The 1,150,237-nt window shown below is 45.2% G+C and overlaps 19 protein-coding genes, 3 long non-coding RNA genes, 4 other non-coding genes and 3 pseudogenes across 62 annotated transcripts; 12 read left to right on the forward strand and 17 right to left on the reverse strand.

Annotated features, from left to right (window-relative positions):
* Positions 1–51,910: 51,910 nt before the first annotated feature.
* Positions 51,911–72,381, reverse strand: RRAGC (Ras related GTP binding C). The gene is made up of 7 exons (XM_010352687.2): positions 72,010–72,381; positions 69,491–69,694; positions 68,324–68,523; positions 64,993–65,107; positions 64,227–64,369; positions 58,214–58,362; positions 51,911–53,441 (listed from the first exon to the last, which is right to left on the reverse strand). The coding sequence occupies exons 1-7, from the start codon at positions 72,244–72,246 to the stop codon at positions 53,290–53,292; spliced, it is 1,200 nt and encodes a 399-aa protein (XP_010350989.2). The 5' UTR covers positions 72,247–72,381; the 3' UTR covers positions 51,911–53,289.
* Positions 72,382–75,906: 3,525 nt separating this feature from the next.
* On the reverse strand, positions 75,907–85,530 carry MYCBP (MYC binding protein). The gene is made up of 5 exons (XM_010352688.1): positions 85,431–85,530; positions 85,158–85,230; positions 79,978–80,026; positions 79,291–79,420; positions 75,907–77,131 (listed from the first exon to the last, which is right to left on the reverse strand). Exons 1-5 carry the CDS (start codon positions 85,512–85,514, stop codon positions 77,087–77,089), a joined length of 381 nt encoding a protein of 126 aa, XP_010350990.1. The 5' UTR covers positions 85,515–85,530; the 3' UTR covers positions 75,907–77,086.
* A 10-nt stretch (positions 85,531–85,540) lies between these two features.
* On the forward strand, positions 85,541–88,372 carry LOC115900798. Its single transcript, XR_004060449.1, has 2 exons — positions 85,541–85,719; positions 88,087–88,372. It is a non-coding gene; the product is annotated as an uncharacterized LOC115900798 (long non-coding RNA).
* Positions 85,869–93,996, reverse strand: GJA9 (gap junction protein alpha 9). Its single transcript, XM_010352689.2, has 2 exons — positions 93,850–93,996; positions 85,869–88,342 (listed from the first exon to the last, which is right to left on the reverse strand). Exon 2 carries the CDS (start codon positions 88,242–88,244, stop codon positions 86,700–86,702), a length of 1,545 nt encoding a protein of 514 aa, XP_010350991.1. The 5' UTR covers positions 88,245–88,342; positions 93,850–93,996; the 3' UTR covers positions 85,869–86,699.
* A 4,197-nt stretch (positions 93,997–98,193) lies between these two features.
* Positions 98,194–155,854, reverse strand: RHBDL2 (rhomboid like 2). 3 transcript variants are annotated; one of them, XM_030942715.1, is made up of 9 exons: positions 155,706–155,821; positions 145,893–145,968; positions 131,057–131,427; positions 127,952–128,100; positions 123,440–123,552; positions 109,091–109,191; positions 106,358–106,418; positions 100,695–100,756; positions 98,440–99,056 (listed from the first exon to the last, which is right to left on the reverse strand). In XM_030942715.1, the coding sequence occupies exons 3-9, from the start codon at positions 131,300–131,302 to the stop codon at positions 98,877–98,879; spliced, it is 912 nt and encodes a 303-aa protein (XP_030798575.1). In that variant the 5' UTR covers positions 131,303–131,427; positions 145,893–145,968; positions 155,706–155,821; the 3' UTR covers positions 98,440–98,876. The 3 variants fall into 3 exon arrangements, with proteins under 3 accessions (XP_010350992.1, XP_030798575.1, XP_030798576.1); XM_010352690.2 differs by lacking the exon at positions 145,893–145,968 and having other exon boundaries at positions 98,194–99,056; positions 155,706–155,854; XM_030942716.1 differs by lacking the exons at positions 145,893–145,968; positions 155,706–155,821 and adding an exon at positions 143,348–143,381.
* Positions 139,953–140,057, forward strand: LOC115892507. The gene has a single exon (XR_004052386.1). It is a non-coding gene; the product is annotated as a U6 spliceosomal RNA (small nuclear RNA).
* Positions 155,855–172,881: 17,027 nt separating the features above from the next.
* On the reverse strand, positions 172,882–173,533 carry LOC115892365 (annotated as a pseudogene).
* Positions 173,534–210,114: 36,581 nt separating this feature from the next.
* AKIRIN1 (akirin 1) lies at positions 210,115–223,514 on the forward strand. Of its 2 annotated transcripts, none has more exons than XM_010352691.2 (5): positions 210,115–210,498; positions 217,068–217,208; positions 219,835–219,969; positions 220,984–221,055; positions 221,679–223,514. In XM_010352691.2, exons 1-5 carry the CDS (start codon positions 210,276–210,278, stop codon positions 221,687–221,689), a joined length of 582 nt encoding a protein of 193 aa, XP_010350993.1. In that variant the 5' UTR covers positions 210,115–210,275; the 3' UTR covers positions 221,690–223,514. The 2 variants fall into 2 exon arrangements, 1 of the variants encoding a protein (XP_010350993.1); XR_004060443.1 differs by having other exon boundaries at positions 210,136–210,498; positions 220,944–221,055.
* Positions 223,515–245,272: 21,758 nt separating this feature from the next.
* Positions 245,273–254,202, forward strand: NDUFS5 (NADH:ubiquinone oxidoreductase subunit S5). 2 transcript variants are annotated; one of them, XM_010352693.2, is made up of 3 exons: positions 245,273–245,563; positions 248,213–248,430; positions 253,966–254,202. In XM_010352693.2, the coding sequence occupies exons 2-3, from the start codon at positions 248,215–248,217 to the stop codon at positions 254,068–254,070; spliced, it is 321 nt and encodes a 106-aa protein (XP_010350995.2). In that variant the 5' UTR covers positions 245,273–245,563; positions 248,213–248,214; the 3' UTR covers positions 254,071–254,202. The 2 variants fall into 2 exon arrangements, with proteins under 2 accessions (XP_010350995.2, XP_010350994.2); XM_010352692.2 differs by having other exon boundaries at positions 245,273–245,580; positions 253,966–254,200.
* Positions 254,203–300,308: 46,106 nt separating this feature from the next.
* On the forward strand, positions 300,309–319,055 carry LOC104653644 (microtubule-actin cross-linking factor 1-like). The gene is made up of 2 exons (XM_010352694.2): positions 300,309–300,528; positions 318,910–319,055. Exons 1-2 carry the CDS (start codon positions 300,309–300,311, stop codon positions 319,053–319,055), a joined length of 366 nt encoding a protein of 121 aa, XP_010350996.1.
* Positions 319,056–321,635: 2,580 nt separating this feature from the next.
* On the forward strand, positions 321,636–713,892 carry LOC104675570 (microtubule-actin cross-linking factor 1). Of its 18 annotated transcripts, none has more exons than XM_030942495.1 (102): positions 321,636–321,933; positions 455,773–455,834; positions 472,266–472,355; positions 474,093–474,188; positions 476,565–476,642; positions 480,179–480,271; positions 505,220–505,386; positions 506,208–506,320; positions 506,427–506,533; positions 507,084–507,203; positions 507,354–507,449; positions 508,097–508,224; positions 508,311–508,404; positions 508,609–508,763; positions 510,309–510,585; positions 514,914–515,042; positions 515,777–515,854; positions 516,466–516,627; positions 518,283–518,387; positions 519,019–519,114; positions 520,749–520,874; positions 523,320–523,472; positions 525,649–525,803; positions 531,356–531,482; positions 532,028–532,211; positions 532,617–532,786; positions 537,249–537,427; positions 538,127–538,265; positions 538,951–539,144; positions 540,182–540,344; positions 541,669–541,752; positions 544,571–544,678; positions 544,873–544,971; positions 546,160–546,312; positions 546,613–546,701; positions 549,501–549,636; positions 553,465–558,921; positions 559,448–559,597; positions 562,874–563,089; positions 563,176–563,325; positions 569,590–569,823; positions 572,082–572,231; positions 573,386–573,619; positions 575,517–575,741; positions 580,566–581,084; positions 581,919–582,095; positions 582,369–582,492; positions 583,881–584,089; positions 584,448–584,765; positions 591,694–591,860; positions 593,578–593,734; positions 596,078–596,195; positions 602,676–602,738; positions 603,416–603,657; positions 604,478–604,607; positions 606,175–606,374; positions 610,009–610,504; positions 611,753–613,224; positions 646,462–646,623; positions 646,818–646,988; positions 647,824–647,990; positions 651,813–651,972; positions 652,312–652,638; positions 653,939–654,023; positions 654,521–654,762; positions 655,403–655,609; positions 657,246–657,365; positions 657,790–657,897; positions 658,943–659,161; positions 660,070–660,273; positions 660,993–661,001; positions 662,299–662,530; positions 663,784–664,010; positions 665,051–665,173; positions 665,272–665,373; positions 665,998–666,099; positions 666,193–666,366; positions 666,456–666,611; positions 666,752–666,949; positions 667,494–667,622; positions 668,566–668,739; positions 671,328–671,483; positions 671,588–671,794; positions 671,929–672,048; positions 672,489–672,658; positions 674,970–675,129; positions 676,378–676,572; positions 676,906–677,034; positions 677,906–678,049; positions 679,109–679,297; positions 683,751–683,871; positions 684,462–684,625; positions 686,016–686,178; positions 687,218–687,372; positions 689,233–689,307; positions 690,710–690,727; positions 694,232–694,349; positions 695,151–695,219; positions 706,567–706,778; positions 707,682–707,792; positions 711,492–711,621; positions 712,431–713,892. In XM_030942495.1, exons 1-102 carry the CDS (start codon positions 321,840–321,842, stop codon positions 712,685–712,687), a joined length of 22,668 nt encoding a protein of 7,555 aa, XP_030798355.1. In that variant the 5' UTR covers positions 321,636–321,839; the 3' UTR covers positions 712,688–713,892. The 18 variants fall into 18 exon arrangements, with proteins under 18 accessions (XP_030798355.1, XP_030798357.1, XP_030798353.1 ...); XM_030942497.1 differs by lacking the exon at positions 321,636–321,933 and adding an exon at positions 382,404–382,456; XM_030942493.1 differs by lacking the exon at positions 321,636–321,933 and adding an exon at positions 429,032–429,481.
* LOC115892480 lies at positions 340,995–341,099 on the reverse strand. Its single transcript, XR_004052361.1, has one exon. It is a non-coding gene; the product is annotated as a U6 spliceosomal RNA (small nuclear RNA).
* KIAA0754 (KIAA0754 ortholog) lies at positions 633,581–645,845 on the forward strand. Its single transcript, XM_030942513.1, has 2 exons — positions 633,581–638,571; positions 645,785–645,845. The coding sequence occupies exons 1-2, from the start codon at positions 634,855–634,857 to the stop codon at positions 645,821–645,823; spliced, it is 3,756 nt and encodes a 1,251-aa protein (XP_030798373.1). The 5' UTR covers positions 633,581–634,854; the 3' UTR covers positions 645,824–645,845.
* A 4,866-nt stretch (positions 713,893–718,758) lies between the features above and the next one.
* LOC104654915 (bone morphogenetic protein 8B) lies at positions 718,759–750,230 on the forward strand. Of its 2 annotated transcripts, XM_030942515.1 has the most exons (7): positions 718,851–719,439; positions 737,951–738,140; positions 738,561–738,709; positions 745,887–746,081; positions 746,883–746,962; positions 747,448–747,558; positions 750,081–750,230. In XM_030942515.1, exons 1-7 carry the CDS (start codon positions 719,106–719,108, stop codon positions 750,228–750,230), a joined length of 1,209 nt encoding a protein of 402 aa, XP_030798375.1. In that variant the 5' UTR covers positions 718,851–719,105. The 2 variants fall into 2 exon arrangements, with proteins under 2 accessions (XP_030798374.1, XP_030798375.1); XM_030942514.1 differs by lacking the exons at positions 747,448–747,558; positions 750,081–750,230 and adding an exon at positions 745,701–745,855 and having other exon boundaries at positions 718,759–719,439; positions 738,561–738,714; positions 745,972–746,081; positions 746,883–747,124.
* LOC104681023 lies at positions 741,760–743,493 on the forward strand (annotated as a pseudogene). The gene has a single exon (XR_004060419.1). The product of XR_004060419.1 is annotated as a succinyl-CoA:3-ketoacid coenzyme A transferase 2, mitochondrial-like (transcript).
* Positions 749,499–782,784, reverse strand: LOC104654872. 2 transcript variants are annotated; one of them, XR_004060420.1, is made up of 7 exons: positions 782,360–782,784; positions 780,252–780,391; positions 778,478–778,521; positions 772,668–772,820; positions 769,612–769,696; positions 765,896–766,080; positions 749,499–749,587 (listed from the first exon to the last, which is right to left on the reverse strand). It is a non-coding gene; the product is annotated as an uncharacterized LOC104654872 (long non-coding RNA). The 2 variants fall into 2 exon arrangements; XR_746906.2 differs by lacking the exon at positions 749,499–749,587 and having other exon boundaries at positions 765,642–766,080.
* Positions 782,785–783,628: 844 nt separating this feature from the next.
* On the reverse strand, positions 783,629–800,573 carry PABPC4 (poly(A) binding protein cytoplasmic 4). 5 transcript variants are annotated; one of them, XM_010354185.2, is made up of 16 exons: positions 799,457–800,573; positions 796,119–796,312; positions 794,935–795,050; positions 793,569–793,708; positions 793,313–793,407; positions 792,523–792,660; positions 791,469–791,564; positions 788,838–789,110; positions 788,414–788,501; positions 788,150–788,269; positions 787,566–787,652; positions 787,344–787,471; positions 785,130–785,223; positions 784,880–785,010; positions 784,534–784,593; positions 783,629–783,939 (listed from the first exon to the last, which is right to left on the reverse strand). In XM_010354185.2, the coding sequence occupies exons 1-16, from the start codon at positions 799,647–799,649 to the stop codon at positions 783,922–783,924; spliced, it is 1,971 nt and encodes a 656-aa protein (XP_010352487.1). In that variant the 5' UTR covers positions 799,650–800,573; the 3' UTR covers positions 783,629–783,921. The 5 variants fall into 5 exon arrangements, with proteins under 5 accessions (XP_010352487.1, XP_010352488.1, XP_010352486.1 ...); XM_010354186.2 differs by having other exon boundaries at positions 783,630–783,939; positions 784,491–784,593; positions 788,198–788,269; XM_010354184.2 differs by having other exon boundaries at positions 783,630–783,939; positions 784,491–784,593.
* Positions 791,089–791,223, reverse strand: LOC115892565. Its single transcript, XR_004052434.1, has one exon. It is a non-coding gene; the product is annotated as a small nucleolar RNA SNORA55 (small nucleolar RNA).
* Positions 800,574–857,614: 57,041 nt separating the features above from the next.
* On the reverse strand, positions 857,615–872,180 carry HEYL (hes related family bHLH transcription factor with YRPW motif like). Of its 3 annotated transcripts, none has more exons than XM_010354189.2 (5): positions 871,958–872,180; positions 864,985–865,051; positions 863,835–863,918; positions 862,561–862,642; positions 857,615–858,954 (listed from the first exon to the last, which is right to left on the reverse strand). In XM_010354189.2, exons 1-5 carry the CDS (start codon positions 872,035–872,037, stop codon positions 858,281–858,283), a joined length of 987 nt encoding a protein of 328 aa, XP_010352491.1. In that variant the 5' UTR covers positions 872,038–872,180; the 3' UTR covers positions 857,615–858,280. The 3 variants fall into 3 exon arrangements, with proteins under 3 accessions (XP_010352491.1, XP_010352492.1, XP_030769258.1); XM_010354190.2 differs by having other exon boundaries at positions 864,985–865,047; positions 871,958–872,054; XM_030913398.1 differs by lacking the exon at positions 871,958–872,180 and adding an exon at positions 865,248–865,317.
* Positions 872,181–884,751: 12,571 nt separating this feature from the next.
* NT5C1A (5'-nucleotidase, cytosolic IA) lies at positions 884,752–905,029 on the reverse strand. The gene is made up of 6 exons (XM_010354191.2): positions 904,837–905,029; positions 899,076–899,243; positions 898,528–898,657; positions 896,027–896,149; positions 893,776–893,960; positions 884,752–892,187 (listed from the first exon to the last, which is right to left on the reverse strand). Exons 1-6 carry the CDS (start codon positions 904,969–904,971, stop codon positions 891,822–891,824), a joined length of 1,107 nt encoding a protein of 368 aa, XP_010352493.1. The 5' UTR covers positions 904,972–905,029; the 3' UTR covers positions 884,752–891,821.
* Positions 905,030–911,722: 6,693 nt separating this feature from the next.
* Positions 911,723–924,553, reverse strand: HPCAL4 (hippocalcin like 4). Of its 2 annotated transcripts, XM_030912826.1 has the most exons (5): positions 924,149–924,445; positions 923,908–924,013; positions 917,584–917,753; positions 917,101–917,316; positions 911,723–915,804 (listed from the first exon to the last, which is right to left on the reverse strand). In XM_030912826.1, exons 3-5 carry the CDS (start codon positions 917,743–917,745, stop codon positions 915,607–915,609), a joined length of 576 nt encoding a protein of 191 aa, XP_030768686.1. In that variant the 5' UTR covers positions 917,746–917,753; positions 923,908–924,013; positions 924,149–924,445; the 3' UTR covers positions 911,723–915,606. The 2 variants fall into 2 exon arrangements, with proteins under 2 accessions (XP_030768686.1, XP_010352494.1); XM_010354192.2 differs by lacking the exon at positions 923,908–924,013 and having other exon boundaries at positions 924,149–924,553.
* Positions 924,554–951,342: 26,789 nt separating this feature from the next.
* LOC115900816 lies at positions 951,343–951,914 on the forward strand (annotated as a pseudogene).
* A 5,223-nt stretch (positions 951,915–957,137) lies between these two features.
* Positions 957,138–957,199, reverse strand: LOC115892530. Its single transcript, XR_004052403.1, has one exon. It is a non-coding gene; the product is annotated as a U7 small nuclear RNA (small nuclear RNA).
* Positions 957,200–973,145: 15,946 nt separating this feature from the next.
* PPIE (peptidylprolyl isomerase E) lies at positions 973,146–991,294 on the forward strand. 5 transcript variants are annotated; one of them, XM_010354197.2, is made up of 10 exons: positions 973,146–973,226; positions 974,486–974,584; positions 975,976–976,019; positions 976,502–976,528; positions 977,811–977,892; positions 978,420–978,520; positions 979,945–980,068; positions 983,467–983,652; positions 987,465–987,607; positions 991,026–991,294. In XM_010354197.2, exons 1-10 carry the CDS (start codon positions 973,196–973,198, stop codon positions 991,137–991,139), a joined length of 951 nt encoding a protein of 316 aa, XP_010352499.1. In that variant the 5' UTR covers positions 973,146–973,195; the 3' UTR covers positions 991,140–991,294. The 5 variants fall into 5 exon arrangements, with proteins under 5 accessions (XP_010352499.1, XP_010352501.1, XP_010352500.1 ...); XM_010354199.2 differs by having other exon boundaries at positions 973,146–973,218; XM_010354198.2 differs by lacking the exon at positions 991,026–991,294 and adding an exon at positions 987,843–988,260.
* A 406-nt stretch (positions 991,295–991,700) lies between these two features.
* On the reverse strand, positions 991,701–1,009,255 carry BMP8B (bone morphogenetic protein 8b). The gene is made up of 6 exons (XM_030942888.1): positions 1,009,071–1,009,255; positions 1,008,502–1,008,650; positions 999,053–999,247; positions 998,142–998,221; positions 997,476–997,586; positions 991,701–995,081 (listed from the first exon to the last, which is right to left on the reverse strand). Exons 1-6 carry the CDS (start codon positions 1,009,127–1,009,129, stop codon positions 994,932–994,934), a joined length of 744 nt encoding a protein of 247 aa, XP_030798748.1. The 5' UTR covers positions 1,009,130–1,009,255; the 3' UTR covers positions 991,701–994,931.
* On the forward strand, positions 995,354–998,290 carry LOC115900818. Its single transcript, XR_004060468.1, has 3 exons — positions 995,354–996,985; positions 997,357–997,605; positions 998,081–998,290. It is a non-coding gene; the product is annotated as an uncharacterized LOC115900818 (long non-coding RNA).
* LOC104654878 (succinyl-CoA:3-ketoacid coenzyme A transferase 2, mitochondrial) lies at positions 1,003,704–1,005,860 on the reverse strand. Its single transcript, XM_010354194.2, has one exon. It carries the CDS (start codon positions 1,005,448–1,005,450, stop codon positions 1,003,897–1,003,899), a length of 1,554 nt encoding a protein of 517 aa, XP_010352496.2. The 5' UTR covers positions 1,005,451–1,005,860; the 3' UTR covers positions 1,003,704–1,003,896.
* A 63,862-nt stretch (positions 1,009,256–1,073,117) lies between the features above and the next one.
* TRIT1 (tRNA isopentenyltransferase 1) lies at positions 1,073,118–1,123,005 on the reverse strand. Its single transcript, XM_010354201.2, has 11 exons — positions 1,122,818–1,123,005; positions 1,090,666–1,090,806; positions 1,086,405–1,086,503; positions 1,085,171–1,085,316; positions 1,082,220–1,082,362; positions 1,080,081–1,080,192; positions 1,079,643–1,079,755; positions 1,079,315–1,079,392; positions 1,076,627–1,076,736; positions 1,076,197–1,076,314; positions 1,073,118–1,074,007 (listed from the first exon to the last, which is right to left on the reverse strand). The coding sequence occupies exons 1-11, from the start codon at positions 1,122,989–1,122,991 to the stop codon at positions 1,073,838–1,073,840; spliced, it is 1,404 nt and encodes a 467-aa protein (XP_010352503.1). The 5' UTR covers positions 1,122,992–1,123,005; the 3' UTR covers positions 1,073,118–1,073,837.
* Positions 1,123,006–1,136,105: 13,100 nt separating this feature from the next.
* Positions 1,136,106–1,142,675, reverse strand: MYCL (MYCL proto-oncogene, bHLH transcription factor). 2 transcript variants are annotated; one of them, XM_030913645.1, is made up of 3 exons: positions 1,142,506–1,142,675; positions 1,141,638–1,142,142; positions 1,136,106–1,138,656 (listed from the first exon to the last, which is right to left on the reverse strand). In XM_030913645.1, exons 1-3 carry the CDS (start codon positions 1,142,584–1,142,586, stop codon positions 1,138,058–1,138,060), a joined length of 1,185 nt encoding a protein of 394 aa, XP_030769505.1. In that variant the 5' UTR covers positions 1,142,587–1,142,675; the 3' UTR covers positions 1,136,106–1,138,057. The 2 variants fall into 2 exon arrangements, with proteins under 2 accessions (XP_030769505.1, XP_010352505.2); XM_010354203.2 differs by having other exon boundaries at positions 1,141,638–1,142,675.
* Positions 1,142,676–1,150,237: the final 7,562 nt, after the last annotated feature.

Genomic DNA, 1,150,237 nt, shown 5'->3' on the forward strand with positions numbered 1-1,150,237 from the left:
CCCCTGGAGGGGTGGGCTAAGTTGCCGCTAACATCGTATGTCCTTGTAAATTTCCTTGATATAGAAACAAGAGGGAAAACAGGTTCCCGGATGAGAAACAAGCATTTGTAGTCCCTGTGACTTCATTTTCTGGTATCCTGATCATTTAAAAACTCGAAAAAGAACAGGATGTCTTTTCTTTACCCGCATACCTAATTATCAAGAATCCTGAGACTGTTGATATCATTTTAGGGGAATAAGATAAGAAAGCATCTTAAGAGGAAACATGACCCATACTTTAAAAGATGGACACCATATGCGGGAAAACATTCTGAATGAGATCAATATAAACAGGCTTCATTGTATTTTAAATAGCACAATTTAAGTGGGCTTTTATTCATAACAGAGATGGACAGTCCTCTAAATGATGCTGAGGCATCAGGGGACAAAAGGAGAGAGGGGAGTAAGTGATGGCCCAGAAAGCATATCTGTGGGATCCCAAATGAAGCAAAATTAAAATGCATTTTTCCAGAAAGCCAAACAAATTATAAGTAGGAACAATTAGGTGACGACAATTCCTCTAGTAGAAATATATGTTTCTGTTTTCCTATTTATAATGGAGCTAGAAGGTGTCAGCATCCTCCGGTTACCGGTTTGAAGCTAAGCCTTAATTTAGGATAAAAATATTCAGGAAAGAAATGGGGGCAAAGACTTTGGTCTAGATAGAATTGTAACCCACACTTAAGATTTTCCAGCTAGTTAGTACCAGATTTTGACTATGAACCCACAAGAGAATAAACAGTTCATCCTGAGAAAGCTGGGATTCTGAATTGTCCAGGAATCCTTCTCATTGTCTAAATATACAAATATCTTATGTCATCCAAAGGCACACTCAGAGATATGCTATTTTCTTAGGGAATAAACAGGGAACATTCACAGTTCAGTTTGAATTTTTGAGCCCAAGTTTACCAAGTAATGCTCAGTCCCATTTTACAGGGCTTCTGGTTAAAGATTCCATTTTGATTTTAATGGAAAGATCAGTTAAACCTGCAACCCCAAGCAAGCTCCTGCCTCCTATCCTGGATCTATCCAGAGAACAAACAAGAGGAAGGCTTGCATCCCAGGAAGTAGTCCGACATAGGTGGATATTTCTAATTTACCGATAGAAAACTCTCCAGTTAAAAAAAACAGGCTAGCTAGTAATCTATTTAAAGCCACGGCTGACATGATAAATGAAACAGAATAAATGTATACAGCGAGTGAGCCTCCTCGGGAACACGGGTTGGGGCGGGTGGGGGGACCGGAGCGCTTCTGCTGACAGCGACTTTCCCGTCAGTGGCCTGTCTCTCTTGGAGGCAGCTGTCAATCACGGGCCAGCCCGCGCTCCCGGGGGAGTTCATTGTGCCCGCAGACAGTTGTGGAATAACTGCTCCTAGGCGTCGGAGCAGCAGATGGAGTGTATCTGTCAATCATTGTCACTAATTATTAACTTCTGTCACTCAGAGCAAGGCAACATCTCGGCGCCTGATCCGCTGTGATTTGATCTGCCACGCCACCTCGGAGACAGACAGAGCAACCCTTCATTCCGGTCACACTCCCAGCACTTTGCTGGGTCAGCCGCCGTGACTCAGTCTTCGCACCCCCGACCGGGATGGCACACGTGGGTGTGCACACGCGCGCAAGCTTCCGGAAGCGCAGCCACAGCGAGGGGCCTCCTTTGGGGGATCCAGGCCAGGGGCACAGGATCCTGCTCATTAATTATTGAAGGAGGACAGTTCTGTCTTGGCCTTTGGTGGAACCGGGGCCAAAGTGTAAGGAAAGACCAATTTGGAGGGTTTTCTTCTCTTCTCACCACCCTGGGACCAGCCGTTATCGGCCAAATTCACATTTATTTTATTCCTATGATCTCTTCTCAACCCTTTGATTTTGGAGGTGGAGACGTCAGCCTGAATAATTAATTAAGGCATCTGTAACATGCTTTGCAAACAGGAGCTGCAACCTAAAGGGATATTTGCTACCACAGACTCTGAGAGCCTCTCTGTGACAAGACTAGAAAGAGGGTTTACAGATCTTCAAACCCAGCCACCCACAGAGATAGACATGACTTATCCAAGGCCACACACCCCCCTGCTCTGGCACCTCAGGGCCTCCCACCCATGTACATACATGGAGCATCTTTGAGGCTGGGCAGCTCGGGAGCTCCTGGGTGCTGTGCCATCTGTCCTCCACCAGACAGTTTGGAAAGATTGGCTCCCTTGGAGAGGCTGAATCAGCGTGATGACCCAGTCCCACTCAGGCACTGGAGTCAGACTGCTGGGTGACCTTGAACAAGTCACTTTACGCCTCTGACCCGTGATCTCATGTGCAAAACAAGGATAATTACAGAACCTCCCTCAAAAGTTCAATGAGAATGTTCCAGGTGCAAACATCTAGCACAGCACTTGCCTGGCACATCTGAAGCTCTCAATAAACAATAGAAATGTGTCAGGCGTGGTGACTCACGTCTATAATGCAACCACTTTGGGAGGCAGAAGGGACAGAATCACTTGAGCTCAGGAGTTCAAGATCAGCCTGAGCAACATAGTGAGACCCCATGTCTACAAAAAATTTAAAAATTAGTTGGGTATGGTGGTGCACACCTGTAGTCTCAGCTACTTGGGAGGCTGAGGCAGGAGGAGTGCTTGAGCCCAGCAACTCAAGCCTGCAGTAAGCTATGATTGTGCCACTGCACTCCAGCCTGGGTGACAGAGTAAGTCTCCATCTCTTTAAAAAAAAAAAAAAAAAAAAAAAAAAGGTAGAAATGATTGTCCACATGAAACCAGCAAAAGTGTTGGTCTCATCTCAAAAAATAAAAATTGGATTTTAAGAGCCACTGGGGAATACTCATCAATTATTACTTTTTAAAGTACAAGTGACGAGATTGACGTTAGCCAAGCTCTCAGTCTAACAAACCTAGTTGTAGTTTCCATAACTAGGTCCTTAGGGGCCTGCTTTGGTGAACAGACAAGGATTTGTGGTAGGCACATCAATCGTTTATGTGTAAATAGTGGCGCACACTTGGCTGGGTCTCTTCAACATCAGTCGTCCTCTTAGGTAACTAAAGCCCTCCCCTTCACTCGAGTTGCCATTCCTATTTGCTTTTAAAAATCCCTTCTTGATGGAAAGTGCTCTGGGGAGTTCTAGCCCAAGCCTGATTAGAAACTAAACCAAATTCCAAATTCTAAAATTGCAAGGTCTGACTGCATTTGAAAAAGCACGCTGCTGCTTCCAGCACATGCCAGGGATGCTCTGGGCCACCCAAGATGAAAAGCTGGTACTTTCCCTAAGCTCCAAGGATCCCACCAGACTCACTGTTGCAGTGATGATGGCTGTGTAACAAATTATCTCAAAACTTAGTGCCATGAAACATTCACTTATTATGCTCATGGGAACTGGGACAGGGCATATAGCAGCAGTGGCTTATCTCTGTTCCATGATCTCTGGGGCCTCTGCTAGAAGCTGGAACCAGCTGGGGCTCCTCAGGCATCTCCCTCTTGCTCTACACAAGCTCTTCACATGATCTCTCCAGCATGTCAGCTTCCAGGTCGTCAGATTTCTCACACGGCAGCCCAGGGATCCCAATGGGAATGGAGAGGAAAGGGAGGGGCGGCAAGGAGTGGGGAAAGAGATGCCACCTCTTATATTTCATGTCCTAACTTCCAAAGTCATGCAACCTCACATCCTCCATATTCTCTTGCCTGAAGCCATTAGAGAGGTGCGCCCAGGTTCAAGGAGAGGGTCAACCTCACATTGCAAGAAGAGCATGAGTCGGATTTATAATAGTGCGGCCATCTTCAGAAATTACAGTCTGCCACACCCTACCCAGACACTCCCCTGGAAACTGGAAGCCAAACTGACATCATTTCCAGGAAACGCTTGTGACTCCAGCTGCAGGACAGGGTGAGAAACCTGGGGCCTCACTTGAAGGTCACACGTAGAACAGACCCTCTGAAGCTCTGAGTTGAAGGAATTCTGGAGGGTGCTACTGATAACATCACGCTCAACCTCCGCATTCAGCAGGTGCAATCACAGCCAATGCCTTTGCCTGGCGTTTACCCTGCCAATTCCTTAGGATGACAGATGGTTTCCAGTTCCTGGAATACACTATTCTTCTTCCTACCTGGAGACATGAGCATATTTCATTCCCTCTGCTGGGAATATCCTCTGTCCCCTTCCCCGTATTCCTGAGGTCTCAAACTCATTACCACTTCTTTAGGGAATCCTTTCCTGACTATACTCCCTCCCAAGTTTAGGTCATATCCCCAGCTATGCACTCTCCTAACACCCTGTATTTCTCTCTTGTAGCACGTCCCACAATTGTCATTAAATAATTGTCTTATGGCCAGGCACAGTGGCTCAAGCCTGTAATCCCAGCACTTTAGGAGGCCGAGGCGGGCGGATCACGAGGTCAGGAGATCGAGACCATCCTGGCTAACACAGTGAAACCCCGCTCCTACTAAAAAGTACAAAAAATTAGCCAGGCGTGGTGGTGGGCGCCTGTAGTCCCAGCTACTTGGGAGGCTGAGGCAGGAGAATGGCGTGAACCCAGGAGGCCGAGATTGTAGTGAGCCAAGATGGCGCCACTGCCCTCCAGCCTGGGTGACAGAGCGAGACTCCGTCTCAAAAAACAATAATAATAATAGTAGTAATAATAATAATTGTTTTATAATGTATCCAAAATTTTGTTATAATCAGATATGGCAAGATAACAAACGTAGAGACAGCTGCCTTGAAAGAAGGATTTATTACTTATAGCTCCTGAGGAAAAGGGCACACCACAGCACACAGGGCCAGGCAGTGAGGCACCAGGTTGAGTCAGGAGGCAGGGGAAGCCAGGGTAGAGCAGTCCCAGGGCCTTCACTGTGGTTTCCGCAGGAAGGAATGGGCAAGGGAAGGCAGGCCAGCTGGAGCAAATTTGGGACTGGATAGTTTGAATAATTTGGGTGGGCTTTGGGCTATAGGGGTAGTCTCTAATTGTCCAGTCCCTGGCCCTGGGGGAATTTCAGGCGAGAGAAATACTGGCTTGATGTGTGAGAGTTAGATAGAGGAGGTGGTTGGGGACGTAAGATTTGGATTGCTTGGTGTGCATATGGAAGATGTGCTCTCAGGCAAGTTTTTGCTACCACTAGGAATTAGCTGGCCCTGGAAGGGGCAGTCTTCTCTAGGATTCACAAGGCCCCTAAGATGTCAAAGCAGCATAAAATATAGAAAATTAAAAACATGATAAATGTGATAATCAAGAGTGTAATTCCAGCTGGGTGCGGTGGCTTAAACCCATAACCCTAGCACTTTGGAAGGCCGGGGTGGGTGAATCCCCTAAGGCCAGGAGTTGGAGACCAGCCGGGACAACATCGCAAAACCCCGCCTCTACTAAAAATGCAAAAATTGGCCAGGTGTGGTGGCACATGCCTGTAATCCCAGCTACTCAGGAGGCTGAGGCAGGAGAATCGCTTGAACCCAGGAGGCGGAGGCTGCAGTGAGTCGAGATCACACCACTGCACTCCAGCCTGTGTGACAGAGCGAGACCCTGTCTCAAAAAAAACAGTGAGACTAGCACAGAGCAAGACTCTGTCTCCAAAAAAAAAATTGTTTTAATTATAGTTTTATTTAATTACTTTAAATTTAAATAGATATATGTGGCTAGTGGCTACCGTATGGGAGAGCACAGATTCCATTCTCAAGGCCTAAGAGCAGTTCTAAATCCTAAGGCAAAAAAGAAACTTGGTTCAAGGACAACCCTATGGAAGACAGGCTTGCTTCTGTGCCTCGAGCCCCCATGGGTCCTGACCAGCTTAGAGCATCATTTAAAGAGGAAAGAAGAAATTACAAAAGGTGAGTTCAGAACCCTTGTCTACTGATTGCTCCATTCAATCCAGTCTTTTCCGAAAATTATATTCAGATGACTCTTCTCGCTAAATATTAGAATGCCAAGAAGCTGGGATCCAGCATCAGAAAACCACCAGGCTTGTGCCCTGAGCATCCTCTCCATCGGCCCAGCACCTTGTAGAGGGCAGAAAACATCCTGGGCCAATTTTTTTCTTTTAATTCTGAAAGACCAGCAACGAAGCCACGCTGCAGGTGGTAAAAGTGTATGCAGAGTATGCTCCTGAAGAAATCTGGAAACACCAGGAACAGCCATCAAGTTCATCTGGGGCTGACAGGGGCTTCAAGCAGAACTAATGGCTCAGTTACATACCTCATTAACCAAGTGGGATTTTACCCTTTTCCTTTTTGTGGTTGTTAACTTCCCCCCTCTGCTATTGAGAAGAAGGAATTTTGTAACAATGTTAAATTATTTGCCATTTCCGAGAGGGAAAAAAATCAATTAAAAAGAGAGTCGGGGAGAAGGTAAAAATGAATTTCTTTATCACTTGTGCTGATCATTTAAGATGGGATTTTCCCCTGCGGGAATACTGTACAGAATAACAGTAGTTCTAGGGCATTTGATAAAGAAACAGTTCTCTCTCAGTGGTGATTAACGTTGCCATCTCCCATCCCTTTCCTGCAAAAGGAGCTTGGAATTCCATTCAATCCTCAGCTTTGTGTGGCTTTCCCTACTTCCCTACTAACTCAAAATTTGGAGTGCTTGGCAAAGGAGGTCCCGTGTGGAACCAGTTGGGCCACACACTCACAGAGGATGAATGGATACCCTTTACAAAACACAAATGCATTTTGCTTCTTCTGCAGACCTTTCTGGGGAAAAACTAGCTGTGCTTCCTTCTGATTTCTCCTAGCAAACGGAAAAATGAACTTCTCTACACCATGCCCCCTTGCCTGCCGCTGGAGGAACATATTTGGACAGAAGCTGCTAGCAAGCCTCTATGTGTCCTCTCATAACCCTGACAACTCGAGTCGCTAATAATATTTCCATTGGAGAAACTTTTATAAAATATTACAATCAATTCAATTGCATTAACACGTTTGAACCTCTAAGTTGAACACAGTGGAAAACACAATACTTCTCTATTACATCAAGTGTCTGGTCAGATATATATCACACAAAACTGAAACCAGAGGCACTGAGGGGACCTTGTTTATCCCAACTTAGCAAAAAGAATTATCTGACAGTTGGAAATGAAAAACTACTAATAAACATTACAGTTTATTGAAAAGTTTAAACAATAAGATTAAGGAAACTTCTGCAATATTAAGAAATGTATATTATCCTACTTTACCTTGCTTGGGGAATTCCTTAAGGATTTATTATTCTGTTACACCACCAAAAAGCCTGTGTTATGTTAAGGGATTCTGCCTTCCTGCCTGCATTCCACATGAATCTAAAATTAAGAGGCAATCTTTCTTCAGCATATCGTACTTCCCTAAATTAGGTTTGGTTTCCAGAGCAGAATTTGGAAATCAGTGTTTTTTTTCCCCGGGTACCATTGGCCCCTTATAATAAATGCTCTAGAGAAAAGAGCTTTCTTTACTCTCGTGCTTTTTTGTTGGTGCTGAAATGCATGCATTTAATGCCAGTGAGGATGCTGGGATGGGAAGCTGTCAGTCCTCCAGGGCCCAGGGCACAAGACTCTGGAGAGGAGCCAAGAGCTGCTGCAGGGAGTGGTCTGGCCTTTGGCCAAGCAGGAACAAAGAGGTCTAGAAAGCAGCCTCCAAAACCCACATAGATTTTGGATTGAGTGGCCTTGAGCATGGCAAAGTCCTGCTTCCTGCCTGCCTTGTCCTTGTCTTTACAGCTTATTTCTCCACAGGCCACCACTTAGCTCCCAACAGCAAACCACTTCTCTCCCTGGGCATGAGAGATTTCAGGAGGAGCAGCCTAGAGTGTGGTTGTCAGAATCTAAAGCTCCAGATGGGGAAAGAACGGGGCTCAGATTCCTCCACTGTAAATTGGAGGTACTGATAATGTGATCTAGATGTAATCGCAGCCTGGGAGATAGAAATAGGGGCTGTTCAAGCCTTCCCAAGGTGTGGGTTGAGACCCCAGCCTCACACCTGTGATCCAGATTCTGCTCTTCTGCACCCCTTAATGTCTCTGTCCTGCCCCACATCCCCCAAGTGCAGAGCTCGGCCCCTTGAACCAACGTCCACTGGAAATTCATTCACACTGAGTGTTTGATGAGTTCCAGTAGAACTTAGAAACATTTGGGAGAGGCAGGGGGAGAGGACAGAGGCCACATCAAACAGTATAAAGCATGCCACCAACTTGTCCCTCAGCCCCAGCTTACTGAGGATCCCACAACTGATAAGTAGCAATGGGCGTTCCACCACCCCAGGGACGTTTCCCCTACCAGGTGACCTTGCCTTTGAATTGTTTCTGCAATGAGAGAGGACGGAGCACCCTGAGTCATCTACAGTCAGCCTCCTAGGAGGGCCAGCTGCAGGCATCAGGACAGATGACCTCTCTCGCATGCAATTCATGGTATATAGCCTTTGGCTAGGATTTGAGGTTTCTCTCCTCCACATTGCTAATTAGCACCTGCAGAAGGTGAATCTGTAATCCCGGTAGTGTTCATGCCTGCACAGACAAAACACTAGGGTATGTCTGGTCCCCAGATGGAGAAATCTATATAGAAGACCAAGAAGAAGATGTGCATTATTGTCTCAAGTATACCTGACTTGTTTGGCAGCCTCTAGAAATCTTGTGTTTCCAAGCCTCAGTTTGCTCTCACTGCAGAGTGGGCATCATTCTATGTCCCTAATGCCCTGATTCGATCTTCACTGGTCCTGGCATGTTTTATAATTTGAAACTCCAAACCCAAACTACCTTCCTGTTCCAGATTCGCTCTATCTCACTAACCTGCTGCTGTAGCTGTTTAACTCTTGCCCCTCCCCTTACAATCTGATCATCCAAAGACCCTAGAGGCAGCCATCAGTCTCTTGAATCCCCGCTGTAGTTGGAGATGTGAAGGCAGTGCTCAGTTCCCACAGGTTAGTTCATTTAGGACTTGCTTTCATCCATTATGTTCATGTATGTTGGAAATTTCCCCAAATGCATTTTAATCTCCATCTGCCATTATAGGGAAATTTTCCCAAATTTTTTTATTATTACATCTTGTAGTTTTAGAATATAATGTTTAACCATCAAACCTCAAGACAGGCTTGTGCTTTAAACTCCAAATCTTTCCTCTCTTGGAAATTTCTGCATCACAAATTGTTAGCCAAACACTCAAAAATGGAATGGTTTGCACTGGCATTCAACTATATTGTCCCTCTCCCCACCCACCCTCTCAGCACAATGGAATTCACAATCAAGCCTGACTTTCCACAGGTCCATGGGAGGCCACAAGGCAGCCACAAATCTAGTCTAAGGAAAGTCATTTTGCCAAAGTGGACATCCAAATGATGCCAACATATCTAATTTACAAAATTTGGGGAAGGTAGCCAATGAGACCAAATATAACAGGAACCATCCAAGTACACAGCAGTATCTACTGATATTGACATCTATCCCTGACCCTGTAGATACAGTCTCCATGAAATATAAACCCTCTAATGTGGAAACCTCTAAACCCAGGCACAATCTGTGCTTGTGGAAAGGATGGGGTTAGGCTGAGCAAAGGGGCAGATGCTAAAAACAACTTACTAAACATTAGGGAAAATCCTCTCTGTTTCACAGAATCTCCAGGTAACAAGAAACAGCATTTTATCTCCATTATCCCAATTGCTCTTCACAACCACTTAGGGGGCAGGTATTATTGTGCCATTTCATAGATGGGAAAACTGAGGCTCTGAAAAGCAGTAACTTGCTAGAGCTCACACTGCTAGGGATTTGCTCAGGTCTCTCTACCTTTAAAGCTCTTCCCAATAGTTATTCATGGTCCAGACTCACCTGGCCTTGTCTCCCATGCCCACCTCCACCATCCAATGCCTGAATCCCTGATGCAGCATCTATACCTAGTGACCATCCTGTCTCTGCTCAAACACCTACAGGAACAGGGGACTTATTCCCCACTTATGCAACTTCTGTCTCCCATCAGTGCCCCTACCCTTTCTTATCTCTCCACTGGAGAGAGCTGGGGAAGCTTCCACTCCCACTGAGGCAGGATGATAAGAGCTTAGATAAGATAAACTTAGATAAGAGTTTAGCCTTAGAGCTAGCTTCTTTAAAAAATGAAAATTAGAAAAAATTATTCAAAACAAGAAAAAGAGAAACAAAATGCAGCAACAGCCAGGAACCTAGCCTGCTCCCATCACTCATCTATTTCACTTCTTTAACAAAAACAGGAGCAGGTGAAGGGAATGGGGGATAGAGGAGACATCACTCCCGGTGACCAACCTCTGTGGGTCCCAGTGGGTTGGGCTGGACCTACATGAGATATGGCTTCTATCACCAGCCTAGCTGAACTCCCAGGGAAACTTGGGGTGACATTTCTCACATCCTTATACTCTCTTGGAAATAAATGCTGTCACCAGGAAAAGGATACCAATTTTGTGACTTGGCAGACGGCTGTGACAGTTTGACTGGTTTGACTTGACTGAAGGGTTGGAACCAGCTTTGCTGTAAGGCCTCCTGCATGCCTATTGTGCGCCAGGCTCTGTGCTAAGTATCTTTACCTACCACTGCATCTCTCAACTACTCTGGAAGGTAGACACTATTATTGTCCCTGTTTTACAGATGAGGATTTAGAAGCCTCCTTTTTATCTCTATATTCTGACCCAGACATTTGCCTCTTTGAGTGTCAGTTACACCATACTGCTAGAAAGTGGCAAGGCTGGAATTTGACCCCACTGGGTTTCAGAGCCTGTTCCCTTAACCATTAGCTATACTGCCTCAGTATGCTGTGGCTATAGACATGGTGCTCAAACAGCAACAGCTCACATGGATCTGCCAGTAACTGTGTTATGAGGACAAAATCATCTAATCAACAAGCTGAAAAAGTCATACAGAAACGACATGTCCAAAATCACTAGGTCAGAGCAGAAGCTAAAAAGCTTCCAAAAGTTCTGATTTTTCAAAGCCAGTATAACACTAATACCAAAACCTTACAAAGAAAGAACTCAAAATGAAATTGGTCTGACTTATTTATGAATAGCAAATAATAATATAAATAGACTATTAGCAATCAGAATCTTGCTACATGTTAAAAGACTAATATACCATGATAAAATAGAGTTTCCCCCTAGGAATGCAAGGATGGTTCAATTTTGGGATATCTATTACCATCAGTCATTGAAATAACAAATCAAAGCATGGGGACCATATGATCATCATACAGATGCTGGAAAATAATTCATAAATTTTAACATTAATTCCAGATTTTAAAAACAGAAACAAAAATTCTTAATAAAATAAGAATAGATTGGTACTTTTCTTGACATGATTATACATATTAAGCATCAAAACAAAAGCCAGGGCCAAGTGTGGTGGCTCATGCCTGTAATCCTAGTACTTTGGGAGCCCAAGGCAGGAGAATCTCTTGAGCTCGGGAGTTCAAAACAAGCCTGGGCAACTTAGTGAGACCTTGTCTCTATTTATGTATAAATATATTTTTTAAAATTAGAATTAAAAATTAAAAAAACATAAAAGCCAGACAACACTGAGTACTGTTAAGGATATAGAGCTACCAGAGCTCTCATACATTGTTGTGAACATGGCAAGCACTTTGGGAAAAGTTCTTATACTTTCTTATAAAACTAAATGTATACCTACCCTGTAACTCGCAATTGTACTCCTAGCTATTCTCCCAAGAGAAATGAAAAAATATGTTCCTAAAAAGACTCATACACAAATGTTCATAACACCCTTATTCACATTAGCCAAAAACTGGAAAGAATTCATATATCCAGCAACAGAATAATGGTTAAACACAGTATATTCACACAATGACTGTTTTCATCTGCTCAGGCTGCCATAACAAAAAGCCATTGATTAGATGGCTTAAACAACCAAAATTTATTTTCTCACCATTCTGGAGACTGAGAAACCCAATATCAAAGTGCCAGCATGGTCAGGTTCTGGTGAGAGCTCTCTCTTTGGGCTGCTGAAGGCCACCTTCTTGCTATGTACTCACATGGCAAGGAAAGAGAGAGCAAGGTCTCTGGTGTTCTTCTTATAGAAGCACTAATCCTATCTGACCAGGGCTCCACCCTCATGACCTTTTTTAACCCTAATTACCTTCCAAAGGCCCCATTTCCAAATACCATCATGCTGGGGGTTAGGTCTTCAACATATTAATTTGGAAGAGACACAAACATGCAGGCCATAACAATGAAACACTACTCAGCCATTAAAAAGGATTCTGTAGCAATGTGGATTAATTAATAATTAATATTAATTAACTAATAATTAATGTGGATTATAGAAAGTTCTAGAATAGGTCAAACTAATCTGTGGCAGGGGAAAAATCAAAAGTCTGGTTGCTGGGGGTGAGGAAATGGAAACTGAACTGGGAAGGAGCACAACAGAACTTTCTGGAATCATAGTAATAGTTTATGTCCTGATAGGAGTTTGGGTTACACAAGTGTATTAATTTGTCAAAACTCATAGACTACTATACTTGAGATCTGGGCATTGAATTGTGTGTAAATTTTAACCTCAAAGGAAAAAAGAACTTTAAACAAATATTGAATTCTGGTTAATAATAGGCATGCTAAACTTTTTTAGAAATAAAGTATACTGTTGTCTTCAATTCACTTTGAAATGCATCAAAAAATTAAGATAAATTGAGGGATGAATGAAGAGAAGGAGAGATGGACAGAAAGTAATAAAAACAAGGAAAGTAAAATGTTAATTATAGCAACTAGGTACTGAGTATAGGAGTATTCACTGTACAGTTTTTTCAACTTGTCTGTATGTTTGAAATTTTTCATAATGAAATGTTAGGGGGAAGAGTCCACTTCATTCTTAACAGTAAAATACTAGAAGCATTTCCATTAAAGTCAAAATAAGTCAGAGATACCTACTATCACCAATATCATTTAATGTCATTCTGAAAGTACCAGCAAGATTTCAAACTCAAATGCCTTTAGGGACTACGCAGTAAGGTTAAAAAAAAAAAAAAAAAAGTGAAGAAAATTGGGTTTAAAAAAACAAGGACTGGTTAAACTCTAGAGTCTAGAGTTCATGAGTTCCAGTGTATTCTCTCCTGCAGGAATACTACCCCAGCGTTGTCAAATCAGCTAAAATTGCAAGATAAGCTAGGATTTCAGCTTTAGTATATGTGTTAAAACTCAATGTTTTTCTTTCCTACTTTTCTGCTGAAATCTTTTTAAATTTTTTTTAAAAGATTGTTTAATTGTTTTGAAAATACCGAAAATACACCTGGCCCAAGAGCAATTCATTTTCAAACTCCATACTAGCAAATAGATAAGAAGAACAATGAAAAAAAGAAAGGTTAAACTCAAGATAATCAACTGAAATTCTATTAGAAAATCTAACAGTTTCAGTAAGATGACTGATTATACATTTAATATATAAAAATTAATAGGTTTCTTATATATAAATTATAAGCCATTAGAAAATGTATAGGCAGTTTTTAAATCCCATTTATAATAGCACAAAAAAGAAAAAACCTATTAAGGATGTGCAGGAACTATATAAGTACAATTTTTAAATGTTACTGAGGGTGTATCAGGCAGTATAGGCTAATGGATGTTGCAGAAATAACTAGCACCAAAATCTCAGTGGCTTAATGCAATAAAAGATTATTTATTCTCACCCGAAATCAGCTGTGTATCTGGACCACTCCTTATGGCAGCCAGCCTCAGCATGTGCCTTAGCAATAGTCTTACTTTGACCTTGTGTTTCCATGATTACCACAATATGACAAGAAAACCTAAAGAATCACCCTTGGGCTTGTCATTGCCTCTATCACAAAGTGTCATGTGTCACTTTTGCCCACATTTTACTGGCCAGAACCAGTTACACAGATCTGCCTAAGTGCAAGAAACTGCAAAATGTAGGGGAACAAATAAAATATTTGGTGAGAATTTACTCTCTCTGTCTCAGAGGCAATTAAAGTCATGTTGTAATCTTGATTAAGACTCAATAAAGATACCAATTTTCCCTAACATGCAAAAATAAATATAAGTATAGATGTAAGTATAGCCAGAAATATTCTGGAAAAGAGAAGAGTTGGGCGTGGAGGCTAGCCCTACCACCTTTTAAAACACATTACAAAGCATCAATAATTAAAACAATTTGGTCCTGAAACATGAATTGACAGACCAATCAAGGGAAAGAATAGAAGGTCTAGAAAGAGACACAAACATGTATACAAATTTGATATAAAATAGAAATGGCATTTCAAAACAAAGATGAAATTTTTTATTATTTAATAAACGTGTTGGGACAATAGGCTTAGTCATTTTGGTGGGGGGAGCTAAACTCCTACCTCACTTGTTATACTAAAATATATTCTGGATAGATAAAAGATATAAGCATTGAAAAATAAAATTATAAAACTACAAAAGAAAACACGAAAAATATGTTTTGAAATTATGAATTTTTTTTTCCATGTCAGACTGGTAATGTGCTGACACGATAACAAGGCTTTTGAAGGTCTTTCTAAGTAAGATACATATCCTAGGAATTATTTTTAAACTAACAAATCTCATTACCCAAAAAATTAGAAATATCTGCCAGATAAAACAAAAACAAAATCAAGACAGCTGCAAACTAGGAAAAGATCAACATCCATAATGTTATGTAAGAAGTTTCCAAAATCAAGAAAAAGTCCAACAACCCAGTAGAAAAAATGGTAAGAGACAAAAAAGAAAACAAGTGACTTCTAAACATTCAAAAAAGGGTTCATCAGCAGTTATAATTAAAACAAGAGATTGTTATTTTTCATCCATTTGATTAGCAAAGATATAAAAATGTACTAATACCCAGTGTAGGTGAAGGTATAGAGACACTGGCACACTCACGTGCCATCAACGGGAGTAAAAAAGGTACAACTTCTTTTTTGTTGTTTGTTTGTTTGTTTTTGTGTTTGTGTTTATTTTCAGATGGAGTTTCGTTCTTACTGCCCAGGCTGGAGTGCAGTGGCGCGATCTTGGCTCACTGCAAACTCTGCCTCCCAGGTTCAAGCTACTCTCTTGCCTCAGCCTCCCAAGTAGCTGGGGTTACAGGCATGTGGCACCACGCCCAGCTAATTTTTTGTATTTTTAGTAGAGATGGGGTTTCGCCATACTGGCCGGGCTGGTCTCGCACTCCTGACCTCAGGTGATCCACCCGCTTTGGCCTCTCAAAGTGGTGGGATTACAGGCGTGAGCCACTGCACCCGGCCTGCTGCAGCTTCTTTGAAGGACAAATTGGCAGTAAGTTTCAAGTTTTCAACTTACATGTCCTTCAACACAGTAGTTTTACTGATAAGAATATTTCCGGCCGGGCGCGGTGGCTCAAGCCTGTAATTCCAGCACTTTGGGAGGCCGAGACGGGCGGATCACGAGGTCAGGAGATCGAGACCATCCTGGCTAACACAGTGAAACCCCGTCTCTACTAAAAAATACAAAAAACGAGCGACGAGCCGGGCGAGGTGGCGGGCGCCTGTAGTCCCAGCTACTCGGGAGGCTGAGGCAGGAGAATGGCGTAAACCCGGGAGGCGGGGCTTGCAGTGAGCTGAGATCCGGCCACTGCACTCCAGCCTGGGCAACAGAGCCAGACTCCGTCTCAAAAAAAAAAAAAAAAAAAAAAAAAAAAAGAATATTTCCTACAGATACGATCACATACATGTGCATGAATGGCAGTAGGAGGCAGACAGGTTCCTGGGTGGAAGGGGTGGATCCCCAAAGAGGCTCCACCTTCAGGCCAGGGAAGGCCTGAAGGCTGGGAGCTGGGCTACCAGTCCAGGGGAAACTTGCAGTGCCTTTTCTGGGCCTGCCCATGGTGACCCATGGACCAATTGGCAAGTACTTCCTTCCCTCTGAGGTTCATTAAAGCCCTAGGTTCAGCCAGAGCTGAGCAGACTTCCTGACCACCAGCTGCAGAGAGGAGCTACCCATTCCACGGCCTCCTCTCTGCTGAGAGCTGGGCAGATTATCAGGACTACCAGTTGCAGAGAGGAGCAACCCATACCAGAGCCTCCTCTATGCTGAGAGTTGGGGAGACGTGGGGAGTATCTGCCTACAGAGAGGAGCAACCCACTCTAGGGCCTCCTCTCTGCTGAGAGCTGCAGAGATGACAGGACGAGCTGCCTGCAGAGAGGTGCTTCCCACTCCAGGATCTCCTCTCTGCTAGGAGCTGAATACTCGTTGGGACACCCTGGTTGTGGAAAAAAGCTACCCACTACAGGTCTCCCCTGAGCTGTTCTATCACTCAATAAAGCTCCTCTTCATCTTACTCACCCTCTACTTGTCTGTGTACCTCATTCTACCTGGTCACAGGACAAGAACTCGGGACCCATTGAATGGCAAGGCTAAAAGAGCTGTGACACAAACAGGGCTGAAATATGTCCCTTGCTCACCACATTGCAGACAAAGAGAAGTAGAGAGGAGCTGTGGCCCTTTGGGGAGCCCAGACCTGGAAGCTCCCTAAGCCAGGGCTGTGACTCCCTCTTTGGGGACCTGTGGTTCCTGGCATCTCCAAGCTTTCAGCTACCACCACCTTCCCCAGTGCCAGCCATTGAAGCTGCTTGCAGTGTGCCTGGTCCAGCCATAGCCTCACAGAGAGCTGGTGCCCATGCTGGCACCTGGAGCTGCCCACCCCACTGCAGCAGCCGGCATACCTGACTGCACAGTGGCCAGACCCCATGCTCACTCACAAACCCCTCGCCACTCCACACCGACCCACCCTTGGCAAGTGTGGGATCCAGGCCAGTAGCATGAGGTGGCAGGCAGATCACCTGAGGTCAGTACAGCCTGCCAGGGCAAGTGGGCAGAAAGAGCCCAGTGGGCCTGAGCAAAACTCAGGCAGAGGTGCCACTAGCTACAAAGGTTTCCAGCTAGAAAAGTGACACCCCAAGGATCCTGTAACAGTATGCCTCTATGACCTATCCCAAAAACAAAACTGAACTTAAAACAAGAAGAAAAAGAATGGGATTGAGCTATATGTGCTGAGAGAATGATCTTTAAATACATTGTTAATTGGAAAAAGCAAGGTGGGAACGCTACCACTTATATGAAAAGCACGTGCATTGAAAATATCTGGACAGATCCATAAGAAACTGCTAATGACAGTTTCCTCTGAAAAGGAAACTGGAAATCCAGAATGAAAGAATTATTTCTCATTTTATACCCCTTAATACTTGTTTTCTACCAAGCAAAATACAGAACAATGTCAATTATTTAATCCCTAGATCAATATCACTGGGCTAGAATCAGCAAGATGAAATCAGCAGACTCACAAAGAATCCCATAGAAACACAGTTGTAGGGCTCCTCTGGGGAATAAGGAGCTTGCAGGGTAGGGAAAGTGCCTGCCTGCTAATGTTCAGTGACCTGAATGACACATTTAGCTGGGCACTGAGCTTTGAAAAAACAGCAAGACTTCAAAGTCTACCTGGTTCTTAAATCCCACCTTTACAGTTTACTAGTTGTGTGACCTCAGACAAGTTCCTTCACCTCTCTGTGCCTGTTTTTCCACTCCTTAAAAGGGGAATTGTTATACTCGCCCTCTGGAACTGTCGTGATGACTAAATGACATGATACAGGTCGGGCACGGTGGCTCATGGCTGTAATCCCAGCACTTTAGGAGACCCAGGCAGACAGATCACCTGAAGTCAGGAGTTCAAGACCAGATTGGCCAACATGGCAAAACCCCCATCTCTACTAAAAATACAAAAATTAGTCGGGCGCGCGCCTGTAGTCCCAGCTACTTGGGAGGCTGATAAGAGAATTGCTTGAACTGGGGAGGCGGATGTTGCAGTGAGCCAGAATCACGCCACTGCACTCCAGCCTAGGCGACAGAGCAAGACGCTGTCTCAAAAAAAAAAAAAAAAAAAAAAAAAAAAAGACATGATATAGGTAAGGTGCTTAAAGGCCTGGCATGCAGCAAGTGTTCAATTCGTAGCCGCTGGAAAAAGGTTAAATTCATCACTGTCCCCTAGTACTCTCAAATATGGCTTTTGGAAAGAATTGGGTAGGTCTATGCCTGCTAACGTGGAAAGATCTCCAGACACTCTTCTATGAACAGAGAGTAAGAGGCCACAGTGTATACCAGAATTCCATTTAGGAGTGGAAAAGCAAAAACAAAGCTGTATTGTTTCGATTTTGAATTTTTTAAAATATCAAATAGCTATCAGTATGTAAAAGTCTGGAAGGCTACATACCAATCTGTAAACACTGGTTTCCCCTGGAGAGGTTTGGAAAAGGAAGGGTGGTGGTATTGTTTGAACTTTTTCCGACTAGCATTGATCACTTTTTGATCTTAAAAGAAATACTTTTTAATTCGAAAGTTAATAGAAATGCGGAGTCAGGGGCAGGCCTCAGCGGCATCCGGGCTGGGGGCGAGGCGCCCATGCCCCCACCCTCCCGCTGTGGCAGCAGGCGCGGGCCCGAGCGCGCGCAGCCCGGTGCGCCCGGGTGCCGGCTGAGCCCGCGAACCCCTCCGCCGGGCCATCAGCGCCGCCATCAGCCTAGCGGCGTGCGGCCCCGAGCCCCGCTGCTCGCGGCCGCGGGCCCCCGGCGGTAATAACGAGGCACAGCGCCGTGACCGCGGCCCTCGGCTGCGCCGCCGCCAGCCGTATTAGCATCTCCGAGGCCTTCCTGTATGTTCTTTTGTGCTCGTTTTCCAGCCCGAATGCTCTGCACATCCTGGGCCGCGGACGGAGCCGTGGGGGCCACCGAGGCCGAACGCAGCTGCCCCGGTTTTAGAAAGAGCTGCGGGCTGCGGACCCGCCTGTCCCCTAGACCTCTGCCTCCCGCCCTGCCCAGCTAGATCTCTCGGGGCTTGTTGGGGTAGGATGGGGGACTGCGGAGGGGCGGGGAGGGGGTGCCAGGAAGAAAGAAGAGCCTGGGAAGGGAAGGGGACAGGGCAGGCTTCGCCCCAAATTTTGCAGCGAGCGGGATCTTCTAGAACCCAGAGAGGCCCCCTCCCCCCTCCGTCCCTGCAACTCTGACCCGAGCGCACAGGCCCTCCGCGGAGCCAGGAAGAGGTGGCCTTGAATGCTAGCTCTGCCACGGAATGGTGTGAGGTCTTATCTACAACCTCATCTGTGTGTGCCTCAGTTTCCCCGCCTTTATAAATGAAGCTGGGGCTACATAGCTCAGGATTAAACCCTTGTAAAGCACATATCTAAGTGCTTGACACATTATCTAATTTATTCTTCACCAACCCTGAGAGGTGGGTATTAATACTGTCAAAGTAAATGGGGTTCGGGGGTGAAGTGACGTGGCAGAGACCTTGACAGCCAGGAAGCTATTCCACTGCTGAGGGGAGCAGCCAAGAGCAGCGGTCTTCATCTCTACTGTAGACTAAGGCATGCACTTTGTATGTGAGTACAGTTTCCTGGCCCTGGAAGGATCTCGGGGACAAATGGATTCAAAGGAGGAGACTGGAGAAGACGCCTGTACCTGGGGAGGCATCTGTTAAGGAGCTGAGAAGCTCTGGGGTTCCCGTGTGTGTGCACAAACTTGCTGCCCCAGCATCAGCCATAGGGAGCCGCTGCCTCTTTCCACCCCACAAACTCCTCCACAAACCCTCACACCCGTCATTCATGTGCCAAGCACCTGCAAAAACCTACTGCAAAGCTGCAATGGTCAGACAGTGTGGCACTAGCATAAGGACAGACACATAGATCAATGGAATAGATTTGAGAGTCCATAAGTAAATCCTTAACGTGTATGGTCAATTAATTTTGACAAAGGTGCCAAGATAATTTAATGGGGAAAGACTACTCTTTTAAACAAATGATACTGTGACAACAGGACAGCCACATCATCCTATACAATTAACTCAAAATGGATCAAAGACCTAAATGTAAGAGCTAGAACTATAGATCTCTTGGAAGAAAACACAAGAATAAATCTTTGTGACCTTTGGTTAGGCAATGGTTTCTTGGATGTGACAGGAAAAGCACTCACACGCACACACACAAAAAAAGAAGACAAGAAAAACTACATCAAAATTTAAAATTTTTGTGCTGCAAAAAATGTTTAAGTGAAAAAATCACCTCCAAAATGATGAAAAAAAACCTTGCAAATCATATATCTAGTAAGAGGCTTATATCCAGAATATATAAAGAATTCTTACAACTCAATAATAAGACAAATAACTAAATTTTTACATGGGGAAAATTTTGAATAGCTCTTTCTCTGAAAGATACCATAAATGGCCAATAAACACATGAAAAGATGCTCAACATCATTAACCGTTAGGGAAATGCAAATCAAAACCACTTTGTAATCATTAGGAGAGCTATAACCAAAGAGACAGGATGTGGAAAAACTGGAGCCCTTGTACACTGCTGGTGGGGATGCAAAATGATGCAACCATTGGGAAACAGTTTGGCAGTTCCTTAGAAAGTTAAACAGTGTTATCATCTGACCCAGCAATTCCACTCCTAGGTGTGAAATGAAAATATATTCACACAAAAACTTGTACATAAGTTTCATAGCAGCATTATTCATAATAGTCAAAATGTAGAAATCCAAATGTCCATCAGTGATGAATGGATAAGTAAAATATGGAATATACAGTGCAATATTACTCATCCTTAAAGAGGAATGAAGTACTGATACATACTACAACATGATGAACCTTGAAAACATTACGCTAAATGAAAGAAGCCAGTCATAAAAGGCTACAAATTATATGACTCTATTTATATAAAATGTCCAGAATAGGCAAATCCATAGAGATGAAAAGTAGATGTGTGGTTGTCAAGGGCTGAGGGGAATGGGGAAGTACTGCTCACGGATACACAGCTTCATTTGGAGATGATGAAATTGTTCTGAAATTAGGTAGTGGTAATAGTTGTACAACTTTGTAAATACCTAACAACCATTGATTGTATTGTGCACTGTTAACAGGTGAATTTTATAGTATGTAAATGATGTGTAAATAAAACTTTTTTAAAAAGAGAATGAGATCATGCATTACCTGTACAAGTGAAAATTATTTTAAAAGTTAGGCCGGGTGCAGTGGCTCAGGCCTGTCATCCCAGCACTTTGGGAGGCTGAGGGGGTGCGGATCACGAGGTCAGGAGATCAAGACCATCCTGGCTAACAAGGTGAAACCCTGTCTCTACTAAAAATACAAAAAAAAAAAAAAAAAAATTTAGCCAGGCGTGGTGGCGGGCACCTGTAGTCCCAGCTACTCCTGAGGCTGAGGCAGGAGAGTGGTGTGAACCCGGAAGGCAAAGTTTGCAGTGAGCCAAGACTGCACCACTGCACTCCAACCTGGGTGACAGAGTGAGACTCCATCTCAAAAAAACAAAACAAAACAAAAAGTTAGGCAGGTTAGGGGCAAGGAAGAATTGAATTCCAGGCAGAGGGAACAGCATGTGTGAATCAAAGATCTGACAAGAGAAGAAGCGTTATAGGGGAAATGGAGAAGGTCAGAAGGCTGGAGAATAGAGTGAGGGGACAGGGTCATGCAATGGGATCAGAGGGCAGATTACAGGGCCAGATCAGGAAGGGTCTTGTCGGCCATGGTCATGAATTGGAACTTTTTCCCGAGACAATGGTCAGCCACATCGTCCTTCGGCCTGACACACACACACACACACTCACACCTGCCCACCTGCACAGATCCAGATTCACAGCCTGCCATGCCTTGTCCCATCCTGCTATCTTCCACCTACAAGGCTGCCTTCACCCAGTCTCCTGGGATCCCTCAACCTACCGCTGTCTTACCTCTACACCTTTCCTCCTGTCTGGAGCCCCTGTGATCCTTCATCCACCTGGCTAACATTTACCTGTCCTCCAAGCTGCAGCTCAGATATCACAGCCTCTGGAAACCACTCCTCCAACCTCCCATCTCCAGCTCCCACCAACCTCCAGCCTAGGAGAATTCCACTCCTTCCCCTCCTCTGGGCTCCCAGAGCCCCCAGAGCAGCCCCATCGATGTGGGGGACGGTGCTTATGGAGGGCGGCAGAGGAGAGCTACCGTGCTCCATGTTGAGGACCCAACACTGTCCCCATGCATCCTATCTGTGTTGAAGGAGTGACTGCACTTCCCATCCTCCGCCCCAGCCGTCCTGGGAAAGGCTGACTGCTCACGGGTGTTTCAGCTACAGCCCTGGCCTGTGTCCTGACCTGCCAGCCCTTCGCAACAATGTCATCCACATTCCTCCTGGGTCTCTGGGACACATCTCTGGCTTGCACTTCTCCTCTGAGCACGCTTATTCACCTGTCAGGTGGTTATCAGTGCCTGCCCTACTTCCCTCTCAGAATTGTGTGGCTAAAATGGAGAGACAGTGCAGCAGGTATTAAGTTGCAATCTTCAAACTCGAGTGTCCAAGGAATACTTTTATGTTTGTTAAGTGTAAGTCTAGCTCTGAGGACCCAGTCCTCTAAACCATGGGAAAATTAATCTGTCATTAGTAGGGGTCTTCTCTGCCTTGGGGTTGCTCCAGGATTCTGGGGTCTTCTGCCACATCAAGCCTCAGAGAGGGCTTCTGGTCACCCATCAATCATCTGCCCTACTTGTTCCTACAGAGATGCCTGGGGATCCCAGCCTTATACTCCTAGCCAGCCAGTCGGCTCTGCTACTTCCACAAGACTCAGTCTGCCCTCTGAGGTCATGTCATCTCTCCTGGACATAGATCCCTGTGACTCCCTTGGAGGGACCATGAGGCTCTATCTTCTCTCTCTCTCTCAATGTTTTCCAAGGTGCTTCCCACTCTCTAAGACACTCAGCAGCATTTAAGCAAGGGGCTTTGACTTTTACAGAAGAGACTCAGCTCATCAATCAACTCCTGTTTTGCCTCCTGTAAGAATCCCTGAGGCAGAGGAAGTAGAAGGGCCAGGCTATTGGCTTGGAGCACAGAGATTGAGGAATAGAGACAAAGCAAAATGCATTCATACATCAAAAACAGATCCTGCCATAGGCATGCACCACAAAGCTTCCCTAGATTGTGAAGGGCCATGCCTTGGGCAGGAGTTACACAATGCCAAGTCCAGCCTGTGCAGAGGTTCAGTTACCTCCACGTGCAAACAACATCATTTGGATAATGCCTGGCCATAGCAAGCCGTTAATAAAAATTTGTGGAATGGATGAAAGAACAGAAAGGTCTGACTTCAGTCCCAAGCAGCAAGCTTTTCAGACTTAACCATGGCCATCAAAATCCACACATCAAAGGCTCGATACCTGGCATTAGCCTTTGAGCCCTTTGATTTCTCTGTTGTTCTCAACCCAGGGCAGGCTCTGCAGTCTAAGAGCCAGTGCTGTGTGACTGCCCTGGGCTGTTCCTCAGGACAAAATATCTTCCCAAGCCATCTTGGAAATAACCACATGGAAAATGACCAGTAACATTGAACACTGGTGTTTTCAAGTGCCAGGCACCCTCCTGTCTTCAATGTAATATTTCAATTAATCTGCATGAGAGCCCTATTACATTTCTCTTTTTACACCGAGAAAACTATAGTACAGAGGTGGGTTCCAGCCTACATCATCTGACTCCAGAGCATGTGTTCCTAACCATCCTGGTACACACTGCCTCCGTTATGCCTACCCATACATACAAACACTCAAAACGAGCTCTTTTTTTTTTTTTTTTTTTTTTTTTTTTCCTAAAACAGAGTCTTGCTGTGTCACCCAGGCTGAAGTGCAGTGGTGCAATCACAGCTCACTGCAGCCTCAACCTCCTGGGCTCAATCGATCCTCCTATCTCTACCTCCTAAGTAACTGAGGCTACAGGTGTGCACCACCCATACCTGGCTAATTTTTATTATTTTTTGTAGAGACAGGGTCTTTCTATGTTGCCTAGGCCCATCTCAAACTCCTGGGCTTAAGTGAACCTACCACTTTGGCCTCCCAAAATCCTGGGATTACATTGTAAACCACCATACCTGGCCACTCATTTTTGTTTTACTAAAAAAAAAAAAAAAAAAAAAAAAAGTCTGAGCTAGTTGCAGTGGCTCATGCCTATAATTCCAGCAGTTGGGTAGGCCAAAGCAGGTGGATCACTTGAGGCCAGGAGTTCAAGACCAGCCTAGCCAACATGGAGAAACTCCATCTCTACAAAAAATACAAAAATCAGCTGGGCATGGTGGTGCACGCCTGTAGCCCCAGCTACTCAGAAGCCTGAGGCAGAGAATTGCTTGAACCCGGGCGATAGAGATTGCAGTGAGCTGAGATCTCATCACTGCACTCCAGCCTGGGAAGCAGGGCAAGACTCTTTCTCAGAAAAAAAAAAAAAAAAATCTGGAAATTTGCCCACTAAGGAAGAAGCAAACCCAGTAGCTTTGCAAGGACACAATTCCTGGCTTCTAGCAGGAGTTTGTGGGGAGGGGCTGCCCTCTCTACTCAGCACAGGCCCATGGCCAGAACCAGCAGGGCTCCTGAGTCGTAGCAGCCCTTGTTTGTGTGTGACTGTGCCCAACCACCACCTTCACTTCTAGGACTGCCCTGTGGGTCCAAGGCTCAGAATACAAGATCCAAACTGCACCATCCCTCTGGTGCAACATCTTCAGGGCTTTCTCATCATCCACACAACCAGATCCTCAGCCACTTCCGACCTGCTGCAGAGCAAGCCCTGGACGGGAGTCTGGAGAGCTGAGCCTTGTTTTCCTGGGACCGTGGCATGTGGCTCGGCCTCCCCACTGCTTGGCTGCTTCTTCTGTAAAATGAAAGTCTGCACCTCTCATTCCTTGCAGCTCAGATGGTTTGACTTCATGAATATCTCTGGAGCTTTAGCTCCTAGCACGGCCTTTCAAACTCCACCCAAACTACTTGCCTTGCCCTGGACTCCTCTCATACCTTTTCTCCCCGGACCTTTGTTCGTGATACCCCTTCCTGCACAATCTTCTGCCTCCCCCACCCTCATCTCTGCCCACCCAAATCCTACTTATTCATTCTCCCAGCTCCAGCCCAAACATCACTTCCCCCAAGAAGTCATCTCTGATCCCAAGAAGAAAGCCATCTCATCCTCCTCTGAACTCTCCTAGCACAATACCTGTGACTGTCCCAAGGAACACAGCTCCCTACCCTTGTTTTTATGGCAGTTTGTGTCCTTGCAAGAGGCACTGTATTGTATTGTTTGGGTTAAGGGTGCAGGTTTTGAATCAAGTAGACTGAGGTTCAAATCCAAGTTGCCCTGACAGTGATAATCTGGGGCAAGTGACTTAACAGTTCTGAATTTCACTTTACTCAGGTATAAATGGGAATAACACAGCATCTCCTTCAGAGGTCTTAATAAAGATTAAATAGAACAATGCATTTAAAATTTTTCTTTTTTGTGTGTGTAACAGGGTCTTGCTCTGTCACCCAGGTTGGAGTCCAGTGGCACAATCATGGCTCATTGCAGCCTCCAGCTCCTGGGCTCAGGCGATCCTCACACCTCTGCCTCCTGAGTAGCTGGGACTACAGATGTGAACCTCTGTGCCTGGCCCTCTATTTTCTTTCTTTTTATGCAAGCTCCAGGAGGGCAGACAAAGTTTCTTTCTCATCTCCTTACAGAAGCTCAGAGCAGGGTCCATCCTGAGCATGGCTAAGCATTTTAGAATAAATAATCAAAAGTCATTTTGATACAGAGAGGAGACAGGAAAACACAGGGTAGAAGAGGGTGGTTCCCCAGCAAAGGCCCCACCCTCAACCCTGGAGACCCTCATCCCTAAATGGGGACAGCTGTTCCTGTTTTCGTGCCCAAAAAGTTGCCTTTTGGCCCACCATGCACCCTATCCCATACCTGTTTGAGGTTAAATCCCGTTTGAGGTTTATCCCGCCTGCTCCAGAAGCAGATGAGCAGGTGAAAGGACGAGGAGACAAGCAGATGAATGGTGGAACGATACAGCAGGGAAAGAGAGAAGAGAAGGAATGCCTGAATGCTGAGAGGAGTTTGACTGAAGGTGGTCAGGGAGGAGTTTGGCCACTGGATGGCCAGGGTCCAGGGGAAGATCATCTTCCCACTCCATCCCCACTTCTGCCTCCCCATCCATCCCACTGAGAGCCACGTCCACCACTCAATAAAACCCCACATCATCCTACAAGACCATGTGTGACCTAATTCTTCTGGGTCCTCTGGGCAAGAGCTTGGGATACAGAAAGCTATCACATGGCCCTCCACCCTTGCAAAAAGGCAGACGGATCATTGAGCTGGTTAACACTGAAGCCATTCATGGCAGGGCTAAAAGGGTACACTGTAACACATGCCCACTTGGGCTCCTGCACCTGTCCGTCTGCATGCTTCCCCTCTCCTCAGGGATTTGAGCAGCCACTGGTGACCAAATAGGTGAGCCACACCCCTGTCTCATGTCCTGCAAGGGGAGTCAGGGAACTCTCCCATTTTGACTTCAGACCGTACACAAATGTTCACAGCAGCATTATTCATAATAGGCCAAAGATGGAAGCAACCCAACTCCCCATCCATAGACAAAGGGATCAACACAGTGTAGTCTATACATACAAGGGAATAGCATTCAGCCTTTAAAAGGAAAGCAATTCTGACACATGCCACAACATGGATGAAACTTGAGGACGTGACGCTAAATGAAATGTCAGTCATGAACAGACAAGTACTGTATGATTCTACTTATATGAAGTACCAAATTAGTAGTCAAATTCATAGAAAGTAGAATGGTGGTTGCCAGGGGTTGTGGGGAGGTAGAAATGGGGAGTTGTTGCATGGGTGCAGAGTTTCAGTTTTGCAAGATGAAGAGTCCTGGAGATGGCTGGTGGTGAGAGTTGCACGACAATGCGAATATGCTTAACACTAACGAATCTTAAAAAAAAAAAAAAAATAGTTTCAGGCTGAACCCCTCAAGGGTCTTAGCAGGAACAGAAGCAGCTGAGAAAAAAATATGTGTAAAGTTTTAAAATGTTTGGATATAAATATTGTTTGTTTTTGTTGGGTTTTTTTGTTTGTTTGTTTGTTTTTGAGACAGAGTCTCGTTCTGTGGCCCAGGCTGGAGTGTAGTGGCGCGATCTCGGCTCACTGCACTCTCCACCTCCTGGATTCAAGCGATTCTCCTGCCTCAGCCTCCTGAGTAGCTAGGATTACAGGCACACCACGCCCAGCTAATTTTTGTGTTTTTAGTAGAGACGGGGTTTCACCATGTTGGCCAGGAATAAATATTGTTTTTAACGACTGTGAGACTACTCATATATACATCCACCCAAAGCAAGCGAGCTCATTTTTCTTCTCTTTACTGCTCTGAAGGGTGACATGGAGATCATCAGCACAGGAAGGATCTGAACGACCTGCTGATTACAGGATAATATTCATACAATGAGGTTAAAAGCACTGGCTGAAAAGTTCTTTCATAAAATCTGCTACATGAGAAGAGAAAATAATTTATGAGAACATGAACAATTAGCACTTTGTAAAAAAGAAATAATGCACTTAACTTGATCCCTATATTTAACATCAATTAAAGATTATCCTCATGAATGAAACTCGACCTGGAAATTAACAAGGGATTTAAATTGCATTATGCACACGAAAGAGAGAAGCCAGTGCACTGGCTCAGGGCTTCCAATATTCAGCTAGGACAGCATCTATACAGTAAGGCCTGGCCATTTCCTCACATTTCTCTGAGCTGAAGACGTTGCTGCAACACAGAGGAACATTTGTTTCAGCACAAAAACCCCATGATAAAAATCTCTGGGTGGCTACAAACATAAGGTTGGCACCTTTCGCTTTTAAAAATAACTTCTGGGTCATTTTTTACCATAGAACTAACGAAGAAATTCCCTTAAAAGGATGTCTCTGCTGCTCTGAGATTTGAATCTGGATCATTTTCCATAGGCCTATGCAAGTGAATCTATAGGACTGGGCTAGGTCAAAAATTAGATTCCAGGTCACCTGGTTCCAAGTCACAGAATAATTTATTCCCTAAGATGCACAGCTTGAAGGGCGTGAAACAGGTCTTAGAAAACAAGTGTGGACTATAGTTATTTATGTGTGGTTTTTTGAAAGTGTTATTGTTTATTGAGTCCGACTCTGTGCTAAGCAACCCACAAGGCCAGTATTATTCTCTCCATTTTGTATACAAGAAGACTAAGGATGGGAGAGGTTGTTTACCCAGGTTCCCTCCAGCAGATCTGGGACTGGGACCCAGGTTCCTCTGCTTCTGGAGCTCACTAGTAGCCACTACCCTTTACCCTGGAAAGCAGAATGGTGGAAACACAGCCACCCCCACAGAGGACAAGCCTGAGACTCCCTAGGTGCTCCAGAGCCTGCACCTAGAACCTGAGACGGCCCCTTCCGTTTGTCTCCTTCTGATACAAAGGCATCGCCGCTTGCCAGAGGACATGTCAGAACCACAGCTCTGATGCTGATTGCTAAGAATGTGCCCCACTGGGAGGAAGAAGAGTGCTTCGTGCCATCTTTCAGGCCCCCTGGAAGAAAAGGTCTTGTTCACAGTGCAGAAAGTGCCCCCGAGAGATTGGCTTTGGTTTTTTTTCCTATCACTGTCACGCCTGCTTCATCCAAGTTTTCTGGTTATTGTGCCTAGCGCCGGATCTGCGAACAATTTACCTCTTTGCTGAGAGAGTGAGAGAGAAAGGCAGAGAGACAGACTCAGCCCTCGCAATCCTGGCTTGGTGTGTGCATGTGTGCACAGGTTTCCCTATTGTTATCTTGGGAAAAGAGAAAGCAGATGTTAACCATCACCCCTTGAGAATTCACCTTGCTGTGCTGTAAAATTCTGCATTATTAACATTCCAAAATCCTTCCACTCTTGTATCCGTCTTAGGAGTGAATATTTGAGAATTCAAAAATGTGGAGAGGATGGAGGTGGCAGAAGTTTATTAAATTGGCCCAGGGCAGTTTTGAAATTTGAAAGTTTCTCACACTCTCTGGCTCTGAGCCAACTCTCAGCCGACTTGGCTGAGCAGTCTGTGTAAGGGTTTCTCATCGGGTACCCCTCTTTCCATCCTTATGGAAGCTGAAAAGCAAGTGTGGTTGAGTACCAAAGGAGGACTCCAGACTTCTCCAGGTCCATCTGGACTCTGGGGCACACCAGAAAAAAGGCACAGAAACATAAGGAAGATCCTCAAAATGGCTTCACAGCAAGTGCATCAAATACTGGTTAAAGTAATGAATAATTTTTAAGGCAAATAATTCCAAGGCAACTTCTTTTTCACGTAAGTCAGCAATGAAAACTCAGCAGTTTCTTCTTCCTCTGATCTGGCTGACCCAAGCTAGCTGACCCATTGGAAAGCAAAAGATTTGGGAGTTTTGTTTTTGTTTTTCTCTGTTTTAGAAAAAAAGAGCGAGAGAGAAAGAAGCAGCAAAACCAAACCAAACATCAACTCATTGTAAAACTGTAACACAGTTTAAAAGGGTGTTTCCCAAAAATACAAATGTGCTTTTCAACAAGATAACTGCAGGTGTCTGTAGCAATAGAGCAGAGTGATTAAGTGCAAGGCTTTGAATCAAAAGGACTTGGGCTTTTGCCTCTGTCTCTTTCCAGCTGTGTCACCTTAAGCCAGTTAATTAATCTCTCTGGCCCTCAGTTTCTTCCACTGTAAAATGGGAATAACAATAACACCTGTTTTATGAGACTGACCTGAATATTAAACAAAATAATGGAGATAAAGTGCACAGTATCTGACATATACTAGGTGCCCAAGAAAAATGTAAACTGCTGTACGTTATTGTTTTCATCATCGTTATTGTTGGTGAGGTCATTTTTAAGCACCTTGGCCCCCAGAAGGAGAAGCATCCACAAGTCCTGCACTGAAGCCACAGCTGGGACGTGGTTTTCATCATGAACTAAACTCAGTGATCCCCTGACATGAGGCAAACTGCAAAATCAAGGCCCCTTCTGGTGGGGGGCAAGTGGGTTCTCCTCCCCAACCCTCACTCCCCACCCTCAGGTTTTGGTTGCAGAATTCCCAGCTATGGAAGACGTAGAACATTTTGGAGTAGAAAGAAAAGAAAGACAAAATAGAACCTTTTTCCAGTACTTAACGGATTAACTACAGTCCTCAATTAATGGAATTCTAAAATGTACCATCTTTTAAAGAAGAAATGACCCAATACCTACGCTCTGATCTCTGTCTTCGCCATGGGTAAATTGTTCCCTAACCCAAGTGCCACCCTCAGAAGACTCAGGTGAGTCCTGGTACCTCCTAAGCCTCACGGAGACACACTTGGGTTTGCTGTAAAAGGGTGGAGCGGAGCCCAGAGGAGGCGACAGATGTGTGTGCGAGATTGTCACAGGTGGGGTGAAACTGAAAAGGACAGTCTCATTAACCCGAAATAACCAGCCAAGCTAACTGACCCAGAGCCCATACTCTCTGAGCACTGGGGGACAGGGGAGTTTGCTGAAGCCTCTGCGCCAGGTGTGGGAGGCTGAGCGCGCACCCTGCAGAGCTGTGCAGGCGCTCCCCCGCCTGAGCAGACAGCCATCCATCACTCCAGGAGAGGCAGCGGTGGGGACGTGAACTCGGTCACCTCCTCCCCCTCGCTCCTCCCCGGCAGGCTCTGAGGAGCCGAGGCGGTGGCAGCAGCGCGAGGAACAGAACACGCTGCAAACTGCTTGGCTACCCCTTTACAAGACTGACGCCGCCGACACAAGTTTTTCCATTTCCCCAAACAGCCTCTCCGGCTGCCAGTAAAGACGGCTGCTCTAGGCCCTTGCATGCTGTCAAAGGGGTACTTCTCCAGCGGCTTCAGAGACGGCTTGTTCGCCCAGAGCTGGAGCTGCAGGCCCCTAGAGAGAGCCACCTTCCCCCTTGTGCTGTTGGTGAGCTCCCTGCCACCCTGGCCAATTGCATGGCTGTGTGGAATAATTACCGGGTAATTTGATGGCAGGCCTGATAGGTGCTGGGTACTGGTTTCGAAGGAGACTTGGAAAAGGTATTCTGCCGCCCTATGCCTCCTCCCAGTACAAGGCACAGTTAATGCCTCAGATCCCACACTGCCCCTCTCCTAGAAGTGCGCTCTGAGCCACTGGGGCCTAAGCCGAGTTGACAGGCTCCATTAGAGAGCGACTCTGTCATGGAAATTGTGATCTTAACAGAGGGGCATGTGGCAGATACCAGTTCCACTCACATCCTTGTACTATGTGGCTCTCCCAGGGGGCTACTGATGGGATCAAGGGATGTTCACACCACCAGTCCCCAACTGCCTTCATCTGACCTGACCTGTAAGGCCCAGATTGGGGCCTTCAGTGCCCAACTCTGCTCCTAGGAACTAATGGCCCATGCACTCAGGGACAAAGCTTCAGATGGTTCTCAAAAGCAATGCAAAGTATAGAACTTTGCAAGGACTTTGGGATCTAGAGGATGTCTTTCGAGCAGGCCTGGCAGCAACAAGAGTCCTGGACTGGGAAAGCTGGATGCCCCAAGTGACCTTGGCAAAGGCCTTCCCCCTCTAGGCCTCAGTGTCCCCACCTCCAAGGGCCAGGACAAGGCCCAATTTCTCAGAATCTGAAGCACTGTTCAGGTCTGTTGCTGCCCAATGCACAAAGATGACCTGTAGGCCAGGTCAAATTCACAAGATTGAGCCCCTTCCTCCTAGAAAAGAAAGAAGGCACATCCAGAGAAGCGTGAATAAAGAAGGGAGGTGACAGGGTCCTTTGTAGACCTCACCTGCACGTCAGGCAGATCTCAGCACTGTAATGTCAGACCTTAAAGTCAGAGAACCCAAAGAAAGGGGCCAATGAAACCAACCCATGAATTCATATCGGTGCACACTCCAGAGACAACAGGACTGACTCCAGTCCCCTGAGTCCCACCTCCCTTCTGATGTAGGGAAGGCAGGGTTTGCCCAGCACCACCACTTCTTCTGCCCACACAGATGTCTCTCTCTGGTGACTGGGCCCAAATCACCCATGTGCCAGCCTCCGAGACATGCCAATCTCTGCTCGCCCACAGGTGCCGCCACGGGGATGGGCGGGTGCCTCCACCTGCCATTGTGGGTTCTGGGTGGAGGTCGCTGGGGCTGAGACAGGCAGGGACGGGCCCGCGGCCTCTGCCAGCTAGAGAGATACTCCACATGCCCAGGTCTGAAGCAGTAGAGGGGAGATGGGGAGAAGGCTTGACCATGGGTCACGTCTAAAGGGAGCGGATCAGGACACAGTCAGGCGGCCTCTTGCCGCGGATTTCACCCCACGCGGTCCCCGGGCCCTGTGGGTGCGGCCGGCATTGCCCAAGAGGGGCTGAAGGCGTCCCCGCCTGGCGAAGCCCATCCCAGCGAGGAGCCCAGAGCGCCACGCCTCGGACCCCGCGCCGGGGAAGCCTGGAGCAAGCCCCCGCTCCGTTCCGGGCAGGGGAGCCTGGACTGCTTTCGGCAACTCTTTCCTTCCTTTGGTCACTCCGGCCCTGGAAACCTAGGCTAGGGTGCCAGCGACAGCGCCTCCAGCGGAGCCGCGCGCGGGCCCCTCCAGACCCTGGCAGCGCGGCTGCCCGCCCGCCTCGGAGACCAAGGCTGCCATCTAGTGGCCACACGGGCGCCGTCGGGGACCGGAGCCGTGCCGCGCGCCGGGGGCTCCCGAGTCCGCGGCTGCGCGGCGGGGTTCCCAGGACCGGGACTTGGGCGCAAGCTTCAGCATGAGCTGTGTGACCCTGGGCACGCCCAGCCCTCTTTGGATCAACCGTCCTTTCTCGGTAAAACGGAGAGGATACAACTCCTCTGCTCGGGGTCATAGGGAGACGCGGGACCGAGGGACGACGCCTCCTCCTTCCCGAGACCACCTGCCCCATGCACTCCGCACCGCACTCCCGTCCAGGGAAGTCTTCAGGAAACCAGTCCCCTAGATGGGAGGTGGAAGGAGGCGCTGGGGAAATCCCGCAAAGCAGGAATCCGCACTAAACAGCAGGATCCTTTTCTAGGAATTGTAAACCCAGAATTGTAAATAAAATGCTAATGATTTATTCGTGCTCAAACGCCGGGGGCTGCGTCGCCGCTTTTGAAGACAGCTCCAAGCGTGGCTTTCCAGGAAGGCAGGCCTCCCCGCGGCGGCTTCCAGGGCTCTCCGGGCCCTCCTCCCTGGCCGCGGGTCCGGGCTGGGGAACAGGCAGTGGTTCTTGGTGGAGCGCTCCCAACCTGTCCTTCACTGAGACCCGGGTGGTGGTGGAGGAGGTCTTTTTCCTTCCATCCACAGCCGAGTCAGCCTCCTCAGCATTCCCCCATCATGCATTCAACCAATGTTTCCCCGTCGCCAAATACCTACTAAACCCTTAACTGACCATTGGTAGTCAAAAAACAGTCGTGGGAATCACATCTGGTGGGGAAGATTGACTTGATGAGCAAATCCTACAAATAAACGCGTGCTTCTAAGTTACAGTGTCTGGGGTAGGGGTGGGGCTGGGGAAGGTAAATACAGTTTTTTAACTTCCGGGATGGATTCCATCAAAGTTCTGAGAGCCTGAAGGAGCACTGAAGGGATCGAGTCTTAACCTTCTCTTGTGAGTCTTGACTACCCTACATATTTAAGGTATTTCATTAAAGGGTAAGCTTTAAAAAAGTAAAAATAAAAACAAAAATAATTCAAGCAACATGCATTTGCATCTGTGACTGCCATGGTAGGGTCTGATGCCTGACCTGGCTGGGGAAGGGGGTGGCGGGGTCACTGATCATAGGCAAGAGGAGGTGGAAAACAAGGACTTTCCTTCAAGCTATGCAGCCTGCCCAGTTGACCAGAGCAGCAGAGATGGCTCCGTTTTCAGCTGCTTCTCCTGAGTTGGCAGGAGGTGCGCAAGAGACCCCAGAAGTGGACTCAGAGCTACCTAGAGAAGCTTCCGTGGCCACAGGGCCTCCATCTCAGGGCCAGGAGACCTGGAGTGGCCCCACCCAGCTCTGGCGCAACTCCCTCCAAAAGCACATTGCAGGCTTTGTTTGTTTTTAATAAAAGCTTCTCTTTCCCACACTCCCTTTATATAGTTTCTAGAGAAATAGCACATCTGGTTAATACTGACCTTCCTAAGGTCCTTTTGAATGTAAAACACAAATGTATCAAGGATGATCAAGATTCCTACCTCCGCCAGCAAGCTGATTTTTTGCATTTGGTGGGCCTCCATCAGACCACCAAGGCAACAGTCATAGACTGTACTGTGGAGGAAATTCAGGCGTCCTGCAGAGGCCTAAGCTGAGTGACCTTTATTCTTGTGTTCACTGGACAAATGTTTATTGATCTCCACCTATAGACTGACTCCATCCTGGGCCTTGGGGATTTAAGACAGATAAAACAACTCCTGCTCCCAGTGGGCTCACAGCCCGAGTCAGGTGCCTCCTTTTCAAAGTAAGGAATTCTGGGATGGCCACCCTTTGCCCCTTGGACCTCCCACCACCTCCACACACACAATTATGTGTCCCTTAAATTAGTGTACATTTTGAGGGAATTCATGAAACAATCAGGTCCCTGAAGCTTAAAAAAAAAAAAAAAAAGAAGTGATACTTGGTCAGAGCAACCAGGAACAAAGTCCAAAAACAACCTCTTTGGAGCACCCTTGTTGTAATACCCATACCCTAGGCTGAGCTATGTTAAGGATCACACTTTACTTCACAGGGCCGTGTTCTAGTAGATTTCTTTAAAATAATTCACAGTGTTGGAGTCGCACAATGTTGGATCAAAGAAATAAGACACAAAAGAGCACACACAGTATGACTCTATTTACATAAAGTTTAAAGCAGGCAGCAATATGCTATTTGGGTGTAAAATTATGAAGAAAGGCAAGGAAATGATCATCACAAAAATTAAGATCGTGAGTACTTCTAGGAGGGAGAGGGTTGAGATAAAGGACACTTAGCTCATACAGTGGGCTTCTATGGGGCTGGCAATACTCCATTTTTTACCTGGGTGGCGGTTACAAAGGTATTTGCTTATAAATTATTTGTCAGATTGTATCTATGTTTTATGCACTTTTATAATGTAATAGTCCCAAATTTTAAAAATGTTAATAAAAAGATAAAGGAAGGAAAAGAACATCCAACCTATTTTTTAAATGTATTATAATTGTCTCAAACTGAATTCTTCAGTTTGGGTGTCTGTATCCTGCCTGAATTCTCTATCACTGCTTGTATCAATCATTTGATGGTTGCAACAGGTTCTGATCCTGACTTAGCCTTATAGACACTGGGAAGGCAAAGAGCTGAGCCCAGGAGACTTGCACTTTAGTTCTACAGTATTACTAATTCATTGTATGATCTTCCCTCTCTGGGCCTCAGTTTCCTCTACTGCACAATGGCAGCGGTTACAGGAGATGATTTTTCAGGCCTGTAGTCATGTGACAGGTGCCTCGGATCCCACACATCTTGCAGTGATGTCACTGCCAGAACAAATGAACATCCCCAAAGTCAAGTCATCAAACACCCAAGGTGGCCCTCTGACACTGCCACAGACTGTTCCTGGGGGCTGGCACCCTGCCTTTCACCACCTCCCAGAATCTACAGCTAGAGAATCACTCCATCAGTTCTCAGATTCCTCCCCTCTGCAGAGACAAGAAATGTCTTTGGGCCTGATGTCCCTCGGGGGTGTGAACACCGCTAAAATCCCATTGATTAATCGGGTCCCACCCTTGGATCAATGGCTGGCATTAGAGGAGCTTAGCGCAGTTTTATTAGTCTGGCTGCTCTCTTGCAGATGTTATAGATGAAGAAATAAAATGAGGAGGAGAGGGAAAAAGGACAAAATCATTAGTCTGAAAGGAGCAAAAGAGCATCTTCTCTGTTTTGTATTCAGATTTAGAGCTGCACTGTCCAAGCCAGGAGCACACACAACAATCCATTTGTATGCTGTTTCCAGGAGTTCAGCTCGGCCTCCTGATTTCTCACTTTCCCTGATCACTGAGATCCCAGGAGCATTTGGTCCATAGCAACTGCCAGCCCAACCTCTGAAGCCATTTTGCAGGGCTACGGAAACACCTGAGGTCCCATTCATTCATTTATTCATTTCTCACAAGGGCAGAAGGCTTTTGCCTGATGTAGGGAAACAGGCCTAACTATCTACCAGATAATCCATCTTGAAAATGTCATATTTGCTCTGAAGGGACTGGTCCTTCCACAGGCCTTGCAGAGAAGCCTGCTACAGTCCTCACCTTACCAAAGCTTTGGTTCCAACAGAGAAAACCCAAGGGCTCAGCTTGCTAAAGCTCTCCAGAGAGGCACTTTGAATTAAGACCAGAAATGCTTTTAAAAGACTCTGGTCTCTGGTCTTCTAATGATGACCTCTTCCTTAATTTTGTGATGGCTTCATCTGCCTCTTTCGATCATCTAGGTAGCTATAAAAAGCTAAACACCTCCTACTAACCCCATTAGGATGAAAGCGGAGGATTTTATTATTCATTTTTCACAGGAAGAAGCTCAAACTCCCCCAGGAAGTGTAAAAGGTAGGTTTTGATGTATCTGGTTATGGAGAGGTTGCAACAAAGCAGACCCCCTGAGAATGGGAATGTCTTGTGGAAGGACAGGCAGGAAAGGTTGGGGTGACCAAGCTCTGCAGGAAGGGAAGGGAATCATCTCAGGCAGTTCCACTGACTCCAGCAAGGCGTGCATCACCACTCTGTGGCATAGACTGATTTCAGGACCTGCCTGGGAATCCAGGAATAACCCAAATTCCCTAGAACACTGTCCCTTGATAATTATCTGTTAAACATTTGCAACACACACACAAAGGTAACTAAACAGAATGGTTCCCCCCAGGACGGTGCCGTTCATAACAGTAATAAAGCCCCTGCCACAGACAATGTCATTATCCAAACGCCATTAACATCAATATTCGTATCAAATACCATCTGGCAAAGGAGCCTGCAAACCCAAGCTCTGGGGCTTCCCAGCCTGGTGGGGAGGGGGCAGCCCACAGCCTCCTCCTTCTTCACCTAATGGCATGAGGGGGCCAGGCCTGCCTGAGAATATAGAGCAGCAGACCCACCCTGAGAGAATGCTAAGGTATAAGGGAAAAGAAGGACAGGGCGGGTGAAAAGCATCTAAGTCTAATTTATTCACTGTCATTGACTTCTCTTCAAGTCCTAATTACAAAGATGCAACCAACTGCTCCTTCACAATGTCATAATAGGAAACTGATTGAGTATTTGTATAAACCTCGGAGGAATCATTGTTTTGAAGAGAAACAGAACTTAACCTCCCGCCCATCCCCAGGGTTGCCTTGCAGACAGCGTCACATGCAGAACCCTATACTTAAGTTGAAAGAGCTTTCTGTGGGAAGTAATTATGTGACCCTAGTTCTTCCTGGAGAGAGAGAGGCTGGGTGCTTGGGGCACAGCTCAACTCCTCCTCTGGGCTGGATCCTGCTTTCAGGCCACTGCATCGGTGTCAGGCATGTGGCCTGAGAACCGGAGGTCACCCAGGCATGAGGCCCAGCATCGCTGAGCCTGGGCATGTGGAAAAAAAGAAAAAGGCAGGAGCCTCATGGGTCTGGAGCTTGACAAAGTGGTGCTGGGCAAAGGCAGAAAGAAATACAGGAGTAGGTTTCGGGGAGATCCTAACAAACCATGCCAAGCCTCATCCTTCCCTTCTGTCAGTTTTAGCTATTATGATTATAAGTGTCCACAGGTGAATAAGTGAATACCTGCTTATGGGGTTACGGTGAGGGTCAAATGAATTCATAGTAACAATAATAAAAATAATAATAGCTACCATTTATTGGGTTTGACATATACCAAGTATGAAGCTGAGTGACTCACATTTTACATCATTTATTCCTCACCACTGGCCAGGTGCGGTGGTTTCTCACCTGTAATCCCAGCACTTTGGGAGGCCTAGGTGGATGGATCACTTGAGGTCCGGAGTTGGAGATCAGCCTGGCCAACATGGTGAAACCTTGTCTCTACTAAAAATACAAAAATGAGCCAGGCATGGTGGCGGGCACCTGTAATCCCAGCTAGTTGGGAGGCTGAGCCAGGAGAATAGCTTGAACCCAGGAGGTGGAGGTTGCAGCGAGCCAAGATCGTGCCATTGCACTGCAGCCTGGGTAACAGAGCGAGACTGTGCTTCAAAAAAAAAAAAGAAAAAGAAAAATCCTCAGCATCACCATGCGAGGTTAAAAAGCATTTTTCCCCACTGGTAAAGATGACAAGATGAACCAGAGGGTCAGAGAAATTGGGTAATGTACTCGAGCTAAGGAATTCAGTAAGTGGAAGAGCTGGAGTTTGAGTCCAAATCTACCTTAACTCCAGTGCCCAAGCTCTTAACCACGATTCTGTTCCATGACCAAAGGCATTTTGGAATCTCTGATATACTGAACACCGGATGTTAACTTCTGGCTCTACTGCTCGCTGCAGAGCAGTTGTGTGACCTTGGGTTGGTCACTTTGCCTCTCTGGGTCATCTGCCTGCCTCACAGAGTGGTGGTGACACTCTCAGAGGTAAAGGCTGAGACTGCTTTTCCTAATGAGTAAATGAAACTGTACAAATGGAAACGGCAATCAAAATGAGCTTTACTATCAGGAACAGGATGGCACAGCAGTTAACATCTGGGAGGCGGCAGCAGCAAGTGCAAAGAGGAATGGCTTTTGGGAAATGCCAGGGAAGCAGGCTCTATTTGAGCCTACGCTCTGGGACCCCTACAGAGCAGGTGTTTCCAGCTGCTATGGGCTCTTTAGGGAGCACCCAGGGACTGGAGAGATGTTGCTTGGGCTATCGGCTAAGAATAGGCCTTTGGTCCCATACAATCCTGCTGGTGGACAATCACACTTCCAGAGCCAGGGACCTGGACATTGATAATGAAATCACAATTACTCTTAACATCAGCTGCAGAATCATTTGTACTGAGACATAGCTGGCTGCTCACAGCACTTAGAACAGATCTGACTTGCACTGTCTCTGTGGGAGTGAAGACGCTATAAGGCAGGAAACTCTTCTCTACCTCCACTTTAATCCCTTCTGGAAAGATACAGGGCTCAATAAATTAAAAAATACAGGGAAATGAGGATGCACGCACAGCCTGTAGGGTTGTTCCAGGGAGAAATTCCTGCAGTGAGAAGGGGGTCTTCATATCCTAGAACTTTTTTCAATCATCCAGCACAAAGCCTTCTAACAGGAGACAGAGACAGGCTTGGAGAGGGGACACAGATACTGTCTGGAAGAATCTAAATCTTTGACTCCAACATGGTTCACACGTGTCTCCTATGATAAAGCCTAATCATTCATCATGGCCTCTAGCTCCCTGCATGCCCCTTGGGGCTGATGCGTAGATACTTGTGGAGTGACTAGAACGGGGTAGGTTTGGAGGCCAGGACAGAGCTAGGGTTCATTCACCTGGGAAAGCAAAAGACACCACTGCCAGAGGGGAGCAAAGTCAGAGCACAGCTCAAAGAGTCCAGAGCAAGGAGACAAGGTCCAGCGAAGCAGGTCAGGATCTAATGGGAAGCCTGAGGAATTGCATGAAATGCCAGCCAGCATTTAGAGCTCACCTTTACGGCCAATGAGGACGTGACTCACAGCTTCCTCAGCCCTGTTCCAAAAGCTGGGTTGATGAAGGGTTAGAGTGAAGGGGGCAGCTTCTGTCACTGAGTACACAGGTGCCAACACTCTGCCCTCAGCCGCCCGCAGTGCCCTCTGAAAACCCTGGGCACTGTCTTCTCTGACTCCAACCCACTAATGTCACCATTAGCGGGCAGAGGAAACTCTTCTTTTCTACTTTTTCCCAACTCATTCAGGCGGAAGAGTCATTAATACTTCACAAGCAATGAAAAATCAAAAGGGGAAGACTTTTTTGCTGTATTTTTTAAACATTTGGGTAGGGAAAGTCAGATGTCAAAAAAAATCCCCACTTACCTGTTTTAAAATATGAGCAATTAATATTTTCCACGAAGGTTCATGCTCCCTCTCTTCATTCTGTTTGCAGGGTATTGTTAAGCCGTGCTTTATAATTTGTTGCATGCTTGAATATTCAGTCTGTATTTCATTTGGGCTACACATTTAATTCAGCCAACATGTTCATTTTAAGATCAATACTGTCATAACTATGTTGAAAAATTAAATTATTGTAACTTTATTTACATTTCTTAAAAGTACTGTGAAAATTATTCTTAACCAGGACCTAATCAATGTTAGAGTCTAAAAATATGCCACTCTGCATGAAGCTATAAAAAGATTAATGTACATTTTTTACAAGAAATTAGTAGCTTAATGAAGTGGATAAAAACGCTGTCACAATTTTTATTGGATCTAAATTGCATAGTAGTGGAGGTACAGTAAGTGCCTTCTACATAATGACATAATGAGTCATGACTGGTGCTGGAAGGCTAATTTGCCCTTAACTGACACAAAACCAGGGAATTAACATCCCAGTCGCTCTACGCCAATAGCAGATGCATTATTTCACTGCACAGCAGGGTTTTTAACTAAACTCTTAACTGTAGAAATATTGATCTATTCTTCTGTGAAATGATGAAATTGGAATTTTTTAAAAGGACGTCTTAAATTATGGCTGCTGCAGTGACATTTGCTTTCACAGAACCATGCCTGCCTCCAGAGCAGATGCAACAGGAGAAGTGTGGTTAGGCTCATACCTGTGTTTTAGGGTCTGCAGTCAGAGGAGAAAGGAAGAGGGGAGTTTATTTGAGAGTGAATGCTGGCATTAAGCCACTGTGAGGAAATGACAGACCATCTACAGGTGCCTAATTTCTACAGTGACGTTGGTTGAACATTGTCCCAGCCCATAAATTGGTTTACTCTGAAGATTGTTTCATACTTGGAAGTTGTTTTGAATAGAGCATCATCAAAACAGTGATACTCAATCTAAGTCCCAAATAAAATTTTAAATTTGAAAAGTAGAATGGGAAGTAGTTGAAGTAGCTACAGACCCCTATAAGAGGCAAGTATAAAGTGAGAAACGCTGTACTGTCCTGATTTCCATTTTGTCATTCACTCATTCATTCATTCATTCATTCATTCCTCCTCCATCTGTTGGGTATCTACAGAGTGCCAGGGATGGTTAAATACTATAACCTGTAGTGACTAATTATTGCTTCTGTCAAATAGTGTAATGCAACATATTTCTCTGTTTAACCAATGAATCAAAATTCATTTGGCTTTGAATTTTTAACAATAACTAAATTTAAATTTGTACTAACCACAGATACTTTGAGCTGTCACAACCCAGGAATTTAGAAGAAAGAAGAACAATGTACTGACAAACAGATATACATCTGCCACCTCTTCACCTCTTGTGTGTCTCTCTTTGACACTTTAGGTTAGCATACGCACAAAAAAAGGCAGCAGCAAAAACAATTCTTCATGCTTGAGGAGCTGAGAAACCAAACCTATTTAAGTCACTTCAACAAGCCTGCAAAATATGTCACATGACCTAGGCATAGGCACACAGAATAGCCAGAGGTAGTTTGATCCAGCCTGGAAGCTGGTGGTTCTCAACCCTAACTGACATTAAGCCACATGGGAACAACCTTATTTACTTATAATCATGCACCTCATAATGACAATTTGCTCAACCATGGACCACACATACTACAGTGGTACCATATGATTTTATTTTTACTGTACCTTTTCTATGTTTAGATACTCAAATATTTAACCATGGTGTTGTAATTGCGCGCGGTATTCAGTAAGTAACATGCTGTACAGGTTTGTAACCTAGGAGCAATAGGCTACCCCCATAGCCTAGGTATGTAGGAAGCTTTACCATTTCAGTTTGTGCAAGCACACCCTGTGATGTTCACACAATGCTGAAATTGCCGAACGACTCATTTCTCAGAATGTATCCCCATCATTAAGCAACACATGACTGTAGTTTGGGATGGGTCTGGTATCACTATTTTTTTTTTTTTTTTTTTTTACTTACCCCAAGTGGTTCTAATGTGCAACTATGGTTAAGAACCACCATAGACATGTAATAAAACAACACCAGAAACTGCACAGACCACGCTCAGAGGATTGGAAGAGCTGATCAGGTTCTGACGGAGAGCTACAGCCAGGCCAGATGAGAGTGCACAAAAGAGCACTTGGATATTTTGCAGACTGCAGTCAATAAACTCAGGTCCCTGCTCTCAGTCCAAGACCGTTTTCTATGACATATTAAAACCAATAAACATCTCCTCCTCCTATCCCCTTCAATTTTTATAGGATTTTTAAAAATGCAAATATGTATATTGTTAATTATAAAAAGGATACATATTCATTCACTGTAGAAAAATTGGAAAACACTGTTAATATGGTTTAAAAAAAGTAATGAGAGGTTTCAAATCTATATTATTTTAAAGACGTACAAGAATCAATCTATTTAAGAATGTCCTAAAATTGATTGTTAAAGCATGTATGAAAGATCCTGTTCTTGTATTCTCATCAACATCGAATATCATCCTTTGAAACAAATGCCCATTTGATAAAGAGAAAGGGAAGCTTATTATTTTAATGTTCATTTCTTCTATTATTAGTGAGGTTTTATGGGTTTTCATGGTTTTGGCCTCTTCTACTTTGTTTGTGTCACACACTAATATCTTTCCCTCATTCCGTTTTAGAATGTATTTTTTACTGATTTGTAAAATTGTATAAAAAATATTAACCTTCAGACTGGGCGCAGGGGCTTACGTCTGTAATCCCGTCACTTTGGGAGGCCAAGGTGGGTGGATCACCTGAGGTCAGGAGTTTGAGACCAGCCTGGCCAACGTGGTGAAACCCAGTCTCTACTAAAAATACAAAAAATTCGCAAAGTGTGGTGGCGGGTGCCTGTAATCCCAGCTACTTGGGAGGCTGAGGCAGAAGAATCACTTGAACCTGGGAGGTGGAGGTTGCACTGAGCTGAGATCACACCATTGCACCCCAACCTGGGCAACGAGAGGGAAACTCCGTCTCAAAAATAAATAAACGAATAAACAAATTTATCTGTTATACATAATAAGCATGTTTCCTAGTTTCTCTTGTTTCATTTAATAGTACATTTCGACAGAAAAAATCTGTTCATTCTAGGTGTGTAAAGTATACACACACCAGAATTTGTTGTTAAATTGCCTCTAATGTTTATCCTCCTTATTCTCTTGATATGTTGATATGTGTAGGGCTTGGAGTCAGAAGGTCAGCACTCATCAGCTTACCAGCTGCGTGATTTAGGGCAAGCCACTTCACTTCTCTGAGCCTCCGTTCTCCCTCATCTGCATCCTAACTTCTGTCAGGTTGAAATCCAGTCAGCACTATAATGGCAAGGACTTTGCTCTCTTGTTCACTGATAGATCCCGGGAACCTAGAACACAGCCTTGCATCCAGCAAGTACTCAACAAGTATTTGTTGAATGAATGAATAAGCATCTGGCTTGGACCCTAGCCTCACTGTCATCCACAGCAAGCCCAGCAACCACTGCCCCTGAGCAGCCTTAAACGGATCACAAGCTGTGTCTCCCAGTCATGTTGTTTACATTTTCCCCATTCTTCCCCAGCACAGCAAAGCCTGTACTGAGTGTATAGTATGAAGCCAGCCCCGTGCTGGGCACCCCTAGTGGATAAAAAAGAGGTCCAGCAAATACACAGACCCTGCCCTTCAGCCTAGTGATTGACTGGCAGAATTTCATTAAATATACAGAATAATTGAAAAAGAAATGAATGGGCCAAAATGTGGGCCAGGAATCTTCAAAATGTTGGGGCTCAGAGCACGATACCCTGAAGTATGGTGCCGGGACATGCCGAATACTTTGAACGGAAGGAAAGAGGCTCAGAATTCTCTTTCTGATCTTCTCCTGCTCTTCGTTCTCCTGCTCCCATTTTTACCTAAAGGCAGGCCATAAAACTGAAATTCTGGCTGGGCATGGTAGCTCATGTCTGTAATCCTAGCATTCTGATCCCAGGAGTTTGAGACCAGCCTGGGCAACAAGGCAAAACCCCGTCTCTACTAAAAACACAAAACAAAATTAGCTGGGCGTAGTGGCGCTGCCTGTGTTCCAGCTACTCAGGAGGCTGAGGTGGGAGGCTCCCTTGAGCATGGGAGGCAGAGGTTGCAATGAACCGAGATCACGCTGCTGCACTCCAGCCTGGGTGACAGAGCAAGGCTCTGTCTAAAAAAAAAAAAAAGCCAAGAAACAAAAAACTGGAATTCCTCTTCCCCAAGGTAGGTCACAGCAACTAGAACCCCTCTCTCCCAAAGCCAGTCACAAAACCTGTGATATTACTCTAACTTTTTCCCACCTTTCTGTGAAAGAGCTAACCGGAAGGAAATTCTCTGACCTACCTTGTCTCATAGTAGGTCTTAAGACCTCATTCCAGATGTCCTGCCCTATACCCTGGAGGAAGGAGTGCTGCATAGAAAGGTCAAGAAGAATCTGGGCAGACCTTGCAGGGTCTCCCCCTTCAGTCTGTTACCATGAGGTCTTACCTTCCATGTCCAATCCCATTTCTACACGGCTGTCCATTCTTCATCTACTTGAAGTATAAAAATGGACAGTTTTCCCTGGGTCTCTGGTTTTCATTTCTAAAGGCTCCCATGTCATGTAAAACATTATTTCGTTTTTGTTTTTTTTTTTTTTTTGAGACAAAGTTTCACTGTTGTCACCTAGACTTGTGTGCAATGGTGCAATCTCGGCTCACTGCAACCTCTGCCTTCTGGGTTCAAGCAATTCTCCTGCCTCAGCCTCCCTAGTAGCTGCGATTACAGGCGCCCGCCATCAAGCCTGGCTAATTTTTTGTATTTTTAGTAGAGACGGGGTTTCACCATGTTGGTCAGGCTGGTCTCGAACTCCTGACCTCAGGTGATCCACCCCCTTCGGCCTCCCAAAGTGTTGGGATTACAGACATGAGCCACCACGCCCGGCCCATGTCATGTAAAACTTTAAATAAATCCATTATGCTTTTCTCCTGTTAACCTGTCTTTTTTTTCTTTCTTGTCTTGCTGTATAGTGCTGATCCTGTTAACCTGTCTTTGTCAGTTTCACTAGCCCTGGCCAGGAACCCTCAGAGGGCTGAGGAAACTTTCCCTCCCCTCCACTGAGGAATGCCATTAAGAAGGGAGATGCCGAGTCGGGGAAGGCTCGTTACAGAAGGGACCCGCCAGGGGACTCGAAGGGCAGCGACCCTCAGACACACACAGAAGAGGAAGCTGGTAGGCTAGAAGAGGGAAACTAATGAGATAGGCTTATTTTTCCTCCCAAAACCATTGGCTTCATGTTCTACTTGACCACAAGACAATTACGTTTTATATTCATGATTTCCCTCACCCAGACTATTTTACTTGCTCATTGACACTTGTACCATATGTCAATGTATCGGTTTCAAGAAAAGCTCTCCTTTTATAGTTTTTACATATATAAGGGGCAGAATTGGAAATCCTAGGGAAAAAAAAATGTGAAATCCAGAACATGCAGCCAAGTCCAATTTTGCATTTCTGTTCTAAATAAGCCTCCTGAGTGGCTTATGCTCAGATTCACAACTGGTTCCTCACCTTTTTGGAGACTGAAAAGGCCAGGTTCTCTCTGTCCAGTTGGTACATGTAATTTTGCACACAAATTCAAGGGCTCTTAAAACCTCTGTAACCCACCCACGGACTCCTAAGATAGTTCAGTGATCTCCTCGCATGAGAAGTTCACTCTGACGAGTATCCAATAAACCCAACTTCAAATTCTGTAATCACTATAAATCTCTTTTGCCTAAGAAACATTATTTCTTTCTAGTATTTTACAGCTGGTCACAAAAACTGGATCTTTCTGGTTCATTCATCCAGTACCTGCCTGAGCTCCTAGCCAAGAATCATGACCCATAGAGTATGTTAGTGTGTAACTTAGGGTAACACTAGCCATTATAATAAATAAAGCCCATAATCTCAAAGGCTTAACACCAGAGACATCTATGCACTGCTTATCAGTCCAATGCAAGTGTTTCTGGTCAGCAGATGAACCTTCCACTGTGTGATCCAGGAATCCAGGTTCCTTCCATGTCAAGGCTCTGCATTTTCAACAGTGTTTCTGTGCTCATCTGCAGTGATCTAGTAGAAGGGAAAAAAACATGGAGGATCATGCCTGAGATGATTATATGGGCTATGCCTAGAAATAGAATACATCACTTCCACTCACATTCCATTGGTAGAACTCACATAGCCATCCCTAATTGCAAGGGTGACTGGAAATATCCCTATGCCCAAGGAGAAGAAAGCTTATTCTGCCTCTGCCACAACGGATGTGTACAGCTACTCTTAGAAAGTTCTGGGATAAGCTGCTCAAAGTCCCAATGTAGCATTTTCCCTCCTTCCTTCTTCCTTCCTTCCTGGCAGCCTCTAAGAAGCTCTGTTACTATCAGGAAGGCAGATCTTTGCTCTAGCATCAGACATATGGGACTTCAATTCCAAGCTATGCCAATAAAACTAGCAATATGTTCCTGCAGGTTCTCTGTGCCTCAGTTTTCTCATCTGTAAAATGGGCCACAACAATAGCTCCAACCTCATTACACTGGATGGATTAGATGAGAAGGCACAAGTAAGGCTCTTAGCACAATGGTTGGCAAGGTGAAAACTCTCAAATATTAAGATACTCATGCTACTGCTAATCATAATTTTAATTAAACTAGTACAATTATTAGTATAGGCTAGCCCAAATTTTTTAAAAGAAGAAAAGGATCTAAGAGATAAGCATTGAGGCTCCTGTGAGAATTGAGATAAAACATGGTAAGGGGTAACACGAAAATAATACCAGTTAAACAGCACTTTTTTGACCATTATTTTGGATCTGAAAGAAATCAAGAATAAATGAAGGACTCGATACATTGGAAGAGGAGAGTCAAGGACCTATAGAGGCAGGTCCAGATCTCCACTGTGTGGCCCAGATCTCCATTTGGAAGGCCTTTCGAGGTCACTAACATCCCAGGCAAAATCCAGGAGAATCTGTCTCCTTTTCCAGATTCCAGGCACAGAAACCTGAAGGATAAGAACAAATTAGAGACCTTAACTTCATTTCAACAAATAAGAGATATCTCAGTGGTGAGCATTCCTCCCTCTCTACCTAGTTTCCTTCTCATTGCATGAACCATTCTAACTTTTGTTCCAGCTGTCTACCTTCCATTGACTGACCAAGGCCCTCCCTAAGGCCCAGTTCTGCCTCCCACACCACCTTGCTCCCACTCAGTATGCCAATTCAATCTCTAACTCAGTCCTCTTGCCCTTCATCCAGCCTCAACACTTTAGTAGTCCAGAAAACATTTCCATGGAGATCCTGTGGCCCCTGACCCTAATGAGTTTCTTTTTGCCAGACAGCCTGCCTTTCTCAATTGTCCCATTCCCATCAATAGACTGCCACAGGGGTCATGTGAGGAAATAGTCTGAGAAACCTCCGTGCTAGACATCTAGCCAGGAAGAGCTACAGTGCAGCAGAAGAAAAGAATCCTCCAAGCATAGAAATGGCCAACAGCTCCCTTTCCAAAGTCAAGACAGGTATTCGAGAAATGTTTGGTAGAGTTATAAGCGTATTTCTCAGTTCATCTTCCAAAGCTGTAGAGGCAGTACCTTTCCTGGGAAAAAGCCTGAGTACAGAGCATGCCAGCACTGCTTTTCAGAGAAAGATAGGCCCCGTCTGCAGGTGCATTACCTGGGACACAAAGTCTGCATGCCAATTTGCATGGAGATAAGAGAGAGGACATGGAAAGAAAGGAAGGAATATTCACAATATACTACAATGTGTGTGCTAGCACCTCTTTTTTAAAGAAAAGCAAAAAGAATATTGTAGAAAATTAATATTCCATTTTTATATTTCAAGTTCCTGTCTGTTCTGCAGGTTACGTTGTAATAAACCAAATTAATTCTCTCCCACGTGACTTCTAATATTTTATCACTCCAGGCTGGGCGTGGTGGCTCACAGCATTCTGGGAGGCCGAGGCGGGCAGATCACTTGAAGTTAAGAGTTCGAGACCAGCCTGGCCAACATGGTGAAACCCCATCTCTACTAAAAGCACAAAACATTAGCCAGGCGTGGTGGTGCACACCTATAATCCCAGCTACTCGGAAGGCTGAAGCAGGAGAACTGCTTGAATCCAGGAGGTGGAGGTGCAGTGAGCTGAGATCACATCACTGCACTCCATCCTGGGCTACAGAGTGAGATTCCATCTCAAAACAAAACACACAAACAACAAATATATATATAGTTATTGATCACTTCAGTTCAAAAGATGCGTTTTAAAGTGTAAGAATCTTAAAGTGGAAGTTGCAGCACTTTGTGGGAAACACGTTGGTAGTAACTGGCACTTTCAAGTGTGGGGAGGAACAACTAGTTTCCTGCCTTTCAGTTCCTCGTTGTAACTGTCCTTTGCAATTTTCTCAATTATATTTTGAACAGGTCTGAAGATGCACTGGTGTATCTAGTTCTTTTTACATTAAAATTTGTCTTAGCAAAGTCACAGCTGGGGCTCGTGAAGAGATTACATGGCTCTAGAAGAAAGAAAAACAAGCTGGGAGCGATGCCTCACACCTGTAATCCCAGCACTTTGGGAAGCTGAGGCAGGGGAGGATTGCCCTGATCCCAGGAGTCTGAGACCAGCCTGGGCAACACGGAGAGACCCTCATCTCTATATTTAAAACAGAAAATTAGTCAGGCATGGTGGTGCATGCCTCTAGTGCCAGCTATTCAGGAGGCTGAGGCAGGAGGATCACTTGAGCCTGGGAGGTTGAGGCTGCAGAAGGCTATGATCATGCCACTGCACTCCAGCCTGTATGACAGAGCAAGACCTTGTCTCAAAAAAAAAAAAAAAAAAAAAAAAAGAATAAAGAAAAATATGTATCCATGGAAGGATAAGGTTCTGCAGCCTTTTCCTTTGCCATATTTTCTCTCTCAACCATAAGTGTGAAATAATTTCAACAAACCTCATTTGACACAAAGAAAAGTGGTGAAAACAGATATTTTAATTCAAATATGTGGCATTTCCTTCCATGGGAGTCTTGAAGAGCACACACATTTACAACAGATGGATTAGAAGAGGAAGCAAGAAGTTCTGCTATAGGAATGTGGTTAGAGCTATCTTAAGGCCTTTTTGTAACTCATAATCCATAAAGCAAATGATGTTAATGACCTTCGTTTTACCCAACCCCCTCACTAAAAAGTGAAAATCATCAACTGTTCCACTTCCAATAAAATGTCTCAAATCAGTCCTGAATATTATCCCAGGGAAAATACTTTGGCAATTCTTTGGATCTGTAAGTTAGGTATGCACTTGGGTGATATGCGCAATACATACTTTCAAGACAGAGCATACATGCAGAAGCCAGAAAGCAAGAAGCTGTGTTTAAATAATACAACACTGCCACCTAGAGGCCTCACACTAAGGACTTAGACACCATCACCAAACAGGCTGAAAAGGTAGACAAGCTACCTGTACTTCGCAGCACAGCTGGCACAGCTGGCTTAAATGAGTAGAGATATTGAGGAAATGTTACAGAGTAAATATGCGTCCCGCTCACTACCTACAAAGACAAGAAACCAGTTTGGTGATGGTTGTATTAAGATATTTGGAAAACAGTGTAAAAATCATCCTTCCAATCCCATGAAAACATTTCAAAACAGTGTGAATTTATTACTCACTGATTGAATATGCATTTAATGTGTCAAATAAACCTAGGAACATGGGATAAATAAACCAAGGTAAACAGGCTTCCTTATTGCAGGTCTCCTCAGAACCTTTCATATTTGACTGTAGGTAGTGAATCTCCAAAGAGAGACTGCAGAATGCAAGTTTCCAAAACTTAACTAAGGAATCCTTTTTTTCGTTTTTTTTTTTTTTTTTTTTTTTTTTTTTTTTTTTTTTTTCAAAACACACCAGTGAGCCAACTCCCCCATCCTACTAGGAAAGGAAGGTCGAGCGGTGGTGTGCAGCTGCAGGTTATGGAATCAACCCGCATGGGTTCCCATTCTAACTCCACCACTTCACAATTGAGCTGTTCTGTATCTATTTCCCCATCTGTAGCACAGGAATGTAACACCTACTTCCCAAAGAGTTGCGAAGATTACAAGGTAATACATGTAAACCACCTAAAATAATTAGTGGTGGTTGGCTATCCCCCCTCATGTCCTTCTTGGATGTTGTTTGTATCCAAAGTCTCCTAATGTACAGTTCCGGAAAGCTACTATTAACAAATAACACTCGCCTGGCACGGTGGCTCATGCCTGTAATCCCAGCACTTTGGGAGGCCAAGGCGGGTGGATCACCTGAGCTCGGGAGTTCGAGACCAGCCTGGCCAACATGGAGAAACCCTGTCTCTACCAAAAAAGTACAAAATTAGCCAGGCGCATGCCTGTAATCCCAGTTACTCAGGAGCCTGAGGCAAGAGAATCGCTTGAATCCAGGAGGTGAAGGTTGCGGTGAGCCAAGATCGTGCCATTGCACTCCAGCCTGGGTGACAAGAGTGAAACTGTCTCAAAAAATAAATAAATAAATAACACTCCAGTTATGCCCAACTTCTGTCCGCATTCCCTTTACAATGTTCCTTTGGGGCTCATGAGAGGGACAGTGGGAGCATTTAAACTGACTAGCTTAGTTACCAGCTTACTTACTAGCTTAGATGGAAAACAATGATATTAATAATCTCTTTTGAATAACTGGAAGGGCTTTCAGCATTTGCAAAACAAAGGATAGAGATCCTTACCAAAGTCCAAAATTCACACACAGTGCTTTCTCCAACAATGCTTGAATTTACCTTTTAAATCATTTCTCCACACAGAACTCAAGATGTAGAAGGTAAATTAACAAAACTCCCAAATACCTCCAGCATTCTATATTGAGACATTATATACACGCATATATGTATGTGTATATATGAATGTGAATGGGAGACGTGGTGGTATGTGAAATAGCTAAAATACCTTGCTGCTTAAGACTTTAAGGTTTTTTTAACCATCTGTCCTAGTTCTCTTTGAAGTAGACTGGTAGAGATCAACATCCACTGGGATGCAAAACATTTCAAGCAAAACCCTGATCATTTTATTCTCCCGTTTTCTTCATCCTGAGTTGTCTCCTTTCACATTTACTTTCTATTTCACAACTAAGGATTTCTCCTTAATCACTAACTGAATTTATAATTTTCAGTAATAGGAAAACCTAACATTTACTAGGCATCTACATACCACATACATCTTGAAGCATTCTCTCCATTTAACCAATGGGAGCCTAAGGCTGGAGGCTGCAAGTAGAGGCACGCAACTCTGGGCTGCCAGGCCTGGAGGACAAGCCCTGTTTTGCCACTAACTAGGTCTATGATGAGGCTGGCCACCCTTAGTGCACCCTCGACAGTGCCAGTTCACACCTGCTGCTCAGGCATCCTTACTAGTGGCATCCCTTCCACTCTAAACAGTATCTGGAATTTAAGTTATACAGTCCTCCTAGCCATAGCCTCAACACGGCTCCTTATCCCTCTGCACCTGTTTCCAAAATCTGAAAAAGGAGACAGGATTAGATAGTTTTGCAAGAGTTTTTTCAAGCTGTTTCTGTGATTTCCATTTCGGAATTAAAACAGCCTCTAAAGTAGTCCAATTATGAAATGTAAAGATCTTTCGATCTGTCTTCCTCCCACTGATAAACTAATGTCTATTTTTCTCTTAGTTTAGACCCAACCTAACTAAATGTTTGTATAGACAAACGATGATTTAACAGACATTTAAGAGTCCATGAGCATGTCAGCAACTGGAGGAAAACGGAAAACCAGCTGGAATCGGTAGAATTGTTTAAGTGTGTGTTACTTCACTCATCTCCTCACTCCTTCTTAGCTTGGATAAAGTGCATTAATGATGCCAGGACCAGGATACTCCCCACCATGTGTGAGATTTGCAGATATGAAACACCCAACCAAAAACATGTTCACCTGAGCTTAGATTTACTACCCTAAAGCAGAAATGGGCCAGGGGAGATACCTGGACACAAGGCCATGAAATTCCCACATCGGGATAGAACTTGAAGCTCTGACACATAAGAAAACGTTAACCACATGAAGCAGCAAAAGAAATGGATGAAAAAATAGCAAAGTGGGACAACCCAACGTTCCGCCACCACCCTCTCATACCTCAGGCAAGGAGAAAAACTGATTTTGGAGTAAATACATTTATTGATACCCATTTTATATATAGTTCAATGAAATAATCTATAAATATAAAAAGCATTTTTCTTTTGGATATCACCATGGTCCATGTAAATACTCAACAGTCAGAATCATCTGCAGGAAGCACTCCAAGTCACACTGTTAGGTTTACAGACCTGAATATACATATTGCATTAAACAGTGGCACTTATGTACTCAAGTGGTCCAGTGGCTTTGGAAAATATGACTACTGGGCATGTGGAATAGAAATAATGTGTTAGGTTTAAATCAATGGAAAGGGTATCAACCATCAACAAAAGCAACAATTATGAATTAATATCCTAGGCAAAGAAAGTACCACAGTTGACACTTGGTGTCAGAATACTGGAGACAAAGTATGTAAAACAATGCCTGTTGCAGCACCACGTGCTCACTCCAACTCCCAGTGGACAGTCCCCCAATGCCTTAGGGTCACTTGTGGTCAACAAAATGCAATGAAGAAGCTCGATAGCTTAGAATAAAAGGTCTGTAAAGGCTGATATCAAGATTAAAGTAAGCTAAACATTTCAGTGACATAATGAGTTTCTCCCCTAGAAGGGGACTGTGGGAAAAGCTTTTAATTCCCTTTGTTACTCTGAGCATGATCATTTATCTAATGCAGAAGAAAGAACCCAGACATCTGGTACTCAGAACATAGGTTCAAAAATTTTCTTCCATTTCGAAGTTTTTTCAACACTTCCGAAGGAACTAATGCAACCACTGTTGAGCCTTGCTCTCCACCTGATGCAGCATAAAATTTTCTCTCATTTCTTCAATACAGGAATGTCTTGCTGCAGACTATGTGTCTTCTGAGTTAGCAAGCAAATGCATTTAAAAGGTCTTAGTTGTGCAATGTCCAAAACTGAAATCTGAGAGGCAGTGTTAGAACTTAAGCAAGGCAGAATTTTTAGAGTCTACTCAAATGAAAGCCTAAGTGAAGCATATAAAAATTCAGTCTTTTCTATTATTTTCAACTGGAATTGATGGCAACATTCCCTGGTAAGGATGGGTAACTGGTGTCACGTAACTCCAGGTCCAAAATATCCCAACTACGTAAAGTGGACCCAAAAGAGGAGAAATACACACTTGAGTTCTGTGGTCTCCAGAATTTGTTGTTGTTGTTGTTGTTGTTGTTGTTGTTTTGCCATTTTCAAAAAAGAAATAGTAGCTTCAGTTGTACACCACCAGTTGAAGGGGTTTTCATCCAAATGAGAAACTCTACCCCTTGTCTCTAGTGGAACAGGCACCAGATTCCCACAAGCGGCAGCTCCCATGTCCTGTAGCACGTGGCATCTGACCCTGGAGTGAAGAGTAAGCTGGCACAGAGCCCCGACGCTGGGATTCAGACTAGATGGCGTTTCGTGGTGTGCCATTGTGAGCCAGCGCTTTCAGACTGGAGGCACTAGTCTGGTGACCACAGCTCCTGTGAGAAGTCACACCCACCTCAAAAACCTCATGAATAGCTTTTCGGAAACAGTGGAAGTTGTAGTCTATTAAACCTGCAGGAAGGAAAAAGAAAAGAACACCTCCTGAATTGTCCATTGTGAAATTTTATATTTGGGTTTGCAGCCAAAAATAACTCGGATAAACACTGGTTGGAAATTCTTAAGCCTCCAAACTAGATAGCAACCTCTTCAATCGTAAGAACAGCTGGTCATCACATATATCCACCATCCTAACATTCTGCTAGACAACAAATGTGATTAGACCATTACCTTGGCCAAATTAATACCACTGGCATCCAAGTTTCAAATCACTCAATTCACATTCAAGAAAAGTAAAATATTCAAATACACTGTGTGGCCTGCTTGAACATAGTGTGATATTTCAATAATTTATATTTGATTTGATGAAAGTCATTAAATACTTATTGCACAGCCCGATAGAGGGTACAACATGTCAAAGGAAGCAGCAGATATGGTCCATGCCTTCCAGACAGGATATGCTAGCTGGGGCATCAAGCCAAACCGCAAGAAACAAACCAAAACAATCTGGCGTCAAATTGACAACTGTGAAGGAGACCCAAAGGAAACGCCAAGTGCAGGGCAACGCAATCAACCGAAAACTTCAGGGACAAGAAAGAACTTTGGGAACACAGGCACGATTTAATCAGGCAGAAAGGGGGAACAAAATCACAAGAAAACTGCAGGGACCTGGTAATGAGAACACAGCACAGGCGGAAGACAGGAAAAAAAAACGGTCTGACTGGAGAGTGGGACATCAGAGAACTCTTGGTAGGAAATACTAAGAATCAGGTCTGAATAAGCAGGTTACAACCAAATGAAGGTGGACCTTCAGCCTCAGAAAAGAAACAAACTATCAAAGACAAGTTTTGATCAATTCAACTACATTAAAATTTATTTCTGTGCCAAATGTAAAATAGACAATCAAGGAAATTTGAACACTGGCCAGATAGTTGATGATATCATTAAATCACTGTTAATTTTGTCGTTTATTGTTTTAAAAGCCACTACCTTTTAGAGATACCTACTGAAACCTGTAGAGACAAAATGATTTCATGTCAGGCCTTTGCTTCAAAATAATCCAGTAGGGAAAGTGGTATAAATATGAAACACAATTAGCTATAATTTTGATAACTACTGAATCTGGGCAAATGATTAAAAGGCTTTTATTATACTGTTTTCTCTACTTTTTTACATATTTGACAGTTTCCACAATAAAATAAAAAAGCTTAATAATCTATAATAACTGAGAAGCTGTCCAGGAAACATGATTGAAGTGTGTCCGTGGATGAGGGCTGAACCAAGGAGCTGAATGCATAGAGATTCCTTGTGCTGTCCTACCTTTGTGTACACCTGAAAATTCCCATAAACAAAAGTTAATTTTTTTTTTTTTAGAGACAGGGTCTCACTTTGACACCCTGGCTGGAGTGCAGTGGTGCAACCATTGCTTGAGCTCAGGAGTTCAAGACCAGCCTGAGCAACACAGCAAGACTCCCATCTCAAAATAAAAACACAAATAAAAAAATAAACTAACATAGAGAAAAATAAGGAACTGCTAACAATCAGTGCAAAAAAAGATAAATATACATGGATCAGGTAAAATGTGAAAGAAGAAACCTGAATAGCCATGAAAAGGTACTTGCCATGAAAAGACACTTGCTCTAACCAGTAATTTAAAAAGTAAAAATGAAAATCAAATAAGATACCCTTTCACACCTACCAGATTGATAATAATTAAACAGTCTGACAATACCAAGCATTACTAAGGATAAGAAGCGATAAGAACTTCCATAGACCAGTGCCAGCCAGGGGTGAAAATGGTAAAGTCACTTTGGTGAGCTGTTTGGCAATATCTTTATTAGTTAAAGACATATGTACTCTTATAAATTCCACTCCTAAATGCATACCCTAGAGAAATTCTCCACATGTGCAAAGGCAAACTTGTTCATGAGCATTTGTTACAGATTTGTAATTTTTAAAATGATCCAAATGTCCAGCAACAAGAAAATAAAATGTGGTATAGTCAACCCATAGAATGCTATATGACAGTGAAAAGGAATGAACTAGAACTATGTGTCATCAATTTGAACACATCTCAAAAACCACCTGAATGAAAAGAATCAAGCAAATTGCAGAAGACTACTTATATTTTTATATCATTCATACAATACTCTCTATTGTTTAAGGATAGACATGAAGTTAAAAAAAATAGGAAAAATAAAATACATACAGCTGAAAGGAAGGGATTTCAATTGAGAAAAACACACAGAAGACTTCAACTGGCCAGGCAGTTGGCTCTCATCTGTAATCCCAGCACTTTGGGAAAGTGAGGGAAGAGGATTGCTCGAGGCAACGAGTTCAAGACCAGTCTGGGCAACATAGAGAGATCCTATCTCTAAAAAATTTTTTTTAAATTAGCCAGCATGGTAGCATGAGCCTATACTCCCAGCTACTCAGGAGGCTGAGGTGGGAGGATCTCTTCAGCCCAGGAGTTTGAGGCTACAGTGAATTATGATCATGTGGGGGCAATGGAGTGAGATTCTGTCTCCAAAAAAAAAAAAAAAAAAAGTTTTAATTGTATTTGTCATTTTAGTTCTTAAGTTGAAAGGTGAATATACATGTTTTGTTTTACCCAAAAATTTGTGTACATCTGAACTATCCCATTAAAAACTCAGGTAGAAGAGGGAGGACTTGTTGCAGTAAATAACAGAGCTACTGTAGATCCTTGAGTAGTTAAATAATATACATTTCCTGAAAACTAGTCTGTCTTTGGGATAAAAGATGATACATACTACACCCTCCACATATATGTCAACTACATGAATATTATCAAGTAAGAGACTACTGCAGCACCACTGGCCTGAAGCAATGAGAACCTGGAGTGGAATCACTGACAGCGAAAATGGAAAGGAAACCCAAGAAACAGTTCCAAGAAACAAATGATCAGATTTGGTGAAAATTCAATATAAACAATACAGAAGAATAGAAAAAGGAGATCACGAAATCTCCTCTGTGAAGCAATCTGCAAGCGCCCTTTCAGCAATCACACCACACAATTACCTAACTATAAGATATTTACGCTCGGACAGGAGAAACTCGCGCGACCAGTGACAGAAGTATGACAGCCAAGAAAGTCACAAAACAGGGGAAATACTCGTCAACCAATGATTGACATGACGTTGAAGGTAACATTCACAATATTCAAGAAAGAACGTCTTACTAATAGCTCCAAACATGGGACGAGAGCATGAGCCAAAGTCATAGCTGGAGATGTGAATTTTTCAATCACATAGAGAAGATTAACTGAAGCCATGTATTTGATGAGCTGACCTAGAAAATAAGCAAGCAGAAAGACTTGGCTCTGACAAATAGGACTGAGGGGAAAAAAACAGCCAGAAGAAACAGGAGAGGTGGTCGGGAAAACAAACACACAAAATATCCCAAGAATTCAGCTTCAGAGAAGCAAAGAGAGAAGAAAGTTTTCAGAAAGGAGTGACAAGATCACATGCTTAGAAGGATGAAAAGGCTGCAGAGTAAGAAAAGGCCACTGAATGCAGCAAGGAGGTAAGCTGGTAACTTCTAAAAGTCTAGTTTCTATCATCAGAGTGAACAGGCAACCTATAGAATGGGAGAATATTTTTACAATCTATCCATCTGACAAAGGGCTAATATCCCGAATCTACAAGGAACTTAAACAAATTTACAAGAAAAAAAACAGCCCCATCAAAAAGTGGGCGAAGGATATGAACAGCCACTTCTCTAAAGAAGACACTTATGCAGCCAACAAATATATGAAAAAAAGCTCATCATCACTGGTCATTAGAGAAACCCAAATCAAAACCACCATGAGATACCATCTCACGCCAGTTAGAATGGTGATTATTAAAAAATCACAAAACAACAGATGCTGGAGAGGATGTGGAGAAATAGGAACGCTTTTACACTGTTGGTAGCAGTGTAAATTATTTCAACCATTGTGGAAGACACACAAATACCATTTGACCCAGCAATCCCAAAGGATTATAAATCATCCTACTATAAAGACACATGCACACGTACGTTTATTGCAGCACTCTTCACAATAGCAAAGACTTGGAACCAACCCAAATGCCCATCAATGATAAACTGGATAAAGAAAATGTGGCACATATATACCATGGAATATTATGCAGCCATAAAAAAGGATGGGTTCATGTCCTTTGCAGGGACATGGATGAAGCTGGAAATCATCATTCTCAGCAAACTAATACAGGAACAAAAAAACCAAATACTGCATGTTCTCACTCATAAGTGGGGAGCTGAACAATGAGAACACATGGACACAGCAAGGAGGACATCACACACCAGGGCCTGTCAGCGGGTGGGTGGCTGGGGGAGGGATAACATTAGGAGAAATACCTAATGTAGATGACGGGTCAATGAGTGCAGCAAACCACCATGGCATGTATACACCTATGTAGCAAACCCGTGTATTCTGCACATGTATCCCAGAACTAAAACTATAAACAATAAATAAATAAAAGTCTAGTTTCAGTAGACTTGTTCAGATGGAAGCCAAACTGCATTCAGTTAAACAGGTAATGAAAGCATCTGAAGGCAGAAAGGCTAGATTTAAAATGAAAGATCAAAAAAAGAAAAGAGAAAGTCTGATCTATATATGGAAGGGAAGGCCAAAAGCAGTTTGAGCTTTTTTTTTCTAATAGCCATTTGTCTTAACACTGCAATTATTATTTTCTCTTGTTTTCAAGAACCTGAAAAGTTACGGCAAAGAAATTAACATAAAAAACAGCTTTTTAAAATGCTATTACCTTTTCGTTCAAAGCTTTCTTCCCTTAGAATGCAGACCAGTGCCAAAAATTTAGTCACCTCCTTTAAATAAAGGACAGTTGTATTATTCAGCTTGATAATTGCCATAGATTCTTTGTCATAAGCACTTCCACTTCCATCTTCCTTTAACCTATTTTAAAAGAAAGTACTATTCATTACAGGTTTCCCATCTAGGCATCTGCCACATTTAATTTGCACAATGACATCCACCCAGTTTCCCAAATGTCTCTGGGAAATAATACTGGCTTAAATATATTGGGAGAGAGTGTTGTTAAGGTATAGCGTTCCTAAACACAGAATCTCAGGGATTCCTATTAAAAACAACTCCATACACATCCTTTAATATAGATAATCAGACATTTGGAGAAAAAGGTGCAAACATATGTATATCTTAACCAGGGAAATGACAACATTACCAACATCTCACTAAGTGGGGCCACTCACCCCCTACACTGTGTTCTGTAAACCCAGCTGAGGTGTCTCCTCTCTTCACTGCCCTCAGGTCACAGGGCCCCTCTGGGACCTGCCGCCTCACTTAAATGAGCTCCTTCAAGGCACATTCTATATGCCAGGTCAATCACATTTTCACAGAAAACATATTTTTTGCTTCCTCACAACACCAAGAAAATACTTAAGACTAAACAAGAACAGTCTCAGCTAGAGACTAGTAGGGACTATGTTGAAATTAACAACTTTTAAAAAAAGATATGGACTCAGAGTCTTTTCTGATGTAATTGCCTATAAAAATCTAAAGGTTATCTAGCTATTGGTAGGAATTAAGAGTTGTCAAAAATGCTTTTTTAAAAGTATTTGCCTTCAAAAACAAAAGAGGTGAGGGAAATAACACTAAAAAGAAAATGTCGGCTGGGCACAATGGCTCACACCTGTAATCCCAGCACTTTGGGAGGTTGAGGTGGGCCGATCGTCTGAGGTCAGGAGTTCAAGACCTGCCTGGCCAACATGGTGAAACCCCATCTCTACTAAAAAATAAAAAATAAAAAAAATAAAAAAAAAACCATTAGCCAGGCATGGTGGCGCACACCTGTAGTCCCAGCTACTAGGGAGGCTAAGGCAGGAGAATCACTTGAACCCAAGAGGCGGAGGTTGCAGTGAGCCAAGACTGTGCCACTGCACTCCAACCTGGGCAACAAGAGTGAAACTCTGTCTCAAGGAAAAAAAAAAAAAAGGAAAAGAAAATGTCAGGAGTAATTGGTAATTTTCTTTGATAGCAAAACAACGTATCCTTTTTCTCCTATTTTCACTTTTCTATATTTTCCATGCAGTTTTTAATGAATAGGGGTGAGGCTTATTTTTTAAACTATTCCAAGCCTCACAATTTATGTTCTCATATGGTAGCATGAGCATAATGTCAAAAAAAATTTGGGGTCTGGCATGGTGGGTCATGCCTGTAATCCCAGCATTTTGGGAGGCTGAGGTGGGAGGAACACTTGAGCTTTGGAGTTCGAGACCAGCCTGGGCAACACAAGAACACACACACACACACACACACACACACACACACACACACACACAACTTTAAGGTGACAGAAATAACACTAAAACAGTTGTTAGTAGTTGACCTGAATAGTGGCTCTTTACTCCTATTTTCATTTCTCTATATTTTCAGTGTATTGTTTTTTTTCACAAAGTGGGGGCTTATTTTTACTATTCTGAACCTCGCAGTTTACCTTCTTATACATTTCTTTGATCCTCACAACAACCCTGAGGACACAAATTATTACTATAGCCCTATTTAACCACATTATGTCCTTTCTGTAACAAGCGAAAGTAAACTACATAAATACAAAGAGGACTATGCCCATTGAAAAGATACAGAGGCCAGGCACATGACGTCCGCCTGTAATCCCAACACTCTGGGAGGCCAAGGAGGATCACTGTGGCCCTGGAGTTCAAAACCAGTCTGGGCAACAAAGTGAGACTCCATCTCTACAAGAATATCCAAAAGTTAGCCAGGTATGGTGGCACATGCCTGTGCTCCCGGCTACACAGGAGGCTGGAGGACAGTTTGAGCCCAGGAGGTCGAGGCTGCAGTGAGCTGTGTTCACACTACTGCACTCCAGCTTGGGCAACAGAGTGAGACCCTATCTCAAAAAAAAAAAAAGGTAGGAACTGAAGTTCATTAAAAATAAAGTGATCGGCCGGGCGCGGTGGCTCAAGCCTGTAATCCCAGCACTTTGGGAGGCCGAGACGGGCGGATCACGAGGTCAGGAGATCGAGACCATCCTGGCTAACACAGTGAAACCCCGTCTCTACTAAAAATACAAAAAAAAAACTAGCCGGGCGAGGTGGCGGGCGCCTGTATTCCCAGCTACTCGGGAGGCTGAGGCAGGAGAATGGCGTAAACCCGGGAGGCGGAGCTTGCAGTGAGCTGAGATCCGGCCACTGCACTCCAGTCCGGGCGACAGAGCGAGACTCCGCCTCAAAAAAAAAAAAAATAAAAAAAAAAAAATAAAAAAATAAAGTGATCTCCCGGCAAAGTCAGGACTCAAACTTAGGGTTTTTAACTCAATTCCACGCAGTTTCCAGTACCTTAACTAATATAAAGTTAATTTGGGAAGGCAGAGTGGAGGGGAAATTAGTGTCATTTGCTTTTAAGAGTATAGAAGAAAACTACTTCCTTCTAATTGGAGAAGAGGAAGTTGTAAGTGCTACATGTTCTCAGCTTATAGTTAAGATGTCCCATGCAGATCTTTTTCTGTGCCACATGGAAAGTGAGAACAAGAACTAACTCTGACAACAGGTTCTAACATAGACAACCCTGAAGATGATTCCCTAAACCAGTACCCACAGCCAGCAACTGTAAGAAACTATAAAGTTCCTAATGTCAAGCCAGCATACGATCTTGAATCACACACTAACATGAGAAAGAAATAAGAAAGGCACATTCTATTCAAAGTCGGGAGATTAGCGCGACTTGATTTGGCTGTGATTAATAAAATTAAGAATAAAAATATGTTAATGACCATAAAATACTTGCTCAGAATCTGTAAAGCATAAGATCTGCTTTCTACATTTATCTGTTTTAAGTTTTTAAGACTATTAGGAAAATATGCGTATCTGAATCTTAGTCAAAATAATGCCAAGGCAGGCCAAGAGTAGTGGCTCACGCCTATAATCCCAGCACTTTGGGAGACCAAGGCAGAATACTGCTTGAGGCCAGGAGTTCAACACCAGCCTGGGCAACACTATGAGACCCTGTCTCTACAAAATAGTAAAATTTACAAAAAAAAAAGGCCAGGTGCAAGGGTTCACACTTGTAGTCCCAGCACTTTGGGAGACCGAGACAGGAGAATCACTTGAGTCCCGGAATTCAAGACCAGCCTGGGCAACATAGTGAGATCCTATCTCTACAAAAATCAAAAATCAGCCAGGCATGATGGCACACGCCTGTAGTCAGGAGGATCACTTGAGCCTGGGAGGAGGAGGCTGCAATGAGCCATGATTGTGCCACTACAATTCAGCCTTAGTGACAGACCATGTCTCAAAAAAAAAAAAAAAAAAAAGTTAGCCGGGTATGGTGGGGTGTGTGGCTGTAGTCCCAGCTACTCAGGAGGCTGAGGTGCGAGAATCACTTGAGTCCAGGAGGCTGAGGCTGCAGTGACCTGTGGCTGGACTGCAGTGATGTAATCATAGCTCACTGCAGCCTGGAACTCCTGGGATCAAGCAATTCTCCTGCCTCATCCTCCTGCTTAATCCCCCAAGTTTAGCTAGGACTACAGGTGCACACTACCACACCCAGCTAATATAATGTACTTTATTATGTATAAGGTATTTTAAAATGTATTGGCTGGAAGCAGTGGCTCACGCCTATAATCCCAGCACTTTGGGAGGCTGAGGCAGGTGGATCACCTGAGGCCAGGAGTTCGAGACCAGCCTGGCCAACATGGTAAAATCCTGTCTCCACTAAAAATACAAAATCATCCAGGCGTGGTGGTGCACTCTGTAATCCCAGCTACTCGGGAGGCTGAGGCAGGAGAACTGCTTGAATCTGGGAGGCAGAGGTTGCAGTGAGCCGAGATCGCACTGCTGCACTCCAGCCTGGACAACAAGAGCGAGACTGTCTCAAAAAAATAAATAAAATGTATCTAACACTGAAAATAAGTTTTACAGCTAAATTTGATTTTTGTATTATAAAAAAGTTGGTTTATGAAATTTTGATTTGTTTTAAATAAAAACCAAACATTCTACTCATCCATTTTTTAAATTAGAAATGGGAAATATGAAACTTTCCTAAAAAAATATAATAAACGGACAATGCCTCATTTTCATTATGTAAAGAATTAAAACAAGCCAGGCATGGTGGCTCACGCCAGTAATTCCAGTGCTTTGGGAGGCCAAGGCAGGTGGATCACGAGGTCAGGAGTTCAAGACCAGCCTGGCCAACATGGTGAAACCCCATCTCTACCAAAAATATAAAAAATTAGCCAGGTGTGGTGGCAGGCACCTATAATCCCAGCTACTCAGGAGGCTGACGCAGGAGAATCGTTTGAACCCAGGAGGAAGAGATTGCAGTGAGCTGAGATCTCACCATTGCACTCCATCCTGGGCAACAGAGTGAGACTCTGTTTCTCTCCAAAAAAAAAAAAAAAGGCTGGGCACAGTGGCTCACGTCTGTAATCCCAGCACTTTGGGAGGCCAAGCTGGGCGGATCACAGGGTCAGGAGATAGAGACTATCCTGGTTAACATGGTGAAACCCCGTCTCTACTAAAAATACAAAAAAATTAGCTGGGCATTGTGGCGGGCACCTGCAGTTCCAGCTACTCAGGAGGCTGAGGCAGGAGAAGGGTGTGAACCTGGGAGACAGAGCTTGCAGTGAGCTGATACCACGCCACCACACTCCAGCCTGGGCAATAAAGCGAGACTCCATCTCATAAATAAACAACAAAAGAGAGCATATAATCACAAAAGTTAAAGGAATAGATGGATAGACATAGAATAGGCAAGACAAATGTACTCTCCTACTTAGAGGCAGCTGGAGAAAGACATGGAAAAATTAGGCACAAGACCAAAATGAAGGGCAAAGTCAGAGGTGAAAGAGACATTTAGACTAGATGGAGCAGAGAGAAGACACAGGGAGTAGAAAGTAAAGATAATGCTAAAACATCTGAAAAGCAACTTGAGAGTGCTGATGTTAACATACCAGGGGAATCTAGGAAGTCAATCGAGAGTGCACAGAATGTTATTAGTCCTTTTTTTTTTTTTTTTTTGGTAAGCCTGGGGTCTGTGTTGCCCAGACTGGTCTCCAACTCCCGGCCTCAAGCGATCCTCTCACCCCAGCCTTCCAAACATCTGGGATTATGGGCGCAAGCCACCACACCCGGCCATTATCAGCTTTTGAAAAGCCAGTAATTCTCCAAAGTTTTCACTAGTCCTCTGGCCTATTCTACAAAATCACTTGCTGGCTGGCTTTCATAAATTTCCATATATAGTTTGGCAAATTTACATAAAGGAAGAGCTCAAATTTTAGAGATTTATTTTGGAAACTTGTATATATGGGTCAGATTTTTAAAAGTTCTTCCAGCATCCAAAATTCTAATTACTTTCTTTGCTCTCTGAAAGATTAAGAATCCCTAATTCCACAAAGCCTGAGGTTAAATCAGGAACCAGAACTTACTTTGTTATTCAGACCATTTTAAATAAATTAATCTAGCTTTTCAATCTAGCTAAGTTCCAGTAGTGAGAAGACACTGTGGAATCCTCCCCCATCCCCACAACAGTGGGAGAAACTTGCAGTGATAAACAAGTCCAGTTCTAGTCATGCTTTCCAACTTTTCTTAGCCATTCTCTGAAGGAGTAAGACCCAGCAGCCCACTTCCAGAGAAATCATGCTCCAAGTTAAAGCACTATGGTCAGAACAATCCCAGTTCATGTAGTACTACTTGCCAGAGGCCTCAGAAATTAGTCTTCAGGACAAATCAAGTTAATAGTTTTCTGCCTGTCTGAGATATTGCAGGAATATGTATATAACTTACCCATATATACAAGACACATCAATTACAACATCGATCATGTCACAGCAAAGTTCATAAGATTGCATATCCACAGGGGAACTGTCTGTTGCAATGTAGATTTTGCTGACAACATCAAAGAGAAAAGCTTTTTCAATACCTGAATTCTTGGAAAAACAAATGGGAAACTGTTCAGTATTTTTTAAGAATCACAATTTACAACTTATCGAAGATCTTGAATAACTGAATAACATCCAAGGTCATTTTTAATTATATAACCCATACCAAAAAACAAATAGCACTTGCTTGAGAGACTCGTCTATTATCCAAAGAATGAAAGTGGAATTATTTCTCTACTCTGATTTGCTGACATAATTTCATGAGTCAAATGTTCTTCTTCTTCCTCTTTACTCAAATGAATTATTTTCTAAGACATCATAAAAAATTTAACAAAAATCTCTAAAAATCAAGCAATGCTACATTTTCAATAATCCTCTTATTAATATAACCCATCTCTGATTTGAATCACCTTGCTATCAAGAAAGGTATGATGTGGGAATTTACAAACCATAAAAGAATTACACTTTGACATCAACATCTATTTAAGAATTCAGAAAATAACTTGAGTAATACTTTATGTTATCATTTATTTTACATGTTAAGCAGGTCATTAGTCTTTGTACTTGATTCAGATTAATTCAAGACTTTTTTGGAAAATTTGAAAACCCAAACATATTCACAAAAATGGAATCAGAAGCTGCAGCGAATTAAATATAAATTGCTCACTTACTGATATAAAGATATTTAATAGGTTTTCCAAGGTCGGCAGCTGTGGAATGAGTTTCTGTACCACCTTACTAAAGGCTTCAAATATTGAATGGTCATAGATGCTAGTCAGATAAAAGCTGAAAAACACAACATAGCTTGATTAATTTGTTCTGTGACAACTATTATAATATATAAAATTTTAAGTTTCTTAACATTTGATTTCAGTGAGTTCAATAAAGCCTCTTTATCTTGTCTACCATGCCCATTACTCAAGATGACAAATACACTTTCCCACCTGGCTTCATCTCTTTACTGGATTGACACAGAGGGCAACTGAAGTAGTACTGAGAAAAGGATTTTCAGGTACATACACTCCAGTATTCACTAAAGTCTTTGCAATCTGATCCAAAAAGCTTTTTTTAAGCACATAACTGAGACCAAAAATAAGACTAAAAACTGAGAAAGCTAGAAGAGTTATGTGACATATATTAAATAAGAACATAATTCAGGTTTCTACTAAAACGTCACCTCAAAAAGTTCTTTCCAGACCAGGCCACCTAAAATAGCACTCCTGTACCCAATGCTTTCAACCCCTTTCCCCTAATTTGTTTTTCTTCACACCATTGGTAAGTACTTAAAACGATACTATACATTCATTTAGGTGCTTTTGAGCTGTGTCACTGAAAATGTAAGTTCCAGGGGAAAGAGACTTTATCAGTCTTGCTCCTAGCAGAAAGCCCACTTCCCTGAACAGTGCTCATAAGTATCTGTTGAATAAACAAATGAACACAACTGGTGTTTAGAATTTATGTAAAGAACCTATTAAAGAGGATGGGAGTTGGGACTCTACAGAGAATGGAGGAATCTACAGGAGTCTGGAGGCCTAAAAGGACTTACGGTGGAAAAGTAACACATGTAGATTCAATAAAACATGTATTTGAGAGGGAAGCCTTTAACAATTTAAACACTGTCGACAATTCTACCTGCTTTATAGCTCAGGGAGTATAATCTTCATTATATAGTCGCATCCACCACACATTTATACGTATATATATTACAACATCAGAGACACAGAGCTGTGTATACTACTTTATAGGTAATTTAAAGATACTTTCAGCCGGGCACGGTGGCTCATGCCTGTAACCTCAGCACTTTGGGAGGCCGAGGCCGGTGGATCACTTGAGGTTGGGAGTTCGAGATCAGCCAGACCAACATGCAGAAACCCCGTCTCTAGTAAAAATACAAAAAATTAGCCAGGCATGGTGGCGCATGCCTGTAATCCCAGTTACTTGGGAGGCTGAGGCAGGAGAATTGCTTGAACCAGGGAGGCGGAGGTTGTGGTGAGCCGAGATGGCATCACTGCACTCCCGCCTGGGCAACAAGAGCGAAACTCCATCTCAAAAAAAATAAATTACTTTCAAGGAGCTGACTTAAGAACCTAATCTAGCAAGACAGGGGTCTAATTTATATGTAAGAGCACTGGAACAGGTAAGGCCAAGATGACCCTACAGGTACTAGGGAGAAAGGAATATTTTAGTGTTTCCTGTAGGCTAAAAGGCGAGCAAAGTAAGAATGTCCTACACCTTTGAGGCTTGAGGTAGATGGGGACAGGGAGAACCTGCAAGTCACAGGGCATTTTAGTAAGCTGAGTTTCTAGAAACTGGAAATGAAAAGGAGCTTCATCCATAGGACTGCTAGTACTAAATAAAAGCCTTTTTTTTTTTTTTTTTTGAGGCGGAGTCTTGCTCTGTGGCCCAGGCTGGAATCCAGCGGCGCGATCTTGGTTCACTGCAACTTCCACCTCCTGGGTTCAAGAGATTCTCCTCCCTCAGCCTCCTGAGTAGCTGGGACGACAGGCACACATCACAATGCCCAGCTAATTTTCTGTATTTTTAGTAGAGATGGGGTTTCACCATGTTGGCCAGGCTGGTCTCAAACTCCTGGCCTCAAGTGATCCGCCTGCCTTGGCCTCCCAAAGTGCTGGGATTATAGGCATGAGCCACTGTGCCTGGCCTAAATAAAAGCTTGATGCAACACTCTACTGAAGTTAACAAGGTCTAGGACCCTACATGGTACTGAGGAAAGGAATGGCACGTACCACTGAGGTGGGATGCCCTGGAAAGGAACACAGACACGGAGTAAAGAGAATCAGAAGGATCCCCATGGAGCACTGGGGAACACAGGACAAGAACAGCTCAAAATCCAGGTAAAAACTATTAGCAGTGGATTCCCAGAAAAATAAGACGGAATTTTTACGGAGAGCCACTTTCATTTTCTCCTACAAACACTGATGAATTTTTATTTTTTTAACCATGAATTACTTTCAAATTTTTTAGAAATTTAATCCAGGCAAACTAGAGGTCAATGAGACTTATCTACATGGTTTCCTAGAAGAATAACTGAAAGATCTTGGAGCCTGAGACCCAGGGAATATTAAGGGGAGGGACAGCGGTTAGCTTGAGCCCATAAGGAAGTCACAACAATAGAACAGGGACAGAGAAATAACTTGCTGTCTCTCTCCCCTGCTCCCCCTTTAAGCTACTTCTATCATCAAGAGAACATTTTCTTGGGTACTTTTTAATACTCATTTCTACCTATATCACCAAATAAAATAAGATGTACAAAAATATTCCTCATACACTTTTAGAATGCATATAAAACAAATCAATCCTATATAGTAGGTATTATTTAATAATTTTTAATAGTAGTTACAAACCAATAGTCCTCTAAATTTAATAGCAGCCTTATGCACATTTATAAGATAAACCCACCTAAGCCAAACTTTAGAGATTCATAAAAGTATAAAGTGTTTCAAAAGCTAAGATATATTAGAGTCAGTCCAGCGGGGAGGTGGAAGGGAGCCAGCAGGAAAAATAAAAATGAAAAATAAAAAGAGTCAGTCCAGATTTGAAAGTGCACTCTCTGTATAAGGCTATTCCTACTAAGAAAGATACTGTCTAACACTCAAGCTAAAGACTTCTACAACAAATGTGACAGATTGACTTCACTGATGCAAGGCGGGGAAAAGTAATGAAACCAAGAGGAAGGAGTCCCAAAGCAGATTTATGCCATGAAGAAACAGCCTGACTCCAGTCTCTTGAGATGAATTTGGAAAAGCACCAGTGGAAACACTTCACATGACTTCAATCTCCAGGAAAACGCAAAAAGTGGGCAAAGTAATTTCTCAGTATCAGGCTCCCCAGACAGCTTGGAATTCAACAAAGAGATCAAAAACATCAAAGATGTGGCAAAGGGCACACAGGTAGCAAAAACCTATGGTTTTTGTAATGACAGAGATGGGAATACATCGACACATTGTTCAGGGCTCTCATAGCAAACACACATGTTGTTACCTAAGATGGAGTTTTTCTAGCCCAGCATCTGCAAGGTCATCATTGGCCCTTTGATGAATATCCCTCTGTGTTTCTATTTTGTGATCATCAGACAGACCATCAACTTTGTGAATAAAAACCTCAAAATTCATGTCTGGGTTAACTTTGTAGGCTTTAGAAACAGTAATGTGAAGTCTTGTTAAAGCCTCCATGTAGTCATCCTGTAAGTCAGAACAAAATATTTTTTTAAAAGAAATCTTACAAAAGTCAAGTAATGAGTTAAAGCCTCAAACCACCTCTTTCCCCAACCACAGAAAAATACTATCCTAATTATCATCCATATTCAAACATTCAAATATATTAACTATACTACTAAATAACTCTTCAATTGTCTCAAGATAAAAAAATTCAATTACCAAGTTAATGCTTGTAATTTTTAATACTAATTTAAGGAAAAAGGAAATGAACATTTCTTTCCAACATAATTTTTTAAGTAATCCCAGCTCTGCCATTTATTCAGTGTGTCACTTTAAGCAAGCTGATTAAACTCTGATCTCAGTTTACTCATCTGTAAGATCAGAATTACCATACCTAACAATAATGTGAAGATTAAATTAATTAGATCCTGTATGTGAAGGCACCCTCTGTACAGCCTATCACTCAGAAAGCATTCTTAACTAATGCTTAAGCTTATAAAAAGTAAGCTTCTTAAAGGATAGGGACTTGCCCCATTCATCTCACTGACTGCCACATGCTAGGCCCTCCATAAATGCTTGATGAGCTAAACTCAATTCTGACAAATAAGTAAACTATTCACTCTAATACCTACTGACTCAGTTCTCATATTCCTCTTTATGTTATGGGATGGGATCTTTTCAGGGAATGATGCCACTATTATAAAATATAGCAACATCTACCATTAACCAATAAAAGTGGAAAGCCAATGTTAGCTGCTCATGAACTAGGACTCAAGGATGTAAACCATGTCTCCTAATCATCTGATACTCTGTACCTGCACAATGGCATGTCTGCTCCCAAAGCACCTCTGCAACTGCATCTCTTACACTGTTAGGGAATCTACTGCCAAAGAAATAAGCTGCAAGCACATGACAAAGAAGATAAACAACCTTCCCTTGTTTCCACATCTTTTTCCCACCAGGGAAGAGGAGTAAACACATTACTAACTACCTGTGCGTCAATGACGTATATCAATGCTCCTGTTCCCCTGAAGATCATCTCATAGTCAAAGGTTGGGTCAAAAAAGTCCATTTGCCCAGGAAAATCCCATATCTGGAAATTCACAAAGGAGCTATTGGAAATGTCATCCTTATAAATCTTGTTGGTACTTTCCAAAAACAGGGTCTCGTTGGGTGACATCTTATGAAACACCACCTGTTAAAAGAAAACAGGCAATTTTATGACTATTAAACTTCAGACTTTAAATTTAAAATCCCACCCTGATTTAACATTTAAACATTTGATCCCATAGCAAAAAAAATTTTTTGAAAAGTAGAAACTGAACGGTGAATCCATTGGTATTCACTATCCCTTTATTTTTGACAAAAGAAGACACCAAATTAATTTCAATTAAATCTATTTTGGAGCTGAATCTTTTCTGTTTTATGCACTGTACTCAGTTCTAATAGCAGCAATCTCTATCACCTCCATTAGTTTTTCTGAGAGAAAGCTAGCATTAATTCTGTCAAAATCTGCTTTAAGATTATGAAAGCCTTACAGCTAAAGCTTAAAAAGTCTATTTTATTCAAACATTACTTAAATGTCTACCTCAGGCTCTGAGGAGTAATTTAAAAAGTGAAACAGACTGGACTCTGCCCTCACTGACTTTGCAGTCTAAGAAGGGCAGTGACTATACCAAGAAGAAAGTGAAAACGTCCAGGGGGAGGCCACGGGGACTGGCAGGGAAAAGATAGCTCCCATGAGAAAAGAAATGTAAAGGCATTTGTTAAGAATCACAATAATCGGCCCAGTTTGGTGGTTCACGCCTGTAATCCCAGCACTTTAGAAGGCCGAGGCGGGCGGATCACTTGAGGTCAGGAGTTCAAGACCAGCCTGACCAACATGGTGAAACCCCATCTCCACTAAATATACCAAAAGTAGTCAGGCATGGTGGTGCAAGCCTGTAGTCCCAGCTACTCGGGAAGCTGAGGCAGAAGAACCGCTGGAACCTAGGAGGTGGAGGTTGCGGTGAGTGGAGATCACACCACTGCCCTCCAGCCTGGGCGACGAGCAAGACTCCGTAACAAAAAAAAAAGATTCACAATAATCACAAGCTACACAGTTCTAACATAAAACCACTTTGCCTCTAACTTACTTTCTAGAAGAGAAAAATGAACAACTACTCTAAAGGTTTTCTCAGTAACAAATGTGAATAACTAAAATTAGTTTGCTAAAAACCTATAGTCAACGTACCCAAGTTTTGCTGTAGAGGTGAAAATCAAGGTAAATAAAACACAGTACTCCCAGAAATCTGGAAGAACGCTGCTTTTTAAAAAGATCCCATCTACAAAATATCACAGATTCAGAAACAAAAAAGAAAATCACAGGTTTATTGCGGATAGGCCTTTGCAACAGAGTGGAGAGGTGAAAAGACCAGATGCCTGCTGATACTAGTTTCACTACCAGCTCACTCCACGTGTAATGGGTTTGGGTGACGCAAGAAGTCAATCTTGCCTCTATTTAACCCTTACTAAACAGTGTAGGCCGGCATGGTGGCTCACGCCTGTGATCCAAGTACTTTGGGAGGTTGAAGACGATCACTTGAGGTCAGCAGTTCGAGACGACCCTGGCCAACATGGTGAAACCCCGTCTCTACTAAAAACACAATAATTAGCAGGGTGTGGTGGCGCGCGCCTGAAATCCCAGCTACTCGGGAGGCTGAGGCGGGAGAATCGCTTGAACCCAGGAGGTGGAGGCTGCACTGAACCGAATTGCGCCACTGCATTCTCCAGCTTGGGCGACGAAGCGAGACTCCGTCTCAAAAAACATAAACAAACAAACGTGTACAGCCCTTCATTTGTTCACGAAAGCCCAAAAGTGAAAACAAGCAGACTAGGTCTGCAAAATATTCTCAAAGTCTCAGATTTTTATAAACACAACCCTACAGGGGGGAATATCACCAGTAATTACATGCACCAGGCCACAACTACTGAAATGGGTGCAATCTCAGTACCCAACTCCCAGTAATGCTACAGCGAAGTCTCCTTCACATCAGTAGCGAGAATTACAACGCCCAGTGTCTTAGTCACAACTCTTTCTGACGCTGCTCCCTGGGGCTCTGCTGGGAATCCCTGCACACTCAGGTCACCTGAAGTGAGAACAAATCAAAACGGGCCAGGAGAGGGAGTCCACGAAGTTCTCCAAGTGAGAACTGGAGAGTGCGTCTCAGTTTTGTAAATGACACAGGAGCTGGGTCCCAGGGGGCGGAGGTCTTGGGCGGTGCCACCGGGCACCTGCCTCCCTTCAGCCAGTTTCGCCTTCAGCGCTCCACTTGGCCTCAGCTGACTTGGGCGTGGACGCAGAGGTCGGGGTCCCCGCGCGGGCCGCGCCTGTGCGCTCGCAAGAGTAGAAGAGAAAGTGCGGAGGGACGGAGCGCAGGCGGGCCCCGGCCGCCGCCCTCCCGGGCGTCCCCGCTACCGGCCACCTGAGCCCCGGAGAGGGGGCGGGGGACAGGGCGCAGCCCCGCTCACCTTCTGGATGGAGGACTTGCCGCTGCGCCGGAGTCCCATGAGCAGAATCCTCGGCTTAGAGCTGTCAGCGCCCCCCGGGCCACAGCCTCCGCCAGCCCCTGCCCCAACCCCGCCGCCCGCCGCCGCCGCCTCCTCTTCCTCCTCCTCCACGCCGTAGCCGAAGTCCTTTGGAAACGAATCGGCTGCGCCGTAACTGCCGGCGAGGGGCGTCTCCTCCGCCCCGTACTGCAGGGACATGGTGCTGGAGCCGCCGCCGCCCGCTCCCTGACAGGCCAGGCCAGGCCGAGCCAGGCCGCCGCCTCCCCAGTCCGCCTCCGCCGCCGCCGCCGCCGCCGCCGCCGCCGCCGCCGCCACCGCCCCCGGCAGCCGCCACCGTCCGGCCCGCCCCCCAGTGCCTGGCTCTCATAGGCCCCGAGCCGAAGTCCAGCCGCTCATTGGCCGTCCGAGCTGCCACTCGAGAGCAGCAGGGTAGGTGGTGCCCCGTCACGTGCCGGAATCACCTGACTAGCAGCCGCGGAGGGGGGAGGAGGAGTCACGAGGAGGGCGGCTCCGCCGCGCCTCTTGCCTGGGCTCGGGCCCTCAGCCCTCCGCCCCGGCCCGCATGCACCGCTGTCCGCACTGCTCCCCTTCCTTCTTCCGGGCTCCCAGAGCACCGCTATGGAGATGCTTTCCCGGCATTTGAGGGAAGAATTGATTATGCTCATCCTGCAACTGTACTTTCCCAACCGATATTTATTGACGTCTGCAGTGTCCTGGGTACCTAGCAAAGGGCACAGAACTGGATCCGACTCGGACCCTGCCTGCCCTCAGGTTGCTTGAAGATGAACAGAGAGATCGGACCTCTGCGTAAGTAACCTCGCTACGAAATATTATGTGGGAAGGTCACGGATAAATAATGCTCGGGAGTTGGATGAGAAAGCGTCTGAGCAGATCTAGGTGGATGGATAGATTGGGATGTGCAAAGGTATCGGGGAGCCAGCCACAGTGAGGGCAAACCTCAACAAAGGCAGAGTCACGTCACCGTGACTTTGTTCTAGCAGGTAGCTGGACCCTGATAGGAAAGCAGATGCAGCCAAGCTAGAACATCTTACCTTCCTTCTTCGGTAAGTCGCCGATAGTGAATACTGCTGCCACTTCAAACCCAACGGGACTCAATTTGCCCTCCTTCCCGCCTTGTCAAAGTCTACTCCAGGAATTCCATCCCCCATAGAACACTGCCTCTTCTATGACCTCGTTCAGATTAGAGACTAAAGTATTGAATAATGAAAGCAAACAAAAGCAAAAGCTTGTTACCAGGTATGTCCGAGAAATATAGAGGAATTTTTATCTTTGACAATCAGGCTCTAGAACTGTAACTTTGACAAGAGGATCCACTTAAAGCACAGCCGTATACTTTTTTTAAAGTACAGGAGTGGGGGTGCTCCCAGCCCGCCAAGGAGACTGACTTCTTGATTATAAAGGAAAAATTCGCACATGCAGGAAGGTCTGGGACTTTGGTTTTGTCTAAACCCGTAAGTTAGAGGTAGGATACACCCTTAGAGGTCATCTAGCCCAACCTCTGACCGAAAACGAACCAACTCTATAGTATCTAATAGACATGCAGAATGCACTTAAATAGTTCGAAGGGAAAAGCGCTCACCATCTCGAAAGGCGGCCAACTCCATTGTGGTAAACTTTTGTTTAAAAATTTCTTGAAGTCGGCCGGGCGCAGTGGCTCACGCCTGTAATCCCAGCACTTTGGGAGGCAGAGGCGGGTGGATCACGAGGTCTGGAGATCGAGACCATCCAGGCTAACACGGTGAAACCCCGTCTCTACTAAAAATACGAAAAAAATTAGCCGGGCGTGGTGGCGGGCGCCTGTAGTCCAAGCTACTCAGGAGGCTCAGGCAGGAGAATCGCGTGAAACCAGGAGGCGGAGCTTGCAGTGAGCCGAGATCGCGCCACTGCACTCCAGCCTGGGCGCCAGAGCGAGGCTCCGTCTCAAAAAAAGTCTTAAAGTCAAACCACACTCCCTGAAGCCTAATAGAATAAAATAGGAATAGTCTTCATCTTTTTCATGACAGCACTTCCAATACCAGATTGCAGTATTCATTACCCACTAAGTCATCTCTGTTCCTTGCTGAACATCCTGTTTCAACCATTCTATGGTGCTGTTCAATACAACTGATACACATGATAGACATGTTATTTTTCTGCAAACATGTAGCTGCTAGTTCTATGAGGAATGAGCACTTGAAATGTTGCTAGTGTAACTGAGGAACTTTTTTTTTCTTTTTTGAGACGGAGTCTCGCTCTGTCGCTAGGCTGGAGTGCAGTGGCACCATCTCAGCTCACTGCAACCTCTGCCTCCTGGGTTCAAGCGATTCTCCTGCCTCAGCCTCCTGAGTAGCTGGGACTACAGGCGCCCACCACCAGGCCCAGCTAATTGTTGTATTTTTAGTAGAGACAGGGTTTCACCATGTTGGCCAGGATGGTCCCTGTCTCTTGTCCTACATTCAATCTTGTCAATATTCATCAAACATCTGACTCCTACAAAGCAATACTAAACAGTACAACTTTCAGAATGACCCTGTAACACCTAGACAATATTTCTATTTGTACTTTCCAGAATGGAATTTTTTTTTTAAGGATCCCTAGGGTGGTTCACGTTGATAATCACTGGAACTAACACTTTTGTCAGCAATCCTAGTGCCTAAATGCGTATAGCTGCATTTCTGAACCTAAACGTTAAGACCTGATACTTCAGCTTTTTGGTTTAGGCCCAGCAGTTTGGGTATTCCACGTGGTTAAAATCATTTTAAAGCTTGTTTCAATATAGTCTTCCAACCAGACTTTCCAATTTGTGTCACAGATTTGGCACTACCATCTGGTCTGTATGTAATCCTTTACAGTTTGCAAGGCACTTTTACATCCATTATATTTAATTTGATTCTTACAACCACCTTGTGAGGTAGGCAAGATGTGAAGTTGATATTTTATAGACAAAGCAACAGAAGCATAACAGGAGCTTAACTGGTAGGATCCATTCTCTCTTCCATCGAGCATCTTGTTGTATATTGTCTTCATCCAAATCCTTGACAGAAATGTTGAAGAGGACCTCTAGAGGCTAGGCTGATCCTGAATTCTTAAATAGCACTGACTGTTACAGCAGTTTAAGCAAGTCAGTTTCACCTAAAAGTGTGATTATCGAACCCACATGTTGCCTTTCTGTTCAAAAAGGATAGTACCAAAGACAGTCACAGTCACCTGGCTTACTGACATAAATATTAATACTAATCCAATGAGTAAAAAGCACATGAGGATTGGCTGCCACAAAAAAATTTCAACCTGTATCTACCAAAAAACTGTCACACCAACTAAAGAAGCCAAGTGTCCCTCTCTTCCAAAACCCTCATGGGGCCATGCTTTATTATAATGGTCTGTCACAGGTCCTAACCCACACTGTATTTGATTATATAGTCTCCTAATTAAGTCATTCCTTTTTATCACACCCAGCACTTAGTCCACTGCTGCCCATGTAGGAGGTACTCAAATTGGTAAAAGAGAAATCTATTCAAGCGAATGATCTTCTGGACCCACTCCAAAAACAAACTTGTGACTTGAAGAGGCACCAGCTATAGCCACATTCCTACTAACAGGGCTGATTTAAATGCCCTTATAATTGGCTTGGCCATAGTCTCCAACAGGTGCCAAGGCTTTTGCTAGTTAAACCAGTTTTCATTGGATCATTTTGTTTTCTATGTGTTTTGACCAAAAACAAAGAAAGGTTCTCTAACAGAGAGAGAATATATGATATAGGAATATGTCTATAAAATGACGGTCTATCAGTAAGGAAAATAAGTGATCAATAAAACAAAACATCTGACTGTAGGTCCAACCAAAGAAAGGAAAAAGGACTAACAAACAAGAATATAGTGCTTTACCATTTACAAATCTTTCACATACATTCTCATTTGACCCTCACAACAACCCTGTGAGGTAGGCATCACGGATATTCTACTCATTAAACAGATGAAGACAGTAAATCTTAGAGCAGTTCACTGATATGCCCAAGGCTCTACAGTTAGTGAGTGATTTGTATTAATATCAGTCTTTGGCCTAAAAATTCAGCACCCCTCTTCCCCTCATATTTATCCCACCTACTTCACAGGGATTATATAATGAAGATAAAATGAATTCAAGGCTAGAAAAATACTTTGAGGGAGAAAAGCACTATATAATTATACCTACAAACTATGATTTTCCACAATATATGGCTCATTCCTCTTCTCATCTCAGCTTGTGTGTGAACCCAGAGTTGTATATTGCCTCTGTCCTGTGCTCAGTAAGCAAATAAGGCAGGCAGGGGGTACAGTGTGATCCTGTTTAAAGTTACATAAATTACAATCAGGGTAACTGCTATTATTAGGCAAATTGAAAAACAGCACAGAAAAGCCAGTGTGCAACTAGGACCCACTAAAGCTCAGAGCAAAGCAATGCAAGATTATCAGACAAGGCATGATTGCATAGAAGGAAAATGTGGTGTCAGAGTTCAAACTGGCACACACACACAGTTATCTAAGGCAAAGTGGTGGCAAAGAAGTTATTTGTTCCATGTTACACAAACAAGAGCAGAAGACTCTGGGAACCTGTACAAAAGCATCTTGTGTCACACAGATCTCTCCAGCTGCCTATAGGGAATATACATAACAGTGTCACCTTCAAAGAATGACTGTACCTGTGTTCATATCCTGCACTATACCAAGGAATAGCTCCATGCTAAACTGTCTTGGCTAAAATACAACCAGTGCCATCATTCCTAATCAGACTAATAAACAGAATGTCTTTTAAGGTAATGAGTTAGATGGCTGTGTTTAGGTTTTTTTCAGGATTTACTTTGGATTCTCCTGCTTTAAGACCCAAAGAAAGTTATATTGAGTTTTTATTGATGATTCTATGTGTTTTTAACAGAGTGTGATAGGTGAATTAAACATATTAAAAGAGTTCTATAGCATCTGTTCAGAAAAGATTATATACTATACAAACTATTCAAGTCATACAAAACCATTTTTCATTGTCTTTTCAACTGAGAAGAATCCTATTCAGCACGCTTCTCCTCCTGAGGTGGTTCATACTGAGCAAGCTATGGGGCAAAGACAAGAGGAATTTAGGTGAATTTCATTCTAAATTGGGTAAAAAATGGAAAAACAAGGTAACTATTATATTCAACTAGTTATCAAGTAAATTGTATTTATATCAGTTTCTATAACTATCCATTTTGAACTCTTCAGTGATTTAAGATTTAATACAATCGAATCTAATGAAAGCCCTTTTATATAAACCTTTAAAATTGCTTTGAAACTAAAATTTCATTCCAGATCATGACTGTACTGTTCAAATACTTGATATGCAATAAACTATATCTTCCCAAAGATTCATTTGCTCATAAGGAACTTTCTTCCTCTCCACCAAAAGTTTACTGAAAATACCCACTGAAAAGTAGATAAAGAGTTATGTGACATGTCTTAACTTAGCCAATAAACTACTAATGTTTTTGAGTTAAAAGGTTCCAAAGAGTTAACTAGCATTACACATTGTGGAACCTTGGATAATTTAAAGTAAATGCATTTTATTTTATGCTAAGTGTGGTTCCTTCCAAGAACACTAGGCTAACATTAGGGTTCTGCCAACTACCTGTTGGAGTTGAGAAGCTTATTAGACTTCACTGTGCTTTCGTTTCCTCACCTATAAAGTGGCTTGTGTACTTGTTTCACTTATCTCACAAAGTTGTTGAGAAGATAAATTATGAGAAATACTCAGAGTAAGGTAAAATACATTATGTGATTAAGAACGTGTTAAGACCTCAAAGACTTAAGAGTTGATTAATTTGAAGTTCATGAAAATTCTCACAGGACTTTGAAAAAAGAAAAAACTGGCTGGGTGTGGTGGCTCATGCCTATAATCCCAACACTTTGGGAGGCCAAGCCAGGAGGAATGTTTGAGCCCATGAGTTTGAGACCAACCTGGGCAACAAAGTGGGACCCCATTTCTAAAAACATTTAAAAATTAGCCGAGCATGGTGGCAAATGCCTGCAGTCGCAGCTACTCAGGAGGCAGAGGTCGGGGGATTGCTTGAGCCTGGGAAGTCAAGGCTGCAGTGAGACATGACTGCACCACTGCACACCAGCCTAGGTAACAGAGACCCTGTCTCAAAAAAAGAAAGAATAAACTTTAGCACTAGATAAAATTAACTCCTAACAAATTTACAGAGGGCCACCACATATGGCCTTGCAGACTATGAACTGTACAAATTCTAAGAGGTACCATTTACAAAGCAGTGGCCCCATATTGGCCTACTTAAAATCAACTGCTTAAGAACTTCAGAACTGACCATTTACTTATAAAAAGCATTAACCAATATTCTCATCCTTTTGTTGATGCAGGTTCCTAAGAACCTTTTTTTTTTTTTTTTTTTTGAGATGGAGTTTCATTCTTGTTGCCTAGGCTGGAGTGCAGTGGCACGGTCTTGGCTCACTGCAACTTCCACCTCCCGGGTTCAAGCAATTCTCCTGCCTCAGCCTCCCAGGTAGCTGGGATTATAGGCATGCACCACCAAGTCCAGCTAATTTTGTATTTTCAGTAGAGACGGGGTGTCTCCGTGTTGGCCAGGCTGATCTCGAACACCTGACCTCAGGTGATCTGCCCATCTCAGCCTCCCAAAGTGCTGGGATTATAGGCGTGAGCCACCGCACCCAGCCAGACCTCTTCTTGACCACACTTTGCTTCTTTGCTTGTCCTATTTCCAGTATGTCTTGTGGTTTTCTTGTTTTCTTTTCTCCGCCCCCCGCCCCCCGCCCCGTGAGATGAAGTCTTATTCTGTCACCCAGGCTGGAATGCAGTGGCACAATCTGGGCTCACTGGAACTTACACCTCCCGGGTTCAAGCGATTCTCCTGCCTCAGCCTCCAGAGTAGCTGGGATTACAGGCACATGCCACCATGCCTGGCTAATTTTTGTATTCTTAGTAGAGGACAGGGTTTCACCATGTTAGCTAGGCTGGTCTCGAACTCTTGACCTCGTGATCTGCCCACCTTGGCCTCCCAAAGTGCTGGAATTACAGGCATGAGCCACCACGCCCAGCCTGTCTTGTGGTCTTCTAGACAGAGCATAACTTTGGCTTTTGCAATGAATTCAAATTGATATTCACCCACCTTCCTCCCCTCCTGTCCATTTTAGTGAGGTTTTCATCATATAATTATTACAGGTAAAATTATTTTAACATGAACTATTTTTTAAAATTTACCTTTGCTTTCAGTTTTTTATTTTCTTCTACAATGGTTTCATATTTCTCTTTCATTTCGGCCAGTTCTAGGCGAAGCAGCTCTATTTCTGGATTCTCTGGGGTAGCAGCTCCTAAGTGATGCTTTAAAAAACTATTATCAATGTTAAGAACTTACTTATTAGACATGAATGAAACTAATGAAATAGCACAGAGTAGTATCGATACCCCTGACCAGAGTCACCCACTTTACCACCAATATCTACCCAGAGATCACCATCCAAAAACTCAAGTGAAAGTAACTTTCTCCACCGGGCATGTTGGCTCACGCCTGTAATCCCAGCACTTTGGGAGGCCGAGTTGGGCAGATCATGAGGTCAGGAGTTTGAGACTAGCCTGACCAACATAGTGAAATGCTGTCTCTACTAAAAATACAAAAAATTAGCTGGGCTTGGTGGCGGGCACCTGTAATCCCAGCTACTTGGGAGGCTGAGGCAAGAGAATCACTTGAAGCCGGGAGGCGGAGGTTGCAGTGAGCCAAGATCACACCACTGCACTCCCCACCAGGCAACAGTGCAAGACTCCGTCTCAAAAAAAAAAAAAAAAAGTAACTTTCTCAATATTCAGAAGTATTTTAAAGGTTATTATCTATCTAAAAAAATAAGAGTTTCAAAATAAAGCCTTTTTCTGACTTGAAAGATGAAAGGATACTCCAAAGCACTGTTAGGTTTCTCTGGTTCTTCATATAAGGCTACCAGCACTGCAAATCAAAAAGCAGAAAAAGCAACAATTGACGTATTAAATTTGAATGGCTGAAATTATATTCCATTACCAAGTAAATATTAGGTGCCAACTATATGCTGAGCACGTTGCAAAGACTATACAATGCTGAACAAGACAGACAAGGTCCCTGTTCTCAACAAATTTACAGTCAAGTGTAAAAGATATGCAAGGAACTAGACAGAGGGTGTCAAGCAGTAATACTGGATAATGGGTTACGGTAGCACACTGGAAGGACACCTACGCAAGCCTAGGACATCAGGGAAGGATTCCTAAAGGAAGGCAAAGACCTGATACCTAGGGGATGAGTGTTTCAGATAAAATGGGAAGGCCCAGGAGCAAGAAAACAATGTATTGAGGAACTGAAAATTCAAGTATGGCTGGAGATGTAATTTGGCAGGAAAGGAAGCTGGAAAGGTGGTCATGGCCACATTACGGAGGGTCATGCAAATTTGGTTGGCATATAATTAAACAGTTTTAAGGAAGGGAGTGACAAGATCCACTCTTAACTGCTATGTGAACCAGCTGGAGTGGGATGAGGATCAAGACAGGAAGAACAGTTAAAAGGCTGATGTGGTAATCCAGTTTAAAAAGACAGCAACCTGTAGCAGAGTGATGGGAGTGATAGAACAGTGAGAAGAAAGAAATTCGAGAATTTAGGAAAGAATCAACAGGACTATGGTAATTACTGGAAGACGCTCTGAATTCAAACATGATCTTAAAAGTGAAGTTTGTTTTGCTAAATAACCACCAACCAAAAACTTTACCTGTAGTCAACATGCTCAAATCAACATTAAAATAAGATATACTTGAGTGGTTTCACATCTAATCACTCATATGAGCACTGCCTTGCTCTTCATCTATGGAACAAATTCTTCCTAGAATTTACTACTTCGACAAAAAAACTCTAAATTAGTGGTTGGCCTTTTTGTGCATGGAACCCTTTGAAAATTTTAATAAAAGAAAAAAAAGTAACCACACACAAAAAAATGTGGCTGGGCACAGTGGCTCATGCCTGTAATCCCATCACTTTGGGAGGCCGAGGCGGGCAAATCACCAGGTCAGGAGATCAAGACCATCCTGGCTAACACAGTGAAACCCCATCTCTACTAAAAATACAAAAAATTAGCCGAGCGTGGTGGCCGGCGGCTGTAGTCCCAGCTACTCGGGAGGCTGAGGCAGGAAAATGGCGTGAACCTGGGAGGTGGAGCTTACGGTGAGCTGAGATCATGCCACTGCACTCCAGCCTGGGCGACAGAGCAAGACTCTGTCTAAAAGAAAAAAAAACAGTGATCGATATCTAGACTCCAAGTTAAGTCCTGTTGTAAACCAACTTACATACTTCTTTTGTTCTTTTAGAGTTTTAATAACTTACCAAAATAATATACAGTATGAAAAAATCAAATGGGCAACTATACTTAACAATTTACATTGAGTTCTGATAGTTACTCTTCATCTAAATACACTTAACAGCACTATTTTTTGAGAAATTCGTTGTTTTTGTTTGTTTTTGAGACGGAGTTTCGCTCTTGTTGCCCTGGCTGGAGTGCAAAGGCATGCAATCTCCGCTCACCACAACCTCCGCCTCGCAGGTTCAAGCGATTCTCCTGCCTCAGCCTCTCTAGTAGCTGGGATTACAGGCATGCACCACCATGCCCGGCTAATTTTGTATTTTTAGTAGTTTCTAAAATGGAGAAACATGGTTTCTCCATGTTGGTCAGGCTAGTCTCAAACTCCTGACCTCAGGTGATCTGCCCTCCTCAGCCTCCCAAAGTTCTGGAATTACAGGCATAAGCCACTGCACCCAGCCAAATCCTAATGTTACAAGACACGAATATTAATAGTCTTCTCTCTCCTCTTATTCCCCCATCCCATTTCTTTTGGCTTCTAATTTCTGTCAGTGGTACTTACAAGGTTGATCATTGCAGAAGATACTGTAAATACTAAGTTTCCTGTGTTTTTCTATACATGAAATGCACTTTCTTTTAATCAGACAAGAATTCTATACCCAATCGTGCGCCCCTTTCTGCCTTCGCAGCCAGGATTTTTAGAGGTTGATATAGTGCTCAAAATAGCTAAAATGCTTCAGCTTCCAAATGACTTATCATCTTTATCTTTAGCCATCCTTTCATAGTGTTTTAATGTTATAAACTATTTCAAATCATCTTGGAAATAAGCTGTAAAAAATTTAGGCCAGACACAGTGGCTCATGCCTGAAATTCCAGCACTTTGAGAGGCCGAGGCAGGAGGATTGCTTGAGCCTAGGAGTTTTTGAGATCAACCTGGGTAACACCCCGACTCTACCAAAAAAAAAAAAAAAAAAAAAAAATTGGTCGGGCATGGTGACTCACGCCTGTAATCCCAGCACTTTGGGAGGCCTAGGCAGGCGGATCATGAAGTCAAGAGATCAAGACCATCCTGGCTAACACAGTGAAACCCTGTCTCTACTAAATATACAAAAAATTAGCTGGGCGTGGTGGCGGGCACCTGTAGTCCCAGCTACTTGGGATGTTGAGGCAGGAGAATGGCATGAACCCAGGAGGCGGAGCTTGCAGTGAGCCGAGACAGAACCACTGCACTCCAGCCTGGGTGACAAAGCGAGACTCCGTCTCAAAAAAAAAAAAAGAAATTAAAAATTAGCTGGGCATGGTGGTGCATGGCCTGTAGTCCCAGCTACTTGGGTGTCTGAGGTGGAAGAATTGCTTGAACCTGGGAGATTAAGACTGCAGTGAGACGTGACTGCACCACTGCACTCCAGTCTGGGCGACAGAGACCTTGTCTCGAAAAAATATATATATATATAAATTAAATTTGTGAGGCTGGGCACAGGGGGTCATGCCTATAACATCAACACTTGGGGAAGCTAAGACAGGAGGATCACTTGAGGCCAGGCATTCCTGGGTGACAGAGTAAGATTCTGTCTCAAAAAAAAAAAAAGTAAAAACAAATAGAATTGTGTAAAGCACCTGTGTTTGAAGCTGAAAATCAAATTTTTAATAAATCACATCAATACTGTGTTGGCTGATGTTATTTAGGAGCCTGAAAATCTAAGGAGATTGAAAGGTTAAATTCTAGTGGAGGCCAGGCGCGGTGGCTCACACTTGTAATCCCAGCACTTTGAGGGGCTGAGGCGAGCAGATCACCTGAGGTAAGGAGTTCAAGACCAGCCTGGCCCACCTGGTGAAACCTCGTCTCTACTAAAAATACAAAAAATTAGCTGAGCATGGTGGCACATGCCTGTAGTCCCAGCTACTTGGGAGGCTGAGGCAGGACAATCGCTTGAACCCGGAGGTGGAGGTTGCAGTGAGCTGAGATCATGCTGCTGCACTCCAGCCTGGGCAACATCTTCTGTGTAGTCAGTTACCTCCTACAACTGTCATTTTTCTGTCTTTTACCATTCAGTCTTTCACTTGCTCCATCCAACCACTCTGGCCTCCTTATACTTCCTGAAACTCTTGACAGATACTGTTTCTTTCAGGTTTCTGCTCAAAAGTACTTAAGAAAGGCCTTCCCCCCACCACCCTATATAAAATGACACACACATCCCTCCTGTCATTTTTTTTGGAGACAGAGTGTCACTGTTGCCCAGGGGCACAATCACAACTCACTGCAGCCTTGACCTCTTGGGTTCAAGTGATTCTCTCACCTCAGCCTCCAGAGTAGCTAAATTACAGGCACACACCATGCCCAGCAATTTTTTCTTTTAAGAGACGGGAGTTTTGCCATGTTGCCCAGACTGGTCTTGAACTCCTGGGCTCTAGCAGTCCACCCACCTCAGCCTCCCAAAGTGCTGAGACTACAGTCATGAGCCACGTGCCTGGCCTCACCTGTTACTCTTTATCCCTAACTTCACTGTATTTTTATCTGTAACACTTACCTCTAGCTGACACTACGTATTTATGTATTTGTCTCCCTCAACTAGGACATAACCTTATGAGAACCCAGACTTTTATCCTCCTCTGCTTATCTCCAGTGTGCAGAACAGATGCCTGAGTAAAATGATTAAATGAAAGAAATGAACTTATGGAGTTTTTAGAGGGAATGACATTCAAAGCATCCGTGATACTTCCAGAGACAACATAGCACAGTACTTTCAGAGTAGTCCCTTAACACTTGCTGAAGTTTATTTGCAAAGAGGTAAACTATTATCTGAACCCCAAATAGGTAACAATTCAAAACTACTAGCCTGCTTTCTGCTAAGACCCAGGAGTTATGCTCCTAGAATTTTCCTCTAAACTTTGCTTCTGTCCAAAGAGCAGTTACCTACTTATTTCCCACACTTCCCAAACTTCCTAGTTTCATATGACCCAAGTCCTGATCCCTGCCAACAATTCCATTCTACACCCTTGAAAATCCCAGTGAGTTAAGTGACATAGCAGGCATTTAAATTACTGCTAAGCTAATGAAGTAAACTGTACCCTACCCCTTGGAATCCTCCTGTTTCCGACACTTTACTCATCTACTTACTTAGATCTTGAAGCCACGAATGAAGAGATACAGCGTTAACAGTAAGTTTTCATTTTAAAAAGTGAAAACAATGTAACCATCTTGATATGCCCTCGAGCTCTTTAAACTAATTCTACTTTAACTATGAAATATACACAAAATAAGAATTGACACAGACTAAGGAATGGGGGCTGCCAAATTGGCTATGCATCTCCTACTTCGGGGATTAGGCTCACTCAACTACTTCATAGCCCACTTTGAAATTCGGTCATTTTTCCAGTTGCTCTTTGTTGGAGGGAAACTGTTTCTTAACAAGATTCTGAGGACTCCACAAAAACCGTAAGGTGGGAGGAATTGGGATCTGAAGGTCTTTGGCAAACATGTCCACTGCGGCTGCTCGAGGCAAAGCAACGGAAGTTGAAGAGACTTTGCAACAGCTGCAAGAGTTTCACTCCCAGTGCGGAGAAGGGTAGCGTAGCTAGGCTACCTCACCCGGGCGGCCTCCAGCAGCCAGGTCCCTGCCGAACCCCGAGGTCCACCTCGCTGGACCCCGGACGGGCCCCATCTGTTTCCCCTCCTTCCCCACGCTACGGCCCGCTGGGGAAAGGGGCAGCGCCGGGGAGCACGACGAGGGCACGAGGTACCCTCTTCTAGCTCAGGCTCACCCTTGGTCAGCGTGTCCAGCACCCCCGACTTCTCCAAGTACCTCCGGAACTGCTCACGCTTCGAGTCGGCGGCCTGAAGAGACACCGGGGGTCAGTGGCCAGAGCCCAGGAGCCGAGCAGGAAGAAGGCGCTGGGAGTCTGGCAACCCCGCCTCCGCCTCGCTACCTCGGGGCCCTCCCGCCCAAACCTACGCGCGCGACCCCACTCCCACCCAGAGCCGACCAACGGCTTGCTACCGCCCGCATGCCCCCAGCCATGCCGCGCCCCCCTCACTTTGTAATGGGCCATAGTGACAGCGGCAGCGGCGTAGCTGGCGCCGGAGACCGCGACTGGCGGGTTGGGAGCAGAACTGCTCATGCGCGGAAGGGGGCGCGCGCCTGCGCACTTGCGAACCACGGGCTGGGATCGCCGGGGTGTGGCCTGTTTTCATGACGACCAGGACGCTCTGCATCCCCCGTTGCAGGCTGAGCCGAGGGAGGCTGCGTATGCCCGCCCCTCTGGCTGTTGGAGCCGCACCTCTTCCTCTTCCGGTCCCCGTAGCGATTCGGTTTCTTTGCAAGAGGTGAGATTTTGGTAACTGTGCTGGCGTCCGGAGGCAGGGCCCGGGAGCACTGGGACTATTGCGAGAGGAAGGATCGCCGCACGGTAGTAGCGAGCTCATCTTTCTCATCTGGGACCTCGGAAACTGTGGTGACCCATAGGTGCTGGACTTATTGGCTCTCGTCCTGAGAAAGTGCTCACGACTTTGCAGTAGCTGAGGAGGGTGTTTAGAATCATGTATTTTGGTTCCAGCTTTTATCTTTGGAGTCTCCTTGAGTCGTGGCTGACTTGATGTGGGCTTCTGGAGGATGAGCAGTAACGAGCTTGCAATAGCTATTGAGCGCTGTGCGCCAGGCAATGTAGAAAACACGGGTATTTTAAATTTTAATCCTCACAACACCCCTGTAGGGTGCGTACTGTTAATTAAGTGGAGAGGTTAGACGTCCAGTGAGTAGAGCCGAGTCCAATCCGGGCAGTGAATCACGATGCTACGAACTGGTGAAGGAAAGCCACGGATCTTTTTAAGATTTTACTTACTAGGTAGCAACATGTGATTATACTCAAGACACATCAGGATGCAGTCTAGAAGGAAACCACGTGATTGTGTTCCAGGGGCAAACAAAATTAACCCAGTGTCCAAGGTGGAATTATATAGATGAAGAACCGTGTCCTAAGGCTGTGGTCTCTTCAAAGAGAAAACCTGATCAAACCATTTAGCCCCAGTTCTGAACATGTGATTTTCCCAAAATCAGTTACACACATTCGAAAGAATATCATTTAAAAAAAAAAAAAAATCCTGATTTGACAACCTTATGTCTTTGGATTTAGAAGTATTCTTTCACAATCTAGAATTAGAGCTGTTTTTCCCTTGCTGAAATGAGTTTGCAGTTGTCTGTCTTAACAGCTGGTCTTTAGAGCTGCCCATATCTGTTTTGTCCGCGCCCCACCATCACTAGGCTACTTCTCTGATAATATATATAATGTCTAAAAGCCAACCGCTGTTTAGATCTGAAGATCTGTGGGAACCCGCCTACCAATGAGATTGTTCGTTAGGGACACTACGTGATTTGGAGGACAAACAGGATTATTACAGGTTCTGACCAACCCTAGGTCAAAGGACAGCCCTCCCAAAGAATCAGCTGTGTTTGGAATGTCAAGTGATTGAGACTCTCCTTGTGAAGGAGGAAGGGTTCTGACTATGCCCTTTCTGAACTGGCCCTTGAGGTTACCTTTAGGAGGTGACCCCCGGTTTCCATGTTTTGTAGAGGAACCCCATGTAGCTGTAAGCCACCGCGGTTTCCAATCGCAGTTAGCTGGCAAGGAGAGAGCTGTTTGGGGTGACTGCCTCCTGTTGTTCTCTCCATCTACAGCAACACCTGGAATAGAACGGTGACCCCTAGAGTAGTAGTTCCTTTTGCTGTCTTTGCCTTCAGTTTCTCTTTTTTCCCTTAACTGGTTACCATTAACTTCTTTTCCAAATATTTTATGAGTGTCCTTATTATTTGAACTGATGTGTTGAAAATGAGTACAGCTAGTACTAAGTGTGGAAATCTCATTAGAAAGTACAGTTTCCTGTTCATTCAAAATGCATTTCTCATCATTTACACTGTGATTGTCAGGATTTGGCTGGAATACAGAAGATGAATTTAAACTAGGGTACACTGCAGTGTGTGTTTGCTTTTCCACTAACAGATTATAATCAGGGGCAGAAGGGAGTCGCTTCAGTGAATTTGCAGATGTGCTCTGATATTTGGCTACGTTTTGTTTTGCCTTGTTTGCATGGAATTCATTATGTTCCTTCTTCAACTTGTATTTTCCCCATATCCCTCTTTTAATCTTTTTAAAACCTAGGTGGAAAATTTCTAGAATGTTTAAGAAAAGTGAAATAGTGGCTATAGATTGCATAAATAATAGGAATATTGTCTTTTCTGTTGGTCTTGAGACAAAACAGTCGATTATATTTGGACACGGGTGGCCATGGCACTTAAATAGAGGCTCTAAGTGAAATCCATATAAAAGGTACTGTCCAATCATGAATCCAACTTCAACCACAGAGCGAGTGAAAATGTGTATCACATAAGTGCAAAGCAAGGTTCCTCTGAGTGGAGCTTTATTTAGTTTCCTTTTCTCCAGCTGACAAAGCTCTTGCTCCAATCTCCTCCGATCCCTAGGCATTTCAAACTCTACCCGCTCCAGTTCTACTCTTAACTGAGCTTTCATCCTTTGCCTCTCTTCCTCTAGAACTCTCAGTCGGTACAATGCATGGCCCATGTAGACCAGGGATGGTGAAGACACAAATATCACCTGCAGAACCCAATATCTAATGAGGGAGATAGGAAAGGCCTGGTCGTAGCATACATTTCTGCAGCCTGGTTGTTCTGTATTGCAGACGAAGCCGGACTGCTCATCATTCCAGACGTCTTCAGCTGCTACACCCAGAACAAGCATTCGAAATATGAATAGGATGGTGAGCCAGATCTTTCCAATCATGGTGGAGTGGATGTGAACTTCCTCCAGAGTATCTCCAAGGAGATTCCAGTCCCCCATGTTTATTTAGTCAGCCGTCTTAGCTCTGATCCCCATCAAATAAGAAGCAGATAAATTCTTCCATTCTGAAGGGAGCAGCACTATTTCTTAAAGCAAACCTATGGTGAAAATATAACAATATGTCACTTGTATATGCTGGTTGCTTTACTTTTTCCCTAGATAGCTGTGGGGTTTTTTCTCTGTTTGTTTGTTGAGACAGAGTCTCCCTCTGTTGCCGAGGCTGGAGTACAGTGTTGCAGCCACAACTCACTGCAGCCTCAACCTCCCAGGCTCAAGCAATCATCTCCCCTCTCAGCCTCCTAAGTAGCTGGGACTACAGGTGTGTGCCACTACACCCAGATAATTTTTTTCTTTTTTGTAGAGACAGGATCTCACTATATTGCTGCAGCTAGTCTCAAACTCCTAGACTCAAGTGATACTCTTGCCTTGGCCTCCCAAAGTGTGGGGATTACAGGTGTGAGTCACCACACCTGGCCAAAGTGTTAATCTGTTACCAATAATATATTTAAATGTCAGGAATTTAAAATCACTTATATTTAGACATCACAATATAATGAAAAAACATGATACCTGGAGGAGGAGTGTATATGTTCTCTATTAAGAGTATAGGCTGGGCGGGGTGGCTCACACCTATAATCCCAACACTTTGGGAGGCCGAGGTGGGTGGATCATTTGAGGTCAGGAGTTCGAGACCAGCCTGGCCAACATGTTGAAAGCCCGCCTCTACTAAAAATACAAAAATTAGCTAGGCATGGTGGCGGGCGCTTGTAGTCCCAGCTACTCAGGAGGCTGAGGCAGGAGCATCACTTGAACCTGGAAGGCAGAGGTTGCAGTGAGCCAAGATCATGCCACTGCAGTCCAGCCTGGGCGACAGAGTGAGACTCCATCTCAAAAAAATTTTAAAAAAGAGTATAATTTTAGGCCATGTGCATTGGCTCATGCCTGTAATCCCAGCACTTTGGGAGGCCAAGGTGGGCAGATCATCTGAGGTCAAGGGTTCGAGACCAGCCTGGCCAACATGGTGAAACCCCGTCTCTACTAAAAATACAAAAATTAACCGGGTGTGGTGGCAGGTGCCTGTAATCCCAGCTACTCGGGAGGCTGCGGCAGGAGAATCACTTGAACCCGGGAAGCAGAGGTTGCAGTGAGTGGAGATTATGCCACTGCACCCCAGCCTGGGCAAAAGAGCAAGATTCCATGTCAAAAAAAAAAAAAAATATATATATATATGTACACACATATACACACACACACATATATGTATAAAATTGTACGCTGGGCACGGTGGCTCATGCCTATACTCCTAGCATTTTAACAGGCTGAGATGAGAGGATTGCTTGAGGCCAAGAGTTCAACACCAACCTGGTCAACATTAGAGAGACCCTGTCTCTTAAAAAAAAATGAAATTTAAATTTAAAAAATAATATAATTGTAGGATTTCTCATCAGAGAGGAGTCATCTTACTTAGCTGAAGTTTATTATTGTTGTTGTTGGGGTTTTTTTTGTTTGTTTGTTTGTTTTGAGACGGAGTTTTGCTCTTATTGCCCAGGCTGGAGTGCAATGGCACAATCTCAGCTCACCACAACCTTCGCCTCCTGGGTTCAAGCAATTCTCCTGCCTCAGCCTCCCAAGTAGCTGTGATTACAGGCATGTGCCACCATGCCCAGCTAATTTTGGATTTTCAGTAGAGACGGTGTTTCTCCATGTTGGCCAGGCTGGTCTGGAACTCCTGGCCTCAGGTGATCTGCCTGCCTTGGCCTCCCAAAGTGCTGGGATTACAGGCGTGAGCCACTACACCCAGCCTTTTATTGTTTTTCAACTGAGAACTTTTGGAAAGGTTTCTAAAACTGCTAACTTGACCTTAACCTTATTTAAGATTATTTGATATAAAAGTTATAACAAAGTCAGTTTTTTTCCCCCAACATGCCATTACTGGCTTGAAAAGTCAGTAATTTTTTTTCCTTTCTTTCTTTTTTTTGGGACGGAGTCTTGCTCTGTCACCAGGCTGGAGTGCAGTGGCGCAATCTCAGCTTACTGCAGCCTCCCCTTCGTGGGTTCAAGCGATTCCCCTGCCTCAGTCTCTTGAGTAGCTGGGACTACAGGCGCCTGCCAGCACCCCCAGATCATTTTTTGTATTTTAGTAGACACAGGGTTTCACCATGTTGGCCAGGATGATCTCGATCTCCTGACCTCGTGATCCACCCGCCTCGGCCTCCCAAAGTGCCAGGATTACAGGCGTGAGCCACCGTGCCCAGCCAAAAAGTCAGTGATTTTTAAATCTCATTTATACACATAGGAAAATGAATATGCTTCATTTGATAATTCAGTAAGATACAGCATTTAATGAAGCCAAAGGAAATAGATCTGGCTCTCACAGGAATTTAGATTAGTTTTTTTAATCCAAATTGAAATAAATTTGAAATAAATTCTGGTTTCTTCCTGGCAGTTGGTGAACATTTCAGATATTCATCTCAGTAATATTTATGAATATGAATAAAGTACTTATTATACTTTACTATGAAAAAGTACACTTTTTTCTTTTTTTTTTTTTTTTTTTTTGGCGGGGGAGACAGTCTCACTCTGTTGCCCATACTAGAGTGCAGTGGCAGGATCTTGGCCCACGCAACCTCCACTTCCCAGGTTCAAGTGATTCTTATGCCTCAGCCTCCCAAGTAGACTACAGGGAAGCGCCAACACGCTCGGCTAATTTTTGTATTGTTAGTAGAGACGGAGGTTCACCATGTTGGCCAGGCTGGTCTTAAACTCCTGACCTTGAGTGATCGGCCCGCCTCAGCCTCCCAAAGTGAGCCACCGTGCCCGGCCCAAATTTTGTAAATTCTTATCATGTTAAAATGAACTTCAAGCCCGGCACAGTGGCTCACACCTGTAATCCCAGCACTTTGGGAGGCCGATGCGGGTCACCTGAGGTCAGGAGTTCGAGACCAGCCTGGCCAACCTGGTGAAACACTGTCCCTATAAAAATACAAAAAATTAGCTGGGCATGGTAGCAGGCATCTGTAACCCCAGCTACTCAGGAGGCTGAGGCAGGAGAATCGCTTGAACCTGGGAGGTGAAGGTTGCAGTGAGCTGAGATCATGCCATCGCACTCCAGCCTTGGTGACAAGAGCGGAAACTCTGTCTCAAAAAAAAAAAAAAAAAAAAAAAAAAGAACTCCAAAAGAACTCCAAAAATTCTCAACTATTTTATGGTACCAAAATCTTTTTTTTTTTTTTTTTTTTTTTTGAGACGAAGTTTCCCTCTTATCGCCCAGGCTGGAGTGCAATGGCACAATCTCCGCTCACCGCAACCTCCACCTCCCAGGTTCAAGTGATTTGCCTGCCCCAGGCTGCAGAGTAGCTGGGATTACAGACATACGCCACCATGCACAGCTAATTTTGGATTTTTAGTAAAGATGGGGTTCCTCCATATTGGTCAGGCTGGTTTTGAACTCCCGACCTCAGGTGATCCGCCCGCCTCGGCCTCCCAAAGTGCTGGGATTTCAGGTGTGAGCCACAGTGCCCAGCCTTGTGGTACCAGAATCTCATTATAGATACTACTTGAAAGAGATTGTTCACTGGTATAGTGATCGTATTATGGAAACTTTCGCTGTAGCAGTATTTGACCTATTTAAGACATATAGCTGCTCTCTTGAAGGAAACAGTGGGGCAAGTTATAATTTAGCTGCTTGGATTATTTGCCAGTAGATTCCATATTAAGGTTGGTATCCCAGGTTATCTCAGAGGAAATATACCCCAAAAGAAAGATTTTTAAAAAGTGAATGTTTTCATTATTTTTCATTTAAAATATAAATATTTTCTATTTTTCCTGTCCCCTTTATATAAAGGGAACTGTTACACAATCAAACAAACTGCTAAGATACAAGATGTGTTCATCACTAAAATCCTGGTGAGTATGTTGTTTCCCCCATCTTACAGATGAGGAAACAGAAGCACAACTTAATTTACCTGAGGTCACACAGCTGGAGCTGGCGTTCAAACCCAATCATTGTGGCTCTAGAGTCAGCTCTTTAAATTTTTTACTAAACTATTATTTTTCCTCTATGAGCAAACTTCAGATTTGCCAGAAAGAAGCATTAAGAGATCATCTGTTTTAAGTTTAATCATTTAAATTTAGGAATGTCAAATAGTGATAGCTTTGGCTTTTTAAATAACTAGTTCTAGAGTCTTTAGTTCCTTTCTTCAGCCATTGTTCTGTTAATATGATTTGCAAAAGCATCAACCTTCTAAAATATAGCTGTATTCCTGAGATAGAGAAACTTTCCATTGACTTTATTATGTTAATAATAGCATACTCTGGCCAGGCGCAGTGGCTCACGCCTGTAATCCCATCACTTTAGGAGGCCAAGGCCAACGGATCCCTTGAGGTCAGGAGTTTGAGACCAGCCTGGCCAACATGGTTGAAACCCTTTCTCTATTAAAAATACAAAAATTAGTCGGGCGTGGTGGTGGGCACCTGTAGTCCCAGCTACTCAGGAAGCTGAGGCAGCAGAATCACTTGAACCCAGAGGCAGAGGTTGCAGTGAACCGAGATCACACCATTGCACTCCAGCCTGGGCAACAGAGCAAGACTCTGTCTCGAAAAAATAATAATAATAGCATACTCTGACCCAACAACCGAAAGCACTTTAAAACGTAAGCAAGTTGGCCAGGCGCGGCGGCTCACACCTGTAATCCCAACACTTTGGGAGACAGAGGCAGGCGGATCACGAGGTCAGGAGTTCGAGACCAGCCTGACCAACATGGTGAAACCCCATCTCTACTAAAAATACAAAAATTAGCCGGGCATGGTGGCGCATGCCTATAATCCCAGCTACGCAGGAGGTTGAGGCAGGAGAATCACTTGAACCCCGGAGGGGAAGGTTGTAGTGAGCCAAGATCTGGCCACTGCATTCTAGCCTGGGCGACAGAGTGTGAAACTCTGTCTCAAAAAAAAAAAAAAAAAAAATGTAAGCAAGTCTAATTTATGGTTCATAAATAATAATAATAATGTAAGCAAAGATGTAATTCATGTTGTTTATAATAGTCATAAGCTAAAAACATTAAATAATTATCAATACAAGAAAAACTGGTGAAATAATGGACCACATCCACGGTGTGATACTATGCAACCAGTAGAAATGTTAAACATACATAAAAAGGCATTTGATACTTCATTTCAGTGAAATTGATGTTATAAAATAAAATAGTATGGCCCCATTATTATCAATTTAGTTACATTTACAAATGTATACAAAAAAGTCTGGAAGGATATTCATGAAAATATTAACTGTGATTAGCTCTGGATGTTGGGATTATAAATTATATACTTAATATATTGTAATTATATGTATTTTAATTTTTTACTATGAGCATTTTACTTTTATAATCATAAAAAGAAATAAAGGATTTTTTTTTTCATAAAGGACAACACATAGTATTTCCTGAAAGAAGGAACAGTATTATTTAGCTACAAATTAAAGCTTTCTTAGCAAATGACGTAAAAACTAGTATACATAAATACAGTCCCATAGAATTCAAAAGAAAAAGATAAAAACATTTGAAACAACTCTTTCTTAATAAGCTAAAACAGAGAGTTTAACACAAACCTTTCTTAGTTTAGGTAAATCTGAGAAGCAAACCATATTTAGCATGGCCATCTTCAATTTATTTTCTGAATGTGTCCCTTTGCAGGTATAGAGCAGATTCAGTTCAGTTCAATGTAGTTAGTGAGTCATCCATCAACTAAAATCCATTTCCCTTTCTGCTTATCCTTGCTTCTAAAACAGCACCGTCCAATAGAACTTTCTGCAACAATGGAAATACTCTATCTGTGCTAGCCAATAAGGCAGCCAGTAGCCAAATGTAGCTATTGAACACTTGCAATATAGTTTGTGTATCAGAGCAATTGAATTTTTAATTTCAAATAATTTTAATAAAAATGTAAAGAGCTACAACTACCTAATGGCTGCTTTATTGGACAGCACAGATAAAGAATGCTTATAATAGTCCTAATAACACACTGCAGTCTAGAAGACTAAAGTCATGAGCCCCAAATTAAGCTGAGTAAATGATTCCTCCATAACTCAGAGATGTCAAATTTAAAATGACAGGAGATATTTGTGTGCTGTTTGTACTGTGATTTTTGCCACTGGGGGAACCCAATAAAATATCATTGTTTTTGTGCAATAAACCATGATTCTAGAACCAAAAAAGTCTTTCTTACTAGATAATAACGTCTTGGTCATCTGCCTTAATAAATGGGTCATGTCCGATTTCATAGATAGGTCCTGATTCTCTCTCCCATGTTCTGTTATTAACAATTACATTGTATTTTAGGTCATTAGAGGCCTCTTCAGAGCTAGTGATCTGGCAGGTTGAGCATAACACATAGATATTTCTTCCCTGGGCTTCTTTGCCAATAATAGCTACTTCTCAGATTAAATACAAACATTTCACTAGGGACACACACATATATATATATTTATTTATATTTTTTATATTTTATATTTATATATTTATCTATAGTTATATATTTTATATAATATATAATATTTTTTATATTTATATATAGACACATACACACAATATAGTCATGTTTCTATATTGTGTATGAATTACATATGTGTAACATAAATTATTAATAAATTTGAAAAGTGCTCAACCTCAGTAGAAAATACACATTTAAGTGAAATATTATTTTTTAACTATCAAAATGCAAAATTTTCAAGATTTATAATACCTTCTTTTGGCAAAGTAGGGAGGCACTGTTACTCTCATATCCTGTAGGTAAGAATATAAATGGATACAGCTATTTAAAAGGCAATTTAAACCTATCAAAATTAGCATAGCCTTTCTGCCTCTGGATACTTGAAATATTCACTCAGCATACACACTCAGAGACACACTGCACATGCTAGGCTGTTCACATGGCACTGTTGGTAATTATACAAAAGCAGCAACAATTTACATGTCCGACAGAGGAATGGTTAGCTATGGTACATCTATATCATTCAGCAATTCAGAGAATAAAGATCTCTATGAACTAATAGAGAAAGGTCCCTAGGTCATGTTGTAAAGCAAGTTATAGAACAATACATGTATCACATTTATCCTGCTAAAACCTACATTTTATAAAAATATCTAACTAGAGGCCGGGCGTGGTGGCTCACATCTGTAATCCTAGCACATTGGGAGGCCGAGACAGGCGGATCACCTGAAGTCAGGAGTTCAAGACCAGCCTGGCCAACGTGGTGAAACCCAGTCTCTATTAAAAATACCAAAAATTAGCCAGGCATGGTGATGCATTCTTATAATCCCAGCTACCTGGGAGGCTGAGGCAGGAGAATTGCTTGAACCTGGGAGGCAGAGGTTGCAGTGAGCCGAGATGGTGCCACTGCACTCCAGCCTGGGTGACAGAGAAAGACCCTGTCTCAAGAAAAAAAATACATATATATATATACACACACACACACATACACATATATATAATACATATGCATATATATATATATATATATATATAGCTACAATTGATTAACAAAAACTTTTCCTAGTTGAGGCAAATCTGAGAAGCAAATGATGCTTAGGGAGAGTTATACCATGGACACCTCTAATTTGTTCTTTGAATTTGTCCCTTTGAGGGTATAGAGCAGATTCAGTGAAGTTCAGTACGGTGGATGAATTGGCCATTAACTTAAACCCATTTTCCTTTCTGCTCATCCTACATAGAAAAAAGTCTGCAAGGATACATACCATACTGTTGTGACCACTGATGATGGTCATCACTAGGGAAAAACAGCAGGTTTGAAGTGAGAAGGTAAAAGGAGATTTTGTTTGTTTGTTTATTTAAGACAGGGTCTCACTCTGTCACCCAGGCTGGAGGGCAGTGGCATGATCTAGCTCACTGTAACCTTGAACTCCTGGGTTCCAGTGATCCTCCCACCTCAGCCTCCAGAGTAGCTAGAACTACAGGCAAGCACCACCACACCTGGCTATTTTTTATTTTTTTATAGAGTTCTTGAATGTTACCCAGGCTGTTCTCAAACTCCTGGGCTCAAGCAGTCCTCCCACCTTAGCCTCCCAAAGTGCTGAGATAATAGGCATGAGCCAATGCACCTGGCTGAAGATTTTATCTTTTAACTTCTTGTTTGAATCTTTATTTAACCAAGAACATGCTCATAAGGCCAGGCATGGTGGCTCACACCTGTAATCCCAGCACTTTGGGAGGCTGAGGCGGGTGGATCACTTGAGGTCAGGAGTTTGAGACCAGCCTGGCCAACATGGTGAAACACCGTCTCTACTAAAAATACAAAAATTAGCTGAGCGCAGTGGCTCATGCCTGTAATCCCAGCACTTTGGGAGGCGGAGGTGGGTGGATCACCTGAGGTCAGAAGTTCAAGACCAGCCTAGCCAACATGGTGAAACCTTGTCTGTACTAAAAATACAAAAATTAGCCAGGCATGGTTGTAGGCGCCTATAATCTCAGCTACTCAGGAGGCTGAGGCAGGAGAATCATTTGAACCCGGGGGGTGGAGGTTGCAGGGAGCCGAGATTGTGCCATTGCACTCCAGCCTAGGCAGTAAGAGCGAAACTCAGTCTCAAAAAAAAATAAAAAATTAGGGGCCGGGCGTGGTGGCTCATGCCTGTAATCCCAACACTTTGGGAGGCCAAGGTAGGCAGATCACCTGAGGTCCTGAGGTCGGGAGTTAGAGACCAGCCTGGTCAGCATGGTGAAACCCCATCTCTACTAAAAAAAAAAAAAAAAAAAAAAAAAATACAAAAATTAGCTGGACTTGGTGGCAGCCACCTGTAATTCCAGCTACTCAGGAAGCTGAGACAGGAGAATCACTTGAACCCGGGAGGCGGAGGTTTCAGTGAGCCAAGATTGGGCCACTGCACTCCAGCCTGGGTGACAGAGCAAGACTCCATCTTAAAAAAAAAAATGAGCCAGGTGTGGTGGCGCACACCTGTAATCCCAGCTACTCGGGAGGCTGAGGTAGGAGAATTGCTTGAACCCAGGAGGCAGAGGTTGCAGTGAGCCAAGATCTGCCCACTGCACTCCAGCCAGGGAAACAGAGCGAGACTCCATCTCATAAAAAAGAAAAAAAAGAACACACTCATATTCCCATGTTCATACTTAAATTTAACTTTTGAAACACATTTCTGATCAGTTTTTCTCAAAATATTAAAGTATTAACTTTTCTCACTATATCTAAGTGCATATGCCCTTCATAATACAGTAACATGTTTAGATGGGTGTTTAATAAATACGTTGATGATAAAAGAAAAAATTATGTTTCCTGTATTCCGATGACCTAAAACTACCATTTCCAAAAACATAATAAACCACAGTCTGAATTCTACACAGAAAAAGGACGACACATGCTTCTCAGCTTTCAGGTATGACATTTTACCTTTTGTAAATAAATCCTACCCACTCCTAGGAGAGCCATGAGCCACACGAAGGATGACAGTCTGATCACAGATGAGAATCTAAAGTCTAGGTATATAGTGTGCACCAGAAAGCCAGTGCCAAGTTCCTTGGGATCTTAGACACGGTATCAGAATCTTAAACTAGCAATCCAGAAAATCCTCAGTCTTCTTCTATGAGATATTTCCACCATTCATGGTGTACCCCGCATAGATGTTTGTTCCTGTACTCCTATGATACTCTTCAGTATTTGGGGAACACAGTACTGTTGGACCTATAGGAGAGACTACAGGTTTCCAAGTCATTATCTATGTTTAAATTCTGCTCCCCTCAGACAAGTACATAATTCTTTAAGGGTTTATTTAAGGGATTCTTTACGATTACTCTAAGATGCAGAGTAATAACTACCTCTCTGTGTTGTTGATAACATTATCAATAAAGTATGTAAAACACCTCAAACAGTACTGATCTATCTTCTCAAACAGTGATCTATTTAAAAGTGATTATCAGGAGTCTGACACAGGTATAAAAAGTTTTTATTATCAGCATTGTACAGTATTCATAGATTTTATGAAGCATTCTCCAAAATACATCCTCCAAGGAGAGGTCTGTTTTATAGAATACCCTATGCCTGGGAAAGAAAGACCCAATCTCTAGTTTTGTTTTGTTTTTTGAGACGGAGTGTCGCTCTGTCACCCATGCTGGAGTGCAGTGGTGTGATCTCGGCTCACTGCAACCTTCGCCTCCCAGGTTCAAGCAATTCTCCTGCCTCAGTCTCCCAAGTAGCTGGGACTACAGGCACGCAGTGCCACACCCAGTTAATTTTTGTATTTTCTTTAGTAGAGACAAGGTTTCACCATATTGGTCAGGCTGGTCTCGAACTCCTGACCTCAGGTGATTTCACCCACCTCAGCCTCCCAAAGTGCTGGGATTAGAGGCATGAGCCACTGCTCCTGGCCCCAATCTCCAGTTTTTACTGCCCTTCTTTTCTCTCTTCTTCTTCCCTTTCTACATTAAGAAGCCTCTTCCTTAAATCCTAAGGTCCTTTTGTAGGCAGTCTTTGCAACTGATGAGTTTAATGCTGTTTTTTCCTCTATATAAAGTTGTTAACCTTTGCTGAGACTTCTGTTTCTTCATAGAGTCTTCCTTTTTTCCCCCCATCCAGATGGCTCTTTTTATTAATTGGCTTATAATAGGGGCAGGTCAGTTTGCTGGAGATAGGAAAATGTTGAAAAACACAGCAAATAAGACACAAGCTAAATAAGCAACAATTGCTATCCAAAACCTTGGATCTTTCAGCAGTGCTTTATCAAAGCAGCTAAACACCGTGTAGCCGATGGACATTCCAGCAAATCCACCTGCAATGTGAGCTGCAAAAGACACCTTGGGAGAAAAGGAGAAAATGGAAATAAGTGAAGACAATGCTAATTGTGTATTTCAGTTGCATCTCTCTTATTCAAACACAAATATTATCACAGTCAAACAAGAGTCTTAAAAGTCTAGAGAACTAGGGGTAAGACAAAAGAGACACAAAACTCTGTGTGCACAGAGAGAAGGAGATACTCTGAAACATACAAAGCTAAGAAATGTCATTTTCACCCATTCTTTTTTTTTTTTTTTTTTTTTTTTTTTTTTTTTTGAGGTGGAGTCTTGCTCTGTTGCCCGGGCTGGAGTGCAGTGGCCAGATCTCAGCTCACTGCAAGCTCTGCCTTCCGGGTTCACGCCATTCTCCTGCCTCAGCCTCCCGAGTAGCTGGGACTACAGGCGCCCGCCATCTCGCCTGGCTAGTTTTTTGTATTTTTTAGTAGAGACGGGGTTTCACCGTGTTAGCCAGGATGGTCTCGATCTCCTGACCTCGTGATCCGCTCATCTCGGCCTCCCAAAGTGCTGGGATTACAGGCTTGAGCCACCGCGCCCAGCTTTCACCCATTCTTAAAGTACAAAAGACAGAGAAATTGTTTCTCATTCTTGATCATCATTGCATTTAAAATAATTCTATATGATGCCAACTAAGAGAATGGTTGAGTTGCCATGAGGGATCTCTATAGCAGCATAATCTGATTACACATACATGGGGTGTCACATTTAAAACACAAGTAATAACGTACACAACAAATACCCAAACAGAAACTACCAAATTCAAAGATAAATCCCAGCAAAACTGGAAATTTTTGTCAATTTTCTTTATTGTCAGTTTGTAGAACTCAAATTTTCATTGCTGTTTTCCAATCTGCTTTTTTGTTTTGTTTTGTTTTTTGAAATGGGATCTCAACTCTGTCACCCAGGCTGGAGTGCAGTGGCATGATCACAGCTCACTGCAGACTCAACCTCTGGGACTCAAGCAATCCTCCCATCTCAGCCTCCCAAGTAGCTGGGACTACAGGCACATGCCACCATGCCTGGCTAAACCAATTTGCTTTTTATTCTATGTGGACCGGAAAATCCATTCTCTCCTGTTTTCTGGGGTTTTGTTGTTGTTGTTGTTGTTGTTTTGTTTTGTTGAGATGGAGTCTCACTCTGTCACCCAGGCTGGAATGCAGTGACGCAATCTCGGCTCACTGCAACCTCCACCTCCCGGATTCAAGCGATTCTCCTACCTCAGCCTCCCGAGTAGCTGGGATTACAGGTGCCTGCCACCAAGCCCAGCTAATTTTTGTATTTTTAGTAGAGACAGGGTTTCACCATATTGGCCAGGCTGGTCTCGAACTCCTGACCTTGTGATCCGCCAGTCTCGGCCTCCCAAAGTGCTGGAATTACAGGCGTGAGCCACCGCGCCTGGCCATTCTCTCCTGTTTTGGAATAGCTACCAATATGGCAGGTGCAGTGAAGTAGAGCCAGTGATTAGGGCTATAAGACAGTTAAGTAGGAAGGACAATTCAAACGTCTGATTTTCTTAAAAATATTCTTAACTTCCAAATGGAAATTTGGCTGCCCTAAATCACAGCGTTGTAACCCCTATTTGATAACCCTTTTTGACAGTAAACAAATTTCCATTTTATAAAAGAAAGAAACTGAACTCACCGGAGACCCATCTTCAGGAACAAAGAACCTTCTGTAGAGAGCAAATCCCATGTCTAACACAACTAGAAGGAAAAACACCCTGATAAAGGCTCAGAATCTCCGCAAGAGTACACCAAATGTTTTTGGTTCCCCTCTAATAATAATAATACTAGCTATCATTTATTGAGACTTAACTCTGTGACAGGTGCTTTTCTAAGAGATTTTTTAACTCATTAATCTTCATCACAACCCTATGAAGTAGGAACTATCATTATCCCATTTTACAGATTTATTCATCCAACAAGCATTCATTGTCCTCTATGTGTCAGGCATCATTCTAGCTGGTAGATAGGCAGCAGTGGGCAGATCTAACAGACCTGCCTCATGTAGCTGACAAATTGTTGGCAGGTGTGGTGGGGGGTGATTGGCAGGGAGGCAAACAAATAAGTAAAACATACAGTATGTCAAATAGTGCTATGAGCTATGGAGCAAATACAAAGAGAGGAAGAAGAACTAGGAATGTCAGATGTCAAGTGTGATTTCCAATAGGGGTATCAAGGAGGATCTCTGAGAATATGATGCTGGACAGAGGGAAGGGTCCAAGTCATGCTGCTATTTGACACAAGAGTGTTTCAGAGAGAGGGAAGACCAAGTACAAAGTCCCTAAGCAGGAATATGCCTGGTGTGTTTGAAAAATACCAAAGCAGTTGAGCTGGCTGGATCAGTGGTTTTCAAAGTGGTTTTTACCAAGACCAGCAGTATCAGCTTCACCTGGAAACTTACTAGAAATGAAAACTCTTAAACCTACCCCAGACCTACTGAACCAGAAACCTTGAGGGTGAGACTCAGCTTTCTGTTTTTGTTTTTAGAAGGTGAGTTGTACACTCCTTAGCAGATTCCAACTTCCATGGCTGTGTTTTCCAACTACCAACTGTGGTCAAGTTGTTGTTTCCAACAACTTTGTTTTAACGAGACCTCCAGGTGATTCAGGACTAGAATTAGGGATAAGGTTGTGGGTGATGACATCAAACAGGTAGCAGGGGACAGATTATGTAGGGTCTATATGGGCCATTGTAAGGACTTCAACTTTTACTGAGTGATAGGAAGTCTTTGAAAGCTCTTGAACACAGGAGTGACATGATACATTTTGTTTGTTTGTTTGTTTGTGACAGAGTCTCAACTCTGTCGCCCAGGCTGGAGTGCAGTAGTGCAGTCTTGGCTCACTGCAACCTCCACCTCCCAGGTTCAAGCAATTTTCATGCCTCAGCCTCCTGATTAGCTGGGATTACAGACATGTGCCACCACACCCGGCTAATTTTTGTAGTTGTAGTAGAGACGGGGTTTCACCGTGTTGGTCAGGTTGGTCTCGAACTCTTGAACTGCTGACCTCAGGTGATCCACCTGCCTGAGCTCCCCAAAGTGCTGGGATTACAGGTGCCCGCCACCACGCCCAGTTAATTTTTGTATTTTTAGTAGAGACAGGGTTTCACCGTGTTGACCAGGCTGGTCTCCAACTCTTGAACTCCTGACCTCAGGTGATCCACCCACCTCGGCCTCCCAAAGTGCTGGGATTACAGGCTTGAGTGACCACACTGGTGGTTTTACAAAGATTATTCTAGCTGCCATATAGGAAGCAGACATAAGGGAGCAAGAACAGGAACTGAAAGACCAGCTGGAAAAATACTATTGTAGCAATCAAAGTGAAGAAGGATGGTGGCATTTTATACATAAAGAAACCAAGACACCAAGGCTCCACTCTCAGCCACCATGGTAATTGCCTGTAATTACCATCTGGAGTTCTGAAGGTGTCAGGCCATGAAAGCAAATGATTCCATATTCTCGAATAAAACTGTGAGAGCCAGAAGTTAGGCAGTCTTCAAGTAAGTCAGATCTGTGCTGCAAAAGGAGCTTCTGATTTCTTGGCCTAGAAGAACTCTGCCCTATGTGTGTAGTGCTAGGAAACATCTCTTGCAGCTATCGCATTCCACACCCATCCCCTAATTCCCTGTGCTCTACTTAGTGAGCCACTGTGTCCTAGCAGATGAAAAGACCTAGTCCTTGCCTTTGGGAAAATAGCATCAGGACATGTGTTCTGACTAGATTCCCTTTCAATACTGTATTGATTGATGTTGAAGTCACTGGAAAGAAATTGAGGTCGAGGAAGTATTCAATATTCATTTAATTGTAAATGACTATTACAAAGTATTAGATTAATGAGGCTGTGTCATATTGTCTTTTTGTTTTGTTTGGTTTTGTTTGTTTTGAGACACAGTCTCGCTGTCACCCAGGCTGGAGTGCAGTGGTGCATTCTCAGCTCACTGCAACCTCCGCCTCCTGAGTTTAAGTGATTCTCCTGCCTGAGTCTCCTGAGCAGCTGGAACTACAGGCCCATGTCACCACGCCTGGCTAATCTTTGTATTTTTAGTAGAGACAGGGTTTCACCATGAGACCAGGATGGTCTCAATCTCCTGACCTCGTGAGCCACCCACCTCGGCTTCCCAAAGTGCTGGGATTACAGGAGTGAGCTACTGTGCCTAGCCCATATTTTCAATCATCATTTGCATTTCCTGGTCCGCATAAATAACATGCCCATGGGTCTAGGAAAGTATTTTTAAAAACACTGCCACATAACTGGAAACAGTTACTTTGCTTTAGTCTTCTAGGATAGGAGACCTCCTCTCAGAAAGTCTTTGTAACCAGTAGTATGTCAATTTCTCCAACCAGTGTCTCTCCATCTTGCCCTTTCCTGTATCCGAGTCTGACTCTTTCCTCTTTCCGCTTCCTAGGGGACTTTTCTTCTGGGTTGCTGCTGCCTCTAAACTGAGACATGTCTTCCAACCTGAAAATAAGCCCTTACTCCAAAAAGCCAAACCATTGTCCTCATTAAAAATTTGATATTTACTTTAAAAGAGTTGCCTTCCTATGAATTTTTTTTGAGACAACCTCGCTCTGCCACCCAGACTAGAGTACAGTGGCATGATCACGGCTCACTGCAGCCTCGGCCTCCCAGGCTCAGGCGAATTCTCCCACCTCAGCCTCCTGAGGAGCTGGAACCACAGGCCCACACCACAACACTTGACCAATTTTTTTGTAGAGACGGAGTCTCCCTATGTTGCACAGACTGGTCTCGAACATAGTGCTTGATGAAGGAAGGTTTTTTTGGCCACCTGCCATTCACAATTAAGAATATTTATGGCCGGGCGCGGTGGCTCAAGCCTGTAATCCCAGCACTTTGGGAGGCCGAGACGGGTGGATCACGAGGTCAGGAGATCGAGACCATCCTGGCCTACACGGTGAAACCCCGTCTCTACTAAAAAAAAAAAAAAAAAAAAAAAAAAAAAAAAAAAAAAAAAACTAGCCGGGCGAGATGGCGGGCACCTGTAGTCCCAGCTACTCGGGAGGCTGAGGCAGGAGAATGGCGTAAACCCGGGAGGCGGAGCTTGCAGTGAGCCGAGATTGCGCCACTGCACTCCAGCCTGGGCAACAGAGCGAGACTCTGTCTCAAAAAAAAAAAAAAAAAAGAATATTTATAACTTGGCTGGGCGCGGTGACTCACAGCTATAATCCCATAACTTTGGGAGGCTGAGGCAAGTGGATCACCTGAGGTGAGGAATTCGAGACCAGCCTGACCAATATGGTAAAACCCCATCTCTAGTAAAAATACAAAAATAAACCGGGCGTGGTGGCATGCACCTGTAGACAGGAGAGGCTGAGACAGGAGAACTGCTTGAACCGGGAGGCAGAGGTTGCAGTGAGCCAAGATCACGCCACTACACTCCAGCCCGGGCGACAGAGCAAGACTCCGTCTCAAAAAAAAAAAAAAGAAGAAGAATATTTACAACTTAAAACAATATTGTATACATTTCCAAAGAAACATGTTTCAAATACAAATGCATTTATATTTTATTAATCTGGTATATGTTGTAACTCTTCCCATTTTCAATAGTAGGTAAACCAGGCCAAAGAACTTTTGGAAATGAAGCAGACCGACTGAAGACCCTGTATCTTGAGTGACAACCTTTCTGTGCCCAGACAATGTGTCCTCTGATTCTGGGTGTGACCCTGAACAACTGAGGAGGCAGCTCGGCTCCTGCAGCAGCTCTGCTGTCTCCCAGATACTCACTCTTCCTTCTCTTAGGTTTTGAATTTGTTATGAAGAAAAAAATTAAGAATAGTATAAACTATAAACAAGTGAATTATTTTATCTCAGAGTGAAATATTAATGTTCTTACAATTAAATCATCAATAAACTAAAGAGTCCCTTCCCACAGACATAGTTGCCTCTGTTCCTGTAATGGGGATAATTGAACCCTTGATAGAAATTGCAAAATCCTGTTTTCTTACTATGTGGACAGCCAACATCTTAGGCTTTATCAGGTATAACCTCTGCCTTTGGCTTTCAGGTCTGACCCCAGGGTCTGTCATTCTTCCACAGCCCTCCAGATAGAGAAAACTTCAACTGGAGCAGGTCTGTCAACACCAGTTACCACCCCCACCTTTGATCTTGTTTTCTTCCATGCTCTATGGCCTGCTGTCATCTGGAATCTACCTTTACTCTCAGACTCAGCTGCACTTCCATCGTCTCTTCAGACAGCATTCTTCCTAACGTCCTTTAGCATGTGATTCTAGAATTCTTGGAGATTTCAAAAGCCACATTAGTCACCCTCTTGGTCTGGGCTTCTTGAACAGTTGCCCGCCACCCCCGCCCCGGCCCAGCTCTCTATCATTAATCCTCAACTATCAGCTATCACTCAATACTTATATCCTGGATCAATTTATTTTTTTAATCTGCAAATTTAGAAACTGAGGAAGAAAATAGATTATATCAGTGGTTTCCAAGTTTTCCCTTTGCAGACAAAATCACATACAGCTTCCAATATATGAAAAAGTCCAGTATATAAAACATAAGTGAAGCTATTGTGGTTCAAGTAGAGGGGGTGCCTATGGCTCTATTCTCTTGGCTTCCCTCACTCCATAAAGATAGAAAAAGCAAAAATACGTCCTGTAGGCATGTCTAAGAACCACCCATGAGAGCCTGTAAAACTCCTTTGTTTAATTCTTTCTGCTTAGTGCTGTGAAGTGGACAATTTTTTTCTAACTGTAGGTTTGCAGTTATTCTCCATGTTAGTATTTCGGAAATGTGGAAAGGCCTCCTGAAGGCTAAACCAATAACACTGTGAAAATATTGTGTGAGTTGATTATGCAGAATAGGTCATTCTTGTCAAACCCAACTAAATCAGAGTTGAGAGGCTAGGGGACAAAAGCACTCAGAGCACACGGCACTGCTCCAACAATTGAATTCTCCACAAGCCCAGCTGCTGAAACTACCTGCTCTAACCATAAGACTAGTTTTACCTAATAGCTGCTGAAACAAATTGAGTCTAAGAATCAGGTCTAAACAACACAAGTCTAAGACTAGTTCTCCCCGCTATCATCACTCACCAACCAGCTCCCAAGGGCTGCTCTAGGGCCAATGAGCTTTCTTTCAATATAATATGTAAAATTTATCTTTCTAATAAACCCCCCAGCCTTTTCTTTTGTACTTCAGACATACCATAGACCTCCCAGGTCTGTGTACATGCCCTAAATTGCAATTCTGTGATTCCCAAATAAAATGTTTAGAGATTTGTCTCTATATTTTAGTTTCACTTCAACAGTATGAAGTGTTCACAAAACACACTTACTTATCAGGATGATGACCAGCAGTCTGAAAATTCCAAAGGCAGGAATCATTTCTCGAAAGTTCTTGCAAAGAAATAAATAATAATTATATAAGCTATCTATGGACAAATGAAACCTCAACTCTATTCCGTCTTCATCTGCTCTTCATTTGAAATAATCTTCCAGTGTCAAATACTTGCAAATCAAAGCATGAGTGTCACAGCCAAGTTTTTAAATGTATTTGGGAAGTACAATGCACTTTGGGGAATAAAATGACAAGATATTTAATTTAATGATATAAATGACACAATTTTGCTAGCCAGAAATAATCTCAATAAAAGTAATATAAAATCAACACTTGTCAATAAATAAATAGATAAATAAATGCTGTTAAACTAAGATTGATGAAATATTCTAAGATTTTTGGTTAATATTCATTTGAGGCCGGGCGCGGTGGCTCAAGCCTGTAATCCCAGCACTTTAGGAGGCCGAGACGGGCAGATCACGAGGTCGGGAGATCGAGACCATCCTGGCTAACACAGTGAAACCCCGTCTCTACTAAAAAATACAAAAAAACTAGCCGGGCGAGGTGGTGGGCGCCTATAGTCCCAGCTACTCGGGAGGCTGAGGCAGGAGAATGGCATAAACCCGGGAGGGGGAGCTTGCAGTGAGCTGAGATCCGGCCACTGCACTCCAGCCTGGGCGACAGAGCAAGACTCCGTCTCAAAATATATATATATATATATATATTCATTTGATATTTCTTCATCCTCTTTCCCGGTAATATTTAGCAAAGACTTAACTGAGATTTGAGTATTACCTTAATTTTTTGAGGTAATTTCAAAAACATTCAAAATATTGGTCAAAAATTATTCCAGGGATTTTGGGGGGGGGCTCTTGCGGTGGGGGGGGGGGGTTTGTGAGGGGAGGTAGAAGACAGGGAGGGTCTCACTCTGTCACCCAGGTTGGAGTGCAGCGGTGCAATCTATAGCTCACTGCAGCCTCGAACTCCGAGACTCAAGCCTTCCTCCTGTCTCAGACTCCCGAGTAGCTGGGACTACAGGTGCACGGCAGCGCACCTGGCTCACTGTGGGATTTTAGCTTTGGGTCCCTTGCGTGTCACTGGCGAACTGCTGAGGGAGACATTTCTAATATAATTTATTGAATTACTTGCCCCTTCCCTTTCAAATTAGTAACTCTCTTCCCAAGGAGTAAAGATGCTGAAATAGGCATGTTTACTCTAAATCAATTCTTTTCAAACTCTTGTGACCACGACCTACAGTAAGAAATAGTTTACCTAACAACCCAGTACACACATAAATCAAACAATAACACTGACTTTTTTTTTCTTGGGCTTAACTTTTGGCCACAATTCCTTAAAGTGAGTCTACAACCACTAATGGGTTGCAATCTAAAGTTGAAAAAACCACTTTGCTTAGTGATTTCTATATTTGGAACAGTTTTATAATTGCTTTATACTTTTCTACGTATAATTTTTTTTAAATTTTTTTTGAGATGGAGTCTCACTCTGTCGTCCAGGCTGCAGTGCAGTGGCACAATCTTGGCTCACTGCAGCCTCCACCTCCCAGGTTCAAGCAATTCTCCTGCCTCAGCCTCCAGAGTAGCTGGGACTACAGGCACGTGCCACCACACCCAGCTAATTTTTGTATTTTTAGTAGAGATGGGGTTTCACCATGTTGGCCAGGATGGCCTCGATCTCTTGACTTCATGATTCACCCACCTCGGCCTCCCACAGTGTTGGGATTACAGGTGTCAGCCACCACACCTGGCCAAGAGTATTTCTTATAGCGTTACTTGTAAACATGAAAAGCAGGAATCACCCCAAATTTTTTTCAATGAGCGATTCATTAAATAAATCATGGTGCATCTATATAGAGGATGCTAGGGAGCAGCTGCTAAGCTGGGAGGATTTCTAAGCACTGACATGGGTAGATGGTCAGGATGCTCTGTGATAAAATGCAGAACGATATAAGGGTGATGTCACTGTTATAAGATTAACATTGGTAGGATTTTTAATACATGTAGAAAAAGGTCTGAGCTGCTCTGCCTATGACGTAGTTGTTCTTTTATTCCTTTACTTTCTTAATAAACTTGGTTTCCTTTAAAAAAATAAAAATAAAACGGGCTGAAAAAAAGATATGAAACTGTCAACAATGTCTTTCACCACCCACCCAACTGTTAACAGATACTATATTGAGGACCTTAACTTTCTACTTTTTTATTTAAAATTTTATGTAGTACTCATTACTTTCGAAATCAGAAAAAAAAATGATAAAATATGAAAGGAAACTAGGTGCGGCGGCTCACGCCTGTAATCCCAGCACTTTGGGAGGCCAACGTGGGCGGATCGCTTGAGCCTAGGAGTTCGAAACCAGCCTGGGCAACATGCCGAAACCCTGGCTCTACAAACAATAAAAACATTAGTCAGGCATGGTGGCCCACATCTGTAGTCCCAGCTATTCAGGAGGCTGAGGTGGGAGGATTGCTTGAGTCCGGGAGGCGGAAGTGCAGTGAGCCAGTATCACACTACTGCATTCCAGCCTGGGCAATAGCGCAAGACTCTATCTCAGAAAAAATAGAAAGAAAAGGAAGGAAACAAAATGGCATTGCCATACAATTCTCAGAAAAATCAGTGCTCAGTAAATATTGATAAATGAAGATTCATTAAACCAAAGAACAGTTACTGTTTTCCGTTTTTTTAAGAGACCTGTGGACTCCATCCCCGTGGTTCTTACCACCAGAACATTCATAAAATAGCCTCCCATCAGAGCATAGACTCCTCCTGAAGCTCCCACAAGATATCTGAGTGGGTCAAAGATGGAGCTGGCAAGGGACCCTAAAAAAATAAAACACAAAAGATCAGACATGACTATATGGATCAGGAAAGATAAATCTTTCTAATCTAAGGTAGACATTTGGGAAATTTGGCCTATTAATATTAGCAAGCAACAAATCTATTTTGTCCCTTTCATACCATAGAAGTATAACTGTATATGCTAACGACCACAGTGTTTCTGAAAACATTGAATGTTCCTTAGAACAGCAACATAACAGTAACAATGGAGAATTGTCTGAAGCCAGAATTACCAGCAGTGTAATTTGAGGAAGTTAGTTAACTTCTCTGTGTCTCAGTTTCCCTACCTGCAGAATGGGGCTATTAACAGAACTTACCTCAATGGATTGTCAGGGTAAGTAAATGAGTTGATGTATTTTTCGTGCTTAGAATACTGCCTGATGTGTATTATATATTTGTTAGCTATTCAGTTGGTGCAAAGGTAATTGCAGTTTTGCCATTACTTTTAAGGGCAAAAACTGCAATTATTTTTGCCTCAACCTAATATTATTGCAAAATATCCTATGTTTAGTCAAAACACCTGAGACAATCCAACATGTTACTATCTAATCACTGTCTTTCTCAATGAGCCATAAGGTGCCCTCAGAATCCTTCTCAACATACCATCCAATCAGATGCCCCAAGCAAGATGAATCCTATTTGCTAAACTAATCCTAGATTTGCTGGACCAAAACAAGGCTTTACAAACCACCTTATGCAAAGACTAAAATATTCTCTCTACACTGCTTAGTTCTATTACTTGGTCTACTCCTTTCAAGGCCGTCTTTCATTTCCTTAGTGTATAATACAATACAATACCTACTTTGTGCAAGAAAAAGTGTCTGTCCTTAGTAACTTTACAAAAAGACAAACAACTATTATAAAGTGCAAAATATAACAACTACTATGACAAAAATAAATTTATTGTAGAAGCACTTAGGAAAGAGTGATTTTCTAGGCAGAAGGCTGGAGTCCTTGCTACTCTGAGGAGGAGGAGATAACATTTTGATTAAACTTTGAAGAATCTTTAAGATTGGCCAGACATGGCGGCTCACTCCTGTAATCTCAGCACTTTGGGAGGCCCAGGCAGGAGGATTGCTTGAGACCAAGAAGTCAGGAGTCTGAGACCAACCTGGGCTACAGAGTGAGACCCGTCTCCAAAAATATAAGAAAAATATTAGCCAAGCATAGTGGTACACGCCTGTGGTCCTTGCTACTCAAGAGGCTGAGCTGATAGGATCACTTGAGCCCAGGAGATTGAGGCTGCAGTGAGCTATGATCGTGCCACTGCACTCCAGCCTGGGTGACAGAGAAAGACCTCCCCGCTCATCCCCACATACAAAATGATTGGATCAGAAAAACAAAAGAGAAGGAGATATTCAGGACTTGGAGAACTGTACAAGCAATGGCATAGAAACAGGTATATGGAAGACTGAAGATCAGTGAGAAGTAGTCCAGTAGGCCGGGCATGGTGGCTCACGCCTGTAATCCCAGCACTTTGGGAGGCCATGGCAGGTGGATCGCCTGAGCTCAGGAGTTCGAGACCAGCCTGGGCAACATGGCAAAATCCCGTCTCTACTAAAAATACAAAAATTAGCTGGGCATGGTGGCAGGCACCTGTAATCCCAGCTATTTGGGAGGCTGAGGCAGGAGAATAGCATGAACCCTGGAGGTGGAGGTTGCAGTGAGCTGAGATCGTGCCACTGCACTCCAGCCTGGGCAACAAGAGTGAGACTCCGTCTCAAAAAAATTGAAAAAAAAAAAAAAAATACAGGGCCATGCGTGGTGGCTTACACCTGTAATCCCAGCACTTTGGGAGGCTGAGGTGGGCGGATCACAAGGTCAGGAGATGGAGACCATCCTGGCTAACACGGTGAAACCCCATCTCTACTAAAAATACAAAAAGTTAGCTGGGTGTTGTGGCGGGCGCCTGTAGTCCCAGCTATTCGGGAGGCTAAGGCAGGAGAATGGCGTGAACCTGGGAGGCGGAGCTTGCAGTGAGCTGAGAACGTGCCACTGCACTCCAGCCTGGGCAACAGAGCGAGACTCCATCTCAAAAAAAAAAAAAAAGTTAGCTGGTTGTGGTGGCACGTGCCTGTAATTCCAACTACTGGAGAGTCTGAGGTACGAGAATCACTTGAACCCAGAAGGCAGAGGTTGCAGAGAGCTGAGATCGCACCACTGCACTCCAACCTGATGACAGAATGAGACTCTGTTTCAAAAAAAAAAAAAAAAAAGTAGTCCAGAGCAACTTAGCGCAATGATTCTCAAATGCTAACCTATAGACTAGGGCTGGGGTGATTGTATCATAATCATATGAGAAATTTATTTTTAAAATAGATACAAATGTCTACCTCTGACCATGATAAAGTAACAAGAATAGGATTTGCTGTCTCACTTGAAAAAGCCAAAAGCACTGAACAACATATATGAAAGAATGGTCTTCAAGATACTACACATCAGAAAACAAAACCAGTAAACCCTTAGAGACAGGGAATCAGTTATTAATAAATGAGTTAGCTGATTGCCCAGGTACTACCTTGAGGGAGATTACAGAATACAGTGCACGAAGCAGGAACCCAGGCAGATCTCAGCAAACTTTAAGTTGATGAGATGAAGTTTAGAGTCCAGATAGATCTGGACTGCTAGAGTTTACAAGACAGGGTACCAGAGAGCAGAAAGCTGCATACAGAAAACTCCAGAAAGGAGCATGCAAGGAAATTACCCAAGCCAAGGAAAGAACCACCAAAAATGAAGTGGGAAGACTACCTGTTGCTTGCACAGAACCGGAGAGGCTAAGTAACTTTCTGTACTGGAAAACTCTTGTTTCCACACATCATAAGTCTGGGCATTTTATGACACGTAAGTTACACCTCAATCTTAAAATGTGTCAGGACAAAACCACACGCTGCAGAGGGGCAGGGCTCCACCACCAGTTATTCACTTCCCTTGAAACAGAAGCTCAAGTATGGAGTAGTGTTCTGTGGCTAAGCTTGTTTTCCCTCCTCTCCGACTTCTAGGAATGATCCTTGTTCTGAACAGGATTTGAGGTAATGTAGGAAACTGCTCTTGATACAGAATTTTTAACTTGATGAAAAAATTGGAAAGAAGGGAAATCACAGTAGGAAAATCAAGTGTGATCAGTATGAAGTTAGCATACAAATGAAGTGCAGCAAGGCCCAGGCACCCGCAGAGAAGGGACTCAGGCGACAGCCAGAGGGGGGCCAGGCAATCAGGGGCATGTCACTAAGGTCAAAGGTGGGGCAGACCTTGGTCCCCTGCCCCCGTGGCCACCTTACCCAGGCCACCCCAACAGCATGAACTGTCCTACAAGGTCACCATACCTAGGGAAGATGGGGGGTGGTTTCTCAATGCTGGTGTTTGGTGAGCCCAAGAGTACTCAGCCTTTACTGTCCTCCCTAACAGGCATCTGGGGCACAGGGATGCTGACCCTTGAACTCCTAACTGAGATTGGAATTCAGGTCCCTTGGGAACACTGGGCACCTAGGGACATGGGGACAGGACTGGCCATAGCCAGGTTTCCCTTAGAAACAGACTGGTTGAATTAATGAACTGAACAAATGAACCAATGTGTTTTGCCCCAGAGAAAAATGAGCTTTGTCCTGGATGGAGTGATTGCCTTTGAAAAGCCATCAAGGCCACCTGCCAACAGCCGAGAGCTGAGCTGCTGTGTTCCTGGCTGACTCTGGCCCTTCCAGACCTCCTCTGGGTCTACCCCAGTCCTGCAAGCTCATGGCCAGGGTGATAATGATGGCAGCAATACCATGGTCCTCACTGCCCTTCCTGGGGCAGGAGGGCCCCAAGGACTGATAATCCAGGGCTGCCCTCCACTGCTTTTCTGCCCTGCGACTTTTCTCTAGGTTCTTTCCTCCAAGCAATGTGGGGATGTGTACTGGAAAATGCCATAATTAATGGGTGTTGCGTAGAATACACAAAAGGGTCCAGTGGTAGGAATAATTACCTTCTTACCGAAAAGAATCAAACTGCTTCCAAGTAATATAACTGAGTTACAGAACAAATCTAAAAAGTATTTATGGCCTGGCATGGTGGTTCATGCCTGCAATCCCAGCACTTTGGAAGGCCAAGGCGGGTAGATCACTTGAGGTCAGGAGTTCAAAAGCAGCCTGACCAACATGGTGAAACCCCTTCTCTACTAAAAATACAAAAATTAGCCGGGCATGGTGGTGTGCACCTGTAATCCTAGCTCCTCGGGAGGCTGAGACACAAGAACCCCTTGGGCCGAGTGCAGTGGCTCACGCCTGTCATCCCAGCACTTTGGGAGGCCAAAGCAGGTGGATCATTAAGGTCAGGAGTTTGAGACCAGCCTGGCCAACATGGTGAAACCCCATCTCCACTAAAAACACAAAAATTATCTGGGCATGGTGGCGCACGCCTATAATCCCAGTTACTTGGGAGACTGAGGCGGGAGAATTGCTTGAGCCTGGGAGGCAGAGGTTGCAGTGAACCGAGATCCACCACTGCACTCCAGCCCGGGTGACAAGAGTTAGACTCTGTCTCAAAAAATAAATAAATAAATAAAAGAATCACTTGAACCTGGAAGATGGAAGTTGCAGTGAGCCAAGACTGTGCCACCACACTCCAGCCTAGATGACAGAGTAAGACTCTATCTCAAAAAAAATAAGTAAATAAATAAAAATTAAAAAAAAAAGTATTGGCCGTGCACAGTGGCTCATGCCTGTAATCCCAGCACTTTGGGAGGTAAAGGCATGCAGATCACTTAAGATCAGGAGTTCAAGACCAGCCTGACCAACATAGCAAACCCTGTCTCTACTAAAAATACAAAAATTAACCAGGCAGTGGTGGCACACATCTGTAGTCCCAGCTACTTGGGAGGCTGAGGAAAGAGAATCGCTTGAACCCAGGAGGCAGAGGCTGCAGTGAGCCAAGATCACACCACTGCACTCCAATCTGGGTGACAGAGCAAGACTCCATCTCTAAATAAATAAATATTTAAAAATTTAAAAAGTATAGGAACACAAAAATATGCACCATCCAACTAGATAAAATGTCTAGCATCCAATCAAAAATTATCAGGTGTATTGTCCGGTACAGTGGCTCACACCTGTAATCCCAGCACTTTGGGAGGCCAAGGCAGGCAGATCTCCTGAGGTCAGGCCTCGCCAACATGGTGCAACCCCGTCCCTACTAAAAATACAAAAATTAGCTGGGCTTGGTGGCAGGTGCCTGTAATCCCAGCTACTCTGGAGGCTGAGACAGGAGAAATGCTTGAACCCAGGAGGCGGAGGTTGCAGTGAACCAAGATCATGCCATTGCACTCCAGCCTGGACAACAGAGCAAGACTCTGTCGAAAGAAAGAAAGAGGGGTGGGGGTAGAGAGAGAGAGAGAGAGGAAGAGAGAGGAGAGGAGAAGAAAGAAGAGGAAAGGAGAGGAGAAGAGAGGAGAGGAGAGGAGAGGAGAAGAAAGGAGAGGAAAGGAGAGGAGAAGAGAGGAGAGGAGAGGAGAAATTTAAAAATAAATAAATAAATAAATAAATGGGCCGGGCATGGTGGCTCATGTTTATAATCCCAGCACTTTGGGAGGCCGAGGCCAGTGGATCACCTGAGGTCAGGAGTTTGAGACCAGCCTGGCCAGCATGATAAAACGCTGTCTCTACTAAAAATACAAAAATTAGCCGGGTATGGTGGCACATGCCTGTAGTCCCAGCTACTTGGGAGACTGAGGCAGGAGAATAGCTTGAACCCAGTGGAGGTTGCAGTGAGCCGAGATCGCACCACTGCACTCTAACCTGGGTGACAGAGCAAGACTCCATCTCAAAAAATATAAATAAATAAATAAATAAAGCAAAAACTGATAGAACCACAGGAGAAACAGATAAATTCATTACTATAATCAGAGATTTCAATAATCCTCTCTCAATAATTTATAGAAAAAGTAGACAGAAAATCAGAAGACAACATAATCAGCCAAACAGACCTAATTGACATTTATACAATATTCTACCCAACAACAGATCACATGTTATTTTCAAATGTACAAAGAACACTTACCAACATAGGCCATATTCTGGACCATAAAACAAATCTTAAAACATTTAAAAGGATTCAAGTCATACAAAGTTTGTTCACTAACCACAGTTTTTTTCTTTTAGACAGAATCTTGCTCTGAAGCCCAGGCTGGAGTGCAGTGGCGTGATCACAGCTCACCGAAGCCTCAACTTCCCAGTCTCAGGTGATTTTCCTACTTCAGCCTCCCGAATAGCTGGGACTACAGGTGTGCACCACCAAGCTAATTTTTGTTTTTGTTTTTTTTAATTTTTTAAATTTTTTTAGTTATTATTATTATTATTATTATTATTATTATTATTATTATTGAGATGGAGTCTCGCTCTTTCACCCAAGCTGGAGTACAGTGGCACAATCTCAGCTCACTGTAACCTCTGCCTCCCGGGTTCAAGCGATTCTCCTGCCTTAGCCTCCTGAGTAGCTTGGATTATAGGTGTGCACCACCACCTTGCTAATTTTTTTGTGTTTTTAATAGAGACGGGGTTTCACCATGTTGGTCAGGCTGGTCTCGAACTTCTGACCTGATGATCCGCCCACTTCGGCCTCCCAAAGTGCTGGGATTACAGGCGTGAGCCACCGCACCTGACCTTTGTTTTTTTTTAAAAGATGGGGTTTAACCATGTTGCCCAGGCTGGTCTTGAACTCCTGGGCTCAAGTGATCTGCCCACCTCAGCCTCCCAAAGTGCTGGGATTACAGGCGTGAGCCACCATGCCCAGCCTCTAAACACAGTTAAACTAGATATTAACTATAGAACATCTTTGGAAAAAATACACAAATATTTGAAAACTAAATAACGCATTTTAAATGACCCATGTGTCAAAGAAAACATCAAAAGGGAAATTAGCAAGTACAGACAACATAATAATCTATGTAGAAAATCTAATGGAATCTACAAAAAGCTTCTAGAAGTAATAAGTGAGTTTAGCAAAGTTGGAAGACACAAGATCTATATACAAAATATACCCAAAAAATTATATTTTCATGTGGTAACAATGAAGAATGAGAAACAGAATTTTTTTTAATTTTCATTTATTTATTTATTTAGTTTTTGAGATGGAGTTTCGCTCTTGTCGCCCAGGCTAGAGTGATGGCACTATCTCAGCGCACTGCAACCTCCACCTCCTGGGTTCAAGCTATTCTCCTGCCTCAGTCTCCCGAGTAGCTGGGATTACAGGTATGTGCCACCACGCCCAGCTAATTTTTGTCGTTTTAGTAGAGACGGGGTTTCACTATGTTGGCGAGGCTGGTCTCAAACTCCTGACCTCAGGTGATCCACCTGCCTCGGCTTCCCAAAGTGCTGGGATTACAGGCATGAGCCACCATGCCTGGCCGAGAAATAGAAATTTTAAAAACATTACCATTTCTAATACATCAAAAATATGACATATATAGAGATAAATCTGACCCAAAAGCTCTGCGAGACATAAACACTGAAAACTAAAAAACATGCTGAGAGGAATTTTGAAAGACCTAAATAAATAGAAAGGTATACTTTGTTCAACATGGGTTGGAAGACTCAATATTGTTAAAATGTCAGTTTTCCCCAAGTTGATCTATAGATTCAATGCAATCCAAATCCCAGCAGATTTTTTTTTAGAAACTGACAAACTAAGTTATATGGAAATGCAAAGGATTTAGAATAGCCAAAAAAATTGTGAAAAAGAGTAAAGTTGGCCGGGCGCGGTGGCTCAAGCCTGTAATCCCAGCACTTTGGGAGGCCGAGGCGGGCGGATCACAAGGTCAGGAGGTCGAGACCATCCTGGCTAACACAGTGAAACCCCGTCTCCACTTAAAAAATACAAAAAATTAGCCGGGCGAGATGGCGGGCGCCTGTAGTCCCAGCTACTCGGGAGGCTGAGGCAGGAGAATGGCGTGGACCCGGGAGGCGGAGCTTGCAGTGAGCGGAGATCCGGCCACTGCACTCCAGCCTGGGCGACAGAGCGAGACTCCGTCTCAAAAAAAAAAAAAAAAAAAAGAAAAAGAGTAAAGTTGGAGTGGTAGCCCTTCCTGATTTCATGACTAACAAGTCATGAAAACTACAGGAACCAAGATATGTAGTATTGGTGTAAAGATATACAAATATGTAAGTGGAACAGAATAGAACCTCCAGAGATTAACACACTCATATATACAAACAACGACTCCAACAAAGATACAAAAGCAATTCGTATTTTCAACAAAGATACTAAAGCAATTCAAAGGAGAAAGGACTGTCTTTTCAACAAATGATATTAGAACAGACATCCACATGACTTCAGTCCTTTCCTTGCAAAAAAAAAACCAGACGATACACCTAAATGGAAAGCCTAAAATAATTAAACTTCTAGGAAAGAACATAGAAGAAATCTTGGTGATTTTGTGTTAGGCAAAAATTATTTGATACAGGCTGGGCGTGGTGGCTCACGCCTGTAATCCCAGCACTTTGGGAGGCCAAGGTGGGTGAATCACGAGGTCAGGAGTTCGAGACCAGTCTGACTAACATAGTGAAACTCTGTCTCTACTAAAAATACAAAAAACATTAGCTGGGTGTGGTACTGCATGCCTGTAATCCCAAGTACTCAGAGGCTGAGGCACAAGAATTGCTTGAACCTGGGAGGTGGAGGTTGCAGTAAGCCGAGATCATGCCACTTCACTCCAGCCTGGGTGACAGAGACTCTGTCTCAAGATAAAAGAAACAAAAACGACTGGGCACAGTGGCTCAGGCCGGGCATGGTTGCTCACGCCTCTAATTCCAGCACTTTGGGAGGCCAAGGCAGGCAGATCATGAGGTCAGGAGTTTGAGACCAGCCTGGCGAACATAATGAAACCCTTTCTCTACTAAAAATACAAAAAATTAGCCAGGCATGGTGGCAGGCACCTGTAATCCCAGCTACTTGGGAGTCTGAAGCAGGAGAATCGCTTGAATCCAGGAGGCAGAGGTTGCAATGAGCTGAGATCACTCCATTGCACTCCAGCTTGGGCAACAGTGTTAGACTCCAACCCCCCAAAAAAACAAACTTACAGCTAACATTACACTTTGTGGCAAAAGACTAATTGCTTTCTGCCTAAGTTTGGAAACAAGGCAAGAACATCTGTTCTCTTCACTCTTAATCAGCATAGTGCTTGAAGTGCTAGCCAACACAATAAGGCAAGAAAAAGAAACAGACTGGAAAGGAAGAAATAAACTGTCCCTATTTATAGATGACATGATGATTTGCAGATGACATGAAAAATCCCAAAGAATCTAAAACAAAACAAAAACCCTACTACTAAGTGAGTTCAGCAAGGTTGCAAGGTATAAGAATAACATGCACAGGCCGGGTGTGGTGGCTCACACCTATAATCCCAACACTTTGGGAGGCCAAGGCAGGCGGATCATGGGTCAGGAGATCAAGACCATCCTGGCTAACACAGTGAAACCCTGTCTCTACTAAAAATACAAAAAATTAGCCAGGCGTGGTGGCAGGTGCCTGTAGTCCCAGCTACTCGGGAGGCTGAGGCAGGAGAATGGGGTGATCCCGGGAGGCAGGGCTTGCAGTGAGCAGAGATCGTGCCACTGCACTCCAGCCTGGGCGACACAGCGAGACTCCGTCTCAAAAAAAAAAAGAATATGCACAAATCAATTGTGTTTCTGTATACTAGCAATGAACATATGGACACTGAAATTTAAAATACAACACCATTTAGGAGTTATAAATAAAAGACACTCTTCATAGATTGAAACACTCAATATAGAAAATATATCAGTTCTCCCCCATTGATGTACAGATTTAAGGCAATTCCTATCAAAATTCCAACAAGAATTTCTATAGCTATAAACAGAATTATTCTAATGCTTATATGGAAAGGCAAAGGAATTAAAGAATAAAGTAGGAGGAATCATTCTGATTTCAAAACTTATTATATAGCTACAGTAAGCAAGCCTATGTAGTTTTGGTGGAGGGATAGACATAGAGATTGATAGAATAAAAAGAACCCAGAATAGCCCCCACATAACTACAGGCAACTGATTTTTTTATAATGGTGCAAAAGCAATTCAATGAAGGAGGAAAAAGTCCTTTCAAGGAATTGTTCTAGCATAACTGGATATCTTCAGGCCAAACAAACAAAACAGACCTCAAACTCAAAATGGGTTGCATATTTAAAAGTAAAAGCCAGGCATGGTCGCTCACGCCTGTAATCCCAGCACTTTGGGAGGCCAAGGCGGGCAGATCCACCTGAGGTCAGGAGTTTGAGACTAGCCTGGCCAACATGGCAAAACCCCGTCTCCACTAAAAATACAAAAATTAGCCAGGCGTGTTGGTGGGCGCCTGTAATCCCAGCTACTCAGGAGGCTGAGGCTGGAGAATTGCTTGAACCTGGGAGGTGAAGGTTGCAGTGAGCCGAGATCACACTATTGCACTCCAGCCTGGGTGACAAGAGTGGAACTCTGTCTCAAAACAAATAAATAAATAAATAAAATTAAAGAACAAAAAAGTAAAGCATAAGGCCTGGTGCAGTGGCTCGTGCCTGTAATCCCTACACTTTAGGAGGCCAAAGCCGGAGGATCACTTGAGCACAGGAGTTCGAGGCTGCAGGCTGCAGTAACCTATGATGGTGCCACTACATTCCGGCCTAGGCAACCAAGTAAGACCCTGTCTCTAAAAGTGAACAAACAAATAAATATATGTAAAGCATAAAACTGTAACTTTTAGAAGATAACATTGGAAAAAATCTTCAGGACTTAAGGTTCAGTGAAAAGTTTTTAAGACATAACCCCAAAAGCACCATTCATAAATGGAAAAATTGATGTTAGACTTCATGAAAATTTAAAATTCATGTTCTCTGAAAGACGTTGGTAAGAGGATAAAAAGACAAGCTACAGACTGGGTGAAAATATTTATAAACTACATATTCAGCTAAGGGCTAGCATCTAGAATATACACACAACCCTCACAATTCAACAGTTAAAAAAAAAGTCAGAAAATGGGCAAAAAACATGAAGAGACATTTCACTAAAGAAGATAGATGACAGATAAGCACATAAAACGATATTCAACAATGCCTCTCAGAATGTCCCTCCAAATTTGGAAAAAAAAAAAGATATTCAACATCATTAGCCATTAGGGAAATGCAAATTAAGACCATGATCAGCTGGGCGCGGTGGCTCACGCCTGTAATCCCAGCACTTTGGGAGGCCAAGGCAGGCGGATCACCTGAGGTCAGGAGTTTGAGACCAGCCTGACCAACATGGACAAACCTCGTCTCTACTAAAAATACAAAATTAGCCAGGCATGGTGGTGCACGCCTGTAATCCCACCTACTTGGGAGGCTGAGGCAGGAGAATCACTTGAACCCGGGAGGTGGAGGTTGCTGTGAGATGAGATGGCACCACTGCACTCCAGTCTGGGCAACAAGAGTGAAACTCCGTCTCAAAACAAAACAAAACAAAACAAAACAAAAAAAAGACCATGATCAGATATCTCTACCCACTTAGGAGTGAAATGGGAAAAGTTCCCTCGTTCTCCTTACAGGGCGTGCGATGGGGGTGTGGTTCGCTTCTTCAATGCCCTGCCTGCTCAGACCTTTGGGGGAGTATTCCGATGGCCAGGCTGTGGGGCTCTGACCCCATGGCAGTATCTAGGGTTGAATTTACAGCTGAAGCCCCAGTGGGCACATGTTACAGGGTACTCTTTTAGTTTAGGCGTCCGTAGGTGGCTTCTGTTAGTCAGCTCAATTTACTTCTGCCTTATTTCCAGGTCAGAGAGCTTTCTGTAATCCCAGCGTTCTTGCCTTGGTGTATGGGAAGAATTGGATGGATCACGTGTGGGCTTGGAGAATGAGTGCAAGGTTTTATTGAGTGGAAGTAGCTCTCAGCAGATGGGGGAGCCAGAAGGAAGATGGTTTTCCTCTGAAGTCAGGCCACTTGGCAGCCCGGGATCTCCTCTGACTGCCCCAGCCAAACTCCACATCCTTCTGCTGGTCAGTGGCCTGCTGGCCTGCTGGCGTCTGTCCTGTCATCTTCTGTTGATGAGTTCCTCTCCACATCCAGCCACTTGTGTGTCTGCCAGGTAGGGTCTCAGGGTTTTTATAGGCACAGGATGGGTGCATGGCAAGTCAGGGTGGTATTGGGGAATGCAACATTTGGGCAGGAAAACAAAAATGTCTGTCCTCATGTAGGTCTGTGGGCACCGGCCTGGAGGTGGAGCCCTAGCCAGGCACTATGCCCTCCCCTACCCAGCGCTTCCCTTCTCCCCTTCCATATCACGAACACAGGTAAAATAACAAATCATGACAACATCAAATGCTGAATGTGAATAATTTAGGCATTGCTAGGGTGAATGTAAAATGGGAGAGACATTCTAGAAAATATTCTTTAAATGTTTAATGTCTAAAGAATTCTCTTTAAAAATTCACCTGTAATCCCAGCACTTTGGGAGTCCGAGGTGGGTGGATCACAAGGTCAGGAGTTCGAGACCAGCCTGGCCAACATGGTGAAACCCCATCTCTACTAAAAATACAAAAGTTAGCTGGGTGTAGTGGCGGGCACCTGTAATCCCAGCTACTCGGGAGGCTGAGGCGGGAGAATCATTTGAACGTGGGAAGCAGAGGTTGCAGTGAGCCGAGATCACGCCATTGCACTCCAGCCTGGGTGACAGGGTGAGACTCTATCTCAAAATAAATAAAATAAAATAAAATAAAATAAAATTTAAAAATAAAATATGCCACTATCATATGATCCAACAACTGTGCCTTTGGACATTTATCTTAGAGAACGAAAACTCTGTTCACAAAACCCCATACTTATGTTCATAAAAACGTATACACAGGTGTTTAGAGTGGTGTTATTCCTAATAGCCAAAAGCTGAAAACAACGCAGATGACCTTCATTGAGTGAATGGTTAAACAAGCGATGCTATACCCATTTGATGGAATAAATACTGGGCAATAAAAAGCAATAAACTATTGACATATACAACAACCTAGATGAATCCCCGGAGAATTATGCTGAGTGAAGAAAATCAATCCCTCAAGGGTATATACTGGATTATTCCATTTATACAATATTCTTCAGATGACAAAATTATGGAAATGGAGAACAGATTAGTAGTTGCCAGAGGTAAAGGAGGGTGGGACAGAAAACGGTATAGCTATAAAAAGCCATCATGAGGGATCCATATGGTTTGAAAATGTTTTGTACCCTGACTATATCAACGTGGGTGTCCTAGTTGTGATACAGTACTAATGTTTTGCAAGATGTCACCATTGAGGATCGCTGGTTTAAAGGGTACATAAGACCTCTAGGCATTATTTCTAACAACTGCATGTAAATCTACAATTATCTCAAAATTAAAAGTTTAATTTAAAAAATGCTTCCAATAAATAAACAAACTGATGGATGGGAGTTCTAATATTTTCTTCCCATGCCATAATGGATCATCTCAGGCGCACCCAGTTTTAGAGATCACTAACATATGCTGCTTGTACCTACCCAGTCTTAGAGCCCCTTTGGTTATTCTCTACATTCTCTTAAAGTTGTCTTTCTTAAATGCAAATCTGATCATGCTATTTCTCAAAATCATTAGTCTGACATATAAGGGCCTTCATGATCTGGCTTTAGGCCTTTACTCAAATACGTACCTATACACCAAACTACTTGCAGTTTTCTTTTTTTCTTTTTTTTTTTTTTCTTTTTGAGACAGAGTCTCGCTCTGTTGCCCAGGCTGGAGTGTGGAGTGCAGTGGCACATCTTGGCTCATTGCAATCTCCACCCGCTAGGTTCAAGCAATTCTGGTGCCTCAGCCCCCTGAGTAGCTGGGATTACAGGGGTGAGCCACCACGCCCAGCTAATTTTTGTATTTTTGGTAGAGACAGGGTTTCACCATATTGGCCAGGCTGGTCTCGAACTCCTGGTCCTCAAGTGATCCACCCTTCTCAGCCTCCCAAAGTGCTGGGATTACAGGTGGGAGCGCCCGCATACTTGCAATTTGAATTATGCAAAACCCTGTCTTTAGTGTGAGATACCTGAGGACAGGCACAATGACTTGTCGTTGCTTGCTGATAGTATCTCTAATTCAATGATCTCTAAGGTTTAGTGTATTCCCTAGCACATATGAGGAGTGCAATAAATCTTGACTTAAAGAAGCCTACTATAAGTGTGTTTTCCTTTGCTTGTAATCCTAAGAGCCCAGAGGTATTGATTCTGTGTTACCTCAGAACACTGACCTGCAATCACTCCTGCCAGGTACACCAGCCCCACACGGAGGCCTTTGTGGACCATTTCCAACGGAATACCCAAAACAAGCTGCATACAAAGATTCCCCAAGATGTGCTGAACTCTGCAGAGACAAACAACAGTTGTCACACATTATGACTAAACCAAGCCGTTATTTCCCTGGGAGATGAACAGACTTTCATGTGTTTTCTCCAGTTAAGGATTTGCTTAACTAGAATTCCATTTTCTAATTTTTCTTAGCAGACAACTCTTTTTTTCTTTTTCTTTTTTCTGTGCCTGTGTGTGTGTGTGTGTGTGTGTGTGTGTGTATGTGTGTGACAGTCTTGCTGTGTCTCCCAGCCAGGAGTGCAGTGGTGCAATCTCTGCTCACCACAACCTCTGCCTCAAGGGTTCAAGTAATTCTTATGCCTCAGCCTCCCAAGTAGCTGGGATTACAGGCATATGCCACCACTCCTGGCTAATTTTTTTTTCTTTTCTTTTTTTGAGATGGAGTTTATCTCTTGTTGCCCGAGCTGGAGTCCAATGGCATGATCTTGGCTCACTGCAACCTCCACCTCCCAGGTTCAAGCGATTCTCCTGCTTCAGCCTCCCTAGTAGCTAAGATTACAGGTGCCCGCAACCACGCCCAGCGTATTTTTTTTCTTTTTTCTTTTCTTTTCTTTTTTTTTTTTTGAGACAGAGTTTATCTCTTGTTGCCCAGGCTGAAGTGCAATGGCATGATCACGGCTCACTGCAACCTCTGCCTCCCGGGTTCAAGCGATTCTCCTGCCCCAGCCTCCTGAGTAGCTGTGATTACAGGCATGCGCTACCACACCCAGCTAATTTTGCATTTTTAATAGAGACAGGGTTTCTCCATGTTGGTCAGCCTGGTCTCGAACTCCTGACCTCATGTGATCTGCCTGCCTTGGCCTCCCAAAGGCTGGGATTACAGGCATGAGCCACCGCACCTGGCCGATTTTTGTATTTCAAGTAGAGACAGCGTTTCACCGTGTTGGCCAAGTTGGTCTTGAACTCCTGACCTCAGGTGATCCACCCACTTTGGCCTGGGAAAGTGCTGGGATTATAGGCATGAGCCACCATGCCTGGCCTCTCTGGGCGTCTTATATGGGAAAAAAATAACCTCTGTTTAAGGCCCTGTTAGATATTTTTGGTACTTGCATCCAAAACATTCCTAATTTATATAATCCTATACATGGTATGTCCTACACAGCCTTGCAAAAATTAAAAAAAAAATTTTTTTCAGGCAGAGTGTGCTCTGTCACCCAGGCTGGAGTGCAGTGGCACAATCCCAGCTCACTGCAACCTCTGCCCGTGTGCCACTACGCCCAGCTAATTTTTGTATTTTTAGTGGAGACGGGGTTTCACCATATTGGCCAGGCTGGTCTCGAACTCCTGACCTCGTGATCCACCTGCCTCGGCCTCCCAAAGTGCTGGGATTACAGGTGTGAGCCACCGCACCTGGCCTTTTTTTTTTTTTTTTTGAGACAGGGTTTCACTCCCTTCACCTAAGCTAGAGTGCAGTGTCTCGACTTTGACTCACTACATTTCCATTTCCTGGGCCTGAGGATTCCTTAATTGTCCCACCTCAGCCTCCCCAGTACCTGGGACTACAGGCACACACCCTGTGCCCATCTAATTTTCTTTTTTTTTTTTTTTTTTTGTAGAGAGGGGGGTTTCACCATGTCACCCAGGCTGGTTTTGAACTCCTGGGCTCAAGCAATCCACCCACCTCAGCCTCCAAAAGTGCTGGGATTATAGGTGTGAGCCACTGCTCCTGGCCGCAAATTTTTTTTAAGTGCCTTACTATGTGTTAGGCACAGTGAAAATTATAGCCATTGTCTCATTTAATCACAACAACCTTATGAGGTATATTGTACCCAGCCTACTATATACTATAATACTGTACTGCCTTACATAGCTATTTAACTGACATGTTCCCTCTTATCATCTTAAAGTCCTTGTGTGCAGGAGCCATGTTTGCTCAGGATATACTCGTTAAATGGAAACTGAGCAATTGGTGATTTTGCCCGATTTGTCAAGCCTCTGAGCCATGTGTCCTGATGCCTATTTAGCCACTAAGCCAAAGTGTCATCCTTTCTATTTATTTATTTATTTTATTTTATTTTTATTTTATTATTTATTTATTTTTGAGACGCAGTCTCGTGCTGTCACCCAGGCTGGAGTGCGGTGGCATGATCTCGGTTCACTGCGACCTCTGCCTCCCAGGTTCACGCCATTCTCCTGCCTCAGCCTCCCAAGTAGCTGAGACTACAGGCACCCACCACCACGCCTGGCTAATTTTTTTGTATTTTTAGTAGAGACAGGGTTTCACTGTGTTAGCCAAGATGGTCTTGATCTCCTGACCTTGTGATCCGCCCACCTCGGCCTCCCAAAGTGCTGGGATTACAGGCATAAGCCACTGCGCCCAGCCTCTATTTTATTTTTTTATTTATTTTTAACTTTTATTTTTTTGTAGAGACACTCTCTATGTTGCCCAGGCTGGTCTCAGACTCCTGGACTCAAAGCAATCCTCCCTTGTCAGCCTCCCAAGTAGCTGGAACTGCAGGCACACACCACCACACCCCAGCTACAAGTTGTTTTCAAGTACAGGGCTGGGTAAACTGCATAGACAAGGTTGGCCCCACCTGAGGCCACAAGAGTTCACCAGATAGGTGGGGCCAACAGGGAGCTGCCCGCTGTCTGCAGTGGGCATGGTGGATCACGGATGCTGGGTGAGTTCATGAAAGGCCATCAGCATTTAACAAACTATAGGCGGCTGGGTGCAGTGGCTCACACCTGTAATCCCAGCACTTTGGGAGGCTGAGGCAGGCGGATCACAAGGTCAGGAGATTGAGACCATCCTGGCCAACATGGTGAAATCCCGTCTCTACTAAAAATACAAAAATTAGCTGGGCCTGGTGGCACGTGCCTGTAATCCCAGCTACTCAGGAGGCTGAGGCAGAAGAATGGCTTAAACCAGGGAGCCAGAGGTTGTGGTGAGCCGAGATTGCACCACCACACTCCAGCCTGGTGACAAAGCTAGACTCCATCTCAAAAAAAAAAGAAAAGAAAAGAAACTATAGGCAAAACTAAATGGCGGTCACTGCATCTCCTATTACCAGTATTATTCCAGATAGATAACAGTATCATACACTCATCAATATGTTCATGAACTAAATTTATTTTGTTTTATTTTTGAGAGAGAGTCTCGCTGTATCACCTACTCTAGAGTGCAGTGGCGTGATCTTGGCTCACTGCAACCTCCACCTCCTGGGTTCAAGCAATCTTCCTGTCTCAGCCTCCTGAGTAGCTGGGATTACAAGCACACGCCACCACACTCAGCTAGTTTTTGTATTTTTAGTATAGATGGGGTTTTATCATATTGGTCAGGCTGGTCTCGAACTCCTGACCTCAGGTGATCTACCCGCCTTGGCCTCCCAAAGTGCTGGGATTACAGGCGTGAGCCACTGTGCCCGGCCATGAACTAAATTTTGTCTGATGTATGGTGGTGGAGGAGGAGACTGGTGACTCAGCACCACCATTTTCATAGCCTAAAGAGTATATTTAACAACATTAGACAACTAGGGGAACATGCTTTTGGTTTTGCAATCATTTGGTCTCTTCTCATTAATATTCCTAAATAAATACTAATATTGGGCAGTTATAATGCAATATATACTGGCCTTATGGGCACAGTGGCTCATGCCTGTAATCCCAGCACTTTGGGAGGCCAAGGCAGATGGATCACCTGAGGTCAGAGTTCGAGACTAGCCTAGCCAACATGGTGAAACCCCGTCTCTATTAAAAGTATAAAAATTAGCCCGTCCTGGTGGCGGGTGCCTGTAATCCCAGCTACTCAGGAGGCTGAGGCAGGAGAATCGCTTCAACCCAGGAGGCGGAGGTTGCAGTGAGCAGAGATCGCCCCACTGCACTCAAGCATGGCGACAAGAGTGAGACTCCATCTCAAAAAAAAAAAAAAAAAGATATACTGGCCTTAGAGTTAGCACTAGTGTGCTGAGGTCCTAGCTCTGCAACTTAGCTGTGTGACTTGGAGCAAGTGACTACAGCTTTTTTTTTTTTTTTTTTTTTTGAGATGGAGTCTTGCTCTTGTCCCCCAGCCTGGAGTGCAGTGGCACGATCTTGGCTCACTGCAACCTCTGCCTCCCAGGTTCAAGCAATTCTCCCACCTAGGCCTCCTGGGACTACAGATATGCACCACCATGCCTGAATAATTTTTTTATTTTTAATAAAGATGGGGTTTCACTATATCGGCCAGGCTGGTCGCGAATTCCTGACCTCATGTGATCTGCCCACCTCAGCCTTCATGACTACATCTTCCAAGCCTCAGACATAAAGCAGCGGGAGCAATACCTACTCCTTAGGGTTGCTGTGAAGATTGTGGACATGAAAGTGCCTTATCAATAATAAAGCACTCAACAAATGTTAGAGGTTACAACGATATAATCAACTCTGATACCAGGGGCTTAACTGTCATTGCTTACCCAGCATGTACCAGCATGTATGAGATAAACCTCCAGGCTTCCTCCCTCTTCTCAGGACTGTAGATAAAGGGACTCTCCAAGATGCCTGTGTCCAAGGTGATCCACTGTTTCTGAGGCTTCCACACAGCATAGTAAATAAACACTGCCAGCTGACGGAGGGAGCAGACATGAGTGTTAACCACACCGTCTCCAGAGAGGGGCCCCATTCAGGCCCATGGGCAGTAACTGTTTCAGATGATTCAGCTCTCAAGTGGGCCACACCATAGAGCCAGAAGATGACATGAAATACACTTCTTCACCATCCCCTGCTGTGATGGTTTCCACCATACCCCACTTCCTCCGATGGTTGGGAGCAGTGCTAGCTCACATTGTAAGGAAGACTTTCTGAACCCCTTTGGCCCTGCTCTTGGACCCCCTGCTCTCTGGCACTACGTTCTCTACTACCCTCTCACTCTTAAATACCCACTGCCCTCATCGTCACACCAACTGATCTTTCATTTACAACTTCCTATGAAAGTAGGTCAATGCTGGCTTCCGAATAACAGAGCAGGGAAAGGGAAAAATAGTCACTTGCAAGGAGAGAGACCTGGCAAACACTCCCTTAACCAAGGGATGGAGGTGAATGTCCCAGTGATGCCATGTGATGTCCTCAACTTTCTGAGGCTATGTGATGGGAAGGGCCCTTCACCTCCATGGTATTCTTCTCCCAAACTCATAACTCCAGTTAAATCACGAGAAAAGCATCAGTCAAACCCCAGCTGGGGGACATTCTACAGGATCCCTAGCCAGTCCCCCTCAAGACTATCAGAGTCATGAAAAACAGACTGAGAAGCTGCCATACATAGATCAGAGCAGCCTGGGAGACATGACAGCTAAATGCAGTGGGTACCAGAGGAACAGAAAGAGGCCATTAATGGAGAAACTGGTAAAAATCCAGATAAATCTGGAGTTTAGTTAGGAATATGCCAATGGCACTTTCTTAGTTTTGACAAATGCACTATGGGGCCAGGCGCAGTGGCTCATGCCTATAATCCCAGCCCTTTGGGAGGCTGAGGCAGGCGGATCATCTGAGGTCAGGAGTTCAAGACCAGCCTGGCCAACATGGCGAAACCACGTCTCTACTAAAAATACAAAAAAAAAAAAAAAAAAAAAACTAGCCAGGTGTGGTGATGCACACCTGTAATCACAGCTACTTGGGAGTCTGAGTCAGGAGAATCGCTTGACCCTGAGAGGCGGAGGTTGCAGTGAGCTGAGATCACACCACTGGCACTCCAGGCTGGGTGACAGAGCAACTCCGTCTCAAATTTAAAAAAATACATATATATATATATATATATATATATATATACACACACACACACACACACTATGGAAACGTAATGTACTATATACAGAGATTATCCTGGGTTTGAAAAAAAAGAAAAATAATGCAATGTACTATGGAAATGTAGGATATAAACAATGAGAGAAACTGGGTGAGGAGCATATAGAAACTTTCTATTTTATCTAAAAGTTTATTTGAAAATTTTTAATTTAAAAATTGGTCTTTCTGTGAGAGGCAGGTGTCTCAGCACCTGCTCCATGAGCCTCCTATGGCAAACCACCCTCCTCCATAGCACTCACTATCTAGGCAATTGTGATTTGTACCATGAGAGCTTATCTCATTCTTCCCCATTCACCTGGAAAAGACACACACACAGCTGATTGGAACACAAGACAACTCATAGGCCGGAAGGATAACAGGAGGGAGAAGCAGAAAAAGCAGATACAGATGCCTCAGATCTGAAGACTTTCCAGTTGCAAGCAGTCTCACAATAAAATCCTGTGAAAAAAATTAGAACTGTGCCCTTTCAACCTAAACAGACTTGACCACAGCATCTCCTGGGATGCTTACACCTTAGCCTTACCTTTATCTGAGCCATAAGAGGCTTGGTCCCTGCAACGGTTAATTTTATGTGTCAACTTAGCTAGGCTATGCTACCCAGACATTTGCTTAAACATTATCCTAGGTGTTTTTGTGAGGATACGGTTTACACTAATATTTCAATCAGTAGTCTTTGAGTAAAACCGATTTCCCACCATACTATGGGTGAGCCTTGTCTAGTCAGTTGAAGGCCTTGCTAGAGAAAAGACTGTCCTCTGTTAGGGAAGGGAATTCTGCCAGCAGAACTCTACCTTTGGACTTGAACGGCAAGTCTTCCCTGGGCCTCCAGCCTGCCAGCCTTCCCTTAAGATTTTGAACCTGCCAAGTCTCCATAATCATTTGAGCTAATTCCTTAAAATAAATATTAATCTCTCTTCCCCCAGGACACACACACCTACTGATTCTGTTTTTCTGAAGAACTCTTGATGAATACAGTTTGTGAAAAGGAAGCTGAGGCATCAGTGCATCAGTGGGAACTAAAAGGGTTACATTAGGAACTGCCTAGTGCCCCTGAAGTCACACTCCACAGGCAGCCACAGTTGGCCAATTCCTTTATAGGACATCAAGTGTGGGGAAAAAACTAGGTGCCACGAGGTTCAGGGGAGCCTCATCCTGGCCCAGTGACTATGATGTGACCTTGGGAAAGTCATCCCACCTCTCTGAGCCTTGCAGTCTTTTCTGGAAAACACGAGGACTGACTAGATCAGAGCCTGAAAACACATCACATACTGCCTGAAGTAGACATTGATAAAGGATCCCGGTTTTTTCCTACTGAAATTCAGAAGCATTCTATAATAGTTCCAAACCTGGGGTCCCAGAAGGGCCTTACCAACCAGTCTCAGTCGGTTCATGAGAGAAAGCTTACATGCAACCCCAGGATGATTTGGTTCCTAAAGCCCTCACGGCTAAAATGAAAGGAAGCCACTGAAACTGCAGCCACAGCTGGGCAGCTTTGTCTGACAAAGGAAACTCCACCTGGGTTGGCAGTGACCGTGAGTATAGGGAAAGCCTCAAAGGCAGCTGTGGGGAGGGCGGAGGCAGAGGTGAGGTGTGTGCTGTCCCCATCCCCGCCGAGCTCTCTCACACGTTCCCAGTCTCTTCTCTAGATGTAGATCTGACCCCTAGTTTGTTTGAACTCCCCTGTGCCACTTACCCCATTGCCCACCCTGCTCCCCATTCACCTCAGCCAGACTGATGGAGATGATGAACACAGGGGGCGGGAAGCAGTTAGCTCTCTCCAAGTATGTTCCTCGGGCCTTTTCGGGCAGCATCCATTTTGAGACGATCCTGTGGACCTTTCTACTCTTGGCACGATCTTTACCTCCCCCATCCTCTCTCATTTTCTCCTCTTCTTCCAGCTCTTCCTTCATCTCTCTCCCCATATTCAGATTCATGCTCTCCATCTCCAGATCATGAACAGCAGCCATTGTCCTGGGTTCTCCCTCCACCCCAGAAGGACATGAATCCCAGGGAACAGCAGGTGGCTCTAGGTCCTCAGGATGCGGCTCTTCCCTGGGCTGTCTGACGCAACCACTGCTTTCCAAGGCCTTTCCTGTATGTAAAGAGAAGACAGCTGAAGATGATCAAAATGATCTAAACCTCCTAAATGGCCCAAAATAAAGTTTTCTCTGTAATTGTTTTAAAAAGCATGAGCCAAAGAGCCAGATAACTGAGATTAAAACACAGCTCTACCACGTATCAGCTGTCAGTTAACATCAGGTAAATCACTTAATTAAATTCTCAAGTCTCAAATTACATATTTCTTAAATTGTGGTGAAATACACATAACATAAAATTTACCATTTTTGTCATTTAATTTTTTTTTTTTTTTTTTTTTTTTTTTTTTGTCATTTTGCTCTTTGGCCCAGGCTGGAGTGCAGTGGCGAGATCTCAGTTCACTGCAGCCTCTGCCTACTGGGTTCAAGCAATTCTTCTGCTTCACCCTCCCTGGCTAATTTTTGTATTTTCAGTAGAAACAGGATTTCACAGTGTTGGCCAGGCTGGTCTTGAACTCCTGACCTGAAGTGATCCACCCGCCTCAGCCTCCCATAGAGCTGGGATTACAGGCATGAGCCACTACACCCAGTCTAGAATGTCTTTTTTTATGGCTGAATGCTGTTGCGTTGTACAGACATGCCACATTTTGTTTATCCACTCATCTGTTTATGGACATTTGGGGTTTTTCCACCTTTTGGCTATTGTGAATGAACATCCCTGTACAAGTTTTCTTTCTTTCTTTCTTTCTTTCTTTTTTTTTTTTTTTTTTTTTTTGAAACGGAGTCTAGCTCTGTCACCCAGGCTGGAGTGCAGTGGCGCCATCTGAGTTCACCGCAAGCTCCGCCTCCCGGGTTCACGCCATTCTCCTGCCTCAGCCTCCTGAGTAGCTGGGACTACAGGCACCCACCACCATGCGCGGCTAATTTTTTTTTTTTTTTTTTTTTTTTAGTAGAGACGGTGTTTCACCATGTTAGCCAGGATGGTTTCCATCTCCTGACCTCGTGATCCGCCCATCTCGGCCTCCCAAAGTGCTGGGATTACAGGCGTGAGCCACCGTGCCCGGCACAAGTTTTCTTTAAATATCTGTTTCTAGTTTGAGGGGGAGCATATACCTATGAGTGGAATTGCTGGGTCATATGGTAATTAATTCTATGTTTAACTTATTGGGAAACCCTCAGATTCCATTTTAAACTGGGAATAATGATAGCACTTGCCTCATAACATTGCTGAGAAGCTTACTTGATATAATGCAATAAAGCACTTAGAACAGTATCTGGGCAGTATCTGGGCAAGGCATGGTGGCTTAGCCTGTGATCCCATCACTTGAGGTCAGGAGTTTCAGACTAGCCGGGCCAACATGGTGAAACCCCGTCTCTACTAAAAATACAAAAACGAGCTGGGCATAAGGGCACGTTCCTGTACTTCCAACTATTTGGGAGGCTGAAGCAGGAGAATAACTTGAACCTGGGAGGCGGAGGTTACAGTGAGCCAAATTCACACCACTGCACTCTAGACTGGGCCACGGTGTAAGACTCTGTCTCGAAAAAAAAAAAAAGAACAGTAGTAAACAACCTATAATTATTAGTTGTTATTGGCTATAGATGGGTGAATGAGTTTTAGATGGATGGATGGATAGATGGAAGGGATGGAGCTGAGCCTGGGGCCTGTTTTCACACTGCCTATTACTGGGAATCAGATCAAATTCTATTGATTTTCAAATGAAACTCATTAGGCAACTTTTCACATTAGAATAGGTTATATTCAATAAATCGAGGAAGAGCCATCTTATTTTTCTTTTCCCCAGCAACTTTTCTGAAAATAAAAGCTTTTGCTCTCCCCTGCACTTTTCACCCACCCGCTCACCTGCCTCCCAGAGTCAGACATTCAGTCCATAGATATAACTCTTTTATTAATTGCCCTTGAAGACTGATGATTTTTTTTCTAGTTTTTGCCACATCTCATAGTTGACAAAACTACAATGTGGATTTAAGATCAGCAGCTTTTAACCACAAATATTGAAGCATTTAAAAAATAAGTTCAATTAGAGACAGTTCACATTGTACAAATCAGCCTTATTGTAAATCTAAATATCATACATAATCATTTTATGAGGAAATACAATTCCACATTGTTAACAATACAACTGTATAAAAGGAGCTACAAAAATAAGGATTACATTTACCCTTATCTTGGGATTTCAACAGTTCCAGAAATGTTACAACGTCAGGACCACCATTTTAGGCATGTTAGTGCCTAAACATATTTGCTGTGCTGCAAAGATAGTTGACCCAATCGGTTTAGCCAAAACTCATTGCATGACTGCTTTCTGCCTTGCCTTATGCCATAAAGTAGACATGTAGTTCTAGCTACTTTAGGCTCTAGCACCAAATGAGCACATTGGTAGCAATTAGAAACATTTGGGGTTTTTTTATTTAATTTTTTTGAGGCAAAGTCTCTCTCTGTCACCCAGGCTGTATTGCAGTGGCAGGATCACAGCTCATTGCAGCCTCTACCTCCCAGGCTCAAATGAGCCTCCCACCTCAGCCTCCCAAGTAACTGGGACCACAAGCACACACGCCACCACGCCCAGCTATTTTTTTCTATTTTGTTGAGATGGGATCTTCCTGTGTTACCCAGGTTAGTCTCAAACTCCTGGGCTCAAGTGATCCTCCCATCTCAGCCTCCCAAAGTGCTGGGATTACAAGTGTGACCCACTGCACCCAGCCAACATTTTGGTTTTACCTCTCTTTTCAGTCAATTACTATCATCCTCCAACTTCCACACCTGTCCACCCTGTTTCCTGAGAACAGGGGCCTCTCTCTGATTTATCTTATCTCCAATACCTGGTGCTATAATGCTCACAGGTGCTCCTTCCAGTCTCTGACATTTCCCTGTCTCTCCTACTCACATTTGTCTTCTGCCCCACTCCTGAATTTCTGAGGAAATATTACCTATCATATTGGTAACAATGAAAAAGACTTAGGCCAGGCACGGTGGCTCATGCCTGTGATACCAGCACTTTGGGAGGCCGAGGTCGGTGGATCACCTGAGGTCAGGAGTTCAAGACCAGCCTGGCCAATATGTTGAAATCCGTCTCCATTAAAAATACAAAAATTAGCTGGGCATGGGGGCAAGCATCTGTAATCCCAGCTACTCATGAGGCTGAGGCAGGAGAATCACTTGAAACCAGGAGGCGGAGGGTTCAGTGAGCTGAGATCGTGCCATTGCACTCAACCCTGGGTGACAGGAGTGAAATTCCATCTCAAAAAAAAAGAAAACAAAAAAAAAGACTGATAATATCCTGTATTTATGAGGTGTGTGGCAATGGGTGCAATGTATGAGGTATAAATTAATGCAGCCTTTTGGAAGGCAATTGGCCAATGTGTATGAACTATTAAAAGCATATACCTTTCAACAGAACCATCCAACTTCTAGAAATCCACCCTTCAAAGGTATTTGAGCACATACACAAAGGTATATGACAAGGCTATTCATGCAAAACTATTCATAGCAGTGAAGAATTATAAACAATCTAGATGGACTTCAGTGGGGTTGCTGTATTTTCTAACAGTTCTAATTCTTGGGTAGTTCTTCCTTACGCTGCTGGAATCTATTCACCAGCTCCTGTGTCCAAGGTTTCCCTCCCCGGGGCCTCATAAAGCAAATCTAATTGAAGGTCATATTGTCATTAATTTTGTCCTTCCTTGGGCGTGGCCTGTATATAAACTCCATGGGCTCTATAGGTCAAACTTGGGATACAGCGTCTAGAAACACACTTCAGATTACCAGAATTTTTGGAAGCCCAATTGAATGGAGCAGGAGTCTCAAAACAAAACAAGGATTATAACACATTCTAGTCTCAAATAAATATTCAAGCATCATCAGCTGTCCATTCTTTTACTTGGCACTTGAGTACTCATTTATTGGGTGTCATTTACTGGGTGGAGATTTACTGCGCTGACTCTGCTTTCTTACTCACTAAGCAAACCTCCTACCTCTTATCTGCAGCAAGTTGCTGCCCACTCTTTTTTGAAAGGCCTCACATACACAGATCAAAACTGGGTGGCACTGCTGTGAAAAGTTCTCATCCTACAGGTAGGGAACAACTAGGTAGATTGTTAGAACGTCTCTAGCCTTCTGGTTAAAAATGGAAATGTTCCTTATGCACGCCAAGAACCAAAACCCTTTCACGGGTTCTGAGAATTGGGGAGGGGGAAAAAAAGAACCAAAACCCTTTCCTTCATGGTTGCCAAGTATTCTTTTTTTAAACAAAAAAAGTTTTTAACTTTATTACTATTATTATCATTATTTTGAGATGGTGGCCACCCCATGTTGTCCAGCTGGTTTCAAACCCTTGAATTCAAGGGATCCTCCCTGCTTGACCTCTCAAAGCATTGAGATTACAGGTGTGAGAGAGCCTGTGATCCACAAGTATTCTCAAGAGGAAACATAGAAAGATCCCACCTGGTCACAAGTACTCTTAAAAGGAAACACAGGGCCAGGTGCGGTGGCTCACGCCTGTAATCCCAGCACTTTGGGAGGCCAAGGCGGGTGGATCACAAGGTCAGGAGATCAAGACTATCCTGGCTAACACAGTGAAACCCCGTCTCTATTAAAAATACAAAAAAATTAGCCAGGCGTGGTGGCGGGCGCCTGTAGTCCCAGCTACTTGGGAGGCTGAGGCAGGAGAATGGCGTGAACCCAGGTGGCAGAGCTTGCAGTGAGCAGAGATCGCGCCACTGCACTCCAGCCTGGGCGACAGAGCAAGACGCCATCTCAAAAAAAAAAAAAAAAAAGGAAACACAGAAAGAACTTTCCTACTTCCTGACTTTGCCTGGAATAAGCATTACTTGTTAACAATCACAGAGCCAGTGTGTTGGCCAAAGACTTGAAAGGGCAGGACTGTGCTCATTTACACAGGACAGTTAGTCAACCTTAAAAAAAAAAAAAATCTGTTGAAAAGAGATTTCTTTTTTCTTTTTTTTTTTTTTGAGATGGAGTTTTGCTCTTGTTGCCCAGGCTGGAGTGCAATGGCGCGATCTCGGCTCACCACAACCTCCACCTCCCAGGTTCAAGCAGTTCTCCTGCCTCAGCCTCCCAAGTAGCTGGAGTTACAGGTGTGCACCACCATGCCTGGCTAATTTTGTATTTTTAGTAGAGATAGGGTTTCACCATGTTGGTCAGGCTGGTCTTGAGCTCCTGACCTCAAGTGATCCATCCACCTAGGCCTCATAAACTGCTGGGATTATAGGCGTAAACCACCATGCCCAGCCGAAAAGAGATTTCTATAAAGAGATTTACATAGGAGACTCCTGACATTTGCAAAAGATTTTTCCATACCTTTCAGATGCTCTAATGTACTACATACCACACAGTGTCTCCCAAAATTACATTGTAAAGTATAGCCAGGCCGGGCATGGTAGCTCACACCTGTAATCACAGCACTTTGGGAGGCCGAGGCGGGCAGATCACTTGAGGTCAGGCGTTTGAGACCAGCCTGGCCAACATGGTGAAACCCTGCCTCTACTAAAAATACAAAAATTAGCTGGCCTTGGTGCCATGCGCCTGTAATCCCAGCTACTCGGGAGGCTGAGACAGAAGAATCTCTTGAACCCAGAAGGCGGAGGTTGCAGTAGGAGGTGGAGGTTGCAGTGAGCCGAGATTTTGACACTGCACTCCAGCCTGGGCGACAGAAACTCTGACTCAAAAAAAAAAAAGGTTAATCTCTTTCTTGATGAGCAGCTTTGGCACTGGCTGATGCACTCACTAAACAACTGATATCAGGGATCTTAGACACGACTGAACTTGACACAGCATGCCAGTTTATCCAAAACTTCTATTTGTAGCCAAAAGACAAAGTCACTGTCTTATACCTCCTCCTTTCTCTTTGTTTATATCACTGGCACCAATGGATGATTTATTTTATGAATCTTTTCTACTCTGCAAACAAGAAACAAATATTTTAATCACTGCATGCAAACTACATAAAGGGTAACAGTCATGTGAGATGTCCAGGCAGAGCGGTAGGCCTGGCTCACTAACAGGCAAAGCCAATCATTCAACTCATGTTCATTCATAATGGGCCTTTGGGAATAACTAGTAAATTACTGAAATTGCAAGTGTTGAATCTGCAAATGTCAAGGACTTTCAGTGGATTCTTTTTTTTTTTTTTTTTTTTTTTTTTTTTGAGACGGAGTCTCGCTCTGTCACCCGGGCTGGAGTGCAGTGGCCAGATCTCAGCTCACTGCAAGCTCTACCTCCCGGGTTTACACCATTCTCCTGCCTCACCCTCCCGAGTAGCTGGGACTACAGGCACCCACCACCTCGCCTGGCTAGTTTTTTGTATTTTTTAGTAGATACGGGGTTTCACTGTGTTAGCCAGGATGGTCTCGATCTCCTGACCTCGTGATCCACCCATCTCGGCCTCCCAAAGTGCTGGGATTATAGGCTTGAGCCACCGCGCCCGGCCTCAGTGGATTCTTTGACAACATGTATGTAGTTGTCATTTGTCAGTTTTCTTGGGGAATTTATCTTCTCCTGGTGGGCAGCAGGAAACGGCTCCCATTACAGACATTAACCATGCCCAATATTCACTTTCACATGTCCCGAGGCAGCTAGTCACCCACGCTTGACCAACCAGCTGCATTTGCTTAGGATTTCTGAGGCTGGAGGTGGGGATGGAAAAAATTCTTTACAGTGGTTGCAGCAGTGGCAGCAGTATCCAGTGTCCAGATAGCCTTGCCATTGGGGTCAGCATGGCATCCAGCGTCCAATGCCAGCTGTGGCTGTGATGAAGGCAGGAGCACTGGGCACTCAGCAGCAGCAGCACTGAGGCTGTCCTCACCTACCTGGCTCTGTGATGGGATTTGTTGTAATTCTAGGTACCTGGTCTCTCTGTGTTTTTGCTTATTTCCCAAGCCTTGTTTCTACAGCCTTCCAATGATTCTGTAACTTACTCAATGTGCTTTGAATAAAATTCATTTCCTGATTTAATTAGATAGAATCAGTTCCCATCTTTTGCAATCAAAAAACCTGACTAGGGCCGGGCACAGTGTCTCACGCCTATAATCCCAGCACTTTGAGAGGCCGAGGCGGATGGATCACCTGAGGTCAAGAGTTCGAGACCAGCCTGACCAATATGATGAAACCCAGTCTCTACTAAAAATACAAAAGTTAGCCGGGCATGGTGGCATGCGCCTGTAATCCCAGCTACTTGGGAGGTGAAGACAGGAAAATCACTTGAACCCAGGAGGCGGAGGTTGTAGTGAGCCGAGATTGCGCCATCACACTCCAGCCTGGGCAACAACAGTGAAACTCTGTCTCAAGAAAAAAAAAAAAAACTGACTAGGCTGGCACAGTGGCTCATGCCTGTAGTCCTAGCACTGTGGGAGTCCAAGGTGGGAGGATTACTTGAGCTCAGGAATTCAAGACCAGCCTGGGCAACATAGTGAAACCCCGTCTCTAAAAAAAAATTAAAACATTAGCTGGGCATAGTACCGTGCACCTGTGGTCCCCAACTACTTGGGAGGTTGAGGTAGGAGGATTGCTTGAACCTGGGAGGTTGAGGCTACAGTGAGCTGTGATTATACCACTGCACTGCAGCCTGGGCAACAGAAAGAGACCCTGTCTCAAAAATAGAAAATTTAAAAAAATAAAATAACCTAACTAATACACATGAATAGCCAAGAAATTCTTAACTCTACCTGGAATGTTCCTGTTGCAAGTTAAATTCAGTTCTTGGCTGGGCACGGTGGCTCATGCCTGTCTGTAATCCCAGCACTTTGGGAGGCCAAGGTGGGTGGATCACCTGAGGTCAGGCATTCGAGACCAGCCTAGCACATGGTAAAACCCCATCTCTACTAAAAGTACCCAAAAATTAGCCAGGTGAGGTGGTGGATGCCTTTAATCCCAGCTACTGGGGGAGGCTGAGGCAGAAGAATCATTTGAACCTGGGAGGCAGAGGTTGCAGTGAGCTGAAATCATACTGCTACACCCCAGCCTGGGCAACAGAGCAAGACTACATCTCAAAAAAATAAATACATAAATAAAAATAAAATCAGTTCTTGTTCCGTGTTTGGGAGACACAGTGAGAGGAGCATAGAATCAGGAGATGTGTTTTCTGGTCTAGACTGCCATTTCCTGGCTGTGTGACCAGGGGCAAGTTCCTTCCTGGCTCTGAGCCACAGCTCTCTCAGCTGCACCGTGAACTAGACCAGAAGTTCCCCAGACTGGTTTTGCCAGAAAAAATTAGCAAAAATTAACCAGGGCCAGGTACAGGGCTCACGCCTGTAATCCCAGCACTTTGGGAGGCCAAGGTGGGTGGATCACCTGAGGTCAGGAGTTCAAGATCAGCCTGGCCAACAGGGTGAAACCCCATCTCTACTAAAATACAAAAAAAAAAAAAAAAAAAATTTAGCCAGGCATGGTGATGCGTGACTGTAGTCCCGGCTACTAGGGAGGCTGAGGCAGGAGAATCGCTTGAACCCGGGAGGTGGAGGTTGCAGTGAGCCAAGATCATGGCACTACACTCCGTCCTGAGTGATAGAGCAAGACCTTATCTCAATCAATCAATCAATAAAAGAATGCTTGTGGTGCTCGCTTCAGCAACACTGGACCGATACAGAGAAGATGAGCATGGCCCTGCACAAGGATGACACAGAAATTCATGAAGCATTCCATACAAAACAGCAGAGTTATTTAAAAAACAGTTTTTTAAAAAGGAATGCTTCTGGAAGAAAGGGAGGGAAAGAGAGAAGGAGAGAAAGAGAGGAGGGAGAGAAAGAGGGGAGGGAAAAGGGTGAAGGAGGAATTTCAACCACACACTGACTAAGTCTTTGTGTGACTTTATGTTGAAAAGAGCCTTCTACCTGGCCAGGCGCGGTGGCTCACGCCTGTAATCCGAGCACTTTGGGAGGCCGAGGCAGGTGGATCATGAGGTCAGGAGATCGAGACCAGCCTCACCAACATGGTGAAACCCTGTCTCTACAAAAAATGCAAAAAATTAGCTGAGAGTGGTGGGAGGGGGGGCACCTGTAGTCCCAGCTACTCGGGAGGCTGAGGCAGGAGAATGGCGTGAATCCGGGAGGTGGAAGTTGCAGTGAGCCGAGATCGCACCACTGCACTCCAGCCTGGGCGACAGAGCGAGACTCTATCTCAAAAAAAAAAAGAAGAAAGAAAGAAAAGAGCCTCCTATCAACCTTTTCCTCTGCACGGCTGCACCCCTTCCATTATCATTCTACCATCACTGGGCACCATCGCTGTGAAGCCGCCGTGTCACAATGGCTACCAAAGAAAGGGCTTACCATCTGCCTTTGAGGAATAGCCTGCCTTGTGTTTGACACTGTAAAGACCTGAATTCTATTCCCAGCATCCACATTTAGTTTTTCACTGGGCCTCAGTATCCTCAACTGTAAAACAGAGCTCACCTCTGCCCTGAGTATCTTAGAAAATTGTGGTTAAGAATCAAGTAAGACAATAAAGAGCTGCTAGAATAATAAACACTTACTATGTGCCAGCTTCCAGGCTAAACACTTTATGAGCATTCTTTTCATTAATTTTTACCACTTTGTAAGGCAGGGTAATAACATTCCCATTTGAAGAATAAAGAAACCCAGGTTCCCAAAGTAATTTGCTCAAGGTCTCACAGCTAATGAGGGGAGGGCTGGGAGAAGAGTCCGGGCGCCTGACTCCAAAGCCCCCACATGTTCCACAGCCCCCGTGATTTCTACACAGCAAGTGTTATAGAAAGGTACTTCTTCATCTGTCATGGGGTTCGAGTTAAAAATAAAAATTTACTCCAGCCTTGGCAACAGAGCAAGATCCTGTCTCAAAAATAAATAAATAAATTTAAGATTTCAAAACCTAAAATTGTTTTTTCGTTTGTTTGTTTTTGAGACGGAGTCTCGCTCTGTCACCCAGGCTGGAGTGCAGTGGCGCGATCTCAGCTCACCACAAGCTCTGCCTCCCAGGTTCACGCCATTCTCCTGCCTCAGCCTCCCAAGTAGCTGGGACTACAGGTGCCCGCCACCACGCCCAGCTAATTTTTTTGTATTTTTAGTAGAGACAGGGTTTCACCGTGTTAGCCAAGATGGTCTCAATCTCCTGACCTTGTGATCCGCCCGCCTCGGCCTTCCAAAGTACTGGAATTACAGGCATGAGTCACCGCACATGGTCCTTTTTTTTTTTTTTTTTTGAGACAGAGTTTTGCTCTTGTTGCCCAGACTGGAGTGTGATGGCATAATCTCGGCTCACTACAACCTCCGCCTCCCAAGTTCAAGAGATTCTCCTGCCTCACCCTCCCGAGTAGCTGAGATTACAGGCACGTGCCACCACACCTAGCTAATTTTGCATTTAAGTAGAGATGAGGTTTCTCCATGTTGGTCAGGCTGATCTCGAACTCCCAACCTCAGGTGATCCGCCCACCTCAGCCTCCCAACGTGCTGGGATTATAGGCATGAGCCACCGCCCTGGCCACATAAAAAAAAATTTTTTTTAAATAAGAAAGAATGGGCCAGGCATGGTGGCTCATGCCTGTAATCCAAGCACTTTGAGAGACAGAGGGGGGAGGATTGCTTGAGACCAGGAGTTTGAGACCAGCCTGGCAACACAGTGAAAGCCTTTCCCTACAAAAAGAAATTTAAAAATTAAAGTTTGCCAGGTGCAGTGGTGTGCACAGCTGCACTTCCAGGTACTCGGGAGGCTGAGGCGGGAGGATCGCTTGAAACAGGGAGTTCAAGATTGCAGTGAGCTACAAGGGTGCCACTTGCACTCTAGCCTGGGTGACAGAGCAAAACCCTGTCTCCAAAAACTAAATACATAAAAATTAAAAAAAAAAAAATTAAACAAAAGAAGTGTGAGTCTTCTTTTTGGTTATTGTCATCCCATCCTTTCCTGTACTCTTATCTCCCTCTTTTTCCTCCAGCTGCCTAGACAGTCCCAGACTAGTCCCTGGGAATTCCCGAACGGAAGCTGTAGAGGACGTGGCAGGTCATGACCCCTGGGGGAAGATGAGGCTGGGAATTCCCACCATCCCCACTGCTACCACGAGGACTCGAGGTGGACACAAGTGTCCAAGACGGAAAAAGGATTTGCCTTTTTGAGAAGCTGGAAGACTAAATCAGGCTCACCTTCCCTTCTTCACCTCACCCAGAAGGGCCCTGGCAAGGCCAACACCCTTACAACAACTCCTTTTCCATGGCAGACACTTTTAGTTGTGAGCTTGTGCCGCTTGCCTAGCTGCATTCAAACAGGGAGGTTTTAAATATCTGAATTGTTTTTTCTAAACAGCTGGCCCCACCCATTCGTTGGTACCAGGCGGGCCCCTACCGGGGCTGAGACCAGCCTTGATGTGGCTGGGAAGCTCAGGAGGCTGGGCAGTGGGCTGTGCTGGGTGTAGCCAATTGCTGCCCAGCTGGGCCTGGCATGGAGACTTTTGGTAGTGTTGCTAGGCGCCTGGGTAATTGGAGAGGCCAGGACTGGGCTTCTGGGCCACAGAGCTTAGCAGCCTCCTTCATCACACTGCAAACCGTCATTATGCCAGAGGCCTGCAGCAATCTCTCTGCGGTTACAGCCTGAAAGGATGCTTTTTTAGCTACAGAATTTAGAACTGGCTTTTCAATATTACAGGTTTGTGGTTGTGGTTGTTTTCTTTTGGCTACATTTCTGAGGATACACTTGGAATAAATAGGCAAAAGATTTAAAAACAAAAAATGCCTTCACAAACCCCCATTTCCAAAAGCTTGGCTTTTTCCTGAAGCAAAGCACACTTGACCTCAGCAGTAAGGGCAACTAAGGTAGACAACTCTGCTTCCTGAGCTCTCTCCACGGTCCACTCTGTGTCAAAAGCTTCTTCCTTGAAACTTCACAGGTGGGCTATGGTTCAGGGTAGGGGGACCAGAGAAAACCCCAGTCATGTGCAGCGCCTCTCACCAGAATAATTTCTTCAAGTCCCTCCCATTCAAAGACCATCATAATACCTCAGCCTTCTCACTCTACAGAACCACTTTCGTTTATATTATTTTCTGGATCCTCCCATCTGCTCCGTCAAGAAGACATCTTTATTATTCCCATTTTGTAGGTGAGCAACTAGGGCAAAAAAGAGGCATCCATGATTACATAGCTAGTGACAGCAAAGCTGGAGCACAAACCCAGGAATCTCAGACCAGAGTCTGGGCCGCCCCACATCTATGTAACATATTACATGTATTTGTGTACCCTGTTATAGTATTTGTGATGGTAATAATAATACACACTGGTGTACAAGACATAGGAATTTCATCCTGTATCTCGTATTATCCTAAACACATCATCTTTGTTGGTTGTGACTGGGCTTTCAAAGCTGTGGTGTGTGCACTAAGGGATATAGTCTGAAAGAATTCTCAAACACAGACACATTATTTGCATGAGTTAACAGACCTAGCACACCAGAGCACAAGGCTGAAGGAAAACAGTGACCGTGAGGCACTTACCCCTTAATTCAAGGACAGTTGGCTCAGGCCCTTAAGTAAGGAGACAAAATCATAGCTTTCAATAGATATTTGTGGGCATTTTTCACAAAAGGCTTTCACTGCCTCATCTAGAATTTTTTTTCAATAGTGGTCCATTGATAATGACCAACCATCTGGCTTGCACAGGACTAGGAGTTTCTAGTGAGACGTTTAGTGCTAAAATCGGAGCAAGCCAAGGGTGTTGGTCACCCTGTCATGGACCACCTGCATCAGAATCATCTGGGGAGGTTAGCACAGATGGCTGGTTCTAATCCTAGAGCACTGGTCCTTCACCCTGGCCTCACATCAGAATCATCTGAGGAGACTTAAATGTGTTTGAGCTCACCCCAGATCGACAGAAACTGGGTCTCTGGGGTGAAGGCCTGGCACTCGTATCTTTTCATGTGCAGCCAAGACTGAAAACTTCTGCCCTAGAGATTTGGATTCAGAGGGCCTGGGCTCAGGTCTTGTTCAGAAATCTGCATGCATTTTTAACAGCTCCCAGGGATTCTTATATACACCATGTTTCGACAACCAGTGAATGCTTATGTGATGTGTGCATCCAATAGTAGCATTTCCTGAATGCCTTGTATGTGTTACGTTCTGAAAACACATGGGAAAAAAAAAAAAAAAAAGGAAAGAAAAAGAAACCACCTCCTGTTCTCCAGGCCCTCTCTACTCAGTGGGGAATAAAGACCTATAAATTGTTCCAACATAGTATACTGTGGTTTAGATTTAAAAGTAGGTCAGCGCCATCAGCATGGTTAGGACTATTCAGTTCCCAGAAGCCAAGTACGGTAGACTAAAGATGGAGCATATAATTTTCCATTCCTCTCACCAAGAGATACGGTTTGGGTTTGTTTCTCCTCTCCTTAAGTCTGGGCCAGCCCTGTGACTGGTTTTGACCAATACTACGTGGCAGAAGCTGTGCTGGGTACTTTGCAGCGCCAGGCCTTAACGGCTATGCAGTCTCCACTTTTGCTCCTTTGGGAATGCTTCCGCTTTGAAGCCTAACACCATGTAAGAAGGTTGACTATCTGGAGGCCACCATACTATGAGGAAGCCCAAGGTGCCCACATGGAGAGAGAGGCCATGTAGAAGAGCACGAAGGTAGGAGTCTCTCTGAGCCTGCTCCGGCTCAGGAGGTTGCCTGATTTAAAAAAAAGAAAAAGTCATGTGAAAATAAAGAAAAGCACCAAGGTGCCAGACCTATGAATGGAACCTCCTTGACCTACCAGCCCAGCTCATCCACCAGTTGAATACAGCTAGGAATGACCCTAGCTATGACTACATGGAGAAGAACTGCTCAGCTGAACCCTACCCAAACCCCTGACTTACAGAACTATGACAAAATAAAATGAGTCTTGGTTTTTCTGTGATTTGTTTGTTTTGAGACGAGGTCTGACTCTGTCACCCAGGATGGAGTGCAGTAGCAGGAACACAGCTCACTGTAAGCTCCACTTCCCCGGTTCAAGGGACTCTTGGGTCTCAGCCTCCTGAGTAGGTGGGACTACAGGTGAGCACCACCATGCCTGACTAATTTTTGTATTTTTTGTAGAGACGGGGTTTCGCCATGTTGCCCAAGCTGGTCTTGAACTCCTGAGCTCAAGCGATCCACCCCCCCTTGGCCTCCCAAAGTGCTGGAATTACAGGCGTGAGCCACCACACCCATTCTTGTTTTCAGTCACTCAATTTTGGGGTGATCTGTTACACAGTAATAGCTACCAGCATGCCTCATCAGAACCAGAAGACAGAATGACATCTCATACCATTCTGCCTTTCTTTCCATTCACATTGTTCATCTTTGTATTCTTCCATTGAGTAGATTACTGATATCTGACCCGAAAATGCCCTCTCAAATGAGTCTTCACTCTGTTTCCACTCCTGCCTCCCTCCAACATGAAACAAAACAAAACCGTAAATCAAAGTGTATCAACTCTCAGCTTAAAAATCCTTCAGTGGTTTCCCATTGTCTTTGGGATAAATATAGGATCCTGACATCAAATGATAAGATCCTGTATGACCCAGCTCCTACCTTCTTTGTGGAATTCCCTTTCTACTTCTTTCTCCCGACGACTCAGTGCTGCAGCCACAGCGGCGTCTTGCTGTTCCTGGAACACACCAAACCCTCTCCTGCCTCAAGGTCTTTGTACTTGCTATTTCTTCTACCTAGCCCTCCCCATCCGCTACAACACGCACACACAAGGTTGGTCTTGGTCCTTCATAACCCGTAGCATGTCCCTAGGAAGTCTCCCCTGCCCATGCCTTCCCGCACCCCTGTATACTCTACTACATTTCCCCACTTCTATGCTCCCAGCACTTACCATTATCTAAAAATAGTTAGTTTATTTATTGTCTGTCTCTTTCTGCTAGAATATGAGCTCCACAAAAGCAGAAAATATTTCTCAGCAAGTGTTTGCTGAATTAACAATCACACGAATGGAGAAGGAAGGAAAAGGGAAGTATCATGGAAAGAGCTCTGACATTGCAGGAGTCAGAATATCCTGGTCCTTGCTCTAATTCTGCCCCTGCTTACCTATGGATAAACCACTTCCCCTCACCTAACCAGAAACCTCATCCCCACCAGCAAACACATGGCCGGCAATGTTTATCGGTGTCATACACCACAGGTCTTCACAATGTTTTTTTTTTTTTTTTAAGAGATGGAGTCTTGCTCTGTTGCCCAGGCTGGAGTGCAGTGGTGCGATCTCGGCTCACTGCAACCTCCGCCTTCTGGGTTCAAGCGATTCTCCTGCCTTAGCCTCCCAAGTAGCTGAGATTACAAGTGCCCATCACTATGCCTGGCTGATTTTTGTATTTTTAGTAGAGACAGGTTTTCATTTGTAGGCCGGTCTGGTCTCAAAATCCTGACCTCAAATGATCCACCCCCTTTGGCCTCCCACATTGCTGGGATTACAGGAGCGAGCCACCGAGCTGGGCCCACAAGTCTTCACAATTTTTTGTTCATAAATCCCCATAAAATTTTTAAGAATGTCAGGTGTGGTGGCTCACGCATATAATCCCAGCACTTTGGGAAACCGAGGCTGGTGGATCACTTGAGGAGTTCGAGACCAGCATGCCAGTATGGCAAAACCCCATCTCTATGAAAAATGCAAAAAATTAGCCAAGCATTATGCAGGGTGCCTGTAATCCCAGCTACTCAGGAGGCTGAGGCAAGAGAATCACTTGAACTTAGGAGGCAGAGGTTGCAGTGAGTAGAGATTGTGCCACTGCACTCTAGCCTGGATGACAGAGCAAGACTGTCTCAAAAATAAATAAATAAATAAAAATAAAATGGCCAGGCGCAGTGGTTCACACTTGTAATCCCAGTACTTTGGGAGGACTAGGCCGGAAGATCATGAGGTCAGGAGTTCAAGACCAGCCTGGCCAACATAGTGAAACCCCGTCTCGCTAAAAATACAAAAAAATGCGTGGTGGTGGGCACCTGTAATCCCAGCTACTCAGGAGGCTGAGGCAGGAGAATCGCTTGAACCCGGGAGGCGGAGGTTGCAGTGAGCTGAGATCACGCCACTGCACTCCAGCTTGGGTGACAGAGCTAGGCTCAGTCTCAAAAAAAAAAAAAAAAAAAAATTTAAGAAACTCTGTTCTCTCTCATACATTTTAAAGGTTAATAACTACAATTATTTTTTACAAGTTAAAATCAGCTCCAAGATCAAATCTTTTGTCATACTCTTTGTTAGAGACATGTTTTAAATATATTTTCATCCAAACCTTAGAGCTACAGATTTTACTTGTTCAGTTTATGGAAAATGTCTACCACATAATCCAGTTGGCAAAGTCTGTCCTCACTGTCAAACCAATTAGCCAAATCAAACAGATTTTCTGTCCATAAGAAAATCTACCTTTATTTTTAAAAGGTTCCATAAATGCATTAATTTGCATCCCCATGACAACTGGCTCATGTCTCAATTCTAATTTTATAATACATAAATAAAGAGCTAAAGCACTTAAGTTTAATATAGCATAATGACTAAAAGCACAAATTCTAGAGGAATTCAAAGGTGTCTGGAATTCAAATTCTGATTTCACCACTTAACACTTCTGTGACCTTGGGCAACTTATTAAACCTCTTTGTGCCTTGGGAGCATTATCTGTAAGAGGAGGGTGGTAAATGTCTACTTTATAGATTCATTATGAGTATTGAATTAGTTTATTATCTGTAAAACCCTTAGAACAGTGTCTGGCACATAATTAGCATTGAGCAAATTTTTCATTTTGTTTTGTTTTGAGACAGAGGTCTCACTCTGTTACCCAGGCTGGAGCACAGTGGCATGATCTCAGCTCACTATAACCTCTGCCTCCCGGGTTCAAGCGATCCTCCCACTTTAGCCTCCCAAGTAGCTGAGACTACAGGTGTGCACCACCACACCTGGCTAACTTCTGTATTTTTTGGTAGAGATAGGGTTTAGCCATGTTGCCCATGCTGGTCTCGAACTCCTGAGCTCAAGCAATCTGCCTGCCACGGTCTCCCGAAGTAGTTGAGGTTACAAGTATGAGCCACCACACCTGGCCCTATTTGGGTTGTGTTTTGTTTGGTTTTGTTTTGAGACAGGATCTTACTTTGTCGCCCAGGCTGAAGTGCAGTGATATAAACCCTGCTCACTGAAGCTTCGACCTCTTGAGCTCAAGACATCCTCCCACCTCAGCCTCCCAAATAGCTAGGACCACAGGCACATGCCACCATGCCCAGCACATCTTATAGAGACGAGGTCTCGTCACATTACCCAGGCTGGATTCAAACTCCTGGGCTCAAGTGATCCTCTCACTTCGATCTTCCTAAGTGCTGGGACTGCAGGAATGAGCCACTGTGCCCAGTCTAAACAAGTATTTTATTTATTTATTTATTTTTTTATTTTTATTTTTATTTTTTTGAGACGGAGTCTCGCTCTGTCGCCCAGGCTGGAGTTCCAGATCTCAGCTCACTGCAAGCTCCGCCTCCCGGGTTCACGCCATTCTCCTGCCTCAGCCTCCCGAGTAGCTGGGACTACAGGCGCCCGCCAGGTCGCCCGGCTAGTTTTTTGTATTTTTAGTAGAGACGGGGTTTCACCATGTTAGCCAGGATGGTCTTGATCTCCTGACCTCGTGATCCGCCCGTCTCGGCCTCCCAAAGTGCTGGGATTACAGGCTTGAGCCACCGCGCCCGGCCTATTTATTTTTATTTTTTATTTTCTGGCTTTACTTAATCAGCTTCTTCAGGTTGAATAAACAAGAATTTCTTTCAGTTTGTTGGTTTTTTGGGGTTTTTTTGAGATGGAGTCTCACTCTGTTGCCCAGGCTGGAGTGCAGCAGCATGACCTTGGCTCACTCCAAACTCCATCTCCTGGGGTCAAGCGATTCTCCTGCCTCAGCCTCCTGAGTAGCTGGGATTATAGGCGCCTGCCACCACGGCCAGCTAATTTTTGTTTTTTTGTTTAATTGGTTTTTTTTTTTTTTTTTTGAGACGGAGTTTTCCTCTCGTCACCCAGGCTGGAGTGCAATGGCGTGATCTCGGCTCACTGCAACGTCCGCCTCCTAGGTTCAAGAGATTCTCCTCCCTCAGCCTCCCGAGTAGCTGGGATTACAGGCACCCTCCACGACGCCCAGCTAATTTTTGTTTTTTTGGGTTTTTGGTTTTTTTTTTTTTTTTTGAGACGGAGTTTTGCTCTTGTCGCCCAGGCTGATACAATGCACTTTTCATAAAAATATCAGCAGGCTCTTTGCAGAAATTGACATGCCAATACTAAAATGTATTTGGAAATACAAAAGACCTTCAATAGTAAAAACAATTTTGAAAAAGAAGAACCAAGTTGAAAGACTTATGCTACCCGGTGGCAAGACTTACTATAAAGTAACAATGGTATTGGCCTAAGAATAGATGTATATATCAATAGGACAGAACAGAGATTGCCGAAATTGATTAATAAATCAATTGATTTCAACAAAGATGCCAAAGTAATTGATTTTCTTTTCTTTTCTTTTCTTTTCTTTTCTTTTCTTTCCTTTTCTTTTCTTTTCTTTTTTGACACAGTCTTGCTCTGTTGCCCAGGCTAGAGTGCAATGGCGCGATCTCAGCTCACTGCCACCTCCGCCTCCTGAGTTCAAGCGATTCTCCTGCCTCAGCCTCCCAAATAGCTAGGATTACAGGCACCCACCACCACACCCAGCTAATTTTTATATTTTTAGTAGAGATGGGGTTTCACCATGTTGACCAGGCTGGTCTTGAGCTCCTGACTCGTGATCCACCCACCTTGGCCTCCCAAAGTGCTGGGATTACAAGCATGAGCCACTGCACCTGGCAATTTTTGTATTTTCAGTAGAGACGAGGTTTCACCATGTTGGCCAGGCTGGTCTCGAACTCCTGACCTCAAGTCATCCACCCAACTCGGCCTCCCAAAGTGCTGGAATAATAGGCGTGAGCCACCGCACCCGGCCAACAAGGATTCTTTTCTCTTTTTTTTTTTTTTTTTTCTTTGAGACGAAGTTTTGCTCTTGTCACCCAGGCTGGAGTGCAATGGCGTGATCTTGGCTCACTGCAACCCCCACCTCCTGGGTTCAAGCAATCCTCCTGCCTCAGCCTCCTGAGTAGCTGGGATTACAGGCGCCCACCACCAGACCCAGCTAGTTTTGTATTTTTAGTAGAGACAGGGTTTGTCCATGTTGGTCAGGCTGGTCTCGAACTCCTGACCTCAGGTGATCAGCCCGCCTTGGCCTCCCAAAGTGCTGGGATTACAGGCAAGAGCCACTGCGCCTGGCCGAATATTCTTAAATAAAACAAATACTACGAGTCTGTAGTAGAAGCACAGCACCCTTTAGTTTCTCCTGTCTGATCTCTCTTTACTTGCTATCTCTCAGGAACAGAGCATTCTCTAACTGTCCTTTTGAACAATGGACCTTGTTCAATGAATTTGGGATGGACAGAGGTGTAACTTTCTTATAAAGCCAAAGAAGAGAAACAATGAAAACAGAGGTGAAAAGGAGAACTTAAAAGAATCCAGACAAGCAGATGACTTTTAGGCAAGAGTCCCTGCAGAAGTTGAGAATCTGGAAATGGATTCCTTTAATGTTATCCGTGCCCCCTGCATCCCCAATTCCAGGACCACTGGCTAGTTTGACACACCCTCCCTGGACACATTCGGAGCGAGATACAATTCCTGGAAACCCTTCTACAACTCCATCTGTAGCTCTCTGACGTAGGACAGCACAAGGTACTGCAAGTAATATCCTTGAACTTATTCCAGATTATACAAAAGTAAAGTATTCATAAATTTCAAGACTTTTATTAGAAGGAACAGATTCACTGTGACCCAGTATAGAGCTGAGGGCAAAGTACCAGTCATCAGGAACAGGCCAACTCAAGAGACCCTTCATGAACAAACCATGATGAAGTCTTAAAAAGGGAGATTAATTTCCAAAGATAGGTGGGGACCCATCAGGCCTGAAAACCTTGGCGTCATCATATCCTCGGCCCCCACACATCAGCCTCACTTCTGAAATGTAAATCAGGTGGTGTCACTCTCATTGTTAAATCTTTTTTTTTTTTTTTTTTTTTGAGACAGTGTCTCTCTCTGTTGCCTAGGCTGGAGTACGGTGGCGCGATCTTGGCTCACTGTAACCTCTGCCTCCTGCGTTCAAGAGATTCTCCTCCCTCAACCTCCCGAGTGACTGAGACTACAGTCACACATCACCACACCCAGCTAATTTTTGTTTGTTTTTTTTTTGTTGTTGTTGTTTAGTAGAGACTGGGTTTCACCACATTGGCCAGGCTGGTCTCGAACTCCTGACCTTGTGATCCACCTGCCTCAGTCTCCCAAAGTGCTGGGACTAGAGGCATGAGCCACCACACCCAGCCAAAATCTTTTCAATGGGTGTCCAATGTCCTTGGTTTAAAGCCTAGATTCCTTAAGGAGGCACAGAAAGGCCTCATGACCTGAACGCTTCCTATTTTTCCACTTTCATTTCTTTCCATTTCCCCAAATACACCCTATGCCCCGGCCACACTGAGCCCCTAGCAGTTCCAGCTCCCACTCTCCACGAGGTCTTTTGATGAGCTCCTCCCTCTGCTAGAACATCTTCCCCCCCAGCCCCATTTGTTGTCTCAGGGAAGTATTAACACCCCCTTTAAGACTCTGTTCCTTACTATCACATTTGGGATTAAGTTAAAGAAAAGAAAAGAAAAATTTTTAATTAAAAAAACAAAACTAAAAGACTCTGTCCTTTACAACTCCTCTGCAAAGCCTTTTTGAGCATCTAACATGTGCTTAGCATTGTGTTAGGCACTGCGGATGCATGGTAGAACTAAATGCTCTTCTTAGTTCCGTCAGCAACCTCTGCTTGTGTCTAGAGCATCATTGTCTTCTTTGTATAATAACTGTCTCCTCTACAAGGCTGTGAGCATTCTGAGGACAGGACTTCCACGTTACTTATCTTTGACTCCCTATCACCTAGCCCATGGAATGCATCAGTAAACATTTGTCAAATTTATTTACTCACAAAGAATTCATTGAAAATTTTTGTATCAGAAATGAATGAGGTGCTGAACAAACAGTATTATAAAACTGAATGAACAGGATCATGCCCATGATCTCTGTCCTCTTGAAACCTTGCAGTCTCAGGGGATAAACAGAGCACTTGATTTAGTGAATGGTGTGGGAATGAGTGAATGAGTTAACGAATCAGGGAAGGAGTCTGGATGCAGCAGCCCAGAGCAGGAGATCTACAGGAAGTCAATGACCAGTGTCTAGGGAGGTAGTTGTGGAATGCGGATGCTCTTTTGGTCTTTCTTTTTTTCTTTTCCTTGAGAGATAGTCTTGCTCTGTCACCGGGCTGGAGTGCAGTGGCCTGATCTCAGCTCACGGCAGCCTTGATGTCTCAGGCTCAAGTGATCCTCCCATCTCAGCCTACAAAGTAGCTGAGACGGGCCGAGCATGGTGGCTCATGCCTGTAATCCCCACACTTTGAGAGGCCAAGGCAGGTGGATCCCTTGAGTCCAGGAGTTTGACACCATCGTGGGCAACATGATGAAACCTTGTCTTTACCAAAAATACAACAAAAGTTAGCCGGGCACGATGGTGTGCACCTATAGTCCCAGCTATTCAGGAGGCTGAGGTGCGAGAATCAACTGAGTTGCGGATGCCGCCACTGCACTCCAGCCTGTGCCACAGAATGAGACTCTGTCTCAAAAAAAAACCAAGTAGCTGAGACTACAGGTGCACACCACCACGCCAGGCTAATTTTGTTTTATTTTTTGTAGAGAAGAGGTCTCACTGTGTTGCCCAGGCCACTCTCAAACTCCTGGACTCAAGCAATTCTCCTACCTTGGTCTCCTAAAGTGCTGGGATTACAGGCGTGAGCCACCGTGCCGGGCCTTCTTTTTTTGAGATAGGGTCTCACTTGTTGCCCAGGCTGGCTTTGAACTCCTGGCTTCAAGCAATCCTCCTACCTCAGCCTCCCGAAATGTTCGGACTACAAGGCATGAGCCACTGCCCCCAGCCTGGTCTTTCTAATACAGAGAAACTTGAAAGACAGCAAGCACCAGAGCAAAAAGCATGGAGTTTAGAGTCGGACCTAGACTTGAATTCTGGATCCATTTCTTATTAGCCATGTGACCTTAGGGAAATCCCTTAACCTGTTTGTATCTTCATTGCCCCATCTATGAAATGGGGTTAATAATAATATCATAAGAGGATTATGATTAAATAAGAGAATGCATTTAAAGCCCTTAGCCTGCATCCATAGTTTAGGAATTGGTGGTTCCCATCACTTGCTCAGTGTTGAGTGTGCAAATTCAGAAACACAGCATGTCTGGACTCAGTCCTGGTCCAGTATTTTTACCACAAACCAGCACCTGACATCTTCCCTACTCCCATGCCTATGTGGCTCTCCCTTCCTTTTTATTTTATTTTTTATTTATTTATTTATTTATTTATTTTTTTTTTTTTTTTTTTTTTTTTTTTTTGAGGCGGAGTCTCGCTCTGTCGCCCAGGCTGGAGTGCAGTGGCCGGATCTCGGCTCACTGCAAGCTCCGCCTCCCGGGTTCACGCCATTCTCCTGCCTCAGCCTCCCGAGTAGCTGGGACTACAGGCGCCCGCCACCTCGCCCGGCTAGTTTTTTGTATTTTTAGTAGAGACGGGGTTTCACCATGTTAGCCAGGATGGTCTCGATCTCCTGACCTCGTGATCCGCCCGTCTCGGCCTCCCAAAGTGCTGGGATTACAGGCTTGAGCCACCGCGCCCGGCCTTATTTTATTTTTTAAAGACAAGGCCTCATTTTGTTGCCCAGGCTGGTCTCGAACTCCTGGACTCAAGCGATCCTCCCGCCTTGGCCTCCCAAAATGCTGGGATTACAGGAGTGAGCCATGGAACCCAACCTTCTCTCTCCCTTCACCACTCCCCCGTCACTGGCCAGTTCTGTTTACATTCTGCCTACGTGCTTTCAAGGCCAGGGGTTGTCTAGCATATCTTTACAAGCCTAAGGTGAGGGAGTTGCTTGTTAGGGAGAGGCATGGCAAGAAGGCGGTCAAAGAGGAAGGGAAACGCACAGGTGTTTAGGAAGGCTCCACAATGAGCCTGCCACCCGGCTTGGTATTCAACATGCATTGTTCCCTGTCATCTTCATAAAAATATCATTTTGAGACTGGGCGCAGTGGCTCACACCTGTAATCCCAGCACTTTGGGAGGCTGAGGCGAGCGGATCACGAGGTCAGGAGATCGAGACCATCCTGGCTAACACGGTGAAACCCTGTCTCTACTAAAAATACAAAAAATTAGAGAGTGTGATGGCGGGCGCCTATAGTCCCAGCTACTCAGGAGGCTGAGGCAGGAGAATGGCATTAACCTGGGAGGAGGAGCTTGCAGTGAGCCGAGATCTCACCACTGCACTTCAGCCTGGGCGACGAGCGAGACTCCATCTCAAAAATATATATATATCATTTTGAGCTGGACCCTGTGGCTCAGTTAACTCAGGAAGCTGAGGCAAGAGGACTGCTTGAGCATAGGAGTTTGAAGTTGCAGTAAGCTATGATCAGCCATTGTACATAGCTGGGCAATGTGGCAAGACCCTGTCTCTTTAAAAAAAAAAAATTATAGCTGAGGAAACAGAGGCTCAGGAGGTAAACAGAAAATATGGGATATAAAGCCAGTCTCTCCGTGACTCCAAAATAATTTTCTACTCTGCCATGCTGCCCACCAGCTTGTAGATAATCACCAAATGTTTGAGGAATAAATTTCAGTTTTCTTATTCCCAAGAGGAGCAGAAACCGTGCAGCCCTCCCTCCAGAGTATCCAGGTGTATGCTCTAACAGTGATGAATAAACAAATGAACACTAATGAATAAATGAAACACTGAGTGAAATCTCTCTGATACCCACACCAGGAAGAAGGAAACAACCCTGGAGGAGCCGTCTTGCAGGAAGAAGTGGAGACTGTCTCCGTGGCTGTGGTCTCCAGTGGCCAGGTCAGCAAAGGGCTAGGAACTGGCTTAGTTGGAGTTAGAAAAACTTAGGAGGGTAGGGGATGCTGGGGAGAACGTGATGGCTGGAGAGAAAGCCAGTGCGAAGGGCAGGGAAGAAGAATGAAATGACCCTGTCCCCATCCTCAGCCCTTCCCTGCCATTTCCCTCGGGAAGATAGCCCCTGACTCTTGGCCCAACATGCTGCCAGCTTTTAAAATGAAAGTAGCAGGATCCAAAGTGGCCACACCAGGAGGTCACTCCAGAAGAGGGGTTACCAAGGGAGCACCCCACATGTCCCTCCTCCTTCCTGCACAGCACCCCTCGGCCCTCCACTTCCTGCTGCAGCCCCCTTGTCCTGACACGGGACTCCCTCCACTCCCTCCCAGCTCCCACATCTTACCCTGAAAGACCAAGGTAGGGGCGTCCCAGGCCGCGCCCGTCGGTCTTTGTGTTCCAGGCTTCCTGGGCCAAGGGGTTGCCCGCTGCCCTGAAGCTCCCACTCTGCCAGGTGCTCCTCAGTCCCTCCCCAAACAAAAATCCTCCAGACAGGTTCCAAAGCTGCCCAGCCCAGGAAGAGGGAGCCTGAGGAAATCCCCTCCCAGCTGGGCTGGGCCGGCCTGCTTGGCAGTCTCGCTTCTGGGCTGGCCCTGGATGAATGAGCCCTCCCCTTCGTCTGCTTGGGTCTTAGCCAGGGAGCCGGTGGCAGCCTCTACTCTTTGTCCAGGGCACTGAGCTCCATTCGTCCTCCAAGTCCTGCCCTCCTGCTTCATGCGTGGGCCGCCTGCTCTCCACTCTCAGCTCTCTGACACCTTAACCGGGTGGTCTCTATCACTCTGCATTTGGTTATGCTTCAGTGTGAAGCCAGGCCTGTACTGGGCACCAGGGTGAGTGACTTGATGATCCTCAGCAGAGATTTAGTCCACGGAAGAATTGATGACACCATGGCCCCTGGTGAAATAGCTTTGCCAGCTCTGATTATTCATTCAAAGCATTTTGAGAATAACTGGCCTTGTGTGAGGCCCTGAGGATGAAGAGGTAGACTAACGGGATCCCTGACCTCCTACTCTACGAGGAAGACAAAGAATAAAGCTCTAAGTAGACGTTGCTCAAGATTCGGGCAGAAGGTGGCCAGGCGCAGTGGCACGCCTGTAATCCCAGCACTTTGGGAGGTTGAGGCGGGTGGATCACCTGAAAGTGGGAGTTCAAGACCAGGCTGATCAACATGGAGAAACTCCGTCTCTACTAAAAATCCATAATTAGCCAGGTGTGGTGGTGCATGCCTGTAATCCCAGCCACTCGGGAGGCTGAGGCAGGAGAATCGCTTGAACCCGGGAGGTGGAGGTTACAGTGAGCCGAGATCGCGCCATTGCACTCCAGCCTGGGCAACAAGAGCGAAACTCCATCTCAGAAAAATATAAAAAATTCAGGCAGAAGGGACCAGGGAGGACTCCCGCTGTGTGGAAGTGTTAAGATGGGTTTTGAAAGATGAACAGGGGTTTTCCAGAATTGTGAGCAGGGAAGGGGAGCACAGGCTGACAGAAGAGGCCATGGGAAGGGATGGAATTCAGCAGGAACTACTCAACGTTCAGAATTGTAAGCAGGGAGTGTCAGATCAGGAAGGGCCTGCGTGCCTTGGTAAACGGTTTGGACTGTGTCCTATAGGTTCTGGGGAGTCACAGAAAGGTGTTTGTTTGTTTGTGTGTTTGTTTGTTTGTTTGTTCGTTCATTTTTTGGTTGGAATACAGGGTCTCTCTGGGAGGCAGAGGTTGCAGTGAGCCAAGATTATACCACTGCACTTTAGCCTGAGCGACAGAGTGAGACTACATCTCAAAAAAAAAAAAAAAAATGGGGTCTCTCTCAGTTATGCAGGCTAGAGTGCGGTGGTGCAGTCATAGCTTGAAACAGCCTTGAACTGCTGGGCTCAAGTGATCCTCCCACTTCAGCTTCCTGTGTAGCTGGGACTACAGGCATGCACACCATGGCCAGCCAGTTTTAAAATTTTTTGTAGAGATGGAATTTCACTATGTTGCCCACGGTGATCACAAACTCCTGGCCTCAAGAGATCCTCCCACCCCAACCTCCCAAAACACTGGGATTACAGGTGCTACACCACACCCTGCTACTCACAGATAGGCTTTAAACAAGGGACACAAACTATTAGACTGCATTTAAAATAGAACACTGGGGCCAAGTGTGGTGGCTCACACCTGTAATCTCAGCACTTCGGGAGGTCAAGGCTGGAAGATTGCTTAAGCCCAGGAGTTCGAGACCAGCCTGAGCAACATAGTGGCACCTGTCTCTACAAAAAAAAAAAAATTGTTAATTATCCAGGCAATGGTGGTGTGCACATGTAGTCCCAGCTATATTCCAGAGGCTGCAATGAGAGGATAGCTTGAGCCCAAGAGGTTGAGGCTGCAATGAGCTATGATTACACCACAGCACTCTAGCCTGGATGACAGAGTGAGACCCTGTCTTAAAAAAAAAAAAAAAAAATCACTGGGACCTGCAATGTAAAGAAGGGTTTGAAGGGGACAAGACTAGAGGCAAGAAGACCAGTCAGGCTTGCATGAGTCGGGGTAAGTGATAATGTAGACCTTATCAAGGCATTGGCTAGGGAGTGGGGGTGGGAGTGAGAGAAAGAAATAGATTTAAGAGATGCTAAGGGGTAGCATTGATGGGACTTAATGAGTAAGGGAGGAGTCTAGGATGACTCTAAGATTTCCAACTGGAATAACTAACTAGGTGGATAGTGGTGCCTATAAATAAGATGGAGAAATCAGGAAGAATGGCCAGGCACGGTGGCTCACGCCTGTAATCCCAATAATTTGGGAGGCCAAGGTGGGTGGATCACTTGAGGTCAGGAGTTTGAGACCAGCCTGGCCGACATGGTGAAACCCTGTCTCTGCTAAAAACACAAAAATTAGCTGGGCATGGTGGTGTATGCCTGTAATCCCAGCTACTCGGGAGGCTGAGGCAGGAGAATCGTTTGAACCCAGGAGGCGGAGGTTGCAGTGAGCAGAGATCACGCCATTGCACTCCAGCTTGGGCAACAGAGCGAGACTCTATCTCAAAAGAAAAAGGGTTGGGTGCAGTGACTCACTCTTGTAATCCCAGAACTTTGGGAGGCTGAGGTGGGCGGCTCACAAGCTCAGGAGATCGAGACCATCCTGGCTAACACGGTGAAACCCCATCTCTACTAAAAATTCAAAAAAATTAGCCGGGCGTGGTGGCATGTGCCTATAGTCCCAATACTCAGGAGGCTGAGGCACAAGAATTACTTGAACCTGGAAGGCGGAGGTTGCAGTGAGCTGAGATGGCACCACTACGCTACAGCCTGGGCAACAGAGCGAGACTCTGTCTCAAAAAAAAAAAAAAATCAGGATCAGGAAGAAAAGCAATTTGGGGGGAAATGAATTCTGTTCTGGGCCTGTTGAGTCAGGGGCACCTGCAGAGATGTTCAAGGAGCAGTTGCTCCAGGGATAGATAGGAGTTATGTATCAGTCAGGGTACCAGCAGGATTCAGAAGGCATCTTCAGCTAGATTTGAAGATCTGGGAAGGGTAAAGGAAGTCATTAAGAGATGTTTGGCCGGGCGCGGTGGCTCAAGCCTGTAATCCCAGCACTTTGGGAGGCTGAGACGGGCGGATCACGAGGTCAGGAGATCGAGACCATCCTGGCTAACACGGTGAAACCCCGTCTCTACTAAAAATACAAAAAACTAGCTGGGCGAGATGGCGGGTGCCTGTAGTCCCAGCTACTCGGGAGGCTGAGGCAGGAGAATGGCGTGAACCCGGGAGGCGGAGCTTGCAGTGAGCCGAGATCGTGCCACTGCACTCCAGCCTGGGCGACAGAGCGAGACTCCGTCTCAAAAAGAAAAACAAAAAACAAAAAAACAAAAACAAAAACGAGATGTTTAACATCCCGGGATGTACAACAGTGGGAAGCCTTAGGCCTGAAGGGACAAGAAGATGCAACATTCACTGAGTCCAGTGAGAGCTGGAGCTGTGGACAAGGACCCCTGGCAGAGCCGCAGTTGTGGAGAAGGCAGCCCCCACTGGAGCAGAATGGAAACAGAAGAAGGAATATCCCAATCACTTTAGTCTCCGGCTTCCTATTCCTGATTCCTCTCATTAGCTAAACTCAACCAGAAGCCAGAGGGCAAGGTGCCCCAAGGCACAGAACAAGGCAGAGAATGGAGGGCGGGGGAGGAGTCAGCAAACAGCTGGAAAAAAGAGATTCAGGAGTTGCACAGAGATGACAACTCAAGCCATGGGAGTGGGTGAGGTCATTCAGGGAGATAAATTAGAGACAAAGAAGAGGACCTAAGACAAGACTCAAGGGAATGCTGTAGGGGCAGAAAGAGTGAGCTCTTCCCTCCCCATTATAAAGGGTCACAGAGAAAAGCATAACAGATTCATTACATGCGCACCTGTGCAAGGGAGTCATACAAGATATTAACTCAAAGGAGGGCCAGATGGTTGATGCTGAAATATTCTCTTCACTGGGGAAAAGATGGATGGAGGGCTGGTTGTTGGAGTCAGTTCTTTTCAGGATAAATGAATAAGCCCAAAGAACAATGGCCTAGGACCAAGTTTCTCCAGGCTCTGAGGGAGGTGGCCACACAGGTTAATGGGAGGGTGAAAGAAGAAAGCAAGAAAAGGTTATATCTTATTCTGCAGATGAAAATATCTCAGGTCAGCCAGGCGCGGTGGCTCATACCTGTGATTCCAGCAATTTGGGAGGCCAAGGTGGGCGGATTGTCTGAGCGCAAGAGTTCAAGACCAGCCTGGGCAACACGGCGAAATTCCGTCTCTACTAAAAATACAAAAAAAGCTGGGCTTGGTGGCACGCACCTGTAGTCCCAGCTACTCGGGAGGCTGAGGCATAAGAATTGCTTGAACCTGGGAGGCTGAGGTTGCAGTGAGCCGAGATTGCACCACTGCACTCCAGCCTGGGTGACAGAGTGAGACTTTGTCTCAAAAAAGAAAAGAAAAGAAAATATCTCAGGTCATCTCAGAAAGAATAGATGGCAGCCTGTGGTTGAGTTACTCTTTTCTAGATCTGGAGAAAGGAAGCAGGGCTCAAGGAAAGCCTGGCTGTGTATTTCACAAATGTGACTTTTTCTCTACAGATGTAAATCTCCTCCACAAAAAGCAGCTTTTCAGGGCTATTTCTGTCTACAGGCCCTCTGAATAGCCATATCAAAATAAGTCAAAGAATTATATTTTGGGATGAAATATTTTTGGTTTCTTTTCACACCAACAAGGGCCATGCAGAGTATATAGCAAGGGAAAATAAGAGGAAAGGCCAGAACTGAGAGCCAAGCACACTGTCCACCACAGGCACAGAGCAGAGAGAAAGGACTCAGATGGCACAAAAGCAACCAAGCCCTGGAATGGACAGAGTAGTAGAAGGAGGAACCTGGGAGATGCCTGGGGCACTCGTGTCGGGCACTGAGGCTTTCTGTAGGGAGCTTATACCTACATATGTATAAAGAAGTTACACCTCACCCACATTTTCTAGCTACAGTGGTTGGCAAGGTTACCTGCTACAAGTTAGGAGGAGAAAGACTGGGTGGAAGATTGAAGGAAATTGACAACTGCTTAAAAAAAAAAACAGCTGAGAGGAGAGAAAAGTGACCAAAGCAAGGCAGAAGCTCACAGAGGGATGCCAAGAATCGAATCAGAATGGCACAGATCAACAAGCAGGCAAGAATGAGGGACCCTCAAGGAGTGCGAAACTGGGGAAACCAGGTCCTGTCCTGAGTGATATGTTAGTAAGATCAATGCGGCATGGGTGAGAGCCGGGCAAATGCCGCCAGCAATGATTCAGCACCCAGGACTGGAGACAGCTTTCACGTAAAATGAAAAATGTTGACTGGGCGTGGTGGCTCACACCTGTAATCCCAGCACTATGGGAGGCCAAGGCGGGCGGATCACGAGGTCAAAGGATCGAGACAAGCCTGGCCAACATGGTGAAATCCCATCTCTACTAAAAATATAAAAAAAATTAGCTGGGCGTGGTGGCAGGCACCTGTAGTCCCAGCTACTCAGGAGGCTGAGGCAGAAGAATCACTTGAACCCAAGAGGCGGAGGTTGCAGTGAGCCGAGATCCCGCCACTGCACTACAGCCTGGGCATCAGAGCGAGACTCCATCTCAAAAAAAAAAAAAAATGAAAAATGTCTACAGAATAAAGGTCCTGCTCAGCTATGGAAGTGCAAAGAGTATCAGGAGGCAGTGCTTGGTCGCAGACCTGTACTGGGGTTGTGGTTGGGCCACCTCAACTCTAATATCTAGTTGTCCCTGGCGTCAAAGACACTACTGACTGTTGCAGCCCTCCAGCCAGCCTCCCTTGTTGTGATTTGAGGCTCAACAAGCTGCATTCTATGCTCTGTGATTTCAGAGAGAAAAGGTGTCTGCCCACACCCAGTGTACTCACAAGTTAGGGAGCTCTCAGAAAACAAAGCCTTGTGATCTATTCAGAAATAGGAAAATAAAAAAGAAAACAAACCCTATATTTTATTTATCTCGGTATCTCCAGCACCCAGAACAGGGATTGGCATTGAGTTTGGTTCAAAAAGGTGTTTGCAAAACATATCTGGAGGAGGTTGATATGCCCTTAAATATTTGTAAATGAATAAATTTTCATTTAAAGACCAGGCACAGTGGCTCACGCCTATAATCTCAGCACTTTGGGAAGCCAAGTTGGGCAGATCACCCGAGGTCAGGAGTTCAAGACCAGCCTGACCAACATGGTGAAACCCCCATCTCTACTAAAAATACAAAAAAATTAGCCAGGCATGGTGGTGCATGCCTGTAATCCCAGCTAGTTGGGAGGCTGAGGTAGGAGAATCACTTGAACCCGGGAGATGGAGGTTTTGGTGAGCTGAGATCCCACCATTGCACTCCAACCTAGCAACAAGAGCGAAATTCTATCTCAAAAATAAATAAATAAAAATAAATAAATTTTCATTTAGAATTTGTACACCAGTTCTGTGCAAATTTCATTAATGTGAATCACTATCCACAAATTGTATCAGTTCTGAGATATTGACAAGTTCACATTTCTTTTTTTTTTTTTTTTTTCCTTTGAGACGGAGTCTCACTCTGCAGCCCAGGCTGGGGTTCAGTGGCACAATCTTGGCTCACCATAACCTCCACCTCCCAGGTTCAAGCGATTCTCCTGCCTCAGCCTCCCGAGTAGCTGGGATTAGAGGTACCCACCACCACGTCTGGCTAATTTGTGTATTTTTAGTAGAGATGAGGTTTCACCATGTTGGCCAGGCTGGTCTCGAATTCCTGACCTCAGGTGATACACCAGCCTTGGCCTCCCAAAGTGCTGGGATGACCAGCCACAAGTTCACATTTCTAAGCATGCAAAATTTGGAGCTTGACCCTGAACTGTGGTGAATTCACCGAGATCATGAGTCTTTGGGGCCAGAGAACCAGTCTTCTCCCTTTTTTTTTTTTTTTTTTTGGATGGAGTCTCACTCTGTCACCCAGGCTGGAGTGCAGTAGCACGATCTCGGCTCACTGCAACCTCCACTTCCCAGGTTCAAGCAGTTCTCCAGCCTTAGGGTCCCGAGTAGTTGGGATTACAGGCACATGCCACCACGCCCAGCTAATTTTTGTATTTTTTAATAGAGACGGGGTTTTGCTGTGTTGACCAGGCTGGTCTCCAACTCCTGACCTCAGGTGATCTGCCCACCTCTGCCTCCCAGAGTGCTGAGATTCCAGGCGTGAGCCACCGCACCCAGCCCAGTCCTTTGCAATGCTACCCCAGCACCATCCCTGTCCATCCAACCAACATCATGATTTTTCTCATTTAAAATTTCCATTTGAAAATTCTGTAGATGGTTGTTTGACTTTCCCCCACCCCTCCAGCAGCTCTTGGCTGCTCAGGCAAAAAACAGGAGGGTGGTAGGATTGACTTAGGTTTGGGTACTACAGAAAGACAAGGATCAGGTACATTTCCAGCTCATCACAACCCCCTCTCTTGGAAAGCCTCCCGACTCCATACCATCCCTCAGGACTTTAGCTGCCATATATATATATATATATATATATATTCAATGACCAGCATTGGTCACAGTGATTGGACCAAAGCAGGACATTTGACCCAGGTTGGGCCAGTTAGTTTCCCTTTCCTAAAAATTTGCAACTGGGGCAGAAAAACCCTGCTCTGTCTCTTCGTTTTGGTGAAACTAAAAGTAATAAACCTGGGAACTACATAGAGTTCTGAAACTGCTTTTGCAAAAATTATAACAGTGAGAAAATTATGACAGTAAAAGAGAACTGACCTAAACAATTCCATCTTGCCTTTAACCTCCAAACTGCCCTTGGTCATTCCTGGACATGGGCCAAACTAACTTTGGGAGAAATGTGTAGTTTAAATGTTCACATCTCTTCCCAAAACTGCAATGAAAGACCACCAGTTTAGGAGGATGAGGGGCCTGAATTCCACTAAGATATAGGCTTCCTTAAAGGATTACTAGTCACTGTTCCAGAGGTTCCACGATTTACAACCTCCCCAATTACTCTTGTAAATAACGTCACTATTGTAGAACCTAGGATTGGCCTTTTAAGATGCTTTTCAGACTTTTGTATTTCTGACGAGCAGATGATTCTAGCTAGATCAGACCCTCTGTGGCCTCCACCTGGAAGCGAATTCGGCACAAGAAGACCGGTTTCCACACAGTTATGATTGCATCCCCAAACAATCAGCAGAACCCATTCCCTAGCCCCCTGCCTGCCAAATTATCTTTGAAAAACTCTAGCCTATGAATTTTCAGGGAGATTGATTTGAGTAATAATAAACCTCCAGACTTCCATTTAGTCAGCTCTATCTGTGTTAAACTCTTTCCCTATTGCAATTCCTGACTTTTATTTTATTTTATTTATTTCTTCAGCCACCACACCTGGCCAAAGATAGGGCCTTTAAAGAAGTAATTAGGCCAGGCGCAGTGGTTCATGCCTGTAATCGCGGCACTTTCAGAGGACAAGGTGGGTGGATTGCCTCAGCTCAGGAGTTTAAGACCAGCCTGGGCAACATAGTGAAACCCCCGTCTCTACTAAAATACAGAAAAGATTAACCGGGCATGGCAGCATGCGCCTGTAGTCCCAGCTACTTGGGAGGCTGAGGCAGGAGTGTTGCTTGACCTGGGAGGCGGAGGTTGCAGTGAGCCGAGATCATGCCACTGCACTCCGGCCTGGTGATAGAGTGAGACTCCGTCTGGAAGGAAGGAAGGAAAGAAGGAAGGAAAGAAGGAAGGAAAGAAGGAAGGGAGGGAGGGAGGGAGGAAGGAAGGGAGGAAGGAAGGAAGGAAGGAAGGAAGGAAGGAAGGAAGGAAGGAAGGAAGGAAGGAAGGAAGGAAATGAATTAAGGTTAAATAAAGTCATAAGGGTGGGGGGGACTAGGACTGGTGTCCTTGTAAGAAGAAGAGACGGCCAGGCATGGTGATTCACACCTGTCATCCCAGCACATTGGGAGGCCGAGGCAGGCAGATCACCTGATGTCAGGAGTTCAAGACCAGTCTGGTCAACATGGTGAAACCATGTCTACTAAAAATACAAAAATTAGCCGGGCATAGTTGTGGGCGCCTGTAATCCCAGCTATTCGGGAGGCTGAGGCAGGAGAATTGCCTGAACCTGGGAGGCAGAGTTTGCAGTGTGCCAAGATTGCGCCATTGCACTCCAGCCTGGGTGACAGAGACAGACTCTGTCTCAAAAAAAATAAAAATAAAAATTAGCTGGTCATAGTGGCACACCTGTAATCCTGTCTGCTCTGGAGGCTGAGGCAAGAGAATCGCTTGAACCCAGGAGGCAGAGGTTGCAGGGAGTCAAGATCACACCACTGCACTCCAGCCTGGGTGACAAAGTAAGACACTGTTTAAAAAAAAAAAGAAGGAAACGAGGGAGGGAGGGAAAAAAGATGCTGCCAGGTTGCTTTCCAAAAAAGCTAAAAAAATTTGCCTTTACATCAGCAATATGAGAGCTTCTTTTTTCTCCACAGCCCCTCTAGTGATAGGTACTACAAATCTTCTAATGCAGGTCTACCCAAATGTCCATCAATCAACAAGTGGATAAGGAAATTGTGGTATATATAGATATAGATACTATGGAATACTACTCAACCATAAAAAGGAATGAATTAATGGCATTCACAGCGACCTGGAGGAGACTGGAGACTATTATGCTAAGTGAAGTAATTCAGGAATGGAAAACCAAACATAGTATGTTCTCACTTATAAGTGGGAGCTAAGCTATGAGGATGCAAAAGCATAAGAATGACACAAAGGACTTTGGGGACTCAGGGAAAAGGCTGGGAAGGGGGTGAGGAACAAAAGACTACAAATTGTGTGCAGTGTTTACTGCTCAGGTAATGGGTGCATCGAAATCTCACAAGTCACCACTAAAGAACTTACTCATGTAACCAAACACTTGTTCCTCATTAACCTATGTAAATAAAACATTAAAAAAAAAAAAAAAAAAACTGGGCGGGCGCAGTGCTTCACGCCTGTAATCCCAGCACTTTGGGAGGCTGAGGCAGGTGGATCACGAGGTCGGGAGACGAAGACCATCCTGGCTAACATGGTGAAACCCTGTCTCTACTAAAAATACAAAAAAAAATTAGCCGGGCATGATGGAGGGCGCCTGTAGGCCCAGCTACTCAGGAGGCTGAGGCAGGAGAATGGCATGAACCTGGGAGATGCAGCTTGCAGTGAGCTGAGATCCCGCCAGCCTGGGCGACAGAGCAAGACTCTGTCTCAAAAAAAAAAAATTCTGCAGGTCTGATGGATGTAAAGTAGTATCTCATTGAAGTTTTTTGGTTTTTTGTGGGGTTGTTGCTGTTGTTGTTGTTTTAGAATTGAGATCTTGCTCTATCACCCAGGCTGAAGGGGAATATACCATCGTAGATCACTGCAGACTCAATCTCCTGCAGGGCTCAAGTAATTATCCTGAGTACTAAATACTCAGGGACTAAATACTTATGGCACCATGCCTGGCTATTAAAAAAAAAAAAAAATTCAAGATCACTTGAGGCCAGAAGTTCGAGACCAGCGTAGCCAACATGGTGAAATGCCGTCTTTACCAAAAACATAAAAATTACACAGGCTAGGTGCGGTGGCTCACGCCTATAATCCCAGCACTTTGGGAGGCCGAGGTGGGTGGATCACAAGGTCAGGAGCTCAAGACCAGCCTGGCCAACATGGTGAAACCCTATCTCTACTAAAACTACAAACATTAGTTAGGTGTGGTGGTGTGCGCCTGTAATCCCAGCTACTCAGGAGGCTGAGGCAAGAGAACCACTTGAACCCAGGAGGCAGAGATTGCAGTGAGCTGAGATCCGGCCACCACACTCCTGCCTGGGCAACATAGCGAGACTCCATCTCAAAAAAAAAAAAAATTTAGCCAAGCATGGTGGCACACGCCTGTAATCCCAGCTACTTGGGATGCTGAGGCAGGAGAATCGCTTGAACCTGGGAGGTAGAGTCTGCAGTGAGCTGAGATAGCACTGAGGCACTTCAGCCTGGGCAACAGAGTGAGATTCTGTCTCAAAAATATACATAAATACATAATTTTGTTTTTAGAGATGGGGTCTCACTTTGTTGCCCAGGCTGGTCTCAAACTCCTGACTTCAAGGAATCCTCCCCATGGGCCTCTCGATGTGCTGCGATTATAGGCGTGAGCCACTGCGCCTTGCCTCATCGAATTTTAATTTACATTTCTCTGACTAATGTGAGAGTTTGAACACCTCCTCAAATGGTTGCAAGCCATTACAAGTTTTTTTTACAATTTTATGTTTATACCTGCCTTTAATTTACAAGTTGATTTTAGAAATTTGTGTAAGGCTAGTGAAGTGAAGCAGTGCGAGTGGAGAAGGACAAATAAATCTGTAACTGGTTGTGATCAATTAGTTGTAAACACCACTTCAGTCAGACCAGCCTCAATTTGATACAACGTTTTATTCTGTTTGCTCTAAGTGGGGAGCAGAGATTATTGTCACTGAGTGATAAGACTGACGGGGTACTAGGGAATTATTTTGCATTGGGAAGATTTTACTCCATGGGTCATTTATCTTAGTTCAGGTAGTCCAAGTGTATTCCACAAATTCTAGTTTCATTAGCTAATCTTTGAAAGCAAGTTTCTTGTTTGAGTAAGTATAGAAAATGCCGTATATCATAACCCTGCCTTATAAAATCACAGCACATGTCAGCGTCATGAGGCCTCTAAGCTTCTAAGAAGTCTTTCAACCAACAAGTCTGTTCAATGTTGCTTCACCTAGCACTTCCTAAACTTGTCTGACTTCTTTTTTTTTTTTTTTTTTTTTTTTTTTTGAGACAGAGTCTCGCTCTGTCGCCCAGGCTGGAGTGCAGTGGTGCGATCTCGGCTCACTACAAGCTCCACTTCCCGGGTTCACGCCATTCTCCTGCCTCAGTCTCCCAAGTAGCAGGGACTATAGGCGCCTGCCACCACGCCCGGCTAATTTTTTATAATTTTAGTAGAGGCGGGGTTTCACCATGTTAGCCAGGATGGTCAGGATCTCCTGACCTCGTGATCTGCCCGCCTCAGCCTCCCAAAGTGCTGGGATTACAGGCGTGAGCCACCAGGCCTGGCCGGCTTCTTTCATACACACTTGCTGTAATGCCTGTTGATTGGTTCATCCCACAAAATTAGGAGTGCCTTCTCACAATAGCTTTGTAAACAAAATGGGATATTTCTTGTCAAATTTACTTTAAAAACAAATGTACCGTTGTTTAAGAAAATCATACCAGGCCAGCGCGGTGGCTCACAGCTGTAATCCCAGCACTTTGGGAGGCTGAGATGGGTGGATCACGAGGTCAGGAGTTCAAGACCAGCCTGGCCAACATGGTGAGACCCCATCTCTACCAAAAATACAAAAAATTAGCTGGGCATGGTGGCGGGCGCTTGTAATCCCAGCTAATAGGGAGACTGAGGCAGGAGAATTGCTTGAACCCAGGAGGTGGAGGTTGCAGTGAGCTGAGATCATCCCATTGCACTCCTGCCTGGGCAACAAGAGTGAAACTCCGTCTCCCAAAGTGCTGAGATTACAGGCATAAGTCATGGTGCGTGGCCTCTAAGAATTTGTTGAAGCTCTGTCTTTTTTTTTTGCTGTTGTTAATAACATTTTTATTTAATAAGAGAAGGAGTCTTGCTATGTTGGCCAGGCTGGTCTCTAACTCCTGGCCTCAAGCGATCCTCCCAAAGTGCTGGGATTACAGGTATAAACCACCACACCCAACCTGAAACTCTGTCTTGATTATATCTTGAAAGGAGACGGCCGGGCGCGGTGGCTCAAGCCTGTAATCCCAGCACTTTGGGAGGCCGAGACGGGCGGATCACGAGGTCAGGAGATCGAGACCATCCTGGCTAACACGGTGAAACCCCGTCTCTACTAAAAAATACAAAAAAAAAAACTAGCCGGGCGAGGTAGCGGGCACCTGTAGTCCCAGCTACTCGGGAGGCTGAGGCAGGAGAATGGCGTAAACCCGGGAGGCGGAGCTTGCAGTGAGCTGAGTTCCGGCCACTGCACTCCAGCCCGGGCGACAGAGCGAGACTCCGTCAAAAAAAAAAAAAAAAAAAAAAAAAGAAAGGAGACATTGCTCTAATCTTCTATCAACAGATTGTTCAAATTAAATGAGTTCTATTCTGTATTTGGGCAAGTGTAAACTGTTTTTCAAGCTTGTGTTTGAAGAAGCAAAAAAAAAAACAAAACAAAACAACAACAAAAACTACTGGCCGGTAGTGGTGGCTCATGCCTGTAATCCCAGCATTTTGGGGGGGGATCACCTTAGGTGGGGAGTTCGAGACCAGCCTGACCAACATGGAGAAACCCCCGTCTCTACTAAAAATACAAAATTAGCCAGGCATGGTGGCACATGCCTGCAATCCCAGCTACTGGAGAGGCTGGGGCAGGAGTGAAACTCCGTCTCCAAAAAAAAAAAAAACAACTCTACTAGAGTCATTGCATGCAAGTTACATGCAAAATAGAACACAAAAGAAACTCCAGTAATCCCAGCACTTAGGGAGGCTGAGGCAGGAGAATTGCCTGAGGCTAGGAGTTCAAGACCACTCTGGGCAACATGGCGAGAACCTGTCTGTATAAAAACATAAATAAATAAATAAATAAATAAATAAATAAATAAAACTTGTCAGCAACTTAGTGTCCTCAAATAAATTAAGCCTAATAATCTAATAATTTTTCTTTGCATGAGACTCTGGGCTTGTGTGTTTTTATTTTTTTTTTTTTTTTTTTTTTTTTTTTTTTTTTTTTGAGACGGAGTCTTGCTCTGTCGCCCAGGCTGGAGTGCAGTGGCTGGATCTCAGCTCACTGCAAGCTCCGCCTCCTGGGTTCACGCCATTCTCCTGCCTCAGCCTCCCGAGCAGCTGGGACTACAGGCGCCCGCCACTACACCCGGCTAGTTTTTTGTATTTTTTGGTAGAGACGGGGTTTCACTGTGTTAGCCAGGATGGTCTCGATCTCCTGACCTCGTGATCCGCCCGTCTCGGCCTCCCAAAGTGCTGGGATTACAGGCTTGAGCCACCGCGCCCGGCCGGCTTGTGTGTTTTTAAAAAATGAGTGTGTGTCAAGTTCAATTGCAATTATTTTATTTTATTTATTTTTTGAGATAAGGTCTTGCTCTGTCACTCAGGCTGGAGTGCAGTGGTACAATCACAGCTCACTGCAGCTTTGACCTCCCAGGCTCAAACTGATCCTCCCACGTCAGCCTCCTGGGTAGCTGGAACCACATGTGCACTCCACCATACACCTGGCTAATTGTTGTTGTTGTTGTTGTTGTTGTTGTTGTTGTTGTTGTTGAGACAGGGCCTCCCTGTGTTGCCCAGGCTGGTCTAGAACTCCTGGGCTCAAGCAATCCTCCTGCCTTGGCCTCCCCAAGTGCTAGGATTACAGGCGTGAGCCACCATGCCTGGCCTTGTTTTATCTTTCATTTACTGTAAAGACGGAGTCATACTATGTTGCCTAGGCTGGACTTGAATTCCTGGACTCAAGGGATCCTCCTGCCTCATCCTGCTGACTACCTGTGACTACAAGCGTGTGTCCCCACACCCAGCTAAATTGCAATGATTTTTGTTAACTGCGAATTCCATATTCTCTGAAAAAGAGATTGATAATTTCTGTTCATTTGTTTAAACATTTTAATTAAAGAAGTAAGGAACATTTAGCTGCAGAACATTCATATTGTTCTGCCTGATGTATTCTCATTTTTGTCCACCTATTCATTTTAATTCCATAGATATTCTCTCATCTGAATGAACTTGATATTTAATCTATCTCACCTTCAAAAAGAGAAATTTCTTTTTCCAGACCATAGACCTGCTTCTCTGATATTTTTTTCCACCTAAAGGTCATTTAGCTTCCTCCTTAACAATAGCAAGCACTAGGCCAGGCGCGGTGGCTCACGCCTGTAATCCCAGCACTTTCGGAGGCTGAGGCGGGCAGATCACCTGAGGTCAGGAGTTCAAGACCCAACATGGTGAAACCCCATCTCTACAAAAATACGAAAATTAGCCAGGCATAATGGCGGGTGCCTGTAATCCCAACTACTCGGAAGGCTGAGGCAGGAGAATCGCTTGAACCCAGTAGGTAGAGGTTGCAGTGAGCCGAGATCGCGCCATTGCTCTCCAGCCTGGGCGACAGCACCAGACTCTGTCTAAAACAAAACAAAACAAAACACAATAGCAAGGACTCACACAGTATACACTTTGTGGCAGTGGCTGTACCAAGTGTTTTACATATATATTAATTTATGAATCCTAACATATAGAGAGATTAAGTAATTCTAGCTAATGGGTGCAGAGTTTGGCTTTGAACTCAGGTAATCTGGCACCAGATTCTGCCTCTCCTCTCTGTCACCCAGGCTGGAGCGCAGTAGCATGATCTCAGTTCACTGCAGCCTCCACCTCCCGGGCTCAAGGGATCTTCCCGCATAGCCACACGAGTAGCTGGAACTACAGGCGTATGCCACCACATGGCTGTTTGTTTGTTTGTTTGTTTGTTTTTTGTTTTTTGAGACCTAGCCTCGCTATGTCACGCAGGCTGGAGTGCAGTGGCACGATCTCGGCTCACTCCAAGATCCGCCTCCCGGGTTCACACCATTCTCATGCCTCAGCCTCCCGAGTAACTGGGACTACAGGCACCCACCACCATGCCCACCTAATTTTTTTTTTTTTTTTTTTTTTTTTTTTTGTATTTTTAGAAGAGACGAATTGTCACCATGTTAGCCAGGATGGTCTCAGTCTCCTGACCTCGTGGTCCACCTGCCTCAGCCTCCCAAAGTGCTGGGATTACATATGTGAGCCACTGCGCCCAGCCAAATTTGTATTTTTTTTTTGAGACTGGGTTTCGCCATGTTGCCCAGGCTAGGTACAGCTTTCTCTCTCTACCCCCCCAAGACGGAGTCTTACTCTGTCGCCCAGAGGTGGAGTGCAATGGCGCAATCTCTGCTCCTTGCAACCTCCACCTCACAGGTTCAAGAGATTCTTGTGCCTCAGCCTCCTGAGTAGCTGGAATTACAGGCACCTGCCACCATGCCCGTCTAATTTTTGTGTTTTTGTAGGAATGGGGTTTCGCCATGTTGGCCAGGCTGATCTCGAACTCCTGACCTCAGGTGATATGCTTGCCTCAGCCTCCCAAAGTGCTGGGATTACGAGATTGAGCCACTGAGCCTGGCCTTGTTCTCTTCTTATAAAGACACCAGTCAAGTCCGTGCACATTGGCTCATGCTTGTAATCCCAGCACTTTAGGAGGCCAAGGCAGGCAGATCACCTGAAGTCAGGGGTTCAAGAACAGCCTGGCCAACACAGTGAAACCCCATCTCTACTAAAAATACAAAAATTAGCTGAGCGTGGTGGTGGACGCCTGTAATCCCAGCTACTTGGGAGGCTGAGGCAGGAGAATCACTTGAACCCAGGAGGCAGAGGTTGCAGTGAGCCGAAGTATCGTGCCACTGCACTCCAGCCTGGGCGACAAAGCTAGACTCAGTCTCAGAAAAAAAAAAGACACTAATCATACTGAGCTATAGCCAACCCTAATGAACTCATTTTGCCTTAATTATCCCCTTAAAGGCCATATGTTCAAATGTAGTCACATTCTGAGACACTAAGGGTTAAGATTGCAACATATAAATTTTGGAGGGACACAATTAAGCCCATGAAAAGATTATCCTCTTCCTCTACTGTTGTCCATATGGTACATGCTATGGTTTAAATATATTCCCCCAAAGAATATGTATTGAAAACTTAATCCCTAGTGCAATAGTTTTGGAAAATGGGGCCTAATAGAATATGTTTATGTCATGAATGCTCCATCCTCGTGAATGGATTAATGCCAGTTATGAAGGGACTTTTCTTTTTTGTCTGTGTAGCTCTTTTCAGTTTATTACATGAAGGAGTTACACTAGTCCAAGCTAAAGGCAGACCCCAAATAGTTACTTCATACACACTGTGAAGTTTTTAAACTTGTGACAAAGACAGAAGGGAAATTCTACTCATTGCAAGAAAATCCTCACTTAAGCTTCAGTGAGCCACAGACACTTAGAACCCATGAACCTTCAGCTCACTGTCCTTGGCCAGTGCAGTCACTGCAAGGAACTGGCATAGGTTCTTGCACGGGTCACTCTGTAGCTTAATTAGTTCTGCATTTTCTGGATGCTCAATTCAGACAAATTTTTTCTTGAGTGCCTTCACTAGTTTCTTTCTTTCTCTCTCTTTTTTTTTTTTTTTTCAGAGTCTTGCTCTGTTGCCCAGGGTGGAGTGCAGTGACATGATAATCTTGGCTCACTGCAACCTCCTTCTCCCAGGTTCAAGGGATTCTCCTGCCTCAGCCTCCCAAGTAGCCAGGACTACAGACATGCACCACCACAACCAACCAGTTTTGGTATTTTTAGTAAAGATGGGATTTCAGCATGTTGCCCAGGCTGGTCTTGAACTCCTGACCTCATGTGATCCACCCACCTAGGCCTCCCAAAGTGCTGGGATTACAGACATGAGCCACTGTGCCTGGCCTAGTTTTTTTTTTTTATGGTAGTCATCAGCAATTCCTTGGACAGTAGTAAGGGTCTTCCTGCCATTCCTTTATCAAATTCTTGTATGGATATAATCCTCAGTGCCAGCAGGAAGCAGGTTATTGCCCTTAGTTGCATCCAGCAAAGAGGTCAAAAGAGTAGAGGTTCTGACTAGTAAACATACTATACAATTCCTCTTCCTCAGCAGAAACTGCCTACAGAGGTAGCAGTGGAAGAAGTGGAGGGAAGTGGGCAAAGGTAGAGTATGGAGCATCAGGAAGCAAGGGGGCTCAAAGGAAAAGTTGCTGAGTCCTCATCAGTGGCTCAGTGTCTGGGTTCATGAAAAGACTTGAGGTTTTGAGTTCAGTTTCTTGCTGTCCCACACTCTCTTGCCCTTCCATATTCCAACTTGAATGACTTAGCAAGAAGGCCTTCAACAGACACCAGCACCTTGATATTGGACTCATCTGCCTCCAGAACTGTGAAAAATATATTTCTTTTCTTTGAAACTACCCAGTCAGTGGTGCTCTGTTACAGCAACACAAAATGGACCAAGAATATGTTGCTAGTAAATATATAATTTTAGCCATGGGTTTTAAGATCTGGAGCGATTGGAAATATTGGACATCCCCTAGAGATTCTGTACTCAGAGCTGGATGCGGTAACTAGAGGTAATTTTCAAAGTGAATGTGCTTGAAGTTGTATGTAGTATAATCCTAACAACAGAGCAAGACCCTATCTCAAAAAAACAACAACAAGAAAGGATATTATGTAGCCTATAAAATAAATGGGTGGGCTAAAGAACCGTATTTTGAGCTACATAATGAGAAAGAGCCAAAACCAAATTGCAGAACTGGTCTGATGACAAGACACCACTGCCGTGATTGAAGAGCTCCAGATATGTTGCTTGTGCCAACGATACCATGACCATCAGATACTGGACTGATCACTACTTCGCAGTCACTGCTTTCCAGGAAGCGATCCTCCTGAAACCAACTTTTCTAGCAAACTTCGAGGCAGATGTGGCTGACTGGCAGAGCCCAGTCCACATGCCAGTGCTCTAACTGCAAGGCAGGTGGAAAAAGAGTACCTAGCACTTTCAGCTGCTGAAGGGGATGGTAGGCCCTGCATCTCTGACTCATCACCTGATGAAATTTCCTAAAGGAAAGAAAGAGGGTTAGAGTGCTATGGTCCCAGCATACATGTCGTGTCCCTACACCCATAACCGTCAAGACCATCCTTGTAAGGGACATTAATTTTGGATTAGTGCCAGTGTATCTCATAAAGCCTACTGCAAACAAGGCTTACACATTTTAACAATCTATACTTAGTCAGGATTATTGAATGAAGGTTGGTTTCAGATAGACCTAAGTTATCACCAAGAAAACTGTTGCCTGTGCCACATCAGAAAACTGGGAAATTAGGAAGCCATTTTTCCAACTGTTGGCTCCAGGAACACATTATCTTAGCCAGGACCTGGGGAACAGGAAGCCACTGCCAGAGCTGTTGGTACCAGAGATGTGACTTACTGAATCCTCACATGCGACTTCATTTTATTCCGCACTTTAGCTGAGTTGCAGATCAAGCCCCTCAGGCATGTATCTAATTGGGAAACTCAAAACACATCCAGAGACTAAGCTTCAAGAAAGTCTAAGGTCAGGGGCAGTGGCTTATACCTGTAAACCCAGTACTTTGGGAGCCCAAGTTGGGCGGATTACCTGAGATCAAGAGTTTGAGACGAACCTGACCAACATGGCAAGACCTCATCTCTACTAAAAATACAAAAATTAGCCAGGCTTAGTGCCCAGCACCTGTAATTCCAGCTATTCGGGAGGCTGAGGCAGGAGAGTCACTTGAATCTGGAAGGCAGAGGTTGTAGTAGCTGGGATTACAGGCGTGCGTCACCACACCTATCTAATTTTTGTATTTTTAGTAGAGTCAGGATTTTGCTATGTTGACCACACTGGTCTCAAATTCCTGGCCTCAAGTGATCTGCCACCTCAGCCTCCCTAAGTGCTGGAATTACAGGCATGAGCCACTGCACCCAGCTATTTTTAATAGTTAATACATTAACATGGTAAAAAAAAAAAATCAAACACTATCAAGTATACAGTGAGAATTAAAATTCCTTACCCACCTCTATTCTCTAATCCACCAGTTTTCATCCCAAGAATCATTGACTTTTACCAGTTTCTTTTTTTTTTTTTTTTTTTTTTTTTTTTTGAGACGGAGTCTTGCTCTGTCTCCCAGGCTGGAGTGCAGTGGCCGGATCTCAGCTCACTGCAAACTCTGCTTCCTGGGTTCATGCCATTCACTTTCCTCAGCCTCCCAAGTGGCTGGGACTACAGGCGCCCACCACCACGCCCGGCTAATTTTTTGTATTTTTAGCAGAGACGGGGTTTCACCGTGTTAGCCAGGATGGTCTCAATCTCCTGACCTTGTGATCTGCCTGCCTAGGCCTCCCAAAGTGCTGGGATTTCAGGCGTAAGCCACCGCACCAGGCCCAACTTTTACCAGTTTCTTTTTTATCCTTCCAAAATATAAAAAATAAAAAAAACTTTACCTATGTGTCTATAAATCCCTCCCTTTTGTTTTACGTGTATAGTGTATAAAATACCCACTGTTTACGCCAATCAACTTTTTTCTTTTTCTTTTTTTTTGAGACAGAGTCTCACTCTATCTCCCAGGCTGAAGTGCAGTGGCACAATCTTGGCTCCCTGCAACCTCCGCCTCCCGGGTTTAAGCAATTCTCCTGCCTCAGCCTCTCAGGTAGCTGGGATTACAGGTGCCCACCACCATACCCAGCTAATTTTTGTGTTTCTTTTTTTAGTAGAGACAGGGTTTCGCCATGTTGGCCAGGCTGGTCTTGAACTCCTGACCTCAGGTGATCCACCCGCCTCAGCCTCCCAAAGTGCTGGGATAACAGGTGTGAGCCACCACGCCCGGCTTACACCAACCTACTTTTGATAGCCAGTGAGAAAGATGAGTCCTAGGGAACCTAACTCCAGAACAGTCAGACAACAATAAGAAATCCATTTCTTCTTCACACAATCTTTGTTTTCAGAAAACCTTTATTTTTTAATTTACAAAATATTGCAAAATAGGCCGGGTGCGGTGGCTCAAGCCTGTAATCCCAGCACTTTGGGAGGCCGAGGCGGGCGGATCACAAGGTCAGGAGGTCGAGACCATCCTGGCTAACACAGTGAAACCCCGTCTCCACTTAAAAAATACAAAAAATTAGCCGGGCGAGATGGCGGGCGCCTGTAGTCCCAGCTACTCGGGAGGCTGAGGCAGGAGAATGGCGTGGACCCGGGAGGCGGAGCTTGCAGTGAGCTGAGATCCGGCCATTGCACTCCAGCCTGGGCGACAGAGCGAGACTCCGTCTCAAAAAAAAAAAAAAAAAAAAAAAAAAAAAAAAAAAAAAGATATTGCAAAATATTTAAACAATACAAACATACAGAAAGTAAAAAATGAAAGTGTCCTTTAAATTCATTTCTCAAAAGTAACTACTGTAAATAGTTTGCATATTTATCTATCAAACATGATCTATCTATCCAACTTCTTTTTGAGACAGATTCTCGCTCTGTCGCCCAGGCTAGAGTGCAGTGGTGCGATCTCGGCTCACTGCAAGCTCTGTCTCCCGGGTTCACGTCATTCTCCTGCCTCAGCCTCCCGAGTATCTGCGACTACAGGTGCCTGCCACCATGCCCAGCTAATTTTTTTGTATTTTTAGTAGAGACGGGGTTTCACCATGTTAGCCAGGATGGTCTCGATCTCCTGACCTCATGATCTGCCCGCCTCGGCCTCCCAAAGTGCTGGGATTACAGCGGTGAGCCACCTCACCCAGCTTTTTTATTTATTTTTATTTTATTTATTATTATTTTTTGAGACAGAGTTTTGCTCTTGTTGCCCAGGCTGGAGTGCAATGGCACAATCTCGGCTCACCAAAACCCCTGCCTCCTGGATTCAAGCAATTCTCCTGTCTCAGCCTTCCAAGTAGCTGGCATTGCAGGCATGTGCCACCACGTCCGGCTAATTTTGTATTTTTAGTAGAGACAGTGTTTCTCTATGTTGGTCAGGCTGGGCTCAAACTCCCTACCTCAGGTGATCTGCCTGCCTTGGCCTCCCAAAGTGTTACAGGCGTGAGCCACCTCACCTGGCCTCTACCCAAAATTTTCCATCTATTTATCCCCATGAGTGTATATATGTGTATAGTATTCATGGCTCTGAATTCCTTCCTTCACATCCTTACGAGTTTTTTGTTGAATTTTGGGTCTGAATTTGTCTCGCAGCCCTGTAAACTATTAAGGCCTTAAGCCACAACCTTAATTAATCCCTTAAATCTTGTATCTCTAATGAAACTCCTCCAAGCAAACAAACCTGCCTGAGCTAACTGTGTATTCCTGCTCCTTGGTGGTAGACTCTTGAAATTCAGGCTCCTTTATTTCCTCTTGGATTCTGCCAAAATTCTCTAGGCAATTTCTGTAATTTACTCCAAAAGTATTCCCTAATGCAGTGACATCCTTTGTTTTTGTCCTCCCAAACTCCTCCCTCTCTTCTGATCACAAATCTGTGCTCTCCCTGGGCCACAGGGATAGGAGCATAACCCAAGGCAGGTTAATCAGCACTTTTTCTGAGACTTTTTTTTTTGAGACGGAGTCTGACTCTGTTGTCAGGCTGGAGCGCAGTGGCACCATCTGGCTCACTGCAACGTCCGCCTCCCGGGTTCAAGTGATTCTCCTGCCTCGGCCTCCCAAGTAGCTGGGACTACAGGTGCCCACCACACCTAACTGATTTTTGTTTTTGTTTTTTTTTTTTTTTTTTTTTTTGAGACGGAGTCTTGCTCTGTCGCCCAGGCTGGAGTGCAGTGGCCAGATCTCAGCTCACTGCAAGCCCCGCCTCCCGGGTTTACGCCATTCTCCTGCTTCAGCCTCCCGAGTAGCTGGGACTACAGGGGCCTGCCACGTCGCCCGGCTCGTTTTTTGTATTTTTTAGTAGAGACGGGGTTTCACTGTGTTAGCCAGGATGGTCTCGATCTCCTGACCTCGTGATCCGCCCGTCTCAGCCTCCCAAAGTGCTGGGATTACAGGCTTGAGCCACCGCGCCCGGCCTTTTGTATTTTTAGTAGAGATGGGGTTTCACCATGTTGGCCAAGATGGAATCTGATCTCTTGACCTCATGATCCGCCTGCCTTGCCTCCCAAAGTGCTGGTATTACAGGTGTGTGCCACCGCGCCCAGCCTCCCTGAGATTTTTCAAAGCAGAGTTTGGAGAATGCTGCTCCTTTATTTCTGGTTTAAAAAAAAAATGAGGGCCAGGCACAGTGGCTCACACTTGTAATCCCAGCACTTTGGGAGGCTGAGGCAGGTGGATCATTTGAGGTCAGGAGTTCAAGACCAACCTGGTTAACATGGTGAAACCCCGTCTCCACTAAAAATACAAAAATTCGCCGGGTGTGGCAGCACACACCTGTAATCCCAGGTACTCGGGAGGCTGAGGCAGGAGAATTACTTGAATCCAGGAGGTGTTTGCACGGAGCCAAGATCACACCACTGCACTCCAGCCTGGGCAACAAAGCAAGACTCCATCTCAAAAAAAAAGTGATTATGTGCATCTGAAACTGCTGATGGTCACAGATCCACCTTCATGATGAAGTCAGATTTATCCTCCAAAGCAATTTCACTAGGTATAAATAAGCTTTTCTAACAGCTTGTTGACATATAATTCACATACTAGGAAGAAAGGCCAATCAAATTCTTTATTATAAAACACATAGGATTCATCCTTTTGCCATATAAGGTAATATTCACAGGTTTCAAGGATAGGAAGTAGATCTCTTTGGAGCCCATTATTTAGCCTACCACTTAGGATGATAATGGAACATACCCCATCGGGCTATTGTGAGCATTAGGTGAATTAACACATATAAAACTTGTATATAGGCCGGGTGCAGTGGCTCACGCCAGTAATCCCAGCACTTTGGGAGGCCAAGGCAGGCTGATCACAAGGTCGGATGTTCAAGACCAGACTGACCAATATGTTGAAATCGCGTCTCTACTGAAAATACAAAAATTAGCTGGGCATGGCAGCATGAGTCTGTAATCCCAGCTACTCGGGAGGCTGAGGCAGGAGAATTGCTTGAACCCAGGAGGTGTAGGCTGCAGCGAGTCAAGATCATGCCACTCCACTCCAGCCTGGGCGACAGAGCAAGACTCCGTCTCAAAAAAAAAAAAAAAAAAAAAAAAAACCTTCTATATAGATAGCCCTCGATAAATGTTGGCTATTGTTTTTATTATTCATTTCTATAACGCACCTTGTTTTTAGCCATCTCATGTCGGAGCATCCTTCTTTCTTTGGGGAAGGCCCTATTATATGGATCTCAACAGGATATAGAAGCCCCGTTTGAATTACTAAAGTGTAATTACTAAAGATGAGGAGAGAATGTACTTCCTTCTGTCCCCTCTCATGTAGGCCATGAGCCAATGAACAGGGGTTGGTCAATAAATTGCTCATGCCTGGGACACTGGAGTCTTACTGGACTCAGTGTGAGATTATTAAGGACTGTAACAATGATGTCAAGAGTTTAACAGCAACAAATGTCTACTGGAGGTGTCGTGATCATACTTTTCTTGTGGTGAGGTGTGATCAAGGAAGGCTATCTAGCTTCTTTTGGCCAGAAAAAATGCTTTCAATTCATTTCCCAAGGCTGCCTTTCCTGTTTTTCCCTTCCTTTCTGTGAGTTACATAATCTTCTTCTGATAAATTCCTTTTCTACCTTAGTTATCCACTTTTGGCTTCTAATGCTGCAGCCAACAATCCTGGTTGGCATTCTATTGGGATTCTATTGGTCCGCTATTTGTATCCGTTAATTAACTATTACTGTTTGACTTTTGGATGATGTGTCCTGAAAGTAAGACTTTGTGGACTTGATTAGAACAATTTCATGCCATTGAAAAATGCAAGAAAGAGTTAACTGATTATGTCACTTACAGTAAGAAACCAAAAATTCCGGTTTAGATTTTCCAGTTCAAAGCAAATATTAAAATTGAGAACTATTGTGAAATGTGGCAGAAAGCCATTCTGCCTGTATCCAGCAACCTGGCACTGCAGAACACCAGATTCAGACATGTATTAATTTCAACAAATGGTGCAGGGACAATTGGATATCCACACATAAAAGAATGAAGTTTGGGCCAGGCACGATGGCTCACGCCTGTAATCCCAGCACTTTGGGAGGCCGAGGCAGGTGGATAACAAGGTCAAGAGATCAAGACCATCCTGGCTAACACAGTGAAACTCCATCTCTACTAAAAAAATACAAAATAAAATTAGCCAGGTATGGTGGCAGGCACCTGTAGACCCAGCTACTTGGGAGGCTGAGGCAGGAGAATGGCGTGAACCTGGGAGGCGGAGCTTGCAGTGAGGCGAGATAGTGCCACTGCACTCCAGCCTGGGAGACAGAGTGAGACTCCGTCTCAAAAAAAAAAAAAAAGGGAAGAAGAAGAAGGAAGTTGGACCTCCAGGCCAGACGCAGTGTCTCATGCCTATAATCCCAGCATCCTGGGAGGCCAAGGTGGGTGGATCACCTAAGGTCAGAAGTTAGAGACCAACCTGGCCAACATAGCAAAACCCTGTCTCTACAAAAATACAAAAAAAAAAAAAAAAAAAAAATTAGGCATGGTGGCACGTGCCTGTAGTCCCAGCTATTCGGGAGGCTGAGGCATGAGAATCTCTTGAACCTGGGAGGCCGAGGTTGCAATGAACCAAGATCGTGCCACTGCACTCCAGCCTGGGCGATAGAGTGAGACTTTGTCTATTCTACCTTACATCATACATGAAAATTAACTCAAAATGGATAACAGACCTGGATATAAAACTAAAACTATAAAACTCCTAGAAGAAAACATAGGCAGCCTAGGCAACATAATGAGATCCCTTCTCTGCAAAAATTTAAAAGGAAATTTTTAAATTTTTAAATTTCCTGAGTGTGGTGGCCCACATCTGTAGTTCCAACTACTTGGGAGGCTGAGGTGGGAGAATGGCTTGAGGCCAGGAGGTTGAAGCTGCAGTGAGCCATGATCACAACACTGCACTTCAGCCTGTGTAACAGAGCAAGACTTTGTCTAAAAAAAAAAGGGCGGTGGCAGGGTGGCAGGGCAGAAAAGAAAAAGTAAGTAAGTTGGGGTGTCTCAAAATTAAAAATTTTTTGCCATACATGATACCACAAGAAAGCAAAAAGAAGAAAACTCACCAAATGGGAGATAATAGTTGCAAAATCATATATCCAAGAATGGACTTGTTCAGAATACGGAAAGTACTTTTACCACGCAATGATAAAAAGACATATAGCTCAATTAAAAATCGGGGAAAGGCTTTGGGAGGCCAAAGTGGGAGGATTGCTTGAGTCCAGGAGTTTGAGACCAGCCTGGGCAACATAGCAAGACCTCATCTCTACAAAAAATTTAAAAATTAGCTAGACATGGTGACATGTGCCCCTAGCCTTAGCTAGTTGGGAAGCTGAGACAGGAGGATACCTTGAGCCCAGGAGTTCAAAGTTACAGTGGGCTAAGATCACGCTGCTACACTGCAGCCTGGGTAACACAGTGAGACTGTATCTCTAAAAAAAAAAAAAAAATGGCCGGGCAGGTGGCTCACATCTATAATCCCAGCACTTTGGGAAGTTGAGGCAGGTGGATCATCTGATGTCAGGAGTTCAAGACCAACCTGGCCAAAAAGGCAAAACCCCGTCTCTACTAAAAATACAAAAAAATTAGCCAGGTGTGGTGGTGCATGCCTGTAATCCCAGCTACTTGGGAGGCTGAGGTGGGAGAATCGCTTGAACCCAGGAGGCAGAGGTTGCAGCGAGCCAAGTTCGGGCCATTACACTCCATCCTGGGAAACAAAGCAAGACTCCGTCTCAAAAAAAAAAAAAGGCAAAGAATTTGAACAGACATTTGTACAAAGAAAATATATCAATGGCCGATAAGCACATGAAAAGATATTCAACATCATTCATCATTGGTTATTAGAGAAATGCAAATCAAAACCACAATGAGATGCCACTTCACACCACTGACTTCTGGGGAAGGAAGAGGGTATAGGACATTGAGTTCAACCAATGATTGATACCCAGCCAACAGCCAATGATTCAATCAATCATGCTTACATAATGAAGCCCCAGTAAAAACTCTGGACAGGCTGGGCATGGTGGCTCATGCCTGTAACTCCAGCACTTTGGGAGGCCGAGGGGGGAAGATCACGAGGTCAGGAGATTGAGACCATCCTGGCCAACATGGTGAAACCCCGTCTCTACTAAAACAAAAAAATTAGCCAGGCATGGTGGCAAGTGCCTGTAGTCCCAGCTACTCGGAAAGCTGAGGCAGGGGAATCACTTGAACCCAGGAGGTGGAGGTTGCAGTGAGCCAAGATTGTTCCACTGCACTGCAGCTTGGTGACAGCAAGACTGTCTCAAAAAAAACAAAAAAGACAAAAAAACAAAACAAAAAAAACACACACACACACAAAAAACTCTGGACAATAAGGCTTGGTGGAATTTCCTGGTTGGTAAACAGATCAATGTGTCATGAGGCTGATATTCCCTGATTCCACAGGGAGAAGGCATTCCTCGAAGTTCTGCTCTTGAAACTCTCCCAGATCTTACTTTGTCTCCTCATTTGGCTGGTCCTGACTTGTATTCTTTATAATAAAGCTGTGATTGTAAGTATATCACTTTCCTGAGTTCTGTGAGTCATTCTAGTGAATTATCAAACCTGAATGGGTCTGGGAACCCCCAGATTTGTAGCCAGTTGGTCAGAAATGTGGGTAGCCTGGGGATGCCTGATGTGTGGCTGGCATCCAAAATGAGGGCAGTCTTACTGGGGACCCTGACCTACAATTTGTGGGTTCTGTGCTAACTTCAAGTGATTAGTGCCAGAATTCTACTGTAGTACACCAGTTGGTATAAGAATATTAACTTCTGCGGCAAAAGATGTAATTTAGTTAAGGATCTTGAGATGGAGAGTTCATCCTGAATTATCCGAGTGAGTCTTAAATACAATCAAAATTTGCTTATGAGGGAGGCAGAGGGAGACTTGATACAGACAGAGGAGGAAGAGGCAACGTGACCACAGAGGCACTGAGGAAGAGGCAACGTGACTACCATCTGTGGCTGAACAACTAAGTTGTGTGGAACTCAATGCTGGATCCTTGCCAATCAGGATAGAGTAACAGCTCTAGTGTCTGAATAGCAATTGCCATCATCATTCCCCACCCCCACCCATAGTTGCTTATCCATTACTCCCTGCCAAAACCACTCCTTCGGTGTCCTGACACAGTTCATCTCTGTCCTTGCCCCTACTTTTTCCTCTTGCATCTACTGGTAGCTTCTCTCTCTATTCCCCTTCTAAATTCCTCTTGATCTCTTCTCTCGTCTAGATGCAACTATCGCATAGCTTCTGCTTACTATCTTTTCTTTCTGTGTCTCTACTGCTATTTCATTCACAGTCAATACCTTAAAAAGGATATGTTTAGTTTGGTCAAGCACTTTCTTTTGTTTTTTAAAATGAGGTCTCACTCCGTCACCCAATTGTGATGAATTGTGAGTGCAGAGTCGCAATCACAATTCACTGCAACCTCTGCCTCCTGGGCTCTTGGTGGAGCCATGTTGCCCAGGCTGGTCTTGAACTCCTGGGCCCAAGCGACCCGCCCACCTCAGCCTCCCAAAGTGCTGGGATTGCAGTCGTGAGCCACCACACCCAGCCTCTCAAGCACTTTCTGATATGGTGTCCTTGTTGGTTAGAACACTCATTCTAGACCACCTTATGGTGTTTAGATTCCCTTTAATGAATTCAAAAGAGTTATGTAATAGTTACTTATTTTAAAATGTTGATGTTTACAATATGCTGGAAATTCCATTCTTTGTAATATTTAATCTTAAGGTTGAAAAATTTAAATGTCGGCCGGGCACGGTGGCTCACGCCTATAATCGCAGCACTTTGGGAAGCCGAGGCGGGCGGATCATGAGGTCAGGAGATCGAGACCATCCTGGCTAACATGGTGAAACCCTGTCTCTACTGAAAATACAAAAAATTAAAAAATTAGCCAGGCGTGGTGGCAGGCACCTGTAGTCCCAGCTACTTGGGAGGCTGAAGCAGGAGAACGGCATGAACCCAGGAGACAGAACTTGCAGTGAGCCGAGATTGTGCCACTGCACTCCAGCCTGGGCGACAGAGCGAGATTCAGTCTCAAAAAAACAAAAAACAAACAAAAAAAAAAAGAAAAGAAAAATTTAAATGTCAACTTAAAAATATGCAAGAGAGTACACAATTTTTCAGAATTGTTTTAGAGGATATGCAACTAAAACAGTTGGCTCCTGGCCCAACCTCTTTCTTTGCTAGAGTGAAAAATGAGGAGCAGGCCAGGTGCAGTGGCGCGCACCTGTAATCCCAGCACTTTTTGGGGCCAAAGCGGGTGGATCACTTGAGATCAGGAGTTCATGAAGAGCCTGGCCAACATGGAGAAACCCTGTCTCTACTAAAAACGCAAAAACTGGCCGGGCATGGTGGCTCCCGCCTGTCATCCCAGCACTTTGGGAGGCCGAGGCAGGCAGATCATGAGGTCAGGAGATCGAGACCATCCTAGCTACTCGGTGAAACCTCGTCTCTACTAAAAAATACAAAAAATTAGCCGGGCGTGGTGGTGAGAGCCTATAGTCCCAGCTATTCAGGAGGCTGAGGCAGGAGAATGGCGTGAACCTGGGAGGCGGAGCTTGCAGTGAGCCAAGATTGCACCACTGTACTCCAGCCTGGGCAACAGAGCGAGACTCTGTCTCAAAAAAAATAAAAATAAAATAAAAAATAAATAAATAAAAATAAAAATGCAAAGATTAGCCAAGTGTGGTGGTGCATGCCTATAATCCCAGCTACTTGGGAGGCTGAGGCAGGAGAATTGCTTGAACCCCGTAGGTAGAGGTTGCAGTGAGCCAAGATTGCACCACTCACTGCACTCCAGCCTGGGTGACAGAGCGAGACTCCGTCTCAAAAAAAAAAAAAAAAAAAATGGGGAGCAAATATTACAGCAAATAATGGGGACAGAAATACTTTGAGCTGCAAAGCAAAATAAAACTAGCCCGGGGGAGGTGGCTCACGCCTGTAATTCCAGCACTTTTGGAGGCTGAGGTGGGTGGATCACCTGAGGTCAGGAGTTCGAGACCAGCTTGGCCAACATGGCAAAACCCCAACTCTACTAAAAGTACAAAAATTAGCCGGGTGTGGTGGTATGTGCCTGTAATCCCAGCTACTTGGGAGGCTAAGGCAGGAGAATCGCTTGAACCTGGGAGGCAAAGGTTGCAGTGAGTCGACATTGCACCATTGCACTCCAGTCTGGGTGACAGAGTGAGTGAGACTCCATCTCAAAAAAAAAAAAAAAAAGGTAAAGGAAAACTAACTGAATACAAGCACCAGCACTGGGGGAAACATTCTGACTTTATTCATAAGAAGAGTTATGCTAAACATTTGAAATGCAGTATCTTGGTTAATTCTGGCAACCTGTGATGCAGGTTCATTTTACAGGTGAGGAAACTGAGGCTTAGAGATGTTGTGACTAGACTAGGGTTACACAATGTTGGCCATAACAGAGCTGAAATTTGAACATGCATCTGCCTTATCCCATGTCTGTGTTTTAACTGTATCATTGTGCTATTTGGCAGAGAGAAGAGAGGCCTCCCTGTCTCTCATCTCTGGGACTGGCAGTGGCCACACCAGTGGCAGCCAGCAGCAGCGGCAGGCAGATCCACACCAGCAGAGAGCAGGCTGAGCAATAGCTCTGGAGTGATGGCAAGAAGACCCAAGGCACTGTGGTACCTGTTGTCAACACTCAGATTCTGTAACCTGTATCAGAGGAAGATGGAGTGACCTCTGGTGGCCTAAGAAAAGCCACCATGCCCTTACCATGTGGAGAGCTAGGAAGGGAGGTCTCTACTGTCTTGTCCTGTCTTAGTGGGTACAATCGTGGATTGTCAGGAAAAGGTGGCTGGCAGGGGGAGCAGTTGCTACTACCTCATTGTTCTGCCTTTGCTCTGTGATCCTTTGACACTCATGGCATTCAGCTATACCTCTCTTTTTCTACCTTTAATTTGTCATCCTCTGCCAACTTTCTATTCACTCTCCCTCAAAAGTAACACAGTATATTGGCTAAGTTCATGGACTCCAAACTTGGACTTTTTTTTTTTTCTTTTTTTTGAAACAGAGTCTCATTCTGTCGCCTAACCTGGAGTGCAATAGCGCAATCTCGGCTCACTGCAACCTCCCTCCACCTTCCGGGTTCAAGCGATTCTCCTGCTTCAGCCTCCCTAGTACCTAGGACTACAGGCACGCGCCACAACACCCGGTTAATGTTTTATTTTTAGTAGAGATAGGGTTTCACCATATTGGCCAAGCTGGTCTCGAACTCCTGACCTCAGGTGATCCATCCGCCTTGACCTCCCAAAGTGCTGGGATTACAGGTGTGAGCCACCATGCCCTGCCCAAACTTGGACTTTTTGAATCCTCACCCCATTCCTTACTACTGTATAGTCTTGGATGAGTTACAGAAACTCCCTATTCCTTAGTTTCCTCTTTTAAATTCTACCATGCAAATCTGCATGACTCTGATCCATTCTTTTTAATAGCTGGATAAAATATATCATAATTCATGAAATCACTACTCGAATAATGAATATTCTCTTTAATCTCAGTGTTTAGCTTCCGCGAACGATAGCTAATAAACATGCTTATAGATATATTCCAGTGCTTTTCTTTTATAGGATACCTGCCCTGAAGTGGGATTCGTAGATGAAAGGATATATTTTTATTTTTACTAACTGATGCTAGAATGTACTCCCAAAAGACTGTAACAGTTTACAGCAATATATAATAAGATCTCTTTTTGTGCAATTTCACCAGCAATAAATGTTATCTGAACTTTTAAACTTTCACAGGCTGATAAGTAAAAACGATGTTTCATTGTTACTTTAACTTGCATTTAGTCCCCTTCTTGTCAGTTTGTAGGCATTCCTTCTGTGATAAATGTTAACAGTCTGTTCTCTCTATTGCTTTTTTCTTTTTTTTTTTTTTTTTTTTTTTTTGAGATGGAGTCTTGCTCTGTCATCGGGCCGGAGTGCAGTTGGCGCGGTCTTAGCTCACTGCAACCTCTGCCTCCTGGGTTCAAGGGATTCTTGTGCCTCAGCCTCCTGAGTAGCTGGGATTACAGGCACCTGCCACTGCACCCAGCTAATTTTTGTATTTTTAGTGGAGACGAGGTTTCACCATGTTGGCCAGGATGGTCTCGATCTCCTGACCTCGTGATCTGCCTGCCTCAGCCTCCCAAAGTGCTGGGATTACAAGCGTGAGCCACCACACCTGGCCTCTATTGCATTTTTACCTCAGATATGTTGTTTGTTTACAAACTTATTTAAAAGGTTTTATTTCATCAAGTACAGTTGGTGCTTAAAAAACGAGAACATTAGGAGTGCCAATCCCCCATGCAGTTGAAAATTCAAATTTAACTTCTGACTGTCCAAAGCCTTAACTGCTATTAGCCTACAGTTGATGGAAGCCTTACCAATATCTTAAATGCTGATTAATACATATTAATACATATTTTGTATGTTATATGTATACTGTATTCTTTTTTTTTTTTTTCCTGAGATGGAGTTTCACTCTTGTTACCCAGGCTAGAGTGCAATGGCGCAATCTCTGGCTCACTGCAATCTCCGCCTCCAGGGTTCAAGCGATTCACCTGCCGCAGCCTCCTGAGTAGCTGGGATTCCAGGCATGCGCCACTACGTCCGGCTAATTTTTGTATTTTTAATAGAGATGGGGTTTCACCATGTTGGTCAGGCTGGTCTCAAACTCCTGACCTTGTGATTTGCCCGCCTTGGCCTCCAAAGTGCTGGGATTACAGGCGTGAGCCACCACGCCTGGCCTATCTACTGTATTCTTACAATAAAGTAAGCTAGAGAAAAGAAAATGTTATTAAGAAAATTCTGGGCCAGGCTCAGTGGCTCAGGCCTATAATCCCAGCACTTTGGGAGGCCGAGGCAGGTGGATCACCTGAGGTTGGGAGTTCGAGACCAGCCTGACCAACATGCAGAAACCCCGTCTCTACTAAAAATACAAAAATTAGCCAGGCGTGGTGGCACGTGCCTGTAATCCCAGCCACTCGGGAGGCTGAGGCAGGAGAATCACTGGAATCCAGGAAGCACGGGTTTTGGTGAGCTGAGATCATGCCATTGCACTCCAGCCTGGGCAACAAGAGCGAAACTCCATGAAAGAAAGAAAGAGGGAGGGAGGGAGGGAGGGAGGGAGGGAGGGAGGGAGGAAGGAAGGAAGGAAGGAAGGAAGGAAGGAAGGAAGGAAGGAAGGAAGGAAGGAAGGAAGGAAGGAAGGAAGGAAAGAGAAAATTATGGATAGGAGCAGTGGCTTGCACCTGTAAGCCCAGCACTTTGGGAGGCCAAGGCAGGCAGATCGTCTGAGGTTGGAAGTTCGAGACCAGCCTGACCAACATGCAGAAACCCCATCTCTAAAAATTAGCCGGGCGTGGTGGTGCATGCCTGTAATCCCAGCTGCTCAGGAGGCTGAGGCAGGAGAATCACTTGAACCTGGGAGGTGGAGGTTCTAGTGAGCCAAGATCATGTCACTGCACTCTAGCCTGGGCAACAAGAGCAAAACTCCATCTCAAAAAAAAAAAAAAGAAAAAGAAAAAGAAAAGGAAATAATGAGGAAAAAATGCATTTACTATACATTAAGTGGAAGTGGATCATCATAAAGATTTTCATCTTCATCATTTTCATGTTGAAAGGCTGAAGAGAAAGAGGAGGAGTTGGTATTACTATTCAAGGGTGGCAGAGGGAGAAGAGATGGAGGAGGTAGAAGGGGAGGCAGGAGATGCAAGCACACCCATTGTAACTTTCTGGAAATACATTTTAATATATGTCTGTCTTAGTTTTTTGCTTTTCATTTCTCTGACATTGTTTCTATATGATACCAATCCTTTTTCCACCATTTGCTTTCATTTCAGTGACCATATTATGGAAGAGTCCATGTCGCAAAAGTTCTAGCTATTCAGAAGGCTGGGGCCAGAGAATCCCTTCAGGAGGCCAGGAGTTTGAGATTGCAGTGAGCTCTGATTGTGCCACTGCACTCCATGATAGAGTAAGGTCCTGTTTCTAAAAGTAAAAAAAAATACATACACACAGAAACAAACAAACCCAGAAGCCAAAGGCAGTCTCCCTTCTTCCAGACTGTCTGATGTCCATCTAATGTCAACTTGTTTTCTGGTTTTCTTCCTTTTTTTTTTTTTTTTTTTTTTTTTTGAGATAGCGTTTCACTCTTATTGCCCAGGCTGGAGTGCAACGGCGTGATCTCTGCTCACTGCAACCTCTGCCTCCTGAGTTCAAGTGATTCTCCTGCCTCAGCCTCCCGAGTAGCTGGGATTACAGGCATGCACCACCATGCCTGGCTAATTTTTGTATTTTTAGTAGAGATGGGTTTTCACCATGTTGGTCAGGCTGGTCTCAAACTCCTGACCTCAGGTGATCTGCCCTCCTTGGCCTCCCAAAGTGCTGGGATTACAGGCATGAGCCACCATGCCCAGCCCTGGAATTACTTCTTCTATATCCTCTTCTTCTTCTTTATTTATTTATTTTTTTTTTTTGAAATGGAGTCTTGCTCTGTTGCCCAGGCTGGAGTGCAGTGGTGCAATCTCAGCTCACTGCAACCTCCGCCTCCCAGGTTCAAGTGATTCTCCTGCCTCAGCCTCCCGAGTAACTGGGACTACAGGCACCTGCCACCACACCCAGCTAATTTTTGTATTTTTTTTTTTTTTTTTTTTTTTTTTTTTTTTTTTTTTTTTTTTTGGTAAAGCCGGGATTTCACCATATTGGCCAGGCTGGTCTCCAACTCCTGACCTTGTGATCCACCTGCCTCGGCCTCCCAAAGTGCTGGGGTTACAGGCATGAGCCAGTGTGCCTGGCCTTCTTTGTCTTCTTTCTCATTGTCTAGCACTGGTTCAGAAGCACTCATCTCCATCAAATCTCCTGTTAATTCCTCTGGTATGGTGTCTATTAGCTTTTGAATTTCTCCAAGATCTATATCTTGAAATCCTTTACCTTTCATCTTTTTTTGCCATATGCACAATTTCTTTCATTATTTCCTTGATTGTTTCTGTTATAAATCCCATAAAGTCATGCAGAACATCTTGAGACAGTTCTTTTCCAGCAGGAATTTACTGTTTCATGATGACTTTCATGTTTTATTCTGTAATAACGATGGTATCTTCAATGGTGGGATCCTTCCAGACTTTCATGATGTTCTCTCTAGCCGTGTTCTCTTCCACAGCATTGGCAATACTTTCCATAGAGTACTACTTGTAATGAGCCCTCAGGGTCCTCATGACCCCCTGATCTAAAAGCTGAATTGCAGACATTATGCTTTAGGGCAAATAGACTGCCTGGACCCCTTTGGTGTTGAACTCATGGGATTCTGGGTGGCCATGAGCATTGTCCAACATGAAAAGAATTTTAAAAGGCAGTCCCTTGCTGGCAAATTACTTCCTGACTTCAGGACAAAGCATCAATGGAATCAATCTAGAAAAAGGGTTCTTGTATAACCAAAAGACTGGCAGCTGGTGTTTACTTTTTCCCTTCAAGGCGTGGGGATTAGCAGCTTTATAGATAAGGGCGGTCCTGATCATAAACCCAGAAGTGTTTGCACAAAACAGTAGGGTTAGCCTATCTCTTCCTGCCTTAAATCAGACAGGCACAGTGGCTTACACCTGTAATCTCAACACTTCGGGAGGCCGAGGTGGAAGGATCGCTTGAGCCCAGGAGTTCAAGACCAGCCTAGGCAACACAGGGGGACTTTGTCTCTATAAATTTTTTTTTTTTTTTTTTTTTTTTTTTTTTTTTTTTTTTTGAGACAGAGCCTTGCTCTGTCACCCAGGCTGGAGTGCAGTGGCGTGATCTCGGCTCACTGCAAGCTCCACCTCCCAGGTTCACACCATTCTCCTGCCTCAGCCTCCCCAGCAGCTGGGACTACAGGCGTAGCTGCCATGCCAGGCTAATTTTTTTGTATTTTTTAGTAGGGATGGGGATTCACTGTGTTAGCCAGGATGGTCTCAATCTCCTGACCTCATGATCCGCCCACCTTGGCCTCCCAAAGTGCTGGGATTACAGGTGTGAGCCACTGCGCCCGGCTGCCTCTATAAATTTTTTAACATAAAATTTTTTAAAAAAGATATTTCACAAAAAGTATAAGGGGCTGCGCGTGGTGGCTCACGCCTATAATCTCAGCACTTCGGGAGGCCGAGGTGGGCAGATCACCTGAAGTCAGGAGTTTGAGACCAGACTGGCCAGCACAGTGAAACGCAGTCTCTACTAAAAATACAAAAATTAGCTGGGCGTGGTGTCACGTACCTGTAGTCCCAGCTACTGGGGAAGCTGAGGCAGGAGAATCACTTGAAGCTGGCTGAGGTTGCAGTGAACTAGATCGCACCACCGCACTCCAGCGTCCAGCCTGGGCAACAGAGGGAGACTCTGTCTCAAAAAAAAAAAAAAAAAAAAAAAGGCCAGGCGCAGTGGCTCAAGCCTATAATCCCAGCACTTTGGGAGGCCGAGACGGGTGGATCACGAGGTCAGGAGATCGAGACCATCCTGGCTAACACGGTGAAACCCCGTCTCTACTAAAAAAAATACAAAAAACTAGCAGGGCGAGGTGGCGGGCGCCTGTAGTCCCAGCTACTCGGGAGGCTGAGGCAGGAGAATGGCATAAACCAGGGAGGCGGAGCTTGCAGTGAGCTGAGATCCGGCCACTGCACTCCAGCCTGGGCGACAGAGCGAGACTCCCGTCTCAAAACAACAACAACAACAAAAACCAAGACCCCCAGCAAAGCACAGAAGGGGCTGGACTCTGAGAGGAGCACATCGGTTAGGAATACACAGGCATCCAGACTTCGAGAGGAACACACTGGCACTCACATGCCAGCAGGCCACTGACCGGTGGAACATTGTGGAGTTTGGCTGGGGCAGTGGGAGGAGAGCCCGGGACGAGTGACCCCACTCCAGGGGAAAACCAATCTCCCTTCTGACTCCCACATCTGTTAAGAGCTAGTTCCACTCAGTAAAACTCTGTACTCCTTCTCCAAGCCCATGTGTGATCTGATTCCTTTGGTACACCAAGGCAACAAACTCTGGGATACAGAAAGCCCTCTGTCCTTGCAACCAAGTAGAGGGTCTAATTGAGCTGGTTAACACAAGCCACCTATAGACTAAAAGACTAAAAGAGCACCCTGTAACACAACTAAAAGAGCACCCTGTAACACAACTAAAAGAGCACCCTGTAACACAAGCTCACTGGGGCTTCAGCTGTAAACATTCACTCCTAGACACCGCAGTGGGATCGGAGCCCCGCAGCCTCCCCGTCTGTATGCTCCCCTAGAGGTCTGAACAGCGGGGCATTGAAGAAATGAGCCACACCCCCATCACAGGCGCTGTGAAGAGGGACAAGGGAACTTTTCCCGATTAATTTGTATCTGTAAGTTTTGATACATTTTAACTTTTTATAATAGATTTTTGTATATTTTATGATAGTAAATGATAAAGTAGGCTAGTTTTGACACATTTTACGCATTCATGACATACCCAATGTTTTCTTATTTTTTGATATTTCTAAACTTGTTCATCCGTAAGCTTTTTCAAATTGTCACAAATGTCTAAAAAATTTTCCAATATGTTTATTTTTTTAAAATCTCAAATAAGTTGATCCATGCAGTCGAAACCTGTGTTGCTCAAGAGTTAACTGAAGTTCTTTTTTTTCTTTTTTTTTTTTCTTGAGGCGGAGTCTCGCTCTGTTGCCCAGGCTGGAGGGCAGTGTCATGATCTCAGCTCACCACAACCTCCACCTCCTGGGTTCAAGCCATTCTCGGTCCTCAGCCTCCCGAGTAGCTGGGACTACAGGCACACACCATCATTCTGGGCTAATTTTTGTAATTTTAGTAGAGACGGGGTTTCCTCATGTTGGCCAGGCTGGTCTCAAACTCCTGACCAAAGGTAATCCACTGGCCTCGGCCTCCCAAAGTGCTGGGATTACAGGCTTGAGCCACCACTCCCGGCCCTGAGGTTCTTTCTTTTATAACAGCTGGGTTTGCTGCTGCGGTTAGGAAGGTCTACTTCATACCTACATTGTACATGTGGTCTCTTCTATTTTATTCTAAGATTTTTGTTCTTTAATTTTATGTTTTCATTTAAATGTAAACGTTTAAACCATCTTTTGTTTTGTTTTGTTTTGAAACTGAGTCTCCCTCTGTTGCCCAGGCCGGAGTGCAATGGCATGATCTCGCTCACGGCAACCTCCGTCTCCCGGTTCAAGCCATTCTCGGTCCTCAACCTCCCAAGTAGCTGGAACTATAGGTGTGCGCCACCACATCCAGCTAATTTTTGTATTTTTATTAGAGACGGGGTTTCACCATGTTGGTCAGGCTGGTCTCGAACTCCTGACCTCAGGTAATCTGCCCACCTTGGCCTCCCAAAGTGCTGGGATTACAGGCATTAGTCACCGCACCTGGCCTAAACCATCTTTTGAAATGATATGACATAGGGGTCAAATTATCTTTCATAATTATTTTTCTTTCATATGGAGAAACAGTTCAATATCATTTACTAAATGAACCACTTTTTTGCCTGGCTTATAACAAATAACACTATTTTCACATGCTGAACTTTCTTCCATACCAGGATCTAGTTCTAGATTTTCTTTTCTTTCTTTTTTTTTTTTTTTTTTTTCTTTTGAGACAGGGTCTCATTCTGTTGCCCGGGCTGGAGTTCAGTGGCACGATCTGGGCTCACTGCAACCTCTGCCTCCCAGATTCAAGGGATTCTTCTGCCTCAGCCTCCCAAGTAGCTGGGACTACAGACATGCCACGACGCCCGGCTAATTTTTGTATTTTTTGGTAGAGACAGTGTTTCACCCTATTGGCCAGGCTGGTCTCAAACTCCTGATCTCAAGTGATCTGCCTGCCTTAGCCTCCCAAAGTGCTGGGATTACAGGCATGAGCCACTGTGCCCAGCCTCTAGATTGTCTATTATTTTTCCAGTATTCTATTCCTACTGCCAATGTTATACCAATTTGATTAAAGTAGGTTTATGAATGTTCTGGTATCTGGTTAAGCAAGTAGCTCCCCTTCACTGTACTCCATGTTCATACTTACCTAGTTTATTCTAGGATATAAATTCTTCCATATGGATTTAAGATTATTTAACGATTTCTTAAAAACTGCCTGCCTGGCCAGGTGTGGTGGCTCACGCCTGTAATCCCAGCACTTTGGTAAGCTGAGGCAGGTGGATCACTTGAGGTCAGGAGTTCAAGGTCAGGAGCTTGAGACCAGCCTGGCCAACATGGAGAAATCCCATCTCTACTAAAAATACAAAAATTAGCCTGCCATGGTGGTGGATGCCTGCAATCCCAGCTACTTGGGAGGCTGAGGCAGGAGAATCGCTTGAACAGAGGCGGAGGTTGCCGTGAGCTGAGATTGCATCACTGCACTCCAGCCTAGGTGACAAAGCAAGACTCCGTCTCAAACAAACAAACAAACAAAAAACCTGCCTGTCGGAATTCTAATTGGAATTACATTAAATATAAATACTTTTAAATATTTTTGTTGTTACAACGTTAAGTTTTCTTATCCAAAAACAAATAACTTTCTACTTGTCTAGCTTTGAACTTTATGTTGTTCAGTAACATTTTTATTATATTCTTCATATACATCCTGTGACTTTGTTCAGCTCATTTATAGGTATTTGAAAAAAACTGTTTACCAGGCATGGTGGCTAACACTTGTAATCCCAGCACTTTGGGGGCTGCTGAGGCAAGAGGATTGCTTGAGGGCAGGAGTTGGAGACCAGCCTGGGCAACATAGCCAGATCCTGTCTCTACAGTTTTGTCTGTCTGTATTTATTTATTTATTTATTTATTTATTTATTTATTTAATTTTTCTCTGTCGCCCAGGCTGGAATGCAGTCGCGAGATCTCGGCTTGCTGCAATCTGCCTCCGGGGCTCAAGTGATCCTCCCACCTAAGCCTCCCAAGTAGCTAGCACTCTAGGTGCATGCCACCACACCTGGCTTATTTTTGAATTTTTTATAGAGATGAAGTTTCGCCACGTTGCCCAAGTTTCGCCATGTTGCCCAGGCTGGTCATGAACTCCTGGGCTCAAGTGATTCGGCCACCTTGGCCTCCCAAAGTGTTGGAATTACAGCAAACAAACAAATGAACAAAAATTGTTTTAATTAGCCAGTCATGGTGACACTCACCTTTAGTCTCAGCTACTCAGGAGGCTGAGGTGGGAGGAAAACTTGAGCTCTGCAGTTCAAGGCTTCAGGGAGTCAAATTGCACCACAGCACTTCAGCCTGGGTGAGAGAGGGAGGTCCTGTCTCTACAAAAAAAAAATACTTTTTTTTTGAGACTGAGTCTCACTCTAGGCTGGAGTGCAGTGGTGCAATTTCAGCTCACTGCAACCTCCGCCTCCTGGGTTCAAGTGATTCTCCTGCCTCAGCCTCCCGAGTAGCTGGGACTACCGGCGCACACCACCATGACCAGCTAATTTTTTTATTTTTAGTAGAGACGGGGTTTCACCATGTTGGCCAGGATGATCTCCGTTTCTTGACCTCATGATCCACCCACCTCCGCCTCCCAAAGTGCTGGGATTACAGGCGTGAGCCACTGTGCCTGGCCTACAAAAAATTTTTTAGGATAAAAAATTTAAAGATCTTTTTTTAGAGACAGAGTCTCACTGTGTTACCCAGGCTGGCCTTGAACTTCTATGCTCAAACAATCCTGCATCTGCTTCCTAAGTAGCTGGGACTACAGGAAGTCCCACCACACCGGGCCCTGGGTATTTTATATTATTGAGAATGATTTTTGTTTTTTTAGACACAGGTGTGTCCGGAATTGGTTCCTTCCAGTGGGTTCGTGGTCTTGCTGACTTCAGGATTGAAGCCACAGATCTTCGCAGTGAGTGTTACAGCCCTTAAAGGTGGTGCGGACCCAAAGAGTGAGCAGTGCAAGATTTACTGTGACCGAAAGAGTGAGCAGTGCAAGATTTACTGTAAAGAGTGAAAGAACAAAGCTTCCACTGTGTGGAAGGAGACCCCAGTGGGTTGTCCTTGCTAGCTCGGGTGGCCAGCTTTTAGTCCCTTACTTGGCCCCACCCGCATCCTGCTGATTGGTCCATTTTACAGAGCATTGATTGGTCTATTTTACAGAGTGCTGATTGGCCCGTTTTTACAGAGTGCTGATTGGTGCATTTACAAATCTTTAGCTAGACACAGAGCGCCGATTGGTGTGTTTACAATCTTCTAGCTAGACAGAAAAGTTCTCCAAGTTCCCACCCGACCCAGAAGCCCAGTTGGCTTCACCTCTCAATCCTCCACCTCTAAAGAGGACACCCCAACTGCTGTTGGGAATTGGGCGATGACTGTTCTAGCTACTTCCTGCTGGATAGGGGTGAAGAAGGGGCCCTGCAGTTGTAGTGTCCTCCAGAGGGGAACGCTTTAGGCCAAAAGGCCAGTGGGTCAGTCCAGGGGTCCTCGATAGAAGTTGTTAGTTGAGCTCATTTGGGATTCTCTTTGTAAGACCATCTGTAGCTTGATGGCCTCGATCCTAGAGGAAACAAATTTGACAAGGAGGTTAAAAATACAGGGCCTGAAGACGGGTAATAGCAAAATGGCTGTCATGGGACCTAGAAAGGGGAGTAGCGAGGTTGCCCAACTCCAGAGGTTGGTATAAGAGTTTGAAAGGCGTTGTCTGATTTCAGAAATCTTTTCCTGTAAATCTGGGTGGCATCTAGTACTATCCCTGACTGGTTAGTGTAAAAGCAACACTCTTCCCCTAAGAAGGTGCAAAGTCATCCTTTCTCAGCAGTGAGGAGGTCTAGGCCTTGGCAGTTTTGGAGAGTCACTGCTGCCAAAGAGTCTATTTGGGATTGTAGTTACTATCCTTACTGGATAGATTTTGTTATTTCTTGCAAACTGAGAAATTCTTTGAGAGTATGTGGTGGTAGGATAATGCATGTTACACTGTTAACTTTTAGCAAACTTTAGTTGAAAACCTTGTAAATTTGGGATTTTAATTTTTCTTTGCTAGTAATAAAACCTCGTTCAGTCCATATTAACTTAGAGTTGGTATAGATAGCTCCTTCCTGATTCTGTAAGTACTTTAAGATTTGGCTGAGTGCAAACAACTCACACGTTTGAGCAGACCAATTATTAGGAAATTTTCCTAACTGCTTCTACAAGAGTTCCCTTATGCTTAATGAATACCCATTGTGTCTTTTTTTTTTTCCTTAATCCCCTGGGAGGAGCCATCTATCCTCCTGTCCTGAAGGGAGTTCCTCCTAGATCTGGTCGGACCTTTGTATGGTAATTAATTAAGATTTAGATCGCCTGTTAGGAAACCTGCTGGGTTAAGGATTTTTGATAGGAAGGCTATGGGTTGTCAGTGGCCTCAGTGCTTTTGGGTTATGCCCTTGTTTCCTTGTTTGCACTGACAACAAGGTGGTATTGGAGTATTATAGGGTCTCAGAGAAGACCTTCAATTATCAATTATAGGTTTTTTTTTTTTTTTTTTTTTTTTTTTTTTTTTTTTTTGGAGACGGAGTCTTGCTCTGTCACCCAGGCTGGAGTACAGTGGCCGGATCTCAGCTCACTGCAAGCTCCGCCTCCCGGGTTTACGCCATTCTCCTGCCTGAGCCTCTGTAGTAGCTGGGACTACAGGCGCCCGCCACCTCGCCCGGCTAGTTTTCTGTATTTTTTAGTAGAGACAGGGTTTCACCATGTTAGCCAGGATGGTCTCGATCTCCTGACCTCGTGATCCGCCCATCTCGGCCTCCCAAAGTGCTGGGATTACAGGCTTGAGCCACCGCGCCCGGCCCAATTATAGGTTTTAAATTTACCCTGGCTTTTAAAGGAATAGAGTACACTGTTTTTTTCTTTACTACTTCCATCTCTCTTTCTTTTTCTTTGACTGCTTTGTCTCTCTCTTTCTGACTCCCTCTTTGTCTGTCTCTTCCGCTCTCTGTTTGACTCCCTCTTTGTCTCTGTCTCTTGGGGTCTCCCTGTGTTGCCCAGGCTGGCGTCAAACTCCTGGGCTCAGGCCAGGAGTGGTGGCTCAAACCTGTAATCCCAGCACTTTGGGAAGCCAAGGTGGGCGGATCACGAGATCAGGAGATCGATACCATCCTGGCTAACACGGTGAAACCCTGTCTCTACTAAAAGCACAAAAAATTAGCCGGGCTTGGTGGGGGGCGCCTGTAGTCCCAGCTACTTGGGAGGCTGAGGCAGGAGAATGGCGTGAACACGGGAGGGGGAGCTTGCAGTGAGCCAAGATTGCGCCACTGCACTCCAGCCTGGGCCACAGAGCGAGACTCCATCTAAAAAAACAAAAACAAAACAAAACAAAAAAACTCCTGGGCTCAAGTGATCCTCCTGCCTTGACCTCCCAAAAGTGCTGGGATTACAGGTGTGAACCACTGCACCCTACCTCTCTTGCTTTCTTTTTTTTTTTTTTTTTTTTTTGTTGGGAGAGAGTCTCCCTCTGTTGCCCAGGCTGGAGCGCAGCTGGTGCCATCTTCAATCACTGCAACCTCCACCTCCTGGTTCAAGTGATTGTCCTGTCTCAGCTTCCTGAATAGATGGGACTACAGACGCGCACCACTACACCTGGCTAATTTTTGAATTTTTAGTAGAGACAGGGTTTGGCCATATTGGACAGGCTGGTCTCAAACTCCTGACATCACGTGATCTGCCCGCTTTGGTCTCCCAAAGTGCTGGGATTACAGGCGTGAGCCACCACACCTGCCCTTAATTTTTTAACATAAAATTTTTTTTTCTTTTCATTATATTTTTTCATAACTGTGGTTCTCAAGTACATTAGAGGACTTGAATATGCCTGTTCCCCTAAATAATAGGGTAAACGTGCTTTTGGCATGTGATTAAACTGGACATTCTTAAGACTGGTACAGCTTGGTGCAGTGGCTCACACCTGGAATCTCAATGCTTTGGGAGGCTGAAGTGGGACAATCCCTTGAGACCAGGAGTTTGAGACCAGCCTGGGAAATATAGTGAGACTGTCTCTATAAAAATACTTTTTTTTTTTTAATTAGCCAGGCTTAGCTCCTGTAGTCCCAGCTACTCATGAGGCCGAGGAGGGAGAATCACTTGAGCCCAGGAGTTAGAGGCTGCCATGAGCTATGATTCTACCATTGCAGTCCAACCTGGCAATAGAGCAAGACCCGATCCCTGAAAAAAAACAGAAAAAGACAAAGAAGAAGAGGAAAGGCTACTGAATATTATTAAAGTCTTTTCAGCATCTGTTGATACAATCTTAAGGTTTTTCTTCTTTAATTCATGGAATTTATTTATTCATTTATTTATTTTTGAGGCAGAGTTTCGCTCTTGTTGCCCAGACTGGAGTGCAATGGCGCAATCTCGGCTGATTGCAACCTCCGCCTCCCAGGTTCAAGCGATTCTCCTGCCTCAGCCTCCCAAGTAGCTGGGATTACAGGCACCCGCCACCACGCCTGACTAATTTTTGTATTTTTAGTAGAGATGGGGTTTCACCATGTTGGACAGGCTGGTCTTGAACTCTTGACCTCAGGCGATCCACCCTCCTTGGCCTCCCAAAGTGCTGGGATTACAGCGCCCAGCCAATTCATGGAATTTATGAATTATGTTGATATGCTTCCTGATAGTCTAGCCACCCTCATACATTTGGAACGAGCCAGTTTGGTCACCCTGTGGACTTGAATCTGCCTGGGCCCCTAAATGATATGGTAAGCTGGTGTGACTCTGAAACCAACCCAATAGTCCCATAGACAGTTGTTTTTGGATAAACATAGAAATTAACCCTTCTGATCCTAAAGCTTGAAACTTATATTTGTTTTATCTGAGTTCCTTCCTGAAGAAAGGATCTACAGGCCGGGCACAGTGGCTCAAGCCTGTAATCCCAGCACTTTGGTAGGCCAAGATGGGCGGATCACGAGGTCAGGAGATCGAGACCATCCTGGCTAACACGGTGAAACCCCGTCTCTACTAAAAATACAAAAAAAAAAAAAAAAAAACTAGCTGGGCGAGGTGGCGGGCGCCTGTAGTCCCAGCTACTCGAGAGGCTGAGGCAGGAGAATGGCATAAACCCGGGAGGCAGAGCTTGCAGTGAGCTGAGATCCAGCCACTGTACTCCAGCCTGGGCGGCAGAGCGAGACTCCGTCTCAAAAAAAAAAAAAAAAAAAAAAAAAGACAGGATCTCCGGTCCTCTCAAAATGTGTCAAAGAACTGAAACTCACCAGATCATCTGGTCCAGACAATGAGACTCCAGGCCCCTCATTCATCATGATTGCTTCCTTATCCTTCTGAGCTTCTGTTTTCTCATACATAGTTACATTTCTTCCCTGCTATATAAATCCCAAATTTTAGCTGGTCAGGGAGATGGATTTGAGACCAAGCTGCTATCTCCTTAGCTGCAGCACCCGATTAAAACCTTCTTCTAGCAATACTCATAGTCTCAGTCATTGGCTTTCTGTGCTGCGAAGAGTAGCACCTAGACCGAACCCCTGGTGTTTCAGGAACAACTCTTGTGTACTGGATTCCAATTGCTAATATTTTATTTGGAATATTTGCCTCTGTTCATTAGTAAAGTTGGTCTATAGTTCTTTCTTGGTACTATATTTTTCAAGGTTTGGTTTTAAAATGATGTCAGCAGCATAAAATGAATTGGGGAGCTTCTCAATTTTTGATTGGATTAAATAACTGTAATAGGTCAAATAACTATGGACCTGTGTGTTCTTTAAAGGTTAAATGGAATTTAGTTGGAAAGCTATTAGGTTCTGTTCTTTTTATTATCTAAAAGTGGATCTTTAATCACCTTTCAGATCTCTTTTGTGATGTGTTCATTCTCACATTGCTATAAAGAAATACCTGAGATCGGGTAATTTAAACAGAAAAGAGGTTTGGGCCAGGCGCAGTGGCTCACATCTGTAATCCCAGCACTTTGGGAGGCCGAGGTGGGTGGATCACCTGAGGTCAGGAGTCCAAGACCAGCCTGGCCAACATGGCGAAATCCCATCTCTACTAAAAATACAAAAATTAGCCAGGTGTGGTGGCATGCCCTGGTAGTCCCAGCTACTTGGGAGGCTGAGGCAGGAGAATCGCTTAAACGTGGGAGGTGGAGGTTGCAGTGAGCCCAGATCACGCCACTGCATTCCAGCCTGTGTGACAAAGTGAGACTCTGTTCGCTGCCTCTCCCCACCAAAAAAAAAAAGAAAAAAGAAAAGAGTTTTGGCTGAGCCACGGTGGCTCATGCCTATAATCAGAACACTTTGGGAGGCCAAGGCAGGTGGATCATTTGAGGCCAGGAGTTCAAGACCAGCCAGGCTAACATGGTGAAACCCCATCTCTACTCAAAATTAAAAAGTTAGCCAGGCATAGTGGTGTGTGTCTATAATCCCAGTTACTTGGGAGGCTGAGGCATAAGAATAACTTGAGCCCAGGAAGCAGTGCTTGAAGTGAGCCAAGATCACATCACTGTACTCCAGATTGGGTGACAGAGTGAGACTGTCTCAAAAGAAGTAAAATAAAAAATGTGTTGCCATCAAGTTGTACGCAGTATTCTCTTATAATTCTTTTTCATTTCTAATTTATTTATGATTGTCTCCTTTCTTATTCCCAAGCTTAAACATTTTTTTCCTGTCTCCTTAGTGAGATTTTTAAGGAGTTTATTATCCTTTAAAAAAAAACTAACTTTCAGATTTATTCATCCTTTTTACTATTTTTATGTCCTAGTTTACTAATTTCAGCTTTATCTCTTTTAGCTATCTTTTATTTTATTTTTTTTTAATTTCTTAAGATGAGTTTTAGGTCATGTATTTATGTATATATATTTTTTTCTTTTCTTTTTTTTTTTTTGAGACACGGCCTCACTCTGTCACCCAGGCTGTAGTCCAGTCACGTGATCTCAGCTCACTGCAGCCTCTGCCTCCTGCAGGTGATCTTCCCACCTCAGCTTTCCAAGTAGCTAAGACTACAGGTGTATGCCACCATGCCCAGCTAATTTTTGTAGCTTTTGTACAGATGGGGTCTCACCATTTCGCCCAGGCTGGTCTTGAATTTCTGAGCTCAAGTGATCTTCCTGCCTCAGCCTCCCAAAGTGCTAGGAATACAGGCGTGAGCCACCGTGCCTGGCCTAATGTTTCATTTTTAATAATAAAGGCATTAAAGCGATAACATTCTAATTGAATATAGTTTTTGTTTTGTCCTATAGGTTTCAATCTGAAGTGTTCTGTTTTTCATTGCTTTCTAGATAGTTTACAACTTCAGTTTTTATTTCATCTTTGATCTCAATGTTATCTAGGAGTATGTTTATTAATTTACAGGCATTCAAAGGTTTTTTTGTCACCTTTTCGCTACGTATTTCTAGTTTTATTAAATTATGATCAGAGCATGTGTTTTGTAAACTTGCTTTTTTTTTTTTTTTTTGAGATGGAGTCTTGCTCTGTCACCCATGATGGGGTGCAATGGGGCAATCATGGCTCACTGAAACCTCTGACTCCCACCCAGGTCAAGTGATTCTCATGCCTCAGTCTCCTGAGTAGTTGGAATTACACCCAGCTAATTTTTGTATTTTTAGTAAAGACAGAGTTTCTGCCATGTTGGCCAGGCTGGTCTCGAACTCCTGGCCTCAAGTGATCCGCCTGCCTTGGCCTCCCAAAGTAATAGGATTACAGGTGTGAACCACAATGCCCGGCCTAAACTTGACTTTTTTTTTTTTTTTTTTTTTTGAGACAGAGTCTCTCTCTGTTGCCAGGCTGGAGTGCAGAGGTACGATGTCAACTCACTGCAACCTCTGCCTACGGGTTCAAGCGATTCTCGTGCCTCAGCCTCCCGAGTAGCTGGGATTACAGGCATGCGCCAACACACCCAGCTAATTGTTTGTATTTTTAGTAGAGATGAGGTTTCACCATGTTGGCCAGGATGGTCTCGAACTCCGGACCTCGTGATCCACCTGCCTCAGCCTCCCAAAGTGCTGGGATTACAGGCGTGAGCCACCGTGCCTGGCCCTAAACTTGCTTTTTAAAACATGTGTTGACCACGTAAGTGGCTAACACCTGTAATCCCAGTGCTTCGGGAGGTCAAGGCTGGTGGATCACTTGAGCCCAGGAGTTTGAGGTTACGGTGGGTGCCCAGATGTCTCTTCCATTTCAATTTTTTTAACCTTTTTATTGTGTATCTCCAGATAGTCTATCAATATCCAATGAGAAATATATGTATTTCCATAGTCTATCAGTATACAATAGATTTCCGATGGATTTTTGTTTGTTTGTTTGTTTGAGACAGAGTCTCGCTCTGTCACCCAGGCTGCAGTACAGTGGCGCGATCTCAGCTCACTGCAACCTCTGCCTCCTGGGTTCAAGCGATTCTCCTGCCTCAGCCTCTGGAGTAGCTGGGATTACAGGCATGCGCCACCACACCCGGCTAATTTTTGTATTTTTAGTAGAGACAGGGTTTCACCATGTTGGCCAGGTTGATCTCAAACTCCTGACCTCAGGTGATCTGCCCACCTCGGCCTCCCAAACTGCTGGGATTACAGGCATGAGTCACTGAACTCGGCCTGCAATGGATATTAATGGACTATCTGAAATTTGTTATATATAACATATATTAATACATAAATATATAATTATATAAGCATAAAATATATAAATGAATATATAGACACATATATTGTATTATAGCTGTGTTCCTCTGCAATCATATGTATTTTATTTTATGCACTTAAAAACATTCAGATAAGGGGTGTATGACACACAAGGAAAAGCTAAGAACTCCTACCTTTAACGATCCCACCTGCCCCTACAACTTCAGTAACCATTTTTCCACCAATTACTCACCTGAATTTTTTTCTCCAATTCAGATCTTTCTGGAATTCCAGACCCGCATATTTACATACAAATACCTCCACTGGATGCCCAAGTGAGGCTTTAAAGGAACCTCTAACACAACATGTCCAAAACAAAACTCATTTTCCTCCTCAGTCTGATCATTTTCCAACGAAAACTTTCTCAGAATATGGTGCTGGGAAAGCTAGTAGCCTAGTCCATCTCCCTCACCTCCGTATCTAAGCCTCACCAAGGTCTGTTGATTTAATCTCCTAAACTTTATTCATTTCCGTCTACTTTCCTCATAGTGTGGAGGTGGAGGTTACTGGTGACCTTTCTTGTTTTAGTGGAATGGGAAGGGCACAGGTCAGATAGACATGGGTTAATGAGTAGTGAGTAGGCGGCACAAAAAAGGAGAACATAAATACAGACAATTCCTTTGGAAACTTTGAACAAAGAATCCTAGAAGATTTTGGAAGATGGTATCTTTCATTCCTTCAATCCAAACAACACTGTTCCCTGGCACCAGTAAATAGGCAGAGCCTCAGATCTCTTGCTAGGCTTTACAAGGTAAACCAGCATAAAAACACCCCCTCTCCTCTGTGAGGATATGAAAGAATTTGTGTGTGCTTGGAGGTGGGAGGTACCTATAATATTACAAAAGGAATACTGCAAGACGTGCATCTGGACAGATACAGTAACCTCTTTATTGATTTCCTTCATCCATCCCTGCTCTCCTTCAAACTGTTTTCCACAGGGCAGCCATGAACTTCAAATGTAATTTCTGATCATATTTAAATTCCTTCCTTTGCTTTCCTCACTAGTTTTTTCTCCCTGACTCCAGATTCATACTCTGGACCACAGTCACTGGAGACGTATTTGGATTCCTCACACTATGTTCTCTTCTATCACAGGCCTTCATATGTGCTGTCCCCTCTGCTATCTCCATCCTTTCGTTGTTTAATTAACTCCGACTGATTCATCAGCTTTTAGCTCAAATGTCATTTCTTCAGAGAAGTTTTCATCGCCCTCTAGGACAGGCTAGGACTCCTGACTTTAATCACATCCTGTCTTTTTCCTTCATAGTACTTTTCATAGTTTGCAGTTACATATTTGTTGTGATTATTTCATTAACATCTGTCATTTCTAACAGTTGGGACCCCTGTGAAGGGGTAAGGAGCCTCTTTTCATACCATGGTATCCTCAACCATGATCCTAAGTTAGTATAAAGCCTAGCACACTGAAGATACTCAATAATGTGTGTGTATGTGTATACTGGCCAAGGGCCTGGATATGCAGAGCAAAGCAAACATGGACTGTGGTGATCTCATAATGAGACACTAAACTTAGTGGCTATTTCAGGGCTCCCTGAAGAACATCTCTATGGTTAGGCCTTTGTCATCGGCAGCATATAATAGGATATACAATCTACTTGTTTGGTTTCTGAATCCACCCACACTCAGCAATGTGGACTCGCAGCTTTCAGAGAGAGACCAACCTTGAGATAATTGCCATTTCTTTCTTTCCTTTTTCTTTTTTTGAGACAGAGCCTTGCTCTGTCACCCAAGCTGGAGTGCAGCAGTGTAATCTTGGCTCACTACAACCTCCACATCCTGGATTCAAGCGATTCTCATGCCTCAGCCTCCCGAGTAGCTGGAATTACATGCGTGCGCCACCAGGCCTGCTAATTTTTGTATTTGTAGTAGAGACAGGTTTTCACCATGTTAGCCAGGATGGTCTTGAACTCCTGGCCTCGTGAGTCACCTGCCTCGATCTCCTAAAGTGCTGGGATTACAGGTGTGAGCCACCATGCCCAGCCCCATTTCTTCATTTGACCAATATTTATTCTGAACCTATCCCTACTGTATTCAAACACTGTATTGGGGGTGGAAAAACCCAGATGAATGAGACCTGGCTATTATTCTCAAGGAATTTATAGTTTGGAAGCATAGTCAGATACACAAATTATAACTTCCTTATTTATTTATTTATTTATTTATTTGGAGATGGAGTCTTGCTCTGTTGCCCAGGCTGGAGTGCAGTGGCGTGATCTCAGCTCACTGCAACCTCTGCCTCCTAGGGTCAAGCCATTCTCCTACCTCAGCCTCCTGAGTAGCTGGGACTACAGGTGTGTGCCACCACACCCAGCTGATTTTTGTATTTTTAGTAGAGATGGGGTTTCACCTTGTTGGCCAGGATGGTTTCAATCTCCTGACCTCACGTGATTGGCCTGCCTTGGGCTCCCAAAATGCTGGGATTACAGGCATGAGCCACCATGCCCAGTCCATACTCAAAAGTTTTAAAGAATCTCAGAGAAGACAGTGACAATCAAAGCATTTCGTAAAAGCCTAGCTTAGCCGGATGTGGTGGCTCACACCTGTAATCCTAGCACTTTGGGAGGCCAAGGAGGTGGATTATGAGGTCAGGAGATTGAGACCACCCTGGCTAACATGGTGAAACCCCTCCTCTACTAAAAATACAAAAACAACAAATTAGCCAGGCGTGGTGGCACGTGCCTGTAATCCCAGCTACTCGGGAGACCGAGGCAGGAGAATGGGAGATTGCAGTCAGACGAGATCACGCCATTGCACTCTAGCCTGGGTGACAGAGCGAGACTCCGTCTCAAAAAAAACAAAACAAAACCACAAAAAAAAAAAAAAATCCCTAGCTTATAGAAGTCTTGATTGAGGTGGTTCATGCCTGTAATCCTAGGAGGCCAGGAGGTTGAGACCAGCATGGGCAATATAGTGAGACCTCTGTCTCTAAAACAAATTTAGCAAATTTAAATTTAAGTTTAAAAATTAGCCAGGTAGGGCCGGGCGCGGTGGCTCACACCTGTAATCCCAGCACTTTGGGAGGCTGAGGCAGGCAGATCACCTGAGGTCAGGAGTTCGAGACCAGCCTGACCAACATGGAGAAACCCCATCTCTACTAAAAATACAAAATTAGCCAGGCGTGGTGGCACATGCCTGTAATCCCAGCTACTCAGGAGGCTGAGGCAGGAGAATTGCTTGAACCTGGGAGGCAGAGGTTGCAGTGAGCCAACATTGCACCATTGCACTCCAGCCTGGGCAACAAGAGCAAAATTTCGTCTCAAAAAAAAAAAAAAAAAAAAAAGCCAGGTGTGGTGCTGCACACTGTAGTCCTAACTACTTGGGAGGCTAAGCCCAGGGGTTTTCGGGGCTGCAGTGAGCTATGATTGCATCACTACACTCCAGCCTGGATGACAGAGTAAGGCCCTGTCTGTAAAAGAGAAAAAAAAAGTGCTATTTAGAATGACTACCCAAGGGGGCATACTTTTCAAACCTTCTAAGCTCTCACTTTGGACCTGTTTACACCATAAGAAGGCAATTTACTTGGCCCACATTAGACAAGCCCCTTAAAAAATAACCATCACTGTGCTGGACGCAGTGGCTCACGCCTGTAATCCCAGCACTTTGGGAGGCAAAGGCAGGGATCACTTGAGGTCAGGAGTTTGAGATTAGGAGTTTGAGAAACCTGTCTCTAGTAAAAATACAAAAATTAACCGGGCATGGTGGCACGCGCCTGTATTCCCAGCTACTGGGGAGGCTGAGGCAGGAGAATTGCTTGAACCCGGGAGGCAGAGGTTGCAGTCAGCTGAGATTACACCACCGCACTTCAGCCTGGATGACAGAGCAAAACTCAGTCTCAAAACAAACAAACAAACAAACCATCACTAGGTTGCTTTTTATGTCCTTGGCTTTCATTAGACATAACAAAAAGTATCCATGTCAATTTTGCTTTAGCATTTGTTGTTAAAATCTTCCTGATTGCTTTATTAAATCATTCACTGTTTCCTAATAAAATCACATGAGAAACTACCTTTAGAATTTGGTTATACAGGAAAAAAAAAATCTGTGATGTCTCCTATGATTAATTCATTCCTTTCAGATGACAAAATAAATTCAACATGTACTGTGTTTTCATTTTTACCCTAGCATCCAGGAAGCTCACAACCACATTCTTCCTTCCTTCCTTCCTCCCTCCCTCCCTCTCTCCCTCCCTTCCTCTGTCTCCCTCCCTCCCTTTCTCTTTCTCTCTCTTTCTCTCTTTCTCTCCCTCCCTCTCTCTCTCTTTTTTTTTCGAGACAGGGTCTCACTCTGTCTCCCAGGCTGGAGCGCAGTGGCACGATCTCAAGGTGGCAAGTCCAAGCAATTTTCCCATCTCAAACTCCCCAGTGGCTGAGATTACAAGTGTGCACCACCACGCCTGCCTAGTTTTTGTATTTTTAGTAGAGACAGAGACAGGGTTTTACCATGTTGTCAAGACTGGTCTCGAACTCCTATCTTCAAGTGATCCACCCGCCTCAGCCTCCAAAGTGCTGAGATTACAGGCGTGAGCCACCTCACCCAGCCAAGGACTACATTTCAAATTCAGTTACAGTCTTGTTTAAAACCATGATAATTGTGATCTCCTTTTTCTCTGGCCCTAATATTCTATTTCTAGTTTTCTAGCCTATTGTAAAGTCCCTTTATGCTCTTGTGGACAAGAGAGGAGATAAAATTAACATGTGGTATGCTGATTTTAGAATTATTTCTGCAATTTTACAAAGATAAATGCAAAAATACATGTCCCATGTTATGATATTTAAAGAATGTGTAGAGGTTACTCCGGGCACACTGCCTATGGGGTAGCCCTGTTCACAAGGAGCAGGGAAAAAAAACAAACAAAAAAAAGAATTTGTAGTAACTGAAGAGGATCCAGAGGAAAGCAATGGAAAAAGAACAATGAATGGTGGTGACGGGGGTAGTATGCCCATATTCTCCAACTCAAATATTGTGGCACATTGATGTAGCATATGGGCTAATAGAAGTGAATATCTGAAATTCGGACTGTCCTAAAAAATCCTGGAGATATGTTGAAGACAAATCCCAGGTGTCATGGTCATTATTCAGTAAATACAAGAAGTTACAGAAAGGCTTCATCCTTTCTTTGGATCACAGATTCCTTTGATGATCTGTTGAAAATATCTGAGCTGCTCCCCAGAAAAATACAGACGCGTAGAGTTTCAGAAAGCAGAACCCTCCTGTTATCTATTTTTCCAGAATATCAAAAGCACTTTACAGCTGGTATTGCTGTAAAGAATTCAGAAAGACGAGGAAGAACCTGAGCTGCCAAGTCAAATGGGAAGAATGGCAAATCAGCTACCAGCTGAAGTTCTTAACACTCTGAAGCCATTCTTACACGGTTTAAGCCAGTGGGTGCTTTTTGTGTATTCTCAACTTTTTAAAGTAACATATCCCTTTGATGAGGTGCTTAAGGTATGGGTCAGCTATCTCAAAAATACTCCCACAAACACCCCCACCCTCGCTCCCACCCCACAAATCTGCAAATAATTTCATGGGGTTCATGGACTTGCTAAAGCCCATCCTCCAATACTCGCTTCTGTTTAAGTGCAGACTTCCCAGGACTCAGCGGAATGCCCTTGATGACCTTTAACAATCACCCTTTTAGCATGGGGACAAGAGCGGCCTAAAACGTTGTTTTTGGAGTCACCAGACCCCCATGGCCCCTCACCAGACCCCTTCAAGCTCTCCCCTCCCCCACGCCCGCGCAGCGCAGGTGCGAAAACCTTAGGGGCCACCCGGGCGCTACAGCCCCAAATTGGGGGGGATGGGACCCTGGGAGGGGCGGGGGTGGGGGTGGGGGCCTTCCCGGTGTTGCTTGGTGACCACGCTCTCCGCCCAGACCATTCCATTTCTTCAGCAGGGGGTGCGCCGGGCCGGGCCGGCGCTGACCGGCCTCGCAGAGCCACCTTCTTCCGGCCTGCCCCCCTCTGTCGAGCGATGGCGTGTGCCCGTGACGTCACAGAAGGCGGGGCCAGGGCCGCTGCCGGGTGCTGGAGGCGCCATTGGAGCCGGCTTGGCTGGCGAGCCCCGCTGAGGAGCCGGAGGTTGGGCCGCAGTTACCGCCGCGTCCGCTCCCGGTTCCTGGCCCCTCAGCAGCATGGCATGCGGGGCGACGCTGAAGCGGCCCATGGAGTTCGAGGCGGCGCTGCTGAGCCCCGGCTCCCCGAAGCGGCGGCGCTGCGCCCCTCTGCCCGGCCCCACTCCGGGCCTCAGGCCCCCGGACGCCGAGCCGCCGCCGCCACCGTTTCAGACGCAGACCCTACCGCAGAGTCTGCAGCAGCCCGCCCCGCCCGGCAGCGAGCGGCGCCTTCCAACACCGGGTAACCTGCGCTGCTGCGGGCTTGGCAGGAAGCCAGGCCCAGGCATTTTTTTGGGGACGTTGGGGGAGGGTTGGGAATACCAGGCCAGTTTACCCAGGGACCCCTTCTTTGCCTTAAGAAAAGGGAACTGGGATGCCGCTTGGCCTGGTTCCTTCCGGGGATGGGAGGCATCCGGGAGGGGTTGTGGGGCCACAGGGTCGGTTTTCGGTTTTCCTGGAGCAGGAGAGCCTGGAGGGGTGGACACCAAAGAGGAAGATGGGAATACCTCTGGCCGCTTAGGGCCCTCCCTGTCGCTGAAGCCCCTCCTGCCTCCGCTGGCCGGGTCTACACCGAGCCATCCTGCAGATCCAGTGGGCCATGGAGAATTGGATTCTGCTCACGAACCTGGCCTGGAGGGCGGGGGTGGGTTGGGGGTGGGTTACCGGGAAGGGGCGCGAGTGCGTGCTGTTTAGCCCTGTACTGTGTAGCTTGTAGGGAGACATGATTTCCAGAAGTCTTTAGGGACCCAGAGGCCGCCGGAAGAGTCACGGAATCCGATTTCAACCTGATCATTTCTAAGAGACTGGCCACGTTCTTTTATTATGTGGCTATTGCCTTGCACCATATATGGCTTGAAATCGGTAGATCATTAGCTAGAATTTGAGAATCCTACGACGTACGGAGGTTCTACAGAACTAAGAATGTAACTGTCCTTAACAGGGACTCTCCATTAAGGCATTCCACTTTGTCCAAGGAAAAGGAAGGACTGGCATTACAGTAGACACCTCATAGCGCAGGAGTAGAGGGGAGGGTGCTTCAGCATTAATATTCTGCGATTTTAAAGGACTTCCGGAAATGAGGAGGACGTCTGAATAATGGATTAGGGCAAGTCGTTTCTTTGTGTCTTTTTCTATTCCTCAAGCTTAAGCAAAACCTTAGGCTCACCGTAAAATCATCCTTTCTTCACCCCTTTTAAGTAGCAGTGCCTTCAGGTGTCATTTCCTCCTTCCTCTGCATATCGATCCGCAATGCAAATTGCAGGCTTCTGCCTCACACCAAGATACCTACACCCCGCTAAAGCTCTCCCGGACTTCATATCCTTAACTAGAGTTCACTTTTTTATCCTAGAATTCAAAGTACTTATGAACTGTGACCATATCTTACCTAGTCAGTCTCTTACGCATTTTTTTCAAACTGTGCCTCTGCTCTTTCCTCTAGACCCACCGCTCCGTGCCCTTATCATGTTTTTCCCTTCTGTTTGCTAATCCCAAACGAGTAATTACTTCGTCTCTTATCCATTACCTGACTAACCTGCCCATAAAAACGCTGTTTTACTTTCAATTCCCTGGCCATTCATTGTTGTATAACCTTATGTACAGAATGAGATAATGTTTGCTAAAGTCCATTTTAAAGAACCCTCAAAGACAGGCGCCACAGATGGCCACTTGCAGTGATGTTTTGTTCTTCCTTGGCTCCTGCAGATACCTAAAGATAGTCCATAATCTTTTTGGGTCTCACTTCTGCAAATTGGAGTTAATATTTGCCCTATCTTTTGTTGAAGAACCCTCAAGATAGTTGCAAAAAATATTTTGAAAAGTATAAAGTGATGGGTTTAATGTAAATGTTTTATTTTTTCAATACTACCCTCTAGACTAATTCGGTTGTAGTTCACATTACAGTAGCTGCTTCATAAGTGATTTTTGGGCCAGGCGAGGTGGCTTACGCCTGTAATCCCAGCACTTTGGGAGGCCATGGCGGGTGGACCACAAGATCAAGAGACCGAGACCATCCTGGCCAACATGGTGAAACCCTGTTTCTACTAAAAATAGTTGGTCGTGGTGGCAGGCGCCGGTAGTCCCAGCTACTCAGGAGGCTGAGGCAAGAGATCACTCAAACTCAGGAGGCGGAGGTTGCATTGACCCAAGGTCGTGCCACTGCACTCCAGCCTGGCGAAAGAGCGAGACTCCATCTTTAAAAAAGTGTGTTTTGTTGTTGGGGGAATGGTGGCGTGGGCCTGTAATCCAGCTACTAGGGAAGCTGGGGCAGGAGAATCGTTTGAACCCGGGAGGCAGAGGTTGCTGTGAGCCGGAGATCACACCAGTGCGCTCCAGCCTTGGGCAACAAGAGCAAAACTCCATCTCAAAAAAAAAAAAAAAAAAAAAATGTGGGCAAGGTGTGGTGGCTCATACTTGGAATCCCTGCACTTTGGGAGGCTGAGGCAGGCGGATTGCTTGAGCCCAGGAGTTCGAGACAAGTCTATGCAACATAATGAGACCTTGTTTCCACAAAAGAATTCTAAGGCCGGGCGCAGTGGCTCACTTCTGTAATCCCAGCACTTTGGGAGGCAGAGGCAGGCGGATTACCTGAGGTCGGAAGTCTGAGACCACCCTGACCAACATGGAGAAATCCCGTCTCTACTAAAAATACAGAATTAACCGGGAGTGGTGGTGCATGCCTGTAATCCCAGCTACTTGGGAGGTTGAGGCAGGAGACTCGTTTGAACCTGGGAGGCGGAGATTACGGTGAGCCGAGATCGCGCCATTGCACTCCAGCCTGGGCAACAAGAGCAAAACTCCATCTCAAAAAAAAAAAAAAACAACTAAAAAATTAGTTGGGTAATTTTTCTGGAATCCAAAATGCTGCGAAGTCTGAACTGTTCCAAAAACTGAGTGTCAATATTACACTCAAAGGAAATACTTATTCATTGGAGTTTTTCTGATTTGGGGTAAGGGATGTTCAATTGCTAAGTATAATGGAACTATTCCTCAATCCAAAACTTCTGTCTCAGGCATTTTGGATGAGGGATGCTCAATCTGTATGGTACTTTTTGTGGAAAGGTTCTGTAAAACTAAGGCTTTTATTACTTAAATTTTTATTGAGTGGTAGGTGGATTCCAGGCATGGAAGAAGGGGTTGCTGACCACAGTAGCATTTTAGCTGAGTCTTTTTTTTTTTTTTTTTTTTGAGACAGTGTCACTGTTGCTGAGGCTCTGTTACCCAGGCTGGAGTGTAGTGGTGCAATCTCGGTTCACTGCCACCCCCGTCGCCCATGTTCAAGCGATTCACCTGCCTCAGCCTCCCCAGTAGCTAGGATTACAGGCATGTGTCACCACGCTCGGCTAATTTTTTTTTGAGATGGCATTTCATTCTTGTTTCCCAGCCTGGAGTGCAGTAGTGTGATCTCAGCTCACTGCAACCTCCACCTCCCAGGTTCAAGCGATTCTCCTGCCTCAGCCTCCCAAATCACTGGGATTAGAGGCGCATACCACCACGCCCAGCTAATTTTTGTATTTTTAATAGAAATGGGGTTTCATCATATTGGTCAGGCTGGTCTCAAACACCTGACCTCAGGTGATCCGCCCGCCCCAGCCTCCCAAAGTCCTGGTGTTACAGGCATGAGCCATCGCACCTGGCCTGCTAATTTTTGTATTTTTAGTCGAGACAGGGTTTCACTATGTTGGCCAAGCTGGTCTCGAACTCCTGACCTCAAGTGATCTGCACATCTCAGGCTCCCAAAGTGCTGGGATTACAGGCGTGAGCCACTGCACCCGGCTAGCTGAGTCTTGATAAAGTTTGAGCAATAGGCCCATTTTGAGCACAGGGAAACTGTGACAGCAAAGTCCAAAAAACCCACAATTTAAGGAAAGAATAATGTAAATGAATTGTAGTGGAATCCAGATGGAACCAGGAAAATAGATTGAGGCCAGATCTTGGAAAGGGTTGACTGCCATGTTCAAGAGTTTGATTTTTGGTTTGTACCAGGTAGGAACACTGTAGAGTGTGGAGGATGGGCTTAGACCTGAAAGAATCTGGCAGCACAATCTCAAGTAATGGAGGCAAGGATTAAAATTATCCACTGTTAAAATGAAATTTGTTTTTAAAAAAATTTTGTGTTTATATAAAATGGCCTTCCTCAGAAGAAAATCATGTCTACTTATTTTTCTCCCATAGATACTGTGTTTAGATTTCTGGACTTCTTAGTCCTACGACCCTCAAAATAGTATCTTTCCATTTGTTAACATTGCCATACAGGAGGCAGAGGTTTATCAAAGACCTTCTGTTCTTCTGAGCATTGTCCTCTTACTTGTCCTTTCTTGTTTCAAGTATTTCCAGTTCTTATCCTTGTATTGGCTCTGGCTTGAGGAATAAGACATTTTAAAATAAAGTGGGGCAGCGGTGGCTCTCGCCTGTATTCCCAGCACTTTGGGAGGCTGAGGCGGGTAGATCAGCTGAGATCAGGAGTTTGAGACCAGTCTAGCCAACATGGCGAAACCCTGTCTCTACTAAAAATACAAAAATTTAGCTGGGTGTGGTGGCGGGTGCCTGTAATCTCAACTACTCTGGAGGCTGAGGCAGGAGAATCACTTGAACCTGGGAGGTAGAGGTTGCAGTGAGCTGAGATTGTGCTATTTGCACTATAGCCTGGACAACAGAGTAAGACTCTCAAAAAATAAAATGAAGTGAAAACTTAACAAATTCAGGGATCTAAAATATGAACTTCATAGCACTGTCTTCCTCTTCCTTTTTTTTTTTTGAGGCAGAGTCTTACTCTGTCATCCAGACTGGAGTCCAATGGCATGATCTCAGCTCGCTGCAACCTCCGCCTCCCGGGTTGAAGCAATTCTCCTGCCTCAGCCTCCCAAGTAGCTGGGATTACAGGTGCACGCCACCATGCCCAGCTAATTTTTGTGTTTTTAGTAGAGACGGTTTTGTCATGTTGGCCAGGCTGGTCTCTAACTCCTGAACTTAGGTGATCCGCCTGCCTCGGCCTCCCAAAGTGCTGGGATTACAGGCGTGAGCCACCATGCGCAGCCCTTTTTTCTTTTTCTTTTTTTTTTTTTGATACTGGGTCTCGTTATGTTGCCCAGGCTGGCCTCAAGTGATCCTCCCATCTAGGCCTTCTAAAGTGCTGGACTGCAGGCTTGAGCCACTGTGCCTGGCCCATGGCACTCTTTTTGTTTGTTTGTTTGTTTGTTTTTTGAGACAGTCTCCTTGTGTTTCCCAGGCTGGAGTGCAATGGCGCAAACTTGGCTCAATGCAGCCTCCGCCTCCCGAGTAATTTTTCTGCCTCAGCTTCCGGAGTAGCTGGGACTACAGGCGCCCGCCACCACACCCGGCTAATTTTTTGTATTTTTAGTAGAGACAGTGTTTCACCATGTTAGCCAAGATAGTGTCGATCTCATGACCTCGTAATCTGCCTGCCTCAGCCTCCCAAAGTGCTGGGATTACAGGCGCGAGCCACCATACCCAGCCGGCCCATAGCACTCTTAAAGCATCTCCTACATTGTTCCAGTATTTAGGCTGAAAGTTAGGGAGTTTGACTATGTGTGGAACCACTTGAATTCATATCAGTTCCTGGACTGTACTGTCACTTGTTATGACGTTATTGTTATCTTTGGTTTTTATTTTTACCACTTTATCAGGTAGGTATTTGACGTTTATATTGAAGAAGTAAAGATCTTGAATAACTTCTCAAGGTTATAGTCACACAGCTAGTAAGAAGCAAAGTGGCATTGTTAATACCTCCTTTTAAAAAAAGGTGGTTATATAGCAAAGTATACACTAGAATAATTTGAGTTGTTTGAGATGGGTACAGTTATCTATTTTTTTTTAATTAGTAGGTACAAACAAAGAACTTGAAAACCACATCCTTTCAGATTCTTTGTTGTTTCTAGGAGTGTATTTCAAGGTGGTTAGTAATTTGTGTTTCCTGGGCTCCCTTTAATAGTGTTAGCAAATTTGCTTTGTGATTACCTTGACTTAGAATCTCCCCACACACTGCCTTGCCTCTTAGGATCAGAAAATTGTTTTCTAAACCCTGGCCATCACTTCTAGGCATTAAATCTCAGTTATTTCCTTGGTCAGTGTCCTCACTGCAAACATAATGGTTTCTGCTGCCCTCTTTCCCAAAGTTTGTTTTGATTTGTTTTTTAGATAAATCATCCGGGCTCCCTTGTGGTTTTTTGTTGAGATGAGATTTTGCTGTGTTGTTCAGGCTAGTCTCCTGGGCTCAAGGGATCCTCCCGCCTCAGCCTGCAGAGTAGCTGGGATTACACCCAGCTTTGGAGCCACCACTTCCGGCTCCAAAGATGCTTTTTTAAAGTCCCATACGGGACAAGAGCTTCCTTGTTAGAAGGCCTTGGGCAGTATGAGACTCACCCCTTAATATCCTAGTTTGTGAAATTGTAAAATTTAAAGGAGATTAAAAAATAGTCCCTGTTAGGTAAACAGAGGTTTCTTTTACTGTAGATTGTACTAGTTAACCATCTAGCTAACTGCAGATCTTGTGTTCATTGCCACAGGAGAACAAGTAAAGGGAACTCTGGCTGGTTTATGCCAGAGTAGCTGTTCTTTTATGCATTGTTGAAATAGTGGCAATAAGAACATACGGTCTTTGAAGCCACTGGGGAGTGCTTTGTACAGTATAAACATTTTGCTTGTTTATGTGGGGAGAGGGGAAGATTGAGACCTACGTGTCAAAGGGAGTATCTGAAGTCTAGTCAGAAGATCTTTGTCTCTTCCCACTTCTGAAGAAAGTTTGAAGAAATGAGACAATAAAGTGAAAGCTCAAGTTTGTTTCTTTTTTGTTAGAGCAAATTTTTCAGAACATAAAACAAGAATATAGTCGTTATCAGAGGTGGAGACATTTAGAAGTTGTTCTTAATCAGAGTGAAGCTTGTGCTTCGGAAAGTCAACCTCACTCCTCAGCACTCACAGCACCTAGCTCTCCAGGTAAGCCCGCTTTGATCTGCAAAATCCACGTAAGAGTTTGTAAATGGTGCTTATAATGATGAATCCAAAATTGGCCTCCTCTAATGTAATACACTTGCTAAAGTGGGTATATTAATATTTACAGATGTTTTTAAAACTATACAGTCATGAAATTGGAAGAAACCTCACATTGATTTGATGTGCTTCCATCTACCCAATCAATACAAGACTATCTTCCTATATAACTGCAATGTGTAATATTGTAGACAGTATGTAATAAATAGCCACATGTAGGCTATTTAATTTTAAACTAATTAAAATTAGATAAAATTTTGGCTGGGCGAGCTGGCTCATGCCTGTAATCCTAGCACTTTGGGAGGCTGAGGCAGGCGGATCTCCTGAGGGCAAGAGTTCAAGACCAGCCTGGCCAACATGGCAAAACCTCATCTCTACTAAAAATACAAAAAAATTAGCCAGGCATGGTGGCTCGCACCTGTAATCCTGGCTACTCAGGAGGCTGAGGTTACAGTGAGCTGAGGTCATACCACTGTACTCCAGTCTGGGTGACAGAGTGAGTCTCTGTCTCAAAAAAAGAAAAGTTTTTTTTTAAATGTTGTTCCTCAAGTTCAGTAGTCACATTTCAGGTACTCGGTAGCCACATATGGCTGTTGTATTGTACATACAATTACAAGATATTTCCGTAATTGCAAAAAGTTCTGTTCAACAGGGACTGCTCATTATTGACAAGTGGTCAAAGAGGATGTGCTAAAAATAGAATCTCAAGGTTGGAGACAATCTTTATGGTCATGTAGTGACTCAGTTTTGCCTGCCATATTGCCTCCTGTTGGGGTTCAACAGCCCAGTGTTTGACCATCTCCAGTGGTGGTGAAATCTGTCTCCTTTAATAGCAGAAGAGTCTATTTCCTCTCAAAGTATTCTAAACAGTTCTAAAGGTTAAAAGTTACCTTGATTAAAAATTGTCTCCTTACAAAATATAAACTGGGGTTTGGCCAGAATTAGCGTTAGGTGAGAATGAGATACTGCTTGATGGGTAAGGGGTTTTAGTTTTTGTAGTGATGGAAGTGTTCTGGAACTAGAAGTGGTGGTAGTAGCGCAACATTTTGATTATGCTAAATGCCACTGTCTTGTTTGCTTTAAAGTGATTGCTTCTATGTTATGTGACTTTTACCTTAATAAATTATTACTTTTTTAATCCAGAGTTCCTGGCTCTGGAACTGCACCCTTTCTGATTGCTCTTGCACATACATGATAAACCTGTCAGTGGTTACAACTAGCACTATTCTCTTGAGATTTCAGTAATATAATTTTAAAGTAATAGGATATGTTACGGTTAACAAAACAATTACAAATAATGACTAGTGAGATGTTTTGGTTAGATTTTATTTGTAGAGAAAATAAAATATCCTTTAGTTTAAGCAAAAAATTATTTGTTCCAGGGTGTTAAATGGCTTACAGGCTAACAAATGGCGAAAGAAACAGATTTTAGCCTGAGCTTTGAAGAACAACTCAGAACTGGGCTTCCACCAGGGCTGCTGGCTCCCCGCCCCCCCCCCCCCCCCCCCTTTTTTTTTTGAGATGGAATCTTTCTCTGTCGCCCAGGCCGGAGTGCAGTGGCATGATCTCCGCTCGCTGGAACCTTCGCCTCCTAGGTTCAAGCAATTCTGCTGTCTCAGCCTCCCGAGTAGCTGGGACTACAGGCGCCCACAAGCATGCCCGGCTACTTTTTGTATTTTTAGTAGACATGGGGTTTTACCATGTTGGCCAGGCTGGTCTCAAACTCCTGACCTCAAGTGATCCACCTGTCTTGGCCTCCAAAGTGCTGGAATTACAGGTGAGAGCCACCATGCCTGGCCAGGGCTGCTGCTTTTATTATGATCAGAAAACCACTTGTGGGATCTGTTCACTTGCCAGCTCCAGAGCCAGGCTGGTAGAAGCTTATCCCTGTGACTTATCTCTGTACTGAATTAAAATCTTCTGTGAGTGAACCTGATTAGGAGAACCTTTTTTTCTTTTTTTTTTTTGTTTTTTTGAGACAGAGTTTCGCTCTTGTTCCCAGTTTAGAGTGCAGTGGTGTGATCTCAGCTCACTGCAACCTCTGCCTCTCAGGTTCAAGCGATTCTCCTATCTCAGCCTCCCGAGTAGCTGGGATTACAGGTGCCCGCCACCTTGCCCAGCTAATTTTTTGGTATTTTTAGTAGAGATGGGGGGTTTCTCCATGTTGGTCAGGCTGGTCTCGAACTCCTGACCTCAGGTGGTCTGCCCACCTCCCAAAGTGCTCGGATTATAGGCATGGCCACTGCGCCCGGCCTTTTTTTTTTTTTTTTTAATTGAGATGGCATTTTACTGTTGCCCAGGCCGGAGTGCATTGACACAATCTCAGCTCACTGCAACCTCCACCTCAAGCAATTCTCCTGGCTCAGCCTCCTGAGTAGCTGGGATTATGGGCGTGCCCCACCACGCCTGGCTAATTTTGTATTTTTAGTAGAGAACAGGGTGTCTCCACGTTGGTCAGTCTGGTCTCGAACTCTCCACCTCAGATGATCCGCCTGCCTTGGCCTCCCAAAGTGCTGGGATTATAGGTGTGAACCACCACACCTGGCCCATACTTGCTTTTTCTTTTGGCCAGGTTCCTCATGGATGAAGAAGGACCAGCCCACCTTTACCCTCCGACAAGTTGGAATAATATGTGAGCGTCTCTTAAAAGACTATGAAGATAAAATTCGGGAGGAGTATGAGCAAATCCTCAATACCAAACTAGCAGGTAGGCCGAGGCAGAGACTATGCCATTGTCCTTAACAGGGTTCAGTTAAGAATTAACGCCAGTTAAATTACTTAGAAAAAGAGAGTAGGACTTCATGCAAGGGAGTTTATTGAGTTGCGGGTATTGAAGTTACTCTTTGGTAGTTGCAAACACATCATTTATACATTATATGAAAGGACTTTGTTGTTTTGTTTGTTTGTTTTTTGAGATGGAGTTTCGCTCTTGTTGCCCAGGCTGGAGTGCAATGGTGCGATCTCGGCTCATCACAACCTCCGCCTCCCAGGTTCAAGCAATTCTCCTGCCTCAGCCTCCTGAATAGCTGGGATTACATGCGCCACCATGCCTAGCTAATTTTTTTGTATTTTTAGTGGAGACGGGGTTTCTGCATGTTGGTCAGGCTGGTCTGGAACTCCTAACCTCAGGTGATCCACCCACCTCGGCCTCCCAAACTGCTGGGATTACAAGCGTGAGCCACTGCGCCCGACCAGGACTTTATTTTTTAAATAGAGACAAGGTTTTGCTATGAGCCCAGCTCCAGGAGTCTCCAGCTCCAGGCCTCAAGAAATACTCCACCTCAGCTTCCCAGAGTGCTGGCATTACAGGAGTGCTACACTTTGCCCAGTGGAAGGGATTTTTCATTTGCATTTCTGAAAAGAAACAAACCAAGCTCTTGCAATAATTTTGTCTGTCACTAAAGGCATTGAGTAGGCCATTTGGGCTAGCTGGCTGGTAAACAGATGGTTGTGATACTGTACTAAACTCTCAGCAGGTGTTATGGAAGAGTGCAGTATTGTCAACATATTCAAACTTCCTAGTAGAAGTCATAGTTAAAGATGTGGAGAGTTGGGTGTGATTTGGGAGGAACAGTAGAGTAAAAGCAAGGCTAGGGCAGGCTCTGGGTTCTAAGAGGAAGGGTGGAGAATTCATACTGGGAAGCTATTTGTCATCCTGACACTTGATTCTTAAAAATTGAGGGAGAGTTGCTGAGGATAAGTATGTACCGTCTTCTCACAGAACAATATGAATCTTTTGTGAAATTCACACATGATCAGATTATGCGACGGTATGGGACAAGGCCAACAAGCTGTAAGTATTGCTACGTTTTCTTTGAATTTTCTGTTTCAAGAGCAGAATTTCTACACTGAATCTTAACTCCTGAGAGTAAAAAGTCCCTGTGAAATAAAATGTGCCTGCCACTCTGCTAAGCGCATTAAATCCACACCAAAGCTTATATAATCCTCACAGTGACCCTATGAGGGAGTACTATTATTAGCTCCATTTTACTGGTAAAGATAGCACTTACAGAGGTTAAATAATTTGCCCAAGCTTATATAGCTAGTGGTTCAGCTAGGATTAAAATCTAGGTAGTCTGACTCAAGCACCAATTTGTTACCTGTCTTTTCTCCAGAAAGATAGTTTCAGTTGTTAATTTATGAAAGTTGATTCCTTAAGTTAGTTTATCAAGTGTGATCAGGATTTCTTATTCTAAATAATTTGCAACTACCAGATAGTCAAAGCATAAAATATAAACAGCTGTATATCTAACTGAATTTGAGTCAGGTTCCTTAAATTCTTGATTTTTAGTATCTTTTAAGTGGTGACTCATCGTTCATGCTATTTCTCACGTTTACTATTAGTGAAAATTTTTAAAGCATGACACTCCAATTTTTAGTATTCTTACCTTTCTGTTTTTTATTCCTAATTTGCAGATGTGTCCTGAAGCTTTGTCACATATCTGGGTACCAGGTTTGACCTCAAGAGATGGCTGCTGTACACTTTTTGCAACTGGTTTGATATCACATTTCAGCTCCAACTTTGCATCCTGAGAACACTTAAACGTTTCTGCAGGTCCATTTTATACAACTTGAAAGACCGTAAAACTTTCTGGTTGCCACAAGCATATCTTTCTTTTCTGCTCATCCAATAAACAGCTGTGCCCTACTGTGATAGATTTTCCAAACAAAAATACCTGGAGCAGCAGTTTAGCAAAATATGCCTTCAGTGGCACTCAACAAATGGAGTTTCCCCAAGCACAGTTCTGTAAGAAGTGCGTGTGAGAGTGTGTGTATATGTGTGTATGTGTATTTTAAGTTATTATTTGTATTGTGCAAAAAAAATTTTTTTTATCTTGGGGATTCTGGCTGTGAATTTGGTGCACGACAATTATGGTAAAAAAACATTTGCTTGGTCTACAGGAGATCATTAATGTTTTGTGACCATATAAGTTGTAACAGTGGATTGTTTTTATGTGTAGGTATTGTTAAATACAGGGACTGTTTCCAGGCACAGAACATGAATCGTAAGTTAGGATGGACATTAGATGTGATTATGATGATAAAGCGAAGGTCTGCGGTCCTACATCTACAGATGCGTGGTGAGAAATTAGAACAAACTGGAGATGGGCCATTGACACATGGACTCTGCCTGGGCATGTTAGGAAAATACTTTGACTCCAAGCCTTAAAATACTCACATGGAGTCGGCGCTCACCTCATTCACACAATCATAGAGCTCCCTGGACACTGAACCTCTAAAGGGAAAAGGTCTACCCTGGAGCAGGAGCATCAGGGTTTGCTTGGGAGCATAAGAGGTGAGCTCAGGGCTAGGCCTGGGCCAGGCCCCGGCAGCACTGCTACTTGGGAGGAGCCACTTCACCTTTGTATTAGTTATTAAAAATATAATTTGGGCTGGACGCAGTGGCTCACGCCTATAATCCCAGCACTTTGGGAGTCGGAGGCATGCGGATCACTTGAGGTCAGGAGTGCGAGACCACCCTGGCCAATACGGTGAAACCCCGTCTCTTCTAAAAATACAACAAAATAAGCCGGGCTTGGTGGCAGGCGCCTGTAATCCCAGCTGCTTGGGAGGCTGAGGCAGGAGAATCGCTTGAACCCTGGAGGTGGAGGTTGCAGTGAGCACAGATCACGCCACTGCACTCCAGCCTGGGTGACAAAACGAGACTTCGTCTCAAAAAAAACCATAGAATTTGGATCCTTTGGTCAGATTCTCCCAAATTCTTTTGAGGTGTCCATGGTCAACTGCTTCAGCTTTGTTTTGGCAACCCCCTGCCCAAAGTCGCATATAGGCTGTTCTTCACCTTGTTTCCAAGGCTGAGGAACAGAAAGTAGCCTCTGTTTTGAGGAGGTGGAAGTTAAGTATACATTTATTTTTTACTGTGACTTGTTCAGGACCACATTTTACAAAATGCCTTGTTTCCTTTATTGTTTCTGGAAAGGAAAGTTCTATTAATATTGTTTTACTTTGAATATAGAATAGTTTTTTTAATTAGGGCTTATTTTGAAAAATTCTGAGTTTAATTCAAATGTATGCCAATACCTTCCAAAGTAAGGTAATATTCAGAGACAGTTGTTCTGATCAGATGGCTTAGAGAAATTTCTGGAATATTCACATTCGAAGATTCCTTATTAATGAATGTCTTTGACTTAAATCTAACCAAAAACTGCAACATTATTCTTTGTACATTTTCATTATATAGTGTTAACAAGCTTAGTTGCAAACAAATAAAATACTTAAGCTATTTGTTTACCTTGCCTTCTTAATACTGTGATAATGTTTATTAATTCAAATAACTTATGTGAGAGCTGCTATAACCATTTCCCCAGTTAAACATTGCATTGAAAATTTATGGACCTTTAAAAAAAAAAGCCCAACGGTGATTTTTTTTTTTTTTTTTTTTAGTAATTAAAGAATGATTTTACTTTGTATTTGAAGGGGATTTGTTTCATCTCTTCTTTTTTCAGGGTAGTCACTTGTTCCTAAAAGAGGAACATAGCAGTGGCTGTAATGGGAATGACTCTGCAGTGGTTAAGTCACACCAAAATAAGGAAAGAGCAGCTGTAGGGGCCATCAAAAGCTGTGGAGGCTGGACCGGTAATGGGGAATGCTGCCCCACTGAAGTCTTACTGGAGATCAGTGTGATGTGCTCACTTAACTATAAAGTGCCAGCCCCCATTCCAACTAAGTGACTCCTGGCTGGGAAGTAGAGTAGGTTTCTGTAAGGAAAATGACACCTGCTCACCCCACCCTCTCACTATACCCATTGTTGTTAGGCTGTCGTATAATGATAAGGTTGCCCTCTGAGGCCACAAGGTAAGACCAAACCACCAGGGCTGGGTTTTGGGATCCCCTCTAAATAGACCACACATGTTTGTTTAGTGTTTATAATCTAGAGAAAAGACAATTCCTGGGACAGAAAATGGGGGCCTAGAAGGTGGATCTTAGACTGGTGAATGAAATAATTTTTCTCTAGACCTTGATTTCCAGAGCTTGAATTTAAGGGCATTCCCAGGTAGAGAAATATCTTTGTCACGTGAAAATTATAGACCAAGGAATACATCAACCTACAAAAACCTGTAAGGGTCTCTCAGGACCAGTGTTTTCAGAATATCTGGTGAGCTAGTTCATTTTTTTCTCTATTTTAATTCCAGTTATTATCCTCTTGGTAAAGTCTTAGGCGTAAGGGGTAAAAAGGAGTAAGTGTCCATCCTTGGGTCAGAAGTTAAAAGGAAGATCAGAACTCCTAAGGCAGTGATATTTGTTAAGATCTTCCAAAGGGGAGGACCATCAGGGAGTACAATAATTTAAGCCAGTGGGGTGCAGTTGCACACACCTGTAATCCCGGCACTTTGGAAGGCTGAGGTGGGCGGATCATCTGAGGTCAGGAGTTCGAGACCAGCCTGACCAACATGGTGAAACCCCATCTCTATTAAAATACAAAAATTAGCCGGGCAGGTGGCAGCACCTGTAATCTCAGCTACTTGGGAGGCTGAGGCAGGGAGAATTGCCTGAAACCAGGAGGCAGAGGTTGCAGTGAGCCAAGATCGTGCCATTGCACTCCAGCCTGGCAACAGAGCAAGACTCTGTCTCACAAAAAAAAAAGAATTTAAGCCAACCTTTCAGACCTGGTGAATCTTCTGCTTACCATGGAGGATTGGTTGGCTAGCGTAGTAGTTAAAGGACTGACTGGGTGTTTGTAGCTCTGTAGTTTAGTTTCTTCTCTGCCACTAATTTGCTTATGTAAGCCTTGCCAGTTAATAAACTTGCTGAACCATAGCTTCCTTACCTGTAAAACTGAGGTTAATGGTAGGTACATACTGGGTTTTGTTTTCAAATGCAAGAAATAATCCACATAAAGAAAGTGTTTAGCACAGCTTAGGGCAAAGAGCATAGACTGTGCACTTTAAAATGTTAGAGCAGGTTTCTTTATAGTAGTCTTTATCAGACATGGAGACCCAAACTTCAGTGTCCCAGGTAGTGATTCTTAGCTTTCCAATATGAATAGCTCCTTGTTAACATAAAGATCTCACTTTTTCTTATTAGAATTTGTACCTTTAAGTGTTTGGTTAAGGAAATAAAAGATGAATGACAAATGAATTTGGTAATGCCTTCCTGTGAATCTGTATTCACTATGTATGTTTTGTATGTTAATATAGCAGGGTCATACAAAAACTGGCTTATTTTTGTAAAGTTTTGTTGAAACACTGCTGCACCTATTCATTTGTCTGGCAGCTTTCACACTGCAACTCTAGACTTGAGTAGGTGCTACAAAGACCGAAGTGTGGGCCACAGAGCTGAAAATACTTACTCTATGTCCTTTTACAGAAAAGTGTGCTGGCCTTTGCACTAAAGCATGAAGAAACATTTGGAAAAAAGCACACAGGCTGGGCACAGTGGCTCACACCTGTAATCCCAGCACTTTGGGAGGCCAAGGCGGGCAGATTACTTGAGGATAGGAGTTCAAGACCAACCTGGCCAACATGGAGAAATCCCATCTCTACTAAAAATGGAAAATTAGCCAGGTGTGGTGGTGCATACCTATTAGTAATCCCAGCTACTAGGAAGGCTGAGGCAGGAGAATCGCCTGAACGTGGGAGGTGGAAGTTGAGGTAAGCCAAGATCGTACCATTGCACACCCACCTGGGCAACAAGAGCAAAATTGTGTCTCAATTTTAAAAAAAGAAAAAGCAACAAACAAGGCCAAGTTACTTCATTTATAATCCTTGTTGCATCATGAGTTGGTGAACACTTCCCCTAATATGTCATTCTTAATTATGTTATACCTTAAGTTGAGGTGTGATGAAAATGTCCTTTTTGTTTGCAAATAAAAACTGATTGCCGAAGTAAGTATGTTACAGAAAAAGCTACTGAACGACTGTTTGGAGCACTGATTCTCAAGGATGGGGACAGGGAGCATACTATTTGGGGAGGGAAAAAGATTTGAAATGGACCAATTTTATTTCAAGCATTTTTAATTTTGGAATTTTAGGTATAAAAATGGGTGTGAATTTTGTTTAATAGAAGATAGCATGGCTTTAAAGATAGTTTGTAAAATACTATTCTTAAGGAACAAGGTTTAATAGTGCCCATGGGCTATTAAAAAGGAACACAAACTTCTCTGCTACTCTGGAGTCCTTTGTTAAAAACAGATTGAGGGAGTGCTGTAGTCTTCCAGAGCTACAGTTAAACTGGATAAGGTTGGACACTTGGAAAAAAGCGTACCTTTACCCACCGTAAACCATACGTTCTTTTTTTTCTCTTCTTTTTTTTGAGATGGAGTTTCGTTCTTGTTTCCCAGGCTAGAGTGCATTGGTGCGATCTTGGCTCACTGCAACTTCTGTCTCCCGGGTTCAAGCAATTCTCCTGCCTCAGCCTCCTGAGTAACTGGGATTACAGGCATGCACCACCACACCCAGCTAATTTTGTATTTTTGGTAGAGACAGGGTTTCACCGTGTTGGTCGGGTGGGTCTCAAACTCCTGACTTTGTGATCCACCCGCCTTAGCCTCCGAAAGTGCTGGGATTACAGGTGTGAGCCACCGCACCTGGCCACCAAACCATACTTTCAAGTAAATAGCACTTTCTTGTACTGAAGCTGTGATATTTTGAGAATTTAAAGTTATGGTCTTCATGGGTCTTTGTTTACTGCTATATCTAATATCTCCTTTTTATTTTTTTCCTTTTTTGAGATAGTTTGTCTGTCACCCAGGCTGGAGTGCAGTAGCGCCATCTCGGCTCACTGCATCCTCCGCCTCCCAGGTTCAGGCGATTCTTCTGCCTCAGTCTCCTGAATAGCTTGGATTACAGGTGCCTGCCACCACACCTGGCTAATTTTTGTGTTTTTCAATAGAGACGGGGTTTCATCATATTGGCTAGACTGGTCTTGAACTTCTGACCTCGTGATTCGCCCACCTTGGCCTCTGAAAGTGCTGGGATTACAAGCATGAGCCACCGCGCCCTTCATAGTACCTCATTTTGTGCCTGGTTATCTGTGAGCTGCACAGTGTATTTGAAAAATTATCTAGCCGGGCATAGTGGCATGCGCCTGTAGTCCCAGCTACTCGGGAGGCTGAGGCAGGAGAATGGCGTGAACCCGGGAGGCGGAGCTTGCAGTGAGCCGAGATCGCGCCACCGCACTCCAGCCTGGGCGACTGAGCAAGACTCTGTCTTAAAAAAAAAAAAAAAAAATTATGGCTGGGCATGGTGGCACAGGCTGTATGCGCTAGCTCACGCCTGTAATCCCAGCACTTTCAGAGGCCGAGGCGGGCAGATCACGAGGTCAGAAGTTTGAGACCAGCCTGGCCTATATAATGAAACCTCGTCTCTACTAAAAATACAAAAAATTAGCCGGGCATGGTGGCGGGTGCCTGTAATCCCAGCTACTAGGGAGGCTGAGCTGGGAGAATCACTTGAACCCAGGAGGCTGAGGTTGCAATGATCTAAGATCGCATACCATTGCACTCCAGCCTAGGCAATGAGCAAAACTCCATCTCAAAAAAAAAAAAAAAAAAAAAAAGAATTATTTGCAGGAGTAAACAGGACAAGAGTGAGGATATCTACCTCTAAAAAGGATTTATGTTTCTTGTGGCTGGGAATACTACCAAATCATGTATGCAGGTTTCAGAAGACTGAAAGTACCTCAAGTCATCCAGATTAAATATAACCTGGTGGCAAGTCCACTTGAGAACTGGTTTACTTTTTTTGTTTGTTTTTGTTGTTGTTTTTTGAGACAGAGTCTCTCTCTGTCACCCAGGCTGGAGTGCAGTGGCACGATCTCGGTTCACTACAATCTCTGCCTCCTGGGTTCAAGGGATTCCCCTGCCTCAGCCTCCCAAATAGCTAGGAGTACAGGCACATTCCACCAAGCACAGCTAATTTTGTGTTTTTAGTAGAGACAGGGTTTCACCATGTTGGCCAGGCTGGTCTTGAACTCTTGACATCAGATCACATGCCCGCCTTGGCCTCCCAAAATACTGAGATTACAGGTGTGAGCCACCATGCCTGGCCAAGAAATGGTTTACTTTCTATTCATCTTTATCTTAAAGGTGTAATTCTTTGGGATCCCAATTTAAGGTGTCTGTGGTGAGAATTCCCACCATTATCTAGCCTTAGGTTTTGACTTTTGTGCAGTTCTTGAGGCTGCTGAAAGACTTCTAAAAGCGCAGCTCAGGCGTCCAAGAACTTACAGATTGGCAATGCCTTAAAGGAAAAAGCAGCTCTGACTGCTAGGCTTAGCTCTGTCTTCTCCTCGCTTAGACTTTGGTTCAGTTATTCCTTATTACCTGGTTAACTTTTTGATGCTTTTAAGAGAATGACGGGTCGGGCGTGGTGGCTCATGCCTGTAATCCCAGCACTTCGGGAGGCTGAGGTGGGAGGATCATTTGAGACCAGCAAGGGCAACGTAAGGAGAACCTGTCTGCAAAAAATAAACTAAAAAATTTAGCCAGGCATGGTGGCACACACCTGTGGTCTCAACTTCTTTGGAGGCTGAGGTGGAAGAATCATGAGCCTAGGAGGTTTAAGCTGCTGTGAGCCATGATTGTGCCATAGCAGTCCAGCTTGGGTGACAGAGCAAGACTCTGTCTCAAAAAACTATATATATATATATAAATTTTTTTTTTAACTGCTTATTTTTTGAGGTGGAGTTTTGCTGCTGTCACCCAGGCTGGAGTGCAGTGGCATGATCTCTGCTCACTGCAAACTCCGCCTCCCCAGTTCAAGTGATTCTCCTGCCTCAGCCTCCCCAAATAGCTGGGATTACAGGCATCTGCCACCACACCTGGCTAATTTTTGTATTTTTAGTAGAGACAGGGTTTCACCATGTTGGCCAGGCTGGTCTCGAACTCATGACCTCAGGTGGTCCACCTGCCTTGGCCCCCCAAAGTGCTGGGATTACAGGTGTGAGCCACTGCCCCCAGCCATTTTCATTGCTTTTTAGTTGGCTTTGTCAGTAGGTTTTCCAATTTATTTTGTAGAGATGGTCTCGTTCTGTTGCCCTTGTTGGAGTGCAGTGGTGCAGTCATAGCTCACTGCAGCTCAAGCGATCCCCCCACCCTCGGCCTCCCAAAGAGCTGAGATTACAGGTGTGATCTCCCAGATTTTCTTTTTTTAAATTTAGGGTGACCATCGCCCGTGGCACAGCCCTCAAGAGGTCATGTGCCCCAGGTGGATCCAGATTTTCTAATGCTCCATTTCTAGGAGTGAAAGTACCTATGTATTTCTTGTCTCATCAGAGCTTTGATTAGTTGATGAAGGCTGTTAACCTGCCTTGCTACCCAACGTGCCTTCTTGTTAGTTAAACGTAAGTAGGAAAAGACATGTTTATGTTGGCTTTGAGTGTTAATCATTCAGCAAATATTACTGGTGTCTTCTGTGTTCTTTATTTATGGAGGAATGATATTTGAGTTTTTAAAGCCTGTCAAGTTCTATAAATGGCCCTAGCCTTTCTGTCTTACAACCCTGGTACCCAATTTAGAGTTTAACATAAATAAATAGTCACCTGAATCTAGTGAGAAAGGACTCAGTCTAGCAAGAGATAATAAGCAGGGAGGGTAAAAGTTGGCAAGTGTTGTGTGACTGGTACAGGTAGTAGACTGAGGAGAGGTCGGTTCTGATCAGGGAAAGCTTCATTGGAGGAGGTAGGGTTGAAACAAAGTTCAAAGAATGAATAGGTGAAAGTAGGGATTGGGGCTTGAAGTAAGCAAAGACTGAGTAATGGGAAACCATGGTGGTATGCAGAGAGGACACTCTTCTTTTTTTTTTTTTTTTTTTTTTTTTTGAGGCAGAGTCTCACTCTGTCGCCGGGGCTGGAGTGCAGTGGCCGGATCTCAGCTCACTGCAAGCTCCGCCTCCCGGGTTTACGCCATTCTCCTGCCTCAGCCTCCCGAGTAGCTGGGACTACAGGCGCCCGCCACTTCGCCCGGCTAGTTTTTTTGTATTTTTAGTAGAGACGGGGTTTCACCGTGTTAGCCAGGATGGTCTCGATCTCCTGACCTCGTGATCCGCCCGTCTCGGCCTCCCAAAGTGCTGGGATTACAGGCTTGAGCCACCGCGCCCGGCCAGAGGACACTCTTCTTAGCCAGAGTACAAAACTGTTGTGGATCCCAGGAAAAGTCTGGAGCTAGGTAGTAGGGGCTAGATAATAGAGGGCTTTGACTAATAGGAGTTTGGCCCTTATCCGGTGGAAATCTGAAGGGTTTTGGGAAAATGAATTCAGGGCTAGGTGCAAGACAGAAGGGCAAATACCAGACTAAGACAGCCACTAAGAGCCTTTTTTTTTTTTTTTTTTTTTTTTTGTCCAGTCAGAGGTTGTGAGGCTTATATATTTATTACAAAGGATGATTAACCATGGCTGTAGCTTCACCTAAGAGGAATGTGGCTCTTGGGCTGGGCGCAGTGGCTCATACCTGTAATCTCAGCACTTTGGGAAGTCAAGGTGGACAGATCACCTGAGGTCAGGAGTTCAAGACCAGCCTGACCAACATGGAGAAACCCCATCTCTACTAAAAATACAAAATTAGCCGGGCATGATGGTGCATGCCTGTAATCCCAGTTACTTGGGAGACTGAGGCAGGAGAATCGCTTGAACCTGGGAGGCAGAGGTTGCAGTGAGCCGAGATCATGCCATTGCACTCCAGCTTGGGCAACAAGAGTAAAACTCTGTCTCAAAAAAAAAAAAAAAGAGGAATGTGGCTCTTGAATAATCTTTCTAGTCTCATCTTCCCTGTCTCCTTAGACACGCCTTCAAAGATCCCTTCAAAGAAAAAAGATTTTTCTTTTGCTTTGGCTTGTCTTTCCCCCTAACTTTACTTAATCCAGCCCAATTCCATAGCTGCTGCTGGTTCCTTTAACAGAGGAGGGGAGTGGGGTGACATAGATTCTCTTAAACCTACCTATTTAAAGGTATTAATTAGCTTTTACATGCACTACTTTAAAATTTTCCTTTCAATTGTTTGAGTCCAGGAGTTCAAGGTTACGGTGAACTATGATTTCACCATGCAGTCCAGCCGAGGTGACAGAGCAAGACCCTGTCTCTTAAAATTAAAAAACAAAACAAAACAAAACTTTTTTGTCTCAAACTCTGTCCCTAGCATTGACTCAACCTATAATTTTTTTTTTTTTTTTTTTTCCTTGAGATGGAGTTTCAAGAAAAAACTCCAGGCTGGAGGCAGTGGCATGGTCTCGGCTCACTGCAACTTCTGCCTCCCAGGTTCAAGCGATTCTCCTGCCTCAGCCTCCCAGATAGCTGGGATTATGCCACCACACCCAGCTAATTTGTATTTTTAGCAGAGACGGGGCTTCTCCGTATTAGCCAAGCTGGTCTGGAACTCTTGACCTCAAGTGATCTACCCGCCTTGGCCTCCCAAAGTACAGGGATTACAGGCATGAGCCACCGTGCCCGGCCTTGACCTGTTATATCTATTAATATGTTAATATTATATATAATATATAGTATATCTATTAATATGTTATTAATATTAATATCTATTATGTCTTTTAAATAGTGAGTGACTTCACAGCTCAGTCTCTTTGTTCTGCACGTCCATTCTGAGTCGCAGCCCCGGTACACCTCAGGAAGGGCTGGATCCCCTTATCCTGTCCGTGAACACCAACTACCGAGACAGCTGATGAGGCTGGCTCGGTGTGTGACAGAGGCCCCCCAGAGTCAGCAGAGCCAAGCATACAGCGCACATCAGGCAGAGCAGGCCAGGGGCAGGGAAGACACTGGGGCAGGGCCAGTGGGCACATCTGGACCACCTGCAAGGACTCTGCAGGGAACGGTGACTACGGGCCAGTGTGAGTAGTGCCCTGCAGAGGCTGGCTGCCCACCCAAGGTTTGGTTGGGGTGGAATGTGATGACATCATATACACTGAGAAGGTGGAAACTGGGGACTGGGCATGGTGACTCATGCTTGTAATCCTAGCACTGGGAGGCTGAGGCGGGTGGATCACCTGAGGTCAGGAGTTCAAGACCAGCCTGGCCAATGTCATGACACCCCGTGTCTACTTAAAATTCAATTTAAAAAAAAACAGTGGGGGCTGGGCGTGGTGGCTCACGCCTGTAATCCCAGCACTTTGGGAGGTCGAGGTGGGTGGATCACGAGGTCGAGAGATTGAGACCATCCTGGCCAACATGGTGAAACCCTGTCTCTACTAAAAATACAAAAACTAGCCAGACTTGGTGGTGGGCACCTGTAGTCCCAGCTACTCGGGAGGCTGAGGCAGGAGAACCGCTTGAACCCAGCAGGCGGAGATTGCGGTGAGCAGAGATAACGCCACTGTACTTCAGCCTGGCGACAGAGCGAGACTCCGTCTCAAAAAACGAAACACTGGGAACAGGGTTGTCACCTACCTAACAGGGCTCTGAGAGAGCCAGGCAGGCCCAAAGTGGCTTGAGAAGGTAAGGGAAAAATCCTGGCCTGCGCTTGGGGTCACAGAGCGGGGCCCAGGGAGTTCCTGCTGAGGGCAGGGCCTTGCCAGGCTTCAATCTCCATCCAGTGCCAAAGGTGGGAGCTCCCAGGCAGATGAGGGCAGAAGGGAGAGGTTTTTTTTTTTTTTTTTTTGAGACGGAGTCTGGCTCTGTCGCCCAGGCTGGAGTGCAGTGGCCGGATCTCAGCTCACTGCAAGCTCCGCCTCCCGGGTTCACGCCATTCTCCGGCCTCAGCCTCCCGAGTAGCTGGGAATACAGGCGCCCGCCACCTCACCCAGCTAGTTTTTTGTATTTTTTAGTAGAGACGGGGTTTCACCGTGTTAGCCAGGATGGTCTCGATCTCTTGACCTCGTGATCCACCCGTCTCGGCCTCCCAAAGTGCTGGGATTACAGGCTTGAGCCACCGCGCCCAGCAGGGAGAGGTTTAAACCCAAGTCACATGTCCAGCAATGGAGTCCCACTGCTGCAAAGTCTGGGAAGTGAGGAGCGCCTCTGCCCAGCTGCCGCCCCGTCTGGGAAATGAGCGCCTCTGCCTGGCTGCTGTGCAGCCCTCCAAGTGTGAAGTGACAGCCTTGTGTGTGATCTTTCTGCCCTCCCCAAGTTTGCATTTTCGACATTAAAGTTTACTTTTTAATTAAAAGTTCTAAATTGAAGAATAAAAAAAATAGTGACTTAATGAATTATGTGGCTACTCTTCCTCTTCCACAATTTTCAGTACTCTACCTGAAACTCTCTACTGTTAACTCCCAGATCAAATAAATTTAAACCTTCTGTAGGCTGTCTCTGCAGCCAAAATCAGTGATTCAGCAGTCCTCATGGTAGAGAAGCTCACAATCTAGTGGGCAGAGGACTCCTTACTTTGGTAAGTGTTCTTTGGGTCTGGACAGAGAAAGGGAAGGGTGTTTCCTGGGGAAGGTTATTCAGCTGCTCTGGCAGGTTCCCTCCAGGTAGTGTAATTACCCTCATCTGTGTTCAGGAATGCTGACTCACTAATAAAGCTATATTAGTCTATAAAACCAGACTCCAGTGTGTTAATTTATGGTGAGAATATATGTCAGGTAGACTGGTCCTTTGGCCATACTAGTTTATTTTCTTCATGTAATCATACTACTTGGGAAGCCTAGTTAAAGTTAAGAGGCAGCTCTATAAATCAAAATGAGAGGAGTCAGTTGTTCTAGGGATGGGATATTTACCAAAATCAAGTTGCCCCTTCCACCATGAGCCTGGCACAGTCTCTCCCCAATTATTTTGCCTCAGTGATTCCTGATTGTTTCACCTGTTGAACAATATTTCCTACACCCCCAAATGGCACAGTCTGAGATGTCACTTAGATGATCGCTCTAGTTTCCATTATTTTCCAGCCCTTAGGACCCATTTGTTTTTCACATTACTTTGCTTCTCTGCTCTGTTGTGTCTGTCCTACAGCCGAATTACCAGGTTAGGAGTAGGGAGACTTTCCAAACACCGTCTTCCCCAAATGTGCTACCCAACTTATTCAAATCTGTGTGGCAGTGGTACCAGGATACAGACCTAAATAAAGTTCCCAATGTGCTACATTATAGATGGCCTATCTGTAGAAGGGTACTGTGAGAGCTTTTCTCAGGTTATGACTAGGAGGTGTGTAAACATGAGGGAACCTTACAGGTCAAGGACAGGAATCCCGTGAATGCAGACCCAGGGATCCTTTAGACGGCTCTGCCTACAACCTTACAGACACCCTGTGCAGCTGAGGCTTGTTCAGAGGGATGGGACTGAGGGCCTTGCATTAGGACTTCAGCCCCGCTTTGCTACGCTGGGAGCAAAGCTATGTTGGGAAGAATACCTAGTCCTATTCCACTGGGTGTCAGGGTGGCGGGGATCCATGAAACGGAAAACAGTAATAGCCCTGGCTTGCGTCTCTACGCATGAAGGCCTCTTTTTTTTTCAGTATAAAAACACCCGTGAAGCAATGGATATGCAGATCAGGCAAAGAAAAGGTAAAGGTGGGGAAGCGGGGAGGGGACAGCAACATTACCTCGCCTGTGATGTAGGGAGCAACAAAATGCAGGCAGCCACCAGTGGCAACACACAGGCTCAGTTCTGGTAGAGGGTACTCTGGGAGTTGTAGTTTCTTAGCCTTTGCGGCCAAGGAAGACTGACACCTACATCCTTGCACCCCTGTCATGCATACAGCAAGACTGTATGTATGGCCCAGTGGAGGAGGCTGGGGCATCATCATTTAACAATATCTAGAATAGATGTTTACAGGGCTGGTGGGATCTCAAAAAGGCCTAGTAAATGCCTGAGGAATTCAGGAAGTTTTCACCAGAAAACGACGTGATAAACCGTATCTGGATGGATTAGGTATTCACCAGGGAGACAGTGGGAAGGTGGTGGCAAGTGGGCGGGATCATTCCAGGCGAAGAAACTGCTCCCACGAGCTTGGAACGTGAAAGCAATTGTGGATGGCTGAGAACACAAGTTTGAGTGGGGGCGGTAAACAATGGGATCTGAGGATTTAGAAATGGGTGAATAATCTTGAATGCCAAACCCAAGAATTTTTACCTTTTCTTGAAGCATTGACACCTCACACAGCCGAAGCAGAATGAATGGCTCCCTCCATGGTGTTTCATTCATCTTTCTGTAACAGAAGATCACTGGCTACAACATTTTGACTGTTTCTTCATCCCAAGAACCCAAGGGCCATGAAAGTGTTGTTGTTTTCATAAGTTATTAGGGTACGGGTGGTATTTGGTTACATGAGTAAGTTCTTTAGTGGTGATTTGTGAGATTTTGATGCACCCATCACTCAAGCAGTATACACCGTACCCTATTTGTAGTCTTTTATCCCTCACCCCACTCCCGCCCTTTTTCCCAAGTCCCCAAAGTCCACTGTATCATCCTTAAGTCTTTGCGTCCTCATAGCTTAACTCCCATATATCAGTGAGAATATACAATGCTGGATTTTCCATTCCTGAGTTACTTCACTTAGAATATTAGTCTCCAATCTCATCCAGGTCGCTGCAAATGCCATTAATTCATTCCTTTTTATGGCTGAGTAGTATTCCATTGTATATATATATATACACCACAGTTTCTTTCTTTTTTTTTTTTTTTGAGACGGAGTCTTGCTCTGTTGCCCAGGCTGGAGTGCAGTGGTGCAAACTCAGCTCACTGCAACCTCCGCCTCCTGGGTTCAAGTGATTCTCCTACCTCAGCCTCCTGAGTAGCTGGGACTACAGGTACGTGCCACCACGCCCGGCTAATTTTTTGTATTTTTAGTAGAGATAGGGTTTCACCATGTTAGCCAGGATGGTCTCCATCTCCTGACCTCAAGATCCGCCCACCTTGGCTTCCCAAAGTGCTGGGATTACAGGCATGAACCACTGCGCCCAGCCCACAGTTTATTTATCCACTCGTTGATTGATGGGCATTTGGGTTGGTTCCACATTTTTGCAACTGTGAATTGTGCTGCTATAAACGTGTGTGCAAGTATCTTTTTCATATAATGACTTCTTTTCCTCTGGATAGATACCCAGTAGTGAGATTGCTGGATCAAATGGTAGTTCTACTTTTAATTCTTTAAAGAATCTCCACACAGTTTTCCATAGTGGTTGTACTAGTTTACATTCCCACCAGCAGTGTAGAAGTGTTCCATGATCATCACATCCATGCCAATATCTACTGCTTTTTTGTTTTGTTTTATTTTATTTTATTTTATTTTATTTTATTTTATTTTATTTTATTCTTTAGAGACAAGAGTCTTGTACTTCCCCCAGGCTGGAGTGCAATGGTGTGATCTCAGCTCACTACAACCTCCGACTCCCAGGTTTAAGCGATTCTCATGCTTTAGCTTCCCGAGTAGCTGGGATTACAGGCGCCTGCCACCACGCACAGCTAATTTTTGTACTTTTAGTAGAGACAGGCTTTCACCATGTTGGCCAGGCTGGTCTCAAACTCCTGGCCTCAGGTGATCTACCTGCCTTGGCCTCCCAAAGTGCTGAGATTACAGGCATGAGCTGCCATGCCTGTTTTTGAATTTTTTTTATTACGTCCATTCTTGCAGGAGTATGTTGGTATCGCATTATGGTTTTGATTTACATTTCCCTGATCATTAGTGATGTTGAGCTTTTTTTCATATGTTTGTTGGTCATTTGTGTATCTTCTTTTGATAACTGTCTATTCATGTCCTTAGCCCACTTTTTGATGGGATTTTTTTTTTCTTACTGATTTGTTTGAGTTTGTTGTAGATTCTGGATATTAATCCTTTGTCAGATATAGATTGTGAAGATTTTCTCCCACTCTGTGGGTTGTCTGTTTACTCTGCTGGCTGTTCCTTTTGCCATGCAAAATCTCTTCAGTTTAATTAAGTCCCAACTATTTGTCTTTGTTTTTATTGCATTTGCTTTTGGGTTTTGGCCATGAAATTCTTGCCTCAGCCAATGTCTAAGTTATTTTCTAGACTTTTTATAGTTTCAGGTCTTAGATTTAAGTCCTTAATCCATCTTGAGTTGATTTTTATATAAGGTGAGAGAGGCGGATCCAGTTTCACTCTCCTACATGTGGCTAGCCAATTGTCCAGGCACCGTTTGTTGAAAAGGTGTTCTTTCCTCACTTTATGTTTTTGTTTGCTTTGTCAAAGATTAGTTGCGTATAAATATTTGGGTTTATTTCTGGGTTCTCTATTCTGTTCCTTTGGTCTCTGTGCCTATTTATTTATTTTTTTATTATTATTTTTCTTTTTGAGATGGAGTCTCGCTCCCGTCGAGCAGGCTGGAGTGCAGTGGTGTGATCTTGGCTCGTTGCAACCTCCACCTTCCAGGCTCAAGCAATTCTCCTTCCTCAGCCTCCCGAGTAGCTGGGATTACAGGTGTGTGCCACCACGCTGGGCTAATTTTTGTATTTTTAGTAGACATGGGGTTTGGCCATATTGGCCAGGCTGGTGTCAAACTCCTGACCTCAGGTGATCCACCTGTCTTGGCCTCCCAAAGTGCTAGGATTACAGGTGTGAGCCACCACACTGCCTACGTGCCTATTTTTATACCAGTACCATGCTGTTTTGTGACTATGGCCTTACAGTATAGTTTAAAATCAGGTAATGTGATGCCTCCAGATTTGTTCTTTCTGCTTAGTCTTGCTTTGGCTATGCAAGCTCTTTTTTGGTTCCATATAAATTTTATACTTTTTTTTTTTTAGAATTGTTTTTTCTAATTCTGTGAAAAATGGCGGTGGTATTTTGATGGGAATTGCATTGAATTTATAGATTGCTTTTGGCCAGTATGGTCATTTTCACAATATTGATTCTACCCATCCATGAACATGGGATGTGTTTCCATTTGTTTGTGTCATCTATCATTTCTTTCAGCAGTGTTTTGTAGTTTTCCTTGTAGAGGTCTTTTGCCTCCTTGGTTAGGTATATTCCTAAATATTTTATTATTATTTTTTGCAGCTATTGTAAAGGGGGCTGAGTTTTTTGTGTTTGTTTGTTTGTTTGTTTGTTTGTTTTGAGACAGAGTCCCACTCCATTACCCAGACTGGAGTGCAGTGGTGCGATCTTGGCTCACTGCAACTTCTGCCTCCCAGGTTCAAGTGATTCTCCTGCCTCAACCTCACGAGTAGATGGGATTACAGGCACCTGCTACCATGCCCAGCTGATTTTTGTATTTTTTTTTTAGTAGAGACAGGGTTTCACCATGTTGGTCAGGCTGGTCTCAAACTCCTGACCTTGTGATCTGCCCTTCTCAGCCTCCCAAAGTGCAGGGATTACAGGTATGAGCCGCTGCGCCCAGCCAAATTTTTATATTTTTAGCAGAGACGGGGCTTCACCAAGTTGGCCAGGGTGGTCTCGAACTCCCGACCTTAGGTGATCCACTGGCCTTGGCTTCCTAAAGTGCTGGGATTACAGGTGTGAGGCACCGTGCCCAGCAGAGTTGAGTTCTTGATTTGATTCTCCACTTGGTCGCTGTTGGTGTATAGAAGAGCTACTGATCTGTGTACATTAATCTTGTATCCAGAAACTTTGTTGAATTCTTTTATCAGTTTGAGGAGCTTTCTGGAGGAGTCTTTAGGGTTTTCAAGGTAAACAATCATATCGTCAGCAAACAAGGACAGTTTGACTTCCTCTTTACCAGTTTGGGTGCCCTTTATTTCTTTTTTTTTTTTAGACGGAGTCTCGCTCTGTCACCCGGGCTGAAATGCAGTGGCCGGTTCTCAGCTCACTGCAAGCTCCGCCTCCCGGGTTTATGCCATTCTCCTGCCTCAGCCTCCAAGTAGCTGGGACTACAGGCGCCCGCCACCTCGCCCGGCTAGTTTTTTGTATTTTTTAGTAGAGACGGGGTTTCACCGTGTTAGCCAGGATGGTCTCGATCTCCTGACCTCGTGATCCGCCCGTCTCGGCCTCCCAAAGTGCTGGGATTACAGGCTTGAGCCACCGCGCCCGGCCTGAGTGCCCTTTATTTCTTTATCTTGCCTGATTGCTCTGGCTAGGACTTCCAGTACTACGTTGAGAAGGAGTGGTGAGAGTGGGCAATCTGTCTTGTTTCCATTCTCAGAGGGAATGCTTTCAACTTTTCCCCATTCAGTATTAGGTTGGCTGTGGGTTTGCCATAGATGGCTTTTATTACATTGAGGTATGTCCCTTGTATGCCAATTTTGCTGAGAGGTTTTTTTTTTTTTTTTTTCTGAGACAGAGTCTCACTCTGTCACCTGGGCTGGAGTGCAGTAGTATAATCTTGGCTCACTGCAACCTCTGCCTCCCTGGTTCAAGCAATTCTCCTGCCCCAGCCTCCTGAGTAGCTGGGATTACAGGCGCGTGTCACCACGCCTGGCTAATTTTTGTATTTTTAGTAGAGACGAGGTTTCATCATGTTGGTCAGGCCGGTCTCGAACTCCTGATCTCAGGATCTGCCCACCTCAGCCTCCCAAAGTGCTGGGATTACAGGCAGGAGCCACCATGCCTGACCCAATTTTGCTGAGAGTTTTAATCATAAAGTGATGCTGGATTTTATTGAATGCTTTTTCTGCATCTATTGAGATGATCATGTGATTTTTGTTTTTAATTCTTGTTTATGTGGTATGTCACATTTATTGACTTGCATATGTTAAACCATCCCTGCATCTTTGGGTCTTTGGCATGAAACCCACTTCATCATGGTGGCTTATCTTTTTGATATGTTATTGGATTCAGTCAGTTAGTATTTTGCTAAGGATTTTAGAATCTATGTTCATCAAGGATATTGGTCTGTAGTTTTCTCTTTTGGTTATGTCCTTCCCTGGTTTTGGCATTAGGGTGATGCTGGCTTCATAAAATGAATTAGGGAGGGTTCCTTCTTTATCTTGTGGAATAGTGTCAAAATGTTTGGTACCAATTCTTCTTTGAATGTCTGGTAGAATTCTGCTGTGAATCCATCTGGTTCTGGACTTTTTTTGTTGGTAATTTTTAAATTACCATTTCAATCTCACTGCTTGTTATTGTTCTGTTCAGGGTATCCAATTTAAGTTAGGAGGGTTGTATTTTTCCAGGAATTTATCCGTCTCTTTTAGGTTTTCTAGTTTATGTGAGTAAAGGTGTTCATAGTAGCCTTGAATGATCTTTCATATTTCAGTGATGTCAGTTGTAATATCTCCTATTTCATTTCTTTTTATTTATTTATTTTTGAGATGGAATTTCACACTTGTTGCCCAGGCTGGAATGCGATGGCATAGTCTGCAACCTCTGCCTCCTGGGTTCAAGCGATTCTCCTGCCTCAGCCTCCCAAGTAGCTAGGATTACAGGCATGAGCCACCACACCCGGCTAATTTTGTATTTTTAGTAGAGACAGGGTTTCTCCATGTTGGTCAGGCTGGTCTCGAACTCCCAACCTCAGGTGATCTGCCCACCTTGACCTCCCAAAGTGCTGGGATTACAGGCGTGAGCCACTGCGCCCATCTCTCTCTCTCTTTTTGACAGGGTCTTGCTCTGTCACGAGACTGGAGTTCAGTAACTCAATCATAGCTCACTGCAGCCTCAACCTTTTGGGCTCAAGTGATCTTCCTGCCTCAGCCTTCTGAGTAGCTGGCACTACAAGCAAAACATCACCATGCCCAGCTAATTTTTGTTGTTGTTGTTGTTTTTGTATAGACAAGGTCTCACTATGTTGCTCAGGCTGGTCTTGAACTCCTGGGCTCAAGCAATCCACTTCGGCCTCCTAAAGTGCTGAGATTACAGGCATGAGCCATCATGTCCAACCCTGCATGGTATTTCTGAGGAATGATATGATGAAATCTGTATTTTAGGATGACCAGTCATGCAGAACAGATTGAAGTGAGGAGTTAGGAGACAAGAAGGAAGAGATAAATTAGCAATTTGTTGAAGGAATATTTGACAGAACTTGTGCTGTAATTAAATACTGGATGAAAGAAAAGGAAAAGGTAGAATACAACTCCAGGGTTTGCTGCCTAAGTGGCTGGGAAGATGTCACCATCAACAAACAAGAAAGGGGGCAGGGGACTGGAAAAGTTAGTGATAACTTGCCACTAGCACTTCGTGAGCAAGGGCCATGAGCTACCAGTTATATAATCCTGCAGCATTCAGCTGGACATACAAGAGGTCTTCACAAAGTTTATGAAAAATGTGTATTATGAAAAAGCTATGCATAGATCTCAAAAAATTTTTGCACCAAAATAAATTTGTACTAACTTGTTATAACATGTCTGAGCAGGATCTACTCTGAGGCACTATGAAGGATAAGACATTCGTTTGAAAAGAGCCCCTGTAAGAGCAACATGAATTCTGCTAAAATTGAAGCAAGAATAAATATCAAGTTTATGGTTAAGCTTGGGTGGAAGAATGATGAGATCATTGAGGCTTTATGAAAAGCTTATGGGGACAATGCCTCAAAGAAATCAGCAGTTTACAAATAGATAACTTAAGGTCTCAGGTGATCCACCTGCCTTGGCCTCCCGAAGTGCTAGGATTACAGGCATGAGCCACTGCACCCAGCTATGCCTGGCTAATTTTTGTATTTTTAGTAGAGACGGGGTTTTGCCATGTTGGACAGGCTGATTTTGAACTCCTGACCTCAGGTGATACACCTGCTCAGCCTCCCAAAGTGCTGGCATTATAAGTATGAGCCACCACACCCGGCCAGATAATTTGTTTTAAGAAGGAATGAGATGAGGCTGGACTGTCCCTCTACTACAGACTCATAGTATTTATCTTCTTTAAGAATACTTGGCCAGGCGTGGTGGCTCATGCCTGTAATCTCAGCACTTTGAGATACTAAGGCAGGTGAATCACCAGAGGTCAGGAGTTCAAGACCAGTCTGGCCAACATGGCAAAACCCCATCTCTACTAAAATACAAAAATTAGCCGGGCATGGTGGTGGGCGCTTATAATCCCAGCTACCCAGGAAGGCTGAGGCAGGAGAATTGTTTGAACCCGAGAGGCAGAGGTTGCAGTGAGCCAAGACCACGCCATTGCACTCCAGCCTGGGCAACAGAGCAAGATTCCATCTCAAAAAAGAAACAAAATAAAAAAGGGATGAAATGATGTTGAAGATGAAACCCACAGTGGCAGACCATCCACATCAATTTATGAGAAAAACATTTTGTGTCCTAACTGAAGTGGATTGACAACAGCAGAATAATAACCAACACGATAGGCATCTCACTTGGTTTGGCTTACATGATTCTGACTGAAAAACTAAAGTTGAGCAAACATTCCACTTGGCAGGTGCCAAACCATCATGCCCAGATCAGCTGCAGAGCTTTCCATGGGAATTTTAAATAAGCGGGATGAAGATCCTGAAGCATTTCTTTGAAGAATTGTAACAGGAGATGAAACATGGCTTTACCAGTACAATCCTAAAGACAATGCACAACCAAAGCAATGGCTACCAAGAGGTGGAAGTGTCTGGTCAAAGCAAAAGTGGACCCGTTTTTTGAAAAAAACATTCGTTTTTTTGAATGTTCAAGGCATTTTGTTTATTGGCTTTCTGGAGGGCCAAAGAACAATAACATCTGCTTATTATGAGAGTGTTTTGAGAAAGCTAGCAAAAGTTTTAGCAGAAAAATGCCTGGGACAGCTTCACCAGAGAGTCATTCTCCACTATGACAATGTTCCTGCTCATTCCTCTCAGCAAACAAGGGCAATTTTGCAAGAGTTTTGATGGGAAATCATTAGGCATCCACCTTACAGTCCTGATTTGGCTCCTTTTGACTTCCTTGTGTTTTCTTTCTTCTTCTTCTTTTTTTTTTTTTTTTTTTTTTTTTTGAGACAGAGTTTCACTCTTCTTGCCCAGGCTGGGGTGCAATGGTGCGCTTTCGGTTCATGGCAACCTCTGCCTTTTGGGTTCAAGCGATGCTCCTGCCTCAGCCTCCTAAGTAGCTTGGATTACAGGTGCCGCCACCATGCCTGGCTAATTTTTTTGTATTTTTAGTAGAGACAGGGTATCACCATATTGGCCAGGCTTGTCTTGAACTCCTGAACTCAGGTGATCTGCCTGCCTCAACCTCCCAAAATGCTGGGATTACAGGCATTAGCCACTGTACCTGGCCCTTGTTTTCTAATCTTAAAAAACTCTTTCAAGGGCACCCCATTTTTTCTTAGCTTAATAATGTATAAAAGAGGCTGTCTCATCCTTACAAGCAGCCTGCCCTCAACTCTCTCTCAGGGTGTTAAAAAAAAAATGTATAAAAGAGCCAGGCATGGTGGCTCATGCCTGTAATCTCAGCACATTGGGAGGCCCAGGCAGGATGATCACTTGAGCCCAGGAGGTGGAGACCAGCCTGGGAAACATAGAGAGATCCTCATCTCCACAAAAAAATTTTTTTAAAGAATTATCTTGGCTGGGCGCAGTGGCTCACGCCTGTAATCCCAGCTTTTTGGGAGGCCAAGGCGGGCAGATCATGAGGTCAAGAGATTGAGACCATCCTGGCCAATATGGTGAAACCTCGTCTCCACTAAAAAAAATACAAAAATTAGCTGGGCATGGTGGCACACACCTATTGTCCCAGCTATTTGGGAAGCTGAGGCAGGAGAATCACTTGAACCTGGGAGGTGGAGGTTGCAGTGAGCTAAGATCGCGCCACTGCACTGCAGCCTGAAGACAGAGCGAAACTCTGTCTCAAAAAAAAAAAAAAAAAAAAAAAAGAATTAGCTGGGCACAGTGGCATATCTGTAGTCCCAGCTACTTGGGAGGCTGAGGCAGGAAGACTGCTTGAGCCCTGGAGTTTGAGGCTGCAGTGAGCTATGATAGCACTACTGCACTCCAGCCTGGGTGATGGAGTGAAACCCTATCTCAAATAAAATAATAATAATAATAATAATAAAGACGGCCAGGCACGTGGTGGCATGCACATGTGGTCCCAGCTATTTGGGAGGCTGAAGTGGGATGATCACCAGAGCTCGGGGAGGTTGAGGCTGCAGTGAACTGTGATTGTACCACTGCACTCCAGCGGGGCAATGGGAGTGAGACCCTGTCTCAACAATAATAATTATATATATATATGTTCTAGTATTTTCCTCCCATACCTCCAATGTATAATATCTCATGCACCCTGTGGTCCACCCCCCAAAGACATAACACAGCACTTTAGAGTCTCTGATGTAGTCAAAGGGAGTCATTGGAGGTTCTGGAACAGATGACAGGCATGGGAGCAGTTGATTCACAAACTGAAAGCTGAGACATCAAAGAACTGCGACTGCCTTGGAATGTTTCCCGTGTGCTAGCCACCGCCTCAATGCTTTATACATAAATCAGTTCATCTCTATAGCAGCCCTCCATTGTGAGTACCATAATTATCTTAACAGATGAGGAGACTGAGGCACAGTGAAGTTAAGAAACTTTCCTAGGGTCACACGAAATTGGTGGTGGGGGTCTACATTTTTTTTTGAGACGGAGTCTAGCTCTGTCCCCAGGCTGGAGTGCAGTGGCGCGATCTCGGCTCACTGCAGTCTCTGCCTCCCGGGTTCAAGCGATTCTCCTGCTTCAGCCTCCCAGCAGCTGGGATTACAGGTACTTGCTGCCACGCCCAGCTAAGTTTTGTATTTTTAGTGGAGACAGAGTTTCACCATATTGGCCAGGATGGTCTCGATCTCCGGAGCTCGAGGTCCACCTCGGCCTCTCAAAGTGCTGGGATTACAGGCCTGAGCCACTGCGGCCGGCTGGGGGCCTACATTTGACCCCACGTGGTGGTTTGGGTTTATAGTCCATGTGCTTAACCACTAGTAGGCAGGCAGGGAGCCAGTGTTCTTTCTCTCCTGTGACTTTGGTGGTCTCTCACCAGTCAGTGTTGGCATGAGCATGCTAGGCACAGTGCAAGAAAGGGGCAAGGACTCACTAATGGCTAGGCCTTTCCTGTGTCTCTATAATTGATGGGTTTGGTTTCTTTTCTTTCTCTCTCTACCTCCTCTCTCTCTTCTTCTTCCTCTCTCTCTCTCTCTCTCTCGCTCTCGCTGTCTCCCACTGAGATAAGGTCTTGTTGTGCTGCCAGGGCTGGAATGCAATGGAATGGTGTGATCATGGCTCACTACAGCCGCGATCTCCTGGGCTCAAGGGATCCTCCCACCTCAGCCTCCTGAGTAGCTGGAACCACAGGCATGCACCACCATGCCCGGCTAATTTTTTATTTTTTGTAGAGACGGGAGTTTCGCCATATTGCCCAGGCTGGTCTCGAACTCCTGGGCTGAAGCGATCTTCCTGCCTCAGCCTTCCAAGGAGCTGGGATTGCAGACGTCAGCCACCACACCAGGCCAAGCAGCTTGGTTTCTGTGGTTTTCGGGGGAGACGGCTGAGGGAAGGTCAGCTTCCGGCGTCGCGCTGCAAACGTCGCGCTGAGGTCATCCTTTACGGCAGGCGTCCGCGTCTCAAGCTAGTCGTCCTGAAGCGGCGGCCAGAGAAGAGACAAGGGTACGAGCATCGGATCGGTAGGGGCTGCTTATATCCGCGCGTCAGTTTAGGTTAAGGACCTTCCTTCCGAGGTCTCTTTAACAGATTTCCTCTTGGCTTGCTGTGTGTTCCCTCCGCCCAGACCCAAACTCAGGGCGTGTTCCCTGCCCTCCCAGGCCGCTTCACCTCCACAATTAATGGCACCGAAGCCTGGAGATTGCCGCTGTCTCCACTTTCTAAATTTGTTTAGGTTTTTGCCGGACTAATGTTTTGGTTTTCTGTTTCTTAACCTAAAGTCTACGATCCTTATCCCAGCTTTCCAGGCTCTGCGTGATTTCGGCCCCGTCAACCTCCTGAGCTCATTTCATTCTTTTTTCTGTCATGCACGCTGCGCTCCATTGTCCCCCAAACATACCCAGCGCCTCCGGCTGTCTGTAACTCGGGCTATTGCCCAACTGGAACACTCTGCCCATTGATCTTCATTTGGCGAACTCGCAAGCCATCTTAAAGGCATTTTCAAGTCTTCGGGCAGAGTTGGTGCTTCCTCCTTCGAGCTCTTACCCACTCGTGTTCCTTGCAGTGTATTCCCAATTCCGAGTGTGTGTGTCTCTGGTGCTTACGTTGGAGCTGCTTTCCCCCGCATCTGAGTGCCTGGAACGTAACTACTCAGTAAATGATGACTGAGGGATGGGAAGGAACTTTAGAAGTTAAATTCACCTTTTTGTTGAGATGCAGGCTGCAGTGCAATGGCGCGATCTCGTTTCATCGCAACTTCCGCCTCCCGGATTCAAGCGATTCTCCTGCCTCAGCCTTCCTAGTAGCTGGGATTACAGGCATGCGCCCCCACGCCTGGCTAATTTTGTATTTTTTTTAAATAGAGACGGGGTTTCGCCATGTTGGTCAGGCTGGTCTTGAACTCTCAGCCTCAGGTGATCCGCCCGCCTTGGCCTCCCAGAGTGCTGGGATTACAGGTGTGAGCCACTGCGCCTGGCTAAATTCTTTACATCTACCATGAGTACACATTTATATTGATATTTGTGAGTCTGCCCACGTGCTTCCTTTCAGTCATCTTAGGCGGTGAGGCTTTTTTTTTTTTTTTTTGGAATACTGCTTTTTTTACATTTAACATTATTGTGTATTTGCATATAAACTTTTTTTTCCCCTAATATCTGTTATATTCTACAAAGTAAGTCTTAACCCATTTCTTTCACTCTGGGTTTTTTTTAATTTTTTTTGAGACAGGATCTCGCTTTGTCCCCCAGGATGGAGTGCAGTGGCCAGGTCATAGCTCACTGAAGCCTTGAACTCCTGGCCTCAATCTCCTGCCTCAGCCTTAGGAGTAGCTGGGACTACAGGTGCATACCACCACAAGTGCCTTATTTATTTATTTATTTATTTATTTATTTATTTATTTATCTATTTATTTTTTGAGACAGAGAATCTGACCAAAGGATCCAAATTCTTTTCTTCTTCTTCTTTTTTTTTTTGAGATGGAGTCTTGCTCTGTCACCTAGGCTGGAGTGCAGTGGCGTGATCTCGGCTCACTGCAACCTCCGCCTCCTGGGTTCACGCCATTCTCCTGCCTCAGCCTCCCGAGTAGCTGAGACTACAGGCGCCCGCCACCACGCCCGGCTAATTTTTTGTATTTTTAGTAGAGACGGGGTTTCACCATGTTAGCCAGGATGGTCTCAATCTCCTGACCTCGTGATCCACCCGCCTCAGCCTCCCAAAGTGCCGGGATTACAGGCGTGAACCACCACTCCTGGCCCTTTTTTTTTTTTTTTTTTTTGAGACGGAGTCTTGCTCTGTCATCTGGGCTGGAGTACAATGGCACGATCTTGGCTTGCTCCGTCTCCCGGGTTCAAGCGGTTCTCCTGTCTCAGCTTCCCGAATAGTTGGGATTACAGGCATGTGACAACATGCCCAGATAATTTTTTTGTATTTTTAGTAGAGATGGGGTTTCACCATGTTGGCCAGGCTGGTCTTGAACTCCTGACCTTAGGTGATTCACCCACCTTGGCCTCCCAAAGTGCTGGGATTATAGGCATGAGCCACCACGCCTGGCCCACAAGTGGCTAATTAAAAAAATTTTTTTTAGGCCTGGCGCAGTGGCTCACACCTGTAATCCCATCACTTTGGGAGGCCAAGGCGGGCGGATCACCTGAGGTCGGGAGTTTGAGACCAGTCTCGCCAACATGCTGAAACCTCGTCTCTACTGAAAATACAAAAATTAGCCGAGTGTGGTGGCGTGCACCTGTAGTCCCAGCTACTTGGGAGGCTGAGGCAGGAGAATCGCTTGAACCCAGAAGGTGGAGGTTGCAGTGAGCCGAGATCACGCCATGCACTGCAGCCTGGGTGACAGACCAAGACTCCATCTCACATGATGGGTGAGCCACTGCTTCCGACCTAGAAAGTATTTCTATGCATTGTTCTTTAGTTGTAATTATCTTTTCCTTGAGTTTTCAAGAAGCACAAAAACTGCTTATCTGCCATAAACTGGAAGAAACTATTTAATGAAAAAGTTTGGTGAGAAGAAATCAGGAGAATAATATCAAACAGTGTTCTAGAGGGCTACTTATCATGATTATCTAATTTTTTCTTAGAAATTTCTTAGTTGACTGCCTTCTTGTGGGATTTTATTTACTTATTTTTTTAAGTCTTCCATTACAGCCATGCCTTTCTTGGACATCCAGAAAAGGTTCGGCCTTAACATAGATCGATGGTGGACAATCCAGAGTGCTGAACAGCCCTACAAGATTGCTGCTCGGTGCCATGCTTTTGAAAAAGAATGGATAGAATGTACACATGGAATTGGTGCTATCCGGGCAGAGAAAGAGTGCAAGATAGAATATGATGATTTTGTAGAGTGTTTGCTTCGGCAGAAAACGGTAAGGAAGTGATGGAGATGGAAGCTGAATTACTTTCTTGTTCCTTTGGGATTTTTTTTTTTTTAAAGACGAAGTCTTGCTTTTGTCCCCTAGGCTGGTGTGCGATGGTGCGACCTCGGCTCACTGCAGCCTCTGCCTCCCAGGTTCAGGCGATTCTCCTGCCTCAGCCTCCCGTGTAGCTGGGATTATAGGCACCTGCCACCACGCCCAGCTAATTTTTGTATTTTCAGTAGAGATGGGGTTTCACCATACTGACCAGGCTTGTCTTGAATTCTTGACCTCAGGTGATCATCCCGCTTCGGCCTCCCAAAGTACTGGGATCACAGGTGTGAGCCACCATGCCCGGCCTCCTTTGGGATTACTCTTAAGTGTTTTTAGTGGGCAGTGGCTTGCCAAAATGTGAATTGGCAAAGCTTTTCTGGTGAAATACCTTTCCTACTTTGGTACCATGATGAGGAAATTAAATGCCTTCAGATATGAGGATGGCCCATTGTTTCTCAGCATTCTTTCTCTTCTCCCAAATTTTCCTTAGTATTTTACCCTGCTCTAGCCACTAGGTTAGAAATTGCATGTGTGTGTATACCCATTTTTTCAGTTGGCTGTGAAGCAGAGAATATCAACTAGCTTTGAATGTTGACCCTTGAAAATCTTTGGGTGAAAATACTTCAAATTCATTGAATCCAAAAGAGGTTTAACCTTGCAAATCCATTACATTCAAAATATCTGGATTCATTCCACTCTGAAGAAGATGGAGGTGTTAATGAGATTGCTGTACATGAGTCTGAACAATGATGCAGTGGAAAAAGGATGTTAACAGCTTAGTGTTCACCTCCTCAAAAATTGAATGAGTTGGCCAGGCACTGTGGCTCAAGCCTGTAATCCCTTTGGGAGGCCGAGGCTGGTGAATCATGAGGTCAGGAGTTTGAGACCAACCTGGTCAATATGGTGAAACCCTGTCTCTACTGAAAATACAAAAATTAGCTGGGCATGGTGGTGGGCGCCTTGTAGTCCCAGCTACTCAGGAGGCTGAGGCAGAAGAATTGCTTGAACCTGGGAGGTGGAGGTTGCAGTGAGCCGAGGTCATGCTGCTGCACTCCAGCCTGGATGACAGAGCAAGACTATCTCAAAAAAAAAAAAAAAAAAAAAAAGGTGGCTCATGCCTGTAATCCCAACACTTTGGGAGGCCGAGGTGGGCAGATCACCTGAGGTCAGGAGTTCAAGACCAGCCTGGCCAACAAGGTGAAACCTCGTCTCTACTAAAAATACAAAAATTACGCAGGCATGGTGACAGACGCATGTAATCTCAGCTACTCAGGAGGGTGAGGCAAGAGAATTGCCTGAAATCGAGAGGCAGAGGTTGCGGTGAGCTGAGATCACGCCACTGCACCCCAGTCTGGGCGACAGAGCAGGACTCCATCTCAAAAAAAAAAAAAAAAGATGGCCGGGCACGGTAGCTCAGGCCTGTAATCCCAGCACTTTGGGAAGTTGAGGCAGGCGGATCATGAGGTCAGGAGTTCGAGACCAGCCTGACCAACATGGTGAAACACCGTCTCTACTAAAAGTACAAAAAAATTAGCCAGGCATGGTGGCTGGTGCCTGTAGTCCCAGCTACTCAAGAGGCTGAGGCAGGAGAATGGCGTGAACCCAAGAGGTGGAGCTTGCAGTGAGATCGCGCCACTGCACTCCAGCCTGGGTGACAGAGCGAGACTCCATCTCAAGAAAAAAAAAAGAAAAAAAAAGATTTTTATGAATTGATACCAACAGGAGGCATTGTAGTAAGGTAGAAAAAACATTGTATTGGGAGTTAGGAGAGTCAGGTTCTGATGCTGGTTCTGCCACCACTCATTTGTTGTTGGTTGGTTAATTTTAATTTGTATCTTGAGATAGCGTCTCACTCCCGTCGCCCAGGCTGGAATGCGGTTGCATGTTCACAGCTCACTGCAGCCTCAACTTGGGCTCAGGTGATTCTTCCACTTCAGCCTCCCACGTAGCTGGGACTACAGGAGTGCACCACCACGCCCAGCTAATTTTTTGTGTTTTAGTAGAGACAAGGTTTCACTATGTTGCCCAGACTGATCTTGAACTTCTGAGCTCAAGTGATCTCCCTGCCTTGGCCTCCCAACGTGCTGGGATTACAGGTGTGAGACACTGCACCTGGCCCTAATTTTGATTTTATGTATATGAAATAGAAATGGGATCTCCCTGTGTTGCCCTAGGCTGGTCTTAAACTCCTGGGCTCAAGCGATCCCACATTAGTCTCCCAAAGCGCTGGGATTACAGGTGTGAGCCACCACACCCATCCTGTTAGTGGTGTTTTTGAGACAGGACCTTGTTCTGTTACCCAGGCTGGAGTGCAGTGGCGTGATCATAGCTTACTGCACTCTCGAGCTCCTAGGCTCAAGTCATCCTCCTGCCTCAGCCTCCCAAGTAGCTAGGACAAGTGCATGCCACCATGTGCGGCTTTTTAAATTTTTTGTAGAGACAAGGTTTGGCTATGATCTTGAACTCCTACCCTCAAACGATCCTCTTGCCTGGGCCTCCCAAACTGCTGGGATTGTAGAAATGAGCCGCCACGTCCAGCAAACCACCACTAGTTTTGTGACTTTGAGCAAGTCATTTTCCCTTCTTAGTCTTATTTCCTTGTCTGAAACAATTAAAGAATTGCTCTAAGGTCACTTCCCAATCCTGTGAATTTATGAATAGGTAAGTTACCATTTTCAGGGTCACCTTAAGTGAATAGATACCTCCCCGTAAGTGAAGAAGCTAATGAGTCAGAGAATTAGAATCAAGTCCTATTGTAAGTTCTTAGCATATTATAATGCATTTATTTCTCACAATAATTCTATGAAATAAGTTACTATTAGTTTCCCCATTATACAGTTAAAAATTTAATTTTGGGAGGCTGAGGCAGATGGATTACCTGAGGTCAGGAGTTCGAGACCAGCCTGACTAACATGGCGAAACCCCCTCTCTACTAAAAATGCAAAAAATTAGCTGGATATGGTGAGGGGGTACCTGTAATCCCAGCTACTCAGGAGGCTGAGGCAGAAGAATCACTTGAATCCAAGAGGCGGAGGTTGCAGTGAGCTGAGATCATGCCACTGCACTGCATCCCGCCTGGGCAACAAGAGCGAAACTCCGTCTCAAAAAAAATAAACAGATGAACAAACAAAATTTAAGGCAAGGAAAAGTTAAGGACATTGCCTGAACTTACATAGCTAGTAAATGGTGGAGCTGGGATTTTATCCTGGCAAGGCTGGCTTCAAAACCTATCCTTTTATCCAGAGTTACTGCTTTTAGCTCAGAGGAAGATTTGAAATATAGTATTGTCATAGTTCAAAATCATGACTAGTCTTGTGTTGGGAGACTCTAAGATAAATGGTAAGAAAGTAGGCCGGGCGCGGTGGCTCAAGCCTGTAATCCCAGCACTTTGGGAGGCCGAGACGGGCGGATCACAAGGTTAGGAGATCGAGACCATCCTGGCTAACACGGTGAAAACCCGTCTCTACTAAAAACTACAAAAAACTAGCCGGGCGACGTGGCGGCGCCTGTAGTCCCAGCTACTCGGGAGGCTGAGACAGGAGAATGGCGTGAACCTGGGAGGCGGAGCTTGCAGTGAGCTGAGATCTGGCCACAGCACTCCAGCCTGGGTGACAGAGCGAGACTCCGTCTCAAAAAAAAAAAAAAAAAAAAAAAAAAAATGGTAAGAAAGTAATCTTTTAAAATGTTTAATGTTTATATCAGGGTTTTTTTCTATTGAAGTTATATCAACACTTACTTTAAGGTTAGTGAGATGTTTAACTGAACATACGAATTTTTCGTATCTTTGTGAAAAGTTAGTCATTTGTTAAAAAACTTATGTCAGGAACTAGTCTAGGCACTAGGAATACAGTAAGCAAAACAGCAAAAAAATCTCTGACTCGGTGGAACTTATGCTATAGTGGGAGGAAGGGCAGAAAAATAACAAGTAAAAATACAGGTAATAATAAGTACTATGAGGAGAATAAACAGAAGGATAGAAAGTGCTAGGGGCAGGAGCTAGGTGGATGCTACTTTAAATAGGGTAGTCAGAGAAGAGCTCAGCAGAAGAAGACAGACCAGAGAATTAAAGAAAGCGAGCCACATGGATATGAGGGAAGAATGTTCCATGCAGAGAAAACAGCAAGTGCAAAGGTCCCTGAGCCGACTGGAGGGAGCTAGGGGAATATTAAGAGATGAAGTCACTAGAGTAGGCCTTGTAAGCCATGATAAGGATTCATCTTTTTGTCTCAGTAACATAGAAAGCCATTGGAGGGTTTTGAGCAGAGGAATAGTGTGATCAGAATTAGTAAATTTTCTGTGTCACAGAACCCAGGGACCAGTTCATTGTTGTGGCTTTGGTGTAACATAGCTTTGATTTGTTGAGAAGCAACCAATGCCCTATCTGAGTAGAAGAGACAGAATTCAGGACTCAGCGGTGACTAGTGGCTGAGTAAGAATCAGGCCTTTACTTCCATATGGAGAAAAGAGACCTCATATTGGCTATTTCTGCTTCATTCATACCCACTGCATAGTCACCAGCAGCAGTGCCACTTCCACATAGAATATGTAAGTGCTGAGGTTGTCTTAACTTTTATTCATTTATTTATTTTATTTTATTTTATTTATTTATTTTTTGTGATAGAGTTTCACTCTGTCGCCCAGGCTGGAGTGCAGTACCATGATCTTGACTCACCACAACCTCCACCTCCCAGGTTCAAGCGATTTTCCTGCCTCAGCCTCCCAAGTAGCTGGGACCACAGGCGTGTGCCCCCACGACTGGCTAAATTTTGTATTTTTAGTAGAGACAGGGGTTCACCATATTGACCAGGCTGGTCTCGAACTCCTGACCTCGTGATCTGCCCGCCTTGGCCTCCCAAAGTGCTGGGATTACAGGCATGAGCCACCATGCCCAGCCCAGCTTTTATTTATTTATTTACTTATTGAGACAAAATCTCGCTCTGTCACCCAAGTTGGAGTGCAGCAGTGCAGTCTTGGCTCACTGCAACCTCAGCCTCCCAAGTTCAAGTGCTTCTCCTGCCTCAGCCTCCCCAGTAGCTGGGATTACAGATGTGCACCATGATCCCCAGCTAATTTTTGTATTTTTAGTAAAGACAGGGTTTCACAATGTTGGCCAGTCTGGTCTCAAACTCCTGACCTCAGTGATCCACCCGCCTCAGTCCCAAAGTGCTGGGATTAAACTTTTAATATTTTAAAAGATTTTAGTGTACACAAATGTGCCTCTTAAAGGTTTTTGCAAATATCCGTATTGCTATATATATTAAGAACATTTTAGTTGTTAGTTTTCAGAGAGGTTATGTATACTAAAAATTTGTTTGAAAGCTTGGGAAGTGATTTCATGTTCATTCTTTGAAGGCAGACTTCATTTCAGAGGCCCTGTAAGATGAAAGGCCTTCTGTAGTTTAAAAATGAAACCAAAATTGATGTCAGTTTTGCCAGTTCTCACTTTATGGCACATATCTCCTCCCTCAGTTTAATTGCCGTTTCCTTTGACAGATGAAACGTGTGGGTACCATCAGGAGGCAGCGGGATAAGCTGATAAAGGAAGGGAAGTACACCCCTCCACCTCACCACATTGGCAAGGAGGAGCCTCGGCCCTGAGCGGAGCAGCTGCTGATGTCTGGAGGCTGATTTTCCCGTTCTCTGTTCTCCACTGGAAAGGTTGTTTACAGAAAACCTCCTTGTCAAAGTGTGTAAAAATAAAGGATTGCTCCATCCTATTTGTTCAAAATATTTTCTCCTGGATCATGCCTTTCTTTTCCTCCCGCCTCCTGTTCCCTCCCCTCACCCCCCCTTCTCCTCCTCTCCCTCCCCTCTCCTTCCCTCCCTCCCCCTCCCCTCCCCTCCCCCCCTCCCCTCCCCTCCCCCTCCCCTCCTCCTCCCCTGTACCCTCCCCTCTCCTCTCTCCCCTCCCCTCTCCCTCTCCCCTCCCCTCTCCCTCTCCCCTCCCCTCTCCCTCTCCCCTCCCCTCTCCCCTCCCCTCTCCCATCCCCTCCCCCTCCCCCTTCCCCTCCCCCTCCTTTCCTTGTTTTGCTCTGTAGCCCAGGCTGGAGTGCACTGGCACGATCTCAGCTAACTGCACCCTCCATCTCCCAGGTTCAAGTTATTCTCTCACCTCTGCCTCCCTAGTAGCTGTGACTATAGTCACGCATCACCATGCCCAGCTAATTTTCATATTTTTAGTAGAGATGGGTTTCACCATGTTGACCAGGCTGGTCTCGAACTCCTGACCTCGTGATCCGCCCTGCCTTGGCCTCCCAAGTGCTGGGATAACAGGCGTGAGCCACCATGCCCAGCCTATTTTATTCTTTAATAGTTATTTTTTTGAGACAGGGTATCACCAAGACCTAAGTGCAGTGGCATGATGATGGCTCACTGCAGCCTCGAATTCCTGGGCTCCAACGATCCTACCAACTCAGCCTCCCAAGTTTCTGGGACCACAGGTGTACACCGCTATGCGTGGCTAACTTTTGTAGTTTTTGTAGAGACAGGGTATTGCCATGTTGTCCAGGCTGGTCTCAAACTGCTTTGCTCAAGCAATCCACCCACCTTGGCCTCCTAAAGTGCTAGGATTTCAGGCATGAGCCATAGTTAACATGTTTAGAAGTGCTAGGATTTCAGGCATGAGCCATAGTTAACATGTTTAGAAGCTTGTGGTTTTTGTTTTTTGTTTTTGAGACAGAGTCTCTGTCACCCAGGCTGGAGTGCAGTAGCACCATCTCGGCTCACTGCAACCTCCACCTCCCAGGTAAAAGATTCTCTTGCCTCACTTCCTGAGTAGCTGGGATGACAGGCATGCGCCACCACGCTCAACTAGTTTTTGTATTTTTAGTAGAGATAGGGTTTCACCATATTGGATGTTGGCCAGGCTGGTCTCAAACTCGTGACCTGAAATGATCTTCCTGCCTCAGCCTCCCAAAGTGCTGGGATACCAGGTGTGAGCCACTGTGCCTGGCTAGAAATATGTTTTTAAAAGAAACAGACCAGGTATGCTGGCTAACGCTTATAATCTCAGCACTTTGGGAGGCCAAGGAGGGTGGATCACTTGAGGTTAGGAGTTGTAGACCAGCTTAGGCAACATGATGAAACCCCGTCTCTACTACAAATACAAAAATCAGCTGTGTGTGGTAGTGGGTGCCTGTAATCCCAGCTACTAAGGAGGCTGAGACGAGAATTGCTTGAACCTGGAAGGCAGAGGTTGCAGCAACCCGAGATCATACCACTGTGCTCCAGCCTGGACAACAAGAGCAAAACTCCATCTCAAGAAGAAAAAAAGACTCAGATATAGAAAGTATGAAGCTGCCTGGACATGGCAGTTCATGCCTGTAATCTCAGCACTTTGGGAGGCTGAAGCAGGTGGATCACTTAAGCTCAGGAGTTTAAGACCAGCCTGGGCAATGTGGCCAAACCCCGTCTCTACAAAAATTGTCTGGTGTGGTGGTGTGCACCTGTAGTCCTAGCTACTTGGGAGGCTGAGGTGGTAGGATTGCTTGAGCCCAGGAGGCAGAGGTTGCAGTGAGCTGAGATTGCACCACTGCACTCCAGCCTGGGCAACAGAGCCAGACCTTGTCTAAGAAAAAAAAAATTATAGGGGGTTATAAGGAACCTAGAATATGAAAAAACAATATTGAAAATGATGAGCATATTTAGAGGACTCAACACTTTCCAATTATTTCAGAACTTACTACAAAGCAGTAATAATTGAGAGAGTGTGGTGTTAGCATAAGGATAGACATATAGATAGAATTGCAAGTTCAGAAATAAACACATCTATGGTCAATTGATTTTTTTTTTTAATTACTTTTTAAAAAATCACAATAGGCAAGCATTTGGTCAATTGTTTTTTGTTTGTTTGTTTGTTTTTTGAGATGGAGTCTCACTCTGTTGCCCAGGCTGGAGTCTCACAACAGTGCCCAGGCTCTGTTGCCCAGGCAATCTTGGTTCACTGTAACCTTTGCCTCCCAGGTTCAAGTGATGATTCTCCTGCCTCAGCCTCCCCGTAGCTGGGATTACAGGTACACGCCACCATGCCTGGCTAATTTTTGTATTTTTAGTAGAGATGGGGTTTCACCATGTTGGTCAGGTTGGTCTCAATCTCCTGACCTCAGCCTCCCAAAGTGTTGGGATTTACAGACCTGAGCCACTGCACCCTGACCAGTCAATTGTTTTTTGACAAGAGTACCAAGACTACTGAATGGTCAACAAGTGGTGCTGGGATAATCAAATAGCCACATGCAAAAGAATGAAGTTGGACCTCCTAGTTATACTGTATACAAGCTGAAAGGTCTTTTCCTAGACCCAGCCTAACATTGGATACAATCAATTTTCCATAAACTCAAAGAGAATTGCCTGCCAGAACAAAAACCAACACTTTTCAGTAAATAACAACAGAAGCTAGAGTCTACAACTGTTATCATTCACAATGTTTAGTATACAACAGACATGTATATTGTAAATGGGAAATGGGACATATAGTAAAGGAGAAAAGCAGTCCACAGAAACAGACCCCAAGATGACTCAGAAGTTGAATCAGCAGAGAAAGACTTAAAAATATAAAAATATGTTTGGGCCATGCGTGGTGGCTCACCCCTGTAATCCCAGCACTTGGGAGGCCAAGGTGGGTGGATCACCTGAGGTCAGGAGTTCAAGACCAGCCTGGCCAACATGGTGAAACCCTGTCTCCACTAATAACACAAAAATTAGGTGTGGTGGCATGCACCTGTAATCCCAGCTACTTGGGAGGCTGAGGCAGGAGAATCACTTGAACCCAGGAGGTGGAGGTTGCAGTCGGCTGAGATCCCACCATTGCACTCCGGCCTGGGTAACAGACTGAAACTCTGTCTCAAAAAAAAAAAAAAAGTTTGGCCAGGCACAGTGGCTCAAGCCTGTAATCCCAGCACTTTGGGAGGCCGAGGCGGGTGGATCATGAGGTCAGGAGATCAAGACCATCCTGGCTAACATAGTGAAACCCCATCTCTACTAAAAATACAAAAAGAAATTAGCCGGGTGTGGTGGCGGTCACCTGTAGTCCCAGCTGCTTGGGAGGCTGAGGCAGGAGAATGGTGTGAACCCAGGAGGCGGAGCTTGCAGTGAGCCGAGATTGAGCCACTGCATTCCAGCCTGGGTGACCGAGACTCTGTCTCAAAAAAAAAAAAAAAAAAGTTCAAAGACTTAATAGTCATAATGAGTGAACAGACAGGCAATCTTAGAAGAGAAACAGAAACAGCAAAAGACCTTAATGAAAATCTTATGAAGAACACCTGCAATATCTAAAATAAATAATTTACTAGCTAGGCTTAACAAATTAGAGGGGAGGCCAGGTGCAATGGCTCACGCCTGTAATTCCAGCAGCACTTTGGGAACCTGAGGTGGGTGGACTGCCTGAGGTCAGGAGTTCGAGACCAGCCTGGCTAACATGGTGAAACCTCGTCTCTACTAAAAATACAAAAATTAGGTGGGTGTGGTGGCACATGCCTGTAGTCCCAGCTACTTGGGAGACTGAGGCAGGAGAACCGCTTGAACCTGGGAGGCGGAGGTTTCAGTGAGCCGAGCTCACGCCACGGCACTCCAGCCTGGGACAGAGCAAGACTCCATCACACACACAAAAAAAGAGGCAAAAGGTTCAGTGAAGTTGAAGGTAGATCAAAGCATACAAAGAGGGGTGGCAAAAAAAAAAAAAAAAAAAAAAAAAAAAAGCCAATACAGGAAATCTCAAAATCAGGCTGCTTTGAAGAAGCCAAAACAAATATATATATATATATATACAACCAGTGAACCAGTGTAGTGCGTATGCACAATAAGGTTTACACATACACACCGTATGATTCCATTCATATGAAATTGAAATTCAAGAACAGGCAAACTAATCTCTGAGGATAGAAAGTAAAACAATAATTGCCTAAGGAGGGGATAGGGATTGAATGGGAGAGACATGAGGAACTTTCTAGGGTGATGGAAGTGTTCTATATCTTGAATATAGTGGTGATTAAATGGATATACCCAATCATGGAATCTCATGAAAAATACCCTTTATTTATTTTTTTTGAGACAGAGTTTCACTCTTGTTACCCAGGCTGGAGGGCAATGGTGCCATCTGGGCTCACCACAACCTCCACCTCCTGGGTTCAAGCAATTCTCCTGCCTCACCCTCCCGTGTAGCTGGGATTATAGGCATGCACCACCATGCCTGGCTAATTTTGTAATTTTAGTAGAGACGGGTTTTCTCCATGTTGGTCAGGGTGGTCTTGAACTCCCAATCTCAGGTGATTCGGCCTCCCAAAGTGTTGGGGATACAGGCGCGAGCCACTGCATCTGGCTCTCCAAAGAGGATTTTAGAAGAGAGGAAACCGGTGAAAGGGATTATTTAAGCCTGTTTATGAAGTCCTAGGTAGACCCTGGATTGACCCACACATCAAACTGAATAGAATTAACAACAACAACAAACTCAGTGACTAGAATATATAAAACTAGAAGTAGAAAATTTTAAAGTGGGTTGAGTGCAATGGCTCACACCTGTAATCCTAGCACTTAGGGAGGCCAAGGCTTGAGCTCAGGAGTTCAAGACCAGCCTAGACAATGTAGTGAGACCATGTCTCTAATTTTTTAAAATAAATTAAAAAATATATATATATATATATATACACACAACACACATGCATAAACTATTATGAAAGTCTATCTGAAATTATTTAAAAGAAAAATATAGCAACCAGAATTTTTTTTTTTTTTTTTTTTTGAGACAGAGTTTCGCTCTTGTTGCTGAGGCTGGAGTGCAATGGCATGAACTTGGCTCACTCTAACCTTCGCCTCCCAGATTCAAGCGATTCCCCTGCCTCAGCCTCCTGAGTAGCTGGGATTATAGGCACCTGCCACCACACCCAGCTAATTTTTTTATATTTTTAGTAGGGACAGGCTTTCACCAGGTTGGCCAGGCTGGTCTTGAACTCCTGAGCTCAGGTGATTGACCTGCCTTGGCCTCTCAAAGTGTTGGAATTACAGGTGTGAGCCACGGTGCCCGACTCAGAATTTTTTTTTTTTTTTTTTTTTTTAGGCAAAGTCCCCCTCTGTCACTCAGGCTGGAGTGCAGTGGCATGATCTTGGCTCACTACAACCTCCACCTCCCGAGTTCAAGCAATTCTCCTGTCTCAGCTTTCCAAGTAGCTGGGACTACAGGTGCCCACCACCACACCTGGCTAATTTTTGTATTTTTAGTAGAGACAGGGTTTCACCATATTGGTCAGGCTGGTCTTGAACTCCTGACCTAAGGTGATCCACCCCTCTGGCCTCCCAAAGTGCTAGGACTACAGGCGTGAGCCACTACACCCAGCCTCAGAATTATTTTTGAAAAATGGATGGGCTCAGCCAGGTGCAGTGGCTCACGCCTGTAATCCCAGCACTTTGGGAGGCTGAGGTGGGCAGATTGCCTGAGGTTAGGAGTTCGAGACCAATCTGGCCAACATGGTGAAACCCCCATCTCTACTAAAAATATTTTAAAAATTAGCCAGGTGTGGTGGCACACGCCTGTAATCCCAGCTACTCGAGAGGCTGAAGCAGGGGAATTGCTTGAACTAGGGAGCTGGAGGTTGCAGTGAGCTGAGATTGCGCCACTGCACTCCAGCCTGTGTGACAGAGCGAGACTCTGTCTCAAAAAAAAAAAAAAAGAAAAAGAAAAAAATGGGTGGGCTCAGTAGCAGAGTGAAAATGACAGAGAAAAGAATCAGCGAGGCCAGGCACGGTGGCTCACACCTGTAATCCCAGCACTTTGGGAGGCCGACACGGGCAGATCATGAGCTCAAGAGTTCAAGATCATCCTGGTCAACATGGTGAAACCCCTTCTCTACTAAAAATACAAAAATTAGCTGGGGTGATGCACGCCTGTAGTTCCAGCTACTTGGGAGGCTGAGGCAGGAAAATCACTTGAACTAAGGAGGTGGAGATTGCTGTGAGCTAGGATCGTGCCACTGCACTCCAGCCTGGTGACAGAGCAAGACTCTGTCTCAAAAAAAGAATCAGTGAACTTGTTGAAGATAGCACAGTTCTAAAAGAAATGCAAAAGAATATGCAAAGATATATTAGGACACAGAAATCACTAACCATTAAGAAAAACTGATAATTTGGATTTTGTCAAAATTAAAATGTTTCTTCATCTGGCCGGGCACAGTGGCTCACCCCTGTAATCCCAATACTTTGGGAAGCCAAGGCAGGGTGGATCACTTGAGGCCAGGAGTTGGAAACAGCCTGGCCAACACGGCGAAACCCCATCTCTACCAAAAATACAAAAAACTTAGGCAGGGTGATGCACATCTGTAATCCCAGCTACTCAGAGTCAGGCACAAGAATCACTTGAACTTAGGAGGCAGAGGTTGCATTGTGCTGAGATCGTGCCACTGCACTCCAGCCTGGGGGACAGGGTAAAACTGTCTCAAAAAAACAAAACATACCTTTTGTTCATCAAAGGACACTATGAAGAAAATGAATAGGCAAGCCAAAATTAACAGAAATGTTCAATATACATATATCTCACGAAAGTCTTGTGTCTAAAGTGCGTCTGTGTGTTTACACCAGTATATATTACTCATATCTGCAAATCTGTAACTAAAAGGCTCACAATACAGTTTCTTTGTTTTGTTTTTTTTTTTTTTTTAATATGAAGGAGTTTTGCTCTTATTGCCCAGGCTAGAGTGCTGGAGTGTAATGGTGTGATCTCAGCTCACTGCAACTTCCGCTTCCCAGGTTGAAGCGAGTCTCCTGCCTCAGCCGTCGAGTAGCTAGGATTACAGGCATGCGCCACCACGCCCGGCTAGTTTTGTATTTTTTTAAATAGAGATGGAGTTTCTCCATGTTGGTCAGGCTGGTCTTGAACTCCCGACCTTAGGTGATCCACCTGCCTCGGCTTCCCAAAGTGCTGGAATTACAGGTGTGAACCACTGTGCCCAGTCAATACAACTTTTTAAAAATGACAAAATACTTGAACAGATATTTTCCTTAAAGAAGATATACAGATTGTCAATAAGCACATAAAACGATAATATCATTAGTAATCTGGAAAATGCAAATTACAACCATGCTAAGATGCCACCTCACATCCATTGGAATGTCCAAAAGCTTTGAAAAGCTGACATCGCCAAATGTTGCTGAAGATGCAGAGTGTCTGGAACCCTCTTACATTGCCAGTAGGAATATAACATGATACGGTCACTTTGGAAAACTGTTGGCCTGTTTCTTATAAAGTTTAGCATACACTTACCACATGGCTAAGAATCTTCATACCTAGATATTTTCTCAAGATAAATGAAAATGTATGTTTAAATAGAGACTTGTTCATGAATGTTCATAGCAGGTTATAATAGCAATAATAATTATTGTTGTTACTTTTTGAGATGGAATCTTGCTCTGTCACCCAGGCTGGAGTATGGTGGCACCATCTTGGCTCACTGCAACCTCCACCTCCTGGTTCAAGTGATTCTCCTGCCTCAGCCTCCCAAGTACCTGGGATTACAGGCACACGCCACCATGCCCAGCTAATTTTTATATTTTTAGTAGAGTCGAGATTTCGCCCTGTTGGCCAGGCTGGTCTTGAACTCCTGACCTCAAATGATCCGCCCGCCTCGGCCTTCCAAAGTGGTTATATTACAGGCATGAGCCACTGCACCCAGCCCCAAAGTTTCTTATTTAATTGACAAAATCGTATATATTTATCATGTACAACACACTGTTTTGAAATATGTATATATTGTAGAATGGCTAAGTCAAGCAAATTAATATATGCATTACTCCATATACTTTCATTTTTGTGGTGAGAACACAAAATCTTAGTAATTTTTAAGAATACAATATGCTGGCCGGGTGCGGTGGCTCATGCCTGTAATCCCAGCACTTTGGGAGGCCGAGGCGGGTGGATCGCTTGAGGTCAGGAGTTTGAGACCGGCCTGGCCAACATGGTGAAACCCCGTCTCTACTAAAAATATAAAAATTAGCCAGGCTTGGTGGCCGCACCTGTAATCCCAGCTACTCGGGAGGCTGAGGCAGGAGAATTACTTGAACCTGGGAGGCGGAGGTTGCAGTAAGCTGAGGTTGCACCACTGCACTCCAGCCTGGGTGACAGAGCGAGACTCCATCTCAAAAAAAAAAAAAAAAAAAAAAAAAAAGAACGTAATACATTGTTATTAACTGTAGTCACCATGTTGTACAACAGTGCTTTTGAACATATTCCTCCAGTCTAATTGAAATTTTGTATCTTTGGACCAACATCTCTCCATCTACCCTCCCCAGGAGATAGAAATTCCTTATCCACAAAGATGGAGACAATGTTGGTCAACCTATTTTCATTTACCTAACATTACTTTTATTCTTGGTGTGGCATCTGGCATGAAACCAAGGACAAGACACTGAGTTGAGCTTTGTGAAAGAGTGACAGATGATGGATAGAATCAAGGGCCCGCCTCTTACGGAGCTGAGAAATGAAATCTGGATACAGATAATTAGTTTGTGGTAGATAGTACTCACTCATTTCCATGAAGGAAGCACAAGTCCTGGGTAGGCCCAGAGAAGGGAAAAAGGCTTTTTGGGCATGAGAGTGAATGTTGAGGGCTGGAGACAGAAATGGTCTGGAGGCTTTGTAGCATTCATGTTGTGCCCTAAAGGACAGATAACATTTGGACATGAGAAGCTGTAGTGAGCCATGACTGCACCACTGCACTCCAGCCTGGGCAACAGGTTGAGACCCTGTCTCAAAAAAAAAGAAAAAGAAAGAAGATTTGGACATGAAGAGATGCCAGGCATTACATACAGAGAAGACAGCATGAACAAAAGCATGGGTTTTTGTTTTTTGTTTTTTGTTTTTTTTGAGACGGAGTTTTTCGCTCATTTTGCCCAGGCTGGATTGCAATGGCACAATCTCGGCTCACTGTAACCTCCACCTCCTGGGTTCAAGCAATTCTCCTGCGTCAGCCTCTCAAGTAGCTGGGATTACAGGTGCACACCACCATGCCTGGCTAATTTTTGTATTTTTAGTAGAGATGGGGTTTCACCATGTTGGTCAGGCTGGTCTCAAACTCCTGACCTCAGGTGATCATCCTGCCTCGGCCTCCCAAAGTGCTGAGATTACAGGCGTGAGGCACTGTGCCTGGGCAACATGGAGGTATTTGAGAGCAATGGTGATCAGAACCATTTGGTTCAAGCAGCGGTTTTCAAACAAAAGTGGAGAAGGAATTATTAGCAGATCCCTGACATCCTCTTCAATCAGAATTCCTCCATTGTGAACTGGTTTACATGTCAGCATTATGGATTGTGGTGCAACACCCCCTACCCCCCAACAAGAAGAAAAAGAAAGAAGAAGAGGAAGGATGAAGAGAAAGACAAGAAGGAGGAGGAGAAGGCAGGAGGAGTAGGAGGGAGGAAGAAGGAGGAGGAAGAAAAAAGAAGGAGGAGGAAGAAAAAGAAGAAAAGAAGAAGGAGGAAGGAAGAAGAAAGAAGAATTGGGAGGCTGAGGCGGGCAGATCACAAGGTCAGGAGTTCGAGACCAGCCTGGCCAACATGGTAAAACCCCATCACTTCTAAAAATACAAAACTTAGCTGGGCGTGTTGGCACATGCCTATAATCCCAGCTACTTGGGAGGCTGAGGCAGGAGAATTGCTTGAACCCGCGAGGTGAAGGTTGCAGTGAGCCGAGATCTCGCCACTGGGCAACAAGAGCAAGACTCTGTCTTGAAAAAAGAAAAAGGAAAGAAAGGAGGAGGAGAATGAAGAAGTTTTTATTGTTATTTTTTGACAATATTTTTGAGATGGAGTCTTGCTCTGTCACCCAGGCTGGAGTACAGTGGCACACTCCACAGTGGAGTACCCTGCCACCTCTGCTTCCTGGGTTCAAAGGAGAAGGAGGAAGAAAAAGAAAAAAGGAGAAAGGCTGGGTGCAATAGCTCATGCCTGTAATCCCAGCACTTTGGGAGGCTGAGGCAGGTGGATCACAAGGTAAGGAGTTTGAGACCAGCCGGGCCAACATGGTGAAACCCTGCCTCTACTAAAGTACACAAATTAGCCAGGCATGGTCTGAGGCAGGAGAATCGCTTTAACCCGGGAGGAGGAGATTGCAGTGAGTCGAGATGGCGCTACTGCACTCCAGCCTGGGTGACAGAGTGAGACTTTGTCTTAAAAAAAAAGGAGAAGAAAAGGAGGAGGAGGAGAAGAAGCAGGAGGAGGAGGAGAAGAAGCAGGAGGAGGAGGAGAGGGAGGCAGAGAAGAAAGGAAGAAGAGGAGGAGGAGAAGGAGAAAGAAGAAGGAGAAGGAGACGGAGAAGGAAGGAGAAGGAAGGAAGGAAGGAAGGAAGGAAGGAAGGAAGGAAGGAAAAGAAAGAAAAATAAAAAGAAAGGAAGGAAGGAAGGAAGAGAAGGATAAGGGGGAGGAGGGAGAATGGAGAAGGAGGAGCAAAGATTGAAAAAGATAAGATGAGCCATGAAAGCAAGCACAGGAATTACTGACAGTACTGGGAAGCCCATGTAGGTTTAGGATCTGAGCTTTTGGAAGATTGATCAGGTGGCCTTTGAGCCACCTGATAAGTGGAAAGAACAAGAAAGGCTGGATCTGTGTTTTCAGGAAGCATATGTTGGCCCAGCAATCGCTGGCTTGTAGTGAGGAGGCACACAGCTGGCCTAGGGCAGTGGTCGTGAAAATGCAGAGGAGGTAAAGTCCCTGCCCTCCTAGGGAGACTAGTCCTGGTGTCCCTGCCTGGAGTCAGTCCTAATAGTGTCCTCTCTCCTCCCTGCACTACCCAGCCCAGTCAGTTGGATGACTTGCTCAACTCCAGTAGCCATTCAAGTCCCTGGAATTGGTGGCTGTCACTTGCAAACTATAGCAACTTGAGCAGAAAAACTAGAGCAACCCTGACCTGCTGTAGCTCCTGCTGCCCAGACAACTCCTCCAATATGAAAGGGACGAGGGGAACTCAAAGTTACAATGTCCTACTTGGAGCAGTAAGTTCAGTAGACAGATCACTTGCCTCATTAACATCAAGCATCCCAAAACCCAGGTCTGGGTCAGTTTTCCCCAGAGTGGGGTTTGTAGAACATGGGTTCTCCTGGGATCCTATACCTAGCCCAGAATCAGTTCCAAAAGCCAGGCCATAGCAAATTGTCCTACCAGCCAGACAGCAGAGAATCTGACAACAACAGGCAGAAGGAGCTGCTCCATAGCACCAAGCCCCGTTCCCCTGCTCCTGCTAGAAGTGGTTGGTGACAAGGACAGCAGTCATTATGCTGCCCAGTGGTTTTCAAAGTCCCGGTCAGGATTCTGAATAAATGGTGGGATTGAGCAGGAAAATCAAATCTATAGCATCATGAGCTGTCCTTGGGGGGATCCCAGCAGGAAGCAGATGGCATATTGGATTTGGTATGAATTGAAGAGTTTAATAAATTGACTATTTTTTAAGGAGGCCGAGGCGGGCAAATCACAAGGTCAGGAGATCGAGACCATCCTGGCTAACACAGTGAAACCCTGTCTCTACTAAAAATACAAAATAGCCAGGTGTGGTGGCGGGCACCTGTAGTCCCAGGTACTTGGGAGGCTGAGGCAGGAGAACGGCATGAACACGGGAGGGGGAGCTTGCAGTGAGCTGAGATCGTGCCACTGCACTCCAGCCTGGGCGACAGAGCGAGACTCCACCTCAGTCTCCCAAAATGCTGAAATTACAAGTGTGAGCCACCACGCCCAGCCTCTGAGTCGAAGTTTCTTTAATTGCAAGGTAGAGATCTTTCTTTTTTGTTTTTTGTTTGTTTGTTTTTTTCAGACTGAGTCTCGCTCTGTCGCCCAGGCTGGAGTGCAGTGGTGCTCACTGCAATCTCTGCCTCCCGGGTTCAAGCAATTCTCCTGCCTCAGCCTCCCGAGTAGCTGGGACTACAGGTGTATGCCACCATGCCTGGCTAATGTTTTGTATTTTTAGTAGAGATGGGGTTTCACTATGTTAGCCAGGATGGTCTCGATCTCCTGACCTCGTGATCTGCCCGCCTCGGCCTACCAAAGTGCTGGGATTACAGACGTGGAGCCACCATGCCTGGCCTGAGATCATTCTTACTTCACAGGATTTCCCTGATAATTAAGTGACACACACACACACACACACACACAGCATTTAACACAAAATACTTTATACACAATAGATACTAGACAAAAGATAACCATGGCTACTGCTGCTTCTTTTTCCTCCTCTTCCTGCCTACTCTTCCCCCTCATCCTTTTCTCTATGGCCAAGCCCTCCTGAAGGATCTCTTTGAATTGGGTTACCTCCTAGTTTGACACCGGTGCTCTTTCCCTGTGACATTGGAGGGCTAGGCATATGGCACTGTGGCCAAGGAGAAGGATATGTTCCAGGCCAAACGCATCTGCAAATGTGTTGAGCTGGTGTCCTTGATGACAAATCAGATTGTTTTGTGTTTGGTCCCCGAGAGGCCTGAGTACCTCAGGGAAGCCAAGGTTCCTGCAGGAAGCTCGTGCCTGCTGTCCACACTGGGCTTCATTTTATCAAAATACAGCAAAGAGCTCATCATTTCTCAGCTCTGGTCAGAAGCATTGGTGGCTGTTCCTGGACACAGAGCTGTGGACAAGGAGTGGTGAGGACTCAGGCAAGAGCAGATGGGCAGCTTTCCCTTGATGCTTCCCTCTCAGAAAGAAGCCAGAGTGCCCAGGATCAAAGAGGCTAGGAGGCTGATGAGGCCTTCTGTCCCTGAAAGCGGTCAGTGAATCCAAAGTTGAAAAGCCTGTGCTTTGAGAATGGTTCTGCTGTGCTACTGATGCTGACAGTTTTAGAAAATGACATGGCAGAGCTGACCAGGCAGACTATATTTTTAGGACTCCGCTGGGGCCTATTGAAACGTCCACATTACTCGGATCACCAATCTGGCTGGAGCTACCAACACAGCATTCTCCGCCGTTTTAAAATACAAAGCTACCACCCCTCGGGGCTTCACTTTGCAGCCACTGAGAATCCAAGGCTTCTGCTAAATTACATGTTTCCATGGGCCCACTGGCTCGCTCCGCAAGGCTCCCACAAGAATGGGCTGGGAGGGTCACCGAGTAACTGAGTCATGATTAGGGGCTAATTGAGAGGAGAAATGAGCTAGCTGTTTCCTAAGATAAGGGAGGGGAATTTTTTTTAAACTGTGACTGCTCAGAACAGTAAGTGCTAAGGCAGAGTTTCTGTGCTGGGAGACCGAACACTTCTGCAGTGATGTAGCAGAATCCTTAAAGGATCCTGCCAACGACTCTTTTTTTCTGGTGTCACATCCAATCTTTGCTGCGGCCAACACCTCCTGGAGATGAAACACAACTTCCATACAGAGATAGCAAGTTCAGACTCCTGCAGTCATGCAAGGATGAGTGATGCCGGCCTTTTGTAAGTGAGTATGAAGAGGTGGGGCCCACGGTAAATTCAGTGCAGTATAATCCATCTGTGGAATAGTGGGCACCCAGCAACAGCCAACTGTTACCAAAACGGAGTGCAGGCCTAGCATGACTCATCTTCCAGCATTTCATGAGCAACCGGAAGTCTACATTTATTTGAGGAAAAAAAAATTGTTTTGAGACAGGGTCTCACTCTGTTGACCCGCCTGGAGTGTGTAGCTTCAACCTCCCAGGGCTTGCGTGATTCTCCCACCTCAAGTCTCCCAAGTAGCTGAGACTGCAGGCATGTGCCACCATGCTGGATAATTTTGTGTGTGTGTGTGTGTGTGTGTGTGTTTTCTTTTGAGACGGAGTCCCGCTCTGTCGCCAAGGCTGGAGTGCAGTGGCTTGATCTTGGTTCACTGCAAGCTCCGCCTCCCAGGTTCACTCCTCAGCCAAGTAGCTGGGACTACAGGCACCAGCTACCACGCCTGGCTAATTTTTTGTATTTTTTAGTAGAGACGGGGTTTCCCTATGTCAGCCAGGATGGTCTCCATCTCCTCACCTGGTGATCCGCCTGCCTCAGCCTCCCAAAGTGCTGGGATTACAGGCGTGAGCCACCGCGCCCGCCCCACGCCAGTTGATATTTTTGTAAAGACAGGGCTTCGCCATGTTGTCCAGGCTGGTCTCCAACCCCTAGGATCCCTGCCTTGCCCTCCCAAAATGTGGAGATTACAGGTGTGAGCCACAGTGCGTGGCCATTTTGAGGAATTTTTAAACACTGGCGTTAATTTTTCAAAGTATGTGGAGCAACTTCTGCTTCTGAGAGATAGAGCAGATATTCTTTTCCCCAGTCCTCCTGCTAAGTACAGCTAAAAACCCCCAAAACACTCTATATTATACAAAATGAACATAAAAAGACACGAACAAGAAGAAAGCAGATTGGTTAGGGACCTGCAGACCCAAGGAATGACTCAGCAGTGACCTGCCTAAGTTTTCTTTTTGCCTCATATATGTCAGAATGGATACTGGAGAAGCCAGCAACTCAAAACTGCCAGTGACTGCAGACAAAAGCCCCAGGAAAAGTTTGTTTATTTTCCTTTCTTTTTGCTTTTCCTTTTTTTTTTTTTTTTTTTTTGAGAGAGTGTCTCACTCTATTGCCCAGGCTGGAGTGCAGTGGTACAATCATGGCTCACTGAAGCCTTGACCTCCCAGGCTCAAACTGCTGAGACTACAGATCTGCGCCACCATGCCTGACTAATCAAAGCCAGGCTTTTGCCAGGTGCGGTGGCTCAAGCCTGTAATCCCAGCACTTTGGGAGGCCGAGATGGGCGGATCACGAGGTCAGGAGATCGAGACCATCCTGGCTAACACAGTGAAACCCCGTCTCTACTAAAAAAAACTACAAAAAACTAGCCGGGCGAGGTGGCGGCGCCTGTAGTCCCAGCTCCCCGGGAGGCTGAGGCAGGAGAATGGCATGAACCCGGGAGGCGGAGCTTGCAGTGAGCTGAGATCTGGCCACAGCACTCCAGCCTGGGTGACAGAGCTGGACAAAAAAAAAAAAAAAAAAAAAAAAAGCCAGGTTTTGATTTTTTTTTTTTTTTTTGAGATGGAGTTTCGCTCTTGTTGCCCAGGCTGGAGTGCAGTGGTGCCATCTCGGCTCACTGCAACCTCCGCCTCCCAGGCTCAAGCAGTTCTCCTGCCTCACCTCCTGAGTTGCTAGGATTACAGGCATGCACCATCACACCCAGCTATTTTTTGTATTTTTAGTAGTAGAGACAGGGTTTCACCATGTTGGTCAGGCTGGTCTCAAACTCCTGACCTCAGGTGATCTGCCTGCCTCGGCCTCCCAAACTGCTGGGATTACAGGCGTGAGCCAACGCGCCCGGCCTTTTTTTTTTTTTTTTTTTTTTTGTAGAGATGGGTGTCTCGCTGTTTCCTAGGCTGATCTCAAATTCCTGGGCTCAAGCAATCCTCTGGTCTCAGCCTCCCAAAGTGCTGGAATTATAAGCATGAACCACGGTGTCCTGCAAGTCTGCTTTCTGTAGTCAAAGGACAAGAAAATAAACAGCCTAGAAAGACGAACAGCCTTGTTTTTTTATTTTTATCTTTCATTTGATTTGATTTTTTTTGAGACAGAGTCTCACTCTGTCGCCCAGGCTAGAGTGCAGTAGCATGGTCTCGGCTCACTGCAACCTCTGCCTCCCGGGTTCAAGCAATTCTCCTGCCTGTCTCAGCCTCTCATTCGGCCTTAGATGATCCGCCTGCCTCAGCCTCCCAAAGTGCTGGGATTACAGGCATAAGACACCGCACCCAGCTGACAGACAGCCTTTAGACCATAGCCCCTCTACTCCAGCCCCACCCTCATCCCCATCAGCAAAGGCCAAGTGGAAAGCCTAGATCTCCACCCTTGCTAGGCTGTAATGAAGTACTCCTTCCCCTCCCCACCAGAGTGATTTAGAAGAGGCCTAGTTATCCACTCAGGCCTTTCATCCATAATCAAGGTCAGGCAGGGAAAAAGAACAAAAAGAGCAAACACGTAAAACAATACAATAGATTGTCTTTTTCCTCTTGAGTATTCTAAATTATGTTCAACAGTTGAAGCAAAAATTACATTTGTCTGGCCGGGCATGGTGGCTCACGCCTGTAATCCCAGCACTTTGGGAGGCCGAGGTGGGAGGATCACGAGGTCAGGAGATTGAGACCATCCTGGCAAACACTGAAACCCCATCTCTACTAAAAATACAAAAAAATTAGCCGGGCGTGGTGGTGGGCGCCTGTAGTCCCAGCTACTTGGGAGGCTGAGGCAGGAGAACGGCATGAACCCGGGGGGCGGAGCTTTCAGTGAGCAGAGATCACGCCACTGCACTCCAGTCTGGGCAACAGAGCGAGACTCCGTCTCAAAAAAGAGAAAAACAATTATATGGCTGTCCATATATGTAGAGGAAATACTTAAGACAATTACATTATAAATGGGGAGAGTAAAGGGACACAGAAAAAGGTTTCTTTCTTTGTTTTTAACCTGGTAGAACTTTCCAGAGGTATAGAGGTAAGGTTTCTACATTTCACTCAAACTGGTAAAATGTCAACACCAGTACACTGTGAAAAGTTACTGCACTCCAGCCTGGGCGACAGAGTGAGACCTTGCCTCAAAAAGGAAAAAAAAAAAAAGAGAGAGAAAGGAATACACACCAAACTTAAATGTGTATGTACCAAACAACAGACTTGAAAAATAAGTGAACCTGGCCGGACGCGGTGGCTCATGCTTGTAATCACAGAACTTTGGGAGGCTGAGGCAGGTGGATCACCTGAGGTCAGGAGTTCGAGACCAGCCTGACCAACATGGAGAAACCCTGTCTCTACTAAAAATACAAAATTAGCAACACAAAACATACATTCTTTTTAAGCACCCATGAAACATATCAAGATCAACCATATCTTGGGTTATAAGACAAACCTCAACAAAGTTAAAATAATTGAAATCATACAGAGTGTATGACCAAAATGGACTCAAACTGAGAATTGATAACACAAAGACAATCTCCAGGAAGATCTTCAAACACTTGAAAACTAAATAATCTATGAATCAAAGAGCAATTCTCAAGAGAAATAAAAAATACATTAATCTGAATGAAAATGAAAACACAATGTATCAAAATTTGTAAGATAAAGTTAAATCACAACTAACAAGGAAATTAATAGCACTAAATGCTCACATTAGAAAAGAGGAAAAAAATCTCAAATCAATAATATAAGCTTCCATCTCAGGAAATTAGAAAAGAATAAAATAACGCCGGGCATGGTGGCTCATGCCTGTAATCCCAGCACTTTGGGAGGCCGAGGCGGGTGGATCACCTGAGGTCAGGAGTTCGAGACCAGCCTGACCAACATGGAGAAACCCTGTCTCTACTAAAAATACAAAATTAGCCAGGCGTGGTGGCACATGCCTGTAATCCCAGCTACTAGGGAGGCTGAGGCAGGAGATTCACTTGAACCTGGGAGGTGGAGGTTGTGGTGAGCCAAGATCGTGTCACTGCACTCCAGCCTGGGCAGCAAGAGCAAAACTCCATCTCAAAAAAAAAGAAAAGAAAAGAATAAAATAAACCCTAAACAAACAGAAGGAAGGAAAAGAAGAGAAATCCATGTAATTGAAAACAGAAAAACAGTAGAGAATACCAACAAAACAGAAAACTTGTTCTTTGAAAAAAATCAGTAAAATTGACAAATCTTTTATTTTCTTTTAATTGAGACAGGCTCTTGCTCTCTTACCCAGGCTAGAGTGCGATCACAGCTCACTGCAACCTCAACCTGCTGGGCTCAAGCAATTCTCCTGCCTCAGCCTCCTGAGTAGTTGTGACTACAGTTGCATGCCAATATGCCTGTCTAATTTTTGTATTTTTTTTTAGAGACGGGGTTTCACCATGTTACTCAGACTGGTCTCGAACTCCTGGGCTCAAGCTGTCTACCCACCTCAATCTCCCAAGGTGCTCGGATTACAGATGTGAGCCATTGCATCAGGCCAAATTGACAAATCTTTAGCAAGGCTGACCTAAAAAGAGAGAGAGAGCCTGTGTGTGATGGCTCACGCCTGTAGTCCTAGCACTTTGGAAGGCCAAGGCAGATGGATTGCTTGAGCTCAGGAGTTCAAGACCAGCCTGGGCAACACATCAAAAACCCAACCGTGCCTCTATAAAAAAATACAAAAAGTAATGGGGCATGGTGGTGCATATGTAGTCCTGGTTACTTGGGAGGCTAAGGCAGGAGGATCCCACAAACCAGGGAGGCGGAGGTTGCAGTGAGCTGAGATCGTGCCACTGCACTCCAGCCTGGGTGGCAGAGTGAGACTTCATCTCAAAACAATAAAAAAAAAAAAAAAATTATAAAGACAGAGTCTTACTATGTTGCCCATGCTAGCCTTGAACTCCTGGGCCCAAGTGATCCTCCAGCCTCAGCTCTCCCAAAGTGCTGGCATTACAGGCATGAACCACTGTGTCCACCCCATATATTCTTCATATTAGGAATAAAACAGAAGCTATCACTGCAGACCCTGCAGATATCAATAGGATAATAAGGGAATTTTATTTTATTGTTTGTTTATTTATTTATTGAGATGGAGTCTCGCTCTGTTGCCAGGCTGGAGTGCAGTGGCATGAACTCGGCTCACTGCAACCTCTGACTCCCCAGTTCAAGTGATTCTCCTGCCTCAGCCTGCCAAGTAGCTAGGATGACAGGAGCCCACACCACGCCCAGCTAATTTTTGTATTTATTTATTTTCATTGTTTTTTTTTTTTTGAGACAGAGTCTTACTCTGTTGCCCAGGCTGGAGTGCAGTGGCACGATTTCGGCTAACTCAAAATGGAACATAGGTTTAAATGTAAAATTATAAAATGTTTAGAAGACGAAATAGAAGAAAATCATCGGGACCTAGGGGTCCTTCCCTAGGGCTCAGAGAAAAGTTCTCAGACATGACGCCAAAAGCAAGAGCCGTAAGAGAAAAAAGAATACATAATTGAACTTCATCAAAATTACAAACTTTTGCTCTGTGAAAGACCCCATTGAGAGGAAGAAAAGACAAACTACAAAGTGAGAGAAAATATTTGCAAACCATGTATCTGACAAAGGACTTATATTTAGAATATGTATAAAGAACACTCAAGGCCAGGCATTGTGGCTCATTCTTGTAATACCAGCACATTGGGAGATTGAGGCAGGCAAATCACTTGAAGCCGGGAGTTTAAGACTAGCCAACATGGTAAAACCCCATCTCTGCTAAAAATACAAAAATTAGCTGGGCATGATGGTGCATGCCTGTAATCCCAGCTATTCGAGAGGCTGAGGCACGAGAATCACCTGAACCCAGGAGGTAGAGGTTGCAGTGAGCTGAGATCGCACCACTGGACTCCAGCCTGGGCTACAGAACTAGACTCTGTCTCAAAAAAAAAAAAAAAGAGAACACTCAAATCTCAACAGTAAGAAAAATGCCAGATAATCTGATTAGAAAATGGGGCAAAAAAAGCTGGGAATGGTGGCTCACACCTGTAATCCCAGCACTTTGGGAGGCCAAGGCAGGAGGATCACGAGGTCAGGAAATCGAGACCATCCTAGCTAACTCAGTGAAACCCCGTTTCTACTAAAAATACAAAAAATTAGCTGCGCTTGGTGGCGGGCGCCTATAGTCCCAGCTACTCGGGAGGCTGATACAGGAGAATGGCATGAACCCAGGAGGCGGAGCTTGCAGTGAGCTGAGATTGTGCCACTGCACTCCAGCATGGGCGACAGGGCGAGATTCTGTCTCACAAAAAAACAAAAACAACAACAACAATAAAAAAACAAAACTCCCCAAAGAGGATATGCAGAAGGCAAATAAACACATGAAAGAATGTTAACATAACTATCCATTAGGAAAATTAAGACCATGATGAGATACCATTACGTACTTGTGAGAACAGCTAAAATAAAAAAATAGGGCCAGGCGTTGTGGCTCATGCCTGTAATCCCAGCACTTTGGGAGGCTGAGACAGGCGGATCGCTTGAGGCCAGGAGTTGGAGACCAGCCTGGCCAACATGGTGAAACCCTGTCTCTATTAAAAATGCAAAAATTAGCCTGGCATGGCTGTGGTGCACACCTGTAATCCCAGCTACTTGGGAGGCTGAGATAGGAGAATTAATTGAATCCACGAGGTGGAGGCTGCAGTGAGCCGAGATCATGACACTGTACTGTAGCCTAGGTGACAGAGTGAGACTCCATCTCAAAAACTAATAAAAAAAACAAAAAAACCCAAAACAACAGCAACAACAACAACAACAAAAAAACAGTGAGAATATCACATGCTAGAGGATGTGGACAATTGAATCTTTTTTTTTCTTTTTTGAGACAGAGTCTTGCTCTGTTGCCCAGGCTGGAGTGCAGTGGAGTGATCTTGGCTTACTGCAACCTCTGCCTCCTGGATGGAAGCAATTATCCTGCCTCAGCCACCCAAGTAGCTGGGATTACAGGCAGGTGCCACCACATTTGGCTAATTTTTGTATTTTTAGTAGAGACGAGGTTTCGCCATGTTGACCAGGCTGGCCTCGAACTCCTGACCTTGTGATCTGCCCACCTCAGCCTACCAAAGTGCTGGGATTACAAGCATGAGGCACCACGCCCGGCCAACAGTTGAATCTTTCATACGTTACTGTTGGGAATGTAAAATGGAATAGCTACTCTGTAAGCTAAATTTGTATTTTCTTTATTATTTATTTATTTTTAAGAGACAAAAACTTGGAGTGCACTGGTGCCATCATAGCTTACTGCAGCCTTCTACTCCTGGGCTCCAGCAATCCTTCCACCTCAGCCCCCCGAGTAGCTGGGACTACAGGTGTGCACCCCAAAGTCTGGCTAATTTTTTAATTTTTAATTTTTGTAAACATAGGGCTTGATTACATTGCCCAGACTGGTCTTGAACTCCTGAGCTCAAATGATCCTCCTACCTTGGCCTCCCAGTACGCTGGGATTACAGGCATGAATCACCATGCCCGGCCCCACTATTTGCTTTAAACACTAAACATTCCCTTACCGTATGACCCAGAAATTTTCCTACTTGGCGTTTATCCCAGATAAATGAAAACTTATGTCCACATGAAAGCCTGTACATGATTTTTCATAACAGCTTTATTTGTAATAGCCAAAACTTGGAAACAATCAAAAAGTCCATCAAATAGATGAATGGCTAAATAAACCGTGATATATCCATATCACATGTAGTGAGTTAAATGGGAGCCCCCCAAAAGACATGTACATATCTTAACTCCTGAACCTGTGAATGTGACATTCGAAAATAGGGTCTTTGAAGCTGGGCGTGGTGGCCCACACCTGTAATCCCAGCACTTTGGGAGGCCAAGGTGGGTGCATCACCTGAGGTCAGGAGTTCGAGACCAGCCTGACCAACACGGAGAAACCCCATCTCTACTAAAAATACAAAATTAGCTGGGAGTGGTGGCATGCCCCTGTAATCCCAGCTACTCGGGAGGCTGAGGCAGGAGAATCACTTGAACCTGGGAGGCAGAGGTTGCGGTGAACCGAGATCGCACCATTGCACTCCAGCCTGGGCAACAAGAGCAAAAACTGCATCTCAAAAAAAAAAAAAAGGTCTTTGCAGCTGTGATTAAGTTAAGGATCTTGAGATGAGATCAGCCTAGATTATTTGGGTGGGTCCTAAATCCGATGACAAATGTCTTTTTTTCCCCAAGCAATCAATTCTCTTGTCAGCCTCCCTAGTTGCTGGGACCACAGGCATCTGCCACTACACCTGGCAGATTTTTTTTTTTTTTTTTAGTGACAAAGTCTCTCTGGTATCCAGGCTAGAGTGCAGTGGTACTATCTGGGCTCATTGCAACCTCCGCCTCCTGGGTTCAAGCAATTCTTATGCCTCAGCCTCCTGAGTAGCTGGGATTACAGGTGTTCTCCACCATGCCCGGCTAATTTTTGTATTTTTAGTAGAGACGGGTTTTGCTATGTTGGCCATGCTGGTCTTGAACTCCTGGCCACAAGTGATTCGCCACCCTCGGCCTCCCAAAGTGCTGGGATTACAGGCGTGGGCCACCATGTCCAGCCAACACCTGGCTAATTTTTAAAAATTTTTATGTAGAGACAGGTCTCACTATGTTGCCCAGACTGGTCTCAAACTCCTGGGCTCAAATGATCCTCTCGCCATTTCCTCCCAAAGTGCTGAGATTACAAAGGTGAGCCACGTCACCCAGCCAATAAGTGTCCTTTTAAGAGACAGGATAGGAAAAGGCACAGACATAGTGAAGGCCATGTGATTGGAGCGATGCCCTTACAAGCCAAGGAATAGCTAGAACCAACAGAAACTAGCAAGGAAGCACTCTCCCCCTGAACCTTCAAGGGGAGCATGGCCCGGCTGACACCTGGGTTTCAGACTTTTAGCTTCCAGAACTATCAAAGAATAAACGTCTGTTGCTTTAAGCCACCAAGTTTGTTGTAATTGATTATGGGAGTTCTAGGAAACAAATATACCAAATATACCATGGGATCCTACTTAGTAATAAAAAGGAACAAACTTGATACAGCAGCAACTTAGCTGGACCTCAAGGGCTGAGTTACAAAAGCCATCTGAGGCCGGGCGCGGTGGCTCAAGCCTGTAATCCCAGCACTTTGGGAGGCCGAGACGGGCGGATCACAAGGTCAGGAGATCGAGACCATCCTGGCTAATACGGTGAAACCCCGTCTCTACTAAAGAATACAAAAAACTAGCCGGGCGACGAGGCGGGCACCTGTAGTCCCAGCTACTTGGGAGGCGGAGGCAGGAGAATGGCGTGAACCCAGGAGGCGGAGCTTGCAGTGAGCTGAGATCCGGCCACCGCACTCCAGCCTGGGCGACAGAGCCAGACTCCGTCTCAAAAAAAAAAAAAAAAAAAAAAAGCCATCTGAAAAGGTCACATACTGTATATAGTTCCACTTAGAAAACATTCTTAAAAAGACAAAAATTATAAAGATGGAAAATAGTGCTTGCCAGGTGTTAGGGATGGTGGGGGACAGTGTAACTATAAAGGAATATCTCCCTGCACAAAGAAGGGAGATCTTTGTGGTGATATATTTATCTTGGTTGCAGTGGGGGTTATAGGAATATAAATGTGATAAAATGATGTAGAACTATGTATTCATGTCAGACCAGTGTACATTTCCTGCTTTTGATATTGTATTGTAATGATGGAAGAGGCAGCCATCGGAGGAAACTGGGTGAAGGCTACACGGAACTTTTCTGTACTTCCTGTGCATAAATGCACTTCCTGTGCATTTATAATTATTTCAAAGTAAGAAGCCAAAAAAAAGTTAATTCGAAGAGGGAGCTGGGTGCAGTGGCTCATGCCAGTAATCCCAGCACTTTGGGAGGCTGAGGTGAGAGGATTGTTTGAGCCCAGGAGTTCAAGACCAGCCTGGGCAACAAAGTGAGAACCCATTTCTATTTAAAAAAAAAAAAAAAAGACTGGGTGCGGTGACTCACGCCTATAATCCCAGCACTTTGGGAGGCCGAGGCAGGTGGATCATGAGGTCAGGAGTTTGAGACTAGCCTGGCCAATATGGCAAAACCCCATCTCTAGTAAAAAGCACAAAAAATTAGCTGGGTGTGGTGGGGCATGCCTGTAGTCCCAGCTACTCAGTAGACAGAAGCAGGAGAATCGCTTGAACCCGGGAGGTGGAGGTTGCGGTGAGCCAAGATCACACCACTACACCCCAGCTTGGGCAACAGAGTGAGACTCCATCCCCTCCCCTGCAAAAAAAAAAGGGCCAGGCACAGTGGCTCACAACTGTAATCCCAGCACTTTGGGAGGCTGAGGAGGCAGATCGTAGATCATGAGGTCAAGAGTTCGAGACTAAGCTGGCCAACGTGGTGAAACCCCGTCTCTACTAAGAATACAAAAAATTAGCCAAGAGCGGTGCCTCACGTCTGTAATCCCAGCATTTTGGGAGGCCGAGGTAGGTGGATCATGAGGTCGGGAGATCGAGACCATCCTGGCCAACATGGTGAAACCCCGTCTCTACCAAAAATACAAAAAAATTTAGCTGGGCGTGGTGGCGTGTGCCTGTAATCCCAGCTAGTCAGGAGGCTGAGGCAGGAGAATTACTTGAACCAGGAGGTCGGAAGTTGCAGTAAGCCGAGATCGTGCCACTACACTCCAGCCTGGTGACAGAGTGAGACTCTGTATCAAAAAAAAAAAAGAATACAAAAATTAGCCGTGTGTGCTGGTGGCGCATGCCTGTAATCCCAGCTACTTGGGAGGCTGAGGCAGGAGAATTGCTTGAACCCGGGAGGCGGAGGTTACAGTGAGCCGAGATCATGCCACTGCACTCCAGCCTAGAGAACACAGCAAGACTCTGTCTTGAAAGAAAAAAAAAAAAAAAAAAAGAAGGAACTTTTTGGGGTGATGAATATGTTCTATGTTTCATGGGTGAATACAACTCTCAAAACTCATCCAACTAGACCCTTAATGTGGGTACATGTTCTTGCATGTAAATTATACCTAGTAAAAGAAATTTTTTATACAAAAATTAGCTGGGCGCGGTGGCAGGCTCCTGTAATCACAGCTACTTGGTAGGCTGAGGCAGGAGAATCGCTTGAATCCGGAAGGCGGAGGTTGCAGTGAGCTGAGATCATGCCATTGCATTCTAGCCTGGGTGACAGCGCAAGACTCCATCTCAAAAAAAAAAAAAAAGATTTAGTTAAAAAAAAAAAAAAAAGCAAGAGGAGCAAACAAAATGTATTAGTTTTCAGCTGAATTTTTCTAGGGCGAACACTAGAATATTCTACCTTTTGCTACCTGATACCTTATCAATCAAGACATACTACTGAGCACTTCGATGCAAGGATTTCATCACCTCCCCAACATCTGACATAGAATAGAAGCAGGTAAATGTTTACTAAATGAAGGTACGCAGCGGGCTTTTGGAGAGGAAATACACTCTGGCCTCCAGCCTAATGGAATAATTTATACTGTCTCTTGCTAACATACCTGGAGCCGTTTCCTCATTTTGTGATCCAAAGAGTAAACACGTAAAACCAGCCAATCTTAGGTTATATTCTGGCCATCCTAGAGAGTAAACGCTCCAGGACATCAGAGTAGGAAGTCTAGACCAGGGGCAATTCTCTTTGTATAATGTGGATTATTGTTTATGTTCCTATCTTGTTTCCCTATTAGACTGTGAGCTGGAGGGCCTGCACTTTTGTGTGTCGTTCTAACCCTCTCAGTCCTTACAGTTCACTGAACCCAGCAGCCAGTCAAAAATCTTTGCCACTGTTGAATTGTAATGCCGTATGTTCAGGGGAATACATTGCTATTTATGACATGAAGGAGAACTTTCAAATTTAAGAAGGGATTGTTTTGCATGCTGAAGACAGTAGGTATTATAAAATACTTAAATGGGAGCCTTTCCCACCCCAGAACAACCTACTTAGCATTAAATAAATTTACTATTTAAAGTAGCCAAAGACCATTTCTAGAAATAGAACCTAAAGAAATAATAGCAAATGCATGGAGAGAGAGAGAAAAAAAAGAAGTCTTCATAAAAACAAACAAAATAAAACCGCATTTAGAAGATTTGTTGCAGCATTGTTTGTTTGTTTGTTTGTTTTGAGACAAGGTCTCACTCTGGCGTCCAGGTTGGAGTGCAGTGGTGAGGTCTCAGCTCACTGCAACCTCTGCCTCCCGGGTTCCAGAGATTCTCATGCCTCAGTCTCCCAAGTGGCTGGGATTACAGGCATGTGCCACCAAGCCCAGCTAATTTTGTATTTATTAATTTTTTTATTATTTTTTTTTGAGACAGACTTGCGCTCTGTCGCCCAGGCTGGAGTGCAGTGGCACGATCTTGGCTCACTGCAACCTCTGCCTCCCAGGTTCAAGCTTTTCTCCTGCCTCATCCTCTTGAGTGCTGTGATTACAGGCGCCCGCTACCACGCCAGGCTAATTTTTGTATTTTTGGTAGAGGTGGGGTTTCACCATATTGGGCAGGCTGGTCTCAAACTCCTAACCTTGTAATCTGCCCTCCTCGGCCTCCCAAAGTGCTGGGATTACAGGTGTGAGCCACTACACCTGTCCAAAATGCTCACCAGATTTTGAGAATTTTGTTCATGAAAAAGTACTTATTTTTTTATTTTTTATTTTTTGAGAAGGAGTCTTGCTGTGTCTCCCAGGCTGGAGTGCAGTGGCACGATCTCAGCTCACTGCAAGCTCTGCCCCCTGGGTTCATGCCATTCTCCTGCCTCAGCCTCCCGAGTAGCTGGGACTACAGGCACCCACCACCACGCCCGGTTAATTTTTTGTATTTTTCGTAGAGACGGGGTTTCACCGTTAGCCAGGCTGGTCTCAATCTCCTGACCTCGTGATCCACCTGCCTGAGCCTCCCAAAGTGCTGGGATTACAGGTGTGAGCCACCGTGCCCGGCCAAAAGTACTTAAATTTTTAAAATATTGGTTACATTTTCAGATGATAATATCTTGGATATGTTGGACACATAGGGTCATTGTGAGGACTGAATATGCTGAGAGTTCTTATACATTTCCTGCCCTCATAAACGCCCAAGCTTCCTACTGTCAGCATCCCACAGTACAGTGGTACCTGTATAGTACAGTACACGCCTGTAATCCTAGCACTTTGAGAGGTCGAGGCGGGTAGATCACTTGAAGTCAGGTGTTTGAAACCAGCGTGGCCAACATGGCAAAACCCCATCTCTACTGAAAATACAAAGATTAGCCGGTGTGGTGGCAGGTGTCTGTAATCCCAGCTACTCAGGAGGCTGAAGCAGGAGAATCGCTTGAATCCGGGAGGCAGAGGTTGCGGTGAGCCAAGATTGCTCCACTGCACTCCAGTCTGGATGGCAGAGAGAGACTCCATGTCAAAATTAATTAATTAATTAATTAATTAATTAAATAGTAGCTGTGACTGGGGGCAGTGGCTAATGCCTGCAATCTCAGCACTTTGAGAGGCCAAGACAGGAGCATCGCTTGAGCCCAGGAGTTCAAGACCAGTTTAGGTGACATAGGGAGACCCCATCTCTACAAAAATAAAAAATTTAGCCAAGTGTAGTGGTACATGTCCGTGGTCCCAACTCCCTGGGAGGTGGGAGGATCGCTTGGGCCTGGGAGGTTGAGGCTGTGGGTGTGTCATGATTGCATCACTGTATTCCAGCCTGGGCAACAGAGTGAGACCCTGTCTCAAAAAATAAAATAAAATAAAATAGTAACTCCCAGTGTGATGTTTTTCTATTTTATTCTTCTTCCTAACACTTTTTAATAACTGCATTAGACAGAAAATAAACAGGTAAACAAATGAGCCACATGATGACAAAGTGATCAAAGTTATGAAGAAAATAAAGCAAGGTTTAAAGGAGGGGGCTACTTTGGATGGGTGGTCAAAAAGGGCCTCTTTGGGAAGGTGACTTCTAAGATGAATTTTAGGTGATGAAATGGCACCAATCATGCAATGATTTTAGGGAATTCCAAGCAGCCAGAACAGCTTTGCAGAATCCCAAAGTGGGACAGAAATTCACTTATCAGAGGAGCAGAAAGGTTTGATTTGTTAGAATCCAGTGAGCAAGGGGGTCCTGGAGCACAAGTCAGATCATTTGAACATTATGGTCCATTGAAAAGAGTGCATATTTTAATCTAAGTGCAACTTTATTACAACTGTGTAGGTGACATGGTTTATGGTTTGTTTGTTTATTTGTTTGTTTGTTTGAGACACAGTTTCCTCTTGTTGCCCAGGCTGGAGTGCAATGGTTTGATCTTGGCTCACCGCAACCTCTGCCTCCTGGGTTCAAGTGATTCTCCTGTCTCAGCCTTCCGAGTAGCTGGGATTACGGGCATGCCACTCCCGGCTAGTTTTGTATTTTTAGTAGAGACGGGGTTTCTCCATGTTGGTCAGGCTGTTCTTGAACTCCTGACCTTAGGTGATCCACCTGCCTCAGCCTCCCAGAGTGCTGGGATTACAGGCATGAGCCACGGCACCCAGCCCAACCATAGGTGATCTGCCCGCCTTGGCCTCCCAAAGTGCTGGGATTACAGGTATAAGTCACCGCACCCAGCCATTAATCTATGTTTTAAATAATTCACTCTTGGTTGCAGTACGGATTGAAATAGGGGAAGGAGAATGAGTGGAAATAGGAGGCCATTCAGAAGGCTGCTGCAGTTGTCCAGGTGAGTGATGGCAGTGCTTGGACAAAGATGGCGACAGCAAGATAGAAGAAATGAGTGAATTCAGGACATATGATGGAGGTACTTTGTCAGAACTGGCTGATAGGGATAAGGGGAATGCGAGAAAGAAAAATCAAGAATGACTTCTGGCTCGGTGCGGTGGCTCACGCCTGTAATCCCAGCACTTTGGGAGGTTGAGGCAGGTGGATCACCTGAGGTCAGGAGTTCGAGACCAGACTGACCAATATGATGAAACCTCATCTCTAGTAAAAATACAAAAATATCTGGGTGTGGTGGCATGCTCCTGTAATCCCAGCTACTTGGGAGGCTGAGACAGGATAATCGCTTGAACCTGGGGGGTGGAGGTTGTAGTGAGCCGAGATTTCACCACTACACTCCAGCTTGGGCAACAAGAGCAAAACTCTGCCTTAAAAAAAAAAAAAAGAAAGAAGAAAAAGAAAAAAAATGACTTCTAAATCTTGGACTTGAGTAACTGGGTAGGTGGTCAAGCCGTTTTCTGAGATGGCAAAAACTGGGAGAAGAACAGTTTTGTGGATGTTCTGGGTGTTAGAAGCCAGATATCAAAAGTGTGTGGGACACTTAGACTTTGAGATGCCTATTAGACAAGCAGGTGGGGAAGGAGGCAGTTGAATATGAGTCTGGAGCTGGGAGGAGAGAGATGAGAGCTGTAGGTACAGATAGAACTCAAATCTGGATGTGGCTCACACCTGTAGTCCCAGCACTTTGGGAGGCCAAGGCAGGGTGATCGCCTGAGGTCAGGAGTTTAAGACCACCCTGGTCAACATGGTAAAACACTGTTTCTACTAAAAATACAAAAAATTAGCCAGGCATGGTATCGGGCACCTGTAGTCCCAGCTACTTGGGAGGCTGAGACATGAGAATCGCTTGAACCCGGAAGGCAGAGGTTGCAGTGAGCTGACATCGCGCCACTGCACTCCAGCCTGGGTGACAGAGTGAGACTCCATCTAAAAAAATTTAAAAAAAATAAATAAATAAAAACAAATCTGGATGTTATCAGTGTATGGATGGAAGGGATCAACTAGGAAAAGGTGGGAAGAAGAATGTTCTAGGCAGAGCCTGGAGATCTTCGAAGTCCCTCCCAATTTGAGGATTCTGTGCTATTTCTTCTGTTTGACAGTGCTACCTGCACAGAGTTTCAGTCTCAGGCTCATATTTCTACTTCAACCGTCACCTGTCTTGAGTGCAGAGGGTCCAATGGAACAGGTTGAGATGGAGGGCAATCATGGAAGGAAAAGCCAGTATTGAAGTGAGACCCCTGAAAATTTGAGACAGGTTTCAGTTTTTTTTTTTTAAACTGAGTATGGCTTTGTCACCAGGCTGGAGTGCAGTGGCAGATCTCCGCTGACTGCAACCTCTGACTCCCTGATTTGTATTTATAGTAGAGACGGGTTTTCACCATGTTGGCCAGGATAGTTTTGTTCTCTTCATCTTGTAATATGCCCTCCTCGGCCTCCCAAAGTGCTGGGATTACAGGTGTAAGCCACCATGCCTGGCCAAGAATAATTATTTTTTTTACATAGGCTTTAAATTGGCTTTAATGGAACTTTGTTCCATAGAAGGAATCTCAGATAAGACTTTTTTAAAGCTGATCCCGGCCATGGATTTGTGCCATGAAGTATCTATGAGTTGGGAGAATTTTCTCTCCCCTTGAGGTTCCCAGATGAACCTGGGGCTTCTGTGCCTGTTAGAAAGTGACATTCTTTACTTACCACAGGTCAGAAACCCTGTACATGAACTGTATACACAAAATATGAGGCCAGTTTTTCCAACGGCTTTATTGGCTCCGTAAGTCAAGATTTTATTTTTGTTTTTGTTTTTTTTTTGGTTTTTTACGGAGTCTCACTCTGTCACCCAGGCTGGAGTGCAGTGGCGCGATCTCAGCTCACTGTGAGCTCCGCCTCCCGGGTTCATGCCATTCTCCTGCCTCAGCCTCCTGAGTAGCTGGGACTACAGGCACCTGCCACCATGCCGGGCTAAATTTTTGTATTTTTAGTAGAGACAGAGTTTCAATGTGTTAGCCAGGATGGTCTTGATCTCCTGACCTTGTGATCCATCTGCATTGGCCTCCCAAAGTGCTGGGATTACAGGCGTGAGCCACCACGCCCGGCCTGTCAAGTTTTATTCCTTAAAGGAAAGCACCCCATTCCAGTCAAAGCCTTGGTTAAAATGACCAGTTTCTCCAATTGTGTCCTGTTACAAGTGGAAACAGATTCTTATTGCACTTATGCAAATAACTATATTGCCTTAAGTTAAGAATACTCACAAATACTTTCCAAATTCTGGAGAAATCAGGTAGAGAGAAACAAATATTCTCCAAATTTTGTTCATGGGAGTATACTAAATTGTTAAAACCTATCAATAGCTCAAAAAAAAAGTTTTAAGACTCTGAAAAACAAAACGAAGGATCAGCAACATTTTAAGACAAAAGTCAAAAGATTAGTTCAGTCCATACAGTTAATTTCTGTTCTGCTTGATACTCATGAACATTTTAGTTTTCCATGAGTCCTGAAAGTTTTTTCTCTATTCTGATGTCACAATCTCCAAAGTTATCAGAAGCCTGCATCCAGGAGCACCTGTTAAGAGTTTTTGATTATAAAACCACCTTCTAAAGAGGACCAAAACAAGACAACAATTGTCTGTGGATAACAAAAAGTTCTAGGACAGCCATAGTCAAAAACACAATTGAAAAGGAAATTCTCTGGGGGATGGGGGAGTGGCTCAAACCTGTAATCCCAGCACTTTGGGAGGCCAAGGCAGGTGGGTCACCTGAGGCCAGGGGTTCAAGACCAGCCTGGCCAACATGGTGAAACCCTAAAAATACAAAAATTGGCTGGGTGCGGTGGCTCACACCTGTAATCTCAGTGCTTTGGGAGGCCAAGGCAGGAGGATGACAAAGTCAGGAGTTCGAGATCAGCCTGTTCAGCATGGTTAAACCCCATCTCTACTAAAAAAAAATACAAAAAATCCCGGGCGCAGTGGCTCACGCCTGTAATCCCAGAACTTTGGGAGGCCGAGGCAGGCAGATCACAAGGTCAGGAGATCGAGACCATCCTGGCTAACACGGTGAAACCCTGTCTCTACTAAAAATACAAAAAATTAGCTGGGCATGGTGGTGGGCGCCTGTAGTCCCAGCTACTCAGGAGGCTGAGGCAGGAGAATGGCGTGAACCCAGGAGGCGGAGCTTGCAGTGAGCCAAGATGGCGCCACTGCATTCCAGCCTGGGCAACAGAGTGAGACTCCATCTCAAAAAAAAAAAAAAAAAAATACGAAAAGTAGACTGGGCACAGTGGCTCACACCTCTAATCGCAGTACTTTGGAAGGCTGAGGCTGGTGGATCACCTGAGGTCAGGAGTTTGAGACCAGCTCGACAAACATGGAGAAACCCCATCTCTACTAAAAATACAAAATTAATCGGGCGTGGTGGTACATGCCTGTAATCCCAGCTACTCAGGAGGCTGAGGCAGGAGAATTGCTTGAACCAGGGAGGTGGAGGTTGTGGTGAGCCGAGATCACACCATTGCACTCCAACCTGGGCAACAAGAGCAAAACTGTATCTCAAAATAATAATAATCATAATAATAACACAAAAATTAGCTGGGCATCGTGGTGTGTGCCTATAATCCCAGCTACTTGGGAGGCTGAAGCAGGAAAATTGCTTAAACCTGGGTGGTGGAGGTTGTAGTGAGATCGCGCCACTGCACTCCAGCCTAGGTGACAGAGCAAGACTCTGTCTCAAAAAAAGAAAGCAAACTTGGAACAAACAAAAAGGCCGGGCGCGGTGTCTCACACCTGTAATCCCAGCACTTTGGGAGGCCAAGGCTGGCAGATCACGAGGTCAAGAGACTGAGACCATCCTGGCCAACATGGTGAAACCCCTTCTCTACTAAAAATACAAAAATTAGCTGGGCCTGGGCGGGCGCGGTGGCTCACGCCTGTAATCTCAGCACTTTGGGAGACTGAGGCGGGCAGATCACGAGGTCAGGAGATCGAGACCATCCTGGCTAACACGATGAAACCCCGCCTCTACTAAAAATACAAAAAAAATTAGCTGGTGTGGTGGTGGGGTGCCCATAGTCCCAGCTACTCAGGGGGCTGAGGCAGGAGAATGGAGTGAGCCTGGGAGGCGGAGGCTGCAGTGAGTCTAGAGCGTGCCACTGCACTCCACCCTGGGCGACAGAGCAAGACTCCATCTCAAAAAAAGAAAAAAAAAACCAATTAGCTTGTCCTGGTGGTGTGGGCCTGTAGTCTCAGCTCCTCGGGAGGCTGAGGCAGGAGAATCACTTGAACCTGAGAGGTGGAGGTTGCAGTGAGCTGAGATCGCGCCATTGAGCTCCAGCCTGGCGACAGAGCAAGACTCCGTCTCAAAAAGAAAAAAAACAAAAAAAGAAATTTGTTACCTCTGTGGCACACAATAATTTTAACATAACAATTACGATTATTACTGATAATGTACACTAAGTTATGTCAGAATTATAGCAGTTTCCTATAATTTTGGAACACATACCAATAACATATTTGTACAAATACAGCCCAAAGAAAAACCAATACCATTTCATATCTGACAACGCTTCCTGTATAAATTTTGTACCAAATAAGCCAAATTATGTTATTTTTTGGACTTTAGGGAACCTAATATCTTAAAGGATTTAATTAGGTCAGAAAAAGACGTAATTCATCATTTGATTGTGAGAAGTTTGTCAAATATTAAAGGTTTTAAACACTTGATATCACAAAATAGAATCACAGGTCATTGTAAAATAAATAATTCATTTAACCAAAGTGATAACTCATGGATTTCAAAGAAAGCCAATAATCTTTATTCTTTGAGAGAGGAGACTTAATTTTCCAAACAATAAGTCCTCATAAAGACAGCATGAAGCCAATTAAATTTGTTTTCCAAAATTTTATAAACATTCTATAAATTTTAATCTTGACCATAAGATATAGCTTCCATAATCCTTTTATAACCTCTATTAAGGAGTGAGTTAATGCTTCAAGAAAACCTTGTTAATCTGACGCAGGAGCCCATATGCTGGTCCTGCATTAGTGTGCCTTTTGACATTAAAGATTGATTGATTGATTGATAGAGAAACTGAACTTATTTTATCTTTTTTTTTTTGAGACGGAGTCTTGCTCTGTCACCCAGGCTGGAGTGCAGTGGCGCCATCTCAGCTCACTGCAAGTTCCACCTCCCGGGTTTAAGCCATTCTCCTGCCTTAACCTCCCGAGTAGCTGGGACTACAGGTATGCCACCACACCCAGCTAATTTTTGTATTTTTAGTAGAGATGGAGTTTCACTATATTGGCCAGGCTGGTCTCGAACTCTTGACCTCGTGCTCCACCTGTCTCAGCCTCCCAAAGTGCTGGGATTACAGGCGTGAGCCACCGTGCACTGGGCCTTTTTTGTGTGTGTGTGTGTGTGTGATGGAGTCTTGTTCTGTCATACAGGCTGGAGTGAGTGCAATGGCTCCATCTCGGCTCACTACAACCTCTGCCTCCGGGGTTCAAGCGATTCTCCTACCTCAGTCTCCCAAGTAGCTGGGATTACAGGCATGCGCCCCGACTCCCGGTTAATTTTGCAGTTTTAGTAGAGAGGTAGTTTCTCCATGTTGGTCAGGCTGGTCTTGAACTTCCGACCTCAGGTGATCTGCCTGCCTCAGCCTCTCAAAGTGCTGGGTTTACAGGAATGAGCCAAGGCGCCTGGCCCATCTTTTTTCTTTTTTTTTTTGAGACAGAGTCTCGTTATGTCACCCAGGCTGGAGTGCAGTGGCGCGATCTCTGCTCACTACAAGCCCCACCCCCTGGGTTCTTGCCGTTCTCCTGCCTCAGCCTCCGGAGTAGCTGGGACTACAGGTGCCCGGCACCAAGCCCCGCTAATTTTTTTGTATTTTTAGTAGACGCAGGGTTTCACCGGGTTAGCCAGGATGGTCTCCATCTCCTGATCTCGTCATCCGTCTCGGCCTCCCAAAGTGCTGGGATTACAGGCGTGAGCCACCGTGCCTGGCCTCTTTTTTTTTTTTTTTTTTAAAGGACACATTTTTATTTTTTATTTTTTTGCAAGATACTCAAGTAATGAAATATATATTATTTATTTTAATATAACTTTATATTCTAAATTATGACTGGTTTGTGTACAAGTATTTATCCCTTTACATTTACCTAATTATGTTAATTGTTTACCCACGTTATTTATGAAAATTGTGATACTCATGAATGTAAAGTTATGAAACCACCATTGCAAAATTATAACAGACAGTGAAATAAGATTTAACCTAACTGACTCCATCTTGCTCTTTTTTTTTTTTTTTTTTGAGACGGAGTTTTGCTCTTGTCACCCAGGCTGAAGTGCAGTGATGTGTTTTCGGCTCACTGCAACCTCTGCCTCCCGGGTTCAAGCGGTTCTCCTGCCTCAGCCTCCTGAGTAGCGGGGATTACAGGTGCACGCCACCATGCCTGGCTAATTTTTGTAGTTTTAGTAGAGATGGGGTTTCACCATGTTGGCCATACTGGTCTTGAACTCTTGACCTCAGGTGATTCACCCGCCTCGGCGCGTGCTGGGATTACAGGTGTAAGACACCTCTCCAGGCCTCCATCTTGCTCTTAACCTCCAAACTGTCCTTGTTCGTTCCTGGACATAGGCCAGACTAACTTTGGGAGGAACTTAGTTTATAGTTTAGCTTTGAAACAAAGATGATGACGGTCCTGTCTCAAAACACACCTCCTTGTTGCCTGTGGACTAGACTTCCTAAAGCCACAGGATTAGAAGTCTTGGTAATCTTACTAATTCAAGATGCAATTATTTTATTAAACTCATACCAATGTCTTATTTATTAAAAATTACTGGTTGGGGCCATGTATGGTGGGTCACGCCTGTAATCCCAGAAATTTCAGAGGCCAACGCGGGTGGATCACAAGGTCAGGAATTTGAGACCAGCCTGGCCAATATGTTGAAACCCCATCTCTACTAAAAATACAAAAATTAGTCCGGGCATGGTGGCTCACGCCTGTAATCCCAGCACTTTGGGAGGCCAAGGCGGGCGGATCACGCACGACGTCAGGAGATTGAGACCATCCTGGCTAACACGGTGAATCCCCGTCTCCACTAAAAAAAATACAAAAAATTAGCCGGGCATTGTGGCAGACGCCTGTAGTCCCCGCTACTTGGGAGGCTGAGGCAGGAGAATGGCCTGAACCTGGAAGGCGGAGCTTGCAGTGATCCCAGATCGCACCACTGCACTCCAGGATAGGCGACAGAGTGAGACTCCATCTCAAAAAAAAAAAAAAAAAAAATTAGCTGGGCATGGCGGTGTGCATCTGTAGTCCCAGTTACTCAGGAGGCTGAGGCAGGAGAATCACTTAAATCCAGGAGGCAGAGGTTGCAGTGAGCCAAGATTGTGCCACTGCACTCCAGTGTGGACGACAGAGCGAGACACTGTCTCAAAAATAAACAAATAAATAAAAATAAAAATTTAAATGTAAAACATTTAAAAAAATAAAAATTACACAATCAAAAATCATTATCTTGGGCTGGGTTTATAGTTATGTAACCCCTATGCCAAATTTTGACACCTTATAGTATTTGGTAGGGATAAGTATGACATCGTTTGATTAATAAATACAAAATAAAAAATGTATGCTGGCAATTGTTAAGACATTTCTAAGGTTACTTTACCAATAATTTAAAAATTAACTTATTTATTAAAGGCTATACTTAAGCGATATAATCTTGAAAAAGCAACTGAATAGTCTTTCGTTTTTTAGTATCTGATTTATTAGTATCTGATTTAAAGTCTTATTTTTCTTTTAGCCAATTAATTAGAGCTTTTAAAAATATTTTAATCGTGAAACATTTTGTACACAACACATAAATAAATACACATAAAGACGTATTAGGTATGCTGATGGAGGTACATTAAAGATCCTCCCCTTTTTTTTTCCCTATCTTGGATTTTCAGATTCTTTTTTTTTTTTTTTTTTTTTGAGACAGAGTCTTACTCTGTCACCCAGGCTGGAGTACAGTGGTATAATCTCAGCTCACTGAAACTTCTATCTCCTGGGTTCAAGCGATTCTCCTGCTTCAGCCTCCTGAGTAGCTGGGATTATAGGCTCCTGCCACCACGCCCAGCTAAGTTTTGTATTTTTAATAGAGACGGAGTTTCACAATGTTGGCCAGGCTGGTCTCAAACTCCTGACCTCAGGTGATCCACCCACTTCAGCCTCCGAAAGTGCTGGGATTACAGGCGTGAGCCACCTGAGAAATCCTGTCTCTACTAAAAATACAAAATTACCCAGGCATGGTGGCGCATGCCTGTAATCCCAGCTACTTGGGAGGCTGAGGCAAGAGAATTGCTTGAACCCAGGAGGCAGAGGTTATGGTGAGCCGAGATCATGCCATTGCACTCCAGCCTGGGCAACAAGAGCGAAACTCTGTCTCCAAAAAAATAAAATAAAATAAAAACTTTGCTCAAAAAAAGACAAAGTCTTAGGAGAGAAAAACAAAAAACAAAAAACACGAAGGCCTTTCAAATACAAACATGCACACCTGCACACATACACACACGCATCTTGATGTTAGCCATTTAATTAAGGTGACTTTTAAACATTGAGCTCCTTTAAAAACAATTCTTTTTTTTCTTTTTCTTGAGACAGAGTCTCACTCTGTTGTCCAGGCTGGAGTGCAATGGCGTGATCTTGGCTCACTGCAACCTCTGCCTCCCAAATTCAAGCAGCTCTCCTGTCTCAGCCTCCCAAGTAGTTGGGATTACAGGCATGTGCTACCACTCCTGGCTAATTTTTGTATTTTTAGTAGAGATGGGGGTTTCACCATGTTGGTCAGGCTGGTCTCGAACTCCTGATCTCAAGTGATCTGCCTGCCTTGGCCTCTCACAGTGCTGTGATTACAGGCGTGAGCCACCATGCCTAGCCTCTTTTTTCTTAGTACGTATTTCAGCTAGGATAAAATGCTACCAAACTAACAATGATCACACAATTTATACAATTTCTGAGTGCTCTAAGCATAAGCAGAAATTAACACCAGCTGGTTGTTAAATGCTAACTTTACTTGTTTAAAAGGAATTTGCAAGACAGATTTGCAAGAAACTGGTTGCAAGAAACTGGTTGTTTCTTACCTAGTGATGGGTCTCAGGCTGTAGACTGCTCTCTACCATCCGAGAAGCAGGAAAAAACAAACAAACAAACAAACAAAAACAAAACTCATCTTCCCTGTTAGAAGGAAACTCAGACTCCATAAAGGAGTTACCTGTTTTCTATCATCATGGAAGCAAGAAAAATTGCCTTCCTTGTGTTGGAAGCAAATAAGACTCCAAAAAAAAAGAGGAGTTATACAACAAAATAAACTTTAGATCTTGATCAAATTTTGAGAGATCAGGGATTCTGTGGAGGGGGTGCTCTAAGACCTTAGCAAATTGTTCTATTGGTTTAAGCCATAAAGTTAGCTCATGCAGATCAGACCTTGTGATCTGCCTGCTTCGTCCTCCCAAGTGCTGGGATTACAGGTGTGAGCCACCACACCCGGCTAATTTTTGTATTTTTTGTAGAGACGGGGTTTCACCATGTTGCTCAGGCTGTTCTCAAACTCGTGACCTCCTGATCCTCCTGCCTTGGCGTCCCAAAGTTCTGGGATTACAGGCGTGAGCCTCCCAGCCCGGCCTGTCTGATTCATTTTTGAATCACCAGTACAAAGCTAGATGTTGTTCTTTTTGTGAAAAGTTGCCCCATCAGACCCCAAAGAGGACCTTATCAGGCATTTGGGGTGTGAAGTTCCAAGGCCACGTGCTTCTGGAGGGAATGAGTAGTGGCCTGCAGTTGGTGAAATGAGATAGAATGGTGGGGAGCACTCACCAGACCTGGGGGATGTTGTGGACGGAAATAATTTTTAAGTGCCTGCACCTCTACCATCCTGTGAATCCTCAAGGACAAGGACCTGATTGGATTCACTTCTGTGTTCCCGACAGAACCCAGAACTCTCCCTAGGACATAGCATTCCTCCATAAAAGATTGCTGAAATGAACCGAAGCCCAGGAGCTCAAGGTTACTGGCCGGCTGCCAGCGGCGAAAAGCTTGGCAAATCTCCCCAGCAGCTCAGTCCCAGGGTAGCACTGTTGGAGCTGGAGAAACAGCCCTGGGAAGACACAGCTGAATGTCCTAAGTCCTACATCCAGAAGCTTCCGGAAGCTCCACTCACAGCTCACAGCATGAATAATTTAGGACAGGACTGGTGGTCAGATTTGGGAAGGGCATTGAGGTTGGAGAGGAGAGCCTCCTAGGTGTTCTCTCAGCAGGGCGGCCGTGCTTTCTGGCTTCCAGGTGACTGCACAGCCTCCGTGAGCCCTCCCAGCTGGCCCTGCCTGCTGAGACCCTGCCCACAGGCCCTGGTCGTATGGAGGTTCAATTTCCCACCCAGGTCCCCCACACTCTTCCCGTGCTTGCAGCTTGGCTTCCCTTGGTGTTCATCTTCTCCTCTCACCACGGAAGGACTGTGGCACTTACTTCTCTTCTCCTTCTCCTTCTTCTTTCTTCCTCTTCCTCTTCTTATTCTTATTTGTAGACAGGGTCTCGCTGTGTTGCCCAAGGTAGTCTCAAGCTCCTGGAGGCCTCAAGAGATCCTCTCACCTCAGTCTTGCAAAGCAGTGGAATTACAGGCATCAGCCACTGTGACTTGACACTCATTTATTTATTTATTTATTGAGACAGAGTTTCATTCTTGTTGCCCATGCTGGAGTGTAACGGTGTGATCTCGGCTCACTGCAACCTCTGCCTCCTGGGTTCAAGCGATTCTCCTGCCTCAGCCTTCCGAGTAGCTGGGATTACAGGCACCCGCCACCACGCCCAGCTAATTTTTGTATTTTCAGTAGAGATGGGGTTTCACCATGTTAACCAGGCTGGTCTCGAACTCCTGACCTCAGGTGATCTGCCCGCCTCAGCCTTCCAAACTGCTGGGATTACAGGCGTAAGTCACCGCGCCCGGCGACACTCATTTCTAAGCTGAAAATGATTCTTCAGCTTCAAGACTTAGTGCATTTTAGCCCACCCCACAGGATCTTTTTTATTTCTATTTTTAAAATTTTATTTTTTATTTTTTTGACACAGAGTTTTGCTCTTGTTGCCCAGGCTGGAGTGCAATGGTGTGATCTTGGCTCACCACAAACTCTACCTCCCTAGTTCAAGCGATTCTCCTGCCTCAGCCTCCTGAGTAGCTGGGATTACAGGCATGCGCCACCGTGCCTGGCTAATTTTGTATTTTTAGTAGAGATGGGTTTCTCCATGTTGGTCAGGCTGGTCTTGAACTCCTGACCTCAGGTGATTAGCCCAGCTTGGCCTCCCAAAGTGCTGGGATCATAGGCATGAGCCACCATGCTTGGCATATTTTGAAAATTTGTTTATTTATTTTGAGATGGAGTCTCGCTCTGTCGCCCAGGCTGGAGTGCAGTGGCACTATCTCAGCTCACTGCAACCTCTACCTCCCAGGTTCCAGCGATTCTCCTGCCTTAGGCTCCTGAGTAGCTGATATTAAAGGCACATGCCACCACACCTGGCTAATTGTTTTGTGTTTTTTTTTTTTTTTTTTTTTTTTTTTTGAGATGGAGTCTTGCTCTGTCACCCAGGCTGGAGTGTAGTGGCATGATCTCGGCTCACTGCAACCTCTGCCTCCTAGGTTCAAACAATTCTCCTGCCTCAGCCTACCAAGTAGCTGGGATTACAGGTGTGCGCCACCACACCCAGCTAATTTTTGTATTTTTAGTAGAGATGGGGTTTCACCATGTTGGTCAGGCTGGTCTCGAACCCCTGACCTCAGGTGATCTGCCCATCTCTGCCTCCCAAAGTGCTGGGATTACAGGTGTGAGACATTACACCTGGCCTACTCTCTGCCTGTATGAGGACAGTGTTTTTAGGTTCCACATGTAAGTGAGATTACACAGTATTTATTTTTCTGTGCCTGGCTCATTTCACTTAACATAGTATCCTCCAGGTTAATCCGTGTTGTCACAAATGACAAGATCTTTCTTTCTTTCTTTCTTTCTTTCTTTCTTTCTTTCTTTCTTTCTAGTTTTAGGTTCGTTGTCGTTCTGGTTTCGGGATTTGTCTTTATGGATTAGTAAGATTATGATGCCATTCATTCCTTCCTTTCCCACTACTTAATTACACGACTTACTGTCCTTCCTTCCTTCCTCCTTCCGTCCTTCCTTCCTCCTTCCTGCCTCCCTTTTCCCTCACTCCTTCCCTCCCTCCCTCCCTCCCCCCCTCTTTCTTTCTTCTTCTTTTTATTTCTTTTTCCTTGCTCTTGCCCAGGCTGGAGTACAGTGGCTTAGTCACAACTCACTGTAGCTTCAAAAGCTCCTGGGCTCAAGTGATCCTCTTGTCTTAGCCTCCAGAGTACTTAGGACTATAGGTGGGAGCCACTATGCCCAGCTAATTTATTTTTATTTTTTAATTTTTTTGTAGAGTTGAGGTCTCCCCATGTTGCCCAAGCTGGTCTCAAACACCTGGCCTCAAGCAATTATCTCACCTTGGCCTCCCAAAGTGTTGGGGTTACAGGTGTGAGCCACCACACCCAGCCAGGATTTTCTTCTTTTAAACGCTGAATAGTATTCCATTGTCCCATAGGAACTTTAGAATCAGGCTGCAGAATTCTCCAGTGCTGAGGCCTCTGCAGGCTTCTGTGGAGAAAATATCCCACAGAGGGCCTGCACTTAGGCAGATTACAATTGTGGTCTCCTAATCTTTCTCCGGAAGCCCCAGAGGTACCTGTGGTCTAAGGAAAAGAACCCTTGGCTGAGTCATAGGACCTAGATTCTTTGTCTTGGTTTCAGATAGTAGAGAGCAGTGGTTAAAGCATGAGATTTGGAGACAGGCTTGGATGAGAACCCCAGCTCCAACACTAGTTTGCTTTGTGGTCTTCAGCAAGTCATTTAACCTCTTGAAGTTTCTGTTTCCTTATTTGTAAAATGAGAATAATAAAGGTAACTACTGCACAGGGTTTTTGGGAAGACTTAATGAGATAATATATGCAAAATGCTGAGTTTAGTAAATGGTGGTTGCTTTCCCTTAATACGAAAGAGTGCCTGCAAACACAGAAATTTAGCAAGTTTCAGTGGGTGGAAAACATCCTTTCCCATCTCCATTGTCCCTGCTCCAGTGCAAGCCTCATTACCTTTGGCTGGGACTACTGTAGTAGTCTCCCAGCATAACCATCCACACCCATCTGGCACCTGCCTCTGGGTTACTTTCACTGTTACTTTGACACCTTTCTTGGCTGCTTATAATCATTAAATTTAGGCCAAATTTCTTTCTTGCTTTCTTGCTTTCTTTCTTGACAGAATTTTCACTCTTGTTGCCCAGGCTGGAGTGCAATGGCACGATCTCGGCTCACCACAACATCCACCTCCCGGGTTCAAGTGAGTCTCCTGCCTCAGCCTCCCGAGTAGCTGGGATTACAGGCACGCGCCACAATGCCCGGCTAATTTTTTTGTATTTGTAGTAGAGACAGGGTTTCTCCATGTTTCTCAGGCTGATCTCGAACTCCCAACCTCAGGTAATCCGCCAGCCTCGGCCTCCCAAAGTGCTGGGATTACAGGCGTGAGCCACCACACCCAGCCAGTTTAGGCCAAATTTCTTAGCTCAAGGGCCTTTGTAAATTGCTCCAACACATTTTTTTTTTTCTCCCAATCATTATGGTGAAAAAGAACAGAATGTGAAATCTGAAGACAGGGCTCCAGTCCTGGGACCATCCACTTTCTCCCTACATGACTTTGAGGAAATCATCTCAGTTCTACATCTATACATTAGAGATAATACTGCCTCATGGGATGCATCCCTCTTTCCTGCCGGACTGTGAGCCCGTGGTCAACAGGCAGGGATGAAATGCATCTTACTCACACTCTATCTTCAGTATCCTGCATGGGGTCTGACACCGGATAGATGTTCAGCACATATTTGTTGAATGAATGAATGAATGAACAGGGTTGTGAGGACTGGATTTGGCATGGTCCAGGTAAAGCGCCTGACACAGTCACCAGGAGACACGCCCATATGGTAGCTGTTGCTATGCAGGTTACTAAGTGGAATGACTTTAGACACATTCCCTCTCTCTGGAAACATTCACGTATCCGTCCTAGGAGAGGATAGAAGGGACTCCTGCCTCTTGTTTTGTGCATCATTAGGTCGTGCGTGCAGAAGGAGCTCAATAAATGCTTCCTCGGTGGATAAAGCTTCTTCCAAGGCTCCACTTGGGGCTAGCGCTGTCTAAAGAGACTGAGTTCCCTCGTTGGGGCCTGGTTCTTTTCTGCTCTTTACCCTGCGGGGAAGATGAGGCCTTCTTTGGGTCCCTCCTTCGTTCAGTTCCAGAAGCCCAGAGGATAGGTGGGCCTATCCCGCAGTTCCCGCAGGATCTGCAGGACGCTCTCTGGCAGCTGGAGCAGGAGCGCCAAGGGTGGGGACGGAATGTGGGTTTAAGGGAAACCGGCGAAAGCGGGGTGGGCATGGAAAAGGGTTGTTTGAGAATCGGGGTCTGGGCAGAAGGACAGCCTGGCAACCTGGGAGAGCGACTGGGGGACGGTGAGGAACTCCAAGGGGGCGGGACGGCTAAGCTGGCCCAGGGTCAGCGAGCGGCCGCGGGGCCGGGGCGGAGAGGTCGTGGAGCAGAGGGCGGGGAATTTGGGGGTGTGGTTGGCCTTGGGGGGACACCGGAGGCCACCGGGGAGGAGCTGCAGAGGGGAGGGACCGCCTGGAGGCGGCAAGAGGACGCGGGGTCAGTGCGGAGGGGGCGCGGGGCGACTGACTGGCCGGGGCGCACGGGGCGAGCGGAAGCGCAGGGGTGGGGTGCAGGGCTGGGGGAGCGCGCATCGGGGGGCGGGGGGCGGCGTCGGCGCTGGGAGTGGGGGAGCGGGTTGGGCGGCTGCGCCGGCTCTGCTTCAGCCGCTGCCGCTAGGGCGCGGGGGGCGGGGGGCTCGGCGCCGCGAGCTCGGCCATTGTGGGAGCCGCTCCCCTCGGCTCCGCCACGCTCCCCTCGACTGAGCTCCAGCTCGCTGCCGCCGCGGGCCCGTTTTCTTCCTCCTTCGGCTCCCAGGGTAAGGCACGGGGCGCAGGGTTGGATGCAGGCGCCCTACCCAGTGCGCGGGGTGCAGTGATTGATCGCCCCAGGCGACCGCGCCCCAGCCCCCGGCAGCAGGCGGCCGCGGACAGGCGGCTTGACAGGCGCGGGCGCAGCGGCCGTGCGGGCCTCGCACCTGCAGCCCCCGCGGCCGGATCCGGGGAGCAGTGAAGACGCGGAGCTGGGGTTTCCCCTTGCAGGCGCTGCCAGGGTGGAAGGGAGGCGTGTTCCCCGGTAAAATGGGACACGGAGCCCTGCCGGGGCCGGGCGCCGGACCTTCGGAAGCGGGCAGGGCTGGGCGGGGAAGGTGGCTTCCCGGCCCCAGGGCTCGGCCGCTGGCCCCAGCGCCCTGTTGGTTCTCGGTCGCGCGTCCCCGCTCTTTGTCAGCCACGCTTGGCGGGCACGCGGACCCACCCGCGCCGCTCCAGGCTCGCGGGCGCGCCCCTCCTCCACCGTGGGGAAGCGAGTGGGGGCCAGGTGGGGAGGGTCGCAGCGGATGAGAGCACCTGGTGAGGTGCCTGTCGCCGACCGGCCTGCGGCCTAGCGGGTGGGCTGGGGCATGGGCGGGCGCTCCTGTGAATCTCGGGGATTGATGGAATGACCCAGGTGACTGAGGGTCGGGCGGGAGCCCCGAGGTCAAACAAGTGTTTGTGAGCGGCCGGAGATTGACGGAGTAGAGCCTAAAAGGGACGCTTTCTCCGGGAGGAGGCCTTGGGAGAGCTGGCCTTTGTAGTGAAATGGGTGTCTTGGAGAGGAATGGGCGGTTCTGGGATGAAGCAGGTGGTCCCAGAGAAGGGGCATTTTTTCTGCCCCCGGGCTGAGGGTAGGGATGGAAGCTTGGCCTGAGTTTCCCAGAGGTTGAGGCTGTCACTTCAGCACCTGGCCTGGCACCAGAAGGTAATGGGAGGAGGGGTAAGTGCTAGGATAAAGGGCAAAGCTGTGCCAGGACCCTGGGTCCTTTCCTTTCTGCTTCCTGTGGCTAGATCCCTTCTAGATGTTCCTTGGGAAGAGGGCCCACATGCTGCTGGCACAAGGGGTGCCCTGGCAGGGAGGCTCTGCTGCCCGAAGCTGCCTACAGGCCTCCTACACCGTTTTTATGTTTCTTTTGTTATCTCTTTGAATTCTGTGCTTATGGTGGGGATCTGCCAATGACCCAGGAGGCTGTCTCTGCTCCTTGCTACCTCTAGGCTGAGAATCGAGAATCCCGGAGGAGCTGTGGCCACAGACCCATTGTGTCTAGCCGTGTAGGCTACCTTGCTGTCTCTACATAGTCTTGTGTGCAGGTATTCCCTATAAGGGAAAATCAACAGCTCCTGCCCTCCCTGGACCCTACAGCCAAAGTCAGAGCTGGGTACCCGGGTTGGCTTTGGGACCTGTAGGAAGGCTGGTAGCTGAAGGCACATACCATTCGCGCTCTGATGGAGCCCTTGGGATGGTGGACTGTGTGTAGCAGATGGTTCTGGGAAGCGAGCTTGACCTGGCTGAGGGAAGGCTGCCCAGTCTGGCTGGTGGAGCCCAGCTGGCCTTAGAGCAATTGTATTTTCACTCAACTCTCTCCACTAGCTAAACTGACCAGAAAAAATGGACTTTCTGTCCTATCCCCCCACCCCATCCTCATGCTGTGCCACTTATTCCCACAACAGCCCTTGGAATAAGCAAATGAACATTTAATCTAATGCCTGCTGGGTGCCATGCATGGCATCAACCAGTGCTACATTTGCATTTGACAATGTTCTTTAAACATCCTCTGAGGTGGAATATTACCCCCATTTTGCAGATGAAGAAACTGAGTCTCAGAGAGGTGAAGTGACTTGCCCAAGATCACGGCAATTGTAAGTGGCCAAACCAGAATTTATACCCAGGTCTGTCTTACTTCCAGTCTAGTACATTTTTTAATATATCTGCTGGAAACAGAGTGGGAGAAACCAGGGAATTTCTGCCTATTCTAGCCCATGGTTTGCTTCATGCCTGCTATTGAGATCATGCTTTAGCTTTTTGAAAATACTTCCCATCTGTTGCCCCACTTTATCCTTATAGCATTCCTGGGAGGTAAGTAGAACAGGAATATAATAATAGGTACTGTGTATTGAGTGCTTACTGGGCAGTAGGCACTATTAAGCACTTTACATGCAGGATTAAGCACTTTACATGCAGAACCCAACCCTGTAGGGCTAGGTTCTAACTATCATCATCCCCATTTTGTAGATGAGGGTGCTGAGGCTCAGAGAGATTAAATGGCTTCTCCAGGGTCACACAGCTAGTAAATGGAGTAGAATTTAAACCCACAGCGTTCTGTCATGGGATCTGTGAGCTTAATCCTCCAAATGTGCCAAATAGCGATAATAATAGTTCCTAGGAATAGGAGCTAACTTTTACATGATGTTTTAAGATTTATAGACATCATCACATATAATATCCCCCAAACCTCGTGAATTAGTTTTGGGATGTATTATCTTCATCCCATTTTCCAGGTGAAGAAACTGAGGTACAGATAGGCAGGACTAGAACCTCTGCTTCCCAAGTCCCAGTGTTCCTTATGGGATCCCTTTTGTCTGCTCACATTCAACCCTTTCTCCTTCAGATCACTTCTCCCTGGGCTCCCAGGCCCTCCTGCGGCAGCCCCCACCTGGGCCATGTCTTCCTCAGATGAAGAGACGCTCAGTGAGCGGTCATGTCGGAGTGAGCGGTCTTGTCGGAGTGAGCGATCTTACAGGAGCGAGCGGTCAGGAAGCCTGTCTCCCTGTCCCCCAGGGGACACCTTGCCCTGGAACCTGCCACTGCATGAGCAGAAAAAGCGGAAAAGCCAGGATTCGGTGCTGGACCCTGCAGAGCGTGCTGTGGTTAGAGTCGCTGGTAAGAGAGGACCCCAGCAGGCTGGATGCTGTGGGTGTGAGGGAGGAATGGGCCAGGGTGCAGCAGCCGTGTGGGGAGCCGAGGGGTCCTCACCAGGGTTTCTGACAAAGCAGCCATAATCTGATTTGTTATTATTATTCTTCGAAAGATGTTGAAATAACATTAACGAGAAACCCCAAAGAGGAAAATCTGCCACCTCTGTGCTCACATGAGACCTGTTTTCATTTCTGCACCTTCTTCCCTGTCTTTGTCTCCATTCAATTATATTTTCTATGCAGTTGCCTTCATGGCTTAGGTACCATTCTGCATCTGACTCTTTTCAGTTACTCTTATATTAAAAAGATTTTCCATATTGCACTTTAGACTTTATAGTTACCATTTCTAAAAACTGTCTACTATTTCATGATTTTCTAAATCCTACTCTTTTTTCACTTTTTGACTATATTAGACGATGCTGCTGAGAACATGGTTAAGAATGATTTGACTTTTGTTATTTCCTTATAATGAAATCCTTGGAGACCACAGTTTTACTTGTATTGCCTTTCAAAAGTGGTGTACGTGCTGACCTTTAACACAGTGTGAAGGCTGGGGCTACCTCCTGTGGTGGGATGTGCCCAGCTGTTTGCCAAGCAGCAGTGCAGTGCAGTAGTTATGAGTGTAAGCTTTGGAATCAGAGAGGGTAGGGTGCTGGATTGTGGCCCTGCCACTGACCAACTGTGTGACTCTGGGCAAGTCCCTTATTCTATCTCCTTGTCTTAAGAATGCCCACTGTGCAGGGATGCCTTGAAGGTGAGATGAGATAATGTGTGGAAAGCCCTTAGCACAGTTTTTTGGCTCAATAAAGGAGATGCTTCCACTGAAGGCATCCACAGCTGCCTCCCCGAAGTGTGCTCAGCATCTCAGCAGGGTGTTGGTGCTACAGTACAGATAGGAAGATAGAACAGTGCCTGCAGCTAATTCAGTGACATCACCCGCTTTCAAGCCATCACCAAGGCCTGTACTGCTACCTTCTTTGTGTCCCTCACATAATACAGCCACCCCCTCCACTGTGTCATTTCTCACCTGGACCTTCCAATGAGCATTTAATAGCTCTTCCTCTCTTAGTCTTGCCACTATCCTCCACATGACTAATAGAGTATTATTTTTCTAAAATACAAACCTCAATAACACATACTCTATTTTATGAAATGAAGTTTTGCCTGTACAACACTTCATTAAAAATACAATAAAAAATAAAATAAAATACAAACCTAATTATATTACTCAGCTGCTTAAAAACCACCTTTGGCTCCGAATTTCCTGCGGAATAAAGGCTTCAGCATAAAGACCAATCAAAATTACTTACCTCCTCAGCTTCACCTGCCACCACATCTACCCCCAATTTCCCTGCCACAGTACACTGTAACTTGCCCCCCAAAGGGATGCATCTTGCAGGATGAAACCACCAAGCTTTAATTTTCTTCTCTGCAAGATGCTGGTAAACCCTCCTCCTCTTTTAGGTGCCGCCTCCTCTGTCCTTAATGCCCCTAGTGGTATCCAAAGCTTCCTCCTCCGCTCTAACAGTCATACTTTTCTCTCCTCCATGTTCCCTTGTTCAATGTAGCAGTTAACCCACAGGGTGCCCATCACTCCCTTAGAACAGTGAGCAATTTGGGACGTGTCTTATGTTTTGAGTCCCTGAGGGCTGCACAGGGCCTTGTGCATGCTAGAGATCGACTGGTATTGAATGACTGAATGAATGCTGAATGAGTGTTTTGAGGATATTATGTGATGTGACAGATTGTGATCCAGAAACAGGCACTGAGCTGTAACAGAAAGTTAGAGAAAGGCTTATGTGGGCTCAGGTAATCAGGAAAGGACTTTAGAGGGAGTGAGCTCCAAGTGAGGAGACAGCAGTGGGGCCTGGAACGCAGGAGGGAGAGTTTGAGCTCTTTCTAGTGGGCAACGAGGAGTCCTTGGAGGAAGTCCTTCTCAAAACCTTTGGGCCTGCAGCATCAGCCAGTAACAGAATTTTAGAGCTGTCCCTAGGGTGCAGGAAGGGCTTTACTTGTCCCCAGTCTTGAAGGGCCATAACTCAGGGCCCTGAAGACTCGTAAACCTCTTTCTCCTGAAGACAGAGTGGGCTGTCTCATTCTTCCTTCTTTATACGCTCTGCCTCCATCACTCATCACTCATGCATACTTAGATCGCTTTGTGATGATTTCCACTTCCAGTCTTCTCTGAGGAGGCCCACGGGATGATTTGCCTGCTGCTTCAGATTTGGAGTCCAGAATAGAAGTGGAGTGGACTCAAGGAGGCTTAATTTTACACAGGCAAGGCTCCTAAGGACCCTGCTGGGTCAACTGAGCAAAGGGATGGCAGGTGCTGCGCTGTGCTGTGTTTCTGGCGTAGATGCTGATCTCCTTTGCATCCTGACACTGCTGAATGCCTCTTTTGAGGAGGGGGCTGGGCCAGTGAGGCTGAAAATGGGGAGACTGCCATGGTTAAAAATAACTTGTGCACTGCAGTTGGGCGTGTTTCTTTAGCAGGAGAGGAGAGAAGCAGCAGAGACGAGGCGGGACTGCGACTTTAGGGTCTTGCTGAAATCTTCATGTGATTTTAGAATGCTGTGGGGGCTCCACCAGAGTAATGGAAAAGGCAGCCTTAACTCTGCAGGAACTCCTTCACAGGAGGTGCAGGAGGGGCATGTCTGGGAGACCCCGGATGCTCTGAAGCTCTCTGAAGCAGAACTTTAATTGTGGGAGGAAATGAAATCAGTCTTACACTGGAAGCCAGCTGTGGCCTGTGCAATTTTCTCCTCCCCCTGGATCTTGCTTATGAAGCCAAGTGGGGGTGTCTGAATCACTCTTACCAAATAGACAGCTTCCCTTTCCCTGGCCCACTCCGTGTCCTGAGCTGGTCTTAGGGCCTCGCCCTTGCTTGAGAGGCCCGTTGGGGCAAGCCTGGTGGTCACACATGTCAGAATAGAGAGGGATGTTGGGGCTGAGAAACCTGCTGATTTCAAACAGGTTTTAGGGTGCTGAACCTTGTTCTTCCTCCCATCTTCCTATTCTCATTCTTTCCCTCCATTTGTTTCTCCTTCTTCTTTGCCAGCCATATTCTCCACTCCCTAAGCCCAGCCACATTCAAATGTAACAAGAGTCACTAATGAAAGTGTCTTGTTTCTGTTTATCAGCTTTATGGTTTACACAGAGATTTCAAAATAACTCTGTTAGGCAGGACATATGTTAGCATCCGAGGCTCAGAGGGTTTAAGGGACTTGCCTATAGTTACACAGGACTGGTAAACACAGATCTTCTAACTCCAAGTACATGCTCTTTCTTTTTATTGAGACAGAGTCTCACTCTGCCACCCAGGCTGGAGTGCAGTGGCGCGATCTCAACTCGCCGCAACCTTTATCTCCCGGGTTCAAGCAATTCTCCTGCCTCAGCCTCCCAAGTAGCAGGGATTACAGGCGTGTGCCACCATGCCCAGCTAATTTTCGTATTTTTAGTAGAATGGGGTTTCACCATGTTGGTCAGGCTAGTCTTGAACTCCTGACCTCAGGTGATCTGCTTGCCTCAGCCTCCCAAAGTGCTGGGATTACAGGAGTGAGCCACTGCACACGTCCCTGTACGTTGTTATTTCTATTTCCTTAGGCAATACCTGGCAACCAGGCCAGTCTGAATCTTCTGTAGTTGACAGTCTAAATCTCCACACTCATCTGAGAGACTTGGTCACTTCCGGGAAAGGTCTCAGGATCCTGGTCTATAGAAACAGGAAAGGAGAGAGACAAAGATCTTAGAAAATTTGCCTCTTCCCCTCTGGCTTTCTGTCTTTAGTGAAGAGCAGTAGAAATATTCTTACTTAATGGTGGGGAGCAACAAGAAAGTGGGGCGCTAGGGAGCTTAGTCTAGCAAGGAGTACAACCCCAAAGGGTAGAAACAAAGAGAGGAAGAAATGATGTATCCCTTGGGACCTGTGAGGAGTATGTTGAGAACAGGGTACAAGACAGGGTGTCACATGGCTGTACACTGCACAACCTTGGGGGTGTGATTCACATCACATTTGTTGTCATTGCAGATGTGTACATTTATTATTACAAGTTTCCTGCAGATGGCAGTAACACATCTTGAAGAAGGGCTCATGTTTGGGCTAGGGCACAGTAGGGCGCAGGAAGGTTCCACCATCTACCCATCAGTGAGGTATTCATTTGTCTAACATCACATAATCAGGACCCTCCCTGTCCTTGGCATTGATATTCAAAGATGACTGAAGATGTGGTCCCTTCTGCATGGAACTCAGTCTAGTGGAGAGGATAGAAGGGAAAAAGGCCGGGTGCAGTGTCTCATACCTGTAATCCCAGCATTTTGGGAGGCCGAGGCAGGAGAATCGCTAGAGCTAAGGAGTTCAAGACCAGCCTAGGAGACCCTGTCTCTATTTTTTTTTTTTTTTTTTTGAGTAGTTAGAAGGGAAAAAATAATTATATCCCCATATGTGTTGTGAAAAAGGGGAGTGCAGTGACCCAGAGCTAAGGATTGGACCCCTCTCTGGTTGTTCATTTATTCATTCATTCAACTAAAAAAGGGATTAAGCTATGTGCCAGTAGAAAGCATCTATGGGATTCATTCCTGGGAGTATCAGCAAATGCTGCTGAAATGATCATTCCCAACATCTGCTCCATTGTGGCCTTCTAGTCAGATGGCAGTTGTCTCTCTGCACAGCCCTTGTTTCAGTTGGCTTTATATTCACGTTCATTGTTCCCATGTTCATTTCTCTCACCAGCTCTGGAGCTCTCTGTAGTCAGGAGTCCCATCTTACCCTTTTTGCCCCGGGACAGAGAGTCATGAGAGCACTACCTGGTCAAAAGCTGGAGCTTACTCCTCTGGACCCATGTGTCTCTCCTCCAGGTTGGGAGCTCTGAGAAGACATCTCACAGGCACCTCTCTGCTCATTCATTCATTCAATAAAAAAATGGAGTAAGCTCCTGCCACGTGCCAGGCACTGTGGAGACAACTGAATCTGGAGTCACAAGACTTAGGCAAATGACTTTGCTTCTTGAATCCTCAGTTTCCGTATCTGTAAAAGGGAGATGGTGATAAAGGGTGTAAAAGGGAGATGAATGAGAATCAGAATGTGCTGGAAAAACACAGGTTCACATGGCCTGTTACTGCACTTAGCAGTGTCATTCCTTGTAACCTCCCTGGCAGCCAGATGAGGCAGTGGAGACTCAGTGGGCCAGCAGTTTCCCAGGCCAGCAAAGAAGGGGCCCAAGCCTCTTATTTCTGTCCCCTTCTTTTGTTCTTTAGGTCTTTGTCAGGGAGCAGATGGAAGTGGCTTATTCTGGCCAAGCTGTGAGTGGGAAGAAGGGAATGCAGGGATGGGAAATGGAACCCTAAAGACAATCTAATTGGGAATCCTTACTCCTGAGCTGGCAACCTTCCTTGCCCTGAGGCTCTTCGAGTTTTGTATCCAGGAAGGCTCCTCCTCCTTCCCAGCTTCTCTTTTTCCTCCTGGCGGTGTCCTCAGAGTCTCTGGCCCTGTCCTGGAGCTTGGTTTCAGTAGCAGGAGAGATGAGCAGAGGAGAGTGCCCTGAAAGTGGGGCAGAATGAATTGTAGCTACACACCACCAGCTCAGCTCCAGCTCTTTGAAAGTAAATCTGGGTCACATTAGCTGTGGGCTGGAACATGACCACGTGGGCAGAATTCTGTGCAGGCAGCAGAAAAGACAGCCAATCTGTCCTTTCTCTGAGATGCAGGGCCCCTGTGGGACCCCAGATGGTGAGGGAAGGTGGTTTCTGGATTGCAAGGTGTAATGTCGTCTTAACGCCATCATGCTTTTCTAGTGGCTTCCTAGGTGACATAGAGAAAGGTATGGAATGGCAGTTTGGCTCATGCCTTTCTGTTTGTTATGGGTATGCTGAAGGTAGGAATGCAGAGGAAGGACTGGTTACTTTGGGGACTGTGGAAGGCCATCATTTCTCAGTCTCATGGGCTCAGGGGTTAGATGCCACCAGAGTAGCTGACACTGCAGCAAGATCTAGGACTGCACTTGTTCTTTATTTCAGCAATACTGCCCTTGAGGAAAGGTCTGTGAACAGATCCATCATCACTAAAATGTTATATGGATGCTGGCTGGCCTCCTCTTTCTGGTTGCTGTGGCTAGGGCCTGCCATGATTTGGCCCTGCCACTGCCTGTTGCCACCTGTCAGTTAGAAGCCTGCCAGCCTCTTCTTCTGTCTTGGCTTTCCTGTAGGAGCAGAATGGGTGCTCCTTGCTGGAATCTCTGCCTGGATGTGGGATGCTGCTACAGGGAAGGTCTGAAGTCCCTATAACTTGAAGGGTGATGATTATGGGCTGAAGCTTTTGTCCTAAGCTGTGCCTCACCCCTACCCCAGAAGATATCAGGCTTTGCCTTGTGGTCAGGGGAGGATTCTGCCTGGGGCCTCAGTGCATGTCTCCAGGGATGCCCTCCCCGGCTTATTCACACATTTCCTCATGTGCTCACTCTTCCATTCATTCATGCAAAGGACTGGCTTTGGGAGTCAGCTGGAGTCCTAGTTTCCATTGCTCACTTACTAACTGGGTGACCCTGGGATGTTAGTAACCTCATTGAGCCTTAGTTTCTTACTGTTAAAATGGGGGAGCAAGAGCACTACCTCAGAGACTTGCACAGTAGATTAAATGAGGTAGCTGGGAGTAGGATGCTTGGCCCAGTACCTGCTATATAGTCAGCCCTTAATACTTTTTTTTTGAGACAGAGTCTCGCTTTGTCGCCAGACTGGAGTGCAGTGGCGCGATCTTGGCTCACTGAAGCCTCCACCTCCCAAGTTCAAGCGATTCTCCTGCCTTAGCCTCTGGAGTAGCTGGGACTACAGGTGCGCACCACCACGCCCAGATAATTTTTGTATTTTTAGTAGAGATGGGTTTCACCATGTTGGCCAGGATGGTCTTGATGTCTTGACCTCGTGATCCGCCCGGCTTGGCCTCCCAAAGTGCTCGGATTACAGCCACTGTACCCGGCTGCCCTTGATACATATTGGCTCTTTTCATTAGTATCATTAATTCACTCATACATTTGTTCATAGATTCATGAATGTGCTGATTTATCCCCTTGCTTATTCACTGATTACACACTTGCTTATTTAACAAATATCCCTAGGGCTACTTTGTTCTAGGCTCAGACTGCACTTCAGAGCCCAGCTTCTGCCTATGAAGACAGTTAGAATGCGGCATGAGCTGAGCTACGGTGCAAGTCCAAAGAGTTCTGAGGAAGTTCTGGAAGGGAAGGGACTTCTACTCCTGCCCCTCCCTGGCTTAGAGCAATGATAGCATTTCTTCTGGAGCTGGGAAAAGAAATACGAATTAGCCAGGACAACCTGAAGAGACAGGGCACTTCCCGGTGGTTTGCATCTATTCTTGCTCTCCTTTCTTTGGCTTTAGTAGGAAGGAAAGAAGGAAAATGAAGAGAGAAGAGCTGGTGAGAATTAGGAACTAAAGAATCTAGAGGGTGGTTTGGGGAGTCTCCGGACTCAGTTTAGGAGCGCCTGAGAGCTGGTCCCAGCTGGAATCCTCCGGTGAATGATAGCTGGTAAAGTCACTGTGTAGAGTCCTAGATGTGTGCCCGGCATTTTACATACATCATTTAATCCTCATAGAACCCTGGGAAGTAGTTGCTATTCTCAACAGAAATGTTAAGGAACTTTTCTGAGGTTATACATTGACCAAATAATGGAGCTGGGATTCAGCATTACTTAATGTGCATGGCGCCCCCTGGCCCTCAACATGTACAATATGCCCTTTGGAGTTATTCAAGTGCTGAATTTCGGGTCTGCCTAACTCCAAAGCCCTGGCACTTTTCAGGATATTTCAAACATGCTAAAGTAGTGAGACTAGTACAATGAACTCCCATCACGCAGAAACAAGAATGGTCACTTCATGGCCAATTTTATTTCATTCATACGCTCCTGTCAGTGGAAAAAACACAGTTCCTGTTGTTTCTTTTTCTTTCTTTTCTTTTTTTTGAGACGGAGTCTCACTCTGTTGCCCAGGCTGGAGTGCTGTGGCACCATCTCAGTTCACTGCAACCTCCGCCTCCCGGGTTCAAGTGATTCTCTGCCTCAGCTCCCCAAGTAACTGGGATTACAGGCACCCGACACCATGCCCGGCTAATTATTTTGTATTTTTTAGTAGAGACGGGGTTTTACCATCTTGGCCAGGCTGGTCTTATACTCCTGACCTCGTGATCTGCCCACCTGGGCCTCCCAAAGTGCTGGGATTACAGGGTGAGTCACCGCGCCCGGCCAGTTCCTGTTTTTTTTTTTGGAGACGGAGTCTCACTCTGTCGCCCAGGCTGGAGTGCAGTGGCCGGATCTCAGCTCACTGCAAGTTCCGCCTCACAGGTTCACACCATTCTCCTGCCTCAGCCTCCCGAGTAGCTGGGACTACAGGCGCCTGCCACCTCGCCCGGCTAGTTTTTTGTATTTTTAGTAGAGACAGGGTTTTACCGTGTTAGCCAGGATGGTCTCGATCTCCTGACCTCGTGATCCACCCGTCTCGGCCTCCCAAAGTGCTGGGATTACAGGCTTGAGCCACTGCGCCCGGCCCAGTTCCTGTTTTTCTATTCTCTTACTCAACAATCAACACAGAAGACTTCTGTGACCCCAATATATGAGGGGATTTCTCCCCGCCAGCAAGTTAAACAATAGTTCTGCAGTGGACACCAGCGGGGTGTCCCCAGTTTAATTATGACACTGTCTATCTGGAAATAGCATCAGAGTTCACAGTTTGAGGGTTCAGTCTCCAAGACATTCCTCCACTCCACTACTTTTTTTGGCGGGGGAGACGGTGTCTTGCTCTTGTTGCCCAGGCTGGAGTGCAATGGCGCAATCTCTGCTCACTGCAACCTCCGCCTCCTGGGTTCAAGCGATTCTCCTACCTCAGCCTTCCAAGTAGCTGGAATTACATGTGCGTGCCACCATGCCTGGCTATTTTTTTTTTTTTTTTTTTTTTTTTTGAGACGGAGTCTCGCTCTGTCACCAAGCTGGAGTGCAGTGGCGTGATCTCAGCTCATTGCAACCTCTGCCTCCCGGGTTCAAGTGATTCTCCTGCCTCAGCCTCCTGAGTAGCTGGGACTACAGGCACGCGCCACCACGCCTGGCTAATTTTTGTATTTTTAGTAGAGATGGGGTTTCACCTTGTTGGCCAGGATGGTCTTAATCTCTTGACCTTGTGATCCACCCACCTTGGCCGCCCAAAGTGCTGGGATTACAGGTGTGAGCCACTGCGCCCGGCTGAGGGATTCTTTCTTTTCTTTTCTTTTCTTTTTTTTGAGACAGAGTCTTGCTCATTTGCCCAGGCTGGAGTGCAGTAGTGTGATCTTGGCTCACTGCAACCTCTGCCTCCTGGGTTCTCCTGTCTCAGCCTCCTGAGTAGCTGGGATTACAGGTGTGTGCCACCATGCCCAGCTAATTTTTGTATTTGTAGTGGAGGCGGGGTTTCACCATGTTGGCCAGGCTGGTCTCAAACTCCTGACCTCAGGTGATCCACCTGCCTCGGCCTCCCAAAGTGCTGGGATTACAGGCATGAGCCACTGTGCCTAGCCCACCCCACTCCACTTCTAATGCCAATCACAAGACCCAAATTGTTTTTACCTGTGCTTCTGACTGACTGGCTATAAATGGGGTGCTGGCTGGGTGCAGTGATTCATACCTGTAATCTCAGCATTTTGAGAGGCCAAGGTGGGAGGATCGCTTGAAGCCAGGAGTTCGAGACCAGCCTGGGTAATACAGTGAGACCCTGTCTATACAAAAAATAAAACGAAGTTAGCCAGGCAGGAGAATCGCTTGAACCCGGGAAGTGGAGGTTGTGGTGAACTGAGATGAAGTGCGCCATTGCACTTCAGCCTGGGTAAGAAGAGTGAAATTTTGTCTCAAAAAAAAGAGAGAGAGAAGGAAAGAAAGAAATTAGCCAGGCATGGTGGTGTGCACCTGTAGTACCAACTACTCGGATGCTGAGGTGGGAGGATTGCTTGAGGCTGGGAGGTCGAGGCTGCAGTGAGCTGAGCTTGTGCACTGTACTCTAGCCTGGGCTACAGAGTGAGACTGGATCTCAAAACAAACAAAACAGAAACCAGAAAACACACAGAGGATACAGGTGAAGAGATGCAGAGGGCGAGGGCAAGGTATGGAAGAAGGAATGTGGAGCTTCCATGCCCTCCCTTGTATGCCACCCTTCACGAATCTTCACGAGTTCAGTTATCCTGGAAGCTCCCTGAATCTTAGGCCTTTCATGGAGACTTCCTTGGGTAGGCATGATTGACAACCATGTAGAAATGTGATTGGGTAAAAAGGGTATGGTCTAACACTAACAGTGTGGAAACCCAGCAAAGCCTGGCTGTTCAGATTTTTCTTGGATTTTCTGTGCAGCATTCCTTCCCCCAGGATATGGGGCAAGACTCCTGAAATAGGGGCCTCATGATTAGTCAGAAATGTGGGGGAAGGCAGCCGGGCGCCATGGATCATGACTGTAATCCCAGTACTTTGGGAGGCTGAGGTGGGCAGATCACGAGGTCAAGAGATCGAGACCAACTTGGCCAACATGGTGAAACCTTGTCTCTACCAAAAATACAAAAAAATTAGCTGGGCTTGGTGGTATGCACCTGTAGTCCCAGCTACTCAGGAGGCTGAGGCAGGAGAATCACTTGAACCCAGGAGGAGGAGGTTGCAGTGAGCTGAGATCACACCACTGCACTCCAGTCTGGCAACAGAGTGAGACTCTGTCTCAGGAAAAAAAAAAAAAAAAATTGTCGGGGAAGCCTGAGAGTGGTGGCTCACACATATAATCCCAGCACTTTGGGAGGCCGAGGAAGGAGGATCACTTGACGCCAAAAGTTCAAGACCAGCCTGGGCAACATAGTGAGACCACCATCTCCACACACACACAAAAATTAGTCAGGTGTGGTGGTGCATGCCTGTAGTCCTAGCTAATCGGGAGGCTGAGATGGGAGGATCCCTTGAGCCCTGGAGGTCACTGCTGCAGTGAGCTATGATTGTACCACTACACTCCAGCATAAGCAACATAGTGAGACCTTGTCTCTACAGAGAATCAAAAAATAAGCCAGGGGTAGTGGCACATACCTGTGGTCCCAGCCACTCAGGAAGCTGAGGTGGGAGGATCATTTGAGCCAGGGAGATTGAGGCTGCAGTGACCCGTGACCATCATCCAGCCTGAGCGACACAGTGAGACCCTGTCTAAAAAAAAAAAAAAAAAATTGCAGGGAAGATTGAGTCCTGCTTTGGGAGGAAAAAGAAACAGGTGAGCCGGGCGCGGTGGCTCAAGCCTGTAATCCCAGCACTTTGGGAGGCTGAGGCGGGCAAATCACGAGGTCAGGAGATCGAGACCATCCTGGCTAACATGGTGAAACCCCGTCTCTACTAAAAAAATACAAAAAACTAGCCAGGCGAGGTGGCGGGCGCCTGTAGTCCCAGCTACTCGGGAGGCTGAGGCAGGAGAATGGCATAAACCCGGGAGGTGGAGCTTGCAGTGAGCTGAGATCCGGCCACTCCATTGCACTCCAGCCTGGGCGACAGAGCGAGACTCCGTCTCAAAAAAAAAAAAAAAAAAAAAAAAAAGAAACAGGTGAAAGGAGGGCAGAAGGTCAGAAAGATTGTTTTCTAAGACTTGCTTTGCTTCTGAGGTCTACAGTGCCTCAACATTATAGCAGAAAACTATGACAAGGGCGCTATAGAAGTTATGAGCCAGGAACTGTGGACAAAAAACTCATATATTACAACCCCACTTCTCCCTCCCCAGTTATGTATAAGAAGTTTCCAGTAGCTGGGTGTGGTGACTCACACCTGTAATCCCAGCTACTCGGGAGGCTGAGGCAGGAGAATCACTTGAACCGGGAGGCAGAGGTTGCATTGAGTCGAGATTGTGCCACTGCACTCCACGCTGGGTGACAGAGCAAGACTCTGTCTCAAAAAAAAAAAAAAAAAAAAAAAATCAGAAAGTTCCAGTAATCACATTTACCTTCCTCAGTTTTTGTTTTTGAGACAGAGTCTTGCTGTGTTGCCCAGGCTGCAGTGCAGTGGCACAATTATAGCTCACTGCAACTTCAAACTCCTTCACTTCCCTCACTTTTTAACCGTTATATTACACTACCTTTCCTCTATTAGTAAATATAACAGTTTATCTGCTTCAGAATCCATGTCTGAGGACTGGAACCACTGCCACCTGACCTACTGCCCAGAGTCTTCATGAGGGATTCTTTTTTTTTTTTTCCGAGATAGACTCTTGCTCTGTCACTCAGGCTGGAGTGCAGTGGTGTGATCTTGGCTCACTGCAACCTCTGCCTCTCGAGTTCAAGTAATTCTCCTGCCTCAGCCTCCCGAGTAGCTGGGATTACAGGTACCCGCCACCACGCCCAGCTAATTTTTGTATTTGTAATAGATATGGGGTTTCACCATGTTGGCCAGGCTGGTCTTGAACTCCTGACCTCAGATGATCTGCCCACCTCAGCCTCCCACAGTGCTGGGATTACAGGAATGAACCACCGTGCCCGGCCTCTTCATGAGGCATTCTTTTTTTTTTTTTTTGAGACGGAGTCTTGCTCTGTCGCCCAGGCTGGAGTGCAGTGGTGCGATCTCGGCTCACTGCAAGCTCCGCCTCCCGAGTTCATGTCATTCTCCTGCCTCAGCCTCCCGAGTAGCTGGGACCACAGGCGCCCACCACCACGCCCGGCTAATTTTTTGTATTTTTAGTAGAGACGGGGTTTTACCGAGTCAGCCAGGATGGTCTCGATCTCCTGACCTTGTGATCCGCCCACCTCGGCCTCCCAAAGTGCTGGGATTACAGGCATGATGTAATCCCAGCAGGCATGATGTAATCCCACACAGGCTCATGCCACTGCATCCAGCCTTCATGAGGGATTCTAACACCCAGATGTTCAGGCTCCAGGGGCAGTGTGTCCCTCCTAGTGTTGCTTGGCTGATCCTCTGGTCCTTCCAGCTTGAGGTTCAGGCTCTGCTCGCAGAACACACAGAGGTAGGCTAGAGTCTATCTGGTTCTGTTCTGCCAGTATAATTAAACAAAATATCCCAAAAATGAGTTTCAAGGATTCAATCTTGACACACTGAAGTTGAGTTGCAATAGGACTGAGGTCCTTAACATCATCGTGGGAGGATGGCACAGTGGCTCATGCCTCTAACCTCAGAACTTTAGGAGGCCAAGGTGGGTGGATCACTTGAGCTCAGGGGTTCAACATCAGCCTGGATTACATGGCGAAACCCCATCTCTACAAAAAATACAAAAATACAAAAATTAGCTGGGAGCGGTGGTGTGCACCTGTAGTACAAGCTATTTGGGGGACTGAGGCTAGAAGATCACTTGAGCCCAGGAGGTTGAGGCAGCAGTGAGCCATGTTCATGCCACTGCACTCCAGCCTGCTGGGTGACAAAGCGAAACCCTGTCTCAAAAAAAAAAAAAAAAAAAAAAAAAAAAATTCATCAAGGGAATGAGTTCCGTTTTTGTCATAGGGGCCTGTGCCCCAGGACTGCCCTGATGCTGGTGAACTGCTTCACGTGACTCTGATCTCAACTGAGAGCAGTGGTCACCACTCTTAAGGGCCTCTCCCGGCCTCAGTGATTTGTGCTCTTTCCAGGCTGCCTGTTAGTGCCCCTTTAGAGGTTTCTACCCTGAGGTGGTGTTGGATGGGGAGCTGTGGTTTCAAGTGAAGGGAAGTTTCATAGATAAAACAAAAGCCACACCTCACAGTTTGGGGAACCTCCCAATTCCCCAAAGAGTATAGACTCCCTCAGAGGACCCACACAGGTTAAGACCCTGTCCTGCCTCAGAGCAGGAAGGGAGCTTGGGTGTGGTTCAGCAGGGCTCACATTAGCCTGATTCCTTCAAGAGTGAAGATAAAAACAGTTTTACTGACAAAGAAGCTGGGAGACAGCAGAGGGGCCAATATCTTTTATAACTGCTATTGTTAGGTTCCGAATGACAGCCTTGGTGCTCAGCATCTTACATGATGTATTTGACCTAATCCTCAAAACAACTTTAGGAGGCAGATGTGCTATAGCAGAGGAAGCAGAAACCCAGAGAGTTCGGTAACTTGCTCAAAGTCTCCCAGCCAGTAAGGGGCCACGCTTGGAATGGTGCTAGCTCTGCCTAGGGCAACCCACTGCCTCTCCCATTACAAGGAACAGTAGTTTAATAACAGCTAACATCTGTGTAGCACTTCAAGGTTCACAGAGTGCCTTAACACCCATTATCTCCACTGTGCCTCGGGAAGCCGGTGCGGTGAGGCCTTCCATGCCCCTTTGGGATAGCTGCCTGTCAGGGGTCCAGCCTCTGCTCATTTCCCCCAGGAAGCATGGGAGATTCTTTGGAATTGACTCTGACAAGCCACGGGAGAGGCCTAGGGAGAGGCTGAGGTGGAGCGACTTGGCCAGTTGCTATGGTAAACCAGATGGCTGAGTAACCATTTTGAGGGTTGCTATAGTGATGAGCTGCTGGTGGCAGGGATCTTGTCTTCCTGGGTGGCTGGCACCCTCCAGGCCTCTTAAATTGAGATGTTGCACTTTCTGAACAGAAGAGGGCAGCATGAGAGCAGGCAAAGGCTTCTTACCCCAGAGAGGATTTGGGAACTTGAGGCAAAGCTTAGAAAGGGTTTCAAGGAGCTGGGCAGAAAGGGAGCTTTGGCTGGTGCTCAAGAGGCTGGTGGAGCTTCACTTCTGAGACTAGAACTAGGTAATTTTCTTCCAAAAGCTGGTCAAAGGATAATGTTTGGGGCTGCCCCTTCGGTGCCTGGCATCAGCTACTATTGGGGAATATAAAAGGCACAGCAGGCCGGGCGCCGTGGCTCAAGCCTGTAATCCCAGCACTTTGGGAGGCCGAGACGGGCGGATCATGAGGTCAGGAGATCGAGACCATCCTGGCTAATACGGTGAAACCCCGTCTCTACTAAAAAATACAAAAAACTAGCCGGGTGACGAGGCGGGCGCCTGTAGTCCCAGCTACTCGGGAGACTGAGACAGGAGAATGGCGTGAACCCGGGAGGCGGAGCTTGCAGTGAGCTGAGAGCCGGCCACTGCACTCCAGCCTGGGTGGCAGAGCAAGACTCCGTCTCAAAAAAAAAAAAAAAGGCACAGCAGCTACCCTTGCAAGGAGGAATGGAAAGAATATGTGCATGTGTGTGCACACACACAATCACTCAATCACTACTAGCAAAGAATTTCTTTTCTTTTCTTTCTTTCTTTCTTTTCTTTCTTTCTTTTTTTTTTTTTTTGAGATGGAGTTTTGCTCTTGTTGCCCAGGCTGGAGTGCAATGGCAAGATCTCGGCTCACTGCAACCTCTGCCTCCCGGGTTCAAGTGGTTCTCCTGCCTCAGCTTCCCAAGTAGCTGGGATTACAGGTGCCCGCCACCACGCCTAGCTAATTTTTTGTATTTTTGGTAGAGATGGGGTTTCACCATATTGGTCAGGCTGGCGTCGAACTCCTAACCTCAGGTGATCTGCCCGCCCTGGCCTCCCAAAGTGCTGGGATTACAGGCATGAGCCACCATGCCTGGTCTAAGAATTTCTTTATAAAGCGTCAGTTAACACATAAAATAATGCAGCATGAACCAAAGGCGAAGAAGAGCTGGGAATAAACTTTCTAGAGGTTGAGGAAGGAGCACTAGCAGAAAGAGAAATAATTTTGTACTTTCCTCTTTCCTCCCTACACATGAAGTGCCCTCAGCCCTTGACCAGTGAGTGGACATTGAGCTGGATTCTCAACTGTCTTGAATCAGATCTGGCTCCCTCCCTCGACCCCCATATGAGTTCAGTGAGGCATCCATTCCTTCAGCAAGTATTTATTGAACATCTACTACGTGCAAAGTATTGTGTTAGGCCCAGTGATGAAGAAAGATGAAGTAGATGTCTTTGCTGTCAAGAACCTATGAAGTAGGAGGTTAAGGAGGCAGCGATACAGACATCCACAGTACATGTACCTGGAGTTCAAGACCAACACAGTGAGACCCTGTCTCTATAAAAAAATTTTTTTAAAAAGCCGGGTACAGAGGCTCACCCCTGTAATCCCAGCACTTTGGGAGGTTGAGGCAGGCTGACTACTTGAGCCCAAGAGTTCGAGACCAGCCTGGACAGCATGGTGAAATCCTGTCTCCACAAACAGTACAAAAATTAGCTGGGGTGTTGGCACCTGCCTGTAGTCCTAGTTGCTGGTGGGTTGGTTGGTGGGGGCGCTGAGGCAGGAGGATTGCTTGAGCCTAAGAGGCAGAGGTGTCAGTGAGCCGAGATTGTGCCACCGCACTCCAGCCTGGGTGACAGAGTAAGATGCTGCCCCTAAATAAATAAATAGAAAAAAAAAAATCATGTCATTTGGGGTGAACTTTCAAGGTAGATTTCAGTAGGTGGAGTTGGGGGATGGGACATTCTAGGCAAAGCCTCAGAGTTTGATTATAGGGAAACGAGGTATACACATGAGTGTCATAGCAAATCAGCCTGAAAAGGAAGATAGATGTCTAAATATGGAAGACTTGGAATTCCAGGCTTAGAATAAGGGATGCTGTGAGACAAACATACTCTCTCCCTAAATACTCTAGCCTTCCAGCAGTCAGTAGTCACAGACAGCCAAGTATTTTAGGATCATCTGGTTCACTCATTCATGCATTTAATCAAAAATTTAAGCTGGGTGCGGCGGCTCATGCCTGTAATCCCAGAACTTTGGGAGGCTGAGGCGGGCAGATTGCCTGAGGTCAGGAGTTCGAGACTAGCCTGGCCAACAACGCGAAACCCCATCTCTACTAAAAATACAAAAATTACCCAGGCGTGGTGGCGGGTGCCTATAATCCCCGCTACTCGAGAGACTGAGGCAGGAGAATCGCTTGAACTCGGGAGGTGGAGGTTGCAGTGAGCCGAGATCGCACTATTGCACTCCAGCCTGGGTGCCAGAGTGAGACTCCGTCTCAAAAAAAAAAAAAAAAAAAATTAAATATACAAATGTGTGTGTGTGTGTGTGTGTATGTATGTATATGTATATTTTTAGAGACTGAGTTTTGCCATGTTACCCAGGCTGATCTTGAACTCCTGAGCTCAAGTGATCCTCCTGCCTTGGCCTCCCAAAGTGTTGGGATTATAGGTGTGAGCCACCATGCATAGCATTAAAGAAATAGTTGACCGGGTGTGGTGGCTCACACCTGTAATCCCAGCACTTTGGGAGGCTGAGGTGGGCGGATTACCTGAGGTTATAAGTTCGAGACTAGCCTGGCCAACAAGGTGAAACCCCATCTCCACTAAAAATACAAAAATTAGTCAGGCGTGGTGGTGGGCGCCTGTAATCCCAGCTACTGGAGAGACTGAGGCAGGAGAATCACTTGAACCTGGGAGGTGGAGGTTGCAGTGAACCAAGATCGCGCCATTGCACTCCAGCCTGGGTGACAGAGCGAGACTCTGTCTCAAAAATAAATAAATAAACAAACGTGTGTGTGTGTGTATGTATTTTTTAGAGATCAAACTTTGCCATGTTGCCCAGGCTGGTCCTGAACTCCTGGGCTCAAGCAGTCCTCTGGCCTCGGCCTCCCAAAGTGTTGGGATTACAGGTGTGAGCCACCATGCACAGCATTAAAGAAATAGTTGTCTGGGCGCGGTGGATCATGCCTGTAATCCCAGCACTTTGGGAGGCTGAGGTGGGCAGTTCACGAGGTCAGGAGATTGAGACCATCCTGGCTAACACGGTGAAACTCCGTCTCTACTAAAAATACCAAAAATTAGCTGGGCGTGTTGGCGGACGCCTGTAGTCCCAGCTACTCGGGAGGCTGAGGCAGGAGAATGGTGTAAACCTGCGAGGTGGAGGTTGCAGTGAGCCGAGATCGCGCTACTGCACTCCAGCCTGGGTGACAGAGCAAGACTCTGTCTCAAAAAAAGAAAAATAAATAGTTAATGAGTGCCCTATATGTGCAGTGCCAGATCATTTGCTAGGTAGTAAGGACCCTGTGGTGAATTAGATGACAAACAGTCCCAGCCCTCAGGGAGCTTATGATTTAGTAAGGATGAAAGACACTGTACCATAACTTCAAGTGTGATGAGTATTACCAAAGGGTAGAGGAGGACCTATTAATTGGAGGGGGGGGGGGTGGTCAAGGAAGGCTTCCCCCTGGGGAATTTCAGCAGAAGCATGGGTAGGAGTGAGCCAGGCCAAAGGAGAGTGATGAAGGATTATAATCTGGGAGGAAAGCCAGTTGGATGGCCTTGAGGCGAGATAACACATTTGAGGTGCTAAAGCAATAGAAAGTGGCAGGGCTTTAAGGATAGGGGCATTTGATGAGGCTTTAATTGGGAGAACACCAAGGATAAAGGGCTTTAATTTCCTTGTATTACTCTTCTCCTCCACTAGATGCCCTTCCGAGTACATCCTTCTGCTTCCCCCATTGCAGCCTTCTTAGAAATGCAGCAGCAGTCTCACCCATCAGGAGCAAAAGAAAATCAAAGACCAAAAGGAGAAAGGCTCAGAGCTTTTGCGACTGTGTGGTCTGGCTATAAATTTAGACTGTTGCTTGAAAGAAGCGAAAAACCTCCCCTTCGTAGACTTCCTTCTTCCCATCCCCCCTGTCAGCCGGCTTTGTTCCTCTAGCCTTGTAAAATTTTCTCTGTATAAAACAGGAACATCAGCCAAACATGTGGACTTCCCCGCTTTCCATTCATTAGAAGAATGCATTATTTCAAAATCTCCTGGGAGCATTTAAATGCAAATTTTGTCAAGAAAGCAATTTGAGTCTTAGAGAAGCCCTCTAGCCACAACCCAAAGCAGAAGTTTCTTCTTTGATTTCTGTGTTTCTTAAAAGCAATCTCAACTCCTTGCCTTCTCCCCGCAACCCCCCCAGGTCTTCTCTGATTCTCACGGCAGACTCTTCCCCTTTTTGCCCCTGTTCTTTCTTCACCTTTGGCAAGCATCAGTGACACATCTTGAAGAACCTGCTCACAAAGTGGCGCGTGTAGCAGCCCCAGGAGGGAATGGAGGGACTTTTCTATGTACTGTAATGGACATAAGGAGGCAGATGTCTGTGTGGGGGTGAGATGTCTGTGTGGAGGTGTTTGTATGCGTGATTTCTGTCTGGGCCTTCTTAGCCCTGCTGGCATAAAATAATATGGGAAATGCAGATGACTCAGCACTGACACAGTCAAGATCCCCAGAGTTAGCATTTCTATATTCTCTGCTGTTTACGAAAAATGTGCTTGTGCCATCAACCAGCAACTCATCCTGCTTTTTCCACTAAAAGCCTTTTACCGAAAAATATATATACTTCAAACTTATTCCCCTTCTTTTTGTAAACTGAGCTCATTAGCAGCTGACACCAAACTGATAACTAGTTCTTTTTGTTTGTTTTTAGCACGGAGGATTAAACTGGAAGGAAATGAGCATTTGTCTAAGGATCCTCCCTGTCCTCTTTCAGGCCCTTCCCTGCATGATCTTCATGCCCACAACTTGAGCAGGCCAGCAAAACTTGATGGGAAAAGATATGATTAATGACTTGCTCACCTGATGTCTGATCAGGGTGTGGTGTAGAAACAACCAGCGTGCACCTATTAGCGAAAAGCGTCTTTTTTTTTTTTTTTTCTTGTTATGAATGTGCTGAGCATTGACCAAAATACTTGGCACTACTCACAAGGTACAAAGACACCTTCCCTAGCCTGGGGTTAAGAAGTTTCTCCTTCAAACTCTTGAGAATGGGAACTGGAATGGAAGCCCAAGTCCCAATTTTGGCTGCTCAGTGTTGCATGAATTCTTTTTTTACTTGCTAATTTGCCCTTATTGTGAGATCAGCCAGTGTAACTTCTTACCCACAACCACCTCTCCAGACCTCCTGAAAAATCAAGTTAACAGGGGAGGATAATGGCTGAATGGGGGGTGGAGGGCACAACGTGTCACCTACATTGACCAGAGTTCTTCATTCACTGCTCATGGCTGCAGCGCACTCCATGAATATTGGGATTGAATGATACACAACCGAATGTTGGATCAAATGATGTTGGGAGCTCTGTCTTCAAAATGGGCCCAATAAATCCCTACCCATATTTTCCAGTTTCCTTTCTTTACTCTTTCCTTTCCCCTGATGACAAAGAATAATTGGCTTCCCCTTTTCTTCCCTGACCAGCTATGCTCCAGAGTCCTTTCTTTGTTCCCTAACAGTCCTGGTTCCGTCTCAGGTTCCCACATTTCTCCCTTTTGATCTCTGTCTCTCTGTTCAGATGGCTGTCACAGTTTAATAATCCTGGAGGGTCTATCCCCCACAGATTTATGTCTCCCAGTCTCTCCTCTTATTCACCCCATGGTGCAGTCAGAATCCCGTTTTCGTGCCTCCTTGGGTTGTCATTTCTCAGGTTCTGGCTCCTTGGCCTGGTTTACTTCATGGTGCTGGATCTGCCCCGTCACTTCTCGTTCAGCTTCTTCTGTTTCTGGAAAACCCTTTGTTCCCGGGATTCTTTGTGGGCTCAGTGTCCTCCGGCCCCACACTGCAGCCCTGTCTGGATCTTGCCCTTGTCCTGGTTCTGACCGCGTCTAGCCCTGGGATCTGAGGCATTGTGGTCTTTTGCCCTCTGCTTTCCCTTCAGTTTCTCCAGGTCCTTCTCCAGCAGCCGCACAGGCCCCGCTGGGTTTCTATCCAGCCAGGGGGCTCCCTCCTTTGTCCCGCTCCCGGCGGCGTAGGTCAGCGCTGACTGGGGCTCCCGCCCGCCCTGTGGAGCCGGCCCGGGTCTCCCTGCCGTTCGGCCGGCCTAGCCTTTCATTCTGACGCGCGGGGCCTCCTACCCAGCGGGACTCCCGCGTGGGCCGGCCTCTCGCGCCCCTCGGCTCGGGCCCCAGTCCGGGCCGGGCTGGGGTGGGCAGCCCCTGAGGGACCCGTTTGGGCAGCCCGGGCCCAGCCAGCCGCAGCCTGGGGCCGAGGACTCGCCGGGCCCCGGAGGCGGCGGGGAGAGGGGGCGGGGAACGGGCCGGGCCTGGCGCTCCTGACAGGAGGAGCCGCTGCCGCCGCCCGCCGCCGCCGCCGCCGCTTCGGGGCGGGCTAAGGGAGGAGCGGAGCCGAGGGGTGGGGAGGCGGAAACGCTAGCCGGGACCGGCGGAGCGCGAGCGGGCCGGGTGCGAGCGGACCCAGGAGCGAAGCGCGACTGCCGGGCCGGGCGAGGCAGGGCGGACGGCGGAGAGCGAGGGCGCCGTCGCCGCCTCTGAGACGCACAAAGGGCCGAGGCTGGGGCCGTCGCCGCCGCCTCAGCGCGCGGGCCTGGAACCGGCAGCCCCCGGGGCTCGGGGAGAACGCGGTGCGGGCGGCCATGGCCGGCTACGTGCCGGGTCAGCAGCCGGCCAACCGCAGCCAGGAGAAGGAGTTCGTGCAGGCGTACGAGGATGTGCTGGAGCGCTACAAAGGTAGGGCCGGGGACTGGCCGGCGCTGAGGCCCGCGGGCCGGCGCGGCGTGGCCTTCGGTACCGGTCGGCTCGACCGCTGCAGGTGGGGCGGCCGGGCGGGGTCGCACCCACCGCGCGGGGCTTGGCCCTGAGCTGCTGCTTCTCGGGGCCAGTTTATTTACAGAGTTGAGATAAGCCTTCGGAACCCGCTCCCGGGGCAGTCGGCGCGCTCAGAGCGCCAGTTACATGATTTGCCCTATTATCCGGCCCCAGCTGGAAGGAGGCGAGACAAGGCGCTGGCCCGGAGACGGGCCGCCGTGGGGAGTTGCTGCGGAGCAGGAGGAGGAGGAGTTGGGCGCGGGAGAAACCACCCGATCTGCTCTGGGTGCGAGCTTCCCCCCAGAGGCGCTCGGACCTCTGTGTGCCCGCGGAGAGTCTCTCCTTCGCCCCCTTTTGTCTCCCTGAGTCTCGGATGAGTCGCGTGGAAGCCGAGGTTGGGAAGCACCTTGGTGTCTTCGGGGTGGGGTGGGCAGCGGTGTGGGTGAGTGTGCAGGATTTGGTGGCGAGGCCTTCCCCGACCCCCATCTTCCCGGGGGTCTGGGCCTGCTGGAGGCAGGGATCTATTTGTTTTTTTCCTCCAACATAAAGATTTGCCTTGGAGCTCGGATTTCAGCCCTGAAGGCTCTCTTGCGAGACACTTCTGCAAGTTAATGCCTAATCTGCGCCTTGGGTGTATGGGAAGAAAGTTTTGACAGGCAGAGGGCCTGTGAACTGCATTTCCCTAACTGCTGTAGGTGCCCCTGAGTGGCAGCCAGGGATGCGTGGCCTTGGGAGGCCCTTGCCTTGATCTTTAACATCCGGTTCTGGAATTTTGCTTTGGGTGGCAGTTATCCTTTCCACAGACGGGGGGATTTTCCCAGAAACGACACAGGCAGCAGTTTTCCCCATTTTATTTAGCTCGGGCCCTTGTGACTAGGCCCTTAGTTTCTTTTTATCTGAAGGAGAGGAAACTTCAGCCCCTATGACTGAGCCCAGTATACTTGTTTACAGCACCTACCCAGTGAAGGGAAACTAATGAAGAAGCTGTAAGGCGCCCCCCCCCCCCTTTTTTTTTCTTGTGGCATTGGAACTCTGCTTGGGAATGCAGCAGGAAAAAAAAAATAGAGATGAAATGCGAAAAAGGACCTACTAGGGTTTCTACTTGTTCCCTCTGCATCAGCTCCTGTAAACTGTCCAGCTTTTCCTGCCTGCAGCAAGTTTTCTGTCAACCCCCTGTGGTCTTTCTTTTAAAAAATGTGGTTCATTTCAGAGCACAAAGAGGTTAGATTGTGCTGCTGTACTTCATTGAAAAAATGCTGCTCAGTGAATGGTTCCATTAAGTTTTCTTTGCAGGCTTTTGAGTAACACTGCTCTCTTCAGAGAGAGGAGATACGTTAGGACTGTCTCGGGCTGTGACAGCTTCAAATGAGCAGAATTAAGGCCCAAAATAGGTGAAGAAATCTCAGCACCTCACTGGATGGTAGTGCTGGTGACCTCCAGCGGAAAGGAAGTTGGACTCCTAGCAAATGAGGCTGGGAAAGAAGGGGGCAGTAGGCCTTGTTCCAGGAGAGACCTCTTTTGTTCAGTTTTTTTAGCTGTCTCACTCAGTTTGGCTTTCCTCTGAAGGACCTTGATCAGGTGTATAGGAACTTAATCCTTCCCAGATACAGGTCTCTTTCTTGAGGGGAGGAATGAGTTAAAAATGGTTGCCTAAAGTAAATTAACTCGAGTTGTATAAGGTGGTCGTGCAGTCTGCTCTTGTGATCCGTGCAGAACAATCTCTCTTCCCCTCACTGCACCATTCTCACTGGGAAGTCAGAGTGGCTTAGCATCCGGGCCTTTGTTACTTTGCTTATGGAATTCCTGCATTTTTCAGACTTAGAAATCTCCGTACTACCTTAATAGGAGAACAGTTTGTCTAAGCAGAGGAGTGAACTGGAATCTATAGAGTGACCAGGGGAAGGAGTTTGTGAGGATCATGCCAAGTATTGGTTTTGGAAAGAGATGGGGAAATACTGATGATGGTGGGGTGTTCTAGACCCTTATTGGCTGGTCCCCACATTACTTGGATCTCTCTCTGCTGCTATTAATTCATTCTACAGACTGAAGCAGGATTTTTATATGCAGAAGGAGAGCTAAAATTTTCAGCTGCCTAAACTGCCCCGAGGGCCAAGGTGAGAAGGGCAGTAATGTATTTGGAGTGTGAGGGAAGCAGAGCTGTGTGTATGTAGTGCAGCTGTATTAGGAATGGTAGTCAAGTATGGGTTTTCCAGAACTGTGCTTGGCAACCATTTTTTTTCTTTGTGGTGGCAGTGAGCATGGTCTTGGCAGGATTAGATGATTCAGCATGGAAATAAATGCTCTCCCTTATTTCCTAAATGTCCCAAAGGTTCTTTCAGATAGCTGGCCAGTAAACAGGAGGCATTAGATAATAACGCTGGATTCTAACATTTCAGAGTGGGCAGCAACCAAGAGAACCAGGGTATATCCTTCATTTCCCCAATTCGCTGACAGTCATTAAAATCTGTCTTGGAGGTGACACAATGTTAGATGCCAGAATTCTGAATGAGATCTGGTTTTTGCCCTTGGTTATTCACATCTGGTAAGGGAAAGGTACTTGCAAACAAGTAGTTATGATACTGTGATAAGTTCTAGAACAGAGATACTATGGAAGCAAGAGGAAGGCTGAAACCCTATTTGGGTTTACCTGAGAGATTTGACAAAGGAGGTGACACAAGAGGGTTTTTGTTTTTTGTTTTTTTTGTTTTTGTTTTAGATTTTATTTTGAGATGGAATCTCACTCTGCCGCCCAGGCTGGAGGGCAGTGGTGAGATCTCGGCTCACTGCAGTCTCCACCTCCTGGGTTAAAGTGATTCTCCTGCATCAGCCTCCCTAGTAGCTGGAAGTACAGGCGCCCGCCACCACACCCGGCTGGTTTTTGTATTTTTAGTAGAGACAAGGTTTCACCATGTTGGCCAGGCTAGTCTCGAACTCCTGACCTCAGGTGATCCACCTACCTCAGCCTCCCAAAGTGTTGGGATTACAGGCATGAGCCACCATGCCCAGCCAGCCAGGCTTTTAAGGATGAATAGGATTTAGCTAGATAGAAGAGAGGGTGGGCTGAGGAGAAGGCAGAGGAAGTAAATAGCACATGCAAAGGTATGCAGGTGTGATAGTGAATGGAAGGACTTAAGGAGTGAGAGTAGTTGGGTGCCACTAAAGGGCTAGAGTTTTGGTGGGAGCACATGATACTGTAAATAATCCAGGGTCTAGCTTGTAAAGATTCTTTTTTGACTTTAATCCATGGGCAATGAGGGAGACATTGAAGGTTTTGGAAAAGGAACAATGGCTGGGCACAGTGGCTCTCGCCTGTAATCCCAACACTTTGGGAGGCCGAGGTAGGCAGATCACCTGAGGTCAGGAGTTCCAGACCAGCCTGGCCAACATGGTGAAACCCTGTCTCTACTAAAAATACAAAAATTGGCCGGGTGTGGTGGCGCATGCTTGTAATCCCAGCTACTCGGGAGGCTGAGGTAGGAGAATCACTTGAACCCAGGAGGCGGAGGTTGCAGTGAGCCAAGATGGCGCCATTGCACTCCAGCCTGGATGACAAGAGTGAAACTCAGTCTCAAAAAATAAAAAAACCAACAATTAGGATGCCAATTTTATTTTATTTTATTTTTTTTGAGACGGAGTCTTGCTCTGCCACCCAGGCTGGAGTGCAGTGGCCGGATCTCAGCTCACTGCAAGCTCCGCCTCCCGGGTTCACGCCATTCTCCTGTCTCAGCCTCCCGAGTAGCTGGGACTACAGGCGCCCGCCTCATCGCCCGGCTAGTTTTTTGTATTTTTTAGTAGAGACGGGGTTTCACCGTATTAGCCAGGATGGTCTCGATCTCCTGACCTCATGATCCGCCCGTCTCGGCCTCCCAAAGTGCTGGGATTACAGGCTTGAGCCACCGCGCCCGGCCAGGATGCCAATTTTATTAATTCATAATAAGAGAACACCTGTCCAGTGGTTGGAATATTTATATTGGTCTCCGTGGCACCCTCTTCTAGTACCAAAGTGCTTATGAAGTTAAGTTACTAATCAGATGGTTGCTTTGTAAATAAGGAAACAAAAGAGAAGTGAATCAGTTCAAGGAATATTTCATCCAGATGGTACCGGCCGATCACAAAATTTTCTTCTCTGTGGCTTGAGGTCCTTATGAACACTAGAGGAAATTAAGAAGGAATAGTCAGGGAGGTAGGAGAACCAGGATTTTATTCCTCTCCTAGGATAGAGACCAGCTCTACTGAAGAAGCAGGTTACATATGAGCATAGTTTTAGGTTTAAAAGAGGTGGTTAGGCCGGGCGCGGTGGCTCAAGCCTGTAATCCCAGCACTTTGGGAGGCGGAGACGGGCGGATCACGAGGTCAGGAGATCGAGACCATCCTGGCTAACATGGTGAAACCCCGTCTCTACTAAAAACTACAAAAACTAGCCGGGCGAGGTGGCGGCGCCTGTAATCCCAGCTACCCGGGAGGCTGAGGCAGGAGAATGGCGTGAACCCGGGAGGCGGAGCTTGCAGTGAGCTGAGATCCGGCCACAGCACTCCAGCCTGGGTGACTAGAGTGAGACTCCGCCTCAAAAAAAAAAAAAAAAAAAAAAGAGGTGGTTAATAACCAGCATACTTGGTTGATGGTGGTTGGTTCAGACGGAATTAGACTTTGGTTTTCACAAAGCTTTAAGGGCTAAATAGTCTTTACTTGCTGGGCTGGGCTAGGAATAAAAGAGAACATTCACATTTCGACTTTGGTAACATCTATCTGGTACTTATAAAATTCAGATTTCTCGCTAGGTGTTGTGGGTTATGTGAAGCTAGTTAGGACCAATTTTCATTTATCCTAGTGCAGAAAATAACTTAGAAAACTTACTGCACAGAGGGTTACGAGTGAAAAGTCTGCATATTACTTTACATACAAAATTGATATCGTAGAAAGACTATGCTTTGGATTTCTTCAGTTTTGGGCTCCAGTCCTAGTTTATGCCAGTTAACTTCTACTGTGTGACCTTGGAAAAGTTTATCTGATCTTTTGGGTTTCTCATCTGTTAAAATAGGGATGATAATACTAACTTCTTGGGATTCATGAGACTATAAATGAGCTCTGGGCATATATTAGTCCTTTAATGTTTCGTTTTATTTTACTTTATTTTATTTTGAAATGGAATATTGCTCTGTTGCCCAGGCTGGGGTGCAGTGGCATGATCTCGGCTCACTGCAACCTCTGCCTCCCAGGTTCAAGCAATTCTCCTGTCTCAGCCTCCTGAATAGCTGGTGCTATTAGAGGTGCACGCCACCATGCCTGGCTAATTTTTTCTGTATTGTTTTTTTAGTAGAGACGGGGTTTCACCATGTTGGCCAGGCTGGTCTTGAACTCCTGAGCTTGTGATCCGCCTGCCTCGGCCTCCCAAAGTGCTGGGATTACAGGCGTGAGCCTCCGCGCCTGGCCTATTTTATTTTTTAACTCTTTTCTCTCCTTTTCTTTTTTTTTCCTATCTCCTACCAGAAGGGTCCTTTAATGTTTAGAAAAACGTTGAATTTATATCTTATTTAAGCTTTATATGTTATATCCTGAAGGATAATATTACACAGATGAGTAAATTTAGGCATACAGGCTTAAAATTACTGTCTGAGAGCCAGGCTCCAGATTTCTGGGTGAAGGTTTCACATTGTATCACAGAAGAAAGTTTTAAAATCACAGCAGATGACTTGGGTTAAGTGAGATAATTGTGAAAATGCTTTGTTAGTATCATTATTGTTGTTAGTTTTAGTTTCTGAAGTATAGTCACACGCTTTAAGTGACATACATTTCCAGATCTCTGAACTGTGGAGAATTTCTTTTTCCTTTATTATGGGAGAAGTTTTATGATATATAAGTCATGTCGAAATTTTCATACAAAAATAATGTGGTACAAAATGATGAAATTTGGTTAACACAGTGATTGGAAATTATGGGCTGAGGATTTGGGATTGTTTACCTAAGTGATGCTCTGAAGCGACCTCTTGGTTATATGTAGATTCAGCTTATTTATCCTTTTTAATGGATTTTTTTTTTTTTTTTTTTTGAGACAGGATCTTGCTTTGTTGCCCAGGCTAGAGTGCAGTGTGGTGAGATCAGGGCGCACTGCAGCCTCCACCTCTCAAGCTCAAGTGATCTTCCCACCTCAAGCCTCCCAAGTACCAATTTTTAAATATTTTGAAGAGACAAGGTCTCACTACGTTGCCCAGGCTGGTCTCAAACCCTGGCCTCAAGTGATCATCCCGCCTTGGCCTCCCAAAGTGCTGAGATTACAGGCTTGAGCCACTGTGCCTGGCCTACACTCAGTTTTTAAGTTCCTTTTTAGAACAAAGTCCTAGAGTTGGAGTGGATAGTTTTTAGCCAGAACAAAAGAGTAATTGCTACTTCTGGACGTGAACACTGTTAATTCAGAAAGTGAGTCAAGTCCGTCTGCTGGGAAATCACAAGTTTTGGCCACGTTCATGCTGTTGAAATAATAAAATGTGTCCATGTGCTAACAGTGCTTATGGGAGCTACTGCCTTGTCTTGAGCTTGTTGGCAAGTGACATAATACAAACCAGGGAAATGCACCAGCTTAAGCCTATTATTCTGGTATTTTTCAGTGCCAATTCCAAGTTTAAGAGATCTACAGTGGAAAGAATACTTCAGAGTGCACATCTGGGAACAGAAACATCCCAAGATCAAAAGTCACAAATAAACAATTATAGATTGTAAGGAGTCTGTTGTGTTTTCTCAATGTTCTTGAAAACACCCAGTCTTTCTACTCCTTTTTCTAATTAAGGTTGGCCCTTTCAGCTTCTGATAATTCTATATTGAGCCATGTTGTGACTAGGTTGTATGGAATGCTAGAGCTCCTGCTTTTACTCTCATGGTTTTGATTGCAGTTGAAGCCTCTCTTGTCTGGCTTCTACTGGTGGCATTTACTAATTTTCTGGCCTGGTAAAATGGCTTGTGGTATCTTAAGAATGTTTATTCCAAATTTTTGGAGACAGGGTCACCCGTGCCGGAGTGCAGTGGTACCATTGTAGCTCACTCTAACCTCGAACTCCTGGGCTCAAGTGATCCTCCTATCTCAGCCTCCCGAGTAGCTAGGATTAAAGGTGCATGCCACCATGCCCAGCTAATTATTATATTTTATTTTATAGAGATGGAGTCTTGCAATGTTTTCTAGGCTAGTCTCGAATTCCTGGCTTCAAGCCATCCTCTTGCCCTGGCCTCCCAAAACACTGGGATTTCAGATGTGTATCGTCTGAAAGTAACTAGTTTGTTATTTCTTTTTTTTTTTTTTTTTTTTTTTTTTTTTTGAGACGGAGTCTCGCTCTGTCGCCCAGGCTGGAGTGCAGTGACCAGATCTCAGCTCACTGCAAGCTCTGCCTCCCGGGTTTACGCCATTCTCTCGCCTCAGCCTCCCAAGTAGCTGGGACTACAGGCGCCCGCCATCTCGCCCGGCTAATTTTTTGTATTTTTTAGTAGAGACAGGGTTTCACCGTGTTAGCCAGGATGGTCACGATCTCCTGACCTCGTGATCCGCCCGTCTCGGCCTCCCAAAGTGCTGGGATTACAGGCTTGAGCCACCGTGCCTGGCCTAATTTTTGTATTTTTTAATAGAGATGGGGTTTACCATGCTGGTTAAACTGGTCTCGAATTCCTGATCTTGTGATCCACCTGCCTTGGCCTCCCAAAGTGCTAGGATTACAAGTGTGAGCCACCGCACCCGGCATTCAAATCTTATTTCTTATTTATCTTTTTTTTTTTTTTTTTTTTTTTGAGACAGGGTTGCTCTGTTGCCCAGGCTGGAGTGCAATGGTATGATTATGGCTCACTATAGCCTCGACTTCTTGGGCTCAAGTGATCCTCTCACCTCAGCCTCTTGAGTAGCTGGGACTACAGGTGTGTGCCACTATGCCTGGCTAATTTTAAATATGTGTGTGTGTGTATATATATGTGTGTGTGTGTGTATGTGTGTGTGTACATATATGTATTTTTTTTTTCTTTCAGAGATGAGATCTCACTGTATTGCCCAGGATGGTCTCCAGTTCCTGGGTTCAAGTGATCCTCCTGCCTCACCCTCCCAAAGTGCTGGGATTACAAGTGTGAGCCACTGTGCCCAGCTTATCTCTTTTTTTATTAAAGCCAAGCATGAAACCTGTGTTCTTCATGCGGCTTTCTCTGATTACTCTAAAATTAATCTTTCCTCTGTCATCCAGGCTGGAGTGCAGTGGCGTGATCATAGCTCACTGTAGGCTCAAACTCCTGGACTCGTGATCCTCCTGTCCCAGCCTCCCAAATAGCTGGGACTGCTGTGTTTCCATAATGAAGTTTTATGCTCTTTTAGTGTAGGGACTTTTTATACTTCTTATGTATGTGGGTTAATTGGCAGGGGATTTCTCTCGAGAGAAGGGGCAAGCATATCAGTGCATATGTTATTTTTAGAGACATGGACTTTGATTTATATTTTTAAATAATTTCATATTATGAACACATATTAATGTGTAAAATTGTAAACAATACAGGAAAGTATACAGAGCTTTAGATAATATGCTTTCTGTGGTTATTGGGTGGGGGATGTGTTGGGGCAGGGGATGGAGAGGCAAGCTGACAAACAGGTAGATGCTTGGGAGAGAATGGAATGCGCAAGGATGGGACCTTTTTTTTTTTTTTTTAGATGGAGTCTTACTGTGTCACCAAGGCTGGAGCAGCAGTGCAATCTGGGCTCACTACAGCCTCCGCCTCCTGGGTTCAAGCCATTCTTATGCTTTACCCTCCCAAGTAGCTGGGACTACAGGCATGTACCACCATGCCCGGCTAATTTTTGTATTTTTGGTAGAGGTGGAGTTTCGCCAAGTTGGCCAGGCTGGTCTCGAACTCCTGATCTCAGGTGATCCACCCACCTTGGCCTCCCAAAGTGCTGGGATTACAAGCGTGAGCCACCGTTCCTGGCCAAGGATAGGATCTTTTTTGCTTGCCTGGGATCTGATATCCTCCACTTGCTGTGGCTACCTAAAATTGTGTTATAGTGTAAGTCTGCTTTCATTGGGCACAGGCTTTTATTTTTCTCTGTTCAAAATTGCTTTCTTCTGTATGACCATGTGTCAACCATCAGGAATGTTCCAATTATCAGGGATGATGAGTAGTCACCTAAGACTCATTAAATAATTGGTCAGTCAGCATCTTTCTTTTAGGCAAGAGCATTGCCAGATGTACCGTTGGATTCCCTCTTACCATGGCAAATTTCTGTAGTGATTTTTATTCAGAACAATAAACACAGTTCCTTTGTGTTGATGAAAAGAAAGGACTTGCTTGAAGCGTCTTTTGGAGTTTATAGTTTTCAACCTGCAAGAACATGTTGGATTAAAACGTATAGGAAGTAATTTTTTTTTCTGTGCTTTTTAGTCAGTCAATAACCATGAATAAGCTCACTGTGTGCACTATATTCTACTAGTACCTATAAGCAGATACTATGACGGGTAAAGTGGTATTAGGGAGATGGGTGAGACACTTAGAAACACTGAAAGAATGATATTGAGATTAGGGGTAGGGAGAGGAAGATCCGGAATGCTAGTAGGAAGAATTTGAATTTTATGTGACAGGCAGGATTAGTGAAGAGGTTATGTAAATGGTGGATGACAGTGGAAATCTACTCTCTGGGAAGCCGCATTGTAATTGAGTCATGAGGTTAGATTAAGGGATTACTTTTTTGGGTTTTTAAAATTTTTTTGAGATAGGGTCTTGCTCTGTTGCCCAGGCTGGAGTATAGTGGGCTGATGATAGCTCACTGTAGCCTCAAACTCCTGGACTCAAGCGATCCTCCTACTTCAACCTTCTTAGAAACTGGGACTACGCCTAGCTCTAGGGATGACTGTTAAAGAAGAGAGGGTTATATTTGAGAACATTTTGGGCAGGTACAGGGAGTTAAGTTTAGATACTAACATTGCTAATTCTTTTCTAGAAGATTCGCCTTGAAAAATAATTACCCCTCATCTCAGGACTTTCTAGAACAAAGTTATCTTCTTTTTTTTGCGACAAAGTCTTGTTCTGTTGTCTGGGCTGGAGTGCAGTGGTGCAATCTTGGCTTAATGCAGCCTCCTCTGTCTCCCAGGTTCAAGTAATTCTTGTGCCTCAGCCATCGAGTAGCTGGGAACACAGGCTTGCACCACTATGCCTGAATAATTTTTGTATCTTTAGTAGAGACAGGGTTTCGCCGTGTTCATTGGTCTCGAACTCCTGGCCTCAAGTTATCCGCCCGTGTCGGCCTCCCAAAATGCTGGGATTACATCTTACTTCTTTAATAAAAATCTTTTAAAGATTTTACTGTGGCCTGGCACAGTGGCTCATGCCTGTAATTCCAGCACTTTGGAAGGTTGAGGCGGGTGGATCACAAGGTCAGGAGTTTGAGACCAGCCTGACCAATATGGTGAAACCCTATCGGGCCAAAAATTAGCCGGGCGTGGTGGTGCGCGCCTGTAGTCCCAGCTACTTGAGAGGCTGAGGCGGGAGAATTGCTGGAACCGCGAGGTGGAGCTTGCAGTGAGCTGAGATCGGGCCACTGCACTCCAGCAAGGGCAACAGAGCGAGACTCTGTCTCAAAAAAAAAAATTTTTTTTACTCTTTCTGAACTTCTTAGATAGGGCTGTGCATTTGCATTGTAATTCAAGGTTGTATTTCTTAGCCTTTACTTCTCGTTTAAATTAGCAATGCTGAATCCCCCTGTCCACCTATTCTACCCATTCTCTGGACAGCTTTCATTGTATGTTTCCAGGAATAAATACCTGGCAAGAATTGCATAAGAAATACCCTTAAATCCCCTCTGAGAGCTGAGTACAGTAGCTCAGGCCTGTAATCTCAGCTACTCAGGAGACTGAGACAGGAGGATTGCTTGAGCCTAGAAGTTTGAGGCCAACCTGGGCAACATAGTGAGATCCCTGTATTGAAAAAAAAATCCCCTCTGCAATCTTCAGAGATATCTATCTGTCTGTCTGTCTGTCTGTCTATCTGTCTATCTATCTATCTATCTCTCTTTTTTTTGAGACAGGGTCTTACTTTGTCACCCAAGCTGGAGTGCAGTGGCATGGTCATAGCTCACTGCAGCCTCAATCTCCCAGGCTCAAGTGATTCTCCCAACCTGACCCCCCAAGTAGCTGGGACTATAGGCACATACCACTACACCTGGCTAATTTTTGTGGAGATGGGGTTTTGCCATGTTGCCTAGGCTGGCCTTGAACTCCTGAGCTCACACAATCTGCTTGCCTCGGCCTTCCAAAGTGCTGGAATTACAGGTGTGAGCCACTGTGTGGAGGCCAGTTATATCTTGATTTGCTAATCTCCCAGGGTGTCAGCAGGCTTGTTTGGAGGATCCATTTATTCATTTAATTTCTTTTTTTTGAGATGGAGTCTTGCTCTGTCACCCAGGCTGGAGTGCAATGGCGCGATCTCCACTCACTGCAAGCTCCGCCCCCCGGGTTCATGCCATTCTCCTGCCTCAGCCTCCCGAGTAGCTGGGACTACAGGCATCCGCCACCACACCCGACTAATTTTTTTTTTTGTTTTTAGTAGAGACGGGGTTTCACTGTGTTCGTCAGGATGGTCTTGATCTCCTGACCTCATGATCCGTCTGCCTTGGCCTCCCAAAGTGCTGGGATTACAGGCGTGAGCCACTGCGCCCGGCCCATTTATTCATTTAGTTAGTAAATATTTATTGAATGTCTATTATGAACCAGAGAGTAGGTGACATGCTGAGAAGACAAAGATATTGTCCTTGTATCTTTCTGTGATATTACTGTTTAATGGAGGCAAACTGACAGTTACTGTCTATTGTAGGGAGTGCTATCATTTAGAGAAATGCTGGTGCTGTGGTAGTGAAGAGGAGTACCCAGTATAGCCAGAGTGGGAAAGTGTCCAGGAAGGCATCCAAGAGTAAGTGAAACCTGAATTGTTACCTAAAGGATGTGGGACCCTGAGCAAAACGTTTGGGGAAAGAGCATTCTGGGCAGCATGAACAGAAGTAAGGGGATGAGCAAGCTTGAGAGGGGTAATATTGGACATTGGTAAGGTTGGAGCGTAGGATGTGAGGGAAGGAGAGATGAGATGAGGTAGAGAGAGTGGGCAGGACAGAAATGTTGACTGGCTTTGTATGTCATATTGTATAGAGCTTGGACTTTATCCTAAAGGCTTTTGGGAGCCATTGAATAAAAGTAGGCAAGGGGCCGGGCGTGGTGGCTCTCGCCTGTAATCCCAGCACTTTGGGAGGCCGAGGTGGGCGGATTGCGAGGTCAGGAGATCAAGACCATCCTGGCTAACATGGTGAAACCCCGTCTCTACTAAAAATACAAAAAAACATTAGCCGGGCGTGGTGGCAGGCGCCTGTAGTCCCAGCTACTTGGGAGGCTGAGGCAGGAGAATGGCGTGAACCCGGGAGGCGGAGCTTGCAGTGAGCTGAGATGCGCCACTGCACTCCAGCCTGGGTGACAGAGCAAGACTCCGTCTCAAAAAAAAAGTAGGCAAGGAAGACTGGGCTTAGATTTACATTTTAGGAGTACTTTTCCTCTGGCAGCAGTGCCAAGGAAGGTAGTGGCGGGGAGGAAAGACTAGTGGCAGACAAGTTAGGAGGCTGTCACAGGAATTTAGGCAGGGAGTGAAACTAAAGTTGTGTAAGTAGTAATGTAACAAAGCAGGCAAATCAAGAAATGTGAAGGGGTAGCATCCATGTGTTTTGATGACTAATTGAATGTGGTGTATGAGGGGGAGAGGGAAGAACCTAGGATGACTTGCGGGTTTCTGGCTTGGGTATTTGCGTGGGTGGGTCGTGTCATGAACTAAAATAGAGAATATAAGAGGAGGAAGGTTATTTTCAATGAAGTAGTGACAGTATTGGTCCAGGAGAAGATACTGAGTTTAATTTAGGTTACATTGCGGTCGAGGCTTCTGAGGGATGCTAGGTAGATGTCCAGGAGGTAGTTGGTTGTAATGAACATGGAACTTAGGAGAGTGATAGGTGAGAGGGTGAGAGAGTCATTAGCTTATCAAACCACAGCCATAGGAGGGGAGAGGGAGCTGGCTTTCGGAGTGTATGTATATCGAGACAAAAACTCTAGGGAACTCCAACAGGAGAATGGTGTCAGAAGCAGAGAAAGAGGATCTCCTGAAGGAAATTGTCCACAGAAAGGGAGTGGTCAGAAAGGTAAGAGGAACAGGAGAGAAGTGAGTTTCAAGGAGTGTGTGACACACAGTGTAGATTATGCAGAGGTCAAATAAGACAAAGACTATAGATGTCGATATAAAGGTTACTGTTACTGGAACGTTTTCAGTGGAGTTGTGGGAAGTGAATGGAAAGTGCAGAAGAGGAGTCAGTGACCTTTGGAACTTGGACTTTGAAGGAAGAGAGAGAAGGAAGACAGGTGAAGGGTGGGGAGAGTTTTGTTTATATATTGTAACGTAGGAGAGACTTGAGCATGTTTATTTTAAGTGCTGTTTTGAAAGAGCCAGTAGAGAAGGAAGATATAATAAAATTCAAAAAAGGGAGATAAAAATTGATGGAGCGTGGGATCTAGAGTCAAAAGTGTGTCTTTCAGAAAGGTCAGAGGGTAAAAAGTAAGAATGCAGGTGATTAAGTTGGTTGGTTAGAGGTGTAGGAACTTGAGGGAATTTCTCCTGATGCTCATATTCTCTCTATGAAGTAGGAGGTGAAGTTATTTGCTGAGAGTCAGGAGGAAGGAGAGAAGGGGTGTGTGTGTGTGTGTGTGTGTGTGTGTGTGTGTGTGTATGTGTGTGTGTTTTCCCTCTAGCCCTAGAAGCACTCAACAACCTGATTGTAATAGATTCCAAGGCAGACAGGTAGATTGATCCAGGATCAGAATTTCCCAGCATAGTTTTGACAGAAGAATAAGGGGTCCTTGGGCCGGGCGCAGTGGCTCACGCCTGTAATCCCAGCACTTTGGGAGGCTGAGATGGGCGGATCACGAGGTCAGGAGATCGAGACCATCCTGGCTAACACGGTGAAACCCCGTCTCTACTAAAAATACAAAAAATTAGCCGGGCGTGGTGGTGGGTGCCTGTAGACCCAGCTACCTGGGAGGCTGAGGCAGAAGAATGGCGTGAACCTGGGAGGCGGAGCTTGCAGTGAGCCAAGATGGTGCCACTGCACTCCAGCCTGGGCAACAGAGTGAGACTCTCTCTCAAAAAAATAAAAAAATATAAAAAAAATAAAAAAATAAAGGGGGGGACCTTGTAGTTTGTCTAAAAATGTAGCATCAGTTTCATTATCGATTGTTTGTATGTATTGTTCTCTGGCTGGCTTGTATTTTGGCCCCCCAGTGAAATTGTCTACTCCTCTGGGAAGGAGCATATATGTAACTTGCATTCCTGCTTGTCATTTAGCAAAGTGCTATGCAGAAATTAATTCTTATATTTTTGTTGAGATAATTTGACTTTTGGACAGGACATCTTGGCTTTTGACATAGAGAGAGGCTTTCCTCACTTGTGGTCTTTAATCCCCATCTCATTATCTGACATGGATAGTGGAGGATTCGTTGGTTTGAGAGTGAACTCCAGGCTTAGCTTCTTCATTAATCTTAACAGGTTAGCTTTACTACTCTCTCCAAGGTAGCTGAGCTTAGAAGCATTTTTGAGCTTTGCTTTCCATGAAGGTTACATAGTTAGTATACCCAGTTCTATTTGCACTAGGCTTGTGAAGACCTGGGTTTTTACAAGACTGGACAGAGGGGCTACTGTGGAAAATGCAGCCTCCTTCTTGTTTGTTTTGGCAGGCAGGCAATGAAGGAGATAAATTTGTTCTCATGACTCAGAGCCCTACCTGCCTTACCTTAACAGGTTCAATATAACCACCACCTTTCAGATGTGATAGTGTCCTTCAGAGTTTATCTGACCTTTATATCTAAAAAGAGTATTAGTTACCCTTTGTCCTCTACTTGCTTGGTTTTTTTTTCCACTGTAGAGGATATTTCCTAATGTGTTAGGGCCAGCTCAGAATTGATGTAGTTATTTCCCATTGGCACATTCCACATCTTTGGTTGTTTATTGCCATGTCCCCCACAGTGTGGCTTGTTTTGTGCTCCTTATTTTGTGAAGTTGGACTCTTATCAGATAAACTTGCCATGAATCACACTGGGGAGTGGAAGGTATGTCTCCACTAATTTGGAGAATCTTTGATCTTGTTTTCACTCCCTGGTTTGGCTTGTCCAGTACAATTTGTCTCTCAGCCTGCAAGAGGTGTGTGTGTGTGTGTGTGTACTTGGGTGTCCCTTGCTTGTGGTTTCATCTATTGCCATGAATGGTTGACTTTAGGGCATGCCCCTTTGTGTATACAGACTTCCTCTACTATTGTTATCACCATCAGCAAAAACATCTCTGTTAAGAGCCTCTTTGAATGTAGTATATAGTATATAACACTGAGAGTTCGTAAACCCTCTGTCCTCTAGGGATTCACAGTATATAATACACATTACAAATGACAAAAGACAATAAAGAATGTGTGAGTGGTTGAACAAATAATGGATGATTACTCCTCATTTAGCTATCATTTTCACAGTAGAAGATATGCTAAAAAGACATGTAGTCAGTGAGGAAGAGGATTAACAGAGACAAGACCATCTTTAGCTCCAACTAAGATGGCAGAGAGCTGCCACCTGTGGCCCTTTGGTGCCAGGTAATTTCTCTCTGATATCCTTTCTAGTTATGCAGGACCTTTTGGCCATATTACCTATACATATGGGAAAGGATCCTAACAGGACCGTTGCTCTCTAGTGGTGACCTGTCACTAAAGTGGGAGGCTCCAGTTTCCAGCAGGGAGAGTGCCTGGAAGACTTGGCTCTTCTGGTACAGTTATCTTTGTAACTTGAGGAAATTTATTCCAGACCTCTACTACAAACACTCGTGTGCTCACAAGCACCACAGACAGAGCAGCAGCCAAGGCGAGCTGCAGCCTGAGCAGGGGTCAGTGTAGGATTGGAAAGAAGCTAACTGACCTGGCCTGAGTCACCTCTAGAAGGGAAGAGTGTAGCACTTGTCCCAGCCTTTGTTGGTTAGTTTCCCAAATGGAAAACAGGGACCAGAGTAGGTGGAGTTCTTTGAGGTCCTCATACCTGTCAGAGGACTGGATCCTTGTTTTCGTTCTTGTTCTTATTGTTAATAAGTGTAATAGCAGTATTCATTTAATACTGCCTTTATTAGGAAGAATGAGGAACTGCCAAAGGGCTGGAGATTTTCTTTACTTTCCCTGTGGGAGAGAAAGATAGATGGAGCATTATGTGCTCATCTCTCAGGCCTCCTCTCTCTGATTATCCTGTGGGAAGTACTTGGAAAGCAGTGAGGCAGTGGAGGGAATGGTCTAGGCCTTGGCATGAATATGTGGTTGTGAAGGCATAAGACAAAATATCTTGTGTAGCTGAAGCACAGGTGCTGTGGTAAGAGGAAATAGGTTTGGGGGCAGTATTAAGGGGGCTAATAAATGCAGAAAATAGTATTTGTTGCTGTCATTAGTTGCTTTGCTTTGCCTTGCCTATATATGTTGTCTGATAGCAGAACCGAAACTCCAGCATCCTTTTGTCTCCTCCTCCTCTTCCTCCTCTTGTTCTTGATTCTTTTCTGACTTATAAAGATGTATAATATCTCCAGTAAATAGGCTTGTGATGATATGGAAAGTTAAATAAATAAAAGTTCTAGAAACTGGAAAACTAAGTGGTGATTTCATTATGGTCTTTAAATATAACAAGTGTTATAGGCCACTGTGGCTCATGCCTCTAATCCCAGAACTTTGGGAGGCCAAGACGGGTGGATCACCTGAGATCAGGGGTTCGAGACCATCGTGACCAACATGGAGAAACCCCGTCTGTACTAAAAATACAAAATTAGCTGGGCGTGGTGGCGCATGCCCATAATCCCAGCTATTTGGGAGGCTGAGGCAGGAGAATCACTTGAACTGGGGAGGTGGAGGTTGTGGTGAGCTGAGATCGTGCCATTGCACTCCAGCCTGGGCAACAAGAGCAAAACTCCGTCTCAAAAAAAAAAAAAAAAAAAAAAAACCAACCAAACAAACAAGTGTTATAATTGTAATTCTTGTAATTCCTTAAGCCAAAACTCCCTTATAACATTTCTTAGTTTTTGTTGTTGTTGTTGCTGTTACTTTTCATGTGTATTTGTCTGAACTTCCCAGCTGTATTGTGATCTCTTCGAAGCTCTAGATTGTGTCAGATGAGATGCATATGATGCACTTCATGAATTGAGCCACTTTGCAAATGATGCTGGTTGTTTTATTTCTTAGTGTTTTCAGCAGCTTCCAGCACCTTTCACAATGTTTTTTTTCCACTTGGTTGTCCCACAGATGTTGCATACTTGATACGTCCAAAAGGGACATTGTTGTCCCCGTCCCCGCTCCTGGGCCTGCCTCTTCTCCTATGTTACTGATTCTAGTGAATGCTTTTCCCATCCATCCAGTGGAGAAATTCTAAATACTGAATGCTTTGTGTAAACTAAGTATATAATCTGTCCTTTTCAGAGCTTAAGACTAAAGTGTTGCTATCAGATGGAGAATTGTAATGTGCAGAATATAATAAAGCCTCTTTTTTTTTTTTTTTTTTTTTTTTTTTGAGACGGAGTTTCTCTCTTGTTGCCCGGGCTGGAGTGCAATGGCACGATCTCGGCTCACCACAACCTCTGCCTCCTAGGTTCAAGCAATTCTACTGCCTCAGCCTCCTGAGTAACTGGGTTTACAGGCATGTGGCACCACGCCTGGCTAATTTTGTATTTTTGGTAGAGACGGGGTTTCTCCATGTTGGTCAGGCTGGTCTCAAACTCCTGATCTCAGGTGATCCACCTGTCTTGGCCTCCCAAAGTGCTGGGATTACAGGCGTGAGCCACTGCGCCTGGCCAATAAAGCCTCTTTATATCATTTTCTAATTTCCATTTCATAGAATTTTAAAACTGCATAAGCCTTTAACCTCTGTTTCTCAAATTCACTTTCCCCTTGGAATGTTATAATTCTACTTCACCTGACTCCTGGAACTCCCTGTTATCATGTAACATATTTTATTTATTTTGGTTGTTGTCTGAGTCTTCCTACTATAATGCAAACTTTTTTTTTGAGACCGAGTCTCACTCTATTGGCCAGGCTGCAGTGCAATGGTGCGATCTCGGCTCACTGCAACCTCCGCCTCCTGGGTTCAAGAGATTCTCCTGCCTCAGCCTCCCGAGTAGCTGGGATTACAGGTGTGCACCACCACACTCGGCTAATTTGTGTATTTTAGTAGACATGGGGTTTCACCATGTTGGCCAGGCTGGTCTTGAACTCCTGACCTCATGATCCACCCACCTTGGCCTCCCATAGTGCTGGGATTATAAGTGTGAGCCACCGCACCTGGTCAACAATGCAAACTTCTTTAAAAAAAGATTTTTTTTTTTTTTTTTTTTTTTTTTTTTTTTTTGAGAAGGAGTCTCGCTCTGTCACCTAGGCTGGAGTGCAGTGGCCAGATCTCAGCTCACTGCAAACTCCGCCTCCCGGGTTTACCCCATTCTCCTGCCTCAGCCTCCCGAGTAGCTGGGACTACAGGCGCCCGCCACCTCGCCCGGCTAGTTTTTTGTATTTTTTTAGTAGAGACGGGGTTTCACCGTGTTAGCCAGGATGGTCTCGATCTCCTGACCTCGTGATCCGCCCGCCTCGGCCTCCCAAAGTGCTGGGATTACAGGCTTGAGCCACCGTGCCCGGCCTAAAAAAAGATTTTTAAAAAAATTTTTTGTGGGCACGTAATAGGTGCATGTATTTATGAGGTACATGAGATGTTTTGATACAGGCATGCAATGTGAAATAAGCACATCATGGAGAATGGGGTATCCATCCCCTCAAGTATTTATCTTTTTGTTGCAAACAATCTAATTACACTCCTAAGTTATTTTAAAATGTACAAGTAAGTTATTATTGACTATAGTCACCCTTTTGTGCTATCAAATATTAGGTCTTATTCTAACTATTTTTTAAAAATGTGGAACACTTCATGAATTTGTGTGTCATCCTTGTGCAGGGGCCCTCCCTAATCTCTCTGTTGTTCCAATTTTAGTATATGTGCTGCTGAAGCGAGCACTAGAATGCAAACTTCTTAAGAGTAGAGGTTTTGGCCGGGCGCGGTGGCTCAAGCCTGTAATCCCAGCACTTTGGGAGGCCGAGACGGGCGGATCACAAGGTCAGGAGATCGAGACCATCCTGGCTAACACGGTGAAACCCCGTCTCTACTAAAAAATACAAAAAACTAGCCGGGCGACGAGGCGGGCGCCTGTAGTCCCAACTACTCGGGAGGCTGAGACAGGAGAATGGCGTGAACCCGGGAGGCGGAGCTTGCAGTGAGCTGAGAGCCGGCCACTGCACTCCAGCCTTGGTGGCAGAGCAAGACTCCGTCTCAAAAAAAAAAAAAAAAAAAAAAAAAAGAGTAGAGGTTTTTATTTGTGTATTAACTCATTTCCCTAGCACCTAGAAAAGTGTCAGGTGTAAAGTAGCTGCTCCAATAAATATTGAATGAATGAATTGGAAATGTTAAGTTAGTTCACTCTTGTTCCCCATAAGGAAAAGAGGCATGGAAAGGAACAATAACTTCCTCAATCTAAAGCCATATCTCCTTACCAGGTAAGTGGATTTAAAACAAAAATTAAATAAAACGATGCTTAATCACAGTTCCTTTATGTGGTTTGGTACTAATGTGTACTATGTACTTAACTGTATTATTTCTATGAAGAGGGGTGGGGAAGCAAAAGGAAAGAAGCTAATATATATTGAGCCCTTACTATATGCCGGGTATTTTGTTTTATAATAATTAATTTATTTATTTATTTTTGACACAGAGTCTTGCTTTGTCGCCTGGTCTGGAGTGCGGTGGCGCGATCTCAGCTCGCTACAACTTCCGCCTCCCGGGTTCAAGAGATTCTTGTGCCTCAGCCTGCTGAGTAGCTGGGACTACAGGCGCGTGCCACCACTCCTGGCTAACTTCTTATATTTTTAGTAGAGACAGGGTTTCGCCATTTTGACCAGGCTAGTCTCGAACTCCTGACCTCAGGTGGTCCGCCCGCCTCGGCCTCCCAAAGTGCTAGCATTATAGGCTTGAGCCACCGTGCCAGGCCAGTCTTATTTAATCATCATAAATGACTTCCTATGATAGTCCAGTGACCTTACTAGATTTTACAGATGAGGGAACTGAGGCTTAAGGAACCTATATCACTTCCCAGAGGGTCACACAGCTAGTAAGTGACTGAACTGGGTTTCGAACCCAGGCCTGATTAACTCCATTTGGCCTTCTTTTACCTTAAGGCACAGGAAAATTTTGGATTTGTGGTCTGGGTTGCTTTAAGATTCCCAGATCAGACTACTCTTGAAAATGGTCTGATTTGAACTACTCAAGTAGAGTTACAAAAATTGTTTGCCTTAAGACAACCCTATGGAGCAGTGGGGTTGTGTCTATAGGGCTCTTGAGTAAAAAAAAATCCTGTGTTTCACATACTCCCACTCAGTTGTATCGTATATAATTCACATTTCAGACTTTCTTTTTTTTTTTTTTTTTTTTTTTTGAGACGGAGTCTCGCTGTGCGCCCAGGCTGGAGTGCAGTGGCGGATCTCAGCTCACTGCAAGCTCGCCTCCAAGGGTTTGCGCCATTCTCCCGCCTAGCCTCCCAAGTAGCTGGGACTACAGGCTGCCCCTCCGCCACCTCGCCCGGTAGTTTTTGTATTTTTTAGTAGATACGGGGTTGGGTTTTTCACTGTGTTAGCCAGACGGTCTCGATCTCTGACCTCGTGATCGGCCAGTCTCGGCCTCCCAAAAGTGCTGGGATTACAGGCTTGAGCCACCGAGGCCCGGCACCGACTTCTTTTACAGGGATCCAGACAACACTATAGAAAGGTGATTATGTAACATACTTATACAGTGCAGCCACTTTTGTGTTTGGTAATACTCTTTTTTTTGTTGTTTGTTTGTTTATTTTTGAGATGGAGTCTTGCTCTGTCACCCAGGCTGGAGTGCAGTGGGGCGATGTTGGCTCACTGCAACCTCTGCCTCCTGGGTTCAAGCAGTTCTCTACCTCAGCCTCCTGAGTAGCTGTGATTACAGGTGCCCACCACCAAAGCTGGCTAATTTTTTGTATTTTTAGTAGAGATGGGGTTTCACCATCTTGGCCAGGCTGGTCTTGAACTCCTGACCTCGTGATCCACTCGCCTCAGCCTCCCAAAGTACTGGGATTACAGGCGTGAGCCACCGCGCCTGGCCGGTAGTACTTTTAAGCACTAAGAGCACAAACAAAAACTATGTCTAAAATATAGGGCAGGTAGACCAGGTGAGGACTAAACCCAGTTGAAATCCATGGTTTCATTAGTAAGTGGGCAGCTCATAATTACCTATGTTGCTCAGAGACCTAAGCTGAGAGTGGGGGTGGGGAGAATTCTCACCCATTATCTTTGGAGAAATGATGGGAGTAAATAACCCATAGTTTCCAGTTTATTCCAGAAGCATTCTCGCTAGAGTCACAATGTTGATGTGGATTTTGAGTTGGACCTTGTTACCCCAAATCATCCAAGGTTAACATAGTTTCCTCAGTTTTCCTTATACCACAGGCATTCATTTTGAACGCCCTATTAGCTTCCTCTTAGGTAGCTTTGTGTAGCCTACCTTGGAAAGGAGGGTGGGGTCCAGAACGGGAGAGGAGGGAATAGTGACAGTGACAGAAAAACAAAGCACTAATTAGGAGGTTCCTCAGTCATTTGGGAGTAGATCTTTTTCATTAGCTGATCACTGAGATAAAGGATGGAGGTGGTGATCTAGGAGGAGGAGGAGTTGTAGTAATCAGAAGCAGAATAGAATAACTTGGCAGTCAGTGGTGGTCCAAGGACCAGCATTTGATAGCTTGTTAGAAATAAATATATATATATATATATATATATTTTTGAGACAGAGTCTCGCTCTTTCACCCACGTTGGAGTGCAGTGGTGCAATCTTGGCTCACTGCAACTTCTGCCTCCCAGGTTCAAGCGATTCTGGTGCCTCAGCCTCCTGAGTAGCTGTGACCACAGGTGCATGCCACCACACCCTGCTAATTTTTGTATTTTTAGTAGAGATGGGGTTTTACCATGCTGACCAGACTGGTCTCGAACTCCTGACCTCAGATGATCCACCCGCCTCAGCATCCCAAAGTGTTGGGATTGCAGGCGTGAGCCACTGTGCCTGGCCTGAATCAATTTTAATTTTATCAAGATTCCCAGGTGGCTTTTTTTTTTTTTTCTTGAGGCAGAGTCTTACTCTGTCGCCCAGGCTGGAGTGCATTGGTGTGATGGCTGCTCACTGCAGCCTCAGTCTTCCCGGGCTCAGGTGATCCTCCCACCTCAGTCTCCCAGATAGCTGGGACTATGGCTCGTGATACCATGCCCGACTAATTCTTGTACTTTTTTTTTTTTTTTTTTTTTGTCTGAGACAGAGTCTTGCTCTGTCATCCAGGCTGAGGCTGAAGTGCCGTGGCTAGATCTTGGCTCACTGCAACCTCTGCCTCCCAGGTTCAAGCAATTCTCCTGCCCCGGCCTCCTGAGTAGCTGGGATTACAGGCACATGCTACCACGCCTGGCTAATTTTTTTTGTATTTTTAGTAGAGATGGGGTTTCACCTTGTTGGCCAGGCTGGTCTCGAACTCCTCACCTCATGATCCGCCTGCCTTGGCCTCCCAAAGTGCTGGGATTACAGGCGTGAGCTACCGCGCCCGACCAATTCTTGTATTTTTTTTTTTTTTTTTTTTGTAGAGATGGGGCTTTGCCATGTTGCCCAGGCTGGTCTCAAGCTCCTGAGCTCAAGTGATCCACCCACCTTGGCCTCCCAAAGTGCTAGGATTACTGGCATGAGCCACCATGCCTGGCTGCCAGGTGGTTCTTTAATTTGATTCTGTGCCCGTTAAAGTTTGAGAAGCACCAAGTTTGTGATTAGGTGGTTAGTGCAAGGGGCTTTGGAGTTGGACAGACCTGGGATTGAAACCTGGTTTGGCCATTTACTACCTGTGTGACTTTAGATAAATTATTTGAACTCTCTGTGACAGTTTCTCATATGTATAATAGGGGAACTTTCTATTTCATAGAGTTGTTGGGGAGAGTAAATGACATGGTGCATTTTGCAACAGACACTATCTTAGATTTAATGAAATTTAGTAATGTCTGTATCATATTAAGCACTGAGTCTAGCACAGCCTAGCATACTCAGTAAGTGTTATTACTAATAATTAAATTAGGCAAATTTACAGGAATAAAGAGGCTTTCTCCTCTTCCTTTTTTTCTCTTTCATTATCTCTCAATGAGTACATTTGTCTGCAGTTTTATAAAGCAGTATTGTGTGTATATACTCTGGTGTTTTGCCTAGCATTATTTAATGGTAGTTATAGCAGCAGCATTAACACATCTTGTACTTACTAATGTGCCAGGCATAATTTTTATGTACTTTATGCATATATTATTTCATTCAGTCCTTAGAGCAACCATGTGAAATAAATATTATTATCTCAATTTTCAGATGAAGAAACAGAACAAACAGGTTAAATGACTTGCCTAAGATCACATAGCCAGTCAGTGGCAGAATTAGGATTTGAATTGAGATAGTCTGATTCCAGCATCTGTGCTCTATTTTCATGTATTGCTATTGCTCTCCAATTTGTGTGGTGTAATGGAAATCAGGAAACTTTGATTGGATACTTGATTCTGCCACTAATTTATTTGTGACCTTGGTCAAGTCACTTGTCGTCTTTGGGCCTATTTCCTTATTATAAAAATGGAGGGATTGTCAAACTCAAAGGAAAGCAATTAAGCAATAAAGACAAAAAAATGAAAAAGAAAAAACACACAAAAATCGAGGGATTAGATGAGATTTGTAAAGTCTCTTCAGTGATTCATTCAGCATATAGTGATTTCAAGCAAAGGGTGGAAGAAAATTATATCTAGGGAATTGGTTCAAAAGTACTTGTTCAAGCAGGTTGGTGTCATTAAGAACCAGGGGTTTTGCCAGGTGCGGTGGCTCATGCCTGTAATCCCAGCACTTTGGGAGGCCGAGGCGGGTGGATCACCTGAGGTGGGGAGTTCAAGACCAGCCTGACCAACATGGAGAAACCCCGTCTCTACTAAAAATACAAAATTAGCCAGACATGGTGGCACATGCCTGTAATCCCAGCTACTAGGGAGGCTGAGGCAGGACAATTGCTTAAACCTGGGAGGCAGAAGTTGTGGTGAGCCGAGATCGTGCCACTGCACTCCAGCCTGGGCAACAAGAGCAAAACTCCGTCTCAAAAAATAAAAGAGAACAGGGGGTTTGTGTCTTGGCACAGCCACTTCCTGGCTGTATGACCTTGGGCAACCTACTTAACCTTTCTCAACATTGATGTCCTGACTAGTAGTGGGGAGAATACTTCATACCTTGTAGGGATATTGTGAGGGTTGAATAAGATAGTATGTATTAGCACCTAGCATATGTGAAACACACAGTGGATACTCAATATCCGTGAGTTCTCTTTTCTTCCTTCCATTCATTCAGGAGGTGCTTAGGGAAGCAGATATACCAGATTCAAAAGGATTTAGACCCTCACTTGGTCCTTATGTCCTTTTCTGTAATGGTATACTCACCTTTGCGAAATGAGAATTAGTAGGGAAGGAAGTGTGCATATAGCCAGGTCCTGTCTGTTTTTAAATAATCCATCTTTTGATTTTAGATTAAAATTTCTTTTCACAATATATAATTTAGGCCGGTAATCCCAGCACTTTGGGAGGCCTAGGTGGGCAGATCACCTGAGGTCAGAAGTTCAAGACCAGCTTGGCCAACATTAGTGAAACCTCGTCTCTACTAAAAATACAGACATTAGCTGGGTGTGGTGGCATGCGCCTGTAATCCCAGCTACTTGGAAGGCTGAGGCAGGAGATTTGCTTTAACCCGGGAGGCAGAGGTTGCAGTGAGCTGAGATTGTGCCACTGCACTCCATCTTGGGCGACAGAGTAAGACTGTCTCAAACAAAACAAAACAAAACAAACAATAGCAAAAACATATAATTAATAGGATAAATGCCATTTTTTTGACCAGCCTGGTCAACATAGTGAGACCCTGTCTAATAATAATAATAATAATAACAGCAACAGCAAAGTACCACAAACTGGGTGGCTTAAACAATAGGTATTTATTGTCTTACAGTTCTGGAGGCGAGAAGTCTGAAATCAAGTTGTCACCAGAGCTGATTCTTTCTGAAGGCTATGAGGGAGAACCTGTTCCGTGCATCTCTCTTCTAGTTTCTGGTTGCCTCATGTTCCTTGGCTTGTAAATGATGTTGTCTCACTGCCTTCACTTCTGTATGTGTCTGTCTGTGTTCAAATGTCCCCTTTTTATAAGAACACTAGTCATATTGGGTTGGAGCCTTTTCAAATGACCTCATCTTAACTTCATCATTTGTAAAGACCCTATTTCCAGATAAAGTCGCATTCACAGTCCCTGGGGGTTGGAACATCTCTCTGGGGGATACATTTCATCCCATAGCAAATGGTTTAGGGCCGAGCACGGTGGCTCACACCTGTAATCCCAGCACTTTGGGAGGCTGAGGCAGGTGGATCACCTGAGGTTAGGAGTTCGAGACCAGCCTGGCCAACATGGTGAAACCCTGTCTCTACTAAAAATACCAAGAAATTAGCTGGGCGTGGTGGCGGGTGCCTGTAATCCCAGCTACTTGGGAGGCTGAGGCAGGAGAATCACTTGAGCCCGGGAGGCAGAGGTTGCGGTGGGCTGAGATTGTGCCACTGCACTCCAGCCTGGGCAGCAGAGCAAGACTCTGTCTCCAAAACAAAACAAAAACAAACAAAAAAATAAAAACAAATGTCTTAGTCAGTTTGTAACCTGGACAGAGGAGTGAACATATATGAAATTAACTTTCTTTGGTCTTTTAAGATTTATTACTAAGATTCTCTTAGTATACAGTTAAAACTCTCCTTGTCCTATTGGCTGGGTGCCTTGGCTCAAGCCTGTAATCTCAGCACTTTGGGAGGCTGAGGCAGGTGGATCACCTGAGGTTGGGAATTTGAGACCAACATGGTGAAACCCCGACTCTACTAAAAATAACAGATTAGCTGGGCGTGGTGGCACATGCCTGTAATCCCAGCTACTTGGGAGGCTGAGGCAGGAGAATTGCTTGAGCCTAGGAGGCAGTGATTGCAGTGAGCTTAGATCGCGCCACTGCACACCAGCCTGGACGACACAGCAAGACTCTGTCTCAAAAAGAAAACAAAAGCTCTTCTTGTCCTGCTAATTCTGCATTTTGATTTTTGGCAGCATTTAGGAAAGAGCTGAGGTGGACCTGGTGTGTAGCTTTAGTGGGAGATGCTTTCCTTTTCTGGGCTGAATGATTTAATAATAATATAATAGCAGCTTTCATTAATTTTTTACTATGTGCCTGGAATGCACTGTGTTAAGCACTTTATATACATTAACCCACTTAATTCTCATGATAACCCTGTGAAGTAGATTATCTCATTTTGCAGAGGAGAAAAGTGGGGCTCAGCCAGTGAAATAACTTGCTCAAGTTCTCTCACCTAGTAGTGAATGGTAGAGCAGTCATTTATATGTAGCTCTGTTGGACTTCAGAACTCCAGCTCTTAACTCAGTATATACCTTTCCTTCACTTCCTTGAATAGAAATGTCTGGCCTGAGACCTGAGTCTCCTTTTCTCTAAAAACTCCTAGTTCTGGAATGGTGCCAACTGAGGGGTCAGGGAAGTGACCTTTATTTGTATTCCTTTGAGCTCTTATTGTTTTGAGTGGGAAAGAGAATGTGAAGTCAGTTGACATTTCCTACATACTGGTTGCAGTCTTGCCATGGGGCCCTAGTCAGGTGTGAGACGTTGTAAGTTACTTTAAAAAAAAAAAAAAAAAAAAAAAAGGTCCTAGCGGTTAAGAGGAAAAAACAGGCCTGCTATGTTTATGTAACTCTCTTTTGTGTTATTACAAAATTAAACATGTTCACTGTAATACATTTAAGCAGAAATTACAAAGAAAAAAGTAAAAATTCTCTTTTCTAGTCTTTATTTTCTCCACCTAGGCCCACTGGTCAAGGTAACCGCTGTTCAAGCTTCGGTTTGTATCCTTCCAGGTTTCTTCTTTCCACGCTTGCTTTGGAACTGCACCTTTACATCTTTTATTCCTTTATGTTGGTTGTTCTCTTCTTGACTCATGAGCCTTACCTCTTATTTATTTTTATTAACATACATCTGGCTTATAGTTTTTTTAAAAATTTTTTTTTTTTAGAGACAGGGTCTTGCTACATTGCCCAGGCTAGTGTGCAGTGGCTATTCACAGACATCATCACAGGACACTGCAGCCTCAAACTCCTGGTCTTAAGCAGTGCCCCCTGAGTAGCTGAGACCACAGGACTGTACCACTGCACTGGGCTAGCTTACTTTTGAGTCTCCCTTTGATACTTAAGAGTTGTGCCATAGGCCAGGCATGGTGGCTAACGCCTGTAATCCCACCACTTTGGGAGGCTGAGGCGGGTGGATCACGAGGTCAGGAGATTGAGACTGTCCTGACCAACACGGTGAAACCCCGTCTCTACTAAAAATATAAAAAATTAGCCAGGCATGGTGGCAGGCGCCTATAGTTCCAGTTATTTGGGAAGCTGAGGCAGGAGAATGGCATGAACCCGGGAGGCGCAGCTTGCAGTGAGCCGAGATTGCGCCACTGCTCTCTCCAGCGTGGGTGACAGGGTGAGACTCCGTCTCAAAAAAAAAAAAAAAAAAAAAATTTCTGCTATTGCACCCTTTTCTGTAAAGTCTTCCCTCACCTCCTGGTAAAATTTTACTTATCTTTGGAGCTCAGTTCAAGTCCTGCCTTTTCCATTAATCCTTTGCAAGCCATACTAACCCATGATAACTCATTCTGCCTCATAACTCATAGCATTAATTTCTACCACTCATTTGCCAGTTGACCACGAAATGCTGTGTATCATCATTTGTATTTTATTATTTCTTATTTAACTTCTCACACATTTGCCCAGTTAGATTGTGCTGCTTGGGCTCATGGTCATTTATTCTTCTTTCTAGTGCCAGTTTTGCCTAACACAATGTCCTACATTTAGCAAGTGGTCAATAAATGTTGATGTGATTGGATTTTGTTAGTACTTCACACCCTTCTAAAGATCAGGTGCTCAGAGCCGGAAGCCTAAGGGAACACTTACCTGGCTGACATCATCTTGGCTGCCTGTCAAGATGGGGTGTGTGCCTGAGAGAACCGCCTGTAAATGAAATACTTGTGTTGTGCAACAGGTTATGTTTTCTCCTTTAGTGGGTGGGATTCAGCACGTCACATTGGGAAAAAGAGATTGTAAGTGTAGGAGGATGGCTGAAAAGGGGATGGATGGGAGGATGCTACCTTGTGAGAGGTGGGGATATGGCTTTATTAAAAACATAAATATAAAAGGCCGGCATATTGCAGAGAGAAGCTTCTTGGAACCAGTAGGCTAATTAGGCAAACTGGCTTCTCTGGTGCAAACCAGTTATTAATTGCCATTTATTTTCTTTGCTATAAAACTGTACCACCCATCTACTTACTTTCTTATTAGAGTGAATCTGGAGAAAAGGCTTAGGTTAGATTTAGGAAATCCAGGAGAAAAATGCAGGACAGTCAGAGTAGGACAAGGGATGGGGATAGTCCTTTCTCTCATTTGTCTTACCAGCCCTAGACCTAAAGGGTGGCCAGGACCTCCTTGCATTTGCCAGTAGAGGTTGCTATTGAAGTGGTATAACACTTCTTGTTTCTATCCCTACTACCTCCTTTTGCCCCATCTTTTTTTTTTCCTTCACTGACACCCTCTGATCACACACACATTATTGGTTAGTTATCATTCCCATCTCTGAGGCTCAGATATGCAGTGGACCACCCTGCCTTTAGCTGTCCAGACTTTGACTGCAACCTATCTTTCTATTCCACTCCTCCTCCCCTCCCCCAAGTGATTTGAAACAGAGAGGAAAGGAAATGGAGTTTGATGGTTTTAACTCTTCTGTGGCTGTGGCTTAGGGGGACAGAATGTTTTGATTGCTTGATTTAGGGGTCTTGAGGTCTCCTAATACAATATTCTTTTTGTTAATAGAAAGACCCTACTCTGTATTTTTTTTTCCCTCTGAGTAATGTGGACTCAGAAAGTCTTGTGTTGAAATGTCGGTACCTGCCCCTGAAGGGGAAAAGATCCCTTTCAGAGTTGATTTTTTTCCCCCCATTCATGGTGAATTCTTCTCATTATCAGAAGATGAAGATTAATGGTCCTTTGAACAGAGTATAAATATAGCCAACACCCTAATATATTTCTAATGATTGGGCTTTAGCTTTAAAAACATTAGGCTAGATGCCTCCCTATTTTTTGTGGGATGATTTAGCTGTAACTAGCCTGGAGGCAATAGCAATACTACATGACCTTTTGTAGTCACGTTAAACATTGAGATGGTACTGAGACTGCCTTGGTGGGGAGTTTTGGCCTATGGAAATGATGTGGGTTTTCGTTTCTACTCATTTCTCTGTTTTCAGATAAATCCTCCTACATGTCCCATTCTCTGGCTCTGGGAAGTACTGACAGTAGGGAAAAGTTAGTACACTAATCTCATTGTTCAGATCAAGTTTCCTGGGTGCGGTTTTGCAGAACTTCCTACAAGAGCTGACTCCAGAGTTCTCTTCTATTGTGGAGTTGTTCCTGCTCTTGCATGTCATACTAATTTATATCCTTGAAATTTTGAGCAGCATCATTTGGATGTGTTAAGTTGGGAATGAAGGAAGTGAAAATATTTTCAGAGGTTCCTTGAGAAAAGGGTTTCTATTGCTGGGTAAATCAACGTAACCTAGATGCTGTGGCTAAGAAGTAAAGAATTCTAAGCTAACTTTTTTTTCTCCCCCTTTCTTTTCTTTACTTTTTTTTTTTTTTTTTTTTTTGAGACAGAGTTTTGCTCTTGTTGCCCAAACTGGACTGCAATGGTGCGATCTTGGCTCACTGCAACCTCCGCCTCCCGGGTTCAAGTGATTCTCCTGCCTCAGCCTCCCGAGGAGCTGGGATTACAGGCGTTACAGGCGCGCGCCACCACACCCGGCTAATTTTTTGCATTTTCAGTAGAAACGGGGTTTCACCATGTTGGCCAGGCCGGTCTCTAACTCCTGACCTCAGGTGATCCACCCGCCTCAGCCTCCCAAAGTGCTGGGATTACAGGCATGAGCCACTGTGCCCGGCCTTTTTTTTTTTTTTTTTTTTTGAGAGACAGAGTCTTGCTCGTTCACCCAGGCTGGGGTGCAGTGACATGATCATAACTCACTGTAACCTTGAACTCCTCGGCTCAAGTGATCCTCCTGCCTCCACCTCCTGAGTAGACTAGGAATACAGGCACATGCCATCATGCCCAGTTCAGTTTTATTGTTTTTTTTTTTTTGTAGAGACGGGGTCTCACTATATTGCCAAGGCTGGTCTTGAACTCCTGGCCTCAAGCTATTCTCCCATCTTAGCCTCCCAAAGTGTTGGATTATAGGTGTGAGACACCTTGTCCAGCGCCTGTTTTTCCTTTTCGATGTCAGATCCCTCTGAATAACAAGTTATTTGCCTTTTTTTTTCCCTCCATAAGACTGTGAGCACCTTGAGAGCTGCGAGAACATCTCACTTATCTTTGTTTAGGACAGTGTCCAGCTTAAAGTGTCTATAAATGTATATTGCATTGAATAGTGGAGGGAAACTTTAAATGCATTTACTGCAGACAGATGCATGCTTAGCATATTGAATTGGGAGACATTGTTAGAAAGTGGAGATGGATAAAGGAATTTTCATAGCTATGATATAGGGAATTTTTGTTTCCTAAGGATTTAAAATTTTTGTTTGTTTGTTTATTTATTTATTTATTTTTTAGAGATGGGGGTCTTGCAGTGTTGCCTAGGCTGGTCTCAAACTGCTGCCTTCAGGTGATCCTCCTGCCTCAGCCTCCTGGGTAGCTGGAATTACAGGCATGAGACACTGCACCTAACTTGCTTAACAATTTTTAGAGTAACAGTTATTTTGCGGTTCCTTTATATGGAGAACCTTTAGAAGTGTTCCATCTGACTACCTTGGACAAGGCACTGCCACCTTTGTAGCAGGGACTAAAGGTACCTGCCCATTCCCCTCAAATGGAGGGATATCCCTCAGTAAAGGAAGGGGCTCAGAATTAGATTGGGAGTGGAGAAAGGAAGCATTGAGTCCCTCCTAGCCCTGCACTGTGGAAATGTAAAGCTATTATTACGATAATTGTTGTTGGCAAACAAGAAAAGTCTTAGCCTCTGGTTTGTACCTACACCCAATCACAACCTCAGATCGGGTGGATGCAGACTTTAAATATTGGGGTCACCTGTAGCTGTTGGCAAAGGTCCCTGTGGTTTCACTGGGTGTTGTGCAAGCATTACTTTTTGGCTCTTTTCCCTGTGTCCATCAGTAAAAAGTAGGAAGTTTGAGGAGCCGTGCTTTCGGTTGGCAGCAGGCATTGGAGTGCCTTTATTTCCCACATTTAACTAGTAAATACACAACACTCCATAACAAGATGGCGCTGCTTGGAAATTCTCACCTAGGGAGTGACTGAAGCCTAAGAGGAACTGCACCGCCCCCTGTATTGAAAACTGAGTAGTCATTTTCCAGAGCATGGCTTGGATCCTGATCAGCTGATTTCCTGTCTCTACAGGGATGTGATGTGATTCCTCCCCCTTCCTTCTGGAAGAAATGGGTATTTTTTTTCATTTCCTGTTTGATAGCGTATTTTTTGAGTACCAGGAGACACTTGATGACTATAAATCATTTGGTGTATTGGGGGCAGGAAGGAGGCTTTTGTTTTCATCAGAATGGCTTTCATTTGAGGAATTCAAAGCACATACATGAACCCAAGCTTCTTTGTTCGCATGGGAGAGACACAGGATCTAAGAAGATTGTTTTGAATCCCTTTCCTGGGCTGTGTCTACTTGACCTGCACTAGTAGAGCCCCTTCTCCCCTATAGGGTAGAAAAGCGTAGTCCCTCATGGGGATCTACATGCTGTGGATTCTGCTCTTGCCACCTCCCCTACTCAGCCCTTTTCATGCCTAGATCCGCTGGAGAACAACTGTTAGTCCCTGGGGGAAGTGACACCACCCTTGGAATGGAACCTGGCTGGATGCCCCTTGATCCCTGACTGAGTGACACAGACTGGGACAGGAATCTGGCTGTCCAGATTTCCTGTCCTCTGTCCTCACTAGCAGACTCTGCTGCTTCCACTCTGGGGCCGGGGGTATGGGGTGTGGTGGGATCTGGTTGCTAACCAGCAGCGCCACCTATGGACCTGCACAGCCACTTGTTTTCCTAACCAAGAGCTGCCGGTCCAGTCTGGCCTGTTCCTGATTCATCTGGAGTGAGAGCAGATGCCTGGAAGAGAGATCAGTGGGGAGGCAGTCATTGTGATCCCTTTTGTTTGTAGTGAAGCTTTGCTTAGTGTTTGAGGGCCTGGGGTTTAATTTTGTAACAGACTGTTACTATAGTTGTGTGTGTTTAACTCGAAGATTTTCTTCTTCTTCTCCTTTCTCCTTTCTTGTTTTTCCTTCTCCTCCTCCTTTCTCCTTCTCCTTCTTCTTCTTCATGTCTGTTTTTTATTTTTCCCAACTTTCTAAAGGTATAATTGATACATAAAAATTGTATATCTTTATGGTGTACAATGTGATGTTTTGATATATGTATACATTGTGGAATGATTAAATCAAGCTAGTTAACATATCTATCACCTCACATAGTTTTGTGTGATGAGAATATTTAAGATTTACTACTTCCAGAATTTTCAAGTATACAATACAGTGTTATTACTATAGACACCGTGCTGTACAATACATCTCCAGAACTTAGTCATCTTTTCTAGAGTTTCTTTTTCTTTGATGAATTATTAGGTTTCTTCTTGACCTTGAAGAAGTTCAGAAAAATTCTTACAAAATAGGAAATTGCATGGTAGGTAGGTTATGAGAAGTTTCATTTTTGGGTTTTGTGGGTATTAACAAACAGCTTTTCCTAGTTTGCTAGGGATTTGCATGGGCAGGTAATTGGTGCATTTAAAGTTCTTAGATATTGTCATCAGAAGAACAATCTTAACAAGAATAAGTGGAATCAGGGAGCATGCCCCTAACATTTAACAGTGCATTCTTCCTTTTACCTCTGTTGTTGACCGTTCTTGCTCCAGGGGTTTTCAGTTTTCTTTTATTTTGTAGTATCAGATACATTTTCCCTCTAGGGTAGAAAGCAGCATCTTACACTGGAAAGGAACCCTGGCTTTGGATCTCACTAGCTCTGTGGTCTTAAACAGTCACGTAACCCCCCCTCAACTATGTGCTTTTCCTAATTCCTCATTTGTAAAACATTGGTGGTGATAACCATGTTGCAGAGAGTTTTTGTAAAGGTTAAATGAGTTAATATACGTAAAGCACGTTTGCTGGCACATAGTATGTAATTGTATCTTGTTTTTTATTAGTAGGAGTCATAATAACAATACGATTGATTTTATTATGATAAAATACACTAACATAACATTTAGCATTTTAGCCATTTGTAAGGGTAAATTTAGTGGCATCAAGTACATTCACTTGAATGTTGTTTAGCCATCACTATTATCCATCTTCAGAACTTTTTCATCTTAAACTAAAATTCTAAACCCATTAAACAGTAACTCACCTTCCCCCTCCTTAGTCCCTGGCAACCACGATTCTACTTGCTGTTTCTATGCATTTAACTACTCTGTGTAGTGGGATCATACAGTATTTGTCCTGTTGTGTCTGGCTTACTTCATGTAGCATAATGTCCTCAAGGTTCATTCATGTTGTAGCATGTGCCAGAATTTCCTTCCTTTTTAAAAGGCTAAATAATATTCCATTTATGTATCTACCACATTTTATTTATCCATTCATCTGTTGATGGATACCTGGCTTGCTAATAATATGTTTATTTTTATTTTTTTAACATTTTAATTAATTAATTAATTAATTAATTTAGATGGAGTCTTGCTCTGTCGCCCAGGCTGGAGTACAATGGCGCGATTTCCGCTCACTGCAACCTCTGCTTCCTGGGTTCAAGTGATTCTCCTGCCTCAGCCTCCCGAGTAGCTGGGATTACAGGTGTGTGCCACCATGCCTGACTAATTTTTGTATTTTTTTTAGTAGAGACGGGGTTTCACCATGTTGACCAGGCTGGTCTCGAACTCCTGATCACCTGTTTTGGCCTCCCTAAGTGCTGGGATTACAGACGTGAGTCACTGCGCCCGGCCAGATTATTTTTAATAGTGATGTATTGATTCTCTAAGGTTCGTTCAAAGGCTTCAAAGCTGGGGAGAAGAGGATGAAGTAGAACAATATCCTTGTTTGTGTGTTGACTTTCTCTCTCTGGGTTTTGCTTGCAGGACCTATTCTGATAGGAGTCTGATGAATGATGGACCTACTGAACCCCATACGGAGGGTCCAGACCTGGCAGAATTCTAGGAAAAAAAATTTTGCCTCCTAGTCTAATTTTTCTCAGTAATAAACTATTCTGTGTGCTTATAGTTTGTCTATCTTGCTTCTCTCCCTCTCTCCTTTGCTCCTACTGTGAATGGGATTCTTGGAGTGGTGACATGTTTAGACTCTTGGATTGTTTTGCAGAGGTCAAAGGCTGAGAGGGAATTGCTGTGTAGCTGAGGGGTGATGAGTACAGCGAACAGCCAACTATGTGCCAACCTGGCTTTCCAGGGCAGTATTTTTAGGATGTGTGTACCTGTGTGTGTACACGCATATGTCTGCACACACATACATACATATGTACACACAACAAATATCCCATTATTGATACTTGACACAGTAAAGGAGCCACATGTTCTTCTCTGGGTTCCCCTCAATGCAGCCCACCATCAGAATGCATACATTGGAAACGGGTCCAGGATAATGTGAGAGGTCTCCAAGGGGTTCCAAGTATAAAGAGCCTTAGGAGAAGGGCCTTGACAGCTTAGACAGGCTCTTACAGTGTCTACCAAAATTCTGAAGAAAGGCTACTATCCAGCTGTGATTTTTCTGCCTTCCAGGTTAGACCTGAAAAAGTCCAGGACCCTAGCTTCTGTGTCCTGTGCTTATGCTGGACATGGTGGAGGGTGGGAAGGAGAGGCAGTAGTTCCTCCAAACCTTTGTATCTCCAACTGTGGATTCTCCTATTTGTTTATAGAGTGGAAGGGATAGTTTATACTGGTTTGTCCCCAGTTCCTGCTCTGTGCCTGAGGGGACTGCAGTGGCATTGGGATTTTTTGCCCAGTTGTGTCATGGACATAGAGACACGTCACCTCAGTGCACTCCACTATGCAAATTGGCCTACCCTCATATTACCTGCTTTTGTACCTCCAATGCCTAGAGACCGGTTTTCTCTCAAAAGCTACTCAGGATGATTTTATGCTGTCTGCATAATAAAAGTGAATTAATTATATATTAAATTAATAAAAATCATATTTAGTATTAGTCAACTAAGGTTGTATATGTATATATGACTAAAGAAAAATGAATTTTAAAAAAGAATCTGTTTTAGAGAAACAGATTAAATATGAATGACAGTAGGGGGCACTTGTATGACAGTAGAATAAAGACAAGCATGAGGGTGTTCAGTTTGAAATTTGAAGTTTAACTTTTACTTGCTTCTTGGAAGTTCATGTTTTTTCCTCATGCAACTTTCTGCAAAACTGAAGGTTGGATTTTAAATATAAAATATTTGACATGACCAAGTTATATTTACTCTTTGTCAACTAAAAATGGACTTTTTTCAAAGTTCATTATTTTAATTTTATTTTATTTTATTTTATTTTATTTTATTTTATTTTATTTTGTTTTGTTTTGTTTTATTTTGAGACAGAGTCTCCCTGTGTTGCCCAGGTTGGAATGCAGTGGTGCGATCTCAGCTCACTGCAACCTCCACCTCCCGGTTTCAAGAGATTCTCATGCCTCAGCCACCTGAGTAACTGCAGTTACAGATGTACACCACCATGCCTGGCTAATTTTTGTATTTTTAGTAGAGACAGGGGTTTTGCCATGTGGGCCAGGCTGGTCTCGAACTTCTGGCCTCAAGTGATCCGTGTGCCTTGGCCTCCCAAAGTGTTGGGATTACAGGCACGAGCCACCATGCCCAGTCTTATTTTATTTATTTATTTATTTTTGAGACGGAGTCTCGCTGTGTCGCCCAGGCTGGAGTGCAGTGGCACGATCTCGGCTCACTGCAACCTCCACCTCCCGGTTTCAAGAGATTCTCATGCCTCAGCCACCTGAGTAACTGCAGTTACAGATGTACACCACCATGCCTGGCTAATTTTTGTATTTTTAGTAGAGACAGGGGTTTTGCCATGTGGGCCAGGCTGGTCTCGAACTTCTGGCCTCAAGTGATCCGTGTGCCTTGGCCTCCCAAAGTGTTGGGATTACAGGCACGAGCCACCATGCCCAGTCTTATTTTATTTATTTATTTATTTTTGAGACGGAGTCTCGCTGTGTCGCCCAGGCTGGAGTGCAGTGGCACGATCTCGGCTCACTGCAACCTCCACCTCCCGGTTTCAAGAGATTCTCATGCCTCAGCCACCTGAGTAACTGCAGTTACAGATGTACACCACCATGCCTGGCTAATTTTTGTATTTTTAGTAGAGACAGGGGTTTTGCCATGTGGGCCAGGCTGGTCTCGAACTTCTGGCCTCAAGTGATCCGTGTGCCTTGGCCTCCCAATGTGCTGGGATTATAGGCTTGAGCCACCGTGCCTGGCCAAGATAAATTTTTTTAAGTCTTGTATGTTCATAGAGTTGAATGAGATAATGCAATACTTTTTTTAATCGAGCAATCCTTACTTGCTTGCCAAAGAGCACCTGAAGATTAAAAAAAAAAAAAAAATTGGGGCACAGTGGCTCATGCCTATAATCCCAGCTCTTTGGGAGGCCAGGGCAGAAGGATGGCTTGAGCCCAGGAGTTTGAGACCAGCCTGGGCAATACAAATGAGACTTCATCTTTACAAAAAATTTAAAAATTAGCCAGGTGTAGTGGCACATGCCTGTAGTCTCAGATGCTTGGGAAACTGAGGTGGGAGGATCCGTTGGGCCTGGGAGACAGACGTTACAGTGAGCTATGATTGCGCCACTGCACTCCAGTCCGTGCGACAGAACAAGAGCCTGTCTTTAAAAAAATAAGACTGGGGCCGGGCGCGGTGGCTCAAGCCTGTAATCCCAGCACATTGGGAGGCCGAGGCGGGTGGATCACGTGGTCAGGAGATCAAGACCCTCCTGGCTAACACGGTGAAACCCCGTCTCTACTAAACATACAAAAAAAAAAAAAAAAAAAAAACTAGCCGGGCGCGGTGGCGGGCGCCTGTAGTCCCAGCTACTCGGAGGCTGAGGCGGCAGAATGGCGGGAACCCGGGAGGCGGAGCTTGCAGTGAGCCGAGATCGCGCCACTGCACTCCAGCCTGGGCGACACAGCGAGACTCCGTCTCAAAAATAAATAAATAAATAAAATAAGACTGGGCATGGTGGCTCGTGCCTGTAATCCCAACACTCAGCACTTTGGGAGGCCGAAACGGGTGGATCACGAGGTCAGGAGATTGAGACCATCCTGGCTAACACAGTGAAACCCCGTCTCTACTAAAAAATACAAAAAACTAGCCGGGCGAGGTGGCGGGCGCTTGTAGTCCCAGCTACTCAGGAGGCTGAGGCAGGAGAATGGCGTGAACCCGAAAGGCGGAGCTTGCAGTGAGCTGAGATCCGGCCACTGCACTCTAGCCTCGGCCACAGAACGAGAGTCCGTCTCAAAAAAAAAAAAAAATTTATCTTGAGGCCAGGCTTGGTGGCTCATGCCTGTAATCCTAGCACTTTGGGAGGCCGAAGTGGGTGGATCACCTGAGGTCAGGAGTTCGAGACCAGCCTGGCCAACATGGAGAAACCCCGTCTCTACTAAAAATACAGAAATTAGCTGGGCATGGTAGCAAGTGCCTATAATCCCAGCTACTAGTAAAGGGGCTGAGGCAGGAGGATCGCTTGATCCTGGGAGGCGGAGGTTGCAGTTAGCCGAGATCATGCCACGGCATTCCATCCTGGGCAACAGACAAGACTCAGTCTAAAAAAAAAAAAAAGTCTGAAACAGTATTGGAAGCTTCAATTTCTATTTCAAAAAATTTGTGCTACTCTGGATTATGTGCTACCTGTCACTCAAGGATCTTGTTGAAATAGTTTCTTGTAAAAAAAAAAAACAATGAATCGGCCGGGCGCGGTGGCTCAAGCCTGTAATCCCAGCACTTTGGGAGGCCGAGACGGGCGGATCACTAGGTCAGGAGATCGAGAGCATCCTGGCTAACACGTTGAAACCCCGTCTCTACTAAAAAATACAAAAAAACTAGCCGGGCGAGGTGGTGGGTGCCTGTAGTCCCAGCTACTCGGCCTGCTGAGGCAGGAGAATGGCGTAAACCCGGGAGGCGGAACTTGCAGTGAGCTGAGATCCGGCCACTGCACTCCAGCCTGGGCGACAGAGCGAGACTCCATCTCAAAAAAAAAAAAAAAAAAATGAATCAAAACAAAACAAAACAAAAATGAGTGTATCTCATGTTGTATTTAAGTAGAGGTCCTAACAAACACTTGAAAAATGGCTGGTGTTAGATGAACACAGCTTTCTCTCATTTCAGTAATGATATTGAAAGGTTTTAAAGGTCAAATAATTTTTTTTTTTTTTTTTTTTGGAGGCAGAGTCTTGCTCTGTCACCCATGCTGTAGTGCAATGGTACAATCTCGGCTCACTGCAACCTCCACCTCCCAGGTTCAAGTGATTCTCCTGCCTCAGCTTCCTGAGTAGCTGGGATTACAGGTGCGTGCCACCATGCCTGGCTAATTTTTATATGTTTAGTAGAGACAGGGTTTTACCATGTTGGCCAGGCTGGTCTCGAACTCCTGACCTCAGGTGATCTGCCTGCCTTGGCCTCCCAAAGTGCTGGGATTACAGGCGTGAGCCACCGTGCCTGGCCTAAGGCCAAATAATTTTTATGAGTTGTCTGGAGAAGCTTTGATGATGAATGACAGTATCATTTTCAAACTGGACTCTGCACAAACTACGTAATTTTGGGTATTCCATGTTACATGCATATGATATAGCTGGCTCTTAATCACCCTGTGAAAATGGAGTACAAGGCATGCTGAATACTTCAAATTCACAGATAACTACTAAAACTAATTTTAATCAACTGTGTCATCATTTATTCCTACTTGAATTACCAAAGATGCCTGCTTATGGGGGGAATTGAACAGATTTTTTTCCTCTTGTTTACCCTTTACCTTTTTTTTAATGTTATCTGCCACTATATATATATATACATATTTTTTCCAGACAGTCTCGCTCTGTCACTGCAACCTCTGCCGCCTCCCAGGTTCAAGCGATTCTCCTGCCTCAGCTTCCCAAGTAACTGGGATTACAGGTGTCCCCTACCACATCCAGCTAATTTTTGTATTTTTAGTAGAGATGGGGTTTCACCGTGTTGGCCAGGCTGGTCTCAAATTCCTGACCTCAAGTGATCCTCCCATCTCAGCCTCCCAAGTTTGCCACTATTCTTTATATTCCAGCTAAAATGAACTAGTGCTTTCTGCTTTTTTTTTTTTCCTAACTTTCCTGCTTTCATGCCTTTGCCCATGCTCTTTTCTGTGCCTGCATTTTCCTTTAATTTCTACATTATATTTGGTCCTTACATATCCATCTCAAATGTTACTTTTTGTGGATCCTTCCCTGATTATCTCAGATACAAGTCATATCATCTTCCTGAACTGACATAATATTATTGAAAGAAATGCACTTAAAAGTAATAGTAATAACTGACAGCATTCATAGTCTGTTACAAAATGTTTTCACATGTATTAGCTCATTTGAACCTCACAGATGTTGTTTATCCCTCCTGTTTTACAGCTGAGGAAATTAAGACTTAAGGAGATTAAGTAACTTGCGTGAGGTTACCCATCTTTAGAACTAAATCTTTTTTTTTTTTGTTTTGAATTTTTTTTTTTTTTAGAGACAAGGTCTTGCTGTTGCACAGGCTGGAGTACGGTGGTGTAAACATGGCTCACTGCAGCCTCAAACTCCTGGGCTCTTGAGATTGTCCCACTGCAGCCTCCTGAGTAGCTAGGACTATAGGCGCATGCCACTACACCCAGCTAAATTTTTGTGTTTTTTGTAGAGATGGAGTCTCACTGTGTTGCCTAGGCTGATCTTGAACTCCTGACCTGAAATGATCCTTCTGCCTTAGTCCTCCAAAGTGCTGGGATTACAGGCATGAGCCGCCATACCTAGCATAAATCTAAATCTTTTTTTTTTTTTTTTTTTTTTTTTTGAGACGGAGTCTCGCTCTGTCACCTAGGCTGGAGTGCTGTGGCCGGATCTCAGCTCACTGCAAGCTCCGCCTCCCGGGTTCACGCCATTCTCCTGTCTCAGCCTCCCGAGTAGCTGGGACTACAGGCGCCGCCACGTCGCCCGGCTATTTTTTTGTAGTTTTTAGTAGAGACGGGGTTTCACCGTGTTAGCCAGGATGGTCTCGATCTCCTGACCTCGTGATCCGCCCGTCTCGGCCTCCCAAAGTGCTGGGATTACAGGCTTGAGCCACCGCGCCCGGCCAATCTAAATCTTATGACCTCAAATCCCATGTTCTTTCCACCAAACAGTGCTATCTTATGATTCTTATCACTTGCTACTATGGGTTAGAGTTACTTGTGTAAATGTCACATCTGTGACATTTGTACTGTCCTACTTTGTACTGTCCTTAGATGAAAAGTTAATACCTTATTCTTTGTCTGTGACATCCCATAGCACAGAATATTGCATATAATAAGGCTTCAATAAACATTGCTAAAAGGCTGACAAATTTAAGAAATGTTGATGAATGCATGTACCTAGCACAGTGCCTCACACATAGATGCCTAATAAACATTTATTGAATTTAATTGTAAAATGGATCAAAGACCATAGCTAATAAGAGCTTATAGGGCACTTAATAAGTGCCAGGCGACTGGGCACAGTGGCTCATGCCTGTGATCTCTGCACTTTGGGAGGCTGAGACAGGTGGATCACGAGGTCAGGAGGTTGAGTCTATCCTGGCCAACATGGTGAAACCCCGTCTCTACTAAAAATATGAAAATTAGCAGGGTGTGGTAGCGCACATCTGTAATCCCAGCTACTCGGGAGGCTGAGGCAGGAGAATCTCTTGAACCCAGGGGGCGGACGTTGCAGTGAGCCAAGATTGCACCACTGCACTCCAGCCTGGGTGACAGAGTGGAGACTCCGTCTCAAAAAAAAAAAAAAAAAAAAAAGTGCCAGTCACTGTTATAAATGTTTTATGTCAAATCAACTAATTTAATCCTCACAACCTATCTCCATTTTACACTGGATGAAACTGAAGAACAGGAGAGCATAGTGACTTGCCCAGGGACACACAGCTGGTAAGCAGCAGAGTTAGGTTTCGCAGTTTGGCTCTAGAATTCTCATGTACTCAAGCATTATGCTATAATCAGTTGTTCATAGTATTTTCACACTATTAAGTTCCTCCTGAATGCCTGTCTGTCTTGGGTGTAGCTCAAAGAATGAAAAGCAGAAGCAGCATAACTTGTTGAATATACTCGAGCCTGCGTCAGAATCATCTGGAGGGCATGTTAAAACACAGATTGCTGGGTCCCACCCTTAGTTCTGATTCAGTAGGTCTGGGGTGGGGCTTGAGAAATTGTGTTTCTCAAAAGTTCCCAGGAGATGCTGATGCTGCTGGTCTGGGGACCACAAATATACCACTTTGGCATATAGGTGTTAAGAGCATGGACTCAAGCTTCTGAGGTTTGAATCTCAGCTCTGCCATTTATTAACTGAACTTGGGCAAGTTCTTGAACCTTTCTGTGCTTCAGTTCTCATCTGTAAAGTGTTTTACTGTTACCACATATGTCATAGGATTCTGACAGAGATTGAATGAAAAAACGTGTAAAGTGCTTAAAATGGTGCTTGGTTCGTAGTAAGCATGCACTCTTAGCTACAGTAATGGGGATAGGACATGTTTCTTGCCTTGTAGATTTTAGAGTCTAGTTATTAGACTTAAATCTAATAAATTTTAAAAAGTATAAAATCAGGTATTAGTTTACATGTTCTGATTCTACCTTAGATTTGGAAAGATGAAATGTGTGTATCTTGGGGGATAGGGTGGGAAGTGGGGGACCAGGAGGAAGAAAGGTACATGAGACTAGAAGAGAATGGAAAGTTGTATAGTCAGAATTTGGAAAGGTTGGAATTGCTAGTGGTTTTGGTTTTATTACCTGAGAACTTGAGGGAGATAGAGGGAGGTGCCTGTGCTCTCTGTTTGCCAAAGAGATAACTGACACCTTTTCACATTTCTCTCTCTTAGAGCTGGTATCTGGTCTGCAGGCAGTTCTGGCAATGTTTGCTTTTTGTGGGGAACAATGGCTAAGGAAGTGGTTTGCTACTGGCTTTAAAAGTTGGGCTCTGCAGCCTTTATCCTCCACAGCTGCCTCACATAGTTTTGATTCTTCCTGAGAAAGGCAGTTGTTAGGTTTGGAAGTCTTCAGATTCCAGAGACAGCTGGGCAGCTGACCCTCTGGTAGCTATTTCCCAAACTGCCAGCCTCCTGTTGCCTCATCTCCCTGGGCCCCTTCTTTTTTACTTTGAAGCAATATCCTATATTTAGTGAACTAACCAATTTGAGGTTAGAGGAAATTTGATGGGGGAGTCTCTCCCACCTTAAAATCCTGGATGGATGGAGTATTTGGGCCCAGGAACAAGATGTATCCTGTTAAAAAAATTTGACACCTTCATCAAGCATACTGCAAATGACAGCTTACAGTGCTATGAATGTACCTCTAGCTCATGGGCAAGGAGCAGTGTTTATTTTTGGGTGCCCTGAAGAAAATATTTGGGGGAAGGAGTGGGGAGAAGCTCAGGCAGCTCCATTTATGGTTGAGCAATGCTTGGTATTCTACAGAAGGGACCATATGGACAGTGGAAGAGAGTTTAGCATTCTGATTGTTCACCTCTTGCTCCTTCCATTCTGATGGCTAGTTAGGGACACCTCATTAGCTATCAGAGCGGAACAAGTATTTACCAGGCTGACATGAGCCTCAGCACTGCATCCTGCATCTTCTGCTTTCCCAGCCTGCTGAGTCACCACCTAGGAATGACAGTAGCCAGGTTACCACCTGGAGCACCTGGAGCGCTCTTGGCAAATTGCACTGTTGACTGGTTTTGGTCTCCTAGGCACAGCTTGGGCCTCTCCAAGCCTGTTGGAGTGATAGGTTGGGTCTTAGCTCTCCTTCCAGCTTGTTTCACAAGGCGCTGACCTACTTTTCAGGGACAATTAAGTGTTTGTGAGCAAAGGAAGGCGGTGACCCGAGTGAAGGTGAACCAGAGCTGCATTAAACAAACATTTGGAGTTACTTTTTCTGTCTTACACAGGAGGGCCCATCTCAGTCCAAATGGAATGGCAGATCAGGCTGATTGTGGTAGCCACATTCCAAATGCTTATCAAGATAGCCAACTAACCCTTGAATTTTTATTCTTTCTCTCAATGTACCTTAATATCAGAAGTTACTTTTCATAATCATTGTACCCCTTGTCTTTGGGCCATAGGAAAAGGTTTGGAAGGAAGTTGGGGCTCTTAGAGTGAATTATTGATGCAAGCTAGCTTTTGATATACCTTTTGGTGTATCAAAGATACACTTTCTGGTGGGGCAGTGTTTGGTTCATTTGTAACATCTTGGAGAGGATTGGAATCTCTTTTTCTTTTTGTATCAGGCCAGGATAATAGGATAGAGGGGAGCCAGATCTGTAGAGAATGAGCAAGTGGCTTATTTAGGGTTTCCTGCCCTTGTGAGGTAAGGGCTCAAGGATTAGATTCAGTCTTTCCATTTGCAGTGAAAGGAAGTAAACTCACTTTCCCACCCTCATCCTGGAGGTTATTTATGTTATTTGCAGACCCCGACTTCTGCCTCTCTGTTGAGTACACTTCTTATGCGGGTTGCCCTTACTGTTATATCTTACCACTGGGGGAAAGATCCAAGGCTTTGGGAAGGACAGTGACAGTTGTCCTACATTGGCTAGTTCCAAGACCCTGAGGGAATTGCTAAGCCAGCAATTAGGCAATTTCTTTTTCTTTTCTTTCTTTCTTTCTTTCAATTTTTTTTTTTTTTTTTTTGAGACAGTCTTGCTCTGTCGCCCAGCCTGCAGTGTACTCCACTCACTGCAAGCTCCGCCTCCCGGGTTCATGCTATTCTCCTGCCTCAGCCTCCCGAGTAGCTGGGACTACAGGTGCCCGCCACCATGCTAATTTTTTTGCATTTTTAGTAGAGACAGGGTTTTACCATGTTAGCCAGGATGGTCTCGATCTCCTGACCTCATGATCCACCCACCTCGGCCTCCCAAAGTGCTGGGATTACAGGTGTGAGCCACTGCGCCTGGTCTTTTTTTTTGAGACGGAGTCTTGCTCTGTTGCCTAGGCTGGAGTGCAATGGCACGATCTCGGCTTACTGCAACTTCTGCCTCCCAGGTTGAAGCGATTCTCCTGCCTCGGCCTCCCAAGTAGCTGGGATTACAGGTGCCTGCCACCATACCCAGCTGATTTTTGTATTTTCAATAGAGGCAGGGTTTCACCATGTTGGCCAGGCTGGTCCCGAACTCCTAACCTCAGGTGATCCACCCGCCTTGGCCTCCCAAAATGCTGGGATTACAGGGGTGAGCCACCACGCCCAGCCGGCAATTTCTTAAACTTTTATTTTTAGCAACTCTACATACATGAGAACTCTCATAATCTCAAGTTATTGAAGTTACTGATATTGCACCCAGAGATCCAGATCAAATCTTAAGGAAGGAAGCAGCTTAGAGGAGAACTTCACCCTGCCAGTCTCTCATTGGAATTCCCTTCTAACAACATGTGAAGTGTCAGCCCCATTTGAAGAACTAGTTTATATATCAGAGCATGGCCTGGAAATCAGCGTGGCATCAATTTTGGTCCTTTTTTTTTTTTTTTTTTTTTTTTAGAGTCAAGGTCTCACTATGTTGCCCAGGCTGATCTCAAACTCCTGGCTTAAATGATCCTCTCTCCTTGGCCACCCAAAGTGCTGGGATTATAGGTGTGAACCACTTTGCCTCACCAGTTTTGGTCTTATAGATGACTAAGTTTTTTGGGGGAGGGTATTTTAGGTGACGTGCAATTGCTCAATTCCTCCTAGACATCCCAGAATCTGGTCACAACCTCCTTTTTTCCACTTATCCTTTCCTTTATGCACATTAAACCTGTTCTCTGCTATTTCCCAGTCTATCAGCCCCTTTATGGTGTCAGTGCTTCCTGACCTGTCATGTACAATAGGGCTTGTACTGGCATTCTCAGATCTTTTTTCTTCCACACCTTTCTTTTCTATCCCCATTGCTGAACCTGTGTTCATTTTCTCCACTGAGCTACTGAGTGCCACTGCATAACAGTGTGCTGACTGACTCTGTTACAGATTTATGAGCTCCAGCCACAGCTTGGCTCTCAATCCTATCCTGAAACCTTTTTATTCTCTTCTGGTTGACTGCCATTCATTTTTTTCTACAGCAGCCATTCCAGACTTTCACCATTCTCTTCAAACTTGTTGCTCCACCCCACCTTATAAACTCTCAATAAGTCATTTAGCCTTTTACATCTCAATTTATCTGTAGCCTTTACCAGTCCTTACCACATTCCCTCCTATTTCAGAGGCAGGTCTCTGGGCATATACATATATTTTTTGTGTTCTTAGTTCCTCCCTTCCTAGTGACTCTTTGTAAATATGTTCGGGTTTTCTCCATCCTAAGATAAAAATTCCTTTAAGCTTATCTCTTCCTCAGACTAACTCTCTGTGCTTTTTTTTCTTTACCACCAAACTATCTCAACAGCCTTTCTTCTACTCCTTTAGTCATCGTGAACCACTATAGCCAAGCTTTGTGCCCACCATCCCAATGAAAGGCTCTTGCGTGTGATGACTTGCTTGCAGAACTCAGCAGCCTCTTTTTGTTCTCATGCTGTTTCATCTTGTCACAGCATTTAACACCATTTGGACCTCTTTCCTTCCCTGACTGTGTGCTATCTCTGGATGAGCTGACCTACTCTGGTAATTTCGTTTTTTTTTTGAGACGGAGTTTGGCTCTGGCCCAGGCTGGAGTGCAGTGGCCGGATCTCAGCTCACTGCAAGCTCTGCCTCCCGGGCTTACGCCATTCTCCTGCTTCAGCCTCCCGAGTAGCTGGGACTACAGGCGCCCGCCTCGTCGCCCGGCTAGTTTTTTGTGTTTTTTAGTAGAGACGGGGTTTCACCGTATTAGCCAGGATGGTCTCGATCTCCTGACCTCTCAGCCTCCCAAAGTGCTGGGATTACAGGCTTGAGCCACCGCGCCCGGCCTTACTCTGGTAATTTCTTCTTTTTTTTTTTTTTTTGAGACGGAGTCTCGCTCTGTCGCCCAAACTGGAGTGCAGTGGCCGGATCTCAGCTCACTGCAAGCTCCGCCTTTCGGGTTCACGCCATTCTCCTGCCTCAGCCTCCCGAGTAGCTGGGACTACAGGCGCCCGCCACCTCGCCCGGCTAGTTTTTTGTATTTTTTAGTAGAGACGGGGTTTCACCGTGTTAGCCAGGATGGTCTCGATCTCCTGACCTTGTGATCCACCCGTCTCGGCCTCCCAAAGTGCTGGGATTACAGGCTTGAGCCACCGAGCCCGGCCTACTCTGGTAATTTCATTTAGGAACTTCATCTGTGTGTACTGTGATGCCTCTCTTATCAGAATCTGTAACTACCTATCATATGAGCTTTTCCCCCAGGTCCAAACGTGTATTTCCAAATGTCTGCTGTCCTTTTCCACTTTGTCACCTACAGAAATTTGCATGTAATGTATCCAGAACTGAGCTTATACAACCACTATGGAGAATGATTTGGAGAACTAAAAATAGAGCTACCATACAGTCTAGTAACCCCACTCCTTAGGTATATACCCAAAAGAAAGGAAATCAGTATATTGAAGAGCTATCTGGACTCCCATGTTTATTGCAGCCTGTTCGCAATAGCCAAGATTTGGAAGCAGCGTAAGTGTCCATCAACAGATGAATGGATAAAGAAAATGTGGGCTGGGCACAATAGCTCACATCTGTAATCCCAGCACTTTGAGAGGCTGAGGTGGGTGGATCATTTGAGGTTAGGAGTTCAAGACCAGCCTGGCCAACATGACGAAACCCCGTCTCCACTAAAAATACAAAAACGAGCCAGGTATGGTGGCACACACCTGTAGTCCCAGCTACTTGGGAGGCTGAGGCACAAGAATTGCTTGAACCCGGAAGGTGAAGGTTGCAGTGAGCTGAGATCATGTCACTGCAGTTGGGAAGGGGAGTTGGAATCACAGGCAAGTGGGGGATGGTTAATGGATGCAAAAAAATTAAAAGACTAAATAAAACCTAGTATTCACTAGTGCAACAGGGCGACTATAGTAAAAATAATTTAATTGTTCATTTAAAAATAACTAAAAGAGTTTAATTGGATTGTTTGAAACACAAATTTTTTGAGGCGATGGATACCCTATTTACCCTGATGTGATTAGTATACATTACATGCCTATATCAAAATATCTCATGTAACCCATAAATATATACACCTACTGCGTACCCACAAATATTTGTCTTCCTTTATTTTCTTCTTCTTTTCCTTCTTTCTTCCTCCTTCTTCTTCTCCTGTTCCTCTCCTCCTCCTTCTCCCTCTTCCTCTCCTCCTCCTCCCCTTCCTCCCTCCCTCCCTCCTTCCTTTCTTCTTTTCCCTTTCCTTTCCCCTTTCCCCTCCTTTCTCCTTTCTCCTCTTCTCTCCTCTCTTCTCCTCTCCTCTCCTTTCCTCTCTTCTCTCCTCTGCTTCCCTTCCCCTTTTCCCTTTTCTTCCTCTCCTCTCCTCCCTCCCTCCCTCCCTTCTTTCCTTCCTTCCTTCCTTCCTTCCTTCCTTCCTTCCTTCCTTCCTTCCTTCCTTCCTTCCCTCCTTCCCTTTTCTTTTCTTTTCTTTTTTTTCTTTTTCCTTCCCTTTTCTCTTTCATTTCCTTTCTTTGGTCTTTCCTTTCTCCCTCCCTCCCTCCCTCCCTCCCTCCCTCCCTCCCTTCCTCCCTCCCTCCCTCCTCCCTCCCTCCCTCCCTCCCTCCCTCCCTCCCTCCCTCCCTCCCTCCCTCCCTCCCTTCCTTCCTTCCCTCCCTCCCTCCCTCCCTTCCTTCCTTCCCTCCCTCCCTCCCCTTCTTTCTTTCTTTTCCTCCTTTCTTTTTCTTCTTTCTTGTTCAACAGGGTCTTGCTCTGTTGCCCAGGCTGGAGTACAGTGGCACAATCTTAGCTGACTGCAACCTGAATATCCCAGGCTCAAGCTGTCCTCCTGCCTCGCCCCTCAAGTAGCTGGGACTACAGGCACATACCACCAAGGCTGGTCTCAAACTCCTGGCCTCAAGCAGTCCTTCTGCCTTGGCCTCTCAAAGTGCTGGGATTATAAGCATGAGCCACCCTACTTGGCCCTATTTATTTTCCACATCTGATTGGACACTAAGCTCTGTTTGTCTAGCTGAAAAATATCTCAACAGCTATTCTTTTCTTGCTAGACTCACTGCCCTATTTTAGACTCTCGTCTTCTTTGACTTATGCCAGTGCTCACGCCACATTTCCTCTTAAAAACTGATGATCAATTTCACCCCTTGTTTATGTTGTTTTCTATGCCTTGAATGATCTTTTTACTTTTTCTCCTCACAAATATTTGTTCATACTGTAATCTTTTGTCCCAACTCAAAACTTAATAGATTTTAATGGTGTTCCTGCTTCTTTCCTTCTACCCCGACCAGTAAAAAATTTCACTTACCTTTTCGTCTGAGTTCTTATGGTAGGATGTACGTCCCTTTGTGATAGTATTTATCATCTTTATTTTACAGTTTTCTGTTTAATTGTCAGCCTCCCCTAGACGATGAGTTCAGTGACTGCAGGCTGTACTTTCTTCATCTTTGTTTTTTGGTGCCATAAACAATTTATAGAAATGTTGGACTGTATATAGAGTTCCTGCTTTCTCCAGATAAAGAATGTTTAGAAAAATCTGAAAGAGCTATGCTACTGTTGGATATCAGTTGTGGCAGAACCTCCCCTCCCCTTTTTACTTCATAAAATATTCATGTTTGTTGTAAGAATATTTTAAAATAATAAATAAAAATATAAAATTAAAATGACTTAAAATCCTACCATTTATAACTGCTATAAATATTTTGATGTTTTCTTTCAAATATTTTCTTGTACAAATATGCATGTAATACATATTTGGAAAAAAACAGTTTGTAACATATTTCTTAGTGTATGTTGAAAGTCTTTCAGTGTCAAAAATATGTATCAGCATCATGATTTATTAATATGTTGCTATCAGTGTTCTCTTGTATGGATGCATTGCACTTGAGACAACAATAGACAGTCTTCTATTGTTGAACTTTTAGGTAATTTTGCACTGTTTGGTGTTATGAACAATGAGAACATGTATATATTTGCACGCTTAACCATATTTTTAAAAAGATGAATTCCTAAGAATGGAATTGCTGAGTCAAAAGTTATTTGTAGTACTTTAAAAAACTTTTGCCAAATTACTCTCCACAAAAGTTTTACCATGTGGTTGGGTTTTACATTTCATTGAGATTTTTTCCGTTTGGGGAAAAAATGTTGCCATTGGAGGTTTTATGCATTGGAATGATTTAATTAAGGCTGTGTTTCTAGGAATATTAATATAGCAGCATGTGCAACATGAATTGGATAAGGCAAGTCAGTTTTTTTGAGGCTGTTTTAACAATCCAGGTGAGAGGTAATGAGGATCAGAAGAGAGAGGGTGACTCTAGAATACAGAAGAGGATGACTGGGAGAGGTATTTGGAGGAACTGATAGGACTTGAGAATGGGTTGGGTAAAGGATAGTGCCATTACTTGAAGTGGGAAGTTAAAAGGAGGCATTGGCTGGATGTGGTGGCACACCTGTAATTCCAGCACTTTGGGAGGCCGAAGTGGGGGGATCACTTGAGGTCAGGGGTTCGAGACCAGCATGGCGAGATCCCATCTCTACTAAAAAGATAAAAAATAGCCAGGCATGGCGGTGCATCCCTATAATCCCAACTACTAGGGAGGCTGAGGTGAGGCAGGAGAATCACTTGAACCCAGGAGGCGGAGGTCCCTATAAGCCGAGATGGTGCCACTGCACTCCAGCCTGGGTGACAGAGCGAGACTCCATCTCAAAAAAAAATAAAATAAAATAAAATAAAATAAGGAGGCATTGATTTTGGGAGGAAAGATACGGATTCACTTTTAGTAATTTCAGTTCTGTTTGCTGTGACATGCTCAGGTGGAAATGTTCAGCAAGCAGTTGGCACTACAGAGCTGCAGTAGAAGAGAGCCAGGGTTCAGTCATCCCAGCCTGATATTTAAAGTTCTTCATAATTGCCTCTCTAGCCTTCTCTCCAAACGCTTTCTCACTTCTAAGCCAGACAAGACTGTCTTAATCCTACCCCATTGTTCACCACCTGCCTAAAAGCCCTGTAGGAAGTCTTCTTTGATCACTCCACTGGAAGTTAGTTCCAGTTTTCTAAACTTAATGCTAGTCATATTTTTTTTCTGTATCATTTGTATTGTACTTTAACATCCTGTTTGTATGTATGCATTACTTTCTTCTACAGGATTTTAAACTCCTAGAACTTGGGACTGTATCATGAACTTTTTTTTTTTTTTTTTTTTTTTGAGACAGTCTCAACTCTGTCACCCAGGCTGAAGTGCAGTAGTGCAGTCTCGGCTCGCTGCAACCTCCCACACTCGAGCAATCCTCCCACCCCAGCCTCCCAAGTAACTGGGGTTACAGGTGCATGTCACCATGCCTGGCTAATTTTTTTTTGTATTTGTAGTAGAGACAGGGTTTTGCCATGTGCTCAGGCTGGTCTCAAATTCCTGAACTCAAGCGATTCGCCCACCTTGGCCTCCCACAGTGCTGGGATTACAGGTGTGAGCCACTGTGCCCGGCATAAACCTTTTTTGTCTCTCACATTACCAGCTCTGTATTTTGCACAGTGTCAAAAAATATTTGGTGTTTACAAAGTAAATGGAATCTGCTTTAAGGTAATGGTAATAATACATTGGATTACTGTCATTCTGTACCTAATACCTACTAAAATATTAACATTATTTTAATGTGCATTTTCCTGTTTATTTTTCTTAAATACTCAGACATATTATGGGAGGGGGAGTGGAAAACAAAAGATGTGAAGTGAGAATCCCCTTTCACAGCCATGTTCTTTGTTTCCTCCAAGATTCTTGCAGAATGGTATATACCTGCCCTTTAGCTTCCAGCCCTCTCTGCTATACTGAAATTGCAGTTGTCAAGGTCACCAGTCACCTCCTAATTGCCAAATCCAATGGTAATTTTTCAGCTCTGATCTTACTTGACCTTTCTGTGGTACTTGACACTGTGAAACCTCCATTCTCCTTCAAAGTTTCTCCTTTCCTAACCTTTTGTGATTTTATCCTCTCCTGATTTTCTTTCTTCCTCATTTTCATATTTATCTTCCCTTTGTTGACCTTTAAAGAAAGATGCTTTCTAGGATTTTGTCCTTGGCACTCTATATAGTTTTCGTGAGTGATCTTATTCATACTCATGGCTTCAACTGCTGTGGTGACTCTGGGCCAGTTTTCTCTTCCGAGCTCCAAGATTTTATCTCTGAGAGCTAGAGGACTTCTTTTGGATATCCTGTAGGTGTCTTTTACTCAGTATGTTCCAGATGAAACCCTTTACTCTGGCAAACCTGCTCTTCTTTCTCTTATTCCTTACTTTATTTAAGGTACTATCTTCTACCCAGGCACACAAGTGAGATATTTGGGAATCATTTGAGAATCTTCCCTCTCTTTGTCCATACACCCTACTGGACACCAACTCAAATCAAATGTTGTATAATTTCATTTTAAATCTGTGTCCTTTCCTCTGTTTTGATAACAGTGCTACTTTCTTAGTTCATATTCTATAACTATAGTGTCCTAATTGGTTTCCTCCCTTCCTTTTTGCTATTGCCAGAATGCTCTTTCTAAAATTAAAATCTGATTATAAAAATAGTCACTCAGAAGCCCTTGCAATGGGTTTCTATTGTCTTTGGGGTGAATCTGGTTTCTTTAGCATGGTATGCAAAGCTTTCATTTCTTGCCATTATTCTTCCAAAGTAGAACGTATGCTACATTCTAGCCGTATTAAATTGTTTTGAGTTGCTTAAATGCTTCATGTTTCTACTGTCTGAAACACTCCTGTTCCCGTCACTCTAATTCTCTGTGACCCTGAGGTCCCAGTTCAAGCATCATCTCCTTTGGAAATCCTTACCTAGGCCACTAGGCTTCCTTTTTGCTTGCTTCTGCATATCTTTATCAGCATTAGTTGTACCATATTATGTGTAACATTGCTTGTTTGCCTCCCTTACTAGATTATAAGTTGAGAGAGGAGACAGACTGAGAGCTCTTCATTTCTATCCTCAGTGCTCTACAAATTTGGCACAGGGTAGTAAATAAAAAAACTGCTTGTTGAGTATATGAGTGATTAAGAAGGGTACATTGTTCAGTGGCAGCACTGGGATAAGGATTCAGAACACATATTCTTGTCTTTTATAAAATATATATATATTTTATTTTTTTTTAAGACGGAGTTTTGCTCTTGTTACCCAGGCTGGAGTGCAGTGGTGCGATCTTGGCTCACTGCAACCTCTGCCTCCCAGGTTCAAGCGATTCTCCTGCTTCAGCCTCCCAAGTAGCTGGGATTACAGACTCCCACCACTGTGCTCAGCTAATTTTTGTATTTTTAGTAGAGATGGGGTTTCACCATGTTGGCCAGGATGGTCTGGATCTCCTGACCTTGTGATCTGCCCACCTTGGCCTCCGAAAGCGCTGGGATTACAGGCGTGCGACACTGCGCCCGGCGTGCATATGTATATCTTTAGGTAAAATTCTTTTTTTATTTTTATTTTTGTGTGGTTTTTTTGAGACAGAGTCTCGCGCTGTCGCCCAGACTGGAGTGCAGTGGTGCGATCTCGGCTCACTGCAAGCTCCGCCTCCTGGGATCACGCCATTTTCCTGCCCCAGCCTCCCGAGTAGCTGGGACTATAGGTGCCCGCCACCATGCCCGGCTAACGTTTTATATTTTTAGTAGAGACGGGGTTTCACCGTGTTAGCCAGGATGGTCTCGATCTCCTGACCTTGTGATCCACCCGCCTCAGCCTCCCAAAGTGCTGGGATTACAGACGTGAGCCACCGCGCCCGGCCTGTAAAATTCTTAAATGTGGAATTGTTGTTTCAAAAGGTATGTATACTTGTAAATTTGATGGATACTTTGATTCATTGCTTTAATTTTTTTTTTCTTTTTTAAACTCTATGGAATATTTCTAGTCACATTGCTGTAATTTTTAATTTTGTGTATTTCAAGCATATAGACAAGTACAGATAATGTGTAGCAGATACATATGTACCCACTACTTTTTAAACAGATGTTGACACCCTCATTGAGATTCTCCTTGTTAGGTACTTTTAGCATTTCCTCAACATTGTGATGTTCTCCCACAGAATTTTATCTTAGACGTCAGAGTAAAAAGTTCCTCAGAATTCATACACTACCATTCTGGATTCGCCACCATACATTCTATCTTGGACTTTCTTTTTAAATATAGCCTCATTGTTAGCAAAAGGCAGCTTCATAGGAAAATTCCATTATGTTATTTTTGGTGTCTGGAATCTGACTTCTGAAAAATGTTTATTTTGTTTTCTTCCTCTGCTGAAAAGCAACAAAAGAATGCTACCAGAACTTCATCACAAACCCAGTGACTTAAACAAATTAAAAAAGGAAAAAAAAAAGAAGGCAGTTGGTGGCCTGTGTTTCTGGAGACTTGTTTGATTTGCTGGCAGAACAGCCCAGGTGAGTTGAGCCAGCAAGCACTTTTCTTCCATTAGGTTTTTCAGAATAACCAAATGTGGTTCTTCTAATCTGGCACTGACCTTTAGCTGACTTAGTGGTACAGCTGTATCCTCTGGGTTTAGATGGAGTTGATGAGAGAAACTGTTCTTGCGGGAGGTAAGAAGCTGTTGACCTGACCTCTGTTACACCTGGCTGTTTCAATATGCCTTTGTGGAAATAAATGTCCTACTCTTCCATCTCTCTGCTAGAGATCTATAACCTCGTTCCAGTGGAAGGTGACTCTTTTTTTTTTTTTTTTTTTTTTTTGAGAAGGAGTCTTGCTCTGTTGCCCAGGCTGGAGTGCAGTGGCCAGATCTCAGCTCACTGCAAACTCCGCCTCACAGGTTTACGCCATTCTCCTGCCTCAGCCTCCCGAGTAGCTGGGACTACAGGCGCCCGCCACCTCGCCCGGCTAGTTTTTTGTATTTTTTTAGTAGAGACGGGGTTTCACCTGTGTTAGCCAGGATGGTCTCGATCTCCTGACCTCGTGATCCGCCCGCCTCGGCCTCCCAAAGTGCTGGGATTACAGGCTTGAGCCACCGCGCCCGGCCTGGAAGGTGACTCTTACTGTGATCTTTTCCTAGGTCCTCAGAATGCCTGGCAATGAGGCTTTTAGGTTATTTGGGGATTTTATAAACTGAGAGGGGAAACTTAGTCTCAGGTGGGGCTAGAATCTGAGGTTCTGTAGGTACAGATTTATCCTAAAAGCAAGTGTTTTGCCTTCTCTCTCAGGTGCTCAGTGCTTCTTACCTCATTTGATCTTGTAGTATTACATAAGCACCTTAGGGAGGAAAGGACTCAAAGGAGCCAACCATTTCTCTTTGGACCCACAGCCAAAAAGAAAAGGCTCAAGGAGGGTGAGCTTATTTGATGGTCTGTAGCCTAAAGCGTGGGCTCTTTTAAAGCCTCTTGTTGGGCCCTGTAGCATAGGTCTAATCCACATCAAGTAATTTCCCAGGCCTGGGGTGGCCACAAGGTGAGCAGAGCTCTTTGTATCCTTTTTGCCAGACCTACACTTAATTGTCTTTAAAGCCTCACTTGGTCTTGCCATTTCAGCCCTTTCCTTCTAAGTAAGAAGCCTGACTTCCTTTGTCTTCCTTTCTTCAGCCCTGCAGAGGCAGCTATGGCCCTGGGGACAGCCCTTTCTTTAGATGGCAAACTCATTTTCTGTCCAGCAGACCAGAAGGACAAGGTGTAATTCAACCCTTCTCTCCACCAGACACTGCTGCCAGGGGAAGACAATGAAGAAAGTGATCTTTGTTGCTCCCTGAATAGGACCCTGAACCTGGCACCTGCTTTTGTTATTGGCTTCTTAAGTCACTGTAGACATTTTTGCTGTTTCCTGGGTTAGCAGCTGCTTTGGGATAGTAGTGGCAACTGGTTGTCAGGATGTCAGTTCTGCCTCAAAGAAAATCAGTGTATTTATATGAAGAGAGTTACCTTTTCTGTTCTTAAATGTCTTCAGGGTTTGTCTGAAGAGTGAGCAGTTGGAAGTCAGCTGTGCCCTTAGTTTGATGACCCCATGACCCTCATCTTTGAATCTGAGGAGACACTACCATTTCTACTATCCAGTACTAACCAGGCCTGGCCCTGCTCAGCTTCCAAAATCAGAGGAGATCAGGCGTGTTCAGGGTGGTATGGCGGTGGATGAGACACTGCCATATTTTTTTGTCCTGCTCTCCTTCTGGTGAGACTGAGTTCTGGGTTTTAGCACCTAGGTCAGTGTCTTGTACCTGGTAAGCATTCAACAGATACATGCGGGATGAATGATTGAATTAATTCCTTGATCTTGCTGTCCAGGTTTAGTTTCACTGACGCTGATATGTGGGTGCTCTATGGGAGGCGGACCTTTGTTTTTAGGAGAACATTGCTTCAAAGGAATTATGGAAGGTGTTGATTTCTAGGGGGCTTTGGGGGAACTATGGAAACTCTTAAGATACGACTTGTTCTCGCCTCATTGGTCTAGATCTTTCTCCTCGATTGTAACTGTCTGCTGACGGACTTGACCTGTTTCAGGAGTGGTATCCGGAACCTGACTCATCTGGGCTCTGTCCTTGAGCAGGGTAAGGGATTTTTTTTTTTTTTTTTTTTAAACAGCTATCCTGTCACTGTAGATTCAGAAGCCCTCAGGACCACATCTCATGCACTGTAGTCTGGACTTCCTGATCTGGCTGCACTCAGTCAAGTCCCACTCAGCTCTTAGGTGTCTGTGTCTTTGTAAGGGCTGTTGGAGACAGAAGGACTTTTTTTCTGCTTTGTCAGCAGCTGGCCAAAGAATGCCTGTTAGTCTGCCAGATCCTAAGTCTTTCACATTTGCCTGTCTGGGTCTGGAACTTAGGGCAGAATCACTTACCACCTAAGATTACATCTCACTGTTTGCCTTTGTGGTACCCATTGGAGGATAAAAGATGAATAGCCATGAAAGGCATACAGAGGTATTGAACTATGATTCTTTGAAATGCTGTGATTCTGAAAAAAGATCCCTGGTATCTAAGAATACAACTAGAGCCAGACCATTGCACCACCACCCTCCTTTCCCAAGAGCCTCTTTGGAACCATCACTCATTCCATAGTTCCAAACATCCTTGTTTTTGTTTAATTTTTATCTAATAAATGTTATTAAACAATTTTAATGGTGAAACACACAGAGGAAATGACAAACTAGCATGTGTTGTCTTTTAAATGCACTTAGTTCAAGTGGTTAAGTCAGTTGTTCCTGTTGTTAGATTGCTGTTGTCTAGTCTGCTTTCCTTCTTTAGGTGGGAGGAGTCTCTGAACAGACTTACAAAAAGCAAAAAGGACCAGCTTTTCTTTAGCTGATTGATCATTCTTTTACATCTTACTCTTTTCAGCACTTAAATTCAGATTGTACTTTGCTAATTGCTTTCAGATCATGACACAGAAGAGGTCTTAAGGTCAGTTCAGGAGTTCTTTAGCTGGGGTCCATTTGATACTTCTCCACTTGTAAACAAAAGTTTGTATGTAGGTAAATATATATCCTTTTCTAGGGAAAGTATCCTTAGTTTTCATCAGATTCTCACTGGAGTTTATGACCTAAAAAAAGTTAAGACTTAGTATTTTATTTATTTATTTATTTATTTAAGATGGAGTTTTGCTCTTGTTGCCCAGGCTGGGCACAATCTTGGAGTGTAATGGCACAATCTTGGCTCACCGCAACCTCCGCCTCCCAGATTTAAGTGATTCTCCTACCTCAGCCTCCCAAATAGCTGGGATTACAGGGGTCCACCACCACGTTTGGCTAATTGTTTTGTATTTTTAGTAGAGATGGGGTTTCACCATGTTGGCCAGGCTGGTCTCGAACTCTTGACCTCAAGTGATCCACCTGTCTCGGCCTCCTAAAGTGCTGGGATTACAGGCATGAGCCACCATGCCTGGCCTATGACTTAGTATTTTATAAGAATTTGGGGGCCTGGCATGGTGGCTCATGCCTATAATCCTAGCACTTTGGGAAGCCGAGGCGGGATGATCACTTGAGCCCAAAAGTTCAAGACCAGCCTGGGCAACATAGTGAAACACTGTCTCCACAAAAAATACAAAAATTAGCAAGGTGTAGGCGTGGTGACGTGTGCCTGTAGTCCCAGCTACTTGGGGGCTGAGGTGGGAGTATCACTTGAGCCTGGGAGGTCGAGGCTGTGGTGAGCCAAGATTGCACCACTGCACTCCAGCCTGGGTGACAGAACAAGACCCTGTCCCAAAAACAACAAAAAAGGAATTTGGGGCTCCTGCCTCATATAACTAGTTAGTGGCAAAGTTGAGATAGACTCTGAAATCCTGGGATTGTCTCTACAAGAATCCATATTTGTCTTTTTTACTGTATCCTACTGTCTAATTTACGCTCTTTAAGCACTAAACTCCTTTTTAACGTGTTTATCTTGCCTATCAAGTTGCTTTTTGAGAAAATGAACCATGTATTTGTGTTTCCCCATAACTCCTAATACATCTGCACAAAGTAGTACCTTGCTGGTTCTGTTGACTGACTAGTAGCATTGGAAGGCACAAAAACTTGGGTTGGTTATTACTTTCCCTTTCCATTATCTTTTTTTTTTTTTTCTTTCTTTCTTTCTAAGTTGGGGTCTTGCTCTGTCACCCAGGCTGGAGTGCAGTGGTGCAATCATAGCTCACTGTAGCCTCAACTTCTTGGGCTCAAGTGATCCTCCCACCTCAGCCTCCCCAGTAGCTGGGACTACAGCCATTGGACAGCACACCTGGTTAACATTTTTAGTTTTTATAGAGATGAGGTCTCACTATATTGCCCAGGCTGGTCTCAAACTTCTGGACTCAAGCAATCTGCCCACCTTAGCCTCCAAAAAAAGTATTGGGATTCCAGGTGTGAGCCACCACACCCAGCCCCTTTCCATTATCTTAGCACCTGTCACAGTTATTTAGCCTGATCTTTTTAAGTGGGCATACTCCCTTTTCTCTCTGTTTTTACAGTGCTGCTTACACAGTTTCTCCTCCTAAATCCAACCTTTGTAATTGGGAGTTTTACAGAGCAGTGTATTTGGTATGCTGTGAACTCTTCCCTAGGTCACTCAGTGGCATCCTGTGAGCCAGGTTGTCTGAAAAACTTCAAATCTTGGTGAGGGGTGGAGTGGGTGTATCTCCCATATGAGGGATTGTTCAGGGGATCTGACTCAGTTGCCAGCTCCTGAGGTTCTAGTATGCCAAGGCTTTTGTGATAAGATGAGCAAGAATTTTTCAAGCTCAGATTTGGGGAACATAGGTTCTTGCCATGCTTTTTCATTGGCACAATGTGTGACTTTTGGGCAGATACTTAACCTCTGTCTATTTACTTTTTCTGTTTTTGAGACAGGATCTCACTTTGTCACCCAGGCTAGAGTGCAGTGGTGTGATCTTGGCTCACTGCAGCCTCAACTTCCCAGGTTCAAGTGATCCTTCATCCTCAGCTCCCAAGTAGCTGGGACTGCAGGAACATACTACCACACCTGGCTAATTTTTTGGAGTTTTTGTAGAGATGGGGTTTCGCCATGTTGCTCAGGCTGGACCTCTGTTTTCTCATCTGATAATGAAAAGCAATTATTTTCATAAAATACTTTCAAAGATGAGTCTAATAATGCAGATGAGCCATTTTGAGTTCCTTACAGCAAAGATGCTGTAGAAATTTCAGGATTTTCCCCCTTTAATTATAATATGGGTAACTTATCCTAAGAGCCTGTGACTATTGGAATGGTCACCTTTTTTTTTTGTTTGTTTGAGACGGAGTCTTGCTCTGTCGCCCAGGTTGGAGTGCAGTGGCGCTATCTCGCTCACTGCAACCTCCACCTCCCGGGTTCACGCCAGTCTCCTGCCTCAGCCTCCCGAATAGCTGGGACTACAGGCGCCTGCCATCATGCCCGGCTAATTTTTTGTATTTTTTAGTAGAGATGGGGTTTCACCGTGTTAGCCAGGATGATCTCGATCTCCTGACCTCGTGATCCGCCCGCCTCGGCCTCCCATAGTGCTGGGATTACAGGCGTGAGCCACCGTGCCCGGCCTGGGATGGTCATCTTTTTGAGACCAACAGTAGAAAGAAATTTGCAGTAGTGACTGACACATTAAAGCAACTCCAAAACAAATCTGAGTGAAATAGTGTCCTGGAGTTGGGGACATGTGGGTGATATCTGGGTTGCATTTTCTCTCTAGTTATCTGTGGAGAGGGTCCTGTCTGAATGATTGCGCTTTTAACATTTAGGGAATGAGCTTGACAGTTTCTGCTTCTTCTCTCCCCCTGCCTTGAACTGCCTTGATAGGCAGTGTCTCCTCTGTTGTGTGGCTATATTCCAGTCTGTAAACATGACTGCTATAAGGAGAGTGCAGGGTATTGTTTATTTTGTAAAACCTGTCTCATTGCCATGTAATATTTGCTCAAGAGCTCCTGTTGTGGTGACATTCTTGTGGTGAGCATGGCCCTTTAAAGATTTTCTCAAATGTTAAATGAGCCCCGACTGGTGTCCTGAAAAGCATTTAAGCTTCTCTCCCTAGAGTTTAAGCAAGAGTAGCAGTACTCCCAGTGGAGCCTGGGCTGGGCTCTAGAGAGAGGTGGCAGATGAGGTGGCAGATGATAGGCAGGGGCGGTTGTGGTCCCGTAGCTCGTTTGCACAAAGGAGGGGCTGGCCTCTCCTGGGGAGGTATTTCCGCTCACTGGAACAAATGAGGGCTCTCGAAAGGCTGTAATGTAATGAAGCTTCTCTGGTGACGTCACTTGTAAATGTGGTCAAAGTCCAGTTCTTGGGGGCTAGTAGAAGCAGGAGTAGAGATCGGTCGGTTTGCATGCTTTCACTTCTCAGCTGTCACTGCCATGGTGCCTACTTTCAGCCAGTGAACCAACACAGCTGGGCCGGGCATGAACGCTTACAAGTATCAGAAGTTCCTGGAGGGACTCAACAACCTTAGAGGTATTACAAGGCTTCAGGCTCCCTACCCTTTGTCCTTGCTGATTATGTGAGCACTTATTATGGTGTGTGTTGTATAGGGTCTGTAAAGCCCTCCTGGTCTGAACTGGCCCTATTTTTTATGCGTTTAGGCAATTAAACAGAAGGGATAGAGTTTGTAAATGCAATCCTAAGTGAGTAGGAGAGAATCTCCTTAGGTACTTCAGCAACAGCATGTTGTCTTGCTTGAATGGACAAGTAAGAAATGTCCCCTGCATTCTTGAGCTCAGAGGGCTCAGGGCACTCCCTGTTTTTTTTTTTTTTTTTTTTTTTTTGAGGTAGCCAGACAGTGTGGGTGGAGGGCTCTTGCCATAGGGCCCTGCAGACTCACCCAGGTGTAATTAGGTTTTTTGGGCCAGGGTTTCCAGTTGCTTATGTCTACAGTGAGTCAGAGTCCCATGTGGAGAGAACTGGAGTTGGGAGTGGGGAGGGAGGAATGCAGGTTGATGGGCTATTTGTAAGCCTTTTGTAAAGTAAGCCTTTGTAAAGGGTAAAACAATGACTTTGAAAGAGGCAGCTTTTTATTAAAGTAATATTTAAAGGAAATAGTGTTTTCTTTGCATCATTGGCAAATTCTTCACTGACCAAACATGAGAGGAATGTACTTAGATGTGATGTAGGACTCTTTTTGGATATTAATGGAAAAAAAATGAATGAAATCTTTTTAATTTCCCTTCTCTAATTAACAAGTGGTTTTATTTCCATTTGCAGAGGAGGGTGCTCAAACCATTTTTCTTTCATCAGTAGTTAGGATTCTGGACCCAGAGCAACCATGGGGTGTGGAGAGAGTGGGAGGAGGTAGAGGGAGGAAAGGAGTAAGCTGGGTTTTTTCAGGGATGAGGAAAGTGGCAGACAGGGTGTGGGCAGGAGATCTGTACTCATTTCTTGCCAGGATATATAGATGTTTTACTTTCTTTCACTATCTGTTGAAGAACTCTGGTTCTAAGAAATACATATGGAGAGCTTTGTATGCTATAAAGGGATATACAGGTCAGGCGTGGTGGCTCGCACTCATAATCCAAACACTTTGGGAGGCTGAGGTGAGAGGGTCCCTTGAGCCCAGGAGTTCTAAACGAGCCTGGTCAACATAATGAGACCCCCTATCTCTACAGAAATGTTAAAAAATTAGCTGGGCATGGTGGTATGCACCTGTAGCCTTAACTACTTGGGAAGCTGAGGTGGAAGGATCACTCCAAGTTCATCTTAGAGGTGCAGAACCCAAGTAACACAGCAAAGAGCCCCAGAGTCTGGAGGGAGAACAGTGCTGCTGTCTGGTGCTAGAGACCATGTGAAGAAGGGAAGAATACCCACATCTGATCAAGCATGTGTGTAAAATGCACCTTCGTCTCTGAGAAAGAGCAGTAGTATGGTGCTTTAGAGTGAAGGCAATAGATCTTTTCTCTCCACACTACTACTCACCTTGAATGGAGTTTTGTTTTCTAATCTCTCATTCACTATTGTTTGCTTCATTCACTTATATATGCTGTATAATAGTCTTTATAGCATAAAACATACAATATATAGCAGTTTCTCTTGTTCACTCAAAGAAAGGATCAGATTTAAACTCTTATTTGCTCCCGCAACCTGAGTCTTTTTCAGGTGGGAGAAGTTCCTGGAAAGAGGTCTTGTAGTTCTTTTGGTTTAGTCTTTACCATTTTTTGGAATGTTGCTATAGGTCTTAGACAACTATTCCCCCAATTCTGGGCTGCCAGACAGAGAGTTAGATACAAATCATTGTCTTTGTCAAATCCTCCTGTGGGTTGAGTTTTACCCACTGTGCCCCCTGATTATGGCGAATGGTTACTTACCTTCTTCTTTTCACTTAATATCTTTGTGTATTCCAGAAGGGCTGATGGAGAGAGGTAATTGGCTTCCCTCTTCATTTAGTTACTGACTGTTGCTTTTCTTGGCATGGTTCAGCTTGTAGACATTCCTCCATCTAGTGGGTAACTGTTGAAGGGAATCCAGTGGGAGAATAGACACATTGTACAAGTTTTTGAAGTTCCAATCCCCAAATTCCTATGAATTATTGGTGTTTTGATGCCAGGATTGGGGTGCAATATTTTCCACTGCTGGTGCTTTTTCTGGAGGGCTTTAACTTATATTTCTCGAGCTTGCCAAAAACTTCATAGTTATTGGGGTGATTTCTGCCCAGATGGACCTCTCTCGTGGGTATGACAGGATGAACTATTGACCCAAGTCCTGCTTTTTGGCAGAGTCCAGACCTGTGCCATGACTGGGATAAGTAGGTAATTAGGGATTAATTAGGGAGGCAGAGAGGTAGGTGAAGTAGAGTGATGAGAAAGTGGTTCACTAGCCTTTACTAAGAAAAATTTGTGATAGGACTGTGAGATAACTGACTTTTAAAACAGAAATGTAATGGCCAGGTGCAGTGTCTCATGACTGTAATCCCAGTGCTTTGGGAAGCTGAGGCAGGAGGATCAGTTGAGCCTAGGAGTTTGAGACCATCCTGGGCAGCAGTAGCAAAACCCTATCTCTAAAAACAAACAAACAACACAAAAATCAGCCGGGCATGGTGGTGTGCGCCTAAGTTTCAGTTTCAGCTACTCAGGAGGCTGAGGTGGGAGGATTACTTCAGCTGGGGGTTTCGAGGCTGCAGTGAGCTATAATCATGCCACTGTACTCCAGCCTGGGTGACAGAGTATGCCCCCCCGCCTTTTTTTTTTCAATCTCCGCCTCCCGGGTTCAAGCCATTCTTGTACCTCAGCCTCCTGAGTAGCTGAGATTACAGGCATGTGCCCCTGTGCCTGGCTACTTTTTTGTATTTTTAATAGAGTTGGGGTTTCGCCATGTTGGCCAGGCTGATCTCAAACTCCTGATCTCAAGTGATCTGCCCGCCTTGGCCTCCCAGAGTGCTGGGATTACAGGCATGAGCCACTGTGCCCAGCCCCTGTCGCTTAAGTAAATAGATAGATTAAAAAAAACAAAACATATATACCCCAGTATACCTATGTAATTTTACCCTTCTCTTCCTTTGCATATACTGTCTTATTCGCTCTGCCTGGAATCCCATTATTTTCTTCTCTTTGTACCAAATTTCTACTCATCTTTCAATGCCTAGCTCAAGTCTCATTTTCCCTCCCTAAGTTTTGTTTTTGTTTTTGTATTCCCAGTAGAATTATTCTCGCTCCCTCAGCTATGTTGTCATGGCACTTTAAACATACTTATTTTAGAGCATATCACATTATGTTTTAGTTATTTTATTAAACATTTGATTTTCCTGCTAGTCTTTACTTCTTGGTCAAGTTTTCTGTAATTTTCTTTCTTTCTTTTTTTTTTTTTTTTTTGAGACGGAGTCTTGCTCTGTCGCCCGGGCTGGAGTGCAGTGGCCGGATCTCAGCTCACTGCAAGCTCCACCTCCCGGGTTTATGCCATTCTCCTGCCTCAGCCTCCCAAGTAGCTGGGACTACAGGCGCCTGACACCACGCCCGGCTTTTTTTTTTTGTATTTTTTGGTAGAGACGGGGTTTCACTGTGTTAGCCAGGGTGGTCTCGATCTCCTGACCTCGTGATCCGCCCGTCTCGGCCTCCCAAAGTGCTAGGATTACAGGCTTGAGCCACTGCGCCCGGCCATCTGTAATTTTCTTAGGCTTCAGTTTTTTCATTTGTAAGAAAGGGGATGATAGAATTTACTTTACAGAATGTTGTGAGGATTAAATGAAATAGTGAATATAACATCTCATGCAGACTAGGAGCCTGATAGATGTTAGCTATACTGTTTCTAAAGGCAGGAACTGTGTCTCATTTATCCTTGAGTCTCCTTCACCTAGCATAGTACCTGGCACATAGTAAGCATAAAAAGAATACTTGGGGAATTGAATTGAACTAAATTCATATATTTAAATGTCCTTCAGTAGTCAACATAGGAGGTTAAAAAAATATTCTAACAATGGTGCCCATGCTGCATACTTTTATTTAAGCATGCTTTTTGTGGGTTTTCTCTTCAGTGCCAGGTTATGACCCTCATAAGAAACTCCATAGTCGGCCAGGCGCGGTAGCTCACGCCTGTAATCCCAGCACTTTGGGAGGCAGAGGCTGGCGGATCACGAGGTCAGGAGATCCAGACCATCCTGGCCAACATGGTGAAATCCCATCTCTACTAAAAATACAAAAATTAGCCAGGTGTGGTGGTGCGTGCCTGTAGTCCTAGCTATTCAGGAGGCTGAGGCAGGAAAATCACTTAAACCCAAGAGGCGGAGGCTGCAGTGAGCTGAGATCACACCTCTGCACTCCAGCCTGGGTGACAGAGCCAGACTGTCTCAATAAAAAAAAAAAGAAAAGAAACTCCATAGTCATTTTATAGTCATACCTAATTTTTGGTCTAAAGATTATATTACCCAAGACAAAATTAAACCCAATCTCAAAGAATGAAAATGTACTACTATTGAAAACATTGGAAAAATGGTACTACTAGTCTATAACTAGTTCCAGAGGAGGGGTTTCAGGTATTTTGAACAGTGACAGTGTTGTTGAATAAGTAGAAAAGGTGACTACTGAGAAAGAACATGGTCCTTTTTGGTTCTCTTAGTTCTGATACATTTGTCAGATCATGTTTCTCATTATCTTAGAGCTTTACTTGGGACATCCACTTAGTCTGCCTGCTGAGAAGCCTGTCCCCTGTTACCACATACAGCCAAGCAGGACAAGCTCTCACACCCCAACATATACCCTCAGAGAGTGAATTCTTTTTTTAAAGGGGAGTGCTTTTTTCCCTTCTTCAACTTGGCTTGGAAAAAAGACTTTTTTGACTGTTTTTCTGATGTTAAATGATGGACTATATTGTCCTTATGGAAAGCAGGGAAAAATAAACTAATAAAATCACCAAAATCCTACAAATTACTAGACTCATATTTTGCTGTATTTCCATCATCTTTTCTCTATCGATATGTATATAATGTTGCTTTTATATATATCTATTGTTCTCTATCTTGCTCTTCATTATTTTGTGAGCATTCTTTATACCTTTATCTATCTATGATTTTTTACAGCTTTATGGAATTCCATCAAATGGAAGGTTCATTTATTTAACATACTCCAGTAGTGGGGCATGTACATTTCTAATTTTTCACTGCTATGATAATGAACATCCTTGTAAATAAATTTTTCTGTGCATTTCTGATTTTTTTAAAGGATGGATTTCCACAAGTGGAATTACTGGGTGTTAATATATATATTCAAAGCTCTGGATGTTGGCTTTTAATTTTATTTCACTTTTAAAAGCTACTGAGGGTAAGAAGAGGATACCTGTAACACTGAATACCTCTCTGATAGCTCTTGGCCCCTTGTCCTCTAGGGATAGCCCTGTCTTCAGGCTTAGTGGCTGGGGGCTCAGATGTTTTATTATCCAGTTAATTTCATGGTGGAACAGGTGCCAAGTGGCCTTCTCACTTAGTCAGCAGCTCCCATCATGTCATCATCATATCACTGCACTACTTTATTCTGAAACTTTTCTCACAGCAACTCTAGGCATTTAAATAGCTTCATTGATCCTTCCAACCCCAGTACCCTTTTCTCTTGTGGTGGTAAGAGACCCATTAATGTTGATTGGGAAACTGCAGTAGCAAAAATGACCATCAATATTGTACAGAAATCCCACATTGGAACCCTAGATTGGTACCAGATTGAGGTTCTCTTTGTTTTCCTGCTGTTACTGAGCTAGCACCTAGGTAATAAATTGGGCCAGCTTAATTTGATAAAATAGGTTGACAAATTTTACTGTGTCAGCATCCCTGCTTTGGTAGATTTCTGCCTCTGGAAGAACCAGAACTGGTGCTGTGTTTTAAATCAGTGTATTACAGCCAAGTGCAAATCAGCTTCTGTTACGTGGGACTGATAGCCTTAGAGTAGAATTATAGACTTGATGAGAGTACATCCTTGTTTCTGACTTGGAGTTTACATCCTGGAGCAGACAACGTGAGGTTTTCCAGCTGATGATAGACTGGGGATCTTTGGAGATTAGCTGGAGGACTGAGAGAAGGCACATGTGTAAGACTTGATGTGTAGGGGGCCAATGAGAAAGTCTCTGCTGCAGTTAGGATAGTGGAAAATGGCTTGAGTCACTGACAGGCTTGTGTCCTTCATAGTGAGAACTGTCTGCCTCTCCCATTTCCAGAGCCCTTAAGCAAAGCTGTCATAAAGGGCGATTCTCTCCACTGCAGGGAATCTGGAAGTCTGCATGCATCTGGGGTGAGGCCTGTCAACACCTTTTACAGCACTGGGCACCTAGTAGACCATGTGCTTATTTGGATAGTTGATCGTTTTGTTCTGTTAAAGTTTTTTCTCTCCTTAATTGTATACTTTTTAGGCTTACTGCATGTCACTGGGCTAGAGAGGGTCATCAGCACAAACTCACTTTGGGGTTGTTTTCAGTTGCTGCTGTTTTGCAGTGTGTGGGGTCATTCTATTTTTTTGTTACAACTGGAGATGGTTGTTATACTATCCCTATTTCTCAAAGAGTGAGCCTGTATAGCTAACAAATATACAATACCATTTTCCCCTCATCCTTGCTTTTGTTTTCTTATCAAGTAGGCATTAATATTGAAAGGTTAAGGCCCTCATCCTCACTATGCTCCTGTGGTTTCTTTTGGTTGTTGGAGAAACCCCAGGCTGATAATACTACTTTTATGTTGATTACTCATTGTATCAACTGTGGGGATGGTACTTTCAATGAATACCAGTTAAATAGCATCTCTTGCTCATTTTGGAATGGCAGGAACCTTTTAGACTTCTTGGTTTGAAATCCTTTGATTTGGAAGATCACTTTTTAAAATTTGTTATCAACTTAATTGCCTCACTCCTTGATCATGTTCCATGTTTCCTGTTGCATTTACTGGAAGTGTCCATCTCCTTCCTTTCATTGAGAACTTTCTGACAGGATACAAAGATTATTGATAGACCCTGTCTTTGAGGGATTATCAGTCCTATATAGTCTAGTGGGGAGACTGTAGAGGGCATTCGATTTTTTTTTTTTTTTTTTTTTGAGATGGAGTCTTGCTCTGTCACCCAGCCTGGGATGCGATGGCATGATCTCTGCTCACTGCAACCTCTGCCTCCCAGGTTCAGTGATTCTCCTGCATCAGCCTTCTGAGTAGCTGGGATTACAGGTGTGTGCCACTATGCTGGGCTAATTTTTGTATTTTTAGTAGAGACGGGGTTTCACCATGTTGCCCAGGCTGATCTTGAACTCCAGACCTCAGGTGATCTGCCAACCTTGGCCTCCCAAAGTGCTGGGATTACAGGTGTGAGCCACCATGCCCTACCAGCACTAGATATTTATTCATTTATTCATTCATTCATTCATTCATTCATTCATTCATTTGAGATGGAATTTCACTCTTACTGGCCAGACTGGAGTGCAATGGCGTGATCTCAGCTCACTGCAACTTCCGCCTCCTGGGTTCAAGCAATTCTCCTGCCTCAGCCTCCCGAATAGCTGGAATTTGCCCGCCACCACACCTGGCTGAGTTTTTTGTATTTTTAGTAGAGACGGGGTTTTACCATGTTGCCCAGGCTGGTCTCGAATTCCTGATCTCAGGTGATCCACCTGCTTTGGCCTCCCAAAGTGCTGGGATTACAGGCGTGAGCCACTGTGCCCAGCCAGCACTAGATACTTTTAAGGCAGAGGAATGACATAAACAACTAGGGTGGGTGTTTTTTGAGAGGTAGGGTGGGGAGAGATAACTGGCAGCAGTGTGAAAGATCATTTATTGGGATCATTTACAGGGAAGTGGGGATATAGCTAAGTCAGTAAGTACGTACCTGATTTTAGTTTGTTTAGGATGCAAAGATGTGAGAGAAGTAAAGAGCAGGGATGTTCAATCTTTCTTTTCTCTTTTTTTTTTTTTTTTTTTTTGACAGTTTCCCTCTTGTTTCCCAGGCTGGCGTGCAATGGCACAATCGTGGCTCACTGGCAACTTCCACCTCCCGGGCTCAAGCGATTCTCCTGCCTCAGCCTCCCGAGTAGCTGGGATTACAGGTGCCTGCCACCAGGCCCAGCTAATCCAGCATTTTTGTATTTTTAATAGAGACAGGGTCTCGCCATGTTGGCCAGGCTGGTCTTGAACTCCCGACCTTGGATGATCCACCCGCCTTGGCCTCCCAAAGTGCTGGGATTACAGGCATGAGCCACCGTGCCTGGCCAGGATTGTGAAATCTTTCTAAAAGAGAATTTGGGCTGGGTGCAGTGGCTCATGGCTGTAATCCCAGCACTTTGGGAGGCTGAAGCAGGCGGATCACCTGAGGAGTTGGAGACCGGCCTGGTCCAACATGGTGAAACCCCGTTTCTACTAAAAATGCAAAAATTAGATCGGGTGCGGTAGCTCATGCCTGTAATCCCAGCACTTTTGGAGGCCGAAGTGAGCGGATCGCCTGAGGTCAGGAGTTTGAGACCAGCCTGACCAACAAGAAGAAACCCCGTCTCTACTACAAATACGAAATTAGCCTGGTGTGGTGGTGCATGCCTGTAATCCCAGCTACTCAGGAGACTGAGGCAGGAGAATTTCTTGAAGCCAGGAGGTGGAGGTTGCGGTGAGCTGAGATTGTGCCATTGCACTCCAACCTGGGCAACAAGAGCAAAACTCCGTCTCAAAAAAAAAAAAAAAAAAAAAAAAAAAAAAAAGCCAGGTGTGGTGACAGGCACCTATAATCTCAGCTACTCGGGAGGCTGAGGCAAGAGAATCGCTTGAGCCCAGGCGTTGGAGGTTGCAGTGAGCTGAGATCGCATCACTGCACTGCAGCCTGGGCAACAGGGCGAGACTCTGTTTAATAAATTTAAAAAAAAAAAAAAAAGAGAGAATTTGGTTTTTAGAAATATTTTATGTTGAATGCTAGCTGGAAGTGGAGATCCACTTTACCCCCACAGCTCAAGTTCAACTTGACCCTTATGTTGTGCAATGCTTTGTGTTTGGGTTGGTATTTCCTGGGACTGGTCAGGTGATGCATTTCAGCATGAAGCCTGTGTAGTGTCTGAAGAGTAGTGGCCCCAGGTGTCTATCAGTGATAAGAGGAGAGAAGCCCATTTAGCTCTGGACAGGGCCTCTGTTTCCTCTGAGATCTCTGGTCTACTCTCCCTGGTCTGGGGCTCCATCTTTACAAAACTTTTTACAGATAGATTTGAAGTGCCACCTTCATTCTGTGTTGGAGTGCTGGCGTTGGACACAACTGATTACATCCCTGCCTGTTTAAAATATTCTCTTCTTTTAACTTCAGTGAGAATATTTCATGGTTTTCCTTTACCTATCTGATTGCTATTTGTCTGCTTTGTTGGGTCTTTTCCTTCTTCTGACTCTTAACTGTGGCAGTTTTCTAAGGGGTAAGGCAGTGTAGTGAAGTGGGAAGAACATGGACTTTGGATCCAGGCAGGGCTGGGTTCAAATCTATGTTGTTTTTGTGTGTGTGTGTGTGGAGAACGGGGTCTCGCTATATTGCCCAGGCAGGTCTCGAACTCCTGGGCTCAAACTATCCTCCCGCCTCTGCCTCCCTGAGAGCTGGGATTACAGGCGTGAGCCACCGCGCCCGGCTCAAATCTATGTTTCTACATTTATCAGCTGAGTGACCTGGGGCAAGTTACTCACTTTTTCTGAGCCTCAGTTTTTTCATCTGTAAAATGGGGATAATAATATCTTCCATATAAAATTATGAGGATTAAACAGAGTAGTATAAGTAAATTTTCTTATTGCTTGATTGATTGGTTGATGGTAGAGATGGGAGTCTCTGTATGTTGTCCAGACTGGTCTCAAACTCCCGGGCTCAAGCGATCCATCCCCTTGGCCTCGTAAAGTGCTGGGATTACAGCTATGAGCCACTGTGCCCAGCCCAAACTCAGTATTTTCAAACCAAGCTTAAATTTGGCTTTTCTATCCAAGTCCATATTTTTTGACAGTTAAGCTCACATTCTTCCAGTCTCTGAGATTAGAAACCTTGCAGACATCTGTAACTCTTTACTCTTCATCAACCCCCATTTTCAATGTCATTGAGTTCTTTTGTTCTTCAGAATTTCTCTTAAATTTGTTTTTTTCTCCCCATTCTCTATGCCATGACTCTAGTCCAGTCACTCATCACCTTGTGCCTGAATTACAGCAACTGCCTCATATTTTGTTTTCTGTGTCCTGTTTCTCTCTTCAGTTAATACTGAAGTAGCAGCTACTTGCCTAGTATTTCCTATTACTGAAAGTCCAAATTTGTTAAAAAGACCTTTTATGAGCTGGACATGGTGGCTCATGCCTGTAATCCCAGCACTTTCGGAGGCTGACACAGAAGGATTACTTGAGGTCAGGAGTCTGAGACCAGGCTAGGCAACATATGGAGACTGTGTCTCTACAAGAAAAAAAAAAAAATTCTCTTTTAAGTAGCCAGACCTGGTGGTGTGTACCTGTAGTCCCAGCTACTCAGGAGGATGAGGTGGGAAGATTGCTTGAGCCCAGAAGGTTCAGGCTGCAGTGAGCCATGACCCTGTCACTGCACTGTAGCTTGGGGACAGAGCAAGACCCTGTCTTAAAACAAAAACAAAAACAAAAACAAAAAAAATTTTATGCTTTCATCCCCTTCCTACTTAACCAGGCTTATCTCATATAATTTCCTAGAACACACCTTCAGCTCCACACAAACCCTGTTCCTCATTGTGTCTTATCCTCTCTCATTCATTCTCTCCTTGCCCTTCCTTCCTTCCTTCCTTCCTTCCTTCCTTCCTTCCTTCCTTCCTTCCTTCCTTCCTTCCTTCCTTCCTTTCTTTCTTTCTCTCTCTCTCTCTTTCTTTTTCCCCTTCCTTCCTTCCTTCCTTCCTTCCTTCCTTCCTTCCTTCCTTCCTTCCTTCCTTCCTTCCTTCCTTCCTTCCTTCCTTCCTTCCTCTTTCCTTTTCCTTTCCCTTTCCCTTTCCCTTTCCCTTCTTTCTTTTTTGACTGGAGTCTCACTCTGTTGCCCAGGCTGGAGTACAATGGCATGATCTTGGCTCACTGCAAGCTCCGCCTCCTGGGTTCACGCCATTCTCCTGCCTCAGCCTCCCGAGTAGCTGGGACTACAGGCGCCCGCCACCATGCCCAGCTAATTTTTTTATTTTTTATTTTTTAGTAGAGACAGGGTTTCACTGTGTTAGCCAGGATGGTCTCAATCTCCTGACCTTGTGATCCACCCGCCTCTGCCTCCCACAGGCATGAGAGATTACAGGCATGAGCCACTGCGCCCGGCCTTTCCTTGCCCTTTAGTTTTCTTACCTGGAATGCCCTCGTTCTTTATACTTAACTGAAACCTATCTATTCCTTCAAGCTTCACTTCAGGTCTTCCTTCTGATGAAGACTTCTCTGATTATTATAGTCCAAGTTGATGTATCACTTTCCCAAGCTAGTTTTATCTATCTATTGAAATTGTAAACTTTTTTGAGAGAACTGTTTTATAGACATTTCTATTATTCCCATGGTGCCTCACTCATGCCTACCCAAGTTTAAATGCTCCTTGCAGAGCACTTACAAAATGTGGTGGCCAAAGCCAATCACTCTTTCATTCAACAAATATATATGAGCACCTACCATGTGTGCTGTGCTGTGCTCTGCACTGGGATCCCAGCAATAAACAACACAGTAACAAGACAGGTTATACTGTACAGAAGCAGACACTAGACAAATATTTGTTGGTCAGCTGAATTTGTGGAAGCCAGGCAGGACTCTGAGGACAAATGATAAGAAGAGGAAGAATTTAGAAAATAAGATACCAATGAAATGACTATTACAGGAAAAAGGTGTTTAATGGATTCATTCAGCAAGTAATTTATTGAATATCCACTGATATAAATGTATCCCAGGTATTAGGGATATACCAGTAAATAAAGCAAAGTCCTTTCCCTTGTAGAGCTTATATTATATCATTTAGAGGCATTTTTGAAAAGAAAAGCACTTAATATTGGATGAAGCCCTTCTGTGGGAGGACAGCAGTGAAGGAGTTAAAATGCTTCTAGGGCTCTAGGCTTTGTTGAAACAGATGGTTTCTTTGCCCTAGGGAATGTTTTTAAGGGGGATTAGAGGACTGGGCTGAGGAAGGCCTGAGACCTCTTTCCCTCACGCCATAGCACACACACCTGCTGTTCTGGCGCCTGGTGAGCTATGTAACTTGTCCCCCACTTGGTAGGCACTTGTTTGCGGGCTTGTGATTGTGACTGTAGGGCTGGCTCTAAGCTTCTGACATTTTTATTTTCCTTTCATGATTTTATTTGTTGTCCAACAGCAATGAAGTCCCATTTTAATTTAACAGACGTTGGGACTTGTCTGTGTTCCTTTCTGGTCCATATTTACTTTTACATAATTGTAATCTTTCTGTGTGTGTGTGTGTGTGTGTGTGTGTGTGTGTGTGTGTGTGTGTATTTTTCTCCCCATCCGATTTATTTTATTGTGGTAAAATACACATGACAAAAAATTGATCTTTGTAAGTACTTTAAAGTGTACAGTTCATTGACATTAAGTACATTCACAATATTGTACAAGCACCATGACTATTGAATTCCAGAACTTTTTCATGATCCCAAATGGAAATCCATTAAGCAGTCATTCCCCTTCGCTCCAACCCCTGGCAACCACTAATCAGCTTTGTGACTTGCCTGCCCTGGATTTGCTCATTCTGGATATTTTATATAAATTTAGTCATGTGGCCTTTTGTCTCTGGCTTCTTTCACTTAGCATATGCACATAGTTACATGCCTTTTCCATGTAACACTGTAAGGATTTTTTAAGTGTTTCCTTACAAACATTATAATTTTAAGTTATCTTGTTGATAATGGCTTCATTTAGCCATTCCTTTATTGTTGAATATTTGGATTGTTTCAAGTTGCTATTATTTTTTGAAATCCTACAGTGGACACCTCCCTGAGTATGCTCTGCCATCTTTCAGGGGACTCTGAATGTTGCACATCAGCTGCAGAAGAGCCATTGTGCTTGATTTAGGGTAGTGTGGACTGTTATCCAGCTCTGTGGGAGGACAGTCAAGTAATGAATTTTATATAGAAGGGAGCGTTATTCTTTGCAAAATAAGACCATGATCTCCAGGGAGTGTCAGGGAAAAGTTTTTTTTTCCCCACTGCCTAGAATTCTCTGATACTCTCTCTATCCCTTTGGCTATAGGAAAGATTTGATTATAGCAGTTGAAGATTAAATGTTTTATTTATTTACTCATTCAACAAATATTTGAGAGCCTACTATATGCCAGACATTTGAAACTTGCTCATGGGTTGAACTGGCTAAATAGTGCCTTTCACTCCCTGGGCGTTTCATACCTGCCTGGGAACAAGACTAGGACCTACTTCCAGAGTAATCAGAGAGGATCCAGAGGCCAGAGCCGTGTGGGGCCTTATTACCTCATGGTTTAATGCCTCAAGATTTGGTACCATTATAGATACTAATCACACATTAATTTGTCTGCTCACTCTGGGGATTTCCAGGCCAGGCTGCCACTTTTCATACGTGGCTATTCTTGTTCACCACTCTAATAGAGTCCTGGCTGCTAGGAGATGAACCTCAGGCCTGTGCTCTCTTAGTTTTGTTCACTATATCCTGGGCAAGGCAGCAAGGAGAAGGTGCTTATTGAGTGAGTATAAAGGCTTCAGGGACTTTATTATAGTAACGTTACTGTGTTCATGCAAGGGGTGAAGTTGGAATGTTACAGATTCTGAGTTAGCTCAGATACACTTGTGATTAGTGCTTCTGGGGCCTTCTTGCTTTCTGGCAGACAGCCCTCCTCCCATTTTTGTCCTTACTGACCCATTTAACAGAATAGTCTTAATTTCTCTCTACTTTGCTAGGAAAATAAAGACCACTTAGGGCCATTCAGGGCCACACACTCTGCTTACAAAACCCAGTGTGGAGTAGAAAAAGCACTGGAGGCTGGGCGTGGTGGCTCTGCCTATAATCCCAGCACTTTGGGAGGCTGAAAGCGGGCGGATCACAAGGTGAGGAGGTGAGACCATCCTGGCCAACATGGTGAAGTCTCTACAAAAATGCAAAAAATTAGCTGGGTGTGGTGGCGCATGCCTGTAGTCCCAGCTATTTGGGAGGGAAATCGCTTGAACCCAGGAGGCAGAGGTTGCAGTGAGCTGAGATTGCACCACTGAACTCCACCCTGTCAACAGAGCCTCGACTCCATCTCAAAAAAAAAAAAAAAAAAAAAAAGAAAAGAAAAGAAAACACTGGAAACAATTGCTAGATCTTAAACATTCACTTAGGAAAATGCCAAACCTGTAGAATTGGAGAATTGGAGTAAGAAGCAGAGAGGCTAGTGAGAGAGTTCAGGGATTAGGCCTGATCTCTATCCTCTTCCATCTACCACTTGTTGCATTTCCTTCACTGTCAGAATTTGATTGTTCTGTGTCTGTATCTTCGGATGTATTTTTCTAGTGTATTTGAAAAACTGTTGAATAGTCCCCTCTGGGCCGGGAGGGAAGAAGGTTAGACAATCAGGAGTAGAGACTCTGTTATTTCTCTCTCTAGACCTAGACCCTGGAGTTAACTGAAGGCCCAGAGTTACTGAGGGGCGGCTGTGTTTGTTTTTCAGTAGGCTGGCTTTACTGAGTAGGATACAAAAGCCCAAAGCACAGGCCATTCCCATAAGCCTAACATTTTCATATTTCTTTCTCTGCCAAAGAATCTTTGGTTAGGGTTAAGAATAACTAGTCTGTCTGTGGAAATACCAAGGCCTTTTGTTTGCCAGAAGAAAAGGGCTTTTGATTAAGGCTGCCTTCTCTCGCTCTCTTTTTTTTTTTTTTTCTTAAGCTGCTGTGGGAAGACTTCAGAGCCTCTGAAGGTGCTGTATATTTAAGGGGTGTAAGGGAAGGAATGATAGCTAAATAGAACTAAGAGAGACTTAATCGTGCTTTACCACACATTTGTGCAGAGATGAACCACAGCAACAAAATCTATCCAATTTTTGGTCATTGCTTCTACTAGCCTTTCTTTCTTCCTACTTTTATGAAATCTACCCAAAACAGTAGTTCCCAAAGGACCTGCTGTACTGATCTGACCTTGAATCACACTCTATCACTTAGTATGATTTGGGGCATGTTACTTAACTTTTTTCTTTAGGCTAGAGTTTTGCAACTATAAAATGGAGATTATAAAAATTAAGATTTTGCAACTATAAAATGAAGATTATATTTTCATAGGGTTATAATGAGAATTGAATGAGTTGATATGTGAAAAATACTTAGAACAGTGCCTGGCACATAGTAAGCGCTCATCCCAGTAAATATTACTACTACTGCCTATGGCAAATGCTGAGTGTAGCTTTATTTTTCTGATTAGTAATTCCAAATGTGGCTTTCTAGGGTTAGCAGAGTCAGGGCTTTTTCTTTATAGAATGAAAAGGAAGCAGACATTCCCATTAGGCATGAACTTTTTATCAGTCAGAGGTAAAGCGAAAGATTTATTCTCTGTGTGGACTCATCTTAGAGGCCCAGTGTCTTCTTAATTGAATGTCAACAAGGGAATCAGTTTCATCATGAAGAACTTACTCTTTGGCAAAAGCAAGGGCGGGGGTTGGGCTGTCTACTTTTAGTCTTTGACTGAGAGTAGTGATGTTTCTTTTGCCCTAGGAAAGCTTGAACGAAGGTATGGAGAAGGGGCCCCTGGTCCTCCAAATTTATAGTAGTAAAAGAAGCAAGAAACATCTTAGTAGGAAAAGGGGAAACCCTCAGGGCTGGGTCTGGTCCCAGTGACTCTACTACCCGGTCTGGAGAATGTAACTAGTGGAGGCTCTGGGCAAGTGCCTGGCCACTGCATTTTCCTGGCCATAGTAAGAGATGTGCAGAATGACCTGCCTTAAGCCTCTGGGCTGTTTGTTTTATAAACTGCCACCTCCTTCCCCAAATTGCTGGGAGTGGCTAAGGAAGTGACACACAATTTTCGATTTTTGTGTCTTTCTTGCCCTTTTCTGTATTGTCTTTAGTTTTTAGGAAGGACTTTCTTGGCTGCCTTCTCCCTCCCCCACCTCGCTCCATCCTCTCTTGCAAAGTAAAATTTCATCTTACTTCTTGCAGGAGGTTAGGTTGTAAAGTTTACACATACAGTGAAGATACCAAATAATCAAAATTATCATGGAAAAATATCTCAAATGACCCAGAAATCAAAGTATATAAACATGGTTTTGTGTATATGCCACGACAGAGTTGAAATACCATATGAAATAATTGGCCTGTAATTAGGAGAAATTTTATGTGAAAAAACAAGTATTCTCAAAAACTAGAATCATATTCAGCATTCAGAATGCTCACAGTGTGAAGAGGCATACTGGACTGAGACATGCTAAAGTCTCAGATTCAAGTCCTCTCTTCTCATGTTCACCCTGGTGAATAACTTCACTTTGGTGTAAAACCTCATTGAGTGGAATTGTGAGCAAACTTTTGTACTGTTTAAAGTATTTTTCTCTTCCTAGTCAAGTTTGCATAAATGCAAGTGTGTTGTGATTGTATTTTATCCTTCTTTTCTGCTGTTTTTCTAATTTCTTCTTCCCTTTTAAAACTCCTCACTGCGGGGGGGCAGTGGCTCACGCCTATAATCCTAGCACTTTGGGAGGCTGAGGCAGGCGGATCGCTTGAGGCCAGGAGTTTGAGACCAGCCTGGCCAACATGGTGAAACCCTGTCTCTACTAAAAATACAAAAATTAGCTGGGTGTGGCCAGGTGCGGTGGCTCACGCCTGTAATCCCAGCACTTTGGGAGGCCAGGGAGGGGGGATCACAAGGTCAGGAGATCAAGACCATTCTGGCGAACATAGTGAAACCCAGTCTCTACTAAAAATACAAAAAAAAAAAAAAAAAGAAAAAAGAAAAAAAAATAGCCGGGTGTGGTGGCGGGCTCCCATAGTCCCAGCTCCTCCAGAGGCTGAGGCAGGAGAATGGTGTGAACCCAGGAGGCGGAACTTGCAGTGAGCTGAGATCGCGCCACTGCACTCCAGCCTGGGTGACAGAACGAGACTCCTTCTAAAAAAAAAAAAAAAAAGGCCGGGTGTGGTGTCAGGCACCTGTAATCCCAGCTACTCAGGAGGCTGATGCAGGAGAATCACTTGAACCCGGGAGACAGAGATTGCAGTGAGCCAAGATCACACCTCTGTACTCCAGTCTGAGTGGCAGAGTGATACTCTGTCTTAAAAAAAAAAAAAAAAATCCTCACTTTCTTCTTCTAAATCCATTTTATAGCACACAGCAATTCTTCTCTTACCCAGAATGCTTATTTGTGTGTTTGCTTGTCCCATTTCTTAATTATTTTCGTTGTTCAGAATTCTTTAAAGGAGAATTGAGAGTAGGAAGGGAAGACTTCTAATAGTCCTCTTCATTTAAATTCTGTAATCATAGCTTCCACTCTCCTCCTGTTAGGTCCTCTAACTTTTGATTCTTATACCTTGCATATGAGGCTCTTTCTTTCCTTCTTTTTCCCCCCATTTTGGTCATTTTTCTGTAGAAAATTTCTGTTTATGCTTGAGGAGTTAAATATGAATTCTTGTTATACTTACTAAGCATCACTGGTTCTATCTCTAGATGTTTAATAGGTTTTTAGATCAATCCCAAATTCATAGTGTCATGAAAAGATAGATGAGGAACTGAGCCCACTTGGAGAAGACAAAGGATACTTGGCCCAAGTAATATAGCTAGTTATTGACAAGCTTAAACCGTGACCCAGGGTTCTGATGTGCACTTTAATGCCTTTCCTCCAAATCACGTTGCTTGCTGTTGAAGCCTTGACTAGGAGTAATCTTTAGTAAGATCCTTGAATTGTGACTTCTTTTCTTTTGTTTAATTTTATTACAGTTCCTTCCTTTAACAAAAATGCTAAGTAATATAAACTTTAAGAGGGTTAAAATTAGTTAGGTTTCAAAGGTATATTTGAGAATTATGTAGCATCTCTTGAGATAGTCTAGAGACCTTAGAGCTATGTTAGGGCCTAAGGACTAGGAATCGCTGTCATCAGACTAGAGGTTTGAGAAAAGGGAGATTTTTATTTGTTTTTGAGACGTAGTTTTGCTCTTGTTGTCCAGACTGGAGGCGCAATCTCAGTTCACCACAACTCCCTGCCTCCCAGGTTCAAGCGATTCTCCTGCCTCAGCCTCCTGAGTAGCTGGGATTACAGGCATGTGCCACCACGCCCAGCTAATTTTGTATTTTTAGTAGACACGGGGTTTGTCCATGTTGGTCAGGCTGGTTTCAAACTCCTGACCTCAGGTGATCCGCCCACCTCAGCCTCCCGAAGTGCTGGCATTACAGGCGTGAGCCACCGTGCCCAGTCTAACTAGTGTTTCTATAGGAGTTTTCCAGATTGATGCCTAATGTGCAAATAACTGCATCATCAGTCCCTGGCTGTCATCATTTTGCTGTGCAAAAAGAGAACATCAGAGAGGGGTCCAGGAGCCACTCCACATATCATTCATAAATGTTATTGTGAATGGAGAGAGGGATGATGGTGGGGGCAGACATATTTGTGTTCATAGAGGAAGGTAGAACTGTAATCTTCATACCTAATTGCTAATTGGCATTGATAATATAACCATCTTTCAGAGAGTCAGCTCCAAGAAGTAACTGGGAAACATCTCAGTTTTGCTCCAGGCACTATTTCCTTTGCCATCTATACCAGAAGCTGTGGTGAATGGGAAAGCCATTGCTTTCTGAATTGCCTTTAGGCCTTTCTCAGTGACTCTTACGTTTTAAGAATCATTTGGGTGAGCATAATGCTGAAATCCTGTAGCTATGAAAGCTGCCCTGCCATGGCAATAAAGCTCCCCATTGAATAAGTAAAATGGCAATTTCCAAGAATCTGGGTGGTAGTTATTTCAATCAAGTTGAGAAATGGGATCACCGAGAGGGGGATTTCCGCAGAATCTAGGCTGTCAGGGAAATCTTTATTCCCCATTGTCTTCTCCTTACAAATTCCAGAATTGGAGTATGAGGTTATATTTGTGTCCTCAGTAAGCCCATAAAGGTTAGCCAGTGTGCTACCTTACAGTTACATTGTAATTTTCCTTTTTAACATTCTTTTTTTTTTTTTTTTTAGTTAAATTTTACTTTAAATTCTTGGATACATGTGCAGAACGTGCAGGTTTGTTACATAGGTATACAGGTGCCATGGTGGTTTGCATTCTTTTATGTACTGAACATAATCTTAGTACCTCACGGATGGTGCACATGTACTAACACCTTTCCTGAAACCTTAAAATATGAGAAATATAGAAATACAGTAGTTTGTAAGTCTTCGCTCTTGGGGAAGCCAATTTTGGATTTCTTTTGTCTTTTTGTCCTATCATACTCCTTGAAAGGGGTAGTAAAAGCGTTTTTCTCTTTTTCCCTCTCTGTAGTTACCCCAGTGGGCACATAGTTGCTGGATTCAGCAACATTCTTTCCCAAATGATTCTTAAGGCATGCGGGTCACTGAGGTTTATTTTTAAATCCATAACCCAGGGTTCAGCAGTTGTCCTTAAGTCCCGTGAGGAGGCTTTCAGCTGCCCAGGCACCCCCACGTCTTTACTGGGCACATTCCAGCAGTCCTAAAGTCCTGACCCTCAGGAGTGAAATTTTGGTCTGGTGTCTCACTCCTGGAATTCCTTCATGAGGCACGGCCATGGCATGAATCAGGTATCAGATTGGAAAGCCAAGGGATCAGGTGGCTTGTGATTATAATATAAAAAGTTTCTAACTGGTAAAGTGGTTTTGGAGATTTAATGCGTATTGAAAGTTTCCTTCTGCTTTATTGTCAGCCTTAGCCACCTCTTGATGGTCTCTTTAGTTCCTTTCCTGGATTGTCTAGCAGCATGCTGGAGGCAGTCAGGACATAAGGAGTTAAACTGCAGTGAACTTAGGGAGAATGATTAAACAGTGATTAAGTGATATTTTAACTTCTGTTTACAGGGGAGAAATGGATGTCATCAGGAAAAGGGTTTGTTTGCAGTTTTGACTGAAGTCATCTTATCTTAACCAGGGTTGCCTGCCCTTATTCAATTTCATTTTTAGCTGCAAGGTGAACTCCCCCACACACTTATTTTCTGATGTCCATCTTTGTCTTTGCTCGTATTCCACCCCTTCCTTTCTTTCCCCCAACCCCGTGTTGCTCTAGGAAAACCAGCTCCACTCAGAACAGAGTTGGGGTGGGACTTACATGCCCTCCTGCATCTTCTGTTTCTGGAAGTCTTTGGGATGAAGCATAGATGGGAGAGTCAGGATGCTGGAATGCCATTGAACTGGTGGAAAAAGCACTAGATAGGCAATTGAAGAGGCTTGGGTTTGAATTCCAGCTCTGCTACTTATTAGCTGTGTGATCTTGGACAAATTCCTTAATCTCTGTAAGTCTTAGTTTCCTGATCTGTAAAATGGGGGTGATAATTTCTACCTGAAAGAATAAGAATTAGAGAGGATTAGAGTTATGTATATAAAGAGCATTGCCTGACGCACACACAGTAGGCATTCAATTATGTGTGATCAAAAGAGGTCAGAGTTGATGGTAGAATTTAGACTGCCTCGGTTAGCTTTTTGCCTATTTTTCCTAGTGCTCATTGTATCGTCTATATATTATAGTTTAAAGTTATGCTGCCAGACACAGTAATCTGTAATCCCAGCCTTTGGGAGGCCAAGGCAGGTGGATCACTTGAGGTCAGGAGTTTGAGACCAGCCTGGCCAACATAGTGAAACCCGTCTCTGCTAAAAATACAAAAATTAGCCAGGCGTGGTGGCACACGTCTGTAATCCCAGCTACTCACGAGGCTGAGGCAGGAGAATCACTTGAACCCAGGAGGTGGAGGTTACAGTGAGCTGAGATCACACCACTGCACTCCAGCTTGGGCAACAGAGCAAGACTATCTCAAAAATAAAATAAAATAAAATAAAAAATAAAGTTATGCTATCCTTTGCTTTTATTACAGTCTAATAAGGAGCTTGGACAACTCTTAGACCCCCCATAATCTCCATCACCCTCCTCAAAGCTGCTCTAAAACAAATTTAAGTAAAAAGTATTTGTTATATAAATGCAGGATTAAGACTTATTATGATGGCTTTTCCTTTTGCAACAAGATTGCAAGATACAAGCCTATTTTTTTTTTTTTTTTTTTTTTTTTTTTTTTTTTTTTGAGACGGAGTCTTGCTCTGTCGCCCGGGCTGGAGTGCAGTGGCCGGATCTCAGCTCACTGCAAGCTCCGCCTCCCGGGTTCACGCCATTCTCCTGCCTCAGCCTCCCGAGTAGCTGGGACTACAGGCGCCCGCCAGGTCGCCCGGCTAGTTTTTTGTATTTTTAGTAGAGACGGGGTTTCACCATGTTAGCCAGGATGGTCTTGATCTCCTGACCTCGTGATCCACCCGTCTCGGCCTCCCAAAGTGCTGGGATTACAGGCTTGAGCCACCGCGCCCGGCCCACAAGCCTATTTTTAATACAATTTCTGGTTCCCTACTCTGGTACTAATGCAAATATTTATTTTTCTTAGGGATGAGTTGTGACCAGTTGATATAAAAGGAGATATAGGCCAGGCACGGTGGCTCACATCTGTAATCCCAGCACTTTGGGAGACTGAGGCAGGCGGATCACTTGGCGTCAGGAGTTCAAGACCAGCCTGGCCAACATGGTGAAACCCCATCTCTACTAAAAATACAAAAATTTGCAGGGCGTGGTAGCTCATATCTGTAATTCCAGCTACCGGGGAGGCTGAGGCAGGAGAATCGCTTGAACCTCGGAGGCAGAGGTTACAGTGAGCCGAGATTGAGCCACTAGACTCCAGCCGGGGCAACAAAGTGAGACTCCACCTCACACACACACAAAGAAGATATAATTTCTTCTTTTGATACTGTTTTACATATTTGATGCATTTGTGATAGAGAAATGGATTATGGTTATTCTATCCTTCTTCCTTTTACTAAGGTAGAATGAGCCAAGGCCGGTGGTACCTGACAGATCTCAGGGCCGTTGCCGTTCCTCTCAGCCCTAGCGATGGTTGGCTAAGTCTCTTTTTCTTAGGTCTCAGGGTATTCAGCTGTTTTGGGAACTTGTTGAAAATTGTTGTTTTGCAGTACAAAAGGCACTCTGTTACTTTTTTTTTTTTTTTTTTTCTGAGACGGAGTCTCGCTCTGTCGCCCGGGCTGGAGTGCAGTGGCCGGATCTCAGCTCACTGCAAGCTCCGCCTCACGGGTTTATGCCATTCTCCTGCCTCAGCCTCCCGAGTAGCTGGGACTACAGGCGTCCGCCACCTCGCCCGGCTAGTTTTTTTGTATTTTTTTTAGTAGAGACGGGGTTTCACCGTGTTAGCCAAGATGGTCTCGATCTCCTGACCTCGTGATCCGCCCGTCTCGGCCTCCCAAAGTGCTGGGATTACAGGCTTGAGCCACCGCGCCCGGCCCACTCTGTTACTTTTTAATCAGTACTTTTTTTTTGAGACAGGGTCTCGCTCTCTGTTCACTGCAGCCTCTGCCTCCTGGGTTCAAGTGATTCTTGTACCACAACCTCCTGAGCAGCTGGGACTACAGGCACGTGCTGCCATGCCCAGCTAATATTTTTGTGTTTTTAGTAGAGATGGGATTTTGCCATGTTGTCCAGGCTGTTCTTGAACTCCTGGCCTCAAGCAGTCCACCCGCCTTGGCCTCCCAAAGTGCTGGGATTATAGGCATTGAACCACTGCACCTGGCCAGTAATCAGTATCTTTTTAGCATATTACTTCTTTTGGGGGATCCTCCAAATCAGGGGTCTCCAGTGTGCTAAATATTTGATAAAGCATAAGGAAATTTGAGTATTTTAGTTTCCGATTATTAGTAAAGAGTGGCTCAGATTGCCTTTTACTTTATAGAAGTTCATGCATTGGAAGACTTAATATTGTTAAGATGGCAACACTCCCCAAACTAATCTACAGATTCAATGCAGTCCCTATCAGAATCCCAGCGGGGTTTTTCTTCTTCGTCTTTCTTCTTTCTTCTCCTCCTCCTCCTCTTCCTCTTCTTCTTCTTCTTCCTCGTCCTCCTCCTCCTCTTCTTCCAGAAATTGGCAAGCTGCTCCTGAAATTCATGTGAAAATGCAAGGGACACAGAATAGTCAAAGCAGTCTTGAAAAAGAACAAAATTGGAGGACTCACACTTCCAAATTTGAAAACTTACTACAAAGCTACAGTAATTAAGACAGGATGGTACTGGCATAGGGATAGACATATAGATCAATGGAATAGAATTGAGAGTCCAAAAAATAAACCCTTACATTTATGGTAAATTGATTTGTGATAAAGGTGCCAAGACAATTCAATGTAGAAAGAATTGTCTTTTCAACAAATTATACTGGGACAACTGGATATCCATATACAAAAGAATGAATTTGGCCAGGCGTGGTGGCTCATGCCTGTAATACCAGCAATTTGGAAGGCAAAGGTGGGTGGATCACACAATGTCAGGAGTTCGAGACCAGCCTGGCCAACATTGTGAAACCCCATCTCTACTAAAAATACAAAAATTAGCTGGGTGTGGTGGTGGGTGCCTGTAATCCCAGCTACTTGGGAGGCTGAGGTAGGAGAATTGCTTGAAACTCGTGAGGCAGAGGTTGTAGTAAGCCAAGATCACACCACTCCACTCCAGCCTGGGCAACAGAGCAAGACTCTGCCTCAGGAAAAAAAAAAAAAAAAAAGAATTTAAAGCCTGATCTCATACAATATGTAAAACTTAAAGTAGATCATAGACCTATATATAAGAGCTAAAATTATAAAACTATTAGAAGAAAACTTAGGAGTAAATCTTTGTGACCTTGGATTAGGTAGTGGTTTCTTGTAGCTAACACTGAAAGTATACACAAAAAAGAAAAAAATAGAGAGATTATACTTGATCAAAATATAAAACCTTTGTGCTTCAAAGGATACTACCTAGAAAATGAAGACACCTCACAGAATGGGAGAAAATATTTGCAAATCATATATCTAATAAGGGACTTATATCCAAAATATATAAAGAATTCTTTGAACTCAATAGTAAAAAGAAAACCCAATTAAAAATGGGCAAAGGATTTATATAGCCATTTCTTCAAAGAAGATATACAAATGGCTAATAAGCACATGAAAAGATGCTTAGATGCTTAACGTCATTAGTTATTAGGGAAACGCTAATCAAGATCACAATTAGATACCACTTCATAGCCACTAGAATGGCTTTAATAAAAAAGAGAGTGAGGACGTGGAGAAATTGGAACCCTCCGACATTGCTGGTGGGAATATAAAATGGTGCACATGCTTTAGAAAACAGTTTGATGTTTTCTTCAAAAGTTAAACAGAGTTGCCACATGACCCAGCAATTCCAAAGTATATATCCAAAAGAACTGAAAACATATTCATAGAAAACTTGTACATAAATGTTCTTAGCAGCATTATTCATAATAGCCCCAAAGCAGAAACAGTTGAAACATCTATCAACTGATGAATGGAAAAACACACTGTGGCATATCCATATAACAGAATATTATTTGTCAGTGAAAAGGAATGAAGTACTGATCGATGCTAACATGGATCAACCTTGAGAACATTAGACTAAGTGAAAGAAGCCAGACACAAAAGGCTTGTATTCCATTTATACGGAATAGGCAAAGCCATAGAGACTGTAAGTAGATTAGTGGTTGCTAGGGGTCAAGGAGGGGAGAATGGGAAGTGACTGCTAATTGGTATAGGGTTTATTTTGGGGGTGATGAAATGTTCTAGTTAGATAATGTTGATGGTTGAACAACTCTGAATATACTGATATTTAAATAGCCATTGAATTGTATACCTAAAAAGAGTGAATTTATGTTAACCAAATCTCAGTGAAGCTGTTATTAAAAATATTAGGCTGATTTGTAGGTATGAATAGTATTTTGTCTGTTTGTATTGGGCCCCTTATTGCTGCCACTGAGAATCTTGAAGTTGTCTTGAATACTTTGCTTCAGAACTGTCACTGTTTTGAGCAGGCAAGTTACTGTTGCCCCAAATCTTCAAGGTGAGAAACAGGTTTGCAATCATTTTTTGCAGGAGAATACATGATGGCACTTTATATCAGGAACTGAACTTTTAAGGTGAGCACTCTGAGGTTGAAGCATTTCCCAGTTTTAAGTGTGACTGTGCCCTGCCTTAGTTCTTACTTCATCCTTTCAACTGTGTGTCCCACTGGAGTAGCCAGTTTCCCAGCCCCATTCCCAGCTCCACCAAGATCCTCACTTCTTTCATCATTTTCACTTTTTTCCCTAGGCTATGTTTGATCTTGCTCTGAGACCTTCTTTCTTGGGAGGTATAGAGAGAGTAGCTGCAGAAACCTCTGGGTGGCACCCTGCCCCCACAGGATTTCCAAAGAATGACATGTCTGGAAGAGGCTCAGGCTTGTGTTGGCAGGAAGAAGTGACTCATTTTTCATCAAAGGAATTTCAAAGAACATATAATGACAGGATGATGTCACAGGAGCAGGTGAAGACAGGAACCTTGATTGAGTTGCTGGAAGATGTTAAATGGTGTAGCTGCCTGGGCAGGCAGAATGATTGACCAGCATAAATCATAGGAAACGTCACCTGTTTTTTAGTTCCTGTTTCACGAGCCCTGGTGTGGGCAGCGTTGTTCATGTGCCCTCAGAGCATATGGTTGAGCCTATGCATGTCCTGGGTATACTGTGTTTGTTATCTAGGTGAGATGGCTCACAACATCCTATGCTAGTCGTGGACTTCTTTCACATGCAGGGCGGGTATGTGTGGGTTCCTGCACTTTGTGCCTCAGTTCTATAGCTAGCAGGGTCTGTGTCTTGGAAATGAACCTCACATGGTCATGGTGGCTGGGGTGAAGGCATGACATTTCCCCTGACATATTTAGAGAGGGGAACTTGCCTTGACATCAGAAGGTCAGATCTCAGAGTTTTTTACCTTATTGCCAAAAGTACCCTAGTTCCATCTAGTATTTTGGCAAGAGCCGGATCTTTGCTCAAAGCCCAGTTAAGTCTTGTGGTGGTGTTTTTCTTCTTTGAGTAGAGGGCCCTCCAATGGTGTTGTCTGGTTGAAGCTGATAAGGTGGAGTGGGGTGGGGTGGGGTGGCGGGATGGAGAATTACAGTCTGGGTAAGTCTTACTGTCTTTTCATATTGCAAAGCACTAAAATTGGTTAGGTTATTCAGGCTCCCATTTATATTAAGATTGTGAAAGAGTGCTCCTGGTCATCATTATGCACCTACCAGAGTCTGTGTGATTATGAGGTTGGAGGCTAAATTAGCCATTTACACAAAGATAAAAGAGAGGCTAGCATTGATAATATTCTGCCTCAGGTTTCAGGCCTCTCAAGGAAGGTCTTAGGAGAGATGGCTTAGCAATATCAATTGCTGCCTTTGTGCTTGTAACTCGTTCATCTGAAGATGGTATGGAAAAAGGGACTTTTAGGTTGCACAGGACACCACCAAAAAAGCAGAAGATACTACCTCTCTTTAAGATATATCAGGGCTGGGGCCGGGCACGGTGGCACACACCTGTAATCCCAGCACTTTGGGAGGCTGAGGCGGGCAGATGATGAGGTCAGGAGATTGAGACCATCCTGGCTAACACAGTGAAACCCCCTCTCTACTAAAAATACAAAAAAATTAGCTGGGTGTCGTGGCGGTTGCCTGTAGTCCCAGCTACTCAGGAGGCTGAGGCAGGAGAATGGCGTGAACCTGGGAGTTAGAGCTTGCAGTGAGCCGACATGGCACCACTGCACTCCAGCCTGGGCAACAGAGCGAGACTCATTCTCAAAAAAAGAAAAAAAAAGATATATCAGAAGAGCTGGGCATGGTAGCTCACACCTGTAGTTCTAGCTACTTGGGAGGCTAAGGCAGGAGGATTGCTTGAGCGCAGGAATTCGAGGTTGTAGAATAGTGCCATGATTGTGCCTGTGTAGCCACTGTACTCCAGCCTGGGTGATAGAGAGGCCCAGTTTCTTTAAAAAAAAAAAAAAAAAAGTAAACCCAAGATATATTAGAAGCAAGAAGCAAAAGTTAAAAAACAACAACTATAATTTGAGAGGGAGGAAGGAAAGCTTTATTTCTTTCTTGACACAGTCTTTAATTGTTACGTTCTTCTGGCTGATCATGAGTTTTGTTTTTAGACAATATTACTAGGTACACTGTAGGATGTAAACAGATCCTTGGAGTAGGATAAGAAGGAAATGAGTCAGATAACTTATTTCTTAGAGAAGGGTGCTGGACTTCCTTGGGGGTTAGTTAGCAATATTCCTCCTGCCTGCTAGCAGCCATCTCCCTGTATCTCTTCATGAAATAACAAACCATTAGAAGAGATTTTTAACCTGAAGTGCTGAAGAACCCAGGGAGGAAAGTTCCCTAGGGTGTATTTGATTTGGGAGCCCCCTGAGGGTAATCTGTGGTGATGCTGTTTCAGAAGTCACCACCTGACTCATTATCAGATGAGTCTGAGCCCAAGAAGCAGTGTTGACCTTAACATCTTCTCGCACCTGCCACATAATATATACAGGTCGTCTCTCCCTTTGGTTATGAGCTAACGGCCTTTAATCATGAGGTAGAGCAGTGGATAAGGGAGAAATATCTGAAACCCAATTAGCCAGAATGTTAAGGGAATCCATGTGGGGAACGGGATTCTGAACCTCTCTCTCTGTCTCTCTCTCTCTCTCTCTTTCTCTCTGTGTTTTGGTGGGGGGCAAAATGACTTTTTTTTTTTTTTTTAATTTCAGACGGAGTCTCACTCTGTCACCAGGCTGGGGTGCAGTGGCGTGCTCGGCTCACTGCAACCACCAACTCCCAGGTTCAAGTGATTCTCCTGCCTCAGCCTCCCGAGTAGCTGGGATTACAGGCATGTGCCACCACGGCCAGCCTAGAAATGACTTTTTTGGGGGCTCACCTATAGGATAAAATCCAAACTCAACTTGTCATTTAAGATCTTTCATAATCCAGTCCAACTTTCTATAACATTAAATCAAAATTATACATGTTCTTACTTTAAAAGGTTCAAATATTACCATGAGGCATATGACAAAGATAATCTGTATTTTTCACTATATATATATTTTTTTAAGAGACAGAGTCTCACTCTGTCACCCAGGCTGGAGTGCAGTGGTGTGATCATGGCTCACTGCACGCTTGAACTCCTGGGCGCAAGGGTCTTCCCACCTCAGCTTCCTAAGTAGCTGAGACTATAGGCGTGCACCACTGCGCCTGGCTAATTTATTTTACTTTTTGTAGAGATGGGGGGGGGGAGTCTCATTTTGTTCTCCAGGCTAGTCTCGAACTCCTGGCCTCAAATGATGCTCCTACCTTGGACTCCCAGAGTGCTGGGGTTGCAGGTGTGGGCCCCCACACCTGGCCCACATTTCTGTTTCTTTTTTTTCTGCACACAGAAATGGCCAGAATGTAGCTGTTTCTCTTTTACTAGTGATTCTTGGTGTTTGTTTTTTTTTTTTTTTGATTTTGAACATTATCTGTTGATATTCTACTACACAAAATTAGGGTTTAGTGTTTTTATTCTTACCCCCTTAACATACACACTTTCTCTTCCCCTTTCTTCCCAAAGTCATGCATTATTGCTGTTATATTCGGTGTTCAGATTAATGTGATTATATAAATATTGCTTAAAGGTGAGCTAAGTAATATACTATGATTACAATTCCTTTCTGGACCAACTTTTAATTTTTCCTGAAATTAATAATTGCCATATTTTGTTACTTGTTGACTGATCTGTGTACATACCTTCAGACTCTCTCATGGGACTCTTAAGACTTCTCTCTCAGTATGTTGAAACATATCAAATAGTCTTGTAGTTCAATAGTCTATTTGGAGACATCCCCCAGCTTTCTCTTACTCACTCTGGATGGGTTGCTCTTAAAGCCTTTAGTAAAGCTGTCATCCTGGCACTTCCCTTCACTATCATACGGGGAAATTCCCTCACCTGTCTTCCCTGTTGGATCGCATGTTTCTCAGAGCTGATGTTGTCCTATTTCGTGATGTACTCCATTTTTTCATTGTGGTATATCCTAGCTTCCTGAGAAAGGATACAAGGGAGGTAAACGTTTTTGAGACTTTGCTTATCTGAAAATGTCTTATTCTACTTTTCATTTGATTAAGAGTTTGACTATAGAGTTCTAGGTTGCAAATCACTTTCTAGCAGATTTTTTTAAAAACATTATTTAAATTTTTTTTTGTAGAAATGAGGTCTCGCTATGTTGCCCAAGCTGGCCTCAGACTCCTGGGTTCAAGCAATTGTCTGGCTAATATTGCCTTTTAAGGCTCTCTAAGGATATTAATTAGAGGCTCTTTCTTTCTTTCCTTTTCTTTTCTGTTTTCTTTTCCTTTATTTTTCTTTCTTTTCTCTCTTTCTTTCTTTTCTTTCTTTCTCTCTTTCTTTTCTTTCTTTCTCTCTCTCTTTCTTTCTTTCTCTCTCTCTCTCTCTCTTTCGTGGTTTCCTTCTGAGCTCCTTCTATTTATTTTGGTCTCTGTCTTTCATGTTAGAAGCTCTCTTAAAATGTCTGATGTTTCTTTGTGATCTTCACGTTTAAGAGTTGGGCCCTGGCCAGACACAGTGACTCACACCTATAATCCCAGCACTTTGGAAGGCCAAGGCCGGTGGATTGCTTGAGCCCAGGAGTTCGGGACTAGCCTGGGCAACTCCATCTCTACAAAAAATTACAAAAATGAGCTTGAGTGTGGTGGCACATGGAGGCTGAGGTGGGCGGATCCCTTGAGCCCCGGAGGTTGAAGCTGTAGTAAGCTGAGACTGTGCCACTACACTGCAGCTTGGGCAACAGAGTGAGACCCTGTCTCCAAAAAGAAAAAAAAAACAGCTGGACCCTAAAATGCTGATTGGTGGAACTTGTTAACTGGTATACTCCTAATGAATAACCAGGTAGAGGAGGTTGGTTTCCCCAGGAAAGAACTGGCCAGCCTCCCATCTGGAGGCCAATTCTGTCAGCTAGAGCTCTGGGCCAAGTGGAGCAATGGGCCAGTCAGGAAGGGCCTCATCGTTCATTGTCAAAGTTGATTGATTGATTGATTGAGACAGAGTCTCACCCTGTCACTCAAGCTGGAGTGCAACCTCTGCCTCCCAGGTTCACTGCAATCTCTGCCTCCCAGGTTCAAGCAATTCTCCCACCACAGCCTCCCGAGTAGCTGGGATTATAGGCGTGTGCCACCACGCCCAGCTAATTTTGTATTTTTAGTAGAGGTGGGGTTTCACCATGTTGGCCAGGCTGGTCTTGAACTCCTGAGCTCAGGTGATCCACCCACTTCAGCCTCCCAAAGTACTAGGATTACAGGTGCGTGCCACCACGCCCAGTTAATTTTGTATTTTTAGTAGAGGTGAGGTTTCACCATGTTGGCCAGGCTGGTCTCAAAGTCTTGAGCTCAGGTGATCCACCCACTTCGGCTTCCCAAAGTGTTAGGATTACAGGCGTGAGCCACTGTGCCCGGCCCATTGTCAGATTTCATTGAATATCCCTGTTTTCACTGAGGCACCTGGCTCCTGACCTCACACGGGCCTGAAGACTTCCAACCAATCTTGTTTTTAGCCTTACTCTGCAGCATGCCTCCTCCTACCAAGTCTTCAGAGGTTCCAGGTGCTTCCAATTTTTGAGCCTTTCTGAGGTTCTGCAGCACAATTTACCTTGTTTCTTATTGTTGCCCATTTCCTGCAGGCACTTAGCAGAGAGAGAAAGCTGACATTTAAGTTTTCTGCCATTTGTTTATCCACACTCCAGTGTATCAAACTTTTGTTGCTATTTCTTATAATATTTTCTGTGAGTTTGTGCCATTTTAATTCTCTTACTGTCACTTTTCTGAGGTTTCTGAAAGGGAGCTAAATGTGCTTATTAAATTTGTGATGGATACCCTAAAGTTGGCAGAAGTTTAAATCTTCCCAATTTACTTACCTCTCTCAGAGCCTCCCCAAATCCCAACCCAAATACACAAACCCTGTGATTCATTCTTGTGTCACTTGTACTTTCTTTTTTCATTCTCTTCCTCATGCTATCTCTCCTCCTGGAGTGTTTACTCTTCCTATTTCAGACTGTTGCAATCCTACACATTCTTCTAGTCCCAGGTTATATTTCTTATCTATGGAAGCCTTTTTTTTGACTTCCCCAACAGGAAATGACCGTTTCATTGACTGAATTTCTGAAGTTCCATTCACTGAGTTCTTATAGTCTCGCCCTCCTCATGACACAGCCTGTACTGCTTTATGTTAAGATTATCTGTATACATATTTCTTCAGTTAGATTGTAAGCTCTTAAAGGATAGTAGCTTAAGACTGGCTTTGTAATATTTTTGTTATTGCTAACAATCAACATAGTACCTAGGCAACTAAATATTTCACAGAACCATAGAATTTTAGAGCTGGAAAAGAATTTAGAGATCTAGAATGTCAATTCATTTTATGAATGAGTAAACAGATCCAGTGTAATGATCCTGAAGTCATTTAATAAGCCAAGAACAGAACGGGACCTATAATCGTCTCTAGTTCTATAATGTCTAAATGCATGATAAAATCTGATTGTGCTTTTTCAGATGTTCTAGTTTATCAAAGGTTAACCAGAGAGCACTTTTTGTTTCATTCTTGTTGAAAATTTTTGTAAATATCTTTTTGATTTTAGTAATTAGGTATGCCATAGGTAATTTCTTTTCTCCCTCCTTCCCTGCCTCTCTTCCTTCTCTCTTTCTTGTTCCCTCCCCTCCCCCTCTTCCTTTTTCTTTTTTTCTTTCTCCTTTTCTTTGTGTATTATTTATTTATTTTTTTATTTTTATTTATTTATTTTTGGACAGAGTCTTGCTTTGTCACCCAGGTTGAAGTGTAATGGTGTGAGTAGCTGGGACTACAGGTGTGCATCCCCACACTCAGCTAACTTTTTGTATTTTTTCATAACAACAGGGTTTTGCCATTTTGCCCAGGGTGGTCTCAAACTCCTGGGCTCAAGAAATCTGCCCTCTCAGCCTCCCTAAGTACTGGGATTACAGGCGTGAGCCACTGCCTTGTGCTGTTTCTCTTTTTCTCTTTCTTTCTTTCTCTCCCTCTTTTTGATAAAAATCAGGATCTTGAATATTCTGGATTTTGTCAAAAACTGAGCTGGAGGCGGTACGGTGGCCTGTAATTCCAGCACTTTGGGAGGCTGAGACGGGTGGATCACTTGAGGCCAGGAGTTTGAGACTGGCTTGGCCAACATGGCAGAACCCCATCTCCACTAAAAATAGAACAATTAGCTAAGCGTGGTGGTATGCCTGTAATCCCAGCTACTTGGGAGGCTGAGGCACGAGAATCACTTGAACCTGGGAGGTGAAGTTTGCAGTGAGCTGAGATTGCACCACTGCACTCCAGCCTGGGTGACAGAGTGAGAATCTATCTCAAAAAAAACAAAAACAAAAACAAAAAACAAAGAAAACCAAAAAACCAAAACTACAGCAACAAAAACTGAGCTGGATAATAGTTTTCTTCCCAGGCATATATGAGCATCAGAGACCCAAGGATTACAGGTAGGGAAAAAATGTAGGCAACTGTATTGAAGGTGCTCTGATTTTAAGAAAATTTTAAAAAGTCACAGAATATGATGTATTTGGGGTGATTCTTTTTTTTTTTTTTAACAGTTTATCAGGGATTATTATTGCTTAAGATAGTTTTGAAGTAAATTATCTGTGTCAAAGACCTTCCTCCACTTCTCTCACTTGTCTAGCTCTTGGCAGCTATTTCCAAAATGTTTGCACTAACTCCATAGATTCATGTCTGAAGGATTAGATACTCCAGGAACATCTACTGGAAGAAAGTTTAACTACAACTGTTGTCCATTTTTCGTTTAATGTGCCAGTCACTAATCAAAAAACCAGATGCTGTCATTCTCCTCATCCACTACTTGGGGCACCTAAGGGTGGATGGACAGATACTTAAGAGGCTGCCTCCTTCCTCTGAGATTGGGCTTTTCATCAGGGCTGTGCCACACAGTGTGATGCCGTGTGATAGCAGATGGCTCTGCTTCATGCCCATTACTTTTTGTTTTATCCAAAGTAGAAGCTGTGGTCCCCAGATTTTAGAGAGTAAGGGCTTATCATACTCATTGGCTTTTCTGCCTTTTCCTGTTTCTGCATTGCCACCTGGCTGCCATTAGAGGGAATTCATTACAACTCTGAGTCCCTGTAGGGAGCTGAGAGGAACTATCCTTGTGTTCAGGATGGGACATGTGTTCTTAAAACTGGGCCAGGCATGGTGGCTCCCAGCACTTTGGGAGGCCGAAGTGGGTGGATCACTTGAGGCCAGGAGTTCGAGACCAGCCTGGCCAACATGGTGAAACTCCGTTTATATTAAAAATACAAAAATTAGCTAGGTGTGGTGGTGTATGCCTATAATTCCAGCTACTCAGGAGGCTGAGGCACAATAATTGCCTGAACCTGGAAAGTGGAGGTTGCAGTGAGCCAGTATCTCACCACTGCACTCCAGCCTGGGCGACAGAGCAAAACTCTGTCTCAAGAACAGAAAAAAACAAAAAACTTAAAATGGTTACCCAGATTTCCTTTTATGACTTGTTCAGTCAGAGGCAGCTGGGAGGATGCACGCTGGGGAAGCATTACTCACCAGGCACACATAGTGGCCCTGACTGCTGGCAAGTAGTCTGGGCTGTGTTAAGAGTGAGTCACCTCGGGGAATGGAAAAATTGCAAGGTACTGAGGGTAGGAGTTGTGTGCCAGTGACTGCTCCTTCTCTGTCTGCTATTTTCTCTCTGAGGACTCATCACAAAACCATAAATACTGGTGATCCTGTTGAGGCAGTTGAAGCCAGCCAACTTTATGGTGATAATGTTTCCCATGAAAGGAATGAGCTGACTGGACATAGCATTGTTGCCTTCTATGTTACAGGTGTATATAGATTTTGATACAAGCTTGTACTTGTATAATGAAAGTTCCATATGTGAGAATTTCATTAGAATAAAAGCAACACAGGTTTTCTTTGTTGTTTAAACTCAGTCTTCTGTGTCTATCTATCTTTGTCCAGTAGGGGTCACACTGAGGGTTAGGCTGTCAATAAGAGAAACTCACTAATCTAATGATAGATGAGCCAGATTCCTTGTCTATTGTGACATCTTTGTACATTCAGCACTATTTTTTTTTTTATATATATATATTAGAACAGAAACAAAAGGCATGAACTTGTATTAAGAACTTTATGGGCGAAGCGCAGTGGCTCATGCCTGTAACCCCTGCACTTTGGAAGGCTGAGGTGGATGGATATCATCTGAGGTCAGGAATTCGAGACCAGCCTGGCCAACATGGTGAAACCCTGTCTCTACCAAAAATACAAAAAATTAGACAGGCGTGGTGGCGCACACCTGTAATCCCAGCTACTTGGGAGGCTGAGGCAGGAGATTTGCTTGAACCTGGGAGGCAGAGGTTGCAGTGAATCAAGATTACGCCATTGCACTCCAATCTGGGTAACAAGAGTGAAATTCTGTCTCAAAAAAAAAAAAAAAAGAATATTTCTGGACAAAATAACAATCCTGAGCAAGATTCTGGAACAGTGCCCATAGACATGGCTTCTTTTCTTCGTATCATTTTTTTTCTCCATTTCTTTAAGATGTTGGCTACCAGAGTTTCCTGGAAAAAGCTTACTAGATAGATATTATTTTACTGGGGAAAAGGGTCAAAATTCCAGAGACAGGGATTACTTAAAATGGTAATATGGCTGTTGAGGTTGACTAGATATTCTTATCTTTTCCCTTTTTGAAGCAATTCTGTTGAAGCCTAATTTGATTTAGTCATTGAGCTGGTTGGTGTCTTAGAGCTGTTCAATACCACACATGTTACTTTCACTTAACCTTCTTGCATTCACCACTGAAGATGACTTGATGCCCTGCTAGGAGGCAGATTCTCTTGTATAGTAATCATAATAAAAAGAGTTGGCATTAATGAGTCAATGTTTAATGCTTTTTAAATAGTTAATGCTTACTGTGTGCCAAATATATTATGCATTTTCTCACTTAATCCTCACTGTAACACTGTGAAGAGGTAATTTTATTATCCCCATTTGACACGAGATAACTATGGATTAAAGGGATTAAGTAATTCATTTAGAGATATACAACTAGAGATTGTGAAATCAGAATTTGAATATAGGTTTGGCTCACAAATTATATTTACAGCCCTGGTCAGAGAGAGAGAGAGAGAGAGTCACTTGGGTTTAAGAATTAGTTTTCTTTTTTAATTTTTTTTTTTTGAGACAGAGTTTCGTTTTTGTTGCCCAGGCTGGGGTGCAATGGCGTGATCTCAGCTCACTGCAACCTCCGCCTCCTGGGTTCAGGTGATTCTCTTGCCTCAGCCTCTCAAGTAGCTGGGATTACAGGCATGCCTAGGGAATTTTGTATTTTTAATAGAGATGGAGTTTCACCATATTGGTCAGGCTGCTCTCAAACTTCTGACCTCAGGTGATCCACCCACCTCGTCCTCCCAAAGTGCTGGGATTACAGGCGTGAGCCACCACACCTGGCCAAGAGTGAGTTTTCTAAGTGCTGTACCAGAGCATCTCTCACTTTATTTTCTGCCCCTCCTCCTTAGTGTTACTTTCCCTTTTCTTTCCTAAGGGTAAGACCTTCAATTGCTGAGCTTGATAAGAAGGCCATCTAGAGTTTAGATGCTGGGCAGAATCTGTATCTGGAAGGATTTCCAGAAGTAGAATTTCTTTTCCTTTTTTTTTTTTTTTTTTTTTTTTTTGAGACAGAGTCTTGTCCTGTTTCCCAGGCTGGAGTGCAGTGGTGCGATCTCGGCTCACTGCAGCCTCCACCTCCCGGACTCAAGAGATTCTTCTGACTCAGCCTCCCAGGTAGCTGGGACTATAGGCACGTGCCACCATGCCCGGCTAATTGTTGTATTTTTTAGTAGAGATTGGTGGCCGGGCTGGTCTTGAACTCCTGACCTTAGGTGATCCACCCGCCTCAGCCTCTTAATGTGCCGGGATTACAGGCGTGAGCCACCACACCCAGCCAAAAGTGGAATTCCTTTCTCCCTGCTCTGCCTTCCCCTCCCCTCTCTATTGTCTTTCTCTGCTGTCTAGGCTAGAGTGTAGTGGTGTGATCATAGCTCACTGTGGCCTGAAATTCCTGGGCTGGAGTGATTCTCCTGCGTCAGCCTCCCAAGTAGCTTGAACTACAGGTGTGTAACCACTGTGCCTGACTCAGTGTTATTATGTTTTGGAGAGATGGGGTCTTGCTATGTTGCCCAGGGTGGTCTCGAACTCCTGTCCTCAGGCAGTCCTCCTGCCTCAGCTTCTCAAAGCACTGGGATTACAGGGGTGAGCAACTGCTCCCAGCCAAGCAGTGTAATTTCTGAATTAATAAACGAGCTTCCTTCCAGCTCCAAGAAAAAGCAAAACTTGTGTTCTTGGAGACATTTTTTTCTTTTAAATTCCCAGGTAGATTTGGAAGTTCACTGTTAAATGTGGTTCGACACCCTTGTTAGTGTATGTTACCTACTTGGTCTCTCTAGAAGAGCATTTTGAGTTATTTCTGCCATAAGATGAATGGTTTTCCAGGCACTTGTTCTCGGTTGTATGTTTTTATGGTCAAAAAAGATGCATTACCAGAAGAAATGTTTATATTTTGGGAGTATTCATAATTTATTGGGCCCAGTTTTGCCCTTTCTGGTATGCCCCCTGCTTCTTGCTCTTAAGCAGTTCTCAGATCCTCTTGTTCATTTATTAGTTTATTTGCTCATTCCACAAACAGTTATTTAGTGACTAAGATTTTGTAAAGGAGTGCATTTATCTAACTTCAAAAACAGTCTAGTGAGGGATTAACAGTATGTGCTCAGCTGTATTAAAAAGCACAAAGTGCTAAACATGAGAGAAACAAAAAAAGTATAATAAAAGCTCAAGGGAGGGAGAAGTTTACTTCTCACTGGGATGGAGGGAGGGACTGGAGATAATTCTGTGGAAGTACTGTCTTTAAGCTCGTCTATAGAAACAGGATTTTAATATCCGGAGATGGGAAGGAAAAATATGCCAGGATAATGAGGGAAATACTGTGAAGCCAGAGAGTTTTGGATTTAATTTGCTGATAGGGAGAAATGTAAAGTTTTACATGTGAAAGTTTTACAAGTGAAGTTATAAATAAACATTGATTAAGCATTTAAAATGTGCTGGTCATTATGGTGAATGAGGAGGACAGGGTTGATAAATTGGAGACTGAGATTAGACAGATTAGGTAATTTAGGTGAGGTAAGTTATCAGTTGCCAGGGTTTTGTACAGTCTGAGCAGTATTCATAGTCTTTGTGGTCAGATGTAGTTTGTTTGCTGCTCCTCCAAATAATGACAGTTATAACCAGTAATTATTGAGCATGTATTGAGCACCTGAAACACATTAACTCATTCATCCTTCCAACTCTGAGACAGGTGCTGTCATTATCATCATTTTACAGACGAGGAAATTGAGGTTCCATGAAGTTAAGTAACTTGCCCAAAGATGCTAAATATGATATATACATAGTAGTCTGGATTTAAACCCAGGCAGACTGGGCTCATAATTCCCATGCTACTATAATACTCGTGGCATCTAGGTTTAGAAAGCAGTAAATGTGGAGATTTTCCTTACTTTGTTGTATTCAGTGACACTTGTGTATGTAGAATGTTCTTTGTAGACATTCTGGGCCTTTGCAAGTTGTCTCAATACCACATTGCCAAACCTTAGTAGGCAGAGTCATGGATGTCTCCTAATTAAGTTATCTGAAGCCCACATCCTCTGCCTGTCTTCAGTTAGATGCCTAGTGTACTCATGGGAGGGGACAGATGACAAGAGTTTCAGGGCCAGGGTTTGATGTCTACATCGTGCCATTTCCAGAAACCCAAGGTTTTCAGTCCTATCAGTTATGTGCTATTCCCTCTACCAAATTTATAATCTTAGGTATATTTGTTATATATTTTTTTTTTTTTTTTTTTTTTGAGACGGAGTCTCGCTCTGTCACCCAGGCTGGAGTGCTGTGGCCGGATCTCAGCTCACTGCAAGCTCCGCCTCCCGGGTTCACGCCATTCTCCTGCCTCAGCCTCCCGAGTAGCTGGGACTACAGGCGCTGCCACCTCGCCCGGCTAGTTTTTTGTAGTTTTTAGTAGAGACGGGGTTTCACCATGTTAGCCAGGATGGTCTCGATCTCCTGACCTCGTGATCCGCCCATCTCGGCCTCCCAAAGTGCTGGGATTACAGGGTTGAGCCACCGCGCCCGGCCGGTATATTTGTTATATTTTTAAAAAGCCTTCTCTCTTTGTAAGCATTAGTTTTCTAGATTTTGTTTTTTTATGGTGTAACTTACATTTTTAGTCTGAATCTGCTAAAGATATGATGCTTGTGGGTATCAATTATTTTGAGACCAAGTAAATCTCAGTGACATTCGAATAAAACGTCTAGCATACCTTTGCACAGGCTTGTTTTGCTTGCAAACATTAAAGTAATTCTGGGGTGTTGCCTTGTGTTGAGATTTCTTGTGGGTAACAGTTAGGGGAGACCACCCCAAATTCCTGTGGGTAATCCCAAAGAGAGACAGATCTAAAATCTTAATGAAGTTCTTAGTCTGTCTTCTACAAGGCTTCTTTCATGGTTTGGGGCCCTGCTCGTTGGCTGTTAGTAAGGGATATCCTGGGGGGTGCTAAATGTGACTTTAAAAGGACTGTTCTTTGTATAACAAATGATCTCTTAAAAAGAAAACTAGTCATTCCCTCCTGCCAGCCTCTAACCACTTCCTGCAAATGACAGCACACAGATCTATCTTAGTTTCACTACGTGAAAAATTATTTTATTTTCATGAAAGCAGTTCCCCTCTGCTTCTGTCCTCCTTCCATCATATTATGCACAGACACACACACACACACACACACAAAAGCTGCAAATAGGCAAACGTTTTACCTGTCATATCAAGGTATATAATATGCCATGTTTTGATTATCTTTTTTTTTTTTTTTGAGATGGAGTCTCGCGCTGTCGCCCAGGCTGGAGTGCAGTGGCCGGATCTCAGCTCACTGCAAGCTCCGCCTCCCGGGTTTACGCCATTCTCCTGCCTCAGCCTCCCAAGTAGCTGGGACTACAGACGCCCGCCACCTCGCCCGGCTAGTTTTTTGTATTTTTTTGTAGAGACGGGGTTTCACCGTGTTAGCCAGGATGGTCTCGATCTGCTGACCTCGTGATCTGCCCGTCTCGGCCTCCCAAAGTGCTGGGATTACAGGCTTGAGCCACGGCGCCCAGCTGTTTTGATGATTTTATGAGAATAAATTACTTTGGTTATCTTTCATTGTCTTCTCTAATAATAAAGGTAGGTTCAGGTTGTATCTTGGTATTTGAGTGCTTTGAATTTTTTCCCCCAAATTTCCTAGGTGTTTTTGAATGGCACAAACATGGTATATGATTTTCTAATTACTGGTGCCAGAAGCTCTTATAACAGCTTTATAATGGCTTCAGGTAGCAAACAGGGCAGGGAAATGGCTTTCACTTTGGTAAATGAAAATATGGTGAAGGTATTTGTAAGACTGAAAAGATGGTTGTGGTGGCTTATGCCTGTAATCCCAGCACTTTGGGAGGCAGAGGTGGGAGGGTCACTCTTAAGGCCAGGAGTTTGAGACTAGCCTGGTCTATATAGTGAGACCCCATCTTCAAAAAAAATTAAAAAATTATGGCCAGCATGGTGGTGCGTGTTTATAGTCCCAGCTCCTCGGGAGGCTAAACCAGGAGGATCGCTTGAGCCTAGGAGTTCAAGGCTGTAGTGAGCTATGATCACACCACTGCATTCTGGCCTGGGTGACAGAGCGAGACCCTGTTTCGAAAAACATGGTTGAGAAATGGTGGACAGACGCCAAATGGAGTGGCTCACGTCTATAATCCCTTCACTTTGGTAGGCCGAGGCAGGCAGATCACTTGAGCCCAGGAGTTCGAGACCAGCCTGGGAAACATGGCAAAACCCCATCTCTGCAAAAAACACAAAAATTAGCCAGACGTGGTGGCACATGCCTATAGTCCCAGCTACTCGGGAGGCAGAGGTGGGAGGATCACTTGAGCCCGGTAGTTTGAGGCTGCAGCAAGCTATGATTGTGCCGCTGCATTCCAGCTTGGACTACAGATTAAGACCCTGTCTCAAGAAATAGTGATAGAAACAGCACTAGCAGGCTGGGTGCGGTGGCTCATGCCTGTAATCCCAGCACTTAGGGAGGCTGAGGCGGGTGGATCACTTGAGGTCAGGAGTTGGAGACCAGCCTGGCCAACATGGTGAAACTCTGACTCTACTAAAAATACAAAAATTAGCGGGGCGTGGCGTGGTGGCACACACCTGTAGTCACAGCTATTGGGGAGGCTGAGGCAGGAGAATTGCTTGAACCAGGGAGGTTGAGGTTGCAAAGATCGAAGCATCACTGTCGCCAGCCTAGGCGACAGAGCAAGACTCTGTCTCAAGAAAAAAATAAAAATAGAAAGGAAGAAACAGCACTAGCAATTAATATATTCTGTTGTTGAGATTCTTAAAGCCAGATGGAACTATTGTATAAATAAGTCTCGTAAAGAGGAAGTACAAACACCTCAAGTTGCTTAACCTAAAGTTAGTATACTTATTTTGACAGATTTTTTTTTTTTTTTTTTGAGATGGAGTCTCGCTCTGTCGTCCAGGCTGGAGTGCAGTGGCATTATCTTGGCTCACTGCAAGCTCCACCTCCTGGGTTCACGCCATTCTCCTGTCTCAGTCTCCCGAGTAGCTGGACTATAGGTGCTCGCCACCATGCCTGGCTGATGTTTTGTATTTTTTGGTAGAGACGGGGTTTCGCCGTGTTAGCCAGGATGGTCTCGATCTCCTGACCTTGTGATCCACCCGCCTTGACCTCCCAAAGTGCTGGGATTACAGGCGTGAGCCACCGCGCCTGGCCTATTTTGACAGAATTTTTTAGGAAAGGGATAAAATGTATTGATTTGGAATCAGGCATATAAAAGTTCAGACATGGGCCAGGCACAGTGGCTCACGCCTGTAATCCCAACACTTTGGGAGGCCAAGGCAGGAGGATCGCTTGATTCCATGAGTTTGAGACCAACCTGGGCTGTAACATAGTAAGATCCTCTCTCTACAGAAAAAAAAGAAAGAGAGAGAGAGAAAGAAAGAGAGAAAGAGCTCAGATGTCAGCTCATCCTCTTTCTTGGATGACCCTGGCAAAATAACTTGAATTTCTGGAGCCTCACGTGCTTGATTTATAAAATGGAGTAATAATATATAGTTCCCAGGGATATTGCAGGGATCAAATGAAATAACAGATGTAAAGATGCTTTATAGTAGATGCTTAATAAATTTTAGTTTCCCTTCCTAGCAAGTCCACCTTCTTTGACCATCACAGCCCAGGAGCTTCTTCACTTCTCCACAGCAAGGGATGTGTCGTAGTCATCTTGGTGTCCATGGTATCTGGCACAATGATCTGCATCTTTTAATGGAATGAAAGAAGTGTTCTGTTTCAGAAGAGATGAAGCTCCAGCTTAGTCTCCACTGGACTACGTCATCAATTTTTCCTTTCTAGTTCTTACTCCCTTCAGCAAACACTATTACATTTCACATGTCAAGAAGAATTCTCTATTGACCCTACATTACTCTCTCTGCTCCCCTTTACAGCTAAGTTCCTTGAGTTATTTTTCCCTGTCCCTGATTCTTCTCCTCCCATTCATTAGTTCTTGAATCGCTCTAGTCAGGCCTTTTCTCTACCATGCCATCAAAACTGCCCTTGTTAGAGTCACCAGTGACCACCTCCACATTGCTAAATTCAATGGTCAATTCTCAATCCTCAACTTGACATATTAATAGCTCTTACATGGTTAATTGCTACTTTTTAGAATACTTTCACCTGGCTTCTGGGACAGTTTACTCTTTTGGTTCTCCCTCTAATACACTGAATCCTCTTTTTTTTTTTTTTTTTTTTTTTGAGACGGAGTCTCGCTCTGTCGCCCAGGCTGGAGTGCAGTGGCCGGATCTCAAGCTCACTGCAAGCTCCGCCTCCCGGGTTCACGCCATTCTCCTGCCTCAGCCTCCCGAGTAGCTGGGACTACAGGCGCCCACCGCCTCGCCCGGCTAGTTTTTTTTTTTTTTTTTGTATTTTTTTTTAGTAGAGACGGGGTTTCACCGTGTTAGCCAGGATGGTCTCGATCTCCGGACCTCGTGATCCGCCCGTCTCGGCCTCCCAAAGTGCTGGGATTACAGGCTTGAGCCACTGCACCCGGCCTGAATCCTCTTTTTTAGCCCCTTTTTGTTGTTCTTCCTCTTCCCTAGCTAATGTTGAAAGGTTTCCAGGACTTAGTCCTTGAACTTGATCTCTTCTCTATGTTTACTCCCTGAATGATGCCATCTAGTCTCCTGGCTCTAAAATTCCAGCCTGGGCCAGGCACAGTGGCTCACACCTGTAATCCCAGCACTTTGGGAGGCCGAGGCGGGTGGATCGCCTGAGATCAGGGGTTCGAGACCAGCCTGCCCAACATGGCAAAACCATGTCTCTACTAAAAATACAAAAATTAGCTGGGCATGATGGTGGGCACCTGTAATCCCAGCTACTTGGGAGGCTGAGGCAGGAGAATCACTTGAACCCGGTAGGTGGAGGTTGCAGTGAGCCAAGATAGCACCACTGCACTGTAGTCTGGGTGACAGAGCTAGACTCCATCTCAGAGCGGGGGAAAAATCCAGGCTGGGTCTCTCCCTGAACTCTAGATTCATATATTCAATTGTCTATTCAAAGTTCCACTTGAGGGGTGGGCATGGTGGCTCAAGCCTGTAATCCCAGCACTTTAGGAGACCAATGAAGGAGGATCACATGAGGCCAGGAGTTTGAGACCAGCCTGGGCAACATGGCGAAACCCGGGTCTTTAGGCATTTCAAACCTAATATATTCAAAAGGACATTTCTACCCTGTTCCCCAAAAAACAAACAACCACAGCCACCAATGAACCACAAACCCTCTGCATCTCTGGTACCAATCTTCCCCATCTCAGGAAATAGCAGTCTGTCCTTTCAATTTCTCAGGCCAACACTTTGGAGTTATTTTTTATTCTTTCCCTGCTCATTCCATAACCAATGTATAAGCAAATCCAGATGATTCCTTCTTTGTAATTATTACAGAATTTGAACACATTTTACCACCTCTGTTGCCGCACTCTGGCTCCACCCATCATTTTGTAGCCACCAATTTTCACTTGAATTATTATACTGGCATTATAGCTGGTTTCCCTGTACCCACTCTTATCTCACAGTAGTATGATCTCAACATATGAACGAGAGCGATCCCCCCTTTTTTTTTTTTTTGAGATGGAGTCTTGCTCTGTTGCCCAGGCTGGAGTGGCGCGATCTTGGCTCACTCCAACCTCCACTTCCCGGATTCAAGTGATTCTCCTGCCTCAGCCTCCTGAGTAGCTGGGACTACAGGTGCGTGCCACCATGCTTATTTTTTGTATTTTTAGTAGAGATGGGGTTTCTCTGTGTTAGTCAGGATGGTCTCAATCTCTTGACCTCACGATTCACCTGCGTCGGCCCCCCAAAGTGCTGGGATTACAGGCGTGATTCACCGTGCCTGGCTGAGCAATCCTTTTAAAACCTAAGTTAAATCATGTTACTATCTCACACAAAGCCCTCCAATGGCTTCCCGTTTCACCTAGAATAAAAGCCAAAGGTTTTACAATGATCTATGCAGCCATAGGTGATCTGAACTCGTCTCTGGCCTCCTCTCCTGATACTCTTTCCTTTCATCTTTCAGGTCCAGCCATTCTAGGTTCTTTGGTGTTCCCTGAACATAACAAACATACTTCTGCCTCAGGGACTTTGCACCTGTTCTTCTTTGGCTTATCCATTCTCCAGATAGCCATGTGACTTGTTTGCTCATATTTATCTGCTCAGATGTCTCCTTATTAGAAGAGCCTTCTTTGACCATCCTATATATATATAAAAGCGTAAACTTGACTGGGCGCAGTGGCTCATGCGTGTAATCCCAGCACTTTGGGAGGCCAAGGCAGTTAGATCACAAGGTCAGGAGTTCGAGACCAGCCTGCCCAATATGGTGAAACACCATCTCTACTGCAAATACAAAAATTAGCTAGGTGTGGTGGCACATGCCTGTAGTCCCAGCTACCTGGGGGGCTGAGTCAGAAGAATCTCTTGAGTCCAGAAGGTGAAGGTTGCAGTGAGCCGAGATCGCACCACTGCACTCCAGCCTGGGCATCAGAGCAAGACTCTGTCTCAAAAAAAAAAAAAAAAAAGTAAACTTTCCCCTATTGACATTGACTCTCCATCTCCTCTTCGTCTCCTTTAGTATTCTCCATAGCATTTATGTGACAAGCTATGTATTTACCTGTTTATATTTCTTTTCTATCTTCTCCTACTAGTATGTAAGTTCTGTGAGAGCAAGGTCTTTGTTTTGTTTACTACTATTGTTTCTGGTACCTGGAACATGACCTGGCACATAGTATGAAGTAAATATTTGATGAGTGAAATGTGGGTTAGCACAAAATTGTAGATGATCTTATTGCCAGATTTAAAAGTTCCCATTGTATTAGTGCTCCCATCAAGGGCCCTTTATTATTATTATTATTATTTTTTTTTTTTTTTTTTTTTTTTTTTGAGACGGAGTCTCGCTCTGTCACCCAGTCTGGAGTGCTGTGGCCAGATCTCAGCTCACTGCAAGCTCCGCCTCCCGGGTCCATGCCATTCTCCTGCCTCAGCCTCCCGGGTAGCTGGGACTACAGGCGCCCGCCACCTTGCCCGGCTAGTTTTTTGTATTTTTTAGTAGAGACGAGGTTTCACCGTGTTAGCCAGGATGGTCTCGATCTCCTGACCTCGTGATCCGCCCGTCTCGGCCTCCCAAAGTGCTGGGATTACAGGCTTGAGCCACCGCGCCCGGCCGGGCCCTTTATTATTTTTCTGGGTAGTAGGTTATTCATATCTAAAACTCTTTCTTTGTGCCTCAACAAGCTCTAGGAAAAAGCAAAAGGAAAATAAATAAATAAAGATTTCACATAGAAAAAAAAATAAAACCCTTCCCTATTATTGGAAAAAAACAAACATGACATATATAAAGCAATTTTCATTTTTTAAAGCTTGTGAGACTATAGCATCTTTATATCATAGTATAATAGGTACTCTATAAATAAATAAACAAGGTCTCACTTTGTCTCAAATAAAAAGGCTGGAGTGCAGTGGCATGATCATGGCTTGCTGTACCCTTGACTCCTGGGCTCAAGCCATCTTCCCACCTCAGCCTCCCCAGTAGCTGGGACTATACACACATGCCACCACATCTGGCTCAATTTTAAAAATTTTTTGTAAAAATACGGTCCCACTGTGTTACCCAGTCTGCTCCTGAACTCCTGGGCTCAAGTGATCTTCCTGCCTCAGCCTCCTGAAATGCAGGGATTACAAGCAAGAGCCACTGCATCTGGCCTGATTTAGTCAGTTTGGACAAATGTATACAGTCATGGAACCACCCCCACAATCAACATAAGGAACATTTCCATCATCCCCTATAGTTCTTTTGTGATCCTTTTAGTCAATTTCCTTCCCTCACTCTCAGCCTCTTCCATTTCTAGTTGTATAGTTTTGCTTTTCTGGAAAGTTATATAAATGGAATCACATGGCATGTAGCCTTTTGTGTTTGGCTTTTTTCATGTAGCATAATAGTTTTGAGAATTATCTGTGTTGTTGTATGTATCAGTAGTTTTGTTCTATTTTATTGCAGAATATGTAGTCCATTATATGGATGCACAATTTGTTTATACGTTTGCCAGTTGATGGACATTTAGGTTGTTTCCAGTTTTTTATATTATGAATAATGCTGCTGTAAACATTCATATACAGGTCTTTGTGCGGACATACGTTTCTGTTTCTCTTGGATAGATACCTAGGAGTGAGATTGCTGGGTCCTCTGGTCTAAGGCCGGGCGCAGTGGCACATGCCTATAATCCCAGCACCTTTGGAGGCTGAGGCGGGATAATTGCTTGAGGTCAGGAGGTCGAGACCAGGCTGGCCAACATGGTGAAACCCCATCTCTACTAAAAATACAAAAATTAGCTGGGTGTGGTGGCATGCGCCTGTAATCCCAGCTACTCAGAAGGCTGAGGCAAGAAAATTGCTTCAACCTGGGAGGCAGAGGTTGCAGTGAACCGAGATCATGCCTTCCAAAGTGCTGGGATTACAGCCGTGAACCACCATGCCCAGCTAGATAGATTTTTTTTAACCCTTGAAAAGTACTGCCTAAATGAGCAGTTTGCCCTCCTTGCTGATCTTCATCACATCTAGATGTCAGGTCTGCTTCATGGGAGCTTGCCCTGTATGTATCCTCCCCGGACTGATGTTCAGGCCCCTTGCTTCTCCTCCCGGGTTGTGGGTATGGAGGGGTTGCCCTCTGACAACTCCAGGGTACTTGCAGTGCTCATACATCCTCTTGTACTTTGCTTCCTCCCCGCAAGAGGTTCCCTAGTGCTTCTGTGACTTTTTTCTTCTGGCTGCATCCTGAAGTCTGGCCTTCCAGGAGGGCTGGGAATGGAAAGTTAAGTGTGACGTCCTCTGACACCCTCCCTTCTAGTAGAAGGGTCTGAGGTTTGTTTATTTAAGCTGAGCAGAGGATGCCAAAGATAGAGGTTTGAGTCAGCTTGACACTGACTTAGGCGCTCCTTTTCACTCTCCTTGTTCCTTCTTCCCTTTCCCCTCCCCCGCTGGCCAGTTGTTTCCTGGGCTTTGTCTGAGATACACTGTACAGTTTTAGTCCCAGTCTACTAGTGCCTGCTGAAAAACAGTCAGAGGCGAGATGGAGGAGAAGCTGCCAGGAAGTTTCTGACAACACTAAGCTCCGGCCTCTGCTTCTGTGCTGATAGTACAGGACAGCAGTAACCTCAGGAGAAAGGCATCCAGAGGCCTGCGCTGAGCTTTTGGCTAACTCAAGGGAGGAGAAAGGACGGGCCTGGAAATGCCCTTCTTAGATTCATCTTATTTACCACCAACCATCTTTATTTTGACTCACGTTCTTGGAGTTGCTGGTGTTCTATACTGGAAGAGGCATACCAGAGGTAGAGCAGGTAACTAACTGGTATCCAGTTATTCTTTAAATCTACTGTGGGACTTTTGAGGGTGGGGTGAATGACAGAGGTCTTCCCAGTTGCTTTCCTTAAAGGGCCAGTATGTCCTTCAGCTGGGGTGCTGTCAGACTTAAGTGTGTGTGTGTGAGTGTAATGAAGAAGCTGGTCTGCCCTGGGGCCACTTTGGGATGGAGGGGGTGCTCTTTACAGTGAGTCTGTCTGGAGAGTGCTGGTTAGATGAGGTGATGACTGGGCCCGAAACTGAAGGGAAGTGGCTGCTATGCTGACTTAGTCTTTCGTCGGAGAACTGAACTCTTTCTTTACTTTCTCAATCTCAGAGTGGTTTACTGGACCCTTGTTTTTAACTGAAAACATACAGTAACTCTGTACCCTCCTCCAGGTATGTATTTGGGTTGGAGAAGTTTCTGTTAACTTGGTGTGTTTTGGGGTGAGAAAAGGCAGAGGAGGAAGGGTCAGTCAGCAGAAGGGGTCAGTCCTTGCCAAGGGGCATCTTGGAACACTGGGTGTCTGTGTTCTTTTTGATATCATTGATACTATTCCTACACAGTTTGGCTGTGTGTATGCGAATTATCTTGTTCAATGCAAGGAAGTTAATAATCCCTCTCTTCCCTAGGGAATCAGGCTTTGATAATTAAAAATTGTTTTTTTTTTTTTTTTGGTAATGGCACCAGAGCCCTCATTCTTCTCATATTGCTATTAGTTATATTCTGTTGACTTCTGAACACTCAGAGCAGGGATCAGCCCTGAGTTTGGCTAATTCTGAGTCTCCATAGTTGAGGATTCATATGGTCTAACTTTTACTGGAGTATACCCTTGGGTCTCATTGCCTTCAGTATTCTCATTGTGATGGGCTCACTACCTTCAAACTAAGGTATGTAGACACTTTTTATAGTGTATCTTACAAGTCAAGGTGGAGAATTGATGGCTTATTATTTAGCTGTCTATTAAAAGTTCACAAACGCCTGAGAGAATTAGAATTAGATTCAGTCATTCCCCAGTGTCCTTTCCAGTAAGTCTCAGAAAAGCTTTTGACTAAATATTCAGATCCTAGTGTGTGTCTATATCAGCAAAAACAAAGACAGACATTTTAGAGTATGTTTGATTGTATGGTGGTGTTTTTAAAAAAGCCACCTCAAAGTGGCTTTCCTGTATTTGAACTTAGAAAGAAAGAGATAGGCAGGCTTAAGTTGTTTGCTCCTATTTACTATTTCACATGTAATGAGAAAATAAATATAATATCATTTAGGTGGAGGCTGCTGCTTTTCTTTCCTTGTGCATTATGGTAATGTCATTTCTAAACATTAATAACTAATAATTAGTTGTTAATATTTTTAAAGTTTATCTTCAGTATAGGACTTTTATGGAACTTAAGAGCTATCACTCTGCATTTTAAGTGAGTTCTTTTTTATGTTTAGAAATATTAATTTCACAAACAACCATAAAGTAATTGAAATAAAAAGATACATTGTAAAAGGTTTTTATTTCTGTGAAACAACTTTGATTCTAATACCAAATAGTTATATTGGGAATGTGCTATGTTCGCTTTATCTGTAAAATGAGAGATGTCTTTTTTCAATTGGAGACTATGGATTCCAAATCTTCTGTGGAGTTTCTTAGGAGATTCTGTACCCATTTTATTATAATTGCAATTTTAAGATGCATTTCATTTATTTAAAAATATGTTTTTAAAAATAATATGTACACTCTAATTACTTGCCAGTTGGACATCACAGAATAAAGTTTTTCCACCATCTCTGTGTATATATTTGTACTATTAATAAATGTACCCTTGATTAAAAACACGAAGATTGTTTCTTCTGATCTAGTTTTTTTTTTTTTATTGGAATTACATACACTATTGCAGAGCAAATTATAGAACATAGGTCCTGTGCCTAATAATAGTAAAAATAATGATTTAGGCAAAGCTCAGTTGTATGAGCTCAGGTGTTAACTGAACATAATAGTGAAGTGGTTAACTCATCTCTAGGTAGTAATATTGTAGTACTGATTTAGTGTGTGCACCAGAAGTTTCTGTTCTTTTTTCTCACTTTTCTATTTGTGTTTACATATTATGAAGAATGTTCATAGTTGTTTTTTTTTTTTTCTTTTTTTCTTTTTTGGAGACGGAGTTTTGCTCTTGTTGCCCAGACTGGAGTGCAGTGGTGCGCAATCCTGGCTCATTGCAAGCTCCGCCTCCCGGGTTCAAGTGATTCTCCTGCCTCAGCCTCCCAAGTAGCTGGGAATACAGGCATGTGCCACCACAGCCGGCTAATTTTGTATTTTTAGTAGAGATGGAGTTTCTCCATGTTGGTCAGGCTCGTCTCGAACTCCTGACCTCAGGCGGCAGATCACCTGAGGTTGGGAGTTCGAGACCAGCCTGACCAACATGGAGAAATCCTGTCTCTACTAAAAAATACAAAATTAGCGGGGTGTGGTGGCGCATGCCTGTAATCCCAGCTACTGGGGAGGCGGAGGTTGCGGTGAGCTGGAGTGGAATCTCACCATTCCACTCCAGCCTGGGCAACAAGAGTGAAACTCCATCTAAAAAAAAAAAGTCAGTAAATATTAGCTTGAATAAATAAAAAAGTAAAGATGGCACTAGCTGTAAACTGTAGCATGAACCACGCCGTGTTCATTTGTTTATTAAGAGGATTTGGTTTAGTTTAATGTGTGATCTAAAATGGATGCTCGGTATAGGTTAATTAGACGATATAGAGTTGCCCTGTGTTTTAGTTTATTAAATCTCACATTTTGATAGTATAAGCAGGAAAAGAGCTTTATGGTTTTTTTCCTCTCTAGGGTCTTGTTTTCTTTACCTGTAAAATGAAGGAGTTGGATAATATGATCTCTTAAAGTTTTCTCCATTTCCAACATCCCACTAGGAAGAACAGCCATAATCGTGGATCCAAACTATATGAAGTACAATCTAAGATTGCATTCCATCACCTCCCCATCTTGGCTTTTTTATTTAAAGCAGTTCCCTTTATCATACTATTGGGTTATATTAAACCTAAGATCAATTATAAAATGGCCAAACCTTGTACATGAATTGTTGTCTCCCTTGCAATCGCTGCTATGGGTTTGGTTGTCTTGAACTTCAGCATAAGACTTACAGGTATCCTAGAGCCAGGTGTGGTGGCTCATGCCTGTAATCCTAGCACTTTGGGAGGTGAAGGCATGGGGATCACTTGAGGTTAAGGAATTTGAGACCAGCTTGGCCAACATGGTGAAACCCCATCTCTTATCAAAAAATAAAAAAATTAGCTGGGTGTGGTGGTGTGCGCCTGTAATCCCAGCTAGTCGGGAAGCTGAGGTGGGAGAATCACTTGAACCCAGGAGGCAGAGGTTGCAGTGAGCCAAGATTGCACCACTGCATTCCAGCCTGGGCAACAGAGAGAGACTCCATCTCAGGAGAAAAAAAAAAGACCTACAGGTATCCTAGTTAAATTTTGTCCTGTGAGATTTGTTGCAGCCTTCTAAACTTTTTAGATTTCTTTGAGCTTTAATTCTTCCATGTATGGCAGTAGCTGTGTGTTCTCCATTTATGTTATCTACAAATTAGTTAAGCACATAATAGGGACTCAAATATTTGAATAAATGGTCATATATCTAACGTGTCTTTGCTCAAATAACTAAAGCATTAGAATGTTTAATCAAGGTACAGTCTTAGTCTTTTCCTTTCTTTTCCTTTTTTTTTCTTTTAAAGAAACAAGGTTTTGCTATGTTGCCCAGCCTGGACTTGAATTCCTGGGGCTCAAGCCTCCTCCCACCTTAGCCTCCCAAGTAGCTGGGGCTGTAGGCACCCTCTACCATGCCTGGCTCTTTTTCTTTCCTTTGCATTTTTCTTTTTCTTTCTTTCTTTTTTTTTTTGAGACGGAGTCTTGCTCTGTCACCCAGGCTGGAGTGCAGTGGCGCAATATCGGCCTACTGTAAGCTCCGCCTCCCGGGTTCACACCATTCTCCTGCCTCAGCCTCCCAAGTAGCTGGGACTATAGGCGCCCGCCACCACGCCTGGCTAATTTTTTGTATTTTTAGTAGAGATGGGGTTTCACCGTATTAGCCAGGATGGTCTCGATCTCCTGACCTCGTGGTCCGCCTGCCTAGGTCTCCCAAAGTGCTGGGATTACACGTGTGAGCCACCGTGCCCGGCCTGCATTTTTTTTTTTTCTTAAATATTTGTACAGTGTAGTAGAAAGACCACTTAACTTGGAATCAGAAGATCTAGGCTCTAAGCCCTTGCTCTTCTGCTTACTACTATGTAATGCTGGACTGGTCACTTACTTCCTCTGGTCTTCAAATTTCTAGGCTGTTTGAGAAGAAAAAAGACTAAGGTCTCTAACTTTCTGTGATTCTGATTCAGTTCGATCATCTGGCTTGTTCTTGGAAGTCATAGGAATTGTGGTTGAGAGCAGGTTGAGAGTCTGGAGTCAGATTGCCTGTGTTTTTATCCTAGTTCTGCCACTACTGGCTGAGTGACATTAGTCTGTCTGGCCTCTGTTTCCTCATCTGCAAAATGGGTTTAATTATGCTGCTTGGTTGTTTTTACTTAGTTTCTTCTTCTTCTTGTTCTTCTTGTTCTTTTTTTTTTTCTTTTTTCTTTTTTTTGTGAGATGGAGTCTTGCTTTGTCGCCCAGGCTGGAGTGCAGTGGCATGATCTCAGCTTACTGCAACCTCTGCCTCCTGGGTTCAAGCGATTCTCCTGCCTCAGCCTCCCGAGTAGCTGGGATTTCAGATGTCTGCCACCACGCCCAGTTAATTTTTGTATTTTTAGTAGAGGTGGGGTTTTACCATGTTGGTCAGGCTGGACTTGAATTCCTGACCTCAAGTGATCCTTCCAGAACTCCTGACCTCAAGGGGTCCGTCCATCTTGGCCTTCTGGAGTTCTAGGACTGCATGCATGAGCCATAACGCCTGGCCTTGATTTAGTTCTTAGAACACATTCTGCATGTGGTAAGGAATATGTGATTATTTGCCATCATTATTAGAATTTTTTCACATAAGATATCATTGAAGACATAGTACTTTCCTGTGAGCTGTTGGGATGAAACAGTAATTGTCCTTATTTTTTAATTTTTTAAATTTAAAAAAATTTTCATATATGGAGACGGGCTTTCTCCATGTTGCCCACGCTGGTCTCGAACTCCTGGACTCAAGCAATCCTCCATGTTGTCCTCTCAAAGTGCTGGGATTACAGGCTTGAGCCACCAGCGCCCGGCCAATCTTTATAGTTAGTAATTAAGAACTGTGACATGCCGGGTGTGGTGGCTCACGCCTGTAATCCCAACATTTTGGGAGGCTGAGGCGGGTGGATCATGAGGTCAAGAGTTCAAAACCAGCCCGGCCAAGATGGTGAAACCCTGTCTCTACTAAAAATACAAAAACTAGCCAGGCGCTGTTGTGGGCACCTGTAATCCCAGCTACTCGGGAAGCTGAGGCAGGAGAATCGCTTGAACCCGGGAGGCAGAGGTTGCAGTGAGCCGAGATTGCGCCACTGCACTCTAGCGTGGGCAACAGAGCAAGACTCCGTCTCAAAAAAAAAAAAAAAAAAAAAAAAAGAAAAAGAAATATGACAGAAGCCAATACAGGGGTATATAAAAAGTAGGTGATATGTTATGATCACTGTTTTACACGTTAGAAAGAAAGATGTTTGTGTCTTTTATATCTTTAATAGTGGGTGATTTGGGCATTTTAGGAAAGACATTAAGTATATACCTTCAGTTTTCTTTGTTTCTGTGAGAAAGCCAGTAGCTGTCAATTCTCAGGTAACTTCTGACCACATGTGGAAATACTGGCCTGAACCTCTTCCCTCCACTCACCCTTTTTAAGATCTGCAGGTAGCAGCCAGATTCACTTTTTCCTACCTTTAACAGGAAATGACTAAAGGTTGGGGAAAAAAGAAGGGGAATGGCTCGGAGGACTCTACTAGCCCATCTCCTCTGGATAATTAAGAGCTGACTGTCCTATTCAAAGTCCTCTCCTCCATTGCAGCAGAACTTGCCTCCTTTTTGAGGCTCAGGACCTCTTGGGAACTTGAAGGGAAGGCCTGTCTCCTGTAGGTAGACTGATCTTGTCCCCACGACTCTACCCTACTTTTCTCAGTCTGCAGTGCCGTTAGGGGAAATAGGTTCTGCTTGAGTGCCAGGGAATTGAGGAGATGGCAGATTTTGGTTCACTTTCCTCCAGCTTCACCCAGTAATTATTATTTTAATTTTTAGATACTGTGAATTCAGTATTTCCAGAAGTTGCCGCATGTGCTCATTTTGGATGTGTCCTAAATCTCTAGTCAACCAGAGTTAAGATTTTTTATTTTTATTTTTTTGAGACATAGTCTTATTCTGTCACCCTAGCTGGAGTGCAGTGGTGCAATCTTCACTCACAGCAATCTCTGTCTCTGCAGTTCAAGTGATTCTCGTGCCTCAGCCTCCCAGGTAGCTGGAATTACAGGCATGTGCCACCATGCCCGGCTAAGTTTTGTATTTTTTAGTAGAGGTGGAGTTTCGCCACGTTGGCCAGGGTGTCTCCAACTCCTAACCTCAAGCGATCTGCCCACCTTGGCCTCCCAAAGTGCCGGCATTACAGGTGTGAGCCACTGTGCCTGGCCGAGTTAAATGTTTTTATTTCTTACCCTTCCCAAGAATATTTCACCTTCTTACATATACAACTCCTGTACCTTAGTTTGCTTATTCTGCTTTAGGTCCTTCTCAGAGACAGCAGGGTATAACAGGAAGCACAACTTTGGAACTGGACAGATGGACGTGTAATCTTGGTCAAGTTATTTAACCTTTTAAAGTCCTAGCATTTTTATCTCTAAAATGGAAATGATAATACCTTTCTTGGAGAATTGTTGGGGTTAAATGAAATGATATTTAAAATTTTTAGCACATTAACTGTGAACTAACAGTTACATACAGCAAATGTTCAGTTAATTTTAGCTTAGATTATTGAGTGCCTTCTAAATGTGATAGAGATTGGGTTATAAAGACAAAAGAGTCCCTACACTCAGAAAATTTATTTTTTTATTTTTTATTTTTTATTTTTGAGAGAGTCTCACTCTGTGCAACTTCCACCTCCTGGGTTCAAGCAGTTCTCCCACCTCAGCCTCCCAAGTAGCTGGGATTACAGGCATGTGGCACCAAGCCCAGCTAATTTTTTTTGTATTTTAGTTAGAGACGGGGTTTTACCGTGTTGGCCCCAGGGTGGTCTTGAACTCCTGAGCTCAGGCAGTTTACCTGCCTTGGCCTCCTAAAGTGCTAGGATTACAGGCGTGAGCCACTGCACTCAGTCTCACTCAGGGAATTTAAATCTGATAAAAGAAGAGGTTACTAAATATGAGTCAGGAAATGTTCATTCCTTTTTTTTCTCTCTTCCCTATTTCTTATGCATTCCTTTTCCCAGTACAAGGCAAATTCTAGGAGGACCCTTCCTCTCCAAGGCTAAAAAGAGTCTTAAAGAGGGACAAACTGAGTACAATTGTCACAGGTTATCGGGGTGACTGAGAGCTTAGTCTAGGCGGGATAAAGTCAGCTGTGAGAACCGTTATTAGTAAGCAGTAACAGGATTATTAGCAGTTTGTAGGTGGGAGGGATACCCACTTGGGAGTGAAGTTGTCAAGCAACTGAGGCAGGTCATAGGGCTTGTTTAAACTGAATGGCCTTCTAGGCAAGCTTGCATTTACTTGTTTTCATTTGTAGTCTTTTGGGCTAATCTCTGGAAACTTGCTTTCCTACGTGCTGCCCCTCCTCCCTCCCTGCCTTCAGGACAGGATTGAAAGCAGCATTAGCCTGAAGAAGTCGTTCTATTTAGGGAGCTAGAGCGGAGGGCCAGTGATTAGGCCCTTATCTGCAACGGGGCCTTTTTGAGTGTTGTGGGGCAGGGCTGCAGTGTCTGTTCTGACACCCACAGAGGCTGGACTTCTCTGTCCCCTGGTTGGGTCAGAACTGTGAAGAACCAATAGAAGGGCCAGGCCAGCTGAATGAAAAAGCCCTTCATTGTGTTTCTTCAACATTCCAGTGTCTGGTACAATTAGCCAAGACTCGGAAAACAAGTTGGACAAACAAGCAGGCAGCCTTCTACTGATGGATAAAAGGATTTCTGGCACAGCTGAGTTAAGTGCACTGACTGTAAAGACAGAGTAGGAGGCTCTGGGAAGAAGAAGGGGACTTTGGAATGCCATTCCTGGCTGTGATGGGAAAGAATGGAGCAACAAGCAAACGGTATTTTTGAAGCTGATAAAATCTGCTGTGATAATCTACCTGGGAGGCTGGCTGAGGCGAGGCTGGCTGAGGTGGGGCTACTCTGTAAAGTACATGGAATCATTGGGGAGTGACTGTGACTCTTCCCTTTGGGCAGCTGTAAGTGTGGGGAAGGGAAACTCTCTTTGGAATCTAGGGATCTGTTTGCAGTGGACAGTGAGTGTATGAGCTTGCTCCATTATAGTCTCTCCCATCATGAGACCTTCTCAGTTGGTTAACACTTTATGTGTACTTCTGCCTGAGAAGAGGCACACCTGAGGAGCAAGTTGTTGGGCAATGGATGCACTGTTCCTGACTTGGCAGCAAACCACTTAGCTCACTAGCTCTCCTGCGACTACGATTCCCCAGATTACAAGCTTCTGCTCTGCAAATGGAGGGTAATTCAAAGACCAGTTTCTACCTACTCGGGCTTACTCACTTCATACCTTGACTGGACTTTTGCATATGGAGCTCTCCCTCTGTATGCTCTAATTGGTCTGGAAACACTGAGCCGGTGATACTTTTGAACAGCGTGCTATATGCCTGAGATATGGACCCAGTTTTTGGAAGTGCCCTAGGAGGAGCTTCCTCTCTGACCTCAAGGGAAGAAGGAGGTCAGTAGGAAGTGGTGGGTGGAGCCACTTCTCTGTTCTGCTGTCTCCTCTCTACACCTCGCAGCCCTTTTTCAGGAGCTGTGAAGGGTGCACAGGCCACTAGCTGGAGGTTCTTTGGTACCCCCTCCTTTTAGGTGGGGTCAGCAGGCACAGGGGCACCATGTGGCCGAGTTACCAAGATGAGCACGAGTTCAACGCCCACCTGGTTTGTCGCATGTGCTGTATGGGTTAGTATGTGAAGTTTTTTTTTTTTTCCTTGTCTGGGCCTGAGGATCCCAAATAGCCCTTGCTCTCATTGACTCATAGGAATGCATGGACTTTGAAGCCTTGTGGTGTTAAAACCTTTGGGCTTGTTAAAATGTGCAGTGGAATAGATTGGGGTGCCCTACTTCCCGGGGAACTTCTTAAGCTTGCAGTAACTGGCAGTTAAGAGCCCAAGCTTTGGGTATAGAACTTTTTTATAAAGACTGAATTCATACTTATGCTTCTGCCTGTATCAGGAAACCACTTTTAAGGTATGTTGCATAGTGCTGAAAGTCCAGAGTGTATTTTTAGCAGAAGTTGGTTGGTTACGGAGTCCACCTCTGAGCAGACTGGGGGGGGGGGGGCGGGGGGGATGGGTGGTAGGAGGGAGGAGTCATGGCCTATGTTTCCTCTTTGGGGTTTAGTGCTAGTTCTTTTACACTTTACTCTGCCAGCTGTGACAGAGAGAGAAAAAGACTCAAAGATGATCTGGGGACAAGGACCTAAAGTCATGTTAGCTGTGACTTAGATCTCTCTTGATAAGGCATCATTAAATAATGATTGTTTAAGTAATGTCCTGTGGCCTTGAACAAGTGACTTAAGCTTTTTGGCCATAAGTTTCCTTGGTTTCAAAATTATAGGGTATACACATTGGCGCTAGACTGAGAGACATCAATTCTCTGTAAAATGAAAAAAAAAAAGATAAAGAAAATATAGTGTGTCTTTCATAAAGCTAAACTTAAAAGAATTGTTTTTTATTCTGAAATTGTCTTTCCTATTTTTTAATGTTAAAATATCCTTTATTTTGTGAAAGAATTGTTATTATGTGGTAGTGTGTTTTTAAGATATTCCTACTTAGCAAAATGAAAAGTTGACAGCTGTTAGGCTTTCTGATTTATTGTGGAACATGTATTGGTCTATGAAATCTAAGTTTGGGAACCACTGGTTTGGTAATCTACTGTCTTTTGATTTTATATTTTGAGGCTCTAACAAGGAGCAAAATTGTGACCCAAACAGGCAGATTTTCATTAAAATTGAAGTAACTCGTTGTTTGATGAAGAGAAGACCTTAGAAAAATCTCAGAGAGGGAGAGCAGCAGAACTAGGGTTCTGATCAGTGTCCTGACTCCTAGGCTAGTGCTTCCAAGTAGGTGCTTTTTGAGGAAAAAAAGCTGACACAGCAATAATGCTTGGGGCACAGGAGGGGCAGTTTTAGTGGTCTACTTTTTTATTTTTCCTGTATCGTTGAGATGTCTTCCCTGGGACCTAGAAGAAAGAATTGCCTGTATCTAAAAGTGCTTGGAGATAAACATACAGCAAAAGGGCCTTTCCTGTAACCAACAGAGAAGTATAGGAAAGTCCAAAACCTTTATTGAAAGTTTCAGGGCAAAAATATAATATAGCCCCGTCTCCCACAATCCCGCATAATCCCCTAAAGGCACTGTAGCCTAATAGTTAAGAAAATGGGCTTGGCATCAACTGTCTACATGGGGTTCCTACTCCACCACTTAACAGCAAAACCAACTGGGAACATTGCTTAACCTTTCTCTAGCTCGTTTTCCTCATTTTTTATTTTTCTTTTTCTCGTATCACTATAAAATAAAATCACTTGTATAGGGAGAATGGATGAAGATTAGCAGTAGATTTTCATGTTATATACTTTTCACATTATATTACTGCTATAACTACCAGCTAGCATTTATTAACTTATGTGTGAGAAACTAGGCTAAGTTCTTTCATATCATATACTCCTCACAATCACTCCATGATTTAGGGTCTATTTTGTTTTATTTTATTTTAGAGGTGGAGTCTTACTCTTGCTCAGGCTGGAGTGCAGCGGCATGATCTTGGCTCACTGCAACCTCCACCTCAGGGGCTCAAACGATTCTCCTGCCTCAACCTTCCAAGTAGCTGGAATTACAGGCATGCACCACCACGCCTGGCTAATTTTTGTATTTTTGGTAGAGATGGGGTTTCGCCATGTTGCCTAGGCTGGTCTTGAGCTCCTGACCTCAAGTGATCCATCTGTAAAAAATAAAAATAAATAAAATTACTATTCAAACCTCATTGCTTAAAAAAGGGAATAAAACAGACTCTAAATCAGCCGGGTGTGGTGGCTCATGCTTATAATCCCAGCACTTTGGGAGGCTAAGGCAGGCGGAGCAGTTGAGGTCAAGAGTTCAAGACCAGCCTGAGCAACATGGTGAAACCCCATCTCTACCAAAAAATACAAGTTAGCAGGGTGTGGTGGCGTGCGCCTATAGTCCAAACTACTGGGGGTGGGGTTGGGGGGCGGCTGAGGTGGGAAGATTGCTTGAGCCTGGGAAGCAGAGGTTTCAGTGAGCCAAGATCCACTCCAGCCTGAGTGATAGAGCAAGACCCTGTCCCGCCCCCTCCCCCCCAAAAAAAGAGGCTGGGCACAGTGGCTCGCACCTGTAATCCCAGCACTTTGGGAGGCCGAGGCGGGCAGATCATGAGGTTAGGAGATCGAGACCATCCTAGCTAACACGGTGAAACCCTGTCTGTACTAAAAATACAAAAAATTATCTGGGCATGGTGGCGGGCGACTGTAGTCCCAGCTACTTGGGAGGCTGAGGCAGGAGAATGGCGTGAACCTGGGAGGTGGAGGTTGCAGTCAGCCGAGATCACACCAGTGTACTCCAGCCTGGGCAACAGAGTGAGACTCTGTCTCATAAAAAAAAAAAAAAAGCTTCCCACATGATTTTGAGATGGTTGGTTTACAGACTGATATTTAGGAACTATTGGCCTAACTCCTCATTTTATTTGCAGAGTTGGAAATATAAATAAATTTTTAAAAACAACAAAGGACAAACTCCCAATTTTATAGGTGAAACTCAGGCTCAAAGAAAGGAAATGAATGCCATGTAAAGATATGAACCATAGACTAGACAGCAGGAAATCCAAGTTATAGACCTAGTTCTGCCCCTGTGTGACCTTGTCTAAATTATTTAATTCTCTCTGGGCCTTGGTTTCTTCATCTTTAAGATGATTTTTGAGGACTCTTAAAACTCTCTCTTTGTATTTATGAAATAGTTAGTTTTTCTGACTTTGATATTCCCGTTAATTTTCTAAGAACTATTGAGCCTTTCTTCCTCTTGTGTTCTTATATGTCTCTCCCTCTCACTGTGGCTCTCTTTTTTTGCTACCATGCTTACTCCTGGATTTCTTTATCTCACACTTCTGTCTTTTATTCTCTGATTCTCAGTAGTCCAAAGAACTACCGTTATAATAAAGATTAGGTTTTCCTAAGAAATAAGGTAAATTTTCTTTCTTTTTTTTTTTTTTTTAGACGGAGTCCTGCTTTGCTTTGTCGCCCAGGCTGGTGTGCAATGGGGTGATCTCGGCTCACTGCAACCTCCGCCTCCCGGGTTCAAGTGTTTCTCTTGTCTCAGCCTCCCAAGTAGCTGGGATTACAGGCACGTGCCACCACACCTGGCTGATGTTTGTACTTTTAGTGGAGATGGGGTTTCACCATGTCGGCCAGGCTGGTCTCGGACTCTTTACCTCAAGTGATCCACCCATCTCAGCCTCCCAAAGTGCTGGGATTACAGGCATGAGCCATCACACCGGCAGAAATAGGGCAGAATTTTAATTTTGCATTGAAGCTTCTACAGTTGTCGCTTCCTTGAAGCCCCAAATCTCAATCCTCTTTGGTACTTTCTCGGTCTGCACCAATCATTGGTGATAAATGCCTTTCATGAATCCCTATTATAGTTAGTACTTCTCCTTTTACCTTGATTATATAGGACAGTATTGTATTGTCTTCTAATAAATTTATGGAGGTTAAAAGTCTACTATCTGACAGACTTGGATTTGAATCTCGATTCTACTATATACCGTGTGACTTTGGGGAAATTACTAACAAGTCTTTCTGAGCATGAATTTGCTGAACCATGAATAAGCATACTTGATAGAGTTGTGAGGATTGTCAAATACTACATGAGATAGGCCTCGCACAGCACCTGACACATAATAAACACAATAAATATCAAGCTCCACCTTATCTCCCAAAGTAGACTTGTAGCCTTCTCAGGATAGCAATCATTTATAATGTTGGTGCCATTATACATTATTGCTAACACATTTTAATTGCTTGACCTCCAATTTAGCCTGTTTCCTTTACGCTTACATTGGGAACATTAAGTGGTACAAAATCCCCTGGATCCAGATGTGGCAAGGAGAATTTAGGAAAGCTGAATCTGTAGAGGGAATATCTGAGTGGGAATACCTGCTCCTTGCTGAAGAGCAGTCTTTTTTAGAGATGGAATCTCACTCTGTCGCCCAGGCTGGATTGCAATAGTGCCATCTCAGCTCACTGCAACCTTTGCCGCCCGGGTCCAAGCAGTTCTCCTGCCTCAGCCTCCCGAGTAGCTGGGATTACAGGCTTGTACCACCACTCCCGGCTAATTTTTGTATTTTTAGTAGAGACGGGGTTTCGCCATGTTGGCCAGGCTGGTCTCGAACTCCCGACCTCAGGTGATCTGCCTACCTCAGCCTCCCAAAGTGCTGGGATTACAGGCGTAAGCCACAGTGCCTGACCTGAAAATACCATCTTAATGTGTCCTGTAGCTGTAACCTTGACACCTAGAGGACTCTCATTATATATTTGTTAAATCAATATTTTTCAATACCTATCATTGTCCTAAATGTTGGATATTTAATGAAAAAAAAAAATTTTTTTTTTTTTTTTTTGAGACGGAGTCTCGCTCTGTCACCTGGGCTGGAGTGTAGTGGCCGGATCTCAGCTCACTGCAAGCTCTGCCTCCCGGGTTTACGCCATTCTCCTGCCTCAGCCTCCCAGTAGCTGAGACTACAGGCGTCCGCCACCTCGCCCAGCTAGTTTTTTTGTAATTTTTAGTAGAGACGGGGTTTCACCGTGTTAGCCAGGATGGTCTCGATCTCCTGACCTCGTGATCCGCCCGTCTCGGCCTCCCAAAGTGCTGGGATTACAGGCTTGAGCCAACGCGCCCGGCCAAAAATATTTTTTTTGAGATGGAGTCTTACTCTATTGCTCAGGCTGGAGAGCAGTGGCACAATCTCAGCTCGCAATCTCCGCCTCCCAGGTTCAAGCGATTTTCCTACCTCAGCCTCCTGAATAGCTGGGATTACAGGAGTGTACCACCATGCCTGGCTAATTTTTGTACTTTTAGTAGAGATGGGATTTCACCATATTGGCCAAGCTGGTCTTGAACTCCTGACCTCAAGTGATCTGCCAGCCTCAGCCTCCCAAAATGCCGGGATTACAGGTGTGAGCCACTGTGTCTGGCCTTTAATGAATATTTTTTTTAAAGTCAGAGTCTCACTCTGCCACCCAGGCTGGAGTGCAGTGGCGCAGTCTCAGCTCATGGCAGCCTCTGCCTCTCCTGCGTCAGCCTCCCGAGTAGCTGGGATTACATGCGTGCACCACCACACCTGGCTAATTTTTGTCTTTTTTTGGGGTAGAGTCGAGGTTCCCCATATTGGTCAGGCTGGTCTTGAACTCCTGACCTCAAGTGATTCACCTACCTCGACTTCCCAAAGTTCTGGGATTACAGGTGTGAGCCACTGCCCCTGGCTGGCCTTTAATGAAGTTTAAAGCATGGATCTTGACTTGAAAGAGCTCAATTCAGATACAGAAATGGACTTAAATACAGAGCTCTCTAATGATAGGTTTTATGTGCTTAGTGCTAAGTAAATTGAAGAAACTTTTAAGTGCCATAGGTATCCAAAGGTGGCTGACATGTCCGGAAAGGTGTTAACAGAAGCAAGACTTCAGCTGGACTTTGAAAGAAGGCTCTAAGTTAGATAAGCCCCAAGAGAAGAGGGTAGATATTCCAGTTGGGGGAAAGGTTGCTCCTAGTAGAGTAGGACAGATGTGAAGGATACCTTTGGAAACAGTAAGAAGATCGGAATGGTTGCCGTTGAGTCATACAGGGGAGAGTGAAAGAGTAGATTGTAAATTTCTTCAGGTCAGAGACCAGGTCTTTATCTCCTCTAACCACCTAAAACATAGTGAATAAAAACTGCAATTGAATTTTATAGGGTTGTAGAGGGCTTTGAATTCTAAAACGAAAGGGATCAAATCTGTAAAGTATTTTGAATAGAGAGAGAGGTGATGTGGGCTAAGTTGTGATTAGGAAGATTTGTCCGAATAAGCTATCTGCTCTCTATTTGCCACAGCTATCAGTTGTTAACTCCAATTCCTTATCTTCAGTTCTGACTGCTCTTCTGAACTCTAGACCAAAGATTCCAACTGTCCGTGAGAAGATCCTCCTAACACCTCACTCTTTGTCTTCTGCTTTACCCAATGTACCCTCACCAAATCGTTAACCTCTTTCTGTTTTCATTATCTTGAAGTTCTACTCTTCTCCCAGTTGCTCTGGCCGGAAGCATGAGAATTGTCTTGAACTCTGCCATTCTTTCTTTTTTTTTTTTTTTTTTTGAGACGGAGTCTAAGTCTGTCTCCCAGGCTCTCACTCCCATGCTGGAGTGCAGTGGCCGGATCTCAGCTCACTGCAAGCTCCGCCTCCCAGGTTCACGCCATTCTCCTGCCTCAGCCTCTTGGGTAGCAGGGACTACAGGCGCCCACCACCTCGCCCAGCTAGTTTTTTGTATTTTTTTAGTAGAGACGGGGTTTCACCGTGTTCGCCAGGATGGTCCCGATCTCCTGACCTCGTGATCCGCCCGTCTCGGCCTCCCAAAGTGCTGGGATTACAGGCTTGAGCCACCGCGCCAGCCCGAACTCTGCCATTCTTTACCCACCACCATCTAACGGGCGGATCACAAGGTCAGGAGATCGAGACCATCCTGGCTAATACGGTGAAACCCCGTCTCTACTAAAGAATACAAAAAACTAGCCGGGCGACGAGGCGGGCGCCTGTAGTCCCAGCTACTTGGGAGGCGGAGGCAGGAGAACGGCGTGAACCTGGGAGGCGGAGCTTGCAGTGAGCTGAGATCCGGCCACCGCACTCCAGCCTGGGCGACAGAGCCAGACTCCGTCTCAAAAATAAATAAATAAATAAAATAAAATAAAATAGCTGAAGGCTATTGTTTCTACCTCTACATTGCATGACGATGTACCTGCCCTCTTCTTTACTTTCCTGCTGCCTCTGCCCTAATTCATGCTATTTCAAGATGTTTTTCCTGGTCTGTCATTGGAGCCTTCTAACTGGTTCTTCTGCCTCTTAATGTCTTTCTGATGCAATGTGGCCTTCAGTACAAAGCCAGATTAGTCTTCCCAAAACATACTCTAGGTCAGAAAATTTCAGTGGTTCTGCTTTGTCTACTTAATTAAGTACCTACTCCTTACTCTAGCTTTCTTTTTTTTTTTTTTTTTTTTTTTTTTTGAGACGGAGTCTCGCGTCTCGCTCTGCCGCCCAGGCTGGAGTGCTGTGGCCGGATCTCAGCTCACTGCAAGCTCCGCCTCCCGGGTTTACGCCATTCTCCTGCCTCGGCCTCCCGAGTAGCTGGGACTACAGGCGCCCGCCACCTCGCCCGGCTAAATTTTTGTATTTTTTTTAGTAGAGACGGGGTTTCACCGTGTTAGCCAGGATGGTCTCGATCTCCTGACCTCGTGATCCGCCCGTCTCGGCCTACTCTAGCTTTCTGGGTCCTTTGTGATGTCAGCTAGCTGTTCTGTTAGCCTGGTTGCTCATCACACTGCTAACTGCATGTGATGCATGCAATAGCCATACGTTCCCTAAAACATATCCTGTATACTTACATGTCTCCAAATCACTACTTGTGCTTTGTAAATTTAAAAAAAAAAATTTTTTTTTTTTTTGAGACAGGGTCTTGTTGTCACCCAGGCTGGAAGGCCGTGACACAATCTTGGCTCACTGCAACCTCTGCCTCCTGGGCTCAAGTGACCCTCACACCTCAGCCACCCAAGCAGCTGGGACTACAGGCTCAAGCCACCATGCCTGGCTTATTTTTGTACTTTTTGTGGAGGCAGTTTTGTCATGTTGCCCAGGGTGGTCTTGAACTCCTGAGCTCAAGTGATCCACACACCTCGATCTCCGAAAGTACAGGGATTATAGGCATGAACCACCATGCCCAGCCTACTTGTGGTTTTTTTTAGTTTGGAATCCTTTGACCCCTTTTTGGGCTGCCAGAATTCTACTCACTATCCAAGGTTTAGTTCAGACACCGTTCACTCGTAGCCTTTTGTCTAAGATCAGGTGGAGTTCTACCACGCCTTCCATGAACACCTCCTACCTCTCTGTGAGGATTAATCAACTCTATGCTTGTGCTACAGTGTCATTTTGTGCAGCTTGTATCTGGTGTGTTATTTACTTGGTGTTACTGTTAATTATTTACATGTTGTTCTCCATCACTAGATTGTAAACTTTATGAGGTCACAAAACAGACCTGTTCCAACTTTACTTCCCTTCTGTGTCAGCTGTGGTATATCGTTTTTAGATTTCCAGGTGGTTGGTGTTTCTGGGCTTCTTGAAGCTCTTGTCATTTTTCTGTGGCCTTTGGAAACAGTAGAGGCTCTTCTTTCACTTGTTTTTTGAATGATTCATAATGTACTGGGACTACATGGATAGGCTATGTTGGATCAGAATGTAGAACTTTGCACCTCAAATGCAGGCTTTCATTTGACGTCAGGCCTACTCTCAAATTGCTCTTAGTAGAGTAGGACAGATAAACAAATAAACAGTGATACTCTGCAATAAGCACACAAACTAGTGTGTGTAAGAGATGGGAAAAGCTCCTGGAGGAGGGGATAGTTGAGTTAAATGCTGAAGAATGAGTAGTCAGAGAAGGGGAGAGCTATATTCACAGTGTATGTGCAAAGGCATGGAACTGAGAGAAAACCTGCCCCATTTGCAGGAATTTTTTTAAACAAGGCTGGAAGTTTTTATGGAAAGGTAGAGGGATGAGTGGTAGGTAGACATTCCATCATAATGGGTCTTAGCTCCCAAGCTAAAAAGTTTGAATGTTATCCTGAATGGAGGCATCAAGCTTTGGAATTGGGTAGAGCTGGGTTCAAGTTTGACTTCATGACTTACCTTGTGATCTTGGGCACGCTGCTTCATCTGTCTGGACTTTATTTTTCCAGTAAAATAATACCTAACTTACAGAGTTGTTGAGCATTAGAAAGAATAGATATAAGGTGCTTAGCACATAAGTTGGTGCTCAATAAATGCTATTAATTTTTTTTTTTTTTTTTTTTTTTTTTTTTTTTTTTGAGAGAGAATCTTGCTCTGTCACCTAGGCTGAAGGAGTTCAGTGGTACTTTCTTGGCTCACTGTGACCTCTGCCTCCTGGGTTCAAGTGATCCTCATGCCTCGGCTGCCCAAGTAGCTGGGATTTTACAGGTGCCTGCCACCACGCCTGGCTAATTTTTGTATTTGTAGTAGAGACAGGGTTTCACCAAGTAGACGAGGCTGGTTTTGAACTCCTGACCTCAAGTGATCCGCCTGCTTCCGCCTCCCAAAGTGCTGGGATTACAGGTGGGAGCCACCGCACCCAGCCTAAATGTCAACTGTTAATAATATTGGGCAAATAAGGGCTCACTGAAAGATTTTAAGGTGGACAGTTACAAGATCAACCTTGCCAGAAAGGTTGCTGACACCACTGAGAAGGGTGGATTACAGCAGGGATATCTGTTGGAAGCAAAGAGAAAAGAAGACTTCAGTTTTAGACAAGTTGAGTTTGAGATGAGCATGAAAGTTTTAGGAGGCCATTGAATATATGAGAGTGGTAAAGGCCTCGCCTAAACATACAGATTTGGAAATTATCATTGTATAGGTCACAGCTGAAACTATGGATGTTCATTAAATCATTAAGGGAGAATGTAGAGAACAGCTATTTTTAATTTTTGTTGAAAAGCTATGGATCCCCCCGCCCCCACCGCCCAACACACTCACACACACACACACACACACACACACACACACGACACAAAACATTTTGCGTGTAATTTTAGGTGGTTCCTGAACACTCCTTCTCCAAAACCTGTTAGTGGACTCTTGGGTCCTTGGACATCTGAAGAAGCTGTAATACAGAATGAAAAGAAAAGAGGGCTAAGGATGAGTAACATTTAAGGGATGAACAGAAGAGAAGAAACAACCAAAGAAGGAGGAGGAAAACTAGGGTAGAATGGAGTCTCAGATTCAAGAGAGAGAATCGATTTAAAAGGTGAAGGAATGATCAGCAGTGTCTTCTGCTACAGAGAGTTTAAGTGAGATAGAACTCAAAACTATCCATTGGGTTGGCAATTAGGTGACTATGGGGAGAGCAGTTTCAGTGAATGTGTGGGGCTGGAATCTAGGTCACGTGGAATAAATAGGAGGTGGGGAAGTGGAGTCTGAGCGTTGTCATCATACTTGTTCAGAAGCCAACAGGAGAGAACCAGGAGAGGGAGAGCAGTTGAAGATACACAGACTAGGGAGTATTGTTGGATTAAGGTTCCCATGGAGAAGAGGAGCGATGATTTTAGGTAGAAGGACCGACTTAGGTTCTGAAAAGGGACAACTCTGACAATGAACTAAAATAAAATTAGGGTAGGTATTGGTAGCACGATGTTCAAAGACCTTTGTTGATGAAGATCAATAAAGTTGGAAACAAATATTAAATCCTTCTAATTAGGATGGGTACAGTGGCTCATGTCTGTAATCCCAGCACTTTGGAGGCTGAGGCGGGAGGATCGCATGAGGCCAGGAGTTTGAGATTAGCCTGGACAACATACTGATACCCCGTCTCTACAAAAAATTTAAAAATTAGCCAGACATGATGGCGTGCACCTACAGTCCTAGATACCTGGGAGGCTGAAGCAGGAGGATCGCTTGAGCCTGGGAATTCGAGGTTGTGGTGAACTATGATCATGCCACTGCATTCCAGCCTAGGAAACAGAATAAGACCCTGTCTCAAAACAACAACAAATAGCAAATTTTTCTAATTTAAGCCTTCTAATTCAGTAACCTCTAAGTAATTAATAAGGTTTAAAGTGTTAAATCTGAAAATTAGATGGGCAGTTGGGTTCTCCACTTCTGTAGAGATGCTGGTGGTGGGCCATGGGCTCTCGCTTCTTTGTTTATAGCCTTTGGTGGGGCTGAGATTATAAAGAACATTAAAATGAATATTGCCTTTTCTTTGCCAGTTTTCCTCTCACATAAGGGTACTTTCTGAGACTTTTACCTCAGTGTTACCTTTCTGCCTAACCTGCAATGTTAGGCAGAAAGATCTTTGCTAGGCCTGGAGTTAAACTAGGGATTTATGTGTTAGGAGCCAATCTAAAACTTACTAAATAGTTTGAGAGTCTGAGCTATTATTCTGAAGGTCAGCGTAATTCTTAATGTTGCTTCTTGGATTTCCTTGCTGAAGATTAAGATATTAAACTCTAGGCACTGTAATATTCTTTGATCCTGAAGTTTAAACCAGGAATGAACTTTCATGTAATTGATGGGCATACCAACATAGGATCTTAAAAAATGATCTTCCAGCTCTTAGGGGCAAAGGAATTCTATAAAACCCTTTTCTGAGGAGCTTATGGCTCAGCTCTAAGCAGGCTAGCTAGTCTTGGGAAGGGCTTGTAATCATGTTGCCTTTAATGATTATATTCACAATAAGTACTTAAATGTCTTTCTCCAGAGCTGAAAGTCAGCTTTTTAGCTTTTGGAAGCATGATTGGTATGAGACCATCAGGTTTCCTTAGTACATTACCATTATGGAAGGGCTTGGTAGATTAACAGAATAATTTGTGGATAGTAATTTTTTTTTTTTTTTTGAGATGGAGTCTTGCACTGTTGTCCAAACTGGAATGCAGTGGCGTGATCTCGGCTCACTGCAACCTCCGCCTCCCAGGTTGAAGCAATTCTCCTGCCTCAGCCTCCCGAGTAGCTGGGACTACAGGCCACCACACCCAGCTAATTTTTGTATTTTTAGTAGAAACAGGGTTTTACTATGTTGGCCAGGCTGATCTTGAACACCTGACCTCGTGATCCACCTGCCTTGGCCTCCCAAAGTGCTGGGATTACAGGTGTGAGCCACCGTGCCCAGACTATGAATAGTAAAATTAAAAAGAATCATGCTACTCACATGTTCAGGTCTAAACGAAATAAGGCAATGTACTAAAAAGAAACCAGAAGAATTCCACCTCCTTAAAAGCACTTACTAGTTTAAAAGAAAATCTGTTAATTTTTTCCTTTTTCTTTTTTTTTTTTTTTTTTTGAGACCGAGTCTTGCTCTGTCACCCAGGCTGTAGTACAGTGGTGCGATCTCGGCTCACTGCAAGCTCCACCTCCCAAGTTCACACCATTCTCCTGCTTCAGCCTCCCCAGCAGCTGGGACTATAGGCACACGCCACAATGCCCGGCTATTTTTTTTGTATTTTTGGTAGAGACGGAGTTTCACTGTGTTAGCCAGGATGGTCTCGATCTCCTGACCTCGTGATCCACCCACCTCATCCTCCCAAAGTACTGGTATTACAGGCACGAGCCACCGTGCCTGGCAATTTTTTCCTTTTTCATCTGTATGTTGTTTGACCTATTACAGCAAACATACATAGCTTTTATAAAAAAAGAAATTATAAAAGGAAAGAACACTTTTGTCATCAGAATGAGAATTTTTAAAATTAGAATCAGACTGTTTTTGGCTATGAAGGTAATTAATATAGTGAAGCACGGTGGGCCTGATATCGTGTGAAAATGTAATGTACACAACTTTAGTTAGTTCTAATTTTTCCACCATGCCTTCTTTTTTTTTTTTTTTTTTTTTTTTTTTTTTTGTTGTTGTTGTTGAGATGGAGTCTCGCTCTGTCACCCAGGCTGGAGTGCTGTGGCCGGATCTCAGCTCACTGCAAGCTCCACCTCCCGGGTTCACGCCATTCTCCTGTCTCAGCCTCCCGAGTAGCTGGGACTACAGGCGCCGCCACGTCGCCCGGCTAGTTTTTTGTAGTTTTTAGTAGAGACGGGGTTTCACCGTGTTAGCCAGGATGGTCTCGATCTCCTGACCTCGTGATCCGCCCGTCTCGGCCTCCCAAAGTGCTGGGATTACAGGCTTGAGCCACCGCGCCCGGCCCACCATGCCTTCTTATATCAGCACACAAGTGATACTTACTGGCATGTTGTGGTTTTGTTTTTTCAGACAGAGTCTCAGTCTGTTGTCCCATCTGGAGTGCAGTGGCACAATCATAGCTTGCTGCAGCCTCAAACTCCCAGGCTCAAGTGATCCTTCTGCCTCAGCCTCCCAAAGTGCTAGGATTACAGGCATAAGCCAGCTTGCCTGGCAGGGTTTTGAGGTTTTTATATATTGAACTGGATTCTTGTAGGTAACTCAGTTCTGATTTCATTTTATGTGTTTCTGTAGCCAGTCTTCTAATCATACTTGGCCAATTAAGAACACTCTCTGGTGGTTTTATGTTTGAGGTCTTACTATGTAGAGCTTTAGGTGTTGCCAGTTGTGGGAAATACAAAAATGTAAATTATGTTCTCTTCGAGGAGTTAATGATCTCACTGGTAATATAAGAATAAGCATATTAAAAGTTCAGAACACTATATAATTATTTAAGTGCTGATTGAGTGATTAGCCCAGTAAGTAACATAGATATTTGGAGGACACAGAGACTGTTGAGAACTGGAGTTGTCAGAAAAGCCAGCCAGAATTTTTCTTAAACACAAATCTGAGCATGTCATTCTCCAATTCAAAATCTTCCAGTGCTTCCTCTTACCTATAGGATAAAGTTCGGGTTCCTTAAGCTTGTCATGAAAGGTCAGTGATTTTGCTCATACCATCCTATCTTGCCACTACCTAGTTGTCTTTCAACTATTCCTAATTCTGTGCAGTTTTTTGAACATAAGCTTTTTCTTGTCTCCATGAATTTGCATTAGCTATAACTTTATGTAGCAACTTTGTTCCTTCCCTTCTCTTTCTGGTTTATACTCATCTTTTAAGGTTCGATAGAGTCACTCCTCTTGGAAACTTCATTAAGTCCCCCATATTTCCTGTCCCTACCAAGGTATGCTTAACCTCTTATGTTCATGAGCACTCTGTGCTTACCTGTTATAGCACTTGTCAAACTGCTTTGAAGTTATTTCTCTTATTTAAAGAATAAATGAGGCCAGGTGCCTGTGATCCCAGCATTTTGGGAGGTCAACATGGGTGGATCACCTGAGGTCAGGAGTTTGAGACCAGCCTGACCCATATGGTGAAACCCCGTCTCTACTAAAAATACAAAAATTAGCTTGATGTGGTGGTGGGCACCTGTAATCCCAGCTACTCTGGAGGCTGAGGCAGGAGAATCGCTGAAACCCAGGAGGCAGAGTTGCACTGAGCCCAGATCGCACCATTGCATTCCAGCCTGGGCGACAAGAGCAAAACTCTGTCTCAAAAACAAATAAAGAATACATGAGTGAATGAACGAGGTGGATTTTAAAGAATAAATACCATTTGGAGAGATGAAGAGAAGTAGCCTGCCATGAAGGGAAAATAAGTAGTATGAGCAAAGTGTCAGTGATTTCGATGAGACTATAGTTGGAAGCTGATTCTGATTCAGTCTGCAGATGACCCGGGCTTGGAAAGGATGATGATGTTGGATAACTAAATCAGCATCTAAAAAGATCAAAGTATGTTGGAATGACAGTGGTCAAATCTAATAAGAATCTTGGCTTCAAATACTTTCAAGACTCCATCAATTGAAAGATGGATTAAACTTTTAAGTCTAATAATAATACTTTTTTGTTTTTTTTGAGATGGAGTCTCGCCCTGTTGCCAAGCTGGAGTGCAATGGCACGATCTCAGCTCACTGCAACCTCCGCCTCCCAGGTTCAAGCTGTTCTCCTGCTTCAGCCTCCCGAGTAGCTGGGATTACAGGCATGCGCCACCTTGCCTGGCTAATTTTGTAGTTTTAGTAGAGATGGGGTTTCACTATGTTGGTCAGGCTGGTCTTGAACTCCCAGCCTCAGGTGATCTGCCCGCCTCAGCCTCCCAAAGTGCTGGGATTACAGGCATGAGCCACTGCACCTGGCCTAATAATAATACATCTAACAGTCCCAAATGAGAGTCAATAGGCAGAAGTCATAAGGAAAGCAGATTATGACATTTTATAGAATTATTACATTGGTACGTTGTCTTTCTTCCTCTGTTAGTGAATTCTCTGTTATCCTAAATTTTAAACATCAAGAATATTGTAGATTTATGGGAGAGTTGTAGAGACCTTTCGACGTGAACTTATGATTCTTTGTTGTCAAAGGGATTTGTGTGTCAGCAAAGAATTAGACTATATAATTTCTAAGGTCCATTCCTTAGTGCTGTAGTTCATAGTAGGAAGAAAATTGTTCCTTGCAAAGCAAGAAAGGATTCAAGGCTGAAAATAAGGATGTGAAGATAAAAACAGAGACCAAGATAAGAAGTGCTTGTTGAATGGCTATAAACTCAGGAAAAATAAGTAGATAAATATATTCTCCTGGGATGTAGAACAAGCATTGACATTGTTTGGAATGGCAGTATGTTGGCTTTTCCTAGGGGATCAATAAGAAGAAAATAACTGGGCAATGGGGAGCGAGAACCTGGCTGAAGCTTGTATGAATTACTAGTGAACCAGATTTATATACCTCTGCAACTTTCTTCTGAAATGTTCTCTGTCTTGGAAAAGATATGGAAGAGTCAAGCAGCGGGCAATGGTGGTAATTTAGGTTTGCAGATTGTCATGGTGAATGTAGTAGTAGGTGGTTAGGCAGGGAGAGTCCCTAGGGTATTAGTGAGGGAAGCTTTGAATTGCATAACCATGTTGTCTGGCATGGACTGGGATTATCTTAGATGTTCTTTTTCTTTTTATGAGACTGTGTCTTACTCTGTCACCCAGGCTGGAGTGCAGTGGTGTGATCACAGCTCACTGCAACCTCCGCCCCCCAGGTTCGAGCGATCCTCCCACCCTCCCACCTCAGCCTCCTGAGTAGCTGGGACTACAAGTGCACACCCCCAGCTGACCAATTTTTGTATTTTTAGCAGAGGTAGGGTTTTGCCATGTTGGCCAGGCTAGTCTCCAACTCCTGAGCTCAAGTGATCCACTGGCCTCAGCCTCCCAAACTGCTGGGATTACAAGGCGTGAACCACCATGCCCGGCTGTAGATGTCCTTAATGAATAGGGTAAAATAAGAATGGAGTGATTGAAGGTTTAGAATGATTAGGAGAGGGTATGAGAGACTGATAATGGTAAGTGCTAAATAGGTATGTTTGGGGAAGGAATAAGGCCCCAAATGTGGCAGTGTGGTGGCTGGACATGAATTGGAGATGAGTGCCCGTGGAGCCAAGTAGGTACAGATGCATTGTCACATGTATCTTCACGTATATGTAGAGATGATAAATGAACCAAGTCATCAGGGAAGGCTAAGGTAGATTTGCCATGTGGAAGGGGATAGGCTGCGGGGCATGGTCCATGACAGTGAGGATGATTTGAACAAGATGTTATAGGGGATGGTGTGGGCTTTCAAAAATAGAAAAGGACCAGGACTGATGGCTCAGTGGTCTAGAAATGGCTCTGGGGAATTGGCAAGAGTCGGAGAAAGTAAGTCCTTTACAGGATAAGGTCTCTGTGGAGCAGTCATTGTCAAGCATTGATAGTCATGTTTCTGTTAAAGAGGTAAAAAAAAATGGAGAAAGAAACTCCCTGTTTGCTGCTATGACAGGAGAAGGGAGAGAGGGAAGAGATGTTCAGTGGGGGTAAACTGGGCAGCTTTGAGAGTTTGAGTGTTTTGATAATGGCTGGTAAAGAAATTGGAATGAAGAAATTACTGGGGTAGGAGAGGGAGGGAGTTGCGCTTTACTCAGGCAGATCAGCACGTGAAGAGTGAAATTTAACCACTGCAATATGTGTGTCCCAAATGTCAAGGCCACCCCATCTGTTGGTGGTATCATGGCTTTGGCTTTTTGAAGCTTGTTGTGAGAGAAGTGGGAAATCACCCTGCCCCCTGCTCTGCTCAAATTATGATGCCAAGGAGACTTTGCCATGGTATGATTTTTGAGGCACATGATGATTCTGTCTAATTTGTAAAGTGACAACGTGATCAGGACCAAAGAGGAAGTTCAGCTAGCCCAAACCTTCCTAAGAAGAAGTCACTGTCCCACAGTTATGTGGGTAAGTTGTTCTAGAGAAACATAGGTGTGGGCAGGGCTGCAGTGTGGGAACCTGTTACCTGCGTAGCACTAAGCCAGTGCCTTCTCTGTTTTCTTTACAGATGAACGGGACCGGGTTCAGAAGAAAACGTTCACCAAGTGGGTCAACAAGCACTTAATGAAGGTAGGACCCCTTCATATATATGCTGCCCCAACACCTCTCACTGCTCTCATCTGGATCTGTCATTCCATCTTTCAGATGGTTTAGATTGCTTGCTGTGTGCTCGAGTCTATGAAGATACACGTGACTTTTCTCTTTCCTTTTTTAATAGAGAAGGGGTCTTGCCATGTTGCTCAGGCTGTTCTCAAACTCCTGGGCTCAAGCAATCCTACTGTCTCAGCCTCCAAAGTTCTGGGATTACAGGCATGAGCCACCATGCCCAGCTTTTTGAAAACTAACATAGTCATAATAGCATGGAAACTTGTATTAAACTGCTTCTTGGTGAAGACAGTATTACCTACCATTACGTCAGGAGGCAGAGGTTGAGGATACCATGGGATGATTTAAAAAATTCAAATAACAGTTTACTCCTAGCTTTATACGTTACTTTATAAGCCTCTTTCTTTTTTTTTTCATTTATTAATTTATTTTTTAAATAGAGACAGGGTCTCACTATGTTGCCCAGTCTGGTATCAAACTCCTGGGCTAAAGTGCTCCTCCTACCTTGGCCTCCTAAAGTGTTAGGATTACGGGCGTGAGCCACTTCACCCAGTGTATTTTTATTTTTTAATCTGAATACTACGGAAGGTTGATAGAGGGGGATTTTGTCTCTTTCTCTTAAAGTGCATGAAGCTTAAATGTTTGACTTGAGGAATTTTTACATGAATTTTACCACCAGATAGTCTAAAATACAGAATATTTCTAGAATGGTTAGGGCTGGGTGAAGATTATTATTATCATCATTATTATTATTTTATATAGAGGAGAAACCAAAACAGAGGCATGTTAAGACTCACCTAAAGATAATAATAATTATTATTATATATTAGATATATAAATAAATATCATAATAATATATTATTATTATTTTAAATAGAAGAGAAACCAAAACAGAGGCATGTTAAGACTCACCTAAAGATAAAACAGTATGACTACTGTGGCAGTTAGGATCTGAAAACGTAAGCTTTTGAATTATAATAATAATTAGTGCTTCTCTGGGAAAGGTCACCAGTGATCCCTTAATTGCCCTATCCAGTAGCCTCGTTTTTTCTTCCTCTTATTTGATTTCTCTGAGCATTTGATACTGTTGTCTACTCCTTAAAACCCTCTCTTACATTGACTTCTAGAACATTGCTTTTTCCTGAATTACCTCTTGCCTCTACGAATGCCTTTTTTTCTACCTGTTTCATTGACTCTTCTTCCTCTGTCTGACTCTTCCATGTTGGTATACCCCAGGATCCTAACCTTGGCCATTTTTTGGTTTTGTCTCTGTATTCTTTTTGGGCAGTCTCATCCATTGTAGCCACTGGGATTGTTTTGTTGCATGGGATGCAAAGAAACACAAGTAGAAATTGATACGGGATGATCTCACAGAATCTGGTGTCTAGATGCAGCTGGGCTTTATGAAACCTAAACAGTTATCCGAAAACTACTCTCGCTCTTTTTTTTTTTTTTTTTTTTTTTGAGACAGAGTCTTACCCTGTTGCCCAGGCTGGAGTACAGTGGCAAGATCACAGCTCACTGTAGCCCTCCTGGGCTGGAGTGATTCTCCCACCTCATCCTCCTGAGTAGCTGGAACTACAGGCATGCACTACCACACCTGGCTAATTTTTAAAATTTTTTGTAGAGATGGGTTCTCACTGTGCTGCCCAGGTCTTTCTTGTGTTTGTTTGTTTGTTTTTTGAGATGGAATTTCACTCTTGTTGCCCAGGCTGGAATGCAGTGGCACAATCTTGGCTCACCACAACCTCTGCCTCCCGGGTTCAAGCAATTCTCCTGCCTCAGCCTCCTGAGTAGCTGGGATTACAGGCATGAGCCACCACTCCCGACTAATTTTGTATTTTTAGTAGAGATGGGGTTTCTCCATGTTGGTCAGACTGGTCTCGAACTCCCAACCTCAGGTGATCCGCCCACCTCAGCCTCCCAAAGTGCTGGGATCATAGGCGTGAGCCACCGCGCCTGGCCAACCCAGGTCTTTCTTGTTTATGGGGCCTTGTGTTCTTTCATTTTACTTCTGTGTACCCCCTATATTCATTTCTCTGCTTTTCTCTTACTGCTATGAGGGAGCCATGGCGGCTGTGCCTCAAACAGTGATGTAAACCCCTGAGGCCACATGATTCTGAATGCACAAACACAGAAAGTCTGATGGGCTGAGGTCTTTTTTTCCTCCATGGGCCAATTGTCCATCTATAGTTCAGTAAACCGTGGGTAAGGAGGTGGTTACATAAATCAAACATGACTTCTTAGGACCACTTGTTTAATGGGTACTGCAGGTGAGCATGATTTTCACACTACAAAATCTGAATAAGGAGGCAGTGATATAGCCTTTTCTTGGATTCTTGCCTGAGCCAAAGGCATGTGTCATGGTATATTTTACATGTTCATCTGTATGTTACCTAGCCATAGCTTTTATTGAACACACCCTAAATTGTTAAATATTTTCACTCATGTAGCTAGTTGTCCAAGTTAGGAACCTATTTGATTCAGTACTGCCCATAATCTCTCCCTTGTTACCAAGTCCAGTCAATCACTTGCAGCTCAGAAAGATTGCATGCATCTGTCTTCTCTTCTCCATATCGCTGCTTTTGTTCAGGGCCTCTGTGTCTGTTGCCTTGACCATTATAATAGTTTCCTAATAAAGTTTTCTATTATAACAATAGTAGTAATAGTATCTTGAAGACTTCCTGTAAATCAGACATATTCTCTATGTCTGTGTGTGACAGGGTTTGCTCTGTTACCAGGCTAGAGTGCAGTGGTACAATCATGGCTCACTACAGCCTCCAACTCCTGGGCTCAAGTGATCCTCCCACCACAGCCTCCCAAATAGCTAGGTTTATAGGCACGTGCCACCGTGCCTGGCTAATTTGTGTGTGTGTGTTTGTAGAGATGGGGTCTTGGTATGTTGCCCAGGCTTGTCTTGTACTTCTGACCTCAAGCAATCCTCCTGCCTTGGCCTCCCAGTGTCTTTGAATTAGAGTCATGAGCCACCATGCCTAGTCTAAATTGGACATTCTATATACTAAGTCCTTTACATGGATTATTTCATTTAATCCTTCAGTGATCTTATGCTGTGGGTTCTGTTAATATCCCCATTTTATAAATTACTTAGAGAGGGTAAGTAATTAGTTCAAGGTCATGCTGCTAGAAAAAGGCAGAACTGAAATTTTAAAATTCAGGCAACCTAAAGTCTAGAAACCGTGCTCTTAACCCATGCAGAACTGGCTCTGGTTGCTGCCTACCTTTCCAGGCTCATAGCACCAAGTTTCCCTCATACCTTGAGCTCTTGCTGAACTGTGTGCCATGCTATTTTATGACTCTGTATCTTTGTTCATTCTACTCCCTGTGCTTGGAATACCTTCCCCAAGTTTGTTCTGCCTGGATAACACCAACTTAACACCTCTTCAGTAAGTATTTTCCTGGCTCTCTGATGTGGAACTGACTACCCTTTCTTTGTGCCCCGACTGTACTCCTTATGTGCTTTTGTTAAAGCATCCAGAGTGTTTATATACATGGTGTGTCTTTCAGCTATATCATCACTTGAGGGCAAATATTATGTCTTACTATTTATAGTGTTAGGACAAAGAAGAAAGAGAGAGAAGTAAGGAGAAAAAGAAATTATAATTTCCTTTTTTTTTTTTTTTTTTTTTTTTTGAGACGGAGTCTTGCTCTGTCATCCAGCTAGAGTGCAGTGGCGCAATCTCAGCTCACTGCAACCTCCGCCTCCTGAGTTCAAGCAGCTCTCCTGCCTCAGCCTCCCGAGTAGCTGGAACTACAGGCGTGTGCCACCAAAACCTGGCTAATTTTTGTATTTTTAGTAGAGACAGGGTTTCACCGTATTGGCCAGGCTGCTCTCCTGGCCTTGTGATCTGCCTGCCTCAACCTTCCAAAGTCATGAGATTACAGGCGTGAACCACCACGTCCAACTGTGATTTCCTTTTGTAAATTTCTTCCATGGCTACTAGTTGCCTCTAGAGTTTGATGTCACCTAATTCTGTCATGACATAGGGCAGTTTGCAGCATTTCCAACCCACCTGTCCAGCTTCATTTCTAAGCACTCTGTTTTTTGTGCTTGCACTGTAGCCACATGAGACAACTCACTGCTCCCTAAACACTGTGTACTTTCACACCTCCTTGCTTATTTATTTCTCTCCCTAGAATGCATGTCCCAGCCTCCTCTGCCTGGTCATCACCCACTTCACCTTCTAGGCCCAGCTCCAGTATCACCTTCCTGAGATTCTGACCTCTGTTCCTCAGATTAAATCAATTGCAACTCCATCTCTGTATCAGACTGCCTTGAAGAGATGCCTGTGTGTTCACTCACCGGTGTTCTCTGTTACAGTACTTATTGAGGACTGGGATTGTAGTATGCTACTTTCTCTGTTAAGTGCTGCACATAGCACATGAGAAGTATCCAATAAGTACTTGTTACCTTGAGTAACTAATATTTCAATAGTGTTTATAGCTTATGAAGCACATTCTTACCTGTCTTAATCCTTATAATAACCCTGAAGTAAGTAAAGGTGTTTTATCCTCTCAATTTTAATAGCTAGGGAAAAATGAGAATTAGAGGAGTGAAGTGACTTTGCCAAAATGATACAGCTAGTGAGGGATGGAGCTAAGGATCAGTCAATCATGAGTCTTCTGATCAAAATTACTTGTTCTTTCTGCTAACTATGCTTGCAGCTGATTCTTTCATACCTTGTCTCTAACAGTTGGAGGAACTGAATCAATCCTGCCTTGAGCTTGTCCCCTGAACTTTGTAGTTGAATTCCAGTGCTCTGGCTCCTTGCTGCCTGTTTGTAGCTGATGCTGCCTGTTGGACCTCTGCCTCAGTGCTGTGTGATGACAGGAGGCTCAGGGAGGGAGAAGCTAGAGGAACACATCATAGCATTGTTAGAAATTGGAGGCCAGCCAAAGCTTTACTTAAATCCTTGGCTATTTTTCATCTCTTCTCAGGCCCCCAGCCTTACAGTTTCAACAACATTTGCTTATCTTGGGATATTTCAGAGAGAGATTCACTGCTATTCAGAGTTATTGCTCTAAATTGGAATTATTTGAATTTTAGGCTGAGAATTAGGGATTGAGATTTGTTTTTTGCAACTCGAGCATCCTTTGCTTTGCTCCCCAAGTACACCCCAGATTAATGTCATCTTCGGCAGGTAGACCAACGTAAGGACAAAACCAACCAGGTGGCCTGGCATGATGGTTCATGCCTGTAATCCCACCACTCTGGGAGACTGAAGGGGGGTGGATCACTTGAGGTCAGGAGTTCAAGACCAGCCAGGCCAACATGGTGAAACCCCATCTCTACTAAAAATACAAAAATTAGCTGCGTGTGGTGGCTGGCGCCTGTAATCCCAGCTATTTTGGGAGGCTGAGGCAGGAGAATCGATTGAACCTGGGAGGTGGAGGTTATAGTGAGCTGAAATTGTGCCATTGCACTCCAGCATGGGTGACAGAGCAAGACTGTGTCTCAAATAAATAAATAAATAAATAAAACCACAAACCAAGTCTCCCAACTTCTAGATTTAGTTGATCTTGAAATCTCTTGGATTCCCTGGTAACCTTTTGGGAAACAGCTTACTTTGGGATAAGCAAATTAATTCTTCCTTATTGAGAACACTTCTGATCCAATCTTAAAAGAGATTTGTTAAAGATGTAAGCATCTGAAATAAACAACCTAATTTAGAATGTAAACATACATATATAAGAGTTCTGCTTGTATACCAGAACCATCCAAAAGAGAAATCTAGGTTTCCAAATGAGGTTTTATTTAAATTATCTATGCTGTATCTTTGGGTGCTGGTAGCTGATGAAGTGTATCCCCCTAAAGAGAACATGAAAGTATGTATGAGCTCCTTAGGAGGGAGAAAAATGCTTTTTCTGGTCAGTTCCTGTTGACTTCAGGGGTTAGTAGTTACAAAGGAAAAGCCCAATATTTAATCTAGCAGATAGAGCAGTTCTTTCCATTTTTGTATATGCAATCTAGAAGCCCCTGGCTTTCCTGGAATTTTAGGTAAAATTTCCATATATACCAGCAAACGTTTTCAAATTTTTAGTAACGCTGACAACCCTTCCCTTCTTCCTTCCCTTCTTTCTTCCTTCCCTCCTTCCTTCCATCCATCTGTCCATCCGTCCGTCCATCCATCTTTCTTTCTGTCTTTCTGTTTTAAGAGACAAGGTCTCCCTATGTTTCCTAGGCTGGTCTCAAACTCCTGTGCTCAAGGAATCTTCCTGCTTTGGCCCCCCTCAAGTGCTAGGATTACAGGCGTGAGCCACCACACCTGGCCCACTTAAAATTTCTTTATTTCTGTTTGAGGCTCTCTAGTTGAATACAGGGTAGCACTCATTCCAGGTATTCTCTCCTATATAGCCTCTGTTTTGGCCACATGAGTCAATTCGCTGACTCCCTAATCACTGGGTGGAACTTCATACCTTTTTGCTTATTCATGTCTGTGGGAAATATCAGAATGAGACTGGCAGTGTAGTTTAAGAAATTGACAAAGTGTAGTGCTGGTTAGATGCTAAGGAAAGGAGTGTTGCCTTTGTTGCCTATGTGTGACTATATGGTAGGGGTTTGTGGCTGTCTTTACCTGGACCTGATGTTTTTAGGACTTAATTTCACTCTAAATGCTTGTCAGGCCTACATTTGGGCCTACATTTGGACTTGGGCTTTACTCTGGATTTTCTATTCCCTATGCTTAAGTGCCTGCCTATGAAAGTAAAGCTACCTTTTGTGGATTTTATTTTATATTTTTGAGACGGAGTTTTGCTCTTTGCCCAGGCTGGCGTGCAAAGGCGCGATCTTGGCTCACTGCAACTTCTGCCACCTGGGTTCAAGCGACTCTCCTGCCTCAGCCTCCCGAGTAGCTGGGATTACAGGCACGTACCACCACACCTGGCTAATTTTGTGTTTTTAGTAGAGACAGGGTTTCTTCATGTTGGTCAGGCTGGTCTCGAATACCTGACCTCAGGTGATCTGCCCACCTTGGCCTCCCAAAGTGCTGGGATTACAGGCATGAACCACCGTGCCCAGCCTGTGGATTTTAGAATCATCCACATTCTTAGAGAAGCTGTTAATCCGGGTTGACCAGTACCACTGTTAGATTCCTCGCAATTTAGGGAATTCTCAAAACAGAGATACGATAAAAATTCTTACATGCAAAGAACCTCACACTTTGTTCCCCTCCCACCCCCTCTCTCAAACAGGGATTCCCAGCTGCTACTTTCATTCCCTGCATTTAAGCATAGTTCTTTCCAGAGTAAAGAAGTCTAGGACAACTATAATCTTTTTTTTTTTTTTTTTTTTTAGTGTTGGGCTTTTCCTTGAAGACAGATTTGGCCAATGAATCAATATGGGTTTCAGTTTTTACAGTTTGGAGATTTGCCATTCAGAAATCTATCTGAAATTACTAGGCTCACTTTCCCTTTCCCTGTATCTTTTAATAAGTGTAGGAGAGAGTAAATAACATGCTTTTCTCTTTAAAACTTTCTCCTCTGACCTATATATTGCTCTTCAACATAGTCTGAGTCAAGGAAATTGGGCTGCTTACATTTCCTTTTAATTGTTTAGAGGAAAGATTCCTAGATCAAGTTTTCAGCAGGTGTCAATACCATGAGGCCAGGCGCAGTGGCTCACACCTGTAATATCAGCACTTTGGGAGGCCAAGGTGGGTGGATCACTTGACGTCAGGTGTTCGAGACCAGCCTTACCGACATGGTGAAACCCTGTCTCTACTAAAAATGCAAAAATTAGCTGGGTGTGGTGACGCTTGCCTGTAATACCAGCTACTTGGGAGGCTGAGGCAAGAGAATCGCTTGAACCCGGGAGGCAGAGGTTTTAGTGAGCTAACACCACTGCACCCCAGCCTGGGTGACAGAGTGAGACTCCATCTCAAAAAAAAAAAAAAAAAGGGATACTATGTGACAACCCTTGGTCTTTTTTGTGTATGTATGGATGTATGGTGGGGAGGAGGGTACTCTTATTATTTAAAATTGTTGATAATCTGTCGTTTTGACCCTCCAAGCATCATAGAAGCCTTGTTAAGGGAGTCAGGGGACAATGTTCTAGGCTCAGCTCTGATACTTTCCAGCTAAATGATCTTACACAAGTTATTTAGCTTCTCTAGGCAATGGTTTTCTCATCTATAAACTAAGGGTATCTTTAAAGTCCCTTTGAGCTCAGATTAGGATTCCAAGCACTGAAGTGTAATTTATTCCCTTTGTTAAAGCCACTCAGAAATTGAGGAAAGCTGTTTATTTTTTCATAGCTTTAAGTTAATCTTTAAAAAATGGAGGCCAGGTGCAGTGACTCACGCCTGTAATCCCAGCACTTTGGGAGGCTGAGGTGGGTGGATCACTTGAGGCAAGGAGTTCAAGACCAGCCTGGCCAACATGGCGAAACCTTGTCTCTATTAAAGATACAAAAAAATTAGCTGGGCATAGCGGCGTGTGCCTTTAGTCCCAGCTACTTGGGAGGCTGAGGCAGGAGATTCACTTGAACCCAGGAGGCTCACTTGTAGTGAGCTGAAATTGCACCACTGCACGCCAGCCTGAGCAACAGAGTGAGGCTCTGTCTCAAAAAAAAAAACCAAAAAACAAAAAAAAAAACAGACAGCAGAGCCCTCCTTGACTTATTAATGCTTGGGCATTGGGGAGGATTGGACTTGGTCTCTCAAAATCTAATTATTCACTAGTTTTAAGAAATCACTTTATGGCTGGGTGTGATGGATCAAGCCTGTAATCCCAGCACTTCAGGAGGCTGAGGCTGGCAGCTTGAGGCCAGGAGTTCGAGACTAGCTTGGGCAACATGGCAAAACTCCATCTCCATAAAGAATAGAAAAACTAGCCAGGCATGGTTGTGTGTGCCTTGGGAGACTGAGGTGAGAGGATCACCTGAACCCAGGAAGTCGAGGCTACAGTGAACTGTGATCGTGCCGCTGCACTATAGCCTGGGCGATGGAAGTGAGACCCTATTTAAAAAAAAAAAAAGAAACAAAAAAAGCTTTATGGCCAGGGACAGTGGCCCACACCTATAATCCCAACACCTTGGGAGGCTGAGGTGAGAGGATCTCTTGAGGCCAGGAGTTTGAGACCAGCCTGGGTAATGTACTGAGACACCATCTTGCCCCTGCAACCCCTGTCTCTATGAACATTCATTTACAAGTTTTTGTCTGGACATATGTTTTCAGTTCTCTTTAATTACATACCTAGGTGCAGAACTGGTGGTTCGTATGGTAACTTGTGTTTAACGTGTTAGTAACCATCACATTATCTTCTAAAGCAACTGCACCGTTTTACATCCCCACCAGCAGTGGATGAGGGTTCTAGTTTCTCTGCATTTTTGCTAACGCTTATTATCTGTCTTTTATAGTATAGACATCCTAGAGAGCATGAATCACTGCAGTTTTGATTTATATTTTCCTTATGACTAATGATGTTGAACATCTTTTCAGGTGTTTATTAGCCATTTATATATCTTCATTGGAGACATTTACTAATTTTGACAACGATTTTCTCAGAGAGTGCAAACAGGCAAGGCCCTGAATAATTGCAGTTTTTTATTCATTTATTGACAGAACATTATAATTATTTGTTAGAAAGAAGCATCCATATGGATGATTCTTGAACAATCTTGCTTCAGTTGGCTGCTTTTAAAACTTTTTCTTTTTTTGAGACAGGATCTCACTCTGTTGCCCAGGCTGGAGTGCAGTGGTATGATAATAGCTCCCTGCAGCTTCAGTCAGCTGGGCTCAAGCAACCCTCCCACCTCAGACTCCTGAATAGCTGGGACTGTAGGCATGCACCACCACACCTGGCTAACTTTTAAAATTTTTTTGTTGAGATGGAGTCTCACTGTGTTTCCCCAACTGGTCTCAAACTCCTGGGCTCAAATAATCTTCCCAAAGTGCTCAATAACATGCTTGAGCCACCGTACCTGGCCTTCTGAAATTTTGTTGCTTAGTTCACTGGTCATTTTCCTAAGAGATTTGTGGAAAACTTCACAGGCAAACTAGTATGAGCAGAAGAGATGAGGATTTTAGGATGAGATAGATCTGGATTTGATCAGCCTGGCAATTTAGTAGATGTGTGATTGGGGGATGTTAATTGAGCCCTCCAAATCCTATCTCTGTGTCTGAAAAATTCCTGACACAGAAGCACCCGCAGTAAATGTTAGCTAATTCTTTACCCTTCTTTAGGTAGAGCTGTGTCTAGTATGCTTTAGAAACAGACTGTTGTTTTCTGTTGTTGACAATTTTCCAGGCAAGGGAAAAAAAATCTCTTTGCATTCTCCTCTCCCATTACCTCTCTCTGTATCTCTTCAATAGTTTTATTTATTTTTTATTAAAAACTTTTTTTGCAGGGGACAGAGTCTCACTCTGTTGCCCAGGGCGGAGTGCAGTGGCACAATCTCGGCTCACTGCAACCTCTCCCTCCTGAGTTCAAGCAGTTCTCCTGTCTCAGCCTCCTGAGTAGCTAGAATGTAAGGAGTGCCTCACCATGCCTGGCTAAGTTTTGTATTTTTATTTATTTATTTTTTGAGATGGAGTCGTGCACTGTAGCCCGAATTGGAGTGCAGTGTCGTGATCTTGGCTCGATGCAACCTCTGCCTCCCAAGTTCAAGTGATTTTCCTGTCTTAGCCTCCTAAGTAGCTGGGATTACAGGTACCCGCCACCACACCCAGCTAATTTTTTGTATTTTTAGTAGAGATGGGGTTTCACTATGTTGGCCAGGCCAATCTCCAACTCCTGACCTCATGATCTACCCACCTTGGCCTCCCAAAGTGCTAGGAGTACAGATGTGAGCCACTACACCCAGCCAATATTTTTTTTTTTGAGACCGAATCTCGCTCTATTGCCCAGGCTGAAGTGCAGTGGCGCCATCTTGGCTCACTGCCACCTGTGCCTCCTAGGTTCAAGTGAATTCTCCTACCTCAGCCTCCCCAATAGCTAGGATTAGAGGTGCATGCCACCGCGCCCAGCTAATTTTTGTATTTTTAGTAGAGACAAGGTTTTGCCATATTCGCCAGGCTGGTCTCAAACTCCTGACCTCAGGTGATCCATCCGCCTCCGCTTCCCAAAGTGCTGGAATTACAGGCATGAGCCACCACATCCTGCCAATTTTTGTATTTTTAGTAGAGAGGGGATTTCACCATGTTGATCAGGGTGGTCTCCAACTCCTGATCTCAGGTGATCTACCTGCCTTGACCTCCCAAAGTGATGGGATTACAGGGATGAGCCACTGTGCCTGGCCAATAGTTTTATTTTTATAGTTATTTGGTTACTGTAGTCAGACAAAGATTGAGATGGCATAATAAGCTAGTTCTCATCTAAATTTCTTATAATATATACAAGTTTTGCTATCACAGGTATAACACATAATCAGAATTTTGAGAAAGAGACATGAGGGCCTTAGTGTGAAATTAACTTTACATTTCAAGTTGCCTGCTTTGTCTTTTCAATACTCTGTGGTGTTTAATATCTGTTGATAAGATGACCTCACTTGGTCCTCAAGACCAACTGCAATTTGTTTATTATTACTATTATTTTTGAGGTGGAGTCTTGCTGTGTCGCCCAGGCTGGAATGCAGTGGTGCGATCCTGGCTCGCTGCAACCCCCACCTGTGCGATTCTCATGCCTCAGCCTCCTGAGTAGCTGGGACTACAGGCATGTGCCACCATGCACAACTTTTTTTATTTTTAGTGGAGACGGGGTTTTGTCATGTTGGCCAGGCTTGTCTCAAACTCCCAACCTCAGGTAATCTCCCAGCCTCGGCCTCCCAAATTGCTGGTATTACAGATGTGAGCCACCGCGCCTAGCGACCACAATTTATTTAAATATTTATTCAGGCTGGAAGTGGTAGCTCACGCCTGTAATCCCAACACTTTGGGAGGCTGAAGTGGGAGGATTGTTTGTAGCCAGGAGTTTGAGACCAGCCTGGGCAACATGGCAAGACTGTGTCTCAATCAGTCAATCAATATTTATTCATTTATTTATTTATTTGTTCAATGTCCTCTCCTGATTTTTATTCCCTATGTTCAGATCTTATCTATCAAAAATAAATCCCTCGTTTAACTTAGTTGTCCCTTCTCTTCTTAATCCTTAATGTCAAGTATGTAATCTTTTCTGACTTTTTAAAAAACCTACCATTAATTTTAATCTGATTTTCATTCTACTACTCTCTTGAGAAATAGTCTCACAAAAGCACTTTATTTGTAGGAAAGTTAAAAAGCTTTCTTAGTCCTTATCCTCCTTGACTTCTGCTGTAGTATTTGATACCGGTGATCATTCCTGTCTTGATTACACTGCTTACATTTTTGCTTACCTCTTTCACTGTTACTATTTTGTTTTGTCTTTTTCTTCTGTCCTTTGTTGATTGCTTTTCCATCTCCTGCCTTCTAATTTTGGCTATTCCCTAAGGCTCAGTCCTTAGCACTCTGCTCTTCTGTCTTACTCCTAATCCAGAAAGCCCGTTTCCCGTGTCTTCAGCTAGCACCTCTGTGCATGTGACATCTAAACTTAAGTTCTCAGCTGATCCAGACTGAATTCTGGTATTTCCAGCTGCTTCAAGAACATTTCCATTTGCAACTCCTTTGCTGCCATTTTAAATTCAACGTATTTAAAATTGAGTTTGTCAAATCCGCTGCCTTTTTAACAAACCTTATGACCTGCCTATTTCTGTTAATGGTGTACTACTGTTGTTCCACACTGCAAGCTTGAAACCTTGGATCTATTTGAGGGAGGGGTTTTTGTTTTTGTTTTTGAGACAAAGTTTCACTCTTATTGCCCAGGCTGGAGTACAATGGTGTGATCTTGACTCACTGCAACCTCTGCCTCCTGGGTTCAAGCGATTCTCCTGCCTCAGTCTTCTGAGTAGCTGGGATTACAGGTACCCATGACCACACCTGGCTAATTTTTTGTATTTTTAGTAGAGACGGGGTTTCACCATGTTGGCCAGACTGTTCTCGAACTCCTGACCTCAGGTGATCCACCTGCCTCCGCCTCCCAGAGTGCTGAGATTACAGGTGTGAGAGGGAGGGGTTTTGAAATCTTGGAGCCCCTGGTGTGCTGGAGCCAGCTTATGGACTCATGAGAGCCAAATGTTAAATTTTCAGCAATTTTGTGAGCTGGTTGCTAAACACAGCTTTTTTTTTGAGACTGAATCTTGCTCTTTTGCCCAAGCTGGAGTGCAGTGGCGTGATCTTGGCTCACTGCAACCTCTGCCTCTGAGGTTCAAGGAATTCTCCTGTCTCAGCCTCCTGAGTAGCTGGGATGACAGGCGCATACCACCATGCCCGGCTAATTTTTTGCATTTTTAGTAGAGGCAGGGTTTCACCATGTTGGCCAGGCTGGTCTCGAACTCCTGACCTCAGGTGATCCACCCGCCTCAGGCTCCCAAAGTGCTGGGATTACAAGTGTGAGCCACTGTGCCCAGCCACAGTTATTATTAAAAATTGAACTATGTAAACATACAATTAAATAAATTATATTTAAAATAAACGTAATAAATCCTCAAAGCTGTTCATTTCATAATTATTTTGCTGCATGTTAGTATTGTCTGTGCTCTTGAGGTTATGTCTGTTGTGTCTCTGTGATGGAAATACTATACATAAAGGTGTGCTACTGTACATTTCTTCCCAACATTGCATTTAGTGATATTATATTAGTAGCTTGAAATTGGTTGTATTGGGAATATTTGCATCATGGAAATCGGCAAATTCTACAACTCTGAGTTAGATGTCTTGTTTTGTTTATTGTTTAGACTTAAAGTGATGGAGAAGATGTTAATATTGAAGATTAAACTTAAAAGTGTGGGCCGGGTGTGGTGGCTTACACCTGTAATCCCAGCACTTTGGGAGGCTGAGGCAGGCAGATCACGAGGTCAGGAGATTGAGGCCAACATGGTGAAACCCTGTCTCTACTAAAAACACAAAATTAGCCAGGTGTGGTGGTGCGCACCTGTAATCCCAGCTACTCAGGGGTCTGAGGCAGGAGAATCACTTGAACCCAGAAGGCAGAGGTTGCAGTGAGCCGAGATTGTGCCACTGCACTCCAGCCTAGTGACAGACCAAGACTCTGTCTCAAAAAATATATATATTCTTTCAGTTTTTAAAACTATGTTCCAGTTCATCATGAACCATCTTCCCCAGTTGTATAATGTACCTGTCACCTTCTTATTTCTTTACACACATACAAATAAACACACATACCTTGCATATGTCCATCTCTGTGCCTAGTCTTATGTGGTTTTTCCATCTTCTTTCTACTAAAACATTTGCTAATTCTCCAAGTCCTATTTCTTCGAGGAAGTCTTTGCGGATGTTTCCATTCTTTATCTTGTCCAGTTTCCATTCTTATCCTACTTTGTTTCTTTTTCAGTTTTTTTTTTTTTTTTTTTGGAGACAGGGTTAAAAAAGAAACCCCTCATTACAAAAGGGTCTTGGTTTGTCACTCAGGCTGGAGTGCATTGGTGCGATGATACCTCACTGCAGCCTTGAGCCTTGAATTCCTGGGCTCAAGCAGTCCTCCTGCCTTAGCTTCCCAAAGCACTGGTATTACAGGTGTGAGCCACTGCACCTGGCCTCCCCCTCTACTTTCAGAGCTACTTTGAGTATTATAATTGGAAAGGACTTTAGTTTTCCACTCAAATGTAAAAATCCCCAAATCCCAGCCTCTACTCAAAAAATTATAGTAACTGAAATTCTACTACTTCTGAAAGTAGCCCTTTCTAATGTTGTCTGGAGAATTAATATATTAAAAATCAGTCTTCCTTATAATTTTTCTACAAGCCTTCCCATTCTGTGTTGTGAACTCACTTTTTTTTTTTTTGAGACAGGGTCTTGTTCTGTCGCCTATGCTGGAGTATAGTGGTGTGATCATAGCTCACTGCAGCCTTGATTTCCTGGGCTCAAGTGATTCTCCCACCTCAGCTTCCTGAGTAGCTGGGACCATAGGCATATACCACCATGCCTGGCCTTTTTTTTTTTTTTGGTAGAGAAGTGGTCTCCCCACGTTGCCCAGACTGATCTTGAACTGCTAGGCTCGTTTCAAACTCCTAGGGTCGAGGGATCCTCCTGCCTTGGCCTCCTAACGTACTGGGATTGCAGGCACAAGCCACTGCACCTGGCAATGAGTATCACTTAATGAAGTTGTCACTAGACTGGGACTGAATCAGAAATCCGATTGCCACTTAACTTATAGCTAAGTGATCATAACATCTCAGAACCTTAGCTTCCTTCGTTTCTTTTACTTCACAAGGTAGTTGTTTGGATTAAATAAATAAAATGAGATGATGGCTGATTATAAAGCATAGTAGTTAATGGCAAAGACTAAAATCAGACCAAACTGAGGCCGGTTTTTCCACTTGGTGACCTCGGGCAAGTTACTTAACCTCTTTGTGCCTTATTTCCTCATGTGTAAAATAGAAATGATAATAATACTTACCTTAGAGATATGCGAGATGGATAACATATTAAACATTTAGTACCATGTTTGATATTAACCATACTTTCTCCCAAAGTGAGATCTGTTTTTCCATAGTTTCAATTTTAAAGTTAATTCAAATTTCCCACAAAGAAAATTATTCTCAAATTCACTATTAGAAATATTTGGTAAGAGAAGGGTTAAATTAGAAGTACACCCCAGGAAACATTGGGTACCTAGCATTTAGTTTCTTTTTGTTTGTTTGTTTGTTTGTTTGTTTTTGAGGCAGAGTCTCGCTCTGTCGCCCGGACTGGAGTGCAGTGGCCAGATCTCAGCTCACTGCAAGCTCCGCCTCCCGGGTTTACGCCATTCTCCTGCCTCAGCCTCCCGAGTAGCTGGGACTACAGGCGCCCGCCACCTCCCCCGGCTAGTTTTTGTATTTTTAGTAGAGATGGGGTTTCACCGTGTTAGCCAGGATGGTCTCGATCTCCTGACCTCGTGATCCGCCCGTCTCGGCCTCCCAAAGTGCTGGGATTACAGGCTTGAGCCACCGTGCCCGGCCGCATTTAGTTTCTTTTGCAGCACTCTGGAGGGCTTTTCTGACTCTGGCTGGACTCATCTACCCATCATTTGCCATGCTATTACATTTTGGCTCATAGTAATTCCTGAGGTGTCTCAGGATAATGAAGACTTCCCATGTTCTTGTCCAAACTTTCTAGGACATTGTTGCATGTTGGTTAGAGTGTGTAATAGATCTGGAATCAATTTAAAAAACACACACGTTTCTGGTAAAGTATTATCATTTCACATGTATTTTACTCCAATCTGAAGCTTTCTGAATTTTATTATTTAATTGTTGCTTCCACTTTTAAATTCTTTAATTTGTGTTTACCTAGAACCAGAGATTTTTATGTGGATAGTATAATAATTCAATATCAAATAAAAATCTCTCTGTTTCACTCTCATTCACAGGTCCGCAAGCACATCAATGATCTTTATGAAGATCTGCGGGATGGCCATAACCTGATCTCTCTGTTGGAGGTCCTCTCAGGCATCAAACTGGTGAGCTTCTTCTAATGAATGGCCTCACAATTGTGGCCCCACAAATGACATATTGGTCCATCTCGTTGAGTGCGAGGGCGGCAGCCATCACTGCTTCATCTATTAGGTGGGAGGAAGAAGTAGAAGGAAATGTTAGTGGACTTTATTTCTAACTCAGAATTTACAAATTATATAATTTAAATTGATGTATTATATGTTCTCATTTCTTGAAGTGAGGAATTAGTTATATTCCTTTTTATATCTGCATGTTTTTGCATTACTTTTTCTTTATTTTCTAGATACTAATATTTCAGAAACGGTAGATTCATGTTTAAAGGTTTTTTTAAATTAGGTGTATTTTTTCTTCTTAGAGCTCTAGTCTGTATAGACACCTCTCATTTTCCAATCTATTATGAATTTTTTAAATTTTATGTATTCAGCTAAAGACATGAAGTTTACATTTAAAAGCCCAGGTGTTTGAAGTTATTTTTTTCCAAATCATCTCACTTTCTCCCTTCTGTGATTCATTGAGTCTCACAGATTTGGAGAGCTGCCGAAGTTGCTGTCTGAGCGTAGCCCTGGATATAGAACATCTGGGGTCCTTGAATAATTAATATGCCTGCTTCTTTCCAAAATGTTTTAACATTGATTATGGGAAACACCTACGTATCTGAGGGCAAATCCTGTCTGAGCTTCTTGTCTTGCCAAATGATAGTTCTTCTACTTGCTTTCAGGGATGGAAATCACCCACTTGTAGGCCTACTGTTTTCTATATTTAAGCCTAATGGGAGCAGGTGATTCCATATAGTTCATATTCTTTCTCTCATGCCATAGACAACATAATTTTCATTTAGAAAAGTCCAGGGTTGAATACTGGAAATATCTGTGGAGAAATAGAGAACTGAAGAGATGTATAGCTCAAGTAGTCTGTGAAGACCGGCCCACTCCCTGCCTTTCTTAGTCATTGTTTGTTGTGTTTAAGTAACAGAATTTGGCACATTTGATTTTACTGCTTAAGTGATATTCAGCTCCTTCTAGGATTGGGGCTTGGCTTCCCCTGGGCCCTTTGTTTTGGTTTTGTATCTTTTTTTTTGCCTTGCAGTAGAATTAATTATATATATTTTAATGGCCTAAAATTGACAGAAGCTTTTGTTAGCATAGCCGGCACATTTAATTTCTAGTTCTTGCTCTCTGGCTCACATTTGTAAATCTAATAAGTAATCAGAATTTTACTTCTATTGTGCTGGACTTTATTCTCACCACTCACAAAGTTATATTTTGGGCAATGTGTCTGGTACATTTAATGAATTTGTAATGATCTGATATTGAAAAGTGATCTCTTTTGGTTGTATTGCTTATGTAATAAGTTGAAACTACTTCAATCTAATTTCTTTTCCTAACCTTTGAAAACCTTTAGGTGTTTGTGGAGATACTGATAGGATATCATCTCTTCACCAAAAAAACCATCCAGATATCTCTCTGACAGTTATTGTCACCATGTTTTTTCCCATAGTTGACTTAGAAAAGCAGAAAGGGTAGGAGGCCAAGGAGAATTGAAGATGTGTTTCATCATAAGAAGTGTTCAGTGTAACCATCTGCTCTGATTTTGATTTAGTTTTATATCTTTTTCAGAGGTGGGAGGGTATTTTCATATTTGTTTTTCCTTTTTTTAAAAATGTTGCATTCATTTCCTTTCCATCTTTTTGTTGTGAATTTCTTGTTCCTCTGTTGTGTCTTTGCCTTGGTTGGTGGCCAAAGGAGCCAGCAGGGCTGAAGACCCTCCGTCTGGTGAGCATGCCCTCCTGGCGCCATACAAACAACGAGGAGCAGGAGGAGGAAGATGATGATGATGTAGTAGGTCCTCCTGGGGATGCCAGCATCCCAGCTGGCACTGCTGGCACTGCAGGGCCATCAGAGAGTCTGAGGTTCTCAAGGTCTCCAAGTAGTTCAGTTTTACCGTTTGCCACCTTCTCATTTCACCTGGGAATTTGGGTCCCAAAGAAAGTAGTTAAAACTAATTGTACCTTTTGTCACTGTTAGATGCTTGTGGACTGGGAATTGTTTTTCTTAGCTGAGAAGGGGTGGCACAAAAAGAATAATGGTTTTTGGAGGTGTCAAGTTCCCTTCTGACCTGGAGATCCATAGGTTTCTGGTGGCCTTGCTGTGTTTTCTGAGTGCAGATTGCAGAATTGTGGAAAATTTAGTTGACAGCATGACAATTAATTGCTCACAGCTCCACGGTCCAGACTAACTGGTACTCTCCACCTCTCTGGCCTCTAGGTTCTCATCATACACCCTGTCATTTGTTTTCAAAGCAGCCTGTTTGCAAACTCACTGCATGGAGATACTCTGGCTTTGCTCAATAATATCTAGTTGCTATAGAGGACAGAGATTTAACTTGCATGTTCTTAGGGTATTTATTTTTGGTGGGGGGTACATAAGAGTAAAGATTAGAGTATAAGAGGAGTACATTCTGCCTGCAGGTCCTAAATTATAGTCCAAAATCTTTTTCCAGAAACAAGAATTAGGCAATATCCTCGTTCTCTGTCCTCTTAAAATCATTTTAAAAATACCTTTTGTCTCCCTTCTCGTTGCCTTAGAATCTTCCATTTTATAGGCACTATCATCTTCTAGCCATATTCACAATTAGTTGAGCTGAAATGACTGAGAAAAGGTTCTTACTAAAAAGATTTTTCTTAAACCTTTGACTGAAGAAGTTATCCTGTGCCCAGAGAGGCCTTGACATCACTGTGTACAGATTCTCCTATTTGAGAAGTGTTGCTTAGAAGTGTTGGAGAGTGCCCAGAAGATGCTTCCATCTTTATCTCTCCATGTTTAGGCTACTTTTTGCCCATTTTAATTTGGAGCAATGTTTTTCTCTGTGCAGACACCCGCAACAGAGCTACCTTGTATTTTATCAGCCTTTAATTAGTGCCAATTTGACACTTACAAAAAAGTGGATATAACATAGAGTGATACTTCAGTCCAAATTTTAGCAAAATAAAAGCAACATTAGAAAGTAAGCAGAAAAAAATGTTCTAGGGGTAGATATCCCTTTCTGCGATACTCAGTAGGCAAAGAGACTGCATTCACTTTCTGACTGGTAATAGTTGAGCCTTGGACAGGGTACCAGAGGCACTGGATAGAGATGGGCTTCTCTCCAATGGGTTGTATGACATCTGGGATTGAATGACTGGCATAACTTTCTCAGGAGTAATTATGTTGACAGCCCCACACTATCAAAGTTTTGTTTGCTCTGGGTATTTCATGCTGGGGTAAAGGGTGCCCTTCAGTGACAGCTATGTTCCTGGGAAACTGGTTACTTCCTAATTTTTGCCTCCCATTTTGGATATTTTCACTTGTTTCTTGAGTATATGTAACTTCTCATTTCCTATGGTTAAAAATCAGCTATCTGGTTTTTGTTTTGTTTTGTTTTGTTTTGTTTTGTTTTGTTTTGTTTTTTGAGGTAGAGTCTCACTTCATCTCCCAGGCTGGAGTACAGTACATGATCTTGGCCCACTGCAACTTCGACCTCCTGGGTTTAAGCGATTCTTGTGCTTCAGACTCCCAAGTAGCTGGGATTACAGGCATGTGCCACCATGCCTGGCTAATTTTTGAGGAGCCAATGAAGAGATGGGGTTTCACCACGTTGGCCAGGCTTGTCTCGAACTCCCGGGCTCAAGCAGTCCTCTTGCCTCGGCCTCCCAAAGTGTTGGGGTTATAGGTGTGAGTCACTGCACTTGGCCAAAAATTGGCTATCTTGAGCTCCTTTTGCCATGTTTGTAATAAGGTTGACTCCATCTATTACTGTGCAATATGTAATTGGGACTTTCCACCCTTTCTCTATGATAGCATTTAACTGTGATTTTAGGAGCCATAGAGCCAAACTCTGTTCCCATTAACCTCACATCCAGAATCGAGTTCTGCCACATGTGACTGCAGATGAACCTGAACAGAAGCTGTGGCATTGATTCAGCATTAGTGGTCAAACAGTATTCTGTGTTTGCGAGATGTGTAGTGGTACACAAGGCATTTTGGGGACCTCAGAGAGCCTGGTCGAAACACGTACAGGCCTGGTCTTAGGGGGTGCTTTATGTAATGCTCCCACGCCTGGCTTCTACTGTGAGGAATTCTTGTGTGGTCCTTTAGTCCTTGAAATAAAAGAGAAAGGGTCTGTATGGTTAAATTGTGTAGCCAGAATTAACATCCCTTTTGTTTGTTTGTTTGCAGCCCCGGGAGAAGGGCAGGATGCGTTTTCATAGGCTGCAGAATGTGCAGATTGCCCTGGACTTCCTAAAGCAGCGACAGGTAAGACCATCACATGCTTTCCCCATTCTTCTAGGCTGTGTTGGCATTGGGGCCCTATTTAGAGAGTTTTTTTTTTTTTTTTTTTTTTTTTGAGACGGAGTCTTGCTCTGTCACCCAGGCTGGAGTGCAGTGGCGCCATCTCGGCTCACTGCAAGCTCCGCCTCCTGAGTTTACGCCATTCTCCTGCCTCAGCCTCCCGAGTAGCTGGGACTACAGGCGCCCGCCATCTTGCCCAGCTAGTTTTTTGTATTTTTAGTAGAGACGGGGTTTCACCGGGTTAGCCAGGATGGTCTCGATCTCCTGACCTCGTGATCCGCCCGCCTCGGCCTCCCAAAGTGCTGGGATTACAGGCTTGAGCCACCACACCCGGCCTATTTAGAGATGTTTTTAGTGCCCCTTGTAAGCTCTTAGTAAATGCTAAATCTGATTGACCCACTTCTGAGTCTTAACTTGCTAGCGAGCAATTGTATTCTGGTTAGAGAAATCATTCAGTACTCCTTACACAGAATTTGTGACCTCCTTGAGAGGAAGAATGTTCACAGAGAAGAACATGATGATAAAGATGGAGTTTTGTGGACCCACTTTAGGTGGGGGTCAAAATGAAGATGAAAAATAAACTAGAAAAGAGATGGAAAAGAGGTGTAGCATCCAGGAAGAGAGAGGACCAAATTGGTATATCACGGTGAAAATGAGATAAGGGGGTGGTGTGGATTGTTGAATGCCACATCAGATCTGAGAAAAAGTCTAAGTTGTTAAGCATTGATAACTTAATTGAGCAGTTTAATACAGGAGAAAGATATTTAGAGTATAGTAGACCTAGATATATGAAGGGAGAAATAAGTTTTTCCTTCCCTAGATGAGGAAGACAACAACCCATTTTTAGACATAGGAAGAGGAGCCAATGAAGAGAGTAAGATTGAAAATGAGCATGAGGAGGAGTATTAGTAGTCACAGAACGTTTCACCGAGAAGATACCTTAACGTTATACTAGTCCAGTTTCTTCTTATAGATAAAGAGACTGAGACCCGGACTGGTAAATGACCTGCCTCAAATCACAAGTCAGAGCAAAGCTGGGACTTTAACTCAGGCCTTCTGACATGCAGTTTAGTGCACCTTCCACTATCCATGCTGCTTTCTACACAGCACCCTTCCTCCTTTGCTTCCTAACTGAGGGAACCAAATCCAGGGATTGATGGATGAGAAGCAGAGCACAACTGGTGTGGCCATCTTTGAAAAAGAAAAGAAAAACATCTCTTCTTCTGAGAGACAAGGAGAATGACAGAGGGAGGGGTGAAGATACAGAGATGGTTTGTGGTAGAAAGAAGATGGATGAGGGAGTCAAAGAGTTCATCTGCTTAGAGTGAGCCGTATGGAAAATATTTGGGATATCTAGGGTTGCCAAGCAACAACAGGGTCAACATGACATTAAATGGTATGCGTATTTTTGGAGTCAGTTCATTTTTGTCACTCTTATCAGTAATTCTCATTAACTTAGAAAATTCTCTGTTTGCTCTCATAACAATTTACTTCTGATATAACATTTCTTACTTTCTTGTTGTTTCTCTCTTTGCTCCAATGCATTGTAGGCTCTGTGAGGACGGGGAATAAGATCTTAACATTTTACCTTCATCTGTCATAATGAATGGTCCTCAATTGGCACTTAATAAATATTTGCTGAAATAAATTGATAAATGAAAGGTGGTAGGAGAAGTGGAGGTTGCTGGGAGAAAGCAGCATTGAAATGGCTGTGTGTGGAGCTAGAGGAAAAGGGTGGGGCCCTTACTGGGCAGGGTTTATGAGAAGAATTGATTAGCTAGAAGTCTAAATCAGGACAAAAAGTGACTTTGGTTACTATGATAGAATGAAAACGTGGCCAAGTAAGAACAGTGGATTCAAAGAAGGGCAGGGAGATTGCTAGAGCAGTTCTTGGTAATGGGAAAGTCCAAGATGTAGCTGTGCAGATGGAAAAATAAAAAGTCATCAGAATTCAAAAGGCAGGCAATTTGTGCAGATAGGGTAATATTTGGGACAACAATATAAATGCTAAATTTCCAGGAAAGATGGTAGATGATGAGGCAGGAAAAGAGAATAGGTGCTAGGTACTGAGGTCATTGAGAAAAAGGTTAGCAGAGATTAGAAGGTGGTTTGGCCAAAGGTGGTAGACTTCACAATGAAAGGGGAAAGCGCTAACAGAGGTAGGTCTGAGGAATGTGGACTTGGCTGGTACTGGTAACCCACCAACTGTCGACTGTTGGTGACTAGGAAAACTAAATTCTTGGGGAGGGGACAGGTTTTCCCACTTCTACCCCACTCCCACCATATAGAAGAGGAGACGAAGATACAGAAAAGGGAAAGAACTTGCTCAGATGTAAGGGAGAAATGAGGCTTCCATTTGAGAAGGTCACTAGGGTCCTTTTGAGATACACAAGTTTCAGTTCAATAGAAGAGATAAAGGGAGGACAGCTGAAGGAGACTGTGTCACAGGACTCTGAGGGTATGATAGAGGAGGCTAACAGAGGTGAAGTAGAAGTAGGGTGGTTTGCCCAGGATACTCCCAGTTTTAAAGTTTTAAAGTTTTAAAGTTCCACATCCCAGGCAATTCCTCAGTTCCCAGCACACTGGGGCAGTAAGTCAGCCTGGGGAGAGGGTGTGTCAGGGCACATTGTGTTGCGGGGATGAGATTTTAGGAGTAAAGCAGGTGCTGCGGGAGGCATGGCGGTATGGATATCTGTGACAAATGGAGGTGAGAGCAGGCCAAAGACTGGTGAGAGAAGAGAGGCATCTCTGTTTTTTGTCTTTCTCTCTCAGAACCTTAAAAAAAAAAAAAAAGGCAAAAAAGAAAGAAATCTTGGACCTGATGGCAATAAAAAAGTCACCCACAATACCTTGTGCTTGTGAGGTTGCTTTTCTGGTGAGAATGCAAAATGGCATAGCCACTCTGATGACTTCTTATAAAGCTAATCATATATCATATAACCCAGCAATCCCACTCCTAGGAATATGCCCTAAAGAAATTACTATGCTCACACAAAAACCTGTACATGAATATTCATAATTGCCAAAAACTAGAAATAGTTCACATACCCTTCAATGGATAAATGGGTGAACAAAGAGTAGCATATCTCTATAATGGAATACTACTCAGTGATCAAAAGGAGCAAACTGTTGATTCATGCAACAACTTGGATAGGGATCTCAAGGGCATTATGCTGAGAGAAATAAAAAGTCTGTTTCAAAATGTTGCATGCTGCACTCTGGAAAAAGCAAAACAAGGGATCAGGATCATATCAGTGGTTGTCAGGAATTAGGGGTGAGAGTTGGGTTTAACTACAAGGAGGGGGCCAGCACAAGGGATCTTTTTGGGGTGATGAAAGTGTTTTGTGGTGGTAGTTGCATGAATCTATACATGTGTTGAAACTCATAGAACTGTACACCAAAAAAGAAATCGGTTTAACTATAAATTAATAATGAAATGATGCAAAAATTTAATCAAAACAAAAAGTCCTCTCTGAGTCTTGCTTTTGTTTCTTTTTCAGGTGAAACTAGTGAATATTCGCAATGATGACATCACAGATGGCAACCCCAAGTTGACCCTAGGTCTGATCTGGACCATTATTTTGCATTTCCAGGTAGGGTATGTGAAGTTTGGGATTCCTGCTGCTTGATTTGGACATGGCCTAGAAAGTTGCACTGCCTTGCACAGACAGCATTGAGCCTTCCTTCTCTCTATATGGCAGTGAACAAAGGTGGATGGGAGTTGGAAAGGAAAATTAAGATTGGTCTGGAGACAAGCTGTTGTATCGTAAACCCAAAACTTTCTAATTATTTGCTTAATGAAATGGAGGGATTTTTTTTTTACCCATTTGTGGTTTGGCCCTGTCCTCAGCAGTCTGATTATTAGAGATCTGTTTGCTCAGCTGAATCAAAATGAGGCTCTTGAAGGACTCAGAATATGAGGGTTGAGAAAAGCTGTTGGTGTTGATGCTTTAGAAGGGTGGAGTGAAGGTTCATAATCCTGCTCTAATGTAGACTTTTTCTCATCTCTTATAACCTTTAAACAAGCCTCGTTAATTATAATACTTTAGTATCTGGGTTTGTATATGTGCTGGCAAGCACAACCTTGCAGCGGCCATCACACCCAAGAGCATCTTGAATGTTCACATGGTCACATGGCCTTCCTCTTCCTAAGAAGGCAAATCCTTTTTAGATCTGAATTACTCTTGGAAAAGTACAGCCCTATTTTTATAAAAAGGCTGTTCTTTTACATCCCTTTTAGGTCAAAGCTATTTCTCAGATAGCTCTCTGATACCGAGTTGCTGCACATGAGGCTGATGGATTAGAGGGAGCATTTCCTCAGCTAGTGGGAAGAGAAGGCAGGGTCTGACTCCAGGGATGAGGCCAAGGTGACATCCTAGCTGGGGAGTTGGCGCTACCTGCTGGTTAAAGATAGAACAACAGGTGTCCCTGAATTCCTGAGAGAAAAAGCTGAGTGCTTAGCTTGTTTCTTGAGGCTCTAGTTTGGAACCAATGCTGGCAGTCACCAGCATGGATAGGGCTAGGATTGTGTGGTGGTAACATGTATTTTTGTGGAACCACAGAGTATCCTCAGGCAAGCATTGGGCATGGGGATAACCAGGAACATGAACTTGGCAGGTGTGCTTTGGCAGAATGGGAAACTTTGTTGAGCTTTCATGGAGGACTACAGTTATCCCTTTGGAACTCTTCTGAACAGAGGAGCTTTTAGAGAAATTTGTTTGTTTTTTGGCCACAAATCTGCCCTCACTGTGAGTGACCAATGTTAGTCTCATAGATGTGAGGTAAGGAGAATTTATTCACTGTCTGTATTCACCCCAACTACTACAACTAAATTAATTTTTTTCTTTTCTTTTCTTTCTTTTTTTTTTTTTTGAGGGAGTTTCACTCTACTTGCCCAGGCTGGAGTACAATGATGTGTTCTTGGCTCGCTGCAACCTCCACCTCCCGGGTTCAAGCGATTCTCCTGCCTCAGCCTCGCAAGTAGCTGGGATTACAGGCACCTGCCAACACGCCCAGCTAATTTATGCGTTTTTAGTAGAGATGGAGTTTCACCATGTTGGCCAGGCTGGTCTCGAACTCCTGACCTCAGGTGATCCACCTGCCTCGGTCTCCCAAAGTGCTAGGATTACAGGCGTGAGCCACTGCACCAGGCCATAACAAATGTTTAAATAGAAAAAACATTTTGTTTTGCTCTTGTTGCCCAGGCTGGAGTGCAATGGCACAGTCTCCATTCACTGCAACCTCCGCTTCCTGGGTTCAAGCGATTCTCCTGCCTCAGTCTTCCGAGTAGCTGGGATTACAGTCATGTGCCACTACACCCGGCTAATTTTGTATTTTTAGTAGAGATGGGGTTTCTCCATGTTGGTCAGGCTGGTCTTAAACTCCCGACCTCAGGTGATCCACCCGCCTCAGCCTCCCAAAGTGCTGGAATTATAGGCATGAGCCACCGTGCCCGGCCAGAAAAAACATTTCCCTGAAGCATTTAAAAATTTTATTTCTTTCTGTTTACTAGTTTTCAGAATAATTAGTTGGTTCCCTAAGATTCTCCAAAGGTGACCAATAATAGTTTCTTTGTTCACCATCATTTTTTAAAATATCACTGTGACTCATGGATTTTTAAACAGACTTAATGTTGTTCCAATCAAATACAGTTATTCTTCTTCTTAATAAAATCAAATAGCTCCATCTTTGGCTGGAAAGAGGCTTTCACGTTGACTCTGAGTCCTTTGGCATGACCACAGTGGTCTTTGATAATTTCCTTTGTTTCTTGTGTGATGAGGTGTTCCAGACTCTTTTTTTATATTTTCTATCCCAAGCCTGAAATTCTTAATTTCTCCTAGGAACTGGTTCTCTATTTATTGACCACAGTCTGAATGCTCCTAGGTTGCGCATTATTTCTTTCTTTCTTTCCTTTTTTTTTTTTTTTTTTGAGGCAGAGTTTTGCTCTTGTTGCCCAGGCTGGAGTGCAATGATGCCATCTTGGCTTACCGAAACCTCTGCCTCCCGGGTGCAAGCGATTCTCCTGCCTCAGCCTCCCAAGTAGCTGGGATTACAGGCGTGTGCCACCACACTCAGCTAATTTTTTTATTATTAGTAGAGATGGGGTTTTACCATGTTGGCCAGGCTGGTCTCAAACTCCTGACCTCAGGTGATCCACCTGCCTCGGCTTCTCAAAGTGCTTGGATTACAGGCGTGAGCCACCACGCCCGGCCGATTGCCCATTATTTCTAGGCTTTTTCTATGGACAGAGCTAGGCAATACTTGTATTATCTCTAAACAACAACAACAACAACAAGAAACCAAGCAAACAAACAAACAAAAAAACCCCATGAATTTGTGCTGGTATTTCAAATTCAAATTTAGGATTGCAGGGTTTTATTTAACTTATTTGACTTTATATTTCTATCTTTTTTTTTTCTTATACTGAAAATCTTGATCTTAACAGTAATGTTGTTACCTACTCTTTTCCTACACACACAGAGATCTGTAAAGTCGTATGTATTACTTGTAATATATTTGAATCCAAGTAACAATGTGAATGTTATTGTTAGCAGTATGATTACTTAGAATTTTATTATTGCATTGCAGTTCTTTTTGTCCTTAGTGTATATTTTCTAAGGATGTGCAAATAATTATATTTTATTTCATTTATTATTTTGAAAAAGTAGATGAGGGTCTCACTATATTGCCCAGGCTAATATTGAATTCCTGGGCTCAAGTCATCCTCCTCCCTCAGCCTCCTAAAGTGCTGGAATTATAGGCATGAGCCACTGGGCCCAGCCACAAATTACTATATTCTAAAGTCACTTGAAATAATTTATCTCTGTTGTTGTTAAGCCACAAATTCAATACACAATTAAGGTTCATTTGTTTTTATTTGCTTTCAGTTCTAGGGGGTTGCTTTTTTCCTTTCAATTTTACCTTACGTTATGTAGATCATTTACATTGTTCCAAAGGGAAATTTTAAAAAGTTAAATACAAATTGTGTTCAGAGAAGTCTAGCTTCCATCTCTGCTCCCTCCATTCTGTATCTTCCCTTTCTCAGTAGTTAGCTAAATGTTTTAAAACACCTTTTTGGTTATAATTTCTATTGTTTGTTTATTTTAGGAAAACGCTGTCATTAAAAACAACTTTACTGAGGTGTAACTTATATACCATCAAATCAACTTATTTTCCTTGTGTAATTTAATGATTTTTGTGAGTTGTACAACCATCACCATAATCTAGTTTGGGGACATTTTCATCATCCAAATAAGATCCTTCTTGTTCATTTACACTTACTGCCCATTTTCATCACCAGCCTCAGGCAGCCACTAACTTATTTTCTATTTTAATAGATTCACCTATTCTGGACATTTCATATAAATGGAATCCTATGATAGATGGTCTTTTGTATCTGGCTTTTTTCACTTAGCATAATATTTTTTGGTTCATCCATGTTGTGGCACATATCAGTACTTCATTCTTTTTTTATTGCTGAATACTCTGTTGTATGGATATGTCATGTATTTTGTTTAAATATTAAGTCAGTTGATAAACATTTGAGTGGTTTTCACTTTTTCACTTTTTTTTTTTTTTTTTTTGAGACGGAGTCTCGCTCTGTGGCCCAGGCTGGAGTGCAATGGCCAGATCTCAGCTTACTACAAGCTCTGTCTCCCGGGTTTACACCATTCTCCTGCCTCAGACTCCTGAGTAGCTGGGACTACAGGCGCCCGCCACCTCGCCTGGCTAGTTTTTTTGTATTTTTTTAGTAGAGACGGGGTTTCACCGTTTTAGCCAGGATGGTCTCGATCTCCTGACCTCGTGATCCGCCCGTCTCGGCCTCCCAAAGTGCTGGGATTACAGGCTTGAGCCACCGCGCCCGGCCCCACTTTTTCACTATTATAAATAAAGTTGATATGTATTCATACCATACCAATCTATGTGGGTTTATGTTTTCATTTCTCTTGTGTATACATGTATATACCTAGGAATGGGATTTCTTGATTGTACAGTAAGCATGTTTAACTTTTAAAGAAACTGCCAAATTGTCTTCCAAAATGGCGTATCATTTTACATTCCTACCAGCAATGTATGTGGTTTCCTGTGTCTTCACATCCTCACCAGTATTTATTGTCTGTTGTAGATTATAGCCATCACAGTGAGTGTGAAATTGTATCTCTTTGTGGTTTTAGTTTGCAGGAAAATGTATTATTTAATTGAATTCCACAAACATTGACTGGGAATCGGTTATGAGCAAGGTCTTAGGTAGAGTCTACAGAAGATAGACGGCTGAGTGCAGTGGCTCACACCTGTAATACCAGCACTTCGGGAGGCCTAGGTGGGCAGATCACTTGAGGTCAGGAGTTCAAGATCAGCCTGGCCAACGTGGTGAAACCCCATCTCTACTAAAAATACAAAAATTAACCAGGTATGGTGGCACACGCCTGTAGTCCCACCTACTCAGGAGGCTGCAAAGCATGAGAATCACTTGAACCCGGGAGGTGGAGGCTGCAGTGAGCCGAGATTGTGCCACTATACTCCAGCCTAGACTACACGAGACTCCATCTCAAAAAAAAAAAAAAAAAAAAAAAAAAGTCTACTACAGAAGATACAAAATTGAACTATATATGGACTATCTAGTTGAACTTTTATTTTTTAGGAGAGTGGGAACAGACATACCATAAAATAACTTGACAGAGGTTTAGAGAATGAGAGAGGTATGGGTTAGGATGATGGGACACAGTATGAACTCAACAGTGGGCAGCAGTTACCAGTAACAACTTATTGTAATTATTAATTGACTTTATAATTTCCAGGGCTTTTGACAGAGTCCACTGTTCTTTTTCCTGTTACCAATTTTACAGAAAGGTAATAGCAACTTTGGCCTAATCTGTCTTCTGCATGCATATTGGCTACCTGCTTTTCTCTGTTATTTCAGCACAGCCAAATGCCTATTTATTTGTCTTCTTGTAGGTGAGGGCACTGCTCCCAGAATATTTTCTCAGTTTTAACTATGAATTCCTTTTCTTTGCCGTCCTGAGGGCTTGGTTTTTGCCTATATTAGCTAAGTGTTCCGGTGTGTGGGGAAAGGGTCTCTGCTTGTAAAACTTTTGATTGACTGATGAAGGATCATGTGGAGTGCCCCCACCCCACACCCCCAGCCTTGTCTTGCATCAGATTTGGCATGGTATGTCTCTTGCTAGTTTATCTGTCATTGTAGTTTTCTAGTCTTTTGTTATTGAACATCTATTGGCTGTTCTCACCAAGAACGTGTGCTATGTAAAGCCAAACGGAAATTAATAGTAGAACTGCTACATGTTAGGGAATCAGCAACATTGTTATTACGGTCTGTCTCTGTTATTGGTGTTAATGAAGTAGAATAATAATGTACATGTAGACATGGGTGGTAGTTTTCACCTCACAGGAATTATTCAGTTGAAGGAGAAGGGAGAGGCTGGATCCAGATTAAAGATTTGCGCTTGCTGATGAGGCTGGTATTATCGATAACTTAATGCAGAGGTTTATGGTTTCTAAAATGCTTTAACACATTTTTTTTTAATGTGCTAAATGGTAGAGGTTCTTTTTAATTTTAATTTGAGTTTTTAGTTTTGAAAATCTCAAATACTCGGAAGAGTATATAACAGATCCTTATGTGTGTAGTTACCTTCAGAATTTAACAGGTGTTAATTTTGTTGTGTTTGCTTCAGGGTTTTTTTTCTCTCTTCCTCTTTAAAGCAATAAAACATCTCAGATACATTCAACTTTCTTGCCCTCTCTGCTCCCCAGGTAAATATTATCCTGAAGTTGATGTGTATCATTCCCATACATGCTTCTGTACATTTACAGCAGATGAGGTATTCATAAACAATATGTACTGTTGCTTGTATGTCTTTATATTTGACACACATAGTATCTTTGGTATATCCTTTTTTCCCCTTTTTTCTTTTTTTTTTGAGATGGAGTCTTACTCTGTCACCCAGGCTGGAGTGCAGTGGTGTGATCTCAGCTCACTGCAAGCTCCGCTTCCCGGGTTCATGCCATTCTCCTGCCTCAGTCTCCCAAGTAGCTGGGACTACAGGCGCCCGCCACTTGCCTGGCCAATTTTGTATATTTTCAGTAGAGATGGGGTTTCACCGTGTTAGCCAGGATCTCGATCTTCTGACTTCGTGATCCACCTGCCTTGGCCTCCCAAAGTGCTGGGATTACAGGTGTGAGCCACTGTGCCTGGCCTTCCCCTTTTTTCTTAAACTTTATTTTTGAAGTTTATCTGTATTAATAAAGGGAGACCTGATTTGTTCTTTTTTTTTTTTTCTTGAGACGAAATTTTTCTCTTGTTGTCCAGGCTGGAGTGTAGTGGTGTGATCTCAGCTCACTGCAACGTCTGCCTCCCGGGTTCAGGTGATTCTTCTGCCTTAGCCTCCTGAGTAGCTGGGATTACAGGCATGTGCCACCACACCCAGCTAATTTTTGTATTCTTATTAGAGACAGGGTTTTGCCATTTTGGCCAGGCTGGTCTGAAACTCCTGACGTCAGATGATCCACCTGCCTTGGCCTCCCAAAGTGCTGTGATTACAGGCGTGAGCCCCCGTGCCCAGTCTGATTTGTTCATTTTAACTAATTTAATATAATGTAAGTGGTGACCCCTGTAGCTGTGTAACACATCTATTATTTGTAATATATTATTTAATTGTGTGAATAAAACATTCATTGCCACAGCGAACATCTGTGCATATGCATCCTTGTGCATATAGCAAAGAGGGTTTTGGGATTGATAACTGGACTGAAATTGCTGGGTTACATACTTTCCTTCAATTTGTGTATATTTTGCTGAATTGCTCTCAAAGGTACTGTATGACTTACAGTATTGTATTGGGTAACATTTACTACTATTTGACATATTACATGTTTACTTGTTTATTTGCTACCTGGATGCCCATGTTAGTATGTAAGCTTAACAATGACAGGGATTTTTGTCTCTTTTGTTCTTTTCTTTGCCTGGCATAGAATAGGCAGTCAGTAAATGTTTATTAAGTGAATGGATTATTTCATGAATTTGATCTTCTCAAAGCTTTGGAGTAGGTAGACCAGATAAATAGGCTGTAATGCCTGTTTTCTTATGCCCATTTCTCAGATAAGGAAACTGAAACACAGAGACCAACTGACTTTTTTGGGTTATACTCCCAGATATGATTTCTCGTCTTTTGGCTTTGTCCAAGCTTGTTTTAAGGTATGTGTTAAGATTCATAGTTCGTCTAAAAGATACTATAAATTCTTTGTAGTCAGAATCTGACAAAACTAGTTTTCCAACCCTCAAATGTTTGTTAAGTACTAGTGTATGCCTGGCATTTTGAAATTTTCAAAAAACAGGGAGGTCTTAGCTGGCTAGACTTGAGGTTTACATTTTTGTGCACTTCATGGCACTTGGTGCTTGGCATATAGTTGAGGCACCGCTTGTGTTTGTGGAATGAATGAATGAATGAATGAGTTATTTTGCTTTGGAGTCTTTCACTCTGGCTGTCTCTGTGGGAGACCTGTGGGCAGTAAAGAGTTATCTAGAAAATGCCAAAGGAGAAGGCATAAAGAATGTATAGGCCTCAAAGTGTGCTTTCCTAGAAGGCAGTGGGTCTTGTGTTAAGAGACTAGGTTAGAAGAGAAAAGGTCTTGGGGAAAGTTCTTGTAATCAGAGTTAACTTAGTTGAAAATATATCTAATACACATACTGAAAACTATAATTTAGCCTATCTTAAACGTACTGTGAACACTTATATTAGCTTACCATTGAGCATTTGGCCAAAATCATGTAACACAAAGCCTGTTTGATAGTAAAGTGTTGACTGGCTCATGTAATTTATTGAATGCTGTACTGAAAGTGAAAAACAGAATGGTTCTATGAGTACTTGAAGTACAGTTTCTACTGAATGCATATGGATTTCTCTCACCATTGGAAAGTCGAAAAACAAGTTGGACCATTTTAAGTCAGGGACCATCTATATCTTAGGATCCCCCTGGGGGCTGGGGATGTCTTACAACTTTTAGCTCCAGTAATAAATGGGAAGAAAAGAAATTTGCTGTGGGTCAAGTACTGAGCCAAGTACTTTATGGACATTATCTCATTAACTTTGTCTACAAACCCATTAAGTAGGTTGTAGTATGCACATTTTACAACTAAGGAAACTGAACCACTGAAACTAGTTAAGTTACTTAGCTTATGAGCTGGGAAGTTGAACCTAGATCCACCTTACTGAAATCTCTGCTCCTTTCCTAGACCAGTTTTTCTCTGGAGCGGAAGGAAATGAAGGTCTGATTGGTCTGACATATGCAGAATTTTAAAAAAAGACTCACAGAAATAAATTCTCAGAGAAACTCTACAGTAGTAGTAGTCATATTAAGCAGCTATCTCTCTTGCCCCTAAGTTGATCAGTTTCAGGATTTTGGTTTGCTTGTATGTCTTTCATAAAATTCAAGTGCAGCTTAAAGTTTCCATAGTTCCAGGTTTCTTCACTGGAGGAGTGAAGGCCTGGTACCTGCCTAGAGAACTTCATATTGTAATGTCAGATTCTTTGTTAATTAAATGATTTACAATAGCCTGAGTTTCTTTCCCATGCTGTCTTCGCTTATTTCTTGCTATAGTTTGTGATGGCCATAAGATGGTGCTGCAGTTTTGCAGTCAGCCTTAAGGATAAGGCTTAGGGGAGGAACACCTACTGCAGTTGTGAGGCAGATGGGACATCAGGAGGGTCTTAGAAGGGATTGTGTAAAAGCTGTTGCTTTAGGGCTTCTTGTTGCTTTCCTTTTGTGGTCTCTTCCTTTTTTTTTTTAAGGTCTCCAGGAAAGATAGTTAAGGCTATGCTAGTGTAAGTCTTTATGGCTTGCATGGAACCAGGCAGGCTGCTGCTTTCTGCTGTGTGGCCTGGATCCTTTTGGTGTAGAATAAATAACTGCAATAGGAAAGAAACACGTATATAATTTTATTCTCCATTCACAGCCCTTTGGATTGTAGTCTTTTCCCATATAGCAGACACTATAATAAAAAAAAATTGGGGTGGAGGAGTGTTCACTGATACCATAAGGTGATTTTTGAATCCAACTTTTACAATCCGAAATTCAGACTTCCTGCCCTACTGCAATGGGAGTAAAAACCACCTGAGCCTCTTTTTAGCAGCTTCTTCTCTTACTCCGAAATGGCAACAAGTGTTATCTCTTTGATTGAGCTCTTGGTCCATGCAGTCTAATTACCAATTCAGAACAGTGGGGGAACTTCTTATTTTACACAACTGGCAACTGAGTACAGATTTCCACTCCTGCAGTAGTTAGAAGAGAGTAGTTGGGGTTGAAATCAAAAGTCTTAAAGTTAACAGAAGTTCATGTTCTGGCTTTGTCACTTACTAGCTGTGTAACCTTGGGCTATTAATCAACTTTCTTAAACCTTAGTTTCTTTTTTCTTTTTTGGAGACAGTCTTGCTCAGTTGGCCAGGCTGGAGTGCAGTGATATATGATCTTGGCTCACTGCAACCTCCACCTCCCGATTCAAGCAATTCTCATGCCTCAGCCTCCTGAATAGCTGGGACTAAGGGCGCACGCCCCTGTGCCCAGCTAATTTTTTGTATTTTAGTAGAGACGGGGTTTCACCATGTTGCCCAGGCTGGTCTTAAACTCCTGAGCTCAGGCAATCCGCCTGCCTTGGCCTTCTAGAGTGCTAGGATTATAGGCGTGAGCCACTGTGCCTGGCCAAACCTCAGTTTCTTTACCCATAAAATATAAAATAATAGTTTTGACCTCATATAGTGACTGTAAGAATTACATGAGAAAGTCCGTGTAAATAACTTTGCACAGTGCTTGGCACACAGCATGTGCAAAAATATGTTAGATCTTACCAGTGGCAGCATCAATAATTACTATTGAACATTTATGTCAAATATTGTTCATCAGAGACCCTGTTTGTCTGTTGTATTTAGAAGTGGTATTCTTTTTACCAAGCACTCATATACTATACTCAAAACCAACTTCCAGATTTTTCCTGTCTGTGTCATTGGCTGGCAGACTTAACAGATCTTTCTTTTCTTTTATAGGAAAAAGGAGGGAAATAAATGCCCAGAGGCTAGATCTTTAAAGTCTGTGTTCCTTTTCTTAACTGTAAGAAGAAGGCTCTGGTTTCTTCAGGTTATAATTTGATGAAAATAATTTTATTGTTTTCTGACCTGAAAAAATTCAGAACATGTATATCTGCTTGATATTTTCTTTTGGGCATCTTGGTGCAACACTTCAAATCTATTTCATGTTGTAGTTCGGGAGCCATAATTGCAGCTTCACCAGCCTTGGTTCTTCTTGGCCTGGCCCTTCCCTTCCCTTGCTGGTTAGTACCAGCCAAGCTGGTTTGCTTTTTCCCTCTTTGATACTATTCTCCTCTTCCTTCCTCCACGTTACCTTCTGCCACGGCCTCTCTTCTTTTTCCCTCGCTTTTCAATTTACTCTTACATTTTCCCTCCTCCTCCTGGCCCTGCCTAGTTTCCCCTCCCCTGGTTTCTAGCTCCTTTTTGCTTTCTGTTTGTGTTACTGAGGGCAGTGCTCCAATTACCTCATATTTGGAGAGAGGAAGCTGCAGCCAATCCGGTTTCTGTCTGCTTTTAGGTCAAGTGATTTCTGAACTGCAGTGAGATGCTTTGAATTTGTCTTGTTGCAGCTCTGAGCCTGTAAGATGGCTGTCTGAATCGGCAGCGGCTGGAAGAGACAGAGAGAGGCGGGGAGGGAGGGAGAAGGAATTGGAGGGATTGCCGGCATAGTGCATGTTTTTAAATGTACATGGAATCCGATGAAGCCAAGGTTGGGATTTCTGTGGGATCCCAGGACTGGCTTAGCTGCGTTTTTGCTGAGATTAGGAGAGGAAGGAAATGGGAAATTCACTGGGCTGTTTTAAGGAGCCGAAAGAGTCAATAGCTATTCCTGAGAAGGCTCCCATATCTCCTAAGAAAAGGGTTCGGTTCAAAAGGAGGTGGAGAGGGAAGAAAATCCCTACTCCAGAGGCATCTCACCAGGAAGAAACCTCAGAAGGAACTGAAGTAATTGAAGAGACTGAAACCCTAACGAAGTTAACAGTGAGTCTCCAAAAGGAAGACGGAGTGGGAGGGGTAGAGCATACTCCCCCAGATATTTTGCTGCCTGGGGACTCAGCCCCCAATTCACAGGTAGTCGATCAGGGGATGATAGTACAGGTAAAGGAGAGATTCCAAGGGGAGGTCCAGACTGCCCACCTTTTGTTAGAGAATGAGTCATCAGTTGCTGGAGGGGTCTGGGATTCCCTGGAAGAGGGGATGACTGTCATTGCTCACCTGCTTGATAACCCAGCAGAAAGGAACTGTGAGAAGTCAGTGAGCCAACTGGTGGAATTTCCTAGGACAGCATCCTGCAGCAGCAGGGCTGTGCTGCTGCCTTTGCAAGGAGAGACTGCAGTGGAGAAAGGAAATATTCAGCTTGGGTTTCGGAGCTGTGCTTTGCTTCGGACAGACTACCCCACTGATACAGGAAATCAAGAACAATTTTCAGAGGGCTGGAGTGTGGAGGAAGGAACCAAGAGTGTTTCAGGTGCCCCTCAGACAGGTTCCTGGATTGCAGAATGTTCCGTTTCTTCATCACTACTGGACAAGCCTGGAGGCCAAAGACGCACGGAGCCTTCCCATGTGGGTCTAGTGCCCCTCCAGGATTCCAGACTGCCTACTTCTCAGAGTGATTTGTCTATCAGCGGCGTGACTGTGAGCATTTTGCCCTCCTCCTCTGGCTATGGCAGTGATGGGCCTCACATACACGGGATCCAGCCTAAAGATACAGAACCTGAAAAGAGCTCTACTTCATTCTCAGAAGAGGATGGCACTCTTTCTCTGGAGGCAAGCCACACCCCATCATGGGGTCTGGAAGAGGTAGGTGGGCATGTTCAAGAGAGAATCAAACTGCTGTTTGGAATCTTGGCCCTCAAACATATTAAAGCTGAGTGTAGTGAGCAGTGAGGATGTTGGTGCCTCTCAAACTCACCCCCATGTGAGTTAGTGTCTGCTAGAGCTCAGCAAGCAGAATCTATTTCAGGTCTGCCCCTTGATACTTGAAACCAAGACTTGTCTCTGGGGAATCCTTGATTCTGGGTAGCCAAGCGGCATAATTGCTCGAGCTGTCTGGTGGGATTGTCTCTCGAGGTGCAATGCTAGATAGTACTTACTCTCAGGCAGGTCCGTTTACCAGCTTCCCTGCTACGAGAAGTTGTAGTGTAGCACAAGGGACGATGGGGAAGGGCCTACCTGAATCTCTGGAATAAATCTCTGGAATGAATGTGGAAGGGGTCAGGCAGCTATTGTCAGTGTATTTGCTCTTCCCCACAGGAAAGTGATGTTCTTACTAGAGCTGATGCAATCTCGTCCCCGTGGGGAGATTTCTGACGGCAACCCTCATTCAGTATTTGTATAGGTGGAGAGGGCTCATCCTTCTTTGGTTCCTGATTCCAGGATTAGAGGAGAGGGACAGAGTTATCTGGGGATTAGTCAAGAAAGAGAGAGGGAGGTTAGGGCAGTTTGAAGGTTTAAGGCTAGAAAAGTTTTTTTGTGTGTGATTGGACATATTTAGGGCTTTAATGTGATTTTGTTTTGAGGAATATATTGCATGGATGGTGCTGCTGCTGGTGGTGGTAATGGCAGTTGCTGTGAATGTTTTAAAGGTCAAGGAGCAAGTGAGAATTCAGAGATCTGAACACTGAGATAAGGACTCAGCAAGACCATGGGTAGCACAGCATCTGGCATGTAGGCATGTGATTGTGTAGGTGATCAAAGTTATAATTCACCAATGGCTAAAGAACTTTTACTGGCGTGTTGGCCTCTGCAGCAGAAGAAATAAAAACATTAGGACCTCAAAGTGCAAAAGGTATAAAATGAGGGTAGGGCACTTTCCTTGCCTAGATGTGGGCCACTGATACTGTACAGAGGCCCTGATGTTTGCAGAGCAGGGGTATGGTCCACCTACTGGTGCCCTGCTTATCACTAGCAGCATGAGGCTGAGGATAGATACAAATTCTAAGCTAATCTGTGCCTAAAATTTCCTCTTTGGGGATAAATTTTCCCCACAGACAGCCCCATCTTAATGCCCTCTGTTATTAGAGTTTGGAGACTCCCAACATTTTGAAGAAAAAATGGCCATTGAAAAATGTCTATTTTATGGATGGGCAAGAGGTTTCTTGGGCCTCATATAAAAATGGATATGTGTGGGGGGGGGAATGTGATAGTTGTGTTATGGTAGGAAGGACGGCAGTGAAACTACTGGGATATGGGGTACATGAATGTATTAAGTTATTCTCACATTGCTATAAAGAAATAACCTGAGACTGGGTAACTTACAAAAGTAAAGAGGTTTAATTGGTATACGGTTCTGCAGGCTGTACAGAAAGCATGATGCTGGCATCTGCTCAGCTTCTGAAGAGGCTTCAGGAAACTTACAATCTTGGTGGAAAGCAAAGGTGCAGTAGGCATGTCACTTGGTTAGAGCAGGAACACAAGGTTGTGGACAGGATGTGCCACACACTTTTAGATGACCAAATCCCATGAAAACCCACCCACCCTCATGAGAACAGCACCAAGGGGATGGTGCTAAACCATTCATGAGAAATCCACTTTCATGATTCATGATCCAGTGATCTCCCACCAGGCCCCACTCCCAATATTAGGAATTACAATTCAACATGAGATTTGGTAGGGACACAGATTGAAACCATATCAATGAGTATTTGGGTTTCATCAGATAAAAAAGAATGTCAAAGTAAACTTTTATCTTGTAAATGTTGGAACAGATAGAGTAGTTGGGGGTAAAACCAACTGTGGAACTGATTGTTGTACAATTGGCATTAAAATTGAAATTGTGTAGTCATCATAACATTATAGGACACATGCTTGTAACTGAGTGTGAGATTTTCAGAAATTTGGCATATAAAGTGAGCTCCTAGTAAAATCAATCCTAGATAATAGACCGTAGATAGCAATGGCACCTTTGGGGCTGGATCTCCACACTGGCAAGGGAATGTTGTGCATGAGTCTCTGAGGAGTCTTAAAGAAAAGATTGGTAAGAGAAACCTTTGGACCATGATCTGTAGTGTGACCATATTGGCAGCAGTATGATTCCTTTGCTGTTCAGTATGATTCAAATTGGCATGCGGCATTTTCTGGGTAGCCAACCTCTGCATCTATTCCTTCTACCTTTTCACTGCAGACACAGTTATACTACTTACATATAGCCAAGGCTGAAGAAACTAAGTGACCGAGTCTCAGCTCAGACACCTGGCATATTTCCAGGTTTTGTGTCCATCGTGTGATACAGGGACCACAGACTCACTGTCCTATATGACTGATAAGTAACTTCTCAAGATAAGTGTGACATTCCTTCAGAATGAAAGTCCTTAAGGCCAAGAGGCCACAACTCTCACTAGTCTCTGAAGGAACTGTCTTCAGGGAGCTGCTCCCCTCCCTAACACGCTGTTCACAGGCTTGAGGACAGTAGCAGCCAGAGAGACAGAGAGGGCAACGCATACTGAAACCGATAGGCAGGGCAAGAGCATCTCTGCTGAAAGTGGGAGCGCTGGGAGGACACGGGTCAGAAGAGCAGCTGCTGCTGTTCACACACCAACTCCTGTCTAAACAGAAGACAGCTGGCTGTCCAGTTGAATTGTTTTTTGCTTGCTTTTTTGGTGGTGGTTTTGTTTTTAATATGTCAGAGTAGTAACTCTCCTCAGAAAATAATTGGAGTTCCAACCAGATTCTCTCTTCTGTTGATTAGTCCAGGGCTTGTTGATGAGAGTGAGACCAGGCTATGGATAGACATAAACTTCACCATGGGTTTTGTTGCTTTTTAGGATGGAGAGAAATGGGAACTGATTCTGCTTCTTGCTAGTGTGGGGTTTAGATAGTAGAATATATATGATCTGCTTTTCTATTCACCTAGCATAGTTAATACTTCTTTTGTCAAGAAATAGTTAACACAGAAGCAAGATGACAAGGGTCAGCTGACAAATATGTTTTCAGAATGATAAGTAGACTAGGATTTGGAGCTGGATGGGAACAGGCTAATAGCAATCGCTCTTTGATGTCAGACAAAGACCTTCTTCTCTGGCCTATTTCTTCTCTCAGGACTCCCTATTCCCAACTGCTTTCAATATCCTTACTACTAATACCTGGCTTATTTCAACAAGAAACATTTTTGAAAATCCCTTCCTCCTCCCCATCATGGCTTCTGCTGCCAAGCTCCTGCCCACACTGTTAGCAAATCCCGTTTAACGAAGAATTTGCCTCTATACCAATATACTTTTTTTTTTTTGACACGGAGTCTGACTGTCGCCGAAGATGGAGTGCAGTGGTGCGATCTCGGCTCACTGCAACCTCTGCCTACTGGGTTCCAGCTATTCTCCTGCCTCAGCCTCCTGAGTAACTGGGATTACAGGCGCCCACCACCACGCCTGGCTGTATACCAGTATTCTTGCCACAACCCTTCGAGTCTCTACAATTTTAGGTGAATAGTCAGATAACACTGGGGCCTAGAAATGATAAGAAAGAAGTTGGTTGGTGTATTATCTTCTGGGCTCAGCCTTTTCAGTTTACAAGTATCCCTCTCCCAGTTTTCCTTTTTAATTATAGGGAGCGTTGTTTTACTAATACTGGTTTTGTACTGAAAGAAGAAAACAAAATTAACCAGATGACACTATTGGGGGAATGTAGAAGGTAAAGTTACAGTTAGAGCTTTAAGAAAGGATTTTGTTTCTTTTTCAAAAAATTTTACTTAATTAAAAATGTTACTAAAGAATTGTTATTTTTTAGATGTAACAATAGTGTTGTGGTTATGTTTTAAAAAAGACCTTTTAGAGATACATACTGAAATGTTTTTAGAGAAAAATAGGAGATTTACTTCATCATAATAGGGGAAGGGTGAAGTGAGTGGAATGTAGATGAAACAGGATTAGCTATAAGTTGATAATGGTTGAAACTGGGTAATGGGTACATAGGGGCTCATTATACTATTCTGTTTCTTTTTGTATATATTTGAAAATTTCCATTTCAAATAGAAAGTTAAGAAAAAAATTGTATAAAAATAAAATGAAAGTTAAAAATAAAATTGTATAAAAATAAAATGGAAAGTTAGGCAAAATAAGTTGTATAAAAATAAAAAGGTAATAATACTGGTAAAATGATGATATAATGCAAATACAGTTGGCTCTCTGCATTGTGGGTTCTGCGTCTGTGGATTCAACCCATGATGGATGGAAAACATTCTGAAGAAAAACGTTGCATCTGTAATGAACATGTACAGACTTCATTATTCCCTAAACAAGATAACAACTATTTACTAACATTTGCATTGTATTAGGAATTATAAGTAATCTAGAGATTATTTAAAGGATCTGGGAGGATGTACATATGTTGTACTACCCCATTTTGTATCTGGGACTTGAGCATTTGTGGATTTCAGTATCTGCAGATTTTGGTATCTGAGGGAGGTCCTAGAACCAATTCTCCATGGATGACTGCTGAAAAGGGGTTACTGTCCTGTAGATGAAGTGATTAAGAGCATGTAGCCAGATTAGCTAGATTTGAATCCCAATTCTACAACTTACTAGCAGTATAACTTGGAACAGGTTACTTAACTTCTCTGTGCCACAATTTCCTTCTTTGTAAATGGAAGATAAGAATAGTACATACTTGGTACAGTTGTTGTGAGAATAATATGAATTAATACAAGTAATCACAATAAATGCTAGTTAATATTATTACTTAAAAGAACAAGAAAATGAATGAGAAAAAGACAAACACCCTTGCAGAAAAATAGGGGAAAGTCCAGGATTAAGCAATTCACAAAAAAAGGAAATCCAAATGCCTTATATACATAAGAAGACTCCTTTTTACTAATAAGGATATAAAGATCAAACAACAACAAGATACCATCTCTCTCTCTCTCTGTCTCTCTCTCTCTCTCTCTCTATATATATATAGATATTTATTTATCTATCTATCTATATATATATATTTGTGTGTGTGTGTGTGTGTGTGTGAGACGGAGTCTTGCTCTGTCACCCAGGCTGGAGTGCAGTGGTGCGATCTTGGCTCACTGCAAGCTCCACCTCCCAGGTTCACACCATTCTCCCGCCTCAGTCTCCTGAGTAGCTGGGATTACAGGCGCCCATCACCATGCCCAGCTAATTTCGTTTTTGTGTTTTTAGTACAGACAGGGATTCACTGTGTTAGCTAGGATGGTCTCGATCTCTTCACCTCATGATCCGCCCACCTCTGCCTCCCAAAATGCTGGGTTTACAGGCGTGAGCCACTGCACCTCGCCCCGTATATTTTTTTAAAGAGATAAGGTCTCAGGTACGTTGTCCAGGCTAAAGAGCAGTGGCCATTCACAGGCACCATCATAGCGCACTGTAGCCTTGAACTCCTAGACTCAAGCTTGTAGCTGGGACTGCAAGAGTACCACCATGCCCAGCTAAGATACCATTTTATACCCATCAGGTTGGCAGAAGGTAACAACTCTGAAAATACCAAGTGTAGGCGAGGATGTAGAGTGATGGGAAAACCTCTTCATAGCACTTGAGTGGAAGTATAATTTGGTACTGTTCTTTAGAGAGTAGTTTGACAATATTTTGTAGAGTTGAAAAATGCCCATATTCTATTACCTAGGGTTTCCATTTTAATTTTATTCCCTAGTGAGACCTCCAGGACTCTGAATGTGAATACTGAAAGGAGCACTCTGTTTTATAACTCTCATATTGGTAATAAACACCTTCTTTCTCTCTATTCCTCACCAACATAGCTGCCATTAGATCCCTCTAGCTGGGCATTTGTAGAACCACTGCATTGTGCCGCCTCCTCCTCCTCCTCCTCCTCCTCCTCCTCCTCCTTCTCCTCCTTCTTCCTTCTTCCTTCTTCTTCTTCTTCTCTCTTTTTTTTTTTTTTTTTTTTTTTGAGAAAGAATCTTGCTCTGACACCCAGGCTGGAGAGCAATGGTGCAATCATAGCTCACTGCAACCTTGACATCTTGGGCTTAAACGATCCTCCTGCCTCAGCTTGCCGAGTAGCTGGGACTACAGGGGAGTACAACCACACCCAGCTAATTTTAAAATTTTTTGTAGAGACGGGGTGTCACAGTGTTTCCCAGGCTCATCTTGAACTCCTAGGTTCAAGTGATCCTCTTTCCTAGGCCTTCCAATGCGGTGGGATTACAGGAGTGAGCCACTGCACCCAGCCTTCATTTGCTTCTTGAAAGTTTTCAAGGTCTGATGCTTTATCTTTAGTGGGTGATGAGGTCAGCTAGAAACTTGAGGACATAATAATCAAGTACCTACTTGCTCTGAGCAACTGTCTTACCCACTGCGAGACTTACAAAGTCCAAACTCCTCAGCTGGGTATTCCAGTTCCTTTGTAATCTATCTTATCTTTTCTATTGATTCCCAATTTAAACCTTCTCATTTTAACAGATCAACCCCTTAACTACTATTTCTCTTTCACCTTATCTCAGTTTCTTGCGTAAACTTTGTTTACATCCACTTTCTACCTGGAATTCTTTTCTTCCTTGCCTTTCATCTGTTCTGTAACACCCTTCAAGGATGAGTTTAAATGGTACTTCTTCTAGAAATCTTTGTGATCACTCCAGCCCACAGTAATTTTCCATTCTGCCGAGATTCTATATTGGATATTACTATAATTATTGGTCTTTTTTAGCTTTGAATTTGTTTAACTCTTTCATGTGACCTACCATAGATACAAGATGAAATTATTTTCCTCCAAAAGTTAACCTTCAGAAAAGAGATATTCTCTTTATATTTTACTTCTTATAAAGCATTTCTTGTTATTAGGCTTCCAGGGAGCTTATAGTCAGTTCATGAAAAAGGGTGAATAAATCTGTGTCACCATCTGCTAGTTCAATCACTAACATTTTTTTGTAGAGATCAACTGCCATAATTAATTAAACAAAAAAGAGGAACCAAAAATCTAACAAAGTTTTAGTTATTGTTCCTGGGAATATAATCTCCTAATTTGAAGTGTTGAAAGTAGTTGTATACAAGCCTTAACATTAAAAATTTTTTTTGAATCACTCACATTGCATATGAAACACACACATACATTATGGGGATCACAAATAAACACAACAGAATGAATGAAAAAAAACGCTTATCCAGTGTTATGCAACTGGATTCTTGTGGTTTGAAATGAAATACCCAGAGACAATGTAGATTCTGAAAAGTGCTGTTATTAACTTTAAAATCTTAAAAAGAAAAGTAGACAGTATTTTCTAGAAAATTCACTCAAAAAATAGCGTTATTGAAGGAAAAACATTGATGTTAAAGATGCATGTGAAATTTGAATAATACGGTTTTTTGAAATTATAAAGGCAGAAAATACATTAACACTAAATGCATTAAATATACTGCTTAATTTTAAACGTGTGTATGTGTAAATAAATTTCTAAAAGTTTGTGTATTCAGGAGGACCACAGAGCTTCCCTTCCTGTATTCCTGTTTTAGTTTCACACACCTGTTGTTATCTGGGAAAATATTTGGGATAATCATATGTTAGTTAGTTATGGCATGTCTCGACTAAGTTCTTGCAGGGCAGACATGTCTTCTTTTTTTGTTTTCCATGTTTTTACCTGGCCAACTTCTACTTATTAAAACTCAGCACAGAGGTTGTTGCTGTGCAATCCTCTGGCATTGCTAGTTGGGATCACTTGCTTATCTCTGTCACATTGATCTCTTTGTGTAGTAAATTGTCTCCCTGATTAAATTGCTTGAACTTGAGGCCTGGGGCTGTGTTTTTTTATTTTGAGATATTAAGAACTTAAGCACAGCTCCTAGAATATAATGGTTGCTCAAAAAATATTAACAGAATAAGTAAATGGTGTGTCTTTTTTTTGTTCTTCTCCATGGTGCCTGTCATAGTGCTAAGATGTTGTTCAGTCAATACTTATTGAATTATTAGAAAAACATTCAGCTTATGGGAATACTTCAGAAAAGCAATTAACCAAGCTTTGGGAAGTGTGAATTGAAAGGAAATTCAAGTGGAATTTGCATATTCTGAGGCATAATATTGAGGCTGTTCTCCGTCTCCAAATGGCTTCCTCCTTAAAAAATCTAGATGAGGGAGAAAGAGCTCTGAAACTGAAGCTGGATTTCTGCATTTGGGAGATTAAGGTAAAACTTCTGCATAGCCCAGAGGACAGTACTGTGAACACAGTATCATGTGTGAGTATACAGAAAAAGATTGATGAAAGCCAAATTGAATTACTGAGATGGTTGTGGTGATAATCCCATTTTTCTCATCGAGTTTACAGTCTAGGAAGGGCCCTAATCCATACAGGGTATTTTTTTTTTTTTTCCTTAGGGATCCAAACATCTATCTCATTACAGCTATGTTTAAAATCTGAAGTAAAGCTATTCGTTGAAGTAGTTTTAGTGCAATATACAGAAATACTAAGAGATGAGAGATGTTATCAGAAAGATTATGGCTGTAATGAACATACAATATCAGTTAACTAACTGGAATTTCATTTTTGGGTAAAGAACCCAAATACTTAGATTTTGTCTTGCTTATTCAAGTTCTGACTTTTTTTACGTCAACAAATCTATTTCCTGTTCCCAATAATGTTTTACTTTATATGTATGCGAAGCAGCTACAGTGAAGGCAGTGGGATATATCAATGTTGCATTTAGCCAGTGAAATAGGTAGCTAGAAATGTTAAGGGAAACTGAAATAGAATTGGTACTAGGAAGAAGCTGTTTATAGGAAGAGCCATGATCCATTATTGGGTCCTTGGCTCTGCAGCTCCATAGCTTCTCTCCTCACTACTGCCCCTCCCCCAGCCCCAAGTAGACCTGGAATTGATTAAGTTTTAGGAAATTGACTCACACAGATCACATTTACATGAGATTGGTCAATGTGAATTTATTAATTTACAAAATAAATTTTGACTGCCAAGTGATTCAAGATTCATGAATTGGCCACTTAGTGCTTTTGTTGCTTTATAATATCTATATGGGAAGCAAATAATAATCTGAAAGTTGTCACCTCACGTCAGGTGAACATGGAGTCAGAGCAGAGAGGTGGTGAGTGGCGGTATGATTTGTAGGATGGTCTTATTAGTTGTCATCATCAAAGTAGAATAGTCTGATTTCTTCTGTAGAAATGTACCTGTCAAGGGCATGAGAACCCATGTCCCTTGAATCTGCTGGGTGGGGCACAATTTCACCTTCACAGGCATAGAGGCAGTACTTCCTACCTTCCCTTTTCTATACTCAATGCAAGCTTCCCATACTCGTCTATTCTCACAGTCTTTCTTCAGACATCTTAGTAATATTTATTTGTCTGCAGCTTTCTTTTATTCTAAATATAGTGTTAAAGTTCCTGGCCCCTTTTTTTTTCTTTCCAACTTTAAAATATCATTTGATATTTAATCTCATCTATTATGAGTTTGTAAATTCAGGCACTTGGAGATGCCTTATTATTGATTTCTCCCTTGTATTGGTCACAAGGGAAGCTACTACTTTCATGGTACTGCACCTGAATGAGATGACTAAGAGATAGGATGTTCTATTGACATGCCTGTGTTTTCTCTGCCCCAAACACCCAGACCAAAAATTGTGCTGGGTATGCTGTCTTATTATTATGGGAAGGAAATACATGTACCCTCGGCACTACCTACATCATCTTATTTAATCCTTATAATGATCCTTTGAGAAAATTATTATCCTATTTTAAATATGGGAAAAATTGGGCCAGGAGGCTTACGTGGTTTGCCTGAGGTCACATTTCTAGTAAATGCCTTCTTTCAAACACATATCTGTATGAATCAAAGGCTTAATATTTTTCCTTGTTAACAAGGATTATTTTTATAGTTTTTATTATAAAAGTAAAGTGTGGTCATTACTCAAAGTCTGAAAAAAAGAAGAGTAGGAAGAAAAAATGAAGTCATTCATAGTCCCACTCCAGAGGTGATAAATAATGCTAGCCTAAACTTGTTTCACTTTATGCATTGCTTTGAATTAGCTAAGTAACCTGTCTACAGATTCTAGGTGGGCTTTATCCCAGAATACTTTTTTTTTTTTTTTTTTTTTGAGACAGAGTCCTACTCTGTCGCCTAGGCTGGAGTGGTCTCGGACTCCTGACCTCAGATGATCTGCCTGCCTCGGCCTCCCAAAGTGTTGGGCTTACAGGCGCGAGCCACTGTGCCTGGCCCCCAAAATAGTTTTATTTCCTTATTTTTATTATTTCATTTTATTATTTTTATTATTTAATTCATAAACCAAGTTATTATTATTATTATTATTTTTTTTTTTTTTGAGGCGGAGTCTCGCTCTGTTGCCGGGACTGGAGTGCAGTGGCCGGATCTCAGCTCACTGCAAGCTCCGCCTCCCGGGTTTACCCCATTCTCCTGCCTCAGGCTCCCGAGTAGCTGGGACTACAGGCGCCCGCCACCTCGCCCGGCTAGTTTTTGTATTTTTAGTAGAGACGGGGTTTCACCGTGTTAGCCAGGATGGTCTCGATCTCCTGACCTCGTGATCCGCCCGTCTCGGCCTCCCAAAGTGCTGGGATTACAGGCTTGAGCCACCGCGCCCGGCCAAACCAAGTTATTATTAATTAAAACATGTTAAGTTCCCACCATACAACCAGCACACTAAGTGCAATGGGCAGTGCACCGAAGGACTATGATCCACGGGTCTCAGATTTGGAAGTTATTTTGTCCACAGCATCTTAGTTTCTGCTTGAACATATCCAGTGGTGAGGAGCTCTCCCACACAGGGGCTGCAGTTCAGTTTTGTATTGCTCTGGTTGTTAAGATGTGGTGCCAGACCCCCTCAGGAAACCTACGTGCAGTCTAGGGGAGATAAGATTAAATATATGAAATAATAGTCCATACTGCGAAATAACATTTATTTATTTGTTTGTTTTATGTTTTTGAGACAGAGTCTCACTCTGTCGCCCAGGCTAGAGTGCAGTGGTGCAATTTCAGCTCACCACGACGTCCGCCTCCCAGTTTCAAGCAATTCTCGTGTCTCAGCCTCCCAAATAGTTGGGACTACAGTTGCGCGCCACCACTGGTTAATTTTTATGTTTTTAGTAGAGATGGGGTTTCACCATGTCAGCCAGCCTGGTCTCGAACTCCTGACCTCAGGTGATCTGCCTGCCTCAGTCTCCCAAAGAGCTGGGATTACAGGCGTGAGCCACTGCGCCCAGCTCAAAATAACATTTAATTAGATGATGATACAGACTGTCAGTGCTGTGGGAGTTAGACAAGTAAGAATTGAAGAAAGACCAGCCTTCAAATAAAGAAGAGATAAGGGAACCCTTATTTGTTGAGCATAACCCTGAGTTTGGGCTAGCTGCTTTAATGTGTAATCTCACTGATTATCACAGCAACCCTGAAAAGGTGGTATTAGTCCCACTTTGCACGCATGAGACATGCACTTTTTCCTCACCTGCATTACGACCTCTCTAAAATAGGTCTTGTGCTGTATTTTGGAGATTTCTTAAAATGACTTTTTTCTTATTATGAAAATGTACAGGATGTAGAAAATTTGGAAAATATAAAAATCACCTGTAATGTTACTCCATAGAGGTAACTATGATTATTAGTTTGCTGTATTTCTCACATATATACAGTATATGCGCCTGTATTGCATACATAGGTGTATGTGTATGCATTTGTATGTATATATGACTGTGTACTTAAATGTATATTTTGTATGTCTTTTGTACAAAATAAGATTACTATATATTATTTCGTTTATATTCTGTTTCTTAAATTTGGTAATCATTGTCCTATGTCATTAAAATTTTTATTTATTTTTTTGAGATGGACTCTCACTCTGTCACCCAGGCTGCAGTGTTGTGGCATGATCATACTTCACTGCAGCCTTCATCTCTTGGCTTCAAGTGATCCTCCCCCCTCAGCCTCCTGAGTAACTGGGACTACAGGCATGAGCCATTGCACCTGGCCTGAAACTTTCTAAAACATAACTTTTTAAGTGCTACAAAGAATTCTATTCTGCTATAATTGTGCTATGATTTATAACCAGTCAACCCCAACCCCTCATTAGTATTTAAGCTTTTTATAACTTTTTGCTAAGTCACGTTTATTATGCTTTGATAAATATTCATGTATAAAATTATTTGTTTATATTTCTGATGACTTCCTATCAAGTTGTATGTATGTTTTAAGACTTGATTCAAAACTGACATCCAGAGAAGTTATGGCATTTATACTCTCACTAGTGGCAGTCTATGACGGTACCCAACTTTAGATATTCTCTCCAATCTTGAATATTATCATTAAAAACAAACATTTCCTAATTTGACAGGTGAAAAATTACCTCTCATGGTTTTAATTTGTGTTTCTTTGACTAGCAAGAGGGTGAATATATGTTGGAATAGTCCTCTGAAGTGCTTCCAGCTTTGGATCTTCGTTTTACTAAGAGCCATAATGTATGGAGAAGAGAAGGCTAAAAGACTTTGTTTTATTTATAATGAATTATTCTGTGTCCCATCTTTTGACAGATCTCTGACATCTACATTAGTGGAGAATCAGGGGATATGTCAGCTAAGGAGAAACTACTCCTGTGGACCCAGAAGGTGACAGCTGGTTACACAGGAATCAAATGCACCAACTTTTCCTCCTGCTGGAGTGATGGGAAGATGTTCAATGCACTCATTCACCGATACCGGTAAGAACAGTGGAATTTCTGTGCTCCTGCAGGGCTTCTTCTCATCTCTTGTTTGTAATTAGTTATAATGCTATTTCCACCTCCTCAAGCAAAAATCAAAGCTTTGATTCATTTGTTCATTTGAAAAAGGAATATTTATTTAACTAATTTTCTAGGAACTGGGCACAAGGAGCAGTGAAGAAAACAGTGAAAGTTTTTGCTCTCATGGAACTTTCCTTCCAGTAGGGAGAATAGGTTATAAATGTATGCCATCAAGCAGTGGTAAATGCAGTGGCGGGATTAGAAAGTGGCAGAGGTTTGTGATATTTTGGACAGGGTGGTCAGAGATGGCCTCTTTGGTGAGCATGTTAGAGCAGAGCCATGAGGGAGTGAGTCATGCAGGCTTCTGGGGTCAGAGTGTTCCAGTTGGAAGAAATACAAGTGCAAAGGGCCTGGAGTGAGGGCTTGCTTGGAGTGGTTTTGGAGTGGTTTAGGAACAGCAGGTGGCTGAAGTGAGGTGAGGAAGATAGAAATTCTGAATGACAAAATTAAAAATTGTTGAGTTCTTAGTGGTCATAAACATGCCCCAATTTTCAGTGCTAACTGATGATATTTTTCCCATGACATTCAACAAACCTAAACTGTGTGTTTAAGTTTAGCATTAGGGAGCACTGAGCCCCTGGTGTATACTTAAAAATGGAATTTGTGCTCTTCTTGACCTCCTGCTTTTTCTCTAACTCAGTGTTTTTCAGCTCTGGGAACTTTTAGGAGGTTTTCTTTGTGTGAACTCATGTGTGATGTGTGGATGGTGACCTTTCATGTGCCTTGCTGGACTTTTACAGACCCGATCTGGTAGACATGGAGAGGGTACAAATCCAGAGTAACCGAGAGAATCTGGAACAGGCTTTTGAAGTGGCAGAAAGACTGGGGGTCACTCGTCTGCTGGATGCAGAAGGTGAGAGAGAGTTTACTGAACTGAGTAAGGAACACGTATTCAGTATTCCTTCTTTTGTCAAGTTCCTTTGTTCTGACTAAGAAATTTCTTGTCCATTCTCTGTCAGATGTGGATGTGCCATCTCCAGATGAAAAGTCTGTAATCACTTATGTGTCTTCAATTTATGATGCCTTCCCTAAAGTCCCTGAGGGTGGAGAAGGGATCAGTGCTACGGTAAAATAACATTTTCCTAGAAGGCCTTCTGACTTTGATTCTTTTGGGTGGAATGTATTGCTTAGACACTTTCTTAAGCACTGATGGTATACTCATGATATCAAACTATATATCCAGTATCTTTATCATACATCGACATTATTCTTGGCCCTGGAAATGAGTCTAGATACTGCTAATTTTGTAACAATTAGCATAGACTATTTGGTGCTAAATGCCAGCAAGGAATGTCCCTTTCATCCCTAACTGTAATTCAAGATGGGGAAGTATTTTATTAGTCATTCATATATCAGCTTGATTAGGTAGATCACAGCTCTTTTCAGAATATTTTTAGTAGCTTGCTTTGTAGCCTTTCTTAGTGTCAGGAAATTGAATCCCAGCCTGAGAGCCCTTGAGGAGCTTTGAAACTGGTACTGTGAGCATTAAACTGAGCAGCCTCTAGGCAATTAAAGGAAAGGGATTTTATATAGTTTGGAGTGGCCTGAGCTACTTCCTCTTGTGCTTGTTTTGGCTATTGCTAATCAGGTGTGTGATGTTTACCTTCTGGCAATAGGAAGTGGACTCCAGGTGGCAAGAATACCAAAGCCGAGTGGACTCCCTCATTCCCTGGATCAAACAGCATACAATACTGATGTCAGATAAAACTTTTCCCCAAAACCCTGTTGAACTAAAGGTAAAGTCAAGGACTTAAATTTTTTTGGTAAAATCTTTCTAGGGAGTAAGTCTCCAAGCTTATTATCACTGCTGGCTTCTGAGTGAGGTGGTATGAAAAATTGGGTCCTAAAGTTTGTGTCCATTCATTCACCAAATATTAATTTTATAGGCACTTTATAACCAATATATACACTTCAAAGAAACAGAAATTCTGGCCAAGGAGAGAGAAAAAGGAAGAATTGAGGAATTATATAAATTACTAGAGGTAAGAGAGCTTATCCTTTACTGAGACTTGGGGTTTGCTGGTCTGTACTGTTGTTGCTTCTTGATTATAGATTCCTTGTATTCTCTTCCCAAACTGCATTAATAGAAGTACTCTCCTGGTGACAAATAATAGCACCACTCTCAGGTTGGTCTTAAAATATTGTGGTAAAGGGGCAGTGTCAGCCATCTCTGTTTTTTAAAGGGCTTATTGAAAAATGGCATATATTTATTCAGAAATCTTGAGTTTTGTGGATAAATTTTTCTGCTTCTCAGAGGAAAGCTGAATCTTTCCCTAGGGTGGAAAGAAGAGAGACTTCTGTTCAGAATTTGATTCCTAGAGAATTTGAAGTTGTAGAGATGAGACTTTAACTTTGCCAGAATAAAAGTTACTGAGGGGAAAGGAGGATTTATAGAAAGTGTAAAAGGAATGGAAGGACTTAGAGTAGGTAGTCCCTACATTCTAGAGGTGACTTTTCTGCTCTTTACCTCAAGGGTGAAGAACCTGATACATATTTGATTGTTTTTCCATGTTAGACAATAGGAAAAACTGCTGAATGGCTGGGTAAGGAAGCAAAAAGTGATGTGTAAATCAAAACTGGGTCAAGAGGGCATGGCTGTATTTTTGGACTGAAAGAGTGTCTCTTTCAGGTGTGGATTGAATTTGGCCGAATTAAACTGCCTCAAGGTTATCACCCTAATGATGTGGAAGAAGAGTGGGGAAAGCTCATCATAGAGATGCTGGAGCGAGAGAAATCACTTCGGCCGGCTGTGGAGAGGTGGGTCCAGATCCTGAGAGTGGTCTGACATTATTTATTGAGCTGCTGTGAACCTTTCACATGACTATAGTTTTATCTTATTTCAGGCTGGAATTGCTGCTACAGATTGCAAACAAAATTCAGAATGGTGCTTTGAACTGTGAAGAAAAACTGACACTAGCTAAGAATACCTTGCAGGCTGTAAGTCTCTGACTGTTTTGTCCCACATCTATGTCACATGTTTTCTGCTTCTCGCCCTCTGCTCTATGGTTGAAGTTAGCAATCGAGGAATCCAGATGTATTATTTCCCTTTTCTTTGGAATTGCAGTAGATTCCTTGGCTCCCTCTGTCCTAGTGAGTGGGGCAATGGAAGTTTTCCCACTGTTATTCTCTCTTCTGTCTCAGGATGCTGCTCATCTGGAATCAGGACAACCGGTACAATGTGAGTCAGATGTCATTATGTACATTCAGGAGTGTGAAGGTCTCATCAGGCAGCTGCAGGTGGATCTCCAGATCCTGCGGGATGAGAATTACTACCAGCTAGAAGAGCTGGCTTTTAGGTGAGGAACAAGGGACTCAAACGGAGCGCTTGCTTGCTTACTGCTGAGACTCATGGATCAAGAGTAGCGCAAGAGTCAGGCACTTAATCTTTTAACTTGGACATTTGAGGTCAGTGTCTCAATGGAGATACTACAGATATCTTGGGCAGCAATGTTCTGTTAGTGGAGGACAGTTTCTCCTTATTGCACCCCTATCCCACTAAGTACCCATAGGATTACTTCAGTCGTTGTGGCCTTTTATAACATCCCACATACTTTCTTTTAATTAATTAATTAATTAAAGACAGGGTCTCACTTTTGTTGCCCAGGCTGGAGTGCAGTGGCACAATCATGGCTCACTGCAGCCTCGACTTCCTGGGCTCAAGCAATCCTTCCACCTCAGCCTCCCAGGTAGCTAGGCCTATAAGTGCAGGCTGCCATGCCCAGCTAACTTTTGTATTTTTAGTAGAGACAGGGTTTTGCCATCTTGCCCATGCTGATCTCAATCTCCTGGGCTCAAGCAATCCTCCTGCCTCAGCCTCCCAAAGTGCTGGGATTACAGGTGTGAGCCACTATATCTGGCCCATTCTCATGTATTTTAGAACTACCTGCAGGGTTGGGACACAACACAACTTCTGATTTAGAAACATTGGTGATCCATCACATTCTTTTTATAGGGGAGAAAACTGAGACCCATAGAAGTTGAAAATTGTGTAAAGTCCTGTGGCTGGTTTTTTTTGTTTTCTTTTTTTTTGAGACGGCATCTCACTCTGTAGCCCAGGATGGAGTGCAGTGGCACAATCTCAGCTCACTGCGACTTCCACCTCCTGGGTCCAAGCAATTCTCCTGCCTCAGCCACGGAGTATCTGGGAGTACAGGCATGGACCACCATGCCCAGCTAATTTTTGTATTTTTACTAGAGATAGGGTTTCACCATGTTGGCCAGGCTGGTCTTGAATTCCTGACCTTGTGATCCACCTGTCTCGGCCTCCCAAGGCTAGTTTTACAGAGCCAAGACTAGGACCCACATTTCTTGACCCCTAATCCATTGTTTGTTTTATTGTACTATTTGAGAGTTATATAAATAGTATTGTTAGCTTCCCTCCAGTTAACACTGTAATTTGGCATTTGTCTTAAAAACAATTCTGAACTAGATGGAGATGTTAATAATATCACCTTGTATTCATATAGCACTTTTTCTAAACACTTTTCCTTATATGATCTCATTTTTATTTTTTGTTTTTTATTTTATTTTTTTTGGGACGGGGTCTTGCTCTGTCACCCAGGCTGGGATGCAGTGGTATGATCTCAGCTCACTGCAGCCTCCGCCTCCTGAGTTCAAGCAATTCTCCTACCTCAGCCTCCTGAGTAGCTGGGACTACAGGCATGTGCCAATACACCTGGCTAATTTTCGTATTTTTAGTACAGACAGGGTTTCACCATGTTGGCCAGGGTGGCTCATTTTTATTTTTATCATATCTTTGTCAAATGGATAAGGAAGATTTTATTTTTAAAAAGTATACTATAGATTTAAATCCCTTCCTTTTTTCTCTTCTTCCATTTCAGGGTCATGCGTCTGCAGGATGAGCTGGTCACCTTGCGCCTAGAGTGTACAAACCTGTACCGGAAGGGCCATTTCGCTTCACTTGAATTGGTTCCACCCTCTACTTTAACCACTACTCATCTGAAAGCAGAACCCTTAACCAAGGCACCCTATTCTTCTTCTACCTCCTGGTTCCGAAAGCCTATGACTCGGGCTGAACTTGTGGCTATCAGCTCCTCTGAAGATGAAGGCAATCTCCGATTTGTGTATGAACTACTGTCTTGGGTAGAAGAGATGCAGGTGGGTGTATATCCAAAAGCTTATGCAGTACACTAATGTTTACCGGATTTAGCAGCTTATAAGAGGACAAGATTGCTTTGTGTTCCCTGTGCGGATTCCCTTAATTATTGTTATTCCTTCATTTGAGTGATGGGGTCTTGCTATGTTGCCCAGGCTAGACTGGGGCTGAAGTGATCCTCCTGCCTCAGCCTCTTGAGTAGCTGGGACAATGGGTATATACCACCATACCTGGCTTGACTTTCTTAATTATTGATGCTGCCTGAGACCCAAGCCCCCTTCTCCTTAAATCTTGCATGGATGAGGTTGGCACAAATTCTCACAGTCCCATACTGAATAGCATACAGTTTTCCCTTTGGGAATCTTTTTCCTCAGCTAACTGTACTCTAAGTGAGAGCTTGGAGAAAATTGCCATGTCATACATCTGTTATCTTTTTTTAATTAAATTTTTTTGTGTGTGGGTACATAGAAGGTATATATATTTATACGATACATGAGATATTTTGATACAGGCATGTAATGTATAATCACATCATAGAAAATGGGGTATCTGTCATCTCAAGAAATTTATCCTTTGTGTTACAAACAATCCAGTTATACTCTTTTAGTTACTTAAAAATGTATAGGCTGGGGGCCGGGCGCAGTGGCTTACACCTGTATTCCCAGCACTTTGGGAGGCCTAGGTGGGCGGATCAAGAGGTCAGGAGATCAGGACCATCCTGGCTACACGGTGAAACCCCATCTCTACTAAAAATATAAAAAATTAGCCGGGAGTGTTGGCAGGCGCCTGTAGTCCCAGCTTCTCAGGAGGCTGAGGCAGAAGAATGGCGTGAACCAGGGAGGTGGAGCTTGCAGTGAGCCAAGATCGCACCTCCGTACTCTAGCCTGGGCGACAGAGCGAGACGCCATCTCAAAAAAAAAGAAAGTACAGACTGGGTGCAGTGGCTCACACCTGTAATCCTAGCACTTTGGGAGGCCGAGGTGGGCGGATTGTGTGAGTCCAGGAGTTCAAGACCAGTCTGGGCAACAGGCGAAACCCCATCTCTATGGAAAATTAACCAGGAATGATGGCACACACCTGTGGTCCCAGCTACTTGGGAGGTTGAGGTGGGAGGATCACTTGAGCCTGGGAGGCAGAGGTTGCAGCGAGCCAAGATAGCACTGCTGTGCTCCAGCCTGGGCAACAGAGCAGTACCCCATTTCAAAACTAAAAGTTTAAACAAAAAAAAGTACAAGTAAATTATTTTGACTGTAGTCATCCTTTTGTTCTATCAGATGCTAGGTAGTATTCATTCTTTAACTATTTTTTTTTGTACCCATTAATCATCCCCACCTCCCTCTGACCCCGTACTACTCTTCCCAGCCTGTTTTGATTTATACATCCCACAACTAAGTGAGAACATGCGGCGTTTGTCTTTCTGTGCCTAGCATATTTCACTTACCATAATAACCTCTAGTTCCATCCATATTGTTGCAAATGACAAGTTCTCATTCTTTTTTATGATTGAATAGTACTCTATTGTGTTTAAGTACCACATTTTCTTTCTCTATTCATCTGTGATGGACACTTAGGTTGCTTCCAAATTCTGGCTATTGTCAATAGTGGTGCAACAAACATGTGGAAATGCAGATCTCTTTGATACACTGATTTCCTTTCTTTTGAGTATACACCCAGCAATGGGATTGCTAGATCATATGGTAGCTCTATTGTTAGTGATCTGAGGAATCTCCAAACTGTTCTCCATAGTGGTTGTACTAATTTACATTCCCACCAACAGCATACAAGGCTTCCGTTTTCTCCATATCCTCGCCAGCATTTGTATATTGCCTGCCTTTTGGATAAAACCCATTTTAACTGGGGTGAGATGATATCACATTGTAGTTTTGATTTGCATTTCTCTGAAAATCAGTGATGTTGAGCACCTTTTCGTATGCCTGTTTGCCATTTGTGTGTCTTCTTTTGAGAAATGTCTGTTCAAATCTTTTGCTCATTTTTAATTGGATTATTAGATTTTTTTTTCCAGTAGAGTTGTTTGAGCTCCTTATATATTCCAGTTATTAATCCCTTGTCAGATGAGTAGTTTGCAAACATTTTATCCCATTCTGTGGGTTGTCCCCCCGCCTTTTTTTTTTTTGAGACAGAGTCTCATTCTGTCTTCCAGGCTGGAGTGCAATGGCGCAATCTCGACTCACTGCAATCTCTGGATTCTAAGCAATTCTCATACCTCAGCCTCCCAAGTAGCTGGGATTACAGGCACTCGCCACTATGCCCAGCTAATTTTGTATTTTTAGTAGAGATGGGATTTCACCATGTTGGCCAGGCTGGTCTCGAACTCCTGACCTCAAGTGATCCACCTACCTTGTCCTCCCAAAGTGCTGGGATTGCAGGCATGAACCACCGTGCCCAGCCTGTTCCTTTCCTTTGTTGATTCACTGTGCAGTAGCTTTTTAACTTGATGTAATCCCATTTGTTCATTTTAGCTTTGGTTGCCTGTGTTTGGGTGGTATTACTCAAGAAATTTTTTCCCAGACCAGTGTCTTGGAAAGTGTTTCCAGTATTTTCTTGTAGTAGTTTCATAGTTTAAGGTGTTAATCCATTTTGATTTGATTTTTGTATATGACAAGGGACAGGGGTCAAGTTTCATTCTTCTACATACGGATATCCAGTTTTCCCAGCACAATTAATCGAAGAGACTGTCCTTACCCCAGTGTATGTTCTTGGCACCTTTGTTGAAAATGAGTTCATTGTAGGTGTATGGATTTGTTTCTGGGTTCTGTATTCTGTTCCATTGGTCTATGTGTCCATTTCTAGGCTAGTACTATGCTGTTTTGGTTACTATAGCTCTGTAGTATAATTTGAAGTCAAGTAATGTGATTCCTCTGGTTTTGTTCTTTTGCTCAGGATAACTTTGACCATTTTGGGTCTTTTGTGGTTCCATATAAATTTTAGAATTGTTTTTTCTATTTCTGTGAAGAATGTCTTGTATTTTTTATAGGGTAAATCTGTTTTTTTTTTTAATTCTCTCATTAACAGAGGAGTTTATTCTTCATTTTTTGTTGTTGATCATAACTTTTTTTATTTTTTTGAGATGGAGTTTCACTCTTGTTGCCCAAGCTGGAGTGCAATGGTGCGATCTCAGCTCACTGCAACCTCTGCCTCCTGGGTTCAAACAATTCTCCTGCCTCAGCCTCCCTAGTAGCTGGGATTACAGGCATGTGCCACCATGCCCAGCTAATTTGTTTTTTTTTTTTTTTTTTTTTTTTTTTTTTTTTAGTAGAAACAGGGTTTCACTGTGTTAGCCAGGCTGGTCTCGAACTCCTGACCCTCAGGTGATCTGCCCACCTTGGCCTCCCAAAGTGCTGGGATTACAGGCGTGAGCCATCGCGCTGGCCTCAACCTTTTTTTTTTTTTGGAGACAGAGTCTCACTGTGTCACCCAGGCTGGAGTGCAGTGGCACGATCTCCACTCATTGCAATCTCTGCCTCCTGGGTTCAAGCCAAGCAATTCTCCTGCCTCAGCCTCCAGAGTAGCTGGGATTACAGGCTCCCAGCACCATGCCTGGCTAATTTTTGTATTTTTAGTAGAGATGGGGTTTCACCATGTTGACCAGGCTAGTCTCGAACTCCTGACCTCAGGTGATCCACCCACCTCAGCCCCCCCAAAGTACTGGGATCACAGGCATGAGCCACTGCGCCCGGCAATCATAACTCTTAAGTTTAAGCAAGACTACTGTATTCTGCAGTTCCAAGGGGCCCTATTTACATGTGTTCTATGATAGTGGTTCAAATTTGATATTGCCCTTAATCTTTCTAACTCTTTTGTTTTATATTAAATTCTTCCTATGTCCACATAATATATTCCCCATGTAACAATAAATAAAAATATCCCAAAATAAACTGTTTTGAAATTATCTTCCATTGGCCAATAGTTGATGTTATGAATGAAGCTAAATATTTTCAGATACTTCCTTGTTATATCAGTTATGATTGTGAAATGAAAAGACCCCATAAAGAGAAATGCCTAAAGTGTAAAGTTAAGCATTTTAAGCCTGTGAAGTTCCCTTTCCCTTCTGGTTGATTGCTCTAGGAATGTATACCAATAATGCAGCAGGAAAAGCTGCTCTATTGTATAATTGGTGGGCTCTGCTCTCCTGCTTCTTAGGGGTGATGATGGCGTAATTTTTTTGTAAGAGGCTGTAGATTGAAGGAGATGGCCTAGATGTCTTTTGTTCAGTCCTCTACCCCTTGCTTCCTTGTCCAAACGTTGATTCTGACCGTTTTCCTACCAAGCCATTCAGTAAATTATGTGGTATATGTTTTTTCTTTTTCAGATGAAACTGGAACGAGCAGAGTGGGGCAATGACCTGCCTAGTGTGGAGTTGCAGTTAGAAACGCAGCAACACATCCATACCAGTGTAGAAGAGCTGGGCTCAAGTGTCAAGGAGGCCAGGTTGTATGAGGTGCGTAGCCTTCAGAATCCACGTTACGGGAGGTACGTGGATGGAACGGATGAAAGGACGGTACACACAATAAAGCTGTATCGAAGTACCAGGGTGCTCTGGAAGAGAATCATGATGAGGAAGGGCGGTTTATGACAAATTCCCTTTTCACATGAAGTGTTTCTGTTAATCTTTGAAATAAACTTGTGAGAAAAGTATTTTTATTAACCCCTTTTTACTAAAAAGAAAAGTGATACTAGAAGCTGAGAGGTCAGAATTAGTAAGTAGTGGATGCAGATCCAAACTCAAGCCCTCTGCCTCTATAAATTCAGGCACTTTTTACTTCCCCATCTGCCTGCAGTTGAGAGCTGGTATAGAGAAACTATTCACACAGTTTTCTCTCTCCTTCAGTCTCTGTTCTACCTTCCCATTTTATATTTCAACTCTTCCCTTCAAAAAAACAATTGAGTGGGAATCATCAGGCATTGGTTTTGCTTAGAAGCTAGCTACCAGAATTGCTGGAAACATGGGATAGTGAGGTCTGTTGTTTGTAATTACCCTGCTCAACTGTTGCCCACTCAGTGCTGCTCCAAGCTATAAAATGTGACTCGGAAATTTGTTGTCCAAGCTTCTGTTTTCTTAGAGCAACCAATCCATATCTCTATCTAGACATAATATTTGCATAGTTGCAACCATAACACATAGTTTACTTACTCTTTCTCTAATGTATTTTTATTTCATTCTTTTCTAATCAGGGAAAGATGTCCCAGAATTTCCATACCAGCTATGCTGAAACTCTTGGAAAGCTGGAGACACAGTATTGTAAATTGAAGGTAAGTTTCTGCCGATTGTCTTATGTTCTGCTCACTCTGACTCTAGTGTCCCCCAGTCAATTCTCTTACCTAATTCAGAAATCTCCTGGTTTGGCCCTGTTTTGGTTTTCTGCTTATTAGGTTATGCCATTTACTATGCACTTATTCGTATGTATTATAACATTTTCTCAGTTTTCTTAACGGGTCAGAAACTACTGTTCTTGAAAGTTTTAAATAAATATAACCTATCCTAGGTATTGTGCTTCAGCAAACCTGTGGCTATATGCACTTTGAGAGACCAAAACTAAAAGTTTGAGATTGTAGAGAGGGGGCTTTCCCTCTGATCTGTTGTTTTTCATCCCTGTTTATCAAGATTGTCCAGAGTAGGACAGCCCAGGACCATTCTTTATCCAGGGAGCACCACAAAGGCCTTATGAATTCTGTCTTCTACTTAGGATTGACAAGAGTTCTGGGAGTCTTATATCAAACTTATACAAAACTTGAATCCATGGGGAAAAATCCAGAGATTAAAAGCAAATTCATTTCCTGAGTTACTCTCTCCTTTGATGCCAAATGTGCTATCTTCTACACAAAGGCTAGCAGTCTAACCTTATAATCCTTGCTTTGTCTAGGAAACTTCTAGCTTCCGGATGAGGCACCTTCAGAGCCTGCATAAATTTGTTTCCAGAGCTACAGCTGAGTTGATCTGGTTGAATGAGAAGGAGGAGGAGGAACTAGCATATGACTGGAGTGACAACAATTCCAATATCTCAGCCAAGAGAAATTACTTCTCTGTGAGTCTAGCACAGCAGCAGCCCTGTATTATTTATTTAACAGCAGCAGAAGGAGACAGGGGCTAGTCTGCTGAAAGCTTGGGTGGCTGGAGTTGCATTCTGCTAGATAGAAATAGGGGCCCTACTCAGTGCATCCATGCATGTGAGAAGTGTAAATGGAGAGAGGGACAGTAGAACCCTAGAATTAATTTATCTAGAATGCATTTAGAATGGCAGTGTCTTGGGTGAATACAGCAGCAATCTGTAAATTGAGTCATTTCAGAAGCAATACAGCTTTGTGGTTAAGATTATAGGCTTTGGAGTGCCTAAGTTCAAATTCTTATTCTTCCACTAACTAGCTCTGTAACCTTGGGAAGTCATTTGATCTCTCTGGACCTCCATAAAATGAGATAATAGCACCACTTCGAAGCTATCCCCTTCCCTAATAGCACGTATTCCCAAAGGGTTGTATAAAAGATTAAGATTTAATAAGCTAACCTAGACAAAGCATTTAGTATAGTATTGTTTATACTCTGGACTTTCCACAAATTTCTGAATTCTCCTTAATTCATTTATTAACTTTTTTGTTTCAATCTCTTTGTTTGTAAAGTGGGAAGGGAAATTTAACATTGGACAATAGGATACTGCTTTTTATTCTTTTCACTGAAAGATGTAGATAAGTTAGGATTAGTTTTTACTACTTTTAGTATTTTCACACTCAGAAGATTTTTAAAGATTTTGTAAACTATGCAAATAGGGAGTTTCTTGTTTTTGTTTTTAACATGCACTTTAGATACTTTAGAAGGAAGAATGCATACCATAATACAATAAACAGGCTATGTGAGAACTGAAATTAGGCTATAACAGAGATATAAAGAAAGTGCTCTGAAAGCATAGTAAGGATCAGTATCCAGCTTCACAGAAGAGCTGGCATTTAACTTGGGTCCTGTAGTTAATAGAATGTAGTCAGTGGAGAGCATTGTAGGCTGAATAGTCTAAGCAAAGCCAGCCAGTCACTGATACCCATGTCCTGGTGTGTCATGTACTGGTGTGGGTGCTGATGTGCAGGAACTGTCCACTCCAGACAAGTTATCTCCTTTCTGTGGTCCAATGCTCATTCTGTGTTCTCGCATTTTACTCACATCTGGGTCAGGTCCCATGTCCTTTGTGAATATTTTCCAGTAATTCTAGTGTTTGTGCCCTTCTCTGCAATCCTCTGGCATGCACTGTTTATACATCTCATTTTGCCACCAATTCTATATTGTAGGTTCCTTTAAAATAGGGGAGGGAAGGCCGGGCGCAGTGGCTCACACCTGTAATCCCAGCACTTTGGGAGGCCGAGGTGGGCGGATCACGAGGTCAGGAGATCAAAACCCTCCTGGCTAACATGGTGAAACCCCGTCTCTACTAAAAATACAAAAATTAGCCAGGCGTGGTGGCGGGCGCCTGTAGTCCCAGCTACTCGGGAAGCTGAGGCAGGAGAATGGCATGAACCCGGGAGGCGGAGCTTGCAGTGAGCCGAGATGGAGCCACTGCACTCCAGCCTGGGCAACAGAGCGATACTCTGTCTCAAAAAAAAAAAAAAAAAAATAGGGGAGGGAACACAGCTTTTATTTATGCTAGCCACTCCCCACTGCAAAGGGCACTTATTCTGTAAAATTGAATTCAATTTTCAGGAGTTGACAATGGAACTGGAGGAGAAACAGGATGTGTTTCGTTCTCTACAAGATACAGCGGAACTACTTTCACTTGAGAACCACCCAGCCAAGCAGACAGTGGAGGTGTGTGACTCAAGAATATGTGGAGGTCAAATGTTGAGAGGTTGTTGTTATAAAAGTGTTCAAATTAGAGACTTTGTTCAACTGAAAGACTTGGAGGAAGTGTCAGGGATCATTTGTCTTGGGTCTTCTCTCTTTTCATTCCTGACTGTTCCTGTGTCCCTCAAAAGCCTGCAAACATTTCTGTTAGTCTAAGGAGACTGCTGAGAGAAACAATACATTGGCTCCCAGCTTTCGGAGGAAAAGCGGACTTGACCATATTTCTTCAAGTAACTGTCCAGACAGATCCTGACTTGACTCTTGTTGGTGTGGTGCCTTTGCCAAAAGAAGAGAAACAGTGGAAGAATTCTGGAGGAATTTATGCCTGGGTTTTGCTGCCTGGATCATTTACTTACAACTGAGTGTGGAAGAGGCCTTTCCTATGTAACCCCCTCTAACAAAACCATTTTGGATTAAAGGAACACCTCTTACACATGGGAAGCATTGAGCAGATGCCAGTCAAGTATCTCCACATCTTTTCTGTTGGCTTCTCTATCATTAGCAGAGTTGTACTTGGAAAATAGTATTGCACATATATATATATATTGAGTCTGTTAAACTCATGCCCTTCTGTCTGTGTGCTTGTTTATTGCAGGCTTATAGTGCTGCTGTCCAGTCCCAGTTGCAGTGGATGAAGCAGCTGTGCCTGTGTGTTGAGCAGCATGTGAAAGAGAATACTGCTTATTTTCAGGTATGATGGATTTCTGTGTTTGTGTATGTGTGTACATATGTATGTTGAAGGTTAGATTACAAACACATCTGCATTAGTGTGCTTTTGCTGTATAAACCACCACCTTAAAATTTAGTTGCTTAAAACAATAGTCATTTAGATAGCTCGTGATTCAGTAGGTGAGCACTTTGGGCAGGGCTCAGCTAAGTGGTTCATCTTATCTTGCCTGTCTTACTCATGGCTGCAGACAGGCTGGGGGCTGGTTGGTCCCAAATGGCATTGCTCATGTCTAAGAGTTGGCTAGGTGCTGGAGCACCAAGCCGTGTGTCTCTAGCATCCAGTAGCTTTCTTCACAACGTGGCTGTGTTTCATAAGCAGCAAGAGAGAGCAAGTCCTAGAGCACAAGCCCTTTTTTTCTGCTTCTGTCACATTTATTAATGTGCCTTTGGTTAAAGCCAGACATGTGGCTATGCCTAACTTCAAGTTAAGGAGAAATAGACTCCACTTCTTGATGGTAGGAGCTATAAAATATTATGATCTTTTTTTTCTTTTTTCAATCTGTCAGAACATGAAAGAATGTACTGCTGGCCGGGCACGGTGACTCATGCCTGTAATCCTAGCACTTTGGGAGGCCAAGGCGGGCAGATCACTTAAGGTCAGGAGTTCAAGACCAGCCTGGCCAACATGGTGAAACCCCTTCTCTATTAAAAATACAAAAATTAGCTGGGTGTGGTAGCACACACCTGTAGTCCCAGCTACTTGGGAAGCTGAAGCAGGAGAAATACTTGAACCTGGGAGGCAGAGGTTGCAGTGAGCCAAGATCACACCACTGCACTCCAGCCTGGATGACAGAGCAAGTGTCTTTAAAAAAAAAAAAAAAAAAAAAAATACTGCTTATTTTCAGGTGAGGTGGGAGGAGGAAATAAGCTGTTATCTCTGTTTTTGCCCTAATTTTTTTTTTTTTTTTTTTTTTTTTTTTGAGACGGAGTCTCACTTTGTCGCCCAGGCTGGAGTGCAGTGGCGCGATCTCGGCTCACTACAAACTGCCTCCCGGGTTCACGCCATTCTCCTGCCTTAGCCTCCTGAGTAGCTGTGACTACAGGTGCCTGCCACCATGCCCAGCTAATTTTTTTTGTATTTTTTTAGTAGAGACGGGGTTTCACCATCTTAGCCAGGAAGGTCTTGATCTCCTGACCTCATGATCCGCCCACCTCAGCCTCCCAAATAGCTGGGATTACAGGCATGAGCCACCATGCCCGGCCTTTTGTCCTAAATTAAATAGTCTCCCTGATTATTTCATAATATGAATTGAAACATTTGATCACTCAACCTTAGGTTTTTCATGAAATACACCCCACAGCCAAGTACTGTACCTAGCCAGAAGTCAAGAGGAAAGAGCAGTGATTTCTGAGGGGGTGAAACAGCTAACTTTTCTGTAGGGTAAGGTTTGGGGTAGTCAACACTAATATTTTGCTGCATGGCTTTTTAAGCCCTTCGGTTTATGTTTCAGTGGTCCTTGTAATGAACTCTCACTAATCCAGTAAGGTGTAATCAGCTTTGCTAAGCTCTGCATAGTAAAATTGTTCTTTCTCAGTTAACATTCCGGGTGTTCTGATGTTTTGAGCAGAAGGCATCCTTCCTTTGTATTCCCATAGTTCTTCAGTGATGCGCGAGAGCTGGAGTCATTCTTGAGGAACCTCCAAGATTCCATTAAACGAAAATATTCCTGTGACCACAACACCAGCTTATCCCGCCTTGAAGACCTGCTCCAGGACTCCATGGTGGGTGTTGCCTCAGTGGGGATGATTACTTCTGAGAAAGAGAGTAAACCCTATCCGCTGCTGCTGTTTATATCCTTGAAAGCTCCAGGGCAGTGGGCCGTTGTTGTAATAAAGTTTGGCTTACATTCAAATAGAGTCTAATCAATGTTGTTCTGTCTCTTTCCTTTTTTCCTTTTCTTTTCTTAAAGAAGTTGCTAATAAGATTTCTTTGGGTATGTTATTGAAGTAAAGGCCTAGTCTTCTCCTCTGAGCCACTTTGAGCTCCTTATACTTTCTTTGCATTTTTCCTGTTTTAATGTAATGGTTGGAGCCAAGGATGAGGTGTTGAGCATGAAAGAAAGGTTGAAGGGGATTAGTTTATCAAATTCTTTGTTACTCTCATATGCAAAAAAAGAATTAAAAAAAAAAACAAAAAACAAAGAAATACACCTAAGTTAAAATTTTCCTCCTTGGTAGTTTTCTTTTGGATGATAATTAAAATTGATTTTAATTCAAAGAAACATGTAATGTAATATTTGTGCAGTTATTTATGAAGCAATATTTTTAAGAAATAGTTTTATATTCAGTATTTAGTTCAAATCAATTTTATGTTCATTTTCTCCAATGAATTATTTCTTCAGGAGTGCTGGTAATTAGCAGAAAGATTACTTGTGTTTAGTGAATGTACATTACCCAGAGTTGGCAAGACAAGGCTCAAGCTACATCTCAAATTAAGATAGAAATGTATATGTAATAAGGAACCTACTTTTCCTTTGTGAGAAGCAAGGGGAACCTTGCATTTCAATAGAAAAGTCTAAATAAGAGAACTAGAGTAACCCAAAACAGTTCATTTTTTTAGTGGGTAAGATGTGAGCATTTGTGAATATAAGGGTTTTTTTTTTTTTATTTTTTTACACTTTCAGGTATTGTAAACCTATGAGTGGTTTTACATTCACCTGGGCAAATAGTCTGTTAATTTAATTTGGAATGAAGGATGAAAACCTGACTTTTCAGATGTTGTCTCTAAAATGTCTCTCTCGGAGGTACTACAAGTATGAAGGAGGAATATAATCCTTGGCTATTATCTCCTCCCTCCCACAGAGTACCTTCTGTCATAGGGTAACTCCTCTGCAATGGTTGTCATATCTTCTCTTCTCGAGGGTCGCTGCTCTGTTCCCTCCTCTCCAGGTCAGGGTCATCGGGTTGGCGGCGTCATCGGGGCATGGAGTCACCTGGGTCTGCTCCTCAGCTTGTCCGTCAGGTTCGGGAGCATCTGTCCTGGCTTCTGGTTCTTTTCAGAACTTTTACCACGCTGAGCACTTGGTCTCTGGAGCTTGAGCTGTTTGGCTGTGGGTTAGACAGAAATTGACATCTTATTTCAAGGAAACTGAAATGGGTAGACCAGCTCTCAAGTATGGAAATGTGGCTGTCTCCCTGATATATTCCATTCCTCTTTCTTAACTAATAAGTTAAAGTTGTATTTCTTCCAATCATGCTCCCGGGGACAGGCACAGGTAGTTTATTTAAGCATTTCTTTTTCTTTACTTGCATATTCTTAGTTCTTTAATGGCATTTCCTAACATTATTAACTCTTTACTCTCATCGCATCTACATCCATCCTAAGAAAGCCATCTTCTGGGGAGACTTTTACACCTCAAAATGGGCTTGAAACATCCGGGTTAATGGATAAAGTTTATCTTTTACTCTTTAATGGAATTGGTAATGGTTTACTACCAATTTAGTTAACAAGAAGTTTATTCGTTTTTAAGATTATTGGATTTGCAGAGATTTGAGAGTTTCAATTTTGCATGATACTTCTTTATAACCAATCAAATTTATATGAATATAGCACAGCAAATACTGAGAGGTAAACCCTAAATCATTTGTCATGATACCTTCACCAACAGCATTGTTGGTTGAAGAGCTAAGATCTTTCTCTAGAAAACTTGACTCAATTTAGGAAAATAAAATATTTAGAGTAGAGCTTGGGAGATATGATTATTTTTAAAAATTTAAATGAGTATAACTAGCTTCTCCTAAGCAAAAAGGGAAGAACTAGTTTCTACCAGGGAGAAATTGACTAATAATAATATATCTATTATTGATTTTAACTTTCATGTTCTCTGAATCATGTTTAGATAAATTTTTTATTAGCTATATAGCTGTATTTGGAAGCTAGAAGTATTTGTTTTTATTTTGGTTTTTGCATGTGACTTTATGGTTCATTGAAAGTGGCACAGGGAGAAAGCTGCAAAGTTTGAGTGCAAAAGCACTTGGTAGAAGACAGAAACATTCTCTCCTTTTTTCTTTATCCTTGTCTAAGTCTTTAAGATGGCTCCACCAACCATCCCTACTTAACTGAGAGATGACATTCTCTGAGGGAGTGGAGTATTCAGTTTTCTTTGTTAACTTAGTCACCCTGAGTAGTAACATTAATGTCATTTTGTTTTTCTTCTCATTTTGTAGGATGAAAAGGAGCAGCTTATACAGTCTAAGAGTTCCGTTGCCAGTCTTGTTGGGAGATCAAAAACCATTGTTCAGCTAAAACCACGCAGTCCAGACCATTTGTTAAAGAGCACCATTTCTGTTAAGGCCATCTGTGACTATCGGCAGATCGAGGTGAGGAGGTAGAAAGGGTACCTCTGGGACACAGAGGGAAGGAAGAAAGAAGGGAAGCCTTCAGTTGGGGTTATGATGATAAGGAAAGATGAAATTACAGAGTTTTTAAAATTTAAACATGCTGAAGTCTCTCCTATCATTAAAAAAAAAAAAAAACTAGAAACTTCAACCCTATAATCTTGACCTGCTCCCTGCCTCAGTGATTGGCATCATTATCTACTCAGTTGCCTAAGTGTTGACAGAGATGGTATTTTGTAGCACCTGGGAGATATCCTTGACTCCCCCACCCCTCTTATCCTCCACAGCTAATAGGACCATCAAGTTTGTACTAATTTGTAAATATCCCTTAAACATACTTTTTCTGTCCCTGCTACTATTTCCCTAAGAGCATAAGCAGCTGGGTGCAGTGGCTCATGCCTGTAATTCCAGCGCTTTAGGAGGCCGAGGCACATGGATCACTTGAGCTCAGGAGTTTGAGACCAGCTTGGGCAACATGGTGAAACTACGTCTCTACAAGAATCGCTTGAGCCCAGGAAGCGGAGGTTGCAGTGAGCTAAGATCGCGCCATTTGCACTCTAGCCTGGGTTACGGGAGTAAAACCCTGTCTCAGAAAAAATAAAAGGCATAAGTTTATTTCACTTGGATTATTGTATCAGCCTCCCCATTTAGTGCACAAAGGATCCTACCACCAGCATGTTCTTTTTTTTTTTGAGATGGAGTCTTGCTCTGTGGCCCAGGCTGGAATGCAGTGGCACCATCTCAGCTTACTGCAACCTCCGCCCTCTGGGTTCAAGCAATTCTCCTGCCTCAGCCTCCCAAGTAGCTGGGACTACAGGCATATGCCATCACTCCCAGCTAATTTTTTGTATTTTTAGTAGAGACGGGGTTTCACCGTGTTAGCCAGGATGTTCTTGATCTCCTGACCTCGTAATCTGCCCGCCTCAGCCTCCCAAAGTACTGGGATTACAGGCATGAGCCACCACGCCTAGCCTTTTTTTTTTTCTTTAAATTACAATCCTATGCTTAAATCTTATACTCATTACTCATTGCTCTTGGGAAAAAGCCTAAACTCCTTAAGGTGGCTTTAAGTTCTTGAGTAATCTGTCTTTACCCCTCTAGCCAAGACTGGGTCATATCCTTTATTCCCTGGTAAATTGCATTTGTCACACAGTATTATAACTACATACACCACCAGAATATGTGGAAATACAGACTATGTTTGTCTGCTTACCACTGTACCTTTTTATTTATTTATTTATGTTTTGTGATAGTGTCCCACTCTGTGCCCAGGCTGGAGTACAGTGGCACTATCATGGATCACTGCAGCCTTGACCTCCTCGGGCTCAGGTGATCCTCCCACCTCAGCCTCCCGAGTAGCTGGGACTACAGGCATACACTACTATACTCAGCTAATTTTTGTATTTTTTGTAGAGATGAGGTTTTACTATGTTGCCTAGGCTGGTCTTGAACTCCTGGGCTCAAGCGGCCTGCCTACCTTAGCCTTCAGAAGTGCTGGGATTATAGATGTGAGCTGCTGTGCCTGGCCAATTGTACTGTCTTTATCTCCAGTGTCCTAGCACAGAGTAGACGCTCAAGAAATATGTATTATACAAAAGAATGAAAGAATTAAAAAATGGAAAAAAAATAAAAATTTAAAAATGGGACTGCACTTTTGTGTGTCTCAATATTTCTGCCTATAAGTGTGGGATAATAATCTTGATCACTTGTCTCTCAAGAGAAAGACTTGATAATTCCAAAATGCTTAAACGTTTTCAGGGGTTTGGGTGGTATAGGAAGAGGGGAGAGGAAATATCATAAAAACAATGTTTTGATTATTTGCGTTCCATTAGTTTTTACTCTAGTAGATTTTTGTGCTGAGATCACTCTTGAGCCTTTATAGTCTTATCATAACTTTCATATTCTGGGTTACTTGACATGTAACATGTATTTAATACATATTTGTTTCCTTGATTTATTTGGTGTCACAGTTTTTCCTGTGTTGTAGATTTATACCCATTATCTTTTGGCAAAAATGAGAAGCCCTCACTAAGTGATAGCAGAAATTTTCTTAAGCAGATTTTTTTCTTAAGGATTTGATAGTTTTGGGATGAGGCACCAGGTAATAATGGGTTGTTGCTTTATCCATTAGCAATAACTGGTAAATTTATCTCTTCAGATTACTATTTGCAAAAATGATGAATGTGTGCTAGAAGATAATTCTCAGCGGACCAAATGGAAAGTGATCAGCCCCACAGGGAATGAGGCAATGGTGCCATCAGTCTGCTTCCTCATTCCCCCACCCAATAAGGATGCCATTGAGATGGCCAGCAGGTAACTTGGCTCAGCTGCCACTAGTACACCCACCTCTGCTGTTGGCCTCGGTGAACCAATGGAGGGATGAGTGTGCATTTGTGATCTTCTTGCACACAGTTGTAAAGTTCCTCCTGGGAGAGGCTTCTCATTGGAGATATCAAGTCTCCTACTGCCAGCCACATAGTAGATCTTCAATAAATATTTCTGTTCAACTAGAGTATATGCAGTGATATTTCTTTTTTAAAGAACTCTTGCTTATAAATAATTTACTCTCAAAAGATTGATTTTTTTTTACCAGCCTGGCCAACATGGTAAAACCCCGTCTCTACTAAAAATACAAAAATTAGCTGGACGTGGTGGCGCCTGCTTGTAGTCCCAGCTGGGGAGGCTTAGGCATGAGAATCACTTGAACCCAGGAGGCGGAGTTTGCAGTCAGCTGAGATCGCACCACTGCACTCCAGCCGCCTGGGCGACAGAGCGAGACTCTGTCTCAAAAAAAAAAAAAAAAAAAAAAAAAGATTGGGCTGGGCACAGTGGCGCATGCCTGTAATCCCAGCACTTTGGGAGGCCAAGGCAGGCGGATCACTTGAGGTCAGGAGTTCAAGACCAGCCTGGCCAACATGGTGAAACCCCATTTCTACTAAAAATACATAAAACAAACAAACAAAAAGCCGGGCATGATGGCAGTAGCCTGTAATCCCAGCTACTCGGGAGGCTGAGGCAGTAGAATTGGAGAATCACTTGAACCTGGAAGGTGGAGAATCGCTTGAACGGAGATTGCGCCACTGCACTCCAGCCTAGGCGACAGAGTGAGACTCTGTCTCAAAAAAAAAAAAAAAAAAAAAAAATATATATATGTATATATATATGTTTATGTACATATTTTAGAAAGCTGGGTTATACTACAAAGTTTATTATAATAAAAATTAGCTATCACCTCTCCTGTCCCAAAGTTCCACTTTCCAGAGTCAACTGTTTTCAGCAGATTTTGCTGGGTTATAAACCCACATTTTCAAATATAATTTTTTCCTGCTATTTCCTTGTTTGTTTTCAACTTCAGAAATTATCTATTAACTTCTTACTCTAGGAAATTAACGTTTAGCTTTCTCTACATGCATATATGCATACGCTTCTTTCATCTTCCAAATGTAGTTATGTCACAGTTTTTGTTTAAGTTGATATTTTTTGTTTTATTAGTACATGCATTGTTTAAAGCTGAGCCAGATCGTACTCTAGGGGACTATTGTGAGGCGACTGACTGTCCCTTACGTCTCTGAACTCATCCTCTGCCACTCTCCTTGCTTGTACTTAGCTGCAGTCACTCTAGTCTTTCCTCTGTTTCTCACACACAGACAACATATTCTTGCCTCCGGGCCTTTGGACTTCCTGCTTGCCTCTGATATTTACATGATTCACTCCCTCACTTTGTTCAGTTTATCTTAGAACCCTCATGGACCACCATCCCCACTCACTGCATGCCACTCTGTCTTCTTTACTCATTTTATTTTTCTTCAGAACTCTTAATACTGCCTAACAGATTATGTGTTTGTTTATTCTCTCCTATTAGAGATTTTTGTCCGTTTTGTTTACTTCTGTATCTTTAGCACTTAGAACCATTCCCAGCACATAGCAGGTATTCAATAAATGGTTGTTGAATGAAAGAATGAATGAGTAGGTGAGTGAATATATTTACGAATAAATTATTTTATTTACTTTCTTTTTTTTTTTTTTTTTTCTTTGAGACCGAGTCTCCCTCTGTCACTCAGGCTGGAGTGCAGTGGTACAGTTTGGGCTCACTACAACCTCTGCCTCCTGAGTAACTGGGATTACAGGTGTGTGCCACCACGACTGGCTGATTTTTGTAGTTTTAGTAGAGACGGGGTTTCATCATGTTGGCCAGGCTAGTCTCGAACTCCTGACCTCAAGTGATCCACCTGCCTCAGCCTCCCAGAGTACAGGGATTACAGGCATGAGCCACTGTACGTGACCCCTGTTTTATTTGCAGGCATGAGCCACTGCACCTGACCCCTGTTTTATTTACTTTCTTATATAATTTTTGTTTCCTTGGAGTGGGTAATCGTTTTGTTTTTTACTTTGCTTAGTTGTCCCCAAACTCTCCTACCTTACTGTAAAAGGATTCCCAATATGGCCAAACACCACGGGCAATTTTCATTTTTCTTTTGGAAACATTTATTCTAGACCATTCTATCTTTGTGTGTGTGTGTGTGTGTGTGTGTGTGTGTGTGTGTGTGTGTGTACCTGTTCTGTAGGCCTGATTTGGTCCCATCTCTGTGATATTTCACACTATGTTGGCCCCCTGATTCCTAGATTCCAAGTCTTATTTATTAGTGTACTCCTTGGTTTGGTGGATTACACTCTCCAGTGCCTTATTGAAAAAGGCTGAGTAGGAGGTAAATTTTTTGAGACCTCATATCTGAAAATGTTTGTCTTCTTCTTTCTCTAACTGGCAAGATACATTTTTTTGGAAATTATTATTATTATTATTATTATTATTATTATTATTGAGATAGAGTCTTGCTATGTCGCCCAGGCTGGAGTGGAGTGCACAATCTTAGCACACTGCAGCTGCCACCTCCTGGGCTCAAGTGATTCTCCTACCTCAGCCTCCCAAGTAGCTGGGACCACAGGTGCATGTCCCCATGCCCGGCTAATTTTTGTATTTTTAGTAAAGACAGGATTTCACCATGTTGGCCAGGCTGGTCTCGAACTCCTGACCTCAAGTAGTCTGCCCGCTTCGGCTTTCCAAAGTCTGGGATTACAAGCGTGAGCCACCATGCCCAGCCTGGAAATTATTTTTACTTTGAACTTTGAAATCATTGCTCTATTTCTTTCTAACTTTCAGGATTTCTTGTTTAGATGTATAGTGCCATTTTCATTCTTTCTCTCTCTTTTTTTTTTTTTTTTTAGGCTTACATAATAGTAAAACTCATCTTTTGTCATGAGCAGTACTATTGGTTTTGACAAAGGCTTAGAATTGTTTATCCTTCACCACTATCATGATACGGAACAGTTTGATACTTTCACCTTTTGAAAGAAATCTTTATTTCTCTGGAGGTGTTTAAATGCTTCTCTTTGTCTCTAATCTTGAAAAGGGATGCTGTACCTTTGAGTCTTTTTGTATTCATTATGCTAATGAACACAAACTAGAAACTTGCTTTCAGGTTTGAGGAAGTTTTTTCTTGAATCATGATGATGATGATGATGATGATGATGATGATGATGATGATGATTTGAGACAGTCTCGCTCTGTCGCCCAGGCTGAAGTGCAGTGGTGCAATCTTGGCTCAGTGCAATCTCTGCCTCCTGGGTTCAAGCAATTCTCCTGCCTCAGCCTCCCCAGTAGTTGGGACTTACAGGCACGCACCACCACAGCCAGCTGATATTTGTACTTTTAGTAGAGACGGAGTTTCACCATGTTGGTCAGGCTGGTCTTGAACTGCTGACCTTGTGATTTGCCACCTTGGCCACCCAAAGTGCTGGAATTATAGGCATGAGCCACCATGCCCAGCCTGGATTATTTCTTTCTTTTTCTTTTTTTTTTGAGATGGAGTCTCGCTGTGTCACCCAGGCTGGAGTGCAGTGGCGCAGTCTTGGCTAACCGCAAGCTTTGCCTCTTGGGTTCACTCCATTCTCCTGCCTCAGCCTCCCGAGTAGCTGGAACTACCGACATCTGCCACCACACCTAGCTAATTTTTTATATTTTTAGTAGAGACGGGGTTTCACCGTGTTAGCTAGGATGGTCTCTATCTTCTGACCTCGTGATCTGCCTGCCTCGGCTTCCCAAAGTGCTGGGATTACAGGTGTGAGCCACCGCACTGACCTTATTTCTTTAATTATTTTATTCTTTTTTTTTAGTTCTTGCTTTTAAGAACTCCCATTTGTTGAATGTTGGACCTCCTGAACTGATTTTCTAATGTTCTCTTATTTTCTTTTTTGTTGTTGTTGTTGTTGCTTTTTTATATTTTTATTCTTCTTTGAGATTTCCTGAACTTTGAATTTCAACTCTACTGAAATTTTAGTGGGACTTTTGGAGAGAGGGAAGATTAAACTTATGGATTTAATGCCTCTTGTTTAACTGATGTCCTGGCTTCTAGTTTTCCATCCTGTTCTTTATATCTTGCATGTTTTTCTCAACTTGAAGAAATTCAAGGTAACATAGTGGGTGTGTAAGAAAGAGTGTGTCTGTGTATTTGTGTATTCATAAGTCTTCTTGAAATCAAGATGGAATTAGACATGAGATGCTTGGGGAAAAAAAATCTCAAACCCTTCACACTGCAGTTTTCTTTTTTTTTTTTCTTGAAATGGAGTTTTGCTCTTGTTGCCCAGGCTGGAGTGTAATGGCACGATCTCGGCTCACTGCAACCTCTACCTCCCGGGTTCAAGCAATTCTCCTGCCTCAGCCTCCCAAGTAGCTGAGATTACAGGCATCTACCACCACACCTGACTAATTTTTGTATTTTTAATACAAAATTGTTGGTTAGGCTGGTGGTCCATGTTGGTCAGGCTGGTCTTGAACTCCTGACCTCAGGTGATCCACCCACCTCAGCCTCCCAAAGTGCTGGGATTACAGGCGTGAGCCATGCAGTTTTCTTTTATGTACCAGGTGAATTTCTTAAACTGCTATTAGCTTCTCAGTATTTTAGCATTTTTATTTTATTATTTTTATTTTATTTTATTTTTTTTTTTTTTGAGATGGAGTCTCGCTCTGTCACCCAGGCTGGAGTGCAGTGGCCGGATCTCAGCTCACTGTAAGCTCTGCCTCCTGGGTTCACGCCATTCTCCTGCCTCAGCCTCCCGAGTAGCTGGGACTACAGGTGCCCGCCACCTCGCCCCGCAAGATTTTTGTATTTTTTAGTAGAGACGGGGTTTCACCATGTTAGCCAGGATGGTCTCGATCTCCTGACCTTGTGATCCGCCCGTCTTGGCCTCCCAAAGTGCTGGGATTACAGGCTTGAGCCACCGCGCCCGGCCTATTTTAGCATTTTTATAAATATTTGGAACACAGCAAATCAATTTGTAACCATTGATATAATCATTTTTCAACAATTCTGGATGGGATGTTGTTTATGCCTTTCCCTATTATTGTTCTCTCTGGTTATTTCTTCTCTCTGGCTTGTAATCATCGTATTATAACCAGGTAACATTTATGAAATTACTAAATATGTGCTAACATAATATGCATACTGCTATAGCAAATCCAAGTTGAAGATCCCAATTAATTAATGTAGTTTAGTTTTTTTGTTTTTTTGTTTTTTTCTAGTAGAGATGAGGTCTCACTATGTCAACCAGGCTGGTTTTGAACTCCTGGGCTCAAGCAGTCCTCCCACCTTGGCCTCCAAAAGTTCTGGGATTACAAGCATAAGCCACCACGCCAGCCTCAATTAATTTAGTTCTAAAAATTCCTGAGATGTTAGTATTTGACTTGTTGCCTTACTCTGCTCAACGTATAAGCTCAGTTCTGCTAAGGCAATCACATTTTTCCTTAGAAGATCTCTAATGTGGAGCTGAAGTCTTACAAAGGTAATAGTCAGGTTCTGTGTTATTTCTAGGGTCGAACAATCTTATCAGAAGGTGATGGCCCTTTGGCACCAGCTACATGTTAACACCAAAAGCCTTATATCTTGGAACTATCTGCGTAAAGACCTTGACCTTATACAGACCTGGAACCTAGAAAAGGTAATTGTGAAAACCTTACCCCAGGCTCACATTCTGTTGGCAAGATTTTTTCAGGAGCTTTTTTTCCTTACTGTGAGACTTTTCCCCACGCAAATGGAGTAAAGTGGACTCAGGGATACCATTTTAGAGTTAGAGACCTGAGGTTCTTACAAGTTAGAAGTAGCAATTTGAATGGTAAAGGAAACTCCTAATTAGAATAAGTAACATCTTTGGTCTTCTTGGCAAGGGTAGAAGGTTGCAGGCTTTTTCTCACTCTGTAAGACAAGCATGTCTTTTGCATAAGAATACGTAGTAGGTGAATACTTGTGAACAATTATCAAGAGTTATGTCCAGTGGGGGCACAAAGGGTGCTTCTGGGGTGCTGGTAATGTTCTGCTTCTTAATCTGAATGCTGATTAAATGGAGGAATTCAAATTATAAAAATCCACGTTTACAATTATGGTTTGTGCACTGTTTTGTATATATGTTACTTCAATAAAATGGAGGAAAAGAGAAAGTGTTATATTTTTATTCTGTTGCAATTTCTTCTGGCTTTTTCTTTCTAGCTTCGATCCTCAGCACCAGGGGAGTGTCATCAGATTATGAAGAATCTTCAGGCCCACTATGAAGACTTTCTGCAGGATAGTCGTGACTCTGTGCTGTTCTCAGTGGCTGATCGCTTGCGCTTGGAAGAGGAAGTGGAAGCTTGTAAAGCCCACTTCCAGCACCTGATGAAGTCCATGGAGAATGGTGTGTGCACCGGGAAGAGGGAAAGAGAATAGTAGAATGAGAGCCTTTCAAGGGGTTGCTATGAAACCCTTCCTATAAATGAGAAAGTAGCATCACTGCTTTTTTCCATTTGAGTTGCTACGAACTTGAGATAGAGAAGAACTTGTAGATGAATTCTCAAAATCAGATCATGGAAGAAGAGGTCTGTTGATATTTCGTTTGTTACTGCTAATCAACCTATCACATTGTCTTGTGGCTGTAACATGTTTGGACTCTCAAAGATTAGTATACAATATGTGAAATTTAGGATCCGGTAGAATCAGGCAGAAGATTCCCTATATAAAGCCTTGCTTTCGTCAGTAGGATATCAGGTCTGCTTATCTCTGATGTCAAACTTACTGGTCTTTTGTGTTTGTTCATTCACAGAGGACAAAGAGGAGACTGTGGCCAAGATGTACATTTCAGAGTTGAAGAACATCCGGCTGCGCCTGGAGGAGTATGAACAGAGGGTGGTCAAACGAATTCAGTCTCTAGCCAGCTCTAGGACTGACAAAGATGCCCGGCAGGACAGTGCATTAAGGATTGCAGAGCAAGAAGTAAGCCCTAAGAGCAGTGCGGATGCTGGTTGTGTAGTGAATGCTTTCAGAGTTCATTGGATGGCAAGAGTATGGAACCTAAGAAATAAGGCAATAGACTCAAGACAGTCCTTCTCAGGAGTTCTTCTTGCAGTCTATAAATGTCTTTTATCTGTGGAGAAGTGTGATTTCAGCTCCATGTGTATTGCTGAATGTTGATTAGTTTCCTACAGAGTTGAGAAGGCAAACAGATTAGTAAATTGTTCTAAGCAGTATATTTGGGCTATGTATTTTGAAACTGCTTAGTAGAGATGCTGCTCTTGCTTCTATCCCTTTTGCGCCTATGTTACTTTCAGTGACTTGGTTACCTTCAGTCATATGACCAGTAAATACAAGGAATGACTCTGATTTGAATGTGGCCTCTGATATATGCTCTGTCTGTGACTTTGAGCAAGTGAACTCTCATCCCTAGTTTACTTTCTTGTAAAATGGAGATGGCAATGCACGATAGGGTTATTTTGAAAATTAAATGGTATAGTACATATAATGAGCTTCCTGAAAAAGTAAAATACTATGAAAATGTAGGATAGTATTCTTGAAGTAAAAGCAGCAAATATATATTGCTTTATTAAGTCTTCTGAGGCATACAAAGAAAAGTAAGCCAAGGTCCTTGTTTTTTGGCTTATAGTGTAGTGAAAGAAAAATAAAAAGTTAAAATTATGATTAGAGACTTCAGTATAAGATATAAGAGATGTCATGAATATAGTAACTAGTATATTTCCAAGCAAAGATTACTGTAGGAACTTAGAGTGTTTCTAGAACATTTCTAATTAGAATGGTGTGAGAGAACTCTATGAAGGCTATTAAATTTGATCTGGGCGCTTAAAGGAGATGGAAAGGAATGGCCAATGAGGAGGAGTGATTTTTCTAACTTTCTATTTTTTTCCCCCAAACCTGAAGAGAAGGGTGAGAAGGAAGTATAATTTTTACTGGTGGAGAGGGAGGTAATATGAGGCATATCATATGAGCCTGGGAATTCTCATGTGGGAGCTTTTTACTTTTCTATAGGGTGATACAAAATCTATTTGTCCCTGAAAAATAGGACACACTAAGAAATAAAGGTCGACTGGATGCTTTGGGAGGCCGAGGTGGGAGAATCGCTTAAACCCAAGAGTTTGAGGCTTCAGTGAGCTATAACTGCACCACTGCACTCGAGCCTGAGTGAAAGAGTGAGACTCCATCTCAAGATACATATATACACACATACATCTAAAATACCTCTTTCTTTTTAAAACTTTATTTTGAAATAATTTAAGATATATAGAAAAGTTTATTCTCTTATACGTCTCACCTAGAGTCCCCAAATGTTAACATTTTTGTACATTTGCTTTATCATTTTATTCTATGTATTATACATAATAATATTCCTTTTTTATCTTGAGAGCAAGTTCCAGACATGAAACTCCTTTATTCCTGAATACTTCAGTGTACATCTTCAAAAAACAAGGACAGCCTCTTACATAACCACGGAGCAATGATAAACATCAGGAAATTAACATTGATACAGGTCGGGCGTGGTGGCTTATGTCTGTAATCCTAGCACTTTGGGAGGCTGATGTGGGCAGATTGCATGAGACCAGGAGTTGGAGACCAGCCTGGCCAACATGGCAAAACCCCATCTCCACTAAAAATACAAAAAGTAGCCGGGCGTGGTGGCAAGTGCCTGTAATCCCAGCTATTCAAGTGGCTGAGGTATGAGAATCACTTTAACCCGGGAGGTGGAGGTTGCAGTGAGCCACGATCACACCATTGCCCTCCAACCTGGGCGACAGAGCAAAACTCTGTCTCAAACAAACAAACAAACGTTGATATAATACTGCTATCCAAGCTCACACCCCATTAAAATTTCATCAGTTGACCAAATAATGCCCTTTATATCCTCATATCATCCATCCCTGGCAACCCCAAGAAGGAAGGTCCAGGATTCAGTCCAGGATTACATATTGCATTTGGTTGCTGTGTATCTTCAGATTTCTTTAACTTGAAACAGTTTCTCAACTTTCCATCATCTTTCATGACCGTAACATTTTTGTTATGAGTGTAGGTCATTTATTTTGTAGAATAAATGTAGAATATTTTGTCCTTCTGTTTGTGGTTATCTGAGGCTTCTTCCTGATTCGCGTTAGGTCTTACAATTTTGGCAGGAATCCTACAGAAGTAATACTGTGTCCTTGGTACATTAGTGTGTCATATAAGGATGCATGTGACATTACTGGTGATGTTAACTTTGATCTCTGGTTCCTATTTTCCCTTTGTAATTACTAAGTATCTTATGGGGAGGTACTGGAGACTATGTAAATATCCTATTTTTCATCAAATTTTCACCAACTAGTTTTAACATCCATTGTTAATTCTTGACTGAATCAATTATTAGTGTCATAGTTGCCAAAAGCTGCTTTTCTAATTCTGTCATTCCTTCTACATAAAAAACATTTACGTTCTATGGAAAAAGAAAAACCAACCTTCTTTCCTTTTCTGTAGTTTGTCTTCCTTCCTTCCCTCCCTCCCTTTTTTTTCTTCCCTCCTTCCCTTGCTTTCTTCTTTCATTATTTATTTATGTCAATATATACTCATGGATTCTTATTTTATCCAGTGGTGTGTAATTTGTTACTGTCATTGTTTTCATTGTTTTGATGCTCAAAATTTCCCAAAGTTAGCCAATGGAAGCCCCTTCAAGCTGGCTTTTTTGTCCTTTTAACATGTACCCATCATTTTTTGAGTTATTTCTTTCTCTTTTTTTAGATAGAGATGAGGTCTCACTATATTACCTAGGCTGGTCTCCAACTCCTGGCTTCCAGCAGTCCTCCTGCCTCAGCCTCCCAAAAGTGCTGGGATTACAGGCATGGGCCACGATGCCCAACAAAGTTCTTTCTTTTTGGCAAAATAAGATCTTCCAGGTTCATCTTGCTTTTTCCAGTCTCAACCCTGGAAATCAGCTGTTTCTCCAAGGAGTTCTGATTCTTTTGGCAGAGAATATTATTTAGAAGCTAAGATCTGGGTGCTGAGTGTACTCATTGTTGTGGGACTGTTATTGCTTATAGGCCCACTTAGCAGACAGAGCTAGAAAACATAGGCCGGGTGTGGTGGCTCACACCTATAATCCCAGCAGTTTGGGAGGCCAAGGCAGGTGGATCACCTGAGGTCAGGAGTTGGAGACCAGCCTGGCCAACATCGTAAAACCCCCATCTCTACCAATAATACAAAAATTAGCCGGGCATGGTGGCACGTGCCTATAATCCTAGCTACTTGGGAGGCTGAGGCAGGAGGATCGCTTGTACTCAGGAGATGGAGGTTGCAGTGATCTGAGATCGTGCCATTGCAGTCCAGCCTGGCAACAAGGTGAAACTCTGTCTGAAGAAAAAAAAAAAAGAAACATATATTTACAAATATATATATGCATATACACATACATGTACACACGTGTTACATATACACACATATACATGTATGTAAGTTTACAGATATAATATATTTATTGATCTCTCAATTTCTCTTTCTCTCACACAAACACACACACACACACACGAATTCATATGTATTTGTCTCCATCCAGTTCCCAACCGATAGCACAGGGATTATTCTAGCCTCTTTCCATATTTTTAACCCCCTTCCCCAAGTCTGAAAAACTTGCCTTATGTTATCCACAGTATATTTGCTTATTGTTCAATCCTAGCATTTACAGATAGTAGTTTCAGAATTGTTAACTCACTGCAATAAACAAACCTACCAAACTAGAGTTTAACATTTATTTGTAGTTCCTTATGTCTTTAACCTAAAGGTATATCTATAGTTCGAATACTATGTTTGGAAATTACTTGCATGTGTTCATACCCCTTCTTCCCTTTCAGTGTGATTATGTTATTTATCTGAAACACAGTTAGGCTTATATATTTCTGTTGTGTTCCATTTGAGAGCCACCCCTCAATTTTCCTTATTTATTTCTTTATAAGAATGTAAAATATTAACATGGTTCTAAAAGTCAAATCTATACAAAAAGAAGTGTATTGCCCTTTGGCTAGTCCTTTTATCCCATTTGCCTTCATTTGATCCTTTCAATTCCATTCTTTTAATCTCATTACTTTCTGGTTATCCTTTCTGTCTGTTCGTTTACATAAACATATACACACATAGTTTCTCATTTTCCCTTCTTTTATATACAAAATATAACATACTATACTCTGTTGACTTTGCTTCTTCTACTTAAAAATATATGCTAAAACCACTTAATTCCCAGAAATCTTTCTCATTTCATTTACAGCTGAATAATTCCCCATCATATGGCTGTTTCTTAGTTTATTCAACCAGCCTCCTGTATATGGGCATTTAGGTGGTTTCCAATATTTAGCTATTACAAATAAGGACTTCTTTCTACCTTTTTTGTTCAATTCTGTCTCCCTCTTTATGTGTGTCTTGTTCCTGGCAGCACACCCAGGAGGATTTACAGCAACTGAGGTCAGAGTTGGATGCAGTTTCTATGAAATGTGACAGCTTTCTCCATCAGTCTCCATCTAGTTCAAGTGTCCCAACTCTGCGCTCAGAACTGAATCTTCTGGTGGAGAAGATGGACCATGTCTATGGTCTCTCTACTGTATATCTGAATAAGTGAGTGAGCTGAGGTTTTGGGTCCAAGGGCGATATTTTCCATTGGGATAAGAAAGAGAAAGGCTTAGAGTGTTTCATGAATAATAGAGAGAGATTATAGATCCTGAAGAGCATGTACTGATAATGAGAGGTCTTGGCTTTAGTTCCTGGTAACATTAAGTAGGTTCATTTGGACTGCAGTGTAGAAGTGCCAGTGATATGGATGGGGAATTAATTTGCAATGTTAGGACTATGATTTACCTTACTTCTGTTCGATTAAATATTTCTGAAAATAATACTTAATGGCGTGAAGAGAAAGGAAGAGAAACTAAAGAATAAAAAGAAAAGTTTTTAGTTGAACTAGGTATTAGACTTTGAAGGTCTTCCCTTTTCCCACCCATCTCTACCCATGACCTTGAAGAGTAGCACATCTTAAACTCTTCATAGTGTAAAATGGGTTTCTGGCTTCATGCCTTTCCTCCATGAGTCCACCACGTGTATGCATGTTCCAGTGCCACTTAGAACTTTATTTTGAATTGGCTTAAATTGGCAACATAAAAACCATGTTTACTTGTTTTCAGAAAACCCTGTCAATATCTAAAAATGGTGGCATTGATCTTGGTCATTTTGTTTTATGAACCTCTCTATAGCACTCCAGGTATATAATGCTGGCTCCTAAAATTCATGTGTTAATGAAGGAATGTGTATTTGTCCCCATAGGTTAAAGACAGTTGATGTTATAGTACGTAGCATACAGGATGCCGAACTCTTGGTCAAAGGTTATGAGATTAAGCTGAGTCAAGAAGAAGCAGTACTGGCAGATCTCTCAGCTCTGGAGGCCCATCGGTCGACATTACGGGTGAGTTGCTCTGAGTTTCTTAGGAGGCCGACTTAACGTATTCATCGCTTTGGGTTAGCAGAGAAATGCAGTTTTGGATGGCATGACACTGGTTTAAATTAGCATTTGAATAAGGCAGAATGCCATATTAAACATATTTTAATATGTTTTCGAAGAAGAAGGGACTGAGAAGTATGTCTAGCTAAAAAGGCAAGAGAAAGGACTACGTTTTTCTATTTATTTTTTCCCTTTTCACCTTAATAAAATCATGGCTTAATTGGATACAGTCAATGGTTGTGCCGTAAGTTTATAAATCACTTAGCTGTTATCTAATTTGATTCTTACAAGTCACTCTGTGAGGTGGACAGAAGAGATTTTTATTTCCATTTACAGATGAGAAAACCAAAACTTAGTCTGGCTAAATGACTTATCTTGGTTTCATATGTTATAAGTGGGGAAGCCAGGTTTCAAACACAAGTACTATGCACATTTCTCTCTAGAGTACTGCCTGTCCTTGACATCCCAGTTTGTGTCAGGAAAGCAGAGACCATGACATGTGGAGGCAGTCCTGCCACAAACATTCCAGGGCACCATCACAGATACAATGTGGAATTAGCTGTAGACCGTGTCCTTGTTTCCTACCTTAGAGTGACTCCTTTTTAGCATGGAAAATACACAGCCTGTTTCTGTACTTATGTTTCCATAGCACTGGTTTAGTGATGTGAAGGACAAGAATTCAGTGTTTTCAGTCCTGGATGAGGAAATTGCCAAGGCCAAGGCAGTGGCAGAGCAGATGAGTCGTCTGACACCAGAGCGAAACCTGGATTTGGAGCGCTATCAGGAAAAAGGCTCCCAGCTGCAGGAGCGTTGGCACCGAGTCTTTGCCCAACTCGAGATTCGGTGAGTGGTGGCCCCATCTTTTTCTCCAATCAGAGTTCAGGGACTAGGTCTTAAACAAAAACAGAGTTATATCTGTACGTTTATATTTAAAGGTCGAAATGTATAGGGAGAGGTGGAAATTTAAAAACCACCTAAATTCTGGACAAGATAAGTGACAGAAAGGTGAGACCCGCAATCCCAAAGCAGATGTAATGCCTCTCCTGTGTCCCAGGTCTTTTCTAGTTAAGACGTTGATGTCAGTGGCTTCCTGGAATGTAGACTTGAAAGGTCACTTCTCAAGGACAAAACCTATACTCTAGTTGTTGTTTTATTAGCTTTGTATCCAAATATGAGCCATTTTTTCATGATGGGGCTTTACAGAATTTCTTACTTTCATCTCATTTGCTAATTCAGTAATTTTTCATCTCTGTTACTAGAGGTCCTGCTTCTAATGACAGATATATAAATAGGAAGGATAGAAACTGTACCTTTTGGAGGCTAAGCTGGTTAGGGAAATTTGTAGGGAGAGGAGCTTAACAGCTCATGTAGGTTTTCATTCTAATTGGAGTACTATCACAAAGCTGGTTAGACCAAGAGAAGTCTAACCAGGAAGTAACAGGAAATAATGACTATTTTTCACTTCTCTCCCCTCTCTGCCCTGAGAAATTATAGTGATTCATAAATCATAGCTATGCTATACTGCCAGATACTCTGTCATCAGGGAATAGAACTGTACAGCCAATACTACCTTATTGGTCACCCTGGTAATTCTTGGCAACGTAGGTGAAAAACTTGACAAGGATTATTGTGGGATGCTAGACCACAAGGCAGCATCCAGGGCTAGCAGGTCACGACTGGTTTCTACTCACTTTTTCGACCATAGGGTGCTGATACGTGCATAGGTCTCACTCAGCCTTGCATCGCTGTTCCCCGTAGATAAAGATGGATCATTTGTGGTCAAGCCCAACTGGACACATGAGTTAAAGAGGGAATTACCTCATTTACTTTATTGTATTTGTACCAAGGTATCTGATAGCAGTTTCCCTTTGTTCTTCTAGCCAATCTGAACTAGAAAGTATCCAGGAAGTTCTGGGAGATTACCGAGCCTGCCATGGAACTCTCATCAAGTGGATTGAGGAAACCACTGCCCAGCAGGAAATGATGAAGCCAGGCCAGGCAGAGGATAGCAGAGTGCTTTCGGAGCAGCTCAGTCAGCAGACAGTGAGTGTGGTATTAGCTCTGGAGGGAAGAGTTAGAAATTTAAATTTTCTTTATCATAAAAGAAAATGATGTACTAGCAATTAAAGCTTCCTCCAAATGGAAGATATTCCAAGTTCCCTTTTCTTAGCGTGGTTTGAACAGGATGTTCCCAAGATACTGGCTTTGCATTTAGACTAGAGAACCTGTAAGGTACCTTCAGTTCTGAGTTTCTGTAACTGTATTGAAACCACTAGATGGACAGATTAAAATTGTCTTTATTTTGTTTCTTTAGATTACATTTTATTTTACTAGGATTAGATACGGGGTTTTGAAAACCAAGGGAAAATTCTAAGTAGATGAAAATGATTTTTTTTTTTTGAAAATGATTCATTTTAAGCATTTTTGTTGTTGGCGTTTTGTTTTGTTTTGTTTAGCATTATGGTTAAGAGTATGAGGCCAGGCGCGGTGGCTCACACCTGTAATCCCAGCACTTTGGGAGGCCGAGGCGGGCAGATCATGGGGTCAGGAGATAGAGACCATCCTGACTAACACGGTGAAACCCCGTCTCTACTAAAAATACAAAAAATTAGCCAGGCGTGGTCCTGTAGTCCCAGCTACTCGGGAGACTGAGGCAGGAGAATGGCGTGAATCCAGGAGGTGGAGCTTGCAGTGAGCTGAGATCACGCCACTGCACTCCAGCCTGGGCAACAGAGTGAGACTCCGTCTCAAAAAAAAAAGTATGAGATCTGGAGTTGTATTGCCTGGATTCCAATCCTGGCTCACTTATCTGCTATAAGCCTTTGAAGAAGTTATTTAGCCTCGCAGTGTTCTACTTCCTTATCAATAAAATGGACATAGTTTGTTATTTATTTAACCTTATGAGATTATTGTTGCTAGGATTAACTGAAGTGATACGTATAAAATACTTAGAATAGTAGTTCTCAAAGTGTGGACCCCAAATTAGCAGCATCCATATCACCTGGGGACATGTTAGGAATGTAGGTTCTTGGATCCAGCACAGTGGCTCCTGCCTGTAATTGCAGCACTGTGGGAGGCTGAGGCAGGGGGATCACTTGAGGATAGGAGTTTGAGACCAGCCTGGTTAAGCAAGCGAGAACTTGTCTCTACAAAAGATTAAAAAGACAAAAAAGTACAAATTTGTGAACCCAAACCCACTGAACCGGAAACTCTGGAGGTGAGGCCCCACAGTATGTGTTTTAACCACCCTTTCCAGCAATTCTGATGCAGCTAAGATTTGAAAACTACTGCCTTAGAACATAGTAAATATTCAGCTGTTTCAATGGTGGTAATGGCAATGATAATGTTGTGATATTTTGCTTCCTAGGCTCTATTTGCAGAAATTGAGAGAAATCAGACAAAACTGGATCAATGTCAAAAGTTTTCCCAGCAGTACTCTACTATTGTAAAGGTAACTTTACCACATCCCAAAAAGAACATGAATCATCACCAGCTCAGGAAAACCTACATCTTCACTGTAGGTTCTATTTCTGGACAAATTAAGCAGAGTTCTTATGCTAGAAGCTGGCCTGATCCTTCAGTTAAACAGATGTATATTTCCTGCAACCCCATGTTTGGGGTTGCTTGGAGAAGTAGTAGATGTTGGCTGTGATTTGAGGAATTTCCATTTGCATGATGTAGGCCTTTTAAACTTAACATGGCAAAAACAGAATGTTTGAGTTTTCTTCTTAAATATGCTTCTTACTTGTCTTTCCTATCTCGGAAATAATATTGCCTTTTTTTTGTAGTTGCTGAGGCAAAAAACCCAGGAGTCATCCTAAACTCTTCTCTTTGCCTTAAGCTTTATATTCTCCGTTGGGTGTGTCTTCAGGCATGTCCCAAATCTGACTACCTGTCATTATCTCCCCCTATATTTCCCTAGTTCACATTGCAGTGAAGAATCTTCTACTGAAGACTACTACAGTACCCTCTGAGCTGGTCTCTTGCTTCTGCTGTGGCCCCCACAGGCTGTTTTCCCACACAGTAGCCAAAATCGCCTTTTTAGAACATATTGCATGTCACTGAATCTTAGACTCTATTGATTACAAGCTACACCATAATTTTCTGCATGCCAAAAAGAGGAAAGAAGAAAAAACTCTGCCAATTATGTGACATGCCATTGATTCTAAGATATATTCCAATTTGAAAGACTAAAATGTGGAGAAAATGTGTACCTTAGAATAGATGAAATATGGTAAATAAGATCATGTAAATAAAAGTCATAATAAAATTCTAAATCCTTACATGGTTTGTAAGGCCGTGAATGATTTAGCTCTCCCCTATTTCTCTTAGAACATCTTTAAAGAAAAATGACTTGAGACCAGGTGTGGTGGCTTATAACCTATAATCCCAGCACTTTAGGAGGCCAAAGCAAGAGGGTTACTTGATTCCAGAAGTTTGAGACCAGCCTGGGCAACACATCAAGATCCCATCATTACAAAAAATTTTTTAAATTAGCTGGGTATAGTGGTGTGCACCTGTAGTCCCAGCTCCTCAAGAGGCTGAGGTGGGAGGATCACTTGAGCCTGGGACATTAAGGCTATTGAGCCATGATTGTGTCACTGCACTCCAACCTGGGCAACTTTGTCTCCAAAAAAAAGAAAAAAAATAACTTGAGATTATTTTGTATTTATTTGTTTATTCTGTGACTCTTACTAGAATATAAGTTCCAAGGGAGCAAAGTTTTTCCTGACTTGTTTCTCAGTATGTGTGTATAGCACTCAGAACAATGGCAAGTACATAGAAGATGCTTAACAAATACTTTTGAATGAAGGCATTCCTTTAGTTAATAACAGAACACTCACTGTAAGAAAGAGTTGAGTTCAAACCCTTCACCATTTTCCAGGCTTACTTTGAGTATGCACTTAGCGTATGTTTCTGTTACTGTATCTATAAAATGAGAACGATAATACCTCACTGAGTGATTGCAAAGATTAAATGAGAGAATGTATACATAGGACCATGCCTCAAACTTAAAGTGCACTCAGTAAGTGGTACCAATTGCTTTGATTATAATTATTTTAATGTTGCTACTACTATTTTTTTATGGATTCCTTTACAAATTCATTCCTGTTTTCCTTGTACTCAGAGTTTTTTTAAGTAGACAGCAGAAGGACGTTTTAGGCAAAGGAACTGCATAATCCCTGGCAGAGAAGAATGAAAATACTTGATTATAGAGGAAATAGAGAGTATTCTGGTATAGCTAGAAGACACAGTAAGGAGCAGTGACTATCGAAAATGAGCAGTGAGATTGGGGCCAACCCATGACAGGCCTTGTTTCATTGTTTTGGCTTTGTCTTCTATTCTTGCTTCTCAAAGTGTTATCTTCGAACCAGTAGCATCAGTATCGCCTGGGAACTTATTAGAAATGTAGAATCTCAGACCTGCTGAATCAGATTGTGCATTTTAATAAGATCCCCGTATAATTTATATGCATGTTGGTGTTTGAAGAGCTCTATTCTAGATCACTGAAAGCTTTTTAAGGAGAAGAATGATGTGGTCATCTTTGGGTTTTAGAAAAAGTATTCTGGTGGAACAATAGAGAATAGATTGAGATGAGACTAGAAGCAGTGAAAGTACATAAGAGGCTACTGCACTCATAAGGCTACTTCATGTGAGAGAATAAGCGAGTAGACTAGGGCAGAGCTTGAATGGTTGCAGAGGAAGTGGCAGAATAGTATGGTAAAATGACAACACTGGTTTAGGGATTAGAAAACTAAGATTCTAATCTTGACTCTGTTACTTACCCACTTTGTTAATTAGGGAAATTCACATCCCCTCTCTGGGTTTCACTTTCCCCACAGATGAGATGAAAGGGTTGGTCAGACTGCATGCAACTAAGGCGTCAGCAAACTGTGACCCACAGGCCAAATCTTGTCCACACACCTGTTTTTGTATGGCCAATGAGAAAAGGTTGAAAAGAAAATCAAAAGAATAATATTTTATGATGTGAAAACTATATGAACTTCAGTTTTCAGTGTTCATAAGTAAAGTTTTATTCTAACAACCACACTCTTTCATCTATATATTGCCTATGGCTGCTTTCACTTATAATGAGAGAGAGAGTATGGCCTGATATTTTCTGCCTCACCTTTTACAGGAAAAGTTTGCTAACCTCCAGCCTGAGTGGTCACCAAAATGCTTCCAGCAATAAAAAGCTATGATTTATTACATGATGTATGTGAATTATAAAACCCTGAGTAACTGTAGTGAAATTCATCCTTTCCTAGGACTATGAATTGCAACTGATGACATACAAGGCCTTTGTGGAATCGCAGCAGAAATCCCCTGGCAAGCGCCGTCGCATGCTTTCCTCTTCAGATGCCATCACTCAAGAGGTGAGAGGGTGGCAAAAGGAAATACACCACTGTCTTCCCTTAAGGAAAGATTCATTTGCCTGGGCCTTATATTTTGATTTAGGGCTCACTTTTCTGGTGAACATGTGACTCCATGAACATTTCCTCTTATTTTCAACTATTTACATTTCATTTTCTGGCAGATGATTTATTTAAATTGTTCTTTTGAACCACAGTTCATGGACTTAAGGACTCGCTACACGGCATTGGTGACTTTAACAACTCAGCACGTGAAATACATCAGTGATGCACTCCGGCGTCTGGAGGAGGAGGAGGTGAGGACAATTGGGTCCAAAATTATCTTGAAAGTGCAGTAAAACAGCTTAGCCAGCATGGTGGTGTGTGCCCATAGTCTCTGGTACCCAGGAGGCTGAGGTGGGAAGATCACTTGAGCCTAGGAGTTTGAGTCCAGCCTGGGTGACATAGGGAAATCCCCTCTCTACAAAAAATGTTTAAAAATTATCTGGGCATGGTGGCACATGCCTGTGGTCCCAGTTACTTGGGAGGCTGAGGTGGAAGGATCACTGGGCCTGGGAAATTGAGGCTGCAGTGACCCATGATTGTGCTACTGCACTCCATCCGGGGCAATAGGCTGTCTCAAAAAAAAAAGCCCAAAATATTCCATGTACCCCATAAATATATATACCTACTATGTACCCACAAAAGTTAAAAATTTTTTTAAAACCAGCAAAAAATTGTATATGTTATATATGTAATATATATTATACAATTAAATTGTTATATAATATTTGAGAGATGAGGAAGTTAGAATACTATGTATAATTATGATTTCATTAAAAACAAAACTATACTACAAAGACGTAATAAGGCATAGAAAGAAGTTTATAGGCATTTATACCAAATTTCTGTGGAAATAAGATTAAATTACATAATTATGTATTTTAGACTTGTTTGAATTTATTGTAATGAGCATGTCATCTTTTTGTAATTATAAAAATCTTCTGTCTTTGTAAAATAAGTTTCTGCATATTCAGTCTCTCTTATAAAAGAAAAGCTGTTAAAACATTAACCATACCATCTTTTGCTTTTTAAATTAGCAAGACTTTCTTTATATCCATACCTACATAATATAATCTCAGTAGGCTTCAGTCTCTTCTCCTCTTCTTACAGATTCACCTGTAAACCTAAGAATTATGAAAATGAGTAAGATGCTATATGTGAAGAGATTTTTTAAAAAATCATTAAATAATTATTGAGTGCCTATTATATTTGTTTGTATTTTTCAGAAAGGTATTAAACCTAGGTATAACAAATTCAGCTCACAAACACCTGTGAGCAATACTGTAGCCTGGCTAAATTATACTTGGGGTTATTTTCACAGCCTACTTATTTAGGTAACTTTTGTGTCTGTTTTTAGGAAGACTTCATTTAAGAAAATCTGAAGTCATGCCAACCTAATAAAAGACATTGCTAGAATATTGATTTTCTATTTCCTATTCTAGAAAGTGGTAGAAGAGGAGAAACAAGAACATGTGGAGAAGGTTAAAGAACTTTTGGGCTGGGTGTCTACCCTAGCAAGAAATACACAAGGAAAAGCTACCTCATCCCAGACCAAAGAATCAACAGACATTGAAAAAGCTATTTTGGAACAGCAGGTGAGAAGAAGGTCCATCTCTTTTTATCTGGGTAGAATAATATGTGTTAATGCATTAGGTGGAATAGTAGAAGTCACATGTGGGCCATTCCAGAAGTGATTGCTACCTAAGTAAATGTTAACTTAAAGAAATTTAAGAAGCCATCTTGTTTGTTCTTGTACCCTTTTATCAGCTGTAGCTCATTGGTGATAATTTGACCTAAGCTGCATGTTTTCTCTAGGATTAAAAAAAATTTTTAAATAAATTTTGACTGTTATTTCTTGGGTTTTGAAGCTTTTTCTCTTTATTTCTACCATGTAGGTTCTGGCAGAAGAGCTGACAACAAAGAAAGAACAAGTCTCTGAAGCTATTAAAACATCACAGATCTTCTTGGCCAAGCATGGTCACAAGTGAGTATTAAATGAGAGATTATGGCACATCTGGGGCACCTGGTCTATCAGGCTAAAACTTATGGCTGTAATGAGATTTCAGACTGGAGAATTCAGGGCAGCAAGAGTCAGATTATGGGGGATCCTGTAGTTCATACTGAGGAGTTTGCATTTAATTTGTTGGCTATGGGAAGAGATTTTAAACATGATTGTGTTTTGCTTTTAAAGGTTGCTAGAACAGTTATATAAAGAAAGGACATGTAGTGAGAATAGAGGCTGAGAGGCCTGTTAAGAGGCTATTCTGATAATGTAGGCAAGAAATGACGAGGAATGGAAATGAAGAGACTAATATTCAAGAGATATTAAGGATAATGAATCTATGGGTTTGGTTACACATGAAAATTATCACATAAAGTGACAGAGATTTGAATTATTAGTGTATTAGAAAGCGTGAGGGTAGATTACTTCAAAGGGTTTTTTGGGGCTTCTCAGCCTGTTGAGGAAGCCTCAGAGAAGGAAGAGGAAAATTATGAATGATAACTCAGAACCCAAGAAAGAACAGAGTTCTAAAAAGGAGAGAAGTTCAGAAGTCAAGAAAAGTTGAGAAATATCTGTACATTTGGCAAGTTAGAAGTCTCTGGTGCCTCTGGTGACAAGTTGTGGGATGAGGTCAGATTTAGTATGGTGAGGAGCATATTGGAGGCAAGGAAGGTGAAACAGAACTGCTCTTTCAACAAGCCAGGACATAGGAGAGGAAAAATGTAATAGAGTCAATATTTAAAAATGGAATATATGATCAAGAAGGTTTTGTTTTCTTAAAAGCTACAATGGGCCGGGCGCGGTGGCTCAAGCCTGTAATCCCAGCACTTTGGGAGGCCGAGACAGATGGATCACAAGGTCAGGAGATCGAGACCATCCTGGCTAACCAGGTGAAACCCCGTCTCTACTAAAAAATACAAAAAACTAGCCGGGCGAGGTGGCAGGCGCCTGTAGTCCCAGCTGCTCGGGAGGCTGAGGCAGGAGAATGGCGTAAACCCGAAAGACGGAGCTTGCAGTGAGCCGAGATCCGGCCACTGCACTCCAGTTTGGGCGACAAAGTGAGACTCCGTCTCTAAAAAAAAAAAAAAAAAAAAAAAAAAAAAAGCTACAATGGACTTAACTATGTTTTGGAGTAAGTCTCAAGGACAAAGGGGAGGAAATAATTAGAGAAAGGTCCCAGTGGACATGCAAGAGGATGAAACTCATTGATCATTAGAAAGTACAACCTTAAACAGGAAATTGGGACCACTTTTTTCTGAGGTGGAGATGAGGGAAAAGAGATTAAGAAAGGTATGGATAGAGGTAAATTTGTTAGGACTGAAGCCAGAAAGTAGGAGAATTAGTGCCCAGTGGTCTGTATGTTCTCTGAAATAGGCAGAAAGGTTTGTTGAAAGGATGGTGCCCAGGAAGAAAGGAAGAAGAACTTGGCTGGAAATTTACAAGAGGATTGTCAGGAAATATTGTGGCCCAGTTGAGATTGGGAACCAGTTGGCTCTCTCTATGTGGTTGTGGAATTTTTTTTTTTCTCTAACTGGATTTACCTAGCAGCCTTAGTGTAGGAGCAGAAGAGACTGATGGTTTGATTGAATGGGGGTTGGGCATTTATCAGGTTAGTGAGTGGAGAGTGCAAGGATAATGGTAGGGAACTGATCAAGAATGTGGATTGTGGGGTCTGGCCTCTGTAGAAAAGAAACTTAGTAGAGAGGACTGATAGAATAAGAGGAAATGGAGGTGTTAAGGAAGGCTTAGGACATATCCATGAGTTGATGGATAGTTCCCATTTGAATCAACAGAGTTCATTCTAAGAAACAATCTGGAATGAAAAAAGAAAGTTGCAGGATTCATCAGATTCAAGAGGTGGTAACCTTTGGGAAGAAAGGGAAAGGAATGGACTCGGTGACAAATATGCAGTGGGCTTTAATTATATCTGTAATGTCTTATTTCTTAGAAAAGGGGTCTAAAGCGGCCAGGTGCGGTGGCTCATGCCTATAATCCCAGTGATTTGGGAGGCTGAGGCAGGAGAATCACCTGAGGTCAGGAGTTTGAGACCAGCCTGGCCAACATGGTGAAACCCCATCTCTACTAAAATTACAAAAATTAGCTCAGTGTGGTGGTGGGCACCTGTAATCCCAGCTACTCGGGAGGCTGAGGCAGGGGAATCACTTGAACCCAGGAAGTGGAGGTTGCAGTAAGCCAAGACCGCACCACTGCACTTAAACCTGGGCGACAGAGCGAGACTTCATCTCAAAAAAAAAAAAAAAAGAAAAGAAAAAGAAAAGGGCCTAAAGCACATATGTAAAATAGTAAATCGTGAAATGAAAGCTGGGTAGCTAGATAACAGGTAAATGAGAATTTGTTATATTCTTCTGCCTGTTTAAGTATTTTATTTTAAAAAGAAAATAGGTATAGAAGGAGTAAAGAAAGATAAAACTGGAAGGTAGAGTTATAATCATATAGTGGATTATTAAAGTCTAAGATTTCAGAAGCAGAATAATTTCAGATGATAGAAGGGTCTAAGTTTGACATTTGTAGGTGGGGCTAAAGTGGAGATGAGGTCATTTGAACTACAAGCATGGGGTGGACATAGCACTGACATCACCAAGAACCGTGACTTGATCTGAGATAGACAGAAAAACTGAGTGAAATGCCAAAGTCTCCCATGAATATGGAAGAAGATCATCCATCCAAGATGAAGAAGTAGTAATTTTGAAGCAATAGAGCAGAGTTTGGAGATTGTTTTTTTTTTTTCCCCTAAAAAAGCTTTAATGCTTCATCTTCCAGGCTCTCAGAAAAAGAGAAGAAACAAATATCTGAGCAAGTGAATGCCCTAAACCAGGCTTACCATGACCTTTGTGATGGTTCTGCAAATCAGCTTCAGCAGCTTCAGAGCCAGTTGGCTCACCAGACAGAACAAAAGGTACTTTTAGTTTTCATCTCCAAATATTGGGTGGATACCTTTTGAATGGTATGAAAGCAGCTTTGCTGATCCAGAGTCATGATCACTAGCTTTCCATGACCAATGTGACTTAATTTTTAACCTCACCTTAGCAGCCATGTGTCTTGTGTTTCTTTACTGGGGTTCCATGATGTGTTGGTCAGTCAAAAGCACTAGAAGACACAGTTAACCCTTTAGACCTGGTTCACTTTTTTTGTCTTATGCCATTTTGTGGCAGACAGCAGTTGAGGAGAACATAAATTCTGTGTTGTATATGATCACAGGGCAGTAAGATACTCCCTTGTGGCATTGTCACACGAAAGTTGATAGCCAAGAGTTCTGGATATTGGAAAGAAAAACCTGTGAACGTCTTCCCTCCATACTAAGGCAATGAGAAATATTAAGTTCCAAAGCAAACTAGTAGAGTAGTTTCACTGACTAAGACGCTGGTTCCCCTCACCCATAGTCATCTCATCATGTGGCATCTTTACCAGTTCCCCTCCATGTTCATTTCCTGGACCATATGAAAGTCGTCATATTTCCTGCTGGTTGTCCTAAGTTCTTCCTGGATACCTGTGTGTGTGTGTACACTTACCATATTATATACATGTGTCTCTGGGATATATATGTGTGTTTGCCTGCTTATTTCCTATGTTGTGAAGCAATGGCCAACTTATGTGGGGCAGGCCAAAATTAAGCTCATGTGATAGTCAAATTTGGTCCAGATGATGCTCAAAATGATATTCAGACAAAGCATGTCTTGATTCTGGTCCTTGGATATAAATTTTGTGCAACAGGAGCTGGAGTTGTAAAGACCACAAGACAGAACCAGCAATGATTTGATGGTGTATTTCCAAAAACAAAGTGCTGGTGTAACATTCTCCATTTAAGGTAGCCCACTTCCAATGGCTTGTTGCTTCACCATATAAGGGAGTATGTGAAAAGTTTTAACAATTGCTTGCTGAGAACATCCAGTTCTCATTTTGAAAGGTTAAAAAAGGGGGGAAAAGGAAAGAAAGAAAAAAAGAAAGACAAGCTGCTGAGCACCACTACATTGAGCATGATGTGTCTCCTGTACTGTTTGCGTGTTTCATGTGAAGTATTGTTCTGATTAACTGACATCCTTGCTTACAAGTTTCACTAACCCTTTGGAGTTTAAGCACAAATGCACAAAGGGAAAAGAGGACGACCTGTTTGGGGTTCTTTTTTGCAAAAACAAACAGTCGCATGCTGGACGCTAACACCAAGCTTACACTGTGTGTGTGATACGGCTGAGCTGCTCCATAAGGCTCTATCTTTTATCTGCCTGAGGCGTGCCCTGCAACTCTGGTAAGTAGAAGCCTTTTATGTTTTCTTTCCTCCTCTCCTTCTATCTCTTAATGCTTGTTTAGGTCAGAATGTCCATGTTTGGTAGGATAGAAATGAGTTTCTCTGGATTTTTTCCCAGCTGAGTGTTTCCTGCCTATTCTCCAATTATGAGGGTGTTGGAAGTAACATTGTAGACTTTTCTCTTTGGCTAGACTCCAGGCCTTTCTTCAGTGTCAGCATTTTTGAGACTCCATGAATCTCGCAAAAGAAATGAAAAGTTCTCAAAGGAATGTTTTTCTTTGTCATATTGTCTGTTCTGAATAGTCTTTCATGGATTTTCTAAAAGGAATTTTTCAGGTATCTTGAAATTTTTCAGGTATCACATTCCAGTGAACTTTTTCCTTCAGTTTCTTTAAAACAGACACATAGGGAATTTGCATAATATATATATTTAAATTATACAGATTGAACTTTCTCTTCTTGGTCAGAAAACAAGGAGATAGGGAATAAATAGTACTTTATAGAGAAGTCTGTCACTTATTCCATTGATTGAATACGTATGTAGAAATGGAGATGAGAACCAAATATACTGTTCTTTCATTTGCTGTCCATACTGTATTCTTATTGTATGCACCTCATCAAGCTTGAAATCCTCAGTGCATGTTTCTAAAATCTGAGGGGAAATGGTTTAATGATTTTAAGGGTTTCCTTATTATTTATCCATATTCGTCCCATGTTTATTGAATGACAGCTACTGCTCCTAGACCTTCATGGGCAATGGATCAGCTCTTATGGAACTTACTCACTGAGGTAAAATGGAATGCTATTATTTAGAAGGCAGGGAAGTAATTGGAAACTGCTTCCACGAGATCCTCCATCAGTAAGGTAGAGAGTTAAATAAGTAATCAGAAAGTAGCTCTGACCAAAGAGGGACAGATAAAATTATATACAGAAAATGAAAATAATGAACATAAACAAGAGCTGAAAAGTTGGAGAGTAATAAAAATGATGAAGTGTTGTTAAGTGGTTAAACACTTAAATAATTTAAAATCTGAATGTATTATTCTGTGATAAAAGATCTCAAAATGAGAATTCTTTAGGAGCTCTTTCTAGGATTTGCAAGGGTAGTTTTGACAGTGTATATGCCTTATTCACTGACCTTAGGACCTAACTCCTGTGTTAAGATGTGACTCTACTGTACTTGTCTTTTATAGTTTTCTGGGTCTGACTGTGGGAGGGCATACAAGATTTAGAGTCAGACCTTGATTTATTTCTGGAACTTACTAGTTTTGTGACCTTGGACAAGTTACCTAAACTCTGTGCCTCATTTTCATTTCTTCAAACTAAAGATTCAAACAATTGTTTTCATGGGACACTGTGAGAATTAAATGTCAGTGTTCAATAGATCTAATAATAAGTGACAGCTGTAGTCATGGTGATTGTGCTACCCATTCTAGCCTGGACCAGAAGAAAAGTTACTAGTGGTTCCGTAGGCAAGGGTCCCCGATCTGTTTCTTCCTTGTCTTGCTACTTCCAAGTCCTAGAACTAATTTAATTTAGAGCCATTGCCTTGGGAGAAGCTAGCATTGTCCAAGAATACGAGTATCCCAGTTGCTAAAATACTTTCTTGAGTAGTATACACAGGCCTGTTTACTGGGATGCACAATTGTTCTGGAGCTATTGGACTGCATAAATCTCTCTTATTCTGTGGACCAGTCCTGCTATGCTCATCAGCAGGGAATTGCTACTTCCAGAGTCTTCTGTGTGGTTTACAACAGCAAAAACTTGTTTTATGGGGTTGAATTCTCACTTTGGGGGAACTGTTATGCGTCTGTAAGAAACTTTATGATGATTTGGTCTTAAAAATAAGATTAAATTCTATCACTTTCACTGCTTGCCACCCTGTAGAGCTTGTCACTCAGATATGCTTAATGCCACTATCTCTCAAGTGATCTAGGAACTTCTGGTCTAGTAAACATTCTACAGTGTAGAAAAACTCTTTTTTAGTATTAACACTGGGTAGCTTGCTTCAGAATATTTCCTACATGTTGGGGCTTATCCCATGCTGGGTTTTTCTTGTGGTAAGAATTTTATATACTATAGTTCTTTTTTTTTTTTTTTTTTTTTTTTTGAGACAGAGTCTCACTCTGTCACCCAGGCTGGAATGCAATGGTAAAATCTCAGCTCACTGCAACCCTCCACCTCCCGGGTTCAAGCAATTCTCCTGCTTCAGCCTCCTAAGTAGCTGGGATTACAGGCAGGCACCACCAAGCCCAACTAATTTTTGTATTTTTAGTAGAGACGGGGTTTTCACCATATTGGTCAGGCTGGTCTCGAACTCCTGACCTCATGATCTGCCCGCCTCAGGCAGATTATAGGCATGAGCCACCATGCCTGGCCTAAATACTATAGTTCTTTGAATGACTCCTTTCAATAGTTGTGCTTTGCCATTGGCTCTGATTCAGTTTTCTTTTCCTTTTTTTTTTTTTTTTTTTTCTTTAGGATTGCAGAGCAGTTGCTGGGGTGATTGACCTAGGCACAGTGGAGATATTTCCTATCTTCAAAGCCATGCAAAAGGGCCTCCTTGACCAAGACACAGGCCTTGTGCTTCTGGAATCTCAGGTTATCATGTCTGGCCTCATTGTCCCCGAGACTGGTGAAAACCTCTCTTTGGAGGAGGGCCTAGCCAGAAACCTCATTAATCCCCAGATGTACCAGGAGCTCCGGGAGCTACAGGATGCCCTGGCCTTAATAAGCAGGCTTACTGAGAGCAGAGGCCTTCTTTCTGTGGTGGAAGCAATTGAGAAGAGAATAATCAGTGAGAGAGTTGGACTGAAAATCTTAGAAGCTCACCTGGCAACTGGAGGTTTCAGTCTTTCCCCTAGTGAGAACTGTATTAACCTGGAAGAGGCTTTTCATCAAGGCCTCATTTCTGCATGGCTTCATTCAGTATTAGAGTCTCATCTTAGAACATCCAAGAATTTGATAGACCCTAACACAGCTGAGAAAATTGGTTTGCTGGATCTGATGCAACGATGTATTGTCCACCAGGAATCAGGATTCAAATTGCTGCCTGTCAAACAGTTGGCAGGGGGGATGGTGAGCTTGAAATCAGGCCGGAAGGTTAGCATTTTCCGTGCAGTTCAGGAAGGGCTGATAGATAGGCAGGTCACTGTCCGGTTGCTGGAAGCTCAGCTTTTTGCTGGTGGCATAGTAGATCCAAGAACAGGACACAGACTTACAGTGGAAGAGGCTGTAAGACATAATTTGATTGACCAAGATATGGCCTGTGGTATCCTCATAAGGCAGCTTCAGACAGGAGGCATCATAGACACTGTCACGGGGCAAAGGCTAACAATAGATGAAGCAGTGAGCAATGATCTAGTAGCTGCTAAGATCGCCCTTGTGATTCTGGAGTCCCTCTGGTCATTCATGGGTTTGCTGTGGCCTGAATCTGGAGAGATCCTCCCAATTACAGATGCCCTAGAACAAGGTATTGTGTCTACTGAACTAGCACATAAAATCCTTAGTAACCGACAGCATATTAAGGCTCTGTTTCTACCAGCAACCACAGAGATTTTGTCCTGGAAGAAAGCAATAGAAAGTGGTATCCTGGACAGAGATCTTGCCAATAACTTAAAATTGATTTGTATACCTGATGTGATGCCCCACATGCAACTAGCAGACTCTGCAGAACAAAATATTAATCCTGGAGCAGCAGTTCTACCGTGCACCAAGAGCCAACCTAAGGCCATAGCAAGCAAGAGTGAGAATCTGTTGTTCCAGCTGATGACTCACAGCTATATTAATGTACAAAATGGACAGAGGCTGCTTCTGTTAGATAAAGAGTTGATGGGGATACTAACATCCAGAGATGAGTATCAAACAAGTCCTCCAGAAGCGGTTGAAATTGGGCATCAAAGGCAAAAAACTCCTGAGGGATTGCAAGAGTCAGCTAATGTGAAAATCTCAGGAACTTTCAGTGATGAGTGGACTGTGAAGCTGCCTGAGTTCCAGTTTTCTTCTCAGAACAAAGAATATCCCAATCAGGAAGATTGCACTACAGAAAGAGGCAAAAAGACCACTGTAGAAACAGAAGATTCTTCTGTAGAGAACCCTGAAGAGGATCTGTTTGTAGAACAAAAAGAGAGAAATTCAAATGTTGACTCTTTGAAGGTAATAAATAAAGTCGAATTAGAGGTACAAAGGCAGTTGATAGATACCAAAAGGGAAGACCAAACAGCAGTGTCTATCAAAGAAAATGCCAGCAGGGGACACCTCCTGACTGTACCTTCTGCGGAGGCGGAAGGTGTGCTGTTGGTGGTTGACAAAGATCTTTTTTCTGTTGAAACACCAAAGAAAGAACATCAGCCTCTCAGAAACACTTCCTTTACATGTCAGAATGAACAAGCACACACTCTTGAGACTGAATATATTCGTGATGAAACTGGAGGATCTCACATAAAACCCCAAAGCAAAAAGTCAGAAGTTCAGGTAAAGAAAACTCTAGGTGTAAAGTTAGAACTAAAGTCTGAAACTGATGTGAACATTCATCCTCTGGACAAAAAGCAAATGCTAAAGAAAACATTTGTGGCTAAGGATGACCATAAAGAAAGTCAAGAAGCACAGAACATCGTAGGTGGTAGTATGATGATGTTAGAAAAGACTGATGAGGAAGATAATGGCAGGGAAACTTTTCTGTCCTACAGTCATCCATCAGAATTGCTTGAAGAAGCTACCTTAAATGTATTATCTGCACAGTTACTAGATGGTGGTATCTTTCATGAACAAACAGGTCAAAAGCTCTTACTAAATGAAGCAATCTCCCGAGGCATCGTGCCAAGTCACACTGCCGTGAAGCTTATGGAGAAGCTGAACATGTTTCAGGGGTTCTTTGACTCTCAGACGTGTGAGTCTTTGACAACTGAAGAAGTCATTAATGAAGGTCTGATGGATGAGAAATTATTACATAATGTCCTCATGGCAGATAAAGCTATAAGTGGTATCTTAGACCCCCGTACCCACACACTATGCTCTGTAAAGGATGCAGTTACAGTTGGACTTCTTAACAAGGAAACAGCCACCAGAATTTTAGAGAGACAGGTGGTGACTGGTGGAATTATTGATCTGAAACGAGGCAAAAAAGTTTCAGTAACTTTGGCCTCAACTCTTGGCTTGGTGGACATTGCTGACCAGCCAGAGCTTATAAATCTGGAGAAAGCTTCCAAAGGTAGAGATGCTGAAAAAACAGTTAGGGAGAGATTAATTAGTTTACAAATGGAAACAACAGGACTTATAGACCCTGATAGTAAAGCCCCTTTAACAGTTGTGCAGTCCATTGACAGAGGTCTTTTGGAGAGAGAGGAGGCCATTCGTTTGTTGACTAAGCAGGTGCTAGATGGAGGTATCATTCACCATATATCTGGGATGAGACTTTCTGTTGATAATGCCTTCAGACATGGCTTAATTGGTGAAGATTTAGCCAAGAAACTCAAAAGAGTTGAGAACTTAAACATCCATCAGATTTTTAATCCTGAAACAAAGGAAACTGTTTCCCTCCCTAAAGCCATAAAATTAGATCTTATTACCCCAGACCTGAAAAGAGAAATCCAGGAGGTTCAGGCCTTTACTGGAAACTTTGTGGATCTCATTTCTGGTCAGAGATTGACCTTGGCAGAAGCTGAAAAAGAAGGACTGTTAACTAATGAAGCAGTGTTGTCTCCAGGAATGATGCATGGCATTGTAGATCCCGAGAACTGCAGAATTGTCCCCTACTCAGAATTAGTCAAGAAATGTAAGATTGATATTGAATCTGGACAGAGATATCTAGAAGTAATTCCCTTCTCAGACATTAAAGATGGAGTGAGCGACAAAGTGCTTACATTGTCTCAAGCAATTCAGCTTGGAAAAGTAGACTTTGCATCTACGCTGAAGGTTCTGGAAGCCCAGGCAAATACTGGTGGAATCATAGACACTGCTACTGGAAAAAGACTGACATTGGCATCAGCTTTGGAAGAGAAACTGGTGGATGAAAACATGGTTAGAATTATTGCATCTCATCAGGCGTTAAATGGAGGAATTGTTGACATATTTAGTGATCAGAGAGTGACTTTAGCGGAAGCTATTGAGAAAAGACTGATCAGTCCTGAACTGGCAAATATGATCCAAATAGATACTTCAGAGTTCAGTGATCACAGGGCTCAGATTGAAAAGCAAGAGGGGATTGAAGTATGTGCATTGCAAAATGAATCTCTAAGAAAGGATATGTTAATTGCTTGTAATCAGACTGCTGAAATGAGTTGTAATAAAATAGAAGAGAGTGAGAGATTACTTCAAGTTGAAAATCAGTCTGCACAAGAAAAGGTTAAAGTGAGAGTTTCTGATAGGGAGCAGGCAAAAAAGAGCAGGGAAATTTCCTTAAAGGAATTTGGGTGCAAGGATCAACATAAGCCAAGAATGTCCCCAGATGCTAAAGAATTTATCAGTATCATAAATCCTCATAATCTTAAAGGTAAATCCTTGGGCCAAGTGTCATTGACACATACTTACTCTGAAGTTTGTGATTTTAAACTCAAAGAAGTGGCTAGAAATAACATGGGAAATGATACAAATGAAGAGCAGAAAAAAGCAGTGACAAAAACAGAAATTATTTCTCATATGAAGCAGTCTCCCTCATGTCTAGATTCTGAAGAAATAGGAGAAAATCGAGGGGAAGTGATTTTGGAAGTACAAGAAACATATTGTGAAACATCAGGCAAATTGCCGAGTGAGCAGGTTTTGCAGCAACCAATGAATGCTGGGGTGAAAAGTAAGAGAGAGAAGAGGGAGGTGATTGTAGAAGAAAGCATCAGAACATGCAAATCAGCATTTCTTTCTGAAGAAAAGTTATATCAGGAAACTGCCATTAGAGATGAGCATGACTCCCATATAAAAAGCCAACCTAGGGAAATGACCTCAAGTGAAAAAGGGAAAGAAGCTGATACAGAAAAGGGATTTTCTGTTATTTTTAAAATTGAAGACTCTTCTTCCCAAGTGGTACCTCAAGGAATTTCTGTAAAACATCTAGATGCTTTAACACTCTTCAGCTCTAAACAGGCCAGTGAAGGAAAAGTAAGCAATTTAAGTCTCTGCTTGACTTTAAAACCAGAAGAAAACTTATCCCAAGAAATTGCTTGTGGGGCCCAGAGTGAACCATTCCCTTCTATGACCCCAAGACCTGAAGGATTGCCCTACCAGGAATCAGATGGAAAAGCCCAAGTGACAGGCTCATCCCAAATTTCCAAAACAGACAAGCCTTTCCAAGGAACCACCGGACAGGAGACCAACTATCATCAAGATTCCTGTGTTACTTCTAAAACCAAGGAAACAAAGCATCTCATTTCCTCATCTAATGAATGTAAAGAAAAGTCATACCAAGAAGTATCCTTTGACCCAGCAAGAGGTCTTAAATTAGAAGAAATTACAGTTTCTAGACCAGATTCAAAAGAAGTCAGTTATCTAGAATTCTCAGACAGAAAAGACCTTCATCATCAGGGCAGCAAAAGTGATGATAAACTTTGTGGAACTCTCAAATCTGAAATAGCAACACAGGAAATAACTGGAGAGAAATTTCTAGAAATGGCAAACCCTAACGTTACAGGTCTACAAGCAGGATCCATTGAGGACATAGTGACTCAGAGAGGTTCCAGAGTCTTGGGATCCTTTCTTCCAGAGAAACTATTCAAAGGAGTGTCTCAGAAAGAGAATACAGGGCAACAGAATGCCATCATTAGTCCTACTGTTCCAGAGACCAGTGAAGAAAAGACAATGTCCCTAAAAGTATGCTCTACAGTGAAGACAGAGAAGACATCACAGGAAAAGCTCAGAGAAAGCCCTGGCATTGAACAAACTCCCTTCATGACTGCACTTGGAGGAAAGGGAAATGGAGGTTTAAACCCAGAGCCCTTCAGAGCAACTCAAGTAAGTGGTGTGCTTTTTTTTTCCCCCTAAAGATATAATTAGTTTAATGCTAAAATTCTTAACTAGGTACAGAGTTTACATATGTATAATTGTATACCTATATACATTTTAAGGCACTAGGTGATTCTCTAAGATATAACTTAGTTTATCATCATCTGTTTGTAACAAAGTTGTTGAAAAATTAGGCATTGGCTCTGAATGTCTTTCTGAAATCTGCAAGGGTTTTAAATAGAAACAAGCTAATAGAAATACTAGGATGATGCTACCTAAAATCAGAATAACTTTTGGAAATTTTGGTAAAATGATGCTTGTAGATTGATAGCTCTGAGCTTCTGCTCTCTAAGGAAATTAGTAAAATCACCTTTGTCTATTGATTTTAAATGACTTAAACAAAATGTTTTATTTCATCCCACTCTATATGCAGTAAAAATTGCTTCTATTTGTCTAACAAAAAACCCTGCCTGCTTCTAAAGCTGACTTACAGGAGAATGTCAGAACTGAGTCAGCTTTCTTTTTGGCTCCACAGAATGTATTTACCCGGCAACTCTGTTTAGAACATGATGAAAAGCTAGTATCCTATCTGTCTCTGTTACGGAACATTGAAATGAGGACCAGACAGATTCAGCCTTTGGAGCTAAACCTGGCAGAACTACAGGATCTGCTGTGTCAGGCCAAGGTAGGTTCCCAGAGACTTCCACCACAGACATCAGCTTCAAGATAGGTGCCTCCATCTTCCTTGAAGATTTCAAGACTTACTAGGACCTGCTTGCACTCTATTCTAGGGTAAACAATCTCAGACCCTTGTCAGATAATTATGGGATGGGCCACATTTGGATAGATTGGATAAGATTTATAAAGGATAGACTTTAACAGACCTTGGATTTGGCTATGAATGTAATTACTACCAATTGTTTTTTTTGTTGTTGTTTTGCTTTTGTTTTTTTTGAGATGGAGCCTTGCTCTGTCGCCCAGGCTGGAGTGCAGTAGCGTGATCTCGGCTCACTGCAACCTCTGCCTCCCAGGTTCAAGCAATTATCCTGCCTCAGCCTCCCGAATAGCTGGGACTACAGGTACCTGCCACCATGCCTGGCTAATTTTTTTTTTTTTTTTTTTTTAAGTAGAGTTGGGGTTTCACCAGTTGCCCAGGCTGATTTCGAAGTCCTGAGCTCAGGCAAGCCACCTCCCTCGGCCTCCCAAAGTGCTAGGATTACAGGCATGTCCCACCATACCCGGCCCTACCAGTTGTTATCTGTGTGGTTTTGGATTGATTTAGGTAAATTCAAAGGCAGAGTGATTGGTTATGAAACTATTGCAGTAATTCAAGCAAGAAATGTTGGAGGCTTAAAACAGTAGATTAGATATATAAGTTAATCTCTCTTCCTAAAACTATACTGAGACATCAGGAAAAAGGGTTTTTGTGTTTTAAGCACGTAAATTCATAAAGAAAAGAGCAAGAAAGGAGAAAACGGCAGTAAAGTTTTAGAATTTAGAAAGCAGGTGGATGAGGAGGTAACTACCTTAGCAAGCTAGAGTAAACCAGATCCTCAACTTACAGTGGAGGAAGCTAAGGAAGAACCTGATTTACACTACAGAACTCCCCAAAACCTCAAAAATTGGGAGCACCAGAAAGAGATGAAAATGGATATGCAAACAGGCTTCTAATTGGTTTAAAGTCTGTTTAAGAAGCAATTAGACCTTTAGATTTTCAACTTACTTCACATAGCCTGGCAACTGCTCATGCCATGCACTAACAGAAGACTGGATCTTCATCCTCTGAGGAAAGTAATTCAGAGTGTCTCTTGACTAGGGAGAGCAGCCATTTATTGAAGGTAAATATTCCATACAAAAATCAGTAGGATTAACTGGAAGTTCACATACATACTGAATTTTGAGCTATATCCTTGCTCCCGCTATGGTTTGACCAGCCCAAGGAGAAGGACCTAATGGTACTGATATAAGTGGTTTCCCAACTGTATGGCCCAACTCCATCACCCTCAGTGAAGACTACAGCCAGTAGAGTTTGTAGTCAGCTTTTTAGGGCATTACTCTCCACTTGAGCATCTGGATAGCTTCTGTTACAAAAGGAGAGGCTAAAACAAAGAAAAAGAAACTTGGACAAAATAGAGACTATTTAGGAAGAAAAACATACTCAGGGCCAGTCACAGTGGCTCATGCCTATAATCCCAGCCCTTTGGTAGGCCAAGACAAGAGGATTGCTTGAGCTCAGGAGTTTGAGACCATCCTGGGCAACATAGTAAGAAATTAGCCAAGCCTGGTGGTGTACACCCTAGTCCCAGCCACTCAGGAAGCTGAGGCAGGAAGATTTGCCTGAGCCCAGGAGTTTGAGGTTTCATTGAGCTATGAATGCACCACTGCACTCCAGGCTGGGAGATGGAGTAAGACCCTGTCTTAAAAAAAAAGAAAGGGTCGGGCGCGGTGTCTCACACCTGTAATCCCAGCACTTTGGGAGGCCGCGGCGGGCAGATCACGAGGTCAGGAGATCGAGACCATCCTGGTGAACATGGTGAAACCCCGTCTCTACTGAAAATACAAAAAAATTAGCCAGGCGTGGTGGCGGGTGCCTATAGTCCCAGCTTCTAGGGAGGCTGAGGCAGGAGAATGGCGTTAACCCGGGAGGCGGCGGAGCTTGCAGTGAGCGGAGATCGCGCCACTGCACTCCAGCCTGGGCGACAGAGCGAGACTCTGTCTCAAAAAAAGAAAAAAAAAAACAGAAAGAAAAATATATTCAAAAGTACTACCATTTAAAGGACAAAAAATAAAATAGATTGGAAAAATCTAACTGGAGATCTCTGAAGAGCACCTGGAAACACTCTTCTCACAGAAACCAAAGGAGAAGGAGTCAGTCCTACTAACTGCCGCAGGGAGATTGAGTACAATGAAGACTAAAGGGGAGATTCAGCTCCTGAAAGTTATTGGTGATTTTGAACAGTTTCAGTGGAGTGATGGGATATAAACTAACTTGCAACTGGAATAAATGGGAGGTTGGAAGGTGGAAACAATTAATATAGATCATTCTTTCCAGAAGTCTTAGGTACAGGCAAGGAATGAGGTGGGACACTACTTGAAGGAAATGGATTGAAAGGAATGTTTTGAATGGGTTTTGGACTGAGGAGAAAGAACCAATTAAAAAAGAGAACTTGAAGTTAGAAGAGAGAGGAAGTGGTAACTGATAGAACCAGTCCCCTAAAAACATAGAAAGACAGCCTTGAGAGGGAGTGGCTATTTCACTGAAATTGGAGGTTAAGAGTTGTCATAGGATTGGAGTCACAATGAAGACAGATTGTAGTGGTTTACTGGTTCTCTCAATATTTAGTGTGTAGCCTTGGGTAGGATGGCTGAACCGGGGCTGCGGATGATGCGCCAAAGAACTATATCAAATTCTTCCACAGCTTATTTCTGGCTTCTGTGTTGAGGACTAGAATATTACAGACTAGATGAGTGGAAAAGCTGGTTGGGGATAGCTTTGTGTTCTTTGGTTCCATGACCCTGGAATTTAGAGTGGAAGAGTCATCCTTTGGGTTTATTTTGTAGCACATTAATTCTGCACAGCTGCTCCTTGGAGAAAGGCATAATGACACTCTCAGAGAGGCAGCAAGTTACAGTGGAGGGAGTACACTGCACTGAGTCAGAAAACCTGAATCCAAATCCTGGCTGTACTGCTTACCAGCTGGGTGACCTTGGACACTGTTCACATTTTTTTTAAAGCAATGAGACATCTCTTCTGTAAATCCAGAACAGTAACGTCTACCTTGCCTACCTCATGAATTAGTGATTGCGAGAACCAAGTAAATTAATGAAAGTACATAAAAACATTTTCTAAGCCCTAAAATGTGTGTAGACATGGGGTAAGAGAGAAATGTGTTCACAGCTGATTCCCAGAGGGTTTCAAACTAGTCTTGTTTTTATAGGTAACTCCACTTTATTCCCTCAGGTATTAGACAGGGAGTTAAAGGATCTGACCACCTTGGTCAGTCAGGAATTAGAGTGTGTGAATCAAATTATCATCAGCCAACCTCAAGAAGTTCCTGCTCAACTGTTGAAGGCTCTAGAGAAAGATGCCAAGAATCTTCAGAAGTCTCTCAGTTCTGTGAGTGACACTTGGAATTCCAGGTTACTCCACTTCCAGAATGCCGTGGAAATAGAAAAGGTAGCATTTTGCTTTTATTCATAAAAGCTCACAAAGTCTGGGTGGCTGGGAGATTTTCATAATGTGATTTGCCATTTATTTCTTAGACTAAAGTGTTAAATCAGCACACACAACTAGAAGGCAGACTTCAAGATATGAGAGCCTGGGTTGGCAATATCATTCTTATTCTGAACAGCAAGGCATCTAACAGTGAAACAGATGTTGACAACCTGAACCGCTGTCTCCAACAATATGAGGTAAACTCTCCACCCATTCTCAAGCATGTTTTCTTTGTCCTTTGAGTTGTATCAATTTTATTTTCCTGCTAGGCAAACCAGTATCCATATTTATCTTTCTTTTTTTTTTTTTTTTTTTTTTTGAGACGGAGTGTTGCTCTGTCGCCCAAGCTGGAGTGCAGTGGCACGTTCCCAGCTCACTCTAACCTCCGCCTCCCGAGTTCAAGTGATTCTCTTGCCTCAGCCTCCTGAGTAGCTGGGACTATAGGTACCTACCTCCACGCCTGGCTCATTTTTGTACTTTTTAGTAGAGATGGGATTTCACCACGTTGGCCAGGCTGGTCTCAAACTCCGGACCTCAGGTGATCTGCCCACCTCGGCCTCCCAAAGTGCTAGGATTACAGGTGTGAGCCACTGCACCTGGCCATTTATCTTTCTTAGAAAGATAAATTTCCAAGAAAGTCAGCTATGTTTAGGTTTTTAAATTATCATATCCCTGGCTGGGTGTGGCAGTTCACACCTGTAATACCAGCACTTTGGGAGGCCAAGGCAGGTGGATCACCTGAGGTCAGGAGTTCAAGACCAGCCTGGCCAACATGGTGAAACCCTGTCTCTACTAAAAATTCAAAAAAATTAGGCGGGCGGGGTGGCAGGTGCCTGTAATCCCAGCTACTTGGGAGGCTGAGGCAGGAGAATCGCTTGAACCCAGGAAGCGGAGGTTGCAGTGAGCCGAGATCACACCATTGCACTTTAGCCTGGGCAACAAGAATGAAACTCCGTTAAAAAAAAAAAAAATAGATCATATCCCCGGAGCTTCAGTGATTATGATCATTTCTCCCTTCAGCTGTTCTCTGAGATACCATCTACAGAATGACCTGTTATTATCAGTCTCATCTTCTCTTTCTAAATGAGCATCTAGGATCCATCCTTTGTTTCTCTTTTGACCGAGATCCAATCCTACATACACACACACACATACCAGTTTCAGGAGATCTTTTTGTTGTTGTTTGTACATGTACAGGTTTGTTATATAGGTAAACTGCATGTCATGGGGATTTGATGTCCAGATAATTTTATCACCTGGGTAATAAGCACAGTACCCAATAGGTATTTTTTCTGATCCTGTCTCTCCTCCCACCACCTCACTCTCAAGTAGGCCCCAGTATCTGTTGTTCACCTCCTAGTATCCATGTATTCTTGTTTAGCTTCCACTTATAAGTGAGAACATGCCATATTTGGCTTTCTGTTCCTGTGTTAGTTTACTTAGGATAATGGCCTCCAGCTCCATCCATATTGCTTTAAAGGATATGATCGCATTCTTTTGTATGGCTGGATAGTATTCCATAAAATGTGGTGTCCACATTTTCTTTATCCAGTCTACCATTGATGGGCATTTATGTTGATTCCATATCTTTGCTATTGTGAATAGTGCTATACGGAACATACACGTACATGTGTCTTTATGATAGAATGATTTATATTCCTTTGGATGTATACCCAATAATGGGATTGCTAGGTCAGATGGTATTTCTAAGTTCCTGTGAAATCGCTGCAGTGCTTTCCACCATGGCTAAATTCAGGAGAATTTTTGATTGGTTATTTAGAGCATGGGTTGGCAAACTTTTTTTTTTTTTTTTTTTTTTTTTGAGACGGAGTCTCGCTTTGTTACTGAAGCTGGAGTGCAGTGGTGCGATCCCGGCTCACTGCAACCTCCATTCCCCTGCATCAGCCTCCCAAGTAGATGGGATTACAGGCACACACCATCGTGCCTGGCTAAATTTTTTGTATTTTCAATAGAGATGGGGTTTCACCATGTTACCCAGAGTGGTCTCAAATTCCTGACCTCAGGCAGTCTACCCACCTTGGCTTCCCAAAGTGCTGGGATTACAGGCATGAGCCACAGCGTCTGGCCAGCAAACTTTTTAAATAAAGGGCCAGATAATAAATATTATAGGCTTTATGAACCATATGCAAAAGACCTATTTCTGTTGCAATCACGCAAAATTAAAGCAGCCATAGATAGTACATAAACAAACGGCTATGGCTATGTTCCAATAAAACTTTATTTACAAAATCATGTGACAGGCCAGATTTTGCTTGGGGGCCATAGTTTGTTGACCCCCCTGCTCTAAAGAGATGCTTTTCTTCTTCTTAAGCCCCAGATTAATTGATTCTTTTTATTAGTCAATGAGAGAAAAGTTAGGACCATGAGATACATGTGAGCCAGAGAGTTTTCTCCCAAATATTGTTCTCTTTTTTGTTCTATTTAAGATTATATCAGGTATTACAGTGGTTTATCAGTCCTCTGCTATAGAGATCCCTCTCCTTCAACTTTTTAGAACGTCAAAACAGAACTAGAAATGACCCCTTCTTCTGTTCTGTCTTCTCCCTCTTCCCCAGTCTTAAGAGAAGCAGACATAAAAGTTTGTCCATGATCAACCTTGTACACAATCTCATCCCTCTTTATCACGTAAGAGTTGACCGGCCTCCTTTTTTTATACCCTTTATCCAAAGATATCACTGAGGGAGAGAGTTTCAGACTTTATTCAGGCTTTATCTGTTTGCTAAGATATTACAAAGAAGCAAGCATGAAAAAAATTCCTATGACATAGTATGAGATATAAAAACATAGAGACATAGAGCATCTCATACATTGGTGCCCTCCCCTAGTTATAACATACGAATCCTCTTGTCGGCAGAAAACAGTCTGAGCCTTGTTTTCCCAGTGATAGTTTCCTAAATTATTATGTTCACAGAGGAAGGAAGCTTCGTCTTATTGTTAGCAGCGGCAAATTCATGTGAGTCTCCAATAGCTCGGTTCTTGCCTCCTCACGCGAAAGAATTTGACCAAGGGGCATAAGGCAGAGGGAGAGACTGAGGCAAGTTTTAGAGCAGGAGTGAAAGTTTATTTAAAAGTTTTAGGGCTGGGCACGGTGGCTCACGCCTGTGATCCCAGCACTTTAGGAGGCCAAGGCGGGCAGATCACGAGGTCAGGAAATCGAGACCATCCTGGCTAACACGGTGAAACCCCGTCTCTACTAAAAATACAAAAAATTAGCCGGGTGTGTTGGCAGGCGCCTGTAGTCCCAGCTGCAGGCGCCTGTAGTCCCAGCTACTTGGGAGGCTGAGGCAGGAGAATGGCGTGAACCCAGGAGGTGGAGCTTGCAGTGAGCCGAGATTGTGCCACTGTACTCCAGCCTGGGTGACAGAGCAAGACTCTGTCTCAAAAAAAAAACCAAAATTAGCCGGGCGTGGTGGCACATGCCTGTTATCTCAGCTACTCATGAGGCTGAGGCAGGAGAATCTCTTGAACCCGGGAGGCAGAGGTTGTGGTGAGCTGAGATTGCACCATTGCACTCCAACCTGGGCAACAAGAGGGCAATTCCATGTCAAAAATAAAACTCCGTCTCAAAAAATAAAAAATAAAAAAAGTTTTAGGGCTGAGCGTGGTGGCTCATGCCTATAATCCCAACACTTTGGGAGGCCAAGGCGGGAGGATCACCTGAAGCTCAGGATTTCAAGAGCAGCCTAGCCAACATGGTGAAACCCCGTCTCTACTGAAAACAAAATACAAAATTAACTGGGCATGGTGGCGGGCGCCTGTAATCCCAGTTACTTGAGAGCCTGAGGCAGGAGAATCGCTTGAACCCAGAAGGTAGAGATTGCAGTGAGCTGAGATCATGCCACTGGACTCCAGCCTGGATGACAGAGTGCGACTGTGTCTTAAAAAAAAAAAAGTTTAGAGCAGGAATGAAAGGAAGTAAAGTACACTTGGAAGAGGGCCAAACGGGCAACTTGAGAGATCCAAGCGTGTTGTCTGTCCTTTAACTTGGCGTTTTATATGTTGGCATGCTTCAAGGGATTATGTTTTTCCTCCCCTGGTTCTTCCCTTGGGGTGGGCTGTCTGCATGTGCAGTGACCTGCCAGCACTTGGGAGGGGTCGCACGCGCAGGGTGTTTCCTGAAGTTGTATACGTGCTCACTTGAGGCGTTTCTCCCTTACCAGTCGAGCGTTCCTAGAAGTAGTTCATATACCAATTTAAAGACCGCCACTTTGCCTCTTAGTGTGCATGCTTGAGCCCACTTGCCCAGCTCCTGAGATCTTATCGGGAAGCTGCTAATCACCAGCTTTACGTGTTTTCTATCTATTAAGAGCATGCCTTTCTCTGTTGCCGACTACAACCAATTATTATTTTAGAGAGATGGTTGAACAACCACCTGACCATCACCTGATGGTCACCTGACATTCTTGGAGGTGGCCATCAGGTGATGTGTAGGTGGGCAGGGCCTCTCATGCCCTGCTCATGTCTGCCTAACTACCTACTGTAACATTATGATAAATATTCAAGAAGCCGTTTCTGCCTGCTTTGCAGGATTGACTACTCTCAATTGATCTACTCTCAGTTTCAAAGTGATGGAGATCCAGTATAACATAACTGATAATCACTGAGTGTTTGTAGGAAGATTACTTGCTTTTAATAGTCTGAAAATAGATTATTTTACTGTTTGGATAGTTTTTACTACTTTAAGGGAAAAATACAACTATAACCTGAGTGTAATCTTTCACAGTTTTAAAAATAGTATGAACAGCATCATTTACTCAAAAAATGAAAATTTAGGCTGGGTGTGGTGGCTCATGCCTGTAATCCCAACACTTTGGGAGACTGAGTGGAAGGATCGCTTGAGCCCAGCAGTTCAAGACCAGCCTGGGCAATGTAGTGAGACACCATGTCTAGAGATAATTTTAAAAATTAGCTGGGCATGGTGGTGCACACCTGTGGTCCCAGCTACTTAGAAGGCTGAGGTGAGAGGATTGCTTGAGCCTGGGAGGTCCAGGCTGCAGTGAGCTTTGTATGCATCACTGCACTCCAACCTGGGTGACAGCAAGATCCTGTCTCAAAAAACAAAAATTTTAGCAAATCACAAACAAATTATGTATTTTCTCAGTACTGGCCTACCAGTAACTCATTGCTGGACGGATACAAATAGATATTTGAACCTAAGAAAGTACAATTAGATACATCTCAGATCAGAAATTCATGTTATATTTTCCAAAACTTTTTGAAGTTTGAAAACTTTATGGCCAGGCGGGGTGACTCACGCCTGTAATCTCAGCACTTTGGGAGGCCAAGGAGGGCGGATCACTTGAGGCCAGGAGTTCAAGACAAGCCTGGCCAACATGGCAAAACCCTGTCTCTACTAAAAATACAAAAAATTAGCTGGGCATGGTGGTGCGCACCTGTAGGCCCAGCTACTCAGAAGGTGGAGGCACAAGAATTGCTTGAACCAGTGAGGCAGAGGTTGCAATGAGCCGAGATTGTACCACTGCACTCCAGCCTGGGCAACAGAGCAAGACTCTGTTTCAAAAAAAAAAGACCAAGTGCAGTGGCTCACACCTCTAATCCCAACACTTTGGGAGGCTGAGGTGGGCAGATCAAAAGGTCAGGAGATCGAGACCATCCTGGCTAACACAGTGAAACCCCTTCTCTACTAGAAGTACAAAAAATTAGCCAGGCGTGGTGGCGGGCGCCTGTAGTCCCAGCTACTTGGGAGGCTGAGGCGGGAGAATGGCATGAACCCGGGAGGCAGAGCTTGCAGTAAGCCAAGATCGTGCCACTGCACTCCAGCCTGGGCAACAGAGCGAGACTCCATCTCAAGAAAAAAAAAGTCTCTCTCACTTTGAGTCTCTCCAAACTCCTCATAAATTATAATTAAGTTTCCTTTACTGGACCTACCTTGATTTCCAAATGCAGTAAGCAGCTCTATTGTTTATGCTAGCATAATTATACTATTGCTAATCCAAAATATCTGTGAATTTATTTTTTTTTTATTTTTTATTTTTTTGAGATGGAGTTTCACTCTGTCGCCCAGGCTGGAGTGCAGTGGCGCAGTCTCGGCTTACTGCAAGCTCCACCTCCCGGGTTCACGCCATTCTCCTGCCTCAGCCTCCCAAGTAGCTGGGACTACAGGCGCCCGCCACCACGCCCTGCTAATTTTTTGTACTTCTAGTAGAGAAGGGGTTTCACCGTGTTAGCCAGGATGGTCTCGATCTCCTGACCTTGTGATCCACCCACCTCGGCCTCCCAAAGTGCTGGGATTACAGGCATGAGCCACCATGCCTAGCCAAGAGAGACTTTAATTCTAGTTTGGCCCTAGAATCATTAGTGCCAGTTATGAGAGTACAGGAAATTAGCCTCTCTGATTCTGTTGGTTTTCTTCATGGACTGAGAAATGGAAGAATCATGGTTTTGTTTTGCTTTTTGTTTCCTTTTTCCACTTACCTTAGGATTTGAAACAGCCCATGGCTGAAAGGAAATCTCAGCTGGATGCTCTTGCTTTTGATGTTCAGTTCTTTATCTCGGAACATGCCCAGGACTTGTCCCCTCAGCAGAATCGACAGATGCTGAGGCTTCTGAATGAACTGCAGAGGTCCTTCCAGGAAATTTTGGAACAGACTGCAGCTCAGGTGGATGCCTTGCAGGGCCATCTTCAACAGATGGAGCAGGAGGCCCTGGTGAAGGTCAGACTGAACCAGCAGCTGGGCTCAGTTTGTCTGTGGGGATGTCCTCTGTCATTGGGTTTTCTGGCCAGACTCTGTGCATCATGATTGCAGGAGCTTGGGTTTACCAGTTTTGAAATTTCATGTCATGCAGGCCAGTATGGTTCTAGTCCAGGAGGCACCTGTTCTGGCTGTTTTTCTTGCCATGTCTTTGGTTTTATGTATGTGTGAGAGAATGTATGTGTTGACATGTGTATACATATGCAAGTGTTTTCTTTTAGTGAGACTTTTCCTTCACTGCATCTCATTGTCTCTGACTTTCAAATGAAAATCATGTTATCTAGTCCTTTCCCTACTTTACTTTCTCCTTTAGCATTGTTTTGAGGGCTCGTAAGAACATCTAGATACTCTGAGCTCTTGAGGAGAAGCGTTCTGAAATTAGTTTCATTCTATTTAATCTATTTCAAATGATTTACAGTAAGGTTCCCTGACAATCCTTAAGTGGCTGAGAAGGAAATTTTTATTAGAATTGTATTAATTTTTGGCTCTTTAAAAATTAATATTATTTTCTTGCACCTTTCCTCACACAGTAGTGCCCAGTGCTTATTCAATCATGGAAAACAGTATGTAGAAGCAGGCATGATACTAAAACAAACAAACAATCAAAAAACTAACCATCCTACCATCTTCCATCACAACTCACTTCTTGCAAAGCTCAGCTCAACATAATTGCATTAATAATAACATTAAAACCTTAGAATACCTAGAATGATGTTCATGCCATTTCTGCTATTTGAGTAGTAAGTTGGCATATAACAAGATGATATTAGAGTTGTCATTATCACCATAAAATTTGTCTCAAGGGCTCCTTTATTAAATATTGTGCAAAAAATTGAGCTTTTGAGTCAGACTTTAAGGGAATTAGGGTAGTTTGTGCCGTATGTCCCCTTTTACTGTCTCATTTTTTCAACTGTATTGAAATTGAGATATACTAATGGAAAGCCTTAGGTTACCTTCGAAAACTGAGCATGTGCAATGCTCTCATTCGGGAGTTTATATACCATGATATAACCTTTGGATAATTAATGAAGTAAAATTCGTCTGAGCCACCTTAAGACAAGACCCAGCCCAGATTCAGGGTAGACGCCTGAGCTGCAGCAGGTGATAGAACTGCATGTGAACATTCTCCCTGAGCATGTAATTAATTCCACAATGCTTATTAACCTTGTTTTTGTCAGAAATGCTCTGCTTCTCTCAATATTTCCCCTGAATGTGTGTGTATGTCTCTGTGTTAACTTGTTTGCTTTGCTTTTTTCAGATTCAGTCTGCACCCATCCTAACCCATGAAGATCCTGTTTTACAGCTGAAGAGCTCTTAGGAGTTCTCTTCCAGAGCCCTTCTATTTGTCCTAAAGAGGGGGAGAGAGGGCCAGTTGGGCACCTGTTTGTAAGTGCAGGTGACTAAAGCGCCATCAGAAGGTAGAAACTGGTGGAAAATGGTTTTAGAAGGATGGTCAGGAGAACACATCATGCTCAATTGCTCAGTCAGGTGCTTCAATGTCATACAACTGAGATAAAATCTAGAGAAAGGATCAGGCACAGAAACATATTCCCTCTCTCTCCTTGGGCCCGACCTGTTCCTTTGATATTAGTGTAGACACCTAAAGGACTGAGCCAGTTGCTATTCTTGGGCACTTTCCTTCTCAAAATAGCCAAATCTAGCCCTTCATGCCTGGCATGTAATCATTTTATTTAATGAGTCTCTGGATTGATGAGATATTTGATTTATAAAGTCAGCTCAATTATTAAGAAGCTCAATTAACTTATGAATTATCCAGGTCTTTGATTTTTCTTTCTACTCCAATTCTTCTACTTTTGCATATTATGTAGCAAGTCTCTGGTTCTAGTGGAGGAATTGATCAGAACCACTGATTTATTATCATTACCATTATCGTGTGGATTTCAAGAATCTGGGCTCTTTCTTCTCTATTTCCAAAGATAATAACAGCAGTCTGGTGAAGGAGCCCCCAAACCAAAACCTGAACTAGAAGCATTCTCATAATTATCCTGATTATTATCCAATCCATAGACCCAGATCGATGGACTGTCCAAATGAGGGGAGCTTTCCGAATATGACTTCTGTGTCTTTTCCTATTCTAGTCTCCCATCAACGTTTCCATCCTTGAGATATAACCTTCTTGTTTTACATTTCAGGGAGTTTCTTGTATTTGTAAAATGTGAATTAGTAAATGTTTTTTGACCCCTTTGCATTTTAATTAGACCCTGCAGAAACAACAAAATACCTGTCACCAGCAACTGGAGGATCTTTGCAGTTGGGTAGGACAGGCAGAAAGAGCACTGGCAGGCCACCAAGGCAGAACCACCCGGCAGGATCTCTCTGCTTTGCAGAAGAACCAAAGTGACTTGAAGGTCAGTGTGAACCCATCAGTTTTGACACAAAGTCTCACTCTATCGCTCAGGCTGGAGTACAGTGGCATTATCTTGGTTCACTGCAGCTTCGACCTCCTGGGCTCAGGCAATCCTCCCACCTCAGCCTACCCAGGGGCTGGGACAAAGTCATGAGCCACTATGTCCTCATTTTTTATTTATTTTGTAGAGATGGGGTATCACGATGTTGCCAGAGCTGGTCTCGAACTCTGGGCTCAAGCAATCCTCCTACTTTGGCCTTAGCCTCTCAAAATGTTAGGATAACGGGAGTGAGCCACCATGCCTGGCGATGTTTTCATTCCTTCGACAAATATTTAGTGCTTAAGGGTTAGCAATAATGGTAAACAGACATCATCCCTGGCCTTGTGAAGCACACAGTCTAGCAGGGCATACAGAAATTTTACAGATTATTTTAAAAATGAACATAAAATTATTAACTGTTATATCTGTGAAGGAAAACTCATATGAGAACATATAGCAGAGAGACCCAATCTAGAGTAGAATTTCAGAAAAGATTATCTTGAAGAATTGTCACCTAAACTTGAGAAATGAAAGATATGTAGGGGTTAATGCATGAAGAGGTAGGAGGAGGAAGAGAACATACCAGGCAGAGGCTTATGTATTGGTCTTGAGATGGGAATGGTATTGAGCACAACATACTCAAGAGCTGAAAGAAAGCTAGTTCAACTGGACTGCAAAGAATAAGAGGAAAATTAGGGAAAGTTGAAGTTGGAGGGTTAAGTGGCACCTATATCACACAGGACCCTGTAGGCCACATTAAGGATGAAGAGTGATACCCAAGAGAGTATAAAGGCCCATCAGGCCTCAACTGTGCTAAGATCATGTCAACAATTCTTTATGGAAAGAATGATCCCTTTGAGGATAATGCATTGCAAAATGAAAAATCTCTCATGCTTATGTTTGTGGACAACCTTCTTTTTTGGCTTCACTAAATACTTGCTTAGAAAATGAAATAAAATTTCTTTGCATTGATTTAAGCCTAAACCTGAAAAAAATTGTAGTCAGGGACTATATACAGGACTATATGTCATCCTAGCCACTCCATCTTTATACCATTAGAGGACTTAGAAGCACGAAAGTTGAAGGCTCTGCCATTCCTATTTTCTTGTGTTAAGGATTTACAGGATGACATTCAGAATCATGCCACCTCATTTGCCGCTGTTGTCAAGGACATTGAGGGGTTCATGGACGAGAATCAGACCAAGCTGAGCCCACATGAGTTGACAGCTCTTCAGGAAAAGCTTCGTCAGGCTAAGGAGCAATATGAGGCACTCCGGGAACAGACACGGGTGGCCCAGAAGGAGCTGGAGGAAGCAGTGACCTCTGCCTTACAGCAGGAGACTGAAAAGGTAATAAACTGCTATGACACTTGATAGTTTTCAAAAAAGAATTTTGGTACCAACACAAAAGACAATGAGGGGAAAACAGTCTTATAGCACGCACAGAATCATGAGAAAGGGCTACTTCAGGAGCTAGTCTGGTTTTTGTTTTTTGAGACGGAATCTCTGTCACCCAGGCTGGAGTGCAGTGTCATGATCTCGGCTTACTGCAACCTCTGCCTGCCAGGTTCAAGTGATTCTCGTGCCTCAGCCTCCTGAGTAGCTGGGACTACAGGCGCATGCCACCACACCCAGCTAAATTTTGTATTTTTAGTAGAGTTTAGGGTTTCAGCATGTTGACCAGGCTGGTCTCAAACTCCTGACCTCAAGTGATTCTCCTGCCTCGGCCTCTCAAAGTGCTGGGATTACAGGTGTGAGCCACTGTGCCCGGCCAAATGACGTATTTCAATATGAATCTAGACTGGTGATCTAAGAGTACTAGGGAAAAATATCTATGAAGTCTTAGTGAGCCAAAAGTTGTCCCTGAACTGCCTCTGTAGTTACAGTGGGAATCGTGGCACTGGGATAAACCACAGAGAAGCCAAAGTCTCAAATGGTCTTCTGCACCCCACTCAACACTGGCGGATTTAATTTGAATCTTTTGTTTAGCCTTGGATGCAGACACTAATGAGGAAAGTAGAGAACATGGAAAAGAAAAATAAATTACCTGAAGATGAATTTTTTTTTTTTTTTTTTGAGACAGAGTCTCGCTCTGTCGCCCAGGCTGGAGTACAGTGGTGCAATCTCGGCTCACTGCAAGCTCTGCCTCCCAGGTTCACGCCATTCTCATGCCTCAGCCTCCCGAGTAGCTGGGACTACAGGCGCCTGCCACCTTGCCCGGCTAATTTTTTGTATTTTTTTTTAGTAGAGACGGGGTTTTACCATGTTAGCCAGGATGGTCTCGATCTCGTGACCTCGTGATCTGCCCGCCTCAGCCTCCCGAAGTGCTGGGATTACAGGCGTGAGCCACTGTGCCCAGCCCTGGAGATGAATTTTGAAATAGATAAATATATAACTTGGCATAACCTATTTAATTTATTAAAATACATGTAGACCCAGTAAATAGAATTTCAAAGGCAAGTTGAAGAATTAAATGTTTCCCTATAGCCTCAGGTGAGAGAAAAAATTTAAAAAGAGCTACATGTTCTGTTTAGTTGAGGAAAGGATGAAAGAAGTTTGTCTTTCCTTTAGGAAAGAGCAGCCAGGTAATTGGATGTGACCGTGCTATTTCTTACCCTACCAAGCCAGTCCAGCACTTCTGTGTACCTTGAAAGATTCTGTGAAGCATTGCTGAGGTGACAGGACTAAATGATCTCTTAATAAAATATTTCTGAATCCTAAGATTTGTTTTGTTTTGAGACAGAATATTGCTGTGTCACCCAAGCTGGAGTGCAGTGGCACGATCTTGGCTCACTGCATCCTCCACCTCCCAGGTCCAAATGATACTCGTGCCTCAGCCTCCTGAGTAGCTGGGTCTACAGGTGTGCACCACCACGCCCAGATAATTTTTTGTATTTTTAGTAGAGACGGGGTTTCACCATGTTGACCAGGCTGGTCTCAAACTCCTGATCCTCAAGTGATCCACCAGGCCTCCCAAAGTGCTGGGATAATAGGCATGAGCCACTGTGTCCTGCCTCTTTTTTTTTGTTTTTTAAGCAGTAAGATATAATGAAATGTAGAGATATTTTTAATAATTTTTCAAAAGATTTTAAAAGATGTGAATTCTCTTTTGTATGTGCAAAGACTGTTTATACCCAGTCTTAGAATTAGCATAAAATTATCTCCTCCCCTTTACCCCATTGCTTAACCTGTGGTTGTATGATTGAGTATGTAAAGCCTTCTCACTAGACAACCTCTGTGACTTCAGAGTAAAGCAGCAAAGGAACTGGCAGAGAACAAGAAGAAAATCGATGCTCTCCTGGATTGGGTAACTTCGGTAGGATCATCTGGTGGACAGCTGCTGACCAACCTTCCAGGAATGGAGCAGCTCTCGAGAGCTAGTTTGGAGAAAGGAACCTTGGACACCACTGATGGTTACATGGGGGTGGATCAAGCCCCAGAGAAACTGGACAAGCACTGTGAGAAGATTAAGGTAAGGGTGTTAGCTTATCCTCACTATGCTAGAGAAATCTCTCCTGCCCTGAGCAAGTAACCACAATCACCTTGCCCCTAAATCCAGTGAGAACCTCTCAGTTTGTGTCTTCTTTGGTGTCTCAGCAGCTTTGACACTGTTGGCCACTTCTTGAAATACTTTGTCCCTTGGTTTCCATACTACTACTTTGCCCTGACCATCTTTCTTACTTTCCCCTGGCCAGCTTTTCAAATACTGATGTTTCCAGGTGTATCCTAGGCCCTCATTTTTATCTTTCAGAACATACTTTCCTTGGGCAGTCTCATCTACTCACAACACTGTAATTGCCATTTGCACTAATTAATTCTGTGTATGCATTTCCTTCTAGCCCTGATTCCTGTCCTGAGCGTCAAACCAGTATATAAATCTGTCTGCCTATTTGCAACTTGAGCCCACAAGCACATCAGCCTGAAAATGGAACTCCTGTTTCCTGTGATACTCCTCCCACAATCAAACATTCTCTTTCCTTTATTCCCACTTCATTGTCTGAACTGGACATCATCCTAGATTCCATTCTCTCTCTCAATCTCCCACGTCAAATCAGGCATCAGATCTCACGCCAATTATATTTCTTTCAAAGTCAGCTACACTTCTTCATGTTTATTGAGATATTATTGTAGTTTAGAACCACTATCTGCTTTCACTGGTATTATTATAGTAGCTTCTACTGGTCTTCTTGCCTCTTGGTTTTTACCTTCCAGTCCATTCTCCTTACTACTAAGGAGTCGTTCTAAAATGCTGTATCCTTGCTTAACCCTTTTTATGATTACCTGTTGCCCTCAAGATTACATGGTTAACTCTCCTCTCAGCCCCTACCCACTGGGATCTAGTCTACTTATTTGGCCTTATCTGTCACCTTCCTTTATACTTGAGCATCTGCTTATATTGATTCCTTTCAGTTTCTTGGCTGAACTGTGCTCTCACTTTCCTCTGGGCCTTTATATGCTCTTGGAACTTACTTGCTTCTCCATTGCATAAAGTAAGGGAGGGGCCCAGCTATTGGTTAATTTTTACTCATTCTTCAGATCTCAGCTTAGAGTTCACTTCCTCTAGGAAGCCCATATTCATCACCACTCACTCACCAAAGTTAGGGTATATATTCCCCCTATATGCTCTTCTTTCTCTCTCTCTCTTTTTTTTTTTTTTTTTTTTTTTTTTTTAAGACAGAGTCTTGCTCTGTTACCCAGGCTGGAGTGCAGTAGCATGATCTCGGCTCATCGCAACCTCCATCCCCTGGAGTCAAGCGATTCTTATGCATCAGCCTCCCAAGTAGTTAGGATTACAGGCACGTGCCACCATGCCTAGCTAAGTTTTGTATTTTTAGTAGAGATGGGGTATCACTATGTTGGCCAGACTGGTCTCAAACTCCTGACCTCGGGTGATTTGCTCACCTTCCAAAGTGCTGGGATTACAGGTGCCCAGCCTATAAGCTCCTCTTACACCCTTTCCTACTTTGTAACATTTCTCATTCTATATTGTTTTGTTGTCTGTATTGCCCTCTAGATGCTAGGCTTGAAAACACGCACTGTTTCTTACAGGCTTCCTGTTCTGTAACAAAACAAAACAAAACAGCAGAAGTCACTTCTTACCGTTTATTGCTACTCATTTATTTATTCATTTAGCAATGACTGAATAGCTGCCATATGCCAGGAATTAGAAATAAGCCAGTGAGTCAACCCAGTAAACCATCTTCAAGGGCATCAACTGGCGTATACAGGGACATTCTATTGAATGATTGAAAGAAGATTACATATTTAGGACACTTACAACACAGGGATCATATATTTTAGTGGTGGCACCTTTGTAGAAAGAATATTGGCTTAGTTGGAATACTTGTGTTGAGTGGCCTGTGTGGACCATTGTCATATTTTATATTAATAGGATTTCTGCCTCTTGCATTACGCTTTTGGAAGGTCCATCATAATGTGTTCCCCAAAGCCCTGATAGTCTTATAAGAGGACAGAGCAAAAATGGTTCTGCTGTCATAGGGCGCTTCTGACACCTTTTGCTGGCAGCAGTCAACCTAACCAAGTGGTATCTCCCTTCCAGGAAGGAAACTGCCTTATGGGTAGGTGAGTTGGAGGGTGAGAATGGAGGACACCTGAGTGATATACAGACAAAGCTCTAGTACTGTTCCTGTTTCACTATCTAATTGAGCAAGATATATTTGTCATTCCAGCTTTCTTTTTTTTTCCTTCTGCTTTTTTTTTTACTTTTCTTTTTTTTTTTTTTTTTTTTTTTTGTTTTTAGACAGAGTCTCAGTCTGTCACCAGGCTGGAGTGCAGTAGCACAATCTCAGCTCACTGCAACCTCCGCCTCCCGGGTTCAAGCCATTCTCCTGCCTTAGCCTCTCGAGTAGCTGGGATTACAGGCGCACACCACCATGCCCAGCTAATTTTTGTATTTTTAGTAGAGACGGAGTTTCACCATGTTGGCCAGCATGGTCTCGATCTCTTGACCTCGTGATCCACCCGCCTTGGCCTCCCAAAGTTCTGGGATTAGAGGCATGAGCCACTGCGCTCAACTGTTTTTTCTTTTGTAAAGAGATGAGGCCTCACTTTGCCACCCAGGCTGAAGTGCAGTGGTACGATCATAGCTCACTGTAACCTTCAAGTCCTGAGCTCCAGTAATCCTCTCAAGTAGCTAGGACTACAGGTGTGCACCCACCATGCCTCATTCATTTTTTTTTTTTTTTTTTTTTTTTTTTTAAGAGACAGTTTTGCTATGTTGTTGCTCAGGCTGGTCTCGAAAACCTAGCTTCAACCTCCTAGTCACTCAGCTTTCTTGAAATGATGTGGGAAGCTGAGGCGATCAGGTTGCTGTTGATACAGGCTAAAAGTAGACGATGCTCAGTAGTCCTTCTCTAAGTAGTGGCATAAACAGTATAGGTAGTCAGGAATACTGACAACTCCCACTGTCTTCTAGACTCGGGAAGAACATCTTATGTTTCAAAACAGAAACTCACAGCTCTCCTCAAAGAACTCATATTCCATTGGAATAGAAAGAAGTTCTGTTTATAAGCACATAGACAAAGTACATACAAATAGAAAGTACCAATTACTTATTATTACCCAGAAATACAGTTTACTCTCTAATTATCGAATTAATTTTCCATGGCCTTTCCTAGTAGGGACAGTCTTCATGGACACATGAGTGACAGTTAAGAACTTGCATTTTTTTTTTTAAGATAGAGTCTCAGTCCGTTGCCAGGCTGGCGTGCAGTGGCATGATCTCGGCTCACTGCAACCTCTGCCTCCCAAGTTCAAGCAATTCTCCTGCCTCAGCCTCCCAAGTAGCTGGGATTACAGGCATGTGCCACCATGCCCAGCTAATTTTTGTATTTTTAGTAGAGACGGAGTTTCACCATGTTGGCCAGCATGGTCTCGATCTCTTGACCTCGTGATCCACCCGCCTTGGCCTCCCAAAGTTCTGGGATTACAGGCATGAGCCACCGTGCCTGGCCAAACTTGCAATTTTTATATTGTCGTATGTATGATTTATTCAGCTACCCTTCCACTAATGTAGATGATTATTAGTTGTCCATTTGTATAGTTTAGCTAAGAGAGTCAGGTTTGAGTTGCAGTTCTGTTCCTTAACAAACTGCATGACCTTAGTCAAGTCTTTTTGGTATTCAGTTAATCCTTTTTTTTTTTCTTTTCTTTTTTTTTTTGGAGACGGAGTCTCGCTCTGTCGCCCAGGCTGGAGCACAGTGGCCGGATCTCAGCTCACTGCAAGCTCCGCCTCCCGGGTTTACGCCATTCTCCTGCCTCAGCCTCCCGAGTAGCTGGGACTACAGGCACCCGCCACCTCGCCTGGCTAGTCCTTTGTATTTTTTTTTTAGTAGAGACAGGGTTTCACTGTGTTAGCCAGGATGGTCTCAATCTCCTGACCTCGTGATCCGCCCGTCTCGGCCTCCCAAAGTGCTGGGATTACAGGCTTGAGCCACCGCGCCCGGCCTCTTTTTTTTTTTGAGATGGAGTTTTGCTCTTGTTGCCTAGGCTGGAGTGCAATGGCATGATCTTGGCTCACTGCAACCTCCACCTCCTGGGTTCAAGTGATTCTCCTGCCTCAGCCTCCTGAGTAGCTAGGACTACAGGCATGCACCACCACACCCAGCTAATTATGTATTTTTGGTAGAGATGGGATTTCACCATGTTTGGTCAGGCTGGTCTTGAACTCCCGACCTCAGATGATCCGCCTGCCTCGGCCTCCCAAAGTTCTGGGATTACAGACGTGAGCCACTGCACCTGGCCAGTATTCACTTATTCTTAATATGGGTATTATATTGTCTACCTTTATTATAGGTTGTGCCACAAAGCAAATGAAATAATACATGTAAAATCTTTTTGAAAACCATGAAGTCCTATACATGTCAGTTCAGAGGGGATTGGCATGTGGCATACTATTTAGAGAGTGACTGATATTGATGATTTCTGAGCAGCTGGAAAAGTGGTCTATTGAGTAGAGATAGAGACCTCTCCCTACTTCTAGCTTATATATAGATGGTCCTTAAAGATTATAAGTACAATTTAAGAGTCAGCATCTAAATTAAAGGGCTATACCTAAAACAAGGGGCTGAACTGAATAAAATGAAGTTAATGGAAAAATGTGAGATGCAGCAAAACTGAGAGAGGTGTATGACTTGACAGCAATGTGGGTGAAAAGACCAAGGCTTAATGTGAGCAGACCTCACATGGAGTATGCAGTCCAGTCTTGTATACCTCAAATTATTGTGGATTCCCTACTGATTGTCCTTTGTTTGGGGGGATTTTTTTTTTTTACCAGGCCCGTCACCAAGAATTGCTGTCCCAGCAGCAACATTTCATTCTGGCCACCCAGTCAGCTCAGGCCTTCCTGGATCAGCATGGCCACAATCTCACACCTGAGGAACAACAGATGCTGCAAGAAAAGCTGGGAGAGCTAAAGGAGCAATATTCTACTTCCCTGGCCCAATCAGAGGCAGAACTGAAGCAGGTGCAGACACTTCAGGATGAGTTGCAGAAATTTCTGCAGGATCATAGAGAGTTTGAAAGCTGGTTGGAACGATCTGAGAAAGAGCTGGAGAACATGCATAAGGGAGGCAGCAGCCCCGAGGCCCTTCCCTCCCTGCTGAAGCGGCAAGGAAGCTTCTCAGAGGATGTCATTTCCCACAAAGGAGACTTGAGATTTGTGACTATCTCAGGACAGAAAGTCTTAGACACGGAAAACAGTTTTAAGGAAGGCAAAGAACCATCAGAAATTGGAAACTTAGTAAAGGACAAGTTGAAGGATGCAACAGAAAGGTACACTGCTCTCCACTCAGAGGTAAGGGGGCAGTTCCTGGCATCTTTGTGAAACAATCATGGCAGCCCTCACACAATGTAGGTAGTGTCTGGGTCTCAGAATAAGAACCCCAGGACACAGTAAGAGAGCTGATTTAAACTTGAACCATGGGCTTCAAGTTTGAACCATGGGGTTCAAACTTGAACCAAGACTTTGCATGTCTTCACAGACAATGCAAAAAATGTAACATACATAGGTATTAGCCCAAAGGCCTGATAGCTAGCTAATACCTAATACCTAGCAGTGGCAGGAGTATGTCACACTGATGATGAAGGTGGAAGTATTCACCTTCCTGTATCCTGACTAGCGGACTTGGGCTCCCAAGAGACATAGCATACAGAGGAAATTTAAACCAACTGCACAGTTTTTATTTCTGGACAGAGCATCTAGGGTATATCCTTACCTTCCTTCCTATCTAAAGAACTTCCTCTTTCTTCTAAAGTTTAGAATCCAGTCAGCTCTTCTTACCTGTCTTATGCCTTCTGCCAACACTTCTAATCCCCAAGAAAGAACACTTTTTGCACTTCTTAACTCCTACCTTTGTCTGCAACCTGCTGTTCATTTCTTTGGGGGCTTGTCATATATCTCATTAAATTTTCCTGGATATGTAAGAAGGTCGAGGTGGATAATATGGAGCAAACAGAGGGGACCCACACTTATAGATCATTGCTAACCATCTATCCATGGGTTCTGGCACTACCCTTATCTGAAGTTACAGTGAGTTCTCTGTAATAAAGCCAGGCCTCTTTCTTTGGGCAACTGCTGCCTTTGGCCTGACCTTGCTTAAGTCTGCTTACCTTCCTTTCTTTGGCACAGTGTACACGATTAGGATCTCACCTGAATATGCTGTTAGGCCAGTATCATCAATTCCAAAACAGTGCTGACAGCCTGCAGGCCTGGATGCAGACTTGTGAGGCCAATGTGGGGAAGCTCCTCTCAGATACAGTTGCCTCCGACCCTGGAGTTCTCCAGCAGCAGCTTGCAACAACAAAGGTAAGTCAGGATACAGGCTGTGTTGTGGTGTCAAGACCTAGTATTCCATGGCGTAAAGGACTCCAAAATAAAGCAAATGCTTACATAAAATGAAGGCAGTAGTTGGGATGCCTTGGACGAGATCTGAGTGCTAAATACTTCTAATATTTATGGCTATGGGTAAACTTAGAATTTTTCTGTGAAGCTGTTCAGTAGCTCCGGATTCCTAGAATCAGCTTTGATTACTTACTTAGATGGTTTTTTGGTTTGTTTGTTTTTTTCATGGACAAGCAGCAGTTGCAGGAGGAATTGGCTGAGCACCAAGTACCGGTGGAAAAACTGCAAAAAGTAGCTCGTGACATAATGGAAATTGAAGGGGAGCCAGCCCCAGACCACAAGCATGTTCAAGAAACTACAGGTATAAAGCAGCAACAGTATAATAGTACTCCCTTAATTCCTAGTATGTACCTCTGTTCTGCAATATGTCACATTGGGTTGTGCAAATATCTGTGGTGCCAGGCTAGAGGCTGAGAATGTAAACACGAATAGACATAGATTGTCATCAAAGAGCTCATCCTCTAATGAACTTTATTCTTGCACCATTGAAGGACCTTCACAATCTGGCTTCAGTCCCTTTTCCCCAGGCATCTATCTTCTAGCCACACCTACTTCTTTTCTTTCCCAAGTAAACCACTTACATTGTATTACCCCTGAAGTTTTTCCTGTTGCTCAGCTGCTAACATTCATTGGATGCTTACAAAGCATGGTGAAATCTTGCCCATGCTTCAAGATGTCACCATGCTTTGTATACAGGCCTGGCGTGGTGGCTCACGCCTGTAATCCCAGCACTTTGAGAGGCTGAGGCAGGTGGACCACGAGGTCAGGAGATCGAGACCATCCTGGCCAACAAGGTGAAATCCCATCTCTACTAAAAATACAAAAAATAAAAAAAATTAGCCGGGCATGGTGGCGGGCGCCTGTAATCCCAGCTACTCCGGAGGCTGAGGCAGGAGAATAGCGTGAGCCCAGGAGGTGGAGCTTGCAGTGAGCTGAGATTATGCCACTGCACTCCAGCGTGGGCAACAGAGCGAGACTCCATCTCAAAAAAAATATATATATATATATGTATATATATATATATATCGTATGCTTGAAAATTGCTGCGAGAGTATATTTTAAGTGTTTTCACCACAAAAAACTGATAAGTATGTGAGGTAATGCATGTGTTAAATAGCTTGACTTAGCCATTCCACTCCTCAAAAGAAACGAAAGATAATTATTGTCCTAAAACAAGGACAGTACTTCTAGTATTAATATACCACTTAAGATTTTATTTTTATCATTAATTATGATGTGTCTTCCTCTGCCTATGCTCTGTTTCAGAGTCTTTAAGTTGTAGATGTCAGATAAGATACTTCAGTATCTTTAGTCCTCAGCATCTAGTACAATTTCTGGTTCTTTGTATGTGGTAAATAACTAATGCTTATTGAACTTGGCTCTAATACTAATTCATTTCAAGCTTATTTCTTCCATTGGTCTTAATGTCAATTATTATTACAATTACTATGTTCAATGTAGGACTGGGCATGGTGGCTCATGCCTGTAATCCAGGCACTTTAGGAAGCTGAAGTAGGAAGATTGCTTGAGGCCAGGAGTTCAAGACCAGTGTGGGCAACATATTGAGACCACATCCCTATAAAAAAATTGATAATAGTAAAGATTTTAAATGAGCAATTTAAATACAGTCTTTAAAAGCATAATACAAAAATTGTCTCCACTCTTTCTTTTCATGGCCTGATTTTTCAGATTCCATACTCAGCCACTTCCAAAGCCTCTCCTATAGCCTGGCTGAGCGATCTTCTCTGCTGCAGAAAGCAATTGCCCAATCTCAGAGTGTCCAGGAAAGCCTGGAGAGCCTGTCACAGTCTATTGGGGAAGTTGAACAAAACCTGGAAGGGAAGCAGGTGGCATCACTCTCATCAGGAGTCATCCAGGAAGCCTTAGCCACAAATATGGTAAGACCTGTGTCCCAAGAGCTGGCATAGAGGGTATGTTTGCTATGTGCCATCATTATATAATGTTGAAAAAGTAACAAGAGAGAACTTAACATCTGTGAATCATCTAATAAGATTTAGAAATGATAACTAATCCATGTAAAGATATTTCTACCCAATTGAGCTGGAATGAAAGTGGTGATAGCAAAGTCATGTGGTAGAAGGAGTGGAGAGCTAAGGGGATGAGATGTGTGGTCTTCTGAAGGCTCAGTTGCAGTCCTCCAGTCCCCCTTGTGATATAGTGTATAGTTATTAGTTTGTGGCTCAGATGTCCTGGAATAAGTGAGCCAGGAGCTGACAGACGTGTTCTTCATGACAGAAATTGAAACAGGACATTGCTCGGCAAAAGAGCAGCTTGGAGGCCACCCGTGAGATGGTGACCCGATTCATGGAGACAGCAGACAGTACCACAGCAGCAGTGCTGCAGGGCAAACTGGCAGAGGTGAGCCAGCGGTTCGAACAGCTCTGTCTACAGCAGCAAGAAAAGGAGAGCTCCCTAAAGAAGCTTCTGCCCCAGGCAGAGATGTTTGAACATCTCTCTGGTAAGCTGCAGCAATTCATGGAAAACAAAAGTCGGATGCTGGCCTGTGGAAATCAGCCAGATCAAGATATTACACGTTTCTTCCAACAGATCCAGGTGAGGATATATCTGCCATGTTAGCAGAATAAAGGGGAGAGAAGGGCCGGGAGAGAACCAGCATTTACTGAGCACATACTACATCAGTCAGTATACTGGAAACTTTACCTGCATTATCTTTGGGAATTATTACAGTGATCCTGTAAACTAGGTATCATTTGTCCATTTTTTAACCAACACAGTCAATATTTATTTTTCATTCTTACTACATGTTCAACCCAAATCAGCGGAGCCACTCAGCTCATCATAGTCACTCAAGGGATGCAGATTGATGGAGATTTCATCCTGATAAAAGCTTTCATGATTACTGCTTCAGTGGGAAAAGGGCATATTTTATCCATTTACATTTTATTAGTCAAATCACTTTCCACAAAACCACCTATACCTTTCAAGAGGGTGAGGAAATGTAATCTCACCATGTACCAACAGGTGCAAAGCTAGAAATATTTGGTAAAAAGTATTAACAACTACCACAGATATATACCCAGAAGTAGAATTGCCAAGTCATAGTATATGCATATATTAATTTAATTTGACTCAGTAGTGCCCAATTTAAGCTCCAGAATGGCTGTACCAGCACACATTCCCACCCGTAGTACTTCAGCATTCCTATATCTCTGCATTGCCGCCTTCGCTTTTTCCAGCTTTCTAACATTTTCCATATTAAAGTGGAATCTCGTTGTTTGGTTTTGTTTGCTCTCCTTTTTGCTTTGAATGATTTCAAACTTTACAGAAAAGCAGAAGGAATGGTCCATTAAACACCAGCATACTCTTCATCTAGACTCACCAGTTGCTAATTGTTTTCCCTGTTATAAAAATATAAAAGAGTATCATTATGGGCTTCTATAGTTGGTATTACCGTTATTCTTTATGATACCTAATGTTTTCCCAAATGTGGTCTGTGGGATCCCCTTCAAGCTATCTCCTGTGGCTTTTTTTTTTTTTTAATAATTTCACATTGCTATATTTTATATTCAAGTAAGTTACAGCAGACATGTACTAAATTGAAAGTACCAATGGGAACAGATAAAACTTTTGTTCCTGTGGCTTTTTGACATGTCTTCCTCAGCATAAGAGCACTTTTGGCACTTAAGGTATTTGTGGCACAATAATGTATTTCCTTGTCCCCTATCTGAAATCAGCTATTTATCCAAGGAGCCCCACTTATAGTGGGGAATGATATTTAGAAACCAAATCTGGACACCAGGTGAGCTACTGGAGTGTCACTACTTTAGTTCTTTTTAATAGATAGTGTTAGGAAATATATGTGTATGTTTTTTATATCATAAAATCATACTGACAGTCTAGTTTCAACTCAACACCATAGGAATCTTCCTCCTTTCCACATTTGTATCTTCCTTTCCTGTAGGGAGAACCCAAGTTCCCAGCAACAACTTCAATATATTTACTTAAATTTGTTTTATTCTACAATAAATATAAGATAGTTTTAGAATTACACTAGTATTTCTACCAATAACAAACCTGCTAAATAAAATTGAATATTTCTTTGGATATGTTTTAGTCCTTAGCCTGTGACCCACTGTGTACTGTATTCAAAAATTACCTGAATTATTTTTTCTGTAATTTCATATATAATTAGATTTGTTTCTATTTGTATTCAACTTTAGGACTTTATTTTTCTATCTTTGTTGATTAAACTTATTTTTAAATATGTAAAGCATTAACATAGCTCAAAAGTTAAAACTATTCAAAAAGTTATACTCAAGGTATAGGAAGTGAATAAGGATACATTCTCATTGTCTTTCCTGTCTCTTCCATCCCATTTTCACCCATCTGCAAAGTAACACATTTCAGGTTTATTTTTTTCTATTTCTTTTTACCAAAATGAACATACACACACATTCTTATTTCCCATTCTTCCTTACAAAAAAGAAGGGTATATTACATAATCCTTTGCTTTTTTACTTAATATGTCTTGGAAATCACTTAATATGGATTCACAGGCATCTTCATTTTTTAAACCATACATTCATTGTGTAGAAGAATTATAGTTTAATCAACAAGACTCTGTTTTTTGTTTTTTGTTTTGTTTTTTTTTTTTTTTTTTGGAGACAGAGTCTTACTCTGTGCCCTGTAGCCCAGACTGAAGTGTAGTGGCACGATCTTGTCTCACTGTAATCTCAACCTCCACCTCCCGGGTTCAAGAGATTCTCCTGCCTTAGCTTCCCAAGAAGCTGGGATTATAGGCACCTGTCACCATGCCTGGATAGTTTTTTTGTATTTTTATTAGAGATGGGGTTTCACCATGTTGGCCAGGCTGATCTCCAACTCCTGACCTCAGGTGATCTGCCTGCCTCGGCCTCCCAGAGGGATTACACACGTGAGCCACCACACCTGGCCAATAAGACTTATATGTGTGGACATTTCAGTTGTGGTTTCCGAAATTGTGCTATTACAACTGAATAACTGTGTGTATTTTTTCCTATCAGAATAAGTTCCTAGAGTGGAGTTGTTCCATTAAAGGGTAAATACATGTGTAGTTTTGTTAGAAATAGCCAAATTCCCCTCCTTTGAGATTTCACCGTTTTGCATTCCCACCAGCAGTGTATTAGAGTACCTGTTTCCCCTACAGCCTCACCAACAAAATTTATTATCGAGCTTTTAAATTTTTTCTGGTGTGATTGGTAAAACATGATATGTGAATGTGGTTTTAATTGTTATTTCTCTTATTAGCGAGGTTGAGTATTTTTTACATTTAAGAGTCATTTATTTGTGAACTATCTGTTCATGCATTTTGTCCTTTTTTTGTCAAGATTTTTGGTCTTCTCTCAAGTTTTAGAGTTTTAAAATTTTTTTTAGAGTTCTTATATATTAGAGAGATTAATTCTTTATCTGTGATACATTAGAAATATTGTTTCCCAGTTTGTGCTTTTGACTTATGGTGTTTTTTGACATGTAAATGTGGAATTTTTGTTCTAAACAGAAGATTTTATCAATATTTTATTAAATATGTATTTTTAGTCAAAGTTTGAAAGATTTTTGTCACACCCAGGTTATGAAAAAACTTATTCATGCTTTATTCTAACACTTGTTCTAATTTTTTTTACATTAGAATCTTTTAACAATTTAAGCTTATTCTGAAGTACGAATCATGTTTATCTTTTTCTTTCTTTTTTTTTTTTTTTTTGAGACGGAGTCTTGCTCTGTTGCCCGGGCTGGAGTGCAGTGGCGGGATCTCAGCTCACTGCAAGCTCCGCCTCCCGGGGTGCAGTGGCGTGATCTCAGCTCACTGCAAGCTCCGTCTCCCGGGTTCATGCCATTCTCCTGCCTCAGCCTCCCAAGTAGCTGGGACTACAGGCGCCCACCACCACGCCCGGCTAATTTCTTTTTGTATTTTTAGTAGATGGGGTTTCACCGGGTTAACCAGGATGGCTAAGATCTCCTGACCTTGTGATCCACCTGCCTCGGCCTCCCAAAGTGCTGGGATTACAGGTGTGAGCCACCGTGCCCGGCCCAAAATCTGAAACTTTTTGAGAGCTGATGTGACACTCAGAGGTCATGCTCAAAGGAAAGACTCATTGGAGCACTTCAGATTTCAGAGCTTCAGATTAGGGATGCTCAACTGCTAAGTATAATGCAAATATTCCAAAATCTGGAAGAGTCTGGAATTCAAAACACTTCTGGTCCCAAGCATAAAGGATATCCAACATGTAACATTTATTTGAAAAGTCCATCTTTTCCCCAGACTTAAGAAGCCATCTTCATCATATACCCAATTTTTATATGTCTTTGAGTCTATTTCTGGATTTTCTTTTTTTTTTTTTTTTTGAGACGGAGTCTTGCTCTGTCGCCCGGGCTGGAGTGCAGTGGCCGGATCTCAGCTCACTGCAAGCTCCGCCTCCCGGGTTCACGCCATTCTCCTGCCTCAGCCTCCGGAGTAGCTGGGACTACAGGCGCCCGCTACCTCGCCCGGCTAGTTTTTTGTATTTTTTTTTAGTAGAGACGGGGTTTCACCGTGTTAGCCAGGATGCTCGCGATCTCCTGACCTCGTGATCCGCCCGCCTCGGCCTCCCAAAGTGCTGTGATTACAGGCTTGAGCCACCTATTTCTGGATTTTCTTTTTTTTCTTTCTTTTTTGTTTTTTTGCGATGGGGTCTTGTTCTGTCACCCAAGCTGGGGTGCAGTGGTGTGATCTCAGCTCACTGCTCGTCTTTCTATTCATGTACTAGAGCATACTATTTTAATTATAGAGGCTTTATGGTATATTTTAATGCGTGGTAGAGAGCTAGTCCTCCTCGTTTTTTTTTCTTGCAAAATTTTTCATAGGTATAGTTGCACATTTATTTTTCTATGTGAATTTAGGAATCACCTTTATTAGTTCTAGAGAAAAAAAACTTGTTAGCATTTTTATTTGGGTCACACTAAATATATTTATTCACACAAACGCATATACATACATAGGCAAATACATATGCATACATTTTATGGATGTGTTTCCATCTAGCCAGATCTGCTTTTGTGTTTTTCAGGAGTGTTTTTGATTTTTTTGTTGTTTTTTGTTTTGAGATGGGGTCCTGCTCTGTTGCCCAGGCTGGAGTTCAGTGGCATGATCATAGCTCACTACAGCCTCAAACTCTTGGGCTCAAGTGATTACCAGGGGTCTCAGCCTCCCCAGCAACTGGGATTACAAGCAAGAGCCACTGCACCCAACTTCAGAAATGTTTTAAAATTTAGATTTTATGTTTCTTGTTAGTTGATTACAAAGATTGAGCCTTTTGTGTTGCTATTGTAAGTTGAAGTTTTCATTATTGATTTTTGTGTGTTAATTTTATATTCTGCTACCTTATTTAACTTCTTCGTTGTTTGATTTCATTGTATTGTTGATTATCTTGGGTTTTACAAATACACTTTTTTTTTTTTTTGAGACAGAGACTTGCTCTGTTACCTAGGCTGGAGTGCTGTGGCACAGTCTCGGCTCACTGCAACCTCCACCTCCTGAGTTCAAGCAATTTCCAGCTAATTTTTGTGTGTTTAGTAGAGACAGGTTTCACCACGTTGGCCAGACTGGTCTTGAACTCCTGAACTCAAGTGATCCTCCCGCCTCAGCCTCCCAAAGTGCTAGGATTACAAGAATGAGCCACCACACCTGGCCTTTTTTTTTTTTTTTTTTTGAGACAGAGTCTTACTCTGTTGCCCAGGCTGGAGTGCAGTGACACAATCTTGGCTCACTGCAACCTCCTCCTCCCAAATTCAAGAGATTCTTCTGCCTTAGCCTCCCAAGCAGCTGGGACTACAGGAGTGTGCCATCATGCCTGGCTAATTTTTGTATTTTTAGTGGAGACGGGGTTTCACCACGTTGGCCAGTCTGGTCTCAAACTCCTGACCTCAAGTGATTGGCCTGCCTTGGCCTTCCAAAGTGCTGGGATTACAGGTGTGAGCCACTGTGCCCGGCCCTACAAATATACTTTCATGTAATCTACAAATACAGTTTTATCTCTTCTTTTTCAATTCTTATTCCACAGATTGTTTTCTCTTAATTGCATTGGCTTTTTTAATTATTAAATTAACTTTTTTTTTTTTTTTTTTTTTTTTGAGGCAGAGTCTCGCTTTGTCGCCCGGACTGGAGTGCAGTGGCCAGATCTCAGCTCACTGCAAGCTCCGCCTCCCGAGTTTACGCCATTCTCCTGCCTCAGCCTCCCGAGTAGCTGGGACTACAGGCGCCCGCCACTTCGCCCGGCTAGTTTTTGTATTTTTAGTAGAGACGGGGTTTCACCGTGTTAGCCAGGATGGTCTTGATCTCCTGACCTCGTGATCCGCCCGTCTCGGCCTCCCAAAGTGCTGGGATTACAGGCTTGAGCCACCGCGCCCGGCCTAAATTAACTTTTTTTAAAAAAAAATAGAGATGGAGGCCGGGCGCGGTGGCTCATGCCTGTAATCCCAGCACTTTGGGAGGCCGAGGCAGGTGGATCACAAGGTCAGGAGATAGAGACCACCCTGGCGAACACGGTGAAACCCCATTTCTACTAAAAATACAAAAAATTAGCCAGGCGTGGTGGCGGGTGCCTGTAGTCCCAGCTACTTGAGAGGCTGAGGCAGGAGAATGGTGTGAACCCGGGAGGCAGAGGTTGCGGTGAGCCGAGATAGCGCCACTGCACTCCAGCCTGGGCAACAGAGCCAGACTTTGTCTCAAAAAAAAAAAAAAAAAAAGAGATGGAGTTTTGCCATGTTGCCCAGGGTGGTCTTGAACTCTTGGGCTTAAAGTGATCCACCCACCTTGGCCCCCAAAAGTTCTGGGGATTATAGGGATGTGCCACTGCACCTGGCTGATATCTTAAGTACAATGTTAAATAATAGTGGAGATAGTGTGTTTACCTCCATTTTATAGAAGAGACCATGGAGCTTAGAGTAGTTTAGTAGCTTAAGATCGTAAGTTAGTAAGTGGCAAAGTGTGATTGAATATCAGGTCTATTTGACTCCTAAAACTTTCATTCTTTACATCCTGTCATGGTACCTCCCACGTCTTTGAACATTAATTTAGAGGAGACAAGACTGTTTTGTAATTCCTACCCACTCTCCAGTGAATTGAAGATGTCCTACATATTTATCAGATTTTTTTAAATTGGGCTTTTTAATACAAAAAAAAATTAGCCAGGCGTGGTGGCAGAAGCCTATAATCCCAGCTGCTCGCAATACTGAGGCAGGAGAATCGCTTGAACCCGGGAGGTGGAGGTTGCAGTGAGCCAAGATAGTGCCGTTGCACTCCAGCCTGGGTGACACGAGTAAAACTCTGTCTGAAAAGAAAAAAAAAAAAAGTTTGGTTTTGTTTTTAAACTTTTCACTGAGTTACATATTTATTGTTTTGATCTAGCATTTGACCTGGCAAGCATACCTCTTTCCTTATTCCTTCTTTTTAGAGTATATTTATAAGGATTAGAGGATTTAATACATATCCTTGTTTGCTTGACAGGAACTCAATTTGGAAATGGAAGACCAACAGGAGAACCTAGATACTCTTGAGCACCTGGTCACTGAACTGAGCTCTTGTGGCTTTGCGCTGGACCTGTCCCAGCATCAGGACAGGGTACAGAACCTCAGAAAAGACTTCACAGAGCTACAGAAGACAGTTAAAGAGAGGTGAGTTATCACTTGTGTTGATCAGCATTGGGGAACTATTTTTTCTTGTTATGGAGTGAAATGATCTTTTCTCTTTTCTTCCTTTACCAGAAAAGATGGCATCTAAAACTCTACTACTGAGTCATAGGAGGGTGAAAAGTGCCGTTTTTTAGGCAAAGCTACCTAATCTACTTGATGCTTAGTGGTTTTTCTTTTTTCTTTTTTCTTTTTTTTTTCCTGAGATGGAGTCTCACTCTGTCACCCAGGCTAGAATGCAGTGGTGCTATCTCGGCTCACTACAACCTCCATCTCTTGGGTTCAAGCAGTTCTTCTACCTCAGCTTCCTGAATGGCTAGGATTACAGGTGCCCACCACCATGCCCAGCTAATTTTTGCATTTTTAGTAGAGACAGGGTTTCACCACGTTGGCCAGGCTGGTCTCGAACTCCTGACCTCAGGTGATCGACCCGCCTCAGCCTCCCAAAGTGCTGGGATTACAGGCATGAGCCACCGCACCCAGCCACTTAGTGGTTTTTCTAATAGTAACTAACAGAAAATAGGGATGAGTTCCCTCTCTTTGTGATCAGAAGCCTAGGCCACTTGGACCAAACAGAACAAATTTGAGGCAGCAAGTAAGATTATAGAATAATTTTGAAAGAAGAGAAAAATTGGAAGAGACTTCCTAGACATAATTAAGGGTTATGTTGGCACTCCACTGGCTTTTTTTATTTTTTAAGATACAGGGTCTTGCTATGTTGACCAGGCTAGTTGTGAACTCCTGGCCTCATCGATCCTACTGCTTTGGCCTCCCAACATGCTGGGATTATAGGTGTGGACCACCATGCCCAGCCCCGCTGCTTGTTTTGACCACATTTAAGTTGCTGTTTTAGAGGAGTATCTGATTCTTTCAAGGCAAACAAGGGAATATATGACAAGGCTGGTTGATTTTGGTCCCTGTTGAAAAGCCATGATTCCCCACTGGACAGCCTCACATGGATTTAAGAACATGAACAAGACTTCTTATCTCTGTTTAGCCATAAATATGTTCTTGATTTAGCAGATAACTGCCTTAGTGATTAGAAGAAAAGAGTTGCTCAAACCAACATTATTAGCAGCAGGTTATCTAATGGAGAGGATGGGGACAAAGGTCAAGAAAGCTTTTGTTTTTCTTCCCCTATACTGAGGGCCTTTTTACTGTATGAGGAATCAGGATTTCTGAATTGACATCTGTCTGATAGATATGGCCATTTCCAAAACTTTCCTTTTGATGTAGTGTATTCATTGGCGTGATTAATCTAGAACTAATCACCTAACTTCTGTGAGCCCCAGTTTCGGCACCTTGCTTGCTAAAGCAATCAGCATTTGAATTGGTCCTTGAAAGAGTCAAATAGCTAAAATGTAACATGGCTGGAATCGAGATCCAAAGCCTGCATTCTTTCCATTGTATCACAGTACCTAAATAGCAGCCTCCCTTTAGTTTTTCTCACTTTCACTTTAGCCTGGAGTAAGACTGAAGACCTCTTTCCTCAGAAATGTCCAAACAAGGGCAATATATTCCTGAGTTTGGTACTCTTTAACATTATATGTGGTTATTCAGCCAAACCTGCTGTGGAAAAGATTATGAGAAAGAAAGGCCATGTTAGGTAACTGATGTCTGGAGTCACAGAATGAGCTAGTCTTAGCTCAAGTTGACTTTATAAAACTTAGTCTGGCAAGTAACAGAACTGCTTCATTGACAGAGAGAAAGATGCATCATCTTGCCAGGAACAGTTGGATGAATTCCGGAAACTGGTCAGGACCTTCCAGAAATGGCTGAAAGAAACTGAAGGGAGTATTCCACCTACAGAAACTTCTATGAGTGCTAAAGAGTTAGAAAAGCAGATTGAACACCTGAAGGTAGGTGAACAAAGGGACTCCAAGAATTGGACTAGGCACTGGTTTGAATACTTGTATTAACTGGCCTCCAGCTGTGGTGGGGAAATGTATGAGAAATCCAAGTTGTCAGTCTGCATCAGAACAGAAATTCCTCCGTTTTCTTTATGTGGTAACAATCTACCCATACAGTCCTTGAGAAGCGTACACTCTCTTTGTATGTTTGAGAATTAGACAAATATATTTGAGCAAGTAACCAGATAATATTATCAGGAAATTGAGGATAGAAGAACTAGTACTACTTCAGCTAATAAAGGAAAAGCTAGAATCAGATGGTTGGAAGGTACCTTCAAGGATGGGACCAACCTTCCTCCCATTCCCTGCAAAATCCCTTCTGTACTGTCTTTGATCCGTAATCATCCAGCCTCTGCTTACACCTCTAACCTGAGTCTTCCTTTTGTTGAAATAAGCCAAATATGTCTCTAACTGTCATGCACTTATGCTTATTTTCTCAGTACAGCACACTTTATCTTGAGCAGATGAAAGAGAATAGTTTGCTTCCACAGAGCTGGTACCAGGAGCGTTTGCTGTTGGGAATTCCCTAGGACAGAGCTTTTCCAACATTTTTGTTTCACAGTGCCCATGGTGTTTTAAGAAATTTGTCATGGCACCTCAAGGCCAAAAAAAAAAAAAAAAAGAAACAAAACAAAAAAAACCTCCTAATACTTCTACTTGCTAAGAAGTTAGGTCCAAAGAACTTAGTAGTTGTTCATATGGTATTCACATATGGTCACAACTGTATTTTCCTCAAAAATGTAAAATATTCTGTGACTCAAGCCACAGTTTGGGGACTGTGGCTCTTCAGAATCAAGAGTGATTAATGGCCAGGCGCAGTGGCTCACGCCTGTAATCCCAGCACTTTGGGAGGCCGAGGTGGGTAGATCACAAGGTCAGGAGTTCAAGATCAGCCTAGCCAAGATGGTGAAACGCCATCTCTACTAAAAATACAAAAATTAGCTGGGCATGGTGGCGGGCACCTGTAATCCCAGCTACTCAAGAGGCTGAGGCAAAGAATTGCTTGCAGTGGGGAGGGGGAGGTTGCAGTGAGCTGAGATGGCACACTGTACTGCAGCCTGGGCGACAGAGAGTGCGACTCTGTCTCAAAAAAAAAAAAAAAAAAAGTGATTAATTAAGGAACTGACAAGCAGTGACCAAGGGTCAGTTTGAAATTAGGCAATATGAGTAGGGCTCTGTGCCTTTCTCTGCAGCTTAAAGTCAAAAGCAAACTAAGTAGATTGTCAGGGATATTCAGTATGGAGGAGGGCATTGAAGGCTAGAATGGTGTCCTTGCTCTGAAAGGAGTAAAATCCTACAACTAGGATTTACTCTCTAGGCAGGAGACATCTTGGAGACTTAACATGATGTGGTACTTTTGTCTTAGAGCAAATGCCATTGTTTCCTAATGGATTTCTATGGTAGTTGGATCTTTGATTTCAAACCCAATGTAAAGTTTCCTTAATAAATGCAAAGTATAGCCTTCCTTAATAAATGCAAAGTATGATTCTATTCATTTTTCTGTATCTCAATATCTAGCTCCTCATTTATCCTGCAGTTACTATTTCTTTTTTCATCTTTATATGCATGTTGTTCCCTCTTGTCAGTCTGGCAAACTCTTATCTTTCTTTCTATTTTTTTTTTTTTTTTTTTTTGAAGACAGAGTCTCACTCTGTCGTCCAGGCTGGGGTGCCGTGACGCGATCTCAGCTCACTGCAACCTCTGCCTCCCAGGTTCAAACAACTCTCCCACCACAGCCCCCTGAGTCGCTGGGATTACAGGCGCCTGCCACCATGCCTGGCTAATTTTTTTTTTGTATTTTTAGCAGAGACAGGGTTTCACCATGTCAGCCAGTCTGGTCTTGTACTCCTGACCTCAAGTAATCTGCCCGCCTCAGCCTCCCAAAGTCCAAAGTGCTGGGATTACAGACGTGAACCACGATGCCCAGCCATTATCTTAACTCAAAGCTTTCCTTCCTCTTGGCAGAATTAGATAGAACTCCTCTTGTGCTCTTGGAATTCACAGACTGTCCATAATACTATAATAATAGCATTTATCACATTACAATGCAATTGATAATCTGAGCTTCTGATTTTAGAAATTGTGTCATAATTCTATTTTATACCCCAGTGCTTGGCATGCTACCAGGCATATAGTAAATATTCAATAGATATTTGATAAATGAATAAATAAATCAGAAGGATGGTCTCTTAATGCTTGTTAAAACACTAGGGAGTATATATAGAACTGGTGTCCCTACTTATGAGGAAAAAGCCCCAGATACTACATTTAACCATTTTCTTCTTTAAACAGAGTCTACTAGATGACTGGGCAAGTAAGGGAACTCTGGTGGAAGAAATCAATTGCAAAGGTACTCCTTTAGAAAATCTCATCATGGAAATCACAGCACCTGATTCCCAAGGCAAGCCAGGTGAGTATGGGCTCTTCAAAATATAGTGAATAAAAATTGCTCTTTGCTTTTGGCCTTTGGAGATGCCTCTTTATACAATTAAAGTGAAAATCAAGGTTGGGTATGAAAACAAAGTGCATCCCCAAAGCAGTCTTCCCCTGCAACCTGACCTGTCACCCCTTTTGCTGTATAACATTGCTTCATTTTGCAAAATTCCTTCCCATGATGGGAAAAGTAAATGAACTAGTTGGCCCACTTAGAACTATCAGATGGCTGGGTGCGGTGGCTCACACCTGTAATCCCAGCACTTTGGGAGGCCGAGGCGGGTGGGTCACAAGGTCAAGAGATCGAGACCATCCTGGCTAACATGGTGAAACTACAAAACTCTCTGCTAAAACTACAAAAAAGAAAAAAAACTAGCCGGGCGTGGCAGGTGTGCGCCCATAGTCCCAGCTACTCGGGAGGCTGAGGCAGGAGAATGGCGTGAACCCGGGAGGCAGAGCTTGTAGTGAGCCCAGATCACGGCACTGCACTCTAGCCTGGGTGACAGAGCGAGACTCCTTCTCAAAAAAAAAGAATTCTGGGAGGCAGAGCTTGCAGTGAGCCAAGATCATGCCACTGTACTCCAGCCTGGGCGACAGAGCGAGACTCCATCTCAACAAAAAAAAAAGAACTATCAAATGAACATAGAATAATTAAAATAAGATTTTCATCTTGAGAATTTCCCTTTTTTGAACGTGTAAATGGGATGAGTATGCATCATCTTTAAACTTGGGTGCTGGCCAGGCACGAAGTCAGGAGATCAAAACCAGCCTGGCAACATGGTGAAACCCCATCTCTACTAAAAATACAAAAATTAGGCCGGGTGCGGCGGCTCACACCTGTAGTAATCCCAGCACTTTGGGAGGCCAAGGCGGGTGGATCACAAAGTCAGGAGATTGAGACCATCCTGGCTAACACCATGAAACCCCGTCTCTACTAAAAACACAAAAAATTAGCCAGGCATGGTGGCGGGTGCCTGTAGTCCCAGCTACTCAGGAGGCCGAGGCAGGAGAATGGTGTGAACCCAGGAGGTGGAGCTTACAGTGAGCTGAGATCACGCCACTGCACTCCAACCTGGGCAACAGACAGAGTGAGACTCCGTCTCAAAAAAAAAGTACAAACATTAGCCAGGCATGGTGGTGTGCACCTATAGTCCCAGCTACTGGGGAGTCTGAAACATGAGAATAGCTTGAACCTGGTAGATGGAGGTTTCATTGAGCCACGATGGTGCCTGCACTCGAGCCTGGGCAACAGACAGAGCAAGACTCCGTCTCAAAAAAAAATTGGGCAAGCCTGGATAGGTATGAGTGTGATATCCAGGAAGAAGCAAGGTATTTAGAAGTCAGTATTGGGCCGGGCGTGGTGGTTCATGCCTGTAATCTCAGCACTTTGGGAGGCCTAGGTGGGCTGATCACTTGAGGTCGGGAGTTCAAGACCAGCCTGGCCAACATGGTGAAACCTTGTCTCAACTAAAAATATAAAAATGAGCCAGGCCTGGTGGCTTGTGCCTATAATCCTAGCTATTCGGGAGGCTGAGGCAGGAGAATCACTTGAACCTGGGAGGCAGAGGTTACAGTGAGCTGAGATCATGCCACTGTATTCCAGCCTGGGCGACAGACTGAGACCCCATTTCAAAAAAAAAAACAGAAGTCAGTACTTCAAAGGGGGTACAAAGATTGTGCTCACATGTGTATATAATCTTTCACTGCAAATTAAGTCCTTGAAGCAAAATCTAATATGAAGGCCAGGCACAGTGGCTCACGCCTGTAATCACAGCACTTAGGGAGGCCAAAGCAGGCGGATCACTTGAGGCCAGGAGTTTGAGACCAGCCTGGCCAACATGGTGAAACCCCGTCTCTACTAAAATACAAAAATTAGCAGGCATGGTGGCTTGCACCTGTAATCCTAGCTACTCGGGAGGCTGATGTGGGAGAATTGCTTGAACCCGGGAGGCAGAGGTTGCAGTGAGCCCAGATCGCGCCACTGTACTCTAGCCTGTGTGACAGGGCGAGACTGTGTCTCAAAAAAAAAAATTCTCATATGAATTCTCAGTCACTTGCTCATTGTTAATTGAGATCCCATAGATTTTATTACTAGTCTATGATAGTGCACTCCTATAGTCACTTAATGAGTAAAGGAAAAATTTATTTGCTTTCTGAAAATGTGCACTTTAGTATTCTAAAGTTAAAAGATATTTTGGAACTATCCACAAGTGACAACATTTTGTAACAAAAGCAGCCAAAGACAATACATTAATAGAAATGAGTGGTTGTGGCTGTATTCCAATAAAACTTTGTTGAAACAGATGAAGGACCAGATTTGGCTGGTGAGCTATAGTTTACTGACTCCTAGACTAGATCATTTAAAAAAAAGAGAGAGAAAAACAGAAATGTCATGTAGAACAGAAATTTCATGTAGAAAAACAGAAATCTCATATAGAACCCTACTACATAAAACAAAACATTTTGTTGGTGGCCAGGCTCGGTGGCTCACGCCTGTAATCCCAGCACTTTGGGAGGCTGAGGTGGGTGGATCACGAGGTCAGGAGATCGAGACCATCCTGGCTAACATGGTGAAACCCCATCTGTACTAAAAATACAAAAAATTAGCTGGGCGTGGTTGTGGGCGCCTGTAGTCCCAGCTACTCAGGAGTCTTAGGCAGGAGAATGGCTTGAACCCGGGAGGCGGAGCTAGCAGTGAACAGAGTTTGCACCACTGCACTCCAGCCTGGGAGACAGAGTGAGACTCCATCTCAAAAAATAAATAAATAAATAATAAAAAAAAATTTTTAAAAATAACATTTTGTTGGCGTAAGTTTCCCTTATATGTTATTTTATAGCATTTATCTGTAATGAAATCCCTCAGTAAGAATATTGAGACTACCTCAATGAATATAAAAATTTGAAAAGGAAGATTATTGGATGACAGCTTCATCATCTTATTTATTTATTTATTTATTTATTTATTTATTTATTTATTTATTTTCTGAGACGGAGTCTCGCTCTGTCGCCCAGGCTGGAGTGTAGTGGTGCGATCTCTGCTCACTTCAAGCTCCGCCTCCCGGGTTCATGCCATTCTCCTGCCTCAGCCTCCCGAGCAACTGGGACTACCAGCGCCCGCCACCACACCTGGCTAATTTTTTGTATTTTTAGTAGAGATGGGGTTTCACCATGTTAGCCAGGATGGTCTCAATCTCCTGACCTTGTGATCTGCCCTTCTCAGCCTCCCAAAGTGCTGGGATTACAGTCATGAGCCACCGGGCCCAGCCTATCTAATTTATTTCTAAATTTTGTTTGGTTTCGTTGTATCCAGAAAATATGGTTCACACATATTAAGTATTTGCAAATGATCACAAATGTTTTTAAAAGTTGACTTCACAATATCAGAACAGGCTTTGATTGAATTGAGCTAGAAACTTGAAAGTGATGTAATAAGAAATTATTGTTTCAAAGTTAAATCACTAAGAATGTTTAATGAGGGCTCTTATACATAGAAAACACTTAAGACTGACATTGAGGACAAAAACTGTCCAACTGACTTGAAGTGTTAGGAATTATATTATTACACAATTCTGCCCCAGTGAGAACTGTGTAGATGTACAGAGAGCAAGCTGTGTTATATTTTTGGTCATGTTATTTAATGTATTACACATATGCTATAGATGTTTTTCTTTGTATAGTGTACATGAGTGGACATGGACAGGTTTGAATATCATAAATTGCTGGTGAAGAGCTACCACCTTTCCAATCAGGGACACTCAAAAATAAGTTAAAATAGATGCTTAGACGTGTCAGGAGCTGCTTTACTTTCCCCGGAAAAGCAGCATAATTGGTTTTATCTGGTGGGTTAAGGTGTAGAATTCAGCATAATTGAACATGCGTGTTTCATTATCATTTCTAAGTAGTTAGAAATGTCTGTGAATATTACATTTAAACCAAACATTAACCACAATCCCTAAAGCACCTTTTCAGGGTGCTTTGAAAATCACTTTGAAAACTACTATCCTGAGTGCTCTCAAAGTTCTCCTCCAACTCTGAAAAACCATATATATTTCAGTACCTTACATTTATGTAGCTCTGTTTCATGAAGTACTTTGACATACATTGGCTCATGATCTTTTCCCAGTTACCCCATGAGAGTTAACAGAGTAGGTTGTATTGTCTTTAAATCCTGCAGAAGAAACTGTGTTTGTAGATTAAGGCTCACATACTGAGTTAGTGACAACCTTGGTTAGTACCTTCTTCTGCTACCTACTAGTCCAGTTTCTTTTTTTCCATCACCGCACTGCAATGGAATGTGATTTTTCTATTTTGTATTTTTTAATTGAAAATATAATAACATTAACATTTAAAAGTTTTATAATCACCACCGTAATTCAACTAATTTTTTTCCTTGTTTTCAGAGACAGGGTCTCGCTCTGTCACCCAGGCTGGAGGACAGTAGTGTGATCATGGCTCACTGTAGCTTTGACCTCCTAGGCCCAGTCATTCCACCTCAAGTCCCCAAGTAGCTAGGACCACAAATGTGCACTGTCATGCCTAATTTTTTTTTTTTTTGTTAACATTTTTTTGTAGAGATAGGGTCTTGTGTTGCCTACGCTGGTCTTAAACTTCCAATCTCCCAAAGTGCTGGGATTACAGGCATGGGCCATCACACCTGGCCCACAACAATTTGTTTTTGTTTTTGTTTTTGTTTTGAGATGGAGTCTCGCTCTGTCACCCAGACTGGAGTACAGTGGCACCATCTTGGCTCACTGCAACCTCACTGAATCCTGGGTTCAAGCGATTCTCCTGCCTCAGCCTCCCCAGTAGCTGGGACTACAGGCGTCCGCCTCCACACCCAGCGAATTTTTTTTGTATTTTAATAGAGATGGGGTTTCACCGTGTTGCCCAGGCCGGTCTCGAACATCCTGAGCTCAGGCAGTCCACCCACCTCAGCCTCCCAAAGTGCTAGGATTACAGGCGTGAGCCACCGCGCCCGGCCAACTATTTCATAATATAACCTTGCACAAACTTTTTGTAAAGTGAAGTCAGTGCATACAAGAGTTTTCTGTCATTTTAAAGTATCATTAAGAATATTTTTCAGATTTCTGTGTAATATTTATCATTACATCACCTGGTTTTTACCTATCTTGGGAAACTTTTCTGAAATATAAGGAATCAGTCTGGGGAGAATGTATGTGAAATTATGGTGATTAGAAACAGAACCAAAGGCCCAAAGCACAATTTATGGGAATGTTGATGAGCCATATTTATTGGCACTTAGGATTTCTATTTTTTCTTGGGGAAAGGGAGCAAGAAGAGGTTATGAAAGAAAAGGCAAAGAATCTTCCTTTAGAAGCAATATAAGAAGGGTTCATTTTAATGTCTTTATTAGAAGAAGGCTGCTTTTTAGGGCAGGCACAGTGACTCATGCCTGTAATCCCAGTACTTTGGGAGGTCAAGGCAGGCAGATCACCTCAGGTCAGGAGTTTGAGACCAGCCTAACCAACATGGTAAAACCCCGTCTCTACTAAAAATACAAAAATTAGGCCGGGCGCGGTGGCTCAAGCCTGTAATCCCAGCACTTTGGGAGGCCGAGACGGGCGGATCACGAGGTCAGGAGATCGAGACCATCCTGACTAACACAGTGAAACCCCGTCTCTACTAAAAATACAAAAAAAAACTAGCCGGGCGAGGTGGCGGGCGCCTGTAGTCCCAGCTACTCGGGAGGCTGAGGCGGGAGAATGGCGCAAACCCGGGAGGCGGAGCTTGCAGTGAGCTGAGATCCGGCCACTGCACTCCAGTCCAGGCGACAGAGCGAGACTTCGCCTCAAAAAAAAAAAAAAAAAAAAAAAAATTAGCCGGGCCTGGTGGCAGGCGCCTGTAATCCCAGCTATGTGGGAGGCTGAGATGGGAGAATTGCTTGAACCCGGGAGGTGGAAGTTGCAGTGAGCCGAGATCATGCCACTGCACTTCAGTCTGGGCGACAGAGTGAGACTCTGTCTCAAAAAAAAAAAGAAAAAGAAAAAAAAATAGGCTGCTTTTTATGTTCTTAATGATACTTATTTTCATTTTTATTATATTGAAAGACATTGATATAAAAGGTAAAACTTTCTGGCTTTATTATAAAAGCTCATTCCAAAATATGGCAAGTACCATTCTAGACTTAATAATTTTACCAGTACTTGCTTTACAAAATTAGGGCAGCATCCAAATAATTCAAGTTGGAGATTTAATAAGAAGGGAATATGAATTTCCTCTAGAAAGGATTAAGAATCATTCCTGCTAAGATCCTCAAGTGACATTTTGTTGCCTGGCAGCTAAAATAATTTGTCTCTTTCCATGACTATGTTGTCTTGTGCTGTGTTAACTTCCTGATACCTAAGCTTAAAGGGAGGGCCAAAGGACAAATTCAGTGCCTATATGTATTCCTAACACGTTGGTCTTGCCCTGTTTGTCTCCCTGTCCTTCTGCTCAGGTTCCATACTGCCCTCTGTAGGAAGCTCTGTAGGCAGTGTAAACGGATACCACACCTGCAAAGGTGAGAATGCCATTTCAACAGTGCTTCTTTGTTGGATGTGTTAGGACAGTGTCCATGTTTGCATCTGTATATGTTGCAATATGTGTGGAAGAACTGCTGCCAGAATGGGTGTGAGGATAAAAATCTGGGGAGAAGCAACTGTGGTTTTCTGGCTGTAGAACATAAACAGGTTGGCAGCCCCTGAAGCTAAAGGTATTGTAGAAAAACAATAGACTGGATCACTAGATAAGGCAAATAGGGAAAGAACTCAAAGAAAATATATGTTAATCTTTGAATTTTAAAGAAGTTATACTAGAGGTAATCTAGTCTAGCTCTCAGCCTCCCAGCTAGGTGACTTCTCTGTAGTTTGGAGAAGAAGGAATGGAAGAATACTCCAAGCACCTTAATCCCAGTAGTACACTAAGGTTAATTTCTTACTTTGCTCCCTTCACTTTTATTGTTCCCATGTTTAGCATTTTAAGGTATACATCTGAGTATATAATGCCAAAACCAGAATGCAGATTAATGAGACCCTTTTGTTTTGTGTGTATAAACAGGAACTTTTGTATGATTTAGCAGGAAGATAATCTCTAGTTCACTAGAAGGAGTAAGAGGGATGCAAGTAATTTAGGAGTGAGGAGTCAAGGAACATACTTGAAGAGCTGTCTCCAATCTCATTTCTGTTTCTATGATACTAGATCTGACGGAGATCCAGTGTGACATGTCAGATGTAAACTTGAAGTATGAGAAACTGGGCGGAGTACTTCATGAACGCCAGGAAAGCCTTCAGGCGATCCTCAACAGAATGGAGGAGGTTCAGAAGGAGGCAAACTCTGTGCTGCAGTGGCTAGAATCAAAAGAGGAAGTCCTGAAATCCATGGATGCCATGTCATCTCCAACCAAGACAGAAACAGTGAAAGCCCAAGCTGAATCTAACAAGGTATTGTGTTTACATTAGTTGCCTCCCAACACCAAGAGGAAGAGACAGCTGTACCAGTGTTCCTGCCCAAGCCCAGGCATCTGAGAGAGAGACATGGGCAATAATCCAGACTGTGATGGGCAGTGTGTTTGACTTCCTAAATGATTAATATGCCTTAACTCTCCTAGAGAATTTTCTTATGAAATTAGAAATTGTTATAAGTTAGATTCAGAAACAAAACCAGATATGTTTGCAGAAAAAGAATAGCCCTCCCCAGAATCATTAGCTCATTGAGAATGGGATCTCATTTTCTATATGATGCTGTAAGCAAGACAAACCATTCTTATCAAAGTACCTTTCCAATTCTTGGAAGGATCTAAATAACTGATTACAGTTCATTCTTAAGATTCACATGTGAGACTAGGAAAAATGTCAGAAGATACAAGACTGTAGAAAATCCTGTAGGAAATTTTCACCAAAACTTTTAATATTCCTATTGAGCATAGCATCTCATCTCCTTCAAGATATGTTATCATCATATCTTGATATTTTTCATTTATTGGGATTAATAATTCCTTCTACTGTAATTCTCAATAGTAGAACTATTGAGTTCTACTGTTGTGTTATACATAAAAGAAACTCAGATCCTGCCATTTAGATTTTCAGTTTAAAATAAAAATTGAAATAGAAGGGTTAAGTATCTTAACATCACTAAACAAGTCATTGATAGGATCCTAGTAGAACCTATAATAACCGCCCAGTTTTCCAATCATTTCTACCACACACACAGCTTCATTTCCTGTCCGGAATCTCAGGGCATGCATGGCATTCTTTCTCCTAGGCCTTCCTGGCTGAATTGGAACAGAATTCTCCAAAAATTCAAAAAGTAAAGGAAGCCCTGACCGGATTACTGGTGACATATCCCAACTCACAGGAAGCAGAAAATTGGAAGAAAATTGAAGAAGAACTCAGTAAGTTTTCACAGGAGTGTTGCAAGTTTGCTAAGTTACTCATCTTCAAAGCAAGTAGAGAATTTCAGCACATCCTATACAACAGGAATTATTTTTAGTTAATTTTTATAAATAAGCAATTAGGGCCCAGATAGGGCCAGAGCATGAGCCTGAATTGGGAAGAAAATTAGAAATTCCACTCAAAGAGTCAGAAGTTTGGCTTTCTTGGGCAAGTCAAACTGATAATCTGCTGTGATCAGGAACCAAAGAGAGGCCAGGAACAGTGGCTCACACCTGTAATCTCAGCACTTTGGGAATCTGAGACAGGAGGATTGCTTGAATCTAGGGGTTCAAACCAGTCTGGGCAACATAGCAAGATCCTGTCTCTACAAAAAGTAAGGAAAAACAAATTAGCCAGGTGTGGTGGCATGAGCCTGGAGTCCTAGCTACTGGGGAGGCTGAGGTGAGACGATTGCTTGAGCCCGGGAGTTCAAGGCTGCAGTGAGCTATGATTGTGCCACTGAACTCCAACCTGGGCAACAGAAGGGGACCCTGTCTCCAAAAAAGCATAACTAAACAACTAAAGAATATTGATGATAAAAATGAAAGATGGAAATAATAAAAATATTCAATAAAGGGTTTAGATAAATTATGTCCTCATAATATTGAACTGTAAACAGCATAGATGAATTTTTTTTTAATTTAATTTAATTTTTTTTTGAGATGGAGTTTTGCTGTTGTTGCCCACACTAGAGTGCAATGGCATAATCTTGGCTCACCGTAACCTCCGCCTCCGGGGTTCAAGTGATTCTCCTGCCTCAGCCTCCCGAGGAGCTGGGATTACAGGCATGCGCTACCATGCCCAGCTAATTTTGTATTTTTAGTAGAGAGGGGGTTTCTCCATGTTGGTCAGGCTGGTCTCGAACTCCCAACCTCACGTGATCCGCCCACCTTGGCCTCCCAAAGTGCTGGGATTACAGGTGTGAGCCCCCTGCCTGGCCTTTTTTTTTTTTTTTTTTTTGAGACAGGGTCTTGTTCTGTCACCCAGGCTAGAGTGCAGTGGCACGATATAGCTCACTACAGCCTTGACTTCCCTGGCTCAAGCAGTCTTCCTGCTTCAGCCTCCTGAGTAGCTGGGACCATAGGCATGTGCTACCACAACTAGCCAATTTCTAAATTTTTTTGTAGAGATAGGGTCTTGTTTTGTTGTCCAAGCTGGCCTTGAACTCTTGGGCTCAAGTGATCTTCCCACTTGAGGAGTTCAAGAACAGCCTGGGCAACATAGGGAGATCCCGTCTCTACAAAAAATAAAAAATTAACTGGGCATGGTGGTGCATGCCTATAGTCCCAGCTACTTGGGAGGCTGAGGTGGGAGGATCACTTGGGCCCAGGAGGTTAAGGCTTCAGGGAGCCATGATCGGGCCACCGCTTTATCCTGGGTGATAGAGTGAGACACTGTCTCAAATAAGTAAATAAATAAATAACGCTTCTGGGGTCATTTCCTGCAGTATATTAGGAACATAACTTGGGAACCAGGCCAGTTGTTGATGAGAGTAAAGCAATACATTCCCTCATTTCCTCTCTACAGATTCCCGATGGGAAAGGGCCACTCAGGTGACTGTGGCTCGGCAAAGGCAGCTAGAGGAATCTGCAGGTCATCTGGCCTGCTTCCAGGCTGCAGAATCCCAGCTCCGGCCGTGGATGATGGAGAAAGAACTGATGATGGGAGTGCTGGGGCCCCTGTCTATTGACCCCAACATGTTGAATGCACAAAAGCAACAGGTCCAGGTGAGCAATATAGCAACAAAGAAATTGGAATCACGTGAAACTGGGTTTTAATGTTTCTCCCAGTAAGTAGATTTCATATGATCCTAGACAAGTCATTTAATCTCTCAGTTTAAATGAGGTATTTATAAGGTGTTAATCATGGTGCCTGTAAAACAGTAAACAGTCAAAAACTCTTATTATTATTAACAGAGACAGTAAGATGAGTAGATATGAGAATGGGCAGTTTTTCTGTCTAAATTATGGAATTATATTTTACTTGTGGCCGGGCATGGTGGCTCACACCTGTAATCCCAGCACTTTGGGAGGTCAAGGTGGGCGGGTCACAAGGTCAAGAGATCGAGACCATCCTGGCTAACATGGTGAAACACTATCTCTACTAAAAATACAAAAAATTAGCCGGGCGTGGTGGCATGTGCCTGTAATCCCAGCTACTCGGGAGGCTGAGGCAGGAGAATCTCTTGAACCCAGGAGCCGTAGGTTGCAGTGAGACTAGATTGTGCCACTACACTCCTGCCTGGACAATAGTGTGACACCATCTCAAAAAAAGAAAAAAAAATTTTTTTCGCTTGTAATCCCCTGTGATAGGATCCACATTACTTAACATCTTATATCTGCTGGCTTTACATAGGATTTTCTGTGATGAAACCTCAAAAAAATTGATTTAAGTGCCTAACATCATAGAAATTTAGGTTGGTCAGGCTGGGTGCAGTGGTTTACGCCTATAATCCTAGCACTTTGGGAAGCCAAGGTGGGTGGATCACCTGAGGTCAGGAGTTCAAGACCAGCCTGGCCAACATGGTGAAACCTCGCCTCTACTAAAAATACAAAAATTAGCCGGGCGTGGTGGCGGGCGCCTGTAGTCCCAGCTACTCAGGAGGCTAAGGCAGGAGAATCGCTTGAACCCACAGCACAAAGGTTGCCATGAGCAGAGATGGTGCCACTGCACTCCAGCCTGGGCAACAGAGCAAAAACTGCTTCAAAACAGAAAAAAAAAAAAGAAAAGAAAGAAATTTTGGTTGGTCAAAATTATGTCATTTCCAATGAAATCCTGCCTAGAGGCTTTTCCTTCTTTTACATTCTCCCACAGCCTGGTCCATGTCTTCTCAACTTACCAGGTTCCTTAAGTTAAGACCTAAGAGTACTTTTTGAAGGAACTGTTTCTTTTAGTTCCTGCATCCAGGTAATTATTGAGTCCTATTTAGTCTACTTACAAATATTTTTCTGATCCGGGGTTTTCAAACTTTTTGGTTTCAAGAACCCCTTTTATTCTCTGAAAAATTACTGAGGATCCCCCAGAGCTTGTGTTTATCTGTTAACATTTATTGTACTAAAATACTGAGGAATTTTTAAAGTATATATTTAAATTTATTTTTTAAATAGCAATGATAAAACCATCACATTAACCTAAATAACATATTATTAATGAAAAAAGAGCGTTTTCTGAAACATAAAAGTTTAATGATAAGAGTGGCATAGGCCGGGCGCGGTGGCTCAAGCCTGTAATCCCAGCACTTTGGGAGGCCGAGACGGGCGGATCACGAGGTCAGGAGATCGAGACCATCCTGGCTAACACGGTGAAACCCCGTCTCTACTAAAAAATACAAAAAAAAAAAAAACTAGCCGGGCGAGGTGGCGGGCGCCTGTAGTCCCAGCTACTCCGGAGGCTGAGGCAGGAGAATGGCGTAAACCCGGGAGGCGGAGCTTGCAGTGAGCCGAGATCCGGCCACTGCACTCCAGCCCGGGCTAGAGCGAGACTCCGTCTCAAAAAAAAAAAAAAAAAAAAGAGTGGCATTGGCCGGGCGTGGTGGCTTGTGCCAGCACTTTGGGAGGCTGAGGCAGGCGGATCATGAGATCAGGAGATCGAGACCATCCTGGCTAGCACAGTGAAACCCTGTCTCTATTAAAAATACAAAAAATAAGCCGGGTGTGGTGGCGGGCACCTGTAGTCCCAGCTGCTGGGGAGGCTGAGGCAGGAGAATGGCATGAACTCGGGAGGCAGAGCTGGTGGTGAACCGAGATCTCACCACTGCACTCCAGCCTGGGCGACAGAGCAAGACTCTGTCTCAAAAAAAATAAATAAATAAAGGGGGGGGCATTGTTTTATATCTTTGCAAATCTTAATTTCTGGCTTAATAGGCTATTCTTATATCTGCTTCTGCATATCTGTTACAATATCGAGCACCACGTAGCCTCTGGAAAACATCATTGAACATTTGTGACAGCACAGAAATTTTAAAAGGCAACTAACATCTTAGTATTGTTATGAAAATGGTTTTGATCTGTGTATTTCTGCTAATCCTAGACCCTCCCCTGAAGTGCCTTTCACCAGCCTTAATCTCTACTCTGCTTAGAGAACTACTCATTCTTTATTGTCGCATCTGGGGAGCCTTTCCTGATTTGTTTTCTGCCATTTGTCATCCCCAACGGAATTAATCACCCTATTCCATGCTTTCACAGTTCTGTGTTGCATGTTCACATCAGTGTTTAATCATTTTTACTTTTGTTACATTTTATTATAGTTCATTGTTTACACATTTGTCATTTTGTGAGGCTGTGTCTTATTTATTTTTGTGCAGTGTAAATACTGAGTACTTTCTATAAATTATCTCATTTAATCCTTATAACAACCAAAATAAGTACTCTACTGCCCTCATTTTACAGATGAGGAAGCTGGGGTTTCAGAACTTATTAAATCTTGCCTAAGGTCATACACCTAGTAGGTGACAGAACCAGGATTTGAACACAGACAGTCTGACTCCAGATCCTGTAATCTTAACTTTTTGATGACAGCAGCAAGGGATAGAAAAGAAATAAAAAGTCGTAGTCATTGCCTTAAAGAAGCTCTTTGTCTAATTATGCTATATTATAAAATACAGATTGTATATGCTCTTTGAATTCTAAGAAAGAAACTAAGAAAAACAGACACTGAGAGTTGACATGGCAAGCCCAGCTAGTAATACAACTGGCTCTGGGATCCAGTGTTCTGAACTCCCTATTCAGAGGCTTGGGTATTGCATGGCAAAGCACATGAATGCCAACTTTAATTTCTCAGCCATGTCTGGCCTTAGTAACTGACATTAAAACAGAATGGGACAAATAAGGAGAAGAAATAAAATAGGAACAATCACTGAGCCTTTCAAAATAAGTTTTTATTAAGCAATTGTTAAGTGATACTGCCTCAGCCTACCAGCCCGGTCCTTTAGCTTTCTGGTTTATTTTTTAAAGTAGTTGGCACTATTTGGCACAAGCCAACATCAGTTTTTGTTTTGACACTGCTTTTTCTTTTTTGGAGACAAGGTCTCACTATGTTGCCCAGGCTGGAGTACAGTGGTGCTGTCTCAGCTCATTGCAGCCTCAGCCTCCTGGGTTCAAGCAATTCTCATGCCTCAGCCTCCCAAGTAGCTGGGACTACAGGTGTTCAGCACACCCCGCTAATTTTTGTATTTTTAGTAGAGACAGGGTTCCGCCACATTGGCCAGGCTAGTCTTGAACTCCTGACCTCAAGTGATCCTCCCACCTCGGCCTCCCAAAGTACTGTGATTACAGGCGTGAGCCACTGTGCCTGGTCTGACACTGCTTTTAGATAGATCTGTTTTTTTCCTGTCTAAACATCTTGGTGTCATTTCTGTTTCAGTTTATGCTAAAGGAATTTGAAGCACGCAGGCAACAGCATGAACAACTGAATGAGGCAGCTCAGGGCATCCTAACAGGCCCTGGAGATGTCTCTCTATCCACCAGCCAAGTACAGAAAGAACTCCAGAGCATCAATCAGAAATGGGTTGAGCTGACTGACAAACTCAACTCCCGTTCCACCCAAATTGACCAAGCTATTGTTAAGAGCACCCAGTACCAGGAACTGCTCCAGGACTTATCAGAGAAGGTGAGGGCAGTTGGACAACGGCTGAGTGGCCAGTCAGCTATCAGCACCCAACCAGAGGCTGTAAAGCAGCAATTGGAAGAGACCAGTGAAATTCGATCTGACTTGGAGCAGTTAGACCACGAGGTTAAGGAGGCTCAGACACTGTGCGATGAACTCTCAGTGCTCATTGGTGAGCAGTACCTCAAGGATGAACTGAAGAAGCGTTTGGAGACAGTTGCCCTGCCTCTCCAAGGTTTAGAAGACCTTGCAGGTAAGTTGGAGTGAAGAACATACTTCTGCCATTATTAGAGGCAAGCAGAAAGAAGGAATGGGTTAGGAGTAGTCCCAAGAATCTAGGATTCCCTTACGTAATTTTTAGACTCAGAATGGTGTTAATCCAATTCCTTCTCCTGGTTGCAGTGAGAACTGCTATGGTTGTTACACAGGGAGCACTTACAAAATGTGAAGGTTTACATAGCATGGTCCTAAAGATAAAAGCTCTAATAAAATTTCAACCCGCAAGTAGAGATTCATCCCCATAGATGTACTAATAAGTGGAGTTCCACATATACTCTCATTGATACCCAACTTTTTTTTTTTTTTAATATTATGCACACCACACACACAGGTTCTCACTCTGTCACCCAGGCTGGAGTACAGTAGTGTGATCATGGCTCACTGCAGCCTCAATCTCCTGGGCTCAAGTGATCCTCTCACTTCAGTCTCCCAAGTAACTGGGACTATAAGCACATGCCACCATGCCCAGCTGTTTTTTTTTTTTTTTTTTTTTTTTTTGAGACAGAGTCTCTGTCACCCTAGCCAGAATGCAGTGGCATGATCTTGGATCACTGCAACCTCCACCTCCTCAATTCAAGCAGTCCTCTTGCCTCAGCCTCCCAAGTAGCTGGGACTACAAGCACATGCCACCATGCCTGGCTAATTTTTGTATTTTTAGTAGAGACGGTGTTTCACCATGTTGGCCAGGCTGGTCTCGAACTCTTGACCTTGTGATCCGCCCACCTCGGCCTCCCAAAGTGCTGGGATTACAGGCTTGAACCACCACACCTGGCGATTATTTTTATTTTTAGTAGAGACGAGGTCTTGCTTTGTTGCCCAAGCTAGTCTTGAACTCCTGGGCTCAACTGATCCTCCCACCTCAGCCTCCCCAAGTGCTGGGATTACAGGCATGAGCCACCGCACCCGTCCTCTTCTGGACTTCTTATTATAACTTGGTAGAAAAAAATTGTGTCATTAATTTATTATTTATCTTTCTGAAAATGTTTATGACTTTCACGTTTACCAGCTAGAAGTCAAAGTTTACTTCTGTTACTTAGATCACCTTACAAGGTTGATTAAATAAGATAGTGTATATGAAGAAGCCTAATTATATGCCTCTTTTTGGTAGGCCCTCAAGTAACGTTAGTTCCCTTCCCCTAGGATTAGACCATATATTCTCAGCAAACATTTTAAATGCCAGGGTTCAGGCATTATTGATTTCAATTTTATTTTCTCATTTCAGCCGATCGCATGAACAGACTCCAGGCAGCTCTTGCCAGCACCCAGCAGTTCCAGCAAATGTTTGATGAGCTGAGGACCTGGTTGGATGATAAACAAAGCCAGCAAGCAAAACACTGCCCCATTTCTGCAAAGTTGGAGCGGCTACATTCTCAGCTACAGGAGAATGAAGAGTTTCAGAAAAGTCTTAATCAACACAGTGGCTCCTATGAGGTGATTGTGGCTGAAGGGGAATCTCTACTTCTTTCCGTACCTCCTGGAGAAGAGAAAAGGACTCTACAAAACCAGTTGGTTGAGCTCAAAAACCATTGGGAAGAGCTTAGTAAAAAAACTGCAGACAGACAATCCAGGCTCAAGGATTGTATGCAGAAAGCTCAGAAATATCAGTGGCATGTGGAAGACCTTGTGCCATGGATAGAAGATTGTAAAGCTAAGATGTCTGAGTTGCAAGCTACTCTGGATCCAGTGCAGCTAGAGTCCAGTCTCCTGAGATCAAAGGCTATGCTGAGTGAGGTGGAGAAGCGCCGCTCCCTACTGGAAATACTGAATAGTGCTGCTGACATTCTGATCAATTCTTCAGAAGCAGATGAGGATGGAATCCGGGATGAGAAGGCTGGGATCAACCAGAACATGGATGCTATCACAGAAGAGCTGCAGGCCAAAACAGGGTCACTCGAAGAAATGACTCAGAGGCTCAAGGAGTTCCAGGAAAGCTTTAAGAATATTGAAAAGAAGGTTGAAGGAGCCAAACACCAACTTGAGATCTTTGATGCTCTGGGTTCTCAAGCCTGTAGCAACAAGAACCTGGAGAAGCTAAGAGCTCAACAGGAAGTGCTGCAGGCCCTAGAGCCTCAGGTAGACTATCTGAGGAACTTTACTCAGGGGCTGGTAGAAGATGCCCCAGATGGATCTGATGCCTCCCAACTTCTCCATCAAGCTGAGGTCACCCAGCAAGAGTTCCTCGAAGTTAAGCAAAGAGTGAACAGTGGTTGTGTGATGATGGAAAACAAGCTGGAAGGGATTGGCCAGTTTCACTGCCGGGTACGAGAGATGTTTTCTCAATTGGCAGACCTGGATGATGAGCTAGATGGCATGGGTGCTATTGGCAGAGACACTGATAGCCTCCAGTCCCAAATCGAGGATGTGCGACTATTCCTTAACAAAATTCAGGTCCTCAAATTAGACATAGAGGTCTCTGAAGTGGAGTGTCGACATATGCTAGAAGAAGAGGGGACGCTGGACTTGTTAGGTCTCAAAAGGGAGCTAGAAGCCCTGAACAAACAGTGTGGCAAACTGACAGAGAGGGGGAAAGCTCGTCAGGAACAGCTGGAACTCACACTAGGCCGTGTAGAGGACTTCTACGGGAAATTGAAAGGACTCAATGACGCGACCACAGCAGCAGAGGAGGCAGAGGCCCTCCAGTGGGTAGTGGGGACCGAAGTGGAAATCATCAACCAACAATTAGCAGATTTTAAAGTAAGTCTTAACCTTGTTTTTCTTTTTCTTTACATGTATTTATTTGCTTGTAACTTGGCAGCCATTCGAGTATACATTTTAACTTCTGTCCCTAGTTTTATTATTGTCACTTCCATCACCATGAAAGCACACTGTCTGAAGACTAAATAGTCTCTTGGACTTCTGAGTAAACTGGTTGGAGCATTTTTCTCTTTTTCTCTGAGAGAGGGTCTGCCTCTCTCACCCAGGCTTGGAGTGCAGTGGTACGATCTCGGCTCACTGCAGACTCGACCTCATAGGCTCGAGCAATCCTCCCACTTCGGCCTCCCAAGTAGCTGGTACCACAGGTGCCACCATACCCGGCTAATTTTTTGTATTTTTTGTAGAGACGAGGTTTTGCCATGTCTCCCAGGCTGGTCTCAAACTCCTGAGCTCTGGCAATCTGCCCACCTCAGCCTACCAAAGTGTTGGGATTACAGGCATGGGCCATCAAGCCCAGCCAGAGCATTTTTCTATTGTAGTTTATTTCAGTCTTTATAACCAATTAAGGATATAGAAAGAAATGTCCAAGTCTTATCTCTTACTCTAAGAATTTCCTCTTAGGATTTCTTGAGATTTCAGATTACCAGATTTTGTAATAGCAGTGAATATATCTTCAGGTCTCTGTTTTTCTTTTCTTTTCTTTTCTTTTTTTTTTTTTTTTTGGAGAGAGAGTCTTGTTCTGTTGCCCAGGTTGGAGTGCAGTGGGGCAATCTGGGCTCACTGAAACCTCCACCTCCCAGGTTCAAGTGATCCTCCTGCCTCAGCCTCCCAAGTAGCTGGGGTTACAGGTGCTCACCACCACACCTGGTTAATTTTTATATTTTTAGTAGAGATGGGGTTTCACCATGTTGGCCAGGCTGGTCTCAAACTCGTGACCTCAAGTGATCCACCCACGCCAGCCTCCCAAAGTGCTGGGATTATAGGCATTAGTCACCGTACTTAGCCCCCTGTTTTTCAAGTTGAGGTATGAAAAGCCGTAAGTTAAACATAGTCTCATCTTCCTAAAGTATTATTTTTACACAGATTTTAGGGGAGGATAGTGATGTACATTTGATATATTATGGAATAAAGCATAAAATTATCATTATTAAGATAAAACATGACACTTCAAATAAATCTCCCATTTATATAGTAAGCAGCTTAATAATACATCCCAGACTCCTCAAGAGTACAAGTTCTTTGCCTATAGGAGTGGTTGAGAAGTACTGCCTTAATTGCAAAAATACTTTAATTCTTTGCCTGAGCCAAAATTTCCAGTCCTGAGATTGTGTGAGTATAAATTAAAGTAACAGGAGATGATTACATGACCCAAAAGTGTGGATTTACTGGGTTAGGAGCACTTCTGTTGGATCTTGGCTCTCACTATATGAACCTTTTGCCCCTAGAGTTTTCTTTGTTGTAAATATCTAAAAGTCTCTCACTCTGCCACTGTACATGGAATAGATTTGGAAAGGATACTTCCAGCACTTTGTTTCCATCACTAGTTAACTATTCCTACTTACACAGTTAATACTCACACCATTAAAGTAAAATTGTGATCTCAGAGACCCTGCTTGCCAGGATTATTTATCTTAAAAACATGAATGCAGAGGTAATGTTGACACCAGCTCAGAGCCACATGGTCCTAGAGAGGTCACAGTTTTGTAGACAGGATCCAAGTGCAAAAATGTGGCTGTTTCAGAAGGGCCCCTCTAGGAGCTTGGGGGAAATTCAGCACTAAAGTGGGACATTGGCTGAAGGCCTTCTTACCATGTTTGGAGACAGTACAATTTTGAGCAAGAGGAGTCATCATATTTGGGTTTCTTGAGGCACGCAGATAAGGAAAGGGTAGGTAGAGAAAACTTAAACCCGTGAAGCAGTGCATTCCTCTTAGAAACTCCCTTTCTAGTGGTAGTGTGGCTTTCCCTGTTTCAGCTTGCACATTTTTCTTTCCTCTTTTGTTTTAAGTGTCTCAAAAGCAGAGACTTTCTTCTACAGGTATGCTTCAGTTATCCAATTGACTTGGATCCAGGCTATTTAGAATTAACCATCTAATCAACTAAATGAAGTTTTTAGAAAACTGAAACTTATCCTTTTAGGCTCCAAAATAGTTTTATCTAACCAGGTTCTGGTTTATATAGGAATGATTTTAAACTCAGTTTGCCTAATTTTCTAAATATGTATTATGCATACGTTTTTTCTAATGAGTACAGGTTAACATTATTTAAATGGCTGTACTGTTCTATACTATGGTGATATTGATATTCTCAAGGATGTGAGAGACATTTGGGGCTGCTTTGTAGTAAGTATTCCCAAATTACTGTGCACTTTGATTTCTATATTGAAGTTATTGTTTAGGGCCTCTATAGTATTGTACTGGTTGGATTGGCTGTGCATGTGTGTCTGGAGAGGAGGAGGTAATTTTAGGATTTCTGCCCACCGCCATGATATTGGGTATTGTTTCTTACTGCTATCACTTGTCACTGCTGTCATTTGGTCTGTGTAGTCTATTCCTCCCTTCTAATCTTCATTGAGCTAGAAAATGAGATAAACAGGCGTGTTAAAATTGCATTAGATATGAGCTAAAATATGCAAAAGATTCCACATGCAGGCATATTAGTGTTTGGATTTGAGGACAAGTCATCTTTTCCTTTTCATTTAATCCTTGATTTCTAGAGATATTCTGACTTTTGATGTTGCTAGAAGATTTCAAAAAATTACTGGGCATTACTTTGTTTTATTTGTATCCTAGTATGTTGCCTAATAGTGCTCAGAGTTCAATAGCACTTAGTTGCTTGTCATAGCCAAATTCGTTTCACTGATTTCTAAAAATAAGCCTTCCACCTCAGATACTCTGGATGTGAAGGCTGGGACTGGACACTGATCGGCTGGGCTCTTGCAGAGTGTGTTCATCAGCAGTGGACTGGTGTTGACAAGACAAGCCTGGAAGAAGAGTGGGAGAAGGGAGAAGGGTGGTGGAGTGTCCCGTGTGTAGTCCATTGTCAAGTCAGTAGATAGTTACCATAAAATGATCAGTATCCCCCCTCAAGTTGGGGATGCAAATCAAAAGCCCTGTTCTACCTGTCCACCTTGTAGGGAAGTCAAAAGCTTTGGAAAGAGTTTTTGCCTTCTCCCAGCAAAAGTCTTTGGTCAGGAGGGGAGGAGCATATTCTTGGCTGAACTCATGCTGAGCTCATCGGAAGTGAAAACAATGAGAGGAGAAAAATTCTGTGTGTCAGTTCCATAGTCCCCGGGAGGCCGCATAAAGGGAAGGTCTTTTTGGACCCATTCTGAGGACTGAGTCATTTTCGTGATGTGAGTATTGAGTTCCTGGGTTAATGTGTTATAGTCCAGCCATAGATTAATCTTTCCTTACTCCAACAGCAGACCAGATTTACAAAGTATGACTCTGTTTTCAGATTCAAATTATTTTTAATAAGGAAAAAACAAAGATGAAGATAAATATTTTTAAAAACAGCATTAATTGTAAGTTTTCAACTCTTTTCTTTTTTTAATGGAATCATACTCTTAGCACAGAATCTGCATAAGAGAAGAGGATATGAATCTGGGAGATGGAAACTCTGCTTTGACCCAGCTCACTTCATGGGAGATAATCAGAATAGACAGATAAGTTAGGCCTGTGAAGAACCCCCAGTCTTACTTGGGACTGTACAATCGTGCTGATAGATCCATGGATCTGTAGTCTGTGGGGAAAATTATTTCTTCCTTAAATGAAAGTGGAACACTAAAATACATTATTCCTAGGAAAGGCTTTCCCTCAGTTACTTCTGAATGATTAGTAGGTCCTCACTGGCTGACCAGATTCTATCACATGGGAGTAGAAGAGAGTTCTTTTCCACTCAAACCAGACAGAGATCTTAGGCTTCCTGAGTTAGGATCTTTACCAGGTTCAGCTCTCTGTTGGAAGTAGAAAGGAAGAAGCCATTCTAGAAATCACTAATGAGAGGATTGAGCTTGTTTTCAGAAAGCTGGAAAGAAAAGACTTTGGCTAATCTCTTCAGGAAATTCCGTTTTCCTGAACAAGGGAGTCTCTGGTTATTGAGGAAATGGAATTGTATGTGTCTAACAGGAGGCTAACAAGAAAGGAAGGACCTTTTTATCACTGGAACTTCAGCCAAAGAATTCCCCTCGAGTGACCTTCCTGGGAATGGTTAAAAAAAAAAAAAATCTGGCCGGGCGCGGTGGCTCAAGCCTGTAATCCCAGCACTTTGGGAGGCCGAGACGGGCGGATCACAAGGTCAGGAGATCGAGACCGTCCTGGCTAACACGGTGAAACCCCGTCTCTACTAAAAATACAAAAACTAGCCGGGCGAGGTGGCGGGTGCCTGTAGTCCCAGCTACTCGGGAGGCTGAGGCAGGAGAATGGCGTAAACCCGGGAGGCGGAGCTTGCAGTGAGCTGAGATCCGGCCACTGCACTCCAGTCCGGGTGACAGAGCGAGACTCCGCCTCAAAAAAAAAAAAAAAAAAACTATTAAGTCTCTGATGATAACAAGAGACTTTCCTCATTTTGAAATTCCCTATGTAGGTTTTACTTGAATTGAGATCATTCTGAATCTTAAACCAACCCCTGCTTTGCCCCCTGCTCCCCCCAAAAACCATGTGACTTCTCGCTCAGAAAGTATTTGATGGTTTGGGCATCATACTGGTGAGTATTATCAAGAAACCTGGATGCACCTTCATTCACTCATTTTTCATATGTATTTATATTGCTGTGTATTCGGGTCATGCTTCAGACTTGGCATTCTACCTCTCAGTGATAAGAATGAACAATGAGGCCAGGCACAGTAGCTCACGCCTGTAATCATAGCATTCTGGGAGGCCAATGTGGGCAGATCACTTGAGCCTAGGAGTTCGAGACCAGCCTGGGCAACAAAGTGAGGCCCTTCTACAAAAAATAAATAAATTAGCCAGGCATGGTGGCATATGCTTGTGGGCCCAGCTTACACAGGAGGCTGAGGCAGGAGGATCACTTGATCCTAGGACATTGAGGCTGCAGTGGGCTGCGTTCATGCCACTGCAGTCCAGTGTGGGTAACAGAGTGAGACCCTCTCTCAAGGAAGGAAGGGAAGGGAAAGGGAAGGGGAAGGGGAAGGGAGAAGGGAGGGAAGGGGAAGGAGGAGAAGGAGAAGGAAGGAAGGGAGGAAGGGAGGGAGGCAGGAAAGAAGGAGGAAGAGGAGAAGAAGAAGGAGGAGGAGGAAGAGGAGAAGAAGAAGAGGAGAAGGAGGAAGAAGAAGAAGAAAGGGAGGAAGGAAGGGAGGGAGGAAGGAAGGAAGGAAGGAAGCAAGCAAGCTAGGAAGCGAGGAAGGGAGGAAAATGGGAAACACTGACTCACAGACCACTTTAGGGTCTGTGAGTTTCTCATAGTGGTTCACTTCACCCAGTGGTGCATATAAAGCACCCAAACCAGTTGCTCTTTTCCTTTCTTGTCTTTGAGGCTGGGCTGTTGGGTTGTAATAGGTACAGCATCAGGCTTCCTTAGGATTATTTTCATTGCTAATTCAGGTTGAGCAGAGCCCAGGATCAGGGTCTCAGTATACTTGAAGTTTCTACTGGGGGACCTAGGTATCCTACTATGAAAACAGAATAAGAAAGTCTTGTAAACACCTTCTTTTGATTTATTTTATTTATTTATTTATTTATTTATTTATTTATTTGCCACATAGAAAGCAAGCTTAGGCATCTTCATGTCCACATGAGAAAAGCCCTGGAAAAGGCCAGGCACAGTGGCTCACGCCTGTAATCCCGGCACCTTGAAGGCTGAGGTGGGTGGATCACCTGAGGTCGGGAGTTTGAGACCAGCCTGGTCAACATGGTTGAAACCCTGTCTCTACTAAAAATACAAAAATTAGCCGGGCATGGTGGCGCATGCCTGTAGTCCCAGCTATTCAGGGAGGCTGAGGCAGGAGAATGGCTTGAACCCAGGAGGCAGAGGTTGCAATGAGCCGAGATCACACCGCTGTACTCCAGCCTGGAAAGAAAAAAAAAAAAGAAAGAAAAAGCCCTGGAAGACAGGGCGCAGCATGGAGTTGAAAGACTGCCAGTTTACTCCTTTCTTTCAAATGATTGCAAAGACAGTATCAGCTCATCTACGTTTTTGGCAGTTAGTACACCAGCCTGAGAGTGAGTCAGTAGAGGGTAGAGCAAATGAGGTTAGCATTATCTACCTGCCCTTGGAGAGACAGGAAATCACTCTTGGTATGACCTGTCTGTCACCTGGAGGTTTAGGTTTCCCCAGCTTTACCTCTATCCCTGCTAACCCCCACCTTGTGCTAACCCTTCCTTGGCCTGTCTTGGTTTTTTTGCTTTCTTCCTTAAACAAAGCTACTCCAAATAGGAACTAGGGTCCAAGGAAATAAAGACAATATCCTAAAATGGATTTCTCAATTTCAGCACTGTTGACATTTTTGGAGGGTGGGTGGGGAGGAAAGAGGCAGCCACTCATGCCACCACCTCTGCCCACCACTATCAACATTTTGGACTGGATAAAATTCTTTGTTGTGAGAAGCTGTCCTGTGCATTGTAGGATTTTTAGCAGCATTTCTGACCTAGTAACTTCCCAGTTGTACAACTAAAAATGTCTCCTTGGAAGGCAGAATTACCCTCTGTTGATAACTATAGCCCTGGAAGAAATTGCCACCTATACATGGAAAACTTAGAATTCAGGTGGAATAGGTTACTAATTAAATATTTATGTAACAAGCAGCCTTCTGATAATCTGATTATGACTGCATAGTGGCAACAGCCGCTTCTAAGTCAGCTTTCCTTTAAGCCAGGCTCTGGATTCTTTATTTTTGCTCGTCTTAAACTGTGTCTGGCTTTAATGCCTTCTGGTCACTTTCCCTGGCTGGAATTTGCATACAGTTGTCAGTTGTTGATGCAGGTGTTTGGTTGATGATGCATTGCCAAAGAGAAGAAGAATTTCTTTTGTGGACATACTTCAGGGAGCTTCCTTGTTCTGTGCCTTTAAGGGGAGACTACAGTCTCTCAGTTGTTCTCCACAGCCAACCAAGTGTTTGGCTGCTGATATTTATAACCCTTATGTGACCACCCCCACCTCCCCACCCCAAAGAATTCCAATGCTCTGTAATAATCCTCTCCACCCCCACCATAGCAACTGGATGGGGAGAAGGTGAAGGAGCCTTTAAGGCCTTTAAGTTTGCTTCATGTTGAACCTTTTCCAGCTCCCTTTTAAAGTATTACCAGTTAGTATTTTAAATATCAGTGTCACAAGCAAAATCCCAGGCTTGCAGCCACTGCATCATCTTAAAGGAGCCTCATGCCCCAGTGAAGGTAGTAAAATTGAATGGAAGGTAGTAAAATCATCAAGAAAGGACTGATAGATTTTACAAAAATCTGTCTGGAAATTTGATAGCAAGGTGAGATTTTAAAGCAACAAACAGGGTGGGCGCGGTGACTCACGCCTGTAATCCCAGCATTTTGGGAGGCCAAGGCAGGTGGATCTCGAGGTCAGGAGATCGAGACCATCCTGGCCAACATGGCGAAACCCCATCTTACCCGGGCGTGGTGGCGTGCACCTGTAGTCCCAGCTACTCAGGAGACTGAGGCAGGAGAATCGCTTGAACCCAGGAGGCGGAGGTTGCAGTGAGCCAACATCACACCACTGCACTCCAGCCTGAGTGACAGAGCGAAACTCCATCAAAAAAAAAGCAACAAATATATCTGTAACCAAAGAAAAGGACTGAGCAGTTGGATTTGAGTTAGTAAAATTCTTCATATACAATATCAGCATGTAGCATTCACAACTAAGATTTATCATTTGTATAAGAAAGAAGAAATATGTTTCCAGAAAAACTAGAATGTACCCTGTGCAGAACTCGTATGTATTGATCGTTGAGTATTTGATTACTCAACGTGGTTGAGATAAGCACAGACTTGCAGAACAGGACTGATCCTCACTGTGCCTAGAAATGAATGGTAAATGGTCTCAGCCTTAGGCTGGTTCTGGAGCTTCAGAAAAATATCCTGGGCACTTTCAAGCTCACTGATAAGCTATGAGCTTCTAAGAAGTATGATGAGTTTCTTTGAAGGGCCGTTTATTGTTAGAGTTGCTGGTTTACTAGGAATAAAAGGAGTTCCACAGGGAGTCATGTCAGGTCACTGCACCAAACCATCACTGTAAAGGGCTGTCTCCTGCTGAATGGACTCTTCACAAGTCTCAGCTGTCCCAGTTGGAAAAACCCAGCTATGGGTAGAATGTGCACCCTCCCTATTTTGCCACCACTAAGTGCTTTTCAACTATGAATCTCTCTTATTGGCTGCAGAAGGTTAATAGGATACACTTACTCTCTAGGACGTCATAAACTCTTTTTCTACCACGAGTCCTGTCGTTTGAAATATGGATCTTTGCTACACATGGTGATGGTTTATGGATCCTTTTATGGGGACTAAAAGGAAATGATTCTATATTCCTTTTAACCAATCCTTACTGAGCAGTTGCTCTGTGCTAGTCCTTGTGGTGAGTACTGGAGTCTCAGATAGTCTCTAGTTAACAGTGCATGGATGTGCCTTGACTTACAGTGAAATTATGTCTGGATAAACCCATCATAACTCGAAAAGACTGTAAGTCAGAAATGCATTTAATGTACCTACTGACCATAGCTCAGCTTAGCCTACCTTAAACATACTCAAACACTTACATTAGCCTACAGTTGGGCAAAATCATCTAACACAAAGCCTATTTTATAATAAAGTGCTGACTCACTCATGTAATTTATTGAATATTGTACTGAAATTGAGAAGCTGAATGATTGTATGGGTACTTGACGTATGATTTCTACTGAATGCATATCACTTTCACCATCATAAAGTTGAAAAATCTTAAGTTGGCCGGGCGCACTGGCTCATGCCTGTAATTCCAGCACTTTGGGAGGCCGAGGCAGGTGGATCACGAGGTCAGGAGATGTAGACCATCCTGGCTAACATGGTGAAACCCCGTCTCTACTAAAAATACAGAAAAATTAGCCGGGCATGGTGGTGGGCACCTGTAGTCCCAGCTGCTGGGGAGGCTGAGGCAGGAGAATGGTGTGAACCCGGGAGGCAGAGCTTGCAGTGAGCTGAGATCATGCCACTGCATTCCAGTCTGGGCAACAGATCGAGACTCTGTCTCAAAATAAAAAAAGAAAAATCTTAAGTTAAACCATTGTTAAGTCAGAGACCATGTGTAGTAAGGGAAACAGATACAGAGAATTACAGTGGTAGTGATGTAGTGGTAAATGCGGTAAGAAAGATCTGAGTCTAAATGATCTCTGAAAAAAACTCTGTAAATCAGAAGTTTAAAATCCCATTTTGCACATAATAAAACTTAGACTTGAAGAGGTTAAAATAACTTGTTCGAGCCACATAGCAAGTAAATATTAGAGTTGGGATTGGGAAGGTCTGTTTGGCACCAAAGTTTATGCTACACCAGTGGTTGTCAACCAAGCAGAGCTTTGCAGAAACTCACACTTCCCGCCACTCCTTTTTTTTTTTTTTTTTTTTTTTAAACAGAGTTTCACTCCCATCACCCAGGCTAGAGTGCAATGGCACAATCATGGCTCACTGCAGCCTCGACCTCCCAGTCTCAAGTGATCCTCCTGCCTCAGCCCCACAAGTAGCTGGAATTACAGGTGCATGCTGCCATGCCTGGCTAATTTTTGTATCTTTTGTAGAGATAGGATTTCACCATGTTGCCAAGGCCAGCCTTGAACTCTTGAGCTCAAATGATCTACCTACCTCAGCCTCTCAGAGTGCTGGTATTATAGGAATGAGCCACCATGCCTGGCCCAGAGACATTTTTTATTGTTATAACTGGAAAAGCTGCTACTGGCATCTAGTAAGTGCTGCTAAACAACCTACAATACACAGGACGGCCCCTTACAATGAAAAAATTATTCAGCTTACTTCTAGAAAGCTAGGGAATTTGATTTTTGCCATCTTCAGATCCCATGACAAGTAAGAGTTAACTGATTAAATAGTTCCACTTCCTGGGAATGCTTCTGTGGTTTTCCTCTCCTTTAAAGAAAATTAGTTAAGAAATAGTGTTGCTTCCGGGAGTGACTTATACAGATAGAGTCAGGATCTTGGGGAACTAATCTGAGTCAGCGACTGAAGAATTTTCTCCATGCCTGACCAGTTCCCACCCCGCACTGCCACAAGGCTCCTGCTGTGGAAATCAATCAGCTGTGTATCTCAGGCTGCTTCCTGTAGGGTGTGTTATGGAATGGCATTAGCCCTTGCACCAGCTGGGAGTACTGATCTCAGTGTGATTTTATCAGACTCTGTTTCTTTTGAGCCTTACTGTTTGGAACAAAGGACCCTCTGTTAAGAATGCAGAGAGCTAGTGTGATTGGATAGCTAGCATATATGTACATGGTTCCTATGGGAAAAACACAGACATAAATTATGCTATAGCCCTCTAAAATTTGGGTCTCCAAAATGATTTCCCGACCTTCTGTCTGTATTCACAGTTCTTTCTGTAAGTGCTTATCCTTCCCCCAAAGCAATTCGAGGGCCATCTGATCTGATAAATGGTAGTATCCTTCAGAACTAGCCTATTTTTATGTTTCCAGTCTTGGACGTATTTGATCCCCACTATCTTTCCAGTGGTATTTCCTATATAGACCATCCACTACATCCATTTACCCCAGACACTCCTTATACATTTTACGTATTTGATTTCTGAAGTCATAGCTCGAGTCCTCTTCTTTATAAAGCTTTTTTTTTTTTTTTTTTTTTTTTTTTTTTGAGATGGATTCTGTCTCTTGTCACCCAGGCTGGAGTACAGTGGTGCGATCTTGGGTCACTGCAACTTCTGACTCCCAGGTTCAAGTGATTCTCTTGCCTCAGCCTTCCGAGTATCTGGGATTACAGGCACGCATCATCACGCCTGGCTAATTTTTTTGTATTTTTATTAGAGACGGGTTTCGCCATGTTGGCCAGGCTGGTCTTGAACTCCTGACCTCAGGTGATCCGCCCACCTCAGCCTCCCAAAGTTCTGGGATTATATTATAGGCGTGAGCCACCGTGCCCGGCTTTATAAAGGCTTTTGATCTCCCCGGCTCACTACTCCTGATCTCTTAATCATTTACAATGTATAACTCACTTGACTTTTATCACCTACTACCTAATTTTGACATTTTCTGATTATATCCATTTGTCCTATCCCCTCAGTTAATTCACTTTTGTGTCCCTTAATGTAGTTAGCATATTGGTATATACATAGTTGGAGATGAGAGAATATTTGACTGACTGGATGAACATTCTTTATTTCTCATAAACCATGTGAGCTCTAGGATTCAAAATGCTGTCTACTCTGCAAGACTTGAGATATGTATCCTTGTGTGTCCTGAAGAAATTCTAATCTTAGCCTGATTTCCTCAGCTCTCCATCTTCCTTCTGGGCTTCCTTCCTTCTCTGCTAGTTAGTATATGTTAAGGGAACATAATCTTTTTTCAGTATAAGAGAGCAAAACTAAGAAAGAAATGTGCTACTTTTTATGCACAGAGTCATTGGTACTTACTCAATTAGTTGACAGTTTGGTGTAGTGAAAAAAACTGAATACAAGTTTGAGTCAGAAGTATCCAGGTTTGAATCCTGGCTCTATCATTTACTAGCTGAGTGACCTTGAGGGAAATGACTTAACTTCTCTGAATCCTATTTACTTTAACTACAAAATACAAGTATTGGTAAATCATACCTTTAGGATTTTTATGAAAATTAAATGAAGTGACATATCTAAAAGCATTAGACTTATATTCGGTGCTCAGCTCACTAGATGATAATATGCTTTTTTAAAAAAGAAGCTTATCTAGACATATAAATTAGAATATTTTGAATTTTTTTTCATTTTTGTTTTTTGTTTGTTTGTTTTTGAGACAGGGTCTCACTTTGTCACTCAAGCCTGAAGTACAGTGACAAATGATCATGGCTCACTGCAGCCTCAACCTCCTAGGCTCAAGCGATCCTCCCGCCTCAGCCCCCACAAGTAGCTGGGATTAGAGGCATGCACCACCACAACCAGCTAATTTTTGTATCTTTTGTAGAGACGAGGTTTCACCATGTTGCCCAGACTAGTCTTGAACTCCTGAGTTCAAGTGATCCACCCACCTCAGCCTCCCAAAATGCTGGGGTTATAAACATGAGCCACTGTATCAAGCCTGTGAAATCTTTTTAATAAGAACAGTTACCCCTCTTTGTGCCTAGGGATCATCATTCTCCAGAAGACTTGATCTAAGGCCCAGCACCAGAGAAGATTGGTTTTTTCTTCTTGGAAATTGGAAAAATGGAAATTATGAGGATAAAGTAAAATTAGTTTGATAACAATGAAACAAGTGGATGGACAGTCTTCCTGAGCAGTTTTTGTGGGAACAATAGTGTAGGGCTTATTTCTAGCCCTAGAGTGGCAGTAATAGGCAAGTTTAGGTCATGACTCAACACAGCTTAAAATATGTTTTATGTACACGTACATATACATACATGTTTATTCATTAATTTTTTCATTTATGCATTTCTTTCAGAATCCTACAACCAGCAGGTTTTTCTGAGACCATTTTGGCCTTGGCTTGTATGTTCTACAAATTAATATTATTTTCAAATCATTAACCAGAATTAACCAGAAGACATTACCAGCTCAGTGACTTCCCCAGCCTCTCAGTGCCCATTAGATCAGCTCTAATGATCTCAGGGATTTTGGCCTAATTAGCTTTTATCGTAGACCATGTTATCTTCCTTTGTTACCATACAATGGCAACTACTAAGTCAGCATCTTTAGGAAAGACACCTCTTAATATTAATCAATCTTTAATTAAAACATTGAGGGCTGAGGTGAAAAATATCGGCAGTTTCAGAGGCAAGCAGCTTAAAATACAGATATAATTCATCTGTCTGCCAATCTCATTACCAGATTGAGATGTTTTACAGGAAGTCTTTAATTCTTTACAGTTTCAGCAAATATGTGTTTTTAATGTTTTTGACATTTGGTCATGTGTATATATCAGTCAAGGAAAGAAGATAATTCAAAGAAATTGTATGTGCCTTAGATTTTCTCCATCTTGAATTAATTGTATTTATCAAGTGAACCACTTAATATCTCTGTCATCTTGCAATTCCTTCTCAAAGGATAAGCTCTGGTTTTGGTCTAATTCTTTAAATTCATACCTAAGCTGTTTGTTTCTTTGTCATCAATGATAAGAATTTTCCTTAGTAACAAAATGAAAGAGATGGTTTTTAGAAATCTCTTCTCTGTGTATTATTTATTCTGCCTTCTTTTCTAATATTCAAGAGCAGGGGCTGGGCGCAGTGGCTCACACCTGTAATCCCAGCACTTTGGGATTACACCAAGGCAGGCAGATCACTTGAGGTCAGGAGTTTGAAACCAGCCTGGCCAACATGGTAAAACCCCATCTCTACCAAAAATACAAAAATTAGCCAGGCTTGGTGGTGGGCGCCTGTAATTCCAGCTACACAGGAGGCTGAGGCAGGAGAATCGCTTGAACCTGGGAGGTAGAGGTTGCAGTGAGCCAAGATCATGCCATATCACTGCACCTGGGTGACAGAGTGAGATTCTGTCTCAAAAAAAAAAAAAAAAAAAGAGGAGGTGATTCAACCCATGGACCTCTTTCATGGAAATAACCAAGCAACTTTGTGATGATCATGCCACTCTGGAACTGGAAAGACTACTCTCAGTCCCAGGGGGAGGCCCACATCATCACTTTCTTAGGAAAACCTCCCCTGAGCTTCCAGGCCAGGTTGAGGCCCATGACCCATGTTCTCATAGCATGGTGTGCTTTTCTTTCAGAGTAATTATGCAATTGATTAAAATGAATGTCCTTCTCCCTTACTAGAACGTAGGCTTCTGACTATGTCTTCCTCATCACTCACTCTCTTAGTGCCTGGCATAGTTTAGGGCACATAGTAAATCCCAATAAATATTTGGTGAATGGATGAAAAGAAGAGAATCAACGATATAACCTTGTAAAATTAGTTGCCTCAAGAGGATAGGAAGAGGAATCTAAGGAGACAAAGGACTGGCTAGAAAGATAGCCTCAGGGTACCACAGTGTCATGGAAGTCAAAAGAGTAGTCTCAAGAGGAAGGAAGGATCCATACTTATTTCTCACCACTGCTTATCCTTAACCCCCTCTAATCTGATCCAACACCCATCACTGTGCTGAAACTGCTCTCTTAGATATTCACTGGCTTCCTAGTTGCCAAGTCTAGTGGCCTTGTCTACCTCACTGTTCTCCTCTTTCATTGTGCAGCATTTAATATCAGATCTTCTTTCTTGAAAGTTAATTTACTTTCTGGACATTGTGCTCTTCCATTTTCTTCTCTGGCTGCTCTTCTGCTTTCCTTTTTGGTTTGTCTTCCTATCTCTTAAATATGTGGTTCCTGAAACTCTGTTATCTGTCTCTTCTCTCTGCACTCAACCTCTGAGATGGCAGCTCTTCACTGTTCCATGGGGAAAGGCTTCCAAATCTTTCTCTCTCTTTGTTTGTTTGTTTGGTTGGTTGGTTGGTTGGTTTTTGTTTTGTTTTTTGAGATGGCATCTCACTCTGTCTCCCAGGCTGGAGTGCAGTGGTGCGATCTTGGCTCACTGCAGTCTCCACTTCCTGGGTTCAAGTGGTTCTCCTGCCTCAGCCTCCCAAGTAGCTGGGACTACAGGTGCATGCCACCATGCCTGGCTAATTTTTGTATTTTTAGTAGAGACGGGGTTTCACCATGTTGGCCAGGCTGGTCTCGAACTCCTGACCTCAGGTGATCTGCCTGCCTCGGCCTCCCAAAGTGCTGGGATTACAGGTGTGAGCTACCACACCTGGCCCAAATCTGTATCTCTATCCCAACATTGATTATTTTGTGTGAGGGGCCCTTCTAGACACCTTCACATGGGTCGTTTTTTAGTATTTCACATACAGAATGCTCTAAAATAAATGAATTCAAATATTTTCTTCTTTCCTGCTGTTGTTTTATAATAAGTACTACTATGATCTTAGTAACCTAAGAGTAACACTATATGGCATTATCTTTGTTTTTTTCCCTCTAACCTCTACTTTCTCTCTGGTCAGTTGTGAAGCCCAAATATTCTTCCTCTGCAATTACTTTCACAGCCCTCTTCCTCATTTTTACTAGCTGTATTATTCTGGACAAGTATGCTTGCCACCCTAAGCTTCATTTATAAAGATTTGGGTTTTTTAAATGAGATAATATAAGTGACAGTTGAGTGAGCACCCCGTCCCAGAGTCCTCATTAAAATTTTTTTTGGGGGGCCGGGCTTGGGGCTGTAATCCCAGTACTTTGGGAGGCCAAGGTGGGTGGATCACCTGAGGTCAGGAGTTTGAGACAAGCCTGACCAACATGGCGAAACTCCGTCTCTACTAAAAATAGAAAAATTAGCCAGGTATGGTGGTGTGTGCCTGTAATCCCAGCTACATGGGAAGCTGAGGCAGGAGAATCGCTTGAACTTGAGAGGCAGAGGTTGCAATGAACGAGATTGCGCCACTGCATTCCAGCCTGGCAACAGAGTGAGACTCTGCCTCAAGTAAATAAATAAATAAATAAAATAAAAAAGTTTTTTTTGCTGGGCACGGTGGCTTGCTGTAAGCGCAGTTGGGAGGCCTAGGCGGGTGCATCGCTTAAGCTCAGACAACATGGTAAAACCCCATCTCTGCTAAAAATACAAAAATTAGCTGGGCATGGTGGTGCATGTCTGTCATCCCAGCTACTTGGGAGGCTGAAGCAGGAGAATTGCTTAAACCCGGGAGGTGGAGGTTGCAGTGAACCAAGATCTTGTCACTGCACCCAGCCTGGGCAGCAAAGTGAGACCCTGTCTGGAAAAAGAAAAAAAAATTAACAACAAAAAAAAATATTTTAGAGACAGGATCTCACTCTGTTGCCAGGCTAGAGTGCATTAACACAATTACAGCTCACTGTAACCTTGAACTTCTGGGCTAAACGATTTTCTCAACTCAACCTCCCAAGTAGCTAGGACTACAGATGCACATGCCTGGCCAATTTTTTAACTTTTTGTAGAGACGAGTGTCTTGCAATGTTGCTCTGGCTAGTCTTGAACTCCTGGCCTCAAGGGATACCCCTGCCTCAGTTTCTCAAAGTATTGGAATTACAGGCGTGAGCCATTGAGCCCAGCCAGAATTTGCTTCTTTACAGTCCTGCCTTTGGCTCTTTACTTAGAAATATTTGTCTTTGCGATCGCTGTATATCTGAAATCCTAATGAGTAAATGTGATTCCCTCCATAAAGCCTTCTGTGATACCTCCTGCCTTCTTTCTTCCCACCCTTCTGTCAGGTCTTTTCTAACCTGCAAAGCCCCATGATTTTGTCATCACCATGGTTTTGGTAACCATTAGTCTAAAAAAGAGGATTAATACACTGTCTTTTGGAAAGTCTACAAGCAGGAAAGGGCTTACAGGGGTCATAGAGTTCCTGCAGAGTGTGTGGAAAGTTTTCTCATGGGTTCACAAGTACATGAGAGCTCAAATAGCATCAAAATCTTTAGTATCCCACTTAAAGCAAACTTCATGTCATGCTGTGTTGCTTTATGAACCACTCTGTAGCCATGTTTATAATAATAAAAGTACCAAAGGATGGCCGTGACTGATGCCCAACAGGTACAGACTAACACTGTGGAGTTTCTACTTGCTACTAAGTAATGCTTGTAAAATCTGAAGATCCTAAGATGAAAGGCATTGTGTCGATTTAAAATGAGCAAGATCCAACCAGTCCTCTGTATCCTCTTCCAGTCAGAAGTAGTCTTCCAGGAGAGAGCACCCACAAAGGCATCGTAGAATCTAGGGAAGTGTGAATCTGGGGTCTCCAGACTGTCCCAGAGGGCTGGCATTTTAGGTCTGGAGCAGACAAGGGCAGGATGCCAGGTCCAAAACTTGGAAAGGGAGCTATGTTAGGGTGTGAGGAGACTCCACCCGGCTGTCTTTCATTAGGAAGACTGCGGAAAGGAGCTGGAAGGGCCAGGATTTTTCTTTCTTCTAAGTTCACTGAAGGAAAATGTAACACCAAATTCTGTACTTGGGAATTTCAAAATGAGTAGATAATTCTTTGAACTCTGTAATCAACTAACTGGAAACTCATTTGAAATTTGGCTTCAGTGCATATATTTGTGGTTACAGGAGTGGGGGAAATATCTGAAGAGGGTCTCTGGAGCTCCCTGTATTTCTCTTTTAAAAAGGTTATACATAGCATGTGAAATGAACAGATGCTTTTTTTTTTTTTTTTTTTTTTTTTTTTTTTTTTTTTTGTAGCTATCAGGGCAACAAGAGGTGGAAAGCCGTATCAGGTATTTATTTCAGTCACTGAGATGGCTATTGGCAGAGTTCCACATACCTAAACTAAGGAGAAACTCATGAACAGATAAAAATTAAGACATGGAGGAGACCTTGTGCTTCCTCTCTTGATTTATTTCTACACACACTGATGATTTTTTAAAAAGAGCAAAGCACTAAGAGAGCATTCTTTGGCTTTGCGTTTTGGGGTTTTTTTGGAGGTGGGGTGGGAGGATTAAATTACTATATGTAATTTCTCTTTAGGGTGTATTTAAATTTATTTTCCTAAAACCCTAATTAGAGAGAGAGTGACTACAGATAATAAGTAATGCGAATCTGAATTTCATAGTTGTAGAAATGCTCCATTTATTTATTTATGTGGATCACTGATGAGAGTGGTAAGAATATTGGTAGATAGATGTGGGAGGTAATTATTTAAGAATAGGCTGGATTGGTTGGTACCTGACTTGGTGAGGAAACAGTAAAGGAATTTCTGCTCAGTAAAGGAATCCCAGCACTTTGGGAGGCTGAGGTGAGTGGATCACCTGAGGTCAGGTCACCAGCCTGGCCAACAAGGGGTGAAACCCCATCTCTACTAAAAATACAAAAAATTAGCTGGGTGCAGTGGCGTGTGCCTATAATCCCAGCTACTCGGGAGGCTGAGGCAGGAGAATCACTTGAACCCAGGAGGCAAAGGTTGCAGTAAGCCAAGATTGCACCATTGCACTCCAGTCTAGGCAACACAGTGAGACAGAGTCTCACTCAAAAAAAAAAAAAAAAAAAAAAAAAAAAAAAAAAAATTCTTTATAATAGAATAACCACCCATCTTTCATCCAGAGCCAGAATTCCTGAGATTCTTCCAACCAGAGGGGCCCTGGCATGCTAAACAGTCTGTTATGATATCTGAACACTTAAGTGAATGTATTTGGCCAGGGAGATTTGCTAGTCAAATTGATCTTTCCTTCCCTGAGTTTTTCCAGTTGTGCCGAATAATTAAAGGAAAATTAAAACCTGGATTCCCTAAACTGTTAAGTATCAGATCTGTAAGCTATCAGTCCTTAGGATTATGGTGTATCAGAGTTAGAAATGACTTTAAAATTCATCTGAACAAACTGCAGAAGATTTGTAAATCTGTTTTCCCAAATCTCTGCCAAATGATTGCTTGAATTTCTGCTCAAACACCTCCAGGATAAGGAAAGTCACCAGTTTAGGGGACACCCTATTCTTTGAATAGCCGTGAGAAGCTCTTTGTTGGTTTTAAATCTTAGATCTTAGTGTGCCAGCTTAAGGAGACATCCAAAACAAATTTCCTTCCTCCCACGTCTCAGCCCTTCAGATACTTCATACTAATTACATCTCCTAGAACTTTCTCTAGGTCTAACATTATTGGTTCTTGTACTGTTTGTTCTCATAGGACAGGGTTTCTAGTGTCTTGGCAGTATAGGACCAAGAGGACACAGGATTCTGGGGCAGTGCCTCTAAAAGTTTTAGAACTAAAAAATACTAAAATTAGAAAGGGTGTCAAGACACAACCTAGTCTGCCTCCCCACCCCTTTCAGTTTACAGATGGGCAGAGTCTTTTGGATTTGAGTGGGCAGAATTGATCAGCAGCCTTTGTTGAAGTGAGAAATGAAGTGTAAAGCATTTTACCAGAGAAAGGTCTTTTAGTTACCTAATTCCGATTACAGGCTTCAGCTCACTTCTCATTTTTGCCAAGGACCAGTCTGATTCCCTAAGTAAGCCTAAGGTTCAGCTCAAGGTTTTAGTGCCAGATCTCCATACATCAGGTGTTGGTTTCACTTACTGTTTGTGTAAAGGGTAAAATAACTTTTCCATAAGTTTTGCCATATATATTGACAACATGGTCCGACAGGGATTCCGAATTTTAATAGATGGTTTTTTCCTTCATAAAATCAGAGAATGGCCATCAAAAGAGAACAGAGTATTGGACCCCTTCAGAGACGCAGCTGCCTCTGGTGGACAGTTTCCTGGGTTGCCCTTTGTACTTTCTTTGTTTAACAATCACCAGGTGACCAGGTGGCTTTTCTGAAAGCCAAAGGCCATGGACGACGGGATTGTGAGCTACTTTTCTCTAGTATTTTCTATTTGAGATTTGAAATACCCATGCTTTTCATCTGGTCCAAGGAGGCTCAGGTTTCCTTGGCTGTGCACAGCTATAAAGGAGCCAGGTGTTTGGTCGTAGGGCTCAGCTGTTGGCATCCCCACCTTCCCCCAACACCCCATTTTCCTCCGTCATTGATACCACTCAGGTCTGTGAGCAGAGAAATCCTGGTAGGAGAATTGATCAGGACTTGATATACTTGAGAAGGGGGAGAGGGAAGGTAGAATGTGCCTAGAGTTATCCAATAACTTGGTCTCTGAGCGTGACCGAATTCCTTTGGGACACCGGGACAGTGCCGGGTTTAAGGCTGGAGTGTTCTTCGGTCCGGCAAGGGGCGCGCTAAAGGTGACATTGGAAGGAGCAGGGACAGCCTTTGGCGGCAGAGCTGGAGCCGAGAGCGATGCAGGCAGCCCACCCCAGCCGGCGCGACCTGCCGGCACACGGCAACTCGAGTGGCCCTCGCCGGAGCCGGCTAGCTGGGGGAGCGAGGGCGCCCCTTCTGGATTCGTTCGCCTTAGGGCTGGGCTCGGAGCCCGGCCGGTTGAAGCGAGACGGGGACGGGAGGGGCCGGGCCAACGGGAGGAGGGCGGGGCTTTCCTTTGTCAGGGGATTTGCGCCGCGCAGCCGAGACTCGCGCGGGTTCCGTTCCTCTCCTTGCGACCTCTCCGGGGGCGGAGCGTTCCCCTCTGGCCCCTGGGCGCAGTGGGCTTGAACGGCTGGCGCCCCGGGTCCCTCGTCCCGAATCCTGCAGAAGCCCCTCCTTCGGCGCCTCCGCTTCCAATCCTCTCCCCCGCTCCCTCCTCTTTTGGGGTCGCTCCTCTCCCCAGCCCCGCCCCCGCTGGGCCCCGCCCCCGCCCTCGCCCGCGTCCACCTCCCTGGGCTCTCCGCGTTGCGCGCTCCCGGGCTTCCAGGGGGCTGCCCGGGCGGGGCGGCGCAGCGGCGCGGCGCAGCGCGGCGGCGCGGGGAAGGGGGAGGCGAGCCGCCCGCCAGCCGAGCACTTTCAGCGAGCGAGCTAGCTAGCGGGCCGCGCGGCGCGGGGGAGGAGGGCTCGCCCCCCGCCCGGCCCGAGCGGAGCCTTTTGTTCCCAGTCAGAAGTTTGCATGCCGGGACCGTGACAGCTGCGGGCGGGGAGGACGGCGGGGCCGCGGGGCCGGCGGCGTGGTGGAGAATAGAGGCGGCTGCTTGTCATGCAGCCCACGGTGTGGCGGCTGCGGGCCGGGGACTGGCGGCGGCGGGGGAGGCGGCGCCCACAGCACTCGGGACTCAGCTGCCGGAGGGACAAACTAACTTCCTGAGTGCGGGACCTGAGGCCGGCGCGGCCGGGAGCCACCTGCAACCTGCGGTGAGGCGACCCTGGCCCTCGGGGCGCTTGGCATGGCGCGGGGAAGCGGGCCGTGCTGAGCGAGCCCCTCCGACAGACCCGCGGCCGCTGCTGCCGCCTGCCCTCCCGCCCGCCTTTCCGAGGGCCTGGCGCGGGGCTCGGCTCGCCTTGTTTTGCAGCCACAGCGCAGGGTTGGCCTGGGAGCCACAACAATGCCATGATGTTTTGGAGACAGGAAGCCCCAAGCTGGCCCCGAATGAAGGACTTCCTGTGTTTAAAGTTGCAGGAATATCCGCCGACCATCCCAGTTCAAATGCAAACACGCCAGCTAGGAAGGACGAATGGCTAATTCAGACCAGCTGGACTCTCCAGGGCTGGAACTGAGGATAAAATGAAAGGAATTCTTAGGAGCTTGGGCCATACTTGAAGACTAGAGAAGCTGTGCCATTGTTATTAAAGGATACAATCGGCATAAATTTGCTGCTCCCAACTCTGCTTCGTTGAGAAGTGAGTGGAACTAGATATCGAAAAAAACTTGTCAATATGAGATGATTTTTGTTGACTGAATTTGAAAGAGCAGTGCTCTTAAAAAAAAAAAAAATTAAACCATAAGCCATACAAGAAATTATTTTAAATTATATCGTGTCTCTGTCAACTATGAGGCTGCTAGCCTGTGAGGAAAAAGCTGTTTTGTCTTAGAGCTTCTCCCAGAATGATTTCAAAACGGGACTTCCAGGCTTTTCTGGAGGGCAGATGCAGTTGGTGGTTTAGTTGTATGAACAACTAAAGGGATTTATAACTTATGTAGAATGCGTTTGGGGGGAACCTGTGAAAAATACTTTTGAAAGATTGATGGTTCATCTTGATTGAAAAAGGATGGGTAAGCCACTCAGCAGACCAGACTGTTTAAGGCGGAACCCCACCTGCCTGGGGAAAGGAGAGGAGGAGGATGGCTACATAGAGGACTGCTATGTTCCACAAAGGTCTATATATGATACAATGAGGATAAATGAGCAAATTGACCAGGGTTCAAAGCTTAACCAGACTTCAAAAAGCACCATGGAAAAGATGGAAGGAAGTACTATATCCAGCAATGGTACATTAGGAGCAGCATCTAATGTTTTTGAATCTAGAGCACCAGAAGGTAAGAAGCTGGATGAGAGGATAATATTTGATGCACTGAAGCTAAGCAGTGATGTGCAGAAATCAGCACCTGTGCCACCCAGAAGGCGGCCAAATGCAGAACGCAAAGACAATGTTAACAGGAGATCGTGGAAGTCCTTCATGCCACCCAACTTCCCAGAATTTGCAGAGAGGATAGAAGCCTCTCTCAGTGAGGTGTCAGAAGCTGGTGCTTCAGATCCTTCCTTGCAAGAGAAGAAGGAGTCCAGTTCTGCATTAACAGAAAGTTCTGGTCATTTGGACCACAGGGAACCTCAGTCAGAGTCAGTAACTCTGGAACATGTGTCCAAATCCCTAGGTATTCCAGAGGTGCAAGATGTAAAAAACTTAAGTGGAGACTGCCAGGACTTTAGATTTCAGCAGCACAGTGCAAACCCTCCCCATGAATTCCAGCCTCTAGAATCAGAAACTGCAGCAACAAGTGGTAACACAGATGTAATGCAGGAATCCAGATTCTCAAGTGCAACCTGGCCGAGGGCCACAAAAAGTTTAGCTAAAGGAGGCTTCATTGAGAAGCAGCACCCCCTTGGGGACACAGCCTGCACTGTGGAAATGCCACCTCTCTCCCCTTGCCTGAGTGAAGAGCTGTTAGATCCAGAATTGCATGTTCTCATAACCCCCAGCCTAAGAGAGAAAACAGAGTCTGAGCTAAAGTTTGAGGAGGATGAGCGATGGATCATGATGGAGGCTGAGGGAGAGTGGGAGGAAGAGAAACTGTCAGAGAGGGAAAAGACTTTTCTGATGGCAGATGAGAAGAACAGCCTGGCAGATATTTTTGAAGAAAGAGAACAAGAAAACACAGCAGTGGTGGAGGATGGATCCGATTGCTTAGCTGCTGTCTTGAGGACTTTTGGCCACCTATCTCTTGGTCAGATTTGTTGCCGTGATGACCCACAGCCAGCCAAGGACCAGTTGGCTACTGTTCCCAAGGATATACCCCTGGATTGTGATTGTGTTCTTACAGGTGAGGATATTCTTGGTGAGGTGGCAAACAGAACTGCTCAGGGGCTAGAGGGTCTTGTTTCAGATTCAGCATGTACTGTGGGTCCTGTTGATGCAGAACAGCTCTCTGACACAGACTCAGTGCAGATGTTTCTTGAACTTGAAAAGGAGTGTTTATGTGAAGAAGGAGTAACTCCTGTAGTTGAGCTACAGAATCAAACCTCTTCTGAAGGGCTGGCTGTATCCCAGGATGCAGAAAATTTACTTGTAATTAGTCATATTCCAGGAGCTGCCTTAGAAAAGGAACAGCATTTAGGCCTTTTACATGTAAGGGCAAAAGACTATGATACTGGATTGGATTGTGGATATTTTAATACCCTGGATTCTTCTCAGGTGCCTAATGCTGTGGAATTTATTGCCCACGTTGATATCATGAGAGAGACTTCCACTGTTAGCAAGGAGGAATGTGAAAAAGTGCCTTTTAACCCCAGGACTGCAGAATTTAAGTCCACACAGCCAGCTGATCTGGATTCACTGGAAAAGCTGGACCCAGGGGGACTGCTGAACTCTGATCACAGGGTTTCTCATGAAGAAAAATTAGCAGGCTTCGTTGCTTCTGTACTGGCCAAAGACAATGGCAATTTGTCCCAGGGAGACTGCAGTCAAACTGAGGGGAATGGTGAGTGCATTGAGAGGATCACCTTCAGTTTTGCTTTTAATCATGAACTAACAGATGTTACCTCAGGATCTGAAGTAGAGGTATTATATGAATCAAATTTACTAACAGATGAAATTCATTTGGAAAGTGGGAATGTAACTGTTAATCAAGAAAATAACAGTCTGACGTCGATGGGCAATGTGGTCACTTGTGAATTGTCCGTGGAGAAAGTTTGTGATGAGGACAGTGAGTCAAAAGAGCTGGATTATCGAGCCATGCTTTTGGAGGATCGAACCCCAGCACATTTCCACGGAAACTTCCCAGAGCAGGTCTTCCAGGATCTCCAGAGGAAGTCCCCAGAGTCAGAGGTTTTGAGTCTACACCTGCTGGTTGGAGAAATGAGACTTAATCCAGATGGAGTGGAAACTGTGAATAATACAGAGCCTGAGCTGAATGTGGCATCATCAGAGGGAGGGGAGATGGAAAGGAGAGATTCGGGTTCATTCCTAAATATTCTTCCAGAGAAACAAGTTACTGAGGCTGGTACTACTGAAGCAGTTTTAGAGGAATGGAGACCCATCCTCCAGAGGCCTTCCTGGACGGCTGCAGTGCCCACTGGCGAAGATGCCCTAGATGCTGCACTGCCCAGCCCAGAGGAGGATATCTCAATTGCTGCAGTGCCTGCCCAAGAGGGAACTGATGGAGCTGCTGCTGTAGTGCCCTTCCCACATGAGGACATCCTAGTTGCTTCAGTAGTCTCCTTAGAGGAGGAGGATGTCATAGCTGCTGCAGTATCAGCCCCAGAGAGGGCTACTGTCCCAGCTGTTACAGTGTCTGTCCCTGAAGGGACTGCTGCAGTTACTGTGGTGTCCTCCCCAGAGGAGACTGCTCCAGCTGTTGCAGTGGCCATCACACAGGAGAGTATGTCAGCTGTTGCAGGGTTCTCCCCAGAGTGGACTGTTCTAGCTGTTGCAGTACCCATTGCAGAGGAGGATGGTACACCAGAAGGGCCTGTCACCTCAGCTACCACAGTGCATGCTCCTGAGGAGCCTGATATTGCAGCTGTTAGAGTGTCCACTCCAGAGGAGTCTGTCACCCCGGCTGCTGCAGTGCACACCCCAGAGGAGCCTGCCTCCCCAGCTGCTGCAGTGCCCACCCCAGAGGAATCTGCCTCCTTTGCAGCTGTGGTGGCCACCCCAGAGGAACCCACTTCCCTGGTAGCTTCAGTGCCCACCCTTGCAGCTATGATGACCACCCTAGAGGAACTCACTTTCCTGGCAGCTTCAGTGCCCAACCCAGAGGAGCCCGCCTCCCCAGCAGCTGCAGTGCCCACCCTAGAGGAACCCACCTCCTCAGCAGCTGCAGTGCCCACCCCTGAGGAGCCTGCCTCCCCAGTAGCTGCAGTGTCCAACCTAGAGGAGCCCACCTTCCAAGCAACTGCAGTGCCCACCCCCCAGGAGCCTGCCTGCCCAGCAGCTGCAGTGTCCAACCTAGAGGAGCCCGCCCCAGAGGTGCCTGCCATCTCTGCTGCTTCAGTGCCCACCCCAGAGGTGCCTGCCATCCCAGCTACTGCAGTGCCTCCTATGGAGGAAGTTTTCCCCATTGGTGTGCCCTTCCTGGGAGTTTCTGCCCACACTGACTCAGTGCCTATTTCAGAAGAAGGAACTCCTGTTCTAGAGGAGGCTTCCTCCACTGGAATGTGGATCAAGGAGGACCTTAATTCTCTAGTATTTGACGTAAAAGAGGTGACCAGCACAGTGCTACATGTGAAAGTGCCGCTGGCTGCAACCACTGGATTAAATTCAGATGAGGTAATTGTTGCCCATTTTGATTCTGGGAAGGGTCTAGAGTAAAGTGAAATTTTCTAGGCTGACCTGGTGTTGATGAGAAATGGTGCAGATAGTTCCTTCTTTTGTTCTTTTTGGGTCTCCTGGGCTTATAGTTTGTAGTCTTTCTGTTGAGTTTATGGGGAAAATATACTTTAATTTTGTCTGGTGAAAAACTTTATAATTTCATGCTTCGTTTTTTATTCAGATAAGCCAATCCCAAGGAAAACAGGGATATAAACAGTTGTTGATTTATATTTTTAAAAAGATGATTAGCAGGAAAGGGTGATTCTGCTTTTGAATTATACAGTGAGCATGTTCTTTCCTAAACCAAGAGACAGTTTGTTGATTGGTGGTGTCAACATTTAGGTAGAGGCCAGACAGAGTGTGAGCTTTGTAATGAGACCTGGTGTGCTTCTTAACCACTCTGGGAAAATTAGCTATTCTTGAGTCTCCTGTTTCTTCATTTGTTAAGGCAGAACTCTGTGAGGATAAAATGAGGTACATTTAATGTACCAAGCATATAAGTTTACCAATCACTGGCCATATCCTCCCCGTTCTTTTCAAATAAGTATGTTGGTTAGTTGGAAAGCAGACTGGGGAGAAGCAGTAAAGCTAAATGATTAAGAACTTTTAAATGCAAATGTGTGTTTCTGAAAACCAGAGCTAGGCATAATGTTTATGAAAAATAGAGATATTTTAGTCATCTTTGTCAAACTGCCTTTGTGTCCTTAAGCAAGTCCCTTTCTTTTCCAGGACCTCTTGTTTCTTAATCTATAAAACAAGAAAATTGGGCTAAATGTCCTCTTGGGTCTCTCTTGGCTCGAAGATTCTTAATGTTAGAGAACCAAATGTGTTAGGAAACAGTTGGAAATGATGTTCCACATCCTTGAGCACTCCTAGTCCAAGGAATTTGAGATCAGCAGCTTTCCACAGTTAACTGCCCAGATTTCATTTGGTCAGTGGTTAAGAGTGAAGGAGTTAGAGGTTTAATCTGAACACAGTCAGATATGACTGAGTGAGAAGATTGTTTTGATTTTACTGCAACCCTAGGACTCAAAATAGTGCCTTCTTCATAGTACGCATTTGTTGTTGACTGGCTGACTGAATGCATGAATATCAATTTCCTAGATTATGGATGGATGCTACAAGAAAGATGAATTTTCTCATTCACCTCATTGCAGAGCCTTTCAGGGCAGCCTTAAGTCAGGTAGAGCTCCTGTTAAACATGCAGGTCCTGACAACAAAATCATTTTGATTGCATGCCATAAACTCTTTGATTAAGAGGATTGATTAAGATCATCTGGTCTTGCTGAGTGATGGTGATTTTACCTTGAGCTTTACCAGTTGTTTTGTCATGTAGCATTCCATCAAATTAGGATGCATCATCTTTGAGACTGATGGATTTTTGATCCATTTTTCCGAGTTTTATTGAATTTGGAATTAACACTGAGATCCCAATAGCCTGTCCAAAGTGAAGACAATAGATCAACAACAGAGTAAATGTCTTGCACTGACATTCTTGATAATACAGAATATTTCACCAGGCACAGTGGCTCACACCTATAATCCCAACATTTGAGAAGCCAAGGCAAGAGGATTGCTTGAGGCCAGGAGTTGGAGAACAGCCTAGGCAACATAGTAAGACCGCATCTCTAAGAAAATAAAAATTTTAAAAAACCCAGAATATCTCCGATGTAAAGCTTATATAGCAGTAATCATGAAATATAAGGATTAAATTTATAGTGAGGCAATCAAATCCACATAAAGGGGAAAAAAATCATAGAAATCCTGTATCATTCTCTAGGATCCTTGTTTCCTCATCTGCAAAATGAGTAGATGGCTACATAATCTCTATCCTTCCAGCTACAGTAAGTAATCCTTTTATGAAATATTGACTGATGTAAATGACAGGAGAAGGAAATGGTAGCCCAGCTGCAAAGTTGCCCATCTTTGAAGTGTGGTTACTTTGTGGAATATCTGTAAGTGAGTAAATGCCTTTGTCTGTGTACAGGAAAGGAAAGATCTGAGCCTCAGCCAGGGCTGTTAACCAACAAGAATGTAGAGAGGCTATTTTGAAAATATTGAAACAAAACAAATCATTATAGAGTTAGCATTAGTATACAGGTTTGCTAAATTGGTGAAATACTATTTTAAAAGGTTTTTCCAAGATGAGAGATTATGAATTTTTTATTTCTTCCATTCCCTTAAGAGGATTCCAAGAGGCAACTAAAACTGCCATTTTTATATATAAACACTTAGAACTCGACAAGTGATTTAGAATGAACTGAGGTCCTCTATGTCTGTACAAGTGCAGACATGTATACATGGTTAAAATAGATATAAACTTTGTATTTGCCAGTAACAACAGAGTTTGGTAGAAGCAAAATGCCAAAAACTTGTTTGCTTTTTCTGTAGTGGGATCTGAGGCCTACTGAGACCAATCTCTGGTTATATAAACTCCCTACTTATTTATAGACTTCTCCAGTCTTAATCCAAGTCACTGGTTCAAAGGAAGAAAAAAACCTTTTGTATGAAATAAGAGTTCTGTAAGATTAAAATTTGCCAACAGAGTCTTTTTAAGCAAAAATTGGGGAGCACCACAATTCCAGTTCAGTGTTTGAATGCTCTGCTGGTCAGCAGAATCTTCATTGGTTTTTTTGCATTCCCTAACACCTTTTCCATACAAGGATTCATTCGTTCACCAAATAAAAAGTATTATTTATTTATTATTATTTTTTAAAGACAGAGTCTCGCTGTGTTGCCCAGGCTGGAGTACAGTGGCACAATCTTGGCTCACTGCAACCTCTGCCTCCCGGGTTCAAGCAATTCTCCTGCCTCAGCCTCCCAAATAGTTGGGATTACAGGCACGTGCCACCACACACAGCCAATTTTTTTTTTTTTTTTGTATTTTTAGTAGAGACAGGGTTTCACCATGTTGGCCAGGCTGGTCTTGAACTCCTGACCTCAGGTGATCCGCCTCCCTTGGCGTCCCAAAGTGCTGGGATTACAGGCATAAGCCACCACACCTGGCCTGAATAAATATTATGAGTACCTACTCTGTGCCAGGTACTAGGCTCCTACAGTAAATAGAATTGGCATGGTCCTTGCCCTTATGGAACTTATGCTGAGTGAGGGAGGCAGATATTAGGAAAACCATACATAAATAAATATAAAATAAATACATAGTTAGAAATTTTGGCAAATTCTTTGAATAAAAAGATGTCAATGGATTTGAAGACAATAGGGTGGTTTGAAGATATATTTTGGAGGTAAAATCAACAAGATCTGATTGTGACTCCACTGGTTTGTACAGTGGAGTGGATGGTGTAAATTATTGATTTAAGGAAGAGCAGAGATTGGGGTAAGGGAAAGTGGGAGATACTGTTTCATTTTTTAACTGTTAGGCTTGGGATGCCTGTGGTTCATTTTTTGCATGGAGATATTAAGAAAGTAGTTGGATGTATAGGTTTGAAACTCAGAGAGATAAATTGAGGGTCATAAGCATTTATTGTGGTTAGTATTTAAACCTATAGGAATTTATGGAATTGCCTAGGAAGAGTATAGAAAGAGAAGAGAGTCCAGGACTGACATCGTCCCCTCACTCCCACCCTGAAAGACTTCAACATTTAGAGATCTAGAAGAGAAGAAAGAAAACAAAGGACAACAGAAAAGAATCAGTCAGGATAAAACTGGAAAAATACAATAACAAGGCTGGATGCCGTGGCTCATGCCTGTATTCCCAGCACTTTGGGAGGCTGAGGCAGGCAGATCTCTTGAGGTCAGGCATTCAAGACCAGCCTGGCCAACGTGGTGAAACCCTGTCTCTACCAAAAAAACACAAAATTAGCTGGATGTGGTGGCGCGTGCGTGTAGTCCCAGCTACTTGCAAGGCTGAGGTGGGAGAATCACTTGAACCTGGGAGGCAGAGGTTGCAGTGAGCCGAGATTGTGTCACTGCACTCCAGTCTGGGCAACAGTGTGAGACCATGTCTCAAAAAAAAAAGAAAAAAGAAAAAAAATGCAGTAACAAAGACAAAGTGTTTTAAGGAGTTCTTTGGGAAATTTTCTATTTTGTATCCTAGTTGCATCTTACAACCTTGCAGCAATGTTTATTAGTGTACTTCTTTGGAAAATGTCTGCCAGTGCTGCTTAGTGAATAACATGGCACAGTCCTGTTTCACTAACAGTGTTTGAAATACCAAGGAGTAGGAATTTTAGTGTATCTAAAAGCACTGGTTTTGCAAAACAGCTTTATTTGGGAGTTGAGAGAAGGAAGCAGGTGTTTTCAGATGTACATTCCTTAACGTTCTGTTCACTTATGTTCAAAATAAATAGATAATATTTAGAGGTGCTTTCATATCTTTTTCAACTTATGAGAAATGATACAAATACCCATTGTCCCCGTCGATCCATAGAGTGAAGGTGAGAAATGAAAGAACAGCTAATGCTTCTATAGGAAATGTCTGTAAACAAAGTAAATCCAAAATTTTAAAGTAGCAGTAGCTCTTATTATAGGTTGAACATCCAAAATGCGAAATGCTCCCGTCTGAAACTTTCTGAATGTTGGCGTGATGCTCAAAAAAAATGCTCATTGGAGCATTTCAGATTTCAGATTTCCAGATTTGGGATGCTCAACCAGTAAGTATTTAATGCAGATATTCCAAAATTTGAATAAATCTGAAATCAGAAACACTTCTGATCTCAGGCATTTTGGATAAGGGATATTCAACTTGCGTATGAAAGAGATTATTGAACTATTTAAATATAATTTTACTTTTCTTTCTTTCTTTCTTTGAGATGGAGTTTCTCTCTTGTTGCCCAGGCTGGAGTGCAGTAGCATAATCTTGGCTCACTGAAACCTCCTCCTCCCGGGTTCAAGTAATTCTTGTGCCTCAGCCTCCCAAGTAACTGGGCCTACAGGCGTACACTACCATGCCTAGCAAATTTGTGTGTGTATGTGTGTGTGTGTGTATTTTTAGTAGAGATGAGGTTTTGCCATGTTGCCCAGGCTTCTGACATCTGGCAGTCTGCCCGCCTTGGCCTCCCAGAGTGCCAGGATTACAGGCATGAGCCACTGTGCCTAACCTATTTTACTTTTCTGTATCCTTTATAGTGCTATCCAGTAGGACTTGCTGCCAAGATGAAGATGTTCTCTATCTATGGTCCAGTTGAGTAACTGGACTTTGACCATGTGAAATGTGGCTAGTGGGTCTGAGGAACTGGATTTTAAATTTAATTTAAATGTCAATATGTAACTGCTGGCTGTCATGTTGGAAAGCACGGAAAGAATTTAAATGTCAGTTGTAGAGTGAGATAAGATTTGGTTATTGAATAAAAGGGGGCCCTGTAATGTGGACTTGACATCTTCCCTCCATACTTTGGCTTTCTGCCTTCTTTGCCTTTTCATTCCTTCACCTTCACCACCATCATTTTATTGTACCAAAAGCAACTTTAAACTTGGGATCTTTTTCCTGTCTCTAATCTGATTTTTCTTCAGCAGAAACATCTTTAATGCTACAAAATGGAATTATAGCAGTTGTTTTTTCTGGGAACCATGTTGTTGGAGAAACAGTCATTTTAACTGAACTGCTTTGTAATGTTGCATAAGACAATGTGGTATAATCAAATTATAGTAAAAAATGAAGTGCACTCATAATTACTTGTATAACCTTCCTTTCTCAGTGTTCCCTGGGGCTTTTCCTCTCTGGTAATCTTAGCCAGCCATAGACCATTCTTTCTAGAATCAGTTTCCTAATACTAGTGTGGTCTGTGGTCTCATATTGACCATATTTGGTCTTACTCAAACTTATCATTTTCTTTTATAGTATTTTTGTCCTCTTCCATTTCCTGTCATCCTCTGGCCTTAATTGACTCACCTGGCTCATGGAAGAAAAAGGAAGGGAAATAAATCTAGCCTAGTGAAATATGGCTGGTTCTATCTCTCTGATAACTAAGAGAAACTCAATTTTTTTTATTTTTTATTTTTTATTTTTTTATTTTTTTTTTTGAGACGGAGTCTCACTCTGTCGCCCAGGCTAGAGTGCAATGGCACGATCTCTGCTCACTGCAACCTCCACCTCCTGGGTTCAGGCAGTTCTCCTGTCTCAGCCTCCTGAGTAGCTGGGATTACAGGCACGTGCCACCACATCCGGCTAATTTTTATATTTTTAGCAGAGACAGGGTTTCACCATGTTAGTCAGGCTGGTCTCAAACTCCTGACCTCGTGATCTGCCCACGTCAGCTTCCCAAAGTGCTGGGATTACAGGCGTGAGCCACCGCACCCGGCCAAGAAACCTGATCAAACCTGATCTTAGGGACGAATATTTTTTTTCATTATTTTCCTTTATACTATTTTTTTTTTTTTTTTTTTTTTTTTTGGTGAGACAGAGTCTCACTCTGTTGCCCAGGCTGGAGTGCAGTGGCGCTATCTTGGCTCACTGCAAGCCTCGCCTCCCGGGTTCACGCCAGTCTCCTGCCTCAGCCTTCTGAGTAGCTGAGACTACAGGCGCCTGCCACCACGCCTGGCTAACTTTTTGTATTTTTAGTAGAGATGGGGTTTCACTGTGTTAGCCAGGATGGTCTCGATCTCCTGACCTCGTGATCTGCCCCCCTCAGCCTCCCAAAGAGCTGGGATTATAGGCGTGAGCCACTGCACCCGGCCCCTTCATACTCTTAATGTGGCAGAAGTACCATTCTCTTCTGACCTTTTCGTTTCCTTTTAGACATGTCTAAATCATAATGGAGCTTAACTGTAGTAGAGCCAAGTATACACATTACTTGTTATATATATTCACATTGTTTTAAAATTCTGTTGTACCATGGTAAACATGGATAATACAGTATCATTTTTGAGCAGTTTTTTAAATGTAAATCTGTATCTTATTCAGAGTGTATGTCTGAAGTTATTAAGGACATTTCCCAATGTTACTGGCCCATTTCCCTTTGTAATCAAAGGATTTCTGTTTCAAGATTATTGCTGTGTGTGGTCTGTGGCTCTTGATCAGAATGAAGTTAAACGGCCACAGGGGGATTAAGCTATGAGGTTGGCGTTTTTCACACTGTTAATATGTTTTGACTAATTGAGTTATTAGTCCTAGTCAGAGAGGAGCATTTCTTATTAGTGGTCAGTTAAGGCTATTCCCCAAGGGATATTTCATTGTAAATACTAGTCATTTGGTCTCATTCTTCCCTTTTAGGAAGAAGTATACATTGCACTTACCTGTACAGCATTTTGAGGTTGATGCTTTTCTATTCTCCATGGCTTGTTGCATTAAAAATTAAGCAACAGGCCGAGCGCGGTGGCTCATGCATGTAATCCCAGCACTTTGGGAGGCCACAGCGGGCGGATCACAAGGTCAGGAGATCGAAACCATCCTGGCTAACACAGTGAAACCCCATCTCCACTAAAAATACAAAAAAATTAGCCGGGCATGGTGGCGGGCACCTGGAGTCCCAGCTACTTGTAAGACTGAGGCAAGAGAGTGGCGTGAACCCAGGAGGTGGAGCTTACAAGGAGCCGAGATCGCACCACTGCACTGCAGCCTGGGTGACAGAGTGAGACTCTGTCTCCAAAAAAAGAAAACAAAAAAATGAAGCAACAGATTTTTTTAAAAAAAAGAACAAAGGAAAGAGTCATTGGGTTAAAGACCTAAGTAGTGTCATAACTCTCTGGAATTACATGTCCATAGGAGAATGTATTAAAATACAAAACCACGTGTTTTCTTGATGCTTCACATGCAAATGCTTGTTCTTTCTTTTTATTCCTGGTTGTCTTTCATTAAGTCATAAATGCCCCAAGAATAACCAGTCTCTGTGTGGTATAGAGAGTCTAATAGCCTTTGTATTAAATCTTTTTTGGCTTGCAATTATCTAGATGTTTCAGAAAGAACAAGTGGATCCTCTTCAGATGAAATTGCAGCAGGTGAATGGACTTGGCCAGGGATTAATTCAGAGTGCAGGAAAAGACTGTGATGTGCAGGGTTTAGAACATGACATGGAAGAGATCAATGCTCGATGGAATACATTGAATAAAAAGGTGAGTGACCATGGGGTGACAAGTGTACTGGAAACAGAAAGCATAGAAAAGAGACATCTGAATCTAAGGTTTCCCGAAACCTGAATGGAAATAAAAATTTAGCAGTTGCAATCTATAATTACTAAAAGAGGTCAGTAGTAATTTGAAAACTACTTTCTCCTTTCTCATAATGAACCTATGTGTTCGTGATACAGGTCGCACAAAGAATTGCACAGCTACAGGAGGCCTTGTTGCATTGTGGGAAGTTTCAAGATGCCTTGGAGCCATTGCTCAGCTGGTTGGCAGATACCGAGGAGCTCATAGCCAATCAGAAACCTCCATCTGCTGAGTATAAAGTGGTAAAAGCACAGATCCAAGAACAGAAGGTAAGTGAGAATGTTGGGACAGTGAACTGTAACAGCCATAGGGAGTGGTAGACAACACATTTGCTTATAGTTTAAGAAGCAATTCAGAGTTTTAGTAGAATCCTAACCTACTTTGTGTCATCCTGAAAAGTGGAAATTGATTTTTCATTACCTTACTTAAATCTACTGGTTTACTGTGGCATATATTAGACTGAATAATTTTGCCTGTTCATGTATCCTATTTCAGTGTTCATCCACAATTTTATGTTAAGAGGTTTTTGGTGTTTTCAGGGTCAGCAGTATTCTAGATAGTGTTGTATATCATGTACAAAGTTTTATCTATATTTTTTGTTAGTTTAATTTCTATTTTAGTGCGATTTTTTCTTTTTAAAAACAATTTATCCCAAAGGAAATTTTATTTTTTTTCTCAGCTTTATTGGTGTATAGTTGACAAATAAAAATTGTATATGTTTATAATTTACAATGTGATGGTTTGATATATATATATATATACACACACATTGTGAAATGTTTACGGTAGTCAAGATAATTAACATATTAATCATCTCAAATGTTAACCATTTTTTAGGGCACTTTTCTCTTGGTTCAAAGGAAGTTCCCTGTTAGTCACATAATGGCAATCACTGCTCCATTTAAAAATTTAAGTGTGTGTGAAAAGTGTGTGAGTGGTGAGAACTGTGCTGTATCTCCTGTTTTTGCCTCAAGAATGAAAAAACTTATTTTACTCAATGAAGCTTAGGATTTGGCCGGTTGGTTTCTTTTGTTTTTTGTTTTTCTTCCTAGTTCAGATTTCACAATGATCCTGTGTTACACCTTTTCATTCTCTTTATAATAGTTGCTCCAGCGGCTCCTAGATGATCGAAAGGCCACAGTAGACATGCTTCAAGCAGAAGGAGGCAGAATAGCCCAGTCAGCAGAGCTGGCTGATAGAGAGAAAATCACCGGGCAGCTGAAGAGTCTTGAAAGTAGATGGACTGAACTACTCAGTAAGGCAGCAGCCAGGTAAGACCAAAGGAATTTTGAGGAGTGGGTCAGAGGTTTGTTTTGTTCTTCTTCGACTTACTATCACTAAAGTGCTATTTAAGTTCTTGGATGATTCATACAGATTTTTGGAAAGTGTTTAATGGCTTAAGCTTATTTGAACTGGGATAAGATTTTAGAGATGATGCTTATAACCAGAATCACACTTAGGAAATGGTCTCCTGCATCTTCATAAATTTCCAAGAACTGGAAAACTCGTTGCTCTGTGTGGTTGTTCTGCTGTAGTATAATCATAGTTCCAAATGACAGACACAGACTCCTACAGTCCAGCCAAGTTATTTTCTGAGTTTTTGAAACAGATTCCCCCCCCCCTTATGTTTATAAATAATGCTTTTGATACTTGGAATTGAAATGTGTCATATTTCTTTTCTATTAGCTTATACTAATATTAGATTTTTTTGCCTTTAGAAGCTAGTCTGTGGTTCTGTTAAATATCTGGGAATACAAGAGATGCATGAACTTACCTCAATAAATGGTCAAAAAGACAGGCAACAAATATTCTTCCTCCAAGGAAACATTCCCTTTCTCTTTCCATAGCTATAAGTCATGCTGTCACTTGAGCTTAATAAGTCACATAGATGTCTTTACTTTTATACAGTCCCCAGTTTTAAAATTAAATACCAACTAATGAGAAATCAATAAGAGAGTTGATCATTTGTTGTTGTACCCTTTACGTTTCCTAGGTAGCCTATGGCAGTCTTCAAATAATTCCCTCTTCAGTATTTTTATGTCCACCTGCCCATGACTTGCTTATTCCTTACCTGAGTTGCAAAGTATGGCTTGCCCATGTTAGTGGAAGAAACAAAATGGAAAGAATTTGACTTACTTGTGTTTCCAGATTTGTACTGCTTATTTTCTTTTCTCTCTGTGCATTTCCAGTAATGGTACCGTTAGCTTTCCAGTTTCCTAGGCTTAAAAACTCAACTCCATTTTTACTCTTTTTTTAAAAAAATTTTTCCTTTGTGCCCACATCTATCAGCATGCTAAATTCTGTCTATTTTACTTTACAGTTTCTTTCCTGTCCATCTGTTTCTCTAATTCCCACTCTCCCCTCAGTTCATGACTTAGGAGCTCTCACTAGTTGTATTGAGATCGCTTCTTCACTAATCACTCTACCACTTACCCTCGGGCCTTCCCCTTCCCATCCCCCAGCTGCAGGTGAACCTTTCTGAAATAAGCCTTTAATCATATCTTTTCAGGCTCAGAGGCATTTAATTGACTCCCTGTTAAAATAAAACCTTTAGATTATGAGGCTGACGCACTGCCTGCTCTACTAAGAAGGTGCTTAAAATAAAATCTGAACTCTAACCCACCATTCAGAGCCCTCTATTTGACACTAACCTACCTTTCTTAGTTTCTAATATTCTTCTCACTCCTTGTATTATAGCTGAAGTAAGCTATATTCTGTTCTTTAATATCTTCTGACAGTGTCCTAACCCTGTGTCTTATTTTATGGTATTATAATACATCTTTCATGAAATGCTTTTGTCCATCTCTCTTCTATAAAACTTTCCTTATTCCCCAAGCATGGAATAACTTTTCCTGCCTCTTCACTGCCATAACTCTTTATCTGTACCTTGTATTATGATCATTATTTTAGGTACTTACCTTCCTGGTCCATAAACTCCTTGAAGTCGTGGTTTATCTTATACATATTTTTATGACTCTTTCCTTCTACTTGTTTCCATCCCCCTAGCCTAATATAGTTTCTGGGCCAATCTTTTAAACAGAAACAAATACCAAGAGTAGATATTTGATGCTTCTAAATTATTTTTAGCTCTTCTCCCTAAAAATATCTGAAATCTTATTACAATACATTCTTCAAATTTTCAGATTCCAAAATCAAATGAGTAAGAAAGACATAAAAATTACAGGCAATTTTTAAAAAATTAAATTCTAGTTTAATAATGATTTTTAATATTGTATGTTTTAGTTGCATTGCTTGAAGATATATTTTGAAGGCTGGCATAAACAAACTAGGAAAGAAAGTTTTAGACTTAGATTGCCATTTAAAAAATGTTTTTCTTCAGCCGGACGTGGTGGCTCAAGCCTGTAATCCCAGCACTTTGGGAGGCCGAGACGGGCGGATTACGAGTTCAGGAGATCGAGACCATCCTGGCTAACACGGTGAACCTCATCTCTACTAAAAAAAAAAATACAAAAACCTAGCCGGGCGAGGTGGCGGGTGCCTGTAGTCCCAGCTACTCGGGAGGCTGAGGCAGGAGAATGGCGTAAACCCAGGAGGCGGAGCTTGCAGTGAGCTGAGATCCGGCCACTGTACTCCAGCCTGGGTGACAGAGTGAGACTCCGTCTCAAAAAAAAAAAAAAAGTTTTTCTTCATATTCAAACATAATTGAATTTCCAGTAATCAAAATGCCAAATTTTTAAATTTAAACGACTTTTTTTTTTTTTTTTTTGAGATGGAGGCTCGCTCTGTCACCCAGGCTGGAGTGTAGTAGTGCGATCTCAGTTCACTGCAAGGTCCGCCTCCCGAGTTCACACCATTCTGCTGCCTCAGCCTCCTGAGTAGCTGGGATTACAGGTGCCCACCACCACACCTGGCTAATTTTTTATATTTTTAGTAGAGACGGGGTTTCACCGTGTTAGCCAGGATGGTCTCGATCTTTTGACCTCGTAATCCGCCTGCCTCAGCCTCCCAAAGTGCTGGCATTACAGGGGTGAGCCACCATGCCCGGCTAAACCACTTTTGTTAAAATAACTTTGTCAGGGCATAACTAGCATAGGGCCTGGCGTAAATTAGGTCTTCAGTAAAGGTTCGCTGAACTTAAGTGCATCATATGCTCCCAGGCCTCTTCAGATGCCATATCTTTTAGTCTGTTTTTAGTAATTCAAAGACAACATTATGACCTTTCATTATTCATCTGTGTGCTAATACAGTTCTGTGGTTGTTTTCTTGTCTGTTCTTTGTCAGGCTGTCTCCAATATCCAGACTTCCTCCTGCCTTTGTAATTTGCTGCTTTTATTTTATAGAGTAAAACAAACCACAGGTACTTTGAAAAGAACATCTCTTAGCATCTCTATGGTCTCAGTGACAATCATGTATCCAAAGAAAAGCCAAGCTTAGTATGGATGTTATATTAAATAAGATTCCAAGTGAGATGTAAAGTCTATAGTTTTTTTGTTTTTTGGGGAGGGGGAGGGGTGCTTTTTGTGTTGGCAAATTCAGCCAGCATGAGGTTTTTTGTTTGTTTCTTTTTTGGTTTTTTGCCTTAAATCTGGATTCAAAGTTATGTTCTGGGGCTTGAAATTACCAGAAGCCTGACTGGATTTTGGGAAGTTGGGGAGGGAGTTCTAGTTCATAGGTGATATACAGTCTTTACTCTTCAGATATCTTCACTCACAAATGAAGGTAGTAGTGACAGAGAGAATGAAAACAGACACCTTTTTGCCTCCTTTAAACTTTGTTTTGGTCACATGTTCAGGTGATATATATGCTACATTCTGTTTTGATTTGGGTCAATATGATATAAGGAGAACATTAGAAGATTTGATTCTGCTGTTGCTACTCACCAGGTGATTGGACAAATCTTTCTTTAAGCCTTCTGAGTCAACTTTCTCTTTTATAATAGGGGGATAATTATTCTGTCCACCTTACAAGGTATGAAATCCTTTAAAACATCGAAATGCTACGTAATGTGTGTTCTGTTTACTATTGTTACTTAAACTGTACCTGGAAAAGACTGTTCTTTTACTGAGTATAGTACTATTACCAGTCTTAATGTGACTTTTTTCCTGAGCAGCTTGTTCTATATATTCGTGTAGGCAAAAACAGCTGGAAGACATCCTGGTTCTGGCCAAACAGTTCCATGAGACAGCTGAGCCTATTTCTGACTTCTTATCTGTCACAGAGAAAAAGCTTGCTAACTCAGAACCTGTTGGCACTCAGACTGCCAAAATACAGCAGCAGATCATTCGGCACAAGGTAGGGAATGGTTACAGTAAATGAAAACAGAAAACTGGAATTAGAAATCCCAGAAATGAGTAAACTACCTGCAGCGTTTTAGAGGATGTGTGTTTTGTGGGTTTAACTTAAAATATGATCAGATTATTAATTGGAAAAGTCACATTCTTGAAATACAAATAGAAATTGATAAGCTACCATCGGAATAAACAGCTTTTGTTCCCAATTTTTATATTATTTTTGCCCTTCATTTGGTGAATTTTTTAATTGTTTAATTTGTTATATCATTTGTTACTCATTTTGCATTTACTTTTCATTTATTTTGTTTCTGTTATTCATGTTTTCCATCTGGATTTCCAGGCTCTGGAAGAAGACATAGAAAACCATGCAACAGATGTGCACCAGGCAGTCAAAATTGGGCAGTCCCTCTCCTCCCTGACATCTCCTGCAGAACAGGGTGTGCTGTCAGAAAAGATAGACTCATTGCAGGCCCGATACAGTGAAATTCAAGACCGCTGTTGTCGGAAGGCAGCCCTGCTTGAACAAGCTCTGTCTAATGCTAGGCTGTTTGGGGAGGATGAGGTGGAGGTGCTCAACTGGCTGGCTGAGGTTGAGGACAAGCTCAGTTCAGTATTCGTAAAGGATTTCAAACAGGATGTCCTACACAAACAGCACGCTGACCACCTGGTATTCATGTTTCCATTTTTATTGGTTATGTTATTCTGTTATTTTGTTATTTTGATTTATGTTTCTCTTCATTTATTTATTTTTTTTCTTCATTACACACACTTCAACTTTATTTTATACACAAGTACATAGTTTGTGGACTTGATGTTGACTGCCAATTTGTTTTTGGATGAGTCCATGGAAATACTTATATTTAACAAGTTGAATCAGTAATTCTAGAAGATAGTACAGGGTGTAGTCAGTCAGGGGCCATCTGAACTCCAACTCATGATTTACGTTATTAGGTGATGGGTCACTAAGATTCTATTTGAGCAGTTTTATGAAAGATAATGTGCTTTAACGAAACCAGATCTATATATGTAGTGCCCAGGATTTGATCATACTAGGTCAAGTTAGAACTTTTAGGATATTTCTGGATTTGCTCAAATTCCAGGGATTCTGTGTCATCTTTTTTTTTTTTTTTTTTTTTTTTTTTTTTGAGACAGAGTCTCGCTCTGTCGCCCAGGCTGGAGTGCAGTGGCCGGATCTCAGCTCACTGCAAGCTCCGCCTCCCGGGTTTACGCCGTTCTCCTGCCTCAGCCTCCCGAGTAGCTGGGACTACAGGCGCGACTACAGGCGCCCGCCACCACGCCTGGCTAGTTTTTTGTATTTTTTTAGTAGAGACGGGGTTTCACTGTGTTAGCCAGGATGGTCTCGATCTCCTGACCTCGTGATCCGCCCGTCTCGGCCTCCCAAAGTGCTGGGGTTACAGGCTTGAGCCACCGCGCCCGGCCTGTGTCATCTTAATAGAAGAGTTTGCCTTTTTCATTTCGTTTTTATGAAATCTGTTTGAAAGCAGTAAAAATAGGTAATTTTTCTTATAGTCTGATTCTTTTGCTTCATTAACTTTAAACATGAAGAGAGTTTTTAACTAGGATTCTGTTTTAAGTCAATTTGTTCTTACTGAATTTCTTCTCTTAAACTTTCTGTTTATTCCTTACTTTGGACACAGTAGACAATTTTGCTAAATTTCACTTCTACCTTTCTTGGGTTCGGGTTTAGTACCGATAGATTGGTAAAGCTGATGTAATTCTAAGTTTTTCTCATCCAGTACTTAGGAAAGTTTGCCTATAGGTATCTGATTTAATTATTTTGAATAGTCAGTGGGCTCCCTAAAGAGAAAATGAGGGGATCAAATATCTGATGTTTAAATTAAACTAGTATTCATCTCTTTACTTTAAATTTGGTCTCTTAAGGGTCTCACATTTTGTTTCCTTTGTAGTGCCACAGTTTTGGCATTAATGGTATTCTTTCCTTTCAGGCTTTAAATGAAGAAATTGTTAATAGAAAGAAGAATGTAGACCAAGCTATTAAAAATGGTCAGGCTCTTCTAAAACAAACCACAGGTACTTTGAAAAGTGCGTCTCTTAGCACCCTTATGGTCTCAAGGACAATCATGTACCCAAGGAAAGGAGTTCCCTGCCTTAGCCTCTTCTCTATGTATATATGAGAAGCTTAGTATTCACTGATTGTATTCCCTACTGTGCTCCAGAAGGTTATTTCCTGCTAAATCTTTTGAAAACTAAAACGTTGTCTCACATCTGGTTATAGATGATGATTTCTCCTCTCCTTCAGTAGAGGAGCCAGCATCCACTGAAAGGTGCTGGGAACATCTAGAAACATTTGAGCTGAGCTCAGATTTTAATAATTCAGAAATGGCTTCTTTTATCCAGTGGAAAGTTTATTTTATTTCTCATTTGCCCTTAGTATGGGATGGGTGAAATCGTTACCACAGAGAGAGAGAGCGTCTATGAAATTAAAGCTCTGATTTGAAGAAAGGGGATCAGAGACTCCTCATTCCTAGATCTCTTAAATATGAATAATTGTGTGCTATCTTCCATAGGCGAGGAGGTGTTACTTATCCAAGAAAAACTAGATGGAATAAAGACTCGTTACACAGACATCACAGTTACTAGCTCCAAGGCCCTCAGAACTTTAGAGCAAGCCCGGCAACTGGCCACCAAGTTCCATTCTACTTACGAGGAACTGACTGGGTGGCTGAGGGAGGTGGAGGAGGAGCTGGCAGCCAGTGGAGGACAGTCTCCCACAGGGGAGCAGATACCCCAGTTTCAACAAAGACAGAAGGTGAGCTGTTATTTTACCGTAAAAGGAAAAAAAGCCTTCCTCTTTGTCAGAATCCTTAAGTTTTATCAACCTTGACCTTAAATATAAACTAAAAATATGTGCCCCCCTTTCTTGTTTACTCATGGACAGTAAGATTTGACATAAAGACATATATGTTACACATACATTATGAAGGAGAAAGTTGAATCAAGTTTGCTTTGTAACATTTTATAACTTACCTCTATTATTTATTCTCTAAAGAGTGCTTAATGGTTTTATTTGATTTCTCTGCAGGATCTAGTATAGTTCTAGATGCATAGAACTATTGTATAGGTACTCGTTAGGTTAAATACTGAGCCGTTGGTTAAAGCATTATTTGTCATTTCTGTTGAAGTAAGGAGATGAAAGAAGTATTACTTGTTTTACCTAGAGACAATCTGGCTCAAAAAATCTTACAGACAATTCTAAGCAAGCAACAGTGAAGTCTAAAGTCAGGCTTCAGAATGACTGAAAAATCTGAGATGAGAAAAAAATAACTGAAGGAAGGAGGTCAGAGTCCTACTGGGATGTGTGGTGGTAGAGATAGCACTTTCCACCCAGCACAGCTGCTGATGTGCTTTATTTAGCAAGGTATGGCCTGAAAACTCTTTTCCCTCCTTAGGAATTAAAGAAGGAGGTCATGGAGCACAGGCTGGTGTTGGACACAGTGAATGAGGTGAGCCGTGCTCTCTTAGAGCTGGTGCCCTGGAGAGCCAGAGAAGGGCTGGATAAACTTGTGTCCGATGCTAACGAGCAGTACAAACTAGTCAGTGACACTATTGGACAAAGGGTGGATGAAATTGATGCTGCTATTCAGAGATCACAACAGGTAATGTTTATAATACCTCTGCATTAATATTTTAGACAGTATTGATGTGTGAGATACAGTACTATGACCCACATAAATACAGACTCAGAAATAAGAATGAGCTCAAGCTAAATCTGATGGAATAAATTTATTTCATTGATGGGAAATGATTGGGTAGAAGTTTGTGAAGATGGATCCAGGATTTGACCAAAATACTTGACCCCTTTGAGTAGAGAAGTACTTGGAGAAGAGTCTACATGAGGCCTTTTCTTAGCTAAAGCCCTGCTAAGAAGGCTGATGGTGATGGGAGTAGATAATATCTAGATTCAGAAGGTCCAAATGCATCACAATCTTAGTTTGACATGATTAACTCTCTTAGCATTAGATGGAAGAGGGGACGGAATCAAGAACTATAATTACTATCAAATATGCAAACCAAAATAGCAGAACTATGTAAAATAGAACCTTCTCAGTAAACACAGGTGTCATATTTCCCGTGATCTTTTTTCCTTCCTGCTTTCTGGAAAAAAGTCATTTGTTCTTTTGTGTAGCTGGATACATACCACTTAATGTGCCGTAGTACAAAAAATAAGTTAATATAACTCCTTAGGATTGTAGTGATGAACGTATGCTTTTTGAACCACACAGAAATTTGCTCTGAGTCCAGGTATATCCCCAGTGTGTCTTTAGAGTTATCCCTAGTCTTGTCCAGGTATTTCAATATGAAATTTATTGTGCTTGGAAGAAGCATATTTTAAATATCAATGTATATTGGCCAAGTTGAAGAGGAAGAGATAAAAGACTGGGGAGGTCAGGCATAGGAGACGGGGCTCACACCTGTAGTCTCAGCACTTTTGGGAGGCTAAGGTAGGAGAATCCCTTGAGGGCAAGAGTTCGAGACCAGCCTGGGCCACATAACAAGACACCATCTCTACAGAAATATTAAAAAATTAGCCAAGCATGGTGGCAATTGCCTATGTAGTCCTAGCTATTAGAGAGGCTGAGGTGGGAGGATCACTTGAGCCTAGGAGTTAGAGGCTACAGTGAGCTATGATCGTGCTACTGCACTCCAGCCTGAGCAACAGAATCAGACACTGTCTTTGAGGGGGCAGGGAAGGGGGGAAGATTGGGGAGCCCTCATGAAACAACAGTCACGTAGAACATGTTCTTGGTTTTCGTTATTACATAACCATTTAAAAATGGTGTTGTTCTGGGGTTTTATGCTGCTTCAGCTGAGTGGGCACTTCCAAGTTAGCTTGACTCAGCTGTCTACTGCCATATTAGGTTTGTATTTAAACATCTGACTAAACCTACTGTTCCATGTCTGGGTAGGAAAGAGCAATGGCAGGAAGAGTATAGTCTCATAAAAACACTGATTAGAAGCATATTTCTTTTGAAGGGGATTGATATCTGTTACTTCTAGTTGTAGAAACTGAGTTCTGTAACTTATTTTAAAGAAATTGATATATGGTCAGTTCTAACTTGTTTGCATGTTGAATTGTGATTTTATGAAATTCTTCCCAGTTTTGACTCTACTTTGTGAGAGATTATAAACTGTATTACTGAAAATCCAGGCCCTGCTGTGTTGAATAAATTACAGTTCTGAGGAGACTTGGCTGTATATAATTTGTTTATTTTTCTTTAATACGTCTATTAGTATGAGCAAGCTGCCGATGCAGAACTAGCTTGGGTTGCCGAAACTAAACGGAAACTGATGGCTCTAGGTCCAATTCGCCTGGAACAGGACCAGACCACAGCACAGCTTCAGGTACAGAAGGTATGTGCCCACTCTTTCCTGAGCTAACAGAATCATCAGTAACTTAGAGTGACAAGGAGAGTTTCAGACTATCCCATGTCAAGTGGAATAATTTAATGGCATGATGGTAAATAGAAATTAATTTTCTATGTACTTGATTGAGACGAGGAAGAATTTTTTTTTTTTTTTTTTTTTTTGCTTTGTAAGAAAGGAAAAATAGGCCCATTAATCCATAATTAGCAGTTTCCTTGGTGATTTTTAGGAGAGTAGACATTTTTGTAAGCTAGTAAAAAGATAAGCTAAAGAAGATATTGGATAGGCAAAGTGTCAAACTGTATAAGAACAATTTTTAATATGGCTTTTTCATAGATTTTGTCTTAACCTTCAGTAACACAGGAAAAGGGTCTTTTTACTTCTTGACTTAACTACATTTTACTTTTCAAAGGCTTTCTCCATTGACATTATTCGACACAAAGATTCAATGGATGAACTCTTCAGTCACCGTAGTGAAATCTTTGGCACATGTGGGGAGGAGCAGAAAACTGTATTACAGGTGAATTACATTTATTTATTTGCCATATTGTTCCTGTCTTAATCATGGTGAATTAGAAGCACAATTGTGAAATGATGGTTTAAGGCTTTTTCCCTCCTGGACTTTTCTTACAATTGCTATTACAGTCCAACTTTATCCTTCTAAAAGGTCATACCTAGTTTTGAAAGGATTGGTCAAGATAGTTTGTCGATAGGTTTTTTCGTTTTGTTTTGTTTTGTTTTATAAAGGATATGTTTAGCCACAGTTTCCTCAGAAATATTCATAAAATGACTGAGCTACTCATCCTAAACATTTGAAACATAAATGGCAGGTTTCTGGAGACGTTTTTTAATCAGAAGAAAAATGACAGGCAAAACTTGGATAGGCAAAGATTCCATCATAGCCCCTTAGATGTTCAGTTTTAAACTGATCCATTATAATAACGCTATATTGGCCAGGTACGGTGGCTGATGCCTGTTATCCCAGCACTTTGGGAGGCCAAGGTGGGTGGATTACCTGAGGTCAGCAGTTCGAGACCAGCCCGGCCAACATGGAGAAACCCTGTCTCTACTAAAAATACAAAAATTAGCTGGACCTGGCGGCAGGAACCTGTAATCCCAGCTACTCGGGAAGCTGAAGCAGGAGAATCCCTTGAACCCAGGAGGCGGATGTTGCAGTGAGTCGAGATCACGCCACTGCACTCCAGCCTTGGTGACAAAGTGAGACGCTGTCTCAAAAACATACATAATAATAATAATGCTATATCTAAGGTTATGTGTCATTACTGAAAGGTTAAATTTGCTGTGTTTTTCTTAACACTATTTTACTGCCTTTTAAACTTTTATCTTTTAAAAATTAGAAATAAAATATATGTATGATAGGAAAATTAGAAAATTTCAGGTAAGTATAAAGAAGAAAATAAAAATCACTTCTAATCTTTATTCATATTTTAAAATAATTTAGTTGTGTATTCTTTTAGACTTTTTAATGTATATATACCTACTTTTTTTCTTAAGAGTTTATAATAGTAATACTTAAACTTTTTTTTTTTTTTTTACTCACATAGGAAAAGACGGAGTCTCTAATACAGCAATATGAAGCCATTAGCCTACTCAATTCAGAGCGTTATGCCCGCCTAGAGCGGGCCCAGGTCTTAGTAAACCAGTTTTGGGAAACTTATGAAGAGCTCAGCCCCTGGATTGAGGAAACTCGGGCACTAATAGCACAGTTACCCCCTCCAGCCATTGATCATGAGCAGCTCAGGCAGCAACAAGAGGAAATGAGGGTAAGGAGCATGCCAAATTTCATTTTATTGCTCTAAAATGGTCTCTATAATTTATTTAAAAACAACATTTCTTAGTGTCTATAGGTGCAAGTTCTGTGTTATGAAGTTAATTCTTAATCAGTTAGAATTCCTTTCATAATATATAATATGAATTCTTTGTTGTTTAATATCAATTGATTAAACACTAAGATTATAGAGATATCGAGAACCTTGGAATGACAGAGCTAAAGAAAGAACTCACTAAAAATCAATGGAATTTAAAATATTTCTGGGGATAATAGCATGTTGTTACACTCAAGGTGTGGTTGGATGGTACTTTCTACTTAGGCACCAACTGGAGTGAAAGCCATGAGGTAATGTCAGAAGGCATTTGCTCTGTATAGTTAATGACACTTTAAAATGTTTATTTCTGGTTTATGGCTTGTGCTTATTGCTATTCCTATAAGTGGAAGGATATAAACTGGACGTAGCCAACAGTAAAGTCAAGGAGTGGTTGGATTGCCAAAAATGTTGCTATTCATAGCTTATCCAGCTTAGTATCTCAGTCTGGGGAGGTAGATAATTATTAAACCATGTAGAGTAAAATAGAGTACATAGAAGTACTTATGATTACAGAAGAGTGTGGAGTAGACTTGTATGACACAGGTGGAAGGGGAAGAGAAGAGAGTATGTTTCCAGGAAGGCTGCTAGGGTAATGAGACATCAGAACTGACTTTTAAAAATTAAGAGAATTGGGTAGTGTCAGAACCTAAGATTTAGGTGTTTTTCTGTTCCTGCACAAATGGTGAGATGCTGGGACTTGCTAGTTTTTAACAATTTTGTTTGTTCCTCTTAAAGTTGATATTAGCTCTGACCAAAGTAAGTAAACTGGTATAAAAGTATTCATTATGGGTTATTTTTTTACCTAGCAATTAAGGGAATCTATTGCTGAACACAAACCTCATATTGACAAACTACTAAAGATAGGCCCACAACTAAAGGAATTAAACCCCGAGGAAGGGGAAATGGTGGAAGAAAAATACCAGAAAGCAGAAAACATGTATGCCCAAATAAAGGAGGAGGTGCGCCAGCGAGCCCTGGCTCTGGATGAGGCCGTGTCCCAGTCTGCACAGGTATGTGTGTGTCTGACACTCATAACCTTCAACTGTCTGCTGTTCTAAACAAGAGATCTCTGTATCAGGTATGCCTCTGTGCTCAGCAATGTCCAGACCAGCATGTTAATACATGATTGGTATATAGAACAGAAAGCTTAGCCTATCTGCATTTTTATTCCAAGGAACATTGGCATACTGACATTCTGAGGAGAGTGAAAGGCATCTTGGCTGGTATATATTGTCTGTTGATGGTTTCTCTGAAAACTTTATGTTGTGATGATCCTTTAGCACATGATTTTGGATAAATCTACCTTGCAGATTCAAAAGCAGTGACTGCCTCAAAAAAGTACTTGTTGAACCTGTTACTTTTTAGCTTTAGAGCAACAGCACATTAGTTTTCTTAAGCAACCAGCTAACTCATATTTAAGATGCTTGAGTAGGGAGTAGTAAGAGCCAAAGAGAAGCATAAACCAGCAGAGGGGTTTAAAGCATGTAACTACATACTTTCAACTAATATATTACTCTTAGTGGTACTGTTGTCATGTCTGGGTATTTTATTCCTATGTTTAGTCAGTATTCTTGGTTAATATTTGTACTTACACAAGTTTCTCCCCCCACCTTCCGTCCCATCTCTCACTCACATTGTGGAATGTGTTACTTTGTGTTGTTGCTGCCTGCTCCTGTCTTCCCCACATCGTCACATTTCATTGTTGTGTTGACCGCGCCCACCATTACAGATTACAGAGGTAAGGTACCCATCCCCATTGGGACTAGGGTGTTCTTATAATGCTGAAAATTGAGGTCATTACCTATAAGGGAATTTCCCTTAACTTTAGTGGAATAAATTTAATTAGTCAGTTTATTATGTCAGTTTCATTTGGGGTGGAACCTAGACGTGAGAGAGTGATGGGAAGTGATTTTGTTAAAAGTCCCACCATGTTTTTTCTATAGGACACTTGAAATTGATAAGCCTTTCTCTAACTAAAACCAGAGTTGGTTTGAGATAGATTTTTCTTAGGAGGCAAGCTTAATCTGTTTTGCTCTCTTTTCTCCCCTCTCTGCATCAAATTTTAATGAGAACTTTTCAGTTGTAGTCATGTTATTCAAAGTACCAGAAGACTGGGACGGTAATAATTCTTTAAGAACAAGGTTAGATTTGGTCTTCCTTAATTACCTTTCATTATTCCAACATTTTTTCTCTCTTATTGTTCCATAAGGTGGGTCGTTAAATTGCATGCCATGATACTTTTAAACCGCAAGTCGTGTAGCGTATTAAGTTCCCCATTCATTTACACAGCTAGTGGAGGGCATCTAACTTGTTGGTCTAGTCTGTTGCATGCAACTGTCATCTCAAATGTTGACATACTGACTCTCAGCAGTTTCATAGTCTTGTCCCTTTTTTGTTACATTAGTTGGAATAGGAGAAATATTGTGGCAGCACTAAGGATTTGAATTGGTTTCTAGTATATTCATATATTTAGAGTCTTAAAATAAATTTTTTTTTTTTTTCTAATGGGCCAATTCTGGTGTACTATGCCCAAAACAGTTTTGGAGTTTTTTTGTGTGTTTTTTGTTTTGTTTTGTTTTGTTTTGTTTGAGACAGAGTCTTACTCTGTCACCCAGGCTGGAGTGCAGTAGCACAATCTCAGCTCACTGCAACCTCTGCCTCCCAGGTTCAAGTGATTGTCGTGCCTCAGCCTCCCTAGTAGCTAGGACTACAGGCGCACACCACCAAGGCCGGCTAATTTTTTGTATTTTTAGTGGGGACGGAGTTTCACCATGTTGGCCAGGCTGGTCTCGAACTCCTGACCTCAGGTGATCCACACACCTCAGTCTCCCAAGGTGCTGGGATTACAGGTGTGAGCCACTGCCCCAGCCCAAAACAGTTTCTTAACCAAACTCAACACTTAACAGCCATTGGGCTAGACTGAGCACAGGTTATCCTAAACAGTACTAGGACAATATCTTGTCCTTATTCCTTAACATTTCCCCAAGAAGAGTGATGAGGTATGCTGTGATGGTAATGTTCCAACATTTGTTTAGTTTCATGATAAAATTGAGCCTATGTTGGAGACACTGGAGAATCTTTCCTCTCGCCTACGTATGCCACCACTGATCCCTGCTGAAGTAGACAAGATCAGAGAGTGCATCAGTGACAATAAGAGTGCCACCGTGGAGCTAGAAAAACTGCAGCCATCCTTTGAGGCCTTGAAGCGCCGTGGAGAGGAGCTCATTGGACGATCTCAGGGAGCAGACAAGGATCTGGCTGCAAAAGGTGCTTGATGACTGTCATTATTTTTAAAAATCAACAGAATAAATTCTAGGCTGTGGTTATTTTCAGCATCCCACCAGATTTATTTCTTTCTTTGAATGTAAAGGCAGTCCCCAGTAATGAGTATTCCAGAAAGTCACTGGAAAATCATTTGGAATTCAGAACACATTTCCCCATTGAAACAAGGTTACAATTGGTAGTTAGATTCCCAGGCCAGGAAACAAAAGCTCCTTTAACCCCTAACGTGAGTAAACTACAGTATCAGTAGTGGGTAGAACATAGCTACCTTTTGTAACACTTTCCATGGGAAACATACAAGTTTAACATAGAACACTGGAAACAGAGTTCTCATCTCAGCCCTTTTGTAAATTAGGGGTTTTGTATCCTAGCACTACCTTTATAGTAGATGATAGCTCATTTCTGGATTACTTCTGTGATCCCTTTATGTGGGAGACCAATGTAAGAGGAAAACACTAGTGTAGAAATAGGCCGGGGCCAGCCGCAGTGACTCATGCCTGTAACCCCAGCACTTTGGGAGGCTGAGGTGGGCAAATCACTCAAGGCCAGGAGTTCGACACCAGCCTGGCCAACATAGCAAAATTTTGTAAAAATACAAAAATTGGCTGGGCATGGTGGTGTGCGCCTGTAATCTCAGCTATTCAGGAGGCTGAGGCGGAAGAATCACTTGAACCCGGGAGGCAGAGGTTGCAGTGAGCCAAGATCACGCCACTGCACTCCAGCCTGAGTGACAGAGTGAAATTCCCTCTCTTTAAAAAAAAAAAAGAAAGAAATAATAGGCCAGGTGCAGTGGCTCATGCTAATAATCCAAGTACTTTGGGTGGATCACCTGAGGTCAGGAATTTGAGACCAGCCTGGCCAACATGGTGAAACCCCGACTCTACTAAAAATATAAAAATTAGCCGGGCATGGTGGCGCATGCCTGTAATGCTAGCTACTTGGGAGGCTGAGGCAGGAGAATCCTCTGGAACCCGGAGGCAGAGGTTGCGGTGAGCCAATATTGCGCCACTGCACTCCAGTCTGGGCAACAAGAGCGAGACTCCTCGTCTCAAAAAAGAAAAGAAGAAAAGAAAGAATAGTAAAACTAAAATAGAAAATTATCCTTTAGTTATAAATGCTTAGCATTTTTTTTTAAGATGGTTTCATTGAAAAAGTCAGAGTTAGATGGAATTTCTGAAGAGAACAATTTCAGGCTCTTAGGGAAGTTCTATTCATATCTCTTTTTTTAACCTGCTCAGAAATCCAGGATAAATTGGATCAAATGGTGTTCTTCTGGGAGGACATCAAAGCTCGGGCTGAAGAGCGAGAAATCAAATTTCTTGATGTCCTTGAATTAGCGGAGAAGTTCTGGTATGACATGGCAGCTCTCCTGACCACCATCAAAGACACCCAGGATATTATCCATGACTTGGAAAGCCCAGGCATTGATCCTTCCATCATCAAACAACAGGTTGAAGCTGCTGAGGTAAGAAGGAAACAAAACCCTTTCTCTTAGGTGTCTGTCCTCTAGAAAAAGCACTTTATCAAATCAAGTGAGGTATGTTAACTGCTTAGCCAGGCTGAGTACCTTAAAGGTTTCTGTTTTTGTTTTTGTTTTTCGCTCTTGTCACCCAGGCTGGAATGCAATGGCATGATCTTGGCTCACTGCAACCTCTGCCTCCTGGGTTCAATCAGTTCTCCTGCCTCAGCCTCCTGAGTAGCTGGGATTACAGGCATGCGCCACCATGCCTGGCTAATTTTTGTGTTTTTAGTAGAGACGGGGGGGTTCCCCATATTGACCATCTGGTTCCAAACTCCTGACCTCAGATGATCTACCCACCTCGGCCTCCCAAAGTGCTGGGATTACAGGTGTGAGCCACTGCTCCAGGCCTAAAGTTTCTTTTTAAGTTGAGACATTCTCCAATTGAAAAAAACCTGCTCATTATATTACATTTCTTAAGTGTAGAAAAATAGATGGTAGAAAATAAAAATCGATTTTTGGACTCATTATCTAGAGATAACAATTGTTACTTTGACATACTTTTTTCTAGTCTTTTGGTGCTTTTTTCTTTTCTTTTCTTTTTTTTTTTTTTTTTTTTTTGAGACAGCATCTCACTGGGTCACCCAGGCTGGATTGCAGTGGCACGATCTTGGCTCACTGCAACCTCCACCTCCCAGGCTCAAGCAATCCAACCACCTCAGCCTACCTAGTAGCTGGGACTACAGTCATATGCCACCACACCTGGCTATTTTTTTGGAGGCAGGAAGGGATGAACCTTTGGTAAATGATTGAAGCTCACTGTGCCTTTTCTATACTATTTTATATATACATATATCTATATGTAATACATATTTTGTGTATATGAAAAATAACCACTTAGAGTCTGAAGCTGTAGCATCCAGATAAGTGAAATTGACAGTTACGTTGCACATCTGCTATTGATGGGGTATAAATCACATTTGCAAAGTTTGGTAAGTTCTGTTCTGTTTTCTGTTTTGGCTTATATTCTGTTCATTTACATGTAGACTATTAAGGAAGAGACAGATGGTCTGCATGAGGAGCTGGAGTTTATTCGGATCCTTGGAGCAGATTTGATTTTTGCCTGTGGAGAAACTGAGAAGCCTGAAGTGAGGAAGAGCATTGATGAGGTGTGGAGAAATGGATGAGGCATTCAGTTAGAACATTAGTGGGCTCAGACTGAAGAGTGATACTGATTGAAGAATGTGATTGAATGTTTTTCCCCTAGATGAATAATGCTTGGGAGAACTTAAACAAAACATGGAAAGAGAGGCTAGAAAAACTTGAAGATGCTATGCAAGCTGCTGTGCAGTATCAGGACACTCTTCAGGTGAGAGGCCAGGAGGTGACCACCAAGGAAATACAGGTTCTGTTTTTTGTCATTTTTGTCATTTTCTGAATTCAGCACAAGAGTGGATCACCTTCACAGGACTGCAGACCTAAGATAGTGCTATTTCCACAAATCTAGCCAAAGTTCCCCACTTGTAGTGAAAAAAGTAGTGACATCTGTCTGAATTCTTACTCTTCCTGCCATTTTTATTATTCCCTGCTCATCATAGATTCATTCAGCTATGTTGTGAAGCTGGCCTCGCTGTGAAAGTCATTGCTTGCCGGAGGTTCCAAACCCAGGTTATCTTCAAGCACAGTTTGGCACAGTTACTTCAGAACACCATGAGCTTGCTAGCTGGGATTAAGAAATCTTAACTTTTATTGAAATTTAGTATTTCCAAATTGTACTTTATTTTGAACATTATCTTGATAATGTTGGCTCCATTATTAAATCACCATATTATTAATAAAGATCATTATTCCTTATCTGTGCCCCTTACCTAAAATCACAAACAGCACAAGGTGCTTTGATTGATTTATGTCTTCTTATGTTAGCAGGGATAATGTTCATTCTCTCCCAAATACTTCTGGTTGTTTTTGACTGTTTACTTGTCTTTTGTTCTAGTCTATGTTTGACTGGCTAGATAACACTGTGATTAAACTCTGCACCATGCCCCCTGTTGGCACGGACCTCAATACTGTTAAAGATCAGTTAAATGAAATGAAGGTTTGTATCTGGGTATGGCTTTTGAAGAAGAGTTGTTTTGTTTTAGTTTTTAAAGACTTGATTTGATGTTAACATTGAGTGTGTCTTTGGCAGGAGTTCAAAGTCGAAGTTTACCAGCAGCAAATTGAGATGGAGAAGCTTAATCACCAGGGTGAACTGATGTTAAAGAAAGCTACTGATGAGACAGACAGAGACATTATACGAGAACCACTGACAGAACTCAAACACCTCTGGGAGAACCTGGGTGAGAAAATTGCCCACCGACAGGTAAGGCAGGTGGTAGATGACATCAGTGAACTTCTCTGCTCTTTTCTAATTTCCTAATGAATGTTCCCTTTCTGTCTTTTCCTGAGTAGCACAAACTAGAAGGTGCTCTATTGGCCCTTGGTCAGTTCCAACATGCCTTAGAGGAACTAATGAGTTGGCTGACTCATACTGAAGAGTTGTTAGATGCTCAGAGACCAATAAGTGGAGACCCAAAAGTCATTGAAGTTGAGCTCGCAAAACACCATGTAAGTATTTTCATTTCTTCATCTCTAACCCTATTGAGACCAGATATTGCCACCAGAAGCCTTTGAATGTTGTGTATACCTTAGAGAACCAAGTTAGATGATATCCATGGAGATAAATTATGTTGTTCAACATTTTTTAGGTCCTAAAAAATGATGTTTTGGCTCATCAAGCCACAGTGGAAACAGTCAACAAAGCTGGCAATGAGCTTCTTGAGTCCAGTGCTGGAGATGATGCCAGCAGCTTAAGGAGCCGTTTGGAAACCATGAACCAATGCTGGGAGTCAGTGTTACAGAAAACAGAGGAGAGGGAGCAGCAGCTTCAGTCAACTCTGCAGCAGGTACATGTGACATCCAAGTGAGGTAGGAAGAGCTGTACAGATAACAGAAAGCCTGTCTAAGAGAGAGGACATCAATTTGAAAAGCAAAGAACCCCTTATGTCTTGAGGGGAAGGTTCATACTGTGCTGTAATTTATCTGGAAAGAGCAGCTTTTGATTGGGTAGTTCTTTTTTGAATTCGTTTGTAGCTCAGTCTCTTTATTCACTATTCAAAGTTAGTAGATCTTCACTATAACAGATTCCCTTTTTGTGTTGGATCAAGTCAGGTCTCTCCCTGTTCAACAGTACCTTAATCATATAGTCAATTCATCTGATTGTGTCAGGCATTTATAATATGTTATAGTGAGGTCTAAAGGGTTCTGCTAGATTCTAACAATAATATTGGCCCCATGCTAATCTAGCAACAGAACAGCTTTGCCAGAGAGCAGCCCAAAATTCCTCCCTCAAGATAAATTCCTCATATCATTTGCAAAGTTTACTTTTGAAGCTGAGAATTAACTACTGATGTGGTTGATATATCTTTTTCTATATCTTTTTCTCAAAAGGCCCAGGGCTTCCACAGTGAAATTGAAGATTTCCTCTTGGAACTTACTAGAATGGAGAGCCAGCTTTCTGCATCTAAGCCCACAGGAGGACTTCCTGAAACTGCTAGGGAACAGCTTGATACACATATGGTAATAGCAGTTTTTTTAAATTGAGCATAAGCATCCCATATTCAATAGCTCCTTTCCAAGTTCATAGTGATGTATTAATATGTATCTGGAAATCTACAAAGTAGTGCATTTTTACCAAAAATATAGTATAACCTTTGGGGATTGCTGCCTGTTACAGGCTTCTAATACCTTACAGTAGGCAGCAGTAGTGACAGGGAAGAGTCAGCTGGAAAATTTGAGTTAATCGGCTTTATTGAACACATATATTGACTTGAAGATGACAGCATCAAGAAGAAAAATATATAACACAGATGTGTTTGTACTTAAGAAGGAAACTACTTAATGGAGGTTTAAGGAAATCAAATAGTTACTTCCAGTATTTCAAGAATGCATGCTAGAACCAAAGCAACATAATTTCTAGGCAAATTTTTCATGAAAAGGGGAAAAGAGATTATTGGAGTCTCTTTTTTTTTTTTTTTTTTTTTTTTTTGAGACGGAGTCTTGCTCTGTCGCCCGGGCTGGAGTGCAGTGGCGGGATCTCAGCTCACTGCAAGCTCCGCCTCCCAGGTTTACGCCATTCTCCTGCCTCAGCCTCCCGAGTAGCTGGGACTACAGGCGCCCGCCACCTCGCCCAGCTAATTTTTTTTATTTTTTAGTAGAGACGGGGTTTCACTGGGTTAGCCAGGATGGTCTTGATCTCCTGACCTCGTAATCCGCCCGTCTCGGCCTCCCAAAGTGCTGGGATTACAGGCTTGAGCCACCGCGCCCGGCCTACAGCTACTTTTATTATTAAGTATGGTGGGTCTCATTCCCTTAGAGCTCAGCACTTGCACTGATTCCAAAAGAATGGCTTTTAATCAAGATGATCTCTTCCTGGACTTTCCCAGACTCTGCTACAGAATCTATATGTAGGTGTCTTCCAGAGAATGGATATAATTGATATCTTTCCTGCCTTTTCTTGTAGGAACTCTATTCCCAGCTGAAAGCCAGGGAAGAGACTTATAATCAACTACTTGACAAGGGCAGACTCATGCTTCTAAGCCGTGACGACTCTGGGTCTGGCTCCAAGACAGAACAGAGTGTAGCACTTTTGGAGCAGAAGTGGCATGTGGTCAGCAGTAAGATGGAAGAAAGAAAGGTACAGTGTATGATCCCCATGTTTGAGTAATTTGCTGACTGATTGCATGTATAATAATTGCCATCTTATTTATATGAAGATTTTTTGAAGACCAGGGAGGGTATTGTAACAGAAGTTGCAGAACTGATTCTGTCAGTGTTGAGTCGCATTGATGTTATAAGTTTCTGTTGTTGTTTGCTTGTTTACCTGTTAAGACATTACTGCCATTATTGCTCCGTGGTGGGTTTTATGTCCTATATTAATCACCAATTTGTGTTCTACTTAGAAACAAGATTTTGCTGGAGTTGGTGTCTTGGAGTTGAGAGATTGGGGACAGGGCATGTAGAGACTATGACTAATAATTCTCCACAAGGAATTTGGTTCCTAATGTAAATGCAGTATGCAAGGAAATTTACTAGAAATCAGGAGAGAAGTAAATTATATGACCTCTTCCTACTCATCCTCAAAGATCAAATTCTCTTCTCTACAAAATAATGAAAGATGATTAGGGATGAAGGTGTTTGCCCAAAAAGATTATTTTTTATGAGTACAGAGTTTCACTGTATTTTTTGCTGGTCAGATCAAGTATGAAATATATACATAAACCTGTTGACCACATTCACTCAATGAATAGTTATTGAGCAAGTGTGTGCCAAGCCCTGTGCCTGATTTATGGTGGAAACACTAAAGATGACCCTATCATTGGGAAATTAATGAACAGAAGGACATAAAACACATGAATATCTTGAGAGAAGCATTAATTTCCTGAAAACCTTCTAGCATGGGATTGGGTAATTTGGTTATATAAAGCATGGTTAAGGACCTAAGTGTATGCTAATTCTTGGACAGGGCCAGACCTGGTGGCTTGCACCTGTAATTCCAGCACTTGGGAGGCTGATGCAGGAGGATTGCTTAACACTAGGAGTTTGAGACCAGCCTGGGCAATATAGCAAGACCCCATCTCTACAAAAATACCTAAAAATTAGCCAGGTGTGATGGCACATGCCTGTAGTCCTAGCTACTTGGGAGGCTGAAGTAGGAGGCTCACCTGAGCCTGGAGGGTTGAGGCTGCAGTGAGAGGTGATGGTGCCACTGCATTCTAGCCTGGGTGACATCAAGAACCTGTCTCCAAAAAAAAAAAAAAAACAACTAATCCTTGGACAGGCTGTCATCCATAGATCCTGCAGAAGGCAAAGCTAAGATTAAATAAACAGACAGATTCTAGCTCATAACCAAGAAATTTTCAGAGAGTTTTCTTAATAGTTGAGCAAAATACCTTAAGACGTAGTTGCCCATCATCAGAAATGGTCAGGCAAAAACTGAGTGTCAAGGATAGTTTATTATCTTGCAGGAACATTACCTTCAGGATCAGTAAAATCATTTATTAAATGTGTGTGGTGCTGTATTAAGAAAATACAAAGAATATGTAGATATAAAGAATATAAAGATATAAATTAGATATAACAGTATATCTTTTATATCTGTAAAGTAGATATAAAAAATATAAAGAATATGTAGATAGAATGATGTGGAAAGAATTCCTATCTAGGAAGTTGTAATATATTAATTTCTAAACATTCCTCTGTATATTTGAAGTGGATTTCATTTTTCTACCTGATTTGTTTAGATTGGGTTTGTACGTTTTTATAACATTTATTGTAATAGCTTTTTTTTTTTGGGTGGCGGTGGGGGAGTTACAAAAATAACCTGAAAACGCAAAAAGGAAAGTAGAAATTATAACCCAGTCAGGTAGAATTAACAGCAGTTAACGTTTTTAGTGTACATCTTGGAGTTTTTTTTTCTGTGAATATTTTGGAAATACTCATTTTTGTCAGCCCGTCATTTTTACTTTGCCTGCCTAGTAGGTCGGCCAGAGGCAAAAGTCATTACCAAAAGGTTAGTGTAGGTCTCTGAGGATGGAGTTTATGAACTCTGTGGGATTGAAGTGTACTTGTGAGGAGCAGCCTTTTCCCTGAATGAGCTGTTGTTGTTGCCATTCTTAGGTAAATGAAAGTGTCTGAAAATCTACATCTAGTGTTGTCAAATTTTTGCCTAGAATGTCTTGGCTTCTTTCATTACCTCTTCTTCCTATAGCATAAGCATAATTTTCAGACTCATATTTTCATATGCCATATTTTCTGAAAACATGTATTTAAACAAAGAGTACTACGTTGAACATCATCTTTGTAGTAAATTGCTTTTCATTTAGCCATTTTTATACCACAAAAAGTACATTAAAGGAAACTGAAACATTACCCAAAGCAGGTTGCAGATCCTGCAGCTGTCACCACTGAAGGGTCTGTTCACTTACGGTTATTGAATAGTCTTAATCCCGTTCAAGGAAATGGAGAGTAGCAGAGAAAGGAACTTAGCTGCTTATTGTGCTCTATTTCCTTTTCCATGTACACAGTTCTTGCCCACTTGTTTCAGACAATAACATTAAAATGTCCCCTTCTTTACAAAAAAAGCATGTTTGAAGGTTGATTAAATGAGGCTTCCTTTTTAGAGGTCATTTCATTTGGTGTACAATTCATGCCTTTGTTGCTGAAGCTATAATTCCTGAAATTGGCACTTTTTCTTTGTGTGTGTGTGTTTTACTTGAAATTCAGTCAAAGCTGGAAGAGGCCCTCAACTTGGCAACAGAATTCCAGAATTCCCTACAAGAATTTATCAACTGGCTCACTCTAGCAGAGCAGAGTTTAAACATCGCTTCTCCACCAAGCCTGATTCTAAATACTGTCCTTTCCCAGATAGAAGAGCACAAGGTAACTATGATATTATGATGCTGCCTTCTTTTTGAAAGCACTAATTGAAAGAAATGCCCCTTTATCTTACCTTAAGCTTAAAAAGAGCACTATTGTTCCTTCAGGTTTTTGCTAATGAAGTAAATGCTCATCGAGACCAGATCATTGAGCTGGATCAAACTGGGAATCAATTAAAGTTCCTTAGCCAAAAACAGGATGTTGTTCTGATCAAGAATTTGTTGGTTAGCGTGCAGTCTCGATGGGAGAAGGTTGTCCAGCGATCTATTGAAAGAGGGCGATCACTAGATGATGCCAGGAAGCGGGCAAAACAAGTAAGTTGGGGAAGAGAGATAGTAATTCACTGAAGAATCTTGGGCTGCATGTATTGAGTCTCTGGGATGATTCTCAAATGTGCTGTATAGTGTGTATATTCATTCCTGTTAACTTATTTCTTATGTAATTTTAGTTCCATGAAGCTTGGAAAAAGCTGATTGACTGGCTAGAAGATGCAGAGAGTCACCTGGACTCAGAACTAGAGATATCCAATGACCCAGACAAAATTAAACTTCAGCTTTCTAAGCATAAGGTAAAGCAGTTAATTGGTCTTAGGTCCCGAGAATACTATTTGCTAAAGCTTGAAGCTTGCCAAAAATAAAAATCAGAGCTAGTAAAAAGAAAACCAATTGGTTAATGTTTAAAAGTCAAAATGATGAAGCCAGGGTTCCATTTTATATCTAGACAGTCTAATCATGATATTTGCTCATTTAAATAACAGTTTAAGCAAAGTTGATATGGGAGTAACTAGTTAAAACTGTAGGCTTTCACAAATTGTCAGGCACTTCTGTGTATGGTATAAACAAAAAATTACGAATTTCTTAAGGATAAGCTATGGTTAATTTTAATTCAAAAAAAGTGGTGACATTCATACTTTATTTGGTTTCTAGCCTGAAAACTCAAATTATTTTGTTCCAAATCAAGATGTCGTCTGACTTTTAACACTTTTTTGTTTTCTTTCTGGAAACATAGGAGTTTCAGAAAACTCTTGGTGGCAAGCAGCCTGTGTATGATACCACAATTAGAACTGGCAGAGCACTCAAAGAAAAGACTTTGCTTCCCGAAGATACTCAGAAACTTGACAATTTCCTAGGAGAAGTCAGAGACAAATGGGATACTGTTTGTGGCAAGTCTGTGGAGCGGTGAGCATGAATGTCCCCTTCAGGGATCTAACCGGGATCCCAAAAGCAAGAGGCTCTTACCAGATTCTATAAAATGGTGATAAAGCGGCCGGGCGCGGTGGCTCAAGCCTGTAATCCCAGCACTTTGGGAGGCCGAGACAGGTGGATCACGAGGTCAGGAGATCGAGACCATCCTGGCTAAAACGGTGAAACCCCGTCTCTACTAAAAAAATACAAAAAAACTAGCCGGGCGATGTGGCGGGCGCCTGTAGTCCCAGTTACTTGGGAGGCTGAGGCAGGAGAATGGCGTAAACCCGGGAGGCAGAGCTTGCAGTGAGCTGAGATCTGGCCACTGCACTCCAGCCTGGGCTACAGAGCGAGACTCCGTCTCAAAAAAAAAAAAAAAAAAAAAAATGGTGATAAAGCTAATGCATCAGTAAGAGGTTTTGTACCATCTTAACACCACCAGTTAGTTCAAAGACTGTTATAATTTAAATAAAATGTATAAAAATTCTCATTTTAAACTTGAACTTTACGGTATTAGAAAGAGAGAGACCTATAAAATCAAAGCAATAATAATAGAAGATCAGTAACTCAAAAGTATTTGTAAATCGTCAATTTGTAATACCAACAGCTGTCTTATTGACTGCTCTGGGACACTCCAAACCCTCTACATGCATTACCTCATTTAACCATAATGATACCTGACCTTTGCTGGGCAATTACTACTGAATATATACCAAACAGTAGCTGATAATAATTGAATCCTCATAACCACTGAGGTGGGTACCACTTTTATTGCCATTTTACAGATGAGAAAACGACCATAAAGAGGTTCTTAACTCCCCTAAGGTCACTCAGCTACCATATTGGCAAAGCTGAGGTTTAAACTAACGTGGCAGTTTGGTTCTAAAAGTCGTACTTTTATCTATTCGTACCCACTATGCCATGCTAAATATTACAATATCGCTACCCTATTTGTCCTTTTTTTTCTTTTTTTTTTTTTTTGAGAGTCTTGCTATGTCTCCCAGGCTAGAGTGCAGTGGCGCCATCTCAGCTCACTGCAAGCTCCGCCTCCTGGGTTCACACCATTCTCCTGCTTCAGCCTCCCGAGTAGCTGGGACTACAGGCACCTGCCACCACGCTTGGCTAATTTTTTGTATTTTTAGTAGAGATGGGGTTTCACTGTGTTAGCCAGGATGGTCTCGATCTCCTGACCTCATGATCTACCCGCCTCAGCCTCCAAAGTGCTGGGATTACAGGCGTGAGCCACCGTACCCAGCATTTTTCTTTTTTTTTTTTTTTTTTGGTCTTGTTGAGACAGGTCTAGCTCTCTCACCCAGGCTGGAATGCAGAGCTTACTGCAGTCTCCAACTCCTGGGCTCAAGTGATCCTCCCACCTCAGCCTCTCGAGTAGCTCAGACTATAGGCATGTGCCACCACGCCTGGCTAATGTTTTTTGGTTTTGTTTTTGAGACAGAATCTTCCTCTGTCACCCAGGCTGGAGTGCAGTGGCACAATCTCGGCTCAGCTCACTGCAGCCTCCGTCTCCCGGGTTCAAGCAATTCTCTTCCTCAGCCTCCTGAGTAGCTGGGACTATAGGTGCACACCACCATGCCCAGCTAATTTTTAAAATTATTTTTAGTAGAGATGGGGTTTCACCATATTGACCAGGCTGGTCTGGAACTCCTGACCTCATGATCCACCTGCCTTGGCGTCCCAAAGTGCTGGGATTACAGGTGTCAGCGACCACACCCAGCCATTGTTTTTTATTTGAGTAGAGAGACAAGGTCTTGCTATTGTCCAGGCTGTTCTCTAACTCCTGACCTCAAGTGATCCTCCCACCTTGGCCTGCCAGAGTGCTGAGATTACAAGTGTGAGCCAACACACTTGGCCTGTACTCCAATTTTTTTTTGATGAGGTGACTGAGGTTCAGGGAGATGAAGAAACAGCCTAAGGTCACACAACTGATACAGAGCTAGGAGTTGAACTCCTGATTCCCGATCATTACCAAAACCATCATCTTTTACTTGGAATGGTATAAGGTGATTAACACAGACCTTGGGTTGTTAGAGTGTGCCTGTGTGTCACTGGGCTATAAGATGCCTGAAGGGTATCTCTGTCTGTCCCCTGTGCTACCCTTAATCCATTCTAGACGGTGGTTTGATTTAAAATGTCTCACCATCTCTCAGTTACTCTATTTCTAACTGTTCTAATGTAGAAGTCACTCTCTAAATAGGGTTCAAGCAATATTCCCTTTCAGCGAGGCAGAATTATGGGCCATTTGTAAAAGGAATCCCTAAAAATGGTAGCATTTGTGTGCATTTCTCAGGCAGCACAAGTTGGAGGAAGCCCTGCTCTTTTCGGGTCAGTTCATGGATGCTTTGCAGGCCTTGGTTGACTGGTTATATAAGGTGGAGCCACAGCTGGCTGAGGACCAACCTGTGCACGGGGACCTCGACCTTGTCATGAACCTCATGGATGCACACAAGGTAAGGGCGAGGTCTGGGCTATGTTGGAGCGCAGTGCCCTAGGATCTTCTACATGTGACTGCCTCTGCCCTTCTTTCTAGGGGAGAAAGAGAGCCTGACAGTTGCTTTGTGTATTTAAACAAACTGTTGCTGAGATTCTGCATTAGTCACAAAGAATTTACCCAAATTGGTTTGATTCAGATTTGGCAATGTGTAAACTTCACTTCAAGGTTGCCCCTCTTCCTGTTTGTTTCAGTTGAGTCACAAAATGGATTTAAATTCCAACGGAAACCCGTAAGATATCCATTTCCACTGACTCCTAAAATGGAAATGAGTGATTTTTTTTAAACTGCTTCTGAACCTAACAGTCTTAACACCATGCACGCCAATGTTTAACATAATCTCTACCTGTCATGTTGCATTATGTAATATCCTCCTGTTTCAGCACAAGCATTTAACTTTACCTTGAAATTACAGCAGATTCTTTTTTTTTTTTTTTTTTTTTTGAGATGGAGTCTCACTCTGTCGCCCAGGCTGGAGTGCAGTGACCAGATCTCAGCTCACTGCAAGCTCCGCCTCCCGAGTTTACGCCATTCTCCTGCCTCAGCCTCCCGAGTAGCTGGGACTACAGGCGCCCACCACCTCGCCCGGCTAGTTTTTTTTTTTGTATTTTTTAGTAGAGACGGGGTTTCACCGTGTTAGCCAGGATGGTCTCGATCTCCTGACCTTGTGATCCGCCCGTCTCGGCCTCCCAAAGTGCTGGGATTACAGGCTTGAGCCACCGCACCCGGCCACAACAGATTCTTGTTATGTGCAGAGCAGTTATGTTTTTATTTCCCATAATTCTGGAAACATTAGTATAATGATTACCATTTTACAGATGAAGAAACTGGACCTTAAGCAACTTTTCAAAATTATGTATCTCCCAAATGCCTGAGCTAGCACTTAGAGCCACATTTTCTGATTGGTTTTTTTCCTTTTTTTTTTTTTTTTTTTTTTTTTCATGAGATTTGGTCTCGCCATGTTGCCCAGACTGGTCTTGAACTCCTGGGCTCAAGCAATCCTCTCATCTTGGCATCCCAAAATGCTGGGATTACAGGCATGAGCCACTGCGCCCGGCCTGGTTGTTTTTTCTTATACATTGCTCTGCCTCCCTCTATGCATAAAAGATACATGATTAGAACCTACCAAGAAAATTATTATTTCCCAGTGGTTTCTTGGACTCAAAACATTCCTCAAACAAACTAATTCTCCTATTTTCTTTTCTAGGTTTTCCAGAAGGAACTGGGAAAGCGAACAGGAACCGTTCAGGTCCTGAAGCGGTCAGGCCGAGAGCTGATTGAGAATAGTCGAGATGACACCACTTGGGTAAAAGGGCAGCTCCAGGAACTGAGCACTCGCTGGGACACTGTTTGTAAACTCTCTGTTTCCAAACAAAGCCGGCTTGAGCAGGCCTTAAAACAGGTAAGAGACATTTGCTGTCCCAACCCAAATGATAGATCTGAGTGGGTTTATTTTGTTTTTCTTTTACTAGAATCTGTTCCAGTCAGTCTTGAATTAAGTGTAACAGAGTTGAAAAGTGATATTCTGAATGTTCTATAAAACTTTAACATTCATTTTGAGAAATAATGAATTCAGCTGATTTTCAAAGATCTACAAATGAAAGATAACCTTTGTGGAGTTTTGATGAGGCCGTGAAATGTCTGAATGAACACTGGACCCTTTCCCTGGCATGTCCCAGTGTCTAGGTCCTTGGCTGCAGAGAGAGGTTGAATCTTTTGTGCTTGGTTATTTCAGGCAGAAGTGTTTCGGGACACAGTTCACATGCTGTTGGAGTGGCTTTCTGAAGCAGAGCAAACGCTTCGCTTTCGGGGAGCACTTCCTGATGACACAGAGGCCCTACAGTCTCTCATTGACACCCATAAGGTAATTCAGCCTTGCGGTTTGGTGACCTCATGCTACCTACCACCTTGAGGGCTGCCTACTACTAAATGAAAGCAACTTTTTCTTGGGATTATCAGAACTCACATGAGAAGGAACAAAACCAGAGTGGCCCTAGCTCATAGTAGGAATGAAAGGGAAATAGTTGGTGAGTTTTTTGACACCTTAAACATTAACATTCATTCTTAGAAAAGTAATATATGTTGCTTGTAACAAGTTTTTAAAACATGGTATTATATAAAGAAAAATGTGGTCTATTTCATCTTCTTTCCTCCTCACCTGCATATTCCTTTGTTTGCCTTTCCTTATGTTACCAGCTTTAGGCCCTGATATGATCCCCCAGAACCACTTACCAAGCTGTAGAGTATGGTGCAGTGTCTGGGGTCTCAGTCTGTCCCAAAGAGGTGGGAAATATTGTTTCCCTTTTTAAATTTTTTTTTATCCACTCAGAGATTTTAATCATGGTTTTATCATTATATTCTGTTACGGGTATTTTTTAAATATGATTTTTATAACTATATTTTTCCAATACAAATATGCCAACATGAAATGAATAAATGAAAAATGGTATTAAAAAAGAAAGAAACTAACTCGAATAGGAAAAAGGGGGCATACCTCTGTGTGTCCTATTCTTCTTGTGATCTCCACCAGAGAAAGTCATTCTTGTGTAAACCCCTCACCTTCCCACATCTTTTAGAATTAAAATGCCATAAATAACTAAGTACAGGCTTTTAGAGGTCTGTGTGAACACGTGCAGGAAAAAGAAAACATTGAAATTTATCCCCCCTCAATGTAAACTAACAGTGCTGCTAATGTAGACTTTTTAAGTTTTTGTTTTAAAATCTTTTTTGTTTAGGAATTCATGAAGAAAGTAGAAGAAAAGCGAGTGGACGTTAACTCAGCAGTAGCCATGGGAGAAGTCATCCTGGCTGTCTGCCACCCCGATTGCATCACAACCATCAAACACTGGATCACCATCATCCGAGCTCGCTTCGAGGAGGTGAGTCCCTGGTTCAGAGGAGGACCACACACACCCAGTAAACTATCACTATAGTATAGTATTTTTCCCCCAGGTAAGGAATCTTTCACTCACTCTGAATATCTCAGCAAAAATTAAGTTAACATTTTAGTAAAGACTGTTTTCTTGGTAATGTGTGGCAACCGGGAGGAGTAGTGTTGGCATAGTGCTATGTTAATAGTGACTTTCAGTGGACGTGTTGTATGTGTTTCCCTTCCTGGGAAGTCCTGTGTTAATAGGATGTACAGCTGACCCTGGAACAATGTGTGTTTCAGCTGCACAGTGGTCCACTTATATGCGGTTATTGTTCAGTAAATACAGTCAGCCCTCCATATTGGTTGGGGTCCACATTCACAGCCAAACGTGGATAGAAAATACAGTATTCACGGGAAGCGAAGCCCATGTGTACAGAGGGCAGATTTTTGCAGGTTCCACAAAACCAATTACAGGCCTTGAGTATGCATGGATTTTAGTATCCGCAGGTGGTACTGGGACCAGTCCCCTGTGGATACCAAGGAACAACTATACTAGATTTGCTTTCAGGAGAGCTAATATTTTATTCCAGCTCTTATCCCAGTTGTCACTGGGGTAATAATGAAGCCTTTTGACTGTTAGGGTGGTCTATCTTCTAAAAAGTCATTGGGTTCGCCGGGAGCAGTGGATCATGCCTATAATCCTAGAACTTTGGGAGGCTGAGGCAGGCGGATTACCTGAGTTCAGGAGTTCAAGACAAGCCTGGGCAACGTAGTGAAACCCATCTCTACAAAAATACAAAAAATTAGCCGGGCATGGTGGCGCAAGTCTGTAATCCCAGTTACTTGGGAGGCTGAGGCAGGAGAATCACTTGAACTCAGGAGGCAGAGGTTGCAGTGAGCCGAGATTGTGCCACTGCACTCCAGTCTGGGTGACAGAGCAAGAGTCTGTCTCCAAAAAAATAAACAAAAATAAAAAGTCATTGTGAAAATCAGATGAAAAAGGGCTTTGGAAACAAAGAGGTATGCTTGACTGAAAGACACCATGGTTTTCCTTCTTTTTCCACAGGTCCTGACATGGGCTAAGCAGCACCAGCAGCGTCTTGAAACAGCCTTGTCAGAACTGGTGGCTAATGCTGAGCTCCTGGAAGAACTTCTGGCGTGGATCCAGTGGGCTGAGACCACCCTCATTCAGCGGGATCAGGAGCCAATCCCGCAGAACATTGACCGAGTTAAAGCTCTTATCGCTGAGCATCAGGTGTCTTAACCTCACTGTGTGATCACTGGTGTTTTCCGTGTTGGGCATGGATACCATCTCTGTTGCCCTATATATTTGTTTTTAAATTGCTGCTTAACACATTACCACAGACATAGCATCTTAAAACAACACATACTTACTTACCTCATAGTTTCTGTGCTTCAGTCACCTGGGCATGAGTTGACTAGGTCCTCTTCCTGGAGTCTCCCCAGGCAGAAATCAGGGTGTCAGCCAGTATTACAGTCTGATCTGGAGTTCAGGGTCCTCTTCTAGGCTCACTCAGGTCCTGGAGGATGTAGGACTGAGGTCTCTAACTTTCTTGCTGGCTCTCAGCTAGGAGTTACTCTTACCTCCTAGAGGCCCCCTCAGGTCTTGACCACACAGCCAGCTGAAGAAACTGTCCAAGGTGCTATATGGAGTCTTGAAATGTAATGGAGAATGAAATGTAATTAAGAGAGTGAATATTCTATCATTTGCCCACACTCAAGGGAGGGGGATTACATAGAGTGTGCTTACAGGAGTGGGAATCTTGGGGGCCTTCTTAGAAGTCTGCCTGCCACAGCCTGTTTTTATTGACCATCATCTGAGCCAAGGGCCCACTGGTCCCCATTATACCTAGTTCAGAAAGCTCTCTCACATGAACCCAGTGATTAGTGAAGGTGCACATCAGACTAAACTGAATGGAGGAAAGCTCAGGTGAGCCATCTTCGTAATATATCCTTAAGAGGCAAATACTGTTTTTAACCATAATCATTTATACTGAATTCAAGCGTGAATCTTGATTAGTTATACTGTAGACTGTATGGTCTTTTTAGTTTATATAAATAATTATTCTAGCAAGTGAGAACTCACTATACAGATGGTCCCTGACTTACAGTCTTTCAACTTTATGATGGTTCAAAGGTTATACGTATTCAGTAGAAACCATGCAATTCGAGGCCGGGTGCAGTGGCACACACCTGTAATCCCAGCAATTTGGGAGGCTGCAGGGGGCAGATCACTTGAGGTCAGGAGTTTGAGACCAGCCTAGCCAACATGGTGAAACTCTATCTCTACTAAAAATATAAAAATTAGTTGGGTGTGGTGGTTGCCTGTAATCCCAGCTACTCAAGCAGCTGAGGCAGGAGAATCACTTGAACCAGGGAAGCAGAGGTTGCAGTGAGCTGAGATCGCACCACTGCACTCCAGCCTAGGTGACAGAGCAAGACTCCGTCTCAAAAACAAAGTAAAAAATACACTTTAAGTACCCATACAACCATTCTTTCACTTTGATTACATGAGATAGTCAACACTTTGTTATAAAATAGGCTGTGTGTTAGATGATTTTGCCTAACTGTAGGCTAACGTGTTTTGAGCATGTTTAAGGTAGGCCAGGCTAAGCTACGATGTTCCATATTTTAGGTGTGTTGTATTTTCAGCTTAACGATGGATTTGCCAGAATGTAACTTCGTCGTAAATCGAGGAGCACCTATCCTTCCTGTGGGATGTACCTCCTCTCTGAGAGATTATCTTCTTCCTATTCAGTTCCTCTCTTTTCTGTTTTCCCCTCTCTCCTCTATGTCTTCAGTCTCTCTCTGTTTATTCTTTTCTCTAAAGCTTCCAGACATGTCCTTCCAACCCAGTGTTCCCCTCAAGTTACCACTGTGTTGCCTCCCTCCTTTTTCAGCTACGCTTCTTGTTCCCTGTCTCATCTCCATTTTTCCCATCATTCCCCAGGTCCCTGTGGTCTGGCTGACACTGTTCTGGTCACATTCTACTGGCTAAATCCAACAGAGGTTTTTCAGTCTTTATTTTGTTTGACATGTGACATAGCTGGCTCTTCATCCCTTCCCAAAACTTTCCTTTTGACTTCTGTGTCCTTTAATCTTTGTGTTTTCCTCTGATCTCTCTGACTGTTCCTTTTTAGTCTTTTTAGCTGGTTCCTCTTCCCTGCCTATTCATTAATGTTGTTCCCTGACGTCTCATTTGTGATGCTCTCACACTGCTGAGATTTATCTGGTCTAACAGCTTTAGCTATTACCTATAAAGCTTCTGTGTCTTTTTCTTTTCTTTTTTTTTTTTTATTTTTTCTTTTTATTTTTGGTGGGTACGTAGTAGGTGTATATAGGGTATATGGGATATTTTGATACAAGCACAAAATGTGTAATAGTCATATCAGAGTAAATGAGATCTCTATCATTTCAACCATTTATCCTTTATGCTACAAACCAATTACACTCTTTTAGTTATTTTAAAATGTACAATTAAATTATTGTTGACTATAGTCATTCTATTGTGCTATCAAATACTAGATCTTATTCATTCTTTCTATTTTTTTGTACCCAGTTAACCATCCCCACATCTCCCACCAAACTCACACTACCCTTCCCAGCCTGTGGTAGCCATCATTCTACTCTCTATCTCCATCAGTTCAATTGTTTTAATTTTTTTTTATTATGATAAGTTCTAGGGTACATGTGCACAACATGCAGGTTTGTTACATATGTATACATGTGCCATTTTGGTGAGCTGCACCCATCAACTCGTCATTTACACCAGGTATATCTCCTAATGCTATCCTTCCCCCTACCCCATCCCCACAATAGGACCCAGTGTGTGATGCTCCCCTTCCTGTGTCCAAGTGATCTCATTGTTCAATTCCCACCTGTGAGTGAGAACATGCGGTGTTTGTTTTTCTGTTCTTGCGATAGTTTGCTGAGAATGATGGTTTCCAGCTGCATCCATGTCCCTACATGTCCTTTTTTATGGCTGCATAGTATTCCATGGTGTATATGTGCCACATTTTCTTAATCCAGTCTGTCACTGATGGACATTTGGGTTGATTCCAAGTCTTTGCTATTGTGAATAGTGCTGCAATAAACATATGTGTGCATGTGTCTTTATAGTAGCATGACTTATAATCCTTTGGGTATATCCCCAGTAATGGGATGGCTGGGTCAAATGGTATTTCTAGTTCTAGATCCTTGAGGAATCGCCACACTGTTTTCCACAGTGGTTGAACTAGTTTACAGTCCCACCAACAGTGTAAAAGTGTTCCTATTTTTCCACATCCTCTCCAGCACCTGTTGTTTCATGATTTTTTTAATGATTGCCATTCTAACTGGTGTGAGATGGTATCTCATTGTGGTTTTGATTTGCATTTCTCTGATGGCCAGTGATGGTGAGCATTTTTTCATGTGTCTGTTGGCTGTATGAATGTCTTTGCATCTTTTTCATCTCCAGCACCATCATCTCCTAAAGTCCAGACATACAGTAAACTAGAAGCCATTCTAAAATTCCACTTCATCTTTGCCTCCTTGCCTGACACCATTTGTCCGTTCCAAGTCTGCCTCCCCTTTCCTCATTCAGAAGCCTGTGATGTCTGGAGTTCCTTCTTTTCCTCTTCCCCCTACATCTAGCCACTCACCAGGGCTTGTCAGTCCCACTTGCAAAATATCTCTTGGCTCCATCTTTCCAGCCCTGGCTCCAACCCTCACCATGTTTTGCCTCAGTTACTGCAATGGTTTCTTAACCTGTCTTCTCACTGCTAGGCACTCCCCATCCCACACTTTCCCCCACCCCCATATCACTCCACCTTTTACACTGAAGCCAGAGCGATAGCTGTAAAGCATAGGTCGGATCATATCTCTTACCTGGATCGAAATCTTTCAGCTGCCCCCCATTGCTCTCAGAATAAATGGCCAACCCTTAGCCTGACACAGAAGCCTTTTGTGATGTCTCCTGCCTGCCTCTCCAACCCTGCCTCTTGCCATTCCTCTGACTGCATCCTCTGCCCAGCCAGTGAGTGGAGGGGTCCTGGTCACAGCACTGTCAGGCATCCCTGTCTCTGTTTAGATTGCACCCTCTTCCAGTACTGCCTTCCCACCATTTGTTGACTATTTCTTCATTGCTCAGTGTGTCAGTCTGTTTGCATTGCTCTAAAGGAATTCCTGAGACTGGGTAATTTATAAAGAAAACAGGTTTATTTTGGCTTACGGTTCTGCAGGCTGTACAGGAAGCATGGTGCCAATATCTGCTTCTGGTGAAGGCCTCAGGAAGCTTAGAATCATGGTGGAAGGCAAAGGGGAGCCAGCATGTTACATGGCAAGAGAGGGAAAGAGAGAAAGAGGAGGAGATAGCAGGCTCCTTTTAAACAGCCAGCTCTCATGTGAACTAACAGCAAGAACTCACTCATTACCATGGGGAGGGCACCAAGGCCATTCATGAGGAATTTGCCCCCATAACTCAATCACATCCCATTAGACCCCACCTCCAACATTTGAAAACACGAGATTTGGAGGGAACAAGTATCCAAACTACATAACATACCTCAGTAACTCAACTCAGGCACTGGCCTCCAGGCAGACTTTCCTACCACCGCAAGCCGTAAAGTACCCATCCTAGCTCTTCCTTTGCCCCCATAAGAGTAAAAATACAATTTTTAACTCTTTTTCCTATTTTTTGTGTTTAACAGACGTTTATGGAGGAGATGACTCGCAAACAGCCTGATGTGGACCGGGTCACCAAGACATACAAAAGGAAAAACATAGAGCCTACTCACGCGCCTTTCATAGAGAAATCCCGGAGCGGAGGCAGTATGTTTCCAGACCCCTATGTTAGGATGCTTCGTTCCTGCTAATTGAAGATGAGCACTTTCCAAATGCCCATCAAAAAAAAAATTTATTCCGTTTTCAAAAACCATGTTGGTTTTGAACCAAAATCTTTTGTTTTTGAAACTGACTTTTCTTACATTGACAGACAGTAGCTATACTCCATATTCTTGGATTGGTATGAAATTATGAGATGGTTAAGCTTACTCTTTAACAGTGGCCTTTCCATGGTTTGGTTATCAGCACTAGCTGTTTACATTTGACTTGCACTAATTTAATCAGCAAAACAGCTCCTACAGAATATGTTGCTTTTTTAGTTGAGTTAATGTGTCATCAGCTCACTAAAGTGGGACAGAATTGCTTGGAGATATGTAGGCAGCAGGTAAGTATGTGCTGGGAGGATCAATACTTTTGGAATTAGTACACCTCCGTATCTAAATATTGCCAAGTCCCTTATTTCTTTTCTCAGTTACCGACTGGATATTATTCTAAAGATCTCCTAAGTTTATACATACAGCTATTTCTCTTTGTGTGCTAACCAGCTGTTCTAATCTTGTGTTTATTTTTCCTTTTAGGGAAATCCTTAAGTCAGCCAACCCCTCCTCCCATGCCAATCCTTTCACAATCTGAAGCAAAAAACCCACGGATCAACCAGCTTTCTGCCCGTTGGCAGCAGGTGTGGCTGTTAGCACTGGAGCGGCAAAGGAAGCTGAACGATGCCTTGGATCGGCTGGAGGAGGTAATGCCCTGCTGAGTGGCCTTCCCTGAAACAAAGTGATTTTCTCAATCAAAACACAGCCCTTCTGAGGCTCTCTAAATGTGAACCATGTGTCTTAACTGACTTCTTCACAAATAGAAACAGACTTATACCAAGCCAGTACCCATTCTTTGAGGCCCCTGAATGAGAAAAGACACATTTATAAGAAAATCATTCATGACAAAGTAGGCCAAAGCTTCTAGGTGTGGAAAGCAAGAAAACAGCCAGTCTATAATGAGGGCCAGCATGTGATCTGCCTCAGCATCTTGCTGTGGTTGGGAATCAGGAACAGAACTTTGGAAATTTGTCTCCAGATATGTAGCAGAGCACAAAAATGACCCTTGTTGAGCCTTTCATGTAAAAACAGATGCTACACAATTATGAAATAGGAGTAATTTTTAATGATTTTGTTATTTTATTAGTCTTCACTTGATCATGAAAAGCAACTCTATTTTGAAGTGTCATTACCCAGTAAAAAAAAAAAATAGTACTGTACTTCCTAGTTTCTAAAACAAGCCTCTAATATCTTTTGTATTTTTTTATTTGTGCATATCAAAGCAGCTATGCCTGGAAGTGAGTGTTCTGTGTTTTATTTATTTTTTCCTTAGGTCAGTTGACTTTTAAGCTTATTGGGTTCTTGGTGCTTTTTTCCCCCCATTCCTTCTAACTTTGGAGTTTGAAAGACCAAGGGGAAACTGCTGCACTGTTTAAGACATTTTGAGTGTATATCATTAACATAGACTTAAGTAGCTGAAAATTGTCTTGCCCACTGCATAGGCCTGCTGTTTTCCATCAAGGCCAAATATTTAACATGGAGGTCAGATGGGAAATTTGCTCTCTGGTGCCATTCCAAAGAAACATGCTTGGATACAACACTGGGTTCCCAGTGCTTCCATCCAGACCTCGGATTTTCTCATTGAAATCTCAGAAGATAGTGGTAAACACGAGCCTCCTGATATTAGCCCTATGTGTGATTATAATGCCTTTCAAAACAACATAATTGAGGAGTGCTAAGGATCTCCCTTCTGAGTTAGAATCCATTCCCTTGCATCTAAGAGAGTGATCCTTTGAAAAGCCCAAAGGGAAAGCAAGGCTGGCTTCACCCATTCTCATTCTATGTGCTCCATATTTTCCATGGTGGTTCAGTTATTGTTTCTCTTGCTATTCCATTATACCGCAGCTCGTGTAAATAGTCATGGCTTTAAGTGAAGGAGCCGGATTGTGCCTTCACAAAAGAAGCAGACACATAGATTTCATTGTTGGTGCCCCCTGGAAGCATGGCTTTACTGAATGTCTGAAAGTTTGGTATGCTCTGGGCAACTCTTGAGGGCCCAAAAAATAAATCTTAGTGACACTTCTGATTTCTGTGTAGTTGAAGGAATTTGCCAACTTTGACTTTGATGTCTGGAGGAAAAAGTATATGCGTTGGATGAATCACAAAAAGTCTCGAGTGATGGATTTCTTCCGGCGCATTGATAAGGACCAGGATGGGAAGATAACACGTCAGGAGTTTATCGATGGCATTTTAGCATCCAGTGAGTCTAGTCATCATTCCAAACATGGGTCACGCCTGGATTCCTTGCACTTTGTAGAAGCGATGATATTCTAGCTAAACAATCTTTCTGAAGCTGGCCAGGAGCTATGGCTCACACCTGTAATTTCAGCACTTTGGGAGGCAGGTGTCACAGGCATGGTGGCACACCTGTGGTCCTAGCTACTTGGGAGGCTGAGGTGAATCTCCTGAGCCTGGGGAGGTCAAGGCTGCAGTAAACTGTAATTGTGCCATTGAAGTCCAGCCTGGGCAACAGAGTGAGACTGTCTCCAAAAAAAAAAAAAAAAAGACAGTGGTTAACCAGAGGTTTTCAGCTGGGAAACAATATGATTCACACTTCCCTTTGTATAGCAGTTTGTCAAGAATCTAAGACAGTAATCTAAACATAGGAAAACTTCATACTATTAATTCCAAACTGTCACTATTCTGAAATAATCTAAATATTCAATAATTGTAGGGTGGATAAGTATATTCTTGAGTGGTAGGTCTGTGGGTGGTTGTAATGTTATGTTTATGCTTTTTGGTATATCTGAAATGTGGAATATTACCTTTTTTTCATTGCATTTGGGGTAGGGGAGCCTATAAGTGGATATGTATTACTTTTCAGGAAAAATCAAGACATAAATTTTTTTGCTCTTAAGAAGTATTTCTGGCCAGGCGTGGTGGCTCACACCTGTAATCCCAGCACTTTGGGAGGACAAGATGGGTGGATTACTTGAGGCCAGGAGTTCAAGACCAGCCTGGCCAACATGGCAAAACCTCGTCTCTGCTAAAAACACACAAAAAATTAGCCGGGCCTGGTGGCAGGCACGTGTATTCCCAGCTACTTGGGAAGCTGAGGCAGGAGAATCGCTTGAACCTGGGAGACGGAAGTTGCAGTGAGCTGAGATTGTGCCACTGCGCTCCAGCCTGGGTGACAGAGCGAGACCTTGTCTCAAAAAAAAAAAAAAGGTATTTCTCTAACTGCTAACCAAACAAGTAAGCCCTCTTTTAAGTTTCAAAATATGATTCCTTTCCTCCAGAGTTCCCCACCACCAAATTAGAAATGACTGCTGTGGCTGACATTTTTGACCGAGATGGGGATGGTTACATTGATTATTATGAATTTGTGGCTGCTCTTCATCCCAACAAGGATGCGTATCGACCAACAACCGATGCAGATAAAATTGAAGATGAGGTAAGGGAAATAATTATATTTTGAGTATACTTCTGGCTATAGGTTTATAATATCCTGAATTTGGTTGGGTTCAATGATCATATTAGCCTTTGACCTGTCTGTTGGGAGATAATTATTTGGAGTTCTATTTTGAGATCTCTTTTTAGATAGCATTTCAAAGCATCCCAGAGGATCTCTGACATCTGAGCTCTAGCTCAGGCTAGATAGATTACTCAAGTGAGTCATGTCTGTGTGGTGCTCTGAAGTTTACAGAGAACCTTTGCAGGGTACCATATTCATCCTGGTTCACTTGTCCTGTGTTTGAGATAGACTCATCTTACTCCTGAGCATGCTACCTGGAATCTAGGGAAATGGTCTACCAGTGTAGCATTTAAGGGTTGAAATGAACTGAGCATGGTGGCTTATATCTGTAGCCCCAGCACATTGGGAGGTCAACATGGGAGGATCACTGGAGCCCAGCAGTTCAAGACCAACCTGGGCAACATAGTATGATTCTGTCTGTCCCCCCCAAAAAAAAAAAATTAGCCAGGTATAGTGGCAAGTGCTTATAGCCCCAGCTACTCAGGAGACAGGTGGAAGAATCACTTGAGCATGGGAGGTCAAAGATGCAGTGAGCTGTGATCATGCCACTACACTCCAGCCTGGGCAACAGAGCAAGACTTGTCTCAAAAAATAAAAATAAATGTTTAAAAGGGGGGTAAAATATAATGTTTAAAATGGTGTATACCCATCATGCTTTCTGCCTTGTTAAAAACTACCACACTGGGCCAGGCGCAGTGACTCACACCTGTAATCCCAGCACTTTGGGAGGCCAAGGCGGGCAGATCACAAGGTCAGCAGATCAAGACCATCCTGGCGAACATGGTGAAATCCTGCCTCTACTAAAAAATACAAAAAAAATTAGCCAGGTGTGGTGGTGGGCGCCTGTAGTCCCAGCTTCTAGGGAGGCTGAGGCAGGATAATGGCGTTAACTCGGGAGGCAGCAGAGCTTGCAGTGAGCGAAGATCGCGCCACTGCACTCCAGCCTGGGCGACAGAGCGAGACTCTGTCTCAAAAAAAAAGAAAAACTACCACACTGAAACTACCAAATTGATTAGTGCCATCTGGAAATCCTAGCATCTGTTGATAACAGATCTTGGGAAGGGAGAGGTGCTGGAATAGGTCTTAGGAGTGACCCTGGAACACACCAGGACTTCCAGGGAATCTCAGGCTCCTAGGGTGAAATTTAAAGCAGTTCATAATTTGCTTTATTAATAATATGATTTTGATGCCAGCATATTAGCAATTTTCTCTGAAGGAATTTTGAAGCAGGAATAATGTGTTACACAGTCACTTGGGAATTTCTTTCATGCCTTTTCTTTCTCAGTGTCTCAATTAGTTCACTTAGTAAGAACATACACTAATTTGGAACAGACGATAAATGCATATGTCAGAAGCCTGAAATGCCTAAAAAGTAAATAATGAGCCGGGCGTGGTGGCTTATGCCTGTAATCCCAGCACTTTGGGAGGCTGAGGCAGGCAGGTCACCTGAGGTTCAAGGCCAGCCTGACCAAAATGGAGAAACCCTCTGTCTACTAAAAAAAATACAAAAAATTAGCTGGGCGTGCCTATAATCCCAGCCACTCAGGAGGCTGAGGTAGAAGAATTGTTTGAACCCAGGAGGCGGAGGTTGCAGTGGAGCCGAGATCGTGCCATTGTCCTCCAGCCTGGGCAACGAGTGAAACTCCATCTCAAAAAAAAAAAAAAAAAAAAAAAGTAAATATTGAATAGCTTCCCTGCTTATGTGTAAAAATCTTTGTTTCTCTAAATAGAAAGTCTTACTCTACCCTTTACACTTTTCTTTTTGTTCACAACCAATAGGTTACAAGACAAGTGGCTCAGTGCAAATGTGCAAAAAGGTTTCAGGTGGAGCAGATCGGAGAGAATAAATACCGGGTAAGGAAGAGAAAAACCAATACTTTGTGGTGGTGGTTTCTCATATGTGGCTGATCCCACCTTTTCCTCCTGTTGCTTAGAGTCCCAGAGCCCATCGGACTTGAGATGTGGTCACTGTCTGACCTCATCTCTATAGATGCCAAGTGTCAGGTGCCCTGTTCCATCTGAAAACTAGTCCATATCTACTTAGATAGCAGTAGTTTGTATTTGAGTTTTAAGATAGGAGATATTTCAGAGCTGTCACTTCACATCTGACAAAGTCTTTAGGGGGATGAAGGTACCTTTGGAAACAATTATATCTAATGACTGACCACTTACTCCCAAAGAGATGGTCATTGTGAGCCTGAGTGGCTCCCAGGCTAGAGAGGCCTGGGGAAACTGTTGAAGCCCCAACAGATACTGTGTCTGCTCTGAACTGGGCTACAAGTGGGGCCCAGGAGCGCTGAGGAGACATCAGGCTCAGTGGTCTTCTCTGGAAAGCCATGCTAGGTGTGGCGATAACTGACAGTGAACTATACTTACGTTTTAGCTTCTTTTGGGACCAGGGTCAGGGACATGGAAGAATCTGAAACAGGTCTCCTAAAATATATCAACAGCTCATCGGGATTCTCTAAAGTCCTAAGAAAAATCTCTGATTGGCAAAGAGGATTTAGATTGCACTAAGAAACACAGGAAGATCCATGTTTCATTAGTATATCCAAAATGTCCTCAAAGTTCATCAAATCCACCCCATGCTACAGTTTCCTGAGGAGCACTGGGTGAATCTGCCTTGAATATAACCTGGGGCATTTAGTTAATAAAGCTCCAGGTAATCTTATGCCTGCTTGTTGAGTTTTGTTTTCTTGTTTTTTGTTTTTAATTATGAGAGAAATGAATTAACAAGAACAACATACAGAGTGGAGAGTTAGTTCATAGTTTATAAAACCACATCCCTGGCCAGGCGTGGTGGCTCACACCTGTAATCCCAGAACTTTGGGAGGTAGGGGCGAGTGAGCAGATCACTTGAGGTCAGGAATTCGAGACCAGCCTGGCCAACATGTTGAAACACCGTCTCCACTAATAACACAAAAATTAGCTCAGCTTGGTAGTGCACGCCTGTAATCCCAACTATTAGGGAGGCTGAGGCAGGAGAATTGCTTGAACCCCGGGGTTGGAGATTGCAGTGAGCCGCGATCACGCCACTGCACTCCAGCCTGGGCAACAGAGCGAGACTCTCAAAAAAAAAAAGAAAATGAAAACCACATCCCTATGGCAGGAGCTTGGTAAGAATATGTTCAGTGTGTGTCACTTTGCCAGAAGAACGTAATGATATGATTTTCATTCCTTAGTGTTAATTTGACAAAATGTTCTCTTTTTTTTTTCCCCCTCCTTTTCCTCCATCCTTTACTCTTACTGTCTATAGTTCTTCCTCGGCAATCAGGTACAGTGTGCCTTGCAATGTTCTCCTTCTCAATGGATATGGTCTGTGTAGCTAATGCTGCCTGTTCTTCGCTATGGGGAGAGGATGTACTCTGAAGCATGCCTGGGTCACACCTGGTTGTCTTACCAAGTGGAGAAACTGCTGATGAAGCCAGCATTGCAAAGCTATCTTAGCAGCAAAAGAATATAAGTATAATTTTTTTATAAAGGAGATGAAGTGGAGGAAACTGAAGCTATGGTATCAATCCATTCCACTTCTAAAAAGAGAATGGTTTTGTACTTCTGTGTTAGAAGTCAGATTACCAAACAGCACAGTTCTTATTTATGTTAGAATCTTTTGACAGTTAATAAATTTTGTAATGTATAAGTCAATTCCTGAAGAACTTCAGTACTGTTTAAATATCTTTTTAATATTTGTAGTTACTTATACTGTATTTTATAATTACAAGGTACCTGAGAAGTGTAGTGTGGAGATCATAATTGGCCATGGCCTGAAGTATGCTGATGATGGCCAGCCATCCAAGATTTAATGGGACCAAATTAGACTTGCAAAAAAGATTGGATGCTTTGACTCCACTTGGTAACTCTAACCTTTCAGATCTTTTTGAGTGCTGTGGGGTCCTGTGTCCTCCAATGTGGAAGGAAGTTGCATGAGTAAAATCTGTCTCTTTAATATGAAATTATAAACCCTAAGAGTTGATTTGAGGCCCTCAAACATCCCAGGCCTTGCAAGTCACTATAGAAATGTTCTAGGCAGGCCGGGCGCGGTGGCTCAAGCCTGTAATCCCAGCACTTTGGGAGGCCGAGATGGGCGGATCACAAGGTCAGGAGATTGAGACCATCCTGGCTAACACAGTGAAACCCCATGTCTACTAAAAAATACAAAAAACTAGCCAGGCGAGGTGGCGGGCGCCTGTAGTCCTAGCTACTCGGGAGGCTGAGGCAGGAGAATGGCGTAAACCCGGGAGGCAGAGCTTGCAGTGAGCCGAGATCCGGCCACTGCACTCCAGCCTGGGCGACAGAGTGAGACTCCGTCTCAAAAAAAAAAAAAAAAAAAAAAAGAAATGTTCTAGGCAAGTGAGAAGAACAGGGGATAAGAGAAAAAAACGAAAGATGAGAACAAACTGACTTTAAAAAAAAAAATCATTGCTTGAGAGTGTCCAATATGCCTATAAGTTGGTGATTGTGTGTGAATGCTAGGGTGCCTTTGAAGAGGGTGCCGGCACCCTCTTCTAGTGCTCCATTGACCTGGGGAGGGTCAGATGAATTCTAATGTTGGGAACAGAATTATGAAGTTCATTTTATACACAGGCACCTGAGGCCTCAAAGATCACATGCCTACTCTCACACGGCTAATGTCAGCCACTGCAAAAACTCAAGTCCCTGTAAGGAGTTTTCCTTTTGAAAGGTGGAAACAACAGTTACTGACCCTTAGGACTCTTATTCTGAGTTCTTTGCCTCACTTGACAACCCTGTCCTACCAGGTGTGCACAGGTCTCCATTTTTAGAGCTGCCGTGATCCCTCCCACCACTCGTGACTCTGGCCTCAACTTCCCCAGCTACACTGGCTACTGGCTTGGTCAAACCTCCTTTCCCCCATAGCTTAGCAGAAACAAGTTAGAATCTTTCAGAGCTTTAGTGAGAAATTAAGTTGGGGGGGACATGAAATAAATGGAGTGATAAATTATAGTACACAGTATTCCAAGAATAAAGTACTCCCAGGCTTCCTTCCTGATTCACCCTGGGGCACAGGCGCATACTCCCTGCCTCTCACCCATCCAGAGAAAACCCTTTGCAGTGATTCAGGCCAGCACTGCCCTTGGGTGGAATCCTCCATGTCTCAGAACCTCCCACAGGGCTTCCCATTTTCACTTGTGGGTCCCAACTTCTGCGGGGGGGCTCTCACAGAGCCTGGGGGGACAACTTCCTTCCCAAGACAGGACGTGTATTCTCTTTCAAGTCTGGGTTCAGTGCTGCTGCTACCACACAGTGGTTTTGCTGTAGTCACTTTGTATAAACATGTTTAAATTGTATCAGATGAGAGGTGTGGGACTACTTTTATTTTCAAAGTAAAGGGCTGGGAGGGAGGGTACAGTATTTTTCAATCGCCTTGCCCATGCAAATAGTGCATTTGAGTCAGAGCAGCTAAGGAATATGGAAGATTACCACAAATATATTAATTTTGAGGGAGGAAGGCTATATGACCTCAGATATCCTTTCTTGCATTTTCAGTTTTTCTGCCTTGTTTTAAAGTTAGAGTTGTCCTTTATAACGTTGAAAATCCTACCACCTCCATACCTGAGGAACCCCTGAATTAAATAATTTTAGGAATTCCATTTCTCCAACCAAATGTTTGTTTGTTTTGGAAACTCTGCATACTTCTCTTTTGTTGCTCCTTACTTCATTTTGGAAAGAGGATAATTTATGCCATGAGAAACTCCAAATGTTTAGAGCTGGGAAGTAGGAATGTTTGGGCAAGAAAAAAGGGAAAACATAATCAGAAATGCTTGTTTTAGCATCTAAAATGACTATTGGATACTGTTTATAATCATCGTGGGAGCTGCAATTATTCATTGCTTCAACTCAATTGTAGTATAAATATGACCTAATCATTTGTTCAGCTGAAGAAACTTTTCTGCTGGTGACATTGCAATTAGCAAATACTTCGGGTTTATTTCTGAAAACCTGATGCAGAAAATCAAATTTTCTTCTAAGCTTGTAATAATGATGCTTTGCAAAGATTTCCTTAAGGCTTGAAATAGTATTTGCTATTTTCCATTTAGCTTTAAAGCATACCGTATTCAGAAGTTGACATCCACCATCTTTCTTTTAGGAAAACAAATTAGCATACCAAGAATATGAATTTTTAATTGGGCAGAATCTCTTTTTAAAAAATCAAATGACCTAACACTTTGTCTGCCTTCCTACCTCTCCTTTTGGTGCAGAGGCAGTGGTGTGACCATTAAAAGTTAATTTTATCCCAATAGAAAGTATATTGGCTGGGTGGGGTGTCTCATGCCTGTAATCCCAGCCCTTTGGGAGGCTGAGGCTGGCAGATCACAAGGTTAGGAGTTCGAGACCAGCCTGACAAACATGGTGAAACTCTGTCTCTACTAATAATATAAAAATTAGCTGGGCGTGGTGGCGCACCCCTAATAAACCCAGCTACTTGGGAGGCTGAGGCAGGAGAATCGCTTGAACCTGGGAGGCAGAGGTTGCAGTAAGCCGAGATCACGCCATTGTACTCCAGCCTGGGCAACAAGAGTGAAACTCTGTCTCACAAAGAAAAAAGTATATCAAGACACCAGTCTTCAGGTTGATATTTCTGCCTTTCTATTTTTAAAATCCTTTTGTGAAATATATAAAAATGCAAAATTGTGAGAGTTAAAAATTCTCCCATAGCTATCAAATTGTCATTCCTGTCTGAATACAGTCTGCTTTGGGAGAAAAATACAGATCTGCTTTAAGACATATATATTAATTAAATTTCCTTTTGATTCTACAGTTTGGGGATTCTCAGCAGTTGCGGCTGGTCCGTATTCTGCGCAGCACCGTGATGGTCCGCGTTGGTGGAGGATGGATGGCCTTGGATGAATTTTTAGTGAAAAATGATCCCTGCCGAGGTAAAGAGCCATTCTGAGCATGAATTACATGTTAGCTACGCCCCCAGCAGTCATCTTTTATTACAGGAGGCACTGATGGTGGGGTCTGTCTGTTTTTATTTTGTTAAGCTGCCCGGGTGTCATCCCACTAGCACAGATTAGAACTCAGGGGTGCCAGCATAGGCCAGGGAGAAAAAGCTGAAGAAGTTGATGCCGTTTGGGGAGGTAGGTCTAGAGGAATGCAGTACTGAGAATTAAGAATGTATTGTGTTACTCGAATGTTTCAGTTTGGGGTATTAACACTATCCTAGAAAGGAGCCTGGTGAAGCCCTTTAGGTTCCCTCTTAGTGCCTCAGATCCCTTTGCCTATAATTCCTGTGACTGACACTCAGGGAGGGTGTTAGGCCCTTCTCATCCAGGGAAGAACTGGTGAGCCCCCTAGACCAGGAGGGAGGATGAAGACACCTACGTGTAAGCCCATTCACCTGTAAGGCAGGTGGCCACCTAAGCAAGACCATGGGTTGTCTTTCTGTTAAATGTGAAAAGGCTGGCCCACCAGCCCAGAAGCATAAGGAAACTGTCAATTTAATGAGTGGTGGCACCTGCAGCTAGGGGGGTGTGGGAACTGCAACAGGGAAGAGAGGACCAATTCCAATTGCTAAATCCTCTTCAGCTGTGTCCTTGCCTTTTTTCCCTGTTAGCAGAGCTGCACGTGGGTGCACAGGAGTCTCCCCCACTCTCTGCCAATTTGTCTTTCTTGACTAGTTTCTGCGTTTCCTGCCCTGTCTCTGTTTCTTTGTGTTTACATATTTTTTATTCTAGTTCACCATCCTGGGAGTAAAATAAAGCGCTCTGATTCCAGCTCTTCGATTTCCAGTCAGTCTCCCATAGGTTGGCTTTTAAGCTTTGTCCCTCTTCCTTACACCTAGCCCATTGAGAATGGCTTTGCTTCTTAAACTGTAACGTCTCTTGGTTCTGTGTATCTGCTGCATTCATGAATGCTTGAAATGGCCAAACCATAGCTTTTCTAACTACTCAAGTTGATGGTGCATAAAATACTGTTGAGACTGTCCATGGAATTTGTTTTGAGTTTCTATTTAACAAATACTTGTATAGTTTTATGTGCCACAGACTGTTATAAGTACTTTACAAGTAACACATTTATGCCTCATATGAGGTGTAGATGCTTTAATCTGTGTTTTACAGAATAGGAAATTGAGGCATAGAAAACATAAATATTTTGCCCAAAGACAACTAGTAAATGGCAAAGATGAGATTCAAATTCAGGGCAATCTGAGTCTAGAGTATGTGCCCCTAGCCAGCATGTTACATGTTTCAGAGACTGACACACCTTTGTGTTTATTATTGGATCAGCCTGCATAATTATTAAGGTTTATTTATAAACCTAGCAGAAATGTTTACTGTACAGTACATAACTTCTTTGGAAATGATTTATAGTCATATTCTGAAGCATTGAGTGAGGACAGAGCTAAACACAGCAGTTTTCACATGAATTCAGATATGCCCATAAGTAGTTCCTCTTATTTTAACTCATTCTGTGTTTACTACAGTAAACCAGAGTAAAAGTTCAGCAGTAATAATTTTCATTAGATGTTCCTTTTTTTTAAAAAAAAATTGGGGCCAGGTACAGTGGAATCCCAGTATGTTGGGAGCCTGAGGCAGGAGGATTGCTGGAGCTCAGGATCAGGAGTTCAAGACCAACCTGGGCAACATAGTGAAACCCTGTCTCCAAAAAAAATTTTTTTTAAATTAGCTAAGCATGGTGGTACACACCTGTGTAGTCCTAGCTACTCTGGAAGCTAGGTGGGAGTATTGCTTGAGCCTAGGAATTCAAAGCTACAGTGAGCCATGATCGTGCCACTGCACTCCAGCCTGGGCAACAGGGCAAGACTCTGTCTACAAAAAATTAATTTTGAAAACACTTTCTGATAAAAACTTGAAAGTATTTAGTTTTAGAATTAGAAGTCGTCTTTTATTGCTTTAATGAGAAACAATATATGCCATTTTAACTTTAACTCAGTAAAACAACTTTATTCCTTTTCAAATCTATGAATAAGGTCTATTTTTCCTGTCATGTATGATGGGACTAAATAAAAGATATATTGCATGTGGCATTTTGGAATCCTTGATTGCCTGTTTCTTTGCTGCCTGCTCTGTTTGTGATAACATCATGCTGCTGGCCCAGGAGAACACTGCTTGCTTTGTCCTTATCTTAGTATCTGAAATTTGGAACCCCAAGGAAATTGGGGACGGCCATCTAGAAGCTATTTTCTATGAAAGCTAGTGACCTTTTTTAGCATTCCTTGGAGCAAACAAGGTAAGACTTTCCTGTGTCTCTGCAGGAGTGCTCTCCTGGAACTCAGTAATCATCTCAATCCATTGACTGTGGAAAGAATCCAGAAGTTTTAAATTTCATAACTTTATCAGTGATGGGCAGGATGTGCTATCTTTAATCAAATAAAAAATGGTGCTAGGCGATGAACACCTAAGGACTAGGATGGATTATAGTAAGGTAGAAGGGTGTGAAGGTTGAGAAGAGAACAAAGTTATTTGAAAAACTGTATTGGAAGTTCTATAAGGATTAATATGACTTCTGGAAACACTGCTTACAGGAGGTTTTGTACTCATTGATATTGCATATTTCCTTGGGTCTCTGGACCACAGAGAATGCTATACTGAGGACAGTACAAGGTGCATGACAAGGTTCTTAACACCAGTGTGCACTCTCATTTCTTACCTCCCTTTACACAGCTATTTTAAAAGGTAGAAGACATCTCAAACTGCATGTTGCTTTAGTCATGTGTAAAAAAGTGAAAATATTTTGCTAGCTAGATTTGCCAATCTCCTGGTACTGTGAAAATCAGATATTTCAGTTTCTGAATTTATCCATGGCACAGGAAATCATGATGTTTTGGATGGAGAGAAAACCCGTGCTCCTGCCTAGATAATAGGTATACTTGTACCTAAGGTACTGCATATGTTTTTGATCATTAGACATATTAGCTCCCCCAGATAAGTGAAGAGCTAAGAAATTTCATTTATGAAGATTTAAAAGACACATTTTGCCATAGAACTGATTTTTTTCAGTTTGTTATACAAATAACATAAAATTTACCACCCTAACCATTTTTAAGTAAAAGACTGAGTACATTTGTATCATACTACCGTCACCACCATCCACCCACAGAATTCTCTTCATCTTGTAAAACTGAAACCCTATAGCTGTTAAACAATAGGTTAGAACTGAATTTTAACATGCCCGCAACAGCCAATGTCAGGTGGCCAGCATAACTCCCTTAGCAAAGACAGCCTCTTTGGTGGTTGATGAACTGAACTTGAGGTGGCGGCCATCATGGTCTGGTTCTGTAGGTTCAATGGTAGATCTTTTCTCCAGTGAAAAGAATGGTGAGGGGGAAAATCCTATCACAGTAGTCAACCAAGTACTAGGTATCTTCTCTTTTTTTTAACTTTATAATACCCAATGTTAGGAAAATATTTGAATCAATTTAAACATTAAAAGTACCTTTACTACTAAATTCAAGTGCTAGTACATACATTTTGCTTAGTTAGAATTTGGTGTTTCCTTCTAGTTTGAGAAAAATGTTTACTTTTTACTTTTGGGATTGCCCCAGAAATCAATTTTCACAGCTTCCGTTTGTTGTCGCCTCTTCCTATCCCAGCCTTTTCTAGTTTATCAAAGTAAAAGTATTAATTGCCCTCTTAACACCTTTTTTTTTTTTTTTTTTTTTGAGAGGGAGTCTCGCTCTGTCGCCCAGGCTGGAGTGCAGTGGCCGGATCTCGGCTCACTGCAAGCTCCGCCTCCCAGGTTTAGGCCATTCTCCTGCCTCAGCCTCCCGAGTAGCTGGGACTACAGGCCGCCCGCCACCTCGCCCGGCTAGTTTTTTGTATTTTTTAGTAGAGACGGGGTTTCACCGTGTTAGCCAGGATGGTCTCGATCTCCTGACCTCATGATCTGCCCGTCTCAGCCTCCCAAAGTGCTGGGATTATAGGCTTGAGCCACCGCGCCCGGCCTCTTAACACCTTTTTTAATTAAAATTGGCCGCTTTTAAGTTTATTTCTGAAGAAATAGCTTTCATTTCTTCCAAGTGGTGTATATAAAATGTTCCTTACCAAGAATCGTTTCATTGCCTTGCATCTTCAAATATTTTCTTTTAAAATGCAAATATCTTGGCCAGGCGCATCACGCCTGTAATCCCAGCAATTTGGGAGGCCGAGATGGGCGGATCACAAGGTCAGGAGATCGAGACCATCTGGCTAACACGGTGAAACCCCGTCTCTACTAAAATACAAAAAATATTAGCCAGGCGAGGTGGCGGGCGCCTGTAGTCCCAGCTACTCGGGAGGCTGAGGCAGGAGAATGGCGTGAACCTGGGAGGCAGAGCTTGCAGTGAGCCGAGATCGTGCCACTGCACTCCAGCCTGGGCGTCAGAGCGAGAGTCCCTCTCAAAACAAAAACAAAAATAAAATGCAAATATCCATGTGAGTTGTAGCATATTAAGCTAATATTAGCTAGGCATGGCTTAGCATGAATTAATTATTCATTGGTCTCTTGACCGAGATGAGAGCACCAGAAATATGGGAATTTTACTATTGTGAGCTTAAGAGCATAAGGACCAAGAAGATGGAAATTACAGAGAGAGGAAGGAAAATAAAAGGGAGAAGACAAGACTCTAAAACCCCAATTAAAGTAAGCCATTATTTTTATTTTTCACTTGAATTTAGAACTTCTTTTTTTTTTTTTTTTTTGGAGACAGAGTCTTGCTGTGTCACCCAGGCTGGAGTGCAGTGGCACAGTCTCAGCTCACTGCAAGCTCCGCCTCCCAGGTTCACGCCATTCTGCTGCCTCAGCCTCCCCAGCACTGGGACTACAGGCGCCCACCGCCACGCCTGGCTAGTATTTTTATATTTTTAGTAGAGACGGGGTTTCACTGTGTTAGCCAGGATGGTCTTGATCTGACCTCATAATCCGCCAGCCTCGGCCTCCCAAAGTGCTGGGATTACAGGCGTGAGCCACTGCACCTGGCAAGTTTAGACCTTCTAAATGAGGCATCATGGAAGCGTGCAGGAGCTAGCTAACCACCGTTTACAGTCTCAGATTACCTTAATGCCTATATTGCGTGCCTTTGGCATGGCTGTAGTAACCTGGAAGGATGACGATAGGGAATTGTTCACACATCTTTGCATCTCTAGCCAGTGAAATACTATACCAAGAGGTGACCATTGACTAGAGATTTCCCTGTGAAAACAGGGACTGTCTCGTTATGTTTATTTGTTTCATTATGATGTGTAAGCGTACCCTAAGAGGATGACGAACTGTATTTTCCCAGCATCCTGCATGCACCCAGCTAGGAAAGCAAATGAGACACCCTTTGGGCCCTCAGCAGTCATTTAATGAGGCGTTACAATGTACCTACCTCATGGTAGCCTCTGGGGCTAACAGCGTCATGACATAGGAGATCAGCATAGGATCCTGTGATAGAATTAAACAGGTTCTCAGTTCACAAAATGCACAGGTTAAATGTGTTGCCGTTAACATGGGATAATCTTCCTTCTTGTACTGTCCTTATGGAAAGCTATTTGCTCTTTTAAATTGCTTTAACAGTCTATATGTAGTAGGTGTTGGCAGTCAAATTTAACCTTGTGGTTTCAGTCATGAAAATTCATGGATTTGCATTTGTGGCTGGTGTGCAAGAGAGCTGCTCACACAGTGAGTGAGCCTCACTGGCCACTGACTCTTCACTTTAACACAGCTTGGTGCTTCTGTTCTTCATCCCCATGAAATAATGAGCACTTCTTAATGGAAGCACTTCTTAGTGAGTTCATGAAGGTTGCGAGATCTGTTCCTTGAAACTGTTGAGAGACTATTGTTTTCAGAGGCTATTTCAGAGAAACAGAGGCTACTCTGTTTCACGGATACTTACTGAAACCCTAAATGCAAGCCTGGCACTGGGATCCAAAGGTAAATTAAGATGATGGTCCCTGCCTGCAGAAGCTCTCAGCCTAGTGCAGGGAACAAACGTGTGAATAAACTGCCCTTCTATTTGGTAAAATGAATAGTTGAGAGAGGAAGAGATGACTGCCCATGAAGATGGAGAAGGTATCAGGAAAAGGATGTATTGGGCCGGGCATAGTGGCTCACATATATAATCCCAACACTTTGGGAGGCCTAGTGGGGAGGATCACTTCAGGCCAAAAATTTAAGACCAGCCTGGGCAACATAGCAAGACCCCATCTCTGTTTTAAAAATAAATATAGGCCCGGGCGCGGTGGCTTAAGCCTGTAATCCCAGCACTTTGGGAGGCCGAGATGGGCAGATCACGAGGTCAGGAGATTGAGACCATCCTGGCTAACCCGGTGAAACCCCGTCTCTACTAAAAATACAAAAAAAAAAAAAAAAACTAGCTGGGCGAGGTGGCGGGCGCCTGTAGTCCCAGCTACTCGGGAGGCTGAGGCAGGAGAATGGCATAACCTCGGGAGGCAGAGCTTGCAGTGAGCTGAGATCCGGCCACTGCACTCCAGCCTGGGCGACAGAGCGAGACTCTGTCTCAAAAAAATAAAAAAATAAAAATAAAAATAAATATAGGCCGGGTGCAGCAGCTCATGCCTGTAATCCCAGCACTTTGGGAGGCCAAGGCGGGCGGATCATGAGGTCAGGAGTTCAAGACCAGCCACGCCAATATGGTGAAACCCAGTCTTTACTAAAAATACAAAAAAACTCGCCGGGCATGGTATCATGAGCCTGTTGTCCCAGCTACTTGGGAGGCTGAGGCAAGAGAATTGCTTGAATCCAGGAGGTAGAGGTTGCAGTGAGCCGAGACTATGCCACTGCACTCTATCCTAGGCAATAGAGGGAGACTCTGTCTCAAAAAATAATAATAATAAATATATGGCCAGGCACAGTAGCTCACACCTGTAATCCTAGCACTCTGGGAGGCTGAGCTGGGCAGATCACCTGAAGTCAGGAGTTCAAGACCAGCCTGGCCCACATGGTGAAACCCTGTCTGTACTAAAAATACAAAAATTGATTGGACTTGGTGGTGTACATATGTAACTCCAGCTACTCGAGAGGCTGAGGCAGGAGAATTGCTTGAACCGAGTAGGCGGAGGTTGTGGTGAGCTGAGATTGTGCCACTGCACTCTAGCCTGGGCGACAGAACAAGACTCCATCTCAAAAAATAACTAAATAAAAATAAATTGTGTATGTGTGTGTCAGTGTGTGTGTGTGTCAGTGTATGTGTGTATATACTGCACTCCAGCCTGAGTGACAGAGTGAGACCCTATCTCAAGAAAAAAGGTTTTGAAAAAGGAAAAGGAGGTGTTGCTTCAGCTACATCTTAAAGGAGGTAACACTTGACCAGACAGGAAAAGGGATCTGGATGTTCTCGATACAGAAACCACATGTTCATATGAACAGAAGTGTCAGCAGCTGAAAAAGTAAGGGGACAAGTAGTCCTATGGGACTGCAGCCAAATGTACAAGGTTAGCGACCAGGTAAGACTCTGGACAGGGGTCAGCATCAGGGGCCAGGTGATGGATGCCAGACCACTGGGTCCTGGGTACTTGCCACATTGTGCCTTCCTAGTCCCCAAGATGTGGTCCTCAAAAAAAACGAAAAGTCATGGTCAAATGCATTTGGGAGATGCCGAGTTAAAGCTCTCCCAAGCAGGGAAATACAGATGACCAAACCCCTTTTGTAGGAAAACCCTAGAAAACCTCACTTGGGGAATTCTGCTATAAGCAGTGAAACACTATGGAAGGATTCTGAACTGTTAACAGATTTTCATTTAGAAATTTATTCTGCAAAATACAAAAATTAGCCAGGCAAGGTGGTACATTCCTATAGTCCCAGCTACTTGAGAGGCTGAGGTCGGGGGATCACTTGAGCCTGGGAGGTGGAGGCTCCAGTGAGCTATGTTTGCGTCACTGCACTCCAGCCTGACGAAGTGAGACCCTATCTCAAAAAACAAAAAAAAGAAAAAGAAAGAAATGCATTCTGCAGAATGAGAGAATGAGTGAGGGCTGGGTGGGTGGTGAGATGAGAAACAAGGAGACCAGTGGGAAGGCTGCTACAGATACCCAGTGGGCAGGGGGTGCTCCATGAAACACCTGAGTGCAAGGGGGCGTGCACAGGCTCAGGGATTCAAGAGGCATTTGAAGGTAGAATCAATAGACTGAACTGTCCTAGGGAGAGGGACCTATGTTGGCGCCAGGGTTTTGGTTCCCGGCTCTGGTCGTGTCTAATCAGATGTTGGATATAACCTCTGGCATCCAGCGGGAAGGCCTGCCCTGCTAATACATTTGGAGTTGGATGTGACTGTATGGTGGGACTGAAGCCTCAGTGGGTGAGCTCATCACCAGTGGAGTCTAAGAGGGAGAACGGGACTGTGGACAGATCCAGAGGACACCCATGTTTTAGAAGTGGGCAGAGAGGAGAGGTCAGCAAGAGAGCAGGGGTCCTTGAAGCCAGGAGAGGACAGGGTTTCAAAACCAAGAGAGCAGTGTGTAGTAACCCTCCACATGCAAGTTACAACAGCAGAGAGACTAACAAATTGTCAGATTTTTTTCCTGTATGCACTCATGCTCATAGCACACTAATTGGCCAGAATGAAGTAAATTTAATATACTCATATTATTTTGGAGACTGTATATAACATTTTGGAATCAGCTGGCATCTGTCAACCTTGACACATGGTTGACATTCATCAGTTGATGTTTTTACCTAAGGTAAAACATCATGTAATTTCTCCCCAGAAAATCTACATGTAGAAATTTATCCTAGACTGGGTGCGGTGGCTTACGCCTATAATCCCAGCACTTTGGGAGGCCGAGGTAGGCAGATCACTAGATCAGGAGCTTGAGACCATCCTGGCTAACACGGTGAAACCCCGTCTCTACTAAAAATACCAAAAATTAACCAAGCGTGGTGGCGGGCCCCTGTAGTCCCAGCTACCCGGGAGGCTGAGGCAGGAGAATCGCTTGAACCCAGAAGGCAGAGGTTACAGTGAGCCAAGATTGGGCCACTGCACTCCAGCCTGGGCAACAGACCAAGACTCTGTCTCAAAAAAGAAAAAAGAAATTGATTCTAAGGAAATATAGTGGATACATGCAAAATGTTTTACAAATTGTCACAGCATTGGCTACAATGTTTAAAATATTTAAACAAAAATGCAATATTGGACTGGTTAAATAAATTCACATCCATATGATGAAATAATACATAGCAGCTAGTTAAAATTTTGCATGAGACATGTAGGGCATGGAGGAAAGTTTCTGGAGTGGCTCAACGCCTGTAATCCTAGCACTTTGGGAGGCTAAGGCTGGTGGATCACCTGAGGTCAGGTCAGTGTTTTTGAAACACTGTCTTCCCCTGGCTGCAAGGACGCCTGCTCCTTTGCTGACAGCTCCTCTCTGTGCACTTCTAAAACATGGATGTCCGCTGGGTCTGTCCACAGTCCCGTTCTCCCTCTTAGATATACATATACACACACATATATACACACATACACACACATGTATACACTTAGTATACATATATATACATACACTTAGTATGTGTGTGTATACACACACACAATGTGCAAAGGAGTAAGACACACCAACATAATAGTGATGTCCCTTGGGTTGTGAGATTAAGTGACTTTTGTTGTCATTTTGGTTTTTGAGACAGCATCTTTCTCACCCAGGTTAGAGTGCAGTGTTGTGATCACAGCTTACTGCAGCCTTGACTTCCCAGGCCCAAGCAATCCTCCCACCTCAGCCTCCAGAGTAGCTGGGTCTACAGGCACATGCCACCATGCCTAGCTAATTTGTTAATTTTTTGCAGAGTTGGAGTTTCACCATGTTACCCAGGCTGGTTTCCAACCTGGGCTCAAGCAGTCTGCCCTCCTGAGCCTCCCAAAGTGCTGGGATTACAGGCATGAGCCATTAAGCAATTTTCATTGCCCTCCTGAGATAGAGGTTGTCAGTGACCTTTGCCAGAGCAATTTCCGTGAGTGGTGGGGATGGAAGCGTGAGTGGTCTGAGGGGAAGAGTGGAGACAGCGAGTGTAGGTGGTGATGCAGAGAGCTAGGCTGGGAATGGCTTGGGGGTCGGAGGACAAAGAGGACAACTCAAGTGGAAGACGTGGGTTCTAGGTCCACCTCTACTGCCACTTTGCTTTACCTCAGCCTCTGTGAGTACTTCAGTTTCTCTGTAACATAGGGATGCTAATTACAGTCAGGTGCATTATTGCACATTCTATGAACTGTGCAGTGCATAGGGAACATATCACTGTTATGGTATTAGAGAATGCCCTTCCTAAAACATTTAAAATGTCACTTCCTTCAACTGCAATGCAATTTCAAAGTTTTCCTCTTATATCTTTTTTTTTTTTTTTTTCTGGCAGCATTTGCTCAGAAGTGAACTTTTTTTTTTTTCTTGAGATGGTGTCTCTCTCTGTCACCCAGGCTGGAGTGCAGTGGCGTGATCTCGGCTCATTATAACCTCTGCCTCCTGGATTCAAGTGATTCTTCTGCCTCAGCCTCCTGAGTAGCTGGGACTACAGGCATGCACCATCATGCCCAGCTAATTTTTGTATTTTTAGTAAAGACAGCGTTTTGCCATGTTGGCCAAGCTGGTCTCGAACTCCTGGCCTCAAGTGATCTACCCGTCTTGGCCTCCCAAAGTGCTGGGTTTACAGACGTGAGCCACTTTGCCCGGCCAAGGGTCACATATAGTTGAGACTTGAGGAGGAAGGACACACTGGATCATGGAAGGAAACAGTTTAGCATTTCAGGGACCATTAAGTCATAGATCATCCAGACAACAGGGCTCTTAGAGACTAGTTGACCTGATCGTCTCTGGTGAGCCTGAGGAAACTGAGGCCAGAGCAGGAAAAAATCACAGTTGGCAACAGAGCTTAGACTATAACTCAGAGGTTTTGGTATCCAAGTGAGTGCTTTTAAGCTGATACTTTGATATGTTCTGTCAGCATATAATATATTGAAAAGAATTTGAATTTGATTTAGGAATTTGGAACCATGCTGCTTGGACACTTACGTAACCTGATTTAAAACCTGATTCTACCAAAATTCCTCAAATTCCTTGAGGGACATATGGGGTAGGACGGAAGAGAAAGTGGACAAAATTTCCTGCCACCTTCTAGATTTATGGTTTCTGACCAGTTAAACATCTGTTATAGGAAAGAATGGCAAATATTTTGCTCATAATGATTGCCCTTTCTCCAGCAGTCCCATTTGTTTATCTGTGTCTAGTACTTTGTAAAGAGTACACAGTTTAGAGTGGATGAGGAGGTAGAGGGGTTCTGCAGGATTACATCTTACAGTGAGAAATAATCTAAGAACATATTCTCGAGGGATTATGTCTTTTAAATTAGCAGCATCTTTCGCATTTAACATTTGTGTTGGCTGTGCCTAAGATCTTCCAATGGAATCCACCTTTTAAGTTCTGGTTGTGCAGCCCCAGAAAGCCACAAGACAGCGCTAACTGGCTTCCCGTGCTGTCTCCATGTTCTTTGCACCTTGATGTTCCTCTCCTACCTGCAGTTGCTCCTTTAGCATTGTACTGTTTTCAGTTTTTCACTTAACAATTTCTCACTAGCAAGTTTTGTGCATGGTCTTGATGTCTGTCTCTCTCTCTCTCTCTCTCTCCCCACCTACATGTTTACTTCTTAATGATTCTCTCCTGATCTTTTTACTGTCCTGAGTTCCTGGACTCCTTTCTTCAGGATTGTTACTGACTGAATTCAAATAGAAGAGTCTAAACAATGTCGATTTCAGTAATGTTTTTCTCTATCCTGCAAAAATTGAGCAAAAAGTACACATGTACTATGAGAGAGAAAAGAGGGGTTTTGATTTAATTTCAGAGGTTTGTGAACTGTTGCATCTGCTTTACCTCTAGCAGTCACAGTGTGCTTACTCCAGGGACAGTGGCAAAGCAAGACACTAACAGCAGAGTGGGCTGCTCCTTCTTTATACACAGAGACTTGCTTATTATACAGTTAACATATCTGCTATGGGTAGGAACCTTGACAAGGCTGATGTGTCATGAGTTTATCTCTATTTTTGAAGAACCCACAGATGATACTAAACCTATATAAGTTATATAACTGTTATCATGGGGTCAAGCCGCTGTATAACCATCAAAGATACATTTTTGAGAATAACTGATATTATGTGTGTGTTTATTTCCTTTTTAGCACGAGGTAGAACTAACATTGAACTTAGAGAGAAATTCATCCTACCAGAGGGGGCATCCCAGGGAATGACCCCCTTCCGCTCACGGGGTCGAAGGTCCAAACCATCTTCCCGGGCAGCTTCCCCTACTCGTTCCAGCTCCAGTGCTAGTCAGAGTAACCACAGCTGTACATCCATGCCATCTTCTCCAGCCACCCCAGCCAGTGGAACCAAGGTACGTACTGATCTCCATTATGCCCTTCTTCCCCACTCCCACCCTCACAGATGTTCATTGTTCACAGTAACCTCTGAAAGACTCCAGTGAGGAGAAGAAATAAAAATGAAAATGTTTTATTTTATAAATAAAACATGAAAATACACAGACCAAGGCTGCCCTATTCTTAGCAGTACACAGATATATGGCCTTTAAGATGACTCCAAAGGACATTTATTAAAATATGCACTCAGCCTGGTTATGTCAGAAATGTTTATTTCCTCATGTTCTCAGTTTAAGTTTGAGCCCGTCCAGTGTTACTACTTTTGAAAATCCAGGCTGGACACAGTGGCTCATGCCTGTAATCCCAGCCTTTGGGAAACTGTGGTGGGAGGATCCCTTGAGGCCAGAAGTTCAAGACCAGCGTGGGCAACATAGCAAGACCATCTCTACAAATTTCTAAATTTATCATCTCTAATTTTTAAATTTAGCCTAGCGTGATGGTGAGCACCTATAGTCCCAGCTACTCAGGAGGCTCAGGCAAGAGGATTGCTTGAGCCCAGAAATGCAAGACTGCAGTGAGCTATGAATGCACCACTGCACTCCAGCCTGGGCAACAGAGTGAGACTCTTTGTCTCTAAAAAATAAAAATAAAAAAATAAAAATTTAAGGGAAAAGGAAAGAAAATCCAGGCACTGGCTGTGCACTGGAGCTAACAGCCAAGTTTGATGTTACGATGGGTTATGTATGAAGGATGTTAGTGCCTGCCTGGTCCTTCTCATCCTGATGGACCGACATGCATTTTATTTTGTTTTCTGTTTCTTTAAAATTTAGTATCTTCTATTTTTTTCTGTTCCCAATGTGCACCCTTTTTGTTCCTTTTTCAATTGTTCCCGTCCTTCCCTTTGGATTTCCGTTTCACAGACTTCACTTCAGTTCTCTCGCTGTTATGACAAACCCTGGTTGGTAAACAGTAAAGCTGGCACCCCTATCAGGGACAGCCATTCTCCTGACCTCCAGCTGCCCAGCCCCGAGGTAGAGTATGGCTTTGCTGACTGAGGACACAGTCAAGACAAGGCCCTCGCTAATGGACTTGACCAGCTCTTCTTCCTGACACGAATCCCTGCATTCTTCCATCTCTGTGGTGCTTGCTGTCACAGCTGATTCATCTAGTCCAGTGTTTTCAGGGGTTTCTAACTCGGATTCACCAAAATTGGAGAGAAATAAGAGATACCTGAAACTAGATTAATAACTTAATAACTTTATAACAATCTTGAGAATGATGCTTGTTCAGAATGGTAAACGATGGTCATTCCTGGAGATTTGTTTATTGCTATCATTTATAATCAGGCCTCTTGGAATCTCCAAATGTCAGTTACTCAGACGAGTTATGAACACTTGAAATTCAGCTATGGCGCATGTTCTACAATATTCTATCTTTGCTTAGAACAGAAGAGTGGTTGGCGCCACCCACCCTGAGACACATGTCCAGGGTGGTTGGTATTGCCACACCACACTGGTCCGAGGCGTGGGTGCTGTCTCCTTCAGCCAAGCACAGCACCAGTGAACACTGCTCTGAGGCTCACATTAGTTTCTGAATTTCTTGGCCTAGGCACTTGAGTTTCTGTAGCCTTGATTTGAATACACATACCAGCAATTAAGCATGTTCAAGTGCAGCCATTAAAATGCCTGAACGCTTTTGGAAGAGCAGTGTTTTAGAAATAAAACATGGACTAGTGGCTTGTCTGATAGCAGTGCAGTTTGCATTCTAGCTCCTACCAGGAAACATTGGATTCTTGTGCCTCAAAAGACAGTGTTGCCTTCAGTCTTGGAAAGCCTTAGCCAGGGAAACAAGGGATGCGCAATAAGTCAATGGCTGTGAATGAGCCACTGTTTAGAGGTTCATTTTACTCCAAGCTAAAACTCCAGTTCAGAAACGTATCTGGTTTAGAGTATGATCTGGGGACCTACTGCCACTAAACTCCTAGCCTTACCCTATTCATCTTGCTTTTCTTCTTTCCTTAATGGCTCCAGTTTCATAAAAATCTCAGAAGTTCTATTTTAAATTTTAGATGTTTAATGATGAGGTACAAATTCTCATACAATTCTGATAAATCAGGGCTTTTGTTCTGTCTTAAGGTTTTATTTTCTGTTTCATTTCATTTTGAGGCTTCATCTTTCCTTACTTATTGTGTTCTGTAGCCAGGCTATCTCCTGACTTGGAATTCTAGCCCGGGGTCTAACTGTTGTCATTCCAGCAGCAGTGCTCAGGAAGTTTAGCTTCTGAAACTGGTGCTCTTCCTCCTATGTGGCCAGGAAAGTTTGTGCTTGAGTGTTAATCACTTTCTGTCGCTTATGCTTTTTCTTTATAAATTTAAGAAGTACAGCAAACACAATGAGATGGGTTGCTTTTCTCTTCTATTTGCATAAACGTCTTAAAGGTCCTGGAAAACAATTTACGTAATTGATTTCAAAGAAAAATTAGAATGGCATGCTGTAGCATGTGGCGTAAGTGGTTGTGTTTTCTTTTTTTTTTTTTTCGTTTTTTAAAAAGCGAAGTAGAGACAAGGTCAAATAATGGATGTTTAAAATATTTAAGGATCAGCCTGGCCAACATGGCAAAACTCCATGTCTACTAAAAATACAAAAATTAGCTGGATGTGGTGGAGGCGCTGGTTGTCCCAGCTACACGGGAGGCTGAGGCAGGAGATCACTGGAACCTGGGAGGCAGAGGTTGCAGTGAGCCAAGACTGTGCCACTGCACTCCAGCCTGGGCAACAGAGTGAAACTGTCTCAAAAAAAAAAAAAAAAAAAACCCCACACAGATTTAAGTCTGGACATGGCGGCTCACCCCTGTAATCCCAACACTTTGTGAGGCTGAGGTGGGCGGATCACTTGAGCCCAGGAGTTCAGGACCACCCTGGGCAACATGGAGAAACCCTGTCTCTACAAAAAATACAAAAATAAGCCAGCCAGTAGGGAGGCTGAGGTGGGAGGATTGCTTGAGCCTGGACGGTCAAGGCTGCAGTGAGCTGTGAAGTATGCCACTGCGCTCCAGTCTGGGTGATAGAGCAAGACTCTGTCTCAAAACAAAAAAACAAACAAAAAAACTCACACATTTAAAATATTCTTTTTCCTGCAGTTAAGACTACTATCTAAAAAACCAAAAAACATCACTCAAATAGGAAACATAGCACCTATTGGCAGCAGTGATAATAATATATAGCTCTTTTCCAGTTTGGGAAGTGCTTCTATACATCATTTATTTGTTCAACAAGTTGTTATTGAGTTCTTCTTCTGTGCCAGACAATTTTACATGCTGAGGATGTGAGAGTGAACAAAACAAAGTCCCTGCTTTTATGAAGTTGATGCTTTAATGCAGGAGAGACAGGCAACTAACAAGTAATACCATACGTAAGACAGTGATGAGTACTGTGCAGAACACAGGAAGCAGGGGAGAGAATAGAAGTATACAAGCAATGTTCTGAGTAGTGAGGCAAGACCTCTCTGCTAAGGTCATCCTTTCAATAGAGCCTCTGCAGGGAATGAGGGGGTCAGCCACACGTGTCTGGGGTAGGCTTGGCGGGTAGTGATTGTGCAACAACAGTCCAGGCAAAATGAACAGCAAGGGGACAAGACTGGGGGACCCTCACTGGGCCATTGGTGAAACAGCAAGGAAGCCAGTGTGGCTGGGATGGACTGATGAGGAGTGTGGTAGAAATGAAGTCAGAGAGGCAGGATTTAATCCCTGATTTCCCAAGAGAGAAGCAAAGACAGATGTTAATTTCAATCAGTCCCAGAACCCAGACTCAAACCCAGGTCTCCAGGCTCTTCATGCACAGACTTGTTCCTGATGTCTCAGTCCCGCAGTCATGTGCTTCTCATAGTTTATTTGATCCACGAGTTAAGTAATTTTATCTGCATTTTACCAATAAGGATAATGACTAAAAGATCTTACTAAAGTTACTGCACCTACTTAGTGTTAAGAGATTGGAGTAATACTTGAATCTCCATATCAAATAGGTGGGGCTAAAACTCATTTCAAATTTTTAACCCCAAAATCTTGATACCTAGGATTATTTGAATTTATTTTTCCTTTACTCATTCACCATAATCATTTGTTGTAACTATTGTAATCTTACTGAGGATTTTTTTTTCCATTTATAGTGGAAATTAGTAAAACAAAAGGTATTTGAAGACATTTTGAAACTTTTAATTGGAACATAAAACTTTTATTTTGGGAATTTTTTTTTTTTTTTTTTTTTTTTGAGAGCGGAGTCTCGCTGTGTCGCCCAGGCTGGAGTGCAGTGGCGCGATCTCGGCTCACTGCAAGCTCCGCCTCCCGGGTTCCCGCCATTCTCCCGCCTCAGCCTCCGAGTAGCTGGGACTACAGGCACCCGCCACTGCGCCCAGCTAGTTTTTTTTTGTATTTTTAGTAGAGACGGGGTTTCACCGTGTTAGCCAGGAGGGTCTCGATCTCCTGACCTCGTGATCCACCCGCCTCGGCCTCCCAAAGTGCTGGGATTACAGGCTTGAGCCACCGCGCCCGGCCTATTTTGGGAATTATCAAAATATATGACCTAGGATACTTTAAGAGAAATCTTTGTTTTCCTGGACTTTTAATTTGCTTCTCAACTGAGCAAATATAAGGAGGTGTATGGAGACCTTTGAAAGTTGAATTTCTAGCGAAGATTTTACCAAGTAAAATGTGACCTTTTTATTATTTTTTTTAAGGTTATCTCATCATCAGGTAGCAAGTTGAAACGACCAACACCAACTTTTCATTCTAGTCGGACATCCCTTGCTGGTGATACCAGCAATAGTTCTTCCCCAGCCTCCACAGGTGCCAAAACTAACCGGGCAGGTAAGTACCTGCCCCGTGACCTACAAACCAGGCTGAGAATTTGGAAACAACAGCCTGTGTGGAATGTTTCACTGCTCCCAAGGAGCCGGTAATGAGAGTGGCACTTAGTGTGATGCCCAGAAAGACAGACGTGCAGATGCTCAAGTGACCTTTACTTTTTCTGTCATTACAACTAGCTTTAAGCTTTCCTTCTGAGATGAGATGCTTCCACAGCCAAAAGCTGGGCCATGCGTTCTCATCAGAAATGATCTCATTTGAGAGAATGTAAAAAAGGAAATGTAGGTCTTCCTCAGACACCAGTCCAGTGTTGGGATGAGCAGCTTGCTAGTAATGTTTCCAACACGTCATACTTATTATGGCTGCTGTTGAACTGAGAAAGGCAGGGGAAGATCACATCTGTTCCCCTGCTACTGTTCCTCATGGGAACCTAGGAATCTGCCTTAATTTCCTGCTGGCTGCTTCCCCTCATTTGGCCTGTATCCATCCTGCCCATGGATTAGCCCAGCTGGCAGGTTCACCCACCTGTGCTGAGATGGTTGAGCAACCCTGCTTGCCTCCACTTTGGGGGCATGGAAGGTGACAGTGCTGCTGATAGAAGTGGCTTTCTAATCCCCAGGAAACAGCTTCTCAAGTAGAATCACAAAGCTAGAAAAGGCCTCAGCAACTTCTGTATAGATGAGGAAACGGGGGTGCAGAAAGGCTGTGAGATTTGCTTAAGATCACACAGGATCAGAACCCTAGCCTCTGCTCACTTGTTCTTCCACCCCATGCCGTCTCTATAAGTCTGCTGTTTGATTCTTGAATTCCAGACCCTAAAAAGTCAGCCAGTCGCCCTGGGAGTCGGGCTGGAAGTCGAGCCGGGAGTCGAGCCAGCAGCCGGCGAGGAAGCGATGCCTCTGACTTTGACCTCTTAGAGACACAGTCTGCTTGTTCCGACACTTCAGAAAGCAGCGCTGCAGGGGGCCAAGGCAACTCCAGGAGAGGGCTAAACAAACCTTCCAAAATCCCAACCATGTCTAAGAAGACCACCACTGCCTCCCCCAGGACTCCAGGTCCCAAGCGATAACACTGTCCAAGCACCCCCAAGCCACTCTCCACTTTGAATCCTGCTCCATACATTGGGTGTATATTTATTCTGAACGGGAGAAGTTATATTGTTAAAAGTGTAAAAGAATAATTGTGTTATGAAGCTGCCTTATTTTTTTTCTTTTTGTAAGTTACTATTTTCATGTGAATACTTATGTAGATAAAATTTGCCTCCTGGTAACCCTGTAATGGATGGGGCCCAGAAATGAAATATTTGAGAAAAACAAGTGAAAAGGTCAAGATACAAATGTGTATTAAAAAAAAAAAAAAAGCCTATTAATAGGGTTTCTGCGCGGTGCAGGGTTGTAAACCTGCTTTATCTTTTAGGATTATTCCTAAATGCATCTTCTTTATAAACTTGACTTGCTATCTCAGCAAGATAAATTATATTAAAAAAAATAAGAATCCTGCAGTGTTTAAGGAACTCTTTTTTTGTAAATCATAGACACCTCAATTAGCAAGAACTGAGGGGAGGGCACTTATTACTGCTTTTTCCATTGTTTAATGTTTTGTGATTTTTAGCTAAAGAGAGGGAACCTCATCTAAGTAACATTTGCACATGATACAGCAAAAGGAGTTCATTGCAATACTGTCTTTGGATATTGTTTCAGTACTGGGTGTTTAAAGGACAAATGGCTGCTAGAATTCAGGGGTAAATGTACATGTTCAGAAAACGTCAGAACATTTGGGGTTTTAAACTTGATTTTGCTCCCTACCAGCCTAGACACCGATAACTCTTGTGTTCACCAGGACCCAGACCCTTGGCAAGGGATAGGCTTGTTGGTGACATTGTGAATTTCAAATTTGTTTTATCCACTTTTTTTGCTATTTATTGAAATGGTCGATCAACTTCCCACAAACTGAGGAATGAATTCCACGAGCCTGTTCTGAAAATGTGGACGTAAGACAAACACGTGCTCGTCCTTTAATGGAGTTCACCAGCACACTTGTTAACCAGTCCCGTTTGCTTTCGTCTTTTTTTGTGCGTAATAAAGTCAACTGACCAAGTGACCATGAAGAGGGGCTGTCTGGGGCTCCTGTTTTTTAGCTGCTGTTCTTCAGCTCCGACCATGTTGCTGTGTGATTATCTCAATTGGTTTTAATTGAGGCAGAAACTGAAGCTCTACCAATGAACTGTTTAAAAACAAGACACACTTTTGTATTAAAATTGCTTGCAGTAACAAATATTTTGTATTTCCTGATTTTCTTTTCAACCATTACCTTATCTATAAATGTTACCCTGGGGTATAATCATGTTATAGGTACTTAAATGCATTATGCGAATCAAAATATCTTGACGGATAAATTGTAGAGCTTAATAGATTTTGTTTTATTTCATCCTTGTTAATTTTGTTTAATATGGCTGGGCATGGTGGCTCACGCCCATAATCCTAGCACTACGGGGGGCCAGGGCAGGAGGATCACTTGAGTTCAGAATTTGAGACCAGCCTGGGAAACAGTAAGACCTTGTATCTACTAAAACTAAAAAAAAACAATTAGGCATGGTGGCACATGCCTGTAGCCCCAACTACTAGGGAGGTTAAGGTGGGAGGATCACGTGAGCCATGATTGCTCCACTGCACTCCAGCCTGGGTGACACAGCAAGACCCTGTCTCAAAAAAAAAAAAAAAAAAAAAAAAAAGGATATTTACATGAACATGTAGGATATCTGTCCTACTTACATGATTAAACAAATAGCATTATGTAAAAAGATACTAGAAATCTTGGAGATCCTGGGTTCTGAGAGAATGGGACCAATTTTTCATACCATGTCACGGTATGCTGAAATTTCTGGTTAAGTGGTAGAATTTCAGAGGTGGAAGCAAAATCGGTCATCATATCTAGTTCCTTTGTTTTACAGATGGAGAAACTGGGATGGGAAAGTAGAATACAAAGTGATTTCCCTGAGCTCACGAAATGAATAAATGACAGAAGTGAACCTTGAAGTTCTCCACTCCCTATTCAAGTCTGGCACTTCTGTTTCCTCCAGCCTCTAGACAGTCGGCTTTATAATAGACCAGCCAAATGTTAACTTAGTAACGAGAAGAAAAGGGCTAGAGGCTTCCGAGGTAAAGGGGCTGAAACTCATGCCACCTGTGTTCTTGGTCATCAGGCTGCATTCCTTATGACATAGGCATTTGGTGAGGTCGATGCATGTTTGCCAAAGCTGTGAAGGCCAAATACCTGATTAAAAGGAATTTGGAGCCTAATGGATTCTGAAGGAAGTGCTTACTCTGTTCCCCATAGAACTGAGGAACTTCAAGCTGCCGGGACTTTGTATAGGATAGTGTTTTCACCCTAATTTGCTTCCCCTTCTAGGCCTCTTGGCAGTAGAAGCATGTGAGACCAGCTTGACCTCCACCTTCCCAGATTCTGGACTATGGTACAGAATCTTAACAAGTAATTAAGGTTTTCTGGCAAAGTTCAGCTGGCAGTGGCACCAACAAAAAGTGCATTTTTTTTTTCTTTCTTTTTATTTTTTTTTTTGAGATAGGGACTCACTCTGTTGCCCACTGGAGTGCAGTGGTACAGTCTCTCTCAGCCGACTGCAACCTCCACCTCCCAAGCTCAAACGATTCTCCTGCCTCAGCCTCCTGAGTAGCTGGAGTTACAGGCACCACCATGCCTGGCTAAAGGTGCGTTTCCATTCAACAAATGCCTCCACACAAGACCATGTAGGAAATGAGATGCTAGGAAAAGGGTTAAAGTATAATCACAGTTCTGGGCCGGGTGTGGTGGCTCACACCTGTAATCCCAGCACTTTGGGAGGCTGAGGCGGGTGGATCACTTGAGGTCAGGTGACCAGCCTGGTCAAGGTGGTGAAACCCCATCTCTTTTTTTTTTTTTTTTGAGACGGAGTCTTGCTCTGTCGCCCGGGCTGGAGTGCAGTGGCCGGATCTCAGCTCACTGCAAGCTCCGCCTCCCGGGTTTACCCTGTTCTCCTGCCTCAGCCTCCGGAGTAGCTGGGACTACAGTCGCCCGCCACCTCGCCCGGCTAGTTTTTTGTATTTTTTAGTAGAGACGGGGTTTCACCATGTTAGCCAGGATGGTCTCGATCTCCTGACCTCGTGATCCGCCCGTCTCGGCCTCCCAAAGTGCTGGGATTACAGGCTTGAGCCACCGCGCCCGGCCGAAACCCCATCTCTACTAAAAATACAAAAATTAGCCAGGTGTGGTGGTGGGCACCTGTAATCCCAGCTACTCGGGAGGCTGAGGCAGGACAATTGCTTGAATCTGGGAGGCAAAGGTTGCAGTGAGCCAAGATTGCGCCACTACACTCCAGCCTGGGTGACAAGAGTGAAACTCCGTCTCAAAAAAAAAAAAATATATATATATATATATATATATGTAAAATGACAGTCCTGTGATAGAAATGGTAAATGAGGAGGGCAAATTTGGTGTCTGCTAGGGACTTGAACGATGCAATAACTAGCTCATGTTTTTTGAGTGCTTACTGTAAGCCAGTGGTTATGCTAAGTGCTCTATATACATTCTCACTGAATACCCTTAACTAGAACTGTTATGATCATTAGCCCCTTTTTCTTGATGAGACACTGAGCCTGAGAGGTTAAGATCACAGAGTTGCCAGGTGGCTAGGGAAAGCCCTTGTTTTGACACTACTTTCTCCAAGAAAGCTACCCCACCTCAGTTCCCTTCCAGTCCTAGTATTCTGGGATTCCACTCCCACATGGTCTGCTCCCACTTCCCTGCTCCTCTGCCCTTCCAGCCACTTTGTTGGCTCCTCTGTGGGAGCACAGCTTTCATTCTGCCTTGGGAAATTGCCGTGTTCACCAGCTGTCACCCCTGTTGCTGTGGGGGCTGCTCAGGGGCAGGGGGCTTGTCCTCTCCATCTCTGGCTCAGGGCACAGCACAGAGCAGCTCATGGTGATTGTTGCTGAACTGAATTTTGGGCAGAGGCCCTTGGAATGGCTAAAATCTGCTGTTTAGGTTTATGAGAATGTGAAGTCCATTGTTTAGAAAACACAGCTCTATCTCCACATCGTAAATTGAGAAATGATTTCTGTTACAAGAATCAGCCCAGCACTGGGCAGCTTGCAGTCTAGCTGGGAGCCCAGAATTGCACAAAACAAACCTGAGAATTGCACAGGCTGGATCTAGGGCCTCAAGTGATGCGCAGTGGATTCAAAAGGGGCATGCAGAGAGGACAGTGAAGGGGGCGTGGGCAGGAGATTCCAAGACTCTGACCAAGATGACATGGGGACAAAGCCTTGTGAATTCAGCCTGCTAAACAGCTTTCTCTGCCCCTCCACCCCATCACCATTAGAGGCTCATTGTCATTGTACCCACTCCCACATCTGATTACTGTACCTGCCTCCACCTGCAGGGCCCTGACTCCTGTCTCCCTCTGATCCATATTCCGCTCTGCTTCCATGCTCTGGTCTTGGGTACTTTCAACGGTTATTCTGCATTATCCTTAGCTCAGTATCCTTATGGGACAGTCCCAGTCTGCAGAGAAGCCTCAGCCTCTAGGCGGTGGCATCCACGTCTGCTCCACCTGGAGCCGGTGCAGGTGCCTCATGGGGGGCGCTCTGGGGACCGCGCAGAAAATTTACGAGCAGTGTGGAAATATACCTGTTGGGTAAAAGACAAACTAGGCATGTGTTTAAGCCACCAGCAAATAACTATTTGAAAATTTTATTGAGGTGATGACTTCAAAACGTGATTTTGGGGGCATTATACACTTGCTTCAAGGTTTAATCTTCAATCCACATGGGGGAGCACCATAATCTCTGGTGCCCAGGACCCTCGTCTAGCTCCTGTGAGGCCCTTTGCGGTCCCTCCCTTGCCAGCCCCTCCAGCCTCGGCCATTTGCCCCCTGGGCTCTCCAGGTTCCACTGCCCCCCTTCCCAAGCCCAGCTCCACTGCTGTGTGACATGGCATAAGTCCCTTAACCACTGTGTGCCTCAGTTTCCCCATTTGTTAAAAGAGGAGGTTCCAGTGGTATGTATCCCCTAACGATGTGCGAGCATCACAGAAATGACACGGGACACACACTCAGAACATGCCTCGCGCGTGGAAAGTGCTGACTGTTACCATTATTAGGCTCCCCCCCGGGGTCTCAGGGCCTTGGCACAAGCTATTCCCTCTGCCTGAAGCACTTTCCTCCACTGACCTTTCCCAGCGCAGTCTAGGTGCCTTCTTCCGCAGCTCCTGAACCACACAGGAATAATTATGTAAGGCGAGAGCGCGCCCAGGGAAGAGCAGGGTGTGCAGAAAGGGACTGAGTCAGTCGAGACGTTTCCGCGGGGATCCTTCTCCTGCCAGGCCTGCACCGGGGTTGTGGCGACTAAGAAGATGTGCACAGGTGGCTCCCGAGTGTTCGGGAAGGGCCCCAGAGCTTCTGGCCCGGATGGAGGCAGGAACCGGAGTCCCCTCTGCAAAGCTGTATCAGTACCGGGGACGCAGGGCGCGCAGCGAGGGCTGGCGGAGGCGGCCCGCCTGGGGCGCTGCCCGGGCTCACGCGGGAGCCAGGTGGGGGACGCATGGAGAAGCAGCCGAGCAGGTGCTGGGAAGGAGGCGCCCGCAAAAGCGCATGCAGGGGCCACCGGGAAGGCGCCTGGTGGCGGCGAGGGGCCGCTGTGGCCGGAACCCAGGCCGGCTACTGCGGGCAGAGGAACGTGCCCCACCCTCGGGGCTTGGCTGGCACCGCCCGGCTCTCCAGACGGGGCTGCGGCCGCGTGTCGGGCCCGGTGACCACCCCAGCACACCACGGCAGGGCGGCCGGGTGGCACCACTGGCGAGACTGGGACGGCGCCGCAGCCTTAGGATCTCTGCGCCGAAGCCCGCGGCGCGAGCCACTACAGCCCTGACCACACTGACGCCCAGGCTGCGGGCTCCTCGCCCGGACCACCTACCAGCCACGCCGAAGTCGCACCTCCGAGTCCCCCCACCCGCGACACCGGCCGCCGCCCCAGGCCCCTCGCGGGCGTGGCCTCCGCGCCCCGGCCCCGCCCCCGCGCCCCCATTGGTCAGTCCCGGGGGTGGGCGGGCGGCACCGACGGCTGAGCCGGGGCAGGGACTCGCGGGAATCGCGCCGCCCGGGTCGCTGCCGGAGCTCGCCCGTCGCCCCTGCGCTGCGCGGACCGCGGCCACAGCCGGACTGGTGGGCACGGCGGCGACAGACGGATTGGCTTGACAGTCCCAGTCCTCAGAGGAGCACCGGCCTCGAGGCGGTGGCGTCCGCGTCCGCTTGTCCCGGAGCAGGGGCAGGTGCCGCGCGGGGGGCGCTCCAGGGACCGCGTTGAGGCCGCGGACGCCGCCCGCCGAGGCCGGCCCCCGGCTCGCCGAACCCAGCTCCCCGCTCGCCGTCGGGGCGTCCCCAGGCCCAAGGGCGGCCGCGGAGCCGATGCGCGCCAGCTGAGCGTCCCCGGCCGGCCATGGCCGCGCGCGCAGGCCCGCTCTGGCTCCTGGGGCTGGCGTTGTGCGCGTTGGGCGGGGGCGGCCCCGGCCTGCGACCCCCGCCCGGCTGTCCCCAGCGACGTCTGGGCGCGCGCGAGCGCCGGGACGTGCAACGCGAGATCCTGGCGGTACTCGGACTACCTGGGCGGCCCCGGCCCCGCGCGCCACCCGCCGCCTCCCGGCTGCCCGCGTCCGCGCCGCTCTTCATGCTGGACCTGTACCACGCCATGGCCGGCGACGACGACGAGGACGGCGCGCCCGCGGAGCGGCGCCTGGGCCGCGCCGACCTGGTCATGAGCTTCGTCAACATGGGTGAGTGCGGCCGCCCGCGCCGGGACCCTTGAAGTAAACTGGCTGCAGGGGAGAGTGCGCGCATCCGCGGGCGGTGCCGGGCCCTGGCCGAACGGGGTGCCACAGACGGTGGACGCGAACCACCAGAGAGTGGGACCGCCGTGATTAGGGAAAGTCTAAGGATCATGGGGCCCCCTGGGCTGCGGGGTGGTCAGGAGCAGGGTGGGGGGAACTGTGGCTGCCTTCATCCTGCCCCAAACACACCCAGGAGTAAGAATCAGGTGATGTCCTTGCCCACCTGGGCTGCCCCAGGCAGACAGCCTGGTCCTGGGGAGACAGGTGAGTAAACAGAGGCCGGGATGCTGTCACTGTGATAAGGGCAGTACTGAGGAGAGGGACGAAGTTCAGCGTGGAAACCTGTGGTCACATCATCAGAGTGACCAGAGCTGACTCGCGTGTCCTGAGTCCACAGCAGGCTCTTCCCTGTGCGGAGCCTGGGTGGGGTGCGGCTGTCAGGGGAGCGGCTGGGGAAGGAGCAGACTCAGCTCAGTGGGGCAGGGACTGTGGCCTTGTCACCCTGAGCCAGGAAGCCTGACTGTCCATCCGGTGCTCAATGAAATGACATTTCTGTTGTCAGGTCAGGCTTTCAGGGTGCAGAGAGCTTTCTGAGGAGTCTGGGCTGAAGAACACAGGGGACTGAGCCGCAGCAGGTTTTGTGGGGCCATCAGCCATTTGCTTCCTACACTAGGGCAGAAGAGGGCATGGCCAAGCCTCTGCTCCCCACAACCCAAGAGCTGGTGGTGGAGGTGAGCAGCAGGAGACAGCCGTTCACCATCAGTGAGTGCCTAGAGCCAGGCACAGGTCTCCAGCCGGTGGGATCTGGATGCTGCCTTTGTAGTTAGAGGACAGGGTGGGGATGTGGGACAGAGGAGACCATCTGTGAAGCTGGGACTGGGCCTCTGTCATCAGGACAGGCTGACACTGGGCTCAGGACCAAGAAGAGTTGTGGATGGAGTCGTCCAAGAATGTCCCTGAGGGAGCCGCCCATCAGAATGAGTCACTACCCAGCCCATGTCCTACCTCCCCTGGCATCCCCTGGGTCAAGACATGCACAGCCTGGTGGGGCTGTTGCTGGGAATTGGGCAGGGCCTACCCCTCTGTGTGACCTTAGAGAAGTTCCTCACCCTCTCAGCCTTGGTTGCTCCTTGTAAAATGAGGGGCCTGGTGATCCGTCCTTAGGGTTGTTGTGTGATTGGCTGGTAGAGGGGCAGGAATGGAAAGCCTGTGCCGCTCCCCTCAGGGTGAACCTGGACCTGGCCATTTTTAGCCTTCCACCTGTAGCCCAGCCTTAGTGTGGAGGTGACAGGAACATCTCCACATGTCTTGTACACCTGAAACCCAGAAATGAACTCTAAAAGCCCATCAAAGGTGTTTGTACTTATTTTTAAAATGAAAAGTAGCATGTGAACTTTTTCTCTTTTTTTCTTTTTTTTTCTTTTTTTTTTTTTTCTTTTTTTTCTTTTTTTTTTTTTTTTTTCTTTTTTTTTAAGAGGCAGGGTCTCGCTCCATTCCCCAGGCTGGAGTGTAGTGCTGCGATTATAGCTCACTGTGGCCTCTAATTCCCGGGCTCAAGCAGTCCTCCTCCTTCAGCCTCCCCAGTAGCTAGGGCTACAGTTGCACACCACCACACCCAGATAATTTTAAAATATTTCTTGTAGAGATGGGGAGTCTCACTATATTGCCCAGGCTGGTCTTGAACTCCTGAACTCAAGCAATCCTCCCACCTCAGTCTCCCAAAGTGCTGGGATTACAGGCGAACTTTCACAGCCTTACAATGCCTCATTTAATTCATGTGAGACTCTTTTGCCAGCCCTGTTTCATAGTCTCAGAGAGGTTAAATGGCCAGCCCAGGGCCACACAGCCCCTCCATGGTGACATCCACGGTTGTGGATTCCAAATCCCAGCTTCCTCCCACCCCAGCTCTGCGCATTTCGTGCAGACCCGGGGCTTCCAGTGCTGCGGGATTAACAAGCAGGTCGTTGTTAGTGGAAGCCCAGGCTGCGGGTGGGCGTGGCCAGCTGTCAGAAGGGCTTCTTTATTCTGCTCTGCTAACTGCACTAGTAGAACTCTCTCAGTTACAGTAGCTTTAACTGGTAATTACTGAGGCCGTGGGGTGGGTGGGGGTAGCTAGACACATACCAGGATGCTGTCAGTGTTTGGAGGCCCCTGAAGGTTGGCGGCCCCAGAGCCACCACGGGATCTAATAGCAGGGTCGCTGTGGTGTCACTGCCCACACCCAGGCTCCCACACCTGTTCCCACCAGCTCCTATCAGCCTCATCTGGCTCCTGCATAGCCAGGCCTGGTGCCCCTAGGGCCCAACTCTTGATGACAGCCTGTAGGACCCAGAGGGCGGGACTCTCACAGGCCTCCTGCCATGGCTCAGGTCTCTGTGCAGAGCAGGTGCTTTAGGAAGGCAAGCCTGCGTCCTGATGTTCAGAGCCTGCACTGGGAGGCCAGGGCTGGGGTCAGAGCTGGGCCCCCGCCTGGCATGTCATCCATATCAGCCTGTAGACCTGGGCTCTCTTGGGCAGGACAGTGATGGAGCGTTGGATTCTGTCCCTGGTCTCTCTGCTCAGGGAGGGGAGAGCCCTGAACTGGGAGGCAGGACCCAGGTTCTTGTGCTGCCTGGGCCCGCCATTAACTCCTGCATATCCTGAGCCACGGCCCTTTCCTTCCCTGAGCCTCTGCTTTCTCGTCCATTCTACGGTGATGGCATCAGAAAAGCAAGGTGCCTCCCATCCCTGACCCTGTGGCTCTCTGGCAGAGGCGCCTTCTCACACCACCGCCATGCCTTGGCCCCAGTGCCTCAGGCCGGCCCGGCCCCTCCCGAAGGAGGAAGGATGGCAGGAAGGACCACCTCTGTACACTCCTTCTGAATCCTTCTCCACCCATGTCAGCGGAGAGGCAGGTGCTCACGTTCCAGATTGAGAAACTGAGGCATACGCAGGACTAGCAGGCAGAAGTCCAGCCAGGATCAGAATGCAGGCAGCTTCACTTTGGTCCTGACCCCTTCCTGAACCAGACAGCTTTGCTCCTGTGGTCTCCAGTGGCCATGGACCGGGGTGTTGATGAACAGAGCCGTCTGGATTTGGGAGAAGTAGGACTGAGTGGGAATTCAGGACCTGGCCCGGTCCTGCTCTGCCCTTTCCAGCCATGTGACCTGGAAGGGTGGGACCATCTCCATGGGCCCTGGGGCCACTTCCTTTGTTTCTTTACTAGGGACCTCTTTAATTTTCCCATTCATTCATTCAGCAAATCATTCTATAGCACCTACCAAGGACGAGGCACAGTTCTAGTCACTGGGTATATAACAATGAAAAAAGTATCACGCCTGTAATCCCAGCACTTTGGGAGGCCGAAACGGGCGGATCACAAGGTCAGGAGATCGAGACCATCCTGGCTAACACGGTGAAACTCCGTCGCTACCAAAAATACAAAAAAATTTAGCCAGGTGTGGTGGTGGGCATCTCCGGGAGGCTGTGGCAGGAGAATGGTGTGAACCAGGGAGGCAGATCTTGCAGTGAGCCAAGATCGCGCCACTGCACTCCAGCCTGGGCGACAGAGAGAGATTCCGTCTCAAAAAAAAAAAAAAAAAAAAATGACAAAAGTAAAGTTCCTGTCCTCAGGGAGATGACTTTGTAGTGCGAGAGACACATAATACATACATGAGCCCTAAAGGTAATTAGGGCTCCTGGAAACAGGAGGGGCTGAACAATGGCGAGACAGACAGGGCTAGATTGGGGGTTTCTGACCTGAGACCCCCACACACGGAATTTGCATCCTGACACCGACACCTGATCTCAGTGTGATCTGGGCTTTCCAGTCAACTTCCCCAAGCCTCAGTTTCCTGCTCTGTAAAATGGAGATACTCATCTTATGGGGCTGTTCCGGGCTTGTGTGAGATGATACCCAGCAATGCCCACGTGCCCAGAACCTCTGCATCTGTTCCGTCATTGGTATCTCACAATTGTCGTCACATCTGTGTTTGAAAGAGAGGAGAATGAGGCTCAGAGCAATTAGGTGATTTTCCCAAGGCCACACAGCGGGTTGTCTCCCTGCCTCCATGTCAGACATAGCAGCTCCCTCTACCAGGTCCCGGCCTATCATTGGATGCAGTAAGTGCTGTCGAATTGAACTAAACATGAATGTGTGTTGTAAGCTAAGAAGCCTGTTGTTAAAATATTTTTATTTTGGGGGGATTTATAGAAATAATGCATGCTCATTCTACAAAATTCAGATTCTGCAGAAGCATGTAACTTGGGTGCCCCTGGGGAGCCCCATTGCTACCAGACAGTCACTCCAGCATCTACTTTCTGATCTTCATTGCCATGGCCTGTTCTTTGAACTTCACATAAATGGAATCTTACAGTGCATACTCTTGAGTCTAGTCTTTGACTCAGCATACTTCTGTTTCCATTTTCCTCCATGTTGTTGTATCTGTAGTTCTTTCTTTCCTAACTGAGTTATATTCCATTGCATGAATATACATGCCATAGTCCATCCACTGTTAGGGACATTTGGGTTGTTCTGAACACTTTTACCCACATCCCTCTGTGGCTATATTAGAGCGGGAATTTTAATCTTGCGTGTGCCATTTGGGAGCTGTGCGATGTTGAGCAGCTTGCTTAAAGTCCCTGAAACTCAGTTTCCACACCTTTGAGACAAGGTAAGTGAGCCAGGCTTGCAGGGTTGCATGCAGTGTAGCCAGCTGGAGGCTGACACACAGAAGGAACTTCACAAATGGGTGCTGACCGCACCCCACTTCTGCACCATTGCTCATTGGGTAGCTCCTTCATAGAATACACTTACCTCCATTTTTGCTTGTGAAAACTCCACCCACTTTTAAATGAAGGTGGGTCAGGGTTTCCATAAATCTCTCCGCTCCTACCCCACAATCCCATAGGGACAGGCTCTTTCCAGGCAGAAGCCCCACCTGCCTTGCATGCACTTCTCTTAGGATTCTAGTCGCTTTCTGCCTGTGTGACCCAGGGGCACACCTAACTCCTGGGCACACCTAACCCCTCTTTCTCGTACTTCTCAGCAGCGCCTGAACAAGCTGAGAACACGACCAAGTCTGACTTTTCCCTGCCCCCGCCCCCCCACCCCTGTGGCAGGAAGTTGAGGGAAAGAGGAACCCAGCAGGAGGCAGAGAGAGCCAGGAGGAGCCTGGGCCTGGTCAGGTGGGACAGAGTGGGGACGGCCCTCCCTGTCTGTGTGGGGGCCGACAGTGGGTGCCACAGCTCCCTGGGCTCCCCCCGGGACCCCAAGTCCCCGCAGGGCCCTGTCTGGAGGAAGGTGGCTTCACGGGCATTCTCAGGTGTCTGTTGACAGGAGGGCCTTGTTGACGGGTGACCCCCATCCCAATATGTCCCATTGAACTCCAGGGCCACTCGTTTCACACTGGCCGCAAGTGTGAACATTCACATCACAGGCCTCTAATCTAACACGGGCCTCTAATCTAACCCTGGAAACCCTCTGCCTCTTCTTGGACTCAGTTTCCCCATCTCTGCAGGGTTGCCTGAAGGCCTTTCCAGCTCTGACCAAAGAATGTGCCCACCCCCTGCCTGCTGATGGGGGCTCCTCCGGGGTGAGGCACAGGGTGGGGAGGTGCACCCAGCCCCCCTCCTCCCGGAACCTCTTTCCCACAGGCAAGAGAGGATGTGTCACTGTGACCACTTCTTTCTGGAAAATTCCCACAGTTCAGTTCTTTCCTGGGATTTCACTAGAGGAATTGCATCTTTCTTGCTCACATCTCCTGGGATCTATTCTTGGCCTTGGCGGGCTTGATGTGGTGGTATGTGTGGGTGTTCCCTTTTAATTTGGGGTCCAGAGCTGTCTGAGGCCTGGACCGGTAATTATGAGAGCAGCACCATTTATGGAAACAGCCCTTGAAGCAAGCCAGTGATGAGACCCGGCTGGAAATACCTCAGCATGGAGGCCTGGGCCTGCCTGTAGGGGGTACTGAGATTTCTGGGTGGGAGAAGCCCCTTCAGGACACAGAACCAACATGTCATGAGTCCCGCCCTCCCTTGACCTGCAGAGGCTGTGGGGCCCAAGCCTTGTTTTGGGTCTGAAATGGGGCACCCCCTCAGCCTTTGCTGCCTGTGGGACAAGCCAGACCGGCCCGGCCCATGCACCCCAGGCTCTGGGGCAGCCGCTGTCCACCCTCAGGGGCCAGGCCGGGAGAGGAGGCAGGTCCACAGCAATGGGAATGTCGGTGACTTCTGATGGAGTCACACAGGGACATGGTAGCCACACCCGGACTGGCAGTGATACCCAGCCCAAAGGGCTCTGAGCCACTGTCCTGGGGAAAAGAGGCCCTTGGGAAGAAGGCGCTGGGGCACCCCCACTCTGGAGCCCTGGAACACTACGGCCGATGAGCCGACATGCGAGTCTTCCATATCCACCCACGTGGCTCCGTCCTGGCCCTCCTAGGGCTTGCTGTCCAGAGGAACAGCTGAACCAGAGACAGCAAGCCCTGGCATGGGGGCCACAAGAGGCCAAAAGCCTAACCTGTGTGGGGTCTAAGGACTGGGAGGGACGGGGCCGCCTGGGGAGAGCAGCTTCCAGGAGGGACTCTCCGGGAGGCGTCTGCAGGAAGAAGGCACAAGAGGCCCGAGGGACAGATGGCAGGGCCAGCGCAGGGAGGGTCCTCCTGGGACACTCTTCCTGTGGGCCCTTTGGGCCCTGGGGAGGGTCTGAGGGGAGGTGGGATGGGTCACAGACCACAAGATTCTGTTCTGAGCTGGAGGATGAGGGTGTCTTTTGAAGTCTCACTTTTTGGTCAGAAATAAGACAGATTTAGGTTGTCTGGGTGAGACTAAATTACCCAGAGCACAAAAATAGCCAGAGCCCTTGTTGATGTTGGGCTGAGGGTCGCAGAGTTTGGCATCTGGAGGCCCAGCTGGACTAGCTGGTGGCCATGCCCGGTGAAGGCCGCCTCCTGCCCCCAGTGGCCTTTCCTGGAAGAGCAGGATCTGGAGGTTGCTTTATCCGAGGCTGGAGGAGGAGGCTGAGGGCTCTCTGATTGTTTATTTTCCCAGAGCCACGGTGAGGTGGTTCAGAAAGTAACCTTTTCTGCCTCCCATGTGCCTCTCCGTGGGGTGGCATTGTCTGTCCTGGATTCTGAGCCAAGCCCCCCAGCTGGTGTGTCTCAATGGAACTGGCTGTCACCAGTCCCTGTTGGCTGCAGAAAGCTCTACAGGCACACTGTGGCCCAAGTGACTTCTCACCTCCCAAGGTCATGGACTGTCACAACATTGGTTGGCAGCAACTGAAGTTTTGAAGTTCTTCCCAGGTCACAGGGCCTCTTTGAATCACTGTGCTGAGTTCTTGGAGGCTAGAAACAGGATTTCTTGGAGATGGACTGGCCTTGCCTGTCACTGCAACCTCCTCTCATACACCTCAGCCCCTGACCACTAGATTCCAGCCACACCAGCCTCCTTGATGTTTCTCGAACATCCAGGGCCTTTGTATCCACTGTTCCCTCTGCCTAGAAGGCCGTCCTCCTCTTCACACGACTGGTTCCTTCTCCCACAGTCGAGGGTATTTTCCCCTTACTTCCCAGGTTTTAGACTAATGAATGGATCCCTAGCACTTTTGAAAGGCAGTGTTTCTCCCCTACTGACAGTCTTGCCTCCTAGGAAACATTTGGCAATATCTGGAGACCTTTTTAGTTGTGCAAATGGAGAGGGGAAGGGAGTGCTGCTGTCGGCTAAGGGGCGGAGGCCAGGGATGCTGCTAAACATCCTGCAGCACACAGAACAGCCCCTACAACAAAGAATTATCTGGCCCAAATTGTCAGTGGTGCCACAACTGAGAAACCTGTTCAAGGTGACCCGTGTTTGATGGTGGTGATGATGATGGGCTCACCCTTTATTAGATACAAGGTTGTCTTGTTCTGTCTTGTGTTGCTGTAACAGACTCCCTAAGACTGAGTAATTTACCAAAAAAAAAGAGGTTTATTTTATTTTATTTTATTTTATTTTATTTTATTTTATTTTTGAGACAGAGTCTTGCTCTGTCACCCTGGCTGGAGCGCAATGGTACAATTTCAGCTCACTGCAACCTCTACCTCCTAGGTTCAAGGGGTTCTCCTGCCTCAGCCTCCCAAGTAGCTGGGACTATAGGTGCCCGCCACCACACCTGGCTAATTTTTTGTATTTTTAGTAGAGATGGGATTTCACCACATTGGCCAGGCTGGTCTTGACCTCCTGACCTCAGGTGATCCACCCACCTCAGCCTTCCAAAGTGCTGGGATTACAGGTATAGGTCACCGTGCCCAGCCGAAATGCGGTTTTTTTGGCATACAATTCTACTGGCTGAAAGGCTCAAGGCTAGGCAGCTGCATGTGGTGACAGCCTCAGGCTACTTCAATTCATGGCAGAAAGTGGCAGGACAGTGGGTGTGTGCAAAGAGAGCAAGTGGTGAGAGGAAGCAAGAGAGCAAGCCAGACTTTTTAACAGCCTCCCCCATGTAGGGAACTAATCCATTCCCCTGAGAGGGAGAACCCACCACTGGCCCCCTCCACCATGGCATTAGTCTATGAGGGATTCACCCCCATGACCCAGACACCTCCCACTAGGTACCACCTCCCATCACAGCCACACTGGGGATTAAATTTCAACATGAGTTTTGTCGGGGATAGACCACATCCAAACTGTAGCAAGGGGTATATTATCCATACTATTCACCTTGCTTTTTTCTTTTTCTTTTTTTGAGACAGAGTCTTACCCTGGAGTGCAATGGTGCAATCACAGCTCACTGCAGTCTCAACCTCCCAGGCTCAAGCCGTCCTCCTATCTCAGCCTCCTGAATAGACTGTAGGCAAAGTGCCATCATGCCTGGCTAATTTTGTTGGTTTGTTTTGTTTTGAGACAGGTTCTCTTCTCACTCTGCCTCAAAACAAAGAGCTAAAGTGCAGTGACGTGATCTCAGCTAACTGCAACCTCTGATGCCTGGCTAATTTAAAAAAATTTTTTAGAGACAGGGTCTCCCTATGTTGCCCCAGACTGATCTTGAACTCCTGCCCTCAAGTGGTCCTCCTGCCTTGGCCTCCCAAAGTGATGGGGTTACAGGCATGAGCCATCACAGCCAGCTGGGACATTTTCTTAGAAGTACAGTTTCTGAGTCACAGCATGTATCATTTTGCTAGATTATTGCCAGATTTCCCACCCTAGGGATTGTGCCACTTTGCATTCCTGCCAGCAATGCCCAGAAGTGTTCAGGTCTGATCTTAGAGTATCTTACTCATGAGGCCTTCTCAAATGTCACATGTAAAGAAACCCCACACTGGGCCAGGTGTAGTGGCTCACATCTGTAATCCCAGCACTTTGGGAGGCTGAAGCCGGTGGATCACAAGGTCAGGAGTTCAAGACCAGCCTGGCCAAGATGGTGAAACCCTGTCTCTACTAAAACTACAAAAGTTAGCCGGGCTCAGTGACAGCCACTTGTAATCCCAGCTACTCGGGAGGCTGAGACAGGAGAATCGCTTGAACCCAGGCAGCAGAGATTGCAGTGAGCTGAGATTGCGCCACTGCACTCCAGTCTGGCCAACAGAGTGAGACTCTGTCTCAAAAAAAAAAAAGAAAGAAAAGGAAACCCCACACTGGACTGGAATTGGAGGTGTCAGTATGACCTTAGATATTTACAAAATATATTTATAAAAACAGATACATACAGATGTGTGTTTTTGCACACATTAATGTACACACATATATATCCTAGCTTTGTCCACTAAAAGGGCCTAAAAGTATTGACACTCCAGGACAGTGAGCAGCCCAGTGCCCAAATCTTGGTTTCTAAATATCTCTCCTAAAAGCAAAACAAAACAAAACAGAACTCCTTGCAGAAATGGCTGATTCCAGGGGTGGGGATGGGAACTCCCAGGATATACCTAGAGCATCTTGTGGTGCCAGTTAGAAGTGCTCAGAAAAGGATGGTGGGGGTGGTCAGAAGGACACAGGAGCCAATCTAAAGGAGCTGCCAGTGGCCAAAACTGGAACAATTTGAGCAATGAAATAAATAACAACAGTATGGGATATAGCCCATAGAATAAAATAAACACCTTTGAATCCATAATGATATAAATAAATAATTAGGCTGGGCACAGTGGCTCACACCTGTAATCCCAGCACTTTGGGAGGCCAAGGTGGGCAGATCACCTGAGGTCAGGAATTCGAGACCAGCCTGACCAATTTGGTTAAATCTTGTCTCTACTGAAAAAAATACAAAATTAGCCAGGCATAGTGGTGCACACCTGTAGTCCCAACGACTCAGGAGGCTGAGGCAGGAGAATAACTTGAACCTGGGAAGCAGAGGTTGCAGTGAGCCGAGATCATGCCATTGCACTCCAGCCTGGGCAACAGAGCAAGACTCTGCCTTAAAATAAATATTTAAATAAATAAATAAATGTAGAAGAACGAACAAGTCTTCCTTTAAAAAGAATTCCAATTAATACATGTACAAGGAAAGAAGGAAATAGAAAAATCACTATTCCAGCCTGGACAAAACAGCAAGACCTCATCTCTACAAAAAATAGAAAAAATTAGCTAGGTGTGGTGGTGCATGACTGTAGTCCCAGCTACTCGACAGGCTGAGGTGGGAGGATCCCTTAAGCCCTGGGAGGTTGAGGTTGCATCACTGCACTGCAGCCTAGGTGACCAAGTGAGACCCTGTCTCAAAAAATGAAAAAGAAAGAAAATCACTATTGGCTCATGTCTGTGATCCCAGCAAGGTGAGCCAGGAGTTCAAGACCAGCCTGGGCAACATAGTGAGAGTTTATCTCTACAAAAAAATAAATTAGGCAGGCCAGGCATGGTGGTACTACGCTTACAGTCTTTTTTTTTTTTTTTTTTTTTTTTTGAAACAGAGTCTCTTTCTGTATCCCAGGCTGGAATGCAGTGGTGCAATCTTGGGTCACTGCAACCTCTGCCTCCCAGGTTCAAGCGATTCCCCTGCCTCAGCCTCCTAAGTAGCTGGGACTACAGTCACGCATCACCATGCCTGGCTAATTTCTTGTGTTTTAGTAGAGATGAGGTTTCACCATGTTGGCCAGTATGGTCTCAATCTCCTGACCTCGTGATCCACCTGCCTCAACCTCCCAAAGTGCTGGGATTATAGGCAGGGACCACTGCGCCTGGCCTGCTTATAGTCTTAACTGCTCAGGAGGCTGAGATGGGAGAATCACTTGAGTCTGGGAGGTTGTGGCTGCAGTAAGCCATAATCACACCACTGGACTGCAGCCTGGGCAGCAGAGTGAGACCCTGTCTCAAAAAACGAAAAAAAACAAAACAAAAAAAGTATTTTCCTCATGATATTTATTATTTACAAAATGAAAAATCGTGACATTACAGTGGAGAAACCTGGCAGACACCACAGTAACCAGGGAATCAAAGTTCATGCCACTAGCAAGAAGATATATTGGTATCATATTGTGCCATTTGATGCTCTGAGAAGGGCATATCACTTTGAAGGGGGCCTGTCCCTCCACACCTGGTATTTCTCGAAAGGTGGAGATGAGAGACTGAGAAAAGAAATAAGACACAGAGAGACAAAGTATAGAGGAAGAAAAGTGGGCTGAGGGGACTGGCACTCAGCATACAAAGGACCCGCACCAGCACTGTCTCTGAGTTCCCTCAGTATTTATTGATCACTATCTCTACCATCTTGGTGAGGGGGATGTGGCAGGACTATAGCGTAATGGCGGGGAGAAGATCAGCAGGAAAACGTGAGCAAAGGACTCTGTGTCATAAATAAGTTTAAGGAAAGGTGTTGTGCCTCGATGTGCACATAGGCCAGATTTATGTTTGACTTTACACCAACATCTCAATGCAATAAACAGCAGTATTGCCGCCAGCATGTTCACTCAGTATAGCGTGAGACTCTTAATCTCAGGGTCATGGTTCAAGCCCCATGTTGGGCGCCAGATGAAGGGGGCCTGCCCCTCCACACCTGTGGGTATTTCTCAAAAGGTGAAGATGAGAGACTGAGAAAAGAAATAAGACACAGAGACAAAGTATAGAGGAAGAAAAGTGGGCCCAGGGGACCAGAGCTGAGCATATGGAGGACCCACACCAGCACTGGTTCCGTCAGTATTTATTGATCACTATCTCTACCATCTTGGTGAGGGAAATGTGGCAGGACTATGGGGTAATGGTGGGGAGAGGGTCAGCAGGCAAACATGTGAGCAAAGGACTCTGTGTCATAAGTAAGTTTAAGGAAAGGTGCTGTGCCTTGATGTGCACATAGGCCAGATTTATGTTTGACTTTACATAAACGCCCCAATGCAGTAAAGAGCGGTATTGCTACCAGCATGTCTCACCTCCAGCCACAAGGCAATTTTCTCCTATCTCAGTAAATAGAATGTACAATCGGGTTTTACACCGAGACATTCCAATCCCAGGGACAAGCAGGAGACAGATGCCTTCCTCTTATCTCAACTTCAAAGAGGTCTTCCTCTTTCACTACTCCTCCTCAGCACAGACCCTTTATGGGTGTCAGCCTGGGGGATGGTCAGGTCTTTCCCTTCCCACGAGGCCATATTTCAGGCTGTCTCAGTAGGGGGAACCTTGGGCGATACCCAGGCTTTCTTGGGCAGAGGTCCCTGGGGCCTTCCACAGTGCGTTGTGTCCCTGGGTACTCAGGACTGGAGAATGGTGATCACTTTTACCAAGCATACTGCCTACAAACACATTTTTAACAAAGCACATCCTGCACAGCCCTAAATCCATTAAATCTTGAGTCAATACAGCACATGTTTCTGCAAGCATAGGGTGGGGGCTAGGGTTACAGATTAACAGCATCTCAAAGCAGAAGGATTTTTCCTAATATGAATCAAAATGGAGTATGTCTTCCTTTTTCTATATAGACACAGGAACAGTCTGATCTCTCTGTCCCCCACACACTTCTGTGGTATTCTCCAAAATCCATAACTTAATTCAAACATGAGAAAACATGAGACAAACCCAAATTGAGGGCGTGCTACAAATAACTGACCAGCATTCTTCAAAAGTATCAAGGCTGGGTATGGTGGCTCCTGCCTGTAATCCCAGCACTCTGGGAGGCCAAGGCAAGAGGACTGCTTGAGCCCAGGAGTTCAAGACCAGCCTGGGCAACATAGTGAGCCCTTGTCTCAATAAACAATTTTTTAAAAACTTAGCTGGGCGTGATGGGGTATAGCTGTGGTCCCTGCTACCCTAGAGGCTGAAGTGTGAGGATCACCTGAGCCCAGGTGGTTGAGGCTGCAGCAAGCTGTGACTGTGCCACTGCACTCCAGTCTGGGTGACAGACCAAAACCCTGTCTCAAAAAAAAAAAAGTGTCAAGGTTGAAAGGGAAGGAAAGACTGAGGAATAGTCACATCAGAGGGGCCCCAGGGGAAATGACACTAAAGGTATTAATGTGTTAATAACATGGGATCCTAGATTGAATCCTTGACAAAAAAAGATATTAGTAGGACAGTTGGTAAAATTAGAGAAAAGTCTGGATTTAGTTAACAGTATCAATTTCCTGTTTTTTTTTTTTTTTTTTGAAACGGAGTCTCACTCTGTCATCCAGGCTAGAGTGCAGTGGCGTGATCTCAGCTCACTGCAACCTCCGCCTCCCCAGGTTCAAGCAGTTCTGTGCCTCAGCCTCCCGAGTAGCTGGAATTACAGGCACCTACCACCACACGCAACTAATTTTTGTATTTTTAGTAGAGACAGGGTTTCATCATCTTGGCTGGGCTGGTCTTGAACTCCTGACCTCATGATCCACCCTCCTCAGCCTCCCAACGTGCTGGGATTACAGGCGTGAGCCACCGTACCCACCACCCCAATTTCCTGATTTTCTTATACTATAGATTGGTTATGTAAGAAGCTATCATTAGGGGAAGCTATCAGGGAAAGAATGGAAAGTCTGCACTGTTCATGCTGTTTCTCTTTAGATGTAAATAATCCTAAAGTATTTCAAAATCAAGTTAAAAACATAAATAAGGCAGCCCCCACACTCCCTGCATTATTCCCAGTCCCCCCAGGCTTTGTGTACTTCCTAGCACTTAGCACATAGGCTGATCTTGTTTGTTAACTTTCATGTTTGTTATGTTACCTCTGCAAGCCTGTAAACCCCATGGGGACAGGAGCTGCCCCACCTTGCTTACCGCAGTGTCTCCTGCACCTAAATAATGACTTGTGCACCATTAGTACTGCTTTAAAATGTACTGAATAATGAATTAATTCATATTCCTGGCTGTGACCAGGAAAAATGAATGAGGAAAAGTCAGTGTTCTTATAAAGCCTTCAGATCATGAGAAGGCAACAAAGTCAGGAACCTCCTCCTTCATGCCCAAAAGTGAAATTATGGGACGCTCAAAAATAGGATCCCTCTCCCAGATTTTGCAGGTAGGGGAAATAAATGTGCTGCCTAGAAACCTTGCTCCAAACATCAATGGCTCCTCCCAGGGCCACCATGGAGAGGGGATTCCTGGCAGGATGTATCTCAGATGACCGGGATCAGGACATTGGCCAGACAGACAGCATCTCCCGCACGGGTCTCCCAGCCTATCTGAATCTGACAGGGAGCCCTGGAATGAACTTCCCAACCCTACAACTGACAGCAGAATTTTACTGGGAAAACCCAAGAAATCACGTTGTGCAGACCTAGGCCTTTCCCATGAATCCCCTCCTCCGTGGACCCTCAAATCAGCAGCCGCTGGGAGGCGGCAGCAGGCATTTCATGCTGTGTATTGAGGGCCTGTCGAGAGGCCTCGAGCACTTTTGGCCAATTCCAGCATGGTTTTTATGCCCCTTTTCACAGCATCAGACGGAGGTGGTCCACGGTAGCAGAAGGAGCCCAGCGAGGAGTCAGGGTTCCGTTTCCACATGTGGGAACGTGGGAGATTGTATTTGGTACTTTCTGTCTGAGCCAGAACTGGGGGACCGTCCCAGTGGCATCGCTGAGGTGTGGCCGCTCAGCCAGGCATCTTTGGGAGATTCCAGACCTTGGTTCTATGGGAAGGTGGGGGCTGGGCATTCACTGACAAGGAAATGTTCCTGAATAGTGTGGGAGAAGCATTCGCTGGACCGAAACCAAGAACTGATTACAGTCAACAAACCTTGCTCTTCATCGTTTTCATTTGACCCTGTTTCAAAGTGTGATTTTGCAGGCGTGGACACTGAGCCCAGAAGGTTAAGTGCCCTGACAAAGTTCAGGCAGGTGAAAAGGAGGCACCTGGAAGTTGAACTGATAGATTTCCACGGTGTATTTTCTCTCATTCCACACTTTTATTTACAAAAAAAGAAAACTGGCCGGGCGTGGTGGCTCACGCCTGTAATCCCAGCACTTTGGGAGGCCGAGACGGGTGGATCACGAGGTCAGGAGATCGAGACCATCCTGGCTAACACGGTGAAACCCCGTCTGTACTAAAAATACAAAAAATTAGCTGGGCGAAGTGGTGGGCGCCTGTAGTCCCAGCTACTCGGGAGGCTGAGGCAGGAGAATGGCGTGAACCCGGGAGGCGGAGCTTGCAGTGAGCTGAGATCTGGCCACTGCACTCCAGCCAGGGTGACAGAGCGAGACTCCGTCTCAAAAAGAAAAAGGAAAAAGAAAAAAAGAAAACTGAACATCTCCCTTTCTCCACCATGGCCGCTGAGTTTCAGACATGGCCTCCTGATGGTCCTGGCTGGATGTTTGTCACTTTGATACTTTAAGTTGGAAAAGTAGCTGTTAACTGCCAGAGCCATGGCTGCCCTCCTATCCCATGGCCCCTGCCCTTTCACAGCCCTGGGTGGGAGGGACAGAATCCCCACTTTGCAGACAAGGAGACTGAGGTGACACAGGATGCTCACAGGGTCAGGGCTGGGGCCAGGAACCCAGCTACTGGCCAGAGAATCTACCCTTTCAATGCTCTCTCAGCAGCTAAAGCAGGGGCTATCTGCCCACGAACCTTCATAGGGGAGAATCTGGGTCCCAACAAATGCTATTCCTCAGCCCCAGCTTTTGAGAAGTATCTTTTCTATCCAAAGGTACAACCACTGGCCAGCTGCAGACCCACACAGCTCCAGCAAAGAAACAGCACTCCCTTCACCCGGTCACAGTAATGCCTATTTCAGTGTCACACCCCAGGAAGTTTTACCAGTTTCTGATAAAAATCATTATTTTCCTAAAAATTTCCCAACTTCCAGGCTTGCCTGGAACAGCCAGGGGAGGCAGTTTCCTGTGCTGGGATTCCTGGGTGGTTTATCGATTTCACAAGCCCACAGCGGGGAAGCTTGGAACTCGGGTCAGTTCAGTTGAACAAAACTCTTGAGTCAGCCTGGGTAGACCCCCAGGTCAGGCAGGGAGGGAGACCACAGAGCACGGGCGTCCCCACAGAGCTGATGGGTTTGTGGGCTGTTTCCTCAGTCCTCGGATCCCAAATGAAGTCAGCATGTGGCCTGCCAACAGGGATACCAGTGAGCCCCAGGACCCACCCGGCAGCCCTGCTGTGCCCTGGGACACAAGCACACAGCCATGCTTTGAAAGTGGACAGGAGAAGCCGCGAGTGAGCTGCTCGTCACTGTTGCATGCCCTGTGACAGCCAACAGCGTGGACTGATTTCATCTTGCAAATGGGGGATTCTTACCCAGCCATGTAACACAGGGGGGTCTGCAGATCCTGAACCCACTGAAATTGTCACCCAAGTCATGTTGTGTGAGTGTGTTAGGGAAGAGAGCACATGTACGTAGATATTCATGGGAAGAGGTCCAGAACTCTGCCATCAGTGATCTCTGCCTACGGGGAGAGATCATCACTTGTGTCACAGCATCTGAGCAGCCCGGCTCTCAGGCGGGCTTTTGTTGCGTGCCCAGCACCCTCAGGTGCTGTAGAACAAGGCAAGTTCTTTTCTTCTCCGTCCTGGACTGGGATGAGCGGCCACCTCCTCCTGCCCACACATTTCTGGTCCCATCCCCCGCCCCACACAGCTGTTCGCCTGCCCATGGCTGGACCAGGTCCCCACCGCGAGGACAGGAAGTGCTCCCCACATCCGCCTCGGCCCGCACAGCCTGGTGCTTTTCCAAACCTGACTGTGGTCACTGAGCCCGGTAACCAGAGAGAATTTTTAAAAAGACTCACAAACATATCATTGAAATCTCAGTGTTGGGTTTTGGGGAAGGCACTGGGCGGCTCCCACCCCTGCTTTCCGGAAACACAGATTTCTAGAGTTTGAAAGGGACAGGAGGCTAAAGTGAGACTTCCCTAAATATAGCGTCCTGGGTATTTCCAGACACCTGGGGAAATGTGGGCTTTATTCCCCAACTGTGGCATTTGTTTGACTGTCAGGCCAGCCCCCGCAACGGGGCCCTGCTGCCCATCTCACCTCCAGCCTGGCCTCTACCCTCGCCTCCACCGTGTCTTCTAATTCTCCTCCCCTCATGCCGCCCCCCTGCTGCCCCCGTCCCCTGTGCTCCCCACTGGCCAGAAGCACAGCCCAGGCTCCTGGCCCGGGATTGGCACCCTCAGCAGGCAGGCCGCAGCAGAGCTCATATGCTGGCCCCAATATTGCCGACCTGTGGGTGCCTCCACCCCTGCGCACGTGAGGTCCCCTCTCCCTAGAGCACCCTCCCCGCCACCTTCTCCACCTACCAAGATCCCATCCCACCCTTCAAAGCCAGTTCAGATGCCACCTGCTCAGATCCCACCGCCCAGTGAGACCCTCCGACTTCCCCAGCACCTGACTGGCCTCTCCGGGAGTTGTCACTCCTGCCCTGGTTTTTCTTGTTCCTTTCCACGTTTCCCTCCTTCCTCCTCCACCTTGTTCCAGAAAGGAAACGTCGGTCTCCTGCCCTCTGCTGTTTCCTGGTGCTTGCTTTCCCTGCCCTGCCCTCAGGCCCCTCTGCTCTGGCCCTCTGTCCTGGCTGACCTGCACCTGCAGGGCCCGTCTCCCTGACCCATGGCAGATTTGCACTCATGCCTCAGCCCAGCTCAGCTGTCAGCCCTGAGCCCTGCCCTGCCACACTTCCCATCCAGGCAGTGGGCAGGCTCTGGATGGCTTGTGTCCCCTGAGATGCTGTCGGTGATGTCGGTCATGTCCCTGTCTACCAGGTTTCCCTGCAGGGCCAGGGCCCTTTTCTGCCTTGGGTCCAATGTCCATCTTCCCTTTAGCCTGGAAGCTCCCAGAGGAGGCTCCCTCCTCTGTCTCATCTCCGGGTCACAGGACCAGTCAGACCGAGAAGGGGTGCAATGAGAGTTTGGAGTTTGGAGCCTGGGGTCTGTTGAGCACCAGCCAGGTGCAGGGCTCAGGCTGAGCCTGGCTGCAGGGCCTCTCAGCCCTGTCTGCTCCCTGGGACCAAGCCTGGAACAAACGTTTGCACAAAAGGAAACTGGCCCCACCAGGCCTCCCTGGGTCCCCTCCACCTTGAGTGGTGGGTGGCTGGGGGTGGTGGCTCACACCAGCTCTGCCCACTCCAAAGTCCGAGCCATTCCGAGTGCCAGCCCAGCTCTGCTTTGTCTTCTAGTGGAGCGAGATCATGCCCTGGGCCAGCAGGAGCCCCATTGGAAGGAGTTCCGCTTTGACCTGACCCAGATCCCGGATGGGGAGGCGGTCACAGCTGCGGAGTTCCGGATTTACAAGGTGCCCAGCATCCACCTGCTCAACAGGACCCTCCATGTCAGCATGTTCCAGGTGGTCCAGGAGCAGTCCAACAGGTGCCTTCCCCTTGGCCCAGGTGCCCCCTGCCCCTGCCCGCCTCACAGTCTCATGGTCAAGGCAGCCCAGCAGGGAGTGGGGGTTGGTGGAACACTTCCCAGAGGACCCGAAAGAGACCCTCAAAGACGGGAAAGATGCTTGGCCCGAGCCCCCTGCACTGCGGGAAGAGCCCCACTGACAGTCCTGCCTTCAAGTCCCTGCCCTGCCATCCTGGCTATGGGGACTTGAACAGGTCATGGAACCACTGAGCCTCAGTTTCCTCATGTGTACATCTCTGTGGGCTGAGGCGGTGAGATGAGGCTCAGAAGGGGCACAGGCAGAGTCAGGTAGGAGATGCCCCGGTGACGGCCCCCAGCGGGTCCTGGAGTCACAGAGGCAGCTGTGCCGGCCACCAGTTAATTGTTCTTTCGTGTCCACAGGGAGTCTGACTTGTTGTTTTTGGATCTTCAGACGCTCCAAGCTGGGGACGAGGGCTGGCTGGTGCTGGACGTCACAGCAGCCAGTGACCGCTGGTTGCTGAAGCGTCACAAGGACCTGGGACTCCACCTCTATGTGGAGACTGAGGACGGTGAGGCTGGGAGCTCTGTGGGAGCAGCCCCTGGGGCTTCTCTGTGCCAGCACAGGCAGCAGTAGCAGCTTCCTGTGGTCCTGGGTTCCCGGCCTCACCAGCTGTGCCTGCTGCGAGGGTCACTGAGGTCCAAGGCACAAGGTCTGGCCCAGTGGGGGTGCTCTCTCCTCTCCCTCTGCTTCCCAGGAAGCAGGCGGTTCTTCCCACGGAGCAGTCTCCACCTTGGGAGTTTCTGTCCTGGGAAGGAAAGGAGGGGAAGTTGTTGTACCCTCAGACACTGAGGCCAGGAGGCTGGGTTTGAAGCCCAGCTCGGCAGTGCCCTGCCTCAGTGACCTTGGCTGGGACTTACCTTTCCAGACCCTGTCTTCTCTTCTACAAGACAGGGATTCATGCCCTTGTTCATTCCACAGGTGAAATTGGGGAGAGCCTCTTTTATGCCAGGCAGTAGGAATACAAAGGCCAAAGTGGGCATGAGATGGGCGTGTTTGAGGCCCGGCAAGGGGGCACCATGGAGCAGCGGTGAGGGCGGGGGTCCCAGGGGCCATTCTGAGTCAGGGTAAACCAGGGCCAGGTGGTGGGGTTCTTAGCATCATTTATTTTATTTAATAGCAGTGGTGGACGACAGGATCTGATTCAGGTTTTAAAAGAGAACCCTCTGAGATGCCCCCCTCTCAGGGTGCAGCAGAGCTCCCCACCCCTTCCGTGGGCCGCACAATGACTTGCTTCCCGAAAGTGCGGTGTGGACATGGTGTGGGGGACCTGACGCGCAGCGCCTCAGCCAGGTGAGGAAGGCCCACTGCAGTGACCAGCACGGGGCTAGCATGTGCACTGGGTGTAAGGGAAGGAGCAGACCACTGAGCTTCAGAGCCCCCCCCCCCCCGCTGTGAACCCGAAACCCCAGTCCAACCACAAGAAGACCATCAAACCCAAAGAGAAAGGCTTTCTGCAGAATACCTGGCAAACACTTCTCAAAACCACCAAACTCATCAAAAAAAAAGGGAAGGTTGGGAAATTGGAGGAGCCCAAAGGCACCTAAGATGACCATCTCGGTGCATGTGGGGTCCTGGGTGGAATCCTGGACCAGCAAAAGGGCATTAGGGGAAAGTTAGGAAATCCAGATCAATCATGGTGTTTACTTAATAATAAGATATCAGTACTGGTCCATTAGTTATGAGAAAGGTACCCTATTAGTGTAAAATACTAACATTTCCCAGGGGAAACTGGGTCCAGGTATATGGGAACTCCTTGTGTGGTTTTTTTTCTTTGAGACAGGGTTTGGCTCTGTTGCTCAGGGTGGAGTGCAGTGGCGCAATCGCAGCTCACGGTAACCTCCAACCCCTGGGCTCCAGCGATCCTCCCCCCTCAGCCTCTATACTATCTTTGCAAATTTTTATGTAACTATCAACTGTTGTAAAATTAAAACTTTACTGAATATATGCATAAAATAAGGAGCCCCCTGACTTCAGTGGGGAGAGCAGACTGAGAGGGACAAGAGTGAAGTCACAGAGACTCATGGGAGCCCCACAGTGGTGCAGGTGGGCGCTGTGAGCGGCCTGTTGGTAGCAGTGGAGATGGAGAAAGATGAGTCGATTTCAGTGACAGGACATGCTTATAGCTGGTGAGGAGGTGAGGGAACGGGAGGAAGCCTGAATGATGTGTGGATGGAACCAGTGGATTTTTTTCAATAGATTTTTCTTTTTGGGGAAAGATAGATGAAGGGCACATTTGAGGTGTGTGGCCAAGGGTTCTTTTTTGGCTGGAATATTACTGAGCCCCCTGGGATGTTACTGAGATCACTGGTCCTCATGGAAATGCCACTCCAGGGACAGGTGAGCGTGAAGACCCAGGCGAGGGAAGTGCTGGCATGTAAGTGGATTTAAAGCATGGGGTGGGACCAGATCATCTAGGGAAGGAGGTAGTGATGGAGAAGAAAGAGGGCCTGGCCCAGAGCGCTGGGACCTCCAACATCCAGAGACCTCACAAGGAGGGGGCACAGCGAGCCCACAGAGACCAGCCAGGGAGGGAGCAGGACACCTGGAGGATGAGGTGACCAAGACGCCAGAGTCAAGTGTTTCCAGAAGCAAGGGTTTGTCATTTGTGTCCAGCTGTGGGCACTGAAGGCAAGAACAGAGAAGTGACCGAGGGTTTTGCCATCGCAGAGGTTGTTGATGGCCCAAATCTCCGTGGAGTGTGGGTCTGACTGGGGAGGTGGAGGGAGACAGGCAGTGGAGGCAGGAGACAGCTCTTTCCAGAACCTTTGCTGGGGAAGGGGAGCAGAGACAAGGGCTGGGGCTGGAGAGAACCCCGGACAAGGCAGGTCCTTTACAGGTGAGGAGAGGCCTGCACACTGCTGTGGTGATGGAGTGATTCTGTGCAGAGGGAAGAAAACTGCAAAATTCTGCACAAGTTGGAGCAGGGAGCTGGAGCGGGGGAGGTGGGGGAGGGTGCAGAGGACAAGGGTCGGGGGAGGCTCTTCAGAGCAGGGACCTTTCCTGATGGTGAGGGATAGTGTCTCCACTGTCATAGTGAGGGGTGAACCTGAGCTCTGGGGGGCTGTATTGGGGGGGCACTCTCTCTCCGTGTTGTCACAGGATTAAAGGAGGTTGCTTGGCACAGAGTGATGCCCAGTGAGGGTTGTCATGACCGACGGTCTCACCCAGCAGCGCCTGCTCATTAAATATTTGGTGTCTCTAATGAGCGGGGGAAGCTTGGGCGGGGCGGTTGGAGTTTGTGCCTGAGGCTCCACTGGGGCAGGAGGGATCTGGCCGGTGCCCTCCACGCGGAGCCTGACCTCAACTCTGTCCTGCGCCCGGGGCCTGTGCGCTGGACACGGAGGACTGACACGGGGGCCCCCAGCCCAGGGCGGAGCCGGGGAGCGGCCCCCTCCCTGTGGTGGGTCGCGGGCGTGGCCTAGAGCCTGCGCCTGGCCGGGGAGACCTGCTGGGCGGGAGTGCGTCAGGGCGCGGGCGCCCTCCCTGCTCTGTGACGCGCGGCCCCGGGGCGCACGCGGGGCGCACACCGCCTGTCCTGGCCTCTGACCCGGGCCGACCATGGCGGCGCTGCGGCTCCTGGCGTCGGCGCTCGGGCGCGGGGTCCCCGCCGGCGGGGAGGCTCAGGGCTCGCGCTGTCCCAGGGCTGCGCCCGCCGCTTTGCCACCAGCTCCCGGCCCCGTGCCAAGTTCTACACGGACCCGGTGGAGATGGTGAAGGACATCTCTGACGGGGCGACCATCATGGTCGGGGGCTTCGGGCTCTGCGGGATCCCCGAGAACCTGATCGCCGCGCTGCTCAGGACCGGCGTGAAGGACTTGCAGGTGGTCAGCAGCAATGTGGACGTGGAGGACTTCGGCCTGGGCCTCCTGATGGCCTCCAGGCAGGTCCGCCGCATCGTCTGTTCCTACGTGGGCGAGAACACGCTGTGCGAGAGCCAGTACCTGGCAGGAGAGCTGGAGCTGGAGCTCACGCCCCAGGGCACCCTGGCCGAGCGCATCTGCGCGGGGGGCGCCGGGGTGCCCGCCTTCTGCACCCCCACGGGCTACGGGACCTTGGTCCAGGAAGGGGGCGCCCCCATCCGCTACACCCCGGACGGCCACCTGGCGATCATGAGCCAGCCCCGAGAGGTGAGGGAGTTCCAAGGCGACCACTTCCTTTTGCAGCGCGCCATCCGGGCGGACTTCGCCCTGGTGAAAGGGTGGAAGGCCGACCGGGCAGGAAACGTGGTCTTCAGGGGGAGCGCCCGCAATTTCAACGTGCCCATGTGCAAAGCTGCAGACGTCACGGCGGTGGAGGTGGAAGAGACCATGGACGTGGGGACTTTCCCCCCAGAAGACATCCACGTTCCAAACATTTATGTAGGTCGCGTAACAAAGAGGCAGAAATACGAGAAACTAATCCAGCGCTTAAAGATCAGGAAAGAGGAAGATGGAGAAGGCGAAAAGAAAGGAAGCCAGGACGCGCATCATCAGACGCTCAGCTCTGGAATTTGAGGACGGCATGTACGCCAATCTGGGCATAGGCATCCCCCTGCTGGCCAGCAACTTCATCAGCCCCAGCATGACCGTGCATCCTCACAGTGAGAACGGGATCCTGGGCCTGGGCCCGTTTCTCAGGAACATGAGGTGGATGCCGACCTCATCAATGCAGGCAAACAGACGGTCACGGTGCTTCCCGGGGGTGCTGCTTCGCCAGAGACGACTCCTTCGCCGTGATCCGAGGGGGACACCTCCACCTAACCATGCTCGAAGCCATGCAGGTTTCCAGATACGGCGACCTGGCGAACTGGATGATCCCTGGCAAGAAGGTGAAAGGCATGGGCGGTGCCATGGACTTGGTGTCCAGTCCGAAGACCAGAGTGGTGGTCACCATGGAGCACTGCACAAAGGACAACACCCCTAAGATCATGGAGAAATGCACCATGCCACTGACCGGGAAGCAGTGCGTGGACCGCATCATCACCGAGAAGGCCGTGTTTGACGTGCACAGGAAGAGAGGGTTGACGCTGACCGAGCTCTGGGAGGGCCTGACCGTGGACGACGTCAGAAGGAGCACGGGTGTGCCTTTGCTGTGTGCCCGAACCTCAGGCCCATGCAGCATGTGGTATCCTGATGGGACCCGGATCTGGGCGGGGGGGTGCGCTCCTCAGGGGGTCCCACCGGGTTCCCCAGGGGACTTCGGTTACTGCAGGAATGCATTTCTCCAGTGCTTGGAGGCGTTTGCTGCTGGCCTCCGACTTTCCTCCCTAGGTGGACTGTGCTCCTCCAGAGAGCTGCGACTTTAATTAAAAACAACAGGAAAGCAGATCAGCTCCTCACTGTGTTCCTGGAGCACTAAAAGGAAGGAGAGGAGTAGGGTGGGGGAACTTCTCCAGGCCTGCCAGATGCAGGGCTCTGAACCTAGACCTGCTGTTAGTCCCCTTTTGCCACCCCCATCTCCCCGAGCCACACCCAGCCAGGCCCCTGCAATTTGCTTGGAAAGTATATGATAATCCTGGCTCTGACCCACCTTGCTCTGGGACCCTGAACAGTTGCTGCTCTCTCTGGGCCTTAGTTTCTGCTTCTGTAAAATGGAAACCTGGGATTAGCTACTTCAAGAGTCCCCAGTCAGGCTCACCTGGCCTGTGAGGCCTACAGAGGGGTTCCCAGCACCCTAGCCAGGCCTGGCTCAGAGAGGCTCTGTGAGGGTCTGTGGTGTGACTGATCTAATGTGACATTCTATCCTGTGTCTGGGAGACCCCGTAAGACCCTTGATCACAGCTGCACTGAAACAAATAGTGAGCAAAGCATGCAGGACTGATGGCCCCTCTAGCCCCAGCACTGCCAGGGCTCCCCAGGGAATCGCAGGACAGAGCCGCACATGCAGCCTGGAGGGCTGCCCTGGGCCCCAGGTCGTCCCCATGTGTCAGCCCATAGAGTGCCACTCCAGTGCCCGGGTTGGTGACCGTCACCACCCCACACAGGCTGCTCTGTTCTCTCCTCATTGTGACCTGTCTTGCCTTTTCCTCTGCACCCTGGCTCTCGTCCTTGTATTTCTGCTGCTTCCCCATAACCTTGACTCACTGTGAACCAAGCTCTGCCCAGTGGCTTCTCTCTGGGCCTCCTTGCTGTCAGTGCCTGCAGCTCACAGCCTCCCTGTCTTAGCAGCTCTTGTCCACGCTCCTGTTTGTGGCAGATGACGTCACAGGTCAAAGGTTGGTCTCTGGATTCACTGGTTATTCAGTCAACTGGCCAGTGGACACCGGGACTGAGGCACAGCTGCTTAAAGGCTGACCTTTGAGTGGGACTGAGGGTGGGGCAGGCAGTGTCCTTGACCTGCAGGGTGTACTGGAGAACTATGTAGGAATAAATACATCTGTATGTGTAGTGTCTAAGCGTATGTGCATCTGTGTGTTTATACAGACCCACATATATGCATGTGTGTACATACGTGTGTACATCTGTGCTTGTAAAGTGGAGGTGAAATGTGCTTTTGTGTAAACTGAAGAACTGGCACTGTTTAAAGAGACAAGAAAATGAACTGGTAATCATGCTTCTGCAATTCAGTATCAGGAAATTTCACCCATGCACAGAGTGAAGAGGCTCCATTGCACTCCATCTTTATCGTGAAAAGCAGGTAATAACCTATGTTATCTGATGACGAGCTCCAGGACTTTGAACTCCGGCGCTGAAGCCGTCCTCCAGCCTTAGCTTCCCAAAGTGCTGGGATTCCAGGTGTGAGCCACCAAGCCTGGCTACTTGAAAGCTGAAAAAAAAAATGAGGACGTCTTTGCTGGGCTGACAACTGTGTAAAACTTAAACTGACAGAGTAGCCCAGAAAAATGATAATGTATGGGAGTTGGAAGGGCTTTAAAATGGTATTTTTTTCTCAAAATTTTATCATGGTTAACTGCTTTTACAATAGAAAGGTTATTGAAATCCAAACAAGTACAGGAGGATGCCGTTTTATTGGTGAAGGGCTAGTTATCATGTGTTTTAACAGCATCCTGTCTGGAAGCGGCTGTGGGCGACAATCCCCTGTTTACAGGCTTCACTCCTCCTGGGGCTGAGGCCCAAGTCAGATCTCTGCTTCAGCCTTTTCTTTTTTCTCCATAAACTCAGCTCATGCATAAGAACTTGGGCTCTGGAATGGGACTGCTGCAGGCTGAAACTTGGGCTCTGGGACTTGGTTCCAATGTCTCTGCTCTGCCTGGCATCTCCCTTGTAGGCATCAGGGAGACAGTTAATGCCCTGCTCTTGGGCTGTGCCCAGCAGAGAAGCACTCGCTAAACCTGGCAGTTACTACCACGAGCTGTCTCAGTCATAAATTCGACATTCACACCCCAGAAAGTGCAGGATGGAAGACAGAACACAGGCCTCGGGGTCCTTGGACCGAGGTGGGAGCGCTGGTTCTCGAAGTCACTGGCAGTAGGACTCCGGGTCTCCTGTGAAGAAGGAGCTGCAGGCTTACTGTAAGGACCCAATGAGGTGATCCATGGGAAAAATCTTCAAACTTGAGAGATGTGGACTGGCTGGGGCTGGACCAAGGACTCCAGGCTTCAGATGTGGAAACTGAGGCTCAGCAGGGACCCTCGGGTCCTCAGCCTTCATGCTCCTGGACCTGCCCAGGCCCTGGCAGAGAGATCCCTGCTGTGTCTGCTGCAGGGCCACTGCCCGCAAGTGACCCCTCTCTCCTTTCTGTCGCAGGGCACAGCGTGGATCCCGGCCTGGCTGGCCTGCTAGGTCAACGGGCCCCGCGCTCCCGACAGCCTTTCGTGGTTACTTTCTTCAGGGCCAGTCCGAGTCCCATCCGCACCCCTCGGGCAGTGAGGCCACTGAGAAGGAGGCAGCCGAAGAAAACCAACGAGCTGCCGCAGGCCAACCGACTCCCAGGGATCTTTGGTGAGGGCTGGGCGGGGTGGGACCGAGGCCCTGCGGGCTTCCAGTTGAGAGAGGCAGGGTGAGAACCAAGTGGTGGCCCAGAGCCCTCAGGCTCAGGTCGGTTCAAGCTGACGGCCACTCTCCAGCCACCTTTCCTGACCCCATCTTTTGCCCTGATGCACCCTGGCGACCGGCACTCCAGAGGCCTGTCCTGCCTGTCCCTGCCACCCAGAAGGCCCCCTCTCTCCCCCTGGCTCCTCCAGGTCTTTCTTAGGAGCCTCCATCGGAATCAGCTGCCCCTTCCCTGGGAGCCGCAGCCCCTCGTGACCCGCGGTTGTGCCTGGACACCCCGCACCATCCTCGGCTGCTTATGTCAAGTTTTCTCCCCAACTGGGCCAAGCCCTTCAGGATCAGGGACAGGCCTGACCCGACCCTGTGGCCTCCTTCCCAGGGAGTCAGCCCTTGACTGGCCTCGTCATGAGCTACTTGAACCTGAGGAATGGGTGTGGCAGGAGAGGGTGGGCTGGGGCACAGGATGGCCGAGGGTCCTGCTGGGCTGTTTACTGGCGCATCAAGACGCTCCCAGGCTGAAGGACAGGGGAGTGCTGAGCACAGTGTCACTCTAGCCATCGGGAGCCATGACAGGCTCTTCAGCTGGGTCACGGTACAAGCAGAGTTCCAGGGATGGGCTTTATGAGACCAAATGGTTTCCTGTCATTCATTTGACAAATGTGCTCATCAGGGCATCCCCCACCTTAGTACCCCATAGTAGCTGCACAGAGCAGGAACCCCAGAAAAGACCTTGCCCTTCTGTCCCTGCAGATGACGTCCACGGCTCCCACGGGCGGCAGGTCTGCCGTCGGCACGAGCTCTACGTCAGCTTCCAGGACCTTGGCTGGCTGGTAATTGCTGACTCTCCTTGTTTCTGAAATGACAATCACCACCTGTAGATCAGAAGTGACTCTGTAGGGAGGACATAGAATCATGAGTGACTTCAATTTTCTTAGGTATTTTTTTCTTCTGTGTTTTCCAAGTTTTCTAAAGTGAGAATATGGTGAGAAAGGGTTTTTTTTTTTTAACCATGAAAATGAAGACTGCATCAACTAACTAAGCTGTCAGCATTGCAGCAGGGTAACTGAGACCTCCCTGCATGGGCTGTGACTGCAGCTCTGGGAGGCGTGGGCAGGGGAGGGCTGGCTGGGGAGAAGACGCAGTGAGGATGGGGGATGTTGGGCCTGAGCTCCTGCCCAGTGTTGTCTGCTGGGGGCTCCTGGGTGGATTCAAGCCTCTTGGGGGAGACTGCCCTGCAGGGATGGAGGGTGGGTTTGAGCCCTGAGGCTCAGGGAGGGGCACATGGATGGGACTCACCTTCTCCCATCCCTCCCAGGACTGGGTCATCGCCCCCCAAGGCTACTCGGCCTATTACTGTGAGGGGGAGTGCTCCTTCCCTCTGGGCTCCTGCATGAACGCCACCAACCACGCCATCCTGCAGTCCCTGGTCAGTACCATCCCCATCCTGCCCAGCCCCCTGGGGTGGGGGACCCTGCAGAGAGGGGTCTGGTCCAGCCAGCCGGGAGGACAGTGAGGCCACCTGCTTCGTGTCTCAGGGGGATTTCTCTGCACAGAGTCAGTAACGTTGCTAACTTCCCACAGCTCTGCAGGAACTGGTCCTCATACAACCACACTAGCACACACAGACTCGCACCCGAACACAGACACACTCCACACTGACACTGAACAGTTGTATACACGTGCCTGTTCTATGCATCGCACATGCTCCTGTGGGACACTTACGCACCTGCGTGTGGTGCCCAGACAGAGGCACAGCGCACGAAATAGACTGTGTGGGGGCTGTGGGATCTTAACACATGGGCCCCCGAATACACTAGCAGGTCTGTCCGCCCATGATATGTGCGCACAGTGTGCGGGACGTGTGTGTGCTATCACCCACCTGTGCCACTCCGCAGGCAGGGAGCATCTGGACGGTTTGGCTCTCAACCCTTTGGCTTTTCCCCCAGTTTCTCTCTTGGCCATTTGTGTTTTCTCTGGATCCCCTGGCTTTTGATGCCTCGCTGTCTGCGGCAACCTTCAATGATGAAAGCAGGCTTCTGATGGGATCACTGGTGCTGCTCACTGCGGAGTGCTCTGTGTGTTTGTGGATTCTGGCACCGAGGCTTCCTTCTAGAACTTTTTACCTAGAATCCCAGTTCCTGGTATTCCACAGCCTTATGTTTTCCTCTTAGGAGGTTCAACAGTGATGCCTGGATCAGGCGTGGTGGCTCACCCTGTAATCACAGCACATGAGCCCAGAAGTTCGAGACAAGCCTGGGCAACATGGCGAAACCCTGTCTCTAAAATAAAAATTAAAACACACACACACACACACGTGTGCATGCAATGCCTTGGTGTGAGAGGAAAGAAATTACCAAAAGCTGCTCTGAGCCTATGATAATGCTTCCTTTCTGGGCAGTCAAATGGCGTTTGCTGGACACCTGGAGCCACCTCCTTGGAAAGGCCCCGGGGTGATGAGGACGCGTGGGACGGCCCAGCCCAGCCACCCTTTATGCTGTGTGGTTCTCACAGATGCATGTGTGGGAGGCACAAGGGAAAGTGACTGCACCTGCAGCTCCCAGACTCCATCCTCTCTATCCCGGCCCCTCAGGGGCTCAACTAAAGTGAGCGCTCACAGCCTGCTGGGCAGCAAACAGACAGGCGCTGTGCTCTAGGGGAGGCTGTCAGTGGGCATAGAAGCAAACCAACCATGGAGCTGACGCCTCCTGTGAGGAAGAGCAGAGCGGCTGTGCCATCAGTGGAGTGAGACTGGGCCCGGCCTCTCTGCACAAGGAGGGGCACGTCAGCAGCTGGAGGAGGAATGTTCCATCAGAAGGAGCAAGTGCAAGGCCCTAAGACAGTAGCAAGTTGGCCCCAAGTTCAGGGTCAGCAGGGAGGAGGGGCTGGGTGCAGTGAAGGGGAGGAGAGCGGAGGGAGGTGATGCCAGGAGTGGGCAGGGCTGTCTCCCCTAGGGCCTGGGGGTCCCTGAGAATGAGGGTGGATTTTATTCCAAGCAACCCGAAAGGCTGTCAGAGGTGTTCAACAAAGCAGTGACCTGGTCCGCGTCACCCTCCAGAAGGACCTTTCTGGCTTGGGGAGGCTGATGGTGGTGGCAGTGGAAGGCAGAGGAGCAGGGGACGAGTGAGGGCTGCTGTGGTCACCTAGCAGGTGATGGCAGCTGGACGGGGCAGGTGGTCCGAGGCAGCATGGAGGTGGAGGTTGAGCCAGGGGCTGCTCCCGGTGAAGGGAGAAGGCGAGAGGAGTCATCCAGGAGGCCTCCCAGGTGGGGGCTATGATGTCAGGGCAGGAGGAACTCCATGTTCTGCTGAGGCCCCATTAGACCCCAAGTGCAGAAGTGGGGAGGGGAGCAGGATCCGCAAGTCTGGTGTTCAGAAGAGAGGTCCAAGCTGAGCCCGGGGAGTAGAGAGGCGCGGGCACATGCAGGGCCCTGAAGTGCTGAGGGCAGATGCAGGCCTCTGGGGGAAGGAGCAGCACAGGAGAGGGGCTGAAGCTTGGCCTCCCAGAGCCTGGGGAGGGAGGCTGGGATGTGGGAGGCAGAGCCTCTGGGGGCCCAAAGGGCCAAAAGAAGAAAGTGGTCCTTCCAGGCTCCCCCTTGGGGACCTCACTAAGGTACAAACCTGGCCATGAGGTTCTCCTTCCCATTATCCCCAGGAGGAAGTCTGAGCCCTTGGCCTGGGACTCGAGGCCCCTCATTAGCGCCCTGCCCACTTACCCCACCCCCCGGGGCTGCCATTTGTCCCTCCCTGAGCACTGCGGTCACCACGGCTCCTGCTCTCAGAGCCCTCAGGGCTGCTCTTATTCCTGTTAATATTTCTTATTATTGTGCTGCTCCCATGTGGCTTGGAGATGGCCAGGGCGGGGAGCAGGTGGAGCTGGGGCAGGACTGGGTGGGTCCTCGGAGGAGGCTACTGGGCTTATGCCCCTGCCTGTACCCCCCTCCCTGGCCAGGTGCACCTGATGAAGCCAGATGCAGTCCCCAAGGCATGCTGCGCACCCACCAAGCTAAGCGCCACCTCTGTGCTCTACTATGACAACAGCAACAACGTCATCCTGCGCAAGCACCGCAACATGGTGGTCAAGGCCTGCGGCTGCCACTGAGCCCACCCGCCTGCCCGGCCCTGCTGCAGCCGCCCTTCTCATCCGGATCAGGCCCCGCAGAGGCAGAAAACCCTTAAATGCTGTCACAGCTCAAGCAGGAGTGTCAGGGGCCCTCACTCTGTGCCTACTTCCTGTCAGGCTTCTTCTGGTCCTTTCTGTGTCCCTCTGTGCCCCTCCCCTGGGGTTTGTGGCTGTCACCCTGTCCAACACTTTGGTGGCCTAAGGCACACAGCAGCCTCAGAGCCTGTGCTGACTGCACTCTTTGGAGTCAGCACAGAAGTCCTATCTTAGGACCTGTCAGACTGTGGCTGGCCCTGGATGGTCTCAGGTTGGCTGACCCGAGCTTTTCTCCATTCACCAGAGGGTTTAGGTGTGGGGAGAAGGGCTCTGCCCCTTCCCAGGTACAATACTGGTCACTTCTGGGCATAATTGGACACGCTCATGTTCTCAGCACAGTGTGTTCTGGGATTCTTCTCATTTGGTCCAGGGTACAGTTAGCATATTAGAAAAAGAATAAGCTGGACATCTCCACAAAGCCACTGGGGATTGTTTTTTTTTTGAGATGGAGTCTCACTCTGTTGCCCAGGCTGGGGTGCAGTGGTGCAATCCCAGCTCACTGCAACCTCTGCCTCCCAGGTCCAAGCAATTTTCGTGCCTCAGCCTCCTGAGTAGCTGGGATTACAGGAGCCCGCCACCATGCCCGGCTCATTTTTGTATTTTTAGTAGAGACGGGGTTTCACCATATTGGCCAGGCTGGTCTTGAACTCCTGACCTCAAGTGATCCACCCGCCTGGCCTCCCAAAGTGCTGGGATTACAGGCGTGAGCCACTGTGCCTGGCCACTGGGGATATTTTATGTCATGTATGTTCCCTTGCCCTGGGCCTGCCCCGTTTCCTGCCTAGGAAAGAGGTATGACTCCCAGAGGAGCAAAGAATCCTGTGGGCTTCCAGTTCCCTCCACCATCTCTACCACGCTGACCTATTTGGGGCTCAGCATTGAGACAGAGACAAGACCAGCAGCTCCAATGTGTGGTCTAGGCTGGCAGAGAGCAGATGCCCCCGCAGCCTACTCCCCTTGCCCATGGCTCACGTCAGTAATCAACCTATGTACCTTTTCCACTGAACCTGGACAGGGCCTGGGGCCTCAGCACAGAACTGCAGACAGCCACCACCAGGCATTGTCAACGAGACCTCAGTTCCCGCGCCTGCCCCACTGCAGAACAATCCATTCCATCCAGAGCAGGGTGACCGGCAGTCTCTGGCCGGGCATGGGGCAAGGGTGGGGACTGCCAGTGTTTGCTTGTGTCTACGAGTTACAAACAAGCTGGCCACCAAAATTGGCGTCACCCTGGGTGCCCACCAGCACTGTCCTGTGTCTTGGGCCTATGAGTCAAAGAAAAGGTCCCTGTCCCAGGGAGTGACAGGCAGTAATTAGGCTGAATTGGGTGGGGAGGTTTGTCTCAGCCTCTGTTGTTCCCGGAAACCGCTGTTCTCCTTGGAGCAGCCACTGGGAGTTGGAGTGTTTATTTGATTTCTGACTTGCTAAGCCTGTAATTTACCTGCTGGAACAGACAGAGTCCAGCTGCCCAAACCGTGTCATTAAAAGCAGATCCTGGGTCCACCCCATCCACAGGCACAGCCTGGTGGGGTGGCTCTACTTCCCCATGTGCCCAAGGATGTGCCTCTCTGGAGTTCACATGCTGCACCCCCAGGGAGGGGACTGGGGAGAGCTGGTCTGGCAGCAGGGGTGGAGCCTGGGGCCACGCTGCGGGACAGCAGCCCCTCCACCTGGACCAGGGAGGGCCTCCGCGTGCAAGTGCAGAGGAAGAGACCTTCCCATGTACATAAAGGGTGGGCCCAGGCTGTCTGGAAGATGGTGAGTTCCCCATTAGTCTAGGACTTCAAGCTCAGCTAGCAGGGATTGGAAGAGGCAATGGCCTGAGTGTCAGGAGACAGGTATTCTAGTTCCAACTCAGGGACTCACTTGGTGTTCCCTTTCTTATTCATGCTTCAGTTTCTCACCTGCGACATGAGGACATAGGACTCTTTCATTCCAGAGGCTCTTCCAACCCAGAGAACCCGTCTGCCCCCATGACCTTCTTCCAAAGCTTGAGACATGGCCTGAGCCCCCAGCTGCCATAGGACTTGGGGCCTGTCTGCCATTGCAGGACCTGATTTAACAGCTCTCTTCTTCCAATACTGGGCAGTAGAGTTTTTGAAACTGACAAATGTGTGGTCTCTTCAGTGCCCAGTGTGTAACCTGGCATGGTTTGGGTGTGCTAGGAGTTTGTGAAATGAATGTTTTCAAGACACAAATGCTGCCATGCCCATCAGGTGTGCAGAGCAGGCCTGAGGATCATGATGAGACTCCCTTTTTATGCAGCAAAGCACAAAGTATGACAGTCATGGCCTTCCTGGTGGCCAGACTTCTAGTAACTTTAGCCACCCAGACAGCCACCAAATGACATCACATAGAGAAGGCCTCAGAAAGGGAGGAGGTCGTATGGACACACAGCTGATGAGGGGTCAGTGCTCAGCTACCAAGGTCATCTTCTGACCTGGTTGCCTCCCATAGCCAAGGATGCATTCAAGGCTGCAGATAAGAAGCATAAATAAGGGTGGTCAACTCAGGCCCACTGGCTGCACCAAGTAGCCACTGACAGGGAGCCTGGGGCCATTCGGTGCAGAACAATCCCCCAACCCAGTGGCCATCTTCACAAATGCAGCACAGTGCTGGCCCTAATGCCAGGTGAGCGCACAGTCTTGTTTCTTTGTCTTTACGTAGGGACCTGGGCAATGTGCTTTAGAGAAATTCCCTATTATTTCACAGGAAAGGAGGCTGTGAAAAGGAGAGGGCAGGTTTTGCAGCCAAGTCAACCTGGCATCAAGTCCTGGCTGCTTTTTTTTTTTTTTTTTTTTTTTTAAAAGACAGGGTCTTGCTTTGTCACCCAGGCTGGAGTGCAGTGGCAGTATCATGGCTCACTGCAGCCTCGATCTGCTGGGCTCAAGCAATCCTCCCACCTCAGTCCGAGTCGCTGGGATGACAGGCACACGCCACCACACCCAGTTAATTTTTATATTTTTTGCAGAAACCAGGTCTCACTATGTTGCCCAGGCCAGTCTTTAACTTTGCCCAGGCCAGTCTTGAACTCCTGAGCTCAAGCAATCCTCCTGCCTCAGTCTCCCAAAGTGCTAGGATTACAGGCATGAGCCACTGCACCCGGCCTCTGCCTCTTCTTAATTTGACCACATCATGTACCTGCTGCGCCTGCTACTTCCTCACACTCTGGAGAAGAGGGTGCTAGTCCTGCCCTTTTGAGGCCTCCATGAGGGCCAAATGTGCCACGGGACACTTAGTGCCATGCCTGCGCAGACCTGTGGAATAAACAGCACTTCTGAGCAGGCTCATTTTAAAGGGACTTGCAAATTTGGGCCTTCCTTGTGTGCCTTCCTCATAAAACCCACTCCTCCCAGAATGTGCTTGGAGGTGCTGCTGTATTTACCTGAGAGCTGTGCTTTTCTTCAAAAAACCTAAACGTGGTCATCTCTTGGATGAGGTGTGGCCCTGCACCCTCGCCTGCTTGTGGAAGGAGTCTGGGCCGACAGTGACCTGTGCTAGGGTCTCTGCTGAGGAAGTGGCAGGCATGTGGCCCTGACCTGGCTCCGTACTGTGTGTGGGGCCCACCTGTGCCCTCATGGGCAGCTGAAGGGGGAGCTTTCTACCCCAGGTTCCTTTCCTTACTGAGAAGTCTTGAGCAAATAGTTGCCGCTCTCCATCCCCTGCTTTTTAAAAAATGTTTTTTCTCACATAAGAAAATGTTATCTGTGTGCTGGGGAAAATTTTGAAAATAACAAAAACCAGAATACAAACACCCAAAATCAATCACAGAGATAACCACTGTTCATAATTCCTTCTCCAGTCTTTTTTCTTGGCACATACACATTTGTCTTTATATAGGACATATGGATATTTTACAAAGTTAGGATCCTACTCTATGCACTGCTTGGTGATAGGATCTATTCAATGTATGAAACATTTTGAAAGTTCCTCTGATTAAATGTTCTTTGAAAACATAACTATTAGTAGCCTTCCATCCCTTGAGTTCTGCTTTAGCTTCTCCCTTGTATGTCTGGTCTTGCGTTCCCTTCCTCAGAGGCCAGGGTGGGGCTCCTGTGAGCAGGGCAGCAGGCAGCCCGGTGCTCAGATCGCATGGCCACGAGGCTGGCCACTGGTCTGGAATCCTTGGGCCAAGAACCTCCTCTCCTTCTCTGTGCAACACTTGGCACAAGTAGGGGCAGGTGACCTCAGAGTACAAGGGTCACAGGTGGACCCACCGGGATAACTTCTGAGGAAACCCTGATGGTTCTTCTCCCACTGGCCTCTGGCTGGTCCCTTGGTCCCTCCTTCCCAGGGTAATCAGGCAAGCACAGCAATAAGGTCCTCCCTTGTTTCACAAGGTTGTGGGACCAGTTCTCCCTCCCGGGGCCTCCGGCCAGCCTGCCTGTCACCATTTTGAGCACTTCATACACATCCTTCTTCACCCCAGAATCTACCATGTTGAGCACTTCACACACATCCTCTTCTCTCCTGGGCTTCATGGCAGCCCTGCGTAGCTGCCTTATCCTGTCCTCAATGCTGCCTGTCCTGACGGCCATGACTGACCAGCAGTAATGACATCGACATTGAGGAGTGAGTCCTGCTGGGAGCACTGCCGGCCCAAGCTGATCCAGGGGGCAAAGCCCCACCCAGGGTGCCAGAGATGGAGCTGGCTTGGGGTCACTGGGGCCAGGGCAATAGGCTTCTCCTTTCCCCACCAACCTCACCCTGGTGGATTCTAAACATCAAGACTTGATTTCAGCCAGCACTTTGGGAGGCTGAGGTGGGTGGATCACCTAAGGTTCAAGACCAGCCTGGCCAACATGGCAAAACCCCCATCTCTACTGAAAATACAAAAATTAGCTGGACATGGTGGTGGGTGCCTGTAATCCCAGCTTCTTGGGAGGCTGAGGCAGGAGAATTACTTGAACCTGGGAGGCAGAGGTTGTAGTGAGCTGAGATCATGCCATTGCACTCCAGCCTGAGTGACAAGAGGAAAACTCCGTCTCAAAAAAAGAAAAAAAGACTTGATTCAGACAGAGCTCCTAGGACATGTCATGGGAGCCAGTGGGGAGCCCTGGGGGAGGTTTTTGGAGACTGATAGGACTCAGCTTCAACACCTGAAGGAGGCCATGAGGTGGCCTGGCTGGCCCAAAACCGGTGCAGGGTGAGAGGCCATCCTAGCACAGGCTGCGCACCATGACACCACACTGCAGTTTCCAAGTAGGCCTGGGGTTGGGAGGAGGAAGTAGGAGCCACCCCTGGCTCGTTTCTCCCCAGCACCAAGCACATCTGCTGACTAAAGAAGGGCCCTGGGTGCTCCTCAGTAATACAGTTCTGTCGGTTCAGGCAGTACATAGTGAGTGCCAGGTCAGTGAGACTGACGACAGATGCCCATCAGGCACAGGACCAGCTGGTGTGACAGCAGGAATGGTAACCAACCAGAAAGAGAAGACAGAGGCACTTTTACATGGCTTTCACTTCTACTGCCCCACAATGGGCTGACGAGGGCATCTCCTAAGGGACTTGGCCTAAGGCAGAAGAGCAGCAGCAGAGATGCTATGGCCTGTCCCAGCAGCAATCTCTGAAAACACCTGGGACCTGGCAGGCAGGCAGCAGTATAAGAACAAGGATTTATTTTAGCAAACCAAACAGAACAAAATATCCAGGAGCCACAGTGGTGGGCCCACAGCAGACCCAGCAGCAAAAGCCGGGAAAAGTGGTGGTTGGTGAAGGAGCACCTGTGCTGGCTCCTGGGCCCACAGCTGCACTTGGGAACAGTCCAGGCTGTGCCTACAGAGATGCTCCAAGCTGACCCTAAGGCAGGCCTCATGCCACAAATGCTGCTTGCTTCAAACAGGGCACCCTCCATGCTGCCTCCTCTGAGGCTGACAGCTCCTTCCTGGATGTGCAGGGGCAAGAGCAGAGTGGAGAGCAGAGAGAGTGCCACACGTACTCCCCACAGTTGCCAATGATCACCTCTGCCTTGGCTTCCCATCCTTGCCTTTGCAGACAGACTAGAAGAGGGGACACTCAGGGGAGTGAAAGAGCAGAATAAAGATAGACTTTAGGGACATCCACCCCTACCTGCCCCCTGGGGACACTGGCCCTAACAGTGGTGGTGCTCACAATCTAGTGAAATAGTCATCTAAAAAAGATGTGGATTAATCTCATCTCAGGAATGCAAAGTTGGTTTAACATCTAAAAATCAATCAGTGTAACAGACAATTATCAATAGTATAAGGGACAAAACCCACATAATCATCTCAGATACAGAAAAAGCAGCAGACAAAATCCAATACCTTTGCATAATGAAAACTCAATAAACTAGGAATGGAAGGGGGAACTTTCTCAATCTGATAAAAGGTATCAACAGAAAACTACATGGTGAAAAATAAGATGCTTTCCCCCTAAGTTCAGGAACAAGATGAGGATATCTGTTCTTGAAATTTCTATTCAACATTGTACTGAAGGTTCTTAGCCAGGTTAATTAGGTGAAAAGAACGAAATGAAAGGCATCCAATCAGCAAGGAAAATGTAAAGCTATTTCTATTTGCAGATGACGACACACTCTTGCATATAGAAAATCCTAAAAAATCCACAAAAAAACTATTAGAACTAATAAACAAGTTTAGCAATGTTGCAGAATACACAATCAATACACAATTGATTATATATATTTTTGTAGAGACAAGGTCTCATTATGTTGCCTCAGGCTGGTCTCAAACTCCTGGACTCAAGTGATTTTCCCACCTCAGTCTCCCAGTGTGCTGGGATTACGAGTGTGAACCACCATGCCTGGCCTGTTTTGTGGTTTTCAAAGTATAAGCTGTATACATCTCTTAAACTTATGCCTAAATATTTTACTCTTGTTTATGCTATCGTAAGTATAATTGTTTTTCTTTTTATTCTGTTTTCAGGTTGTTCATTGCTAATGTATAGAAATATAATTGCTATATATACGGCCAGGTGTGGTGGCTCATGCCTGTAATCCCAGCACTTTAGGAGGCTGAGGTGGGCAGATCACAAGGTCAGGAGATCGAGACCATCCTGGCTAATGCAGTGAAACCCCACCTATACTAAAAATACAAAAAATTAGCCAGGCATGGTGGCGGGCACCTGTAGTCCCAGCTACTCAGGAGGCTGAGGCAGGAGAATGGCGTAAACCCGGGAGGCGGAGCTTGCAGTGAGCCAAGATCGCGCCACCGCACTCCAGCCTGGGTGACATTGCGAGACTCTGTCTCAAAAAAAAAAAAAAAAAAAAAAGAAGAAGTATAATTTATATATATACATATATATCTTTTTTTTCTTTAGAAGGGTTTTGCTCTGTTGTCCAGGCTGGAGTACAGTGGTACAGTCACAGCTGTCTATAAAAAAAAAATTTAAAACTTAGCCAGGTGTGGTGATGTGTTTCTGTAGTTCCAGCTGGTTGTAAAGCTGAAACATAATGACCACTTGAGTACAGGAGTTCAAGACCGTGGTGAGCTGTGATTGCACCACTGCACTCCAGCCTGGGCAACAGAGTGACACCCTGTCTAAAAAAAAAAAAAAAAAAGAATGAGAGAAACTATTTGCAAATTATACATCTGATAAGAGACCTGTATCTAGAATATTTAAAGAATTCTCACTTGCTAGGCATGGTGGCTCACACCTATAATCCCAGCATTTTGGGAGGACAAGATGGGAGGATTGCTTGAGCCCTGGAGTTCGAGACCAGCCTGGATAACATAGCAAGATCCCAATTAAAAAAAAAGAAAAGGAAAACCACACAACATTACTGAAAAACACTGAAGACCTAAACAAATGAAAAGACACCCTGCGCTCATGGGACTAGAAGACTTAATACTGTTAAGATGACGATACTCCTAAATTGATCTACACATTCAGTGCAATCTGTATTAAAATCCTAGCTGGCTTTTTTCGTACAAGTTGACAAGCTTATCTCAAAATTCATAAGAAATGTAAGAGACTCAGGGTAACCAAAACAATCTTGAAAGGAAAAATAAAGTTGGAGGACTAGCATTTCCGGAATTAAAAACTTACTACAAAGCTACAGAATTTAAGACACAGTAGTAATGGCCTAATGACAGACATATAGATCAACAAAATATAATTTAGAATCCAGAAGAAACCCTTACATTTATGGTCAACTATATTCACCAAGGATACCAAACAGGAAAAAACTAGCCTTTTCAACAAATGGTGCTAGGACGACTGAAAATCCCCCTGCAAAACAGTAACACTGGACCACTTTCCTCACACTATACACAAAAATTAACCCCAAATGGAGCAAAGACTTGAATCTAAAAGAGAAAACCATAAAATACTTAATAGAAAATGTAGGAGTAAATCTTCATATTCACTACACCAAAAGTACAAGTAACAAAAAAAATAAATTAGACTTTATCTGGCGCAGGCCATGCAGGAGAGGGACGGCCCGGACCCTGATCGCATAAGGCTGCTCTCCAGCAAGGCTCAGAGCCCTCTGGATGTTGGCAAGGCCACTTCCAAGGCCTGTGCAGCAGGTGGCGCTGGTGGGCTCTTCTGTATCGCTGGAATAAGCTATGCTATTTTGCTTTGCATTTGGTTGATTATTTATATGCGGACAACTATTGGAGGGGATTCACGGTGAGGTCTGGGGAGTGTTACTCATTCGGTAATAGTACTGCCCACCCCCACTCCAGATCTTGGAAAATGGGGCAATACCCATGAGCTGGAAAGATAGAAGAAAAATCTTACCACATTACCCTCGGAAAATTTGGCCCTGGGCCTGTCCCTACAATATGGGTTAATGGCCAGTGGGGGTATGTGATGGGAACACATAAGGGAAAAAAGAAATATGGTATCCCCATAAAGACAAAAATTCTATGCAAAATTTGTCATGGTTAAGTTCCTAACTTATTTCATATTCTGGGGATTATATAAATGGTGAAAAAATGGTGTGGATAGATGGGAGGTTAATTCTATAAAAAGATTTAAGTTTGTGGGACACAATAAGACGACAAGGATATTAAATTTGGTGCCCTAAACAAAAATAAAAGTAAAATACTAAACTTAGAAAAAAGAAAAATTGTTGTACATAGTTACATAATCAATGTTAAAGTATAACCTTGCACTTAATAGAGACTGCTGTGCCAGTTCTAAGCCTATAACCAATTGTGCTGCTATAATTGTCCCTAAGACCATTTCCTCAAGACCACACAATGGTCCCGTCTAGCACCTGTAACCACAAGAGCCACCAAGTCTAATATAAGACTTTGTTATGTTAACTATTAAGCTTGCTTATTCCCCAAAAGGGTAACCAAGGAAAGAAGAACTGACCATCCATGAAAAGAACTGTTCTTGATGTACTTCTGAGACTATCCTAATAATCTATATATAATTATGTAATCACCTGATGCTCTGCTGATTGACAATTGTTCTATAATTATGTAATCACCTGATGCTCTACTGATTGACAATTGTTCTATAAGATACTATATAAGCTTGTAGTAAAAATCATTCGGGGCTGTCAGCCCTTTGCTGGGCTGCAGTCTTGTCTGTGTCTTCTTGTATGTTGTGTCTGGTGTCTTTATTGTCTCTCGCCACCTTGCCTCTCCCCTTTGGGTTACCTTGGACACGCTAGGGCTGGACCCCGGCATTCATCAAAATTAAAATATTTTGTGCTTCAAACGATGCCATCAAAAAAAGTGAATAGACAACCCACAGAATGAGAGAAAAGGTCGAGTCCAGCGGCTCACGCCTGTAATCCCAGCACTTTGGGAGGCCGAGGTGGGCGGATCATGAGGTCAGGAGATCGACATCATCCTGGCTAACACAGTGAAACCTGGTCTCTACTAAAAATTTAAAAAAATCAGCTGGGCGTGGTGGCAGGCATCTGTAGACTCAGCGACTCGGGAGGCTGAGGGAGGAGAATGGTGTGAACCCAGGAGGTGGAGCTTACAGTGAGCTGAGATCACGCCACTGCACTCCAGCCTGGGCGACAGAGGAAGACTCCGTCTCAAAAACAAAACAAAACAAACAAGGAATGCTTCTTCATTCATGCTACATCATGGATGAACCTTGAAAACATTATGCTACGTGAAAGAAGACACTCACAAAAGCCTACATATTGTATGATTCCACTTATATATTAAATGCCTAGAATGGGAAAATCTATAAAGACATAAAGTGAATTGGGGTTTCCCAGGGCAGGGGACCAACAGGATAGGGAGCAAGTGCTAAAGGGTATGAAGCTGCCTTTTGGGGTGATAAAATGTTCTAAAATTACTTGTAGTGATGGTCGCACAACTCTGTGAATACATTAAAAACCATTAAAATGTGTACTTTAAATGGGCAAACTGGATGGTATGTAAATAATATCCTACTAAAGCTGCTAAAAAGATAATTACACTACAAAATGGCACAACCCAGTGACACAGACATCTGTGCATAGAATGGGAGCACTAGAGTCATGTAAGTGTTTGTGAAAAATAGAGACACTCACACAAACACTCATCATGAAGGCTTTCTGAAGGAGGTGATGTCAGTTCAGTCTAAAAGGCCTGGGGCCAGGCACCATGGCTCACGCCTGTAATCCCAGCACTTTGGCAGGCCAAGGCAGGAGGATCGCTTGAGCCCAGGAATACAAGACCAGCCTGGGCAACAGAGAAAACTCTCATCTCTACAAAAAATTTAAAATGGCTGGGCGCGGTGGCTCACGCCTGTAATCCCAGCACTTTGGGAGGCCGAGGCAGGTGGATCACGAGGTCAGGAGATCGAGACCATCCTGGCTAACACGGTGAAACCCCGTCTCTACTAAAAATACAAAAAATCAGCCGGGCGTGGTGGCGGGCGCCTGTAGTCCCAGCTACTTGGGAGGCTGAGGCAGGAGAATGGCATGAACCTGGGAGGCGGAGTTTGCAGTGAGCCCAGATCACGCCACTGTACTCCAGCCTGAGCGACAGAGCAAAACTCCATCTCAAAAAAAAAAAAAAAAAAAAAAAATTTAAAACTAGCCAGGTGTGGTGGTATGTACCTACTAGTCCCAGCTACGTGGGAGGCTGAGGCAGGAGGATCGCTTGAGCTCAGGAGGTTGAGGCTGCAAGTGAGCCAAGATCATGCCACTGCACTGCAGCTTGGGAGACAGAGCAAGACTCTGCCTCAACAACAAAACAAACAAATAAAAAGCCTGGGTTTGCCAGGAGACTAGGGGGCATAGGATAAGGAGCTACAGCTCATTGTGGCAATAAGAAACTCCCCTCTTCATGGCTGGGCCTCTAGACTGGGTACCCCCTTCATAGGGGAACCATGTCCCATTCTACTCTTTTTGTTTGTTTTTTGAGACATGATCTCACTCTGTCATCCAGGCTGGAGTGCTGTGGCCCAATCATAGCTCACTGCAGCCTCAACCTCCCAGGATCAAGCGATCCTCCCGCCACAGGCTCTCAAGTAGCTGTGACCAGGCACACACCACCACGCCCAGCTAATTTTGTATTTTTTATAGAGACGGGGTTTCGCCATGTTGCCCAGGCTGGGGTCAAACTCCAGGGCTCAAGCAATCTGCCTGCCTAGGCCTAAAGTGCTGGGATTACAGGCATGAGCCACCACACCTGGCTCCATTCCACCTGATTCCCAGAGTCAGAGAGCCTGGCACTTAACAGAGCAGCCTGTTAATAACTTTTTTTTTGAGATGGTGTCTTCCTCTGTCGCCCAGGCTGGAGTGCAGTGGCGCAATCTTGGCTCACTGCAACCTCCGCCTCCTGGGTTCAAGCAATTCTACTGCCTCAGCCTCCCAAGTAGCTGAGATTACATGTATCCACCACCACACCTGGCTATTTTTTTTTTTTTTTGTATTTTTAGTACAGACGGGGTTTCACCATGTTGGCCAGGCTGGTTTCTAACTCCTGACTTCAGGTGATCTGCCAGCCTTGGCCTCCCAAAGTGCTGGGATTATAGGCATGAGCCACCACACCCAACCAATAGCTTTTTAAAATAAATATTCAAATAATTCAAATATTTATTGCATGCTTGCTGTGTGCCAGACACTGTTCCAGAATACAATGGTGAACAACAAAGCCTAAGTCCTGCCCTCATGAGGCTGACATGGGAGAAAGGGAGACAGAAAATAAGTAAGTAAAATAATAAATGTATAACGCAATTTCAGGTAATAAGCATAAGAAGAAAACTGAAGCAGATTAAAAAGAAGAGTGGGATGGCAGGAAAGCCTATTTTAGGGAGAGGTCAGGGTAGGCCTGTCAGCCGAGGGGACACATGCGTGGCATCTGAAGGAAGTGGGTGTGAACCATCTGGACAGTGGAGGAAGAACACTCCAGGAGAGGAAAGGGCATATGCAAAGGCCCTGAGGCAGAAGTGAGCTCAGCATGTCTGAGAAACAGCGAGATTGCCTATGGATGCAGAGGGCAAGGGGCAGCAGCACATCCTAGGGGTACAGAGAGGTGCCAGGACCCAAGCTGGGTTAGCCCTGTAGGACGGGGTCCCACGCACAGTGCAGGATGGGTCAGCAGGAGGATGATGTGATCAGATTTATGATTAAAAACAATCACTCTGGGTCGGGCGCGGTGGCTCAAGCCTGTAATCCCAGCACTTTGGGAGGCCGAGACTGGCGGATCACGAGGTCAGGAGATCGAGACCATCCTGGCTAACACGGTGAAACCCCGTCTCTACTAAAAAATACAAAAAAAAACCCAAAAAACTAGCTGGGCGAGGTGGCAGGAGCCTGTAGTCCCAGCTACTCGGGAGGCTGAGGCAGGAGAATGGCGTAAACCTGGGAGGCGGAGCTTGCAGTGAGCCCAGATCCGGCCACTGTACTCCAGCCTGGGCGACAGAGCAAGACTCCGTCTCAAAAAAAAAAAAAAAAAAAAAAAAACAATCACTCTGACTGCCAGGTGAAGATCAGACTATGAGGGTGAAGCAACCAGGCTGGAAACAGGACTTGGTGGTCATGGTGGACGGGTGAAGAGTGGCTGGGCCAGGAGATGACTTGAAGTCAGATAGATGTGACCTGTAGGTGACACAGGAGTCCATGATGACTCCTAAGTTTCTGACCAAGCAGCTAAGTGGATGGTGGAGTCATTTACTGAAACAGAGAAAACGGGGAGGAAGGGTGTGGAGGAGAAGGCCAAGGACACATTTTGGACATGTGAAGTGTAAGATGCTTGTGGGATATCCAGCAAAGGTGACAGGTAGGCGGTTGGACAGGAGTCTGGAACTCAGGGAGCCATCAGCATGGAGACCCATGTGGACAAACTTAACTCAGTGATTTCACTGAAAGTCCTGGGACTGGGCAGCGTGATTGCCCAGGGCATGGGTTCTCAGTGGTGTCATACTGCCCCCTAGGGGCTACTAGAAATTGCAGTCTATTTTTGGTGGTAATAGGGTGCCACTGGCATTAGAAGGAAGGGATCAGGGAGGGACTCTAGATGCCCTGCAGTCTCCTACCTAATGGAGAGTTATTCTAAAACCTGTACTTTCAACAGCCCTGAATAACATTCATGTAGATAAGAAAAATCTATTTATAATGATCTGAGCCTAGAACCTAACTCCACGTTCCATATAAACCCAAATAATTTTTTTGTATCAATTTTTTTTCATTTCTTTTTGTTCAGAATTTTACTAAGAGATTTTTACTATTTCAAAACATCATGTTACTTTGATTCTGCCAAAACAACATACCTGAATCAATCCACACTACCAAGTGCGGCTCTAGGCAGAAGTACACATGTTCAAGTACTTCATACATGTAGTTGTGTCCAAGCATTTGAATACTGAAATGCATATTATGTTATTACAAATTATTTTCCTTTAATTTCCCTTTATATTACAACTATGGCATAATACTGTGGGTTTTTTTGTTTGAGACAGAGTCTCACTGTATCACCCAGGCTGGAGTCCAAATGGTGTAATCTTGGCTCATTGCAACATCCACCTCCCCAGCTCAAGCCATCCTCCCACCTCAGCCTCCTGAGTAGCTGGGACTACAGGTGTTCGCCACAATGCCTAATTGATTTTTGTATTTTCTGTAGAGATGGGGTCTTGCCATGTTGCCCAAGCTTGTCTCAAACTCCTGGGTTCAAGCAATCCTCCCACCTCAGCCTCCCAAAGTGCTGGGATTACAGGCATGAGCCACTGCACCCAGCCAATACCGTGTTTTTAATTAGGCATTCACTGGAAGGGTATAGAGCTGAGACTTCCATCTCAGCACACTAGAGCATGAGCTGGAAGAGGCAGGTGCTAGGCTAAAAGGGTGAGAACGATTAAGGTAAAGAGTGAATACAGATAAAGAAAAGCCATGGTGAGCACTGGGTCCCTCCAAAAATTTAGAGACTAGGAGGAGGAAGAGACAAGGGAAGAGACTGAGGGAAGACACCATGGGGTAAAAGGTAAGAGAAGAGGGAGGCCACCATTGTCACAGGAAGGCAAGCAGGCCAGGCAGGAGAGAATGATGCAGGCAGGGGATTAGATCTGGCTGTGGGAAGACTAAATAGTTCTCTTATGATTGTTTCTATAAATAAGTGACACCATCAGTTGAGAGGGAGAGTGTATGAAGCAATGCTGGAGGGCTGAGGAGTGAAGAAAAGGCGTGTTTTCCAGTCAGACCATGGATGACAAGTACCTCCAGCAATCTGGGAGGACCACTGGGTATTGCTCAAGGTGCCCTTAAGACCTGAGCCCCTCAACTCAAGAGGGACCAGATAGCTCAGGGCTGTGCTTTTCTCCAGCACACTGAGTTCTGCACTAGGTAAGGAGCATGAGACAGAGGCAGCGGGCTCCTTCGCACGAGGAAGGAGAGTGTGTCCAGCAACGGTGCGTAGGATGTGAGTGAGGCAACAGGGCAATGTGGCGCGGGTGGATGGGCAGCGCATCTATGAGTCTAGGACATGTGCCAACCACGAAAACCCCCAAAAGGATGATGTGGTATCACATGAGGAAATCTGAATATGCACTGCAGATGAGAGAATAGTATTGTAGCAGTGTTCATTTTCTGATTTTGAGAACTATGTCCTGGTAATATTAAAAATACCCTGCTTCTTATGAAATACAAGCTGAAGTATTTAGTGGTGGATGAACACGAACTCTCCAACTTACTCTCAAATGGCTCTAAAAAAATACACACTGTCTATAAATATATACAGAAGGAGAATAAATAGGAAATGATGTTCACCAATATAAACAACTGGAGAACCTGAGTAAATGCGAGCAAAGGTATGTGGGGTTCATCACAATATTGTTGTAACTCTTCCGTGAGCTTGACATTACATAAAATAAAAAGTTACAAAAACAATAACAAGACACCACTGTAGGAGCAGACCCAGGCATTTATGCGTCTTCCTCTTTTAATGAAAGGAGACAAATGGGAACTGAAATAAGCCAAAATAAAAAACAAAAAAGCTTTTCAAAGCCCAAAGTTAACTCCACCCGAGCAAGGCTGAACGGTCCTCCTGTGTCTGGTGGCTGGGTCTCCTCCAGACTCCCTGTTTCTCAGCCAGAACCACGGCTCATCCTTCCATCCTGCACAGCCAGCTGCCCTTGCCCAGCCTCCTTTGTCACCACAGATGAGTAGTTCCTACCTGGTCCTGTGTGTTTGAAGATAAAGTTTTCATCATCAAACTTCTTCTTGTAGATGGACTTGCCCCTGGTGCCGTTGTGGTTTGTGAAATCACTGCCCTGGCACATAAACCGGGGGATAATGCGGTGGAAGCTGCTTCCCTTGAAGCTGAGTCCTTTAAATGGGTGCGCGGGTAGTGGAAATTCTCTGGGATTGAGAAAGGGAAAGGTCTGAGGTAAGAATATCTAACTAGATCATTAAAACTCCAGCTCTCTGTAACACGCCATCTCTACAAAAACACAAATAATTAGTTGGGTCCCAGCCATGGTGGCTCATGCCTGTAATCCCAGCACTTTGGGAGGCTGAGGTGGGTGGATCACCTGAGGTCAGGAGTTCGAGACCAGCCTGGCCAACATGGCAAAACCCCATCTCTACTAAAAATACAGCAATTAGCCAGGTGTGGTGGCACACTCCTAGGTGACAAAGTGAGACCCTGTCTCTAAAATAAAACACACACACCCCCCGCAAACTCCAGCTCTCCAAATCAAAAAAAGTACATAGTACCTTTATTTAAACTAAATGCTTAATTGTGGAAGTGGCACACAAATAGATTGAACAGACTAGGTGAAAAGAAGAGAAAGTCCAGAAATAGACCCAGATACATATGAAAATTCAGTATTTCAGCTGGGCATGGTGGCTCACATCTGTAATCTCAGTACTTGGGGAGGCCAAGGCAGGAGGATTGCCTGAGCAGAGGAGTTGGAGACCAGCCTGGGCAACAAGGCAAGACCTCATCTCTATTAAAATATATACATAGGCCAGGTGTGGTGGCTCAGGTCTGTAATCCCAGCACTTTGGGAGGCCAAGGCAGGTGGATCACCTGAGGTTAGGAGTTCGAGGCCAGCCTGATCAACGCGGTGAAACCCTGTCTCTACTAAAAATACAGAAAATTAGCTAAGTGTGGTGGCGTACACCTGTAATTCCAGCTACTCAGGAGGCTGAGGCAGAAGAATCACTTGAACCCGGGAGGCAGAGGCTGCAGTAAGCTGAGATCATGCCATTGCACTCCAGCCCGGGCAACAAGAGTGAAACTCTGTCTCAAAAAAAAAAAAAAAAAAAAAAAAAAATATATATATATATATATATATATATGTAAAGGAATTAAGTATATTAAGTATTTCATAAAGCTTGGCATCTTAAATCACTGGGGCAAAGATGGACTTTCTATAAACTGCTCTTAAGACAACTGAATAAACATTTGGACTCCCCTATCCAATTGTGCTACGCAGCCATGACCTGAGAAGGTATATAATGACCAGGAGCTCAAATCCCCACAGACAAAGGTCTAGGTCACCCCAGCAGATAAGCCATTTAGATTAGCAGAGGAGCCAGCTGAGGTAAGGATGAGAGGTATCTAAAATGGATAGTAGAGGAGGGAGGCCAGGCGCCATGGCTCACACCTGTAATCCCAGCGCTTTGGGAGGCAGAGGTGGGCGGATCACCTGAGGTCAGGAGTTCGAGACCAGCCTGGTCAACATGGTGTAACCCTGTCTCTACTAAAAATACAAAACCAGCCGGGCATCGTGGCAGGCGCCTGTAATCCCAGCTACTTGGGAGGCTGAAGCAGGTGAATCACTTGAACCCGGGAGGCGGAGGTTGCAAAACGTGAGCCAAGATCATGCCATGGCACTCCAGCCTGGGATTACTAACAGTTACATGAGTATATTTTTCAGAGACATAGCAATAAAAGCCCAAATAATTAAAATAGTTAAAAGAAATGAATGTTGCCTCTGGTAGGGCAGAAAAATGATGTTGGGTGGGGGGCAGAAGAATGTTTTATTACAGAATGATTTTCTTTAACTATGTGTAATTATGACTTTGAGAAACATTTTTAAAAGCTAGATTACAACAAAAAAGATTATGGGTAAAAAAAAGGTCTTCATGAATATTTAAGAAAAAAGGAAAACACAACTGTCAATACTAGCTACCTCTGGGAGATGAGCTGAATAGTAAGGAGACAAACTTTTAGCTTCTGATTGATACCCTTAAAAATAGTACTTTTCTGGCTGGGTGCAGTCACTCATGTCTGTAATCCCAGCATTTTGGGAGGCCGAGGTGAGAGGATCACTTGAGTCCAGTTCAAGACCAGACTGGACAACATGGCAAAACCCCACCATCTCTACAAAAAAAAAAAAAATATATATATATATATAAATTAGCCGGGAAACACAGTGAAACCCCCACCTGTACAAAAAAATAATAAAAAATTGGCTGGGCATGGTGGTGCATGCCTGTGGTCCCAGCTACTTGGGAAGCTGAGCTGGGAGGATCACTTGAGCCTGGAAGGTTGAAGCTGCAGTAAGCTGCAGTGAGCTGTGATCACACCACTGCACTCCAGCCTGGGCAACAGAACTAGATCCTGTCTCAAAGAAAAAAAAAAAAATTGCATTTTTTCCAGTGAAGACACTTGGCAAATAACTCCTCAACCAAGTCAACAAAATTAACATCGCAAACATCTGAACTGACATCATGTACTTCCTCATACGATGCACTAACAACACTGCTTCTGTGCTGTTGCTGTCAAAACACATAACCTAAATCTAATCATGAAGAAGTACTAGACAAATATAAACTGAGAAGCATCACTTAAACACAACTGGCCTATTCTTTTCAAAGATGTCAAGATCAAAAAAGACAATGAAAAATTAAGAAATGGTTTCAAATAAAAGAAGACTGAAGAGACTTGACAACTAAATCAATGTGGGAATCCTTGTCAGGGAAGAAAAATTGCTAAAAATTACTATAAAGGACAATGTTGGGACAAGTGATAAAATGTGAATATGGCTCATCACTCAGTGTTACATTTTATAATTTTGATAGCTATACTCTGATTATGCAAGGGAATATTCTGGTTCTTAGGAAATATATACTGAAGTATTTAGGAGTAAAGGTGCATGGTCTTCAACTTCTCAACTGAACAGGGAAAAAATACATATACGCATCTGTGTACAATGTATGTAAAGAAAATGATAAAGCATACAGGACAAAAAAAGGAAATTAATGAATAGGTAAAGGATATATAAGAGTTCCTCTAACTATGCTTTTTTTCTTTTTCTTTTTCTTTTTTTAAGACAAGGCCCTGCTCTGTTGCCAAGACTGGAGTGTAGTGGTGCAATTATGGCCTGCAGCCTCAACCTCCTGGGCTCAAGCAATCCTCCTGTCTCAGCCTCCCAAATAGCTGGAACTACAGGCACATCCCACTATACCCATCTAATTTTGTATTTTTTGTAGAGATGGAGTCTTTTGCTGTGTTGCCCAGGCTGAGCTCAAACTCCTGGCCTCAAGTGATCCTCCCACCGTGGCCTCCCAAAGTGCTGAGATTACAGGTGTGAGCCACTGCACCTGGCCCCTTGAAATATTCTTACAGAATTCTTATTCTATATATCTGTAAGTTTGAAAATATATCCAAATAAAATTACAAAGAAAAAAAAAACCCAACAATAAAATCAAACCAGAAGATAATTAAAACTGTTTATACTTTCAGTTGCCTATTCTTTCTAATGGCTCTAAGCCTTTACAGAGCTTCAACAATGCCTGCTGTGCCTCATGTTACTAAATGCTGGGATCTGAAATGCCTCAGATGGAAATAGTGTTAAGGGCCCAGGACTCCAGGTAGCTTCCTCCCCATCTTGCTCAGCCACCAGTGTCCCGCCGTCCTGACCATGGCATCCTGCTCACCTGCTGTCATGGGCACGACATCGGAACGCAGGAGCATTTGGATGCAGCCAGCTGGCTTGTTCCCAATCTCGATGTCCATGTACACCTGAGGATTTGACCAGGCCTTTTTAGCAGTGGGCTCTCCCTAGGTGCAGAAGAAATTGCTAGAGAGCTCCCTGATGCCCCAAGTAGGAGTGCGAGTATTCTACACACCCACCCAGAACACAACTTCAGTGAGTAGGCTGCAGCAAGTGCTGACAGGGAAGGCCTTGGGCCCTGACAGGGCTGCAGGAGACAGGAGCCACAGCCGTAGCACCCAGCTGGATGCCCAGTGACAGGAGACCTCAGCACTGTCTAACCTGAGGCCCATACACAGGCATGTTATCTCATCGCGCTCACCCTCAGAAGCATCAGTTTCCTCCTCCTGCCCCACAGTCACAGAACAGAGCTTTTCTTGCCCATGATCCACAGCTCTCAACATCTTCAAATGCTAGTTCCAATCTACCCACTGTCTTCCAGTTAAACAAAACCACCCATGTGCCACCCCCTTCTCCCTCTATACTTGGCCCTGAACATACACTGGCTGGCTACATGGAAGCAAGCGGGCAGCCCTCTTGCTCAGGCCTAAGTTTGCAGAGACAATGGAGGATGCTGCCCCTTTTTGCTTTGTGCTCCAAGATAAGACCGGATAGAGGATAAATACAACACTCAGTGCAAACCCTCCAATTTGTGTAATAGAGAAAACTCTATGTTTTTGTTTGTTTTTTGAGATGGAGTCTCACTCTGTCACCCAGACTAGAGTGCAGTGGCACGATCTCAGCTCACTGCAACCTCCACCTCCTGGGTTCAAGTGATTCTCCTGCCTCAGCCTCCTGAGTAGCTGGGATCACAGGCGCGTGCCACTATGCCCGGCTAATTTTTGTATTTTTAGTAGAGACGGGTTTCACCATGTTGGTCAGGCTGGTCTCGAACTCCTGACCTCGTGATCTGCCCACCTTGGCCTCACAAAATGCTGGGATTACAGATGTGAGCTACCACGCCCAGCCAACTCTATTGTTTTTTTGGATTAATAGTTCAACATAGAGGTATTGAGCTATCAGGCCAAGTACTGGGATTCTTAAATAAATAGATACAGTTGGGTGTTGTGGCTCACTCTGTAATCCCAGCACTTTGGGAGGCCAAGGCAAGAGGACTGCTTGAGCCCAGGAGTTCTGAGACCAATCTGGGCAACACAGTGAGACCCTGTATCTACAAAATAAAAAATGAAAAATTTAGCTGGGTATGGTGGTGTGCCTGTAGTTCCAGTTAGTTGGAAGGCTGGGGCAGGAAGATCACTTGAGCCTGGAAGGTCAAGGCTGCAGTGAGCTGTGATGGTACCACTATACTCCAGCCTGGGCAACAAAGCAAGACCCTGACTCAAAAAATAAAAAACAAATAGATAGGCAGTTAGATAGATACAGCCTCTGGCCTTGAGGAACTGGCTAGCCAGCGGGGGAGGGATACCCACAATGTAAGAGGCACACAGATCCTGGAGCTCTACAGCCTTAGTTCAGACCTCAGTTCCACCATTATGAACTGTATAACACTGAACAAGGTACTGACCTCACTGTGCCCCAGCTTCCTCACCTAGAACTGGGAATAATAATAGTACTTATCTCAAATAATTGTAATTAGGATTAAATATTAGTAGAGCACTTAGAACAGTGCCTAGCATAGAACAAGCAATATTTAGATATTTGTTAAATAAGTAATTTCAATATAATGCAGTCACATTTCTATATAATCACATTTACATATAATGCCAGGACAGAGGGTGCCGCAGGAACCCAGAGGCCATGGGAGCCCAGAGTGATACTTGCCTCACTCACTGGAGGATTAAGAAAAGCTTCCTGGAGAAGGCAGTAAATGGGCTGCGCTATGAGAAATAAGCAGGCATTAGCCACATAAAATAAATGGGAAAGGATACTGCAGGCAGAGGAATGACTTACACCAAAACATAGAGATTTACAGGTATCTACAAATTCTTGTTTCCTAGTATATAAAATGGGGATAAAATATGGAGACACAAGCAGGAATCAGAACATACAGAGGCCTTCCGTCCCTTTTGATGAGGGTTGGGCTCAATAAACCTATAAATCAAGGGAGTCCCTAGAATGCTTGAGGAGAGTGATATAGTCAGATCTGCCCTTTAGAAAGCTTCCTCTGGCTGCTAAGGATAGGAGGAAAGCAGGCCTGGAGCAGGGAGACCAGTTAAGAAGCTACTCCAGTTATTCACAGGAGAGAGGTAAGGTCTCAGCCAAGACAACAGTGGCAGAAGAAAACTGGAGAGGAGAAATGCAAGATTTAAAAGATAAAATTAGCAGGGTATGGCAATGCATTAGGTATGAAATATAGTGAGGGATCTAAGCTGGCACCAAGGAATCTGGTTTGGGTGTGACTATGCTGAAGATGGCAAAGTGAACTAAGATTGGGCATAAAAAAAGACCAGAAAGGTGATGAAACCCATTTGGGATATGCTTTATTTATGGTGCCTATAAGACATCCAGACAGAAATAGGTGAAGGTCAGGACTAGGGATAGAGATCAGAATATCATTCGGACAATGACAGATCATTATAACCTTAGGAGACAGAAGTGGCTGACATGGTACAAGGATAATGTGGAGAGAGGAGCTGAGGGCTAAGGAAGGAATTCAGGGAAATATCACTGCTCAAAGGGTGGACAGAGGAGGAGGAGCCCGTAAATTATCCTGGGAAGCAACAGTCAGGATGGCCTGATGGAAAAGCAGGAGCAAGTGGAGAGGGCAGAGAGAGCCTTGCGGCTGTGTACTGACTGAGGGGAACGGGCCCCTACATGATTCTGCCCCCTTGGAATCAGGGCAAGAACAGGAAGACAGCGAGCCTGCTGCCAAAGACTAGGAGGACAGTGGACGCTGGTGATGCAGAATACTCACTATCCTTTCTCATCTCAGATATCCACCTTGCTCAGTAGCAATCACAAATACCTGAGCCCACATAAGATATTTCTCACTTAGATAAGAAACCCAAAACTTCTTTAAATTCACCCAGCACCACTCACCTCAGAAATTCCCTATGTGGCAAATAGCAGCCTCTCCTCTGGAAGCATGAACTTTCATTCTCCCTCCTGGCTTTCTGCTTTGGGAGGTCTCAACCATCTTCCTCTTTATCCACTTCCCAGCAAAATTCTCCACCCAGTCTTCATCTGACCAAACTGAAAGGAAGGAATCAAATGAATGTTAAGAAATTCAAGCCATCAGCCAATAGCTAATTAGCTATGTCCAGTTCTTCACTGCTTTGGTCAGCAAAGTGGACTCACTATGTAGGGTTTCACAGTCAGAAGCTCCCTCTTAGGAACTCTCCAAAACAAGAAAAGTTATCACTGGGAAGTGTCAGGCCCTGAGTCCAGCTCTTAACAGAAGTGAATAAGGAGGAGGAACTAAGTCAAGCCAAAAGGAATGTCCCAGCCTGTGTCAAGGCTGATATGGCATAGTCTACGTCTATGTCCAAAAGTTAGACTTTTACGTGGGGCAGTGCCTCCAGCTTTGCTGGGAATCTCAAACTGGTTATTTCCATGGAGGTGCTACATTCTCTTCTCTACTATAAACCACTCTACTTGTGTTCATACCATCACTACAAGAGGAAGTAGGACTGGGATAAAAATGCAGCCAAGGGCCAGGCACAGTGGCTCACGCCTATAATCTCAACACTTTGGGAGGTCAAGGTGGGTGGGTCATTTGAGGCCAGTGTTTGAGACCAGTCGGGACAACATGGTGAAACCCCATCTCTACTAAAAATACAAAAATTAGTCAGGCATGGTGGCACATGCCTGTAATCCCAGCTACTTGGGAGGCTGAGGCATAAGACTTGCTTGAACCTGGAAGGCAGAGACTGCAGTGAGCTGTGATGGCACCACTGCACTCCAGCCTGGGCGACAGAATGAGACTATCTCAAAAAAAAAAAAAAAAAAAAAAAAAAAAAAAAAAAAAAAAAAAAGCAGCCAAGGCCACAAGGCCAAAGTTGTGGAGTTGTGGACATGACAGGGAATCTGTGAGTTGCTCCCACTCACCCGGTCAGGAAGAACCTTCCTTAACTCTCATTGGTTTGGCCAAATTGACAGAAATTGTCCACCCAAAGAGCTCAGATTCATTCTGAAAAGACTGAAATACAACTCAGCTGCTTAAACCTGTTGGGTTAAAAGAATACCTGACAGTCTTCCACCAGGAGCCTGAGACTTGCTTGTGATTCCAAGCCTTTGAGCCTGCACCCCATAAGCAGGCTAAGCACAAACGTAACCACTAGAATGCCCTTGAGCCACCATGCACTTCCTTTCTTTAATACCAACAAACAGGAAGGTCTGTGCTGGCAAGATCGATTTGAGCTCAGGACTCTGAAACTATGAGGGTAAAATGTAGTTACCAAGTACTTGAGTCCACCTTAGAAAGTCAAGATCAGCTTTGACCTGGAGAAAAACTGGTATTGTTGACCGCTGAGGGGCATGTTTGATGCAGGCGTAACAAAGAACATGGAATGAAGTGTAGGAATATTTCATTAGCCAAGAACAACTGATACTTCAAAAGAAGTTTGTTTTGGGCCTTTTCATGAGAACTAAAAGTTATATGAAAAAAAGATTCCTTAATTTAGTAAGACTGAGGTTATAATTACAGCTATGTCCTTTGTTCTTAGAAAAAAGATGGATCAGGTACTAATTTTATTCCCAGTAATTAAAAAAAAATGGAATGCTAGCATTAAATGACGTCCTTGTTTCATATTTAGTCATGAATATCGATCATAAAAATAAAAAGCAGGGGGTGGGGGGCATTTAAGGGTTTTGTGGTAGGCAGAATGGCTCTCCAAAGATGTCCACAGTCTATTTCTCAGAACCTATGAATATGTTATGTTATATGACAGGAAAGAATTAAGGTTGCAGATATAATTAAGGTTGCTAGCTAACCTTAAAATAAAATGATTACCCGGGATTATTCAGATGGACCCAATGTAATCACAAGAGTCATCTAAATATGGAAAAGAGAAGTAGACAGCTTCAAAGTGATGCAGTGTGAGAAAGATTTGAGAGGCCATTGCTAGCTTTGAAGTGGAAGGGGCCAAGAGCCAAAAAATGTGGGTAGCCTCTAGAAGCTGGGAAAGGCAAGGAAACAGATTCTCCTTGGGGCCCCCAGAAGCAACAGAACCCTGACAACAGCTTGATGTTAGTCCAGTGAGACCCCTTTTGGATTTCTGACCTCTAAAAATGTAAGATAAACTTGTCTTGTTTTAAGCCGCTAAATTTGTAGTAATTTGTTACAGTGGCAATAGGAATTAAAATCATTTTCTTTTCTTAAAATATTATTATTTGGCCAGGCGTGGTGGCTCACACCTATAATACCAGCACCTTGGGAGGCCGAGGCAGGAGGATCACCTGAGGTCAGGAGTTCAAGAGTAGCCTGGCCAACATGGCAAAACCCCATCTCTACTAAAAATACAAAAATTAGCCAGGCATGGTGGCATGCTCCTGTAATTCCAGCTACCCAGGAGGTTGAGGCAGGGGAATCGCTGGAACCCAGGAGGCAGAGGCTGTAGTGAGCCAAGACTGTGCCACTACACTCCAGCCTGGACAACAGAGCAAGACTCTGTCTCAAAAACAAACAAACAAAAGAAAATTATCATTATTTTGTAGAAACAGGGCCTCACTATTGCCCAGGTTGGGTCTTGAACTCCTGGCCTCAAGCGATCCTCCCGCCTCCATCTCCCAAAGTGCTGAGATTATGTGAGCCACCACACTCAGCCTCAAATCATTTTCTTTTGAAGCACTCTATTTGTCACAATCCTTGCAGATTTTCTCTTCTTCAGGTGTTAACTGGTTTAAGAGAACCTAACTCTTCAATGGCTGTTTCTGACTACAGCTAATCACAGCAGTTCTCCATAATCACTTTCATATACTACATGAAACGCTGCTCTTACATATGATTCACAAACTGACCCTGCAGGCTGGGCGTGGTGGCTCATGCTTATAATCCTGGCACTTTGGGAGGCTGAGGCTGGGAGATCACTTGAAATCAAGAGTTCAGGACCAGCCTGGCCAACATGGTGAAACCCTGTCTCTACTAAAAAGACAAAAATGGCCGGGCGCGGTGGCTCAAGCCTGTAATCCCAGCACTTTGGGAGGCCGAGACGGGCGGATCACGAGGTCAGGAGATCGAGACCATCCTGGCTAATATGGTGAAACCCCGTCTCTACTAAAAAATACAAAAAAACTAGCCGGGCGACAAGGCGGGCACCTGTAGTCCCAGCTACTCGGGAGGCTGAGACAGGAGAATGGCTTGAACCCGGGAGGCAGAGCTTGCAGTGAGCTGAGAGCCGGCCACTGCACTCCAGCCTGGGCGGCAGAGCAAGACTCCGTCTCAAAAAAAAAAAAAAAAAAAAAAAGACAAAAATTAGCTGGGCATAGTTGTGTGCTCCTGTAATCCCAGCTACTTGGGTGGCTGAGGCAGGAAAATCACTTGAATCCAGAAGGCAGAGGCTGCAGTGAGCCAAGATTGCACCAATGCACTCCAGCCTGAGCAAAAGAGTGAGACTGTCAAAAAAAAAAAAAAAAAATTGACCTTGCAATCACGTTACATTTTATTTGCAGCACATTGTTGTAGCCTAGGGATTAGCAAATTTTCTGAAAAGGGCTAGATAGTAAATATTTTTGGTTTTGTAGGCTACATACAGCCTCTCCTGCATATTGGGCCTTTTTCCCCTACACCCTTTAAAAGACAACAATTATTTAGCTCAAAGGACACAAAAAACAGACTGTGGCACTTTGAGAGCCTAAGGTTGTAGATTGCTTGAGCTCAGGAGTTCAAGACCAGCTTGGGCAACATGGCAAAATCCCGTCTCTACAAAAAAATACTAAAATTAGCTGGGCGTGGTAGCACACACACCTGTAGTCCCAGCTACTTGGGAGGCAGAGGTGGGAGGATTGCTTGAGCCCAGGAGGTGGAGGTTGTAGTGAGTCGAGATCGTGCTACTGCATTCCACTCCAGCCTGGGTAATACAGCGAGACTGTGTCTCAAAAAAAAAAAAAAAAAAAAAAAAAAAAAAAAAAAAAAAGACCAAAACCAGACTGTGGGATGATTTGGACCACGGGCTGTAGTTTGCTGACCCCTGCAAAATGGTCAAGAGATTGGTCAACAAAGGTGGTTGGTATTCAACAAATGTGAAATGAGAAGGATGTCTGGTTAAGAATTAATTTTAGGATGGGTGTGGTGGCTCACATTTGTAATCCCAGCACTTTGGGAGGCCGAGCCAGGAGGGTCACTTGAGGTGAGGAGTTCAAGACCAGACTGGCTAACACGGTAATACCCCATCTCTACTAAAAATACAAAAATTAGCTGGTTGTGGTGGCAGGTGTCTGTAATCCCAGCTGTTCAGGAGTATCGCGTGAACTCGGGAGGCAGAGGTTGCAGTGAGCTGAGATTGCACCACTGCGCGCCAGCCTGGACGATAGAGCAGACTCAGTCTCGGGGAGAAAAAAAAAAAAAGAATTAATTTTATAGGTAGCTAGTTCATACTGAATTATTTCAAATAATGATGACCTGTGCTTGCTATAGAACTTTGAAACTATGGAAATTGGAAACACAATAGGTACATGGGCATTCCCTATACCAAAAAGCACCACCAAATAACAGCTTCAGTAAAAAACAAAGATTGTCAGCCATACCATGTTGTTGACAGCTTCTGCAACATCCTGCTAAAAGTAAACAATGAAAAAGTTCATGCCTATGGTTCAACTCTTCTTACAGTGTTCAAATAAAAACTCAGTAGCACAAGCACACAAAACAAGACACAATCTCCCCTCCTACTTGCCTAGACTGTATTTTACTGAGTGTGTATTGTCTGTTAGAGCTGGTGGTATATGGATGGGTGCCCAGTTGATGGAGAGAGAGAATACACACAGTAAAACAGGAATGAGCGATGCCAGGCCAGAGGGCTCTGGCCTCTCCAAGACCTATCTTCTATACTCTGAATACAGGAGGAGAACTTTGAGCCAGGCCTGGTGGGCCATCCTTCAACCAGAACTTCCTGTTTCTCTGCAAAAGCCACTACCAAGCCACTACAGTGGCTTGAATAGTGTCACCCAAAATTCACATCCACCTAAACCTCAGAATCGGACCTTATTTAGAAATAGGTTATTTTGGGTGCTGGGCTGGGTGCAGTAGCTCACATGTAATCTCAGTGCTTTGGGGAACTGAAGTGGGAGGATGACTTGAGGCTGGGAGTTGAAGATGAGCCTGAGCAATATAGTGAGACACCCATCTCTGTAAAAATTTTAAAAATTAGGTAGGCATGGTGGTGTGCACCTATAGCCCTAGCTACTTGGGAGGCTGAGGTAGCAGGATCATTTGAACCCAGGAGTTAGAGGAAGCAGTGAGCTATAATCACACCACTGCACTCCAGCTTGGGTGACAGAGTGAGACCTTGCCTCAAAAAAAAAAAAAAAAAAGAGGGGGGCCTGACTGGTATCTTTATAAGAGAAGACAGAAACACAAGGAAGAAAGGAAGGAAGAAAGCCATGTGAAGACAGGGGCAGAGACTAGAGTGATACTACAAGCCAAGGAATTGTGAGGAGCCACTAGAAGCCAGGAAAGCAAGTAAAAAGTCTTCCTGAGAGCCTTCAGAGAGAGCATGGTCCTGCCAACACCTTGACTTTAGACTTCTAGTCTCCAGAATTGTGAGATAATAAATTTCTGTTGTTTTAAGCCACCCAAATTTATGGTAATTTGTTACAACAGCCCAAGGAAACTACCACATCCATCCAAACAGACTGACACCTTTGGTAATCAATGACAAGAGTGACACTAATAAAACAAAAGGAAAACTTCTTACCTCTGCCAACACAAATTCAACAAAAGAGAATCCTTGGTGCTTTTCTGCAAAAGCAGAAATGGGTTGTTAATATGTGAGCAACAGGAGGAAACATGCCATATCCAGATGTCATTTACAAAACGAAAATCAAATTTTTAGATTTTTCTTGGTTTCTTCAGCAATGCATCCAGAAATATTAGTCATTTCATTCTAAATAAATATACATAAACAATGAACTAATTTTAAACTTTGTACAATTCAAGCTGACTGCAGTGGCTCACATCTATAATCCCAGCACTTTGGGATGCCGAGGCAGGCAGATCACCTGAGGTCAGGAGTTTGAGACCAGCCTGGCCAACATGGTAAAACCCTGTCACTACTAAAAATACAAAAATTAGCTGGGTGCAATGGCGCAGGCCTGTAGTCCTAGCTACTCGAAACACTGAGGCAAGAGACTCACTTGAACCCAGGAGGCGGAGGCCGTGGTGAGCCTACATTGCGCCTTTGCATTTCAGCCTGGGTGACAAAGCAAGACTCCATCTCGAAAACAAATAATTAACTAATTAAAATAAAATTCAGTTGTATCACTATGGAATGTAAACCTGAAGTTGCTTTCCAAGCATTTTGACGACTTTTGTTTACAAAACTTACAGAAATAGCAAAAGTTGTTTATCTAACAATCATTAATTCCAATCAAGCTTTACTTGTGTATAGAGCATTGACCTTACCATTGGGGTCAGGTGACTACTAAAGAAGGAAGCATCAGTCCTTTTTTTTTTTTTTTTTGAGACGGAGTCTCGCTCTGTTGCTCAGGCTGGAGTGCAGTGGCACGATCTTGGCTCACTGCAAGCTCCGCCTCCCGGGTTCACGCCATTCTCCTGCCTTAGCCTCCACACCCAGCTAATTTTTGTGTACTTTTAGTAGAGATGAGGTTTCACCGTGTTAACCAGGATGGTCTCGATCTCCTGACCTCGTGATCCGCCTGTCTCGGCCTCCCAAAGTGCTGGGATTACAGGCGTGAGTCACCGCGCCCAGCCGGAAGCATCATAGTCTTTGTTCCCAGGAAAAACTGATTTTAGCTGGGGGAGACCAAGAGCAGTAGGAATTACTACTTTATAAAACTCAGGGATAGGCTGGGCACGGTGGCTCACACCTGTAATCCTAGCACTTTCAGGCAGGTGGATTGTCTGAGCTCAGGAGTTTGAGATCAGCCTGGGCAACATGGTGAAACCCTGTCTCTACTAAAATACAAAAAATTAGCTTGGCGTGGCAGTGTGCACCTGTAGTCCCAGGTATTTGGGAGGCTGAGATAGGAGAATTGCTTGAACCCAGGAGGCGGAGGTTGCAGTGAGCCGAGATCGTGCCACTGCACTCCAGCCTGGGCGACAGAGAGAGACTCTGTCTCCATTAAAAAAAAAAAAAAAAAAAAAAAAAACAGGCCGGGCGCGGTGGCTCAAGCCTGTAATCCCAGCACTTTGGGAGGCCGAGACGGGCGGATCACGAGGTCAGGAGATAGAGACCATCCTGACTAATACGGTGAAACCCCGTCTCTACTAAAGAATACAAAAAACTAGCCGGGCGAAGAGGCGGGCGCCTGTAGTCCCAGCTACTTGGGAGGCGGAGGCAGGAGAATGGCGTGAACCTGGGAGGCGGAGCTTGCAGTGAGCTGAGATCCGGCCACCGCACTCCAACCTGGGCGACAGAGTCAGACTCCGTCTCAAAAAAAAAAAAAAAAAAAAAAACAAAAACGAAAAAAACTCAGGGATAGAAGGATTCCTGAATGTGCTAGTCTTACCGTTATAAGATATGAAGAGGCCAGGTCCAGTGGCTCACACCTGTAATCACAGCACTTTGGGAGGCTGAGGCAGGAAAATTGCTTGAGCTATGATCAACGACACTGCAATCCAGCCTGGGTGATAGAGCAAGACCCCGTCTCTAAAAAATAGTAATAATAATAATAATATGTATAGGCTGGGTGCAGTGGCTCACGTCTGTAATCCCAGCACTTTGAGAGGCCAAGGCAGGCGGATCACGAGGTCAGGAGTTCAAGACCAGTCTGGCCAACATAGTGAAACCCTGTCTCTACTAAAAATACAAAAAAAATTAGTCAGGTGTGGTGGCAGGTGCCTGTAGTCCCAGTTACTTGGGAGGCTGAGGCAGGAGAATCCCTTGAACCCGGAAGGTGGAGGTTGCAGTGAGCCAAGATCGCACCACTGCACTCCAGCCTGAGTGACAGAGTGAGACTCCATCTCAAAAAAAAAAAAAAAAAAAAAAGAAAGATTTGAAGAACTGAAGGCTCAGTGAGTTTGTGTCCACACAGAAAGTTAGTAGCAGAACTGGGTCTAAAATTCTTAACCTAGAAAATAAAAACAAAAGATCAAATAGAAACTTGCACCGTAACTGTGATACCAATTGAAGAAAAACTTAACCAGGTAAGCAGAGGCCAAGGCTTCACTGCTGAGGTTGAGCTTCCCTGCTGCACCCTGCTATTTAACAGCATAGCTGCCATGAAGGGAGTTCCGGTATACAGATAAAGTAGAGTACACCTACCCAGCAGGTAATGTGAAACAAGAACCAAACATTAAAATTTTTTTTCTAAGAGCTGGGCGCAGTGACTCACGCCTGCAATCCCAGCACTTTGGGAGGCCAAGGCGGGCGGATCACGAGGTCAGGAGTTTGAGACCAGCCTGGCCAACATGGTGAAACCCTGTCTCTACTAAAAAGACAAAAATCAGCCGGGCGTGGTGGCAGACGCCTGTAATCCCAGCTACTTGGGAGGCTGAGGCAGAAGAATCACTTGAACCCAGAAGGCAGACGTTCCAGTGAGCCAAGATCATGCCACTGCACTCCAGCCTGGACAACAAAGAGCAAAACTTCGTCTCAAAAAAAGAAAAAAATTGGGGGCTGGGCGCGGTGGCTCACACCGTGTTAGCCAGGATGGTCTCGATCTCCTGACCTCGTGATCCGCCTGCCTCGGCCTCCCAAAGTGCTGGGATTACAGGCGTGAGCCACTGAGCCCGCCCTTTTTACTATACACTTTTTATATTAAATGATGAGAAATCAAAGCCCCCAAATGGTTCCAACTTAAAGTCTACCCTCAAATCTAACAGATTAATTTTTGTAAATTTCAACCCATAGCCACATCATCATCCTAGCCCTGCTGTCCTCAGAACCGTCCTTTTCCATCTCCAAGATCACCACCATGCTGACCTAAAGAGACATCCCCCTTAAATGCATTATATACCAGCCATACATAGAATGCTCATGACATAAAATTTTTTACTAAGTTATTTTCCTGGCATCAGGAATCTGACTTAAGAGGGACTTTTCAGTGTCAACTGTTTCATAATACAGCAGAATCAGAGTATCTGTGATGTTTCCAAAAGGAATAAAAGCAGCACGAAGAAATGTCCTCCACCCCCTCTGCAGACACCAAGAGCATTCTGAATCAATGTCTCCACACTTTTGGTGCAGTTGCTCCAACACCTTGTCAACACGAGCACAGGGAGGACAGAAAGGGAGGGGTCCCAATACTCTTCTGGGTATAACAAAACCACTTGTGAGGTACACTCCCCTCCCTCTTCTGACCTACATTTTGCCCCGGTTTATGGCGACAATTTCCTGAACGAGATCGCCTTCTTTTTATCTCCTCCGTTATCCCAAGAAAATACAAATACGATTACTCTTCTGGTTGGTATTCTTCAAAAGCAATCCAACGGCCAACGGAGAAAAATCCACATTTCTTAGTATGCTATATACTAAGTATGGCCAGACTCTAGGTTTTGGCTCTTGCTGCTTGTCTCCATTCAGGCAACAGCCTGGCTCCCAACTTGGCTGCTTGGTTAACTTTGCATCTTTCAAACTCATCTCTGGACTCAGAGCATCCCGAAAGTTTACCCTCACCTCTCCGGATGGGGTGGTCATTCCCGACTGGTTTCAACATCACCGTCCATCATACAATGGCATCACAGCATTCACCAACCCGTGCAGTGAGGCTGTTTTCGTAATTTCCCAGCTATTCTGGGACCTCCTTCCTCTAAGGGGCCAGAGGTGTGGAGCTTGTGGAACGAATGGTGCCACAGTTTGGAATGAGGGCTGAGGTCACGGTAGCAGATCGCAACCACCACTCTGGGTGCAGGGTCAAAAGGAGTAGAGAAAAGGGATCTGGGCTGCGCTACCGGGCAACATTCACAGGTCGACAGCGTGAAGCAGCACAGACCTGGCCCAGAATGCGTAGGGCCATGGATCCGCACCCTGCCCTATTCTGTCCACTCTGCCCACCCCCAGCTCAATCTTTGCACTGCCCACGAGGACCCTGCCTCGCTCCACACCAGCATACCCTTTGAGGACCGTCTCAGCAGCCGCCATCTTGCTTCCAGTGCTTCCGCCGGAAGCCCGTACCGTGCCCCGCCCCATCCGGCACCAGATTAAGGAAAGAAGGGGCCGTCAGGAAACAAGGACATCTCCTTTAGATCCGTTAAAGTGACACCAGATCTTAAGGAGCCTGCAAAGAGGGATGAGCATACTAAGGACTGCCTGGATGGGGCACTAAGCAAGCTCCAGGAGGGAAAGCAAGCAAGGCTGGAGCCGCAGGGAAAGCAGGCTGCAAAGGGATGTGATCTTGGCCTTTAGGATGTCACTATTGTCACTTTGAGCATCAAAGAAACCACAAGCACTGAGGACTTCAGCACCATTTGCTGTAGTCACAGACCTCCCAAACATTTTCTCCCTGCTAGGGGAAACTTGGTTGCAGTGTTTGGGCAACTGGATCCGCTGACAAACGCAGCATAAACTGACTGCAGGAGATAAGAGGGGACAGGACAAACCCCACCCAACAGAGTTCAGGAATGGAAAGACGGGGCTCAACTAACCAGCTGGTATCTGCAGATCTCACCAACCCCACTCTGCCCCAAATTTTCCTGGGCCCGACCCACGGTCTGCTCTGACCACATCAGATCTCTGGTTCCCTGTAAGTTAAGTGGGGCTAATACAACAATCATAACAGAACGCTGTGGGACAGGATGATATTTAACAGTTCTGTATATCTTGCCAACCTTTGTCAGCTTCAAGTCAAGAAGGAATAAACTATCATTGGAACCAATTCACATCCTAAAGTTACTTCCAGTGAAAACTGGAATTCATAGAGTAAAACTGTGGTCAGAGACAGAGGCAGTTTTATGGAGATTTTTTCTTTATTGAGAAACGTAAGACTTGGGTACATCAAATAAAACCAGTTTCTGGGGGAAAAAATCAAAACCCACAATAGAAAAAAAAAAAAAGTTAACACTGTCTGGGCCACAGCAGAACCCAGAGAACGTATTCGTATAATTGAAAAATTCTAGGCGCTTCATAATTGACCTTTTGATACAAAATGACCTATTAAATTTGCAATTTGTAATCGTTGGTGTTGAGGTCCATAGGACAAGCTAGAAGTCTTCAAACCTTGAGCTGAATTCCGTAAGGGGTTATTTGGCTTTTGAATCCTGTAAAGAAAAGCACCAACACAAATAAATGCATAATCAAATAATTTAGACTCATTAACATCTAATGGATAAAAGGAAGGTATCTAGAAGAGAAATTTCTCAACCTCAGCACTACTGACACTTTGGGCATTCTGTTGGTTCTGTCCTCCTGTGTACTGTACGATGTTTAGCAGCATCTCTGGTCTTTACCACTAGACGACAAGGCTCCTGAGGCCCTTGACAAGAGGGTCATGACTATGCCAAGTCAACCCTCCCAACACACCAGCTCACCAGCTCTGGTTCTTACCACATGCTTTTTCCTTAGCTCATTTTACTCTCTTCTTTCCCTATCTGGAGACACCTACCACCATCAACCAGTATTAGTTAACCTTTATTCACTCAAGCCCCTGCAGACAAAGTCCACAGTCCTTATAAGAAGTCACCTGCAACATGCTCCATGTAACTAACTACTTATTGTATTCCCAGAGCTAAGCAGTGAGCATATATACCACCTCAGGTCAAACCACGAAGACAATGCTCATAGGAACAAAAATGAAAAGAGCCACACATACGGTTTTTCCTTGTCTAAGAGGTAGCAGCAGCAACAGCGCCCACCTTCTGGGCAGCTTCTTTCTTGGCATGATGAGCCTGTAGAACTGCTACAGCTTCATCTACCTGCAAGAAATCTTCAGGTGGTCAGTGAATCTAGGAGAGCTACTCCACCCCTCCCTACTGCCCAGACCTAGTGGTGGACCAAAGCTAACCGTACAGATGATCCCCAGGCTTCTGGTGCTAACTACTTTCCCAAATACCCACAGCAGCCTCCAGTCACAGTCAAAGGCATGACGAGAAGGGTCCTGGGGGCAGCAGACCCCACTCTCTGCTGCACCTGGGTGTCCAAGTTTGCCCCCAATCTTCCCAAGCTGAGAGCTGAAGCTGCAGTGTCTGCGACCCAGCTCACCTTGGAGCGGAGAGACTCGGGGGACTCTAACATGTGCAGCAGCTCAGAGTTGTCAATCTCCAGCAGCATTCCCGTGATCTTCCCAGCCAAGTTTGAATGCATTGTTTGGATGAGTGGGAACAAGCGTTCTCCTATGGGGAGGGTAGTTAATAAAAAACCAAATCAAATCCCAGTAAACAGTGGACACTGGCGTCCTAGTTGGCACCAGGCTCTGGGCCCCTCTTCTTCTGCAAGGAAGTGGGTCACTCACCCAGCATCTGCTTCTGTTCCTGGGGGGGTGCTGCAGCCAGCATGGAGGCAGTCAGTGGCTCCTGCCCCTGCACATGGACCGCAGGCTGGGGTGCCTGGGAACCAGGAGAGGCAGTGGGTTAGCACCAACGACAGGACAACACTTGATGGTGGTTGAGCACCTGTTCAGTATCTGAACATCTGACTATGTGAAAGAGGAGAAGAGGTGGCTGTCCTTGCTCTAAAGGAACTAATTTCAGTCCTTGAAGGATTGAGGGATATTGTGAGGAACAGAGTGGTATGGACATAAACACAACCAATTACAATGAAAATGGAATGCTGGGCCGGGCGCGGTGGCTCAAGCCTGTAATCCCAGCACTTTGGGAGGCTGAGACGGGTGGATCACGAGGTCAGGAGATCGAGACCATCCTGGCTAACCTGGTGAAACCCCGTCTCTACTAAAAAAATACAAAAAAACTAGCCGGGTGTGGTGGCGGGCGCCTATGGTCCCAGCTACTTGGGAGGCTGAGGCAGGAGAATGGCATAAACCCAGGAGGCGGAGCTTGCAGTGAGCTGAGATCCGGCCACTGCACTCCAGCCTGGGTGACAGAGTGAGACTCTGTCTCAAAAAAAAAAAAAAAAAAAAAAAAGGCCGGGCGCGGTGGCTCAAGCCTGTAATCCCAGCACTTTGGGAGGCCAAGGCGGGCGGATCACAAGGTCAGGAGATCGAGACCATCCTGGCTAACACGGTGAAACCCCGTCTCTACTAAAAAATACAAAAAACTAGCCGGGTGAGGTGGCGGGCGCCTGTAGTCCCAGCTACTCGGGAGGCTGAGGCAGGAGAATGGCATGAACCCGGGAGGCGGAGCTTGCAGTGAGCTGAGATCTGGCCAGTGCACTCCAGCTTGCGTGACAGAGCGAGACTCCGTCTCAAAAAAAAAAGAGGAATGCAATCAGAAAGTGAAGTGAAAGGTAAATAATAAAACAAACCTATAGCGCGAGGCAAGTATTTTCTGACATTTCCTTAATGCACCCACAGTTACTCAAGAATGAAAAGCCTTGTTATAAATAAGGGTAAAATGAACACTTGTATATAAGCTTTTCCTGAAAATTACTGTTTTCCTTTAGGGTAAATCTCAGTGCAGACTGGATCAAAGGGTGTAAATATCAACACATTTATAATTACATTCCACATCACCGTAACTGTACCAAATGTTCTTGTATCAAATGCTAAAAACTGTCAACATGCAACGTCAATGCTAGTCAAAGCCTTGCAGAGAAAAGGTATTTTACATAGCATCAAGTTCTAAGAAATCCCCAACTCAGAGAGTATGAGATAGCACAGTTAAAGAGTAATCTACTGGCCGGGCGCGGTGGCTCAAGCCTGTAATCCCAGCACTTTGGGAGGCCAAGACGGGCGGATCACAAAGTCAGGAGATCGAGACCATCCTGGCTAACACGGTGAAACCCCGTCTCTACTGAAAAATACAAAAAACTAGCCGGGCGAGGTGGCAGGCGCCTGTGGTCCCAGCTACTCGGGAGGCTGAGGCAGGAGAATGGCATGAACCCGGGAGGCGGAGCTTGCAGTGAGCTGAGATCCGGCCACTGCACTCCAGCCTGGGCAACAGAGCGAGACTCCTTCTCAAAAAAAAAAAAGAGTAATCTACTAAGCAGCTTATGGAACTGAAGGCTTAGGGTGACACCTCCATGGCAAATTGCTATTAAGCTCTGAAATAAACTAGCTGCATCTAGAGCACACGTCTAGAGACTGCAAGTTACAGTTTAGAAAATTTAAGCTCTAGGTTCAACCCCTTCCCCTCCTACACACACTTTACATCTTTGAAGCTGAACATCCGATCTGTAAGTTGAAGTTATTTCCTGCCTTAATGTACCAATCATCTGTGCAGAGCAGCCAAGGATCCAATAGGTCACTGGATGTGGAAGTGACCTGGAGGCTCAAAGAGCTGAGTGAGCACATTATTCCGTACAAAGAGAGCAGGAAGCACTGGCTGCCCCCTGTGAGGCATTTCTGAGTGAACTGGCATCAGGTAGAGCACTTTTAAGCCCCTTCTCTCCCACTAGTGAGCCCCTAAAGGGCAGGGACAGTGAATCAGAACATAGCGTCATAACACAGAGCAGGCATTTAATACCTGTTGAAGGAATCAAAGCAAAGCTTCTTTTACATCAAGTGGAAATGGGGGAAATCCTTTTAAGCATTCTGTCTGGTGGACCTCACCTGCAGAGGCTGTATGGCAGGATGAGGGCTGCGGACACTGGAGGCGTATTTGTAGGGGGCAACAGCCCGGGGAGCAGCAGCGGCAACAGCAGCGCGTGGCGCTAAGTTCTGCACAGCTGTGGGAACGCCTTAGGGAAAGAACAAATACAATTAAAGCCCATCAGTCTGGGCAAAGACCCGTCAAATCCCATCTTTCCCCCTTCTGTGTGCATCCAATACCACCTCCAGACTGGCAGCTGTCAGTCAGCCCTTGCTGGGCGGCACCAGCCCCACCAAAGTCCATAGCCAAGCGGTCCGGGCACTCAGACCCTACAACAGACCAGCAAATGCACATCAGTGTTGGCAGCAGATGTCCAACTGGCCACGTCCCACGGAAGGAGAAATTTCAAAGCACGTTTACGCAACACATTGCACAGGGGGCCACTACTACTTTCGAGGATGAGCCAAAGAATAACATACAACTCTTTCCACCATCCTGGAATACAGGACATATTCTGTACGAGCTGTTTCCTCGTATTCCTCACCCCGCCCAAAAGAACAGGCTGCCTCTGTAGTCATCCAGCTAGCAAACTTCTACAACTAACTTTTTCACAGGAGTCACCGATGAGCAAAGAATGTTAAAAGCAACTGACACACCTAGAACTCGTATTTCTCGACTCCTGAAGTGGCCACCTAAGCACACAGCTAAGATTACAGAACCAGGACTCAATAAATTTGAGCCCAACAAACTGACCAACCCAGGGCAGAGCTTAGTCATCCTGACTCCCTCCTCCCCGGGCCACACTTCTAAAGGCCAGTTTGCTCACCGACTCTCTGAGTGGTAGTAGGGAGGCCACGAGAGGCCGGAGCATTACCAGTTGGAGCCAGATGGCGAAGAGTTGGACGAGGCCCAGACTGGCGTATAGCACTTGGCATTCCCTGGAAGCCTGGTGAAGAGAAAAATTGCACATCACTCAGAAGTGATGTGGACCAGAACCTAGGCTATGCCTCAAAACGGGGAAGCAGAAAAGGCAGGGGAGACCAGGATAGGTGTATCCTAGGCCGTCAAATCACTGTTCCCCACCACCTACCTTGAGGTCTCCCACCTTGCTGCCAGCGTGGATTAGGCCTCATCTGCGCTAACTGGTTAGGTGTATAATATGGAGGCCTTCCCTGAGCCTGTAAGACAGAAGAATACCCAAACACCCTCTTAAGGACTGAACCCCCCCTAGAGAAGTAACTCATCTCATCTCACTAACGAGGACCTAAGCTAATTATTTAAATGTTCTTTCTATTCAAAAGCTGAGGGGTCAGCTAATGGGGACTGTTTTACTCTACCACTGCCACTGTGGGTGTGTGTGCGTGTGAGACCATGGATAAGTCCTTCATTTTTACTTGAAGGTTCCATATTCTGACATTCTAGAACTCTAATAACGAAAGATCCCTCTCCCCAACCACTGCAGAATACTGCCAGCAGGCAGGTTCCCAAGAGCTGTGACCAAACAGCACACCCACCTGTGGGACTGCTGGCACGAAGTAGCCACCCGCCGCAGGCTGGAACTGATTTAAGATGGCATTGGCAGGAAGTGCTCTCATTCCAGCCACTCGTTGCATATACTGGTTGGTCAGATGAGCCTTTCTCTCTTCCTTCCTCTGGGCCAGGGCAACATATAGTGGCTTGGAGCCCACAATGCGTCCATTCATCTCAGTGACTGCTTTGGTTGCCTCTTCGGGAGATGAGAAGCAGACGAAGCCAAACCCTTTGCTTCTTCCATCCTCCAGCATTACCTGCAAAATGAAACCAGCTACTTAAAAAATAAGGTGTCCCTGGCTGGGTGTGGTGGCTCGTACCTGTAATCCCAGCACTTTGGAAGGCTGAGGTGGGAGGGCTGCTTGAGCTCAGGAGGTTGAGACCAGCTTGAGCAATGTAGTGAGACCTCATCTCAAAAAAGAAAAGGTCCAGGTGCAGTGGCTCATGCCTGTAATCCCAGCACTTTGGGAGGCCGAGGTGGGTAGATCACGAAGTCAGGAGTTCAAGACCAGCCTGAACAACATGGTGAAACCCCGTCTCTACTGAAAATACAAAAATTAGCCGGGCATGGTGGCACACACCTGTAATCCCAGCTACTCAGGAGGCTGAGGCAGGAGAACTGCTTGAACCCGGGAGGCAGAGGTTGCAGTGAGCCGAGATCGCGCCACTGCACTACAGTCTGGGCGACAGAGCGAGACTCCATCTCAAAAACAAAACAAAAAACCCAACCAAACAAACAAACAAACAAAAAACCAACACAAATCCACAAATAAGAAAAAAAAGATGTCCCTGGGTGGGATGGGAACTATTCAGAAGAACCAGAAAGCCTGGGTTATGCTGCAGCCACTGAGTCTAGGTCAGGGATTCAAAACTAGCATAGGATTTACCCCAGACCAACTAAGTCACAACCTCTAAAGTATCTAGGCACTTTCTTTAAGTCCCCAGGTGATGCTCAAGTTCCAAAACACTATGATATGGCTAATGGTAAAACCAGGAACTCAAAGATATTTCCTGATACCTGGTGGATAGCTACCCCTGGGTAACCACAAAACATCTCGAGGGTAGTGTTGAGCAATTTATTTTCCAATCTCATCTGCTCCAAGACCTCAGTGGACAGAACTCTAACAAGTTCTTAGCAACATCAGGATAACACTTTAGGAATACCACATGTGAACAGGAGTCATAAAATGTTCAGGTAATCAATGACTACCACCATTAATTCAACGAGATGGCCAGCTTAGAGATAGGTGCCTAGATCCTAGTCTTACTTGCCCTCCTGAGGCTCAATTTCCATGAAATACCCCAAGCAGCTGCAAAACCACAGGTCTACTGGTTCAGACAGTCTTTTTCCACATTAAGTTCATCATTCACAAATTGCATTTTTCCTTATTTGAAAAGGTTATTCACTGTCTTCTCTGGTGTGACTGTCATTGTTTTATGTCTTAATGGCCCAGAGAGCCTCCTGAAGTGGAGAACAGGGAAGTAAAGATGTGCATCACTCCGTAACTCTCTACCAATTAGGTAGGCCAGTAGGTATGTGAAAAAAAAAAATGCCACACCATCATCTTGAAAATGGTGACAATTCAAGGTATGGCTTTTGCTCTCTTAACAAATTGCAACTTGACTACTAGGCAGATAAGCAAGGAGAGAAGATCATTCCTTACACTGATGGGGTCCAGTCAAGAGGGTCATAGCAAAAAGGAAAGGGTAAGAACTGGGCAAACCCACAACTGGCCTCTAGCCAACTCCCTACTACAACTAGTAACATTGCTTTCCACATTCCCAGGTTGGGAGCAAATTCCACTAAGAGCCAGGGCAGGGCCACTATGCCTTTACAACAGCCCACATGGCTTCCCTTCTCATCAACTAAAGGATTTTGTGGCATCTGGTACACCTCTGTTTAGCAAGACCGGAGTCTGCATCAGGCCATAACCCAAAATGTTCAGATGCCACCAGTTTCCATCCTGCTCCCAAAGTGCTAAGGACAAGCAGTACACCATCCCCATGTAGTCAGCAATCTCTTGTTCAAGGACTAAAATTCCTTATCTTTAAAATGAAGTTCCTACTTATCCTGCTAACTTAGTTGACATGATTATCAAAGAAAATCAAGCAAATGATGCACACTACGAAACGAAACATGGAAAAACCTTCTGCTCCCCTTTCCTCTCTAAGACCAGGGTAGAAGTTCCCAAGCCCACTTCCAAAATCTTCAAAATACCTTCATTCTCGAGGAGAAAATGTGGCAGAGCTGTAGAGACAGGTCCCAAGACAAATGGAAAGCAACCTGTCTGGATTTTCTCTGCTCATTCTGTAGCACCATCTGTCCCCACACCGGCACGAGGCAGCAAGGAATGGGAAAGATTCAGGTGCTCTGGGTTGGCTGGGAGGGGCTGGGCCAAATTCCTCTCCAGACTCCAATGCTTGGGAAACAGCGTAATGTTAACCTAACGAAATGCCATTCTCCAAAATGTATCCAGAAGTTTTGCTGGAAAAACATAGTAGCTACTTTCAGAAATGAACATAATTTAAATGCTATTCCTTCAATGGAAAAAATGCCAATAAACCTATAATGGAATAGTGCTGCTTTCAATCTCCAAATCTCAGTATTATAATACCTTAGCACTGGTAATTGATCCAAAAGGAGAAAATTCTTTCCTTAATTTCTCATCATCAATAGTGTCATCCAAGTTCTTAATGTAGAGATTCACCCCCTGAAGGAAAAAGATCACTGTTAATTGCATTTCTATACCACAAATATTCCCTAAGAAAGTGGTTCCCAAAGAGTAGCTCCCAGACCAGGAGCACCAGTATCTTTGGGAACTTGTTAGAAATGAAATTCTCGGCTGGGCACAGTGGCTCATGCCTATAATCTCAGCACTTTGGGGAGGCCGAGGTGGGTCAATCACGGAGTCAGGAGATCAAGACCATCCTTGCTAAAAGGGTGAAACCCTGTTCTCTACTAAAAATACAAAAATTAGCCAGATGTGGTGGCGGGCGCCTGTAGTCCCAGCTACTCAGGAGGCTGAGGCAGGAGAATGGAGTGAACTTGGGAGGCGGAGCTTGCAGGGAACGGAGATCACGCCACTGCACTCCAAGCCTGGGCAACAGAGCGAGACTCCATCTCAAGAGAAGGAAAAAAAAAGAAAAAAGAAATTTTCAGGTCAGACCCCAAACCCAGTGAATCAGAAAAACTCTGGGGCTGGAGCCCAGCTATCTGTTTTAACAAGCTCTGCTGGTGATTCTGATGCAAGCTCAAAGTTGTGAAACTACTGCCCTGAAACTGACAAGGATCATCAGTGCAGTCACCTTTTGTCACCTCTCCCCACAGCTGCTCTGGTGACCACTCACCCCGCCCAGCAGGGGTCTTCTTGAAGCCATGCCAAACAAAGGAGGCTCATTTAAGTAAAAAGAATCTACATGGCTAGCAACAGGCTGAGGCTTCCAGAATAGAGAGCTTCTTGATGAATAAACTCATTTCTCTTGTTTCTGGTTTTAAAATAATCACTGTCACACATGTAGTAGGTATATACCCTTTTAAACCTGATCTTCTTGGGGGAAATGGGAAGAACAGACTCCAAGTCCCCAAAAAGAAAGCCTGCTAAACATAAGGGTGTTCTGCAAATATTTCACAGCAAATCCCATTGCTAGGCTGGGCCAAGACCACCTTACCTGATATCGACTAATTCTCTCCTGTTTCAGCTGCTCAAATTTCCGTTTTAACTCTGCCTGCCGTTCTACTTTCTTTTGTGCACGGCCTACAAATATGATTTTACCACTTATTTCTTTTCCATTCATCTCTTCCACAGCCTAGAGAGGAAAAATGTCTTTAAAATAAAGTTGCAGTGATGGGGTCTTATTCCGGAGGTCTAAGTCCCAACAAGTATTCTTTCTACTATAGCACTAAATCTAAATTCATTCCACCTCTGAAGTCTGTCACACAAATCCAAACTTCCTCATCTGTAAAATGAGGTTAATATTTAAATAGGTTATTGATCCAAATAATATAGATATAGCACAGGTGTATAAACACAAGTGTGCTGACATGAGCCCAGGGCGATATCATCTTCTGGCTGCCAGTAAATTCTGCAGGTGCTTTTGTGGGTATTTAAGTGATAAATGTTGAGGGTCTGGCACAATGCTTTGCCCACAAGTAGCTGCTGTGCTGTTATGAAATCAGCACTCACTGGGCTTTAGTTCTCTCACCTTTGCAGGGGAACAAACATCTGTCCTATTCTTTCAACAACTGACAGCTGAGGTGACAGGTATGTGCCAAGTGCTTTGTGAACACCTACATGATGTTAACATGTGGAACCCAGGAAGATGATCCCAGAGTATAGTAATGGTACATCTACTATTAGATACTCAGACCATCCCAGCTCTAGCTAGGTGCTAGCAAAACTCTGCCCATGCTCTGGGGCCACCTCCCACAAGTTTTTCCCAACCTTTGTGGTACACTCACCTTATTGGCATCCTCGTGTTTTTCGTAACTCACAAAGCCAAAGCCTTTGGATTTCCCACTGGGATCTCTCATCACCTTGACACTTAGGGTCTTACCTATTACCAAAGGACATAACATTAGTAACACCATCTCGAGCACAGCTCAAGGAGAGAGGGCTTCCCTCTGGAAACTCACTTGAAGCAAATCTCTGGAGCAGCGCCCTCATCTCTTAAGAAAGAAGAGATGGGTCTGGTGGGGACAAGGACCCTCAACTTACCAAACTGACTGAATAGCTCTTTCAGACTCTCATCATCCACCTCTTCCCCAAAGTTTTTTATATAAACATTGGTGAATTCCTTGGCTTTGGCTCCCAGCTCAGCTTCCCGCTCTTTGCGAGACTTGAATCTGCCCACAAATCTAAAAAGAAACCATGAAAAAAGTAATCACCCAGAGGAATAAAACATGATGTCCAGGGACCCAAAGGAATACAAGTTAAAGGCTGACAGGAGAAGTTAAAACATGAGATCCCCATCCACCACCGAGGAGGCTCAGAGATACCCAAGTCCCCAGCAGAAAGAGAAAAAGGCAGGACTATCCTGTAAGGGCCAGCCCCAGGGCTCCTGGCTTAGACCAGGGCTACTCCTACCACATCACACTGCCTTCATGAAGAAACCTGATGGCCATGTTTTTAAAACGTTCATTTCTGTGCAACTATGTAAATGCATAGAAAAGGTCTGGAAGGATACAAACCAAACTGTTAACAGTGGTTAATCCTAGGTATGAGATTGTTGGAGCGAAGGGGCACCCTTTCCTTTTTAAATTTATTTTGGTACTCTTATACTTAGAAGAAAATTTATCCATACACTGACATTTTTATATTTCTTTTTAGTGATATCTGTACATCAACCAACCACTGGACACACAGACATTATACACATAACCCATCCTCTGGTATGTTGAATGACACAAAGGACAAGAATTATTTTGGCTTGTAATAGCCAAGACTTATTGTCCCTTCTTCTCCCCACATGGCTTTGCTAAGTTCCCCCTCTGCATTCTACAGTAACAACCACACCAAAGCAACAGGTCTGTTACGAAGTTTTTCTGCAAAAGGATGGGATTTTTCATTGTCACCAAGTATTACTGTGGAGCCAGCCTTGCATTAGGTCACTGAATCATAAGTCAGAAAACGGAGAACGGCGGGGACAATTTGGCATCAACCACTAGCGAGGGACCCATGGACAGACCTGAGTCACAGGAAAGCCAAGGTCACGCTGCTAGTGTATAGCTCCTGGTCAGTCCAGGGCCCTCTCCACTCTGCCGCTGGCCAAGACCCCGACTCAGAGTGAGCTTAGAGCTGCATTCCAGCCAGCCCCAGTTGTTGATGCTCACAAAACCCACAGACAGATGCCTTTAAGGGAGAGGCAGCAGGCAGGCCATGGCTTGGGCAGGAAGCCCACCTCGGCGAGTCAAAAGGGCTGCCACGGCTCAGGCAGGGAGACTCACCAGCCCTGGAGTGGAGAGGTAGGAGCAGGCCACACTTGGGCCGAGAACCAGTAGCCGCCTTGTGTGTGCCAGTTAATACCGAGGTGGGGCCACGGCTGGCTCATGCGATGGTTGTTGCTCCGGACTGGGACACTCACACTTTGCGGTCATTGAGGAGCATGCCATTCATCTTCTCGATGGCCTTGTCGGCAGCCTCTTGGGTCTCGAAGTGGACAAATGCATAACCCTTAGAGCCGTTCTCATCACACACCACCTGTCAAAGACAAGGTGGACCACTTTAGCACCACTGGCCAGCTCCTGAGACATGAGAACCTCAGGGTATCTTGTGCCTGAGAGGCTTTAGCCCATCCATGGCCAAAGGTGGCCAAGTACACGAGTACAATTTTTCTCACACCTAGCACAGCACCAGGTACCTAGTAAGTGTTCCATTTACAAAGGTAGCCACTACTAGGCTGTTTCTATTCCAAATGTTTTCTTTTTATAAAAAACAAAGCAAAACAAAACAAAAAAAACAAAGAAAACACTTAAAATCGGGTGCTGTGGCTCATGCCTGTAATTCCAATGCTTTGGGAGGTCAAAGCAGGAGGATCATTGGAGCCAGGAGCTGGAGACCAGCCTATGCAATGGAGAGAGACCCTGTCTCTACAAAAAATAAAAAAATTAACTGAATGTGGTAGTACATGCCTGTAGTCCCAGCTACTTGGGAGGCTGAGGTGGGAGGATGGCTTGTCCCCTGGAGGTCGAAGCTACAATGAGCTATTACTACACCATTGCACTCCACCCTGGGTGACAGACAGAGCAAGACCCTGTCTCTTTAAAACACAACAACACATTTTAAGAGATCTGGGTGCAAACCACAGTGCTGCAGAAGAGAAAACATTTTCCAAGGCCACAACAGATTTTCAGTGCAGTATGGTGTTAAACACCTACACCACCACTGTTTAAGTTTTAAAGTGCTCAGCATAAAACAGATACGTACAAGGAACAGAGTGAATTTATGCTTCTAACGTGATTAAGTTTCCTGAAGACTAGAGATACTTCTCGGGTCCTCTCCTTTCCCCCATCCCAAAAGAAAAACCTGGGGCTTTCCAAAACTGAAGAACAGGAAAGGTATTTCAGGCTGAGGAAAGAACAAGGGTATGAAAACGTGTGCTGGTTACGCTGGGTGTGGCCCTGAGATTACCCATGGGAACTTTTAGAATTCCATGTCCAGCATTTTGAAAATTCCTGTATCCTGATGCCAAGGTAGTTTTTTCCATTTGGTATTTATCTTGTTTTTGAGAATCAATTATTCTGCTAAAATCATTTAATCAATGTTTACCTTGCAGGACAGAATGTTTCCAAAAGCAGAAAAAGTATCATAAAGTGCCTTGTTATCTATAGATTTGTCCAGGTTCTTGATGAAGACATTTCCCACACCAGATTTTCTCAAAGAGGGATCCCTCTGAGACCACATGATGCGGATTGGCTTTCCCTTAATCACATCAAAGTTCATGGTGTCCAAAGCCCGCTCAGCTGTAAGAGAGAAACACATTTCAATAAGGAGAGAACACGTCAGCTCCCACAGGCCAACATCCTAAGAACAGATTACTCCAGGACTTTTCAAGGTAATCACTCTTCATAAAAGGCAATAAAAGGGCATCAGATTCCTCCAGCCTGCACTGTTAGTAAGGGTAGAATAAGTTCCAGGTAATGACTCTACTTCATGACAGAAGTCTAAACGCCCTTCTGGGTCTGTGCCCTTGTTGGATAAAGGGGCCATAAGTAAAGATAATCTAAATGGCCTTAATGACACCAAGATCCAATGACAATACCTCACATTTGACTAAGCTTTACCATTTGGAAGAGACTTTGCAGACTACCACCCACCATGACTCAGGTGGGACATCTGAAATTACACATTTTACAAAATGAACAAACTTATGTTTAGGGTGACTAAGCTGTGCAGCTAGCCAGTGATTAGGAAACTAATACTAGATTATCTGATTTATTTTTCAGTGAGGTATTGCATCCAAGTTATCAAGTCATTTAGTCTGCAATCCATCTACGGAGACAAGCGACTAAACCTATGAGCAAATGATCTGGAAAAAAAAAAAAAAGGTGCTATCCCTCTATTCAGAATTCAGTCCAATTTCTTTTATTTTCAGTTTCTGAGAACAGAAATTTATTTAAACAAAAAAGCATCAATCACCAAAATGGATACAACTGATCACACATGGAAAAGTTCTCTGTACCATCACAACAAGGATTAAACCACCATACCTTCTGCCTAAGCAGACAGCACGCACATGGTAGGCCCTGCACCTACCTTTTGAAGCCTTAATCGAAGTTCTGTAGAATTCTAGGACTTCAGCTACCCTGGGTGCCCAACCAAGTTCCCCATCCAGTGCCTTGGAAAGCTTCTGTAGCTTCCCAACTAAGTCCCTATGTGCACCAGAGACAATTTAAAGAACCAAAAGCTGGGCCGGGCACCCTGGCTCACTCCTGTAATCCCAGCACTTTGGGAGGCTGAAACAGGTGGATCACCTGAGGTCAGGAGTTCGAGATCAGCCTGACCAACATGGTGAAACCCCATCTCTACTAAAAATACAAAATTGGCTGGGTGTGTGGTGGGAGCCTGTAATCCCAGCTACTCAGGAGGCTGAGGCAGGAAAATCTTTTGAACCCAGGAGTCAGAGGTTGCAGTGAGCTGAGATCGCGCCATTGCACTCCAGCCTGGGCAGTAAGAGCGAAAACAAACAACAAAAAGAACCAGAAGCTAAAATATACCACCACCTGCCAGCCAAAACACTTCTCATCACTAACCGCAACAAGGATGCCCAGATCTGGTGGCCACTTTTCCTTAAGGCTGTGACCGCATCTCCTATCGGTGACATCACCCAGAACCTCCTCCATGAGGGGATTTAGACAGGGTCAGAGCAGTGGAATCTGCTCCTTGCCTCAAGGCAACACCTCACTTAAGGGGGGGACAAAATTCCCCAACTCTGACGCTCCACACAGTACTGTTTCTTTAACCAGGAGAATTTATTTTCACTCATTATTTCCAACAAACTTCCCCATCCCCTTCAGAAGGTGGGCTCATCTGTATGGGGGGCAGTTGGGAAAAGGGGAGATGACAAGACAGATCCAAGTCAGGAACAGTCCAGGAAAGGAGGAGTTTGCTTGTGATGGCTATCAGAGATAGATAGCTGGGATCGCAAACTATTTCATTAATTAGCAGTAAAGGAGCCCATTTCAACACAGCTCCTCGTCTATTTCCAGACAGCACTGCACAAGGCAAGCCGGCTTAGTCTGACAAATCTGGCTGCACTTATTTATAGCAGGGAGAAGTCCTGCAGAAGTATGTGTTGGCAGACACACTGACCAATGGCTTCTGCTATCTCTAAGTGATATGACTTTTGTTCAAAAGTCAAGAAGGCAGACAACACCTAATGTGGTACATTATCCCCTAAAAAGACCACACTCAGCTATCTTCTTTGCGCTTCTATGGCCATAGACAGAACTCAGCTTGGAGCATACTGGATTGACGGTAGCAATACCTAGTCCCTCTTAACATGTCCAATTCTCTGGTCTCAGCTGCAACCTGGGCAAGTAGTAACTCTGGGCCTCAGACAGAAAACAAAGTGGGGACCTCAAAACTAGCAACCTGGAGATCCTTTGCCATAGAATGGCTTGTTTCTCCCAGTAATGATCTCTGCAGTTGTTCCCTTCTAATCTGGAGTCACGTGCAGCCTCTGATCAGATTTCCTTTGGCCTCACTCCTGCCACGCCTGCAACATACCTCTCTCCATGCTAAGGCCACAATCTGAGGTGGCAGAGCACTGTGCTGGGAGTCTCAACTTGGTTTCCAACTTTTTGCATTCCTTTTCCTTCTCAGGAGTCCCATTTTCTTCAGATTAGATGAAGTAAAAGGGCTCTGATGAGTGCAAACCACTGTTACAGCTGAGGTGACAAATGCCACCAGATTTTCAAGTGACGCTTCCCCAAACTACCTCCACAACACTCTCTACGGCACAGAGCCTGGATACCATTTGTCCAGCGTAAAGCACTTCTCCACTCCAGTGGCAAACACACAGACCAAGGAGCTGGCCTGGCACACGCAGCTCCTGTGGCACTAACCTAAATCTCTGCTAGTCTAACGCACAGAAACCTTCCCCCTGCTTCCTGCCTGCCCTGACCCATCCTTTATCAGCACAATATCAGGTAGTCAAGGTTAGTAAAGGTGGCAGAGCGGGCAGGAGCTCTACAATGTAGAACTTTTGCGGGGAATTGTGTTTCAAACGTCCCGCCTTTTTGGCCAGCCTGTGAAGGGCACAAGGAAGGGTCTGTAACAGCCCAGCCCCACTGACAAGGACCACACACAGTGGAATGCCAGTGGGTTCACTCTAATCCTGTTTTACAGTTTCCTTGGTTTCCAACCCCACTACCAGCAACACCAGTAAGTAGCCCAAGGTCACCCAGTTAGCAAGTGGTAGAAACAAGATTGAAACTCGAGTCATCTGATGCCAGGTCCGCGTTCTCAATCTCTGCACCCTGCTCCAAGCTTCGGTAGCAACATGCTGTCGTGATGCTGCCCTCCTTGGCAGGAGGGCCCTGCCAGAAGACGACTCCCGGGGTCCGCCGGGCTCCCACGCACGTGTGGGCACAGCTTCTACTCACCGTCGGCCGGCTGCTGGAAGTTGACGTAGGCATAGCCCAGGGAGCGGCGGGTGATCATATCGCGGCAGACCCGGATGGACAGCACAGGCCCCGCGGGGCTGAACTTTTCGTACAGCATGGCCTCGGTGACGTCCGAGTGCAGGTCGCCCACGTACAGGGAGGCCATGGGGTAGCTGCTGGCCGCAGCGTTCATCTCCCCGCCCCCCACCACCCCGAGCCCCGCCAGGAGGACTTCTTATCGGGCCCGCCGCAGGACAAAAGGGGCGCCCTCGGAGCCCGGGCCCGCGCCGCGGCTCACAGGTGGCACCGGGGCGGCGAGGACGGGCTGGAGTCGGCGGGCTCGGAGACTGGACGGAAACGGGAGGCGGGGGCCGGCTCCCACGGCTGCGGCACCGCAGACAAAAGGCTCTCCGCACAATACGGCCCTCCCCACGACTTTGCACTTCTCAGCGGTCCTGGTGCGAAGCTCCAAATTTCAAAAAACCAAAGTAGGGAAAAAATTAAACGGGGAATCCCCTTCCGAACGGTAAAAATCCTTTAAGAGGCGACCGGACGCTACCCACGGCGGCCCCGGGGACACGCGTTTCTCTATAAATATAGGCCTCGGGCTCCGGCGGTTTAAGATTACAACCGCCGGGGCAGAGGGAAACCAAATCTTTGTGGGCGCCGACTCGGCGAGCCCCGGGCGGGCGGCGAAGGGCAGCGCGGACACGTGGTGCGCCGGGGCCGGCGCGGGGCTCGGGGCCCGAGCGTGGGGAGGGCGCGGCGGGCCGGGCGGGCGGCTCACCCCCGGACCGATGGACGGAGACCGACGGACGCCAAACGCGGCGGCGGCGGCGGCGGCGGCGGCGGGCGCGGGGCAGGCCGGAAGCGTGCGAAAGTGACTTCCCCGCGGGTTCTCCGAGGAGGATTCGCTTTTTCTTTTCCTTTTTTTTTTTTTTCAGGATTTTGAAGCGTTTTCGGATTTTTTTTATCTTTTTCTCTTTTTTTACTCAGGCTGCGGAGCCCGAAAGCGACGCAGGCAGCAGCGACCCGGGGCGGAGAGAGGCGGCCGAGGGAGCCACCGCTCCATTTATACCCGCCCGCCCCGGGCGCTGCTGGTCGAAGGGCGCCTCGCGACCTGGGCGCAGTCGTGCCCGCCCACTCGGCCCGGGGGCCCGAGGCGGGGCGGCCACGCGAGAGCGACCCTGCGCGGCCGCGCGGCGCCACAGCGACCCCTGGCGCGCGGAGGACCGCCCAAGCTCGCGGTTGCAGGAGACCCCCAGGGCCCCTTTCTATAACAAATAAATCTTAACACCCTCCCACCCATCACCCGGGAATGGAGAAGCCATTTAACCCGCACACACGCATGAGGTTTAAAATTAAATGGTATGGGGCCGAGCGCGGTGGCTCACGCCTGTAATCCCAGCACTTTGTGAGGCCGAGGTGGGTGGATCATGAGGTCAGGAGATCGAGAGCATTCTGGCTAACAAGGTGAAACCCAGTCTCTACTAAAAATGCAAAAAATGAGCCGGGCGTGGTGGCACGCGCCTGTAATCCCAGCTACTCAGGAGACTGAGGGAGGAGAATCGCTTGAACCTTGGAGGCGGAGCTTGCAGTGAGCCGAGATTGCGCCACGGCACTCCAGCCTGGGCAGCAAAGCGAGGCTCCATCTAAAAAAAAAAAAAAAAAAAAAAAAAATTTAATGGTAAGCCTAATTGTGAAATGAAGGCGACATAAAATAAGTTAAAATAAAGTCATAGGTGGTCCTATAGGTAAATGTTTGTGAAGTTTTCAGAATACTGTTGGCCTACAGGTAGAATCGTCAAGAGCTGGAAATGCAAGAAGTATCCATGGGTGATGGGATTTTCTGAAAAGATGAGCACATTTTGGTAAAGCTGCAAGGAAACCAAACACAAGCATCCCTTCTATTGACATGCTGGTGGTATTCCCGGACATTTAGTTTGTATTTAAGGGCACAGAAATACTTTCTACTCCTATGTTTAAAGTTTCTTACAGGCTTGGATAATTATAAAAAGACTTTTCATCTGCATGAGGGTCTGGCAGGTCATTTGAAAGTCATATCACTTGCCAGGCTCAAGCCTGTAATCCTAGCACTTTGGGAGGCCGAGGCGGGTGGATCACCTGAGGTCGGGAGTTCGAGACTAGCCTGACCAACATGAAGAAACCCCTGTCTCTGCTAAAAATACAAAAAGTAGCCAGGCGTGGTGGTGCATGCCTGTAATCCCAGCTGCTCAGGAGGCTGAGGCAGGAGAATCGCTTGAACCCTGGAGGCAGAGGTTGGGGTGAACTGAGATAGTGCCATTGCACTCCAGCCTGGGCAACAAGAGTGAAACTCCGCCTCAAAAAAAAAAAAAAAGGTCATATCACTTTATGGGACTATGTTATATGGGACTGTCCACACATATTGCAAGATATATAGCATCCCTTCTTCCATAAGTGCCAGGAACCAACTTTGCCATCACTGTGACAACCAAAAACAGAAATTGCCAAAAGGCAAACAGACATCCCTCTTCAAAAGCACTGATTTAAGTAAATGACTGAAGAAATATGTGTATTTATATATTAATTCATTCAAATAAATGGTTAATCTGAGTCTACTCTATGCCAATGTCAATACAGGGGCTGGAGATACCATGGTGGACCAGAAGTCACTCCCTCTCTCATGGAGTTTATATTCTACTAAGTATATTAAATCAAGAAACATTGGCTGGTGCGGTGGCTCATGCCTGTTATCCCAGCACTTTGGGAGGCTGAGGTGGGCGGATCACCTGAGGTCAGGAGTTCAAGACCAGCCTGGCCAACATGGTGAAACCCCATCTCTATTAAAAATACAAAATCAGCCGGGCATGGTAGCATGTGCCTGTAGTCCCAGCTACTTGGAAGGCTGAGGCAGGAGAATCGCTGGAACACAGGAGGCAGCGGTTGCAGTGAGCTGAGATCATACCACTGTATTCCAGCCTGGGTGACACAGCGAGACTCCATCTCAAAACAAAAAGGAACATTTACGGGAGTGCTCCTTCTATAGATTTACTCCTCAGGAAAGTCTTCCTAGACCCCCTGTGGTCTAAGGTAGCCGTCAACATTGTTAATCACTATCACAGCAACTTGTCTTCTTGTCTTCAAGCCTGTTATTCCTACCCAAAATTATGTTGTTCCTATATCTGTTTACCTGTTTAGTATCTATGTTTTCCACACTGGTATATAACCTTCACAAGAACAGGAATCTAGAATAGTGCTTAACATAGCAGGTACTAAATATTCAGTAACTGGCCAGGCCCAGTGGCTCATGCCTATAATTCCAGTGTTTTGGGAGGCTGAGGCAGGAGGATTGCTTGAGCCCAGACGTTTGAAACCAGCCTGGGCAACAGAGTGAGACCCCATCTCTACAAAAAACTTTTCTTTTAATTAGCTGAGTGTGGGGACACATGCTTGTGGTCTCAGCGACTTGGGAGTCTGAGGCAGGAGGATCACTTGAGGCCAGGAGTTCAAGGCTGTAGTGAACCATGATTATATTGCTGCACTCCAGCCTGAGCAACAGGGTGAAACTCTGTTGCTAAAAATCAAATAAATAAATAAATAAATAAATAAATAAATATTCAATATATATTTGTGTGTATGTGTGTTTTCTTGTTTTGGGGGGATGAAATCTTCCTCTGTCTCCTAGGCTGGAGTGCAGTGGCGCAATCTCGGCTCACTACAATCTCTGCCTCCCAGGTTCAAGCAATTGTCATGCCTCAGCCTCCCAAGTAGCCGGGATTATAGGCATGCGCACACCTGGCTTTTTTTTTTTTTTTTTTTTTTCTTTTTTAAATGGAGTCTCACTCTATTGGCAGGCTGGAGTGCAGTGGTACGATCTCCGCTCACTGCAACCTCCGTCTACCGGATTCAAGCAATTCTCCTGCCTCAGCCTCCTGAGTAGCTGGGACTACAGGTGCATGCCACCAGCCTGGCTAAGTTTTGTATTTTTAGTAGAGACAGGGTTTCACCATGTTGGCCAGGATGGTCTCAATCTCTTTACCTCGTGATCCACCCGCCTCAGCCTCCCAAAATGCTGGGATTACAGGGGTGAGCCACCACGCCCGACCATTTTTTTTTTTTTTTTTGAGACAGAGACTTGCTCTGTCACCCAGGCTGGAGTGCAGTGACATGCTCTTGGCTCACTGCAACCGCCACTTCCCAGATTCAAGTGATTCTCCTGCCTCAGCCTCCCAAGTAGCTGGAATTACAGGTGCCCACCACCACACCCGGCTACTTTTTGTATTTTTAGTAGAGATGGGATTTCACTATGTTGCCCAGGCTGGTCAGGTAATGTACTCCTCTCGGCCTCCTCACCTCCTCAAGTGCTAGGATTACAGGCATGAGCCACCCGCCCCCCACCCCCCCATCCCCCCCCCAGCCGTGTGTATTTCTTTTGAAGCTTTGAAGCAACAAAGTCTCACTGTGTTGCCCAGGCTAGAGTGCAGTGGCATGATCCTAGCTCACTGCAACCTCAAACTCCTGACCTCAAGCGATCCACTTTGGCCTCTTAAAGTGTTGGGGTTACAGGCATAAGCCACTGCACCTGGCCTAGATATTTGTTAAATAAACAAATGAATACTAGGCACAGATGAGCAAAACCCACACAAGCTCTGACCTCATGAAGCTTACTGTCTAGCAGGGGAGCTTATTACCTATATTACCTTGGGCAAGCTAGTTCACATCTCTGACCTTCAAATTTCTCATCTGAACAACACTAATAAACCTTATTAACACTTAAAAGGGTTATTGTGAGAGTAAACTAGTATATATAAATATACAGAAATTGTTTAGATTTTTTTTTTTTGAGATGGAGTCTCGCTCTGTCACCCAGGCTGGAATGTAGTCGCGCAATCTTGGCACAATCTCGGCTCTCACTGCAACCTCCACCTCCCAGGTTCAAGTGATTCTCCTGCCTCAGCCTCCCTAGTAGCTGGGACTACAGGCACACACCACCATACTGGGCTAATTTTTTGTATTTTAGTAGAGACAGGTTTTCACCGTGTTGCCCAGGCTGGTTGCGAACTCCTGAGCTCAGGCAATCTGCCCCCCTCAGCCTCCCAAAGTATTGGGATTACAGGCATGAACCACCTTTTGCCTGGCCTTGGATGAATGTTAATAGCTATTACTATCAAGCTACATTTGTACTAAGAAAGAAGGGGGAGGCCAGGCGCGGTGGTTCATGCCTGCAATCCCAGCACTTTGGGAGGCTGAGGCAGGCAGATCACCTAAGGTCGGGAGTTCCACACCAGACTCACTGACATGGAGAAACCCCATCTCTACTAAAAAAACAAAATTAGCCAGGCGTGCTGGCGCATGCCTGTAATCCCAGCTACTCCAGAGGCTGAGGCTGGAGGATCATTTGAACCCGGGAGTCCGTTGTAGTGAGCCGAGATTGCGCCATTGCACTCCAGCCTGGGCAACAAGAGTGAAACTCCATCTCAAAAAAAAAAAAAAAAAGTAAAAGAAAAAGAAAGGAGGGGGTGTCCCTAAGTGAAGGCAGGGAGAACAGCATCTATAAAGGCCCTAAGTGCCGGGCGTGGTGGCTCCCGCCTATAATTGTAATCCCAGCACTTTGGGAGGCCAAAGCGGGCAGATCACCTGAGGTCAGGCATTTGAGACCAGCCTGACCAACATGGTAAAACCCCGTCTCTACTAAAAATACAAAATTAGCCAGGTGTGGTGGCAGGTGCCTATAATCCCAGCTACTTGGGAGGCTGAGGCGGGAGAATCGCGTGAACCCGGGAGGCAGAGGTTGCAGTGAGCCGAGGTTGTGCCACTGCACTCTAGCCTGGGCGACAGAGAGAGACTCTGTCTCAAAAAAAAAAAAAAAAAAAAAAAAGCCCTAAGGGAGACAAACTGTGGAGTTGTGGGAAATGAAAGAGATGGCCTTAAAACACTTAGGACTTTATCCTCAGATCAAAGGGTAAACCTGCAGGATTTTTTTTTTTTTTTTGAGATGGAGTCTCACTCTGTCTCCCAGGCTGGAGTGCAGTGGCGTGATCTCGGCTCACTGCAAGCTGGCCTCCCGAGTTCATGCCACTCTCCTGCCTCAGACTCCCAAGTAGCTGGGACTACAGGTGCCCGCCACCAAGCCCGGCTATTTTTTGTATTTTTAGTAGAAACGGGGTTTCACCATGTTAGCCAAGATGGTCTCGATCTCCTGACCTCGTGATCCGCCAGCCTCGGCCTCCCAAAGTGTTGGAATTACAGATGTGAGCCATCATGCCCTGCCAAGCTGCAAGATTTTAAGAGCAAAGTGCCTTCATTCAAATTACTTTCTTTCTTTCTGTTTGTTTGTTTTGTTTTGTTTTGTTTTGTTTTGAGACGGAGTCTCACTCTGTCACCCAGGCTGGAGTGCAGTGGGGCCATCTCGGCTCACTGCAAGCTCCACCTCCCAGGTTCTGGCCATTCTCCTGTCTCAGCCTCCTGAGTAGCTGGGACTACAGGTGCCCGCCACAATGCCTGGCTAATTTTCTGTATTTTTTAGTAAAGACGGGGTTTCACTGTGTTAGCCAGGATGGTCTCCATCTCCTGACCTCGTGATCCGCCCGCCTCAGCCTCCCAAAGTCCTGAGATTACAGGCGTGAGCCACTGTGCCCAGCCCAAATTACTTTTTTCTTTTTGAGACAGGGTCTCTCTCTGTTGTCCAGGCTGGAATACAGTGGCACAATCATGGCTCACTGCAGCCTCGACCTCCCAGGCTGAAGCGATCCTCCTGCCTCAGCCTCCTGAGTAGCTGAGACCACAGGTACACACCACCACACCCTGCTAATTTATTTTTGGTAGAGATGTGGTCGACCAGCTCATGCTGGTCTTGAACTCCTGGGATCAATCGATCCTCCCCTCCATGGCCTCCCAAAGTGTTGGGATTATAGGCGTGAGCCACCACACCTGGCCCCCTCAAGTTACATTTTTTAAAAACCTAGGCTGGGCATGGTGGCTCATACCTGTAATCCTAGCACTTTGGGAGGCCGAGGCGGAGATTGAGACCCTCTTGGCCAACATGGTGAAACCCCGTCTCTACTAAAAATACAAAATAGCTGGGCATGGTAGCATGTGCCTGTAGTCCCAGCTACTCAGGAGGCTGACGCAGGAGAATCACTTGAACCCATGAGGAGGAAGTTGCAGTGAGCCGACACCGTACCACTGCACTCCAGCCTGGCAACAAAGTGAGACTCTGTCTCACAAAAAAAAAAAAAAAAAACTAAAACCTGTCTGACTGCAAATGGAAAAGGATTACAGGATAGGTACAAGGAGACCTACGAGGTGATGGCTGCTAAGGTGGTAGGAAGTGTGTCAATTAGGGACATATTTAGACAGTATGATTTCTGATTAATTGGATGTAGGAGGTGAGAGAGTGAGGAGTCAAGGACAGCTCCCAAGTTTCTGGGAAATCAAAACCATTTAGATTCCTTGCATCTAAACACAAGGTTATCACTTAATTAGTCTTAGAGGGGAAAGATATGCAAAGCCACCAGAGGAGCAACCCAGACGCCAGGTCTGCAAAATCTAAACAGGCCTTCATGGGACAAAAAGTAGGGTAGGAAGAGGCTGGACAAGTAACCAGGCCAGTGATCTGAAAGGAGGCTTGTGTACATCAGTACAAATCTGCCCTTGCTGCAGTGGGAAGGGATATGACTTTTTTTTTCCCCACTGGGACTGAACCTATTCTAGGTGGATCTACACTTGAGAGATGGTATTGACATGTCAAGAGAAAGAATATGTTCAGGGTTGGGAAGACGAAGAAGGAAGAACTTCAAGGTGGGGAGATGGATATAGAGGCTGCTATCTCAAGCCGAGGATTTTTTTTTTTTTTTTTTTTTTTGAGATGGAGTTTTGCTCTTTTTGCCCAGGCTGGAGTGCAATGGCACGAACTCAGCTCACCATAGCCTCCACCTCCCGGGTTCAAGCGATTCTCCTGCCTCAGCCTCCCGAAAGCTGAGGATTTTACATGTAGCAGAAATGTAAGAGATTTGCCTTCCAGCATCATTTGTTTGTTCACTCAGTAAACTTATGTGGCATTCCTAAGAGCCAGGTTCTCTCTGTTCTGGGTGTTGGGGACAGAACTGTGAGCTAAACGTTCACCGAACAACCTCTTCTTAGAGGTTCTTGGAGAGAGAAAGAGAGAGACAAGCAGTGTGTGTTGAAAAAAGCTTTGAACCTGAAGGTAAGAGCAAGGAAACCCCAGCCCCATCCACCCAGCAGGAGGCCAATTCTACCCGCAAAAGCTCGATTTCCTATAAGCAACAACGGCTCTGCCGCTCAGGGAGGAAGACTCTCCTTGTCCAGAGACAGGGTCTCTGAGATCCTAGAGGTCTGGCCCAAGCACCAAGACAGGCTGCACCCCTTTAGACAGTGGTCGTCACATCTCCAAGCCTCCCCACCTGTGTGATGGGCTCAGTAAGTCCTTTTAAGAATAGAGACCAGGTGGCCGGGCACGGTGGCTCATGCCTGTAATCCCAGCGCCTTGGGAGGCCGAGGCAGGCGGATTATGACATCAGGAGATCGAGACCATCCTGGTTGGCACGGTGAAACCCTGTCTCTACTAAAAAATACAAAAAATTAGCCGGGCGTGGTGGCGGGCGCCTGTAGTCCCAGCTACTCGGAAGGCTGAGGCAGGAGAATGGCAGGAACCCGGGAGTCGGAGCTTGTAGTGAGACGAGATGGCGCCACTGCAGCCAGGCGCAGTGGCTCACGCTTGTAATCCCAGCACTTTGGGAGGCCAAGGCAGGTGAATCATGAAGTCAGGAGATCGAGACTATCCTGGCTAACACGGTGAAACCCTGTCTCTACTAAAAGTACAAAAAATTAGCCGGGCGTGGTGACGGGCGCCTGTAGTCCCAGCTGCTTGGGAGGCTGAGGCAGGAGAATGGCGTGAACCTGGGAGGCGGAGCTTGCAGTGAGCCGAGATCGCATCACTGCACTCCAGCTTGGGCGACAGAGGAGACTCCATCTCAAAAAAAAAAAAAAAAAAAAAAAAAAAAAGAGGTGGTTAGGTCAAAAGGGCTCTTCCCTTATGAATGGATTAATGCTGTTATCAAAGGAGTGGGTTCCCAATAAAAGGAAGAGCTCAGCCCTTTCCCTCCCCACCACACACTTCCTCCTCCCTCATCTTTCCACCTTCTGCCATGGGATGACAGAAGGCCCTGGCCAGATGAAGGCCCTTCAGTCTTGGATTTCCCAGCTTCCAGAACTGTGAGAAATGAATCTCTGTTCTTTATAAACTACCCAATCTGTGGTATTCTGTTATAGCAGCACAAAACGAATGAAGACACCACCATTTATTGAGCACCTGCTATGTGTCAAGATCATTTTCAGACCTCAAACTGGGACTAAATGTGTGTGTGGCATGACCAAGAACCTGGTTTTTTTTTTTTTGAGACGGAGTCTCACTCTATTGCCCAGGCTGGAGTGCAGTGGTGCAATCTCAGCTCACTGCAAGCTCCGTCTCCCTAGTTCACACCATTCTCCTGCCTCAGCCTCCCATGTAGCTGGGACTACAGGCGCCTGCCACCGCGCCCAGCTAATTTCTTGTATTTTTGGTAGAGAGGGGGTTTCACAGTGTTAGCCAGGATGGTCTTGATCTCCTGACCTTGTGATCTGCCCGCCTCGGCCTCCCAAAGTGCTGGGATTACAGGCATAAGCCACCGCGCCCGGCCCAGAACCTGGTATTAAAAGATGAAACAAAGGTAGGAAATCCATCATCTGTGGAGATCAGGGGTATGAACGAGGAGATTCATAACTGCTGTTCTCCTGTTCAGGTCCCCAGGCTGTACACCGGCTACAAAGATGAGTAAGACATTTTTCCTTTCCTGGAATTGGTCACAGTGTAGTGACCAACTGACACCTGGATCAATTATCACATCCCAAGGCATATGGAGATGGGCACTGCAGACAGGGGCTCCAGGCGAAAGAGACAGATTATCTGTACCAAGGGTGGTGATCAGAGAAGGCTTCCTGGAGGTGACCATGGAGCTGGATCTTTAGAAGAAGATGGTTGTTGTTGTTGTTGTTGTTGTTGTAGAGGCGGGGTCTCACTATGTAGTCCAGGCTGATCTTGAACTCCTCAAGAGATCCTCCCACCTCAGCCTCCTAAAGTGCTAGGATTACAGGTGTGAGCCACCATGCCTGGCCAAGAAGATAGTGTTTTGGAGTGGAAGTGGGGAGAGCATTCTGCAAATAGAAGCCCAGAGGCAGACAAGTCATTTATTAACTTGGGTAAGTCATTTCCCAGTCCTTGGCCTTAGTTTCCTCATCAGTGGATTAGAAATGGTATAAGATAATATATGTAAACCTTTACATGGTGCTAGGCACACAGTAAGCATTTAACAGACAGTGGATAATAATACTACATTATTACAATGTGACATTTTCAAGGTTGCTGTGAGCAGCTGAATAGGACTAGAACTCAGAAGTGTGTATGTGTGTTTGCATGTGTCTAGTGAGGAAGGAAACTGAAAAGTAAAGTTGAGATCTTGCAGGGGTCCTTGAATGCCATTCTACAGTATGACCTTTCCCAGAAGTAATTGACCCAATATTATTATTTGGAAATAATGACATAAATAGGCACTACTACACAGTGCTTCCTACCTGCCAGGCACTGCTGTAAGCCCTGTGGAGTAACTGGCCAAGATAACAAAGCTGGCAAGAGTGGGTTGACACTTAAATATTTTCTTGCTCTAACTCTAATGCTGCCTACAATAACTTGAGGCTAGGAGTTCAAGACAATTCTGGGCAACATAGCGAGACCCAGTCTCTACAAACATTTAAAAAATTAGCCAGAGCCAGGCGCGGTAGCTCATGCCTGTAATCCCAACCCTGTGGGAGGCCCAGCGGATCACCTGAGGTTGAGAGTTCGAGACCAGACTGACCAACATGGAGAAACCCCATCTCTACTAAAAACACAAAAAAAATTAGCCAGGTGTGGTGGTGCATGCCTATAATCCCAGCTACACGGGAGGCTGAGGCAGGAGAATTGCTTGAACCTGGGAGGCAGAGGTTGCAGTGAGCCAAGATTGTGCCATTGCACTCCAGCCTGGGCAACAATAGCGAAAGTCTGTCTCAATAAATAAATAAATAAATAAATAAATAAATAAATAAATAAATAAGCTAGACATGGTGGCATGCACCTATAGTCCTAGTTACTTGGGAAGCTGAGGCAGGAGGATCACTGGACCACTTGAGCCCAGGAATTTGAGGCTGCAGTGAGTCGTGATCACACCACTGCACTCCAGCTTGGGTGACAAAGCAAGACCCTGTCTCTAAAAATAAATAAATAACCAAAAACTAACATTTACTGGGGCATACATGCATCATTTTACTTTACTTTTTTTTTTCTTTTTTTTTTTTTTGAGATGGAGCTTCCCTCTTGTTGCCCAAGCTGGAGTGCAATGGCACGATCTTGGCTCACTGCAACCTCTGCCTCCTGGGTTCAAGCGATACTCCTGCCTCAGTCTCCTGAGTAGCTGTAGCTGGGATTACAGGCACACGCCACCATGCCCAGCTAATTTTTTTGTATTTTTAGTAGAAACGGGTTTCACCACGTTAGCCAGGCTGGTCTCCAACTCCTGACCTCAGGTGATCCGCCCTCCTTGGCCTCACAAAGTGCCAGGATTACAGGTGTGAGCCACCGCACCCGGCCGCATCATTTTACTTAATGTTCACAACAGTCAAGGAAAGTAGGTACCATCACCACTTTGCAGAGAGAGACCTGAGGCTCAGGCAGCTGAGTAACCTGCTTGTGGCCTGGCCCCTGGCAGCTGGTAGAAAAGTATGGCAGTCACAGAAGTGTGCTGCTCCTAACTCCTTCAAGAGACGCTGCCGTGGGGTGTGTACTTGATTGACAACTATTGTCCCTTTGGATCCCCTGTCATGTTCATGTAGCTTCCACCAGGCCACTCCAGCCAACGGTGAGCATAGTGGAAGCATAAATGCCAGCCTATTCCTGCCTGGCACGGCACTCTTCTAATACATATCCATTGCTTGAGACCTCCTCATCTACCAGGCCAAGATTCTCTCAAAACTGGTACAGTGTGAGGCTCTTTGTACCCAACCTTCTCTTCCACTTTTTTCCCAAAGCTGACAAAGATTCTTTGCTTGGCCAAACTTTAGTCAGGTTTTTTTTTTGTTTTATTTGAGGTGGAGTCTCGCTCTGTCATCCAGGCTGGAGTGCAGTAGTATGATTTCAGCTCACTGCAACCTCCGCTTCCCGGGTTCAAGCAATTCTCGTGCCTCAGCCTCCCAGGTAGCTGGGATAACAGGGGCATGTCACCACGCCCAGCTAATTTTTGTGTTTTTTGGTAGAGATGGGGTTTCGCCATGTTGGCCAGGCTGGTCTTGAACTCCCTCAAGCGATCCGCCCGCCTCAGCCTCCCAAAGTGCTGGCATTACAGGCATGAGCCACTGCGCCTAGCCTAGTCAGACTTCTGAAACTTCTAGGCCAATCTGTGCATTTCCTTGTGAAATCCAGCTTTAACAAAAGAACACTGCTGAGTCAGTTTAGCCAGACCGCCCCCCCACCACCAATCCTTGATATCAGCTTCCTCATCTTCCACCATCCCAGAGGTGTTGTCTGATCACTCAGGCCTGCATTCAACAAGAATCCTGTTAGGTCTGTTTAGCCAGAATTCTCCTTATTTCTGATACTTCCTCTTAGAAAATTTCCATCCACTGACCCGCACCCTGCTCCTTCGCAGTCAATTCTCTCTTGTTCATGCTGTATTAAGAGTGGAGCCTAGTCTCCCCCACTGCAAGATGGTCCTGAGTAAAGTCTTCCTTATGTTTTAACAAGTATCCTTGAACAATTTTATTCTTTAACACAGCTATCAGACCTGCATCATGGTATGAAGCCTTGCCCCACCTACTTCTACTCCATTCCCCTCCCTTTTTTCCTTACAGAATTTTCCCAAATAAATTTCTTGCACATCTAACACCATCTTGGTGTCTGTTTCTGAGGACCCAAACTAACACAGACTCTCAACGATTGTGCCTCTTGTGGATGGCCCTTAAAGGTGACAAAGCATTTCTTTTTTTTCTTTTTTTGAGACAGAGTCTTGCTCTGTTGCCAGACTGGAGTGCAGTGGCGAGATCTCGGCTCACTGCAACCTCCGCCTCCCGGGTTCAAGTGATTCTCCTACTCCCGCCTCCCAAGCAGCTGGGATTACAGGCACGCACCACCATGCCCAGCTAATTTTTGTATTTTTTTTTTTTTTTGAGGCAGAGTCTCACTCTGTCGCCGGGGCTGGAGTGCAGTGGCCGGATCTCAGCTCACTGCAAGCTCCGCCTCCCGGGTTTACGCCATTCTCCTGCCTCAGCCTCCCGAGTAGCTGGGACTACAGGCGCCCGCCACTTCGCCCGGCTAGTTTTTGTATTTTTAGTAGAGATGGGGTTTCACCGTGTTAGCCAGGATGGTCTCGATCTCCTGACCTCGTGATCCGCCCGTCTCGGCCTCCCAAAGTGCTGGGATTACAGGCTTGAGCCACCGCGCCCAGCCAATTTTTGTATTTTTAGTAGAGATGGGGTTTCACCATGTTGGCCAGGATGGTCTCAATCTCTTGAGCTCGTGATCCGCCCGCCTCAGCCTCCCAAAGTGCTGGGATTACAGGCCTGAGCCTCCACGCCCAGCCTACATTTTTTTTTAAATGGGGTCTCACTCTGTTGCCCAGGCTGGAGTGCAGTGGCACAATCACAGCTCACTGCAGCCTCGACCTTGTGGGCTCAAGTGACCCTCCCACCTCAGCCTCCTGAGTAGCTGGGACTACAGGTATGTGTCATCATGCCCAGCTAATTAAAAAAAATATATTTTTTGGCCAGGTACGGTGGTTCACTACTGTAATCCCAGCAGTTTGGGAGTCAGGAGTTCGAGACCAGCCTGGCCAACACGGTGAAACCCCATCTCTACTAAAAATACAAAAATTAACCAGGTGTGGTGGCGTGTGCCTGTAGCCACAACTACTTGGGAGGCTGAGGCAGGCAAATTGCTTGAACCCAGGAGACGACAGTTGCAGTGAGCCAAGATTGCAGCATTGCACTCCAGCCTGGGCAACAGAGTGACACTCTGTCTCAAAAAAAAAAAAAATAATAATAATAATATAATAATAATTATTATTTTTTAAGAGACGTGGTCTCACTATGTTGCCTATGTTGCCAAGCTTGGTCTTGAAGTCCTGGGCTCAAGCAATCCGTCTGCCTCAGCCTCCCAAAATGTTGGGATTACAGGCATGAGCCACAGTGCTCTGCTAGCAAAGCAGTTCATACTCATAAATTCATCTCATGTCAACAGGAAGCATGTTCAGCAACCCAGTCCCTGAGCACCTGGGACCAGGAGCGTGTCATGAAAGTCATGACCAAAAGCAGGAAGAGGGATGCTCAGGAGAGAAGAGGACATGCACGCTGCCCAGGATAGCTCTGCAGGCAAGTGGCTTAGCTTCCTGAACTATGATCTGGCTCTGACCCAGAAACAGATCCAGAGAAAAGAAGGATGGTTCGGCAGGCTCCACTTACAGCTGTACCAAATCATCCTTCAAAAGTAGCCAGCTGGCCAGGCGCGGTGGCTCGCGCCTGTAATCTCAGCACTTTGGGAGGTTGAGGAGGGTGGATCACGAGGTCAGGAGATCAAGACCAGCCTGGCCAACAAGGTGAAACCCTGTCTCTACTAAAAATACCAAAATTAGCTGGGCGTGGTGGCGTGTGCCTGTAATCTCAGCTACTCGGGAGGCTTAGTCAGGAGAATCACTTGAACCAGGGAGTTGGAGGTTGCAAGCAGAGACCGCACCACTGCACTCCAGCCTGACAACAGTGAGATTCTGTATTAAAAAAAAAAAAAAAAAAAAAAAGTAGCCAGCTACTCTTGCTCTAATTCATACTTACCATGTTGACTTCTCATTTGCAATTTGATGTCCAGAAAGAACTGGCCCACCCAGAAGGAAGTGATCTTGGCAACCAGTGTAATCAAAACCATAAGGATGCCTTCTATGAGAAAGAGCCTTGGCCAGGTGCGGTGGCTCACGCCTCAGCACTTTGGGAGGCCGAGGTGGGTGTATCACCTGAGGTGAGGAGTTCAAGACCAGCCTGGCCAACATGGTGAAACCCCATCTCTACTAAAAATACAAAAGAAAAAAAAAAAAAAAAAACTTAGCCAGGCGTGGCGGTGGGCACCTGTAATCCCAGCTACTTGGGAGGCTGAGGCAGGAAAATCACTTGAATCCGGGAGGCAGAGGTTGCCATGAGTCGAGATCACACCACTGCACTCCAGCCTGAGCAACAGAGCAAGACTCCGTAAGACAGAGAGAGAGAGAGGGAGGGAAGGAGGGAGAGGGAGAGGGAGAGGGAGAGGGAGAGGGAGAGGGAGAGGGAGAGGGAGAGGGAGAGGGAGAGGGAGAGGGAGAGGGAGAGGGAGAGGGAGAGAGAGAGAGAGAGAGAGAGAGAGAGAGAGAGAGAGAGAGAAAGAAAGAAAAGAAAGAAAAAAAGAGAGAAAGAGAGAAAGAAAGAAAGTGAGCCTCGGCCAGGCACAGTGGCTCACGCCTGTAATCCCAGCACTTGGGGAGGCTGAGGTGGGCAGATCACAAGGTCAAGAGATCGAGACCATCCTGGCCAACATGGTGAAACCCCAGCTCTACTAAATATACAAAAATTAGCTGGGCGTGGTGGCATTCACCTGCAGTCCCAGCTACTCGGGAGGCTGAGGCAGGAGAACTGGTTGAACCTGGGAGGTGGAGGTTGCAGTGAGCTAAGATCTCACCACTGCACTCCAACCTGGTGACAGAGCGAGACTCCATCTCAAAAACAAACAAACAAACAAACAAAAAAAAAAAAAAAAAAGAAAAGAAAGAAAGAAAAAAAAAAGAAAAGAAAGAAAGAAAAAGAAACGCAGAATCTCAGGACTTATGGAATTAGAATATTCATTTTATCAAGATCCCCAATACAGCCAGGCATGAGTGGCTCAGGCCTCTAAATCCCAGCACTTCGGGTGGCCGAGGTGTGTGGATCACTTGAGCCCAGGAGTTTGAGACCAGCCCCAGCAACATGACGAAACCTCATCTCTACAAAAAACATGAAAAATTTTTTAGGCATGGTGGCACATGCCTGTGGTCCCAGCCACTGGGGCATGGGGCAAGGTGGTGAGGTGGGAGGACAACTTGGTCCTGGAAGTCCAGGCTGCAGTGAGCCATGATCACTTCACTGCACTCCTGCCTGAACAACAGAGCAAGACCCTGTCTCTCTCTCTCTCACACACACACACACAAAATCCCAAATAGTTTGAGAAGCTTCACTCTATTATGTCCTGCCACCACCCACTCTGCCCCACTCTAGCCCCACGGAATTATGATATCTGTACAATGCAAGATTATTCAGCAATAAAAAATACAGTATTGGTACATGCTACAATATGAAGAAACCATGAAAACACCATGCTAGGTGAAAGAAGCCAGTCACAAAAGACTGTATATTGTATGATTCCATTTCTATGAAATGTCTAGAAGAAGCAAACCCTTAGAGACAGGAAGGAGACTGATGGTTCCTAGGGCTTGGGGTGGGGAGATTCAGGAGGAAATGGGAAATGACTGCTAATGGATGTGGGGGGGAGGTTCATGTGGGCCTGATGAAAATGTTCTAAAATTGATTATGATAGCCAGGCTTTGTGGTACATGCCTGTAGTCCCAGCTATTAGGAGGCTGAGGTAGGAAGATTGCTTTGAGCCCAGGAGTTCAAGGCTGCAGCAAGCTATGATTATGCCACTGCACTCTAGCCTGGGTCACACAGCTAGAGCCTGTCTCTAAAAAAAAAAAAAAGAAGAGAAAATCAATCATGATGATGGTTGTACAACTGTAAGTATACTAGAAACAATTAAACTGCACACTTTAGATAGGTGAATTGGATGGTATGTGAATTACATCTCAATGATATATATGAGTGTCTGCTTCAAAGAATTATTGTGCGGACTCAATAAAACCACATGTGTAGGCTAGGCATGGTGGTTCATTCATGCCTGTAATTCCAGCACTTTGGGAGGCCAAGGTAGGAAGATCGCTTGAGGCCAGGAGTTTGCAACCAGCCTGGGCAACATAGTGAGATCCTGTCTCTAAAAAAAAAAAAAAAAATTGGTTGGGCATAATGTTTCATGCTTGTGGTCCCAGCTACTTGGGAGGATAAGGTGAGCAGATCACTTGGGCCTGGGAGGTTGAGGCTGCAGTGAGCTGTGATTGTGCTACTGCACTCCAGCCTGAGTGACAGAGCAAGATCCCCCTCTCCAAAAAACAACCCCCCACCACCACTGCTTTTGTAAGTGTTGGCTCTGAAAGAGTAGCTACCATGGAGCAGACACAGACCCTTCTCTGAAGTAGTTCACAGTCTAGTGAAAGAAATGGCATAGGCATTAGGCATAAAAAATCCAAAAATGAAAGAACAATGAACTCTGAATGAAGTACAGAGAGCATGTTGGGCAGGTTATAAAGGAGAATTAACTATTTATCCATCCATCCACTCATCTACCCATTTACCCACCCACTCATCTGTCCACCCACTCATCTGTCCATCCATCCATCCATCCATCCACTCATCTGTCCATCCATCCATCCATCCATCCATCCACCCACCCATTCATCTAGCAATTATCTGACATATATTGTATGCTGGATACTGGGGAGGTTGAGATGAACAGCACAGGAGGCAGGCATCTCACAAATAAGTTCTATCACTGTAAGTCCAAGGGGACAGTAATCAACTCACTGAAGAAGCCAGAAAACTTCTCTCCAGAAGAGACCTGTGGGCCATTCTCTTTTTCCTGATATAATTTACTCTACCTTTTCCTGGGTCGTTGGGTCTTCACTTCAGAAGGCTCACAAGTCATATAAAACTTCGGTAAAATAAATGTTTTGTGCTTTTCTCTTTTTGTTCATCTGTCTTTTGTTATAAGGGTGTCAGCCATGAACCTTGAAATGGTGGGGAAAAGACATTACTTTTTCTCCCCTACAAACACAAGGTCCCATTCTGGGGATTAGGATTTAAACAAATCTTTTTTTTTTTTTTTTTTTTTTTTTTTTTTTTTGGTGGGGTGAGAGGGGCGCAATTCAACCTGTAAGAGAGGGGAAGAGGGTACTCATGAGAAGGCTATTTAATGGAGTTCAAATGAGGACAATAGCAGTAGGGACAGACAAAAAAAGGATTTATCCCAGGGAAATTTAGGAATAAAGTCAACAGGAGTTAGTGATTGCATGCAATAGAGAGTGGGGGAGAAAAAGACACTTCTAGGTTTTTAGTTTGGGGCATTGAGTAGATGACAGTGAAAAGATGTGGACTGAGTTAAAGATGGGGACTCAGGAGGGAGGGCGGATGTCTAGAGAAAAGCTGGGTATCTGAAGGCAGCTCTCAGAAGAGAGGTTGCAAGTCTGTATTTCCCACCTGGATCAATACAATAGCTTCCTAAATTTGCTGCCTGTTGCAGCTCCTGTTGCTTTGCAATCTGCTTTTCACAGAGCAGCCAGAGTAGGTGGCTCACGCCTGTAATCCCAGCACTTTGGGAGGTTGAGGCAGTAGGTATTGCTTGAAGCCAGGAGTTTGAGACCAGCGTGGGCCACATTGCAAGATCCCGTCTCTACAAAAAAAAAAAAAAAAAAAAAAGTTTTGTTTTTCTTTTAATTAGCCAGGCCAGGTGGCACATGTCTGTAGTCCTAACTACTCAAGTTTGAGGCTGCAGTGATGCAGTGAACTGTGATTGTGCTACTGCACTTCAGTCTGGGCTACAGAGTGAGACCCTATCTCAAAAAAATTGGGGCTGGGTGTGGTGACTCATGCCTGTAATGCCAACACTTTGGGAGGCCGAGGTGAGTGGATCACGAGGTCAGGAGATGCAGACCATCCTGGTTAACATGGTGAAACCCCATCTCTACTAAAAATACAAAAAATTAGCCGGGCGTGGTGGCGTATGCCTGTAGTCCCAGCTACTCAGGAGGCTGAGGCAGGAGAATGGCGTGAACCGGGAGGTGGAGCTTGCAGTGAGCAGAGATTGCGCCACTGCACTCCATCCAGCCTGGGTGACAGAGCAAGACTCTGTCTCAAAAAAATAAATAAATAGGCCTGGCACGGTGGCTCACACTTGTAATCCCAGCACTTTGGGAGGCCGAGGTAGGTGGATCACGAGGTCAGGAGACCATCCTGGCTAACACGGTGAAACCGTGTCTCTACTAAAAATACAAAAAATTAGCCGGGAGTGGTGGCGGGCGCCTGTAGTCCCAGCCACTTGGGAGGCTGAGGCAGGAGAATGGTGTGAACCCGGCAGGTGGAGCTTGCAGTGAGCCGAGATCGTGCCACTGCACTCCAGCCTGGGCAACAGAGGGAGACTCTGTCTCAATAAATAAACAAACAAACAAATAATTAATTAATTAAAATAAAATAAAAATAAAAAAATGAATGACCTGGTGTGGTGGCTCACACCTGTAATCCCAGCACTTTGGGAGGCCGAGGCGGGTAGATCATTTGAGCTCAGGAGTTCGAGACCAGCCTGACCAACATGGTGAAACCCCATCTCTACCAAAAAATACAAAAATTAGCATGGTGGCGCATATCTGGAATCTCAGCTACTTGGGAGGCTGAGGTGAGATCATTGCTTGAACCCAGGAGGTGGAGGTTGCAGTGAGCTGAGATGGCACCACTGCACTCAAGCCTGGGTGACAGAAAGAGTCTCCATCTCAGAAAAATAAATAAGTAAATAAATAAAACAAAATAAAATTAAATTAAAATTAAAAATAGGCCGGGCATGGTGGCCACGTCTGTAATCCCAGCACTTTGGAAGGCTGAGGCAGGCGAATCACAAGGTCAGGAGATCAAGACCATCCTGGCCAACATGGTGAAACCACTTCTCTACTAAAATACAAAAAATTAGCCATGCGTAGTGGTGCATGCCTGTAATCCCAGCTACTCAGGAGGCTGAGGCAGGAGAATTGCTTGAACCCAGGAGGCTGAGGTTGCAGTGAGCCAAGATTTCGTCACTGCACTCCAGCCTGGTGACAGAGCGAGACTCCGTCTCAAAAAAAAATAAAAAATAAAAATAAATAAATAAAAAGAGCACCCAGACTCTTTACTGTGGCTCACTGGCCCTGCATGTGCTAACTGATGCTTGCCTTCCCAGTCTCATTCCACTTCATGCCTTCTTTATGATGCTCCAGCCACACTGCCCTTTTTTCTACTCATTGAACCCTTTGCATTTCAGGGCCTTTGCAAATTGCTCTTCCCTCTGCGTGGAAGGCTCTTTGCCCGATTCTTTACTGCCTGGCTCATTTTCACTCTGTAGGTGCCCCTTCAACATCACCTCCCCTAGAAGGCCTTTCATGCCAATCTCGTCTAAGGTAGCACCGCCTCCACTTTGCTTTGCTACTTACCTTCTCTGTCTGTCGTTCTCTAGCAATTCTAGCACACCTATCTTACTAGACTATAAACCACACAGAGTCAGGCGACAATGTCTTCTCCACCATTGTGTCCCTACTGTCTGACAAAATGTCTGGAATGGAGTAGTTGCTCCAGAAATATTGGCTGAGTGAACAAATGACCACATAGGTTAGTGAGTCATCAGCATTTGCATGTTGGCAGAAGTCAGCGGAGGGGAGAAGGTGAAACACTGGAACCCTTTGGAATGCCCGCACTGAAGGGCCAGTGAGGGGGCTGAAGAGTAGCCCGAGGGGTGGCAACGGTGGCAGTGGTGCTAGCTAGGTGGCATTTCCAGCTGTAAATCCAACCAGTGAGGCTTTTCAAGATGGCAGTGACTAGAGGGTGTTTGTTGCTGAGGATAAGCTGGTTGAAGGGAGATGGAAGATCCCGAAGAGAGTGAAGAGTCATGGGGCCAAGTCTCCAGGGAATAAGGAGGGGGTGGGACCTGGGGCTCTAGGGGAGGCATTAGGCCAGGACAGAAGAGTGTATTGCCCTCCACTGTTCCTCCCAAGGAGGAGAGGAAAAAAACAAAGGATGGGAGGGGCCGGGCGCGGTGGCTCAAGCCTGTAATCCCAGCACTTTGGGAGGCCGAGATGGGCGGATCACGAGGTCAGGAGATCGAGACCATCCTGGCCAACACGGTGAAACCTCGTCTCTACTAAAAATACAAAAACCTAGCCGGACGAGGTGGCGGGCGCCTGTAGTCCCAGCTACTCCGGAGGCTGAGGCAGGAGAATGGCATAAACCCGGGAGGCGGAGCTTGCAGTGAGCTGAGATCCGGCCACTGCACTCCAGCCCGGGCGACAGAGCAAGACTCCGTCTCAAAAAAAAAAAAAAAAACAAACAAAAAAAAAAAAACAAAACAAAAAAAAAAACAAAGGATGGGAGGAGGATTCTGGAAAGGGGAGGCAGCTCCTGGTGGATAACCTCAGTTTTCTGGAAAAACTGGCTGAGAATGAGGGGTGCTGAAGTGGGCGAGGGGTACCCAGATCATATCTTATTTGCCTTTCTGGAGCATTTGACACCATTGCCTGCCTCCTCCTTGAAATATTTCCCTTCCTTAGCGTCTGTAAGTTGACTCACATCTTCCCACCTCCATTTCACAAACATTGGTGCCTTCTGGGACCAGGATTTGTGCTAGGTGCTGGGGATATAATAGAGACCAAAACAGTCCTGACTTCTGCCCTCCTAGAGTTTATGGCCTAGTGGGGAGACAGATATTATTCAATTATTCACACAACTTCGTTTTACCTCTCCAGTTGCCCCTTCTCAGCAATATCTTCACAAGTTGGTCTTTCTCTGTCATCCTGTACGCGGTCCTGTTTCTTACTGTTAGGTCCTCTCTTTCCATGTAATATCAATGGTTCTTAAAGTGTGGCCTCTGGGCCAGCAGGCTCACAATCACCTGGGAATACCCAAGATTTACTGAATCAGAAACTTCAGGAGTGGGAGCTCAGCAATGCATATTTGTTTGTTTGTTTTAAGATACATGATGGTGGGAGTCTCACTATGTAGCCCAGGCTGGTCTTGAACTGCTGGGCTTAAGTGATCCTCCTGCCTCAGCCTCTGGAGCAGCTGGGACTGCAAGCTCATACTACTACGCCTGGCAGCAATCTGTGTTTTAACTATCCCCCAGGTCATTCCGCTGCAGGTTCAGGTTTAAACCTGGCTGTCTATGCTGCTCTCCCTGGGTGGTTTCCTCTAATCGCCTGACTTTGATTACCATCCATGCCAGTGACCCCCACAGGTGCATTGACAGCCCAGCTCCACTCTAGTGAGCTCCAACATGCTCCCTGGATGAACCACGGGCCACCTGAAATTCATGAAGCCCCAGGCTGAAATGAGGGTCTTTCCCTGCTCCTCCTCTTGTGTCCCTGCCTGGTGTATTGAACACCGCAGGCACTTCCTCTGGGCCCTGATGGTGACACTTAGGCCTTTAGTCTCCAGGCTCTCCTCTAAGCACTCCTCCCTGGTGTATGACATTCCCTCCAGCTACCCTGGCCCTTTGGGTCTTTGCATTAGCTATATTTTTATTCCAGGACTCACTTTCTCTGGCTGGAGCCTTCTCATTCTCCGGGTCTCAGCTCACACAACTCCTCCTCATGGAAGCCACCCTTCTTTAGTAGGTGCCTCTATGTTTCTCTGTCGTGGTGCTCTGCGTATTACCTTCCCAGAATGTATGAAAATCTGTCACGTATTCATTTATTTGAAGGGAAAGCTCTATGAAGGTAGGGGTCTGGTGGGTCTTGGTTTGTGCTTCAGTTCCCAGCATAGGGCAGGTACTCAATTGGTCCTCCCCATTCACCCAATTGCCCACATCACAAGAGCCTGGGCATAAACCTGTTTCTCTTTTTACTCTACTCCCCCATCCAGCCATATCCTGCTTATACCTTGTGGGATCCCTAGGCCTATCCTAATTCTCCCTTTCACTCCAAAGGGTCTCTCATCCTGGGTCTCCTCCCATCCCCTTCCATTCTCCCACAGCAGCCAGAGGCATCTTTCTTTCTCTCTTTCTCTCTTTCTCTCTTTCTCTCTTTCTCTCTTTCTTTTCTTTCTTTCCTTTCTTTTCTTTCTTTCTTTCTTTCTCGTTCTTTTCTTTTTTTTTTTTTTTTTTGTTTTGAGACGGAGTCTCGCTCTCTCGCCAAGGCTGGAGTGCAGTGATGCTATCACGGCTTACTGCAAGCTCTGCCTCCTGGGTTCACACCATTCTCCCATCTCAGCCTCCTGAGTAGCTGGGACTACAGGCCCCCGCCACCACACTCGGCTAATTTTTTTATTTTTATTTTTGTATTTTTAGTAGAGACGGGGTTTCACCATGTTAGCCAGGATGATCTCAATCTCCTGACCTCATGATCTGCCCACCTTGGCCTCCCAAAGTGCTGGGATTACAGGCGTCAGCCACTGCACCCAGCCATTTTTTTTTTTTTTGAGACGGAGTTTCCCTCTTGTTGCCCAGGCTGGAGTGTGTGGCTCACTGCAACCCCTGCCTCCTGGGTTCAAGCAATTCTCCTGCCTCAGCCCCCCGAGTAGCTGGGATTACAGGCATGCACTACTACGCCTGGCTAATTTTGTATTTTTAGTAGAGACGGGGTTTCTCCATGTTGGTCAGGCTGGTCTCGGACTCCTGACCTCAGCCTCCCAAAGTGCTGGGATTACAGGTGTGAGCCACCACACCCAGCCAGCATCTTTCTAAAATGCAAATCCAGGCTGGGCAAAGTGACTCACACCTGTAATCCAGATGCTTTAGGAGGCCAAGGCAGGAGGATCATTTGCAGCCAGGAGTTCGAGACCAGCCTGGGCAACAGAACAAGACCTTGGCCTCCACACACACACACACAAAATTATCTGAGCATGATGGCGCCTGCCTATAGCCCCAGTGAGAGGATTGCTTGAGCCCAGGAATTAGAAGCTGTAGTGAGCTATAATCACACCACTGCACTCCAGTCTAGGCAACACAATGAGACCTTGTCTCTAAATAAGTATGTGTATGTGTGTATGTGTGTATGTATGTATGTTTATATACATATGTATGTATGCATAAATAAACAAATCTAAATCCAGTCCTGCTGAATTGCTTCAGTAACTCTCCATTGCCTTCAGAGTAAACTTTGTTTTTTTCTTCCTTGAGACGGAGTTTCATTCTTTCACCCAGGCTGGAGTGAAGTGGCGTTATCTTGGCTCACTGCAACCTCTGCCCCCCAGGTTCAAACGTTTCTCCCGCCTCAGCCTCCTGAGTAGCTGGGAATACAGGCGCCCACCACCATGCCCAGGTAATTTTTGTATTTTTATTAGGGATGGGGTTTCGCCACGTTGGTCAGGCTGGTCTCAAACTCCTGACCTCAGGTGATCCACCCACCTTGGCCTCCCAAAGTGCTAGGATTGCAGGTGTGAGGCATCGTGCCCGGCCCAGAGTAAACTTTAAATGTCTTAACAAAGGCTTCCAGAACTGTCCTTTCCTTGCCTCTGCTTTCCTCTCCCTCCTTATCCAATCCATGACTGTGCTTACCACCTTCCAGCTTTGCTCCAGCCTTTTTGAAATCTGCAGCTCAGAAATCACCCACTCTAGAAAGGTTTCCTTCCCTTCCTTGGGTAGTTGTCCTGGAATTGCTTCCTTTCCCCACTGCATGGGGGGTGCCAGGTTGTATCACTCTTGGTCACAATTGCACCCTGGTATCTAACTCATGGTGGGCACATTTCCGCATCCCCCTTCCCCAGCTCCTTCATCATGTACCTTGTGAACTGGAGGAGTACAGGGCAGTTTTGCAGGAGTCGTAAAAGTGTAGAGATTTTGTTGTTTTGCAGGAGACTGGAGGAGCAATGGTTTAGAAGCAGCAATGGGGAAGGACCCTTCCCAGAGGAGGCTGGGAGAGCTGACAGAAGCCCTCAGGGAAGCAATGTCAGAGGGAGTCAAGTCTTCCTGACAGTAGAAAGTTTGGGAGTGAGGCAGGCTGTGAGAGAAGGGTCATGAGGGAAAAAGAGCAGTATGGCCCAGTGGTTAAGGGTGTGGACTTAGAGGTCATCAACACATAGGTGATAGAGTGATAGACATCATATAACTTCTGAGCTGGGAGGATCACAAGAACCCAGGAATTCCCTAGCCTGGGCAACATAGTAAGACCCTCTCTCTTAAAAAAAAAAATTTGCCAGATGTGGTGGCACACGGCTGTAGTCCTACCTACTCAGGAGGCTGACGTGGGAGGATCATTTGAGTCCAGGAGTTTGAGGCTGCAGTGAACTGTGTTCACACCACTGCACCACATTCTGGGTGACAGAGCCAGACCATATCAAAAGAAAGAAAAAGAGAGCGAAAGAAAGAGAGAGAGAGAGAGAGAAAGAAAGAAATAACTAATATAACTCAGTTCCTGAAACATGCACAGAGTGGCCCGTCTGTGGATGTTGTTTTTGCTGTATTGGAAACCACAGGGCCTGACTGGGTGTGACCCAAAGTCCTGACTGTGGTCAGCCTGACTGACCCAGGGATCTGAGCTCTCACAGGGGCACTGGACACACCGTCCTGAATCCTGGAGCTGACACTGAGACAGGAGGATCACAGGAGAACCCACTGAACTGATTTTGAGTCAGCACAAGGACACAAAAGAAAGAAGATTTTGGTTTTGGAGAGCGGGGCTTGTGTAGACACTGGTGGGAAAGGCAAGCTCCCCTCTCCTCCTGAACACCCAAATCTGATCCCCCAGTGGTTCCTCCCGTACACCTGCAACAGCCTCCTTCTCCATCTCCCCTGCAATCCATTCTACACATGGCAGACGGAGTCCTTTTTCAGAAACGTAAATGAGACCATGTCGCCAGCCTCTCACCCAGCTGAAATCCTGCTAGAGGCTTCCCAGGGCTCTTAAGAAAGGAGTTGGCAAAAGTCTTTCCAAACTGAGGTGATAAGGTGGACAATTTTAGGTGGGATGAGGAAGGACATTTTAAAATTTCACCTGTGAATCAGAAAAATAGAAGTGTTATGTCATTCTTTACTTTCATAAATATTCTTGCTTAGGAGGATACAAAGGGAGTCAATTTAAAGAAAAACATTAAGGAAATGATAGTACAAGAGGAGCCACCGTCGATGGTACTAGAACAAGGCTCAGGAAATTTGACCTCTCTTCAGTTTCATCGGGGCCTCTCTGTCCCTCCCTCCCTGGCTCTAGCTACACTGGCCTTGCAGGTCCTTGAAGATGTCACATGCTCATTTGCCAGGAGCGTTCTGGAATGCTCTTCCCAATCTCACCTTTGCACTATATCCCCCTCTTTTGCTAAGATAACGGCCCTCAGATCGTGCCTCCAGTGTCCCTCCCTGGGAGTCTCGTGATCAGGGACCCTGCCATCGTTATCTCCTGGTCCTTCTACTTTTCCTTCATAGCACTTACTGTCATTTGTGATGATCTCTTGTGTGTCTGTGATTACATCTATGCCCCCTCTAGAATGTAAGCTTCTCAAAGCTGGACTGTGTCTTGCTCACCCTCTCTATGCTCAGGGCCCAGTTGGGCCTGGCACATGCTAAGCACTCATCTGAATGAAGCATGCGTGAACAGATGCATGCACCCAGTTACTCACCCTGGTGGCTCCTGCCTCAGTCCCTGGCATGTTGACACCGCTCAGATTGTGGCTGACCCTGTGGAGTTAGGAGTTGCCTTGGCATCAGCCTTTGAGCAAGGGGCTCCACACTGTCATTTTGCACCCAGCCTCACAAATGATGTAACTGGTCCTCAGCAGAGGATTGAGGAAGGTAGAAAGTAAAGACAGTGGGGTAGATGACCCCTTTCAGAGCACCCAGAGAAGGCAGGAGACATGGGGTTGCAGACAGTCTCTCCCAACTTGGACCTTGTCCTGGCTTTTCTTTGAGGAGTCATGGAGGTTAGATCTAGGCCCTCTTCCTGGTGGCGGGAGGGGTCCCAGGAGTGCCATACGGGTGGGGTCAGAGCTTCTGCCTTGGGTCTCAAAGGGCCTCTAGCCTGCCCCCTCTAGCCATGGCTTGGTCTCTTCCTTCTGGCCTTTCCCCACACTTCAATGTTTGCTTATCCTGGACCCCACAACCCCCTGATGCTATAGGAAGGCGTAGGTCCGGAATATGCATTGTTTTAGTTTAAACATTTAAAATATAGAAAGCTCAGATATAACTAACACCCATGTGCTTACCACTCAGAATAAGCAACTGTTAACATTTTTGCTTCAGATTTTTTATATATATATATAAAACAAATAGAGCATCATAGACAGAGCTGAAGTCCCCTTTGTTCCTCTGCCCAGTCCAATTCCTCCCTTCCTTTCATTCCCAGGAGCAGTTGTTACTACTAATCTGATGTGTTTCCTTCCAATCTATTTCGATGAACAAAACAGAATGTGTGTTAATGGAAGCATTATTCTTCATAGCCAAAAAAAAAAAAAAAAAAAAAGGAAACAATCCAAATGTCCAACAACTGATAAATGGATAAACAAAATGTGGCTTATCCATATAATGAAATATTATTAAGCAATAAAAATAAATCAAGTGCCAATCCATGCTAACATGGATTGGCTTTTTTTTTTTTTTTTTTTTTTGAGACAGGCTCTTGGTCTGTCACCCAGACTGCAGTGCAGTGGTGCGATCTCTGCTCTACCTCTACCTCCTGGGCTCAAACCATCCTCCCACCTTAGCCTCGCAAGTAGCTGGGACTACAGGCACGTACCACCACACCTGGCTAATTTTTGTATTTTTTGTAGAGATGAGGTTTTGCCATGTCACCCAGGAAGGTCTCGAACTCCTGGGCTCAAGCAATCTGCCTGCTTCGGCCTCCCAAAGTGCTGGGATTACAGGTGTGAGCCACCGCACCCTGCGTGATCAACCTTGAACACATTTTAAGTGACAGAAGCCAGATGCAAAAGGCTACATATTATATGACTACCTTTATACAGAATAGGCAAATCCTTAGAGACAGAAAGCAGATTAGTGGTTGCCAAGGGGGAAGAGCAGAATACAAGTGACTGATTAATGGGTGTGGGGTTCCTTTTTGGGGTGATAAAAATGTTCTAGAATTAGGCAGTGGTGGTGGTTGCAAAACATCTACATCTACTAAAAAACACTGAATTGTATACTTTAAAATGGTTAAAATGATGACTTCTATGTACTTAAAAAAACACGCAACATTGTTTACCCTCTGACCCATTTTAAGTGTAGTTTCAATAGCGTTAAGTGTATTTAAAGGTTTGTGAAACAGACATCTAGGACTTTTTCTGGCTGCAAAACTGAAACTGTGTATCTACTAAACATGAATTCTCCCTCCCCCACCTCCACCCTCAGCAAACACCTTTCCACTTTCTGCTTCTATAATTTTGACTGCTTTAGATTCTTCACATGAGTGTAATCATATAGTATTTGTCCTTTTGTGACTGGCTTATTTCTTTTTCTTCTTTTTTTGAGACAGAGTTTTGCTCGTTGCCCAGGCTGGAGTGCAATGGCATGATCTCAGCTCACTGCAACTTCCATCTCCTGGGTTCAAGCGATTCTCCTGTCTCAGCCTCCCGAGTAGCTGGGATTACAGGCACCCACCACTAAGTCTGGTTAATTTTTTGTATTTTTAGTAGAGACAGGGTTTCGCCATGTTGGTCAGGCTGGTGTTAAACTCCTGACCTCAGGTGATCCACCCACCTCGGCCTCCCAAAGTGCTGGGATTACAGGCGTGAGCCACCGCACCCCACCAGATCAACCTTGAAGATTTAAGTGACAAAAGCCAGATGCAAAAGGCTGCAAGTTATATGACTACCTTTATACAGAATAGGCAAAACCAGGGACAGAAAGCAGATTAGTGGTTGCCAACGGGAAAGAGAACAGAAGTGGCTGATTAATGGGTGCGGGGCTCCTTTTTGGGGTGATAAAAATGTTCTAGAATTAGGCAGTGGTGGTGGTTGCAAAACATCTGCATATACTAAAAACCACTGAGTTATGTACTTTAACATGGTTAAAATGATGACTTCTACGTACTTAAAAAAAAAATTAACATTGTTTACCCTCTGACCCTTTTTAAGTGTAGGTTCAGTAGCCTTAAGTGTATTTAAAGGTTTGTGAAACAGACATCTAGGACTTTTTCTGGCTGCAAAACTGAAACTGTGTATCTACTAAACATGAATTCTCCCTCCCCCACCTCCACCCTCAGCAAACACCTTTCCACTTTCTGCTTCTATAATTTTGACTGCTTTGGATTCTTCACATGAGTGTAATCATATAGTATTTGTCCTTTCATGACTGGCTTATTTCAGTTAGCATAATGTTCTTGAGGTTCAGCCATGTTGCAGCACATGACTGGATTTCCTTTCTTTTTCAAGGCCGTATAATATTCCACTGTGTGAATAAACCACATTTTCTTTATTGTTGCATCATCAATGGCCATTTTTGGGTTGCTTCTACCTCTTGGCTACTGTGAATAATGTTGTAATGAATGTGGGTGTGCAACTATCTATTTGAGATCCTGTTTTGAGTTATTTCAGACGTACACTTAGAAATGATATTTGCTGGATCATATGGTCATTCTATTTTTAATTTTTTGAGGAACCTCCATACCGTTTTCCATAGTGGCTGCATCATTTCCCATTCCCACCAACACTGGTGTTCAGAGAATTGGAACCCAGGGTATAGGAGTTCCGATTGCTCTGCATCTTCATTAAGAGTTCTTATTTCCTGTTTTGTGATAGTGGCCATTTTAATGGGTGTGAAGTGATTTTATTTTGATAATTTTTACACTTGATCTTAGCCCAAAGACCAACAAGTGATATCATTTTAATAATTTTTAAAATGTGATTTAAAAATATTTTTCTGTAGGTGTATTACCACAACTTGTTTTCTCACATTATGTTTCTACATATAGATCTGGTTCATTTATTTTACTTTTTTTAATTTTCAATTATTTATGTATTTATGTATTTATGTATTTATTTATTTATTTATTTAAGACGGAGTCTCTTTCTATTGCCCAGGCGGGGTTTCACCAAGTTGGCCAGGCTGGTCTTGAACTCCTGACCTCAGGTGATCCACCTGCCTTGTTCTCCCAAAGTGCTGGGATTACAGGCATGAGCCACCGCTCCCAGTCTGGGTCATTTATTTTAGTGGCTCAATGGTCTTTCTTTCTTTCTTTCCTTTTTTAGACAGAGTCTCACTCTGTCACCCAGACTGGAGTGCAGTGACATGATCTCAGCTCACTGCAATGTCTGCCTCCCAGGTTTAAGCAATTCTCCTGCCTCAGTCTCCCGAGTAGCTGGGATTACAGGTGCCTGCCACCACGTCCGGTTAATTTTTGTATTTTTAGTAGAGATGGGGTTTAGCCAAGTTGGCCAGGCTGGTCTCGAACTCCTGACCTCAGGTGATCCACGCACCTGGGCCTCCCAAAGTGCTGGGATTACAGGTGCCCAGCCTGGTTCATTTATTTAAATGGTTCAATTGTCTTTCTTTCTATTTATTTATTTATTTATTTATTTATTTATTTATTTATTTTTAACAGAGTCTCATTTTGTCGCCCAGGCTGGAGTGCAGTGATGTGATCTTGGTTCACTGCAACCTCCACCTCCTGGGTTCAAGCAATTCTCCTGCCACAGCCTCCCAAGTAGCTTGGACTATGCACCCATCACCATGTACAGCTAATTTTTTGTATTTTTAGTAGAGACAGGGTTCCACTATGTTAGCCAGCTCTGGTCTCAAACGCCTGACCTCAAGTGATCCACTAACCTCGGCCTCCCAAAGAGCTGGGATTACAAGTATGAGCCACCACGCCCGGCCAGATCAACCTTGAAGACATTTTAAGTGACAGAAGCCAGATGCAAAAGGCTACATATTATATGACTACGTTCACACAGAATAGGCAAATCCACAGAGACAGAAAGCAGATTAGTGGTTGCCAAGGGGGAAGAGAAGAACACAAGTTGCTGATTAATGGGTGTGGGGTCCTTTTTTGGGGTGATAAAAATGTTCTAGAATTAGGCAGTGGTGGTGGTTGCAAAACATCTGCATATACTAAAAACCACTGTTGTATACTTTGAAATGGTTAAAAAGATTACTTCTATGTACTTAAAAAAATATGTAACTTTTAAGTTTACTCCCTGACTCATTTTAAGTGTAGGTTCAGTAGCCTTAAGTGTATTTAAAGTTTGTGAAACAGACATCTAGGACTTTTCCTAGCTGCAAAACTGAAACTGTGTATCTACTAAACATGAATTCTCCCTCCCCCACCTCTACCCTTAGCAACCACCTTTCCACTTTCTGCTTCTATAATTTTGACTGCTTTAGATTCTTCACATGAGTGTAATCATATGGTATTTGTCTTTTTGTGACTGGCTTATTTCACACACTTAGCATAATTGTCTCGAGGTTCATCCATGTTGCAGCACGTGACTGGATTTTCTTTCTTTTTCAAGGGCGTATAATATTCCACTGTGTGAATAAGCCACATTTTATTGTTGCATCATCAATGGCCATTTTTGGGTTGCTTCTACCTCTTGGCTATTGTGAATAATGTTGTAATGAATATGGGTGTACAACTATCTCTTTGAGATCCTGCTTTGAATTATTTTGGACACAAACTTAGAAATGATATTTGTTGGATCATATGGTCATTCTATTCTTAATTTTTTGAGAAACCTCCATACCATTTTCCATAGTGGCTGCATCATTTCCCATTCCCACCAACCCAATGTTCAGAGAATTGGAACCCAGGGCATAAGGGTTCCAATTGCTCTGCATCTTCATTAAGAGTTCTTATTTCCTGTTCTTGTGATAGTGGCCATTTTAATGGGTGTGAAGTGATTTTGATAATTTTTACACTTGATCTTAGCCAAAAGGCTGAGAAGCTATATCATTTTAATAATTTTAAAAACTGTGATTTAAAAATATTTTTCTGTAGATATATTACTGCAACTTGTTTTGTCACATTATATTTCTACATATAGAACTGGTTCATTTATTTTACTTTATTTTGTGTTTTTTTGAGACACAGTCTCTCTCTGTCGCCCAGGCTGGAGTGCAGTGGCATGATCTCAGCTCACTGCAACCTCTGTCTCCCTGGTTCAAGCGATTCTCCTGCCTCAGCCTCCCGAGTAGGTGAGACTATGGGCGCCCGCCACCATGCCTGGCTAATTTTTGTATTTTTAGTAGAGACAGGGTTTCGCCAATTTGGCCAGGCTGGTCTCAAACTTTTGACTTCAGGTGATCCGCCCGTCTCTGTCTCCCAACATGCTGGAATTACAGGTGTGAGCCACTGTGCTCAGCCGGTTGTGCAGTTTTAATTGGCATTGTTATTTTCTTTATTTCTAGCTTTTTTCTTTTCCTTTCCGTTCCTTTTTTCTTTCTTCCTTCTTTCCCTTCCCTCCCTTTTAGTCCTTTTGGTCCGTGGACCTTTATTTATTATTATTATTATTACTTTTTTTTTTTTTTTTGAGATGGAGTCTAGCTCTGTCGCCCAGGCTGGAGTGCATTGGTCTCATATCTGCTCACTGCAACCTATGCCTCCCAAATTAAAGCGATTCTCCTGCCTCAGCCTCCCGAGTAGCTGGAATTACAGGGGCCTGCCACCATGCCTGTCTAATTTTTGTATTTTTAGCAGAGACGGGGTTTCACTGTGTTAGGCAGGCTGGTCTCGAACTCTTGACCTCGTGATCCACCAGCCTTGGCCTCCCAAAGTGCTGGGATTACAAGCATGAGCCCTCGCACCTGGCCTGACCTTTTTATATTCATAGGGATCTGGAATCAGTTTGTCTAGTTCTATGAAAAACACTGATTAGTTTGTTTTGTTGCAATAGCTTTGGAATTATAGATTTACTTATAGGTTAACTGTCACATTACTATATTGAATATTTGTATCCATGAGCAAATTAAATATTTCCATTTATTTAGATTTTTCTTAATTTTTTAGAGAAGTTTCAGGTTCACAGCAAATCTGAGTTTCCACACATCCTTTGCCTCCCCGCCAACCGACACACAGCCTCCCCAATATACACATTCCTTATTTTCCACACCAAAGGGGTGCGTCCCCCACCAGAGTGACGCATTTGTTGCAGTTGATGGACTTGCAATGACACATCATCGTCATCCAAAGTTTATGGTTTACATTAGGTTTCACTCTTTGTGTTGTACATTTTATGGGTTTTGACAAATGTAAATGACATGTATCCACCAGTATAGTATAACACAGAATGATTTCACTGCCCTAAAAATCTGTGCCCTGGGCCGGGCATGGTGGCCCACGCCTGTAATCCCAGCACTTTGGGAGGCCGACCTGAGGTTGTCTGGACCTGGTTTGTGGTCTCACTGACTTCAAGAATGGAGCTGTGGACTTTTGTGGGGTGTATTACAGCTCTTAAAGATGGCACAGACCCAAAGAGTGAGCTGTAGCAAGGTTTACTGTGAAAAGCAAAAGGACAAAACTCTCACAGCCTGGAAGGGGACGGGAGCAGGTTTAGGCTGCTGGCTGGGGTGGCCAGCTTTTATTCCCTTATTTGTCTCTTCCCGTGTTCTGTTTCTGTCCTATCAGAATGCCCTTTTTCAATCCTCCCTGTGATTGGCTACTTTTAGGATCCTGCTGATTGCTGCGTTTTACAGAGTGCTGATTGGTGCATTTTACAGGGCACTGATTGATGCATTTTACGATCCCCTTGCTAATTACAGAGTGCTGATTGGTGCATTTTACAATCCCCTTGCTAGTTACAGAGCACTGACTGGTGTGTTTTACAATCCTAGCTACAGAGTGTTGAATGGTGCGTTTTACAATCCTCTTGTAAGACAGAAAAGTGGCCGGGCGCGGTGGCTCAAGCCTGTAATCCCAGCACTTTGGGAGGCCGAGACGGGCGGATCACGAGGTCAGGAGATTGAGACCATCCTGGCTAACACGGTGAAACCCCGTCTCTACTAAAAAATGCAAAAAAACTAGCCGGGCGAGGTGGTGGGCGCCTGTAGTCCCAGCTACTCAGGAGGCTGAGGCAGGAGAATGGCGTAAACCCGGGAGGCAGAGCTTGCAGTGAGCTGAGATCCGGCCACTGCACTCCAGCCTGGGCGACAGAGCGAGACTCCGTCTCAAAAAAAAAAAAAAAAAAAAAAAAAAAGACAGAAAAGTTCTCCAAGTCCCCAGTCCACCCAGAAAGTTCAACTGGCTTCACCTCTCAAGTCAGGAGTTTGAAACCAGCCTGGCCTACATGGCAAAACCCTGTCTCTACTAAAAATATAAACATTAGCCAGGCGTGCTGGTACATACCTGTAGCCCCAGCTACTTGGAAGGCTGAGGCAGGAGAATGGCTTGAACCTGGGAGGCAGAGGTTACAGTGAGAGGAGATTGGCCATTGCAAAGAAGAAAAAACAAAAACAAAAACGAACATACAACAACAAAAAAATCTGTGCTCTGCCTATTCATCCCTCCATTCCCCTTAACCCATGACTATGACTGTCCTTTTTACTGTCTCCATAGTTTTGCCTTTTCCAGAATGTCAATTAGCTGGAATCATGCAATACGTAGCCTTTTCAGATTGGCTTATTTATTTATTTTTATTTTTTACTTAAGATGGAGTCTTGCTCTGTTGCCTAGGTTGGAGAGCAATAGCATGATCTCAGCTCACTGCAACCTCTGCCTCCTGGGTTCAAGCGATTCTCCTGTCTCAGCCTCCCGAGTAGCTGGGATTACAGGTGCGCACCACCATGCCAAGCTAATTTTTGTATTTTTAGTAGAGACAGGGTTTCAGCATCTTGTCCAGGCTGGTCTCAAACACCTGACCTCAGATGATCCACCTGCCTTGGCCTCCCAAAGCGCTGGGATTACAGACATAAGCCACTGCGCCCAGCCTCAGATTGCCTTCTTTCACTTAGTAACATGCATTTGTTTCCTCCATTTCTTTCTGTGGCTTTATAGCTCATTTATTTTTAGAGTTGAATAATATTCAATTGTATGGATGTACCACAGTTTCTCCATTTACCTACTAAAGGACATCTTAGTTGCTTCTAAGTTTTGACAATTATGCATAAAATTGCTATAATCATCCATGCACAGGTTTTCTGTGTGGATATAAGTTTTTAACTCATTTGGTTAAATATTAAAAAGCACGACTGCTGTGTTGTATGTTAAGAGTATGTTTAGTTTTGTATTCCTTTACATTTAAAAATGTTTCATAGTTTTCTGAGAAAACATCTAGTCATCTTTTGTTATATGTGTATTTCTAGGTGCCTTATAATTTTTGTTGCTATTGGAAATGGTATACTTTGATAATACATTATTTCTCTTTTCTTTTCTTTTTTTTTTTTGAGACAGAGTCTCACTCTGTTGCCAGGCTGGAGTGCAGTGGTGCGATCTCGGCTTACTGCAACCTCTGCCTTCTGGGTACAAGTGATTCTCCTGCTTCAGCCTCCGAGTAGCTGGGACTACAGATGCGCACCAAAACACCTACCTAATTTTTGTATTTTTAGTAGAAACGGGGTTTTGCCATGTTGGCCAAGATGGTCTCGATCTCTTGACCTTGTGATCCATCCACCTTGGCCTCCCAAAGTGCTGGGATTACGGGGATAAGCCACCGTGCCTGGCTTTTTTTTTTTTTTTTTTTTTTTGACAGAGTCTTGCTCTGTCCGCCAGGCTGGAGTGCAGTGGAGCCATCTTGGCTCACTGCAACCTCCACTTCCCGGGTTCAAGCAATTCTCCTGTCTCAGCCTTCTGAGTAGCTGGGATTACAGGCATGCACCACCACGCCTGGCTAATTTTTGTATTTTAAGTAGAGATGGAGTTTCATCATGTTGGCCAGGGTGGTCTCAAACTCCTGACTTCAGGTGATCCACCCACCTCAGCCTCCCAAAGTGTTGGGATTACAGGTGTAAACCACCACGCCCAGCCATACTGAGAGGTGATGCCAGCTGGACTTCTGGGTCTGGTAGGGACTTGGAGAAATTTTCTGTCTTACAAGAGGATTGTAAAATGCACCAATCAGCACTCTGTAGCTAAGATTGAAAAACACACCAATCAGCGCTCTGTGGCTAGCTAGAAGTTTGTGAAATGTGCCAATCAGCATACTGTAAAATGGACTGATCAGTGCTCTGTAAAAATGGACCAATCAGTGGGACATGGGCAGGGACAAATAAAGGAATAAAAGCTGGCCACTCCTCAGCCAGCAACAGCAACCTGCTTCGGTCCCCTTCCAAGCTGTGGAAGCTTTGTTCTTTCGCGTTTCACAATAAATCTTGCTGGTGCTCAGTCTTTGGGCCCGTGCCACCTTTAAGAGCTGTAACACTCACTGTGAAGGTCCACGGCTTCATTCTTGAAGTCAGCGAGACCAAGAACCCACCAGAAGGAACCAACTCCTGACACAATATGTTCTTATTTGTTGTTGTTACTCCAATAAGCAATTAACAAGAGTGCTATCAGAATGTGTAGGATGATCTTGTATTCAACAAACCTGTCGAATACTCTTATTAATTCTAATGCTTTGCATGTAGATTTTTATTTTCCAGATAGAAAATGAATCATGCATGTAAGGATGGTGTTACCTCTTCCTTTCTATTTCCTAAGCATCTGGTTTCTATTATATTTATTACATTACCTGGAAACGCCGATCAAATTTTGAATAAAGAGCATTCTTATTTTTAACTTTTATGGGAATGCTAGAGTTTCACCGTTGAATTTGATGTTTAGGAATTTGGCAAATATCCTTTATAGGGTTAAAGTATCCTAATCCTGATTTGCTAAGATTTGAAAAATGAATGCATTCATTAAATGATTTTTATTTATTAAAGTGACTATATACCTTTTATCTTTTAATGTATTAAGGTTCAGAACAGGAATTGTTTTCCTGTTGTTAACCTATCTTTGCATTTTTGGCTAAACTCTACTACATATTTGCTTCTAATTTAGATGTCATATGGATTCTGTTTTCTGTTTTATTATTTAGGATGTTTGTATCTATAACCGTAACTAAGCTTGTTCTAAAATATTGTTACCTTTAATTGCCCTGGCCTGGGCTGATGACAAGGGCATACTAATATTACAAAACAAGTTAGGCAGTTTTCTTTTTTTCCACCCAGTAAAAACAGTTTGTATAAAACAGAATGTATTAGTCAGGACGAAGCGTGGTGGCTTATGCCTGTAATCCCAGCGTTTTGGGAGGCTGAGTTGGGAAGATCATTTGAGGTCAGGAATTTGAGACCAGCCTGGTCAGCATGGTGAAACACCATCACTACCAAAAATACAAAAATTAGTTGGGTGTGATGCCACGTGCCCATAGTCCCAGCTACTTTGGAGGCTGAGGCACGAGATTCTCTTGATCCCGGGAGGCGGAGGTTGCAGTGAGCTGAGATAGCGTCACTGGACTCCAGCCTGGATGACAGAGCAAGACTCTGTCTCAAAAAAAAAAAAAAAAGTATTAGGGCTCTCCAGAGAAACAGAACCAACAGGACCTAATTTTTTTTTTTTTTTGAGATGGAGTCTTGCTCTGTTGCCCAGGCTGGAGTGCAGTGGCACAATCTTGGCTCACGGCAAGATCCACCTCCCGGGTTCAAGTGATTCTCCTACCTCAGCCTCCTGAGTAGCTGGGACTACAGGCGCCCGCCAACACGCCCAGCTAATTTTTGTATTTTTAGTAGAGACAGGGTTTCATCATATTGGACAGGCTGGTCTTGAACTCGTGACCTTGTTATCCGCCCACGTCAGCCTCCCACAGTGCTGAGATTAGAGGCGTGAGCAACTGCACCCAGCCAGGACCTATTTATTTATTATGACAAACTGGCTTATGTGATTATGGAGGTGGAGAAGTCCCAAGATCTGCAGTTAGCAAACTGGAGACCCAGGAGAGCCAATGTGTGTTCCAGTCTGAAAGTTCACTGCCTTGAGATCCAAGAACAGCCAATGTTTCAGTTCAAGTCTATAGAATAGAAAAGACCTATGTCCCAGCTCATATGGTCAGGCAGGAGACCTTGCCTCTTACTTGAGGGAAGGGCGGCCTTTTTGTTCTATTCAGGCCTGATTGGATGAGGGCCACCCACATGGGGGCATGCAGTCTGCTTTATCCAGTCAAGTGTCAATTCCATCCAAAAATAACCTCACAGATACTCAGAATATTTGACCAAATAAACTGGGCAGCCCATGACTCAGTCAAGTTGACACATAAAATGAATCACATAGAATATATTATTTGAAAGTCTGGACAACTGAGCTGTAAGTCCCAACAAACCTGTTATCCTTTGCTCATTTTTTTGGGTGTGGAAGTGTGGGTGACTTATTTTTCATCAGGATAATTCCCCTGGAGCCATTCTGTCCTACAAGGGCCTACATGGTATGATCCTCCCTGGCTCCCTTGGAGGAACCCTGATCTTAGTCCTTGAAGACTAACAGCATCCAGGACACTAAAAAATGATAGGCTGTTTTATCTGTACAAACTACTAACTTTTGGGCTACACCATTTGGGAATTTTGTATTTATCATAGCAGTTATGCCGTTATTTCAATTGACCACTAGAGGGCAGGAATGGCTTATAAAACCGGATCCAGTATGATAAAAGGGCTTTAATAAAGCTAAGCTACGGTGGATTGAAAAGTATGATTTTTTTATTTTTTGGCCCGGGCATGGTGACTCATGCCTGTAATGCCAGCACTTTCGAAGGCCGAGGCTTGCAGATCACCTGAGCTCAGGAGTTTGAGACCAGCCTGGCCAACATGGCGAAACCCCGTCTCTATTAAAAATACAAAAATTACACCCAGGCATAGTGCCATGGGCATCTGTAATTCCAGCTACTCGGGAGACCGAAAAACCTTTTGAACCCGGGAGGCGGAGGCTGCAGTGAGCTGAGATCATGCCCCTTCACCCCAGCCTGGACGACAGAGTAGACTCCGTCTCAAATGAAAAAAAAATGTTTTTTCCTTTTTTTCTTCCCTTCACTGTCAGTGTGTCCAGAATTGCTAGCTTATTGGTCTCATTGACTTCATGGATGAAGCTGCAGACCCTCGGGGTGAGTGTTGCAGTTCCTACAGATGGTGTGTCCAGTTTCCTTCTGAAGTTCTGACGCCTTCGGAGTTTCTTCCTTCTGGTGGGTTCCTGGTCTTGCTGGCTTCAGGAGTGAAACCGCAGACCTTCGCGGTGAGTGTTACAGCTTTTTTTTTTTTTTCTTTTTGAGACTGAGTCTCCTTTGTTGCCCAGGCTGGAGTGCAGTGGCGCGATCTTGGCTCACTGCAAGCTCCGCCTCCCGAATTCACGCCGCTCTCCTGCCTCAGGCTCCTGAGTAGTTGGGACTACAGGCGCCCCCCGCCAGCGTGCCCAGCTAATTTTTTGTAGTTTTAGTAGAGACGGGGTTTCACTTTGGTCCCGATTTCCTGACCTCGTGATCCACCTGTCTCGGCCTCCCAAAGTCCTAGGATTACAGGCCTGAGCCACAGCACCGGGCCACAGCTCTTAAATGGGTGCCTCCGGGGTTGTTCATTCTTCCCACTGGGTTCGTGGTCTTGCTGGCCTCCAGAGAGAAACTGCAGACCTTTAGGGTGAGTGTTACAGCCCATAAGAGCAGTGCAGACCCAAATAGTGAGCACCAATATTTACTACAAAGAGCGAAATAACCAAACCGGCCACGGTTTAGAAGGGCACCATAGCCTTTACCGCTGCTCCCTCGGGCAGCCTGCTTTTATTCCCTTATCTCTCCCCACCCACATCCTGCTGATTGATCCATTTTACAGAGAGCTGATTGGTCCATTTTGACAGGGTGCTGATTGGTGCATTTACAATCCCTGAGTTAGACACAGAGTGCTGATTGGTGTATTTACAATCCTCTAGCTAGAGGTAAAAGTTCTCCAAGACCCCATTAGATTAGCTAGACACAGAGCACTGATAGGTGTGTTTACAAACCTTGAGCAAGACACAGAGTGCTGATTGGTGTATTTACAATCCTTTAGCTCGACATAAAAGTTCTCCAAGTCCCCACCAGATTAGCTGGATACAGAGTGCTGACTGGTGCATATACAATCCTCCGCTAAACATAAAACTTCTCGGCCGGGCAAGGTGGCTCAAGCCTGTAATCCCAGCACTTTGGGAGGCCGAGACGGGCGGATCACGAGGTCAGGAGATCGAGACCATCCTGGCTAATACGGTGAAACCCTGTCTCTACTTAAAAATACAAAAAACTAGCTGGGCGACGAGGCGGGCGCCTGTAGTCCCAGCTACTCGGGAGGCTGAGGCAGGAAAATGGCGTAAACCTGGGAGGCGGAGCTTGCAGTGAGCTGAGGTCCGGCCACTGCACTCCAGCCTGGGTGGCAGAGCAAGACTCCGTCTCAAAAAAAAAAAAAAAAAAAAAAAAAAACTTCTCCAAGTCCCCACCCCACTCAGGAGGCCAGCTGGCTTGGCCTAGTGGATCCCGTGCTAGGCCGCCAGTTCCACCGCACACTTACACTCCTCAGCCCTTTGGTGGTGGATGGGACCGGGCGCTACGGAGTAGGGGGCAATGCCTGTCGGGAAGGCTCGGGCCACGTGGGAGCCCACGGGTGGGGGCGGGATCGGGCATGGCGGGCTGCAGGCCCCGAGGACTGCCCTGAGGGGAGGCGGCTGAGGCCAGGTGAGAATTCCAGCGCAGTGCTGGGGGACCCGGTGCCCCCTCCGCAGCTGTTGGCCGGGGTGCTTAGGCCCTCAAAGTCCCTGGCCGCTGCAAGTGCAGGGGCCCGCCGAGGCCACGCCCAGCCAAGCCGGCGCCCACCGGGAACTCACGATGACCCTCGAGCGCCGTGCCCAGCCCTGGTTCCGGCTGGCACCTCTCCCTCCACGCCTCCCCGCAAGCAGAGGGAGCCGGCTCTGGGCTTGGCCAACCCAGAGAGGGGCTCCCACAGTGCATTGGCGGGCTGAAGGACTCCTCACGCGTGGCCAGAGTGGACACCTGTGGCCTGAGGAGGTGCCAAGAGTGAGCGAGGGCTGCCAGCACTGTGTCACCTCTCATTAGGACTTTCAGACTTAAAGAATTTAAGAAACTTGGCCGGGCATTGTGGCTCATGCCTGTAATCCCAGCACTTTGGGAGGCTAAGGCGGGTGGATCACGAGGTCAGGAGATCGAGACCATCCTGGCTAACACGGTGAAACCCCGTCTCTACTAAAAATACAAAAAAAAACTAAGTCAGGAGATTGAGACCATCCTGGCTAACACAGTGAAACCCCATCTCTACTAAAAATAAAAAATAAAAATAAAAATAAAATTAGCTGGGCATGGTGATAGGCGTCTGTAGTCCCAGCTACTCAGGAGGCTGAGGCAGGAAAATGGCATGAACCCGGGAGGCAGAGCTTGCAGTGAGCCAAGATTGCACTCCAGCCTGGGCAACAGAGCGAGACTCTGTCTCAAAAAATAACATAAAATAAAATAAAAAATAAAAATCTAAGAAACGTGTCCAAGCCAGGTGTGGTGGCTCATGCCCGTAATCTTAGCACTGTGGGAGGATTGCTTGAGCCCAGAAATTTGAGACCAACCTGGGCGACATAGGGAGACCCCATCTCTACAAAAAATAAACAAAATTAGCTGGGTCTGCTGGTACACACCTGTAGTCCCAACTATTCAGGAGGTTGAGGCAGGAGGATTTATTGAGCGCTGGATGTGAAGGCTGCAGTGAGCAGAGATCATGCCACTGCTCTCCCACTCCATCCTGGGCAACAGAGCGAGACCGTCTGTCAAAAAATAAAAATTAAAAAGAGAGAAAATAAAGTTGTCCAAATCATGTATTCCAGTACATAGCAAATCTGGAATGTTAACCTAGGTTTTTCTGACTCCAAATTTCATGGTTTCTGGTGTGGGTACAAATCAATAATTATTCTTCTTTCATTCTTTTTTTAAAAAATTCGGCCGTGCTGTGGCTCACCTCTGTAATCCCAGAACTTTGGGAGGCCAAGGCGGGCGGATCACTAGATCAGGAGATCGCAACCATCCTGGCCAACAGGATGAAACCTCATCTCTACTAAAAATACAAAAAAATTAGCTGGGCGTGGTGGTGGGCACCTGTAGTCCCAGCTACTCGGGAGGCTGAGGCAGGAGAATGGTGGGAACCTGGGAGGCGGAGCTTGAAGTCAGCCAAGATCGCCCAACTGCATTCCAGCATGGGCGACAGAGCCAGACTCCGTCTCAAAAAAAAAAAAAAAAAGTGTTTAGAACAGTGTATGGCACTTGGTAAATACTAAATAAAATCAAGCTATTGTTATTAACTCAACCAATATTTCTTAAGCAACTACCCTGTTCTAGTACCACTGTTCTAGGTACTGGGGTAGCACAATCATACTCATACAGAGGTTACCTATTGGAGCTTATATTTTAGGAAGGTAGATGGACAAGAAACAAAATAGGAAAAGTTTGTGTTTTTCTTCGCATGAATATGAATGAATATGGCCAAAAATAGAGCATGGAAGAGGACTGGGAGTGCTGGTGCTGGAGGAAGGCTTGCTATGTAAATGGGGCTGTCAGAGGCACCTGCTCTGAGGCAACATCCAGAAAAATCCAAAGGAGGTGAGGCCGCCCGCTAGGAGGCTGACTCATGCGCATGCGTAGGAGCAGAGTATTGCGCAGAGAGGCGTGAGGATAAGGGCTGGAGGCGGGGCCATACCGGCCTTCAAGGAAGGGGAAAGGGGCCATGTGATGCTAATTTTATGTCACCTTGGCCAGGCCGTGGTGCCCATGGTTTGGACAAACAAGTCTAGCTGTTGCTACGAAGGCAAAATTTTGGATGTGATTACCATTTAAATTAGTAGACTTTGAGTAAAGCAGATTACCCTCCATATGGTGGGCGGGCCATTCGGTTGAAGACCTTAAGAATAATGACTGAGGTCTCCCGAGGAAGAAGGATTTCTGCCTCCTGACCGCAACATCGAAATTTGACTTGAGTTTCCAGCCTTCGCACTTGAGAATGCAACATCAACTCTTCCTGAAGTTCCAGGCTGCCAACCTGCCCTATGGATTTCAGGTTGCCTGTACCCACATCGTATGAGCCAGTTCCTTAAAATCTCTCTCTCTTCTCAGTAGTGCTCTAATAGAGGCCAGGGTCGCAGAAGGATGGGGCGAGGACGATGAAACGGGGCCAGAGGTGAGGTGAGGTGGGGAGCCGATGGTGGGCCTGGAGCTGCTGGGAGGGCGCTGGCCTTTGCACTGACTGGGGGTCCCTGGAGGGCGCCGAGCAGAAGGGAGACTGGGAGGCCGGCGGTGTTCAAAGCACCCTCTGGCGGCCGTGAGGAGCCTGCAGGGGCCCGGGCGGTGGGAGGGATCCTCGGGAGGCGCGGGGGCGGAGGGGACCTGGTGCGGGCTGCGACCTCGGCAGTGGCGCCCGCGGTGATACGCGGACACATTCTGGTGTATTCTGAAGATGGAGCGGAGGGGATGTGCGGTCACTCTGGGTGGGGGCTGTGTGAGAAGAGGTGACAGGGTCAACTCCAGGGCTTTCGGGCTGAGCAGCTGGAAGGACAGAGTTGCCATTTCTCCACAGCAGGAAGATTTGGAGAGGAACCTATCCGGCGGGGTCAGGAGCTGGGTTTTGGACTTGTTCGTTCTGGACGCCTCTGGGCCTTGGCTGTTGGATGTCCAGGCCTGCACCTCGGGGCCTGGGTTGCAGACGTGAATTTGGCGGCTCTGAGCTGGGCCTGGTCCCGACCACACAGGGAGGCCGGCAGAGCCTGCCCGGGACCAGGGCCTGTGCTCCTCCCTCCGCGCCTGCAGCGCGAGCCTTGTCCTTGGAATCTCCCGGCCGCCCTGCGTCTCCCCACGCGGGGTCTCCCACCAGGGGCACCGTCCTGGGTGCCCGAGGCAACGGGGTGACAGCCACTCCTGCCCCCTGTTCAGTGCACGGGGCCAGGCTCTTCAGGTCACAGTGACTCACAGACAACAGGAACAAGCCTGGAAATCCTCAAACCCGGTCACCCATTAACCGGGTCCTGAGTGAGGCCCAGCGTTACAGGCCTCGGTTTCGCACCAGAGCTGGCGCCATTTGGTCCAGGGAAGGCAGGTGGGTCCTGTCTCCTATGCCTCCCTTGATGAGTTAGGTTTGCTCTGGGCAGGACTGTCTTACCGAGGGTGAGGGGGCAGTAATCCATCAGCAGTGGCTCCCGCGGGGACAGGCACAGTGAGTGGCTGCTCATGCCGGATATTGGCCATTTGCAATTTGCCTGCAAATCCCTGTGGGCCTGTGCTTCAAAGGGCCCATCGAGTCACTGTGCAGTGGCGGTCAGTCACCCAACTTTCTAACATCACAGGTTGAACGAGAAGCTTTCAGTCCTGAATCAAACAGGAGGAGCCCTAAAGCCAGCACGGGGCCCTGTCTCACTCCCAGCCCAGCTATAGAACCAGGACCTCTCAGTAGCACTTTGGGGAGAGATTTAGCGGCACAAACAGAATATGTGCCATGCTGAGGGCATGGGTGGCCACTGCAGCCCCACAGGTGTCTTTCTTAGTGGGCACATGATCTCAATTAACTGGGAGGACTGTGGTCTTTTCATTTCTTTGACGAACACATCTGTAATCTGAAGAATTAATTAACCTCTGTTACCTGTGATGGAACTTTCTTCCTTAGAGTGTCCTTGATGAGGGTGCTTATGTAACTTAACCTCAGGAAGATTTAGAACTAAGGCTAGTATGCTAAACCAAAAATTAAAATCTTAGCACTGGCCGGGCATGGCGGCTCACGCCTGTAATCCCAGCACTTTGGGAGGCCGAGGTAGGCAGATCACTTGTGGTCAGGAGTTCGAGACCAGCCTGGCTAACATGGTGAAGCCCCGTCTCTACTAAAAATACAGAAATTACCCGGGCGTGGTGCTGCGTGGCCTGTAATCGCAGTTACTCAGGAGGCTGAGGCAGAATAGCTTGAACCCAGGAGACGGAGGTTGCAGTGAGACAAGATTGTGTCACTGCACTCCAGCCTGGGCTACGGAGCAAGATTCTGTTCTCAAAAAAACAAAAACAAAAAACCTTAGCATTAATATTTCTGTTCAAATAAACAATCTAGACACATTTAGGGTTTTTGTTTTGTTTTCTGTTTTTGTTTTTGAGACAGGGTCTCACTCTGTCTCCCAGGCTGGAATGCAATAGCCGGATCTCAGCTCACTGAAACCTCTGCCTCCCGGGCTCAAGTGATCCTCCCAACTCAGCCTTCTGGGTAGCTGGGATCACAGGTGGGCACAACCATGTCTGGCTAATTTTTAAATTCTTTGTGGAGATGAGGCCTCACTATATTGCCCAGGCTGTTCTCAAACTCCTGGGCTCAGGCGATCAGCCTCAGCCTCCCAAAGTCCTGGGATTACAAGTGTGAGCCACAGTGCCTGGCCCTAGTTTTTTATACAAATGGATTTTAGAGAGAACTTAAGATTCATCCTAATTATAACTTGGATTTACTTGTGTATAAGAGTGATTTACATCTTCTTTGTATTTGTAAGATTTGTAAGCTGAATTTTATTTATACTTTTAAAATATTTTATTATTATTAAATTTTAATTTTTTGTAGACATGGGGTCTTGATATGTTGCCCAGGCTGGTGTCCAATTCCTAGCCTCAAGTAATCGTCCTGCCTCGGCTGCCTAAATTGCTGGGATTTGTTTATACAGATAACTGGGTGTTCTGTGCGGGAGCCACGGGAGCTGCATGCGGGGAGAAGAAAAGGCACACACACAATACCTTTAAGGCTAAACAAGCTTTATCCCACATAAATGGCAGTACAGATATAATAAGCAAATGATATATAAGGAAATTAATATAATAAGCAAATTGATATAAGTAAATGATATAATAAGCAAATTGCAATGGGAAGGGGAGAAGGGAAAACAGATACATGTATTTACACTCACCAGACTATGGTGGATTCACCACCAGACTGGGAAGCAACATCCTGGGCTCCAGAGTTGGCCACTTGTCCATGCACAGATGGGGAGAGGTCTCACGAGGCTTCAGCACAGCCTGGGACCCTAGCTCCTTTTTGTAACGAGTTGTTTGGCATGAGGTCTGGTCACGAGGGCCCTTTGTGGTCAGTCTCAAGGAACACAAAAAGGGCAACTTGGAACACAAAAAGGTCAAATTGTGTTTGCGATTTTCTATTGTTTTTTAAGAACTAAGGTATAGGAATAGATTGAAATAGATATTTCTCTGAAACAGAGCTGGATGAACGCCTCAAGGGGCTCACACAACCCGGTCAGGGACTTGGTGACCATTGTTTGTGTCCATATTCAATTGAATTCAAATTTAATATTTAACTTTTCTTCCACACTGAGATACTGAAAAAGAAAATGAAACCTATTCATTTATGCTTGAAGATGTAAAGTTGTAAAAAGCCCTTTAGAAGCATTTGCTAAAATCTAGATTTTCAAACAAGATTTGTAAGCTGAATTTTATTTATACTTTTAAAATATTTTATTATTATTAAATTTTAATTTTTTGTAGACATGGGGTCTTGATATGTTGCCCAGGCTGGTGTCCAATTCCTAGCCTCAAGTAATCGTCCTGCCTCGGCTGCCTAAATTGCTGGGATTTACAGGTGTGAGCCACCATACCTGGCCAATAGGTTGAATCTTAAGAAAGAACTAGTAGTGTTTTGAAGTAGTAACTTTAATAAATAGAAACTAATTGTTTACTCCAGAAATAAACTTCCAAATAGTCTTTTCTGTGACTGAAAATCATCCTCAGGACTCAACCCAAATATGCATCAAAAGGTGAATGGACAAATTGGGGTCCATCCATACAATGGAATACTACACAGCAACAAAAAGAAACAGCAATTGATTCACAGAACTTGATGAATTTCTAAAGTATTATGCTAAGTGAAGGAAGCCAGACTTAAAAGTTTCCCTGCTGATTCCATTTATACATAGACAAAACCACGGTAGGCTAGGCATGGCGGTTCACGCCTATGATCCCGGCACTTAGGGAGGCTGAGGGGGGGGGGGCGGATCACAAGGTCAGGAGTTTGAGACCAGCCTGGCCAACATGGTGAAACCCCGTCTCTACTAAAAATACAAAAATTAGTTGGGCATGGTGGTGTGTGCCTGTAATCCCAGCTACTGGGGAGGCTGAGGCAGGAGAATGACTTGAACCCAGGAGGCAGAGGTTGTGCCACTGCACTCTAGCCTGGCGATAGAGTAAAACTCCGTCTCAAAAAAAAAAAAAAGAAAAACAAGAAAAACAAGAAAAACAAAAAAAAAAAACAAAAAACACCCATGGTGGCAGAAACACAGAAACCAGATCAATGCTTGAGACTGGAGGAGGTGATTGGTTGCAAAGGGGTCAGAGGGAGTTTCTGGATGATAGAAATGCTCCATATCACAATTATGAGGTGATTGCCTGAGTGTTTACATTGGCATGACTCACCAAATTTTACATTTAACATTGGCGAATTTTGTTGTACATAAATTACACCTCAATAACACAGATTTTTAAAAATAATACTATCCTCAAGATTACCAGAACCCTCCATATTCAACATGAGGCATGAAACAGGACCCTTTTTTTAGACAATAATGTGGGAAAGGGGAGGGGGCTGTGAAGAGAGAGGCCAAGTAATCACGGAGTCACCATGGAAACCAGGAGAGCCAGCCAGGTGCAGAAGTAGAGTGGGTTCCCCCACTCGAGGTTCCCCTTGTGAATCAAGTCAAACCAAGTCACCGTGATTGAATGATTCTCTCTTTTTTTTTTTTTTTTGAGACAGAGTCTCGCTCTGTCCTGAAGGCTGGAGTGCAGCGGTGCAATCTCGGCTCACTGCAACCTCTGCCTCCCGGGTTCACAGCATTCTCCTGCCCCAGCCTCATGAGTAGCTGGGACTACAAGGGCCCACCACTACGTCTGGCTAATTTTTTGTATTTTTAGTAGAGACAGTGTTTCACCGTGTTAACCAAGATGGTCTCCATCTCCTGACCTCATGAGCCGCCTGCCTCAGCCTCCCCAAGTGCTGGGATTACAAGCATGAGCCACCGCGCTGGCCTGAACAACTCTTTTCTAGCAGGTGTAGAGCAGGGGTCAGGTTTTGCCTGGTGTATTAGTTATTGATTGCTATGTAACAATGACCATAAACTTAGTGCTTTCAACAATGCTCATTGACTACCTTACAGCTTCTCTGGTTTAGCAGTATGGCTTGGCTTAGCTGGGTCCTTGGCTCAGTATTGCACAAGGCTACACTCAGGGTGTTGTTCAGGCTCACCTGGAGGCTCCTCCAGGAGAAAAGCCACTTACTCAGGCTGAGTAACTTAGGTTGTTGGTAGAATTCATATCCTTGTGCCATATGACTGGGCCCTGGCTTGGGCACCTGGTCTTTTTCTGGCTGCCAGCTGCAGGCTGCCCCTGAAGCCGTTGAGGCCACCCATAGTTCCAGCCACGGGAGCTTCTCCAACATGGCTGATTACTGCCTCCACCCAGCAGGCGTGTCTCTGTCTCCAGGCGACTAATTTTTTTTTTTTTTTTGACGAAGTCTCGCTCTGTTGCCAGGCTGGAATGCAGTGGCGCTATCTCGGCTGACTATAACCTGCACCTCCCAGGTTCAAGCGATTCTCCTGCCTCAGCCTCCCAAGTAGCTGGGACTACAGGCGCCCGCCACCATGCCCAGCTAATTTTTGTATTTTTAGTAGAGATGAGGTTTCACCATGTTGGCCAGGATGGTCTCAATCTCCTGACGTCATGATCCACCTGCCTCGGCCTCCCAAAGTGTTGGGATTACAGGCGTGAGCCAACTGCACCTGGCCCTAAGTCGGTCTTACACAAGGTAAGGCAGTCATGGGAGCGGTATCCCCTTACCTGTGCCACGTGATGCAGCTTGCTTATGGGAGTGACATCCCTCACGTTTGCCATATTCTATTGGTTAGAAGCAAGTCATGGGTTCTGTCCAAATGCAAGGGGACCCTACAAGGCATGGACATCATGGGGCAGGGGTAGGGGCAAGGGGCCACTCTGAAGTCTGTTCCACACCTGGTGATGGCAATGGAGGGAGAAATGGTTAAAGAAGAGAGGCTGCTTGCAAGGGGTGATGACAGAGATGAGGGCCAATGGGCCACTAGCTAGGGAGGGAGGGACGTGAAGCTAGGAATGGCTGGTAAGCGGGTGGTGGAGTCAGTGGTTTGAAGACCTCTTTGAAGGGGAAGAATTTCTGTGACAAGGATGCTGGGCAGAGGAAGAAGAAGGAAGGGAAGTGGTGGCTGGAGAAAGGGATGTTTGAAATCAGGATTCCTGAGAGGCTTTAAGTGATGGTGGGTTCTGTGAGGGGCGATTGAGGGAGTGGGAAGGAGGTCACTGGGACTGAGGGGTCTAATGGCCTTTCTGCCTCCACCCTGTCCCATCTTAGTCTGCTCTTCCCACTGGGGCCCCAGGCCTCTCCTCACAGGGAATGCAGGTTATGAATCTCCTCTTCTCTGGACCTTCCAATGCCCTCTTGCCTGCCTCAGAGAAAATCTAAACCGTTCCTGTGACCTGCTCCCCTTCTCCCTGGCGGACTGTTTCCTGCCACTCTTTCCTGCTGTCTGCACTGCAATTTCACTCTAGGGTGGCCCTTGCTGCTCCCGGCCTGGCCTCCCTCCCCTCAGAGTCTCAAGGCACCCTCCCTCCCTGAAGTTTCTGTCCACACTGCTACCTTTGGCTTTCTCTGTCCATCTTATAGAAAAATATCACCTCTCCCATCACTCTCTGTCCCCTTATCTCCCTTTACCATCAAACATGGTACATATATATTTGCCTAGTGGTTTCTCATCTGTCTCTCCCAACAGGAATGTCAGCTCCATGCATCTGGGGTTCCGTTTGCTTCACTGCTATATCCAGCACCTACAAGAGAACCTGGCACAGACTTGGTGCCCCATGAATATTACTGGATGGAGGCAGACAGAGCTGGTCTCTGTGTCCTGAAGGGTTGGTGAGTTGATACTGATGAGTCAAAGGCCAAAGCCTTGTGATATAAACCAGGAGCTGTTGTGAGGCCTGGATACCCTCTCTGAATTGTCTAGGAGTGGATACAGAAGATACAGCATTTCACAGGCTGTAGAACTTGACAGCTAGGAGCTGTGACCCACAGTAGCTGTGTCTCCTTGAACAAGGAGTTAATCTTTTTGAGCCTCTGTTTCCTTATCTGTAAAGTGGAGATGATCGATTGAAACCTAAATCATGGCGTCAGGCAGATAAGCCCAGACTCTGCACGCAAAGCTCTTAGTACAGTGCCTGCCTGTGGTGAGTGCTTGGTAATTGCTGGGTAACATATATTATTTCTCTGTGGCTGTTTACGATTGGATTTTCCACTATGATCCAAATAAGCTTTGCCTTTTTTTTTTTTTTTTTGAGATGGAGTTTCACTCTTGTTGCCTAGGCGGGAGTGCAATGGCGCGATCTTGGCTCACTGCAACCTCCGTCTCCCAGGTTCAAGCGATTCTCTTGCCTCAGCCTCCCGAGTAGCTGGGATTACAGGCTTCCGCCACCACACCCAGCTGATTTTTATACTTTTTAGTACAGACAGGGTTTCACCATGTTGGCCAGGCTGTTCTCGAGCTCCTGACCTCAGGTGACCCACCTGCCTCAGCCTTCCAAAGTGCTGGGAATATAGGCGTGAGCCACTGTGCCTGGCCTAGCTTTGCTATTTTAAAAGAGACGAGGTCTCACTGTGTTGCCCAGGCTGGTCTTGAACTCCTGAGCTCAAGTGATCCTCCCACCTTGGCCTCCCAGAGTGCTAGGATTATAGGTGTGAGCCACTACACCCAGCTCATTTACTATTTTTCTGATCTAGGGCAGATCATTTTACTTGAAATAAGATTCAGTTTCCTCATCTGCATAATGGAGATAATAATTCCTGCCCTGGCTCCTTCAGTTAAACTGTTGGCAGGCGTGCATGAACTAACACATGTGAAAGCATTTTGAAATATTATGTTGCTGTACGATGTGATATATTAGTATTTTTTCTTCTTTTTGATTGGGTCCTTTTAGGGTTGCTAGAGTTTTAGGCAATGGATGGTTCACTAGTTTTCTTTCTTTCTTTTTTTTTGTGACAGAGTTTCACTCTTGTTGCCTAGGCTGGAGTGCAGTGGCATGATCTTGGCTCACTGCAACCTCTGCCTCCCAGGTTCAAGAGATTCTCCTGCTTCAGCCTCCCTAGTAGCTGGGATCACAAGTGCCCACCACCACACCCGGCTAATTTTTTGTATTTTTAGTAGATATAGGGTTTTACCATGTTGGCCAGGCTAGTCTCGAACTCCTGATCTCAAGTGATCCACCCACCTCGGCCTCCCAAAGTGCTGGGATTACAGGCATGAGCCACTGCACCCGGTCAGTCCATTAATTTTCAAAGGCTCTAATGGAATACATAGGGTGCCCAGAATATGGGGGGTGACTATACTGGACTTCTTGGAGCAGAACAGTGGAACCCAGATTTTGCTCAAAGCCCTAAGCAAAAGCATAGGCTTGAAATGTCCCTAGGGCTGAGGGCAGTGTAGGTCAGTCAGCCAGCTTTCTGAGCTTCAGTGGCTGAACAACAGTCTTGCTCCTTTTCATTCCCACATGAAGCAAAAAGAAAGAGTCCAGAGATCCTGGTGTCTATCTTTGGATATCCAAGTCCTGTTTTCACCTACCACTACCAAGTAATTAACAAGGGCCTCTCAGCAGCCTAATCCATGAGAGATTCAACTTTCACAAATCAAACCACAGCCCTCTGAGGTCACGGCCTTGCACCAGAGCTACAGGGCTCATTGTGTCTTGGGCAGTGGGGAGGAGAAATCAGTGACAGTCATCAGGACAAGCAAGGTGTGTGCATCAGCCAGTACCTCTTGCCCAGGCCAGATCCAGGATGGGGACGGGAGCCCGTCAGGATGCCACATGGTACTCAATCCCTCCAGGTGATGCTGATCACCAGGCAGCTTGTGGCCCTTGGCCATCCTAGAGCAACAAACCTTCTTGTCTTACACTAGGTTTTCTGGGGGAGTTTTCTGGGGAGGCAAGCCCAGTACAGACACTGCTCCACTGGGAGACATCCAACCTACCCTTGTGGGATCAGAGTGGCAGGTGGTGCCTCTATACCTGGTTCCTCAAGCTCAAAGTAAACTGATTTCCAGATCAACATGTGCGCGCGTGCACACACACACACACACACACACACACACACACACACCAGTGAGTAGCTTCTAATGTCTTTGATTCCCTCATTCCTCTCACTCTTTGAGCCATGAGGTAAAGGTGAGAGGAGAGAGACTATCTGCCAATATCCATTCGCGTGTATTTCAAAGAACCGGCTCAAATGCATTTCCAGCCTCCTTTGCAGTTTGATGCAGCCAACTAAGTTCTCACGAGTGAAACATGGCTGGAAGGAGATGTGCTCCTTCTGGGTCTTTAGGACTATGGTCAAGGCTGAGTGTAGTGGTTCATGACTGTAATCCCCTCACTTTGGGAGGCCAAAGTGGGAGCATCACTTGAGTCTAGGAGTTCAAGACCAGCCTGGGCAACATAGGGAGGCCCTGTCTCTACAAAAATTTAAAAAGTAGCCGGGTATGGTGGTATACACCTGTGGTCCCAGCTACTTGGGAGGCTGGGGTATTGCTTGGGCCTGGGAGGTTGAGGCTGCAGTGAACCAAGATCCAGTGAACCAAGATCCAGTCACTGCACTCCAGCATGGGCAACAAAGCGAGATTCTGTCTCAAATATAAGTAAATAAATAAAAAATAAAAAAGACTGTGGTCATGTCTCCACCAGGCTCTCTTCCCCTTCCTGCTGGCTTGAACTTGTGGACACCTAGCTTCAGCCTTGTAGGCACAACAGTGCCCTAGTGGGTGGTGAGGGATCAAGACAGAAGGAATCTGGGTCTCAGGATGTCTGTGTTGAGTGGAGCTTCCTGCTGACCTGGAATGTTCACCAGGCTGTTACATGGGAGACAAACTTCCATCTTCTTTCATCCACAGAATGATTGCTAGGCCTCTTTGTTATAGAGGCTGAACCTTATCCTTACTAAGCACAGGGAAGAAGAGCATGGCAGAACCAAAGACTTTCCAGGCTAATACGGCAGCCCAGCCAACAGGCCTGCATGGCTGCCATGGAACATCGCTGGGATTGCATCCCAAGGGGAAGCCTGGGAAGGAAGCAGTATCCTGTGTTGGCTAAGACTGAATCAGACAGGCCTTGGTCTTAATTTTGGCTGGAATATTTATTAGTGTTGTTAACTTTGGGTACTTTCACTAACAAATTGAGTCTCAGTTTCCTCTTCTGTAAAATGGGGATGATAGCGGTAGTTACTCACAGAGCTATGTGAGAATTTTATGAGACAGTGTAGATCAAAGGCTCACAAATGTTTACTGTTATTAATGGGATCAGCTAATAGATCTGATTTTTCCTACCCTCTCTCTCCAGGAAGGAGGGAAGGAGGTTAATGTCTTGAGTTTTCCACAAAGTCATAAATATTCAGTGCAAATAAATTACAAGTTCCTAAGGCCCTCAGCACACCTAATATTTCTTAGTCACCTACTATGGGCCAGGCACTAGGAGAGGGGCCAGGGGACAGAGAGGCCCTTGTGGAAATTAATTTATGCATTGCTACTCAGAAAACATTAACCTTCTCCAGGCCTGCAGGTTGGAGTCCAGTCACCTACTGAATGCCAATCTACTCAGCTTGGAAAGAAATCCCAACCCTTCTTCCCACCTCCTGATGAGGTGCCTCAGCCCCACCCCAGACAAGTTAAATTATAATCTCTGGGGCCTGGGTACCGATAGTTTTATTTTTTTTATTTTTATTATATTTATTTATTATTATTTTTGAGACAGAGTCTCGCTCTGTTGCCCAGGCTGGAGTGCAGTGGTGTGATCTCGGCTCACTGAAACCTCCGCCTCCTGGGTTCAAGTGATTCTTCTGCCTCGGCCTCCTGCGTAGCTGGGACTACAGGTGCACACCACCATACCCAGCTACTTTTTGTATTTTTAGTAGAGACAGGGTTTCACCATATTGGCCAGGCTGGTCTCAAACTCCTGACCTCGTGATACGCCCACCTCGGCCTCCCAAAGTGTTGGGATTACAGGCATGAGCCACGGTGCTTGGCCACCAATATTTTAAAATAGCATCTAAGTGTTTCCCATGAATAGGTGAAGTTCAGGCTGAACACTGCTCCTCCTCAGTCACCCCACATCACTCCAAGTGCAAGTTTCCTTCCTTCCTTCCTTCCTTCCTTCCTTCCTTCCTTCCTTCCTTCCTTTTTTTTTTTTTTTCCTGAGATGGAATCTCACCTGTTGCCCAGGCTGGAGTGCAGTGGTGCAATTTCGTCTCACTGCAACCTCTGCCTCCTGGGTTCAAGCAATTCTCCTGCCTCAGCCTTCCAAGTAGCTGGGATTATAGGTGTGCACAACCATGCCCAGCTAATTTTGTATTTTTAGTAGCAGATGGAGTTTCACTATGTTGGCCAGGCTGGTCTCGAACTCCTGACCTCAGATGATCCACCCGCTTCAGCCTCCCAAAGTGTTGGGATTACAGGTGTGAGCCACTGCACCCGACCAAGTTTCTTAAACAAGGTCCCACCTTGGCATTCACTTGGCAAAATCTTCCAGGGCTGTCACTGCCTAGAGACTGAAGCCCAGACTCTGCATGACGCTCCTGGCCTTTCACAGTTTGGATTCAGCCTCCTGTCATTAATGACACTAATGGCCAAGACTGGTGGAGCGGTTCATACGACCCAGGCACTCTATTGAGAGCTTTACATGTGTTATGTCATTCAATTACCACCTAACCTTAGGAGACGATGTCTTAGTTCAGTTTCCTCATCTGTAAAATGGGACATTCCAAGAAAAGCATTGGCTACAGGGTCTGGTACACAGTTATCACTCAACCAATAGTAACCATTACTGCATCTTCTCTGCTTTATTGATGAGAAAGTTGAGGGTAAGGGAGGTTCAGTAACTTGCCCAAGACTACATACAACTCATTAATAAAGAAGTCTGGCTTCAGTGCCCAGGCTAGCCCACCTCTCACCCTGTCACTGAGGGCCCATGCTCAACTCAGAGCCAACATCTACAGCTTTCCTTGATAAGGTCTCCAGGTCTTTGCACATAGAATAGTTCCCTTCCTCCTCCTCCTGGAAAGCTTCCTCCCAGAGCCACCTACCCCCTTGACACCCTGGGCAGGGCCCCATACCCCAACTCTGTTCCCTTCAGCCTTCCCAACAAACCTCCCCTCCATACTCTCATCTCACCAAACTATCCTCTTGATGGAGGGTGTGCCCCCCACTCAAAGTGACTGTGTCCTTCCCAGCTCTGGCTCCACTGTGCCTGGCTGGCACGGAGCAGACCTCAGTGTTTGCTGGATTTGTTGCAAGCCGAATCCATCAGACAGCCAAGCCAAGGGTGGAGAGCAATGCCTGCTGGCAGGACAGCCTGACTGCTCCCAGCTGTCAGTGTGCACTTGGAGCAGGACACTCGCACTTGCCTTTGGCCGGGGTCTCCTGGCCATTTGCCAGAACTTCCAGTCCCTTGGCCCTGGCTCTCACTCTGCTCTGCAGCCTCCCCGCAAAGTCGGCCAGCAGGGGGTTCACCCCTAGACAGGCCCGGACCATCCACAGCATGAGTCCAGAAGATTTCTCACCTTCTCAGTTCACTTCTTCAACAAGTATTTATTGAATGCCAGCTATGGGCCAGGCCCTGTGCTCAATGATAGGTACAGAGTGGAGAGTGAACTAGGCATGGCACCTGGCCTCATGAGCTTACATTCAAGTGGGAGGGACAGTCAACCAATAAGTAAATTACACAAATGGATATGCAGTGGCAAATTCCCCATGAAGGGAAAGAACAAAGGCCTTGTGATAGATGAACTCCTCAAGTGCAGTAGTCAAGGAAGGCCTCTTGGAGGAGGCAACTTTGAAGCTAAGTCCTGAGGGTCTGAAGAACTCAGCCACGCACTGGGTAGGGGAACAGCATTCTTGGCAAAGGGAACAGCATATGCAAAGTGCTGGAGGTGGGAACGAGGCTGGAATGTCGAGGAAATGGAGGAAGGCCAGCTGGCAGAAGCTCAGGGAGCAAGTCTGGGACTGGCAAGAAATGAGGCTGGAAGTGAGGTTGGGACCAAAACAGGAAGACCTTTAGAATAACAGGGTAACAGAGTGAGGTTTTCAAACCAGAGATGATATGATATGACCTGCAGCTTTCAAGTTCTCTCTGATGCTACTGAGAACTGATTGACAAAGCAAGAGGGGAAGACCTTTTTGATCTGGGGGAGTTGATGTGGCCTGGCCAGGCTGGCTGTGGGTGCAGACAGAAGTGGACGGAATCCAGAGATAGTTTAGAGGTAGAATCTACTGGAAGTTTCCAGAAGCACTAAAAAAATCTTTATTGGATGTTTGCAACAACCGCTGCAATGGGGTAGGAGTTGCAGACCCCAGGAAGGCTTGGGGATAGAAACAGAAGATGCAAGTCCTTGACCACGGAATCAGATCACACAGTCACCTTTCCTTCCACAATATCGCAGGGACAATGAAAGCAAGTTCAGCCAAGATGCTGAAAGCGCTGGGTCATTCCCACCTCATTTCAGTGGCGTCACAGATTCTCTGGAGTTGCATACTTGCAACGTGGAAATGTGTTTCCCACAGCCCCACTAGGGATGCTCAGGCTAGGAAGTTGCCAAACTGCAAGACTACATCACTAACCTGGTATCCCAGGAGCAGCAGGAGAGGAGGAGGAGGAGGAGTAGGAAGAGGAGGAGGAGTTGTCCTTGTTCCTGTCCTGAGTGGGCCCCTTCATGATAAAGGGGAAGCTGGCCTTTGCCTTCTGTTACCTCCTCTCTCTGTCCCCACTCCTGGGAGCATGTGAGTCCTGTCTTCCTTCTACCTCAGTCTCCCCTCTGCCTCCCTTAGGAGCACTCCCTGCCAATGACCCACTCTCTAAAATGATCCCCCCCTCTCCTTGCTACTGCACATCTCAGATGGGTCCAGGAGGACAGCAGTCTGATGGAACTAGCTCACACTAAAAATGAAAGAGGTGCTTTCCTCTTTATCTCTCCTTGAGGAGTTTGTCTTTTCAAAATAGCTTTCTGGGACACTCAAATGATCTCCTCCCTCTTATCCACCTCTTTGAAAGGGCTCTTTTCCCCAGGGTTTCTGCAACTCACTTTTCAGTCCATGGAGTCTCCTCAGTGCAGCCTCTGGGGAGGGTGGTTCCATCAAAGGGAGGAGGTGGGAGAATCTTCCCAGGGGTGACAACTGAAGTATCTAACCAGTGTGGAATGAGTACCAGTGAATTGCTGGCTCTGGGACTCCATAGCCTTGGATCTGCCAGGCAGTAACCAGATTGTAGGAGTCCTGGGGGAAGTGCCAGGCAGTCGGTGGGGGGGGGGGGGCACTTGGAATCACTTGGGGGAGTAGATATTTACCAATGAGTACAAAAGGGTTTCTGCATTTTATCAACTGGTGTGGCAACACTGGTCCCACTGGATGTCAGTCTAGTCTCCACTCTTCTGCTGGGAACGATCGCTGGACCATATGTTTCCTCTATTAGAAAAAGTGGCCTGGGGTGGAGCTGGGGAATGAAATGGCCTCTGAGCAGAGCCAGCTCTGTGGAGTCCTGGTGAACAGGATCTCCGGCCCTCGACCCGTTGCATGACCTTGAAGGGCCGAGGTGCCTCGAATCATCCTTTCTTTCTTTTTTTTTTTTTTTGAGATGGAGTCTCGCTCTATTGCCCGGGCTGGAGTGCAGTGGCTGGATCTCAGCTCACTACAAGCTCCGCCTCCTGGGTTTACGCCATTCTCCTGCCTGAGCCTCCCGAGTAGCTGGGACTACAGGCACCCACCACCGCGCCCGGCTAGTTTTTTGTATTTTTTTAGTAGAGACGGGGTTTCACCGTGTTAGCCAGGATGGTCTCGATCTCCTGACCTCGTGATCCACCCGTCTCGGCCTCCCAAAGTGCTGGGATTACAGGCTTGAGCCACCGCGCCCGGCCGAATCATCCTTTCTCTTGCCCCTCCTCGCAGTTATTTTTGTCCAGCCTGACAGCCCTTGGCTGTTCCAGCAGTCTGGGCTCTGTGAGCCGGACGCAAACCAGGCAGCACAGACGTCTGGTGCTGAATCCCAAGAGGTTGCTTTCTGCGCACCATCACATGGGGCCGCGGCCCCTCTGCACTGTGTGCACCCAATGGAGAGGGACCACACGCCTGGAGGATGGTGACTGTAAGACGTGGGGGGCTGGGCTCTCCATTGCTCAACCCTGGCTCCTGTCTGGGAGAGCTGTCCAAGGCCTGGTGTGAGGACACCCTGTCACAGAGTTTTGCTGCTGCCTAGAAACCTCCCAGCTGGGTTTATCAGGCCAGCTGTGTGCAGGGACCTGTTAGTCAGTGAGAGGGTGGGTGTCTGCTGCTGGGAGGAGGGTGGGAGCAGGCTCTGCTGGGCCCCCAGTCTCCAGGCCTTGGCTGTGGTGGAGAAAGGGTCTGTCCTGTGGTTCAGTGTGATGGTGTGGCCCAAGGACAGGTGGGCAGGGGCAGACAGGGTTCCCAGGAGACCTCTTTGTGGCCCCTGCTCAATTACTATCTCCAGGAAGCGAGGCAGACACTATGTTCCAGCCTCTTGGCGTGGGAAGGCTGCAGCCAGTCAGTCATTGCTCCTGACTGGGGTCTGACCGCTCCAAGGAACAGCCTGCCTTGGGTCCTGGTGCCCTTCGGGTTAAAGCTTTTTCCCAGACCCAAGGTTCATGCCTGCTGCTGGTGTGCAGAGGGCAGGAGAGGGACCTGGGCGCAGCTCTGAGGGTCACTCCCAGGACTCATCTGTGCAGGTGAGGAATGGAACCAAGCCTCTGAGACCAGAACAGCTCCAGGAGAGCTGGGTGGATAAGCTGGGATAACAGCGAGGAGGAAAGATGGGCTGGAGGAGGAGGGGGCCTCTGATGGCTGGAGAATGTGCCTTCACATATGAGCCAGTCCAGGAAGCAAAGCAGAAAAGACAGTGCCCTTTTTCGGGCTCCTGGTAAAAGAACCTTCCTTATTCCTGGGGGCGGGGTGGTGAAGGGGCAGCTCAGAAAGCCCCGATTTCAGTGATTTCAGAGACCCAGGAGTGGTAGAGCATGGCTCCCCCTGGCCTCCCAGCTGGCCCTGGGGAGGATGAGTTGGGGGCGGGAACAGCCACGTAAGCAGCGGACCCTGTAGGACCAGGGGGTGTGGGGGAGGAAGATCGCAGGAGGGGAGTGACGTGGCTGTTCCTGGCAGCCCTGCTGCTGGGGGCTACAGGCACAGGGGTCGCTGGCCTCTCTAGGGGGCGGGCCCTCCGGGTGGAAGATGCCCCTCGACTGGGCAGCACATTCCTCCGGGCTGGCAGGATGATGCCTGTGGCTCTGCGAATGGGAGCGGTTCGGAGGGCTGGGATGGGGTAAGCAGGAGAGCAGGCGCTGGGCAGGACAGGGCTGGGCATTCTTCCCAGGATGGTGAGCTGGTTGCTCAGGGCTGGCAGCCCCGGGCAGCTATGGAAGAAAGACCAGGGCCAGGCAGCGAAGGCCAGGGGGCCAGTGTGTGTGGGCGAAGGCTCCATCTCGGCTGCGTAGCTGTTGAGGTGGGAAAGAAGGCGAATCCGAACGGGGTCTGCACGGCTGCTGGGCCCTTCAAGGACACCCAGGTACCTGATGACCTCGGTGAGGCACTCTCGAAAACCAATGCTCCGGAAGTCAACTGCCAGGGCTCGGGCATCAAAGAATCCTGCAAAGGGAGGTGTGATGAAGGTCATGCCAGGTGTGGGGAGAAGCATGGGGCCTCGGTCGGTCTGTCTGTCTGAGTTCTGGACCTGCCTCCTCCACTCACTCCCTGGGCAGCCTTGGCCATGTCACCCTGACTCTCTGAGCCCGTCTCCCCATCTACAGAGTGAGAACAAAAATCCCTGCCTGGGGTGGAGGGTGGAGGGTTATAATGATCAAATGAATTCACTAAACTATGAAGCATTATAAAATGTAAAATATTGCTTGCATCATAATTCATGATTAATGCAAAGAAAAAACTTTGTGGCCAAGATAACTTCATTGAAGTAGATACTTGACAGATATGAAAGGTTGTGCACTTGAAGGTGTAGAACAACCCTGCCTGCTGAGAGGGGCAGATGCCCAGGAAGGGAGGTGGCAGCAGCAGCCATCAGAGTGAGGAGGCCCCTTGGAGAAGGCAGCATAGTGTAGCAGTGAAGTGTGAGGTCGTCAGAGGCCAGGAGCGCTGGGTTCAAATCCTGGGTCAGCTACTTAACTAGCCTCATTGTGGACAAGTCTCTATCTCTCTGTGCCTCAATTTACTTAGCTGTAGAATGGGGATATAGCAGTGCCTACTGTATAGAGTTGTGAGGGTGAAATTAAAATAGTGCACAGAAAATGCTGAATAAATGAAAAGTTAGCTATCACTTATATTACTGGCTTGACCCTGTTGGCGTCTGAGTTTGTCCCTTGGCTCAAAAGGCAATCTGGAAAGCAAGACCCCACTGTGATCCTCAGCGGCTTGGCCAGGGACCCTCTCTTTGATGGATAACCATGTGAACTTCCTGCACAAGTATTCACATCCTCACTGCCTCTCCATACCTGTTCCTCTCTTGACCACCTTCTGGGCAAAGACAGACAGAACAACCCCAGCCAGCACTGGTCTCATGACGATGGCAGCAAATATCTGGTCCTTGGTTCATGGCCCCCACAGAGGAACAGCTCAGCTGGAGACTATGTTTGGAGTCAGGTCAACTTGTGGGCAAGAATCAACTCTGCTATACACTTAGCCATGTAAGTTCAAGCAAATCCCTTCACCTTTCTGTGTTTGCTGTTCTTTTTTTATTTTTATTTTTATTTTTTTGAGACAGAGTCTTGCACTGTCGCCCAGGCTGGAGTTCAGTGGCACAATCTTGGCTCACTGCAAGCTCCGCCTCTTGGGTTCACGCCATTCTCCTGCCTCAGCCTCCAGAGTAGCTGGGACTACAGGCGCCCGCCACCATGCCTGGCTAATTTTTTGTATTTTTTAGTAGAGTCGGGGTTGTACCATGTTAGCCAGGATGGCCTCCATCTCCTAACCTCGTGATCTGCCCGCCTTGGCCTCCCAAAGTGCTGGGATTACAGGTGTGAGCCACCACACCCGGCCTTTTAAAATTTTTTTCGAGATGGAGTCTCGTTCTGTCCCCCAGGCTGGAGTGTGGTGGCACGATCTTGGCTCACTGCAACCTCTGCCTCCCAGGTTCAAGAGATTCTCCTGCCTTAGCCTCCCAAGTAGCTGGGATTACAGGCGACCGCCATCACAGTGGCTAATTTTTGTATTTTTAGCAGAGACAGGGTTTCACCATGTTGGCCAGGTTAGTCTCGAACTCCTGACCTCAGGTTATTGCCCACCTCGGCCTCCCAAAGTGTTGGGATTACAGGTGTGAGCCACTGTCTTTTCTAACTAACATTTGCTGAATTCTTACTAAGCATTTCATCAAGTTATTTAATTTAATCCTCATAAAACCCTCTCATTATTCCCATTGTAGAGATGAGGAAACTGAGGAAGGGAGAGGTTAAGTCATTTGTCTAAGGTCATAAAGCTAGTAACCAGTGGAGCCCGATTCAAATCTAAAGCCTATGCTGTGAACCACAGTTCTGTCTTCCCATTCATTCAGTCAGAAAATGGTGGTAACACTAACCCCTACCTTGCAGGTTCTTGTGAGAATCAAATGAAACAACACAAGTGAAAGCATCTGAAAACTGTCAAATGATGTCCACATATTAGTCACTACTTTTTTTTTTTTTGAGACGGAGTTTCGCTGTTGCCCAGGCTGGAGTGCAGTGGCCGGATCTCAGCTCACTGCAAGCTCCGCCTCCCGGGTTTACGCCATTCTCCTGCCTCAGCCTCCCAAGTAGCTGGGACTACAGGCGCCCGCCACCTCGCCCGGCTAGTTTTTTGTATTTTTTAGTAGAGACGGGGTTTCACCGTGTTAGCCAGGATGGTCTCGATCTCCTGACCTCGTGATCCACCCGTCCCGGCCTCCCAAAGTGCTGGGATTACAGGCTTGAGCCACCGCTCCCAGCCTAGTCACTACTTTTAACTGGATAACCATAAATGTAATCTGAATCTCCCCCATTGGTTCATTAGAGATGGAAGTCTCCACTCTTAGCAATGCATTTCTTTGGCAGAAGTTCCCAAATAGACCACCTGCACCAGGATAATTGGGTGGCTTGTTAAACTTGCAATCTCCTAAAGTTCAATCTAGACCTATTGCCTCAGAATCTCTGGGGGATGACTCCTGATTCTGCCTGCCCCAAGGTGACAATGATATACACTGAGGCTTCAGAAGCACCAGAATGGGCCACTTAAAATGCTACTGTCCTCTTCTGGAGTAGTAAGTTAGGTCTCTGGAACTTAGGTCTTTGTGGCCAAGGCCTGTGGAGCTTTCAAGGTTTCCTAATGTTGAAATCACTAAATACACAGAGAAACTTTGAGTAGACAGAATTTCTATTTTTCTGGAAGTGTCTTTTTTTTTTGAGACGGAGTCTCGCTCCGTCGCCCAGGCTAGAGTGCAGTGGCGCGATCTCGGCTCACTGCAAGCTCCGCCTCCCGGGTTCACGCCATTCTCCTGCCTCAGTCTCCCGAGTAGCTGGGACTATAAGCGCCTGCCACCACGCCCGGCTAATTTTTTGTATTTGTAGTAGAGACGGAGTTTCACCGTGTTAGTCAGGATGGTCTCGATCTCCTGACCTCGTGATCCGCCCGCCTCGGCCTCCCAAAGTGCTGGGATTACAAGCATGAGCCACCGTGCCCGGCCTGGAAGTGCCTTTAAAGTCACTGTTCCATTACTTTATTGTAACTGATGGGCTTAAAATAACAAAATGAGTTAATTTGTGTCCTGCTACAATCCTGAGATTTGTGGTGAGCATGATATGTCACCCCAGCACTGCCAAGGACCCCACAACAGCCCAGAAGGCTAGACCAGTGGGTAGGATACCACGCTCCTCCCTGGGCTCAGGGGGTCAGATTGGGATCCCAGTGAGAATTAGCTCATTCAGGCAAAATCCTTAATGAGGTCCTGGGTTGGGGAAGGGTGGGACCCATAGGAACAGTCTGTTACAGAAGAAAGCACCTCCCAGGTCTAAGACTGGAGGGAGCTGAATTGAGGAAAAGGTTGCGACAAATGGAGACCCTGAAAGTGGAGAGGGAGATGCTGAAAGGAGAGAGAGAAGCTTTGCAAATGTTTCCTCCATTGAGCGAGCTCCTCAGAGTGGGCAGCGTATGGACTTGCTCACCAACGTATCCCCAGGGCCCAGCCTCAAAATATTTGTTGTATGAGTGACGCCTGAAAGAGAAGAGCATGGGTACCTGTCCCGCCAGTGGCATGGAGCATTTTCAAGTGATCCACCGTCATCTGTAAGACCTCGGCTTTCTCCAGCTTGGAAGAGCCCTGCGGGTACAGAAGACAGAAGGGTGGGGCCTCCAGCTGACCATGTCGCTGTGTGGTGTCATCAGCACTCAATGTCTTGATTTTCTCACCTTCCTTGCACTCCACTGCTGCCTGCAATTGGGCTTCTGCTTTGGCCAAATTCTCCAAATCTAGAACATTCTTTTCAGTTCTCCTCTCAGACCACCTGTACACTGTACGGCTGCCGATCGTCTTTCCTGAAACCACTCCTCCCTTGACTTGCACGACACCACTGTTTGCGGGCTCTGCTTTCACCATGCCCCTTGATCTGCCATCTCCTAGCACAGTAGTGTCCCTTCTGTGTTACTCTGCATTTTGCTGCTCCCTGCAGAGGGGCTTGTCACCTCCATGGCTTTAACCTCCATCCTCAGGATGCCTCTTAAACCAGCTCTTCCAGGAATCCAACTTCAGACTCCATGTGCCCAAGATCTAGCTCATCATCTTATCCCCAGACCACTTCTCTTCCTTTTTTACTCTCTTGGGAAATGCTTCCTAAGCCTCCCAGGTGAAGCCTGAAGATCAGACACTCCATGGGAGTCCCTTGAGGGCAGATACTAGGTCTAGTTCACGGCTGGTACTGTGACGGTTTTAGTGAACATCTGTGGGATGACTGACTTGTTCTCACCAGCATAAGGGAAGGCAGAGGACCTGTGACCTATGCCTTGGTGCATAGGGTGAGAATCTCCTAGGCTGAGCCCACTGTCTGATTCCCCACTGTAGTTCCCCTGCCATAACATGCTCGATGGCAGAGTGCTCACTCCCTGAGCAGCCTGTTCCACTTTCAGATCACTCTGGAAATGTCTGTAGTGCGGATGGATGGGGGCTTGAGAATCACATAGTCCTGTGCCCTGCTCTTTACTAGCTGTGTGATCTGGTATAAGTTACTTCACCTCTCTGTGCTTCAGTTTTCTTACCTGTGCCTTACCTGGGCATAATAATCCCTACCTTTCGGGATCATTCTGAGGAGTCAGTTCAATGGGATAATGGACATAAAGCCACCTGAGACACCTAAATATAAATTTCCATTCCTCTTACCCTGGCCAGTGACAGATATTGGTAAATGAACACAGCATCTCAGGCAGCTGTTACCAATCAACGAGAGATGCCACGAGAAACAAACCTCATCTGCCACCCACACAGTGTTTCCTCTAGCACAATCAGCAGTGTCACATACCTGTTTCTCAAAGGCAGTGGGGACCAAGCGTCGCAATTCAGACAGGCTACTGTTAATGCGGTCTCGACGCCGTTTCTCTATGATCTAAACAATCATGACAAGAAGTTACTCACAGGTGCGTCATCAGTTTCCAAAGTGCCTTGATGGACATCAACTCATATTTACCCACACAGTGTTTTTGTGAGGGAGATCAATCTAGTCTTACTTTATGGTGGAGAAAACCAAGGCCCAGAGAAGGACAGTGATTTGCTTAAGGCCACACAGCAACAAAGTGCAGAGCTGGGAGTATAACTCAGACCTCTTGTCTTGGTCTATAGGGGTGATATTCAAGATGTTTAACCGCTGGTACAGCAGGGCACAGCCAGTCAGAATGAGGACACCAGCCACGGTGCGGGAGCAGGCCCTGGAGGCCCCCGCTGGGCCAAGAAGGAGACCCCGTCAGCTGTGAGGTCATGAGATGGTGAGGAAAGTCCCACATGTTGTTCTCTCTAGCTGCAGAGCCCTTCCACTCACACACCCTCATTCTTCCCTCACAATACTGGTAGCAGAACACTGGGAGCAGGACAGATTTGACCCCATTTTACAGATAAGGAAAACGAAGGCTGGAAGGAAGTGGTTTGCCTAAGGGCTTAGTCAGTGTCAGGCTGCTCTCTGCCAGACCCCAAGTGTCTGGACTCCCAGTGCGGAAGCACAGCTGCATCCTGGGAGGAAAGTGGGGCTGAACACGACGGACAGATGACAACAGCACGCGGGGATCCTTCTTCTGTCCCCTCCCCCACCCTGGCACACTGAGGAGGATGAAAATTCTGGACTCAGAGAGGAGACAGAAGATAGGATGGGGGGCAGGCTGGAACAACAATCATAATGGCCTATTGTGTGTCTGCTATTGTTACATTAATGCACTTAATCTGCAAAGCAGCCCTTTGAGGTGGACCCTGTCATTATTCCAGTTACACAAAGGAGCAAATCAGGCTCAGAGAGGTTAAGAGGCTTGCCGGGAATCACCCTGATAGCTAGTGACAGAGCAAGGATTTGAACCCAGGTAGTTAGCTTCACGGTGAAGTTTCTGCCCAGGGTTCTCCCCGCCAGACTGGAGGGGATTCATGGCAACGCTTTGTTGGGCAACTCAGAGGCTGAGACGGACACTCACCCCTCTGCGTTTCTTCCTGGCTTGCATCTGTGAAGGGCTGGGGGTGGACAGCGGCCTGGCCATCTGGCTGGAAAGGAAAAGAAAAGCTGATTTTTCAGGGCTAGGGGACCGTCTCCCTGGCCTGGGCCGACCTCGGGACAGGAGGAGCCGCAGGGCCGGCCTGGAAGGAGGAGTTTGCTCTCCCCTTCTTCCCGGGGACTCATTTAAACCCAGGTCAAGTCCTCTCAAGCACTCTGGGCCTACTTTGGGCTCTTGGTCCTGACCTGCTCGGCCTCGGCCTCGCCCCTCGCCCCTCGCCCCTCGCCCCTGGCCCCTCGCAGCGGCCGTCGGGGAACCGCACACCGCGGCGCGGTAGCTCCGGCTCCTGCAACCCGATCCCCGAGGGCGGGGCGGGCGAGGGCACTGGCCGGCGGCGGCGGGGCTGGGCCTGGCGGGTTGGGTTTCAGAGGGAGCCGCTGGGAACGAGCGTGGAAAGAGCAGATGCCGCTGCTTCCCACGGGCCGGGCGCGCCGGCCGCCCGCCCTCCGCCCCGCCTGCAGCTGCCGCCTCCTCCCACGCGGTGCGGCCGGGGGCGAAGGGGAGGCGGCATCTGGGTCACAGGCCCTTCTCGGATGCTCTGGGACACTGCCCTGGCCTCCCAGAAGGCCCCGTCCCCGCAGCCTCGGCCACTCCTCCCACTTCGTGCCTTCCCTCTGCAGCCCCGGTTGAATGATGGATGTTTGCTCACACCCCAGGAGCTCCCATTACAGAGAAGAGGCTCAACCCTGGGGGGAGCTTTTCCTGCCCAGACTCTGCCCAAAATAATCTCCAGCCCAACTGCTAACCCTTCTTAAGGTTTTCTGCTTCAGAAGTTCTCTTAGAATGGTGAGGATTCGCTGGGTCCACTGAGGCATCATTGGTTTGGCCAACACTTCTAAGGCCTTATTCAGGCCTGGGTGGGTGGTGGTGCACTCAGCCAGACCCCAGCCCTCCCTCAGCTCAGCTCCAGTGGGCAGACACTGCACCAACAAACAACAAACAAGGTGACTCCCCTGCCATTTCGGAAGACATAACGCCACACATCTGAACAGGAACCTGCAAGCTGGACTTCACCCACACCTGCTCCTGCTGCCCCTGGGTTCCCCATCTCAGTGAAGGTACCCCAGTTCTGCAAGGTGGAAAGTTGATGCTGTCTTCGATTCCTCCTCCTCCTTGCCCCCACCTCATCAAAACCTGCCCACACTATGTCTAAAATACATCTCATGTCTGTCCTCTTCCTCTCCGCCACTTCTCTCAATGCTACGCCTCTATCATCTTTCATCTGGATGACTGCAGGAGCTTCTTGTTGGGTCCTTTTACAACCTCTTTGACTCTCTACAAACCTATCTCCACACTGCAGGCAGAGTGATCATTTAAATCTGATCATATCACTCACTTCAAACTCCTCCGTGGCTCCCCAATGTGTTTTTGTTGTTTGTTTTGTTTTTTTTTTTGAGACTGTAGTCTCACTCTGTTGCCCAGGCTGGAGTGCACTGGCATGATCTCGGCTCACTGCAACCTCTGCCACCCAGTTCAAGTGATTCTCCTGCATCAGCCTCCAAAATAAATGGGATTACAGGCACCCACCACCATGTCTAGCTAATTTTTGCATTTTTAGTAGAGACGGGGTTTCACCATGTTGGCCAGGATGGTTTTGAACTCCTGACCTCAGGGGATCTGCCCACCTCGGGCTCCCACAGTGCTGGGATTATAGTCATGAGCCACCATGTCTGGCCCCAATGTTTTTTAAGATCAAGGCCACCATCTTTCAGGTGGTCCAACTGGCCCCTGTCAACCCCTCCAGACTCAACCCTCTTCCTCTGTATGCTCCAGCCTATGAATGCACTAACTCCTTCTGCAGTTGCACATACTGTCCCCTAGCCTAGGTCCACCATCTCTAGTCCACCCATCACCCCAAGCCCCAGTCCCTTTGCCCCATAACTTCTACAATCCATCAGATCTCAACTCAGATGGCACCTCCCTGGGGAGCCTTTTCTAACATTCCTCCTCCCACTAGTATCCCCTGCTCAATACTCTCCTAGCACCCTGCTTTCACAGCATTTATGCCAGTTTGTTGTTTTATATTTATATGGTTATTTGATTGATGTCTATCTCTCCAACAAATCCGTAAGCTCCATGAGGCCATGAGCCATGTCTGTTACATTCACTATTGCAGCTTCGAATACAGCAGAACTCATGGTAGAGCTTTCTTCTCTCATCCATGTATTTGGCATCACTGGGGAACAGAGACTTAAGCACCATAAAATCTACGGCCTAGGACTTTGTGGAATGGGGGCATATATGACTTACCAGAAAGGTCCCAGCCCATGTGACTACCTTTTTGGCATTTGAACTTGGATCATTTTTATCAACTGCTCAGAGAAGGTTGCAGAAGAGACCAGATAGCATTTGTCAAATCCTACTGCTATGTCCCTGGCTTTGTCTAGATACATCTGGAAAAGGATATCTCCCACCCAAACATCTGGACAAGCAGACCTGGTAAGAAGTCTGTAATAGCTCCTAGGAGGGAGGGCCCAGCAAGCTAGGTCCAGGCTCAGATGGCCAGATCCTGAGATCTAGGGGCAGCTTGTTTACAAAGCCTCACTGGTTCACTGGGGACAAGCCCCAGGAGCCAAGACACACTAAGAAACACGACCTTTGTTCCCCCCAGCTTGATAAAGCGTCTCTTCGGGTATTGGGTTAGCCTTGCGCACGTCACTGCCTCTCAGCCTGATCCCTCCGCTGGGACCATCTGTTGGAGGCTGACGCACCCATTTCAGGGCAAAGCAGTGCTGCCATCCCTTTTTCCAATCTCCCGGTCAGCTTCTCCCTGTTGTATTATTTCCCCCGTTCTCCTCTCCCCATATCTCAGAGGCAAACCTCACGTTACAGTTTTCTTGGCAACATTATGTGTCTTTCCCTCCTTTAAGCCTTACAAAAGCCCATCTTACAGATGAGGATGCTGAGCTTCAGGAAGCTAAAGCAGCTTGCCCAGCCTACCCAGCTGCTAAGGAGCAAAGCCAGCAGGGAATCCGAATCTTCTGGCTCCACTTCAGCATTGTTTCCCTTCTAATTCCTACTTCCTGTCTGTCTGAATAGCCTTCCAGACCCCTTATTTTTAAAGTTCCCAAGAGCCCAGCCAGAGCTCTCTTCCAGCCCACGATCTGGCCGTGACAGTGGGAGGAGGTATGGGATTCTCTTGTCTGAGAATCTGAAAATGACACAGATTTTCATGGACCCAGAGAAGATACATTGACCATCAGGATCTGCTCCATAGGCCTCTAGTGGCTCCTGGCCAGAATTCTGGGGCAGTCTCTTATAGCAGGAAAGCTTTCCAGGTGGTCCTGGCCACCCTCAGTGCTGAATTCCCCTGGGAACTCCCCCGTGGAACCCTTGCAGATGACCCTAATCATTTTGTGTCAGCCAAAGGCAGAATCACCATGTCCCAAATGAAGGGATCTCAGAGAGAGCTGAGTCCATTTGTAAAATGAGGAAACTCAGAGCGGAAGGGATCTTCCCCAGGCCACATAGCAAATTAGACGAAAATCCAGAACTACAGTCAAGTCTAGTGTCTGGTGACTTTTTTTTTTTTTTTTTTTTTGAGATTGAGTCTTACTCTGTCACCCAGGCTGGAGTGCAGTGGTGGGATCTCAGCTCACTGCAACCTCCGCCTTCCAGGTTCAAGTGATTCTCCTGTCTCAGCCTTCTGAGTAACTGGGATTACAGGCACGTGCCGCCATGCCTGGCTAATTTTTTGTATTTTTAGTAGAGACGGGGTTTCACCATGTTAGCCAGGATGGTCTCCATCTCCTGACCTCGTGATCCGCCCATCTCGGCCTCCCAAAGTGCTGGGACTACAGGCATAAGCCATTGCACCCAGCCTTTCGTGGCTTTTAATCTGGGGCTTTCGCCAGTGCACCCCATATATTCATCATACCGTCATGTAGATCTTGGAGCCAGTACTTTTTGTTCTATACTGCACTTCCACATCTATTTGTCTAATTTATTGCATAATAGCCCTGTGAGTGAAGTATTATTTGGGCCATTTCACACTTAGGAAGAATAATCATTTTACAGGTGGAGTGACAGACACCGGAGTTCAGAATCACTCCATTAAGTCCAGTCTTCAGACTTCTGGTCTTTTCATTAGACCATGCTGTCTCATAAATATGTCGCCCCCCCCCCCAACTGAATGGTGACCGCTTTGACAACAACATTTACTGGAAGTTACTTTGTATCAAAGTAGGGAGTTATGTAACTTTATGTACATTACTTCATCAAACCTTATCCTGTGAGGCAGGAATGCTAATGCATTCCCATTTTGAAAGGGAGAAAACTGAGGTTCAGAAAGGTGTAAAAGTCACTGGCCAAAGTTAATGGTGGTAAGATTCAAACTCAGGTCTATCTGACTCCAAGGCCACCACCTTATATTGTTCGGGAAGAGGACCCTGATCCAGGGTCTGAAATGTGGCAGGTGCTCATTAGATATTTGCAAAGGGAGAGGAGAGGGTGTCCTCTCAGTTTGGACTCATCCTGTGTCAGGGGGCCAGGTTCAGATGAGAGCTCTGTGGGTAAGTTTCACAGATGTGGCAGGACTGCCACCAGGCAGATGCCCACAGTGACGGTGGAACACACTCTGCTTTTTACTCTCATGTTTCTGAGTGTGGGGGACTTGCGCCCTGCCCCTGACCCCGAGAGGCTGGCTGCCTCCATCCTGCAGCCCTTGTCAGTGTTTATCTGCTTTCTGTGTACATGAAGCTCTTCTTCCCTGAGAGTTCCCTGAGGGCAGAGGCTGAGCAGGATACATCTGGCCCCCCTATGCCCAGCCCGGGGTCTGGGCCACAGCAGGCATCGTTCAGTGCTCCCTGAATTGAAGCATTGATGTCTGCTGGGGGGGAGGGCCCTTTGGTGATTGCTACAAAGAGGCATCTATAAGTCAGCCTCTACCAGATGTCCAACTGCTTTCTCTCCTCAGAGGGGTCTGCTCCTCTAAGGACAGTGTCTAAAAATGGGCTCTGTACATATAGGAAATGCTATATGTATAGGAAAAAACTGCCACTGATCCTTTATGCCTCATGTGAGCAGTTGCCCAGATGCCACCATCTTCAAGAAACCCTCCTTGCCATCTTTGGTTGAGAGTGACCTCTCCTTGCTTAAGTGCCCTCAGAGCCCACAGTCTGTCTCCTTTCCATCCTGTCCATGGTGTTTTTATGACCTGGCAGGTCACTGACTGGGCTGCAAACTCGTGGAGGACAGAAGCCAGCTCTGATCAGCCTAGTTCTCTGGCATCAATTTTGTGCCTCTGATCTATGAAGACCCAATGCCATTGAATTTGAGACCCCGCTCCAACACTACCACATGGTGCTGTGCCCTTTCCTGGCCCTTAACAGGCACAGGCTAAGATAACTGCTTCTCTAAATAGCAGTTTCTGCTAAACAATTAAAAAAGGCTAATATGTTGTATAGTGTATTGTATTATACACCCTAAAAACAAACGTACAGGATGCAAGAGGAATATCTATTATGGCATTTTCCTGGGATTTGTGACTGAGGCAGGATCCCTGGATCTCAGAAAACTGGAGAGCACTAAAATTACAAAATGTCCTCAAAAATATCCCTAAGAATTCCTAAGAATTAACTGGGCCCGACACACTGGCTTATGTCTGTAATCCCAACACTTTGGGAGGCCAAGGCAGGAGGATCACTTAAGCCCAGGAGATCAAGGTTGCCATGAGCTATGATCATGCCACTGCACTCCAGCATGGGCAACAGAGTGAGATTGTGTCAAAAAAAAAAAAAAGAGAGAGAGAGAGAAAGAAAGGAAGGAAGGAAGGAAGGAAGGAAGGAAGGAAGGAAGGAAGGAAGGAAGGAAGGAAGGAAGGAAGGAAGGAAGGATTAACTGAATTCCCCTCCAATTCTGTTCTAGAGAGTCAAGTCTGGATGAGCCAAGAGAGATGAAGTATCCCTTTCTTTTCCACTGCTGTCTTTGTTTTACTGATGGGGAAACAGACTCAGGACACACTCTGTCAGGGAAACCAATGGCCTAAGACCACGTAGTGAGTTGGTGGCAGATTTGGGGCTGAGACCCAGGTCTTCAGACTCCCAATCAGCCCTGCAGCTCTTTCAGGGTGCTGGGAATCACATGGTGTGTGCCTAAGCATGTGCTGTGCTAAGCCCTTGCCATACTTTACCTCATTTGGTTTTCCCAATACTTCTATGAATTTGGTTCTATTACTCATGCTCATTTAACACATAAGTAAACTGAAGCTTAGACAGTTCGCAGAACTGCGAGGTAGCAGAACTATACAAGTGCAATTTGTTCGACAGGTTTGAAGCAGGTCAGACTGTCTACCAGGAGCTGAAAGACACTGGCAGCAGGGGGCACGATAGGAGGCACACTGGAAATGAGGTCTAGGCCCTTGCAAGTTGCTTATTATTTTCTTCAATACTAAGACCCTAAACCCAAAGTCCAGTTTGCTCAAAGGAGGACAAATTTTCTTCTTCCTGAAATAATTTGTGGACTACATGAAAACTACATCCAAACTAGGATAAAATTGGGAACGAATGGGGTTAGTCTGTATCGTCAGCAGATTCCGGACAGGGGCTAGGGTACCATCAGTTTATGAGAGTTTTCTAGAATCTCCAGGGAAAACTCCTTGCCAGGCCACTTCAACCGGTAGATGATAACCCACTAGCCACCAGATCACCCGAGCTGAACTCTATCTCCGTGCCAGCATCCCCAGCCCTGCACCACGAAGAGCGCGCAGGATCCAGGCACTCGTGCGTGTAAAGGCACAGCCCGCACACGCTCCACACGCCGACACCTGTGGCCCCGCGCTCACCCGCCTCCGCCCAGGCGGTGCTGGAGGGCTGGCCCGCCTGCTCGGCGAGCCCGTCGGGCCGACCCCCACGCCGCCCGTCCTCCGCGTGCTCAGTCCCCGCATCCCGGCCCTTACCTCAGCTCGCCCTCTTGGCCCACGTCAATGGGTCCATCGGACTCGCCGTCGGAGCCGCTCGGCTCCTTGGGTCGCTTCATGGCGAACGCAGGCTGCCCGGTCTCAGCCCCGCGGCTAGGGCTCCCAGTCGGGAAGTCGGGCCCCGCCCCGGCCCCGCCCCGGCCCCGCCTCAGGGGCACCGCCGCCGCCCTTTCCCAGGGCCCTTTCCTGCGCCGCAGCCCCGGGCGCCCAGGCGCCCCTTCGCCCCCGCGGCGACGCGCCGCCGAGCCGTGGGAAGGCCCTGGGCGGTCGCCGCCTTCACCGACGGCTGGGAGGTCCGGCTGTGCTCCGATGTCTCGGCTGCCGCGCGCTGGGTGGCCTTGGGCAGGTGCCCTGGGAGGCCCCGCGGGGAAGCCAGGAGTCCCGTCTGTCCCGGGGTCACCTGGGCGCTGCTGGCCCGTAGAGGCGCCGCTTCGATGCCTGGGATTCCGCAAGGGTCAACCCCGCGCGCTCCTGCCTCCTGGTGTTCTGGAGGCAGCAGACACATCAAGTTTGTCGAGGTTAGTGGGGTTGGTTGGGGCCTGATCCTCAACAAGAATTCCCCAGCAGCTCCTCCATAGGGGCCCGAAGCAAGTGGAATAGTGTGGTGGGGGCAAGGGGAAGACACACTTCTGAGAGGTGGCGGTCACCCCCAAAAGGGACGGCTGAAGTTGTGGCCACAGCGTCTGAGAAAGCTGGGCTCTGGCCGAGGTCCCTAAAGGCCTGGCTTGGTGGCAATGGTGGGTTGTCCCTGGGAATCAGTTCCCAGTTCCCAGTTCACCAGAGGTCGGGTTGTCCTGGGCGGCCAGGAGGCCAGGAAAGGGCTCCTTCTAGACGCTATGGCAGGGCCTCAAAGTGGGAGAAGGAGAGGAAAAGGGAAGACACCCTCCAGCCTCTCTTCCTGGGGCCTCTGCTTCTGACAACACACCAACCTGTTCACTCAGGGAGGGCTCTAGCTGCCCTGTCCTTAGGGAGGGGGACTCGTGGGAAGTTCTCAGATTCCACCGGTCATCCTCAGGCGCCCAGTACCTCAGAGAAGCTCCCAAGGCTCCAGAGGAAGCTGCATGAGAGCATCCTGGAGGTGGACTTCTTGGGCAGGGAAGAGGAGATAGAGGAGGTCTTGGTGTGCTGGGTTAGACATGAGAGAAGTCTTCCTTTTTGCCTGCTACCAGGTCAGGCCCTGAGGGAAGCCACCCTTTCAAGTGGGAGAATGGGGTTGGTCATCTGAGAATAACTGTGCTTCCACCCTCACAGCAAGGCCTGCTTGCTGGGGGACACTTGATTACTTGATGGGGAAGAATGTTCCTGTGCCCCCTTCCACACACATCCACAGACACAACCATTTGGCCAGGTATGCAAACACATACACACAGACAGACTTACAAATACATACTGGTAGGCGCAACTGTCATGAGCGATCAGTACCAGGAAGCCCTGGTTGGTCGCCCCAGCCACAACTATGGACTCTCATTCCAAATGCCCTCAGTACTCACATCACTTCTGCAGGCTCATGCCAGTCAGTGGAAACCTCAACCAACAGAGAAGTTGCACAATCCATGCGCTATGCATTCCCTGGAAAGGCAGAAGTCAAGGAAGCCTCCTGGATGTCTGCCCTGTGTAATTGACTGAGATAGCAAAGATTGGAAGAAAAGCAGGTTTGCAGGGGAAGGTCAAGGGCTCCATGGTGGACATTTCATGTGAGATGTCTTGGATCATCAAAATATAGTGCACAGTTAAATAGAGGGTCTGGAGTTCAGGAAAAGAGGTCTCAGCCGGATATTAAATTTGGACGTCATTAGGTAATTGATGGCATTTAAGGCTATGGGAGCAGATGGGATCACTCAGAAAACGTGGATGGAGACAGAGCAGGAGCCTAGCTAAATATTTGACATTTGGTGAGCACTTATTATAAAACCTGAAACTAATCTAAGTGTTTTGTAAATATGAACTCATTTAATCCTTGACAACTCTATAAAGTAGTAATATTATAATCCCCACTTTACAAGTGAGAAACGACGGCTGAGAGGTAGGGTAACTCTACCTAAGGCCAACAGGCAATAAATGGAAGGGCTGGAATTTAACAAGGCAGTTCAGTTCCAGAGCCAAAACATTAGGCTTTATTACCTTATACAGCACTCCCCCTTCTTTTTAAAATAAAGACAAGGTTTTGCTCTGTCACCAGGCTAGAGTGTAGTGGTGCTGTCATAGCTCACTGAAACCTTGAATTCCTTGGCTCAGATGATTCTCCTACCTTAGCCTCCTGAATAGCTAGGACTACAGGTGTATACCACCATGCTCAGCTAATTAAAATTTTTTTTTTTTTGCCGGGCACGGTGGCTCATGCCTGTAATTCCAGCACTTTGGGAGGCTGAGGCGGGCAGATCACGAGGTCAGGATATCGAGACCATCCTGACTAACACGTTGAAACCCCATCTCTACTAAAAATACAAAAAATTAGCCAGGTGTGGTGGCGGCTGCCTGTAGTCTCAGCTACTCGGGAGCCTGAGGCGGGAGAATGGTGTGAACCCGGGAGGCGGAGCTTGCAGCGAGCAGAAATAGTGCCACTGTACTCCAGCCTGGGCGACAGAGCGACACTCCGTCTCAAAAAAAAAAAAATTTTTTTTCTTTTTGGTAAAGATGAGATCTCACTATGTTGCCCAGGCTGGTCTCCAACTCCTGGGGCCAAGCGATCCTCCCACCTTGGCCTCCCAAAGTGTTAAGATTACAGGAGTAAGCCACTATACCCAGCCGATTATGCAGCTCTTAAACATTGTGATATATTATGTAGTACTGACCCTAGAGCTATGTCATCAATATAATAGCCACGAACCCCCTATGGCTATTAAGTACTTGAAATGTGACTGGTCTGAATTGCTATATGTGCAGTGAGTATGAAATACACACCAGAATTTTTTTAAGTGTCAACTATGTCATTGATATTTTTTGTTATGATTACATGTTGCAATGATAATATTTTATAAATATTGGATTAAATAAAATATATTAGTAAAATTAACTTCCTTTGTTTTTTTTTTTAGGTTTTTAAAAATGTGACTACTAGAAAATGTTAAACTGTTTATTCAGCTCCCATGATGTTCCTATTGGATGGTACTAATCTGGTGCAGGATTTCTTAACCTCAAGACTACTGGCATTTTGGGCCAGATCATTCTTTATTGTGTAGGCCTATTCTGTGGATTGCAGAATGGTAAGCAACCTCCCTGACCTCTACCCACTGGATGTCAGTTATACCCGCTCCAGTTGTGACCATCAGAAATATCTCCAGATAAAATACCAAATGTCCCTTGGGGGAGAAATCGCCCCCAGTTGGGAACCACTAGTCTGGAGAAACTCCAAGATTTAAAGGTTGTAGAAGAGAAAGAGCTGCCAGAGAAGACTGAAAGGGCAGTGGAGGAGAGTGGAGTGTGTGTGTGGGGGTGTGGGCAGGAGCCAAAAGAGTGTTTCAAGGACTTGGTCATGATCCTTTTAAATGCCAGTCAGATCATGTCACTTCCTGCTCAAAACCGTCCACATGCTTCACATCCCATTTGAAATAAAATGCCAACCGCTTACCATGCCCTATACACAGAATGGCTGTAATAACCTGGGCACCTACGAGAGTGAAAGGAGGCAATACTAATAATCATGCCAGGACAGTCCAGGGCACACTTGAGGTACCATCCCCTAAGCTTGGGTCCCTGCCCATCTCTCCAGCTTCATCCCCAACCACTTTCTGCCTTGTCCACCCACCCATGAGAGTCTTCTTGCCATTTATATTGGGCCATTCTCACATTGCAGGGGCCAGAGCTTTGGGCGATGAACATATAGCAACACGTATAATGTGATGTTAGTGATATTAATTGATGCTGTGAAATAAGATAAAGTGAGGTAGAGACATAGGGTAACTGGGGGATTGGTGGCTATTTTACTTAGGGGTCAGGAGATCCTCTCTGAGGATGAATCATTATGCAAAGACCCGAATGGAGAGAGGGAATCTGAGAAGATCTGAGGGAAGAGGATTCCAGGCAGAAGGAACAGCAAGTGGAAAGCCCTGAGGTAGGAACAAGCATGGAATATCAATGGAATGGTGATATGGTTTGGATCTCTGTCCCCATCCAAATCTCCTGTTGAATTGTAATCCCCAATGTTGGTGGTAGGGCCTGGTGGGAGGTGAGGGAGGTGGATTTCTCATGAATGGTTTAGTCCCATCCCCTTGGTACTGTTCTCATGATAGTGAGTTTTCATGGATCTGGTGTTTAAAGGTGTGTGGCATCTCCCCTGCTTCCTCTCTTGTTCCTGTTTTTGCCATGTGACGTGCCTGTTCAACCCCTTTTGCCTTTCACCATAACTGGAAGCTCCCTGAGGCCTCCCCAGAAGCAGTTGCCACTATGCTTCCTGTACAGCCTGCAGAGCCGTAAGCCAATTAAACCTCTTTTCTTCATAAGTTACCCTGAAACACAGGGAGGTTAAGTAACTTACCCCAAATCACACAGCTACTAAGTGGTAGAAATAGGATTCTAACCAGGCAGTCTGGCGCCAGAATTCATGCTGGTAACCACTGCATCCTGCATTAGAGCTGGGTGGACCAATCAGGAGACTCTTAAAATAGGCCAGGCAGTTAAGGACTGGATTGGCGCGATACTGGGTTCCTGTCTGGGTGACTGAATGGATGAAGGTGATGAGCACCAATGGGAAACACTGGAGAAGGGAAGGAGCTCACTATGGACATGCTGTTTGTGAGACCTAGGGCACACCCAAGAGGAGAACCCAGGGAGAGGTCTGGGCTGGAGTAGAGATTTGGTGGCTGAAGACATGGAGTACATGACATAGCTATCCCAAGGAGCTAGTGCAGATCCAGAAGGGAGGGGAACCTAGGCTAGGACCCTGGGAAACAATAACCAAAGATTCTCTGGGAAGAAGGAGGAGAATCCTGCGAGAATGGAGCACCAGGGACCAAGGCAACCAAGAGCCGAGAAAAAGGGCTTGGTCACCAGTCCAGGGGCTCTAAGAGGAAAGAAATGTGATCAGGAGGTCACAGATGCCTTGGGATGAATAAACAGAGGCAAGGGAGGCAGAGGCAAGGGCAGGATGCCATGGACTGGAAGTGTCTGGGGTGGAGGGTTGCGGAAGCAGGTTTAAAAAGGGGGCACGTCAGCCAGGCACAGTAATAGCCTATAATAGCAGCTACTCAGGAGGTTGAGGTGGGAGGATCACCTGAGCCCAGGAGGTCAAGGCTGCAGTGAGCCCTTGATTGCACCAGTGTGCTCCAGCCTGGGCAGCAGAGTGAGACCCCATCTCTAAGGGGAAAAAATAAACAGAAAAAAAGAGGGGCAGGTCCATGAGAGAGGGCACCCCACGCAACTCCAGGGACCAGCAGAGCCTCAGGAGGAATTTGCTCACTGATGGAGGGAGTCAGAAGTAAGGAAAAGGGTGAGAGGCCCAGGAGTAGCAGGCAGCCTCAATCCAAAGGGAAGGAGGACGAGACGGGCCCTCTATTCTACCCTCTGCTCCTTTCTCTCTGTCCCAGAGCTGAGCGAGCTGGAGATTTTCAGCGATGAGTTTCAGTTGCAGCAATACTTTCTCCATCACTGAGCCCACACTAGGTCAGCCCCATCTGCTCTCGAGGCTGGTATTCAGATCACTAAACTGATACAGCCTGGGCTCTGAACAGTTGGCTTGCACATAGACTATACACGGGAACACGATTCCAGAGACCACTGCTGGGCAGGCATCGAGCCTCTAACTGCTGCATAGTGGAGGTATCTGGGGTGTCTCAGAGGAGATGATTGGCATGGAGATGCCCAGGGTGGTGGTTGGTGGTTATTCATTGTGGAATAGTTTATGTCTGTCCTGGCCCCTAGTAAAACAGCAGAGACATACAAGGACTTTTCTGGCCCATGGCCCGGGATGAAGTAGGGGGAAGAAGGGGCCTGGAGCACCCAGGTGCCACTCAGTCTTCCCTCTGCAGGACCTTGTCCTGACTTTGAGCCTAGGGACACTGAGACCCAGAGAGGGATAGAAACATCCCCAGGGCCACACAGTGAGACAGAAAGTGAGCCAGGACAAGAGTGGCCTTTCCGTGCCTTGGTTTTCTCATGGGATGATACCAGAGCCACTCGCTGTACAGGGTTGTTGTGAGGGTTAAATGAGGTAAGATGCAGACAGCAATGCCTGCTGTGGAGAGTGGGTGCTCTAATGATATATTTGGGTTCAGCCTCTGTCTCCATCCACTCTCTCCCCAGGTGGTTCACCTACTCCCTGGCTTTTCCTTCTGTGAGCGAATGATTTGCAAATTTATATCTCAAATACACTTTTTTTCTCAGGTTCAGACCCATAGATCCAACTCCCCAGTCGTTTTCCTTACACTCATGTTGGTCCACCCACATGGCAAGACCTAACCGGGGTGTGCTGGGCCTGTCCTGGACCTCTGCAAGCTCTCTGTGCCACACCCAGATGTCAGGCAGTCCCACCACCACTTTCCTGCTCCCTGTTCCATCCTGAGAACAGTCTGAGCCTCCTTGCTTCCCCCTCCCCCCACACCCTGCTCATCCCAGGCCCTTCCTGTCCTCCCCTTGCCCTCCTCCCCCGCTCCTCTGGGACCCATCGGGCGCTCACTTTCCACCTCCACAGCTGCTGCCACAGCTGGTCACTGACGGAATGTGCAGCTGCTGGGAGCCACATGTGCAGAGCAGGCGGCACACAAGCTACCCCTGGGGCTAGCGAGGGTGGGGGCTGGGACCATCTGTCTGTGTCTGTCTGTCTATAACACACACATGCATGTACACCCACACACTTCCAAGCTCCTTCTCTAAGTAAGGTGATAAACATGTTGGTTTGGTTCCCTTCCCTGTCCCTGGGCTGCAGAGTTCATGCTCTACTTATCTGGGCCCCTGAGAGCAAAGCAGCTGGGCTGGCCCTGCTGTCTTGAAGCTTATACACTCCCACCCCTACATTCAGGCAGTACAAGTCCCGCAGGAGCCACACAGGGGCGGAATGGCAGACTGGGTGTTCAGAGCCTCCCTAGCTTTCCCAGGCCCTGGGGGATGGCCCACCATGGAGGAAGCCAGAAGCTTCGGGCACATTCCAGAGTCCCCTTGGCAGCACCCAGAGGCTCTGGAGGCGTGGCAGCCTGTGGGCAGGGCCAGCAGCATCTGTGCTGGTTCCCACACTCTGGCCTCTCTGGAATCTTGCATATTTCTCTTCCGTGTATGCGTGATGTCAGCCGGACAAGGACACTGGGGGAGGTGGGAGGGGAGGGACTGAGCTTCCTGAAGTCAGATGGCCATGGGGGTGGGGGTGGGAGCTGGGGGAGGGCCTGGTCCCTGCCATTGGGCACACAGTGCGAAGAGGACGCCCTGGCCTCCAGCTCCCGGGCCTGACCCAGAGGGACAGCTGCTGCAGACTGTTGGGTAATCATGCTCCTTGCAGCAGATTCTCTCGAAGGAGATGTGAGTTATGCACTCTCCTGGCAGCCACAGAGGGTGCATGTTTTGCAACATCACCCAGCAAGCAGGTAACAAGTTGATAGCCTTGGGCTGTGGCTATATTATTCTCACAATGGGATGAGCTTTATACCACTTGGAGCTTCATAGGGCTTCTAAGGGGAACTTGGCCAGAGGAATGAAAGAATGAAGATTCATGGGTAGGTAGGTGCAGCAAACAACCATGGCACTCCTTTACCTATGTAACAAACCTAGGCTGGGCGCAGTGGCTCACGCCTGTAATCCCAACACTTTGGGAGACCTAGATGGTTGGATCACCTGAGGTCAAGAGTTCAAGATCAGCCTGACCAACATGGTGAAACCCTGTCTCTACTAAAAATACAAAATTAACTGGGTGTGGTGGTGCATGCCTGTAATCCCAGCTATTTGGGAGGCTGAGGAAGGAGAATCACTTGAACCCAGGAGGCAGAGATTGCAGTGAGCCGCACTCCTGGGTTCAAGTGGCACTGTACTCCAGCCTGGATGGCAGAGCAAGACTTTGTCTCAAAAATAAAACCCCCCAAAACACTGCACATTCTGCACATGTATCCCGAAACTTTAAATTAAATTTTAAAAAAAGAATGAAGATTCAAATTGCTATGGTCTGAATATGCCTCTCCAAAATTAATATGGTGAAACCTAATCACCAGTGTGATGACATTAGGAGGTGGGGCCTTTGGAAGGTTATGAGATCATGAGGGTGGAAGCCCATGAATGGGATTAGTGTCCTTATAATTAGTGTCCTTATAAAAGAGGCCCCAGGCCAGGTGTGGTGACTCATGCCTATAATCCCAGCACTGGGAGGCCAAGGCGGGCTGATCACCTGAGGTCGGGAGTTCGAGACCAGCCTGACCAACATGGAGAAACCCCGTCTCTACTAAAAATACAAAAATTAGCTGGGCGTGATGGCGCATGCCTGTAATCCCAGCTACTCGGGAGGCTGAGGCAGGAGAATCACTTGAACCTGGGAGGCAGAGGTTGCAGTGAGCCAAGATAGCGCCACTGCATTTCAGCCTGGGTGACAAGAGCGAAACTCCACTTCAAAAATAAATAAATACATAAATAAATAAATAAAAATTAAAAAAATAAAATAAAAGAGGCCCCAGAGAGCTAGCTCACCCCTTCTACCATTTGAGGACACAGCTAGAAGGTACCATATATGAACCAGGAAGTGGAACCTCACCAGATACCACATCTACCAATGCCTTGATCTTGGATTTCGCAGCCTCCAGAACTTTGAGAAATAAGTTTCTGTGATTTATAAGCCACCCTGTTTATGGCATTTTGTTGTAGCAACACAAATGAGCTAGGGCACAGATTAAGTCAGGTGAAATGTGGTGTTTCAGAGGGAATGGCACTGAATTTAGAGAAATAGCCTGGCATTCAATTTCCTTTCTGAATCTAATTGTGTGTGTCCTCAGACACATCACTTCCCCTCTCTAAGACTTAGTTTCTTCCTCTGCAAGATGTGGATGAGAATATTTCAGTCGTGCCTTCCCTGCCCAGAACAGAAAACGGTAGAGTGAGGGGAACCAGTATTTTTTGCCTCTGTAGGAAACAGATGGTTCTGCTTCTTAGGGAGGTCCCCATTAAAACCACTCCTCAAATGTATCCCCCAGAGGAACTCAAATGACAGAAGATGATTTGTACTACCCTGAGGTTCAGGGGGACATAGCTCAAACAAACTTAGTGTAAGCTCAACATTTCTTTTGTGCGTTTTATCTTTAAAATAACATGAGAGAGTCAGTATAATGTAGCACTTAAGAGACACGCTCTGGGCCGGGCATTGTGGCTCACGCCTGTAATCCCAACACTTTGGGAGGCTGAGGCAGGAGGATCACAAGGTCAGGAGATCGAGACCATCCTGGCTAACACGGTGAAACCCTGTCTCTACTAAAAATACAAAAAATTAGCCAGGTGTGGTGGCGGGCGCCTGTAGTCCCAGCTGCTGGGGAGGCTGAGGCAGGAGAATGGCATGAACCCAGGAGGCAGAGCTTGCGGTGAGCCGAGATTGCGCCACTGCCCTCCAGCCTAGGCACACAGGGAGACTCCACCTCAAAAAAAAAAAAAAAAAAAGAGACACACTCTGGAGCCAGACAACTTGAGTCTAAATAAAGCTCTGCCACTTGTTAGCTGTGGACCTTGAGTTAGTTACCTTACCTCTCTGAGCCTCAGTTTCCTCATCTGTAAAATGGTGATGATAAGGGATAATAATAGTATTTACCTCATAGGGTTGTTGTGAGAATTAAATGAATGTATAAAGTGTTTAGAACAGAGTCTAGGCCGGGCGCGGTGGCTCAAGCCTATAATCCCAGCACTTTGGGAGGCCGAGACGGGCGGATCACAAGGTCAGGAGATCGAGACCATCCTGGCTAACACGGTGAAACCCCGTCTCTACTAAAAATACAAAAAAACTAGCCGGGCAAGGTGGCGGCGCCTGTAGTCCCAGCTACTCGGGAGGCTGAGGCAGGAGAATGGCGTGAACCCGGGAGGCGGAGCTTGCAGTGAACTGAGATCTGGCCACTGCACTCCAGCCTGGGTGACAGAGCGAGACTCTGTCTCAAAAAAAAAAAAAAAAAAAAAAAAAAAACAGAGTCTATTCCATTCACTATTATGATGTGAATTTGTAATTTTATTCCTTGAGTTACTTGTTTATAAAAATAATGTTTCCTTTTTTTTTTTTTTGAGATGGAGTCTCGCTCTGTTGCCCAGGCTGGAGTGCAGTGGCGTGATCTTGGTTCACTGCAACCTCCACCTCCTGGGTTCAACCAATTCTCCTGCCTCAGCCTCCTGAGTAGCTGGGACTACAAACACATGCCACCATGCCCAGCTAATTTTTGTATTTTTAGTAGAGATGGGGTTTCATCATGTTGGCCAGGATGGTCTCAATCTTCTGACCTCGTGATTCATCTGCCTCAGCCTCCCAAAGTGTTGGGATTATAGGCTTGAGCCACCACTCCCGGCCAAAACTAATGTTTCTTTAAATGACCTATTGGCAAATAAAACTGGCTACTAGTAAGCACAAGAGAAAAACAGAACACATAGGCCTCAGGTCATGGATGATCTTTGCAAGTTGAAAAGGGAGTGCACACGGGAGGAGAAAGAATTATGTCTGTGATTTCTTTATCTGGTTACTCCTTTGTTTTTTTGTTCCAGCTCCAAGCCACAGTCACATCTGGATCACATCATGGGGCTTTTATTCCCAAATCCAGTCCAAGACCATGTCAAAAACTAGAGGATTCATTTATGGCAGCAGAGGCTGGGGCTGATATCCAAGGCCTAGGAAGGAGGGGGTGTTGGGATGCCACCCTTCCCCCAACCCCTGCTTTTCCCTCATCTTGGACATGGGCCACTGGTTATAAAACAGGGCAAACAGCCCTGGGACCACTGGCCTTACGGACATTATAAAAATTTTACCATGAGACTAAGACATCTCAGAACACAGTTTCGATGATGTCCCCAAGTAGGTGACTCCAAGGCCCCTGAAAGAATGTTGGACAGGAGGTGTGAGGAAGGAAGTAGATGAAGAATCATATTTCTCTCCATCCCTGGTGACTGCGTGGGGACAGGTGGGAAACTGAGGGGACTTCAGGTTGGAGAATCCAGGAGAAACATTCAAGTCTAGTCTTGCCACGGGGCAGAAGAATGGTTAACATAATGTTGGGGGCCCCAGGTGTACCAGACTGTGATGGAGGTATAATAATATGTGGTAGCCAGCCGCCAAGATGGCCCCTAATCATCTCCACTTCCTGATATTCACCTCTTTGGGTAGTCCCCTCTCACCTTGTAACAGGGTTTGTCTGTGTGACCAATAGAATATGCTAGAAGTGATGACATGTCACTTCCAAGGCTAGGTCATAAAAGATGGTCTGGCTTTTGCCTTGCTCTCTCTTGGATTACTCACTCTCAGGGAAGCCAACAGCCATGTCATGAGGACACTCAGGTAACATTGTGGCGAGGAACTCTGGTCATCTGCCAATAGCCATGTGAATGAGCCATCTTGGAGGCAGCTCCTCTAGCCCTAGGTAAGCCTTCCATTGACTGCAGCTCCACCTGGCAGCTTGACTACAACCTCACGAGAGACTCTGAATAAGAACCGCCCAGCAAAGCCACCCTTGGATTCCTGCTCTGCAGACACTTTGAGGGGCAGGAAGATCCTGGAGTGTAGGAAGACCCTGGGGTGCAGGAAGAAGAATGATATGAGGGTTGGAGTCTGAGTTATCCCCTTCTTCCTTCATCTCACCATCCTCTTATCTTTTCTTCCCCCACTCCATCCCCACCCTTGGTGGTTCCAGATGGGAACACCGAGTCCATGTGAGGAGCCCTGTTAGGGGAAGCTTGCCTTCTGATGGTCTCAGGCTGCTGTCCATTGCGGAATCTCCCCTCAGGGTGGTCTTCATGTGGTGGGACAGATTCTACAGAAAGACCCCAGCTCTAATGGATAAATCGGGTCCCAGGCCTGCTCATTACCCACATCACCATTAGCATTTCATGAGGTCCCATATGCCAGTTTGTGAATACAATTATGGGGAAAAAACAAGACAATGTAAGTTAATTAAAACCTTCTCCATTTATTTGAATGGCTTTTAAGAAGCAGAAGCACATGTAAAATTAAGATATAGGACATGCATGAGAAGTGACAGGGACCCACACTGACAAGCACTCAGCACCCTTTATCATGTGACCAGGTAAATGCTACAAAGAGCCAGACAGGTCTGGATCGATGGGGTGTGCTACTAGCAGGACAAAGAGGGCAAAGCTGGGAGAAGTACAAGCAGTCTTATCCCCAGACAAGGGGAGTCACAAAGATGAAGAAACACATGCTCTAACCATTTACGGAGGCACTTAGGTTTATCATAACAAACAACCTGGAGAGGTTGGGTGATGAGGAAGACTGAGGCAGCAAATGCTATCAAAGCAAAGGGCTTCTGACAGGTAGATACAAGCAACACTATGCGTACAGTTTAATTTTTCATCATGTTCTATATTGGAGGTTACTGACATGCTCTCAAGTAGAAACCAGAAGTTAAGTATATGTGCGCTATTACTTTAATAAAGAAGTTTGTAGGCCAGGTGTGGTGGCTCACGCCTGTGATCCCAGCACTTTGGGAGGCAGAGGCTGGCAGATCACCTGAGGTCAGGAGTTCGAGACCAGCCTGGCCAATATGGTGAAACTCCATCTCTACTAAAAATACAAAAAATTAGCTGGGCGTGGTGGCGGGCACCTGTAATCCCAGCTACTCAGGAAGCTGAGGCAGGAGAATTGCTTGACCCCAGAAAGCACAGGTTGCAGTGAGCCAAGATTTTGCCACTGTACTCCAGCCTGAGCGACAGAGCAAGACTCCGTCTCAAAAAAACAAAAAACAAAAAACAAAACTTTGTACATATGCAGTTTTGAACGCACAAAGGCTGAGCTAGGTCATCTCTGGGGTCTCTTAAAGATCCAATAGTGAGAATCTGAGTGTGAACATCCTCAGACTCTCAGTGACTTGGGTCTTAAAAACCCAAGTCTCTGGGCCTGGGCCAGCGGATGCAAACTGCAGATCCGAGGGCCTGATCTTGCCTACAGAATATGTTTTATTTGGCCCGGATGATGTTTTCTAAATTCAAAATAGTTGTCAACATTTAAAAGACCAGATTCCCAGCTTCTCTTCAAAAATGGGGTGGACTATCCGGCAATCTCAGGCCACATTCCCATGTGGCAGCAACCATGGCAGACCACAGCGTTCTCCATTCTCACTGAAGACCTGGCTTAATCCTCTCCACTCATTTAGGTTTCCTGCCTGGCCCCTGTAGGCATTGGGGTTTGCGACCCCGGCCCAGGCATCCAATCTAGGGTGACCTCAGTGATTTTCTCGGTGGCTTCTTTGTGGCAGCTAGCTACAAGACTAGACTTGAGGCCTTTACCTAATTCCGTGGCAGATGGTCATGAAGGCATATATTCACCCACAGGCCAGGAGTGTGGGAGTCAGTGACCCCAGTCTTCACAGCTTTGGTTTGCCTTACAGAGGCTTTCACTTTGCAAAGATGAGTAACTGCAAAGTTCCCAGACACATTTCACTTTTATAAATGGAATTCCAAAGGCCTCTAGGGGATGGCCCATCAGGGAGATACTTCCCAATCAAGGTCAATGGTAAGTCACTTCTGGGCCACATTAGAACACTCAAGCAGAGGCAGGAATCTTTGTCTAGGTTGGGCAGGGCTAGTGGGGGGAAGGAAGGCAACTTTCCTAGCCATGGCCATAAGATGACCAGGGCATCTGTATACAGTTGGCAGGTTATGCAGGTGTCTAAGAGGTACCACCCATGTCACAATACCAATGGCGCCCTCTAGATTTTTGCAGTGCATAATCTGCCCAACTGGACATGTTGGCCTTGGCACTGTTAGGGGGAGGGAAGAAACAAACGGAGATGATGAGGCAGGTGTAGTCAAAAGGGTTGTCCTTACACAGATTCTACTACTTCCTTCCCAAGGCTCAGGAGTAGGAGTAGGAGGCAGAGGGTTAGGAGCCAAGATTTTCTTGGCCAGAGGTTGGGGGCTGGTCTCAATGGCCCCCAAGCTGCACATATGCAAATACCCATGTTATGAAGGAAATGGGTACAGCTATTCTAGGATTGGCCATCAGTATATGGGTCCTAGGACACTCAGTTAACAGAGATAACCATCTGTACACATAGTGAGTACACACACACACACAGAGTCGTTGGCTGAGATATCTGGCCCATTACACACACCCACATAAATACATGTACGAGTACGATTTTTATCCTGTTGCACAAACTTACATGTGTGCACACATAAACACAATCACAGTAATTGTCGGCAAGAGCAATTGGCTGTCACTCGGGCGTGTTTAGCAAACATTTCCAGAGCACCTAAAGTCGTTTTTGGCTGGCTGGAGCTAACGGTGGGGAGAGTCCAGCACCACACTAAGTCACAAGGAGAGAAAAGTAAATCAGTGGGTAGAATCATTTGACTACTGCCAGCAGCTGTGTGCCGGCCTGCAGTGCCACCTACTGGCAGAAAGGAGGTGGTTTTGTGTTTTGCTTTAAGACTGGTTATAAAACCCATGGCCCGCGAAGCTGCCAGCCACACGATACTATTCATCTACCTCCTTGTGTTCCACCCGAGTCAGGTGAGGCTCTGGCATCCTCAGAGTTGTGTCATATCCTCAGAGGATGAACATTCCGGACCTTGCATGCCTCCTGGATAGCAAAACCCAACGCCAATAGGAATGGCAAAATAGGTTTCATCGTTCACACCAGCTCCAGCCCACTGGTAGTGGCTGCCTGGAATGCTGGATACAGAAAGATTCTGAGACCCAGTCTGGGCTTGGTGGAGAAAGGTATCATGATGGCATAGCGACAGCAATGACGGCTGTAGATGGGGCATCTTCCATACTCTCCGTTCTTGCTGTGGATCCTGGAAGCCTGGTAAATCTCTTAACTTGCAGGGTCCTAGAATTCTCCTGATCCACAATTCCATTATGAGGGCTATTTGTGTTTATTGCTCACATGCCTTCAAGCCACAATAAACTGCCATTCCAGCTGTTACAGGAGTTTTCTCTCTCCCATGATCAGTAACTTCTGAACCGGCTGAAGTCCTCATGGGACCCTCTTCACGACAGACTTGTTCTTGCTTTCACAGAAAGTACGTGAATGAACTTGTTGGCTCGGAGCCTCTGACATCAACACTGAGCACTTCAAGCTATCCAAAACTCATGTTTAGCTAATGCCCATCCACCTACCAGGTTCATCATTGCCTAAGAGGCCTCATGAGGAAATGAGTCGGGAATACAAAGCCATGCTGGACAGCCAGCTGGGCTCATCCCCAGCCAAGGGCCCTGCTCCTGCCCTCTCACTCATCAGCTTGGGAGAGCACACCCAAGTCAAATCAGTGCATCGACAAAACTGCAAATTACCATGAACCATGAGTCGCTTGAAAATAGTCAAAACTTGGACTCTTCAGATGGGCATGGAGCCTCCATGTCCCTTCCCCTCGGCAGTGGAGCCAACCTCCGCCCACAGATGCATAGGTGGATGTGACCTGGCTCATCCCACTGAGGTGTCAGCCAGGCTGTCTGCCTTAGCCCAGAGGTCCGCACATTTTTCTGTAAAGGGCCAGATAGAAAATATTTTTAGCTTGCAGTCTCTGTTGCAAGAATTCAACTCTGCTGTAGCAGTGCAAAATCAGTCATAAACATAGGTAAACAAATGGGCATGGCTGTGTTCTAAGCAGTTTCTCTTCTTTATCTTTTTCTTTTCTTTTCTTTTTAGATGGAGTCTCACTCTGTTGCTAGGCTGGAGTGCAGTGGCGCGATCTTGGTTCACTGCAACCTCTGCCTCCCGGATTCAAGCGATTCTCCTGCCTCAGCCTCCTGAGTAGCTGGGACTACCGGCATGCGCCACCACACCCAGCTAATTTTTGTATTTTTAGTAGAGATGGGGTTTCATCATGTTGGGCAGGATGGTCTCGATCTCCTGAACTTGTGATCTGCCCAACTCAGCCTCCCAAAGTGCTGGGATTACAGGCGTGAGCCACCACGCCTGGCCCCAATCAGAGTTTCTTTACAAAAACAGGCAATGGGTCAGATTTGGCCCATAGGCCCAGAGTTTGCCAAACTCTGCATTAGTCCAAAACAGGGGTCTTCACACTGGGTTTCTCAGAACTTGGGATTGTTTGAAAGTGCTTCCAGGTGTTCGCAAATGCTTGCCTCTAATTTAAATTATTTTTAGCTGTTTAGGAAGTTATAATAAAAGCACCCACTCAAATGTATTCCAGCATTTCACCATGCAGGAAATCAACGTGTTAACTGTTGGGTAAGTAAACTCCTAGTGAAGACCTCAGAATGGAGCTTCTCTGGCTATCTCCATGCATATGTATGAGCAATATGACAAAATGGTTGAAAACCTGGGTCCTAGCATCAGATGGACATGAGTTTGAGTCCCAGCACTGCCACTTACTAGCTCTATGGCTTTGGGCAAGTTACTTTACTTCCCTAAACCAGCATGGCCAGGACACCACAAAACAGAGTGGACACTGGCCATAGTGCCATAGCAGCCTCCTAGAGGCTGCACTGTGGGAAAATGGAGCATTCACAGTGGAAGGGTCAGCTGAGACCACGAAGAGACATTCAGGGGACTCAGCGCAGCATTATTTACCAACTGGTATGGAGGTATTTCAAGATTTGAGTCATCAGTTTGGCTGTACTGGTGCACACAAATTAAGTGTCATTATAATGCCAAATCCATCTTGGCTTTGAACTTCTTGCTAGTTTCTGTTTTTTTCCTGGCATATTCTGATATATCCCCACTACTCTGATTGGGCTCTCAGATAGGAGAGGGGGATGTTTTGCAACTGGCTGAGCAGTCTCAGTGCTTAGTAACAGGGCTTCCAGTTTTCAGCTAAGCAGCAGTCCCATTGGCTCTGGGATTTTGCTGGCAGGCGTCTCCTGGAACCAGTGTTCTGCAGGGCTTGTTAGGGAAGTGGTGCTCTCAGCTAAAGGGGTCCAGTGTTTCAGAAGCCGTGGCTGCTCTGCCTCAGTGCTGCATTCCCTGGTTAGGCCTGGGACTTTTGTGCTCACCTGGCTTTTTAATTTCCTGGTGACACGACACTCAGTGTTCCTCATCCCTGGGCACCTCCTCACCTCTAAGACAATCAGAAGGCCCGTGTAACTGCTGCCTGAGAGTGCCGCCCCAGATTTTTATTCCAGCGACTGAAAGCTTTTTTCCAGGCCTGAGATGCTCGTTTGTGATTTCAATAATAGAATTTAGACTCTTAGTGTTTTCTCCATTGCCCAGGGCTGTCTGTGTCTATTAATGATAGCTCCAGTGAAATCCATGGCTTTTGCTGCACCTTATCTTTCTGCTTCCAGCATCATATTTTCCTGCTTCCTGAGACACATGGAGTCATCAGTGGTGTTCATCACCAGGCCCTGGGGGCAAGACCACACAGGTCCCAGAATCCCTGCAGTTTATCTTAATTAGGCGACATCTGGTGCTGCCTCCAGTGCACAGGTCCACCCTGGTCAGGCAGCCTGTTGCCATGCTGTGAGCCGGGGCTGTGCCTGGCCTTGTAGGCTTCTTGCAGTCACTAGTTCTGTGAGCCTTGGAGGCTCTTCCACGGGGGTGATTCTGACCCCTGGGAGTGAGGAGAGGGCCTTTCTGCGGTTCAGCCAAGAATGAAGGTGACTCAGGGGCTCAGCTCCCTCCTTCACTTCTTTTTTGTTTCCTTGAGGTTGTCCTTGGCCCTCACAGTACCTCTATCTAGGCTTGGAACTCTGGAAGTAGAGACAACCCTGGTCTTCTGCCCCCAAGGCCTCCTCTGTTAGCCAGAAGGATCCTGGCTGTGCAGTGGAAATGACCTCGTGCAAAGACATCATCATATGCCCTTCTAGGGGCAATAATGCCAGTGTCCCCTGATAAAGCAGTCACTGTGGGTGTCTGTCCTAGTCACTCCACACAGTCATACCATTCCTCCTTGGGACCAGCTTCATGGAGACCTCTGACAACGACAGCAAAAGCCCTTCTGGCCCAAATCGTTGCTCATTTTGAGAACCACCTCTGCCTTCTCACTTTGTTCTCCTTCCTGGAATATCTTTCTGCATCTCTTACCCTGCCCCACACTGCACAGAACCCATTCAGACCCTGAGCTGAGTCCCCAGAAGGTCAAAGATAAAAAACCCCAGGGTGCTCTCCTCCCCTATTTCCTGCCACCACACCTCCAGGCTCCTGCCCCTCTCATGACACTTCTGGTTTTCTTTACAAAGTGCTTGCTCATGACTAGGATTCCTCCTAGAAGCCTGGCAATCAGTCCACACACAGATGTCTGCTCACCCCTTCCGTCTTCCTGGGGACCAGCCATTGGTGCTTCCACCCTCCCTTCGGAGAGAGCCGGGGATGCTCAGCAAAGGAGGAGGCTGACTCATCAAGTGGTGAGAGTTCTCTGAAAGTGGTGAAGAAGGGGCCGCAGGGGCTCCTGCAGATGTGGAGGATCCGCTGATGCATTTCATGGGGAGGTCATCTCATCCTGGAAGCCCTTGCACAGCATCCAGTGATGGAGAGCTCATTACCTCCAAAGGCAGCTCTGACTGGCCTTCCACTCACAATCCCATAGCTGGAGAAGTTTGCTGGTGCACATTTCAGCTCCTTCCTCTCCAAGCGTCACTTTGTCAGTACCTTTTGTCTCACACCAGACCTCCTGACACTTCCCACTTCACCCCAGGCAGCACCTCACCCTGGGGCTCAGCCTAGACAACCGCCTACCTCATCCACTGCACTTTCTTCTCCGAGAATTGGGGCCACAACAGTAGACACTGATGCTCTGCCCCGTTCCCCACCAGCAGAGCTGTTCAACAAGATGTAATAGCCGGGGGAGTGAGGGTGGTGGAAGTGAGGGTCTTGGCAGGCAGGAGCAACTGAACTTTGGCTCAAAGCAAGAGGAAAGGAAACACTGAGCAGGCAGCTACTAAAGCGCCTCCCTGGGAAGAGCCTGCAGTGCCCCCTGCTGGCTGGAGGAGAGTTTGTATGCATGTTCAATTCACTCCCCTTGCTTCCTGGGCTGAGCCCTGATGACCATTCAGGTTAGAGAATCACAGGAGCAGGTAGGTCATCTTGTCCAGTGGTTTCAAAATGTGTAAAATTATAGATGGAGTTACTGGGGGCGATTTTGCATTTTGTCCTTTTTGCAGAGGCCTCAGAGCTGAAGGACACATGGGGAGTGAAATCCAGCCTCTATCCTGCTAACTAAGCTGTGTACCCCAGCATGAGACTGGATCAGGCCAGAGGAAGGGCTGTCTTTTCGTTCTTCATTCACCTAGACAGTGTCCTTTTGTAATTTGCGCAAAGGTGCATACATACCAGCAGCAGCACTGACATAGAATGCTTCCTTCTAAGAGGGCGATCTTAAAGAACCAAGCTTCTTTGGCTAAAAGAGAGCTTGAAAACCGCCCAAAAGATGGGAAACTGGGGCCCATGAAGGGGAGGGATTGCCCAAAGTCATGCAGTTAATTCCAGGACAGAGCTTAGAAGCCAGATCCACTCTCTCCCATAGCAGTGTTCTTTCCACCACACTGAGTTAGTTTTCATGGGTCTGAGAGATCAGACCCATTAACTTCCCTCTGAAATCCAGCTACTCTGCACAATCCTACTGTCCTACTCAGGATCATGGCACAGAATTTGCCCTAAAGGGGGGATGTTGAGAATGCCAGTCCCATCTGCATAATTTCCTACAAGTACATCACTCATAGGGATGAGGGCAGACAGGCAGAAGCACAGAACAGTGAGAAACTACAGGGATCTACCAGAGGACGTGTCGAAGTATTTCAGGGAGCCTGGAGCAATGTGGATCAGTAAAGCTGGTGGTTCAGCTACTGTGCAGATGGAGCCTGCTTTGCAGGTGCAGTCCTCCGGGGTGTCTGTGCCACGCCATAAGGCACATGGGCTGCCACGGTGCCCATCTCCTGAGCCCCAGCCACATGGAACATCTGGTCATCAAAGAAGATGTGTGGGCGGATCTTCTCTAGGAGGGGGCCCTTGGGCGCTCCAGCGAGGAACAAGGCTTCATCTGTCTCCAGGCCCCAGCTGCGCAGGGTCTTGAGAGCCCGGGCCCCAGAACTGGCTGCACTGCGTGCTGTCACCAAGTAGGTACGAATTGGGCACTCCAGCCGTAGGCCTTTGGAGTAGAACTTCTTCTGCAGCCTACCCAGTGCCTCCAGAAAGCCCTTTAAGGGGCCCTATGAGAAGGCAAGGGGAACACTGTTAGCTCTGCCACCTCCCAAATATTTGCCCCCTGCTCTCCCTAAAGCACTAGTGTCTTGTTTGGTGTGAAAAGTTCAGGACCCATAAATCTTTCAGTTAGTTCTGCTCATGCCTACTTATGCTGCTGTGTGCGCCAGTGGGGCTCCAGTCAGGGGAACTGTGTTATTGCATGCTGGTGCAGGGTCAGAATAACTCTCAGGGCAACTGTTGATATGTATCCTCCATCCATATGCCCATCAAGGTATGCAGATGTCTGTCCTGAAGTTCTGTAAGTGTGGCCTTCGGTGCCCATCAACAGGGAGGATATTAAAACTAGTAACTATGGCATGGGCACCCTTCAATCAGAATGGACTCCAGCTGTAAACAGCTGGAGAAGATGGGCCAATGTGTAACTGTTGAGTATCAACCGTGCCCATCTGGCACCCAGGTGGCTCAGGGTGTCATCCTCAAGCTCTCTAGGGTCAGGGAAAGAATTTATTCTCTACAGTGCCCAGAACAATGAAGCTTCCTGAGGATGTGAGAATAAAAAAACAGACGACAATGAAGAAAACTGCTTATTTCCAAAGCAGCTAGAAATAAACAAAAGGGGGCTCCTTGCTTGGAGACCTCTTGCTTGCTCGGTGAACTGGAATAAGCAGTGGTCTCCTGGGCCTCTGCTTACCACTTAGTAGGATAACTCTCCTGCCCTAGATTCCCAAGGATTTCAGACGCAACTCACAAGAACAGATGCGAACTGAATATTTAGGAGCCACAACTGAAATCTGCTGAGCTCTTGGAGTGGGGGGCTCTGAGATTATTGAGCACCCAGATTTTTGTTAAAAGCTCAAATAGGAGCTCCCAGCAGAGCTGGAGAATCCGAAAGCCCCAACTCCAGGGAATTTCCACCAAGCTCTAGGGTATATTCTGTTCTGAGAGACACTGAGCAGTTTGAGGGTTAGTGAGTGTCCCTGTGCCCCCAGCCAAGGGATGGATGGCAGAAGGTGTCCCAAAGCAAATGATCTGCCCCAGATGCTACACCCAGCTGGATCTCCCTGCTCCAGTGAGGTGTCCCAGTCCAGCAGTTCATTTCCTCCTGTTTCCAGGGAAGGAAAAAGGCTTTTTAAGAGGGTGGGCATGCTCTCAGAGGGGTGGGGGATCTCAGGGGAGGAAGTGAGGGTTCCAGAGAGAAGATGGGAGCTTCAGAGAAACAGAATGAGGCCTTCAGAGCAGGGCAGGGACTTCAGAGAAGGGGTGGGGATGTCGAGAATGGGGACAGCAGGAAGGGAAAGGAGACCTCAGAAATGGGGATTTGAGCTGCAGAGAGTGGGTATGGGCTTAGAGAGAGGCTTAGAGAATGGAGGCTTCAAAGGGGGGTTGGGACTTCAGTGAGGGGATGTGGGCTCAACAAAGTGGGTGGAAACTCATTGATGGGGGGCCAGTGGTCAAGTGAGAGGGTTGAGGGGACCGGGCTGGAATCTGGGCTGAGCCTGGGGTTGGTTTGGTTCCGGGCTGGGAGTGCAGGCCAAGGGCGGATCTGGGGAGCTGCCTTGTTCCTCTCAGGGGTTCTGGGTCTAGATGGAGCACCTGAGCCAGAGGTTTGTTCTCGTGAGCCTTCTCATGCTCGAAGAATCGGTCCAGCCCGTGGGCCTTGACGATGCGCTCCGACTCGTCCGAGAAGAGCACAGCGTCCCCGTCGAAGGCCACGCGCAGCTGACTCTGGGACACAACCACGTCCCTGCTGGGGCTGAAGATGGTGGCAGCTGCGATCCCTAGGCAGAGAGAGGCAAGCATTGTCTGCCTTCAGGCTGGGCAGTAGGGCCAGAGCGGGCTAACTTAGGCTGTCCTTGCCCCACCTGCCTCGTACAGGACTCAGGGCAAGGCTGATAAAAACTAATATTTAAAACATGTAAAAACTGGTAGTGCATGGATCCTGGCCATGAAGAGGGCAGCAGCAGTGGCTCTGAGGCAGATCTCTAGGGCCCTTGCCTTGCCAGGTTACCCTGTTGGTTATTGCTTTGTGGAAAAGTCTGGGAGGAGTCCCGGGGGGCAGGAGGGCACTCAGGACTCAGGGCAGGAACTATTTACCAACCAGTGTGAAGGAATTTCAATACTTTAACCCCTAGTAAGATCATGCTGCTGTGGACCAGCCAACATGAGTCCCACCGGCCACTGCCTTCCTGCCAGGGGTGCTTTACAACCCCTGCCGTAGAGCTACATTGGGGCTGGAAGGAGCCCCAGCTCTGGCTTGGTCTCAGTCACTCCCTCACCATTGGTTCTAGCAAGTCACTCACCTTCTCTGGACCACTGTAAAATTAAGGGCCTCTCATCTCTGGGCCTGAGACCATAGGCTGCAATCGGGTGAGGTGAGTACGGGAACCCTCAGTCTACAGCCACAATGACAACCAGGTATGCCCTACTGGCAACTATTCAGGGTTCCAAAACAGCCCAACTCTTTGAGAACTGAGGATCACAGAGGCTGGGCTTAGGTGAGCTTTGGGAGGAGTGAGCAGTGCTACCCGCACACAACTTCACTAGCCTGAGGATGCTACAAACAGGGCCAGTGCCAGGCATCAAGCCAAGCACCTTCTCAGCTCTGCCAGCACTGGAACCAAGATGATCCAGAACCACCCCTACCCTCAGCAGGGCCTCCCCGTGGACCATTATCTTGCTCCTTAGCCTGAGGTCAAGTTACAAACACACAGAGACACACCTACATGCCAGTGCCAAGGCCCCAACCAGAGGGTGTGACATCTGTCTAGGAAAATGGCTCCTGGTTCCTGGTTAAAGAAACCCTCTAGGAGCTCCAAAGCAGCTCAGGGGAGTGAGTTATCAGGGGGAGAGAGACCAGGCTTCCAGGCAGCAGGCAACATGAAAGAGGAAGAGAAAAGTGAATATATTGTTGGTTGATAAAGAAACTTGCCACTAGTGTTCAGCTTAAGGAGCCCTCTCAGGCAGCTGGCCAGTCCTTTCTCCTGCATGGGCCTGTTTTCTCCCACCTGCAATAGGATACGCACCTCGTTGGGAGGACTGAGAATATGGATACCACCCAAAACTGCCCCTGGAAAGACACACATACTATCCTGGCTAATATGGTGGAAACCCGTCTCTACTAAAAATACAAAAAATTAGCTGGACATGGTGGCGGGCGCCTATAGTCCCAGCTACTCGGAGGCTGAAGGGGGAGAATGGTGTGAACCCAGGAGGCAGAGCTTGCAGTGAGCCGAGATCACGCCACTGCACTCCAGCCTGGGAGACAGAGTGAGATTCCATCTCAAAAACAAAAAAATAAATAAAAAATAATAATAATAAAAAAGACACACATAGAAGGACATTCTCTTTGTCAGTACTTGCATCTGGGTCTCCTAAACTCCCCTAAGCACTGGCCAGCCCAGCTGCTGGAGATGATGGCCATTCCCCAGACCCTACCATTCAGGCTGGACTAAATACGAATCCTCCTCCCCATTGGCCCAGGACAGGGCAGAGGCTGCGTATGGTTCTACAGGAATCAGAGCTCCTTCTGACTTGGAGAAATCATGGAAGAAAGTAGCTGTCTGGGCAGTAGAGAGGGTTTCCATGGAAACAGAAAGCTGGGTGATGCTGAGAAGTAAAAGCATCCATGACACAGTAGGGCCAGAGGTAGGAAGATGGAATGGGTAGGGCCTTGCTTTCAGAACTTATAGGACAGATTATAAGAATTAAGGAAAGTATTGCACAGCCTTGCCTTCTAGTTACCATGGCAACTCCTAGCACCTGCTCAGAACTTTAGGACCAGGCCTTCCACCTCAGGGACCCCTTTGCTGCACTCCCCATATTCTCCCTCCTCACTTGGACTTACCTTCATCAATGGCTTCTCGCACTTTTTCCGCATCGGCTGACAAGTAGAGGTTGGTGTGATAGGCCTTGAGATAGCAGATGGGGCTGTTCCCACCTGTCATGCAGAACCTCTCGATGAACAGGTCTGGGAAGGAGGTAAAGGACCCAGATTAGGCCAGGGTCAACCCTGGGCTTCCGGGCAGTCTCTCTGTGCCCAGTGGACGCTATCCTATTTCTGGGTGTGGTACGGCAGCACAGAGTGTCTCTGTGTGATTTTAGGCCAGTGTTCCCCTCTGAGCCCCTCCATCCTTCATGAAGTGCGGACAATCACATCTCTAGAGCAACTGCCCAGCTCACAGGGACATTTTCTTGTCAAGGAATCACAGTGCTACATGCTTGTGTGACCCCGCCTCCTGGTCATAGCTGATTGGATAAGAGCAGACACCTGACCAGAGCTGAGCCAATCTGATTACCTAGGCTGCCAGTCTGCTAGTCCTCATGACTGCAAAGATTGTAAAGTATTTGTTGGTTGATAAACTGGCTGCTGCTCTGAGCCCATTTAAGCTACCCGTCACTCTCGCGGCCCCTTACACAGGACCTCCGTCCTCCCCAGAGTCCACAACAGAAGTTGGTAATGCCTGGTACGGCAGGGGTCCTTCAGAGCCCTGCTTCAGCACTGTAGGGAGAGTCTGTCCTGATTGTGCAGTGTGGATGTCACACAGGTGGTTAAACAGTTTCAGTATCAATTCTGCTCCCAGCAATTTGAAATTAGGATTTAAAAATGCCAACTACACTCTCTTGGTTGCTAAAAACCAGGCCTTGTAAACCTATAAATATAGGTGTATTTTTTTTTTTTTTTTTAAACAGAGTCTTGCTCTGCCGCCCAGACTGGAGTGCAGTGGCGTGATCTCGGCTCACTGCAAGCTCTGCCTCCCGGGTTCACGCCATCCTCTTGCCTCAGCCTCTCGAGTAACTGGGGCTACAGGTGCCCACCACCACGACCGGCTAATTTTTTTGTATTTTTAGTAGGGACAGGGTTTCACGTGTTAGCCAGGATGATCGCGATCTCCTGACTTCGTGATCTGCACGCCTTGGCCTCCCAAAGTGCTGGGATTACAGGCGCGAGTCACCGAGCCCCGCCAGGTTTATTATTTTTCTGTCTCTCTCTCTCTCTCCCCAAAGTGGATCTGTCCTCCTCTCCCCTCCCCTCCCCTCCCCTCTCCTCCCCTCTCCTCTCCAGTGATTCTCATGGCTCAGCCTCCTGAGTAGCTGGGATTACAGGTGTGCACCACCACGCCAGGCTAATTTTTGTATTTTTAGTAGAGACAGGGTTTTACCATATTAGCCAAGCTGGTCTTGACCTCCTGACCTCAAGTGTTCCATCTGCCCTGGCCTCCCAAAGTGCTGAGATTACAGGAATGAGCCACCGCGCCTGGCCCGGTTTTCTTGAATACGGTTTTTATTTAGGAAAAGCAGAGAAATCCAATTTCAGGGGAGAGAGGAAAAAAAAAAAAAAAAAAAAAAAGAACAAACTTGCTAGAGAAGCACAAATAAATGTTCATGTGGCCTGAAGAAAAGAAGATCCTGGGAGAGATTTCCAGTACTTGGATTCAGGCCTTTGCAGGCCCAATTTTATTTCCTGTCCTCTGAAAGACACCCCTGTAACCTAATAAGAAATTCTTCTGGGCTTAAGCTAGCTCTGGAGGGTCTATTATTATTATTATTATTATTATTTTTTTTTTTTTTTTTTTTTTTTTTTTTGAGACGGAGTCTCGCTCTGTCGCCCAGGCTGGAGTGCAGTGGCCGGATCTCAGCTCACTGCAAGCTCCGCCTCCCGGGTTTACTGCCATTCTCCTGCCTCAGCCTCCCCAGTAGCTGGGACTACAGGCGCCTGCCACCTCGCCCGGCTAGTTTTTTGTATTTTTTAGTAGAGACGGGGTTTCACCGTGTTAGCCAGGATGGTCTCGATCTCCTGACCTCGTGATCCGCCCGTCTCGGCCTCCCAAAGTGCTGGGATTACAGGCTTGAGCCACCGCGCCCGGCCGGGTCTATTATTTTTAACCTTGAGTTTAGACGAAGACGCAAAGCCCTTTCGCTCTGACAGCTGCACCTGATTCTCCCAGCAGCTTTGTGAGACCTGTTAGCCCCATCACGGTTAGAGAAACTGAGGCAGGGAGGCAGTAAGTGTCCCACCTAATCACACCGAGAGTGGGGTGTGCTGGAGCTGGTTTGGACTGGCTTGCAAGAGCCCACAGTTAAACATTCAGAAATTTTGTGAGCCATTTGTATTGTTCGACCACTGATAGCTTGAAACCAGTCCTGGTGGAAATATTTACACCCTGAAAACTAGCAACACTACAAATCAGGGTTTTGTTTGTTTGTTTAAAGAGCGAATTTACCAGCACACACTGGGCTTGGGGTTCCGGTCAGTACAACTCCATCCTGCAGAGGTGTGGCCCCATCCCTGGGGGGTCTGGTAGGGGTGTCCCAGGGCAAACTCCCCATCCTCATGCTCATGCTCACCATAGTGGTTGATACTGTTGATGAGGCGGACACCCACTTGAGCATGGTTGTTGGTCATGAGGACAATGTCGAAGACGTCCTCACTATCGGGGTACAGCTCCCGCAGCCGCCTGTTCACAGCCTCCAGAGCCTGGAAGGGAGAGAGAACCCCCCAGCTTAGACCCCCAAGGATTGATGCCTGAAGTTGGTGGCCAAGGATCCAATGAGGGGAGGTGAGGAGCCATGCTTGGGATGAGATCAGTGCTCATGAACCACCTTCTCCTAATGCAAGTTGCTTACCACTCACGGGTACCTAGCTGGAGAGAGTCGGGGCTGAAATCCAGCCCGCATTCCACTCACCAAGCTGGTTACCAGGCATGGGGCTGCGTTCTTCCAGAGGGTGGACGAATTTTCTTCCCAAAAGGCTCTGTCACCTAGCCAAGCTGTGCACTCATGTGGTTACATCTGCCCAGAGGGGCCCTTTTTCCTTACTCAAATACCCGTGGGAGTGCTTTGTTCTAATCCCCACAAAGGCGCTGTTTGAGCTAGTGGTGGAAATGCCTCCTCACCTTCACGAACGGGAAGGCAGGCCCGGGACTGAAGGGCTCGTTCTCATGTTCCAGCTGGTAGCGCACGTACTCCTCCACGCCCTGCTCCGTGTAGATCCGTTGCTCCTCGTCCATGCGAAACAAGGCTCGGGAGGACACAGCGATGGTGACTGCATTCTGAGGCTTGGGCTGCAGAGGTATGAGAGAAGGGTTGTCACTCAGACGACTGCTCCTGAGGCAGGCTCACATGTATGAGTCTCCCTGGGTAGTGGGGACATGGAGAAGACCCAGACCCAGCCTGTACCCTAAAGAGGCCCAGCTTGAGCAGATGTGGACTTAGGTCAGGACCCCGTCTATCATGGACCCAGATGGGGGGCGAGAGAGGTGCTGGCTCCCTTGCTGGAAGCACAATCTGATGGAGGGAGGGCCATGCCCTTGGAAGTTTGCAATCTAGTTGGGCATCTGGACACACAAAAAAAATGAAGCCAATGTATGTGGCCAAAGTATGACTGATGCTGGAGATGATCTCAGATGGTTTCCATTATAAAATAAGAGCTGCATGCCCTTAGGAAGAAATGATGTCCATAAATATGATAATTTATATAAAAAAATGTACTTCCAGCCCAGATCTGTCTCCTGAGCTCCGGATTCATACATCCATCTAAATGCCCCAGTGGACTAACAGCCTCTCAAAGTTAACATTCCCAAGGCTGAATTCCCATCATCTTCTCCCCTCCCAAACCTGATCCCTTCTCCCTGTAACTCTTAGCAAGGCTTAGAACCACTATCCACTCATTACTGAAGCAGAAACTGGGAAGTCAGCCTCAACTCCCTTCCTCATCAATCAATCACTGAAATGAGTCAACTCTATTAGAATCCAACCACTTCTTTCATTCAGGCTGTTCTGGTCATCTGTCACCTTCTCTAATCTGTCATTCATGCTGCTGTCAGGAGATTTTTCTAAAGTTCAGATCTGACCACAGCTCCCCTCTTTAGTGGTGCACACTATTCTCAGAATATGGTTGGCAGCCTCTAGTGTGGAAATAGAAAGCCCTTCACAACAGACCCTTACTTCTCTTTCCATTCCCCTCTTCCCATCCCCCAGCTTTGCCCCATCTGACCTTTGTCACATCAGGGCATACTTTCCTCCTCTCTTTTTTTTTTTCTGAGATGGAGTTTCACTCTTGTTCCCCAGGCTGGAGTGCAGTGGCATGATCTCAGCTCACTGCAACCTCTGCCTCTCAAGTTTGAGTGATTCTCCTGCTTCAGCCTCCCAAGTAACTGGGACTACAGGCACCTGCCACCCCAGACAGCAGCTGAACCTTTATAGTCCCTTAGGAGGATCAGAATATAAGTGCCCAAGGAACTTACAGATACCCAGAGAATCCCACCACATCTCTGTGTCCTAAGCAGTCCTGGGGTCATGATTCCCACTTTACAAATTAAAAATGGGGCTCAAATTGAAGTCAAGGTTCATAAATGCACCTCTCATTCTCACCTCTCCTGATCACCCGTGGGTCGTGTACTCAACCCTATTGCTTCTTTCTGGGGTCAGCCCTGGGCTCCAATCAGTTGACAACATTGAGTGGTTGCCATCTGAGAGACACTGTGGTGGACATGGCAGGAAACAACACAAGTGTGATCCCTGTCCCCATGGAGCTCATGATCCACCCCCAAGAGAGAGGCCAATGCCATCTTTTAAAAGAGCACTGTCCAATGGAACTTTCTATGATAATGGAAATATTCCATAATCTGTGCCGTCCCTTTGGCTATGGAACAATTTGAAATGTGACTAATGAGACCGAAGAGCTGAATTTTAGATTTTATTTCATTTAAATGAACTTAAACAGCTATATGTGGCTAGTGGTTAATGCAGCTTTAGAACCTTACAATGGGAGTGGAAGGCAAAAGAGTTCCCCAAGGTCTCGTGGTAGACTTTCTGCATTTGACTTTTAACCCCAGCCAAGATGGTATATGTGGCCAGCAAGGTCTGTGTAAGGCAGTGGCAGGACAGGTGCTTCTTCTTGAAAGTTCAACCCAAATACCTTTCTCAGTTGCTGACTACCACCATGTGTGTGTCCCAAGGGTGGGGTTGGTGGTGGAGTGGGGAGACCCACCCTCATAAACCCTGGAAGCCTGGAGGCCTTTGGAACAGGAGCTGAGGTTGCTCCACCCCTCGGGCTTACTGCCCCAGGGACAAGGCCATCACCCCTTTAAGGACAGAGAGTCAGCTGCCCTCCCAGCCCCATTAGGCAGGTTCCCAAGCCTGCCACTCCAGCCCTAGCAGCCAGCCAAGGTCTCACTCCTCACTTTCTGTCCCACAGTCCCTGCCAGACTGCCAAGTCCTGGGCTCCCTCTAGCTGAGCTACTCAGACAGACCCCAATCCATCCCACCCCTGGCTGTTTCAAGAAAAACGTCCTGGCTGCATTGGCCCCAAGAGGCCTCTGCTTCTCTCTTTTCCAGATAGGGAAACAGGCCCAGAAAGGGGCAGATTATCACTCTAGGTCAAGCAGAGCAAGATGAGATCTCAAGTCTCCAGCCTCTAGCCTGACCTGTATCCACACTGTAGTTCCCTTGCCATTCCCCTCCTCCACAACTCCCAGAAGACTCCATCCCTTGCCACTTCTGCCTTCCCTGGAAACATCTCCCCCAGCCTTCACTTTCCAGATTTGGCAGAAATGATCAGGGCATGCCCACAAACTGAGGTTTCTAATGGCTGGTCTCTGTTTCCCGTCAGAATGGGGGTCCCAAGGGCAGGACCCTGCATCCCCACTTAGACTGCTGTGACACAGTACAAGTGAGGGGGAGTCTAAGATCCCAGAGGCCACGACTGTGTAAGAAATATGGATCCCAGCTGGGATTGATGAATGACCTGTCCAGGCTCCAGGTGGAGCTGAAGGAGCAGGTGAAAGGGGCTGGCCAGAGCTGGGGAGAAGTCGTGGATGTAGAAACCCTCCTGGGCCTGGCCGCAGAGGTGGCCATGTGTTGGCAGGGGCATCTAGGAACAGTACTTCTAGAGAGCAGAAAGAAGCCCTGATCTCAGACTGGGAATTGGGTCAGAGTGACTCAAGGGCTCAGTCTGGGAGCTCGGAGCTCCAGGAAACCAGGGTCCTGGCAGCTCTCTTTGCCTTCCAGGCTCAGGCTGATGGCTGCGGCTAGGGGATGGGAATGGAAGAATAACAGAGGGCAGCCCACCCCCATGTGGCCTGCCTGAGGAGCTCCCATTTAGGCTAACATAATTCTGCTTATTGGGTCCAAGATAAAAACATAGGCAAAAAGCTGTTATTCCTAGTAGGACTTAGAAAGGGAAAGGCTGCTGAAGGAGAGACAGCAGAGTACTGAATTGAAGAAGTGCTGTGACCCCAAGAGGTGAGGGCCTCTAACAGGCCTTCAGGCGTTAAATATTTTACTCAGGCCCCTGGGAATGAGAATTAGCCCAGGCCAGGCCATGATGGGGCCCGTGAGGCCTAAAGCCCCCAAAATAGCCTGTGGGAAGAGGGGCTTATGCAGGAAGGAATAGGAGCTGGGAAGTCTCCAGGCTTCTTGCCTCCAGAGAACCGTGAGAGTCAGGGGCTAATCCAGGGGTCATGACTGACAACTGGGCCTGAGCTCTCCGGTTCCTTGGTGCCTGGGGAGGAAATGGATTTTGAGCACTGATGCTTTCACTACCCCAGTCCTCAAGTCTCCATCCCTTCCCCTCCATCACTCAGGCCACAGCATTGGCATTCATCCAGCTTCCTCTTCAGAGAGGCACCAGCCTTTTTACTGGTGGGTTTGCTGCCGGACTCACCCTTTCCAATCCATCCCAGAGTGATCTTTCTAAAATAAAAATGGGACCCAGTTAATCCCCTGACGAAAAATCCTGTAAGAGCTCCATAATGGTATTGATATGTTTTTTAAAATGTGGGTTGAGCTTTTATTTAAATGAATTCAAATGAACTTTGAATGCAATATGTAAGCCAGATATTACCATATATCTCATACCATGTGGTACCAGATATAACATATATAATTGGTGTATATTTATTTTACAGATTCAAATGCATTACATTTATTTATTTATTATAAAGTCAACCAATGAAAACAACACAGTTGTTTGCATGACAACAAATTTGAAACTAGAGGTTAGAATGTCAGTGCAGACTTAAGCTTCAGCATCCAGCCAAGTTTTTGCTGTGTTTGTATTTGTACACTATTAAGAAAGTCCTGATTCAGACCAATAAGTGGTTGGAAATGCTAAAAGGTTTTTTGTTTTGTTTTGTTTTAAACTACAGGCCTTGCAATCTCAAGATGCTCTTTGATGAAATAGATCACAGGGGAAGCCTTATTCTGAGGTTTGCTTTAAAAAATCTGCAGCACAAGCTAGTGGCCTTTAAGCTGCTAAAATGTCCACCTAATACATTAGAGTGAGTTGGGTTTTATTCCACATTTTTAATTGTTTAAAACATAGTCTGAAGAAGAAGGAAAATAATTTGGATTCCCATGTGTGCAGACTCCCTGAAACACAGGGCTTGGGGAAGCTAATTTGGAAATCCCTGATCCCCTTGAGTAAGATCCAGACTCCTTAACATGATCCCCAAGGCCCTCTGTGGGCTCTTCCACATCCCTCCAGCTCTTCTCCCAACAATCCTGCATTCTTCATTCAGGACTTACTCAGAAACACAGTCTTGAGCTTCAGAGACATCTGCATGGCTTTTGCCTGTCCTGTTTCCCTCTCTCTGGGAAACTCCAGCTACTCAGGCTTTAAGATCAGGATACATGCCACTTCTACAAAACTTTCCCCAGTGTGACATCACTACTCCACTCCCCTGCAACTCCCCCAGGCTCTCGTCTCTGGAGCCTCCATCAGTGTGCAAGCTTGAGCAGAGCTTGGAGGTGCTAAGTGAATGATTGCTGATAGGGTGGACCTCTTGGGGAAGGGTCCTTGAAGGGAAGCAGCAAGTTGCTTTAAGATCAAGCTGGAGCTCTTCGGAGGACCGCTGTGGGCCAACCTCTATTCTCAGTTCTCTCCTAAGCTCTGCCATCTGGGAAGCTGGAGACAGCAAGGCCCAGGGGCAGACCAGGGCATCATCAACTTGTTTGATGGGGGAGAGGAGAGAGCTCCTCTGTGTGAGGTCCCAGACGGCTGACACCACCACAGGGTCGTGGAGATGTTAATGTCCACTGCAAGGGGAGCAGAAGCCGAGCTGGGGGACAGAGTCCAGCGCTGGGAGCCTGCAGCCAGGGGCGCTGATCGCCTCCCAGCGCAGATTGTGGATCCCAGTGCCTGGAGAGAGCAACTCCCTTTCCTTAGGAAGAGGGGAGCGCACTGCCCCCAGCCCAGGGCCCAGAGCCAGACTCCAAACGCAGAGTCTCAGGTCCGGAGCCCGATGCCCAGGTGGCGGAGACCAGAGCGCACAGCCAGCAACCGGTTCCCGAGTCTGGTTACCCGCGCCTGGGGCGCTTCTGCAAGCGCTGCCGACCGGCTTCGCCAACAAGTGCAATCCGCGCTCCCCCGCGGCCCGCGCGGGGAGGGGCTGGGGCTGCGGGCCTCTAGCTGGGCCCTGATGACAGCATGGGGGAGGGGTATCCTGGCGTGGAACCCGAGTCCCGGTAAAAAATACACCAGAGCAGAGCTCCCAAAATAAACCCGATCCCGCGCCAGCTGCCAGGCGCATTCTGGGTTTGATGAGCTGCGTCCCCTCCCAGAGGGGCGCCACGGGTCCCTTCCCAAGAGACTTATGACCCCTCCTCCGGGGTAACCCTTCCCCCGTCCCGCGCATACCCGTGCATTGCTTTTACCGATTTGGGTTTCTTCTTGGGCGCGAGGTTGTCGTAGAAAATCTTGGCTTCCTCCCAGACCTGGGCCTCAGCGGTCTCCGCTCCCGGCCCCGGCTCGCGGGGCTCCTGGGGCTCCCGGGGCTCTCCAGGTTCCATGCTCCGGCTCTGACCGGGCCCGGCCAGAGCAGGCGGCGGCGTAGACGCGGAGCTGGCTGAGCTGGGCTGCAGGAGGGGAGGCGAGTCCCTGCGAGGGAAGGGGGCGGGCAGCGGCTGGGAGGCTGTGCGTGTGAGCTGGGCTCCCCGCCCGCCGGGTAGGGGGAGGTCACACTCGCCCTCTTGGTCGCCCGTGTGTCGCTGCCGCTGCTGCTGCTACTGCCGTACGGTATGAGGGATAGCTGGGCTCTCCTTCCCCCACCGACCCACGCCCGAAGCCGGTTGGGTGGTGAGGAGGGCTCTCTGGTTCTCTGGGTTTGTGGGCTGCAGCGGATTTGGGATTGCGAAAATGGTGTTCTTCGCAGGCGCTGAAGGGCGCGGAGAGAGGAGAGGACTGACAACTTTTTCCCCCCTCCCGCAGGATAGTGATCCCCAAACGAGAAAATGAAAAGCTAGCCGTCCCCATCCCAAAAGCTAGCCGCCCATCTTTCCTTTAGGAGCCAGGACCCTGGGATCCTGACGATGTCCCCTTCCCTCCGAAGCCAGTCCATCCGGCAGGCTGGCAGGAGGTGATGCATGGATAGCTCCGACCACTAGAAGAAGCCTGCTCCCAGCGGGAGCTCAGTGAAGGGCCCAGCCCGGCAGCTCGTCCACACCACCTATGAGGGGCCCTCGAAGTCCATGTCGAGACCAGGCTCCCCTTGACCTGGGGTGGGGACCCAGAGAGACTCCCAGGGACTCTGAACACGAATTCTTGCTGGCCCTTTGGTGGTCAGCAGGGGGCGCGCATTCCCAGGCCCCCCGCCCCCCCTGCCCAACTTGGAGTGATTAGTTATAGGCCATGAAGGGGCTGGATAGAGGGAGGGCAGAAGAGGGGCCTCAGAACTAACATCCTGGAATTTCAGGGTGTTGTCCCTCTTGATGCAGAGCTCTGTAATAGTCTCGGGGTGCAGACACAAATGTCACCCATCCCAAGGCACAGACCAGGAAGCAGGCAAGTAGCCTCTCTCAGAGGTGTGCATGGGTGGGTGGGAGAAGCAGGAGAAAACACTGGCTTAGCTAGGAGGGCCTCTGACTGGGGAGGTGATGGGGCTACAGAATGGAGTGATCCCCCCAGCCTCTACCAGGTCCTGGGAGGAACAAACCAAACCTTGTGTGGGAGGAAGGGGAAAAATCATAATAAAATGTTAGGATTAGGGGGGAAACGTGTTTAGATTTACTTCTAGGCTTAGTAGATTGTTTCCAGAGATGGACCAAAAACTTCTTCCATCCTGCCCGTCCTTTGGCAATGTGACTTTGACACTCCTCCCATTCAGAGGTGGAGTCCAGTCTGAGCTGGCCTGTGACTTGCTTTGACCAATTGAACAGAGTAGAAGTGGTGCTGTGTGGTTTCCAAGCCTATGTCTTAAGAGGCCTTGCAGATTCCATTTTTGCCCTCTTGGGAGCTGGCTACTATGTAAAGAAGCCCGGACTATCCTGCTGGAAAAGCCACATAGTGAGACAGAGAGGACCTGGAGGATAAGAAGCTAGCGACAGCCCAGGTGACTATAGGCACAATTGGCAGACATGTGAATGAGGCCTTCCTGGCTGTCCCAGCCCCAGCTCAGCTCCCAGTGAAGTGCAGCTATGTGGATGACACCAGCCAACACAACATGAAGCAGTCAAACCTTCCAACTGAGCCCAGCCAACTCACAGAATCATCAAAAATAATAAATTGTTGTTTCAGGCACTGAGTTTTGGGGCAGTTTGTTACACTGCAATAAATAATTGAAACTCTAGGAATGGGGTCAGTCATTCTCAGCTGCCTCATGGAGGAGAACGATGAAGTCACTCAGGAAGAATGTATAGAGTGGTTACTTGGATGGAGGTGAGCACTGGACACAAAAGCGAGCCACCCCCATGCTGTCCAGTGGCCTTTAATCTGTGTGATTGGCTTGAAAAGATGACCTGGGCCAATCAGATTTCTCTTTCTCAGGAATTTGGAATTGGGAAATGGGCTAGGCAGTCAACCATTGGAATAGAAGCTGAAGATGCTATGAAATACAGTTGGCTCCCAGGAGACCTGGGTGAGCCTCAGCAGACTGCAGTTATATGCAATGTAAAGCTCAGTGCAGGTGGAAACTCTCTGAGCAGAATGAGCTGAGCAGCAGATCAAGATGGGAAAGGATGTGCAGACAGCAGCACATGAGAGAAACCATGCTGCCCTGAGATGGAGCCACCTCTGGTCCAGACAGCTTCCCAAGTTCCAGCTAAGGCCTGGCTCTGGTGCCCTACACTTTCATGAGATTCTCCACATTGTTTCAACAAATGCCCCTGAAAGGAAACTTGGTGGCTAGTGGTTTTGCTTGAGTAGTCACTTTTCCCGGCCTCTCTTTCTAATAAAAAGCCCTGCCTCCCTAGTTCTCTGGTCAAAAAGTAGGCATGTGACTGAGACCTGACCAGTGGCGGGGAGCTCTGTGTCCATGGACACAGGGATGAGCATGTGACCCCAGGTGAGACACTCTTCACTCTTATTTAGGGCTGCTGGGAGGTTTGGCTCTTTTTCTCTGAGGTTGTTAATTTGGGGCAATGTGAGCTGGGAACCCTTTTGGCAGCTGAAAGAACATGGAAGAAGCACATCTGGAAGGACAATGGTGCCACAGAGAGAGAAGCAGGAAGGGGGAGGGAGAGAGGACGCAACTGAGTTTCTGGACCCAGCCATGCCTGAACTTCCCAATTACATGAGCCAATAAGCCTCCCTTTTTGCTTAAGCTTGTGTGAGTTGGATTTTGTTCACTTGCAGCCAAAAGTCCCAACTAATCCAATCCCCTTTACTCACCCTGCCATGAGTAGGCACTGTTCTTTGCCATCAAGGAATCCTGCCCACACTCCTGGTTCAGTCCCTTTAAGAACATTCCCCGGGCCGGGCACAGTGGCTCACACCTGTAATCCCAGCACTTTGGGAGGCTGAGGTGGGCAGATCACGAGGTCAGGAGTTCAAGACCAGCCTGACCAATATGGTGAAACCTCATCTCTACTAAAAATACAAAAATTAAAACTGGGTATGGTGGGGCACACTTGTAATCCCAGCTACTCAGGAGGCTGAGGCAGGAGAATCATATGAACCCAGGAGGCAGAGGTTGCAGTGGGCTGAGATCGTGCCACTGTATCCAGTCTGGGTGACAGAGCAAGACTCTGTCTTAAAAAAAAAAAAGAACTTTCCCCAGATCCTACTTTGGAAGGATTAGAGAACTTGATCCTCAACTGTTCTTTCCACCCTTCCAGGCTTCTGGCCATGCTCTCTGGCTTGCCTGTCACTCCCTAAAGCTGGCTGGGTACAGGGCTTCCCTGGCTCAGGGTTTCTGGACTCCAGCCAAGGACTTTGCTTCTAGGTCCAGCACTTCTTCAGATGAATAAGCTGGGAACAGACCCCTTAGGGCATGACTCCAGGAGCCCCACACCTGGCTGCTCCCTTAGACAGCCCTGCTCCAACATGCCTGGCCCTTAGACAGCCCTGCTCCATCCAGCATGCCTGGCCCTGTTGGCTAACATTTAGTAAGACCCCGGGGCAGATGCCACCTCTTCCATGAAGCCATGGCTGCCCTTTACTCTTTACCTATTCCTCACCTCTCCCCAGTTAGGTAAGACGCTTCCTCCTCTGGAGCTCAGAGCTGATGGTGTTTTTTGTTTTTTTGTTTGTTTGTTTTTGAGACAGAGTCTCACTCTGTTGCCCAGGCTGGAGTGCAGTGGCGCGATCTCAGCTCACTGTAAGCTCCGACTCCTGGGTTCATGCCATTCTCCTGCCTCAGCCTCCTGAGCAGCCTGGACTGCAGGCGCCCGCCACCATTCCTATTTTTTTGTATTTTTAGTAGAGACGGGGTTTCACCGTATTAGCCAGGATGGTCTCAATCTCCTGACCTCGTGATCCACCTGCATGGGCCTCCCAAAGTGCTGGGATTACAGGCGTGAGCCACCATGCCCAGCCAGTTTTTTTAAATCTCTTCTCACATTCTGACTTGGATTCACTCCCATGGCTGAGAAGCCACAACAAGCAGTGGCCTTGATGTTTGGAGACCTGAGATCGGGTCCCAGCTTTACCGTTCTCTGGGCCTTTGTTTCCTTGTCTTTAAAAAAAAAAAAAAAAAAAAAATGGCTGGGCGAGGTGGCTCACACGCCTGTAATCCCAGAACTTTGGGAGACTGAGGTGGATTGATCACCTCAAGTCAGCAGTTCGTGACCAACCTGACCAAAATGGAGAAACCCCGTCTCTACTAAAAATAATTAAAAAAAGAAAGCCAGGGCCTTGGCGGGCACCTGTAGTCCCAGCTACTCGGGAGGCTGAGGCAGGAGAATGGCGTCAACCCGGGAGGCGGAGCTTGCAGTGAGCTGAGATGGCACCACGGCACTCCAGCCTGGGCAACAGAGTGAGACTCCATCTGAAAAAAAAAAAAAAAAAAACATAATACAAAATTAGCCAGGCATAGTGGCTCACGCCTGTAATCCCAGCTACTGGGGAGGATGAGGCAGGAGAATCACTTGAACCCAGGAGGTGGAGGTTGCGGTGAGTCGATGTCATGCCATTGCACTCCAGCCTGGGCAACAAGAGTGAAACTCTGTCTAAAAAAAAAAAAAAGAGAGAGAAACTTAAATGTGTGCTTGGCTCAGCCAACAGCAGATCACATGGGAAGTGTTTGTTGACTGTGAGGGACTGTGTACATGTGAAGGGCCAATTGTTGGAGAGTTGGGAGGGCTTCACAGAGGAGGAGATAATTGAAACAGGGGAATGGGTGACCCAGGGAGGAGCAATGGCTTGTGCACAGCACAAAAGCGTAAGAGACCCCTTAGGAAATGGGGGCCATTCAGAATGGCTTAGTGCAGGGTGCAGGATGAAAAAGTGAGAGGAAGAAAAAGCCTTCTGAGGTCGATTGGTGCCAGATCATGCGAGGACCTGGAGGGATATTTAAGGAGCAAATCATACAGAGGGGCAAGGGGAGCCTTTGAAGAGCTGACATGGTTAGATTTGTGCTTTAGGAAGGTCACTGTGGCTTCTTAGTGGCAGCTAGATGGGGCAGAGGGCAAGGCTGAAAGTAGGAGGTGGACTAATTTGGCTGGGTTAGAGATTATGGGGACCTAAGTGGGTAGGTTTTGGGAGAAGGCAACAGAGGACCTGCGTGCCCAAAGTAGACAGGGGACAGGACTTCCCATCCCCCAGCATGGCCTCAGCTGGGAGTAGCAGCCCCAAGTTCTCAGGCTTCTGAGTCACCTCCTTAGTTAGGTTCATGGTTGCCCCGAGGCCAGGTCAGCCTCCTTCCTCTGTGCTAATTGCTTCCTGCCAAGGGAGCTGGCCACCTCCAAGCGTCCTTGAGGCAACCCTTGTAGAAGCAATTGAACATTTCAGGAGAAGGCAGGCAGCTCCAGCCACCACTGCCCCCAACTCTCTGCAGGGAACAGTGCTTCTTGGGCTGTCAGGGGACATTCTGAGAGGAACACTTCACCACCAACTCCCACCCCAACCCTTGACCATATTTCAGGTCAATGTAGAACAGTTTACACACTATGCAATGACCTGGGACCAGCAGGAGAGGCAGGAGCTGAAATGCAGACTGTGCTCCTCTTGTGAAGCTGTGCACCCTAATATGACAGGGCTGTATTCACCAGGAGGAAGGGCAATATTTTCCTAATTAGCCCAAAGGCTCTATCCACTGCCCAGCTGCATACTTACGGAACTGCTTCCACTCAGAGGGGTGCCTTTTCCTAAGTCATACAAACGGCGCCATTTGGACGAATTGTAACCCTGGCTCTTGGCCTTTCTTTCCACTGGCCACTGTCCTCTCATTTGGGCTCTTATGAGGCCTTTCACTGGGCAGAGAGGGAAACTGAGTCCCAATGTCTGCTGCCATTAGCTTCCTTCTGAGGGAATTGCTCAAAGGTCCCACATATCAGTGTCCAGTCTGGCCACAGATGGTTGGACCAAGGGAGGACACCTGACCTAAGGGATCCCGCCAAAAGCTAAGCCAAACCAATCAGATCCTTTTGCTTGTGAATTGGAACTAAGAGGCACAGAGCGGAGTTGTCAGTCACTGGTGAGTCTTGATACCGAGTCGGAGATTCAGTCACTTGTGCAACAAAACCAAAGAAGTCTGAAGAGAAGCCCAGGAAAAGAGCACGGATGCAAATACTGTCCAGGGCATGAAAGCCTGCAAGACCCAGAGATGGTAAGGAAGATGCCCAGTTGCCAGTTCCAGTTCTCCTGAGGTTCAGCTGTTCTTTTTTTTTTTTTTGAAACGGAACCTCGATCTGTCATCAGGCTGGAGAGCAGTGGCGCAATCTCGGCTCACTGCAACCTCCACCTCCTGGGTCCAAGCGATTCTCCTGCTTCAGTCTCCCGAGTAGCTGGGACTACAGGCATGCGCCACCACGCCCAGCTAATTTTTGTATTTTTAGTAGAGATGGGGTTTCACCATGTTGGCCAGGATGGTCTCGATCTCGACCTTGTGATTCGTCCACCTTGGCCTCCCAAAGTGCTGGGATTACACGTGTGAGCCACCGCGCCCGGCCTGAGGTTCAGCCATTCTTGATTTTCCATCTTCAGAGTCTCTTATAATCTGCTCCCCTATTTCTTTGAACTAGCTTAAGTGAGTCTCATGCCATGTTCCCAGAGTTCTTGCTAGAACAAGGACCTTGGCCCTTCACTGAGTGAGCCTCCCCAGGCCTCTTCTCTCTCTTACTCCCACCCCAATCCTGTCCCAGCTTAGGGAAGAGCAGGAGCCCTCAGCACAGTCGCACCTTTTATTCACTGTCAGTGGGGAAAGAAACACACCACACAGCACAGCGTTGAGCAGTGAGGGCAGTCACTGAGGGCACAGCCAGAAGCAGCACATCTGGAGGGGACAGGGGGCTACACTGGAACTGGGCCCCTTCCCCTGCACCCAGACCCCCCGTTCCCCAAGTCTCCTCTCCACTGCTGCTTAGAAGGCACTGGGCCCGACTGGCCTCCACCAAGCAGGAAGGGCTATACACCCTGGCAGGCCCAGTCCTGCCCCCACACTCTGGCAAAGGTAAAAAGAAAACCCTGAAAATTTCAGAAAGAAAATTTCATATTTTTCTGAGACTTTTTAATTGCAAGGTTTGAATTATTTCTTTTTTCAAGAATGATGAATAAAACATGTAAGAAATTCTTGACCCCACAGTGATCTCTAAAGTCAGCTCAAAGCCTCACCCAGGGTGGATCTTCAGGAAATATTTGTTGCTTCAATACATTTTTGTGTAAAAAATATTTACAGTGTCAGCTTACTATCCTGCCTGGAGACCTCAGCTTCTTCTCTTCTCTTTCTTTTCTTTCCCCCATCCCACGCCATTCCTTCTCTCTCTGCAGCAAGGCAAATTTCTACCTCTAGAGACTCTGTCATTGTCAGGAAAGGATTTAGTGCCTTTACTTATGAACTAACTTTTTCTTAACTTTTGATGTAAAGGTAAGTTAAATAATCCTGACTACAGCTGAAAGGACTAAAGTGGCCATCCGAAGTAGCCTTTGCTGATAATTTTTAGAGATAAGAAATAAGATGCTCATCAATTAGCCCAAAAGGATGAACGAGGGTAGAGTATGTGAGAAGGCAGATTCTGGGCCCTTGCAATTCATAGAGTTGTTGCAAGAAGATTGGAATTTCAAAGGAGAGTTTGGATATATCAATGTTTTGATTGTATACTTTTGTGTCTGTGCAAGTCATACATAAATCTCTGCTAGCCTTGTGCTTTGTGGCAAGTCTCTCTCAGCTGGTGCAGGGACGGGAGACCTGTGTCTCTTCTCAAGGCAGGGCCAGTGCTCTGCCACAGTGCTCCTGAGCACACAGTCCCTGGGACACCCAGGAGTATGTGGGAGCAAGACCTGGCCCACCTGTGGTTCCTCCCATCAGCAACATGGTGGTCCTAGTTCCTGGCCTGGCATTGTGTGTTCAAACTGCTGGGCTGTCTGAGAACACTGAGCCTGACCAGCAAAAATCACCCATGTGTATGTGTGTCCAGAAGCCTGGAGTAATCAAATATGCCTTCATGGGTAAGACTTGCCCACCAGCTTGGAAAAAACAAAAACAATTCTCTTAGGGAAGATGATGGTGGGTAAAGACAATGCAGGATGCTTCGAGGGTTCTGACTCTGAGGCCTCCCAGGATAACACTGAGCTGTTAGCACAGCTTGCCAGAGGCAGAACACAGGATGCTTGAAAATGTGGGGACTTCAAACAAGCTCCTATTTTTTTTTTTTTTGGAAGACCACAATCTCAGAAACTTCTTAGCAGGAAGCCTATAAAGGATGAAAATCAATGTAGCTTTCCCTGCTGTCAACTTCTACACAGCTCAGTGACAGAAATGGACAGCGAAGAGACTCTGAAAAGAAGAAATCCTCTTAGAGCCTTGGGTTCAAATCTTAGCACTATGTCACCTCCTGACTATGTGATCTTGCATAAGGGATGCTTCCTCTCTGAATCTCAGCTTCCAAGTCTAGAGAAAAGAAATGAAAATCCCCACCTCCATGGGCTATGAGTATAGAATGAGATGGGGCACATGGCAAGCCTTTGAAAGCCATGAAATTCTGTGTGGTTGCGAATTAGGCTAGATTCAATGTTTGCAGGGAAGGAACTTCAGTGAAAAGCTTTCCACCAGAAGATTTAGGTCACAACTGAGCCAGGTTGGTGAGCATCTGCGTGTCTGTGATGCTGACTGACCGCACAAGACACACCCAATAGCCAGCTCCTGGGAGCAATGCAACATCCTTGAGGCATTGCCGGATAAACAACTGCTAGTTCCTGCCTGAGGATGTTAACTCCCCAGCCTCACCATATGACTGGTCATGAGCAAGAGGATAGAAAATGGGTGGCAACCCAGTGGCCTTGCTACCTCCAAGGGCCCAGTAGAGCTTGGGACCAAGGTCTATTCATCGGCATCCCCCAGTTTTCACCTGCAGAGAAGCAGGACAGGTGAGCACTCAGGAGTGAGGAGCATGCTGCATCTCTTTCCTGCAGATGCAATTCCCCCACCCCAGGCTCAGCAATCATTTCCTACTCCTACCCTGGGCTGACAGCACCTGTGTACTAGACTGTTTTCACCGGCAGTTCAAGAGGAAATCAACTGTCACTGCACGTCAAAGCTAATTTCTGATCACAAGTACAGGAGAAAGTCAAGTGAAAGCCCTGATGAAGAAGCAAGATTAATTTTTCTGGCAGTCGAAGCATGCAGCTGTATAGCTCATGGATCCAAAATTGGAAAGCAGGCATTGGAAAGCAGAGCCAGCGCACTTGGAAGATGATGAACTACCTGGCAGATCTAAGATTTGGGGTTAGAAAAAGCCTTTCGAATGGAGCATGCCTGGCACATTTTTAGGCATTTGGTCCATAAATTCTGTCTGAGTACCTAAACAGTGGCCAGGTGAGCCTTTTCTTCGAGCTCCTTCTGATTCTGTGGCAGTGAAGGAACAAGTCCAGTTCTGAAACTAAACCAAATTCAGAAACGAACTACCAAGATTCGGGATATACGCTTGTCTCACTCTTTGCAAACCTTGTTTTTTCCTGTCTCTGAAGTCAGCACCCAACCTGAGTAAGTATGTAATAGAAAGTTGCTTGTCGAATTGAAAAAGGTAATAAAAAGGAAGAGCTGAAGCAGCAAAAACTGCTGAGCGTGGCAGCTCAGGACTTAGTCTGAAAAAGTGTTATCTGGTAAATTTCATGGTCTTTTCTCCCTTTTTTCTCAGGTTTTTTCCCCTTAAAAATTAATATTTTCTCTATTCATTTAATCATTTTATAAGAAACCAAGTAATATAGAGTATATTTTAACCTCCTGAAATAATAAAATGACTGTAGCTCCTTTAAAGGGTACTAAAAAATAAGTATTACATAAATTTCATTTTTCTTAAAACTTTCACTCACGTGGCTCCTCAACTTCCAAATGCTTTTCATTTTGTCCTTCTGCAGCTTTGTGTGGAGCTGAGCTGGAAGATGAAATAGCTCCTCCCAGACTAACCAGCTTTTCAGCACCCTTTGCTCAGCTGAGACCCTGACAGCTGGAAGTTTGCCTCACAACCCTATGAGCTTCCAGAGGGCACAAGATGTGTCTTGTAAACGACCATATCCTTAGCACCGAACAGGTGCTCAATAATCATTAGCTGAAGAAAGGACTGAATGAACGCTCCAAAGGCTGGGGCTGGAAGGGCCAGGTAGAGTAGAAGGAACGGGGAAGAGACCACCTTTATGGGATCTGGAGCCTCAGAAGTGGACAGACCCAATTTGGCCCTGTGACAGGCCTATGGGACCACATTCTATAAAGCATAATCCCAGGATCAAGATAACTTTGAACCAGAACCCCAGGCCCCCAACTCCTTAACCTCACCTCCTGGGGCAAAAGCCAACTCCCCTATGCCCAATGGACGCTGGTTCTGTGCCAAGTGGGAGGTGGGGCTAGAAGACAGGATACCGGAGGACCTGTCTCTTTTGCAGGGTGAGGTGGTCCCTCAGGGATCTTGATGGAGGGGAGGAGGGGCTTGGGCAGAGGACTGGGTGGGCCACAGAAGGGGGCTGGAGTGTCCCTCCTCCTGGGAGGCCAGCCAGAGAGGTCATCAGGTTGGGAGGTGGCCATGCTCCTTCTGGCCAGGGACCCTGCCCCTCACCAGCCTCTACTTCTGCATGTCACACTGCAGCAGCAACACAATGGATGGGTCACTCTTGGCTGCCTCCTTGAACTCCTCCAGTGTAATCTGGTCGTCCTTATCCTGGTCCATCTTCTTGAAGATCTTGTCCACACGCTGCTGGGGCGTGAGCCCGTCCTGGTTCATGCGCATCATGATCACGGTGCCCACCATCTTGTAGATTGCCTGGTGAGGGAAGGAGGAGGGAGGTGTGAACACCCACAAGGGGCCCTGAGAAGAAGGGAGGTGTGAACACCTACAAGGGGCCCTGAGAAGCAGGGGGTGAAGAAAAAGGATCTGGCAAGGAGAACACTGGGGGCTGGTGAGGATACTGGAAAGTATATGTGGTCATTAAGACTGGATATGGATATTTAATGAGCAACTCTTTTTTCTTTTCTTTTTCCTTTTTTTTTTTTTTTTTTGACAGAGTTTCGATCTTGTTGCCCAGGCTGGAGTGCAATGGCATGATCTCGGTTCACCACAACCTCTGCCCCCCGAGTTCAAGTGATTCTCCTGCCTCAGCCTCCCGAGTAGCTGGGATTACAGGAGCGCACCAACACGTCCGGCTAATTTTTGTATATTTAGTATAGATGGGGTTTCACCACGTTAACCAGGTTGGTCTCAAACTCATGACCTCAGGTAATCCACCAGCCTCAGCCTCCCAAAGTGCTAGGATTACAGGCGTGAGCCACTGCGCCCAGCCCCCAACTCATTTTTTATTTAGACTAAATAATATTTATGTAGATGAAACGTGCCAGAAACCCAACTCCATGGAAGTTTCCTAACTAGGAGACCTGACTGATGGGGCTCCTGGCTCCCCGTATGACCACCTTCCTGTCACTCTCTCCCTCTCCTGGCTCTCCCACCACTGGGCCTCCTGGCCCCTCCTTGAACTCTGCAGAGAAAGGCCGACCTGCCTTAATTGCCCTTCAGCATGGAACGCTCTCCCCCAGGCATCTAGCAGTAAAGGCCTCACCCGGTTCAGGCTGCTGCTAACTTTCCACCTTTTATAAAGTCACTTCTCCATCACGCTCTCTCCCGGCACTTTGCTTAATATATCTTCCTCATAGCACCTAAGGCCTGACCCCGCGTGTCTTCCTTCATTTATTTTTTAAAAAATGTCTTACTAGAAGGAATGCCCCATGAAAGCAGGAACTGGCAGGCGCTCAATCCCTGCCTGTTGACAGAATGAGTTGAAAACATCTGCTATGAGGTCAGACTCCCTGGATTGGTTTCAGGAACCGCCACCCGCAGCCGTTTCCTCCTCTGCCAAATGGGGTTTGGGACAGTAACCACCACCCCCAGTCGAGTGTCGGGTAAAGCATTTAGCCCGGGCCTGTGGTCCGCCGCGGGGTGGTAGGAGGCGGGATCGTAGGCTGGGGAGCAGCGGGGAGGCCCTGAGGACCGAGAGCAGCGCGGAGGCAGGGGCGGGGGCGGCGAAGCGCTGGCCTCGGGGATAGCAGCGCTCACGCGGCCCCGCACCTCGATGATCTCCAGCATCTCCAGGCGCGTGATGCGCCCATCGCCGTCCAGGTCGTACATCTCAAAGGCCCAGTTGAGCTTCTGCTCGAAGCTGCCGCGGGAGGTGACCGACAGGGCGCAGATGAACTCCCGGAAGTCGATGGTGCCGTCGCCGTTCTTGTCGAAGGTGCGGAAAGCGTGCTGCGCGAACTTGGAGGCATCACCGTAGGGGAAGAACTGAGGGGGGTGCGGCGGGTTGGGGCGCAGCGACAGCTCCGCCCAGCCCGCCACCACCCCAGGGAACCTCCCCCTCACCCCGGGTGCCTCGCCTCCTCCCACCCCGGGTGCCTCACCTCCCCCGCACCCCAGGTGCCTCGCCTCCCCTCCACCCCGGTTGCCTCGCCTCCTCCCACTCCGGGTGCCTCGCCTGCGCTCACCCCAGGGTGCCCTGCCTCTCCTACCCCGGGTACCTGGTTCTCCCCACCCCAGGTGCCGGCCTCCCACCTTGATGTAGAGCTGCTGGAACTCCTCCAGGTTGAGGATGCCGCTGGGGCAGTCCTTCAGAAAGCCCTTGTACCACTGCTTCAGCTCCTGCTCGCTGAACTCAGTGTTCTGAACCAGGTCCTCCAGCACCTCGGGGGCCAGCTTGCTATTGGTCTTCCCCATGGCGGGGACTGCGGGACAGAGGGCGGGACAGAGGGCTTCCTCCGATTGGGTCCAGGGCAAGGCCCTGCCTCAGCCACAGCTGCCCCCAGCCCTGCCACACACAGGGTGGGGCTGCAGGTTCCTTCCCCTCGTGACACTCCCCCATAATTGGGCCTTCTCTCCCCTCACAACACCTGCATTCAGGCAGGTTTCCTCTCTTGGCCCCCCCGCCCCCCCCCCCCACCGCCCCCGCCTTCCAGGTCTCAGTTCTCCTTCTCACTGACCCTGCAGCACTCCACAGTCTTCATCCTCTCCCCTCCGGCTCACACCTTCCATGGCTCCCATGCCTACAGACTAAGACCTTGACTCCTCTCCTTGCCATTTTGGGCTTTCTGCAGTCAGCCCCCACCCTCCTTGGCAGGCTTCTGTCCTTAGAAGGGACCTGAACACTGGTTTCCAGGCTTTCTTGGGCCACCCCAGCAGGGAGCTTCTCTCCCTCTTTTCTCTGTACAAGTAGAAATCCTCTACTGACATTTGGCTTCTCATTAATCCATTCATTCCCTGAGCATTTATTGAGACTGACTGTGTGCTAGGCCCTGTGCCAGTGATGGAGATGAAGCAGACATGAGCCAACCTTCAATAACTTCTAACTGGGTCAAAGAGGCAGATGGTTGGTTACAAAGGGCCTCCAACCCATGCCAAGAAATTTGGAGGGAACAGACGCTCCTGGAATTTTTTAAAGCAAGGGCTGGGAAGATTGCATTCATTCCACAGTATTTACAGAATGCTTATGATATGCCCCGTCTTGAACGAGTCACTGGGGACCCAAGAAAAGGTATATGTTTTAGAATTTTTCCAGGCTGGTCACTGTATTTCATGCCTGTAATCCCAGTACTTTGGGAGGCTGAGATGAGAGGACAGCTTGAGGCCAGGAGTTTGAGACCAGCCTAGGCAATAGAGTGAGACCTAGTCTCCACAAAAAAATTTAAAAATTTGGCCAGGCGTGGTGGCTCATGCCTGTAATCCCAGCACTTTGGGAAGCCGAGGCAGGAAGATCACGAGGTCAGGAGAGCAACTCCATCCTGGCTAACACAGTGAAACCCTGTCTTTACTAAAAATACAAAACATTAGCCAGGCTTGGTGGCAGGCACCTGTAGTCCCAGCTGCTCGGGAGGCTGAGGCAGGAGAATGGCGTGAACCCCAGAGGCAGAGCTTGCCGTGAGCCAAGATCGCATCACTGCACTCCAGCCTGGGCGACAGAGCGAGACTCTGTCTAAAAAAATAAAAAAATCGCTGAGTGTGGTGGTGCATGCCTTATAGTCCCAGCTACTTGGGAGGCTAAGGTGGGAGGATCACTTGAACCTGGGAGGCAGGGGTTGCAGTGAGCTGAGATGGCACCACTGTACTACAGCCTAGGCAATAAAGAAAGGCCCTGTCTCAAAAAAGAAAAAAAAAAAAAAAAAAGAATTTTCCTTTGGCCACAGCATGCAAGATGACCTTTGGTGGAGGCAGGTAGGTAGAGCAGGGAGGGGCCTGCTACATGGTTCAGGTGAGAGACAATGCTGCCAGAGTAAGGGTCGTGGAGAGAGGTGGATGGGCTGAGACGTTAAGAAGGGCACTGGCAGGACTTTACAATTGATTGGATGTGGGAGTAAGAGGAACAGAGGAGTTGAGGCAGAGGCTCAGATTTGAGGCTCAGTGGATAGAAGTGCTGTTGCTGGGAAGCAGATTTGGGAAGGATCAAGAGTTATTTCCCAGTGGGAATGTGAGCCAGTACGTGGGCTGTATCAGGGGAAGTGTTTGAAGAGGTACGGGCCCTCCTCAGGAAGTGTGGCCAGACCTTGAAGGCAGAGTAGACCCTCCTGTCTGACTTCCCTGGGAGGAATGCCCATGCAGAGTCTGGGTTTTCCAGGACGTGGCTTGGGAGGTGCCTCTGACCTGCCTAGAGTCTCTTTGGAAGAGGGTCAGGCTTCCACCCCAGGGTAGCCTGTCCTCAAGATACTCTGAAAGAGGAAGCCCTTGGGCTGAGAGAAGATACTTATGAAAATTCCACTCCCATAGCCCGATGTCTGCCAGTGGGCTTCTAATTATTACTGCTGGGAAAACACTAAACAGCAAATCTGAGGTTGGTCCATTCCTTCCCACTCCCCTCTGCTGGGTTGACCTCAGGCTAGTTACAGATCATCTCTGGGCCTCAGATTTCTCCACTGGGCCCTAAGGAAGACCAAGGAGCAGTGCAGGTAGCAACATCCTTCCCCACTCCCACAGGATGAGGAATTGTATGCCCTCAGGAAAAGCCAGGGAGGGGGAGCATGCCATCTTCAGGAACCTGAGGCTGTGCGGAAAATGGCTACACTGAGGCCAGAGGCAAGGATGCCTCGGAAACACCCATGTGCAAAAGAAAGCAGGCCCCATCCCTCTCCCAAATCCAAAGGACTCTGAAGGCTCAAGGTATAGTCAAGGAAGCTGGAGAAGCCAGAGGCAGAGGTGTCTGATGGGAGGAGGCAGAGCCTCTCCCTCTGTCTTCTGTAGGATGTGCTTGAGAGTCTGCATGAGGGGCTGGGTCTGTGTGTGGGAGCATGTCAATGTCTGAGGCTGCAAATCTGTCAGAGTGCACACGTCTCTCTGTGTGTGTCACAGTGTCTGTGTGGCTCTCACCTTATACCCCTTTTCTCCTCCCTGCTCTGTGCTGCCTTCTCCACAATTCTCTGTCTCCTGGGGTCCTCCCTGTTCCCTGCTCTTATTGGGTCTCAGACCCAGACTATGCTTCCTCCTTTATTTCTTCTCATTCCCTCTACATCATCAGAAGGTCAAAGCTGAGCCTAGGCAAGATAATGAAACCCCGTTTCTACATAAAATTTAAGAATTAACCAGACAAGCTGGCATGTGCCTGTAGTCCCAGCTGCTCAGAGGCTGAGATGGGAAGATCACTTGAGCCCAGGAGGTTGAGGCTGCAGTGAGCCTCACACACTGCACTGTGATCAAGCCACTGCACTCCAGCCTGGGCAACAGAGCAAGACCCTGTCTCAAAAAATAAAAAATAAAAATAAATAAGTAAATAAGAAATTAAGAAAAGAAGGTCAAAATTGGCAATGCCCTTTAAGACCATCCCCTTATTTCAGTGAAAATGGAAATTGAGAGATAAGAAAAAACTGGCTCAGGGTTACACAGCAGGTCAGTGGGAGGGCCCAGATGAGCACTCAGGCTGAATCCGTGCCACCTGCCTGGGCCACCGTCAGCACAGACCTTTTCCACCCACATCTGCCCTCTGGGAAAATCAGAGCTCTGATCTCCCTTTTGGCCCCAGTGGAAACATCTGGGGCCACAATCTCTGATACCCAGGAGATAGTCACCCCTAGGGGTGCCCACCAGCACCTCTGAGCCAGCAAGTCTACAGCCAGACTCGCTCCCAACCAGAGATGGTCAGATTGTCTCTGTTGCCCCTTCCTTCTCTCCCTCATCCCTGGGATATGGGGAACACAATCTTAGTTACCTTCATTTTTTCCCTTCCCTTTGCCCTAGGTCTAACTTACCATCAAGTCCTGTTGTCTCTTATTTTGAAATGCTCTTGGTACCTTCATTATGTCCATAGCCAGGGACACAGCCGAGGGGGCTGAAGTCAAGCTATGCTCTTGCCGATGGGGCTTCCCTGCCTGGCAGGAAGTGCCTTTCTTTTGATTCCTCTGTTAGGAGGGAATGGCTTTTTCCCCCCAAAAGGTACAATATAGGCTAGAAGTAGCCATGCCCATGGGCCCCCTGAAACTCCAGAATCCTCTAGAATCTGGTCTCAAAGTGCCCACCTATCTAGCCTCAGCTCTCATTGCTTACCTCACCACCGCATACTCCTCTCAAGCCAGCCTTCTCACAGCCAGACACGCCTCACCTCTTTGCTAAGCTATTTTCCTCTCCCCTAATATCCTTTCTTCTCTCCTGGGCTATAATCAGTCTTCAGGGCCTGGTTGAAGCCTGCTTCCTTATGATCAGCCTTTTCCAGTCTGGACAGTGGAGAGTCAGCAGCCTGGGCTCCGCACTTTGGGCATGAGTCAGTCCCCCACAAGCATGTAGACTTCAGAGCTCTCTGACCCTCACCTGGTGCTGTAGAATCCCAGGATGCAGTCTGACTTGAGACAGGTCTTTGCATTAAACCCCTGCCTGAGTCAGAAAAAAACTCTCCAGACCTTTTTGCTCAAATGGCAAGGAGTTGATCCCCTCCAATATGCCCAAGTCCACTTTTGAGCAGGTTGAAGGGTGAGAAAAGTTTATCTTTCCCATGGGGGAAATAAAAGTGCTTTTCCCTATGCACTCACTTCTCTCAGTGAGTGCTTAGTCCTCACTGGGTCTGGGACCCATAAGAGCAGGGGGCTTTCTCTCTTATAGCTCCCCTACCCTGGTTCCCACCCTGCCTTCTGTGCCTACACAGAACTGCCCTGCAGAGACATAGTGGCAATCCTAGGACACAGTGATGCTCAATGAATGTCTCTTGGTGGATTACGTAAGAGGAGCAGAACCCCCTTCTTCCTCCCTGGGTCTATGTCAGGCTGTTTTGTTTATCTGCGTTCTTCTGCTATCACACCCACTTCAGAGACAATGGAACCCAGACCTAGGGAAAGGAAGGGTTCACCCAAGGTCAACTATAGCCCATCAGCAGCAAAGTGAAGGCCAGAACCCAGCTGGGGACAATGCTCTGCTGGAGCTGTGGCCCTGCTGAACCTGGGCAGGCTCCTCTGCTTACCTCTTGAGGGCTATCCTCCAGCTGTGAAGGAGCTGAGACTGCCCCATATACAAAACCATTGCCCCAGTGTGCCCAGACGGTTCTTCAAGAGGGCTAAGGGCTGTGGGCTTTGAATGGAGAGGTGGCTGAGGCTTTGAATGGGACGGACTGAAGGAAGCAATAATCCCACACCCTCACCCAGCTTCAGAGGAGCCGGTGCTGAGGCGGTTGCCATAGTGACAATAGCTCCCTGGTCAGGAGATTTTCTCTTTCCTCTCCTCCTTTTGCTCTTCCCCAAACAGCAGCAATAGCAGCAGCAACCAGGTCTTTTCCCTCTCCTTCTTAATGAGAGGCAGGGGATGACAAACAAAGAGTAAGCCCTGATGGTCACCTTCAATTTGGAGCTGTCCATGTCAGGATGGGCTAGTGGTCTAGGAGGCATTCCTAATAGAAGGGGCCTAGAGAGTGTGTGGGAGGAGGTAGCCTGTACCTAGGCCTGGCTAAGAGGGAATGTGCCTTCAGTGAGTTCTAAACCAACCCTGCCCCCCTCAGGCCTCCTCTCTTTAATGTCCTCTTGGTTCAGGGTTCTGTTTTTCCACAATCAGCCATAGAACCAGAGTGTCTTAGTATCAGAAGGCTGTTCAGGTTCATCTCACCCAGTCTACCCTCTCTCTTATACCCCTCCCCATTTTTATGAAGGATCAGAGAGGGGAGTGACTTGGCCAAAGTCAAACTTTGGCTGTGCAAGATTTGAATCCAGCTCATCTGCCCTCCAGGTACAGTCCACTTTAGGGCCAGGAGCAACACAGCCCACATAGCACTTTGGCAGGGTCCCCACGGAGCAGCAGGAAGATGGGAGAGAGGGAGCAAATAGTCATACAAATTAGAAAGATATTTGACAGGCAGAATGAGAGGACTTAGTGCCTGGCTGTGAGGGGGGAGGGAGGAGGTATGGAGGTTGGGGCCTTGGCAGCAACTGGACTGACAGGGCATGGGTGGTCTGCTGGGGGTGGTGTCCTTGGTTCATCCTCCCGCCAGCGTGAGAGTTGCCAAATATGGGGCCTCTGCCTAGCACTGGGGGCCATTGAGGAGGGCTGTTGAGACTGTCTGTGAGGAGAAAAACTGGGGAAGGAGGATTGTCCCTCCTTCAGGTACGCTGTGGGCTCTGTCAGCTTGAGGGGTGGTAAGTGGGGACAGTGTCTGGGGACAAGGAGAAGGGAGCGCTCTGTGGACGGGGAGGCTGTCTTTGGGGGCAGGGGCTCCCTGATGAAAAGTGGCTAGGGGCTATCTGTGGAGGTGGGAGTTTGCCATGGGGCTGGACAGACAACCCATATCCAAACAGGAGGGAGGGTGACCAGCGCCTCGAGCTAGCAGCAGCACCACCACACCCCCAGATGTATGTGTGTGCATCTGTGTGCGTATGTGTGTGTGCACGCGTGTATGTTGGGGGCCAGAGCAATGGTTGTTCTCACCTGAGCTGGGGATAAGGAGGCGGCTCTGCCTCCTTCTCTGCACCCATGGGTCTGGACTGAGGTGGGCGGTCTCCTGCCCAGGGGTGGGTTCTTCAGTTGCTGCCGCCTAAGGCGGAACCACGGGTCAGGGAGTTGAACCAGGGCAGGACATGAGGATGGGAAGGGAGAGTGGAGGGGGAGGGGGCCAGGGCCTCCGCCCGGTGGGGTTATTGCCTTGAGGATCCGGTCCCACTCGCATTACCTGAGGCCGCTCGCCGGGTCGCTGGATGGCTCCGAGCCTCGGCGGGCCGCGGGGACCGAGACTGGCTCCCGGGCCGGCAGCTGCGCTCTCCGAGGTCCGCGCCGGAGCCGCCTCCCAGATCTTGTATCACTATGTGCCTCCCGAAGGCGACACGTTTTGCATAAGCCCCGCCCCATCCCGGGCAGGTTGCACGGCTATTGGCTCCTCTGGAGCGGAGTGGCAGGCGGGGTTTCAGGTGGGGACCGGGTGGCCTGCGAGGCCCGGCCGCAGGAACGCACCCCGCCTGCCCGCGCTGACCTTCCCGAAGTCGCCGGGAAGCAGGAGGGCTGCACCCCCATCTGCACCTCTGCCCTGAGGCTCAGCCCCCGGCTTACAGGTCTGGGGTGAAAAGGGTCGACGATGGAAGTGGATCCTCAAAAACAACCTCACCGTTGCTATGGAAACGGGAGAACCACAGCCGAATCTCTAAGCTTCCTTTCCTGGGCCCCAGCATGGGTGGGGGCGGAAGAGGGGATGAGTCACAAGATGAGACCCCCCCCCCATACCCCAGCCGAAATTGGAGGGGGTCGATGAGGAGCTGCGGAGGAGCTGGGTGGGAGAGGGAGGAGGCAGGTGGTCAGCAGTCCACGCCACTGCGTCCCCCCTCCCCACGCACCCACTCCCTTCACGCCGTGGTGCAGAGAGGAGGGTGCTGGGTGCGCGCGAAGAGCGCGGTATGGGTGGCGAAGTCCCCAGACTCGACCTAGCCCTGCGCTAGTCGTGGGTTCCCTCCAGCCACCCCTCCAGCCCTTCATTCCGGTCCCTCCCCAGACGGGCCCTCCTTCTTTCTCACCGACCCCCAAGAGGCCTCTCGCGTTCTCCCCCAGAAGGACCCCTATGCCTACCCATGGATCCTCCATTCCCCACCCTCCCGTCTTCCCGTCCCGCAGACAGAGCCGGTCCCCAGCCGCCGCCAGTCTCCGGCCTCGGATGTTGACACAAACCCAAGGCGGTTTACACTGAGCGGGTCTGGAAGCTTTCATGGCCCCGGCAACACCTCCTCCCCGCACTCGGGGGTCTCCCCAAAGCCCGGCCCGGCCGCCTGGGCTGCACTGGCGTCTGAGAGCTCCTGACACAAGGCGGTTGGAAGGAACCCTTTTAAGCCAAACTGGGGGCAAAAGGGGAGCAGATATCCCCGGGCTGGGCCACGTGCGGGGAAGGGACTTCTAAGGATCTGTCAAAAGTCGGGGCGGGCGGCTGGGGATTGGCCTAACCCGAGCGCGGACGCTGAAGAGCAGCGGTGAGAGGCGGGGCTTCTGTCTGCTCGGCGAAGGTAGAGATGGGCGGGGCGGGACAATGGGGGATGGGGTCAGACCTGCCGCGAGCGGGAACGAGGCTTCTGGAGCTGGTCCCAGAAACGCCTGGGCCAGGCTCGCTGGGGGAGGAACCCGTGGATGTCCCTTTTCTTTAGGAACTGTCTCGTTGCCCCTTGAAACGGTTTTGCTCTACCGTTCTCGTGGCTGTGGGCTATGCCTTCTCTCTGCGGCCTTAGCAGGGGGCTGAGGGCTCCAAAGAACCTCCAGCTGAAGGAGGAGGGGCATCCTTGGCACTATGGGTTGGTGACTCCTGAAAGACAGGGGTTTGAAGTTCTAAATCTTTCACTTCCCTGATACCTTCTCAGTTCTGGGTCTTGGGGACCCAGAGATGAGCAAGAACCCCCTTGCTCACAGTTAACCATAATCCAAGGCGTGAAGAAGTGGGGAGAGGCAGCACGGGTTACTAGAAGTGGTATCTGAAACCCTAACACTGACTGACTCAAGTTCACATTGCTAACATTGAGTACCATTTTTGCCAGTGATTCCATTTATGACCGTGGGCAAAACCCTTCTCATTCTGGGCCTCCCAGTCAGTGAAATGTGGGAGCTGGCACAGGAGGTCCACAAGAGCAGGGGGAAATATTCAACTAGGGGGATGAAGAAAGACTGTCCCTTGGACAGAAGTATGTGTACATGAATCTGACTGCTCCACTTAGAGTCCTGAGCCCTTTAACAATAGCTAATGTGTATTGAGAGCTTACTTTGTGCCAGGTGCTGTTCTAGCATATTATATGTATTACCCAATTTATTCCCCATAAGAGCTCTGTGAGGCAGGTTCTGTTATTACTCCCACTTAACAGATGAGGAAATCGAGGCACAGAGCAGTTAAGTGACTGACCCAAGTTCACATTGCTACTAAAGAGAGCTCCAGCGCTGGGATATGAACCCCAGCAGTCTAGCCTCAGAGCCCACACTCCTAATCAGTACACAATACTGCCTCTCCTTATGGTCCTTCAAGTCCTTAAGGGTAAGGAGCTTAGATTGGAATATTTGTTTCTGATTCCCCAAGGTATTACAAAGGCAAAATCCAGCCTCCTGGGAGCAGCCCCTCTGTCTCAGGTGAACAAGACATGGGATCCCAGCAGTACAGTAAACTGGAAGTAGTGAAAACAAGAAGCCTTCCTGGGCTGGGCGTGGTGGCTCAAGCCTGTAATCCCAGCACTTTGGGAGGCTGAGGCGGGTGGATCACTTGAGGTCAGGAGTTCAAGACCAGCCTGGCCAACATGGCAAAACCCTGCCTCCACTAAAAATACAAAAAGAATTAGTTGGGTATCATGGCCCATGCCTGTAATCCCAGCTACTCAGGAGGCTGAGGCATGAGAATCGCTTGAACCCAGGAAGCAGAGGTTGTGGTGAGCTGAGATCACACCACTGCATTCCAGCCTGGGCAACAGAGTGATACATCAAAAAAAAAAAAAAAAAAAAAAAAAAAAAAAAAAAAGAAAGAAAGAAAGAAGAAAAGGAAAGGAAAAGAAAAGAAAAGAGCAGCCCTCCTGAACTGCGAGGGGGCCAGAGTATGGTTTCTGCTGGCCATCCTATACCCCAGGCATGACTACCCAGGCTGCCTCACCCATGAATCATCCTGAGGCCATGTGACTGTTCCTGAAACTGCCAGTCATAACCCAGCTTCACCTGTTCACCATACTCAACTTTGAAGCCCTGGTATTGGACCTTGCCTCTGTCCCCTTCAGTTTGATGTTTAAAGCAATAACAGCTGACATTGACTGAGTTGCTTCACTGTGTACCAGACTCTCTGCCAAGTCCTTTATCTGCATCTTCTTACTTAATCCAGAAGATGACCACTACCCGGGATGATATTAAAAATATCTAACACTCCATTCAGGCATGAGCATTATCAATCAGAACGGATACTGGCCTTAGTGCTAGATCAAGGTCTTAGTAGCTCTCTGTTCTGCCAAGAGTTAACACTTAGGTTACTGGATCAGTAAGGCAGGCAGGGAGAAGCGAGCAGAGTGAGGAGTCAAAGGCTATGGCTGTTTACCAATCAATTTGGAAGTACTTTAATGTTTTAACAACCAGTTTAGCTGTACCAGTGCGTAGGGACTGAATTTCAGCCCTTGTTTCATTATTTTATTTCATGGCAGAAGATGGAGCCTCAGAAAGGTTAGACAACTTGTCCATTGTAACACGGCTCATGAGTCAAAGAGCTAGGATTCCAACCTAGGTCTGACTTCAGAGCCCACACTGTTAACCACTGGCTGACTTGTGTTCCTGAGAAGTGGTAGCATTCGGAATTGAGTTGGGATTTCCACTATTATGAGCCAGAAGAATGTGGTTTAAGTTTTGGGGCTTTGTCATGGCCTTACTGTTCTCAGGCTTGGAGTCTTGGCAAACACCTGTTCCACGTTGGTGAAGGAGCAGGCTCTGCAGAATGAGCAGGCAAGATCAAGCTGCACCGAAGGACAGGAGGCCCCACAAAGGGGCACGGAGGGAAGTGAGCCCAGCAGAGTTTGGGTGAGGACAGAGGTCTGCAGACAGTGGCCACTTCAATTTGTTTCATTTAAGTGCTAGCATTCCTCTCCTCCTTGGTCCTGAACAGTGCCTTTATGATGGATAGTGCCTTAGTGATCCCCTGGGTTTTCTCTGCCTTGGCTAGTGCAGCTTCATGACAGCTGGAATTCCCCTAGGTCTTAGATAGTTCACTGTCTTCCTTGTGGCTGGGAGAGAGTGAGATCACCAGATCCTTCCTTTTACACTATTGGCTAAGCAGGATTTTTTTTTTTTAATTTCCAAAATAAGAAATCTCTCTATTATCTGGAAGGAGAAGGAGAAGGAAAAGAAGAAGAAGAAAAGAGAAAGAAAAGAAGAAGGAAGAAGGAAGAAAGAAGAAAGAAGACAACTACAGAAAGAGTGGAAGTTCCCTATAACTCCTTGCATGATAACTCCAGGGGACCATGAGGTTTTGCCTGTCCTGCAACTGCAGGGGACCTTGTGGTTTTGCCTGTCCTGAATCTATTCCCTCTTATTCTATTGGAGAAGCCATATATATAATGGGTTAAGTGCACAGACTTATAGCCAGGTTGCCTGGGTTTGCATCCCACAGTTGTCACTTATTAGCTGTGTGACTGCAGGCATATTGCATTACCTCTCTGTGTGTCTGTCTCTTTATCTGTAAAATAGGGATAATAACAATAGTATTGGCCAGGAGCAGTGGCTCACACCTGTAATCCCAGCACTTTGGGAAGCCAAGGCAGGTAGATCACCTGAGGTCAGGAGTTTGAGACCAGCCTGGCCAACATGGTGAAACCCTGTCTCTACTAAAAACATACCAGGCAGGGAGCAGTGGCTCACGCCTGTAATCCTAACACTTTGGGAGGCCGAGGTGGGAGGATCACCTGAGGTCAGGAGTTCAAGACCAGCCTGGCCAGTATGGTGAAATCCTGTCTCTACTAAAAATACAAAAACTTTAGCCAGGTTTCATCTCAAAAAACAAACAAACAAACAAAAATAATAAAATAAATAAATTAGCCAGGCCTGGTGGTGCACAGTTGTAATCCCAGCTACTTGGGAAGCTGAGGCAGGAGAACCCACTTGAACCTGGGAGCCGGAGGTTGCAGTGAGCTGAGATGGCACCACTGCACTCCAGACTGGGTGACAGAGTGAGACTCCATCTCAAAAACAAATAAACAAAAATAGTATTTATTTTATAGGGCTACTCTGAGGATTTAAATGAGTTAATATATGCAAAGTGCTTAGCACAGATTTTACTTTGAGGAATTACAGTGTACAGGTAATAGTGCCCTATTGTGTACAGTTGTGGTGGAAACTATCAGCCCAGGTGTCTTGCTTTCTCTCTCTCTCTCTCTACCTCTCCCTCTCTCCCTCCCTCCCAAGCAAATCTGAATCTTGAGTAAAGTGACTCAAGGATGTAGATGGTTAGCACTGCTTTATTCCAGAGCAGTGCCTTGATGACCCTGTCTATTCATTCCTGCTATCCGAATCCCCAGGGGCAACTCTGCTACATTTCCTTTCCAAGATCTGCTTTTTCTGCTTTTCCTTTGAGTCAGTAAGCCATCCCACATCTCTTCCCCAGATTTATGTTTTCAACTTAGATTATCTAGAGGTGATTTATGTTTGATTGCAGGGAACACACATTAATTTGATATATTTCTTTGTCAATTATGACTTGTTGCAAGGTACAGAAAATCCACACTATGATGGGTTAGGCAAAAAGAGAATGTAATGGCTTAAGTAAAGAAAAAAAAAATAGATTGGACTTTAAAGCTGGCTGGATTCTAGGGCTTAAACAACATAAGTAATACCTGACCTCTTTCCAGGGCTCAGCTCTGCTCTCTTGAGTGTTGGCTTAATTCTCAAGATCCACATAAAGACAAGATATCTGCGGGCATCTCCAAGCCAACATACTCTCAGGTTGGAGTCCTGCAGAAAAGAAGAGAGCTTCTCTTTCCCCCTGCAGCCAAAGTTCTGGCTGGTTCTCACTGGCCTGATGTGGAGTCCATGCTAATTTCAGGGTCAATCACTGAAGACAGGGGTATGCAGTACTCAGATTGGTCAGGCCTGAGTCATTTTCCTACACCCAGAACTGGGAAGTCAAGTCAAGTCCTCCCAAAGCATATGCCCCCACAACCACACTAGGGAAGGAAGGTGTTCCTTCCAAGAAAGGGGCGAATAGATGCTTGGTGAAGAAAAACAATAGAGGTGCCTAGAGTTTATAAGAACACATACAAGCTGTACTATCAAACAAGTGGCACTCAAAGGGATAAAGATAGGTCAATGAGAGAACTATTTACTTAAGTATGGTACAGTATGGTTGAGAGAAATCAATGAGGTATCGCCAAGCACCGTGAAGCTAGCAACAGTGGAGATTCAGTACCACCCCCAAGCCTAATGGGCAAGGGGAGGGGCAGAGCTGTTATTATAGGAGATAGCTTTTTAGTGAGAGCTGTGGCCGTTGGTAAAGTAACACAGCTGTTGCCAACACATGGCCTGCTATACAGAGATTGAGGGTGGGTGGAAAAAATACCTTGACCTCCTTCAATTCCCTTGTGCTGTTCTCCTACTATGTCGTTCTCCTACTATGTCTCCTACTATGTTCTCCTACTATGTTGGCCAAAACCAACAGGAAGGCAGAGGGCAAAGAAGCCTAGTTAGTGTAGTAGTGCAGTTCATATGCAGGCCTCTGGGGCACAGAGCAGGGTAGATTAGGGTAGAGAGAGGCAGCAAGTAGAAAACGATACGTATATATATGTATATATCTCCAAGTGCATAGGCTTTCAAGTCAGACAAATCTTGGACAAGTTCTGTCTGCATTTCAGTTACCTAGTCTGCAAAGGGGAATAATAATGGGAATTACTTGTTGTGTGAGGACTCGTGAGGATAAAGCGCTTAGCGGAGTTCCATGGCACGAGTAAGAATGATACACAGATGAACATATAAATCATGGTTGTTACTGTGCTATATTAGTTGGGACAAACACTAAGCTGCTATAACAAATAGATCCAAACATACAATGACTCAAATGTGATAGAATTTTATTTTTTGTTTATATACAGTCTGGGGTCAGTGTCGGGTTGATGGGTTCTCTTCTTTGTGGGGATTTGGAGACCTAGGCTCCTTCTACCTTGTGATGCTACCATCCCTTAGGGCCTCCAATCAGTGAAAAGGGAAAGAGAGAGAGGGGAGGAGGCACATCTGCTTCTGAAGGCTTTGCTCTAGAAGTGGCACATGTCACTTCTTACATTCCAGGGAAAACAAAAACCATTCTATTAGATTGGAGAGGGAATTTAAAATAAGAGATTCAATACAAAAGTGTTAGAAGGGCTGGAGGAGCAAAATGCAGATGGCATGGTTGCCCAGAGATTTCTAGTTGCAGGAAGCCACTAAAAGGGTTACAAGGGCTGGAGGAGCAAAATGTAGATAGTGAGGCTGCCTAGATTTCTAATTGCAGGAGGGGCAAAAGGGAAAATGATGCTCTCCGGAGCCTGTGTTCATTGCACTGCTGCTAACTCCGTTGGAGTACCCGCTGCTACCACCACTAGAACCAACACTACTGCTGCCCTGCAGGAAGCCAGGAGCTCACACTCTCACTGATGCTGCAGTGCTGAAGTCTGAAGTCACCTGCTGCTGTGTCTGTCATTGTCAGAGCTAGGGGTCATAAAAGCCATGCTGCCAAGGCAGCTGGGGTGCCTGCCACCACTGCCGCTGAAAGAGGGCTGCCTCACCCCATTGTTTTTGCTGCTGCTCCTTCCACTGTTGGAGAAAGAAAAACAGGCTTCTGCCTTCTTCTTTCCAAACTCCCATAAGAGTCACTCGCTGGCAGAACCTAATGGGAAGTCAGTTGATAAAGGAATCTGAGAAATGTAGTTTGCAGGCTTCTAGCCCCTTGCTATACAGAGGGAAGCATAATAGGATGAGAATGGTGTTGAGAGCAAACAGACAAGTGACTGGTACTGTAATTTCAGATTGCTGAAGATTGTAGTTTCAGTCACCTTCTTGCAGTGTTTGTGGAGAGATGCCCAACTTCAGAACCAGCCCAACAATCTCTCTACGCCACCCCTAGATTTCTATTGAGGGCTGAGACAGGGGTATAATGATTGTAAAGGGAGACAGACTGTAGTCTCCTCTCATTTCTTGTGGGTGTATTCAAATGGTTCCCTTCCCCAGATCTCTGGGAGGAGGACTCCTAAGAATTAGCTCATGAAGTTTTGGAGTATCATCAGGAAGGGAAGTCTCTTTTTTTCCAGGTTGTGTCTCAGCTGACCCATACGATGCATCAGTCTGCCTCTGTACTGCAATGGCAAGAGTGGGATGGGGTGGGAAGAAGCATTGAGGAGAGAAGATGTGGTGGCAATGCCAGTTGGAGAGGATAAGGACTGTGCCCTTAAGTGGTCAGTTCCAGAGAGTTATGGAAGGTAGATCCTATAACCCGGTGCTGACCGGTGGAACTTTTTGCAATGATGGAAGTGTTCGGTACCCAACCTATCCAGTGTGGTAGTTACTAGCCACATGGGGCTATCGAGCATTTGAAATGTAACTAATGCAAATGAGAAACTAAGTTTATTTTATTTTATTTTATTTTGAGACGGAGTCTCACTCTGTCGCCCAGGCTGGAGTGCGGTGGCACAATCTCCGCTACTGCAACCTCCACCTCCTGGGTTCAAGCAATTCCCCTGCCTCAGCCTCCCGAATAGCTGGGACTACAGGCGTGTGCCACCATGCCTGGATAAATTTTCTGTATTTCAGTAGAGACAGGGTTTTACCTTAGCCAGGATGGTCTTGATCTCCTGACCTCATGATCTGCCCATCTCGGCCTCCCAAAGTGCTGGGATTACAGGTGTGAGCCACAGCATCCAGCCTAGGTTTAATTTTAAAATTAATTTTAATTTAAATAATCCATGTAGGTTGTGGTTATTAGATTGGACAGCATGGCTACAGACCTTGAAACTGGGGGTGAAGAGGCCAGATGAAATTGGGAGCTGAATGTTTATTACAACTCCTGCAGAGGAACATGGCATACTGCCCGCTAGAGATCTACAGGAAAAATGTAGTTATGTTTCAAGGGACCATCGATACCTAAAACAATGGCTTAGGATTGGGTATCTCACCAGCAGGGCCTATAGAAACCTCACTGCCAGCTCTTGAGTGTATGGACAGTGAATTGGATTCGTGAAGGCAAGGCTAAAATTCAACCGCCATACCAATTGTTAAAATATTGAAACATTTCCATAACAGCTTGCAAATAGCCACTTCCCCAAGTGCCTCCTGCCACCCCAGCCACTCTGCCCCCACCCCTAGAGCACCCAGGACTTTTGAAGTATCTAATGGAGTCCCTGCTGTCCCCCATCTCTGACCTGGCACAGCAGGGAGCTTTCAGGACCTTGCTCAGGGATTGGCAGGTGACTGTTCTCCTGGGTTGGTGCCTGTGCCATTCTGGCTATTAAGTATTTAAAAACATCACCCCTGCTCTTGGGTATGAAAGCAGCTAATGTGTGGTTATTCACGCAGGGGAATAGACATTATGGCCCACAGAAAATGGCCTGCCCCAGCTCACCATGGGCAGTCACATGATAAATCCTTTTCTTCCTTTCTTCCTCCTCCTAAAACCCAAAGCAATCACAAGGAAGGGGGTAGGTGTGGAAAGGCTCTCTCCCTGCCCACAGCCACCAGAGCCCTTCGTGGAATAGGGGCTGGGAGGGAGCTTTTGGTCAAAGGTGAAATTGAAATTTTGCTAATTTGGAGGAATTTCAGTAAACTAAAAGTGATTGAAATTATGGGCTCTGGATTAGGGTGTTAGGTTTTTTAAAGGGAAGGCGAGGGTTAAAGAAAAACACACACATAGAGAGGGCGTCTTTACAGCAACACGGGTATATTGCAAAAACCTGTGGTGGTCGGGGATCGGCTTAATGCCAGAGCCCACCGCTGCTTACAGGCTGGGGTAATTATAAGCATGGGTGGGAGGGGTCTGGACAGTATGACTTGCTGCCCGGGAAGATGTTGATTACGTGTTCCCATGCTGAGGCGGTTTGGGCTCTTGTTCTGGCGGAATGTGGTGTTCCTTGCACTTTCTTCCAGCAGAATATGATAAGAGGAAGGCTGTTTCTCACAGCCCGTACCCCATGGAATGTTTCACTTCGACCAAGGTCTGCGAAATGGCGGCGGGGGCGGGGGCTTGCAAAATGGTGCGGTTTGGACTAACAGTGGGGAGGGGTGGAAGAGCGACAAGAATAGGCACTTTTTTTTTTTTTTTTTTTTTTTGAGACGGAGTCTCGCTCTGTCTCCCAGGCTGGAGTGCAGTGGCGCGATCTTGGCTTACTGCAAGCTCCACCTCCTGGGTTCACGCCATTCTCCTGCCTCAGCCTCCCGAGTAGCTGGGACTACAGGCGCCCGCCACCTCGCCCGGCTAATTTTTTTTTTTTTTTTTTTTGTATTTTGTTTAGTAGAGACGAGGTTTCACCATGTTAGCCAGGATGGTCTGGATCTCCTGACCTCGTGATCCGCCTCGGCCTCCCAAAGTGCTGGGATTACAGACGTGAGCCACCACGCCCGGCCAAGAATCGGCACTTTTGATCCAGGTGCTGGCTTCCTTACTGACCTCCTGCTGTCTGCCATCGCCAGTCCCTGGCACAGAACCCCTTCCTTCGTCCTGGCCCTGGGATGCTCAGCCACTCAGATCAGTGGTTGCCCCATTCTTTGGCCACCTACACACACACACACACACACACACACACACACACACACACACACACACACCTGCAGCCTCGGTCTGTACTTGCCGAAAATGCCTGGCTCAAGCTGGGCCAATCAGATGTTGTCTCCTGGGAGTGTGGAATTTTGAATGGAGAAGCAAAGAAATCTCATTATCATCACAGTGGAATCACTTGCTCTGGGCAGTGTTATAGGAAGAAAACTCTACGATCTCTTGCTGTGGGATGCTCTAGGCCTGTCATTCTGTGACAATTTCTTGGCCGTTCAACCCTCTCTGGGAGCCCCTGAGATACCCCCATGAACCTTCTAACATGTCATGCCAGCTCTCCCTCTCCAACCTCTCGCCATTTTTTCCCTTAAGTTAGCCCGAGCTGGTTTCTATGGCTCACAGCCAAACACCTCTCAACTAATAAAGGCCATGCTAGGTCAGAGACAGGAGGTGTGGTGAGAGGCAGCTGCCAGCAGAGGGGACTGTGGGCTCACTTTGAAGGGGCCTTTGAGTGGCCCTAGAGGCCTTTGAAGGGAAGGTGGGTGAGGGAGCCAGGCAGTGAGGAGAAGCCTCTTCGTTGTGGTACTTTATCCCAGCAAGGGCAGGGAGGGCACACAAGGAGATAGTGAGATGGAAAGTCGGGGACTTTAATCCTATCACAGCTGCATCACCCACTTCACTCACACTGTGACTTTGGGCAAGTCACTCCTCCCTCTAAGTTTGCTCATTTCGAAAACTGGGTTAAGGCTAGAACTTCCCTTACGAGATCGTTGTGAAGATTAAATGCGATAATGTATCATCTTAAGTGCTTGGGACATTGTCTGGCACACACACTGTTACATATTTTTGCTGTTATTATTCTCATTTCACAAAGCACAGAACAAAAGGGCCAGAGATAGAGCCCCAGGAGAGCATATAGACATGCTTCAGACCATGGGGGGACTCTTTCCAGTACCCTGAGATTTGCAGTTCTAAAGCTAGATAGGGAGGATAGCTGGGTATCTTCCTGGGAGAGTCTGTGGTACTCCTGAGGATGAAAAGTTCTAGAGACCAGAACATGGGGATAGCCCAGAAACTGGAATCCATTCCTGATGACCAGATGGTGGGAGTAGGGCCAGGTCATGACTGAGAATGTGATGCATCCTGGTGAGGGCATCCACATCTCAGCATTTGTGATCTCCGGAGATGCCCAATTTGCTACTGGAACCCAGTGATGGCCTGATTGACTTGCAGGTACTGAGGGTTAGACAGGGATCCTTAGGTGCATGTGTTAGAAGCCAAGAGGACATTAAGAGATTATACCCAACCAGGGGAATTCAGTCTCTTTACCTGAACTTTTGGGTGCTCAAGGTCATGAGTGCAGTAGGGGTTGATGTGTTGTGGACCTGGGAGATTAGAATAGCAGTTAAGATCATGGACCCAGGATGCACAGAGAGCAGGCTCCATACTCACCAGCCATGTGACTTCGGGCAGGTCGCTTAATCTCTTTGAGCTTCTATTTCATCTTTAAAACTAGTTCAATTATAGTACTTTCTTTATATGGCTATGAGGGTTATTGTAGGATTTGAGGATTGTTTTAAGGATAGGGTTATTGTAATGATTTTAAAGCATTATCCATGCAAAGCAGTTAATATCTGGCATACTAACATTCAGAAAATGTTAGCTGCCACACTTACCATCATCAGCCCTGTCCAACTGTTAGGACATGTGCACGTTTTCAAGATGGAAAACTGGTCAGCAGGGGCAGTCAGGTGGGGCTAGCATTTCAGATCTTGGCCCCTTTCCTTCCCATCCAGCCAGAGCTGAGCTTTCCTGGCTTCCATACTTCCACAGTTGTTCTAGCCCAGAAAGACCCCTGGACAGATCCCTTCATGTGCATGCAACCTGTGCAGCCAAACAGGGCCCCACTTGATTTAATGCTCCACTGGTGCCATTTTGAAATTCTTAATAATTCTTTAACCAGGGCCCCCACATTTTTATTTTGCACTGGGCCCCTGGAGTTAGGGAATTTTTTCTATTCCCAGTCCCACCTATGATACCTTTCATGCTCATTAAGTTCCTTGAATGGTTTTCTTTTTTTTTTTTTTTTTTTTTTTTTTTTTTTTTTTTTTTTTTTTGAGACGGAGTCTCGCTCTGTCGCCCAGGCTGGAGTGCAGTGGCCGGATCTCAGCTCACTGCACACTCCGCCTCCCGGGTTTACGCCATTCTCCTGCCTCAGCCTCCTGAGTAGCTGGGACTACAGATGCCCGCCACCTTGCCCGGCTAGCTTTTTGTATTTTTTTTAGTAGAGACGGGGTTTCACCGTGTTAGCCAGGATGGTCTCGATCTCCTAACCTCGTGATCCGCCCGTCTCGGCCTCCCAAAGTGCTGGGATTACAGGCTTGAGCCACCGCGCCCGGCCCCTTGAATGGTTTTCTATAGAGATTTCTCCTCTTTAGAATCATGTTGGGGATTTATGTTTATTTTATTTTATTTTATTTTATTTTATTTTATTTTATTTTGAGACACAGTCTCGCTTTGTTGCCCAGGCTGGAGTGCAGTGGTGTGACCTTGGCTCACTTCAACCTCCGCCTCCTGGGTTCAAGCAGTTCTCCTGCCTCAGCCTCCTGTGTAGCTGGGATTGCAGGCGCACACCACCATGCCCAGCTAATTTTTCTATTTTAGTAGGGACGAGGTTTCACCATGTTGGCCAGGTTTGTCTCAAACTCCTGACCTCAAGGGCCGCCTCAGCCTCCCAAAGTATTGGGATTACAGGTGTGAGCCACTGTGCCCGGCCTATGTTTAATATTTTATCTTTAAAATACTTGAGTTTTTATATTAGTTTGGTAACTTTATTATTCAAATTGCTTTTCTTTAGAATTGTCCACTTTTATTTTCTGTCTTTTGAATATTTAACTCTTGGTTGTGCTAGTTTATTTATTATGTTTCTTCTTTAATATTTTTGCCACTTAAAGAAAAACTCTGAGTTTAATGATCTTAGAACTTTTTTACTTTACTCATTTTGTCCTGAGAGTCTTCTTAACCTTTAATTTTTCATTTCTTACTAAGTTCAGTTGTATTACTTTTTAAAATCTTCCATCTGACAGACATTGCCTTATGAGGGCAATTTCTCAGTTTTTGTCTAATATTAATAACATTAACAACACGACTACTAAGACACAAAATGCTGTTAACTTTGTGGTGTGGATCCTTTCAGATTATGTATCTAGGTATTCATCTCTCTTGCTGGCTTATCTAAATATATATATATACATACACACACACACATAATTTTCAATTTGTTCCTCTCAATTTATTTTTGGCCATCTTTCTAAAACAATTACAATTTTTTTCTTAAAAAATTATCGTAATGACTATGTTTTCCACTTCATATATGCATCACAGTTTATTTAATCAATCTGCTCATGTTGGATTTTGAATTGTTAACAGTTCTCCACTATTATAAATTATGGCATGGAGAATGTCCTCGTGGATAAGCCTTAGCCCAGATTTATGATTTACTCCTAGGATACATTGTAGAAGGAGAAACTGCTGGATTGGGGGATATGAACTGTTTATAAATTTTTCATCAAGTGTTTTAACATGAAGTATGTTCTCATGGTATAAAATTCAAAAGGTACAAAAGGGTGCATAGTGAGGTTTCTGTCCATTGCCCCACTTCCCCTCCCAGTAAGTCCTCCAGCCACCATTTCTTCTCCCCAAAGCTAACTCATATTACCAGGTATTAGGAACATCTTTAAGGTTATTGACATAAGCCATCCTATCAAACTGCTCTCCAGAAAAGATGTAGTGTCAGAGAGGGCCTGTCTTACGACAGCTTTGCTATGGTTTCATATTTTTAATTTGATTAATGCTTTTACATTTAAATTTTGATAAGATTTTAAATTTTAATTTTAATTTTTCTTTTTCCTCTTTTCTAGTTACAAAACGCATGTTCACTGTAGTAAATTTAAACAATAAAAGAGAATATAGAATAAAAAGTAAAAGTCCTCCCTTCCCACTCTACACAATCCTGCTGCCTTCCTCAAGGGCATCTCTAGTTAAGTTTAGAGTCTTTCCTTTCCTTCTTTCCAGACCATTTATTTCCCTTGCAAACACACATATATCCCCCAGGCTTGCTCCTGATTCATTTTATCATTCCCCTATTAATGGATATTTATAATTGTCTTTCATTTCTCACTGTCAGAAACTTTGCTTTAGTGAACAAGCACATATACTGAATCTCTTCTGTAGGGTTGGTTCCTAATATTGCTATCAGTAAACATGCCCACTGCAGAATATGAAATTGGTTATTTCCCACACCTTGGCTCAAATTGGGTACCATCTATTTTTAAAGTTTGCCAATTTGATAAAAAATTATATCTTGTTTTGATTTAACTTATATCCCCTGATAATTACTGAGGTTGAATATCTTTTCATTTGATTTTTGACCTCTCTTATTTATTTGTGACTGGCCTTTGTATACCCTTAGTCCAGTTTTCAATTGGGCTATATTTTTCTTATTAATTAGTATATCTTTATATGTTATAGATAATTTTTTGCCTATCATATTTTCTCAGTTTGTGCTTTTTAGCTTTGTTTAGGATTTTTTTTTTTGTTGTTTTTTTAGTATACAGAGACTTCTCATTTTACATCTATCATCCATGTTTACATTTTCTTCTGGTATTTTTAGAATTTTATTTTGTACATTCAGATCTCTCTTTCTCTTTCTTCGTTTATATCTTTCCTTCTTTCTTAGAATTTTATTTTGTATGTTCAGTTTCTTCACCTTCCCTCCCTCCCTCCCTCCCTCCCTCCCTCCCTCCCTCCCTCCCTCCCTCCCTCCCTCCCTTCCTTCCTTCCTTCCTTCCTTCCTTCCTTCCTTCCTTCCTTCCTTCTTCCTTCCTTCTTTTCTTCAGAGCCTCACTCTGTCACCCAGGATGGAGCGTAGTGGGGTGATCTCAGCTCACTGCAACCTCTGCCTCCCAGGTTCAAGCAATTCTCGTGCCTCAGCCTCCTGAGTAGCTGGGACTACAGTTGCATACCACCATGCCTGGCTAATTTTTGTATTTTTAGTAGAGACGGGGTTTCACCATGTTGGCCAGGCTGGTCTTGAACTCCTGACCTCAGGTGATCTGCCCACCTCAGCCTCCTAAAGTGCTGGGATTGCAGGCGTGAGCCACCATACCTGGTCTATTTTGTATATGAAGATCTTTGATCGATCTAGAATTTATTTTGAAATATGTTGTGAGGTAGGTACCCAACTTTATTTTTTCTCTTTTTGTTTTAAAAATCTATTTCTAAATGAGTTGAAATCATTTTTGTATGATCTAGATGCAAATAAAAAGACAGAACTTCCCCAGGAGAGGATTGTTGAGAGCTTCATAGAGCCATGGTAGGCTGATAGTGATTTCTCTTTGACAATGTTCCTCACCCAAATTATTTTGGCCATGCCTTGGGGTGCTCAATTTTGTAGAGACCTTGTCTCTGCAAAAAAATACAAAGATTCGCTGGGCATACACTCACTTTGTGGCTAGGCATTAGTCCTAGCTACTTGGGAGGCTGAGGCGAGACAGTCGCTTGAGCCCAGCAGTTTGAGCCCACAGTAAGCTGTGATTGTGCTACTGCACTCCAGCCTGGGTGACAGTGCAAGACCCTATCTCTACCAAACAACCAACCAACAAACACCTTGTGATACCTGTGATTGTATTTTTTGTTGATTGTGTTTTTGTATTTAATATTGAAATAGTAACATACTAGTTGGTTTTATTGTTGGTACATTGTAATACTTAGAGTAAGTGTGTGGGGTTTTGCTTTCCCTGTGATTTAGTTTCAGGGAAACTGGAGGCTAAAGGAGAAGTCAAAGCAAGGTAGTTAATGAGGTTGGGTGATACCTGTGGGATGTGGTGTGAGGAGCATTGGATGGGAAATAAAAGGCCCCCAGGATAAAATAAACATGGAAAGGATGAGGACGCAGGGTTTGACTCTGTAATGGAAATGTTTTTCCTGTTTAAAAAGAACAAACAAAATACTTTTATAATTTGTATTCTGAAAGGAGAATTTGTAGGTGGGAAGAGACCTCTAATTAAATAATCCAATTCTGCCTGCGCTCTGCTGCCCACAGGGACAGGCATTGTGCTAAACAGGGTTGCTAAATAGGTATGCATGGTGGAGATTGGGACAGTTGATAAAATATTAATAGTAACATGCTAGTTGGCAAATGGTAAATAGTGACTGCAATAAATAGCAAAGTTAATTATTTACAAATCTAAGTTATAAAATAAACTCATTAGGACACATTCATGAACATTGATAAATGGGCCTCCTAAAATAGCAACTTCTCAGAAACATTAACTGCACTATCTGCCACTTCGCCCACGTCACGGCAAACAGCACACGCTATATTGCTCATTCTTTATGGGGCACTCTGTGCTTTAGAGAAATCATCAGTTTATCTTTATCCTCAAATTGCTCACTTATTAGTGCTTCTAAATAACTTAGCCTTGACTTTGGTTTTATTGTTGGTGCATTATATGAAGTTGGTGCAAAAGTAATAGCCATTACCTTTAATGGCAAAAACCGCTATTACTTTTGTTCCAAATAATTCTTATAGTAAGTGTGTGGGGTTTTGTTTCCTTAAAAGATCCAGAACTTACAGAAAAATTGTGAAAAGAACACCCAGGATGAAGAGACAATGGTGTTCAGGTAAGTGTTTCTTTTAAATATCATAAATAAAAACATTTTGGCTGGGCATAGTAGTTCACCCCTGTCATCACAGAACTTCAGGAGGATCCCTTGAGGCCAGAACATTTGAGACCAGCCTGGGCAAAATAGGGAGACCGCCGTCTCTACAAAGAAAAGTAGAAAAATTCTCCGAGCACAGTGGTGCGCACCTGTGGTCATAGCTACTCAGAAGGCTGAGACAGGAGTCCAGGAGGTCAAAGCTGCGGTGAGCTATGATTGCACCACTGCACTCCAGCCTGGGTAAGAGAATGAGGCCCTATCTCTACCAAAAAATAAATAAATAAATAAATAAAAATCTGAATCCGGGGGACAAATTTTTAAGAATATATTAATAAGGAAAATCAATACTATGTAAAAGTCACCACAGCCTGGAAATGATTTTGATGCTATAGATAATTCATTCAAAACAAACCAAATAACTTGTCTTTCTAGAAGGAAAACAGATTTATTATTTCAACAAAAATTATGAGTAGATGCTAAGTGCTAGTGAAGTAAATGTGGGATGAAAAGACGCCCAAATGTGATTAAAAGTTGAAAGTTACTCAACTTGTGTGTCACTTAAACCATTCAGAATGGCAATTACGTTCTGTTAAAGCTCATGATTTGTATCAGTCAGGATTAAATCAGACAAGCAGAAACACAGAAAAGGGAATTTATTATAGAGATTAGTCCTTATACAATTGTGGGGATTTGTTTAGGACATAGGTGGATTATCTTCACTCCCCAAAGCCCAGGGCCTCAGCTGGGAAAATTTGACAGCTGAGGGCTAAAATCATCTGTGGACATTGTCACACACATCATTAGGTGTCTGACACTGGCTGTTGGTGGGGACCTCAGCTGGTGCTGTCGAGGTATGGAATGTAACTGAGTTCTGGCCAATGGAATATCAATGAAAGTGATGTGTGTCTCTTCCAGGCCTGGCTCATACAAGCCTCCCATGCATGATACTTTCTCCCCTCCATTTATCAGCTGAGTGGAGAGGACTTCAACAATAGATAGGAAGGCAAAATCCTAAGGTGGAAGAAGTCTGGGTCTCTGAATGACTGTGTAGACTAAAACCCCCACCAACCTGCCTCAGGTTGTGACATGAATGAGAAACAACTTTCTATGAAGTTAAGCCATTTTTGGAGTTGTTTGTTACAGCAGCTAATGTTGATTACTCTAATAACCATTTATCAGGGCAGTCAACATTACCTGGCTATTTACTGAAGTTACACATGACCAGAGATTTTCACCTGGTGTGTGATCTGAAGCGGGAAGCATCCATGGTGATTCTCACCATGACAACTGTTACCTAAGCCCTTTTTATAGTCACTATAGCAGGGGTTGGCCCTGTAACTCCTATTACCTAAAATGTGTGATATGGTTTGGCTGTGTCCCACTCAAACCTTGTCTTGAACTGTAGTTTCCATAACCCCTATGTGCCGTGGGAGGGACCCAATGGGAGGTAATTGAATCATGGGGGCGGTTACCTCCATGCTGTTCTTGTGATAGTGAGTGAGTCTCACGAGATCTGATAGTTTTATAAGGGGCCACCTCGCTCTGGACTTCTTGCTGCCTCCATGTGAAGAAGGACATGTTTGCTTCCTCTTCCACCATGATTGTAAGTTTCCTGAGGCTTCCCCAGCCCTGTGGAACTATGAGTCAATTAAACCTCCCAGTGGCTCTAGGCCCACCACTGGCTCCCCACCCCACCTCACCTCTGGCCCCATTTATTGTCCTCACCCCATCCTTCTCTCCCTTCTGTGGCCCTGGCCTGTATTAGAGCACTCTTGAGAAACAGAACCAATGGGATGCATTAAAGAGAGAGATATTTGCTTTATTTATTTTATTTTTTATTATATTTATTTATTTATTTATTTTTGAGATGGAGTCTTGCTCTGTAGCCCAGGCTGGAGTACAGTGGTGCCATCTTGGCTCACTGCAACCTCCGCCTCCTGTGTTCAAGATATTCTCCTGCCTCAACCTCCCGAATAGCTGGGATTACAGGTGCACGCCACCACACCCGGCTAATTTTTGTATTTTTTAAATAGAGACAGGGTTTCACCATATTGGCCAGGCTGGTCCTGAACTCCTGACCTGGTGATCTACCTGCTTTGGCCTCTCAAAGTGCTGGGGTTACAGGCGTGAGCCACTGCACCCGGCCGAGAGATTTATTTTAAGGAATTGGCTTGCGCGATGTGGGAACAGGCAAGTCTGAAATCCACAGGGTAAGTTGGCAGCCTGGAAATTCAGGAACAGTTGATGCTGCATTCTCGAGTGGGAAGCCTGGAAACTCAAGCAGAATTTCGACGTTGCAGTCTGGAGACAGCAATCCTTCTTCCTCGGCATACCTCAGTCTTTATTTTATTTTTGAGAAAGGGTCTCAGTCTGCCGCCCAGGCTGGAGTGCAGTAGTGTCATCACAGCTCACTGTAGCCTCGACCTCCTGTGTTCAAGCAATCCTCTCGTCTCAGCCTCTCCAGTAGCTGGGACTACAGGCATGAGCCACCACGCCTGGCTAATTTTTGTATTTTTAGTAGAGTCGGGGTTTCCTCACGTAGCCCAGGCTGGTCTCGAAGTCCTGAGCTCAAGCTATCCACCTGCCTCAGCCTCCCAAAGTGCTAGGATTACAGGCATGAGCCACTGCTCCCGGCCCCTCAGTATTTATTTTTAATTGGCTAGTTCAAATAATTTAAACAGGCTCCAGTGGAGCTGTCCTTAAGTGTCTGGTATCCTAGGGTGATTAGGGCAGGTGGTTAGTGACCTGACCTCAGCTTGGGAGAGACCAATTGAGTAGATGGTTATGGGTTTTGAATGGCTTACTTTGCATAAGAAAGGTGTGCTCTAGGAAGCTGTTTGTGATCTCTAGGAATTAGTTAGCAAGTGAGAGAGTTTGTGCAGGATAAGGCCCCAAGTTCAACTGATTGGCCCAACCATTTTATAGAGGGGAGTCTGCTTTACTAAAAGTTTACGAGTTTAAATGCTGATGACAGGCCAGACGCAGCAGCTCACACCTGTAATCCCAGCTCAAGATGGGAGGATCACTTGAGCCCCAGACTTTGAGGTTACAGTGAGTCATGATTGTGCCACTGCACTCCAGCCTGGGCAACACAGCAAGACCTTCTCTTAAAGAAAAAAAAATGTTGATCACATGCAAATAATTACCTTCATAGCAACAGCTAGACAGCTAGACTGCTAGACTATTGTTTGTCCAAACAACTGGGCACCACAGCCTGACCAAATTAACATAAAATTAACATCACATGGCCCCTTTGCCATTCCTTGAAGGCAGGCGTGGTCCTGTCTCAGAGAGTGATTCCCAGATATCTGCGTAGCTTGTCCCTCTCCTCCTTTGGAACTTGCTGGATATTGCCTTAGTGCAGTCGCTTCTGATAGACCCCTTTTCCATGGCAAGCCCTCCTCTAGCCCCAGCATTCCCAGTCCTCCTCTGCTGGGCTTCTTTGTGTGGTGTCTCAGTTGAGTCATGCCTCAAAGGTGCAGGTTTCTACTCTGGTATGTTCTAGTCATGAATAATTTTGCCCTGGACTATAACCCATTTAATAGTCAGGACCTTATCTAACTTGCACACTGCGCTGGTGATTAAGCTGTCATCTCTCTGCTCCAAACCCTCCTTTCTATGACCTGCTTTGTGAAGCTGGGCTGGGACTCTGAAAACCACATTTCTGCTTTGCTGGCTGTTAGGCTTTGTCAATAGGGGATGCTCCAGGGTGTTTTAATGGAACCCAGATTTGCATTTGTTTTAATCAGATATTGTAAGACAAGCACACTTGGAAGGGAATGTCATGAATGAAGAGGTTTACTCACAGTTCCCTAGAAATGGGAGACATGGGACACCATGGATGTCGGGGTGGGGGCACAGAGAAACCCCGAGATCGGTCAGGAGGCAGAAGGAACAAGGGGAAAATGTAGGCAAGAGTTTTTATTGTGATTTTCATTGGAAAGAATGGCCAAGGTAGGGTAAGTAGGCTTAGAATTGGCTTGTTCGAATAATTTCAACAGGCTCCTAAGGAGCTGTCCTTAGGTGTCTGGTACCGGGGCCTGGGATCACTAGGGCAGGCGGATAGTGACCTCAACTTAGGAGAGGCCTGGTTAGAGTAGATGGTTGTGTTTATGGGCTCTGGATGGGTTACTTTGCATAAGAAAGGCATGCTCTAGGGGAAGCTGTTTACTATCTTTAGGAATTAGTTAGGGAGGGAGAGACAGTCCCTGAAGGGTCAGTGAGGCCCCAAGTTGTCAAAACATCGAATAAAAGGAAATAAAAAGACATGATTAATACACAGGGAAAGAGTGCATGCAATGACGGGGATGGAAGAAGAAACTAATTTCTTCTTTTGGTTCCCTGTGAATTTTCTGTGGGCTGTCTGATGGCCTGCATTTTCAGCGAGCATCACTCCAGCAAAGCTTCTATTCTACTCCCTGGTAGCAGCAGTGCCTTCCTGAAGCAGCAGCTGAGACCAGTTGCTCTGCAATTCTCTCCAGAATTGACTCTGCAATTTCCCACCGCTTGCAGAGTCAGCCCCAATGTGGTCTTCTCAGACACACCAGCACCAGCCAGACAGTGTCCTGTCCCCAAGAGGCCTGGCTCTCAGCCCCATGGAACCCTCTTCCAGGTTCAAAGGCACCAGTATCATCCAAGCAGCAGTCACCCATCCTCAGAGATGAGTTTCAGCTCTGGAGTCCCCTTCTTCTAAACTTACAAATTTTAATAATTCAAACCTCTTCTCCCAGTTCCCTCAGTCTTAGGAGTGGTAGTTACTCCTCTATAATATGTTGGTGTGTTGTTACTTGAGAGACGGGGCCTTGCTTTGTTGACAAGGCTGGAGTGCAGTGGCATGAAAACAGCTCAATGCAGCCTCAGTTTCCTGGGTCAAGCAATCTTTGTGCCACAGTACCCTGAGTAGCTGGGACTACAGGCATCCACCACCACTTTTTTTTGTTTATTTGTTTTTTTGTAGAGACAGGGTCTCACTATGTTGTGCAGGCTGGTCTCAAACTCGGTGGTTTTCTTTTTTCTTTTTTTCTCTTTTAGTGACTTCATTCACAACTTTATATCTAGCTAGCAATTATTTATATTCAATTCTCTTTGTTCCCATTACTGGTGGTATTCTGTCTCCTCATTGGACCATAGCTGCTTGAGAAATTGGTCTCTGGAGTGGTCCCAAGAAATAATTCCTCAAAAATGTGTGTCTCTCTGTGTGTGTGTGTGTGTGTGTGTGTGTGTGTGTGTGAGTGATTTGCATGGGCGGTGGTGATATGCTTTTTTTTTTTTTTTTTTGAGATGGAGTCTTGCTCTGTTGCCCAGGCTGGAGTGCAATGGTGTGATCTCAGCTCACTGCAACCTCCACCTCCCAGGTTCAAGCGATTCTCCTGCCTCAGCCTCCCGAGCAGTTGGGATTACAGGCATGTGCCACCACCACGCCTGGCTAAGGTAGAGAGGGGTTTCTCCATGTTGGCCAGGCTGGTCTCAAACTCCTGACCTCAGCTGATCCTCCCACCTCAGCCTCCCGAAGTGCTGGGATTACAGGCGTGAGCCACGGCACCCTGCCGTGGTATTACTTTAACGTGTTCTTGGGCTTGAACTCAGTGTGGAGCTCCACTGGCAATGGAAAATGGCATGCTAGCAATCCATGGCATACAGTGACATTATGATTAATCACATAATTGCCTGTGGTTGATTGTGATGAAGTGCCTATTACAAGTGCCTTGGGGGACAAGGTGGCTGTTTCACTTGGTCATTATGGTGGTGATGATGACTGCAAGAACTATTTGGGATGTGGGATGGATTTTTTGAATGTGCTAGAGTGCTTATAGAAAGAAATGACAAGCTCAACTGAATATTCAGTTGGGACTATGACTAAATTTGAGAAGTAATTAACATGTCTTAGAAGTGGATGATATGAATGTCTCCCAAAAATGGATACAGTGATTATTGCAACTTTTCATCTCTTCATTTTTGGGGAGAGGATTTGTTTATATGAAAGGTAGTTGTATCTTATTAGGCAGAACGGTAGTTGTTTTTATTGCCTTGAAAAGTTGACATATATGGAGAAAGATGTAAAAATATGTGCACATGGATCTTGAATGGCTGAACCAATGGACTGTGCTGGATATTAAGCTTTTGTCTATTGCTTCAACCCATCCTTCTATACTCTGCACCATGATGCGGGGGCAGGGACTCTGCAAACTGTATTTCTGCATTGCCAAAAGCAGGCTTTCTATTAGGCTCTGTTGATGGGTGGTACAAGAGGGAGGCTGCAAGGCTGAAGGAGGAAGGAACTGGTTTCTTTCTTTGGTCTTCCTGAACTTGTGAGCATCACCTAGCAACACTTCCTCACCTGGGCCACAGTGAAGTAGGAGGCAGGACTCAACTCCAGAGGTGGGGCTCAGACACTGGACCAGATTGAAGACTAGCTAAAACAGGGTAGGGGTGGAAGCCAATTTCCAATCAAATAGGCTCACCATGTACCATGTCAATTTATCATTGTCATGGCAGCACCAAGGAGTTACCACCTCTTTCCATGGCAATGACCCAGTGACCCAAAATTACTATGCCTTCCCTAGAAATTTCTGTGCAAACTGCCCCTTGATCTGCATGCAATTAAAAGTGGGTATAAATATGACTGCAAAACTGTGCTGAGCTGCTACTCTCCACCTCCAGGGTAATGTTGCTCAGGAGCAGTCACAGAATTGTAATACTGTAACACCACTAGAGCCATAACAATGCTTCTTCAGTAAAGCTGTTTTCTTCTACCTCTGGCTTACCCTTGAATTCTTTCCTGGGCAAAGCCAAGAACCCTCCCGGGCTAAGCTCCACTTTGGGGCTCGCTTGCCTTGCATCAGCTGCAGTTCCTTCCTGTGGAGGTTGTTGAATCCAGTTTGCAATTTTCCCAACATTTGCAGAGCAGCCTTATTGTGCTTCATTCAGAAACTCCAGCAACGCTGGATGGCACCTCTTCCTCAGAGATCTGAGGTGCAGCTCTGCAGGGCCTCGGCTAAGCTTGTTTGTTTGTTTGTTTGTTTGTTTGTTTGTTTGTTTGTTTGTTTTGAGACGGAGTCTCGCTCTGTAGCCCAAGCTAAAGTAACAGCGATGTGATCTCGGCTCACTGCAACCTCCGCCTCCTGGGTTCAAGCAGTTCTCGTGCCTCAGCCCCCTGAGTAGCTGGTATTACAGGTGTGCGCCACCACGCCTGGCTAAATTTTTGTATTTTTAAGTAGAGACAGGGTTTCACCATATTGGCCAGGCTGGTCCCGAACTCCTGACCTTGTGATCCGCCTGCCTTGGCCTACCAAAGTGCTGGGATTACAGGCGTGAGCCACTGCACCGGGCCGATAATGATTCTTTATATTAAATTTTCTCTGCTCAAATAACTTCTGTGGTTTCTGTCTTCTGATTAGACCCTTCCTGATACAAACACCTTAGTATCCTTTGGATGGAGAATTGTGTCTGATATAATAGATGCTATAAACAATGTTTGTTGAATTAATGACAGTAACATTTAATGAGTTCTTGCCACCTCAGGCTTTGTTCTACATGTGTCATCTCATTTCATCATCGAAGTAATCTTATGAGATAGGAACTATTTTCCCTAATAAAAGACAAAATAAATACTGATATGTAATGAGCATTGAACTGACTGTACTGCTAGGTAAGGCAGAGGAAGCCTGATCCAATACAAAGTTAGGCCATGCAGCATTGGGTCTTCAGATCAAATGTTAAAGAATAACTCAGGACAATTAGCTAAAGCATTGAGAGTTTCCTCTTTTTTTGACAGGATTTTATTTTATTTTATATGTTTGTGGGTACATAGTAGATGTATATATTTATGGGGTACATGAGATATTTTGATACAGGTGTGCAATGTGTAATAATTACATCACGGTAAATGGGGTCAAGCATTTATCATTTGTGTTACAAACAATCCAGTTATACTTTTTTTTTGCTTGTTTTTTGAGATGGAGTTTCACTCTTGTCACCCAGGCTGGAGTGCAATGGCGTGTTCTAGGCTCACTGCAACCTCTGCCTCCCAGGTTCAAGCTATTCTCCTACCTCAGCCTCCTGAGTAGCTGGCACTACAGGCATGCGCCACCACGCCTGGATAATTTTTTTTGTATTTTTAGTAGAGGCAGGGTTTCTCCATGTTGGCTAGACTGGTCTCAAACTCCTGACCTCAGGTGATCCACCCGCCTTGGCCTCCCAAAGTGCTGGGATTACAGGCGTGAGCCACTGCACCCAGCCTAATTATACTCTTTTAGTTATTTTTAAATGTACAATTAAAGTATTATTGACTATAGTCCCCCTGTTGTGCTATCAAATACTAGATCTTATTCATTCTTTCTAACTACTTTTGTACCCAAGAAGCTTCCCCATTTCCTCTCCCTACCCTCCCCACTACCTTTTGCAGCCTCTGCTAATCATCCTTCTACTCTCTATCACCATGGGTTTGATTGTTTTAATTTTAGTTCCCACAAATGAGTGAGAACATGTGAAGTTTGTCTTTCTGTGCCTGGCTTATGTCACTAACATAATAACCTCCAGTTCCATCCGTGTTGTTGTAAATGACAGAATCTCATTCTTTTTCATGGCTAAATAGTACTCAATTGTGTATATGTTCCACATTTTTTTATCCGTTTGTCTGTTGATGGACACAGAAGTTGTTTCCAAATCTTGGCTATTATGAATAGTGCTACAATAAACATGGGAGTGCAGATACCTCTTTGAAATACTGATTTCCTTTCTTTTGGGTATATTCCCATCAGTGGGATTGCCGGGTCATGTGGTAGCTCTATTTAGATTTTTGAGGAACCTCCAAGCTGTTCTCCATAGTGGTTGTGCTAATTTACATTCCCACCAACAGCGTAGGAGGGTTCCCCATTTCTCCACATCCTCACCAGCATTCGTTATTGCCTGACTTTCGGATAAAAGCCATTTTAATTAACTGGAGAGAGAGGATATCTCATTGTAGTTTTGATTTGCATTTTTCTGATAATCAGTGATGTTGACTACTCTTTCATATAAGCATTAAAGGTTTACTCTTAGGTGAGTAATATACAAGGAAGAGCAGGTCTCATGAAGACTGACACCCAGTCCAAAGACAAGGGTGGGCTTATAAGGGCAAAAGTCACACAGTTTCATAAGGAGAGGTGATTGGTTTAAATGGTTTAAATAAGTCTTTAGCTTGTCCTCTCAGGATTGTTTGGCTGTAATGGAACTGAGCCCCAGTTCCATTTGTGCTTTTTGGAAACTTTATGGACCCAGTAAATCCACGAAATTGAATCCAAGTGAACAGTTGAAGCACAAATCACAAACACAAAAAGTTCCTCATCAGGTTAGGGGTTTGTTTTTGTCTGTTTGTTTGTTATGGGTTTTTTTCTGATTCTGATCAATTTTCCCAGAAGCGTTTGCTTTGCTTTCTTCTTCTGGGACCCTAACTGATTGATTTTTGCATTTTATTACTCATCCAGGCTCAGAGCCAAGCAGGGTGTAAGTTTATCTACACATGCTCAAGGCTTAGCAAGAATATCCTTTATCATCTCACTTTGACAGGTGGACCTGTGCCACAGAGGAATTAAGTAACCTTCCCATGGGCACACAGCTGGTAAGTCATAGAGCCAGACTTTGGTAGGTGTGGTAGGTAATTTATTTTTCATGTGAGTCAATTTCTTGCTGCCATTCTAACCTTTAGGTACCCATATGGGCCAATCCTTCCTAGTCGAGCAGGTTGACTTCAGAATTAGTACATTTAACCACTTTGCTGGACTGCTTCGAGGGGAAAAAGAGATTGAGAGGGGAAAGGAGGGAAGAAGAGAAAAGGGAGGTGTTCCTCTGTGTGTATTAAGAGCATATACTTTAGTGGCAAGTAGATGTAGGTTAAAATCCCAGATCTGGGTGAATTGAGCGCTGCTGCTGGGTGGTGGAGTCACCGCATCACCACCAAGACCATGGTGTTCTACTTCACTAGCAGCAGCGTTAATTCATTTCCCTACGCTATTTACATGGGAAAGAATAAATACGAAAATGAAGATCTGATCAAGCATGACTGGCCTGAAGATATCTGGGAGATAATATAGAAGACATTCCAAAGGAAGTGCTGATGGACTGTGCCCACCTTGTGAAGGCCAGTATCATTCAAGGCTGCCACATGAACCATGTTAATGTGGTATATACGCCACGGTCTAACCTGAAGAAAACAGCTGACCTGGATGTGGGGCAGATAGGTTTTCACAGGCAGAAGGACGTAAAAATTGTGATAGGAGAGAAGAAAGTAAATGAGATCCTGAACCAATTAGAAAAGACCGAAGTGGAGTGATTCCCAGACCCAGCAGCAGAGAAAGAATGCAGAGATCGTGAAGAGAGGAGTGAGAAAAAAGCCCAAATTCAGGAAATGAAAAGGAGAGTAAAAGAAGAAATGAAGAAGAGGGAAATGGTTGAACTTAGGAGCTATTTACCACTAATGAAAGTTAAAAATATGTCTTCAAATCAGGATGGCAATGATTCAGATGAATCCATGTAAAAGGAGAACAGGACCTTTGAAAGATGTGAATGTAGAGACAATTGCAGACCTTTTGGTTTCATCTGTGTTCTGAAGTGTGAAATACAACCAAAATTCTACCTTCATCCTACCCAGAAATTATTGATTTTGGAGTTTTAAACAAATTGTACCTTTTTTACTGTCAGAAAAGGATCAGATATGTATAAAATAGTTGAACTTGACAGCATACAACTTAAAGCAGAAATGTTTTTGCCAGAGCATGTTTTGGTACCTTGTGAAAGCTGGCTGCCCTTGTTCTTGAGATGGACTTTAAAATGAACCAACACTGAAAAGTACTTCTGTTGCTGTGGTCTATCCCTGAAAACAGATGTCTTGAAACACTTTTCATATTCTTAAAATAATCTTCACTTTTGTTAAGAAGAACATGTTGGTGGATAATTATGCTAATGTTTCCCTGTCCCTGATTTCCTGATTAGAAAAAAAGATGTATGGGTTTTGAAGAAGAGATTTTCAGAAGATTGTTGGCTTCAGTATTCACGTTCCATCGTGTCATCTGGGTCTGTTAGTGTAGTGACCCTCAGCGCAGTCTGTCCCAGCTTTTACATCCTTGCTTCCTCTGAGCAGGGGCCTCTTCCATCTTAGTATCATCATATTTAAAGAAATTGATGGTATTCATCAAGGTGGGGCCTGTGGTGGTTGTTGCCTGAGCACCAAGTAACCCAAGTCACCTATACAACAACTTCTGGGCTCTAGAGTAATTTCTTAGCATTGAGGGTAAAATAGGATGGAGTGCTCCATTGATCATTTGGGAGATGTAGGTTACCTGATTTGTGCCTTGGGATGCAGCATGAAGCAAAAGTCCATATTGCAATTATGATTTTAGAAGGAAATAAGCGTTTCACTAGCCAGCCAAGAAATGATTTTACCTTGAAATGATATTTGAGTTGTAGCCCCAGAGTTCAATTTCTCATTGTAGATTCAGTAACTTACTATATAACATTACTTCTCACTTGAACCACTCACTATCTGTTGTGATTCTGAGCAGAAGATGTCTTTTGATTGTAGTATATAAGGCAACCCCTGCAGAAGGAGACAAAACAAGGAGAAAGAGAACAAAGCCTGCAGGACCGGGGCATACAGATGGACATTTTACTCACACCCACAGCAGCAAGAATGACCTCCTGCACCAGATGTTCCACCTGTAATATCACTTTGGAACTGTGGGCAAAACCAAAGGGCTAGTGTTTCCATTTATTCCATGTTGGTGTATGGGATTGAACTGGAAAATTCCCTGAGGCATAATTCATTGGCCAAATTTTGAGAGGGTGTAGAAGATGACTTTAGAGATGAGTGGTTTTGTGTACGTGTCTAATGATATTCAGCCTGACGTTCTGCAATTTTAAAAGTTATAATAAAGTATCATTTTTCATCTAAAAAAAAAAATCCCAGATCTGCTTTTTGCTATTTGCAAGTTATGTGAACTAAGCAAATTATTTAGATGTCCTAAGGCTCAGTTCCTTCATCTGTAAAATGGGGGGGGGGGGGGGAAGTACATAACCTAAAAGGGCACTCAGTTTAATTTATTCTAGATGGTTTTTTAAACAGTATACCAATTTATGATCCACGACTGCCCCCTAGAGGTAAAATTAAAATACTGCCCCATAATTATGCTAAGTATAATCTCTGAAAGAAGGTGCAGACTACAGCTGTGATTATAGGTTCAAGTTGACAGCAAGACTCATGAGACAGAAATAAATTGTAACCTAGAATACAAGGCAGAAGATATGGCAGATGCTGCATCTTCATCTCACCAGGTGGCCCAGCAGCTACCCAAGTACACATGTCCCGTTGTCATTCATCCACAGGGCACTTACAGCTGCCATGGGCGAGCCAAGGTGTGCAGCGATCACTTTGACTCATAGAACCTAAAGCCTTAGCCAGGCGCAGTGGCTTACACCTGTAATCCCAGCACTTTGGGAGGCTGAGGCAGGAGGATCTCTTGTGCCTAGTCTGAGACCAGCCTGGGTCTCAGGCAAGGCCCTCTTTAAATAAATAAATAAATAAATAACCTGAAGCCTCTATTTCCCACCAATATTTCCTACCATTCCCAGTTGCATAAGCAACTGTACGCTCACTGACAATGCCTCCAGACCCATGCGCAGTTCCACACAATTGTGTAGTCAGCATACGCAACATCGCCTGTTTATGTTAACTCTGCAGTTTCCAAGGAAACAGTATTGTGGACCAAGGTCAGTGTCAGGCAGGCTTGCATCAGCCCCAGCCTGATATTAATTTCCCCTTTACTCACAGAAGCATAATTTAATATTAGGAAATCTTTCCCTGTGATTTGCCAATTAACTGATAAAGGGAAAAAATCATACAATCCTCTCAAAAATGCAAGAAAAAAAACATTCAACATAACTAAATGTGGATTCGTAATTTAAAAAAAACAAACCCTTAACAAATTAGGAATAGAAGGGAATTTTTTCAACCTGTTAAAGCGTATCTACCCCAAACATAAACTTTATGCTTGAAAGTTTGGAAGCATTTCCATTAAGTCAGGAACAAGATTGCTATCAGCACTACTATTCACTATTATGCTGGAGCTCCTAGCCAGTGTAATAAGAGAAATAAACAAGACGGGCTAGCATAGAAAAAGAGAACACTATCCATATTTGCAGGTGATATTACAGCCAATGAGAAAATCCAAGAGAACATAGAGAAAAGCTATTTAAACTAATAAGAGAGTATTAGGCATAAAAGATACCATTCCCAGGGTTGATAACAACTCTAAGGCATCCAGGAATATATCTCACAAAGGATGTACTAGATCTTCATAGAGGACAATACAAAATGTTTTTAAATATATAAAAAGAATATAAATAAAAGAATAAATGGAGAGATACTGATGGGAATACTTGCAGTTATAGAGGTATCACCTCTCTCCCAAAATAAACCTACAAATTAAATTCATTCCAATACAAACAAATATTGGTGTAAATATACATTCATTCATTCCAATACATTCCAATACATTCCAAATTCATTCCAATACAAACAAATATTGGTGTAAATATTCCCACCATGGCCAATTCGAAGTTACTAGCGTAACATCACTGAATAGGGAGTTGGAAAGAGATGCACACACCTGGCTCTCACAAGCCAATGCAAGGATTTTTTGTTGTAACTGGATTAATAGATCCTAAAGTTTATATGAAAGAGTAAGTGTCCATGAACATGCAAGATACTTCTGAAAAAAGAGAAAAATACCAGATATAACGATTGAATGTTAAACTACAGAAATTAAATAGAGTTCATTCGGACCAGCCTAAAGGGGTAGAGAGCCCAGATACCGTCCAAACACATTGGTCTTTTAATCACCTACAAAGCCTCACATGATCTGACCTCATCTCTCCAGCCACTTGCCTCAGCTCACTCCACTTCAGCCACTTTGGCCTTGTTGTTCCTTGAACTTGCCAGGCCAGAACAGTGTGGGCTCTGGGCACTGACTTTTGCCTCTGTCTGGAATACTGTTTGTACAGATAATTCCCTTACCTCGTTCTGGTCTGCATTTCCATATAACCTTCTCAATGAGACCCACCCTGACTTCTCTGTTTTGAATCATCACTCATGTCCCTAACTCAGATCCTTCTTGCCCCTCCTCTACTTTTTCTCCACTCCTCACAGGACTTATCACCTTCTAACACCCTGAATAATTTACTTATTGTGCTCATTAAAAAAAAAAAAAAATCCATCTGCCCCTGCTAGAATGTAAGCCCCACAAGGGTAGAGATCTCCGTTTTGTTAGATCTCAAGTACTTTAACAGTTCCTGGCATATAATAGGCACTCAGTAAATGCCAGTGGAATAAATCAATGGAACAAGGGCATTTCCAGTGGTAATAAATGCTATAAAGCAAATAATACAGAGGCATGTGACAGAATAACTGGGGCAGGCTTCTATAAATTGATTAATCAGGGAAGAACTCTCTGACTGGGTGACTTATAGTGATAGGCTGGTACATATTTAGCAACTGACTCTAAAACAAAAGCCCTGATTTATAGCTTTTGCCTATTTCCGTGGTGTAAATATTCCCACCATGGCCAATTTGAAGTTACTAGCGTAACATCACTGAATAGGGAGTTGGAAAGAGATGCACACACCTGGCTCTCACAAGCCAATGCAAGCCAGCTCCAACACACCACTGCACTTGTATGGAATGGGAGAGCTCCATACAGGATTCCTGAGTGAATCACTAGAATGTAAACACATGGGATTACAGGTATGAGCCACCACGCCCAGCCTATTATTATTATTCATTTTATTTCATGATTTTACTGGAAATGATTTTGTCATATGAAAAAGAGGGACAGGATAGGATTTCCTATATCCCCAGTACCTGGAATATTTCCTGGTGAATTACACTTGCTTAGTAAATACTCCTTGAATGAGTGAATACATACATAAGTGTAGGAATTTCTTCATTCCCTTTTACCCAAGTGAGTACCTAGCTTATTTGCCACCTGGAATGGATAATTTTTTTACTGTCCCTCTTTTTCATATGACAAAATCATTTCCAGTAAAATCATAAATAAAATGAATAATAACAATAATAATAATAGGCTGGGCGTGGTGGTCATACCTGTAATCTCAGCACTTTGGGAGGCCAAGGCAGGTGGATCACCTGAGGTCAGGGATTCAAGACCAACCTGGCCAACATGATGAAACCCTGTCTCTACTAAAAATACAAAAATTAGCTGGGTATCCTGGCGGGTGCCTATAATCCCAGCTACCCGGGAGGCAGAAACAGGAGAATCGCTTGAACCCTGGAGGCGGAGGCTGCAGTGAGCCGAGATCATGCCATTGCACTCCAGCCTGGGCGACAAGAGCAAAACTCCATCTCAAAAAAAAAAAAATAATAGTAATAGTAAGTCCCAGAAATTAAAAAGCAGAGAGTAAGAACTTTTGTCTATATAAATAAATAAATAAATGCCAATATAAATGAATATTAATACAAAAAGGAAAAGAGTAGTTAATGAATAATTTTAATTACATTAATGTGTTTTTTTTGAAAAAAGGAAAAAAACCTTATACTCATTTTGTTCCGTCATGGTAATTAATATTACAGTTATTATTTTTGAGCCTTAACTTCTGCAAATTTGTCAATGACTGTGTCTAAATTTATCTTTTTTGCATCCTTATGTTCAATAGACAGTATAGACAGATTTTTCTTTTCCTTTTTGTGGAGGATTTTCTAGTAAAAAATGGAAAATCTGCTAGACAAATTCTTAAAAAGCTATAACACATGTTTTTCTATCTTCACTCAGAGTTGATTGAAAAACTCATTTTATTAATTTCAAATCTAAAAAGATTCTTTCACACGAAGCAACATACACACAAATACTTAGGAAGAGTCTTAAGCCTAGGACAAATTTGTCAAAGATTCGTAAAAATCCCATCTCACAAATTCCAGAGATTAAAATTCTGTCCATGTATTTATTCATTGGAACTTATTCAAGTAACTTTCAAATGTCTCCTCAGTCAAAAAATATCCATTAAAATATATTTACCAGAAAATTTATCAAGTATATATGTTACATTTAGTTCAAATAAAAGGGTTTCACTTCTGCAAAAATCAGAAATTTGCTAAATCATGATGAACATTAGCATTATTAGATCCATTTATTTAGAATGAGTGTCCAGTCCTCTGTGAAAACAATTTAGTCATACAAACATTATCATTTTTATTTCTTCTGGTAGTGTAAGACTGACATCTTTTTTATCATTATTATTTTTGAGACAGAGTCTCACTCTGTTGCCCAGGCTGGAGTGCAGTGGCATGATCTTAGCTCACTGCAACCTCTGCCTCCTGGGTTAAAGTGATTCTTCCACTTCAGCCTCCTGAGTAGCTGGTACTACAGCTGTGTGCCACCATGCCTCGCTAATTTTTGTATTTTCAGTAGAGATGGGATTTCACCATGTTGGCTGGCTGTTCTTGAACTCCTGGCCTCAAGTGATCCATCCACCTTGGCCTCCCATGGTGCTGGGATTACAGGCGTGAGCAGCATCTTTTTCGTTTCTCTCAGTATTCCTCTTTGGACTTCTTTTTTCTACACAAATATCCATTTCCTTGCATTTTGTTGTTCCATAATTAATGCTCGCCTCCATAATTTTGTATAGCAATTGAAAATGATTAATTTTTAAATAGCTTTATTGAGTTGTAATTTACCTATCATGAAGAGCATCCTTTGTAAATGTATAATTCAATAATCTTTAGTAACTCTATAAATCACAATCCAGCTTTAGAACATTTTCATCATCTCAAAAAGTTTACTTGTTCCCATTTGTAGTCAATCCCTGCTCCCACCTCCAGCCCCAGGCAACTATTGATCTGCTTTCACTGTCTATAGATTTGGCTCTTTTTGGAAATTTTATAAAAATGGAATCACACAATATGTCGTCTTTTGTGATAGCTTCTTTCACTCAGCAACGTGTTTTTGAAGTTCAGCCATGTTGTAGCATGTCCTTTTTAAATTGCTGAATGGCATTCCATTATGTGGATATTTTCTTTATGCACTCACCACTTGATGGACATTGCATTATTATCACATTTTAGCTATTAATGAACAATCGTGCTATGAACATTTCATGGACAAGTCTTTGTGTGGACATATATTTTTATCTCTCTTGGGTAGATATCTAGGAGAGGAATTGCTGGGTCATAGTTAGAGTTTAAATTTTAGTAGGTGCCAAACTCTTTTCAAAGTAGTTGCACCATTTTAGATTCCCATCAGCAGTGTATTTTCTTTTTTATAGTGAAGCGCAGTGGCAGGATCATGGCTCACTGCAGCCTCACCCTCCTGGACTTAATCCATCCTCCCAGCTCAGCCTCCCGAGGAGCTGGGACCCCAGAGCACGTGCCACCATGCCCGACTAATTTGTGTGTGCATGTGTGTTTTGTAGGGACATGTCTCGCTATGTTGCCCACGCTGGTCTCAAACAGCTGGGCTCAAGTAATCCGCCTGCCTTGACCTCCCAATGTGCTAGGACTACAGATGTGAGTAGCATATCCGTTTTCGTTTTAATATGCATATACCAAATGACTAAAGATGTTGAGCATCTTTTCATTTACTCATCAATTCTTTGTCTCTTCATCTCTCCTCTGGTGAAATGTCTACTCAAATTTTTTGACCATTTTTATTTTTATTTTTATGTATTTATTTATTTTTGAAATGGAGTCTTGCTCTGTCGCCCAAGCTGGAGTGCAGTGGTATAATCTTGGTTCACTGTAACCTCTGCCTCCCGGGTTCAAGCAATTCTCCTGCCTCAGCTTCCCAAGTAGCTGGGATTACTGGCACCCACAAGGACGCCCAGCTAATTTTTGTATTTTTAGTAGAGATGGGATTTCACCATGTTGTCCAGGCTGGTCTCAAACTACTGACCTCAGGTCAGCTGCCCACCTTGGCCTCCCAAAGTGCTGAGATTACAGGTGTGAGTCACCGTGCCCAGCCACCCATTTTTAAATCAGATAATTTGTCTTCTTATTACTGAGTTGTAGGATTACTTTTTATACTTATCTCTAGGAATATTTCTTATCTTAAAGCCTATTTTGTCTGATATTAATACAGCCAATTTAGCTCTCTTAAGGTTCCTGTTCATATTATATATCTTTTATTATCCTTTTACTTTCAACCTACTTTTGTCTTTGAATTTGACATGTGTCTCTGATAGACAATATATAATTAAATCCTGCTTTTTAAAACATTTAGTCTGACAGTCTGTTTTTCCTGTCTAGCCTATTCACATTTAATGTATTTATTGGTATGACTGGATTTATGACTGCCATTTTTCTATTTGTTTTGTATATTTATCCTGTCCTGTTTCTCTGCCCTTCCTTGACTGCCTTCTTTTGTGTTAATTTTTTTTAAATGTACTGTTTTAATGTATCTATTGATTTTTTTTTTTTTTTTTGAGACAGAGTCTCACGTTGTTGCCCAGGCTGGAGTGCTATGGCGCAATCTTGGCTCACTATAACCTCTGCCTCCCAGGTTCAAGTGATTCTCGTGCCTTAGTCTTCCCTGTAGCTAAGATTACAGGTCTGCACCACAGTGCCTAGCTAATTTTTGTATTTTTAGTAGAGACGGGGTTTCTCCATGTGGAACACTCCGGTAATCCCAGCCACTCAGGAGGCTGAGACAGGAGAATTGCTTGAACCTGGCAGGTGGAGGTTGTAGTGAGCCAAGATCACACCACTGTGCTCCAGCCTGGGTGACAGAGCGAGACTCTGTCTCAAAACACACACACACACACACACACACACAACAAAAACACAGTTTGATGACAATGTGTTTAAATGTGGATTTCTTTATGTTTCTCTTACTTGGATTGCTTGGGTTTTTTTAATCTGTAGATGAATTTTCAAATTTGGAAATTTTTTGTCCATTATTTCTTCAGATATGTTTTCTTCCCCTTTCTCTTTTATATTTCTGGGACTTCCATAGACATCACGCTTTGACATAGGTTTGTATGCTTCATGATATACCATAGATCTCCAAGGTTCTATTCCTTTTCTTTCATCTTTCTCTCTCTTCCTCAGATTAGATTATTTCTAGTCTACTCTCTTCAAGTTCACTGAGTCTTTCTTCTGACATCTCAGGTCTGCTGCTGAGTCCATTTAGTGAATTTTCCATTTGTTATTGTACTTTTTGACTCTAGAATTTCCATTTAATTCTTGTTCATAGCTTCTAATTCTTTATTGAGATTTACTATTTGTTGAGTCTTTGACATTAAATTTTTTTATTTCTCTAAACATAGTTGCTATAAATTTTTTTTTTTTTTTTTTTTTTTTTTTTTTTTTTTTCGAGACAGAGTCTCGCTCTGTCACCCAGGCTGGAGTGCAGTGGCTGGATCTCAGCTCACTGCAAGCTCTGCCTCCTGGATTCACGCCATTCTCCTGCCTCAGCCTCCAGAGTAGCTGGGACTACAGGCGCCTGCCACCTCGCCCGGCTAGGTTTTGTATTTTTTTTGTAGAGACGGGTTTTCACCGTTTTGGCCAGGATGGTCTCGATCTCCTGACCTTGTGATCCGCCCGTCTCGGCCTCCCAAAGTGCTGGGATTACAGGCTTGAGCCACCGCGCCCGGCCAGTTGCTATAAATTTTGTAACGTATTTATAGTAGCTGTTTTAATGTCTTTGTTTGCTGAATACAACACCTGGTCTTGAAAAGTGTCAATTTTCTATTGATGCGGTTTTTTCTGAGTATGAGTCACAACTTCCATTTCTTTGCACGTCTCATTATTTTTGTCGAACACTGGATTTTAAAATAATATGCTGTAGTGACTCTGGATTCTGATTTTTCTCCTGAGGGCTGTTTTATTGCTGGTCAGTTTTTTGTTTCGTTTTGAAACACGGTCTCCTCTGTCTGCCAGGCTGGAGTGCACTGGCAGAATCACTACTTGCTGCAGCCTTCACCCCCCGCCCCTAGGCCTCAAACAATCCTCCCATCTCAGCCTCCTGAAAACCTGGGACTATAGGTGCATGCCATCATGCCTGACTAATTTAATTATTTTTTGTAAAGATGGAGTCCCACTGATGCGGAAAAAGTTCCCTTGTCCCCCTTCACAGCGCGTGTGATGGGGGTGTGGCTCACTTCTTCAATGCCCCGCTGTCCAAACCTCTAGGGGAGCATACAGACCGGGAGGCTGTGGGGATCTGACCCCACAGCAGTGTCTAGGGGTGAATGTTTATAGCTGAAGCCCCAGTGGGCATGTGTTACAGGGTGCTCTTTTAGTTTGCTGTCTATAGGTGGCTTGTGTTAACCAGCTCAATTAGACCCTCTACTTTGTCGAAAGGACAGAGGGCTTTCCGTATACTGGGGTTCTTGCCTTGGTGTACCGGAAGAATCAGATCACACGTGGGCTTGGAGAATGCAAGGTTTTATTGCATGGAACTAGTTCTCAGCAGATGGGGGAGCCAGACGAGAGATGGTTTTCCCCTGGAGCCGGGCACTCAGCGACCCAGGCTCTCCACTGACTGCCCCAGCCACACTCTGCATTGTTCTGTCAGTGGACTGCCGGCGTGCCGGTCCCTGTCGGTGCAGCCCTCTTGACGTCCAGCCACCGGTGCGATCCTCCGCTGATGTGCCCCTCTCTACCTTTAGCTGCCTCTGTGTTTTTCCACCGATCTGCTCCTCTCCATGTGCAGCAGCCTGTGTGTCTGCCAGCTAGGGTCTTAGGGCTTTTATAGGCACAGGATGGGGGCGTGGCAGGTCAGGGTGGTCTTCGGAAATGCAGCATTTTGGCAGGAAAATGAAAATGCTTGTCCTCATCCAGGGCCATGGGAGTGTAGCCCTAGCCAGGGATCACATCCTCCTCTACCCAGCACTTCCCTCCCGCTCATTCCCTATCATTTAAAAGTGACTATGCTCGGGCAAGGCGCGGTGGCTCACCCCTGTGATCCCAGCACTTTGGGAGGCTGAGGCGGGTGGATCACGAGGTCAGGAGTTTGAGACCAGCCTGGCCAACATGGTGAAACCCCATCTCTACTAAAAATGCAAAAACTTACCTGGGCGTGGTGACACGCACCTGTAATCCCAGCTACTCAGGAGGCTGAGGCAGGAGAATTGCTTCAACCCAGGAGGTGCAGGTTGCTGTGAGCAGAGATCGTGCCATTGCACTCCAGCCTGGGCGACAGAGCAAGACTCTGTCTCATAAATAAATGAATAAATAAATGGGACTGTGCTCTTCCTTTACCAGCATTTCCGTATTACCACTATGCTGCCCAGGCTGGTCTCAAACTTTTGGGCTCAAGTGATCCTCCCACCTCAGCCTCCTTACGTGCTGGGATTATAGGCATGAGCCACCATACCTGGCTGATTTTGTTTGCTTGTTTATTATTTGTTTTGCCTTTTAGAAACTTACCTAGATTAAATTTGCAGAATCTGTCTCTCTTAGTGGTGTTTTAGAGCTGTGTGTCTCGAGTATTTTTTGTTTGTTTGTCTCTAATTCTTCTTATTTTTTAAAATCTCGGCTTCCTAGGGGGCACCCTTGTGTCTGAATATCTTAGTGGTAAACCAATGATTAGTCAGAGGTTTTACTCAAACACTTTGTGCCAGCAAGCCTTCCACTCTTTGCCTATAAATCTGTGTGTGGGTTGAGGAGTGCATTCAAAGTTTGAGCACTTTCCAAGTTTTCTCCAGGTTTTCCTTTCCAATGGGCTTTCCTGGTACTTCCTTTGTGTGGATAGTCTTCAGTCTGCCAGGAATATGTGCAGAGGTAGAGCCCTTTTGGGCCTTGCCTGTACGTGTGTGGTGCAGCCTTCCAACCAGCCAGGGATGTGGGGAGAGCTCATCCAGTCCCTCTTCAGTTTTCTTGTTTCCAGGATCTCCTTCTTAAATTTCTGGCTTGGCTGCCAAGTGGGACTGCAACCTCGGGCTAGCAGAGCTGTGAGCTTTCCCAGTTCAATTCCCACTGAGCTTGATATTCTTTCTGAGAATATTACTTGGCATATGTTTTTCGTTCTCTTTTGTAAATCAAGTCAGCCCTTTCCAGCATCAGCAAAGCTGATGTTTTTCACAACCAGCTCTGCCCTGGTAGCATGGCTGTGCCATCTGCACTGGACAGGGAGTGGAGAGATGAGAGTACCAGGCAAGAGCACCACAGATTGCCACCATTCTTACCTGAAGTTCAGCAGTTTTTCATGAATAACCATTTCTCAACTTGTTGTGTGCATTGTCAATTTCTAGGGACCTGAGATGTCTGTCTTTGACAATTCTGTCCAGTTTTATAGTTGTTTTTCATGACAGAGTTTGTGAACTCTTCATTCCACCGTCACCAGAAGTCCTGCCCAATCGACAATTCTTTTTATTATGGCAAAATACACACAACACAAAACTGGCCATTGTAGCCATTTTAAAGTGTGCAATTCAGTGGCATTTGGTACTTTCGCAATGTTGTGCAACCCTCATCACTATCTAGTTCTGGAACCGACCCATTAGTCCCATAGATAGTTTTATTGCATGAATAGGAATTGACCCTTCTGGTCTTAAGGCTTGAAACTTACATTTGTTTTATCTGAGTTTCTTCATCAGGAAATAACTTTCAGGCCTCTCAAAAAAAGTACCAAAGAATGGAAACTCACCAAATCACTGCATTCCAACAAGGAGATGCCAGACCCCTCATTCATCATGTTTGCTTCCTTGCCCCTCCCCAGTCTGTTTTCTTACACATCATTACATTTCTCCCCTGCTATATAAACCATTAGTTTTAGTCAGTCAGGGAGATGGACTTGAGACTGAGTTCCCATCTGCTCAGCTGCAGCACCTGATTAAAGCCTTCTCCTTCGTTTTCTCAGTCATTGGCTTTCTGTGCTGTGAGCATCAGGACCTAGACAGAAACCCTGGTGTTTCAGTAACAGTTGCAGAACATTTTCATCCCCGGAAAAGGAAACGCTGTGCCTAAGCAGTCATTGTAAATGGAATCATGTAATATGTGGCCTTTTGTATCTGGTTTCTTTCACTCAGTGTAATGTTTTCAAAGCTCATCCATGTTTTAACATGTATCAGTGCTTCGTTTGTTTTTATGGCTGAATGACATTTCACTATATTGATAGACCACATTTTAAAATCCATTGATTTGTTGATGGATGCTTGGGTTATTTACATCTTTTGGCTATTGTGTATGGTGCTGCTATGAACATTTGTGTACAAGTTGTTGTGTGAACATTTATTTTGTATTCTTTTAGGTACACACTTAGGTTGGAAATGCTGGGGCATATGGTAATTATGTTTAACTTTTTGAGGTACAGCCAAACTATTTTTCACAATGGAAATTTGTACATCATTTAACATTCTCACTAGCAATGTATAAGGGTTCCAGTTTCTCCACATCCTTGCCAACACTTGTTATTTTCAACTTTTTAGGATAGCCAATCTAATGGATGTGAAGTGGTATCTCATTGTGGTTTTGATTTGCATTTCCCTAATGACCAATGTTGATCTTGCCATGCACTTTTTGGCCATTTGTTTATATTCTTTGGAGAAATGTTTATTCAAATCCTTTGCCTGTATATTAATAAGATTGTCTTTCTATTGTTGAGTTGAAAAAGTTCTTTACATATTCTGGATACTAGATTCTTATCAGATACATTAGTTTCCAATGTTTTCTTCCATTCTGTGGATTATCTTTTCACTTTCTTTTTTTTTTTTTTTTTTTTTTTTTTTTTTTTTTTTTTTTTTTGAGGCGGAGTCTCGCTCTGTCGCCCGGACTGGAGTGCAGTGGCCGGATCTCAGCTCACTGCAAGCTCCGCCTCCCGGGTTTGCGCCATTCTCCCGCCTCAGCCTCCCGAGTAGCTGGGACTACAGGCGCCCGCCACCTCGCCCGGCTAGTTTTTTGTATTTTTAGTAGAGACGGGGTTTCACTGTGTTAGCCAGGATGGTCTCGATCTCCTGACCTCGTGATCCGCCCGTCTCGGCCTCCCAAAGTGCTGGGATTACAGGCTTGAGCCACCGCGCCCGGCCTTTTCACTTTCTTAATACTGTTGTCTGATGTGTAACAGCTTTTAATTTTGATGATGTCTAATTTACCTATTTTTTTCTTTTGTTGCTGTGTTTTTGATGTCTTGTCTAGGAGACAATTACCAAATCCATGTGACAACTGTAAAGCTTACTATTTTACTGTACATTGTTTAAGGCCAAGTCCCACTGTTTGCAAATATTTTGTCTTAGAATCTTCATCTAGAACTTCACCCCAGAAAAAAGATGACCTGGAAAAGAAAAATCACATACAACCATGTTCTCTTTCATTTGAAATCTATTGTTTAAATGCAATCTGTAGTAACACAAGGCTTAGAGACACAAACTGTGACCACAGTGATCTTCAAGGAACTCAAACTGTTCTGAATCAGTAAGAACTTGCCCTCCAAATAAGCACATGTAGCTCAGTCCAAATGTCTTAGAGACCAACTGTATAGTAAGATTCCCAAATTAACTTTTATATAGAATACAGTGTTTATTAATGATAAGCAATAAAATGTGCTAACTTGATTTACATTTAAGAGCATCCACAGCAACTATTTCAACTTAGAAACAATTGAAAGATTTTTTTTTCAGGAGTGTTTTGTGACTGATATTGTTCAGAGTTGCATGAGTATGATGATAATAAAAAGTGACTGATTTTTTTCTTTTTTTTTCTTTTCTTTCTTTTTTTTTTTTTTGACAGAGTCTCCCTCTATCGCCCAGGCTGGAGTGCAGTGGTGCAATCTTGGCTCACTGCAACCTCCACCTCCCAGGCTCAAGTGATTCTCATGCCTCAGCCTCCCAAGTAGCTTAGATTACAGTCGTGTACCACCATGCCTGGCTAATTTTTGTATTTTTAGTAGAGACAGAATTTCATCATGTTGGCCAGGCTGGTCTCAAACTCTTGGCTTCAAGTGATCCACCTGCCTCAGCCTCCCAAAGTGTGGAGATTACAGGCATAAGCCACTGCACCGGCTTTTTTTTCTTTTTCCTTTTTCCAGACAGGGTTTCACTCTATCGCCCAGGCTGGAGTGATATGATCATGGCTCACTGCAGCCTTGACCTCCCGAGCTCAGGTCAAGAGCTTGACTTCCTCCTACCTCAGCCTCCCAAGTAGCTGGGACTAAAGGTGTATGCCACCATGCTAAGCTACTTTTTTTGTATTTTTTGTAGAAACAGGATTTTCAACCTTGCCCACGCTGGTCTTGAACTCCTGAGCTCAAGTGATCCACCCACCTCGGCTCCCAAAGTGCTGGGATTACAGGTATGAGCCACTGCACCCAGTCAAAAGTGACTGCCTTTTTAATTGTTTTATTACTGTTTTAAAATTCTCTCCAGACAACACACCTCCATATTGTTAGCACCCAGAATGGGCTGCTTCTACTGCCTCTTAACATGTCATTACTTTTCTTGGGAAAGTGGTTCTTAAAGTATAGTCTCCAGACCAGCAGCTTCCACATCACCTGGGAACTTGTTAGAAGCAAGCATTCTTGGCTTTGCCGAAGACTGACTGAATTAGCAACCCTGGGAGTAGAGCTTAGCAACCAGTGTTGTAACGAGCCCTCCAATGATTCTGATGCAGTTTCATATTTTAGGACCACTATGTTAGAATATGGAACCTGCCAGACCTAAGAGACTAGAGTTTAGGGCACTGGTAAATGCAGCCCTATGAGATTGTGGTGTAAGACAGAAAAACAGCCCTAGGTTTTGGCAGACTTGGACATCTGTCCCTCCAGCTTTCAGTGAAGAAAAGTGTCACTGAGTGGCAGATAGAATGTTTTAGCTTCTTGTCCCTCAAACAGTCTCCGTGATACAAACACTGACTCAGTTAAGAATCAAAGGAAGACTCTTGGAGACTGATTGCTAAGAGTGATGAACTTGAACTGGGTTTTTTCTTTTCTTTGGGAATCCTGCAGCTGTGCGGTATGTAGCAGCTGTGCGGTGTGTAGCACCTGTGCCACCACACTCACGCTCACTGCTCCTCCTTGTGCTGCTGCTCTGTATAAATACACCTCCAATGTTGGCAGCCCACGGCCCATGATTCAGCCTCTGTAGCGGAGCCCAGGCACCCAATGTGCTAAGAATAGCATTTTCCATTTCAACTTTATTTGCAAAAAGGTTTTCTCTATTTCATTCATCAGATATTAAAAGTCTACTAAATACCAAGGAATTGTGCAGTGGTATGGGATTACAGCGGTAAGCAAACGGACATGGTCCCTGCTTTCAAAATGCTCTTTCTCTGGTTGGAGAGAAGGGGTTTTAAAAAGTAAATGCATCCTCTATTTTTGAATATTTTTAAAAATGTAAATGCAGCCAGGTGCTGTGGCTTATGCCTATAATCCCAGCACCCTGGCTGGCTGAGGTGGGAGGATCGTTTGAGCCAAGGAGTTCGAGACCAGCCTGGGCAATGTGGCAAAACCCCGTCTCTACAAAAAAAACAGAAAAATTAGCCAGGTGTGGTGGTGCACACTAGTCATTAGTTCCAGCTACTCAGGAGGCTGAGGCAGGAGGTTGAGCCCAAAGGTTGAGGCTTGAGGCTGCTGCTGTGAACCATGATCACACCACTGCACTCCAGCCTGGGTAACAGAGTGAAACTCTGTCTCAAAAACATAAAAAGTAAATGTAAATACAAATTGTGCTAAGTGTGACTATGATGTCTAACTGCTCCCCTCAGAAATACAAGAGAGAGAATGATGCTTCCCACACTCCCATTCATTTCACCTACTTAAAGCTTTCTAAAGTGATTTCCAAAACTTAATGCCACGTGAAAAGATACGAAGCCTTTCTGCTGCCTTCAGGGACCTGCTTCTAGACTGGAGCTCATCACTGACATCGTATGCTAATGTTTCTAGAGCATTTAATGAAAGAGGCATTGTGGCATATAATAATTATAACTGTTTTGGTATTTACACCTCTTGGTCCAGTCACTTCTGGGCATCCCTCCAAAGGAGATAATGTGGTCCTTAGAAAAAAGCTGTACTGCTAACAATAGTTACTGGAGCTTTATATATTCAATCAACAAATTAAATACTCAGTTATTACTTTGCTAATGTGAGTAAATTGCTTGACCTCCCTGGGTGGCCTGGGTAAAATGGGGAGATAATCCCTACCTCAAGTTTGTGACAACTAAATGTCTGTGGAAATATCTCTCTAGCACTAGGCCCAACACAGAGTAGGTGTGCTCTGTATGGGCTCTTTTCACCTCCCCTTTCTAATTACGTTGCATGTTATTATACATATGATGAGAATCTATATAGTTTTTGTTTGGTTGTTTTTTTTGAGATGGAGTCTTACTCTATCACCCAGGCTAGAGTGCAGTAGTGCCATCTTGGCTTACTGCAACCTCTGGCTCCTGGGTGATTCTCCTGCTTCAGCCTCCCGAGTAGCTGGGACTACAGGTGCGCACCACCATGTCCAGCTCATTTTCGTGTTTTTAGTAGAGCCAGGGTTTCACCGTGTTGGCCAGGCTGGTCTTGAACTCTTGACCTCAGGTGATCCGCCCACCTCGGCCTCCCAAATTGCTTGGATTATAGGCATGAGCCACCACACTCAGCCTCATAGTTATGTTTTTTGAGATGGAGTTTCACTCCACCGCCCAGGCTGGAGTGCAATGGTACGATTTCAGCTCACTGCAACCTCCGCCTCCCAGTTCAAGAAATTCTCCTGCCTCAGCCTCCTGAGTAGCTGAGGCTACAGACAGATACCACCATGCCTGGCAAATTTTTGTGTTTTTAGTGGAGGCAGGGTTTTGCCATATTGGCCAGGCTAGTCTCGAACTCCTGAGCTCAAGAAATTCACCCACCTCAGTCTTCCAAAGTGCTGGAATTACAGGCGTGAGGCACTGCGCTTGGACGAGAATCTATATAGTTTTATATCACCACCACTCCCCTCACAATGGGCTGAATTTGGTCAAAAATCATTACTTCTCCCCTTCCCCTGGATTCTGAATGGTAGCATTCAGGTGTCAAGTGATTGGAGTGTCCTAACTTTGACCACCATCGAGTGCTATCCTTTCCTTGGGTGCTAACCCACTGCTTCTCCTGGTTCCCAGGCACCCCAGCTTGCTGTCCATGTGCAGGCCAGGAACCCCTGACTGCCTCCATGCTGGCAGCAGCACTTTCCCAAGAACAGAAGCAGGTGCTGAGCGAGTGACCCACGTGCCTACAAAAGAAGAGAGGGCCAGAAGCTTGTGCTGACCCAGACACCAGGGTTACTGAGATTCCATTTGGTTTTTTATGAACTATCTTCCCCACAGGAGAAGTTTGTTTCTGCTTATCCAAACAATGCATTCAAACCTGGCTGTAAAGATTATAGGAAAAGATGCACAGGGCAAGGTGGGAATGGAGAGGGGCTGGAAAGCTTCCATGCCCTCTCTAGGCATGCTGCGTTCCAAGCACATCAATGTGTTCACCAACCTGGAAACTCCCCAAACCGCATTTAGAGTGTTTATATGTGGTTTCATTACCTAGGCATGGCTGATTAAACCATTGGGCGTTGGTGATTGAACCCAATTTCCAACCCCCTCCTCTCCTCAGAGGTTGAAGGCGGGAGCTGGAAGTCTCAACCCTCTAATCACGGCGTGGTTTGTTTCTCTGGTGACCAACCCCCATTCTGAAGCGAGCTAGGGGTTCTATCTTGAGTCATCTGCTTAGCATAAACTTAGGTATGGTCAAAATGGGCTCATTATGAATAACAAAAGACACAGCACTCAGGATATTCCAATGGTTTTAGAAGCTCTGTGCCAGGAACTAAGACAAAGACCAAATATCTATTTTTTATTATACCACACCACATAAAGGACGCCTGGTCAGATTCTTCTTGAGAGTGACCTTTTGGTTTGGAATAGGGATGGGTACACAAACAGCTCTCCTAATCAGATCTCATAGCCTCATTCCTATAAGCATCGACTCCCTGGTTTGGCATGAGGTTGGTAAGATTAGCTGTGTGTGCAGCTACTGTTTAGCTCTGGGAATACAATGGGTGCAGGCCGTGGTGTCAAATATCTCCATCTACTGGGAGACAGAGACACATACCTGACTATAGTTATAGGGTGTGTGCCAATTGACTTCTAAACTTGGGGACTATGGACTCTGTCTATAGGGGATTTGGGTGAGTGAAGCTTAACTAGGACCTCTGACAAGGACTGGTGGGTGCCTCTAGATGGAGAAAAGAAAGAACTCAATGAGCAAAAGCAGAAGCAAGGAAAAAGAGCCCGTGGTAAGTAGGTGAGGAGCTGATGTGGAGGTCAGGGTTGACTTGAAGTAGGCATGGACCCCTTGTCAAGGACCTTGTGAGCAGCATCAGTGATTTAAGTAGGGAGTTCTAGAGAATTTAGGTTTATTTTGAAGAAAAATCACCCTAGGCCGGGTGTAGTGGCTCACACTTATAATCCCAGCAGTGTGGGAGGCCAAGGCGGGAGGATTGCTTAAGTCCAGGAGTTTGAGACCAGCCTGGGCAACATGGCAAGACCCCATCTCTAAAAAAAAAAAAAAAAATTAGCTGGTCATGGTGACGTGCACCTGTACTCCCAGCTGCTACTCGAGTGGAGGATCATTTGAGGCTGTGAGGCTGAGGCTGCAGTGAGCCATGATCATGTCACTGCCTTCCGGCCTGGGTAAGACAGCAAGACCCGGTCTCAAAAAACAAAAACAAACAAACAAGGCCGGGCGCAGTGGCTCAAGCCTGTAATCCCAGCACTTTGGGAGGCCGAGACGGACGGATCACGAGGTCAGGAGATCGAGACCATCCTGGCTAACACGGTGAAACCCCGTCTCTACTAAAAAGCACAAAAAACTAGCTGGGCGAGGTGGCAGGCGCCTGTAGTCCCAGCTACTCAGGAGGCTGAGGCAGGAGAATGGCATAAACCCGGGAGGTGGAGCTTGCAGTGAGCTGAGATCCGGCCACTGCACTCCAGCCTGGGCGACAGAGTGAGACTCTGTCTCCAAAAAAAAAAAAAAAAAAAAAAAAAAAATCACCTTGGACAAGTGGATTGAAGGACCAGAGCCACTATCAACTCCTCCCTAGTCTACTACATTAACTTCCTGGTCTCCAGGGTTCCAATCAATCCATTCTGGGCCTAGTGTCAGAGCATTATTTAAAATGATGTGATCATGTAACTCTCCTGTTGTAACTTCAGCAGCTTCTCAAAGCCCCCAAATCTTCCAGGTGGCTTATAGCGCCCTCATGATGTGGCCCTCTGCCCATCTTTCCCACCTGATATGCCCTCCACCCCACTACCCCAGGCTCTGGTCTTTTAGTTCCTTGAGTATGCAGAAGCTGCCTCCTCCTCTCTCTGGCTCCTTTTCCTTCAGAATTCAGCTTAAATATCACCTCAGGAAGGTCTTAACCCCCTGCTCCATATAAAATAGATGATCCTATTATTTCGTGCCACTATGTCAACCTGTAATTTATGTATTGGTGGGTTTAGTACAAGATGTTAGTCTAAACTGCACCATTTTGTAAGCTCCCTGCTATTCTGCAGACCTCGGTCAAAGTAAAACATTTCACGGGGGTTTGGGCTGTGAGAAACATCCTGCCTAACCCCCTGACCACAAGGCAGACAAAGACTCAACTAAAGAAACATCCCTCTCATACATTGCTGGGCAAAGGTCCAAGGGACACCATGATGACATCCCACTGGAACAAGGGCCAAACCGCCTCATCATGAGAACATCTTTATATCAATATCCCGCCAGGCAGCAAGCCATACTGCCCAGACACCTCCCGCCCATATCTATATATTGCCCAGTCAGTAAGCAGTGGTGGGCACTGGCATTAGGCTGGTTCCCTACTTCTGTAGGTTATTATGCTGGACATAAAGCCTGGGTTTGGGCTGCCCTCTTTCTCTGTGTGTGTGTCCTTCTTTAACCCTTGCCTTCTTTTCAAAACCTAACACGAGTCGGCAAACGTTCTTCCTGAAGAGCCAGATGGTAAATATTATTGCAGGCTTTGCAGGCTATAGCTTTTCTGCCCTTATAGGAGGAAAGCAGCCACATTCATACTTAAAGGAATGAATGTGGCTGTGTCCCCATAAAGCTTTCTTTATGGACACTGAAATTTTAATTTCACATAATTTTCATGTGCTAAGAAAAGAAAAAAAAAATTTTTTTGAGACGGTGTTTTGCTCTCATCACTCGGGCTGGAGTGCAACGGCGCAATCTCCACTTACTGCAACCTCCACCACCTGGGCTTAAGCGAATCTCCAGACTCAGCCTCCTGAGTAGCTGGAGTAGCTAGGATTACAGGCGCCCGCTACCACGCCCGGCTGATTTTTGTATTTTAGTAGAGACGGGGTTTCACCATGTTGGCCAGGCTGCTCTCGAACTCCTGACCTCAGGTGATCCGCCCGCCTCAGCCTCCCAAAGTACTGGGGCTACAGGCATGAGCCACCAAGCCCGGCCAAGAACATATTTTTGTTTTAATGTTTTTCCAACTATTTCAAAAGGTAAAACTCATTCTTAGCTCCCGGGTTGTCCAAAAACAGACGCGCAGGATGACCACGCACCATAGTTTATCGTTTGCCCATAATAATCGGGTTGATTCGGAAAAGGTTTGCCTCCCCCAACAGCTTGAGCACCGGGAAGCGCGACGACCACGTCCCTTTGTTTAGCACTGCACACCGCACAGGGCGCCCGGTGCTTCCGGGTAGCGGGATGCGGGTTGGACCAACGCGGGGGTGGGCGGGGTCTGAGAGCTAAGCGTTGAGGGGGCGGGGCGGGGCCAGAGGGGGCGGAACAGGGGGAAAGAGGGCGGGCCGAGTGCTGGCTTCCGGCGGAAAAGCGCGCGAGCAAGATGGCTACCACCAAGCGCGTCCTGTACGTGGGTGAGCAGGCGGGGATGCTAGGCGGAGTCTGGGTAAACGCGACCCCCAGAGGGTCGGGCGTGGGGTGGGACGCATCTCTGAACCAGGAGGACAGCGAGCAGCTGTCAAGGCCGGGTCTCTGGAGGTAGTGCTGGCGGTAGCTCTGGCTCTGCTTAAACATCTTCAAAGGCTTCCCACTGTCCTCAGGAAAAAGTGCAAACTCCTTAGCAGTAGCCACCTCTTCAGCTTCTTTGCTTTGCTTCCCAATTCCCTGGGTCTCCTGAAAAATGACCCACTTGCCCCCAAGGGTCAGGTTATTTAACAACTTCGGGCCTCTGCTTTTGCGACTCTCTTGCAGTGAACAGCCTTGCCACACACCTCAGGTGTGTGAACCCGAGACGGAATGATTGTTCTGACTTCCTTCCTAGCCCGCTGAGCTCCACGGGCCCCGAGGAGCGGTAGAGGAATATTATGGTCCTTCAGATCCTCTCGTTCATTTGTTTTACAAACATCAGTGCAGCGACGGCTCAGCCCCAGCCCCAGCCCCTGCCCCAGCCCCAGCCCCCTCCATAAAGGAAGGAGTTCCCAGACTAGCCAGAAAAAAAGTGGAATTACCTCAGTAGCACACTTTTGATAAGCGCTGTAGTGAGGATGGACCATGATGATATGGGCCTGGCTGCGGGACAAATGACCCATCCATCTGGAGAAGTGAGGGCAAACTCTGGATGTGGCGATGCCAGAGCTGATGAGCAGGAGTTAGCTACGTAACCGAAGCAGAGGCAGGACTGTTCACTGCAAGGGAGTCGCAAAGGTGAGAAATAGCCTGTCACTTGGGGGCAAGTCGGTCATTATTCGGGAGACCTAGGAAATTGGGAAGCAAAGCAAAAAAGCTGGAGAGGTGGATACTGCTAAGGAGTTTGCACTTTATCCTGAGGACAGTGGGAAGTCTTTGAAGGAGTTTAAGCAGAAAAGTTACGGGTTCAAATCTGCATTTTCCTAAGATCATTCTAGTTGGCTTTGTGGAGTTGATGGAGTGGAGACAGGGAGGTCATTTGTGAAGCTATTGCAGTAATCCCAGGACTAGATGAGAGTCTGAAAGAAGGGCGAAGAGAGGAATATTTTTCATAAGTATGGGTGGGCAGAGCTGAAAGGGGGATGTTTGTGTACCCAAAGAACTGAATGGAAGGATCCTGTCCCCTGGCTAGCGTGCTAACTGGGCTGCAGGACTTCTGCAAGAGTATGGAGATCAGTGGCTCAGAAGGCCCTTGGCTTATTTGCAGGTGGACTGGCAGAGGAGGTGGACGACAAAGTTCTTCATGCTGCATTCATTCCTTTTGGAGACATCACAGATATTCAGATTCCTCTGGATTATGAAACAGGTGAGTTAGCGTCTCTCACATCCAGAATCCTCTTACTAGGAAAAGACCTTAAAAAATTAAAGTCACATCACAATTCTAAATATACATTATAAATATGGTTAGTATACACTACAGGAAAGTTCATGTAGGTACCTGGTGATAGTGATCTTGATGGAGAAGGAATGTTCTGAGGCCATGTGGTTGTGAACTCTGAATACTTTTCAGTCTTCAGCTGTTGGGTTAAGACAGATTTTTCAATAGACCAGTAGGGAGATAGGTTTGAACTACACTGAAATTTGAACGTTATTTTAATCTACCAGATCCCACCTGCTCCTTCTTGGCAGCTGTGCTGTTAAATGAGGCAGCAGGAAAGCCTAGCCCCATAATTGGAGTGGGGAGTGGGGGACAGGGGTGGGGATTCTTGGCCTCTGCACACCTGGGTGGGTTTCCCTTTGACTGGTATCACAATCACAGTTCAGTTTTCTGTTTTACCTTTGTTGTCATTTTTAAGATTATAGTTTTAGGTCTTGTTTTATCATCAACCTTGCATATGATTGTTAGCAAGGTCTTTAAACTCTCTGGAGAGTTTGCAAATGATAAGGTTATATTGGCTTTTTTTTTTTTTTTTTTTTTGGTTGGAGATGGAGTCTCGCTCTGTCACCCAGGCTAGAGTGCTGTGGCGCGATCTCGGCTCACTGCAAGCTCCGCCTCCCGGGTTCACACCATTCTCCTGCCTCAGCCTCCTGAGTAGCTGGGACTACAGGCGCCCGCCACCAAACCCGGCTAATTTTTTGTATTTTTTTAGTAGAGATGGGATTTTACCATGTTAGCCAGGATGGTCTCAATCTCCTGTGATCCGCCCGTCTCGGCCTCCCAAAGTGCTGGGATTACAGGCATGAGCCACTGAGCCTGGCCTATATTGGCTTTCTGAGGGCCCTTCTAGTCTCTGAGTTCTATGATTAACATTATTGTGCTTGGTCTTTCTAGTTAGTTCAGCATTTTCCTGAGGATAAAGACTGAGCATCTTTATCAGGTTTTAGTATTCATGCTTTATGCACAGTTGATGCACAAAATGTATATTGGATAGGTAATTGATAGGTCAAATGACCTTATTTTTCTAATTGCATTGCATGCAAAAGGTTTTGAGTTTGGCTTTGGTAGATTAGTTGAATACTTATTAATTAACAATACAGTTTATTGTTCAGCTATGTCCATTAAAAAAACAAAGTTTATTATTGCTTAAAATATTGTATAAGAAGAATCAAAGAGTGAGATTCCTTCTTCCTAAATAGTGATTGGATAGAACTTCTGGTGTTTGGATACGGCATGTAACTGACTTTACTTTGTGACGATCCTGTTTCCTCCCACCGCCCCACGTAGTAATTACTTGTTTTTGTTTTTCCGTTTTGTAGAAAAGCACCGAGGATTTGCTTTTGTTGAATTTGAGTTGGCAGAGGTGAGAGTCTGTGTTACTGGTGTTTAGTCCTTGGTTTGTGATGTTACGGATTAAAAAGGAAGCTTTTCACCATTTGGTTAGGTTGTTGGGCCTTAGGCTGATGCTGCCAGAGAGATCAGAAGTAAGTACCGTTCTAAGGAAAGCTTCTCTCACATAATCAGACTGGACTGTGAATAACATGTCAGACCTTCTGCCAGGCCCTGCCATTCTTGCCCTGCAGAGGAGCTAGCTCCTACACCCCTGTTCATTGAGCATTCTTGCCTGGCAGTAGTGATTATTTCTTGTGCCTTCAACCAGATGGCAAATTGTTGCACCTCCAGCTCTAAAATCAGCCAGGAAGTGCTCTTTGTTAGAAACACACACAACCTAGGCAAGAAATGTAGAGGTGGCATTTTTCTGGATTTTTGCTACTGAACATGTGTTTAGACACCATAAGCATTTGGCTGCAAGCCTAAACTTATACCGTTGTCTTTCCTTGGCAGGATGCTGCAGCAGCTATCGACAACATGGTATGACTGAGAATCTTCATTCTAACCAAAGTTGCTTTTTGGTGGTACAGAGGGTCCTTATTTATATATCAGTGTTCTGGACTTCCAAAGTTACAAGGTTGCATGGGGAGGTAAAAATTCTCACGTGAAAATATTCACTGTGAATTGATCACTTATAAAATTAGTTCTTACTCAGACTCCTTCTGCATTTAATAATAATGTAAGTCCTCATCATCCTTGTTGACCAGTCTCTCACTGGCTGTCCCATGTCTAGGATAATTTGAAAACACAGTGCAAATTGATTGCACAGTTAACTGCATATTTTGCAAAATAGGATTTCATGACCAATTTACAATTGAGAAGAGAAATTTAATTATGGCAGGTGCAAATCACTGATACAAATGATTTGGACATTCTGGAAAGGTCCTTGGGAAAAATGATGATGCTCTTTAGTATTTGTGCCCTCCTTGAGATCCCTTAGTTTTCATGTCTGATATGAAGTGCAAAGATATACTGTTGATAGAATTTTGTTGGAAAAATAATACTTCAATATCTGTTTCCTTCCTTCCTTCCGTCCGTCCGTCCGTCCTGAACTCCTGAGTTCTAGCAGCCCTCCCTTCTCAGCTTCCCAATTAGCTGGAATTACAGGTTCAAGCCAACAGGGCTACCTGTTACATTTCTTTCTACCAAGTTACTTTTCTTTCTACCGATTAGTGCAGAGTTAATCCTGAATATTAATTGTAAGAAACTTATTTTTATTATTTTTCGTTTCATCACAGTCATCCTTTCAAACCTGTCAAACCTTTATAAATGTTTCACTTTTACCATGAAATCTTCATCACCACTTCAAGTGGATTCACCTTAAGTGAACTTTCCTGGTACCGATTATCTATGGATAATGAAATGTTCTTTTATTCCTTGTTCTGTTATCCGTTCACCAAACATATTCCTCAACTGTCAGAGATCATTTTTCTTTCATTTCAAAGCTTATCTTGACTTTTGAAGGTGACCTCAGATGCTGGGAAACTGCATTTATTCTTGTAATTTTGAAGTGTTCTGAACCCAGAGTTACTTTTGGTAATACAGGTCTTTGTGTGCTGCTATGAAAGAAAGGGGTGTGTGTGATGGTTCTAGAATTCCCTGCAACCCACAGGTGGCTTTGGGGTGGGTGCATAGCTTACTGGTAGGGGCCCAAGGATTAAGGGAGGACAAATCGTGAGTGTGTCTCAGAAGTAAATGGCAAGCTGGCTGGCCCTCTTTTAATGTAAGAGAGTTTAAGCAGCTGGATTTTCAATCTTTTCAGAATGAATCTGAGCTTTTTGGACGTACAATTCGTGTCAATTTGGCCAAACCAATGAGAATTAAGGAAGGCTCTTCCAGGCCAGGTGAGTAGGAGCAACTTCCAGATTCCCTGTGATGTTCTGCAGTTTAGCCTTAGTTGCATTTTTTGTCTCTGTTTACTTGGAAGTAGATGCTCAATGCTGCTTCCTGGTAGATAGGAGTAGGTGATGGTTCACATCGGGAAGGGCATGCACCACCTTTATAGAGAAACAAAATATGAGTTTGAGCTTCTCAGCAAAGCCAGAGTAATTGTTTCTGTTATGAGAGAAATTCCTGCTTGAGCTCATCTTTCCCAGTTTTGATATTCCATTCCTGGGGTGTTCCATCAAGGGCTGAAACCAGCAAAGGCTATACCATTGCTTTCCGCATAGCTATTTTTCTTAGCCCTCCTGAGAGCTGGACTTCAGGGCCGTCATTCTGGATTGGAATTTTCCTTACCCCTGGGAGTTCTCAGTGGGGAACTGTCTGGCATAGAGGCCACATAGCATCTTCCACTTTGCTGAGCAAAGCAGCTACTTTTCAGTTCAAGCTGATAGCTTGAATGAACATTTGTTTGATTCTTTCCTTTCAGTTTGGTCAGATGATGACTGGTTGAAGAAGTTTTCTGGGAAGACACTTGAAGAGAATAAAGAGGAAGAAGGGTCAGAGCCTCCCAAAGCAGAGACCCAGGAGGTGAGAATGAAGGCGCCTGCTTCCAGAGGAACTTAAACTTAAATTTTTTTTAAGTTTTAATGGAAATTTGCAAATATATGTATATATGTGTGTATGTGTATATATATATATATATATATATCAAAGCAGAGGGAATGAATAATGAATTCTTAGTACTTTGGTAAAGTCAATATTGAGTGAATTCAAGGGCGAAGATTTGGGTATCTCGTCTATGTTGTGTTCTATGTGATGAGCGTCTCAGCTCTGCTCAGGTGTGGATTTGTGATTGTCAGCTGACAGGGAGGAAGCTGAGGTGCTCCTCTTCACCCCTCCTGATCAGTCCCCCCCGCCTGCGCTGAAGAGTTTGCCACGAGGCTCATGGTCTTCCTATTCCTGTGCTAATGGAGGGGAGACAAGATAGGGTAGTGGTACCTTCCTTCAACCTATACATGGGTTCTGAGTTCTCCAGCCCTAAGAAAACCTGCCAGGGCACTTCCTCCTGATTCTCAGCTAGGTCTCTGACAGTTGCTTTCTGGGCTTCCCCTCCTCTGGATACCTTGTGAATGTTGTCATTCTTCTGTATTTCTTTCTTGGCTCATGGTTTCTCTCTGTTCTCTCAGCTGAAACAGTAGCAGTCAGTCTCTAATTTTATGCAGCCTCTCTTACGCTGTTGAACTTCATGGTCTCTTTCTAGTCCTGAGCTTCAGATATTTCTGCCTGTAAGTCTCAAGCAGCTTAAGTTTGCCTAAAATGGATTCCCCCGGTTCTTTAATCCTGTCTTCCTGTGTTCTCAATCTTGGCTAATTTGCCACCATTCATCCACACATTGACCCATGCCAGAAATTTTGATGCAAAGCAGAACTCAGAAAGTGGCCATCACAGTCAGTGGAGTCCCCCTGGATCATCCTGTATCCTCTGCTTAGTCTTATCTACTTGGAGCACAAAGCAAGGCCCAGCATCCTCCACTGTCTTCTGAGCACTTAGGCCTGAGCAAGAGGGCTGCACCCTTGCTTCCCTGTAGCCAGCCAGCATAGAGGGAGGAGGTGGTGGTACTTGGATGGATCTGCCTAACTAGAGGACAGTGGGTGGGCTGGAACTGGCATTTGAAGATATTGAGAGTTGTGGATCATGGACCAGAAAAGTGCTGTTCTGTGACTGTGAAGCAAGAGGAGGAAGCAGATGCCATCTGAGGGTGAGCATGATGAGTTAACACGCCCATGTATGGGCCTCAGGCAGTGCTGAGACCTCTTGTCACTGGGCATCCAGCTGGGTGCTACAACCGTGGCTCCTGCCTCCTGCAGCCCTGTCAGGGACCAAGGCCTTCCCCGTCAGCACTTGCTCCAGCCTACTCACTGGAATTGTGTTCTGGGTGGGTGTGTAGAATACCCACACTACTACTTAGGGGGTGAAGGAGCTCTCTAACTAGCAATTTCTTCTGCACCCAGGGAGAGCCCGCTGCTAAAAAGGCTCGGTCAAATCCTCAGGTGTACATGGACATCAAGATTGGGAACAAGCCGGCGGGCCGCATCCAGATGCTCCTGCGTTCCGACGTCGTGCCCATGACAGCAGGTGAGCAGGATGCTGTGGTCAGAACCGCGGGACGCTGGTGGCTGAGCAGTGAGCCTTTCCCAGGTTCTTGCCGCTTCACTTCTTGTGTCCCTGATATTGCTTCTGACCTAAGTTGATTTGAGGCATCTGAGATCCTGGGATCTAGTAACAGATGGGTCAGAGCAGGTGTTTTTGAAGCTTTGTAAGTGCTGGCTTACTACTTTTTAATAATCTTCTCTTAAAAATACAAGTAAATAATGTATTCTTTTTTTAAAGAATACCATACATGTATGTTCCAATAACATTTAAGACAATAAATTGAAAATTCGTTTTCCCCTCTCTACGTCATCCTGAATTCTAGAAGTAACTAGTGCTTTTATTGAGTATTCTTTGTAACTTATTAAATATTGACTTCTGTTTATTCTCTTTTTAATCTAAATTTTATTGTCTAAACATAGAGTCAATTCAGTTTCACAAAGCTTGTTTTGAAAAAACAGTCATCCCCCAGTGCTGCCCCTATGCCCTGCTGCGTACACCATTTGCTACTGCTCAGAGGAGCCGATTTCAACTCTTAGGTCTTGATTTTTATTTCCATGTTGATAGATAACAGGTTTATATTTCTACTTCCTGTTTTCCATTTTAAACATTATCTTCTGATTTTCTGCTTCAGAGGACAAATAATGAGTTTTTTAAAAACCCCTGCCCCCTCATCTTCCCTGTGTAGGTACCATAATTTTGGTCAGGTCCTAAATTATTTTAACAATGTAAGCATCATGTGATAACTGTCACGCACAGCATTTTGTTGTGCCTGGAATTGATAGTTGCCTTGTTTTTGCATAGTTTTCTATGTAATCATTCCTGATTTTCTCCCAGATTCTCCTCCTGGGGGCTTTGCATCCAGGTGTCTGCATCTTGTTAAAGGGAGATGAGGGCAAGGCTGAATGCATCAACATTCAGTATATAAACTTTCACATAGTCTCCATTTGTCATTATAAATGTTACCTCAGCCTTCACTATGTGTAGGATGTCCTAGTCCAGAGACCCCCTGCTTTAACCTACCAAAGACTAGACCCCCAGTTGGCTACCAGGTGGGGGAGGGGCGGCCCCCAGCTTCAGAGTCAGGGAGAAAATCCCAAAGATTAACCACTTTCTTAAACGGGCTTTCAGCCAAACTTACTGTCTCCAGGATTACCTGCACTCTTTCCTCTGAGCTTTTGGAGTGCAAATTGAGTTGCTTCTTGGCTTTTACCAGCTTAAGATCCGGCTTTCTTGGGCCTGCTATATCATTTGGGACTCATTTATTTTCTAACTTCAGAAATTTTGTTGCTGTTGTCTCTTCTTCCCCGCTTTGTAAGTTTATTTTTTGGCTGTTTTAGCCATTTTAAAGTGTACAGTTTGTTAGCAGTAATTCCTCTGTTCAAAATTTTTGAATCACCCGAAACAAAACCACTTATTAAAGATACCTATTAAATAATAACTCCCCATTTTCTCCTCCCCTTACCTTCTGATAACCACTAATCTTTGTCTATGAATTGACCTATCCTAGATTTTTCATGTAAGTGGAATCGTACAATAGCTGTCCTTTTTCGCATCTTGCTTATTTTGCATAGCATAATGGTTTCAAGGTTCATCCTTGTACCATATATCAGTGCCTCATTCCTGTTTGTGGCTGAATAATATTTCATTGTATTTAGATAAATATCTTGTTTGTTCATTTGTTGATGGGCACTTGCACATTGTTTTCACCTTTTGACTATTGTAAGTAAAGCCTGTGTGAATATCCACATATAAGTATATGTTTAAATCCCTGTTTTCAATTCTTTTGGATATATATGCCTAGGAGTAGAAATGCTTAGTCATATGGTAACTCTATATTTAACTTTTTGAGGAAATGCCAAACTATTTTCCATAGTGGCTGGACCATTTTACGTTTCTACCAGCAATGTATGAGATGTATGAGTGTTTCAGTTTTTCCACATCTTCTCTTTTTTTTTTTTTTTTTGTTTGAGACAGTCTCACACTGTTGCCTGGGCTGGGGTATGGTGGTGCGATATTAGCTCACTGCAACCTCTGCCTCCCGGGTTCAAGCGATTCTCATGCCTTAGCCTCCCGTGTAGCTGGGATTACAGGCGTCTGCCACCACACCCAGCCAATTTTTTGTATTTTTAGTAAAGACAAGGTTTCACCATGTTGGCCAGGCTGGTCTCAAACTTCTGACCTCGTGATTCGCCTGCCTTGGCCTCCCATAGTGCTGGGATTACAGGCATGAGCCACTGCGCCTGGCCCACATCTCCACAGGTGTGAAATGGTATCTCATTGTGGTTTTTATTTTTATTCCCTACTGACTAATGATGTTGAACATCTTTTCATGTGCTTGTTGGCCATTTATATATGTTCTTTGGAGAAATGTCTCTTCACATCTTTGGCTTATATATTAACTGGATTGTTTGTTTTGTTTTTTTAAGAGACAGGATCTTGCTCTGTCTCCCAGGCTGGAGTGCAGTGGTGAGATCATGGCTTACTATAGCTTTGAACTGTTGACCTCCAGTGATCCTCCTGCCTTGACCTCCCAAAGCACTGGAATTACACCTTGCCTGGCCATTTTGTTGTTGAATTATAGGAGTTCATTATATATTCTGGATATTAAACCCCTATTAAATATGATTTGCAAATCAGCATTCTCCTGTAGGTTGCTTTGGCCTCTGTTGGTACGGTTTTTTGATGCACATCTTAAATTTTAATTCACATCTAATTATTTTTTTCTTTTACCTGTGCTTTTGGTGTGACATTTAAGAAACCATTGCCAAATCCAGAGTCATGAAGATTTGCCCCTATGTTTTCTTCTAAAATCCTTTGGTTTTTCTTTAAAAAAATCAGTTTCCTACCAATTTAGTGTGGTTTTGGAAGAGAAGAGAGTTAGAACATGTATATTCAATCCCCTTTCATCAGAATCTCTTATAGTCCTGGCTGGGTATGGTGGCTCACACCTGTAATCCCAGCACGTTGGGAGGCCAAGGCGGGCGGATCATCTGAGGTAGGAGTTCCAGACCAGCTTGGCCAACATAGTGAAACCCCATCTCTACTAAAAATACAACGTTAGCCGGGTGTATAGCACCTGCCTGTAGTCCCAGCTACTCAAGAGGCTAAGGCAGGGGAATGACTTGAACCCAGGAGGTAGAGGTTGCAGTGAACTGAGATTGTGCCATTGCACTCCAGCCTGAGCGATAAGAATGAAACTCCATCTCAAAGAAAAAGAATCCCTTATAGTCCTTACAAGGTTAGTATCACAAAGGTTTATAATGAGTATCTCTTATTTTAAAACAAAAATACGAACATTAAACAGAAGTTTTTTCAAAGTTTTGTTTGTTTTATTTTGTTCTGTTTTTTAACCCCAGCGCTTTTTCGTTTCTCAATTCTAGAGAATTTCCGCTGCCTGTGCACCCATGAAAAGGGCTTTGGCTTTAAGGGAAGCAGCTTCCACCGCATCATCCCCCAGTTCATGTGCCAGGGCGGTGATTTCACAAACCACAACGGTACTGGGGGCAAGTCCATCTATGGGAAGAAGTTCGATGATGAAAACTTTATCCTCAAGCACACGGGACCAGGTGGGAGCCAGCTGGCATGTGGTGATGAGGGAGGCTTAGCAAGGGTGGGATGGCCAGGCAGGATGAAAGGACAGGTTGTGGTTCTGGCTGACGGAACTAAGAGTCTGGAGGAGACCCAGCCACCAGATGCAGGAGAACCATGCATCCTTGGTAGGGTGGAGTTGGCTTGCTTATATTCAGCTATTGTCCATCCCCCAACCGTGTCCACACTTCCCATTATCCCAGCTTGGATTCTGTGGTCTGCCGTTGCAAGCCCATATGCCCTCAACCCCACTGCTCTCCCTGCCCCCGCCATCAGATTTACTTAGTAAAAGCTCGGTGGTTAGTCCCCCAGCAACTAGAGAAAAAACACAGAATTGTACTGAACGATCCCACTTGAAATTTATAACTATAGTTCTTAAGGGAGCTCTTGCCAACCTGAGCAGATTTCTCTACTTGATGCTCAGTCCCAGCCAGAGATGATGTGTCCATGCCTGTCTTCACTTCCGAAGCCCTCATATCATCACCTTCCCGCCTCATGTAGTGCTTCGCCTCCTGTATCTCTCCACTCTTGCATGCTCTTTCTTCCAATTACAGGGGATGAGCGATCTCTCGTAGGCCAGCCCCTCCACCTGTGGACTAGATCCCGTCCCTCTCCTCTACTTAGGAACATGGCTTCTAAAGTTGTCCCCTTCTTGTAATCCATTTCCCCTGCTCTGCGAGATCAGTCCATTAGCAAGAAAGCATGCAGTTATCAACCTTGAAAAAAATCTTCATCCGGTTGCCAGGTGCGGTGGCTCATGCCTGTGATCCCAGCGTTTTCGGAGGCAGAGGCAGGCAGATCACCTGAGGTCAGGAGTTGGAGACGAGCCTGACTGACATGGAGAAACCCCGTCTCTACTAAAAATACAAAATTAGCTGGGCATGGTGGCGCGTGCCTGTAATCCCAGCTACTTGGAAGGCTGAGGCAGGAGAATCACTTGAATCCGGGAGGCGGAGGTTGCGATGAGCCAAGATAGCGTCATTGCACTCCAGCCTAGGCAACAAGAGCGAAACTCCATCTCAAAAAAAAAAAAAAAAAAAAAAAAAAAATCTTCATCCTAGTACTCTTGTTCCCTCTCCAGCTATCACTCATACCTCTGCTCCCCCATCTTTTTTCAAGAAGTAAAAACATAACTTCTTGAAAGCATGGTACGGACTTGCTGCCTTCGCGTTTTCTCTAATCCCTTCTAGCCAGACTTCTAGTCCCATCTCGCCATTAAAACCACTCTTCAAAGATACCAGTAGCCAGTTCTTGGCGATCATCTTATCCCACCTCCCAGATGTTATCCCACCTCCCAGGAACATTTCATATTACAGGTTGAATGTCCCTTTCTTGAAATGCTTGGGACCAGAAGTATTTTGTATTTTGAAATATTTGCATTATACTTACCAGTTGAGCATCCCAAATTGGAATATCTCAAATCTGAAATGCTGCAGTGAGCATTTCCCTTTGAGCATCATGTCAGTGCTCACGAAGTTTCAGATTTTGGAGCATTTTGGATTTTCACATTTGGGATGCTCAGCCTGTACTGACTCTGTGCTCCTTGACTCTTTCACTTGGCTGGCAGGACTCCTGCCTCTTCTTGTCTCCTTTTACCTAGATGGCTGCTTTGTCTGTCTTTGCTGTCTCCTTCTTTTCCTGACCCCTAAACACTGAAGTGGCTCAGAGCCCATTCTTTTGTTCTCCAGAAGCCTGTTACCCTGTGTTCCCTTTTTCTAACTGGCGGTTTGTAGAGCCGCTGTTTACTATACTGAACCGACATGTGTAGGTGATATAGCCCACTGACCCACATCATTATTTTAAAACTCAATATTAATCTGTAACTATAATAGGGAAGAGTATCAGAGGAAATAAATGAATTTGCATAATAATCGAATGTGTTTCCCAGATGTACATGCTTAAGCACAGCTGTGTCAGAACACAAAGTGAATTATTCAGGCGTCTGCACCTGTACTCAAATGCAGCAGTTAGAAGTGCAGACGGGAGTGTCAACTGGCAACTTGGATACCACTAGCAGTGATGCTATTGGTGATATGGCTTTGTGAAATGGTAGATAAAGTTGATTAGATTCCAAAGTAAAGAATAATCTGTTTATTTACATAGTAGTTACATTCCTAGAAGATTCCATGCAAAACCAAAAGAACTCCAGAACTTTGGGCTCATATGTATAATGGAATTATGTTTGGGTGCAGATAGCTGTAACACGTTTTTTGCCTATACCGATAGCTGCCGGGATATTCGTTGTTTTGTTGTTGTTGTTTGGTTTTTGTTTTTTTGAGACAGGGTCTCTCTCTGTTGCTCAGGCTGGAGTGCAGTGGTGCAAGACGGCTCACTGCAGCCTCAGCCTCTCCAGCTCAAGCAGTCCTCCTGCCTAAGCCTCCCAAACAGCTGGGATTACAGGTGCACGCCATCCATAATGCCTGGCTAATGTTTAAGTTTTTTGTAGAGATGGTGTTTCATTATTTTGCTCAGGCTAGTCTGGAACTCTTAGCTTCAAGTGATCCTCCCACTTCAGCCTCCCAAAGTGCTGAGATGACAGGCATTAGCACTGCGCCCAACCTTTAGCAGGATGTTTGAAAGACCAAGAGGATATGAGACAATTCATTGTGCCAGACATTGCAGAACATCTAGCATTCCAGGCCCCCACCTGCTAAATGCCAGTAGCACCCCCACAACATTTCAGACAGTCAAAAACACTTTCAAGCCAGGCATGGTGGCTCATGTCTGTAATCCCAACACTTTGGGAGTCTGAAGTGGCAGCCCAAAGCCAGACGATCACGTGAGTTCAGGAGTTCGAGTCCAGCCTGGGCAACATAGTGAGACCCCCCCGTCTCTACCAAAAAAAGAATTAAAAAATTATCCAGGTGTGGTGGTGCACGCCTGTAGTCTCAGCTGCTTGGGAGCTGAGGTGAGAGGATTGCTTGCGCCCCAGAGATTGAGGATGCAGTGAGCTGCGATTGCACCACTGCACTCCAGCCTGGGTGACAGAGTGATCCCCATCTCAAAAAGAATAAATTCAGATTTCCAAAGGTTTCCTAGGGACAGGACACCAGCCCCACTGAGAAGCAGTGCCCTAGGCAGTCACACCCGGTCCCAGAGCTTTCAGCAGTATCTCTGAGTTAAGCTTGTGCACATTGGTGTCTGTATGCTGATGGCTCCCTGAGCTCCAGACTGCTGTCCAGCTGTCTTTACTGGATATCTGGGAGCATCTCACACTTCACACGTCTAAAACAGCTCTTGGCCTTCTCCCGTAAACTCCTTTTCCCCCTCTTCTCTGTTTCAATAAATGATTCCACCATCCGCCTAACCGCTTGATCAGAAACTTAGGAGTCATTGTGGACACACACACATACATACATGTAGACAGACACACACATACATATGTACATTCTCTTATGTGACAAATGTCCATGTTACCAGGCCTCACTGTGTCATAGCTGTCATTTTGAATGGCTCTTTTCCACTCATTGTGAGCTCCACCAGAGGTTGGACTATGTTCAGCTCGTCAGTGTTCCCAGGGCTTAACGGGGACCTGGTTGCCAAGTAGATACTTAATTGTTAAATAAATGAATTAATGAACGAACAGACCAGTGTAAAGTGATTGAAACACCTCATTCACCATTTCACTGACTATTAACTGAATCAAAGATAAGGTGGCCACATTTGCATGTGGTCTGTGCATCCTGGAGTCTGAGCCTGCCTGACTGAAGGGCTGTCAACAGCCTGCACAGACGTCCGTTAAGGGCTGGTAGCCAGGGTTAGGGGAGCTGATGGTTGTTCTGTCCCCCAGGTCTACTCTCCATGGCCAACTCTGGCCCAAACACCAATGGCTCCCAGTTCTTCCTGACATGTGACAAGACAGACTGGCTGGATGGCAAGCACGTGGTGTTTGGAGAGGTCACCGAAGGCCTAGATGTCTTGCGGCAAATTGAGGTATGTGGCCAGGAATGGGCCACCTCCTCACCCAGGCCTTTGGAGCACAGCCCTGTGGGAAGGCTGGAAAGGCTCTGTGGCCTCAGAGAGATGGCCAGGGGCTGTGTCCAGGGGGAGGGGCTGCTGCTGCCCAGGTTCTGGGGTGGAAGTGGGCAAATGGGCAGGCAGGGGTTGGTAACCCAAAACCACTGTTAGTCTCCGGCCTTACTCCTTCACTTCTGTTCTGCCCACAAAGGCCCAGGGCAGCAAGGACGGGAAGCCAAAGCAGAAGGTGATCATCGCCGACTGTGGGGAGTACGTGTGAGGCGGCACTCTCTGCTTCCCCCTCCGCTCTTGCCCCTGCACATCCAGGAAGGAGCTGCCAGCCTCAGAGGAGGCAGCACCGAGGGTACCTGTTTGAAGCAAGCAGCATTTGGTGTATGAGCCCTTCCTCAGGGTCCGCTTGGAGCAGCTCCTCTGCAGGCACAGCCTGGACTATTCCCAAGCGCAGCTGTGGGCCCAGGAGCCAGTGCAGGTGCTCCCCTCCACCATGGGCAGGCTGTGCAAAAAGCCACTGGCTTTTCTCAGCATTTGCTGCTGGGCCAGTCCTGGGACTACCACTGTGGCTCTTAGGTGTTTTCTTTGCTAAAATAAACCCTTGTTCTTATGCTGCTGCCTCCTGCTAGTTTTTGGGAGTTGCCAGAGATAGTGTCTGTGGCTAAGCTGGACCTCTGAGGCAGGCTGGTGAGGGTGAGTGGGGAGAGCAGAGTATCTTTCCACAGCTTTCATTTCCTCCCTTGGGTTTATCCCCTTAGATGTCAGGTGATGTATCTTCACACCAGGCATCTATGTCAGGGCAACGGAAATTAAAGACTGTGGAAGGTTCGGTCTTCTGCTGCCTCTGCTCCTAAACCCAGCTGCCAGTCTTACAGCCAGCAAGTATACTCTGAGTGGTTCACTTGTTTATTTGTTCACTTTCGCCCCACAGATTTAAAAAAATGAAATTTTTATAACTCAAAGTGCCTTCTCTGTGCCAAGTACTATGCCTATTTGTCAGGAGACATAAGGCCAACAAACTACATGTGCCTAATCCAGCCCACTGCCTGTTTTTATGAATCAGATTGTATTGGAACACAGCCACATCCATTTGTTTACTTACTGTCCATGGTGGTTTCTCACTGCAGTGTCAAAGTTGAGTAGTGGACACAATACAGGCTATGGTCCCTGTATTAGGGTTTTCTAGAGAAGCAGAACCAATAGGATGTGTATATATGTAGAGAAAGAGATTTATTTTAAGGAACTGGCTCAGGCAGTTGTGGGAGCTGGAAGATCTGGAATCTGCACAACAGGCCAGCAGGCTGGAGACTCAGGAAAAAAACTGATGTTGCAGTTCAAGTCTGAGGCAGTTTGGAAGCAGAATTCTTCCTCCAGTGATCTCAGTCTTTTTTCTCTTAAGAATTTCAACTGATTGGATGAGGCCTACTAACATCATGGAGGGTAATCTGCTTTACTCTCTACTGACTTAAATATGAATCCATCTAAAAAGTAGGCCAGGCAACTATTGGGAGGCTGAGGCAGGAGGATCACTTGAGCCCAGGAGTTCAAGACCAGCCTGGGCAATGTAGTGAGACCCCCATCTCTAGGGGGAAAAAAAAAAAGCCAGGTATGGTGGTGCACGCCTATAGTCCCAGCTACTCAGAAGGCTGAGGTGGGAGGATCACTTGAACCTGGGAGGTTGAGGCTGCAGTCAGCCATGGTCATGCTACTGTACTCCAGCCTGGGTGACAGAGTGAGACCCTGTCTCGAAAAAAAGAAACCATCATCACAGCAACATCTAGACTAGTGTTTGACTAAAAGCTGGATACCATGGCCTAGTCAAATTGACACACAAAATAGACCATCACAGTCCCAAGGCCTGAAATACTATCTGAGCCTTTACAAAACAGGATTGCTGGCCACTGAAGAGAACAAATGGTCCCACCCTCTGCTGAGCTCACAGTCTGACTCTCCTGTGTGCAGCCACTTCTTGGAGCTGGCTTCTCTCCATTCCCCCTCCAGGTGCTGGTCAGCCAGGCGCTTGTAAAGAATCTCATCTGCTGAAGGCTCTTAGCAGGGACTGAGCCCTGTAGCTGCTGGACACCTCCTGTGGGTTGGGTCACTCAGACCATTCAGAATCCACTGAGCTGAGCTTTTGCATCTTGGATTGAGATCTGAATGAGCCGGGAGGCAGGAGAGGCCCCCTGGTCCTCATGACCCTAGGATAGCTCCTGCTGAGGGATGTTGGCATTCTGGCCCTACCTCTGGCTCCCATGTGCCGACTGGACTTTCTGGACTTTCTGAGCTCCAGCTGCTACAGTTGGCTGAGTTTCAGGCTCCACGTAGCTGGGATGTGCCACATGGTTACCCCTCACCCCTATGGAGCTTCCAAAAGAGAGCGTCCCTCAAAGCACAGCTCCTTCTCAGTGCAAATTATGGCCATCAGAGGTCAGTCACAGGTGTTAGGCAGGCATCTATGAAGCTGGGGATGATAGCACTGACTTCAGTGCTTGGATGAGAACCAAGAGAGAGTGTGTAGAAAAAGCACAGCCAGCCTCCCATAAAAGGACAGACTCCTGTGACAACTTTGTCGCTCTGTTCCTCCCTGATATTCTGGGGAAGCGGAGGCCAGTGGGCAGTTCTGAAAGCTCAGCAGGTGTGGAGCCATTGAGTGTGAACTTCTCTCTCAGTGCTCCACCTGGGTGTCCACAGATGTTATTCAATGCACACTGGAACCCTGCACAGGTAAACTGAGGCTTTAGTGGCATGACTGCCAAAGGTCACACAGGATGGTTTGGCAGAGCTGGGATTAGAAGCCCAGCCTGCCTCTCTTCAGTAGTAATGGAGTCCTGGGTGCCTTACTAGGCTTTAGCCTCAATCTGTGGCAGGCAGAGTCCACAGCCCTGGGGAATGACACCGTCAAGGTTCCCATGATTGGCCAGGACCTTTGTGGAGAGACACAGGAGACAGGACCCTGTTCTTCCAGGCCGGGAGGGGAGCCCCAGAGCTGGGCAGCGGAATGCCCCACAGCCTGGCCACCTGCTTCGGATACGCACCATGCAGCAGCTGCCCCTGGCTGCCTCGAGAAAACTGACCTCTCTGGGAAGTGGACCCAGTGGCTCTGTGGGCGCCCTTTCCTGTAGCCTGGAGAGCAAAACGGCTTTCCCTGGCACTGTGTGGCTCCTGTCCCAACTGGCCTCCCCATTCCACGTTCCCTTTGCTGGACCGGCACCAGGACTGGGCACAGGGCTTCCTTTTGCTGATTCATTTCCTCACTAACTCATTCAGAGTTGAGCCCCATCTGAGTCCCCACATGCTGGCCCTGAAACAGTTGCAAAAGCCGAAACCAGGGATGGCAGGCCCAGGAGGAGTGCTGTGGCTATTGGAGTTTCCTCTCTTACAGTGTGACAGCCACCTCCAGGTGCTCCCAGCATCTGTTGCAGTCATGGCAGCCTCACAGCAACCTCTGAAGAAGGAATTATGGAACCAACTTTTTGTTGAAAATGGAGTCTTGTAGAGTTCAGTGATGGGAAACTAAAGTGGAAAAAGCACATCACAAAGAAACTTATGCATAGTACAATTTTATAAAAATATCTGTTATATGTAAGCATAGGTATTTGTATATCTTAAGAAAAAAAGCCTAGAAATAAAGTTACCAAAATATTAATAGTGTGTTTATCTGACTTGTGGGACTACGGTAATTTGAATTGTATTTTATTTTTTATATACCCCACTTTCTTCCAAAACTGCATTTTTTTTTGGAGAAGTGAAAGACATTTTTGTAAAAGGGGGTCAAGTGCCCATCCAGGGTTCCTTTCAAAAAGGGGGTCAAGCACTTGACCTAGATGGGCAGTTCCCCCATGCAGATTGCCACCCAAGACACCTGGTGGATACAGACCTCTCTTAGCAGAACATGGGATCCCAGTGTCTGGGAACACAAGAGCAGAGTTTCACATCTACTGCCACAAGTGACACTTGCTAGGCCTTTAAAGGCTATAAGAATACAAGTCCTGCCCTCTGAGGATGCCATGTGTAGATGGTTTAGGAAAAAGCACAGCTCTGAAATAAATACATCACCTGCAGAACACATTTTGGTTTAATGGACGACATAGAAGTGGCTCAAAAATAAGCAAATTCATTTGTAATAATACCAGCAGGTACCTATTGTTAAGCATTTATATGTCAGACATCCTAAAGATGTATGTACATATTTAATCTTTATAATAACTTTGGGAGGGAAGAACCAATATCATACTCTACAAAGGTGGAAGCAGAACCAGGATTCAAATCTATTTGGCACCAAAAATCTACCTCTTGCTACACTGCCTCTATTCCTATTTCTTTGGACCTTTTCCAGAACATGTTACTTCCCTGCCTCAGTTAGAAGTTAGTGACTACGAATCCCCTGCTGACTTGGCCTCAAGGCCAGTATTGCACTGCAAGGACCAAGACTGCTGGGCGTTCCTCCTTCACCTGTTGTGTGTGTCCTCTCTTCCTGTCAACTGTCATTGATTTCTTACTGCTGTCAGTAGATCTGAAATGACCACCACCTGTCATCCTTCCAACCCTCATCTGGTGCAACAGGCCATGCCCTAAGCAAAGAAAAGGGAAATGGCGGTATCTGTGCTGCCAGCCCGGGCCACCCGCTGCAAATGCACATGCTTGGCTCAGCAAACAGATAACTCAAGGATTAAACTCATGGGGTTTGTGTTCATTCACAGTCGTTTCATTGCTCAAGGGATTTTTCTATTTTATTTCATTTGGTGACTATCTAGATGACAAAAGTTGCTGAAAGTCTGATGGCCAACTAGGTACACAAAGCCTTATGTTTTTCCATTGTTCTGTATGAACCAGGAGGATCACAGCTCCTGTTGGTTCCTGCTGTGCACAGCTTGATTAATGGGTAAGGTGTATTCCATACCTACAAACCTTCAGGTAGTTTACAGACATTCTTGGTGCACACCTAACTATGCCAGATCATTGGCTGGGCACTAAAGATACAGGTGGAGTAAAAAATTACTTGTCAAAATAACTGGCTAATTTAAAATTTACAATTGCCTAGAAGACCATCTTTGATGTTAAGAAGGAACTGTTAAATACTAGGATAGCAAACAGGTTTCATAATTTCGTTTTGTTGAGACAACAGTTCTGCTCTTGTCGCCCAGGCTGAAATGCAATGGTGTGATCTCCGCTCACTGCAACCTCCACCTCCCAGATTCAAGCAATTCTGCCTCAGCCTCCTGAGTAGCTGGGATTACACGCATGCACCACCATGCCCAGGTAGTCTTGTATTTTTAGTACAGACAGGGTTTCGCTGTGTTGGCCAGGATGGTCTTGAACTCCTGACTTCAGGTGATCTGCCCGCCTTGGCCTCCCAAAGTGCTGGGATTACAGGCGTGAGCCACCGTGCCTGGCCAGGTTCCATGTTATGTGCCAACTCTGCTTCGTGACAGCTGCTGGTGCCCCACATTCAGGGTTATGAGGCTGCTTCTGGCTCACTGTGAGGAGTTGGTAGACAGATTCTTTGGCTGAAGGTTGTTTGGAAATCAAAAAGTGCAGATAGAAAATGGAGGCCCCAATAAGGAAGCCACCTATAAGGCAGGTCTCCTCACATCCAGGCCAGAGCTGAGATCCCTGTGCTGACAGGGAACTCACCAACTTCCAGACAGCCTGGGGCCGCCCTTTGCATACATGGGAAGGCCTCTTCCTCTGCGCTTGCACACGGAGGCCCTCCCTGGTCCAGGTGGAGGGGCTGCTGTCCTGCAGCGTGGCCCCAGCCTCCACCCCTGCTGCCAGATCAGCTCTCCCCAGGCCCCTCTCTCGGGGTGCAGCATGTGAACTCCAGAGAGGCGCATCCTTGGGCACATGGGGAGGTGGAGCCACCCTGCCGGGCTGTGCCTGTGGATGGGGCAGACCCAGGATCTGCTTTTAATGACACGGTTTGGGCAGCTGGACTCTGTCTATTCCAGCAGGTAAATTACAGGCTTAGCAAGTCAGAAATCAAATAAACACTCCAACTCCCAGTGGCTGCTCCAAGGAGAACAGCGGTTTCCAGGAACAACAGGCTGAGCAAACCTCCCCACTCAACTCAGCCTAATTACTGCCTGTCACTCCCTGGGACAGGGACCTTTTCTTTGACTCACAGGCCCAAGACACAGGACAGTGCTGGTGGGCACCCAGGGTGACACTGACTTTGGTAACCAGCCTGTTTTTCATGGCCCCTGGCCTTGCCCCAGACCTGGCCACAGGCTGCCCATGTTGCCGATACATGCTCGGGCGGGGATGGACTGCTCCTCAGCATGGCAGAAGATGGCAACCAGGTTTCACTTTACATCATATCTGTTGGCAGTGGCTGTGCTGACCATTTGAAAATTCCATTCAGATTTGGAAGAAAAACATTCCAGATTGATTATTGATGTCTGCCATGCAGAGGAGAAAGGGAAATGATGGCATCTGTGCTGTGCATTGTCATCCTGGGCCACCCAATGCAACCTCATGCTTGCTTAGCAAAGGGAAAACTCCACAGAGCTGAGCTCCTGATGGGGCAACATGGTAGCAGATAGATGGGTCAATTAGAAGCCCCAAGATTTTTCTGTTTCTCTGAAACAAAATGTCCATGCACTTATATGGCTTTCCTAGATGGCAGAGGCAGATGCAAAGCAGGAAGACAAGGGAAGATAAATGCCATTGGCTTTAGCTGTAAATAATGCTGTTCACTCAGCTTTTTCTTGAGTTGACTCCACATGCCTACCCGTGGCCAGTGGATCAGTGCTTCAGATCTATGAATATACAATACTTTAGGGGATGTCCAGTTTTAAACCCAGCCTTGCACCTCGGAGAGGCAGGCAATGGGGAGCCAACCAGACCCTCACTACACATACCACACCCTGTGATGGATGGTGAAGAGCTCAAGGTGGCCAACAGTGGGCTCCAGGTGCCTCTCAGGTCATTCCACATCTGTCTCACGACCTGGGCCAGTAAGGGGCATGGATAGGACCTCAGACAGGACTTCTGTGCCAACCCTGAAGAACCGTCCAGGACATGCCTTCGGGGGAGGGGTTTGGGTAGAACACTGCCTGATGATTGAGACCACCTGCGCTGGAGACAGGACAGTCACACAAACGCCTGGCAGGGCAAGGGGAGCATAGGAGCCTGGCATGAAGGAGAAAGGGTCATGGACATGATTGTGAGGGTCCTCCCTGGCAATGCCCCTGCCTGGGGTCTGGCTGGGTTTGAGGGTTTCCTGCTTCTGAGGGGCCCGATCCAGATGAGAAGGGCGGCTGCAGCAGGACCGGGCAGGCGGGTGGGCTCAGTGGCAGCCGCAGGCCTTGACCACCATGTTGCGGTGCTTGCGCAGGATGACGTTGTTGCTGCTGTCATAGTAGAGCACAGAGGTGGCGCTGAGCTTGGTGGGCGCGCAGCATGCCTTGGGGACTGCATCTGGTGTCATCAGGTGCACCTGGCCAGGAAGGGGGCACAGGCAGGGACATGAGCCCAGTGACCTCCTCCAAGGACCCACCCATCCCTGCCCCAACTCCACCTGCGCCCTGCCTTGGCCATCTCCAGGCCAGCCACATGGGAGCAGCACAATAATGATAACTATTAATAGGAATAAGAGCAGCCCTCAGGGCTCTGGGAGTGGGAGCCATGGTGACCTGCAACGCCCAGGGAGGGACACATGGCAGGGGGTGTGGGGCAGGTGGGCAGGGCACTAATGAGGGGCCTCGAGTCCCAGGCCAAGGGCTCAGACTTCCTCCTGGGGATAATGGGAAGGAGAACCGCATGGCCAGGTTTTTGCCTTAGTGAGGTCCCAGAGGGGGAGCCTGGAAGGACCACTTTCTTCTTTTGGTCCTTCGGACACCCAGAGGCTCTGCCTCCCACATCCAGCCTCCCTCCCCAGGCTCTGGGAGGCCAAGCTTCAGCCCCTCTCCTGTGCTGCTCCTTCTCCCAGAGGACTGCATCCGCCCTCAGCACTTCAAGGCCTGCATGTCCCCGCACCTCTCCACTCCCTGGGCTCACTCGGACCTCTCTTCTGAACTCCAGACTTGGGGATCCTGCTCCCCTCCCCACTTCTGCACTTGGGGTCTAATGGGACCTCAGCGGAACACAATTCCTCCTGCCCTGACATCATAGTCCCCGCCTGGGAGGCCTCCTGGATGACTCCTCTCGCCTTCTCCCTTCCCTGGAAGCAGCCCCTGGCTCAACCTCCACCTCCATGCTGCCTCGGACCACCTGCCCCGTCCAGCTGCCATCACCTGCCAGGTGACCACAGCAGCCTTCACTCATCCCCAACTCCTCCACCTTCCACTGCCGCCCCCATCCCCCATCCCAGTCTCCCCCAGCAGCCAGAGAGAGGTCCTTCTGAAGGGTGACGTGGACCAGAACACTGCTTTGCTAAAGAGCTCCAACAGCCTATTGGGTTACTGGAAATTACCCCAGGCCCTAGGGGAGCTGGCCCTGCCCACCCTGGTGTCACCTCCCTCTGCCCTCCTCCTACTGACTGCACCCACCCCCTCCTCCCTGCTGGCCCTGAACCTGCCAAGCTCACTCCTGTCTTAGGGCCTTGGAATTGCTCCTTCTGCTGGAACATTCCTCCTCCAGCTGCTGACTGGCCCCCTCCTTTTGTGGAGAGGCCAGGCCCAGTCTCTCTCCACTGATGAGGCAGCTGCTCTGCTCTTTCTCACAGGAGGTGTCAGCTCCACGGTTGGTTTGCTTTGGACAAACCGACAAACCAACAGTATCCCCTAGAGCTCAGTGCCTGTTTGCTGCCCAGCAGGTTGTGAGCACTCACTTTAGTTGAGCCCCTGAGGGGCAAGGGCAAGGGCAGAGAGGATGGAGTCCAGGAGCTGCAGGTGCAGTCACCTTCCCCTGCACCTCCCACACATGCATAGAGGGTGGCTAGGCCGGGCCACCCCTCGCGTCCTCATCACCCCTGAGCCTTTCCAAGGAGGCAGCTCCAGGTGTCCAGCAAACGCCATTTGACCACCCAGAAAGGAATCATTATCATAGGCTTAGAGCTGCTTTAGTAATTCCTTTCCTCTCACATCAAGGCATCGCCTTTGAACAACCTCCTACGAGAAAAACATAAGGCTGTGGAATACCAGGAACTGGGATTCTAGGTAAAAAGTTCTAGAAGGAAGCCTCGGTGCCAGAATCCACAAACACACAGAGCATTCCGCAGTGAGCAGCACCAGTGATCCCATCAGAAGCCTGCTTTCGTCATTGAAGGTTGCCGCAGACAGCGAGGCATCAAAAGCCAGGGGATCCAGAGAAAACACAAATGGCCAAGAGAGAAACTGGGGGAAAAGCCAAAGGGTTGAGAGCCAAACCGTCCAGATGCTCCCTGCCTGCGGTGTGGCACAGGTGGGTGATAGCACACACACGTCCCGCACACTGTGTGCATATATTGTGGGCGGCCAGACTTCCCAGCGTACTCGGGGGCCCGTGTGTGTTAAGATCACAGAGTCCCCACATGGGCATGCATGTCCATTTTGTGTGCTGTGCCTCTGACCGTAAGGAGCTGTGCCTCTGTCCATCTGGGCACCACATGCAGGTGCTTAAGTGTCCCACAGGAGCATGTGCGGTGCATAGAACAGGCACGTGTACACAACTGTTCAGTGTCAGTGTGGGGTGTTTCTGTGTTCAGGTGTGAGTCTACATGTATTAGTGTGGCTGTGTGAGGACAAGTTCCTGCAGAGCTGTAGGAATTTACCCATGTGACTGACTCCGTGCAGAGAAAGCCCCTTGAGATGTGGAGCAGGTGGCCTCACTGCCCTCCCGGCCGGCTGGACCAGACCCCTCTCCACAGAGACCCTCACCCCAGGGGGCTGGGCAGGATGGACACGGTACTGACCAGGGACTGCAGGATGGCGTGGTTGGTGGCGTTCATGCAGGAGCCCAGCGGGAAGGAGCACTCCCCCTCACAGTAATAGGCCGAGTAGCCTTGGGGGGCGATGACCCAGTCCTAGGGGACATGGGAGAAGGTGAGTCCCATCCATGTGCCCCTCCTGAGCCCCCCATCCTGTCACTGGACTTGTCACAGGACAGCCCAGGGCTGCCCCTGAACCTCCCTGAGCGTCAGGGCCCAAACCCACCCTCGGTCCCTGCAAGGCAGTCTCCCCCAGGAGGTCTGAATGCACCTAGGAACCCCAGCAGACAGGGCTGGGTGGGAGCTCAGGCCCGACATCCCCCATCCTCGCTCTGCGTCCCCCTTCCCAGCCAGCCCTCTCCTGCCTGCACCTCCAGAGCTGCAGTTGCAGCCGATGCAGGGAGGCACTGCCAGCCTGGCCTCAGTTTCCCTGCTGCAAAGCTGACAGCTTAGTTGCAGTCTTCATTTTCATGGTTAAAAAATAAAATGCCCTTTCTCACCATATTCCCTCTTTAGAAAACTTGGAAAACACAGAAAAAAAATAAAGAAGAAAAACTGAAGTCACTCATGATTCTATGTCCTCCCTGCAGAGTCACTTCTGATCTACAGGTGGTGATTGTTATTTCAGAAACAAGGAGAGTCAGCAATTACCAGCCAGCCAAGGTCCTGGAAGCTGACGTAGAGCTCGTGCCGACGGCAGACCTGCTGCCCGTGGGAGCCGTGGACGTCATCTGCAGGGACAGAAGGGCAAGGTCTTTTCTGGGGTTCCTGCTCTGTGCAGCTACTATGGGGTACCAAGGTGGGGGATGCCCTGATTTGTCATTTGTCAAATAAACGAATGACAGGAAACCATTTGGTCTCATAAAGCCCATCCCTGGAACTCTGCTTGTACCGTGACCCAGCTGAAGAGCCTGTCATGGCTCCCGACGGCTAGAGTGACACTGTGCTTAGCACTCCCCTGTCCTTCAGCCTGGGAGCGTCTTGATGCGCCAGTAAACAGCCCAGCAGGACCCTCGGCCATCCTGTGCCGCTTCCTCTCTAGAGACCCCTGTGACTCCAGCCCACCCTCTCCTGCCACACCCGTTCCTCAGGTTCAAGTGGCTCATGACCAGGCCAGTTAAAGGCCGACTCCCTGGGAAGGAGGCCACAGGGTCGGGTCAGGCCTGTCCCTGATCCTGAAGGGCTTGGCCCAGTTGGGGAGAAAACTTGACATAAGCAGCCGAGGATGGTGCGGGGTGTCCAGGCACAACCGCGGGTCACGAGGGGCTGCGGCTCCCAGGGAAGGGGCAGCTGATTCCGATGGAGGCTCCTAAGAAAGACCTGGAGGAGCCAGGGGGAGAGAGGGGGCCTTCTGGGTGGCAGGGACAGCCAGGACAGGCCTCTGGAGTGCCGGTCGCCAGGGTGCATCAGGGCAAAAGATGGGGTCAGGAAAGGTGGCTGGAGAGTGGCCGTCAGCTTGAACCGACCTGAGCCTGAGGGCTCTGGGCCACCACTTGGTTCTCACCCTGCCTCTCTCAACTGGAAGCCCGCAGGGCCTCAGCCCCACCCCACCCAGCCCTCACCAAAGATCCCTGGGAGTCGGTTGGCCTGCGGCAGCTCATTGGTTTTCTTTGGCTGCCTCCTTCTCAGTGGCCTCACTGCCCGAGGGGTGCGGATGGGACTCGGACTGGCCCTGAAGAAAGTAACCACGAAAGGCTGTCGGGAGCGCGGGGCCCGTTGACCCAGCAGGCCAGCCAGGCCGGGATCCACGCTGTGCCCTGCGACAGAAAGGAGAGAGGGGTCACTCGCGGGCAGTGGCCCTGCAGCAGACACAGTAGGGATCTCTCTGCCGGGGCCTGGGCAGGTCCAGGAGCGTGAAGACTGAGGACCCGAGGGTCCCTGCTGAGCCTCAGTTTCCACATCTGAAGCCTGGAGTCCTTGGTCCAGCCCCAGCCAGTCCACATCTCCTGGGGGCAGATCTGGAGGAGGTGGGAGGGGGGCCTCGGTGAGCTGCGGGTGGTGGTATTAGTGACAGCTGTGACACAGACACTTGTGAAGCGTTTTACAAGTTTGAAGATTTTTCCCATGGATCACCTCATTGGGTCCTTACAGTAAGCCTGCAGCTCCTTCTTCACAGGAGACCCAGAGTCCTACTGCCAGTGACTTCGAGAACCAGCGCTCCCACCTCAGTCAAAGGACCCCAAGGCCTGTGTTCTGTCTTCCATCCTGCACTTTCTGGGATGTGAATGTCAAATTTATCACCGAGACAGCTTGTGGCAGCATCTGCCAAGTTTAGTGAGTGCTTGTTCTGCTGGGCACAGCCCAAAAGCAGGGCATTAACTGTCTCCCTGATGCCCATAAGGGAGACGCCAGGCAGAGCAGAGACATTGGAATCAAGTCCCAGAGCCCAGGTTTCAGCCTGCGGCAGTCTCATTCCAGAGTCCAAGTTCTTATGCACGAGCTGGGTTTATGGACAGAAAAGAAAGAAAGAAAAGGCTGAAGCAGAGATCTGACTTGGGCCTCAGCCCCAGGAGGAGTGAAGCCTGTAAACAGGATTGTCCTCCACAGCCGCTTCCAGACTGAGGATGCCACTAAAAACATGATAACTAACCCTGGAGACACCAAGCCTCACCAATAAAACTGTGCATCCTCCTATACTTGTTTGGATTTCAATAACCTTTCTATTGTAAAATCAATTAAGTAAAGAAACTTTTGAGGCCAGGCAAAGTGGCTCACGCTTGTACTCCCAACACTTTGGGAGGCCGAGGTGGGGGGATTGCTTGAACCGAAGCATTTGAGATCAGCCTGGGCAACATAGTGAGACCCTGGCTCAACAAAAAAATAAAAACAAAAATTAGCTGGGCATGGTGGTGAACTACCCGCGAGGCTGAGGTGGGAGGACTGCTTGAGCCTGGGCGGTTGAGGCTACAGTGAGGTGTGATTGTGTCACCACACTCCAGCTGGGTGACAGAGTGAGCATCTGTTTCAAGAAAAAAAAAAAACCCAAAACTTTTTTCTGGTTGTTTAAAGAAGTCTCCACAATAAACATTTCAAATGTATAAAATCTCTTGGAGCAGTACACTGTAATTTACTTGATATTGGCTCATCATTAGACATGTAGGTTATTTCCTGGCTTTCACGATAAAGATGGAGTGCAATGGAGCCTCCTCACTCTGTGCATGGGTGAAATTTCCTGATACTGAATTGCAGAAGCATGATTACCAGCTCACTTTCATGTCTCTCTAAACAGTGCCAGTTGTTCAGTTTACATGAGAGCACATTTCACCTCCACGTTATAAGCATAGATGTACACATGTATATACACACATGCATATGTTTGTATAAACACACAGATGCACATACTCTTAGAAATTATACATACAGATGTATTTATTCCTACGTAGTTCTTCAGTACACCCTACAGGTCAGGGACACTGCCCTGCCCCACCCTCAGTCCCACTCAAAGGTCAGCCCTTAAGCAGCTGTGCCTCAGCCCTGGTGTCCCTTGGCCACTTGATTGAACAACCAGTGAATCCAGAGACTAACCTTTGACGTGTGACATCATCTGCCACAAACAAACGCGCTGGCAGGAGAGCCTCCCTCCTTCTCAGGAGCATGGACAAGAGCTGCTGAGACAGGGAGGCTGTGAGCTGCAGATGCTAACATGAGGAGGAGGCCCAGAGAGAATCCACTGGGCAGGGCTTGAGTCACGGTGAGTCAAGGTTATGGGGAAGCAGCAGAAATACAAGGACCAGAGCCAGGGCACAGAGGAAAAGGTAAGTGAGGTCACAATGGGGAGAGAACAGGGCAGCCTGAGTGGGGTGGTGACGGTCACCAGCCCGGGCACTGGAGTGTCACTCTGCGGACTGGCTGACACATGGGGATGACCTGGGGCCCAGGGCAGCCCTCCAGGCTGCATGTGTGGCTCTGTCCTGCGATTCCCTGGGGAGCCCTGGCAGCGCTGGGGCCAGAGGGGCCATCAGTCCTGCATGCTTTGCTCACTATTTGCTTCTGTGCAGCTGTGTTCAAGGGTCTTACGGGGTCTCCCAGACACAGGATAGAATGTTGCATTAGATCAGTTACACCACAAACCCTCATAGAGCCTCTCTGAGCCAGGCCTGGCTTGGGTGCTGGGAACCCCTCTGTAGGCCTCACAGGCCAGGTGAGCCTGACTGGGGACCCTTGGAAGCAGGTAATTCCAGTTCCCATTTTACAGAAGCAGAAACTAAGGCCCAGAGAGAGTAGCAACTGTATGTCCAAGGTCCCAGACCAAGGTGGGTCGGAGCCAGGATTGTCATATAATTTTCCAGCAAACCGCAGGGCACAGCTGGGTATGGCTGGGCGAGATGGGGGTGGCAAAGGGGACTAACAGCTGGTCTCAGTTCAGAGCCCTGCATCTGGCAGGCCTGGAGAAGCTCCCCCACCCCCAGCCCTCTCCTTCCAGAGCTCAGAGCCTCCCTTCTCCATCAGCTCTGCTTCTTTCCCACCCATTCTTGGGCAGGACTCCCTGGCTCCAGCTGGCTGCAGGGAAGGCCAGGCAGTCCAGGTGGGGGGCTCTCAGGCTGCCCAGCTGTTGGGCAGAGCCCTTCTAGAAAGGCAGAGGTGGAGGCCCAGAGGGTCACTTGCCTGCTTCTAGATACCTCGGCCTTTTCCACATTGCTACTGGGAAACTCCTGACACCCAGGGCAAATCAGGTGCCCCTCGCCAGGAGCCCCAAAAGGCACCCCACTGCCCACTAGATGACATTTCATTTCAAGTCCCCACCCTGGCCGTAGTCCCTGGCCCCTTTCCCACACCCCCAGGCTGTTCCCTCCATGAGTGCCAACTCTCCCTGCCCCGCTCTCCTTCCCAGGATCTGGCCTTTCCTGCAGGGCGGGGCTCCAGTGGGCCCCTTGGAAAGTCTGTTCTTGACCAGCGAGAACTTACTGCTCTGACCACATGCCCCCATTGGCCTGGGAACCCCCAGAGCTACACTTACGCCGTGCATGCACCATGCCAGGCTTGGTTGTCAACAGCAAGCACCCACGCATACACACACACACACACACACACACACAATCTTTTCTTAATTTTAGTTTTTGAGACTATAGATTCAGGAGGAAATGCCTCACAGCCTCTTGGGTTACAACGGTTCATCACACAAGCGGCCAGTTTGGGCCTCCATCCCAGAGAGGAAGGCCTAAATGTCTGGTCTGGATGACGCAGGAACAATTCAAATGAAGTTGAGAAAACTCATCTAGTCCCTTGGTTAGGGTTCTAGAACTCCTCCTATCCTAGGCTGTAGCCTTTGGCCACACACAGAGGAAGCTTCCTGGTGGATTTCAGCACCCACAGCCTCTCCCCTCTCAGTCTCTCCCATCACCCAGTCCCTTCCCTTGGAGACGGTCCTGCTTTCCTTCTAGGGACATCTAGAAGCTTGACATCTGATAGGTCCCAGGAGGAGAGATGTGGGAGGAGGAGGGGAGGCTTCATGGAAACAAATTTTAACAACAAAGGCCCCAGAATAAATATCAGCGAAATTCTGTCTAAAAAAGAAAAAAAAAATACAGTAAGCTAAGGTTAATTGGTCCAACTCAGTTGGCTCATGTCTGTAATCCCAGCACTTTGGGAGGCTGAGGCAGGTGGATCGCTTGAGCTCAGGAGTTCGAGACCAGCCTGGGCAACATGGTGAAACTCCATTTCTACAAAATAAATTAAATAAATAAATAATAAATAAATAAATAAACAAACAAACAAAATAATCAGGCATTGTGATGTGTGCCTGTAGTCCCAGTTACTCAGGAGGCTGAATTGGGAGGATTGCTTGAGCCCAGGAGGCAGACATTGCAGTGAGATCACACCACTGCACTCCAGCTTGAGAGCCGGATCCCGTCTCAAAAAAAAAAAAAAAAGAAAAGAAAAAAAAAAAAAAGAATAAAGAAAAAGAAAAAAAAAACAAGCTTGTGAAGACAGCATGTCTTCCAATCACAAACGCACATCTTTGCTCGCCTATTTCTCATTGCAGTAGTAAAATGGCTCTTTAGGTGTACTCTGGGTGGAGTGATTTTCTCCCTAGTCAGTTTTCATCTCCATTTCATGGTTCTAGTACGAGGGAGGCGCTTGAATGAAATCCTGCTGTGAATGCGCTGGCGCTGTGCACGCTCTGTGTAAACATCACAGAGCAAAGCGGACACCCATTCCTCACCACTGCAGACCTGCCCCTTGCAGTGCTCGAGGAACACAGTGAGGAGCTGATCTGTTTTCCTGTTGTTTTTAATTAAAGTCGCAGCTCTCTAGAGGAGCACAGTACACCTAGGGAGGAAAGTCGGAGGCCAGCAGCAAACGCCTCCAAGCGCTGGGTAAATGCATTCCTGCGGTAACCGACGTCCCCTGAGGAACCTAGTGGGATCCCCTGAGGAGCGCACCCCCCCGCCAGATCCGGGTCCCATCAGAGTGCCACCTGCTGCATGGGCCTTAGGTTCGGGCACACAGCAAAGGCACACCCCGTGCTCTTTCTGACGTCGTCCACGGTCAGGCCCTCCCAGAGCTCCGTCAGCGTCAACCCTCTCTTCCTGTGCACGTCAAACACGGCCTTCTCGGTGATGATGCGGTCCACGCACTGCTTCCCGGTCAGTGGCATGGTGCATTTCTCCATGATCTTAGGGGTGTTGTCCTTTGTGCAGTGCTCCATGGTGACCACCACTCTGGTCTTCGGACTGGACACCAAGTCCATGGCACCGCCCATGCCTTTCACCTTCTTGCCAGGGATCATCCAGTTCGCCAGGTCGCCGTATCTGGAAACCTGCATGGCTCCGAGCATGGTTAGCTGGAGGTGTCCCCCTCGGATCATGGCGAAGGAGTCGTCGCTGGCGAAGAAGCAGCCCCCGGGAAGCACCGTGACCGTCTGTTTGCCTGCATTGATGAGGTCGGCATCCACCTCATCTTCCGTGGGAAACGGGCCCAGGCCCAGGATCCCGTTCTCACTGTGAAGATGCACGGTCATGCTGGGGCTGATGAAGTTGCTGGCCAGCAGGGGGATGCCTATGCCCAGATTGGCGTACATGCCGTCCTCAAATTCCAGAGCTGCGCGTCTGATGATGCGCGTCCTGGCGTCCTCTTTGTTTTCGGCGTCTCTATCTTCCTCTTTCCGGATCGTCAAGCGCTCAATTCGTTTCTCATATTTCTGCCCCTTTATCACACGATCTACATATATGTTTGGAACGTGGATGTCTTCTGGGGGGAAAGTCCCCACGTCCACGATCTCTTCCACCTCCACCGCCGTGACGTCTGCAGCTTTGCACATGGGCACGTTGAAATTGCGGGCGCTCCCCCTGAAGACCACGTTTCCTGCCCGGTCGGCCTTCCACCCTTTCACCAGGGCGAAGTCCGCCCGGATGGCGCGCTCCAAAAGGAAGTGGTCGCCTTGGAACTCCCTCACCTCTCGGGGCTGGCTCATGATCGCCAGGTGGCCGTCCGGGGTGTAGCGGATGGGGGCGCCCCCTTCCTGGACCAAGGTCCCGTAGCCTGTGGGGGTGTAGAAGGCGGGCACCCCGGCGCCCCCCGCGCGAATGCGCTCGGCCAGGGTGCCCTGGGGCGTGAGCTCCAGCTCCAGCTCTCCTGCCAGGTACTGGCTCTCGCACAGCGTGTTCTCGCCCACGTAGGAACAGACGATGCGGCGGACCTGCCTGGAGGCCATCAGGAGGCCCAGGCCGAAGTCCTCCACGCCCACATTGCTGCTGACCACCTGCAAGTCCTTCACGCCGGTCCTGAGCAGCGCGGCGATCAGGTTCTCGGGGATCCCGCAGAGCCCGAAGCCCCCGACCATGATGGTCGCCCCGTCAGAGATGTCCTTCACCATCTCCACCGGGTCCGTGTAGAACTTGGCGCGGGGCCGGGGGCTGGTGGCAAAGCGGCGGGCGCAGCCCTGGGACAGCGCGAGCCCTGAGCCGCGGGCGGGAACCCCGCGCCCGAGCGCCGACGCCAGGAGCCGCAGCGCCGCCATGGTCAGCCCGGGTCAGAGGCCAGGACAGGCGGTGTGCGCCCCGCGTGCCCCCCGGGGCCGCGCGTCACAGAGCAGGGAGGGCGCCCGCGCCCTGACGCACTCCCGCCCAACAGGTCTCCCCGGCCAGGCGCAGGCTCTAGGCCAGGCCCGCGACCCACCACAGGGAGGGGGCCGCTCCCCGGCTCCGCCCTGGGCTGGGGGCCTCCGTGTCAGTCCTCCGTGTCCAGCGCACAGGCCCCGGGCGCAGGACAGAGTTGAGGTCAGGCTCCGCGTGGAGGGCACCGGCCAGATCCCCTCCTGCCCCAGTGGAGCCTCAGGCACAAACTCCAACCGCCCCGCCCAAGCTTCCCCCCGCTCATTAGAGACACCAAATATTTAATGAACAGGCGCTGCTGGGTGAGACCGTCGGTCATGACAACCTTCACTGGGCATCACTCTGTGCCAAGCACCCTCCTTTAATCCTGTGACAACACGGAGAGTGAGTGCCCCCCCAATACAGCCCCCCAGAGCTCAGGTTCACCCCTCACTGTGACAGTGGGGACACTATCCCTCACCTTCATCAGGAAGGGTCGCCGCTCTGAAGAGACTCCAGCCTTGTCCTCTGCACCCCCTTGCCCTCTCCACCTCCCCCGCTCCAGCTCCCTGCTCCAACTTGTGCGGAATTTTGCAGTTTTCTTCCCTCTGCACAGAATCACTCCATCACCACAGCAGTGTGCAGGCCTCTCCTCACCCGTAAAGGACCTGCCTTGTCCGGGGTTCTCTCCAGCCCCAGCCCCTGTCTCTGCTCCCCTTCCCCAGCAAAGGTTCTGGAAAGAGCTGTCTCCTGCCTCCACTGCCTGTCTCCCTCCACCTCCCCAGTCAGACCCACACTCCACAGAGATTTGGGCCATCAACAACCTCTGCGATGGCAAAACCCTCGGTCACTTCTCTGTTCTTGCTTCAGTGCCCACAGCTGGACACAAATGACAAACCCTTGCTTCTGGAAACACTTGACTCTGGCGTCTTGGTCACCTCATCCTCCAGGTGTCCTGCTCCCTCCCTGGCTGGTCTCTGTGGGCTCGCTGTGGCCCCTCCTTGTGAGGTCTCTGGATGTTGGAGGTCCCAGCGCTCTGGGCCAGGCCCTCTTTCTTCTCCATCACTACCTCCTTCCCTAGATGATCTGGTCCCACCCCATGCTTTAAATCCACTTACATGCCAGCACTTCCCTCGCCTGGGTCTTCACGTTCACCTGTCCCTGGAGTGGCATTTCCATGAGGACCAGTGATCTCAGTAACATCCCAGGGGGCTCAGTAATATTCCAGCCAAAAAAGAACCCTTGGCCACACACCTCAAATGTGCCCTTCATCTATCTTTCCCCAAAAAGAAAAATCTATTGAAAAAAATCCACTGGTTCCATCCACACATCATTCAGGCTTCCTCCCGTTCCCTCACCTCCTCATCAGCTATAAGCATGTCCTGTCACTGAAAGACTCATCTTTCTCCATCTCCACTGCTACCAACAGGCCGCTCACAGCGCCCACCTGCACCACTGTGGGGCTCCCATGAGTCTCTGTGACTTCACTCTTGTCCCTCTCAGTCTGCTCTCCCCACTGAAGTCAGGGGGCTCCTTATTTTATGCATATATTCAGTAAAGTTTTAATTTTACAACAGTTAATAGTTACATAAAAATTTGCAAAGATAGTATAGAGGCTGAGGGGGGAGGATCGCTGGAGCCCAGGGGTTGGAGGTTACCGTGAGCTGCGATTGCGCCACTGCACTCCACCCTGAGCAACAGAGCCAAACCCTGTCTCAAAGAAAAAAAAACACACAAGGAGTTCCCATATACCTGGACCCAGTTTCCCCTGGGAAATGTTAGTATTTTACACTAATAGGGTACCTTTCTCATAACTAATGGACCAGTACTGATATCTTATTATTAAGTAAACACCATGATTGATCTGGATTTCCTAACTTTCCCCTAATGCCCTTTTGCTGGTCCAGGATTCCACCCAGGACCCCACATGCACCGAGATGGTCATCTTAGGTGCCTCTGGGCTCCTCCAATTTCCCAACCTTCCCTTTTTTTTTGATGAGTTTGGTGGTTTTGAGAAGTGTTTGCCAGGTATTCTGCAGAAAGCCTTTCTCTTTGGGTTTGATGGTCTTCTTGTGGTTGGACTGGGGTTTCGGGTTCACAGTGGGGGGGGCTTCTGAAGCTCAGTGGTCTGCTCCTTCCCTTACACCCAGTGCACATGCTAGCCCCGTGCTGGTCACTGCAGTGGGCCTTCCTCACCTGGCTGAGGCGCTGCGCGTCAGGTCCCCCACACCATGTCCACACCGCACTTTCGGGAAGTAAGTCATTGTGCGGCCCACAGAAGGGGTGGGGAGCTCTGCTGCACCCTGAGAGGGGGGCATCTCAGAGGGTTCTCTTTTAAAACCTGAATCAGATCCTGTTGTCCACCACTGCTATTAAATAAAATAAATGATGCTAAGAACCCCACCACCTGGCCCTGGTTTACCCTGACTCAGAATGGCCCCTGGGATCCCCGCCCTCACTGCTGCTCCATGGCGCCCCCTTGCCGGGCCTCAAACACGCCCATCTCATGCCCACTTTGGCCTTTGTATTCCTACTGCCTGGCATAAAAGAGGCTCTCCCCAATTTCACCTGTGGAATGAACAAGGGCATGAATCCCTGTCTTGTAGAAGAGAAGACAGGGTCTGGAAAGGTAAGTCCCAGCCAAGGTCACTGAGGCAGGGCACTGCCGAGCTGGGCTTCAAACCCAGCCTCCTGGCCTCAGTGTCTGAGGGTACAACCACTTCCCCTCCTTCTCTTCCCAGGACAGAAACTCCCAAGGTGGAGGCTGCTCTGTGGGAAGAACCGCCTGCTTCCTGGGAAGCAGAGGGAGAGGAGAGAGCACCCCCACTGGGCCAGACCTTGTGCCTTGAACCTCAGTGACCCTCGCAGCGGGCACAGCTGGTAAGGCCGGGAACCCAGGGCCACAGGAAGCTGCTACTGCTGCCTGTGCTGGCACAGAGAAGCCCCAGGGGCTGCTCCTACAGAGCCCCCAGCCTCACCGTCCTCAGTCTCCACATAGAGGCGGAGTCCCAGGTCCTTGTGACGCTTCAGCAACCAGCGGTCACTGGCTGCTGTGACGTCCAGCACCAGCCAGCCCTCGTCCCCAGCTTGGAGCGTCTGAAGATCCAAAAACAACAAGTCAGACTCCCTGTGGACACGAAAGAACAATTAACCGGTGGCCGGCACAGCTGCCTCTGTGACTCCAGGACCCGCTGGGGGCCGTCACCGGGGCATCTCCTACCTGACTCTGCCTGTGCCCCTTCTGAGCCTCATCTCACCGCCTCAGCCCACAGAGGTGTACACATGAGGAAACTGAGGCTCAGTGGTTCCATGACCTGTTCAAGTCCCCATAGCCAGGATGGCAGGGCAGGGACTTGAAGGCAGGACTGTCACTGGGGCTCTTCCCGCAGTGCAGGGGGCTCGGGCCAAGCATCTTTCCCATCTTTGAGGGTCTCTTTTGGGTCCTCTGGGAAGTGTTCCACCAACCCCCACTCCCTGCTGGGTTGCCTTGACCATGAGACTGTGAGGCGGGCAGGGGCAGGGGGCACCTGGGCCAAGGGGAAGGCACCTGTTGGACTGCTCCTGGACCACCTGGAACATGCTGACGTGGAGGGTCCTGTTGAGCATGTGGATGCTGGGCACCTTGTAAATCCGGAACTCCGCAGCTGTGACCGCCTCCCCATCCGGGATCTGGGTCAGGTCAAAGCGGAACTCCTTCCAATGGGGCTCCTGGTGGCCCAAGGCATGATCTCGCTCCACTAGAAGACAAAGCAGAGCTGGGCTGGCAACTTGGAATGGCTCGGACTTTGGAGTGGGCAGAGCTGGTGTGAGCCACCGCCCCCACCCACCCACCACTCAAGGTGGAGGGGACCCAGGGAGGCCTGGTGGGGCCAGTTTCCTTTTGTGCAAACGTTTGTTCCAGGCTTGGTCCCAGGGAGCAGACAGGGCTGAGAGGCCCTGCAGCCAGGCTCAGCCTGAGCCCTGCACCTGGCTGGTACTCAACAGACCCCAGGCTCCAAACTCCAAACTCCCATTGTGCCCCTTCTCGGTTTGGCTGGTCCTGTGACCCGGAGATGAGACAGAGGAGGGAGCCTCCTCTGGGAGCCTCCTCTGGGAGCTTCCAGGCTAAAGGGAAGATGGACATTGGACCCAAGGCAGAAAAGGGCCCCGGCCCTGCAGGGAAACCTGGTAGACAGGGACATAACTGACATCACCGACAGCATCTCAGGGGACACAAGCCATCCAGAGCCTGCCCACTGCCTGGATGGGAAGTGTGGCAGGGCAGGGCTCAGGGCTGACAGCTGAGCTGGGCTGAGGCATGAGTGCAAATCTGCCATGGGTCAGGGAGACGGGCCCTGCAGGTGCAGGTCAGCCAGGACAGAGGGCCAGAGCAGAGGGGCCTGAGGGCAGGGCAGGGAAAGCAAGCACCAGGAAACAGCAGAGGACAGGAGACCGACGTTTCCTTTCTGGAACAAGGTGGAGGAGGAAGGAGGGAAACGTGGAAAGGAACAAGAAAAACCAGGGCAGGAGTGACAACTCCCGGAGAGGCCAGTCAGGTGCTGGGGAAGTCGGAGGGTCTCACTGGGCGGTGGGATCTGAGCAGGTGGCATCTGAACTGGCTTTGAAGGGTGGGATGGGATCTTGGTAGGTGGAGAAGGTGGTGTGGAGGGTGCTCTAGGGAGAGGGGACCTCACATGCGCAAGGGTGGAGGCGCCCACAGGTCAGCAATATTGGGGACAGCATATGAGCTCTGCTGCGGCCTGCCTGCTGAGGGTGCCAATCCCGGGCCAGGAGCCTGGGCTGTGCTTCTGGCCAGTGGGGAGCACAGGGGATGGGGGCAGCAGGGGGGCGGCGTAAGGGGAGGAGAATTAGAAGACATGGTGGAGGCGAGGGTAGAGGCCAGGCTGGAGGTGAGATGGGCAGCAGGGCCCTGTGGCGGGGGCTGGCCTGACAGTCAAACAAATGCCACTGTTGCGGAATAAAGCCCACATTTCCCCAGGCGTCTGGAAATGCCCAGGACGCTATATTTAGGGAAGTCTCACTTTAGCCTCCTGTCCCTTTCAAACTCTAGAAATCTGTGTTTCCGGAAAGCAGGGGTGGGAGCCGCCCAGTGCCTTCCCCAAAACCCAACACTGAGATTTCAATGATATGTTAGTCTTTTAAAAAATGTTCTCTGGTTACTGGGCTCAATGACCACAGTCAGGTTTGTAAAAGCACCAGGCTGTGCGAGCCGAGGCGGATGTGGGGAGCACTTCCTGTCCTCACAGTGGGGACCTGGTCCAGCCATGGGCAGGAAAACAGCTGTGCAGGGCAGGGGACGGGGCCAGACGTGTGTGGGCAGGAGGAGGTGGCCGCTCATCCCAGCCCAGGGCGGAGAAGGAATGAACGTGCTTTGTTCCACAGCACCCGAGGGTGTCTTTTGAAGTCTTACTTTTTGGTCAGAAATAAGACTTTGAATTATGTTTTTCTAAATAAATGTATTCTTTCACTCATCTAATCAGTTCATCATGTTTAATTTAGAAATAAATGTATCCATTTCTTACTGTGTGTACCACACTGTTCTGGGCACTGAAAATACAGCAAGGAACAAGATGGACACCGTCACACAATGTGTCCATGGACACACACATGGAGTTTATGGCCTAATGGAAGACATGAAATATAAACAAAAAGCAAGTAAAATATGGGATGTCGTTTCTCGGTTCTACTGTAAATGCTGTGAAGGAAACAGAAAAGCTTACGGGCTCACGAATAATGGGTGCTTTTCACAGGGCTCCTGTGGCCTTGGAGAAGGAAAAAGATTAAGATCAGACACAAGCATTCTCTCAGGCGATGCTGATAGGAATGCTGTGTAGAGGAGGAATTTCGCAGCACCTAGCCAAATTACATATGAATTTACCCTTTGACACAAGAATTCCAAAGACATATTGACAAAAATATGAAAAGACATTTGCAGAGAGCAATTCGTTGGTCACAGGAAACAGACCAAGCTATCCCTGGTTCCACAGGCACCTCTAAATGTTTATTTCCTACAAAATCATAAAAGCTGCCCCAAATGGTCTAACGCTGAACCGGCTTCTGTCTGGGGAAGCAGCAAATGAATCTGCTTTCTAAACCACCTAAACCACCTTAATGTGACTCCTGGGAAAATAAACAATCATGAATCGCCAACCTGTGCTGATAGAACCCTCAGCTTCTTCCTCCAGCCTCGGATAAAGCCAACTCCAGAAGCAACCCCACGCTTCCAGGAAAGGTCCATGTGGGCAGCAGGTGGCTTCCACTGGCGACATCTGGGGCCCTGTGCTTGCCAGTCCAGGCTAGGCCTCCAGACGCCAAACTCTGCGACCCTCAGCCCAACATCAACAATAACTCTGGCTATTTTTGTGCCCTGGGCAATTTAGTCTCACCCAGACAACCTAAATCTGTCTTATTTCTGACCAAAAAAATGGGACTTCAAAAGACACCCTCATCCTCCAGCTCAGAACAGAATCTGGTGGCCTGTGACCGGTCCCACCTCCCCTCAGACCCTCCCCAGCCCCGAAGGGCTCACAGGAAGGGTGTCCCAGGGCCCTCCCTGCGCTGGCCCTGCCATCTGTCCCTTGGGCCTCTTGTGCCTTCTTCCTGCAGACGCCTCCCGCAGAGTCCCTCTTGGAAGCTGCTCTCCCCAGGCGGCCCCGTCCTTCTCAGTCTGGCTGAGAAGCCTCCCAGTCCTCAGACCCCAGGCAGGCCAGGCTTTCAGCCTCTCCTGGCCCCCATGCCAGGGCTTGCTGTCTCTGGTTCAGCTGTTCCTCTGGACAGCGAGCCCTTGAAGGGCTGGGATGGAGCCACGTGGGTGGACATGGGAGGCTCGCATGTTGGCTCATCGGCCGCTGTGTTCCAGGGCCCCAGAGCGGGGGTGCCCCGGCCCCTTCTTCCCAAGGGCCTCTTGTCCCCACGACAGCGGCTCAGTGTCCGGCACTCAGAGCCCCTTGGGCTGGGTATCACTGCCAGTCTGGGTGTGGCTACCATGTCCCCGTGTGACTCCGTCAGAAGCCACCGACATTCTCATTGCTGTGGACATGCCTCCTCTCCCGGCCTGGCCCCTGAGGGTGGACAGCGGCTCCCCCAGAGCCCAGGGCACATGGGATGGGCCTGCCTGGCTGGTCCCACAGGCAGCAAAGGCGGGGGTTGGGAGGGGCCACTTCAGACCCAAAACAAGGCTTGGGCCCCACAGCCTCTGCAGGCCAAGGGAGGGCGGGACTCATGACATGTTGGTTCTGTGTCCTAAAGGGGCTTCTCCCACCCAGAAATCTCAGTACCCCCTACAGCAGGCCCAGGCCTCCATGCTGAGGTATTTCCAGCCGGGTCTCATCACTGGCTTGCTTCAAGGGCTGTTTCCATAAATGGTGCTGCTCTCATAATTACCGGTCCAGGCCTCAGACAGCTCTGGACCCCAAATTAAAAGGGAACACCCACACATACCACCACATCAAGCCCGCCAAGGCCAAGAATAGATCCCAGGAGATGTAAACAAGAAAGATGCAATTCCTCTAGCGAAATCCCAGGAAAGAACTGAACTGTGGGAATTTTCCAGAAAGAAGTGGTCACGGTGACACATCCTCTCTTGCCTGTGGGAAAGAGGTTCCGGGAGGAGGGGGGCTGGGTGCACCTCCCCACCCTGTGCCTCACCCCGGAGGAGCCCCCATCAGCAGGCAGGGGGTGGGCACATTCTTTGGTCAGAGCTGGAAAGGCCTTCAGGCAACCCTGCAGAGATGGGGAAACTGAGGCCAAGGAGGGGCAGAGGGTTTCCAGGATTAGATTAGAGGCCCGTGTCAGATTAGAGGCCCGTGTCAGATTAGAGGCCCGTGACTGGATGTTCACACTTGGGGCCAGTGTGAAATGAGTGGCCCTGGAGTTCAATGGGACATATTGGGATGGGGGTCACCCGTCAACAAGGCCCTCCTGTCAACAGACACCTGAGAATGCTCGTGAAGCCACCTTCCTCCAGGCGGGGCCCTGTGGGGTCTTGGGGTCCCAGGGGAGGGTCCAGGGAGCTGTGGCACCCATTGTTGGCCCCCACACAGACAGGGAGGGCCGGCCCCACTCTGTCCCACCTGACCAGGCCCAGGCTTCTCCCCGCTCTTAACACACCCTGCCTCTTGCTGAGTTCCTCTTTCCTTCAATTTCCTGCCACTCAAGGGCTGGGTGCACCATGGCGGGGGGTGCCGGGAAGAGTCAGACTTGGTCCCTATCCTCAGGTTGTTCAGGGGATGCTGGGAAGTAGGAGAAAGGGGGCTAGGTGTGCCCCTGCATCACACAGACAGAAAGCAACTGGAATCCTAAGAGAAGTGCACGCAATGCAAGACAAGTGCTCTGGTGACGGTCGTAGTCACGTACAGGGCTTTGGAAGAAGGAGGCAGAGAAAACTTTCCTTGAAAACATGTTCAAGAGGGGTGGAAGAACTCTGAGGAAGAGAAGTGAAGAGTCACCTAGGGAAAGGCTGACAGGCAGGAGATGCTGTTCCAGGTCGCACTTTTTAAGCACTGACCTGTGTGTCAGGCACCATGCTGGGCACATGTGGTACCTCCTTTCTGTTCATGCTAACCTGACTGTGTTCATTATCTGTTGCTAGGTAACTCATTATGCAAATGTAGCAGTTTAAAACAACAAACACATATTGTTGCACATTGTTCTCAGGGCCAATAATCCAGGAATTTAGCTGGGTAGGACTGGATCAGGGTCTCTCATGAGGTCACAGTCAAGCTGTCAGCTAGGGCTGCAGTCTCTGAAGACTTAGCTGGGGCTGACCGATGCACTTCTAAGCTCTGTCTTTAGCTGCTCACCATGTGGCCCTCTCCATAGGGCTGCTCACCTCATGACCTCCCCCAGAATGAGGCATCTGAGAGATGGAAGCCACAGTCTTTTATAGACTAATCCTGGCAGGGACCTATCACTAGGGTCATATTCTATTGGTCACACAGACCAGCACTGGCACATGTCGGAGGGGACGCAGAACTCTGCACATACCAGGAGGCGGGGCCGTTGAGGGCCATGGTGAAGGCGGCACCATGACAACCCTGTAGGGGACATTATTCATCCCAGGTTATAGATGAGAGCACTAAAGATCCCGGAAGTTAACTGATTTGCACAAGGCCGCAACTGGAGGCATCCAAGGTGGGATTCGGGTCTATGTCTGTCTGGACTCCAAAGTCTACATTCGTTTCTCCTCATCCACAGCCTCTCCAAGCTGCAGCTATGTCAAGGGAACACCAAGTGGTGCAGTTGACTAGAACGCTGAACTTGGAATGCCAGGCTGGGGAAACCTGAATTCCATTCTGGCTTGAAGGGACACACAGAAGCTCCTGAGCAGGAAAAGCCATGATGGGATTTTCACTTCAGGAACTGGCATTTCAAGAACATGCAAGAGGCCAGGCGCAGTGGCTCACGCCTGTCATCTCAGCACTTTAGGAGGCCGGGGTGGGTGGATGACTTGAACCCAGGAGCGAAAGACCAGCCTGGGCAATATCATGAGACCTCGTCTCTATAAAAAAAATGCTTAAAAATTAGCTGGGCATGGTGGTGGGCACCTGTACTCCCCAGCTACTTGGGAGGCTGAGGTGGGAGGATCATTTGAGCCTGAGAGGTTGAGGCTGCAGCAAGCTGTGATCGTGCCACTGCACTCCAGCCTGGGTGACACAGCAAGACCCCATCTCCAGCCAGGAGCCATGCCTCCTCTCCTTTGGCCTTGTTTGTCTCCCAGAAAATGAGAGAAGGATCTTGTCGGTCTTCTGCACTGTTGAGCCCTCACACCCATGTTTGCCAAGTGGGTGAATGGACATTTCTCCCATTTGGGGATCATTTATATTGAGTAGTCTTTGAGCCTCTCTTTCTCAGTAAATGAGCAGACTTTGGGTTGGGCTGGGGCTGTGCTTTTATTAGCCCCCAAGATAAACAGGAAGGGGAACAGCACACAGTAGGTTTGCAGCAGTGCTTGCTAAGGAGTGTTCACAGACTGCTCTTAAAGCCCTGAACGAGTCAACTTTCTCCATACCTGGGTCTTGCCGCCGTCAACTGCCCCAGAACCCTGACGTGTGCAGGGTCCAGGACTGTTCAGAAGGAACGGCTGCTGCTCAAGATAGAGCCAGCAGTTAAAGGAAATTACCAACTTTTGCTTCTGGTCTTGCCACTAACCAGCTGGCCTTGGGCTAAAAACAAATAAAGCTGATATTTATTGAGCACTGACCAGCCACTCTTTTCATAATTTTACACAGATTGACTCATTTCATACTCCTAATCATCCAATGAGGTAGCTCTCCCATTTTACAGATGAGGAAACTGAGGCTCAGAACATTAAATAAATTAGACTATAATCGTATAAACTGTATCTTAGGTTAAGCTCTCTGGGCAACAGAGTCAGAAAATTTACTGGGAAAACTGGAAAGTTTACTGCTTTTTGCAGTGAATAAAGGCAGCAAGTTTCGGAAACAACCAAAACAAAGGCCTCAGACAACTGCGACCGCACAGGGAGCTCTGGGGCTGGTGGTCCTTCAGAGCTGTCTCTCCTTAAGGCAAGGGGGCTGGGCACCGATACTGCCATAGACCAGCTGTTGGATGTGGGGTGTCCCCAGGGATGGTGTCTAACCTCGGGCAGCTTCTTAGGGCCCAGTCAGTCAATACCTAGAGAAGGGCCAGTCATGGTGGCTCACACCTGTAATCCCAGCACTTTGGGAGGTCGAGGCTGGTGGGTCACCTGAGGTCAGGAGTTTGAGACCAGCCTGACCAACATGGTGAAACCCCATCTCTACTAAAAATACAAAATTAGCCGGGTGTGGTGACGGGTGAAATTCCATCTCAAAAAACAAACAAACAAACAAAACCTAGAGAAGGACTCACCTGTGAGCTGTCAGCAGCCAGCACTCCAGGCAGCTGGGTCATGAGCGACTCAATGCTGAAGAGAAGCTCTGGGAAGCCCCCACAGCATCCACTACAAGGAGGCCTAGGTGGAATGGGGATTTCACCCAGGCAGCCTGGGTCAGATCATGGAGCTATGCTTTTTACTACTCTGCTCTAGGTCCCTAAGTAAATGACTGGGGGTTGGGGCATAATCCCACAGGCCCTTCCCTCATAATACCCTCAGCCACTTATTGAGCAGTGCCAGACACTTGTTAGTTTTGTTTTTGGTTTTATTTTATTTTATGTATATATTTATTTATCTTTTGAGATGGAGTTTCGCTCCTGTTGCTGAGGCTGGAGTGTAATAGTGTGATCTCGGCTCACTGCAACCTCTACCTCCCGGATTCAAATGATTCTCCTGCCTCAGCCTCCCAAGTAGCTGGGATTACAGGTGCCCGCCACCACACCCAGCTAATTTTTGTATTTTTAGTAGAAACGGGGTTTCACCATGTTGGCCAGGCTGGTCTTGAACTCCTGACTTCAGGTTATCTGCCCCTCCTCGGCCTCCCAAAGTGCTGGGATTACAGGTGTGAGCCACCGTGCCTGGCCAGACACTTGCTAAGTTTTTATGTGCTATAACCTATTTAATCATTGTATTATGATATAGGCATTATTATTATTATTTAGACAGAGTCTCGATCTCCCAGGCAACCTCCATCTCCCGGGTTCCAGCAATTCTCTCCCCTCAGCCACCCGAATAGCTGGGACTACAGGTCCGTGCTACCATGCCCAGCTAATTTTTTTTGTATTTTTAGTAGAGACAAGGTTTCACCATGTTGGCCAGGCTGATCTCGAACTCCTGACCCCAAGTGATCCACCCGCCAAGGCCTCCCAAAGTGGTGGGATTACAGGTGCACACCACACCTGGCCAGATACAGGCACTATTATCGTAGCTTTAAAGATGAGGAAACTGAGATGCTGAGACTTTAAATGACCTGTTCAACAGCTCATAGCTCTCAAGCAGTAGACTCAGAATTGAAAGCCAGTGAGCCCCACTCCAGGGTCACTAACCACCACTCTGCTGCCCCACCTCCAGGGCCTACCCTCCTACAGCTGTGATCTACCTTTCATATCTGCTAATGTGGGTCTGTGCATCCAGGACCCAGGGCCAGTCACTTATACTCTTTGAGACTCAGCTTCCTCCTCTGTGAATGAAGGCAATCGTAATCATTTACTCCAGGGGTGAGAAAACACTTCAGAAATGGGTAGGACTAGTCACTAGGGATCCAAAGCATGCACCGTTCTGGTGGCCAGACAGAACTTTGGGGAAAAGGGACCCACCTTAAACTCTTGGACGGGCAAATACCTTTGGACATACAGTCACCCTAATATTTGACTTTTAAGATGGATAAAAGATTTATTGTTAAATTGAAAAACAACAAAGTTGCAAAACAGTGAGCATTAATGCCCCATGCAGTTAAAAAAAAGAAAGAAAAGAAAACGCTGGGCATGGTGGTTCACGCCTATAATCCCAGCACTTCGGGAGGCAGGGGCAGGAGGATCAGTTGTTTGAGACAAGCCTGGGCAATATAGTGAGATCCCATCTCTATAAAAGATTTAAAGCAATTAGTTGGACATAGTGGTGCACACCTGTAGTTCTAGCCATTCAGGAGGCTGAGGTGAGAACACTGCTTAAGCCCAGGAGTTCGCAGTTGCAGTGAGCTATGATCATGCCACTGCATTCCAGCCTGGGTGACAGAGACCCTGTCTCTGAAAATAATAATAATACACAAATGTTAATATTTGTATTGACAAAATATCAGGGCTGGTTGGGGGTAGGGAGTGCTGCATTAAAGGATTAAAACACTGATATTCTCTGAGGTACAGGGAGGATTACTTGGGGCTTTCATATCATATGTTTCTGAATATATGGTCTGAGCTTTCTATAAGGAAATTCTATAATTAATTTATATGATTTGAGTGGTCTAAAAGGAACATGCAGTAGTTCTATAAATCCCAAAACAAACATATTTTTTAAGCAGTAGTCTCAGTTTACATCACAGGTTCCCATTCAACACAGTCCATTTCAGCAGCACACACTGCATTTAATGGTGGGCCAGGGCCTGGGCTGTGTGGAGAGGCAGCTGCTATTGTGGAGAAGAGCAGAGGATGCGGAGGCAGGGAGACAGCCCGCTGTGTGGCCTTGGGAAAACCACGAACCTGCTCTGAGCCTCTCTCTCTTCTCTTTCAAACACAGATGTGACGGCAATCGTGAGATACCAATGAAGGAATAGACGTGGAGGCTCTGGGCACATGGGCATCGCTGGGTATCATCTCACACCAACCCAGAACAGCCCCATAAGATGAGTATCTCCATTTTACAGAGGAGGAAACTGAGGCTTGGGGAGGTTGACTGGAAAGCCCAGATCACACTGAGATCAGGTGTCGGTGTCAGGATGCAAATTCCGTGTATGTGGGTCTCAGGTCAGAAACCCCCAATCTAGCCCTGTCTGTCTCGCCATTGTTCAGCCCCTCCTGTTTCCAGATGGGGCGTGTGTGTCACCCCACAATTACCTTTAGGGCTCATATATGCATTATGTGTCTCTCGCACTAGAGAGTCATCTCCCTGAGGGCAGGGACTTTACTTTTTTCTTTTTCTTTTTCTTTTTTTTTTTTTTTTTGAGATGGAGTCTCGCTCTCACCCAGGCTGGAGTACAGTGGCACGATCTCAGCTCACTGCAAGCTCCGCCTCAGTGGGTTCACGCCATTCTCCTGCCTCAGCCTCCCGAGTAGCTGGGACTACAGGCGCCTACCACCACGCCCGGCTAATTTTTTGTATTTTTAGTAGAGACGGGGTTTCACCGTGTTAGCCAGGATTGTCTCGATCTCCTGACCTCGTGATCCGCCCGTCTCGGCCTCCCAAAGTGCTGGGATTACAGGCGTGAGCCACCGCACCCAGCTGGGACTTCACTTTTTTCATTGTTGTATCTCCAGCAACTAGAACTGTGCCTGGTCCGTGGTAGGTGCTACAGAACTATTTGCTGAATGAATGAATGGGAAAATGAAAGAGGTCCCTAGGAAAGAACCAAAGGAAGTGGCCCTGGGGCCCACGGTGATGGTGCCACCCTTCCAGGTCACATGGCTGGCAAGGGCAGAGCAGGACCCGGGCCAGGTCCTGAATTCCCACTCAGTCCTCCTTCTCCCAAATCCAGACGGCTCTGTTCATCAACACCCCGGTCCATGGCCACTGGAGACCACAGGAGCAAAGCTGTCTGGTTCAGGAAGGGGTCAGGACCAAAGTGAAGCTGCCTGCATTCTGATCCTGGCTGGACTTCTGCCTGCTAGTCCTGCGTATGCCTCAGTTTCTCAATCTGGAACGTGAGCACCTGCCTCTCTGCTGACATGGGTGGAGAAGGATTCAGAAGGAGTGTGCAGAGGTGGTCCTTCCTGCCATCCTTCCTCCTTCAGGAGGGGCCGGGCCGGCCTGAGGCACTGGGGCCAAGGCATGGCGGTGGTGTGAGAAGGCGCCTCTGCCAGAGAGCCACAGGGTCAGGGATGGGAGGCACCTTGCTTTTCTGATGCCATCACCGTAGAATGGACGAGAAAGCAGAGGCTCAGGGAAGGAAAGGGCCGTGGCTCAGGATATGCAGAAGTTAATGGCGGGCCCAGGCAGCACAAGAACCTGGGTCCTGCCTCCCAGTTCAGGGCTCTCCCTTCCCTGAGCAGAGAGACCAGGGACAGAATCCAATTGCTCCATCACTGTCCTGCCCAAGAGAGCCCAGGTCTACAGGCTGATATGGATGACACGCCAGGCGGGGCCCCAGCTCTGACCCCAGCCCTGGCCTCCCAGTGCAGGCTCTGAACATCAGGACGCAGGCTTGCCTTCCTAAAGCACCTGCTCTGCACAGAGACCTGAGCCATGGCGGGAGGCCTGTGAGAGTCCCGCCCCCTGGGTCCTACAGGCTGTCATGAAGAGTTGGGCCCTAGGGGCACCAGGCCTGGCTATGCAGGAGCCAGATGAGGCTGACAGAAGAGGTGGAGCTGGCAGGAGCAGGTGTGGGAGCCTGGGTGTGGGCGGTGACACCACTGTGACCCTGCTATTAGATCCCGTGGTGGCCTGTGCCTCTGCCCGCATGCCTGTAATCTCAGCTACTCGGGAGGCTGAGGCAGGAGAAGGGCCACTGACCTCCAGGGGCCTCCAAACACGGAGAGAGCATCCTGGTATGTGTCTAATCTGCGCCCCACCCCCACCCCGCCCCACGGTCTCGGTAATTACCAGTTAAAGCTACTGTAACTGAGAGAGTTCTACTAGTGCAGTTAGCAGAGCAGAATAAAGAAGCCCTTCTGACAGATGGCCACGCCCACCCGCAGCCTGGGCTTCCACTAACAACGATCTGCTTGTTAATCCTGCAGCGCTGGAAGTCCCGGGTCTGCACGAAATGCCCAGAGCTTGGGTGGGAAGAAGCTGGGATTTGGAATTCACAGCCATGGATGTCACCCTGGATGTGCTGTGTGGCCCTGGGCTGGCCATTTAACCTCTCTGAGCCCATGAAACAGGGCTGGCAAAAGAGTCTCACATGAATTAAAGGAGGAATGGTAAGGCTGTGAAAGTTCACATGCTACTTTTCATTCTAAAAACAGGCACAAACATTTTTTGGTTGGCTTTTAGAATCCATTTCTAGGTTTTACATGTGTACAAGACATGTGGAGATGTTCCTGTCACCTCCAAACTAGGCCACAGCTGGGAGGGCCTGGGGCCAACACTGCCCAGGTCCAGGTTCGCCCTCTGAGGGGGAATGGCACAGGCTTTCTATTCCTGCCCCTCTACCAATCACACAACAACCCTGAGGACAGATCACCAGGCACCTCATTTTACAAGGAGCAAGCCAAGGCTGAGAAGGTGAGGAACTTCCCTAAGGTCACACAGAGGGGTAGGCCCTGCCCAATTCCCAGCAACAGCCCCACCAGGCTGTGCATGTCTTGACCCAGGGGATGCCAGGGGAGATAGGATGTGGGCTGGGTGGTGACTCATTCTGATGGGCGGCTCCCCCGGGGACATTCTTGGATGACTCCATCCACAACTCTTCTTGGTCCTGAGCCCAGTGTCAGCCTGTCCTGATGACAGAGGCCCAGTCCCAGCTTCACAGATGGTCTCCTCTATCCCACATCCCCACCCTGTCCTCTAACTAGGAAGGCAGCATCCAGATCCCACCAGCTGAAGTCCTGTGCCTGGCACTGGGCGCTCACCAATGGTGAACGGCTGTCTCCTGCTGCTCACCTCCACCACCAGCTCTTGGGTTGTGGGGAGCAGAGGCTTGGCCATGTCCTCTTCTGCCCTAGTGTAGGAAGCAAATGGCTGATGGCCCCACAAAACCTGCTGCGGCTCAGTCCCCTGTGTTCTTCAGCCCAGACTCCTCAGAAAGCTCTCTGCACCCTGAAAGCCTGACCTGACAACAGAAAGGTCATCTCATTGAGCACCGGATGGACAGTTAGGCTTCCTGGCTGTCCTGGCTCAGCGGCTTAGAGGCTGCACTGTCCTAGGCATGGCGCTGCCTCTCTGAGCCTCACTGTCCTCATCTGGGAGATGGGGGTGAAGACCGTGGCTGTTATCAGGGTTGTCATGAGGATGAAAAATTAATGATGCTGTCTGTGGAGGGAGGCTGGTGGCCGGGGCAGGTACCCTCTCCCTCTTCTCAGCCCCACAGCTCCCCTACTTTGGGCTGAGCTGTGGTCCTTGGCCCCCAGACCCTGGCCTGCCACTAGCCACAGGCAGGAGGCAAAGCATATGGGGGGACCTGACCAACAGTAACTACACGACCATAGACCAAAGAGTTTAGTACTGGAAAAAAAATCTCTGAGATCTTAAGAAATAAATTGCTCCAGGGTTTAATAACAAGATATTTGCAGACAGGAAAAGCCAGGCTTTGCCTGGGAAAACAAAGTGGGTCCAGCTGCCCACTGGGCCATTCCACAGGCTCAGACACTCACCCTATACCAGATCACATCCGAGGTGTTGGGCCCAGGGTGACAAGCCCACAGTCCCTGCCCCACTGAACTGAGTCTGCTCCTTCCCCAGCCACTCCCCTGACAGCCGCACCCCACCCAGGTTCTGCACAGGGAAGAGCCTGCTGTGGACTCAGGGCACGCGAGTCAGCTCTGGTCACTCTGATGATGTGACCACAGGTTTCCACGCTGAACCTTGTCCCTCTCCTCAGTACTACCCTTATCACAATGACAGCATCCCGGCCTCCGTTTACTCACCTGTCTCCCCAGGACCAGGCTGTCTTCCTGGGGCAGCCCAGGTGGGCAAGGACATCACCTGATTCTTACTCCTGGGTGTGTTTGGGGCAGGGTGAAGGCAGCGCCTGGGAGTCCACAGTTCCCCCCACCCTGCTCCTGACCACCCCGCAGCCCAGGGGGCCCCATGACCCTTAGACCTTCCCTATCCACGGCGGTCCCACTCCCCTGTGGTTCGCGTCCACCGTCTGTGACACCCCGTTCGGCCAGGGCCTGGCGGATGCGCGCACTCTCCCCTGCAGCCAGTTTACTCCGAGGGTCCCCGCGCGGGCGGGCGCACTCACCCATGTTGACGAAGCTCATGACCAGGTCGGCGCGGCCCAGACGCCGCTCCGCGGGCGCGTCGTCCTTGTCGTCGTCGCCGGTCATGGCGTGGTACAGGTCCAGCATGAAGAGCGGCGCGGACGCGGGCAGCCGGGGGCCGGAGGGTGCCGCGCGGAGCCGGGGCCGCCCAGGCAGCCCAAGCACGGACAGGATCTCGCGCTGCACGTCCCGGCGCTCGCTCGCGCCCAGACATCGCTGGGGACAACCAGGCGGGGGTCGCAGGCCGGGGCCGCCCCCGCCCATCGCGCACAGCGCCAGGCCCAGCAGCCAGAGCGGGCCGGGGAGCGCGGCCATGGCCGGCCGGGGACGCTCAGCGGGAGCGCATCAGCTCCGCGGCCGCCCCTGGGCCCGAGGACGCCCCGACGGCAAGGAGGCTGGGCTCCGCGGGCAGCGCGGCGGGGCGGGGCGGGCCGCGTCCGCGGCCTCAGCGCGGTCCCTGGAGGGCCCCCGGCGCGGCACCTGTACTAGCTCAGGGACGAGAGGACTCGGACGCCACCGCCTCAAGGCCGGGGCTACTCTGCGGACTGGGACTCTCAGCCAATTCGTCTGTTGCCGCCGTCCCCACCAGTCCGGCTGTGGCCGCGGTCCGCGCAGCGCAGGGGCGAAGGGCGAGCTCCGGCAGCTGGGCGCGATTCCCGCGAGCCCCTGCCCGGGCTCAGCCGTCGGTGTCGCCCGCCCCCACCCCTGGACTGACCAATGGGGACGCGGGGGCGGGGCCTGGGCGTGGAGGCCACGCCCACGAGTGACCAGGGGAGGCGGCCGGTGTCGCGGGTGGGGCTACCTCGAGGTGCGACCTCGGCGTGCCGGGTGGGCGGGCCGCCCGGGCGAGGGGCCCACAGCCTGGACGTCAGCGTGGTCATGGCCATCGTGACTCCCGCCGCGGGCCTCGGCGCAGAGATCCTAGGGCCGCGGCGCCGTTCCGGTCCCTCCGGTGGTGCCACCTGGCCGCCCCGCCGTGTCGTGCGGGGGTCGCCACTGGGCCCGACACGCAGCCACAGTCCGGTCTGGAGGACTGGGCGGTGCCAGCCCAGCCCCGAGGGTAGGGCACGTTCCTCTGCCCGCGGCAGCCGGCCGGGGTTCTGGCCACTGCGGCCCCTCGCCGCTTCCTGGCGCCTTCCTCGAGGCCCCTGCATGTGCTGCTGCAGGCGCCTCCTTCCCGGCACCTGCTCTGCTGCTCTTCCCCGCGCCCCCACCTGGTTCCCGAGTGCGCCCGGGCAGCGCCCCAGGCGGGCCGCCCCGCCAGCCCTCGCTGCGCGCCCTGCGCCCCCTGCGCCCGCAGTACTGATCCAGCTTCGCGGGGGAGACGCCCACCCGCATCCTGCCTTAACCGGGCCAGGAGCTCTGGGGCCCTTCCCGAGCACTCGGGAGCCACCTGTGCGCGTCTTCTCAGTCGCCACGGCCCCGGTGCAGGCCTGGTAGGAGAAGGATCCCCGCGGAAATGCCTCGACTAACTCAGACCCTTTCTGCACACCCCGCTCTTCCCTGGGCGTGCTCTCGCCTTTCTTATTCCTGTGTGGTTCAGGCGTTGCGGAAGGGGAAGGCACCTAGACTGCACTGGGAAGGCCCCTGGAGTTGACTTGGAGCGCCAGGAAAGGTCAGTGGAGGAAAGTGCTCCAAGCAGAGGGAAGAGCTTGTGCCAAGGCCCTGAGACCCCGGCCGGGGAGCCTAATAATGGCAGGTAACAGTTAGCACTTGCCACGCGCGAGGCATGTTCTGAGTGCGTGTTCCGTGTCATTTCTGTGATGCTCGCACATGGTCAGGGGGTACATACCATTGGAACCTCCTCTTTTAACAAATGAGGAAACTGAGGCACAGAGCGGTTAAGGGAATTAAGGTCACACAGCAGTGGAGCTGGGCTTGGGCAGGGGGGCAGCTGCTCAGTGGAACCTGGAGAGCCCAGGGGACAAATGGCCGAGGCTGGAGGAGCTGGCAAAGGAGGGACAGCAAAGGTCCTCACAGGGGCTATTCGAGGACCCTGGGCACCAGTGATTATGGTGCCCCCCGCGTGTGGATTGAGGATTAAACCTCCAAGCAAGTGTATAATGCCCCCAAAAATCACATTTTGAAGTCATCACTTCAATAAAAATTTCTATATTAAATAAACTATTAACGTAAATAGTCATTTGCTGGTGCCTTAAGCACATGCTTAGTCTGTCTTTTACCAAAGAAGTAAATTTCTGCAAGGCCAGGTAAATAATAAAATGAAATAAAATAAAAATTATTATTACACTATTCAGAGCACTAAAAGAACTGCTTTTTCCTGATTACAATGGTAACTTGCTTATTGTAGAAACTTTTGAAAATATAGAAAAGTAAAAATATTACCCCCAACAAATTTTAAAACCACCCAAATCCCTGTTTCCAGAGATAACCACTGGTAATATTTGATGTATCTTTTTCTTACGCATATGTGTATATTTTTAATACAAAAAACAGGATCTTACTTGCTTTATTCTCTTCACATTATATTGCAATATTTCACTATGCCATTAATTATTGCACATTTTTTTTTACTGGCTTCATGGTATTTTTCCATCATATTGCTATCATAATTTATTTAATCAAGCTTATGTTACAGGATAATATCTTTATATTTTTATATTATATACAATGTTTTATGAACAATCTTGTAGAATAATCTGTGCTCATCCATGGTGATTTTCTTTAGGATGAATTTCTAGAGATGGAATTTTTTTTTATATGTATATACGGAGTCTTGCTCTGTCGCCCAGGCTGGAGTGCAATGGTATGATCTTGGCTCACTGCAGCCTCCGCCTCCTGGGTTCAAGCGGTCTTTGTGCCTCAGTGCCCTGAGTAGCTGGGATTACAGGCATGCGCCACCATGCCTGGCTAATTTTTGTATTTTTAGTATAGACAGGGTTTTGCTATGTTGGACAGGCTGGTCTCGAACTCCTGGGCTCAGGTGATCTGCCCACCCCAACTTCCCAAAGTTGGAATATTTGAATCAAAGAGCATACACACTTTTTATGGTTTTTGATACATATTATCTGTTTCCCTGATAGCATGAGGGTGCTTATTTTCTATAACCCTTACCAACACTAGGTATAACTGTTAAATACATAAATCAACCAATCTCTGCTAGTTTGATAGATAAAAACATCTCTCTGCTGTTGTAACTTGCACGTGGAGGGTTACTACACACTGCTCTCTTGGTTTTGAAACCCTGTCTTCCCCTGGCTTCAAGGACCCCTGCTCCCTTGCTGACCTCTCCTCCCTGCTCACTTCTAAAACATGGGTGTCCGCTGGATCTGTCCACAGTCCCGTTCTCCCTCTTAGACTCCACCTGCTGATGAGCTCACCCACTGAGGCTTCAGTGCCACCATACAGTCACATCCAACTCCACATGTATTAGCAGGGCAGGCCTTCCTGCTGGATGCCAGAAGTTATATCCAATGACTGATAAGACATGACCAGAACTGGGAACCAAAACCCTGGCGCCAACGTAGGTCCCTCCCTCCCGAGGGCAGTTCAGTCTATTGATTCTACCTCGAATGCCTCTTGAATCCCTGAGCCTGTGCACGCCCCCTTGCACTCAGGTGTTTCATGGAGCACCTCCTCCCCACGGGTCTCCTTATTTCTCATCTCACCACCCACCCCACCCAGCCCTCACTCATTCCGCAGAATGCATTTCCAGATGAAAATCTGAATCCTTCCATGGTCTTTCACTGCTTATAGCAGAATTTCCCCAGGTGAGATTCTGAGGGCTTTCCTACAAAAGGGGTTCAGTACACACTGCACTATATATTTCCCCCTTGGGAGAGCCCTCATGCACTTAGCACTTTGTAACCTCCAGAAGTCCTGCAGTAAAAAATATAAATAAGTAAATTAAATAAATAAATAAATACCTGTTTAGCCTTAATTTGGCTTCTTCCAAATGCACGTGACTATGGCTTTTTAGTTTTTTGAGAACCATATCTCGGGGACCAGCAAGGCACAATGTGATAAGTCCCCAGGACCCAGTGGTCAGGCATCATCACCTGGCCCCTGCTGCTGACCCACCTCCACAGTCTTATCTGGCCGCTAACCCCATATATTGGCTGCAGTCCCATAAGAATACCTGTGGTGCCCCTACTTGTCCTGCTGTTGACACTTCTGTTCACCTGAACATCAAAACAATTTTGGTAAAATTTGGTATCAAGAAGGGAAATCCCTTTCCGTGTCTGGTCAGGTGTTACCTCCCTTTAAGATGCAGTTGAAGGCCGGGCGCGGTGGCTCAAGCCTGTAATCCCAGCACTTTGGGAGGCCGAGACAGGGCGGATCACGAGGTCAGGAGATCGAGACCATCCTGGCTAACACGGTGAAACCCCGTATCTACTAAAAAATGCAAAAAAAAACTAGCTGGGCGAGGTGGTGGGCGCCTGTAGTCCCAGCTACTCGGGAGGCTGAGGCGGGAGAATGGTGTAAACCCGGGAGGCGGAGCTTGCAGTGAGCTGAGATCCGGCCACTGCACTCCAGCCTGGGCGACAGAGCGAGACTCCGTCTCAAAAAAAAGATGCAGTTGAAGTAACACCTCCTTTTCCTGATGCCCTCTTCACCTTCATGAGCAGAGCCATTTCTTCCTTCCCTCACTCTCTCAACCACTCCTTTTACCAAATAGAAGGGCATGTATTCACATGTTTGTTCCCTGCACTAGGCTGAGAGCTTCTGCAGGCAGGAATCATCATCTTAATTTACCTTTGGATCCCAGTGCCAGGCTTGCATTTAGGGTTTCAGTAAGTATCTGTGAAACAGAGTAGTCTTTGTTTCTCTGAAATAGCCTCTGAAAACAATAGTCTCTCAACAGTTTCAAGGAATGGATCTTGGATCTCGCAACCTTCATGAACTCACTAAGAAGTGCTTCCATTAAAAAGTGCTCATTATTTCACAGGGATAAAGAACAGAGGCACCAAGCTGTGTTGAAGGAGGCGTCAGTGGCCAGCAAGGCTCACTCTCTCGCTGTGTGACTGGCTCTCTTGCACACCAGCCACAAAAGCAAATCTATGAATTTTCATTACTGAAACCATAAGGTTAAATTCATGATTGCTAATATGAAAAGAAACAACTTTAAAAAGCAGGAGAAAAGTTTTCCATAAGAAGGATACTACAGGAAAGGCTGAGCGCAGTGGCTAACGCCTATAATCCCAGTATTTTGGAAGGCTGAGGCAGCAGATCACCTGAGGACAGGAGTTCGGAATCAGCCTTGCCAACGTGTTGAAACCCCGTCTCTACTAAAAATATAAAAACTAGTTGGGCATGGTGGCGGCGCTCGTAATCCCAGCTACTTGGGAGGCTGAGCCAGGAGAATCACTTGAACCCGGGAGGTGGAGGTTGCAGTGAGCTGAAATTGTGCTTCTGCACTCCAGCCTGAGTGACAGAGCGAGACTCTGTCTCAAAAAAAAAAAAAAAAAAAAAAAAAAAAAAAAGGAAGGAAGGAAGGGAGAGAGGGAGGGACAAGAAAAGAAAAGAAGGAAGGAAAGAAAAAGAAACATGCTACAGGAATGGAGATTATCTCATGTTAACAGAGACACATGTAACCTTTGCATTTGTGATCTGAGGACCTTTTAATTATATTACAGGATCCTATAGTGAGGTCCTAGGTCATGACTGTGTCAGCTCCAGAGGCCACCATGAGGTTGGTGCATTGTAATGCCTCATTAAATGACTGCTGAGGGCCCAAAGGGTGTCTCATTTGCCTTCCTGGCTGGGTGCTGCTGGGAAAATTCCAGTTCATCATGTTCCCAGGGTGTGCTGACATGTCATAAAGAAACAAATAAACATAATGAGGCAGTCCTGTCTTCATGGGGGAGTCTTTAGTCAATGGGTCAGGTCACCTTCTGTTAGTGGACTAAATGCTCCAATTAAAAGTCAGAAGATGGGCCGGGCATGGTGGCTCACTCCTGTAATCCCAGCACTTTGGGAGGCCAAGGGGGGGCAGGTCACTTGAAGTCAAGAGTTCGAGACCAGCCTGAAACCCCATCTCTACAAAAAATACAAAAATTAGCCAGGCATGGTGGCATGCACCTGTAGTCCCAGCTACTTGGGAGGCTGAGACAGGAGAATCACTTGAACCCAGGAGGCGGAGGTTGCAGTGAGCCGAGATCACACCACTACACTCTAGCATGGGCAACAGAGCAAGACTCCATCAAAAAAAAAAAAAAAAGAAAAAAAGTCAGAAGATGGGTGAGGTGGAATGCACCTATAATCTCACCTACTTGGGAGAGAGAGTTGGGAGAATCACTTAAGCCCAGGAGTTCAGGCCAACCTGGGCAACACAGCAAGACCCTGTTTCTTTAAAAAAGTCAGAAATTGTCAGATGAGTTAATGAAAAAAAGGCAAGAACAAATGACATGCTCTCTGTAAGAGATGTTCTGTAAATATAAATACACAGGTTGAAAGTAAATGAGTCAAAAAAGATATATCATGCAAATAAAGGAGAAAGAAGCCTGGAGTGGCAATATTAATATCAGGTAAACTAGACTTCAACATAAAGAACACTAGCAGAGATAAAAATGGATTCATTTCATCAGAATGCATCCTACTGAAACAGGAGGACATTATGTAACACAACAAGACAGGCTCAGAGTACACTAAATATTGTTGTGTATGGTTTCAAAGTGGTTTCAATGTTCTCACACTTACTTTAAAAGCCAGTGGAAATGGATATTTTTGAAGATTTCTACCTGAAATTAAATTCATTTTGTGATGCACCTGTAATCCCAGCACTGTGAAGGCTGAGGCAGGAAGATCACTTGAGGTCAGGAGTTCGAGATCAGCCTGGCCAACATGATGACACCTTGTCTCTACTAAAAATACAAAAATTAGTCGGGAATGGTAGCATGTGCCTGTAGTCCCAGATACTCGGGAGGCTGAGGCAGGAGAATTACCTGAACCGGGAGGCAGAGGCTGCAGTGAGCCAAGATGGTACCACTGTACTCCAGCCTGGGTGACTGAGTGAAACTCTGTCTCAAAAAAAAAAAAAAAAAAAAAAATGTATTATGTGAACCAAATGAGAATAGATCGGCGGTGGGGCAGGGGTGGGAGTGGAGGGAAACTCAAAGCGAAATTTACACATTGCCAAATCGGAATCAAATCAAAACAATTTTGGTAAAATCTTTGTGACCAATGCAGAATCCCAGCAACAGTTCGTTTAGACACACAGAGTAAGGAGCCGTCTCTCTGACCAGCAGCTTACAGGATCTTTCATGGCGTCCTTTCTCCCCTAGAGGGTTAGCAGAGCAGAAGGCACACTTAAGTTTGCAACCAAGCAGCCCTTCCCTCCCTGCAGCCCAAAGTCTGCCCCTCATGGTAGGGGCATCCTTGAAGTTCATGCCTAGGTCAAAGTCCCCATACACAGCCTGGTTCTCAGCCAGCCCAGAGCTTCAACTTGTACAACTAGTCTACCAAGGCCTGCAAAGCATCCATGAACTGGCCCCAAAACAGCAGGGCCTCCTCCAACTTGTGCTGCCTAAGAAAAGCACACATAGTCCAATGTTTTTAGGGACCCATTTTTTGTTTTCTTTTTCTTTTGAGACAGAATCTCACTCTTTCGCCAGGCTGGAGTGCAGTGGAGCGATCTTGGCTCACTGCAACCTCTGCCTCCCGGGTTCAAATGATTCTCTTGCCTCAGCCTCCCGAGTAGCTGGGACTATAGGCACACACCACCATGTCCAGCAAATTTTTATATTTTTAGTAGAGACGGGGTTTCTCCTGTGTTAGCCAGGATGGTCTCTATCTCCTGACCTCGTGATCCGCCGGCCTCATAGATGACACTATCACCAGAGTGAAAGGCAACCCACAGAATGAGAGAAAATATTTGCAAATCATATATCTGATAAGTGATTAATATCCAGAATATATATATTTATTTTTTTCAGAATATATCTTTTAAAACCTCATACAACTCAACAAAAATAAAACAAACAACTCAGTTTTAAATAGGCAAAATACTTAAAAATTCCTCCGAAAAAAGATCTACAGATGGCCAATAAGCACATGAAAATATGTTTAATTTCACTAATTATTAGGGAAATACAAATGAAAACCACAATGATACCTCTTTATAATCATTAGGATGGCTATGATTCTTTTTTAAACAGAAAGTAACAAGTGTTGGTGAGGATATGGAGAAATTGGAACCCTTGTGCATTGCTGGTGGGAAGGTAAAATAGTGTAGCTGCTGTGGAAAACAGGATGGCAGCTTCTCAAAAAATTAAATATAGGGCCGGGTGCAGTGACTTATGCTTGTAATCCCAGCACTTTGGGAGGCCGAGGTGGGTGGATCACCTGAAGTCAGGAGTTTGAAACCATCCTGGCCAACATGGCAAAACCCCATCTCTACTAAAAATACACAAAATTAGCTGGGCGTAGTGGCACACACCTGTAATCCCAGCTATTGGGAGGCTGAGGCAAGAGAATCACTTGAACCTGGGAGGCGGTGGTTGCAGTGAGCTGAGATCATGCCACTGCACTCCAGCCTGGGCGACAGAGTGAGACTCTGTCTCAAAAAAAAAAAAATTAAATATAAAATTACCATATGATCCAGCAGTTTCACCTTTGAGTATACGATCTATAGATACTTTCTCTATAGATTTGCCTTACAAGAATGGGAGGGAGGGAATCAAAAAGAACAGATATTTACACATCCATGTTCATAGCAGCACTATTCACAGTAGCCAAAAGGTAGAAACAGCCTAAATGTCCATCAACATATGAATGGATAAATACATGTTGTATGGCTATACAAAAGAATATTATTCAGCCTTAAAAAAGAAAAGAAAATCTGACACACACTACAACATGGATGAACCCTGAAGACATTATACCAAATAAAAGAAGCCAGACACAAAAGGACAAATATTGTATGATTCCACTCATGTGAGGTACTTAAAGTAGTCATATTCATAGAGACAAAGTATAGAATGGTGGTTGCCAGTGGCTAGAGAAAGGGGAGAATGGAGACTTACTGTTTAATAGGTACACAGTTTCAGTTTGGAGAGATGAAAGAGTTCTAGAGATGGACAAGGTGATGGCTGCAGACAATGTGAATGAACTTAATGCCATGAACTGTACACCCCAAAATAGTTAAAATTGTAATTATATATTTTGTTACAATGTTTTTTTGAGACAGAGTCTCACTCTGTCACCCATGCTGGAGTGCAATCATAGCTTATTGCAGCGTCTATCTCCCAGGCTAAAGTAATCCTCCCACCTCAGCCTCCTGACTAGCTGGGACTACAGCTATGCCATCAGGCCTGGCTAATTTTTTTTTAATTTTATTTTTAATAGAGATGAGGTCTCACTATGTTGCCCAGGCTGGTCTTGAATTCCTGAGCTCAAGCAATCCTCCTCCCTCAGCCTCCCAAAATGCTGAGATTACAAGCGTGGACCACTGTGTTTGACTCATAATTTTTTTATTTTATTTTATTTTTTTTTGAGACGGAGTCTCACTCTGTCGCCCAGGCTGGAGTGCAGTGGCCGGATCTCAGCTCACCGCAAGCTCTGTCTCCCGGGTTTATGCCATTCTCCTGCCTCAGCCTCCTGAGTAGCTGGGACTATAGGCGCCCGCCATCTCGCCCGGCTAGTTTTTTTGTATTTTTTTAGTAGAGATGGGGTTTCACTGTGTTAGCCAGGATGGTCTCAATCTCCTGACCTCGTGATCCGCCTGTCTCGGCCTCCCAAAGTGCTGGGATTACAGGCTTGAGCCACCGCGCCCGGTCAACTCGTAATTTTTTTAGGTGCTATAATCCCAGTGATTTGGAAGGCTGAGGTGGGAGGATCACTTGAGGCCAGGAATTCAAGAACAGCTTGGGCAGCATAGCAAAATCCCATCTCTTCAAAAACAATATTTTTTTAATTAGCTGGGCATGGTGGGACATGACTGTAGGAAGCGTGAGTTGGGAGGATCACTTGAACCCAGGAGTTCAAGATTATGGTGAGCTATGATCATGCCACTGCCCCCCAGCCTGGGTGACAAAGCAAGACCCTATATCAAAAAATAAAATAAAATAAAATGACCAAGAGTAATGCCTACCAGGGGTGTCCAATCTTTTAACTTCCCTCGGCCACACTGGAAGAAGTCTTGGGCCTCACATAAAACACACTAACACTAGTGATAGCTGATGAGCTTTAAAAAAATTGCAAAAAAACCTCATGGTCTTTAAGGAAATTTCTGAATTTGTATTGGGCCCCATTCAAAGCCGTCCTGGGCTGCATGTGGCCTGTGGGCCTTGGGTTGGACAAACTTGGCCTTGATATTTGTACTCAAATCACTCTCTAGAATGGACCAAGCAGAGTGCAGGCACAGGTACAGAACACCTCTGATGTCTTACAGTCCAATAACTATGCACATGGACACATCCTAGTGACCCGAAGCCTTTATTCATTCCTTCTACCCCTCCTGTCCTGTGGTAGAGGGTGGTGGATGGTTGAGGGTGAAGCAATGGTTAAGTCAAGAGCACCTGCTCTGGCCGGGCATGGTGGCTCACATCTGTAATCCTGGCACTTTGGGAGGCCGAGGAGGGTGGATCACAAGGTTCAGGAGTTCAAGACCAGTCTGGCCAACATGGCAAAACCCTGTCTCTGCTAAAAATTCAAAAATTAGCCAGGCATGGTGGTGCATGCCTATAATCCCAGCTACTTGGGAGGGTGAGTCAGGAGAACTGCTTGAACCCGGGAGGAGGAGGTTGCAGTGGATGGCGCCACTGCGCTCCAGTCTGGGTGACAGAGCAAGACTCTGTCTGGGAAAAAAAAAAAAAAAGAGCACCTGCTCTGCAGTCACACAGACAGGTTCACATCAAAGCTCCACATGGGCCGTATGACCTGAAACCTCTCTGGGCCTCTGACTCCTTGTGTATTGGATGGGACTATAATTGTACCTGCCTAGAGAGGTAGGGTAACAGCATTACACAGGGCCCATGCTCACGCAACGAATGAGGAAAACCGTCTTCCAAAGGAAGAGGGCCTCCCGAGGCAGGTGTGGGCATGGGCGCCGCAACCTGGAGTCGCAGCTCCCTCACTCCTGGCTGTGGGCCTCTGAGCCTCACTTCCTCTCCTGTAAAACATGCATGAGACACACCTGCAGTCACGTGGGCCTGGGCAGCTTGCTATTACTAAGAAAGCAGCAGCAACCAAGGACAGCTTCATTTCCGGAAACTCCCTCTGTCACGTGCTTTGCATGAATCCTCACACGGTCTCACCAGGGGCACTCTCCCCGTTTCACCAGTGACTTGGTGACACCCAGCCTTGCTCAGGAAGCGTCAGCCGTGTCCTTTCTGTGTGCAGTGGGGTGTGGGTTGTGTGCAGCCGCGGTGTCTGTGGAGTTCACAGGCTGGGGTCGGAATCCATGGCCCCTGTCGCCACTGTCACCCCCCAGCTGCTGAAGGTGACCGATCCAGGGCTGGTATCCAAGCTGCTGGGTGGTTGGAGTCTTGGGCTCTGGCCCACGTCCGCCTCTGATTGGTTCTGCCACCTGAGCTGGTCACTGTCCCTCCGTGGGCCTCAGCTTACCCTATGGTAAAGTGAGAACTAGGGGGTCAGACCCCTTAATCACTAAGATCTCTGACCACAGCCAAGGCTAAGGGAAGCGCAGGAAAACGTGGGGCTCGTCCAAATTCCCGGCCTCTCTCTGCCCTCTGGTGGAAACCGGCAGCCTAGCACCCTGGGGGAGATGAACCCAACACTGTGTGACCTCTGCCAAGGCTCCCATCCCTCTGAGCCCCAGTTCCCATCGGTTACAAAGGAATGATTATAATAGCTACCTCTTTGGGCTGCTGTGAGGAGGCAAGGAGATAATACATGAAAAGTGCTTGGATGGGATGGATACTAGCCACTCAACAGAAGGCAGATCCTAGAATGGGGATGGCAAGTCCTGTCATCAGTGAAGAATGTAATGACTGCAAGCTTAGATGACATGTCTGTTACTGGAAACCAGAGTTGTTTACTTAAGCTGTAAATGAACTCATAGTCCCTGGGATAATTATCCCACCTCTGGATAAATAAACTCAACAGCCTTAGGTATTTTATTAATTTTTCTTAAAAAATGCTTAAAGTATTTTTCCTTCTTTTATTTGTTCTCTTTTCTTGGTTTCTGACTTCATTACGTTCTTTCTTTATGTTTAGGCATTTGTTTTATTGCTTTTTTTTCACCAAGTTAAACTGAATGCTTACCTTGTTTAACAGTTTTATTGAGGTATAATTTACACACCATACAATTCACCTGCTTTAAGAGTACTATTCAATGATTTTTAGTACAGTTACAAAGTTATGCAACCATCATCAAAATACAATTTTAGAATATTTCAATCACCCAGAGAAGAAACATCACACCCATTTACAGTTTATCCCCTTTCCTGCCCCCAGCCTTAGGCAACCTCTGATCTCCTTTATGTATAGATTTGCCTTTCCTGGACATTTCGCAAAAATTGAGTCATACAATATGTGGCATTTTGTGCCTGGCTTCTTTCACTTAATGTTGTTGAGGATTAATCTATGCTGTCACATGTGGCAGTATTTCGCTCCTTTTCACTGGCAAGTAGTATTCCACTGTATGGACAGATGAACACATTTTGTCTACTCACCAGCTGATGAGCATTTGTGTGTTTCTCCTTTTTTGTCTATTTTAAAGAGCCGTTGCTGTGAACATTCATTTACAAGTCTTTGTAAGGATGTATGTTTTCATTTCTCTTGGGGACTTGTTTGTTTTTACATGTATTGTTTTCTAACAAATGTATTTAAATATGTAAATTTGTCTCTAAGTGCTGTAAAACACAGCTAAACTGTGTCCCACAAATTTTAATGTAGTTTTTCCATTATTCAGAAGTAAATATTTCTGAAGTTTCTTTATGACTTCCCTCTACACCAAAAGTTACCTACTGTAAGCTAAAAATAGCCTAAGCCCCCCACCAACTAAATGGACTTCCTCTTGGCCAAGGGGACACCAGAAAAACTTAGGAACGGAGTTCCCAGCCATGGCAGGACAGGAGGTCCCCTTTGTAGCTTAGACACAACAGCTGACCAGCATTGATGCTAAAATAGAGATCATAAGACTGACAGAACAGACTTTTGTGGCAATAAGATACAAAATTATAGATTGGACGCGGTGGCTCACGCCTATAATCCCAGCACTTTGGGGAGGCTAAGGCGGGCAGATTACTTGGGGTCAGGAGTTTGAGACCAGCCTGACCAACATGGCAAAACCCTGTCTCTACTAAAAATACAAAAATTAACCGGGCATGGTGGTGCATGCCTGTAATCCCAGCTACTTGGGAGGCTGAGGCAGGAGGATCACTTGAACCCAGGAGGCGAAGTTTGCAGTGAGCCAAGACCACGCCACTGCACTCCAGCCTGGGCAACAGAGTGAGATTCCATCTCAAAAAAAAAAAGATACAGGCCAGGCCAGGCAAGGGTTACCCACTATCGGGAGAACCCGCTCCCGCAGTTTATCATGGGTTCTTTTCTATTTCCTAACTGTCTCGGCTGGGTTGAGAAATAAAGGGAAAGAGCACAAGAGAGAGAAACTTAAAGCTGGGTGTCGGGGGAAACATCACATGTCAGCAGAATCTGTGATGTTCCTCAAGCCGTAAAACCAGCAAGTTTTTATTAGCGATTTTCAAAAGGGGAGGGAGTGCACGAATGGGGTGTGGGTCACAGAGATCACATACTTCACAAGGTAATAAAATATCACAAAGCAAATGGAGGCAGGGCGAGATCACAGGACCACTGGATGAGGTAAAATTAAAATTGCTAATAAAGTTTCCTGATAACATTTTTTTTTTTTTTTTTTGAGACGGAGTCTTGCTCTGTGGCCCAGGCTGGAGTGCAGTGGCCAGATCTCAGCTCACTACAAGCTCCGCCTCCCGGGTTTACGCCATTCTCCTGCCTCAACCTCCCAAGTAGCTGGGACTACAGGCACCTGCCACCTCGCCCGGCTAGTTTTTTGTGTTTTTTAGTAGAGATGGAGTTTCACCGTGTTAGCCAGGATGGTCTCGATCTCCTGACCTCGTGATCCGCCCATCTCGGCCTCCCAAAGTGCTGGGATTACAGGCTTGAGCCACCGCGCCCGGCTCCTGATAACATCTTATCAGGAAACAGGGTTTGAGAGCGGATAACCTGTCTGACCACAATTTATTAGGTGGGATTTTTTGTACTAATAAGCCTGGGAGTGCTATAGGAGACCGGGGCTTATTTCATCCCTTCGGCTTCGACCATAAAAGATGGGACGCCTTAAAAGGGGCCGTCTATAGGCCTACCTTCAGGGCGCATTCTCTTTCTCAGGGATGTTCCTTGCTGAGAAAAAGAATTCAGCGATATTTCTCCTATTTGCTTATGAAAGAGGAGAAATATAGCTCTGTTCAGTCCAGCTCACCAGCGGCCAGTTCAAAGTTACCTCTCTTGTTCCCTGAACATCGCTGTTATCCTGTTCTTTTTTTAAGATGCCCAGATTTCATGTTGTTTAAGCACACATGCTCTACAAACGATTTGTGCAGTTGATACAATCACAGGGTCCTGAGTTGCTGGGACTACAGGCATACATGACCACACCCAGTTACTTTTTGTATTTTTAGTAGAGACGGGGTTTCGCCATGTTGGCCAGGCTGGTCTCGAACTCCTAACCTCAAGTGATCTACCCACCTTTGGCTCCCAAAGTGCTGGGATTATAGGACTGAGTCACCACACCTGGCCTGAGGTGGGGGTTCTACTCCAGATGGGTTGCTTAGGGAAGATCCTCTCTGAGGAGGTGGCATCACCTGAGTCCTGAATCACAGGCATGCACCAGCACACTCAGTTAATTTTTTAACTTTTTGTAGATATGAGGTCTCACTCTATTGCCCAGGCTGGTCTCAAACCCTGGGCTCAAACAATCCTCCTGCCTCAGCCTCCCAAAGTGCTGGGATTATAGGTGTAAGTCATTGTGCCTAGCCAAGATGATTAATTTGAATGTCATATTTAATTAATTTGCTGAATTGTAGTAATCTTTTTTTACCTGAACCCACAGAATTTTGCAAGCATCATCTGGCCAAGTTTCAGGAGTCAAGAATACCTTGGAAAAATTTTAAAGTTCATTATATGGTTTGCTTTTGTTATCAAACAACCACATGTTTCGTAAAATGTATTAGACAATCCAATAATTTTTCTTCCAGATTTAATACTACTTTAGTATTCTCTGTTTTCTCCTCCAGATTCATTACTTATTCTTCTCCATCTTGTTCTGTGTTCCTGGAAGCCAACCTTTATGAGCTGCAGAAAATGGACTTCCTACTCTCCAGCTTCTGATTGGGCTTGAGCAACGGGGAGCACTGGCAGAAGACGAGCATGGGAGGAAAAAGAGATCAGGGTATGCATTTCCCCAGATCCCTCCCTGTTTGGGAGTGGCAGTTTTCCTTTACTTAAAAGTCATAACTCCATCCAGGTGTCATCTCTTGTGTAGGATTCTAGTGACGTCTTCTCCCCTTGTTCCTTTAGGCTTAGGAGTAATAACACATTTCTGCTCTTGCTAGTCCTGAGAATAAGTGTTTTGTCATCTTTTGTTGATTTCCCTGACTTCAAACACCAAACATTATTTTTTTTCCTGTTTTTGAACCTTATGTAAGTAGAATCATACAGTATATATTTTGGGGAGTAAGGTTTTGTTTTGTTTTGTTTTACTCAGTTATAGGTTTGTGAGAGTCATCCATGCTGTTGCATAAAATAGTTTGTTTTCATTGCTGCATAGTATTTTCACTTACACATTCTACTATTAATAAATATTTGAGGGTGTTTTTCCCCCAAAGTTCATATATGTCTCTTGGCTGTACACCTAAGAATAAAATTTTGGGTCACAGGATATGTATACCTTCAACTTTAGTAAACAATAGCAAACTGATTTCTAGAATGCTAGTAAGCATTTACAGTTCTACCAGAAATGTATGAGTTACCATCATCTGTAGGATCTATAGTGATTTCTCCCTTTCCATTTCTGACATTTCTTTTTTTGTGTCCCTTTTTCCCTCTTTCCTTTCCTTTTCTTTCTTTCCTTCCTTCCTTCTTTCTTTTTTATTGAGAGTCTTGCACTGTCACCCAGGCTGGAGCACAGTGGTGTGATCATGACTCACCGCAGCCTTGACTTCCCAAAATTAATCAGTCCTCCCACCTCAGCCTCCTTGGGCAGCCAGGACTACAGGCGTGTGCCACCACACTTGGCTAATTTTTTGACCCATGATTGAGAAGTATGTTATTATTTCCCATTGTGATTTTGAATTTGTCTATTTCTTTTTTGAGTTCTGTCAGTTTTTGCTTTAAGTATTTTGAAGCTATGTTGTTGGACAATCTAAGTTTGGAGTTATTTTATCTTTTTTTAATTTTACTTTTTTAAGAGATGATGTCTCCCTGCCCAGGCTGATCTGGTCTTATTCCTGAGCTCAAGGGATCCTCCTGCCTCAGTGTCTGGAGTAGCTGGAACTACAGCATGTGCCACCATGCTTGGCTTAGAATTAGTTCATCTTTTGATGGGTTGAACTTTCTTTTAATGAAGTGTCTCTATTTATTTATTTTTTTTTTTGAGATGGGGTCTAGCTCTGTCACCCAGGTTGGAGTGCAGTGGCATGATCTCAGCTCACTGCAACCTCCACCTCCCAGGTTCAAGCGATTCTTCTGCCTCAGCCTCCTGAGTAGCTGGGATTACAGGTGCCTGCCACCATGCCCAGCTAATTTTTGTATTTTTAGCAGAGACGGGGTTTAACTGTTTTGGCTAGGCTTGTCTGGAACTCCTGACCTCGTGATCCACCCGCTGCGGCCTCCCTAAGTGCGTGAGCCACCTCGCCCGGCCGCCTCTCTTTATTTCTAATAGTGATTGTGCCTTAAAGTTTACTTTTTCTGGTATTAATATAGTTATAACAGCATTGTTTGGTTGGTATTTGCATAATATATCTTTTTTATTGATTCACTTTCTTATAAACTTTTTAGTTTGAAATAATTTCAAACTTGCAGAAGTTTCAAAATAGTTCTAAGGCCATCCATACACTCCTCCCTTAGATTACCCATTTGCCTTATTCTATCTAGCTATCCCTTATATACAATATATATTATATTAGTATATCTAGTTTTTCCAACCCATTTGAAAGTAAATTGTATATATTATGCCCCATTACTCTTAATACTTCAGTATGCATTTCCAAAAAAAATTATACTATCCTACATTACCCTTACAAAATCAGAACCAGAAAATTAATACTGATAAAATACTACTAGTTAACCATATAAACTAATGCATTAACTCCATTCAAATGACACCAATTGGCTGGGTGCGGTGACTTATGCCTGTAAGCCCAGCACTTTGGGAGGCCAAGGCAAGTGGATCACTTGAGCCCAGGAGTTCAAGACCAACCTGGGAGACATGGTAAAACCCCATCTCTACAAAAAATACAGAAAAATTAGCCAGATGTGGTGGTGCACAACTGTAGTCCCAGCTACTTGGGAGGCTGACATGGGAGGATCGCTTGAGCCCAGGAAGCAGAGGTTGCAGGGAGCCGAGATCATGCCACTGCACTCCAGCCTGGGTGACTGAGCAAGTTCCTGTCTCAAAAAAAAAAAAACCCAAAAGCAAACAACAACAGCAACAAATTCACTAATTGTCCCTGAATTACCTTTGCAGATCCAGGATCCAATTCAGTCACCTCCAAGGAGTCTCTTCAGTCTCCTTTATTCTAGAACAATTCTTCAGGCTTCCCTTCTCCGGCCATGATTTTTGAAAAATACAGATCATTGACTTTGTAGGTTATCCTCAATTTGGGTTTGTCTGCTGTTTCCTCATGATTTACGCATCTTTGGTAGGAATACCACAGAAACGATGCAATGTTCTTCTCAGTGTACCCATTAGGAGTCACACAATGTCAACTTGTCCCATTACTGCTGATGTTAATGTTTACCACTTGGCTAAGATGATGTCTGCCAGGTTTCTCCACTGGAAAGTTAACAGTATTTAGTACTTGTTAAGTGATGAATAATGAATAAATATTTCATGGGGAGATGTTCTGAGACTATAAAAATATCCTGTTCCATATCAAAGTTGCATCACCCAGTTTCAACCTAAGTCAATTATTACTATGATGATTGCCAAGTAAAGATTTTTATTTTTATTTTTATTTTTTTGAGATGGAGTCTCATTGTTTTGCCCAGGCTGGAGTGCAGTAGCACAATCTCGGCTCACTGCAACCTCTGCCTCCCAGGTTCAAGCAATCTTCCTGCCTCAGCCTCCCGAGTAGCTGGGATTACAGGCGCCCACCACCACAGTCAGCTAATTTTTATTTTTAGTAGAGACAGTGTTTCACCATATTGGTCAGGCTGGTCTCAAAATCCTGACCTCAGGTGATCCACCCACCTCGGCCTCCCAAAGTGCTGGGATTACAGGTGTGAGCCACTGCTCTAGGCCAAGATTTTTCTAATTCCATCATTTTTCTACATTTATTAGCTAATATTCTTATTCTATGATGAAATAGCTTCCATTCTCCCCAACGTATTTATTCATTTATCTATTCATATCATATAAACACCCGGATTCCTATTTTTCTCAATGAACTACAATCCATTACTTGATACCTATTTTGAAGGTCATACTATCTTAGATTTGGCCAGTGGAAGATGCTTCAAGTTGGCAGCTGTGCCCTTTAGTGTGTCTTCATAATTCTTTGAGCATTTCTTTATTTTCTAGCACAGCAAGGTATTCTAAGTTCATCTTGTACATTTCTTGCTCCAGCCCTGCAGTCAGCCATTTCTACAAGGAACCCTAGTCCGACACTGGAGAATGCCATCTATAATGGGTGCTAAGGATGCTCAGTGCTGCCAGAGTGCCACTGATTCCAGGCAGTCTCAGCAGACAGAACAAGGAAATACATCAATGTGTGTGTTCAGACACATACGCATCTCGATCTATTTTTTGTTGTTGTTGAGACGGAGTCTTGCTCTGTTGCCCAGGCTGGAGTGTAGTGGCATAATCTCAGCTCACTGAAGCCTCTGTCTCCTGGGTTCCAGTGATTCTCCTGCCTCCGCCTCCCAGGTAACTGGGATTACAGGCATCCACCACCATGTCCGGCTAATTTTTGTATTTTTAGTAGAGACGGGGTTTCACCATGTTGGCCAGGCCGGTCTCAAACTCCTGGCCTCAGGTGATCTGCCCACCTAAGCTTCCCAAAGTGCTGGGGTTACAGGCGTGAGCCACCACAGCCAGCCATTTTCAGTGTTTTTTAGTCCTTCTTACATCTTTGAGCTTCCATCTGGGGTTGTTTTCTTTCCGACAGAAAAGCACCCTACGGTATTTCCTTCAACATAGGGCTGCTGGAAGGGACTATCTTTTTAATTTTTTTGTCTGAAAAAGCCTTATGTTACCTTAATTTTAAAAGGATATGTTTGCTGAGTATAGAGTTCTAGGCAGGCTGCGATTTTCTGTAAGCTCTTTGAGTACAGTTGGTCCTCTGTATTGGGATTCTGCATCTACAGATTCAACCAATCATGGATCAAAAATATTTGGGGAGGCCAGGCACGGTGGTTCACACCTGTAATCCCAACACTTTGGTAGGTCAAGGTGGGCAGATCACCTGAGGTCAGGAGTTCAACACCAGCCTTGCCAACATGGTGAAACCTTGTCTCTACTAAAAATACAAAAATTAGCTGAGGGTGGTGGTGGGCACCTGTAATCCCAGCTACGTGGGAGACTGAGGCAGGAGAATTGCTTGAACCCGGGAGGTGGAGGTTGCAGTGAACCAAGATCACATCACTAAACTCCAGCCTGGGCAACAGAGCAAGACTCTGTCTCAAAAAAAAAAAAAAAAAAAAAAAAAAGTTGGGGAAAAATAATTTTAAAAAATAACAATACAACAATAAAAAATAATATAAATAAAAAACACAATACAGTCTGGGTGTAGTGGTTCATGCCTATAATCCCAGCACTTTGGGAGGCTGAGGTAGGAGGATCATTTGAGCCCAGGAGTTTGAGACCAGCCTGGGCAGCATAGCAACACCCATCTCTAACATAAGCCCCACAGTACAATATAGCAATTATTTACATGGCATTTACCTTATATTAGTATTATAAGTAACCTGGAGATGATTTAAAGTATTTGGGAGGATATGCATAGGTTTATATGCAAACACTATGCCATTGTATATAAGGGACTTGAACATGCATGGATTTTGGTATCCACAGGGTGTTCTGAAACAAATCCGCCACACATACTGAGGGACAACGGTATATTATTCAATGTCTCCTGACCTGCATTATTTTTGTTGAGAAGTCAACTGTTAGTCTAGTCTTCCTTTGAAGGTAAAACTGCTCTTTTCTCTGACTGCTTTTAAGATTTCGTCCAGCCAGGCATGGTGGCTCATGCCTGTAATCTCAACACTTTGGAGGCTGAGGCAGGTGGACGGCTTGTGCCTAGGAATTCAAGATCAGCCTGGGCAACATGTTGAAAATCTGTCTGTACAAAAAATACAAAAAAAATTAGCCGGGTATGGAACACACAAAAAATTAGCCAGGAATGGTGGCACATGCCTGTAGTCCCAGCTACTCAGGAGGCTGAGGTGGGAGGATCACATGAGTCTGGGAGGTGGAGGCTACAGTGAGCCACGACTGTACCACCGCATTCCAGCCTAGGCAACAGAGTGAGACCCTGTCTCAAAAAAAAAAAAAAATTGTCTTTGGTTTTTGGCCATTTTACTCTGATGTGCATAGGTGTACTTTTCTTTTAATCCTGTTAGAATTCATAAGGCTTCTCTTTTCTTTCTTTCTTCTTTCTTTCTTTCTTTCTTTCTTTCTTTCTTTCTTTCTTTCTTTCTTTCTTTCTTTCTTTCTTCTTTCTTTCTTCTTTCTTTCTTTCTTTCTTTCTTTCTCTCTGTCTCTTTCTTTCTTTCTCTCCCTCTCTCTCCTTCTTTCTTTCCCCTCCCTCCCTCCCTCCCTTCCTCCCTTCTCTTCCCTTCCCTTCCCTTCCTTTCTTTTTCTTTCTTTCTTCTTCCTTTTTTTTTTTTTTTTTTTTTCTTTTTGACAGAGTTTCGCTCTGTTGCCCAGGCTAGAGTGCAGTGGCGCAACCTTGGTTCACTGCAACCTCCAACCTCTACCTCCCGGGTTCAAAGGATTCTCGTGTCTCAGCCTCCTGAGTAGCTGGGACCATAGGCACATGCCACCACGCCCAGCTAACTTTTGTATTTTTAGTACAGACAGGGTTTCACCATGTTGCCCACGGCTCGAATTCCTGGACTCAAGTGATCCAACTGCCTCGGCCTCCCAAAGTGCTAGGATTACAGGCACGAGCCACCATGTCCAGCAATTTTTTTTTTTCTTTTTTCTTTTGAGATAGGGTCTCACTCCATTGACCAGGCTGGAGTTCAGTGGTTCTAACAAGGCTCAGTGCAGCATCTACCTCCTGGGCTCAAGTGATCCTCTTGCCTCAGCCTCTGAAGTAACGGGAACCGCATGCGTGGCTAATTTTTATTTATTTTTTATTTGTATTTGTATTATTTATTTATTTATTTATTTTTTGGGATGGAGTCTCTCTCTGTCGCCCAGACTGGAGTGCAGTGGTGCGATCTTGGCTCACTGCAAGCTCCGCCTCCCGGGTTCACGCCATTCTCCAGCCTCAGCCTCCTGAGTAGCTGGGACCACAGGTGCCCACCACCACGCACGGCTAATTTTTTTTTGTATTTTTTAGTGAAGACGGGGTTTCACCGTGTTAGCCAGGACGGTCTCAATCTCCTGACCTCGTGATCCGCCTGCCTCGGCCTCCCAAAGTGCTGGGATTACAGGTGTGAGCCACTGCACCAGCCTCCAAAAGTCTTCTTGTTTAACTGTGGCTTGATGATTTTTACCTGTTTTGGAAAATTCTTGGCCATGCTCTTCAACATATCATGTCTGCCCCATTTCTGTCCTCCACTTGTATCCTGGGAATACAAGTATGTGTGAGTTAGACCTTGCAGAATCTCCATGTCTCTGTTAGGAAAAGGTGGTCTGCCATGGGCCCTGAGTGTTCCTGCTGGTCCTTGCTAAGTGTGCCAAACTTCAAGGCTTGTCATCCTGTAACAGTGAGCAGGTCCTGTAGCTATTCACATAGACCACTCAGTAGATCAGGGCACCTGAGCATGACTGCCATGCAACTGCTCATCCCTGGAGTAGGGGGACTTGTGTGTTCACTGCTTGCTGAAAAGATGCCAGGTCAGTTCTTCACCTGTGCTGCAACCCACTGTCTGTACAGACACAATATGGACCCGCAACACCACCCCAAGGGACTTGGAGGCATACATTTGTATATTGGGGAGAGTGGGCCATGGAATATCTTTTTTTTTTTTTTTTTTTTTTTTTTTTGAGATGGAGTCTCGCTCCGTCGCCCAGGCTGGAGTGCAGTGACAGGATCTCGGCTCACTGCAACCTCCGCCTCCTGGGTTCAAACAATTCTCCTGTCTCAGCCTCCTGAGTAGCTGGGACTACAGGCGCCCGCCATTGTGCCCAGCTAATTTTTGTACTTTTAGTAGAGACAGGGTTTCACCTTGTTGGTCAGGCTGGTCCCAAACTCCAGACCTCAGATGATCCACTTGCCTCAGCCTCCCAAAGTGCTGGGATTACAGGTGTGAGTCACTGTGCCTGGCACTCCCCCCACCCCCACCCCACTTTTTTTTTGAGATGGAGTCTTGCTCTGTTGCCCAGGCTGGGTGCAATGGCATGATCTTGGTTCACTGTAACCTCTGCCTCCCAGGTTCAAGGGACTTGGAGGCATCCCTGTCTCCTGCCTCAGACTTCTGAGTAGCTGGGATTACAGGCGCCCACCACCACACCCGGCTGATTTTTTTGTATTTTTAGTAGACAGGGTTTCACCATGTTGGCCAGGCTGGTCTTTAACTCCTGACCTCAGGTGATTCGCCCACCTCGGCCTCCCGAAGTGTTGGGATTATAGGCGTGAGACACTGCGCTCAACAGGAATATCTTTTTATTAGGGAAGAGGGTTGCTTTCTGGCTCACCTATAATCTTCTATAATTATTGACAATGACACTGCCTCTTGGATTATGTTTCCCTTGCTCAGTCCCTGGGTGAAGAGGACAGTCCTAGCGAGTGTATACACTGACTCCTGGTTCCCTATAATACTATGAGTTCTGTTCCTTGCCAACAGGAGACCATGCTCTAGAGACAATGATTAGAAGTCTATCCTTTCGGCGGGGGGACTGTGACTCATGCCTGTAATCCCAGCACTTTGGGAGGCTGAGGTGGGCGGATCACGAAGTCAAGAGATCGAGACCATCCTGGCCAACATGGTGAGACCCCCGTCTCTACTAAACATACAAAAATTAGCCGGGCATGGTGTCGCGTGCCTGTAGTCCCAGCTACTTGGGAGGCTGAGGCAGGAGAATCACTTGAACCCGGGAGGTGGAGGTTGCAGTGAGCCGAGATCACGCCACTGCACTCCAGCCTGGCGACAGAGTGAGACTCTGTCTAAACAAAACAAAACAAAACAAAACGAAAACAAGTCTCTCCTTTCCTTTAGCTACCACATCCAATGAGATGGCACAACTCCTACATCAGCAGATCAGATTCTTATGTAGAGTGAGACCCGTCTTCAAAAAACAAACAAAAAACCCAAAACCTAGTGCAGCATGCTCTGATATCCTGCCCAGTCATCAGCTCTGTGTACGTAAGGTTATTCATCACAGAATGGTTCGTGATGGCATCAGTCTGGAAACAACTCAAGTGTCTATTACTAAGGAAAGGACTGGTTAAATTAGCTACAGAACATCCTCACCACAGAATACTAGGCAGCTGACAAACAAACTCCACACACATACACAAAAGAAAGCTCTTTATGGACTGATATAAGCTACAAAATACATTGTTAAATGAAAAAGGCAAGATGCAGAACATAGTATACTCTCCTTTGAGTAAAAGGGTGGAATAAAATTTTATATTTGCTTTATTTACATAAAATAGATACCTAGGAAACTAATAAAGTTGACTTATAGTGGATGGATGAGCTGGACAATGGAATAAAGATAGGAGTATAAATAGCAGGGAGACTGTTTATTTTGAGACAAGGGCTCACTGTTGCCCAGGCTGGAGTGTGATGACACGATCGTGGCTCACTACAGTCTTGACCTCGCAGGTCCAGCGATCCTTCCACCTCAGCCTCCTGAGTAGTTGGGACTACAGGCACGTGCCACCACACCTGACTAATTTTTTGCTCATTTTTTAGAGACACGGTCTCACTATGTTGCCCAGGCTGGTCTTGAACTCCTGGACTCAAGTAATCCTCCCACCTTGGCCTCTGAAATTATTAGGATTACAGGTGTGAGTCACCATGCCCAGCTGAGACTTCTTAAGAGATATCAATTCTATAGCTGATTTCTTGAATGATGCAAATATATTACTTAGCCAAAATATTAAGTAGATTAAAAAATGTCTTGAGTTAATGAAGGCTCTGTGTAACCCTAAGGAACTTATTTTCCCAATTCCCACCTCAGTTTCCCCAAATAAACTGGAGGACCACTGAGGGCTACCCCTCTTTGGCTCCCAGACTTTGGGTACAGGCCCTTAGGACTCCAGCCTGCATCTCTGACCGCAGCCCTGACAGAGGGTCAGAAGGGGTCTGCCTCATTTCGTGTGCCTCCCTCCTCCTAAATCAGTCAGGGCTGTCAGCACTTCAGTCCCTGTCCTGCTCCCTGGAGCCCCTGAGCCAGAGGGCCTGTTCTCCACCCGTTCTCCACCTGGAGAGAGAATCACATGGAGGAGGCTAACTCAGCTCTGCGCTTTCTGCCTAGAGGTTGCGTCTGTGCTCACTGCTCAGAGCACCTAGTGCCAGGGTTTTGTCTGCAGTGGGGCCTTGGAGCTCTCTTTACATCTCACCCCTCACCTTCTAAACGGCAGGTTATGATTCCCTGCTATGCTGTGACAGAACTGAACCCTCCATCCCAGCTGCAGGCACCTGCCTCTCTGGAGTGGCTACTCTAAGCCAGGTACTTCAGCATATTCTCTCTTTTCATCCTCCTGCAGTCCAATTTGGCAGATAAGGAAACTGAGGCCTAGGGAGGTTCTGGGCTCCTGCAGAGCCAGGGAAGGGGGAAGGAAGCAAAGACTAATCAGGTATCCCTTTAATGGACTTGCCTGGGAGGCAGGCACTGGGCCTGAGCAGAGGGTGCTGGGAGCTGAGTGTGGTCAGAATACAGGGAACAGATAGGCGCAGGGTGACCGAGGCTGAATGGGGGTGGGGGCAGGGTCCCTGAGGACAGGGCTGAGGCACTTGGACAATTGACTATAGTGGGTCATTTGGAGGTCTGGGCTTGTGGAGCAGACAGATGAGGTCCCTGAGTGGAGACACAGGATGGCCGGAGAGGTTGGGGAGAAGGTGGTGAATCTTGGAGGAATCCAGAGGGGAGATGATGTGACCTCATCTAGGGATGTAGGGGGTGTGAGAGGGGCAAGAAGCAGCAGGGCTTGGTGACTGATGGGATATGGAGGTTAGGGCAAGGGAGGGGTGATAGTGGTGACTAACATTTATTGGGCACTTTTTATGTGCATTCAGTAGCGTTTCCCATTTGTCATAGCACTTAATCCTGCAAACATGCTAATAGTGTTGGTTTTATTGTCACCCCCATCTAACAGATGGGGACTGCGACTCAGCGGTAAGAGTCTTAGCAGAGGTCACAAGCCAGTCCTCAAGTCCCTGGGAATCTCTTGGTTCCCACCGTCATCTCCTCCGGGATGCTAGGCTGCTTGTGTCCACCAGGGAGCAGAGAGAGGCCGAGAGTTTGAACGGGACCCACGTTTTCCTGCGCTTCCCTTAGCCTTGGCTGTGGTCAGAGATCTTGGTGATCAAGGGGTCTGACCCCCTAGTTCTCACTTTACCATAGGGTAAGCTGTGGCTCATGGAGGGACAGTGACCAGCCCAGGTGGCAGAACCAACCAGAGGCGCACGTGGGCCAGAGCCCAAGACTAACCTCCCAGTAGCTTGGACCCCAGCCCCAGTTCAGGTCACCCCAGCACCTGTGGGTGGCAGCGGCGACGGGGGCCATGGATTCCGACCCCAGCCTGTGAACTCCACAGACACCGCGGCTCCACACTACCCACACCCCACTGCACACAGAAAGGACACGACTGCCGCTTCCTGAGCAAGGCTGGGTGTCACCAAGTCACTGGTGAAATGGGGAGAGTGCCCCTGGTGAGACCGTGTGAGGATTCATGCAAAGCACGTGACAGAGGGAGTTTCCGGAAGTGAAGCTGTCCTGTGGTTGCTGCTGCTTTCTTAGTAATAGCAAGCTGCCCAGGCCCACGTGAGACAGGTGTGTTTCATGTGTGTTTTACAGGAGAGGAAGTGAGGCTCAGAGGCCCACAGCCAGGAGTGGAGGAGCTGCAGCTCCAGGCTGTGGTGCCCATGCCCACACCTGCCTCAGGAGGGCCTCTTCCCTTGGACGATTCTTCTTTATGGACAGGGTCTTGCTCTGTCGCCCAGGCTGGAGTGCGGTGCTACGATCATGGCTCCCTGCAGACTTGACCTCTCGGGCTCAGCTTCCCAAGTATTTGGACAACAAGCATGCACCACCGCACCTGGCTAATTTTTAAATTTTTTGTAGAGATAGGGTCTTGCTGTGTTGCCCAGGCTGGTCTTGAACTCCTGGACTCAAGTGGTCCTCCTGCCTTGGCCTCCCAGAGTGCTGGGATTACAGGCGTGAGCCACTGTGCCCAGCCTGGATGATTATTTTAGTCAATCATCCATTACATGAACATTTGTGCCAGGTGTGCTCTGAGCCTGGTTCTGTGGTGGGCACTGGTGCCACCCTGGGCCCTGAGGTGGATGAGGGGGTGGAACAAATGGAAATTGAGGCAGGCTAGGCCTAGAGCCTATGGGCTTCCTGGGACTGGGCACTGAGCAGTAAGCTTGGGGGACAGAAGGCTGAGCCCAAGGGTGTGGGCTTGTGCCACCTCTGCCTAACCAGGGCTTGCTTATCTTCCTTCCAGAATCACATAATGGAGGTCCGTTCCTCCCCTGTACAGCATCCTGCCCTCAGGATAGCCTTGGGGCTTCCCACGCAGATGGGAGCCCCCTCACCTGGGGCCACTCCAGGGCCGGGGGTTCTGCCGGGAAGAAGGGTCCCACATCCTTGCCCCGCTGTCTGAAGCTGGTTTGGGTCAGTGAAGAGGAGCCTTCCCTGGCCGACCTCCCATTGTCCAGCCCAGGGAATATCCAGGTCAGGGGGTGGGGTCTGGCCTGGGGATCAGGGGGCCAGGGTCATGTTTGGGATTATCCTAACAGGCATTGCATCTGCATAAGACAGTGCAGGATGGGTCTGCACAAGACCACATAGACGAGAGGCGAGCAGGGTTGAAGGCCACTCCACACCCCGCTCGACTTGGCACTGCTGGGGGTTGGAGCAGGGCTGTATCAGCCTAGAGGAAACAGTTTCTTTTTCTGAGTCATCATGGGCACCACATAGGTTGGCAATGCCCTGATGGCAACAGTCCCTAAAGCGCAGGGCTGCAGCAAGGCTTGACGTTGGCCTGGAGCTCCAGGGCCAGTTGCTATTTGAATGAAAGAGCTGCAGCGAGCTGGTCTTTTCCCCAAATCCATGGCCCTGAGGTCTTGCTTAGGAGAAAGAGGGATGGAATTGGCCATGGGCCACCACCTCAGGAGGCTGGACCTCCCAAAGGAGCTTCTAGTGCTTTGCTTAAGATATGTCTGCCAAGACCCACGCCAACACTCTTGGGATCTCAGGGGCTCCTGACTTTTCATTCTCCCAGGCCCCAGTCCAGACTGACTCTCCCAAACGCCCATGGTGGATTATGTCCAAATTCCTTTGCAGGCCATTTTCTGTTCACCACAGACACACCTGTGTCCAGTGTGCACATCTGACAAGCCACTGCTCTGAGGGGGACCTCCTGGTTGGGGGGATTCCAGGACCTAGATCTGTGAAACCACCTGTCCCGGATACCACGGAGGAGGATGGCAGTGTTCGGAGGCTCAGGAAGCGCAGCACCGTGCGTGGGTGGCAGTTGGCCTGGAGTCCATGCAATGTGGGGTGAACCAGGGCCACTTTCTGGGACGCCCAGCCAGGACAGACAGGAAAGTATTCCAGGCTGGGCCCCAAGGCCTCTCTGTAGCCTCCTAAGGCCACGTAAGGACCCAACCTGGCCTGGCCCAGAGGTCAGATTCCTCAGTCACGGAGTTGCAGGGACAAGGAGAGGCGGCCAGTGTGGTGGGAGGACGCCCTTGTTGCAGGTATTTTCTCAACGGTGGGGCTGGGCTGCCTGCCAGGTGCCAGGGCGCGGCTCTGGTCTCCCACTGCACAAGCCACTTTGCTGCCAAGCCCTGTACCTGGCCCAGCAGCTCCTTCCCGCGCTTCTGCTGCCAGGCCCGGGAAAGTGAGAGGGAGGATGTGTGGGGCGGGCAGAGCAGGCTGGTTCCCAGCCCACCTGGCCTCATGCTTCTGGCAAGGATCCTGAGCCTAGACAGGAGAAGGGACTCACTCGGGGGCCCTCATGGTGCTTGGCATTTAGAACCGCACTCTTCCAGTTAAAAAATATATATACACTTTTGATCAATAAAATGTGATAAAACTGCAATGCTGGATATGAGCTCATACACTTATTAGCTGTATGTCCATGAACAAGTTACTACTTATCTTCTCTGTAGCTCCATCTCTACTGAAAAACGGGGACAAAAGAAGAAGAAAATGGAAAAATAGGGACGATAGTTGTCCTATCTCATGGGACTATTACGAGGATTTAATGGGTCATTACATGTAAAGCTCTCAGAACAGTCTTGCACGTGGTGAGGGCTATGGAAATGTCTGTTGCGATCATGAGCATAATGGACCATCAGTGGGAACAATGCTAACCAAGAATCAGTGGCACAGAACAGAAACTCACTCAGGCAAGCTCCAGCTGAGAGCTTTTAATCACGTCTTCAGAGATGGCACGTGGAACCCAAGGGTAGGGGCAGCTAGACCTCAAGAGGCCTGAGAACGAGGATCTGAAGAATGAGAAGCCTGGAAGCTCCTCTCTTTCTCTGAGCTTCACTGTCTCCTATTTACCCTCTTTCTGCAAGTCGGCTTCACTCCTATACCTCTTAGCAGCTCGACTTTCCCCAGTTCTCTCATGGCCAAACGTGGCTGGCTCTCAGGTCTCAGGTCAAGTAAGCAGAGGAAGCATACCGGCTTCTCTGAATCCCAACAGCAAGATCGTCGGACAGGGAACCCATTGCCCAATTTGGGTCATGCACCCACAACCCACGGCTGAGGGGCCACCAGGGACCAGTCCCTTGGTGCCGAGGGAGAGCCTATGGGCTGGGCAGGCATCCCCAGGGGCATCTGCTCCAATGGTGCTCTGGGCAGCGCAGAGACCAGTGTGCTAGTCCTGTCAAGCAGGAGATCCCCGGTGTCGCTGGGCCCTTTTCCCCTTCTGTTCACTCTGTGATTCCTATAGTCCCTTGTCATAGCACTTAGGGTGTCTTATAATTGTTTATGTGTCTGTTTTCCTCACTAGACTGTGATTTTCATTCATTCTCTCAATACGGTAACCACCAAGTACCAGCCATGTGCTCAGGATAGAGATGAATCCAACTCAGTGCTTGCTGCCTCGGCAGAGGCTCAGTCTGGCTTGGCATGTGGTCATGTGAAATGGATCGCCTCCATGTCTGCTTTCTCCCAAACTTAGGTGCTGGAGACTTTGTTTCCCACAGCATTGACAGTGTCAAGGTCCCACTCTTTATAAGGTTTACAAGACTCCGGAGCTGTTATGAAAAGTGTGTCTAAGCCAGGCACAGTGGCTCAAGCCTGTAATCCCAGCACTTCGGGATGCCAAGGCGGGTGAGATCAGGAGTTCAAGGACCTCACCTGAGGTCAGGAGTTCAAGACCAGCCTGGTCAACATGGAGACACCCCGTCTCTACTAAAAATACAAAAACTAGCCAGGCATAGTGGCGTGCACCTGTATTCCCAGCTACTTGGATGCTGAGGCAAGAGAATCCTTGAACCTGGGAGATGGAGATTGCAGTGAGCCAAGATTGTGCCACCGCACTCCAGCCTGGGTGACAGAGAGAGAGACTGTCTCAAAAAAAGAAAAGAAAAGGAAGAAAAGAGAAGGGAGGCGGGAGGGGAGGGGAGGGGAAAGGAGGGAGAAGAAAGAAAAGAGAAGAGAAGAGAACAGAAGAAAAGAAAAGAGAAAAAGTGAGTGTCCACAGGAAATGGTTCTGAAGGGGCCAGGCATGGGTGGGCATCACCTCTGCTGGGTGATTGAAGGGCAACAGTGTGCAGCTGACAAAAGAAAAACTTGGCTGGTGCCTGTAATCCCCACACTTTGGGAGGCCAAGGTGAGCTGGATCACCTGAGGCCAGGAGTTTGAGACCAGCCTGGCCAACATGGTGAAATCCCATCTCTACTTAAAAAAAAAAAGGAACAAAAATTTTAGCTGGGCGAGGTGGTGCGTGCCTGTAATCCCAGCTGCTTGGGAGACTGAGGCAGGAGAATCGCTTGAACCTGGGAGGCACAGGTTGCAGTGAGCTGAGATCGTGCCACTGCACTCCAGCCTGGGCGACAGAGCAAGACTTGGGCTCAAAAAAAAAAAGAAAAAAGAAAAAAGAAAAACTTCTCAGCAAGTGAGGAGCAGGACGGCGACTGTGGCTCCTCAGCTCAGGTGACGGCTGTGCTGACTGGAGGCCATGGATGGTTACTGGTATTGCTTGGCTGCCATAACACACCACTGGCCCTGCTGCTGGGCGTCTCTTGAGGCTGACTTTGCTCCTCGCCACATCTTTGCTTCCATCTCAGGCCACTCTGATCTCTTCCAAAATCAACTCATGTCCCTGTTCCAAGCCTGAGCTATCCCTAACGAGCCTCCTTCAGGGACATTCTTTGGGTTCTCAAAATCCTCTCTCCATAAAGCTGAGCACTTGGCTTTCAAAATTATTCATGCAGGTGACCACACTGAGGTCCAGTTTAGAAGCCGAAAAACTAAATTTAGTTTTTTCCCCTTCCTTTGTGCATTCCTACTATAAAAATACTAATTCTTGAGGCAATGGAATGCCTCTGGCTGATGAGGGAAAGGGCCACATACAAGGAAATGTGGAAAAGAAAAGGACAAATACTAGTATTTCAAGATGTTTTCCTACTACACATAAATCAAATAATTGAAAATACAGTATAGTAGTATCTCTGGTTAGGGGTGATGGAGTTTAAGGGCTGCAGTGAACAAAGCAGCAGACTCGCCTGGTTGTGGTGTGGGGGACAGCGTGGAGGCCAGTGCAGAGAAGGTCATGCTTGAGCTAGGCCTGGCAGGGATGGATAACAATTTCCAGGGAAACGAGAAGGTGGGTTGGGGGAGAGCACTCCGGGCAGCGTCAATGGGACTGAAAGAACAAGGACTAAAGAAGGAAAAGCTGGCCGGGCGCGGTGGCTCAAGCCTGTAATCCCAGCACTTTGGGAGGCCGAGACGGGCGGATCACGAGGTCAGGAGATCGAGACCATCCTGGCTAACATGGTGAAACCCCGTCTCTACTAAAAATACAAAAACTAGCCGGGCGACGTGGCGGGCGCCTGTAGTCCCAGCTACTCGGGAGGCTGAGGCAGGAGAATGGCGTGAACCCGGGAGGCGGAGCTTGCAGTGAGCTGAGATCTGGCCACTGCACTCCAGTCCGGGCGACAGAGCGAGACTCCACCTCAAAAAAAAAAAAAAAAAAAAAAAGAAGGAAAAGCTAACAATGTGCAAAGCACTGTTTGTTTGTTTGTTTCGTTTATTTATTTTATTTTATTTTTTTTTGACATTGTGTCTCGCTGTGTCCCCAGGCTAGAGTGCAGTGGTGCAATCATAGCTCACTGCAGCCTCGACCTCCTGGGCGCAAGTGATCCTCCAACCTCAGCCTCCCGAGTAGCTGGGACTACAGGCACATGCCACCAAGTCCAACTAATTACTGTTTTTTTAAATAGAGATGGGGTTTTGTCATGTTGCCCAGGCTGGTCTTGAATTCCTAGGCTCAAGTAATCTGCCCACCTTGGCCTCCCAAAGTGCTAGGATTGCAGGCGTGAGCCATCACACCTGTCTCAAGCACTGTTTTAATAGGTACTCTTAAAGTATTAATTTAATCATCACAACTTTTGTGGGACTTTTAAAATGAAACTGAGGCACAGGGTGCTGGGCACGGTGGGCTCATGCCTGTAATCCCAGCACCTTGGGAGGCTGACGGGGGCAGATTGCTTGAGCTCAGGAGTTTGATACCAGCCTGGGCAACATGGCAAAACCCCTCTCTACAAAAAATACAAAAATTATCCGGGCTTGGTGGTGTGCGCCTGTAGTCCCAGTTACTTGGGGGGTTGAGGTGGGAGGATTGCTTGAGTCTGGGAGGTTGAGGCTGCAGTGAGCCAAGATCTTGCCACTGTACTTCAGCCTGGGTGACAGAGTGAAATCCTGTCTCAAAAAAAAAAAAAAAACAACCAAAAAGAGAGAGAGAGAAAAAAGAAACCGGGGCACAGGCATGTTAAGTTACTGGCCCAAGAATTCCAGTTTGGCAAGCTGAGACCCAGGCCTGAGATGTGTGGCCTCAAGGCTGGGTGTGGTGGCTCACACCACCAAGGCAGGTGGATCACCTGAGGTTGGGAGTTCGAGACCAGCCTGGCCAACATGGTGAAACCCCATCTCTACTAACAATACAAAAATTAGCTGGGCCTGGTGGCATGTGCCTGTAGTCCCAGCTACTCGGGAGGCTGAGGCAGGAGAATTCCTTGAACCTGGGAAGTGGAGGTTGCAGTGAGCCGAGATCACGCCACTGCACTCCAGCCTGGGCAACAAAGCAAGACTCCGTCTCAAAAAGAAAAAAAAAAAAAAAAAAAAGAAGTGTGGTCTCAGAAGCTCTAAAAGCCACACTATTCTCTGTCTTGAAGCATGGAAAATAGCTTTGTGATGGCAGGTGGGGGATTTGGCTGAAGGAGTGAGCAGGATAAAGACCTCAGAAGACCTCGCACACCATCTAAGGCGCTCAGACTGGATCCTGATGATAACGGGGAGTCAGTACAAACTCAGAATCAAGAGAGAGACACAGAAGATGCTATTAGAAGGGTCATGGGTTGAAGGGAGTAGGACCAAAGGCAGAGACCAATTAGGAGGCTGTTTTAACAGCCCAGAAGAGAGGGAGATGACCTGGCCTGAACAGCAATGACAGCTGAAACAGGTGAGTTCAGGAATGGTAAGTGGTCAGGATGGTGTGGAACATGTCCACATCCTAATCCCCAGAACCTGTGACTGTCATTTTAAATGACAAAAGGGACCTTGCAGATGTGACTAAATTAATGATCTAGAGATGAGGAGATTATTTTAGGTTACCCAGGGGCCCAATGTAATCACAGGGGTCCTCCACAACAGTGAGTAGGAGGAAGGCAACATGACGGCAGAAGCAGAGATCCAAGTGATGTGGCTATAAGCCGAAGAATAAATGGCCGCCTGGAGAAGCTGGGGGACGGGGAGTGGACTCTCACCCAGAGCCTCCAGAGGAACTGGCCCCGCTGACAGCTTAAGTTTAGTGCACAAAACTCGTTTCAGATTTCTGACCACCACATCTGTAAGAAAGATACTAAATTTGTGTTGTGTTAAGCCACAAAGTTTGTGGTTAGAGTTGTCCCTCAGTATCCATGGAGGATTGGTTCCGGGACCCCCTAAGTATGCCAACATCCATATACTTGAGTCCTGAAGTAATGGCAGGTACATGTGGAATAATCCACTGTATATGCAGGCTTCGCATCCTGCAAACACTGTATTTGCGATCTGTGCTTGAAAAAAATCTATGTCTAAGTGGACCCATGCACTTCAAAGCCTTGTTGTTCAAGGGTCAATGGCATTGTTACATCAACAATCGGAAGCCAATACAGATGGTTAAGACCTTGTAACCATGTAGTTATCAAAGGAAAGGGAGGGGTCCCAGAAAGGGTTGAGCAAGAGGTGAGGATTTTGGTGATGGGGCTGGCAGTGAGACCAATACAATCAGGACTGCGGATAGTGAAGAGTGGGCAGTTTGGGGAATGGTGGGACAGTAATGTATTCTGTCTTGGACATGGTGAGTTTGAAGTGTGCATGGGACATCCAGAAGGAAGGTCTGGAACCTAGGGCAGACCTTGAAAGCGATCAGTGCACACAGGCTGCAGTCTGAAAACTGCTGGGAGAACGTGTGGCCAAGGACATGGGTTTCCCTTTTTAGCTCATTCTCTGTGAGGTGAGACCAAAGTCTCTCCTAAATGCAGCTGTTGGGCACTTAAACAACCCTCCTAGCACCCTTCCTTACACACTTCCCTCTGCAGTGAATAGAAGCCAAATCGACTCTTCCAAGGAGTACCCATGTGTCACTTCTGGGACAGGCAGCCTCACTCTTGCCAGGGCCATGCAGGGCAGCCCACAGGCCAAAGGTCCAAGTAGATCCGCGCTGCTGAGTTGCTTCTGGGTAAGCTCTGCTGGCTCCTGAAGAGCCACCCCTGTCCCACTGGTGCATGCGAAGATGCTTTTCAGTGTGTAAGCAGTTTAACTCAAGCTGTACCTGTGGACAGTACCAAGGTATTTCTGATAGTAACAGAAATATCTTAGGGGAATTTCCCATGGGTCAAACTGAACATGCAAGCACTGAATACAAAGGGCACAGGATAATAGTCACGTATCATTTTAAAACAAACAAAATAGCCTGCTCATCCTGCAGAACAGGTGGGAGCCAAAGCCTGAGAGCAGATGAGATCATTCAGGGAGGGCTTGCAGCCCAAGAGCAGAGGAGGGTCCAGGAAAACGATTTCTCTAGGATGGGCAAAGTGAGGGAAGGGGACCCTGACATGCTCATCTTCATATACTCAGGGCTGACACACAGTAAAAACTCAAAGCATGCTTGATGAATGAATTCATTTCTATTCTATCTTCTGTAGAATATAAAAAGGAAAGAGGCCGGGTGTGGTAGCTCACATCTGTAATCCCAGAGCTTTGGGAGGCTAAGGCAGGAGGATCGCTTGAGGTCAGGAGTTCGAGACCAGCCTGGGCAACACGGCAAAACCCTGTTTCTACAAAAAGTACAAAAATTAGCCAGGCATGGTGGCACACGTAGTCCCAGCTACTTGGGAGGCTGAGGTGGGAGGATCACTTGACCCCAGGAGACAGAGGTTGCAGTGAGCCGAGATCGTGCCACTGTACTCCAGCCTGGGTGACAGAGTGAGACCCTATCTCAAACAAATAAAAATAAAAATAAAAACAAAACAAAGGAAAGAAAGAGAATGTGGGAAAATGCGTGTTGATTAAAAAAACAAAAAAAAGAAAAAAAAACCCAGATACATGCTTATTATCCAATAAACTGAATTGAGTATTTAAGTATGAAACTGGATTCTACCCAGAAAGGGCTTAAAATGTAAACAACATGAATAGAACGTTATCTTAGGAAAATGATAGTCTGACCAGGAAATAAAACAAATGCAAATTCAGTTTCCTTTAAGATAAACTTGTAGGCCCATGCAACAAGAAAAAACAAGGAGGCCGGGCGCGGTGGCTCAAGCCTGTAATCCCAGCACTTTGGGAGGCCGAGACGGGCGGATCACGAGGTCAGGAGATCGAGACCATCCTGGCTAACACGGTGAAACCCCGTCTCTACTAAAAAATACAAAAAACTAGCCGGGCGAGGTGGCGGGCGCCTGTAGTCCCAGCTACTCGGGAGGCTGAGGCAGGAGAATGACGTAAACCCGGGAGGCGGAGCTTGCAGTGAGCTGAGATCCGGCCACTGCACTCCAGCCTGGGCGGCTGAGCGAGACTCCGTCTCAAAAAAAAAAAAGGGCTCCACCAGCCCCAGATGAGAGCAAGGTAACCATCGAGACCAGGAGCCCAGACAGGGCGCACCCTGGGGCAAGAAGCCTTGGGGGTAAACATAAATGAAATGCACGTAGGCAAACATGGAGATTTTTACAAGGAAATAGAGGTATCTCAGGAACCCAAGGAAGCACACTAGGTCTCAGGAGGGTCAGGAACGAGGAACTGGGAAGTCGACAGGAATCTCTCTCCCTTCCTCATCTGGGCTTCCCTCCTGCATCGTCTGCTTTTCTCCTTCTCTGAAGATCAGCATTCTCTGTTTTGTACCCATTCCTAACAACAAATAGTTATTTCGTGTGTATGACCACACATGGTTCTTGTATTTCTCTGTTCAAGTGTACCCAGCTAGGACTAAGCTGCGATTTGAAATTCCTGGGAGGAGTGTGATTGGCCTGGCCGGCCCTCCGCTGGTCTAATAAGTTACAACCCTGGGGGCAGGGTAGTTATTCCTTTAGGAAGTTATGATCTCCGATTCCTTTTTCCACAGGAAGATAAATCAGTGAATGTGATAGGATAAGATGCGGAGGGGATGCCCCGAGGCAGAGAGACAGCTCAAAACTTCAAGCTCCAGGCCCTGGTTCCAGCGAGAACATCCTGTTAACCTTTTTCCTGCTTCCACTGTCCACATTCTTGCTATGCCTTTACAGTCTGTTTTCACATAGCAGCCAGACTTATCTGTTAGCATGTAAATCAGATCATATTCCTCCCCTCGCTAAACGAACAAACCAGCCAGAAAACTCTTTAACTCCTTCCTTTGCAATTAGAATAAAATCCAGGCCTGGTGCAGTGGCTCTCGCCTGTAATCCCAGCACTTTGGGGGCCCAAGGTGGGTGGATCATTGAGGTCAAGAGTTCGAGACCAGCCTGGCCAACGTGGTAAAACCCTGTCTCTACTAAAAATACAAAAACAAATTAGACGGGTGTGGTGGTGGGTGCCTGTAGTCCCAGCTACTCGGGAGGCTGAGGCAGGAGAACCACTTGAACCCAAGAGGTGGAAGTTGCAGTGAGCCGAGATCGTGCCACTGGACTCCAGCCTGGGTGACAAAGTGAGGCTGTCTCAAAAAAAATTTTTTTAGTTAAAAAATAAAATAAAATCCAAAGTCCTTATCTAGTGCTTGGCGACTTCTCTGACTTTGTCTTTTACAAATCACCCTGTCATTCACTCTTCTGTAGCCACACTAGCCTTTTTTCTAACTTGTAAATATGCCCAGCCCAATTCCTATCTCAGGGCTTCTGCACTTGCTGCTTCCTCTGCTCCATCTTCTTGTATGGCCAACTCTACATCATTCCAGACTCAGGTGATGCCACCTCCTCAGAGGATCTTCCCTGAGCAACCCATCTGGAGTAGAACCCCCACCTCAGGCGAGGCATGGTGGCTCACATTTGTAATCCCAGGACTTTGGGAGGCCAAGGTGGGCGAATCCCCTGAGGTCAGGAGTTTGAGACCAGTCTGGCCAACATGGCGAAACCCCGTCTCTACTAAAAATACAAAAATTATCCGGGTGTGGTGGCAGGTACCTGGAATCCCAGCTACTCGGGAGGCTGAGGCAGGAGAATCGCTTGAACTTGAAAGGCAGCAGAGGTTGCAGTGAGCCGAGATTGTGCCACTGCACTCCAGCCTGGGCGACAGAGTGAGAACGCCCACCTGAACACACACACCAATCACTCTCTACCCTGTTTTTCCGTTTTTCATAGGACTTCGTACTTACTGAAATTTTCTTCATTGTTTGTGACTTGTATTTTTTTTTCTTTCTCCCTGTGAGAATGTAAGCTGCATTTGGGCAGAAACCCTGTCTATCTGACATTTTCCCAGCAGCAGAGCTGAGCCTGGCACTTAGTAGACACCAAAAAAACACTTGAATGAATGCCTGAACAATTTGGTTTCAATGTTATACTGAAACATTGAAGGCAGTGCAGTGCAGCACTTCAGAGCAAAGACTTTGGGGCCAGACCACCTGAGTTCACCAGCTCCCCATCTCCTGCCTGCATAAACTTGCACACATTGTCTTACTAATCTGTCTTTCAGTTTTGGCATATGGAAAATGGGGTGGAGGGGGAGGATAGCAGTACCCATCCTTTAGTATTGTTATGAGGATTAAATGAGTTCACACATGTAAAGGGTTTGAAAGGGCTTGCCACAGAGCAAGCACTCAACATGTCCTCACTCTTATTATTCACTATTAATCATGAGTCCACTCAGCTGAATTATCAAAATTCATGTTTCACTGTCCTGCCCTCTATAGCTCCTCTTTTATCTTCTTTTCATGTCTGTTATCGGTTTCCTGTGTTTTGGGAGGCCATCTGAAGTTCATTTTCTTTACTAAATTGATCTGTGTTGGACCTGGCATTCGTTGCTTCCATGCAGTTTTTAATTCAGCAGCCATGTTGTCAATCTCTTCCTAATCTCTTCTTATCCCAGATTATTCCATTGGCAGAATTGCTGGTTCTAAGTGAATTATGTACCATCTTTTGAATCCTATTGAAACTTCAATCAGGTATCACCTACATTTTCTTTTATTATTTGCAACATGTCTTTTTTAGAGGTAGGTACTCCTCTAAATCTTCAGAGAAAAGCTAAATCACAGTCTCTGCAACTGCAGACTGTGTCTTACCTAATCATTCTGGAAGGAGGTCTCTACATAGGTGACTGAGCATCTTGGTTTGCCCCCACTGAGGGGTTTCCCAGGACATGAGACTTTCAGTGCTAAGACCAGTAAATCCCAAGCCAAACAGGATGACTTGGTAACCCCACCCGTAGACCATGTCAAGGAAGAGCTATATCGTTTTAAGAAAAATGGTCTTTCAAACCCTTCACAAAAGGAGGAAATCATTTTCTAGTATTTAGAATGACTAGCTCCTTCCATATAGCATTTTAAAATGTGAAAGTCTCTTAGAAGTAAGGGGGAAAAAAAAAACCTGCTTCAACTCAAAGCCTCCCTTTAGCAACCCCCTCTCCTTCCTTTCCTAACTTAGACACTCAATCCTTTCTCTCCTCCCATTCACTCCTCAAACCACTGGAATATGGCTTCCATTTTCTAACCCTCAGCTGACCCTTCTCTTACCAAGGTAACCAATGATGTCATTGCTAAGATCCAATGGATACTTCTCATTCCTTATTGTGCATGGCCCCTACACACTTCCCTGCAGACCACTCCCTTCTCAAAGCTCTATAAGATGCTCTGTTGATGTTCAAGGCTCTGCTCCAGATTGTCTCTGTTCTCACTACACCCCATGCTCGAGTGACCTCATCTTCCACAGCTTCAAATACCATCAATACTGATGACTCTGAGATCCCTATCTCCAGCCCAGAGTGCAATCTGGGCTCAACCAGAATATCCAGTTCCATGAGGATTCTCTACAGATGCCTCAATCTCCACAAGTCTCAAACTGAACTCATCCTCAGCCCAAACCTGCTCTTCCTCCAGTGTTCTTATCTTGGCCAAAGGACTTGGCCACTGTCCAATCAACTGTTCAAGTCAGAAACCTGAGTCTCATTCCTGATCCCTTCCCTTCCTTCACTTCCAACATTTCATCAAGTCCTTTAAATGCTACCTGCTACATATCTAAACTGTCCCCCTGCCTCTAGGCTTTCTGCAGCCAATCCATTCTCTGCATTGCACCAGAGTGATCTCTCCAGGAAACATGTCTGATGTCTTCTCGGGATTCATGGTTTACAGGGTCCTCTATGACCCGGGTCCTGCAGACCCTTCCTGCCTCTTCCCCTAACACTCCCCTACCTGGCTCCTGCCCATTATCCTCAGGTTTTTTGTTTGTTTGAGATGGAGTCTCACTCTGTTGCCCAAGCTGGAGTACAGTGGCTGATTTTGGTTCGCTGCAACCTCTGCCTCCTGGGCTCAAGAAATCCCCCTGCCTCAGCCTCGTGAGTTGCTGGGACTACAGGCACATGCCACCATACCTGGCTAATTTTTGTATTTTTTATAGAGGTGAGGTTTTGCCATGTCACCCAGGCTGGTCTCGAACTCCTGACCTCAAACGATCCCCTCACCTCAGCCTCCCAAAGTGCTGGGATTACGGGCATGAGCCATGGTGCCCGACCTCATGTTTTTTCAGATGCCATTTCCTCAGGAAAGCCTTCCCAGACTCTTCTAGAAGAGTCAGGTAAAATCTTGTGTATTCCCTAAACGACTCTATTATAGCATTTATCATATTCACTGGGATAGCATGGATAGCATGGAAGACTCCAGCTCTCTGAAGACAGGAACTGTCTTGTTCACTGATACATCTCTAACACCTAGAACAGTGAACGATAAGCACTCATTTAAGTCTGTTGAATAAATTAACAGGCATTCCTAATTATAAAGTTGTTTGACTCCTGAAGTCCTCTACTTGCCTTCATATTAGTTCAGAACTGGTTCAACTTACCATGTACCTAATGAAAAATACAACTACTTTTTAATTCAAAATAACTAAAGTGGCATAATCCAGTAAAAAGAACACTACTGCTAACCCAGGAGACCAGGGTTCCAGGCACAGCTCTGCTACTTACTAACTCTTCATGTTGCTGTTGGTGACTTACTTAACCTCTCTGTACTCAATTTCTCTATCTGCTCAATAATGTGGCTAATCTGGATCAGAGATTTTCAAAGTGTGTCCCACAGCGGGGGCGGGGGAGACGGGGCGCTAAATCAGGGGGACCAGAAGACTGTGCACCCCACCCAGACTCAAAGCCATTCCATTTCAGTATGTATTATATAATGGAATTCATGTATGACTTGGGAGAAGGAAAAAAAAAAAGGATCCATAGCTAAAAACAACTTTGAAAACAACTGAAACAGGATCATCGACTTCTCTGCACCCTTTACATGCTAACATTGAAAACAATAGAAAGCCATGAATGTAATAACAAGGCAGTTTGACCGGGCACGGCGGCTCATGCCTACAATCCCAGCACTTTGGGAGACCAAAACGGGTGGATCACCTGAGATTTCAGGAGTTCGAAACCAGCCTGGCCAACATGGTGAAACCCTATCTCTACTAAAAATACAAAAATTAGCCAGAGGTTGCAGTGAGCTGAGATCGCGCTATTGCACTCCAGCCTGGGTGACAGAGACTCCATCTCAAAAAAAAAAAAAAAAGAAAAAAGAAAAGAAAAAGAAGGTAGTTTCTAAAAAGCACTTGAAGATTCTGACTGCAAAAGTTCAGAGAGAGTAAGCTGGCACTTTTGTCTGCCATCAGGAACCCACCAGTTTCCAAGCAACTTGACTTCATTATGCAGATCCAGCAAGACACAGAGACATTTTTGTATCCACAAGTAACATCTATGTATGTCTTTAGACCTCGGAGCCGGACACAGTGGCTGACACCTGTAATCCCAGCACTTTGGGAGGTCAAGACGGGAGCACTGCTTGAGACCAGTTCAAGACCAGCCTGGGTAACATGGCGAAACCTCATTTCTACAAAAAATACAAAATTAGCTGGGCATGGTGGCAGGTGCCTGTGGTCCCAGCCTCCCTATGCTGAGGCGGGAGAATCACCTGCACCCAGGAGTGCTATTGCACTCCAACCTCGGTGACAGAGTGAGACCCTGTCTCAAAAATATAAAAAGTGTTTATAACTCAATCCCCTTCATATTAACAAGGAGGCTTAGGCAGAAGGCACAGACTTAAACGGTTTTCCTTTATGCCTTTCAGGTGGTTTGTCACTTCACTTCTGGTGACTCAGAGTCTGACCCCAGCCTCACACTTGACAATGCACCATCCAGAGGTCTTGCAGAGATAGGGCCTTCCTTTTGCATGGGAAGTACCCCGTAGTTACTGTGTGCTAGTGAGGGTTGTAGTCAGAGGACCTGGACTTCTCTCCTGATCTGCCACCTACTCTGTGTCACTGCTATGGACACCTATTATTTGGTCTACTCAGCACCAATCCCATCCCTGCCCTCTTCCTGAAAACTCTTGTGGTCCCTTGCTTCATTCTATCATACTGTTCTACAGGGAGGAACATGTTCTCAGATGGTGCCCTCTCCTGCTTAATCCGAGGATAGACAACAGAATTCAGCTCTACTCAATTGCGTCTTTTCCTGGGGCTTTTAAACTTGGGATTTGGTCCACTTCTTTGCAGTGAAGAAAAGCTGTAAGATGTGAGGTGTGGCAGCTTCCAATGACCACGTGAAGAAAGCCAGTTTGCATGGAGAAAAACGTGAAATCGGCACGCTAAGAGATGAGGCAGTGCTGGTAGTGTCTGAGTCCTCGGGAGCAGTTGTTCCTGAGGCCCAGCTGCACCTTGCCTGTCCTTTCAGGAGAAGCTCAGTTGTTTAACTTTTAGATTCCATAAACCAACAAATCCTCTTTTATACCTAAATTAGTTTAAACTGGCTTTTAGTCCCTTACATCTGAACTAACACCAACCCTGTGTTAAGTCACTGAAATACTGTGAGTCTGTTTCTTCATTTGTAGAAACGACCTCAAAGGTTTTTGGCAAGTACTAACAAGATATGTCGTTTTGTTAAAACCATACCGGGCCATAAATTTCTAAGGAATGACCACTACAGATATCTCATGATGAAGATAATGGCAAGTACCACCCAGAAGGCATATGAACTTAGTTAAGCTCAGCCCTGCTGCTAGAAAACCAAGTGTCTTACTGACTAGCAGACAGCAACGCCACAGTGGACACCAATGCTTGTCTGCCCAGGTGCCCTCCCCTCCCACCAACCCGCTCACCCTTCCTCTGGGAATCACTCCACCTCTACTCCATCCTTTCCATGGGAACAGTCCTATTCAGGAATCCATCTCCAGACTGGCTGATGGGCCTCAGGATAAGCACTAGACTCAAGCTGGGCTAAAGGATCCCTTTCCTGGGACTTTTACTTTTTCAAAAAAAAGGTGGTAAAATTCACTTTTAAGTGTATAATTCAGTAATGTTAAGTGTATTCGAGTATGAAAGTGCATGAAAGTGTATTAAAGTAGTTTTAAGTGTATTAAGTAGTTTTAAGCATACAGTTCAGTAGTGTTAAGCATATTCATTGTTGTGCAACTAATTTCCAGAACTTTTTCATCTTACAAAACTGAAACTCTATCCCATTAAACTTCTCCATTTGCCCTTCCCCTCCACCCCCAGGCACCACCATACTGTTCCTATAAATTTGACTATTCTAGATACCTCGTGTAAGTGAAACTATACTATGTTTGTCTTTTGGTGACTGGCTTTTTTTTTTTTTTTGCTTTGCTGCCCATGCTGGAGTGCAGTGGCGCCAAGGCACACTGAAGCCTTGCCCTCCCGGGCTCAATCAATCCTCTCACCTCTCATCCCCGAGTGCTGGGTAATAATTCTTTTATTTTTTGTAGAGGTGGAGTCTCATTCTGTTGCCCAGGCTAGTCTCAAAACTCCAGGCTCAAGCAATCCTCCCACCTCAGCCTCCCAACGTGGCTTGAGCCACTGTGCCACTATGCCTGACCTGACTGGCTTTCATTCAGCATAATGTCCTCAAAATTGTAGCATGCGTCAGAACTTCCTTCCTTGCTAAGGGTGAATATTCCATCATATGTACTTACATTTTGTTTATCCACTCACTCTTATTTATTTCTGAGACAGGGTCTGTCTCATTCTGTCACCCAGGATCTGGAGTGCAGTGACACCATCACAGCTCACTGCAGCCTTGACTTCTTGGGCTTAAGTGATCCTCCCACCTCAGCCTCTTAAGTAGTTGGGACTACAGGCACACACCACCACACCCAGCTAATTTGTTTATTTTTTGTAGAGATGGGGTCTCACTGTGTTGCCCAGGCTGGTCTTGAACTCCGGGGCTCAAGTGATCCTCCTGCCTTGGCCCCTCAAAGTGCTGGGATAACAGGCACAAGCCACTGTGTGCAGTCCTTAGATTCACTTTTCTTTTTCTTTTCTTTTTTTTTGAGATGTAGTCTCACTCTGTTGCCCAGGCTGGAGCACAGTGGCGCAATCTCAGTTCATTGCAACCTCCAGCTCCCAGGTTCAAGTGATTCTCCTTGAATCACTTAGCTTGAATCAAGTAGCTGGGATTACAGGCCTGCGCCACCACACCCAGCTGATTTTTATATTTCTAGTAGAGACAGGATTTCGCTATGTTGGTCAGACTGGTCTCAAACTCCTGACCCCAGGTGATCCACCCACCTCAGCCTCCCAAAGTGCTGGGATTACAGGTGTGTGCCACCACATCCAGCCTAGATTCACTCTTGACGGACAATTGGGCTGCTCCTACCCCTTGGCTATTGTAAAGAACACTGCTATGCAGCACAAGGGTGTATCTCTCTGAGACCCTGCTTTCAGGTCTTTGGGATATATCCCCAGAGGGGGGACTGCTGGATCATATGGTGGTTCCCTTTTTAATTTTCTGAGGAACTGCCATACCATTTTCCACAGCAGCTGCACTATTTTACATTCTCACCAACAGTGCAAAGGGTTCCAATTTTTCCACATTCTTGCCAACACTTGTTATCTTCTGGGTTTATTTGTTTTGTTTTGTTTTATAGCAGTCATTCTAATGGGTACGGGGTGTCCTAGGGCTTTTGAACTTAGAACCAGAGAAAACATCCGCACAATCTGTCTCCAGTTGTCAAGGCCATAAGAGGTGAAACACAGGCGCTACTAGCAGCCCTGTCTCCTGCCATGTAGAGAAAGCCTGTTCACAGTGAGAGAGGAGTGAGCTGATTTGCAGAGAAAAGAGAAAGTCTCTAAAGCCTCAGATTGGGTAGTACAAGTTGTGCCTGGAGCCTAGATACTTTCTTGCCCTTGAATTTGATGAGACACCTCATTAACCCAATCATAAATCCACCTTTTTACTTAAGTTAGTTTGAGTTGTTCCATTTGTAACCATGATTCTTGCCATAAACCTCTTTGTACAAGAGTTAGTTCTTCAATCATCTTTTCTTCTTCTTTTTTTTACGTTTTCTTCCTTTGATTCTTTCTTAGAAGTAGATCGGATATAAATAATTTGTACATTCAAAAACCCTCAATCTGTACGTTCAAAAACCCTAAAGAAATGACCTTGCAGAAGTAGAGGGTTGTGGTTAGAGCATGGGTTTGGAGTCAGCCCAAACTGGCTTCAAATCCTAGCTCAACAAATGTTTATGGGATGTGTTAACTAACTTGATGGTGGTATAGACAGATAAGATAGATAGATACACACACACATATATATATACATATATAAAACCATCACTTTATATAGCTTAAATACATACAATTTTATCTGTCAATTATATCTCAATAAATCTGGATAAAAATAAAAGGCTGACTTAAAGTAAAAAACCAAAAACACAAATAAGTGCTTTTAAGCAGCAGGCCATTGTAGCTGCCAGGGATAAAGCAGTGAACAACAGACAAAAATCGCTGCCCTCACCAAGCTTTATCTCTGGTACTCGGCAAATATTTGCATGTTTACTCTGTGCCAACCACTGTTTATTAAGCTGTGTTTATAAAATGGTGATAACAAATTATCTTGTCCGTTTGTTTTAAGGAATCATTATAACGTATGCATGTGCTTGATATAATGCTTGACACACAGAAAGCACCCAATGAAGAGAAGCCATGTCTACATTTAGACAGGGAGGTGTGCCTTGCAGAAATCAGCCTCAATATACATTGGGTACCCACTATATGTTTCACAATCATCTTAAAATAGTACTCAGATCCTGGCAGAATTTACTTTCCAGTGGGAACAAGAGATAAATAACAGGTGCTATGAGCTGTAGCAAAATAATGAGGCAGAACAGACTCTGGAGCCACCCACCTATTTTCAAATCCCAGCTTGCCCTTAGGAAAATCATCTAACTGCTCTATTCAGTTTCCCTAGTTGTAAGACAGAGCTAACAAGAACAATGACAAAACTACCTCATTGGGCTCTGTGAGGATTAAATAAGTTAATATGTGTAAAAGTGCTTAAAGCAGTGCCTAGCTCACAGGACTACATAAGCACCAGCTAATATTAACACTATTATGTATTAACTGCTAGGAGGAGAAATTAAGTCTCCCTACAGGAGTCGAAGAAGCTTTTTCTAAGGAGAGGACATCAGATCTGGGCCTTGAAGGATGTGTAGGAGTTCACTAGGTAAAGAGCAGGGGAAAGGACATTTCAAGGGGAGAAAACAGTCCAAGCAAATGAGCTGACCCATGGAGGAAATCATATGCATTGAAACAAACCAAACCTAACAGCTGAAGCCTAGGTGGGTGGCAGATGAAGCCTGAGGCACCATTTCTGGCCATTAGTACTACGGTCCACCAAACTAGTCAGTCTTAAGTCAGAACTTGCCCTGATAACTTCCAAGAAATGATACCATACCATAAACCAGCATTTTAGTAGCATTAACAATTTTTCCCCAATGAAGCAAATAAATCCAATTTATACTTACCATTTACTGGGCACTACAGTGCCAAAACACTATGCCATTTACAAAAGGACCTCACTTAATCTTTACCATGTCCCGTGGAATACAGATAACTTCATTTTACACATGAGGAAACAGGGTTTTAAACAATATTCCCAAGATCACACAGATAGTATATTAGAAAATAAAGTGTTCAGCTGCAAATACAAATAGTGGTTTCTTTCTCCCACTGCCCCCTCCCTGCCACATAAAACAAAGTCTGAAGGTAGGCAGTTAAGTCATCATTAGTTCAGTTATTCAACAATGCCACCAAAACACCTTCCATCTTTCCTCCCCACCATCTTTACAGTATCAGCCACTGGCCCTGAGGTTTATACAGACTCCCATTCCCTACAATGCTTTCTTATTCTTGTCTTAAAGTCCTACCAGTCAGAATTTTCTCAAGCTTTACTTTTTGAAATATTTCAGAGGTCAGCTCAATACAACTCACTAATTTCACAGATGGGGAAATAGAGAGATTTGCCCCTAGCAAACTAACAGAGTTTATTAATTAGTTAAATGAGCCTGGAATTGAGTGCTCCTTCCCTTTAGTGGGGACTGTAAGTTGCCCACCAAAACCTGTCCTCCCATTCCTTCTTGGCACATGGCTTGACTACGTTTCTCAGCCTTCCTGGCAAGGTGGGCGTGGCCATTGGACTAAGTCCTTGCCAATGGAAAGTGAGAATGTATGCAGAAGTATCCACGCCACTGAAGAGTCTAGGCCTTCAGGCAGCGGGTCTGCCTCCTCCCTGTTTCTTTTCCCCTTCCCATTAGCTGGGACCAACAATGACCCAGCTTCAAGCACGCAGCCCATGAGGCCAATGCTCCAGAGGATGGAGAAGCAACATGATATGAGGAACCTGTGTGCCTGAATCACCACTTGGTGCAGAGCTGCCCCAATGACCTGAACCACTCACTTCAGACAGGTCAATTCCCTTCAGAGCTGTTACCTGAGAAAGAATAAACTTCTTTGTTCTTTAAGCCACTGTATCGTTGAGTCCCTTTGTTATAGCAACTTAGCCTTTTACCTGAACTAATGCAAACATGCAGCTTCCTTTGTAAGCATTCAGAGTAGCTTTACAAATAACCAGTTAGCCATCATTTTAGAAAACAGCCTTAACTGCCCAAGTAGGTGATAATCAAATACTGAAATTCCTGCCAGTGGCTATCCCAAAATTTCTTCATCTTGGTTAAAGGGTATTTAACTATTGAAGCAGATCACTTATGTAGAGACCTACTTAGTTTTTATGCTTTCATGCAATTTATTTGACAAATATTTGACTGTTTCTAGGTGCTAGGGATATTGACAAGTCACTGCATTCATAAAAGGTTGATTTCATGCATGTGTGTCTGGGGGGAGAGGGTTGTTAATTTTATTTTCTTTTTGAGCAACACGGTGTTGCTCTGCCACCCAGGCTGGAGTGCAGTGGCATGATCATGTTTCACTGTAGCCTCAATCTCCCAGGCTCAAGCCATCCGCCTACCTGAGCCTTCCAAGTACCTGGGACTATAGGCATGACCCACCATACCTGGCCTATCTATCTATCTATCTATCTATCTATCTATCTATCTATCTATCTATCTATCTATCTATCATTTTTCAAACAGACTGGGTCTCACTACGTTGCCTAGGCTGGTCTCAAACTCCTAGGCTTCAGTGATCCTTCTGCCTCAGCTTCCCAAAGTGTTGGCATTACAGGCGTGAGCCACCACTTCCGGACTGTTGTTTCTTAATGTTATACTGTGTGTTTTGTTTTGTTTTAAGCAAAAAAATCCTCTTTGGAACTAAAGAGAGCTAAGAGAGTACAAAAAGTTACTCAGAGCTAGGAAGGATCAAGCCATATTCCTGGAATACAGATGAGCTGTTCTCTTGCTTAGCCCTAAGAATCAAGCAAAGTATTTTCAGGTCTAAGAACCTAGATCTCTCTTCAGAATCAAAGTACTTTCTACCCACCTACAACAACATTGCCTGAACTGTAAGAAATATCTAACGCCTAATCAAGATTTTTACTGACAGAAGCAGATGAACCTAATAGCTCACTGAGTATTGGAATTAATTGCCAAAGCCATTTAGATAGCACTGCTGGTGTGACGGACTGGAGGCTCTGGGTACCTGGACTGGAGGGCTCTGCTTGCCTGGAGATTGCTATGGCCAGATGGTACAAAACGGCATTCCTCATTCTCACTCCAGGCTGAGCAAATAGCGCAAAGCTCTATGGTACTTTTCAGCTCTCAAATGAGATTTGGTATGAGATTTAGTAATAGAGTAAGAAAGGTGATCTAAGGTTTGTCCTGGCTTTGCCTTGCTCTGTGACTGGAACATCCATGTTTTAGGCCTCAGTTTCCCCATCCATACAAGAGATAAAGGATTCTTTCATCTCTACATTTATGCCCATCACAAGACAAACTACTTTCCTTCCCTACACTTGACAGCAAAGTCATTCATTGGGGAGCAGGCACAAAAGGGAAATCTACTCAGGGTAATGCCTCAGACCAGAGCACCAGGCAGATTTCTAGTGAGTGTTCTGCCCTTCCCAGGCTCTTTGCTGCTGATAAAGGAATTTCATTTGGTTGAATTTACAATTGCTAAGAATATGAACAGTGGGCTCAACCACAGTGCCTTACACTTAGTAAGTGCTTCATAAATATTAGACACTTTGATTTTTTTTTTTGTAAAAAATTCCTGATTTCCAATTGCCATAGAGATAACAATGAGTTCAATGAGAATTACTGCTCCAAGTATTTCAGATGGAAGAATTAAAGGCTTTTTAACGTACAATTATTAAAACTAGTTTTTCCTGCTTGTCTACTGAAACTTTTTTAGGCTTTAAAGCATATTTAGCAACCTTGAATGAAGAATATTTCAGAGAAACTAAAGGTTCTTCCCTACAAACTGCCAGCTTAACACAGTGCTTAAAAGGTTGTCTACCAGCCTCACCTCAATTCCAGCTCTACCACTTGCTAGCTGTACTCCACTGCTGAGCCTTAGTTTCCCCCCGGTTAATAGCAAAGGAAACAGCATTTCCCTCCCAGGGCTGTGTGAGAAGATAACGTATAAAAAGAACCTGGCACTGCGTGGCTCACAGTAAGTACTCATCTCCACTCCCACTGGGAAGATGTGGCTTCCCACCTTGTTAGCTCCTAAAGTAGTTAATAAACTTCTTTGCCCAGAGAATAAATTTATTTTTGAGATTCAAATGAGTTGAAGGTGGGTGAGGTTCTGGAATTCAGCACTGTTTAAAAAAAGGTCAATCAAGTTAGATAGTTTTTTTACTCTGCCTTCTCCTCTGTGAAGTCTTATATGCATAGGAAACAAAACATTTACCAATAATTGCTTTTCAAGGTCTAGCAGAAATGCTTCTCCTTCCATGATCGCTTCCTTTCCTTCTAAACTGAAATTCTACACAGCTCTTGTGGCCTTTGATCCTCTCTTGCCTGGATTGGTGTTTGTGTAAACACGCAATTATTTATAAGCTCCCTGAAGGCAAGAACACATCTCATCTCTGCATTCCCTTTAGCCTAATTCAGGGCCTCTCATATAGTAGATTCTGCACAAACAAAATGTATTTGAATGGGGAGTTAATGCTTAAAGGGCACAAAGTTTGTTTGGAGTGACAAAAAAGTTTTGGAAATAGATAGTGGTAACGATTGCACAATGTTGTGAGTGTAGTCAATGCTGCTGAATTATACCCTAAAAATGCTATATTTGATGTTATATATAAATAATAACTATTTAATATTGCTGGCAGCACAGGTCACTCTAGAAAGAGGGCTTCAACTAGAAGTAATAGATCTCTAATAAAAGACCCTCTCTAGATGTCTTCAAGGACTATAATGTGTTAAATAAACACCTGCTACATAAATGGACAGCATGATCTACGAAGAAGGTCAAATTTGAGAAAAAGCTATATCATGTTGATAACAGAGCATACTGTGTATAAACTAGACATGGACTTGTATTCTTTTTAAGGATCAAAGAGGCTCTTCTAAATTTTTTCTTTATTTAAACTTCAATAAAAATATAGATTTGTAACTCAATAGAAAGACAGCAGTGATAATAACTCACATATGAGCAGCTTGCAAATTGCAAAGTCTTTGGTCTTCAAGTCCCATGACACAGCTTCCTCAGTCTGATTCCCTCCTTCTCTGTAGAACTCCGAGAACTAGTTTGGTTCACTTAATCATCTCAGTGGGGATGATCCTGTCCTGCCATTCACTCAAATCTAGAACTCCCAATATGTGGCTCACAAATACTTCAGTCATCTACAAAAGCATCTGGAAATCAGATAATTTTAGCTAGAGTCAGGGACATAAAACTTCTTTAAAGGGATGCAGTCAGTCCTGGTATTCACCACAAAAAAAAGATCCTCATGTATAAAAATGTGGAATCTGTGCCTCTTTTAATAATAGAACCTTTAAGATTCAAAGAAAAAAAAAAGCTTTCTTGAACGACATCATTTCCAGACACATCAGCCATACAAGGAGCTGACAAGACCTGCTCTTTCTATTATAGAGAACATGAGACTTTAGAACACGCCACTGAATGAAAGAAAATGGTGGGAGCTTTTCTGCTATGCACAAAATTCTGCATAGCACTCCTCTGCCCAGACTGGGAGACAGACATACCCCTCCCTTCAGAAGTGGATCCCCACCACCTTTCCAAAGGCCACTGGACATGTCTCTTAAATGCTGCATTTCAACTCTTGCTCATTCTGCCCTGGGGATCTCTTCTCTTTAGGTTCTTTGTCATGGTCTGGGGAAATGCTCTGATTTTCTATGGTGTTGGCAGCATCTGAATCCAACCTTCTTCTTCTCTTCAGTTGCTTCAAGTGGGATTTGGATTTTATATGCGCTGATAAGACAAAACCAAATCAAACAAACAAAAAAACTCATTAGAATGCTCTAGAATGAATCTAGAAGCAAGTAAAATTAACTATACAATGCTTTTCTTCAACAATAAATAGCAAGATCAACACATGTACGGGTATAGCTGCTTAGCATTTTTAAGGGAAGAATAAATTATATGGCCAGCGAGCTGGCAAAAGAGAGTGAGCTACCACATATCAAGTGCTCCCTGCCAGATACTTTACATCACCAATCCTCATGGCAGTCTTGTAAGATGGTACTATTCTGCTCATTTTACACAAGGGAAATTGAAGTTCAGAGAGGTCTTACAAAATGTCCAAGGTCACACAGCAGGTAAACTCTTCTACTTAGACCCAGGGCTTCAAAAAGAGATCCCACTTTCCAGAATCAGGTCTCTGTAGTATGGGTCTTCCTGTTACAGATACATTTTTAACTTGTAAGGCTGAAAGTTAGAAATTCAAATCCTCTGTATTGCAGGGCATTGCCTTGTTGTCCTTCCTGGTCTGGCATCCCTGTGCCTGGGTCAAAAAGGTTATGTGAACAACTCTCTGGCAAGATTCCTATTATCTAGGCACACACTGCTCCAGGGATTAAGGAAGGTGCATTTATCACTGACAATTTCTTCCGAGGGTTGAAGGAGGAAGTCAAGCTAAAGGGCCACTGTTGCCTGCTATCAACTGCAGACCTGTCACCCCTAAGACAGTTCCCACCTTATGACTAACTTATACAGGTTTATTTTCACTATCCTGTTCTTTTTTCAAGGAAATCTCACCTGGGAACACTGAAAGAGATAGACAACTAGTTTAAATTCTCTTTTATACATATTAAAAACATCATTTTGAAGAGTTTAGAAGCAAGAATAAGTAACGTAGAGGTTAGAATTAAGAGAAAAGTTTACTTGGGGAAATAAGTCAGCTTTGTTCTCCAGCTAGAGCCTAAGGCAAAAAATGGGCTTCTGGGCTGGCTCTCCATGGCAGCAGGAGATGGGAGCAAGGACTTGACAGATGGCACTACAGAAGGGCTTACACAAGCTAAGCTCACAAAGGCTCACACATGTTGCTTCTCTAAGGCTATCCCTGAAGGACATTCAACAAATCGAACCACTAAGTTTCCTTTAGAAAAAAACAATCAGACACTCTCTTTCTCTTCCCCTTTCATCATTATAAACCAACGACAATCGAGGCTTCTTCTGCTGGTTGGGCAATCACAGCCATCCCCAGTCTCTGACAACGGAGTTCATTTTGCCAGTTACCAGTTAATAGACCTAATCATCCTATTGGTTGCTTTGGGGAGAAAAAATCTACTTCTCTGAGAATCCCATGCAAAACAGTGCTCTGAACAGAAGGATCTCAGCCGCTGAGTAAACGACAAGCCCCACTGTGCCTGAAAGCAGCAAACCTTACACCTGTTTCTAAATACCAAGTAAACTCAAGGCTTGGGGGAGAAGTCCTGGGCTTTGATTGGATCACTGCAGAAATCTGAAAATCCAACGATGTGTGTGCAATGTAACTCTGTGGCAGAGGCAGAGCCAGGCTCTAATGCAGGGATACAGAGCCTTAGGGTGGGGCTGGCCCTGAGGTGGTGGGGAACTAACCTTTATACATGTGTGACAGGCTTACTTTCACACAGTTTCCCTTAACATCTTTTTATCACAGTTTTAGCAACTACCACTATGTCAACAATTACCTCAAAGGTTACTGAAGAGATACCACTTTTAAAAACCACACTCAGGAGGAGTAACTGTACTTCCTGCCCGCTCCCAGCTACGCTTCTGCTTCTTCCAGTCTCCTGGATTAGCTGCCTGGCTTCCCTTACACCCTTACTTCCTGATCCCGCCCCACTGAATTATAAACATGAAAGGCCAAGAAACTCCTCCAAGGCAGGACCACAAAGTCAAAGGAGCTCTAGAAAGTTACCTGCAGATCTCTTAGTATAAAATATTAATTCCAGCTGAAGATGGAGAGCATTTGATTTTCCTCTGAATCTCAGAATACAGAGACAACTCCCCAGTTGGGGGAAGCCTCCAGTGAATTTGAGCACAGGCTCTTAGAGGAATCTAGCTGTCCCTTTACAAATAAATAGACTCCAGGTTCAATCTGCCAAAGACCTTAAATTTCATGAAGTCAGTGTGAACCCACCCTTATAGATTTCTTCATGCCCCTCCCCATACTCTACCTGCCCACTCGCGATCCCCAATGATGATTCGATCACAGAGGTCACACATGTGATAACTTCTCTTGTTCTCAGCTTCATTGTATGGCATCTTTATTGGAGTGGCCATAGGCTTGCGGCCCTAAAAGAACAAGGGTGGAAGGGAATATTCAATTCAAAGAGATCTGGATATAATTCTTTATTAAGGGAAGTGGGATTTTCCTAAGATTCCTTTTTCTCACCCCAGAGAGCAGATGGGTTGTATACAGATTTTAGCAACAACCTTTCTGAATGTAAAAGAAGAAAAGCAGTCTCCAGGTACTGAAAAGCAGCCAGCCCTTTGGCTTTATTCTATGGAAAAGAAGGCCTGGTTCTTCAATATAGCAACAAAGGTGTCAGCTAACGAAAGTGCTCTGAAAACCAGACAATAGACTGTATCATGAGTCACAATTACCTGGATGAAACTTTGCACGATTTCAAGAGCAGGTTCAAGAACAGACTCTTCCCACTTCGAGACATCAGATACCTCTAAGCCATAGACAGGGGGGACACTGGGACCAGGTCCTAATGATGACAAAGAAAGGTTGTGAGAGGTCAGCCTCAAACCCAATCTACTCTGCACCCAGGACTCTGAAATCCTCCAGGGAAATACACAGAGCCAAAGGAGTAAACATTCTGACCATGCTATTCATTCTAACTGAAACATGAACCACAATCCAAGAAAGACCTAGAGGTTTAACTGCTCTGCAGCCAATAAGACTAGCTACATAATCTGGATACATGGGTGCAGGATCTTCCAGATCAGCCAGGAAACCAGAATAGAGTTAACAGCTCGAGGGACCATTGTGTGAGCTACAACACAAAGACAGCACATCATAAGAAGAAATAAACTAACAGCTTTAAGTAAGTGCCTAGTCTAAGTTCCATATCATCTTACGATGATGGCGATCTGTGGCAAGAGAATTCACAGCTTTCTTTAGGAGCAGATACTAGCCTCAGGTTTGCATATATTCCCTCAGCAGCCTGGGACTCATGAAATGCTTTGACAGCATGGGCTGGGAACAGAATCATATCAGCCAATAAGCCACAGAATCTGCGAACCAGAAAGAAACCTTAGAATTGATGTAGTTGAGCAACTTCTTTTAAAAACCTGATCTAGAGGGTATTCAAGAAACACCCCCTGGTAGACACTTTCTAACGCAGATGAGACTGAAAGTAGCAAAGAGTGTAGCTACAGGTATTTCAACCACCTGAGCCAACCATGTTGCAAGAGTTTAGTCTCTGCAGTTAGCTTCCCTGCCTATGTACATACTAAATTGCCTTCCACAGCTAGGTTGATTCAGTTGCCTAAAGGCAAAGAGCATCACCCATAGGCAAAAACATCAAAGGCCTTGGGATGCCAACGACTGGCAGGTGCTGGCCTTTTGACTGTGCCAACCACAAATAAGATTCTTCATAGACTGGACTGGGCTGCACCTGCCACCACACGGAAAGGTGAGACTAGTAGGGTGCAGGCAGCATCCACAGCACACCTGGCCTTGGCTAAGCTCTGCACCTGTTTCCAGGCCACTCTACATTTTCCTTTCTCCTCTAAGCCCTTTGTTGGGCTTCTGTGCCCTGTCTAAGCACCTTTCAACAAGTTCTCGGCTCCCAGCTGCTATTTCTGGCTTGGGTCCAAGGCCAAGCTGGGGTGGGGAAGTCCCCCTGGCTTTCTGCCAGAACCATACCCCAGCAGACCAGCCCTGGCCAATCACGCACAGCTCCTGATTTACAGGGCAGCTGTGCCTTTCACTCAGCACCAGGACGATGCCGGCATACACACGAATGAGGAACAGGCATATGACACACTGTGCCATCAACTCCTCCTGCCACAGAGATGGAGGAACTATTGTGGTTTTACTACAGGAAGAAGTTCTAAATTGTTACCAAAAAGTCTTCTGTTACAGGCTTATTGTCAGACATGGGGAGAAGAGAAGTTGCATTAGAAATTAGTAGTACAGCACTGAGCTTCAACTTCAGATGACACTAAGACTTCTATCTACCAGGACATGCAGAGCAAACAGGATAAGTAGAAGAAAGCATAACGAGCCTCTTCACACCAGAACTCCACTGGAGAGCTCAGGCAGAGAGTGGGAGCTGGGAGAAAGAATGTTAGCAGTTTAGTGGTAAACAGCAGGGATCAAGGTATGTATTTTCAGAGGCACCGAGTGGGGCAGACGCTTCAGCTGGCCCTATCTGTAATTGAGAGCAGAAGTCTACCAGTGAAAGGTAAACACAGGATGATTCAGAAGCATATTTAAAACGTGTCCACAAGATAAAACTGAAGTTTCACTTATGCTTAAATTAATTCCTTTCACTCATAACCACATAGTTTTTACCCACAGTCCAATACTAATGCTGTCTTGCTAAAGTTACAGCTAAAGGAAGTAAGAGTAGTAGTATAAAGGAGTGTGGACTCTGTGTCAGGCCTGCATTCAGTTATCTACTGCCGACTAACTGGGTGATTTTTGGCAAGTTATTTAACTTCACTAGGCCTTCATTTTCTTATCTGTAAAAAGAAAAGAAAAACACCTACCTTGAAGACTCAATAATATATGTATGGCACCAAATTTAGTGCCAAAGACACAGTACAGGGCCAAATGAATGAGAATTTCCTTTTCCCTTAAAAATGCTGTTTAATTAAAGTTTCATTTGAAGCATCTGAAGCACCATGTGGAGCTGCTGGGAGAAATGGTGAAGGTGTCTTTTTATACTACTCATGTGGCCCCCAGAAAACATTGTAATTAGAAAATCTTCCCTACAGAAATCTGACTGCTCTTCAGGTACAAAACTGAAGCTAAAAATCAGCCCTGAACACCAGCTCTCCTAAGAAGATGCTGCTGTTGTTCTTAGCTGTTTGCAGCCAGTATCCATCTGTTCAAGGCAGAAAGCAGACTCCTCAATGCAAACAATTTTTTTTTTTCTGAGACATCACAAGAAATTATTATCCCTGGATAATAATTTATGTTATAGAACTTCCCCTAGGTCAGATCCAGAATCTCAGAACAGGCCCGGAATCTAAAATTCATTTTCTGGGTGAGCTGAGGACATCTATATTCTATTGAAAACAGACCCATAGTATAAGGAAAAACATGAGACTTACTGCTCAAAAAACGGTTTTTAACCCATCGGTTTTGCTTCCGGGCATATCTCTTGGTTACTTGTTTCAGAGCCTCGATACCTGAAAGATACAGTAGATTTAAGAAAATCTAGGTAAGCACTCCCTACCCTGCAGAGAGGCAGGCCCTCCCAGCCCAGCAGGAGAAAGTCAGTCATGGCAGTACAATGTCAGACTTGGTGGACAAAAATCTCAATTCTGAGCTGAAGGCTACTTGGGACGCTTTGAGCCTTGGCTCTTTCTCAGACCATACCAGCAGAGTACCCTGCCACCCAAAGATGTCCAAGACTAGGTCAGATGGAAGAATTCACACCTTTATTTAGAAGCTGGTTACTAGTCTCCAGTGTGCATTTTCCCTCAGCAATCAGGTACTCGTGAAATTCCTTGAAGCCAATTGATTGGAAGATACCATGTTGATAGTCCTGGCTGGGAATAGGAGGGCATCAGCAGATGAGCCATTGCTCCTAAAAGCTAGCAGGGGCTTTGGAGATGGACCTAGTTGAGCCATTTCATCTGTCAGATAAGGAAATTGAGATCCTGAGCAGTTACTGATTCTCTGAAATTTTCCCCTCCCCTACCCACCAGGTTACTTTCTTGAAAAGTTAACTCCTGGGACTGTCTGAAAGATTAAAAAACTGCATCTGTAATGAAGGCTGATAAACAGGTAGACCCAAAGCTAGTATTAGCATTATGGTCTTTTGACTGTAGGCAAAAGATGGACAGTAGGTCAGAATAACAGCCAAATCCTCACCCATTTTCCGAAACATTCTTCTGATTATAGCGTCTGTGAAATTCTCTTAGTTCCTCCAAGAGCCCAGCAGCAAGCATGTCATCCACCCTCTTATCCAAGCGCTTATCTAGAACTTGAATCAAATCAGCCCATTAACCAGCAAGCAAGTTGTAGGTACCTACTATATACTTACATGATGAGTGCACAGGTGGTCACAAAAAAAGAGAATTTATCCAAATGGAAGAAAGAATTCAGATTCCAAAGATTATTGTAATAATTCATACTTTATTTACTCACATTTAAGACTTTGCAGCTCCAAATAAAAACAGCCAGAATGAAGCACATGCCTCCTCATCATATAGAGAAAGCATACAACTATAGCAATTGTGAAGGACAAATATTCTGTTCTCACATGGAATGTATATCCCAATGTGTTTTAGAGGTGGCTGAGGATCCCCTGGTTTACCTTTCTTATTTTTAATTTAATGTGTCATTATACTGTAACTCAGTGTTACTTTGTTTAAGAACCCCTAGATAACACCTCGGATAAGAATATGGAACTTTAATCCAAAGACATCCTAGATACATTCTAAACTACTGAGCCAAGCAAGCAAGCAAAGAGTGAGAGGTCGTAATTGTTCAGATGTGACAAACAGCTTTACTATGAATCAGACACCATTATTTTATGCTGAATTGTAGAGTAGAAGTTTTTATTTACAAAATTCCATTATTGAAAAATTCCCTTTTTAGCTGGGCGCGGTGGCTCACGCCTGTAATCCCAGCACTTTGGGAGGCCGATGCGGGCGGATCACAAGATCAGGAGATCGAGACCACGGTGAAACCCCGTCTCTACTAAAAATACAAAAAAAAAAAAAAAATTAGCCGGGCGCGGTGGCCAGCTACTCAGGAGGCTGAGGCAGAAGAATGGCGTGAACCCGGGAGGCGGAGCTTGCAGTGAGCCGAGATCACGCCACTGCACTCCAGCCTGGGCGACAGAGCGAGACTCCGTCTCAAAAAAAAAAAAAAAAAAGAAAAAAAGAAAAATTCCCTTTTTAAATCAATTTATGGCAGTTAATTTAACAATAGATTGTCACCATTTTAATTATATTCTTCTACATCCCTACCATTGCGATTTATTGGCCTACAGCAACAGTAACCTTCCTAGAAAGTTTGCATTTATTGAGGACCTGTCATGTGTCAGACACATTCTGAGCACTTTACACGTATTAATTCATCTAATCCTTAATGAAGCTATGAGATATGTACTATTACTATTATCTCTATTTTACAGGAGAACTGGGACACAGAAAAGTAAACTAATTTGTCTTACAATTCACATAACTAGAAGCTAGTAGATCAGGAATTTGCTATTAGACAGTCTGCCTCAAGAGCCTGTGCTCTTCAGTGCTACACTCTACTGTTTCTCCACATAATGATGTCATCTTTTCAGGACAATCATAGGCTACCTTTGCAAACTGGTCTCTGACTCCCCCCAGATAATGTTCGTCATCCCTTCTCTGTGACCCTACGGCACCCTGAAAATATATCTAGCCCAGCATTTATCAAATAAATAATAGACAGACAGATAGTATCTATCTCCTTGTCTGTTGTCCCACTAGACTGGGAATTCCTTAAGAAAAGGCACTGCCTCTTCAACTCTGAAAACGAAGTACCACACAGAATACCCAGCACTTCACTGAATGCTTACTGAACGTTTGCTGGATGAGTAAGTTACTACTATCACAGGACATAATTATACTTTAGCAACAAAATACCATCAGGCTAGCAAGCTAATTATAAGGCATACTGCTTCTAGAACATTCTAGCCTCCAGCCAACCTTCCACAAGAAACTTCCTTCTTTTTCTCCTTTGGACCTTCCCTGGATGGCAGTCTCTTTCCCATCTGTCCATCCCATCCCACTCTACCCATGATGTCTTCTCCTAGTGCCAGGGCTATCCTTTCTCCGTTTCCAAACAGATATCTAGGGGGAACGGCACTGTGCCTAAGTCAACAAATAATGATAATGATAATAAAATTAATAGCTAATACTTGTTTAGGGTTTATTACGAGCCACCCATGGTTCTAAGCATTTTCTATACAGTAACTTATTACTCTAAGTTCCATCACAGATGGACTCTAGGGCATCAAAGGGTTGTTACCTGCCTGGTCAGCATGAAGCCAAAGGATGCAAGGGTTAGAGAACTTCAGAGGACCTCCAAGGGGACCACCACCTTCTTCTGTATGTTGACGATGGAGAAATTCACTATGAGAGATTCCTGTTTCTTCAAAAACTTGCAAGCTCCTAAGTAATTAAAAGGGGAGGGAGGGGGTACACCCATAAAAAACAACAGAAAATATTCATTCTCAGGTAAAACAAGGAGAAAGGCTGTTTATTACAGAAAGCCTCATTCTTGAAAGCCAGGCATGACAGTGTGCGCGTCTGTAATCCCAGCTACTCAGGAGGCCAAACTGGGAGGACTGCTTGAGCTGAGGAGTTCAAGACCAACCTAAGCAGCAACAGACCCTGTCTCTTCAAAAAGGGGGGACGCAGAAAGGCTTAATCTCATTTTCACTGCATTAAGTTCCAAAAGACATGAAGGTCTAGGGTTACTCCAGTCCTACAGCTACTCAGAAAAGGGTACTAAAGAAAACTTTAGGTAAAGTAATAAATAATCCTATTTTTCTAAAGATACATAAATTATTCTGAAATCAGTTAAATAGGTTCAGAAACAAGAGATTTCTTCTATACAAACAGAATGGTACTCACTCCCTTTCAGATAAACAGTAAAAGAGCTTGTTTGGGACACTTTGTAACAAGCCAACAAGTCTGGTCTCGCTGGCGTGCCTTTCCCACAGTACAAAAGCATGTTGTACATCCAGCTCATCAGCTTTCTTTTTTAAATATGTCAAATTAATGAAGAATGCTCCTGGCTAATCCAGTGCTCTACTGGCACAAAGATCACTGAGAAAAGAACTCACATACTTATTCTTAAGCCACCATCCACTTCTGTCTGTATCTATTATGTTATGCAGCACTAGGTAATTTAACTCCCCAATCTATACTCTACCACTCTGGGTAATTGCAACTTATCAGCCTGAAAGTGATCTTTCTCTTCCTGACCCAATTCTACTTCCTGAAACCCTAACGCAAGAGTGTAGACCCCTTGTCTTTTAGTATCACTGGTTTCTCAAAGAAGATCTATGAGAAAAAAAATGTAGGAATAGATATCTCACTTACCTGGAGTTAAAATACAGCCTCAAGCCAAAAGAAAGATTAAAAAAAAAAAAAAAAGTTCTCATTCTCTAAATGAGACTCTAGAGGTCTTGCTTAGAACCTATTGACTCTTACTAAGAAAAAATTCTCAAACTCATTACTCATTTAGAAGCAGCAAAATGAGGAGAGGTGATAAGAAAGAACTGACTAGGCCGGGTGCGGTGGCTCAAGCCTGTAATCCCAGCACTTTGGGAGGCCGAGGCGGGTGGATCACGAGGTCAGGAGATCAAGACCATCCTGGCTAACATGGTGAAACCCCGTCTCTATTAAAAATACAAAAAACTAGCCGGGCGTGGTGGCGGGCGCCTGTAGTCCCAGCTACTTGGAGGCTGAGGTGGGAGAATGGCGTGAACCCGGGAGGCGGAGCTTGCAGTGAGCCGAGATCGCGCCACTGCACTCCAGCCTGGGCGACACAGCAAGACTCCGTCTCAAAAAAAAAAAAAAAAAGAAAGAAAGAACTGACTAGTAAAAGGAGAGAATAATAAACACCAACCTCTAGAATCATGTAATAAAACAATATAAAAATGAATGTTTATCATAATGTTCCTAAGTTTTAAAAAAAACTGAATGTTTTCTATTAAAGTGTTTAAAATGTTTGGATACTGAAAAGTATAAACTTCGTTAATCTGAAACATGCATTCTTAATGGGGTTATATTGCCTTTAAGGGGGTGAAAAAACTTAGATAATACAATTTGTGCCCCACTCCCTCGCCGTGCAAAGGACAACCCTACCTGAAGAAACCCTTTTCTTGGCTGAGTACTGTGACTTATGACTATAATCCCAGTACTTTGGTAGGCTGAGGCAGGAGGATCGCTTGAGCCTAGGAGTTTGGGACCAGCCTGGGCAACAAAGCAAAACATCTCTACTAAAAATTAAAAATTTTAAAAACTAGCCAGGTATGGCAGTGCACACCTGTAGTCCCAGCTACTCAGGAGGCCAAGGCAGGAGGACACCTGAGCCCAGGAAGTCAAGGCTGCAGTGAACCATGATCGTGCCACTGTACTCCAGCCTGGGCAACAAAGTTAGACACTATCTCTCTTAAAAAAAAAAGAAAGAAAGAAAGAAAAAAAAGTAATAATAATAATGAATTGTTTTAAATCCTATATTCTAACATTGTTTCATTGAGGGGGGTAAAATTAGGGTGAAAAATATCAAATTCATTTGAGTGGAGTACTTCACAATCCCTATGAATATGAGATGTTACTTTAATATTTGATCTGCACAACCATCAATAGAGTAGGTCCTTCATTAGATGTCCTACTATGCCAGAAGTGGTATCACTCCTAATTCTGCAGAAAAATAAACCTAACATGAGGCTGCAATTTCAAAACAACCTAAAAAAACATGACCTTGTGAGTTCATTCACTACTTCTCTTCCCTACCAGATAGTTTCCATGTGCAAAGGTGAGCTGATCTGTGAGACAGTTTATAAAATCCACCTCCCACTGGGAAAGCTGCTGGGGCAGAACATGGCATTGCATAATCAATTATGAAATCCAAATCACAATGTAAACAAACTGCATGCCAGAAAAAATGTATATGAAAACTGTTATACAAGCAAAGATCAAATAGAAAATGAAGCAACATTATATAGGCCCTAGGGGAAAACGATATTGTACTATGCATTTAAAATGTAACAAAGTAGGGTGCAATTATTTATTGAGGGAGCTGAACTGAAGCAATAACTCAGGGCCTCCCAACCTGCTGAGTTAGAACACCACATCAATCTCCACTAACTGCTATTACCAAATCTCTCTCATCACCTGGGCAAACTGAAGAACTGACTGCTCCCTAGTTGTAAAGGAATTTGGGGTCAGCAGGCCAGACTTTCTTACCTGGCCACTTTGCGTTTGTCATGTGGATGCAGCTTGGCGGCCATTTCTGGGTCCACCTGGCTTAGGCGTTTGTGAAGTACAAGACCATCCTCCTTTTCAAGCTCCACTTTTCGGTCAATCACTTTCTCAGTGCCCATCTGCTGGGGCTATTAAATGATGGTTTAGAAGCAAATTTAATTCAACCAACACTGAGACAGTATACGTGCCAGGCACTTTGCTAAGTGTCAGGAATACAGAATAATCAGAAGATCTTGCCATATAGTGAGAGACAGATCATAAACAGAAAATTCCAATATGCTGTGGTAAGTGCTGTGAGGCCACAGCAAACAAAAAAGAAGACTTACAGCATAGGGAAACACTTGGCTATTTGCTTCCTTGTCAGAAGTTCAAACAGGTACCAGGGCTAATATATCTATTTTAACATATCCAGGAGTCTAGTCTTCTCAGCAAGGGTGAACAAGGAGACCAGGATTGCCAGCAAATTACAGTTTACACAGTCTTACCCTACATAGTAGCACCTATGTAAATAAGGTCAGTGATGGACATCTCCCTGATATACATACTGTGCTGCCAGCCAGGAAATACTGAATCAGGCTAATGTACTGCGTTTTTTAAAATATAATTTTTATAAAGAATTCTACATATTTTTTTCTTGAATCACATCTCTCTGTCTCTTTTTATTTTTATTTTTTTGTGAGACAGGGTCTCGCTCTGTTGCCCAGGCTGGAGTACAGTGGCATGATCTCAGCTCACTGCAACCTCCACCTCCTGGTTCAAGCGATCCTCTCACCTCAGCCTCCCTAGTAGCTGGGATTACAGGCGTGTGCCACCACGCCTGGCTAATTTTTGTATTTTTAGTAGAGACGGGGTCTCACCATGTTGGCCAGGCTGCTCTCAAACTCCTGACCTCAGGTGAGCCGCCAACCTTGGCCTCCCGAAGTGCTGGGATTATAGGAGTGAGCCACGACGCCCGGCCTAATGCACTGTTAATTTATATGGAGATGCTAATTAATCCAAACAGCAACATTTTTCCCACACATAGCCCCTTCCCATAGACCAGCCTAGAGGAACACACTTCACATATGGAGGTGGCATTTGCTTGAGAATATTAAGTAGGAAAATTATAGTTGCTGAGTATAAGAAATAGGCAAGAGTCAACCTTTCTCCCACTAAAATTAGCCAGCAAGAAAGAGCAATCCATTTCCTCAATGAGTTACAAGTGAACTAAACTTACCTTGGTATTGACAAGAACTTTCCAGAGCAGAGATTCAATGTAATAATTGGTTCCTCCCACGACAATAGGAATTTTGTCTCGAGCAAATATATCTTCAATGTGAACATTAAGAAGGATACCATGATATTAAATATCAAGAGAATCCTGACTCACTTGGGAAGGACACTATTAGCAAGAAACCACATTCATTTATCTGCAGAGCAGAGGAGAAAGGGTGGGAACCAAAATGCATTGATACCAGCCCTCAATGTTTCCAACAAATTTCCAGAATCATGTCCAATCAGTTCTGGATGGACTTGCAGAAACCAGAGACAAATGCATAGTGGTAATTCCTTCCAGTTCTAGAACTTTCTAGGTCTTGCCGCTAAAAGTCAAAGTTTTATTAGTATTCCAAATCAGTTCAACAAGCACAAGCCCAAGGACTCTCAAAGAACCAAGTGTCAGCTGCTCAGGAGGCCATCAAGGTGGCATCTATTGCGTGACTTTGCCTTCTAAGGCAAAACACAAGCTGGTTTCCCTAAGATTCTTAGACTCAGTCAGTCTCTACCATCAGGAGAGACTATCACATTTTTGCCACTTGAGGCTTCACCAAATTAAGTGAGACGCACAGGTTCTGAAGATAAATAGACTTCACTTTCCGGCGGGGCGCGGTGGCTCAAGCCTGTAATCCCAGCACTTTGGGAGGCCGAGACGGGCGGATCACAAGGTCAGGAGATCGAGACCATCCTATGGCTAACCCGGTGAAACCCCGTCTCTACTAAAAAATACAAAAATCTAGCCGGGCGAGGTGGCGGGTGCTTGTAGTCCCAGCTACTCGGGAGCCTGAGGCAGGAGAATGGCGTAAACTCGGGAGGCGGAGCTTGCAGTGAGCTGAGATCCGGCCACTGCACTCCAGCCCGGGCGACAGAGCGAGACTCCGTCTCAAAAAAAAAAAAAAAGAAAAAAAAAATAGACTTCAATTTCCAGGTTCAGTTCTTGGGCAAGTTACTCAGCCTGTCTGAGCTTCAGTTTTCTCACCTGTAAAAATCCCCATAAGAATTAAATGTGACAATGCACAGAAATCCCCTACCACAATGCCTAAAAAATAATAAGCACTCAATTTACTTTAGCCACTATTGTTTTTATATCTCTGCTACTTTATATTTTTCTCTTCAGAATCTCCATTGAACAGATAATTATCTGCTTTAAGAAGGCCTTCGCTCCTGAGAATAATATTTGTGTTTGTTTTTGTTTTTTTTTTTTTTGAGACGGAGTCTCGCTCTGTCGCCCAGGCTGGAGTGCAGTGACTGGATCTCAGCTCACTGCAAGCTCCGCCTCCCGGGTTTATGCCATTCTCCTGCCTCAGCCTCCCGAGTAGCTGGGACTACAGGCGCCCGCCACCTCGCCCGGCTAGTTTTTTGTATTTTTTAGTAGAGACGGGGTTTCACTGTGTTCGCCAGGATGGTCTCAATCTCCTGACTTCGTGATCCGCCCGTCTCGGCCTCCCAAAGTGCTGGGATTACAGACTTGAGCCACCGCGCCCGGCCAATAATTTTTGTTTTTTTGAGACAGGGTCTCACTCTGTCACCAAGGCTGGAGTGCAGTGGCGCGAAAACAGTTCACTGCAGCCTCGACCTCCCAGGGCTCAAGTTATCCTCCCACCTCAGCTCCTGCCGCCAAGTAGCTGGGACTATAAGCACGCACCACCACACCAAGCTAATTTTTGTATTTTTTGTAGAGGTTAAGGTTTCACCATGTTGCTTGCCCAGGCTGATCTTGAACTCCTGAGTTCAAGCAATCCACCCACTGCAGCCTCCCAAAGTGCTGAGGTTACAGGCATGAGCCATTGTGCCTGGCTGAAAATAATTTTTTTAAAAAGACTTTCAATATCTAGGAAATAATCATTTACACACTTCTTCTCCTTGCTGGCCAATTTGCCAGCAGAGAAACAGACCACCTCATTTCTACTAGAATCTCACTAACCCTTAAGCAGTTAAGGTGGAGTGGGAAGAAAGATGTTATCAATCAAGGATCATAAAGAGAGAACATCGGCCGGGCGCGGTGGCTCAAGCCTGTAATCCCAGCACTTTGGGAGGCCGAGACGGGCGGATCACGAGGTCAGGAGATCGAGACCATCCTGGCTAACACGGTGAAACCCCGTCTCTACTAAAAATACAAAAAACTAGCCGGGCGAGGTGGCGGGCGCCTGTAGTCCCAGCTACTCGGGAGGCTGAGGCAGGAGAATGGCATAAACCCGGGAGGCGGAGCTTGCAGTGAGCTGAGATCCGGCCACTGCACTCCAGCCTGGGCGACAGAGCGAGACTCCGTCTCAACAAAAAAAAAAAAAAAAAAAAAAAAAAAGAGAGAGAGAGAGAACATCGTCTGTTTTAAAAAGAGAAAACAAATTCTCTATTTGCCCATTTAAATAAAGTATAGGGAGCAAAGTGGATATTGTATACAAGTTAAATATCCCTTATCCAAAATACTTAGGACCAAGGAAATGTTTCAGATTTTGAATTATTTGCATTATACTTACTGGTTGAGCATCCCAAATCTAAAAATCTGAAAACTGAAACGCTCCAATGAGCATCTCCTTTGAGCATCATCTCAGCACTCCAAAAATTTCAGATTTTGGAGTCTTTTGGATTTTAAATTTTCAGATGTTCAACCTGTAGTATGATTAACAAAGGGAAAGTGAGCAAAGACATGAAAAGGGGAAGGGAAAAGTGTTAAGATTCCAGAAGAGGAGAGAGTGGAAAGAGGAAAGAAGATGGGATAGGACATACTTCACAGGAAAAGGTTTAACTTATTTGTGCAAGCCATGAAATGACTGTGATATTGAGCAATCACCCTTCTACCCTTTGGGCCTCAGTAGTTAGTACCTTCACCTGTCGAATCAAAAAGGCTGATTGGGGCCAGGCGTGGTGGCTCACACTTGTAATTCCAGCACTTCGGGAGGCCGAGGTGGAAGGACCACTTGAGTCCAGGGGTTCAAGACCAGCCTGGCAACATAGCGAAATCCATCTCTACAAAAAATAAAATAGCTGGGTGCGGTGGCTCACGCCTGTAATCCCAGCACTTTGGGAGGCCGAGGCAGGTGGATCACAAGGTCAGGAGTTTGAGACCAGCCTGGTGAAACCCTGTCTCTACTAAAGATACAAAAACTTAGCCGGGTGTGGTGGCGTGTGCCTGTAGTCCCAGCTACTCGGTAGGCTGAGGCAGGGGAATCACTTAAACCTGGGAGGCAGAGATTGCAGTGAGCGGAGATTGCGCCATTGCACTCCAGCCTAGGTGACAGGGCAAGACTCCGTCTCAAAAAATAATGATAATAAAATAAAAATAATTAGCTGGGTGTGGTGGTAAGCACCTGTAGTCCCAGATACTTGGGAGGCTGAGGTGGGAGGATCACCTGAGCCCATGAGCCCAGGTCAAGGCAGCAACGAGCTACGACAGTGCCACTGCACTCTAACCTAGGCAACAGAGTGAGACCGTCTCTAGGAGAAAAAAAAAAACATTTACACACTTTCATTTGAATCTATATCTGGGTTTTCTATTCTGTGCCACAAATATATCTAGTACTAAATAAGTTCCATGCTATTATAATTATTATGACTTTTCAATCTTTTAATATATAGCAATCCAGATACTAAAGGCAGTCTGCATGTTAAGACATAAGGGCAATCCCCCTTACATTATTCTTTTTGCAAAAATTTCTTGGTTTTACCCAGAACTGTATTTTCCAGTCCTCTCCCATCTAACAATCCCTTTGAAATTCTAACTATAACTCCATTATATTTATAGATTAACTTCATATCTCCATTTAAAAGATAGAAAACCGAAGCTCAGTGGGGTTAAGGAAATGCTTTACCCAGTAAAATTCACACGGTAAAAAAGGCAGTTCTAGGACTGTAACACAAATTTTCTGATTCTTAAATCAGTGTTCTTATCACCAAAACAGTGCTTCTCAAATTTTAATGTGCATATGAATTACTGGGGACTCCTGTTATAATGCAGATTCTGATTCAGTAGGTCTGGAGTGGGGCCCAAGAATCACCATTTCTAACAAGTTCCCAGAGGATGATGATGACACAGTCTAAGGACAAGAATTTGAGTGACAAAGACACTGTATCTTTCAGTCCATAGTCTGATGGGGATGGCATCTATCAGTAGTTAGGCCTTGGGTGCCCCTTCTGAGAAGAAATTGCCACTAGAAGGAAAACTTCTCTCTTGGCTTGTGCTGCTTTCACCCACCAAACCCAGCTGCTGCCTTTCCTAAGGATATCAGAGCAGTTGCTCTATTTCTGAAGTCCACCACGGTGTAATTGGTCACAAGAGGATCCACAAAGCTGATCATGTGGTGCCGGCAGATTCTCTGCTCTTGGGCAGAAACCTTGTTGGTGATGATGTCTAGGCCTTCATAAACCTAGGGGAAAGAAAATTAACATGAGAAAGTCAACCACATCCATAAAAAATGCATACTTAGGAACAGAAATTTTAATTTGTTTCTCCCTCCTGCCAAACACTTCACTGACCCAAAGCACCAGACGTATTCTAACAGAGAGCACAGTCAGATCCATGAAACCCAAAACAAAGAAAGAAGAAAACAGAGCATTGGTTTTCTTATCAAATAGTAGCTATTAGCTCAGATTTAAAGGTAAGAAGGATATGTAAATACATGCCCAGAATTAGTAAAACTAATTCTGCATGGCCAGAACGTTAAAGCCCTGCAAATTGGGCAGGGTGTTTTATTTATTTTGCTTATCACAAGACTCCAGAAAGGTAACATTTTGCATTCATTGCTCATAGTTCTACTTCAAAATGCTTAGGTATTTCTTGGATTTAAATGGCTCTAAAAGGTCTTCAGAATTTGTATAAGATTGGTTCCCTTTGTGGAGAAGGAGTCTACAAAAATACATAGAAAACATACATATACACACTTTGAAGTCAGAACCCCTAATACTGCTGTACTCTAGTGGAAACATTGTGATCTATCAAAATTACTGCTTCAGGGGTCAGCAAGGACAATCTAAATACGCAAAGGCAATATCCTGTCTGTGGGCTCTTGATCTGCCAATTCGATTAAAAAGTTCAAGTGTACTTTTTCTAAATGCAAGGTCTCCAAGAACAGATCTGAAAATACTAGTTTGAAAATAGGGATGAATACTTTGAGATTAAATGTTCTCTGTAATCACTGATTCTACAGGGAGCACTGAATGAACAAATAATAAGTTCTGTAGCGCCCACAAAGATGTTAAAAGCATTTTTATCTCACATTTCCCTTTACTTACACGGGTGTCAAATAAGTACGGTACAGTGTAATGGTTAGGAGGAAAGACCCTGGCGCCAGGCTGCCTCAGCTCATTTCCTAGCTCTGCCACTTACTAGTTATTTGTAGTTGGAGAAGTCAGTTACTAACCTCTCTGGGCCTTAATCCCTCATCAATAAAATGAAAATAATAATATCTATCTCATAGGGTTGTTGTGGGGATTAAATGAGTTACTACTAAAAACCACTTAGTTTTTGCCTGGCACATTGTAAGGGCCACATGAGGGTCACTACTACCTAATTGCTATCATTATCACTACTACTATCACTATAACTAAAAGAGAAAGGGAAATAATTTTAGTGTTACTCTTTAATACTCAGAAGCCTCTATGCTCTTAGCGACTGAGGTCATTTACCAAGCAAGGATATAAGCTATCTTCAGTGAAATAAAATCAGTAAATAGTAAAACGCATATAAATAAAAAATAACATAAATAAGAGCCATAAGGAGTATCAATTCTGCTTTTTAAACTCATTTAATTTGTGCCTGACAGCAGACTCACATTCTCATACCTGAAAATTAATGGAATCATAAATCATAGAGTATTCTTTTCTGTGTATCTTGAACAGGACTTCCTTCTAATGTTATACAGGGTCATATGGTTATTATACACTGCTGTCTTCTGTGCAAATTAAGAAAAGTAAAGGGGAGGCCGGATGCGGTGGCTCCTGCCTATAATCCCGGCACTCTGAAAGGCCAAGGCAGGCAGATCACGATGTCAGGAGTTTGAGACCAGCCTGACCAACATGGTGAAACCCCATCTCTACTAAAAACACACAAAAAATTAGCTGGGTGTGGTGGCGTGTGCCTATAATCCCAGCTATACTCAGGAGGCTGAGGCAGGAGAATCGCTTGAACCCAGGAGGCAGAGTTTGCAGTGAGCCAAGATTACGCCATTCTAGCCTGGGCAACAGAGCGAGACTTGACTCCATCTCCAACAAAAACAAAAACAAAAAAAAATGAAAGAAGGCCAGGTGTGGAGGCTCACATCTGTAATCCCAGCACTTTGGGAGGCTGAGGCAGGCAGATCACTTGAGTTCATGAGTTCAAGACCAGCCTGGGAAACATGGCGAAAGTGCGTCTCTCCAAAAAATGCAAAAATTAGCCGGGTGTGGTGGCACACACCTGTAGTTCCACTACTGGGGAGGCTGAGGTGGGAGGATCCTTGTGCCTGGAAGGCAGAGGTTGCAGTGAGCCGAGATCATACCACTGCACTCCAGTCTGGGCAACAGAGCCAGACTTTGTCTCAAAAAAAAAAAAAAAAAAGAAAAGAAAAGAAAACTAAAGGGAGGAAAGAATTAATAATAACTGTTTATTCCTCTCTGTCTCCCTCTTTTCCCACAGCCCTTGGTTGACTCTGCTGTAGCTTAGAATTCCAAATGATCACATTTTAAAGAGCTCACATAGCAACAACTTGATTTTGCTAGTAGAGGATTTCTAACCCCTGTTAAGTATGTTACAGTAAAAAGGATTCTAAATTTTTACACTGAGATTAATGTTAATTAATGTTAATCAGTGTCAATGCATAGCTGCAAATGTACAATTACCCACACCTCCAACAAGGTCAAAATGTAAATATCTCCACCAGCACCTTATATCACAAACCCTAGAAGGCTAGATAAAATTTCTTCCTGTAGGCCAGGCGCGGTGGCTCAAGCCTGTAATCCCAGCACTTTGGGAGGCCGAGACGGGTGGATCACGAGGTCAGGAGATCGAGACCATCCTGGCTAACACAGTGAAACCCCGTCTCTACTAAAAAATACAAAAAAAGAAACTAGCCGGGCGAGGTGGCGGGCGCCTGTAGTCCCAGCTACTTGGGAGGCTGAAGCAGGAGAATGGCGTAAACCCGGGAGGCAGAGCTTGCAGTGAGCTGAGATCCGGCCACTGCACTCCAGCCTGGGCGACAGAGTGAGACTCCGTTTCAAAAAAAAAAAAAATTCTTCCTGTAATCTGCCTTTAGGTGTATCTTCCAGAGGCCCTTAAAATGGTGAGTTTAAACAAATGGACACACAAATATAATTCAAACAGAAGCTAACCCAGAGCTAGCTCACCTTATTTACTAAAGGAAGTGGCCTATTGTACTGCTTATGATAGATAATACAAATGCCACCAAATATCAGGAAGAAGAAAAGAGTATTAATGGTTTAAAGAAAGCAGAGCTCTTACAGAGTTAACAAAAACTATAACTCACAAAAGTACTAAATCTTGGTTACTAATATAAATTGTCGTCTTTGGGTGATCTGTTAACTCTTTGCCTCTTACACATTCAGATGAAAAGAAATGGGACATAAAGATGTGGGTGATAAAGACTAGACATATGATTTACATTTAATATGGTTTTATGGGTATGTTTTATAGTCATCAGCTAAATGCAAAATTGAAAACTTCTGAACACCAAACACACCACTCAGAGGAGATGCTCACTGGAGTATTTTGGATTTTAGATTTTCAGATTTGGGATGCTTAATTGGTAAATATAATGCAAATATTCCAAAATCAGAAAAAACTAGGAAACCAAAACACTTCTGGTCCCAAGCATTTTGCATAATGGATACTCAACCTGTATAATAGTATATTAAAGTACAATAAATGAAAGTATATGACTGTGACCTGCATTGCAACAATAGGGAAAGGAGAGACAGACTATAAGTGAAACACGATTCGCCAAGTGTTCATAATTATCGACTCTAGGTGATGGATATATGGGTAGTTCATTTCATTATTTGCCATACTTTCTTTATATGTTGGGAAATTTCCATTACAAAAAGTTTATTTAAAAAAAGACAGCCAGTTGCGGTGGCTCACGTCTGTAATTCCAGCACTTTGGGAGGCCGAGGCAGGCAGATCACAAGATCAGGAGTTCAAGACCAGCCTGACCAACATGGTAAAACCCCGTCTTTACTAAAAATACAAAAATTAGCCAGGAGTGGTGGCGTGCACCTGTAATCCCAGCTACTCAGGATGCTGAGGCAGGAGAATCGCTTGAACCCAGAGGGCAGAGGTTGCAGTGAGCGGAGATGGTGTCACTGCACTCCAGCCTGGGTAACAGAGCGAGACTCTGTCTCAAAAAAAAAAAAAGACATGGATGTACTTCATACTCATTATAATGGCTATTAGAAAAAGAAAAACAGAAACAGAAAATAGCAAATGTTGGCAAGGATGTAGAGAAACTGGAACCCTTGTGCATTGCTGAGGGGAATGTAAAATGGTGCAGCTATTATGGAAAACAATATGGCAGTTTCAGGAAGGGCAAGGTGGCTCATGCCTGTAATCCCAACATTTTGGAAGGCTGAGGCAGACCCAGGAGTTCAAGATTAACCTAGGCAACATAACGAGACCCCATTTCTAGAACTTAAAAACAACAACAAAAACTGGAAGAAAAACAGTATGGCAGTTCCTCAAAAAATAAAACAGAATTAACATACAACCTAGCAACTCCACTTTAGGTATATACCCAAAAGAATTGAAAGCAGGGGGTTGAACAGATATTTACACATCCATGTTCACAGCAGCATTATCCATAATAGCCAAAAGGTGAAGTAATCCAAGTATCCATCCACAAATAAATGGACAAACAAAATGCAGTCTATGCATACAATGAGTATTATTCAGCCTTAAGAAAGGTGGGAAACTGGCCGGGTGCAGTGGGTCATCATGCCTGTAATCCCAGACCTTTGGGAGGCTGAGGTGGATGGATCACCTGAGGTCAGGAGTTCAAGACCAGCCTGACCAATATGGTGAAACCCTATCTCTAATAAAAATATAAAAATTAGCCAGGCATGGTAGCAGGCACCTGTAATCCCAGCTACTCAGGAGGCTGAGACAGAAAAATTGCTTGAACCTAGGAGGCAGAGGTTGCAGTGAGCTGAGATCGCACCACTGCACTCCAGCCTGGGCAAGAGAGCAAGGCTCTGTCTCAAAAAAAAAAAAAAAAAAAAAAGAAAAAAAGAAAGGCAGGAAATTATGACACATCCTACAACATAGATAACTTTGAACATACTCTGCTAAGTGAAATAAGCCAATCACAAAAGGACAAACACCGTATGATCTCACATATATGAAGTACCCAGAGTAGCCAAATTCATAGAGACATAAAGTAGAATATTAGTTACCAGGAGCTAGGGAGAGGGGAGAATAGGGATTTATTGTTTAACTAGTACAGAGTTTCATTTTAAGAAGATAAAAACTTATTGGAGATGAAAGGTGGTAATGGTTGCAGAACAATGTGATTGTACTCAATGCCACTGAAACACTGAAATGGCTAAAACGGACACCGAGATGGTTAATGGTCAATGTTATATCACAATTTAAAAAAGGCTTGGATGATAGCTTTTAGGCATAATAAGAAACTAGTGAATAGCATCAATGAAATAAAATTTTCAAAATTATTGAGAGCTGGTAATGTTCTATTTCTTGTAATGCTCTTTTTCTTGAACTGAAATTCAGTTGAGTTGTGGTTACACAGGTATTTTAACTTTTTGGTAATGTATTGAGCTGTACAGTTATGAATTAGGTGTTTTTATGGGTATCCTTTATTTATCAAAAAAAATCATACTGAACAGTTAAGAAGCAAAAACACAACATTTTTCACAGTTGTACCAAGCATAAATATCTAAACAAACTTAGAAATCAATCAATTTTATAAATATCACATTTGGTCCAGAGGTTTAAGTTACATCCATGTTCTAAATGCCACAATCAGGCTTATGATTTTATTACCAGCCTAGAAAACATTCACATGTGAGATTTGTAGCTGAATGCCTTACATTTCCCCTATTGTTCAGCTTCAATTACAGTTTCAGCATCACTCTACCTACAATCAGCCTGAATGCTGGGAAGAGCCAGAAGGATCTGTGTTATCTTTCAAAGACAGCAAGTCACTCTGCTCCATTTCCCCTTCTCCCTTCCAAAGGACACTTGTGATCTGAGTACAAAGAAACGATTTGGAATAAAATGCTTTTCTCTGCACAAACCATATTTTGACAATACTAAGGAACTACTGGCTTCTTTGTAAGGCCTGATGACTGAAATATTCTGAAAAATTCCAGGTTTAATCCACTTCATCAATTATCTAACATAATTGACTTACCTCTACAAACATTTACTAAGCGTCTACTATGTGTTAGGTATACTGCAACATGTTAGTTACAATAAGAAGATTAAGAAAGTCCCATGGCCAGGCATGGTGGCTCACACCTATAATCCCAGCACTTTAGAAGGCTGAGTAGGAGGATCACTAGAGACCAGGAGTTCAAGACCAGCCTGGTCAACATAGTGAGACTCCATCTCTACTAAAAATTTAAAAATTAGTCGGGTGTGGTGGCACGTGCCTCCCAGCTACTTGGGAGGCTGAAGCAGGAGGACTGCTTGGGCCCAGGAGTTCAAGGCCGTAGTGAGCTAAAAAGGTGCCCCTGCACTCCAGCCTGGGCAACAGAGCAAGGCCCTGTCTCTTAAAAAAGAGTCCTAGTCCTCAGAGAGTCCAAGTTAGACACAAATAGCTATAACAAAAGAAGATACATGATATAAAAGTGCATAATCACTAAACATTTAATGTTCTAGGCATTAAATTGGGCATTATAGAAAAATATACCACTTTGTTTCACCTCTATTGATGGTTTATTTCCAGACTGAAAAAAAAAATTTGGAAAAATGGTGCAAGGCTGAAATAACCTTAACTCTCCAGATCAACAGAGCTGAAGCGCCTGGAGGAACTAATGAAGGCAAAAGAAATCTACAACAGAGAAAAAAAAAAGGATATAAAAAAAATAAACCCATAAACAACAACAACAAAAGATATGGAAAAATCAAAAAACAAAAAAAGAAATCCACAACAGAGACCTAGAAGAAGAACACCAGCAGAATCCAGAGCCATGGTTCTCAACTCAAGTGATTTTGTTCACTGGGAGACATCTGGCAATGTCCAGAAATTTTTTCTTTTTTCTTTTTTTTCTTTTTTTTTGAGACAGAGTCTTGCTCTGTTGCCCAGGCTAAGGTGCAATGGTGTGATCTCAGCTCACGGCAACCTCCACCTCCCAGGTTCCAGCAATTCTCCTGCCTCAGCCTCCCAAGTAGCTGGGATTACAGGTGTCTGCCACCATGCCTGGCTAATGCTTGTGTTTTTAGTAGAGATGGGGTTTTGCTATGTTGGCCAGGCTGGTCTCAAACTCCTGACCTCAGGTGATCCACCAGCCTCGGTCTCCCAGAGAGCTGGGATTACAGGTATGAGTCACTGCACCCAATCAGAAACATTTTTGATTGTCACAACTACAGGGCTGGGGGGTGCTACTAGCATTTAGAGGGTAGAGGCCAAGGATGCTGCTACACATCCAATGATGCACTCTGGTCTAGCCACCAGCCCCGAACACAAAGAATTATCCGGCCCCAGGCCGGGCACGGTGGCTCACGCTTGTAATCCCAGCACTTTGGGAGGCCGAGGCGGGCGGATCACAAGGTCAGGAGATTGAGACCATCCTGGCTAACACGGTGAAACCCTGTCTCAACTAAAAATACAAAAAATTAGCCAGGCGTAGTGGCAGGCACCTGTAGTCCCAGCTACTCGGGAGGCTGAGGCAGGAGCATGGCTTGAACTCAGAAGGCGGAGCTTGCAGTGAGCCAAGATCGCACCACTGCACTCCAGCCTGAGCGACAGAGCAAGACTCCGTCTCAAAAAAAAAAAAAAAAAAAAAAAAAAAAAAAATTTATCCGGCCCCAAAATGTCAATAGTCCTGAAATTGAGAAACCCTGATCTAAAGAAATTTCACCTTGCAGATACTCCCCCCAGTTTTTTAAGTGTACAGCCAAAGATCCCATCCTTTTAAGCCTCCATCCCTTTGGGCTGCCTTGCTGTAGGGTGGTCCTGAGTGTGCTAATCAGCAGCAATGTCCGTGGCAGTGGGCAAATCCCAGAGCTCTGAGTGCTGGCTGTGATGTTCCAACATAGCTGTCTACAAGCAAAAGGAAAAGCTGCCCCCACCCCTGGTTGGTTCCTTCCCTGTAAGTTATCTTCCACCTTTTCACTTATATCCTTCCCATTTCAAATTAGATCCTAAAGTCCTTCAATCACTTTCTTGCCTCAATAGATTACACCTGTCTTGAAAACCACAACCTTGGATTATGGCTCAGTATAATCATCCACTGCTTGCTGCCCTCCACTGCCCTATGGATATCTCACTGAGATCATTAATGAACCCTGACTGCCAAATATAACACTTTTCTACAAAGCTCTCAAAACAAGTAATGGAAAAAGCAACAATCTGATACTACTGAGCTCTCTCTCCTTCATAAATCACTCCCCTTTGGGGCTTCAAGGGCACCATTCTTTCCAGGTTTTTCTTCCTATCCCACTAGACCTTCCTCCATCTACTTTACTAAGGCCAGCCACTGATCTATTAGCAGTATCTGTCAGAAACAATACTGAGAAATGGCAGTCTTTATGGCATCCATCTGCCTTTTTGTATTATGAACTTTCTCTGAGTAACACCCATGGCTTCTACAACCACTGTTGTGTTGATAACTCTCAAAATCCATATCCACAATCCAGTTCTCTTTTTGTGGTGCCAGACCTGTATATTCAACTGTCTAGTGGACATTCCATCATCAAGAGACACATAGCATATAGAAAAGTGGTTAACAGTAAGGATTCTCGTCAGGCATGGTGGCTCACGCCTGCAATCCCAGCACCGTGGGTGGCTGAGGCAGGCGGATCACTTGAGCCTAGTGTTCAAGACAACATTGTGAGACTCTGTCTCTACAAAAAAAAAAAAAAAACAAAACAAGAAAATTAGTCAGGCATGGTGGTGCGCACCCGTAGTCCCAACTACTCAGGAGGCTAAGATGGGAGGGTCATTTGAGCCCAAGAGGTCGAGCTGCAGTGGGCCATAACTGCACTGACTACACTCCAGCCTGGGCAGCACAACAAGACAAGAAAGAAAGGAAGGAAAGGAGGAAAGGAAAGAAAAGAGAGTGATAAAGAATGGAAAGAAAAGAAAAAGAAAGGAAGGAAGGGAGGGAAGGAAGGAAAGGAAGAAGAAAGAAAAAGGAAAAGAACGGGAGGAAAGAAAGGGAAGAAAGGGAAGAAAAAAGAAAGAAAAGGGAAGAGGGAGAGAGGGAGGGAGAGAAGGAGGAAGGAAGGAAGTCAGTCAAGTTTTTCTTCTGGAACCTCAAGTTTCTCACATCTAACATCTCTTCTAGTTCCTTTTTTTTTTTTTTTTTTTCATACGGAGTCTTTGTCTCCCAGGCTGGAGTGCAGTGGCATGATTTTGGCTCACTGCAACCTCCCCCTTCCAGATTCAAGAGATTCTCCTGCCTGAGCCTCCCAAATAGCTGGGATTATAGGCACCTGTTACCACGCCCAGCTAATTTCTTCTAGTTTTAATAGTTCAAGCTTCAGGAGAAAAGATGGGTTTAGCATATGCAGATGAAAGGACAAATTAAGATGTTGACACTCACTGAGAAGTTGATTTTCCTTTAAACAAATTCAACTGAAGAGATTTTGAACAGTAGGGGAAAGGCTGATTTCTTGACTAACTTTACTTTTTTAATTAAAAGAAAACTTTTTTTTAACATAACTTCAGTGGGTTAGGACTAATAAGTTTGCTGCAGGAACAGCAGGGCAATTACTCTTTTTAACTCTGGCAGAAATTCAACTGTAGATATGCTGAATAAACTGGACACATTAAGATGCTCAGAAAGCAGAAGGCCAGGCACAGTGGCTCACACCTGAAATCCCAACACCTTGGGAGGCCAAGATAGGAGGATCGCTTGAGCTGAGGAGTTTGAAACCAGCCTGGGCAACACAAAGACCCCATCTCTACAAAAAATAACAAAAACAAAAACAAAAAAACAGTTTTAATCAGCCAGGTGTGGTGGCATGTGCCTATAGTTCTGCTACTCAGGAGACTGAGGTGGGAGGATTGCTTGAGCCAGGAGGGTCAGGGCTGCTGTGAGCCATGATTGCACAACTGCACTCCAGCCTGGGCGACAAAGCAAGACACTGTCTCAAAAAATAAAACAAAATAAATTAAAATTAAATTAAATTAAATTAAAAAGCAGAAGAATCTGTGCCTGATCTGTTGAGTCAGTGTGATGAGACTCATGGTTTGGAATTTATAGTGCAGATTACGGCTTTTATTCCTTCCTACGGCTCTTCTCTTTAAGGGAAAAGGGACCTCATATAAGGCCACAGTTTTCTGCCTTTTTTTTTTTTTTGAGATGGAGTTTCGCTCTTGTTGCCCAGGCTGGAGTGCAGTGGTGCAATCTCGGCTCGCCGCAACCTCCACCTCCTGGGTTCAAGTGGATTCTCCTGCCTCAGCCTCCTGAGTGGCTGGGATTATAGGCGTCCACCACCATGCCCAGCTAGTTATTTTTAGTAGAGAGGGGGTTTCTCCACGTTGGTCAGGCTGGTCTCAAACTCCCGACCTCAGGCGATCCGCCCACCTCAGCCTCACAAAGTGCTGGGATTACAGGCGTGAGCCACTGCGCCTGGCCAAGGCCATAGTTTTCAAACTGAGACAAATATAACATACATGTGATACATTCTTCTGAAGTATCAATCTTACTAGGTAGTAAAAAAAAAAAATTGCAACATTTTTACATCTAAACAAACATTAGCGCAGAGAATGCAAAATTGGCTCACATTTTTAAGTTAAAACATGAAAAACTGCAACACAGAACTTCTGCAATGGCTGCTTGGAGTCCACCTGCAAACAAACACTGGAGAAGCATGGTTATAAGGAAATTCAGAACATCCACCCAGTCCAAACACCCAACATTTTATATTCGAGAATACTCAGGCTCCCCTGGCCATATAACTGGCTGGAAGCAGAGACAGGACTAATGCCAGGCTGCTCTGCCTATAACCCAAGCTATTTCTGCTGCCACTTAGGAGAATTTTTATCCCCATTTGACTCTGGTGTGTTTGTTTGCTTCAAGTAATGAATTCCTCCTGAGGTGAAATTAAATTCCAGAAACTGAGGAAAAGACAGTTACTACACACTGAACCCCTTCAAGATTCTTTTTTTTTTTTTTTTGAGACGGAGTCTCACTCTGTTGCCCAGCCTGGAGTGCAGTGACTCCATCTTGGCTCACTGCAAGCTCCGCCTCCCGGGTTCACGCCATTCTCCTGCCTCAGCTTCCCAAGCAGCTGGGACTAGAAGAGCCTGCCACCAAGCCTGGCTAATTTTTTTGTATTTTTAGTAGAGATGGGGTCTCACCATGTTAGGATGATCTCGATCTCCTGACCTCATGATCCGCCTACCTCGGCCTCCCCAAGTGCTTGGATTACAGGTGTGAGCCACTGTGCCCAGCCATTCAAGGTTCTGAAGAGTAGGCAAGAGAGAAAGCTACAAATATACACACAGACAACACCATGTGACCATAATGCTGACACACAAACAAAGGGCTTAAGAGGGAAAATAAGGTTCATAATAAAGTTTCCATTCTTTGGCCATCTTTACAGCCTCAAGATTGGCCCATCTTTGATGATTTCAGTGATATTTTATCTCAGGATACCTCAAATAGCATATGATAGCTGAGGTACTTCAGTATTTGGAGGTGCATATCTAAGTTATGAGGAGATAATATAGGATAATGGAGTGGACCATCTAGGTTCAAATTTTGCCTCTACCATCCAGCAGTGGCCTTCACTTAGCAGATTATTTAAATACCTAATTTTTCATTGCTTCAAGTGTCCTCATCTGTAAAATGGGGATAATATGAGCACCTACACTCCTTATTGGGTTATTTGAAGATTAGTGTTAGTGCATGCAAAATGTTTAGAATGATGCCAGGCAGATAAGCACTATGTAAGTGCTTGACATTATTTATATTTAATTGGTAGTGGTTAAACAAGATTTTCCTTGGCTCTTTGTGAGAGTTTTGCTCGTCACCCTGGCTAGGGCCTAAAAGAAACACAAAATGCCAGTGCTGAAAGGAGCTTTAGACACCAAGACAGATAATGTATGGCCCATAAAGCCTAAAATATTTACTATCTATCTCTTGATTGAAAAAGTTTCTAATCCCTGATCTAATCCAATGAGTCTTCCCTGCTTAATACAACCAAAGAGGAAACTAAGGCCTAGAGAGGGTCAGTAACTTGTCCTAGGTTATATATACAGTGAGTGAGTGGTACAGCTGGAACTAAAACCCAGTTTTCCCAAAAAAATGTAACTGCCTACCAGACTAAATGAAGACCTTAAAGACAGACTATAGGCCAGATGCGGTGGTTCATGTCTGTAATCCCAGCATTAGGGAGGCTGAGGCAGGCAGATCACTTAAGGCCAGGAGTTAAAGACCAGGTTGGCCAACATAGTGAAACCCTGTCTCTACTTAAAATACAAAAAATTAGCTGAGTGTGGTGGTATGCGCCTGTAGTCCCAGCTACTGAGGAGGCTGAGGCACAAGAATTGCTTGAACCCAGGAGGTTGCAGTGAGCCAAGATCGTGCCACTACACTCCAGCCTGGGTGATAGAGCGAGATTCTGTCTCAAAACAAACAAACAAAGACAGACTATAAATTAGGAGACTAGTAGCATCTTCGAGTTAGACAAATAATCTAATCAATAGACCCTCACTAAGTACAGGCCTAGGCATCACTATTTTGTTTTTCTTTTTTTTTTTTTCTTTTTGAGACGGAATCTCGCTGTGTCACCAGGCTGGAGTGCAGCGACACGATCTCGGCTCACTGCAACTTCCGCCTCCCGGGTTCAAGCGATTCTCCTGCCTCAGCCTCCCGAATAGCTGGGACTACAGGCGCGCACCACCGTGCCCAGCTAATTTTTGTATTTTTAGTAGAGACGGGGGTTTCACCAAGTTAGCCAGGATGGTCTCGATCTCTTGAACTCATGATCTGCCTGCCTCGGCCTCCCAAAGTGGGCATCAGTATTTTTTAATGCTCTCCAGGTGATTCTAACTATGAAGCTGGGGTTGAAAACCACTGTTAGATGGCTGGTGTGGGGGTAGCTCATGCCTGTAAACCCAACACTTTGGGAAGCTGAGGTGGGTGGATCACTTGAGCCTAGGAGTTAGAAACCAGCCTCGGCAACATGATGAAACTCTGTCTCCATAAAAAAATTAAAAAATTAGCTGGGCCTGCTGGCACACGCCTGTGGTCCCAGCTACTTGGGAAGCTGAGGTTGGAGAATCGCTTGAGCCTGGGAAGTTACAGCTGCAGTCAGCTGAGCTCGCACCACCGCACTCCAGCCTGGGCAACAGAGCACGACCCTGTCTCTTAAAAACCAGAAAAAAAAAGAAAAAAGAAAAAAAAGAAAACCACTATCACAAGTACTGTGTTAAGTAGTGAGAAGTAAACCAAAAAAAGAAAAAGAAAAAAAAAAGAAAAGAAAAGGCAAGGAAATTGAGTAGCTAACTAAACATATCCAGACCTAACTATGCCTGGATAACACAGGACCCCACACTTAACCTCCAATTATCTACAAGTACATAGGGAAGAGCAACAGGGGCAAAAAAGGCATGAAAGCCCTGGGTATGTGTTCATTTACACTAGCAACACTAGCAATCAATGACTTTTTTTTCTGAGATGGTATGTTGCTCTGTCGACTAAATTGATCTAAATTGGACTAAAGTGATCACCCCACCTCAGCCTACCAAGTAGCAGGGACTACAGGTGTGCACCACCACACCACACCCATGCTCGGCTAATTTTTAATTTTTTTTTTCTCACTCTGTCACCCAGAGTGGAGTGCGGTGGGATGATCTCAGCTCACTGCAACTTCCGCCTCCCAGGTTCAAGTGATTCTCCTGCCTCAGCTTCCCGAGTAGCTGGGATTATAGGTGCCCACCACCACGCCCAGCTAATTTTTGAATTTTTAGTAGAGATTGGGTTTCGCCATGTTAGCCAGGCTTGTCTCAAACTGCCGACCTCAGGTGATCCACCCGCCTCGGCCTCCCAAAGTGCTGGGATTACAGGCATGAGCCACCATGCCGGGCCCATTTTTTAAATTTTTTTTTTTCTTTTTGAGACTGAGTTTTGCTCTTGTTGCCTAGGCTGGAGTGCAGTGGCACAATCTCGGCTCACTGCAACCTCCGCTTCTCAGATTCAAGCAATTCTCCTGCCTCAGCCTCCTGACTAGCTGGGATTACGGGTGCCCACCACCACACCCAACTAATTTTTTGTATTTTTAGTAAAGATGGGGTTTCGCCATGTTGGGCAGGCTGGTCTCGAACTCCTGACCTCAGGTGATCTGCCCACCTGGGCCTCCCAAAGTGCTGGGATTACAGGTATGAGCCACCACGCCTGGCCCCATTTTTAAATTTTTATTCCTACATTGTCCAGGCTGGTCTCGAACTCCTGAGCTCAAGAGATCCTCCCACCTCCATCTCCCAAATTGCTGGAATTACAGGCATGAGTCACCACACCTGGCAGACATGAACTCTTTCAAAAAGAATACTAAAAAACTAATTTGTAGGCCAGGTGTGGTGGCTCACACCTATAATGCCAACACTTTGGGAGGCTGATGTGAGAAGACTGCTTGCACTCAGGAGTTTGAGACCAGCCTGGGCAACAGAGTGAGACCTTCTGTCTGTCTGTCTCTGTCTCTCTCTATATATATATTTTGTTTGTTTGTGTGTTTGTTTTTTTGAAATGGAGTTTCGCTCTTGTTGCCCAGGCTGGAGTACAATGGTGCGATATCAGCTCACTGCAACCTCCGCCTCCTGGGTTCAAGTGATTCTCTTGCCTCAGCCTCCCAAGTAGCTGAGATTACAGGCATGCGCCACCACGCATAGCTAATTTTTATATTTTTAGTAGAGACAGGGATTCTCTATGTTGGTTAGGTTGGTCTATACATATATTTTTTGAAAGGCTGGCCAGGAATGGTGCCTCACGCCTATAATCCCAATATTTTGGGAGGCCAAGATAGGCAGATCGCTTGAGCTCAGGAGTTCACGACCAGCATGGGCAACATGGCAAAACCCCATCTCTACAGAAACAAACAAACAAAAATTAGTTAGGTGTCCATCCTGGCCAACATGGTGAAACCCTGTCTCTACTAAAAATACAAAAATTAGCCGGCTGTGGCGGCACGTGCCTGTAATCCCAGCTACTTGAGAGGTTGAGGCAGGAGAATTGCTTGAACCCAGGAGGGAGAGGCTGCCGTGAGCCGAGACCACACCACTGCACTCCAGCCTGGGCGACAGAGCAAGACTCTGTCTCAAAAAAAAAAAAAAAAAAAAAAAAAAATTAGGTGTGGTGGCACACAACTGTAGTCCCAGCTACTCGGTAGGCTGAGGTGGAACGACCGCTTGAGCCCAGGAAGTGGAGGCTGCAGTGAGCAGAGATCGCACCACAGCACTCCAGCCTGGGAAACAGAATAAGACCCTGTCTCAAAGAAAAAAAATAAATAAAAGGCAGAGCAAACAGAAGACACAAAAAAAGAAAAACACAAATGGCCAAGCTAGGTAAAGTGGCTCACATCTGTAATCCCAGTGCTTTGTAAGGCCAAGGTGTAAGGATTGACTGAGGCCAGGAGTTCAAGACCACCCCGGTAACAAAGGGACAACATCCCTACAAAAATAAAATTAAGGAGAAACACAAATAGCCAGTATATCCTTGAAAAGATAATTAACCTCCCTAGGAAATGAAATTAAAAAGAAATCCATTTCTTACTCACCAGATTGACAATGATGAAAAAGACAGGGAATACACAGAACTGCACGTGTGAGGTGAAACAGACATCCTACTGGTATGTCTGTTTCATGGTCTCCAAAGTAGTACGGCAATATCTTTCAAAATATAATGTGTACAACTCAACAACAAAAAAACAACTCAAGTGTAAAATGAGCAAAGGACTTTGAACAGATATTTTTCCAAAGAAGATACAAATGGTCAATAAACACACCAGAAAATGTTCAAAATCGTTAGTCATTAGGGAAATACAAATCAAAACCACAGTAAGATACCACTTTCATACCCACTAGGATGGTTATAATTTTTTAAAAAGGAAAACAGTAAGTGTTAGAATAGATAGGGAGACATTTGGTACCCTTGTACTTTGCTGGTGGAAATGTAAAATGGTATAGCTACTGTGAAAAACAATATGGCAGTTCCTTAAAAAGTTAAATACAGAATTGCCATATGATGTAGCAATTCCACTCCCTGGTATATACCCCAAATAATTCAAAACAGGTACTAAAACAAACATGTACATTCGTGTTCATCGTAGTGTTATTTACAGTAGCCTAAAGGTGCTAATGTCTAGCCACAGGTTAACTAACTATAGTATATATACACAATGGAAAATTATTCAAATATTAAAAGGAATAAAGTACCAATACATGCTACAGCTAATGTAAGTGAAAGAAGTCAGACACAGCCCAGGCATGGTGGCTCACGCCTGTAATCCCAGCACTTTGGGAGGCAGAGGTCAGATGATCACTTGAGCCCAGGAGTTTGGAACCAGCCTTGGCCACATGGCAAGACTCCACCTCTATATTAAAAAAAAAAAAAAAAAAAAAAAAAAGGCAGCAGCAGCAGCCAGACACAAAAGGTCACACATTGTCTGATCCCATTTATATGAAATAACCCAGAATAGACCGGGTGCAGTGGCTCACACCTATAATCTCGGCACTTTTAGGAGGCTGAGGCGGGCAGATCACCAGGTCAGGAGATCAAGACCATCTTAGCTAACACTGTGAAACCCCGTCTCTACTAAAAATACAAAAAAAATTCACTGGGCGTGGTGGCAGACACCTGCAGTCCCAGCTACTTGGGAGGCTGAGGCAGGAGAATGGCGTGAACCCGGGAGGCGGAGCTTGCAGTGAGCTGAAATCGCACCACTGCACTCCAGCCTGGGCGACAGAGCAAGACTCCGTCTCAAAAAAAAAAAAAAAGAATAACCCAGAATAGGTAAATCTATATAGAGAGAAAGCAGACTGGAGGTTTCCAGAGGCTGCACAGAAGGAGAAATGGGGAGTAACTGCTTAATGAGTATGCAATTTTCTTTTTGGGGTGATTATTTTGCAACTAAATAGATGTGGTGGTTGTAGTACCTTGTGATTGTACTATGTCACTGAATTGTTCATTTTTAAATAGTTAATGTTAGGTGATTTTAACCTCAATAAGAACAATAATACAAAATATGCCCCCTACTAAAGCTGTTGAAGTGGAAGAAGATGGAAAAAAAAAGCCATGTGTGTAGCCCCTCAACCAACAATATCATTCTAGAAATTTACCCTCAGGAGAGAATCATATAAGGGCAAAAATATGTAAGTGCAGAGATGTTCATCTCTGCATCATTTATAACAGCAAGAAACTGAACACTTCAAATGTCCTTCAGTGGAAAACTGGTTAAGCAAATCATGATGCATCTATAACAGGGATTAAAACAATAATGTAGATAAGCTGGAGAGCTAACATTGTTCAATTTCAAGATGTATTATAAAGCTACAACAATCAAGACAATGTGGTATTTGTGAAAGAGCAGACACACAGATCAATGGAACACAACAGATACCAGAAACAGGCTCACAAATATAATCAACTGATTTTTGACAAAGGTGCAAAGGTAATTCAATGGAGAAAAGATAGTATTTCAAAAAAGGTGTTACAAATGAATATCCGTATGTATCTGATATACCACATTATACAAAAGTTAATTCAACATTGATCACGGACTTAAATGTACAATGCAAAATTATAAAACTTATAAAAACTTATAAAGTTATAAAAATTATAAAACTTCTTTTTTAAAAAAAAGAAAATTTTGCCAGGTACAGTGGCTCAGGCCTGTAATCCCAGCATTTTGGGAGGTCGAGGCAGGTGGATCCCAAGGTCAGGAGTTCAAGACCAGCCTGCCAACATAGTGAAACCCCGCCTCTACTAAAAATACAAAAAAAAAAAAAAATTAGCCAGGCATGGTGATGGGCGCCTGTAATCCCAGCTACTTGGGAGGCTAAGGCAGGAGAATCTCTTGAACACAGGAGACGGAGGTTGAAGTGAGCTGAGATCATGCCATTGCACTTCAGCCCGTGCAACACTGCGAGACTCCGACTCAAAAAAAAAAAAAAGAAAAGAAAAGAAAAGAACAGAAAACTTGCATGACCCTGGGCTTGACAATGAGTTTTTAAAATGACTTCAAAGATACAATTCATAAAAGAAAAAAAGATAAATTAAATAGGGCATTATAAAAATGTAGAACTTTTGCTCTGTGAAAGATAGTGTGAAGAGAATGAAAAAATAAGCCACAGATTGGGAGAAAATATTTGTGAATAACATACTGATAAAGGATTTGTACCCAGGATATACATAAAGAACTCTTGGCCAGGCACGGTGGCTCATGCTTGTAATCCCTGCACTTTGGGAGGCCAAGTTAGGTGGATCACCTGAGGTCAGGAGTTCGAGACTAGCCTGCCCAACATGGTGAAACCCCATCTCTACTAAAAATACAAAAAATTAGCCAGGCGTGGTGGCAGGCGCCTATAATCCCAGCTACTCAGGAGGCTGAGGCAGGAGAATTGCTTGAACCCGGGAGGTGAAGGTTGCAGTAAGCCGAGATCATGCCATTACACTCCAGCCTGGGCGACAAGAGCAAAACTTCCTCTCAAAAAAAAAAAAAAAACTCTTAAAATTCAACAATAAGAAAACAACCCCACTCCTGTGGGCGGAAGATCTGACAGACAGTTCACCAAGGATAGACAGATGGCAAATAAAGATATGAAAAGAAGCTCAACATTGGCTGGGCATGGTGGCTCACGCCTGTTAATCCCAGCACTTTAGGAGGCCGAGGCGGGTGGATCACCTGAGGTCAGGAGTTCCAGACCATCCTGGCCAACATGGCAAAACCCAATCTCTACTAAAAATATAAAAATTAGCTGGGCGCGGTGGCAGGCATGTGTAATCCCAGCTAGTCAGGAGGCTGAGGCAGGAGAATCCCGTGAACCCAGGAGGCGGAGGTTGCAGTGAGCCGAGATCGCACCACTGCACTCCAGCCTGGGCAACAAGGGCGAAACTCTGTCTCGAATAAAAAAAAAAAAAGGTGAATAGACAAACTACGGTACATCCAAACAATGAAATACTACTCAGCAATAAAGAGCACTGGACGCATGCAACAACATGGAAGAATTTTAAACGTATTTTGCTGGCCAGGCGCAGTGGCTCATGCCTATAATCCTAGCCCAAGGCAGGTGGATTGCTTGAACTCAGGACTTCCAGACGGGCCTGGGCAACATGGTGAAACCCTGTCTCTACAAAAAAATACAAAAATTAGCCAGGTGTGGTGTGGCACACGCCTACAGTCCCGGCTACTTGGGGGGCTGAGGTGGGGGGATTGCTTGAGCCCAGGACGTTGACGCTGCAGTGAGCTGAGATAGTGCCACTGCACCCCACCCTGGGCAACAGAGTGAGACCCTGTCTCAAATCAATCAATCAATCAATCAATCAATCAATCTATCTATCTATCTATCTATCTATCTTTAAAAAAAAATGTATTTTGCTAAGTGAAAAAAGCCAAACATCTATCTATCTATCTATCTTTAAAAAAAAATGTATTTTGCTAAGTGAAAAAAGCCAAACCTCAAAGGTTACATATTGCATGATTCCATTTTAAGACATTCTGGAAAAGGCAAAATGATAGTGATGGAAAACATGTAAGTCATTGCCAGAGATTGGGGGAGATAGAGGGGTTGACTATAAAGGGGCCATTATAAGGGATTTTAGTATGGTACTGTGGGGTATATATCTGACTCTATGCATCTGTCAAAATCCATACAACTAAACATTATAAAGAGTACACTTTACCGTATGTATGCAAAAAATTTTAAAAATGTTTTTTTGAGACAGAGTCTCACTTTGTTGTCCAGGCTAGAGTGCAGTGGCCCCATCATGACTCACTGCAGCCTTGACCTCCCTGGCTCAAGTGATCCTCCTGCTGGGACTACAGGTCATTAGCCCACCATGCCTGGCTAATTTTTTTTTTTTTTTTTTTGTAGAGATGGGCTCTCACTATGTTACCCAAGCTGATCTCAAACTTTTAGGCTCAAGCAATCGTCCTCCTTGGCATCCCAAAGTGCTGGGATTAGAGGTGTGAACCACTGCAGCTGCCCACTGTATGCAAATTTTTAAAAATAACCAGAATATCTGGGAACCCAGGATAGACTGCAGACTATAACAAACGAAAACTAACTGCATAACAAACGTCTGATATAACCTCAGGGAGGAAAACAAAAGGAGCTGATCTAAGTAGCTTCATAAAACAATGTTACTACTGGATACTGTAAGGATAAAAACAAACAAACAAACTGTAGGCAAACATTGTACTCTAGTTGGTAAATCTGTTTCTCACAGGAGTAATCACTGAAACTACAGGTTACACAAATAAGTAAATACACTGTAGAGAATGAGAGCTAAATTTCTTACAAAGAAGTCACAAATAAGCAAGGGGGGAAGACAAGAATGAATCTTGTGGTGCTGGATTAGAGTCAGAGATACCAGTATAAACCCATGCTTATTTTAATATACATACATAGAAATAAATATAGATGTGTGTATAAATAGATTAATATACATACATACATTTCCTAGCTCTTTCCACTGAAAGGGACTAGAAGCATCTTGTAGTACCAGACAGGAAGTACTAAACACACACACACACACACACACACACACACAAACACAGAGAGAGAGAGGGAAGGAAGGAAGGAAGAAAGGAAGGAAGGAAGGAAGGAAAGAAGGAAGGAAAAAAGGAAGGAAGGAAGGAAGGAAGGAAGGAAGGAAGGAAGGGAGAAGGAAAAGGAAGAAAGGAAGAAAACAAAGACAGGGAAAGACCGATGAATGCTAAAATCAGAGGGTGAAACTTTAAGGAGAAATAGGACATCTGCATAGCCTGAGAGTATCTCCCCTAAAATATTTATTAATTACTGTGGTGCTTTTAACATATGTCCACAAATTCTTTGATATGCTTTCCTCCTGGAAGTGAAGCTTAATTCTTCTTCTATTCAGAGTGGGCCAGACTTGGCAACTGATTTCCAACAAATATGACTAGGTACTGTCATTTTATGGAAATGGAAAAGAAAAATAACACGAAAAGGGAAAAATCGTGACTTTTTCAGTGAAGAAACGTGTACACAATCTCAACCAAATGATCAAAAGTTACCATCACCAATAATAAGCCATGCTAATACTATGTTGATATCATACTTTGATGTGATCCAGTGAGAAGGGTACTTTACTTCTGTGGTATACTTTCCCAAAATCCATAATGCCAAGTCTAATCATGAGAAACCAAAACCCAAATGGAGAGACATCTACCAAAGAGCTGACCAGTACCCTTCAAAACTATCAAGGTCATAAAAGACAAAGAAAGACTGAAAACTGTCAAAGATTAGATGAGACTAAGGATACATGATGACTAACTGTAGTATGGTATCCTAAACTGAATCCTGAAATGGAAAAGGAACATGAGTGAAAAAACTGGTGAAATCTAAGACTACAATTTGGTTAATAGTATTGTACCTATATCAATTTCTTAGTTTTAATAAATGTACCATGATGATGTAAGATATTAACATTAGGACAAAGTAGATGAAGGGTATACAGGAACTCTTGGTACTATCTTTGAAACTCTTGTGTAAATCTACAATTATTTCGGGCCAGGTGCAGTGGCTCACGCCTTGTAATCCCAGCACTTTGGGAGGCCGAGGCAGATGGATCACCTGAGGTCGGGAGTTTGAGACCAGCCTGACCTACATGGAGAAATCCCATCTCTACTAAAAATACAAAATAAGCTGGGCGTGGTGGCGTATGCCTGTAGTCCCAGCTACTCAGGAGGCTGAGGCAGAGAATCACTTGAACTCTGGAGGTGGAGGTTGCAGTGAGCCGAGATCACACCATCGCACTCCAGCATGGGCAACCAGAGGGAAACTGTCTCAAAAAAATAAAAACAAAAATAAAAATCTACAACTATTTCAAAATCAAAATTACACCTGTAATCTCAGCTACTTGGGAGGTGAGGTGGGACGACTGCTTGAGCCCAGGAGTTTGAAACCAGCCTGGGTAACATAGTGAGACCCTGTCTCAATCAATCAATAAATAAAAAAATTATAAAAACAATAATATAGGACAGTTTCTTAACCTCAGTACAATTAATATTTGGGGCCAAATAATTCTGTCATGGGAAGTTGTCCTGTGCCCACTAGAATGTTAGCAATGTCTCTGGCCTCTACCCATTAGATGCCAGGAATGCACCTCCCCAATTATTAGAACCAAAAATGTCTCCAGGGATTGCCAAATGTCCCCTAGGAGGCCAAATCACCCCAAGTTGAGACTACTGATATAGCTATATACATTAACATATAAAGATATCCATAACGTACTGTTAAAATAGAATAGCATCTAACCTCTGAGTCAATTCACGTAATAACATATATACACATGACACATGTGCTTAAATATATATACAAATGTCTGGAAGGATGTAAACCAAAATGGTTACTCCAGGATGCTAAGACTATGGTTATATTGTCTTTGTACTCTTCAGTGTTACAGGATTTTTTAAATAAGCATGTCTCATTTTTCTTTTCTTTTTTTTTTTTTTTGAGACGGAGTTTCGCTCTTGTTGCCCAGGCTGGAGTGCAGTGGCGTGATCTCAGCTCACTGCAACCTCCGCCTCCCGGGTTCAAGTGATTCTCCTGCCTCAGTCTCCTGAGTAACTGGGATTACAGGCATGCCTCACCAGGCTTGGCTAATTTTTTTGTATTTTTAGTGGAGATGGGGTTTCTCCATGTTGGTCTGGCTGGTCTCGAGCTTCTGACCTCAGGTGATCTGCCCGCCTCAGTCTCCCAAAGTGCTGGAATTACAGGTGTGAGCCACTGTGCCCGGCCCCCGCATGTCTCATTTTTCTGAGTAAAATTTGTCAGTAAAAATGCTTTGTTCTCATTTTTTTTTCATAGTCCTTCCAATTCAATAACCAAAATCCTACTGGTTCTGTTTCCAAAATAACAAAATGGTTACCTATTCTCTCCAGCCAAAGCCCAACTCCAGCCTTTCTCACCCAGGTTAATGTAACAGAATCCTAAACTGTTTTTCCTTCTCTAACCCAGTCTCCACCCAGTTACTTCGTAAAATAGATTTACAGGCCAGGTGCAGTGGGTCACGCCTATAATTCCAGCCCTTTGGGAGCCTGAGGCAGGCAGATCACGAGGTCAGGAGTTCGAGACCAGCCTGACCAACACGGTGAAACCTTGTCTCTACTAAAAATACAAAAATTAGCCAGGCGTGGTGGCATGCGTCTGTAATCCCAGCTACTCAGGAGGCTAAGGCAGGAGACTGGCTTAAACCCGGATGTGGAGGTTGCAGTGAGCCGAGATTGCGCCACTGCACTCCAGCCTGGGCGACAGAGCAAGGCTCCGTCTCAAAAAAAAAAAAAAAAAAAAATAGATTTACTACCACTTCCCTCTTTAAAACCTCAAACCTCATGGCATGACTTTTGAGGGCCTCAAAAATTTGTTCCCAGGGTCTATATTTTTAGTTTTACCTCCTACCACTGTCCCTCAAGTACCTTCTATGCCAGATTAGTTGCTGGTCATTCCTTGAAAACATACCATGTTCTTAACTTTGCCCATACTGTTCTTTTGTCAGTAATATTATTCTTTCCACTTCTCTGCTTGATAAAATGTACATAGTGGTACAGAGGAAAAGAATGGGATGGAGGATGACTGAATAAATAAATAAGAGTTAGAGGGAAAAGTATAAAACAGCATGGAGATGAGGATTTAAGAAAGTAATTTTTAGTAGGGATGAGACAGTAACAGTACCCACATCAAAAGGTTATGGTGAGGATATTAGATAATATTTGTCAAACTTTTAGAACAGTGCCTGACATGTATATTATTCTTGCTATTATCTTCAGTAGTATAATTATGATGATCATTCCTGTAGTGAGGGCTTGAACTATGACTGCCACAATGAGGGAGGTACAGGGAGGCTGCTACTCACAAGCAGAGCCCCAAAGGGATCAAGAGGCAAACAGGGTCCTGGTCTGATTCAAGTTTCCAAGGAATCCAAAACTACACAAAAAAACAAAACCAGGCCGGGTGCGGTGGCTCGAGCCTGTAATCCCAGCACTTTGGGAGGCCGAGACGGGCGGATCACGAGGTCAGGAGATCGAGACCATCCTGGCTAACATGGTGAAACCCCATCTCTACTAAAAAAAATACAAAAAACCAGCCGGGCGAGGTGGCGGGCGCCTGTAGTCCCAGCTACTTGGGAGGCTGAGGGAAGAGAATGGCATGAACCCAGGAGACGGAGCTTGCAATGAGCTGAGATCCGGCCACTGCACTCCAGCCTGGGCGACAGAGCGAGACTCCGTCTCAAAAAAAAAAACAAAAAAAAAACAAAACCAATTCCATTAAATCATACTGGAGCAGATATGTGAATTCCTTTATGCCCCAAGTAACTTTTACTCCTCAAATATATATTTCTTTTTGAAGTGAAGCTGCTCCAACACCCTGGCCCAGGCACTGAAACATCAGGGTAGCACTCATCCTCATGAATCTGAATCTGCAAGCCTCATTTGTGCTCTCCTGTGGTTTCCTATTTGGCCAGTAGTCACTTCTCCTTCCTTATATAACACAGATTTGACTCCAAAGTTCTCCCTGTAGGTGCAAAAACATGACCACATACATACAAAATACACAGCTTAATACTGTAGCCAAAGGAAAACTAAATTCATTTACAATGGAAGTGAACCAAGGGACCTAGAAATTCATTATTTATATGTGTGTGTATATATATATGAATGGTAAGTCGAAAATTTTGAGATTTCCTTTTTAGCCTCTTGTAAGTCTCAGTCCTTCTAAAAGACTGCCTTTGGCTGGGTGTGGCGGCTTATGCCTGTAATCTCAACACTTTGGGAGGCTGAGGATGGCAGATCACCTGAGGTCAGGAGATCGAGACCATCATGGCTAACATGGTGGAACCCCATCTCTACTAAAAATAAAAAAATTAGCCAGGTGTGGTGGCATGCGCCTGTAGTCCCAGCTACTCAGGAGGCTGAGGCAGAAGAATCGCTAGAACTTGGCAGGCTTAGCTTGCAGTGAGCCGAGATCACGCCACTGCACTCCAGCCTGGGTGACAGAGCAAGACTCCATTTCAAAAAAAAAGACTGCCTTTGTCAGTTGTGTCAAATAGCTTCCAGATAGACCCCATTTCTCCTGGTTAACAGGTCTTAAGAAAAAAAACAAAAACAAACAAAAAAAACACAGGTCTTCAAGCCTTTTATTTCACATTTTATTAAGCCACTGTGATCCACCATCCCATCTCTCCTTTCACATCCCTCCCCGAAGCATCCCATATCCCTTGATCAGACTGTCTTTTGGTACAAACACGGCTCTTACAGTATGTCTCAAAGCAGACAAAAAGAATACAGAGGCCAGGTGGGGTAGCTCATGCCTGTAATCCTAGCACTTTGGGAGGCCAATGCAGGAGGATCACTTGGGGCCAAGAGTTCAAGACCAGCCTGGGCAACATAGCGAGACCTCGTTTCTATTTAAAAAAAAAAAAAAAAAGAACAAAGAGCTCCACATCTATTAGATGACAAGATGACACATATTCTGCTTGCTTACTAGTCAGACTGCCAAAAATCATTTGCTTCTCCTCTTGTAGATTTAAACAAACACAAAAGTAACTGTGTCCTATGTATGGCTACTGCTTCTCCACAGGACTTGAAAAACTGAGGCATTAGAGACATTTCCTCTCTATAAACCCAAACAGAACACTTTGTTTCTTTTCTCTTAGCATATAGTTGGTAGTTTGTATTTCCAGGCCATCATTGTACATGTTTGGCAAGGGCCTTCAATTTTCTCAGTACAATGTTTCATCCAGTCACTGAAGGCCCAGCATTGTACCTTGAATTTACAAGCCAAGAAAAAGACTCAGACTGAAAAGAAGACCTTCGGTATCATCTTCCTGAAATATATCAGACTCTACAAACTGAGTTAGAAGACCCAGATCCAATTCCCAGTGTCTTGCAGTGTGATCTCTAGACAGCTCTTTAATCTTTCTGTACCTCCAGTTTTTCCATCCTGGAAAATAGGGATTGTATTACCTGTCCCTCCTTGAATTCAGACTCTTACTACTGAATGATAATATTTTTATTTCTATAATTTGTGAAACAACCAGCATTCAGAAGACTCAGAAAATAAAGCACAAATGTTTCTCACTTCTGTCAGAATTGCCATGTAGAAATCCTCACCAAAACCCAAGAGAAATCCCAAAGAAGGTAATCCTCTCAGAAAGTAATTCTGACTTCCCAGTCCACAACTACCTTGCATAAGAATCATGGAAAGGCATGTGTTTTCAGGACCTCCTGGGGCTGTGTCATAGGAAACAAATAAAAAGAAAAAAAGAACACTGGGAAGCAAGAGGACAGGCAGGACCTTCAGATGCTAGATGGCTACAGAAGCAAGTCACTGCATATTAGGCTACATGAAGAAATTATCACTATAGACACAATACCTTTAACAACCCCGTTGTAGTTTTACCTCAAAGCTTAAAGCACTTATTCAATGTTTACAAAAACAAATACTTTCTCTGAATAGGAACTGCCCTGTAGGTGCTATAGGGTTGACCTTGGGTAGGTGTTGCCTGGGATGACCCTACAGTTTAAAGCAGGACAAAGGGGTGACAAAAGCAGTATAAGGTACGAGACAATTGAACATTTAAGATAGTGTTGTAGGCCGGGCGCGGTGGCTCAAGCCTGTAATCCCAGCACTTTGGGAGGCCGAGACGGGCGGATCACGAGGTCAGGAGATCGAGACCATCCTGGCTAACACAGTGAAACCCCATCTCTACTAAAAAAATACAAAAAACTAGCCGGGCGAGGTGGCGGGCGCCTGTAGTCCCAGCTACTCGGGAGGCTGAGGCAGGAGAATGGCGTAAACCCGGGAGGCGGAGCTTGCAGTGAGCTGAGACCCAGCCATTGCACTCCAGCCTGGGCGACAGAGCCAGACTCCGTCTCAAAAAAAAAAAAAAAAAAAAAAAAAAAAAAAAGATAGTGTTGTACAATAGTTTTTGAGTTACTGGTACACTTCTGAATAGGAAATTTTCAGCAGCACACCAAAAGGAATTATTAAAATGCAAATATTGGTTTTAAAAAACCCAATTTGGAAACGTGAAAAAACTTTCTAGTGATCACACCTTCTATTTGGTCACCCTTTGGTGTGTTACAACAAAGAAGTTTACTGTTTTGTCTGGGCTCTCCACAAGTCCAAGTTTATCCTTTGTTCCAATAAACACTATCTGTCTTTGATACGAACTTGACATTAGATTCTATTAATATCTCTTAGCTGCAGCGAATTTTATCCCCAAAGTACATCAGGTGGCTTCCAGTCAGCTCAACATTCCACTTGACAGATACCACTATGAATTAACACTATGATTTACAATATGAATCCTAAAATACATCTTATATCCTAATCAAAATGTTGCACACTCCTATGAAGGATGAATGGCATACAAGTTAAAAACTCCCGGCCTGGCGCAGTGGCTCATGCCTGTAATCCCAGCACTGTGGGAGGCTGAGGCTGGCGGATCATGAGGTCAAGAGATCAAGACCATCCTGGCTAACACAGTGAAACCCCGTCTCTACTAAAAATACAAAAAATTAGCCAGGCGTGGTAGCACGCACTTATAGTCAGTCCCAGCTACTCGGGAGGCTGAGGCAGGAGAATTGCTTGAACACGGGAGGCAGAGGTTGCAGTGAGCCAAGATCGTGAGCCTGGGTGACAGAGTGAGACTCCATCTCAAAACAAACAAACAAACAAACAAAAAACTCCCTACTGATTGAACCCCACAGCTCCTGCTCATCTTAAAGGAAATGGCTTTGTGTAGTAGATATGCCTCTGGACAAGGAAAGCAGAAACCTATGTTCAGACTCCAGGTCTGCTACTTATTCTAAGACCTTAGGCCTATTTCCTTAACTGTGAAGTGATAATATCCATTTTATGAGGCTATTGTGAGGATTTAAAAAAAATTCTCTCACCAGCACAGTGTTCCATGCCTATAGTCCCAGCTACTTGAGACAGGAGGACTGCTTGAACTCAGGAGTTCAAAGTTATAGCAGTGCCAGGCACGGTGTCTCACACCTGTAATCCCAGCACTTTGGAAGGCCAAGGCAAGCGGATCACCTGAGGTCAGGATTCCAGACCAGCCTGGCCAATACAGTGAAACCCCATCTCTACTAAAATACAAAATTAGCCAGGCGCAGTGGTACATGCCTGTAGCCCCAGCTACTAGGGAGGCTGAGGCAGGAGAATCGCTTAACCTGGGAAGCGGAGGTTGCAGTAGCCAAGATGGTGCCATTGCACTCCAGCCTGGGCCACAATAGCGAAACTCCATCTCAAAAAAAAAAAAAAAAAAAAAAAAAGTCTGGGCGTGGTGGCTCATGCCTGTAATCCCAGCACTTTGGGAGGCTGAGGTGGGCAGATCACTAGGTCAAGAAATCGAGACCATCGTGGCCAACATGGCAAAACCCCATCTCTACTAAAAATATAAAAATTAGCTGGGCCTGGTGGCATGTGCCTGTACTCCCAGCTACTTGGGAGGCTGAGGCAGGAGAATCACTGGAATCCAGGAGGTGGAGGTTGCAGTGAGCTGAGATAGTGCCACTGTACTCCAGCCTGGTGACAGAGCAATACTCCATCTCAAAAAAAAAAAAAAAAAAACACACACACACAACAAAAACAAAGTTAGAGCAGTGAGCTATGATCACACTACTGCATTCCAGCCAGGGCAATGGAGCAAGACCTCAAATCAATAAAAAAAAAAAAGGAAGAAGAAAAAGAACAAACTAAACATTTGGTAAACAGTGCTATGCAAATTTGAGTTGCTGATATTTATTATTGCTTTGCCTGTGGAGTTACTTGAAATTGAAAATGTTATTTCAAGTAGCCGGTGATTCAACATCTACAATATCATTTTGTTTACATGTTTACCAAATACTTTTGAGTCAACCTAAAGTCACTGAAAAGCAGCATCTCCTCTCACTGGTTAAAAACACAAATTGGGCCTTGTGCGGTAGCTCACACCTGTAATCCCAGCACTTTGGGAGGCCAAGGTGGGCGGATCACGAGGTCAAGAGTTTGAGACCACAGTGAGTAACATGGTGGAACCCTATCTCCACTAAGAATACAAAAATTAGCCGAGCGTGGTGGTGGACATCTGTAATCCCAGCTACTCAGGGGGCTGAGCCAGGAGAATTACTTGAACCTGGGAGGTGGAGGTTGCAGTGAGCAGAGATCATGCCACTGCACTCCAGCCTGGGTGACAGAGCAAAACTCCCATCTTGAAAAAAAAAGAAAAGAAAAAAGAAAGAAACATTTCTATGGTACACAGCTATGAGTAACGAGACATAATATCCAACCCTCACTGACAGAACCCAGTAACCTACTTAAAAATAGATGTAAGGCTGGGTGCAATACCTCACGCCTGTAATCCTAGCACTTTGGGAGGGTGGGGAGGGTGGATCACCTGAGATCAGGAGTTCGAGACCAGTCTGGCCAACACGGCAAAACTCCATCTCTACTAAAAATACAAAACTGGCTGGGCGCGGTGGCTCACGCCTGTAATCCCAGCACTTTGGGAGGCCAAGGTGGGTGGATCACGAGGTCAGGAGATCGAGACCATCCTGGCTAACACGGTGAAACCCCGTCTCTACTAAAAATACAAAAAATTAGCTGGGTGTGGCGGTGGACGCCTGTAGTCCCAGCTACTTGGGAGGCTGAGGCAGGAAAATGGCGTGAACCTGGGAGGCGGAGCTTGCAGTGAGCCGAGATGGCGCCACTGCACTCCAGCCTGGGCGACAGAGCGAGACACCATCTCAAAATTAAAAAAAAATAAAAAATACAAAACTTAGCTGGGTGTTGGATGGGTGTCTGTAATCCCTACTTGGGAGGCTGAGGCAGGAGAATCCTTGAACCCAGGAGGCAGAGTTTGCATTGAGCCAAGATCACACCACTGCACTCCAGCCTGGGGGACAAGAGCGAAACTCTGTCTCCAGAAAAAAAAAAAAAACAAAGAAATTATAGAACATAAATATTGGCATGGACCTTAGATGTCATCAGTGCAACTCCATCTTACTGAAACTCTTATTACTTAAGTCTCTGAAGTATCAGACCAAAGATCTATTATTATACCATTCTTGGATATTTTTTATCCAAGTATCATATATACTGCTCACAAATGAATGTTCCTTACACACTACCTTCATCATGTTACTCATCTCACATTCCATATCTACAATTGAATGTGTAGATACAATTGAATGTGTAGAATCCTTTTACTATCCTTCCTATACGCTATGGCCATTTCACCTTCTAAATCTTCATCCTCATTCACGTTCCCTTTTTTGTTTAAGACTAGTCATGTACAGCAGTGAGAAGGGGCCAAAGAGTAGAAAAAGGAGTTCCATCTGTAACTGACTGTGAACAATCAACTGAGACAACTCAATACCTTTGGACCAGCTTCATGTTTTCCTTTAATAAGTCTTTTCTTCTTTCTTACCTATCTCAACTTGACCTATTTTTCAAGCCCTTTTTCAGAGAGCTTTCCGTACTAAGCCAGCCTTCAATGATTTCTCCTGTCTCAGTAATTCTATAATACTTGTCATAAAATCTAGCATTTGTAGTCTCTCTCCTCCCAACATCTTGCAAATCCATTAAAATATTTGTCCAAACATTTATTAGTTCTGCCTTGTTTTATGTTCAGCTGGACTAAAACTCAAGGGCAGAAATTATGATTTTATCTCTTCAGTAGGGCCTTGCAGAAAATAGCAACTACTGTATTTTTAGCTCTTATTACGTGCCATATATTGTATTAAGTACTGCACATACTTTATCTCATTTAATCATCACAATAATGTTATGTTATTGATATTATTCTTCCTACTTTACAGAAGAAGAAACAAAGGCATGAAGAGGTTAGGCTATAGTTGCATATCCTGGAAAAGACAGCTGGGATTTGAGGTAAATTGTCTTCTGAAGCTGGCACAAAGTGGACTGCAAACAAACTATTTGTTGAATTATCCAATCGTTTCATGTGTGCTGATGGTCTTGTCATGCCAAATAAACTGATGAAACCAGAAACTATGCCCATAGGCTTCTGGGTGAATTGGGGAAAGGAACTGCCCTTCTTTGCTGAGTACTCATCAGATGCTATGTTCAGTGCCAGGTTATTTCAGGCTCAACATCTCGTTTACTCTGTGAAGACTCGTAACTGTAAATTCTCTTCAACAAACAGCTGCTGTAGTTCCTCCATCAGAGATTTACCCAAAATGTCACCCACTACCCACTCTTAATGGAGCAAAATGCTCCCAGATGTGATGTACACCCCTTCTGGGCCTCCCAGTTCAAAGAGGACAAAGCCCCTTCAACTTTAAATCAGCCAGCATGATTTAAAACCTCCGCTTAAAAAACCATTTACCACGAGTCTGACCTTATTCCGGACAGGGACTCTGTTCTTCGTTCTAACGCTCATGATCCCATTTATCAAGCACTATAACCTTGTGCGGTAGGTGACATTTTCCTCACTTCACAGTTACATAAAGTAACGTCCATATAAACGACATTGTTGATCCGAAGTCACATGGCCAATGGCAGATTCAGGACTAGCATCCAGGTCTCCTGACTGTCAACCCTATTCCACTTCCGCAGCAGACACCATAGGTGGTATCCAATATATCCTGATCTCGCTAGGTTAGGGTTAGAGTTAGAGTTGTAACAAAAGCTCTGGAATCATTTTTATTCAAAAAATATTTACTGGATACCTATATGTCGACCTTGTAGGCTCAAATACCATGTCCTCTACTTACTCGCTATGTGACATGGAAAAAGTCGTTTCACCTCCCTAAGCCCCTATTCCCTTCTCCATAAAACGAGATCACAGTATCTACCAAACAGTAACGCCTTGAGCAGTTAATGAGACGATGATAAGGAAAACCTCTGGCATTGTGTCTGGCATGCGGCGGGAGCTTAGTAAGTATGGGCTCCCTTTACCTACTCCCTCCGCCCCTACAAGCCTCGGGGTTCACCCTTTAAGACCTTTGCCACAGGGTGTCCACGCGGCCTCCGGGGTTCCCAGGCGCCCGGGCCAGCCGCACTGCCATACCTGCATGGAGTCAGCGCTGACGATCTCACCGCCGAGCCGTTGGCCTAGCTGCAACGCCAGCGTGGATTTGCCGGTGCCTGTGGCCCCGAGAATCACTACAAGAGGTAGGGTCCGTTGCAGGCCCCGGAGCCCACGGCCCACAGGAACTGCTCGTGCAGCCGCCACGGACGACATCTTGTGGCAGTGTGCGCTTGCGCTGGAGCAGCTGTCCCCATAGCAACCGTCTGTGCGCCTGCGCGGATCTCAGGCTTTGTAGCTAGGTTGCTTAGGGAGGAGGGAGCGGCAGGACCCAGACGACATGACTGCAGTCAACTAGCTGGTATCAGAACCTCAACCACCTGCCGTCTTTTTTGTTGTTGTTGTTTGTTCTTTTTTGGAGACAGGGTCTCCCTCTGTCGCCCAGGCTGGAGTGCAGTGGCGCGATCTCGGCTCACTGCAACCTCTGGGTTCAAGCGATTCTCCTGCCTCAGCCTCCCGAGTAGCTGGGACTACAGGCGCCCGTCACCATGCCCGGCTAATTTTTTGTATTTTAGTAGAGACGAGGTTTCACCATGTTGCCCAGGGTGGTCTCGAACTCCTGAGCTCAGGCAGTCCACCCGCCTCGGCCTCCCAAAGTACTGGGATTACAGGCGTGCACCACCGCGCCGGGCCACCTGCCATCTTGAATGGTAGATGGCAACCCTATCTAAATAGATCCGTCCCTATTACTCTTTCACAGCACTCAAGTTATTTTTCATCATAGTGCTTATTACAATATACAATTATAAATAGATCTCTTCTTTTTTTGTCTAACTTATTGGGACAAATTCTGCCTGGATCATTGCTGTATCTCCAGTGCCTAGCAGAGTACATGGTACTGAAGAGATATCCAATACTTGTTAAATGAAGAGGAGAATGACTTGCCAGTCAGAGGTGGCATTCTCCAGAATGAGGTCTGCCTAGTTCTCAGGCCAGGGCAGCGGCTCTAATATTTTCATCCCATAAGACAACCTCACACTCAATCACAAAGCAAACCTTTGGCCCGGCACAGTGGCTCACGCTTGTAATTCAAGCATATTGGGAGGCCGAGGTTGAGGTTAGGTGTTCAAGACCAGCCTGACCAACATGGTGAAACCCCGTCTCTACTAAAAATTAAAAAATTAGCCAGGCGTGGTGGTACATGCCTTTAATCCCAGCTACTTGGGAGGTTGAGGCACGAGAACCTGGGAAGCGGAGGTTGCAGTAAGCCGAGATCGCGCCATTGCACTCCAACCTGGGCAACAAGAGCAGAATTCCGTCCTAAAAAACAAACAAAGAAACAAAACAAAACAAAACAAAAAAAAAAACAGAAAGCAAACCTTTTCATCTCCTTGGCCAAAGAATGCAACAGATGGGGTGAGAACAGAGAAAAACAAGCAAGTAAACTACACTCCGCAAAATAGGAAAGGGAAAAGGAAGTCTGGTAGAAAGGATTAAAGTTGACTGGGAACCGTGGCTCACGCCTGTAATCCCAGCACTTTGGGAGGCCGACGCAGGTGGATGACCTGAGGTCAGGAGTTTGAGACCAGCCTGACCAACATGGTGAAACCCTGTCTCTACTAAAAATACAAAATCAGCCAGGCATGGTGGTGCACACCTGTAATCCCAGCTACTTGGGAGGCTGAAACAGGAGAATTGCTTGAACTGGGAGGCGTAAGGTGCAGTGAGCCAAGATCGCATCATTGCACTCCAGCCTGGGCAACAAGAGCTAAACTCCTTCTCAAATAAATAAATCAATAGCCAGGCACGGTGGATCACGCCTGTAATCCCAGCACTTTGGAAGGCCAAGGCATGCTGATCACAAGGTCAGGAGTTCAAGACCAACCTGGCCAACATGGTGAAACCTCCATCTCTACTAAAAATACAAAAATTAGCCGGGCATGGTGGTGTGTGCCTGTAATCCCAGCTATGGGGGAGGCAGGAGAATCGCTTGAAACAGGAAGGCGGAGGTCGCAGTAAGTCAAGATCAGCCACTGCACTCCAGCCTGGGTGACAGAGCAAGACTCAGTCACAAAAAACAAGAAAGGATTAAAGTCGTAGCAACCCTGAGGTTAAAATGGAGGTGGAAAAAATTAGGACCAGACAGGAGCAGAATTCCAGAGACCACACCAGTTTAAGAAAGGCCTTTGGGGTCATATAGAGCTGGGTTCAAATCCCAGCTCTGCCATTTATCAGCTCTGTGAACTTCATTAACTTCACCTCTTTTTTTTTTTTTTTTTTTTTTGAGATAGGATCTTGCTCTGTTGCCCAGGCTTCAGTGCAGTGGTGCAATCAATCACAGCTCTCTGCAGTCTTGACCTCCTGAGCTCAAACAATCCTCCCACCTCAGCACCCCATCACCCCACCCCAGATGGGACTGCACGCCCACTATTTCTTTTTTCTTTTTGAGAGATGAGGTCTTGCAATTTGCCCAGGCTGGTGACCACCTCCCTCAAGTGATCCTCCTGCCTGGGCCTCCTAAACTGCTGGGATTATAGGAGTGAACCAGCACTTCTGGTCTAACTTTACCTCTTAACCTCAGTGTTCTTATCTTTAAATTCCTCTCAAGATTGCCATGAGGAGAAAATGAAGTAACGTCTGAAAAGTGCCTGCTACAATGCCCTGGCACATATCACCCACCATTTGTTGAACACTTTGTATCATTTTAATAGTAACACCCCATCGGCCTCTCTAAAGAGGTAAAAGAAGCAGCCTATGGGCATATAAATGTTCAGTAATGTGTAAAGGTGCCTAAATACCTATTCTACTAACCCCTTGTTAGCCAATTTAAGAGTTCTAATTGCTTTTTTACTGAGATTGGCTCTAACTCTCAGGTCATATCACCAGGATCCCCTGGGCCAAAGGAGTGACCCCTGCAAGTTTCAAGCCCTTGACAGGCCTGCTGGAATAACTGCTAATACATTTCTCAATCACTTGAATCCCCATTGGCATAATGACCACTCTCGCAGACCCAGCCTAAACCTTGTTGCCACACATATTGTTTGGAGAATATCAGTTTCCAGTTGTGGGTCCCCTGTCCCTCCTTTTCTCAATCCAACCTGCTTTGATCAAAAGTCCTGTTCTCTCCAATGTGTGGTACCCGCCTGGGGCTGGGTTTAAAATGGACATGCATGGCCACATATTGGCAGACACTCTCACATGGTGGTTGTTAACTGCAGAACCTTTGCCTAGAGACTTTCAGAGGGTACAGTTACCATGACAACCACCAGAAAGATGGCAGACCAGAGAAATGATGCAATTAAAGGAAAAGGGAGGCTGATTTCATGATGACAATCTGACCATGACAGAGTATGCTCACTCAGATGGGATAGCGCTGTCCAAGTCATGACCAGGTGACTATTACTAGAAAGAGAAAAAAAGATGGGGGTGGAATTTACCACCAAGAGACCAGAAGATGAAGAGACTCGTTACCAAGGCAACTAGGGAGAAAGAAATGGAAAAATGGAGCTTCACCATAGCAGCAGAAAATTGCTTCTAGCCAAGCAACACAGGACTGTTGCTATAGAAACAAGGAGAACAGGGATCTTATAGACCATGGGGAGAATTATCACTGAAATGCTGAGCAGGAAAGACTCCTAAATCAGAATGGAACCTGTGGTCCAAAACAAATGAGGAGAAGTGAAAAAAAAAAAAAAGTACCACTTCCATTCATCGTAATTCTGTTAGTCCTACCAAAAGAGAATGGGAACATATTTTTAAAAATACCTTAGGCTATTTTACTTGTAGCTTTGTTTTGTCTCCCTAGTGATCTTCTGAACTCTAAATTATACTAAAAATAGGTCCTGAAAGATATTCTGTAACTTGAAATCCTAATTGGAGACATTAAGTTCAAGGGAAAATTGGGAAATTGAAGTCTATGACCAAGAGATAATAAGTATTTCTTTTAAAAACTACATAAAACTCTCTAATGGGAAGCTTTGCAGGGTGAAAAAGAGACAAAAGAAGGCAATAGGGAGTCAGGGAAGCTAGTTGTACTCATGCCTAGGTATTGGCTCTCACTCCCCTCCCCTTTCTGTGAGGCCAGAGGGGAAGTAGCTCACTGTGTTCTGGAAGGGAGGCTCAAAAAGAAAGAGTATCTCGACCGGGCGCGGTGGCTCAAGCCTGTAATCCCAGCACTTTGGGAGGCCGAGACGGGTGGATCACGAGGTCAGGAGATCGAGACCATCCTGGCGAACACGGTGAAACCCCGTCTCTACTAAAAAATACAAAAACTAGCCGGGCGAGGTGGCGGGCGCCTGTAGTCCCAGCTACTCAGGAGGCTGAGCCAGGAGAATGGCGTGAACCTGGGAGGCGGAGCTTGCAGTGAGCTGAGATCTGGCCACTGTACTCCAGCCTGGGCGACAGAGTGAGACTCCGTCTCAAAAAAAAAAAAAAAAAAAAAGAGTATCTCACTTAAAATGTATGTATATGTCTAGAGGTGATGGATGCAGAATCCCATCTCCAACATGCTCCACGCATTATAGATTATTATGGGCAAAGAAATCTGGTTTTAAAGGCAAACATGCCAGGGTAAGTTCAGTCTGGAAGAGCATATCTAAAATGCAGAAATGAGGTACCAGGGATACTCAAATTACTTGGAGAGTAGTAATTCCTTACCTGCCCTACGGAAAGCCCACAGTCAGTCATTTAATTCTCACCCCCACTATGTGTGAGTTATACCCCAAGGGCAGACATATAGTTAGGATATCTGCACCTACCTCACCTTCTTTATTTAGGAAATTGAGAGCAATGCATAGGGTGGGATGGGCACAGAAAGATGGCAGAAAAGGAGAACGTGGGGGGTGCAAAAAGATAGGGAGGAAAATCTCAGTGATGACCCATGAGTGTTTATTCAGTAGTATTTCCTATCCTCTATATACTTTAAATAACTCATTCAAAATCTTTTAAGAAAGAAAGAAATTTACAGGGAGAAGGCAAAAGATAAAGCCATTAGAGTAAAAGGGCCATTTAAAGCAGATCATCCAAAAGGTTCCAGATGGAATTTTAGAGGATGTGCTGACATTTAGGATAGAAAAAGGAACATGCTGCGGGAGGCCTGAAGCATCTGTCTCCAAGGTAAGGAAGAAAGTTGGGTCAAAGACAAACACTAGCTTTTTAAAAATTTATTTATAAAAGTTTATAATAGAGATGAGGTTTTGCCATGTTGGCCAGGCTGGTCTCGAACTCCTGGCTCAACTAATCTGCCCACCTCAGACTCACAAAGAGCTAGGATTACAGGCGTGAGCCATGGCACCCGGCCAACACTAGCTTTTTGGTACAACCTAAGATGCCTTTGCAGCCCAATCTTCATGCTAATTTTCTACCCCCCCCAAAAAAATATTTCCTGTGGGAGATATTTTATGATGAACGTGGTTCCTATATTAGATTCCTAGGCCTGTCATAAATTACTACAAACTGGGTGGCTTAAAACAAGGGAAATTGGCAGGGCATGGTGGCTCACCCCTGTACTTCCAGTACTTTGAGAGGCCAAGGTGGGAGGCTAGGAATTCGGTACCAGCCTGGCCAACATAGTGAAACCCCATCTCTACTAAAAATACAAAAATTAGCCAGGCATGGTGATGCACTCCTATAGCCCCGTCTACTCAGTCAGGGGCAGGGATGAGGCACGAGAATCGCTTGAACCTGGAAGGCAGAGGTTGCAGTGAGCAGAGACTGTACCACTGTACTCCAGCCTGGGCAACAGGCTGTTTTTTGGTTTTGTTTTTTGTTTTTTGTTTCTTTTAATCTCAAAAAAGCAAAAACAAAAACAAACAAACCAAAAAGAAAAAAAAACACAAAGGGAAATTAATTTTCTTGTGGTTCTGGAGGCTAAAAGTCTGAAATCAAGGTGTCCACAGGGCCATGCCCCCGTGCTTCCCTCTAGGGAAGAATCCCTCCCTTCTTCCTCTAGCTTCTGGTGGTTGCCAGCAGTCTTTCTTTGTTCCCTGGTTTGTGGCAGCAAAACCCCAATCTCTACCTCTGTCTTCACATGGACGTTTTCCCTCTATGTGTGTCTGTGTTCAAATTTCCCTCTTCTTGGGACATCAGTGACTGAATTTGGGCATATCCTAATCTAGTATGACCTCATCTAACTTGATTACATCTGCAAAGACCCTATGTCTGAATAAGGTCACCTTCACAGTTCTGCAAGGACATGAATTTTGGTGGTGGGGAGGGGATGACAATATTGCCATCCCCTAGTACAGTGCGTATGAGTAATCACAATATCTTACATTGAGTCAGTGAATTGCTATTTACATTACTATTTCCATTGGCTATTGGCCAATTTGAATTTGAATTTTGGGGAGCATCAGAATTGCTCAAAGCAAGTGCGAAGAAGAAGAGGGTAGAGCTCGCTTTGTTACAGGGGTTGTGTTATACCTAAAGTTAAGTTACAGGGTTTGCTCCAGGGCACCCCAGAATGTTCTTAGAGTGAGCTTACTTCTGGCCTGTGCAGCCCTCTAAGACAGCCTGCAACCCAGCAGAGGATCCCTGAAGGCTGCAAAATCAGGGTGGGGGAGGTGCAAAAGGGAAAAAAGCATCAGAGGTCCTTTCCAGTTCTAATCTCATTGCTCTTTCAAGCTCTCTCCTTTACTTCCCAGGCCCCTTCTCTTTCTTTCTCTTAGCTTGGCATCCTGGGCCTTAATCATCTGTATATCCTTTTTTTTTTTTTTTTTTCCTTTGAGACAGAGTCTCCTTTTGTTGCCCAGGCTGGAGTGCAGTGGCATGATCTCGGCTCACAGCAACCGCTTCCTCATGGGTTCAAGCAATTCTCCTGCCTCAGCCTCCTGAGTAGCCAGGATTACAGGGGTGTGCCACCATGCCTGGCTAATTTTTGTATTTTTAGTAGAGACGGGGTTTCACCATGTTGGCCAGGCTGGTCTTGAACTCCTGACCTCGTGATCCGCCCACCTGGTCCTCCCAAAGCGCTGGGATTACAGGCGTGAGTCACCGCGCCCAGCTTTTTTTTTTTTTTTTTTTTTTTTTTTTAAGAGACAGAGTCTCAGCCGGGCGCGGTGGCTCAAGCCTGTAATCCCAGCACTTTGGGAGGCCGAGACGGGCGGATCACGAGGTCAGGAGATCGAGACCTGGCTAACATGGTGAAACCCCGTCTCTACTAAAAAAATACAAAAAACTAGCCGGGCGAGGTAGCGGGCGCCTGTAGTCCCAGCTACTCCGGAGGCTGAGGCAGGAGAATGGCGTGAACCCGGGAGGCGGAGCTTGAAGTGAGCTGGCATCCGGCCACTGCACTCCAGCCCGGGCGACAGAGCAAGACTCCGTCTCAAAAAAAAAAAAAAAGAGAGACAGAGTCTCACTGTGTTGCCCAGGCTGGTCTCAAATGCCTGGCCCCAAGTGGTCCTCCAGCCTCAGCCTCCCAATGTCAAGATAACAGCTTTTTAGGGCTGGGTGCAGGGAGGCTAACGCCTGTAATTCCAGCACTCTGGGAGGCCGAGGTGGGCAGATTACCTGAGGACAGGAGTTCGAGGCCAGCCTGGCCAACATGGTGAAACCCCATCTCTACTAAAAACACAAAAATTAGCTGGGCATAGTGGTGAGCGTCTGTAATCCCAGCTACTTGGGAGGCTGAGGCAGGAGAGAATCACTTGAACCTGGGAGGCGGAGGTTGCAGTGAACTGAGATTGTGCCACTGCACTCCAGCCTGGGCGACAGAGCAAGACTCTGTCTAAAAAAAATAAATAAATAATAATAATAATAATAATAGCTTTTTAATTAATTTATTTTTCTTTTGTAGAGACAGGGTCTTACTATGTTGCCCAACCTGGTCTTGAACTCCTGGCCTCAAGTGATCCTTCTGCCTCAGCCTCCCAAAGTGCTGGGATTACAGGCATGAGCCACTTTACCCTGCCATCTTTATATCCCGATGAGTCTCAAGCCTGTATTTTGCATTCAAATCCCTTTCTAAAGCCTCAGTATCACATTTTCAACTTGCTGGGTACTTCATTTCGGGTGACCCCATCACCTTAATTTCATCATGTCCCAAACCACAATCAGTTTCTTCCCCTGACTTCCCTATTTCAAAGAGGATGTTTGCTCTTGAAAGGATCCCCTTAGAAATCTAGTGCAATCCTCCTTATTTTGTAAAAATGAGACTACCCAACCAGCACATCAGACCAGATTTCTCCCGTCCCCAGATTTGACACAACCTTCTTAACTGCTCTTCCCCAGAGCTATTCTCTTAGCCTAGAACATTCTTCGTTTCACTTAGCTAAATACTACCTGTACTTCTAGTTCTGGTCAATGTCACAATTTCCAACAAAAACTTTCATGATGACTCCAAACAAAATGTTATCTTCCCTTTCTGAGGCTCATAGCACTTTTTGAGACACATATTGCCTTATTTTGTGATCATGTTTGTTATCTTTTTGTTATTATTATATTACTTCAGACCAGAATATTTTCTGATCATGTTTCCATGCTCATAAACTTCCAGAAGGAAGGAACCAGTTTCATGTATCATTGCAAACATACTGCTCTCACTATGTAGCTGGCACTGTTCTAAGCACTTTACATGTAACAACTCCTTTAATCTTCACAACAGTCCTGTGGCATAGATATCATTATCTCCATTTTACAGAAGAAGGCTACTTGTAGGACTCAGAGAGGTTGAGCGATTTGCCCAACATCACACAGGTAGTAATCCCAAGTCCTTGTTTTTCTTGTTGTTGTTGTTGTTTTAGAGATACGGTCTCACTCTGTCACTCAGGCTGGAGTGAAGTGAAGTGGCACAATTATAGCTCACTGCAGCCTCCTCAAACTCCTGGGCTCAAGTGATCCTCCCACCTCAGCATCAGCCTCCGGAGTAGCTGGGACTACAGGCACAAGCCTTCTTGCCAGACTTTTTTTTTTTTTTAATTTCTTAGTAGAAATGGGATTTTGCTATATTGCCCAGGCTGGTCTCAAGCTCCTGAACTCATGTGATCCTCCCACCTCCGCCTCCCAAAGTGCTGGGATTACAGTCATGAGCCACTGTGCCTGGCCCCAAGTTCTTAACCGTGGCATCTACACTACCTTCTGTGAATACTTTTTTATCTTTGCAAAACCTGGGCTCCAACTCCTTATATCAATGTTTGTCTCAGTGTGGACTGAGGAATTCACCTCCCTGCTTGCTTGTTAGCAATGCAGATTCCTGGCCCTGACCTAGGGTGGGTAGATTCTTTTTTTTTTTTTTTGAGACTGAGTCTCGCTCTGTCACCCCCAAGCGGGAGTGCAATGGCACTCAGCTCACTGCAACCTCCGCGTCCCAGGTTCAAATGATTCTCCTGCCTCAGCCTCCTGAGTGGCTAGGATTACAGGTGCACGACATCATGCCTGGCTAATTTTTGTTTTTAGTAGAGACGGGGATTCACCATGTTGGTCATGTTGATCTTGAACTCCTGACCTCGTGATCCGCCGTCCTCAGCCTCACAAAGTGTTGGGATTACAGGCATAAGCCACTGCGCCTGGCCAGGTGGGTAGATTCTTAAGAGACACTCAGGTTTGAGAATCACTGTCTTAATAATATAGGCATTAATGACTAAATGGAGTCAGTTGACTCTAGCTCAGTTTAAAGGCACTACAGTGCCCTGTAAGGAAAAGTAGAGAGTTTGTATGTGCAATGGCTTTGCTGATATACAGCCTCTGCTGGCTATGGGCTGTGGAGGCTGTGAACTAGTCTGAGGCTCCAGTCTTTGCCCTCCTTCCTCTGCTGCCTAACTCAAGCTCCCCAAACCTGGCTATTTCTTCCCTAATAATTTACCACCTCTTGAAGCATCAATATGTGCACTCTGGGAAGATTTCTTATTTCACCAGTTCCTTCTATCACCTTTCACATATGACTAATCTATATTCTAGATGTGGCTTGTTAACATGGTTTAAATAATACTAATCATTTACTGAGCACTTACTATTGCTCTGACAACCCAATGAAGTGCATGCTATTATTTCTACCTATTTTAGAGATAAGAAAACTAGGGTTAGGAGAGGTTAATAATTTGCCCAAGGTCAAGAAAATGCTAGAAAATGCAGGGCCAAGATTTGGAACTGAGACCTGTTGGATGTGGTGACCACTTAATCATACTGCTTCCCACAAGTTTAAAGGCAATCCATTATTTACTGGGCACTTCTTGGACCCTTGTCACTGAGCCTAATCATTTAATAACACACCTGATTAGAGACTTTCTTTTTTAAATATTACATTTCCGTGCCAAGAGAATGGTAACATTAATACAGTTGCTCCCTTTGGCCAGGAGTGTAAATAAACAGACATTAACAAAAGCCGCCCACTGGGCTTACGGTAGAAATGCCCACACACCAACCAACAGAACTCTAGCTGACACATTTAGACACCTCCTCCTTCCCCCTTCCCAGTCACCCGGTCATCAATCATCTCCCAGCTGGTTATCTTATCCTTAAAAGAAACTTCTCTCACACTCCCTCCTATCACTATCACAGATCAGCAAAGCCATCCCCATCCTCTTTTTCCCCTTTTAAAGTTAATATTCTGGAATATCCTGACCTTGGGAGCACTGTAGACAAATTCAGCACATCTAAGATAGTTCAACCTGTCTCAGTTCCCCAAAATAACTGCCAACAGAGGCAGAAGTTAAACATACACTTTAGCCTTCTTTTGTCTAACAGAGATGATGTCCTTCTCTCTTTGCTACACCAAGTGTAGCTTCTGGGTCACCCCATATTGTCTATGTCCTGAGTTGGGAGTGTGATCCTTTAGGTGCATTATTCAGAGGCAAACCTAATTTGTAGAAATCATCCTCTGAAATCCAGGAATAAACTCCTGACTATTTTCAGACAGAGATAGAGGTAGGAGTCTGTAGAAATGAGCTAGGAAGGAGCTTAAAATACTTCACATTCCAGAAACACCCTCCCTTCCCCCAGGAGATGGCTTTATTCCCACTCCTTTCTCAGCAGAGTTGACTCAAAAGAGCTGAAGCTTGGAGTCAGGCAGCTGGTACTAGCTGTGTGGGCTTAGACAAATGACTTAAATGTCTCTGAGCTTCAGTTGGCTTATCTGTGAAATGGGGCTGACGGCATCCTGCTCTCCAGGTTATTGTAAGAATTAAGATACCCAAAACTACTAACATTCATGCCTGTACCCATGGGTCCATACTATTGTACTAAGCGCTTTCAAAAATTGTATTGAATTATTTCAAGGTCCAATAAAGGGAGCTACGTCCTACAAACCAGACCCTTGACTAACGGCCTCAAAAAAGGAAGATAAATACACTGGGAGATTTAAGAAAAGAGTTCCAATAATCCATGTCAGTTTTACTGAACAGCTTCTTAGGTTCTAAGTTTGTTACCTATGTGCAGTGGGGGACTAAGTGGAAAAAGCTTACCTGATAGGAGACTGGGCTTGGGATCCTGATTTTGCTACATGACTTTGAGCAAGAAAACTCTCTGGGCTCCAGTACCATCAGGCAGATATTGTTTACTTACCAGGTTGGAGGGTCACAAGAGGGTCACTTTGTAAATGTGAGGAATTAAGAGGAGCTTTTTGACCCTACTGAGGCTCCATAGGAATCTGGGTGGGCAATACCAACCCAAGTCCCATCTGTAAGGAGGAGTTAGTGGAGGCCTCTTTCACCATGATGCTCATGGCCATCCTGAACAGCAACTGTTTTCTTTTCAGTCCCAGATGGGGCCCCTTGGCAGCAAGACTATCCCACCCAGCACCCATATGCCTCAGAGTTGCTGGTCATGGGACATTTGCTCCATTTCATCCCAATAAGTGGCAGGCACAATAGCCCCAAAGAGAGAGTTCCAACGAGCAGTTAAATGATAGAATTCCATGTTTACCTCCTCCACATACCTGATGCTAACAAACAAGCTGTTCATCATAATGTAGTGACTAAGACCTCTTGCTCTGGAGATAGGCAGAGCTGGTTTCAAATCACAACTTACTTACAAGCTTGTGAATTTGTATAGCTTTGTTTACTCTTAGAACCTCAGTTTCTTCATCTGTAGCCCTGACACATGGTTGATATGGCAGAGTGTTCAGACATAAGCAGCGACCTATGAGGAACAGCTATTACTGAATTCCCCTCTCTTGCATTTACAGCAAGTTTATGAGAACTGTGGGAGGAAAAAGAAGCTTAAACTTTATTTCATTAATTAAGGGAGGAAGAATGTTTTTTTTGAGACAGGGTCTGGCTCTGTTGCCCAGGCTGGAGTGCAGCGGTGCAATCTCGGCTCACTGCAACCTCTGCCTCCCAGGCTCAAGCCATCCACCCACCTCAGCCTCCTGAGTGGTTGGGACTATAAGTGTGTGCCACCATGCCTGGCTAATTTTTGTATTTTTTGGAGACATGCATTTTCGCCATGTTGCCTAGGCTGGTCTCGAACTCCTGAACTCAAGCGGTCTGCCTGCCTCAGCCTCCCAAAGTGCTGGGATTACAGGCATAAGCCACTGCACCCAGCCAGGAGAAAGAATTTTAAAACTATCTTTCTGTAAGAAAAAAGTACATTGCAACATAAATTCTCAGAAAAACGTTTAAAAGACATCTTGCAGAAGGTCATCATACCACTAAGATAAGAATAACACCATCCTAAAAGAGTATAAGGCTTTATAGTTTAGCAAGCAGTTTAAGGCCGGGCGCGGTGGCTCAAGCCTGTAATCCCAGCACTTTGGGAGGCCGAGACGGGCGGATCACAAGGTCAGGAGATCGAGACCATCCTGGCGAACACAGTGAAACCCTGTCTCTACTAAAAAAAAATACAAAAAACTAGCCGGGCGAGGTGGCGGGCGCCTGTAGTCCCAGCTACTCGGGAGGCTGAGGCAGGAGAATGGCGTAAACCCGGGAGGTGGAGTTTGCAGTGAGCTGAGATCCGGCCACTGCACTCCAGCCTGGGCGACAGAGCGAGACTCCGTCTCAAAAAAAAAAAAAAAAAAAAAGAAAGCAGTTTAAAGTCTACCACTTTATTCAATACCCACAAAAACCCAGTGAAGTAGCATTTATCCCCATTTTACTGATAAGGAAACTAGGACTCAGAAAGATAAAGCTAAAGGCCGCAGAAGTTGTGGAGCCAGGATTTCAAGCCTTCTAAAGTACAAATTCAGCACTCTTTGCAATTCACAAGAGAATTCCGTGTTCACTGAGTACTGAGCCTACATTGTTTCAACATGTCTGAAATGGCATTTCAGGAACCCAGAGTGGAATGACCAGGTTAGCAACATGGTTAGAGAAATGCAGCCCTCTGGATCACTTGTGGCTACCCTGAAATAGTTTTCCGTGGTTGAGGAGGACTCAGGTGGCATAAGCTGCCCCAACTCTGACATGTTTGAGAAATCTTTTATTAGAAGATGTCCCAGAAGGCAACATTTGAAAATCAGGCAATCAATAATCACAACTAAATACAAAATTTCAGGTGAACTTGCCTTTCAAAATAAATCAGACCCTTGCAACGGGAGAATTGCCCAAGAGTTTTTTTTCTTGTACAAAAACAGTTAATACCACTTTGCAAAAGGCATACAAAAATACAATATAAAAAAAAAGACTCCCCCCAGCAGAATACCCAACAGCAGCTTATAAAACACAAGCTATTCAGGTGAGACATCAGTAACCTACACCCAAACTGTCTGCCATAGACAGTTCCAGAAGTCAGCTGGCTTTTGTAAACCATGCTCCAGAAGGGTAGAGAGGCTATTTCCAAACATCCCCTGGGGTTCTCTGAGGCCAAGAAGCAACCTCAGAAAGAAACCATTGTGGACAATAGATGTGGAAGTAGCAGCTGGTTTTCCAGAGCCACATATAGTACTTACCACTCCCTACCCACCCCAACTTCCAAACCCAGAGCCAGCAGGCACCTGCTGTCCTGGGCAGAGTTCTGGAGGGGCTGCTGGTCCTTCTTCCAGGACAGGCTTAGAGGTGCCTGAGGTTACCCACATGACAACTGCTAGGTTGGGTGACTTCCCCAGACCGGAGGCTGCACGTGGATTCCACTTGGAGCTGCCGAGTCCAGCTGGGGTAAAATCCATCATGGTTGGCTAAGCATTTATCTCCTGAAGGCTCCTTTAAAACCCACCAGAAGCAAGTCCACCTTCTGGAGCACTGGATGAGTCCCAACAGCTCCCCCCAAAACTTCAGAAAGGCCCAGATTCTGGAAAAGAGATCTGATTCATGGCAGACTGGCAGGGGCCCAAGGGTGGCTGCAGAGCCAGCAAGCTCCTTGGAGTTGCATGAGAAGAACAGATTTGCATGGTTCCAGAACTTCAAACTCGCCGGTCAAGGATTGAGATGAGAGGCAGGTGGGAAAGAGGCAGCAGTGCCGTTCTCCCTCTGAGGTGTCCTACACCTGCCTTGAGAAAAGATTGGACCTCAAGTGCCCCTCGGAAAATACCTGGGCAGGGATCAAGTTCATGAGCCAGGCCTCCAAGCTATCCCCAGGCCCCAGGCTAGGACCCATTTCCCTGTGTCTTGGGGAAATATTTCTGACCTGTGGGAAAGGGTGCTGCAGAGCCCATTGCATAACAAAGGCATAAAGGAACAAAAAAGTCCCTTGTAAGGAAAGGAAGGTCCCTCCCTCAGAAGAGAGAGCTCAGAGGGCTCTGAGACAAAGAATCTAGAGGCCAAGCTTTTTAAATGTTCCCAGGGTCGCAGCATTGAGAGTGGAGGAAGGGGGTCAGCTAACATCATAATATATATATTAAAGGTTTCCAACTCCTCGGCTACTGTAAAGTGTCTGACAGTGAGGTAATGGTCCATGTTGATCAAGTCTGCGAGCTTGTCTTCACCCAAGACAGCTCGTGTGTCTTCGAGAAAAAGGAGCCTCAGGGAGAGCATCCAGGCCCAGCTGTCCTTGCGTCACCCCAGAGACACCAGTTGGGAGCATCCTTTCCTAGCCTAAAGCTCATGCAGAGTGTGAGATTTCATGCAGGCTGGAGCCCCTGACAACATCCACCACCTGTTGCATAGCATCTGTCAGCCTTTTCTTCGGAGCTAGCGAGCTAGGCAGACCCCAAGGCTCCTCAGTCAGCTGCCTGCTGGGAAGCCAAAGGCGCCAGAGAACATACAGCACTCCCATGAGTCAGGGAAGAGGGAGAGCTGTGTTTCAAGGTTTCCAAGAATGCAAGCCTTTATTGTGTGTGCACCGGCTGCAATGCATTCTGGGATCTACTGTCCAGACTGTCCCACCATAACCAAAATGTGCAAATTACTAAAGCGGAGAAGGAGGTTAAAAAATAAACTTGTGTCTTTGTAAGACAGAACTGTCAGGCTTTTTGGTCAGTTAGTAGCCACTGAGGTATGCAATTCTTTTCTGCAATTGCTGCTGCCGGCATCGGAGCTGCCTTTTCTCTGTAGCCATCCTCTTCTCAGCCCCCACCAGGGCTTGCAAGTATTCCAAGGCCTTGCTTAGGATCACTACTTTGGGGGCCTTAGAGCAGCTGGCCAGGGTGGGCACCTGGTCCCTCAGGGCCAAGAATCGCGAACGCAGGTCATTCCGCCTCTTGCGCTCCAGGAAGTTGTGGTTCTTCCTCTTGGTCACATCCTCAGTATCAGAACTGACAGGTTTGGGATGGCAGGACTGGGCAGCCTCACTTTCTACAGGTGGGGGGCTCACAATCTCTTCATCCTCCTCATCTTCCTTTTCCCCTGCAGCATCTCTCTCCAGAGCCTCTTCTTGGGGACCCCTCTCTGAAGCCTCTTCTTGGGAGCAGCTTTCTGGAGGAAAACGGGCAGCATAGTTGTGCTGTTGCTGATGGATGGAGATGTGGAAATGCTTCATGCAGGGATCCAGGGGGTCTGCTCGCACCGTGATGGTGACCGGCTTCCGAAGACCCAGAGACTGCCTCTTCTCTACTGTCACAACATCGATTTCTTCATTCTCTGTCCAAGAAAAGAGATCAAGAGAAGACACACATCCCATGAGAAACATAAACATAGACCCTACAGCTTTAGCTGTCTATGCTGGTGCTTGGGAAGGTAGGTGACATTTTTCCAATTTAGATATAAACAAATCGAGGTGAGCAGAAAGCGGATTCATTTGTAATGGGGTAAGGGCACAGTGAAGGAAAGGAGGGGACATTAGCAAGAAGGAAAATATTCTCCAATTTCCTTTTGCACAGCAAGGCTTAGATAAGAACAAAAGGCAGACCCAAGCCAACAGCCCCCAGTCTGCAAAGGCTCTCCCCTCCCCCATGGAGGGGTTGAAGAGAAAGAGCTACCGACCTGGGACAAAGTTCAGCTATAAAGATCTTTCCCAGTCGGGCTCTTTCATGCCCCATCAGAATTGTAAATGAGGGGTCTGTGGGCAGAGCTGCCCTTTGTTCCTGCCCAGCACAGCCTGCACTTGGGGAATTGTTACTTTTCACAAGTTATAAATCCTATTATTCCCCCACCTCTCTATTCTGCCATCCCTTTCAGCTGAAGATTCAGAGAAGGGAGGGCTACAACCCATCCCTCTTCACCCACAGAGGGGAGGGAAAGGGTTTCCCTTAGGAGCATTTTGCTCCTGGGTTCAATGGGTTTCTAAAGTCATCCATCATTTATAGGTCGCCTGCCCCACCTCCTTCCCTGGACCAGAAGGTTAGATTTGTAATCATAGGTCGGCGAAGCTGCAGGAACTTCACAAAGGTACAAGCGACCATTTCCAAACTACCTGCACCAGAGGCGGAGACTGGGCAGCAGAATGTCCCAGATATGGGGCCCAAAACACCAGAGACCTGGAGACACCTGGACATGCCCTTAGCATTCGCTGGCTTGAAGGTCTCTTAGGTTAACCTAACCAGGAGAGGGGCAATTGGGAGAAAACTCTCCTCCTGCTCCACAAATTTTGCGGCCTCCACACAGAAGCCCACCTTAATGGATCTAGGCCTCACAACCGAAGAGCTCCCTTCTCAGCTTCTTTGCATACCAGGAAGCTTGAGCCCCTTTGTCAGGAAGGCTTCCATTGTGTGGACAATCGCATTATTTCTCCATTAATAAAACCTGACCATTCAGCCCTCCTGGCCCCAAAGCCCCTGATTGGCTGATTACGCTGTGTTTGGAATGCTGTCTTACCCAGCCCCTAGCCCCTATTGGATGACCTCTGCTGCCAATCACTTTCCCCACCCCCCCGCCTCATTGTTTGCAATCTGTTGCATTTTGTTCCAGGCCATGTGGCCTGTGAGTGAACCAGAAGCTCACAAACAGGTTCAGGTTAAAGGGTAGGTCAGAAAAGGATTCAGCAGGCTTCCCTACATCCCAAACCTTTAATTTTCAGTGTTAAGTCTCATGGCTTAGGAAGATTCTATCTAAGAAAGAAATAATTTAAGACACCATTCTCCCTTTCAGAGAGTAGTGTCTTACTCTACCCAGACAAGGAAATGTCTTCAGCAGGACAATCAAGTCCAACCCCATTGTGCGCAAATGGGGAAATGGAGGCCCAGATCAGCCAAGTCCACATATCACCTTTGTAACTTTCTGGATCTCAAACTAAAACGTCCAAACTTCCAAAACAATGCTCATTCCACTCTACCACTCCACCAGCCGTTGTAGAGATATATCTTTATTGGTTTTCTGATCTCAAGATTCTTTCCAGCCATCAAACAAACATAAACTCTTGGTGTAGAAAGCAAGCAGGTTAAAAACGACCTTAACACCGTGGACCAGGGGAAAAAAAAGACTTTTAATTTTTCTTGTTATCCTATTTTTCCTCTCAAGTGTATGACAACTTCCATACCCCATCCCCCAGTTCCCTATCAAATTGTCATGTAAAAGTTATTCCTAAAAGCTACAGTGAGCTTTCTTGGTCCTGATTTATTTGTCACCAGCCTCACTCTACACTCTACACTCAGTCTAGTATTTCTCATGGGTGTGGAGGTCTAAGATGCCAGAACAAGAACAATGTAGTTTAGTGGCACAGGATGCCCTAGTCTGCCCTCAGTGAGGTTTGCCCTTGCATCAAGGATGGGAGAGGAGGGTCTGGAGCTCTATGGCCTTGACACCAGCACGTAGCCCACAGGTTGCCACAAAGTAGGGGCCAGTGAATATTTGTTGAATGCAAGGGAGCAGCTGAAGCTGGAGATGTATTGAGAGGGAGCGAGAAGGACACTTTTCCATCTTAGGACAAACAGAAAGGCAAGGTGTAGTGCCTCTAAGATAAGCTACCACAAAGACCCAAACATCAAGGAAGAGGTGCCTGGTTGGGATGGAGCATTGGGGAAGAGGGGCTGGCTAGATGGCAGAAAGCTGGAGCTGACTTGTAGTGATTTTCTATCTCTAAGCCTCGGTTTTTCCATCTGTTAATGGGGAGTGTTCATTCTTCCCTCCCTGTCTCAGGGATGCACGAGTGGTAAGTGGTGGTGGGGAGACACAAGAGGGCATTTATTATTGGCATTTTAAAGTAAAGCCAACTGGAGACCTAGTTTTTAAAAAGGATGGGCTTTGGCTTTGCACAAAAGGCTCTCAGCTTCTTCTCTCCCTAGGGAAGTGTGAGTTTCCCAGGGAAAGAGGCAGCAGCAAAAAAACTTCAGGCTTGGAGTGACTCTTAAGGGACCTCCTTCCGGACTCCTTAGGACAGAAATCCCTTACAGTCCAACCCCAGTATTGTCCTCTCTAAGCGCCAAACCTCACCACATATCCCTGGTCCCCTGGGGCTCCAATAATCATCAAAGGGACGCTGGCTCCCACGCCACTTCTCCAAACTGTTTACCAACACACCCACGTGCCAGACATACACGGTTGGGGGCTACACGGGCAGCTTCAGCCAAAGAGAGGGGGAGATGGCCCGAGAGCTTGAGAAGAGCCAGTGCCTGACCTCAGGCAGGGGCAGAGCTTTGGCCACCCATAGGGTGGCCCCCTCTTGGATGTCTCAGGGAGGTCCTTACCCGAGTCGCTTGGGCTCTCGGACCCGGAGCAGGCCTGGGTCTTGGGTTCGCCCAGCGGACAGGGGGCGGCGGGCGCCGGGTTGCCGGCTTCGAGGCTGGGAGTGCAGTCCGGGGCGGCGGACGCCTTGGGCGGGTTCCCCCGGGGCGCGCCAGCGGCGAGCCGGTCGCTCACAGCTCTCTCCAGCCGTTCCCGGGCCGAGAAGCCGCTCCACATGCAGTCACGGCGGATGATGGAGGCGTAGTTCCTGCCCCAACCTTTCGAGTGGCCCCGGGATTCCGCTTCGTCTCCGGTGCACCCTCCGGGCCACGGCTCCGGGGGACCAATCCCGGGGACCGGGTCCCCTGCGCCGGGACCCAAGCCCCAGGGCGGCGACGTGGGGGGCGATGGCACCAGCTCGAATTTCTTCCAGATGTCCTCGCTGGGCGCCGTGGAGCGGTAGAAATCCTCCCCGCAATCATAGTCGTAGAAATAGTGCTGGTACGAGTCGTAGTCCATGTCCGCTCCCTGCGGGAGGGAAATGGGGACGTGCTGACCGGGTGCCGGCCGGGCGAAGGAGGCGTCCCCGGGTCCCTCGGCACAGCCGGCTGCCCGGCTCTCGTTCCTCCCCAACCCACCGGCTTGCAGCCTGCGCCCAGTCCTCGCGTCCCGGGAAGCCGGGCCCCGGGTCAGAGTGGCAGGGGAAGCCAATCGCAGAGCGCGGACCCGGCTGCGGGCAGCGAGTTCAAAGCAAACTTTGCCAGCGCCGCCCGGAGCGCAGCTCCCAGGGCCCGGCGGGGCCGGGCGGGGGCGCGCCGTGCCCAGAAGGCACCCTGCAGCCAGCCCGCACCGCGGGACCCGCTCCCGTGCCCGGGCCACCCGCAGCCTCACCTCGCTCCCGCAGCCCGCCTCCTGGAGCGGACCGGCTCCCCGCCGGCTCCGGGCAGCCCGGCAGCCCGCACACACGCACATGCGCGCCGCCGAGAGCGCGGCCCGCACTCACGAGCGCGCCCCCCGCGCGCGCGCGTCCCCTCCCTCGCTCGCGCACGGTGGCCCGGACGCTCTCGGGATCGGCGCGGGAGCGCGAGCTGCAGGCGCATTGTTTCCTGGCTGCCTTATATCTCGTCGCGCGCCCGGGACCCAGGGACTGCGGGGCGGGCCCTATGTAACAAACCCCGCCCCCTCCCTGCCCACTCCAGGCAGTCGACAGGTGGGGCCGGCCCTACCTCCTGGCAGCGCTCGCCCACTCCGTTCTATCCCCGGTAGCCCCCCAAATAAATTGCACGCTGGGGAGCGCAAACAGGAGGCGGGCTGATGGGGCCCGGCGGCCGCCTGGTGGAGGCGTGACTCTAGCGAGGCGCTGGCAGTGCCAGCCGGCTGAACTAAACCATGCTCCTTGCCCACTCCGAGTTGGAGAATTAGAGCTGCTCCCCGCTCCACCCTGCTCGCCTACTTTCTCCGGCGCGCCCCGCTGGGTTCAGGTGCGCCGGAGCCGCCGCGGGGGGAGGAGGGAAACGCGCCACCTGGCGGCCCTCAGTCCTGAACTTGGGTTGGTCCCGGCGTCCGTCTGGTCACCCGTCGGCCCGTTTCTTGAGCTCGGTGGCCTAAGCCTGGACGGCATCAAAGCGAAGATGCCGGGCGTTAGAGCCTTAAACGTAACCCTCCCGAGCCTCAGTTTCATCTGTAAAATGAAGGGATGGTAATGCTTACCTCACAGGGTTGTTGTGAGGCTTTAGGGAAATAGAGCATCTAGGGAAGGGGCCTGGGCCAGGAGGAGAGGCAGACGGCGCTGGCTTAGCCCCTGCTTTCGGTGGGGCGGTGCAGAAGTGAGGAGGAATTTTTCCCGGGGCAAAGCCAGGGCTGAGACCCGCTGTGCTGCCTCTCTTCTCACACAAAACACTGTAGGAGCTGCACAGTAGAGAAAAGAGAATGAGGATCTGGCATCTGGAAAATACTGCAGGACCAAGTTGTTTCAAGTTTTGCCCGGCATCGCTGGCCAAGATGATAGATAACCCCTCTGTATAATTTTTAAAAAATTTTAATATATTTTTAAGAGACAAGGTCTCACTCAGCGTCAAGGCTGGAGTGCAGTGACTCGATCATGACTCGCCTCAGCCTCGAACTCCTGGGCTCAAATGATCCTCCCTCCTTAGACTCCGAAAGTGTAGGGATTACAGGCATGGACCACCGTGCTGGGTTCCCCTTTGTGCCATCTTCTACACAGATGACCTTTGGTGGAACAGAAAAAATTAAACTATATGGCCAGTCTGAGATTTAGGCCAGAGGAGAGTAACTTGGGACAGCAGCCAATACATCTAGATTCCTCCACCTGGCATCAAGGTCTGGTGTCTGTCTACCCCAGCCTGATTACCTGCTGTCTCTCTCTTTCCCTCCCACCCCTGTGATCTAAGAACACCAAACTACTCACTGTTGGTAGACGGAAGTGAGAAGCGCAAGCAGTTCAATGTGGTTGGAGCATGGGACCCGAATGTGTGTTGTTACATGGGTTGGGAGAGAAGGCAGGGAAAATGACAGCCTTCCGTTTTAGATACATTGGGTCTGGGCTGCATGTGGGATATCCTTGAAGGCGGAAACCTGCTCCTACTTGCTTTGTGATTTCTGCACATAGAACAGCTTCTGGCAGACATTTGTGAACTAACTGACTGAGAGACTCAGCTAACCAGATTTCATTGAGAGAGCTTGTGTGCCCTGCTTTGTGCTAAACGGAAGCCACAAATCAAAAGGGTTCCAGGTTTGGTTGCGCCCCAAGACGCAGACATTGGATTGTCTTTTAGTGACTTTTCTCTGGTCCGCAGATGTCTGAGATGGTTGCTGTACTAGTCTGGGTTATTGGCTACAAATAACAAAAACCAACCTTAGGCCGGGCACGGTGGCTCATGCCTGTAATCCCAGCACTTTGTGGGGCCGGGGCAGGCGGGTCACAAGGTCAGGAGATGGAGACCATCCTGGTTAACACAGTGAAACCCCATCTCTACTAAAAATACAAAAAAATTAACCAGGTGTCGTGGCGGGCACCTATAGTTCCAGCTACTCGGGAGGCTGAGGCAGGAGAATGGCGTGAACGCGGGAGGTGGAGCTTGCGGTGAGCTGAGATCGCGCCACTGCACTCCAGCCTGGGCGACAGAGTGAGACTCTGTCTCAAAAAAAAAAAAAAAAACCAACCTTAGACAAATGTAAGCAGAAAATAACTTTATTGAAATAATTGGTGGTATAGAATAGACCTCAAGGGAGGCTGGAGATTTACGTTTGGAGAATGGGCCTTCTTCACCTAGACTACAGCCCCCACCCTGCAGCTCCTCCCATGGTTTCATTGTAGATGATATCTGAGGGCAACCAGGAGGTGCTGCCCCTCCTCAAGAAGTAGGAAAAAGGAAATTAAGTTGTCTTCTGAGAGTTGCACTGCTTCTTCACTTTGTATACTTTTGTTTGTTTTATGTCTTCCTTGTCAGACTGTAAATTCAGTGAGGGCACACAAATGTCAGCCTTATTCATTGCTGTACCAGGGCTTGAGAACAGAGCCTGGCACATCATGGGTGTTGAGTATATGACTGAACACAAAATTATTCACTGCTGTACCCTAGGGCTTTAGAACAGAGCCTGGCACATCATGGGTGCTAAGTATATGACTGAACGCAAAACTCTAATGCTTTAGTTTTTGCATTTTATTATTTATTTATTTATTTATTAATTTATTTATTTATTTATTTAGACAAGTCTCTATTGCCTAGGCTAGAGTGCAGTGGTACAATCTCGGCTCACTGCAACCTCCGCCTCCCTGGTTCAAGCGATTGTCCTGCCTCAGTCCTCCCAAGTAGCTGGGATTACAGGCACCTGCCACCATGCCCAGCTAATTTTTTTTAAAGGTCATACTGCTTCTGTTCCTTTTTTTTTTTTATATACTTTAAGTTCTAGGGTACATGTGCACAATGTGCAGATTTGTTACATATGTATACATGTGCCATGTTGGTGTGCTGTACCCGTTAACTCATCATTTACTTTAGGTATTTCTCCTAATGCTATACCTCCCCCATCCTCCCTAACTTTTTGTATTTTTAGTGGAGACCGGGTTTCACCATGTTGGCCAGGCTGGTCTTGAACTCCTGACCTCAAGTGATCCACTCACCTTGGCTCTGAATTTTTTTGTTATGATTTTTTGAGACAGAGTCTCACTCTGTTGCCCAGACTGGAGTGCGGTGGTGCAATCATGGCTCACTGCAGCCTTGACTTCCTGGGCTCCAGGGATCCTCCCATGTCAGCCTCCTGAGTAACTGGGACAATAGGAGGCATGCACCACCACACCCGGCTAATTTTTTGTAGAGACGGGGTCTCCCTATGCTGCTCAGGCTGGTCTCAAACTCCTGTGCCCAAGTGATCCTCCTACCTTGGCCTCTCAAAGTGCTGGGATTACAGATGTGAGCCACCACACCCCACCTTTAATGCTTTAAAGTAGAGATACGCCAATTGTATTAGTCTGTTTTCACACTGCTGTAAAGAAATACCTGAGATTGAATAATTTATAATCAAAAGAGGTTTAATTGACTCATAGTTCCGCATGGCTGGGGAGGCCTCAGGAAACTTACAATTAGTGCAGAAGGGGAAGGAGAAGCAAGCACCTTCTTCACAAGGCAGCAGGAAAGTGTGTGAGTGCAGGAAAAACTGCCATTTATAAAACCATCAGGTCTCGTGAGAATTCACTCACAATCATAATAACAGCATGGGGGAAACTGCCCCCATGATCCAATCACCTCCTACCAGGTTTCTCTCTGGACACGTGGGGATTACAATTCGAGATGCGATTTGGTTGGGGACACAGAGCCAAACTATACCTTATAGAGACAGAATAACTCTCAGCCCCAGTCTAGACTATAACCTAGTTAAAAGTGTTAATGCAGCTAAAGAAAGAGGGTGCCAGTCAAGACGGTCTGGGCAGCCAAGGAAGCCAGAGATCAGAGAGAGTTGCCAAGACAATCACCAGGAATGAAACATTCTCTGGGGACAAAGATGCTGGTCCAGGAACAGGGGAGATGGAAGTACCATTCTTTGGAGACACTCAATTCACCCCCTACCTCACTCATGCTCTGGATCACCAAGCAACCCTCTAAAAACTGTTCCGTTTCCTATATAGATCAGTCCACAGGGAGAGAATGCACTCATCATTGAACAGGAAGATCCAGTCTGCTTCAAAGCCCTGCTTCCTCTTATAAATTAATGAATTGGCATTTGATTTGAAATATCAGTCTCATGAGCCTGGTTAATGTGTGTCTGTTCTGTAGAGATGCTGCTGCTTTTAGGGCTAACAGCTCTGGTTTCTAAGCTGGACCCAGGATGGTGATGAATTCACCAAGGTAGCAAATGCTACCCCAGGGACCTTCCATTTTTCTGCAATATTTTATTTCCTTTATTTTTTCTAAAACATGTTTTAAATCAAAATACATATAATAAATTTTTAAAAAATCAATTAGGCATATGGCAAAGTTAAAAAAAAAAAAAAGGCCATATTTTGTCTTGCCGTCAACTGATTCCCACTCCCCAAAGCAACTATTGTTTTAGCTGTTTTTTGTTTTGTTTTTGTTTTTGTTTTGAGACAAAGTCTCACTCTGTCGCCCAGGCTGGAATGCAGTGGTGTGATCTTGGCTCACTGCAACCTCCGACTCCTAGGTTCAAACAATTCTCCTGCCTCAGCCTCCTGAGTAGCTGGGATTACAGGTGTGTGTCACCACGCCCAGCTAATTTTTATATTTTTAGTAGAGATGGGGTTTCACCATGTTGGTCAGGCTGGTCTCAAACTTCTGACCTTGTGATCCGCCTGCCTCAGCCACTGCACCAGGCCTGTCCCTCATATTTCTTTCCGTATTTTGACCAATACAGATATCTACTTTTTCCTGATTTTTAAACGTCTTTCTTCTTCTTTATTTTTTTTGTGATGGAGTCTCACTCTGTTGCCCAGTCTAGAGTGCAATGGCACAATCTCGGCTCACTGCAACTTCCACCTCCTGAGTTCAAGCGATTCTCCTGCCTCAGCCTCCTGAGTAGCTGGGACTACAGGTGTGCTCCACCATGCCTGACTAATTTTTGTGTTTTTAGTAGAGATGGGTTTTCACCATATTGGCCAGGCTGGTCTCAAACTCCCGACTTCAAGTGATCCACCCACCTCAGCCTCCCAAAGTTCTGGGATTACAGGCATGAGCCTCCGTACCCAGCCCTTTTTCTTTTCCTTTTCTTTTTTTTCTTTTTTTCTTTTTTTTAATTGCCCCTTGCAGAGCAAGGCTAACTCATACTCATAGACAGAGCTCCCAGAGCCAGCCTAAATTTCCTTTCCTTTTTTTTTTTTCAAGATAGGGTCTTACTCTGTTGCCCAGGCTTGAGTACAGTGGCACCATTTTGGCTCACCGTAGTCTCAGCCTCCTGGTCTCAAGCGAACCTCTCACCTCAGCCTCCCTAGTAGCTAGGACTGCAGGTGCACACCACCACCACAGCTGGCTAATTTAAATTTTTTTTTTTCATTTTTTTTGTTGTTGTTGTTGAGACGGAGTCTCCTCTGTCGCCCAGGCTGGAGTGCAGTGGCCGGATCTCAGCTCACTGCAAGCTCCACCTCCCAGGTTTACGCCATTCTCCTGCCGCAGCCTCCCGAGTAGCTGGGACTACAGGCGCCCGCCACCTCGCCCGGCTAGTTTTTTGTATTTTTTAGTAGAGACGGGGTTTCACCATGTTAGCCAGGATGGTCTCTATCTCCTGACCTCGTGATCCGCCCGTCTCGGCCTCCCAGAGTGCTGGGATTACAGGCTTGAGCCACCGCGCCCGGCTGGCTAATTTAAATTTTTGTGGGTTTTTTTGTTTTGTTTTTTTGTGGATACAGGGTCTCACCATGTTGCCTAAGCTGGTCTTGAACTCCTGGACTCATGTGATCCTCCTGCCTGGGCCTCCCCAAATGCTGGCCTAAGCCACTGTACCCAGTTTATAATTCCTTTCTTATACAATTTTTTTTTTTTTTTTTTGAGACGGAGTCTGGCTCTGTCGCCCAGGCTGGAGTGCGGTGGCCGGATCTCAGCTCACTGCAAGCTCCACCTCCCAGGTTCACGCCATTCTCCTGCCTCCGCCTCCCAAGTAGCTGGGACTACAGGCGCCCGCCTCGTCGCCCGGCTAGTTTTTTGTATTCTTTAGTAGAGACGGGGTTTCACCGTATTAGCCAGGATGGTCTCGATCTCCTGACCTTGTGATCCGCCCGTCTCGGCCTCCCAAAGTGCTGGGATTACAGGCTTGAGCCAGCACGCCCGGCCTTCTTATACAATTTTTTTTTTCAGTGTTAAATTGCCTCAGTTTTTTTTTTTTTTTTTTTTTTTTTTTTTGCTTAGATTTCTACATATCTATTATGAATTTAACCCTACACATTCCCACTAGAGCTACAAAGATTACTCCATATGGTGAAACACACTAGGTAATCAATATATCAGTTACATTTTTTTTCTAGGAATCATCTTGGTTGGAGCCCTTTGTCTTCCTGTTCCAGTCTGAACTTATTGATCTCTTGGCCTGCTTCACAATTGTCATCCTGTGACTTCCCTTTACCATCATCTTGGAAATTCCCTCTGCTTCTCTCCTGTGTTGCATCCCTGTTTTCTGGAGATCATTTCTTCCTCTTTCTCGTTTTACTTCCTCACTTTGGTGGAGCACATCCTCTAGCAGCTGCTTTGAGAAAAGGTACTTGGGAAGTACAATTTTTGAGATTTTGTGTTTCTGAAATTGTTTTTAGTATACCCTTTGGTTGATGGTTGGCTGGCTATAGAATATTAGATTAGAAAATAATTTCCCCTGAGAATTTTAAAGGTACTTCTTTTCTGTTTCTTAGCAACCAGTATTGCTATTGAGAAGACTGATATCATTTCATCTACAAACCTTTGTATGTGATCTGTTTCTCCGGTAGCTTTTAGGATATATTCTTTGTCCCTGGCATTTTAAATGTTTTCAATGATGTGCCTTGGTGTGGGTCTGTTGGAATAAAGAATTTATTGGCCTTTCTCCCCAGTTCCTTGGAGGTAACCTCTAACTCCTTGGAATTTCCCAGGTAATAGGGGTGTCTGTTATTTATGGTAGGCACTGATAGCTTATGCTAATAAGGTGACCCATGGGGGACTCCTAGATAGTTTAAGATGACTCATGATGGGGCTGTCCATGCGAGAAAGACAAACCTTGTAATTAGAGTGCTAGGGTTTTGAGCCACTTGATAATCAATCTGACCTCTGGACAGGGGAAGAGGGCTGGAGATTTAGTTAAATCATCTGGACAATGATTCAGTCAATTGTGCCTACATAATGAACCCTCAATAAAGACTCTGGACACTGAAGCTCTGGTGAGCTTTTCTGGTTAATAATAATCTATGTGTATTGTTACACATCAATGTGCCAGAGGATGATGCATCCTGACTTCGTGGGAAAAGGACACTGGAAGTTTCAAGTTCAGGATCCTCCAAGACTTGCCTTTTGTGTCTCTTCTTTTGCCTGGTCCTGATTTGTATTGCCTTTGCTATAATGAAACTGTAACTGTAAGTATAGTGCTTTCCTGAGTTTGGTGTTCTACGGAATTATTGAACCTGAGTGGGTAGCAG

The sequence above is a fragment of the Rhinopithecus roxellana genome, chromosome 12 (genome assembly GCF_007565055.1).
Source record: "Rhinopithecus roxellana isolate Shanxi Qingling chromosome 12, ASM756505v1, whole genome shotgun sequence".
Taxonomy (NCBI): Eukaryota; Metazoa; Chordata; class Mammalia; order Primates; family Cercopithecidae; genus Rhinopithecus; species Rhinopithecus roxellana.

Coding starts and splice junctions, on each gene's coding strand:
- LOC104654878 (XM_010354194.2), bottom strand. CDS start 1,005,450: ATGGCGGCGCTGCGGCTCCTGGCGTCGGCGCTCGGGCGCGGGGTTCCC.
- PABPC4 (XM_010354184.2), bottom strand. CDS start 799,649: ATGAACGCTGCGGCCAGCAGCTACCCCATGGCCTCCCTGTACGTGGGC. Junction 793,709..794,934: donor CTCCTCAATGACCGCAAAGT/GTGAGTGTCCCA, acceptor GTTTCTTTTTAG/ATTTGTGGGCAGATTCAAGT. Junction 785,011..785,129: donor GGAACAGAAGCAGATGCTGG/GTGAGTGACCCA, acceptor CCCTCCCCATAG/GAGAACGCTTGTTCCCACTC.
- KIAA0754 (XM_030942513.1), top strand. CDS start 634,855: ATGGGTAAGCCACTCAGCAGACCAGACTGTTTAAGGCGGAACCCCACC. Junction 638,572..645,784: donor CTGGATTAAATTCAGATGAG/GTAATTGTTGCC, acceptor CTTCCCTTTTAG/GAAGAAGTATACATTGCACT.
- TRIT1 (XM_010354201.2), bottom strand. CDS start 1,122,991: ATGTCGTCCGTGGCGGCTGCACGAGCAGTTCCTGTGGGCCGTGGGCTC. Junction 1,085,317..1,086,404: donor AAGTTCTTGTCAATACCAAG/GTAAGTTTAGTT, acceptor ATCATTTAATAG/CCCCAGCAGATGGGCACTGA. Junction 1,082,363..1,085,170: donor GACAAACGCAAAGTGGCCAG/GTAAGAAAGTCT, acceptor TTAATTACTTAG/GAGCTTGCAAGTTTTTGAAG.
- LOC104653644 (XM_010352694.2), top strand. CDS start 300,309: ATGTCTTCCTCAGATGAAGAGACGCTCAGTGAGCGGTCATGTCGGAGT. Junction 300,529..318,909: donor TGCTGTGGTTAGAGTCGCTG/GTAAGAGAGGAC, acceptor CTCCTCCACTAG/ATGCCCTTCCGAGTACATCC.
- PPIE (XM_010354197.2), top strand. CDS start 973,196: ATGGCTACCACCAAGCGCGTCCTGTACGTGG. Junction 974,585..975,975: donor TCCTCTGGATTATGAAACAG/GTGAGTTAGCGT, acceptor TCCGTTTTGTAG/AAAAGCACCGAGGATTTGCT. Junction 976,020..976,501: donor TTGAATTTGAGTTGGCAGAG/GTGAGAGTCTGT, acceptor TTTCCTTGGCAG/GATGCTGCAGCAGCTATCGA.
- HEYL (XM_010354189.2), bottom strand. CDS start 872,037: ATGAAGCGACCCAAGGAGCCGAGCGGCTCCGACGGCGAGTCCGATGGA. Junction 865,052..871,957: donor GGCCAAGAGGGCGAGCTGAG/GTAAGGGCCGGG, acceptor TTTCCTTTCCAG/CCAGATGGCCAGGCCGCTGT. Junction 858,955..862,560: donor CCATGCCACTGGCGGGACAG/GTACCCATGCTC, acceptor CTCCCTTTGCAG/GATTCTTTGATGCCCGAGCC.
- LOC104675570 (XM_030942493.1), top strand. CDS start 429,373: ATGCCCTTCTTAGATTCATCTTATTTACCACCAACCATCTTTATTTTG. Junction 531,483..532,027: donor AGACCTGGAACCTAGAAAAG/GTAATTGTGAAA, acceptor TTTTCTTTCTAG/CTTCGATCCTCAGCACCAGG. Junction 679,298..683,750: donor CTCTTATCGCTGAGCATCAG/GTGTCTTAACCT, acceptor TGTGTTTAACAG/ACGTTTATGGAGGAGATGAC.
- NT5C1A (XM_010354191.2), bottom strand. CDS start 904,971: ATGGAACCTGGAGAGCCCCGGGAGCCCCAGGAGCCCCGCGAGCCGGGG. Junction 899,244..904,836: donor CCAAGAAGAAACCCAAATCG/GTAAAAGCAATG, acceptor ATACCTCTGCAG/CCCAAGCCTCAGAATGCAGT. Junction 893,961..896,026: donor GCGAGAAGCCATTGATGAAG/GTAAGTCCAAGT, acceptor CTCTCTGCCTAG/GGATCGCAGCTGCCACCATC.
- GJA9 (XM_010352689.2), bottom strand. CDS start 88,244: ATGGGGGACTGGAATCTCCTTGGAGATACTCTGGAGGAAGTTCACATC.
- MYCBP (XM_010352688.1), bottom strand. CDS start 85,514: ATGAGCAGTTCTGCTCCCAACCCGCCAGTCGCGGTCTCCGGCGCCAGC. Junction 85,231..85,430: donor TCACTATGGCCCATTACAAA/GTGAGGGGGGCG, acceptor GTGTCTCTTCAG/GCCGCCGACTCGAAGCGTGA. Junction 79,421..79,977: donor AAACCTAACAGTGCTTTGGA/GTATCCTTTCAT, acceptor CATTGATAATAG/TTTTTTAAAGCATCACTTAG.
- NDUFS5 (XM_010352693.2), top strand. CDS start 248,215: ATGCCTTTCTTGGACATCCAGAAAAGGTTCGGCCTTAACATAGATCGA. Junction 248,431..253,965: donor GTTTGCTTCGGCAGAAAACG/GTAAGGAAGTGA, acceptor TTCCTTTGACAG/ATGAAACGTGTGGGTACCAT.
- LOC104654915 (XM_030942515.1), top strand. CDS start 719,106: ATGGCCGCGCGCGCAGGCCCGCTCTGGCTCCTGGGGCTGGCGTTGTGC. Junction 719,440..737,950: donor CATGAGCTTCGTCAACATGG/GTGAGTGCGGCC, acceptor TTTGTCTTCTAG/TGGAGCGAGATCATGCCCTG. Junction 738,141..738,560: donor GTCCAGGAGCAGTCCAACAG/GTGCCTTCCCCT, acceptor TCGTGTCCACAG/GGAGTCTGACTTGTTGTTTT.
- MYCL (XM_010354203.2), bottom strand. CDS start 1,142,586: ATGTGCGTGTGTGCGGGCTGCCGGGCTGCCCGGAGCCGGCGGGGAGCC. Junction 1,138,657..1,141,637: donor CGAGAGCCCAAGCGACTCGG/GTAAGGACCTCC, acceptor TTTCTTGGACAG/AGAATGAAGAAATCGATGTT.
- RRAGC (XM_010352687.2), bottom strand. CDS start 72,246: ATGTCCCTGCAGTACGGGGCGGAGGAGACGCCCCTCGCCGGCAGTTAC. Junction 69,695..72,009: donor GCAAGTCCTCCATCCAGAAG/GTGAGCGGGGCT, acceptor TTCTTTTAACAG/GTGGTGTTTCATAAGATGTC. Junction 58,363..64,226: donor GATGTGTCTTGTATATATGG/GTAAGTTATATA, acceptor CTTTTAAAATAG/GTTAAAGGAAGATGGAAGTG.
- BMP8B (XM_030942888.1), bottom strand. CDS start 1,009,129: ATGCTCAACAGGACCCTCCACGTCAGCATGTTCCAGGTGGTCCAGGAG. Junction 1,008,651..1,009,070: donor GTCCAGGAGCAGTCCAACAG/GTGCCTTCCCCT, acceptor TCGTGTCCACAG/GGAGTCTGACTTGTTGTTTT. Junction 997,587..998,141: donor TCCAGGACCTTGGCTGGCTG/GTAATTGCTGAC, acceptor CATGTCCCCTAG/GACTGGGTCATCGCCCCCCA.
- HPCAL4 (XM_010354192.2), bottom strand. CDS start 917,745: ATGGGGAAGACCAATAGCAAGCTGGCCCCCGAGGTGCTGGAGGACCTG. Junction 917,317..917,583: donor TCCAGCAGCTCTACATCAAG/GTGGGAGGCCGG, acceptor CACCCCCCTCAG/TTCTTCCCCTACGGTGATGC. Junction 915,805..917,100: donor AGATGCTGGAGATCATCGAG/GTGCGGGGCCGC, acceptor TTCCCTCACCAG/GCAATCTACAAGATGGTGGG.
- RHBDL2 (XM_010352690.2), bottom strand. CDS start 131,302: ATGGCTGCTGTTCATGATCTGGAGATGGAGAGCATGAATCTGAATATG. Junction 128,101..131,056: donor TCTCCATCAGTCTGGCTGAG/GTGAATGGGGAG, acceptor TCCCTCCGTCAG/CTGGCAGTGTTTATTTACTA. Junction 106,419..109,090: donor ATTTTATGAATGTTCTGGTG/GTAAGAACCACG, acceptor TTTCTTTGCAAG/AACTTTCGAGAAATGATTCC.
- AKIRIN1 (XM_010352691.2), top strand. CDS start 210,276: ATGGCATGCGGGGCGACGCTGAAGCGGCCCATGGAGTTCGAGGCGGCG. Junction 217,209..219,834: donor CACAGCACCTAGCTCTCCAG/GTAAGCCCGCTT, acceptor TCTTTTGGCCAG/GTTCCTCATGGATGAAGAAG. Junction 219,970..220,983: donor CCTCAATACCAAACTAGCAG/GTAGGCCGAGGC, acceptor GTCTTCTCACAG/AACAATATGAATCTTTTGTG.